Here is a 1,069,331-nt window from a genome sequence, read left to right on the forward strand (position 1 = left end):
ATCGAAATTAATCAAAAAATTTTGATTTAGGTCAAAGACCCGGTTGTTTGCGTTAAATTCCTCAATTTCAGATTTTTATGCGGAGTCTAAACGGTTTGAAGGAACCAGTTGAAGCTCAAGAGGTAAATTCGTGAGCGAGAATCGCGTAGACAACACTAACGAGTCACAAGTTCAGACAACACACGCCTTTTAACAAAGTTTAAAAGTAATGCAGGGATGGAGATTTTAGAGAGGGGTAATTGCACTTAATTTCATTATTTGATAAAATTTTTACAAATGAAATAAAATATATTTAAAAATAAAATAATTTAAAGAAAATAAAAAAAAAATAATTAAATAAAAAAATTATTAAAAATTATTTTTTGACAAAAAATTATTTTTTTAGATTTTAATTCTTAATATTTTTAATTAAATTACAAAATTAATTAATTAATTTTATTTTTTTTATTTTAATAATTTTTTTTATTTTATTCATTTTTTTAATTAATTAATAAATTTATTTTTAATTAGGTAAATTTTAAAATATTTTTTTATAATTAATTAAAATTTAATATCTTACTTTTTATAATTTTTAATTTTTAAATTTATTTTTTTTTATTTTTTATTAAATTTTTTATTTATTTATTTAAAAAAAAAATAGTTTAATTAAGATAAAAAAATATTATTGAAAAATATTTATTCATAACATTTAATTTTATTTTTTTACAAAAAAAAAAAAAATACAAAATATTTTTTTTTTATTTTTTCTTTAATTCATAATTTTTAAATTTAACAATAACTAATAAAATTAAGGTAAAGTTACAATAAAACATTTAATATTTGATATTTTTATTAAAATTTTATAAAAGCATTTTAAAATTTTAAATTATTAATTCAATTTAATAAAACAAAATTTTTTAAATTAATTAAATTAAATTAATAATTTATTTTTAAAAATTATTTAATTTTTTTAAAAAAATTAAATTATTTAAAAAAAAAACTTAATTTATCATTAAAATTTTTAATTTATTAATTTAAAAAATAAAATTTTATTTTTTTAAAAAAAATATTTTTAATTTTATTTATTTAATAAATTATTTATTTATAAAAATATTTTTTTTAAATAAATTTGTAAAAAATTATTTTATTTATTAAAAAATTATTGAATTTATAAAAAAAAATTTTATTAAAAAAATAATTTATTTTAAAAAATAATTGATTTAATTTGACAATTAATTAATAATTTTTTTTTATTTTAACTTTAAAAAAATTAAGGGACCTTAACTACTCCCCTGCCCGCCGACAAAGTACGCACCGAGAAATAAAATAAAATATCACAATTCATTTGACTATGGTCTTAATTCAATTACGTCACTGACATTGACACACATAATTTCCACAATTTATTGTTCATACTGTTTGCTACTATTATTCACTTCTATTATTGTCATTATGATAACTTTATTGCTCTATTACTTAAAGTATTTTTCGAATTCTCTATTTACTCGCCGGTTTCATCTTTCGTGCCTTTTATCACGTGTATTTCTGGCACGTTCGAACATAAAAATTTAATAAATAAATAAAAAGTTGTTTTAAAAAGTCAGAAGAATGACGACATGCCGAACAACAATTAACCTAATTCCGAAGTTGCTTAATTATCCGAAAAAATACATAAATTTATGGATCCAGACAATTAATGGTCCTGCCTTAACAAAATTCATGTTGACTCAACATTCACCGAAATAGTAATTTTTATCACGTTAATTCTCTCGAACATGATTAAATTCTGCTGATCATTAACAAAAAATAAAATTTTACAAAAATATAAACAAAAATCGCTGCAGCCAAAAAATTGATGTCAATGTCAGTGGTAATCGCACTATTGAACTTAAATTCTGCCCATTCGTTAATGGAATTTCGATAATATAATGGACTTAAAAATAAATTTTACTCACATAAAAATCGTAAATTATTCACGAAAATAATTTTTATTTTTTTGATGACTTTTTTCAATTCAACAGTGCAAAAAATTACTTCATTGGTCTCTTTCTAGAAGACGAAGGCACGCTTTTCGAACATGATAAGGAGCAAATGAAGCAAAAAAAAATTATTAAATAATGAATGTAATAAAATTACACAATCACGATCGGTCTGTGACTCATCCAAAAAATTATCATGCTTCAAAGTTCTGACTTGATTCGAGGAATTCTTGTTTGTTTTTCGACCTTTTCCGGTACCTTCGTGCCTTCTGAGAAAAAGACAAACAAACAAAATTCGTCGTACTTGAAAAAACGATCAAAAATCGTTTCTTCCTAATTCAATCAAGTTTAGTTTACGCTACACAACTTTTCAAGATGAATGTCAAGTTTTGCATCAAGATGCAAAAAAAAAACAAAAAAAAAATGCAAAAATTCAATAAATTTTATGAATAAATATAACTTTTCCTTTGCCAAGGTTTTACCTTCACATTTGAATGCTATTTTTGCCAATATTCAATCTGTTACAGACACACACGCACACAAACTGAAATTTATTGCGTCTGTCAAGTCGATCGTTCGCTCATGATTATGCAAAAAAAAACTGTTTAACTACATAATAAAATGCAAAATACAACTGCTTAGAAATTACTTAATTTTGTGACTTTTGTGAATATATTTTACAATTTTTTTTTTTTTTTTTTTTTTTGGTGTAATGAAGTTGTATTTTTTTTATTTAGTGAAGTGATGACATATGCGAGTCAAGTTGACAGACAAATACACGCGCGCGAGCGAAATAACAGGAGCAATTTTTTGTTTGTTTTGTTTTTTTTTTGTTTCATTGAGGAATGATGCAATAAAATTGTCTTTCTTGTATTTGTTTGTTGCTGAATGGTCATTAGAAAAACAATCGAGTGTAATTTGTTTTAATTTTTTTTTGTTCATAAGAAGTGAAGTTTTAATTGAATCATTAAAAGTTGAAATTTTATAATTTTGGATAGATGTTCAGAAGGATGCCTTGAAGATTCGTTTAATTTTAGATTAAATTATTCATTAATTTTATATTAAATTAATTTTTATTAGTAAATAATTTATTTAATTAATTAATTGATTTATTATTATTTTTATTTTTTTTAATTTTAGCTACTTTACTAAACTCTTAATCTAAAATATAAAAAAATTAAATACAATATATTAAATAATATTTAATAATTATTGAATAATTATCATTTTTAAAAAATTATTTCAATTTACTTACTTTAATGGTTGATTTCTCCAAAAATCAATAAGTTTTGAATTTTTTTTAAATTTTCAAATTTTTGTTTTTTCTTTGGTAAAACTTCAAATTTTAAACTTTTGCTATTCTTGCAAAAAAAAACTTTTAAATTAGGACAATAATTAAAAATTTGATAGAAATTAATATTGAAAGAGATAAAAAGATAGTTCACAGATCAGTAGTCGTTTGTCAAGATTTTCTTCAGTTGAGCTTTGAAATCCTTTTTCATTGTAAACCGTCATAAGAAACCTCAGTAGAACTAAGTTAGTGTTTGAGCTCTATTTTTATCTTCTTTTCATATCGAGCTTCATGATGTTCTCTGTAGAGCGATATTTTCATTTCAAGTCTTTCGTCTTAATGAAGTTAGTTCTTGTTGTAGTTGTATTACTGATGTTTATTAGAAGTTTATTGGATAGCAGATAACTTAAAGTTTATTATATTTAAAGACTATGAATCATTCTAAATTTGTGAAATATAGCTAATGCATAGCCTACTTCTTTAGTTCTTCCATTAAGTTTAGTTCAGAGATTCATAATTGGCTTATAGAATCAGTAGTAGTATCAGTACATTATTGCTTCGCCGCTTGATTTTTTCCTTATGTGTTCTTGAACTGAATGCAAATAGATAAAATATTGCCTTTGAACCAAAAAATGATCGCCTTTTTTTATCCTTAATTATGTCAATTTTTTTGTACTATTCTCTAATTGTGCTTTGTGGTTTACGTTGACGACAATAAATGATGCACACGTACTATGACAGATTTCAATTAAATAGATTATTTGATACCATACTTGCTGCACTTAGTTTCGCTACAAATCCAATCTCAACAAAGAATGATGTATCGTAGAACAAAGGAATGATATTCTTAACACGACGGTCCAAATACAAATCACGAGACATGCACTATCAAAGGTTTAAAACTACGTACAGTCGTTATCCACGTCATCATTCTCTTTCTCGTTACTTATCGATTATATTACTATTATTGTTCTTATTAATTATTTAGACATGATCTAAAAGCTTTGCTGATTTAGGTTCTTTGAATAGACTTGTAAAAACTTATTACCAAGGTTCTTTGTTGATTAATTTTAAAACTTTTTAACTTTATTTGTCAAATTTGATTGTAAGTTACTCAGCTTCTGTTTCTTTTTGATGGTTATTTCTTCCATATGTTCTTCAAGTCCTAAAAGATGCTTTTAAATAATTTGACAGGATCACATATATGTAGCTCTATTTACATTCGAAAATTTATTTCTTTCATCTAATAAAGACTACATTGATAAGTGTCATATAATTATTTGTATCTGACGGAGATCACTTTCTTCAGCTTTTCACTAAAGGCATTTCGTGGAAGCTGTAAGTCGGAGGCAACGCAAAGCTCATTAAATAGACGCGTACATCTGTGGATTGTGCTGTTTTGCGAGTAAGTTGTGTGTTGCGTTTTCGATTTCGTTTCGTTTTCGAAGGCTCTAGCTTGGCGCAGCTGATATTTATCCATAAGAGTAGCTGATAATTATTCCATAAGAAATCTTCATGGGTTTGAAGTTTTTCGTAATGCATATTCGCTTAAGATAATGCTTGCCAAAGAAAAAGGAATCCTTCTGTAAAAAAAATCTTAAAAGTTAATTAATTTCATATAATACTTACCTTTTTTCAAAAACATCCTTTAAATCCATCTCCTCAACCTCTAATTCACTTCTTTAACTCACCTGGACAGAGACAAATTATTATATGAACAAAATGCGCCTAATATTTGTTGTTATTGTTATGCTAATATCTTCATGTATATATGAGACACTGATGATGAGAGTTCGACCTGTCTAGGCGGTTGCCGGTTTTTTTATTTTGTATTTTATTAGTTTTGCATCTATATCTTTGTCTCTTGTCACACAGGTGCAAAACTTGAAGAAAAAAAAATTATTTAACAATTTTTTTTTGCATAGTGTATACTACACTATAGGTACAAAACGAAAAAAAAAGTTAATGCTAACTTAATTTTAAATGCGACGATGTCTCGAGTGTCTTTTTTAAGTCAAGGCTAATGCTATACTTAAGCCATATTCATATTTTGTGAATAATTTACCTATGCTACTGCTTTTTTTTTTGTCTTGCGTTTTTTTTTTCAACATTAACGATTGCAAACCGACGTCATCATTGTCTGATCCTAAATGAGTTTCAAATTGTCCTTTAAAGGTTATTTAAGGACTTGTTAATGTGTTTTTTGGTTCAGTATTAGTTCTTCATTTCACTCACTAACAATTTCTCTACAATGAAATTTCTATTAAAATTCGTTCTACTTACCTTGCCTTGTTTAACTTTGGCTCATCCCAGTGCAGCAGCAGCAGCAAAAGAAACAACAGATCTAACTACAGAAGTTTCTGACAATCCTCATGATCCATCAGTGCCTCAGTTTCTTGTTCCTGGATACTATTTTCCAACAGCTTACGATCAACATTTCTATCCACACTTTTCGCAATTCGTTCAGGATGAGCCACGAACGGATCTTGTTTCACGAGAAGGTTCTACTGACATTGAACCTCGAACTGTTGGAGCTTTTTCGTTACTTGTGAGTTTGATTATAATCCCGAAGCTGATTTTGAAACTCTTGAAGGCAATAGCTTTTGGGATCTCCGCAGCAACTACCATAGGATCAGTAGCTTTCCTTGTTTCAACTGCGCTTTGTACTTTTACGCCAGTTTGCTTAATTGGACTTGCCATACCTGGTTTGAGAAATGCTGAACGTTCGGGAAGAACTTTAGTTGAACAACTTTCGGAAGTTTTTCCTGCGGAAAAGGTTGAAGCTGCTGCCGAGATTTTGAGTAACGTTTTAGACAAATACGCCAAGATTCGGATTTCGCAGTCGAATAAAGGTTTCGAATTAAAGGATGTCAATAAACTTGAGTAAACTAAGATGTAAAGAAATGAATAAAAGGATATTAAAACAAAAGATTTGCACGCGTTCAAAGTTCATTAACCAAATCCCCTATGCGATCGAATCTCGCGACGACCTGCATCTCAAAAAAAAATGTGATTGAACTCCTGCCTGTTAACACGTACGCCGCTGCTTTAACGAAAGGAGACATTCACCTCCGTGTCCTCCGTCCCTTTCCCTCGTCGTCTCTCGTTTCTCTAACGAGGTCATTTGCCTCCATATTTCAAAATGGGAAAGGAATAATTATACTTCTAAGTAAATATATGAGGATATTGACCTACAAAATGTCTGGAAATTTCTCTCTAGAATAGACGATCGTCTTTTTTTTTTCAGAAGTCGTCGTCGTCAATAAGAACAGGTTGTGACAAATATTTCGAAACACGTTTCGACGTGCCTTGCCTTGTCTAACGTATTTCGTAGTAAGCAATCAATTAATGAAATAACAATAAAAAAAAAAACACAAAAACAACAGACGGGAACAGGAATAATCGGTTAATGCTCCCATTGAAGCAGCAGCGATCGAATATGGTTTGAAACTATCGTCGCATGTGGGATGACGCGACGACGACGCTAAAACACGTGAGAGATTAGAACGAAAAAAAAAAAATAAATAACAAATACCACGCGGTTTGTGTTTTACTACGAAATTCAAAAGAGAGACGCTATTTTGGCGGGAATTTCTTCTCTATGATGTAACTTTCGTTGTAAACACAAGAAATTTGTTAGAGAGATTGCCCTTATTAATAGGACATTGACTCCTTAATGGAAAATAAATCGATCCTTCTCAGAATTTCTTTTCTCGACGGCAGATGTTTATCTAGCTTGATTTGTGCATCCGTTGCATTTATCTCCGTTGCCTTTTTTAGGGTAAAATAATAGAAATATTTATCACAAAATTCGACAAATATGTTGACGGTTGAGGAATGCGGGTGTCTTTCATTCTTTCATCTACGTCTTCTGAGAAATTGATTTTTATCCCCTAAAAAAATTTTTATTACAGGATTTTACCTGAAATGGTGAAATTGTAAACGGAATTAGGTCAATGACCTAAATTGAACACGTTTTTACTGTCACGTTTGGATTTCAAAATAAATCCTAAAAGGACCAAAAAATTTTATTAAAATTTTATTAAAAACTGTTAATTTATTTTATCTGATCTAATTAGTTTTTTAAAATTATATTTTAATTTTTTAAAATTTTAAATGTTAAATAATTAAAATAAAATAAATATTAATTTTATTTTTTTATTTAAATCAATTTTATTTAAATTAATAAAATTAAAGATTTTATTATGCATTGTTAATTAATTAAATATTTCGAATCTTATTTTAATTTTAAAATAAAAAAATTTAAATAATAAAAATTAATATTAAATAATTAAAATTTAAAAAATAATTTTAATTACATTTTTTTTAAATTTTATTTAATTATTATTTAATTTATTTATTTTTAGTTTATTTTTATTTTTTTTTTATATTATTAAAATTATAAAATTATTTTTAAATTAAAGATTTTATTAATTATTGTTAATTAATTAAATGTTTTGGATTTTGAATTAAAAATTTTAAATAATTAAAATTAATATTAAATAATTAAAATAAATAATAAAATTAATTTAAATAAATAAATAAAATAAAATTAATTTAAATTATTTTTATTAAATTAATTTTTATTTTTAAATTTAAAATTCATTTTAAAAATTTACTTCAATTTTTTACTAAAATTTTTAAAAATAAAAAAAATTTAAATAATTAAAACAACTAATAAAATTAGTTTAAATAAATAAATTAAATAAAATATAATAAATTAAATATAAAAATTAATTTTATTTACCTATTTTAATTTAATTTATTTTTATATTTATATTTAAAATTTAATTCATTTTTAAAATTCAATTAAATTTTTTAAATTTTATTTTTTTTTTATTTTATTAATTATTTTTTTTTAAATTTTATTTTAAATTTATTTTTTCAATGCTTCCATTCTTATCAAATAAAACGCAACCACACGGATACATTGAAAATTTAATATTATTTTTAAATAAAGGTCATCTATGTTAATGTTTTTTTTTCGTAAATTTATCAAATTCAACAACGTCAATGAATTATGAAATTTCAAATAAAATAACACAAAAAAAAAATTAGCGCAAAAAATGCAATCGAATGATCTCTCACGTAAATATGACGCAAAGAACTTTCGCTTCTCTCTCTCCTTGTCAAGGTTGAGCAGTACATTCACCGTAAAGGTGTTCAGAACAAACAAACGCATTTTCTTCTTTTTTTTTCTCTCTTTTTTCGAGTAAACATAAGCATAAATCAATAACAATTTTTTTTTGCGAATTTAGGAATTGGATTATCAAAAAATGGTATTCAAATGATTATCGGTAAAATGGCAACAACAAGTCAAGATCAATAAAAAAAAATCTTAAAAATTTGTCGCGCATTAACATAATTCTCACAAGAATGAAAAACACAGAAGAAAAAAATATCGGATATCAAAAATTCACGCGAAATGTTTTTGTTGTTTGTGGATGATGAAATAATAATTTTTTTAGACGAAATAGAAAGAATGTTTAAGGCGTATACGTGTGATAAAAACGTGATCACTTTCGATGTTCTTCTAGAATGTTTTTTTTTTCTTTTTCGCATATTTCTCATGTTTTTGTGCATTTTTGCAATGAGATGGACTTTGATCGTGCATTCAGTCTCAGAGACTGAGAACAAAAAATAATTTGTCGACAGCTGCTATGTTTTGTCTTGGAAGTGTAGCTTTCGTAACCTTGAGTGTGATAAGGAGATAAAATGCTACTCTCGTAGTTTATTGACATTAAATTAAAAAAAAAATGACAAAATGTTGCAAAAAATTATCAAAATTTGGTAATTAATTGACAAGAGTTTATTAATAGTACTGAAATTTTACGGATTTCAAAAGCAACAGATGTTTGATTTTTTGCATTGAAAAATTTTGACTTTTATACATTTTTTTTTGTAAGGGAAGGTCAGAAAGGAGATAAGGATGTTCTTAAAAGTTAATCGAAAAACACGTGGATTGTTTTTGTGCATTTTTTTTTGCAAGAGGAAGTGATATTTTGTAATCTTTTAAAGGTTAAATGAAGGAAGATCGGGAAAGATCTTCGAGGAATATGTATTTCTTTTAGTTCTCAGAAGGTTTAAGTTATCGAATTATTTGTTAAGTTAGGTTTGAGGATGCATCATCGCGGTTCGGAGACCTATTGTGATTGAATCGATGGTTAAGTTTTTTTTTAGTTGAGGTTTTAAGTGTCAAATATTGACAGTTCGCCTCATCCTTGTAGGAAGTTCATTGAAATAATTTAATTTCTCGTGAAAAATTCTTTGTCAAGAGTAATTTGTTCGAGATAGTGAGATTTGGAGTCTCAATTATACCTCACGTTCTTCAGATTTCATTAAACTTTTCATATTTGAGTTGAAATCCAATATTCAAGATATCAAGTGACTTCAGCATTTCTCTCAAATTTGCATATCTGTCTTCCAAAAGTATGCTTCTACAAGCATTTTTACTAAAAATTATTATACTTACTTGAAAAAGCCGGTAGATTCTATCTGTCCATATTTTTTTGAGCTGAAAAAAAATAATAAAATTAAAAAAAAATATAAAAATCAATAATTTCTCACTTGATAAGATTTCTTTTTTTATTTTTAAAATGTGCAATTTTTTTCACTTAATTTTTTGATATGAAAAAATAATAAAAAATTGAAAAAATGAAGCTCAAAAATTAAATTAAAACGAACAATTATAAAAGGAAAAAATAGCATAAAAATATTAAACTTAAATAAATTTATGAAAATAATTTATTAAATAAAAAAATAAGGAATTATTAATTAATTTTAATTATAATTTTATTAAATTTAAATTAAATTAATTTTTTTTATTATTTTTTTTTTAATTATTGATTTTAATTAATTATAATAATTAATTTATTTTCTTTTTAAATCAAATTAAAATTTTAAAAATATTTTATTTTATTTAACTATCATTTAATTTATTTTTAATTTTATTCTATTAATTATTTTTAAAATTTAATTAAATAAAAAAATTTAAAAAAAAAATATAAACTAAAAATGTAGAAAATTAAATTAAAATAATTTTAAATTAAAAATCCAACTTATTATAAATTTTTACTTCCTTTCAAATAATTTCAACGATCCTATGTCTTTCAGCTCAATATCAAGTTCTTCAAATTCAAGTTTAAGTTATTGATGAACTCCATGCACTCCAAAACACTTTGAACTAAACTTCTAATGAAAAACACGTTTGTCAGTTTTTTGCATTTTTTTTTCTTCAACACGCGCTCTCAGGTTTTTGATCCATAACCGAACAAAAAAAAATTGTTTATAAAAAAAATTTTGTTTACACCAACAAGAACCACTCGAATGTCATGAAATCAAAGTATGAATTGAATATGTGATCGCCCGAAACACGAGTTTGCTTCACTTTACATTCAGTTCTGTAAATAACGTCACCGAAAAACTTTCGTCGCGTCACACGGAATAAATTTTATTGATTCCTGAGAATATTTTGTTTTTTTTTCTCCCTTTTTTCGCTCTTCTTACTTTTTTTTTCAATACATTTCATAACATTTAAATTGAATCATCACACGCGAGTTCTTGTGTTATTATTTGTCATTATTATAAAATATTCTCAAAATGGATTGAGAGAAGAAATATTCAATGTCAAGGTAGGGTTAACGCCGTTTGTTGTGTGTCGTCAGTATATTTCCGATCGCCAATCCGCATGGCGCGCGATTGCGTAGGACGAATTTCGTAGAATTTTTCCATAAGAATTATTTTTTTTAACGACGCAATTGAAAATAACAAACAAATAAATTTCTAATAAACAAAAATAAAATTAAAAAATTAATGCGTGCAGTTTTTTTTTCTATTTTTCTTATCAATTTTTTTTCTAAAAAAACCAATAAACATGAATTTGCACAAAATTCATTATCGCCAAATTTTTACGAAATTTTATGAGATTGCAGCATTGAAGCAACAACAAAAAAAATTCATTCAGAAATTTTTTAATTAATTCCATTATCGCGGCGTTTTTTGCGTCGACACAGGTTGACAAGTTCAATTCTGATAGACAAGCAAAAATTTTTATGAATGAAAAAATCTAATGATCTAGTATTTTTTTTTGTATTTGAAAACGAAAGAAGAAAAAAAATACGTCAAACTTTTGGGTTGTTTTTGAAATTTGAAGATTTCAAGGTCCGCAGGTTATTCACGTTTCACGGCATGGCACTTCCAAAGAAGGAATCGTACACACAAACATCTTTGTGATAAAATAAATCGATAAAATATTTCTTTGATAAATCTTAGGAACACACAAAATTTTTTTTTTGACAAACACGTTGTTGTTATGATCATTATGATTAGAAGCGGTGATTAGCGAGGAGGAATTGGTTTTGCATAAATAAACATAAAAAATAAAGATGTAAAAAAAATAGAAACTAGATGAGGGATGAAACGGAATTTAAAAAAAAACATCTTAGGTCAGTACTATTCCGTTAGTTTGGTTTTTTGGACTTTGTAGAAGGACAAGGCAGTGACGCATAGTTAATTGATAAGGAATGACATTGGAAATAGTGAAGAGCTTAGTCATGGTCTCGTTTAGGTATTTTGTAATACGTGACGATATGATAATCTTGTAGATATGTTGAATTCTATTAACTAATAGATAATTTTTAAAGAGGTCAAATTGTTTCGAATTTTTATATTTTTTTTCATTAATTTTGAAAATTTAATGTATTGAAAAGAACTTTTTTTCCTTCTTCTAAAGATTTTCTTTAAAAATTTCAAAAATCTTCAATGAACAAATTTTTTTCATAATGTAAAAGTTAAAATCCATAGAAAATTTAAAAAAAAATTTAATTCGAAATTAAATATTTTGGTAAAAAAAATCTCATTTTTACTATAGTTAATTATCTCGAATAAAAATTTAACCCAATAAAAAGCTTAAGTCAGAAAAAATTTAAACATGAAAATTGAAGTTGTTCCAATTTTTAAATCGATTTATGATATTGAGCTACAATTAAATTTTTAACTTATTAATATTTTTAATTATAGCTCAAAATTTAATTTATTAATTAAATTAAAATTAAATAAAAATTAAAAAGAATAAAAATTAATTAAATTAAATTTTTTAATTAAAATTTAAAAAAAATTAAAACTAATAGAAAGAACTGATTTTCATGGAATTTGAGATTGTAACTGAAAATCTTAACAAGATTTCAATTATTTCTTTAAATATCCTCGTTTTTAAATCCATTTAATTTTTTTTCAAGGACTATCTGAAAATTTTGAGGGCTTTAAAATCGACTTTTTTCTAATTTATTTTTTGATAAGTCAACTTTTAAAAGAATTTTTAATGAGTAAATTAATTCTTTTTTACGTTAAATTTTAAATTTTCTGATAACTTTCGTGAGTCGTTGAAGTACATATTAGAAGCTTCAGAGAAAAAAATAATTTAGAAACAAATTAAATGACAAGTTAAGCAAATTTCATTTCAATTCAATTAACTAAAATGAAATTTGCAACTTGTCAAGTAATTTGGAAGTTCAAAATAATTTTTTCAAGCTCTGAACCTTTTAATTTTTATATCAGTCAAATATTCAGGAAGCAGATCATTCTTGGCTTTGCTAATAAGCTCAAGTTCGTTAAAGTAAACTCTTTGCTTCACGTCAAGTAAGTCTGTGTCATTCAACATAGTCTCTACATTCGCATATCTGTCTCTCAGTAGAATGGTTCTCAATGCTTTGTTACAGATCTTTTGTATCGCTTTCAAATCTTCTTCTTTCAGTTGAAAGAATCCAATGGTTTATCTCTGAAATTAAATAGAACTTAATGAAAGTAATGAAAAAAATTAAAATAATTACCTGACCTAAATTCTACCAAAGACTCATCATCAAAGAACTCCAATGACCTAATTGTAATTTTCCTTCCAGTAATTTTTTTTTCTTCTAAAAAAAATTCCACTGTTTTGATGCCCTTAGCAATATTCTCTCTTCTTTTCTTCATTCAGTAGAGAAAAAAAAGTCAATACTATGTCAAATCGTAAACTTGACCAACTTTTGTAATAATAAAAATTGTTCTTGCATATCAACTTTAGCACACTTTTTTGCTCAAACAACACCTACCTACCTTCGAGCCAACAATACGAAAGATGAAATCTGTTTGTGCTAAATTTCTATTTTTTCTGTGTGAATGGTTGATTGATGGCTTGCGCTGAGCAAAACAAAACAATCCCTTTCTACAAAGAAAAACTTAATCATCATCTAATGAAATATTAATTAAAACGCAATATCATCTAATATGGGGCCTTCGAACATTGTCACATTGTTGTTATTTTGTCATGGAAAGCACAATTAGATGCAAACACTTGATAATTGCCTAAATAAAGACAATTGCGTCGTGTCCATTGCATCGCATCGCATCGCATCGTCGCAGGTGTTATCGTAAAATTTGCATTCATAAGTTTGCTGACCAAGCTATTTGAATTATTTCAGTTATTTTCGCGCGCGCTAACCTTATCGGTCTCCGCAAACATTGTTCGTACAATGAATGCACGGAAATGCGAATGACCCTTTAAGTATTTGTCGGAATTTCATGAACTTCATTGATTGAGAAACTTCACGAAGGAAAAGATTTAGTGCAGTAACGTATACGATAATGATGCCAAAACTTTCTTTTATCTAGAAAAAAAATCGAAACACAAAAAAAAACTCACCTACATTTCACTTCTTAACGAGGTACTCTGTACGAAGCGCAATTCTTTTCATGTAACATTTTTCGCGCGCGCAAGGTCAATATTGCCTGCTCTTACATATTCAAATTGTTATAAAATAGAAAATGGCAAAAAAATTGCTTTCTTTCTCTCGCAAGTATAGTTATTGTAAGTACTCTGTGGTAAATCGCTGTTGTAACGATTATTATGTGAAACTTTTTTTTCCACATTTTTTTTTTGCGCGCGATCTCTGTCACGATCATTACTTTTATTATTATATGCAAGAGCACGATAGCTCTAGCCAAATGTAGGTGAACTGGAAATCAATGGCACACTCGTATACACTCAGGTAATATCGCTTTTAGCTAAGAACCTACATTTCAAGTTACTTTTTCTTTGTGGAATTGTGTTCGTTCGATTTCGTTTTAGGTATCATCACGTGACTTAATAGAATGGAGGTTATGTTTTGTTAAGATCTTAATTTTTAACATATTTACAGGTTATGTTTTTTAAAGATCTTAATTTTTAACTAATTTTGAGGTTATGTTTTTTAAAGATCTTAATTTTTAACTAATTTTGAGGTTATGTTTTGTTAAGATCTTAATTTTTAACAAATTTTGAGGTTATGTTTTGCTAAGATCTTAATTTTTATCTAATTTTGAGGTTATGTTTTGTTAAGATCTTAATTTTTAACAAATTTTGAGGTTATGTTTTGTTAAGATCTTAATTTTTAACAAATTTTGAGGTTATGTTTTGTTAAGATCTTAATTTTTAACAAATTTTGAGGTTATGTTTTGTTAAGATCTTAATTTTTAACAAATTTTGAGGTTATGTTTTGTTAAGATCTTAATTTTTAACAAATTTTAAGGTTATGTTTTTTAAAGATCTTCATTTTAAACAAATATTCTTTGATCTTTATTATTTTGAAATCATCTTGAAATCTCGGGCAATTTTCTCTGTTGTTTCAACTTTTTTGAAAATTTTAAATTAACAGGATGTTTAAGATCTGAAGTTGATGTCTTTAAAACGTATCATATATGAGACCAAAAGAAGAATCCATCAAAGTATCAAAAGTCGCTTACTTTGATGGATTCTTCTTTTGGTTTCAAAAATTTCAAACCCAAAAAAGTTAAACGAAATGAATGAACTGACGAAAAACGAGTTAAATTGATCCCTTAAGTGCATTTTCGATCTCTTAAAGGGTATAATTTTGCTCCTTTAGGAATCAATCTGATCCCTTCAGATGTCAATTTGATCTCTTAAAAAGCTTCAAACTACTTCAAAGAGATCAAATTGAGGATCTAAGGGATCAGATTGATTCTTAAAGGAGCTATATTCATTTATTGAGATTAAGAGATCGAAAAATTCTCTTAAGGGATCAATCTGATCCGTTTTTCGTCAGTTCATTCGTTTCGTTTAACTCATGAAACTCAGTAATGGAAAGGTACTTACCTCATTCCTTTGCCTTGTCTCTCATCTGAAGTTTTCTTTCCTTAAATTGAGCTCCGAAAGTTCTTAAGTCGTTATGAAAGCTTTTTAAAAGTGACGATTTTTCATCGCGATACATTTAAGATTCAAAAGCCGATGAGTCGATCAGGATTAAAAGCTTTTTAAAATCCTGATCGACTCATCGGCTTTCGACTTTTAAATGCATCGCTTAAAAATCGTCACACACTCCAATTCATCATAATTTAGTGAGAGACTCTTTCTCTTACAATAATAACAATAATATTACATGAAATGTCGAGAAAAGTGTGTTATTGAACTCAGCTAACCTCCCATCCACGTCGTCGTACGTGCGATCATTTCAGATTATGTAGTAGAAAAAAAAAGAGAGTAGAGTAAGTTTTTCGGAAAGCGATGCGCTTTGCCACTGTCTTGATAAGAAAGAAAGATGTATTTTTAGTGAGAGACGATTTATTAATGCAGGTCATGCACGAGAGTCGTTGTCGTCATCATCGTCACTGATAAAGTCTAATCAAAGGCCCTTCACCCCTTTTCTTGTTTACTTTTCTATTTCTTCTTCTTCTCTCTTGTTTCTATCAAAATTTCGAGTTCAATGTCACGCATTTGCTGCCCACAAACTCCATTCTACTCGAAAAAAAAAAAATTTTTGGCGCCAAAATCAATTCTGTCCATTTTTTCAAAGTGTGGGTGTTGCTGGATCTTTAAACTAATAAATAAATTTACTACGAAACAAATAAAAAAAAATTGCCTCATCATACAAACAAAACTTTAAAACCTGTCACAAACTGACCTTCCACGGTTACTGAACCCTTACTTGATTTGCATTTTTCTTGTCTCTCTAACAAGCCACCGAGTAGTTTGTGTTTGACAAAAATTCAGATGTAGTAAATAACAAATATTATTCATGAAAAAAAAAAGATCAACTTGTTTGAAAAAATTTCACAATAATTCACGAAACCAAAAAAAAAATGTTTGAACCACCCGAAAAAAAAAACTTTAATATCTAGTAATGCATGTTGCCTCTGTCTGTGTGTCCTGCGATCATCGTGAATAGCGTGCGAACGTGTCGGGCATTTAAATACCGCAGAACTAAATTATGCAAAGAGACTTGTTCCGAATCAATTTAAAAGCCAATAAAAAAAAACTTGAATTTTTTTTTTTGCTTTGTGAAATACCGAAACTTGTCAAATTGTCAGTCAGTTTTGTGGAAGGGATGGTCTAAAAATATCCAAAATATTTCGGAAGGAACCGTTGCGTTAGTAATTTTTTTTTCTTGTTTCTTTGTTGCTTTATTTCATTTCAAGAAAAGAACAAGTCTGCTCCATCGAATGGTTGAATAATAATAATATTTACAAGTTTTTTGTTGTTTTGTTTGTTGTAAATTTTTTTTTTTCGTAGTAACAATCGTAGAAATATTTTTGTTAAAAAAGCAAAATACAAAACAAAACAAACAAGCTTCTAAAAATACAACTCGACGATGTTTTGTTGATTATTTTTAATTGTAAGTTGATATTTTTATTAAATTTAGCATTGATGTAAATGTCGACAGGGCGTTTGATGGGATTTGGTGAACTAAATTTGAAAGCTTTTAATTTAATTTTCAAAAACTTAAAGCTAATTTTTTTTAAATTTGGAAAAAATTAAGAGCTTAATTTTAAAATGTTTTAAAAACTGAGAGCTAACTTCTAAATTTTTATAAAAACTGAGAGCTAACTTTTCAAATTTTTATAAAAACTGAGAGCTAACTTTTCAAATTTTTATAAAAACTGAGAGCTAACTTTTTAATTTTTTTAAAAACTGAGAGCTAACTTATAATTTTTTTAAAACTGAGAGCTAACTACTTAATTTTTTTAAAAACTGAGAGCTAACCTCTCAAATTAAATAAAAACTGAGAGCTAACTTCTCAAATCAATTAAAAACTGAGAGCTAACTTCTCAAATTTCATCAAAACTGAGAACTAACTTCTCAATTTTTTAAAAAATTAAGAGCTAACTTCTCAAATAAATTAAAAACTGAGAGCTAACTTCTAAAATTTTTAAAAATAAAGAGCAAACTTTTATTTTTTTTTTAAAAAACTGAGAGCTAACTTCTAAAATTTTTAAAAATAAAGAGCTAACTTTTAACTTTTTTTAAAAACTGAGAGCTAAATTTTTAAAATCTGAAAACTAACTTTAAAACGCTTTAAATTTTTTTTTAAATTAAAAAAAAATTATAAAAATTTAATTTTTATAAAATCGAAGAAAAAATTTAAAACCATCCCTGTAAAATTTATTTATAAAATTTTACATGTCACAAATTGTCAAAACAATAAATATTTTTACTTCAGTCGTATTTTTGTTATCATCAGAATTTTTTACCCAACAATTTCTTGGAAACATACGCACCCAAAAGACGAATCATCAAATATTTGCACCTCATTTGAATACACCAGCAACAAATATTATTTAATAATTGTTTTTTTTTTCAGTTCGAGTGTATGTTCCGGGTCAAGTAGGTTCGTGTTCTAATTTCACTTCAATTTTTGTTTGACACAGTTTTGCTGTTGTAAAGTACACGCGAGAAACGACACAAACGACTTGCACATATAATTTCTAAATACAACGAGATAGAAAGGCCGTAGCAGCAGCAAAAATAGATAAAAATAAAAAGCCGGTAACGTACGCAAACGCAGCAGCAACAACAGCAGCAGCAAGAACTGAAGAAAGAGAGAGATACGACAAAAACAGATCGGTCATCTACCTTTCTTCTATTTATTTACCACTCACGAATCGCGTAACTTTCTTTTTACTCTACTTATTATGTAAATTTCGCTGTGTGTGTGTGTCGCTTTGTGTCTCCGATAAGATTTCCCATTGTCGTCGTCGTCGAACCCTCATGAATTTTGCATGAGTTCATTGACATGCCCAGGATATTTTTTTTTTTTTGCAAAAAATGCGGAAACGTTAACTGTCATTTTTGCTCATTTTTGTTCGAGAGACAAAAAAAAAGAAAGTTCAATAACCGAATGATCATCGTCAACATCATCAAAAAGCATGAAACAGGGGAATTTCACACCAAATTACCTTTCTATCTGCACTCCCCTGATTTGCACGACGAATGATCGAGAAATAAATCATTTTTTGTTCCTTGATCCGTTTTATTTGCAACTAATAACAATTACCGTTTTTCTTCTTTCCTTCCGTTGATCTTCGTTCGTCTCATCGTCGTCGTGTGCAAAAAGCAATGCAAGTTATGCAATCTCCCCCTTTTTTATTGCACTAACACACTGCAAAATTTACCTTCCTTTTATTTTGTTATTATTATTTTATTTTCTTTCAATGTTGAGCATAATTGGCAATTATGCACGATTACACATTGAAAATCACTGATATTAAGTAGATGAGGCTTTTGACGGTCCAAACGTGTAATTTTTTTTTTAATTCATAAAATTTTATTTAAAAAAAATATTTTGAAAAACTAACAAATTTTTATTTAAAATTTATGAAAATAAAAAATATTAAAGGGTTCTTATTTTTTATCTTACAAAATTTGAATAAAAATAAAAAATATTTTTCAAAATTAATTTTATCAAATTTAAAAAAAAATAAATAAAATAAAAAAAAAATAAATTAATCAATTAAAATTAATTTAAAAAATTAAATAATAAAATTTAAAAAATTAAAATAAAAAATTTACCATAAATAATTTTTTTATATTTAACAAAAAAAAAAATAAAAAAAATTTCTCAAAAATTATGAATACAAATAACTTAAATTTTTTAATTATAAAGAATAAAATTTAAAAACAAATTTTCAAAATTATCAATAAGGGAAAAAATTTTAAAATTTTCCGAAAAAAAATAAAATTTGCATTGGGATTTTTTTATTAAATTGTCTTTAAAATATGAAAAATTAGGTATTGTAAAAAAATTTGATTTTTCTTACCATTATTTGGATAAAAATAACATTTATATTAAAAATTTACGAGATTTTATTGATTTTTTTTTATTTTGAGATTTATCAAAATATGCATTGGGATTTTTATAATTGGCGACGAGGATTTTTTGATTTTAAGATTTGTTTTTATAATTTTTAAGAAATTTTTTATACAAAAGCTTTATTTTAAGGTCCTTAAAAAACATTGATTTGAAGAAAATTTCAAAATATTAATTTAAAAAAAATTATTGGTTTAAGAAATTTTTATTTTTATTTCAAATTGCATGCATTGATAAAATGAAAATTTTTTTAACCAATAAAAATTTTTATTTATTTATTGTTTTGCAATTTTTTTAAATCAATATTTTTTAAGGACCTTTATAAAGCTTTTGTAAATTTTTTTTTTTAATTTATAAAAATCAAATTTTTGAAAGTAAAAAATCCTCGTCGCCAATTATTTAAAACCCAATGCAAATTTGATTTTTCGCAAATTTTCATATCCACAAAGTACCAAATTTCACGTTTGGCCTGCCAAATTCACGCGAGAGAGAAACAAAATGTAAATAAACGACAAAAGAACTCGCACACATCGGCACGAAATGGACACCAGAAATAAATTTACAAATATTCCGATGAAAGTTTCCTGATAATAGCGCGCTGAACATATTTATGCAGTAACCGTTTGTTGATATTTATTTTAATTTTTTTTTTATTTTGTATCTTCAAGTGAATGTCTTTTTTCTTCCTATTTGTGTATTTTATCACGAGCAACATTCATTCGGTTGCATATAAAGATCGTCACGCGGTAACGCAACATCGACGACAAAACGCAAAGAAAAGGTCAATACACCGAATTTAGATCTTTGGTTCGCGAAAGACCTAGATATTAAATCACTTCAACATACTTTTTTTTTACTGTCTCCAAACATCGATCGATTGATGTTATTTAAGCAGCGAGCAGCATCATTTCCGTGTGTACGAGTTCAATACACTTTTCTCTTTTGTTTGCCGAAACTTTCATTCATCAGCACGTCGCGTTGATGATGCTTGATTCGAGCAATTAGCATATAAATATCGGAGGAGATTCTAATAAACAATTAGAGGCATTCAATCAAGGCGAATTTAGTTAAAGAGCGAATTCTGCAATAAAGTGAAATTTTTTGAAATTATTTTTTTTTTATTGAGCATAGGAAATGTATTTGGGTGAATTTTCGATCAACGGATGTTTTTTTGGGACTGCAACATTATTTTATTTGAATTTTAAATTTTTCTCAATGCACATGAATGAAAATTTTATTTTTTTTTTCGATTTTTTTTTCATTGAAAATCGAAATAAAAGAATTTTTTAAATAAAAAGTTTCTTAAATTTTTTTTTAAATATTTTAAAAGAATTTGATTAAATTTTTGTTTTTCGACCTTCAAAGAATTTGCATTAAGAACCAATATTTACCAAAAAAAAATCGTATGCGGAAATTAAATGCATATAACTTGAATTCTTCAAAAAGTAGTAAAATTCTTGAAAGACAGGAATTAAAAAAATAGTATAAAATTCAAATCAATTCAATTTTGCATAATTTTTATTTATTTTCAACTGCGTTTTTAGATAAAAAAAAAATTTATGCAAAGAAAAATTTGAAATCATAAGATATAATTTTATTTATTTAGTTTTAATTAATGTCAATTTTTTAACCATATCAAAAGGTAAAAATAATAAAATAGGAAAAATAATTAATTTATTTATTTCTAAATTATTTTAACCTGATTTTAAGTAAGTTTTACAATTTTATTATATTTTTTAAAAATTTAATAAATTTGTTTATTTTTATTTATTTATTTTTTTTATTTTATTATATTTTTTTTTAATAAAAATTATAACTAAAATTTTTATTTAAATTAGTTTTAAAATATAAATTTTTATTTTTGATTTAATTAAATCTTAATTAAAATTTTATTTTATTTTATTTTTTTAAATTAAATTATTTTTGATTATTCATTTTTTAATTTTTTAATTATATTTTTTTTTTAATTTTTTTTTTTTTTTTTTTTGAATAAAATTTAAAATTAAAATTTTTATCTAAATTAATTTTCAAATATAAATCTTAAAAAAAAATTTTACTAAAAAATAGAGAAAAAAATCATCTACAAAAGATTTACAAAATTTTAATTCAGATTTCTATTTTAATGCAATTCTATTTAAATTTAAAATGTGTGCTAAAATTTGGAAATTTCTCAATAAATTTACTTGCATTAGTTCATTAAATATTTTCGTGACATTTCCTTATTTATTTAACCTACTTTACCTCCTGCTCTCGAAAAATGCACCTTCCCAATGTCATAAACAATTAAAACTAATCACACGGTCAGTAATCCCCTGAGCAAACAAACGATCAAAACTAAAGTGAAATTTCGCAAGAACCTTGAGCTGCGAAGTCTAACAAGCTCATTGAATTTATCATCATCGTGACAAGTGTCTCTAATCTCCGTAAGAGAAAACAAAACGACTCTTCACTCAAATTTAAAACAAACAACTTTAATAGTAATTTCGTAGAGTAATAGTATTTAATTAAAAGTCATCGAGAGCTTTTCTACCTAATCTAATTAAAAATAGAGAGAAAAAAAATTCGAAGACTTTTCAAAGTCATCACGATAAGAATCTAATCTTCGCGAACATGCGCCAACTCTTGAAAAACTGCGTCTTAATTTCTGTTCTATATTTCTCCGTAGTCAGACAATAATTACTTCCTATTGCGACACACATCTTTAAGAGGGCAGTAAAATTATCAAATAACAAACAACAAATAATATATAGGTTAATAAACTATGAAAATTATATAACATTATTGCCAAGGTTAAGGCAATTAAATTTGAATAATTTTTACGCGTTCTTTCGTAGTATTTTCTTTTCGGGAATTGTGATGATCATCGTCATTAACACCATCATTGACATCGTTATTTATAGACTTCGAAATTGGTGTCTCTATTGAGTTGTGCGTGCGTGAGAATTAGGTGAAGAAGTAGGTACACACACACAAAATGGGAAAGAAAAGAAATAATAATAATAAAAAGCGAGAGAAGATTAACGGAATTGACATTGAATTGTGATGGTCCAGATTTTTATTCGATTTAGTCGTTCTGGAAATAGATTCAGGTGTGTAGTTGTAGAAGGGCAGAAGAAATTTTTAATTATTTATAAAAGATTTTAGAGTTCTGCCCATTTGGGCAAAAAGGGCAATATAGTTAAAGTTAGATTTTTGTTGAAGAAAATTTTTATAATTCAATTATCAATTAAAAATTTAATTTTTTCCATATTTTTAGATAATTTAAAGAACTTTGAATTTACTTTGCCCATTTGTTGCCCTTTTACTGCCCATTTTTATACAAAATACTTTTAAGGATTTTTTTGAAACTTTTAGTTTTAAGAAGACCTCCCATTTAAAAAAAATATTTTAATTTCTTCCTTATTTTTAATTTTAAATTTCGAATTTAATGAATTTTTAATTTTTTTTCGAATAATATTCATGGGCAGTAATTTGCCCATATATTGCCCATCTCTCCTAAACTTCGACTTTCAAATCATTTTTTTAAATAAATATGGCCAAAAATAATTTTTTTACTCATTTTTTATAAATTTAAACTTCAAGGGCAATTTTCAGAAAGTTGCCCATTTGTTGCCCTTTTTTTAAAAAACATTAAAAATTTTAAATTTTTTTCTTTTATTTTTCTCTTATTTTTTGCCCTTCTATTTCTTTTATAAAAATACATAATTTTTTAAATTTATCCTATTCAACTTCCATTTTCAAATTTTATTCTTTAAAAAATTATCTGCCCTTTTTTGAATTTTTACCCAATCCACCCAACTTCTTAAAAATCATTCTAATAAAATTTCTTTTAATTTTTAATTTTTAGAAAACAAATTTATTCATGTTAAAAATCGAAAAAAAAAATTAAAATCGAATTGCCCAGGTATTGCCCTTTTGTTACCCATCCTTACAAAACTTCATATTTCTTCGAAATTTGTTACTATATTTGAATTATTTGCTCTTATTCTTCATAAAACTTCATTCTTCTAACGAAATTTCACAATATTTGAATAATTTGCCCCTTTTGCCCTTCACAAAAACCATCTTAACTTCATTCCTGTTCTGGTTTGTTCTACTTTTCTCACGTAGCTGTACCTTCATTATGTAAGTGATTTGCAAATTGCTTTGTTTAGCTTAAATTTAATTCGCAATAAATTCAAATAAATTCTAGACCTTTTAATCACATGTCACAATCCGGATTCGACAAGTGCAACGTGATATCATTCTTCTAAAACGAACAAAACGAACGAAAAAAATTGCACGACTGACGTCGGAAGAGGGGGCCATTGTCCGTTGCATTACCTTGAAGCAATTCAAAAAACAAAAGTCGCAATTCTAAACTTGCTTAGAATGATACATGATCGTGCCATGCATCACTCAAACACAAAACACATGTATGCAGCAGGCAAATAGAAAAAACCTTGAAACTGCGGAGAGTTGAATGCTCAACCGGAAAACCTTCCTTGAACTTTACATTTCCTAAGTTAGTAACGCAGTGCAAAACAAATAAATATTCATCTATTAGATTCAATTATTATATCTCCATACGTCGTCGTTCACATATAAAAGCTTAGACGAAAAAAAAAATACCGAACGTCTTCTATGCAAATGAGATGTCAATCGTGATCATGATCATGATAAATTCGAAAAAAAAAATATTTAAATGCAAATAATTGAGAGTGACACTCACTTAATTAAAATCCCCCAAAAAAAAAACGACGAAATGCACCCGATCTACTCATTTTCCGAACTCATGAAAACGAGTCAATCTGATTGGCGGAGATCCGTAACACCCTTTTGCTTTCAAAGTGCTTTCAAACTGCTTTTGTGATCGAGACGAATGAGAGTGAAAAGGCGTCATCCATTAATGACGTCGTATTTATTTTTTAGATTTTTGTTTAAAACTGTTTGAAATTCTAAAAAAGTTAATCCCAAACCCCCTCCGCTCGAAATTCATCATAAATTTGAAAACCCCCGCCCCCCTAAATTTTCAACGCCATTGATGGACGACGCCAAAAATGCTTGAAGTTTGAAAGCAGCTTGAAAGTAGAGGCGGAGTCAGAGAGTTCTCTCACGAAAAATGCCGAAGTGCTGTGCCTCTCTGGCAGCTATAAATAAACAGCAAAGGATAAGAATAATTTTAGAGTGTTCGCAGACTTTTAAACAGCAACACACAGTGCTTGAAAAAAAAAATAAAATTTTTAATATTTTTTGATAAAATAAAATAAAACATAAAAAGAAAAATAATTTAAAAAATATGCAGAGACATTAATTCGTGATAAATATTTTTTTTATTAAATAAATAAATTATTAAATAAAAATTAAAAAGAGACTTTTGTGCCAAAAAAAAAAATTAAAAATTAATTTTAATTAAAAAAAAAAAAACTTTGAAAAAAAAATTTTTTTTTGTGAAAAAAATAAACAATATAAAATAAATTAAATACAAAAAAAATACAAAAATGTTCGTAGACACAATTTTGCATAATTTCATGCAAAAACAACAACTATACTATGACGATTTATATAAATTCACATCGCTACGTAACACACTGCTGTACATTTGCGGCATTTTATTCATTGGACTATTGTTGCAACAAGTGCTCCGACTGATAATTGACTTGAAAAAATTGCCGCCCGGTCCGTATGGCATTCCGGTACTTGGCTACCTTGCATTTGTCGGCAATGAACGTCACACCAAATACCATGAGCTGGCGAAAAAATATGGCTCAATTTTTAGTGCACGTCTCGGATGCCAATTAAACGTCGTAATTTCGGATTATAAAACAATACGTGAAGCATTCAAAACATATGATTTTATAAACAGACCAAAGACACCACTTATGGACGTTATTAATGGATTTGGTAAGTCATAGCACACTGCAATTCGTCATGCATGCACAAATATTTAATTTTTTTTCCATTGTTCACAAATAAATTAGTTCAATCAATTACGCGTTTCGGAATAAAATAAATTTTATTTTTTTTTCGTTGTCAAACAATGACTTGAGATAATTTTCTAATCGCCAAGTTCTACTTTTTTTTTTGAAAAAAAAACTATTTAATAAAATTATATTTGAAATAATTTGATTAGCGTGAGATTGCACTCGACAAGGCTAGGCACAGTAGATTATTAAAAATAAAAATTATCTTGTAATGATTTGTAAATATTTGTTTTGTAGTAAAATTGTGAGATAAAGGCACGTGTTTTATTTACATTTCATTCAATTTATTATTTTTTTTTTAATAAAATTTATTTTTTCATAAAAAAAAATTATTTAATATTATTTTTACAAAAAAAATAATTTTTTCATTAAAGTTTTTTTAAATAAAAAAATTATTTTATAAAAATTAATTTTTTCATTTAATTTTTTTTTTTTAAATAAAAAATTTATTTGAAATTATTTTTAAAAATTGATTTTTTTTATTAAAACTTAAAATAAAAAAAAATTAATTTCAAATTTAAAAAAAAAATATTTTTTATTAAATAAAAAATAAAAAAAATTTTTTTTTTTTCAAATAAAATAAGAAAAATAAAGGAATTAAAATTAAATTCATTTCAATCTTAAAAAAAAAAATTTAAAAAAAATTTAAAAAAAATTAAAATTAAAAAAAAATTTAAAAAAATTAAAAAAAAAAAAAAAATAAAATTTTATTAAAATTTGAAAAAAAAATTTTTCTCAAAAAAAAATAAAAAAAGTCAATTTTCATTCAAATTATTAATAAATTTTTGAAAGCAAATTTTTCTCATATAAAAAAATAGAAAAAAAAATAAATTTCATTAAAATTTAAAAACAACTAATTTTTTAACACAAAAAAAAAATTATTAAATAAAATAAAATAAAATTTTAAATAAATATTTTTTTTAATAAATAAAAATTAAAAAAATATTATTTAAAAAAAAAATAAATAAATAAAAATACAAGAAAAGATCATTTTCAGTCAAAATCCAATTGAATACTGATTCTTTTCGTGTTTGAGATACTTTTTCAACGCGATCGAGCTTTTATTCTCTCGCTCTCTTTTTTTCGTCTCATTCTCTCATACGATCTTCTGCACTTTTCTATAGGCACATATTACTCCATACCTCTATCTATAAAAATTATTTCAACTCAAAAAAGGGATTTTTTTACTATTTCATTCATTTTCATTCATAAAAAAAATTAAAAAAATATTTAATTAATTTTTTTTTTAATTTTTTACAGGAATCATCAACAGCGAAGGACGCTTATGGAAGGACCAAAGACGATTCTTGAACGAAAAATTGCGTCATTTTGGCATGACGTATCTCGGCAATCGGAAGGAACAAATGGAGACCCGCATTATGGTGAGTATTCTTCTTCTTCCGTTTTTCAATTTTTTTTTCTCGCGTGCATTTCCTCGTCCGCATAAAATGTGTGCAAAAAATGTGTATTAAAAAAGGCGGAAAAATTGTGACTTACTACCGCTTCGAGTGTCGTACATCGTCTTACATCTTACATGGCGGCGCGGCGTGTCAATGACCGTAAAAAGTAAAAGTTATCTAATCCACAGACGTACGACGTGCGAACAGGTCTCTGCGTCGCTGCGTTTATTCATGATTATTATTATTTTAAGTGCATGCACTGCCTATATATTGCTCGCTGCTGCCTTTTTTTTCGTACAAGATGCAGTACATAAGGAAAACGTGAGCACACATCTCGCAGAAACCCGCTTTTTTGTACACATTGTCACACATAGCGAACGTTGTTGCTGCGCGCGATATATTTACAATAATAATGTTATTTATTTCTTCTTTTCAATTTTTTTTTCTTGTATATTTTACCGGTACATTACAACACACCACAAAAAACAACAACAACAACAACTTGTTGCATTATTATTCGTGGTATATAGGCTGAGGTTAATGAACTCGTGGAAACTTTGTATAATTTTGAGGGTACGGAGATCGATATGAACGGCTTGTTGTCGGTCAGCATCAGCAACGTCATTTGCAATTTGATTATGTCGGTGCGTTTCAGTCACGATGATCCTCGTTTCAAGCGTTTTAATTGGCTCATTGACGAGGGATTCCGTCTTTTTGGCGAAGTGCACATGATCGATTATATTCCGTTGATTCAGTATTTGCCGGGAAATATAAATGCCAAGAGTAAAATTCTGCAAAATCGGTGTGAGATGTTCAGTTTTTATCGGGATGTCATTGAACAGCATCGGAATACGTTTGATCCGAATAACTTGAGAGATTTGGTTGACACGTATTTGTATGAAATTAAGAAAGCCAAAGAGGATGGGTGTGAACAGGAGTTGTTCGATGGAAGGGATTGTGGTAAGTTTTAAATTTTAAAGAATTTTTTTTAAATATTTTTTTTAAATATTTTAAGTTGATATATTTTTTTAAATTTTAAAGAGATTTAATTAAATTTAAAAAAAATATTTTTTTTTATTAAATTTTAATTTTTTTATTTAATTTTATTTTTTTTTAGTTTAATTTTTTAATAAACTTAAAAAAATATTTCACATAAAAAAATGTAAAAATAATTAAAATATTTTTTAAAAATATTAAAAATTTTTATAAGGAAAAATTATTGAAATTTAAAAATGAGCTAATTTTTTTATATTTTTTGATTAATTAAAATTAATTTTTTTTCTTAAATTTTCCTTTTTTTGTTTTCAAATTAATTAAATTATTACCATTAAAATTTTTAAAATTATTTTTTTAAGTTCATTAAATTTTCTTAAAAAATTAAAATGTTATTTATAAATAATTTTAAATTTTTGACAATTTTTTATGTGAAATATTTTTTTTTATTTTATCTAAAAAATACAAAAAAATGAAAAAAATAATTTTATTAAGTCAAATAAAAATTCATTTTAAAATTAAATTAAATTTCGTTAAAATTAAAAAAAAAATCAATACAAAAAGTTATTTAATTAATATAATTTAATTAATAAATTAAAGTTATTTAAAAATAATTTTTTTTTTAATTTTTATTTAAAAATTATATCAAAAATTAATTTTTCACTGAAAATCACGCAAAAAAATTTAAATCATATTTTATCAAAAAGTTGTCAATTTTTCTCTTAAAAACTCATGATATTAAATTTAAAAATAAAAAAAAAATAATTTAAAAAAATTGGAGTCAAAAATTCGAGTTTAAAATTCATAAAAAAATATTCTTTTTTAAAAAATTTATTTTTTAACTTAAAAAATAATTTTTTTTAGTAGATTTCACAAAAATTATCATTTTTTTGATTTTTTTCAATTTTTTTTAAAATTAAAAGTTAAAATTTTCACGAAATATTTAAATTTAAATATTTTTTTTCTCAAAAAAATAATTATTTAAAAAATTTTTCTTAATTAAAATGATTTTTTTTTATTAAATTCCAGATGAACAAATAATGCAAGTGATCTCAGACTTATTCTCCGCCGGCATGGAAACAATCAAAACGACCCTATTATGGCTCCAAGTTTTCATGTTACGAAATCCCGACGCCCTCAAACGCTGTCAAGACGAACTCGATGCCGTCATTGGGCGCAACCGCATGCCCTCAATTGACGACGTGCCGTATCTCCCAACTACCGAAGCCACGATCCTCGAAGTGCTCCGAATAACCAGTATAGTTCCTTTAGCGACAACTCACTCACCTGCACGGTAAGTCTCCGAAAAAAAAAATAATTTAATTTTATTTACATTGTAAATCGATCGCGAACGACGAAAAAAAATTAAAAAAAAAAGAAAAAAATTGCAATTACGCACGCAGCAGCAGTACAATACCCTTTGGCACTGATTTACAACTTTTTTTTTTCTTGTAATCAGTTCGTGTCGCCGTCATTTATTATTATTCAATACACACGATTTATTACATTCCAATAATGCATTTATTTATATTTATTGTAAGGCGTAAAAATTATTTAATAATCCAGTTTATATCAGCTTGGCATGGGCTCGTCTAACGCGTTTAATCTACGCGCTGCAATTCGAGAGTCGTTTTTTGCGTGCGTCATTGCGCGCGACATGCAAATGCAAAATAAAAAAAAATAGTGTCAGATGATAGAAATAACATCATCACTCTATGTTTAGCGCAGAGAGTTGACTCGATGCATGCGAAATAAAGCGAAATATAATAATAAATAAAGAAAAATATGTGCGTAATATGTGATATGTTGATAATTGCATGTACAAGGCCGTTCATTGAGCTCTCTTGTGAACTTTTTTTTTATTTCTTCTCGTGCTGCTTCTTAGGCAAGTGCAATGAGAAAAAATGTTTCAATTTATGCTTTAAAATATATTTTTTTTAATTATGAAAAAAATTGAAAAAAAAATTATTTTATTTTAAATAAATTTTAAATTTATTTATTTTTAATTTTTATTATAAAATAATTAAAAATAAAATTTAACGAATTAAAAATTTAATTTTTAATTAAAAAAAATATTTAAAATTTATTTTTATAATTTTTTTGATCGAATTTTAATTTTTAAAAAATTAATTTTAATTTTATTTTTGATGAAAATAAGTTTTTCTTATTTAAAATTAAAATTTTTATTTTTTTTTTACTGAATTTAATTAAAAATATAAATTTGGTAAAAAAAATGTAAAAAAAAACAATTCAAATAAATTATTTTTTAAAATTAAATTTGAAAAAAATTATTATATTTTTGTTTTTTTTTTAATTGAAATAAAAAAATATTTTATTTAAAAAAAAATAATTAATTTTTCAAAAATTCCTTCAATTTAAAATATTAAAAAAAAAATAAAATTAAACGAATTAAATCAAAAATTAATTTAAATAAAAAAATAATTAATTATTTAAAATAAAAAAATTAATTATTTAAATGAAAATTAGTAAAAAAAATAAAATATTTCAAATAAATATTAAAAAAATAATTTTCTGAGTCAAAATTTATCAAAAAGTATTAAAAATTAAAAAAAAATAAATAAATATTTTTTTTACATTTTTTTTATTTATTTAAATTAAAGGAAATTTTTAATTTAAAAATAAAATGTAATAAAATTGAATAATTTTTAAAATCAAATTTGACAAAAAAAAATGATAAAAAAATTAAAAATAGAAACAAAGAGGGTTTCTTGCCTATGAAATATGTTAAATCTTGAAATATAAAAAAAAATCTGAAAAATATAGTATTTAATTAATTATTTGAATAAATAAAATTAATTAAAAAAATAATAATTAAAATAAAAAATTCGTAAATAATTAAAAAAAATATCTAAAAAGACAAAAATTATTTAAAAATAATTTTTTTATTATTAAAAAAATTAAAAAATATTTTTAAAAATTATTTTAGCCTAAATAATTAGCAAAAAGATTAATTTTTCAGCTTTAAAAAATAAAAAGAAAAATCAAATGTCAAGCAAAAAAAAAATTAAAATAATTGTGTGACTTGAGTAATGAGAGATGATTTCATATTATATAAGCTCACGTTTATTCATCTCATTCACACATTTGTTCGACGCACACATTTTAACGGTTCTTCTTGTAATATAACAACAAGAATCTTAAAATTCTCGTTTCTATCGAGTGTTTACTTCGCACGTTCGTTCGTTCGTTGCCATCATGCAGCAACAGCAGCAGCAGCAACATAAACAACTGTTAAAAGAGAGTTCATTTAACTGTTTCGCCGTCGTCGTTGAATATTTTTTTTTCTTTTGCTGTGTTCAAAAGAAAGTGAAAGCATTCATATAATATGCTAGATGGCTGTGATATATGACAACAACGTTGTCTGGCTTTTTTTTTGCTGTGCCCAGTCGAAAAAAAAAATTTCGTGAAAAGTTCAATGTACGAGTTGTGTCGAAATTTTAAAATTAAAATTTTACTGGCTCATTTTTTTTTGAGACATAGTTTAATGAACTCTCACGACGACGACGACGACGCGTTGCTACGACTACCTGAAAGTCATAAAAAAAGACAACTAGCACAAAATCCTCCGCGTTATCTAACAGTTGTCTGGTCAAGCACCCGCGTTGTGATATATGAGCTCGCGTCGTCGTCGTCACCCGAACAATGGTTACTTTTCGACGACGGCGTTATGTAAGAAAAGCGCAATGATTGATGGCAGGGGTAACAAAAATAAATTTATGACTCAAATACGGTCGATCACGGTTAATGAACTGCTCACCGTTTTACCAAGTGATTGTCTCTCGATGTCATAATGTCTGGGGTTCGTTCATTCGTGCTCAAATTTCGCATAATTTGTATTTTAATTTTTTTTTCGGTTGCTCAAAAAAAAATTTTTTTTTTAATTTGTTGATGATTTATTTCGACTAAAAAAAGGCAAAAAAAAAATAAATTGGGGACTCACGTTGATCCAAGTCGTTGTTGTAGTCGGCAACAATAAAAAAAAATAATTTCAAAAAATTTTAAATAATTTTTTATTGACACATAAATGCAATAAATAATACAAAAAGGTGAATGTGTGACAACTGTCGCTGCATAAGCGAGCTTTGCGTGTGAATTTTATAAAGTTGCTAAGCTTTTATTTTTTTTTTTAGTATGCTGATCACTGCAAAAGCAGCGAAAATATTAAAAATATAAAGTGACGATCACATTGTGAGTCAATGCTAAATGTGTATATGAGGTTTTTGAACTCCGTGGAGGTGACTGGTTAAAAGATTGAATTATTTACGAAAAAAATTAATTTAGCTGAAATTTTTTTTTAAAGAAAAAAAAATGATTTTTTACATGAAAATAATTTTTTTTTAATTTATAATTCAATTTTTTAATTTAAAAAAAATAAAATTTAATTTTTAAATAAAAATTTATAATTTTATTAAATATTTTTAAAAAATTAAATTAATAAATAAAATTATTTTTTAAAGAAAAATTTTATTTATTTAATTTTAGTAAACAAATTTACTAATTAATTTAATTTTTAATTTTTTTTAAACTATGAATTTTTTTATTTTTAAAAAATTTGATGAAAGTTTAAATTTAAAAATTTTAATTTATCTTTTAGAATTTTTTTAAATAAATAAATTTATTTATTTTCAGAAAAATATTTAAAATTAAATAATTATTTTTTTTTTAATTAATTTTTATTTTTAATTAATTTTGTGAAAATTTTAATTAAAATTAGAAAAAAGTAATTTTTAAAAATTTAAATTCATTTTAAAATTCTTAAAAAAAAAAATATTTAAATGAAAATTATTTTTTAAAAAATATTTTTAAAAATATTTTTATTTGAATTAGCATAAAGGCGATTTTCAAATTTTTTAACTGTCATTTTTTGAATTGACATTTACGAAATTTTTAATTGCAATTTGCGAAATTATCAAAAAAATAAAGTTTTTAAGGTTTTTTTTAGGAAATTTAATTAAATTAAAAGCGAAAATAATTCAATTATTAATTTAAATTTTAAGAAATTTATAAAAATTAAGCAAAATTTTAATCAAACAAATTTTTTTCTTCTCATTACAGCGACATCGAAATCAACGGTTACAAAATTCCCGCCGGCTCGCATGTCGTGCCACTCATCAACAGCGTTCACATGGATCCCAATTTGTGGGACAAACCCGAAGAATTCAACCCCAACCGATTCATCGACAGCGAAGGCAAAGTCCGCAAGCCCGAATATTTCATTCCCTTCGGCGTCGGACGGAGGAAATGCCTCGGCGATATTTTGGCTCGCATGGAACTCTTTCTCTACTTTGCCTCGTTAATTCACCGCTTCGACCTCAGTGTACCTGCGGGCAGCCCCTTGCCGAGTCTCAAGGGCAACGTTGGCGTCACAATTAGCCCGCAAAGCTTCAAGATCAAACTGAAAGCGAGACCGATGGCTCCAACGTGCATCGACACCGAAATCTTACGTAATGTCGGCTCGTATTAAAACAAAAAAAAAGTGAGAGAGATGAGAGAGAACTTACAAAAATCAACGCCAAAACCAAAACATCGAATATAAGAACGCAATATTTTGATATTGCGGGAGCACGGTTTGTTTCCTATCACCTGAATTACTACAAAAAAAATCCATTATCATCAGTATTATCGCATTTTATTACAAACAAGAAACCGATCGCGCTAAAAACAACAACAACTAGTCCAACACACAAAAATTCTTTAAATAATTCAACTTTCTGCCCTCAAGCAAAATTCAAAAAAAAAAAAATCACTCAAAAAAAAAATAAAATAAGACAATAATCAACAGTTAATGTTAAATGAATTTAAAAATCAGGTTTTTAGCATTTTTTGTTTCTTTCTTTTCATTTAAAAAAAAATTAAAATTTAATCAGGTGACTGACAAAAACGCATTTTTGTCAATAAATTCCATTAAGCACTATAAATAATTAAAAAAAAAAATATTTTTAAAAATTTGTCTGAGAATCTTTGTAAGATTTTCATTTATCAGTGCTATAATTATTATTATTTAACGAAATTCCACCCGAAAAAAAAATATATTTCAATTCTCAACTATATTAATTTTATTATTTTATCAATTTTTTTAAATTACCGCAGAAAATTAATTTTTTCCATAATTTACATTTCCCGCCTTAAATTGTGGCATTTTTTTAATAATTTTTTTTTCTTCATTTTTTCTTTATAATTAATAAATTTATTTAAATTCCATTTAAATTAAATGAAAAAAAAATAGTAAAATAAAAAACGAGAGAATTTAATATAAAAAAATAATTAATTAATAAAAAACAAGTTTTATTTGCATATTTTAAATATGTTACAAAAAATACGTATTTATTTAGTAAAAAAAAATTGTAAGAATTTAATTTTAAGACAAATTTGTCATTTTTAATTAATTAATAGTAATTTTAATTATTTTTATCGTAGTTTGTAAGTTTCAATAGTATTAAGGTCCGTTTAGCGAGAAAATATATTAAGACAAAAATAATATTTTTATAAATTAAATTTGTTTTTTTTTTCTCCTATTTTTCGGCTTCTTTGATGATTAATGAGTAATCGGGCGGGGTAAGTGTTATGCCGCAAGTGCCTTTCATGTCGAGAGATGCTGGATTCATGACTTCGTAAGAAAAGTTGTAGACGAAATTTGAACAAAATAGGAAAAGGAGCATTTTTGCAAGTTCTTCGCCGAGGCACATGCGTTTTCCTGTGGAATTTTAATGAAAAATTTTTTTTTGGTTAAGAGGTAATTTTAATATTTTTAAATAATAATAAAAATAATATTAAATAAATAAAATTAATTCAATAATAATTTAAAAGTTACTTAAAAATAAAATAAAAATAATTAAAAATTAATTAAAAAAAATAAAAAATCAAATTAAAAAAAATATTAATTAACAATTTAAAAATTTATATATTTTTTTTAATGACATGAAAATTCTTTAAAAATGAAAAAAAAATATTTATATATAAAAAAAAATTAAAGTCACTTTAATTTTTTTTTATTTAAAAAAAATAATTATTTTTATTATTTTTTTTTATTTTTGCTTGAAATTAAAATTTTGAATTAGCAGAAAATGAATTTCAAATTTTTAACGGTTTTTTTGAATTGACAGATTTTGACATTTTATGAAAATTGATTAAAATTACAAATTGTAGAAAAATTTTTTTTTTCATTTTTAAAGAATTTTCATGAATATTTTGTCAATAAAAAAATTTTATCAAAAAAAAAAAAAAACGTTAAAAATTTGAAATTGTGTATCTGCTAATTCAAACTCTTTTTTTTTATAAAATTTTATATAAAAATTAAAAATATATTTCATAAAGTTACGAATTGAAGGAAATATTTAGAATATTTAGAATATTTGAGAAAAAAATTGTTACCTGTTTGAAACGGAATCAAATTCGAAGACGTCTCAAAATTCCCATTTTCAGTTATAAACCTATCCGGCATGAACTTTTCTGGCTCTTTCCATTTTTTCTCGTCCATATGAACTGCCCACATGAGCGGAATAACCATCGTTCCCTCTGGAATGCGATATTTTCCGATTTTCGTTTCTTTTGTCGTTCCATGAGGAATTCCCAGCGGAACAACTGATCGAATTCGCTGAGTTTCGGCAATTGTTGCTCTCATAAAAGGTAATTTCTCGACATCATCCAACGTTGGAGCGCTCTGCAAAACTGAATGCATCTCGTAACGAAGCTTTTCTTGAATCACTCTGTCACGAGCAGTAAATAGAATGAACCAACGAATGGTAGTTAGGGTTGTATCAACTCCCGCACCGAAGAGATCCGCCAACAGATGGCGCAATTGTTCATCCGAACCGAATTTAATCGATTTTCCCCGTAATTCGCGGTCAATGAGAAAATATTTGACGATACTTTCGCGATATGAAGCCAAATTTGCTTGACATTTTGCGATAATTTTATCGTAAATCGCGTGAGTTTTCTTCTTTCCTTCGAGCAAAAAGTTGATGGTACTTGAATTCGCCGGTAGATGTCGCAAAAATGGAAGAAAGTTAACAACGCCACTCACTCCGATATGTTTGACGCCTTCCTCTTGTAAATGTTGCAAATATTTCCATGTTTCGTCATTTTTCTCGTATTTTTCGCCGAATACAAAGTCGTTCATGACATTTCCCAAAGCATTGTGCAAAATGTGAAAAGGATTCACGTCAAATTGTTTTTTCATCTCGTTTTTCAGATCTTTGACGTACTCTTCAACGCCAAGTAGGATTCTTGCCTGCATCGCATCTCGAGTCGTGCCAAATTTAGTCATTCCCAATTTTCGCAACCATTCGATGGAAAGTTTTCGTTGATCGCGCCATTGATCCCCTTCAGCGCAAATTATTCCTGTTGATGACGCAGAGAATTTTTTCATAGAAATGTTAGTCATTTCCGATTTTTTTTTTATTTATCTTAATGTTTGGTTAGTTTTTTTAGTTCTACATTGTGAGAAACCGCACACGCATAAGAGAAGTGTGATGGAGTAGAGAGAAAAAAAGGAAGAAAATGACTAAATATAAGATTTTTTTTATGTTGGTTGTGAATATGACTTAACCGCATTTCAAGTTTTTTTTTTTTAATAAAAATTGAAAGTTGATTCATTTAAAATTTAATTTTACTTTTATTATTTTTTATAAAATTTCTTTAATTTTTTTTTAATTATTAATTATTAATAATTATTAATTATTTAAAAAAATTAATTTATTTTTAAAATTTAAAAAAAATAAAATTTAATTAAATTAATTAATAAAAAATAATTAATTTTTTTAAATTAATAATTTGTTTTTATTTTTAATTAACTTAATTAAATTATTTTTAATCATATTTTTTCAAATTTTATAAAATTATAAAAATATAATTGAAAAATTATTAAAAATATAAAAAAGAATTGAATTAAATAAAAAACGTATTTTATTTATTTTTTTTTTGAATTATTTTAATAACAATTTAAAATATTTATTTAAATAAAATATTTAAAAAAAAATTATGCTTGAAAAATTTTAAGTTTGTCAGATTTTTAACTTTTTCAAGGTTCATTAATTTTTTTAATTTTTTTTTTTTGTACTGTATTTATTATTAAGATTTTTAATTTTTTTTATATATTAAAAAAAAAATTTGAAAATTTTGAAGATTATAATTTTTTTTTTTATTTTTTCCGAAAAGTTGAGAAATTTTTTTAAAAAATTGATAATTTTTTATTTTTTTATAATTTTCAGGACAAGACGATCACAAATTGGAAATTTTTCAAAAATTCTCTGAAATGCGGTAAGAATTAAAATAAAAAAAAACATAAAAACCGAAAGTAAATTTACGAATAATTCAATGTCAATGTCTAGACTCTTTATGTTCTTCTTCGTTCTTCGAGTATGTGTCTTTGTTGCTTTTGGTCGACAGCAACGACAGCAGGTAAAAGCGAAATTCTAGGAAATTTGGATTATTTACGATTTGCCGCGAGGCGAGAGCGATATATTCATTTCTAAGTAAGCGCGAATCATCATCCGAAAAACCAAAAAAACAAAAAAATACTCAGAAGAAAAGAATTTTTTACACATCATCGTCGTCAAGCGGCGGCAATCGGCAACAGGAATGAAGGAAGAAGGAAAAAGAAGCGCGCGAAAGAATTTTGTGTGAAATATAAATGAATCATTCATCGGAGCAAGGAATTTATTTTACGTTACGTTGACCTTGAGTTGTTTGCTTCTTTTTTTTCTCTCTCTGTTTGCCGCATCTCCGTGCATGCAATTCGCGTATCGCGACTCCCAAAAGGTTGTTCACTTCACGAAGCATTCAAATCTTCTGTGCTTTTTTTTTGTTGTAGATACTCACCATAGCCGCCCATGATGCCGTGCGTCACGTACAATGGTGCTCTGCCAGCGAACTCTTCGCGTTTCAATGCATCTCGTATGAGTTCGTTGTCAGATAAGACGACAGTGAAGATATTTCCGAGTTGAAGGCTGTAAATTGGTCCGTAGCGTTTTGCGAGGTTTGTCAGCGAGACGTAAGGCTGCTGTGGATCGAGAAATGGCAAGTAACCCAAGATGGGAATGGAAAAAGGACCTGGAGGGCAATCTCGAAGCTTGAAATATCGTTGAAGGAGGTAAATGACGAGGAGAGACGTCAAGAGAAGGAACCACATGATGGAATCTGTTGAGAAAAAAATGATGTCATTTTGGTAATTTATTGCGACAGAAAGTGAAAAAAAAATAATTAAAGCGATTTTGAGGCAATTAATAAATTTTTTATAGTTTCAAAGTTCAAGTTTTTGGTTAAAAAATTAAAAAAGAGGTTTTTTGGTTTGTCTTTAATCATTTTTTCCAAAATTCCTCTTAAAAATACTTAATTTTCAATTAAGACCAAAACAAAAATATTTTTTATTTATTTTTTTTTAAAATAAATAATTTTTTTTTTTTTTGTTCAGTTTATAAATTTTTAACATTAATTTAAAAATTATATTAACAAAATAAAATGAAAGAAAAATTAAAATTTATAAAAACTTATAAAAATTTAAGACAAATTTTAATTTTTGAAAAAAAAATAATTAAAATAATTAAAAAAATAATTTTGAAAAAAAATAAATAAAAAAAAATATTTCAATAAAAAATAAATTTAAATTAAAAACTATTTTTGAAAAAAATCAAAATTATTTTTGAAAAAAAATTAAATGAAAAATTATGTAAAAAAAAAAAATAAAAATTACATTAAAATTAAAAAATATTTTGGAAAAAATTAAATTTAATTTAAAAAATTTAAAAAAAAATTAAAAGAAAATTAAAAATTAATTTTGAAAAAAATGAAATCAAACTTAAAAAATATTTTTGAAAAAATAATATTAAATTAAAAATTAAATTTTTACGAGTTTCAGTTCAAATTAACAAAAGTCAGATTTTAAATTGATTTTACATGAAAAATCTCAACTTTTCTAAATTAAAAAAAAAATCATAGCAATTTTGAAAAAATAATTTTTCACTAATTTTCACTCAAAATGCACTTTAATTAAATATTTTCATTCAAATAGCAAAAAAAACCTGATTGAAAAAAACTAAAAAGGGCTCACTTTAAATCAGGTCTTGTAATTTTCCAACTCGAAATCACGTCACGAACAATTTTTTTACCTGCGTAAACTCGCAGACTTAATAAAGACACAAAAAATGGATAATTAACAATAAACTCACTTGAAAACTTTATCAAGTTGTCAATATAAATATGACTTTGACTTAAAATCTCACGTACACTTTTTTTTATTATTTCTCATAAAATCATTAAATTTATTGTTAAACCGGCTTGCGTTGTCTCTCAAAGCGATACTGAATGATAAAAAGTCACTTTTTTTATGTCACCAACTGGACTTCCATCAAATTGACTTGAATTTGTATTCAAATTAATGCTGATCTCACTTGAAATGCATGAAAATTTAAATTTTTTGAACGAATTTCGGAGCACAGAATTGTTTATTTACCTTTTACATCGTGCGCGATTGACTTCTTCTAAGTGAAATCCAAGTTACTCCATGCGACACCGAGCGAAAGAAGAAAAATGTCAAAGAACGCAAATAATGTTTGCGTAAAGAACGAAGAGCTTAGAAGAGGGAATAGAAGAACGCTAATTTGCTCGAAATCCTGATTGAAGATTGCGTAGAAGTTTCTCGCGAATGGCAAGCACCCACGCGGCAACAACGTGTCTTTATTCTCGGTCAATGCTATCCCCAGTCAATGCACTCTTAAAAGAATAAAGAATCGTTTAAAATAGTCATAAAAATCAGATGCGAAACTGGATTACGAGGACTTTTACCGGTTATCAACACAAAAAAAACAGGTAGAAAAAAATATGCAAGGAATACTGAGAATAAATGGAGCGAATAAAAGTTTCTCGATTGAGAGCTAAATCGCTTTTAAAATAAGGTTTTGTTCTTGTAAGAAAAAAAATATAATTTTTCAACAAAATCTTATTTTAAAACGATTTAGCTCTTAAACCAGAAAATTTTATTCGTTCAGTATTCCTTACAGTTTTTTTTTCTAATTTTTTCTAAAAAAATAATTAATTAATTAATTAATTAATTAATTAATTAATTATATTATTACATTTTACATTACATTAATTAATTTTATTTTTTTAAATTTTATTATTAATTTTTAATTAAAATTTAATTTTATTTTATTTAAAATAATTTTTATTTTTCATTTAATTTTTTCAAAAATATTTTTAACTTTAATTAAATTTTTTATTTTAATTTTTTTTAAAATAATTTTTATTTATTTTTTTTCAAAAATATTTTTAATTTATTTCATTAATTTTTAATTAAAAAATTTTTCTAAAAAAATTAAAAGAAAAATTAATTTTTCATCTCCAGAATATAAAAAAAAATCTTGAATCGACTCAAAATTTTATTTTAATTTTTTTTAATGAACAGACAGACAATTTTTTAAGCAAAATATAATTTTTTTTAATAAAAAAAAATATTTTATAAAAAAAACGTTAAGGAATAAAAATAAATGCATTCGTTGAACTCAGGAACGTAGCGATAGAGAAAAAATGGTACAAAAGCGGTTCATTTTTTACGATAAAAAATTTTTACATAGCAACAAGAATTAATTCGTTCTTCTAAAATGTACTAACTTAAACATTTTTTTAAATTCAAATAGTAAATGAGTCAAAAGTTAACTTAATTAAAGAATTTTTCGAATTAGAAGTCTTTTTAGATCCTTTTGGAAAATACGAATGACTTAATGAGTTGAAAATAAAACTCTTAAAGTTTTTTTCAACATTTACAACGATTTAAAATGTCAAAAAATTCATCAAAGATTTTAAAATTTAAGACTTTCAATGAATTTTTTAGATTTTATGATAGTTTTAAACCGAATTTTCTTGTTTGAAATTTTGAACATTTTTCTTCTTAGTTAGAATTTTAGATTAAAATTAAACTTTATCGATTTATCCTTCTGATAATTTGATTTCTTTTAAAAATATAAAAAAATTGATCTAATTGAAGAAACTTTTTCTAATGAAATCAAAGCCTTTTAGATTTTCTTCAAAGATCCCTTTAACAAATCAAATTTCGTTCCATCACTGCACTTCAATGAACTCTTTGTCGCAACACAGACAACACATCTGTTAGAGTTGAACCACCTTTTAGGCCTTCTTCTTCATCATCAGAATTTCTTGACTCGCTTTTTTTTGTTGTTGTTGTTGTTTCGCGTTATCCGACGAATAACAAATTATCATTCTTTTTTATTTATCTCGCGAGTTGATGCTGCATGAACCAACAGATTAACATATAAAATAAATAAAAAAAAAATCGCAGACAATTTTATTATATCGCGCGTCTCTTTGCTGTGTGTCGGGCGGTGATTCTCCTGTTAATGTGCTGTCCTTATGATATTTATATGCCCATAAAAAACAATGCAAAAAACAGTTTCATTGACCCTATTAGCATATATTGCAATGCGTTGTGGCATCTCTCTGTCTCTGCGTGTGTTTGTGTGCGAAATGAAATCATGTGTAGCTAGATTCAAGCAACATTCCGTTTCATATCGTTGATCAATATTTATTTAATTAATTCAGAAAGGAGTCGCGCAATGAATGAGCGTCTGATAGTTTTTTTTTTTTTTTTTTGATAAATGGCAAAAGGGTAGGAACGTGTAAGTCTGTACTATTGACTTAAGGTTTTTAAGTTCTTGTTTTGATCTCATTCAGCTTCCAGCCTTTTTATCAATGACTTGAGACAACATCATGAGATACAGATGAAATTTCTTTTAAATTTTGAAAATTAAGTTGTCGATGATTCGTTACTAACTTGAAAATCCTGTATTATTGTAACTTTTCTTAAAGCACTTGAAAGCTTGTAGCTTGACTCTTGAAATTCTTCTTTGATTTTTCCAACCGCAATGACTTTCTTGACGAAATTATATCTTTTAATTTATTTATAAATGAATTCGACATTACATTCATTCTTTTCGCAACTTTGAGTTAATAGTCATCAATAGTTTTTTTTTTTCATTTCGCAAATTGAAAAAATTTTGCAATTTTCTTTTTCTAAGCAATTTTTCCATGAAGGTATCATCTCCTTTGTTTGAATTTCCATCATTAATTTCAATTATGCCATCTTCCAGAATATTTTTCTGTCATTTTGTTTCGATTTCTCAGCTGCATTTTAATAGGTGTTCTTTGTAGGCTCATTTTAATAAATTCGTTACACAAAATGTTTAGCTTTGTTTTTGAATTTAGAATGGAGTTAATAACTTATTAAAAGTGCTTAAATTTGTTTTTTAAAATAAATTTTCATTAGCAGAAAAAATTACCTATATTCCTTCTGTATTCCTTTCAACGCCTACTTTCTTCAATTTTTTTCTACCATTTTTCAAATTGAAAATTTTTGCATCTTCCAATGTATTTTCATTTGGATAGCTCTATCTTCTATATCTTCTGAATAAATTGCATTAAAATTATTATATGCAAGTCGTTTTCCAGATATTTTTCCTTCAACATGAATGTTTTCCAAAATGACACTCTTCAGATTTTTCTCCATTTCTAATTTTTTGCATTTTTTCTGAATTTTGTTTATTTTTCGTTTAATTCGATATCTTTTGATTTTTCTTCAGTTTATGTATCTTTTTCTTTTAAAGCTTCTTTTTTCCCATTTTTTTCATGAGGTTCAAAATTTTTTCTTTTAATTCATTAATTTCTTTGAAAAATACTTCCAAATTTATCGAATATCAATGTGTTTTGTTTTGTAACTGAAACCATTTGAACTTGCTACAAACATAGCTCTTTGATTGGTTTATTTGAATTTTCTTCCAATTTTTTTCAGATCTGGTTTAAGCTCCTTGTTGAATTTAAGAAGCCACAAAGATTCTTGACAAGCACTTTATAAAGCAATATATTCAGTTTCACATGAAGAAAAAGCTTCTCTGAACTTTCTGTAAAGAAAATTTCATTATTTTTGAAAATTTTTTGATCAAAACTTACCTATTGAATTAACTCCTCAGATTTTATAGATGAGTTCAGTTAATCCTCTGTTTACCTATTAAAATCATCCTCATCTAAGGCGAAGATTTGTATCTTCAATTAAGACTGTAAAAGTTAGAATATTTGAAAATTTTTGATAGTTAAGTTTAGTTCAGTAGATTTCTTAAACGTAAAATAGCTTAAAAGATTTTATAAGATTTGATATATTTCACTTACCTTCAAATTTAGATTTTTTTGACTAAAATACTTCAATTTGTTCAATTTCTTTAAAAATTCAGAAACAATTAAAAAATTTAAATTAAAATTAAATTAAAATTAAATTAAAATTAAATTAAAAATAAATTAAAATTAAATTAAAATTAAATTAAAATTAAATTAAAATTAAAATTAAATTAAATTAAAATTAAATTAAAATTAAATTAAAATTAAATTATAAATTAAAATTAAATTAAAAATAAATTAAAATTAAATTAAAATTATATTTAAATTAAATTAAGATTAAATTAAAATTAAATTGAAATTAAATTAAATTAAATAAAAATTAAATTAAAATTAAATTAAAATTAAATTAAAATTAAATTAAAATTAAATTAAAATTAAATTAAAATTAAATTAAAATTAAATTAAAATTAAATTAAAATTAAATTAAAATTAAATTAAAATTAAATTAAATTAAAATTAAATTAAAATAACAAAAATTTCAAATACTTACTTTACTAATCCTTTAACTCAACTGTAGAAATATTCACGTTTGTCCTTTTCAACTTCACTCCAACCTACCTTCACACGTTTATTCTTGTATTCAACATCTTATCCCTCTCTTTTTCAGACGAAAAAAAAAATATTTATGCTCCTCATGCAATCATATATTAAACCATTTTTTTTAACCAAATGACGCGCGGCACCAAAGAGGGTTGCAAAAATTTGCATTTTTAATAAACCACGCTTACCACAAAAAAAAACCACATCTCACAACCTGTTCCTTCTAGATTTTAAAAGCCAGCCTCTAACGAGTACATTCACTTTTTGGTTCTTGGATCAGACCTGCAAGTGAGCGGATTTTATTAATCAGTTTTTTTTTTAACTCAACTGCATAAATTTTCAATTCGATTGAAAAAAAGAGTCTGCGGATGATGATGATGGCTTATCACAAACAAAAAATTGAATTTGCATAACTTTTGACCACTTTTTGACGATTAAATTGCGGATTTCAGAATTTTTTTATTGGAGGTAGATGAACCAGCTTGGCCATGGATGTTATTCAACTTGCAGATTTTCTCACGGTTTGCAGTTTTGATTTTTCGACGAGGTCTGGAAACAATTTTTTTAGAAAATTTTGTGCAAACATTCTTGTTTAATTTTCGTGTTTGTCCATTTTATTGCTTTTTACACAGTTGAGAAAATATTTACCTTTCTTGTAACAGATGAGCGATGAACAGAATATCCAAACGAGTATCTATGAGTGTGCGAGAGAACATAACGCAAGAAGAAACAGCAATTTTATATATTTTTGTGTGTACCGTAATAACTTACGACGACGACGTTCTGCAGTATGGAGACTTTGCGCGTTCACGAGAGTTCAAGCACCTTTGAAAGTGAAAGCACACAAAGTAAATATGTGTGTGCTTGGCCTGAAGAGACCTACAAACACACACACGTAAATGCGGAAAAGGTGTTGTAAAGTTTTTTTTTTCCTTCTTCGTCTTTGCCGTTGAGCGTTGCAAAGAACATTTTATGCTGCAATTGTCACGCAAAACTTGAACCGTTAGTCCCTTTTTTTATTTTTAGCTCAAAAGTGTGGTAGGACCAGAAATTAAGCAAAAAAAAAATGGGGCAATGAACTCCAATGTAAACTTGTGCATCATGTTTGGGGGGAGATGCGAGCTTTCAAAGCTTTTATTTGCATAAAAAAAACTGAATTCGTTCATTGGTAGGAGTAAACGTTTTAAACATTCAAACAGAATATTTATGCTGACTACGTTCACACGACATATTTGGTCCAGATGAGATCACTTACAACTTTTGTGAGTTGCTGTGTTGACTATAAACTGTTTTTAGCATTTTTTTTTGTTCGAGTTCATTTACCTTTTGCGAGAGGAGTGAGACGTACGCGCTTAATAGCACAACATCAACAAACTAACAGCGTTGACGTTGTAGTCGATTAACTAAGCAATCAATGAATTTTATGCATATTTTAACATTTTTAAGGTGTTGCAGTTGCAGTTGACGTAAATTAGCATTTTTTGTTAAATGTTTCACAGACAAGACGTCTCCATGATGGTTTTTTAAGCTTTTTTTCTGAGGTTTGCGGAAAATGGAAGAAAACTAGGTTGTTGTCTCACTTTTTACAAATTAAACTACTTACCGACATAATTGCTGTAATTTACTCGGTGCTGATATCAGTCATTATCAAGTCGTTTTTTTCTCCTCTCTCTCTCTCTTGCGTTACTAAAAAGGTAGGTAGTAGTAGTTGGAAAATGTGATAAAAATAAATCAATGAAAGCGATTTATTGAGTGATGACTTGTCGATGGAAAGATGATGGATTGACGTAAGTGCATTTTAGTTAAAAGTTTCTTAAGGTTTAAGGTTCAAAAGGTAATTTATTATATTTTTGTTCAATCTGTATTAAAGTAAGATTGCTAATACTTAACATTTTTTTTTCAAACTTTTCATCTTTTAGCTTAAATAAGAAGAAATTTTGGCAGCATGGATTTGATAAAGTAACTTTACTACTTCATTTTAAATAAGTATTGAATACTAAGTAAAAATTTTTTGGGCTTTAGTTATTCTCAATTTAATTTAGCTTTTAATTTGCTTTTAATAATTCAATTTTCAGCTTAGATATTTTCATCATTAATTTTAAAATCGATGAATAGTGAGAAATAAAAAGTAAAGTTAAAAGAAATATCAAGAAAAATTAATTGAACTTTAAGGTTAAGATATTTAGTGTAGCATGAAAGGTATTTAAAATCTTTAAAGCTTTTATATTTAGCATCTTTATCAAAACTCTTTTAATGATTATAAAAGTTTATTCGAAGTTTTAAGATCTTCTTCTAATAACAATTTGAAACTACTGAAGTCCTTTAAATGAATTTCAATCTAATTCCTTTTAAGGATTTCATTAAGTTAATTGAATTGGAGTTCATATAAAGGTCTTCTGTAGTTTCAAATTGTCATAAGAAGAAGATCTAAAAGCTCCGAATGAACTTTTATAATCATTAAAAGCGAAAGATGCTAAATATAAGAATTTTTCAAGTTATTACTTTTAAAGATTTAAAATACCTTTTATGCTTCACTAAATATCTTAACTTCGTAGTTCAAATATTTTTTCTCGATATGTTTTTTAACTTTATTTTTAAATTCTCATTCATTGATCTTAACTACAATACAATATTTTATTCAACCAGGACTTAAATTTATACAATAAATGACATTAATTAAAGGGACTTGATTACTAACTAATCATAACATCTTTGGACAAAACAAAATTGGGGATGATATGGATGCCACACTGGATCCAAGATGGCCTGATAACAAAAATTAATGTTTTAATTGATGATTCTCAAAGTCACAAATGATTCTCTTTCTTAAATTTTACCTAGAAGAATAAAATTACATGTTTCTTCGTTCGCTTATTCTTTCAGAGTGAGGTTTCTCTTAATTTTTAACGTTTAGCGTAAAAATCTAAATCAAATTGTTCATAGGGCAATTTTTTATTTTAAATCATCAAGTAATATTGTTCAATCTTATATATAGAAATTTATTAATAGTAGATTTTTTCTTTTTTGACGACTTTAGCATTGATCTTAAAATTAGTTCAGTATAGATCAGTTTTCTACTTTGGTTAAGTATTTCAGTAGTATAAAAAAAATGTTCAAATTAAAAAAATTATAAATTAGTTCAAAAAATTACCATGTATCGGTCTTGAAAATTTTTGATTCTTTGATAGTTTCAGATCATTAAATTCATTAAAAGAGAATAAGTAACTGAAAAGTTTCAGTTCGCTTTCAAGATTTAAAATTTTCAACTTTGATTCATTTAAACTTCAGAATACCATAAAATTTCAATTGGAAGAAACTATAACTCCTCAAAGAAGTTCATTGAAAATTTTAAGCCAAAATATTTATCTGAAGAAAAAAAAATAAGGATTTATGAAAAAATTACTTCAAATTGAATTGCATAATTAAGCCAAAATAATGACTTATTTCAAAAAAAAAATAATAATAAATTTTTCCCTTAAATTTTAACAAAAAACATCAAAAAACCAAAATCTAATCTTAAAACTAAAGCGTAAGTCAAAAGATATTTTTTTTTTATTTTAACTTAAGTTTTATCTTAGATTCATTTATTTCAGTTATTCTAAATTGATGATTTGAGAAATATAAAGAAAAAATTATAATTCAAACTTTAACCAATTAGTTAAAAATTTTACACGGAACAATTTTTTAAAGCTAAAAGATCATTTTTTTAAAATATAATTTCTTCTTTCAAATCATCAATTTTGAATTACTGAAATGAATTAATCTAACCTAAAATTTAACTTAAGTTAAAATAAGAAAAAACTCTTAAGCTTTAATTTTAATATTAATTTTAAATTTAATGATGTTTTTTTTTTTTTGTTAGAATCAAAGAGAAAAATTTAAATTTTTTTTTTTTTTTTGAAAAAAAATTTTAAAATAACTCATTATTTTGGCTTATGTACCTATGCAAGTTATTGACAGACATCCAAATGCCAAACTTGAAATTTTTCCATGAAACGCCTTACACCGATGATTAATGGTAATTAAATTTTCACTTCCCCATATATGTAAGAAGTACCAACTGCATCTAAAGTAGATTAAATGTCAATGGCTTAGTAGTGACGATCAACTGGTATGTGGAAGTAAAAAATACATTTCTCCGTATTTTCCTCTTTAAAACTTTTCCGCAAAAAAAATTTTTTGTTTGTATTTCAGGTCAGCAATTCTTTTCTTCTCTCTCACTTAAACTGCTTTTTTTATGTTGACAACGAATTTCGACCCACATTCGTTAAAAAGAACCATAATTTCCTTTCTATTCTTGTTTTTATGCGCGTCGTTCGTCGTCGTCGTCGTTCGTTCACAAAATTACATCTTAGCCTTTCAAATTTTACCTAGTTTCCATTGTGTAATAACAAACCGCCGCTCTCGTATGTTATTGGATTGTAATACTTATTACCGGATATATAAATATTGTACTTCTTTTGTGGTTGCAGCATCATCGTCATCATCACGTTGCAGCAATAAAGTAAGAATTTCTCTCCAATAACATAATCTTAATGGAGTTACTTCACTTTTTTTTTTGCTTGCTCATAGTCAGCGATACTTTCTTGCGGATCGCTGTATGTTAAACGGCTAAAGTCCAACATTTTTTTTTCTGTCCGCCGTCAAATGTATTGCGTGAGTGTACGGGGCAATGCGTAACAATAAAAGAAATTTGTGTGTGTTTCATAATAATTAATGGACCCGAATGTGGATTGTGGAGTTGCGTATACTATAAAAGGGCCTTCGACATACAAGTCACACGTCGTATGAAGTGAAGAAGACGGATTGAACATTTTCGTTGTCGTCGCTTGAATGGAATGGAATGGCCAACAATCCAACGGTATCATAACACAATTTTGCATTTTCTCGCATCATCATCATCATCATCAATGGTGCCTCGGTGCGTGCGATGTGTGTGTGTGAACCGAAAAAAAAAATATTTTATATATTTCTGTAACATGTACTTAATATGTATATGATGAAAGTTTTTGGCGTTCACCACGAAAAAAAAAAGTGCGTGTGACTGATTTGGTTTGATGGTTTGAATAATTTTTACGTCGACATTTGGTCTTTCTTTTCTTCGCGCGCATGATAATTAGTAAAACATTAAAAAAAAAAAGTCACTGAACCGTTAACTGATCGTCAATTTTCAACTTTTCTCCGCAAATCGCACATTAAAGGATCGACGAACGAAATTTGGCAGCTAACGCAGAGAAAGTTTACAAGACACTTTTGTCAAACAAATGTTCAGAAATAATAGTTCAATGAACCTGTACTTTTGCAACGAATATTGATTTATGAAATTATGAAACCCGAAAATAAAAATGTAAGTTTACAAAATATCTACTAACCAAAAAAATCAAAAAGAAAAAAAAGAGCAAACAAAAATTAATGATGTTTGCTCTCGACTCGAAACTTTATTAACAACAAACCTTTATGCAAGACGACAAATAAAACACAAAAGTGGTCCAAAAGGGTGGCTTTTTTTCGCGTGTTTGTCGCGATTCGAGTTTTGTATTTGCACGCTAATTTTTCGAGACACAATCACGTAACGGCAGACGCGGTAGATTTCGAAAGATCCTTTTGTATTGTTGTGAATTGTGAGAGATTGTGACATTTTTTTTGAGTAATTGTTTGAAGAAATTTTTTTTCTTACAAAATATTTCACACATTTTATGATGTTTTGCCATATTTGGAGTAATTGTTGCGGAAATCAACTTTTATGAGTGATTTTTATTATTTTATGAGTTAAAAGCTTTTAAAAAATAAAAAGATAGTTCTGATACTTTCTCAAAAATCTTTCGACTGAAGGTTTAAAGGAAGGCTTTGAAAGTATCTCTTTATTTAAGTTTCGACTCTGATTTGAACAATTCAAGTAGGATCAGTTTTAGATTCCCAACGAAATAATAAATTTTATATTTGAAGACATTTTAAAAATCGATAGTTTAACTTCGTTGAGAATCTGAAACTGATGCTTCTTGTATTGTCGAAATCAGGGACGACAAAAAAGAAACTTAAAGGATTTAATAATGAGATACTTCCAAAGCCTTCTGATAAACTTTCAGTTGGAAGATTTATGAAAAAGTATTAAAGCTATCTTTCAATTCATTTAATTTAATTCATAAAATAAAAAAGTTACTCAAAAAAGTTGATTTAAAAACCTTCAGATTTTTTCTCAATTAAGCTCAATGAAGCTTAAAAGTAAAAGCTTCAGACCTCGTAATGTAACTTCACTTAAATGTCTTCTAAATTGATGAATCTTAACTTCTTCAGCTTCAAATTGAGAGTTGTAACTGATTTTTATTTCATCATAAATTGAGTAAAATTATTTTCTAGGCATACTTCAATTAAATTAAAATTTTTAGGTTCAACGTGAGTTTAAGGTTCAACGTGTATCACTCACTATAGAGTTATTCATTTTTTAGCGTAAGAATATAAATTGTATCAATATTAAGGAACACAGTAAGGTCAAAGTTTCAAATTTTCAAGCCAATGAATAAAATGTTCAATGCAGAGTTGAATAAGTTCAAATGATGTTTTTTTCCAATAATGCATATCGATCAATATGAGTCTTGATTGGTATGAAGTTAACGATGATCAAACCAAATCTTGCAGGTTAAAAATTAAGAGAAATTGTTTCTGTACTGATTCAATGTTTCCTTGAGAATTTTGTAGTTGGTTTTCAATAACATCAATTTTGCAAAAATTGACCAAATTCTGTAAGTAAATTATCAAAAAGATTTTTACTTAAGCCTTGTCGTTCTTCTTTGCATTTTTCGATTTTAAAAAAAACTTCAACTTTTCTTAAGTTCTCATGAAATAATAATTTCTTGATGATAAATCTTCAAGTATTCTTGAACTTTTCAATATTTAAACTTGACAAAATTATATTAAGTCTCCTTTAAAATTTTAGCCTTCTTAAAATAAATCTTCATAGTTCACTAAAAAAAATTAAAAAAAAAAATTTAAAATTAAAAATTTAAGATATATCAAAAGTTACCTTACCAATACTTAAAATGTTTATTTTCTTTGAAAACTTAAAAAATTTTTTTTTAAATTTATTTATTTAATTTTTTTTTTATTTTTATTTTTTAAATTTTAATTATTTTATTAATTTTATTTTTTTTTTAAATTTATTTTTTAATTTTATTTTATATTTTTTTAAATTATTGAAATAATTTTACTTTGTTTAAAAAATTATTTTTATTTTATTTATAATTTTAATTATTTTTTAAAAAATTTTAATTTTAGATTCAATTTAAACTATTTTAAAAATTTTAAAAAGAAATTACTGAAAGAAATTAATTAAAGTTATAAAAATTTCCAAAAACTTATAACTTACCAAAACAAAAAAAAAACTTTTTAACAAAAAACCAGTCGTCTCCATTCTACCAACCATTCACGTAAGACATTCAATGTCAAGAAACCCACTCCATTTACCTGAAAAAAAGAAGAAAAAAAACTTATTAATGTTAAATCCGCATTCATCACTCACTTTACTTCTATATTTGTGATTAATAGCAATTCAACACTCGATTACACAGCGTGTCAATTTAAAAATGGTTAAATTATGTTGCGACATTTTTCTTCAGATTTCCGTTCGTTACACATCTTCTTGGCAGCGACAACGAGCGCCTTGTTCGATAAACATTTTCTATTTGATAATGGTAATGATGATGCATAAATATGGCCAATATTCAGGCAATTGCTGCTGTTGCTGCTGCTGCTTTCACAACGTAGGTACCTCGTACAGTAAGGCAAATAACTGTATAAAGAAGATAAGTTTTTTTTTTGAGTTTTTTGTGTTTTTATCATCATCTTGTTTAAATATAAAATATTGATACATAAATAATTTTAATGTAAATTGGATTTCTTTCAGCTCTGTGTGTCGTTGTGTGTAACATAACAGCAACAACAATAATAATAAATAAAACAAAGAAAAAAAAACATAACTCCGTTTAGAGTTTCGTACACGATCGCACGCATCATTATCAGGAACGCCATATACGCCGCGTCGTGTAGCGAGAAGAGTTATGTAGCGACGATATATAGCATTCAGTCGGTCATTGAACCCAAAGTTTCGCCTCCTCTCTTTGACCCATATTTTATAATGTAAAATGTGGAACACTAGGTGACAGCTGATTGCCATACCTACCTACGTGCGCCCGTGTTTCTGCAGAAACGTGATTGAAACAAACAACACGAAAGATTCGTACGCGCAGAAGGAAGAAGATGAACATGCGAAGAGAAAAAGTTTCAGAAACGAAAGAGCAGGCAATAGACGACGAACCCGGAAAATACGTGAGATTTTGGTGTCGCCCTAACGCCGCAAACTGAGTTGAGCCAAACGTTTCTGTGTGTGGAAGAAGTTCAGATCAAAAGAAAATAAGAAATTGTTACAACAGAGAGAAGAGACACCGAGTGTGTTCATTTACATACTTGATACTTGTACAAACACATGACAGAATAGCAATAGCATTTTAACAAGCACGCACGAATTATCATCAAATAAATCTTTGATGGGCAGAGATGTTGCTAAAGTGACATTGAAGGGGGCAATTTTGAACTTGGCTTAAGATTTGAGGTTAGTTTTTTATTTCATTGGAACAAATTTTTCTCAGAAACTAATTTTTTATGATTTTTTTCGAAATTAGAAAATTTTAGGACTTTGGAACACTTTAAACTTTACGATAAAAAAATGACAAGAAATCCAAAAAGAATATCAAAAGTAATTTAAAAAATTGAAGCACTTAAATGATCAATTCACAGATCAATTTATTTCAATTAATCCAAACCAAGCAAAATTTTTTTTTTTTTTTTTTAATTTTCATATCAATTTTTCTTCAGATAAAAGATTTTTACAAAATTTTTAAGAAAAGAAAAATTTTGCCAACAGATGGCGCTGCTTAAACTAAAACCGACTATTGTATTAAACAGATGGCGCTGTTTAAACTAATACAATAGTCGACAAACTTTTATATATAAAATACCTTTAAAGCCATTAGGAATTAAATATACCAAATAACGAATATCAAAGAGTAAAAATTTTACTGAAAAAGATATAGGAAATAAATTTTCTTCACAATTCGAAAATTTTTCATTAAAAATTTAAAAATTCCTTTTAAGTGAATTTTTTTGGAAGTTTTGAATTTTTTTAAAAATCAAAAATATTTTGGATTTATTTATTTGAATATTAATATAAAACATTAAGAAAAATTTTTCATATCGAATATTCATTTTTTTTAATAATAATTTAATCAAAACTTTTTTTTTCAAAATTATTTTTTTCCTTACATATTTATTTATTTTTTGTTTTGAAAATAGGTCAATTTCAATTTCTTGTAAATTAATTATTTTAATTCAATGAATACTTTTAAAATTTTTTAAATTGATGAAAAAATTGGTAAAAAATTCTAAAAAATGTACTTTTTATCTTATATTAATTTTTATCAAAATTTTTTTTGTTAAAGTTTCTTGTGAATTTCAAGTCGTTTTGAGGGCAAAAGTTTTTTTTGTGGATTTTTCACACATTTTTTATAAATTTAGAAAATTTTTGAAAATATTCAATTATTATATAAAAAATAATTAAAATTAACCTTTTTACAATAAAAATTTAAATATATAAGTTAGAAAAAAAACTTTTTGAAATCATTTTCATAAAATTTTGAACGAAATTTTGAAATTAAAATTTTCAAATAAAACTAAATTAAAAAAGTTAGAATTTTGAAATTTTTTTATAATTTGCTTTTCGACATTAAATAGCTTTATTATGATTTCTAAAAAAAATTTAAAAAATTAAAATAAAAGAAATTATTTTTTTTAGCCTAAAATTAAAATATTTTCAAATATTTTTAAATAAAATTTTAAAAAATAAATAAATTATCAAAAGTTAATTTTAAATTTTATTTATAATTTTTAAAATTAAAAATTATTAATTTTTTAAATTTTAAAAATTTAGAATTTTTTTCTTACCTTTTTATTTAAACTTTGAATTTTTTAGATAAATATTGTCAAAAATATTTTTTTTGTCCCATATCCCTTTCACTCTATTCAACGTCTCTGTTTCATGCACAAATATAAATAGAGTAAATTGTAACATTTTTGGTAATTTTCCATAAGAATAGCCCTCAAAGAATTAATGATCATTAATGGCATTTTTGACCGACAATCACTTTTTTATGTAGGTTTCTTCTCTCTCTCTCTACTTTTTTTTTATTTCTACACAACGACCGAGATTAGGTAATAGTAAAGCTGCCAAAAAACAGCTGGGTGACCCGTTATGCCACACACACACACACACGTACCTTCATAGATCAGATGTTAGATATACCGGTAAATTTTTATTCGAAAATTTGTAATTTTTTCTCACAAAACAAGCAATATCACGACGATGACTGTTGAAAAAATGCTAGATGCCGAAATTCATCGAGAATGGAAATGGCTTCGTTTTGAATGTTTTCCTGTTCGTCATTTAACAAGTCTTCGATGACATTTTTTGTGCGCGCGGACCAATTTTTCTCCAAAGTTACGGCACTGAAGCGTCCCAAAAGGCGCAAAAGCATCAAAGTTCGATATCTGACGAAGGCGTTCGGGTCTGTGAGTAAAGCTGTGATGTCAATTCTGCTGTCGAAGATTATTCGCTCGACAAGTTCGGAGTTTTCGGGGCTTTCGCGAAGAACGCAGCCAAGAGTGCCGAGAATGGAGCGTTTTAGGCGATCAATTTCCTTGGGGCCTTTTGTGTTGGAGACATTTGTCGTGAGAATTTTCACTAAAAGTTGATCCACGCCGAGAATAGCGATCGCATCACAAAATTGATCGAGAAAATTTGGACCGCAATGCACCAAATGACAAACCAAATCGTAAATGCAAGCGATGGTACGAAGTTCATCAAGGATAACGTCGTAAAATCACGAAAAACGGAAGCTGTGGAGTGATTATGTGATGGCGAAAGGCTCTGCGTCGTCGGAGGCGTATTTGAAAGTAACTTTGAGGCATAAATTAAATTCGGTAGGAGCTTCACTTCGATATAAATCTACAAAAAAATTAAAATTTAATTAATTTTTAGACAAAAATCTTAAAAAATTAAGGAAAAATCGAACTTACAGTCTTAATATCTAAAATTAAAGACGATGGCCCATTCAAAACTAACGGAAGAGTAAATAATTGAGCCACAGATTCAATTACTTTGGGACTTGCCTTCGAATTTCGTAACGGGGCGACTATAATACTAACGAAATTTTGCTGTTTCAAGGCATCCAAGTCCCCGTCGAGGATTTCTTGCATGGATTTATTGATAAAATCGATCCATTCGTCATTTTCTATTGGCGGATTTTGCGAATCTTCACATGAATCCCATCCAGGTAAGAGAGTTGGAGTGACTTTGTTCGTTCCTTCGATCTCGTCGTTGCTAAAAAAATAATTTTTAGTTAAAATTTCGATAGAAAAATGCTAAAAAGGGTCAAAAACTTACATTTTCTGTTGACTATCCGTACTTTGTTCCAATTTTTCTTGATTATTCGTTCTCTGAAGTCGTTCTTCGTCAACTTTATCCTTTGTTTTATTGTCAGATTCTAATTTCACCGAAAAATTATCCAAATTTTGGTTTAATTTCCGTCTTTCGAGATGATTACTCTTGTTAACTTGCGTTCCGGGACTTGCGTTTTTCATGTTTTTATTCACAGAGTCGTTCAGAGTTTTCAGCGATAATTGCGGAAAATTGTCCGTTAAGTGATTCACGATCAAATTCGAGTTTCCTGTCACGAAACATGGATTTTTGTTGGTAAAAGGCTTTTTTATTGCACCTCCAACGGCGCCATCTTCCATATCTGTCTCGATATTCTCGAGGTCGCTTTGTAAAATGGCGTGAATGCTATCGTGGGATGACATGACGTCGTCATCCTTTTCGGGTTTCTTGTCGGGAAGGGTGACGTTGTTGCCCATGTTGATCATATCGGAGACTTCGAGTTGATGGCGGAGATGTGTGTCGGCACACATGAGTTGCGCTGCTTGACATTCCTTCTCGAAACGTTGATCGTCGGTCATGGCTTGCGTGAAAGGAGATTCGGGGGTGTCGTCTTCGAGAATGAGGATGTTTTTGTGCACGAATGGGTGAGTTAGAATTTCGGGCCATTGGATGCGTTGCGTTGGATCGATGACTAAGAGGCTCTGAAATAGAAGAAAAATTGAAAATATTTATTTTGAGAAGTAAAAATTTCATTTCAAGAATTTGAAATTTTATTTCAAGAAGTTGAAATTTTATTTCAAGAAGTTGAAATTTTATTTCAAGAAGTTGAAAATTTCAAGAAGTTAAATTTTAATTTCAAGAAGTTTATTTCAAGAAATTTGTTGAAATTTTATTTCAAGAAGATAAAATTTTATTTCAAGAAGTTGAAATTTTATTTCAAGAAGTTGAAATTTTATTTCAAGAAGTTGAAATTTTATTTCAAGAAGTTGAAATTTTATTTCAAGAAGTTGAAATTTTATTTCAAGAAGTTGAAATTTTATTTCAAGAAGTTGAAATTTTATTTCAAGAAGTTGAAATTTTATTTCAAGAAGTTGAAATTTTATTTCAAGAAGTTGAAATTTTATTTCAAGAAGTTGAAATTTTATTTCAAGAAGTTGAAATTTTATTTCAAGAAGTTGAAATTTTATTTCAAGAAGCTAAAATTTTATTTCAAGAAGTTGAAATTTTATTTCAAGAAGTTGAAATTTTATTTCTCGAAGTAAAAAGTTTATTTCGAGAATTTAAAATCTTTTTCAAGAGCAAAATTCAAATAAAATATAACTTACATCCAAAAACGAATAACACTCCGGCGTCAAAAAACTGGGCCACTTAATTCTTCCATGTCGAATCAATCGCACAAGATGCAAAATACTTGTCGTATAAAAAGGAGGTTCTCCCGCCAGCGCTTCGTAAATAATACATCCAAGACTCCACAAATCCGCCAAATGATCATAAGGCTTGCCATCCAACAACTCGGGCGACATATAAAGCGGCGTGCCTTTGATCGAGGTCAAGACATGAGTACTCATTGTCATGTTCCTCGCAAGCCCAAAATCGCACAATTTTGCATTTCCTTGCCCGTCAAGAAGAATATTTTGCGGTTTCAGGTCTCGATGAAGGATTCGATGCGAATGCAAGTAATAAAGAGCTGAAACCAAGTCAAAAGTGAGTTTTTGAGCTCGTGGTTCTCCTAAACTTCCCTCCTGAGCAAGCAACGAATGAAGATCAAGTTGCGCGAATTCCGTCACGTAAACAATTTCGTTCTCAGTTTCGAAGGATTTTAACATGCGAATGATGTTCGGGTGCTTCAAGTCTTTTTGGATGTCACATTCGCGTCGTAGTTGTTTGAGATCTTTTGGATTGCGAGTTCGCTGAAAGTTGAAAAAAATTATTAAAAATAAATTTTGAATGAAAAACAAAACTTACTTTTGATAAAATCTTGAGAGCAACAGTTTCTTTTGTCTTTCGATCGGTAGCTTTGTACACTTTTCCGAACGAACCTTCGCCACAAAGCACGGAAATTTTGTAATTTTCCATGTTTTTAGGCTTTTATGAGATTCAAAAGTCACAAATTCGATTAAAAATATTTTTTGTTTTGTTGAATTGTTTACAAAATGATTTGGAAAATGGAACATTTTGAACAGTGGCGTATCTCGATGAATTTTTTTGAGGGTAAAAAATATTTATCTTGAATTTAAAATTTTGTTACAAAATTCATTCAATTTTATTTAAATAATTAAAAATAATTTAAATAAATAAATTTTAATTTAATTTAATCATTTATAAATAAATTAAATAATTTTAATTATTTTTTTTTAATTTTTATTCAAATAAATAAAATTAATTTAAAAATTAAAATTCAATAAAAAATTTAATTAGTAAAAAAATAAATTTAATATTATTAAATAAAAAAATATAATTTTAAAATTATTTATAATAAAATTAATAAAAATTAATTTTTTATTTAAAAAAAAAAAAATATTTTGAAAATAAAGAATATTAGATTGGGTTAATACCCAATAATTTTTGATATCATAAAATTTTATATAATTAAATATGAATATTTTTTTAATATTTTTAAAATTTTCTTAAAATTTAAAAATATATCAGTTCAGCATCCAAAATCAAGAATCATTTAGAATGAAAAGAATCAATGAACAATTTTTTTGAAGCGAAATTTTGCTTTTGCATGATTTTTTTTAAAATTCAAAATTTTAAAAAAATATTTTAAAAATTCGAAATTTTAAAAAAATATTTTTAAAATTTGTATTTGTAGCTTTTGAACGTTAAATGAAATAAGTTCAGTGAAAAACTGTTCAAATTTTTTAGAAATTAAACTTCCTTTAATAAAATGCCCCCATTTTTACCCTGTGACTCTGGAACTGATAACAACCCGGCTATTTTTTGCACATTTCAGTACTCCTCACATTCTGAAATCGAAATTTTTGTTTTTCATCACTTTCATTCGTCTCAAAAATTTAAATCTATGATCAGTTAAACTTTTTTTTTACATTTTAATAATTATATATTTACATTTTACAGGAGAAAAAATATTTTACGGATGATAATTTGGGCATTTTCCTTCGTTCATGAGACACCATTCAGGCCTTATCGCATCTGGCGTGAGTCCCAAAGCAGTAATTCTCTTCGTGAACGCATTCAAACGTGTCTCAACTTCATCTTTATCGAACTTTATTGGATCAGACCAAAGTCTTTCTGCAAGAGCAGCTGCTCGGGGCCATACTCGAGCATCTAAAAAACATTTTTGGTAAGTTTTGAGATTTTTTTTTATTAAATCAAAGAACTTACGAAGTGAATTTTGGTTCACGAATTCGCCCCACATACAGCCTTCGCCTCCAAGAACTCCTTCATCAGCTAAAATTTTGTTCGCATAAACTTTTTTCCAGTTGTAGAAGGAAGTTGTGCCCCTGTGAGATGTTAAAAAGTTGAAAAATCTATAAAATTGAAGAAAAATTGTCTTACCAGAATCCATGATCGAAATACCACGCATTTTTCGTCGAAATTATCAACTGATATCCTTTTTCAAGTAATTCTTTGTTCAAACTCATTTCAGATTCGACCCACGTTTGGATGACATACCGTTCCGGCGACAAATATTTCTGAATATTATTCGGATTTGTCAAGTCACTGGACCATAAAATGACTTTTGGAGCTCCCGCAACGAGCGAATCGTACGTTTCGAGCATCCGTTGCTGAAAATCACTCCATAACTGCAGAAATCCTTCTGTATTTCGTTTAATTTCACGTGTGTTCATGCTTTCAATTATCGTTTTCGAACTGTTCCAACATCCGAAATGCACTTCATCGCCTCCCATATGGAAATTTACTTGACCTGGATTGACATCGACCAAATCTTGATAAATATCTCTCATCACGAGACTCACATTGGGATTCACGGGATTCAATTGTCCACATGGAGGTTGAATGCAAAAGTTTCTCCATGGCTCCTTTGCGACACAAACTGCGAGTTCTCCGAGTCCTTTTTCGACTCCCCATTGCCATCCAAGCCCAGCATGGGCAGGAGCGTCAATTTCAAGTAAAACCTGAACGCCATGCAATTTCGCAAATTCAATAATTTTTCTTACATCCACGAAGCGATAAACTTTTTCGGGTGAATAAGAGCCATATTGCGTCATTTCCGGTCTTCTCGAAACCTCAAAAGGAAAACTTTGCGCATCTGTAAGATGCCAATGGAAAACATTCAGTTTGGCAGCACCCATTGCCATGATCGTTTGTCGAATGTGTCTTAAAGGCAGGAAATTACGCGAAGTATCGAGTAATAAGCCACGATGTTTGTAAAGAGGTTTGTCCCGGATGAGAGCTTTAGATAAAATTACTAAACCATCGTCATTTGATTGGGAAGCGATGAGTTGTGATAAGGTCTCTAAAGCGTGTCTTGCTCCGAAAATCGTTTCAGACGTGATTTCAGCTAAAATATTTTTCGTATCTGCACTTTTTACATCAAGAATGTAACTTTCGTTTGTATTCCAGTTTAGAATATCGCTTGAATTGCTCACGTTGAAGAAAATTGATAAGCCACGACCATCAACAGAATTAGATTCTCGAGCATTTCTGAGATTTTTATATGAAAGTCTCATTTGTCGCTTGAAGATTTCCGTCATTTTTGTCAATAAGGGATGTAAAGTTGAAGAAACTCCTTGGAAATCGAAACTAAAAACATAAAAAATTAATTAAATTTAAATAAAATAATTTAATTTAATTGAAATGATTAGTTAAAAATTAAATTAAAAATTAAAATAAAAATAAAATGAAATAAAAAATAATTTATTTAAATTAAATAATTAAAATTAAAAGAAGTTTATTAATTTAAATAATTTAGAAAATATTATTATTAAATTAATTTAGTTTCAATTTTTAACTAATTTTTTTAATTTAATTTAATTTTTTGATTTTTTTAATTAAAATTTTAAAATTTAATAAAAATATTTTTTTAAATATTATTAAATTAAAATATTCAATAATATTATTTAAAAAAAAATAATTTTAACTATTTGTTTAAATTAAATTAAATTTTAAAAAAAAATATTATTGATTATTTAAATTTAATTTAATTAATTAAAATGATCAAAAAATTAAATTTAATTAAAATAATTATATTTTTAAAAATTATTTTAATTTTAATTATTTTTTTTTATTAATTTAATTTTTTTTTTTAATTAATTTTAATTAAATTTAATTTAATTATCTTTTTTCATTTTTAATTATTTATTTTAATTAAATTTAAAATTAAAATATTTTAAAAAATTTACCTCACTTTTTCCATGCTAAAAGTAATATAATTGTCACTCAATTCGACAATTTCATACGGAACGGGCCACAAGCCGCGATTTTTGCCACAAACAAGTCTACATAGCTCTTGTGACTCGTGCAGCGATGTATTTTGCGTTACGCCGTCTTCCAACAAAACGGGAACACAAAATTTGTTATCACAATGCCATTTTCGAACAATTGCCCCTCTTTTGTGGGAATTTTTATGTAAAAATTAAAACAATTGCGAATTAGATTAAATTTTCATTAAATGTTTGCCAAAAACTCACTGAGAAACAGCAAAAGTTGTAACGAACAGCAAATATATCATTCGATGCATTTTTTCTCTCTGAATTGATCACATTAACGGTAATTCGCGCGTAACTAACTTATTAATATTAATTTTTTAATTCCGTACTTTCTGCTCGAGGAGAATCAGTGTTTTACGTTCTAAAAGCAGAAAAAAGTGTAATTTATATTACGATTAAAATTATATTTTTTATTGCAGCGGGAAGAAGAGACAATTTCAGTGTGAATGGATGGATGGATCGTCAACTACTGAATAAAGTGAGTGAAACAAAAAGTGAGCGAACGTATGGAAGGTATTTTTATCGGTATTTCGTGAACATGAATTTTTAGTTCGTATATGGAAAATTTTTATTTGAAAAAAAAATTAAATTACAAAAATAAATTAAAAACAAAAGATAAAAAAATTAAATTTAAAAAAATTTTGAATTACATTTTGAAATTAAAAAAAAAAAAAAAAAATTTTTTTAAAAAAAAATTTTTTTTAAAATTTAAAAAATAAAACAAAATAAAAAAATAATTTATTTAAAATTAAAAAAAATATATAGAAATCAAAAAAAAATAATTTCAGGCAAAATATAATTTTTAAAATTTTTTTTATATTTTGCGATAAAATTTTTTTTTATTTTTTTTTTTTTTTTTTTTTGAAAAATTTTACTATTTTTGAAAATAAAAAATTATTAAAATTATTGAAAAATTGCTAAAAAAAATATTAAAAAATTTTATCTTCAAGATAATGAACATTAACCTCAGATAAACCAACTTATTTAGAAAGATAACCTATTAAAATCTGAATTTTATCAATGCCAAAAATTTTTGTCGTTATCATTTGTTATCAATTTCGTGTTGTTTTTGTTTGTTTTTATTTAATAATTCAATGAACTAAATTTAAATAAATTTTATTTGGCCAGACCACTCATCAAATGACAACAAACAAAAAAAATTACACGCAAGTTTTTTTTTTCTTTTGTCGACTTGGTTGAGTAAACACATTTTTTGTTATTCGCCATCGAAATTTATCCATTAATAAATATTTCACTTTAAAATAAATGTCACTCAATATTTTTTTCTATTACTTCATTTTTATTTCTAATCGGTAAAATCCTACGTTTCTAATGCTTATTATTATTATTCGAGTAATCAATGCAGCCATTTGTCGTTAAATCAATTTCCTCATCTTCAGAATCGCTGCCGTCTAAACTTCCGCGACAACTGTCTTTCGCATCTTTGCTTGCTTGGAATGCGGGATGCATTAATGTGAAGCCCGGAGATGCGTCTGATGGCTTTTCACTTGGATTTGTGTTGTTAACTGTTGGGTTTTCCTGATTAGTTGATGAAGATTGAGGAGCTATTAAGAGTTAAAAAAAAAAAAATAAAAAAAAATTTTTAGAAATTTTTAATTTTTTTTAAATTTCGTTTAGATTTATTTATTAATTTTTAAAAAAAGGGCTCAATTTTTTTTTTTTTTTATTTATTTATTTTTCATTTTTTAATTATTTTATCGAATTTTTATTTTTAAATTTATTCATATTAAATAATAAATAATTTTTTTATTTATAAATTTAAAAAAATTTTACTAAAAAAAATAATTTTCTAATAATTTTTAAAAACAATTAAGCAAAATATAATAAAGCAAAAAAAATTATAAATGTTGTTATATTTAAATTAAATAAAAATTAATTAAATTTAACTTTAATTAACAACATTTATTATTTTAAATTTTTGATAAAATAATTTTTTTTAAACTACAAATTTTAATTTTTGTAACTTATAATTTTAAATTAAAAAAAAATTCTCAAAAAGACAAAATTTTGAAAAACAAAAATTATTTTCTCAAAAATTGTAAATAAAAAAAATAATTAATTAAAAAAAATATTTTTAATAAACAAAAAAAAAAAAATTAAAAAAATAATTTTAAAAAAAATAATTTCACAAATTTCTCATTAATCGATTTTTCGCTAATTTAATCAAAATTATTTTTTTTTTAATTTTAATTTTTTCACAATTTTTTAAATCACTTTAAATTATTTTTCATTATTATTTCAGCTTCAATCACAAAAAAAAAAATTAAAAACTCACCTCCTGGCGCTCCATTTATCCCGAGACAACGCATCCTCCAAGCATCTTGTAACAGTTGAAGTCTTGCCTGTTTCCGCCATTTCGCACGACGATTTTGAAACCACACCTGAAGTAAGTACAAAAACACTCTTTTTAATACATTTAACAAAAAAAAAATGCACTATCCAAACATCAACTAATTAGCTAATTAATTATTCAGATTTTCATTACTGCCACAAGAGTTTGCTCAAACAAAAAAAAATACACGCTCGACAAAAAAAACGTATTTTCCTGTGTAAACTAATTTTTTTTCACTCCACATTTTTTAATTACTTTTTCTCATCATCAACAACGTCACAAAACAACAAAAAAAAATTATGAAAGAACATTTTTAATTATTTTATGAGATTTTATGAGACAAACCTGCACGCGTGCCTCGCTCAAGGAAATTCGTAACGCTGCCTCTTCCCGCAAAAAAACATCCGGATAATGTGTCTTTTGGAAGAGCGTTTCGAGCTCTTGTAGTTGCTGCGGCGTGAATGTCGTGCGATTTCGGCGTTGTCGTCGTCGCCCGAACATATATTCGGTCAGCAGATCGCCAGGAAGCGGAGAAATGAAAGGACCTGCCATGATTTTTTTGTTTGGATTTTTATGTCTTTCCCGAGAGAAGGTCGTTTATAAACTGATCATAATTTTTCCATTGCATTGTAATAATAAAGGAGTTTTCACAGATATTTTTATTTTTTTATCCTGCACGAAATGTGTTGGTAATGTAGAAACGGGTGCGTCGAAAGAGGTACGAACGTAGAGGAAAATGGAGGGCATTGTTCGACGTACTTGGCTGCATGGATCCTTTGAAAGTGCAATTTTTCCCCTGTTCACGTGTGATTGTTGTGACGATAATTTAAATGGATCAAGATATAATGGGAATGATTTCCCCTTCTCATCTTCTCGTTTAGCGTTGGTAATGTAACGGTAGCGAAAAGGTGACAAGGAATATCATAATGATGATTGTTGATGCAAAAATTTAATCATTTTTCATCAGAGAGTCAGTGACGGATTTTTTTTTTTTTTAATTTTTTTTTTTATATTTTTTAATATTTTTTTTATTATTTTAATTTTTTTCAATTTATTTTTTTTATTTTAATTTAATTTTTTTTATTTTTATTATTTTTTTATTTATTTATTATTTTTTTTTAAAAATTTTTTAATTTTTATTTTTTTTTTTATTTTTTTATTATTTATAGTTTTTCATTTTTTTTTATTTTTTTACTTTTATATTTTTAATTTTTTTATTAATTTTATTTTTTTTTTATTTTAATTTTTTTTATTAAATTTTTATTTATTTTTTATTATTTTTATTTTTTTAATTTTTTTTTTTATTAATTTATTTTTTTTATTTAATTTTTTTAAAATTTATTTTATTATTTTTTTTTATTTATTTTTTTAGAATATTAAACTTTTTAAATTTATTGCTTGGTTTGAATTAATTGGAAAAAAATTAAAAACTTACCTCAAAACTCACCGAGCCTTAATTTCAAAAGCCTTCAAATAAATCCGCTACTGCATCATAGGGAGAACATTTTTCCTAAAATAAAAAAAAAAATTATTAAAATTTTCCTTAAAAAAATGTAAATCCTAATTTTCTCCATTTTTCATGTTTTTGCATAGATACAAGTCAACAATGCGTAATGCAATACAGAACTTTTTCCCAAACAATGCCAACAAAATTTTTATACATTACACAATGAATTATAATTCAGTTTTTGGCGCGTGCGCCGCAAAAAAATATTTAATATATAAAAATATAATCACTTTTGCACACATACCGAATGAGCGGGCGGAGCGATATGAGGCCAATCATAAAGGAACAAACAATGCACTCGTCGTTCATAATGAAATTAAATTTTATAATTTGATGTCCCGAATGATGTTTCATATGAAATTAGGTCGATTTTTGGCAAAAGCTCGATTTTGTTTTAAACATTTGTTTGACGAGTAAATACGAGTGACAACTGAAAATTAAAATTGTTGATGAATTTTTGTTAAACATGACAAGGTTTAAAGTATAAATATTTGAATATTTAAAAAAAATATTTTTATTATTTTTGTCTGATATTTTCTTTGTTGTTGTTATATTTTAATAAATAATGTTGAGTTTAAGAATGAGTCGTTAGGGTGACTTTAATTTAATTTTTTTGGCGAAAAAATTTTTTTTTCTTAAAAATCTTTTTTTAATTCAAAAATGTTCATAATTTAATATAATTTAATTTTTTAAATTTTAGTATTTTAATTTTTAATTTAATTTATTTTTTTTTAATTTTTTAATAATTTAATTTAATTTAATAATTTAAAATTAAAAAAAAATTAAGTTAAAATTTCAATTTTAAAATTTTAAAAATTATAACTTTTTGTAAATAATTTCTTAAAAATTTCCGAAAAAAAAATATAAAAAAATATGCAATTTATTCCAAAAAAATTAATTTAAATATTTTATTTTATTTAAAAAATTAATTTATTAAAATCATTAAAAAATTATAAAAATTTTAAAAATTAAAAAAAAATAAATTTTTAAAAATTATTAAAATAATTAAAATAATATTTTTTTAAAATTTAAAAAAAATAATTTAAAATTTTTATATTAATTAATTTAAATTAAAGATTAATTTTCTTTATAATTTTTGCATAAATTTTAATCTTACCTGTCATTTCGATAAATTTCTTCATTTTTAAATTTTTTCAAGTCATCAATGTTCAAAAACTTGAATTTGAGACTTTTCTCCAAAAAATGATCACCCAACATTTCTCCAACCTATCACTTCTTTTCCATATCTACAACAGAAAACGAATGAAACGTTCATAAAAAACATCAAAAACTTTTTAAATCACGTCTGCTCGTATTTTCTCTCATTCTTGATCATAATGCATTTTTCAATTGTATTTTCCTTAATGTTTGTTTATTTATATAATAATCATCATCATGTCTCTGTTGTTGTTGTTGTCTTGCTGCTGCCATTATTGTAGCTCGTACTTCATTTGTATATTTCATTTATCATTTTTCCTTTTATCACAGAAAAATGTGGAAAGAGAGACAGAGAAAAATAATAATAATTTTCTTTGTCAGTTTTTTAAATAAAAACATCCTTCCTTAAGGGATTTATTTTATGAATTTAACACTGGAGAAACAGAATTATGAATCTCATCACAAATAAACAACATTTTCCATTGTCATTGTATTATTTTCTTTGACATTTTATGCTTTTTTATACTTACATCTCAAGTCTGGAATGGAAATTTTTAATATTGTTTTATCTTTGAAATGATTAAAAAAATTTCTTTGTTTCCGACTCTTCGTCTCTAATATGATTGCAGATTTTCTTGCTGCTTTTCAGCAAATGAAGTGAAACAAATGTGCATTGCATGTTAATTGAAAAATGCATTAGATCATAAATAATTTTTAATCTCCATTGATTAAATTTCTTTCCACGCGCCGACTTGATTGATCGTCAAGTGAAACAAAGATAACCAAACCTCCAAATTACAAAAAAAAAATGTTTAGATTTACACAAAAGGAACGTTTTTTAATCAATTTAATAAACGAATTTGCACATGTGCCATTTTATTGTGTGACGACATACAAAAAATTTAAAAGATTCAATTGATATTTTATTTTTCATTCAATTTTCATTATATCGAGAATATTTCTTTTCAGTCCGTTTTTTGTTCGTTCAATGTGTTATTGAATTGATGATTGACGTACAAAGCACGCCTCTATTATGAACCGTAACAAGTGCAGAAATGTGTTTTTAGAGGGGACTGGAATTTGCATTTGATGCTTTGTTTAAGGACGAAGGAAGTACAAGGAGGACAAGGAAATGTTTAATGAAATTATTTTTAATAATAATAATTGAACAGATTGAATAAATACGAGGCATACTTCAGGAGTAAACCGTTAATTATTATGCAATTACGCACCGATTACCAAATGGCATCGATTTCATCGAGTATTTATTTAACCGGAGAAAATAACAGGTAAGTTTAAATTTTTTGTGTTGAATTATTTTAGATTATGACTTAAGCGCTTTTTGAGTAAATAACAACTTTTTATTTTATTTAAGTTTAAGAAGCTAAATGTTAAAACAAAGGTAAGTTTAAATTTTTTGTGTTGAGTAATTTTAGTTTATGATTTGAGCGTTTTTTAATAAATTCAAGCTATTTATTTCATTTTAGGTTCTGAAAGCTTTATTTTATTTGACTGATGGCATTATTAGAATCTGTTAAAACACTCTTCAGATGAAAAAAATACAAAGGCAAAAACATGAGTCATGATAACGAACTGCTTCTATTTTAACAAAATTTTCAATGAACCGATTCTATCGCTGTGCCATCTAAATACCAAAGATACAATCCATTTGAATCTGGAGAAATAGTGGCAATACAAGAAGATATAGGCAAGATATCAGTTCAAAGTCTTCGAACTTACCGAGCTTATTGAAAAGGATTTTTCTTCCCGGAGGTTCCTTAAAATGATTTGAAGAAAGAACAAAGCAATAAATAAATTGACCACAAAACTAATATATTCAATGGAAGAAAAACTGCGAAAACTATATGATATTAAAATTTTAATCAGTTCTATATAGAGAAACAAAAGCCAAAAATTGTTCTTGATTACAAGTTTTAAACAAACGTTCTATGACAAATTAGAAGTAAACAAAAAGAAAACTTCACTTGTTTGGAGTTCGAGGAATTATTTCTTAACACAAAGAAACAATTAAAACATCTTTTTAATTCCTCAATTAAAAAACATTTATTTGTGCAACATGTTTCGACTTGTCAGGTCATCGTCTGGCACACGACTGACGAATTGAGGAATTAAAAAGGTGTTTTAATTGTTTCTTTATGTTAAACGTTCTATGGTTTAAAATTAATAAAAAAGTGCCTCAAAATTTTTAAAAATTTCAATGTTTGGCATTTTTCTTAATTTCATTTTTATTTTATTTTAATTATTTAAATACTTTAATTATTATTTATTTTAATTTTTAATAATTCTATTTTTTTTAAATTTTCAAACCAGAAAATAAAAATATCTTTTAATACATAAATTTATACCATTAACAGACAGACATCAAACCTCAAAGGAGCAAATTTCATTTGCAACTCCTTAAAACATTTTTCATAACAAATTATTTTAATAGTTCTGGGCATTCATAAATTCAATTTGAATAAAACGAACCTGATTGAATTGAAAATATTTCCCGATTCTTTTGAAATAAAAATATTTTTATTTTTAACAAATCGATATTCAATTTATATCCATTTGAAAAATTAAATTGAATGAATTTTGATCTGTTTTTTCTCAACTTTTTATTTTATTTATTTTTCATAAATCACAAAAAAATATCAAGTAGAACGACAGATGTTGCTCATGTTTTTTTTTCTGCTTCATACTCCCAAAAGTAGGATAGAAGAAGAAAGAAAATGAATTTTATGAATAGATTATCATCATTGTGTTATGTAGGTACGTGTATGTTGGTTGAAACAAAAGAGTTTAATTTTCATTTTTTAATTATTATTTATACACTTCCAGGGAGCTTCCGTATGGCGAAACAGGCAGGATCTAAATGAATGAGATTCTACAACGTTATTATGATTACTCGTCGTCGTCGTCTGTGTGAAACGTATGTATTCAATGTTGTTATTATTATTATAATAGAGTAAATGTAGAGTACGAGGAGAGAATGCTGGCATGAAAAGTACTAATAGTGTGTGTTCTGTATGCAGAAAATTAATCAACAAAATGATATTTTTCTCTATTGTTTGAGTTATTCTTTTATTTTTTTATTATTATTACTTCGTTTTTTTTTTGCGAATCTACAAAAAAAAATCATAACAATACCTCCTCTGATCATGTTAAAAAAAATGCAAATGTTCCAAGAGAGACGACAATGACGAAAATTTGTTTTAAATATTGAATGATACGAAAAAAAATTCGTGATCGATAATGCAAAAAGATAAATTGACAGCTCATGTGGCGTGTGTTTCTAAAAGTTACTAATTACAAATTTTTTTCCGTGCCTTTTTTTATCTGTCAGCGTCACTGACGATGCTGCTCTTGTTATAGTTGTTGCTCTTGTTCGAAATAACTAAATGTTCCTAATAGTGTAATGAACAAAAAATGTCACACAATGCAACACCTAAAACAAATAAAAAATATTTTCCATAATGGTGATGCCTTTCATTATGCTTTTTAAACATTTTTTTTTCCTTCTTTTCTCTCGCATTTTTTTTTTGTAGTTTAGTGCAAAAATAATGACGATAATCATAATGAACATCTTTTGAGTGTAGCGTTCGCTGCTTGCTCGCTGTAAGTGCTGCGAATGTGTCTAATGCTTAAAAAAATGGAAAATAAAAGCACACAAAAATGAGGCATTTGCATTGTGAAGGCGAGAAAAATTGTATTGTGTAACGAGACAAAGCTGTTGGATGAGGAAAAGTGGGTGACAGGCTCTCTGCAAAAAAATGAGACTTTTCAGATTTTCAGAATTGACAAAGTTTAAAGTGACTCTGTGAAAGTTTCAGGATGTTCACTACTTGGAGATAAGGTAAGAAAAATAATGAAAATAATAATAAGAATTGTCTGTTTGTTTGTGTTAACAATAATAATAATCATCATCATAAAATAAAGAATGTTTGAAAATTACAGGAAAAGTTGTAAAAAGGACTAAAGCGCATTTCAGGTAAGTATTTTATTTTTTTTTTAAATAATTTAAAATTTTTAGTAGAACTTTAGATAATGTCAAAAATGATTTAAATCCTTATTAAAAGCAGCAATAAGGCAAGCTCTAAAACAAATTATTCTTCTATAAGGAACCATACATAAAGCAGAAAAAAGGAGCAACTAAGACAAACGTTGAAATGGAAAACTTCGGATGGCTATGAACCAGCAATGATCAATATATATTCAAAAACTCCATTAGAGCCCCAGATGCAAAAGTACAAACTTAACCTTAAAACTTGAATACTATAAAAAAAAGAAATAATTCATCAGTTCACAATTGAAAGTCGAAAAATCTGATTTTACATAACAAACTTTAGCAATAGAAATTCTTTCAAGAATTTATGAAAGCAATGATAAAAAATATTGGCAAAATAGAAATTATAGAAAAAAAGTATGAAATAAGATATGATCGAAAATAATGTTGACAAAAGAGGAAGCCTTTCTTATAAAAAAGCTATAATTTTCACCAGAGCTTCTTTTTGCCCAAATTAATTTTGTTAGTTTGCCCAAACCTATAATTTATTATAATATGCTAAAATGAAAGCATGAATGTAATGTTATCATATAGACGAATTCATCTCTTAATCTTAAGACTCTTAATGAAAATAAATAATTAAAAATTAATAAGAGCGGTTAAAAAAAGTTAACAGAAATTACTTAAAATAAATCAAAATACAACATTTTCGCACGATAAAAGCTTTCAAAAAATCGGATTAACTTTTTGAAATATAGATTATTAGTTCTGTAGATATAAAACTTTTTTACACATAGCTCAGACAGACATTAAAACGTTCAAAAACGAATTTTTCTTCCAAAGTTCTTTCAAAACGCATTAAAAATTAAAGAGAAAGAATAATCATCAGCGAAGAGGTGACAAAATTTAATATGCGTAAAAATGTGCATGAATAACTCGAATGAAATGTCTTCATTCATTTTAGACATTGCCATTGAAGTAAAATCTCTTATATTCAGCCAACTTTTATAGAAGTCATTTCCTTGTCATAAAAAAAAATTCTCGTCAATACAAAATAGAAACAAATCGAGAAGTAACTTAATTAACATAACATTCAATGCACGTTCAACTACTGACGACACAAAAAAGATCCATGGTTTTTGATTGCCATACTAATCAACGATATATATAAAGAGAAGCACAATTATTTTCGCAACTGTATTCAATTTAATTAAATCTCGTCAATGGGAGGATGAAACGACGAATGCGAATTTGGTTCTCCTCTACAAACGAAAATATGTTTATAATGAAATCATTCAAACCACACATGCATGGGAAAATTTTGGTGCGCATTACGAAGGGAAATTCATCAATTTAGGATAACTTAAGTGCATTTTTTTAAGCCAAATTTTCCTCAAAAACTTAAATTTAAAAAAAAAATTCTTAAATTTTTACCAAATTAATTTTTTTAAAAATAATTTATCGAATATTTGACGAAAAAAATTCTCAGACAGACAAAAAAATTGCAATTCTCTTCAGAAATCCTTGCACAAATGCATAAAAGGGGAAAAAGTTCGTTTTTCAATGCTTTCCGTACAGCAAAAATAATGAAATTGAATTAAATGAATGTCCATTCATGTGCCTTGCATAAAGAGTTAATTAATTAATCAACTGAAAAAGTTCATTCAGTAACTTTGAAAAAACTTTTTTTCATGTCTTTTGTTCAAAATGTAAAATTTTTGTGCAAGGGAAGTTTTTACATTTTGATATGTTCAACTCGAACAGGTGTCTTTCATCACAAAAAAAAAGATTTTAAAGACTTTTTTCACATAAATAAATAAATTAATTAAATTTCTATTTTAAGTCATTTTTCGTACTATTTTCCGCCAAAATCGGCAAAATATTCTCGTAAAACCAAATTCTGCTGTATTCCAAATGATTTCCGGGTGTTTCGAGCATTACAAGTTGCCCACTTTCCTTCATGGCTTTCAAGCCAAGACGATCTTCTTGATACAAAGGCATCTCTTCCATCGTCAAAAGTTCTTTATCTTGCCCGGGGCGATAATATCCGAACCATTGCGATTCACGTGGTTTTACAATCGAGTCGTTACCAAATTTAACCAACACTAATTTGTTCAGAGATTTTAAACGTTTCACATAAACTTCGTTAATTTCATTCTCATTGTTGACATCCGCGAGAAAAGTGCTGTATTTTCGATATTTGTCTTCGTGCAAGGGATCATGCCAATACGTTGCTTGAACAAGAAGCTTTTGAACCCATCCATAGTAAGCTCCGTGATTCAAAAGACTTCGAAAGAAGGAGCAACGATTTTTGTCTTCGCAATTTGGAAGACCGAAAACTCCCTGATGAGGCGATCCAAGCGTTATGAGATTGATCATCTTCAGTGTTGAACATTGTTGTTGAAGAGCACGACTGAAAAAAAAAATGAAAGAATTGATTGAAAAGAGGAATTGAGAAAAAATGTTGACGTAAATTACAAGAATAAACCGCCTTGCGAGAATCCAATTCCATTGAATCCAGTTTGTAATTGTGTGTCATTAGCGATGATGTTGCATGCTTCCCTCACCTGAATAATTAAAAAGAAATAAAAAAAATAGATCAGGTTCAGGAATATTTTTTAACGAGAATTCAATAAAAAATTGATAATAAAAAAATAAATGAAGAAGATTACTTTAAATAATGCGAATTTTACAAGGGTTTGAGCGTATTTTAGACAACAATAATTAAAATTTAATTTAATTCAAAAAAAAAAATAAAATAAATTAAAAAAATTAAAATTATTTATCATAAAATTAACAAAAAAAAAAATATTTAAAGAAATTTAAAAAAAATTAAAAATAAATTTCTTATATTCGTCTATTTCTTAAATATTTTAAGAAAATTTAAAATTTTATTAATTTTTTTTAACTCATATTTATTTTGTTTTTAGTTTAAAATTTTTAAATAATTTTTTTTTATATTTTGAAAAAATTTTGACAGTAAGATGATAAAAAAATTCAAAAAATATTTTTTTATAAAATTTAATATTTTAAAAACTCATAAAAATTTTAAAACAAATTAAAAATTAAAAAAAAATAAATTTAATTAATTAAAATAAATAACTTGAAAATAATTAATAACAAATTGAAAAATAAAATTTTAAAGAATTTCTAAAAAAATTTTCGACTCAAATAATTTTTTTAAAATTAATTTTTTTTTACAAATTAAAATTTGAAGAAAATTCTTGGGTTTAGTTTTTCAAAGGTTTCAAGTCATGAAAAATTAAAAATAAATTTAAAAAAAATTATTTGAAAATAATTGAATATTTTAAATTAAAAAAATATTTTAATGTTTTTTTAAATAATTTAAAACTTTTAATTATTTTAAATTTATTTTATATTTTTTTAAGTAATTTAAAATTTTTAATTAAATTTATTTTAATTTTTTTTATAATTTTTAATATAAAAATAAATTTTAAAATATTTTTCTAAATTTTCAAAAAATTTTGGAAAATAATTTTTTTTTTCAAATTTTTTTTTTTTTTTTTTTTAGTATCAAAATACACACAAAACTCATCAAAACGCATAATTTAACAATTTATTTCCCCAAATCTCACATTAACCCATTTCAAACCTCAAACACAATTTTAATGACTTTCACTTCCTATTGAACAATTGAAAGGCTTCTTCACTCAATTCAACATTTTTCAGACAGACACCAAACAACTCAAAAACCGCTCTTACTCGACTTTCCCGTTAAAATGCACCAAAAATTCACGCGAATGTTGTCCAAGGTCACGCTGCCTGCCTCAGTTAATGCTGTTTTTTGATCGAGAGAAGGTAAACTAAAAATTTACGAAAACTCACCTGCTCCGTTGGATGAATGAAAAAACTCGAATCAATATCGCCATTTTTCGAGTCTCCCGTAATTTTGAGCGAAAGCACGTACACGCCTGGCATTTCCTCCTCCAACATTGTCTTGAAACGACCTAATTTTAAATTTTTTTTTAGGGAGTTACGTAAAACAAAAAAAAAATAAAAACGAACCTAAGCTGTTTGGCGAACAACAAGTGTCACCCATGCCGTGCCACAAAACCACAGGAAGCACTTGAGCTTTGACAAAACCGAGAATTGCGATGAAATTTAAGATTTTTACGAGTGACATGATTGAAATTTGTTGCGAGTCCGAGTGTTGCTGAGAAAGAACTGAATTTAATTTGAAGTAACGAGTAGTTGGTTTCGGACGAGAATGAATGAGAAAAGACACAAAGACTTGATTGTTCGAAGAAGATGAAAAAAGAAACAACAAGCTAACGGTTGTTTATTGAATTATTGATTTGTTTTTGCTTGGTTTGGATAAAAAAATTACTTTTGCATAGACTTTTTTTTGTTGTGTGTGAGAGAGATGGTGAAATTTCATCGCTACCGTTACCGGATGACGCGCCAATTTCATTTTCAACGCATTTCGTCGGCTTCTTTGTTGACCTTTGATAACAACAAAAATATTATTCTCTGTCAATTTCTGCAAATTTTACCTAAAAATGTCGAAAATATTAAAAATTTCATTAATTTTTGTCGTTTTTAGCCAAATAAAATGCGAATCTCCGGTCTTACCGATCGTTTTGTGGCACGGAATGGGAGATACTTGCTGTTTTCCCTTCAGTTTAGGTAAATTTCCGTAAAATTCTTTGTTTATTTTCATTTTTTTAAAAAATTTCTTTCATTTCAGGCCATTTTAAGAAGACTTTGGAAGCGGAAATCCCGAATGTGTATGTTCGTTCAATCGAAATCGGCGGAAATATCTTCAAGGATTTCGAGTCTGGCTATTTTATTCATCCCATGCATCAACTTGATCAAGTTTGTGAGTCACTGACTAAGGATCCGAAACTCAAAAATGGCTTTCATGCCGTCGGATTCTCCCAAGGAGGACTTTTTCTGTAAGAAAATTAAATTTTTAAAAAATATTTTTAAGATTTTAATGAAAATTTTTAATTTTAAGACGAACTTTGCAACAAAATTGCCCGGGTCCTCTACCAATGCGCAATTTAATTTCCTTCGGCGGACCTCAACAAGGCGTCTTTGGACTTCCAGCATGTCCTTCTCTCACGTCAAAAACTTGCGAATACCTCCGAGAATCGTTAAATTTCGCCGCTTACACGTCTTACATGCAAGATTATTTGGTTCAAGCAACGTACTGGCATGACCCGTTGCACGAAGAAAAATATCGGAATTTTAGTTCGTTTCTCGCGTACTTCAATGGCGAAACTTCAGTGACGTTCACAGAAGCGATTTATAATTTACAGCAGTTGCAAAAATTGGTGCTAGTTAAGTTTTTGAACGATACAATTGTGGTGCCGCGCGAATCAGAATGGTTCGGATTTTATCGTCCGGGACAAGATAAGGAAGTAGTTGGGATGGAGGAGACCCGTGTGTTCAAAGAAGATTTAATGGGATTGAAAAAAATGAAGGAAAATGGGCAACTTGTGATGTTGGCAACGGAAGGAGATCATTTGCAGTTCACCAAAGAGTGGTTTATGGAAAATATTTTGCCATATTTGAAGTAAAAGAAGATTGAAAAAAAAACAAATCAAAGATAAAATATAAATTTTATGATAAAAAAAATAATCAATAAAAAATATGCAAAAAAAAAAATTATTTAAAATTGTTTGAAAAATTTTATTTTTTTTTTTTGTTTTTCAAAAAATATCATTTTAATTTTTTTTAATGAAATTTGCTCATTAATTTTTTTTTTTTGGTCGTCAACTCAAAAAATTTTATAGAACAAATTCAAAATAAAAAAAATATCAATTTTTTTAGATCGAAAAAAAAAAATATTACGACAACACAAACAAATTTAAGAAATATTTTTTTTTTGTTTATTAAATTTTTAAATTGAGATTCAGTTAAAAATAAAAAAATTAAATTGGATCAAAATTTATTAAAAATAAAATTTAATTAAAAAAATTTTGAAAAATAAATTTAAAACTAAATACAATTTTAAAGTAATATAAATCAAAAAATTTAATTAAAAATTTAAAAAAATATTTTTTTCTTTAAAGTTTCATTTTCTTAATTTTTATTATTTTTTTTAAACTTGTTTTTTTTTTAATTTTTGTTTTTGTTAATTTTTTTTTTAAATGGCTATTAGAATTTTTATGAGTAATCTTATCATCATTTTTTGTTTTTATTTATTAATATCGAACAAGTTAAAATTTTTCGAAATTAAAAAAAGTGAAATTCATACAAAATATTTAAAAAATTAATTTTTAACAATTTGATTGGAAAAAAAAGAGTTAAGAAAATTAACATGTCAAAATTTGAAAATCGCGTAAATTCAAGAAAAAAATTAAAATAAAATTTATTAAAATTTATTTTAAAAAAATTATTTCTAAAAAAATTAATAAAAATTTGAAAAAATTTTTTTTTTTAAATAGAAAGGCTTGAAATTGAAATTGACAAACCTTATCAAAAAATTACCATTTCAAAATTTGAAAATCGCCTTATAGCTAATTCAAGAAAAAAATTAAAATAAAATTATTTCTAAAAAAATTAATAAAAATTTTAAAAAATATTTTTTTTTTAAATAGAAAGGCTTGAAATTGAAATTGACAAATCTTACCAAATTTGCCTAATTTTTTTTATTGAAACTTGTTAAATATTTAAATAAAATTAAAAAAAATTTGAAAATAAAATTTTTTAAATTTTATTTTAAATCAAAAGCGAATAAAAAATAATTATTTGAATTTCTTAAAATTTAAAAAAAAAATTAAAAAAAATTAAAAAAAAAAAAAAATTAAATAAAAAAAAAAATTAAAAAATTAAAAAAAAATTTTAAAAAATTAATAAAAAATTGAAAAAATATTTTTTTTTAAATAAAAATGCTTGAAGTTGAAATTGACAAATCTTATTATTTTAATTTTTATTTTATTTAAATTTAAAAAAAATGTTTTTGAAAAAAATTAATTTCAAATAATTGAAATAAATTTGAAAAGACTAAATTTTATTATTATTTTTTTTTTAATTTATCAAAATCGAATAAAAAATAATTATTCGAATTTCTTAAAAATAAAAAAAAAAAATATATTTAAAAAAAATCTTTTTTTTTTGTTTTTGAAAATTAAAATTCTAAAAACTAAAATTTGAAAATCGCTTTCTCGCTAATTCAAGAAAAAAAACAAAACAAATTTTTTAAAACTTTTCGTCTTTTTTATTAATTTTATTTAAATTTGATAACGATACAACACCAAATAATTGCATTGATTTTATTTTTATTTAATAGTAATAACAACTTTTTGAGCGTTTTGTGGGCGTAATAAGTAAGCATTTAAAAGGTATAATTAATTCACTTTTTAATTTTATTTTTAGTTAATCTCTTTTTCTCACGGTTCATGCAACTTCACAAACGCCTCCAACGACCTCGGAATTTGATTTTTATACGGGATTTTGAACTTGGCGATGATTGTAGCGGACAAACACTTGAGCGACAAATAGTTCAAAAAGTTTATCTGATTATTTGGATTTGTTCTGATATATTGCAGCGGCGTCACGGGCTTCTCTTCGTGACTCGGGCAATTCGGGCAGTCAATATGTCCTCCGGAATCGAGAATCGTTTGAATTAGCTCCACGTCAAAGTTATACGGAGCACATGCGATTAGCAAGGGGGTTGATTTGGACTTGTTTGTGGCATTTACTTCGGCGCCGCATCGCAAAAGAGTCGAACAACATCGATATTTGGGAAAATTGACCTCAGATGTGGTTCGTCGGTGAAATAAGCACTTTTGATGACATTCAAACGGGACACTACCAAATGCAGGAGCGTGTCATCGCACGAACTACGAGTATTTTTAACGATTTTAGCGACACTTTTGTGAACAGCTTCCTTTTCTTCGTCCGTTTGGGCTGTTTGAAGCAACAAATACAGCAAATGCGTGAGACATTTTAAAATTCTGTCGAAATTTTCTTGTTGTTTCTTGTAAATCGGTCGAATTTGGAGTAAATTCTTCGCTTGTTCGATATCTCGGGTCAGCAGAACGAACATATTATAGACATCGGTGAAGCGGGGAAGGTTCATGTCATGCGGGACGACTTCCAAATTACGATCGATCAAATCCAGCATGAGCCGGACAATCGCCTGAGCCGTAAAACAAGTGTCCGAATACAAAATTGTGTATTTTTCGACGCGAACTTCCAAAACTAGCAGCCACAGGTCGATGCATCGCTGAAATTGGAGACTATCGGCATACGAGGCGCCCCGAAACATCAACCGGAAAAGTGTGTCTTTGTGCTGAATGCCCAAAATTCGTTCGCAAATCATCAAACTTTGGATCCGCATCGCATCGACATCTGTCGCGAGCTCTTCCAACTCGTCCAGCGTCGTGAATTCCTCTTGCATGAGGTACGCGGGTCTCTTTGGGATCCGTGGCAACTTTTCCACACGTGAATTTGTCACATTTTGATGCCGAATGTGGTAAGCCAGGCGCCAATGGAGGATGCAAACACGCGTTTCGTTGTGTTCATCGAGGAATGTGCTGCCGATGAGTTCGTGCGCCGACGCCAACCGATCCAACGGGTACTCGATCCGCGATTTGAGGTAATCGAAAATGTTGTGAGCTCCTTTCAGGCAGCTCGTTTGCAGCGCATCGTCGCCATAACGGGACTTGGCAAAGGGATCTGCGCCATTTTCCAGCAGCAGCTGCACCGTTTCCAAGCGATGTTCTTGAATCGCGTAATGAAGGGCAGTTTTATGCTGAATATCTTTGGCATTCACGTCGACTCCCTTCGAGATGAGATACGAACACAGCTCGACACTTTGCACGGAATTTATCAAACACGTGCCGCCATTTTGGTTGGGGCGCCGAATATCCGCGCCATTTTCGCACAAAAACTTGACAATATCGATATTGGTCATGAAACAAGCGCTGCGCACGGGAGTCGAGCCCGTATCGGACAAAGCATTGATATTCGCTCCCAGTCTGACGAGACACTTGACAACTGGCAAATTTCCCGCGACACTCGAACACCAAAGCGGCGTCACCGTATGTTTGCTCCGATCTTCGCTCACTTCGTACAATCCGCGCTGCTCCAAGGGCGCATCACAAACGGTACTCAAATACTCCACAAGTTCGACATTTCCGCGTTTGCAGGCGATAAACAGCGGGGCGCATCCATCTTTTGTGTAACTCACGATCAGACGACGGGTTTCGCGACTCAAACTCTCCAAACGGTCCCGCAGTGATTTTTTGATGAGCGAAGTTGCACTTTTACATTCGGAAATTAGCTCGTGCGAGAGTTTTGAGGTTTCTGCACGACTCGACAACTCCGTTACGGGACTCGGGAGATTCGTGTAGCGACTCATTGCACATCAGACAGAAATTTTTGGGGGTTTTTTCTGATTTTCGTAGCCAGTTGGTTGGATTCTTTGTTGTTGTCCTTCTAATGAAATTAGTTTTTTTTTCTTCGCTCGTATAAATAAACAATTCCGTTTGCATGTCATTTCATGGAAAAATTTCAGGGGCGGAATGAGGTTGAGGGATTTTAACAAGGGCACAAATTTTAAAGTTTTGTCAAAAAAACATTTTTTTTACATTTTTAAAGAATTTAAAAAAGAATTAAAAAAATTCCTTTGACTTTTTTAAAAAATTTGATTTTTTTTTTTGATTTCTAATTTTGGAAAAAAATTAAAAAATTTTTTAAAAATGAAAAATAAGTTGCAAAAAGTGTTAAAAAAAAATTGAACATGAAATTAACTTTCTTTTTAAAATATTTTGAAAAAAAAATAAAAAAAAATTTAAATTAAAAATAATTATTTATTTATAAAAAAAATAATTTTGAACTAAAAGCTTGTACCTAACAATTTTTTTTTATTTTTTATTAATTTTTTTTATACAAGTTATTTGCAAAATATTAAAATTGTCAAACAAAAATTGAAAAACTTTAGCTTTCAAATTATCTTTAGAATGCATAATTATTCAATTTTAGCTTTGAAACCCATCAAAAGTTGGTTGAAAATTGACTTGAGAAAAAAAGTACGATTTTTGCTCCTCATATGATAAAATCGTACTTTTTTTTATTTCATCAAAAATCGATCAGATATCAATGGAAATCGACTTTAGAATGAATATTTATTAAATTTTAGCTTTGAAACCCATCAAAAGTTGGTTGAAAATTGACTTGAGAAAAAAAGTACGATTTTTGCTCCTCATATGATAAAATCGTACTTTTTTTTATTTCATCAAAAATCGATCTGATATCAATGGAAATCAACTTTACAATGAATATTTATTAAATTTTAGCTTTAAAACCCATCAAAAGTTGGTTGAAAATTGACTTGAGAAAAAAAGTACGATTTTTGCTCCTCATATGATAAAATCGTACTTTTTTTTATTTCATCAAAAATCGATCAGATATCAATGGAAATCAACTTTAGAATGAATATTTATTAAATTTTAGCTTTGAAACCCATCAAAAGTTGGTTGAAAATTGACTTGAGAAAAAAAGTACGATTTTTGCTCCTCATATGATAAAATCGTACTTTTTTTTATTTCATCAAAAATCGATCAGATAGCAATGGAAATCGACTTTAGAATGAATATTTATTAAATTTTAGCTTTGAAACCCATCAAAAGTTGGTTGAAAATTGACTTGAGAAAAAAAGTACGATTTTTGCTCCTCATATGATAAAATCGTACTTTTTTTTATTTCATCAAAAATCGATCAGATAGCAATGGAAATCGACTTTAGAATGAATATTTATTAAATTTTAGCTTTGAAACCCATCAAAAGTTGGTTGAAAATTGACTTGAGAAAAAAAGTACGATTTTTGCTCCTCATATGATAAAATCGTACTTTTTTTTATTTCATCAAAAATCGATCAGATAGCAATGGAAATCGACTTTAGAATGAATATTTATTAAATTTTAGCTTTGAAACCCATCAAAAGTTGGTTGAAAATTGACTTGAGAAAAAAAGTACGATTTTTGCTCCTCATATGATAAAATCGTACTTTTTTTTATTTCATCAAAAATCGATCAGATAGCAATGGAAATCGACTTTAGAATGAATATTTATTAAATTTTAGCTTTGAAACCCATCAAAAATTGACTTGAGGAAAAAAGTACGATTTTTGCTCCTCATATGATAAAATCGTACTTTTTTTTTTTATTTCATCAAAAATCGATCTGAAACCCATCAAAAGTTGGTTGAAAATTGACTTGAGAAAAAAAGTACGATTTTTGCTCCTCATATGATAAAATCGTACTTTTTTTTATTTCATCAAAAATCGACCTGATAGCAATGGAAATCGACTTTAGAATGAATATTTATTAAATTTTAGCTTTGAAACCCATCAAAAGTTGGTTGAAAATTGACTTGAGAAAAAAAGTACGATTTTTGCTCCTCATATGATAAAATCGTACTTTTTTTTATTTCATCAAAAATCGATCAGATAGCAATGGAAATCGACTTTAGAATGAATATTTATTAAATTTTAGCTTTGAAACCCATCAAAAGTTGGTTGAAAATTGACTTGAGAAAAAAAGTACGATTTTTGCTCCTCATATGATAAAATCGTACTTTTTTTTATTTCATCAAAAATCGATCAGATAGCAATGGAAATCGACTTTAGAATGAATATTTATTAAATTTTAGCTTTGAAACCCATCAAAAGTTGGTTGAAAATTGACTTGAGAAAAAAGTACTATTTTTGCTCCTCATTTGATAAAATAGTACTTTTTTTTATTTCATCAAAAATCGATCAGATAGCAATGGAAATCGACTTTAGAATGAATATTTATTAAATTTTAGCTTTGAAACCCATCAAAAGTTGGTTGAAAATTGACTTGAGAAAAAAAGTACGATTTTTGCTCCTCATATGATAAAATCGTACTTTTTTTTATTTCATCAAAAATCGATCAGATAGCAATGGAAATTAACTTTAGAATGAATATTTATTAAATTTTAGCTTTGAAACCCATCAAAAGTTGGTTGAAAATTGACTTGAGAAAAAAAGTACGATTTTTGCTCCTCATATGATAAAATCGTACTTTTTTTTATTTCATCAAAAATCGATCAGATAGCAATGGAAATCAACTTTAGAATGAATATTTATTAAATTTTAGCTTTGAAACCCATCAAAAGTTGGTTGAAAATTGACTTGAGAAAAAAAGTACGATTTTTGCTCCTCATATGATAAAATCGTACTTTTTTTTATTTCATCAAAAATCGATCAGATAGCAATGGAAATCGACTTTAGAATGAATATTTATTAAATTTTAGCTTTGAAACCCATCAAAAGTTGGTTGAAAATTGACTTGAGAAAAAAAGTACGATTTTTGCTCCTCATATGATAAAATCGTACTTTTTTTTATTTCATCAAAAATCGATCAGATAGCAATGGAAATCGACTTTAGAATGAATATTTATTAAATTTTAGCTTTGAAACCCATCAAAAGTTGGTTGAAAATTGACTTGAGAAAAAAAGTACGATTTTTGCTCCTCATATGATAAAATCGTACTTTTTTTTATTTCATCAAAAATCGATCAGATAGCAATGGAAATCGACTTTAGAATGAATATTTATTAAATTTTAGCTTTGAAACCCATCAAAAGTTGGTTGAAAATTGACTTGAGAAAAAAAAAGTACGATTTTTGCTCCTCATATGATAAAATCGTACTTTTTTTTATTTCATCAAAAATCGATCAGATAGCAATGGAAATCGACTTTAGAATGAATATTTATTAAATTTTAGCTTTGAAACCCATCAAAAGTTGGTTGAAAATTGACTTGAGAAAAAAGTACGATTTTTGCTCCTCATATGATAAAATCGTACTTTTTTTTATTTCATCAAAAATCGATCAGATAGCAATGGAAATTAACTTTAGAATGAATATTTATTAAATTTTAGCTTTGAAACCCATCAAAAGTTGGTTGAAAATTGACTTGAGAAAAAAAGTACGATTTTTGCTCCTCATATGATAAAATCGTACTTTTTTTTATTTCATCAAAAATCGATCAGATAGCAATGGAAATCGACTTTAGAATGAATATTTATTAATTTTAGCTTTGAAACCCATCAAAAGTTGGTTGAAAATTGACTTGAGAAAAAAGTACGATTTTTGCTCCTCATATGATAAAATCGTACTTTTTTTTATTTCATCAAAAATCGATCAGATAGCAATGGAAATCGACTTTAGAATGAATATTTATTAAATTTTAGCTTTGAAACCCATCAAAAGTTGGTTGAAAATTGACTTGAGAAAAAAAGTACGATTTTTGCTCCTCATATGATAAAATCGTACTTTTTTTTATTTCATCAAAAATCGATCAGATAGCAATGGAAATCGACTTTAGAATGAATATTTATTAAATTTTAGCTTTGAAACCCATCAAAAGTTGGTTGAAAATTGACTTGAGAAAAAAAGTACGATTTTTGCTCCTCATATGATAAAATCGTACTTTTTTTTATTTCATCAAAAATCGATCAGATAGCAATGGAAATCGACTTTAGAATGCATACTTATTTAATTTTAGCTTTGAAACCCATCAAAAGTTGGTTGAAAATTGACTTGAGAAAAAAAGTACGATTTTTGCTCCTCATATGATAAATTCGTACTTTTTTTTATTTCATCAAAAATCGATCAGATAGCAATGGAAATCGACTTTAGAATGAATATTTATTAAATTTTAGCTTTGAAACCCATCAAAAGTTGGTTGAAAATTGACTTGAGAAAAAAAGTACGATTTTTGCTCCTCATATGATAAAATCGTACTTTTTTTTATTTGAAAAAGTACGATTTTTGCTCCTCATATGATAAAATCGTACTTTTTTTTTATTTCATCAAAAATCGATCAGATATCAATGGAAATCATCTTTAGAATGAATATTTATTAAATTTTAGCTTTGAAACCCATCAAAAGTTGGTTGAAAATTGACTTGAGAAAAAAAGTACGATTTTTGCTCCTCATATGATAAAATCGTACTTTTTTTTATTTCATCAAAAATCGATCAGATAGCAATGGAAATCGACTTTAGAATGAATATTTATTAATTTTAGCTTTGAAACCCATCAAAAGTTGGTTGAAAATTGACTTGAGAAAAAAAGTACGATTTTTGCTCCTCATATGATAAAATCGTACTTTTTTTTATTTCATCAAAAATCGATCAGATAGCAATGGAAATCGACTTTAGAATGAATATTTATTAAATTTTAGCTTTGAAACCCATCAAAAGTTGGTTGAAAATTGACTTGAGAAAAAAAGTACGATTTTTGCTCCTCATATGATAAAATCGTACTTTTTTTTATTTCATCAAAAATCGATCAGATAGCAATGGAAATCAACTTTAGAATGCATACTTATTTAATTTTAGCTTTGAAACCCATCAAAAGTTGGTTGAAAATTGACTTGAGAAAAAAGTACGATTTTTGCTCCTCATATGATAAAATCGTACTTTTTTTTATTTCATCAAAAATCGATCAGATAGCAATGGAAATCGACTTTAGAATGAATATTTATTAAATTTTAGCTTTGAAACCCATCAAAAGTTGGTTGAAAATTGACTTGAGAAAAAAAGTACGATTTTTGCTCCTCATATGATAAAATCGTACTTTTTTTTATTTCATCAAAAATCGATCAGATAGCAATGGAAATCGACTTTAGAATGAATATTTATTAAATTTTAGCTTTGAAACCCATCAAAAGTTGGTTGAAAATTGACTTGAGAAAAAAAGTACGATTTTGGCTCCTCATATGATAAAATCGTACTTTTTTTTATTTCATCAAAAATCGATCAGATAGCAATGGAAATCGACTTTAGAATGAATATTTATTAAATTTTAGCTTTGAAACCCATCAAAAGTTGGTTGAAAATTGACTTGAGAAAAAAAGTACGATTTTTGCTCCTCATATGATAAAATCGTACTTTTTTTTATTTCATCAAAAATCGATCAGATAGCAATGGAAATCAACTTTAGAATGAATATTTATTAAATTTTAGCTTTGAAACCCATCAAAAGTTGGTTGAAAATTGACTTGAGAAAAAAAGTACGATTTTTGCTCCTCATATGATAAAATCGTACTTTTTTTTATTTCATCAAAAATCGATCAGATAGCAATGGAAATCGACTTTAGAATGAATATTTATTAAATTTTAGCTTTGAAACCCATCAAAAGTTGGTTGAAAATTGACTTGAGAAAAAAAGTACGATTTTTGCTCCTCATATGATAAAATCGTACTTTTTTTTATTTCATCAAAAATCGATCAGATAGCAATGGAAATTAACTTTAGAATGAATATTTATTAAATTTTAGCTTTGAAACCCATCAAAAGTTGGTTGAAAATTGACTTATTAAATTTTAGCTTTGAAACCCATCAAAAATTGACTTGAGGAAAAAAGTACGATTTTTGCTCCTCATATGATAAAATCGTACTTTTTTTTTTTCATCAAAAATCGATCAGATATCAATGGAAATCGACTTTAGAATGAATATTTTAGAAAATTTTAGCTTTGAAACCCATCAAAAGTTGGTTGAAAATTGACTTAAAATAAAATGATCAAAAATCGATCAGATAGCAATGGAAAAACTTTAGTATGAATATTTATTAACTCTTAGCTTTGAAATGCATCAAAATTTGGTTGAAAATTGACTTGAGAAAAAAATACGATTTTTGCTCCTCATATGATAAAATCGTACTTTTTTTTATTTCATCAAAAATCGATCAGATAGCAATGGAAATCGACTTTAGAATGAATATTTATTAAATTTTAGCTTTGAAACCCATCAAAAGTTGGTTGAAAATTGACTTGAGAAAAAAAGTACGATTTTTGCTCCTCATATGATAAAATCGTACTTTTTTTTATTTCATCAAAAATCGATCAGATATCAATAGAAATTAACTTTAGAATGAATATTTATTAATTTTAGCTTTGAAACCCATCAAAAGTTGGTTGAAAATTGACTTGAGAAAAAAAGTACGATTTTTGTTCCTCATATGATAAAATCGTACTTTTTTTTATTTCATCAAAAATCGATCAGATATCAATGGAAATCAACTTTAGAATGAATATTTATTAACTTTTAGCTTTGAAACCCATCAAAAGTTGGTTGAAAATTGACTTGAGAAAAAAAGTACGATTTTTGCTCCTCATATGATAAAATCGTACTTTTTTTTTTTTCATCAAAAATCGATCAGATATCAATGGAAATCGACTTTAGAATGAATATTTATTAAATTTTAGCTTTGAAACCCATCAAAAGTTGGTTGAAAATTGACTTGAGAAAAAAAGTACGATTTTTGCTCCTCATATGATAAAATCGTACTTTTTTTTATTTCATCAAAAATCGATCAGATATCAATGGAAATTAACTTAGAATGAATATTTATTCAATTTTAGCTTTGAAACCCATCAAAAGTTGGTTGAAAATTGACTTGAGAAAAAAAGTACGATTTTTGCTCCTCATATGATAAAATCGTACTTTTTTTTATTTCATCAAAAATCGATCAGATAGCAATGGAAATTAACTTTAGAATGAATATTTATTAAATTTTAGCTTTGAAACCCATCAAAAGTTGGTTGAAAATTGACTTGAGAAAAAAAGTACGATTTTTGCTCCTCATATGATAAAATCGTACTTTTTTTTATTTCATCAAAAATCGATCAGATAGCAATGGAAATCGACTTTAGAATGAATATTTAATTAATTTTAGCTTTGAAACCCATCAAAAGTTGGTTGAAAATTGACTTGAGAAAAAAAGTACGATTTTTGCTCCTCATATGATAAAATCGTACTTTTTTTTATTTCATCAAAAATCGATCAGATAGCAATGGAAATCGACTTTAGAATGAATATTTATTAAATTTTAGCTTTGAAACCCATCAAAAGTTGGTTGAAAATTGACTTGAGAAAAAAAGTACGATTTTTGCTCCTCATATGATAAAATCGTACTTTTTTTTATTTCATCAAAAATCGATCGACTCAGATAGAAGATAAATTTTAGCAAGTTGGTTGAAAATGACTTGAGAAAAAAAACGATTTTTTTCATATGAATGCTTTAGAATATATTTATTAATTTTAGCTTTGAAACCCATCAAAAGTTGGTTGAAAATTGACTTGAGAAAAAAAGTACGATTTTTGCTCCTCATATGATAAAATCGTACTTTTTTTTATTTCATCAAAAATCGATCAGATATCAATGGAAATTAACTTTAGAATGCATATTTAATTAATTTTAGCTTTGAAACCCATCAAAAGTTGGTTGAAAATTGACTTGAGAAAAAAAGTACGATTTTTGCTCCTCATATGATAAAATCGTACTTTTTTTTATTTCATCAAAAATCGATCAGATAGCAATGGAAATCATCTTTAGAATGAATATTTATTAATTTTAGCTTTGAAACCCATCAAAAGTTGGTTGAAAATTGACTTGAGAAAAAAAGTACGATTTTTGCTCCTCATATGATAAAATCGTACTTTTTTTTATTTCATCAAAAATCGATCAGATATCAATGGAAATTATCTTTAGAATGCATAATTATTCTAACTGAACGAAAAGTTCTTTAATTATTTTCGAAAAATATGAATTTTCTATTATTTTCAATGAATTTATGTTTTTTTTTCATTATTTAGTTAAAAATTTCATCAAAAATTAAAATCTTTGGCTTATTTTCAAAATTTAAAAAAAAATCGATTAAAATTTAATTTTCGAAAAAAAAAATAGGAAATTAACGACATTTAATTTTAGAGAAAGTAGATAAATAGAAAAATTGATTTTGAAATTAGAAAAAAAATTATATAAAAAAATAGAAAAAATTTTAAATTTTAAAAATAAAAAAAATCGAATACAAAAATTTTGAATTGAAAAAAAAAATTTTTTTTAAATAATTTTTTTTAATAAAAATTTAAAAATAATTAAATAAATAAAAATTAAATTAAATGAAAAGTTGAATATTTTAACATTTTTTTAAAATATCCAAACACTCAAATTTTTTTAAAAATTGCCCCATTCATTAATTTCCCCCTTATCCGGCTCTGCTTCAAATTTGACGTTTTACGTCATCCGAAAACTCAAAAATCGAGTCATAACAACAACAAAACAATCCACTCCCACGACAAAATCGATCCAACAACTTTTCAGCCATCAGGAAAAAATTTCCCGTGAAAAATGTCACAAGAAGTCGAAGACACACTAAAACGCATCCAATCGCACAAGGGCGTCGTCGGCACAATTGTCGTCAACAACGAGGGCATTCCGGTGAAAAGTACGCTCGATAATACGTCAACGGTGCAATATGCGGGTCTCCTCAGTCAATTATCGGACAAGGCACGCTCCGTGGTACGAGATTTGGACCCGTCGAACGATCTGACATTCCTTCGTGTGCGTTCCAAGAAACACGAGATCATGGTAGCGCCCGACAAAGACTTCATCCTTATTGTGATTCAGAACCCCACGGATTAGATTTGAACATTTTTTCGAAAAAAAAATTTTTTTTTGGATCCTTGATGGATGAAACTCACTAATTTGTATTATTATTTAAGAAAATATCGATTTTTTTCGCATTAAAATCATAAAAAATTAATTTTGAAAAAAATAAATTATTTTGAAAGAAAAAAAATTACTTGTCAATTATCAGCTGGGAGATGAAAATAATCAATTGTCGTTCAGTCAAAGTTGAAAATCGACACAAAAAAAATTGTTTCTTTATTTTTTTGCATTTTTAAATTAAATTTTTAGTTTTTTTAATAAAAAAAATTTTCAAATGTTGAGACAAGTGTCAAAATTTGCATCTTCTATTCAAAAAGGTAAGTAACTTTCACTTTTTTTTTACTTTTTTATTGATTTCTTTCTCAAAAAAGGTCAAAGTCCAATTTCTGTTATTGTTGCAAGAGGATTTTGCGTGATGAAAGATCAAAAATTCGAGACTTTAGCGGTGAATTTTCCGAAACCATTCGTCGCTCATGTCGAATTAAATCGCCCGGATCGATTAAATGCCTTCAATAAAAAAATGTGGTAGTAAGTATTGACAAAAAATTAAAAAAAAAAATATTAAAAAATTATTTTTTTTAATTTTTTATATTTTTCTTTATTTAATTTTAATTAAATTAATTTTTTAAAAATTAAATTAAATTAATTAAAATTAAATTAAATTTTAAAAAATAAATTTTTAACATTTTTCTTAATTTTTTAGTGAAATCGGCGATTGTTTCTCCTCCCTGAGCGAAAACCCCGACTGCCGAGTTGTCGTTCTTTCCGCATCTGGCAAACATTTCACCGCCGGAATCGATCTCATGGACATGCTTTCGCTCGGACAACAACTCGCCGATGTCGAAGAAGTTGCCAGAAAGGGACATTTGTTGGAAAAAATGATCAAAAAGTACCAAGACTCGATTTCTTCGTTGGAAATTTGCACAAAACCCGTCATTGCGTGCGTTCACTCGGCTTGCGTTGGAGCTGGCGTCGATTTAATTACCGCCGCTGACATTCGATATTGCTCGAAAGATGCCTGGTTTCAAGTTAAAGAGGTCGATATTGGGATGGCAGCTGATGTCGGAACGTTGCAACGTTTGCCGAAAGTCATCGGATCACAAAGTCTCGTGCGGGAATTATGTTTCACGGCGCGTAAAGTCAAAAGTGACGAAGGACTCGCATGCGGGTTAATTTCGAAAGTTTTCGAAAGCAAAGAGGAAATGTTGAAAGGAGCGATCGAGTTGGCGAATGAAATTGCGGCGAAAAGTCCCGTTGCGGTTCAAGCCACGAAGAAAAATTTGATTTATTCGCAAACGAAGGAGAGTCAGGAAGGGTTGGATCAAATTCGAGAGATGAATAAACTTTATTTGCAAAGTGAGGACTTTGTGAATGCCTGCATGGCGCAAGCTACGAAGGGAGATCCGCCAGTTTTTTCGAAATTGTAAATTTTTCTTTGATTTGAAGCTATTTTTGTCAGCATTTTTTTCAATAAAATTTTTTAATACTTAAAAATTCAAGAGTTTTATTTAATTTTTCAATATTTTTGAAGAGATACTTCATGAGACAAATTTTCAAAAATTTGTTACTTCATAAAACAAATTTTCGAAAATTTGATACTTCATGAGACAAATTTTCGAAAAAAACTTTAATGAAACGAAAATTTTCATGAGACAAAAAATATGATACTTTAAGAGACAAATTTTCGAAAATATGATACTTCATGAGACAAATTTTCGAAAATATGAGACTTCAAGTGACAAACTTTCGAAAGTATGATACTTCATGAGACAAATTTTCGAAAATATGAGACTTCAAGAGACAAATTTTCGAAAATATGATACTTCATGAGACAAATTTTCGAAAATATGATACTTCATGAGACAAATTTTCGAAAATATGATACTTCATGAGACAAACTTTCGAAAATATGATACTTCATGAGACAAACTTTCGAAAATATGATACTTCAAAAGACAAATTTTCGAAAATTTGATACTTCATGAGACAAATTTTCGAAAATTTGATACTTCATGAGACAAATTTTCGAAAATTTGATACTTCATGAGACAAATTTTCGAAAATTTGTTACTTCATGAGACAAATTTTCGAAAATTTGTTACAAATTTTCGAAAAATTTGATACTTCAATGAGACAAAATGAGACAAATTTTCGAAAATTTGATTTGAAAAATTTTTCATGAGACAAATTTTTAAAAATTTGAGACTTTAAGAGACAAATTTTCGAAAATTTGAATAATTAAATATCGAATTTCGAAAAATTGACTTCGAAAATCTAAAAAAAAAACAAATTTTACTTTCTAATACTTAAAAAAATTGCCTAAATTTTATTATTTTATTTAATTTTGTTCAAAAAAATGCACCAGCCTTCCAAAAGAGATTTCCCATTAAAATAAATTCGTAATTCAAGCTTCTCCTTGACACAATTTCTCGTACCATTTCTTGCTTTCCTCACACTTGCTATTTGTGCAATGCGGGCATCTTGTCAAGAATTTCGGATTTAACGCTTGTCCCGACTTCAAATGCTCTTGAACGACACTACTTAACGCCTTTATGAACAACGGATGATCATTCGGAGCCAATGCTCGTTTAATCGATCCTGCTGGAATTTTCAATTCTTCCGCCAATTCTTTGCAATATTCGATATCCAGCTCGTGCAACGTCTCAATATGTTCGTTTACAAACGCAATCGGGACGAGAATAAAATTTTTCTTGCCCTTTTTCACGTAAGCTTTAATGGCGTCGTCTGTAAAAGGCTCCAACCATGGCAACGGACCAACTTTACTTTGCCAAACGAGGCAATAAGGATTGGAATTTTGAAGTTCTTGCATCACCATGTGAACTGTAGCGCCAACTTCCGATGGATATGAGTCGCCACGACGCACCGCCTTCAATGGGAGTGAATGCGCGGAGAAAAGTAAAACGACATCTTTTTGAATTTCCGTCGGAAAAGTCGAAAGTTGTTCCCGAATTCGATCCGCAAAGGTTTTTACGAGCAACGGATGCGTCGGCCAGCGATCAATAACGCTCCATTTGATGCCTTTCGGTGCGGTTTTCTTCTTGTAATGCATGAAAATCGAATTGAAGCTCGATCCGGAGGTCGCACAACTGTACTGAGGATATTGCGAGAAAATTATCACGCGTTCCGGTGAATCGTTTTCAATTTTCGCGAGAGTATCTTCCGTCAGCGGCGTTACATAGCGAAATCCGACGTAATGTTTGTGCGGCGCTGTTTCCGGCGACATTCGATCCAATTCTTGACACAGCAAATCGCCTTGGAGTTCAGTCCATTTGAGAATTGGAGATCCGCCGCCGATTTCTTCGTATTTTTTTTGCACCTCGGGCGTTCGTCGTTGAGCGATCCACGGTCCGAGCTTACTTTGAACGGGAAGTTGGATCATATCGCGGTCTGTCATGATCCGCAGAAGGTAGTCGTGCACTTGGGACGTGTTTTGGGGGCCTCCCATGTTGAGCATGAGGATCGCAGTCTTGGGGCGAACAGCGGCATTTGAAGAATTTCGCGTGAAATGCCACAAAAATCGACTTTGGGCAGCTTGGGTGACACGTTGCATCATTCTGAAAGGAAAAAATGGAAAAAATGTGATGAGAAAGCAAAAAATATTGAACTTTAGTGACCTCATTAGAAGTTGCGTGCAAGAAAATAATTAAATAACCGGTGAAAAGTGTTATCAGACGAAGAATTTGTGACAAAATCGATAAATTTTCGATAAAAATCTATAATTTTTGGTCACTTTTGTACTTGAAGACACCAAAAAAAGTATTTTTTATGAAAATTAATTACCTTTTTCCACAATTTTTATGAAAAACTTTCCTTTTTTTATCAATTTCCTTTCTATTTGTTTTGTTTTTTTCTTTGCTCGTGCGTTAAATGTTCATTGGGCGCCTTTCAAATGCTTCCGTTACCATAAAAAACAACAACTTTTACCATTTATTTATAAATTAAATAACTATTTTAGCTTAAAAAACTAAATTTTGCTAAAATTCTGATTCTGGACTAGTTTGTTGAAGGTTCCATCAACCTTCATGAGCTCATCAAACGAGCCATATTCGCAAATTTGTCCATTTTGCAATACAGCGATGGCATCTGCGCTCGCAATTGTGCTTAAACGATGCGCTATGATGAGCACAGTGCGTCCCTCGGAGAACTTTAGAATACTTGATTGGATTAAATTTTCCGATACGGAGTCTAAACTGCTCGTGGCTTCGTCTAAAATTAAGATTTGTGGGTTCTAAAAATTAAAAAAAAAATATTTTAGTTGAGAAATTTCGATGAAAATTAAATTTTTTACTTTGATCAATGCTCGTGCAAGAGCAATTCGTTGTCTTTGTCCTCCGCTGAGAGTCGTTCCGCGTTGTCCAACGACAGTTTCAAGGCCATCGGGGAGTTTTGAGATGATTTCGTCGACATGAGCGTCTTTTAAGGTGCGTTGAAGAAGATCTTCGTTGAAATCTGCTTCAGAATCCAAGCCATAAAGGATGTTTTCGCGGATGGTACCTGAGAAGAGAGTTGGTTCTTGATTGACAATGCCGATTTCGCGACGTAGCCATTGCGGATGGAGGTCTCTGATGTCGACGCCATCGAGTTTTATCGTGCCGCTTTGGGGATCGTATAATCTGGAATGAGAAATGATGCATAAAGTTTTAATTTTTTTGATGATTTACGAATTTTTTATGAGAATTTTAGTAAGATTTCTTACGAATTTCGAAAATTTATGAAGTATATATTACGAATTTCGAAAATTTATGAAGAATATATTACGAATTTCGAAAATTTATGAAGGATATATTACGAATTTCGAAAATTTATGAAGGATATATTACGAATTTCGAAAATTTATGAAGGTTATATTACGAATTTCGAAAATTTATGAAGTACATATTACGAATTTCGAAAATTTATGAAGGATATATTACGAATTTCGAAAATTTATGAAGGATATATTACGAATTTCGAAAATTTATGAAGGATATATTACGAATTTCGAAAATTTATGAATTATATCTTACGAATTTCGAAAATTTATGAAGGATATATTACGAATTTCGAAAATTTATGAAGGATATATTACGAATTTCGAAAATTTATGAAGGATATATTACGAATTTCGAAAATTTATGAAGGATATATTACGAATTTCGAAAATTTATGAATTATATCTTACGAATATCGAAAATTTATGAAGGATATATTTGGAATTTCGAAAATTTATGAAGGATATATTCCGAATTTCGAAAATTTATGAAGGTTATATTACGAATTTCGAAAATAAATGAAGGTTATATTACGAATTTCGAAAATTTATGAAGGATATATTTGGAATTTCGAAAATTTATGAAGGATATATTACGAATTTCGAAAATTTATGAAGGATATATTACAAATTTCGAAAATTTATGAAGGATATATTACGAATTTCGAAAATTTATGAAGTATATATTATGAATTTCGAAAATTTATGAAGGATATATTACGAATTTCGAAAATTTATGAAATATATATTATGAATTTCGAAAATTTATCAAGGATATATTATGAATTTCGAAAATTTTAAATTCTTCATCAACATTTTTCGAAATTTATTTTCGAAAATCATTAAAAAAGAATAAAATTACTTTATTTTTGTTTAAAATTTTTCTTTACCTCAAAACTAACGAAGCAATTGTCGACTTTCCTGTTCCGCTCCTTCCAACAATTGCCGTTCTCGTTCCGCTTTTCAGTGTCAAATTGAATCCTTTCAATATTTGTGCGTTATCTCTCGTCGGATACGAGAACTCTACGTCTCTAAATTCAATCAAACCCTTTGGCTTCGTTATCGGAATCAATCCAACATTCGGAATTTTGTATTCTCGATCCATAATTTCCCAAATTCTCGTCGCCGAACCAATACTTTTGTTAATATCCGTGTAAAAAGACGACAAACCCCCGATAGAAATGGCAGAATAGGCAGCATAAAGTAAGAAAGATGTCAAAGCTCCGATCGTGAGTTCGTTATTAGCTACCATTGTGCCTCCGTAGTACAAGACACTGACGATTATGCAATTTCCTGATAAGCCAGTCATGCCGTAAAATATTGCTAAAAAATTTTTTTATTAAAAAAAATAATTTTTAAAGTTTTTCGAAAAAAATTACCTCGTGCTTTTGTCTCCCGATACCCGATTTTCAACGCATTTTCCAATTTTTCGTTGAAAAGTTTCAGTTCAAAACCCTCTTTTCCGAACATTTTCACCGTTTTTACATTCGAGATCTTTTCTTCGCCCGTTTTCATCACTTGTGCAACCTCATCCGTGAATAATTTTGTAATTTTTCGCACAAATCTCCCGTAAACGATCGCCATGCCCGCCAGACAAGGCACGACACACAAGCTAAAAAGCGATAAAATGGGCGACGTCACGTACATCATCGTGCAAGAGGCTCCAACCATCACGGAATTTCGCAAAAAGTCGCTAATATTGACACTCAAGGAGTTTCCAACGGTATTCACGTCAGCGGAAAGTCGACTTATCAGCTCGCCCGTGCTGCGTTTGTCAAAAAAGGCAGTTTCTTGGTTCAAAATCGACTTGTAGAGCTTGCTTCGGAGGTCGCGGGTGATTCGAATTGCTAAAAAAAATTGAAAAAAATTATTTTTTGAAAATTTTTTAGTAAAATTTGATTTTTTTTACATGCATTGTTGAATAAATAAACTCTGGCAAAGTTCGCCATGCCTCCAATGATGAAAATTCCGCACAAAGTCAAGCATAATTTTTCTAATTTTTGCTTTGCTTCGTTGTTATCGGTGCCTGCCGAGTAAATTATGTCCAAAATTTTGCCCAGAGAGAAGGGAACGAGCATCGTGATGCCCGACGAGACGAATAAAAATGAAACTCCGGCGAGAATTTTCCATTTTTCGTTCTTGGCGAGTGCCAAAAGTCTCTTATATTCGGATTTTTTCGGTTTTGGAGCCTTTGCTATATTTTGTATTTTACAGAAATTCACTCTGCCTCCATGGAACGACCTCAATTGATGCTGAATTAAAAATTTTTCGTTGTTCCTTAACAAAGATCGGTATAAAGAGAAGCTCCTGAGATTATTTGTCGAAGAAACGTTCGCCAACAAGCAACATTTCTTAAAATGTCGAAAAAATAGAATCATTTTTGCCTGAATTTTGAATGTTTTGAAAAATTGAATTTTGACAGCGCACGTTGACAGTTCAGATGTAAACAAAAGAAATCGTTTGGAATTCAATTTGGAGCACAATTTTTAATTTTTAGACTTTTTAAAGGAAATTACCTCAAAAAAATGGTAAAAATTTATTTTTTGAACAAATTTTTAACTCAAATTAATTAAAAACTTTTTCTTTTTAGGCGAGAAATGCGGAAAAGGCGATGTAAGTGTCCCGGCGATAACCTCGAAAAATGCATTTTTTCATTAAATTTCTTTGTTTTTTGCATTTTTAGGACAACGTTGGCTCGTTGGCGTGCCGCAAAAGAAGCAGAAACAGGAAAAAATGACCGTAGACCGTATCTTGCGTCGGAATGTCGCGACGTGAAAAAGTGCGAGAAATGGCGTCTCGAAATAATTCGGGAGATTTCGAAGAAAGTCGCGCAAATACAAAATGCTGGATTGGGAGAGTTCAGGATTCGGGATTTGAATGATGAAATCAATAAATTGCTGCGGGAGAAGAGGCATTGGGAGAATCAGATTTCGGTAATTTTTGCAATTTTTAATTATTTTTTCAAAAAAATTTAAGAATTTTATTAGAATTTTAAAAAATGAACTTTTTTGAGCTAATTATTTAATTTACGAGTATTATTTTTAATTAAAAACTTATTTTTTTTTTATCACATTTTAAAATTGTTTTTTGCGTTTTAAAAAAGTTTTAAAAAATTTTAATTTTTCTAAAATTTTCAGAAAAATAAGAAAAATTTAAAAAAAAATTTCATTTGAATCGACATTTTTATTATTAGCAAATTAATATAAACACTCAATTTTTTTTCAATTTTAGAAACTGCTTTTGAGTTTCAAAAAAAAAACTTCGAACGTTGAATCAAATTTTAAATTTTCGAAAAAAAATCTTAACAATTCTTTGAATGTTTTAAAAATTAAAATAATTTTAAATTCTTAAAAAAATATGAATTTCTTATAATTTTTTTCATTATTTCAGAAAAATTTAAGAAAAATTTTTTTAAAATAAAAATTTTTTTTTTTTTAAATTTTAAAATTTTTTTTTTAAAAAAAATTTTTCGTAAAATCATTAAATATTTAATTTTTTTAAAAAAAATTTTTATTAATACTTTTAATTTTTTTTTCAAAAAATATTTAATTCAACTTCAAAGATTTTTTTTTATTTTATTTTCGAAAATTCACGAATTTTTTTTTTCGAGTTCGATTTTTTTCGAAAATCAAAAATTATTTATTAAATTTGAATTTAAAAATAGCTATTTAATAAAAAAATTATAAAAAAAAATTTTAGTGTAAAAAATTATTTTTTTTTTTAATTTCATGATTTTTATAATTTATTTTTTTTTTATATTTTTTATAATTTTCGAAATTTTTTTTAAATAATTTTTATTTTTAAAATTTTTTAAGAAAACATGAAATTAAAAAAAATATAATTTTTAATCATTTTTTTTTTAGAATTTTTTTATTAAATATTTTTAAATTTGAATTTGATTAATAATTTTTAATTTTCGAAAAAATAGTAAATTCGAACTCGAAAAAAAAATTTTGTGAAATAAAAAAATATAAAATTTGAATTCAAAATTAATTTTTAAAATTTAAAAAAATAAATTTACATTTTTTTAAATTTTTCACTTCAAAAATTAATAAAATTTATTTCTTTTTCAGGATCTCGGAGGCCCGCATTACCGTCGCTACGGTCCAAAAATGTTCGATGCCGAAGGCAGAGAAGTTCCCGGCAATCGTGGCTACAAATATTTCGGCGCTGCGAAAGACTTACCTGGCGTTCGTGAACTTTTCGAGCAAGAACCTCCGCCGCCGCCGCGAAAAAGTCGCGCTGAGCTCATGAAAGACATCGATGCCGATTATTACGGATATCGCGACGACGACGACGGAATTCTGATACCTTTGGAGCAAAAAGCGGAAAAACAAGCGATTCAGGAAGCAGTTGCCGAATGGAAACGCCTTCAAGCGGAAAAAGGAATCGAAGTTCCTGACGACGAAGAGGACATTTACGCCGAATTTAAGGATAAAACCGAGAGAGAAGCTGAAACGGAAGCAGTTTTGGATACTTTGGGACCGAAATTAACATCGCACGTTCCTGTTCCAACGCAAAAAGATGTCGAAGCGGCTTTACTGAAGAAACGCAAGATGGAATTATTGGCGAGATATGGGATTGAAGACATGGACGAGTGAAAAAAATGACTTTTTATTTAAATTAAAATTAAGAATTTAGAGAAATCCTTGCATTTCTTTCATGAATTGCATGTAGGCATCATCTTTCGTGGGTGCTTTTGTGGTATTTTGGGCATTTTGTGTCGCGGGCATGCTCGTCATTGGGTTTTGGCGCGGTTTTTTCGTGACATCGTCTTTTTTCGAACGCAACGTTGAAGGTACAAAACGCGTTACATCAGCCGACAAGTTGCGAATTTGCGGTTTTGCTTCAATTGTCGCACTTTTAGGGTCTTTGCTTTGCTGATTCGCTTGTCCCTTGTTCGCGTATTTGGGCGGAAGACCCGGAGGCGGAGCAGGAGGCATCCGAATTCCCATTCGCGGAGGCATTCGCATTCCCGGATGATGATGATGATGTCCAGAGAAGCCCCCTCGCATGGGCGGGGGACGAAACATGCCGGGAGGCATCGCATGGGGAGGCATCATATGCGGCGGATTGGGCATTGGATGCATTTGGGGGACTTGCGGCATGTGTTGAGGCATTTGCGGCGGCGCTTGAGGCGGCAATGGAATCGATGGCTCAGGATTTTCCGCAGATTTTGACATTTGAATCGTTTTGGGAGCTGTTTTTGGTTCAGAAATTGCCTCATTTTCACTTTCGTCGTCGTCATGGGCGTCACTTTCCGCGCTGTGATGACTCTCATCGTCCTCCTCATTCTCACTTTCGTCATTTTTCTCGTCGGAATCTGACACAGCTGCCTTTTCCGCACGTTCTGCTTCCTTTTTACGCTGTACATTTTCCATTTCTTTCATGAAATCGTCGATATTTTGCCCGGAAATTGCCAACATTTTTTGCTGCAACGCACTTGGAGCTTTAACTTCTTCGTCGCCAGTGTTTGAATCGTCTTCCTTCTCTTTTAATTTCTTCTTTTTCTGGTTTTTAGGCAGCAGAGACTCGTCATAGTCTGAATCCAAGTCTTCCATTTCCTCCAAATTCGGAGGAGGACCCGGGGGACAAGCAGGAGTCTTGCTTAATTGTTCGTCGTCGAAGTCATCTTGTGCTGGGGGCTCTTCGGGAGGCTTCAATTGTTGCATTGCGACGAGTGCTTGAGGAATTGGAGGAATAATTAAAGCTGGCGGAGGAAGTTGGATTCGTGGGAGAGCATTTAATGACGGTTGCAAGCCTTCTTTTGCTGATGGCAACGGAATATCGTCAATTTGAATCGATTCCGCAGCTCGAACACTCTCGAAATACGAGATTCGCTTATTTCTTTTCTTCTCGTATTCGAGTTCTTTGCGTTTTAATTCGCTCCACAGCTCGGGATCTTCCGTGTGGTACAAGCGCATGACACGATCGAACGTTTCTTTGAGCTTTTTTCGCTTTTCCTTGAGAACTTTTTCGTTCAAGGGACTCGGTTGTAAGACATTGTACTCCATTTCATCGATTTTTTCCATTTCATCGAGGAGTTGGGCGGGATCTTTGCCTTTGAGAACTGCCTGTCTCACGATTTGACGCTGTTTTTTGTTCTTTTTCAACTCTTTTTTACGAGCTTCTTTGCCTAAAAAATATTTTTTTATGAAATTTTTATTTTTTTTAAGAAAATTTAAAAACTTACGAGCCTGATCCGTGGGATTCATATATTTCCCACTTTTTGTGGTATTAATTGAACGTCGCCCCATTTTTTCTTATTTTTTATTTAAATTTTTATAAAATAAATAGTATTTTAAAGTTTTTCAGGACTCCGACGTTGTTTTGGTCGGTTTTGGTTATTTTAGGTAAGTTCAATTTCGAAAAATGTTTCACGTTATTTTGGGACTTAAAAAGTTAGGAGGGGGGAGTAATGAATAATGATAATGAAAAATTGTCAGCTTTCCGATTTTTTCGTATTTTTAAATAGTTTTAATATTCAAAGGAGTGTTTTTAGGTCAATAGAGCATTTTTTTAGACATTTTAGACCTTTAAACAAATTTTTATCCATTTGGAGCAAGATTTGACAAAAATTGCTTTGACACAGTTTTTGACATAGTTTTTGACACAGTTTTGCTCTTGATTTAGTTTTCAAATCAAAACTGTGTCAAAGGAAAAAATTTTTTTCAGTTTAAATTTTTTAGCAGTTTTGAGTTAAAAAATGATTAAAAATGATAAATTAGAGCCCTTAAATTTTTATCCATTTGGAGCAAGATTTGACAAAAATTGCTTTGACACAGTTTTTGACATAGTTTTTGACACAGTTTTGCTCTTGATTTAGTTTTCAAATCAAAACTGTGTCAAAGGAAAAAATTTTTTTCAGTTTAAATTTTTTAGCAGTTTTGAGTTGTAAAATGATTAAAAATGATAAATTAGAGCCCTCTGACAAATTTTTATTCATTTGGAGCAAGATTTGACAAAAATTGCTTTGACACAGTTTTTGACATAGTTTTTGACACAGTTTTGCTCTTGATTTAGTTTTCAAATCAAAACTGTGTCAAAGAAAAAAATTTTTTTCAGTTTCAATTTTTTGGCAGTTTTGAGTTATAAAATGATTAAAAATGATAAATTAGAGCCCTCTGATAAATTTTTATCCATTTGGAGCAAGATTTGACAAAAATTGCTTTGACACAGTTTTTGACATAGTTTTTGACACAGTTTTGCTCTTGATTTAGTTTTCAAATCAAAACTGTGTCAAAGAAAAAATTTTTTTTCAGTTTAAATTTTTTAGCAGTTTTGAGTTATAAAATGATTAAAAATGATAAATTAGAGCCCTTTGACAAATTTTTATCCATTTGGAGCAAGATTTGACAAAAATTGCTTTGACACAGTTTTTGACATAGTTTTTGACACAGTTTTGCTCTTGATTTAGTTTTCAAATCAAAACTGTGTCAAAGAAAATTTTTTTTTTTCAGTTTCAATTTTTTGGCAGTTTTGAGTTATAAAATGATTAAAAATGATAAATTAGAGCCCTCTGACAAATTTTTATCCATTTGGAGCAAGATTTGACAAAAATTGCTTTGACACAGTTTTTGACATAGTTTTTGACACAGTTTTGCTCTTGATTTAGTTTTCAAATCAAAACTGTGTCAAAGGAAAAATTTTTTTTCAGTTTCAATTTTTTGGCAGTTTTGAGTTATAAAATGATTAAAAATGATAAATTAGAGCCCTCTGACAAATTTTTATCCATTTGGAGCAAGATTTGACAAAAATTGCTTTGACACAGTTTTTGACATAGTTTTTGACACAGTTTTGCTCTTGATTTAGTTTTCAAATCAAAACTGTGTCAAAGAAAAAATTTTTTTTTCAGTTTCAATTTTTTGGCAGTTTTGAGTTATAAAATGATTAAAAATGATAAATTAGAGCCCTTTGACAAATTTTTATCCATTTGGAGCAAGATTTGACAAAAATTGCTTTGACACAGTTTTTGACATAGTTTTTGACACAGTTTTGCTCTTGATTTAGTTTTCAAATCAAAACTGTGTCAAAGAAAAATTTTTTTTTCAGTTTCAATTTTTTGGCAGTTTTGAGTTATAAAATGATTAAAAAATGATAAATTAGAGCCCTCTGACAAATTTTTATCCATTTAGAGCAAGATTTGACAAAAATTGCTTTGACACAGTTTTTGACATAGTTTTTGACACAGTTTTGCTCTTGATTTAGTTTTCAAATCAAAACTGTGTCAAAGAAAAAAATTTTTTCAGTTTCAATTTTTTGGCAGTTTTGAGTTATAAAATGAGTAAAAATAATAAATTAGAGCACTCTGACAAATTTTTATCCATTTGGAGCAACATTTGACAAAAATGACTTTGACACAGTTTTTGATTAAATTTTGAAAATAATGTAGATAATCCTAAGAGAACAAACTAAGTTAAAATTTCAAATTTTTTAGTTAAAAATTAAAAAAAATTTGGAGCAAGATTTGACAAAAATTGCTTTGCAGTTTTTGACATAGTTTTTGACACAGTTTTTTTGGCAGTTTTGAGTTATAAAATGATTAAAAATGATAAATTAGAGCCCTCTGACAAATTTTTCATTTTTTATTAGAGTTTAATTTTTTATTTTTGTTAAGAGAAAAGTTTCTTAAATTCTCTTAGAATTATCAAAATTATGGTAATTTTTGAAATTTTCATGATAATTTTTGATAAAAATAAATTTAAAAAGTAAATTTAAAAAAAAAAATTAAAATTACAAAATTTAACAAAAATTTAAGATTTAATAAACCAATTTTTGAATCACTTTTCAATGTTTTTAACGATTAAAATGCACAAATTTGGATTTTTGAAAAAAATCAGGGGGAAAAAATGTGAAACATTTTTCAAAATTGCGCCTGCCTTTTTCCAAAAAATTCTACTGTCAAACGTTGACAGTTCATTTTGACACATCGATTTCGGCCATTTGTGATCAATTTTCTCGCAAAGTACAGTTCCGAGCTTGGATAAAAATCAGGTAATTTGCGTATAAACGCCTCGTTTGAGCCACAATTTTGTGAAAAACCGCGAGATGCGCATCTCGTGCGACTTTATAAACGAAAGAAAAGCTGCGAATCGAAGAAATGCGTGACAAAATTAGAGGAAAAAAATTTTCGTTTTGCCTTTTTAATGTGATTCCCATTATGTAATGCCTTTAATTTTGCCAAGAAATTTTTGTTTTTTTCGCATCACTCGATAATTTTAAGTCAGTAATTTTTGATGTCAAGCCACTTTGTCAGGCCAAAAAAAAAATGTTAAATAAGGGTAAAAGTAGAAATTGACAAAAACTGAAAATTTGGATTTTTTTACTTATATCGAAGTGTGCTGTATGTTTTTGTAGGGTGTACGCATACACGCAAATTGTAACTGAAAAGCTTCTAAAGGACATCCGGATCGGCAAAGAGACGACGAGCAACGCCCCATCGAGCTAAACAAAAAGAGTAAATTTTTCATTTCTTTAAAAAAAAAAAAAAAAAAAAAAATCACCGCCGCTGCTTTTACTCTAAATGGAGTGTGTTTCCAGTTCACAGGCACGCAATGTCGGGTCGCTATTGGGACGATAAAATGGAAAAAAGTCACCATCATCGACATCGAGACGACGATCGACGTCGCGAATACCGCCGACGTTCCCGTAGCAGAGACAGAGATCGCGATCGACATCGTCGTCGTCGTTCTTCAAGCTCACGTTCACGTTCCAGAAGTCGTTCTCGCTACGATCACCATCGAAGGCATCACAAAAGTCATCGTCGTTCCTCGTCGCGGGATCGAAAACCACAAAAAAATGATCGAGAAACGCACGCAGCACAAAAAAAGGAGGAAAATCGCCCAAAACCCGCAAGTGTCGCAAGTAAATCCGCCGAATCGACGCAAGATGGCTTCGATTTCGCCTCAATTCAGATGCCAGAAAAGGAAATTCAGTACATCGGAGGCGTTGAATCGGAAGAAGAACGCAAAAAAATTCACGAACAGATGCAAGAACGGCTGCGGAAACTCAAAGAAGCCGAACCGAAGCCGTTGCAACGCACAAAACCCGCGTGTTTGGTGAACGCGACGCCCTTCGCGAATGACGGATCCTTTTTGGAAAAGTTCAAGGAGATGCAGGAACGCTTTTCGCAGCAACAGGAGACGCAACAACGCGAAGACGACCGTTTGCGATTGTTGCCGATGATTGGAAGGCGTCGCGGCGGCAAAATATTGAAAACGGGCATCGTCGAAAAACCCAAACCCATTGAGGATAACACGGCAGAGGGCGGCGCGAAAGACGCTTGGAGCTTATATTTGCAGGAAGTGAAACGCTACAAAAATGCAACTTGTGATCCGGATGCTCCGAGTCGATCTCTCGTCAAATAGAGCCTTAAAAGCATTTTTTTTCTTATTAGATTTTAAGATTTCGTAAAAATTAAAAAGTATTCATCACCAAAAAAAAAAAAAATTTCACAAAATTGTGTGTTCAAAAAAAAAATTTAATTTTTTTTTATAAAAAAAAAATAATTTTATTTTTTTAGAAACTGCAAAAATGGTTGAGCCCATCAAGAGAGTCGAAACCCTTTCGAACGAATTGCATACGATCCAATTCGACCCTCGTTTCCCCAACCAAAACCAAACGAAATACTGCTATTCCAGCTACTTGGACTTTTTCCGTTGCGAAAAGGTCAAGGGCGAGGGCCACGAAATCTGCAAGTATTTCAAAAATGCCTACGAAACACTTTGCCCCAAGGCATGGGTCGAAAAATGGGATACGCAACGTGAGGAAGGCACTTTTCCGGGGAGAATTTAAATATTTCACAGCCATTTAGCAAAAAAACTAAAACTACAAAAACAAAATTGAAAAATATAGAATTCTTTCAAGTTATGCAAAATTAGTTTTCAATTCGTGTCAGTTCCGATTCCAGAGAGACAGTCAGTGTTGAGTAAAAAATAAACAAAATTGTAACAATAAGATGTGTCTTTTTTATTTAATTAAAAAAAAAATTACGAACATTTATTTATTTTTTCTCACATATCAAAAATTAAATTAAAAAATTTTAATTTTTTTTTTTTTTTTATTTTTTTTAAATTTTTTTTTTTTTTTTTTAAAAATTTTTTTTTTTTTTTTTTTTTAATTTTAAAAAAAATTAATGCAAAATTTTAAAAATTTTTAATTTTTAAAAGAATAAATTTTGCAATTAAAGCTTTAAATGTAAAAATATTTAAAATTTCGCTTAAATTTAAAATTTAAAAAAAAATCGTGTAAAAATATTTAATTATTTTTTAAATTTTAAATTATTTTTTATAAAAAATTCGTAAAAAATCGATACTAATCATTTTTTTTCAATTTAAAAAAAAATGCAAAAACTATTTTTAAATTTTTTTTTTTTCATTTTGAAATAGATTTTTGACATTTTAAACTTTAATAATTTTTATGTTTTTTACTCAAAATCAATTTTACTTTAAAAAATTAAAATTAATTTTAATTTTACAATAATATTTATAACCAAAATTTTCTTAAAATTCCAAAATTAATTTTATCTAAAGAAATTTCATAAAAAATCAATTTCCATAATTAAATTTTAATTTTAATCATATTTTCAACAAATACTAATTTTTATTTTTATTTTTTGTGCGATATTTTAGATGTTTTCACTTAAAATCTGATAAAAAAATTTTTTCAGCAACTTAATTCAATTTAATTAAGAAACTTTTAAAATAAAATTTAAAGATATTTTTCACAAAATAATTTTTTTCCCAAATTTGAGTAAAAATATCGAAAATTTTAAATTAAATTTATTTAAAAAAAAAAATAAAAATTATAAAAAATTAATTTCATTGAAATTTTCAACAACATTTTTTTTTTATTTTAAAAAAATATTTTTTTTACAAATTAAAAAAAAAATATTTTTTTAAAATTTTAAGAAAACTTCATATTTTTTTTACTAAAAATCAACTTGATATTAATTTTGAGTAAAATAAAATTTTAAGCTTAAATTTCAATAATCCATTTTTAAAAAAAATTACAAAAAAATCAATTTCAATGAAATTTTCTTCGAAATTTCAAAAAAATCAATTTTTAATAATTTTTTTCTATCAATTTAATTTTTTTACGTAAAAAAAAAATTAAAATATGTTCGTAATACTATCACTCTTCTGCTCATCAATTTAGTTTTGTTCTATCTATTTATTTATTTCTAAAATAAAAAAAAAATGTCTAAAAATTAATCGCACGATCCGTCAAGCCATCCATCTCTCCATCGTTGATTGACTTTGCTGCAATCGAACTCGGGTTTTCCTAACTTGACGTTCACTTTGTTGTGCAATCGACAAAGCCATTGTGAAAAATCGTGTTGTGACGAAAGTTTTGGAGGTTCAGCTTTTAATCTAAAATAATTTTTTATTAAATTAAAAAAAAAATATGAAAAAAATTGAAAAATTCTTACTCTTCCTTCAAATCCTTGGCACAATATTCGCACGGATAGAGACGTCCCAGCAGCCCAAAAAAATTTTTCGTATCCTCAATTTGTTGTTTTTCCGGTTTCTCGGGATAAACGGCAGCCATTGTGTGCAAAAAAGACCATGTTGCTGCCCCCAGTTGATCTTTATCCAGCGGGCAATCTGTGCGACGAGGAGTCTCTGCGGCTTTCTAAAACAAAGCAAAAACTGTCATTTGCGATTTTCGTGAAAATTCGAGAAAAAAAAATCTTTACCTCAGTCGTCGTCGTCGTTTTCGTGACTTGTGATTTGCTATCAGTTGCGTTCAGACTGAAATTTCTTCTTTCTTTTGCCCACGTCTTGAAATCCGTGCACGTTCGACACGGTTGATTTTCTTTATTGTTGGCTTGTTGAAAGACATTTCCCGCTTCAGGCATTTTAAATTAACAAAAAGTTTTGATTTAATGCGACGAGATTTATTTTGAGCACACGAAATTGAGGCAAATTTTTACGAAATTACGTGTTCCATTTTCCATCCAAACAATGAGGCTCGTAACTGGATTGCATGCGAAATCCATAAAGTAACTTGATGGGGCAAAATGCGAATTTTAAAAACGGGGTCAGGACTTTTGTTGAATAATTTTTTTCACGAAAGTCCGATTTTATTCATTCAATCGTCACTTTCTTGCATTTTCGTTGCTCTTTCAAGAAAAATTTACTCGGAGGCTGTATCTCTTAAGAGATCTGATAAAAATTCGAACTTTCAACTCAATCAAAAAGACTAAAAATTTCCTTCGAATTTAATTGCATGAAAAGAGCTTCAAATTTTTTTATATTACGTTTTAATTTTTCTTTTAAATTTTCGTTAAAATTACTTCAATTCAACTTGTTCTGGTTGTTCCTTCAAATCATCCCGCTTCATCGCCTTAACACACGCCAAAAAAGTTGTCCAGAAAACACTTCCGATTCCCGCAACAATCACCTGATTTTTCTTCGGAACAAAGGCAAAGTTCATCGTTTGCACAATTGGCCAATAAATGAAGCCAATTTGGTAAGATGGCAAAAATTTCTCTGCTACTTCGGCACGAGCTTCTTTTTTACTGTGTCCTTCTGCCAGCGTCATTGTGTACAAAAATATCGTAATGGCAAAGGGATCATAAGCAATTTGTTCCGTGAAAGCTTTCGCTAATGACGATCGAATATCGGATTTGGGCCACATTTGAGATGCTATTCGAATCCAATAGTAAAGCGTTGGACCGTTGAATAAGGCGCCGTACATGCTGTATCTACAAAAAAAATGGCAAAAAATGCGTAAGTCTCTTAAGGAGTAAGTTTTACTCTCTTGAAGAGTGAATTTACTCCCTTGAAGAGTTAATTTACTCCCTTGAAGAGTTAATTTACTCCCTTGAAGAATTAATTTAATCCCTTAAGGAGTAAATTTACTCCCTTGAAGAGTTAATTTACTCCCTTAAAGAATTAATTTAATTCCTTAAGGAGTAAATTTACTCCCTTAAAGAGTTAATTTACTCCCATGAAGAGTTAATTTACTCCCTTGAAGAGTTAATTTAATCTCTTGAAGAGTTAAGTTACTCCCTTGAAGAGTTAATTTACTCCCTTAAAGAGTTAATTTACTCCCTTGAAGAGTTAATTTACTCCCTTGAAGAGTTAATTTACTCCCTTAAAGAGTTAATTTACTCCCTTGAAGAGTTAATTTACTCCCTTGAAGGAGTTAATTTACTCCCTTGAAGAGTTAATTTACTCCCTTGAAGAGTTAATTTACTCCCTTGAAGAGTTAATTTACTCCCTTGAAGAGTTAATTTACTCCCTTGAAGAGTTAATTTACTCCCTTGAAGAGTTAATTTAATCCCTTGAAGAATTAATTTAATCCCTTGAAGAGTTCATTTACTCCCTTGAAGAGTCAATTTACTCCTTTTAAGAGTTAATTTATTCCCTTGGAGGTTATCTTGATATCTTTTGAAGAAATCAATCTAATTTTAAACTTAAAGAAATCAAATCAACCTCTTGAAAGGGTTAAATTAACTCCCAAACTTTCAAAAATTTCACCTGAGACATTTATGCCAATCATAATCCTTAAATGTTCGTTTTTCAAGTATCGTTTGTTGCAGCAAACATCCAAAGGGCCACAATATTGCGTACTGTTGATGAAAATAATTCGTTAATTTTCGCTCTGCGGTTTTGTTAAAATTAATTTACTAACAGCAAGTGCTCCCCGCACAACTTTGAAACGTCCTGTGATATCATGGATCAATCTGAAAACAACCATGATCTTAAAGTTGGTTTACAATTTTCACGCTTTCAGGTCAACACATCAGCTGTAACTGCAAAATCTGAATCAAAGTTGTACGTGAAAATTTTTCGTGCCAAATGTCTGTGTTAACCACTTTATTTTTAGTTCACTTTCAATTGGGACATTTTGGTTTCACTTCGGTTAAAAAAATGTTTTTTATCAAAGATTAAAGAGTTTCTGAGGGTAAAAATTTTGGAAAAGTAAAAATTAAAATTTAACTTTATAAAAATTTTTAGAGAAGATTTTTGTTGAAGAGAAACCTTTTGAATTAGTTACAGCTGATTCAATAACGTTACATAAAAGTAATGATTCTATTTTCATTGCCAACGTCTAATGCATCGTCATTTCTAATACATGCATTCTTCTATTTCATTCATAGGAAAAATCTGTGGGATGTAATAAATTTTATGCATTTGTATTTTTGGGATTTGAAAATTTTCCATATGAAAAGGTAAATATTTATTATTAAATTTTTATAATTTTTTCAAATTTTAACTTTCATAAATATTCGTTAAAAATTGAAAATTTTATCAAAAATGACTATTTTTCGATCTATTTTCATAATTTTTCAAGGAATTAAAAAAAATTAACTTTTGTATTGAAAATAATATTTTTACAAGAATTTACGAATTTTTCGAATATTTAAGAATTTTTTACAAGAATTTTCTTCTCTAAAAATATTTTTTCGAATAAAAATAAATAAATAAATAAATAAATTAATTTATTCGAACTAAATTTTAATTTTATTTTAATTTATTTATTAAGTTATTCGAATAAATTTTTTCGAACTTATTTTTTCAAAATTTAAATTTTTATTTTTTATGAAAAATTATTTTTTAATTTTTTAGTTGAATTGCTCTAAAATTAATTTTTAATTTTTAAAAGAAATTCTCAATGTAGATGAATTTAAAATAACTCATTTTGTAATATTTTTCATACAAATTGACAAAAATTAAAGATTTTTGGCCATTAATGAATATTTTATAATTTAAAATTGATCTCAGAGAATTTCAAGTTAAAAATTAAAAAAAAAATTTTTTCATAAAAGTAACTGTCAAAAAATTTTAAAAAATAATTTTTACAAAAAAAAAAAATAGAGAAGAAAATTAATAAAAAATTTCGTTTTTTAATACGAAAATTCGTGAAAATTGAAATTTTTTAAAATTTTAGAATATTCTTTGAAAAAATATCAAAAAAGACCAAAAAACGGTCAATTTTGATAAAATTTTCAACTTTTTTTTTTATTTTGCCCTATTGGATTATCGACTTTTGAGACAAAAAGTTCAAAAAAAATTTGGAGCGGCCTAAATAAATATAAAAATTTTGCACAATTTTAAAATAAAAAGTTCAAAATTTTAATAAAAACCTTCTAAAAGTTTTAAGAAAAAATTAAATTAAGCAAATTTATTCATTTTTGTATCCATATAAGGCCACTCCAAATTTTTTTCGAATTTTTTGTTCCAAAAACTTTTTTTCAAAAAAAAAAAAAAAGATTTGATATACTTTTTTTATACAAAATTACAAATATTTAATGAATTTTTAACCGTTGATCAATATTTTTGATATTTTTAATGTAAATTGAGAATTTCTTATTTAAAATTGATTTCAGAGCAATTCAAGAGTAAAAAATATTTTTTCATAATTTTTTTAATTTTGAAAACATAAGTTCAATAATTTTGGAAAAATTATTTTTAGAGAAAAAAATTCTTGTAAAAATATCATTTTCAGTACAAAAATTTATTTTAAAGTTTAAAAAATTCCTTGAAAAATTATTATAATAGACCAAAAAACGGTAATTTTTGATGAAATTTTTATTTTTTTTTGCCCATTAAATTTTCGACTTTTAAAATAGGACAAAAAGTTAAAAAAAAATTTGAACCTAATATAAGAAAAATAAAACAATTTTTTTTAAAAAATTCTACCTTTCCTGCACCATATTGAGAAAAAATTAAAAAATATTTATTTTTTTAATTCTTTATTGATTGATAACTCTAAAGTCTGTTACATTTCTATTGAACAAATGAAGAAAGTTTTGATAAGAAATATCAATTAAATTGCCTTAAATTACTTTTTTTTCGTCTTTTTCGTTAAAATCTTGATGGACAATCGACGACAAACTTAAATCTAAGATGAATCCTGTATCTAAATACATTTAATATGATTATTAATGTCAAAAAAGAAAGATATTTCTCTAATCGCTAACATTCAGCAAATGTGTTGTGTTGTGTGTGTGTGTATGTGAAAAATCTTAAATTTATCTTGTCTTAAAATTTGCGAAAGCCTCAGTGTGGCTTGAATGCTCGTTTACATGATATTGCAAACCGATCGTCGGCGAGTCGGTGTTGGGGGATCATTCGATGCAATTTCTGTCTGTTTCAGATCCGCATCGGTCGCCTTCAAATCTTCAATTTCCTTCTCCATCACGGATTCCGATGCCTCAACAGCCTTCGAGACATCCTTTTCCGCAGGTTCTGTTTCCATCGCCGACACATCTGCGATATTTTCTTCCATGTCGAGGGCACGTGGCGTACTGGCCTGCAATCCGATGCGCGACAAGCGATTTTTCAAGTTGGAAATTGGCGTTGTGACGTATCCGAGGAAGCCACTGAAATCGATGCGCGCACGTTTCGACGGCGTATCGACGAGAATGTCGTCTTCGCGTTCAGGAGTGCCGGCTCGTTTACGTCCAATGAGTTGCGCAATGATTGGCGTACGGAGACTGTCGCTGTTTACGGGTGATCCTTGGTTCGCCGTGATGCTCGAGACGGAATCGTTTGCCGTTGTTGGATGCATCATTTTGATTTCCTTGATGGGACGCGTGTTGCGACGTCCTGAAACGCGACCCATGGGCGGTTTAACGGGCGTTTCGACAGCAGGCGATAAATGTCCTTCGGTACTTTGCTCGCTGACGGTACTCAAGTTGACAATTGTGCTGGCATTTTGCAAACGTTCAACTGTGGCAGCTTTAAAGGGACTTATGCGTCCTTTGCCGGGCGTGTATTTGAGAATTCGCCCTCCCGAACCCTTTGGCATCGGCGAATCCGCTGGCGTATCTGCTTCCAAAACCAATTTTTCCATTTGTGGTTGCGTTTTTTCGCCGAGCACGAGATCTTGTTTCTTTTGTTTCTTCTCGGGTGTCGATTTGGCTTCCTCTTTTGGGGTTTTTTCCTCTTTTTCCTTCTTGCCATTTGCCTCTTTTTTGTTTGTTTTGGGAGTAGATTCTTTTTTCGGAGCATCAGCGACGCCATTTCCATCGACGACATGAGCACCGTTCGCGCCATTTGTGTGATCTTTGCCGTTCTTAACCTCACTTTCGACTTCAGAAACGACGGGCGAAAGAGTTTTTGGGCTTCCACGAAGTTTGGCAGAATCGTTGCTTACGCGACGTTTTCCCTTTGGGCTCGGGCTTTGACCATCGTCGATGACGATCACGGGTGTCGATGAACGTGAATCAGATTTGTCGGTAGATGGCGTGTTGGAACGTTGTTGCTTTTGCTTGAGATTCCCTACTGTCGTATGGGGGGCGCTTAACGACAATGTGGGACGTTGCGATTTTGGCGCTACTTGACTCATTTTGAACTCGGATCTGCAATGAAACAAAGAAAAAAGAATTTCCGGTTAAAAAATTGTCGTTGAGAAAAGACAAAGAAAAAAAAATAAATGAAAAATATTTTAAAAAAAAAATATTTAAAAAAAATATTTAAAAAAAAAAATATTAAAAAATATATTTAAAAATATAATTAATTTAATTAAATCAAAAATTAATTTATTAAAAAAATAAAATAAATAAGTTAAAATTAAAAATTAAATATTTTTTTTTACCTTTTTATTTTTAATATATTCTGTATTTTTAATTTTTTTATATATTTTTTTAAATTTTTCTTAATATTTTTTAATTAATTAATCTAATTTAATTTAATTATATAAAAAAATATATTAATGTTTTTTGTAATATATTTTAATTAATTAATTAAATAAATAAATTAAATTTAATTAAATTAAAAATATATATATAAAAAAATTAAAAATATACAGAATATATTAAAAATAAAAAGGTAGAAAAAATATTTAATTTTTACTTATTTATTTTATTTTTTTAATAAATTAATTTTTGATTTAATTTAATTAATTATATTTTTAAACATATTTTTTAATATTTTTTTTTTAAATATTTTTTATAAGTAGATTTTTTATATTTTTTCTAATTTTATATTATTAAGTTTTAAATTTTTGCAAAATTTTTAAGAAACATTTTTTTTTCATTTTAGTTTAGAATTTTTTTTAGTTTTTATTTTTTTTTAATCGAGGTATAAAACACAAAATTTTGAGATGCGATTTTTTTCGCGCTAAACATCCAGGATGTCAAAACAAACATTTTTCTCCAAGAAACATATGCTCGGAAACGTATAATTTTTGAGTTTAACGATTCTTGCCATATTTTGGAAGGCAAACACAATTAAAGTTTTATAAAAACTGACAAAAGAGAAAAATTGCAAAGCAAAAAAAAGGAATCTGCTTCTTTAAAAATAAACACGAGCACAGCGACCTTGAATTATGATTAAAGACTCTTTCCTCTGTGTACCTAATGTTCAAAAATATTTCATTTAAAGGTCTTCTCAGCTAATTGAGAGACACTTTAGCTATTCACGTTGTTGTTTTTATTCGTTTATCAATAACGTGCGCTTCTTGTCACAAACTCGAGACACAAATACACGCACAAAAGTGCACTAAATTTTATTTAAATATATCAAGAACACGAGTGAGGATTCCTTACTTTGTTGTCTAAGCGCGAACCATTCACGCAACCGGCACTAACGAAACTACGATTCAAACTAACTCGGCATTCTCAATGAAAACCGTAGAGAAACGCACGTCTTGCTTAAAAAAAATTTCTCTCACACAGTTTCTTTTGAATACTTTTCTAGCTAAATGAGATTCGTTTTGTGTTCAATTGATTAATGTGTGTGGATAAAAAAGTAAATTATGTGAATGTGTGCGTCGATTACTTCGGGCGTGATGGTGTTAGTTGGAGAAGCGTTTAGTAGTGTAATAAAGATGATAAGAAGACAGAAGGAAAGAGAAAATATAATTGTTGCATGTTTCTGTGTTTATTTATTGTAACAAAAAGCGAATGAACTCTTGCAGAGAAAAAGTACTTGCGATTTCAGTGCGGAGTTGATTTGGAGAAAAATTGCAATTCACAAGGGATTTTTAATGAAATTTTTACTTTGCAGTTTTTAAAGTGTTTAAGGTTTAAAAAATTCAAGAAGATTCTGACAAAATTAGATTTAGGAGAATTTCATAAAAAATTCGAATTATGACTAAAATTTAAACTTTGAAGCCTTTAAAAGCAGGGCTACAAAACTTCTTAAGTCAAAATAATTCGATTTATGACATAAACTTAAGTAAAAAACACGTTAAGTTGACTTAAGTCGAATTAATTGACTTAATTAAAAAAAGAAATTAGAAAAATTTATGAATTAACTATCAATGTCAACCAAAATTTTTCGAAATTTGGTTAAAAATAAAAAAAAATATTTTTGACTTAATTTAACTTCTTTCTTAAAGTTAAGCTTAAGTCAAAAGTCTATTAAGTCAAAACATTAACTTAGGTTTAAGTCACAAAAATTTTGTAAGCTTAAGTTCAAGTCATAAGTTTCTATTTGAGTTTTTCATATAATTTAATACAAAATATCATTAACTTAGCAAACGTAAAAATTTGTATATGAACGTAAAAACGTTAAGTCATATAAAATTCGTGAATCATCAATTGTTTTACTTAAATTTGTTCATAGACTTCTTTATTTTCGAACAAATTTTAGTAGAAAAGTTAATGATTTACAAAAAAAAATCTGACTTAAAACTTACGTTCATACAAAAAATTGCACATTAAGTCCTTTAAGACAAACGTAAAAATTTGTATATGAACGTAAGGATCTTAAGTCAAGTATTTTTCATAAATCATCAAATTTTGTACTGAAATCCGTTCATAAGTTTCCAATTCGAGATGTTAACATCTCATTTTATCATTTTCGAACGGAATTCAGTACAAAATTTGATGTTTTATGAAATAAATATACTTGACTTAAGATCCTTACGTTCATATAAAAATTTTTACGTTTGTTCAATATTTTTTTTTATCGAATTAGAGGATTTTCAACTTTCATAGAAATCTTCAGACTTTAAAAAGCAAAGAATAGAAAATATCGATGTAACAAAGCAACAACTTCACGACCGGAATATTAAACTCTCATTAAGTTACAACATAAATTACCAATTTATTAAAGCAACAAGTGCTTGTCGTCGACTACAAATCTGTTAAAAATCCAAAACCGGTATTCTTCCCGAAAAAAGTCTCTGTCAGTTTCAATCATTGTCAGTTGCGTGTTTTTTGATGAACCAAAAAAAAAATCCAAAAGGAATGTGAGAAGACACAAAAAACTGTTTTGTCTTCATTATTCGACTATTTCTTTCAAAACATGTTCAACACATAGAAAAGAGAGAAAGACACGAAAAAAAAGAGAGAAACAAAATTTGAATGGGCTGCGCGCCAAATTTTCGTTCAGTTTCCCCGAAAAAAGAAAAGAAAAATCACGATAAAAAAAAGTCAAGCGATGTTTTGGCTTCCGCGTGTAATTTTCTATTTCACTCGACGCCGCATTGAAATTATTTTACTTGTCGGTGTATAAATAACATTCGCGATGTGTGAGTGAGCTATTATTAAATATTTTCAAGAAAATTGTGAATAATTTTTATAGCATGGCCCTTTTTTCATATCACATGATTTTTTTAAGGGATTTTTTGATAAGATTATCTTTTAAATTTACAAAGCGATAATTTTTACTTGATTCTCACTTTTTACGAGTATTTGAACAGTTCGTTCGAATTAATAAAACAAACAATTAAGATAGCGTAGCTGCTCGTATTTTGACTGGAGACGAAGATAAATAAACCATTAGCGTTGTAATTGAGTCTGTTTTGCTTTTCGAATGAATGAGGGTCGTTTCTGGTTAATTTTTAATTTTTTTGATGCATTTTGAGTGTTTAAATGCAGCGGAAAAAGTCGCCGTACGAACTGCATTCCAGCACAACGGGATTGTTTGTAAATGGGCTCGACTACGTATGAAGAGCTTGAATTGCATTTTGTTTAGTAAATAAAAACAAAACGCGATGAAACAGGTATTTTTTGAGTTACTGTCAGTGTCAAAAGACAAGTTCAACGTTCGTTTAACGTCTGTATTTAGAGAAATTTCAAGTTTTGAGTTGGAAGTTTTAGCGAAAGAATGCAGTTTTGATTTAAGTTCATTTAAATTCTTCTTGTATTCAAGAAATGTTTAAGTATTATGAGACATTTTAGAGAACTTTCTTTAAAATTGTTCCTTTTTTGTAAAATTTGTTAAGATTTTTATTAAGAGACTAAACGTAAAAATTTTTGTATGAACGTAAGGATCTTAAGTCAAGTATATTTTTTTCATAAAACATCAAATTTTGTACTGAATTCCGTTCGAAAATGAAAAAATGAGATGTTAGAATCTCGAATACGGATTTCAGTACAAAATTTGATGATTCATGTAAAATACTTGACTTAAGATCCTTACGTTCCTATACAAATTTTTACGTTTGTCTTAAAGGACTTAATATGCAATTTTTTGTATGAACGTAAGTCTTATGTCAATTTATTTTCTTTGTGAATCATGTGAAGTTTTCTACTAAAATTTCTTCAAAAGTAAAGAATTTTAGAAAAATATTTGATGATTTACGAAAAAAGATTGAGATGACTTAAGATTCTTACGTTTATATACAAATTTTTACGTTTGCTTACATAAATATTCAAAATTGAAAAGCTCAAATAAAAGAAAAAAAATTAATTTGAATTATTAAAATTTTTAATTAAATTTTTAATAAAAATAATCTAATGTTTTTCTTAAAAATTTCACAAAATATTTTAAAGCAAAAAAAAATTTTTTCTTAAATCATTTTTTATATCAATCTTATAAAATGTTAAATTTTTAGTCTTAAAATATCAGAAAATTTTTTAAAAATTTATTAATTTTTTTTTGATTTTTTATTATTTTTTAATTAATTAATTTAAATGTTAATTAATAAATTAATTTTAATTAATTAATTTTTTTTAATTTAATTTTTTTAAAATTATTTTAAAAATATTTTAAATTATTTTAAAAACATTTTAAGGCCGTTCCAAATTTTTTCCGATGTTTTTATCATCGAATTAACATTTCAAAATTAAAAAAATAAATAAAAAAGTTTTAAATTTTTTGACAAAAGTTTTAAAATATGAATATTTAAGTAGTTTTTTAACTTTCATTGAAAATAATAATTAAAATTTTGAAAGTTTTTCAAGTTAAAAATTTTAACAAAAAATTTTAAAAATAACTGTCAAAAAATTTTAAAATTAATTTTTTGTAAAAATATTTAAAAATGTTAAAATACAATTTTCAAAAAATTTTATTTAAAAAATTTTTAATAATTTATTAATTTTTTAATTTTGCAAAGGACCAAAAAATTATTTTTTTAATGAAATTAATTTAAATGTTAATTAATCCCATTAATTTTTGGCTTTTGAAATAAAAATTTTTTTTAAAAATTTTAAATTATTTTAAAAATATTTTAAATTATTTTAAAAAAGATTAAAAAATTAAAAAAATTAACATTTCTGAAGAATGAGAAAAAAATAATTTTAATGTTTTGTGAAATTTTTAATATTTTTGTTTTAAAATGTCTTTAACTAAAATTTTCATTGTTTTTCACTAATTTCCATATATTTCACAGACTCGTTTAAATGCCTTCAACGTCACTACGTTACACAAAATTTTTGATTAGTGCCTTATTTAATTCAACAAACAATGTCAATGACACTCCCATCCTTTGTAGAAAAGTTCTATGCAACAATGCAACTGTATGCTGTGAATATTGCACCGATTCACTCAAAATACTTCCTAAACTGTATCAACAGTTTGTTTATTCGTCTCGTCATAAATATTTAAATAAATAAATCAAATCGACATCTTCCATTGTTTTGTTTTTTCAAAGTCGATTAGCTTCATGAATCAATTGAACAAGCAAACTTGTTACGAAATTCACGACATTTTAATAATTTTATTGCGATTTGATGTCTTTTTTCTACTCCAATTGTCATAAAATTCATAAAAAAATGTTTTTAGGGAACTTTTCGTTCCAGAAACATAATGCACTTGAATGTTTTTTTACTTTACAGAAGCGCCGTTCTACTTGAGTAACTTTCGGTAGGTGAATAGACGCTGTTTTCATGCAATAAAAGGAAGAATTGCTTTAATTTTATGTAAATTTTATACAAAAATGTCGTATTCGAATGCAAAACACGAATTTTTTACCCCGATGAACGGTTGAGGATTTAAATTTCTCGACATTTAAATTTTAAAAAGCAACAAATGGTCAGAAAAAATTTTTGTTTTCTATTGTAAAACCCGAAAAAGGTCATTAACAGGTAAAAATTCCATGGAAAGTCCGTAAATTTACTTTCCAACTGGAGATTTAAAACAAAAGAATTGCAAAATGTCTGACAATTTGTACAATTTTGATGATTAAACGAGTTTACATTGCCTTTCAAAGACGAATTTTATCGATTTAACAATTTTTTTCGTGTTTTGAGGCTTCCTTGATCTCCCAATTTGTACATAAAATGTTACCCGGCGAATTTTTATCGATTTTTTTCCGAACAACGTCATTCAAAAGTGCATTTTTGCAACAACAACAATGTAATTAATGCAATTTTTGCGTGAAACTGTCGTTCTATATAGAAAAACCGGGCTTTAGAACAAAAAATCTCGTTGCTGAACGTGTGTTGCGTTGAAGGACAGTGAGTTTTCTTGGATTATGTTACATTCCAACTTCGGTCGATGCAAGATTTTAAATCAGGTTTCATCTCACTGAGCAACTGCACTCGACTATGGGTACCGTTTGCGGGGAAATCGGGCCGGGAAGTTATTTTTCCTCCAATTTTTTGTGATTTTTACGATATTTTGTGTTGAAATTTTTAATTTTTTATTTTTCACTTGAACAACGACGTATTTATTGATAAAATTCACTTATTTACTCCCGGAGATAAGATTTTTTGTGCTAAAAGCAAAAAATTCTCAATGATAGCGACTCAAAATGGTCGAACAAAATCCAAGCCAGACAATTTTTTGCGATTTTTGCGTGTTTTAATCCAAATTTTTTGCCGTACCTTTGATGGAAATCACTTAAAGTTGATGAAATTTACGTTTTTCACACGGAATTGCAGCGTAAAAGCGCGAAATTGAATTAATTGGAAGCGGAAAGCACAACACGGACAAGTGACGAGTAAGAAAATTCAAAACTGAATGAATGCGGGCGACGAATGATGGCGAACGAAGCTTCTTTTGTGTGAGTTGAGTGTGGGGATTGCAATTTTTCGGGATTGCTCGAGTCTCAAATTATCGAATTTAGAAACTATCAAATTTTTGGTAATTTTTTTTTTAATTTCTCTGAATTCTATATAGAAAAATTCAAAACAAAAATGTTTTGAAATTTTAATAAAATGAAACTTTTGATGGATGTAAGAATAATCTTATTTTAAAAAATTAAATTTGTGAATTATGTAAAACAATTTTTCTTGACAAACAAAAATTTTTCAATTTGTTTAAAACGAAAGACAATTAATTTAGTTTAATAACTAAAGACAAAACCTTCAATTTGAGACGGAGAACGGTGATCTACAAAAGTTGAAAAAATTTACAAAAATGGGTACATGAGCCCTCATAATAAGAGGATTTTGGCTGAAATTTTTTTTGATCAATTTTTTTTGCTAACATCTTTAAAAGGCTCCTGTACATCGGAAACGCAAAATTTGGAAAAAGTCCAAAACAAAAGTTGTTTCTAAAGACAAAACCTTCAATTTGAGACGGAGAACGGTGATCTAACTCAATTTTCAAAAATGGGTACATGAGCCCTCATAATAAGAGGATTTTGGCTGAAATTTTTTTTGATCAATTTTTTTTGCTAACATCTTTAAAAGGCTCCTGTACATCGGAAACGCAAAATTTGGAAAAAGTCCAAAACAAAAGTTGTTTCTAAAGACAAAACCTTCAATTTGAGACGGAGAACGGTGATCTAACTCAATTTTCAAAAATGGGTACATGAGCCCTCATAATAAGAGGATTTTGGCTGAAATTTTTTTTGATCAATTTTTTTTGCTAACATCTTTAAAAGGCTCCTGTACATCGGAAACGCAAAATTTGGAAAAAGTCCAAAACAAAAGTTGTTTCTAAAGACAAAACCTTCAATTTGAGACGGAGAACGGTGATCTAACTCAATTTTCAAAAATGGGTACATGAGCCCTCATAATAAGAGGATTTTGGCTGAAATTTTTTTTGATCAATTTTTTTTGCTAACATCTTTAAAAGGCTCCTGTACATCGGAAACGCAAAATTTGGAAAAAGTCCAAAACAAAAGTTGTTTCTAAAGACAAAACCTTCAATTTGAGACGGAGAACGGTGATCTAACTCAATTTTCAAAAATGGGTACATGAGCCCTCATAATAAGAGGATTTTGGCTGAAATTTTTTTTGATCAATTTTTTTTGCTAACATCTTTAAAAGGCTCCTGTACATCGGAAACGCAAAATTTGGAAAAAGTCCAAAACAAAAGTTGTTTCTAAAGACAAAACCTTCAATTTGAGACGGAGAACGGTGATCTAACTCAATTTTCAAAAATGGGTACATGAGCCCTCATAATAAGAGGATTTTGGCTGAAATTTTTTTTGATCAATTTTTTTTGCTAACATCTTTAAAAGGCTCCTGTACATCGGAAACGCAAAATTTGGAAAAAGTCCAAAACAAAAGTTGTTTCTAAAGACAAAACCTTCAATTTGAGACGGAGAACGGTGATCTAACTCAATTTTCAAAAATGGGTACATGAGCCCTCATAATAAGAGGATTTTGGCTGAAATTTTTTTTGATCAATTTTTTTTGCTAACATCTTTAAAAGGCTCCTGTACATCGGAAACGCAAAATTTGGAAAAAGTCCAAAACAAAAGTTGTTTCTAAAGACAAAACCTTCAATTTGAGCTGGAGAACGGTGATCTAACTCAATTTTCAAAAATGGGTACATGAGCCCTCATAATAAGAGGATTTTGGCTGAAATTTTTTTTGATCAATTTTTTTTGCTAACATCTTTAAAAGGCTCCTGTACATCGGAAACGCAAAATTTGGAAAAAGTCCAAAACAAAAGTTGTTTCTAAAGACAAAACCTTCAATTTGAGACGGAGAACCGTGATCTAACTCAATTTTCAAAAATGGGTACATGAGCCCTCATAATAAGAGGATTTTGGCTGAAATTTTTTTTGATCAATTTTTTTTGCTAACATCTTTAAAAGGCTCCTGTACATCGGAAACGCAAAATTTGGAAAAAGTCCAAAACAAAAGTTGTTTCTAAAGACAAAACCTTCAATTTGAGACGGAGAACGGTGATCTAACTCAATTTTCAAAAATGGGTACATGAGCCCTCATAATAAGAGGATTTTGGCTGAAATTTTTTTTGATCAATTTTTTTTTGCTAACATCTTTAAAAGGCTCCTGTACATCGGAAACGCAAAATTTGGAAAAAGTCCAAAACAAAAGTTGTTTCTAATGCCAAAACCTACATTTTGAGCCAAGATGCTTTATAGTTAGTTTTATTTTCACTCTTTTCGGAGTTAACTTAATTCATACTCTATAGTTTGTTTTTTTTTACTTTTTTTGTCAATATAAATTTTTTAACCTCAAAAAATCATATAACTTTAAAAAAATTTGAAAATAAATTCCTTTTTAAATATTTCCCGAATTTTTTAATTCAGCTCTAAAAAATTGAGACAAAAAATCGGGTACTCGGGAAATCTAAAACATAGATTGGAATCCCTTCGAGGTTAAGTGAGTCATTTTGAGTGTTCGTCGAACGAAGCTAACAAAAATAAAAAAAGACAAATACAAAATCCGGTCAAAATTGGGAAAAATAATTGAATTTTAGACGTAATTTTTTCGTAAATCGTGATCAAATCCTGACAGAATGTAAGTTTAGGCGCCGAATTCGCCTTTAAATCATCAAAATCCGAGTTTTTCGAGAGATTTATCTTAAAATTCAAACTTACATTTCCCATGTGTGCTCGCTGTTCATGGGAGGCACCCTCCACGATTCACAAAATTTCTAATTTTTCTCAAAATTTCTCTATTTTAGCGTTCGTGCGCCATGGAACAAGTACTTCAGAACCAACTTTTGTCGGCTGCCGTGCAACTGGAGCGCCAACTCGATGCCGAAATCGATCGCATGGACAACCTGGGACTCGATGACCTCGATAAAATCCGCGAAAATCGCCTGAAGGAGATGAAAAAACTCGCGCAACAGAAGCAAGAATGGCGAAATATCGGGCATGGCGAATACACGGAGCTCGCTGACGAGAAGGAATTCTTCGAGGTGTCGAAAAAAAGCAAAAATATCGTGTGTCACTTTTATCGCGACGTCACGGAACGCTGCAAAATTGTCGATATGCACATGAAGATACTCGCGCCGAAGCATCTCGAGGCACGCTTTTGCAAGGTGAATGCCGAAAAGTGCCCGTTCCTCACGCAACGCCTTAGAATTAAAGTGATTCCGAGCATTGCGCTCATCAAAGACAGCAAAACGAAAGATTACATTGTCGGATTTACGGACTTGGGCAATTGCGATGACTTTAGTACGGAGATGCTCGAATGGAGAATTGCTCAGAGTGGCGCAATTGAGTACAGCGGGGACTTGTTGACACCTCCCGATGAGAAACGCACGAAGAAACCCACGCAAAAGGGCAAGACAATCAAGGGAGGTTACGATTCGGATGACTCAGACATCGATTTTGATGATTAGTGACGAGGAGAAAGGCAGTTTCCGGCATCCAGTGTAGTAATTTTAAGTGATCCGCACACAATCACATCCCCCGTAAAAACTATATTTTATCGTCGCGTCCCATGCCAAAGGCATCCCGTATTATTTTGTATGTTAAGGCATTTATTTCGTTGTAATTTGTAACCCTCATGCTTTGTATCGATATATTTTTTTGACTGGGTAGGTCTGTGAAAAAATTTTGATATTTTTCAACATTAAATTAAAAATTCAATTAAATCTCAATTTTTGTCTTAAAAATATTCAAAAAATTTGATTTTAAAAATTTTCCTTTTTTTTGTTAAAAAAATTAAATTTTAGCAAAAAATAATTAAAATTAAATTAAATTAATTATTTATTTAATTTAAATTTAATTAATTTATTAAAATTTTAAAAATTTATTTAATTAAATTTAAATTAAATAATTAATTTTAAAAAAAAATTATTGAAATAATTAATTTTATTTAATTTTAATTAATTTATTTAAAAAATTGGAAAATGTAGAATTTTTGTTAAAATTTTATTTTTTTTTTGTCCAAAATTAAATTTATAATTTTTATGAATTTTTAATTGACATAAAAATATAAAAAAAAATTAATTAAACATAAAATTTGAAAATAAATATATTAAAATTTTTGTTAATAAAAAAGATCAATTAAATTTATTTTCTGAAAATTTTCTAAAAATTTTTAAAAATAATTTTAATTGATTTTTTTTTATTTTCATTTAATTTTTTTTTAAATTAAACATAAAGAATAAGAAAAATTGTTAAAAATTTTTTTTTTTTAATTTAAAAAAATCAAAAAGTGAGATTTTAGCAAGAAATATTAAAAATTGTTAAAAATATCAAAATTTTTCTACAGACCATGCAAATCCTGAACATTCACGGTAACATTACCAAGGAAAAAAGACAAAATTAAGTGGCTTCTCGATGTAATCAAACACAAAAAAAAAAAAAATAAAAAAAAAATCACGCGCGCGCAATACTCAAAAATTGTAACTTCAGTTCATTAATTAACAATTTTTTTACTATTTTAATATTAATAATAATATATATTTAAAAGAAACAAAAAAATGACAAGAAATGTGAAATTTTTCTGGAATAAATTTTCGCATCGCTTTCCTAATTTCTGAATTTTCCCTTTTTGCCTTTTCCTCCTTTGAAGCCCCCGCCTCCGCCTCCGGTTTTGATTCTTTTTCGCGCTCCAGAAAATTGTTCGGTGTCGTCGTCGTTCACGTCATATTTGCCTCCTTTGCCGCCTTTTCGTTTCGCAGCTCCTTGTGCATCTTCAATGTCTTTCAACTCGAGTTTTGCCGTTCGTTGCGCTTCGGAGACGCGACTTTGCAAGAGCATTACTTCCTCTTCGACCGTGGGATAAAGAGGCATTTGTTTGCCGAGAAGGTGCTCGATTCGTTGGTAAAGTTCAACGTCGTATTGCGTGACGAAGGTTATTGCTTTGCCAGAGCGACCAGCACGAGCTAAAAATAAAAAAAAATAATTTTAATGATTTTTTTTTAATTAAAAAATGTTAAAAAATTTTCGAAATTTAAGAAATATTTAATTTTTTTTATTTAAAATGTTCTATTTTTAAAAAAAGTTAAAAAAAGAAAAAATTGAATTAGCGAAAGTCGATTTTCAAATTTTTTAACTGTCATTTTTTGATTTGACATTTCAAATTTCTTACTAAAATTTTTATTTTTTACAATTTTTTAATATTTTTGAAATATTTTTATTAAAAATGTTTGAATTTTGGCAAAAAATAATAAAATAAATTAATTTTGGCAGTTCAAAAAATTGACAAATGTCAAAAATTTCAATAAAAAATAAATTTTTTAAGAAAAATTTAAAAAAAAGTGTAAATTCAAAACGTATTAAAAATTAAATTAAAATTACAAGAAAATTTATTGAAATTCTAAAAATTGAATTTTAATGAAAATTATTCAAAATGTCATTTTGACAGGTGTCAATTTTCTTATAAAATTTAAGTCTTTAATCTTAAAAATTAAAATTTTATCACTAATTTTAAAATTTTAAAAATTTTTTTATACAAAAAATTTTTTTTCTAAAGAAATTTTAATTTTTTTATAAAAATAAAATAATTTTCTCATAAAAAATTAAAAAATCATTTAAAAAATTTCTTTACCTGTTCTTCCAACTCGATGAATATAATCCTTACTATGCGTCGGGATGTCAAAATTCAAGACGACATCAACATGCGGGATATCCAATCCACGAGAAGCTACATCCGTTGATATCAGAATTGATCGACTCTTACTTTTGAACTTTTCCAGCGCTGCGAGACGTTTATTTTGCGACATTTGACCATGAAGTGGTATCGCTCCAAGCCCCAAAGCTCTTAACATGAGCGCCGTTCTCACTGTATTGTTGCAAGTGCTGCAAAAAACCATAAAACTATTTCCGGATAACTCGTTGATGATGTGCGTGAGATAAACGTCCTTGTATTTGAGCGGAATAAAGATGTAATATTGCTGCAATTTCTCCACAGTTTGAAATTTATTCGAAACTTCGACTTTGACGGGGTCCTGCAACGAAGCTCTTTGCAGCTTGGCGACTTTTTTCGTCATTGTTGCACTAAAAAGGAGCGTTCTGCGTTCTTTTGGGATGACTTTTAGGATTTTATCGAGTTCTACTTCAAAGTCCATCTAAAAAAAATCAATTTTTAAAAGAATTTCAGGTGAAAAATTGAAAATCTTACGTTTAAAATCCGATCCGCTTCATCCATAACCAAATATTTGATCGCTTTCAAGTTAAATCCCTTCGTATTTTCCAAATGATCGACCAATCTACCGGGAGTTGCGATCAAAATGTGCGGTTTTTTCGCCAACATCAACGCTTGCGAGACCATATCCATGCCGCCGACAATCACGCAACACTGAACTCCAATTTCTCTGCCCAATTCCTCAAATTGTTCGGAAATCTGGAACGCTAATTCACGAGTTGGTGTCAAAATTAAGGCGAAATATCGCTGCGGATGATCCAACAAGGACTGCAAAATCGGGAGAGCGAAAGCTCCGGTCTTTCCGGAGCCAGTTTCCGCTAATGCGATGACATCTTTGCCTTGAAGCACGAGCGGAACAGCTTCTTTTTGGATTTTTGATGGGGCTTTCCATTTCATGCGTTCGCAAGCTTCCTTCAGAACGTCAATTAAGCCCTGAAAATGATGAATTTTAAGAGAAATTCAAAAAAAGAAAGAATAAGAAACTTACTAAGTCATCCCAAGTCACGTCAGATTGGCGTGTTTCTTCGTTTCCGTTGGTTTCTTCTGCCTCAGATTGATCGCTTGAAGCACTTTGAGCCTCATTGTCGCTTGATTCACTCATTTTTCAGACAAAAATTTGATTTTTTCTTAATTTTTTTGTGAATTTTGTGTATGTTTATTGATACACGTGCGATTTGTTATGACAGATGTCGAGTTTGCAAATGCTCGGGATTTTTGAAGCTCGAGTTTCCAGTTAAAATTTTTATTACTCAAAACTGCCAAAAAATTGAAACTGAAAAAAAAAATTTCTTTGACACAGTTTTGTTTTGAAAACTAAATCAAGAACAAAACTGTGCCAAAAACTATGTCAAAAACTGTGTCAAAGCAATTTTTGTCAAATCTTGCTCCAAATGGATAAAAATTTGTTAGAGGGCTCTAATTTATCATTTTTAATCATTTTAAAACTCAAAACTGCCAAAAAATTGAAACTGAAAAAAAAAATTTTCTTTGACACAGTTTTGTTTTGAAAACTAAATCAAGAGCAAAACTGTGTCAAAAACTATGTCAAAAACTGTGTCAAAGCAATTTTTGTCAAATCTTGCTCCAAATGGATAAAAATTTGTCAGAGGGCTCTAATTTATCATTTTTAATCATTTTATAACTCAAAACTGCCAAAAAATTGAAACTGAAAAAAAAATTTTTCTTTGACACAGTTTTGATTTGAAAACTAAATCAAGAGCAAAACTGTGTCAAAAACTATGTCAAAAACTGTGTCAAAGCAATTTTTGTCAAATCTTGCTCCAAATGGATAAAAATTTGTCAGAGGGCTCTAATTTATCATTTTTAATCATTTTATAACTCAAAACTGCCAAAAAATTGAAACTGAAAAAAAATTTTTCTTTGACACAGTTTTGTTTTGAAAACTAAATCAAGAACAAAACTGTGTCAAAAACTATGTCAAAAACTGTGTCAAAGCAATTTTTGTCAAATCTTGCTCCAAATGGATAAAAATTTGTCAGAGGGCTCTAATTTATCATTTTTAATCATTTTATAACTCAAAACTGCCAAAAAATTGAAACTGAAAAAAAATTTTTCTTTGACACAGTTTTGATTTGAAAACTAAATCAAGAACAAAACTGTGTCAAAAACTATGTCAAAAACTGTGTCAAAGCAATTTTTGTCAAATTTTGCTCTAAATGGATAAAAATTTGTCAGAGGGCTCTAATTTATCATTTTTAATCATTTTATAACTCAAAACTGCCAAAAAATTGAAACTGAAAAAAAATTTTTCTTTGACACAGTTTTGATTTGAAAACTAAATCAAGAGCAAAACTGTGTCAAAAACTATGTCAAAAACTGTGTCAAAGCAATTTTTGTCAAATCTTGCTCTAAATGGATAAAAATTTGTCAGAGGGCTCTAATTTATCATTTTTAATCATTTTATAACTCAAAACTGCCAAAAAATTGAAACTGAAAAAAAATTTTTTCTTTGACACAGTTTTGATTTGAAAACTAAATCAAGAGCAAAACTGTGTCAAAAACTATGTCAAAAACTGTGTCAAAGCAATTTTTGTCAAATCTTGCTCCAAATGGATAAAAATTTGTCAGAGGGCTCTAATTTATCATTTTTAATCATTTTATAACTCAAAACTGCCAAAAAATTGAAACTGAAAAAAAATTTTTCTTTGACACAGTTTTGATTTGAAAACTAAATCAAGAGCAAAACTGTGTCAAAAACTATGTCAAAAACTGTGTCAAAGCAATTTTTGTCAAATCTTGCTCCAAATGGATAAAAATTTGTCAAAGGGCTCTAATTTATCATTTTTAATCATTTTATAACTCAAAACTGCCAAAAAATTGAAACTGAAAAAAAATTTTTTCTTTGACACAGTTTTGATTTGAAAACTAAATCAAGAGCAAAACTAAACTGTGTCAAAAACTGTGTCAAAAACTAATTTGTCATTTTTAAAAAATGTGTCAAAGCAATTTTTGTCAAATCTTGTCAAAAACTATGTCAAAAACTGTGTCAAATAAAAATTTGTCAAAAGGCTCTAATTTATCATTTTTAATCATTTTATAACTCAAAACTGCCAAAAAATTGAAACTGAAAAAAATTTTTTTCTTTGACATAGTTTTGTTTTGAAAACTAAATCAAAAATTTGTCAGAGGGCTCTAATTTATCATTTTTAATCATTTTAAAACTCAAAACTGCCAAAAAATTGAAACTGAAAAAAAACTGACACATGTCAGCAAAACTGTGTCAAAGCAATTTTTTCAGTTTTAATTTTTTAGCAATTTTGTAAGTTCATTAAAAAGTTTGATAAATTTTTGACTAACTAAAAAAATATAAAATTTTAAAAAATCAAAGAAATCTAAAATTTTAAATTTTTATAAAAAATAATTCTTAATTTTTTTTTTGTCAAAGTCTGAAGTTTACGAGCAATAATTTATTTAGAGCTCGAAAAAAAATAAGCTTATTTAGTAATTTTTGAAAAATTTTTTAAAATTTATCTAATTTGCTCAAACTCGAGCTTCAAATATCAAACCCTGAATTTGCAACCCCCCTAAAATTTGACATGTCAAACCGGTTGCTAAACATAAACAATCCAAAACAAAACAAATGCAAATCATCCTCAAATAAATTTTGTAAAAAAAAATAAAAATGGAACCGAATTTCACATTAACAAGCAACAGCGTTGATGGATTCCGTTCAACATGGGATGTCGAAGGCGCTGAGAAAGAAGTTCAATCACGAGGAATTTCAACAGAAACGATTCAAACCAACGAACGAGGGACCAATTGTGATGAAAATTCGTCGTCTACTGCGGTAAAAAAATATTTTAATAATTTTTTTTTAATTTTTATTGAAAATTTTTATTTTTAGACACAAACCGACAAAATTACCGGATTAAAAGCCCTCACAGCTGACGAAGAATCAAAACTCAACACTTGGTTAAAGCGAATCTTGCCAAAAGTCGAGGAAGAATTGAATTACGGCGTCACTTATGTCGAAGCGGATCACACAATTAAGAGTTTAAGTGTTCAAAAACATCAAATTCTCGAGGCAAAAAATTCCTCAGAAGCGGAAAAAGTGGAAAAAGGCGTCGCAACGTGGCTTTCTGTCGCTACACAAAACGCTCCGACCCTCGTGACGTCAATTTCTGCCGCCGTTCATGAAAGTTGGTGCGATCACAGTGCCCAAATTGACATTTGGATCCCAAATCGGAGTGATCCGCTGCGTATCACATGGGCTCTGGGCAAAAGTATTCCCGTCAAAGTCTGTATCGAGAGTCTTGCGGTGAATCCCTTCAATCGCGATATTTTTGCGGGCGGAACAATTACCGGCGACTTGTACATTTGGAGTTACCAATACAATAATCCGGAAATTGTGAGTGAATTATTCGTTGGATCGAGTCAGTGTGGCGGCATTCTCGGCATGGATTGGATCAAAACGGTTTCCATGAGCAACGACAGTGCCTTGTTGACATGTCACAACGACGGATTTGTCGTTTTATGGAAAGTTGGGCATTCCACAGTCGTCAAGGACAAAATTTTTCGCATCCAGAACCACGCAAAAGAGCAAAATCACGCTTTAACCAGCATCTGCACCGTAAATAGCTCGGATTTTATTCTCGGAACGATCGAGGGACAACTTTTGATGTGCTCGACTTCCAATGCGAAGCAACTTCCTGATGAGGAAAAACCACTTTTTGATCCGTTTTTGACGCCTTTCGGGAAACAAACTTTTTCCATATCGAAATTGCAGAAAATTCAGTACAAAGAGCGGGATTGTGTGGCGAGTTGTGACATCAGCGGTGTCGTTCATGTCTTTGGATTGGATTCGTTAATGGTTGAAAATCGCGAGCCGTTGGTTATTATTAAGATTCCGCTGCCGTTAAATCAGAAAATTACCATTTGGAATGAACTTGAATTTGTTTTGTGTGCGGGAGCGAATGGGCAAACGACGGTACTTCGCACGAAAGATGGCGGCAAGGAAATTGTCGAGAATAATTTGAGAGGCAATGGAACGTGTATTGAGCTGACGAATAATAAAAATTGGCTTGTTACCGGAGCGTATGATGGAAAATTTCAAATTTTTAAGGTTGATGATGAGAATTGAAAATAAATAAAAAAAAAATATTTTTTTTAAAAAGTTAAGTTGTTATAGGTTTTTTGAGCTTTATGAAAATCGAAAATCCAAAAGTGCAAAAAAAATATTTTTTTTTAATTTTTTAAAAAGTTTTTATAAATAAAAAAAATTATCAAAAAAAAAAATAAAATAAAAAAATTTTTTTAATAAAAAAAATTAATTTGGAATTCTTTTCTTTTCAAGTTAATTAAAAATATTTCACATTTTTTTATTTTTTACTTAAAATTTTCACAAATAATTTTTAAAATTAAAAATCTCAATGTGAATAACTTTAAAATAACAAAAAATTGTTAAAATTTGTTCAAAATTTCTAAAATTCTTAAAAAAAATGAAAAACAAATTCGAAATAAATTGAAAGGCGTTGAAAAAAAATTAATTTATTAAAAAAAAAATATTAATAATTTTTTTATTTTTATTATAGAATTAAATTAAATTTAAATTTTTTTTAAATTTAAACAATTTTTTATTTTAAAAATTTATAATTTTTACTAAAATATTAATTTTATTTTTTTTTATTTTTTGTTATTTTATTTATAAACCTATAAACCTTTAAAACCCATTTAAAAAAATATTTTTTTTATTTATTAAATTAATTGATTAAAATTTTAAGTATAATTAAATTTTAAATTAAATTAATTTATTTTAAAATATTTTGTAAAAATAAATATTTTTATTTAAAAAACTAAAAAATAAATTGCTTAATTAAAATAATTATTTTTTAAAATAAATAAACCGTTTATTTTTTTTAATATTTTTATTTTTTTTATTATTTTAAATATTTTTTATATTTTTTATATAATTTTTAAATACCTAATTTAAATTTTAATAATTTTTTAAAATAATTTTTAGAATATTTTTTTAAATTTAATTTTTATCATTTTTATATTGTTTAAGTTTAAAATTACCCATATTATCGAAAAAATGACAATTTTCAAAATAATAAATTTAAAATTCTGGCAACCCTAACCTAAAATTGCTTCAGTCATCAAAAATTGAAAACAAACATTCGACATGAAGCGACTCTTTTTAATTTTTATTGCGTTTTTTGCAATAATCCAGTGCCAAATTCACTGCCTTGACGTTACGAGTGACGAGGATTTGTTAAATTACATCCGAAAAGATCAAATTGTCGTCTTATTTTGTAAGTTTCCTATTTTCTCGAAACTTTTCACGAAAAACCGGAATGACTTTCTCTCCAAAAAAATATTTTTTCCACAGCAAAGAAAAATTGCGACGACTGCGATCGTTTGGAAAAAGTTTTGGACTCCATCGTCGATGATCTGCAAAAATTACAAAACCCGACAAAGGCCATCAAAGTGCTCAGCAGCAATTTAGTGCGTTTGTATTCGCCATCGAAGGAGCCGGCAATTGTTTTCTTCCGACGAGGCACGCCGCTTTTGGTCGATCATGACATCGCCGTGAACGCCGACACGCTTTTGATGCATCTCACGGAGAACGAAGAGCCCGTCGTGAAGGAACTGACGGATGCCACGTTCGAACATTTGACGCAGGCAAGCACGGGAGCGACAACGGGTGATTGGCTCGTGTTTTTCTACAGTCAGAAATGCGTGGATTGTCAGCGATTGAATGCGTTGTGGGAAGGCGTTGGAGCGAATTTGAAGTTGCGCATGAATACGGCGCGCGTTAACATTGAGACGGGAGGCGTTGACACGGGAAAGCGATTTGGCATTGAAAAGGCGCCGGAATTTGTGCTGTAAGTGATTTTTTTTATTTGAAAAGTGAGTTTATTGAGTAATTTTGACAGTGAAAAAGATAAAATCAAGAACTGAAGGTGTAAATTTGAATATTTGGAGTATATGAAAGCCAAAATCCATCAAAATTTTTAAGAATTTGATTATTTTGAAAAAAATTCTTGATAACGAAACGAAAAAATTATTTAAAAAAATTCTCACATCGCCTACCTTGAGGCTAAAAATTATTTAAAAAAATTAAAATTTGAGCCAACATATAAAAAATATATTATTTTGAAGTCAAAATTCTTTAAAAATGACTAAATTTAAATTTTTAAAAATATTTCTCAAAATATTAAAAAAAAATTTTAAACAAAAATATTGATAATTATTATTAAAAATCAATTAATTAAAAAATTTATAATTTTTAATCAATATTTTAATATTTTTGAAGAAATTATTTTAATTAATTTTAAAAAAAGTCTAAAAATTCAGTATTTTTTTTATATAAGAGTCTTAAAATATTTTTTAAGGCTTAAATTTATTTTTCTCTAATTTTTTAAAATTTATTTTGTCTAAAATTGTTTTTTTAATGATGAACTTAAAAAATATTTTCAATGAAAATTTTTAATTTCGTGAAATTTTTTCTCTAATTCAGTTTCAAAAAATTTTTGAAAAAATAGTCAAAATTTTTAAAATTAAATCTAATAAAAATAAAAATGAATTTCCAAAATTTTCCTGCGCTGAAATAAATAAAATTTTTCATATTTTAATTTTTTATTAGAAAATTAAATTTTTTTTGATGTTCTTTAAAAATAAAAAAAATTTATAAAAAATAAAAAAAATTATATAATTTAAAAACTTATAAAAAAAATTAATTTAAAAATTTAATTTAATTTTGTTAAAAAATACAAATTTAATTTTTTTAAATTTAAAAAAAATATTTTTCAGTAAAATTATAAATTTTTAACATTTTTGAACAAAATCTGTCATTTTTATTCCATAAATTTTCTCAAATTAAATATTTTAAAAATTAATTAAAAAATTTCCTTTTTTTTTAGAATCCGCCTTGGAAAATTCTACCGTTACCCGATGAACGCTTACGGCATCAAAGCTTTCGTCTCATTCGCCACGCAAGGCTTCAAAAATGCCAAAGCTGAGAAAATCCGCGTTGCCGAAAGTCCCTTGTAAGCTAACCCTAACAAAAAATGTGACTAACAATACTAACGCAACCCCAAAAATTCCTCTTTTTCAGCGACAATTTGGTGTCAAAGGGCGTGAATGTCCTCAAACTCTTCGTCGAAATGACAAATCAAGTAAAACGCGAGTTCCCCATAACATTCCTCGCCATCATTGGCTTCGTCATAATTGTCTGTATCCTGCTAACCATGAAGCGTCGCAGTGAGCGGCAACAGGTGAAGGATAAACGTAGAAAAGCAAAATAAAATAAAATCTTCCAAAAACTCCGAAAATGTTGAAGGCTCAAAGCAAAAATAAAATTTTTATAGCAAAAAAATTGAAATTTCGTTTGGAAAATGGAACAAAAAGACAGAAATCAGACGAAAACGGAACCAATAATATTCAGTGATTGCTGAAATCTCGTCAAATTTAGTCGTGTAATCCCTTTTTGTGTCGTTTAAAGTTGAAAAATAATCCATCATGAGAGTTTACGTTGTCGGATGTGGCATGACAAAGGTCAGTAGAGCTCGAAAATCTGCTTGGCGATGCTTTTTATCGAGAAATATCGACAAAAATATTCCACGAAACCAGTTTAATGCGAAAAAAATTACGAAATTCAGCAAGTTTTTGCTCCAAACTAGTCATGCAAAGAGAAATTTCGTAATTTTAAGTGAGGGAAATGGACAATTTATGCACTGGAACGACGAAAAACGACAAAAAATGATAGTTTTCTACCGAATTTCATTAAAATTCAAGGTCATGAGGCCTTAAGGGCGTCAAATTTTGCATCTTCATTGTTCGCGAGAGTCCAAAAGTCAAGGCAAACCAGTTTGAAAAGTCTTTACATGCAGAAAAATGTTAGATTTGTATAAAAACAAGTGAATTTTGCGAGTGAAGAGAGGTCAAGTACCTTTTTGTCATGCAAATTAGCCGGGTTTTCGTTCATTTTAGGGCTTATCCAGCAAATTTTCTTCAATTTTTTTATGAATTAATCCAATTATCGATCAAATTTATCAAAAAAATCGTAATCTATGAATAAATTTGATACGAAACTGATAAAATTCATCGAATAATCGAGCAAGAAACAATAAAAATCAGATAATTTCAAGAGATTAAGGTTCAAAATGGAGACGGATGGTGTCAATAAAGGGCTGTAAAGTTCCCTTTTGACAGAAATTTCTCATCCGCGTTCGATTTACGGATCAAAGTTCGCTATTGCGTTGTTCTTTTACTCATCAATTTTCGTGATAAGACGTGAATTCATGTAAAAATGTCGTTTTTTATATTTTTTAGTTCGAAAAACCGGGTCGCCGGGAGAACTTTGACTATCCAGACATGGCAAAAGAAGCTGTTACAAAGGCATTGGAGGATGCCAAGATCAAATATGACGAAGTTAAGCAAGCTGTTGTCGGATATGTTTATGGTGAGTTTATTTATTTTTTTTTAAATTTAATTTTAAAAAATCAATTAATTAAAATTCATTTTATTTTAAAAAATAAAAAAAATTAATCAAATTATTGAAAAAAAAAAAACTTAAAAGAAATTTAAATTTAAAAAAATATTAATAAAATATTTAAAAAAAAATATAAAAAAATATGAAAATAAATTACAAAAAAAAAATATATTTAAAAATGTTAAAAAAATATTTTTATTATAATTGAATTTTCGGAATTTTCAGAAAAAAAAATTAAAAATAATAAAAAAAATAAAATATTTCTTGCTTATTTTTTTTTTATTTTTTAATAAAAAAATTACAATTTTTAATTCAAAAATATTTTTTTCTCTGTTTTTAATTTTTTATTTAAATTAAATTAAAATTTTATTTTTTAATTTATTATTTTTTAAAAAATTTATTTTTTTTAGTTATTTTTTTTTAATAATTTTTAATTTTTTTAAATTTATTATTATTAATTTTTTTTTAATAAATTGAATAAAATTTAATTTTTTTTAAATTAATTAATTATTAAAAAAAAATCTACTTTGACTTTTTTTATTTAAATTAAATTAAAATTTATGTTTTTAATTTATTTTCTTAATTTTTATTATTTATTATTTTTTTTTTGAATAATTTTTATTTTTTTTTTATAATTTTTAATTTTTTTTAATAATTTTTAATTTTTAATTTTCATTGAAATTTTTACTCATCTCTCAATTTTTTATCATTTCCTCTTTTTCATTTTAGGTGACTCAACGTGTGGTCAACGTGCCTTATACGAAATCGGCATGACAGGCATCCCCATTTACAACGTCAACAACAACTGTTCAACGGGATCTTCGGCAATTTTGTTGGCAAAACAACTCATCGAGAACGGCAAAAACGATTGCGTGCTCGCCTTGGGCTTCGAAAAAATGGAACGTGGCTCTCTTTCCTCCAAATATCTCGATCGCACGAATCCCGTCGAGAAATTAGTCATCGCCATGAGTGAAGTTGCCGATATCACCGCTGCTCCAATCGCGGCGCAACTTTTCGGCAATGCTGGCGTCGAACACATGAAAAAATACGGCAGCAAACCGGAGCATTTTGCGAAAATCGCCCACAAAAATCACAAACATTCCACAAATAATCCGTATTCGCAATTCCAGGACGAATATTCGTTGGATCAAGTGAAGAAATCGCCGCAAGTTCACGAAGTTTTGACAAAATTGCAATGTTGCCCGACGTCAGATGGCGCTGCTGCCTGCGTTTTAGCATCGGAAGACTTTGTGCGTCGTTACGGATTGGAAAAACAAGCTGTTGAAATTGTCGGAATGGAAATGTCGACAGATTTGCCTTCGACCTTCAACGAAAAATCCGCCATGAAAATTGTCGGATACGACATGACACGAAATGCGGCGCAAAAATTGTTCGCCAAGACGAATTACAAGCCGCAAGATGTCGATGTTGTCGAATTGCACGATTGTTTCTCCGCAAATGAGCTTATCACGTACGAGGCTCTCGGTTTATGCGAACCTGGAAAGGCGCACGAACTCGTCGAGAAGAATGACAACACTTATGGCGGGAAATATGTCATCAATCCAAGCGGCGGACTCATTTCCAAGGGACATCCACTCGGAGCAACAGGTTTGGCACAATGTAACGAACTTTGTTGGCAGTTGCGGGGCGAAGCGGGAAAACGTCAAGTGAAAAATGCGAGACTTGCGTTGCAACATAACATCGGATTGGGAGGCGCAGTTGTTGTTGCGTTGTATCGTCTTGGATTCCCGAACGCACGAAATCCGGTAAAATTGAATTTAACGTCGGCGTTGAAGATTAAAGACACGCCGGAAGGATTCCAAGTGACGCCGATGTTGGCGTTGCTCGAACAAGCGATGCAAGAAGACAAGGAGGGTTTGATTGAACGCGTTCGTGGCATTTATGGATTCCGTGTTACGGATGGACCTGATGGAGCAATGGGGTATTGGGTTATTAATGCCAAGACAGGAAAGGGATCCGTTACTTATAATGGAAAAGGTAATATTTTTAATTTAATTTTTTAAATTATTTTTTTTTTAATTATTTTTTTTTTTATTTAAAGTTTTAAAGAAAAATTTTTATTTATTTTTTTTATTTAATTTTAATTTTTATTTTTTTTTATTTTTAAATTTTAATTTTTTTTTAAATTTTTTAAATTTAATTTTTAAAAAATTTAATTTTTTTTGATAAATTAAAACATTTTTTTTTTTTAATTTGAATTTTCTTAATTTTATTTTAATTTATTTAGTTTTTTAAATTATTTTCAAACAATTAAATTTTAATTTAAATGATTTTTATTTCAAATTAATTTTTTCTAAATTTTTATAAATCTTTTTTGTTGAAAAAAATCTTTTATCATATCATTTTTTTTTTAATTTTATTTTTTCCAATTTTTTATATTTTTTTCAAATTCTTTGACATTTTTTTTAAATTTAATTTTTTTTTTCAAATTAAATTATTTTTTAATTTAAAATTCTATTAATTTGAATTTTTCTAATTATTTTTAAACTAATAATTTATTAACTAAGAATTTTAATTTTTTTAAACTTTTAATTTGAATTTATCTGAATTTATTAAATTTTTTATTTTAAATTATTTTTTTTTTATTTTTTAAAAAAATTATTTTTTTTAATTTTAATTATTTTTTACGGTTCAAAATTTTTTTTCTAAAAAAAATTTATTTGAAATATATTGTTAATTTTAATTCAAAACTTTTTTAATTTTTTTTTAATTAAAAATTTTAAATTATTTTTCTTTTTTCACAGAAAAACCCGACGTAACATTCATCATCAAGGATTGCGATGTCGTCGAATTAATTTCCGGCAAAATTAATCCACAAAAGGCCTTTTTCCAAGGAAAAGTTAAGATTCAAGGAAATATGGGAATGGCAATGAAGTTGGTTGACTTGCAAAAACGCGCACAACACAAAATTGACGAGTTGAAGGCTAAATTGTAAATTTTTTTGTTGAATTAGTTAGACGAAAACTTGTTACGGTGCAAAAGGAGAGCATGGATGTATTACCAGTTTTTTATACTTTTAATTCTTGTATTCATTAGATGAACGGGGGAAATAAAAAAAAGTTATTTTTTTACATTAAAAATTTGAATCTCTAATTGGTCTAAATAGTTCGAAAATTATCAAAATTCGAAAAAGCTCTCAAAGAATTTTAAAATTTCGAAAAAAGATTTAAAAAATTTAATAAATTTCGAAAATAAATTTTTATGGATCTTTAAATGTTTTAAGAATGAAAATTTTTTAAGAAAAGCCAAATTTTGAAAAAAAAAAAATTCTTAAAGAATTGGAAAATTTAAAGAAAATTTTTCAAAAATTTCAATTTATTTTTTGAATACAGATTTTCGAATTTAATTCAATAAATTAAATTAAATTTCGAATTTTGATTTTTTTCGAAAATTTTTTTCGAAATTTTTTTTCGAAAAATTTTTGAAAGCTAAATTTCGAAAAATGGTTCACAAGAAAATTTTCTAAAATTTACCTAAAGTAAAACTTTGAAAGCATCAAATTTAATTTTGGAAAGAATTAAAAAAAATTTCAAAAAAAATTGACTAAATTTTCAAATTTTCGAAAAAAGTTTTCTAAAAATTTTTAAATTAATGTATGTAAAACTTTCGATGTAAAACGTCAAATTTCGTACAAAAATTTTGATTTTTAGAAAAAATTTTTCGAAAAAAAAAAGCTATCAAAAAATTTTCAATTAGACTAAATTTCTCAAATTTTTCGAAAAAAATTTCTAAAAATCATCAAAAATCTCTTAAAAATCAAAAATTTCGCAATTAACTTCAACGGTTAAAAATTTCAAACGCATCCCATAAAAATTCCATTTCCCGCCTAAACAATTTGTCAACTTTGACAGCTAAAAAGTAAACAAAAATCCCCCGAAAAAGTCAGATCGCTCGTAGAAAATTAACTTTTTCACGCAAAAAATGCCAAAAATCTCTCAAGAATGAGTCAAATTGATGTCGAACCGAGCGAAAGTATAGCCAGGTAACAAAATTTCATTCAACTTTTCTTCCTTTTCTACCAAAAAAATAATTTTTTACTTTTGCCAAGCTGTCCTAAATTACGCGCGAATTAAAAAAAAAACAATTAATTTCTTTGCAGAAAAAAGAAGCGATACAACTCGAACAGCGAAAACAACGCAATGTGGGAAACGGTCGACGACGAAGACGGAAATCCGGTGAAAAAATCCGCCAACACGGAAAACAAATCCGCGGAAACGGAGGAAAACAAGACAGAAAACAAGCGAATGTCATCAGCGGCGACAGTTCGCAGTCCATTGGCACCTGTTGAAAATCGCGGCGCGCAAAATAACAACAACAACAACAACAATAGCGCCGACGATGACTTGGAAAATACTTTGCTGGCGAAAAATGAGGAATTTTTCGTGTATCGACGCGATCGCCCAGTTTTCATTCCTGCCATTGATCCGTTCTCGCAGCTCTCGGACGAGATGATTTTGCACATTTTCAAGTGGTTGCCGAAGAAAACGTTGATCCGGTGTTGCTTCGTGTCGCATCGCTTCAATAAAATTGTGCACACGGACATTTTATGGACTCGTCTCGACCTTGGAGGCAGATGTTTGAAGGCCGGAGCTCTTGGAAATGTGATTTCGCGCGGCGTTGTGATCTTGCGACTTGCTTCAACGGGCATTCCTGACCCGATTTTCGACGGAGACTTGTCGGATTGGGATTCGTACGAGTCAAAATTGCAATATCTTGATCTCAGTATGGCAACAATTTCGACAGCGGGCTTGGAATTGCTGCTCTCCAAGTGTCGCAAACTGAAAAAGCTGAGTTTGGAGCATGTTCGCGTCACGGATGGCGTTTGTGATGAAATTGCGGCAAACAGTGATATTGACTCGCTCAACATGACGATGTGCGAAGGGGTGTCGGCAACGGGAATTTATGCCATTTCCGCCAAATTGAGGAATTTGCGATGCCTTAATATCTGTTGGACGAACTTGACAACGGGCGCATTGGAGGTTTTTGTGAAAAATGTGACGCCTGATTTGCTGCGATTGAATATTGCCGGGTGTCGGAACACCATGACTGATGCGATTTTGAAGCAACTTGTAAGGCAGTGCCCGAATTTGGTTGAACTCGATGTCTCGGATTGCCCTAAATTGACCACCGAAGGACTCAAGTGCTTGGGAAGTCTCAAGTCGCTGGAATATTTGTCGATTGCGCGTTGTTACATTGTTGACGTAACAGCTTTCTTGTAAGTAATTTTTTTGCGACAATTTTTTTTCGAATTTTTCGTTCAATTTGAAAAATTAAAAATCCAAAAAAATTAAAAATTTCATGAAAATTAAAAAAAAATAATTTAATTTTTTTTAATGGAAAATTTTAATGTCTTTGAGTTTTTTTAAATAATTTTTTGATTCATTAATTCGATTAATTTTTATTTTTTTTTTTTATGATTATTTCATTTAAAAATATTTTTATTTTTTTTTTAAAAATATTTTTGACTATTGTTTTAAATTACTTGCAATTTTTTTTAAATTTTTATTGCATTTTTAATTTCATTCTTTAATTATTTTTTTTCTTATAATTTATTTTTAAATAATTTTTAATTTTTTTTTTATTAAAATTTTGAATTAAAAAAAATTAAATACCTACTTAATTTTAAATTAATTTAATTTTTTTTATTTTTTATTAATTTTCATATTTAATGTTTTTTTTTAATTTTTATAATTTTTTTCTATTTTTTAAAGAACTTTCCATATTTTTTTTCTTGTTCATAAAGATTAAAACACAAAAAAATTTTTTTAAAAATTATTCAAAACTTTTTTTCAAAATTTTATTAAAATTCTTAAAAAATTATAAAAATTTAAAAAAAAAATTAATTTTAAATGGATTTTTGACTTTTCGAATTAAAAAATTTTAAATTAGTAAAAAATCAAAATTTTTCAAAAAATATTTTTTTTTTTAAATTTTTTTCCGTAGAAATCATCACTTGAAACAATCACCCGCACTGGCCTACCTCGATGTCTTTGGCTTACTTCGCGAAGAAAGTCTCGAAATACTCTCCTCGACCTTTTCTGGCATCGGATTCAACAAATTCATCTACAGCAGTGTGGCAAGACCCACTGTCGGAACGCGTCGTACCTCAATTTGGGGTTTCCGTACACGTGATTAACTCTCGTCACTATTGAATAGATATTAAATTTCATACAGAAAAACACCACGTAAATTTAAAATTAATGATTTATTAAATAATATTAACTTTCGGTGTAAAAATACTACTAATCGGTTAAAATATTAAAATAAAACAAAGAAAAACAAACGAAAATTAAGTGAAATTATTTTTAAAGTTAGAAAAGTGGTTTTCCGGACATGATTCCTTCGGCGCCTGAAAAAAATTATTTTTTAATTAATTTTTCTAAATTTTTTTTAAAGGAAATCTTACAATAATGCGGGAATTGCACGACTTTTAGTAAGAAATCTGTCACTACTGACAAGTCAGGTATGCAAACAGTGATTGGGTAGAGAATGATGTACCAAAAGGCGCAAAAGCCAGAGATCCAAAAAGCGGCAATGATGAGGATTACGAGCCAGATTATTGAGTAGAGGATGTTGTTGGTTGCCATTTCTAAAAAAAAAATGAAAATTTGTTTAAAAATTTTTATAAAAAAAATCTTAAAATAGGTCAAAGCAGGTCATTTTTAGGTCAAATTTCGTATAAAAATTCAATTTTTGTTAAAATTAAAAATTTTTTATTTTATTTTGAAAATTTTAATGAATTGTCAGAAACTTTTATTTTCATGGGGATTTTTTTTAAAAATTTCTTTTTTTTTTAATTTTGTGACAAAAAAATTTTAATTAGAAAAAAATAGGAAAAAATTTTAAAAATTCAAAATTTTTAATTATTTTAATTTTTTTACAAAAAAGTAAATTTTATTTTTTTGTAACTTTTTAAGAAAATTAAAGAAATTCATCAAAGTGTATTTTTTTGTACAAAACGAGCAGTTAATTTATGAAACATAGTTTCAAAGAGGTCATTTTTATGCACTCACGTCGCTCATAAGACCCTTGAACTTGCTTCCTGTAGAATTCAATCAACTAAATGAAGCAAAATTGCAAAAAATAATGCAAAATAAGAAAACATATCCATCAATTTGGAGTAGCTGGAGGTCAAAAAGTCTAAATAAGGGCATTTGAACATCCAAAAATGTTTCAATGTGAACGACTTTCAAATATTTTATAAAAATTTTCATTATTTAATTAATTTTATTTAATTTTTTAAATTTTTTTTTTTATTATTTTTGTTTAATGTTTAATAGAAAAATTTCAATTAATTTAAAAGTAAATGGGAATTATATTTTAATTAAAATTTAAAAATTAAAATTTTTTTAACTATTTTTTTGATCTATAATAAATTAATTTTTTTTTTAATAATTTTTAAATTTTTTTATAATTTATTTTTTTTAATTGTATTTACAGAAACAAAAAATAAAATATTATTTAACAATTAAATTAAAAATTAAAAATTATGTTTTAATTAAAATTAATTAAATTATTAATTTTTTTAAATATTATTTTGATCTTAAGAAATATTATAGATTAATTTATTATAGATCAAAAAAATAGTTAAAAAAATTTTAATTTTTAAATTTTAATTAAAATTTATATTCAATTTAATTTAAAAAAATTAATTAAAAATTTTAAAAAAAAATAAAATAATTAATTAATTATTAAAAAATAAAAATATGTAATTAATTAAATTAAATTAAATCATTTAAAAAAATTAATTATTCAATAATTATTTTTTTTGAATATTATTTTAATATTTTTTTCAGATTATTGAATTTTGTTAAAAAAAAACACTTTTTTGTTTGTCTGAAACGAAAACATGCATCGTTGAAATGAAAATGAAAAACTTTTACTTTCTATAAAATATGTAACTTCTAAATTCTCATCAAGTGACGACAACTTAAAAAAAATTCTTTAACAATTACTTCCGTCAATTAACAAAAATTAAGAATTTCGGTGACCTTTTTCGCCTCGATCTAAATTAACAATTTCTCCGTTACTTAATAAAATCTTCTTCACAAAAAAAAAAACATCGCAATCAACGGAATGTAATCTATATGCTAATAATCTAATCGTCAAGCGTCTTCAATTCTAAGTTAACATAAACACTGAGAATTCGAAAAATTGTTCAAAATAAACAAGAAAGTTCGTTGATCTCGACTCGTTTTGAATTCAATTGCATCGCGCACGGAGCAGCAGCGAAGGTGTGGGAATTTTACGCTTTTCTGCACACAAAAACAACAAAATGTTGCAATGATCATGAAATTCTCCGCTATGCGAATCGTTTTCATTGAGAGCGCCTTTTGTGGCGGTTTTGTTCCAATGACATCACTCCGAATTTGCCGTTCATTGACAATGTGTTACTTTTCATAAATAATTAATCAAGTGCGAATGTTTTGGCGAGAAAAACAAAAAAAGTCCCAGTCACACCTTATTTTTAGACCTCCGCCGCTCGGCTTTTATTACACGGAAACTTTAAACAATCGTTCTCACCCAACGTTTTAATTATGAAATTTCGAATTATCACCTTATGAAACGACTCAAATTCTTACTCACTTTTTTGTTATCGGGCACTTTGTTGATTGTATTAAGTAAATACAGAAAATACTAAAAAATAATAAAATGTGACGCGTTGCACGATCGACGGTCTGGTTGGAACAAAGTGCGATACGGTACTGAGACGAAAACAAGTTTTGTTGTTTGTGAGAACGGCAAGTTATTTACGTTCATTGAATGAATTGGAAAAAAGAGAGAGTTGAACACGTTCGTTGATAAAAATGCAGTTTGCGGAGCGAACAAGTGATCGTGGATTTTGTTGTCATAAAAAAAAAAAATAAAATTAAAATAAAAAAATAATTAAAAAAAAAAAAATAAAAATTGCACTAAAAAGTGAAAAATAAACTTTTTGTGTAAAAAAACTTTTTTTTTAAATAATTTTGTTTTTTTTAAATAATTTTTTAAATAAAAAGGATTATTTTTCACTTTTAGTGCAAATTTTTAAGTTTTTTGATTATTTTTTATTTATTTTTTTTTTAATTTTTTTTATGACAACAAATTTTTTTAAAATATTTTAAAATTATCGAGCTTATGTAACTTAAAATTAAACTTAAACTTAAGTTAAAAAATATTTTGACTTAATAGACTTTTGATATAAGCTTATGTTTAAGAAAATGTTGAAATAAGTCAAATTTTATTTTTTTTTTTGGATTTTCAACCAAATTTTGAAAGTCAATTGAAAGCAAAAATTTTAAATTTTCAAAAAATTTCGTACAATATCTCAACTTGTTTGACTTAAGTCAAACTTAAGAAATTTATACTTTAGCCTAAGTCATAACTTAAGGTTAATGAGTACTGAAGGAAGGCAAAAATCTGTTGTTCTGAGTTCAGATAAGAATTAAAAAATAAAAAAATGCAATAATTATTCAATAATTTATTGACTTAAACTTTATCAATAGTAATTTAAGTTCAACTTAAGGAGCTTAAGTCAAATAAATTGACTAAATTTACGAAATTTTTTGAAAATTTTTATTTTTTGTAAAATTGCATTTTTTTCTCAAAATTTGGTTGAAAATCCAAAAAAAAATTTCTTTTGACTTATTTCAACTTTTCTGAAACTTAAGCTTAAGTCAAAAATCTATTAAGTCAAAATATTCTCTTGACTTAAAATTAAGTTAAAGTTTAATTTTCAAAAATTTTATAAGCTTAAGTCAAATTTCAAGTAAAGAAACTAATAAAATTCAAGGAAAAAATTAATTTTTAACCTCATTTTAAATAAACGAATAACTAACAGCGCCATCTAGTTAATTTTTTTTAGAATTAAAAACAGTGACATCTATACGACAAAAATTTCAACTTCAATAAAAAGCATTTAGCTAAAAATGAACGAATTGCACAAAATTTGGCTTCCTCAAGACCCAAAAATTAAAAATGCTTTTCAAGTTTACGCTCCATCGTTCGAAACAAAAAATCTTTTATCCGAAGAAGGAAGAACAATTTATGGAGAAGCATGTCGAACTGAAACAGACAATCAAGTAGAACGTTTACAAAATCTTTGCGTGGAAAATTTGGCTGAAAATTACAAAGGAGGAAAATTAGATCCTCGCTTAAAATTCGACAATTTAGCTTTGTTTGGAGAAAAATTAAACATTGAACTTCCATTGGAAAAATTGATCGACTTGGACTGCGATTCTTTCTGGCAAAGAGTTGTTCAAGCAAAAGTTTGTCATAAAATTGAATTTTACGAGTTTTTAAAGAAAAATGAAGTAAATTGGAAACAGGAAGGAATTCAACTTAAATTTGCTGAAATAATTCAAGAAACTTCTCCTGAAGATTGGGAAATTGATGATTTTTTGAAATTATCAAAAAAATTAAAAAATCACGTGAAAAAATTAAAAATTTTGCATTTAAAAAAAGTTAAGAAGCCTGAACATCGATATGAAGAAAAAATTTTGGATTATGCTCCTGTTGAAGTTTGTCATCATGGATCTTTAGAATTTTTAAAGGTTTTGAGTAATTTGGAGAGTCTTTCAATACAATTTCGACCTAAAGAGCTTTTTCGAAGTTATAAACGAGAAGAATTTGAATGTTCTTATGACGATATTGACAACCTTTCAAAGTATTTAAATAATTTTTTTTTATAAATTTTTGTTATTTTTTCTTTTTTTTCAGGGGGATCAAATATCTCTTCAACTTAAAAATTCTAAAAATCACAAATTCTCGTCTCGATTCCATAAAAACTGACAAAATTTTTTCCTCATTTTCTCCTGAAGTTCAATTAACTCACCTGGATCTCAGTAATTGCTCCTTAAATGGCGACGCAGCAGTCTCTATTGGATTTTTTATCGCCAAATCTTCGGTTTTGCGTCACATTGAGCTACGAGGAAATCTTTTGGATGAACAAGGAGCTCGTTGTATCGCCTTCGGATTACAAAAAACTTCAAGCTCGAACATTTATTTGGGTCTTTCCCGCAATCCAATTGGCAATAATGGCATCATTGAACTCGGAGCTGGGCTTTGTAAGGGCAAAAATGTCTCTGAATTGGACATTAGTGGCATTGACATCGACAAAGAAGGAGTTTATCGTGTTTCTCAAATTGTTCAGTTGACTCCTTCTATTCGAAATTTGAACATAAGTGCAATTAAATTTACGGAAAATGCGGGAAATTTACTCGTAGCTGCGATGAAAGACAATTTCTCGATCGTAAATTTGGAATGTCGTGCTTGTGATTTAACGGAAAAGCAAGAATTTGACTTGCGTTGTTTGGTTGAAAGAAATAAATTTTATTTGGAGAATCCGTGTATGGCGAAAATGGCGTTCACAAAGGAAGATGAGCAGGAAATTGATGCTTGGTTCAAAAGGGTCAAGTGAGTTTTTATCTGAAAAAAATATTTTATTTAAATTTTATTTAATTTTTTTATTTTTTAATTAAAAAAAATAATTTAATTTAAATTAATTAATTTATTTTTTAATTTAAATTTTAAGTTAAATTAATTTTATTTAATTAAATTTTTAATTTTTTTAAATAAAAGTTTTTATTTTATTATTAAATTAAATTTAATTTTTTTTAAATAAAATTTAATTTAATTTTAATTTTTTTAAAATAAAATTTAATTTAATTTATTTAAATTTTTTTTTAATAATTTTTAAATTCATTTTTTATAGACAACCCTTACTTTTGGAAGTAGAAAAACATAAAAATCGTACAAAATTACCTTCAATTCCTATAAAATCTGATGAAATTCCTGAAGAGCTGAAACGAAAAGTTAAAAAATCCACAGCTGAGCTTCTTGGATTAAGTTCTCTTGCTGAAACTTGTACTTTTGATACTTTTCATTCGTCACGGAAATTTCTTCCTCGGTATTTAATTCAAATTTTTGTTATTTTATAAAAATATTTTTTTGTTTTTTTTTTAGAGCAATCGTCAAGTCTCAGACTGCGAAAGATCTTGAAGACATGGAAAGATCATCTCTTGCTGCGAAATTCAGAACTCTTTGTTCCAAAGATTTTAATTCGCCTCATTATTTTTAAAAGAATTTTAGTTTTAATTAAATTAATAAAATAAAATAAAAATTTGGTAATTAGTGCATAAAAGGAATAAAAATTACAAAAATCGAAGAAAAATCAAAGAAAATATCTCAAAATAGAAATATAAAAAAAAAATTTAATATTTAACGTGAAATCTATTTTTATAAATTTTATACAAAAATTAAAAAAAAAACAAAAAAAAGCAAGAAAAGAACAAATTTTAGACAAATATTTACATATCTGTTTCATTGTTTAACTTGATAAAAAATAGTTTCATCAAAAATGTCTCGCCATCGATTAGAAGACGTTCACCTATGAAGTTCAGACACAATCTGTTGAAGTCAAACTGATCAAATATCTAAAAATAATTTGTTTTTTTTTGAGTTAAAAATCAAAACAAAAAATGGAAATCATCGATAAAGATATCAAAGAAAGTTTATTTCATGAATCGTAAGGAGAAAATGCTGGATAAAGAAACGAAAATCTAACTGTACAAGTTACTGATTCAACCACAAATCGATTATTTTTCGACGTGCTGATAAAAAAAGAGAATTTTCGAGCAATACAAAAGATCTGCACCAAATCATTTAAAAAAATTATTTTTTTTTCATTTTAAGGGTTAAATTATTTTTTATTCAAGAAAATTCAAAAAGCTCGTTCAAAGTTACACTTAATTTTTATCACAATGATATTTCATCGCAACACCAACTTTACCTAACATATTGCTTAAAAACTTGCCAATGTACTTTAATTGTTTCAAAAAGGTGCAAATCTTGAAGGTATTTCCTTTACATTCCAAAACATAATTAAATTTTTTATCAAAAACTCCTTGAATTTTTTCAAGCTCTTTAGTCACACAAAGCCAATATTTTTCTTCATGATTTTTTGCATCCGATATAATTTCAGTTAATTCTTGAATTTTATCCATTAACCGCTCTGCTGTCGGAAGATCGTCTAATTGTTCAATTAAATCCAGCCAATTTTCAATTAATTCACTTTCGATTTTTTCTGGTTTGAGTTTCGATAAATTCTGTAAAAATTTCGAATCCAATTTTTTTTCCGAAATTTTATTTAGATCGAGATTCGTTGAAATTTTTGCAGTTGAAATAGGTACGAAAATTGCAAAAATTAAAAATAATTTCATTTTATTTTTTATTTAATATATTTTAGTTAAAGTTTGTTTCACTACTGAAGTTGTTTTTCAAAAAAAAATACTGAATTGCGTCTCTTTTGACGGGTCATTTATATAGCAGACTGAAATTTTATTTATTTAATTATTGATTCATTCTTGAAATGTTTTCTCAGTTGTTGGATGTTTAAAGTTTATTCCAGTTTAAAATGAAAACAAAATTTTTCAATGACAAATTTTATAATAATTTATTATTTTTTAATTAAATTTAAAAAAAATATTGAAACATATAAATTTATTAAATTAAATTAATTAATTTATTTAATTAATATTAATTTTAATTAATTCAATTAAATTAATTTATTAATTATTTTATTTTTTTAATATTTTTTACATAAAAATTTTAATTATAAAAAATTAAATTAAAAATTTTAAATTTTAAAATTTTTAATTAAAAAAATTTTAAAATTTTTTTTTTTAAAAAATTTAAATTAAAAAATATAAAATAAATTTAAAATTTAAGGAAAAATTAAAAATTAATAAATAAAAATTAAAATAAATTTAAATCAAAAAAAATTAATTTAAAAAATTAATTAATTTTCTTAAAAAAAAAAAAAATTAAATTAAAAAATTAAGGAAAAATTAATTTTTAATTTTTAATAAAATTTAATTAAAAAATAATTAATTTTTTAATTAATAAAACTGAAATAATTTATTTTTTTTTTTAATATTTTTAATTTTTTTAATAAATTCTTAAATTAATTAATTAATTATTAATTTTTTTATAATTAAAAATCTTAAAATAACGGTAAATGCATCCACATTTTTATAGCAACGTTCAACATTTTTCAAAAATTCAGTATACCAAAAAATTGTATATGAAAAAACCCTTCATATACACACGAAATTTATGAATGTATTTTTCATGACTGTTATCGACCGCAAAATCCTTCTGTGTGGAATACATTTTACGAGACACAAACGCACGGAGCAGAACCGAAGAACGGAGAAGAAAAATGAATGAAAAATAAATGAACTAACACAAATACACCAAACTTCGAGACTTTTTTTCTTTCGCTCTACAGCAACAAAAATACATTCATATAGAAAGGAACAGATGCGTGAATGTTGGGGTAACAACGACGTCGACGACGACGATCATGATGATGATGGTGTTTATGATAAAAAAAGGAACAATCGTTTATTTTTCTTTTGTGATATTTATTTTTATTTCTACGAGTTTTTTTGGGTTTTCTGAGAAGAAATCTCGTGAAAACCGCATTTCCCACGGAAAATTTATGTACTTTTAAGAGTTTTAAGAAAAATTGATTACATTTATAATTTATTAGTTACATTTTTTGTATATTAATGAGACGAAATATGCATGCGGCTCTCTGTGTATATATGCACGGGAGAACGTTTGTTTTGTGATGATAACACCCAACCGAGAATTGCCGAAAGGAATCTTGTTTTAACGAACATGCGCCAATGTTACGCAAACTTTTGTTGTATTAGTGAAATTTTTCATATACAATTATTTCGAAAATTTGTATATGAAAAATGTATAAAAAGCAATTTTTGTATTAAAAATTTAATTATTTACATAAAAAATAATTAAATTTAATACAAAAAATTATTTTTTAATCAAATTTTAATTCAAAAAATTAAAAAAAATAATATTTTTCACCGTAAAAAGTTGCTATAAATAAAAAATGAAATCCGTCACTAACCTCTTTATCATATATATACCATACATGTATGTAAATACACATTTCCCCTTCACGTAGAAAGAATTTTATTCAGACGGTTCGACAAAACATTACTATCACAACTACCAATACAATCGGCCACAGTTCGAGTTTCGATTTCATTGTGTAAAGACCAACACCGCATCGCGAAGTTCTTTGAAAAAAATTGATGTGTATACAAAAATATACAATAAAATATATATTTTTATTTCAATTACAATCGAAAAATAATCAAGAAAACAATTAAAGACACTTTTTCGACAAAGGAACCGCTTCAGTGAACTCTATAAAGTGACAAAAGTTATTATAATTTGCCTTAAAAACCTGAAAAAAACTGAGTTTCAATAAAAATTAATATAAAACTGAAAATAAAAACAAGAAGAGACATTATCTTATCTTTTGTTTGATTTAAAAAACAAAAATTTTTAATAAAAATTGGTCAGTGTCAATATGCAAAAATATACATGATTTATTATCATTACGAAAATTGATATTAATATATTTAATCATTTTTAATTAATTAGTTTATTATTATTAGTTTTGCCATTTATCGAAAATATTATCATAATTTATGTGTGAAAAATAATTAAAATTATCATAATTTTTATCAGTTTAAATAATTGGAAAAAAATATAAAAAAAGTGTTTTGTGTTTTTTTTATTATTATTATCAAAAAATTAATTAATTATTAAAAAAATATATAACATAAAAAATAATAAAAATTAAATTTAAATAAAATAAACAAAAAATATATATGATAAAAAAATATAAATAAAAAAAAATTGTGTAGAAAAAAAAACAAACCTGAAATCGAAAAAATTAATCAATTAGCTAAATGGAATAATAAATGCCGGATAATGGCAAATTTTGAATTATACGATCACAAAAACTTCATTATTGATGAGGTAAGTTTTTTTTAATAATTAATTATAAAAATTAAAAAAATAATGTTATTGAATAATTTTTTAATAAATTAAAAATTATGATGAAAAAAAAGTGAATGTTAGTTAAAAAATTTTTTTTTTTAAATAAAAGCAAAAATTTTATCTTTGGTGACAAAACAAAAAAAAAATCATAATATAAAAGTAAACATAAAAAGCGGTGAATCACGATTTATTTGTTTTATTTTTAAAAAAAAGTTATCTTATGAAATTCTGATGTCACCGTTTTTGTTAACCTTACCAAATTTTTTGCTACCTGTAACAAAAATGCATCCTTCCTCCGTTCACTTTTCGTCATGAATTCTCTCGTAATAATAATAATAATACATTACGGAGATGGTCATTAAAATTGCACCCCAGTTATTAATTGAATGATACAAAAAAAAAAAAAAATAAAATTTCATGACAAAAGGTATTTTTGTTCAAATAATGTGAGTGCTTTGTTGGATGAGAAGCGTAAATAATATGGAACAAGGATTAGAAATCCCATCTGTTCCGTTCCCGAAAAAATTCTTTTTTATATTTTTTATTTTGTGTTGAAGCTAATCCTCGTTTTGTACTAAAAAATAAAAATAAAAAAAAAATTGAAGACGTTTCTCTAGGTGATGAACCTCTTGAAACAAGCAATAAAATGTCAGCTTAACGTCCATTCACATCATTCGGAGCTTTGTTGAGCGTCATTTTGAATCAATCAAGAACCAAAGAGAATAAATCTTGGGTATTTTGTCCACACCGCAGCTTATAATAAAAACATTTCACTAGATTACAAATATCGCAGCAGAATTTCTACTTTCAGGTAAGGTCGTACCAAAAGGATAGATAATCCGCAAAATATGCTACTTTTTAAACAGAAAACACTTAATTTATCGGCATCACCGGTTGTTGTCTTGTCCATCGTAAACGAAGACACTTTTGTCGGTACAAATCCAATTGTGTCGGTTTGGCAAAAAGCAACAAAAAAAAGCGATACAAGTGTAAAGATTTTATCTTGGTACGACCTTTTCCTTTTTCATTATTTCGGTTTTCAGTTAATCCGTCTTCTTTTCTTTTAATAACGAGATAAAAGATTGAATTGGGAAGTTCTTATTGAATACTACTTGTAGACTAACCAGAGTTGGAGATTAACCAAATGGTGCAATTTTTTCATTATCTGGGTATTTATCGATCAATATTGTGAGACTAAATTGGTTTTAAGTTGGGTTTTGGGCATCTGATAAGAAGTGACTTTTTAAATATTCGGGAATTTGAACACCTTTGAAGAAGTTGAAACTGGAAATTATTTTGTTAATTATTTTTGTTAATGTTAATTTTATAACCTATAATAACCTCGAATATAAGAATATAAGGCTTTTAAGAATTATTTTTTATGATTTATTAAATTCTTAACTTTAAGAGATTATTTTCTTCTAAGATTGAATAAAGATCTAATTTTCTGACTTATAAAAATTAAGTTTTCGAAAGGTAAATTTAAATGACTTTCAAATGACCTTCAAAAATTTTTTAACAAAAAATCCTTTTAAAATTGCTTTTTAAGGAATGATTTCTAACAAAATTAATTTCTATCTACTTCTAACTCATAAGCTTATTACTTTTTGAAGATTTATTGAGTCAGTATTCTTTATAAAAAGGTTTAAGTACAAAGTTTCAGGATTTTCTTTTCAGCAAATAAAGCTCAAAGCTTCATTAAGACTTTAGATAAGAAATTCTGATCTAATGGATTTGAGTTTGATAGTTTACTTTGAAAAAAACTACTGAATTCAGCGAGTTAAATTAGATTTGATGAAGGAACAAAACCACGAAGAGTTCCATTTTGACTCAGCGATTTATAAAATCTTTGAAAATTTAACCTTTTTTATTCAGAAAAAATTGATCTACATTTTTAAGGTTAGTTTTAGCTTCGAATTTGAACAATAGTTGACGACTTTGTTCTACTAAATTGTCTCGAAAGATTTAAATTAAGTTTCAATAAAATCTATCGAGACAATTGAGAAGAATAAACTCGTCAACTATCGTTCAAAATCGAAGCTAAAACTAACCTAAAAATGTAGATCAATATTTTCTGAATTAAAAAGTTCATTTTTATGGATTTCACGAACTCGTTGGAATTTTTAAAGCCTTGATTCAAAAGCTTTATCAAATTAAAATCTCATATTCAAATCCATTAGATCAGCATTTCTAATCTTAAGTATTGATTTCACATTAGATCAACTATCTCTTAACAAGATGATTCCATTTAATTTTTTTTCTATATCTAGATTTGTCTCCAAGCTATCCTTAAATGTCATTCATTTGACCTTGAACCTTCTTCCTGCTAAAAAATCATTAAATAAAACGTCAAAGTTAAAAAAAAGTCTTAAATATTTATGTACTTTTCGTCCTTTACACATGTTTATCATTTATAATAAATACGCATGATGATTATATTTTATTTAAAGTCACCATAATTCTTTCACTGTCTGCTGAATAATCACGCATTTGTATGAATTTAACTCACTTACAGGTCTTACTTCTTCTTTTTTAATTTTATTTGACTCACACAATAATATCTTATATCACCATCTGTGTGTCGTCTTCTTCGAGGCATGCAAGTGCGATGTTAGTAAAATATGTATTAAGGAGAAAGAAGAAAGAAACAAAACGAAAAATAAAAAAAAGTATATATTATATATTTTCCGGTTGAACAATAAATTTAATTTTTAACACCTACACATGTGATGCGTATCTCGTGTACGGCGATGGTTTTGTACATATTTAAATTATTGTGCAGTCAGTCAATGATAGATATGTTAAGTCTCTCTGATTTATATCGCTTTCTCAAACAATGTTGTTTATGCGGCGAACGGCTTCAGGTAGGAATTAATGCGTTTTGTTCGGCATCAGGTGCGGCTTCATCTTCTCCGAAAAAAACAAAAAAAAGGAGAGAGAAAAATTACTTATCTCCTTAATGAATAATTAACTTGTTTGATTAAAAATTAAAACCCAACGAGCAGCCATTAAAGTCAGATTAGAATTTGTTCTTTTTTTATGTTTTTTTTTGTGGATAGGACAATTATTATTGGGAGCATTTTTTTTAAAGTTTTATTGCTTTTCGTACAAAGGAAACATAAACTTTTGAACACAAAAAAAAAATTTATTACACCTGCTACTGTGTTATAATGAACCCATTTTTATTATTAATATTGTTATTATCATTAGCTCGTTCTTTTTTTTTTGCTGCCCGCATTCGCATACAAAAAAAAAACTCACGCAACATGACACGAAACGTTAACGTAGTAATAATTTTTAATCCAGGCAATTAATCTTTTTCTCTTTATGCAAAAGCTAAATTTTTAATATTTTAACATAAATGACGACGACGACGACGACCGTGAATAATGGCGCTTCAAATGGCGCGCGTGGTGAAAAATGACGTGAAGACAGATGGATTTCTCAATAAATAAATGGTATTAATTGATTTTTTGGGTAAAGCGTGAAATATTGTAAATCGTAAACAAATTAGTGCGTCAAATTTGAAGTGATAATGGCATTCCTCCCACGAAATTAATTTTGAAGGACGCACCTGTCCCGTATTTGAAGATATTTATTTATTTACAAATGTTGAAGAATAAAAAAAAACTAAGCTGAATGTCTGAGGATTGTCTGCTTTTTATTATTCTACTTTGCGTCGATATTATCCGATTATTTCTTTTGCTTTAGAATCGGATCTGATGAGTTTCTTTGAAACACATTTCAACAGAAAAATTTCTGAGGTAAACATCTGTCTTCGGTTGGTTTGAAGAGCTCAGCGATCTATTAATTCTCTTTTGGGATCTTGTAACTCTGACTCGTTAGATGCAGTGTTACGAGATCCCAAAAGTAGATTTATAGATCGCTGAACTTTTTGAGGTTATGTTTTTTTAAGATCAAAGAACGAATCGTCATGAAATATAACTTACTTGAACCTTCTTTCTTCAGGAGTTTAAAGTCCTAAGTTACAATCAAAAGAGGAGTAACGAAGGATTTTAAACTCCTGAAGGAAGAAGGTTTAAGTGAAGGACTTTTTTACAACTTATGACGATTCGTTATTTGGTTTTAAAAGATTTAAACCTCAAAAGGAATTTTTTGACCTTTAAGAAGCTCAAAAAATCAAAATAAAATTCTTAATTATGCCAATGTCAACTGGATTCCTTTTGCTTAAAGTTCAGCAAGGTTTTAAAAGCATTTTGCTTTAAAGGTTCCTGAAAAAAAAAAAAATTAAATTAAAATCGACTTTCAAATCTTAACTAATTTTTAATATACTTACCTTCAAAAAAGCGCTCTTGTTCCTAAAAATAATTCATCACTAAGTCACGAAATTCTCTTCACTTTTTTTTATTACTTTATGACACTCAAAAAACTTAAATTCTTAATAATCAGACACAAAAGAAACACTAATTGATACATTAAAGGAATTTCCATTTCATTTAACGCCGAATTTAACACACATATTGGATTACATCTTCTCTTGTATATCTATTTGAAAGCTTAAGTCACTTTTATTCTCATTTACGTTATTTTTTTGTGGTTATCACTTTTAAGCCTCTTTACTTGATTGAGAGACGACACGACGACGACCCTGAAAAACGAAACAACTTCTTTAATCAACGTAAAAATTGCTCATGGCGAAAAAAAAATATGTGATTGACACTTTAAACAACTTTTTTAATTTAAGACCTAACAAAAATTAATTTTACCCGAAAACAAAGTTTTTTTTTTGAAGAAGAAGAGAAGCGAAGAGAGGAGGACATTAATACACAAATCATCGACTATACTAAAACTTTTAGCCTCGATTTTTGTGTAGCCAACCTGTGTCAAAGTTTAAAAAAAACTTTTTTTTTCTATATTTTATTAAAAAAAAAAATATCGAGCTAGAAAAAGGAATAAACACGTTAGGATATAAGAAGAAACTGGAGCATATAGAGAGGAAAATTTCGAGTGAAAAATATCAAATGTCATAAAAGTGTGGTAAAAGCACAGCTGTTCAATGTAATCTAATTTTTATCAACGAATGATAGAGACGTGAAAATTTTTTGCCATTTTTTGAGAAAATGGATAGAAACTTTTTTTGTGTTGACAACAGATTTGCGCGTATGATGTGACAAGGAAAAAGGATGGAAACGGAGGAAGCACATTAAACTGATTAAAAAAGCTAAATGGTATTAAATGTGTCCCTTTTCCGCGAAAGTTTCTTATGAAAACGAAGACGCGAAGTTGGTGTCAAATTTAGCGTCGTCGTCGTCGTGAACATCGTGTCGCTCCAAGCTAAGATCTTAAACATTCCAATTATTTATATCTGCAACAAGAAAAAGGAGAACGAAGGAAATTCGATATCTCCAATCAAGTTTAATCGATTTTTCTTGTTTTCATTTTTTGCTCGGTTTTTTTTTATTTTAGGCACAGACACAAAGCTGTCTCTCTACTGAGTAAACGTAATAAAATGTAAAGATGTTTACCTTTGCGAGAAACCTTTTTTAGTCCGTTCGTGCTATTCAGTCCGTTTCTAAAAGGATCGGATGCCTTTTCTTTCACCTTTTTTCCTTCCTCTTCCTTTTTTCTTAAATGTTAGTAGTTGCCCAGACGCCGCTTTATCTATAACATTAACATACAAAGCAGGAAGGATTTCGAGTTCTTCTCGTTTTACATTGCTCAGACGAGAAACGAAAAACGAGAAGAAGAAGAAAAACTAATCTCAGTAATATTCTTTATGTTATGAACGATGGATGATGGACCATCCACTCGAAAGATGAGAGATCATTTCTCTCGAGAGGACTGTACAAATTTGCATGCAAAAGATTAAAATGACATAGGAACATTTAAAAAGCATATGCTCTTGAGAGAACGACGAACGATGATGGAAGTAGGAAAAAAAGGCCACAAAAATATCACTCGGGATCAGCAAAAAATTATCATAAAATATCAATATTCGTTGGTTTCTACTACATACTTTGAGTAGAGTACTGTTCAGGGACATGCGGAACAAAGATGGAGAAAGAAAATGTAATCAGTGTTGAATAAGCATTTTTTTCTCTGTAATTCGTTGTCTCTGTTTTTCTTTCTTATTCTCGCAATTTTCGTTATTTTTTTATGATTATTGCATCACATGACTCAGAAATAATTTTCTGAAACATCATCATCGTCATAATTTTATTTCATTATGCAAAACAATAAACATTCATTGTACTCTGGTCACCAAAAAAAATCTCACATTTCATTCAAACCGATAAATATTTATGTTAGAACTTGACGACTAACGACTTTGTATCAATTTATAAGACTTACAGAAAAAAAAAGTTGAAAATCATTGATCACTCTTTTATTTCAATAACAATAAAAATCAATATGTTGTCGATTTGACACCAATAAGCCACGATAATCGCATTAATTACGCTTTGTAAGTGAAATTTATATTTATTGCTTGTTTTCAACGTTTGCTCGGGTCAAACTACAAACTAATTGAAAATCATGAATTTGATTGGAATATTCATGCCACATAGAATGAAAGAGAATGAATGGAAGAAAACTAGTTTAAATAGGCGCAATAATAAAAGTAAATTGAAATAAGACAGACATGCACATGAAAAAAAATGTATAAAATAAAATAGAGTGTAATGTGATCTCAATTGAGGCAATTTTGAGTTATTGGAACACGGTAGGAAGGAACATTTTTTCACATAGGAATTTCTTTTTAATTATATAACATGATGTTAAGTAAGAGTTTTTGATTTGCACTTGAAAACTCGAATTAATTGAATTTTTTATGGATGAAGTTAAAAATTCTTTTCTGATATTAGAATATTTGGATGAAAAATATACCAAAAGAATTGCTTTTAAATATTTTTTAATATTCTCTGAAGTTAAATATTAGGGCTTCTAACAAGCTTTTGAAATGCCTTTTAATTATTAAGTATTCCAACGAGTATTATGCCATGCTTCTAAAAAGTCTTCTTTGTGATCAGTTCGATTCTACCAAGTGAAATTTTGCAACGTATATGTCATTTGATGGAAGACTTGGTGTAAGAACTTATTTGGTTTGATTTATTTTGACTTAACAAAGGATATCGATGGCCTATTTTGATATGCTTTTGCCGAATTATCCTTGTATATTTACGATAATTGTCTTAATTGTACTTTCATGTTTCATTCTGTTCAGTATACTTCGGCAATCCGACTTCAGAAAGTTATGTTTTTTAGTCAGTATTTGTTCAAGTTTTGATTATTTAAAATTCATACCTAAAAAAATTAATAGATTTCTATAAAGAACTTAAAAACTAAAAATAAATAATAAAAATTAAAAGTCACTTACCCATGAACAACATTTACCTTCACATCGACACTTTCCATTTTTTACTTCCCAGTGAACCGTGACTAATCGGTTAACATATGTTTCCAACAACAATCTAATAATAATAATCGATTTAAGATTATGATTGATTTTTTGATCGAAAACTGCTTTTAAATTATTTAAATTAAACTTAAACTTGTTTTAATAGCAAAGTGACTAAATAAAAAGTCGTCTCAAGTTTTAATAAATTTTAATAAGATAATGATGGATTCCCCATGGTGTCACGAACAATTCAAATGAGCAATTGTCTCAAGAACTTTTTCTCGTCGTCGTTGTTTTCATCGTTCTATTAAAAACAAAAAAATAGAAGAAAAAAAAATTAAATTAGATTTAAAATAATTTTCATAGTTTAAAACAATTGTTTGTGACTTCATTATTCATTATTATTCTATTATTTATTTTTTTCATTTATTTATTATTTTTTATTAAATTATCATCTTTTTTGTCACTTCAAATAATTTTCAAGAATATTGGTCGAAATTATTATTTTTTATTATGTGAAAAAGTGAGAAAAATTCTTTTTATTTTAATATAATAATAAAGTTGTAGACAGTTGGTTGTCAAATTTTATTACGTTTATTACCGAGATCGTAATAAATTTTATTCTTTTTTAATTTAATCTATGTCTTTGCTGTCATCATCATCGTTGTCGTCGTTATTGTGAATATTATTTTTTTTTATTTTTGTGATGACGATAAATATAATAATATAAAAAAAATGAAACAAATTTTTTTAAATTTATTTTTTTTTGTTTAACGCGGGAGAAATGTGAGGATTAGTCGAAAAAAAAACTTTTCTTTTAGTTTTTTTCACTTAACAACATTACAATAAAATAAGTAACTTTATTATTATTATGACTTTCTTATTAAGTTAATTTATTTTGTACTTACGAAATGCGTTGGTAATCATCGCCATCGGGGAATCAAGTACCTCATGTGACAAAAAGGTCCAATTTACTTAAAGTAATGTATTGTTCCTTTTACACTCCAACTAAGCTACTACTGCGTTGTTTGTCTCGACCATATTTATTGATTAGTGCCAGCATTTTCGGGAAATAAATGTGCGAGAGAGGGAAAAGTAAAGGAAATTTTAACCAACCGTGAAGTTTAAGAGGAATATTACGTAAAAAAAAGATAACAACAACAACAACAAAGGGAAGACATTTGAATGAAACTAATTCGCATCGGTCCTTCAAGTCGTTTGTCACCCTAACCAAAAATCTAAAAAAAAAACAGTTTTTGCTTTAGTTTGATCTGTACGTGTACATAGACATACGTGTGTACGGTAAAAACACGTATAGAACCGAGTAAAAGCGAGTGTTTTGTGTTAAACGAAAAGATTACTTAAATATATGATGATGATAACATTAAATATATTTATACACCGCCGACTGTTTGTTACAACATGCATTTGTTGCTGTGTTTTGACGATTTTTCGTTGTTGTTGTTGTTCTTGCAGCATCACGATTCAAACAGATTTTTGCTTTTACCCCCCTCGGTTTTATACTACAATATTTTTCCCCTTTTATTACACCATTATTATCATTTTGATTTTGTATGCCGGCTTTCTACTCGCCAAAAATTGCAGGCACGCACGAAAAATGTTTACTTTTTTTTTTTTTTAAAAAATCATCATCTGCAACGTTTCTCAGTTACTAACTCGCGGTTAGAATGGCCCAAAAAATGACCAATTTAATTATTTTGTGTACTTACCAAGAGTGTATTTTGCATTTCAAAGCAAAAATGTTTTCGTTGCGTTGACAACCCCGAGATAACGGCTATTAGTTACTAACGATGATGAAAATGGCCGAAAATGTCACCGAATACCTCCATGTCGCGTGTTTGTTTTAAAAAAGTAAATTAAAAATAATTATTATTTATGTTTGTAAATTAAATAAAGACCCGGCGCATGGAATGGATAATAGGATGAACCTAAAAAAAATTAAAAAAAAATAATTTAAAAAAAATTATAGAATAAAACCTTTGGGTTAAATAATAAAAAAATAATTTTTATTTAATAAAAAATAATAATTAAAAATAAAATTTAAAAATTAATTAAAAATTTAAAAATTCAATCCAAAATATTTTTTAATCATTTTTAATTTAATTTAAATATTTTTAAAATTAAAAAAAAAAAAAATAAATTAAAAAATTAATTAAATTAAATTAAATTAATTAAAAATTGAATTCAAATATTTTTGAAATAAATTTTTTTTTATTAAAATTTATTTTAAAAAATTTATTAAAATATTTATTAAAAATATTATTTAGATTTTTAAAAAAATTAAAAAAAATTAAATAAAAAAAAATTAAATTAATTATTATTTTAAATTAATTTAAAATAAATTTTCAAAATATTAATTCAAATTAAAATTAATAAAATAAAAATAAAAAAATTTAAAATTTATTTTATATTTTTAAATTTTAAAATAAATTAACTTTAATTTAATTTTAAAAAAATTTAAATAAAAATTTTTAGAAAATAAATAAAAAAAAATATAAAAAAATTCAAGAAAAATTAAAATTAAGTAAAAAAAAAATTTTTGGTCAACCTACCGATTCATTTCATTAAAAATATTCACCACTTTTGTAACGCGAGATTTTTGTCAATTAAATTCGTGGGTTGATGCTGTTGGACTTTATGTGACACTCCTTCTCTCTTGCAGAAAAAAAGGGAAAATTTATTTTTTATGTTCAAAGTAATTCTCAGCAGGGCATTAATTCACCAAAAAAAAAGTGAAATGTAACTTTAATTATTAAAATGCAGAAAACGTTTTATTTTTTTTTCTTCAAATGTGAGACGGGATGAACTGGGATTTAGTCGTAATTTTACGTGAATTTGTACAGGAAATGATTGAGGGTGTCATTACAACTGAAACAAAAACAACAACAATAATAAGAAAGTTTAATTTAGTTAATTTTGTTTTAATCCTTATTTTTTTCGTGTATCGAGACAAAGTTTTGAATGAAAAAAAAATAAATAAATGAAACAAATCATTTGAATCCCACTCGAAAACAAATTTCTACGTCGATTCACTTGAATGTTGTCATATATCAGTTCCAGCTTCGGTGATAGAAATAGACAGTTTTCGTCTATTTTATGCACACTTAAAATTAATTTCGTTGCGTGGGATTTTCTGTATCGAACCCAAAATCTTTTTTTATTTTATTTACATATATTTTTATTTATTTGTGAATAATTGGATTCTTCTCTCTTAAATCGCATACAAAATTATGCTAAACACATCATTGATTTCATTTACGGTCGGTTAAATGATCTTTTTCTCTCTTTTTTGTCGTTTTCGGTCGTCATTTACATTAAAAAAAAAGTTTTTTTCGCTCACACATGAGAAAAGTCTGACGAAAAAGTGCTCGATACTAACGAAAAGGCGTGAAAAAAACAATTGACCATTTAAATACCGTATAAGGTAGCTTTTTATTACTTTTTTTCGGAATCTGGAGCGAATTCATTGATTTTTTTGGGTGCTTGCCTCTGTTAAACGATTATCGGCATTTTTCGGTTCGGGGATAATTTATTGTTGTCAACACTTGTGACACATCGTAAACATAAATTTATTTTAATTGAAAAAGTATCGACGACGACGACGCGTATTTACAATGTATTTAACGCCCTTTTTTGGAGACGCGAGCGCGCAAACATGCGAAGGAATGAGAGAGCAAAGAAACGATGACGATGATAAATTTCTTTGTTCGTCGTTTAATCTCTCGTCGTTTAGTTTAGATTTTGAACAATTGACACGCATGATAAGAGCAATTGATGTCGGCTCGAATATTTAAATAATCTCACGATTTGAAGGTTTTTTGGTCGTTTAAGAGATTTAGTCAAATTTTGCTTTTTTATAGAAGTTAAGAAACTTTTAAAATTTTTAGTACTTTTTAATTTTTTTTATTTTTTTTAAATTAAATTAAAATTATTTTTCTATTAAAAAATTTTTATTAAAATATAAAAACATTAGCTTTTAAAAAAAATTAAAAATAAATTTAGTTAAAATTCAATACAAAATTATTAAATTTTATTTTGATTGAAAAAATAAAATATAATTTAAAAAAATTAATAATAATTTTAAAAAATTAAATTAAAAATTATAAATTTTAATTTTAATTAATTTAATTTAAATAAAAAAACTATTAATTTAAATAATAAATTAAATTATTTAAAAATTTTAATTTAAAAATTTAAAAAATATAAAAATTTTTTGAAATTTTAATTTTTATTTGATATTTTTTATAAATTTTTATTTGAAATAAAATTAAAAAAAATTTAAAATTAAAATTATTAATAAATAATTTTTAATTAAAAAATTAAATAAAATTACAAATTAACCCTTTTTAAATAATTGAATTATTTTAATGTTTCTTAAGTTATTTAATTTTTTTAACAAAAATTAATTTTTTTTAAACAAAATTAAAAAAAAATTTAAAAAAAATTAATTAATTAAAAAAAATAAAAATAAAATATTTTTTAATTAAATAAAAAAAATTAAATAAAAATTATCATTTAATTTTTTTATTAAATTAAAATTATTAATTTTATTATTATTTTTAATTTAAAATATTTTTGAATAAATAAATAAATAATTAAAATTAATAATTTTTAAAATAATTTTAAATAAAAAATAAAAATTAAATATTTTAAAAATTATTTTTAATTAATTTTACAAATTTTTATAAAAAAATTTCCAAAAATTAAAAAAATACTTTTAAAACAGCAATTTTAATATTTTCCCAAATCCTGAATGCGTTTTAAACAAATGAAAACTGAAACAAAATCCAAAAGTTATTTTATTTGCAAAATTCTATTCTTTTTCATGTGCACTTTTCTACGACACTTCCAAGCTAAATAGGTAGACAAAGTTTTGTTAAAACAAATGAAAATAACAAAATTATTTAGATATACATTTTCCCAAAATACAAAAAAAAGAGGAAAACTAACGAGAAAACAGAAGAAAAAAAGTAGAATTTTCTCGAAACAATAATGATATAAAATATAATAGTAAACAATGCATAGGTGCTCGTGGATAAACATTTTCCCAAATAAAGTGATATAATAACACTAGACAATTTCATTTTAGTATCTTCTACTTACGAGTTTTGCCTCGTAATCGTACTACATTGAAATAAATGCTGAATTTTATGCAGTTTTATCATTATATTTATCGCTGGCGTTGTGAATTGAAACAAAAGACTTAAAAGTTTTTCGGGAAAAATTAAAAAAAAAAAAAAAAAAAAAATGACAAATTGCAGTCAGGGTCAGAATCACCCTCAGTTTCAACTTTAATTAAGAATTTGCATATTTTTTTCATGCTTAATCAATTGACGAATGAGAAACAGACAGACAACATTCCCATTGATATCAGTTCAATGCACACAATTTAATTGCACATTATATTGCACTCTATCATGTCGACTTGCTGCTCGACGAATGCATCTAATTGAATAAATCTGTGAGACAGACATGAAAAAGTTTTGCTTTGAACTTTTAACCGCATCAAATCATGTGTGAGTGTGTGTGGATTGTAACTGCTGTTTGGGAGTTTAATAAGTTTTTCGTTGTTGGATGTCGTTTTTAGCTTTTCCTTCGCCAAACCAAACCTTTGAAAATTGGCGCAAAGTCATGGATTAGTCCAGTTAAGTTGCATGAGAACGCATTTTATGATTGAATGTCTGCACTTTGCGAAATTGAATGGAACAGCTGGACACAAATAAATAGCAGTAGCAGCAAAAAAAAGAAACCACTTGAAATAATTATATGCTCTTACGTTTGATTTGCTGCTGCGGGAATTGAGTTGTTACGAAGGCAAAATGAAATTCTAGAAGCGAGATGCAACGAGACGGTGCAACAAAATTTAATTTTTGAATTAAAGTTTTGAATGGGTAAAAGGTAAATGAAGGGTTTCGATGTGCACTGTGTCGAGTGTCATAAACATGTTCAGCTCATTATTGTTATATGGGCACAATTTATTTGCTATCGTTGTTACTTGGTTCTCTTTCCGTTTCCACTTTATTTATCCATTCCAGCAATGAATTTATTTATTTTATATTTTTTTTACTATTTTTTTAAATGCATTATGTTAGGTTTTGTAAAAATGTTTGGTTTTGTGTCAGAAAATGTCTGTCAGTTAAAAAAATTATATGAAAAAAATAAATTTTTGTAAAAAAAAAATTAAAATATTTAGGTAAATGAAAAATAATTTTTTTAATTTTTAAATAAATTTAAATTAATTCAATAAGAATTCAAAAAAAATAATTAAAAAATTAAAATTAATTTTAAATAAATAAACATTTTTTTTTCAAGAATATTTTGAAATAAATACCTTAAAATTTTTTTTTTATTTAAAATTAATTTTAAAAAATAAAATTAAATTTAAAATTTTAAAAATTAAAAAAAATTTTTCATTTAAAATATTTTAATTTTTTTTATTTAAAGAAATATTTTGTTTAAAATTTAAGTTAATTAAAAAAAAATAAAATATTTAGGTAAATGAAAAATAATTTTTTTAATTTTTAAAATTAAATTTAATTTTTTAATTAATATTTAAATTTTATTTAATTAAATTTTTTAAATAAAAAAAATAATTTTTTTTAAAATTTATTTTAAATTAAATAAAATTTTTTTTTTAAATTTTAAAAAATAAATTTCTTGAAATAAATTTTTTTTATTTAAAATTAATTTTAATTTTTTAATTATTATTTAATTTTATTAAATTTATTTCAAAAATTATAAATTTTATTTTTTTTTCATTTAAATATTTAATTTAATTTCAATTAATTCAAGTTAAAGTTTGAAATTATTTTATAGAATTAAATTAAATTAAAATTAATTAAAACAAAAAATTAATGAAATTAAAATTTTATTAATAAAATTATTTAATTTAATTTTAATTATTTAAAATAAATTATTCCTAAATTGAAAGTAATATTTAAAAAATTTTCAATATTGACTGAGCAAAAAACCAAAATGCGCTCAATTAAATTATTTTAAACGTAAAAATTTTTTTTTTCATCCCATTGTCCGATTCCATTCCCGTTCACTCCATTCGTTTTCGCCTCTTACATATTTATTTTATATATTTTTATTCAAAAAAAGAAAGAAAAAAAAAATATATGGAATAAAAAATTTGAATAATTTATTGTATTGATTACAATAAACGCACCATTGGACACCTCCTCATAGATATAGTTGATGCTTGATGACGACTTGCTTGTTATTCTTTTGTGCTGCGTATGTTTAGTTTATTGATTCCGCTGGCAAAACACAAAACTCGTGAGGTTACTTGACCCAAAACGGTATCCCAACATTTCATAGGTCTTTAAAGACATCCGGTCCACAGGTGGCTCAATAATTGGGACAACAATAAATTCTGTGTTGGTTTTTTTTTGTTTTGTTTCGCCGCACACAACAAAACGAAAACCTTTTCCTGGCAATTTGCATTTCGTTCGTTTAATTTTTTTTTGCCATGTTTTTGTATTTACGCACAAATTTATGATTTTCGTGCGAACAACGATTCACGTGAATGTAGTTGTTGTCGGCCTGGAAAACTCCGTCGTCGATCGTTATGTTAATTAACGTAAGGCCCGAATATTTTGTCGAGATGTCGTGCTGTCGTCGTCGATGTTTGTAAATACAAGTAAAAGTTTTGTTACTCTGATAAATTTTTTTTTCGGGTAGAAATTTCAAGTGCGTACATAAGTAAGCTAATGATTAAAATAAATTTGTCATGCAATTAGTTAAATATTCGTGCGCGATATTTTTTTTCGTCGTCGTCGTTGTCGTCTCTTTAATGTGCTTTCCTCAAATGGAGCGAAAAATAAAAACGACGATAGAATAAAACATAAAAATTAAGAAATTATTCTTCTTCGTTTCGTATTATCGCTTCATTAATGTAATTAACGAATGAGGGAAATTATTTTATCAAACGTCTTTTTTGTAAGTGATTAGTGTCTTGCGTACTTATTTAAATGATGTGAAGGAATGGCGAGGGACGCTATAATTTGAAGAGACTTGCATCTCATGAATGGCAGTGAATATCAAGAGCTGATGGGCGATCCAGCACATGTTTGGGAATGTTCATTTATGATGTTGAGAATTTTTTTACGTTTAAAAATTTTTAGAACTCAGAAAGTATTTTAGATCTATACAAAGAATATCACTAAAGAAACTAAATTTCAAGAGATCTTAACTTAATGTAGGTTTAAACAGTTCCTTAAAAGATTCTTATAAAAAGATCCAATAGAAACAATAAATTGAAGCTAAGTGTGAGTTAAGTAAACTTTCATTTATCCATCCTCTATTTTTTAGCTCATAAGACAATGTACCATGTCAGCTTTTATTCATTGGAGCTTTTTTAAGAATCTCTTAAAGAACAATTCATACCTTCCTCATTTGTATATTTAAGTTATGGTCTCTTGAAAATTAGTTTCTTTTATAGTTCTTGATATCCTTTGTATTGATCCAAATACTTTTTGAGTTTGGAAAATTTGTAAATGCTATCATTAAGTATATCTCAATCGAGTATGAAAACATTTATTACAAAAATAACAATTGGTCTCCTTTAGTATTTTTGTTTGATACTGAGCGTTTAAAGATTAGTTCTAAATAGCTTGGGTTTTTTTTCCTTATGCTGTAGCTCCCTTCATTTCCTCTAATTTCAGCGATGCCAATGTCCATAGCCTTTTCTTCTCAAAAGATTCACCTAAACAGCAATAAGAGAAAAGTCTTACGCGTGTTTGAGTATCTTTAAATACTGTTTGCAGCTCTTTAAGACGTTTTCCCTGTGCCTGTAATTTCGCAAGCCTAATATATAATTTGAAACATCCAATGGAATATCATACTTTATTTCCGTTTGATCCAACAAGTTAAAAATGTTTGTTAATGTCGTTTTGATAGGACTTTATGATTTATTTTTATTCTCTGCATCAAAAATTTGGAATTTATGCTAAAAATAAAACTCAATAAAAAATTTTATAAAATATTAATAAAATCATAAAAATTATTCAAAACTTACCTTCACGTTAAATTCCAACGAGATTTTTTCCCCTATGTGCGGTTCATCACATCATCCCATGAAAAAAATCAACAAAAGGCAATTTCAAGGTCTTTATAACACAAGAGAGGAAAATATTGGAACACAATTTGTGGACAATTTAATTTCATTTTAAATTAACGATTACTTTTTTTTAATGTAATGAAAGGCAATTTGTCGTTTTTTCTCTCTCTCTCTTTCTCATTCTTTCCAATTCGCTTCGGTGGCAAAATGTTTTAATATGGGTTAAAAAACGACGTTCATATGGGACTTTTATTACTGCTATTATTTTGTAAATTGTTATTAAAAAAAAAGAAAATTACCTTCCAATATTATCCTCAATTAAAGGCTTTCCATTTTTTGACACGGCTACTTTTTTTACTTCTTCTTCTTCTTCTGAAATTCCTCGAATTGAATTGAACTTCAATCTAATCGAACCAATCAGTCTTTAATAAATATTGAATGCGATTCAGTACAATCAAGGGAGAAATTCACAGACGAAACGAAGCGAAAAAGGATATTTTAGCGGCAATTACCCTCGTTTTACATGCAATTGATTGAATCATCGCGCGCACATCGCGGTGTTTTATATCCAAAAAAAAAGCAGCGAAAAAAAAGTACACGAACAATCAGACATGAAATTAATATTTTATGAACATTGATTGAATGCTATTGTTTCAATTTGAGCCACGCAATGCCTCCTTCGCTTCGTCGTCGTCTATCTTTTTCACCTCAATTTGTTTCGTTCAATATTTTATGTTTGTTTGTTTTTCCAATTTTTCTGATTATGACGACTCTTCTAAAAAAAAAAAATTGGAAAATTTATCTCGACTTCATTTAAAATTGCAATTCTGTTGCTGTGGCACGCAAGCTAATTTGCCAATATTGATAAAATTTATGAACATTTTAATTAGTGCCTTTTTGTTTGACTCACATTTCCCAATCTAATCAAAGTTTATTTCCCGCTTTTCATTCACATGCAGACTTTTTGCAAACAAGTATCGTACATGTATAATCTAATTTTCATTTTCAATGCATTGATTCAGCGGCAGCGGCGGCGTGTGTGTGTGAAAGAGAGTGTTGGTATATAAATAAAATATAAATTTTGCACACTCTCTTTAGGCGAAACTTTATTATTATTATTCATGTTATAATATAAAATAATAACATGCAAAATAATTTTTGTAGTACATGATATGCGTTTTCTGTGCTCAAGTCATATCGTCACATTCGTTTGTGTAGTAATAATGTTTTTGAAGCATTTTTCGTTTGATTGAAAAAAATAATGAGTCATGAAAGGTCTTTCGAAGATTTTAAATTTATTTAATTTTTAAAATAAATTTTAAAGTTATTTATTTATTTTTTTTAAAAAAATATTAAAATAATAAATTTATTAATAAGTAATTTAAAAATTATTTTAAAAAATGAATTAAAAATAACTTTAATTAAAATTAAAAATTAAAAAAAAAATTATAATAATTATTACTTAAATTTTTAATTTTAATAAAAATAATAATAATTTTTTTTTAATAATTTTTAATTTTAATTAAAATTATTTTTAAATTCTTATTAATAAATTTAATTATTTAAATAATTTTAAAAATAAATTTAAGGATTTCAGAATTTTTAAAAATAATTTAATTTTTTTTTTAAATAATTATTAAAAATTATTAATTTTTATTTTTAAAATAATTAAACTTTTTAACAAAAAAAAAATATTTTAAAATATTTATGAACATAAAAATTTTCCTATATAATAATTATATAGTTTTTATTTTAAAAAATTTAAAAAAAAAATATTTTGTGAAAATTCTCATGAAATATTAAAAAAAAATTTTTTTTAAATATAATTTTTTAAAAAATTTTGTATAAAATTATTTTAAACTTGATATATTTAAATTTAAAAAAAAATTATAAAGCGCCATCTACCGTATATTTTTTTAAGTTTTAACAAAAATACGCTCAAACTATTTTCTACTAACTTTTACATTATTTGTCAATTTCCGCAACTTTTTTTCTGTATATTATTTCAACACGAACCAGGTGATAATTATTTTAAAATGTATATAAAATGTAAATTCTGTCGAAGTTTTTTGCGCGCTAAAATTTAACCAAACTTGCAAAAATATAAATTTAAATTCTTATTAACACACATGTACACTTTATACATTGAAAAAACTCCCTTTTCTTTCTTATGTTGACCTAATTTTATGTAAATTTGTAATAAATTTTCCCGCATACGAAACAGAATGTCGACGACAACGACACACCCTTGCCTAAAATAATAACAATAATATTTAAGGCTTTTGTTCGATATTTTTGTATGTGATGTGTGGCGAGAAAAGTCTTACAATTGAATTTTATTTTTTATTAAAAATATATATTTTTTTCCGTTAATATTGTTATTTATTTTACTTTTTTCTCAACAAAAAATAAAGTAGCTCTTGAGAAAAAAAAGTTTTTCGCTGCTAATGTTACATTAAAAGGAAATTTATTACTTTTTTATGATTATTAATTTTTAAATATTTTCGCAAAACTTTTTCGGAACATATCGTTGACACATGAATATGCACTACAAAAATTATACAGAGACGAGAAATTTTCTCTATAAAATAATAAACAGCAAAAAAAAAGTTTGTTTGATAAAAAAAATATATAATGATACAGAAAACGAATATGAATCCGAATAAAACAATAATTTTGTTAACATATAACTCAACTTGCTTGCGTCATAACTGCAGTAGGGAAAAAAAGGGAGGAAAAAACGAGAAATGAAAAGTTTGCGCGAAAGATGTACAAAAGTGTCTACAGAGCAAAACTTTTTCCTTTCTGCATTTTTCCCTTGAATTTTCATAGAAAATGCAAAAAAAAAATAAAAAATGTTCGAGAAAAGTTATAAGTTGTTCTGTTCAACAACTGAACATGAAGATTTTTTGTGCTTATCTATGACTTGTGTAGTGTATTTCAAGGAGGAAAGAAGAAAAAAAAAAGAATAAATAACAAGAGAAGTGAAACAATGGCATAATAATTGTGCTTACATTGTATAACTTTTGTCTTTATATTTCAATCAAACATTTTAAAATAATCATTAATATTGAAGTTTGAATTCACATTGATGATGAGATGATGAATAAGGGTTGTTAGCAACACAAAAAAGTGCTTCAATTTTAAATGACGTGACATTTTTGAGTTGCATCTTTGCTAAAATGCAATTTTGTGGCAATGTATAAGGAATAATTCAACAAATTTAAATAAAAACAGGTTGAATTAGCAGAAAAGCGATTTTCAAATTTTTTAACGGTCATTTTTTGAATTGACAGATTATGATTTTTAATTAAAATTTGTTAAAAATTTGACAAATTCTAAAAGAAAATTTTATATTTTTGAAAAAATTCATTGAATATTAAAATTTTCTTTAAAATTTGTTAAATTTTAATTAAAAATCATAATCTGTCAATTCAAAAAATGACCGTTAAAAAAATTTGAAAATCGCTTTCCTGCTAATTCAAGCCATTTTTTCAACTTTTTTCCATCAAAAAGTAATTTCTTTCCAAAAATCTGTTCAAAACTGATAAGAATTGGTCAAACCGCAATAAATTAACTGCCATATCCAATGTTAAACCTTCGCAGCAAGGACATACATTGCCTATATTGACCGAAGAAAAGTCACGTTTCCCATACAAAATAAACGACAGCGCAATAATAAAAGATGATAAATGTCCGCCAGATAACAATTATTGATTAAAAACAGGATATCAGTAGCATTAACATTAACGTGATAAAGATAATCGTCATTTATATGCGCGGCTCTGTGTGTCGGAGAGGAGAAACCGCTACAAAAGTAAATACTACTAAATATAATAACAATAATAATAAAATATCACGCGGCATCGCGAGTTAAGTGAGTATTTTGTATATGTGGAAACACACCTCTGCCGCATGAAACGACTATAATTGAGATAAGTGATGTTGTAGCTTGAATATTCACATATCACGATTTTAAATTTGATCTGCCCATTTATCACACTTGCATATCTGTGTTTATTTATGGCTTTTGGCGATAAATTGCCAATATGTTTTTTTTATTTCTTTTCTTTTTTCGATTATGATTAACTGATTTTTTTTGCCGCTTTTTCTATGAAATTTTTAATCAAGAGTGAGAGTGAAGAAATTTCAATAATAGTTAATTTAACGAAATAATCGGTTTTAAAAGCATTACAAATTTAATTTTGAAAGAAATTTCGATTTTTATTTCAATTTAAAATTAATAAATATTTTATTTTTTTAAATTAAATTTTAATCTTTTAATATTTATTTAATTATTTTTTTTTATTAATATTAATTTATAATAAAATTTAAATCAAATTTAATTTTTATAAATTTTTAAATTAAAATAAAAAAATTAAATTAAAAAATAATTAATTTAATTTAATTAAATAAAAATATTATTTTATTTAAACGTTTAATTTTTAATAATTTTTTTAATTAAATATACATTATTTAAATTTATTAATATTTTAAAATATTTTTTTAAAATTAAAATTTTAAAAAATTTTAAAAATTTATATTAAATAATTAAAACAAAAACATAAATAATTAACTGAATTTAAAAAAAAAATTAAATTATTTATTTTTAAAATTAAATTTTTTTAATTATATCTAATATTTTATTATTTAAAAATTGTTAATTTTATACATATAAAAATTAAAATTAAAAAATAATAATTTATTTAAATATAAAAAAAATAATTTTTTAAAATTTATAAATTGACTGTTAAAAATTTGAAATTTAAATAAAAATAAAATTAATTCGTGTTCAATGAAATTTTTAATTTTTTATATTTTTCAATTAAATTTTATTTCATAATTTAAAATTTTTGTATTTTTAAATTTTTGTAATTTGTTAATAAATTTTAAAAAATATTATTATTATAAATTGTAAAAAAATTAGAAAAATTTAAATTTATTTAAAAATAAAAAAAAAATTGTAAATTTTAAACTTTTAATTCAAAAATTGACCGTTAAAAATTTTAAAAATATTTTTTTACTAATTTTTCAATAATTTTTAACTACAAATAAAAATAAACTAATTTCAAAAATAAATATTGTTTTTATCAAAATAACAATAAAAACAATTTGCGAGAGCGAAAAAGAGACAGTGCGAGATTCAAAACTAATTGGTTCGATATGTTTTATTTTTCTAGTTTTTTTTTCAACAAATTTCAGGCCAAACAACGTTCATTTACTGACAAACAACTATTTTGCCCGATTCAATTATCGAGTATTAGCTTAATTGAATGGACAAATTTGTTATTTATCGCATGTTTTTCGGTATGTTCTCGTGTGTGTGCGTCAATTGTGCGCGTCTCACACAGAACATTGATACCAGATGATAATTTGCAATTGTATTTATTATGCAAGCGAGCACAAAAAACGAGTGCGGTAAAGATTGCGTGCAATTGATTGCTTTTTGTGTTTTAACACGCTCTTTGACGCCATGAGCGATTCGAAGCCATCTGGAATGTCGTTCTAATTTTCCCCATTTTTTTCTTTCTCTCATTTCAGGATGACGACAATGTAGAACAGAGCACAACAATGGACTGTTTACCGAACCGAACATCGTCGTGGCATCGCAGCGACGAAAATGTGACATGTGATAACAGTCGAAGTTTCTGGACAGTGCTGCCAGTCAAGTTAAAATTACGCACATGTCACGCGAATATTGACACAAATACAGTAGGAAAGTCGTGTACGAGTAGGAAAAGTAGCAGTTTTTGTAGGAGTCAGACAATTTTTCGGCAATTTTGTCTAATATTTATGTACATATTTTTATTGAATTTATCAACGTCAACCTGTTTTGCTGCTAGAAATGAAGGTAAGTCTCTTCAAATAATTCTTTTTTTTATTTCTAAAAAAAAAAAATACTGAAAAAAAAATTAAACGAACGGAAATAACAACAAGAAAAGAGACAGACAAACAATTGAAATGAAAGGCTGAGCAAACAAAGATATCCATGAACTTTTTTTCGACTTTTTTTCCTTTAATTCGGGGATAAAGAGGGGGTGCGATAAAACTTTTTAATTATTGCATAAAATGAGCAAACTACCCTTTTTCAGTACGCCAGGCTATGCGACAGACAAAGACATGAAGCAAAAAAAAATACGAAAGAACAATAAAATATATATAAAAAATAACAAAATAGCAGAGAAAAATTCAGACACACAACTGGAAAACTATAAAAACTAAAAGAAATTCACATTATGAAAAAAATTCGAGACTTAAGTCCATTTTTGTTCAAAAATTTCTACAAAACAAAGAAAAATTAATTAAATAATTAAATTAATGAATTAAAAAATTAATTCATTAAATTAAAAAAAAAATTTAAATTTAGTTATTCGTTTAATTTAAAAAAATATTTTTTGTACTTCTTTGATATAAAAAAAAATTTACAAATAAGCCAAATCGTTTAAAATTAATTTTAAAATAAAAATTTAAATTAATTTTGATTTAAATTATTTCAATTAAAATATAATAATTTAACAATTTTTTTAAAATTTTATTAATTTTTAATAAATTATTAATTTATATTTAATAAAAATAATTTATTTAATAAATTAATTTTGAACCAAAAAAATTTAATTTTAAATTAATTTTAATTTAATTTATTTTATTAATTAAATATTTTAATATTAATTTTATTTAAATTTTAATTACAATAATTTTAACACAATAAAATTAATTAATTATATTTTTTTATTTAAAAATTTTTTTTTGAAAGTAATTAAGTAATTAAAATATTAATAATATTATTAATATTAATAAATTAATTAATTTAATAATTCAAATAATTTAATTTTTCAAAAAAAAAAAATATGTTTAATATATAAAAAAAATAAATTTTAAATAAATTTAATTTATTAAATTATTTAAATATTAATTAATTAATTAATTTTTTTATTAATAAAATTAATTTAATTTTTTTTTTAATTAATATTTTATTTATTTTAATTTTTTTTTTAATTTAATTTTTAATTTTCAAAAAAAAAAAAAATATGTCAAATTATGTTAAAAATTCTAATTAATTCTAAAGAAAATTAAAAGACAGACATCCCCAAAAATCCATCAAATACGTTTTTTTTTTCACAAAATAAAAAAAAATATTGCGAAAAACTTTTAGCTTTTATAGTTCGTTTATATTGTTGTTTAAACAAAAGACAACAAAAGGGATGTATGAACAATTTTATATATATTTTTTTTATTTTGCTTGCTTGCTTGCCTGCCTTGTGTTGTTTGCTTTAGTCGGTTTTCAATTGCGAAATATTTTCAACAAGGATCAGATAGGCAAGAAACGAACACAAATGGCGAAAATTAGTCTGCCATTGCTGCAAGATTTTGCCATCGCAAAAATATTCCGAGAGATTTTTCCGCTTTTAGTGCAACTAGTAAAAAAAAAAATATAAACTATAAGAATAATATAATAAAAATGCTCTAAAAATGCTTCGAGAGAGAAAGAGTTGGAAAAGAATGAAAGAATTTTTCAAATATAGTTCGTTATTTCCTGTTTCATATTTTAGCTCAATGTCAGAGCAGCAAGCAAAAAAAAAATGGTAACTATGCAAAAATGTTATCCCATTTTTATGCATACCGCAGTAAAATTGAAGAAGAAAAAAAAATCACGTACGGATGTTTTTTTTTTGAAAAACGCACAAAATATGAAGACGAGCAACGTCGACGACGCTTTTTATTGCAATAAATAAATTTCTTTACAAATTTTTCTACGAATTTTATAGCACATGGAAGAAGCATTAAACCGCCTGTATGAGGATGGAGGGTGGTTTAGTTATAATATATCATGAATGAACTTCACTGCAGTGTTTCTTACTTTTTTTTCCTACCCTCCCAGAACGTAAAGTGAAGTGATTTCTTGTTCTTGATTGTTAAACATGGCAAGAAGATGAGGAAGAAAAAAAAAAGATGGAAGAAAATGTGCAGTGAATTATTCCGTTTTTCGTCTGGATTGTTTGAATATTTTTCCATTATTTCTTTTTATTTCTTATGAAATGCAAAAGAAAAGACGGAAACAAATAAACAAACAACAGACTAGACTAAAAAAAAAATAATCAGAGATTGAAACAAAATGATTATTCATAAAATTGTTAAGAATTTTAATATTTTAGTCTTCAATTCCATTCAATGGAAATGTGAACGGCAAATTACAAAAGATTATTAAAAATTATTACTCCAAAAATATCGTAATAATTATTTACGATAATTTACATATCAATTAGCACGAATTTCTTGACTTCCAAAAATTATTTTATTTATTTGGCGATAAAGTAATTACGTGCTGTGAATTTTAAAAGACACTTGATAATTTTATTCAATTTACAATGAATAGAATGTGTAACTCTTTTTTTTAAAGAAGCTTTTTTTTTTCTTTCATGAACATAAAAAAACCGTTTTGTTCGTACGCATGTTATTTTTTTTTATTGTGTAATAATCTTGTCCACTTGTTCCTCTGAGTCGAATCTCTTGTCTTGATTTATGATGTTGTTATAATTTTTTTCGTTTTCATTTCGAATTGTATCTGAATCAGTGATGATGATGTTGTTTTGTTGTTGTTATTTATTTATTTATTATTATTATTGTGAATAAAGGAAATAACATCCAAAAAAACAACATTATTATGATTAGATTACTGAGGTGTGGTATCGCTCGCGCGCTTGATTTTTTTTTTTGGATATGTGACGAGAAACAGTTAGAGACATGGCTCGTAATGATGATAGTTGGTGACTTTTTTTTATTATTGTTTTTATGTTGATCGAATGGCGGATAAAAAAAGAAAGAAAGAGACAAAAAACAAGACAAAGATGGAATTATAAAAGTATCGGTTAACAAAAAAATATGTAATAAATTTTGTATTGAAAAAATTGGTAGAGGTAGGATAGTTAATGGAATTTACCAAAAATTGAGTTGTTTTTAATGAAGATCTGAATTTATTGGATTTTGGATTAATAAAATTGATTTTTTGGGCTTTTAAAGGTTTCAGAGATAATTTTAGGAGTATTTCTATTAATTTTTAGTACTAAAAGTTCATTTTTAGACCTCGTGAATTTTCTTCTTGATTTTAAAAATTCATTTTTAGTACTAAAAGTTCATTTTTAGACCTCGTGAATTCTCTTCTTGATTTTAAAGATTCATTTTTAGTACTAAAAGTTCATTTTTAGACCTCGTGAATTCTCTTCTTGATTCAAAAGATTCATTTTTAGTACTAAAAGTTCATTTTTAGACCTCATGAATTCTCTTCTTGATTCAAGAGATTCATTTTTAGTACTAAAAGTTCATTTCATCTTAATTTCATCTTTTCTCATCTTAATTCAAAAGATTCATTTTTAGTACTAAAAGTTCATTTTTAGACCTCATGAATTCTCTTCTTCATTCAAGAGATTCATTTTTAGTACTAAAAGTTCATTTTTAGTACTCAAAGTTCATTTTTAGACCTCGTGAATTCTCTTCTTCATTCAAGAGATTCATTTTTAGTACTAAAAGTTCATTTTTAGACCTCGTGAATTCTCTTCTTGATTCAAAAGATTCATTTTTAGTACTAAAAGTTCATTTTTAGACCTCATGAATTCTCATCTTGATTCAAAAGATTCATTTTTAGTACTAAAAGTTCATTTTTAGACCTCATGAATTCTCTTCTTGATTTTAAAGATTCATTTTTAGTACTAAAAGTTCATTTTTAGACCTTGTTGATTTTCTTCTTGACTTTAAAGATTCATTTTTAGTACTAAAAGTTTATTTTTAGATCTTTTGAATTCTCATCTTGATTCAAGAAATTCATTTTTAGTACTAAAAGTTCATTTTTAGACCTTGTTGATTTTCTTCTTGACTTTAAAGATTCATTTTTAGTACTAAAAGTTCATTTTTAGACCTCATGAATTCTCATCTTGATTCAAAAGATTCATTTTTAGTACTAAAAGTTCATTTTTAGACCTTGTGGATTCTCTTCTTCATTCAAGAGATTCATTTTTAGTACTAAAAGTTCATTTTTAGACCTCATGAATTCTCATCTTGATTCAAAAGATTCATTTTTAGTACTAAAAGTTCATTTTTAGACCTTGTTGATTTTCTTCTTGACTTTAAAGATTCATTTTTAGTACTAAAAGTTCATTTTTAGAACTATTAAAAATTTTTTAGTACTAAAAGTAAATTTTCAAACTTTTCAAACTCATTTTTAGTACTAAAAATTAATTTCTTAACCTCAAAGCCCTTTCTCTAACCTCTGACTTTAATTTCTTATCTCCGTAAAAATCTCTCAAACCTTTAAATTCATTCCCATCTACCTACCTACCTTCTGCTAAACTCCCATCACAGCATGAAATTATGATCCGTAAACCAATGTCCAATCTATCACCAATAAATTTATCGAACAACCGATATTTCATTCGATATTTTTTTTTTTCGTCGTTGTTTATTCTGTATGTTGTCAATTCATTCACCATTCGCTCTATTCATATGGTAATTGATATATCGACGTCTGTCTACTAATAAATTTCTGTGTCGTTTTTTTTCTTTCTTCGTCGCCCATTAAAACAAGTCGTCGAACGCGTCACTCTATAGATCATGTTACAATGCAAATTTCTCAACATTTACATAAATATCTTGTATTTTTTTTGATGTGCACTCACTGATAAGATAAAATATTTTTCTCACATATCTAATTTTACTCATAGCGACTCAACCTCATTATACGCATGTTTTAGTTCATTTTCTGCCCCGAAAAAAAAAATAAGCGGAAAAGGAACAGAACAGTAAATATGAAAGTTTTATTTATCCACAAAATGCATAAAAGCGGAAAATTTCATTATAGACACACAGAGATCTGAGGCACGAGAAAAAAAGATATAAAAGACATAAAAAACAGTAGAAAATTATCATCCTTGGATAAGAGAGACACACACGATATTTACACAAGAGAGATATCATGATGCCAATATGATGGTTTCAATATGGAGAAATGACAACAATGACATTACCGAAAGTGTCCCTGAAAGTGAACTGAAATTTTTCCCTATTTTTATGACGATTATAAAGATATCCGACGTTTTTTACTCCACAAAAATGTCACATTTTCATGGCGTGTTGATATGCTCGAGAAAAGTATGGGATTTGTCTAGTCAAGGCGTTGCAGCTGTAGGGAATGAAATTTCTTCTGATGTGAAATTAAAGTAAAGTGCAAAAAAAAAAGTTTTTTCTTCATTACTCTGATGACTGTGATCAAACAAGAAATTTTTTTTCCTTAAAAAAAGAGAAAAATGTTAACAACTGTTACCATCAAAAAATGAGAAAAAAGTATAAATTAAGAGAGTCATGAGTTCCGAGCAAAAAGGGGGGTCTTGACTCCATCAGAGAGAAGAGATCCCTTCGAAAAAACTCACGTCCTTCCATTTCGTGTAACACATGGTCTCTCGAATAAACTAGAAGAAAGCAAACATCAAGCTTGTCATAAAATAAAACATTTTTTCGCTTCTTTTTTTGAAAAAAAAATTTTCCTCCTTTTTTGTGTGTGTATATAAGTTTGGATACACCCTTCAGTAAAAAGGAGGGTTTTGTCTGGCAACCATATCCATTTTATTATATACATTTCATTTTATCTCGGGTCTGTAACAAGGGATTTGTACAAGTTTAATGAGCAAAAAATAGCATGCCGAAGCTTAGCAACAACAACATCAACAATTTTTTTGTTCCTTTTTTTGAGAAAGGTCTGAACGTGAAACTGTGTACTTTTAATTGAAGAAAAGAAAATTTTAATCATCAAAAAATATGCATTGGGATTTACTTAAAAGATTTATAGAGAAAATCCCAATGCCAATTTTGATGATTAAAATTTTTCGAAAGCCAGAAATTTTTAAAGATGGATTTTGCGAATCTTTTGAGGCTCAAGAACGATCTTGATAGATTCGCAAAATCCATCTTTTATAATGTAAAAAATCTGAAATCATCAAAATTTCGCGTTGGGATTTGTTCTATAAATTTTTTTGATCAAATCCCAATGCAAATTTTTGATGATTCGAATTTTTCGAAAAATATTTTTCCTTAAAGATGAATTTAATGAACTTCATAGATTCGCAAAATCCATCTTTAAAAAAATAAAAAATCCGAAATCATCAAAATTTTGCATTGGGATTCGCTCTGTGAACATTTTTTGAGCGAATCCCAATGCAAATTTTTGATGATTCGAATTTTTCGAAAGTTATTTTTCCTTAAAGATGAATTTTGCGAATCTTTTGAGGTTTATGAACGAACTTGATAGATTCGCAAAATCCATCTTTGTTAAAAAAAACTAATATCATCAAAAATTTGCATTGGGATTCGCTCTTTATAATTTTTTAGCAAATCCCAATGCCAATTTTGATGATTTCTGTAAGTTAAAAGTACAAAACTTCACGTTCGTTCCCTTTTTCGGTTCGTGACGTCGTTCTGCTCACTCACTTTTGCAGTGTAGGTTGTTATTTTTCACGTAGAATAAATATTTTTTTGCCTGTCATTACAAGAAGTTTTCTCCACAAGAAGTTTCGCTGTAGGTACCAACAATTGTCATTTGCAAGTAACACGAGGTACCTACTTGAATATTTTATTGTATTTATCGTTATTATCTGTGCTGAAAATCAATATTGTTAAATTTTTTATGGGATTCCGACGAGACACTTTTTATCATCACTTTTTTTCGGCGACAGTATCATCGGAGTCTTCTGATTCGCTATCGTCTGAACTTTCGTCTTCTTCATCTTCATCTGAGCTTTCAGATTCTGATTCTTCAGAGGATGAGGATTGATCGATTGGAGGATTGGCAACGCAAACTGTTTGAAGTTCTTTTGACATTTGATCCGATTTGCGTTTTCTAATGATTCCAGTTGAGACTGCAATAAAGCCGAGAATCGATGAGACGCTAATGGCAGCGATAACTGGAGCTCCCAAGGCTCCTTGATTTTTGTCATCGTCATCAGGCTCATCTTTCATGGAGATTTGTTCAAGTTTCCACAAACCATTGAAGTTAAATTTGGAAATTTTCGCTGAAATAATTCCTGCTTCGCCTGCAGATTTGTTGCGATAAACAAGTCCAATTCCTCGTAACGGAACTCTTAAGTTTTCATTCAGATCTGCTACGTCTATCGATGGAACGATGGTTGATGCGAGATCCGTTTCCCATTTAGTCGGCTGAAAATCAACTTGATAATTTTCAAATGTAGAAAAACTTTCTTCTGAAGGATCTTTCATTGGCCAATCCCTTTCAATTTCCAATTTTGGCAGAGTTTGAACATCTTTTGAACTTCTAATCCATGTTCCATTATCCTTTTCAACTTCACCCGTGAAAAAATTGTATTTATGAACTCGGATCTCCAATTGAACTGGATAAGAGGCAAAACGAATGCCCGTTATAACGTGATTATCGGGAGCTACAACGTCAGACAGAGCAATCGTATGATGCGTCGCATTCATGTTGAATTTTTCCTCTTTTCGAGGATCAGGAAACTCTGCATCGCCAATGGTTATGCCAAATTTCCCAATTTTACGAACCAAAGCGACTATAGAGACAGTATTTTGGTCCAAAATTTTCAAATTCCATCCTCCGATCACTCTGAAAAAGGAAAAATTTCGTAAATGTCAATTCAAAAAATGACCGTTAAAAATTTGAAAATCGCTTTTTCGCTAATTCAAAATGTTTACTTATTTTCTGTGACATCCGATAACGTTTCTTGCAATGCGAAGGCCGTTATGCTTTCGCTATCGATACATCGACACTTGCAAAACATGCAACTTGACGCAACTTCAACATGTCTCGTGGGATAGCATTTTCTTTCGCTTGGCATTTTCTTGCCTAGCGGAAAAACTGTTCCTTCTTCGGCAAAAGCTTTGTATCTTTCTGTGTTGTCGAAACAAAAATTGTAGGTTTTCTTTGCTGCTTCGCATTCGAAAATATCTCCATTGCATTTAAGGTTGTTTGTGAAATCTTCGTAACCTTTTGTGAAACCCATTTTATTCTCGAAATTGATGCTGTGAACTCCTTTAGCTGGACAATTACATGTATCAACGTTCAAGACTTTATTCTCGTTGATTTGCATCCCGTTAATTATCAATCCATCGCCGAGTCCATCGAAGCTAAAAGGAGGTTCTTCATCGATTTCGTTTATTTCGGAGTAATCGAATTTGGCAAGTTGCGTTTCAACGTTGGAAGTGAGTTTGGTCCAATGAGTAAAAACATTTTCTTCTGTGAGTTGGAAGTTGAAAATTTTCTTCCAGAAATTTTTATGATGAAGCTTCACAAGAGAAGAGAGAAATTCTAAAATTCCAAGGATACGAGACTCGAGAGTTATACAAAAACTTGTGAAGAGAACGATATTTTGTGGATTTTCTGTGTTGTTGAAGCCCTGTAAAATTGAAAAAAATTATTTTAAATACTTTGTTAAACTTTATAAGATTTCAAAATATTTTTTGAGCAATTTTTTATATTAATTTTGACCAAAAGTACCTTAAAATTGCTAAAAAAATTTGGTTTAATTAAAAAATTAAATATTTTTTTTTTAAATAAATAAATTAATTTTGTTTCTCAACTTTTTAAAATTTTTAAATTAAATTTCTTAATTAATAATTAATTTACGTAAAATAAAAAATTTAAAGTAATAAATTAAAATAATTAAATTAAATTAATTAATATTTTATTTAATTTTTAATTTAATTAATTTTATAAATTAAAATAATTATAGAATTAATTGATTAATTAATTTTTAATTTTTTTTATAAATTATTTTAATAAATTTTAGTTTTTAATTTATTAATTTAATTTTATTATTAAATAAAATTTTATTTTATAATTAAATTAATAAAAAAATATTAATTTAATAAAATTAAATTAATAAATTAAAACCTAAAATTTATTAAATTATTTTATAAAAAAATTAAATAATTAAAAATTAATTAATCAATTAATTCTTTAATTATTTTAATTTACAAAATTAATTAAATAAAATATTAATTTAATTTAAAAAAAAAATTTCTTAATTGAAAACCAAAAAAATAATTTTTTTTAATTTTAAAAAAATGCAAAAAAAAAATTTCAAAAAAATCCAAAGTTACTTACGAATGACGTAACATCTCCTGAAAATGATTCACAGCTTTTGATAACTTCACTTAACGAGTCATTCAAGTTTATATCGCCTCCTTCCAACATCTTGACGTATTTTTCATCTCTTTCGTTATCATTTATTTCCTTCTGAACCTTCGTCACTTTTGCACTCAATTCAAAAACTCGATCAAAATTCGCATTTTCTGGTTTTTTAAAATTTCCTTCTTTTGAAACTAAATTTTCTTCCATCATTCTCAAATTTTCGAGAGATTTCTTGCAATCTTCGAAGAAATTGACGTCCTGCGGGTATTTTTCGTGACTTATTACGACGTCATGAATATGCAAAAGTTGAATAAGATCATTTTTGACGACTTCTGGCAAGTATCTCACTGTCTCGATGGCTTTTTCGTCAGTTTTTTCACTCAAATTCAAATTAAAATTTAGAATTACGATCAAAGTAACGCCCAATTTTTTCAAGAAATTCATTTTATGAAGTTTTTCCTTTGAAATACGGAACTAAACTAAGTTCCTGTTCAGTTGTAAGACGATTCCAGGCATCATCGGATGTTCAAATCACCTGGAAGTGACTCAAAAAGTTATTTGTGAGAAATTTTACGTGATAATCCCGCAGAGGAACGAGAATAATCTCTGACGTGATGCAATGTGAAACGATGTAATGCATAAAAAAACCTCAAAATTTTATCATTACAGATGGATTACAATTCATTTATACGTCAGTCACTCCTCTATTTGTTTGTTTTTTTTTTCTCTCTCGATCCCTTCTTGTCTAGTCACACACATAATTTTTGCACGATAAATTATGAGTAACACGTGCGATAATGCGCTGTACGTTAAACACAAGAGATAAAGAAAAAAAAAGGTATGTGGGACAGTCGGTTGGGATTTAAATCAAATTATGACGCAAAATGAAATTAAAATTATGTTTTTGTGGGAAAAATATTACTTCACTGAGCTCGATAACGGGACACGTTTCTCGATTCTCAACTTTGCGGAATTAAAAATTTTTTTTTTTCTGGATTTAAAAACGGTTTTATGAGCAATAAATTGGCGTTCGTTCGAATTAAACGACTTTTAAAAAGTTTTTATTATTAATTTTGCTCCCTTTTTAAAAAGGAAAATCGATCGATTTTTTTTTCAATATTCAACTAATGGAAGGCCATGAAAAGTTTTTGAGAAAAAAAAGTGAATTAAAAATGAAATTGGAGAAAAGGAGTGAAAAATAAGAGAGAAAAGTACTGAAAAATGTATTATGTTACAAAAAGTTTTTGCATTAAATTTGAATGAATCATTTTTCAGTTGGTCTTTTGATGGATTTTTTTTTTCTTTGCTTTGTCAAAGAGATTTTAGTCCAATATTGACAATTTTTACAAAAAAATTTTTTTTTTGCATTAAATAAAAATTAAAAAAAATATTATAAAAATTAATTTAAAAAAATATTTTTGAAAAATTTTGAAAAATTTGAGGATATTCTGAACTAAAAAAAAAATTTTAAATTTATTTTTAAAAATTTTTATCTATTTTTCTCAATTGAAAAATAAAATAAAATTAATGAAAATAAATAAAAAAATTAAATAAATAAAAAAAAATAAAATTTTTTAAATAAAAATTAAAAATTTTAAATAAAAAAAAAATAAAAAAATTTAAAAATTTATTTTTAAATTTAATTAAAATTAAAAAATTTAAAAAATTTAAAAAAATTTATTTTTTGATGAATTTCAAATATTTTTTTTTAAATTAAAAATTTTTTAAATAAAAATAAATTTATTTTTTTTTAATTAATGAGTTAATTTTAATTTTGAATTCAAAATTTTTTTTCGAAAATTGAATAATTTTTTTAATAACTAAATAAATTATTATTTTTTTTTAATTAATTAATTTAATTTTAAAAAATTTTAATTAAAATTTTCAAAATGAAAAAAATAAAAAAAATTTTAAAATTTTAAATAAATTTTATTTATTTTTTTTATTTATTTTTATTTATTTTTTAATTTTTATTTATTTATTTTTTAATTTTTATGAAAAAATTTCCTTCAATTTTCTCAAATTTTCATACAAATCCCTTTTCCCCATCTCACCAAATAAAATAAAAAACTGGGTCACAATTCATGATTTTCTTTGAAATAAAGTGTCACATTACGACATGCCGGCGCAAGGCACAAAAAAAACGCCTAAAATATTAATAAATGTTGATGATTATTATTCCTTATGATGGATTCAAGGAAACGCGCACAAGCCTTCTTTCCCGCATTTATAACAAATGACACGAGAATCTTTATAAATTTATGACATAGCTCACGTCCTTAATCAAAAAGCGTCTTACTCGAACAATGGCAGCGTCTCTGAGAAGCGAAGAACAGAAGCGCCAACATTTGGGAATATAATATATTACATCATATATATCAAATTTGTTTTTTCTTTATGTGCACTTATACATCATTGTCATCCAGCGCGTCGTTTCAACTCGCTCGCTTCCGTGTCAGAAACAAGTGTGTGGGTAGACGAATCTCTTTTAATAATAACAAACAAACAAAACGGATAATGAGCCTTTTTAAATAAAACTCTCGAACAAATTTTCTAATGAAGTTCCTTCGTCGCTTGTACAAATCCTCCAATCATGCGAGAGTTGAGCAGCAAGCCATTAATGCCACACTCGTTTTCGTTAACATTTTTTTTTGTCGGAAACCCATTATTGCCAGGACTTGATGATGTGTGCTGCTATCTGAATAAACATGCGAAAAAAGAGAAAAAAAAACTAAACACAAATGAATCCCATGAGTGAATTTTCCACAATAGACAAGACTATATTGATTTCGTGTTCGTTCCTCTTTCTCTCTCGTGTGTTGATGTGAAAAGGAGATAGATGTGAGCATGAAACACAATTCCAGTCATTATTTTATTGTGTCTTGTGAAGAGTGGCAAGCACACACAAAAAAAAAATTTGCTGATGCTCTAAGCCATTAAAGCTTGACTACCATTGAGCGTGCAAAATGAGTTTGTTTGCATGATAAGGGAAATTTTCGGGTGTCTTTAAAGTTTTTCTTTTTTTTTCGTTACATGTTAAATCCTTTCTCAGTAGATTAAAGAAAGATTCAGAGTTAAGACAATTATTTTAAATATACAGAAGAAAAGGAGGAGGAGGAAAGGATGCGAAACGAATGAGATTCAATAATTTTTAATGAAGCATGATGAGATGAGACGATTATTGAGAGATACGGAGTTGATCTTTATTTTGATTGTGTTTCAATTTGAATTACTTTTTAAACAGGGCTGTGATTTTTTGATTTTAAAATCTAAAAATTTTAGCTTTGTCTATTCTAAAATTTCCAAGTTTTTTAACAAAGCAAGACTTTTAACAAAGCTGAAGAAATCTAATTAAAAGCTGAAAATTTTTAGAATAAAAAACTAACAGAGCTGAAAACTTTAGAAATTTGTTAGTTTTCAATTTCAAAAAGTTTTGTTACAAAGCTGAAGAGATTTGTTTCAAAACTAAAAAAACTAACAAAGCTGAAAACTTGTGAAACTGAAAACTAACAAAGCTGAAAACTCTTAGAATCAAAATCTAACAAAGCTGAAAACTTTTGAAACTCAAAACTAACAAAGCTGAAGACTTGTGAAACTGAAAACTAACAAAGCTGAAAATTTTAAAAAAAATCTAACAGCCTTGTTAGTTTTCAGTTTCAAAAGTCTTCAGCTTTGTTAGTTTTCAGTTTCAAAAGTCTTCAGCTTTGTTAGTTTTCAGTTTCAAAAGTCTTCAGCTTTGTTAGATTTTGATTCAAAGAGTTTTCAGCTTTGTTAGTTTTCAGTTTCAAAAGTCTTCAGCTTTGTTAGATTTTGATTCAAAGAGTTTTCAGCTTTGTTAGATTTTGATTCAAAGAGTTTTCAGCTTTGTTAGTTTTCAGTTCCAAAAGTCTTCAGCTTTGTTAGTTTTAACTTCCGAAAATTTTCAGCTTTGTTCGTTTTCACTTTCACAAGTCTTCAGCTTTGTTAGTTTTAACTTTCACAAGTCTTCAGCTTTGTTAGTTTTAACTTTCACAAGTCTTCAGCTTTGTTAGTTTTTACTTTCTCAGGTTTTCAGCTTTGTTAGTTTTCAGTTTCAAAAGTCTTCAGCTTTGTTAGATTTTTATTCGAAGAGTTTTCAGCTTTGTTAGTTTTGAGTTTCAAAAGTCTTCAGCTTTGTAAGATTTTGATTCTAAGAGTTTTCAGCTTTGTTAGTTTTTATTTCCTCAGGTTTTCAGCTTTGTTAGTTTACAGTTTAACAAATCTTCAGCTTTGTCAGTTTTCAATTTTTCAAGTTTTCAGCTTTCAAAATTTTCAATTCAGCGAATTTTCAGCAACTCATATTTCATGATTTTTGAACTAACTTTTATTTATTTGCACATGTTCAAAAATTTTCTGATGTCAATCCTTACAATTTTCACATCCCTGAAAGAAATCTATTAAACTTTTACAAATTTACATTAAAAAATCCATAAAATAAACTGACATCTGAAAATAATCATTTTTCCGGATAATCCAACTGGCAACAATTCATCCATGTGACCAACAGAAAAAAATTCCTCATTTTCATTCGCAGAACAAAATAAAATAATAATAATACGAATAATTTTGCGTTAAATTGTTAATAATTGATAAAATTTTCATGACGTTGAAAATTGTGTGTGTCGACATCGTCATCATCCGACGAATTGCAATACAAACAATTTTAAATATTTATTCTCGTTCTGAATGAATGAGCTGAATGTGAATGAATTGTTTATTAAAACGTAACATATACCAAGTTTATTGTAGATTGAATTTGACAGGCATTTTATTATAAATTTTCATGTACTTTGTACCTCGTCCCCGTTGTTGCAAGCAACTTTTTTCGTTCGTTATTTGAGGAATCAATGGCAGGCAGTGTGTGTGCGTGCTGCGAACCTCTCTCGAGTGAACAAGTGAGCCTAGCAAATATTTATGAAAATTGAATTTTTCATTTAGTCGTTGTTGTTGTTGTTGTAGTGCAAAATGTAGGTAAACTACAAAAAAAAAACGAAAAAAAAAATAAATGAAAAAATGGCAGTGATATGATTGTTTGTTTGTTTTATTATTTATTTGAAGGTTTTTTTTCAGTCGAAACACACAAATCCAGCAACCGCCGAAAATCCTTTTGATTAAGACCTTAATACGTCATCTTTTTCGATTCGCGCGCATCGCATTCCCATTGCATGAGTGACAGTCATATTTTTCGGTGTGTGGCTCTCTTGCGCATTTTTTTTTTGTCAAACAACCGACAAAACAAATACGAAATCAAGTTAAAACAAATAATAATAACAAAAACATTAATTTTTCGTGCCACCCATTGTCTTGCCTCTCGCGTTGTCTTCTTGTTTCTGAGAACAGAGATGAAAATAAAAAGGGCGATCTTTTTTTTTAAATTACTCAAAATTAAAAATTTTATAAAAAAAATAATTTTTTAATATAATTTTACTAAAAAAATAATTAAAAAATTTAATTAATAAAAAAATATTAAAATTAATTAATTTAAATAAAAATTAATTTAATTTATTTTTTTTTATTTAAAAAAATTAAAATATTTAAAAAAATAATAAAGTAATTAATTGAATAAAAAATAAAATATTACAAAACAATTAATTAATTTTTTTTTAAATATTTAAAAATTCAGTTTTAAAATAATTAAAAAAATTTATTTATTTATTTTAAATATTTAAAAATATTTTTATATTAAAAAAATTAAATAAAAATATAAAATTAAAAAAAAATTTTAAAAATTATTTATAAAAATTTAAAAAAATATTTATTTTCAAAATTAAAAAAATAATTTATTTAATTAAAAATCATTCAAAAAATTTTTTTTTAATTTTTTATAAATAAAATAAAAATTATTAAAAATTAAAAAAAATTATTTTTATTTTGAAATTTTTTATTTTATTTTTAATTATTTTAATTAATAATTAATATTAAAAAAAAAATAAATTTTTATTTATTTGTTTTTTTATTTAATTAATTTTTTTTATTAAAATTTAGAAAAAATTGTACGTCTCTGTTCAAGCCACACGCAGAAGAAGACACGAAAAAAATTGACAGGTGGCTCAACTCAATTGTTAATTTTTTTCGTCTTGTTCCCTGCAACATTTGTTTTGTATCAACTTGACTTGTGTCTGTGTCGCTGTTACACTTTATAAATATACATGTCTTGTTGTAGTTAATAATGAATTAATATTAATAACAATAACATGAAAAAAATAACAAACAATAAAAAAACACAAAAAAAAAACTAATGAAATATCCGTCATGAAATGATTAAAATCAGACTTGCTTGCATGATTTTTTTTTGGGATGTGAGTTCTTCTTAGTTTTTTTGAAGAGTTATGACGCGCAAACAAAAAAGCCAAAGCGGAAACGTGATGACAGGTTACTTTTTTGATAGAAATCTGTTTAGTTTCTAGTTTTTAGTTCGACGCGACTTCATGTCTCTCTTGTGTGGTTCTTTTTTTTTAATTGTCAATACACACGAAATTGTTCGAAAAAATAATAATAACAATTATATTGTTAACGCGAGGTAGTTGCGTAATGATATGGGGTAACGATAGTCAATGGCATGCATGAGTGCATTTGTTATCCTTTGCAGCTAATGGTTCGATAGAAAAGAAAAGAGAAAAAATAAAAAGTTTTTCCCCCTTATTGCAATCATTAAGTATCACGAGACGCATGCAAACATTACAGAAAAAAAATCGGACCATTGGAGAAAAGTTTAGAAAAAAAGAGCAGAAACAGATGCACACAATACATATATTTGTATAAGGTTAATTAAATTAATGTAACAAGTTTTGTTCGTAACTTTTCCATTATCTGGGAGAGAAAAAAATGAGTTTTTAGTTTGTTTGGATGAAATTGATTTTTGAAAGCTTTGGTTTTTCAATTTAGGTTTCCTTGAAGTTCAGTTTTCAGCTTTTCTTGAGTTTCAGTTTTCACAAATTTCAACTTTTTAGCTCTTCACGAGTTTCAGTTTTCACAAATTTCAACTTTTTAGCTCTTCTTGAGTTTCAGTTTTCACTTTTTAGCTCTTCTCGAGTTTCAGTTTTCACGAATTTCACTTTTTAGCTCTTCTCGAGTTTCAGTTTTCACAAATTTCATCTTTTCAGATCTTCAAGAGTTTCAGTTTTCACAAAGTTCAACTTTTCAGCTCTCAAAATCCCACGAATCTTAGTTTTCAATTCTTCTCAAAGACTTCTTTTCTATAAAAATTCTCAGTTTTGAAAGCTCTTCAGTTTTCACTTTTAAAGGAAGTTTTCATTTTCCCCGAGTTTCAGTTTTCACAAATTTCAACTCTTAACCCTTTTTGAGTTAAAACTCATTTCAACTCATGTTCATTCACTTTTTCTCCTAATCTATTCTCATAGTTTTTCTCTTTTAACTTTTTTCCTTCCATTTCCCAAAAAAAAAAAAAAATTAAACCGAAACAAAAACCAAATGCAAAATAATTTTCTAAAGGGAAATCTATTAGTTTTTATTCCATTTTATTTTCATAAATGCATTTAGCATTTAATGTTACTTTACGTCTCCCTCTTCTCTAATAATAATCAACCACTTCTCTTCTGCATGAACAACCAACACAATATGTTTCGTGTCTCTATAAAATTGTCAGAGAACAAAATTTTTGTGTATGTTTGTGAAATTTTCGCACAATAACTTTGGGGATTTGGAAGAAAGTTCTGGAATTAATGACGTGGTAATTTCACACAAAAGCAAATAATTAGTTTTGTGTCAGTCCAACGTCAAGTTGTTACAAAACTTACATGACATTGAGGTTAAGAATTAATTTCTGCCATGAAGAAAAAAATCCTCTTGTACAATTTTCGACAAAAATATTTTCAAAATTACATTTTAATCCGAACAAACAAACCGTGCGCGAGATGAGATGAGATAAGATTAAAACTTCAAGTCTGAAACAAAATGAAACTAAAATATTTCGCAGCACAATTAATCAAAACAATTTTCGTCGGAAAAAGCAAGCTAGAAGCGAACGAAGGATTAAATCATAATTCTTGTATTTCGTGGAAAATGTTTTGTGTCTTATCAACAACGAGAGAGGGAGGAAAATGCTCCTTCGGGCACGACGCTTTCTCGATTGATTTATACAAGAACAAGCGTGTAAACAAATTTTCCTTAACAAGTTATCGTGTAAAAATATACTTTTTGTTGATTTTATTTGATTGTTTTATTAGTCTTATTTTTTTCGTCTTTTGTTTGTTTGTTTTGAATTTCATTAAAAGAGGTAAATTAGACGCAGAAAAAAGTTTCTTTTAATTTATGCAATCTAATCTCGAATAATATTTATGAAAAGCTACAAACACAAGTGTTTCCATTAAATAGATTCATTATTATTCATTTATTATTTTTGTTCGAAACTCTTTTTTTTTTTTGACAAAAAATTTTTCCTTCCAACCGTGACAATTTCTTCAAAAAATCTCCTTCATGTCTCAGAGCGAAAGAAAAAAAATAAACATCAACGATGATGTATTTTTCATAATTAAATTAACTTTTAACAAGATTGTAAATGAATGCTTTAGACAGTTTTTTTTTCGCCTTTCGTTTCTGAAGTGAAGTAATAATAATGCGTCACGACAATTAAACGACACATGTGACAAGCGAAACGCAGACGATGATGGAAGAAGACGACGAGTGTGTGTGAGAATTTATATAATTGGTATAAAGTTTGTCACTCGCGCGAAAAATTAAATAAAAGTGCACTTAAGCAGTCCCCTTTTTTGGTATTAACTCTCTTCTTGTGAATTTAAATTTTGTGTGACATGGCGCCTTTTTATGACATGCTTCCAGAGAATTTGGAGATTTCATCAAAGAGATTGTTTGTTGTTGTTGAAGAGTTGAAGTTAATAGACGTTTTCGGGGAAAATGTTTTTTTTTTGTTGGATTTCAAAGAGAATTTTTATAGAGAAGAAGTCTTTGAGAAAATTAATTTTGAGAAGAAATTTGTGAAAACTGAAACGTGAAGAGCAAAAATGCTAATTGAAATTTGTGAAAACTGAAACTCTTGAAGAGCTAAAAAATTGAAATTTGTGAAAACTGAAACTCTTGAAGAGCTAAAAAGTTGAAATTTGTGAAAACTGAAACTCTTGAAGAGCTAAAAAGTTGAAATTCGTGAAAACTGAAACTCTTGAAGAGCTAAAAAGTTGAAATTTGTAAAAATGGAAAGAAAAAAGTTAAAAGAGAAAAACCATGAGAGTAGATTAAGAGGAAAAATGGAAATTTAAAAAAAAAGAGGAAATTTGTGAAAACTGAAACTCCTGAAGAGCTAAAAAGTAATTTTTCAAGTATTTAAAAGTAAAATTTGAGGAAATGCTTTATTTTTCTTGAATCCATTTTTTTCTTCTCAAGACTCAAATCATCAAAAATTTTCTTTCCCAAAAAAAAAATCTCTTGGCTTTTCTTAACGTTTCTTTTTAACGCACATGCGACAAAATGGTCGCCATCAATAAATTCGTATGTTTATTATTATTATTATGTTTTATATTCTTTTTCCTCATGTGCTTTTCTTTCCTTATCGCCGCACACTTCACTTCATTGAATACCGATGATTTTCTGCCAAAAAGTGGGGAAAAATTGGGAAAACATTGAAAATAATGTTCGATTGCTTGTGTCATGTGTGAAATGAAGGCATTTTTTTCCGAAGCGAACATTGAACATAATAATAACAATATTGAATGTGATACCAAGATGTATGGCTAATATAACATCAAGACAAGGCAATGTGGCAGAAAAAGCAACATATACATTTATATGACAAAAGGAGAATTTATCACACTCTGACGACGACCGTTATGAGGTATTTTCCGCATACGCTTTCAAGATGGAGAAAAAAAAATAAATATATAAATTCATATTTATTTAGAAATCAGAAATTTTCACTCTGGGTGATTTTGGTTCGGAAGAAGTCTTTGTATGAGATTTATCAAGAAATCTTTTATGATGAATTAAATTATGTTTTATTTTTAAAATAATATTTTTTCTTTCATTTATTTTTATTATTTTTAAAATTTCCAAAATTTTAGATTTTTTTTTAATTTTTAAAAAGGCTTTTAAAAACGTTTAAAAATTAAATTTAATTAAAAAAAAAATTTAATTTAATTTATTAAAATTTTTCTAAAAGGTTTTTAAAAATATTTTTTTAATTTAAATGTTTAAATAAAAAATTTTAAATATTTAATCTAAATAAATTATAAAAATTTAATTAAATAATAAAATAAATTTTAAATTATTTAATTTTTTTAAAAATTTTTACATTGAATATTTATAATTTTATAGTTTTTACATAATTTTTAAATTTTTATAAAATTTTATTCATGAAAGAAAAAATTTAAAAATTAAATTAAAAAAAATAATTAAATTTTTCATCTTAATAAATTATTAAAATTTAATTAAAAATTATGAAATAAATTATAAAACTTTTTTAATTATTTAAATATATTTTTTATAAAAAAAAAAATAAATAAAAAATAATTTTTTTTATAAAAAAATAGTAAAAATTTTAAAAATTTTTAAAAAAAAAATTTTTTTTTTCATATAATTTTTAAATTATCTAAAAAATTAAAAAAAAAAATCAAGAAAAAGCGCTTTGATTTTTTTTTTCAATTTTCTACAAGAAATCACAAAATCTTCCATATTTTCGCATTACTATAAACATAATATATTGCTATATTTTATCATTTTTGTCTGCTTATTTCATGTTTATGATATTCTTCGTCCTCTGCTTCGCTGCGTACCCCTTTTTAAAAGGAAAATTTTTTCGCGAGCGTTTCAAAGAACTTTTTCCACAGGGACTGAAACGGGATCGAACGTTATAATGTACTGTCTTTTATTTATTTATTTTTTGGGGTTGAAAATGTTTTGCATGTCTCCCCGAACATCATATAGAAGAAAAAAACCCACAACAAAGGAAAAAAGAGGAAAAATTACTTCTATTCTTCCTTTGCAAGTCTTGGAACGCGGCGGATATATCATCATTTTGTCATGATGATAAATATGACGCGTTGTCTCCTTGCGCGCGCCAAATTTAATGTTTGTAATGTAATAAATAAAGATCAATAAACAAACAAGACGCAGGGAATTTAGATTGAAATTCTTTTTTTTTTAAGAAAAAATCTTTATATTAATTTTTTTTATTTTTTTTTCTCTTTTCAGGTGAGTTTTGAGAAAATCCTTATGTCATTTTAACTCGTAAGTAAATCAATTATTTTACAAATAAAACGGAAATATGATCGGAAAACAGAAAAAAATAAAGAGAATCAAGTAACAAAGCATATTCATTAATATAATAATAATTTTTCATCTACTTACGACTTTTCCTTCGTCGTAATTTTACAAAAAAAAAAAAAAAAATGAAAAGAAGAATTTACTTCTTTATCATTTATCTTCAGTAACCTAATTTTGTTTTATATTTTATAAACAAAGAGAGAGGAAGAAAAAAATTCTTCGTTTAATATAAAATGTTGAAGAATTTTATTCGCAAAATATTTACCTGAAGTCTCTTATTACTTTGCTTCATAAATATTTCGGAGCTCATCAAATGTTTTTTTTATCTTTTTTCCTCTCTATCTCGCTTGTAAGAGAAAAATATGATAAGAGACACGGGAGGCCATCATCATCTCAAGTCAAGTACTTTCTCGTTATGATTTACAACACAAAATATGAGTTTAATGAAAAATGCAAATATTTGGACTTTACTTTCAGGATTCTTTTCTGTATTATTTCCTCATTTTATTGTCATTTTCTTTGAATTTTTGCGATAACAAAGAAGACTTTTGGTCAAGACTAAAAGTGACTTCCGATTTCCTTGGCAACCCCTTGTTAGCAATTCCAAGTATATCAATATAGGAAAGGAACAAATAAGATTCGATCCAAATGTCCAATCAAGTTGAACGAATGAGAAAACAACAAAAGAAGCAATACTGCAGTATCGCTCGTCTTTCGACTTGAGATAGGCAAAAAAGGAGTTTTTGTGTTTTTTGATGGGGAAATGTTCTTGAGCGTATTTTGTTTCTTAAAATTTTAAAATTTAATTATTTTTTTAAATTTAAATTATTTTATGAATTCAAATGTCAAATTTTTTTTTTAATTTAAATTTAATTTTTTTTAAAGATAATTTAAAGTATTTTAAAAAAATTTAGGTAAATTCATTTTTTTTTTATTTATTTTTTTTTTAAATTTTTTTTTCTACATTTAATTTTTCTTTAAATTAAAAAATTAAATAGAAAATTAAAAAAATTTTGAAAATTTTTTTAAAAAATTTTATTAATTTTAATTAAAAAAAGTTATAATTTTTTTTTCAATATAGAATTTTATTTTTTAAATAAAAATAAGAAGTAAAAATTAAAAAAAAAAAAAAATAATAAAATTCTTTAATTAAAAAAAATCTGAATATTTAATTAAATTTGGAAGAATTTTTAAACAATTTTAATATAAAATTAAAAAAATAATTAATAAATTTTTTTAAGAATTAAAAAAATGTAAAAAAAAAATTTTCAATTAAAAAAATTTAAATTTAAAGTGAAAAAAAATTAAAAATAAAAAAAAAATTTAAATAAGTTTTAAATTAAAATAAATATTTTTGAAATTTCGAAAGAAAATTTAAAAAAAAAAATCAATTTTTAATTATTTTAAAATTTTTAAATTATTTTAAAAATTTCTAAGAAAATTTAAAAAATAAAAAAATATTTTTATTTAAATATTAATTTCAAATTTTATTCTATTTTTTTTTGAAATAATTTTATAAAAAAATATTTAAAAAAAATTTATTTAAAAAAAAATAAAAGTTAAATTAAAAAAAGAAAAATAAAATTAAAATTAAAAATTTAGCAAAAATTTAAATAAAAACCTTAAAAATTAATTAAAAATATTTTTTTACTTTTTAAAAAAATTATCGGACAGTAGAAAATAAATCACAATTTTTATTTAGAAAATGCCCTCAAAAAATATATACACACGAAAAACGAAACGATAATAAAATAAGAAAAAGAATGAAAATACAGCATCATGTACAATTGTCTCTTCTGCTGATTTTAATATTTAATTTAAACAGTAAAAATAAATGTATCTTTTTTTGTGTGTCTCTCTGTGATGTTTGACACATCCAACGACAACAACAACACTGAATGCCAAACGAATCATTTGCTGAAATGTTAATGTTTTTTGATACTGCTCCTCCTAATCTCGTGACTTCTTTTCTTTTATTTTTCATTTTTACTTTTTTTTTCGTGTGACGAACTGTACTTATTCTTCCATTTATAAAGGAATTTTCTTTGTCAATTGTCAATTCAATTTCGCTTTTTATACTTTTTTATTTTGCGAATGCTCCGGTCGTAATTGATGTCATGCTGTTGATACCTTTAATATTTGACGATGAAAAATCTGAATAAATTTCATTTCACGCGAAGAGCATTAGCGTCATCATCATCGCAAAGTCTTAGTTGTTGTCGTCAATTTTCATTATTTTATTTAAAAAAATAAAGTAAAATAAAAAGTTTGGCAATTTCACTCCTACCACAATAAACATTTCTGATAAAGTTTGCCTCGCATAAATATTGCAATATCATTTAAAATCGCAAGTAAAATTCGCATGAAACCGTGAAAATATTTGCCAAGAAGAAGAAAAAAAAAGTTTATTATAATTTTGTCTATTCTGTCTATTTATTACGTGTTCGTTCAGAATATTACCTCTCTCTTATAAAATATTTTCTGTTCTATTATTAAATGCGGCAGTGTGCAGGTCAAGGTCAAATTTTGTGCCTGATGGTGTTGTATTAAAATTTTCTTCGTATCATCATGATAGATGATAGACACATGTACGAAGAAAGAGAGCTGGAAAATTTTAAAATAATAAAAATTTATTTATTTCCTGACCAGGTGCAGTTAGAAAATATTTTGACAGAGAAAATTTTTGTTTTTATTTTTTTTGCTTGAAAAAATAAAATAAAAATTAATTTAAATAAAAATTTTTATTTTTTAAATTATTTATTTAATTTTTTAAAATTTAATTAAATTTTTTTAATTATTAATTTTTAATTTTTTTAATTATTAAAAAATAAATAAATTTTTAATTTATTAAAAAATAAATTATTTTATTAAATGATTTTTTTAAACAATTTAATATAAAATTAAAAAAGAGACAATCCTTCACTTAAAAGATGATACTTTAGTAAAAAGTTACAAAAAAAATATTAAAAAATGCACTCGAAATTACCATTTTAAAATAATTATATGTCGAGTAACTTTTTTTTACTTCACTTTTGTACATTTTCGTAACAAAAGTCAGACAGTAATAAAATTTTTTCTCTTCTTTTCTGACTAACTAACTGCCATCCATGCCATGAACCGAAAGTACGCGACTAAGAATAACAAAAAAGCGAGTTTAAAAAAAATACTGAGAACATTAAAATGCACTTTACTTTGTTTAATTTACAAAATTTATGTTTTTGCGTAACATTTTGCGCGCAAGATTTTTAAATATAAAGTGAAACACAACAACAACAAAAAAAATTATGGAAGAAATGCACAAAAGAATTTTTGTTTTGTGTTAAAAAATTTCCATGGAAATTATAATTACGTATAAAGAAAAAATTATTTTATATTGTATAATGCAAAATTATCGTTAATTTTTTATTTTACACAACAAGAAAAAAAAATTTCAATTTTTTTAAAAAGAGGAGGACAAACAACAAAGGAATTGTTTGTTGTTGCAGTTTATTGTGTTACAAGCCATAAAAATATCGGTAGACTTCTTTTATATTCTTCGTTGTCCCCGGCAACCGACAAAAGTGTCGCTGCACTCCTTGAAGCGTAATGTCGTAAAGTACAGCAGCAGCGGAGGTTGTGACACAAAAGATAACTCTCGTGAATTTGATGCTTCATTGAGCATTTTTTTTTGTATGCAAATGATTTTTCAGGGAAAAGTCGAAGCGAATAATAATAAAAATCAATCGGTTCAAAATTTATTTTTAATTCGATGGACGTGGAAAAATTATCATTTTTCTCATCCATGAAATGTTTTAACGAAAAAATGTCACGTTTCAGTAGCAGCAGAGTCTAGCAATTTTCTAGTTTAATTGGTTGAAAAATTTTTTTTGTGCGACACGAAATTATATTTTATCAGTTTTAATTGTATTATTATTAAAATGCAATTAAGTTCCTATTATTTTTCATTTGGAATCGTCATCAAACTCATTATCAAAGCACACAATTTTGATATAATTTATTAATATAATTTTATCGATAAATATCCAATTAAATAATTAACTCGTGATAATGCGTTTGTGCCCAGTTAGAAATTTTTTGGTAAAAGGTTAATATTTTTTTTAAAATTTTTTATATGAGAAATTTTAATTTAAAAGTCAAAATTCATGTTACGTTTTTAATGAATCATAAATAAATTATTTTTTTAAATAATAAATTAAGAAATTTAAATGAAAAAATTATTCAATTGAATTTTAGAATGAACTTTAGAATGGATAAAAACCCAAATAATTAAATTAACGAAAAATTTTTCAAAGGCATGTGAAAATTTGACATGTAGTAAAAAAAAATATTGCTAAAGTGAAACCTTGAAATTGACAAAATTCAAGCTGAGATTTAAATTGTTTGTGATTTTCTTATATTTAATACATCAGTTACACTGATTGTCTTTGTCTGAATCATTAGTCGAATTATGGGGTTCCTTATTAGAACTGGTCAATAAAAATTTCGTTCTCAGGATGAAGAGACTCGTCTTCCAGTCTCTTGAGAGATTTATGGTAGTACAGGAGTATTATATGTCTTATGACTTAATTTAGTTTACATGACGTATCTTTCTTTTGGATTATCTAATGAGCTTCAGTTAAGCACGAGTTCAGTTATCAAAAGCATTTTCATTTTGTGTTTTCGTTACATACTTCGCAGGTTCTTCAAGATATTCAAGATAGGATTGATGACTTTTATAAGATTCGTAATTTGTATTTTATCCATCCATACTAAATTAAGAAATGCCGTTGACGCTTTTAATTTGATTCATCTGTTTCATTTGATTCTTTAATTTGTCAATTAATTAATTTAAAAAAACAACTCCTTAAGTTAGAAATTCGGATCTTTTCCTAAAAGAAAAAAAAATTATTATAAAAAGTTTTAAAAAAATATTATTGAAAAAAAACTAACCTCATTGAAAAATTAAATTAAATACTCACCTTGAATTCCCAAACATTTCTAACCGGGCACAAACAATTCATTTTTCTTTTCAAACAACAAATCCTTCACACGACGTTAAGCCCCTTTAAAAAATTAACTTTTATTCGATTTTAATTAATTACGAGTATTTCGCTGGATTTATTAGTGACTTTACTTGTTTATTAGTCGTCATTCGATATTTTATGTCATTTTAAATTTAATGTCACTCTCAAATGTTTGTCATTAACAAACTCCAAAAGACGCAAAAACGTGTCTTCTCTTTTTTAAAAAAATATATATTTTTTTACGAGTACGACTCATGCTGCGTTTTTGTAACTTTATGACATTTGCCTAACTTTTATACCTATTTATTTTTTTTTCTTCGTCGTCGTTTTCGTTCAAAAGTAATAAATGTCATTTTTTATGTGAATTTTTATGATAATTTTCTCGAAGGGAGAAAAAAATCTTCGTGCTCGTGTAAAACCAAATTTTAAAATTGAGAGCAACCGAAAATGAAAATTGACTTTAATTTTGCGCTGTGACATGAATCAGGACATTAATTTGAATTGAACGAAAAATGTTTGGCCTAAATTTCAAAAATCTATTGTGACGCGACCCTCCTTTGTTTGCGTTGCAACATTTATTGATGTCTGTGCTCGATGTAATTAAAAGAGCAATAAAATTTCTTTTCTGACAATGTAAACAAATGGCAAACGATGCACTTCCTCGGAATCTAATTAAAAGATATTTTATGCGAGACAAAATATGCGTTTCGCTCGTAATAAAGATAAAATAAAACGTAAACAATCAAGGCAATAAACAAACTGTGTAAATAATTTTCTATCTATTTATTTTGTGTCTATGTGCATGTTAAACATTTGGCGTCGTCTTTTGATCGATCGAAATAATAATTATGGATATTTTGCAATGTTACGAAGCGAAAATTGAGGGCTGAATATTATTAAAATATATTGATAAATAAATTAAAGTGGGATGAAAAATAAATTTCATATATAAAGCCATCATTATCGGCCCCTTAGGAAATTGAAGCACACGCCTGCGATCATTTATATTGTATCCCGTTGTCCCGTTGTTGCTTGGCGATGTAGTTGGTTTGATGATGATGATGATGTTATACTATCGATGGAGTGACCAGAGGGACGTTCGAAAATTCATTTAATCTGGTTGCAATATTACATATATTTGATGATATTTTGACCGTAAGCAGTTTTATTTGAATGTTAATATTTATTCGAAAATAAATAAATTGTAATAAAAATGTTGGGGTATAAAAAAAGAATTTTTTTCGAATTTTTCATGAATTTTCTATTAGAATTGGTTTTTAAAAAAATATTAAAAAATTCTAATAAAATATTTTTTAAACAAAAAAAAATATTTGAAATTTTTATAAATGTTTCATTATTATTATTTTTTTTTTTTGAAAAAATATTAAAAAATTTTTAAATTAAATATAATAAATTAAATAAAATTATTTAAAAAAAAAAATAAAATTAAATAAAAAAAACAAAATAATTTTAAAAAAATAAAATTTATTAAAAATAAATAAAATATTAAATTATATTTATAATTTTTTTAATTTTTTTAAAATTTATTTATTAACATTAAAAATTATTTTAAAAATTTTTGTTTTGTTTTTATAAAAATTTTCGTATTTTATTTTTTTTATTATTTATTTAATTATTTTTAAATTGTTTTGAAAACAAAAATTAATTTTAAAAATAATTTAAATTTTAAAAAATTAAAAATTTAAAAAATAAAAATCATATTATATATCAGATATAAAAAATATTATTAAAATATAATTTTATGAACATTTTAATTAAAAACAAGAACTTTGAGATATAAAAATATTTTTTAACAAATTTAAAAAATATTTTTTTTTTAAATTAAAATTAAATTAATAATTTTTTTGTTATTTAAAAATCTTTATTTTAAATTTGTAAAAATTTTACTTTTAATACAATCTTGAGGAAAAAATACTCACCGGAAATCGCTCAAATCCTTCAAAAAATGCATTAACTCCTCATCTCATTTCGTCTCGTCTCGCAGCCATGCAAAAAAACGGAAAATCAAACATCGAGCGATAATAAAACGAGATTAGTTTGATTCCTTACCAATCACATTCATTTATATTCACCCATTTTCTGTGCTATTTTTATTCATCTTTTTTTTTTGGTTTCTGCTCCCCACAGCATTTTTCGTTTTCCCCCGATTTGTCGCATCTATGCAACTCCAGATGCGAATCGAACACTCTCGATAAATAGAAACCGGAAAATAAAAGCACACCATTTCCAGTTCCTCCCTTTCGCTCTATGCAAAAATTTTATTTCTGCGCACTGAGTTTTTTTTTTCATTTCCTCGAGTCGAAGCAAAATCCCGAAAAACGGAGAAATTTGATAAATGAGAGATTTTTCGTTTGGCAGAAATGCAGACGAGGATGATGAAACAACAAAATAAAACAATAAACAACAAAAAAAGAGGAAAATTCGTGAAAAACAGGGAGAAATGCAGAGCAATAGGTTAACCACTTTAGAGAGAAAGGCAAAATTTTTGTTTTGAAATTTTAGTTTTTCTTTCCTCGTTTCCCGTTTAGTAGTGACTGTCGAATGTGTTCCGCTCCAAAAAAAAAAATTAAGGTTAACCTTTTGCTGTCTCTTGTTCAATTTAAATTGCATCCGGAATGGTTTTTGTGTGACTTTTTGCAAATTAAAAAACGAAAGGAAATGACTTTTTGGTTTTTCTAAAATTTTTACCTTTTTTTTAATTGAAATGCAATTCGATCGTTCAATAGGTCAAGGATTTTTTTTCGTCAAAATCTGTTTCATAAAAACATGATAATGCGAAATTCTTGTAAAATGCTCTTAGACATGCAAATTGATGCCAAACATCGTCATTATCGTAACTGATTGATGGCACGCAAGCCAAGCACGAATTTAATGGATTTTCGATAAAAGTGATATTTAAAATGCAAGGTAAAAAAAAAAGACAAAAAATGTCACATTTTAGACACGAACACATGTTTTGCACAGAAATATTTCCCTCAGCTTTTCTTTTCACGTATCTCTCTCAATATTTTTTGGTGTTTGGCAAAAATGAAGAAAAAAAAAACAAATAAAAAAATCGACGACGACGTCGACAGGGTGTTGGGAAAAGGTACATGTGTTCCTCCAACATTTGGCTGCAGTCCAATGCGATTGTGAAGAGGAATCTTCAGTGTCTTGTTGTTACAAGAACACACATGAGGAACACAAGACGAGAAAAAAATCGTATAAACTTTAAACATTTTTCTGGTATCACGTCAAATAATGGCAAGGACTAACATGAAAACTGCATATGGAAACATGCGAAGAAAAAAATATGAAAAAAATCGGAAAAAAATGTGGAAACAAATATTTTGTAATGAGGTACTAAAGTGCATTTTGATTTGATTTTTTTCAGATTTATTTTATTTTTTTTTAATATTTTTATTGAAATATTTTTCTTAAATTTAAATAATTTTTTGAAATTATAAATTTAATTTTTAAAAAAATTTAATTTTTTAAATTTATTTATTTTATTTTTTTAATTTAAAAAAATATTAAGTTTCAGAAAAAAAAATTAAAAAAAAACCTTTATTTTTGATTATTAAAAATATGAAAAAAAAAATAAATTTAATTATTTTTAATCATTAAAAATTATTTCTTTAACTAATTTATTAATTTTTATAAATTAATTAATTTTTTTATTTATTTTAATTAATTTGTAATTTTTAAAATTATTTTTCTTATTTTTTTTTTGTAAATTGTGATGTACGAAAAATAAATTAATAATTGCAAAATATAAAATTCTTCAAAAAAATAATAACAAATAAAATAAAATAAATAAATAAAAAATTAAATTAAAAAAAATTTAATAAGTCGGAAAAATTAAAAATTCGTAAAAAAATTAAAAATAAAAATAAAATTAAATTTAAAAAAATAAATAAAAATTGAGAAATAAAAAAATTTTTAAAAATTTTCATTTTAAATTAAAAAAATTTTTTTAATTAAAAAAAAAATAAAAATTTAGTTTAATTAGTTTCTTAAAATATTTTTTAATGATAATTTATGTTTGAATTATTTAAAATTTTTTTTTTTTTTTAGAAATTTTTTTTTAATTCAGACGAAAAAAGATTTTTCACAACTCCACGAAATGCAATAAAAATAAAATAGAAAAAAAATCATCATCATATGAGCAAAAATACAACATTAAAATTCCATTTCTGGTGCAATTTCTGCATTCATTCACTTTTCCAAAAAAATAAACAAAATTATTATGTTAATTATTGATACTTGAACTTGACGCCTGGTTTGGTTGGCAAACTTCCCTCAACGAAACTGAAAAAAAAAATAATTTAAAATGTGGCGCAACTTACTGCGAAAAATTGATTTATTTAATTCCGTGTCATGTTTATGTCGCCAGTCTTGTTTCCCTTCATCATCATCATCAACAACTTTGCATTAAATAATAAATAAATAAATGTTGGTTGCTTAGGTTTTTTCCACGGCTTTCGTGCGCGTTTCATTTAAATTTTTACTGAAAAATTATTTTCGTGGAAAAGAAAAAATAAAAATAATTGGAACAAAACTCCGTTCATGGTTTTAGCAGTTGTTAAAAGGCAAAAATATGATTATTCGAGGATTCTCATGGGATTTTCGCATATACGAGAGATTAGTTCATGGCACGTCATAAACAGACAAAATTCATAAATTCATGCAGTCCATTCATGAAATATAGTTTTCTCTTATAAAATCATAATATTTTAATATTGCGAAGCATTTTATGACGGACAATTCATTACTACTACTAACATGCACAGAATGGAGTCACTTCACTGCTGGAGCAAATACTTCCCATAGTAATAACAATAAATTTCTGGAAAATATATTTTATTTTATTTTATTATTTGTTTATGCAAATATGATTTGTAGCCAGCTTTTATATTATTAGTTTTAGTTTTCATGCTCGAAAAACGGAAAATGACCCACAAAAGGATTGGGATTGTAATTTTTTTGCCTCATTATTATTACTGATGTTGGAAAACTCTTGCTGAAGAAAACTAAAAACGGATGATGCAAAAAAGCAGGCAAAATTAGAAATCACGTTGCCGATGTTGGATTACAATTTTAATTAAAAATAGTCTTGAAATCAAATAACACAACGTGCCTTGAGGAATACACATTTTATTTGGAAAACGAGAATGAACGTAAAATAAGAGAGAAATATTGTACATTGAAGTGCATGGAAATATTCTACGACTTTTTTTTTGCTGTTGTATTTTGCAAAAACCAGTAACCGTAACACGACGATTGCATTGATATTGGTTATACCTCCGGATATTTAAGTTCAACTCATTAAAAATGTTGTCTGGTAGTTTTATTTAAGTAAACCTGAGTGTTCGTGGATGAAATTGTGAGTTGAGGGATTTAAAGTTAAAGTAATTTGCAAAAAAATGCTCGATAGATGGCGCTTTGTTATTTTTTTTAAAATTTTGCAACAGATGGCGCTTTAAATTAATTCGAAAGAAAAAATTTGCAATAGATGGCCCTTAAATTTTATCAAGTATCGCATTTGAGATTCAAATTTTCATTAAAAGTTAACTTGTAGCTTAAAATTTGCTAAAAATTGTTTTTTTATAAACTGAAAACTAAATATGAGCAATAGATGGCGCTGTTAAAGGCTTGTTTATCTAAAATGAAGCCAATAGTAAAAAATTTTAACGTAAAAAGAGGATTTATTGATTATTTCGAATTAAATTTTTATGCTTAACAACATCAACAGCTTGAAATATGACAAATGCTGAAAGTAAAATTAACGCTAGATGGCGCTTTATTTTCATAAAAATCAATTTCTTCAACAGATTTTATATTATTAAGTTTTGTCATTAATAACTTCCTTCTTTCCTTGCAATTTTCTTCAAATTCCAAAGTTCAAATTAAATCTAATTTAAAATATACGATAGATGGCGCTTCAAGAAATTTTTCAAATGATGATTTCCAAAATTTTTACTTCATAATTTAGTCTTAAAGAATATTTTTAAACCAAAAAATGGATTTCAGATCAAAATTTTAATTTTAAATCCTAATCTACAACATTTATGTAATAAAAAACTTCAATAGATGGCGCTTTATTTTTAAATCTTATCTTATTTTGTTATTATATATCAAAGCAATAAATATTTTCTTAAGCAACTTCCTTTAATTTCTCAAAAATTCTTCAAATTTTAAACTCGAATTAAATCACAGTAAAAAAATACACGATAGATGGCGCTTTAAGAAAAATTTCAATTAAAGGTTTTTTTCTAATTTTACTTCATAATTTTGTCTTAAAGAATTTTTTAAACCCAAAACATGAATTTCAGACCTGAATCAGACCTAATCTTTAAGAATTTTTGTTTATAAAAAACTCTTATAGATGGCGCTTTAACTCAATTTTAAAGCGATTTAACTAAATCCAAGCCTTGTAAAGACAAACTTATCTATTGCAATATCTCATGTTAACTTGAAATCAGAGTACTTTTCCTCTTATATCCCTTATCTCTTGCAAAAAACGAAACGGGTAAACGACAAACACATTTTTTACCTAACAAACTCTTACATCAAATAGACAAACAACAAAAAGGCGTAGGCACTTTTTTCGCAACGATGCAATGCCGATGTGTGTTGCAGCAGGAATTTCGCCTCTTTTTAAAGTTAGATAAAAGTATTTCCGTTTGAAAAAATTTTTTTTTCTACGTTAAAATTATAACTCTTCTTCCTACGTACGAAACAGAAGCAACGACAAGCAACAACAGTGTTGTGAACAAACTAATTAAATTTTTCCTTGTTTATTATTGTTGTTATGGATATCCGAGTCGTTCTTTATTTTATTTTTCATTTCATTAGTTGGTGTTCGTCGTTCATTTATTTATTTATTTGTGTTGAAAGTCTCGTTTTTTTCCCGATGACATATTATTTTTTTTTATTTTCGTTAAATTAAAGGCGAACAGAGTTTACCTGAAGCATAAAACTCTATTTTTTATTGATTTTTCTGAAAAATATAAATTTTTTAATGAAGACATAAAATTATATGGTCATAAAATGCGATGCACTTGTTCGATAAAATCGCTCCGAGTCCACGGCATGTGTCTCGTAAAATAATTGCAATAAATTTAATGAGAAATTACTAATGAACCGGAAGATTTTTTTTATGCGCTCGCTAGCAAAAATTTTTAAGTAATTAAATATTTAAATACAATTATCTCTCTTTTCTCGTTCTTCATCATCGAGCAAATTCTCAGACGACGGCGTCTATTTGAGATTGCACAAAAAAAAAAGAATAAAAAACTAAATCTGCATTCGCTTAAGCGTGTCTCAAATGTTTACTTTTCTGAATTCTCGTGAAAAAAACTTTATTCTTCTTCGTTTTTTTCATTTTTTTTCTCTCTCGCACATCGCCTGTTAAATAGTTTTATGCATGAAATTGTCGGGAATGGAGACGACGACGCGTCGCTTGCCAATGAAGAAACGAAACTTTGGCAAGAAAAGTTGTCTCTTACTTGTTTTGTCGGCGACGGTGCTTAAAGAGACTCCGGAGAGACAGAAATGAAAAAATCCGTTAGATAAATAATTTATCGGGAAGTAATTAAAAATGTTTCCGCGCAAATATATAATGAGTGTTGATATTAATTGCTTAATCAATATTTAAACTTTCTACTTTTTTATATAATTTTGTTTTAAAAATAAAAATTTTGCAAGAAATGCATTTTAATTATTTAACGGTAGATTGACATTTACGAAATTTTGTTGAAATTCATGAAAAAATAAAAAACTTAAAAATTAAATTTTTATTAATTTTTAATTTACAATTACAATTCAATTTATTTGGCTTAACATTAACATATAAAATAACATACATAATAATTATAATAATTAATTTAATAATTATTTAATATAAATATTTATTATTTTTAACTTAATTAAAAAAATTAAAAATTATAAAAAAAATATTTTTAATTAATAAAATTAAAAATTATTAAAAATTAATTTATTTATCAAAATTAAAAATTAACCAATTAATTAAAATTTTAAAAAATTAATTAAAATTAATTAATTAATCAAAATTAATAAATAATTAATTAATAAATAAAAATAATTAATTAAATTTTAAAATTAATTAATAAATTAAAAATTAATAAATTAAAAATTAATAAATAAGCGAAATTTTTTTTTATAACCTGTTAAAAATTTCAAAATCTAAATTTATCAAAATTATTTTTTTTTTAAATAAAATTATTTGAAATATTTTTTATAATAAAAATAAAAATCAGACAAAAATATTTAAAAAAAAATTGAATTAGCAAAAGGCGATTTTCAAATTTTTAATGGTAATTTTTTAAATTGACATTTTATTTAAAAAAAAAAAATATTTTATTTTTATTATTTCAAAGTTGAATAATTTAAATTAATTAATTTAATTTATTTTAAAAAAATAAAAAAAAAAATTCAAAATAAATAAATAAATATTTAAAAAAAGAAAAATTTTATAAAAAATAATTAATTTTAAATTTAATACATTTTTATTATTAATTGCAACGCCCTTTAAATCAAAGAAAAAAAAATATTGCAACACATTTGTCATTTCACCTAGATTTGCATTCGCCCAACAATTCGCATGAAACAAGAAAAAAAAATAAAATTTATGACACAACTTTTATTTGTTTTTTTTTTATTCTACATTATTTGATTCGGTTTGAGGCAAAATGAAATGTCATGCGAAAGAACCACGAGTCGAATGAATTATTGCTGAAAATGATTAAGTTAACAAGTTCTTTTCATTTCTCTGCATTTTATTGCATAATTATATCATGACGATTGCGTGACTTACTTTTTTTTTTTACTCTGCGGATCAAATAAAAAAAATAATAAAAATTTTCCAGAATCGGAATTAAATTTCCAAAATAAAATAAATTTATTTTTATCACTTCTTGAATAACTTTTTTAATAAATAATTTTTTTTTTCTTTCAGGTAAGAAAGAACCAACCTCTTGGATTTTATTGGAACTTTACGACGATAAGTTTAAATTCGATTAATTCTGTTAATTATCTGATCAAAACCGACGTAAAAAATATTAAAAACACATTTTGATTCATTATTCAGCTTTTTAAGAGGCAATTAATTCACGACAGCCCCAAAAAGCAATAAAAGTGTTAAAAATGACGTTAAACTCAACTTTAATCGGGCATTTAAGCATCAGGCAATTTGATCTGACCAACCAAGTCATCTACAACACGCGTCAACAACCTTGCTCTGTAGCGCCCGTAAAAGCATAAATAATAAAAAAAAGACAAAAAATTAACATACTTATCAGAAAAATGGATCAGAATACTATAAAAAGTATTTAAAATTTATAATTTTTTTTTATGTGTGTGTGAACGCTTTTAATAAGAGCAAAAGAGCAACGAATAAAATGAGAAATGTGATAAAAATTAATTTTTTTTTCGGTCTGTCGTCTCGTCGTCGACGTAAAACGATACAATTTGTTTAAATAAATTAAATAATGATAAAAAAAAAGGTAATTTGTAAAAAAAAAATTGATAGCGAAAAAAATTGTTGCACAAAAATCTTAAAGAATTCAACTTTCTCAAAAAATAAAAAAAAAAATTGGACAACTTAATTTATGATAATTTACGTTGATCTTTGAGTCTTAACACTCAAAAGAAAAAAACTACTCTCGTGTGCTCCATTCTTCGTTTTAAAAAAGAGATAAATGAAAAGAATACAAATTTCGGTGTCTTCTATTATTTTTTGGGTGTGCCCAATGTTCGAACATGTTAATTCTGATTGATAGAAATTTTTATTTTTTTTAAGAGTTGAACTTTGTTTGTTTTTTTAATACTTCGTTTCTATTCATTCACAAGAAAAAAAAATAACGAAACGAAAAAAAAGAAGATTTATAATAATAATTCAGACACGAATTTTGTGGCTTTGTAATTAAACATAAATCTTGCTCTCGTCTTGCATGTCTCTACAAAAGAAGGTGCTCGGAGTTAAAATATGTTATAAATGTGTCACGACACCTCGCCGCCGTGAGTGATGATAGTTGTGTGGTTTTTTGAAATAACAATGGTACTTTTCGTTTGAAAGTTTTTCGAATAAAGAAGGTCAGAAGTTCATGACATCATGCGCTTTGTCGAGAGGTAAACATAATCCCTTATTATCTCTTTGTTATGATTTTTTTTTTATAATTTCATAATTAAAAGTGTTTGTCGCAGTAGGATATTTTGCTACTGAATCCAAAAGGCACAAAGAAAAAAGTCGTAAACAGAGAGTTTTTTAATATTTTTAATGAATTTTGGGATTTTGCGCGGGTTTTCGTTCATCCGCCCGTTTTTTGATGATGAGGAGTACGAAATTGTGCGAAATTCGTATTTTTGTTTGATTCCCAGCTTGCATTGGAGTTCCGATCATTTTCAATTTTTTCCCAGCGAACATTACATGTCAAAAAAAATTTGTGGAATATGGAATTTTTTTAATTACTAACCTCAAAGCTGCTGAAGCATATTTCACAAATTTTTACGACATATGATGCTCGCTGGGAAGAAATTAAAAATTATCGAAAGTTTGACCGCACGCTGGGAATCTAATATCAATACAAATTTTGCACAATTTTGTACTCCTCATCATCAAAAAAACGCGCAGATCACCAAAAACCCGCGCAAAATCCCGAAATTCATTAAAATATAATGAAAAACTACCTGTTTACGACTTTTAAGACCTTTTATGAACTCAAAACACGATAAACGTTCATTCACTTCCATTTAAAAAAAAACCTCTTTGCATGTCAGCTCACTCTTCTTTTAATCACCCGGCGCGCAATAACTGTCAAAACAAATAATCATAAATTAAATACATCCAGGTGCTAATTTGCTTAATTTAGCAAACTATTTTGATAGCCGCCTAATGAAGAGACGCTTTTAACTTCAAATAACATTAAAAAGAATTAAAAAGTCAACAGAAAAAAAAATTAACTAACCATTATTAATTAGCCACGCCCGGCTCTCCCGCCAACTATATAACAAAAAAAAAAGTTTACGTTCCTCTACATTATTCTTTTGCATATAAATGTCTCTTTCGCGCTCCTTCTTTCCCAACCATCCATCTATCCATCTACCGGCGAGAATGACGCTGCACAACGCGATTGTTCTAACATCTTAATTAGTGTTAAGTAAAACGATTTTATGTTAATTGGGGGAACTTTTTTTTCTTGTTGATATTCTCTAAAAGAAGAAAAAAATGTTATAGTTAAAAATTCATGAGTAAAAAAAAGTTTGCGAAATTTGTCGAAACCTCTTTTGGGAAATAAATAGAATTTCATTAAAATTCAGTCACCTTTAAAATTGAATGTCGTTTCATCTCATTTGACATTCTCACCACACACATTTTTTTTGACAAAATTTATTCTAATATAGATTGGAATTTATTGCTTTTTTACCACACCATTTATGAAAACATTTAAGTTGAATTGAATTTATGAACAGTTTCTATTCAATTTAATGAATCAAAATTATCATTATATTATTATTATTTGAACAAACAAAAAATAGTTCACACACATAAAAAAAAACACTCTAAATGCTCGTTTTAGTGATGAAACTGAAAAAGAGATCAAATCTGTTTTATCTTTTTTTTCGTTGGCTAGATTAATTTATACTACACGGAAATCAACTGACATTTGGCCACAAGTTAATCCGATTATGTCAAGTGAATTTTATACTTATAGAATTTAATGCGAATCGCCGTCGTCTCTCTTCTTAAAAGGTGATGCCATGTAATTATTCTTTTGGGCTCTTGAATTAAGTGATCGGTGAAAAAAGCCGCTTTCGGATATAAAAAAGACATAAAATCAAATTAAACATGATATAAATTATTTATTTGATCCGAATCTCTCGGCGAGAGAGTAAATTAATCCATTTGTATCTTATTTATCGGCTTATTTTATTATTAAGTCATTTATAAATTGATGACTTTTGGATTTTTGCAATGTTCGTGCGCGCTGGGTAAAAAAACTGTCAATAACTACACGAAAAACAAACATTTGTTACAATTCAATAGACTGCAAATGACGTGTCCATTTGTCTATAAAAGAGAAAATCTATTGATGAATGGCAGCAAAAATATGGCTGACGACGAACAAATATAAAAGAAACGACCCAGACGACATCAAGTGCAGTTGTTGAAGAAAAAGAAATGAAAAGATTTTTCTTATACTTTTCGACATGACGGCAATCCTTTTCTTTCTTCCCAATATCGTCTCCAATTTTTATTATATATTTTTTTTTCTGTAACTTATCAAAAACATTTCAGTCGTTCGTTCCATGCCATGTAACTGTCACATGTTGAAAATCCTTTTTATTTTTTTCGTTCGCTCGAACGCGACATACGAGATCCATAAGCAAATCGTCGTCGAGCTTTAACTGGAATCCATTTCAACATGAATTTTTGTGTTTTTTATTCAAATGTGTGGAGAAATAAAAAAAAAGATGTACGATGACATTAAAAGTTATAAGTGGAAAAAAGGAGCAAAAATAGAAAAATAATAAAAAAAGGATTGAAAGTGACACATTTACCTGTCTGTCGTGCTTTTGAGACATCTTGGACACTTTTTACTTGGAAATTGGAATTTGTAAAAGTTTTTTCGTCTCTCTCTCTGTCTTCTTGTTATTAGATAACTGAACTGATGAAGGATTTTTGACCTTTTTAAGTGGTTTTAAGAGAGAAGAGTTGGAAAAAGTAAAGAGGAACAGAAGTAAAGAAAAAAATCATATAAAATATTCATGATGATATTTTCCTCTTCTCTTTTACTTTTTTCGATTTGATTCCCCAATCACTAATTTTTTCGTTCAGCTTGCCTTTTCTTGTGTCTTTTTATTAAAAAGTTCACAAAAAAGGAGTAATTGAGAAGTTTGAAGGACTTGAGTGCTTTTTAGTATTACTCTAAAGATTTGAAGAAAAACTCATAAAGCTTCAAACGACAGATCGACAGAGAAATTGGGCGCTTTTGAAGAGATTTGAAGTCCGTCAGAGGGCGCTGAAGTATATGAAGTTTTAAAGATCTTGAAAAATTCGATTAAAAACTCTTTTAGGACCCAAAATCTTTTGAAATGAAGATTCTGAGACTTTATAGATCCATTGAAGTTCATTCTTTGGCTTTCAATGAATTCTCAAATGATCCTTAAGAGATCCTATAGACTTCTATAGGATCTCTAAAGGATCTTTTAAGAATTCATTGAAAGCCTTTACATTTAAAATGGATCTATAAAGTCTCAAAATCTTCATTAAAAAGATTTTTTGGGTCCTAAAAGTTTTTTTTTTATCAAATAATTGGAGATCTTTCAAAACCTGTAATAGTTCAGCGCCCTCTGACGGACTTCAAATTCCTTCTAAAAGCCCCAAATTTTTCTCTTAAAGCTTTTTAAAAAGTAATAATACCAAGATATTCATTGGTTACTTGATTGTTGAAGCGTGGCCTTCCATAACTAAAGTATTGGAATAATATTTTTGCTATATCTCGGGTACAACAAAGCCTTTGTACAAACAACAACCTAGATTAAAAACCAATTTCCTTGTTCTCTCTCGGTGTGCAATATGTCTGCATGCCTATGAGACTCCTAAAAATAAAGCACATATACAAAAATAGTTGGCAGAGGAAATGCAAAATGCATTTACTGCAGCAGTAGAGTCAGTAGCGCAAGCAATATCGAATAACAGAGTATCAAAAAAATATTAATAGAAAAAAAAAGAATCCTGCACAGAACTCGAACCGATATACTTGCATTTTTATGGTATTTTTAGACTATTTTTCTATTAATATATATTTTTTGTTACGTTCAAAATTGCATGAACTGCGCGCTGCTGATGGAACATTTCGTTCCATTTTTACTGCAAAATGTTTCGTGTGTGTGTGTGTTGGAGGGAGTCGGAGTTTGTGTAAACAAGTTCAGTAATTGCATTTTTGATGTCCAATACACAAAAGAGTCTTTTCTGTTTTAATTAAATTTTTTACACGGTTCAATGGTGATGATGTTACTCCACAGAAATACCTTTCTTTGATGCAAAATTTGCTATTTTTTTTTCTGATACAAACTTGCTTGATAAATAATAAAAAAAATAATGAAAAAATAAAACAATAGAAACAAGGATATTAAATTGCTCATCATTTTCCACACAGAGCTATAACTATCATCGCGCTTTGACAGGACGATTTTAATTAAGACGTATCACGTTTCGAAAGTGCTTTTTTTTGCTGCGTTGCGATAGCTGGGTGTCACTCATTCATTCCCAGCTCGCACAAATGATTGAATGCGCGACGACAGATAAATAATAAAAAGCATTTTTTCGAGAGAGATAATTAAATCAAAAGTCACACGACAACGCATAAATTTGATTTGAGATAGACGTGAGTGACTGAATAATATTTTTATTATGTTTATTCAGGATCCACACAAAAAAAAACGAAATATTGTTGCATGAAGCGAGCTATCCATCAAAAAGGCAGACAAACCCAAAGTTCATTACTGTTGCAACACATATACTGAGAGACACAAAATCGTATTACATACACGGAAATACACACATTGTTTCCATATTTCTGCATCTAGCACTTTATTTGAAAACAGTTTTGAAAAGTTTTATTGCAAACTCACATAAGGCAGGAACGTAGAATGTAAATATATTTGGTTTAAGGGTCCTAAATAGGGGTCTCAAGAGTTTTTTTTAACCTCATATGACTTTTGATCGTATTAAAAAGTAGTTAAAGAGATACAAAAGCTCTTCCAATTTCTTTAAAAGAACCTCAATTGATCAAAAACTTTCTTAAAAACTCAAATTAGACCTCAAAAAGTCTTTTAGAGATCCTATATTGCTTTTAAAACTCTTCAATGACCTTCAAAAATCTTGAGTCCTTGAAAGACCTTCAAAAGACCTTGAGAGTCAAAAAAGTTAATTTCTGAACTGCAACTCTATATGAAATTCTTCAATGACCTTCAAAAGACCTTGAAAGTCAATTTAAGTTAATTTCTGAGCTTATAGTCTCTCGAAGAAGTTTTAAAAACAATATAAAACTCTTTAATGACCTTCATATGACCTTGAATGTCAAAGAGAGTTATTTTTAGAGCTCAAAGTCTCTCGAACAAGTTTTTAAAGCGATATTGGGTCTCTAAAAAAATTTTGAGAGCAAATTTGAGTTCTCAAGGATGTTTTTGATCTATAAGGATTCTTTTAAAGAAATTTTTGAACCTCTTAAAATCATAAAGTCAAAGATCAGGCGATTTATATTCTCCATCCCTGCCAACATGGGCTATACACAAAATTATGATATTTGAACTGGAATTTTGCGTATGAAGGGATTGCATCATCATGACATGTGCATTGCATTGAATCAACTCCATAGTACAACAGAAATATGGTTACTATATATCCTTCAACTCTTTTAATGATTATCATCCGGATCGGAACAATGCACTTTATGAGAATTACGAGTGGCGTAGATGGAGAGGAGTAGAACGAGAGCGAGAGAGAAATATAGAGTGGCATTTGATAAAGCTAATTTGAATGCTTGTGATGTGAAATGCAGATGTAAAGCGATATATGTCTATACTATATGAAAATTCTGAAATAATTTAATCTGGGTGAAAATACTTTTGTCTTCATTCATTCGATGCAATATGAGAAAATTGTTTGTTGTGATTTTTTTTCTGCCTCTCTTTCGGTATTTTTCCATTATATTTTACTCGAGATGTGAGAGGCAACAATGAATGTTCATTAAAAGTTCGAAACTTACAAATTTACAGCATTTCACAAAGGGGAATTACATCGTGTAATACGGAAGATTATCATTGACTCTCAACTCTGTAGGTTGTTTGATAAAGATACCACAATTACCATGCCAACGCAGGTTTTTGTCAAAATAATTAATGCCAGAGAATAATAATTTTTTTTTATTTTTATCCAAACATGGCTGTATGTATAAAAGTTTTGTCATGTCATACAATCCGATTTTAATTGTCAATTAAATCATTCATTTAAATTTTATTTAAAAAGATTTACCTGTTCCATGTTTGTTTTTATTATTACTGTCTCGTGGTTCAATAACGGAAAATTAGCATTTATTTGACACTTTTGATAATAATGACGCGCACAAATACACAGGAAAAAAAGTTTAATTTGAAAGATGATTGAAAAGCGGATTATGTCCAAAATGATTGTCAGCTTTGTAAATAAATATTTTACATCAAAAGGCACTTATGTGCGCGTCATGTCACATAATTTGTGTTAGCTGGGTATGTATGTGATTGTTGACGATCGCTTCCCAGCTAACCATGTATATGGCGGGAAGTGAACCAAACCCCAGTTGTCACGTCAAAATTTATTATTAATCGTAATTGGTATCATTCAAAAAGTTTTTTATTATTATTTCTAACGATAAATTGCAACAGAATGTCCTTTTTTAACTTATATCTGGTTCTCTTTGCTTTTTTGATCAGAGGCGTTCTTTTACAAAATTCTTTAAAAAAAATGGCGCCAAAATTTAAATCTTTAAATTTTAAGATTTTGAGGTTATAAATTACATTTTTAATTAAATTTTTAATTATTTTTTTAAATAAATAAATTTTAATTATAATTTTTTATTAATTAAATTAATTATTAATAAAATTATTTTTTATAAATTTTTTTGGCGGGAAATTTGAAAAAGCTAAGTTCAATATTTATTAATTTTTTTAAAAATTAAACAAAAATATTTTAATCAAAAAATAAATTTAAAAATGAAAAAATACATTAAGAAACATCAGAAAAAATAAAAAAAAAATAAAATTTAATTAAATTTATATTTTAAATTAAAAAAAATTTAAGAATTTTTAAATCTATGAAAATTTTAAGTAATTTTTAACAAATTTTAATATATAATAAAATTTTATAATTCAAAAATTAAAGAATTTTGACTAAAAAAACTCAACATCCCTGTCAAAAAAAAAAAAAAATTTCATGGAAAACTTTGTTACAATAATGACCAACAATGTTGCTACCAACTGCATGTTTCACAATCATCCGATGTGGCAATGCAGAAGATAAATAATTACAATCCATTTTTCAGTGATAAACTTTTTGAAAAGTTCAATTTATTATTTTAATTATAGTTTTTCCTGTATACTTTTCAACTTATGGCCGTGCATATTGTGTGGGAAAAATTTATTTTCATTTGCATTTTGATCAATTTATGCCGCGTCCTGATACCATCGATCGCATCGCGAACTAATTAGAAAATTTTAATCAAATCAATTATTTGCTCGTGTCTCTTTGTAAAAAAAAAAAATAAAAAATAATTAATTAAATTAGAAATGTTTAACATTTTTTTGTCATGTCTTGATTTCTAAAAAAAAAAATCATCACAAATTTTTTTTCTAATGGCAATAAAGAGTTGACACAATGTTAAATGTTTCTTAAATGTTTTTGTACAAACAACTTTCGTTACTTTTATAATTAATCAAAATGTCATTTAATATAAATTTATCGTTTAGTATTTATTTAGATGTTCACTCATTTTCTGCTTATGTGAGTCCGTGAGGGGAAAAAATTTCCGTCTCTTTAAAAATAAACTAAAAACAACAAAAAAGCGACAACAACTGTTTGTCTATCTTCTTTTTCTTTCAAAAAAAGAGAAAAAAAAATTTTGTTTGATCATTTCACGAACAACTTTCTTCTCTATTTACAAAATCATTAATTTTATGCATTTTTTGACGTCGGAGGTCGTTGGCGTTGAAAAAGCAAAAGAAATTTCTTGAAATTAATGAATTTTCTTGCATTTTCTTCGGTTTTATGAGAAAAAGAGATAAATGGAAGTCAAGAATTTATCGATCCAAATGTTGTGAATTTGGAAAATTTCCATATGAATTGTCAATATTTGTGTCCAAACAAGAGTTAGGAAGAAAATTCCATCTGATATATGGTTATTATTTACACAAGTTTAATCAAAAGATATTGAATTGAATTGATATTATTATTATTTGATGACCTCCCCCATTTCTGTGAAATTTCAAAACATGCCAACAAGGAAAATTTTTGATTTTGGACAAAAATGTTTCGTTATTAAATATTTTGATGCATTTTATGAAATTTTGTGATTTGGATATTAATAAAAAAAATATTTTTAAAATAAATTTTAAGAATTTTTTGAAATAAAGAAAAAATATTTTAAAAAATTTTTAATTAAAAAAAAAAATTAATTTAATTTTTTAATTAATTTTTAAAAATTATTCAAACTTTTAATTTTTTTAATTATTATTTTTTTTTATTTAATTTTGAAATTTTTATTTTTTTTTTTTTTTAACAAATTTAATTTTTTACAAATTTTAAAAATAAAAATTTAAAAAAATAAAATAAAATAAAATAAAAAATTTAAAAATTAAAAAAAAAATATTTAGAATTATTTTTTAATTTTTTTAAGATCAAGAATAATAATTTACATTCAAAAAAAAAAAAATAATTATTTTGAAAAAATAATTAAAATTTTAATTATTTTTGAACGTAAAATATTATTCTTGATCTAAAAAATCATTCTAAAATATTTTATATTAATTTTTAAAAACTTATTGAAAAAATTTAAGCTTCAAAATATTTTTTTTTAAATTTAAACCAAAGACGATATTTTATAAAAAAATAATCATCTAAGAGGTGTAAAGAACAATAATTAGCCCGTAATTCGAGTATTTACCGAGATTTTAAAGAAAAGTTCATCAAACGCGCACGCAATTATTGCCTCCAGGTTCTGCCATATCAAATTTCATCTTTTTTTTCGTTAAAATCAAGAGAAATGAACATTTTCTTTGTTGTTTCTGCTATTCATGAAACAAAAACATGTTAGAATGAACACGAAAAGGCAATATTTGTTGCTGACACATTTATAATTTGATACATTTTTGTTGTTGTTGTTGTTGTTTAAAACACAGAAAAATACGTTTTCTAACCTAGTAACTTGTTGGAAATGAAAAAAAAGTAGAAAACAACAAAAAAAAAGTCAAGTGCACAAAAGGAATCGCAATAAATTTATTTTTTAAACACATTTCTTTGATTTTCTCGTTCGTACTTTTTTTTCGTTTTTTTTTTGTTGATTTTCGCTTAATAATTAGGTTGAGCGCTCGATGATGCGGAATTCTCCGATTTAGAGTTGGAATTGTTTGTTCAAGAAGAAAATTATTTTAATTTTTTTTTTTTTGGTAAGGAAAAACATTTTCCACTTCAATTAGTTCGCTCGATGATGATGATGGTTCATGGGCACGACAAAATTGATGGCAGTGCAATAAAAATATCATCAAAATTGATGCCTACTCCAATTAATTAATAAAAGTCCATATTTTTTTTTACTATTTTCACAAACAACCCCGATGAGTTTGATGAATTGTTGTGTGTCTTTATTATCAATTTATTTATTTTTTTTCACAAAGAAGCAATTAAAATTGATGACAAATCAATTAAATTTTATTGGAAAATAATTCCTTCGGCGTTGTTGATGTAAAAATAAAAATCGGAATAGACAAGATAAATATTTTATTTTTCGCTTTGTAATGTAACTCGCTCTCTAACAATATTTCTTTTTTTTTTGCATGAAAGGACGTTACAATTTTTAAAAATTTTTCATTTTATTTTATTGTGATTTATTTTTAAAAAATAATTTTATATTTATTTTATTTAAACAAATAAATATTTTATGAAAAACAAAAATTAAATTAAAATATATTAAAAAAATAAATAAATTAAAAAAATAATATTAATTACAAAAAAATTTTTTATTAAATAAATTAATTTAATTAACATTAAATTTGATAAAAAAAAAAATAAAATTAATAATAAAATTGATTAAAATATTTAAAAATTAATTTAAAAATGCCTTAAATGACTTTAGATTAGTTTACAAATAAAAATATTTTAAAAATTAATAATTAAAAAATTGAAAAAAAATGAAATTAAATTTTTTAATAAAATTTACAAAAATCTGACTCCTTATTATTTGAATTTTTTTAATGAATTTATATTGAAAAACTCAAATAAATAATTATTTTAATTAAATTTATTAAATTATTTAATTTTTTTGTAATTTTTTAAAATTAATTAAATCAAATTAAATTAAATTAAATTATAAACATTTAAAATTAAAATAAAATTTATTAAAAGATTTTAAAACTTTAACAAAATAAAAACTTAAACAAATAAAAATGAATTTATTTTTAAATAAAAAAAAAAAATTTAAATTTTATTAATTTTTTTAAAAATAATTTAAAATGTTAAAAAAATATTAAATTAAATTAAATAAAAATTAAATTAAATTAAATTATTAAAAATTAAATTTAATAAAAATTAATAATTAATCAAAAATTAAATAATTTTATTAATTAATTAAAAAATATAAAAATTAATAATTAAATTATTTTTAATAATTTTATTAATTTTTTTAATTTTAAATTAAATTTTAACAAAATTGTAACATGAAAAATTTTTCCTCTTTGCTTCAACCTAAAAAAAAAAATGCAAAAAAAAGTAAAAAAATGTACGACGAGAAAATAATAACGAGTGACAGTAAGACGATTGAAAAAATATATTTTTCCAATTTGAAAAATTGAATCATTTTACGAGATGACGACGACGAGGAACGAGCAACGACGAGAGATGTGTAACGAGATAGCGTGCGAGAATAGAAATTTCTTCGCAGCAAAGTAATAACAGTGTCGAGTCGTTATTGAAATGTAATTTGATGGAGATGAAGAAGAAGCGCAAAAAAAATCAATGAATCTGAATACATTTACACCGAGAACGAAAGCGAGAGAGAGCGTAATCATCATTATTATTGTGAGAATTTCTTTCATCGATTTATTCAATTATGATGATTTATTTTCTTTTTTTCGATAGTTTCCAATTTTATTTCTCTAATTTTCACACAAAAAAAAATTCAGCAGTAATTGAATTGATTGCGAGTGAAGAAGAGCAGCTGGCCACAACTCAAAATTGCACTTTAATCCAAAATAAATAACGAATTGTGTCTAATGCAGTTGTTTTTGGCAGTAATTGACTCCGAAGATGATTGAAAGGCATTCCAGATACGCGGCGGAACGGGTCACAGATGCAAGCGTACGACAATAAATTGAGCTAAATCTAACATAAGTACTTCCGGAGGATGATTCATTGTCGTTATTTTACGCTATTTTGTACGAGGAACGAGCGAAATGTGCTTCAAAAGAGGAGAGAAAGATGGACTTCAGTCACTTGACAGTCGGGTGTGTTACGACAAACAAACAAAAAAAAAGATACTTGAAAAAAATGAACATCGCTCCCGTAATAATAATAATGAAATGACATTATGAGATAAAGTCATTTCCCTTTTTTTAAGGCATTTAAAAGGGTTTGTCGAAAAAATTTTGGATTTTGTACGAAATGAGGTCTGTTTGAGTGCAAAATTGCGTTTATAGGGAAATTTTTATAAAAAAAAATTTTTAGAGGAAAATTAGTCAAAACTTGAGAAAATTTTGGAAAATTCGAAATTATTTCCCAAAATGTATTTAAAAATAAAAAATTATTCAATTTTATTTAAATAATATTAATAAAAAAAAATCGGAAATTCATGAAAATTAAAAAATTCTTATCAAAAATAATTTTTAATTAATTTTTTATTTTTTATTTAATTTTTTTAATTAACCAATTTAATTTTTTATTTTTAATTTAAATTAATTTGTGAAAATCATGAAAAATATAAAATTTGTAGAAATTCCATGAAAATGTGAAAAATTTGTAAAAATTAAAAAAAAATTTATTTAATTTTTTAATTTAATTTATTTTTAATTTTAGTTTATTATTTTTTTTTATTAATTTTTTATATTTAATTTTTTAAAACTTATTTTGTCAAATAATTTCTTTTAATTTTTATTTTAATTACTTTTTTAAGTTTTAAATTTTTTAAAAATTTTTTTTTTTTTAATTTTAATAAAGTTGAAAATTTTTAATTTTAAAAAGTTATTAAAAAAAATTTTAAGAAAATTAAAAAAAATAAAATTTATAATTTCAGAAAAAAATCACAAAAATTAAAAAAAAGAATAAAAAATAAAAATTAAATAAATTACTTAAATTAATAAATTAAATCAAAATATAAAAAAAATACAAAAAATAGGAAAAAAATTAAAAAAATATAAAATGCGATTAAATTTAATTTTTAACGAATACTTTTAACTCAAATGTTTCCTTTTTGTTATTTTTTTTTTTTACAAAAAAAAGGTGAACGGCTCCCATTGTGTCGCGATTGTCATAAAAATATAATCGAAGGATGCCAAAAAAAGGGCCCAGGTGTAAAATTTAGTCATAAATCATCTCAAAAAAAAAACGATGGGGCGGATAGCGGATTTGCCTGGCACGTCATTCAAAATGCTAATTTTTTTTTATCTGAAAACGACGACGACGACGCTCAACGACGACGACGAAACAAACATCATTACACCATTACAGCAAATAAAAAATACATTTGCACTGATTTATTTCCAGCAATCATCGATAAAAAGTCATAGAAAACAAGTCAGAGACCGTCGTCGTCGTTTTCGATGCTTGTCGTAGACACACTTAAATTGATTGAATTTGCTCAGTTCATACCTTCTTTTTTTTTTGCTCTCGCTCTTCTCGGATACGACGAGAGAAAAACAGTACATTGCGATATTTGCATATTTATTTTATTTTTTTTTTGCCACGGCATGTTTGGTCTCTAAAGCCAGTCACTTTACATGCACTCGAAGTGATATTAGATCGCAGTTTCACAATAAATTCGTGCAGAAACGACAAAATCGATTTAAATTTCAAAATCAAATAAAAATAAAATGCGATGTTCGATGGCAACGACGAAAAATGATACCAGATCCTCGAATCGACACTTTTTGTTGGTTTTGTTAAATGAATATTTTTTTCTCTTGCTTGGAAATGTTACAAAATTTCGTTTAAAAATGGAGGAAATTGATATTTTTTTGCATTTGAACTGAAAAAATATTAAAAAATCGAGTTTTTGAGTCTTTTTAGTTTTTTTTGACCAAAACTTCGTTGAATTAATGCAAAATTTTAGCACATTGTATCGCCTCGCATACCGCAGACAAGCAAAAATGTTAGACATTCCCCCATTTTACATGAGAAATATTTTTATTTCGACGCTATAATTACCATTTATCGCTAAATTCCACAAATAAACAAAGTAATTTTGCTGTATCGGGACCATTTATTACCCCGAGTTCGTTTCTCCATTAACGCATGCTGCATCAAAATATGCGCAGAAAAATGTTTTACTTAATTTATATTTTATTTTTTTTTTTGCATTTTTTATTCGTTGTCGTCGTCTTTTTCTCTTGTGCTCTGGATTTTTTGTGATGATTTTTTTTCGGTACAAAATTTTTTGCTAAAGGATTTTGTGAGAATATAAGAAATTAAAAAAAAATAAAATAAAAATAAAAGTTTTGAGTTAAATATTTCAAATTAAAAAAAAATTTTAAAAATATTTCTTGAAAAATATTTAAAAAAAAAAATCTCTTTGAAAAAAAAAAATAATTTTGAGATTTTTGGATTAAAAAAAAATTTTTAAATTGTTATAATAAAATTTAAAAAATAATAAATTTGTCATAATTTTGGTCTTCTGATGATTTATTTAATTAAATTTTTTATATTTTATTTCTATCAAAATATATTTTTAAAAAAATGTAAAAAGTGAAAAAAATTTCAATTTTAGCAGATAACTTCTTTAAAATAACTTTTTTGAAAAAACTTTTTAGATAAAAAAATATTCCATTAATTTTTAAAAATAAAAAAAAATAGATTTAATTTTAAAAAATAAATAGTTTAAAAATTTAAAAAATAAAAAAAATAAAATAAAAATATAGTAAATAATTAAAAAATTAAATTTAAAAAAATATTAATTAAATTTTAAATAATGAAATTACTAATTAAAATAAATTAAAAAAATAATTTTAATTAATTTAATTTTTTTAATTTTATATTAAAATTATAAATAATAAAATTAATGAAAATTAATAAAAAACTAAATTTATTATTAAATTAAATTAAAAAAAATATTTAATAAATTAAAAAAAAATTAAAAAATTTTAAATTGAAAAAAATGAATTTCAGACAATTTTGCATCCCGATAATTTTTTTTTAAATATATTTAAATCTTGAATTTTTTTCTTCAAACACTTAAACCGTTTAAAAAAAATGCAAATTTTTGTTCTTTTTTTACGTTTACTTCAAACAAATATTTGAGCAAAACGCTTCCCTCGTGAATTTTTTTTTTCGTGGTCGGCATTTGAATCGAAAAAATATTAACCACAAATACCTTTTGAACTTCAGTCAGGTGTGCAAAAGTGGGTTAATTGCCCTTCGATGATTTTTTACTGCGGTCCGTTTTGGTCTGGCAGCGTTTCCCATGATTTTTTTTCGTGTCTGTAAAACTTGTGCCATCAATCAACCGTTAATTCGAGGAGTTTTCGCTGCAATTATATCCAAAAACAAACAAAAAGTAAATATTTAGTGAAGTCAAAAAAAAAATATTCGTTCGTCGTCATCATTAGTCAAGTTAAGAGACGAGCGAGTTATTCGAAGGCGTCACATGTTGCACCTTGCTTGCGGCGTTTTTCGTTCAACATTTATTTATAATTATAAAGTGATTTAAAAGAACAAGAAATTTGCGTATCGTGTCCGAATGTTCGCCAAGTAAAGAGGGATTTCATGTTCTTTTGGCGCATTCGGAATCATAAATAGATCGAAAGAGATCGAGTTTCATTATTATTCTTCACTTGAACACACGAAAAAAAAACAGACCGACAACAACTAACTTGACATAAAATTGCACTCAACTCTCCCTTTATTCTCGTCGTTCGACGTCGCAAAAAAATAAAAGTGGGAACGAATTGTGCGAATGAGTTGAAAATGTTTGCTGAATGAAATGTACACGAAAAATTTTATATCCGTGAAATATTTTTACAGTAAAATCACTAGACGGTGAAAAATAAAACAATTGATTGCTTCAAGGGATATTCCGTTCATCATCATCATCATCACACCGCAATTGTGAGAAATTTGTGTTTTGCAAATTATGAAAAAAATTAAAATTAATTTTTTTTTCATCAAAAAAAGATTTAACTCATTTTTAAATTAAAAAAAAAAATTTAAAAACTTAAAATTAAATAAATTTTAAATCAAAAAAAAAAAATAAAAATTAAATTAATGAATTAAAAATTTTAAAAATTATTAATAAATAAAAAAAAAATAAAAAAATATATTTTCCAAATAAAATAAAATAATTAAATAGAAAATGAATATAATGAAAAATAAATTGATAATTTATTGATAATTCTCATAAAATTTCATTTTAATTTAAAAAAAAAAAAATATTAAATAAAATTAAATTAAAATTTTAAGAAATTTTGAAGCTCTAAAAAAATTATTTAAAATTCTTAAAATAAATAATATTTAATTTAATTAAAAACTTACACAAAATATGCATAATTTTTTTTTTAAAACAGAATTTTAGTTTAAATTTGATATTAAATTAAATTAAATTAAATTTAAATTTTTTTAAAAATTCTAAAATAAAATTTAAAAGTAAATTTTTTTGTAAAATATTTAATAATTAATTATTATTCTATTTTAAAATTTTAAAATTTTTTAATAAAAAAAAATATAAAAATATAATTTTTAATGTGAAAGATTTCTTTAAAAATTATTTTTTTTTTAATTTTTCATTAAAATATCAAAATTAGTTATTTTTTTTTTAAATTTATCTACATTAATCATATTTTACTTGAAAAAATTATTAAAAAATTCATTTTTTTCTATTTTTTTATTTAATAAAAATTTTCCTTAAATCAGGATTTCTTAAAATAATTAAAAAAAAAAATTCAAAAATAAAATGAAAAATTTTAAAAATCACGCGAAACATAAAATTTTCACAGTGCATCACTAAAATGCAAACGTTTTGTAACAACAAAAACACAGAGAGAGAAAAAGAGCACTAAACTAATAATATTATTCTTTTGACTTTGCTGAATTTTCAATTAACAATTCTCTCGCTTGCTGTGTCTCGTCTGCTTGATGCTGTGTGCAAATGACGACGTCTCGACTCCCATGAGAAACGATTATTACCACGATTATGTTGATGCGTCTCACAAAATCAATCGAGTGCAATTGATGGAAAAGAAGTGACACAAATACTAATTTATTATCTCGCTCGTGCAATTGTTTGTTAAACGTTTCGTAAAAAAATCAAAATGAAAAAAAAAATCAATCCATCGAGAAATCGAATTTGCATAAACCTGATTGACCTGCATTGAAGCTGCGACTGCATAACGATGATTTATTGACACCTCGCACTCAATTGATTTTTAAATGAGTTGAATGAATGGCCATTGAACAATTATTATTATCGTGACCTTTTTTCTGCTGGAATTTTGATTTCCACAATTTTTTTTTTGTTTTTTCGGATGTTTCGTAGCCAACTACGAGAGAGCATAAATCGAGTTTTGAATTTCAAAGCGCTATAAATAATATTTTAATGACATTTATATGGATTTCAACATATTATTTATAATATATGAGAGTCGAGAGAGTATGCTTAGCTTGGTATGCCAGTCGTGTGAATAAACATGTTCGAACAGTCAACATGAATTATTGCGGGAATGTTTCTTTGAATTGAGCACCGAAAAACAAAAAGCAATTGAAAATAGATAAATTTTAAATATTTTAATAGCAAAAGTTACTTTGTGAACGGAGACCTCAACTCGTTATGCTTTTTGATATTTTAATGGTGCAAATTAAAGTTTTATGAGATTCGTATGGAAAAAACAGGAAAACATATTTTATGGCAATGTTGGTTCAGATGCTGTTTGAAAAATTTTAGAAAAATTCAAAGATAAAGTTTTTTATTTTTTTTTTTGTGAAAAATAAAATTCAATAAGAATTAATTGAAATAAATTTTAGCTTAAAATTTAATTATTTAAATTTACATAAAAAAATTCATTAAAATTCAGGAAATTTTTATAAAAATTCAATTATTTGCAATGAAAATATTTTTTAAAAAATTTGTAAAAATTAATAAATAAAACAAAAATAAAAATGATAAAAAAAAAAAATGATAAAAAAATATGAAAAAATAAAATAATTTTATTTTTATTGATTTTTATTTAAAATTTAAATTAATTTTTAATAAATAAATTTAATTATTTTAAAGAAATTTTTTTAAAAAAATTAAAAAAAAAAAATAAATAAAAAAATAAAATAAAATTATTTAAAATTTAAATTATTATTTTTTTATTAATTTTTTAATTAAATAAATTTTAAATTTAATTATTTTTTTTATTTTCATTAAAATAAAATTAAGAAATTTTTTAAATATTTTTTAAATTATTGATTTTTTTATTTATTATTTTTATTTCTTTAAATAAAATTTTATGAAATAAAAAAATAAATTTTGTGGAAATTCTTTAAAAATTGAAGATGAATATTAAAATTAGAAAAATTAAATTTATAAAATTCATGAAAATTCTGGAAAAAATTAAAAATCATAAATTTTTATAAATTAAAATTAATTCTTTACCGTCAAAAATTTCATATGAACTCAAATTAAAACGCAAAAAAAAAATTAAAATTAAAATTAAAATGACCCTTTAATTAAGGTCAAATCTCATGTGAATAACCCTTTCATTACGAAAGTTAGTCACACAAAATTCTAATTACTAAAAATTATCTTTTTTTTTTGTGAATATTTAAATTTAACCCAAAGTAGATGTTGACACAGATAGAAGTTCAGAGCAAGCAAAAAACGATCCTTGCATACGTTGCCACTTGAGATACAAGCAAATTGCATGTTTTTCCACAAATTGCGTACTTTTCTCTCCCTGCAATGAACGAACGAAGGAACGAAGGCTGAAGGGAGAACGAAGCTTTTAAATCATAATTTTAAATTCGTTCTTAATTCATAAATAAATATGCATAAATTAAATGTCTATCTCTCTCCTCGTTTTTGTTTTTGCATTTATTTATTATTTTTCGGAGATGAGAAAGGGAATGGGATAGATGACACACACGCACAAACGAAACCTACGAAACATCTGAAGCTGAAGTGATATATTCAAAAATTTATTTACATATAAATAAATGATACACGACAACTTGTCTCACAATTTTAGCTAAAGTGAGTGCGTGCTTTGCGGAGATGCTTCAGAGATGGAGATTTTTTTTTGTTTCTATGGAAATTGCTTTGAAATTCCTTAATTTATTTTTCTTGCTTTTAAGTTATTTAGAAATTTTTGTAATTGCATTTTTTGTGAGGTAAAAAAGTTTTTTTTTCGTTTTTGATATTTAAAATGAACTGAAATTTAGATGAAGACCAAATAAGGTCAAGCATTTAAAAAATTTCTTTGATTTAAAATATTTTTTTTTTAATTAAAATTTTAAATAATATTTTTAATATCTTTTTTTAATTAAATTTAATTAATAATTTTTAAAATACTTGTTTTTTAATATTTATTTAATTTAATTTTATAAATTATAATTAAAAATTAATTTTTTTAAAAAATAAAAAAAAAATTTTATTTATAAAAAAAAAAATAAATAAATAATCAGAAATTATTTAATTAATTAAATTAATTAAAAAAAAATAATAATTTGTAGGTAATTTGACATTTGAGAAAAAAAAATTTTAAATCAAAATTATTTTTTTTTTAATTTAAAACAATTCTTCTGAAAATTATTTTATTTAATTTAACACAAAAAAAAATAATAATTTTTTAAAATTTTTTAATCATTTATGAGTACTTCAAAAACTTTATTTTTTAACTATTTTTTAAAAAATTTTTCCAATTTTCAAAATTTTAAATAAAATATATTAAACATTCTCTAACTGTCAAAAATTTTCCATAAATTTGAATTGACAGCTACTTGAAAGACGTCAAAATTTGTATATATTTTCTATTTATTTTTATTAAAATAATTGAAATTTATTCATAAATAATTTGAATTGTAAATAAATCTATTAATTTTGAAATTTGAAAAAAAAAATTTGACAGCTGTCAATTTTCAAAATTTTGACATTTAATTATTTTTTAAATTTAATTAATTTTTTTTTTAATTTATTAATTTTATTCAGTATTTTTTTTTTAATTTTTGACTAATTAATATTTTTATGAATTTTATTTAAAAAAAAGTTTTTTTTTATTATTTATTTTAATTTAATTTATTTTAATTTTTTTTTTTTTAAATATTAATAATTAAAATATAATTAATTTTTTTTATTAAAAACCTTATTTTTTATAAATTAAAAAAAATCATAAAGTTATTTTAACAGCAACTTACAAAAAAAAAATACATGAAAAATTATGACGCCAATTTTCCTGCCAACCAGACCCCTTTTTTGTTCGTACGCATCACGTCACGTCTATTGTCTGCGCCTTCTTTTCAACCATTCGAGCATCGGTTTCTGCCATTTTAATGAATATCATATTATTATTATTATTACTATTGGAGTGGAAAGCAATCTCTCGTCTCGCAATCCTTTTTGTTCCTCGTTGTGAAATAATGCGCTATGCGTCGCTTTGTCAGATATTTATTTGTTTACCTTTTGTTTTGCGTTTGCCGGAGAAGCGCATTTATTATTCAAGCGTTGCGTTGGCTGGACCTGGATCGAAATTGTAATTAAACTTGTCCATAAACTTGAACTTTTTTGTTGTCGTTGGCACCGGGTTGAAACGCATGGAAGGTCAGAGACATTGTGTCGTCGCTGCTTCTCTCGTGTGTTCATCCTTAATTCGAATTTCGCAGTCGTTTGCTTCCATTTTTGCGCAAATCTACATAAAAATATGCGTATTATTGTGGTTTCCGCACAATCAACTATTTTTCGTGCCTCGACACGACGACAACGAGGCAGCGTATAAAAAAACAAGATAAATGCGAAGAAAGCATAACAAAAGATTCAAATAAATTAAATTAAGAAGTAAATACAGTGTAATGTAATTGTGAGCCATGATACGAAAATAATTTATGGGATTTCTTTCTGGTAAATGTGTGAAATGCTTGGAATTGAATGCAATTTATCACATTTTTTTTTATAAAATTCTCATTTTCTCTTCTCTTCTCTGATGTTTCACGACAAAACCACAAAAGTTCTAACAATTTTTTTTTTCTTTTTTTCTCTCTTTCTAGGTAAGCACTCATTAAAGATCTCCATTTACGGTAACGAGCACACTTCAAGCCGCGGAACATTAACACGACGACGTTGGAGCTGGAATTCGCTCGACTCGACCTCTTTGGATTATTATTTAATGTAAATGAATGTAATATTGTGTTTTGTAAGTGTGGAATTTATGCGGGATGAAAATTGGAATAATAATAATGGCAACTATGCGTCGCATTTGTTGTTACATTGTTGCCTTATCATTGCATATAAATTGAAAATATTAGTAATGTTCGAGCGGAAAAGTATTTGAATTGGCGTTGAGATTTTTTTGAAATGTAAGTAAAAAAATATAAATTTATTTATTTAAATAATTAAAATAATTTAAATAATAATAATAATTTTATTTTTTTAATATTTTTAAATTTAAAAAAAAAAAAATTATTTAAAAAAAAAATTATTAATTAATAATTTGAATATTTTTTAAAATTATATTCGAATTAAAATTTTTATTTAATTTTTTTTCAAATTTTTATTGCAATTTTATTTTTTTTTAATTTAATTTTTATATTATTTTGGGAAAAATTGTTTGTTAAAATTTTTTATTTTTTTAAATAATTTAAATTTTTTAATTAAAATTTAATTAAAAATTTTTAATTCTTTAATTTTTAAAAATTCAAAAAAATCAATTTATTTATTAAAATATTATTAAAAAATTAATAAATAATGTCCTTTATTTCTACAATTATGTTAAATTTTTTTTTTCCTTAAAAAAGTTTTTTTTTTTTGAAATAAAATATTAATATTTTGATAAATTTTTAATAATAAAGAAAAATGTAAATTTATATTCAAATTAGGTATAATATTTAATTTCAAAAGAAATAAAAAAAAATTTAAAAATTACCTAAATAATTTAAAGAAAAAGTGTTTTTAAATCATTCAAAATAAAATAATACAAAAAATAAAATAATACAAAAAATCAAAATTCAAAACAAAAAAAAATTAAAGAAAATTTTTTAAAAATATAATTAGAAATTAATTATAAAAATTGAAATTTTAAGAAATAAATTTAAAATTTGAATAATTCAAAATTTTATATAAAAATTTTAATAAATAATTTTTATAAATTTAAATTTATATTTTTTAATTTTCAAACAAAATTTTTAAAAAAAATTATTTTTCAAAATTTAAAATCAATAAAAAACGCTAAAAATTTTCAACTGCATCATGAACAGAACAACTAACATTAACATTAAAGCGAAATCCCAACGCAAATATATCTGGAAACCACAATAATATAACCAACAACCAAATACATTGTGCTGAGCATAAAGTAAACTGGCTACATTTATTGTTAATGTTATTATTATTATTATGGGATATAATCAATATTTCAGATACATAAAAGGTGAAATGCAATATAATAATGATCATGAGCATTATCCATTCTTGCTTACTTTGTAGTTCTTTTGTCTTTCCTCCTCCTTCGTCATAAAGTAATATTTGGTCGGAGCTATTAATAAAATAATTATTCTTATCAAACGCAAGAAAAGAAACTTTAAAAACCTAATTTTTTCTTGTAAATATTTGATCAATGGCGATAATACGCAGCAACTAACCTTTGGTGTGACCCCGTGTTTTGTTGTTCGGCATAATTGGTGCGACATGTAATTTGATCATGTTTTGTCAGTTTATTATAACAGAAGACTATCACGCAATTTGTTGTTTTTTTATTTCTTTTGATATTGTGCGTTTTTAAAGATTTATGAAAAAAAGTAATTTATTTTTCTGTCTGTCTGTTTTTAATGTAATTAATAACGAAATTAAAAAAAAAAATTCCTAAAAAATAAAATTTTTTTAAATTTTTTCAAAAATTTCTTTGAATTTAAAAAAAAATAAAAATATAAAAGGCTTGAAATATTAAAAACTTTTAACAAGTTTTAAAAAAATAATAAAATATTTTTAAGGATCAATAAAAAAAAATTAAAAACATTTTAAAAAATTTCTAAATTTATTTTTAAATTTCTAAAATTATTTATTTGTTTTATTGTTATTTTTTTTTATTTATTTCTTTTGTTAAAATAAAATATTAAAAAATAAATAAAATATTTAAAGCATTAAAGATATATTAAAATTAATTATTATTAATATATTTATTTTTTTATCAAAATTTTAACTTAAAATATTTTTAATTAATAATAATATTTATTTATAAAAACAATATAAATTTGATAAAAAAAATAATTTTTAAATTAATTTCATTAAAACTTAAATAAAATTTTGAAAAATAATTTAAATTAATTATAAAAAAAATATTTATTTTTATTGAACTTTAAATTAAATTTTAAAAAATTAATTAAAATAGTTTTTAAATATATTTTTTTAATTTAAATAATTCTATTTAAAAAAAAAAATAATTAATATATAATTAAATTTTCCAAAATACGAAAATTAAAAAAAAATTTTAACGAAAACTTTCATTAAACATAAAATAAGAATATTTCTCAGAAAACCAAATTATTTCATGCCACACGAAAATTTCTAATTTTTATTTTTGATAAATTTAATGAGAAAAGCAATAAATTTTCAATGAATATATATGTCACATCCACTCGATTGACAAAACTCTACATATTTATAACCAATCATCATAAAAACAAATCGATTGACGCTCTTTATTTTTTGTTTTTCAATTCGACAACAGACAACAAAAACCCCAAAACAAAAAAATGGGCGGCCTCCAAAGCAACGAGAGGGTTATCCAAATAATGACACATCAATAATTACACACGCTCGCGCCAAATAAACAAACAAACCGAGGATACGGCGGAACAAAAGACGAGACAATAAAACAAATAAATAATAAAACATTACCACGACATCGCCCTGTGTGTGTGTTTGTGTCTCGTTTGGCGCACTACTGTTCAAAATAATAATAAATGATGAAGTTTTGTGCACACACAAAACATGCGAAAATCTGAAAAACAATAGATCTGCATCATCATATCCTGTGCCATCCGCATAAAATAAATAAAATAAAGCGAAAAGTTAGAAATGGGCGAAAAATGATTTTTGTCTGTCTCGATTTTTTTTCCGAACTGAAAAAAAAAATAAAATCCTTGATTAAAGTTTATTTTTTTCGCATCACCGCACCAGTTAGAAAAACTCGAGTTATTTAGGTACCGAAAAAAAATTTTTTTTTTCATGAATATAAAAAAGCTGTTTCGATTGATATTATCAGTAACACAGATTTTTATATTTATTTGTAGCGAGCGTCGACGTTACATGTTCAAAAGAAATTCATACGCCGCCGCATAAAAAACAAGAAAAAAGGAATAAAAATAATAAAAAATGTGAAAATAATTTTCCATTTCCTTTTGTTGTAATACCAGGAGGCACATTTTTAGGGCACACTCATTTTTATGATGTTCGTCTGTACGGACTTTTGTACGGAAAAAAAAATAAAAATGTATAAAAAAACACATTTGGATTTGGTTGAAAGCAAGAAAAAAAACATAAAAGACAAAACAACCCCCAAAAGCTATTTACTTCATTTAAATTATATCAAAAAAAATATATATATACCCTTGAGTTTGATTTATATTTGAAAGCAATTTCATACAAAAAAAAAGAGGAACGAAGAAAACAACAAAAAAATAATGAAAATTGTTACAATTTGTTGTAATGCAATGTAATACTTTCCTTTCAATAATTGCTTCAACTCACGATTCGATTCCCAAAGTGCGCGCTTCTAATGGAATGATAATAATAATTAATCCTTGTCACTCGCCCCGACTCCATTATTATTAATGAACAAATAAACTCATTTAACTTTAAAATTTCTCACGTGTGCGTCAAGTCATTTTATATCCTGACACATTACATCGCATTTTACATACGGGTGGCAGAGAGAAAAACAGAGAGATAGACAGCAGAATCATTATATTGTATAATGTCTCGTGTAAATTTTTTTAATCGCTTAATGGAAAAAATATTTTAAATTTTTGAGGATTTGACGTCTGTCTGAGATTAAAAAAAAAAATTATTAAAAAATTGAAAATTACAAAAAATAATTTTATAATTTTAATTTTTTAAAAATTTTAATTAAATTAGAAAAAAATTATTTTTTTCTAAAAAATTTAAAAATAATTTTTACAATATTTATTTTGAATTTTTTATGATAAATAAAATTTGAAAATTCATTTGAATTGTAAGAAAATATTCGAAAAAGAAGAAAATATTTCAAAAAATTTAAAATATTTTTTTTAATTAATTTATTTTTTTTTAAATATTTTTAAATTTTTTTTTAATAAATTTTTTTTAAATTTTTAATTTATTTAAATTAAATTAAATAATTTAATTTTATTTAATTTAATTCACGAATTAATTTTATTTTATTTAATTAATTTTTAATTTTAATTAAATTAATTTAATTTAATTTAATTAATTATTGTTTTTTTTTTAAGAAAAAATTAATTTTTTAAAATTTTTTTTTTAAATTATTTTTTTAATTTTTAAATTAATTTTTTCAAAAAAAAAAAATTAATGAAATAATTTTTATTTTAATTTATTTTCTATTTTTTTTTATTAATTTTTATCGTTAAAAAATTTTTAAATTTTTTTTTATAAAAGTTTCGAAATATTTTTAAAAAATTTGTCTAACATAAAAAAAAATTAAAAAAAAAATTCATAAAATATATTTTTTTTTCAATTAATGGAAAAGTTGCCTAAAATATTTTAAAATTATGAAAAATATAAAATTAAATTATTTTTGGCGTCAAAACCTTAAAAATACGATTTTATCTCTTCTTTCACAAAAATTTTAATTTCTTCATTTTTTTCCATAAAAGATGAGTTGCTGTCTCCATGATACGAGAAACATCATATCGCGTAGTAAACAAATGATGATAGACAAATATTACAGAAAAAAATCAACTTTTTTTCTGCTCTCGAGAAAAATGACACCAATGTCGTTTCTTCCTTCTATGTGTCACTCATTTATTTATTATTCATGTGTACGCGCCGTCAGAAATTTGTACACGAGAAGTGAATTATAAAGGGAAACAACACTATTTTTACTCCAACTTCATCCATTTCATTCCAGAGGATCATCGGCAAAGCAGCATGTTCGTGCATATGTTTTGAACATGGGAATTTGACAGGAATTAAAATTTTCATGTTCTTCGTGTGTCTCGTGTGCTTCGTCGTAAAACGTCTCATTTGTTCTACGGCGAAATGATGATGATGAAGTCGTTTGTTTTATATTTTTAGCATATATAGAGGACTTAAAAACTTCTATGCACGAAAAATATTGTTGGTTTATACTTAAAAGTGGAGAGATTATCGCTTTTACCTATTATTTGTAAAAAGTGACATGCACGTGTGGCTTAGCATTATTATGGGTAGTACAGCGACAAACATTATTTTTTTATGTATTTAAAGAGATGTTTGTGCATTAAAATGTAACCAACAGGACGTTACAGTTTTCAGTCGAGTAGCTAAATTTGTCTATTTTCAGAGCTAACATTCAGCTTTTAAAAGTTAGCTCTTACTTTCAGTTTTCAAAAGTTAGCTCTAACTTTCAATTTTCAAAAGTTAGCTCTTACTTTCAAAAGTTAGCTCTTACTTTCAGCTTTCAAAAGTTAGCTCTAACTTTCAGCTTTCAAAAGTTAGCTCTAACTTTCAGCTTTCAAAAGTTAGCTCTTACTTTCAGTTTTCAAAAGTTAGCTCTTACTTTCAGCTTTCAAAAGTTAGCTCTAACTTTCAGCTTTCAAAAGTTAGCTCTGAGGTCAAGCTTTTAAAAGTTAGCTCTTACTTTCAGCTTTCAAAAGTTAGCTCTGACTTTTAGTTTTTAAAAGTTAGCTTTTACTTTTAGCTTTTAAAAGTTAGCTCTAATTTTCAAAATTTTTAACAAAAAATCATTCTCTAACTAAAACTCGCCTTGTCCTCTGCTCCAAAATCAGCGATAGACACCAACAACGAAAAAAAAATCGTGCACAAATATTCGTTTATTTGCTATTTTTCCTGTATTTTGCTCAAATATTTGTTCTTCTATTTTTTTTCGTATTTTGTACGCCATACAACTAATAAAAAATTGGAAAATGCAATCACTATTCAGTAGATAGATAGCGACTCTTCGACCGTTGTTAAAATATATGACATGTCACGCTGCTGTTATGTATTTTTTTTGCTCTGTGCTTTAGAGATTGTAATTTTTTGTGCCTTAGGGTGACCGTGAAAATTAAAAATCGTGCCATTCGATGACATTCCTTTAAATGGTTATCCTTGTCTCTTTCTTTTTGATACTTTGTTATGTAACGGAAAAAAATAAAAAGAAAAATGCATCGACGATGGTGATGGGAAGGGAATTAAAATTCTTTTTGCCAATCTAGCGCTTTTTTTGTTTTTTTTTGCTGCTGAAAAAAGCCATATTTGTACAAGTATTTTACATATTTAAATTGTTATGCAATGTGCACGATCATTGCTCGACGCGAGGCTTTATACAAAAAAAAATGTATTTATAAAAGCTATTTAGTACCTCATAAAATTCAAATAAACAAATACAAAACTGTAAACGTGACTTGTATTTTTCATTTTTCTTTCTTTTTATTTTTTTTTTTGTACCGAGCGAGAATTTATCATAAAATATATTTATGCAACGTGTGTATTATTTGTTCTTTAATAACATTAAAATTTGTATTTATTTTAACTGTATACGAATTGGACACAAGAACACAGCTAAAAACAGAAAAAAAATAGGAAGAGAAAAAAAAATAAATCTTGATAATTTGATCAACCTGCATAAATAAAAGTAAATGTTCAAGTTCGGTTAAATGACCCTTTCTGTCGAGATTTAACTCTTTAATCGCCAAACAACAACAACAATTCTCTCGAACGTCAAACAACAGTTATGTTAACGATCATCATCATTATTACTATTATTTATCGATATTTCTATTTTTTTTCGTGGTTGAAGTGCAACCGAAGCCACGACATATAACAATATAAATGATATGACATGACACATGTATCAATTGTTATACTCCTTTTGAATGCGTGGCAAAGACAAATAATGGTGCAATTGATAATAATGATGTGTGGAGAAAAGTATTAAAAGAAATTGTGAGTCATTTGGTTCTTTGAATTTTTTTTATAATTAATTGTTTTTGTAGAAATTATGGAAAAATTTTCTTTTCTAAAAAATTAATAAAAAAATTAATTAATTTTATTTCTTAATGATTTAAAAATAATAATTTTTTAAAAAATTTTAAAATTAAAAAAATTTATTAAAAATTATTTTTTTTTAATTTAAATTTAAATAATTTTTTTTTGATTAATTAATTTAAATTTTCAATTTTAATTTGGTTTCTTTGAATTTTTTTTATAATTAATTGTTTTTGTAGAAATTATTTATTTAAAAGCTTAATTTAAAAATTAAAAAAAAATATACAAAAATGAATAAATTTTTTTTTAATTAATTTCATTTATTTAATTATTTATTTTAAATCTTAATAAATTTTAAATTAAAATAAATTTAATTTATTGGGTTTATTTGAGGTTTAATTTTTAAATAAATTAAATTATTAAATTTATTTTAATTTTATTTTTTTTAATGTGTTGAAAATTAAATTTAATTTAAATCAAAATAATGTTTAAAAAATAAATTAAATATAAAATAAATTAAAAATTATATAAATTAAAATTAAATTGAATTTTTTACACATTACAAAAATAAAATTAATTAGAAATATAAGTTAAAATTAATTTAATTTATTTAAAAAATAAATAAATAAATTTATTCGTAAATTTTATCTAAAAAAAATTAAATAAATTATTTAATAAATTATTATTTTTTTTTTAAAATTTAATTAATATTTTAAGAATTAAATTTAATTGAAATTTAAATCATTTAATTTTAAATATTTAAAATTTAATTTTCAAAACAATGAATGAATAAAATTAAATTTAGAAAATAAAAGCTTATCAAAAAAAAAAAAAAATTTTTTTGAACTAAAGATTTGAAAGCTTAAAAAAATTTAATAAATTAAATGAAAATTATAGAATTATTAAAAAATAAATTTTAATATAATTTTTTTATTTTAAAATTTATTAAAAAATTATTATTTTTAATTAAATTATTATTTAAGAAATATTAAATTTATATTAAAAATTTAATAAAAAAAATATTTTTCTTTAAGACCAAAAAAAATATAAATAAATTATTAAAAAATCAAATAATCGATAAAACTGTTCAAATTATATTTTTTTTCCAAAATAAATTTTTCATTAAAACCATTTATTCAGTCAGTCAAATCAAATACTTTCGAGCACCTGGATAACGCGCATTGTCATTATTAATTCGTTTATAATGACAACTAAATATTATCCAACTTCCGGTCATTAATAACTCCAATTCGATCGAATGTCCATCAACTGTGCGTCGTTTTTTGTCGGCATCCATGACTGGGTAAATATTTTGATTTATAACAATGCCGTAAATATATCGATCCAAAAACAGAAAAAAAAATCTGAGAGTGTGTCTGAAATATTCGATTTGAACGTGCCACTCTTACTTGCAAGCTTATTGGTGACATATTTCCACAATCCTTGTTAGTTATTATATTATTATTTATTATATTATACATTATTTATGACCTGACAATAATTTAAAAGCATTTTCTTCTCCGGAGTTTTGCCTCCGTTTTCTTTGCGTTCCTTTTTGCAATTTTTGGGAAAGGAAAATTTTTCAACGTGGCAGTAACAGCATGACGCTTTTTTCCGGTTTTTCTGTTCAAGACATACATATTTTATTAACAAAAACGTCCTACTTTTCTCGTTCTTTGCTAACTAGCAGAAATTTTTCGCAATTTTTGCTTCTTTGAAAGGCGTTAAAAAACTTTAAGTTATTAACTTTTTTTTGGAAAAATATCCATGGGAGTCGTTAAAAACAGGACACCCTCGCGACATTCGCAGACTCCGCTTGTGGCGTGGCGCAAGAATGTCTTCAACTACAAAATACGTGATAAATTTTACAACATTTTTTTTTGCAAGTCTCTTGTCTGTTTTAGAGCTAAAACAAAAAATATATATATTAATAGAGCAAAATTAAAAGAATATGTAAGACACAAGTTGGAAAAAAACATACAAAAGGAAAGAAAGAACGAATTAGAAAGATCCCACAGAAAACGTTTTCTTTCCTTTCCGACGTAAAAACGTTCGTGAAATATAATTACAGGATACTTACAGATAGCAGAAGAAGAGGGGAAACTTTCCACGAAAAGAAAAGAAAAAAAGGAAATTAATCATTTTTTTGAAGGATTTTTATACAACACCTCGTCTTACTTTTGGCGCTGCGGAGAACTTTGGCGAGAAAAATAGACGATGAAAAGGAATAACGTGTTGAATATTAATATGATTGATATAATATCTCGCCTTGTCTCTCTCTCAGATGTCATGTCGTTTTCGTTGTCGACATCGGAGTTGTTGTACCATCAGCCTGATGTCGAGTTCCGATGATGACGATGATGGTTATTTTATTATTCTAGACAAGTCAATTTTGAATTTATTACAAAATTGGAACATTTTCAAAACCGAAAGAGATGGATTTCACGTGTACAGAATACGCAAGGAAGGTCATGACATGAGATTTTAGTCGCCCACATGTTTCGTTGTCCTGCGAATCGAATCAATCATCGATAGATATGGATTTATACAACGCAATATATTTTTGATATGAAAGCGACAGATAAATTGCTGGGAGTGAAATTCAGATAAACAACGACGGAAAAATTATATTTTATTTATTGTTGTGAATGTTTTATACAAACGGTTCAGGGGCGTAGAAATACGATGGGGAAATGGCAGTGAAGGATGAAAAAAATTGGGAGCTTAAAAGAATTTAAAATTTTTGAGTAATTTTAAGGTAAAAGTTTAAAAATTAATTTTTAGGTAAGATTTTTTTAACTGAACTGAATCTTTATTGATTTTAAGTTTTTTTAAGTTTACAGATTTGGATATTGGTAAAACGCAAAAAAATTCCAATTAAAATTTCATTAAATGAAGTTTTTGCAATACAAAGTTCAAAATGTTACAAAGCCTTGAGAAACATAAAGGAGAATATCGATCATAAGCTTATTCAAACTACTATCGACAAGGATACTTCGATTTAATCTTCAAGTGATTTGTGGAAATATCAATATCATACAATACCCAAAATGCACTAAATGCAATTAAAAACACTTCAAACCGAGCAGCTCTTAAACAAAAGCTATTCATATGCAAGAAATTTTTAACATGACTTCAGAAAAGCTCGACCTGAACCTTTGGATACGATTCAAGGAACTAATTAAGTTTTTTGTATTTAACAGAACTTATTAAAGTTCAAGGGATAGTAAAATGAACCGATCTGTCAAAACTACCTTCATACCTCAACTTAAAGAAAAGTACTTTTGGATCTCGAATACTTCTAAAGCTTAAATTGCCCCATTTGGATAAATCTATAGGAACTACGTCACTGCTTCCAAATAACCAAAAAAATACGAAAAAAATACTTTCATTAATTTATTATAAGCCACTTCGTCTCTTTCTCACTCACTCGATTACATCAAGGCATAGATAGATAAATGAATGCATGTTTTTTTCCTGTTATATTTACATCCGATGTACTTACTCGAGGCGGACACATCCATCATTCATGTAGCATCAGCAGCAGCAGCAGAGACTCTGTGATAAAGCACTAAATAATAAACAACTTGATACGTTGTAACAAAACATCGAATTTGGATTTGTGGTACACAGAATCTCGCTCTCACTCTCCGTGCGTCTCAATTCTAATTGTTTTACAATGTTCTAATTTACCTCTAGGGGTAATCAAATGTAAATTTTAATAGAACACAGAGAAGTTGTTACCGATTCTCCGTATCGGTATGTGCCTGTTATTGATACATTTCACGTGTTTGTTCGTTCATTCCGTTCGTTTTACTCGGTTAAATGGATGGAGATATTAATGAACGAATTGCCTCGAAGCAATTTTAAAATTTTGTAAGTGGATATTTTTAACCATGAAAACATATCACATAGAGATGAATTTCTCTTCCGATTTGTGTGGTTACCGCTGATGCTGATGCGACGAGTTACACTGCTAAAAGTTTTGTCAAAAATGTCAAATTTTAACAAATTAGTTCTCTTAAAGCTTTTGAAGTTTTAATAGAATTTTCTAAAAGTCTCAAAAAGATTAAATTTGATCAAAATTCTCAACTTCAAAGATCTGAAAGTAAATTTCTAATAAACTTGAGATCTTCAAACTTTTAGACAAGTCCCAAAAACATAAAATTTCAACAGTGTACCTTTCATTGTTGCTACGAGATATCGAGAGATGACGATAAGTTTCATTGCGGCAAACGCTTGTTCATCCAAATTAGCGTCTCAACTCGAAGAAAGTGTTCGACTGGAAAACTGGGTGAACATGCGGCGAAAAGTATATTATTAGCAAATATCGAAACTTTTCAAATACGGTGCGCTGCTCATTGTTTCATGAAAGTGATTGATGTTCAAGCTTTCAAGTTTTGCAAAATCCAGCTCATCTCTCTCTCGTACTCTTCAGATTTTGAATGACATGCGACAACTGAATTTCATCATCATCATCATCTCCATTTACAACGCCATGAAATGAACTGAACCCTTTTTCACGTCGTCGACATCGTCCACATATAGAATGAAAACCATGACGTTATTAAATTTCTTTATTATTACGCCAGAAACAACAATGAAATATTATGTGACACATGAAAATGAAAAGAATTTCCCATGATAACCATTGCTCGTTGCGCGTTGACAGAAAGGGCTCGTTTTATGGCAATGGAGATAAACATTTATGGTGTTCATGCCAGATTTAGAAGCCACTTCACTTTACTTCATTTCATTATACACATGTATTTAATTGATTTTTTTTTCAACACAGAAAATGCCGAAATGATGCCCAAAAGAATTAATTTTATGTCTTGCATTAAGCATTAACAACCGACTATTTTTCCGGACTGTTTGTTCTTTCTCGCTCTCGACATCAAATAAAAGATACATAAAAGCATCAGGAGAAAAAATTAACATACATTAACGCTCTCATCTTGCTGCTTGACATTACGAGAAATGGATATGATGAGTTTTTAGGTTGGCGCAAGATGGAAAATGTTTCAAATTAAATACAAATATTAAATAAATGAAACTGAAAAATTTTAGAAGTTTTTGTTAAAAATTTCGTTCAAATTAAAAATTCCAAAAAAATATTTTTTTAAGTATTTGCCAATTTTAATTAAAATTTTTAAAACTTGATTTTTTATTTTAAAAAAATTTTAATTAATAAAAATATTTAAATTAAAAAAATCAAATTAATTTTTAAAAACTTACAGTTAAAAATTTGAAAATCGCCTCTTTGTTAATTCAAATTCAGCATTTAAAAATTAAAGAATTACAAAAAATTAAAATATTTCAAAAACTTTTTTTAATTTAAGAAATCTTAAACTACGAAATTTGATAAAAATCTAGATAAAAATTTGAAAATCGCCTTTCTGCTAATTCAAATTCAGCAAATTCGCTGAAAACTAAAACTGAAACATTTTTCTTAATTTTCTCAGCCTAATATACGAAAAAAAGTGCACACAAGAGATGAGACACGAGATGAGATTACACACGAGGCACAAAAAAGCAACATGGAAGTTGTGCAAATAATGAAATAAATTCTCCCTCCGCCGCCTACTTTGTGCCCGCTGCACAAAATAATAACACAAGGATAGAAGAAAACTTTTCTAAATCCCTTTTAGGAGCACCTGCGTTCGCTCCGTTCATTATTTTTCGCCTCAGCCTCTGTCCCATATCTCATAAAAGTTGGCAAAAATGATGTAGAGACTCGTAAAAAAAGCTTGTTCTCCTTTTTAAACAAAAAGGATTAGTCGTAAATCCGGTTGCCTATGCATTTTCACAGACAGCGAAAAAAAATGTTAATATTGTAAGGAGGAAAAAAATGAGCAAGGAAGAAAAATTTGCTCGAGGCACTTTCAATCTTCTATTCCAACACAGAAAAAAAAACGAGAGAGAAACTGCACAAAAGGATGAGTAAACAAACGCAAGCAGCGCATACGAAAAAAAAGATCAAATACTTTTTATTTTATTTAATTTTATATCTCTTTGCTGCTACTGACGATGCTGTTGCTGCTCTCTTGAAAAAGAGCAAAAAAAAAAATAAAACGCAATTTCAACAGAAATTTTAATTACGAGTAACGAATTTCCTCTAATTTATTTCGTGTGAGCCGGAAATTTAAAAAAAGCTTTCTAAATCAGGTTAATTAAATTTTATGTTTGCAATTGCTCTTGCGCTGCTCAAATAAACGTGTTTAAATAAAATGATTATAAAAAATGTTAATATCGGTTTTAAAATAAAATTAAAAAAAAAACATCAAACGAAAGCACGACGAATAAAAAAATAACATTTCCGTTACCTTATTAAGTCACTCATTGCACCATATAAATAAAATTAAATAATAAAATTTAAAAAAAAAAATCAATCAATAACTGAAAAGCTTTTATGTGTTTTATGATACCAACGCCATTAATAATATCATGTCGCGCGTTGAATGACTCAATCACGATAACGCAAAATTGAATCACATCGCAGCTACAGGAATAATAACAACGTGCAAAAGTGTTTGCTCTGAATGTGTGCAGCAGCACTTGAACACTTGACTCGAATGCATTTATTTTTCGCACACGCAGAATAAACTTAATAATAAAATATATAACATCCTACTGATTGGCACATATAAGTTCGCTGTGCGAAAATTTAGTGACTCGTAATGTAAATTTTAGATTTGAAACCTTAGAGCTCTCAGATTTTAGAATTTCCTGAAAAGTTAGCTCTTTATTAGTTTCAGCTTTGTTCAAAAGTTAGCTCTTGATTAGTTTCAGCTTTGTTCAAAAGTTAGCTCTTGATTAGTTTCAGCTTTGTTCAAAAGTTAGCTCTTCATTAGTTTCAGCTTTGTTCAAAAGTTAGCTCTTGATTAGTTTCAGCTTTTCTTCAAAAGTTAGCTCTTGATTAGTTTCAGTTTTGTTCAAAAGTTAGCTCTTCATTAGTTTCAGCTTTTCTTCAAAAGTTAGCTCTTCATTAGTTTCAGCTTTGTTCAAAAGTTAGCTCTTCATAAGTTTCAGCTTTGTTCAAAAGTTAGCTCTTTATAAAGTTTCAGCTTTGTTTAAAAGTTAGCTCTCGATTAGTTTCAGCTTTGTTCAAAAGTTAGCTCTTCATTAGTTTCAGCTTTGTTCAAAAGTTAGCTCTTCATTAGTTTCAGTTTTGTTCAAAAGTTAGCTCTTGATTAGTTTCAGCTTTGTTCAAAAGTTAGCTCTTGATTAGTTTCAGCTTTGTTCAAAAGTTAGCTCTTGATTAGTTTCAGCTTTGTTCAAAAGTTAGCTCTTGATTAGTTTCAGCTTTGTTCAAAAGTTAGCTCTTGATTAGTTTCAGCTTTGTTCAAAAGTTAGCTCTTCATTAGTTTCAGCTTTGTTCAAAAGTTAGCTCTTGATTAGTTTCAGCTTTGTTCAAAAGTTAGCTCTTGATTAGTTTCAGCTTTGTTCAAAAGTTAGCTCTTCATTAGTTTCAGCTCTTCTCATATTCAGTTTTTGTTAGTTTTCAGTTCTTCTTAAATTTCAACTTCGAAACGCAAATTTTTCACAATTTTCATGCTGATGCCAACGTTGATGGTTTGTGAGGTGAATACGACACATTTAAAACATAATATTGATTATTAATTAAATTTTAATGAAATCTCTGTTCACTCCATCATAGCTCTACGTTGCATTCGCTGCGAATCGAAAACTTTAAAATAACTAAGTCGTAATTGAATATTCAGTGCGTCGAGTTCAGACTCGCGTCTCTCGGGAGCGCATTCGTTAATTAGTATCAAGGCACGTACAAATCACGCACGAGAGCACTTTAACATCATTAATTTTAATAAAACCTTTTTTTTTTGCTGGAGTTCCCAAATTATAATGACAATAATAATTTTCGGGATGCCAACGAACGACGACATAGTTTATTTATTACTCCGCGCTTCACTCTCCGGTGAATACAGGTCACTGGACTATTATTGCAACGTTTTTTTTTTGTGCGGTTGGTCATTTAATCAGAACAAAGTGATTGTCACACAGGAACACACATTGAACTGATATGATAGTGCCGATGTCACAACAACAACAATAATAATAATGGTGGTTTTGACGATGGTTGTAATGAAATAAAGGACGGTAAAATAAATTAATTTTAATCCATTTTATGGTCAAATAATTTAATTAATATCATTAAAATGTCACTTATGTAATGTTGGTGTCGCGAGGCGCTATATGTCGAGCATATTGTCGAAGGAAAATCGATTCGAACTTTTGAAGTGTGTCAAACTTTAGTTACCGATTATTTGATTAGCCAATTCGTCTCCGGTGTTCCGATTTTCAGACATGATAATTGAATTTTAGGCAATATGTTCTAATCATTCTGTTTTGTTTTTGTTTCTTTTTAGGTGAGTCATTGACGAATTAATGCCAAAATGAGTGAAGGAACGAGCGCAGCAATTACACTTGATGATTAAGATTTCAAGATTTTAAGTGATTCATGAAAATAATTACAATTGTGAAATTTATCAGTAGAGGAATTTAACTGACTTAAACGCATTTTGAACTTGAAAAACAATATTTTCTAAATAAAATTGGTAAATATAGAATTTTTTATCAAAATTACAAAAATTATTGAAAACAATTAATATTGTTAAAAATTATTACATTTCTTTAAATTTGAAAAAAAAAAATATTTTTTTCAATTTATTGAAAATTAAAAAATAAAAAATTAAAAATTTTGAAATTAATTAAAAAAAATTTTAATTTTTAAAATTGAAAATTAAAATTTTAAATTAAAATTAATTAAATAAAAAATTAATTAAATTAATTAATTTAATATTTAAAAAATTTAAAGTTATTTAATTTATTTTTTTTTAATTTAAAAAATAATTAAAATTTATAAAATATTACAATAATTAATTAATTTAAAAAAGTATCAAAAATATTTCAATTTAATTTATTTTAAATTAAATATTTTTTTTAATTAAAAAATTATTTAAAATAATTTTATTAATTAATTTTTTTAATTAAAAAAAATTAAATTAATTTAAATAAATTAAAATAATAATTAAATTAATTTTTTTAAAATTAAAAAAAAAATAAAATTATTCAATTAATTAATTAAAAAATAAAAAATTTATTAAAATATTTCAATAATTAATTAATTAATAAGTATCAAAAATAATTCAATTTAATTTTTTTTATTAAATAATTTTTTTTAATTAAAAAATATTTAATTTGGTTTATTTTAAATTTGAAAAAAATAAAATTATTTAATTTAATTCATTCAAAATTTAAAAAGAAATGAAATTAATTGAAATATTTTAATAATTAATTAATTCAAAAATTAAAAAAAAATCGAGTAAATTTGAAAAAAAAAATATAAATTTAATAATTTTATACAGACAGACTCAAAAAACTTCTAAAAACTCAAATTTTCTCAAGAAAACGTCGAATAATCACTAAACTGCAACATCACTGCCTTTTGTGTGTTCTTCAGTTTTCTCTCATTTCATCGCTCGCGCAATCTCTTTCGAGCCAACAACATGCAACATCTCCATTAATGAAGCAGAAAAGCAGAACTTTCATGTCTTGTCTGATTATTAATAAAGCAAAAATAAAATATAAGAAATAATAATTCCCGTTGATAGGCATGATAAAAGGATGACTGACGCGATGAGATGACCGAAAAAAAATTGTCAGAAGATAATTACTTTCACGCATCATCATGTCAATAAGTTTTGCACACAAATCAACTGAGTCATCATCATCTTTTTATTTTTTTGTTTTTGGGTGAATGCACTTTGCTTTATTTCTTCTTCTTTCTTGTGTCAATAAAATTTATGAGTATTTACTCAAAGAAACACATCATTCAAGAGGAATGGTGTCAGTAGTGATATAAATGTTTAACTACGGATTAGGTTAAGCGATAAAATTCATTTGATCTCGCCTTCACCCAGATATAAAAAGAGGCCTTTTATTGCGCATTAACAACAAAGGAGAGTGCACTCAGAAGTAGTACATATGAATATCTCAGTTGTTGTTGACATTTGTCCTGAACAAGCATTTTTGCCATTTTACTTAACAAACAAACTAATTAGCAGCGGAAATGGAAATAAAGCTCTCGTGTTGTATTGTATGAAAAAAAGAGAGAAAATTGCAGAAAAGAGGCTCTTTGTTCTCAACTCTTTTCATATTTTTATTATATTTTTGATGTAATATGTTAGGAAGGCGTTGTTCATAAATGACGTAATTTTTTTTACGTTTTTTCATATTTTCAATGTTCAAGGTTAAAAACCATCCAAAAGACTTCCAAAGGCATTTTTCATAATTTTTGTTCAATTTCAAGCTTGAGAATCATCAAATGGGCTTTCAAAATAAAAATTACGTATTTTTTACGTATTTTTACGTAATTTTTACGTAATTTTTATTTATTAAGTTTTCAAGCTTGAGAACCATTCAAAAGGCTTCCAAAGACATTTTATGTAATTTTTGATCAATTTGAAGCTTGAGAATCATCAAATGGGCTTTCAAAATAAAAATTACGTATTTTTTACGTATTTTTACGTAATTTTTACGTAATTTTTATTTATTAAGTTTTCAAGCTTGACAACCATTCAAAAGGCTTCCAAAGACACTTTCTGTAATTTTTGATCAATTAGAAGCTTAAGAATTATCAAATGGGCTTTCAAAATAAAAATTACGTATTTTTTACGTATTTTTACGTAATTTTTACGTAATTTTTATTTATTAAGTTTTCAAGCTTGAGAACCATTCAAAAGGCTTCCAAAGACACTTTCTGTAATTTTTGATCAATTTTGAAGCTTCCAATATGAACAACGCCCATTACGACAAATGCCTCTTTTCTCATATCTATTATCTGGTTGTAAAAAACATTTTTTTTTACAGCGAGTTTCTTTTTGAAGTACGCATTTTGTTTTATTTTACGAGTGCACTAACTGCCTAAGCTTTCCTGCAACATTTTATAAAGTTGTCGTCATAATAAAATTATAATTGATATGCTTTTAAAAGAACAATCACTTAATGATGGCGCATTTAGTTACAAAGTTGCTGTCGAGTGACAACGTTGACAGTTAAAGACTATTAATAAAACTTAAAATAAAATAAAATGTAAAAAAACCCAAAGAAGGAAAAAGAAAAAGGCGGAGGAAGGAGGATGGTCTATTTTACGACAAAATTTTATTTTATTCTAAAAGTAATCATAAAGAAGTTATGAGCAGCTTATGAACGTAAAATAGAAAAATGTCAAAAAGGGCGACTTTTAACGATTTTTAAAGCTGCTGCAGACTTTCCCACTAAACAATAAACAAATTCGAACAGATTCCCATTAAAAAAAGAATCGAATCGAAGACACGTTTTTGCTCTTTTAAAATTGATTCAATGTCAGAGATCATAGCACAAAAATGCAGTGATTCGATCGCTCTTTGATATGCTGCGAGATTATCTCAAAATAAAAAAAAAATTATATACGGAAAAGAGAAAAAACAATAATAAAAGCAATAAAATCCAATATCATTGTAATGACTTGCTAAAAATCAGTTCAATTTCAATCTTTTGTTGTTCTTGTGTGAACGTCTCTATGTGTGTGTCAGATATACAAATAAAACTCCCATACATACTTCAATCAAAGTAATCTTAATTCCCTTTCTTTAATGCTGGAACATGTTTTTGTTTCCCTTTTATTATCTCGCACTCTCGTGTGCTTGTACTTGTCTTACATACCAAAAAACCGAGGCAGTAAAATTGATTCTTCTTTGCGTACAAAAGCAACAAATCGATATCTTAATAGTTTATCTTTAATGTGAGTTTTCTGTGGAAACTTTGTGTTTCTCATTAAAAGTATTTTTTGGCAACCCTGTAAGTCAAAAATTTCAGCTTTTGAAGTCAAGTTTTCATTAAATGTCAATTTTGAGACATTATTTTAGATAAAAATCAATTTTTGTGATAAAATCTAAAACAATTAGAAAAAAATTAGCAAATTTGAGATATTTGGCAACCCTGGAAGTAATTACTTTTATCAAAATTTGTTTTCATTTTTTTTAAAATTTACTGTTAAAGCTTTTATTTAATTTTTTTAAATCAAATTACATTTTTTAATTAAATTAAATTTAAAAAAATATGTTAAAAGCAACCTTGTTGGCAACCCTGTAAGTCAAAAAATTTCAAAAATCTAAAAAAAAATTTTTAATCTTAATTTTTTCAGTATCGAATTTTTTAGTTAAAAATCACTTTTCGTGAAAAATATTTAAAAAAATTAATACTAAAAACAAAAAAATTGATATTTGACAACCCTGAGGTGAATTACAATTGTCAAAATTTATTTGAAAAATAAAAAAAATACTTTTAAAGATATTATTTATTTTTTTTTAAACAGAATATTAAATAAATTATGTTAAGAAGTTTAAAAAAAATTAAGAAAACTTTAAATTGAAAATTTTGGCAACCCTGATAGTAATCAAAATTTATCAATTTTCATTTTGTATTTCATATTTTGCCTAAAAAGATATTTTTACTTTAAAAAAATTTTCCCGCCTTTTTTAAGATCTCATCAGATCCAACTTCTCATATTATCCAAAAGATGGCGCTTAAATGAAAGTTTCTTCAAAAATATTTATTGAACTGAAATTTTCACAATTTGAGGTAATTGGCAACACGGAAATGAATTAAATTTGTTTTAAAAATATCAAAAATTAACTTTTAAATTTTTAATTCAAAAAATTTTCCCGCCATTTTTGAGATCTCAACAGATTGAATTTTTCTCATTCTCCGCAAGATGGCGCTACAGTCAAATTTTGCTCTAAAAGTCTTGCAAAACTAAATTTTTTACACTTTCCTCACGCGATGTGTAAAAACGAATCCCGCTAAATGTTAGACGTAGCATCGACACCCGTTGATGATGATGATACAATAACATAATAAAACGAAAGACGATAGATAGTAAGCAACGTGGAGATATCGAGTGCGATAGATTTGTAAACGATGGTCCATGCCATGCTACAAATCAATATATTTTATATCCAATAATCTCAAATGAGAATGGCCGAGCATGAAATATAATATGATTGTTTGTTTAATTTAATACTTTATATATTTCCCTCTCTCTCTTTCGCTCGCACTTTCTGTCGAATTTTTGGCACAAAATGAATCGAATATGATTTATACAAATTTTTTGATTGATTAAATAAAGCAAATAAATCTGTTCAAATATTATTGTCGTTTTGTCGATGCCTGCTTGTGACAACGACATCCTCGCTCGTGTGAAGGAAAGGAAACACATCTGCATTTCAGTTTTATTTTATCAATTTTAACATTATCATTATTATTATTATTTGTGTTGATATTTGCTCAACGAAGCAAGCAGGTTCATATAAAACGAATTCATCTTTGCCGAAATATTATGCTGGAATGATAAATGATTTTATTTTATTGATGACGACGACGACGAACGTTTTTTGAGGGCAGTCAAGCTAAGCCAACACACACGAAAGACAAGTAAATTTTAAATAATTAATTTTTGTCAATGTTTGACAGTTTTAAAATGGTATTCGTCTCATTCCATTGCGAGAGATGTAGAAGAGGAACGTAAGCATGGCACCGCAAGTTGTATGGACCACTGACTAAGCATGTGCTGAAGATACGAGTCCGGAATGTGTATTGATTATTTTCAATTGTCAAATTATTAGCAGTAAGAGCTTTTCAATGTTTATGCCAATTTTCGTCTAAAATGTTGTTTGCATGGTGAATCTTTATTGAAAAATTTTTCATATACATTTTTAGTTGAAAAGAGGTTATTTTGACCGAACATGGAATTAAATTGACTTTTAATTATTTATTTTATCTTTTTTGAACAAAAATATTAATTTTTCTGTTATATAGTCAATTTATTGAGGATTTTTTAAATTTGGCGCCTTTTTTAAGATCAGATCTAACACAAATTTTCGTAAAGATCACAAGATGGCGTTTTAGTTGATTTGAAAGAAAATTTGTTAAGAATCTTTTCAAATATATTCTGAACAAATTTTCTTTAAATCAACTGAAACGCCATCTTGTGATCATTACGAGAACTTAAATTAGATTCGATCTCAAAAAATGGCGCGAAATTTAAAGATGGCGCATAATTTGAAATTAATTCAAAATTTGATCAATTAAGATCTTTTACTATTTCGTTTATTTAAAGGAATATTTTTTTAAAATTGGCGCCTTTTTTAAGATCAGATCTAACACAAATTTTCGTAAAGATCACAAGATGGCGTCTTAGTTGATTTGAAAGAAAATTTGTTCAGTATCTTTAGAAATATATTCTGAACAAATTTTCTTTTAAATCAACTGAAACGCCATCTTGTTGTCATTACGAAAACTTAAATTAAATTTGATCTCAAAAATGGCGCGAAATTCAAAAAAGGCGCCAAATTGTTCAAAATTGAAGTAAATTCATAAATTTATTAGTTTAGATGCAAAATAGGGTTAAATTAACATCTTATGATGTTAAATTAACTTCTTTTCCAATCCCAAAGTTTCTGCATATAAAAACGAAGCCAAGGCAAGGCAAAGGAGAACAGAAGCTGCTTCATTTTTATTTTATTACAAAGTACGCCATTATTATTACTCTAATAACGTATAATATGCAAGAAGAAGAGCGCAGAGAACGAGTCTGGTACGGAATCGATGATAACGTTCATGTCTCGGTCTCATATATTTTGTGCAATATTTTTATGTTTATGATGAAAATTTTATTTCTAAACATTGTGTTTTATGAGTGTTCCAACTTTTATGCCTCCTTTTTTAAAATAAAAAAAAATCGTGTACATAGTTTCGTATATCAGATCTTATTACTTTTTACACACACAAAAAACATGCAAGTTATTGCAAAATCGACTCGCAATAATAAATTTATTGGCAGAAAGTTTTCTTTGTGCCTGCTTGCTTTTTGCCATGTGTGCGGCGTGCTATTAAAACTTTAGCCAAGCACAATTTCGGACCGAAAATAGCCAAGAGCGAACCCTTTTAAGCCATTTACAAAACCATTAAAACACGAGACTCCCACTCCTCAAACCTCTTCATCGAACGAATGGGCTTTACATTTTCAGCCCGAATGTTAAAAGTAATCCGGTGTGCCCCTTGCCTTCGCCACAGACACAAAATGCACTAAAACTGCAATCACACAAATAAATACGAAAGAGAATAAAATTTTTGGTTTTCAAAACTTCAAGTTGCTAATCCCCCCTTTTCTAAAATTTCCACAAAATACTATTTATAGGTAATGGCCAAAAATAACTGCCGAAATGAAAAAGGATTAACAATGTACCGCATTTTAAATTATATTACTGGGAGGATTTTAAATGTTGACTCGAAGGTTGAATAGCAGCAGCACGAAACAGAGAGAGATGGCATTAAAATTGATGCATTTTGAGACGCATTTATGGCATTCTAGCGAGAGATAGAGAGAATTAAATGACATTTTGACTAAAAATATAAATTTTGCAACATTCGGCCAATCATTATTTGCTAATTGTGGAGATGCTATGACGATGACGACGACGACGACGGACCGCAAATGCATTGATTGTGGCTTTGATTTAATTAAATTAGTGTGGATTGATGTCAGAGGTAAAAAAAATGTTGAGAGGCAGGAATGTCGATTTTGATGGCAATTAGCGAAGGATTGAGTTTGATCTTTATTACTGAGGAATTTTACGGTTTTGAAAAGATTTTGTGTTGAAATTGGATTAATTTAATTAAAAATTTGGTAATTAGTTTAAAATTTTAATTAAATTAATTTAAATAAAATTATTTAATAAAATTAATTAATTTAATTAAAATTTAAATAAAATATTTAAATTTATTCATTTTAATTTAAATTTAAATAAATTAATTTAATTAAAACTTTAATTTAATTTTTATTCAATTAATTTAATTTTTATTTTTTTTATTTATTTTAATTTAATTTATTTTATTTTATTTTAATTAAATTAATTAATTACCTTTTATTTACAATTTTTATTTTTATGGTAAGAGATTTTTAATTTAATTTTATCTGATATTTTTTTAGAAAGTTTTGAAAAATAAATTAAAAAAATAAAAAAAATATATAATTTTTAAAAATTTAATTTAAAATTATATTTTTAATTTACAAATAAATTTATTCAAATTTAAATTAAATTTTTAAAAATTATAATTTTTTTTAATTTTTTTTTCAAAATATTCTAAAAAAATACTTTTAAAAAAATATCAGATAAAATTAAATTAAAAATCTCTTACCATAAAAATTAAAAAAAAAAATAATTTATCCTTGATAAGTTCACAAAACCCAAAAACTATGAATTTTTTTCAATATTTTTTGTCCCTTTGAATGCTTTTTCCGGGAACCACTGACCTCTTAAAATACCGTTATAACCATTATTTTGTTACATTTTTCGATTCCATACCACAAACCTTTAACAAATACCTGTCACACAAAAAAATTTAATAATATATTGCCCAATATTGACTCACATTTATATATTTTTATTTATGAAAAAACAAAAAAATAAATATCAACGTACACTAATAATTGCCAGACACAGAAAAAATGTGAAATATCCGATTTTTTTGTGTCCAGCTTTTTTTTTATGAAAAACTGTTGAAATTTTTTATTATTCGTTTTCTACGATAAATCAGAAAATTATAGGTTTCAACGAACGCACTGGCTAGAAATAAAAAAAAAAACAATATTCGGGACATTTCGACGTCATCAACGTCATCGGTAGACTACCTCGCTTGCTGCTCGCCATTTTCTAGACGAAATTAATGACCACACTTTTTTGTGCTGTTTGTGTGAATTGTGCGAAGGAGAGAGAGAGAGAGGTTTTTTTGCAATTTTTTTAATAAGCGGTTATAAAAATATGAGGAACGGGAACCAACATTCCTACAGCACGACAACGCGACGATGAAGGCAAATATATAACATGAGTTTTTATTGTACTTTTTTTTTGCACAATGGCAGTGTCTTTCGCAGAAAAATCAACAATTAGTAGCTCGTCTGTTATTCTGTTTATTTTTATTTGTGTTGTTGTCTGATATTCCCTTTTTTATTGTTATTTTGTACTTACACTCTGTTATTATTGTTATTAATACGACTAAAATGCAGAGGCGGAATTATTTTGGAACATAAAATTTTACCTTTTCTTACCTTGAAATTTTTGTCATTTATTTCGAAGAAAGAATTTTAATTATTAAAAATAAAAAAATTACAATTTGAATTTATTAAATACCTTAAAATTTATTTTTATTTTAAAAATTTTAATTAAAAAATTATTTAAAATATTTTAATTTATTTTAAAAAATATTATTTTTTTTAATTTTTTAATAAAGATTTTTAATTTTTTAAATTAATTTTTTTTATTTTAATTTAAAAATTAATTTTTTATAATATTTTTTTAATAAATAGTAAATAATAATAATTAAAAAAAAAATAAATTTATTTTATTAAATTAAAATTATTTATTTTTTTTTTATTTAAATATAAATTTAATTTTAAAATTTAATTAAATTTATATTTAAAGAAAAAAAATAAAAATTTAATTTTAATTGAATAAATTTATTTTTTTTAATTAAAAAATTATTAAAATTTAAATAAATTAAAAAAAATAGTTCAAGTAAGAAAAACAATAATAATTTTTTAATCCATCCCTGAACAAAAAAAAAAAAAGACTGATGAGAAGGAGAAACATCGCTGCTGTTTTCGGTTTAATTTTTTTTTGTTCACATTCAAGGTGAAAGAATGAAAAATGTTCTATTTGAATAAAAGGAACGAGTATCATTCATCATAAATTTTTTCGCGGTATTGTGTGGGAGTCTAGCGCATTGTTTTGTTTTGTTATATTGCGAAATATTTGCCAGACAACATCGCTCAATGTGCTTGCAAGATGTTGAAACAATTTTAATTTATTTTCTTTTTTTTTGTTTTCAAAATAGCACTCGATATGTTTAGAACACAGTTTAATGACCTCAAATAGATAAACAAAAGCAATCCTTCAAATCTTTTGAAGATTCTTTGATGATGATTCACGATGTTTTTGATGCTTTTTATGTTACAAGGATGTTAGATGAGAAAAAAAAACGACAATTCAACAAGTTTATTCCATACTTGAATGATTTTATACAATAACTAAATATTGTATTGTGTGGTGATTTTTTTTCTTCTTTTCCAACATCATCATCGTCGTCGTCTTCGTCGTTTTGAGCATTTACCTTTGCTCTAATGCCTTCGTTTAAAAAATCATGCATCTCTCGGATTTTTTTCTCTCTTTTTCTTGAGATATCATACAAATATATTCTTTTTATGTGGATTTTTTCCTCTTCAAGTGCGTACTTGGATTATGAGTATCATCACTACTAAAATATTCCTTTATTCGGAGCATTATAATATATGGGAATGAAGAATGATACATATGTATGAATGATGTGAATTTGAATCAGTCATACGTTTAAGATGATGTAGAATATTAGGCAGGAATTTTTTCAAAAGCTTGGTTTGGATTTATTGGAATTATTGAAAATTTAATTAAATTTTTTCTAATTTGTAAAAATTTTACAAAAAAAAAATTTTTTTGAAGCAAATTAATTCTGAAAAAAAATTATTTTTTTTTTGTAAAATTTAAAAATTTTTTTAAGAAAAATTATTTTTAAGAAAAATTTAAAATTTTTTTAAAAATAAATTTAAAAATCTTTTAAAAATAAATTTAAAAAATTTTTTAAAAATAAAAAAAATTTAAAAAATTTTTTAAATTTAATTTTTTAAAATAAAAAAAAAAATTAATTTTTGATAATTTTTAAAATATAAAATTTAAAATAAAATTACATTTAATGTTTTTTTTTAAATAAAAAAAAATAATAATTTTAGCTTAAATTTCTATAGAAAAAAAATTAAAAGTACAAATTTATGAAATTTTTTTAAAAAATTTGATTTTTAAGGAAAAATATATCCTATCTACTGTCCTTGTTCATTTACTAACGTAACCGAAAAAATGTGGGTGAATGTTCATAGAGACGAGAAACCACTTTTGTAGGCAGCCAAGATGATGAAGAAGATGAATTTCTATTATATAATTTTCCCTCATACAGCTACAAATGTACAATAACATATAATATAATAATAATAATAATGGAACGAATAAAAAACGTCTCCTTAATATGCTTATTTGGAGTATAAAGAACATTGATATGAAGGATCATGACAAGCATGAAAAAATATGTTTGCATTATATTTTTGTGTATTATTTCGAGAATACACGGAAACATATTCTTATAATTTTTATTTTCTTCTAAAAATATCTGACAATAATAATAATAAATGTTTAGAAAATGTCCTTCAACGTGTTTCGATGCAAGATACAAAGAGAAGAGAGGAAAGATGACAAAGTCCAATTTTTAATCGGATTACGAATTTCCTCAAAAAAAAAAAAAATTACGTAAAAATGCTCATGGCATGGCAACAGCTGTTGTTCTGCACCATCAGAGCTGAATTTTTTTTTTGGGGTAAATAAGCATGACATGACCGACAGGACAATAGCAAATTATATTATTATTCCCTTATTATTATATGAAATTATTCTTCGTTTTCTTGTGCGTTTTTTCTGCTTTTATTTTTATTTTTTTTGGGATGAGTGAACCTGAACTGAACGAGCAATTTAATTGAATTATCATTATTATTGTACCAATTTGGTCGTATTTCAAATTGTTTGATTATCGTTTGTACAAAGAGAGAGAGAAAGACAAATTATCTGCCTTCCTCTGCAATGCTCATAAAGTGGTGAATATATTGAGCAAGAGAGGAGGAATAAAAATATGTTATAAATGCAAGGAATTATCGTTCGTCCCCTATAATTATCAATAAAAGTTAGTTTTTTATAATTATTAATATCGTGATCGATATCCCGAATATCCCGTGCTTGTCAGTTATTTCTGCGTATCAATTATGTTTTTGGTATTTGATTAGTTCGACACATTTTTGGCAGGTTTTATTCGTTTCATCGGCAATTAGCTTCTTGTGTGTATTCAGTCAATGCAATTAAGAGAATTGTTTCATGCTTTTTCTTTCTCTTTTTGGATATTTTGTGAATTAAGTATAAGTTAAGTAATTAAATATTGTATTTTTAAAATCTCATTGAAATTATTATAGGTTCGAGATTTTCATAAGTTTCTTTTATATTGTCACGGAATTGGTTTAAGAAAAGTTTTATGAATTATAGAGTTACATTTTATCTTTTGGTCTTCTTGAAATTTGATTTTAACTGCCTGTAGTTAGATCTGACGCTGATCTTACATCGATGTTGTTCTATTTTGCATTTCTTAAACGGTTTTTGATTCTAAGCATTTGGATTATAATTGCTTTGGCTGACCAGAAGGGATAGAACTTGTCATGTTATGGTACTGATGATCCTTTTAAATTAACTAAGTCATAATCAAACGGTAGTAAACGTGTTAATATCTACTTTGTAGTCTCCAATTTTTATAAAGTTTAAGCATCGAGTCTTCGATTTGTGTAAAGCCTTGAGTTACTCAGTCATGTATTTCATTATAACCAACAAACTTTCTTAAGTTTAAGATGTATCTTCCTTTAATCCTCCTTCCATAGAAATTTTATGAAGATTTTGTTACTTTTAACATTTTTAAAGCCAAAGTATTTAAATACAAGATTCAACATTGCATATTGATGTTTAACCACATTTTGCTTGAAAATCAAGAAATTTTTTAAAATTTAATGTTAAACTCGATGAACACCTAAAAATAAAAGAAAATATGTAACATGAAACATTTTTAAAAATTGCACTTACCTCATCGCCCAAAACAGAAACTTTTTTTTTCATATTCTCAGAAAATGAAAGTTTTGTTTTTTTTTCTGAACTGACTGACATGACAGCTATAATTAAGAATATCGAATTGCCTGCTCAACAGATGTCTAACTCGATAATAACGTTTGGGCAGCAATATTTTGCTGATAAGAATTCTTATGGTTTATATTCCTGAGAAATAAAATTGAAGTAAAAATAATAATAATAATGAGCAGATAATCTCAAATAAATTAGTTGTTTGTTTGTAAGATGAAATTTTCATCCAATTGGATTATATCTTGTTATTGCCAACAACTTCTTTTGATATTTTGATATTGATAATAATTTTCAATAATTTTTTTTCTTGTTTCTCATTTCAGGTATGTTAATGATCTTTTTTAATTAAAATTAAGTCATATCAATTGATTGACATCGAAATTTGACACATCAACACTCACTGGTAGCAAATTATCGGTAAGCAAAGACAAACTTTTATATTTTGTTTTCATCAAGTCATCAACGAAACGTAGGAGTTCATTCATGACGATAATAAAAAATGTGTTCAAACAAATTATTTGTATTTTGTGTGTGGGCGACATTTAATACGCGTATATATTTTTGCGATATTTATCTCTTACTCACCTCCTCTGCAGAAGCAGCAATCGTCGTCAAAACAACTTGTGCAGTCGTCGTAAGAAAAAACATAAAACAAGTGCGCATCATAAATACGTGTCGAATGTGCAGCAGCAGCAGCAGAAAGTGAAGTGAAGACAGAAGTCATTTTTCATGACATCAAAAGAAAGGAAAGAGAATACTCACCGTTTTTTTTTTGCTGCTTCTACCACAAGTCAAGGAAGGAAGATCTACCGGAGAGATCTTTCATTGTTGTTGGTTTTATTTTTTTTTCGCTACTCTGTAATTTATATTGATAAATGACTTGATGTTGTTAATGTTGTGTGTGGTCAAGTTCTTTTTTTCGTCTGCTACTTTTTTTTTCACGAATTGCATTTAATTTCATTGATTTCGCAGACTGGCAGGCCGAAACTTCGCAGGCACGACATTCCGGATTTTAACAAGGTATTAATGCAAGGTGATTACAAATCCATTAGCTATTAAATAAAGATTATAAAGTGATTAGTTGTTGCAAAGTAATGCAAGCTGAATGCAATGCGGACAATGTTGCAACAAACATGCGAGGTTTTCGAAAAAAGAAGGGAGCTTACATTAACAATAATGAAGGATTTCAAGTCATTAAGTTGATGGATTGGTAGCGAAGGTGTTTGAAAAGCAATTTTGAGAATTGGTTGATTCAGGCACAAAATTTGGTTTTCAATAATAGGGATGAAAAATTTGATTAGAAGTTTTAGTTTGGAAACTAAGCAATAATTAATATTTTTAAGAAAAATTAAGCTTAAAAACTTACCTGAATGGATTCCTCTTATAAAAAGCTTCTAATTTCCTAAAAGCTTTTCTTGGAAGGACTTTATTTCAGAAAACAAAACTTTAAAGGTTAAGGTAACATTTTTCATAAAGGGGAATGGATTAGAGATGGATTCAAATGGTTTTCACAAAGGATCTTTAACGTTCATTGTAGCTTCGAAGGTTGAGACAAGGGGATCAGAAGTCACTCGATACGTACAGAATATACGTGATATATAAGCCCATAGATCACGTATCGATTCTGTATGACTCCTGATCCCCTTCTAATAACTTTCGAACGTTCAAGGTTGTTTGAAGGTCGTTGAAATTTTTGTTTCCATAGAGCCTTTTGAGCTTAACTTAAACGTTTTTAAAATTGAAGCTTCGACAGAAAACAAACTTCAAAGGTTAAGGTAAGGAAAAGTCTTCAGAAAAAATTTCTACAGGTCTTGTTAAAATAGGTTCGAAGAACTATTTTTGAAACTCTATAAGCTTTAATTGAAATCTTAACGAGACAAAAACTCATTTCTAAAAGGCTTGAAAGTATTCAAGAGGTTTTCTTTAAAGGGTTTTTTCACAAACCCAAGAACCTCTGAGATTCTTTGAAGCTCTTTAAAAATGAGTTTTTTTTCTCGTTTAGATTTCAATTAAAGCTTAAAGTAGCACTAAAATAGCTCTTCGAACCTTTTTGACAAGAACCGTTAAAATTTCTTCTGAAGACTTTTCCAATAGCTTTCAAACTAATTTTATCCAAAAGCTTATTCAGCAACTAAAAAAGACATTTTTCCGCAAACCAAATCCAAACTGATAGCTGTAATTACCTCAAACTTCCGCATGTCACAAAAGGTCACCTTGCCCATAAAATTCCTGCAGATACATATAAATTTTTTCCACTATTACCTCATAAAATAAACGGGATCAAGCATAAAATAACGGAACAGGAAAATTTTATGATGTGAATATTGGCATATGGGTAATAAGATACTCTGCTCTCTCTCTCTCGGGTCTGGTCATAAAATTCATAAGACAAAAGAGGAAAATAGGCAATATATGTTTGTTAATGGACACCAAAACGAAAAATCCGAAATGATGTGCGAAATGTTTTACCGCGCGCCGCTATATGTGCCATCAACTGAAAGAAATTACTTTTCAGATGCTTAATCACGCAATAATTTCTTTTTTTTTTTAAAAAAAGAGAAAAAATGGGAATCGAATTTTCCTTTTAAAAAATATCGCCATGGAAAAAGTAAAGTTGAAAGGAAATCGTGCATAAATGGCTTGCGTTTCCATTACCAACCAAGATTAAAATTTTTGGTCCAACTGAGAGAGAATGAGTAAAAAGAACATCAATCAACCATTTTCGGATGTCTTTCGTCGGCTCGTCGTCATCAGCATCATCATCATTGCCATTGCCAATTCACCACAAAAAGGCAAACTCATATTATTATTTCTACGGAGCTATTTACTCATTTTTATTTTATTTTTACACACAGAAGGCAATATTTTCTCCACATTACAATTCAACACGAAGAACATGAAGAGTGAAAAAAGTAATAAGTTTTTCCTCTTTTCGTTATTTTCCCATTTTTTTTTTGCCAATATGGCAGCTGTGTGTTCCACAAGTGAAAATTGTACGTGTTTCACAACAAAATTGATATTGATTTTTGTAATATTTCGTGTTTTTCTTTCGGTTTTATACCCAGGCAGTAACGAATTCGACAACATTCATTTTATGGTCTTCTCATTCTTTTTGCGACATCAATAGGAAGCCACGAAAAGCGCTCAGGTCAGTCACCGAAAAAAGAAAAAGAGTAAAAGTCAGTCTGCTGTCACCAACCAATATATGGAGGAGGTAAATGTACGCAAAACACGATAACAATGTATGATAAAAAGACGGTGATCACGTTTATGTTGTTTGACTTTTACTTGACACACGACAATAAAAAAAGGTGAATAGAATTTTTGAGCAGCAGCGAAAAAAAAACAGTAACGAGCAGTGACAATGAAAATTTGTTTGAGTGTTTGTTTAATGGAAGATGACAAGATATAAACGACGTGAAGGTGACATGAATTTATGCCGTTCGCATTTCGGGTAGCATGATGTGAAGCCACACGATCGGATCTAATAACTCACAGTCGAGCAAATTGACAAGCGATTCACTTCCCTCGAACTCGAGGACGATAAAAGGAACACGAAAAAAAACATGAATAGACAAAATGTCACATATTGGCAAAAAAAAAGAAGAAGAAGAGGTGAAAAACATTGGCTATCATCATCATCGCTACATTTCCGAAAATTTTTCCTCTCTGATGAAAGACAGAACAGAACATTTATATGACTTAACTTTTTAGGTCCTTGTTGGGTAATAAACACCCTCTTTATACGTGAAAACCACACACAAATATGTAATAATAACTTGTTATTACCGCGCCGAACAAAACTCCCGTGTTGAGGCAAGGAATGATGGAAATGATGATGATGATGTTATGCCCCCTGAGCATGACAAAAGTAAATATCAATAAGACACGCAATATTACAGTTTCGTCGCCCTTTTGTCTCGAAACATCATTGCATGCAATGATTTTGCCAAAAACGGAAAAAAGTTAATATATTGCGACTTGAAGTCTGTATGGCTACAGGGTGAAATTTAATTTGTTAGAAAATAAGGAGCACATGCAAACATCAGTGACAACATGTTAGTAGTTGCATTTGGATTAAAGAAGTTTAGAAGAATGTTTTTTATGAAGGGGAATGGATCAGAGATGGATTCAAATGGTTTGCACAAAGGATCTGTAACGTTCATTGAAGCTTCGAAGGTTAAGAGAAGGGGATCAGGAGTCACTCGATACGTACAGAATATACGTGATATATGAGCCTATAGATCACGTATCGATTCTGTATGACTCCTGATCCCCTTCTCATAGCTTTCGGATTCAAGGTTGTTTGAAGGTCATTGAAATTTTGGTTTCCATTGAGCCTTGAACGTTCTTAAACGTTCATTGAAGCTTCGAAGGTTAAGAGAAGGGGATCAGGAGTCACTCGATACGTACAGAATATACGTGATATATGAACCTATAGATCACGTATCGATTCTGTATGACTCCTGATCCCCTTCTCATAGCTTTCGGATTCAAGGTTGTTTGAAGGTCATTGAAACTTCGAAGGTTAAGAGAAGGGGATCAGGAGTCACTTGATTTTACGTGTTTCCATAGATCACGTATCGATTCTGACTTGAGTTCAAGGTTGTTTGAACTTGAACCCCTTTTCAACTTGAACCCCTTTAAGTCAACCTCGTATTCCATCTCTGTTAAACTTGAAAGAAAACTCCCTTCAAGCTGTTTTCCATTCGCTTCATGGAAACATCAAAGCAATCATTAAGTAGATTTTTTTTCCTCAAAATTCCATGCAATGCATTCCCCAAGAAACTAATATAATTAACATAATTTACATATTTAGCAATCGATGACCCAACATTCTCCCCTTTTTGCATACATATATCGAGAGAGACACAAAGGAAATAGAAATTGTCGAGATTCCGAAATAATGCATTTTATTGCGCAAATTCGTTCCTTTTGTGGCTCTTGTATGCGTTGTGTATTTTCCATTTAATGCCTTTAGGGGTAATATTGTTATTGTTTTGAGATGTTATTTCTGCTACCACAAACAAATAACAAACAACAAACCAACTCTAGCTCTATGGTCAACAGCAAAAAAAAAAGGAACGACAAAGAGTATAAAATGACCAAATTATGTTTGTGAACTGATTCAATTTCCTCGAGATTTGTACAAAGGATGCACTTTTTTTTCAACGGATCTCATGTACTGATACAAAAGAAGCAAATTGATTGAATTTTCTTCTTTGTCTCTTGTGAGATAAGAAAAAAAAAGTTCACATGATGCTGAGATGATTTAATTTGTAATGATTTGGAAAAATTAGATCAAAAAGAGATTCTGGGTCACTTTTGAACAGTTTTTGAACTGTACTGTACAACTGTTGTTTGGTCGATTGTTGTTATTGGCTTCGTTATTAGCGATTCCACGAGAAGAACGTGACCGTGTCAAACCAATGTTTTATTTTCTTTTTGGTCTTGTTTTAAATTATACACAAGAGAGCTATTAGTGTGTTTTGAGCGTCAACAGAAGTGAAATATTTCTTAGATAGGCAGGTTCGTTCGATCTTAATTGAAGTTCCAAAAATTTCCGTTGAAATTTTGTAGAGGGCGCTTTTATCAAAATTGAAGAATTTTGCAGCGCCTCCTTTTGATTGCGGCTATTTTTTAGAACTAACTTTTAAGAAGTTTTTAAGTGTTTCTGCCTACTTTGCTTTTATTTTTATGTTCCATAAATAAATAACTAGATACAATAATCCGGTTTCTTCTTCTTCTTGCGCGATATCCCATCGACGATAATTTCCAGCGAAACAAGAACGAAGTGTCAATGCCATTTATGTCTTTTTTCCTCTCCTGTTCGTTTTTTCTGCTTCTTCCTCGTTTTCGTTGTCATAATAAGACACACGGGCGAATTAAATTCACTTGTTCTTTTAATCATACATAAAATTCTCTCGTACAATTATATATTTCACGATGTAGTAATAATAATCAAGAAATATATTGTCGAAGAGAATAACAAGACACAAAAGATTAAATAAATGACTTAAGACTCCTTCTTCTTACTTACGTTGGGTGTATCGATGCCAAGGTACATTGTACAAGTAATTAAGATACACTCTGATTATTTTAATTAGATGTTCAACAACATGTTATTTACTTATTTATCGTTCGCCAAATGAACTATACACATTCGCAATAATATCAAAAAATGCATGAAAAAAATATAAATAATTAAAATACTCGTTTTTTCTGCATTCCTCCAACATCGACGACGACGTCTGGAATCCTTTATCTATGTTTCGCGAATTTTTTATTAAAAACCTGTTTAAAAATAGCGACTGGGAGGAAATGCATGTCACGATATAGTTTAATCCTATTTACATTCAGATTACCATTAACTAATCCAATTTTATGTAAAATCTGTCAGACAGCACTTGTCATATTGTGTCAATCTGCAGCTACAGAAGAGAAATATTGATTCACACCTGATGACTGGTTGCACTGCATTTAAATCCGATATTATGTAAAAACATGTGTAAGTGCAAAAGTTAAAATGTTTTTAGTTGACTTTTCGGGTTAGAATTGTTGGGCGACGATGGCAGGACAATTGTAATCCGACCTATTTTATTAATTTAATTGAATTTTGAAGGATTTTTCATGCAAATTCTGGTTTAAAAAGTTTTAATATTTGTGTGTCAGGAGATAAGAATGTGACAGATGAAAAATTTAAGAAGTTGAAAAAAAGTTTTGATTTTAAAAAAAAATAAATTCAAATAAAAATTGACCACAAATTTAACTTCAATGAATAAAAAAAATTAATTAAAAATTAAATATAAAAAATAATAAAAATAAATAAATAAAAAAATTAAATAAAAATTAACAATAATAAAAATATTTTAATAAATAAATAAAAAAATGTGTTTTTAAAATAAATTTTAAATTATTTAAAATAATAAAAAATATTTTTTAAAATAAATAAAAAAAATTAAAATAAAAAATAAATTAAAAATATTAAAAACAATAAAAAATATTTTTTAAAATAAATTTTAAATATTTTTAAAATGAAAATTATAAAAATAAATTATTAAATTTAAGTTTTAATAAATTTTGAATTTTTTTAAAATAAAAATTATAAAATTATTTTTTTAAAATAGGTAAATTTTTTAATTGAACTTTTAAAAAAATTAATTAAAAAAAAAATTAAAAATATTGTTTAAAAAAAAAAATAAAAAAATATTTAGATTAAAAAAAAATTAAAATAAATTCTGAATTATTTAAATAATTAATTCTAATTAAATTCTATTTATTAAATTTAATAATTTTTTTTTCAACAGAATGAGACAAAAAATTACCGTAAAATCCATATTTTTTGTCTAAATAATTTTTTTTCACTCAAATTTAAAAAAAAAATTAAGAAAATTTTATACATTTTCAACAAAAGTCAAATATCTCAAAAAAAAATAGTTTTTTTTTAATAAAAATAAATTTAAAAAAAATCCGCAATGCAAATGGATATAAATGATAAAAAATTATATAATAAAGAAAAGTTAAAACATCCAGTGCAAATATTTAATTGGATTTTTTTTTTAATTTTTTCTTGTCTCATCCTTCGAGACGAACTTTTTTTTCAGCAAGAATAATTCAAGAATTCATAAACTGTCACGTTTTTCGCTATCTAACAGTCTAGCAATGTTCGTTTTTATTTTTTATGAAGTCATGAAAAAAATTATATTATAATTTCATGCATATGACAAGTTTATTTTTCGGCGCGTTGCATACGAAACTCATAAAAGTTTAAATGTTTGTTTTGTGCATGTACATGAAAAGTCCCCGTAGGTGTTTGCTGTTTTTAATTAAAAATAATATAATAAATTTCGGTATAATATTCATCTAAATTGCTTACATAATAATGCACATTGCATCGCATAGACACAAACAAAAACAAATACAAAAACCACCGATAATAAAATAACAACAATAACATTAAAATATTTTCCATGCCAGAAAAAGAGTGAAAGAGACAGAGAATGGACCAAAAATTTTGTTTATTTTTCTGACCCAAATTAGAGAACGAGTTGGAAATTTTTTTCCATCATTTTTTGCCTCCCGCAGATATGATAAAAAATTTTTTTTAGATAACAATTTCCGCTGTTATTAATATTAATAATAATGATAATCTGAAATATTTTAAATAATTTGAAAATTTTAAATGAGACGCAAATGTATTTTGTGTGTGTGAGAGAAAATAAATATGGGTGACATTAATTTAATTGTTTTTCGGTAAAAAACACAACAACATATTTTTAGGGCATTTAGGGGTGATGTATGGCATTTAGAAATGAATATATGGCGATAGAGGCGAGTGGGAGGACCAAAAGCTTCATTAACATAATTAAATACAAATAATGATGATAAATGGATGTAATTTTCCGTGTGGCAGTGTTCGGTTTAAGTGTTCCTGAAATTGCAGCGTGGAGGTTGAATTATTAGTTTGTCCTTGATTTGAAAAAAAAATTATAAGATTTTTCGTAAAATTTATTTTTTTTACGAAAAGCTGAAAACTTCATGATTTTACAATTTTTTCATAATTTTTTTTTCAAATTAAAAATAAATAAATTAAATTTTAAATAAATAAATTTTAATTAATTTAAAAAAAAAATAAATTTAATTAAATTAATTTTAAAATAAATTAAATTAAAATAAGAAAAAAAAATATTTAAAAAAAAATTTATTTTAAATTTAATTTAATTAAATTTATTTTTTAAATAATTAAAAATTAATCTTTTAAATTGAAAAAAAATAAGAAAAAATTTTAAATTATTTTAATTAATTTCATTTTTTTTAAATTTTATAAATTAATTGAATAAATTTAATTTTTTAAAATATTTTTTCAATTTAATTTTAAAAAAATATTTTAATTAATTAATTAATTTAATTAAATAATTTTAATTAAATAAATAAAAATTAAATTTTATTATTTTTTTGAATTAAAAAATTTTTCATTAAATAAAATTTTCTATTTATTTTAAAATTATTTTAAGACTTTCCTAAAATTTATAAATAATTTTTAGCAAAATATTTTTTTAAAAATATAAATACAATTTTTGACCTTATAAAAATTTTTGAAGGTCATCAAACAAAAAAAATCATCGAACAATAAAAAAATTTCCCGTCAACAAAATTTTTCAACCATAAACTTATGAACAATTTCTCATTATCGTCCAATTCCCTCGGCGCACAATATTTAAATACCTTTTCAGCAAGAAGAACAAAAACCTTTCCCATGCAAAGCGGCGCGATATCAATTCGTGATAACTACTTATATTTCAATTATTTTGTAGTTAATATCGTTTTTTTGTGTACTTTTTTTTTGTCTTCCACACGTTCCTCGTTTTCATTTTGGTCGTCATTTCGTGCAGGAAACCGCGCCGCGATGCCATGCCAGTTCACATTAGTGACGCTCATGTTTGCCTTTGTCAGATGACACAAACTGATAACTCTTGTTCGTTCTTTATTATTATTATTTTTTTTTTGTTATTTGTTGAAATTATTATTACAACAACGAAGAACAACAACTCGATCGAATGGAACGGAACACGAAAAAAAAACAATAAAATAATGAAGAGACAAAAGAAGTGCTGAATCGCAAGCAACTACTTCGTACATGAGAAGGAACAAAATGAAACAAGTTGATAACAAAATATAGATTGTAAAACAAGTTTAACGATATTTTTTGTGTTAGTTCAGCTTTTCGTCGTAGGGAAATCGGGCACTTTTAATTAGTTCGTGAACAATTTTTTTTCTTGCTTCTCATCAATGATGATAAAAAACATTTTTTCGTGTTTTATCGTCAAAAGTTGTCCTAGTTTTAGAATTTTACAAAAGAAGGGGAGAGAAATGACCTTAAAGTTGTTTCATTGATGAATCTCCTTTCAACGAGCGGCTTTTGACGAGTACAAAGATGGAACAATGCCTCATCAAAATTTCATTTTGTCCTGAAAAACTTCTCGTTACTTGTTTAAAGGATGGAGTAACAAAGAAAAATGTCTCATTTTTCAAAGGAAATTTTTTTTTCTTTAAAATTTTTTATGAAATTAAAAGTTTTTAGGTTTAAAAAATAAAAAAAAAATATATTAACGGTCATTTTTGAATTGACGTTTATGAATTTTTTTTTATTAAACAAATGTCAAAATTTGAAGATTTTATAATTTTTTTAAAAAGTATTTCATAAATTTTTATTTATTTCGAAAGAAAAGTAGAAAAATTTATTTTTATAGTTTAAATTAAAGAAAAATTTATGAAAAATTTTTAACGGTCATTTTTTAAATTGACATTTACAAATTTTTTATTTAAAATTTCAAATTCTTAACTTTTTTCAATAATTTTCGAAAAATGTTATGAAACTTGAACTAAAATAGAAAAAAATATTTTTAATAAATTTTTAACGGAAATATTTTTGAATTGACATTTCAAATTTTCTTCTATTTCTGTCAAATTTTGAACATTTTTAACAAATTTGAAGCTCAGGAGCTAATTTTACAAGTTTGTTTTAGTTAAAATTCAAATTTAAGGCGTTTTTAATGAAAATTCGGAAAAAATTAATAATTTTTTAACATTAACGGTCATTTTTTTGAATTGACATTTACAATTTTTTTGTTTAAAAATTTCATATTCTTATCTTTTTTGAATATTTTTTCGTAAAATTTTATGAAACTTGAACTAAAATAGAAATTTTTAATTTTTTTTCTTTTAGACAAATTTTTAACGGTAATTTTTTAAATTGACATTTAAAAATTTTTTCATGAAATATTTAAAAATATTTAAAAAAAAATAATTTTTCACAAAAATTGAATAAAATTTGAACCAAAAGTAGAAAAAAATTAGTTTTTTAAATTAAATAATTGTTTAAAAATTTGTCAAATTTTTAACGGAAAATATTTGAATTGACATTTACAAATTTTTCCTGTAAATTTAAAATTTTTTTAAATTTTTTCAAAGAAATTTTAATTTTTAATTATTTCAAGTTAAAAATTAAATAAATTTAACACGAAAACAGTAAATTTTCCTTAAATTTCACAAAAATAAAGGACCTAAAACGAAATTTGAAACATTTTCCTTAATCGCTTCTGCCTTTCCTCCATTTACACACAAAATTACACAAAAACTCGGCAACAATAGATATCATTATTGCTCTACTCTCGCACACGAAGCACACGCGTTGAATGACTGTAATTATTATAATGAATCTTTCGGAAACAAAAGCTTACGACACCACATTTTTATGATTATTTCACGACGAGAAACGACGACGAGGACAAAAATGTGGAGCATACGCTGATAAAATAAACGTATAATTCCGTGACGCAAAGTGGATGATTGAGATTTTTGTGCCTGATGAGAGTAGTAACGCCAAGTGCACTTTCTTCAGGAAAAACTCGGCAAAAAAAGCACTCGACATTTCGTCACATAATTAAAGCAACGCGTTCGGTAATCCCTGTTCATGCCCCGTTTTCAAAAAAAAAAAAAAAGATAAGAATCTTCAATCCTTTTTCCGGTTTTCCCATTTTCAAGGATTTTTCGTACGAGTGTTATCTGCGATGGGATATCTTCTTGTGTGTTTTTCGGGTAGGAAATAATGACGATGATGATACTCGAGGATCTTGTGACAAAATATTATAATGATGATGATTCGCTTTTGTTTCCTCGTTTCTACGGGCGGAGGCGGAAAAGTAAGCAGAACATTACCCTTTGACCTACATTTCGGGTTGATGATAATTTTCATCATCCGGCAAATCTTCATCAAAATGCGGTTTTGGGCAAGACGATAACCATAATAATTCATTAAAATCCATAAAATATGACTAACCTGTCCTAATTAGAATTTAATTTTTAATTTACCGGACCAGTTTTCGGGTCACTCTCTCGAAGACAGAAAGGAAGGCAAACGACTCCCACAAGAAAAGATGTTCTTATTAGTTTAATTAAATTGACTTCACATGCGTTGTTGGACGTTGTTGGCAAAATATCCATATAATAAACATAAATATGCATCATAAACATTTGCCGTTATTTGTACAAAAGATATGTTTTGAGATATGTAAATTAATTATATGTTATACATGTCCTTAAAATTATAGTATGATATTTGCAATTGCATAATATTGAAACATATGCATGAATTATTGCGCACCACACATACCGAAATGCAAATGAGGCTCCCTTTGCCATAATGATAATTTTCTGCGTAGAGAGAGCGACAGACGATGAAATGGACAATTAATAAAAACATTGTTTTGGTTTGTTTTGTGAGTTAAGTAGGACAACGTACGAAGAATTTCTTGTAAGGAAAATTAGATTTAATTAATTTAGATGAAATTTTTTAAATTTTTAAGTTTTAATTTTAATTGAATTTCTTTTTAAATTAATTTTTAGTTATCTATAATTTATTAAATTAATTTTAGAAAATTTTATTTTAAATTTATTTTTTTTTTTATTTTAATTTTTATTTAAAAAATTAATTTTTTTTTATTTTAATTTCATGAAAAAAATTAATTTTTTATTTTAATTTTAATTTAAAAATTTTAATTGAAATTTTAAACTAAAATATTTTTTTTAAAATTTTAAAAATAAAATTTATTTTTTAAAATTTTAATTTAAAATAAAATAAAAAAAATAATTACAAAAGTAAATTAATTTTAGAATTTAAAATAATTAATTTTAGAAATTTTTCTAATAATTTTTTTAATTTTTGAAATAATTTTTTAATATTTTAAAATAATTTTTCATTTATTATTAAATTAATTTCATTTAAAATTAAAAATTCAAATTAAGATTTATTTAATTTAATTAAATTAATAATTTAATAAAAAAAATTAATAATTTTATTTAAAAATTTAAAAATTTTTCATTTAATTTTAAATTATTAAAATAAAATTAATTTTTATTATTAAAATAAAAAAAATATTTAAAATAAATTTTTGAATTATTGGAGTCAAATTCTTATGTCACAAGAATTCTTTTTAAATTTTAAATTAAATTTTTATTTATTTCTGATTTTTTTTTTAATTAATTAACGAGTTTTCATTATTTATTTAAAATAAAAATTATTTTACAAAAAAATGCACAAAATAAAATTAAAAAAATAGATTTTCCTATTTTAAAACCTTTTTATAAATTAATTTTAATCAATTTTAAGTAATTTAAACAATTTATTCATTTTTAATTTAATTTTAAAAATTTAATTATTTAATTTAAAAAATTAATAATCATGAATTTAAAATGGAAATTAAATTAATTTTTAAACAGAAACTTAAATTTTTTACATAAAAAAATTTAATTAGTTTGAAAATTTAATAAATAATTATTTTCTGTTAAAAAATATTTAAAAAGCAAAAAAATAATTTCTTTAATTTAAAAAAAATATTTTTAATATGAGCTTTAAGCTAAAAAAAAGCAAACAACACAAAAAAAAATTTTTTCTCATTTTTCATTGAAAAAATCAATAAAAAAAGCAAAACCTAAAAATTGTCAACAGGAAATGGAACAGCTTCCGCCAGAGATTGAGAGAACAAAAAATAAAAGGATATTGGAATCAATTAATTTTCCATGCGAATTTCTTCTTATTTTTCATTCGAAATAAAACTAAAACCAATCCCATATTGATTACTCACGTCAAAATAATTTTTCTTAGATCCCACAAATTGATTAGTTTTTACCGCAAATGAGTCATCAACTCCTTCAAAAAAGTAGAAGGGGAGACTAAAATTGATTCGTCTCTTTAATTAATTTCACTTTTTCGGGTAAAATCAGGAACTACTACTATGATGACTTTGCAGAAAAAACCCTCAAAGTTAATAAGTGTCACGTCGCACACGCCAAAAATACGTTTTCTTTCGGGGAAGTCACAAAAAAAAAGTTATTTTTAGGTAGAAAATAATATAAAATATTACTTTTTGACGAAATTTACGACAAGTTGACAAAAATGAGCTCATAAAAAACTTTTTTCTGTGCTTTTTGATGATTAATGAGTTACGATTTTATTTATTTATTTACTTTTTTTGTCTTTTATTGAAAAGCGATCCCTTCACGAAAGCCGCCATTTATTTTGATTAACAAAAAGGAAAATTTTTGAACGTGAATTTATCAGCGAATGACGACATCAAAAAATAATTACGGCACAGACAGAAATTAATACAGTTAATTCTTTAATTCCGTTCGCCGTCGACGTCGTCGTTGCCACTGGCTAATTAACTTCGTTCGAAAAACGTCTGAATCGTTATTTATTTTATCGATTTCTAAGCTTTTTCTCCGCCAACGACGATGGAAATTTTCCCTTTTTCTTCGTTTCTCTTGAAAAAAAGGATAGACTCGAACTCTATTTAACATTATTAGCCATATTGATTTTAATTAGAGTCATTAATGGTTCGTGTTTACATAAAACAAGACACTTACGCACTGCTTCTCCTGCATTTTACGCGAAAAAAAAAAAAATAATTATAATAATCGATGGGAAAAATCCTTTTTAACAAGACAACTTTATCATTAAAAAGGTATAATCGAAGGATTTTTTATTTTTTTTTTATTTTTCATTCACGTAACAGTCGGGCGAAGTAAACGGAATATTAAATCAAAGAAAGTTTAACGAGCAAAATGGAAAAGGGAGGCAAACATTTTTAATAAGCTGCAGCGCAACCCTCGTACTTGGCAAAATATAATAATTACATTTCATTAAAATATCATTAATTAGGATAATTTAAAAGTTGGAAAAAGTAAATTTTCTTTGGCGCTGTGTGTGCGATGTTGCCGGAAACTAAGAGGGAGGCACTCGTTATCGTCGTTATGTGATAAGGAATTGAGAGAGAGAGAATAAAGGATGGGAATTAAAGTTTATTTTTGGACTTGAATTTTGAAGGAAAATTCCTTTTTTTAAGTGGTTTAATTTTTTTTTATCACATTTTAATAAAAAAAAAATTATTTAAAATTTGATTTGAAAAATTAAAAATAAAATTAATTTAAATGTTAATAAATTTATTTAAATAAAAAATAATACCTACTTAAATTTGATAAAAATTAAAATTAATTAATTAATTTGATTTCAAATTAAAAAAATAATTTGATAAAAATTTAAAATTTTTTTATTTGAAAAAAAAATTTAAAAAAATTTTTCGAAAAATTAATTTTTTTAAATTAATTTAATTTTTAAATATAAAAAAAAAAATAAAAAAAATTAATTTTTAGCATTAGAAAAATGAATTTTTTATACTAAATAAAAAATTAGAAAAATAATATAAAAAACTTTTAAAATAAATTTAAAAGAATTAAAATATAATTTAGATTTTTAATTCAATTTACTTGATTAATTAATTAATTTAAATTAATAAAAATAATATTTTTAAAAAATTATTTTATTTCCCAAAAAATATTATTTTTTAAAATAATTTTGAAATTTTTAGCTTCTATTCGAGTTATAAAATTAACAAGTTTGAAAAATCTTAAAAATTAATTTTTTATTATTTGTTAAGATTTAATAATGCCTTTTTACTAAATAAAAAATTCAAAAACTAAAGTAAAAAATTTTAAAAATGTTCTTGCATTCACAAAAATATATTTTATATTTTTTTTAATGTTATATTTTTATTATTTTTAATTAATTAATTTTTTTTAATTAGTTAATAATTATTTTTTCTCAATTTTTAATTAAATTTAAAAAAAAAATTAAATTTATTTAAATAAAAATAAAATTTAAAAAATTTTTTAAAATAATTTTTAAATTTTTGAAAAATAATTTATTAAAATAAAATTTTAAAATGAAAAAAAATTATTATTAAAAATTAAAAAAAAAATAATAATTAAAAAAAATAAAATAAAATAAAATAAATTTCAAAATATATTTTTATGAATAATTAAAGTGAACAAAACAACCTCTTCAAAGATGCAAAATTTTCGAAAATTTTCCATGAAACCTAAAAATATCTCAATAACAATTTTTTTCTTGCAAGAAACCTTTTTCCATAGAAAAATTTCCTTTTGCTCCTATTAATGATGCTCTTAATTTTATTGATAAAAGTCCATCCATCCATTCATTGATTCCATTTACACATCAAATGGACCAAAATTATTTGTCTATTAATTGATTTGAACACAAGCAAGAGACTCGTTTCCTTTTGTGCAAAGCTCATTGATTATTTAGGTTTTGTGTAAATAAAACATGTAATTACACATCGATGAGCTTCGACAAAAGACAGAGAAAGAGAAACAAACAACCAAATATGGCAGAAATTTTGTTAATTTTACGGAATTATTAATAAAATTGTCTTTTGATTAATTAATGATGAATTTAAGAGGAAAAATTTGCAACATTTAAAAAAAAAAATTAGTGAAAAAATTGAACAAACTTTTTTAAAAAAAAGTTACTTTTTATTACAAGTGCACTCAATTTTTTTCTTGTTAACTATTCAAATTTATTTTTTTTTTCTCTCTATTTTTCCTGTTACTTTGTTATAAAGTTTCCTACTTTGTACAAAAATACGAATTTTTAATGCAAAAAATTTAAATTTTCAAGCGAAACAAGAGAACGAAGCTCAAAAAGGTGTTTTTTTCGAGTATCTCACACCAAAAAATGTCTTAATTTTAAAATTATGATGATCAATGAGGCAGTCCTCGAGTGTTTTGTGGTAATTCTAATGCGAATTTCACCCATAAGCGTACATTAAATATTTACGGGAGAGAGATAAACCCCTTAAGGCTTAGACAATTTCAAGCACATTAAAATTCATATTACCCGCACTTGTTACATCTATTTGAAAATCACTTTTTTCTCTTCGTTCTGAGTATTTTTGCGGTAACAAGCGCATCATCTTCGGTAATCTTTGGCGCCAATCAATCATGTTTTGCTCTCCCGCTCGCTACCCAAACAACGAAGAAGAAGCCAAACAAGTAACGCGCAACAAAAAAAAGCAGATTATTACTTTAAGTGTCTTGTAAATGTTTAATGTTGTTTTTTTTTCTTTTCTTCGCATATATTGGAAATATGTGTTTTTTTTTGTATTTGACAAAAGAAGAGAGGAGGAAAAAAAAGTTACACACATAAATATGACAAGATGTCATATGTGGCAATCAGTTGAAATGAAAAATGATAATAATGTATGACTTGTTTTGGCATGTGAGATATCATCGGAGGAGAGATATCGGGAAAGAAAACAAGAATTTGGACCAATATGGAAAAGTATTTGAACGAGGAAGAATGCGCCTGAGTTGGGCTTGAGAAAGATAAAAAAAAGTTGGAGATGACAAATTTTCGCTGATTTGGCATAGTTTTTGGGTGTTAGAGAGGTTAGGAGCTCATCATGAGAAAAGGTTATCGATTAAATGTCATTTTTGTACGTTTTCTTATTTTTTTTAGCTATTGTGAAGAATTTTTGTTTCGCAATAGATATTCAGAATAAATAATTTTAATTAAAAGTAAATGATATTTTAATTAAAATTTTTATTTAATTATTTTTTATTATTTTAAATTAATTTATTAAAAATAATAATTAATTATTATATTTTATATTAATTTAATATATTTTTTTAATAATTTCAAATTTAATTTTTAAGATGTTTAAATTTTTATCACAAAATTAAATTAAATAATTTTAACGGACATTTTGACTTTTGTTCAAAAATTTTGATAAAACCTTATAAAAATCTTAAGCATTTTTATAAAAATATTTTTTTTTAAATTAATTTGCAATTAATTAAATTTTTAAAAATATCTTTTTTCGTTTTTCTAAAAATTATTTTAAACTGAAAAAAAAAAATAATTTAAAAAAATCAAAATTTAATTTATTAAAAAGTGTTTATTTGGTTTGAAAATGACATTTTATGAAAATTTTGACAGCTGTCAGTCAAATATACAAATTTTGTAAAATTTTTGAAAAATGTCTAATTTTTTATAACATTTTAAGTTCTTTAAGGTTTCTGTATCATTAAAAGTTCATGAAAAAAAAAATAAATGCAAAATAATATTATTTTTATATTTTTTGACAGCTGTCAAGTTGAAATTTGAAATTCATACAAATTTTGACATACTATAACTCAAGTTTTGCTTTAAAAATTTATTTGTGGATTTTTAGAAAGCATTCCTAATATTTTTAAAAAATTTTCTATGCAGAAAAACTATTAAAAATTTATCAAAAACTAAAAAAATCATTAAAGGTCATTTAAAGGTCATCCTTATTTTTTTTAATAATGTTCATTGCATACTTTGTGGGAAGTCAATTTTTTTTTCTTTAACTTATGTAGTAGAAAAATTGTATGAATCTGAAAGCTTTTGATAAATATCAAAAATTTTCAAAATTTTAGAAAGCCTTAATAAATTTTGTTAGCTCATAAAAAAATTTTCAACGCCATCTATGGTCTAAAATTTTTATGTATAACAATTTTTTCATTAAAATTAATTTTTTTTTTTTTTCGTTAAAATATTAATTTAAGAAAAAATATTTTCATTCAATAAATTAATTATTTTTCAAAAAATTATTAAAATATCAATTCAAAATAATTCAAAACGTGAATTCCTCACAACTCAAGTCCCTTGAACTCTACAGATCCCTATTCCTTCGTACCTAACATCAATAACTTATATCATCATTGTCCACATAAATTCGCATGACAGACACTTCAACGACCATATCATATCATATCGCGCAACAAAAAACACCATATTTCATACACAAATACATAACTCGGACCTGAACAAAAAAATATTTCATGTCGATAAATATTATTTTCTTATCATCAATAATTTATAAACTTTTTTGCTGTGTCTTTTTCTCGCATATTCTTCTCGAAGAATATTTTTTTTTAGTTCACATAAATATTGATAAACAAGATATTTTCTAGATTTTTTCTGAGAGATTAATATTGCGTGTAATTTATTCCAATTTTTTGTGACATTCTCGTTCGAAGTCATCATCGAAGGTCGCCAAAAAAAATTCCCTTCCTTTAAAAAAAAAAATATTTTTATTTGTTTTTGGGATTTAGATTTTTTTTTGTAACGAAAATAAAATATTTTAAGTGAAATAAAATAAAACAAGCTTCTAGACAAAAGCAATCAATGTAAATATTTTTGCAATTTTACTATCATCGTCTTGTGATCTGAAAAGCGAAACAACAACAACGGAGGAGAGGAGTTCTATATTTGTACAAAGATTTGTTGTTAGTTGTTCGCTTTTGCAACAAAAATCACGATTTTCAATATTCATACATTTTCGTTACAATAATAAAATAAAGTACAAGACAGAGGGAGAGAGAACAAATAAAACAGTTACATCTCTTCTTGTGAAACATTTTTGTTTTGTTTTGCTGCTTATGCTTTTACAAATAAATATATATTTACATGCAACAGTAAACAAATGGGAAAAGATTTAATTGTAAATTCCATTTGGGGATTGATCCTACGACGAAAACGACGGCGGAACCTTAATACTACTCGAACGAACAACGGTAATGCATTAAAAGTTCTTTATACAAAATTTTACCAAGAAAACGTGAATCTTACCCAAAAATCTTCCTCTTCTTCGCTTAAATTGAACGACGTGCGATATGAATGTGTGCTCGAATTTCGAAACTTATTTGTTCAAGTTTTGTTTGTTCGGTGCCTTGATAAGCTTTTGAAACTTTTCTTTTGTCTCTCGTTTCCCATTTTACTCTCAAAATCCCGTTTTATTATTAAAATTTAGGCAAAATTTCGTGTCTTGTAGGAAATGCGCATGAAAAATTTTTGGTACTGAAAAAAAACATAAATAAATATTGAAAATCTATCATAATCCACCTCAAAACAATTTCCATTGAATTTTTTGCGTTATCCTTCGTGGAACAGGACATTAATGAACGATTTTTAAAGCTAAGCTGTTATTCGGGAAAAATAAAAATCCGGTCCTTGTAAATGAATTTTTTACATTTTTTTAACAAAAAAAAATTTTTTACTGCGAGAGGAGGAAAAAATATGCAAATAAAACAAATTTGGCGTATTTTAATCCTGCAAAGTCTGTAGTGTGTATCGAGGGTATTATTAATGAATATTTACAATGTATTGTATAGCATTCGGGATTTATCGTGTTCAAACAAAAGGAAAGTCAACAAAAAAAAAAATATGGAAATATTTCAGGCAGCACAAAAAAAGTAATAGAAAAATATTTTTATAAACTATACAGTTTCTAACAATGGTAAAAAATAATGTTTTTGTGAAAATTTAACAGCTGGCGCGGAATGAATAAATGAACAGCGTTTAGAGATGGATTTTAGATTTTTTTTTTTATTTTTTCAAGATTTTAAAATTAATTATTTTATATAAAAAATGTGTTTTGATTAATTACTTAAAATTTTAAATTAAATTATAAAATAAAATAATAATATAATTTTTTTATTCAAAAAAAAAAATAATTTTTGAAAATTAATGAATTAATTAATTAATTTAATTTTTTAAATTTATTTTTTATTTTAGTTATAATTAATTCTAAAATTATTTTGAATTTTAAAAATAAATTAATTAATTTTAATTTAGAAAAAAGTTAATTAAAAAAAATTTAATTAAAAAAAATAAATAAATTAAGTAAAATAAATAATTAATGCAAAATATAGAAATTTTAAAATAAAATTAAGTTTTTTTTTGTAAATTAAAAGTAATCAAATAATTTTTTTTTTCAAAAAATATTTAAATGATTTGTATTTTTTTTATTTTTTTAATTCAAATTATTTATTAATGTTTATTTAAAATAATTAATTGAGATTTTTTTCTATTTTTCATATTTTTTTATTTTTAAAATCAATTATTTTTTTTTTGTGAAAAAATTGTACAAAATCTTTTTTTTAAAATTAATGTAAATATTTTTTTAAATTTTTATTAAATTCTATTTAATTTTTAATTTAATTGAATAAATTGAATGTCAAATTAAAGTGTCTTTAATGAAAATTAAAAAAAAAATTAAAAAATATTCAATAAAATAAAATTATTTAATTATTAATAAAAAAAAACATTAATAAAAATTATTGAATTAATTTTTTATTAAAATCTAAAAAATTAATATTTTTTTTAATTAAATAAATTGAAGAAAACGAAAATTAAAATATCAGCAAAAACTCATATTTTTTTTTATTAAAAAAATTATTTTTTTTTTAAATATTTTTATTTTAAAAGCCTTTTCATAGAAACTAAGTCAATAACTGCGAAAAATATTTTTCTATTTAAAATATTGAATAAAAAAAATGCACGCATATTTTTTCCCTGAAAAAGGCATTAAAATCAGAGCATTTTTTTATTAAAACAGGAACAAAAATGGCTTTATTATTGCTTCGGTGGTTATTTGAGTGCTTTTTTTTCGCATTGTTTTACAACGATAAGCGGATTTAAACTTCATATCGAAGCTTTTTGACCCACATTTCAATTTTTTACATTTTTTTAACAACAAAACACTACCAGTGAGAGCATTTTTTGTCATTCTTATTAATATCCAACGAATTTTTCTGATTAATAATTTCCTATTTTTCCTTTTTCTGTCTTTTCAGGTATGTTTCAACGAACAATTTCGCATTAAAATTCCGAGCAGCAGTCCGCAATTTAACATCACCCAACAATAATTACATGTTACTCCACAACTATTTCCTTTTTTTTCTTTCGTTGCTTGTTGTTGTTGTTGTTGTCAACTACCTGAGTGTTTTTTTCGTATTTTTCGAAAGAAATGAACATTTGAGGGAAAAACGCAAGCAAAAGAAACACCCTTCGTTCAACGAATGTTCCTTGCCATGCCTTGCCTTCGCCTTGTTGCATGCATACCAAATCGTCTTGCTGTCTGATACGCGTCATGTATTTCAATTAGATGCCTGTTTTTTTCGTACACATTCGCTCCTTTTGTGTACAGAACAACAACAGCAACAACCAACAGCAAATACACGGAAGTGTTTCTGATATCCGAGTGTGATAAGGCGCATTACGTGAAAATATAAATAAATGGGTAGGATATTTTTTTTGATACTCACTCAACTCGTTCAATTGTATGGCGGGTAAGTCCGTGAAAATTATTTTGACAGTTCAAAAAAGGGACAAGTTGAATTATTTTTTTAAGAAATTTATGATTTTTTTAAGTTTTGAGGTTATGTTTTGATATTTTAAACGAATTTGGCAACTCTGGAATTATTTGTTTACATACAGGGTTGCCAAAAATTTAAAATTTGACATTTATTAAAGTTTATTTTTATGAAATTTTCATTTTTAAACAAATTTGAGGTTATTTTGTGACATTTTTCAATTGAAATGAGGCTCTTAAAAAATAAATAAAAAATAGTTAAAAAATTATAAATATTAAAATATAACCTCAAAACCCCAAAAAAATTAAAATTTATCAAGAATAATTATTTAAATTTTTTAAATTTAATTAACAAAATAAACTAAAAAAAAATAAAATCCAAATTTTAAAAAATAAAATATTTCATTGAACTCAATATAAAATAATTTAAAATATTTTTTTACAAATTTTTTAAACGTCAAATTAACTGTCAAATTTAATTTTTTTTATTTTTTTCTCAAATATCAATTTTTAAAAATTTTTCATAGTAAAAAAAAATCAAAATTTACCTAGATAAAGTATTAATAAATAAATAGATTTAAATTAAAAAAAAAATAAATTTAAATTTAAATTAAAAATATATATTTTAATTTAAAAATAATTTTTTATTTAAATTAAATTTAAACCAAATTTTATGAATTTTCATATTAAGTTTTTTTCAATTTTCTTAATGAACTTACCCATTTAGACCCTTTTACAGTTCAAAAATTTGACAGTTTTATTTTTATTATTCTTCCATTAAAAAAAAACTATTGAAATTCATACCCTTTCCAGTCTGTTCAGTCGTCGGTCGATCCTTTGAATGCACTCGTAATAAGTGCTTTGACAATAAAATGTGCGTGTTTATGATAATTGTCGCATTTACTTGTCCCTTTTTAGAAAAAAAAATAAAAAAAAATAATTCATAAAACCCTCGATCGATGCTCTCTCGTTCATTGCCACGATTGCCAAGGACGGTCATGGTCTGGATGTTGTGAATAAAAATAAATCACTTGCAACAAATAAATGATTAAAATGAGGGTTTAGACGTGAATTAAGTAAATCAAATTATTCGAAAATGGTACGGACTCTGCACAAAAAGGGTTCATTCATCATCCGCATAAAATTTCAAGTAGGGGAACTAATTTATTATGTACAACATCGATTTGTTGTTCTGTGATTCTCGTTCCATTCCAATCAAGTATGAAACAAAAACACTTGAACTCACACGGCACAGCTCAGTCGATTTCAATTAATTTTCCGCACTAACGTCGCTCGTCGTCGTCGCTCGTCGCATCAGACAAACAAAAGAAAAAGCGGAGCATTGATTGGTGTTTTGAAGAGCGAAACTTGAACAACAATCACTTGTCCAGCGAACGAGCAACGGTTCGCAGCTTAAAACAATGCCCGAACGAAACAATGATGCCTGCCGTTCGTTCGCTTGAGAGACTTGAGACAAGACAATCGATCGATTAAGATTTAATGAGCTCCAATAAAATGTCTTGAGCGCAGTGCTACTACTTCTGTTGTTTGTCAATTTTTCTTTTACTTTGTTCGCCAGTCGGTGAAGGAAAATTTATAAAGAAAGAAGGATGATGAGCAGATTGATGGTCACTCTATCTTTTCATTCATCGAAGAGATTAAACAGAGATGTAACGCGAGTTTAGACGCGAAAGTTGCAAAAATGGCGCCAAATTATTATATTTTAAATTTTGAGGTTATGTTTTGATGTCGATCCATGATGAATTTGGCAACTCGGGATTTATTTGTTTACATGCAGGGTTGCCAAAAAATTAAAATTTAATATTCATTTAGGAAAAATTTTCATTTTTAAAAAAATATTTCTTTGAAAATTTTTCATTTTCGAAAAGATTTAAATAAATTTTGTGAAATTTCTTTAAAAAAATATGAATTTTATTCAAAAATTGTTTTTAGAACTAATTTTGTTTTTAATTTTTAAATAAAAAATAAAAAAATTATTGCTTTAGAATCCAACTTTTGGATATTTGGCAGCCCTGAATGTCAAAATATGTAATGTTAAAGTTGCTAAGATTATAAAAAAATATAATTTTGATAAATAAAAAATTTAAATTAATTTTTAATTAACATAGCTAAGTAAAAAAAAACTAAAATAAATTTTATAAAAATTAAAAAATAATAAATAAATAAATAAATAAATAAAAAATAAATAAAATAAATAAAATAAATAAAATAAATAAAATAAATAAAATAAATATATAAATAAAATAAATAAAAAAAATAAAATAAAATATGATATATTAAAATTTAAATTAAATTTTATCAAAATTTATCACAAAAAATACAATTATGAATTTTAAATACAATTTTTAGATATTTGGCAACCCTGAAAACAAATAATTTAAAAATTGGAGTTGCCAAATTTTTTAAAATTGAAATTAAAGAAACTTTGATAAATACAAAAATTAATAAAATACCAAAATTACAAAATACCAAATAAATTTACAAAAAAATTTACAAATTTATAAATACAAAATAAATTTAATTTTTGGTATTTTTATAAATTATTTTTAATTAAAATAAAAAAAAATAATTTAAGAAAAATAATCAAAATATTATTCTTATTAGATTTTTAATTAAATTAAATTTTATTTTTAAAAAATTAAATTAAATTTTATTTTCAAATTAAATTAAATTTAATTTTAATTAAAAATAATTTAAAAATTAAATTTAATTAATTAAAAAAAATTTCTGAAAATTTTTTAAATTTTCTTTAAAATCTCAAGATTTTTTTTTATAAATTTATTACAAAATAAAATTTTTCTTATTTTTTTTTTAACTTTAGGTACATCTCTGGTTAAATCGCCGAGAAAGATCTCAGATTACACGAAAAAAAAACAAAAAAAAAACGAATGCACTCGCTCTCTACTTTATCATCATCAATAAAATAAATTGCAATAGGCGAAATAATTGTTTGATAAAAATCAAATTGAAAATAATGTTATTTAAGACGACATGGACGACGAACGACGAGCAGGACGTTAATCTTGATAAATATAAAGAAGACAAGCAAGAAGACGACGAAGGGACTGATTTATTTTTGTTACAAAATTATAAAGTAAAGCCGAAGAGACGAAGAAAACGAACAAAACTCGTACTTTAATATAATAATAATAAAATTTTACTTAAACGTAATAATAATAAGTTAAAAGGAGGAAAAGGGATCACATAAACTTTAAAACTGTACTCAAAGTCCCATTAGTTTGATAAACATTTTCAAATATTTTGATGATACACACACACACACTTTTCGTCCTAATAGTTTCAGAGACAAAATCTGTTCGCAAAGTTTTTGGTACATCATCATCATCATCATCGTCGTCATGATTGTCGTACGAGCGACGACGACGAGAAGAGACACTTACTTGGATTAAATCAAAAGCATCACAAAACTTACTCGAGAAAAGTAATTTGCATGAGAATGTGCGTAATATTTCTCTCGGTTTCGAGTGTGTGCCTCGTATTTTATTACTTAAAGTATGCAAATTTTGTGTCCTCAATTCAAATGTAACTTTGAAGGAGTTTCAGTATCAAGTGCTCAACAATGGCTTCTAGTTCATGATCGAGAGCTCTTTAAAAAAAAAGTTCGTTCACCTTTTTTTTCTTGTTTTTCTCCCATTGTTCTCCTGCCAAATGACGAACGCGACATTTTTTTGACATTTATGACCGTAAAATTTGTGGAGAATTTTTTTATTGTTTTTTTTTTCGTTGTGCGACATTAAATATTAATTGAATCGGTAGTTGGCAAGAAAAAGCAATAAAAAAATTCGTAATTGTTTTGACAATGCGTTCAGACTGAATGAAAGGAAAAGTCTTTTGTTTGAAAAATCGACCGAACTTTTTTTTTTGTCAAGACCATGTGACGTGTGTGTGAGTTTGTGTCTGTCATCGCAGACGTTCATATCTCACTTTAAATTTTCTTGCGTCGTCGTCGTCGTTGACAAAAAAAAAGACGGTTGAGTTCGTGGAAATTAGCATATTTTTTGTCGTTACAATTTTTCATGGAAAGACGAGTTTTTTGCTTGTTCACTTGAGAAAAATAAGTAAATAGGGGGCTTTTTGTGGGTTTGATAAGTTGTATGCTTTTTATTTTTTTTTTTTTATTTACGAAAAATATTTAATAAAAAAAAAAAAAATATATTTTAAAAAAATTATTAATTAAAAATAAAAAATTAAATTAAATTATTTAGATTTTTTTTTTTGTAATTTTAAATATTTTTTTTTAATTAAAAATTGAATTTATAAATTTTTTTTTAATATTTTTTGAAAATTCATGAATTCATGTTGTTAAATTTTTTATAAAAATTTTCTAAATTTTTAATTTATTTTTATTTTTTAACTAAAATGAGAATTTTATGTTAATTTAAACCAAAACTGCAATTAAATTAAGTTTAAAAATAATAAATCAAATTAAAAAACTAAATAAAATTTTATTTAAAATTAAAGGGAGTAAAATTAAAAATATAATTAAAATGAAAATTTTTAAAAATTGAATAAAATCCAATTGAAAATTTTTTTATTTTATTTTCCATTAATTTAATTTTTTTTAAACTTAATTAAATTTTATTTTTAATTTAATTTAATTTTTTAATAGCTGAAAAATATTTTTTTTTAATTATTTAATATTTTTAGATTTTTTTTTTATAAATTTCTTTAATAAACAACAAAGACCCTTAACACTTTTTTCTGTTAAAATAAATTAAAATGCGTTAAAAAATTGAAATTCAACCTTGTACTTGACAGAAAAAAACAACTCATCGTTCTCCGAGAAAAGGTCTTTTTTTGCGACATCCATTAATAACCTCCTTTTTTGCGCTCGTACATGAACTTTAATTAATTCATCTCATTTCTCCGTAAAAAAAAGGTAACTACCAACATAAATCCATGTTACAATGTCCCTCATCGTCTCTCGTTGGTTTTCACTTCTAAACTTCTAAGCAAATATAGACAAAGTCTCTGCTCGTCTCTCTCTCCGCAAAAAAAAAAGTTTCTTAATCTCAATTTAAATATTTAATGAAATCCTCTTACAACCGAAAAACACATGGATCTAAAACTTTTCACTTTTTTTATTGTTTTTTTTTTCGTCTGTTTCTGTCTGACTTGTTGGCAAAATGTGCTGCTTTTAGTCGGCGAGAGAGATTATTTGTGGTGTCTGCACTTTTTGGCTTTTCTGAAAATAACACGTTACTTTACGACCAACTAGGTGATAAATATTATTCTTATTATCATAATTCTTGTCGTCCCATGCGAAAATTGTAAGCGGTTTAAGTTTTTTTTAAATATTTTTTAAATGTTTTTTTTTTAAATAAAATAATTAATTATAAAATTTAAAAAAAATCATAAAAATTTTAATTTGAATAATTTTTAATATTTAAATAAAAAAAAATTAAATTTGTTTTTATTATTTTTAAATTTATTAATTTAATATTTATTTTTAAATTTAAAAATGATAAAAATAATTTTAAAATAATTAATTATTAATTTATTAAAAATTAAATTATTTATTAAAATTAAGAGGAAATTATTTTTGTTATTTTTCTTAACAAAATTTTAAAATAAATATTTAAAAAAATAAATTATATTTTATTTAATTTATTTTTTTAAATTAATTTAAATAATTTTAATAATTATTAAAAAATATTATTTAAATTAATTAATCAACTAATTAAAATTTATTAATTTTTTAATTTTAATTAATTTATTTTTAATTAATTAATTTATTTTAATTTTTAAAAATTAATAATTAATTAATTTGAAATTATTTTAAAATATTTATTTTTTTTTTATTTTAAAATTTTTATTATTTATTTTTTTTAATTTTTTTTAATTTTTTATTATTTTTTAATCCAAATCTTCTTTTAAGTCAAAGAAGTAAATTTTCATATGACGTCATCAAAACCTTCATTAATTTCGTAAATTAACTTTTTTTGTGATGACGAACGCCCTCTTTTCCATTTTATGACGATATTCACTCGGAACCCATTACTTTACAACTTTAATTGCTCACCCAGAGTAAAATAATTACGTTGACGGATATCATAAACAAGAATTAAATATGCCACAAACCGAGGCACACAACCAGGTAATAATGCATCATCATCACCATCAATGTTGTTGTCGTCGTTGTTTATTCGATTCAAATGTGGGTTTGCAGCACCTCGCCAAGCCATGAAAAAAAAAAAAAACAAGAAAAAAAAATGAAAAGTGTGTCATCCGCACATAAAGAAATTTACGACATGTTGTAACTTTTTTCCTCCTTTTTTTATTTATTTCGTGTGCTTCTCTATTTTGTATCAGCAAGCATATATTTTATTATTATTATCATTACACGGATGGATGAATAGAAAATGTCTGATGTTGATAACACGGAGAATGGCGAAGAACACACATTTACCATCAAGGCAATTAAACTGTGTGGAAAAAACATTAAATTTTTTTTCTCTGCTGTCGTTTCAATGCGAGGCTACGGGAAAAATGGCATCCGAGAGAAGAAGATGCATGCATGGCAAGTGAATGAGGATGAGGAGGTGCGGAGGAAGGAAATGGTGTAAACATGTTGAGTCCACTGATAATGTCACACCAATGAGAGTGTTTGTCGTTCAAGCTAAGATGGGTAGAAGGTTAGTCAGAGAGTGTGTGACATGGTTACGGTAAATATTTTTTTTTGAAAAAAAAAAAAAATAAAAACATGGAAAGTTGGTATGAAATGAATTTTATGAGCTAAATCGGTTTTTTGAAGGTTTTTCAATTTTTTATTAAATTTAAGTCTTTAATGAATTTTTTAAATAAATTTTAATTAATTAAAAAATTTTATAAATTTATTTTAAACAATTTATTAATTATCACTTTTAGTAATTTTTCTACAATTTTATTTAATTTTGAATTATTTTCATTTTTTTATTTATTATTTTTTTTATAATTTCTTTTAATTAAACAAATGTTTTTATTATTTATTTTCATATTTTATTAATCAACAATTTAAGTAATTTTTTAAATTTTAATAAAAATTTTTTTTTTTAATTTAAAAATATTTTGAGAAATTTAGAACATTTTTTTTTGTATTAATTTTTTATTCAAAGCAAATTTAATGAATATTTTTATTTTTAAACAAATTTAATTTAAATTAAATGTTGTTTTATTTAAACAATTTTTATAATTTTGAAATATATTTTGATATTTTTAAAAATTTAATTTTTTTAGATATATTTTTTTTTCGGAAATTTTTAATTTGAAATTCAACATTATTTTTAAAATAATTCCTTTTAATTTTTTTTTATTTATTCTTTAAAAAGCACAAATTCTTTTTTTTAATTTTATCTTTAATGATTTTTAGCATTTTTAAATATATTTTTTTATTAATATTTTTATTAATTTTTTTAATTTAATTTTTTTAAATAATTTTTTAAAATTATTTTTACTATATTTCATTTTTTTTATTAAATGTGATTTTAAAGAAATTCAAAAAAAAAATGTTACATTCAAAAAATTTTTAAAATTATCATTTACTTAAAATCGAGCTTAAAATATGTTTTTAATTTTGTAAAATTTTCTTCTATTTTTTTTTTTTTTTTTAATTAAATTTTTCACAGTTATGATATTTTTGAATAATTTTCAATAATTTTTTTTAAACCTAAGTACATATTTAAAATTATATTTAAAAAAAAACAAACGAAACCACACATTTTTTCCGGAAACCGTGTACTAATGCGATAATAAGTGAATCTCGTGGCAAATCAACACAACCCGAGAATGGACTTGTCGTGTGATGATTTTGCTGAGTTTGTAGATAGATAATGAATTTATGTTCTCTCTTCGCCTGCTCTTTTTTTCCATCCACGCTGTTTCACAATTTTATTTCTAAAACTTGAAAATACAAAAAAAAAAGTTTCCTCGCAAGTAACGTCCGCACCAAACACATTCGAGGCAGTGATAGCAGCAAAATCCTCGAATCTAATAACATTTCCTTTTTAAATGTACGGGCGCACATCTATAAAAAGTTGTAGAAAATTCACGCTCCAAATAGCAAAACTAGCATTATTGTTATTAGATTTATTGCATTATTTTCCGCCACACACAGACTCGACTTGAAAAGTGCTTTGGCATGAAACTAAAACTATACTGCGCGCCGCCCGCCCCATACACAAACATGGGTCATGATGTTATCCTTATTTAACCACATCCGAGCATACACCGAGCAGTAGAGTCGTTGTCTCGCATGCATCCGATCAAATCGTGCCGCTTTTTTACTCACCGCACGAAGATTGGATTCTGAGCCGTTTTATATTGCCATTTCGGAATAGTAGTACACGTTCGCAGCATGGGCACCTTCGATAGAAGAAGAGGAGAGAAAAACAATTGAAGCTGTGTGCTGTTACGTGATTCCGTGTGAGGGTCGCTCGAATGATATGAAAAACAGTTGGCATGTGTGTTCATTTTAAAATTATTTTCCCTTACTTTTTTACCTCACGGAATGAAAAAGGGGTTAATTTAACACCTTGAGAGGTTAATTTAATCCCTTTAAGTCTTTTTGTTAAAGAAAATGACTTAAAGGGATTAAATTAACCTCTTAAGATGTTAAATTATCTCAAAATTGATTCATGAAGCCCATTAAGGGATTAAAATAACTCCTTAAGATGTTATTTTAATCCCTTAAGACTTTAATTGGACTCCTTGAAATGTTAATTCAATCCCTTTTTATCATATGTAATTCTCTTAGTCTTAGAAAAGGTTGGAAAATGATAAAAAGGGATTAAATTAACATTTCAAGGAGTTAAATAAACATCTTAAGGGGTTAATTTAATCCCTTTAAGTCATTTTTTTTCAACAAAAAGACTTAAAGGGATTAAATTAACCCCTCAAGCTATTCTTCTTGAAGTTGATCATCAACAGCCTTAAAAATTTCGTTCAGGAGGTTAATTTAAATCCTTATGAGATTAATTTAAATCCTTAATGGTTTAAATTAATCCCTTGAGAGGTTATTTTAATCCCTTTTAATTTCACAAAGGATTAAAATAACTTCTCAAGGAATTAATTTAACTTTTTAATAAAGAATTAAATTAATCACTTAGGGTATTAAATTAACCTCCTGAAGGTATGAATTTTTTAAGGCTGTTGATGATCAATTCCAAAGGACGTTAATTTCAAGCCTTGAGGGATTATATTAACCCCTTATCCAAAATAGGGCATTAAAGGGTTAATATAACCCCTTTTCAATCCACAGCGTAAAATGTTAGTTTCATCCGTAAAAATTTTATTTTATCAGAAAACGGTCTAAAATACAAATGACGTCAATTATTACAACCAACGAACGCTAAACGAACGCTGAACAAAACTTCGAAGTAGAAATCATTCGAATAAAATCTCGAATCCAATAAAATTTAAAGCAATAACGTATGATAATAAACTGATAAACTTTCGAGTGGAAACCATGACAGCGAATAACAATTAAGATAAGAGAAAATTCGTTCTGCTGGTGATAAAATTCTGTGTGCGGCGATAAAAATTGGGAAAAGGATTTTTTATTTATTTATCTGTGTGATGATGATGATAAAATCCCGTCAAAAATGATGATGAACAAAGTTTGCTAATTAAATGAAAGAATTTTCATATGAGGCCATTATTTTCCGTTTTATGATGACTAAAATTGTAATATGAGATAATGTTTGCCCGCGGAAGCAACTAATTTTGATGAAAATATTAAAATTTGATTGATAATTTGATATTTTGGTTCACGTGAAATGAATGGCAATTATGTTTGAAATTTCATTTTGTGTTTTAATCAAAATTTGATTTGATATTATTTAGTCAGAATTTTGCATTAAAAATAAATTTTTGATAAGAATTAAAACTTAAAATTTAAAATCTGACAAGTTAAAATATTTTTTAAATCTAAATTTTTAAAAACTAACAATTTAGAGCTTTTCTTAGCTCCAAAATTTTAAAAGCTTACAATTTAGAACTTTTCTCAGCTCTCAAATTTTTAAAAGCTAACAATTTAGAACTTTTCTCAGCTCTCAAATTTTTAAAAACTAACAATTTAGAACTTTTCTTAGCTCTCAAATTTTTAAAAGCTAACAATTTAGAACTTTTCTCAGCTCTCAAATTTTTAAAAACTAACAATTTAGAACTTTTCTCAGCTCTCAAATTTTTAAAAGCTAACAATTTAGAACTTTTCTCAGCTCTCAAATTTTTAAAAGCGAACAATTTAAAATTTTTCTCAGTTCTCAAATTTTTAAAAGCTAACAATTTTTCGACTCCTCAATGAAAAAAAAATTACATTCTTACTTTTTAACTCTATTAAAAGTCAAGAACTGAACATCTCGACAATTAATTGCGTAAACATCCTGCATCTCGAAACATCAAACAACTTCAGAAGCAGCTCGAGAACAATCATGGCGCGCCTTTTGTTTCCTGCACTCTCCTTCCTTCCTCTCTCAGACAACAATTTCGACGCGAGGATGCAAACAGAGAAAACACATCACATACCATTGTCGAGATTAAGAATTCAGGAAAATTAATTTATGTAAAGTGTGTGCGACTACCACTATATCTTTTTTGAAGCTGAAGGAAATTCTCATCTTGGATATTTACTTTCTGTACGTTTTTGTGTAAAGTACAATATTTGCTCGAAATTAATTGCAACAATTTAAATATTTCTTGGAAAACAGATTTAACATTTTCGTACAATTAGACACACTCATGACGACGACGACAACGTCTTGCGAGAGGAAGAAAACATTTTGCGACAACATATGACGACAACGATAATAATAAAGGGGGAGCCATTTGTCTCGCTCGTTGCGGTAGCGAGGTTTGGGATGCACAAAAACCCCTTTTTAATGTTGTTATCGACTCGTAACTTTGCTAGTTGGAAGTAATAATAATAATTATCGTGATCAAGACAATGGAAAAAACACAAAAAATAGAATGTTCATTTATCCAATTAGTAATGGAGCTGCCCCTATCTTGTCTCCTTTTTTGCTGTCACACTGTTGTCTCGTTGTCTCTGTTGTTTATCTTGATAAATAAATAATTACAATTTACAAATTGAATCGCTCAACATGCAATTAATTCATATCGTTCCCGTTTTGTTGTCTGAGTCTTAATAATTTACTTGAAAAACATCAATTTCTTAATTGCTGAGACGTTCAAAAGACAAACAATAAATGACAATTATTTAATTTGTAATTTTTTTTCGATGGTTTTTTGCGAAATAAAAATTAAACAATGGCGCGTCATGTTTTTATTTCGCACAGAATTTTTGAGAAAAATTTATTTAATTTTTTTTATTTAAATTTTTATTATTTTTTAAAATTTTATTTATTATTTTGAATTTTTTTTATTTTATTTATAATTTTTTTCAGTGAAAAATTTTCAAAAAATTAATAAATATTTATAAAAAAATTCAAGTTTAAGGAAAAATATGGAAAAATTGGAAAAAAAATTCATAAAATGGAAAATCTCATGAAAAATTTGAAGAAAATTCATGGAAAATTTGTGGAAAATCTGGAAAATTCATAAAAATTTTTACAAAATTTTTGAGATTACTCTCAAATAACTTAAAAGCATTCGTAAAGTCAAAAAAATTTAAAAAAAATGATTTGGGAAAATTCGGGAAATTCGTGGATATATTGGAAAATTTTTAAAAAATTTTAAACTTAATAAAAATTTGAAAGACTTGTATAAATTGAAAATTCCAATGGATTGGTTAAAATTATCTTTAATTAAAAAAAAATAAAATATTCAGGAAATTAATAAAAAATTCGGAAAATCCTTGGAAAATTTTATATCACGAAAAATTATTTTTTTAAATGCAAAATTTAATTTAATTTTATAAATACTTTAAAAAAATTAAAATAAAAATATGAAGAAATTAAAAAAAAATTAGAAAAATGAAAATTTTGGAAAACATTTAATGTTTTCCATAAAGTTAAAAAATAAAAATTAAAAAAAAATAAATTTAATTTTTTTTTTAATTTAATAAATTTTAATTTAAATTTTTATTTTTTGTAATTTTAATCAAATTAAATTATTTTTTTATTCAGAAAAATTTTCAATTTCGGCTTTAAAAGGCTTAAAAATTGTGATAAAATTAATTTTTCCATTCACAAAAAATCCAATCTATTTTTTTTCGTTAATTTCGCATCGCACAATAATTTGCCCATGCTCGTTGGACGCAACTTAATTTGTCTGATGGCTCGGTTTTAATTCAATTGCCACATCTATTCATTTTGATTTCAATTTTCGCATCCATTACTTTTAGTTTATTACTTGCAATGTGCACTTCGGTAGTAGTAATAATGTGTCTTCTCCTCTCGTTTTCTTGCTGTCTCGCTGTGTGTTTTTGTCTCGCTGGCTGTCGATGTCGCACTGTAGATTAAAATGGCTCGTTGCAGTAACAAATGAAAGTAGATGAGAAGAGAGTGCGTGTTGTTTACTATTTGATTATGTTCGCTTTTTATGTTCGCAATTTTCACATATTTCTTGTCGCGTTGTCACTGTCGAGCAAGCGGGCGGGCGGCAAAGCGAGTGTAATCATCCTAATGGAGTGCGGATAAAAGATTGCGACGAGTGGAAAGAGAGAGTGTGAACATGTAAAAAACAAGAATTAAGTGCCAATTAGTTTATGACTCAGCGCCGCCGTTGAGAAAAGCTTTGGAGTGGATTATTTTTCTTTTGTTGGATGTGAAGAGCGTGAAAAATTTTTTTTCTTCTTGATATGACGCGAATTAGAAAAATTGCTGAATAATGACTTAAAAGAACTTTTTTTAATTTTTAAAATATTTTTTTCTTTGAATTTTCCGAGTTTTCAATCTAAATTAATTTAAATTTAAAATTTTTTTTTAAATAAAAAATTAATAAAACTAAATTTTAAACTTAAAATTAAATTAATTAATTTTTATTATTTAAAATTAAAATTTAATAATTAATTTTTTTATTAAAAAATAATTTATTTTAATAAAAAATAATTAATTTTAATACGATTTCAATACAAAATAATATTTTTTCAAATTAATTATTTTTTTTAAATAAAAAAAAAATTAAAATTAAAAGAATTTTTAAATAAAATAAAATTAAATTATTTTTTTTAATAAAAAAAAATTATTAAAATTAAAATAAACATTATTTAAAATTTTTTAATTAATTTTTTTTTTAAATTTTATAAAAAATTTACAAAAAAAAATAAAATTCTGTAAATCTCATCCCATAAAAATTTTCCCAAATATCAACTTCACATGCAATTACCAAAATTCCTCATCCAATTACTCCAAAATTACTTTCATTACCCCTTTATGTCACTTGAGACACAATTAAATTCCATCGAAACTCCCTTTACTCTAAAATTCGCTCGAAAATTACTAATCTAACCCGCGCAACAACAACAATTGTTTGACATTTTTGCATTCCTGCTGTTTGTTCAATCATCATCTCGCTTATTTTTAATTTTAATCCACTCTGACAATCGAAAAAAAAATTTCAACTGTATCTAATTTGCACTCGAAACACTTGACGATTAGAGACATTTCATTCAAATTTAATCAATATTTCAATCAAAATGCAAGTCGATTGGTATTCCTCACATCGCATTACAGAAAAGGTAATTGTTCCCTCCTTTTTTCCATCCGTAATCCAAAAATTGGGAACAAGAAGAGTATAATAGTGGATAATAATGAAAATACATCGATAGGATTAGAGCGAGACATATTGAGTGCGTGCGTGAATTGACGACGACAACATCGATTGAAGACGAAGCAAAAAAGGGGGAAAATAAAGTCGCATGATGACAACCAAAAAATAAAGAAGAAAAAAAGAAGTAAATCTCAATTTAGACATTAATCAATCAGAGATTTTGGTGAGCTGTTTGATTCGGAGACAAATTGGATTTTTTTTTTTTCGTCGGATTTGATGATTTTTTGTGCATTTTATTGAATTTTTCTCTTTATTTTTTTTAAATTTTTATTTATTTATTAATTTTTGATTTATTTTAAATATTTTTATTCATTAATTTTTATTAAATTAAATTAAATTAAAAATTCTTAAATTAAAAAAAATAAAAAAAAAATCAATAAAAATTCTTTAAAAATAAAATTTTTTTTTTTTAATTAATTTTTTTTTTATTTATTTTTTTTTTTTTTTAATTTTTTTTTAATATTATTTTTTTAATTTTTATTTCTTAATTTCCTTCAAATATTTTTTAAAATTAAATCAACAAAAATTTAAATGAAAAATTCCGAAAAAATACTAAAATATTTCGAAAAATTCATAAAAATTTTTTTAAAATTATTTTAAAAAATAAAAAAAATAAATATTAAAATTTTATTAATTTATTTTTTTTAATTTTATTTATTTTAATAAAAATAAAATTTAAATGAACTTCATCAAATTATAAATAAATAAAATAATCTACAAAGCAAAATAATTTAATAGTTTAAACATCACTATTTGGTCTCCATTTATTACAACAATGAATATGATTAACCTTGCTTAACCTCAAAAGTAACTCCAACTCATTTTCATTCATTTTACTCCTTTTTCTCTTGTATATTATTCTCATTTTATTAATAAAAATGCAAAAACAGAAATGTTTTCTATGGCAACTCGGAGGATTTATTCGAATCGTTTTTATTTCTTTTTACTCGCAGAACACACAAAATTAATCTTCATTTAATAATGTTGCTTGCATAATAAATTAGCGTTGCTCTTCTGCTTACATACTTTGCTCTTCATCCTTCTCCTCCTTCGCCTGTGTCGCATAAAATAACGAAAAATATAATTGAAAAAAATAAAAGAAACAAAAAGGACTCTTTTCACGGCGTATCTTGATAAAAAAGGGCAACGTTGTCCTTTTTCTTGTTTTTTTTTCTGTAATTCCGTGTAAAGCCGTGTGTTGTTTCTTTTCAATTTTGGTTTTAATAATTTGCATTTTTTTCCTTTGCTGCATCTTCTTTGAGTGAATGACAAACTTTTCTCTATAAATTTAATGAAAAACTTGATCTCTTTTAATTGCGTACAATTTTCTAATAATTTTCTCTTTTATTTTTGTTTCTTTGCAGGTATGATAGTTTTTTGGCATCAAACACGATGAAAGAAGATTGCCGCATGAATGTGGTGCTCGTTCAATATTTCAATTCAGCCCGCATGACAAATGTGCAGAATTTAGCATAAAACCATTCAAAAATTTTATCTTGAAGAGTCTTATCGCGTCGTTGCTTAAACTGCTTTAGCATGTAAAGAGCCTTTTGTGTTTTCGAAACTAAGCTCGAGTCGCGTGTTTCGTACGTTTTGCGGATTTTCATTCATTCATTCGAGTTACGAGACAACAGAGTAAACATAAAAAATGAAATATTTATTTAAATCATGACAATGAAATATTGTAGATTTGCGTTCCTCCTTCCCCACACACACACACGATTTATGACGGCTTTCTTCACTAATATATTACTGACGAGGAGATAGCAACAACAAAAACGACACATGTTGGAGGAAGATATTTAGTGCAGGGGAGTGAAAAGGGAAAAATTATGAAAAATTTCATGAAAGAACGAATTTTTCATAAGATGGGCAAGGAAAGGGCAAAAAATGGGCAACACGAAAATTTTAAGCTTAAATTTCATGTTTGATTTGAAGAAAAAGAGCATTATATCTTCTCAAGCCTTAAAATTTCCCATTAATTTGAAATTTTATAGAGATGGGCAACATAAGGGCAGAAAATGGGCAAAGTAACTTTTTCGCGTCAAAATTCATAAAAATTGCCCATCAAACTTTTTTTTATGTTAAAAAATGGCATAAAATTAAAAATAATTACCCTCGAAATGATTTTTTTGAAAATAAAATAAAAAATAGAAAATGGGCAATAAAAGGGTAAAACTTCCCTTATTTGCTAAAAATTGCCCTCAAATATTTTTTTTTAAAAAGATAAACAACAAAAGGGCATAAAACTAATAATAATTGCCCTACAATTGACTTTCAAACGAATTTTTTAATATAATGGGCAATTAAAGGGAAATGAGGGGCATAACTTGCCTTTTTTCTTTCATAAAACTTGCCCTTTTAGCTTTGTATAGAAAAAGGGCATAAAAATGATAAAATTGACTTTTAAACAACTTTTTTAGACAAAAGGGCAGAAAATGGGCAAAATATCTTCTCTAAAGCCCAAATTCATAAAAATTGCCCTTTTTCAATCAACTTTACTTCCCTGTTTCCCTTCATCAAGTTAACGTTCCCTTAATTCATTACCAACCAAGCGTGCAATGAAAAAAAAAGTGAAAAATGTCTCGCTAAATTTTTGTCATAAATATCACCAAACTAGCCATGAAAAAGCCACTCGTCAACAAAACGAACGAAGCGAACGAAAAAAAGCACACAATTCATATCAAAAACAATCAGACAAATTTCAACTGACAACCGGAAGATAAATTAAAAGCACTGTTTCATGCATTTTCACCCCTCATTTCGTCCGTTTTTTATTTCTAACTTTTTTCGCGTGATTTTTATCAGTGCGCGAGCGACAGGTTGACCGTGCACCAATTGAAATTATGTCAAAAGCGGAGGAGAAAAAAAACTTTTTTTGAATACAAAATTAAATACAACTCACGTCTTGTCAACATGACTTTGTCCTTAAAAGTGCCGCCGCCGCCGTATGTTTGTTAAGAGCAAAAATTGGCAATAAAGCAGAAAAAAAAATATTTCTCCCCCCATTGGTCGATGGCTTTAATAAACAATGCAAAGTTTGCTTGTTAGCTGTTAATATTTTTTCTTTCTCTTTTACTCAACGCGACAAGGAAAACGCAAGTTTATGACAGAAAATTAAGAAATGTCACGCAAAGAAGCAGAAAAACATAAAAAAACAGCAATTTTTTTGGCAAACATGTAGGAAATTTTTTTTTTGCTGTTCCCGGAGTTCGGTACATCATAAAGAAATAAAAATAATTTTCTCGAAAAAGTTATAAAAATACGATAGAATTCAGTCAAGTCAAGTGTACGTGAAGGAACGTCTCGCCAAGAGAAATGTCAAGTAAGTTTCCTTGGCAAGGGATTTCAAGAACGTTTTCTTATAGAAATATTTTTTTTCGCTTTTATTTTATTGAAAAAAAAAAATGAATAAAATGCGCTTTGGACTTTTTTAATTCATTCAAAGGAAATATTTAAAGGAAAAAACAAGATGGTTTCAATTTTTTCGTTAAAAGGCTAAGAAAATTTGTAAAAATATTTCTTATTTCGTTCTAATTTATTTTTAGAAAAAAGTAACAAATTTTTTAGTTCAACTTAAAATTAATAAATTCATTAATTAAAATCAATTTTTTTCAAAAGTTTAAATTTTATGATTTTTTTACCATTAAAAATAATTTTATTTTGAGCATTAAATCTTAAATTAAATTTAAAAATTAAATAAATTAAATTTTATAAAAATTTATTAATTAATTTAATTTAATTTTTAACTTTTTTTATGAAATTTAATAAAATAAATAAATAAATTTTAAAAATAATTTTTATTTTGACAGCTGTCAATTTTTTAATTATTTTTTGAATTTTTAAAATTATTTTTAATTTATTTTTTAATTTAATTATTTTCACAAAATTAAAAATATTGAAAATCTAAAAATGCCCTAAAATGAAATTTAAATAAAGAAAAATATAAAAATAGCAAATAAAATGTCAAAATGAACTGTCAAAAAATTTTCTTTTGATTTTTTGATAATTTTAGAAAATGCTCGAAGAATATTTAATGAGAATTTTCTAAAAATTTTTTTTTATTTTTTAAAATTAAATTAAAAATTGGTAAATGTCAATTCAAAAAATGACCGTTAAAAATTTGAAAATCGCTTTTTGCTAATTCAAATTTTTTTTTTTAATATCGAATCGTGAAACATTTTATTATATTTCCTCGTCCTTATTTACAAACAAAAAAACAAAAAATTGCTAAAAATATACGCACGTCGAACGAACGATGCACAGAATATTAACTTTGAATTACAAACACCTGTGGTTCGTTTCTCTCATTAGTTCGAATTTCTTTTTTCTTGGAATGGAAAATTTTCTTTTGCCGAAAGTTGAAGGTGACTCATAAGAAAAAAATTCAACCGAAATAATTAAAAGGACAAAACTTGAGTTGTTAGCATTTTCAATTATGCATTGTTTCTGCAAGGCAAAAAGATGAAGACGACGACCTCGTTATGAATTTTTTTCAATTGTTTGTACAGGACTCGTGCCAGTTCATCATCTCATTATTATTACAATACAATATCTGTCATATTTTTAATTATTATTAAAAAAGGGGGCGAGAAAAAAACTTTTTTTTTGTAAAGAAGAAGAGGTGCTTGCGCTTGTTAGACATCGCTCGCTTACAAGTACATCATTTTTTATTCATAACTTGTTCCATTTACTTCTTTTTCACTTTTTTTTTGTCTCCCTGACGATGACGACGACGATGTCCTTATTCATTTTTTCCGGTGACACCAACTCGATGTTATTTTTCCTGCGACAGATACTTAAAAAATATGGCGTCGCCCGGAATGGGGGAACTACTCATAAATATTCAAAAAATTGCTCAGTGCCAATTGAAATCCTGTCAACATTTTTTTTTTGTATTTAATAAGTAATTCAATGAGTTCAAGTCCCCTTTTTTCGTCCCGATGTTTGCTTATCTCCTTGTTCTTTGTGGTCACAAGTGTCCCAAATTCCCTCTTTTTTTTCTCGTTTTTCGTTTTTTCGACAAGATTGATCGAGGATGGGCGAGGTAATTTATTTATTTATAAAGACACTGGACGACGACGACGTCAAATCAAGAAGAGAAACGACACGAGAAAAAAAGGGTTTATCAAATTTATTACAATGTGTCGTGAGTTGCAGACACAAGATAAGAAAATGTATTGTTTAGTTAGGGGAAAAAAAGAAGAAAAATTTGATAATTTGATGTCTAGCTGTCAAAGAGCGACGCGACGAACGGATCCCCAATTGAGAGTTAATTAAATTATTTTTTTGTGTTTTAAATTTATTTTTAGCGAAAGTAAATATACCGCGACGAAGACATAACATTAGATTAATTTTCGAAGAATTTTTAAATGAAATAAGAGAAATAAAGGTGCGGAAAAAGTAAAAATTTATTTAAAAAAAATATTTTTTTCTCATCAAAATAAAACAAAAAATAAATAAATGATAAAAATAATTTTAAAAATATATTTACTAAAAAAATAAAATTAAATTCAATAAAAAAAAATTAAATTTATTTAAAAATTCAAGAAATTTCACATTTTGAAAAAAAAAATATTTAAAATATTTTTAATTTTTTAAAATAATATTTTCAAAACCAGATTTTAAAGTTTTCATATAAAAATATTAATTTTGCATTTATTTTTAAATTAAAAAAATATTTTTTTAAATTAAATTTAAATTAATTCGAATTTTTAAAAATTAAGATTTTATGAAAAAATTTGACAGCTGTCAAATGTCAAAATTTTTTAAGTCCTTCATATTAAAAAAAAAATTACGAAAATTTTACTCTTTTATGAAATTTAATGTTTTTTCGAGTAGTTTTCAAATAAAATGAATTAAATTTTTATAAAAAAAAAAATTTAATTTTTTAAAACTAAAAAAATTAGCAAAAATTTTGAAGTTATTCAAAGAAATTTTTAGTTAAATTAGTCGATAAAATTTAACAAATATAAGATCAAAAATTATTAAAAAAAAAAATCAAAATTACCTTAAATTTCGACATTTTAGAACTAAAAAAAAAATTGAAATGCATAAAAAATAAATTTTATTTAATAAAAAAAAATAATTTAATTTATTTTATTAAAAAATTAAATTTATTTAAAAATTTAAAAAAATTATTTTTTTTTTTATATTTAATTTAATTTAATTTAAATTTAAAAATAATTTTTTTATTAAAAATTAAATTAAATTAAAAAATAAAATTAATTAAAAAAAATAAATTAAATTAAAAGAAAAATTTCTTGATAATTTTGACTACATCCCTGATGGCATGACATGCCACTCTTCTTCTCACAATTAATTAAAATGGACAGATAGACAACAACTTTGCATCCATCAGAGAGAGAATTTACATGGAAATCATCTTCTTCGTCTTCTTGTTCTTCGTCACGACGCGTAAAATGAGCTGCTGGAAAAGGTGACGAAACATAAAGAAAACAAAGAAGAAACCATATTCAAGTGCCTGTCTTGACTGCTTTCCTCGAATTCTCGCACTGTGTGTGTGTTACACGGGTAATTTATTATTTAAATATTTTCTTCCTTCCACGTCGCTCGACTTGCTTTTTGTGGGCTTTTCTCCCTTTTTTTTTCTGTCTTTCGTTTTTTTTTGTCGTTTTCACCCCCAACCAGCAACGTCTCTCGCATATTAATAATATTTTAATAAATAAAATTTTGCAGGTGAAATGGGTAGAAAACACACTGCTTGCTGCTGACATAAATTGTATCTTTGTCACGCGTTATTTATATTTCATTGCCAACGCCGAGCGATGAGAACAGAGGCACCGAGACACGCAACATAAATCATGGTTTACAATTCTAATCTTTGTCTTTTGTGATGAGAATTAACGATTGACACCTCTTTCAATTCAAATCTCTCGCAATTTATTACGGCTTGAGTTTATCTGGTTTTCGCTAAATCACGCAGAGTGAAGCTTACTCCTCTGTTTTGCGATGCTTTGTCGGATGTTTTATGGGTTTTGAGAGTAAATGGAACGTGATTTTCGTCACATTCAGTTTTTGTGTTTCCTTAAAAATTTGTGAAATAATTTTTCATTAAATTTTATGTTTTTTTATAAAAAAAAAATAAAAAAAAATTAAAATTAAATTATTTAAAAAATTAAAAAAAAATTACAATTTTTTGTTTTATTAATTTTTTTTTTTAATTATTAAAATTTTAAAAAAAAATTTAAATTTAAAAAATAATAAATAAATTTAAAATAAATCATTTTTTATAAAATTCAATTTTATTATATTTTTATTTTATAATTTAATAAAAAAATTAAATTTTTATTATTTTTTTAAAATAATTTAATTTTTTATTTTATTAATTTTTATATTTTTAATGCAATTTAATAAATAAAAACTAAATAGAAAATTTCTGAAGAATTTTCCCATATTTTAATGATTTTTAATTAAATTTATTAGCAAATTTATGAATAAATGTCTAATAATTTTTTTAAAATTTTTTCAATGTCAAATTCGTATTTTTTTTTTGCTCAAATTGTTAATTTTCAACAATTTAAAATTTAACAAAAATTATTTAAAAAATTTTTTTGAAGCATAAAAGAATAAAAATAATTTTCCATCGATTTTTTTCCAATTATATTTAATTAGTGAAAAATTCAAAAATTTCAAAAATATTCATTTATTGAAAATTTTTATCAATTTTGAGCTATTTTCTTAATTAATTTTAATAAAAAAATATTTTTTTATGATTTTTGCTCTTCAAATTAAAAAAAATAATTTTTTATTTAATATATTTTTAATGATTTTTTTTTCTTAAAATCTTTAAAGATACAAATTTCTCACAGTTAATGCTTCATTATGCATTTCCCTGATTTTTCCCATTCCTCCTTTTTTCATTTTATTCTCTTCTTTCCTCTTATTTTAAACGGCCGAAAAAATTTAAATAATGAGATTGGATCAATCTGGTTGTATTACTTCCGTTCATCATCTCGAAAAGACGAGATTTATATTTTTTTTCCAATTCAGGGGAAAGCATAAAAATAAAATAAATAACTCGCAGGTATTTGACTTGAAGAACGAAGAAGAAAATACGAAGTAAACATGATTGGGAGGAAAAGATGGATTGGGCGATGCGAAGAGAAGAAATCCAAAGGCAATCAATCAATAAATATTTTTGTCCAATAAATCATCTTTTCCTGTCTTATTACCCATTCCACACGCTTTTGGACACGTAATCTACCAATTTCGTGGCATTTGATTCGGATAAAAATGAAAATTTGTTAAAAGCGCCATCTGGCGTCTTTTTTATTGACACGCAATTTGTTTTCAATTTGCGACATGGAGGCACGTGAGATGTAAATAAAACGTTTTTTGCATAAAATTCACGCGGAAAAAGAGTCAATTTCAATACAAATTAAAGGCACTTCAGTGTTTTTATGACCCTTTTTGTACTTTTTCCTCGTGACTTGCGTTTTATTGGATGTCATCTATCACAATTCGCCCCTTTTTCATTACAACATTGACAAAACGCACATCATCTAAATTCAAATCCTCACATCAATTGTTTTTTCGTTCGACGTGCAATTTCCCGCAAAAGAACTTCTTCAAGAGAGTCGCTTCGAATTGCGATAACACAATAAACAAAATACATTTGCTGAATTTTAAATAAGATGATGCACCATTATGATATTCCCCTCTTGCCTCGCCGCGCGTGGAAAAAGAAGAAGAAATTTTCCATCCACAGAGACTTGATATTATTTTATCATAACATCAGTTCGGTGCATGTCGAGGAACGAACAACGAACGAAAAAAATTGCATGAAATTCTATATTTTAATCCTCTCATAATAGTATAATATTATATGGATATTGGATAGTCGAGAAATGTGAATGCGGTAATAAAACATGGGTACTTTTTCTCAGACATTTTATATTATTTTATATTTTATTTGCCAGTCTCGGTGTGTATTTATTCCAGACAATAAACTTGGTCCCCCGAGTGTGCTTTATCATGTTCAAATTGTAAGTAAATTTGCTCGCTCGCTCACTCGCTCTCCGAAAAAAGAAGTTGCCTTCATGAGAAAACCTGCCAGACATGTTTTGGTCAGGAAAATTTATTCCCGAAGTTGAGATGGATTACCTTGTTTTGCTTCGGAAAGTCTATCTATCGAGTTGCATTAATTTTTTGGGTGTTACTTGAAACTCTTTTAACTGAAAAATTTTGTTTTATGAATAAAAATGATTTAAAATCCATTTAAAATATTTTTTTAAATTAAAATAAAATTTTTATAAGAAAATTTATTAAAATTATTCTGAGGATTTTGAGTTAACCTTTAATTTTTTAAATATTTTTTTTATTATTGATTTATTTTATTTTACCAATTTTCCATAAAAAAATCCTTCAAATTCTAATTATTAAAATTTTTACTATTTTTTTTATCTTTTTGATGATTTTGTTAAAATTTTTTTGAAATTTAATAATTTTTTCACAAATTATTTTTTAAATTAAAAAAAAATTAAATTTAAAAATTTAATTTATTTTAATTAATTATTTTTTTTATTTTTAAAAATTAAATTTAATTTGTAAAATAAAAATTTTATTTGAATTTTATTTTTAATTATAAATTTAAAAGTTTAAAATTTTCTAATTTTATTTTCTAATTTTTAATAAATTTTAATTTAAAATTAGAAATATTTTTTTTTTTAAATATATTTAATTTTTGCAAATTTTTTAAAGATTTTCTACTTAAAAAAATTTTTAATCATTTTTTTCAAAAAAAAATATTTTTTTAACAAAAAAATTAAAATTTATGAAAAATGTAAAATTTTTTGAAAATTTTTTTTTAAAAATAAAAATTAATTAAATTAAATTTTTATGTTTTTTTTTATTTTAATTTATTAATTTTTAAAAATAAAAATAAAAATTTTTTTTTTGAAAAAAATTAATTTTTTAAATTTTTAATAGATTTTTCACTTAAAAAATTTTTTTTAAATTTATTATTTTTTTTTCTACGAAATTTTACAAAAAAAAAAGTTTTTTGAAGTTTATTTTATTTAATAAATGAATTTTAATAAAATAATAATTTTTAAAATTTTCCGTAAAAAATAATTAAATTTAGTAATTTAATGAAATTTAAATTAAATGAATAAATAAAAAATCTTAATTAATTTTTAAATTTCTTAACAGTTAAAATTTTTTATTCTGCAAAAAAAATATTTAAATCCAAAACTCATTTAAAATCAAAAAAAAATTGAAACTTCATTAGCATCTGCACTAATTTTAATAAAAATAATTGGATTCCGCGTCAATTCCGATCGCACTTCAAAAAATCATCTCTTCTCGAATATTTTATTAGAAATTATAATTTTATTTTTCAAGGGTTCCCATGAAGCAAAAACTGAAGGGTTCTCGTCGCGGTTCGTTATGAATAATGAACAACGAACGGTTTACGGCAACGAAAAAAAATAAAATAAAAAGTAATACGAAAGAAATGTAATTCACTCTTTTTTTATACATTTTTTATAGTGATGGTTCTGAAATTTATTTGATATGTGTTTATATCTCAAGGGCATTGAAAGAACGAAAAATAGATCACATAACTTTTTTTTTCTTATATTTTTCGAGTTCACGCCTGCTTTACTCTTTCGGATCGGGTGGATTAGAAGTTTCATGTGTTCCGACGAAAAATAATAATAAAAATGTGTTTTTTGTATCTTTTTTATCGGAAAAAATAGAAGAAAAGAAAAACAAAGTTTTAATCTTTGTGGCAGCGAATGTATAAATAATAAGGCGGATTTTTTCGTTTTCAGAAAAAAAAAAAAAAAAAAAAACAAAAATTTCTCAAGACAGCTAAAATTGACACTCAAAATTAAAGGTAAATTCTCATGAGATGTCGTAAAGTCGTTTTTTTTCATCATCAACTTTAAGCTCATTTCACAAATAACAAAAAAAAAAAGATATCGATAAATTTTCCTTTTTTTTCTTTTTTACTCTACTTTTGATACGCAATGGGACACACACGCAAAAAAATGTCTTCATCTCATGTCAATTTAGAATATTAAAATGTCATACGTCCTAAATCTAAATAATGGAGAGACATTTGTTTTGTTACGTTTTTTTCCTTGTTTTTTATCAACTCCGAGAAAAACACTCAAAAAAATTACTTTGAACGAAAAAATGTTGGAAAAAAGGGAAAAATTTATCAGAAAACTGTTAATACGTCAATCAGCGAGAAAAAAAAATTACGTAAAATCACGCAAAGTATTCCAGACTAATTGCCGTAATTTAAAGTTCACTCGTTAGCACTTTCTTCTCATTCGAGACATTTTATTATTTTTCAAAGGCAATCAAGTAAAATTTAAATTAACCCCAGAAGTTAATTGGACCTAATTTGCCGACATTTGTAATTATTTTTTTTTTCTTTGTTTATTTTCTTCTTGGCTGCTATCCGTGCCAGAAAAGCACTTTTCTTGATAAACAATTTTTTTTTATTTTTTCGAAAAAAAAAAAATAAAAATAAAATGAACAAAAAAAAATGGAGAAAGAGATTTTTATAAAATATTCACAACTTGTTTGTTTACTTATGGAAATTTCTCTTCAATTTTTTTATTTATTTATTTTTTGATTTTTTTTTCTATTTTTTTCGAGTAATTTTCACCCACACGCTCAATTTTTGCAAATGAATTGTAAATAACGCTTCGTAAATGGTGAGGAAGTCATGTGAGATACCCTCCTAAAGAAAAAAATAAGAAAATTTGTGGAATAAAATATTTTCCGGACCTCTTCGTAATTTTATTTGTCCAATGTTTGTTCATGTGGAAGTGTATAGCTTTCAGAATGGAATTTGATTGTTGTTTGTTGCATTTTTATCTGTTTTTTCCGCATTTCCATTTTTTCTTTTTTTTTTCAAGGGGAGACTTGCTCGTGTGTGTGTGACCTTATTATCGCTCGTGTCAAAACCACACGAAAAAGTGCTTAATTTTTATTACAAGATTCCTTTATTTATGGCATTGGACTAGTTTTTGTGGGAGAAATGTTGTGTGTGGCAAAAAAAAAATAAGAGAAAAAATCATCCTCACATCTTTGTCATTATTAGCCTCGTTTCTTATAAATAAATATTTTTCGAGAGTCGCAAATAATAAAAAAAAATAAGAGAAATTTGTCGTAAATTACGAAATTTGAATTTCTTTTTCTTTTTTTACGATTTTATTTTCTTCAATTAAATTTTTAATTCAATTTTTTATAATTTAATTTTTATTGTTTAAAAATTTTTTAAAAATTTTTTCAATTTTTTTGTAAAATGTTTTAAAACTTAATTTTAATAAAATTATTAAAAAAAATTAATTTTAAATAAATTTAAAAAAAAAATTAAAATATAAATTGACTTAATTTTTATAATTTATGAAAATTTATTTTTTTTAAATTTTTTGTAAAATTTTTTTAAACTTAATTTTAAATAAATATTAAAAAACTATTAATTGATTTAATTTTAATAATTTATAAATATTATTTTTTTTTTAATTTTGTCTAATTTTTTCTAATTTCCCTAAATATAAAAAAAATTAAATTTAAATCTGAAATGCTCGTTAAAAATAAATTTGATAAAAATTTAAGAATTTTTTCAATAATTTTCATGATTTCTATTATTATTTTCCGACAGTTTGAGTTAAATTTTAATATTTTTATAAATATTCAAAATATAAATATTTTGCAAAAAAATTTGAAATCAAAAAAAAAAAATTGTAATAAATAAATTTAATTTAAATAAATAAATAATTTGAATAAAAAATAAATAATTTAATTGTTTTTAATTTAATTTTATTTTTCAAATTATTTATTTTTTTTTATTTAAATAATTTTTTAATTTAATTTATTAAAATTTAGATTAATAATATAATTTTTAGATATTTTTCATATTTTTTTTTCGATAATATATGATGAAATTTATACTAAATTAATTTGAATTTTCCATAAATTTTTCATAATTTTTCCGAATTTTTTATTGAATTTCAACAATTTTCTCACAGACAGACAAATTGTCAGAAAAAATCTTTAAAATTCCATAAAAAAGACGAAATAAACAAAAAAAACAATATAAATGACACCACACACTCACACAAAATTCTCATATCGTCATCTAGTTAAGTTAAGCTATTTCTTGTTTTTCTTTTTTTTTCGCTTCCATGACCAATCTGGGTGACAAAAACAGGCATAGACACTCACAAGTCATCATCAGCTTGACATTTCACGATTCCCAAGAGTGAGTGAGGATGAACAAAAAAAAGTTTTGCGTGTGACGTGGAGCCCAATAATAAGTACCATCGTAATGTAGCGAGACATGAGAAAAAATTTTCTCTTCGACTAAAATGGTGTCTTCTCACGCAGAAGAGATAAAATATATTAGCTGAGAGAAGATGAATGTTGTTGCCCATTTTTCTTCCGCCAAACCAACTCTCCTAATACACACACTTAAAGCAACGTTATTTATGGCGAAAGTCAGTGACGAACGGACTTCAATAAACAACGTGAAGCCAGCTAAAAAAAAAAACGTAGACACCCGAAATTAGCATAAAAAATTGTGAAAAACAAAAATAATTCAGTTAAGTTTCTTGTCTCCCCTCAATCAATAAAAATAACGCGCGGGAGAAAACAACAATTGAAGTTTTTTGCGACGAGACATTTTTTCAATCAAGAATTGAAGAAAAACGAAAAGAAAATTTCTGTGGCCTAATTAAATCAAATAAGTGAGAAAAATAGAGCAAAAGTAGGTAGTAGAGTAAAAAAGGGATAACACAAGGCAATAAATTTTCGGACAAGAACATTTCCTTTTTCACTTCTTTCCTTTATTTTTTTTTTCTTTTCTTTTCTTTTCATCTCCTTAATTCACTTCTCTCTTCCATTTAATGGCAGCTTTAGCGAGAAATTGGACGAAGAGGAAAAAATTAAGTGAAAAAAATTGCTGAACCTTGACCATTTTTACCCTACAGCTCGAGTCTATTATTTGGAGCACACCACACAATCTCTAAAAATTAATCTTGAAAATGAGTTTTGCTACGGGAGAAAAAAAAAAGAAGCCACACTACAAACAACAAAGCAGCAATATTGTATTCCCTTTACCTTAGATTAATTTTATTACTCCCCCGCAAAAAAAAATCGAGCTGCTGCTTTATCATTGTGGTTGGTCGATGTCCTTTATTTTGTCGACAAACCGAAAAAAAATGTACGAGGAAAAGTTTTTTTGTGCATTTTATTGTTGTCCATATGGCGTGTATTTGGTGTGTTCCTGATGATGATGATGATGGCCAAGAACAACAACAACAAAAAAGTGAAAATGTATGTTAAAGCAATTTCCTGTTGTTTGTAGCTTTGGAAAGGCGTTCCTCGGAGGAAAATGGATGATGAGGGATTGACTTGAGTCTGTCTGTCAAATAATGGATTCAAAATAATTTGACTTGAAGAGATAAAATAAAGTTTCGTGAACTCTGAAGACACGAGAAGTCATATTTTGTGATGCAAAAGCTTTAAAAATTAATTAAACTCTTCTTTCAGCTGATGCTTGATGTGCCCGAAGAACAATGAATAAGAGACTCGTCCCATAGAACACTGAGCGAAACACTTATGAACAAATGAAGTTTTTTCTACCAGTTAACTTATTTCATTACATATTGTGTAATAATTCCTTATAATCTATAAAAATTCGTCAACATGAAGCAAAATTAACAGAAATGAACGGAGTACTTCCTAAGGTCTTCATAAAATCGTAAAAGATCTTCAATGTATTTATTTCGTCGCAGAAAAAGAAAAAACCATATTTAGTCGGCTGAAGAAAAAAAGCTTCAAAAAACATAGGAAAAAAATTTGATATAATTCCATTTCCAAGGATCAATTTTTAAGCAACTTACTTTTGGCTTTATTACAGATATTAACAAGTTAATTTAAGTTAACTTCTTGAATAATAATTTTTTGAAACAAATCAATTTCAAACGAATCAAAAGAGATTTTAACAGCTCAAAGGCTTTTGTAATACTATAAAATTATTGTCATTTTGTTTAAATTTAGTATGATTCTTTATAAATTTTTATCTGAAATCAATTAATCGACTGATAGTTAACTAAACTTTAACTTTTATTTCCATATCTTTTTCAACTGACATTCAGTTCGGTTCAGTTTAAGTTGAGAGTTTTCTTATATAAAAATTTAGAACATTTTTAAGATGTTTAACTTTTTTAACCGAGTTTTAATAATATTTAACAATATGATTTTTTTGAATTAAATAACACTTAGATTTTTTTTGAAAGTACACAAATTTTCTTCTACATACTATAGAAATAGATCCATAAATTTAATTTCAATCTCAAATAATTTTTTTTTTTTTTTTTTGTAAAATTTTGAATAATCAATTTTATAAAATTAATAATTTTCCATTATATTCAAGTAATTTTTAAAATTTACAAAAATTTTAAAATTGTTTTCAAAATGCGCTCTCGTCAATATCCCCAAATAATTCATTGACAACTTTTCACCCTCAAATAAAAAACTTTTTTTTTCTTTTCATTCAATTCAATCGTGTACGATCCAAAGCGAGAATTATATTTGCCCCACTTTTACACTGCCATAATTCCTCTCTTTTTTTCCGACACAAAAAAAATGGCACCAACATTTAAATGTTACAACACGTACTTTATCAACAACAATAGTACCTATAACTATGACTCGAGGTAATCATATTTCTTTCTTTTGTTGTTCAGTTCTACAGTATTTTTATTCCCCAAAAAAACGAACAATTTTGTTTACCGAAAAATTTCGCTAAAGTTGATCAAATTTTTTTTTGGTAAAAATAATAAAATAAAGCTTTTGTGTTTGTTCATACGTGCGTCGAAACCTTCATAATCCTTTTTATTTTATTCTGAAACTGAATAAAATAAAAATAATTATGAAAAATTATGAAGAAAAAAATGCACGTGTCAGTTAGAAAAGAAACATTTATTGAGGAAATAAATGAATGACAGATGTTTTAATTTTTCTTTTCGTAATGAAAAATTAAACAATCTTCTAAAAAAACATAAACAATAAACAAATGAAGTCATCTTTCAAGAGTCATAATTCAAACGTAATCGCCCTAAATGCACAATTATTGTCGTGATAAATTTGAATTTTTAAAAATAAATAAATAAACATTCATTTTTTTTTCATTCAACATAAAAAAAAGAATGGAAAAAAATGAAAAAAAAATAAACATGGAATAAATCACATTACTAATCTAAGCGTCGATTGTCATGTTCTGTTTTGTTTATGCGTCAACTAGCTCATTAATTAACAGATTATAAAAAATTAATCATTGAGACGCATTAACGCCAACGCTTTTAAAAATATTTTTTTTTTCTTTCTTTAAAATTTAAGTTTAAAGAAAGAAAAATTGTCTGGAATTTGTTCGTTTTGGTGGTCAGGAAGTTATTTCAATTCCTGACTTTTGAGAATTTCCATTAATCTTATCAATCCATTTCACAGACTTGTCTTTGTTTTCGTGGAACAAAAGGGATTCATCTCATGGAATCTTACTCAAGCACTAATTAATTGTGGCTTTACACCACAATTCTCCAATATGTACAGATAGATTCTCGAGAGTTTCAAATAACTAAAACCCGGATTATATTTGTTGTTTGGCAAAAGTACGCCTTATCGCTTATATATACCTTCAAGTATGGCACAGGTGAAACCGCACGACTACAACATTTAACTTATCTTAACATTTTCGCAACGAAACAACAACAAGAGGCAGGCTCACGCGTTAAACAAGTATCATATTCATAATAACAATAATAATAAGACTTTGTAATTGAAATACAATGGCATGGCACGAAATGTATAGCGAACTACATTGACTGACTGACACTTTTGCCCCGTATATGCGCTTACAAGTTGGCTGCGGTAGAATAACCCAATACCTATTTAAAATAATAATACGGAGCAACGTAGAAATAATATTACTGTGTAATTGGAGAATATAATTGAAAACGATAACAAATTATAATTTGTCAGAAGGTATTAGCAACGTAACGAGCATTATAATTGTGGAAAATAGTATCGACTATCAGTTTCAAAGTTGAAGTGGTATTCTTTGGGGTTAAGAGTATCTTCGTACAAAATTGTTATTTAGTAAGTAGAGGGAATGTTCCCCCTTCGAACTACTTTTTCCTCTACCTCTACAGTTTACGTGCAATAATTACGTTCGAAATGAAATAGTGATGAAACTCGATACTTGTCACTGTCGGCATTTCAAAAACAAAAGCATTAACTGAGTGATTTTACCTTACAGCAATTTTAGCTCAATCATCAAGGATTAAAAGTTTATACGAAACCATTGTGTTGGCTTCAAAATTGTCTTCAGAGCTGAATCGACAAATCAAAGAAACTTTAAAGGAACGTTATGGATCTTTTGATTCATAATTTTTAATCAAAAGATCCTTAATGTTGCTTCAAAAGTTTCTTTGATTTGTTAAGTTCAGTTCTGAGTTTTTCAGGCATTTAAAAATCTTTAAAATAATTTTTTAAAGACTTTCTGAAAGTATTCAGATTTGACAAAGGCTTGTCATGCGACCAAAACGTTGAAAGATTTCAGACTTAATTAAGCTAAATGAAGTGTACAGATAAGATACGATATCTCGTGAAAAGATCGTTCACATGGATCTCTTTAAGATCTTCAGAACCTAACCTCTAACCTTTTAAGTTATTCTAACCTCTATTCTATTCTACATCTTCTGAAGAGCTTAAAGAGATCCATATGAACTATCTTTTCACTAAATATTGTATCTTATCTGTACACTGAGAAGGATGACGAAACACTATGAATAAATGTTTTTTGAAAAGATGGGTTTTTTATGCCGGCAGATTCTCCAATGGCTTTTTCGCTCCAAATGAAAATTAGTTTTTATGTAGCCAAGGGTTTTTTTAAACCTGTTGTTGAAATAAATAAATAAAAACACTCTACAGAGCTCAAATTGAAAGCTACCTACTGATATATTAAGTACTTAAAGCTTAACTTTAAGTCAAATACCTCTTAAGTCAAAAGATTTGAGGTTATTTTTCCTAAGCTTAAGTTTAACGCCCATAATCTCATATGTCTCGACTTTAGCGAATTTCAGAATCGATTTTAGAAATTTTAACACGTTCTTGACGTTTAGCTAAAATTTCTAAAATCGATTTTGAAATTCGCTTATATTAATTTAATATTATGGGCGTTAAACTTAAGCTTGTAAAAAATAATCTTAATTTTTTTTTTGACTTAAAAGGCTTTTGACTTAAACTTAAGCTTTAAGTACCTAATATATCAGTATGTAGTTTTCAGTTAAAGCTTTGTAAAGTTTTTAAAGACTCTTCAGGACATTTTTTGATAGCTGAAAGAATTCTGAGGATTTCAAAGACAAAGCGATGTGAGCTATTCAAAGCTCTAACCTATCGTTTAAGTTAATGCTTAATATATCAATAGAGTTCAATTTGAGATTAATTTGTTTGATTCTTAAACCTTTTTAAAAATCTTCAAAGAACTAAAATCACAAAAATTCATAAAAAAATTCAAAAAAATATTAATTCTTGAATTTTAAATTTTTATCTTTACAGAAACATCAGGCTGTACTTTCCCATCGCGATGGGAAGGATCGTGGTTTCAATCGGGCGTGCCTGCTCCGATTCACATTAAGGGTTCAGTGATAACTAATCGAGGTAGATGTATAGCTAGCGACGGTGATAAATTTCTATTGGTTAGGTAAGTACTCCGTTGCATTTATTTTTTATTTTCCGTAATTGCTTGATCACAAACTAGCTATGGAACTCGGAAGAAAGCACTTTTTTAAATGTTTTTTTCCGAACATGCATCTTGTCGTAGTGATTTGGCCTTTTTCCATTTATTTTAGATTTTAAAAATAAAAAAAAATATATTTTTTTAAATAAATCAAAAAAAATAAATTATCTTACAGTGGCGGGTGTCATCGTTGTGTAGTCATCTATGAAAAACATAAAAATGTGCTACAATACAAAGAAAGTGAGTGTCAAGAAGAAATGTTTGGGGATGCAAATCCGGCCGCAATGCCAATGCGTACCATATTAAAATCAGATCATAATAGTAGGGTAGGGGGTGCTCATCCCAACATGAACGGGCATTCTAGATTATCATCATCGGATCAATTTCTCTTATCCAATGACGATAGTAGTAATTGTAAGCATCTAATTTTTTTATTTATTTATTTTTTTTATATTTAATTTTATTTAATTTACAAAAAAAATCGAATTAATTATTTTATTTTAATTTTTTTATCATCTCTATATCCTTTCAATTATTATTTCAAGCCTTATCATTTCATTCTCTCTTCTACCACTCAACGCTTTATCATTTCAACCTTTCTTTTAATATTTTTTTTTTAATTTTTCGAAAAAAAAAATACTCATACGGAAACATCTACGAGTAGCTCGCCAATAATTTTGTTTTTTAATCAGAAATATTTTTGCTCAATGATCCAAAAAATTTAAGCCACAATTTTTATTAAATAAAAAAAAATATATTCACATTTATCACAAAACCATCACAATCAACCAAACATTTGTAGAATTTTGAGAAATATTTTTTTATTATTTGCCAATAGTCCGTCCCGCTTATCATGTTGCATATTAATTATATAATAATCATAAATATATAGAATTTTATTCATTTTTATTTTATTTTTCTTAAAAAATCACATAACACACAACACTAACCATCACTAACTCTCATTTTGAATCGATCACTTAACGATGACGTGGATCATTGAGTACTTCTTTTTTGTTTGATGATAAGAAATCTACCATTTTTTGATGTATCTTATAATATATGAAAGGTCTTGTGATTGAATGATTTTAATAAAATTTGTGATAGAGTGAAAATTATGGGTTCGAATTTCAGGAATTATAGTCCTAAATAAGCAAAGCGTCTTCTTTTAATAAAAAAAAAACTTGGGACAAAAAAGAATTTTATTAAGAATTGTCAATTTTTTGATAAAAAATTAAAGGAGAGAAAAAAAAATAATTTATCACAAACCATAGATTATTAAAAATAATTTTTCTAAAAAAAAATTTTTAAAAAATAAGATTTTTAATTTTTTTTTTGCAGAATATTTTCTTTATGTAAAATTTAAAAAATCGAAAGAAATGAAAAATTATTTTTAAATTAAAACTATTAAAATTTATACAAATAACGGTTTTTTATCGAAAAAAAAATTAAAAAAATAAAGAAAAAAAATTCGCCCTCTACAGAGATTTTTTAGAACTAAAATTTCCCGCGTTTTTTTTATATTAATTTTTAAATAATTTTTCAACTTAAAAAAAAATATTTTTGGATAGATTTATTTTAAATTATCGTCCAAAAATAATATTTATAATATTTTTTAATTAAATAAATGCATTTAAATAATAAAACTAAAAGTAAACAAAAATTACCAACAGAGGGCAGGACAGTCAATTAAAGATCATTAAAGATCAATTAAAGATCAACAATTTATTTTCACAAATTTTCAGCTAATTATTGATAATTAAAAAATTCAATTTAATTTCTATTCAATTTCGGAGATAAAAAAAAACTCATTAAGAGCCTAAATTTATAAAATTCTCGTATTCCCTATAAAAACCAATATGGCGCCCATTTTACAATCCCTTTGAAACAACCCGCCGTTCCCTTTTTTCAACATTTTTATTGAAAAACAGAATTTATGGTAAAAAAAATCGCAAATGAACAATAAAACATTTTTTTCATTAATAACGCATATTTGACTCATTAACTTTCGCGCATTTAATTAATAAAACTGGCAGGCGGTAGTCATGATTATTATTATTATTTTTAATGTAAACGATAATAAATTCCGCTTAATTCTCCATTGAATACGTCAGTTGCCAATAATAAATCCCATTGTGTTCATGAGGTTTTTCAATATATTAATATTTGGCTCATCTGCTATTTATTTTTCGACTTTTTTTCCTGTTAAATGAGTAAACCTTACCTTTCATAAAAAAAATACTTTTGAGCCAAAAATAAATAAAAAAAAATTTATTAAAATTCTGTAAATAAATAATTTTATTTGTTCAATTTTTTATTTTTTAACTTCACCAAATGAGCAACTCATTAAATTAAATAAATTGAGAAAAGTTCAGTTTATTAATTTTTTTTTATTTGAAAAAATAATTGAAGTTGGCACTATTTTTATTTTCTTTAGCAAAAAAACACCTTTGCTCATTAAAAGTCAGGAGTTCATTAAATAACCCACACTTGGTTGAAGCTTTTCACAGAAATTTCCAATTAATAAATATTTTTTTCTTTTTCTTCAGAAAACAGCCACTTTTAAAAAAAATTGTTGCACTTTACAAAAATGTAACAAAATCTTCTTCTTCTTGTAATAAAAAATAAATTCAGCTTGTATTATGATTAAAATAAAAACAAAACACTGACTCTTGTTCTTTACAAAAAAAAAAAAAAAAAAAAAAATTCTACACAAACCGAGATTATGTAAAAATGCAAAAAAAAATATGAAATCTAGTTTATATTTCATGTTAAAAAATTTTTTTTCGTGGTTTAAAAGAACAACATGAACTGACATTCAGCGCTCTTCTTGCGCCGATGCGATGCAGTCATGCGGTTATAGAAGCTCACGACTTTTTATGTAAAACATGCAGATGATAAATGAGTCGAGTAAATGCACATTGCTCCAGATAGCGAACGAACGAACAAGAATAAGGAAACATAAAAGTGCAGTAAATTTCTTGAATTTTTTTGTTTTATGAAAAAAAAAATATGCAGCGCAGAATTTTTGACTGACACATCACGAAAGTTAATTTATAAATTTTTTGTTTGAGAGATGCGAGTGTTCCCTCCCTCCTCCCACTCGAACTCTCTTTTTTTTTTTTGCTTGTTTGAAAAATTAAAGACTCGCATCATCGATCCTTAAGTGCTTTCAGAAGAGTCATGACAATAAAGTTTGACATAAACAATGCATTAAAAAAATTATTTTTTTTAAGAAAAAGTTACTCCATATTTTTTTACAAAAAAAAAAAAAAAAAAAAAAAAAAAAAAAAAATTGCATGCCGTGCAAAATAAAAAAAAAGATCCAACTCCATCCGCATCGAACAACAGACAGGAGAAATATTCATAACAATAATTCATCATAATAAAAGTTGTATATTATTACATAGTAATACTTTTTTTTTTGCTTCATCTTATAAAACTTACACTTCAAAGTAAAAAGTCTGCAAACAGCAGCTCTATGCAATCACTATTATTATTATTATTATTTTTGTTATGATGTTGTGTAATGTAATATGAAAAATGTTGTGTTTTATACACTTTTTCTCTCTCTCCATCTCTTCTCACTCTTTTGCTATGAGACTTTATCACATATTTATAACTGAGGTATACGGAGGAAGAAAAGCAGCATCATTATCGTCAACATTACTTTTTGGTAGAATTTATATTTTTGTGAAAAATTTAACAGAAACAGTTTTTAGTTTTTTACATTGTGAGGCAAACAAGAAGCAGGAAGAGGAGTTTATGTCTTCAAACTCTTGTAAAAGTCTGTTCTTTGTCGAAAGTTTTGTTCAGTTATTTACCGAAAGGCTTAGAGTGAAGTAAAGTCATTTTTCGATGAAATTGCTTAAAATGTTGCATGCAGTTTTTAAAAGAAGTTTTAGGTTGTTTTTTGGAAGTGAAGGAAAATCGATTTTTTTTAATTCTATTTTTTTAAAATATATTCTTAAAAAAAATTATAAGACAGGCCATTTAAGGCTTAAATTTGTTTTTAACTAAAATTGACAGTTTTTTTTATGAAGACAAATTTTAAATAAATAAATGTAACGAAAATAATAGATTTTTAAAAAATATTTAAAATGTATGAAAAAATAATAAATATTATTAAAAATAATAATATATTTATATTAAATTATATTGGTTCAGATAAAGAATTTTTAATAATTTTAATTAAATTAAATAAAAATTTAAATATTTTTAGTTATCTGTGACTTTAAATTTTTTTTAACATAATTAAAAAATTAAAATAAAAAAAATGCAAAAAATCTCATTTTTTATACTTTAAAGATAAAATAAACATAATTATTTAATTCTTTGATTTAAAAAAAAAAATAATTAAAAATTTCTAAACATGTGAAAAGTTTTAAGCTTTACTAACGATTTTTCATTTTATCTTTTTTTTTCAATTTTTTTATCGAGTAATTTAAATGTTAATTTTCATTAAACAGTTGAGAAGTTTAATAAACGAAAAATCTTAAATTTTATCTTTTTTAATATTCAAATAAAAATAAGATTTTAACAAAAAAAAAATCGAAATGAATTAATTCAGAGAATTAAACCAGATTTAATTAAAAATTCTTCGATAAAATATTTAAATTCAAGAAAAATTCACATTTCACTAAAAATAACAAAATACTTGAGAATTCAATCAGATCTATTAAGAAAACTTCGATAAAAATTTATTAAATTTTTTTTTTCAAATTTTTCTTCAGAAATTTCTCCTTTAAATATTTGTATTAAATATTTGAGTCGGTTTTAGTAAAATTAGTAAAAATTTCTTCAAAATTTTAATTATTCAAATTTTTTTTCTAAATTTCTTGTATAATTTCCACATTTTCAATCATTTATTCGACTCGATAGCCAGAATTTAAGCTGTTAATTTTTAAACATTTTTTACAGTTGAATTTCAATCAATTCAGTTTTAATTTAGCTTCATATTCATACTTCATATTCAATTCATATTTGTGACAAATTTGACGCTAAATTTAATAAAATCGTTTATTCCATATATTTTCAGTACGTTCATAATTTAACCATTATTTCAATAACGAACAAATTTCCAAAGAATTTCCTCTCAGAAGACTTCATGAAAAATTCAGCTTGATACTCAGAAACTTAAATTGGTTCAAATTGATGATTTTTCAGCCTGTTCATTAATTTTCTACATTTTGTACAATTTTCGACGAATTTTTTTATTTTCTCGAAATTCATAATAAAATTTTCATTTGAATTTTTGGGACTCAACCATTTCAGTAGTATTTAGTAGGTCAAATTTTTATTTTATTTTTTTTCCATAAAATTCGATAAATTTCATTTTTTTTTCTTTTTCAATGGCATTCAATTTCAATAAGTTACTTCGTCTCATTAGCAATTCCCTCCATTTCGCCTCGCATTTCACATTGAAAAAAAATTTATAGAGCAGGACCTGATTTCGCTTCACCTGAGATATTTATTTGTAATTTTTTCACACCTTCCTTCCATTGACAATATTTCTTCTTCTTCTGCTTTTCCGAATGTTCTCGATTCTCTGAACATTTGCCAACAACACAAAAAAAAATGTTGAGAGAAAAAAATAATAATAATAAAAACAGTAATTCGACAGCTTTGAAATTAGTTTTCTATTCCCTCGTGTGTTTTTCCTCAACATACACAAATCGGTTGCAGATTAAAAAAAAATGAAATAAAAGTTGTAAAAAAATTTCGTTCTGAACAACTTCATTCGCTCGGTTTTTCATTCAGCTCGAAATGGAACGAAGTCATGTGACATATGCAATAAAATATAATACCAGAAATTTTTCTTGTTGACTAAACCGTAAACTATGTCAACTTCATATTTTTTTTATTTTTTCGTGTATGTTCGCCTCTTCCATATTGCCACAAACCATTCAAATAGTAAATACTTGTATTTATATAAAAATGTGCGATAAAAAGTTTTTCCTTCTTCTTCTGGTTTGGTCCATTCAACCAGCAGCTAGCCAATGGGCAGTTTATGTTTCGGCATTAAAAAAGTATTTTCGCCATGAGAAAGATAAGTTTCCCGTATATTTATAAGGAATTATGGACAAACAGTTTCAGCTTTAAGGATGTTATTTATTGCGAGAATAAAATGGAAAAAATGTCCCTTTTTATGTGTGAGTGCGGGCATTTCCGGTGTCAAAGTAGAATAGATCATTAATGACATGACCGTTTTTTATGAGTTATCAAAATGACGTGTTATTAAGATGGAAACCGATATCACGTGATTGGAATTGAAGATTTTTCTGACGAGGCACAACTCGTTGGGTGTTAAGCTTGATGTTTTAGCGGTTTTTTATATAGAAAATTGTATAAATCATACGTTGACAGGATATTTTTAGCTTAAATTCAATATTTTTGGATAGATTTTGAACGAAGTTAAGCATTTTATGACATTTCTTAGCCTATGAAGCATTTATTTGAGGAGATAGCTTTGAGTTGAATATCAAAAAATTTTTTTTTATTAAGAATTTGAATCAATAACGGTCATTTTTATTTATCGATGGAGCACAAAAGTTTCGATTTTTGATAATTTTTAATATTTCTTGATTTATTTTAACAGTTTTTTGAAAAATTTTTATTCTTCGGATGACTTAGAATATTGACTGAGTTCAGAAACTTCAAAGTTTTGACATTTTTTCAACAATTTAAGGCCATTTTAGGCTTTTCATGAGTTTTAATTAACTTTGCAGTGAAATATAAATTCAATTGAAAATCCATTTCAAACCATATTTGTGAATTTTTCATTGGTTTTTAGTAATTTTCTGACTTTTTGATGAATTTCAAGCAGATTTTATATATTTTGATGAATAAAACCACAACACTTGTTCTTTTATATTTTTCATATATTTCAACAAATTTCCCATTTTTTTAAGTTTCATGACCTTTAAATGACCTTTACACATTTTCATTGATTATAATGATTGAAAACAACTTAAATCTCACATTTTTCATATTTTTTTAAATTTTTAACCATTTATGATAAAATTTTATCAATATTATAATTTTTAAGTTCTTTTTACGAAATAAAATATTTTCATTCAAGACAAATTTTTATCCATACTTGAACGTTTTGAATAATTTTAAGCAATTTAATGAACTTGAATAATGGTTGAGTTAAATATTTTTACATCTTTCATAATTTTTCAACAATTCTCAACGCTCTTAAACCAAAAGTCTGTATTAAAGAATATTTTTAGTTTATCTCAACATCGAAATATTTTTACTTAAGCCCCTTTTATAAAAATATTTTAATATTTTCAGAAATTTCAATTTTTTTTCTAACATCTTTCAACCCGCTATTTGAAGAAAATACACTTTTGATACAAGATCTGCCCATTTTTAATGATTTTCAGTCTTCAATTTAACTTTAACTTGATAAATTGTTGAAGATTTCAATATTTTTCTTTGTTTCATGTAACATATTTTATAATATGAACCCATTTAACACTTTTTCTTTTACATTTTTCATATTTTCAAACAAATTCTTCAATTTTTTAAATTTCATGACCTTTAAATGACCTTTACACATTTTCATTGATTATTATTCAAAACTTGAAAATATTTTCATAATTTTCAGTATAATACTGCATCATTTTAAATACTTAAGACTCATTTTGCTCCACAAATAATATGTTAAAATGTTGCTTAAAAGCTCTTTTTCCATGCCATAAGCTCCTTAATGAACTCAATTTTTTCCATTCACTCACTTCTTTTGCCTCGTGATTAACTTTGTTTACTACATTTTCCAACAAAAAATCATGTTCATGAAAAAAAAACTGCTTAAAAAAAGGAGGAAAAACATCAAAACAAAAATTACATCGCATAAAAAATAATATTAAAATGCACTTTTCTGACTAGTTGGTCGTGTTTTAACTAAAAAAAAAGAGCGTATCGTCGTCAGCATCTTGCTAATTTTAAACATTATTCGCTCATCGCAACACAAGAACATTATGATTATAATAAAAGTCGGTGTGGTATAGCTCCGCTCTTGTTTCGCGCGTCGCACAAGAAGCGAATAGGCGGGTCGTCTCCTCTTCTTCTTCATCTCTGCTCATCGTTAAACGAACCAACGAACGAGTGTATTATGTCATGATCATGTTCATTACAAAACATACAGCGACTTTATTATTACTACATACAAAATTTAATATCGTGTGGCTGCTTGCATTTCTGATTATTTTAATACGTTAGGCAGGCAAGCGAAGAATTTTCGAGGCACTTGACGCGTTTGTTGAGCGAAGCAAGGTACTCACTAATAATTTCTCGCAGGTATTTTAATTGCGAACATAATTTGCAATGTTGTGGCTTTTCCCTGTTTTTAAACGCGCATCGCTCACACACACACATGATGATGTCTGTTGTAGACTGAAGCGACATAATTTCCTTTTTCATGCAAGCGCAAGATAATAACCGCGACAACAAGAATCCCCGAGTCTCGTCGCTTTCGCAATAATAATCACATTTTCTGTTCATTGAATTCACTTTTGCGACGTGTTCGACAAATTTCACATGCGAACAATCATCGGGAAAAAAGGGGGGATAAGAACGCGCCACAAAATGACTTTATCATCATTATCACGAATCTTTTTGAACTTTTTTCCAAGTTGTTTCTTTGATTTTTTTAGTCGAGTGATCCCTCCCGCCACCCACTCGACCGACTATTTTTAAAACGAGCGAAACTTATCATTTATTCATCCTTTTTTCTGCGAACTTTAACTTTGGTTCGGTGATGTTGACGTCGTCTAATGACCCAGATAGAAATTCTTGTGAAATTTTCAGTTTTCAATAGATTTGAAGTCATACAATCTCAAAACTCTTTCAACTCAGATTTGTTTCTAAAAAATTCATTGAAATTACGATTCTTTGATATTTTCACTCATTTACTTAACTCTTAACGATTTTTAGTCTTTGAACGTATTCTTTAGTTTTCATAAATTTTCAAATGGATATGAGTTTTCGCATTTCTATAAAACTTAAATCGTGACATTCATTTCTTGAATACTTAATGGTTTTAAATATCTTTCAATTGTTAATTTAATATGGTTGTATTTAATGATAACTCGCAGCTTTTCTGATAGAGTTCAACAATATCCTTTAATAAAACAAGCTTTCGGACTCTTCCTTAAAGAAATATTTACGTATACTTTAGTCAAAAACGAGCATCTCTCTTATTTCATCAATCTTCATATTAATAATAATAATATTTTATTGTTCTGAATATCTCATTTTACATCGTTTTTTTTCTTCAAGAGCTTTAGCATCTAGCTATTACATCTATTAAATGAATCTCCAAATTTACTTTTGTTTAATCTTCAGTCGTGTTAAAAATTAACACAATATGACTTTAACTTTTGGAATTTCTCAAGGAACTCAAGGTTTTTTCATAAAATCTTCATATTGCGATATTATTCTTTTTGTAAGTTTAGATATACGAATTGACAACATTTTCTATCATATTTGGTTAAACATATTTGGTTGGTTTGCTTAAACAATGATACAGGACAAATTTTTTTCATCGTAGTTCATCAAAACGTTCATCTTATAATGCTTTCATTTTAATAACTTCAATAGTAGGACATCGATACTATAATACGTTGTTTAATACTTCGTAGATTATTCACAAATCAGTTGGAATCAACTAACAGCTTCTTTATTTCTCATTAAGATGTTCAATTACGTAGATTAGTTGCTTTCAACTTTGACTGGTTTGAGTATTTGGTTTATTAAATCAGCAGGATATCATCAAAATATAACGTTTCAGCTTAAGTTATAAAGTCTTATTGATACTTGTATTGCTAATAGTTTAATAAAGTCAAAAAATTTATTAATTCTCAATAGACACAATGCTCAATAAGTTTTTAATTCGTCAATATATGTTTCATCTGGTTTAATGAATATCAACTCTTAGTTCAGTACTTCTTAAAAACTCAATAATAATTGAATATAAGATAATAATTAATGATATTTTTACTGTATAGAATACTTCACATTAACCAAAAATTAAGTTTATGGAACATTAACACTTTTCAGTCTTTTAAAAGTCTTATCTTATGATAATTTTTCATTCAAAATAAAAATAATATAATTCAGTAACATTTTTCACAAGTTCACACTTTTCTTAAATATTTAGTCTTAATTTTAACCCAAGTATGATAACTTCACGTTTCGAAAGTTCTTTACCACAAAATTTTCAACTGGGCATCTTCGTTTCACTGGAAAGGTATCAAATCGAAGATAAACCGAAAATAAATGTAAAAGTTCAATGTTAAACAGAAATACAAACTCAACTCAAAACTTTTAGCATAATACATTTTCAATGTTTAACTTTTCTTCTTCTACTTCTTCTTATTTTCCATCTCTCGTTCACTCACTGAACTGACTGAAGAAAAAAACATAAAAGTTTTCACGCGATGAAACGAATAAATTTCTATATTTAAAAAATATTTTCTTCCAACGTCTTTTAAAATGTTAATCTTTCTTTTGTGCTATCTGTTGTTTCTCGCTGTGTACCTTTCATTGTTCTGGTATTTGCTTTTATAGTATTGTTCTTTTTATTTTTTTCTTATTTTACTTCAACTTGTTGTTCTATTCTCGACTTTATCTTATAGTCGTCGTCGACGATTTTGTTGTTGTTGGTTGCAAGAAGAGTTCATCAAACAAACTTTTCCACAGTATGCTTCTATATGATTGATAATATTCTATTGGCAATTATTATAGATTTAAATTCAAGACGTTTTCTCTCGTACATAAAAGTTTATATAATAATGATCAATGATAATTATTAAAATATCTTGAATTACGATGCGGATTGAGCTTTTTGTGATAGTTTTACATTATTTTCATGATTTTAAACATTTTTAAACAATTGTGATTGAAAAGTTATTAAAAGTTTGATAAATATTGAGGTTGCACTTTGCACAATGATAGTAATTAAAATAGACAAAAATCACTTTTTTAGTTTGTAAAGTTGAGAAATTAAGAAAAATCACACTTTTTGAATTATTTTTAGTTAAAAAAAAAATATTATAATTTTCACTTCATTTCATCTCATTTGTAATAATAAAGAAACTAATATCATTTTATCATCATATACATATATAATAATAATTGTACCAACAGCCGCATGAATTTTGTTTCATTTTGTGTGTGATAACATAATATTTGTTGTATGCCTCTTCTCTCTCTTCTCTTCTCTCATCTTTGTATAAAAAAAAATAATAAAACATTAATATACATATTTTACACTTTTTTCACTAAAAACACACTGTCAAACATTTTTGTATTGTGTACGTTGATCATGATCATTACAAAAAAAAAAAATAAGTGTCCTTTTAAGTTTTATATCATTTTGAAAGCGCACCATTTATTTTTTGTGTATACTAAATGTTTTTACGTTGAATATATTTTTATGAACTTTTGTTATGTTTTTATATATGTTTGTGCTAATTTTTTATACATATTTATATATAATAAATATTTACACCACATTTACATTAAATCACATCAGAACGAAGAAAAAAAACACATTTTTATATAATATTAGTCCGTTGAGTGTTGAAAAGAACCTTGAAAATACCGAGGAGTCATTAATTATTATTAATATATATATTTATTTATTATATGGGGCTTCGCGTATTAAAAATTAAAATTTATTGTTTAAATTTTTTTCACGAGAAAAAATATTTTATTATATATTTTTTGATTAAAAAGTTATTATTATATATTATATTTATTAAAAAATAATTTTAATTGTCTGTTGATGTGTTTGTTCCATTTTTCTATTAATATATATATTATATATAAATTATAAAAAAAATATTTTTTTTATTATTAAAATGCTTGCAAAATTGTCTCGTTCTCGTTTTTCACTCAACAACAATTTCTTATTTCGGATATCGCAAAAAAAAATAATAAAATGTTATTATAATGAGGATCGTAAATATTTATAAACGTAAAAATATTTATAATAATAAAAAAAACAAAAATGTTGGGATGGGCTGCCCGGTGTGTGAAGTTTGTTTCCGTTTGTATTTGTAAACATTTCCTTTTTTCTTATACTATTCCTCTTATACTCTCTTTACTCTATTACTCTATTTTTCTCTTTTTTCACTTTTTTATATTTTTTTAACATTTTATTCTTAGTTTTTCTCAGCTTTTTTTTCTTTTCTAATCCCAATTTTCCATTATTATTATTATTATATATAAAATATATGATGTGATGCAACACTTTTGTAATATTTTTTTTTATAATTTATCGTCATCATCATTAACATCATTTTTAATCATCATAAAGAAACAAAAAAAAAATGATATATATTGCTAACCACTCTTGTAGACCCAAAAAAAACAAAAAACTGAATATTGAGCATTTTCACATAATTATATATTTATAATCACCATCATTATATATTAAACCGCTATTATAATCATCATCATTAAAAACCATCATAAAACATCATTTGTATTATTTATTTATGAAAATTTGTTGTTGATGACTGTTCTTGAACACTGAATAGAACGACGAAACACAAAAAATTTCCATTACGAATAATATATATTTTTTTCAAAAAATAACTTTTTTTATAAAATAATTTGAAAAAACGAAAAAATCAGAGAAAAACACACTTACACTTTATTTAACAAGATAACTGATGCCATTTTTTTCGTAAGAAAAATCGTAAACTTTTTTGAAATAAAACAAACTTTGAGTAGTTTTTCTAAGTTGTTAAAGTTTTATATATTCACCACATCTTAGAAAATATGACAAAAATTTATTATTACACACTTGCAACTTTTTTATTATTATTTTTTGAGTGAATTTTTAATATTATTATTAGAAGTTGGTGACAAACAATATTTTCTGTTACTATGGTGTCCGTTCAGCTGAGGGTTATCTTATTTTTTTGAAATTTTTAAATAGGAAAGCATTTTTTGATTGATATACTATAATATATAAAATGACCGTGCATTGCTATATACTAATTATTTTTTTTTATACATTTTTTAAAATTTTTAAATTTTTTTTTATATTTTTTTAAAAATTATTTTTTTATATAGAAAAAAAAATATTGAAAAAAAAACCAAACTCCATAAACTTAAAATTATTAAATTTCTACCATTTTTCAATAATTTTTCGTTGAAATTTTTCACACTATCCTGAGATGTTATTCGGATATTATGCCATATATTAACTATTCACTGAAGGTATTACCAACTATTAATCTGGATCATATATATTATTTTTTTTATTATATATGTTTAGTAACTAAACACCATCAAGGACAATAAAGAGTGCAGCTGTGTCCTTACGAAAGAAGATGTCTTTAACACTCATCCATGTTTCTGTCTTGATATTTTTTTGTGATGTTTGTGTACCGTTAATTAGACCACTAACATATATAATATATTATAGATCAAATCTTAATATTAATTTTGCAGCAAGATATATTTTTTAATATATAGTAAGCCATCAACTAACACTTTTTTGCATCTTATTACTGATACCTTGAAAAATGTATGTCGACCAAATTGGAAACTTTTTAATGCAAGAAAAAGTTGATCTCTGAGTTATTAATTATTATTATTAATTTTTAATATATATTATTATATATAATATTATATATATTAATATTATGATTATTATTATATATTATATAATATATATGAATATTTGAAAGTATGGTTTACTCCAAATTTCTACAGTTCAAAGCTTATTAATAATAATAAAAAATACGTAACTCTCCACTTCTTCTAAGTTGTTTTTTAAAGATTATTTTTCCAAAAAAGCATCCTATATATTTTTAATATTAAGAGCTGATATAATATTCTAATCATTAGCAGACATTTAAACATTTACTTTAGAGTTATATATTTTTAAATTTTGGTACGTAGCCCACATTTTAATTATTAAATTTAATTAATTAACTTTTTGCCATGAAGAAAAGTGCGTGGCGCGTAGGGAAAGTTAAGAAACAAACAAAATTAAACGTTGTATATTTAAGTTACGCAAGCATGGATTGAAATAATTTTATCAAATTATGGAATCAAAGGCCGTGACAATGCTAAAAAATTAGGAAAATTAAAGAAAATAAAGAGCTGTGTGTGTGGGTTATTGGCATTATTTCCGACTTTAATCACACTTCCTCAACAAAAAGTTGGGAAACATTCACCCCTTTGTGTCATATGTTACAATTTTTTATGAATTAGACACAGAAGTAGGCTCGAGTTGAAATAATGCCTTTTATTTTATAATCATATAATTTTTATTTTTTTTTTTTAATATTATTGCTTAAAAAATTAATATTTTGCGTGCATTTGCAAGTTTGTTAGCGAGGTAATGTTTAAATCCTATAATAATATTAAACGCTGTTACATGAAAAAAAAAATAAAAATAATAAAAAATGAAAAAAAATAATAAAATCACCTTAAATCAATTAAACCAGTGATATTATACTACTCCATTTCACATATTTTTTTATTATTTTATTTTTACAACATCCTACAGCATACATCTAATATAATAATTACAAAACCTCAACCCACAGATACAACACATATTAAATATCAGCACGTCATCACTGCTGTTCGATAACATTAAAATGATAATAATAATGATATGTCATAGTCACATGCGAAATATATGTTTAAAATAATATATAATAAAATAAAGCAATAATAATAATTTTTATTGTATGTTATACTTTTATACTATATATGTTGGATGTGTTGTGTTTTCACCAAAAAAAAAATAAAATAAATAAAAAACCACAAAAAACTCAAACACAATAGAGGTCGGTCCAGGATTATTAATTATTTTAATTTAAACATATATGTTTAAACATATATAAAAATATATGATAAAAGAATTCACGCGAGTGTGATTTAAATGAATTGAAATAATAATTGATTGAAACAAAAAAAAAAGATAAAAAAAATTTTTTACCAATTAAAATGTGTCAGATAATCTAAAAATATAATAAAGGATAAAATAATAATAATAATGATGATGATAATAATCTGCGTAAACACAAAAATTTAATGAGACTAAAGGACCGGAATAATTATAATTACTATAAATTTATAAAAAAAAAAAATATTTAAAAAAAAAACTTTTCGGTACACTAAAAAGTTATAAAATTATTGGAAGTTGAATTATGTTGTATAATTCAGTACATCAACACTCTTTAGTGCGCGACACAAAAGTTTTCAACACATCCATTTTTTTGCGTTAATACTACATACTTCTTAATTGATAATATTACAATATTTTATTATTATTTTTTTAATATTAAAAATTTTTAATTCTGATAGACGATGTGTTATGATAATATTACATTTCATACACTTTTTTATATATATTTTTTTTAATAATTATTTATTTACGAATAAAAGGTTTTTTTGTTGTCACTTGCAGAAAAGGTCACACTGATTGTGTAATAAATATATTTTTTTGCTGCACTCACAAAGGACGCTATATCATATATATATGTTAATATTATTATAGTAATGCGTGCTGTGGATGATTTTTGTGCGTTTTTATTCAAAAAGTTAAAAAAATAATAAAAAAAAATTATATATGTTTATTATTATTGAAAATGTATGTTAAAAAAATATATATATGATGATAATAATATAAAAAAAGGTATTAATAATAAAAGTAATATATATGTTGTATAATGTGTATAATGGTTGTCTGTGTTTTTGTGATAAAAAAATCTTAATATACTTAAAATTTATGCAAAAGGTGGTTATTCAAAAAAAAATGTTAAAAAAAAATTTAATATGAATTTATGGCAAAATAATAATTTAAATAATAATAATAAAGATGGTTAGCAATATTATTAATGAAAAAAATTAATTTAAAAAAAAATCAAAAGTTATTTGTAGATGTTTCATCAATCATTTAAACATTAAAATTTAACCCTCTACTCTATTCCATTCCAATATTTTTTTTTTTTTTTTTTTTTTATAATAATAATTTTTCGATTTTTTTAATTTTTTTTTTAATTATTTTTTTATAAACAAAAATAAATCTTATTAATATTTAATTTTTTTTCCGCTTCCGCTTTAAAATTAAATTTAGGTCCCGGTTGCAGACAACGAGAAACTCTTCAATATTTGTGCGAACAAATTCCGGGAGATGCTCTGCTGTACAGTATGTTCAAGGAGAACGCAGAAGCGGTGAAATGTCCACTGAAAGGTAAGTTTTTTTTTCTTAATTCTAATCAGACTTATTGCCAAGAATCGATGACGATGACGCGACAACCCCCCGCGAGGGGTGTCGATTTTTTTTAAGTTCGGACTCTTTTCGTAATTTAATGTTCTCGGCTTTCGAAATTTTATTTGAAGTTTTTTTCATCAAGTTTTTAATTTTCGTTGAAGAAAGCTATTTTTGGGTGTTTTTTTGTAAATTTGTACATAAAATTAGGCGTTAATGCTGAAAATAATTCACGTAGAAGGGTGAGGTTTGAAATTCGTATGAAATTCTGGTAGCAAGAGAATTAAAATTATAACTTATGGAAGCGCCAGGTAGTTTTTTATTTTAATTGTCTTAAGCGAATTGGTTCAGAATAAATTTTTATGCCACTAAATTGAGCAAAAACACTTCTAATCACTAATTTTTGTTAGTTCTACTTTAAAAAAAATTTTTTTTTGGTTCCTTTACTCAGGTCACCCCCCTAAAAGGAGTGCCTGTACCTGATTTCCTTAGTTTTTAACCAATTAACGACTTCTTTTGTATTATTGTCTTAAAAAATTTAAATTTTACAACCACTTTTGATACTTTGATGACTTTTTATAAGTTAATAAATGCACTTAAGGTTCAAAAAAAGCAAAATTTCAAAGAAATTTGAGTATTTTTTCAGCTGTAGGATAATTTTTTTAGCTTTTTTTTACGATTTCACTCTAAAAGTTAGCCACACTTAAAAAAAAATTGAAATCATAAGTACACGAACGTAAGCTAATAAGGCCTTCTTTAAGGAAAAATTGCTTTTATGACACTTTTTTTGACTTAAAATTATATTTTTGGCTCAAACACACGCAAATATTATTTTATTTTTTTTTTTAATTTTTTTAATATTTTTTTTTTAATGGAATGTTATTTTTTTTTTACACTTCCGCAAGGGGCTTCGAACCCCCGCGGGAAAGACGACTTTAAAAAAACTTTTTTTTTTAAGAAAAAATTGCTTTAATTGTTAAGGCAAAAATTTCAAGGTACACTTTTTGAAGTAATTTCAGGTAATATTGTTGGTTTTCACACAGAAATTTGGCTCAGGATAGGTTTTAATTCGGTTTAATGGTAAAAATTTAACGAAAAAAAATTTTTGTGGTGATTTCTGTTAAGGAAAAACTACAAAAAATTGACTATTTTATCTTATTTTTAAAATTTTTTGCTCTTCAGATGATTTTTCTTCACACTTTTCGACGCTCACTTCACTTCTGTGACTTTTTTGCGACACTTGGACCTCAATTTTCGGACTTTTCTTCACTTTTTCAGAGTCTTTCGAGTCTTTTCACACTTTTCTTTGCTTCTTTTTAGGTCCCTTCACATTCACATACAATCGCGGGCACGGCGAATGCAAAAATCCTGTCAGCAATATCGAGAGTTGCACTGAAGATAGTCGTTTGCTGTTGAGTTTTCAGGCGTGTCCCGATGTTCACGACACTGAGAGCACAGGTAAGATTTATTTTTCGTCAATTTTTGGGTTTTTACTAATTTTTCACGCTTTTTCAGTTGAGGAATTAACCTGTCTAGCAACTTGGAAGGACGGTAATGCACGTTATCTCGTGGGACTTGTCACACATCATCACGCGACATCGAATGAGGAACGCTTCCGTTGCTTCGTTTACGAGAAAATTCAATCTATGGGTAAGATTTTCGCAGGTTTCAACGCACTTACGGACTTTTTTCAATGGTTTTTCGCTGTTTTTTCGTGTAGGCGGCGCAAAAGATGCTGAATACAAGTTGGCGCAATCCGGAGATGCGACATGCAATGGACTGGAAAGTGCTGAGGTATGCAAAAAAATTTACCTTTTGACGGTTTACTTACGAATTTTATACGCAGAAATTATCTGGAAGAGATATTTTTTGATAAAAATTATCTGAAACCCACACTTTTTTGCGTAAAAAAATTAAAAACTAAAATTTTAATGAAAAAATGATTTTTTTTTGTAGGTCGGCTCACGCATAATGACACTCCGCAAGGCACAACCGACGGAGCGATGTGACTTCCCGACGTGGTTCAAGGGCCCAAAGCATTGGCACGCGCTAATGGGCAACGCTGGTTACGTTTTTCATCAAAGTGATGGCTCGATGCACATTCTAAAGCAAACGGGTTACATGGAAACTCGCGCATTGTGTGAGCAAATCAATAAACAGACGCAGGATGAGATGCAAGCGGTGGTTCATTACACGACGGGATGGTAAATAAATTGCATTCTTGAACATTTTTCTGAATTTTTAACCTAAATTTTTAAATTTTTTTAGTAAATCTGGGTTTATGTGCATGATTTTCTATCGTCGCGATACTCATGTTGCGGAAATTCAGATGGGAAAACCAGCAACGAGGGTAGAAGATGCATGTGCCCCTGATCATTTTGATCCCAATAAGATGCCATATGTTACGTTACTTGGTGAGTTTTCTCAAAAAAAATTTTTTTCTCATCAGAAAAATAAATAATTAATTTTAAAAATTCAACTAAAAAATTAAAATAAATTTTAAATTATATTCAATTTTAAATTAATTATTTTTTAATTTTAATTAATTAATTTAAATAAATATTTTAATAATTTTTTAAATAAAAATTTTTAAACAATAAATTTTTTGAATTAAAATAATATTTTAAAAATAAATTATTTTTAAATTATTTTAATTTAAAAAAAATATATTCCAATTAAAATTAATTATTTTTTAATTTAAAATAATTTTTTAAATAAATAATTTTAAAATTTAATTTAAATAAAAATTTCAATAAAATTAATTGAATTTTCGATTTTGAAATTAATTATTGAAATAATTAAAAAAATTAATTTAATTTTAAAAAAAATTAGAGTTTATAAAAATTTTTAAAAAATAAAGATTAATTAATATTCGATTTAATTTTTTTTTTAAATAATAAAAAATATTTAAATTATTAAAATATAATTTAACTGAATTTTTAAAAATTTAAATTAATTAATTTTCGATTTTTAAAATTAAAAAAATTTTTTTATATTAATTCAAAATATTTTAAACGAATTAAAAAATTAAAATTAATAATTTTTTTATCTAATTTAATTTTTAAAAAACTATAAAAATTTTTAAATTAATAAAAAAATAATTAAAATAAATTAAAAACCAAAAATTAATAATTTAATTTAAAAAAAAATTATTTTTTCCAATTTTAATCGATTTTTTTCTTTCCAGCAACAAACGCTGAATCATCTGTTTGCCCAATGGAGGGCTCGTATCTCATCCGAGGTCGAATCGGACCTCCTTATATGACATCACGACACAAACGAGGACATGCCCATCATCATCACGACACATATCACAGACGTCATGGCACCCTAAGTTTCCGCAATAGCGAAGAAAGTGAACAATTATGGCAATCTGCGGGCAGAAGTCTCTCTCCGAGACATCGTCGAGCGATAATCGACGAAGAAAATACCGAAGAAGAACCCATAACAGCTCTTGAGCCTCGTTCAAAACGCGATTCGCCCGGTTGCATGATCGATTTCAAAGCTAACCGACGTCTTCGGATGGGATGCACGCAACATAATGTCATCGATGTGAACCCAAGTTGCTCCGATGAGGGAGATGAAGGTAATTTTTCTTTTAAATTTTTTAAAAAATCAATTTTTAATAATAATTTTGTCTTGTAGAATACTTGTGTCACGGACAATGGACCGAAAATTCAACAACTTTTGTCGTGGCAAAGCACGTTGGCTCGAGTCACGGTGTTTGCATCACTTTTAAACAGAACCCCGATGGTCAAACGGGAAATTTCATCGTGGGCGATTCGTGTTTCCGCAGTACACCGACTCAAATGACGCCCTCAGATCGGCATCTTGTGTCCAATATTACGCAATTCAGTAAGAAAAATTATTTTTCTCGTCTTAAAATTGAAAATTTACATTGAAAAATTTTTTTTAGGCACATGTTCCGACACAAGTTCATCCACGACAACGCAATGGAGTGCGACAGTGATGCTGGTTTGCACATTTTTCACGTTACTCAGATGATTCAACGCCATCCGCACGTTTAATTAAGCAACAACTGCCTTACAATTTTAAATTGTAATGTTAGTCGACGTCATTTTACTCATTTTTTCATTAATTTAAGTTTGTTTTTTCTTTTGTTTGCTTAAAAATACCAAAATAACAACTTTTCACGGACTCTAATTGTTATGTAGGATCAAAGATATATAAATAAAATTAAGAGTAATGAATAAAAATTCAAATAAAAACAATAAAAAAATTTTTTTTCGTAATTTTTGTACCAAGGAATTGTTAATTTTAAATAATTTTGTCTAAAACTGTAAAAAAAATGGCCGTGGTGCTTTTATTTTGTACGAAATTCAGCTCAAAAAGCAAAAAAACACATGGAATAAACCATTAAAATGAGTTTAGAAAAAAAATAATAAAAAAATAAATTAAATGGACAATTTTGTGATCTAACTTAGTTTGTAAGGAACGTTTATTAAAAAAAAATTAACAATAAAAAATAATAAATTAATAAAAAAAAATTGTAAATAAAAAAAATTATCTCTTGTAAAAAAATCGAAATTTTTTATCTCTCAACAAATAAAATGTAAATTATTTGAAAAGACCATAAAAGTCATGAAAAAATCTCAAAATTGGTCAAAATAATTAGAAAAAAAAAAATAAAACAAATCTAGATTGAATTGCACGAAGGTTTCATAAGTAAATGCAATTAATTATTTGTTTTAGTTAAAAAAAAAATAAATAAAAGAAATGTTGATAATTAAAAAAAAAAAATAGTAAAAATATATAGCATTGGCACACACAAAAAATATAAAATGAAAGGGTCTGCTTCATTTTTTAATTAAAAAAAAAATAATTTTTAATTATTAAAAAAAATCTGTCTAAAAAACGAAGCTCGAACGTAACTTGTTTCCTATTGAAATGTACAACAAAATTTATGATTTACAGCAAAAAACAACAGAAAAGTTACTCAAAAGTTCAAAAAAATCAATAAAACGGATAAATAAAAAACTAACAGAAAAAAAAGATCTATTAGTTCCTGCCTTGCAGTTCAAAATAAACAAACAACTCTGTCACAGTTTTTTTTTTTTTAATTTAAAAAAATTTTTTTAATCGAGGGCATTTATCATAAAAACTTATGATTTGCAATAAATATTAAACATAAAAAAATAATAAATAATTAAAAAAAGACAAATTACTAATAAAAAAAAATAATAATGAAAAAAATGTTACTTATAATTCCCTTTCAAATCCATACTTGATGATAAGAATCCCCCAATAGATATATTTAAACAAAAAAAAACTCAAACATATAAAAATATAGATAAAATAGTTGTATAAAAAATGTGCATCAATTTTGCCTAAATAAAAAAAAATAATTATCAATAACTCTAAAAAAATACACGTTTTAAATTAAATAAAAAAAAATGGACTGATTAATAGAGACAGACAACATTTCGTTTTGCCAAGCGACAAATTTTTGTGTAAAATGTAAAAAGAAAAAGAACGTTGTATAAAAAAAAATGAAAGAACTTTGCTTATTAAATTATTATTAATTATTAAAAGTGAAAATATATTAAAATCGAACAAATAATTAATTAAAAAAGAACTATAGTGTACTATTCCAATTAATTATTATTATTAATTAATTATTATTGTATTTACTTGAAACAAAAAAAAATAATTAATTATTATTATTATTATAAAAAAAATGAAAATGTATAAAATCACGTTTTTTAAATATAAAACCAAAATGAAAATTATATATTTTTTTGTGTTTGAATTTTTTTAGAAGATTTTTATTAATTTCGAAGGTAAGTATTATTTTTCTGTAAAATTAAAAAAAATCTGAGCCAAATTTTTTAACTACTTTTTTAAATGAATATTTTTAAGCAAACAATTTTATTTATTCTTCAATGTTTAATTTTTGATAAAAAAAAGTTTCTGATTTTTTTTTATATTTTAATTAAATTTTCTCAAATATCTAATTAACCTTTTCTAATTTAGTCATTTATTTTCTCATATTGTTTTAAAACTTTAATTTTATTTTTAATATTTTAATTTAATATTTTTTACTCGACTCGAAGAAACTTTTTATATTATTTTTTTTAAGTTTCTGCATTTTAAAATAAAATTTTTAAAAATAATTTTGAATAATAAATAATTATTTAAAATTAATTTAAATATTTAAATTTAATATTTTTTTATTCGACTCGAAAAAATAATTCTAATTAATTTATATTTATATATATTTTTTAAATATTTTTTCGTAATTTTTTTGAAATTCTGCATTTTTAAGACTTATATTATTTTTTAAACAATAAATGTTTATCATAATATTTATTCAATTTGAACGAAATTTAATTTTATTTTCCCTTATTAAAAATTGAGAATCTTCTATTCATTAAATTTTTAAATAAAAAATAATTTAAATTAATTAATTCATTTAATTTAACATTCTTTTTGTGAATCTTGAAGTAAAAATTAACTTTTTCTTCGTAAAAAATTATTTAAATAAAAATGTTCTTTCGCTTGACAAAAATTTTAAATAAATTTTAAAAAATTGACTGAAGCTTCTAATAATATTTCAATAAACATTTTAAAGCCAAAAATATTATTTTTTCATTTATTTTAACTAATTTTGAATTTTAAACATTATTTTCTATCAAAATTTAACGAAAACTCTTCAAAATTAATCAAACATGAAGCTTTTTAACGTCTAAAAATTTCAAATAATTTTTTTAAAGGCGACGCTTTATTTTTACACAGCTTCGCCTTAAATCTTACAAGCGACGCCTTATCTCATGGAATTTAAGGCATTGCCTTATTAATCGCCGGGGCTTGCTCCCTCATTTTCGGGCATTTCCTTCAGTCTGAGGCACTTTTTACCCTTGGAAAGTTTAAAGAGGAGCTCAAAAGCTACATTTTATGGAAGAACTTTTTACAAAATTCATGGAAAAGTCCCGAGATATAGACTCGCAAAGTTATACGCGTTTCTGTAGCATCCTGTACGAGAATCCCAGGTCACAAAAAACTGAAAAACCCCTTGCCCAGGTTGCATAATTCTGAAAAAACCCCAACAATACACAGCATACGGCGTTCTGTGCATCCCAGAGACGAAAAAATTGCATCGTCACACATTGCACTTGTACGTGACCCAAGACGTATTACAATGACACCGATTTCTGCCCGTTTTTTTTAATTAAAAACTTAAAAATAAAAGAAAACCCTCAAAAAATGCACATAAAATCCTCCTTACCTTCATCCTTACCCTCTAATCTAATTTTTCTAATTAAAAAACCTTCTGAGCCTAATTTAAAAACCCTCAAAAAAGATTTGGACACCGAAGCGGGCTCACTCCAGTCGTTACAATTTACATTATATCCCTTTTTCCAAATCTTGTTTAAAAATTTTCATGACGTCACATTTCATAACATCACGAAATTACGCAAGGTTTGAAACTAAATTGGTCCAAATCTCCGAAAAAAAAAGCATGACACGAGACAGGTTTTCGAGAGAAAAACTTTTAGTGGGTGTCTCTTTTTACGGACATGCCAGCGGGCTCACTGACATCGCAAGCGTTCATATGGTAGCCCCATGAAATCCGTAAAAACACTCAAACTAAAAAGCGAGAAGAAAAAAAAATCGAATTTTTCGTCATTGAGGACTCTGCGGGCTCACAGAATCTAAAATTTTAAAGCCTTGGAAACTCATGACATTCGAAAATTCTTTAAAAAAGAAAGGATCTCGTTTGGGCGCTGAGACAGGCTCATCATCAGCTTCTCCTCCATCAATTTTTAGCACTTTGAAACCCAAGGAGATCCTTCTCTTGAAAAGTTGGCACGTGACATGCTTAAAAAAATTCAAAAAAATGTTCAAGAATGCTTGCCGCTTATTTTTTGATAGAAATTTATTTTTTAAAAAAAGAAGGAAAAAAAATTTATCGACTAATTAAATAATTTTAAGACAATTACCATTCGCATTTTTTGTCGAATTTTTCAAAGTGTGGGTAATACGAAGGTTTTTTTCTGTTGTCCCGGCAGTCGGCAGATTTTAGGAAGCAACTTCCGGTGACACCTCAGCAACTCTCAGCGAACTTTTTAACGCTACTCTAACTCACGCCTGACTTTTTTTTCCTACTAATCGTTTCAAAACGTATTTTTCTCTTTCGACAACTTTCACAACGAACTCTCTTACGAACTGTAATTTTTAAAATTTTTTTTTGAAAAACTTACATTTTTTTTTTCTTTTTTTTTTTAGAAATTACCTTGAACGATTTCCTCGTTGGAAAATTATGGCAACAACGACGAAGATGTCATCTGATGACTCCCCCCGAACGTTGCGCTGCTGGCGTCTACGGCGATTTTTTTAAAAGAAATGATTCATCAAAGGCTTACGTTTCGAAGTTTCCTCTTTTTTGACCATTCTTCTTCTGCTCGGAGCGACTTTTGACCCTCTTGCCGGAGTCGGTTCAGTTGGAAGTTTCCACACTTGCAACTACATCGAATTTTCAATTTTTTTTTTGGATTTTCTCCAATTTCACTCAGGAAATGGATCCTGAACACTGCAGCTACATTTTACACTTTGTTTTGATTTTTTTTTTGCTTTTCGTTGCAGATGACTCACTGACAGTCTTTTTTCACTACCATTTTAATACTTTTTCTCACAACAAAAATATTTTTCTCTTGCTTCTTTTTTTAATACTTTGAGTTGTTTCACTCACGACTGTTCAAACGCTTCTACGACGACGACGACGGGAACGCAGCTATTTATAGCAGAAGCCGATGTTCTAGAACGTTCCCTGTATAAGGCGTTGTCGCTGTGCAAACGTTTTCAATTCATTCATGTGAACCGCATGGCAAGATGCGAGTTGTTGTAGTAAATATCGTAGTATAGGTGACTCATTCATTGTGTGACGAAATTGGAATCGTTTGGAATCGTTGGCGAGGATTTGAACATGTTAGGACGTGTTAAGGAGAGTTTTTCTCACGGAAAATTGCTTGGTTTGGATTAAATGATATTGTGAAATTTTTTAAAAATGATCTTAATAAATATTTGTTAAAAAATTTGATGAAAAATTGTAAACGTTTGAAAACGATTTTAAACGTTTAAGATACGTTTGAATGAAATTTTGATTGATTTTTATAAGAAAATGAGTTTGAAAGTCGTATAAAGGCTCAAAAAGGCTTGACAAGTCATTTTTTCAAAGTTAAAAAAGTTTCGAAGTTATTTTAGAAGACATTTTATAGACAGAAAATTGAAATTTGAATCAAAATTTCTTAAAAATATAATTTTTTTCAAAATTTTGATTCAAATTTCATTTTTCTGTCTACAAAATGTCTTTTAATAAAAAAATTTTGTTAGAAAAAATTACTTGTCAAGTATTTTTGAGCCTTTTACGACTATTTAGATTCATTTTTCTTCCAAAAATTAATCAAATTTTAAATCAATTGTCTTCTAAACGTTTAAAATACTTCAAACGATTCAATCTTTTTCAAACGTTTACAAAAAAAAAAATCAAAAATTATAAAAAAAATTTGTGAATAAAAATCATAAAGAGCTTCAAAAATCTTTGAAAATATTAAAAAATTAAAATCAAAAATCTAAAAAAAAAAAAATTTTTTTTCCATGATTACTTCTAACAAAATTAAGATTCAGATTATTTCAAAAAAATTTATTTGGATTCGAAATTTAAATTTATAATGTCGTATTTTTATTCGGTAAATTCTTCAAATTTTTTTTTGTCAAATGAAATTTTTAATAAACTTCATAAAGGAATTCAAAAAATAAAAAAAATTAAAAATTTTCCTATAAATTTCTTCAACTGATTTAAAAATTTTTCGAATTTTCAAAAAATGTTTTTTAAATTTCTGAATGAAGAAAATTTTAAACGAAAATTTTCTGAAATATTTCTAAAAATTCAATTTTATGATCAAAATTTTAGTTTTTTGAACACATTTTTACGTGAATTTAAGTTAAATATGAATAAAAATTATCTTTTTCAAAACCAAAACCTCAAGAGAAAAACAGATGTGATTTTGAATTCAGAATAAATAAAAAAAAATGGAATTTAATTTATTCGTAAAAAATTAGAATGATCGTTAGATCAAAACATAACCTCAAATTTTTGTATATATGATAAGATTTTGAGATCTAATTTGACTTTTTGATCTTTTTAAATGTTCAAACCCAAAAACTGACAAAACTGAGTAAATTATGAAAATTTGTCATATTTTTAGATAAATTTGATCAAAATATATTCAAATTAATTCTAAAAATTATAAAATTTTGATCAAATCTTCTAAAATATGACAAATTTTTCATAATTTTTGATACAATTTTATCCAAATTTGTTTAAAATCACTTTTTTCTCGTATTTTAACATTAAAAAGCCTTCAAAATGAAATTTTCAGAAATTTTTCGCATTAAACATTCAGTCTAACCTCAAAATATGATCTTCAACATAACCTCAAAGAGCAAACTCCCATCTCCAAAGGGCCTTCTTCCGCTTTTTCCGCCGGTGCCCTTAGCCACATCATAACAAACCAAAACAAACATACGTGCAGTTTTACACTTTTTTTTTCTCTTCTATCATTCATTGTAAGTGTTGTTTTCGTTTCCAAACGTTTCTCCTCTACACGACCTACCTACCCATAGAGTCAACAAACCGTATTTAGGGGACCTTCTCTCTGTATGTTATTATTATGCTTTCGATGCGTAAACTACGCAGTAGAAATTGCCGACGATACGGGAACGTGCATCCATGGAAATCCAGAACGAACCAGAAATTTCGGTGCATAGAACATTTTTTCTAAATGCTTCCTTTTTGTTCTTTTTAGAGGGAAAAAACGGGAATAAGGTCACCTTTTTGAAAGGAATGCAGGGCCGTTAATTGCCCAATATCATAGTAACGCATTAAATTTATCTCATACACGAAAATGTGTTATTTGTTTGCGACGCAATTCCTTCACAGCCTTCGTAGGTTTAACGTAGCTCGTAGTATTTACAAACAAAAAAAGCATGAGATTATGACATTCGCTGCGGTAATCGAACTCTGTGTTCGTTGTTTTGAACAAAAAAAAAAGTATTTAGTTTACATAACACGAATTTCGGCAGATTTTTGCTTGTTTACCTTTTTTTCTTCTACGCGAAGAATATTTTTAGAATACAATTTGCGAAATTTACTCTTCCATATCGCCAATTTTTTTAATGGCTTCTAACGAAAAAATTAAGAAAAAAATAATGCGTAGAAAAGTTGTAGGTCAAGTTCTTGCCGGCGTGTGTGAGAAAATCGATATACTACGTTGTTTTGATGAAATTCTAAGAAAAAATGAATAAATCAAGCATTTCCGCATTTTGCTGCATAAGTAAATAGGAAGAGAGAGCCTTTGTTTCCTAAGTCGAACTTCCACGTTGCAACTCGCCAGTTTTGCATCAAGTTACTTGATCACGCATCTAAATTAATTAAAAATAAACAATGCTCGTCTATTTTAAGGCTCAAGAATGCCGGTTCGATGAAAATAATGCCCACACACGAGGAATTTGTGACAATAAATATTTTCGAACCTTTGTCTTCGGCGATCGAGTAATTTTTTTGTTTATTTTTAATGCACATATTTTAAGAAACAATCGTTTGGGAGGTGTAAATGGGCATGAATCATTTTGCATTTATTTTAATATTTTATTCTAAAAATTGACAAAATAGTTGCGGGAGACAAAAATTATTATTTTGTAGGTAGTTGGTGCACTGACATCACATGTTTAATCATCTGTTATATCGTTTGACGAAAATATTTGCTTTTTTTAAACGTTTATGGATGTTTATTATTAAAGCAAACGAAGCTGGATTGTTTTTTATTTATTACGTGATGCAAAAAGAATGAAAATGTGATGTTTTTTTAAACGGAAGAATATTTTTCATTTTCTCATGGAATTTATGAAATTTATTTTTTATGAAAATATTGAAAATTTTTTTATGTTTTTTAAAATAATATTAAAAAAAAATTATTTTAATTTTTATCAGATTTTCTTTTAATTGAAAGTCATTTTCAGATGAAAATTTGAAGAAAAACTTTAGAAATTTCAAAATTTATATGAAATATGTATTTGTAACGAAATGAATGTTTTACGAATCTCTTCAAAGATTTTAATTAATTTAATTTAATTTTAAGTTTTTAATGAATTTAATTAAATAATTTGATTAACTAAAAAGACTATTTATATTTTTGAGAGAAAAATTATTTAAAATTTAGAAATAAGGATTTTTCGACATAAATTAATGCAAGGAGATCAAAAGTTAATGTTTTGACTATTAAATTTTTCATAACTTGGGCTTGGTCTGTTGAAGAATGTCATTCCAGTTGGATCAAGATTGTGTCATTGCTCTTCATTTTTTTGATATTAAGGCTTAAAAGGGTTTCAAAGTCCAAAAATTGATAAATTTGACAAGGCAGCATCGCGAATCCCAATAATTTAAACTGTTGCTATTGTTTTTTTTTTGTTTTCTCCTTATTTTGCTTCGTAAGTTAGCGTAATTCTTCTTTTTTTTCAGAATTTGAATTCTTTTGCATATTAACAATTTTTTTTGGTGCTTCGAGAATTTTTTTTCTTTGACCGATTGTAGATTTTTTAGCTATGGGAACTAAAATAACGTTCAAGCTCATTATTTATTTCTCTTCTTAAAATATTTTTTTTTCTTCACGAAATTTCTTTGAATGTCATTCAACTAGAAAAAAAGAAGAAGAAATTGTAAAAAAAAAAATGATTTAATTCATTTATTTGATTTAAGTCAAAAATTCTTTAAAAATAATTTTTTTAATCTATGAGAGTATTTTTCTTTAAAAAAGTATTTATTTTTTTTTTTAATTTTTTATGAATTTAATTTTTTTTTTTAATTTAAAAAATTTAATTTTTTATTCATTCAGCTTTAGGTAAGTTTTAAATTTTAAATGCAAAAATTTTAAATTTAAATTTTAAATTTAAAATGAAAAGTTCTGAATAAAAATTTAAAAAAATTAAAATAAATTAAAAAAAAAATTTAAAAATAAATAAAATTAAAAATTTTCAAATTACAGAAGAAACCCATAAATTTTTAAAGTTTTTTTTGAGACTCTGAAATCTATAAGAAAAAATATGCAATTTTTTGTATGAACCTAAGTCGACGTAAAGATCTTAAGTCAATTATATATTTAATGAATTATCAAATTTTGTACAAAAAATTCGTTCGAAAATAATAAAATGAGATGAAATCATCTCGAATTTGAAATTTATGAACGAATTTCAGTACAAAATTTGGTAATTTATGAAAATTGTTTGACTTAAGATCCTTACGTCGACTTGATTTCATACAAAAAAGTAACAAATTTTACCAATTTCAGCTTTTTTCCATTTTCTTAGTTAAATTTTTTGCCTTCATTCAGAATTTGAACTTTCAAAATCTATGCTGAAAAGAAAAAAATCTTTTATTTTACAAAAAATAACAAATATGAACTTAAAACTTACCAATTTAAGCCATTTTTTTGAAAACTTGAACGACTTAAGCCCTTCATGAAAACTTAAATTTAAAATTGAATTAATTTCCTGAGTTCTGATCATTTTTTCGCATAAAATCATAAAACATTTCATGTCAAAAATCTTCATAAAAATGCAAAAATTGAATGAACTTCAACAAATCGTTGGAAATTTACAACAATCTGCTGACACTAAAAATAGTATTTCTTATCACGTTTCTGTTAAAAGTCACAACGGACGTGCTGCTCGCCTTATCTCTTACGTATCACTTGTTATGCCATTTTTAGCACAAAGCTCATTATTGCAACTCAAGCTAAGCAAAAAAACAAACAGGTGATAAGAAATTCGAAAAAAATTATTTGTTTTGCGTAAATATTGACTTTTTTTTTATCACGAGGCGCTTTTAATATCACAAATTCGGTATTTTTCTTCACCAATGAGCTGCTAATCGTTCGACAACCTTCCTAATGAAATCCGCATGACTCGCATAAAGTTTCAGCGACGCATCGACATCGACCCATTTGACCTTAGCTGCGTCGTCGCCCGCATGCAAGCGAAATTTTCCGACTTTTTCGCCCGTTTCGTCGTGAAAATTCACCGCGACAGTTTCCATCCATGCGTTATCCGTGTTTCGGGGGTCGTCAACGTATCCCTCGTAAATGGTTTCGCCTTTGCTGAAGAATTCTTCGAGCGCTTCGGTGTTGGAATCGTCACTGTTGAGAGCTTCTTCGAAGAATTCTCGCTTGAGAGTTGAGGAAATTTGTTTGTGTTCGCCCGGATCGACCATTCCGCCCGGAATTGCCCATTCGCCGCAATCTTGGCGTTCAATGAGGATCACTTGAAGCACTTTTCTGCAAGAAAAAATGATTTTTCGTAAATTTTCATTGAAAAAAGTCAAATTCAAGGTCATACTTTTGCGATTTTGGATGAATAACGATGTCGCCTTTGTTATTTCGCTTAAAAGTCGAGACAATTGGATCCGCTGCGTGATTTGGTCCCCATCTCCCGAGCAATCCACGTCCTATAATGCCTGTTCTACCTATTGGGTTTCTTGGATAACCCTCGTCTGTCACTTCATAGTCACTCACGAAGCTGATTCTGTTGATATCGTCATCAACTGCGTTGAATTTCGGCTCAAAATCGCCTAAAAAAGAAAAAATTGTAAGAAAAATCTTAAAAATCATTAATTTTCTTACCAATTCCAGGGTCAGCCCATTCCTTTCCCGCCAAAACTGGAGATTCATAGAAAATTGGCTTGTAATCCGGGTATTTTTCGTTCCAAGAGACCAAATTTTCGGGCACCGGAAAGCGGTTGATGCTGCTACGAGGATAAAAATTGTTGATGCACTTCAAATGTCGCAACATCTCGGGCGAATTGACGACGGTAAGACTAAAAACTATGATAAAAAGTCGATTTATCGATTCACGAAGCACTTTTTCGCGTATTTAACATTGAAACTTTAAATTTAACTTTGTTTATTTTGAAGCTCCATGACACCGGCTAAGAATAGAAGACACGCAAGAGGCTTATTCGCAGTGACTTTTTCGCCATGGAATTTTTGGGCGGGCGGAAATGCTTGAAAAAAGTTCAATTTTGTGACGGAATCCAGATGTTGAAGCGAATTTTTGTAATTTTTGCTGTTATTTACTGTCTTGGTAAGCGAAATTGTTCGTGTGCAGCAACAAGTGTCGCCCGTAAAAATGTCTTGATGATAATGGTAGATGATCTTCGACCCGCAATCCGCGCTGCAGGAGATAAAAATGCCATTACGCCCAATATTGACAAGCTGCTGAACCGAAGTTTTTATTTCAAGAACGCTTTTGCTCAGGTAATTTGTTTAAATTGATAATTTGAGGGCGATACAAATTTATTTTAAGCTTTTTGTTCATTGTCTCAATATAAAAAATCAAAAATTTAATCGAAAAAAAATTTTTTTTTTATTTAATTTTTTTATATTTTCAAGTTTTATTGAAAATAAATTTATTAAATTTTAAAAAAAATAATTTTGGTAAATTAATCAATTATTTTTTAAATTAAAAAATTTTTTTAAATTATTTCGATACAAAAATTTTAATGAGAAGAAAAAATATTTTTTTATTATTAAAAGTATTTTTTAATGATATACCTAAATATAAATTTTTTTTTTGAAATAAAATTAAAATATATTTTTAAAAAAATTTTTTTTAGAAAATAAAAAAAAAAATAAAAAAAAAAATTTTCAAAAAAATTTATTAAATTTTTGAAAAAAAAAATAATTTTTGATTTAAATTATTTTTTAAGAAAAAAAATTAAAATATTTTTCAAAAAGATCTTTAAAATTAAATTAAAATATTTTTTTTTTTAATTTAAAAAATTTAAAAAATTAAAATTTTTAAAAAAAAAATTTATTTTTTTTATGAAAAAAATTTAATTTTTAAAAAAAAAAAGTAAAATTTTTTTTAAATTTTTAAAAATTATTTATTTTTTTTATTTTGAGATAATTTTGATGAAAAGGAAAAGTTTTTTTAAAGAAAAGTTTATTTAATTTTTTTTTTTAAATTTTATTTTCTTTTTAATACTGCTTTAAATTTATTAAAAAAAAATTGTCTTAAAAAAATTTTTTTTTTTAAATAAAAAAAAAAATAAATATTTTATTATGAAAAATTTCATTAAAAATTTTAAAAAATTTAAAAAATTGAGACAAAAAGCTTAAAATAAATTTGAAGCGCCTAAATTGAATTAAATTACTCACCCAATTTATTTATTTTTCTCACAGCAATCATTATGCGCTCCAAGTCGAAACTCCATTTTAACTTCTCGTCGCCCCGACACCTTGCGACTTTACGATTTTCACAGTTATTGGCGCGATGTAGCTGGAAATTTCACAACTTTCCCTCAATATTTCCGCGAAAATGGATATTTCACGTATTCCATAGGCAAAGTTTTCCATCCGGGCGAAAGTTCGAACAACACAGATGACTTTCCCGCATCTTGGAGTCTCCCAACATTCCATGCTGAGACCGAAGAATTCCTTAATTCACCATTTTGCGTCGATCGCGATACCGGAGAGTTCACAAATAACCTTTTATGTGCTGTGGATTTGAATCTCGTGCCTTTTGGAACGTTACCTGATATGGAAAACACCGAAAAAGCCATCGAAATGCTGCAAAAATCGTATGAAAATGCATCGGAAAGTCCCTTTTTCATCGCAATCGGGTATCACAAGCCTCATATCCCGTTCATGTTTCCCTTGGAGTACTTAAGGTACCATCCGGAGACCAAATTCACGCATCCCCGAGACTTTTTCAAGCCAAATGACATGCCGGTAGTTGCTTGGGCAGCCTTTAATGACTTACGAAAGCGACGTGATGTCGAAAAATTGAACTTGAGTTACCCGTTCGGGACATTTGAAGCGGATTTCGCGATGAAAGTAAGACAACATTACTACGCGAGTGTCACTTATATCGACTTTTTGATCGGAAAACTCCTGAATAACGTAAATTTCGACGATACAATCATCGTTTTGGTTGGCGATCATGGCTGGAGTCTCGGCGAACATGCAGAATGGGCGAAATATTCCAACTTTGATGTCGCTTTGAACGTTCCTTTGATCATTTTTGATCCTCATTCGAGTTCCAAACCTCGTCACATCCCAGAAATCGTCGAATTAGTGGATATTTTTCCAACAATCGTTCATTTGGCGGGGCTTGAACACCTGAAAAAATGCAAAAAATTGACAAAAACTTGCACTCAAGGTAAATCTCTCGTCCCTTTGATGCACAAAATGATCGAAAATCATCCTCTCGAGTACTCGGCATTCAGTCAATACCCAAGAGCAGGACTTTATCCGAGCCAAATACCGAACAGCGACGAACCACGACTGAAAAACATCCAAATAATGGGTTACAGCATCCGAACACGACAATTTCGCTACACAATTTGGATCCCATTCAACCACGAAACCTTCGCAGCAGGTAAATTTCCGCTAAAATTTTCTCGAAAACCCAAATTTAGCTCATTTTTTTCTTAGATTGGAGGACAATCATCGCCGAGGAACTGTACGACCATTCATTTGACGCGGAAGAGAGAGAAAATATCGCATCTCGACCCGAAATTTCTCACATTAAAAGCATTTTGTTCGAGAAATTACACAAAAAAATGAAGCAATAGCTAAAAAATTTAATAATTTATCGATTTTTTCGTCATCACGAGCATTCTAGATGGTTCCATCGAACACTTTTTCCATAGAAAATGTAAAATCTTCTTCCAGTTGTCGAGAAATTTCGTTCCGTCAACGACGTTTTCGTTTGAAATCCACAAATGCACTTCCCTCTCTCGATTTTTCGTGCATTGGAAGTCGCGCACGTCCATAAATGTACGTAAATTCTCCCGTTTTCGAGATTTTTCGGTACGAATGGAAGTGCGCGGAACGAATGGAAGCACGTAGAAATTTCTCGAACCGTTATTTTTGATATAAAAAGGCGGCGTTGGAAGGCATATCGTCAGAAGTAAATCAGAAAGCAAAGAATAAACAACTGAAAAAACAGTAAAAAATTAAAAAGTTTCAAAACAAAAAATTAAAAAAAAATATTTTCAAGTGTTAAAAGTTAAAATCTAACAAAAATCCATCAAAAAAAATTTTTTAAGTGAAAAAAAGTAAAAAAATCACCACAAAAAATGCCTGCAATTGGAATTGATTTGGGAACCACATACAGCTGCGTTGGCGTTTGGCAGCATGGCAAAGTCGAGATCATCGCAAACGACCAAGGCAACCGCACAACTCCATCTTATGTCGCTTTCACGGACACAGAACGCCTAATTGGCGATGCTGCCAAGAACCAAGTCGCCATGAATCCCAAAAATACAGTTTTTGATGCAAAACGTCTCATCGGGCGCAAGTATGACGATCCAAAAATCCAAGAAGACATCAAACACTGGCCCTTTGCTGTCGTCCAGGAGAACGGAAAACCCAAAATTTCCGTCGAATTCAAGGGAGAACGCAAACGTTTCGCTCCCGAAGAGATTTCCTCGATGGTTTTGACAAAAATGAAGGAAACAGCGGAAGCATTTTTGGGCAAATCCGTAACAGATGCCGTCATTACCGTGCCAGCTTACTTCAATGACAGTCAGAGACAAGCCACGAAGGATGCCGGAGCAATTGCCGGATTGAATGTTAAGAGAATTATTAATGAACCAACGGCAGCGGCACTCGCTTATGGCTTGGATAAGAACTTAAAGGGCGAGAAAAATATTTTGGTGTTCGATTTGGGCGGCGGAACGTTCGACGTAAGCATTTTGACGATCGATGAGGGAAGTTTGTTCGAAGTACGAAGCACTGCTGGCGACACCCATTTGGGCGGCGAGGACTTTGACAACCGTTTAGTCGATCATTTGTGTCAAGAATTCAAGAGAAAATACAAAAAAGATGTCAAATCCAACCCACGAGCCTTGCGTCGCTTGAGAACTGCTTGCGAACGCGCCAAGAGAACACTTTCAAGCAGCACCGAAGCAAGTATTGAGGTCGATTCCTTGATCGATGGCGTCGATTTCTACACAAAAGTCTCGCGGGCACGTTTCGAAGAGCTCTGCGCCGATCTTTTCCGTGGCACATTGGATCCCGTGGAGAAAGCCTTGCGCGATGCAAAGATGGATAAGTCCAGTATTCACGATATTGTGCTCGTTGGAGGCTCAACTCGCATCCCGAAGGTCCAAAAACTGCTACAAGACTTCTTCAATGGCAAAGATTTGAACAAAACCATCAATCCGGATGAAGCTGTCGCCTACGGAGCTGCAGTTCAAGCGGCAATTTTGTCAGGAGAGACAGATTCGAAGATCCAGGACGTCTTGTTGGTCGATGTCGCGCCATTATCTCTCGGAATTGAGACCGCAGGAGGTGTTATGACGAAGTTAATCGAGCGAAATACCCGAATTCCGTGCAAACAAACGAAAACTTTCTCAACTTATGCCGATAATCAACCGGGAGTGTCGATTCAAGTGTTTGAGGGTGAACGAGCGATGACGAAAGACAACAATATGCTCGGTAATTTCGATCTTTCGGGTATTCCGCCGGCTCCGAGAGGCGTCCCACAAATCGAAGTCACCTTCGACTTGGATGCAAATGGCATTTTGAACGTTTCGGCGAAGGAAATGAGCACCGGAAATGCCAAAAATATCCAAATCAAGAACGATAAGGGACGATTGTCACAAGCGGAAATCGATAGAATGCTTGCCGAAGCTGAAAGATACAAAGATGAAGACGATAAGCAACGTGAAAAGGTCGCCGCTCGCAATGCGCTTGACAGTGTGAAACAAGCAGTTGAACAAGCGGATGATAAGTTGAGCGAAGGGGAGAAACAGACTGTTAAAGATAAATTCGAGGAGACGCTCCGCTGGTTGGATGCAAACACCTTGGCAAAAAAGGACGAATTTGATCACAAAATGCGAGAGTTGCAGAATGTTTGCACGCCCTTGATGACAAAGATGCATGGCGGAGGTCCTCAAGCTAATTGTGGACAACAAGCGGGCGGATTTGGCGGAAGATCGGGACCGACTGTCGAAGAAGTAGATTAAGTTGTTGATTAATTGTAAATTTTAATTTTTTAAGACAAATATCCTGTGAATTCTCAATTGTTTTTTAGATTTTTTTTGTTCCTAAAGCCGAATTACCATAAAAATTGTACATTTTTGTAAATATTTAGCTGAACTTGTACATTTTGTTTGTAACCACCGCTAAGTCAAAATAAAGTATTAAATTTAGGTTAAGGAAAAAAAAAGTTTTTTATTTTTCCCTTAAAATTTTGTCTAAAGTCACTTGAATTTCAACTTAGAAAATTATTTTTTTTTTAGTCAAAATTTTTAAAATTTAATAAATTAATTTATTTAAAAATTTTAATTTATTTTAATTATTATTTTTAATTTATTTTTTTGGTCTTAAAATATTTTTTTAATTTTATTTTGAATCTTAATTTTTATTTTTTTTTAAACAAAAATTTTGTATTAAATAAATAATAAAATAAAAATTTGAAAAAAATAATTAATTTTAATTAAAAGAATAATTTTATCCCAATTTTTTTGAGACAAAAATGATAAAATTAATTTCAAAAAATAAATAATTTAATTTTTTTAGACCAATTTTTATCCATTATAATCCATTATGATCTCAGATTTTAATATTTTGACTCAGATACTCTATTAAAAAAGTATTTTGAAAATCATATTTTTTTAATTTAAAAAGGCTTGAAAGAAAATTTTGTCAAAAATGATAAATTTGAGTCTAAATTTTTAATGGAGCAAAAACAAAAATTAATTTTTAATATTTTTTAAATTAACAAAAAAAATAAATTATTATTAAATTATTTTTAATAATTTTTTTATAAACAAAAAAAATATTTTTAATCCAAAATTTGTTAATTTCAATTATTTTTTTAAAATTTTAAAAAAATTTTTAAATTTTCAAAACAAAACTGTGTCAAAGAAAAAAATTTTTTTCAGTTTCAATTTTTTTTTTGAATAAAAATTAAAAATTAAATTTTCTGACAAATTTTTATCCATTTGGAGCAAAATTTGACAAAAATTGCTTTGACACAGTTTTTGACACAGTTTTTTTGTTCTTGATTTAGTTTTCAAATCAAAACTGTGTCAAAGAAAAAAAATTTTTTCAGTTTCAATTTTTTGGCAGTTTTGAGTTATAAAATGATTAAAAATGATAAATTAGAGCCCTCTGACAAATTTTTATCCATTAATAAGCAAAACTATTTTTAACAAAATTTGCTTTGACACATAAGTTTTTGAGCCCTCTGACAAATTTTTATCCATTTGGAGCAAGATTTGACAAAAATTGCTTTGACACAGTTTTTGACACAGTTTTTGACACAGTTTTGTTCTTGATTTAGTTTTCAAATCAAAACTGTGTCAAAGAAAAAAAATTTTTTCAGTTTCAATTTTTTGGCAGTTTTGAGTTATAAAATGATTAAAAATGATAAATTTGAGCCCTCTGACAAATTTTTATCCATTTGGAGCAAGATTTGACAAAAATTGCTTTGACACAGTTTTTGACATAGTTTTTGACACAGTTTTGTTCTTGATTTAGTTTTCAAATCAAAACTGTGTCAAAGAAAAAAAAATTTTTTTTCAGTTTCAATTTTTTGGCAGTTTTGAGTTATAAAATGATTAAAAATGATAAATTAGAGCCCTCTGACAAATTTTTATCCATTTGGAGCAAAATTTGACAAAAATTGCTTTGACACAGTTTTTGACATAGTTTTTGACACAGTTTTTTTCTTGATTTAGTTTTCAAATCAAAACTGTGTCAAAGAAAAAAATTTTTTTTCGGTTTTAATTTTTTTGCAGTTTGGAGTTATAAAATGATTAAAAATGATAAATTAGAGCCCTCTGACAAATTTTTATCCATTTAGAGCAAGATTTGACAAAAATTGCTTTGACACAGTTTTTGACATAGTTTTTGACACAGTTTTGTTCTTGATTTAGTTTTCAAATCAAAACTGTGTCAAAGAAAAAAATTTTTTTTCAGTTTCAATTTTTTGGCAGTTTTGAGTTATAAAATGATTAAAAATGATAAATTAGAGCCCTCTGACAAATTTTTATCCATTTAGAGCAAGATTTGACAAAAATTGCTTTGACACAGTTTTTGACATAGTTTTTGACACAGTTTTGTTCTTGATTTAGTTTTCAAATCAAAACTGTGTCAAAGAAAAAAATTTTTTTCAGTTTCAATTTTTTGGCAGTTTTGAGTTATAAAATGATTAAATATGATAAATTAGAGCCCTCTGACAAATTTTTATCCATTTAGAGCAAGATTTGACAAAAATTGCTTTGACACAGTTTTTGACATAGTTTTTGACACAGTTTTGTTCTTGATTTAGTTTTCAAATCAAAACTGTGTCAAAGAAAAAAAAATTTTTTTCAGTTTCAATTTTTTGGCAGTTTTGAGTTATAAAATGATTAAAAATGATAAATTAGAGCCCTCTGACAAATTTTTATCCATTTGGAGCAAAATTTGACAAAAATTGCTTTGACACAGTTTTTGACATAGTTTTTGACACAGTTTTGTTCTTGATTTAGTTTTCAAATCAAAACTGTGTCAAAGAAAAAAAATTTTTTCAGTTTAAATTTTTTGGCAGTTTTGAGTTATAAAATGATTAAAAATGATAAATTTGAGCCCTCTGACAAATTTTTATCCATTTAGAGCAAGATTTGACAAAAATTGCTTTGACACAGTTTTTGACATAGTTTTTGACACAGTTTTTTTCTTGATTTAGTTTTCAAATCAAAACTGTGTCAAAGAAAAAAAATTTTTTTCAGTTTCAATTTTTTGGCAGTTTTGAGTTATAAAATGATTAAAAATGATAAATTAGAGCCCTCTGACAAATTTTTATCCATTTAGAGCATTTGACAAAAATTGCTTTGACACAGTTTTTGACATAGTTTTTGACACAGTTTTTTTCTTGATTTAGTTTTCAAATCAAAACTGTGTCAAAGAAAAAAAAATTTTTTCAGTTTCAATTTTTTGGCAGTTTTAAGTTATAAAATGATTAAAAATGATAAATTTGAGCCCTCTGACAAATTTTTATCCATTTGGATTTATTATTATTTTTTTTTTAATTTATGAATTTTTTGATTATTTTTCTTCTCATTTTATAATTTTTTTAAATTTCTTTTATTCTTAAAAATTTTTAAATTTTTTTTTACGGTTTTTTTGCTCTTGATTTAGTTTTTATTTTTGGCAGTTTTGAGTTAGAAAATGATTAAAAATGATAAATTAGAGCCCCCTGATAAATTTTTTCATTTGGAATTTTTTACTTTTTTAATAAAAAGAGAAAATAACAATAGCTCGAAGTATTTTCTCTAACTAAATAATTCACAAAAAAAAACAAATAATCAATTTTCTTAATAAAAAAAAATATTATCCTCATTATATTTTTACGACTTTAAATGCTTGATTCTCTCTAAAAGCTTTCTTCTTCGAACCAATTTGCGACATTTATCGATCGTACAATGCAAAAATTCACTTTCAGTTCAGTAATTTTTTGCATTTTACACTTGCCTGATCATGTCTCAAGCTAAAAAACCTGAAGAATTTTCCTTATTGGTGCCGAAAAATGCCCGCGAGCCTTTAAAAACTCACATTTTCCTCATGAAATGTTACAAATTGTGTGCAATGCCGCTCGTCGGAGATCTTTACCATCGAAATTGGTCCTTGAAGAATTTTCGAGTTGCTCACTTGACGCTTCTCATTGCTTGGACCTTGACGTTGTACACGTGGAATTCCATTTCGTTGCGTCACAATCCGAATCAGATGTTTCTCAGCATCGTCGCCTTGCTTTTCGATCTTTTGGGCATTCAGCGTTTCCAAAAGTTTCTTTTTTCTCGAGATTTTGCACTAATTCTTTGCAATAATGTGCGTGATTTCACGGAAAAATGGGAAAAACGATCGGAAGGGTATCAGATTCTCGTTTGGTACTTCAATTTGATCAAAATTGTCGTAATTTCGGGCATGGTGACATTTTTCGCTATTGCGATTGTGCTTTCGTTCGCTCCAATATTGATTTTTGTCGTTACCGGAGGTCGAATGCAACTCGTTTATCCGATGTATGTGCCTCATGTTGACTTTACGACGCATCCTGGCTTCGAATTGCACGTTTTCTTGCACATGTACGCCATTGTGTTCTTCATCGATGCCTTGACGCCTCTCGTGGGAGTCGTTTTTAGCAATTTTGTGATGATTTGCGCGCGAATTGACATCTTGTGTGCCCGCATGCTGATTCTGAGTCAAAAAGTCGATGAACAAAACGAAGAAAATTCACGAAAATCACTTCACGAGATCATTGTCGAGCATCAAGAGTTGCTGAAATACATCGATATGTGCGAGGAACTCTTCTCGATGCAACATTTGACGGATCATGGAGTCGTTGCTGCTCAAATTTGTCTCTCGCTGTACTCGTTGATGAAACATTCGTGGTATTTGGGCATTGCTGTCATTTTTATTGGGACTTTTATGCTTTTTACAGTTGATTTTGTCGGAACGATCATTCTGGTCAAGTTGGAGAAGCTCCTCAATGAAGTTTGGAATGTTCCGTGGTATTTACTGGATTCGAAAAACAAGTCAAGTTTTTGTTTTTTGCTCGCGAATGCACAAAAAGTCGATCGATTGAGTATCGGAGGGAGATATCCGTTGTCGCTTGATACATTTGTTGAGCTTTATAAACGTATTTACTCTTATTTGATGATTCTCATGGAAATGGAGTCGTAAATTTTTATTTAAACCTGAAAAAAATCAAATTAAATTTAATTGAACTATTTATTAATTTTTAGGTAATAAATTTAAATTAATTTTTATTTTTAAAATTAATTTTTAAATAATTAAAAATTTTTAAAATTAATTTTATTTAATTAAATAAATTAAATAATTGATTTTAATTAATTAAATAATTTAAATAAATAATTTATTTATTTAAAAATTTTAGATTTTTAAAAAAATTATTTAAAAAAAAATTCATCGAAAAATTAACAAACTTTAAATTTTTAAATGAAAAATATAAAAAAAACGATTATTTTGCTTTGCAAACAATTTATTTCTTGTTTTTTCCATTTTCGATAATATTTTCATATAAAAATGTTCAACAAAAACCTGATTATGTGTGATATTAAAAGTTCTGACTAAGAAAAAAATTTTAAAGAGAGAGTCTACATTTTATCCATAAAGTGAGGCAGTCCCGTTCCATTGCGTCTTTTGGTTAAAATTTCACAGCCAGTTTCCGTGACGAGGAGTGTCTGTTCGAATTGCGCCGAGAATTTGCCGTCTTGCGTAACGGCAGTCCAATCATCAGGCCATTGGCAATCGCGCCACGTACCTTCGCTGATCATCGGCTCAATTGTGAAGCAATGTCCCGCTTTCATGACACCGACGGCGTTGTTTTCTACGAGAAAAAATTTATTTTTAATTTCTGGCGAATTAAAATAATTTTATAATTTAATTAATTCAAATAATTTTAATTCAATTTAACAAAATAATTATTACTATTTGGAATTCTTTAAAATTTTTAAAATTATTTTTTTTTTAATAAAAAATTTTAAAATTATTTTTTTTTTTTAGTATAAAATTTTAAAATTAATTTTTCTAATTTTTTATTTAATTTTAATAAATTATTTTTTGTTGTAAATAATTTTTTTTAATTTTTAGGAAAAAAAAAATATTATTTAAAATTGAGTGAAATTTTTTTAAAAAAATTGCTTTAAATTTTACTCAATTTTTTTTTAATTTTTCATTCAATTTCAATTATTTAAAAATTATTTAGGAAAAAAATATTATTTAAAATTGAGTGAAAATTTAAGAAAATTTTTTTTTTAATTTTTTTCGAGTTGCAATTTTTTAATATAAATTAAAAAAAAATTAAATTTAGTTTCCTAAATAATTAATTAATTAAACTAATAAATTGTAAATAAATGTAAAAAAAATTAAATTATTATTAAAAAATTTAATATTTTAAATTCAAGCCTTATTAATTAAAAATTTTTAATATAATTAAAAAAAATTTTAATTAATTTTATTTTTTTTTTTAAATTAAAAAATTAATTAATTCATCAATAATTTTTAACTTTTTTTCATGTTTTCAGATTTTTATGAAATTTTATTTAAATAATATTGTTAAAAAATGAGACTTACTCGCATAATGTGGCACATTTGGAGCTGTATGGAACAACCGATGAATGCCATGCCCACAATAGCTTCGAACAACGCTGAAACCATGACTGCGAACATGTTTCTCGATAACATTTCCGATTTCGCGATACCTTTCTCCCGGCTTGACGATATCAATTGCCTTCATTAGCGACTCGTAAGTCACTTGAACGAGTTTTTTGTGTTGCTCCTTGACATTTCCCACGAAAAACGTCTCATTCAAGTCGCCATGAAACCCTCGATGGTACACCGTAACGTCAACATTACACAAATCTCCGTCTTGCAAGGGTCTCAAATCGGGAATTCCGTGACAAATTACCTCATTTACCGACGTGCAACAACTTTTCGGGAAATTATAGTAGTTCAAGGGACTCGGATAACATTCGCGTTCGATACATGCCTCATGCACGATTCGGTCAATTTCGTCTGTGGTAACGCCGACATCGCAAACGCGCGCTGCCTCATCCAAAACTTCGCGCCCGAGACGCGTTGCGACTTTCATGCCTTCAATTTCCTCGTCATCCAGCACTTTGATTGTCGTATTGCCGCGCAGCTGCTCTTCCGACAAACTCTTGCCACGCGGATGATCCGCATAATCGGGTCGCTTGATGGTATCGGGCACGGGACGCTTTTCCGACTTTGGGAAGGGACGAAGGGCGCCGGTGAATGTGTATCCGGGCCATGGATTGTAGCCCTCGTCTTGCTTGTTGTTCTCCGCTGCTTCTGAAAATGCATTTTCGGAGAAAAAAACATTTTTTAGAATTACTTCCATAAAAGGAAAAAATGCGAAAAAACATGCGATGCGAAAAATTCTTCAGCAAAAAACGGAATTTTACTCACTCGCTAAGGTGTGAATTATTTTGTGACTTTTCCAGGATCCCTTGAAACAGTCTTGTGAGCAAAAGTAGCTGAAAATGTGACAAAAACTCAATGAGCCGGGTTTAATTTGGGGGATTTTGCGTGAAAAACTTACGAATTCATGCCCAATTTGATGCAATTGGGACATTGAAGAGCCGCTGGCTTCGTACATCCTTGAGTTTCACACGAGTGCTTCATGATATCTGCCATTTTCAGCCTTTTTATCGGGATTCTCGCGAGCCTTAATTAATAAAAAATAGCAATTTGCCTTGATGTTGATTCAATGTTTTGGTGAGAAGCGACATCTCTTGGAATTTTACAATTTTTTATTTTTAAAAATTATTATTTATTTATTTAAATTAAATATTTAAATAATTTTTATTTTTTTAATTTATTTAATTATTTAATTTTATTTATTTAACTTACTTAATTATTTATTTTTTTTTTAAATTTAATTAATATTTTTTTTAATTTAATAAATTTTTTTAAAAATAAATAAAAAAAAATTTTTCTAATTTTTTTTTTAGAATTTTTAATATTTTTCTTTTAAATTTGGCTCTATAAGATAAAAAGTTTCTAAAATTTAATTTTATTTTTTATGATTTTTTTTTAAATTTCTTTTTTACATTTATCGATTAAAAATGTTAAAAAATCATTTTTTGCTTAAAAATTAGAAAAATATTGAATTTTTAAATCATACCTAAATTTTTTAAAAAAATAAATAGTTTATAAAAATTTTAAATAATTAATAAAATACTTATCTGATTTCAAAAAATTAAAAAAAAATTAAAAATCGAAATTTTCACACAAAAATTAAAGAAATAATTTATTAGGTACATTGATAAAGGAACATTTTTACAATAAATATCAATCCAAATCGCTACAGTATATAATTTTTTGAAAAATTTTGAAAATTTAAGATAAATAATTCAAATTTTTTTGTGAGATTATTTTTTTTAAATCCATTTTTTATAGGATTTGTTCTGCAAAATGTTGTAAATTTAATATTGCACTACATCAAAATAAATTCGTCAGCATTTTTTATGACATTCACTTTTCCTCAGGGAGTCTATCTCTTAGATATGCCATGACAAATTGTGTTCCCTTTTCTAAAATCGCATGTCGTGGATTTCTAAAAAATTAAAAAAAAACTTTTTATATGATTTTTTTTTTAAATAAAATTTTTAATTTTTTTTTTTTTCATAAAATTTTCATAATTTTTTCATAATCTAAAAAAAATTATAAAAATTATTTTTTTTTACCTAAATGTGTTCCCTGTAAGATCCAAATATCTAAAAAAATTTAAAAAAAAAATATTAAAAAAAAATAATTTTAAAGAAATTTTTAAAACTTACGTAATTTGCTTCATTGTCCCAATTTCTGGCGGTACAAAACCAATATTATTATTAGCCAAATCCAAACTTGCCAATCGAGTCAATTTTTTCAAAGTTTCTTCCGTAACTTGAATTTCTTCCAATTTATTATTACGAAAACTCAGAATTTCCAATCTTATCAACTCATAAATACAATTTGGGATTTTTGTAAAACTAAAAAAAAAAATTAAAATTATTTTTAAAAAACTCTATTTAAAAAAAAATCAAAATCTTACTTATTAAATGACAAATCAAGTTCCTTCAAATGCGTCAATTTTGCAAATTCATCTGGTAACGATGTCAAACCATTTCTCGATAAATTAATAAAAAGAAGTCTTTGGAACATCTCAATCGTTGTCGGAACTAAAGATATTTGATTTTCCGCTAAATTCATCTGTTCAAGTGATTCTGATAAAATTTCGAGATTTTCGGGGAAACATTCAAACTTGTTTTTACTCAAATTTAAAATGTGAACTTTTTCGGTTTCAGCTTCTTTTAAAGTTTCTTGTGGCAATTCGCTTAATTTCATGTTTGAAACGTTCAAACTGCTCGTTTTTCGCATTTTGTATTTGTCAGGAATTGAAGTGTTTTCGAGACTTTTTTCGAATTCCTCCCTTTTCAAGTTGTCCTGTTCTTTGTCTTTGAGAAAACGTAAAATGCGACGAGAGCCTCCGTTTAAAATGTCAGAACGAATGTTGCGGATTGGATTTCCAACGATGTTAAAGACGTTCTAAAAATTAAAAAAAAATATTTTGAATTAATTTTTTATTTAAATTTAAATTTATTAATTTTTGAATGAAATTAATTTTTTTTTCAGTAAATTTAATTTAAATTAATTAATTTAATTTAATTATTTTTAAAAATTAAAAAATTATTTAATATAGTTAAATTATTTAATTTAATTAATTTAAGAAAATAATTTTTAATTTTTAAATTTTTTTTTAGAAATTTAATTCAATTTAAAAATTTAATTAAATTTAATTTAATTAAAATTTAAAAATTTAATTTTATTAAAAAAAAATTTAAAAAAAATAAATTAAATTATTTTAATAATTTTTTTTAAAACTCACCAAATTTCTCATCCGACAAAGACTTATCGGTATCTCTCTGATGTCATTATTAGCTAATTCCAGTTGTACCAATGTCGTCAACTGCTGTATCTCTTCCGGGCAACTTTCGATTTTATTATTCTTCAAATCCAGTATTTTCAGTTGCGGATATGGCTCGCTCAGAAAATTCGTCATCTCCGTTATCGCATTATGCGACAAATAAATATTCTCAATTTTGTCACAACCCGTAAAATCCGGAATTTCTGTAAGATTATTTTGTTGTCCATGAAAAGTCTGCAACTTTTTGAGGTTCGCTAAAGATGGCAAAACTGCAACTTGGTTATTGCTAATGTTTAGTACTTGTAAATCTACGAGGCAAAAAATTAGTAATTAATTAATTTTTAAGTTTTTTTTGAGGATTCAAGCAATTAAATATTACTTCGGAGCATTGTTATGTCGTCAGGAATAGTTTGCAAGGCATTGTTAGATGCAATTATTTCTTTTAGATGTACCATAAAACCGATTCCGTTTGGGATATCTTTCAGTTTGTTGAAAGATACGTCCTTTAGATGCGGATTAGTGATGCAAAAGGAGTTAATTACAAATTAATTTGGCGATATTTACAAAGCATGCAATGTGAAAAGTTGTTGTTTCGAAAAAATTACTATACGAAATTTTTTTTTAATTTTTAGAATTTTTTAAAGTCAATTTAATTTGAATTATTTTTTAAATAAGTTTTTTTTTTTTATTTATTTTAAAAAAAAATATTTTTTTTTAATTATTTTTTTAAATAATATTTTTATTTATTTTTTCAAATTTGTTTTTTTTTATTACTTTAAATTTAAATTAATTTCAAATTTATTTAATTAAAATTTATAAAAAATATCTCGAAATTAATTATTTTATTCGAAAAATTTTACTCAAAAATAATTTGAAAAAATTTTTATTTAAACTTTGGCTAATTTTTTATAAAATCGACGAAGAAAAGTTCAAATTTTATGATATTTTATTTTAAATATTATTCCAAAGTTAATTTTAATGATTTTTGTAGATGCAAAATAATTTTTAAAATTGACTTTTGATTTAAAAATTATCTTTTTAGAAGTCTAAGAGACCAAAATTCTCAAATTTTTTGACAAAATATTATTTTTTCGATAAAATTTAGTTAAAAATTCGTCAAATTAATTAATATTTTAAATTTTATTTTAAAAAAATTAATTTTTTTGAACATAATCTTCAATATTTCTTCTATTTTTCATCTTTTGAACCTAATTTTGTGTTCAAATCATCAACTTTCCACAAATTTCATTAAAAACACACAAAAATTCTCACCAAATACTCCAACATATTGAGATCCGACACACTCGGATGCAAATTTTCCATCTCATTATGACTCAAATTCAAATATTTCAAATTTGGGAATTCAAAAAACTCATCAGGTAACTCCGTAATTGCATTATGTGACAAATCAATGTGTACCAGCTTCGTTAGGTACCGAATTTCTTTGGGCATTGTACTTAAAACATTGGTGCTCGCCTAAAAAATTAGAAAAATTTCACAAAAAATCGAAAATTATTAAAAAAAATCTCACATTTAAAAAAGTTAAATCGACTAGTTGTTGAATCTCGGGCGATATTTGGTGTATGCTGTTTGAACTGACATTCAATGAAGTTATTGGCTTTCGATCCCACCATTGATACTCATCGTCATCAGGACATTTATCAAAATCAGGAATGAAAATTCCGCTTCTCCGTTTCAAAAGTTCTTCTAAATTGAAGATTTCGTTTGGAACTGCAAAAAAATTCATGAAAATTAAAAATTTAATGGATAAAATTAAAATTTTAATTACTGTCGTCAAGAGTCTTCCTTGATAAATCGATGACACCCGTTTTTAAAGCATTTTGTACGAAAGTTTTTGTGATGACTTTGGAATCCTCCCTTTTTTCTTTGGCATGAAAAATCTGCGTAATTAAAGATTTTTTGGTTTTAATCGAATTTGATTTGAAAAAATAAAATTGTAAAATTACTTACGGGATTCAATTCACTTCGTTTGATCCGTGAAGTTGGTTTTTTGATGTTCTTTGGCGGAATAGAGCTCATTTTTTCGTAATTTTCGAGGTTTCTTGTTTGTTTTTGTTTTTATTTATTCATAAGCTGGAATTACGTCATTCTGTTTGGCGTTTATTATTTTTATTCGTCTCATCGATTTGAAAAAAAATTATGTTATATGCGTTAAATTTAATATTAACATTGAACAAGCAATAAATTTAATTATAAAAAATTATTTTTTAATTTAAATTTTATTTAAAAAAATTATTTAATTATAATTAATTATATTAATTTAAATTAATTTATATATTTTTAATTTAATTTTTCAATAAATGCTGTCAAAATTGATATTTATTAGAGGTTTATTTTTTTATTTTTTTATTTTTAAATTTAATTTAAATAAATAATTTTTTTCACAAGAAAAGGTCTTAATTTTTTTATTAATTTAATCAACTAATTCCCCCAAAATTAATTGTATTAATTAATTTTTTATTTTTAATAAATTATTTTTTTTCAAAATAATATTTTAAATAAATTAATTTTTTTTATTTAATATGAATTTAACTTTTTTTCATGAAAAAATTTTTCAATTTTAATTTTTAATTAATTTTTTTTTAAATATTTTTAATATTTTTTGAAACAATCAATTTTATTAATTTATTAAATATTTAATTTTATTAATATTTAGAAATTATTTAAACAATTAAATTTTATTATGAATAAATTATTTTTTCATTTTTAATTTTTATCATTGTTTTTTTAATTTTTTTTTTTAATTAATTTTTAAAAATTAAAGCAAACTAATGATTTTTATCAAATAATTAATTTTTTATTTTTTTAATTTATTTTTTTTTTTAATTTTCATTTAAATTATTTTTAAATATTTTTGCTAAATACTTACATAAAATTCTTGTCCAAAACCATAATTTCTCAATTTAAAATGCAAATTATCACCAAATTACTCACAAAACCCATAATTTCACGATAATTTTCTCAAAAACCAAAAAATAATGTGTCGAAATGCCCAATTAGACAATTAATCACTTTTACTCCTTGAAATAAATAAATTTGCATAAAACGAAAGTCACAACTTTTCCTGCATCTCGCAGTCATTCCAGCTGTCATCATTAAGGGCAATCGCTCGTCAAGCACATTTTTGTCCATTTCAATTGTTGTTGTTTTTGCAAATCTCAAACCGCAAGCAATTATTGTCTTTTATGTTTTATTTCGCTACTTCTCTCTCCACATGATGCACTCGACATTGCATTTGAACAATTTTATGCAAAAAGTTAAGTTATTCTGATGCATTGCGAGAGATACACTTTGCCTTTGTTTGCATATAGAGCGCGACTAAAAGTTCAAATTTTTTTTTATTTTTTGAATTTTGACGATTACTTGCGCTTTTTCCTGTTCATTGAGGAATTTCGCAAGTGAAAGTTACGCAAATTTAATTTTTCCGTCAAAGCTTAGTTCTGAAAAAAAGTTCAATGAACTCCAAAAAAATAATTTTTATTGAAAAAGTCTTAAGCGGCTTCCGTCTTTATCGGAGACAAAGAAAACTTTCCCTAATCTCTTTATTTCTTTTTGTAATTTCGCATTAAATTTTTTGAATTAAGTTGCAACCTTTAGTGACTCGCATTTCTTTCCTATATTCCATTATTACCTTCATAAATCATCAAATTGACGGCAATTTAAGTTGCGCGCTACCACATTTCCTGAAACAATGATAATCAATTTTTTCTATTTTTATTATTTTTTGACGAAAATGGGCTCACGTAATGTGCAAAGTGACAAAATTGTGATAATTGGAGTAAGAAATCATGTAATTTGAGACAGAAATTTGTTAGGAGAACAACAGAATTGCAAGTTTTTGAGATGATGTTTTTGTTTTCGAGGCATTTTTTGCGATTTTATAAGTTTTGATGTCTTTTTGTGAATTTTAATTTTAATTTTAATTTTAATTTTAATTTTAATTTTAATTTTAATTTTAATTTTAATTTTAATTTTAATTTTAATTTTAATTTTAATTTTAATTTTAATTTTAATTTTAATTTTAATTTTAATTTTAATTTTAATTTTAATTTTAATTTTAATTTTAATTTTAATTTTAATTTTAATTTTAATTTTAATTTTAATTTTAATTTTAATTTTAATTTTAATTTTAATTTTAATTTTAATTTTAATTTTAATTTTAATTTTAATTTTAATTTTAATTTTAATTTTAATTTTAATTTTAATTTTAAGTTTATTTTTAATTTAATTTTAATTTTAATTTTTATTTAAATAATTTTAATTTTAATTTTAATTTTAATTTTAATTTTAATTTTAAAATTTTAATTTTAATTTTAATTTTAATTTTAATTTTAATTTTAATTTTAATTTTAATTTTAATTTTTTTGAAAAAAAATTTTATTTCCTCAGGAAAAATTTTCAAAAACAAGTTTTTAAAGAAATTTTTGACATCTTAACAAAAAATCTTCCTCAAAAACTCAAAATCCGCTTTTATCTCATCAATCCCGCATCTCAACGACGTTCCTCTTCACATTTCTCCGCCCGTTCAGTGATTCAAAAATGTATAATCATGTCAAGAAGAAAGAAAAAAGTAAAAAAATCGCAATGGAAAAAAACTACGGAACCGAGAAAAGACACACATATTCACTTTTACGCGTTCGCCGAGTCGAGTCTCTGTTGTTGTGATAAAGAAAGGTATCGACAACAGCAGAAAAAAAGAAGACAACAAACTTAGAAAGTGAATTGTGTGTCTTAATAATAGGCTTGAAACGTTTTGTCTGTCACAAAAATCTGCACGCGTTCCGTAATCGACGATTTTTTGACGTAACAGCAATTCACTTTTCGGCAGATGATCTAATAAATTACCAAAAATTCCGTCATCTAATTTTCCGTTTAGTAGTTTCAGGAATTTTATTTATCGAATTAACATTTTTCGCAAGTATTCAAGTAGTACATAAAGTAATAAGGGGTCTCTCATCGGAGACATGAGGATTCATCAAAGTTGGGTTTCTTGTCTATTTTTCGACAAGTTTTAAGTCACATAAATAAATTTTTCATCAAGTTGTCGTTAAATTATGGAAATATTTTGAGAAATATTGTTAATTTTTGTAAAGTTGCTTGTTGAGTCATTAAAAATCGGAGAAAGGAACTGCGCGTTCTTGAGTTGCTTGTGGATTGTACTTCATGGGCGACGACTCGGGAATCGGATTTACGACAATGGTAACGGGGAAGTAGTCTCCAGGTTTGGGATCGTTGAAGATTTGATCTGAAATTTAATAAAAATTCTTATTAGATTTTTGCTTTGAGGGAATTTATTTTGAATTTGATCGATTTTTGATCTTAAGATTGATTTTTAAAACTTTTAAAGTTGAATTTTTAGTCTTTTTGATCAAAATGTTGCATAAATTTTCAAAAACTTTATAAACTTAGAACAATTTGAGAGATTTTTAAATCTTTTGTTTAAAATTTTGATCTCTTCGGAACTAATTTTACTAAATTTTGAACAAAAAATTATCAAATTCAGAGTTTTATTGAAATAATCTTTCTCAAAAAATCATATTTTAGAAAAAACTTTAAAAATATTGTAAAATTACGAAAAATTTTTCAATCAAATTTGTGATTTTCAAAAAAATTCTAACAAAAACTGTAAGATTTTTGAGAAAATTTAGAGAATTTGAAAAAATACCTAATTAAAAAATTATAAAATTTTATAATAAATTTTTAGTTTTTCTTTTAAACAAAACTTCGATCAAAAGAAAAAATTTCTTAAATTTTGACTTAAAATTACATCATTGAAAGAAAATTTTTTAAAAATAATCGAAATTTGGAAAAAAAAATTTAAAATTTCTGAAAATTTTGTGAAATTTGGAACATTTTTCATTAAATTGATTTTAAAAATTAATAAGAAAATTATTTCAAAGATATTTTATCAAATTTTGATCATTCTTGAATTTTTGGGAAAATTTAGAAAATAATTAAAATTCGAAAAATTTTTTTTTTGAATTTTTTAAAATAATTTTTATAAAAATTTAATGATTTTTTGTAATTTTCTACAAAATTTTAAATCTTATAGAAAAAATTATTTCACAAAGAATCAAATTTTTAATAAAATTTTAAAAAATTTTGAAACTTTGAAGCATTTTTCATCAAATTTTTATTTATTTATGAAAAATTTCTTCCAAAATTATCAAATTTCAACCAAAAATCGCCTATTTTTCATCAAATTCTCCCAAATTTCGAATAATTTTTTAAAAATTCTACTCTAAAAATACTCCAAAATCTACTTACAGCTCATAAGTTGATGTCGCAATTGAAGTTGCGCCATGTGATGTTGCGCTACAGTAAAGGCACTCATGTTGATTCCTTGCAAACTGTACTTGAATCCATTGATTTGCGGATCAAAGATCGCCGTCATGCTTCCATGAGCCAAAAAACTTCCCTTCGGCTCGCCTTCCAACAGAAACATCGGATTAATTGTACGAATATTTGTCTCAGTTTGGGTTTCCTTGACCTTTTTGTCATCTTGCGTTGGAGTTTTTGGCACAACAGAAGCTTGTCCATTCTCATGAATGACTTTCAAAGGCAACGACGGCAAAATCGGAAAATTCGAAGAGATCGATTTGGGAGCGCCGCGTGTTCCCGCGTTCGAAGATGAGCTCGAAGCAGCAACTGCAGCGACGGGAACTGGTCCCGCGGCGACTGTTTGACGACGCACAAGAACTTTTGCGGTCTGCGGAACGAGCGTTGGGGGCGATTTCGGGGGCGTATCGCACTGATGATCGTACAAAATTGCCTCCAAATCTTCAATGTTGTCGGGAATGTCGTCGTCATCGAAGCCACAAAAGTCCTGTTCCTGCTCCAAACTGTCGCTGAGAGTCTCGCTGATGTCGGGGAGTGTCGAATTCAACTCGACAACTCGCTTCGAGGGACGCACCAAGGGCACAACTTGAACGCCATGCGGAGTGCGAATGAATTTTTGCACTTCTGTGCGACGCAGAGGCACGGGAAGTCGCGTTTTGATGATTTCGCGCATTTCCGGCGGTTGGTTGATGTAATTGTGCTTGTAAATTGCCGGGCGAATTGGCATCTTGAATGGCGTATTTTCCTCTTCGACGGTGCTGGGCTTCGGAATTGACGCGATTTTGCGTCGTAACTCGTCATGTAACTCACTTGGATAGATTTCAACTGCTTCCGAGGTCGAAGCTTTGATCTTCTTTGTTGGCGAAGTGTCATTTTTCTTCGAATCTTCGATATTTACGAGATCCGGATACATCTTAACCTCCTCAACTGCTTCATTGGTCGACGAAACAGAGGGAATTGGACTCAATTTGGGACTTTCTTTACCTTTAAGCGACGTTCCAGCCTCTGGATGCTTCTTCGGAGTCGACATCGACATGGATTTCTTCAATTTTTCCTTCAAACCAACTTTGCCGGGAGCTGCGGCAGTAACCTGCTGCTTCTGAATCTTCTCAATTGCGATTTTTTGGGCATTTGAAAGTGTTGGCGGGTCAGTTTTGTTCTCCTTTTTGGCCGAAACTGGCTTTTTGGGCTCCTTGACATCAGTGCGCTTCTTGAAAACGTTCGACAAGAACGAATTTTTGAGCGACAAGCTGCGTCGGAGGTTGTAGCGTCCCTCGCCGGGTTTGGAATTTGCTTCTTTGTCATCCTTTTTGTTGGATTTGTCGTCCATTTTCGGTGCCATTTGATGCTTTGTGTCACTTTTTAAGAGTTTTTACAAAATAAAGTCACTTTTATCACGAATTTATGTCGAAAATTAGTACAAATTGCGAGCACGAACAAAAATGGACGCCATGAGTTTGATCGTTTCACTTTTATTTCGTTTTCAAGTTTCATTTTCCGTTTTGCAAATTCAAATTTTTAACCGTTTTTGTCAGAGGCGGACTTAAATGAGCATTTTTGGAGGGAAAATATCATTTTCTAACCTCAAAACTTAAATTTTGATAAATTTTCATCACTTTCTTCGTGAAATCAAGTAAAAATTGTGTCATTGGAACAAAAAATGGTCACTAAGCCATCAACTGAAAGGAAAATTCACAATTAGCCTTAATTACAGACATCCGTATTGACCTTTGCGACGCATCATCGTCGTTTTTCCGCAATTAAATAGAATCTCGGAGCAAAAACCGTTGTCTGATGATCATTTTAATTGGCAAGTGATAGTTTTTTGAGATGCAAATAGTCATAAAATGCATTGATAAGTCGATTGCACAAGAAATTATTTTGCTCTCTCCTCTCTTTTGTGTTTCTTTCTGCAGGTTTTCTTGCTACAACTTGCTCTACAGCGCATTCAACGCAACTTTCACCGCGAAAAATACTCGGATTTCGCATTGAAACAAGTACGCGGTGTACATTCTCTCACATTTCTCATTGTAAAAGCAAATAACAAAATATTACGGTTGTAACAAAACATTGCCAATGTTATACTGGAGCCTTCGATTGAAGCAACAGGTTGTTTTTTGAATCAGTCTGATTAGTGCGCGTCGACCGAAAACATGATAAGGCGAGAAATTTGACAAAAATTAAATAAGAAAAAAAAATTATTTTTAAAAAATTATTAAAAAATTTTGGGATTAAAATTTTTTAAAGGAAATCCCTGAAAAAAAGTGAAAATTAAAATTTTTAATTAAGAAAAAAAAAATTGTAACAAAAGAAAAGTGCAACAAACCAAGAGTTATCAGTGCGAAAATTACACACAATCACGTACGAGAAAACCATTACCGGACTCATGCCAGAGAAACTTGGCAATTAAGAAATTTTATATATATTATAAACTATAAGTCGCTTAATTAACGATCTGTCGATCTGGATAATTTTGTGGATTAATAAAATATCTCGTGTTACAACAAATATAATAAAATAAAGGTAAGAATTAAGAATTTAAAAAAAATGATAAAAACTAAAAAAATATAAAAATAATTATTTATAATAGAAATTATTTTTTATTTTAATAAAAAAATAAAAAATAAAATAAAAAAAAATATTTTTAATTTATAAAATAATTAAAAATTATTAATTATATAATTCAATTATTAAATTATTAATTTAATATAACTATTAATTAATAATTTAATTATCAATTTATTAATTTTCAATTATTTTATTAATTAAAAATTATAATTAAAACAAAATTTTTAAAAATAAAATTTTTTTTTTATTAATTAACAAAATTATTAAAATATTTTTAATAATGATAATAATAAAATTTAATTATAATTATTTAATTTTAAATTATTAAATTAATTTATTTTACATTTTTTAAATTATTTAATAATTATATTATTTTATAAAAAATAATTATCAATAAAAATAATTTAAAATATTAAATATGATATTATTAATAATATTATATCAAAGTGAGTGTCGCAATAGTAAAAGTATATCAAATATTTTTGTTTCTTTTTAATTTTTATTTTCTTTAATGAATTTATGAACTACTCGAATCGAATATTAATTACATTCATTACATTCCATTAAACATTGTGTGGTAAAAACTATGTTAAAGGCACGCACAATTCTGGTCAATGAAGAACTAAACTATAAATAAGTACAATGTTTATTTAATGTAATGTCATTTTGTATTGAATACTGTTTCCGTTATTTTCTGCTTTTATGAAAAAAAGAAAAAAATAACTTTAAACTGGAAGTTTGTGCTGTTTCTTAGACAGATATGAATTTATTTAGTTTATCGTAATATTTGTATGTCATGTGTTCCATAAAATATTAAATATTAACATAGGTTATGTAGTTTGATAAAATATTTTTATTCTTTTACGCTTCAAACTACTTTTGTCTGACAAATAGTTCAATGAGCTACAGGGCGTTCAACTTATTTTTGCTTCATATTTTTATATACAGATTTGTTTCTTTTTAGAAATTAAAGTTGATTAACTTTAAATATCAAAGTAAAAAAAAAACAAAAAATATGGAAGAGGAAAAAATTACTAAATACAATTGATTACAGAAGTTCGAGTTTGATGCCAAAGATGTAACTTTTTAACCAATATAAAAAAAACCAACAATTCAAAAATTTACAATTAGAATAATTTCGTTTGGTCCAAAGCGAAACGACGAGCAAAACTATATTAACCGGAGAGGCTTTAAACAAGATTAAGATTGAGTCTTCAAGACTGAGCCTTTTTCCATACAGTGGTCTACTGCAGAAAAATCATTCATACAAATCTATTCTTTTTTTGCCTGTTTCGAAACATAGAATACTGCTAAAGCTCCTCAGGAAAGAAATAATTCAACATCATCTCATTGTATTTTCTAATTTTGTAGTCTATTGACCCTATTGCATAATCCATTGATCATATCACATATTATATAAGGAAATAAACCCATCTTCTCAAGAAAAATAGATCCTCTGCTTCAAAGAAGTAAATATTAATTTCTTCGGATTTGATGATAGTCTTCATAAAGCTTAAGTTTAATGAATCTAACTTATATAACTTATCATAATGAATTTCAATTTAATTTATTTTTTTAATTCCCTTTAAAGTTTAGTAGAACAAACTAAGATACAAAAAAAAATTAAATTACTTTCAGTTAAAAACTAAAGTTATTCAATTTAGACTTAATTTTTTTTTTAAATTCTTTGAAGATTGCCTTAAATCAATTCATTTATATTAATTAATAATTTTCCATAAGGAAAACAATTTTAGTACCAATTGTAATAAAACACCCTGTACTGTTGACCATAATTCATATGCATGTAACCGATAACAACACATGGCAAATTCATCATCAGCACAAGCTCATACGTCTTCAATTTTAAACAAATTGTTAATAACACACTTTATCCTCTCCATACTCTCGTTAAACGCTAATTTATGAGATTCAGCAAATTTGTCTTGCATTAACTTTATCATTCCTCATTTTTCATCTCGTAAAAATTACGCGAAAATAAATAGTTACAAACCAATCTGCATATAATTTTAACAAAAAAATAAAAAAAAAATGTTGAATTTCTATGTTGCATAAAAACATTTATCTTGTGAAAGAAAGCATAGCGTATGCATTTAATAAAATAATAACAGTCTTTACTTTATTTTACTTCACTCTTCTGTGTTACCTGTTGTTTGTTGTTCGTTCATTCGTTTATGCGTTCGTTGTGAATGTTAGACAACTTGTTTCGACATTGTCGATCATCGCGTACAGTTACACTGCGTCTCTTTCTTTATCAAGGTTATGAGTTTGTTGCGCGAATCTAATGCAAGAAAAATAAATAAATAAATAACACACAAATTATAGCTCAGCGAAAAATAATGCTGTGGCACATGCCGTTGATTTATTTAATTTCATCAATCATGGAAGGAAAGATAGACGCCAATAAATTTTTTTTTCGCAAATTGGATGTTTATCCGTGAAAATTTTTATACAAAAGTTCAATTAAGCGAAATTGCTCGATAAACTTACATTTTTTATGAAGTCCTAAATACCTTGATAAATAGCAAATAAATGGCAGTGAAATAAAAATTAATTTTATTTATTTTTTTTATAATTTTTTAAATGGAGAGAAATTTTAACAATGCAAAAAACTAATAAAAACGGAAGTCGGAGCAACGGTTGAATTAAACAAAAAAATAAATAGAGAAATAAATTTCTGAAATTAATGGTCAAGTGTCACCAATTAAATGCAAATTATTGATTTAGGAATGTTTAGTTTTTTTTTTTCGTGAATTTTTTCACCGGGTATGAAATTCGTCATCAATCACTTTTATGTCGAACGTCATTTTAAAAAATATCGTCTCATTGGTATTCAAGTAGTAACGGAGCGACACTCGATCTAAATAACAATTGAAGAAAATGATCAAATTACAACGACGACGCGACACATTTCAGTAACAAAATATGTGCAGTGATGAAAGTGAAATTAATTCACCTTCACTTCTCTTCTAAATAAAAAGACATTTCAGAAGTAATAACATTAACATGTGAGCAATAACCCGTCGTTACTTTTTATTTTTATAACTATCGCAGATCATTAAAGAGCAAATAAATCAAGAGATTTGATTGTCGCGCATGCATAATAAAAACAGCTTTTGATCCGTGTTTGATCGACAGCAATCACTCTTAAACAAATATTTATCAAGTTTTATTACTTTGGTGAGATAATAATTTATATTCGTAACATGAGCCAGCATGATTGGACAATGAGAGTTTAAAATTTTTCAAATTAACTTTTACTCGGCAGAGGAAAGAGGAACAAGAGTCAAAAACAATTTTGGTTTACATTGTAAGATAATGCGATCAGACATTCAATAATAGTGCCTAATACACTAATTGATCATTCGTTCATTCCATTTCGTTCGTGAGAGGTGATTAGACATTCCATCGTTGTTGGTTGATAAATGATGTCTCAATTATAAGCTGATGGCATGGCTAATTTTCTGCCGCAAAACGCGAGAAATATCGTCACAAATTGATATCCGTTGAAGAATGTGAGCAATTTTTTTTTGTTTTGAACAAATTTCTTATCACGTCTCATTGAACGACAAAGTGAAATTATTTCAATTTTTTTTATTAACAAAATATTTGTATATAAAAAATGTCTGTGAAAAATTATTGATTACTGGCATGAGACAAACTGCTCTCTCGAGACGAGTTACGTGATAGGCATAAGCGCCCTTCTTATTGCTGACTTTCGATTTGAAATATAGGGCCTACGTAGGATTTGACCGTTACTTAGTTAGTTAGGTTGATACAATTATCAAAAGTGTTTCTGGTTTTACAGAAAATTAATAAAAATTTATTTTTTCAAAAAATACTTAACTATATAAAAAATTGTTTTGGATGTTTTCCTTAAGATAAATTTTCAGAAAATAATTTTTTTTATTTATAAAAAATATAAAGTAAAATCGATAAAAATTTTGAAATCTAAATTTGTCGTTCTTCACATAAGAGTTTAAGAATGTTATGTTAGATTGAATAATATAGATGCAAAGAAATTGTAAGAAAAGAAGATCAACAAGAAGAATGTGTAAAGGATATCTTTTGGTAAGACATAAATGTCGGCTTTCAACCTTTTAATAAGTATAGAACTGCTCTCGAGCTGAAAATACAGACCCGAAACTAAGTCGTGCCATCTTAGTTAGTCTCAGTCTCAAACTCGCTTCTTCCATTTTAGTCATACTTTGTTGTTCAGCGGGCGTCAATTTGCAATGAAATATCAAAGAGGTCAAATTTTTCCAAAACTTGTTCACTGTACCACAATTTAGAAGAAAATAAGAACTTCGCCTGTTGGAGTTCGAGAAATTTAGTCAATTCCTCACTTTAAAATTATTTATTACGTGCTACATGTTTAGACTTCTTAGGTCATCGTCTGTCACACGATTGAAGAAATCCGGCTTTTTTTCGTTTTTGCGTTGAAAAGATAATTCAAAGGATTTTGGACATACTTGGATTTTCTTAAAACTCGAATATTAAATTTCTGTAAGTCCTCTTGTTAAAGATGAATATGTATGAGTTTATCCATTTTGAATTTCACTTCCTTAAACGATCAATCTGAGCTTTATTTTCATTTTATCATTTTTTCTGTTATTTTTGTCTATAAAAATTAAATTAAATAATTGCATTAATTAAATTTAAAAAAATTATTTATTTTTATATTTATTTATTTAAATTTAAATTTATTTATTTTTTTTTAATTTTTTTTTTACTTTTTTTTTATTTTTTAAATATTTTTTTTTTATTTATAAAAGTTAAAGTTTAATTTATTTCAATTTAATTTTTATTTTTTTTTGCCTAAAATATAATTTAAATATTAGGTAATGTAACAAAACTGAAAATTGTAACAGCCTTACCAAAATTACTTACCTTCATTAAAATTCAACACGCGTTCTTTCATATCTAAAAAAAAATCAAAAACATGCGTCATAGAAATTTTGACCTAATTAAATACCTTTTTTTTTTTTTAAATATTTCCAGATGATTTCAATCCAACTTTTGTCACTGTCAACACTTTTCCTCGTCACATCAGCAACATTTTCCCTCCCATTCGGCAATTATCAGAGAAATGCAGCACCTCCTCCGCCTCCGCCGATGTTCAAACCAATTTCCCGTTCGGGTCCTTTGGGCATTCAACGTCGTGAACCAGCGCCTTTGGTATTTCCGGGCCCTCTGAGTCGCATGAAGATGCGTGATAGTTTCCGTGCCGCTACTGCGGGACTTCCCATGCGAACTTTGATGCTTCAATTACGCGGAAGCCCGAGTCGAGGTATGGCGCAATACGTCAAAGCGCCTCCAGAATTCAAATATTTGAAACCAAATTCGTTGCCATCGTCGCCAGCTCCAACTTTGATCGTGAAACCGCTGAAATATGAGTCGCCATCGAAGCATGTGAGACCAACGTCGGATTATTCGTTTGAAAAGCCACACGTTCATACGACGAAATTGCAATTAAGAGTGCCTGTGGATGCAAATGCAGGAGCAATTCGAACGATTCCAGCGCCAAATTTGTCCGTGCAGGATAATAAAATTCAATTTTTCTCGGATCAGAAGGAAACGCCAAAAGTTCCCTTTAAAAGGCCCGTAAGTGTTGTAAGAGATTTTTTTTATTTTTTTTTTAATAAAATTAATTTTTCATAAATTTTTTTTTTCATAAAAATTTAATTTTTTTTTTTTTTTTTATTTTTTAAATTTTATTTTTAAATTAATTAATTTAATTTTTTTATTTTTTTAATTTTTAAATTAATTTAATTTTTTTTAACAATTTATTACAAAAAAATTTAATAAATTTTAATTTAATATGAGCCTAAATTTATTTTTTTTTATTTTGTAAAAATTAAGTTGAAAAAAAAATGTTTTTTATTGAAAATGTAAAAAAAAATATTTTAATTAAATATTTATACAAAAATATTTTTATTTAAAATAATCATAAAAAAAATTAAAATTTTTTTTTTTTTCAAAAAAAAATTTTTATTTTTTTTTTTTATTTTTTTTTTTTTTTTTAAAAATTTTTTTTTTTTTTAATTTTTTTAATAATTTTTTTTAAAAAAATTTATTTTTATTTTTTTTTCCTTTAAAAAAAATGTTTTTAATTTTTTTTCTTATTTTTTTCAAAATTTAGGCTCAAGTACAACAATATGAGGTCGAAGAACAAACGAACGACGTAACTTTCAAAGATCCATATTCCGGAAAACACACTTTGTGGGCTCCTGATCCAGATCCAACTCTGCCAGGACCTCGCGTGAAGCCAAGTAACGATCCTTTAAGTCGCCCAAGCAATTATCAATCATTGCCAGCTGATGTTTCAGCACAACTTGCTCAAGTAAAAATTAAAATTTTTACTTTTTTAACAAATTTTTAAATTTTTTTCGAATTTCAGGCCCAACAATACATCGCAAGTCCCGCCCAACATCAATCCATCGTCGCTGCTGCTCCTTACGCTTACGTTCAAAGTCAAACTCCTTACGATTATCACTCGTACGCTTACACTTACGTGCCTATGCAACAAGCAGCATCGACCCATACCGCGAATTATCAACCCACAATGCTTCAGGGAATGGCGCCTTACAATCCCTCGTATCTCGTGTCGCAATCCAATCAACTTTTCAACCAACATCAGCAAAATCTGAACTTGTACAAGCAACAAGAACCGAATTATATCCAAGAATTTGCGCAAAATTCGTTGACTTATAATCCGTATGCCGCAAAATTACAACAACAACAACCTCAGTACAACGCTTATGACGTCGCTGCGGCGCAACTTCAGCAAATTCAGGCGTTACAAGCAGGTAAGTTGCTTAAAAAATAATTTTTTAACAATTTTAATTGAAAAAATTCATTTTAGCGGCAACTCAACTCCAATATCAGGATCAAACGCAAGCTGTTCCATACAATCCTCATTATCCAACCAATGAAAATGTCGCAGAATCACAAAATGCTCATGCCTATACCCAATTAATTGAAGCCCAAGACTACAATCCGTACGCTACAAGTACTCAACCTCCTCTTTCGGCGAAGGATTTGGCTTCAATCTTCAAATATGGCACGTTAGCTCAAAGTTCAGAGGAGTCTAATGAACAATTAAACGATGGAAGTTACGCGAATACGGCTTATTACAATCAATATACGCAACAAACGCAAGATAACTTCCAACCATCGCACGGAAATACGGAAATTCTTCAACCACAAGAGACGCTGACACCCCAAAGTGCCTTCGAGCAACATCAACAAGCACTTGCCGCGCAATTAAGTAATGCGCATCAAGGACAAAATTATCCATCGCATGGTTCTTTGAGGATTTATGTGCCTGATGAGGTAATTTTTCGTAATTTTTTTGATTTATTTTTAAATAAATTTTAAAATAATTTTTTAATTAATTTTTATTTAATTTTTAAATAAATTTTTAATAATTTTTAATTTTCAAATAGTTTTTTAATTAGTTTTTTTAATTTTTAAATAAATTTTTAATTAATTTTTAAATAATTTTTTAATTAAATTTTAAATAAATTTTTAATTAATTTTTAAATAATTTTTTAATTAATTTTTAATTAATTTTTTTCAGAAAATAATTTTTCATTAAATTTTTTCAAAAAATAATTTTTAAATAAATTTTTATTTAATTTTTAAATAATTTTTAAATTAATTTTCAATAAATTTTTAAATAATTTTTAATCAATTTTAAAAAAAATTTATTCAATTTTTCAATAATTTTTAAATAAATTTTTAATTAATTTTTAAATTAATTTTTGAATTAATTTTTAAATTTAATTTTTAATTAATTTTTGAAATAATTTTAAAATTCATTTTTGAATTTAATTTTTAATCAATTTTTAAGATAATTTTTAATTAATTTTTGAATAATTTTTTTTAAATGAAATAAAATTTTTAAATAATTTTTAATCAATTTTTAAATAATTTTTGAATTAATTTTTAATTAATTTTTGAATAAATTTTTAATTAATTTTTAAATTAATTTTTAATTAATTTTTGAATTAATCTTTGAATAAATTTTTAATTAATTTTTAAATTAATTTTTGATTTAAATTTTGAATTTTTTTAAATAAATTTTAATTTAATTTTTTAAAAATAATTAATTTTACTAAAAATTAAATTTCAGGCCCAATCAAAAAGCGACGAAAACATCGATCCCGAACCAACAGCGTCAGAAACTGAAATTCAAAAACAAAAAATCGAAGAAATTTCCGCAGACGATCGTCTCGACAACAACTACTACGACGGCGAATACGAATATGAAAACGAAGAAGACGTTCCAGCAACAGATGACACAAAGAAAAACGCATCGACAGGCACCGCATCAACGTTAACGAATCATCAAATGGAATCCAAAGAGAAATAATTTTGAAAATCTTTCGTCTGCATATTTATTAAATTTTAGATTTTATTTATTATTTATATTTTTAAATGCTGTTGTCCTCCTTTTTCTTTGTTAAAAATGCTTTGTAAATAGTGGAAAATAATAAAAACGGATTAATTTTTCAAATATTCTTTTATTTGATTTTTCATTTTTCTTTTTATTATTTAAATAACAATTGTATACACTGATAAATATAGGTTTAAATTGTTTAGTTTTTTTTTTGTCTTTAAATTATTATTTTTTTCTGCCTTTTTACAAATTTTTTTTTGCAATAATAATCATAATTGATAATAATAATTTTTTTACATAGTAATTCATTTTTATAGAGACTTTTCTTTATAAGGATCTCGTTCTTTTATAGAGTTTTCTTTCTTTATCTTCCTAATGATTCTTTTTGCTGATTCTTCAAGGTAAATATATATTTTTTCTGTAAAATAATTTTTTTCTTTAGATTTTTTAAATAGATATAGATTTTAAATTTATTTTTGTATTATATATATTTTTATATATAATTTTTTATAAATATATAACATAACGAAGAAGATAAAATTTTGATGATATATAAACAACAAAACACAAAAAAAAAGTAAATTTTTGTGAATATTAACACCTTTTTTACTATTTATTATTTTTTTATATTTTTTTTAATAAACTTTATTTATTTATTTTTTTGTATAAAAAACTTTTTTTAGCTACACTTATAATTGTAAGTTTTTTTTAAATGTTAATTACCGTTTTTTTAATAATAATTATTTTTTTAATTTTTGATCAATCTTTTGAATGTGTTTTTTTTTAATAATAATTAATTAATAAAGTGTAACTAATAAATTTAATTATTATTAATAATAATAATTAATATATTTATCTCGAATCCTTGATGATATAATATTTTTTTTTGTATTTTATTTTTTTTTATTATATTTAATTTTTTTTTATAAACTATGAGTGGCTCAATCTATATAAACTTTAACTTTTTGTTGTTGTTTTCTTGTTGCTAAACAATTAATTTACGTTATTTATTATTATTATAAATGTATTTGGTGTTTTTTGTGACTCGTGCTCCTGTTTTAGTCAATGTCCGTTATTTAAACGAACATCCCCGAGACTCGTTCAGAAAGCAAGTTTTTTATTTTGTATAATTATTTGCTATAATTATTTATTTTAATTATTATTAAAAATTGTTTTTTATTTTTTTTTATTAATAATTATTTATTATACACGTACTTTAATGCTATATCGTCTTTTATTTTTATAACAATAAAGTTTTATATAGTCGTCACATTTTTTTTTTGCTACTATATAACTTTTTTTTTATTTTTTTTTTAATTATCATTAATGATGACTAGATGTGAGTTTTAAAGATAATTTTTTTTTAGCAGAAACGATTCTCTCTATTTTCTGTCCGAGCATTTTTAGTCTTATCTTTACATACAACTTTACAAGAGAGAGATAGAGAGTTGGAGAATAAAGGGGTGATGTGATTTTTCCTAAATATTGCAAAAAAGATTAGAAAATTGATTTGATTTGTGTCCAGGTAGGATTGATAAATTTTTTGTAATATTCAGTTCTTGGCAATATTTTTAATTTTTTTAAATTTTAAATAAAGGTCTACCTAGCAGCTTGTGATGAGTGTCAACAACATATATTTTTTAACCTTATTTTGTAGTTTCTAATGATAGCGAACCAAAGGACCAGGCACAATATTTCTTTTGCATTATTTTCTTCTTTTTTTAGAGGATAAATGTATATTTTTAAATTATTGTTTTAAAAATTTAGAAAAATTCCAAAATGTGCATTGGGATTTTTTAAATTTTTTAATAAAATTTTAAAAATCCTAATGCACAATTATATTTTTATTAATTTTTTTCAAGCTTTAAAAATTAGATTTTTAAATTTCCCAATGTACATTTTAAAATTTTATTTAAAAATTTTTTAAACTTTTAAAATATTCATTTTAGATTTTTTTTGTTTTTTTAAATTTGCAAAATTTAAAATCCTAATGCACAATTTGAATTTTTTTTTAATTAATTTTTAAAGTGCACAAATTTTAAAATCCCAATTCACTAAATTTTTTTTTCAAAAAAAAAAAAAATTATTTTAAATATTACAAAATAATTTTTTAATTTATCTTTTTGAAAAAATTAAAAAATTAACAGATCCCAATGCATATTTTTAAAAGTTAATATTTAATTTAATAAAAAAAAAATTGAAAATGTGCTATAGGACTCACAAATTTTTAAAAATAATTTAAAAATCCCAATGCACAATTACAAAATTATAAATTATTTTTGAATAAAATTTTCAAAATATGCATCGGGATTTGTTAATTTTCGATCGAAAAATTAATAAATTAAAAAATTCCCAGTTCACATTTTAGATTTTTTTTGTTTATTAAAAAAAAATCTAAATTTGCATTGGGATTTGATAATTCACTAATTTTGTGAAGAAAAATTAAGAAAATCCTAATAGAAATTTTGAAATTTTTTTAAAAATAATTAATCAATATTTAAAATGTGCATTGGGATTTTTTAATTCATTAAGTTTTTGATGAAAAATGCACAAATTTATAAATCCCAATGCACATTTTAAAAAAATTATTTAAAATTTAATAAAAAAATTTTTAAAATGTGCATTGGGATTTATTTTTGAATAATATTTTAAAAAAATCCCAATGCAAAATTTAAAATATTTTTACAAATTTTTTGAATTTAATAATTCAAAAATACACATTTAACCTCTTTTTTATAAAATTTAGGTAGATGGAAAAAAAATCAAAAATCTCGTTGAAATAAATTTATCATTAACATTTATGAATTACAGGAATGTGCGTCCTATTTTCTTCTTGTATTTTTTTTTAATTTATTTTATTTAAATATATCACTGTTTTCTTATCTATACAAGATTTTATGACAATTTAAGCCAGAGATTTTTTTTTTGTATTTAATTATTTGTAAAGAGTTGTAAGCAGCAATAACAGCTTCAGGCTAATATTCTACCAACTTCCTGTTTATTTTTTTTTCTTACTCTTTTGTACACCTTCTATCTACTTTACACAGATTTAGACAGCATTCTAGTTATAGATTTTTTTTGTTAGTTGTAGAAAGAATTTACAGCAGAAATATTTTTTTTTGTTATCTACGACGGAATTTTATCACTCTATGAATACACAAAAGGATCTAACTTTAGTGGTTGTTATTTTTTTAAAGCAATGTACAAAAAAGTATGCTAGTTAAGTTTTTTTCTTGTTCTGTGTTGTTGTTGTTGTATAATTTTTTGAAACAGAGATGATATGATCGCGTTTTTATTTTTTTAAAATTTATTTAGTATTTTTTTTATTAATTATTTTTATTATTATTCTGTGGGCAGGATTGGCTCAAGACCGATTTTTTTTTAGCAAAAATGTGAAAAAAAAATTAATTAAAAATTAAGAAGGTGATAAATAATTGCAACCTTAGCCTTTCTATATATTTAACTATTTTTTTTTAATTGCTGTTTTTTAATCTGTTTCATCTATAAAGTTAATAATTTACGTAAGTTTTATTGTAGCAACATGTTCGCTCTCATTTCTCTTTTTTTTTAATAATTCATTTTTTTTAATATTAACTTTTAGTTAGTAATTTTTTATTGAATAGAAAAAGAAACAACCATGGTTTTGTTATTTTTTTATTTTATTTTCTATTTTTTTAGGATGCTGTTTGTCTCTTAAAAATTCTCATTTTTTTTTAAATGTTAATGATTGTTTTAGTTTATTATATATTGAAAGTTTATTATTTATTATAACTCTTTTTTTTTTCTTTATTAGTTTGAGAAATAAAAATTTTCCTGTATTATTTTTTTATTTTTTTAACCAAGAGAACGAGATTCAGAAATTAAAAAAAATATTTTAAAAATTATTTAATTAATTAACACTGTTACACAGCACTGATTGTTCACAAAATTTGCTTGGAACAAGCTTTGATCTCTTTTTTAATATTTTTTTTTAAATTTTTACAAATTAATTTAAGGATTTTTTGCTCGGTCTAATTCTGTTCTTACTTACTTGATTTCATGTTTTCATTTTAAGTCTTATCATAAAGTTTAAGTTAATTTTTTTATTTTATTTTAGTTTTTAATTATAACGTTTTGTTAGTCATAACTGGTTACGTGTAGCAGCCCTAACTGATGAATTTTACCGAAATATCTGTTTTATGAGATATCCGTAAAGATCTTTTTCGTTTTAGAAATTCATCAAATTATCATGGTTCCCTCTTCAAAGAATTCTGCTAAATTTTCCCACACAAAAAATAATTAAATTAAAAATTAAATAATAAAAAAATAACGAACCTGCGAAAAATTCTTATTCAAAAAAAAATATTTTTTTTTAAGGTTACAACGGAATGGATAAAACTCATTTATTTATTTAAATATTTTTCTAAAAAAAAAACAAAAAAAAACTCACACAACTAAATAATTAATTATTTTTAAAAAACAAAAAAAAACAGTAACAAAATTTTTCTTTATTTAAAACGACGTGGGTAGCAAAATTTTGAACACACATTTGAATAAGTAGCAAGGAATCAAATGAAAATATTATTAATCAAATTTAGGCCCTAATTTTGTTGCGTTCACAAGTGTATTTCTAGGACGCTCTCACTAGAGGGCGCCACAGAAACAGCAGATCTCAGATTTCTTGAAAATTTTGGTCTCGTGAAATTTGATTTAATAATATTTTCACTTTATATACAATATAGCACCATGCATCAATTACAAACAGTTTTTTTCTTTTTGAACTTATGATCTATTTTTCTATTTTTTTTTTTTGAGGTTATGTTTGTTTATAACGATACAGGCGGCGGTAATTTATTCTGTTGGATGTTAAAAATATAATAAAACATTTTTTCGAATAAATCTTTGATGCGTAGCGCTATATTGTATATAAAAACGTTTCCTTTTGTTCAAATGTATGAGTAGGGACCATCAGTTAAGGCGCTACACAGCAACAGTCAGGAGTTGTCGTCCTTATTTGATCCGCCGCCTCCTACACCAGCTGCTTGTTGATTTTGATTACGTGCGTTACTCGGTCCGTGTACTTTGGGTTTGTACTCTAAGCCAGGATCGAATTGCATTAGCACAAATACCTTAAAAAAATTTTTTTTTGAGGTTAGATTTTTTTTTTTTTTTTGAAGAAAGATCGATAGCTTACCTGATCTGTCGGCAGTAATGAAAAATCATCGGGTGGATTAGTTATAACATATCTTTTACTACTTGCATCACAACTAGAACTAGTATCACGAAAACGATATAAACCTATACACAACATGCCGTATGATTTGAGTGCAGCCACAAATAGATCGCCGTACTTTCCGGTTTCGCCGAATTGTGCTAATGGACCGTCATACAATGATATTTGACCGACGCGACATCTGAAAAGAGGTAAATTTCGTTATAATTTTAAATTTTTTATTAAAAAAAATAAAAAATTTTCAAAATTGATTAAAATTTTCTCCAAAAATTTATTATTTATTCAACGAACAATCCAAAAATTGATCTTTTCTTCAACGAACAATCCAAAAATTGATAATTTATTCAACGAACACTCCAAAAATTGATAATTTCTTCAACGAACACTCCAAAAATTGATCTTTTCTTCAACGAACAATCCAAAAATTGATCTTTTCTTCAACGAACAATCCAAAAATTGATAATTTGTTGAACGAACACTCCAAAAATTGATCGTTTATTCAACAAACAATCCAAAAATTAATCTTTTCTTCAACGAACAATCCAAAAATTGATAATTTGTTGAACGAACACTCCAAAAATTAATCGTTTATTCAACAAACAATCCAAAAATTGATCTTTTCTTCAACGAACAATCCAAAGATTTAAAATTTCTTCAACAAACACTCCAAAAATTGATCTTTTCTTCAACAAACAATCCAAAAATTAATCTTTTCTTCAACGAACAATCCAAAAATTGATAATTTGTTGAACGAACACTCCAAAAATTGATCGTTTATTCAACAAACAATCCAAAAATTTAATTTTTTCAACGAATAGTTCAAAAATTATCAAATTTTCAACAAAAAATCACAAATTTTCGAAAAATTGTATGAAAATCATTGAAAAAAACTCACCGATCTCGATTACTTAAACTCTCTTGTGTACTGTAACCTCCTCGCAATCCAGCACCTTCCGCCAAAATCAATTCCAATTCAGGTGTGGCACCCCCGGTAATTAATGAACGAATTAATGTTAAGGCGTTTTGATTAAAGTATGTCTAAAAAAATCACAAATTTTATTACAAATCTCCTAAAAATTAAAAAAAACCAAAAATTACCGTTGACATTAATGAATCTAATACACTGACAGCAAAGGCTGTTCCGCAGGCAAATGGTTGTGTTAAATATAATTCAGTATCTGGATCGTCGTCGTCATCTTGATCCAAAAACTGTACGTTACTGTCATTCACGAGTTCTAAAAAAATCAAAAATTTTATCAAAAAAAAATTTTTTTTTAGAAAATAATTAAATTTACCTGTAATCATTGGAACATTTGCACCATAAACAGATCCACGTCGCTGTAACACAATCGGACTACCGACAGGCGTCAAGTTTTCCTGCTCATTGCCACGTTGACTCAGCACGCCAATCGTGTCGTCGAACGTCATGGCCTTGATGTTCAACGAAGCCAAAATCGCTTCCTTGTCAGCGAGCGTTGGATCGTCATTGCTAGGAACTTTGGCGGACAAAATACAACACATATCACATAAATTTACATTTACAGCACGTAAATCGGCACGACTGAGGGGTGATCCCTGTGAAAAATTGAGTTAAAATTTTTTTTATGAAAAATTTTTGTAAAAAAAAACTTACATTCAGTACTGAAATTTTCGGTAAATTTTGCAACATTTTCCATTCACGCCTAATGTAGTCTACGGAGCCAACGATAACTACGTGCTTTAATTCGTGATAATGAAAGTTGGACGCTCTCAGTGGCATAACTAAATTCCTTAAACCTATCAGCGGCGAATCGGGATCCGCGAATAAACATACAACGACGTGACCATTTAGCACAGTCATTGCCGCTTGATTTCGATCCTGCAAGAGAAAAAAAGGTAATTTTTTTATTTAATTTAAAATTATTTTTTTTTTAATATTCAAATTATATTAAAATAAAACTTTTATATTTAAATTTTTTCAAAATTTCAAACAAAATTTTAATAAATTTTTAAATTATTATCTATTTTTTATTAGATTTATTTCATAAATATTATTTATTTTGTTAAATTTAATTTTTTTTTATTTTTTTAAATTTATTATATTAATTTTATGTATTTTTTTTAAATTAAATAAATTAATTCAAATATTGGATAATTATTTTTTTAAATTTTTTTTAACAAATTTTTAAATTTATTTCTATATTTTTTTTATTCAATTATTTTTATAAAAATTAAATATTTTGTTTAATTTAATTTAATTAATTATATTAAAACATTGAAAATTTTATTATGTTTTATAATTTAAATATTCAAATATTAATATTAAAAAAAATAATTTTTTAATAATATTTTTTTAAAATTATTTTTATAAGATTTTATTCATCAAAATATTTTAATTTTCATTAAAATTTATTTTTCAAATTATTTATTTACGTTTATTAAAACAAACAATAAAATAATTAAATAAATAAATAAATAATTCGAAAAATAAATTATAATAAAAATTAAAATATTTTGATAAAAAAAATCAAATTTTAAAAATTTTTGTAAAAAATGAATAAAATTAATAATTGAAAAAAAAATATTTTTTTTAAATATTAATATTTGAATATTTTTTTTAATTAAAATAAACTCAAATGTATCAAAAATAATTTTATTTTTTTTTAATAAAAAATTTTAATTAAAAAAAAAATTATTTAAAAAATTAAAAGTTTTTGTTCAAAAAAAAAATTAAATTATTTTTTATAAATTGCAATTTTAAAATTAATTTAAAAAATTTTAATAACATGACATTTTAAATTAATACAAATTAAAAATATAATTTAATTTTTTTTTAAATAATTATTTTTTTTTCTTAATTTATAAAGTAAAAAATAATAAAACTTACCAAAATACAATCTTCCAAACTGCGCGCGGGACTCCAATGGAACATCCCCGTCGAATCGTACTTCATTTCGGTCTTTTCAAAGTCAAAGTCTTTCGATTGATCGTCAGCGATGCCCGCTTGCAACTGCACTCCGCCATTCTGATTCTGCGTGCCAGATCCGCCTCCACGACTTGTCGGCCTGCGAAACAATCAACATCAATTAGCACCCGTTTCACTTTAAAAATCGCTCAAAATGGGAATAAAAGAGAGTCTAATGAGTAAAAAACGTTCATGCAAAGGCAAAATACAAAAAAAAATAATTCCAAAGATACAAAAGCAGACGCCTTGTTAGGTAGGTAGTAATGGAAACAACAAAAAAAGACATGGAGAGATGGAAAAATCTTATTATTAAATTTTTTTTTTTTTTTTTTTTTTTGAACAGGAAAGAAGGGAAAAAAAGGAAAACAACAGGAAACGAAAGAAAATTGTAAGAAGAAGAAGGAAAAAAAACGTTAGAAATGTTAAAATAGCGCATACATCAGCTTTTTCACTTCGTAAGCTAGTTGATAGCCCGCATATGGACTTTGTTCTGTATCTGGAGCCCTGTGGAATATATTGACAAAATTGATTCGTTTTAGATATATAGACTTAGATATACAGTTTACGTTGCTGAGGAACAATACAATATACGAAATATAATACCAATATTTGTATTCAATCTGTGTGTAAATTACTTTTTTTTTCGATTTTTGATACAATAAGGACCAAAAAAGTGTCATTTTTGTGTATAATATAAATATAGAATATGAGAACGTAAAATTGTGATACAGAAAAAAAAACGTTACAGGTGAAGAATATTGAAAAAAGAGTGTGCGAAAAAGAAATGAAAATCGATGAAGTGAGAAAGACAGTGATAGCTTATGCATCGCACATAAAATTGCAACATAAAAATCATAATCGTGCCTTTTTTCTATAAACTAAAGTTTAAATTAATAACAAATAATGGGCCACTTTTGGAAATTTTTTTAAGTTTAAAATTTATCAAAATTAATTTTATAAAATATTTTTAAATTTTATTATTATTATTATTTTTTTTTGTTATTTAAAGTTTAAAAATTTGTTATTTTTGAAGATTTATTTTAACTTTTATTAAGAAATTGAAGAATTTTTCAAAATTAAAATCAAGTTATAAGATTTTTTTTTACTTAAAACTGATCAAAACTTTTTCAAGTTTATATAAAATTTTAACAAAATTTCAAAATAATAAATTTTCATAAAAAATAATAATATTTTGATAATTTTATTATTTTCTTTTCTAATTTAATTTTTAATTATAAATTATGATAACATATTTTCATTAATATTTAAAAAATAATTTTTAAAAATAAATAAAAATAATTTATTAAAATCGTTTTATTTTTTTAACATCGAAATATTTCATATTATTCGAATAAAAATTATTAAATTGTATTTTTTTAAATTTTTTATAAAAAAAAATTTTAGCAAATTAAAAAAAATAATTTAATTTAAAAAATAATGAAAAATTACAAAATATATTGTAAACATATTAATTTACCAATTTTTTAAATATTTTAATATTATTTTTTTATGTTAATTAAATTTTTTTTTAATTTTTAATAATGATTGAATTTTTTAATATATATTTTAAAAAAAAAAATAAAAAATAAAAAAAATTATTATTTAAATAATTTAATTAATTTATTTTTATTTAATTAAATTAATTATTTAGAAAAAAATATTTTAAAATTTTAATCATTTTTTTCATAATTAAAAATTTTAAAATTAATTTTAATAAAATTAAACTTAAATTTTTCCAAAAGTGGCTTTAAAACTGTAATTGTGTTAGTGAAAAAACTCGTGTTTGTAAATTAAATTACTTTTACCAGTCACCACAAACTAAAAACTGTGAATGTTATACTTGTTAACTTTTAAAAACTAATAATATAATAATAATAATAATTAAAAAGTAGAAGGTAAACCAAAAAAAATAGACAAGTGTTGATGTTTTTTCGTCGATCATTTCAGAAATATTTTTTTGCTACAAATTTTTCTTCTTAAAATCACTTTTTTCAAATAAAACGTGAGAAAAAAGAAGAAAATTTGTATCGCCGATAGATTTTTTTTCGATATTTTTGATGGATAGTAGGTATTCGCCATCATTTGTTGGTCTGCACATTTGGTCTTACCTATTGTAAGATGATGGCGATACGACACTATCCGGTGGTTGTCTATTTACATTTGGTTTAACTTTGTTAACTTGCTTTGTGGAATTATGTTGCAGTTGATTGGCTGGACCGTTTGCTGGCATGGCTGTACTGTTGCGTGCGACGCGATTCGCTCGATTGATCACTGCAAAGAAATTTTTTTTTATTTTTAATTAATTTTTATTTTTTTAATGAGAATTTTTTTTTTAATTAGTTATTTTTAATATTTTTTTAAATATATTTTTAATATACAAACAAACAACCACTTACAATTAATATCCTCACGATCACGAGTAATTTCGCCTATTTTTATTTTATTTTATTTTTACATCGACAACAAACCATTGTTGAATCACATCGAGAAATTATTACAGGAAAATATAGAAAAAAAGAAACATCTTAAACATTGTATATGGGCATCTAAAGAATTTTTATCGGATTATTACTAATTAAAAAAAAAGGTTATTATTATTAAGGTAATATATATGTTGAATAGACACTTATTTAAAAAAAATTCTACAAAAAAAAAAAATATAAAGTAAGGTTGGAGCAATATTTTAAAATGTTTCATATACTTTTTTTTTAATTTTTAAAAAAATATTTTCCTTTAATTTTCAATAAATTTATGAGAAAATTTATTTTAAAATTTTAAACGATATTTAAAATTTAAATTAATTAACTTTAAAAAAAAATATTTTTAAATTAAATTTTTATTTAATTTAAATTTTTTTAATTTTTAAATTTAATAAATATTATTTTATTTCAAAATTTTATTTAATTGAAATTATGAATTTTAATTTAATTAATTAAAACATAAATATTTAATTTTTAATAATTATTTTTAATTAAATTTATTTTATTTTTTATGTAAAAAAAATATTAATAAAAAAAATTTATTTAATTTAATATATTTTTTTTAAAATTTTATTAGTTTTTTTTTAATAAATTCAATGATATTTATGATTTTTTTATTAAAAAAAAATAAGTTAATTTGAATTATTAAAATAATTGTTATTATTAATTATTTATTTAAATTTTAATTGATTATTTAATTATTTATTTTTTTTTAAAAAATATTTTTAAATTTATTCATATTAAAAAAAATTAATTAAAATTAGTTATAATCTTAAATTAAAATTAAATTTATATTTAAAATTATAATTATTATTTTTTTTATTAAAAATTGTTTGAAACTAATAAAAATTAAGAATTTTTTAAATTTTTTAAAAATATTTTTATTTAAATTTAATATTTATTTTTAAAAATATTATTATTATTTTTTTAATAATAAAATACAAAACATTTTTCTTTATTGCACCAACCTCAAAAAAATAAATAAAATTAAACGTTCTTCTTGTCGAATCATAAAAAAGTGCATGTTAATGGATTATAATGATGATGATGCTTTATAAAAGAATTAATTCTTTTTTTTATTATTTTTTTTTTTAGATGGGAAGATTAGACAAACGAACGTCTTACTCTATACAAGCGAAAGGCAAGCTACGAGAGAAAAAGAGCGAAAGAGATAGAGGCAAGAAGAAAGCCGAAGCATGCAAATTATAAAAGAGAACAATTCGAAACCAATAATTTGATATGGCACTTTCGCTTAGCATTTTCTGTTTTTTTTTTTAATTTTATTTTAATTAATTTTAAGCTCTAAATGTGTGTTTTTTGCGTGTTCTGTAGTCCAGTAATAATTTCGTCGCTATTGTTTTAGATTATTACGAGACTGCGGATGCAATGATGCGGATGCGGACAAACACGGTGTGTATGGCAGTAAAATACAGTGAGCAATTTAGGCGCAATTCATGAAAATTATGAACTATGAGTGTCGAAAATGATAAAATTAACAACGAAAAAAATTAAAATTAAGGATTTTTTGTTATTTTATTTACAACAGAAGGTTGTAACGTAGGAAAAAAAGGAAAAATGAAGGTTAAAAAGATAGAAATGATTACCACTTGATAGTCCACGCACGTGCACCCTTTTTGGTAGTTCTGGGGGAGTGAACGTGGGTGCCGGATGATCATCTGTAAAATGTTAAATAATTTCTAAAACTCTGGCTCTTGTAACGTTTTTATTAATTAATTATATAGAGTTAAGTGTATTTTTGTGTAATTTTTCTCTAAATATTATTAATTAATTTTTTTTTCAATCTAATTAAAAATTTGCTAATTTTTAGCTCATAAAGTGTAATTTTTTACAGATATGTGTTTTTTTATTTTCATCTAAAAGCTTGTTTTTATATAAAATCTATATTCATATATATTTTTTTTTTTTTTTTTTAATTTTGGAAAAAAGTGAAAAACAGACAGATTTTTGTAAGAGAACTACCATATCAAAAAATAATGTCTCTTTTGCCAATTAAAACACTAAAAGCAACTAACTACGACAACATCTATTTTTTTTAAGTGAGAGGTGCGTTGCCCAGGCTACTTTCTAATATTTACATGCCAATCATATTTATCAGATCATGCCACATCTAGTTAGAGGATTCATGCCAAACACCCATTTTTCTGTCACAAACTTAAATATTATTCGAAAAATTATTAATTAAAAAAAAATTAAAATTATTTTTAAAAAATTGTGCTGTAACTCTAAAAGTTTTTTTTTTGTTAATTTTTTCTCATTGATTAGAAAGAATTTAGTGTGAATTGTCAGTGCATTTTTATTTATTTATTTAATTAAAAAAAATTTACAAAATTATAATTTGTCTATTTTATGTTTTTAAACATGTTTTTTTTAAATAGACATTTTGAAAAAAAAATATTAAAAAAATAATTTTTAAAATATACATTTTTAATTTAATAAATTTAATTTAATTTTTTAAAATTTAAATTTAATATTTTTAATTTAATTTAAATTTTTAAAATTTTATTTAATTTTATTTAAATTTTTTAATTTAATTTAAATTTTAAATTTTTTAATTTGATTTAAATTTTAATTTTTTTAATTTAATTTAAATTTAATTTTTTTAATTTATTTTAATTAATTATTAAAAAATTTTAAATTTAAAATAAATTAAATATTAAATTAAAATTATAATTAAAATTTTTTTTTTAATAAATAATTATTTAATTTAATTTAAATTAATTTTTTTTATAAATTAAAATTTAAAAAAAATGTAAAAAATTAATTTTAATTAAAAAAAATTAAAAATATTAATGTTATATGTTATTATGTGCAAATTAATAAAAATTAATAAATGACTGATTTTTGTGTGATTTTTTTTTTAATTTACTAAAATTTAAAAGGAGTGCAAATTCTTACGTCATCTTTGATATTTTTTTCGCATTTCGCATAAACTTTAATAAAAAAAATATTTTTTAATTATTAATAATAATTATTTTATATATCTTTCACCTTTAAAAAATAACTTTTTAAATAACTTTTAACCATTTTCCTGTGTAAAGTGTATGTGCCTGGTAGTTTTTAATTGTTTACTTGTGTTTACGTTTATTTGTGTTTGTGTGCAATTAATATTAATGTTTGTGTGTTCCCTATAAAAGCTCAACTTTCAAATGTCGTTGAATCGTCGTCAATAAAATAGCCAATTATTTTTTAATAATTCTTTAAATTTTCGCCGTCCTATTTTTTTTTGTTTATTATTTTTTTTTTGTTCAAACACACATACGAACAAACATTCAACAGGCAATCAATCAATTATGTCAATTTTTTAAATAAATCCTCTGGCCTGCTCTTGAATATGTGTACCTAAATTGGAAAACATTTAAAGCCAAAATAAACATTGAACGAACAAATTATATTAAAACGTAAGAATTTTGTAAAAATAATAATAATCGAGATTTTTTGTTTTTTATTGTTCTTGTTGTTTTATTGTTTACTATGATTTGTATTAAAAAAAATATTATAAAAATTTAAAAAATTTCACAACATTAAAAAAATATTAATATTAATCTAGAACATCATCATCATATATTTTTTTTATTTTTCATCATTATTATTTTTTATTGTATATATTATAATAAAACATTAAAAATTCTGTTCTATTGTAATTTTTTTTTACTTCATAAAAGAAAAACAATTTAAACAACATTTATTGTAAATATTTAATATTTTTTTCCATCAAAAAAAAATTATTGACTTCTTCGGGAGAGAATCCAATCGATCGAAAAATAAATAAATAATAATAAATAAATATAAAGGCTTGCCTTTGACTAAACATTAAAAGCGAACTATTGACAACGATGAGACAAATTTATTATTTTTTTTTTGTCATTCAAACGACAGTCATACAATAAATATACAAAACTGAAATTTTATCGATTTAAAAATAAAAGAAAATTGTAAACAACGCTCGATTATACGACATTCAAACTTTTTTTTTTTAAATAAAGAACAGGAATATATTTTTTTATTACTTTTTTATGTAATTAATTTTGTAATAAAAAAAATTATATATTCCGTACTCTTTATTTCTCGTATAAAACAACAACACTTACATACAAAAACGAGACAATCATCAATTAATTAATTAATAAATTATTATTAATTATACAACTTTTTTTTTTGTTCGTTTTTTTTTAATTTTCAATATTAAACATTTTTTTTTGTAATTTAATTTTTTTTTGTTATACATATGTTTAATATATTTAATATATAATATATATATAATATTAATAAAAATATATATGTTATATTATATATATATTGAATATTTGTATAAATATAATAAATTACGAATTACGAACAGCTTTACGTTTATGATAATAAATTATATATGTTTTGTTAAACTACTTGCGGTTTTTCGTTACGTACTTGCACGTCCGACCATTTGAACGGCGCGTACACCTTTCCTAAATGCTGCCACTTTAATATATTTTATGCGTTTTTAATTGTTAATATTTATTGTTTATTTGTTTTTTTTTGTAGAGTAGAGTTTGCACACCATTTTTTAATGATTATCGTTAATAATTTTTTATTATATTTTTTTAGATGTTGGTTGATTGAATGATTGATTAAAAAAACGGAAAGAAAAGAATAAAAATAAGTAAAAAAAGTTAATTAACGATGTTTGTTAGTAACTTAATATTAATTTTTTTAATATATATATGATATTAAAAATCCTAAAACAGGGATGAGGGATCGACAACGTTTCACATTTACAACAAGTGGATCCAGGGGACGACAAAATGATAAGTTTTTACAATTTGTGAGTATTTTACCATTCATCAAGCGTTTTTTTTGTTTTTTTTTTCTAGTTTTCTGTTAAATAATGTACATTGTACACTAAATATATACGTTCTCCATCATCATCTAAACATCATTGTATGTACATTAAATTAATATTAAAAAAAATAAAGGAAAATTTTGTCGCAAGACAAGAAAATAATATATATGCACTGAATACCCTGGGCTTTTCTGTCACAGTTGGTACGTGAGATTATTATATATATGTTATGAACATCACACGTGGCATCGCATGCCAATTACTATCTAAGATTGACTATTTTATTTACGGTCTTGTGGTAATCAATAATTAATTATATCTTTAATTAATGTCGTCGTCGAGAGTAACTAAGTATTTATATATATATGATATAACTTTGTTTGTGATGGTTAAATATATGGATGACATTTAGATGAATGTTTAATGAGTCAGATAAACATTCAGCTTTATTACTATTGAGAAGCGATTTGTTTATTTTTCTAAAGCCATACTAATGTTATGTTATATATTTATCATCATTTTGAGCTATTTTAATATATTTTATATAATTATTAATTTTTTTATTATTTTTTTTAAAATATATATTTTAATTAAATATTTTTTTAATAAAAAAAAATATTTAAAAATTTAATTAAATATTAAAAAAAATTATTAATTTTTATAAATAAATAATTAATTTTTAATTTAAATTATTTTTTATAAAATTAATTTATCAATTATTATAAATTTTTTTAAAATAATTTTAATTTTTTATATATATTTTTTAATCAAAATATAAATATTTTAAAAAAGTATATAATTTTTTTATAAAATATTTACAAATAATACAATTTTTTTTTTAAATTATTTTTTATTAAATTTTAATTTTCAACATTTCATTCAATTTAAATTTAAACATTTAAAAAAATATATAAAAAAATTTAAAATTTTTTTTATAATTTTATTAAATTTTATTTTTATAAAATATAATAAATTAAAAATATATTCTTATTTTATAAAATTATATATTTTTTTATTAATTAAATTAAATTTAATAAAAATTTATCAAATTAAAATATTAAATAATATAATATGTATTTAAAATATATTTTATTTTTTAAAAAATATATTTTTTTATAAACAATTATTTTACAAAAATATTTTTAAAAATAAAAATATTTAAAAAAATAATAATTTTTTTAAAAATTATTTAATTTTTATTTAATTTATTAATTTTTATTTATATTTTTAATAAATTATTTAAAATAAATAATAAAATTAATTATTATATAAAATATATTTTTTTTAATATAAAGCTTGTAATGATGATTTTTGGACAAAACATTTGATCGAGCAGCAAAGAAAACAAAACCCCAAAAATTTGTTATTTTTACGAACAAAACAATGAAGCAAGTGTCACAAATGTATAATAATATGTTTCAATCATATATGCATGTGAATAATAAAATAATATTTGTGTAATGATGATTGATTGATTGACTTGGCCGAATAAGCGATGCTGGCAGATAAGTTGCATATTTTAATCCTTAAAATATTTTTAACAAAGCAATATTTTTTACGTTGCACAGAACAAAATAAATATTTTTATGTGATGATAATTGTTATTATTACAGCGAAGAAGCACTTTCAGTACGTTAGCCAAGAACTTTGTTTTTCTGGCTTTAATTCTTAAAAATAAAAATATTAATTAGCTTTTATTAATTATATATTATATATGTTAGCCATACAAAATAGCTGTGGTACAAACATTTTAAAACCAATAAATGATAGACAGAGAATACATAATTATTAACAGAGACAGAGAGAAATAGAGAGAAAGATATGTGAAGACGATTAGCATCAATGTTTAACTTCACTGGATAAGAAAAAGAGGAGAAGGAAAGAAAATTTGTTAAATTAACAATTAAAAAAGAAGAAAGGAAAAAAATTAAGAAAGGGGCAGATTCGATAGACAACGAAATTTAAAACAAAAAGTTATAAGAAAAATTAGGAAAAGGGGAAAAATTAAAATTTTTGTCATTATCTTTTGGCAATTGTAAACTTTTTTTTGTATTTTTTTAGCTATTCGTACCATCAATATATGTATGACAGGCTGAATTCAGACCCTGCTTTACCATTCCGGTCTGCATCATAATCATGCCAACATCTGTGAAAGGCCCAAAATTGTTTTATATTTTATTTTAATGTTTAATTTATTATTAAGAAAAATTGTTATACTTAATTACAAAATAGGGTAAAAATACAAAAATTTGCATTAAAAACGTAGATTGTTAAGATTTTTTTCGAAAGCCGAACGAATTACTTTTAATTTGACATCAAACATCAAAATGTGCATTGGGATTTTGTCAAATAGTTCAGGGTCATTTTGAATCTTGTTTTCATATTTTTTTTTGATTTTTAATAAGAATTAATATTAAAAATCAAAAATATATGGAGACGAAATTCGAAAGGACCCTGTACAAAAATATTTTTTACCCAATGCACATTTTGATGATTTACGAATCAATGTTTTTCATTTTGATTCGTAAATCATCAAAATGTGCATTGGGACTTTATTTCAAATTTTACACAGGGTCATTTTGAATCTTATTTTCGTACAATTTTGATACCAAAATCAGTTCTGTATATTCGAAATGACCCTGTAGAAAAATATTTTTGCCCAATGCACATTTTGATGGTTAACAAATCAAATTTGTTGACTTTGATTCGTAAACCATCAAAATTTGCAATGGGACTTAACTTCAAATTTTACACAGGGTCATTTTGAATTTTGTCTTACATATATTTTTGATACCGGATCAGTTCAGAAATGTATGAAGACAAAATTCAAAATGACCCTGTGTAGAAAACTATGTTGGAGATCAAGAATCCCAATGCACATTTTAATGAGTCTTGAATCAAATTTAAACGCATTTTGACAACTTTATGGATCATGTTTCGGGAAAGAGCAATGATGACCTGTGTTAAAAAAGTGTAGGGTGCATGTTCTTTGTCTGAAGGAAGATTTTGTGTGCATTGGGCTTGCGTAAATTAATAGGCGCATGAAGGACATTTATTATTATTTTCTGGATGTTAACAACTCTAAAGGATTCTATTACATTTCAACTATATGTTTAAATGTAAATCTCGAGTTAATTTGTTTCATGGATGATGAAATCTATCAGCGCTCTACAAATCTACGCAGCTATTTAACTAAACGTCTGAAATGTTGTTCTACCACTCGGTTCTCATAAAATAAAATAAAAAATTAAACACTTGTAAGCCACTCAAACTTTTTTTCTGTGTATATTTACTGATGATTTAAACTTTTTCCCAGGGTATCAGCAACATTCGTTGATATTTCGCATGTATTTGTATATTATAGCCGCAAGTACAATTAATTTATTATATATGTATAGTTTATAGTCATTTTTTCAGGAAGAGGCCAATTGTAACATAATATTTTGTGCTTAAAACTCACGTGTTTCAAAGCAATTGTTATTTCAAAGTCACTCGAATAAAAATGTGTGTGTATAATATTCATTAGTTAGTATTTATAATCAATATATATCATAATAATAAATAAAAATTATAATATAACAAAAAATATTGTATTTAATGACGAATTGTTGTAATAATTATTATAATAAAAAAAAATCATGCAAGAGAGGAAAAATTAATATTATTTTGTATCAAATCATAAATTATATTATTAATTATTATGATGTTTGTTTACATAAATAAAGGTGTTGTGCAGAATATTAATATATATATAATAAATATCATTCTCATATATTATATATTATCAGAATAGCTCAAAACGCAGAATGTGCAAGAATTTTGATCAAAATTTTGTACCAAAAATAAGAATTTAATGTTTAAGTTAATAAAAATCCAATTTTCATTACAAATTTATTAATTAATAAAAAAAGCAAATTCAATGAAAATTCAATAAAGTTTTTTTTTTGAACAACATGCATCTTGGTCGGCACCTCTGGATGCAACACTTTATTCAATTTACATGAAATAATTTTTTTTTGTGTTAAAAAATTATAAAAAAAATATTAAAATAAAATTTTTAATTTTAATAGGAAAGGGGAACGAACAAATGTTTTGCTAAAGGAAGTGAAGCACAAATTATTTTATTTTTTTTTAAGGGACAGGGAACCATCACACAAAAATTTCAAGCAAGGAATTCTCACACTCACACACATTTTTTTGAAACAAACGGGGAAATAGTGTGGGGGACAAGGAAACATTTCTAAATAATTTTTTAAATTATATAAATATACAAAAAAAATAAAAGTTGCACAAAAAATGCAAATAATAAAAATTCGTATAGAAATATTGAAAGAGACGAAAAAATTGAACATATAGTTGCAAAAAACGTTATTTTAGTATTTTTTTAAAAAAATTTAAAATAAAAATTATAATGCGTCTAAGATATTGTTATATATTTTTAAAAGTATATATGAATTGTAGTTAATGTTATTATTAATTATTATTACATTATGTATATTCATTATTATATTCAAAAGTTGATTATTAACATATTATATCAAAAAAATTGCGTTAAAAAACTTGTTCTGTACTAAAAAAATATATATATGCACTATAATTTGTTTGTTTGTTGTTTATTAATATATATTTTTTGTTTCAAACATTTTATTCTATTATTTTTACCTAAGTCACCATATTTAATCCTTGATTGTGCGGTCACTGGATATTTTGGAAATATTTAAGAAAAATATACGGAAATTTGTTTAAATTTGATTTTTGAAATTTTAAAGCCAAAGAGTTAAAAAAATAATGTTATGTTAATTTATGAAGTTTTAGAAGATTTTGAATGAAAATTTTGTTATAGAAGAAGCTGAGAAATATTTTTTTTTTGTTAAATTTCAGTCGTAACTGCTTTTTTATTAGAATCATGCATAGTGAAGATTTTTCGTTGAATTCTAAAATCTATATGTTGTACTATATATAGTTTGTAAGTTTTCCACACACGTGATCGATTTTTAATAAAAAAATATTTAAAAAAATATAAAATTTTACCGTTTAATATTGTTTTTAATTTTCAAACGGTATTAATATGTGCGATTTTTAATTTTAATTGTTACAAAAAAATAAATATTATTAAAAAAAATCATTCATCGTTTAATGTTTTTTTTTTGTTTCATACAAGAACCTCTTCCTTTTTTGTTATTATTTTTTTGTTAAACTTTTTTTTTACGCTGATTGATACTCGCGGCTTCAGACTGACAAAAAAGATGATAGATACGAAGATTTTCATCATATTATATCAGAGTGAGAAGAGAGAGAGACAAAGGTATAAACTCAAAATGAACAAGGGAGTTGTTAAAGGATGTTAATTATTATTATTTTAAGTTATCATGTAAGAAAAAAAAATAGGAAAAAGTAACTCACAGTTTTTGCATTTGCACTTTTTGATCAGTGTTTCGTCACGGATGTCGTCGTGACAGGCCTTACAATAGAACCAAGCTCTGAAAAAAAATTAAAAAAATATTTTAGTAATTAAGTCTAATGTTAAAAAATAATTATTAATTTATTTAAAAAAATATTATATTTAAAAAAAATAAATATATAAAAAATTTTAAAACAATTTATGTTCGGTAAATAAAATAATATGAGTTTAATAAGTTTAATTTAGGATTTTAAATTTTTTTTTAAATATTTTTTTTGATTTTAATAAATTTATTTATTTTTAATTTAAATAAAAATTTAATTAAATTATTATTATTATTATTATAAAATTTATTTTCTCCAATCATCAAAATGTAAAAAAACAATATTGAGTTGAGCTAAAGCTCGTCCGTAGATTCACCATCTTCATAAGATTCAGAAATCAATTTCTAAAATATTAATGTAAAAAAAATAATTTTATAATAATTGTTAATGAAAAAAATGAAAAATTAATAAAATAATTATTTTTCTACTTATTTGAATTAAATAAAATTTAAAAAATTAATTTAAGTTTAATTTTATAATTTTTATTTCAATTTTAATTTAATTATTATTTATTTTTAAAAAAATTAATAATTTTATCTAAATTTATAATTGAATTAATATTAAATAGTTAAAATTTTTAGTTTAAAATTATTTTAAAATTTTTTAATAATTTTATTAAAATTTACTTTTAATTTTTATTTTTTTTCAATTTTATTTAAAACAATATTATTATTAATGATTTTAATTAAATTGAAAAATTACCTTTTTACTTCGTCAGCACTTTGAGCAATGAAGAATCCTTGCGTATTGGCAAGAATTTTTGCACCACGTGGATTGATTGATATTTTGCTGTCATTATCATCTATACCCTTTATTTCTATCGCTAACAGTAGAAGTTTTAATTTTGTAAAGCATAATCTGAAAAATTATTTAAATATTAATTTATGTTTCATTAACTTTTCATTATTATTATTTTTTTTTTGTTAATAAATTTTTATAAAAAATGGACATGAATGTACATTAGGTTATTAGGAGATCTAATAGAATTTTATTTTTTTTTTAATTATTTCTACTTCAGACTAATTATTATTTTTTTATTAGGTATTAAAAGGTTCTAATAATTTTTTTTATTAAAAAGGCAAGGTATTGTTTTTTTGGAGAAATTTTACATTTTTTTCTATTTTAAAAACTTTAAATAAAAGCAAATTTAAATTTTATATATATTTTTGTATAAAATCTATATTTTGTGGATTATTTTATATTACTTTCTAATTATTTTTTTTTATATTTTATGGGGAGTGAAGTAGTGAGAAAGAGTTATATTATATGCAAAGCAACTCGTTATTAATACAAGTTTTTGTTAATTTAATCAAAATAAATGTGCATTTTCTACTTTTCTACAGTACAATCATGCAAGGAGATGCAAAAGCAAAAATATATACAAAAAAAATATATATATATATTATATATAAAAAAAATAAGTAACTCGTGTTCATCTATTTTTCTTGTGTGAAAAGTGTCAGTGTTACTATTTTCTAAAATTTATTATTTAATTTTATTTTTTTTAATATTAAATATTAACATAATATCTATTTTTTGAAATAATTTCATTATGTTAATATATGTTTAATATATATTTTATACTAAAATCTATAAACTATATGTTTAAAAATGTAAGTTTTTTTTCTGTAGTGTTATCATGTTTGCAGTCATTTTCTATTCTAAAAGCATTAGAGTTTCGTGTTAAAAAATTGTATATTTTAAAAATTTCATATACAAAAAAATAAATAAAAATTCATATACTAAAAAATTATTTATATTAGAATGTCTGTCAAAAAATTATTTCATTCCTTTTTTATGATACATTTCATAAAAAAAATTCAACCAATCAGAGTTTTTTTTAGTCAAAAAATTATTTCATTCCTTTTTTATGATACATTTCATAAAAAAAATTTTTTTTAGTTTTTTTTACGAAGATGAAAAAATGTATAAATATGTATAAAAATAACACGATTTTTGCAAACTGGATTAAATAATTTGTGTATATAATATTAAATATATATTTTGAGTTTCTATTCTAAAGTAAAATCGATTGTTAGTTATTTGCAATAGTATATATTTTGTTGATTTGTTTGTTTTTTTTTTTCAAATTGGTTCCTTACTCGCTAGCTTGTGGAAAAGTCATGCCGGTAAAAGAGGGTGACAGGGTTTCAGTATACATCTCGCATCCGGTACCCTGAAGATAATCATTTTGCCAGGCTTGTGTATCTGGCGACTGTAAAAATAATGAAGGTAAAACAAGACAAATATATGTATGTCAACGTATTGATTTGTATTTTTTTTTTTGGTTGTTGATGAGAAAACAAAAGAAAATTGTGCCAATGTTCTTTTTGTTTTACCTGAGGACTATTCTACTTTTTTGCATTTAAATTAGCTGTAATTTTTTAATCAACATTATTTATCAGCATGTCGTCGCTCGTTTCGCAAAATTCATCAAATTACGGGTAATTAAGCATGTTCGATCAATAATTGTAGCTCTACTGTTTTATATAGCACGACGGGAACGGATGATGATGGTGTGTGCGGAAATATATTGTTATGTTATACAAATACAAACTAGATTGGAGGTTTTTTCTCTACTTTACACCCTTCACCTTGTAGCGATACGGGGACAACTTCTGGGGGGCGGAAAATGTCTCGTATTGGACATTTTTTGTATTTTTTGTACTTTTTTTCGTATTTATTATGTATCGGCGACTAAATTAACTTACACCATAACATTTCTCAACATGTTTAATGTTTAATATATATGTTTATCACACAAAATAATAAATATAGCGATGCATCACTAAAGCGCCAATTTTTTCATGTAAGAGCAGTGACACTGACATACGATATATTATGATACAGGGTTGCCCAAAAAAATTTTTTTTTCTATAACTAACCATATTTGAGAGATTTTTTAAATTATTTTTGATATAAAATGAAAATATCTCATTTTAAATTAAAAACAATCAAAAAACACTCAAATTTGTAAGAAAATATGAAAAAAAAATTTTTTTGGCAACCCTGTATTAAATATATATTTTATAATATATTAAATATAAAGCTTTGTTTAGCTGGATGTCTAAGTATTTATTTTTAAGAGTAAGTCGTATTTTTTCGTGTTCTTCGTATATTTAAAATACTTTTGTTTATTTTTTTTTTTACTTTTCTTAAAATTTAATAATATTCGATTTAAAAAAATATAATATTATATTGAGTTACTTGGAGCAAACGAACATTTAATATAAAAAAAAATATTTTTATATTTAAAGGATTTGAACGAAAAAATTAAACTGTTAAAATTACGATACAACAACAATATCAACTATACATCAATTTTTAATAATAATTAAAAATAATCATATACAAAAGTTATTATATATATTATATTAAAATTAATTAATAATAATAACTTTTATATATGATATATAAATTAAAACATAAATTTTTATATAATTAAAAAATAATAGACAAATATGAAAAAAATCCATTGGGATCGATAGAAGGTGCTTTTAAAGATTTTATATTTAATATATTGTTATAAATATAAAATAAAATAATTATTAAATCCCAATAGAGAGACAACAAAAGCCTGTCACTGTCGAAAAATTTTTACTTTTAAAAAATAATAAATTTAAAAAAATAAAGAATTAACGGATTTGCTTTGCTTTTTCTTAATTTTCAGTATTTTTGTATTTTTTTGGGAAGAAATGTGAATTTATTAACTGTTTTTTGTTTAATTTGATTTTTTAACTTACTCGGTGGCTTGCGCAAATGGCATGCCAATGAACGACGGACTCAATGTTTCCGTATACATTTCCATACCGGTACCTCGTAAATAATCATTTGTCCATACTTGCATATCCGGTGACTAATATACAACATATAACATATATATTTATGAGATTTGAACATAAAAGTTATATTATATATAATAATTATATAGAAAAGTTATTAATTAAAAAGTTTAAAAGTTTTGTAGTTGACTTTTTCTTCTTCGTCTTGGGCGCGTTGATTTTTTTCTCATTAACCGAAACGTATTTTTTTTTTGCAGGGGGCGTAATACACAATAAATAGATGGATTTGAAAAATTACAGCTTTTCACACTTTTTTTTCTTTGAATTGTTATTGTTATTAAACATTTATATTTTAAAGAGTGAGAAAGAAATTTTTCTTTTTGGGTCGTCGTAAAAGTGAGAACTTACCGTTTTGAAAGATCTCATAGCGAATAAATTGGCCATCATAGTTGAGAAGCCGGGTGCTAGGCAACTTTGAGCTATAAAACCTAATTTTAATTCGGCTAAACAAATAACGTCGTCCCCTTGTTTCCAATCCCATGATGGAATATTTAACAAATAGGCCTAAAATTATATTTATTTTTTTTTTATAATTTTTAAAATATTTTTTTGAAGGTTCAAATATATAGTTTTGTACTTTTAAATTCATAAAAAAAATTGACAAGTAATTTAAAATTTGCATTGGGTCAAAATTTCAAAAAAATTATAATAAAAGTATTTTTAAACAAATTTCAGCAAAATTAAAATTTAATTCGAAACATTTTCGTGTCAAATTAATTTAATGGAAATATTTGGGGATTTTTTTAAGAAAATATATTATCCCAATGCACATTTTGATGACTAACGAAAAGTTCTAAGTACATCTCCATTATACAAAATTGGCACGAAAATGAATCAGATCAATTTTCGTAATTACTTTTGCCCTATTGCCCATTTAATTTTTTTGTCCCAATGCACATTTAATTTTTTGTCCCAATGCACATTTTGAGTTTTCAACTATTTCAGAAATTATTATAAAATTTTATTTTTTTCTATAAAATAAATTTCGGGACTTTATAAAATAAATTTAATAGCAAATTAAAGTTTTTTTAAATTTGAAAAAATAAAAAAAATGTGCATTGGGTCAAAAATTAAAAAAAGTTTTTTAATGCGATTTTAACTTTACGAAATAGGCACGAAAATAAATTAAACCAAATTAATTTTATCCAAAAGTATTTCTTAAACCCTATTGCCCAATTAATTTTTTTGTCCCAATGCACATTTTGAATTTTCTTAAAAATTTAAAAAAAAATATTTTTGTTACTTTATAAAATAAAATTTTAAAAATTATAAAATAAATATTTTAAAAAAATTGAAAAATTTAAAAAAATGTACAATTGGCGAAAATTTAAAAATACAAAACTACAAGTAAAAATTTAAAAACTTACCTTATTGTGATATTGCATTAATTGAATAATTACTCTAATATCGTCACTGTAATTTTTTATGGAAATAACTCGCATAATATTTGCTGCATCTTCCGCATCGGGATCTTGACAATATTTATTGGCTAATACTAAACAGGCGTCAGCTTCGTGTACCTTTACAAACGATAGTTGATGGAGAAAAGCAATGTGTTACTAACTCATTTCTATGCATGTAATGATCATTCACCCATCAAAAATATAAACAAATATTTTTCTTTATATTTTTGATTGAATGAAATTCTACAATAAAGCGCATTTTTTATTTAAGCTAATTCTTTTTTTATATTTTATAAAATTAAAAAAAAATTAAAAATGACCAAAAATAAATCATAAAAAAATTATTTATTATTTTTAGAGTTGTGTTAAAAAATTATAAAAAATAAAATTTATTTTTGGATATCAGCAGCATCCAAAAATTTTAAAAATATTTTACGTATGTATATGATTAATAAAGAAGAGAGTCAAAATTGTGTGTAAAAGCCTTAACTTAGTGAAGCATGTTTTTGTCAGCCATCTACGTTCTTCTATAAACATCTAAGAAACTACTACAAGAAAAACATTCGTCCTCGAATATCATTCTTGGTTATGAGGAAATATACGTAAAAGCTTTCATGCAACTAATATAACTTTATTAACTTTATGAATTACATTTAAAACGTGCAACAAGACAAAAAATGTGAAAAAAATAATAATCAAAATTTGTGCATCTTAATATTTACAATTGTATATAATAATAAAAATAATTGTATAATAATATTTTTGTGTAAGCTATATAAATATATTTATATAAAAAATATTTATTTATAATAATTATAAATAAAATCCTATAAAAATTATATTTTTTTTTGTATATTTTAAATATTTTTTTTAAAGGTAAAAACTAATATTTTATTATTTTTTAAAAATAATTTTAAATATTTTATTGGAAAAAATGTGTAGGTTCTAAATTTTTGAAACTTATGTGAACATAAGCTCATTATTTAAAAAATAATGATAATAATAATCATTATTAAAAATTTTTTTCAGGACTTACCCGATACTCGTCTATTTTTTAGTTATTTAAAATTTATTCGGAAAAAAATATATTTATTAAAAATTATATATTATTATTATTTAAGGGACGACTCGGACTATTTTTTAATATATCCTTTCTATTTAACTATAAACTATAGTTTTTTTCTATAACTTGGATTTTCTATTATTTTTATATTTTTATTTTTTTCAGAAGAAAAAGGGGAAAACGCGATTTGTGCTTCACTTTGTGTACAATGTCTCGTGTGTATATTAATGTATTTTTTTAATATTAATTTTCTAAACAATATTTTTTATGTTGAAATATGAGAACATTAACAACATCAAATTAAATTATATGTAAAAAATTCCTGATTTTTTTTTAATTTTAATTTTTTTTAAAGGGCTCAAAAAACAATATACAGACAGAAAAAGAGAGAGAGAAAGACAAGGAGGTAACGGAATTGAGGAATTTTGCATTAAAAATTTAAAAAAAAATATAATAAATTAAAAATTATAATTTTAAGAAACAGAAGGAATACACGAACATCGATTACCTTCGGCTACTGCTATGTCTTTTTTAATTTTTTAGGCCGAAATATTTTTTTCTTAAATTATTTTACAAGCCAGTATTTTGCTTCACATTTTTTAAAAATATTTTTTTTATTAATTACAACATTGATCATCATTGAAAACTTGAGTCGGTGAAAAAATAATGAAGAAAATATAAAATGAAGGCAGATATTATGGAAAAAGGTTACAAAAAACATAGATATATTTACAAGGCGATTTCCTAATTTTTTTCCATAATTTTGCTATCATTAATTTTTTTTTTAATTAAAAATAAAAATTAAAAAAAAATTAAAATAAAAAAATTGATGATAAATGGCTTTCTAGCAGTATTTTCGTTAATTAATTAATTTTTTTAAAAAAAAAAAATAATTAAAAATAATAAATTTTACTTTTTTAGCCAACAACACAAAATATTTTTTTTACACAAAACATAAATAGCAACCAAAACATTCATTGATTGATATTTTTTGATTTGTATTTATTTTTCATAATAAATTTAATTTTTTTTGTATTAAAAATAAAAAAAAAATAAAATAATAAAAAATTAAATGTTATTTTTTGTGTGTTAGTGTAATGTTTAATTTTTTTTAATTTTTTGCTCATCAGCAAATTTTTTTTTATCACGTTTTGACTCAAAAAAGTTAGTTTCGTTCTTTTTTCGTTTCTTATTTTTTGCATTACCTTGACCCGTTGCAGATCGATGGGGTTCATTATTGTCCCTTGGAAGAACTCCACCGTTGTAAAGTGACGCTTGAATAAACCCTCCAACTCCAGGTCTGGCGGCTTGCTGCATTTTTTATTATATTCATGAATTTTTCGGATAATTTTTATAAAGGTATTGACGGTTTTTTTTTACAAAGATTGGTTAAAAAAAGCGAGGTATAAGTTTTAGTAAGAAGGAGCGTCAGTTAATATTAAAAGTTTTTTGTTGACTAAAAAATATTTTTTTTATCATTTTTTTAAAAATTATTATTGAGTATCAGGTAAAAGTGAGTCGTGTCCAAATTATTTTTTTAGCGCATTTTTGTGTATTTATAATAAACTTGCTGTTGATTGTATTTTTATTTTGCTTTAAAAATTTCTAAACTATATGTTGTATATTTTTTTAAAAATGTGCATTTTTTGTATTTAATTTTTTTTTGTATGTTTAAATATTGTTTATAATAAATATAATTATTAATAATATATAATAATATAATATATATAATAATATATATAATATAATATTATAATATATATTAATAATATATTATAAATATAATTATTAAATATTTTTAGCGAGTGAATATATAATAATAACAAAAAAGCAAAATCTGCACTTTTGTCATCTAAATAAAGCTTTTTATTTGAAAAAGTAAAAAATTCCATACAAAAAAATCGTATATAAAAGAGGGGGACTGAAAATGAATCAAAAAATCTCTATTGTTGATGCACTATATAATTCACATGCAAAATGGTATAAAATTGATCGCATACATTATCTAATATATAATAAATAATTATAATATTTTTTTTATCAATAAATTGATTATGAAGAGCAGTCTATTAATTTTCTTTAAATATTTTTTTTATTGTTTTGAGGCTCTGAGAGTTATGTTCTTTCTTTTTTTTGACTTTGCGTTATAAAAATTGGTGCAAAAGCTGCACATTTGCCCAAAACCCGATTGCTGAGTAAAAATTTATTGTGCATGCATAATCCTAATATTAACGCTTTTCACTAAGAAAGTTCAAAGAATCATATATAAATTAAGTTATAATAATAAAAATTAATTTCAAAGCTTGTTTCAAGGTGTTTTTTGTTTGTTTTTTTAATTATTTTTATTGCAAAATAGCATTTCGCGAGTGAGTTGCATTTTGTTGCTGTATAAATGTATATAATTGTATAAATAAATAATAAACGGCCAAACTATGCTATTGCAGTACTCACCATTAATTATATATAAAAAAGTTTGTGTATTTATTTAAAATTAAAAAACTACTTTTTTTATGTTTTTGTAATTTTTATAAAATTTGAAAAAAAAATTAAAAAATAAAATTCTTAATGAAAAGCGTTAATATTGATACAAAATAAATAAATAAATAAAAAAAATGTTTTAATATTTATCATATATATTTACGATGATAAATACACATACATTTCCAAGAAAAAAAAATAAAATAAGAAAAAAAAAAATAAATTTTATTAAAAGTTTGGTAAAGGTTACTTTTAATAATATTGATATATTTTAAAAGTTATATATAATATATAAATATACTAATATTGATATAAATTGATATAAAATTGGATTGGTGTAAAATAATGCAATAAATAACCGTCTCAAAAGTTCGCCTCAAAGTAATTTCTGGGTCGGAATTGAATTGTGGAACTTTTGAAAGGGATGCATTATTATTTTCATTAAAATTTCCCCTTCTTCCTTTCATTTTTTTTTTTGGTTTGGTGTTTGAAGAAAGAAAGGATGATCATGATTTATATATTATTATTAAATCATATCACATTATACAGCATAAGAAGCCCAGTCTATCGAAACTTCCATATACAACAACAATAAATATTTTACGTCTCTTTTTTTTGAACATAACATTTTTTTCCCGTTTTGTAAATTATTTTTCATTTATTCTAGACCACTCTTCTTCTCTTCATCTATTCCTTACTATCACGTGTGTACAGTTATATATAAAAATAATGATAATAATAAAGACATTGCATCGCATGGAAAAGTAATTTGTTCAAATATTGACAAATAAACCCTTTCTTTGAACAAATTAGTTTTGCTGCTTTGCACGCACGATTTAAATGATATGGAAGATGTACGAAGAAAAACACAAGAAAACTCAATATAAATAAATAAATGTCTATCCTAAACATAAATATAAACAAACAATATTAATAAATATAATAGGAAATCATAAGGCTAGAAAATTTAGCATGATTGCATCAAAAAATAAATAAACGTACTCTGTGGATTGAAAAGAGGTTATTTTAACCCCTTAATGGAGATTTAATTAACCCTTTAAGAAACTTTAATAATGCCATATTTCTTTAGAAAAAATTATTCATGTTTCTTAAAGGGTTAACTCAATCTGCATTAAGGGGTTAATTCAATCTCCTTTGAAGTTAAAAACTCTTTTAAGATAAATATTTTTAGGAGGTTAAACTAACTGGTCATCCGCAGACCCAAAGCTTTAAGAGATCATTTTGATCCCTTAAGAGGTCAAAGTTAACCCTTTGAAGAGATGAAATTGACCTCTTGAAGGGATCAAATTCACCTCTTAAGGGTTAATATTGATCTCTTAAGGGATCAAAATGATTTATTGAAGGACTAAACTTTTTGGGTCTACGGATGAACAACTCGATAGGGGATCAGGTTGACCCCTTAAGAGATCAGATTGGACCCCTAAGGGATCAAAAAATTCCCTTATGAGATCAATTTGACTTCTGAGGGGTCAACCTAATCCCTTAAGGGATCAATCTGATCCATTTTTCGCCCATAAGAAACTTTAGGAGGTAAAACTAACCCTTTGAAAGTTCAAATTAATCCCTTTTGATCCTTTTGAATCCTTCTTTTTTAAACCTTATAAGGGTCTATAAAATTTCAGCCCTTATGAGGTTAAATACGAAGGGTTCAAAACAATCAAAAGGGATTAAAATCATGTTCAAAGATGTTAAATTAACCTTCTTAAGGAATTATTTTCGAACTACTAAAGCGACATCTTTATGGATTAAATTAAACAGTTTTAAAAAATTTAGTTTAATTTAATCCCTAAAGATGTCGCTTTAGCAGTTCGAAAATAATTCCTTTAAAAGTTAATTTAACATCTTTGAACATTATTTTAATCCTTTTTGTTTGTTTTAACACTTAAAACATTTCGTAACTTAAAGGGATAACTTCATCTCTTTTCAATCCACAGAGTAACTGGAAGAAAGGACGGATACAGAAATTCATAAAATAATAAATAAATAATGTATTAATAATACATTTTCTTATAAAATTTCGTTTTTTTTTCTTTTAGGAAGGACGAAGTAAGTTTCTGTACTTTAAATATTTTCAACGATTTTTTCTTTAAATCTAATGAAGCAAATTGTGTGATGCAATGTGGAACGTTTTTCAGCAAAAATACAAAAATATTTTTAATAATTAATAATATTTTTGTTTTTCGCTTTAATTTTTTATTAAATTCTTTTGAATTAAAAGGTGCAGTTAAATAATAAAAATAAAAGTTTCAAAAAATGCAAAAAACATTTTGAAACAAAATTAATGAACGCACAATGCACAATTATAATAATAATGTAACATTCTCTGTTTTTGTACTTTTTTTTACTTTAAATTTTGAAAAATAAAATAAAAACTTTAAATAATAATTTTTTAAAAGCATTCGCTCTGTTTTTATATTCTAAGATAAATCAACTAAAAAAAATAAAAAATGTTAACTTGTGTCTTGTGTAAAATACGAAAAATAAAGAAGATGATTTTTTTAAATAATAAAGTTATGATGGCAGCAAAAAGTTGTTTTGTATAAAATAATAAAATTAAATAAAAATAAAATTAAATAGGGAATAACTCTCACAACATATTTCTCTTTGTTTCTCTATTAATTATTTTTTTTTTAATATATAATATAATTTTTAATTAATTTTTTAATTAATAAAAAAATAATAAGGAATACTTAAAATTTTTATAAAAATAAAAAACAAACGAAACAAAATAATTATATATTTTCTGAGGAGGATTTCCTCAGCGAAAAAATTTTTTTTTATAAAATTGTTACATATTGCATTATTTTTTTTTTATATTTTTTTGTTTTGTTTTGATAATGACTGCAATAAGTACCTTTACGCGTTCCAAATCAACAGCGTTCATCATAGTTCCCTGAAAAAACGCCACTGTTGTATAGTGACGTTTCAATAAACCTTCTAATTCCAGATCAGGCTCCTTTCTGTGATTTTTTTAATATATATAAAATATACGTGTATATGAAAAGTTTTTATTCAATAATTATATAATAATCATTTTTTTTGTTGTTGTTTGTTGTAATTGTTGTTGCTTGTTTATGTATAATATTTATAAATATTTTGGTAAAATGTGGCGTGTAATTTTATTTTATTTTCTTGTAAATTTGGTCCGTCTTTCGTTCAAAGTCTTGTGGGTTAATTTTTATATTTTTTTCTGAATTAAAGAAAATTTTTTATTTATTTTTTTTTTATTTTTAAAAATTTTCTTTAATTCAAAAACAACAGAAATCTGAAAAAAATCTCATAGAAAGATACGTACCGATGTAAAAATACCACTTCAACGTCGACATCTTCTCGATCCTCGTGCAAGAAGTCCTTCAGGAAATGTGATACTGATTCGTACGTGATATGCCCACACACGACAATATGTCTAAAGTTTTCCGAAAAAAAATTATCGAAGAAGAAAAAAAATTGAATTAGTAATGTATACAAAAAATTTGTTTATATTTATAAATTATTACTATAAACATAATAAAGCATAACCCTAAGTATTTGTTGAAAAATTTAATTGTCTGTTATTATTAATCGCTTTTGTGTGTAAAATAAACGATAAACATCAATATTTATTTGAATGTAAATTTTTCAACAAATTTCAAAGGAAATTTTATTTTAAAAGTACAAATTAAAAAAAAAATTGTGTATGTGTATGTGTGTAATGTTTGTGTATTAATAATATAAATAAAACGATGAAAAATTGTAACAATTATTATTTTGCTTTCTTTTGTTGTAAGAATAACAATTTTTCATCGTTTGCAAACTTTTGTCTGTTGTTCATTATTATTATATATTTATAAGAGAATTAATGATTAATACTTTTATTTGTTTAAACATCAAAAAATTCAAATTTGATTGAAAAATCATTAATTCTCTTATTTTTTTATTTATTTTATAAGATATATAAAAATTAAATTAAGAAGCATTTTTTTTAATAATTAAAAATTTTGCAATAAAAAAGATGTTTTATTATTTTTTATTTATTATTATTAAGCTAATAATTAATATTTTTAAATTTATTAATAATTATTATTTTATTATAATACTAAATAATTTATTTTATTTTTTAATAATTTATTTATTATATATTTTAAATTTTTTAATAATTATAATTTTATTATGATAATAAATAATTTATTTTATTTTTTAATAATTTATTTATTATATATTTTAAATTTTTTAATAATTATAATTTTATTATGATAATAAATAATTATTATTAATATTATTAATAAAACAACTTTTTTTTTAAATTTTCATAAAATAATAAAAAGCGTAATAAAAACTAATATTAAAAACTTCATAGCAAAATAAATCAAAAACATTTCGAATTACTCCATAGGGATAAATTTTACCACAAATTATTGATTTATTCAAAACTTGTACAAAATATATGTTATACATCCCTTTGGAGCTTATCGTGATATAAAAATAAAATTATGTAATATTATCGAGCAATAATTTTTAATATTATTCATGATAATTTATTATAATTATGTTTCAATAAAATATTAAAAATCATTACCAAAAATAAATCAAAATATAAAAAATACATTCAATATTAATTAAAAAAGTTCAAACCAATCAAACTTACTACTCAAAATGCTAACTCTACCTATGTTTGATGCAAAAAAATACACACAACCAAACTCTAATAGTTTTATATATGATTAATATTTCATTATTAATTTGAACTAAATAGAAGTATATTAAGTAGATGTTGATGGACGAGTAACTTTGGGGTGGGTAGGAGATGAACGTGAGTTATAAAAAAACACTAACAAACGAGGTTGATTGGGTGAAAAGAAGGGAATGTCATTAAATATATATGATTGCTAAGTGATGATCTAATTAATTATTATAATGAGCTATTAATATTTTTAATTTGTCTTCGAGAAAAATTTTTTCATAATGTTAAGAAAACATGCTACCCTCTATATTTATTTATTCATATATATTTTTATTTTTTTTAACTAAAACGTGCACAAATGTTCTATGAACACAAAAAATCTATTTTCTAAGAAAATCTAAGTAAGTGCTTTTAATTAAAATTTTTTCTAATTTTTTATTAAATAAATTTTATAAAAATAATTTTAAATTAATATTTTTTATATAAAGCGATTCAGGAGATTTTTGAAGAATTTTTTTTATTTACCAATTTTTTTTTTGTTTAATTTGCATTGAACAAACGTAAGAATTTACATTTTTTTTAAACACTTTTATGGCACTCACTACTGAAATATGGTACACTTGTTTATTTTTTTTTCTTAGTTTTATTTAAGTTTTATTTTTTTTTAGCTAAATATTTATTAACCATCGACGTTACGAGTTTACGATAGCATACACAACAACAATGATGAGACAACAACCTTACATTCAGATTACACAAACATTCTAGTAGAGAGAGAGAATATGTATATGATATATAATATATGTATATAGTTAGTTAGTTAGATAGCTAGATTAACATTTATTATTTTTCTGTATTTAAAATTCAAATCCTTTTATTTATTTATTTTTTTAATGAGAAATGAATTAAAATACAGTTTGTCACTTTTTTTAAAGCTCTGCAATTTTGCATTGTACAAAAGCATCCGTACTGTTACTGACTGTTACAGAAGAGAAGTAAGTAGTATAAAAACATCGACTGGAAGAGAAAGTTTAAAGTAGGTCAAGTATGTTGTATTTTTTGGACGAAAAATTTTTTGTCATAAAATAAGGAGAAAGGAAAAGAAAATAAACTTTTAAAGAAATGTGAATGTTTATAAAATATTTTAAACTGTTTTCTATACTATTTAGATGTTTTTTTTTTTATTTCTATAATATAATATAATAAAATGTCATTGAATAGCGATATGTTCTATTCTATAATAAACGATTTTTTTCTATATATTTATTATATAGTTAATGAACATGTATGTAGAAATTGGAAAAAAGGTTCATCTAACTATATGTAGGTTGACTATATGTATCATATATAATATAGTATATGATGAAGAAAATCCATGATTTTATTGGATTGTTACATTTTACTTCACAACATTAAAGATTTACAATTTTTCTACATACAGAAACGTTACAAAGTTACACAGGGGCTAAAAAACGTCAGAGAGATAGAGATAGTTTTTTTTTACTATCCTATATATTATTATTATAACTTTAATGGACTATGTTTTAATGTTTATACATTTCTATACCTATATTCATAAATTATTATATTTGGTTGTGATTGTCGTTTGTTTGTGTATTTCAAAAATTTATACAGGACAATGACATTGACCACACAAAATATATAATAATAATGTAATAAGTATACAAAAAAATATAAGAATACAATACGATAAAAAAAAGAAACATCAAATATATATAAAACATACAAATAAATATATATGAAACATAAAATTTACAACATTAATGTAGTTATGTATAATAAATGAAATGTATAGTATTAAAAAATGTTGTGTTTTTGTAATGTATATTTTTTTTGGTCGACTATATTATTTATTTATTGTCTTGGTTAATATAATAAGAGAATGTATAGTTAGTTGACAGAATGTACAACAAGACAGAAAGACAGGAATACAAACAGATAATATATATATATTTTATTATTATATATAAAATTATTATTTTTATATGTTATATGTTAATACAAAAAAGAAAAAAATTAAATATCATTTGGAAAATGAAAGAATTAATTATTAGTTTTAGTAGAAGTAGTACAAAGAGATATAGTTTTAGATGAGCAGGTGTAACTTTTAATTTGTTATATTAATTAAACTTATGTATGTTGTATATTTTTTTTATTTAATCTTATTTTTATTATATATCAATTCTCACCTTCGACCCCTTTCATTTTTCAGTGTACCCCCGTATTTAGGTCGTGTTCCAATCAAGTCTATTATCTCTGGTATGCAACTAGCAAATATCGCCTAATTTTATCGTGTGTGTTTTTTATATATATTTTTGGTTTGTGTTTTATTTATAATATATATTTTTTTATAAACATGTCGGGGAATCAACAAATCGGGGAGCAAACCATGTTTTTCATTTCATTCCAAGGTAGTAGTAGTAGTGATGATGACAAGTGTGTTAGAAATTATTTTTCATATATTTTTTTTTGTAAAAATAATTAAGAAAGGAAAAATAGAGAAAACAATCATTAATATAAATAAATCACTTGTAAAATTGGTTTCGTTAATATTAATTTTTTTCTTCGATATTTGATCTAATGCAAAATAAATAAACGTACATTATTTGCATTACATCGAAATATCGACGACAGGTATTTATTTTGGTTTACAGGTCAAACGTGTAGCTCTGTACTGTTAAGTTGAGGGTTGTAACTTACATCTTAAGTATTTGACGTAAACATGAACGAAAGATTTCTCTTCAGAAAATTTGGTTTCTCATTTGAGATTTTATCAACCAAGCTGTAAATTTTCTTCTGATAATTTCTAAAAAAATTTTTTAGCTCTTTATATCAAAAAATCTAGTTAGTTTAATTCTATTGAGTCAATAAAATTCAGCCATCCGAGCCTTGGTATTAAATTCTTGTACTTCAGCTTTCTTTTACTTTTAAATAGACGGTTCAGAGACAAAACCGAAAACCGTTATACGAATGTTTTTTGGTTGGAAGCCTCTGACCTCATTGTTCTTATTTTTAACGAAGAGCTGAAATGGTAAGAAAGGAATTTAATTGAACCCTTTATAGTTAAACGGAAATCCAAACAGAAGTTGATCGATCAAAAAGTGTGTTCGACTGCTATGAATAAGATAGAGGAGTTCTCTATAAGAACAATTCATATATTCAAAAAAAGTTGTCCATATGGAAATCTTAATTGGTTTCTTAGTTTTGCATCCAGGTAGGATGCAAGGTTTCGTTATTATGTTTCCATTAGTCTTTTATATTCTACATCGTCTTCTTTTTCAATATGGGCTGTGTCAAGTTTGTTCAAAGGTATATCGTTCATAAATCAGTTTTAAGTCTTCACGAACGACCTCGATTTTTACTTGGGCGTCTTATATCAGGATCGTTATTATAAGTCCTTTGATCTTCACGGCTTTAGTTTAAAATCCCTTAAAAGATCCAAAATTTCGTATTTTAAAACTTTACTTCGAAAATCCATCCATAAGTCATCCTCAAGTTAATAGTACAAAGCTGCACGTTTGAACTTCTTTTTAATCATCTAAGAGGACCTCACTTTCGCATCATCAATAAACCTTAACTATATTATCTTAAAATTATCATGTCTACGCCATCGTTTACTTTCATTTTGCTTGTGAGGTTAGTCACATTCACATATCCAAAAACAACGCTAAACATTCTAAACTTTTGAAACACACATCACGTTCCGTACGAAAAAAAACTTGTGTGAAACCATATAAACGGTGTGCGGTTAGATTTATGAGTTGAATACACTTTTCATTTCCTGATTTTAATATTTTTTTTATATTTTTTTGAAAATCTCCCAAATCGTATACAAATTTTGTTAACAAGTGCATGAAACACGTGCGAGATTAATATATTTTTTTAAAATAGTGTCTTGAACTTTTTTTTTTATTTTTCATTATCATAAACTTTCATAAAATGAATGAATGAATGGAAATCATGAAATGTGCAAAAAAATAAATTGTTAATTATTAAAAAAATAAATGAAATGATTAATAATTAAAATTTTAAGGCATGGGCGGGCAAACATGAGGCTGGGGGAGTGTGGATAAGCATTAAAAATTCCAAACTTTCTAAATAAATGAACAAAGCAAACTACCTGACAATTATAAACTCTTCTACGTGAATTTAATGAACTCAACTGTGCTTGAACTGGCTAATTTACTAACTATTATTATACATAATAATTTATATATATTTTGCAAAATACCAAACTCTTAATTAATTAATTGTCTATTATTTTTTAACTCATGATGTTTTATTGATTTTTTAACATTTTAGTATTTATGTTAAAAAATCTACTAAGTTTAATGAAAAAATAAGCATTTTGTATAAAAAGCATTGAAAAACGTAAGAAAATATATTTTCTCTTTTCTTTAATATTTTTTTAAAATTATTTTTTAAAATTTTCTTATTAATTGACATATTTTATAAAATTTCTATAATTTTTTTTTTGTATTTTATAATTTGACAAATCAAATAAATTTTTATTCTAAGCTTTCTTATAGTACGAAAATTATAATAAAATATATCTAGGTCATCATCATCATCAGCTATATAATGAAAAAGGAACAAATTTAATTTATAATATTGAATGAACGTTTTTTTTACGCGCGCGTCGCGACGTCGTTTCGAGAGCGATAGAGAGAGCGAAAATTTGTCTATGATATTCAACTGATTGGCGTGTTCAACCACATAAAATATTGATACTGATATTGATTATGCAAAACAACATTTCGACAGTTTTTGGTTTGCTCTATAGTTGTTGTTGTTGCTGCTGTTAATGTTGGTGCAGTTTTAGATGTGCCGCTTTTTTTCTAACAATATGACACTTTATAGATATAATTTTAAATTGCGCTTCTTCCATTCACATGAGACCGCTTAAATTTATAATTATTCAGTTTTTTTTTTGCTTGTTTTTGCATTAGTGCATTTATAACGCGTATACAATGTAAAAAGTGGTCGACACTCGATCGGTAATTTTTTTTACAATGTTTTTTGTTTTTGGCATGAAATTTTCCGTTTAGATATATGGATTTGTATTGTATAATTATAGAGCAGCGGAAAATTGGCACAAAATCAGAAATTATATTTAAGACATTTCTCGTCTATATGTTACTCATGTGTTTGCCTCATTAGTGTCATCATGCAACAACATATATTTTTGCGTGATGTTTTTTTTTTATGAAAACTATAATTTTTATTCGCGCGTTTTAAAGCATGTAAAGTAATGCGCTATTCTAATTCTATACTTTGTATAAAAAATATTTATTTATAAATTTTAGCAAATTTTTATTAATATTAAAAATTTTGTGTAAGCATTATAAAAATTTATTTGATTTGTATAAATTTATATATAAATGTATGAAAAAATGTAAAACAATAACTTGCAGTCGCTCGCAGCATCTTGTAGCGTACAATATATTTTAAATATATGTTTTATATATATATACAAAAATCAAACAGGAAAAAGAAAATATTTTTCGAATGCGTAGATTTTTTTGTTGTTTTTTAATTTTTTGTTATTTTATGCACTTCTAATGTATGTAATAATATTATTATAATTAATAATAAAAAAAGTTAAAATCTAATGTGTGTGTTTTTGTATGTATAATAAAATTAATATTATAAATAAATAGAGGGTAGTATTTTGCTTGTTTATTATTTTTTTTAATTTAAATATATAGTTTAATATTATTATTAATTTATTAATGTTTTGGTAATTAATAATAAAAAAAAATTATAAATTAAATATTAAAAAGGAAGAAAATTAAAAATTATAGCTCTTGTATATTATTTATATGGTACATTCTGTGTACCTTTTTCTAAGATCCTTATTGTATTTTCCGCCATATTTATTCCTCTGGGCAGCTAGTTCAGTAATTTCTGGTATCCAACTGGCAAACACCGCCTATGTATCATATACAATTAATAATAAACAATATACAGTTTGCAACTAATATTTTTTTTGGGGTGTAAAAAAATATATTTATGTATAATAATCAACATTTTCTTTTTTTTTATTATTATTTTTTTTTAAATATTTAGCCACACTTGCTAACACCATTCTTCTTCGTCTTCCGATTTCTGCATTTATTTTTTTTTTATTTATGTCACTTTCTTTACACATTAAACCCTTTTCTTCTTGCACATACATTGCCATAAATTTTCTGTACTTTTCTTTTTTTATAATCCTTGTCATAATTATGTTTAAAAATAAATAATATTTTTTTTTTCATAACATAAGACAAGAAAAAATAAATAAATAAATGATATTTAAGGTAAAATGCAAACCATAATTTAAAATGGGAATTTTGATGGTTAAAAATAAAATCATATATTTTTTGATGATTAATTGTGACCAGACAACGAGGGACACTCACGAGAAAAATTTTATCTGCGGTTGGGGGACATTTTAACTAAGAAATTAGACGAAAGACATAAAAAAAATATAATTTAAAAAAATTACTTGATATATTTTTTAATAATAAAGAAACAAAAGTCATGTCATTCTACATTTATATAATAAGCTAAAAATGTACAAACAACGTAAGAGATATATGTATATTAACTACAATTTTGTCTTTTTTTTAATAAATATATATTTTAATATTATTTTTTTTTAACTTTTTTTTTGGAAAAGGAAATAACTTGTGTATGTGTGTTGTACGGTACAATAAAAAATAAAAAAATATATTTGTTAGGTTTTGTAACTTTTATAAAAAAACCTAACAAATTTTTAAAAATATATATTTAAAAATTTTTAGAGCTGTTTCTTTTCATTTGTTATTAATAATTATTTTTTAATATATTATTTTTTTTAAAAAAAGTTATAAAAATGTTAAATATATATGTCAGAGATTTATTAAAAAATTAAAAATAATTCAAATAATATTTTTAGTGCATGATTGTCAATAATAATAATAATATTATATAATAATAAAAAAAAAGTTAATATTATAAAAAAAATTAAAATAATAAATTTTGTTTATATTATTAATAATAATTAAAAATTTTATTATAATTTTTAACGTTAGTAGCATTCACACTAATTTTGTCACGATTTTCTTTTTCCTGGATGATTTTTTTTTTTTTGAGAGAACACTCGATGTTATATCATAAACATAAATATTATATTTGTGCCACTATACCTACAATTGTATAACATATGTGCTTGTTATTGTTTCCTTTATATTTTTTTTATTTATTATCATAAACTATTAACCATTTATGTGTCATGATAATAATTTTCCTTTAAAAATAATGTTTATAAATTATTAGTTAATAACTATATATTTCTTACGTTGTTCAATGTTATTTTAACAAAAAAATATAAAAAATTCTAAAAATAGCAAAATTATAATTAAAAATATATATTTTAAAAAATTTAATGAAAATCCAATTTTTTAAGATGAAATTAAAAGAAAACAATTTTTTATTTATTTTTTTTTTCATTAAAATAAAAAAAAATGTTTTCTTTATAATGATAAGATAATAATAATAGCAACACCATTAACTACTACCAATTCAATATATATGTTTATAAATAAATAGCAGGATGCATATTTCATGAAATGAAACAACTCTTAGCAATTCTCGTTTCTCTTTGATTTTTGCTCATATATGATATATAATAACTAATTTATTTATTAATTATTCATTTATTATCAACACCGATTGAAAATGCAACATACTATCATATAATATAATTTATGTAGTAATAATAAAAAAGATAAACACTAACATTTAAAATTTAAAAACGAACAAAATAAATAAAAAAATTAAGGTTTCTACTGAATTTACTAAAAACTTTTGTTGCATAAAACCCCTTCATCCAAAGAACATCAGAAAAAGTGTTAATTTTAATTTTTCAGTATTTTCACGTATTTGTGTTATTTTTATTTAAAATGTATGTATGTATGATGTGTGTATTATGTAATGTGTTTGTGTGTATATTTTGCATCAAAACCCATTAAAAATATTTTTTAAATATTTAAAATTAAAAAAAATGTGAAAAAATATTTTTTTATATTTTTAATATTAATTTGTATAAAAAAAATAATTATATATTAAAAAAAATAATTTTTTGTAAAAATTTGTATTTTTTGTATAATTTGTATTTTTTTCCTTGTAACACTTTCATAACTTTTGCTAACCTTTTTCCGTGTTCTCGTTTCAATTCACCGCCGTATTTTGAACCACTACCAACAAGTTCAATAATTTCGGGTATACTGCTAGCAAACATTGCCTATAAATTATATATGTTATATATGCTTACTTGGGAATGTACTTTTTTGTATATTTTATTGTTTATTTAGGCGGAATTTTTACAGGATTCTTAATAAGATTAAAAAAGGAGGTTTACGATTTTTTTTCTGTGTTTGGTAATCGAAGAAGCAGAAATTGTACACTGTATAAATATATATTTTACTTATTGATTGTTGAAACGTGACAAACATCAATTTGTACAACAAAAATATTTTTTTTGTCTTTTCGTATTTTTTTTTTCTTATAAAAAGCGTACAACATCAAACATTTTTCGTATAATTAATGTATATTCATTAAAAGCTTCATAGAGACTTTTAGCTATTAAATTAATTATTTAATTAATTAAAAAATAATAATATAGCTAATCTATATTTTATCATATATAAAATAATAAATTGAGTCTACAAACTCTCTAATTAATTAATTTTTAATTATAAATAAATAATCTATTAGCTGTGAGTTAAAACATATATTTTATTTTTTCATGGAAGAAGGGAAGACGAGTAAAAATCAAAAATAAATATACCATGCATGATGCTATAAATTATAAATAAAAATATGAACAAATTGATCAAAATAAGAAAAAAAATGATCGATCGTCTCGCAAAAAAAAAAGTTTTAAAAAAAATTTAATGACTTTTTCGAAACTTTTTTTTTTATTACGGAGAACGAGCAAACATATATAAATTTAAATCAAATCGTGCTTGAGGGAAATGAAAACGATTTCCACTTGAAATAATAAATAAGAAAAAAAAAGCTGAAATAAGTTTTTCTTTTCTCCTCTCGAAATTTTTCTTATAAAAGTTTTATTTTTTGTGATATTGATGATGATACGCGAAACTTTTATTTTTTTTATCAGCTGACAAGGAGTTTTTTTTATAATAATAATAATCTAAAAACTTTCGGTTAGTAGTTTCGGTGCATAAATAAATATAATTATTAATTAATTAACAATTCGTGTGTGAATGCAGTGATCAAAAACAGATGATGGCGCAAGACACAATTCATACAACTAATAAGAATAAGCTTTTTATACTTTTTTTTAATATATATTTTTTTTAATTAAAAAAAAAATTAAAAATAATTATTTTCTTCTCTTTTTTTAATTAAATTATTTTTTTTTTCTAAAAAAAAATTTTTTTATTTTTTTTTTATAATTTTAATAATTTTCGAATCATTCATTAGCCAAGATTGATAACATATATAGGAAATATATATTTTTAAAATAAATAAATTAAAAATTAATAAAAATGACAAGAGAAGCGAATATATATAATATAATATTGCAAAAGCGCAATAATAATCAATATAATTAAAAATAAAAAATATTCAGCATAATAAAAAAATATTTAAAAAAAAAAATTACAATAACAATTTTTTCCATATATTTCATCATATATACGAAATGCTATAGATTTCGAAATAAGAAATATTATTCCATTATTATTTGTCATTTTATTTAGTTGACTGCTGAGACGCGTGACACCATACGACAAGATGCTGACATCTCATCTTATTTACAAAAAAAAAAAATTTTTTTTTTCGATTTTCACTATTTTCTCATATATATATTTACATTTTTCGCGATTTGTCACACAAATTCGCTTGACGATGATTAATCACGAAATGAACGTTTGCGCGCGCCATAAACATTTTTATTAGTTTTCAGTAAGAAAAAAAATTGTAAAAGAGGGAAAGTGACACTTACCAAGCCGACAAGTAAGAAGAACACGAGAAATGTGCGACCCAAGACTGTTTCGCAATAGACATCGCCATAGCCTACCGTTGACATTGTTACGATTAAGAAGTAGACACATGTCCAGTACGATAATTGTTGCGGATTGTTAAACTCCAGCGGATCGCCCGAGTTTTCCAGCAGGTGAATGATGCCGGCAGCTGTCAACCACACCGATATGAAGATGGAGACAAGTTGCGCCAGTCGAATCGAACTGGATGTCTTGAGGATATTGAGATATTGCAAGATATCGGGAACTGTCATAAGACGTAATGCACGAAGGAAACGTAGACCTGAAGGGTAAAAGATCAATGATTAGTTTTTATTTTCTTAAATTTTAATTTTTAACGCATTTTTAAAGTTTTTAAATTTAAAATTTGCATAGGCCAAAAATTTTCAAAATGTACATTGGGTCAAAATTTTAAAAAATTTGCATTAGGTCAAAATTTCCCATAAGGGTCTCTTTTCATCATAAGGGTAAATCATTTAAAATTTTTGCCCCAGTTGACATTTTTAAATGTTTTGAATGAAAAATTCAAAAAAATGTGCATTGGGCAAAAATTTATAAAATGTGCATTAGGCGATAATTTTCCATTGGGATAAAAACTTTCTAAAATATGAAAATTAGTACGAAATTTTAATTTTTTTTTATCATTTTAAGTACTTTAATTATCCCAAAAACTAAAAAATTAAAAATTTTGCCCCAGTTAGCATTTTTAAATGTTTAAAGTAAAAATTTGCATTGGGCGATAATTTAAAAAAATTGTTTTGGGTCAAAATTTTCTATTTGAATATATTTTTCTCAGTCTGAATACTTATAAACAATCCCAAAATGTATTTTCAAATTTTACCCCAGTTGACATTTTAAAATATTTTGAGTAAAAAATTTAAAAATTTTGACCCAGTTAGCATTTTTAAATTTCTTTTGGGTCGCAATTTTCTTTTTAAAGAATTTTAACTCAATCCAAATTATTTTTTTAATCCCAAGGCACTTTTTAAAAATTTGCCCCAGTTCACATTTTGAATTTTTTTTTCTTTAAAATCTGTTAAAAAAACGTAAATATTATTATTTTATCTCGAAACGTGACAAATCATCACATTTCTCAAAAGAAAAGCAAGAAGCAAAAAATAACACTTACCGATCCATGTACGATCTAAGTATATGGATACGAAGGACGGGGGTATCGTAAAATAATCTACAAAACTGTACATTTCTAACATAAACCAAAGTTTATCTGACGCCGCTATAAACTGTGAAAGAAAAAAGATGGAACAAGAAGAAAGACAGTAAGTTATCGAACGTTTTATGATTCTTTTAAAGGTCAAACGACGAAAGACGCCAACATTTTTTTTTTGCCAATATCCCGAAACAATTTCCATAAAAATACACAAGAGACACAAAGTACGTTAAATTAATTTTAAAAGACTTTGATCTATACACTGAATGAGACCAAAAAATGTTCGAGGAAAATTCGCTTCACTGATTTTATGACAAAATGATTACACTTCCTCCGTCGATGGCATTTTTCGTGTGTTTTGTGTCAGAGATGTTTTTGAAGATAAAATTTAAGATTTTCATCTTTTTCACACCTCTGTCTTTATTTTTGGCTTTTGGTATCTTTTTAGCTGAGGAACGTACTTAATTGAATTACATAAATTTTCAAAGTGACAATCTAATTTAAAGTTTTTTTTTTGGGTAATGAAAATTTTTGGATATTATGTGGGACAATAGATGTTTGACCTTTAATATTTTTATTAAATCATAATTTATAAAAAGAATTTTAGGCCGTTCAATCATCTTATTTTTTTATTTTAATAAAAAAAAATTCAAAAAATGTTGATATATTTTATTAATTTTTAGTAAAAGTTTTGAAAAAAATAAAAATTATTTAATAATTTTGTATTTAATAAAATTTAATTAATTTATCGAAATTATTTAATCATTTATAAAATTATTTATATTTTTTTTTAAATTAAAGACATTTCGTATTTTTTCAAAAATTAATTTTAAAACTTATTTAAATTTTAAACTTATTTAATTAAAAATTAAATTTTATAATTACAATTTTTTATTAAATTAATAGTTTAATTTTTTTTTAAATATTTTAATTTAATAAATTATTAAATTTAATTTAATTTTATATCTCAATTGGCGAAAAAAAATATTTAATTTCAAATAATTTTTTAAATATCAAAATTTAAAAAAATAATTATTTAAATAAATTTAAATAATTTTTTTTTAAACAAATAATTATTTTTTTTTTAATTTTGATATTTAAAAAATTATTTTAAATTAAATATTTTTTTCGCCAATATATATTAAGAATTTAATATTTAATTTAAAATAATTTTGATTTATTCAATTTTTTTTAAATTTAAATTTTTTAATAAAAAAATAATTAACGGGTTAAAAATTATTTTTAAAAATAAAATGAAAAGTACTTACTCGTATAAAATAGTAGACCATAAAAAATATATTGAACGCTAGATCAATTTGTTGTGTTATATTGTGATTCCATTTTTGACATCTTTCAACCTCTTCATTAGATGCATCAATGAAATATATAATTAAGGATGCTATACTAAGTATAAAGACGAGGACGACCTTTAAAGATAAAAAAGAAAATAAAAGTTCATTAGCATTTTTTTTAATAATTAAAACAAATCGAGCTTATTACCGCATTTTTTCTTCGAAATGCGGTAAAAAAAAACAATCAACCAGACGTCTCCATTTTTTACATTTTTTAAACGAAAAAAAATATTTGTTAGACTTGTAGGTTGTTTAAATACCCCAAGAAATTCCCATGCGTCTAATAAATAACTTCAACTTGGCTTTTTGATGCTAAATTAAACGATACAAACTGCTTCTACTCATAAAAACACGACACATTGCACCATTTTATTATTCATTAGCCAGTGAACAGAAGGCTCAATCACGAATTTATTATACATGAGGAACGCAGGTTACAAAGAGTTGTTATAATTTATTTTTTTTTATTATTCCGAAAGTTAAAGAACCTCCAAGAACAATAATAACAAAAAATGAAAGAACAACACGAACTTCTGCTGCAACTTGATCAATACATTTTACAACAACGAAGAAAAAAGAAAAAAGTTTGACGGTATCCTTCTTCTTTTCTTCATTGTTATTAAAAATGGTGCGTGTCTGTCCATTTTCGTTCGTCTCTCTTGGAACTTGTTTCGTGTGAATTGGTGCGAACCGCAACCCATCAAACCGATATTGCTTTTTTGGAAATTTTTTTTGGGTGTAACAACGACATGGCAAAAGAAGCAAAGAAGAAGGAGAATTGGTCGCAATTATATAATTAGGTCAGATAAGGGAGTTGTAAATAGCGCTTTGAGCAGTTTTATAGGTAAGTTTTCAATGTATCATCTTTTTTTTTCAGTCAGTCTGTCTGTCAGAAGTATTTTTTAAATTTTGACATTGAATTTAAAATAAAATTTTATCGAAAAAAAAAATTAAAAAAAAATTAAATTGAATTAAAATTAAAGCTTGTAATTAATTAAATTTAAAAAAAAAATAATAAATTAGAAAAAATAATAAATTTAATTTTAATTAAATAAAAAATATAATTTAAAATAAAAATAATTTAAATTCAAGCTAAAAATTAATCAAAAAAAAAAAAAATAAATAAATTTAAAAAATAAAATTTCGGTTTAAAATAAAAAGAATTTAAAACAAAAAAATTAAATAAAAAAATAATTTAATTTAAAACAAAATTAAATTATGTAAAGATAATAAAAAAAAATAATTTTTAAAAAATAAAATTTAACTGAAATAAAAAAAATAATATATTTTAAAATTGAAAAACAAATAAATTAGAATTAAATTTTAAAATTAATTAATTTATTTATTTATTTTTTTAAATGTTTATCGTAGATTTTTTTTTTTTAAATAATTTTCAAATTACAAACAATTCGAACATCAAAAATGCGCTCAAGAGTAACAATTTTTACACTCCTTTACTATCTTCATTCGTTTTTTTTTCTCGAAAGGTGAAAATTATGAGCATGCCTGAATAAACGGATTAAAACTTTGTCATTTTCATAAATCTTTTTTTGATGAACTACTGCGAAAATTGGAAAAACTCACTATTAAATAAGCATTTCCATCTGACTTGGAATTTCAATGAGGTAATAAAATCGAAATATTGCAGTTACGTGAACGAACAAAACTTCAAACGAATAAAATAGCTGAAAAAAAGAGAATAATTGAATAGATTTCGTGGAATAATCAGGCGTGCGTTTGAGAAAAATGTAAAGAAAATCGCAAGAGAGTTACTTTTTCAAGTCCCCTGCTGAATATTCAAATATGAATAATTTCTTCTCAAACACTTTAACATGAGAACGTGCTTCCTGTTTTTCTTTTTTCGACGCTGATAGAGATATCACAAATATTTACAAACCACCGGGCGTCTCATTTAAAGTTTACACAACGTAACAGAATTTTAATTAAAAACAAATGAACGTAAATGTCATAAAATTCAGTCGGAAATGTGCAGAAAAAAAAATAAAATAAAACAAAAGAGAAGATTTTTCATATTTTTTCCCTATCTTTCGCATTAATTTGACGATCCGTGTGAGGCGCATGCGTTTCAACTACAATGATAAAATGTTTTTATTATTTTCTCTCGGTCTCAGCGAGCGCTCAGTTACAGAACAAAAAAAATAAAACAAAAAATAATAAAAGGTACAAAGAACGAAGGAATGTTGAACATGTGTCAATATATATTTATATCAGGTCTCGGTTGCTCAATGACAATTTTTGTAGTAAACATCTTTTCCGTAAAAAAAAAAGTTAAAAAATGGATGAATTTCTTCTTTCGAAGCAGATGTGTCATTACAGTTCATGTAAAATTTTTGATGTTTTGACCTGATTTCATCAGCTTCGTGCTTTCCGCATGACTTGACCAAACACAGAGAGAAATGCTCAACTGTTAAATAATGAAAAAATTACCCGTGTGAAGTGAGTGCCAAAAGTAATTTATCACAACTTTGTTTGTTTTGAGTTGAAGTGAACGTTGAAGAGCAACAGACTAATTGAATTGAAAATTGATTGGAACGATGTTTTTTATCGATTAAGACACCATTTGTTATGGGGCTTGTCCTTGTGATGTCAAGTCAACTATTGCACCTGTCTTGGGGTTTTTTTTTCGATGACTTGAATTTTTTAGATTTTTTTTTTATTTTTTTCATAAAATAATATTTTTTTTATTTTTTAATATTTTATTTTTTAAATATTTTTTTTTTAATTTTAATTAAAATAATTTATTTTAATTAATTAAATTAAGAATAAAAAAATTATTTAATTTAATTTTTTAATTTATATAAAATAATTTGTTTTAATTAATTAAATTCAATTAAATTAAAAATTTGTTTTGGGTTATTTTTAAAATTTAATTTAAAATATTTATTGAATTAACGATAATGTATTTTAATTAATTAAATTAAAAAAATAAATTAAATTAAAAATTTATTAAATTAAATTATTAAATTAAAAATATATTAATTTAATATTATTTTTAATTATTAAAACATTTATTTATTTTATTTTTTTATTTAATTTAATTTTTTTAAATATTTTAATACTAAATAATTTTTCTTATTTAACTAAAAAAATATTGTTAAATAAATAATTATTCATTTTAATAAATTATTTTATTATTTTTTTAAATTAAATTTTAAGAAAATTATTGAAAACCATGAAAATCTAAAAATTCAAGAAAAAATGTAAAAATCATGATAAAATTTAAAAATAACATCTAATTAGAATGCGGTTAACTAATTTATGTTTCACAGCAGGAAATAACTTCTTATCAACCTAAATCCTTCTTTTTTTTCTACATTTTCACTCCATAAATTAATCGTTCACCCCTTTTAAGTACATTTAGGTGTTCAGAAAAAATTTTCTTCAAAGGAATGTGGAAATGTAAGAAATAAATATAATTATAGTCAGTCACACTTTAAACAAGATTAAAATCGTTTTCATTTTGTGCCGACAAACTATAAGCGACGACGAAGCCGTGTGTTGCATGATTTTGCTTTTTTTTTAACATAAAAAAAATCGTAGATGAGAGTTCCAACAAAATAACTGCGAAAATATAAACGAAAAATAAATTGGTAGAAAAATGTTGAGGAGGAGGACAGACGGAAAAAATTAGTTGATTTGATTCGATCGGCGGTTGTTTACTGCGATTTAATGACGTAATTGGTAGTTTTTGCGATTTTGACAATTTTTCCGTAAATAAATAATTTGAGGTAAGAATAACAAATTTTTTAAGAAAATTTTATTAAATAAATTTTAAAAAAAATTTTTAATTTATTTAATTTATGATGTTAAAAATATTAAATTTAAATTAATTTTCACATGGTGTTAATTAAAAAAAAATAATTAAATAAATTTAAGAAAATTATTTTTTAATAAAATTTTAATTCATATATAAAAATAATAATTCAATAAAAAAAAATATTTTATTTAAATTAAATTCACAGAAAAAAATATTTTTTTTTTAACAGAAATATTCATTAAATTTGTAAAAAAATTATTTAATAAATATTTCTGTTTGAAAAAAAAATTTTTCTGTGAATTAAATTTTTAATAAAAAAGTTATTTTCTCAAATTTATTTAATTTAAAATTGTGTAACAATTAATTTAAATTTAATTGATATTTTAAATATCATAAATTTAAAAAAAAATAAAATTTCATAAATTAAATAAAAATAAAATTTAATTAATTTATTATTTATAAAATAATTAATTTAAATAACTTTTATTATTAAATTAAATTAAAATAAAATAAATTATTAATTAATTATCAGATAATTAATTATTATTAATTATCTTAAATTATCTAAAAATTTTAAAAGTCAATAATTTTTAATAAAAAAATTTTCACAAATTAAAATAAAATTTTGCCAAAAAAACAAAACAAATCAACAACAATAGCGCAAAACAAACCTAAAACATGACTTGATCGATTCATTTTCGAGGCCACACACATTGACACTCACTTTTTTCCCCCTGATGACAATTAAAGTAAATAAATAAACAAATTGGGATTAGCCTCAATCCCCGTCTCTTGATCCACATTCAATTCACCTTTAACTTGATCATTCGAAGATATTTAATTTATGACAAGGACAAAATTATTGAAAACCCTTAAAAACTTAATTTTCTTCGCTGCTAATGTCGAAACATTGAAAATTCATGTTGTACAAGATACAAGATAATTTTGCTAAAAATATCCCACACAAATGCAGAAAAAAGCACCAACAAGTGTCTGGCAATTAATACTTTAATGTGCTAAAATTATTTTAATGAGTTTTGATGTAATTATTTATTATTATTACGAAAAATAATCAAAATTTACTGTTTTCAGGTATAAAGTCGTAACGTCTATGGGCAAATAAAATTTATTAATAAATTGAAACGTGTTTCGGGTCGAAATAAATTATGCATTTAATACTGCTTGTTTCGTACGATTGCTCAAATTAATTACTTGAGATGTTTTTGATCGGCAGAGAATGCAACTAAATTACAAAGCTGGGTGCGAAAATCGCGTGAAAATTGATTTTTGTCACATACAACGCGACACATGGAAAAACCAGAAAAATATTTTTACTCAAGGGAAATGAACTTTACTTTTTCTGTTTCGTTTCAAGGTGTGACGTAATTTTTTGTTCAGTAGCGTGTGTAAAAAGTGTTCAATAAAAATGTCAGAAAGGGAAATTTATTTTTCCGAATGATTTATTTGAGATTGCTTATTAATAAACACACACCCTCAAGTGCTATTTTTAGGATAGTTTTTGGGAATCCGAATGACGTGGCAACGGGAAAAAGTTTTGTTTAGTTAAATTAAAATTTCATCACGTAGGCGGACTATTAATAGGTTAACGGAATTCGATGACGGTGAAAATTGCAAAAAAAATTGACACGTGCTTTAAATTTTTCATTTTTTGAATTAATCAGTTTTTTTGATCAATCAACTGTTCTTTTCAGTTAATTTGAAAGGCGTTTCGAGTTTTGTAGTTAAAGTGCTATTTTGGACGGTTTTTTTGTCTTTCAGTGATTAAAAATATAAAATAATGAAGAAGAATTCACAAAGAGGAGTAGAGGATATTTTTTTAAGGTAAGATTTAAAATTCTCAATATATTTTTTTTTCAAAAATTTATGACTTAAAGTTAAAATTTTCTTAAGTTAGTTAAGTTAAGTCAAGTCAAAAAAAAATATTTTATTTACGATTTTTTTAAATATTTAAAATTTTTTTTGAAAATTCAAAAAAATATAATTTTTGCCTATTTTTAATTTTTTCTAAAATTTAGATTAAGTCATAAGCCTTTTAAAGAAATATATTCTTAAGTTATAGCTTAAGTTAAAATTTTGTAAGCTTAAGTTTAAGCCATAAAATTTTGCACTTTTTGCAAGATCATGAAACTAAGCTTCAACTTTTGACTTAAAATTTTTAAAAATATTTTGACTCAATTGATGTTTGACTTAAGCTTAAGTTTAATAAATTAAAATATTTTTTGGATTTTCAACCAAATTTAAAGATTTTTTTTAATTTTTAAAAAATAAATCGTAAATTAAATCAATTAATTTGACTTAAGTCAAACTTAAGCTTAAGTCATAAGTCAAAAAATTTTCTTGAAAATATAAAAATCGAAATGCGCTCAAATATTCCAACAACCTCAAACTTTTTTTTTAATCTTAACTATTTTTAAAAATAATCAAAGAACGACATCAACGTGACAACATCAAAAAAAAAACTTAAAAATTTTAAAAATATTATTAATATACTTTGTGTAAAAATATTTTAAAAATACCATCGACATAACATTTAAATGAAAAGTATTTTTAAAAAATAAATAAAATGTAATTAGTGTCGTTACTTATTTATAAACTTTTTTTTGTTGTTTGTTAGGGCGAGAGAAAGAGAGAAAATCTCGCGCCCGGTACTTGTTGTTTTGCCATGCTCGCCACGTACAATGTTGTTCATCAGCATCATCGCGCGCGGCGGCGTTATAATTAAATGTCGTTTTTCTGTGATTATGTGGCGTGCCAGAAAGTGAATAAAATAAACAGATGACTGATTTCAATCTTTTTTTTTTGTTTTGCTCCGTGGAAACAAATGAGTTTTTTTTTCGATTTTCGTCAATTAGCAGATAATTTTCTATTTTTTTTTTTTTAACAATTTTTGTGTTTATTTGTTTTTTGGCAGATGTGATTAATCAAAAATTCTTAGAAAATGCCGGGCGGCGCCATTTTTTGTCCTTGACAAAAAAAACTAATCTCGAAAGTTTATTAACAGTTGATCACAAAGTTTTTACGGGCACAAATACGGTTGTAATGATTATTGACCGCCTAACTGATGTCGAGCAGAAAAACAAATAAACAAACAGCTCATAATAATAATAATAAAAAAGCGGACAAATATTTGTTGATGCCTTTATTTATGCTAAAACAGCTACGATAACGCACTATCTATGCAAAAAAAACGTTGGAGGTGCAAAAAATGCTCTCTCATATAATTCATGTACAATGAAAAAGAGAAACAAGAGTAGTTGTTGGGACAAGAGAAAATAGTTTCGTTATCCTGCGAGAGAGAATTATCTCCTCAAAGCTACCAAAAAAGAGGCAGCTACCAATACAACACAGCAAATATGTACACAGCGCTATTATTATTTATGTATGAATGTTTATAAAATACCCTTTTAATGGATAGATCTGCAGCTGCTGTTGTTTCGAAACAGGGGAAGTCGAATGTTTTGCTCTAATAAAGGCATTAAATGCCAATAAAGTAACATTTAGTGGTTGTAAAACGAAGAAAAGGCTGGAAAAAGGCAAGAATATGATGAACGGAAGCCCTTTTAACGAAAGATAATGAGACTTTGGGGGATAGGAAATAATCGTTAATCAGGTAAAAATTTTTGTTTGAACTTTCATTTTTTGATAATTTTTTTTATTTCAGAAATTCAACAAATTTAATCCAAAAAGGTAAGAATAAAAGTTAAAAGGAAGAAACCAAAAGAACATCAAATCGTAATTTATCGAAAACAGTCTAAAACTATTAAAACGACAAACTACAGAAGCACAAGGACTTTGTCACCAAAATGAAGAATCAAATGTTGCCGAATTATCTGTCAATAAACCTGAAATATGTGAAAGACTTTCAACCGTATTTAGGTCGGTCCAAATGAAAATCAAAAAAAAAGTCCAGAATTTTTTAAATTTAAATGGGGGCAAAATAAAAAAAAAAGTTAAAAATTTAATCAAAAATGACCGTTTTTGGGTGTATTTTCATAATTTTTCAAGAAAATTTCCAAAAAATTTTCAATTTTATCATAAATTTTCTTCTCTAAAAATATTTTTCATAAAATTATTAATTTTTTTTTTTAATTTTTTGACAGTTATTTTTTATGAAATTTTTTTTTTCTTTAATTTTTAATATGAAATATTCTGAAATCTATTTTAAATAAGCAAATTTCAAAGTAAATAGTAAAAAAAATCAAAAATATTATTTAACGCCCCCCCATTTTATTTTAAAAAAATTTGGAGTTTATTTTTGATTTTCATTTGGAGCGGCCTTACTGAGAAGCGAAAACGAACTGAGGTTGCCCTTAATGAGATCAGCATTCGCACAGAATTGTTTATTTTACAAAGGAGTAAATTTGTTGAATGACATGATGCGTTACGGATTCAATATCGACGTGAACTATGTGAATTTCAAAAAAACCGCGTGAGACAAGGAGAATCAATATCATCCAATTGGATGAATCTAAGTAACAAATAACAAAATTTTCAACAAGTGTCTTACGAAAAAAAAATCGACTTGCCCAGTAATCGATGACAAATCTCTCTTTAATGTTCCTCAAATTGCCTCTCATTGAATCCAATCTACTACCGCAACATTTTTTTCTTTATCACAAATTAATGCATTCGTGCTATTTTTACATTTCCCCAACAACATGATAACCTTTTTACCCTTGCCTATTACTTAAATACGCAAAAAAAAAACTGTAGTAAGTACGACAGTTGGTCAATGCATGTCCTACCAAATAAATTATTAATTTTACCATCAAAACAGAAAATGAATACTAACTTATTAACACGCACTGCTTCTTGGTTCACTCGTTGAGAAGAAAAAAAGTTTCATTTTGGAACAATCCAAATAAATGGAATAAATTAAAGGAAAATAGTTTTTTATGTAACTTTTTCCGCATTTGCCATCCAGATTTGAGTTCTGAATTAATTACGATAACATTTTCTCTGCAGCGTTAAGACGATTATTAAATATTTATTTAAACACACGCGTTTTGCGATAATTTCGCTGCTATTTGGGTCCAAGAGACTCGTGCCTTGCCAATAAAATAATCGTAAGTGAATTCTCAACGATTTTTTTCTTTAAATGTTTAAACATTAAAATTTATTGCATTTTCTGTAAAACAAGAAACCTTGAGAGGTTTGCAAAATTTGCAAGTGCATGTCGACGTGATAAGCGAAAAAGTTCTTGACAAGGGTTTTTCGGAAAAACGATTTTTCATTGACTTTTCTTCGTGTGCGCCTTTTATTTGTGTCATCCTCGTAGCTTGTTTGTTATATGCGAGCGCAGGTTAATTTGTGTGTTTGTGAGTATGTTACAAAAAACAGGTGTAGAAAAGACAAACAATCATATTTAAATGACAGGCAATGACTTGAGTGTCGGTCGTTCATATATTATTTTTAGTTTTCATACGCGACAACGACGACGACGATGACAACGAAAAAACGAAGACGCCACGTAGTATCGACGACGGAAGAAACGTGGAATATTAATTTTCTTTTTTTTTTATTTTCTTTCGCTTTTCATTCAAGTCAAGTCAAGTAGGCGCGCATGAGAATGAATGACAATCCATCGAAGTGCTTTCGAAGCAGGCACGTAATGTTTAAATTTGGGGCAATAGGGTTAAATTGATTGTCAAGGGCAATTTTTCTCCAAGAATTTTCAGTTTTAAGGGTTTTTTCTTTAAATTTTAGATTTTTATTGGGAAATTCAAGGCATTTTGGATCTAAGAGTACAAATTTGTGTAATTTATTTCCTGTAAATTATTTGATTTTAATTTTTGAAAATTAATGTTAAAAACTTCTGAGGAGTATTTTGCCCATCTTTTATTGATTTTCAGTAAAATTTTTATTTCAATGGTATTTTTTTTTTCTTTTTGAGAGTATTTTGCCCATTTTCTGCCTTCAATAAATTTAAAAAATTAAATTTTACCCATTTGGGCAATAATAAAAGTTTCTTTGCCCATTTTTTGCCCTTAAAATATTTTTAAAAAATTGAGCAAATTTTGCCCATTTGGGTAACGAAAATTTCTTTCATATTTTTTTCCCATCTTCTACCTTCAATACATTAAAAAATTGAGAAATTTTGAAAATATTTCATATTTGGGCAGCAAAAAAAATTTTTTGCCCATTTTTTGCCCTTTCGTTGCCCATTTGGGTAAAAAAACATTTTTAAGATAAATTTTTGATTTAAAAAAACTTTTTTGCCCTTTTAACAAATTTTCTTCTACATCTCTGATTCAAAGTAAAAAACAGTATTTAAATATTTATACAGAAAAGTAATAGAAATCGATATCCGTCGATACTTTGTTTTTTCGAATCATTAACAAAGTAAAACCCAATAATGGAGACGCCTTGTAACTCAAACAAAAATCTACTTACCAAAATTCGTCCCGTTGTTGTTTGACCTGATATTAATTCGCCAGCCCAGTCTTTCGCTTCTGTCATAAAAGTACCCTCGAATTCCGCTTTACCGCGTTGTGCCTTCTGTTCCTTCTGCTTCGGATCATTGGGCCCAAGCTCGGGCTCCTTGCGACAGCAAATGAACGCACACACGCGGAAAATTATCACGATCGTGAGTCCCGTGAGAAAGGTAAAGATGCTCGAGAGTATGAAGCACCACCATTTGCGTACTTTGAGGCATTCGTCGACGCCGGGCGGCTCCGATGTCAAGTCTATAAGTTCGTCGTCAGAGGTCGACATCTTTGCTGCAGCTGCTGCTTCGGTTGCCGGCCCGTGATGATGATTTGTTGTGTTTCGGTGTCACTTGACGTCTTCGTAACGACGACGTTTGTGATGATGTTGGCGATGGTGATCGTGATGATGACGATTCTGCCCTATTTACATGAAACATTTGACATAATTTGTGACACTTTAAGCACGGCTCGCTTTGTCGCTTTCATTTTTTTTTAATTTTTCACGACTTTTTAATACTTTTTTTTAAACTTTTCACTGTTTCTCAATTCTTTCCTCAAATTTTTCCGTCACTTATCTCACAACATTTTTATTTTTTTTAATTTTATTCGCATTCATTGCTTGTTTATTTTTTTATTGACTAATTAATTTATTATTTTACTACAAATTTAATCCAATAGATTTGCTGTTGGAAAAAAATCAAAATATTGATCAAAACTGGGGCACTTTGAAAATAGGGCAAGTCCTTAAAAATCACTTTCTCTCCTGAATTAAAGTTAAAAAATCGTTTTTTGTGAACCTCAAGTCAAATTTTTCGAATTTTAGAATAAATTTATGAAATTGGGAAGGAAATTTTCACCCGATTATCGTGATTTTCCGTCAGATTTCCGTTCGAGTTGACATTCCGAGCTCAATTAAAGCAGAATGAGAGAGAAAATTTTATCAGCAAAGTGAAAAGGAAATTTTCGCTCACACTCTCTTCGTCATTTTTCCCCCGAAAAAATAATAATAATAACAACAACAACAATAACAGTACGCACGAGTGTAGCGACACGACGACAGTAGGTCACTAACACACAACAACCCAGACCCTTTTCTGTCGTCGTTGTCGTTTCTCTCGCTCGCAACTTGTGTGTACGTGGAAAATTTTCCCATACGAGAGCTGTACGAATCCTTTTTTTTTTCTTTATCTCCAATTTTTTTTTTTGCTTCTTTTCGGGTGAAAATTTTCTTCGTTTCGCTTATGCGTCAAATTTCCTGCGTTAATCTTGACTTAATTAATTGTTTGGTTCACAATTCGCGTGCATCGATGGCACTTTGGCATACTTGGCAACTTTAATCGCACTTTTATTGCTCGAATTTTGCACAATTTTGAGATAAATTTCGTTTTTTTTTTCTTCTTGCCTCACATATTTGAGCGCGTGTCGTACATATGTGGCTGTACACGTGTGTGTGTGTGTACGAGAAAAATTTTTCACAAGCGAAAAAGTTGAAAAATTTATATTTTTAGGATAGTCGAAGCCAATTATTTTGCAAGATTTTATGCGTTTCGCGGAGTTTACATGTCGCACGAACGTTTGGCGGAACGCACGGACCTTTTAACGCAGGTTTTCTTTGCTTTTTTTTCTCACTAAAAAGCAACTTTTTTCCTTTCCTTATATATATTTAGAGATTATTCGGGTAAGAGAACGAACCTTTCACAACGAGTTTTAACACTGATCTGAGCCAAGTGAGGAAAATTTGAGAGTATAAATGCCCCGACTTTTTGTGTGGCAGCTATACGTGCCGAGATCAATATGTAATATTTAAATGGGAAATCACGCATGCGCCAATGCTCACTGATGACACGAAAGTTTCCAAACCCTACTCGGCGTGAATCGGGAATTTTTGAGGATTTTTACCCCAAAAAATTTGATTTGAATCGAATTTTTTGGTGAAAATCCTTCAAAAAATCATAAAATTTTAATTTAAAATTTTTAAATAATTTTATGGAGGCGGTTGGTATATGCTACAGTATTCCATAGAACACGAAAAACCCCCTTTTAAAACTCTGTGGGTTGCAATTAGGAGGAAAACAGTACTTGAGACGAATGAAAATGATAACTTCTTGTTTATTTATCATTTTCATTCGTCTCAATTTTTGACAGGCGTGAAAATTGTAAACATTAGACCTCGAATCCCACAAAAAATGTTAATTTTCCGCATTTTTCAACACTGTCATCGCTCAAAACTCCTTCCGACACTTCACAAAAGCCACAAATGGCGTCTTTTCTCATCCGCATCTTCCAACTCTGACGACAAAACCTTCAAATTTGACGAAATCCCTGCCGATCGGATACGGAACTTTAGTATTTTAGCTCATGTCGACCATGGAAAAAGCACTTTGGCGGATCGGATGCTCGAGATGACCAACACACTGAAAGTTTCGGATACCGGCAAGTCCCAAATTCTCGATAGTTTGCAAGTTGAACGGGAACGCGGGATCACTGTGAAAGCCCAAAGTGCCTCGTTGCTTTATAACTACAAAGGCGAGACTTATTTGCTGAATTTGATTGATACGCCGGGTCATGTTGACTTTTCGAACGAAGTTTCGCGCAGTTTGGCGGCTTGTGACGGGATTATTTTGCTTGTTGATGCAAATTCAGGGGTTCAGGCGCAAACAGTGGCGAATTATTACCTCGCTGCCGGAAAAAATTTAAAAGTTTTGCCGGTAATGAACAAAATTGACCTGAAAAATGCCGATCCGGAAGCTGTGGAGAAGCAATTAGAGACAATTTTTGATATTGATCCGAAGGAAGTTGTTCGGATATCCGCCAAAATGGGCACGAATGTCGATAAAGTGTTGGAAAAAATTATTGAAACGATTCCGCATCCAAATGTCGATCGTCAAGGAAAGACCAGAGCACTTTTGTTCGATAGCAGATACGATAAATATCGAGGAGCGATGAATTTAATGTACTTAAAGGACGGTACATTGGAAGTTGGGCAGGAAATCACGTCATGTCACTCAGGGAAGACTTATGAAATTAAAAGTATCTCACTTTTGAGGCCGGATGAGTTTCCCGTAAAAAAATTAATTGCCGGGCAAATCGGATTAATCGGTTGCAACATGAGATCCATCAAAGAAGCGCATATTGGAGACACGTATCACATAAAAAACGCCAGTGTTGAACCTCTCCCCGGCTTTAAACCGATAAATCCGATTGTTTTTGCGGGAGTTTACCCCACAGATCAGTCCCATTACACCCAATTACGATCCGCGATCGAAAAATTAATCTTAAACGACAGTTGTGTGACCCTCGTGCCTGATTCCAGTCCCGCTCTTGGTCAAGGATGGCGTCTCGGGTTCTTGGGATTGCTTCATTTGGAAGTTTTTTCACAACGACTCGAACAGGAACACAATGCCGAAGCACTTTTAACTGCCCCATCGGTGACGTATCGCTTCAAACTCAAGGGAACGAAGATAATTAAGCAGCACGGCGCGGAAATTATCGAAGTAAGTAACCCAGCGTTGATGCCAGATCCCCTTCATATCGAAGAATCGTACGAACCAATGGTCTACGGAACAATTATCTCGCCTGTCGAACACGTGGGCGACTTAATTTCGATTCTGATGGAACGTCGGGGTGTCGAACAGTCCTCCAGTAACATCGACAACGATCGTGTAATGTTAACTTATAAACTTCCTTTGAACGAAATCATTTTGGACTTTCATGATATCCTCAAATCCATGACGAGCGGATATGCAAGCTTCGATTATCAAGATGCCGGATACGAATTGACGCATTTGGTCAAGTTGTGTATCCTCCTGAACGGGCAAGAAGTCAACGAGCTGAGTCAAATAGTGCATTTTAGCAAAGCAACGGCGCACGCAAAGCAAATGGTGGCGAAATTGAAGGAGGAAATCCCGAGGCAGCAGATTCACATTGCGATTCAGGCGTGTGTGGGAAGTAAAATTTTGGCGCGAGAGAATATTAAGCCGTTTAGGAAGGATGTCACGCAAAAAGTCAAAAGCGGAGGGGATATGGAGAGGAAAAGGAAGTTGCTGAGGGCGCAGGCTGAGGGAAAGAAGAAGATGAGGTCGATTGCGAATATTAATGTGCCACGGGAGACGTTTATTAATGTTTTGAAGAGAAATTAGAAATAGAAGAATTTTTTGTTGAAATTTTAATGAGAAGTTTAATTTTTTTTTTTTTTTTTTTTGAACACTTGAAGGTTTGTATTTTAGACCCAAAAATGATAAAAATTACAAATTATGAAAATTTTCGTACTCTCGAAGGCTTTTGTATTCAAAAAAATGTTAAATGAACGTTTTTAAAAGAGCTAAATTTCTTTAAAATCAGAAAAATTTTTTAAATTTAAAAATGCAAGCCAAAATAATTATTTTATTTAAATTTTTGGCAGTTTTGAGTTTAAAAAATGATAAATTAGAGCCCTCTGACAAATTTTTATCCATTTAAAGTTTTTTTTTGACGACAAAAATGGCTTTGACACAGTTTTTAATTTAGTTTTCAAAACAAAACTATGTCAAAGAAAAAAATTTTTTTTTTTTTTTCAATTTTTTGGCAGTAAAAAAATTTTGAAAAAATTATTTTTTATGAAAAAAAAAATTTAAATGTTTTAGATATATTTTTTGAAAAATTCTTTGAATAAGAAATAAAAAGAAAAAAAATAAAATGTTGGCACATTTTTTACTTTTTTTTTTAATTAAAATTTTATTTTATTTAAAATGTATTTTTTTAGTAAATATAATTTTTATTTTTTAAATAATAGTTTCAAAACAAAACTATGTCAAAGAAAAATTTTTTTTTTCAGTTTCAATTTTTTGGCAGTTTTGAGTTAGAAAATGATTAAAAATGATAAATTAGAGCCCTCTGACAAATTTTTATCCATTTGGAGCAAAATTTGACAAAAAAAAATTTAGAGCCCTCTGACAAATTTTTATCCATTTTTGACATTTAGTTTTTAAAACAAAACATGTCAAAGAAAAATTTTTTTTTTCAGTTTCAATGTTTTGCTCTTGATTTAGTTTTCAAATCAAAACTGTGTCAAAGAAAAAAAATTTTTTCAGTTTCAATTTTTTAGAAGTTTTGAGTTATAAAATGATTAAAAATGATAAATTAGAGCCCTCTGACAAATTTTTATCCATTTGGAGCAAGATTTGACAAAAATTGCTTTGACACAGTTTTTGACACAGTTTTTTTTTTTGCTCTTGATTTAGTTTTCAAATCAAAACTGTGTCAAAGAAAAATTTTTTTTTTCAGTTTCAATTTTTTGGCAGTTTTGAGTTATAAAATGATTAAAAATGATAAATTAGAGCCCCTTTGACAAATTTTTATCCATTTGGAGCAAAATTTGACAAAAATTGCTTTGACACAGTTTTTGACATAGTTTTTGACACAGTTTTGTTCTTGATTTAGTTTTCAAATCAAAACTGTGTCAAAGAAAAAAATTTTTTTTCAGTTTCAATTTTTTGGCAGTTTTGAGTTAAAAAATGATTAAAAATGATAAATTAGAGCCCTCTGACAAATTTTTATCCATTTAGAGCAAGATTTGACAAAAATTGCTTTGACACAGTTTTTGACATAGTTTTTGACACAGTTTTGTTCTTGATTTAGTTTTCAAATCAAAACTGTGTCAAAGAAAATTTTTTTTTTCAGTTTCAATTTTTTGGCAGTTTTAAGTTATAAAATGATTAAAAATGATAAATTAGAGCCCTCTGACAAATTTTTATCCATTTAGAGCAAGATTTGACAAAAATTGCTTTGACACAGTTTTTGACATAGTTTTTGACACAGTTTTGTTCTTGATTTAGTTTTCAAATCAAAACTGTGTCAAAGAAAATTTTTTTTTTCAGTTTCATTTTTTTGGCAGTTTTAAGTTATAAAATCAAAACAAAACTATGTCAAAGAAAAAAAAATTTTTCAGTTTCAATTTTTTGGCAGTTTTGAGTTATAAAATGATTAAAATGATAAATTAGAGCCCTCTGACAAATATTTATCCATTTGGAGCAAGATTTGACAAAAAGAGCTTTGACACAGTTTTTGACATAGTTTTTGACACAGTTTTGTTCTTGATTTAGTTTTCAAATCAAAACTGTGTCAAAGAAAATTTTTTTTTTCAGTTTCAATTTTTTGGCAGTTTTGAGTTATAAAATGATTAAAAATGATAAATTAGAGCCCTCTGACAAATTTTTATCCATTTGGAGCAAGATTTGACAAAAATTGCTTTGACACAGTTTTTGACATAGTTTTTGACACAGTTTTGCTCTTGATTTAGTTTTCAAATTAAAACTGTGTCAAAGAAAAAAAATTTTTTCAGTTTCAATTTTTTGGCAGTTTTGAGTTATAAAATGATGAAAAATGATAAATTAGAGCCCTCTGACAAATTTTTATCCATTTGGAGCAAAATTTGACAAAAATTGCTTTGACACAGTTTTTGACATAGTTTTTGACACAGTTTTGCTCTTGATTTAGTTTTCAAATTAAAACTGTGTCAAAGAAAAAAAATTTTTTCAGTTTCAATTTTTTGGCAGTTTTGAGTTATAAAATGATTAAAAATGATAAATTAGAGCCCTCTGACAAATTTTTATCCATTTGGAGCAAAATTTGACAAAAATTGCTTTGACACAGTTTTTGACATAGTTTTTGACACAGTTTTGCTCTTGATTTAGTTTTCAAATCAAAACTGTGTCAAAGAAAAAAAATTTTTTCAGTTTCAATTTTTTGGCAGTTTTGAGTTATAAAATGATTAAAAATGATAAATTAGAGCCCTCTGACAAATTTTTATCCATTTGGAGCAAGATTTGACAAAAATTGCTTTGACACAGTTTTTGACATAGTTTTTGACACAGTTTTGCTCTTGATTTAGTTTTCAAATTAAAACTGTGTCAAAGAAAAAAAATTTTTGCAGTTTAAATTTTTTTGCAGTTTTGAGTTATAAAAGGATTAAAAATGATAAATTAGAGCCCTCTGACAAATTTTTATCAATTTGGAGCAAGATTTGACAAAAATTGCTTTGACACAGTTTTTGACATAGTTTTTGACACAGTTTTGTTCTTGATTTAGTTTTCAAATCAAAACTGTGTCAAAGAAAAAATTTTTTTTCAGTTTAAATTTTTTGGCAGTTTTGAGTTATAAAATGATTAAAAATGATAAATTAGAGCCCCCTGACAAATTTTTATCCATTTGGAGCAAGATTTGACAAAAATTGCTTTGACACAGTTTTTTTGCTCTTGATTTAGTTTTCAAATCAAAACTGTGTCAAAGAAAATTTTTTTTTTTCAGTTTCAATTTTTTGGCAGTTTTGAGTTATAAAATAATTAAAAATGATAAATTAGAGCCTTATAGGTAAATTCAGCCTTTTGAATTTTCAATATTTTGTAAAAAAAAAAAATAAAATATTTTTAAAAGAAAATAGAATTAAATATATTTTTTAAATTTTCTTAAAAAAATGGAAAATAACAAATTTTTCGAGTATCAAAATGAAATTTATCAATCATAAAAAATATCAACTGAATTTCACTACTTTTCAATTCAAATCCGCAACTTTGACATTCTCCTTCTATTTATTTTGTTATCATTTTAATTGTTTTTATTCGTGTTCCTCTTCAATCTCCACAAAAATCCGACGCAATTAATTGTCGGCGTTACGCAAAAATCCTCGATCATGTCTGTCACCGTTTTGGGAGCCGGAATCGGAGGTCTTTCCGCTGCGCATTACATCAAAAAGCTCTCTTTAAAGCCCATCACAATTCTCGAGGCAACAGATCGTGTCGGCGGATGGATCAACAGTCACAAATTCGACGACGGATTAATTTTCGAAGCAGGTCCTCGCACAATTCGACCCAAAGGACTGCCAGGAGCGAATACTTTGGAGATAGTCGAAGAGTTGGGACTCGAGAAATTCCTCAAACCGATCGATTCGCAACACATTGCCGCAAAAAATCGCATGATTTATGCAAAAGGTCAACTTTGTTTGCTGCCGTCGTCGCTTCCGTCGATTTTTACGAAGCGCCCTCCGTTTGAAGAGTCACTTTTTAACGTTATCACAAAAGGATTGAAGGCACGCCGGTTCGAGAAGAAGGATGACGAGTCAATTTATGATTTTGTGGAACGTCAATTTGGTACAGAAGTTGCCGATTACTTGATAAGTCCCATGATTTGTGGGATTTGTGCCGGAAATGCAAAGGAAATCAGTGTGAACTTCCTCATGAGCAACATTTTCGCGCACGAACAGAAGCACGGGGACCTCATTAAGGGATTTTTCATGTCAAAACTTGCGAAAAAAGACAAATTTCCGACAGTCATGTCGCTCCGTTTAGCAAATCGAGCCAAAAAAGAGCGATGGAACATCTATTCCTTCGATGGGGGACTCGAAATTTTCCCGCGAAAGCTCGCTGTGCTGCTCCAACAACGAAACGTCAAGATCCAACTGCATTCCCCATGCGACAAAATCGAATTTTTATCCAACAACGTCGTAAATTTGCATTGCGGCGACGAAATTCGAGACACAGAATATGTCGTGAGTAGTTTACCAAGCTTCAAATTGGCAGAAACGGTTCAAGATCAACATCCAACGCTGGCGAATCACTTAAAAAGCATCCCTTTTGTCGATGTTGCCGTCATAAATTTCCAATATAACGATCCCGAACTCATAAAACAGCCCGGATTTGGAGTTTTGGTGCCGCCAAAGGAAAAATTACCGATTTTAGGCATAATTTTCGACAGTTGCTGCTTCGACATGGAAGACCAAACGGTGTTAACTGTCATGATGGGCGGGCATTGGTTCCGAGAACTCTTCGGAAATGATCCTGATCCGGAAAATTTGAAAAAAATCGCGTTAGAAAACATCGAAAAGATCTTAGGAATCAACGCAGAACCGAATAAAGCTCAAGTCAACATTCATCGGAAGTGTATTCCGCAATATACGTTGGGACATTTGGCTCGGGTGAAGGCAATTCGTCAATATATCGCAGAAAAAAAGCTTCCTTTGGGCGTTTGTGGCGCCTCGTACGATGGAGTGGGCGTTAATGACGTAATTTTATCAGCTAGACACGCAGCGAAGCCTTTTTATCTGTAGAAAAATATAAAAAAAATGACTTTTTTAGGGTAAACGTTAATTTTTTATTCATTTTTGTTCAGTTTTTCAACATTGAGTAAATATTTTCGAACAATTTCAATGATTTTCTCTAAACACGAACGGCATAAATACGAAAATCATACAAAAAAGAGGAATAAAAGTGCAATTTTTAACTTTCTTAAGCATCTAAAAAGAGAGAATTTGATCTTCCTGTTACTTTTCAATAAATTCAACATCAATTTTTTCCAATATTGAGATATATTTTGTGGGTTAAATAGCTATTTTTGTCATAATTTTTCTTTTTTGGTTTACTCCTCCGCGCCATGCGTCTCAAGAATTGTCTCGAATGCGAATGGGGTGAATGCGTAACCCTGTCCTTGGTAGAATTTCGATTGGAATTCGACCCTAAAATGAATTTTTGGTTAAAATTTTAATTTTTTAATGAGGTTTTTGATGAAAAATTTACCAATGAAGACGTAAAGTATGCAAGAAAGCAGACAAGCCTTCCATCAAAACGAGAATTCCAACAGTCAAGACAGCCCAAAATGCGAAAATTGCCCAAGTTGCGACGCCTCCGAGCCATCCGTCAGCTTGCAAGCCGTTTTTGAGGACCATGTTCCATAATACTTCAGCCAGTTCTGTGAATGAAATTTAAAAATAATTAAAAATTAGTCGTTGAATGGAAAATTTTAAAGAATTTTAAATTAAGAAATTTTAATTTTTTTTTAAGAATTTTAAAATTTTTCTAAAATTATAATTAAATTTTTTAATAAAATAAAAATTATTTAAAATTTTAAATTAATTTTTAAAATATTTTTTTTTAAAATTAATTCGAATTTTTTTCAACGTTTTGACTTTTTTACAAATTTTCGAAATTTTTTCAGTTTTATGTTAAAAATTTTATTTTAATTTTTTTAATATTTTTCAAAAAAATATTTTTTTATTTTTCATAATTTTTATGACTTTTATTTTTTTTTATTTCTTAAAAAAAAGTAGCAAACTTAATTCTGAGATTTATTTTTTTTTATAAATTTTTTTTTTTTTTTTTGGAAAATTTTTTTTTAATTTTTTTTTTTTTAAATTTTTATTCAAATTTTCCTTCAATTTTTAATTTTTTTACAGTTTGAAATTTTCTTAAAAATTTTTTAAAAAGTTCCTAAAAATTTTGAAGTTTTCATTTATTCAAAATTTTTAAGATTTTCGATAATTTAAGTTAATTTTAATTTTTATCTATTTTTTTTTTTATTTTTTTAAATATTTTTTTATTTTTAAAAAAAATATTAAATTATTATTTATTTTAATTATTTAATTTTTTTTTTAATTTTAAATTTTATTTTTAATTTTTAGAATTTAATGAATTTAAGGATCATTTTTTTAATTTTTTATGAAATAAAATTTTCTTTAGCTCTTCAAAATATTTCAATATTTTCAAAAAAAAAATTTTTTTTTTTTTTTTTTTTAAAAAAAAATTTTAAATTTTTTTTAACGAAAATTTTTAATTTTTTTTCCTTTAAAGTTCATAACTATTTTTTTTTGATTTTTAACTTACAAAAATTTTATTAAATTTTTTTCCACAAATTATTTAAAGGAAGTTTTTAAAAAATAATTTTTTTTTCAAAAAATTTTTCAAAATTCGATAAAAAAATTTAAAATTTTTAATAAAAATTCAAATACTTACGTGCATGAGCAAGCGACAACGCCCACAAACGCAAATACGACGCAGTATGAGAAACGCTTCCCAAAACATATTCAATCGTATGAATGCCCTGATGGATGAAAATTTCCGACATCTCCTCCTCGGCATGTCCTCCATGCCCGCCATCAGCTCCATGTCCAGGTCCTCCATTCGCCGGTTGTTGCGTCAATTGTGCTCCTGACTCTGGATCGACGCCATCTTGTTGAATTTGAGGCATCGGTTGATGAGCTGCTTCCTTACGTGCCTTCATTATCAAGTACGGCTTCGCCAACAACATCCACGGAATGCAAACGAGCGCACAAAGTAACATCAAACGTTGCAACACAAATTGCCCGCCATACATAAAGGGACTGCACGGATTGCCGGGAATCGGTTCGGGACGCGATTTCATCAAAACCATGTTAATAAACGTAATTAGGATGGAGGGCGCACATGCAGAGCCATACATCGGGTCTTTGGCATCAGCCGAGTACTTGGTCCATTTCATAAACATCATGAAAGCGAGATAGAAAAACAGGAAGACCAAGAAAATCATTTGCGGAATAAATTCGCACAAAATCGCCATGCGATTATTGAAGTTTTTGTGGTTGAAGTAGCCAACGACGACACCAAAAATCATGTGAATCACTCCAAAAATGATGGAAATCTTCATTTTGTAGCCATTTTGGAAGATAATCTTGTTCAACGGAGCAACTTGCCACACGGGATCCATCCCAAAGGGGTATGGCGTGCCCACATATTGATCTTTCGGGTCAAGTTGGAAAATATGATTGCTCATAACGGTCGAATTATCCAAGTTAATCTTCCATCGGGACCCAAACAAGTTCAAAGACTTCGAAAAAATGTCGTTGTAGATGAGCCCCGTGTACATCGAGAAGCATCCCATGAGGAAAATAATGTAACGACCTCCAAAAAAGATTTTCCAGATCTCGTTTTGATTATTTTGCGCCTGCAACGGTTTCTCCTTCAAAATCATCCATAATCCAAAAAGCATCATAATTGCTCCGTGACCCAAATCGCCGAACATGACAGCAAACAAGAACGGAAAAGTGATGATTGTATAAGGAGCTGGATTCATTTCACGATAACTTGCTACCCCATAAGCATCAATTAACGCTTGGAACGCTTTCGTGAACTTATTCGTGCGATTATACGTCGGCGGTGCCTCAAAAGTTTCCATTCGATTGAGAATTGGGGGCACTGAGGACCCAGAACGCTCCGTGCCGCGACGCAAAGCCAGTTGAATCGTTTCCATGTCGAGAACAGGCACCCAACATTCCGCGATCAAACATTTTTGCGTGACATCCAAGTTGAACAGGTTCAAGGTGTGATAGATTGCCTTGATTTTGCGTACTTTGACGAACCAATTTTTGAGGTTCTTGGCGGCAGCAACCAAAACACGATGACGATGATCCTGCGTTTGTTGCAACACGGTGTTCAAGTCCTCGATGCGCGTCATGACACCCATTGCCATTTCACGACGATCGGCGGGGGCTTCGGGGCAGGGATATAAGGTTGCGCGAAAGCCTTCGCAAATTTTCTTTACGCGAGTTTTTAACTGGTCACCTTGGAAGAAGATGATAAAGACAGATTTGTAGACGTTGTCACCCTGAAATGAGAAAATTTTCATTAGAATTTTATTTTTATTGAGAAAAAATTTTAAAAAAATTAGAAAAACATCAAATTCAAGAATTAATATTTTAATTTCTGATTTAAAAATTTTAAATTCAATTTAAATCTTTTTAAAGATTTTTTTTAATATTTTTAAATTTTTAACTGAAATTTTGTTTTTATATTTTTTTTTTAAATATAAAATTTTTATTCAAATTTGTCAAAATTTTCATTACTTTTTATATTTTATTAAGTTTTCTATTTTTTCAAATTTTAATTTTTTTAAAATAGCAAAAACAAATAATTTTGTATTTTTAACTGACATTTTTTAATTGACATTTAAGAAATTTTTATTGAAAAATGTTAAAAAAATCCCAAAATTTTGAAAATTTTTATAAGTTATCTAAAATTTTTTGTCATAACTTTTAATTTTTTTAGAAATTAAATAAGAAGTTTTTAAAAGTCAATTCAAAAAAAACCTGTTAAAAATTTTAAATTTTTTGCAAAAATAAAATTATTTGAAATTTTATGAAAATTTATAAAAATTTATCCAAAAAAAAAAGTTTGATAGAATTGAATAAAAATTTCATGAATGTCAAAAAAAATTCAGTTAAAAATTTAAAAATAAGTTTTTGGAAAAAAAAAATTTAATCAAAAAATTTTATGAAAATTTATTGAAAAAATTGAAATTCGATAGAATTGAATAAAAATTTCATAAATGTCAATTTAAAAAAAAAATTAGTTAAAAATTTAAAAAAATTATTTTTTGAAAATCTATAGAATACTCTTAAAAATATTCAAAATTTATCAAATTTTGACAAATTTGAATAAAAATTTCACAAATGTCAATTCAAAAAATGACCGTTAAAAATTTAAAAATCACTTTTTCACTAATTTATTTTAAATTTTACTTAAAAATTTCTTCTTCCAAAATTTAAAACTTGAAATAAAATAAAAAGTTATTTTTTTCGAAAATTCATAAAAAATACTCACAGTTGATGGATCCTCTAATGGAGATTCGATCATTGCTTGACGAAGGAAAACGTTGCCACGACAGGCACGCCACAACATCCGCTCAAAAGCCGGCAATCGTTCACGAAGAATTACTCCAGCCACGAAACTATCAACAAAAAATTATTTTTTTTATTAAAATTTGCTCAAAAAAATTCAAACTAGCAGACATTTAGTTAGAGAAAAAAGGCAAATCTTGGTTAATTTTTTGCACAATGCACCATTTTTAACCCATTTTTGTCGAATTTCTTGAGAGAGATTCAGAAAAAGTGCACAAAATAAATAATAATCGTGCTCATAAATAATTTAAAAATAAAAATTTGACGAGAGAAATTGTCCCAATTTGACGATTTTCATCAATAAATGTACGAACCATGGAAAATATTCCTCTTGCTCCTGTGACTTTTCCACAAAACTGCAAAAAATGTCGTTTGTTTTGCAGGAAGAAGAGCGATAATAAGGAAAAAGTTAGATTTTTATGATTTTTTTTTTTGTAATATTAGACTAACAAGCGTTCTTCACAAGAAAAAAAATAAAACTAAGAAAAGTAACATACCCCAATTGTACAGGACCCATGGTATTTGCCGACCTGACTTCATCGGTAATTAATGCACGAGTCATGGATTCAGTTGTGTGCATTGCACCTTCTTGCTGTTCTCGCAAAAGTTTTTTTTTTGTTTTTGGGACGAACGACAGAAATATTTTTTTAGACAGAAATTTTTTTGGTAGTTACAAAGTTGATGAATGATGAGCGAGCGACAGGCAAAAAATCACAAAATCAAGGAAATGAAATGAAAAAAAAAATAAAAAATAAGGGAAAAATTAATAAAATAAAATTTTAAATAATAAAAATGTAAAAAAAAAATAAATTTAAATGAAAAGACACCAACTTTTATGTTTTTAAAGGGAATTTGTTAGTCACAATTGCAAGAATTTGAACGAAAAGTTAATAAAATAATTTTGACTGATCGAAAAATTTTTAAAGAATTTGATTTTAATATTTTTTTAAAACTTTTTTAAGCACTTAAAATTTTAAAAAATTTTAAAAGCTTTTATTTTTTATAAAAAAAAATTTTTTTTTTTAAAAATTTTATAATTTTTTTTTTTTAAAAAATTTTAAAAAATTTTTTATTTTTAATTTTTTTTTTATTTTTTTTTTTTTATTTTATTTTTTTTTTTTTTTTATTTATTTTTTTTTTTTTTTATTTTTATTTTTTTAAATATGAAGAAAACTATTTTAAAAATATTATCAAATTATTTATTAATTTTTTAGTGAGATTTCTTTAATTTGAATGTTAAATAATTAATTTAAAAAATTTAAAAAAAAAAATATTTAAAGAATTAAATTTTTTTAAGCTTTAAAAAAATTGAAAAATTTTTAATTTTTATAAAACAAAAATTTAAAAATAAATAAATTTAAATTTTTACAAAAAAAAAAAATTTTAAAAAATTTAAAAAAATTTAAATAAAAATAATTTTAAAAAAAAATAATAAAAATTTAATTAATTTTTTTTTTAAATTTAAAATAAAAAAATATTTTTAAATTTATTTTTTTTATTTTCTTTAAATTAAAAATATTTAAAATTTATTTTTTTTCCTCAAAAATTTTAAAATTTTATCTGTCAAAATTAATTTATTGACTCATCGTCTAATTCTGCGACATTTCTGCATCCAAAAGCTGACTTGAATGCAATTTTACGCAACGTGCTGATAAAACTAATCCTCGTTCCTACGATAATAATCTATCACCTTCATGCAATATTATTTACGAGTTTACTCTCCTTGCACTAAATCTCACTAATTTTAGATAAAAATTTTCATTGAAATGATTTTTTTATGACAAAAAGTGCATTTTTAATGTAAATATTGGTGCGATTAGAAAAGAAAACTAAAAAAATGACGGAAATTTTCCACACAAACACACAACCAACGTTCATTTCTTACACTTCATCGTCAAGATTTCCACAATTCGCGGCATTATCGACGGATTTTCCATCCTAAGAAGAAGAAAATAATAAACAGCTTGCATGAGAAAGAATTGCTTGGTCAAAGAAGGACCGAAAATAAAAATTATGAAAAAAATGCTGACACGAAAAATTTTTTTTTACAACAAGAAACAGCAAGAAACACAAAAAAGTGGATTTTTTTCCCCAAAATTTGCCCAAAAAAATATTTTTTTCTCTCTGCTAAATGTCGCTTTGAATGTTTTTTTGTTATATTTACCCAAGTTTAAGATTTTGTGCGCCGCCGGCACGTAATCCCTCTTCGCCCAACAGATTAACTTGCTCTTCTTCTCGATGTGATTCGGCCATCTGTGATCGATAGCGTACAGAGTAAGATGGTGTTTTACTACCACCGGCACCGTAATAACCAGAGAGTGATGTCTTTTTTTTTTTTTTTTTTTGTATTTTGTGTGTTTGTGTGTGCATGTTTCGCGGCCCAACACAACCGAATTTGATCAGATTTTGATAAAAAGCCCCCAAAAATAACACAAAATATTTTTTTTCGAACGAAAAATGAAAAGAAAACAAAAAATAAAACAGAAATTAATTTTTAAAAAATAATGAAAATAAAATTTTTGGGCCCAAATCATGAGAAAAAAATGATAAAATTTTACAAAATAAAATTACAATTTGCTGAATTAAATTGGAAAAATGTTTCAATAATATTTTTTTAATTTGTTTATTTATTTATTTATTTTTTTTTGTAAGAAAATTATTAAAAATTAAATATAAAAAATTTAAATATTTATTTTTTTTCATTTTAAAATTTTATTATTATTATTTTTTAAAATTTATTTTTTTTTTTTAAATTTTTTTAATTTATTTTTTATTTATTTTAAAATTTTATTAAAATTATTTTTTTAAATATATTTGTTAAAATAATTAATTAACTTTTTAAATAATAATTTAATTTAATTATTTAAATGTTTTTTTTTTAATTAAAAAAATATTAATTAATTATTATTTTTTTTTTAATTATAAAATTATTTTTTTTATTGAAATATTTAAAATTTTTTAAAAAATTTTAAACATTTCAAATTTTTTTTTAAATTAAATTTTTTTCGTAAATGTCAATTCAAAAAATGACCGTTAAAAATTTGAAAATCGCTTTTTGCTAATTCAAACAAAAAATTTAAATAATTGTGAAACATTTTTCCATAATTTCTTCAGCTCACATAAAGACGACGACAAGAGACGAAAACAAAATGTGCCTAAAACGCCTTCATTTTCCCACGAAATTTACTTAAAAGGTTCAACAAAACGACAAAAAAATTAAAATTAAACAAAAATTAACTAAAACAATTAAAAGGTTTTTTTCAGTGCAATTTGTTACAGCTTAGCAGTTCACTCACATCCAAACAAGCAATAAAAACAGCAAACATTTACATTACATGCCAAGGTAACATGAACGGAGTGATGCAAGACAAGCAATTTTTGGGTCAGTTTGTTATTCTAATTAATTTTTACAGCTCTGAGTCACCAATTTTTCATTGAAATCCGTCTCATACTATCTCGAAATTGACTAAAAACTCATTTTTGATGATTTTAAAGGTTTTTCTAAAACTAAACATTTAGCAAATGTTCGAACTCTCACACTCAAAATGACCTGAATCGAAGATTTTAACAATAAAATGCAAGAAAAATGAGTAAATTTGTACAATAGATGAGTAAATTACAGGCAACATGCAATTTAACAAGCTTTTAATTAATTAATGATGGATGAGAATTTACATAAAAGTTGAAAATTAATTTTTTTCTTCGTTAAAATTGATTCAAAGTTAGAGGCAAAAGTCAAACTACCACATAAAAAATTCAAATTCGCATACAAATCGCCCTTCTAACTACTTTTTTCGCTTAAAACTTGTCGAATTTAAAAAAATATTAAATTAAATAATAAAAAAATATTTAAAACAAACAAAAAATTAAAAAAAAATCCCTTTGTTAATTTTTTTTTCAGTTGTGTTAGCCAAGCAGATGAATGTTAAATATTTATTTTTGAATTAAATTGAATTAATTTAATTTTTTTTTAATGAAACATGCAAAAAGTTAGAGCTCTTCTGATTATTATTTTGTATTTTTGTGTTAGTTTTACGTTAAAAATGATGTGATGATGGATTAAGATGTCAGAAAATTTGGCAAGAATCTTACCTCATCGAAGAACACTTGAGTCTTCCGGAGGATGTGCTTGAGTTCAGTCAACTCCAAGAAGTTTCGTTTCAAGGCTTCCGCATTTTGATTGACTTCTTTCAACTCGTTTTCGAGTTTTTCGAAGGTTGCCTAAAATAAAATTGAAATTTCACTAAATAAATTATTTAAAAAATTTTTTCGATAAATTTGTTGAATAATTTTGACAGAAAAAAAGTGACAGCTGTCAAAATTTTTAAGAATTTTCTAAAAAAAATTTCAATTTCAGATAAATTTGTTAATAAATTTTCAATTTTTTATTTTTGAGTTTGAAAATTTTTAAAAATTTTAAATTTGGAATCTTAATTTGCTTTAAAAAATATTTTTATTAAAATTTTGACAGCTGTAAAAAGACTTAAATCAAAAGTGTTAAAAAAATTATTTTTTATTAAATTTTTTGAGAAATTTTAAGATTTTTTAGTTGAAATTATTTGTTTAAAGTTTAATTTGTTTTGCTCTTTAAATGAAATTATTTAAAATTAATGACAGCTGTCAAAATTTTTAAAAATGACAAACGTTAATTTCAAATGAAATTTTAATTATTGAGCAATTTTAAGGATATTTTTAGTTAAAACTATTTATTTTAAAACTTATTTTTGCTCTTAAATTGAAACTTAATTAAAATTAATGACAGCTGTCAATTTTTTTTATGTCAAAAAAGTGACAGATATAAAAACTTTTAATAAAATTTCAATTTTTGAACATTCTTAACAACTATTTCAACTTAAATTTGCTCGAAATTATTTAAAAATTGTTGAGAAATAGGATTTTTGAAACAACTCTGACAGCTGTCAAAAATTTTCTTTCAAAATTTTGACAAAAGTCAAAAAGTATTTTAAATATTAAATTTTAAGCAGATTTTATGTAATTTTTAATTAATTTCAGCTTAAATTACGCATTTTGGACCTTAAAAATTCTTTAAAAATTTGACAGCTGTCAATTTTTTTAAGTGTCAAAAACTTAAAAATTTCATTTTTTCAAAAATTTTTAAATATTTTTAAATTTTGAAGGAAATTTTTAATTAAAAATTACATAAAATTGTCTTAAAAATCTTTTAAAAATCGAATTTTCATACAAATTCTGTCAATTTTTTTGTTAAAAATTTAATTTTCAGCATTTTACAGCTCAAAACCAAAAACTCACCTCCAAATCAATCATTTCCCTCGGTTGCGGTGCCTCGGGACTTTCTCCCGTATCCAACATCGGAATCCCATCCTTCTTGATTTCCTTCTCCAAATACCGCAATTTCCGCTCCATCTCATCGCAACGTCGCACTTCATTGACGAATTTCCTCTGAAAGGCGTTCACTTCGGGATTCAAATCACGAAACTGCACAAGCCCAAGTTCACCCATTTCACTAACGCAGGCATATGCTGCCTCGCTTTGGAGGAAGAGTTGACACAAGGTCATTTCCTCGCTGCGGAATAACGAGCCCATGATGCTCGCTAAGACCTGATTTTACCTAAAAAAAAATCCGAAAAATAACTTTTTTGCTTGTAATTTTGCGTAAATGATGCTGAAAAATGCTCGAATCATGAATAAAATCCTCCCATCTTATCCATCCGCACTTAACTGATAAGACTGTGTAACAAACAAATATTGATTACAGACATTTTTTGACTCATGCGCGATGAGATTTCGCAGAAAAATTCAAGTTCAACAACTTCCGGCCTCGAAAAAAGCCCGGATTTGATGAAAATCTACAAAAATTTAGCTCGTAACTTCCTTTGTTCGTCGAAAATTCCTCAAAACATGATTAATCATCGGAATTTTTGATACGGGCGATTAATTGGGTCCACGTAGAATGTACGAGCGGGACAGATTTCTTCATTTTTCTCAAAAACCCACAATTTCCGGAAGATGATTTCACGATTTTCGCATTTTTCAGCAGTTATTTTGTTATTAAAAACCATTTTTAGGTCCAAAAACTCACAATTAACAACACAAATCAATTAAATTGATACACAAAAAATTTTCTCCTTTAATCCCAACGAGTATTTCTGACTTTTTTGACGTCACCGCAACAACCCGACTCGCATTTCGGTCATTCACGAGTTCAAAATTTTTCGTTTGACGTTGAAAAAATTCAAAATTATTCGAAATTATGGAATTTTTGGAGAATTTTCGTTGTTACATGTGGCTAAAAGAGAAGTTTTGCCCGAAAAATGAACCAGAATCCGTCGAAAGTCTCGTTAAAAGACCAAAAAAGGCGGAAAGTTTCGCAAGTATGGTTGTTAAGATGCCCGAAACGCGTGATGGGCGGGCAACTTTGATCAATGAAGACTTGAACGTAATTTTGTCGAAGATAAAAGACATTCAGCAGCATTATCGAGGATGTGTCGTGATGGATGACGAAATAATTCACAAATTATACAAGAGTTACGGGCGTCTCGGGAAGCTTCTCGTGCTAACAGGGCAGATTTTGCCGGAAAAAGACCCTCCCGCGACGAATGTCGAAGAGAAATTGAGCGAAATTGAGGGAAAAGTGAACAAAATTTTACAAAATTCACCCAAAAAAGGCTCAAAGGCGAAGGAAAAACGACTTTTTGATGTCGATATCAACTTAAACATCAGCACGGAAGGCCCGGGAAGCGTTAAAGCAGTCAAAAAAACCGACGAAACGAAGAAAATAAAATAAGATTGCCATGAAAATTGCTTCAAAATATTTTTTCTTCGACATTTTTTTATATTTTTTCTCATAAAAATGAGCTCAAGACCTCGAAGTCGCATTCCAGTGAGACCAAATACGGTATCAAGCATCTCCAAGCTCGACGAAAAGCCCGAAGACGTTGAAATTCAGTACTCGAACGATCAAAATCTGGCAGAAAGTGTTACGGAAATCAACGATGCCTTCGCTACGGGAGACGTTAAAGTCGAAATTTCCGAAAAACTTCCACTTTTTAAGCAATCCATGATTAATTCGACGCTTGTTGACGTTCCTCGTCCTGTAATTCCTCCCAAAAAATACGTTCCGAATTACCAAAAGGAGTTAAATCGCCCGAAAAAACGAATTTCTCTGTCGGAGGAGCTTAAATCTTGCTCCTATGACGAACCTTTTCCCGAATGTGGACTCGCCGAGCAGATCGAACGTGACCTAAAACGTCAATTAGAAGAGCTTAACAACGATTCTGAGCCTCCAACCCCTGTTGAAACGCAAAATGAAGTACTCGACCCCATTGAAGTCCTCGAAAATCGCGTAACTTTCATGGAACAAAAGTTGGAAAACCTCATTGAGCTGCTTAATGACGCGAAAATCATCAAAAAACCCGAGTTACAGATAAAAATCGAAGAATATAAATTAAAAAAGATCAATTCTCAACTCGAAAATCATCCTCTCGTCAAAATTGATGACTCGGATCCGACTTTGCATCAAGAAATAATGCTCGAATCGCGTCAAAAACGATTGAATTCAACACTTGGATCGGAGGAAAGCTTAAAATTCAATAAAATTTCGATGTTGGAAAGGGCTGGAATGACTTTTGAGACTCCTGCGAGGCAAAAATACATGAATATCTTTAAGCAAATTGGGAAATTCAACCGTCCGAATGAGTAAATGGGCAATTTGAATGAAATTTAGTTCCATTTTTGGCCGTCAGAGGGACTGAATTGTCATTTTTTGTCCGGGAAATTAGTTTATTGTTGCAATTTCGATAAAATTATTACTGAAAATTCGTGTTTTTCGTTGTTTTATTTGTCCTATTAAGCCATGGAGGACCCGCTTGCACTGAAATCCAACGAAAATAAGCCCGCGGGGAATTGTTATTGGTAATTTTTGACTTTTTTGCTGCATCGAGCTTTGTTTACATTTTTATATTTTACGATTTTTGTATTAAATTTTTAATTTTTCTTCAATTTTTCAATGGAAATCGTCTAAAAAATTTATTTTTTGCATTTTTTTCTTGCAGCGGCAAAGACAGGAATCTCAACATAATCGAACTTTTGTGTGCTGCTTGCAATAGTTGGTTCCATGAGAGTTGCATCAATTATCAGTTTGGCAAAACGCTCGCATTCTCCATGAATTATGTCTTTTTCTGCAAAAATTGTTCGAGCACGGGACTTGAGAGCTTCCGACGGATTCAGGCGACGCTGACACAAATGTGCGTCACGACAATCGCGAATTTGCAGCATGCGGCGAAGAAGGAGGGCAAGCCAAAACTGCTTTTTAGCAAAGATAAGGAAATTGTGCCATTTATTGAGCAGTATTGGGAGTCGATGACGACGATGCCGCGACGCATAACGCAAAGTTGGTATGCGACAGTGCAGAAAACTTTGCTGAAAGATGTCAATGTTGTCTTTAGTTACGAGGAAAATTCGGAGGATGGGCAAATGTATGGCTTAGTTAATGTTGATCTCACGCACATTAAACCGAATTATGATGCGCAAACGGTTAAAGATGGGCTGGCAGGTGAGTTTTTGTCGAAATTTTATTTTAAAAATTGTCGAAAGTTTAATTAATTTTTTAAAAATTTGATTTTTTTAAATTTGATTTTCAATTTTTCAAATAAATATTTTTCTTAATTTAAATTATTTTAATGAATTAATTTTATTTTTTTGAAAAATTTAATTATTTTTTATTATTTCCAAATTTATTTTATTAATTAAAAAATTTTATTTTATTTTTCTATTTTTTGTTCGAAAATTAAAAAAAAATTATTTAAATTTTTAAACATTAATTTTATTTAAAAAAAAATTATTTAGTTCATTAATTAATTATTTCTTTATTTTTTTTTATAATTTTTAAAACTTTAAAAAATAATTATTTTTTATTAATTTTTTAAATTAATGATTAATTTTTATTTTATTTTTTTTTAAATATTTTTTTTTATTAAATATTTAAAAATTCAATTTTTATTTCTTTAATATTTTTTTTATTTTTTTCATATTTTTTTTAATTAATAATTTATTTTCAAAAATTAATTAATTTTTAATTTTTAAATTAATTAATTTTTATATGAAATATTATTTTTTTATTATTCAAAAATTTATTCAATTTTTTTTAATTTATTCATTTTTTTTTTAATTATTTTAAAATTTTTTAACACTTTAAAAAATAATTATTTTTGTTTATTTATTTATTTAATTATTAAATTTTATTTTCCATTTTTTTAAAAATATTTTTATTATTTGAAAATTCTTTTTTTTTATTTTTAATAAAATTTTAAATTTAATTTTAAATTGAATAAATTTGTAAAATAATTATTTTTTTATTTTTTTTTTTAATATTAATTTTGTTGTTTTTCATTTTTTTTAAAATTTTTTATTATTTTAAAATTTAATTTTAACTTAATTTTGTTTTCAAATATTTTTTTAAAAAATTAATTTTGTTAAATAATTAATTAATTATTTAATTAAAAAAATAATTATTTTTAAATTATTTATATTTTCCAAAATTTATTTTTTTTAAGAAATTTCCGAATTAAATTAAATTTCAAGTGAATTTTACCTTAAAATTCCTTTTAAAAAAAATAATTTTTCCAAAATACGCCTTTGTCATTAATTAATTAAAACTCTTAACGCGCCTCCGTTACTTTTCCATTATCAGTCAACACTTCCATTATAAGCACGCACGCGATATCTCTAAAAAATTTAGTCAGTTTTGTTCAAATCTTACCCTGAACTCGTCATTTTTTTCCAAAATTGTGTCAAATTACTTCTTGAACTGAAGTATGGAAGACAGTAAGTACCAAAAATCTTTAAAAAATCAAATTTTCCGAGAATTTTGATTAAATTTCAATTAAAAATTATTATTTGAATCGAAAAGTGCATCAAATATGCAAAGAATGTTGATTTAGATGATTTTTAGTTCTCTCCTTCTTCCCGTTCTTCCATTCACAAGTATACGCAACGAGTCTTTATCAGTGCTTATGTTGCTTGTGTGTCGCTGTAAATCCGTTCAAATTGAATTTTGACACGTTTTTCATAATTTCATATTTCCTTGACACATTTTTTTATGATTTTTCGAAGTTCAATCCTCGAAATTATGGAAAATAGCGAATTGTGCGTGACCATATGACGATATTTACATGAAAACTCACACAAATTGTGAGTCTCCCCTCTTTTTTCATGCAAAACGCTAAAACAAAACACGATTCGTAGCTGTGTGAGTCGTAGCCGGGCACCATTCATACGAAATTTTGTCGTGTCTTACTAACACACATTCACGTTTTTCTCACTTTTTGCTCTTTTTACGAGTTTTACGAGCGTTTAATGCGACAACAACAAATAAATTTACAAAAAATAAATCAACAAATTGAGTTATTTGCGAATTTTTCGATCACCTGTGATTCCGTATTGCCTTAAAATCCGAATAAAGTGTCTTAAAAACATTTTTTTGATGGATTCTCAAGGTCGTCACTTTGAATAAAGCCAAATTAGGTCGCAATTTATAATTTTTTTTTGTCTTTCTCTTTGCAGCAAGTCAAAATTTATCGAAAGTTGGACGACAACCGAAGCGGAAATTCGCTGGAGGAGACTTTCCGCCCGGCAAAAAGGGTCGTTTGGGAGGCGATTCGAATGTTATTGTCAAATTACCTGCGCACGGATACCCTTTGGAGCATCCCTTTAACAAAGACGGGTATCGTTACATCCTCGCTGAGCCAGATCCGCATGCGCCCTTCAGACAAGAGTTCGACGAAAGCGCAGATTGGGCAGGAAAACCCATTCCCGGATGGCTTTATCGCGTTTTAGCACCGAGTGCAGTACTTTTGGCACTTCATGACAGAGCACCGCAGTTGAAAATCTCCGAAGATCGACTTCAATTGACGGGCGACAAGGGTTATTGTATGACACGAGCGACGCATTGTAAGGAAAATCTTCGAATTTCTTGGATTTTTAATTAAAAATTTTACTTTTTTAGATGTTTCACGCGGCACATGGTATTACGAAGTGACGATAGAAGACATGCCAGAGGGATCTGCGACGCGAATTGGATGGGGACAGGAATATGCGAACCTTCAAGCACCTTTGGGATATGATAAATTCGGGTATTCGTGGCGATCGCGAAAGGGAACGAAGTTTCATGAGTCACATGGGAAGCATTTCGCAGCAGAAGGGTATGGAGAAGGAGATACACTCGGGTTTTTGATCGTTTTGCCGGATCCTGATGTGGGAAAACATATTCCGAACACTTATAAAGATAGGGTAAGGATTATTTTTTGACTCTCAAAGGAACGATTTGGACTGAAAAAGGAAATTTTTAAAGAAATTTCGATGAAATTCGAGTCAAAAACATAAAATTTTATAAAATTTCTTGTAAAAATTTTCTTTTAAAGTCACAAAATTAACCTTTTTCGATAAATTTTTGCTCAATTCTAATTTTGAAAAATAATTTTTAAATTTTTTCTTTTAGCCTTTGGTAAAATTCAAGAGTCACTTGTATTACGAAGACAAAGATAAAGTAAATGAAGCTCTCAAAAGTCTCAAAACGCTTCCCGGCAGCAAAATTCTCTTCTTTAAAAATGGAAAATGTGAAGGAGTTGCGTTCCAAGATATTTATGCAGGATGTTATTATCCAGCAATTGCTCCATTTAAAGGAGTGACAGTCAGTGCGAATTTTGGACCTAAATTCAAATATCCACAAGTATTAAAGGAGTATCAAGCAAAAGGCGTAAGTTTCATATTTTTTTAGTTTTTTTTCGAATATTCGAAAAAATTTACAAATTTTCGAAAAGTTTAACAAATTTTCGAAAGATGTTCGAAATTTTTTTCAAATTTTCGAAATTAATTTAATTTTTTTTTAATAATCCAGAATTTTTGAAGAAATAATTTAAATTTTCATTAAAAAATCAACGAATATTTCGAAATTCGAAAAATTTTACAAATTTTCGAAAAACAGAAATCGACTGAGTTTTCGAAATTTGGTAAATTTTGACAAATTTTACGAAAAGTCTATAAAAGAATCTCGCAAATTTTTAAAATTTGGTCTAAAATCTTATCAAACTTTCAAGATTTTAAAAAAATTCAAATTTTCGAATTTTTTTTTTTAAACTTCGAAAATTTTTCGAAATTAGTTCTAAAAATTTCACAAATTTAGAAAAAAGTAATTTTCGTAATTTAATAAAAACAACTTTATCTTTTAAAATTCGTTCAAAAAATTGAAAAAATTTTCAAAATTAGTTCTGAAAGTTTTTTTTTTAATTTTCGAAAATTAATAAAATGTCTTCAAAGAATTTCTTAAAATTTCAAAATTGGGTTTAAAAATTAGTTCTAACTTCATTAATTTTTAAAAAATGTTTCAGAAATTGCAAAAAAAAATCGAAATTCTTTTAATTTTTTTTTTAATTTCAAAATTTGTTTTCAAATTTTTGAAAAAAATTCAAATTTTTAAAAATTCTTCTATAAACTTTGGAAGAAATTTGGAAAAAAATTTCGAAATTCAATAGAAATTCCTCAAAACCTTTAAAATTTAATTAAAAAAAAACTTTTTTCATATTTTTCAGATGCACGAACGCGCCGAAGAATTCATCTGCGAACAAGCCATGGCTGACATCATGTATTTCACAGAAAACGACGGAAAACTACGACTTGATACGTTTTGTGCGTAAACCTCTTTTAATTAATAACAATAATCATAAGTTTTAAAATACAACTTTTTCCTAGAAAAAAACTTTTTTTTTTCAAATTTATTTCCCAAACCCTCCTCTACAATTCGGACTTTGTTCCATCACGTAATCGGGCTTCCATTGTGTCGGCGTTTTCGTCTCCAAGCTCAAAGCATGCGGAAATGCCTCCTGAAGCTTTTCTTTTATCAACCCATTGACCATTCGATGCCTCTTGATGAGCGGAATTCCTTCGAATTTTTCTGTCACTATCAAAACTGAAGCGAAAGTTCGAGAAGGTTTGATAAGAATTTCAAAAAATTTAATTGGAACAAACCTTTAAAATGCGTTTCAGAGCCTTTTGGGACGTTATGCATGAAACTTTCGTTCACAACTTCGAGATGTACGGGACTTAGTTCTTCCAGGACGGAGCTGAAAATGGAAATTTAATGAAAATTTTATATTTTAAAGAGGAAAAATTTCTTACCGAATCGCTGTTTCAACAGGTCGATGCTCAGACGTCATATTGCCAGATTGATTCGTGAACGAAATTTGTCTCAGTTGATGTCGAAAAGGAGCTTTAATGGATTTTTCGGGTTAAAAATTGAAATTTTGTTAATTTTTTCGTTAAATACCTCGAAAAATCGGCTGAAAAATTCTCAACATTGTTTGTTTTTATTTTTTGACAGCGTCAATAAGTGTCGAAAATCCCTCTTGACATTTCGTGAGACGTGAAAAAAAATTGTCGACGCACCCTCATTCAAAGTTTTGGTTTTGTTTTGTTGTTACCCGTTGTCGTCGTCGTCAAAATATTCGTCAGCAGCAGAGAGTAAGTGCATGGCCTTCAGTTATTCATGAGTTTTAATGGTGTGTCCTCGTTTGGAGCAAAATCAATGATTATGCATTCGTGTGTGCTGCGGAGCAAACGGCGAAAAAGCTAAAAAGTCAGATGTTTCACAAACTCGGAGCTGCGTCGTCGTCGTCGCGAGACGTTTCCACAGACGATTCCATGACACTCACGAACGGCAGCAACTCGCCAGACGGGACTTCGATATCGAGTTTGACGTGGGCTGAGGATGCCGTGCGACAAACGCAGCTGGAATGGGAGCGAATTGAACGAATTTTGTACGGAGAAGAGCCGCTGCCCAAAAATGACAAACCTTTTTGCGAAGAAGTTCTCGCATGGCGACGATTTTTCCCCGAATTACGCGTTTTGGGAAAGGCAGCAAAATTTTTCTACAGCGACAACTTGAAACCCACCGATCCCGAGTACGAAGAAGTCTTTGCCGAGCATCCACAAACTCAATCAGCACGCACTCGACAAGAATTTCGCGAATCAGAGCTGGAAGAATGTCTCGTAATTAATTCGGGAATCGCAACTTCGCCTGTTCCATCATTGCATCATCGCACAGCGACCATTTACAAGCCAATTGACAATCATCCTCGGAAAAAACTCCAATTACCGAGCATCATGACACCCAATACGCTCATTGAGAAGATCCGCACACTCGAAATGGACAAGCAGGGACGAGTTACACGGAGTAATATCAGGTATCGGACTTACGAGCCACTCATCACGTATTCCGCCAAGTCGTTGATTTCCACGAAACTTCCGCAACCGTGCACGAATATCTTTTTCCGGAAGGATTTGAAGCTACCTCCGCCCCCAAAATCGGCAATTCCAAGAATAAAGCAGAGTGTGACGTTGCCAGCGATAAATGTGACGACGCCAACTACCGTGGATTCGGGTATCGCGGGACGATCGTTGGATTTGGAGTCTGTTGGGATTGTGGGAAGATCGATTTCGGCGACGAATTTGCCCGTGAGGAAACATGTCAAGTTTAAAAATATGTTGCCGGAGCTGAAAAATGAATGATATTTGTTGGGGATCTCATTTTTAGGGTTTAAGGTTTTAGGATTAATAAATTGTTGTTGAATGTTTTGAAAAAAATGAGTTTTACTTTTGAGGAATTAAATTTAAATTCATTAAGATTAATTATTTTTCATCTCTTTTTTATTAAAAATTAAAAAAAAATTTAAATTTAATTTTAAAAATTTTTTTTTATTTAATTTAATTAATTATTGATTTATTAATTTAATTAATTTAATTTATTTTTTTTTGTAATTTAATTTTTCTTAACATTTATTTTTTTTTCAATTATTTTTTATTAATTTTTTAATTAATTAATTTAATAATTTTTATTATTTTTTTTATTATTAAATTATTATTATTTATTTTTATTATTAAATTAATTTTTTTAATTAGAAATTTTTTATATATTTTTTTTGGTTTACATTAAAATATACAAAAAAAAACATCTGGCCTTGAAATTTATATGAGAAAAAGTAAATTAAAAAGAATGTATTAAAAAATAATTTTAAAGATTTCTTACCTTTTTTCTTAATAAATTTTTAATAAAAAAATATTAAAATTAATTAAGTAAAAATAAAAAAAATAATTCAATTAAATTAATAATATTTATTAATTAATTAATTTTATTAATATTTCTTATTAAATAAATCAATTAAAAAACCTAAAATTAAAAATAAATAAAATTACTACAAAAAAATTATTTTTAATTTACCTAATTAAATTCATAATTTTAAATTTAATTAAATTAAAAATAAATTAATAATTTTAATTTAATTTATATTAATTATTACATTATTTAACGGTCAAATAATTCAAAAAATCATTGATTGCAATTTCAAGTCACGAACCTCAAAATTATCAATTTCATTCGTCTCACAAAAGAACGGGATTTGAATTAGCGTGAAGCAAATTTCTCATTTCCTCATGATTTCAGACTTAGCTCCAATTCATGCTTTGCTCATGTATTATTCATGTCCTCATGATTTCATGCTCATCTCCAGTTCATGTATCGCTCAAGCTTTTCTCATTTCCTTTGACATCATATTTTCATGTGGATATCATGAGATGAATTCATCATGAATTCCATACCGTTATACATATTTTTAATTTAATTTTAATTTAATTAAATTTAATTTAATTAATTAATTAATTCAAATTTAAAATTAATTTAACTCAAAATTCAATAATTAAAATTAAAAAAAAAAAATATACCCATCAGAATCCCCCGTAAGTTTTCTCTTCGCAGTGTTACCGGCTTATACAACAACATACAATAACAAACTTTAGTTTTGAATTGAACAGCACGCGAGAAGGTTGATCGCTTCTTTCATCCCGGAATAAAAATAATTCTAATATTAATCGTAAATTAAGTCTGGACTAACAAAAAAAAAAAAATAATTTTTTAATAATTTTTTGGAATCGAATCAAAATTTCTTTACAAAATATAACGTCGTATATTTTTGCTTAAAGGAAATAAAATAAAAAATATTTGTAATTAATTATTAATTAATGCGCGAGTGAATTAATTTTATTTATACAAATAAATAATATTTAAACAGTTCGATGCACTTTTGCACCGCCAATTATTCATTTAGTCAAATAAAACAAAAATAAAATATTAATAGACTTGCATCGACATCATTATCATCATCATCAACGCTCCGTTCAGTTGTGTAATGTAATTATTTTATTGCTCGTAATTGTGAATTAGACGCCAAAATAAAACATCAACAAAGGAAGAAAGTGAACATTTATAATAAATATTTGTCATGAGAGTGTCATCCGAATTGCATTTGCATACCAACAAGTTGTAATAAATAATAAATGGAATAATTTCGCGTAACGAGTAATTATTGCGCGTTTTTTTGCTTTTCAATTTTAACGTGTTTACATGAGAAAACTGTCTGAGGAAATGGATGGTTGATGATCGTTACATGGATAATTGTGATGAAAGTGAGTTTATTTAATGAAATATTATTTGATTTATTTTTATGAGTCATTGGAAATAATTTTATGGATTTTTATGATTTTTTTTTTTTAATTATTATTTTTTATTTATTTGAAAAAAAAATTTTTTTTAATTAATTAAAATTGTTTTCGACTTTAAAATTTTTTTAAAAAATTAATAATCAAATTTTAATAATTTAATTAAATTTTAATAATAATAATTTTTTTTTATTATTGCAAAATTAATTATTTATTTTTTCAAACTTAAAAAATTTTCAAAAAATTAATTTAATAAAAATTAATAATTAAATTTTATTAATAATTTTTTTATTATTGGAAAATGATAATTGATTTTAAAAAAAAAAATATTTTTTTTTTAAATTTAAATTAATTAAAAGAAAATTAACAATTTATTTAAGAATCAAATTTTATTTTGAATATTTAAATTTTTAATAATTAATTTTAAATATTTTTAAATTTACAAATATTTCGCATTTTTTCCATTATTCATTTTTTTTTTGTCAAATTATTAGAATTTTTAATAAGAAGAATATTTTTTTATTATTTTTTGCTTTTAAATTAAAAAGCTTGTACCTAATCTTTAGATCTCCGAAAAGAAACCCACAAAAAACACCTTTTTACATTGAATGACTAATACAACAAATAATTACCACCTTTTTATTATTAATTCATCATCTTATCATTTTATTTCTCTCTTTATTTATAGTTCTACTCAAACAACAATAGCCATCATCGTATGAGAAAGAATCACGTTGTTAAACTAAAAGGTGTGAATCTAAACTCGAGCTTCTCCGTTTTTCAAGGTTAAATTTATTCAGTGTCCGTGGATTCCTAACTAAACTCAAGATTAGCAGAGTGAATTAAAATTCATAATCACAATAATAATAATCGTAAAAATAATAAAAGTTGGATAAAAGTGCCATATAAAGAATAAAAGAAATCAGATTAAACGTGTGTACCGAAAAAAATAAAATAAAAATTTTATATATGAAAATAAGTGAGTGAATTTTTGGTTAATGACCAAAAAAAAATATACAAAAAATAAAATAGAAAAAGCAACTGAATAATAATTTGTGTAAACTCAAAGTTTATTTTTGACCTTTTTTGGCGACAAGACAACTCTCGGAGAACATTGGAGTCAGCAAGTGTGGTAAGTTTCGTATTACAAATCTAGCACAAACGAGAGAAATAGTTCCAAATAAAAAAGTATCTTCATCTCGAGACAAAACACAAAAAAAAAATAAACCATTCAATGTTAACTCAAGCCAAAAAATGACGACAAGTATCATGTCGCACTGTGTGTCGTTTTGTATGTAAAACGTATGTTTGTGTAATGATGAAATTTATGGTGTTCTTCCTATTCTTAAATCTTCCGAAAAAAAATCTGTTGTTGTATGACATATTTTTTTAAATGGTTTACATTTTTTTAGTAGTTTTACTATTATTTGGTTTTCTGGAAGTGAAGTCATAAAAATATAGAGAAATAATCCTATTCAATTCATATTGACGAGATTTGCTGATTTTGGGTTTGGAATGCAGGGATGGGAAATACGAGTTGAAGTTGGGGGTTTTCGTATTGAATTAAAATTCACAAAGTTTTCATAAAACAAATTTGTTTCGCTTCTCTTCCTTACTTCGAAGATCAGTGTCTTATAACAACAGACGATGGTCAAAGGTAGCAAAAGCTTCATAATAAAATGTATGAAAGGATCTTCTTAACAAATTTCAAGAACTTATAAGATTTATAAAATTTGTTTATACCGCATTGCTTTTCGTTTTGTAAGTACTACTGAGATCTCGATTTTCAATTAGGCTTTGAAAATACAGAAGAAAAATAAATTTTGGATACAAATTTCCATAGTTCACCTGATAGTTGATGCAAAGCTATATTATCCCCGGTATAATTTACAACTCCAACTTTAAAAAATTTTTTCTAAATAGCGATTAAGTTCAATTCCTGAAGATTCTTATATAATCATTAAAAGCTCCAGCCTTTCTTTCATTATGTAGTGAAACAAGATGAATATTTTTGTTAAGCACTGACAATTCTGCTGGTATATTAAGAATACGAAAATACATCGCTCCTATTTAAACAGCATTTTCTGCTTGTGTCACAGGATCTGCAACATTGACTCCATCTGTGTAGTGTTGAACAGTATATTTAGTTTTTGTAGCAGTTTAGAGTGTTTTTGCTTAGAAAGAATATGAATTTTGGGAATTGCTATCTGAAAGCCAAGTATATAAAGTATGGTTTATAAAGTGATAAAAAAATCTCTTGATCGAAAATTCCTCATAGTTGACATATTTCTTCATTAACTTTTCTAAAATATAAGAAAAAAATTAATTTTAGAAAACATATTTAAAAAAAACTTACCCTTTTGCGACACTCCTCATGCTACATCTCTGTCTCAATATCAATTTCTAACTATAACAATTTAAAAACATTTGTCATTTTACATTGTCTCTCTTTTGATTTTTGCATGCCTTTAGCTATTCAAACGTTTAAGTCGTCACTCAATACGAAAATTTATTTTTACAAAAACGTTATTGAATGCTGGCTCCAAATCCGGATAGGATTAACTTTTGTTCAAACAACACAAACTATTTATATTTATTGAGTTTAGTATTTCAAATTTTTCAAGCACTAATTCAATACTCAATAAATTTTGGCCCCTATCGAAAATATAATTTTTAAATTTATGTAAATAAACTGTCGACGCGTGTATTTTGTCAAAAAAATATGCGTTTTAATTGAAAAAATATTTTTTTAAACAGCACATGTTTGATTTCAAGTTATGCAAGAAAAACATTTTAATTATTATTAAGACTTCCAGATCGCCACGATTTATTGACTTTTTCTTCTACTAAGTGAATTCTTATACGTGACTTATCGAGTCTTGGAAAAAAATCTGATTCATTTAAAAGAATCAGAAAAAAAATAACAAGTTGATTTGTAATGTAAGCAAATTAGCATCGTTTTTGTATTTTATCGAACATGAGAGATACAATCAAAATGATACAATAAACACAATTCATTTTATTTTTATTGATGGACTGTAAAAATGTTATTAGCCTATCATTACGCAAAGTGTGTGCTTTGATATACTGTATACTATTTAATAAAGTAAAAAATCCAGGCCAATTATACTGGTCAGATATATTAGTAATTATTGTATTTTTTTTTTCAAGGTTAAGCAAGTCAAGTGATTGATTCAAACTCGATTCCTTGATTTTTACGTTTTTATACGAAAAAATTACAATTTCAATGAATAATGAATGAATTGGTTTTTGTCAACGATTCGCATTCCATTCCGAGAACAAGTGAAATTTCCACTTTTTGTTCAATTTTCAAAGCAGAAGAATCGTTCAGATGACAAAAAATCTTCTTCTTTCTGTTCATGACAATCTTTATAAAATTTATGATTTTTTAAAATTTTTTTTTCAAATGAATAAACACACCTTAAAAATTATGCTCTCTTATCAGCTCGTTTGAAATTTACTCAGTGCACAATCATTCAATTATAATTACTTACTTGCTCGTTGTCGTCGACTTTCACGCACAAAATGTGACTGACTTGTGTCTCGACTCTCGCGCATAAATTAATCGCCTTAGGATGTGCATGAGACGCTGTTATTATAATCCAATCATATCCAATTCAGATGACTTTTTGTGAGTTTTTTTATTATTTGTTTTGTAAATTTTTGCAATTAGCATGAAAAATGTTAATTCATCAAATTACTTGACACGAGTTAAGTTTTGTTAATCAAATGATGCAAAAAAGTTGCAAATTTAAACTGTAAAGTTAACTTTTCGTATCGAAAAACTAACAAGCCTTCAACAATTTCTAATTCAGCTTTTTTTAATCCTCACAATGTAATCATATCATAACTTGCCTCAAATTCAAATTCAATTACCCTAATTCTTCCTTATATGCGTTCAAATCATATATTTTGCATTAACTCATAATATTAGAGTAATAATGATTTATGCAAATTTGTCTCTCACGTGCTCACAAAACAAAAAACTAATTTAAAAGTGTGAATGAAATTTCAAAATAAATGGCATGACACGAGTTGTAGTTTGTGTTTTTGTTGTCGCGAACGCGTGCGTCTCATTCATTAATCGAGCAAATATTTTGAGAGACAAAAGATTATTTTTAGCAAACAAACAATTACGAGTAACTTATGCTTGGAAACAAACAATCCAGGTGTAAAAGAGGTCACTAAATGCGGAAGCAATTTTTTTTTCGTTATGTTAAAAGTACTTAGGAGGGACACTTGGTGAAATGGCGCGGTACTTTGAAAGGTATTTGAGTATTTAAGTGCGAGACGATTTTTTTTTCTTTCGCAATAAGTCATGATTTATTTTTTTGTTTTGTATTTTTTCAGTATTGACGATTGGAATGCTTCTGCCTTTTGTTTCAGGTTTTCATCCATTCCATTACTCAACAATAACAATCATATAGGTATTGAATGTTATGAGAGGTTACGACCAGAAAAGCAAAAAAAAAATGTAAAAATGCATGATTAAATCTAGATCTCCACATGACATTCATGCACATTCAAACACTGCCTAGAGTTTATTGGAATGTATTTGCTTGTTTAAAAAAAAAGTATATATGAGTTACGAGAAAAAAAAATTAAAAAAAATATAAAAAAAGGCGAAAAAAAGTGTCCTAAAAAGTATAAAACAGTATTATAAAAGTATACATATTAACATATTTTACTCTAAAAGTTTTTGAAAAGTGAAACCTAAAAAAATATCAAATTTTCATGATAAAATTTCTAAAAACATTTGAAGTTCTAATAATGATTTTTTAAAAATTTTGCTTCTATTTCGCAATGGAAAATCTTAACCATTTTTTTCCAATTGGGATGTATGAAGGTATTCTCAAAATAGAGAAATCTAAAGATAGAAGATGTTTTCTTGAAAAAGATAGAAATGAATATGAGACAGCAGACGACCATAAGAAAGATACTAAAGAGCTCCTATACAAATATTGTGTATGTGAAACAATATGTCAAGTGTAAAATGGAAAAGAAATCTATGCGCAATATTAAAAATTTGTCAACAAAGGACAGATCAAAAAAAGATGTGATCAGAGTACTGCGTCAATATGAAGTTGAGGAAGACAAGCTAAATATTCTGTAGACAAGATCATTGATCATTCGAGTTATGATGTAACAGTTTAAGCCTTTTATCTTGGATTGAAAAACTTCAGTATATTAATATTCAAACATTTTTCATCAAATAAAAATCGATTTATACAAAAAGATTTTTAGATAGAAAAATACAATTAAATGAAAAAAACAAGTTCGATTTGATAATTCGATATTCCAACAAAATTTTTGCTAACTGTAAAGAATCAACATTTTCTTAGCTAATTCTTTAACTTTTAGAATACAAGCTCTTAATAATGGCTAAATTTTGAATAAGGAATCCTTTAAACGTGAACGTTAAAGAAACAAACCAAACTTAAATAAAAAGCAATTAATAATAACGTGTAAGAAAAGGGCATTGTTGAAAGAAGCAAGGAGGAAAAAAAGGTATGTTATGCATGAAAACAAATAACATCTCCATACTCTCCAACTCTTTTCACATATTATTATTGCTGCATTGGTGATTATCGAGTCAAGTCTCCGTTGTCGATTCGTCGAGGCAATATACCAACACATTCGAGATTATAGGATTTGTAAATATTTTTACAAGACATGCTAGACAAGGCAGTGAGACATGACATCATGGATATGGGATAGATAAAAGGTTAACAATAGCTTGACGCCCAGTTTTTTTTTCTGTACCAAACACAGAATCCAGTTCTGTGGAATTTCGCCTCGATCACCTAGTTAGAGGTTTAATTCCTCGTTCGTCACAGAGAGAGATGATGATGAGCGATTGCCATTAAAGACTAAAGCGATGGGACCACATACGGCGCGCGTTGAAAGTTTAAAAATTTAAATCAGTTGACCTAATGACCGTTTAAGAACACAAAGAGAGAGAGACGAAAAATAAATGCGGCGCTCAAGCAGCAAAGACACAAGTGAAGTACTTGGAAGGAAAGCAAACGAAGACACAAAAAAAAAATATGAAAGAAGAAATATTTGTTGAGAAACGCAGGGCACTTGTTCAAACAGTAATTGAATGTTGTTTAAACAGTGTGATTGTTTGATTTTTTGTTGACAATTGACTTGTATTAATTTAAATTGATTTTGTTCACATACTTTGCTGTTAGAGGTTGAGAAAGTGTGTAATTTTTTCACACCTTTGAAATTTTTCTGAGGAACTTTGTTTGAAATTGAAACGAGCATGATGATGAGACGATGACATGTTTCTTATCTCTCTTATGTGAGATTTTATGTCGAGTCAAATGGTAATAATAAATAAAAAGTAAAGTTAAAATGTCAATACATGTGAAATTTTTGTGTGAACAAATCAAATAAACAAAATGTTATGCGATACTAATAAGTGATAAGGATTACGTATGAGAGGAAGATTATCTCATTCAATAATTGAATGATTTGAATCATAAGCTGTAATTAATAATTTCCTGTAATTAGGAAATTGAACATTACAACGAATACTGTTTATTTTAAAACAGAATTCATCTCAAGACCTTTTGAACTTGCAAAAATCGTTAGAATCATAAATACGTCAGCCAAAGTCAAAATTCTTCAAAACAAAAAAGTTTTGACAGACACGAACATTTTGTTTTCGCAACAATGAAAATAACAACCGTTATTCTCCTTTTGAATGTTCTTTCAATTTACACGTCACGTAAGAAATTTAAATATTTTTTTACGCAACGAGCCAGATCAATATCCTCTCACTTATATTCTCCCGTTGAACGACGACGACAATTACAACGCCACGCCGCCGTCATGATCTTAAAAAATGCGCATAAAAAAGAGCAACAATGACTGATCAATTACAATATACAAAAAAGAGATTAAATTCTCTCGTCAATCGTCTCCATAAGTGCGTCTCAAGTACCATTTTGCATGCGTCGAAAAATCAACATTTCGAGAGATCAAAAATCATGAAAAGGCAAAAATGTTTTGTTTTGGGATCACGATCGTTTTACGAAAGTGAGATTTGTAAATTGCCTTCCTCTTCAAATTCGCACTTAATCACGCACCAGACACACGCATCGAGGGACCTTGGAAAAAAATCTCAGGTTTATGAACTGATTAAAAACGTAAAAGGGAACAAAAACTTTTGATACAATAACTTACTTCGGGAATGTTTATTTATTATTATTTGCAACATAAACATATCAAAGTTGTTGTTTTAGCAAAACTATATGAGAGAACAGAACGCATGTCAACATCGTCATCAATCTTAGTTTTTGTATAAATAAATACATTTAAGTCACTTTTTGTGATTTAACTCGTATTGGTGCGTGTCTTTTGTTCAGTTAAGTTATCAAAAATAAGCTAAAACAACAATTTTGTTTGGTTTGAATTAGCAAGAAGCGATTTTCAAATTTCAACGGTAATTTTTTGAATTGACATTAATGAAATTTGAATTAAAATTTTTAACATTTTAATTAATTAAACTTACCTTCAAGCGATTTCTTGACTAATTTGAAGTAAAATGACTTAGATCACTTTTAGTTAACCTCAATTTGAGTTCAACGCCCGTTCCAATTCCATGTCAACAATGACTTAATATGACCGCTGCTTATATTTCTCCGAGCAAACGTGTTTCCTTTGTATGTTAAAAAAAAATTCTGTGCGAATTGGTGGCAAAAAAATTAATATTCCAAGTTGCACTGACAGATCGCTATCGCAAATCAGCGGTAAAACTGTTTTGAGTTCAACTCTACGCATGAATAGTTGCTGTTTTAAGCTGATTGATTTGGCATCGAAACTTATTAGAGACCACCATCTAACAGAAAATTTATTGATTTCCGTAGATTAATAAATTACTCATGCATACAAATTTTCGGGTGTTAATGACGACATCAATTTGTTCAAAAATTATGCAATTGACGACTTACTCTTCACAAAAAATTTTTTTTTTTGTTATTTGAACGTGATTAAAGTGTTAATGCTTCTTCTAGCATTCTTTCTTTTTATTACTTTCTCCAACAAAAAAAAATTTCCAGCAGCTAAGTTGAGTCAGCGGTTGGTAACTAATCTCCATGTATTAATCAAAGTTGTTGTTTTAACGAGCATTAGCACTAATAAGACTCGACTGCAATATAATGTACTTGTTAACACGTTCATCTAATCGCCATCATCAAAAAAACTTTTAATCGGATTAGCGGTATTCAATTGTAAGAAAGTAGCGGAGAGAGAAGTTAATTATTGCTTTTGTTAAAATTTCCATTTAAAAATTTCTTTTTCTTAATCCATTGGATTTTTTCACACCGAAAAAAAAGTGTAAAGTGTGACAAATTACATGGAAACAGGTGTGTTCAAAATTACGCAAATTTATCGCTGTTTCGCTACTGTGGCGAGCGTCGCAGCACGGAATGCAATTTCAGGTCTTAATTAATACAAGAAATTTAAAAAAAAATATCGAACAGCAGTAGGAGGTAGCTTTACATTTCGACACATTTATTATGAATGAATTTTTGGTTTGTGAATTAAAAAGTGCATAAATTTACAAGTTTGAAGGCAATTAATTAAAAATCTGAGGGAAATTAAAATGTTTTTCAATCATCCGTTTTTTCGATGTCTTTTGTTCGGTTGAATATTAAAGATTTATTATTTCTGTAAAAAATTTATTTATCGCAAATTTGAGAATTTTTTACCAATTTTTATAATCAAATAAAGAATAAGGAATTTTTTACTTTAAACATTTGAAAAAATTAATACCAAAGTTTAAGCTTGAGTAAAAATATGAAAAACATTTAATTTAAAAATTTTTCTACTTTAATAAATAAAAAAACAATTAAAATTTGATTATTCGAACAAAAACAAAATGAAAATTAATTTTTTTCTTAAAATTTTTTAAAAAATAATTTAAACTATGTTTAAATTTATTTTACCTTTTTAATTTTCTAATTATTAAATTTTTTAAAAATTTATTTAGATTTTTTGAACATTTTTGAAAAAAAATTTCTTAAAAAAATCTATCAAAAAAAAATTAATTTAATAAATAAAAAAATTAAATAATTTTTTTTTTCTTAAAAAAATTTTTTTTAGATTTTTTGAACATTTTTCTTAAAAAAATCCATCAAAAAAAAAATAAATTTAATAAATTTAATTAATTTTTTTGCTTATTTTTTTTTTAATTAATTAAATTAAGTTTAATTTTGTTTTAAATTTTCTAATTGTTACAAAAAAAAAAAATTCTCATAAAAATCTATCAATAAAAAAATAAATAAAAATTACCTAAATAATTTTTTTTGTTAATTTTTTTTTAAATTAATTAAAATTGAATTTATTTTAAAATTTTAGTTTAAATAAAAATTTTTTTTTGCTCTGTTAAAAATTCTAATAAAATTTAAAAATTTATTTTTGTATAGCTTTAATTAATAATTAATTATATTTCTAATTAATTTATCAATTTCAATAAAATTTAATTCTTAAAATGATAATTTTTTGTCTTTTTCAAATTTAAATGTAAATTTTTCTCAATTCGAGACACAAATTTCTTACAATCTATCAATTGTACCGAAAGACAAGACAACATTGTGTACCGTTTATCAACAACAATCTATTTAATGTGCAAACAGTAATAAAAGTCTATCATTTTCGTCTCCTTTTGTGTTTCGTTTCTACTTCAAAATTCACACAAACAAATCATAAATTTGAGATAGACGGCGCAAAAAGAATTGCTGTCTGGCTTCATTATTCAAATAATTTATTAAAAGTAAAGGCGAACGAAGAAAGAAACTAGTTCACTATCCTTTTATTAATTCTGTATCCAATTCGATCGACGACGCCTGATACTGACTTAAATTATATTGTTAATATTTGCAAATATTATTTATTTATTACCGTTGGACAAGCAATTCTTGTTGTTCTTGCACATTCTACTTGCACAACAATACGCGAATAAATCATTATTAATATCGCACTCGGGCATGTCGTCTGCAATGTTTGCTCATGTATTTAGCTTTAAATGCTTTTTAATTGCGCGCGAGGCTTTTTTCGACGTAGCACGTGCTCCGAGGGAGGCAAACATTACAAAATATTAAGGTATGTACATGAATTACATTAAAACTCTAATTAATTAAATTGTTTGTTTTCAACTTCATAAAATTTAAATTTTTATGGGTGTCTCGAAATTCCAACTTTATGACGAGAGTCTTGTGTGTGGGAAGCAAAGCCTCTTAAAGGGTTTCCAAAATCAATTAAGATTTACGACTCGACTTTTTTTGTTCAAATAACTTCCTCGTCGTCGTTTAATAACTCAAAATTCTTGACTGACTCAAGAAAAATTAACGAGCTCGTAAAACGTCTCATGTCACACCTTGTCTAATTGATTTTCAGTGCATTCCCGAAGCCTCTGTTAACTTACTGGGTCACCCTCGACTCTCTCGCATCTATTTCACAGCTTTAAAAATATTATTTTAATAAATTGCCTTCCTGCATCATCGTACGCATAAACAACACTCTCGTTAACTATTCGGAGAGAAGAGTAATGTGAAGTGCATAAAAATAACAATAAACTTTAAAACAAAATATAAACAGAGAAATATTTTATTTCTTTCTCGTAGCAGAGTGTATGGATGCAGGCAACAAGGATCTATATGAAAATTTATGATGTATGCGTGGTTAGTAATTTATGCGTCGAAGCATCTATGGACAAAGTGCGTAACTGTTGAAAGAAAGTTGTTTGTTTATATTGGAGATTTTTTAAATTCTAAATGGAGTATGATGGAGAAAGGTCATTAAGGCAGATGCAATTATCAAAAGTGTTTCAAGTTACAAAAATTTTAAAAATTGAATTAATACAAAAAAAGGTAAATATTTCTTGAGTTTTTAAAAATTCTTAATTTAGACTCTAATTTTGTCATCTAATCTAAAATTATCTTCAACCAGGTTAAAAATTTCGATATTTAATATGAGCTCTTTAGAAGTAACTTTGTTGTATTTATTGAGCATAATAAGTCCATCCTGAACACATTTTTGGCCTATGGATGCAAAAAACGTTTTCCTTATCCTTAAGCAATTGTCTAAAGAAGGCACAGAACGAAAACACAAAGACTACCGTTAAGAAAGGAAACCGATAATGACAATGACTTCAGTAAATATATGACTTCAATATATTTAAGCAACCATGAGGATCATCAGATTCGTCCATTTGTAAAGAAAAGCCAAAAAAATTATTTCTCATATGTTGATGCCAAAATTCTTCCATCATGAAAAACTATTAATGATCATGAAACATCTAACTGATGAATCCTTCTTATTGATGAAAAATTAACAAATATTGTCAAAATCTGTAAAAAATGTTAGAAGCAGAAACAATATACCATAGAAGACAAAAGGCAAATATTGTAACTTATGTTACTTATAGTTGCTCAAATTTAAAATGCTTCAATGCCTTTAATATAGCAAAAATATTTTTTATGTCAATATTAAATTTTTTTTTTATCGTAAGCTTTAAAGTATTTAATTCGTTTTGTAATTGTTGCAAGCTAAAGCTATCAAAATTAATCTCTAATTAAAAAAAATCTTTGATAAAGCTTGAAACATTTTCGTTAGTTGCTCCATCCTAAATAAGAAATTTTGTGTGAGAATATTTCTCCTATTCTGTATCTACAAAGAATTCCATTATCACACACATGTGTGTTTATGAAAATGGTAATGAATTCCATTTCAGTAGTCAAGAGAAAAAAATTGGAAGTCATTTGATATTATGTTCGATAGTAATTTTAATGCCTAATAATCCATTGTATTCTTTGTAATAAGAATTAATAATCATCTTAGCATTAATGGCTTCATATTTACTGAAACCAAAAACTATGAGGGATATGGAATCCAAAAGCAACAAGGGTCGTTAATCCTCTTCCATCACTTCATTGGACACCTCTTTTTGTGTTTTTTTTTCATTTACACACAAAACACGTTTCAATTCTTATCTTAGATCTGCAATCGATCGAACATCTTTTAATGAAGGCAATCTCCGATTCCATTCATCATCATCGCGAACTGATTTCAAGTTGGATTTAAGTTGAAGCAGTAAACGACTCCTATCTATCTCTATCTCATTAAAAGCAATAATTCATTTTCCTTTTGCAGTTACATTTTTGTCACTTCACTTACGAATGTCGATGTTACAGATAAGAATCTGCATTTTTTGTTTGTTTCATTTTTTCAGCAAGTTCTTCGCACCTTTTTGATAAAGCAAACAACAACATGAAAGGAATGCCTTTCATCCAAAGAGAAAGATCCAATCGTGAATTTCTCAACAAACAAATATTTTACATTTTCATAAAAATAAAAAGAGAGAGAGAATGAGAGGAATCTAACGGGAGGAGGGGGACACCAACAAAGATCCAATTAGATAAGAAGTTTGTTTGCTTTCCGATCGTCCATTACGTGCATCATTAACGGTAAAAATATCCGCGATGATCTCGTCGTCATTACTTTACAACTCGGAGGCAATTCGATGCTCTAGAAAAAAAATTATGATGAAAAAAAAAGTTAAATTTGTAATAAAACAACAGATAAGATAAAAGGCATGAATGAGTCGGGCGGGAATGTTTGAATGTTGTTTATGAAATGAGAAAATAGCACGCATCTCATAATAAAACATTTTATTAAAAATTTTAATTTACAGTCCAAACGCGTTCTTTTGTACTTTTTACTTTTTGGCGGGAAATTTTAAAATTTGTCTTGGGATCAAAACAAGATCACAGAAGATCTTTGACAATTAAAAAATTTTTAGTAACTTTAAGTTTAAATTTAAATTTACTCTAAAATTCACTTAAAAAATTTTTAGTTGTCAAAATTTTTCTTTGATCTTATGTTTTGATCCCAATGCAAAATTTAAAAATTTCCCGCCAAAAGTTCAAAGTATAAAATAACGCGTTTGGACCATCATTTATGATAAAATGATAAAAAAAATTGTACAAAGAACGAGTTTACGCAATGTTGTAATTAACGTAATAAATTTAACTATTTTATTTTTTTAAATACCGCTCGGAGATTAGATAAAATTCTCATTAACATGAGGCTTAGTTTTTTCGTGAAAGACCTCAAAACTGATTGAAATTCAAAAAAATATTATAAAAGGCACGAAGGCATTTCTCAGAACGCAGTCCATTAAACTCCCGTTTGATTTATTAAATTTTAATATAAATTTATCAAAAGCCATAAAAAATATGTCTTTCTATCGATCGAAGAATTATTTGACTTACACATGATAATATTTGTGTCCAGTGTCGTAAATAACAGACAGTGTGTCTTGTTCGCTGCCTGTCTTGTGTTGATGTCTTTAAGCGGTCTAATCATCCGTGAGCAAAGGTGCATTGTGTGTAAAATAAATTTATATTCCGTCATATCTTTCGATGACAATCGTAAATATAAATAAAGTCGCGTTTGCATTCAAAAAACGTAGACATGTCGTCAGAACTGAACAATAGAGAGGCGATCATCGTTACTGTTGTTGTTGTAATAATAAATAAATAATGGGCAGGCATGATGATTATTTTTTTCGTTAGTCATTGATACAGTTATTGACGTAAATTTGAGGGCACTTGAGACCTTTTTCAAGGTTTCTTGACTTTTTCTCTTTTTTTCAAATTAAAAGAAGAAAATTATGAGCAAAAGGAAGACCATGACATGCTAAATAGAAACGTAAGTTATGCACTTCTCGAGTTACTATTTCTCACTCTTCGTCGTCTTGTTTCCTCCTCTCCTTGTGATGTTTCTTGTTGTTGTTGCGCTAAATGCTAATAGCGATTTGTACTTTTTTATTTGTACAATTTGATTATCATTCTGCGAGACAAGACACTTAAATCACTTATTTCTAGCACTAAACCACAGAACGAAAGGATTGGAGTGAGAGAGAAGGAAAAAAAAAACGACAAGACAAGAAAAATTCTTGCATTTTTATTACCACTTCGCTTCGTTTTTAAAATCATATTATTATCACTGCATATTTTGTAACAACGACGCATTTATATCGTGATTATATTAAAATAATTCTTGTTTTTATCTTTGCGCTAACCGATCGTTTTTTTTTATTTGCAATTCTTAAAGGATTTTTTTTTTCATATGAATTATTTAAGATTTTTTTTAATTTTTCTTTAAATTTAGAAGAAAATGAATTTTAAATTTTTAAAGCTTAAAAAATTTCGTACAAAAATAAGATTTTAAAATTTTATAAAATTAATTTAATTAATTAATTATTTAATTTATTTTATTATTTATTTAAATTATTAAATAATTACTATTATTTATTTTTAAATTGTTAAATAAAATTAAATTCAAAAATTATTTAATTAATTATTTAAAATGAAAAAAAAAAAATTTTTTCAAAAATTGATTAAAAATTATTTTTTTATTTATTTTTTAATTTATTTTAATTTTTTTGAAAATTTTGCCTTCAACAAAAAAAAAAACATAAGACAATTAAAAGAACATAATTAATTTTCTTCCTGAGTAAAAATTAATAATTCTAATTTTTTTATAATAGAAATCTTGTTTCAATTAACCCCATGAAGTCTTTCTGATTTTTTTTTCTAACAAAAAAAAAATAAAACAATTCTCAAGCTTTCTCATGAAACAAATAAAAAATCACAAATTACAAATAAAATAATTCAAATTTAATGATATGCGAAAAAAAATTACTCGTGAGTTCAAATATTGTTTGATCTCTATCAACAAAGTAGGTACAACAAATTGTATCAAACGCAAAAAAAAATTATATTACAACAATGTACGTTAACGAGTCAATGACTTAATCAATCAACTGCTCAACGGAACCAAATAACATTTTAATAGAATTGCCATTTATTTGATCAGCGCTGTTGTTTTGGGTTTTGTGTAAATCGTCACCGCATCACGAAAATATTTGTTCGAACATTAGTGAGAATTGAATGAGTACATCATCAATAATTAGATTAAATTTCATTTCACTTTTTGGAACACGAGATGAATGCAACAATAGAGTTACAGATGACACCCATTAATTACAGCTCAACTCAAAAACTACATACGTGGTTACGCTTGACTTGACTTTTGTTTGGACCTCATTTAATTTATTATTGTAAACACACAACAATGCAAGCCATCAAAAACCTTTGGATCGTGTAAATTGATGAAAAATTCTGACCATCTGCCCTTTTTTCGCTCGCCAAGTTTTTCTGCCTAATTTAATTATTAGTTATTGTTGTTGAATGCAACGAGAGACGAAACGTGACTGCATGCCTTTCCAGATGATTTTTGTGTTACGGTAGCGCCTGTCGTTCGTAAGATATGCATGACAAAACATTGTCATGAGGGCGTACTCCAATTGAATTATCAAAATTCCCTCGTTATTATATCAAAATGTACTTGATGCGATAAGATCTCTAATAAATAATAATAATAATGAATTCGTGTCTCGTCAAGTTCAAAATTGTCATTAAGATGTGTCTCGAATATTTGTGGAGTGAGTCAGTCTTTGGGCGTAGAAAAGGTGTCATTTGTCATAAATTTCTCTCGTTTAACCGCAAGACAAGATATTGAACCCTTTTGGCTCGTTTGTTGTTACATTCATTCATTGATTTATAAAAAATAATGAGAAAAAAATTGGATGAAAAAGTTATCGTGAAAGAAATAACTTGAGCGCATTATTAAATGAAAACTATTAAGTTCTAATGTAATAAGTCAATTTCAGGTCTTTTGTCGAGTTTTTGATACGAAACTACCTTTAATCGTCTAATTATTTAAATTTGAGACATTTTGAAAAAATTTCTTCAAATAAATCAAAAAGTTTAATTCTTGAGAAGTTGAAAATTCACAAATAAGGTCGAGTAGTTCCAAGTCATTCTTATGTATGTTGTTCAAACCTTTACTTTTAAGTAAGTTGAGCGGTCAACACATAGCAGTTATACTAACTGAAGGGAGCTTAAGTTGGATGAATTTAAAAACGTTTCCTCTAAAGAAACTTTCGTTTATATTAAGTTGCCTTTTGTCATATGGACCATTGTTCAACATCGGCTGCTCGACAAAACTTATTCGATACTCAAGTTGTCAAATCTAAGCTTAACTTCTGGAGCAATATAGTCAGGCTCTAGCCTTGTACTCTGATCATAGGTTAGCTGAACCTTTTTATAGAGCTGAATCCAGTAGAATCTATCTGAACATTAATTGTTTGCTTTCGTTTTTGATGCCACAGAGTTTCAAAAACATTGAGTAGTTCTCATTGCCTTAATTCTGTTGAAAGAAAAGAAAATATTCTTCTTTTAAGTGAAAAATTATTAATAAATACTTACCTGAAAATTTCGTTAATCCTTCACTCAATGAAACTTTTGCTTGAGTTTCCTATTATTTTATCTGCCAAAATCGTTTGCTCGTTCAAAATTTCTATATCTCAAACACAGACAGACAATTTGTCATAAAAACGCATTTTTTTTTCCTCAATTTTTTTTTTAAAATGCATCAAAAAGTGTCACCACATATGTTTTCCATTCAGTTCATTGTCGTCGAGGAAATCTATTTGATTTGGTAAACGAAGCATATCAAATCACAAAACAACATTTTTTTCCCATTTGCATGTTAAATGCATCGTGAAAATTGTGGTTTCAATGAATTTATTAAACAGATAAAAAAAAGCTCATTACACAAATCAAAACAAGATGATTATGATTGGAAGAGAATTTTCCCAAGCATATCATCGATTTCATCAACTCTATCTGTTATTCATAGAAAAATGAAGAGAAATGTCATGTCACAATAAAAAAATGGACTGCGAAAGAAAGAAATTCGCAGCTGCGGCTTCTGCGGACCAACAATGTCACAGATATTGGATTTCACAGCAATCTATGGCATAGACGTGTAATAACAGTTCAATCAGCATTTTATTTGCAGTTTGCGTCAGACAGAGAGTGAAGCATCACAAAGAACGATAATAAAAGCCACACATGATGAAAGGAGGAAAGAATATACCTCACAGAATTCTAGATGCGTGCAAATGTAGTGCAGAAATAGTTCAATTGCAGTCATCAATTTGAATATCGCGAGCTAAAGAGTAAAGGCATTGCGGAATGCAATCTGGATGCAATGATGTGCAAAATTCATGTACTCGAGAACATTTTTGATGGCAATCTTCGCTACAAAGTTGTTTATTTGCAGTTTTCCAGATGAAGTCACTTGGAAAATTGTTGTTATTTACGTTTGTTTTTTATTACAACTGAGCAAATATTTAATTTTAAAGAATTTTCTGAAAAAAAAATATTTTTAAATTTTTGTGTCTGTCTGTTTTCAATAAAAAAATATATAATTAAAAATATCTTCAAAATTAAATTTTTATAATTTTTTAATCTAATTTATTTTTTAATTAAAAATTTTTAATTTAATTAAAGTTTAAATTTTTTTAAAAAATTAATATTATTTAAAAAAAAATAATTAATTAAAAAAAAAATTTAAAAATAATAATAAATAATTAAAAATAATTGAATTTATTTATTAAATTATTTTTTATTTTATTTTATTTTAAAAATGAAAATTATTTTTAACTAATTTATTCAATCAATTTTATTAATTCAATTAATTTTATCAGATTTTTTTAGTCAATAAAAAAATTTTTTTATTTCATAAAGAAAAAAATTAAAAAAAAAAAAAAATTTTTTTTTTAAAACTAAATAACTATAAATAATTTAAATTAGATAAATTTGTGAAAAAAAAAATAAATTTAAAAAAAAATCTAAAAAAAAACGCTCTAATAAATTTTAAAACAACTTACCAAAACCTTTTAATATTCTATGGCGTGGCTCATAAAATTATCCGTAATAAAAATTTGTTGTAGTTGATTGAGTGAGTCATCGATCGACTTATGGCGTGCCCAGCAGCTGACTTTTGCACTTAAACCGCATACAGCAATTACATTAAAAATTAACAAATTAGGGTAGAAATTGATGAATCATGAAGTTCAATTCTCCAAAGGGACTCCAAATAATTTCGTTAATTTGTCCTAAAGTCATAAATTATGAAAAAAAAAATGTTTTAAATATCCGAAGATCGGTTCCCACACGCAAGCACGGAAATTTAATCCACAAACCAAATTTAAATCATAATTTATTTATTCTCGAGATAAATTTCTTATGCGTTCTATCGTAGCACGTAACACATTTATGATAAGTTAGTTGACAAAGTAACCAGTTGTTTTTCTTTCAATTTTGTACGAGTTGTGTGTCGTTGTTACAAAATTATTATATTTTTTTTTACAAGAGATTAAGAAAAAAAATTCTTTTTCTGACAAAATTATGACTTCTAAATGTGGAAAAAATGTCACGAGATCGAATTCGTTGATATCGAATCTCGCTTATGGCGATTGTAAAAAGGGTTTTATGCCCAAATATTGTCGAAGTGAGATGAATACCGCAATAGAATACGATGAAAAAGGAAATTTGCTGTCCATTGACGAGATTGGCGATGAGATAGAGAGCAACTCAGAGCAACTTTGTGAGTCAATTGACACCGTCATTAATTCAAATCCGGTTCAAGAGGCGAACGTTTTTGACATGAACGAAGAATCACGAGGCGATGAAGACATGAAAAGTGTTTTTGACGAGGAAAATCCTACTAAAATCGCCGAAAAAACAGGAAATTACGAAATTTTGCGAGAAATTCATGTTCTTCGAAGATCTTTGTACATTTTCATGGCTTTAGCACTTTTTGTTCAAATAGCTTCAGCACTTTATGAAGCCCAAAAAAGCCTTGAAGAGGAAATAATTCAAGCAGAAACAGTTCCTTATACAAAATATGAGTCCAATGAAACCCAAAGTCCTTACAATTTTTGGTCAATCGCTTACTTAACAGCAATTTTTTATTCAAAAACAATTTACGAAGGCTTTTCCTCACTTTGGCAAATGAGGAATCCATAAAATTCGAATAAAAACACGACAAAAATTTGAATTTTGTTTCAATTTTAAAAGTCTCGCTTGACAAAAAACAAACAAAAAATAGGATTGGGATAGGATTTCACGCACGGAAATGCATTTTTAGAAATTCAAATAAATAAACGTGTATCACATTTCATTCGACGATGATGATGTTGACTCTATGATTCATTTAAATTTAAAAAAAAAATCATCTAGGAAACAAAAAAAGTCACAAATAAAAGGTGTGAGTCGTGTTATAGAGAAAAATTGTTTGTCAAAGAGAACGAAAAAAAAGGTGAATGTCAATGATCTTGTTTACATTTTTTTTAGGTTAGGTTAGGATTTTTTTTTAATTTTATTGAATCAAAAAAGGGTGCTTGATAGTCAAATAAAGGATGTAAAAAATAAAAATTTGGCGATTTCTTTTAAAAAAATTTTAAAACTCAATTTTTTTGAACAATCTGATTTTTTAACCAAAAGGACCTAAAAAGATGTTATTGAGAGAAAATTATCCAAATAACATCTTTTTAAGTTCCTTTTGGTTTAAAAAATGTAGATTCATCAATAAAATTGAGTTCTAAAATTTTTTTATGAAATCGCCCCATTTTTACTTTTTTTCTTTAATAAAGATCTCTAATTTTAGATCCAAAAATTAATTTAAAAAAAAATTCCTTCAAAAATTGATAATTTTTTAACTTTAAAAGACAAAAAAAGTCTCAAATTTGCAACAAAAACTCATTAATTAATTCTTCTTTGTAACTTTTTAACTTTTACCATTAAACAAGACAAACCAAATGTCAAAGTATGTCCAAAACTGCTTCATTATGTTAAACATCCAACACTTAAACCAACATTGTACTTAATTTCGTAATAAACTTCAAAAAAAAAATATCTCATATTTCACAATACGAAAGAATTACAAAAGAAGTAAATCTAAACAAATAATTAAAAAAATGAGAAAAAAAACTTTACAACTCCATAAAATCCGAAGTATTTATGAAAATATCTCAGAAAGTGATGCACGTCATGTATGAATATTCCGAGTGATTTATGAAATACGATGCTCATCATTTTATATTTATTTTCTTTATTACTCTATTTAACCTAATTTTGTTTCTTGCTTTCTTTCGACGAGAATTCTTTGTGAAATGATGAAATGATCTGTTCTCCAAGTCATTCAATTATTTTCTTATGGATTATGAATGTTTTCTCGTTTTGTTCGACCGATTGAGTAAAATGCAGTAAACATTCTTTTGGCATGCATCTGGAATAGTAATTGTTTTTATATTGTTATTAGATGCGATTCAATTTTGTAATTTCTTTTACTCTTGTTAGGCGGAAGAATTAGGAAAAATGTTTTTGAGACAAAAAAAAAAGTTACATGAAAAAGTTTTTTAATTATTTTTTAAATTAATTTTGACTTTGAATTAGCAACAAGGCGATTTTCAAATTTTAAACGGAAATTTTTTGAATTGACATTTTAAAAAATCATAAAAGTTTTTATTTTTTTGAACAATTTAAAGTAAGAAATATTTCATTTTTAATCATTTTATTCAAAACTGCAAAAAAAGCTGAAAAAAATTTTTTTCTTTAACAATTTCATGTCAAAAACTATTCAAAAACTGTGTCACAAACTAAATGGATAAAAATTTGTGCTCAAATTTATCATTTTTAATTGCTCAAAAAAATGGATCAAAAATTTCAAAGCAATTTTTGTCAAATTTTGCTCTAAATGGATAAAAATTTGTCAGAGGGCTCTAATTTATCATTTTTAATCATTTTATAACTCAAAACTGCCAAAAAATTGAAACTGAAAAAAAAAATTTTTCTTTGACACAGTTTTGATTTGAAAACTAAATCAAGAGCAAAACTGTGTCAAAAACTATGTCAAAAACTGTGTCAAAGCAATTTTTGTCAAATCTTGCTCTAAATGGATAAAAATTTGTCAGAGGGCTCAAATTTATCATTTTTAATCATTTTATAACTCAAAACTGCAAAAAAATTGAAACTGAAAAAAATTTTTTTCTTTGACACAGTTTTGATTTGAAAACTAAATCAAAGAAAATGTCAATTTTTGTCAAATCTTGCTCCAAATGGATAAAAAAACTGTGTCAAACTGAAAAAAAATTTTTCTTTGCAAAAAAACTATGTCAAAAACTGTGTCAAAGCAATTTTTGACAAATCTTGCTCTAAATGGATAAAAATTTGTCAGAGGGCTCTAATTTATCATTTTTAATCATTTTATAACTCAAAACTGCCAAAAAATTGAAACTGAAAAAAATTTTTTTTTCTTTGACACAGTTTTGATTTGAAAACTAAATCAAGAGCAAAACTGTGTCAAAAACTATGTCAAAAACTGTGTCAAAGCAATTTTTGTCAAATCTTGCTCTAAATGGATAAAAATTTGTCAGAGAGCTCTAATTTATCATTTTTAATCATTTTATAACTCAAAACTGCCAAAAAATTGAAACTGAAAAAAAAATTTTTCTTTGACATAGTTTTGATTTGAAAACTAAATCAAGAGCAAAAAAACTGTGTCAAAAACTGTGTCAAAGCAATTTTTGTCAAATCTTGCTCTAAATGGATAAAAATTTGTCAGAGGGCTCTAATTTATCATTTTTAATCATTTTATAACTCAAAACTGCCAAAAAATTGAAACTAAATCAAGAGTAAAACTGTGTCAAAAACTATGTCAAAAACTGTGTCAAAGCAATTTTTGTCAAATCTTTCTCCAAATGGATAAAAATTTGTCAGAGGGCTCTAATTTATCATTTTTAATCATTTTTTAACTCAAAACTGCCAAAAAATTAAAACTGAAAAAAAATTTTTTCTTTGACATAGTTTTGTTTTGAAAACTAAATCAAGAGCAAAATTGTGTCAAAAACTATGTCAAAAACTGTGTCAAAGCAATTTTTGACAAATCTTGCTCTAAATGGATAAAAATTTGTCAGAGAGCTCAAATTTATCATTTTTAATCATTTTATAACTCAAAACTGCCAAAAAATTGAAACTGAAAAAAAATTCTTTGACATAGTTTTGTTTTAAAAACTTAATCAAGAACAATCCTTGATTTACTTTTTTCCGAAAAAATTTATCAAATTTTTTTATTTCTTTTTATTTTTTTTATTTTAAAATTAAGTAAAAAATATTTCATTTTATGAATAAGCAAAAAAGCGATTTTCAAATTTTTAACATTAATTTTTTGAATTGACGTTAACAAAAATTTATTAAAAAATAATAATTTAGAAGTTTTGAACAGATTTTGTTCTGAAGAAATTTTAATTTTTTTCTATTTTAAAGAAAAATTTATATTTTTAATAAAATTTGAAACATTTTCAATATTTGCATCGACTTAATTCTTCAACATTTTTTCAATTGGTCAACGTTTCAGCTTTTCAAGACATTTTAATCTCACGATAAGCCTTTTTTGCCAATTTAATTTTCGCAAAGTGTTCTGCTCAATTTCACGCTTTCAGGAAGAAAACCACATGGCGATCTTGCATTTAATCGATCAACTTTTTTTTATGAAGCATTAATTCATATTTTTCCCAGATTTGACCTTTAATGTACTTTAAAGAAGAAAGAAAGCGCCATAAAAAAGTGAAGATGAAAGTAAATTGACGCGACAATTCCATTGAGTTGTCAATAAAGCGAGAGATCACGTTCGGTCAACAAACAGTAGGAGACTCGCAATTAACGACAGAGAGAGTGAAAATTATATCTTGGCAACAATTTAGCTTCGATTTCGCCAAAGTAACTTTTGAAAGATGATCGTCGCGACAAATGTCTCAGATTTTTCATGACAATGACATTCCGTTCCTGAGTCATTTCCATTTTTAGTCTACAACACGGACCATTAATGAGGTTAATGAATTAAGCGATTAACGTTGTTGTCGTCGTCTCATCGCGCAAAAATCATGAGAATTTTGTTAATTAAATAGTTGGAAAGTTAGAAAATTTCCATTTTCTGTCGTCGCTTATTTCTAAAACAATAAAATAATAATTGTGCAAAAATTTCTTTCGTTCCCTCTTTCTTTCTCGACTTTTTCTACAAAAAAAAAAATATTCCGGTATTGTATTCAATTCTATCTTTTTCATCAACTATTCAATTTATGCAAAAAAATGTCTTTTACATGCAATTTACCTTTCTATGGAACGATATCGGATTTCTTCGCAGCCAGGCATGCAAAAAAAGGCAAAAGACCTAATTAAAATCTGTCTGGATCCTGAATTTCTTAAATTAATGATCTCATCAGCTATGCAAACGCGCGATGACAGAAAAATAAATCAACGAAAAGCACACACAATTGTCTGATTTGCATAACAATTGAAGTTGTGAACAACAGAATATGCAAATATCGCGATTGTTCAACAATGCAGTTGAATTAAATCAAAATATTTGCGAAAAATTTGGCTTTCCGTTACATTTTTGGATGGATTCCAATCGAATTCGATGACATGAAGCACCTTTCGAAAAAAAAAACATGCATCATCAATCATCATAATCCGTGCAATTTGTCAAATATGCTTCTTCTCTCTTGAGACCAACACAGCTGTCGGCATGTCAATTGATTCGGATTTCAATTGGACAGTTACCTTGCATGCCGCAGCTTGTGCAACAACTCTCGTAACTTTGTTTCAAACCGATTAATAAACTTATGATAATTATAATTACTATAATGAAACGCTATGAAGATAGCAATTTAACAATGATGATAGCTCAAGTAGTAAAATAGAGGCCACTGTTCGATAAATAATTTTTTTTTTCATCTTAATGAATGGAGAAGAGTGCAACTAAAATGCATTAAACTGCGAAAAATATTAATCGTAAATTAAATTCCAGGCAAGTTTTTTGCTTTTGCGAACAAGTCGAGATGCGATACAGCTGTGATGATGATCTAATTGCAAATGTCGTTTTAATTAAATTCGTACGATAAAATTAATTTGATGCGGCAGTTCAAGTATCTGACAAATATACATACATGTGTCGTGAATTGTTTGCAAATCAAATGTGCATTAAGAAAATATTTTGTCAGGAGGAAACTTGAGGTGCTTCGTTTGAGATTTTTTTTGTCAAGGAGTTTAAATTTTTTTCTCCTAATTGAATTCAAATTAATAAAGCTAAAAATATTTAAAAAAAATAAATTTAAAACAAAAATAAAATTTTAGAATGGGCACTCGACTTCATCAAATTTGTGTCATAATTAAAAAAAAATAAAAAAAATTTACAAAAAAAAATTTTAAAAATTTAAAAAATAAAAAAAATAATTTAATTAATTAATTTAATTTTAAAAAAAAAAACTTAAAAATAATTAAAAGTAATTAATAAAAATTAATTAAAAACTATTTTAAATTAAAAATATAAAAAAATTCAAAAATATTTTAAAAAATTTATTAAAAAAATATAATAAAAAATTTAAAAAAATTAAATCAAAAAATTAAAATTTAATTTTATTTTTAAAAAATTAAAAATTTTAAAAATTTAAAAAAATTTAAATTTAAAAATATTGAAAAAATTGCAAATATAAAAAAATTAAAAATATTAATAAAATTTAAAACAATTAAAAATTTAAAAAAAAAAAAAAATAAAATAAAATTAAAAAAATAAAAAAAATTAAAAATTTTTAAAAAATTATTTTTTTTAATTTTAATTAAAAATTTTTAAAAAATTAAAAAAAATTGTTTTAAAATTTTAAGAATTGAAAATTTTTTAAAATTAAAAAAAAAAAATTATAATTTGAAAAACTCAAAAAAAAATTAAAAAAAAATAAATTTTCTCACAAAAAAAAATATTGTGTTAGGTTATGTCTCTTCCGCAAACGAATAACAATAAAAAATTTGACGTCTTAAATCCAAATATTTACATTTTCTAATAAATTTCCTCTCACTTTTTTTTCTTTCTTTTCTTTGCTTTAAACTGCATTCCGAATGAACGGAAATATTCCTCTATAAATCGCATCGCCTTTAATTGTGTCAATTAAAACTTCTAAGGTGTGTGTGTTTGTAACAAACATTTTCCGGTCTCGCGCATCGCATCGTGACATATTAATATCCAATAATTCCGCACATTACAAAAAAAAATTATATACAGAAGATAGATAACTTTTCATTATACAATTATTATTACTTAAAGAGAGTTGAAGATAATACAAGATTTCAACAACAATGTAACTCTACTAACTCACTGACGTCGAGTCTTAATTTATACTTTGAACGAGAGAGAGAAAGAAAAACTGGAAGAGTGGGCGTTAATAACAAAATTATGTTTTTCTGTCCAGTGAATGTTGTGACTGGCTTTTAATTTAATGCAGCTCAAATAATAAAATATATATGTTCCATTTATGTTCAACATGTTTAAGCATCTATTCATCGATTTCGTATACATATGTGGGATTCAAATTATAATTGTTAAATTCTTTTTTTATGTTTCTAATAGTTTTCTTGATTTTTTTTTGTCTGGTTCGGGAAATGGGCCATAAAAATCTGACTTCTGAGTAAAATCGCGCCATGATGTCTCGTTGAAAGAGTTGCCAAAAGGGAAATTCTTCCGTGATGAGCACGATAATAATTTCATTAATGCAACGCATAAATCATGCACGAACGAAAATCGCATGTTTTCACACTAAAACGGACATGAAAATGTCTGTAATTTAAAGCGATATGAAGAGTCAGTGAGTTGTAGTGAATTAACGCGCACATGAATGAATGAAAAGTCGTGTTTTGCATAAATTTTGCACAGATGTACCAATTTTTCCGTGTTTTTTTCACAAACATTCATTTGAGTTCACGCAAAGAAATGTTTATACTAAAAGTTAATATATTTTTTTTGAGTGTAATTCAAAACAAACTGTTGATTCTATTTATGATACTTTCAAAGTATATAACGTAAAAATATTAATTTTTATAATATAATTTAATCTCGAAATGGTCTTGTCTAATTTTGATAAATTCATATTGGTTCTTTTTATTTTCAACAGTCTTATTGTCGAATCTTTTTTTCAGTATGAAATATTATTCTTCATGCAGACCTTTTTTATTTTATTGTATAGACTAATCTGCTTCAAGCAAAACTTTATTACTTCATTCTATTAAATTTTACTTTCATTTGAACATCATCAAGGCTCTTGCGTTTATTTAGTCCTTACAAACTTGTCGATACTTGCTCTATGGCAGAATCCCTTATAACCTATTATTGATCTTGGTCACATGAATTTGACTTTTTAGCATAAGAGCATAATGACACATCTTTTTAATTTTTTCATTTCTTCTATGAACATTCGTGTCATGAGAGTATAGCTGAAATAAAACTTTAAACTACCCTTGCAATATATGTCTGACTTTAAATATGTACCAAAGATTGTGACGAACAACTATAGTCAATATAACATTTACTCTGGATCTTACTTTTCGAATCCTATTGTACGACTTGTTCTTTTTTGTCAATGTCTTAAATACATCTGCTTTGCAATTTTCTCTGATAAATTTTCACATATCAACTGTAAAAAAAGTAAAATCGTAAAGTAAAAAATCTCGTAAAAAATATACAAATATTTGATATTTGATAAAATTTAAACTTTTGCCCTATCTAATAAAAAAAAAAAATAAGTTTATATTCGAAAACTTTTAAAAAAATAAATTGTATTTGATAAAAATTAACAAACTCATTACTGACCTGTTTTCTCTGCGTGTAAATATGTTGTTGAAAAAAAATTTTAAAAACTTCCTACGGACCATTGTTTTACCTAAAAAATACTCATTTAAACAGGAAATCACTTCATTTTACGGTAAAATGCATCCAAAATGCTATTAATGTGCACGGTTGTCGTCTTTTTTTCTTTATCGCATCATTCCTCAGTTAGTCGGTCCTATCAAAGACCTTTTTTTCATTAAATATAGAATAAATTCCTTGTCAGTTAACGAAAAAAAAGTAGACAGCGAGTGTCATAAATTGTTGTTAGAAATGTTTCAATTATACGACTGTGGCGATCTAATGATGATTAAGATTAGCTTTTAATTGACTAATTGGAGTCAAGCAATTTAGCGAGGGGTCTCTAATAATAAAAAGAAAAAAATTGAATTAATTTATTTCGTGGAATTTCGTTTCCCTCATACTACTTACTTCTACTTACGCCTTCAAAGCACACAATAACTGACCTTACATACCGCGTTGTATTGACCGGCAATTGTTCGCTAATGAGATCATTGACGACAATGACAAAAGATTCAAGCTACAACAACAAAAAAAAAGTTGAAAAATGTTATTTTTTTTATAAAACGATCCATAAAGTGACATGACGTAGTTTTTAATTTGATGTTAAATTAACCTTTTATCGCCTTTTCTCGTATTCTTCGTTTCGTCTGAAGCTTGGTCTGTGCCACGAATGTTACACAATCATCACTTGCATTACTCGTGGGTCTTTGATATGATTTATTTTTTGATTAATATGGCGGTTTTGGGGCACTTTTGTGTTCTTTTGTGCTGTAACAAAAGGAGATGAAGAAAACCTGTTTTGAATTCTTTTCAAGATTTATTTGTTGTTACTTACCTTTAAATAGTTAGACTTAGAACAAGACTTCATTGTAAGAATCTAAAAAAATTATTGATCAAGGTCGAGAAAATCTTTTAAAAAATTTTTTGGTGCGACATTCACAGTTACATGTCATAATCTCCGAAAAAAAACGACAACCAACAAGCGTGAGATTTGTTAAATTCTTAAGTGAAGTGCACAGTAGAGAGTGAGAAAGAGTACAAAATGTTAATTAACGACACATGATTTGGATGTCTGGCATGGCATGGCAAAGAGTGACAGTAACATCATTTTTCTCCAATTTTCTCCACATAATTATTCAAATTATTACAACTCACTTTTTTTCGTCGTGTTTGAATCATTACTCATGATTATTATTTTTTAGCTGTTGCAGTCACTTGTTATTTGCGTCGCTTCTGGTAGTCAATTCATCAAAAGTCATCCAAAATAAAGAGTGACGTAGAAGTGATTTTGACAGAAAATTTTGGATGATGACTTGAGTTGTGAAAGAATTTATATGGCGCCAAAAATTCAACGAGCTCGATATCCGGTCAATGCTTTATTGTGAAAAATTGCTTTTCGCAGTTTGAAATTTTTTGAGAGATGAAAGCGATATTGTAAAGCATTAAAGAAAAGGATTTTCAATATTCATAAGAAAGATTTAAAAAAATATCATAAAATCGATCGAAGAATGAAGAACATATAAAAAATCAAAACTTGCAAAGAAAGCAGTTAATTGGATGGAAACTTCTACTTCAAAAATCTTTTAATCCTATTGTAAGATACTAAAAGTTAATTTTCAACTAAAAACTTTTAATAACTTTTAGCTTGTTACTTTTAAAGTTTACTCCGAGATAAAAAAAAAAACTTAACTACTCAGAAAAACGATGAGCCAAAATGAAAAATGGAACTTTACCACGACAAAAATCCTACGAATCAAGCACAAAAAACTTTTTATGAAGATCAAATGAATAGAAGGAAGAAATCCCCATGGAAGTTAATGTCTTGTGTCTCATCAGACCTATTTCGACTTTTACAATGCTATTTGAAGTAAGAATCATCATATACAAAGTTTCTTAAAAAGCACTTGTACTGAAAATAATTTGAGCGTTCTCATATGCCACGAATCAAGTGAATCTTAAAGGCGGAATGCTTTTGTTTCTTTTGCCATTTGTAATAAAAAGAAGATACCTCTTCACAAAATTAGAAGAATACTTAAGTTTGTGAATCATGAAAAGTCAAAAGATACTTTTTCACAATTTCTAACTATAATTTCTACTTTCCAAAGTCTCCTAAATCCTAAATTCTACCTTAATTGACTTTTGACATCGTCAAAGTACCTCGCCTGCATCTCTTAAAAAATCATCAGTTGCGAAACTTTAACTTTTCACAAATTTTATTTCGTTCTGATTTCTAACCAGTAAACCAAAATCACAACATCTGGAAATTAAATCAGAATTGTCTCTTTGTTCTTAGTCACTTTTCATGTTTTTTTTTCATGTTCAGAACAGAACCCAAAAAATTGCGTAAAACGATGCCAAGGTCGCTCAAGCTGACATAATTTATTAATAAATCTCCAGATTTTTTCTTTGTTAATTTTCACATGTACATCTAATTTTATGGCAATATTAAGAGATCACTAACAAGTGTGAATCATAGTGAAAAATTTTTTAATTAACTTGTTACTGCCAAAAATATTTTTTTTTCTAAATTTTTAAGAGATGCGCATACAAAATGACGTTCCAGCTATCATGTCACGTCAGAAAAAAATTTCAAAAGTTGACAGTTAATTAAAAAAATTACTCGCAAAAATTTTTATTTTTAAATCATTAGTGTTTTTGACTTGAATTAAATATTTATGAGTTTTTGAAAAAAAAAATGCTGATTGCTGTAAAATTTTTTTACATTCATTAAATCACGGCATTTTCCCAAAGGGCACGGCAATAAATTTCGCATTTAATCGATTAAAACCTTCAGATTACGAAGTAACACACCTTCATTTTTCATGTTTGGTGAACGCTTCTTACTTTGACTACTTGAATAATTTTTTTTTTTGTTTAAATAAATTATTATTAATTTTCTCAATTTTTTATTTTTTTTTTTACAGAACTTTCTCAACTTTCATAATTTTTGTCTTATCAGGAGCAAAAGGAAATGTTTGGCAGCAGCAATCAACTGAAATAACTGACGATGCCTTGGAACTGTTTGTGTTCAAATACGAGCAAAAAGGAGAGACGACCACATATTAGCGCACCAATCCTTCAGGTGAGTGAAAAAAAAGCAGAGATATGTTGTCTAGCGAGCTATAAAATGGGATTAAATAACACTTAATGCACCTTGATCTGTAATCTGAGCGTCGATTGTCGTTATCGTCGCTGTGGGTCTGCTTCTTCTTCTCTTCGTCTTTATTATTATTAACGTTTTATGCTTATGTGCGAGATAGCATTCCTTTTGATTCGCCTTATCATCATCATCATCATCGTCGTCGTTATTATTATTTTCTTTATAATAATATTTATTAAATGAACACATAAGACACAAAAAATTATTATTATACAATAATGGCTCATAAAATTATGATTAGCATTGAACATGACGTTTTTTGCCGCATTTCCAAGCAAAAATGCGGTTTTGTGAATGTCATGTTGTCTTTTTTGCATTTATATCATTTTATGTTGAAATTTTATTTAGAGTTCTAAAAAGTTGGAAAAAATTAAAAATTCATTTAAAAAATTTTCTTTAATAAAAAATTAATAAATATTTTTTAATTTAATTTATTTATTTAATAAAAAAAAATAATTAAATAAAATTTATTAAATTTAATTTTTAATTAATTATTTTTTAATTTATTTAATTTTTTTTAAATATTTAAACAATAAATACCTTATTTTTTTTTTTGAATTAAATTCAATTTTTATTCATAAAAATACGAAAAAAAAATTAAAAAATTAATTATTTTTAATAAAACTTTTTATTATTATAATTATTAATAAAATTATTTAAAATAATTAAATTTAATTTTTTTTCAAATAAATTAATTTTTTTATATAAATTAAAATAATTATATTATTAAAAAAAATAAATAAATTTCTGAATTAAAAAAAAATGGATTGAAATAATTATTATTTAATTAAAAATTAATAAAAAAATATTTTTTTAAAAATATTATTAAAATCCATTCAAGTTTTTAATTTCATGACAACTTTATAAAATAATTTATGTTTTTTTTATCTCTTTTTCTTGTCATATTAATTCAGGAATTTCTTGCATTTCTTTCATAATTTTTTTTTATTTTCTCTTCAATTCAAATTATACCGTTAATTTTTTTAGACAAGTTTTTTTTGCAATATTTTACAAAATAAAATAAATTTGTCATCAAATTCGACAAAAACCGGAAAACGACCATTAAAATAAAATCTTTCCTCTTTCGCACTTATTTATTGTCTGCCAATATTCCTCCTTTTGTATCCCTAAATCGAATCGGATGCACAACAATTAAGGTCAGGAAATGATTTTCGAGATATTGTTTGCCAAAAAACTGAAGTGAGCAACAATGAAAGAGGCGTCAATTTTTACTTTTATTTATTTTTTTGTAAAAAAAAGAGCAAAAAAAATTAAGACGATGCAGTAACAGCAAATAAATGTACGCAAAAAATGCCATAAATCAATTTCAGTCCAACCAAAATTGTGTTCTTAGCAGATTTTTTTGGCATAAATCTCCCCTGCGTGAAGTTACGAAAGAAGTTAAAATCGAAAACTAGAACAAACTTGTTTACTGTTAAATGTTTTTTCACACTCAACCTTTTGAACTGCGTTCGATCGGATTTTTCGTCGGATTTCGTAAGCGAAAAACTTCATGCGATAGTAATAATAATAAAGTATCGGGCGAGAAGAGTTGAAATCTAAACATATGCGCATAAAGTTTAAAGTTTATTTTTAAAATTTTATTCTTGTTTAAACAAAAAAGAATTTTGTACAAAAATCGGGATTACATAACATTTATTGACTCGTGTGTACGATCGACAACTGTTTTCGGATACACTCACAAATAAATTTGATTTGTTCCGGAATCTTCAGTCCCTCTTTGTGTTAGCAATGAAATGCTATCCATATGTTGTTGCTGTTGAAAACCTTTGTGTCAAGCAACAATGTGTGATTATGTTATAAAATTTCGTTCTCTCTGATCGGATTTGTTTGTAATTTGACACATTTTGGCAATATCAATTACGCCCCTTTTGTTCAAATTTGCCGAAAATGTGAGTTTGGTGCGATATTAGGGGAATTTAGGGTATTATTTAGGTCATTTTGGGGTACTTGATGAGTTGATTGCTTTGAAATTTACCTGAAGGGCATCAAAAAAATCTAAAGAAATGAATTTTCTAACTGCATATTTAAAAATTTTAACCACGTGACCAAAAGTTACTTTATTAAACTTAATGAACTGAAAGAGTTTAGATTATCTTTTAAAAAATGAATTAATTTAAACCTTGTTTCCTAAAAAGACTAAAAAACCTAAAAAGTTTCTTTTAAACCTTCAATAAGTTGTAGATCTAAAGAATCTTCTACAAAAAACGAATTTCAAACCACGTGACCTAAATTTTCTTTGAATAACTTAATAAGATGTAAAATTTAAAATTTTCTTTAGAAAAGCTATATTTTGAACCACGTAAACATTTTGACTAAATTTTTAACTCATTATACATTTCAAATTTCCGCCAAAGGTAAATTTTGAAAATTTTAACCACGTGACCAATACAAAAAATTGATTTTTCTTTAATATTTTGAATTAAAATCATTTAAAACGAATCAATTCTGCGTAGGAACATAAAATATCAACTCTAAATGGTCACTTTTTCATTTTTCAAGTTCATTGGAGTTCCCAAAGTCTTCTAGCCTAGACCAACAAAAACCCATTTATCTATCATATCAATTAAAGTCGTATTAATAACAGCCATTACATCCAAATATTTGATCTTTTCTTCATTAAAATTTATTGTTTCTAACGCGTTTAATGGGTTCATCGTCATCATCGGCGTTTTAATGATTTTTTTTGTGTTCGAAATTAATTAAGAAAAATATTGCCCTAAAGGCACTTACTTCATAGAGAGATAGAGAAGACGAACAAATAGAGACAATTTTTCAATAATAAGCGCCTTTTAGTGCCCATTAGAATAAAATCTTATCATAATTTATTCTTCATTTAAATTTTTTTTTTGAAAAGATTCTTAATTTTATCATTTTTTATGACCATTCGAAACTCAATAAAAAAAAATTGTAATCAAAAAATTGAATCACAAAAAATGACAGGAAGTGCTGCGCTTGTTAAACATTCAATGCAAATGGCAATTAAACAAAACGGAACAACGAGCCAATCCCAAAAAAAAAGAAGAAAATGCACAATTCACATCAATTATGGTTCCCTCGTTACGTCGCCTATCATAATTGCCTCAAAAAATGTTAGATTCGATTAAGTGTGAGTTTTAATCAATATGTTGTATTTACCTGTGACGCTTTTAGGGATTTAAGGAATTTTAAGAATAGAAAAAAAAAAAATAAAAATAAATAAACGAGGAAATAGAAATAAATAAAATATATTTATCAAGAGACAACAACGTTAAACGTCGCACAAGGAATTGTCTTGCAGTGCAAAAAGTCATAAAATATCGTTGAATGACAGAAATGCACGCAATAGTTGGTTGCAAAGGTAAAACAGAAAGAATGGGAATGGAGGAAAAAATGTGCAATAAATTTGATTTAGATTTGGTTTTAATTTTATTGATGGACATTTGTTATTTATTTATGAAAGATTTTGAGTGTTTTTGAAGGGAGAATTGACTTGGGAAGGGTTTTATTTTGATCTTAGAGATTAGAAAAAAAATTAAATAAATATTTTATGGAATTTTATTTTTTTTTTTTTTGTAAATAAGAGACTTAAAAATTTTACTTTTTGTCTTTGAAAATGTATTTTAATTTTTTTAAATACATTTTTTTATTATTTTTTTTTTAAATTTAATTTAATTAATTTTTTATTAAAATTGGTTTATTTGAACAATTTGAACAATTTGAACTTTCAAGAATAAAAAAAAATAATTTTATTTTATAAAAAAAAAACAATTAAACCGATATTTGAAAATATTTAAATTTATTGATTTTAACTAATTAATTGTTTTTATTAATTTTTATTAATTAATTAATTTTATTAATTTTTTATTAATTATTTAATTTATTTTATTAATTAATTTTATTAATTTTTAAAAAATTATTTAAGTTTATTAATTTTTATATTTCTATATTTTTTTATAAAATAAAATAATTTTTTTATTTTAATTTTTTAAAATTCAATTTTTTTAAATAAATCAAATTTAATTAATAAAATTATTTAAAAAAAAATTTAAGAAAAAAAATATTAATTAAAAAAAAATCAAAAATATAACAAAAATTAATTATTTGTTTTTAATCTATTTATAGAAGAAAATGAAAAATTTCTTTAAAACCTTAAAAAGTCATCACTAAAAATATTTTTTTAATTTTAACATCTGATTTCTGATAATAATTTTTTGAGCTCTTTATTAAAAACTTTTTGTCAATAAATCATATTTTCAAGGAGTGACAAAATATGTACCGACCATTTATAAAATAAAAGATTTATAATAACAAAAAACTTTACAAAATTGATATGCTTCCTGATATGTTTTTTTCCTATCTCTTATAAATACTCTCATAGAGCAAAAAAACTGAAAATAAAACACGAAGAAGACAAACTTTGTAATCATGTTAACGATGTAAAAACAAAAACATTAACATTCAATTTAAACACGCATAAAAATGATTAATTAGTGTCGGTTTAACATTAATAATTATATTACATTCGAAGCAATGAGCAACAAAAAATGGGATGAAAAAAATTTTTTTTCTCTCTTCTATTCGGCTAAATGAATAGAAAACATAATTTGTTAACTACCGTGTCATGTTCTTGACTATAATGAACAAAAAAGCCTTCAAATTAAATCATCGTCGAACTTTTGTCAAAGTCGCAATTTTAAGTTTTTTTTTATCAAGAGAAAAAAAGAGAGAGACTTTCTCTGTTAGCTAATTTTTCATGCACGTCCACACATTTTATTTATGAGCACTAGCTTCAAATTAAAAACAAGCCACAACATAAATACCTCGCTGATGTTATAAATTTTGTAATAAATAACAATTATGCTCTCTAACTCTCCTCTACGTCTCTTCCATACTTTATGATAATTTTAAACTAATTTTAAATTCGAAACAAAGAGACTTGTGAGAGAGACACAGAAAAAAAACGTGGGTGGGCAACTTTCCTTCTTCTATCTTCTATTCTCTGCATTTGTCGAGTCATAGTTTTGTCTTGAGAACCAAAATAATCCAAAAAGTCAACCGAAAGTAGTTAAGTTGTCATTATTATGACTATAATTTGGATCTCATAAATAATTTTGGGATGAAATAAATCTACGTGTACGATGTCGACGTATGAGGGTCAGGTCAGTTCCGTTCGTCATCGTTTGTTTTTTTTTACTCGAAATTTGGAAATTGTTGACTTTTTTTGAATAATTTTAGAAAAAAAATATGATATTTTGAGCGTTAAGTTGTCTTTCCTTGAAGAAATTTTTTCATTAGAAAAAAAAAAAAATTCTTAAAAATTCTTAAAAAAATTTTTTCATTAGAAAGACAACCAAAGTTATTCAAAATTCATTAAGTGACAAAACTCAATGCACATTTTAAGAAATTTGCCCCAAATTCAAATTTGTTCTCCAATATTTAATTTTAATTGAAAAAAAAAACCTAATGCACATTTAGACTTTGTTTTAGTTTTATGAGGCATTATTTTTTTTTGCCCAATGCAAATTTTCAAATTATTGAGTTTTTAACCCAATACACAATTTGAAATTCTTGCCTACTTCACATTATAAAAAAATTGCCGCTAAATATAAGATTTTTTAACTTTCATAAGTTTAACCCAATGCACATTTCAAAATTTCAATCTATGAAATATTTTAAAATGTTTACCCAATGCAAAATTAATTGTAATTTTTTTTATTTAATGAAAAATTAATTTTTTGTCCCAATGCAAATTTTAATTTATTTTTAATATGAAACTTATTAATTTTTTTATTTTAAGAATTTTATTTAAATTAAAATTATTTTATTAAAATTATAATAAAATAAAATTATTATAAAATTATTAAAAAAAAATCATAATAAAATTATTTTATTTTAAATAAAATTCTTTAAATTTTTAAAATTGTTTTAAAAATTTTAACTAAAATCCGCTCAATGAATTTGTTGATGATGACTCTTAATTTTTTTCTCAAATAAAGTTATCGACAATCGGCTCATTTCAAAAATATCACATTTTGGTGATTTTTAACAAAACACCTGCTTTTGTATAACATTCATGCATTCGTCGTCTTTCATTCAAGTAGTCAGGGATCAATAGTAGGAGGCACGTGCTTCTTTCCGAAATTTTATACAAACTCAAATTTTACAAATGTTTCTTCTTTTATTCTTTTTTTTTCAAAGTTTTTGTCAAATTTTACGAGTAAAGATCGACATTCATTGATAATAAAAATAAAAATAAATAAATAAAGAATTTGTTGATACATCTGTTGTTCGACATTATTATACTAAATAGCAATCAGGAGAAGGTCGTGGAACGAATCAAACAGGAAGAATGCAATAGAAAAAAAATTTTATTGACCGACAGATGTGATTAGAACCGATTTTCGTGGTATCTTTATCTCTTTTCGTTAATTTTTTTTTCTATTTAAAATACGAAACCTTCAAATTTCTCAATCTAGATTTTTTTTAAAAATAAAGAATTTACATCAATTTACGGAAAAAATCTAAACTAACTGATTTGAATAAAATGCGTGTACTTTCAATGATAATAAATAAATAACATTGTTTATTTTATGGCTTTTTAATTGTCTACGCATGCATATGGGTCGAAAATCATTCGAAAAAAAAATCAAATTTATTGATTGAAACCCGATAATAATTGAACGAACAACCGTTTAACAGTTAGTTATTACAACTAGCGGTAGCGGCTCCCTCATTGTTCGTTCTTTGTACCGTTATTGGACTCAGTTTCGCACAAAATAGCAAAAAAATTAAACAAAGAACTCAGGAGTTAATCGCTTTTCTACTGTTTTTTAATCAGTAGTGCAATATCTCTAACGCCATTTCCTCCCAGAAAGTAAAAAATTACAAAAAATTTCATTGTTTCGCTGCTAAATAAATTCATTTTCTAAATAAATACCAAAAAAAGTAACATAATACGATAAAAACGAAACGATTTCGTGGAACGCGTAATTTTTGATATGAAAAACAGATGTTTGTGGCTCTCTCTTTGTTGTTGTTTTGTTGTTATTTTGACATGAAAAAGGGAAACACGCTCGAAATTAGTTCAAATTCATGTTTGATATTTATCAATATCGCACTCTGGTTGATTCTGGCAGGAGTTTCCGTATTATTGTTTCTCTTCACGCCACAGCTATGGATACAAAACAGAGACACAAAATCCATCAAAGCCACGGGAATCCCGCTAGAAATGCACTAAAATAAATAAATTAATTTCGAGATGCAACAAGAACGAAATTTAACACCATAAATCCATTTTGGAGCAGCATGACGTAACTTTTAACCAGTTTTTATGGACAATTTTTTTTTCTTCTCTCCTATTTTATTAATTAATTTATATTCCGAGAGTTGAGAAATGCGCTGTAATGTCATCCAATGGAAGACAAACAATTAATTAGTTGGAGTGTTAACACGAAACTTGGGTCTTATCTATCGACGATGATGATGCGTGTGTTGAAATTAAATAAATGAATGGATAGATAAAGGCAAAAAAATCTTTTAAATGCTTGTAAGTAATAAATTCATGGACCCGTATTTTGTTGTGTTGGATGGCATTTATACAAAGCGAATGCAGTGTCATCATTTGCATGTTTAGTAAACCGAAAGATAGTTGCGACAGATTGATACAATGTAACATTAAAGGAAACATGTTGAAAGATTTGAAGGTTTGAAAACCTTCAGCAGATTCTTTAACAACCCCAAAAGTCTTCGTAGCTTTTATCATGAGCTCATTTATCATTTCATGATATTTCAAGTTTCTATTTTTTGGCAGTTTTGAGTAATAAAATGATTTTTTTTCAGTTTCAAAAATTGCTTTAGTTTTTTAGTTTTTGACACAGTTTTAGTTTTCAAATCAAAACTGTGTCAAAGAAAAATAAAAGTTTTGAGTAATAAAATGATTAAAAATGAAAATTGGAGCCCTCTGATAAATTTTTATCCATTTGGAGCAAAATTTGTCAAAAATTGCTTTGACACAGTTTTTGACATAGTTTTTTTGCTCTTGATTTAGTTTTCAAATCAAAACTGTGTCAAAGACAAAGTTTTTGACATAGTTTTTGACACAGTTTTGCTCTTGATTTAGTTTTCAAATCAAAACTGTGTCAAAGAAAAAAAATTTTTTCAGTTTAAATGAGCAAAATTTGTCAAAAATTGCTTTGACACAGTTTTTGACACAGTTTTTTTTTGTTCTTGATTTAGTTTTCAAAACAAAACTATGTCAAAGAAAAAAATTTTTTTCAGTTTTAATTTTTTGGCAGTTTTGAGTTATAAAATGATTAAAAATTATAAATTAGAGCCCTCTGACAAATTTTTATCCATTTAGAGCAAAATTTGTCAAAAATTGCTTTGACACAGTTTTTGACATAGTTTTTGACACAGTTTTGCTCTTGATTTAGTTTTCAAATCAAAACTGTGTCAAAGAAAAAAAAATTTTTCAGTTTAAATTTTTTGGCAGTTTTGAGTTATAAAATGATTAAAAATGATAAATTAGAGCCCTCTGACAAATTTTTATCCATTTAGAGCAAAATTTGTCAAAAATTGCTTTGACACAGTTTTTGACATAGTTTTTGACACAGTTTTGTTCTTGATTTAGTTTTCAAATCAAAACTGTGTCAAAGAAAAAAAATTTTTTCAGTTTTAATTTTTTGGCAGTTTTGAGTTATAAAATGATTAAAAATTATAAATTAGAGCCCTCTGACAAATTTTTATCCATTTAGAGCAAAATTTGTCAAAAATAAAAATTGCTTTGACACAGTTTTTGACATAGTTTTTGACACAGTTTTGCTCTTGATTTAGTTTTCAAATCAAAACTGTGTCAAAGAAAAAAATTTTTTTCAGTTTCAATTTTTTTGCAGTTTTGAGTTATAAAATGATTAAAAATGATAAATTAGAGCCCTCTGACAAATTTTTATCCATTTTCAAAAATTGCTTTGACACAGTTTTTGACATAGTTTTTGACAAGTTTTGTTCTTGATTTGACAAAAATTGAAAAAAATTTTTTTCAGTTTTAATTTTTTAACAGTTTTGAGTTATAAAATGATTAAAAAAAAAGTTTTTGACATTTTTATTTAGAGCAAAATTTGTCAAAAATTGCTTTGACACAGTTTTTGACATAGTTTTTGACACAGTTTTGCTCTTGATTTAGCTCTTGATTTAGTTTTGCAAGAACAAATTTTTAAAACTATGTTTTTCATAGTTTTTGAAAGATTTAGTTTTCAAATCAAAACTGTGTCAAAGAAAAAAATTTTTTCAGTTTCAATTTTTTGGCAGTTTTGAGTTATAAAATGATTAAAAATGATAAATAAGAGTCTTCAGTCTTCAAGAAACCTTAAGGCTTTTGTCAAAAACTTTGAAAGCTTTTAAAAAATTATTTTCGATCATATCAAAAACATTAAAACATGTTCTGAATTGGATCAACATATTTTCAATTCACACAACAATTATTCATTCAAAAAAAGAACATAGCACGTGCTCGCTTTCTTTCGGCATCTTCTGCATCATGTTGAACCAAACAGCAACTCTTTCTCGATCATTTTCGTTATTATTATTATTTTAATCACTTAAACCAGATTTAATTTACGACTTTTGATCGGATTCAATTTAATATACAGTCAATAATAAATTGCCGATAAACAAGACAGACAAACAGAATCTTTTCCTCTTTTTCCATTCGATCGAAACGCGCAACGTAAACCGCGCGCGTATTCCTCTTGTTAATGTTATTATTCATAAAAATAATATTAAATAATAATAATTTTAATAAAAAAATGTGTATCTTTGTGCGTCTGTTGCTTGTTTGAAGTTAGACAGAAGAACATACGAAAAACGAAGAAAGAAATAATGAAAGCATGTAAACGGCAACAAACAAAGCTTGTTCTATTGATCATCATCTTAGCTTGAAAACGGAGTCTACCATCCATTTTGATCGAAAGAAAGAAAAAAAAACGTCAAAACATTTCTGCCTTTCTAACAAGCTTATAACTTAGACAAATGACCGCGATCATGTCAGATAACAGAAAAAGTTATGAATGAAATATCGACGTTCAACTACATTGTTGCATCACAAGAAGAAAATTTCTTCAGCATTTTTTGCCAGTTGACGAAATTTGACCCATTTCGTAATTTTTTGTCGTGATCCAAAGGTTTAACTTTTTTTAAGAGAAAAAGAAAGAAAGTCTTCAGGGCAACTTTTGCACGATAACTTCATTTTCGAGGTTAATGATCGCCTCTAATGTAATTTTTTAATGTTTTTCCAATCGCTGTTCCGTGTTGTTGTTTCGGTCATCGCTGTTGATGATGATGACGTGATTTTGCACCATTCACTCGCGGTGATTGATGAGTTCGTCACTTTATTACACGTTCGTAATAGTTTGCCTTGAGCGACACGCTAAATGAAGATGGGGCCCCAAACTCGCTGCTACTCGTTTTTTAAAATAGAAATTAAAGGAGAAAGAGCAACTGCAACAATAAAAATAAATTTTGATGAAATTCTCCTGCTGCTGCTGTAAAAGTGTAGCAAATTACGACAAACCCATTTAAAGTTGAGGAGAATTTTGCGAAGTGGTAATTACCTTTATCGTCAAATAAATGTTCCATCCAACATTTTCTCGCCAAAGTTGTTTGCCGAGACAGATTTCCAACATTGTTAATTTATGATAGACATTTTGCCCGAAATCATTTTTATTTTTTTGCACGACAACGACGTCTTGTGCATTCACGAGTGCAATGTAATTTTATGTAAAAAAAAATTTGCAGGAAAGTAAATTGTAGCATACAGAAATTTTTTGTGTATGCGAACACGTCGCAGAGCCGTTTTTGATTAATATCATAAATATTTACCATATCTACCAAGCCAAACACCTACACGCATGAATTTACTTATGATTTGATATGCCTCGCGGATATTTATGCTGAAATGTTTGCCAGATAGTGTTCTAGTTTGTAAATGTATGAGAAAAAATTGTGTGACTTTCCTTTTTTTCAATTGATAACTTTTTGAGAGAGATTTTTATCGCCCAGCATGGTAGCAAAGGACAAAACTTTACATGACAATTAAAACGCCATCGATGTCAAGTGATTAACGACTGTTCTACCATGTTACTTTCGTTTTTGTCTCGTTTTGACTTTGCGACAGGGATGTGAAATATTGCTAAAGCAATAATGGGCAAAAAGAGTGTTTCAATATTTGAGGCAATTTTGCTTCATATTATAATCACTGCTATCTATTTTTTTTTCATCGTATGTAATCACAACATATCAATTCATAAATTCAGATCGAGTTCCATTAGCCGATTTTGAGCTTGTTCTGTGACTTGGTGCAGAGCTGATTTACCTTCTGAGAAGCGCCTTGTAGCGCATTACTGCTTTCTATTGGTCATTAAGGAAACATAATCAAATCCCGTTCACCAAAAAGCTTTTGTATCTTGTTATTCCTCACGTTCGGATATTTTATCTCAAACATTTTTCGTTACTTTTATAGTCGAAAGTACAATTAAATTAAAGTCAACGAAATGTTTTGAATTGCAGCTTTGTGGTTCTGTCTTCTGCTCTTTCACAAAAATGAAAAATATTGAGTATGAGATTCTTATAATCAGGATTTGTTTCTCGAAGTCATATGTAAAATGCTTATAAGAACCCATATTTTTTGTAATCCAAACAGTCCTTAGGATAGAAGAAGGCTGGGTCCTGAAAAACTGTCAAAGCCAATCTTGAATAGGATATGTACTTAATCAAAGCTTTTTTCGAATTAATAACTCCATCAACTTAGTCAAAGTCTCATGAATTATTAAATTCCCGAAATTGCTTCTTGAATTTTTCGGTATGAGGCTAAACCAAAAAGATTTAAATCAAAAGTATTAGAATATATAGCTGATATACAAACCTTATAAAAAAAAAATCTTCTTACCTATTTTTGCGCATCACTACTTAAGCTCGAGAAACTGATCCTTGACCCTAAAAATAAATTTTATCTCAATTAATATAATTTTTGATACCTCAGATAAGCTTTTTAGCCAAATTGAATAAAAATTTTACGACTTTGCCCTTTTTCATCTCTTCGTAATGAATTTTTACAATGATCATCTAATTCGCGCCTCTGTTTGTTCTTCTCATATCTAGGTCAAACTATCTCTTAACATTAATTCCATTATCAGATAGTTTTTAATTTGAACAATTTCGACTAAATTCCTTGCTTGATTCCATCGATTTTTATCTGCCCAAAATTCAATTCCATCTAAATTAATTGTTTTTTTTTGTTGCCTCATCCACAAATCGAAAAGTCAGAGAAGAAAAAAGTTTCCTATTGTTTTGTGTTTTAAAATTCAATTTAAAACTATTTTATGCTGGTTTATTCTGTAACACACAACTGCACAGAAGCTGTCATTTATTATCCTTCCTCCAGCTTTTTTTTTACAATTTATTCATTAGCAGGAGTCAAAAAATTAATGTATAGAACAAGAAGATAAAAAGGAAGAGAGAAAAAAAATAAAATGCATCATTTCACAGACACACACGAAATATTTTTTGTTTGCATCTCCCTTTAAAAAAAATTTTTTGAGCATATTTTTTTCCTGTTATGGTTTTGAGAAATTGAAAACAAAATGATGTTTAACATCCAAGTAAGAACAATCATAAATCTTATTTTTTTTTTGTTTGTTTGTCTGTGTGTTAAAAATAATCATCTGTATTTTTGGGTGATTTACTTGAACAAGACGTCTCTTGTTGTTTTTAACACTTGTTCTCTCTCACATTTTCTTGTTACACAGATTTTGATGACATTATTTATAGGCAAAAAATCGGAAGCATAAAAGGCACGTATTGACTTTTTACTTTTTTTTATACTTACAGAACGAGGATAAAAAACCACAAATCCAGCCTGCACGTGTCTTCAATGCAGAAGCGCTCGAACAACGACTTTTAGATGGCGAGACATCTCCTGATACTGTCGATAATACCGAGGTCATAGTTGAAGCTCCAACTGCTAAAGGAAAAGTTAATAACAAGAAAAAGACCAAAGAAAGTAAAAAAGCTGCCAAGAAACTAAAGAAGGAAGAAAAGAAAGCTGCAAAAAATGAGAAAAATCAAGAAAATGCAGCGAATCAAAAAACGCTTGAAAAACAATTTACTCACGTGCAATTCTCCTTCGATGACTATTCGGGATTAGATTTGACGGAACAGCAACCTTCAACGACTCAAACTGTTCCTCCGCAAAAGCCTGCCCGAGGAGAATTGATACAGAAAAACGATGAAAATGGAAATTATGATGAACTGCCTTTGATTCAGATTAACGACGAAGTTGTCGTTAATGAGCCACAAACTGGAACTTCCATTGCTTTATCTCGAAGTAGCGAAAGTATTCCTTTTATCGATGATGCAGCTTCGGAGCCTCAGGTTCAAAATCTTCAAGTCGTTCCATCTTCAACTCAGAGAAACAATTTTCACGATCCCCGAATCATCACGTTAATTCCAAAGAACTTTGAGTCGCATCATTTACAATGCAATCCAGCAAATCATCTCCAAACTTTCGTGCCAATTACGAAACTCCAGCAGCAGCAACAACGAGTTCATATTTTACCGAAAATCGACGAACAAGGCACCGATTTAGATGGCTTGCATAAATTTCAGTATTATTACAATCCGGGTTATAAAATCTGCCAGATTTGTCATTTATACTTGCACGTTTGTCCAGCTATCAAGTGCTTCGAGTGTGAATTCACCTGTCATCAAGAATGTTTTCATAAGGTAAGTGAAAAGTTTTTTTTTTCAAATATTTATCAAACTTGCATCCAACTGATCGAAAACGATAAAACGCCGAAAAAGTCGAATATACGATTTTCTTGTACAAGTAACTTGCATACAATTTTCTGTTAAAAAAAACTTGGATGAATTCAAATTTCGTCGAAATTGATTTTAATTAAGAGGAGTCAAATTTTTTTGTTAAATTGAGTTGCGTTGGAGAAAAAAATTCAAGGTTAAATTGTTTCAATTTGCTACAATTGTGAGAAAGTTTGATTAATGACCATTGAAGCATTTTAGTTAATTTGACGGAAGATTCAATTAATTTTTATTTAAACAAACTGAGCGCCATTTCCTTTTCAGATCATCTAAGGGTTTAAAAAAATACCTGACTGACCAACTTTTTTTTCAATACTAATTAATTGTTCCAAAATTAAGTCAAATTTCAAATAAAAAATCAATTTACATAAAAAATCGATAAAACACTCCATAAAAGGCACGTCAATGAACGATAATCTACTTTGTTATGCTTTAATATCGATAAAAAAAATGATCGCGATGCATAAATTAAATCAAACAAAATTTCATGTAATTTTAATCACTCAATATACTTTTTTTACGATTTCCACGAAAACTTTAAAAAAAATTTGAAGGTGTGAGATAAAATTGTAGTAAAATTGCCATTAACAAACATAAAAATCTAATCAAAATTTTTCTAACGGTAAAATAAGTGATCTTTATTGTTACAAATGACAGAAGAGAATGCGACCATAAAAATAATAATTAAGAAAAAAAAGTAACATTCCAACTGTTTAGCGGGATAAATATTGCACATAACTCTTTTGTTTACACAATTTAATTTTAATGTGTCTCTCATTCATCGTCGTCGTCGTTCGTCGTGCAAAACTTTGTAAACAAACAAACGAGTAGTAGACAGAAATATGCTACTATTAGGCATAGGAAAGAAAGAAAGTGCGATGAAATATTAAAATTTGTTGAGGAATTGCTCAGAGGCGATTATGGTAACCAGATGTTTTGTTTTAATGAAAGTCAGGTACGCTGTTAAAATTTTATATGAATTTTGAAAAAATATTGTAAATTTTAATTCTTTAAGATCAACAAGAAAAGTTCATTACAAAAGTTTACAAAATTTGGTTCGTGGCTGAAATAAATCTTAAAAACAGCATTCCCAAAACAAATCGAGGGATCCTACTAAAGAAGTCTCATAAAGCAAAAGGTACGAAGTGTCTTCTGACTATTGGATGGAAGCTACTTGCCACTGATACGCTTGCCTGACAACTTGTAACTCGATAACCTGCCTGTATAACATTTTACAAATTTTTGGCTCAATAGTTACTACTAAATTGCTTCATGTTAAAAATCATGGTCAAAACAACAAAAAACTAATGAACGCAAAAAGTCTATGAAATTATTGAACAACCAAAAGGATGATAAGATACGAAATTTTGCCTGAAATAATTGTATGGAAGTTAAAGCTCAGAGTTGATTTAAGGAAATTCTCTTATGAACTGTCATTTACCTACTGAATATTTATCAAGTGAAAAAAAAGTTCACGGGTCGTACTCAAGTATATAATAGAATCAGAAATATCTGTTAATGTTACAATTTAAAGCTCTTAAAATTAGAAATCCATTTTTATTACATCCTTTCTATCAGAAAAATAATTTTTCTCATATTGATTTTTACCAAAAATTCATCACCTAAAATGCAATTAAAGTAAAAAAAGTCTTAATTTAAAAAAAATAATTTTTTTACAAAATGCAATTTTCTAAAACTCATCTGGTCACCGTATTCTCCAAAACATTTCCGTAAACGATCACATCGGAATTATGTGTAAGAATTTATGTTTTAATTTAGGTTTATATTTGTATCTCTTTTTTGCATTTCATACATTTGTGTATAAAATCTACTCTTCTGAAGTAGTAACGAAAAGAAAGAAAAATATTGTCATGAATTTTAATAGGATGTTTGCTGCAAATTTGCATCTGTACTTCATGATTTGTTGATATTTCACCGAGAGTTTATATTTATATGTGGCAAATATTTCACATTTGTGTTTTCATAAGTCATGGATAAAGATTAGAGATTTTTTGTGTGTATGTAAAATCTCTTCATTTGTCGGTGCAACCAAATCCCGTAAAATAAGGATATGCATTTTTAATGTTGTTCGTCGTCGTCGTCGTTGTGCTTTACGGGATGTGAACGACAAATTGGAATAACATTTGATACGGTACGTTAAAATTTTTCTACCTTCAGTAGGGTGGTCGAGCATGCAACATCATCTGAGAAAGGCGCATAAGAGTAATAAGAAGAGAATAGCAAGCGAAGAAGAACTTTAATGCCTTTTTTATGCAAAACAAATGCCCAGGAGGCACATATTGACATGTCATGTTTACAAGCAGTGTAAAACAAAAGTAAAGAATGCTAGACAAACATTTTTATGTCCATTGTGTCTTCTTCCTCTATGTCTCTCTCGAGTTAGTTGGAGGTATGTAGGTAGGAAGAAATGCAATCATGAAGTCGTCCCACTCTTCAAAGGACACATGTAAGACATTGTTGACACACAAACATGCAGCAAGCATTTTTTATTCCTTACAATTTTTGTGTACGAGATGGAAGGTACGAGACGAAAGAAGGAAGTTGTATCAACTTGATGTCATGAATTATTAATTTTTACATTATGTCTTACTTTATAATCATAACAATAATGGTGCATATGTTACATGCCTGTTGCATCGATTCTCGTTTGCATGAGAAATTTTTCATCAAAAATGTTTTTTACATTAATTTTTTTTTCTCTTTGTCATGTGAATGAAGAGTATCAAGAGAGTTCAAAGTCGTCTGTCTCATGCTAATTCAAAATGACATAATTCATTTAAACAATACTTTTCCTTATCAACGAAATAAAAAATAATTTATTGCTGAAGTAATTTGTCTAGAATGCAATATATAAACGAACGAATGAAATAATAATCATCATCGCTGCTCAAAAGGAAATCTTTGAACCGCAAATCCGTTATGTAAGAGTTTTTTTTAATGTGTTGAAGATTTTTTTTTCTTCTTCTTTCTGAGAACATCTTCACACTTTTGGAGTTTTTATTTTTTTTTTCGAGTAAATAAACATCTCAGAAAAAAAAGAAGATGCGTCTTCGTGAATAAGAGACAGATTTACAGAGTAGAGCAGAGGAAAGACGATTATTGTAGTAAATGTTGGTTAATGCTGGTAAGAATGTCAAGTTATTCTTTTTAATATCTGTACGCATCGTTTATTTTAATTTCCTTATGTTTTTATTGAAAATAGTGGATTCTGTGTTTTTTTTGTGAGTATCGGATTATGTTGTTATAAGTGAAAATTTAAGGTTGATTTCTTAAGGTTGATTGATGTCTGAGATTTTTTTCAGGTTATTTATAGGATTTTAAGTTTTTTATAAAGCGACATCTTGTGGCAAAATTTTTAAAGGAGTTTATTTGAGGAAAGAAAATATTTACAGAAGACCATTTGTCGTTGAATACGCTTAATACTTCAATTTTTCGTTTTTGGTTAACCTGAAGTACTCTATGTTGAAAAAAAAAACAAAATTAACAGCGCCATCTATTGTGAGTTTTTTAAAAAAGTAAAATTTGAATTATTTAAGTATTTTTTCTATAAATTTTTAATCTGAGAGACTAATTTTGAAACTAAACGAGAGATTTTAAGACCTAAAATTTGTGAAAAAAATTTTTTACAGCGCCATCTAACGTCAAAAATTTTAGTTTTTAAATAAAAACTTCAGATTCAAACTAAAATTTTTGAAAAATACGCTCAAATGAAAACTTTAAAACAATTTTTTCTAACATTTCAAGAACAAAATGTGTCTTAATAGAATAATATGTACTAATAAAGACAGAAACTAAAGAAAGATGTTTAATACCTCGAATGGGATTAATTTTTAATACCTTCTTGTACATCAAACGAAGACATGAACGAAGCATGTTAAAACAAACACTTTGCCCTTTCTTAAATACATTTTTTCTCTTTTTATTTAATTTTTCTATTTTACCAATGGTGTTATGTTTTCTTTCTCCAAAAGAAGATTTCATGATCATCTTCATAAACCTTCAATAAAATCTCCTCAAAAGTCAATCTAAGTTGAAGTTCATTTCTGGTTTGCTTATCAAAATTCTCTAAAATTGTACCATTTGACACCATTACCTCTCGCATCATCTCAGAAATAACAGACACACGACTGAAAAAAAATCATTAGAGAGAGTAATAATAATTTGTTTCTGGACATTTAGAAAATGTTCCATTTCCTTATCAGCCAATTTTTTTCTGTTGATGTGTCGGATGTATGGATTGTTGCATTAACGGCACGAACAGCGATTCTTGATACACGAACGCCTACTGATACACCTTTATTATCAATCAAATTCATTCATTCATGCAAACGAAAAATCTTGTATGGCACGTCGACGTCGTCGTTAGGTTGTTTTTAACGACGAAGAAATTTTCTTTAGTTGTGTTTGTGGGTTTACATTTCTCGCATAGATTCGTAGACTAATAGAAAATTCATTCAATAAAATTATTTTATTTTATTAATTTTTTGAAATATTTTACATTTCTATTTTTTAAATATTTAAAAAAAAATATATTTTTTTCTTAATAAAATAATTAAATTAATTAAATAAATAAATTTAATTATATTAATTCATTTTATTTAATTAATTCAAATTAAAATATGAATAATCATTTTTTTTTAATATTTTTTGAAAATTAAAATTTTTTTTTTAAATTAAAATTAAATAAAATTAAATTTATTAACGAAATAAAAAAATTAAAAATGAAAAATAATATTTTTTGAAAAAAAGTTTTTGAATAAAAAATTAAAAGTAAATTTTTAACAAAATAAATTAAAAATTAAAAAAAAAATTAATTTTAAAATTGAAAAAAATTTTAAATTAAAATTAATTTTAAAAAATAAATTAATTAATTAAATAATTTAAAAAAAAAATTTTAAATTTAAAAAATATTTTTTAATTGAAAAAATTTAAATTTTAATTAAAAAAAAATATTTTTTTTTTAATAATTTAATTTTAAATTAAAATAAAAATATTTTTTTAATGTAATAATATAATAAAATAATTTTTAAAAAATAAATAAAAATTAAAAAATTGAAAAAAATTAATTTAAAAAAAAAATATTTTATAGAAAAAAAATTATTTAAAATATTAATTCCAAGCAAAACACTGCAAATTCATAGAATCACTTCAATAGAATAACGAAAAACACACACGACACGACCTACATACACATCAAACAAATTCATTCATCATTCATACACGTTTGGTTTACATTTTTTTTTCTTCTGTGTCTCTATGAACGTAAAGGTGCACGATCACACACAGAAAAATATTTTCAGACGACTCCGTAACAAACGATTTCTTTTCCTGTGTGTTAGTTGCGGTTTAACGCGTGTTCCGACAAAGTCTCTGTCGTACTTTGATTCTCGAACGATCGAAAAATTTAATATTTATTTACATTTTATTGTGTAAAAATACAACAAAAAATAATTGTATGTGCATATCAAAAAGGTATTAATTGCCATTATTCTACTTTTAAAAGCAAAAAAAGTGTAATTTATAGTGATAACAAGAAAAAAATAATTAAATTAAAAAAATAATAAAAAAAAAATTAAACACAGAAAAATTTATTATTAATGTTATAAAAATATAATCAGCTCGTTTTCGACATAAACAACATTTTTAATGTGCGGCAACATGTGAAATGTCTCGTCACTTAATGTTTTTTTAAAGCAAAAAAAAAATACAACACAGAAAAAAAAAGTTATAAATAAAAAAAATATATGAAAAAAAAGTGCGACAATTTCCCGCATAAAATTTGGATGAAAAAAAATATTTTTTTACGAGACAGGCAAAAAAAAATCAACAATCGATTGTCGTAATTGATATCGACCAGCTTGTACACTTCTGGAATTCAGTACTAATAGAGGTATCGCAAAAAAAAAAATAAAGGTGACGAAAAATAAATAAAAATATCGTGGTCATGATTAATGACTCAACAAACCTCAAAAAGTGAATAAGAACGGTAAAAGTGCGATTTATTTACGTTTTTTGGCACATTGCAAGAAATAATGACGTGCGCATTTGACTTGTTATGACGGAAATTAAGCAGCAAAAAAAGAGCCTATGGCAATTACTATTAAATAAATCCACAAAAGGTGTCGAAAGGTGTGTTTATTAGATTGATAAGCAATGGTAGACTGTTTGGCGGAAGGCAGGGATGTGAAATAAAAGTTAATGGAGTGCGTTAATTTCGTTGGTTTTAATTAAATTAAAGATTTTTTGCGAAATTTGTTCATGAAGTGGATTAATATGAAACAAAAAAGTACTAAAGAAGATGAATTTATTAAATTTTTAATTAAAAAAAGAGGAAATTTTATAAGGTTTTTAGTTTTTCTCATAAAAATTATAAAAAATAGCAATTTCAGCTTCAAAAAGATTTTTTTTAATTAAATTGTAATTAAAATAAAAAAATAAAATAAAAATAAAAAATATTTTTTTAAATTTTAGGATTTTTAGTCTAAAAAATTAAAATTTAAAAAAAATTAATATTAAAAATTAAATTAAACAATTTTTTTTATTAAAGTTTCTTTTTGATGGATTTTAGATAAAAATTACAAAATATAACCCGAGGGTTTTTCAACTACTTTACTTATTTTAAAAAAAAATATTTTTCAAAGGAAAAAAAAATATTTATTAAATTTAATTTTATTATTAAATAAAATAAAATTAATTTTTTAATTTATTTTTTTATTAAAAATCCATTAAAAAAATAGTAAAAAAATAAAATTTATTTAAAAATATTAAATTAAAGAAATTTTTACTAAATATGAGAAATTTATATTTTTTTATGAATTTTTAATAATTAAAAAAAAATTTAAAAAAATTGAAGAAATTAAAATTTAAAGAAATTTTCAAAATTAGGAAAAAATCTTGTTAGATTTTTCATTAAAATTATTACTAAAAAAATATTTTTTTGAAACTTGAGACAAAAATGAATAAAAATCATTTAAAAGTTGCAAAGTTTTAAAAAAATTATTTTTTTTTTAAATTTAAACAAATTTTCATATTTTTAACAATTTGTGCCCTTATGAGTAACTTTAGAACCATCACTGCCTGCACAGTCATTAAAATTATTATTGTAACCTTGAAATTCGAGCTAAGTTCACTCCTATACTGAACTAATTGCAAAGCATTGTAATCCGTTTTTATAATTTTTTCCCCTATTCTACAACTAAAAACCAACTAAAAACGTTACCTGATGAAATTTTGCACCTTTTATCGCTGTCGTCATACAAATTTCGCTTATCACTTGTGCAAACATTAAATTTTATATTTAAATTCTCTTCTTATCTTTCGTTTTACGGCAAAACTTCAAAAAATGTGATAATCTAAAAATTAAATGATCTCATCTCTTCTCACTTACACGATTTGTTTAAAAGCTAGACAAGTGTCGAAAAATGATCATATGATCCGTTAATTAATTTATTTTTAGTTTTACAGCGAATTTCGAGACAAAGGCGTGAAACGTGAGCTCTTAATTAATTTATAATTTACATTGACGGGACTTTTTTTTTTTAAACAAAAAATTTTTTTTCAAAGAACCGATCAACGAGCTTTTGGGCATAAATTATTCTGATTAAGAAGACCTGTTTCCTCCAATTTACAATTATGCAAAGTGAAACAACAAAAAAGTGCATCAAGTGTGAAAAATTGTTCATAATTTTGCAAATTTTTTATTTATGATCCGCAATTTATGCGCAAAAAAATATTTCATGTGAGCCGTAATTATTTCGACTGACTTTCTGTGCGCGTTGAAAACACTGAAAAATTATGAATGAGCAAAATGATATAAAAGCGTTTGCGGCAAATTTATCATTTCTTTTGTACTTTCGTAGAGCAGCAACAACACGAAAGAAGAAAGAAGAGAATTTTTCTTCTCCGTTGTTGATGATAATAATAAATAAGCCGAGAGTGCGCGCGCAACGTTTTCATCATCATGAAATTTAATGCGCGCGATCGCCGCAATTACAGCGAGTGTTGTTTCTTTTTTCGATGCTGACCTCGCTAGAAAAGAGATTTGAACTGTTGCACTTTGCCTAATAAATCAAAAGATGTTTATGGAAATGCATCGCGTGCACCGGAGAATCTGCATGAATTTGAAGATCAATGTCAATGATGGCAAAATAAATGGCATGACTGTCGTAGCTTTATCAATGTCAAGGAAGGTTTTTTTGTGTTGAGTTAAGTGAATTATTGTTGGCAATGACCTGTTTTAGAAAAATTCTTTAAAAGTTCAGAGATGAAAGGGTTTTGATTTTTTAACGATCAATTTTTAAAACCATGAACTATTTAAAAAAAAAATTTTTTTTTTTTAAAATGAAAAAATTTTTTTTTTAAAAAAATTTTTTAAAATTTTATGAATTTTTTTGTTTTTTTTAAATTTCTTAACTTTTATGAATTTTTCAATATTTATTCATAGTAAATTTTGAATTTGATTTCAGATTAAAAATGTGATGAAAAAAATTTTTTTTTACAAATTTTGTCATTTTTAAAATTTTTCAATTTTTTAAATTTCATCACACTTTAAATCTGAAATCAAATTCAAAATTTACTATAGATAAATATTGAAAAATTCATAAAAACTAAAAAATTTTTAAAATACAAAAAAAAACATTCATAAAATATTTTTAAAAATTTTAAGAATTTAAAAGAAAATTTTAAGAATTTAAAAGAAAATTTTAAGAATTTGTAAGAATTTTTTTCCGAATTCTATGGATTTTTATTTAACATTGAATCTTATGATTTTGACATTAAAAATTAAAATTATTAGAGAAATTTTTATGAGAGTCTTAAATATTTCTAATTATTTTTTTTTCACAAAAAAATTGTTTGAAAATTTCAATCAATATAAAAAATTTAAATTTTGACACCTGTCATATTTTTTAAAAATTAAATTAAATTTTATGAGACTTTTTCTTGAATTTCTTGAATTTTTGATAAATTTAGTATTATCAATGAATTTTAAGGAGTTTCTGAAAGATTATTTTGTAAAAAATGTCAGAAATTTCATTTTGTAGTAAAAATTTGACAGCTGTCATTATTTTTTGACATTTGACAGCTCAATACTCAACAAGCATATTTTTGATGAAAATTCAATTTTATAAGAATTTAAAATTAATTTTGACACATTTTTGAACTAAAATTATTTTTTAAAAAACAAAAAATTGAAATTTTATCTAAAATTTGTGATAAGTGTCATTCATTTTTTGACATTTCAAAAAATTTTCCCGCCATTTTTTTCTTAACCTAAAAAAAGTTGTTATTTTCATTACAAAAGCTGTTGTAAGCAACTATTTTCGATTAGAAACAATAAATTAATTAGTTAATTAAAAGAACCTTGTTCGTTCCCGCCATAACTGATTAACCTCGTTCAATGGAACATGCAATTGAGCAAAATATAACGCAAAAAGGAATTAGAAATTAATCTGTGATGACCTACATTTCGGTTTTGGTTCGTTCTTTATTATTTTAACCACACCTCATTTCCGCGTCAATTTTCATGAGGAAAAGGAAAGATCAAAAAAATTATTTTTCAAACATCAATTTCTTTCACAGCTAAACGAATAACGAACAACGAAGGCAAGATTAATCGGTGTGAGGAAATAATTTTCGTGTTTATGTGATGTAATCAGTGATCTTGAATCGTCGACTGTGTGATTGATTTATGGAGTGAACAAAAAGACAAAAACTAATTGTGATGTTGAAAGACATGATTACAACGACGACGAACCGAGAGAGAGACAAAACCATAAAAAAATGTGCGTTTTATGACCAGTTCTCACATAATTGAGAACAAATCTACCACAAAAATAGTATTGTCACGTCAAGTAAAGACGACGTCGGTCTCGAGTTACCTTCTTCAACCATCTTGTGTCTCTCTCGATTTACCGCAAATCTTTTTTTTTTTTGTAAAATGAAATAAAAAGAGCGCATTGAATGCTTGTTAATCGAGCGACACTTTTGCTTTGTGTCTCTTTGGCAAAATAAAAAAAATGCAATGCGAACCTTTTTACAATTGAAATCGAGTAAATGTGGTTTACTTGTTAAGCCTGAAGAGCAAAAAGAAATCGTAGAAATACTTCGTTTTGAAAGTAAAGTAAAGTAAACTAATGCCCATGAGATGGGTTTCTATTCATTATCTTGTGACTTGAGCTTGGTTCCTTCTGCCACGCAAATTAAGCGGAGAAAAGTTTCCCATGCCGCAGACGATTTGACGGCATTTAATATTGCGAATTGGCAACAAATTGCATGGATATGGTCAAAACCTGACCGATGCAAAATATGGCAATACAAGGTTCGAGCATGCATTTCTCATTGATTTTCAGGTTTTGTCTTTTTTTATTTGTTTGCGACGTCGCTGTGAGATGAGAGTGTGTCGATCGATCACATTTGTTAGTAAAATTATACCTTTAATAGCGGGAGATTGGCATTTGATGAAAAAGGAGAATGATGAGATCGCATTTTGATAATTTTCAGTACAAAAAATTTTTTTAAAGCTCAAATTTAAGAGATAGAAATTTTTCATATTTGAAAATTAAATTTTAGAACAAAAAAAAATTATTTAGGCCCCTAATTAACATTGAAAGCCATTCCAAGTCAAGATTTTAGAAAAAAATCAGATTCAGAATGAATGTAAATTCAAAATAATTGAAATTTGACATTTTGAGATTATCAAATGTGCATTGGGATTAAAAATTTAAAATATGCATTGGGTCAATAATTCAAAATTTACACTAAGAATAATTTTTTTAACTAAAATTTTAAATTAAATAAATATTAAGTTTATTTTAATTGGTTTTAATTGAAAAGAAAAATAAATTTTCATCACAATGTAGAAATAAAGTTATCGACCCAATGCATATTTTAAATTTTCATGAAATTTTTATATGTCAAATTTCAATAAATTAATTTTTTTTTAAAGAAATTCTGACTTGTTTTAATAGTTTATTAAATATCAAAAGATTTTTCAATTAAAAAATTATTTTTTAGTAATTAAATATTTGATTTTTTTCTATAAAATATTTTAAAGATATTTAAAAAAAAAACTCTAAAGATATTGAATTTAAAAATTTTTAAATTATTTTTTTTAATTTATAAAAAAATTTTGTTATAATAATTAATTAATAATTAAAAAGTTTAAAACTACCAAACTTCTTTTTAGTAAATAATTAAAATTAAAAAAAAAAATAAAATTTCAAGAAAAATTTTTTATATATTTTTTTTAATTTTAATTATTTACTAAAAAGTTTTAAACTTTTTAATTATTAATTAAATTTTAATACAAATTTTTAAGAAATTAAAAAAAAAAAATTAAAATAAATATCTTTAGATTTTTTTTAAATTTTTTTAAAAATATTTTATAGAAAAAAATCAAATATTTAATTGCTAAAAAATAATTTTTTAATTGAAAAATCTTTTGATATTTAAAAAAAAAGTATTTAAACAAGTCAGAATCTCTTTAAAACTATAATCTAATGACTTTGACGCCACAAAAATCTCGTATTTCGCTAAAAATGCATTGAACAAAAAAGAGAAACTATTACCTCAACAAAATGGGAAGAAAAAAAGAGAGATGTGCGATATCTGATACCATGGCACATTTTTAGTGAAAAAAAAATAAAAATAAAATAAAACAAATGAAAAACAAAAATAATAGTAAATAAATTTAGACTAATAATAACGATAAAGCGGTAACCAAATGCCGCACATATTTAATTTCACGTACAATATATCAAACTATCGCTCTCATCTATCTTCTCCTCTGTCGTCTTTTATTATTCTTTTACTATTATTTTTATTTATTTTTTTTTCTCTGCGCCGAGAAAAACGCATCTTTGGTGTCATGATAAATCCGATATATCTCAAGGGCATAAGTGGGCTCTTTCTTTCTTTCTTCTTTGAAACTGTATTTTTTACTTTTTTTATTTTATTGCATCGATAGATAAAATGCAACTAAAATTAAGCAGAATCACGAGTTTCTTTGCACACCCTTCTTTTGAGGGCCGCATTGACACGTCTTTTGATTTATATCACGGCTCGATGCTTAGAATTAGCTCTTGTGTGGCAACGAAGAACGAAGGCGTTTCACGAGATGGACTTCCTTTGAATGTCGTGAGAGCAAGCCTTATCATAAAGATCGAAGCAATCTTTTAAAAAAAATTCATAGTCATCAATAATGATGTCCAAACAAGCCAAACACTCATGCCCATAAACATCGAAACAACAATTTTGTCGTCGTCGTCGTCGCATTATCTCATTATGCTAATTCGAATGAATGCTAATTAATACTCGCCTTAGCTGATGTGCGGCTTACAAGACACGATAAAAAAACAAAAACAGTGGGCAAAAAGCGACGATTCGTATGTAAATTGTGTCCAAAAATTTATCAAGAGGCGATACTTTATGGATATTTGGATCATTTTTTGCGTATTTTTAACTTCATTGCTTCAGCGACTAAATTTTTAATCTTAAAATCTGGAACAAATCAAAAAAATTAGTCAACCACAGAAGTAATCGAACGATTTTGACGTGTAATTGATCAGTTACGAGCTACCAAAAAAAAAATTAAACATTTATCGACCTTAACAAGGTCAACATGCCTTACATGGAAAGATGTTTACAAGCAGTTAACGGATAAACAATGAAAGCAGTTAAGCGATTAAAACTAAAGAAAAAACAATAACGCCCTTTTTCTTGGGTTTGCTTTCGGTTAAAGTTACGTGAACTTTCCTACTTGGCTTTTTGAGCAACTTTGGATTGATTTTGAGTCTTCGTAGGTAGAAAAAACTGCATTTCACAACTCACTACTTCGACCTTCAATAGCTGCATAAATCACTCCAACACGAATTGATAGATAAACTGAAAATTACTCGACTTTTATATGTTATTTTTCAGCAATTGTTCGATGCCTGCCAGCTAATTTCATTTCTTCCCATAAACATTAAGAGAAAAATTTTGTTCGTTGTAATAACAAATGATCACATGTTTCGACAACCCGTCAGATCATTAATTTTCGATACGGAACTTTGTGTATCTCGAGTCACCGCCCCAGATAATGTGCTTGACTCGTAATTGAAAATTGCATCGAACGCGTACACAAATTGATTGAATTTATGAATTTTGATTAAATGACCAGCGACCAAATCGACAACGACGACGAAGCAAATGGAAAACTTTCACTTATGAGAGTTTAATTCTCATCGATGGATCGAACAATGGAGCACTAACAGTCGTTTATTGCGTGCCTGAAGTTCATATACGCACGAGAGTTACTTTGTTAATGTTTATTGTGAAGAATCAAGTGTCTCGGAGACTTAGAAATCTATTGACAGAAGGTTGCGAGTTTATGAAAAGTTACAATTCAATTCAGATATGTGTCAGACTACGAAGTTTAAGAATACCTGATAGAAAAGTGTTGATCAAAAGCTTTGTACAGAATCTACAATACTAAACAAAAACCACTAAGAAAAATAAAATGATCCAATCAATTCAGATATGTCAGACAGACTACGAAGTTTAAGAATACCTGATAGAAAAGTGTTGATCTAAAACGAGGGAGAGGTGTCACTTTTGTGGCAGAGAGAAAAGAAGATAGACGTACTGGAGATATTCTGGATAATTTTGGAAGAATAAAGCGATTGTTTAATTAATTGATTGAGTTTTCATAGTCATTGAGGTTACAAAGTCTAAGAGCTTATGAAACTTAAAAAAGTTAAAAGAATAAAAATTAGGGTTGCTAAATTTGTGATATTAAGAAACATGAAAAATTTTAATCTAACTTAAACTTTAGAATTTGAACCGAATACAAAAATGCCATAAAACCAAAGATCCAAGAATAAAGAAGATAAAATATATTGCATAAGTTCAGAATCAAGAATGAAAATTAGTTTGGGGGGTTTTAGAAGTTTGTTTATTAAAATTTGTTAAAAATGAGTTAAAAATCCTTATTCTTTCAAAAATTTAAAAAATTTGGATTTTGCATGATTTTCATATTGACTCTTGATTTCAAGCTCAAAAACCATCAAATAGACATCAAAAAAAATCTGAATTTTTTACGTAATTTTTTACGTATTTTTTACGTAATTTTTTTTTTTTTCATATTTATTAATTTTCGAGCTCATAAAAGAAAATTCGAAACACAAGTTCCCATTAAAATTTCCATCGCGAAACTTGAACTTTTCACAATATAAATTTAGTTTCGTGATTCGAAGTACTGAAAAAACGTTAGTTAATTGATTTGTTAAAACAATTCAAAATACAAAATTTACATGCAAGATAAAACAAAGTATACAGAAAAAAGTGAAGGTGTCATTATAACAAATGATGTTTATGAACGACTGAAATATATCAATCAAAGATCATGCAACGAATGTTGTTGCTGAAAACTCTTTCGAAATATTTTTTATAACAAGCGACAATTATGGTGTGCTGTGGCAGTAATAATTTTGTGTTTATGGAATTTTTGGCGTAGGATGCGAAAAAAACACACATTCGGTTTATAAATTTAGAAACTTTTTTTTAATCAATCGTTGACCCTTTTAAAATTTTTTGTCTCTTCACTAAATAAAAATCGATTCTGGATCCATCAATCGATTAAAATTACGTCATTTTTAATCAGAATTTGACTCACAGCGTCAATTGATCGATCGCGGGATTAAGAGTTTCAATTGCATCAAATTACCGGAACGAATCGATTCATTCATTCACTAATGACTTGATTAATTAATATGGTTTTCATCTCTAAGCGATGGACATGAAGGTAGCGAACATAATTGGCATTGTTGTGAGTTTGATTCACTTCCTTTTTATTTTTTTTTATTTTCGAATCAAAACACTCCCGAACGATTGATTGCTCTTAAGGTATGTCGTAAAACGCGTAAAAAAACATTCAAGAATGCAAATCCCACGCATGGATTAGATCAGGTTTTTGTCGTAAATCCACTCTCATTCATAAATATCCACGCGTTCATTCAGAAAAAAATGTTCCGCGTGTGAAACTGTGGCTTACCTGAAGCTCTTTGGTGTCCCTGTTAGTTACACTCTGTGTGTGGGTGACTACTGTTGAAATTTTTTTAGTAGTAACCCAAACACCTGGGACTTTGATTGCTTTTTCGATAGTCATGCAATTGAGGAAAAAAATCATTTTTAATTGGGTTTTGGTCTTATATAATATTTTTTGATAGAAAAAGACAACTTTGTTGCAAGAAATTGCATCGACGCTCCCCATTTTATTTTCACATTGGAGCGTGTGCAAGTAATTTTCTAATCATCACGCACATCGTTTGTAAATATTTTTAACTTTAATTGAAGAGAAACGCCGCTCAATTGGATTTTATATTTTTTTGACTAATTATTGCAATGTTACAACAACGAAGCATCCAGTAAAGCAAGGGCAATTAAAATCAATTAGTATTGTTGTTATTACAGCTGTGCGTGTACTGAGCGACTGGCAAAGGTCAAATTGCGAAGTTATTTATCAAAATAATTGAAAAACTCAACGGTTTCTTTGTAACATTTTTCAAGCGTGACCCGAAGCGAAGAAGTTGCAAAAAGTTGTTGAACATTAAATTATTGAAATATTTTTAAAATCTTAATTTTTTTAAATTTCTGTGAAAAATTAAGAATTTTTGGTTCCATTAATGTAAACAGACACCAAAGTAAACTTCAATTAAGAAATCTTACGAAAAATGAGATCACCCAAAACTTCAAAAAGCAAGTTGTTGGTCATTAAACGAAGCGATCAACCCACATCGCCGATCGTATTTCATTCAAGCGTCAGTTGCAATTGCAATTAAAAAACATTCGTTACTAATAAAAACTTTGTTTGCAATGTAAATCATTTTAATTTACTTCATATGTGTGATGAGAGATCGCTTAGTTACAGGCAGCAGGTTGTGAAATTCAAAACAGCGCAAAAGATTTGAGTAAAAGTGACACACACATCACGCAAGGCCATCACTTCAAAAACGAGCAAAAACATCTTCTTCTTATCGTTGTCCAAACACGAGAAACAATTGATTCAAACAAGATGTTCAAATATTAAATATATGTATACATAATGACAACATCTTCTTCTTCTTCGTCAGTCGAAGCAAAAAAAAAATAAAAACAAATACACGACAGACAAACAGGTACACTTTAAATAAGATTAAACAAATAAAGTTGCAGAAAAAAAAATGTCGAAACTTTTGCGTTATCTCACACAGCAAGAAGTCGTCGTGTGACAAGGACATTCAAACTGACATCATCTGATGTTGCTGCTGTCATGTTTTGAGTTTGTCGTGTATTTATTTATTTTTTAATGAATGTCCCTTTTAATTGCTTTTGTTGTTTTTTATTTTTGTTCAAGTTCCTTTGTCCCACGACGCAGCGCGTTACTTCCATAAAACAAAATAACAATAAAAAATTCACACCAAACGAGAGAGAAGAGAAATATATTTATTATTGTTTTATCGCCATTCATTCATTTATATTTTTGTAATTTGTACATAAAAGACCGCGAAGCATATGCCAGACCAACTTTTGCAATAATATTCGTTCATATAAATATCGGGAAAGATTAAAATCATAATAAATATTCCGCGCTCACTGTTTGTTTAATTTAACGGTTTTTGCACTTTTCAATGATAAACAAGATAAAGAGCTTCGCGCAATATGCGAATTTTTCTCTGGCATTAATTTAATTTTCTATTTTAAAATTTGTTATTGAAGAAATGGTGATCATTTGTTAAAAGATTGAAAAATGCTTTTATCAAATAAAAAAAATTATTTGAACAAAATGTTGAAAAAATAGAATTAAAAAAAAGGATGAGGCAATTATAATAACTGTTTCACACCTTTTCTTGTTTAGTTTTTTTAAATGGAAAATAGATGTCGCTAAATTTGTCTATTGCATTCCATTCTAAGACTTTCAAAGTCTTTGAGTTACAAAAGTTTTTGAGTTACATTATAGTTATTGAGTTGTTTGCTTAATTTTCGTTTTTTCACTATAATAGAACAATTCAAAGAAAGTAGTTTGAGGTTTTCTTTGGGTTTTCTCCATATACCTCAAAATTACAGGAATTTTTTAAAGGAAGCTCTCGTTAACCAAATTGTCAAACAAGAAAAGCTTTGTTACAGACTTTATTATTCTGTCAACTTTTGGATCGCAGAAATATTTTTTTTCATCATTGTCATTATGAATCTAAGTCTTAGATTCTTAGGTCTTCTATAAAGTAGGGCTTCTTGAGTTATATCGATGCTTTCGCTTCGAAATTTTCTTGAGTTGATGGCAGCTAAAGTGTTTTCATATGAAATCATCCTTATCTATAAGTTCGTTTTTATCTTTGCTTTTTATTTTTGCACGTATTGTATATGTTTCATAAATCCATTTAAAATACTCTCCGTCCAAATATCGAAGATATAATACAAATGAACTCGTTTCTGTAAGGAAAATCATTTTATACTTACCAAAAGAATCCATCGACAGGAATTGTTTTCTAACTTTTCAAATTTAAAAATTCATCAAAAATTGATTTTTTTAAATTAATTGAGTAATTTTAACATAAATTTAGATTCTCTTTAGAACTGTCTCATATTTGATAATTGCATCAGCCTATTTTTTGTAAATCTCTTACATCGAAATCTTGTGTCGTGATTATCATAACTACGGTATTTATGCCATCTCAAAAATGTGCGTTACTACAAAAAACCACCCAATTAAACATTTTTTTTTGTTTCATGTAAAAAAAAATGTTTTAAAAATAAACAAACATGTACTTGTTCTCTTGTTTTGTTTTGTTGAAACGAATTGTAGGCAGAAGGTGATTCAGCTAAATTTCATTAGAAGTTGTTGTTGCTGCTCTTGTATTAGTTAAACTAAAATGTGTATAAATATAAATTGTTATTGTTTGTAATTTTATTATTATTACCATTATTTGCATAAAATTCAATCCACAACCAATATATGCTCGCATCTAACTTCTTGTTGTTACAGTTTTTATCGCGAGCGAATTTGTTCATTTATTCTTTGTACTTCCAAGATTGATCCCGAACAGCTAGAGTGTAGAAAAAATAAATAAAGAGAATTATTGTTTTTAATTGAAATTTGTTTAGAATTCGTTTAATGAAAAAGTATCAAGCAAAAAATGTTCAGTAGTTGCTTCGAAGTCGTTTAACGGAAAAGATCGATCTTCATATATTGAAAAGTTTGTCCTATTTTTGATTAAAATTCCGGTTGATAAGATAAATGTCTCATAAACAAACATGAATCAAGTGTCAAATTCATGTCAATATTTTGATTTCTTTCCAATCAAGAGAGAGACAAAAATCGAGTGTGACAGTTATTTTATGGCGTCTTGATGACATATTTCATGCCAAATTCGGTTGCGGCAAATAATTTCGCAGAAAGGCGACGCAACAAGTTTCCATCTACAACGTTGGACAAGTTTCTGTGTGAAATTAAAAATTGACAAAAAGTGAGCTGCGAACAAAAATTTATAAGCGCGGGAACGTAATAAATACATTTTACTTACAACAATTGGTCATTCATTGATCTCTCGTTCGATGTTGGTTTCGTCGTAAATAAACTTTTATGTTTCTCGTTGCCCATGTGGGCGTACATAATTTGAATATTAGGTGTAGTTGCTGCAGCATGCGTTGGAAAAAAAAGTTCACTTCAGTTCACGAAATGTTTTGTCTGTGATTTTTGTCGTTGTTCAGTTGTTGTTAGAACATGCGAGATTTCAAAACAAAAGAAAATGGAAAAAAATCGAGTTGCTTGTCAAACAAGTCAAACACACGGGGAAAAAAACTTATTTTTAAATAAACATCATCCATCCACTGTCAGTGGCATACTCGCTCGTTCTCGACAGACTCGTTGAAATGAAAAAACCGGAAAGAATTTTCGTTCGAGAGTTAATTAGGTCTAATATGACGGAGTGTTAAAATAAGAAGGCGGCTAAAAATAACACAAAAATACGTATTTAAAGGTGCACCGCAGAAACAAATAAATTTCAGAAGGCGACTAAAAAATGATGAAATACACAGATTTTGAGTGGTTAGGATGAACAAAGTTGTAATTTTGTACTTCTGGTTCAGAAATTTTTTAAAATCATCAAAATGTGCATTGGGGTATTTTTTTTCAAAAAATTTGAAAATTTTCAAAAAATGTGCATTGGGATATCTAATTTTAAAAAAATTTTCAAAAAAAATTATATTATAAAAAATGTGCATTGGGATTTTAATTTTTTTCAAAAATATTTGAGAATTTTTCAAAAATATGCTTTGGGACTCTAATTTTAAAAAATTTTTCAAAATATGTTTTATTGAAAATTCTAATTTTAAAAAAAAATAGATTATTGAAAAATTTGCATTGGGATTTCGAAGTATACTAAAAAATTTTAAAATCCCAATGCACATTTTTCTTGTTTTATGAAAATTTTTCAAAATATTCATTGAGTTATCAACATTTTCTAAAAAAAAATCGGGATCCCAATGCACATTTTGAAAATATTTTTGAATTATCAAATTAAAATTTTAAAGATTTTAAAATTTTGTTGAAAAATTTCGATGATTTACGAAAACATTTCAAAATGTGCATTGGGATCTCAATTTTTTTCTAAAAAATTTGAAATCCCAATGCACATTTTGATGATTTCCGAAACCAAAAAGTACAAAATTACTTTTTAAAAAAATTTTAAAGTAAATTCTTACCAAAAATGTTCCTCCTACTGAAGATGATGATGATGCTGACGAGCAAAAGTGTGACAAATAATCATTTAAAAATAAAAAAAAAACTTGAGAGACACCGACACAAGTTGTATAGTTTAGTCAACCGGCAGTCATACCGGCAAAGCAAACGTTTTAACGCCACGCCACGCCATCCACAAATACGTTCATGATTTGTGAGTCAGCTCGATAAATAAATGATCATCTGTCAAAAAAAAAAAGTTTAAATACGAAACAAAAAGAACAAAAGAAGACAAATTTGGGTTAATTGCGAGACGAATGCACTCCAAAGAATGTCAAAACGATAAAAACGTTCATTTTTTTCTGCTACTATGTTACGATTTGCTGCATTTTCCAGAAGTGTACAACAGTCGCGTGCCGTATTTTTGCCATGTTTTGTGTGATTGAGCAAGCAAAGCAACGAAATAGAGCATAAAAATCTGTGTTTAATTTTTTTTCCTGTTAAAAATAAATTAAAAAAGTGCAAAGAGGTCATTATTTAAAAAAAAATTATTTTGAAATAGGAAAAAAAATTTACAACGAATCTAATTAAAAATAAGAAAGAAGGAAAGAAAAGCAAATCAAAAAACGAGGTGTGAAAATATTTCCATTAAAGAGAGTGCACAATAATTTAATGAAGATAATAAAATATTTATGGCTCGAATGAAGAGAAAAAGTGCAAACAAAATAAAATAAAATCAATTATCATCGACTTGTTGACTTGACTTCTGTTTTTCAGTGTATAAAAACAACAACAACAAGTTAAAAGTGTGCAAAAAAAATTAAATATTTACGCGAAAGGAATTATGTCATATATAAAATGGATTACAATCATATCGTTAGCAAAATCGTAAAACAAGTGATTTTAAAATGAATAATTCGGTAAGTTATATGCTGACAAGCACTTTTTTAATTTTTAATACTAAATATTAAGTGAAAATGTTGTTTCAAGTTGGTTTTAGTAATTCAATCGTCGATCAAGCATTTATTCTACACTCTTCTCAAATAGTTTTTAAAAAAATTAAATTAATTTAATTTAATTAAATTAATTAGGTTAAATTCTCAAAAATCTGCCAAAATTTTTTTCTTTGTCTATTTTTTTTTAATTAAAATTTTAAATTAAATTTTTTAAGAAAAATTATGATAAAAAAAATTTATGTCAATTTCACTATTTTTTTTTTTTTTTTTTTGTATTAATTTATTATTATTATTTATTTTTTAATTAATTAAATTATTATTTTTTTTAATTATTTATCATAAAATTTTTTTTTTTTTAATTTTTTTGTTCAAAAAAATTCTGTAAATTTTTTTTTTTTTTAATTTTTCAAAAATTTTAATTATTTTTCATTTAATCCATATTTTTGACCTTTTGGAATTTTTAAAACCAATTTTTTTTGACAAATTCTCAAATTTAAATTTTTGTTTGAAGAGAAAATTGAAAAAATTCAGATTCATTTTAGATTTGCCCATTTATCGAATTTTTACTAAAGAAAATAAAAAAGTCAAATTCTTACCATTTGTTGTACCACTTTTCCTTTGAAATTCTAAAACCTTCAATTTTTCAAATCTCCCATCGATTAGAACAACTGTCACGTCTCATTAAAACCTTTCTTCTTTCTTTCTCGTTCAAATTATTCATGACCCTTTTCTCACCTCTTGCACTTGACTCGCTGCATGCCTCTTGACGGACAATTAGTGTCAGAACGTAAATGTTAACAACACAATCACGCTGGAATGCGACTTTACTCTAATCTTCGTTTTTTATCTGACGTACATCCATCGCGCGTTCACGATCAATGATCATTATGCAAGTAAAGTGAAGTGAAGTGTTTTTAACACTATAGAAGAACAAAAAAAAATATACAAAAACGAACAAAACCTATAATTCCTCTTAAATTTATTTTATAAAATGCATGATTGCCTTGGGAGTTACAATTATTTGTAGTTGTTTCTTCTTGCAAATAATTTTTCCGTGTTTTGATAGCAAACGTTGTACCAAATAATAATTTAAATCAATTTTATTGTTCGAACGTTGTGTAACTTACGTGGGTGCCAGAGATAATTGACTGACCAAGATTCGACTTGCGTGTCGCAAAAACTTCTTTTAATCGCCGCTTTTTGATAATAATTTGTTTAAAATATTTTATATAAAAATAATATAATATTATATAATATAAATTTAAAAAATTTAATATTATTTTTATTTCATTAATTAATTTTTTTTTTTATTTTAAAAAAATTTTTTTAAAATTTTTATTTTAAATAAAATAATTTAATTAAAAATTATATATTATTTTTTTAATAATTAATTTATTTTATATTTTAATTCATTATTTAAATTAATTTAAAAAAAAATTAAATTATAAATAATAATTATTATTCATTTTTAAAAATTAATTTTTTTTTAATTTATTTTTTTAATATTTTTATTTATTTTTTTATTATTTTTAAAAATTTAATAAATAATAATTAAATAAAATTATTAATTTTTAAAAATTAATTTAAAATTTTTATTTTAATTAAAATTATTTAGTTAAAAATTATATATTGTTTTTTTTATAATTAATTTATTTATAAAATTTTTATTTTAATTAAAAAATTTTAAAATAAAATAAATAAAAATAATATTTAAATATTAATTTTAAAAAATTATTTAAATTTTTTTTAAATTAAAATATATTTTTTATTAATTAATTTTTTTAAATTAAAAAAAATTAAATAAATATTATAAAATAATATATTTATATATAAATTCATTTTTTTAATAATTTTCGTTACAAAATCAAAGTTTGACGAGAAAAATGAACAAAAATCAACGAAACATGACTTTTATGTTCTTTTAACTTCAAACAATGATTTTACAATTTTTCGTTCATAAATTTAAATTTAGCTCCGACGTTTATTTTCATATTTAAACAATAAAAAAATTCTAACACATATCTATTAAATACTTACTTGTTATAGTTTACGATGTTTCGTTAAATCGGGAACAGCGTCTAAACAACGCGAAAGATATTGAGAAATCATCAACAACGTTCGACATCAGGAAACAATGGGAAAATAGGTCAAATTTGTTAAATCATTAGTTATTGTTTACGAGAACTTTTGTACATTTCCTAATAGCAAATAAAATAAATGAAAAACATTGTATCCATCCGTCTTTTGTTCGGAGAAAGAAGAAGTAAAGTATCTCACCATCTGTAAACTTTTTTTTTTGCTTCAATCGATCGCTAACGATCGCAACTTGAACTTCATTAAATTCTCATGTCATCTCATGCCAGAGCGCTCACGATAATTAGCTAAATATGCATTTTATCCGCATTATTGTTGGTCGGGAACGATTATAATGTTATTTTAAATTGCTTTTCACTCGTTGCATCACGTTGTCTTTTTTTTTCGCTATTCATATGATGACATTCAATCCGATTCAATGCATTTCAGTATTTCATTTAATACGAAAAAAAAATGCGATTTTATAAATTTTTCAAAACTACCTTTGAAAGTCGTGTCGACAGATCCACTGAGAGAAAAAGAGCGTCGTCGATAAAGACAGATAGCTGAATGTGTTAAATGCTGTTTTTCCTCTAAACAAAAGACTATTTTAAATGCATATAAATATTGAATGTCATCCTTCTGCTGCCACACGACTTTTCTACCGTTTCGAGTCGTCTTTCTTTTGAATGAAATTGTGTCGTGATGATCAGTTCAAAAGAGTAGTGTCATGCGATAGGACGAAAAAAAAACACATCGAGAGACAAAGTAATCTAAAGTAAGGCAAATAAATTATTGATAGACAGACGCCGTCTCTCTATGTTTTACGTACAAAGATTTTTCTATGCAGATAAAAAGTGCATTCATGCAATGAAATGGACATTTGTGGTCTTTGTCGTCTATTGTCGTCCCGGTATATGTTATATGACGTCGGTCACCTTTTTAACTGTACATACGAAAAATATTATTGAACTGTCCATCTACATGCGACGACCTCTCTTTCTTCTTCTGATGCCCCATGCGGTATCAGCTTGCAAAAGACAGATGTGAGCATTACCTTTTTTGCATTTGTTCTTTTTGGATGCCGATTTTTACGTAATATTTTGTTTGAAAAAAAATGACTTTTTAAGTCTTGAATAGAATTTTTATGATCCTTTGAAAAGAAAATCAAAAGCTAATCTTTTTAATTAACAGAGTTAATGATTTTGTAAAATTTTTGGAAATTACTTTATATCAAAATTGTGAGATCTTCCGCCATCTTGTTTTTTTTTTTGATCTAACTTTTTGAAGAAAAATGGCAAATTATTTCAAATAAATAAAATTCATGACAAAATTAAATTTTAACTTGAACAAAAGCTTCAATTAATTCAAGTTGGATCTTTCGATCTTTGCAATGGCGATCAAAGATCTTTAAGATCGGATATTTGATAATTTTGGCGGGAAATTTTATTCACGTTATTTGATAAAATTTAAAGCTTTTATACAAGCTAAGTTCAAACTTTTACTCAACGAATTGAATTCTTCGAATTGATCTTTCGATCTTTGCAATGGCGATAAAAGATCTTGAAGATCGAATATTTGATAATTTTGGCGGGAAATTTTGTTCGCCTTATTTTGATAAAAATTGAAGCTTTAGAAGCTGAATTAAATTATAAGTTTGAATTCAGCTTCTAAAAAAGCTTTTTAATTTTATCAAAATAACGCGAAGAAAATTTTCCCGCCAAAATTTCAAATAGACGCTAAATCTCCATATTTAATAATTTTATTTGAATTTTTAATTCAACTTTATTCCTTTTATTGATTCAATCCAATTTTAACTTCTAATTCCTTCCATTTTCATAAAATTCCAATCTCAGCATGAAAAATTTCTTCATTCCTCCAATACCACAAATTAATGCGACATCACAAACACGATCAATTGTCCATTGTCACTCAACCCAAAGCAGAGAAAGAATGTGGGAAGTGCATTATGATGACATCAAACTTTTGATTTTCACACCTCATCAATACCTTCTAACAAAAACAAAAAAAAACGAACTTAAAAAAAAACCAAAAGTAAATAATCTCAAAAAATGCCCATAATTCGTCTTGTTTATTCATCCATCAGGTAGATCACGATTCTATGAGTTTTTTCTCTTCTACGAAATTCTCACTTTACACATTTTATGACGTCGAAAACATTTTTACGAGCCTCTAAATTCGAAATAAAAAAAAATAAATATTTCAAAAAAAAAAAATGTAGAGACAGAAGAAGAGAGAGACGGAAAAGTGTCAATAGTGTAATTATAATGTTTGATGTTCGTGTCGCATTTCACATTACATAAACAAAACGTGACACTAAACTGGAAATGAAGAGCAATTGTCACTCGTTTTCCTCGAAGAATCAAGTTGAAGGTGTCGTCGAGCTAAAACGCAAATAAATAGAGTTTATTGTAAAAAAAAGTACGACGTCGACAAGTAATTGTTTTCGGTTGATCTTTAACCGTTGCAATCAATCTTTTTTATTGACGTTGGCGTTTCGCTTCATTTTTTTTTCGTTTCGATGTTTTTGTTTGGAATACATTTAAATTGAAAGTTTTTGTCGGTTTAAGATCTTTTTGCGAGTTTTGTTGATCAATAGACGATGAAAAATTAGATTTTTGACAAAATGTCAGAAAATTGAAATTTTTTGTTAAGAGAGGAATAATTGCAAAAACTCGTTCAATTAAGATTTCCAGTTCAGTATTACGACATCTTGCCATAACTTGACTGACGCTCAAATTAATCGCCGTAATAACGAACAGAATGAGTGCTTTCTCGCATGCAAATGTGCATTCAATTAGTTGATAAACACTTTTGAATAGTCATCGTTGTTAAAAATCCATTTGAATATTAAAGTCATGTGTGTGTTTTCCTTATCGATCTTTCGATCGACAATTGAACCAGAAACAAACTTGAAACAACATTTCACAACTACGCACTTTAAACACTTGTTTTTTCACTCACAAATTCCTTTCATTTGCAGCCGAAATTACGGTACGCTGACACGTCGTACCTCATCTATCAGCAATGGCGAAAAGGGGGTCCCGTTAAAACGTTTCCCCTTCTCACGAAATACTACGTCGACGAGAACGGCGTCAACATTCGCAACAACTTGAACCAGAAAAAATCAAAAGATAAGAGACTCTCGAAGCAGCTAAATGGCAAACCTGTCTTCAAAATAAAAGATGGTCGAGGCAAAGACAAGACCGTGAAGAATGGCAACGTCAAAGGACGCAATTACAAGAAGCGACGCAGTCGAAAAGGGACTTCGAGTGAAGAGGATGAAAATACGAAAGAAAACAAAGACGCCAAAGAAGAAATTCTTCCTCCGCCCCCGCCGACCCCCCCTCAAGATCCATCAACTCCCGTAGAAAATGTCAACGAAATCCAAGAATATCAATCTATCTCTATTCCAAATCCGCCTCCGCCGCAGTTACCACAGGAATTCTCAACCTTCAAATCCCCCCCGACATCCCCCCTCGTCGCCAAAATCGACGAAGTTGATCAATTCGATACGCAACTTCACATCGACGAACCACGAAACACGATCTCCAGCGTAGATGAAGTCACTGAAATCGAAGTGAGTGCCGACATTCATCGCTCGAATAGCGAATCGGAGGAAGATACTGTGATAGAAGCGAATAACAACAACATCAAGCTCGATAAGAAACTTTCAGCTGATCGTCAGCTACAACCTGACATGGAACTCATAATACAAGAAATTGGCGATTTGGATCCCAAACCACTCTTTGGGGCGTCAATGAGTGTTCCAATAAGGCGAAAGCAATACGAATATCCTGTCGACATCGATTCGTTATCATCAGTGTCGGATTTGGAAGACGCTGAAACACTAATTCGACAACTGCAGTACGGCGTTGAACAAGTGGTAAGTTTTTTATTTTTAGAACGAACAAAGGTGTGTCCTTAAGTTAATGACAAGCTTGATTTGATTTTTATTGCGTCTCTGCTCCTTTGTGAACAATTTACTCGCTTATCGTTGAGTAGAGAATAGATTTTATGATTCTTTGTGGAATTTTATCAAAAAAAAAAGCTAAACTTGATTGATTTATGTCATCACATGGCGCTGTAAAAACGCAATTTTTATGAGTTTTTTCATAAACTATCAGCAGGATATGTCTTTCGACAAGTTTTTTATGCGTTTTTTGTCTGAAAAAAATTAAAGGAAAAGAATAAAACTGACCCAAAATGTCATAAAAAATAATTCAACTTCCATTAGTTGAAGAAAAAACATTAAAAATTTAAAATTATGAAGTGAGAAATAAGGAAAGACGATGAACATGAAAAAGAGAGAATTTGATGAGAAACTTGTATGAAAACTGACCGAAAATTGTTCAAGATGCTTGTACAACTTTTTCGAACAGTATCTTGTACAAGTTTTCAATTTCATTGTAGATGAATTTTATTCGACTTTTGGATGAAAAAATACATTGATGAAATTAAACTTATGATTTTTTAAAAATTTATGAGAAATTTTTCAAAGCAATATTATTTTAAAAAAGTTAATTAATGAAAAATTTAACTCTAAGTAAAAAAATTAAATAAAATTTTATAGTAACGGAAATAATTAAAAGACGAGCAGAAAAAATTTTTAAAGAAAAAATTTTTTAAAATTTAAAAAAAAAATAGTTTTAAAAAATGTAAAATAATAGAAAGAGAAAATTAAAGCAAAATTATAAAAATAAAAAAAAAAAATAATTTATTTTATTTTTTATATAAATTATTATTATTTACAAGTTTTTTAATTATATAAAAAAAATTAAATTTAAAAAAAAATTATGAAAAAAAAAATTAAATTATTTTTAAAAAAAATTATTAAGTCAATATAATTAAATAAAAAAAATAAAAAAAATTAAATAAAATTTAAATAAAAAAAATAAAAAAAAAATAAATTATTAAAAAAAAATAAATATTTTATAAAAAAAATTAAAAAAAATTATTTAAAAATACCTAATAATTTATTTAAAACAAATAAATTTTAAAGAATTCAAAATATTAGAATTTATTATTTTTTGATTTATTACTATTTTTTTATTAATTATTTATTTTTTGTTAGTTGAAAATACTAACATATATTCAATTATTATTCATCAGAACTGGATATCTTAGAAAAATTTATGAATTTTTACATGAAAAAATCTTTTGACCTGAAGATGTAGATTTTGAGATCAGCTAAAGATCATTCAGAAATTTTGTCAAGTTAAAATCAAAAAAATTAAAAAATGTTACCCAAATATCAAATGATACAGAAGACTCACTTCCTGACCTTTTTTCATGTTCCTTTAAACCAGTCAACGAACAGATTTCAACCTTTAAATTTTTTTAACCACAAGAAAATTATCTCATCATTCTATTAATTCAACCGAAGTGAGAAACAATTTGCGACTAATATCACGCAATTCTTTAATTTATAACTTCTGTTTAATTAATAACTTCTTCTCAACTGCTTCTGTATCACTCATGAATACTGGTATCATTATTTTATTATGGGACACTGAAAAGAAAAAACTGGACTTTAAAAGCATTCATTAAGAAATTCGATGACGACGACGACTCGACTTGATTGATGCAGTAATTTGTTTATTAGACTGTCGTCGTCATCGTTATTATTTCGTCGTAGACCAATTTCGAAGCGTGAGCAGAGATAAATATCATTAAATTTATTTGTTTATAATCTGCTTCGACATAAAATTGCAAGATTTTTTTTGCAAGATCTCTAAGCCCGGTAATGATATGTATTTAGTAGCAATCGTATTTTATTTTAATGATCACTTTTGCGTCGTGTAATGAGTATAATTTTCCATCTTTTGATGATCTGATCAAACAACGCGCGCGCTAGGCAGAAACGAAACGAGGATGAACATAAATTTTTATTAAAAAGCGATAAAAAAGCGAGCGAAACCGCAAGTAATTGTTCAGCGTGCGCAGCATCATAGCAGCTCGACGACGTCAGAGGTGTCTAACTAAACGATTATTATTCACCTCATCATTCAAAATATGCATCATTATAATTGTTATTGCTCCATGACTTTCGTAAACGAGACTCTGAATTGATAGAATATAAAATTAATGTTTATTATTATTACTGTTGTTAAAAGCACTCGCTTTTTTACACAGAATAATGACAGCAAATAGACAACAACAACATATTATGCTTGGGCATGAATAAAAATATCGAAAGAGAAGATCTTGTAGAATAACAAAAAAAAAACGAGAGCGCTGTCAGTCTGACAATAAATAAGCAACAAAAAAGTATGAGACTCGGGAATCTTTGATAGATTGTATGCAAATTACGATGAAATAGCAAAAAAAAATCACGGCGGTTGGCGGTTGATTTGACGCTTCCGAAGGAAATGACGTTAGATGTCACTTTATTGACATTTTTTCATTCAGATTTTTTTTTGTCAAATTGGATTTTAAAAAATTTTTGGCCTTTAAATATTTGATCCTCAAATTTCTTGTCAACAGATGTCACTTTTTGATGGATAGAAGTCAATACTTGACATTAGATGTCACTTTGTTAAAAAATTTTTTTTATTAAATCAGATTTTAACATTTTTGGCATTTAAATCATTGATCTTCAAATTCTTATAAAAATTTTAAGTTTTTGTCAATAGATGCCACTTTTTGATAAATAGAAGTCAATATTCGACGTTAGATGTCACTTTTTTTAAATTTTTATTTTAGATTTTATTTTTTTACTCTCAAATCTTGATCTTCAAATTTTTTTTTTATTTTTTGTCATTTTTTATTAAACTTGAAATGAATATTCGACGTTAGATGTCACTTTATTGGCAAATTTTTGAATCGAACCAAATTTTAAAAATTTTTGGCTGTAAATGTCACTTTCAGCAGGTGAAATTTTTCAACTATATAATTTTTTTTTTTAATATTTTTTATTTTTTTTAAAACTTTTATTAAATATTTTTGTTCAAATTTTTCTTAATTATTTTTTTTAATTTTATTTATTATAATTTTTAAATATTTTTTTTTTATTTTTTAAAAAATTTATTTATTATAATTTTTAAATTTTATTAAATATTATTTTTAAATTTTATTTATTATTTTTTTTTTAAATTAATTGTTCAATTAACTAAAAAAACTCACTTTTTATAGCAAAAATATTTAAATTCACTTAAAATTTTTTTTTTTAATTTTTCTAACATTCTACAATGAAAATTTATTTCAAATCTCTCCGCTAGATGTCACTGTCAATCAATAAAAACTTTAAAACTCACCGCTAGATGTCGCTTTTTCACAAAAATTACTTTAAAAGCCAAAAATTTCTCATTTTTGATCGACTTAACTTCATTGAATCCATTGAAGTGCTCGTAAAATCCCATAAACTCACGACTTTATCTCTTGTTAAATGCTTTTGTTTGTCTTCAGAGACACTCACTCACACACTAAAAAGGCAAAACGAAAAAGAAACCGCATTTATTGCAATAAACCACAACTCTTGATGTAAATTTCAAACATTTTATTTATATTTTTTCGTACAATAAACATACAAAAATTCCATTTTATTCAACCGTCATTCATCTCGCCAAAAGCTTTTTAAAGCAATTAACAGCCATTCGCAGATCTGCGTGCAAATCGTACTGCACACTTAATTGACGCTAAAAGTATGTTATTTATGAAGTGTTGTTCTACTAAAAATTTAATTCTCTCTGGCTACTGCTGATATCGCTTTGAATAGGTTTTTGTTCTGAAAATTCACAAGCAACACTTTGATAAATTCCTGATTTAATTAAACTTTGTTGTTTGGCGTCTCGTGCAACGCGGTGCCAAATTCCTTACTCGACTCCAACCTTGTTAATCAACCACAATTCAAATGCAAAACTGCTCTTTTGATGTTGACCGATGACGTGATAAACACGTTCGTTATTGGAGGTAATTGAATTAATCCACAAGCAATTATTTTTTTAAACGTTTTTGAATGTCATTAACGGCAATTAGCCCGAAAATGCATTCCCTTTCGTTTTTTTTTTTTTTTGACAATTTATCGATTAACATGTTCCGGTTTTTTTTTTAATTTTTTTGATCAACGAATAAAAAAACGTGAAACGCACGATTAATTATCAGTTTAAGTAATTTTTCGTATCCGTGTCAAAGCACGTCGAAATCGCGTTAAACATCTTTATCGAACGAGACATGTTTGGGTGTGAATGTTATTTAATCAAAATGTATAAAAAACAATCAACATGCTAAAAAAAAATACGACAAAAAAAGTTCTTATGAATGAATTGCGTTCATAATGTTCCGTTTTGCGTGTGTTTGTCTTTGTTTTGTAAACAAATAGTGGGCGAAATTGCTTCCTTTTTTCATATAAAAATTCGTATTTTTTAAAAAAATATTCACGTCACATTTTTTGTTGTTTTACTCTGCGGGAGTTGAATTGTTAAGTAAATAAGTGTCAATAAGGTTTTTAAACTTAAAATGGGTCTAAAGAAGAGTTTAAAGCAGTTCATGAAACTTAAAAGTTGAAAATTCTTAACTTTAGGCCAATTTGGGATTTTCAGCTTTAAAAACTGAAAAAATCTTACACTACTAAACTGAATCGTTTGGCAATAAATTTGTTCAGTTTTTGTATAAATTCATCAAAAGAGGTTCTTTAAAGGCTCTTTATGTATTTTAAATCGAAAAAAGGTCGAATTTAGCCCTAAAAATTTAAAATTAGTCCCTTATGGAATTAAAATTAACAAAATTAAATTTTAACGAGAATTTGAACTCGTAAAAAATTAAATAAAAAAATAAATAAAATAAAAAATCGACTAAATTATAAAATAAAAATAAAAAAAAAATTAAATAGAAAATTATTTATTTTTTAATTATTTTTTTTTTATTTATTAAATTTTTTTTTTATTAATTATTTTTATTTTTAATTATTTTAATTTTATTATTATTTAATATTTTTTAATTATAAAATTGATAAAAATTTTTTTAATAAATTCAACCTTTTTTCGATTCAAAAGACATTTCGAGTCTTTAACGAACCTCTTTTGATGAATTTCATTCAAAACCTAAACAAATTTATTGCCAAAGCACCAAATTTGCATACAATTAAACACGAATTTGGCACTATTTACCGCCAAATTATGCAAATTGTCGCAATTTTTATACATACACTTAATTTTTATATAAATGACTCAAACATGACCAACTGTTGATGAGGCCAATTTTTAACCATATCACACGTCGCACAAACACATCGACAAAAATTTATTTTTACTTGCAGTTATGGTCAGGCGCCCGATACGTGAATTTCATACAAAAAAAATTGTTAGAAATTGACGCAATAACATGCAAAAATAAACCTTTTAAAAATATTTTTTGGAGAGAAACCTCCAGTCGGCGTTCTTTCACATGTGTTCCCGATGTATTTTTATGACAAAACCGCATGCCTCATGAATTTGAAAAAATTAAAACTGATAATAAAATACTCAATAGAACAAAAATACATGCAAAAAAGTAATTTGCTTTTAAACTTCCTACGCAAAAATGTGACTTTGTGCTTGATAGTAGCTGTACTTGTCAGGTGTTTAATTACCCATAGATTTATTGGAAAAATATGTAAAATGGATTGAATTGCGGATATGACAATCAAACGACTCTTAACCCAGTTCATAAGATGCAATAATGTTTACTGAAGAAGAAAAAGGAATTCTTGGCACCTCATCAAATTTTATCATCTGTTCAATTATTAATAATTTTTGTTGTTAAAAGTGAGACAATGTGAATTTTTTTTCGAATTTAAGAGATCGTGATGTCATCCTGTGCAACATGTGTTCGTTTGAGTGTCTATTTATTGGTTAAAAACGAGTTAAAAAGCAATCGGAGGAAAAGCATTAACAGCTGAGGTGATGAGTTCGTAGAAAATAATGAAAAACAGATAAATTTTTCATCATTTTTTTTCTAATATACACGAAACAAGTAAACATCCGATAGGCATTTCATGCGGTATTTCACTGATCGGAGCGTGAACAAAGTAAATTACTTTGATCTTGTTTTGTTTTAATTTTAGTGATGAGTAATATTTTAAACAAGAATTGTATAAGTTGCATAATTTGAGTTCAGTAGCTTGAATATAAGAGGTCAGTTTAAAATTTTTGCACACACAAAATTTTTTTTTTTTAAAACTGAACGATTTTGCAGTTCATTAAGCGTTTTTTAACAACTAAAGTGACATCTAACGGCAGTTTTTTAGATTTGATAGATTTACAGCGACATCTATTGAATAAAATTTATCATTAAGTCAAAGATTTTAAAACTAAGCAAATTTTTCCTATAAAAAAAACCAAAATAAATTTAAAACTATTAATTTGTTATCAAAAAGTGACATCTAACGGCAATTTTTAAAAATTTAATTAATTTAAAGCGACATCTACTGTTGAAAATTTTGAAGCTTTACAAACTTATTAACCGAAATTAATTTTCTTTTCTAATTGATAAAATCTAAAATCAATTTAAAAACACAATTTCTTACAAAAAGTGACATCTGACGGCAGTTTTTAAAATTTTTCTGAACTTACAATGACATCTACTGAAAAAATTTTAAGTTTTTAAAATTTTTCAACCAAAATTGGCTAATTTCTATTAAAAAGAAATTTAATTAATTTTTTTTTATTCTTTGATTAAAATTTTTGTTGATTATAAAGATCTAAACTCAATTTGAAACAAAAAAATTTATATGAAGTGCCATCTAGCGGAGAAATTTTACAACTCATTTTCATCATTTTTACCTTAACTGCACTTGTTACTTTTCTAACCTAATTCCTGTTAGTTTTTAATCAAAATCTAAAATGCTAATCTCTTACTGCAACATTGTAATATTCACTAATGGTCGATGTCTAGTCTCGTTTTTAATGGTCTTTTTATTCATGAAATCAAGCAAATTCCTTCGATATTTTAACGAAATCCAAAACTCTGAACCTAAAATGTATGATGATTAAGTACCATGCATCTCAGAAATGAATGTCAATTGTCTCATCAAATATGTCAATTTATTACAAACTTTTTTTTTGTGCAGCATTCTGTGCTGCGAATAAAAATGACAAGAAAACGTTTGTTCAAAACGAAACAAATTCCAACGAGAAATTTTTCTTGAATAGAAATAATGTAATAATAATACGGCATCCGAATGAAGTGAATGCAGATGACATGACATATGAATGCAGGAAATTTTTGCATTTTTGCGGAATAGAGCCCGTTTTTATATTAACGAAGCTCGAAACTCGTTTTTAAAAATTAATCTTGAACACTCCTCTAAGTCATCATCATCTTCGTGCATCGTAAAAACATTCTAAAAGTTTATTATTGTTTTTTTGACAACAGTAAAGTTTTTATTATGATACAAAAAAAAACAAAAAAAAAACTGTCGCGAAATGACCTTCCCCGCAAGTCGCGAAGATCAATGTCAAGTTCATTTCGCTAATGACATGGAACGTGTCTCTTTTTGTTTTTTTCGTTTTTTGATCATTATTATTTTAATTAGTACCTACTGAGTGTTGGCGAGCGGAGATGCAATGCAGTGATAAAAGTTTCGTTGTTCTAGTTTTCTTGCAAAAATATTTTTTAAAGAAAAATATAGCACAGTAAACATCATTTGATGTGAACAAAAATGCAACCATCAGAGTTCATCAACTTTGGGTCGAAGGAATTTTTCAGCTAATGGAAAGAGTTTGACAAGTTGAAGAGCTTTTTCGTGCTCTTACATATTAATTTAGCTAAAAATGGTAACTAAACATCGCCATTTATGGTAAAATGTGTGTAATTTAAATTTAAAATTTCTTTTTCTCTTGTCGTCGTCGTCGTCTCTCTTTCTCCTGTGTTTGTATATTTTTGCTGTTAATGTTATAAATATTTTGTGTACTTACTCTTACACAACAAACAATAAAATATGTTCCTAATGCACACACAACAACAACAACAACATGCAATTCACGATTTACTGTTTCAGAGTAGACAGGGATGGAACTAAGTTCATGGAGGCAAATGGGCAAGGAAAATTAAAAATTTTTTTCAGGATGGAAAAAATATAAAATAATCAAACTAATTATACTTACAAAAGTAAATATTGAAAAAGAAATTCAAAGTTCCAAATTTGTAATGCCGAGAACAACTAACTACATAAAAAGTACAAAAAAAATTCAGCAAAACTTTTTCAAAAACAATGCAAATGTTCCAAAATAGTATCTTTCAAAATCTTGATAGCAAATTTTTTAAGAAACCATAAATTATTTCAAGCTCATAATTCATCAATTATCATCCTTCAATAACAATTCAACACATAAGATTTTAAGCTATATCAAAGTCCAAAAAAAATAAATTACTTACTTATAAATTCTGTAGGAGACAAACGAAATCAAAGCTCTATGCTTAGATACAACCTTCAAATGAAAGAAAAAATCAAAAACCTGAAGATGCCTTGGCGTTCTTCTTAACGTTAAAGAAACATCCATAGAATAAAATTTAAAGAAAGATACTTAATTGTCTCGGCTATTAATGTCATTGAGAAGAATCAAAAAAAAATATGTTGATGGAAGTCTAAATATTAAAAGCCTCGAATAAATCGAACAGATGGAACCAACTTTTTTGTTATGAACACATACTGCTTAGAACCTAAAGCAACGGATAGAAGAAAAATATGGAGCTTACCTTCTCAAGCTGCAAGGTACTTCCCATAAATATTTTTTTTAGAGAAGAAGATCAAATAACCAAATATGATGAAAATCAAAAATATATTGATAATAGCAGTTGACGTTTCAAGAAAAGAAACAAATAAGACAAACTACCCTTCGAACTATCTTAGAAGGCATTGCCCTCAATGACATTTAAAAATCATTCTCCATCCCTGTAATTTGACTAAGACGACTTCGTATTTTTTTGCTGCTTGCTTTCTTGTTGCTTATTGCTTCCATACATCATTCTTGTCGTCTTGTTCGTTTTAGTTCAAGTTTTGTTCGTTTTTTACTCTGCGTTCGTTCTGCTATATTACAACGACAACTGTGATTGCAATTCAAACGGTTTTAAATACTTTTAAAGGTCGTTTTGTATGTTTGTTCTTACTCGCAGACAGCGAGTCTTTAGCAAAACTAACGTAATAGCTGTTAATTATTTTTTTTTGATTGAAATTTTGTGGCAATTTCTCAGCAAATATTGATTGGTGTTAAAATAAATTTTGAGCACGATGTCCCCAAAAATGGTCGTAACTTGCATAACTCTCGAGCTGTTACAAGAGAAATAAATCGACATAATTCCGGGAGACAACTTTTCATTAATGTACATTTAAAGAGTTCAACTATACTTTAATCGAACACTTGTTCATCGATCGTATTTGGTAATTCTCTTAATAAATCATGTTAAGCTGCATTTTTCATTCAACGTTTTTTTTTTGCATGTAGCTCAAAATGTAGCGGGAAATGCGACTTGCGTCTTAGTTTGGACCGGAGAAAAGAGTTACAAACATTGTGAAGAGGTGAAATTATGAGTTTTTCGTAACATTTATATATCGTTAATCTCTCCTAAGAGACCTCATTTGTGTGCAGCAACGATCGCGGGAACAAAGAAAATTTCATATTTTCCCATACAACACATCTCTCGTAATAATTTATGACTTATCTATAACAAGATTGCTCTTACTTTGCTGCTACTCTCTCATACATAAATTCTAATTTGCATATCATGATGCCAGTTTTAGATATTTTGTTTCTTTTTTTTTTTTGCCACAAAAATGGACATGAAAATTTAAATAAAATATTCATAAATGCACGTATTGCAAAAATGAAGAGAAAAAAAAATAAATGGCGAAGAGACAAAATTGGAACATAGTAGAAAATTATTTTTTTTTTCTTAACAAGAACAGAATCCAGAAATCTTTTTTGATTATTAAATTAATAAAAAAAATATTATAAATTATTCATGAGCGATCGTAAAAAAATTTTTCATTGCCATTGTTGAATCAGAAGATTAAAAAAAATGCAAACTGAACTATTTTTATCGCCTTCAAATAAATATTAGAAAAACAACAGATCACAAATAAAAAGTAGACCAGACACGAAAATTGCGATTCGCGTAAATAAATAAATTTATCAAATTGCTTTTTTTGTGCGTTCTGCGTTTTGTACGAAAAATTATTAAAAAATTTTTGTTGTAAATAATAACAAATGTGAATGGCCTAATTAAAAATTTTTTGCAAGTTATTTTTAACACAATTTAATGCGTTTTAGATGTTTGTTGAAAAAAAGTATCGATCGAAGGTTTTTATTAATAAAAATTTTTGAAACACACAAAAATGTTAACCACAAGTTGGTCATAAATTCGATTAAAATTAGTTTCGAGATTCGACTGTAATTCGGCAGAAAATCGTAAATTATTTGTTCAAATTAAAATTCTTTTCATCAATAATGTTCATAATTTATTTAATTTTTTTTTCTTTCTTTGTAGGTAAGTCAAGTTGATTGGTTTTAAAAGACGTAAAAATAGTTCAAAGGAGGGCGTAAGTAAAAATTGATATCGTTTCCTGAAATTTTTTTTTGAGATTTTTGGCAACCCTGCATATAAAAATTTTACGATAAGAAGCATTTGTTTATCTTAAAGGTTAAAATTCTTCCAAAAACAGAATTTTTTTAATCAATTTTAGTGAAATTATTGAAATTTGATCAATTTTTCAATATTTTGAAATTAAATTGGCAACCCTGTATCAAAAAAGTTCAATTTTAAAACCTTCCGCAAAAAACACTACATCCTTGATGACACACATTTTACAATGAAAAATTGACCATCGGACATGATTTATTGTTATTACACACTTTATTTATTTAATCTATAGTTTAGTTAGAAATTTAATCAAACCCAATTCCTTGACCCAGTTAGTTCCGTTTTTGTAATAAAAATTTCTTTTGATTTTAATTGAAATTGATGATGACGCCGATCGTTATCTTCATTACCGCATCGCGATAAGCGGAAGAACTCTCCCTTTAATTATATTTGCAAACATTTCACACTACATTGTATCTATCTATGGATTCCCTGACACAGTTTTGTTCTTGTTGTTACACTTAACCCGTGATGTCATCTTAATGTAAATATTTACACAACAACGAAAAAAAAAATAGATTAACTTGGGTAAGGCCCGTGTGTGATAGCAAAGTGTCTGTACAGGTCACGACGTAATTTGTCATCTCTAATGTTAGATTTTACAACGCTTTACATTGTTATCAATTTTGTGTAACTCGTTCATCAATCATGCTTTTTTCTTAATAAATACCATGACATTATGTTCGAAATGTTCAATATTGGACTTTTTTTTGTTATTGGTAGTCTATGGAAAAGTGTAAACGTGTAACTTAACTTAACTTAAACTTAAGCATTAAGTCAAAGAATTTTTAGGATAAGAAACATATCTTTAGGAAACTGATCAGTTAATGAAACTTCGAAGTTAATATAATGATTAAAATCAATAAATTCAACAAATCATAAATTTTGAGACAAGTCAAGCAAATTATAGTAGACTCATAGAATCTCAAGATGGTCAGTTAATTCTAATAAAAACTCTTAGACCACAAGCAAATTTGACAATCAAGAACAGCGATCAAAGGCATCAACCAACTCAAGAAAAAAAAATGCTTAAAAGGAAGAGCAGCAGCTAAAATGGATCTGACACCTCACTAAACAAGAGCTTTGAAAATTTACTTTATGTTATAAAATTAATGGAACCAAGCAATTATGTCTTTTTAACATTATCTACGTTAAGATCAACAATCTTTTGGAAAGCTGTAAGAGTACAATTTTTAGCCAAATTTGAGTCAAATGCTTATGAAAAATTACAGAAGCAACAAATGGAAGTAAAATAACAAACGTTCCGGCAACAATTATCTTCTTTGCTTATTGAAATTGTTGAATTGTGAAAGTCGAATATCCTCATATTGGATCCAAGGAAAATCTTTAACCTTTTGATCTTTTGAAAACTTACTATAGAAAAGTTAATTAAGCCAAAAAAAAAGTTAAGTTACTTGAAGCAAAGTAAAAAATCCTCTTCGAATTAAAATTCGTCTCAAACATGAACTTTACATTACATTAAGTCAACTTAAGTTTCAATCCTTTAAGTCAAAGCTACTGACCATCATGTTTGCCCTGTAAACCTTTTGCTGTACGAACGGCAAAAACCCATTAAAAGTGTAACATGACACAAAACAACGTAAATGCAAATATTTATTGGTTCTTGCTCAGTACGTCGAACGCTTGCTTATAATATATTTAGCAAAGTAATCAAGCGAAGCAAAATGTTTATTATTATTATTATAATTATACATATTGCAATGTTTTAATTTTATGAACGTTCCAACGATCATCCTTTCATATACACTTCTTCCTATACTTTTTAAAAAAAAAAATATCAAACGTGAGTGAGTGACTTAATCATGTAGTGTACAAAACATCACGCAAGCCAAGTCAATATTTACCCGGTTTTCAACTCATTTCTTTCCACACATTTCATAACCTCACACACACACATCTTCAGCATATTTCTAATGAATATAATGAGCGACGACGACGCTACATGTGTGTGAAAGAATGCAAAACTCATACACGAGACTTGACTTCTATCAATGAATGTGTTGTTTTGTTACTGCTCTATACAGCGCTAAAAGTACAAGAAATGGATGGACACGAACGTTTTGTACTGAAATTCACAAGTATTTTGTATTTGTTGTTATGTGCGCGATTTTAGTCGATGTTTTACCAGCGTACTGACCGCTACTCGCGCGTACATTTTTTTTATTATTATTATTACATTTAATATATATATTAAATAATAATTAATGTGTGTATTTAATTCTATTCTGCATAGAATAGATTTTTTTTGTGTAATATTTAATCTGCTCTAAATTTGTAACAATAAACAAAAATAATCATTAAACGAAAATAATTGGTAATTGAACGTCGTCGCCGCAATCATCAGCATTATTAATAAAAAATTATAAGAAAAAAGTGATTATTCATCAAGATAAAGAAAAAATGCTATAAAAATATTTTTTAATTAAAAAAAATATTAATGATGATTCATGGTGTTTAAAATTTATAATAATAAATAATTAAAAAATAAAAAAAATAATTTTATAAAAATTTATTAATTAATAAAATTATTAATTAATTTTGCTATTTATTAATTAATAAAAATAAAATAATAAAAAAATTTTAATTAATAAAAAGTGAAAAATAATTGCAAAAAATATTATAATAAAAAAGTTCAAGGTTCGCTTTTTCTTATCGTCTCGCAAAACCAACGATTACCGATAATCTTTATACAATTTGATAAACTTATAAAAGTGTTTCTAAAAACAATCCAATCAATAAAAAAATTTCAATCAAAGTTCAATAAAAAAAATTAACAATCAGATAAATAAAGAAAATTACGCAATTTGATATATTTTTAATTTTTCTCTATATTTATACAATGGAGAAACGTACAACGTCCGGTTTCAATCAATTTTTCACAAACAGCTGAAGTTACTTCTGATTTGTTTATTTTTTCTTCAGCATTTCGTAAAACGATTCTTATTATTATAAAATTTTAAACGCCAATCATGAAAAACGACGTTTCGAAAAAGTTTGAAATAAAAAATCAACAAAATATTTTGTTATAATTAATTTATCGCTATGTTTATCAAAACATCAAATTATAAGTGTCAGTGCAAAAGGAAAATATTATCATTGATTTTGACATAAAGTGAAAATTTTAGTGAAATTGACAAGTTTATGGCTCTAGTGATTTTTTACAAGAAAAAAAAGTTATAAAAAATCAATAAAAAATTTGAAATTTGTTTTTTTTACATGATGAAAAATTCTTGACCTTCTAAAAAAAAGTTAAAATGTGATCAACATCTGCATTGTTGCGCAAAACGTTGCTTTGAGAAATATTTAACAACGAAAAAAAACTTAAAAATATAAATTATGAACTTTAGTACCAAGAATCGCTTGAAAGAAAATTGCAAACAAATCTTGTTTTAATTGACTTTGCGAAATGTATTTAACGCAAAAATGTTGGCACGAAAAAAAACGATCGTGTTACCAAGGCGAATCGGAGACAAAACGACACAATTTCTGCACATTATTTGCATGTCATGTTTATCCGCGTACAATAACCAACCGCAAGAACATCCCGAAAAAAAAAACAACGAGAAATAATTTTTTTCATTCTTCTTTATTTTTTCTTTGGGTAACACGCATCTCGTAAAATGAGATGATTTCCAAAATAATTCTTCTTGTTCATTATGCAAATTTGATATCTTTGTCGCGGTCGTATTTTTTTCATATATAAAAAAAGTTTCAAGGACAACTTTTTGGTTAATTAAGCGTCTCTGATAAGATAAAGCGACGTAAATTTTTATTTTAATTGAAGAAGAAGAATTTAATTCCATGAGTCATTTACTCGCAGACTTAGTCATGAAAGAAATTGCTTTCTATTTTTAAAAACCCATCTAAGTGGAATTTTTGCATTTTCCAGATGTTTTAACGCACGTCAGGAATTAAATTTAATTTTCCTCTTGCATTCTTTGTATCGACAACTGATACGATCTTCGGACATTCACTTAATGATAATAATTTATGTCTGTTTAGTTCAAAGTATCAACTAACAACAATGCAGTTTATTTAATATTTTTAATAGTTTTCTTAACAAAATATCAAATGCCATTTGGAAACAGAGAATTTCTTGTACAATTCAAGAATACAAAAAAAAATATTTATCAGGAAATATTTTATTCTCTCTGACAAAGATAAATAAATAAATGCTTACATAGATCAAGAGGAATATTTATAAGCTGCGAAAGAAAGAATAATGTGCGTAAAGTGATTAACTTCAGTTATATTTCTTCATTTGTACACCTTTTATGAATGTTTATACGGAAGATTTTTAGTTAGATACACCGTTAAATTAGGCATTAAATGCTCCTTTCATACGCATTACAGACAAAAATTTTATTGAACAAGTCATTTAATAACAAAAAAAAAAAACAAGAAGAACAAGAACTAAATATAAAATTTTTTAACAATAAAAAAAAATATACAAATTGACGTTTTAGAGCAATAAAAACAAATTAACGATCAATTTGAAGAATATACAAAAGAAAAAAAATTATTGAACAATATGGCAATAATAATATTTTAAAAGTTGATCTTTATTGTGAAAAATTAACAAAAAATTGCTAAAAGTGTTAAAAACTATGTTCTTAAAAAAATTATTTAAATCAAAATTTTACGATTTTTGATTTCTCAGTAAAATAAATAATTAATTAATTAAAATAAAAATTAAAGAATTATAAATTATTTTAATTAACAATATTTTTTTTAAATTTTTTTATTTATTTTAAAATTTAATTTAATTAAAATAAAAATTATTTAAAATTAGTTAAAAATTAACAATAAGAATTTTTTAAAAAAAATAAATTAATTTTTAAATTTAAAAGTTTTAATAAAAAATTAAATAAATTTTTTTTAAATTTTAAATTTTTTTAAATTAAATTTTTTTTTTTAATTTAAATTTTTTTAAATTTTTTTTTTAATTTAATTTAAATTAAAAAATTTAAAAAAAATATATTTTAATTTTTAATTAAAAATAAAATTAATTAATATTAAAATATAATTTGAATTACTTAAATAAGATATTTTAATTTTAGTTAAATTTTTAAATTAATTTTTTTTTTTCAAAAAAATCATAAATTTAAAAAATGTTGAAAAATTATAAATTCTTCTCTTCTTCGATTACAAATATTATTACCAAGAAAAAAATTCATCATGTAAAAACCGTTCAAATTTTTTATAAAATCAAATTCCATAGGATGAGTGTCTCTAGTTATAAATAAAAAGCAAAGAATTTACTAACAAAGAAATGGAAACAAAAATCTAAAAAAAATGAATAAAAATTAACATTAAAAAATAACAAATTGGTGTTAAAAAAAGTATCGATTAATAAAAAAAAGTGTTTAAAAAAATAAAATAAAAAATTGTTAATGATAGTTATTAATAATAAAATATTAAAACAACGAAAAAATTATTAAATATTAAAATCCGTTTATAAAAAATTGTCTCATCATTAAATGCTGTCGCTAAGCCGTTAATTATTAGTTATATATGTAAAATATTGCGCCAAAAGCCATAATAATGATAAGGATTAATTCACAATCGTTTACTTTGTCAAGCACTCTTAAAAAGGTAAAAAATATTTTTTTTCTATACTTTGTTATTGTTATTAATTGAGAACTCGTGAGTAAATCTAAAAGTCATCTAGAAAAATATTTACTGAACACTTCGATTGACTCACGAATGAATAAATAAATGAACTTACTGCGTTTTGAATAAATATTCACTTCGATTCTAAAAGTGTGCGCCTTTGTTTGATTAATTTGATAAAACAGCGTGAAATTTATTTGTTGAACTTGACCTTCGTTAGAAATTTTTTTAAAAAATAATTTTTTTCTCTTATGATAAATGTCTTTTAGACAAAAAAAATAAATAAAAATGAGAAACAGCCGGCACGTAACTCCCACGGAAGCCATCAGCCGGCAAAATGGAATTGCGCGATAGTGATGATCCGATGTTTGTTGCATCAAGGTCGCCCAGTTACCTACTTGTGTCATTTACATCGTAAAAGTCTATTATTATCACACACTTGCTAAATAGACGTTTCTCTCTCTTTCTCTCGCAATCTATCTCTCGTACGGAAAACTGCACCATTGATGATGATGTTAAAGCAGGTGCATCAATGCATGTTACAACTTTTATGTTGAGGATGCATTGAATTGGCAGGCAGACAGAATGCATGATCGATAGACGATGCGATGATGGCTCGTTGCACGTTGCATTGGTGCGACGTTACTTTAGAAAATATTTCCGCTATTTTCATACCTATTTCAGAGTTATGAAAGCATTTTGTGTTCTGTGATACATGTATACTTGTCATAACGGTGCCATACCATTGATGGAAATTATGAATGTATTGATGTCAACTTGTTACCTTTTTCTCCGCGTTTTATTGCAGTTTGCTGTCATTTTGCTCGTTTTGCAATAACATTTTTTATTTAGTGTTATAGTAGAGCATCAATTTTTTAAATTTTTCTTTTGAAAAAACAATTTTTTAAAATTTTTAAAAAATTATAGAAAATTAATTTTAAAATTTTTAACGGATTTTTTTTAAATTGACATTTACAAATTTTTAAAATTTTTATTTATAATTTTTAGAATTTTTTTGTTTAAAAAATTAATTTTAATTTTTTAAAATCAAATTTAAATTTTTTTTTCAATAATTTTAAAAAATTGAATTTATAAAATTTAGAAATCATCAAAAAAATTTTTGTAAAAATTTTTAACGGTCATTTTTTGAATTGACATTTACAAATTTTTGAAGTTAATTTATTTTTTTAACAATTTTTCATAAAAAAAATATTTTAAAAGTTTTCTTCTGAATAATTCATACAAAATTTAATTAAAAAAAATTCGAAAATCTTTTATAAAAATAAAAATTTTTAACGGTCATTTTTTTTGAATTGACATTTACGAATTTTTGATTTAAATAACTTTAAAAATTGATTAATAACTCGTATGATGCTCCAAAAACACACCATGAAACATGTTTAACATAAAAAAATTCATGAATTTATGAAGACCGAAAACTCAAACTTGAAGCCGCATAAAATTATCATAATAAAATGTAAATGTTTTACGATTAAATTGACGTTTCCAAATTAGATGCAAATGTAGAAAAAAAATAATTTTTGAAGCTTAAGTCATTGATGTTTTAATAATGAATAAACTAACATTAAATTTCATCAATAATGATACAGTTAGCCCTTTGAAAGATTTTCGTGCCTAAATTAAAGCTACTGAACAATGTTAAATTACCTTTTTTATCGGAACCGAAATGCTTAATAATATTGTAACACCTTGTTAAGCGTTCGTTAATGATTGGCTTTCGTTTGCCTCGAATGACGCATAATAATAGTAATCGTAAAAATGATACAAAATGCGATAAGTAAGTTATCTTATCATAAAGTGTTGGAGTTTTTATGGGTGATTATTAACTTTTTTTTTATTGAATTTCTACAGAAAACTTTTTAAAAAAAGTTTTATGATCATTAAAAGTGCCTTGAAGGTATTTGGAACGAAGGAAAAACGGACTCAAATCCGCTTATTTTTACACGTTTTTGGATCAGTTTAACGTGTTTTTACAAGAGCTTGACTGAAAGTTTATTTTGAAGTGATTTTGCATTAAAATTAGTGTCAAAACCTGAAAAAAATAATAAATTCTTTTATTATTATGGTTATTCTTTTATATTTTTATTGTGGTTATGCAAATTATTAATGTTTATAAAGTTGCAAAAAAAACTGGTCAATCAGCTAAATTTTGCGAAAAAGGACAGAGCAACAAATGAAAGTGTCTCATGTTAATAATTTAAATTGAATTTCAGGTAAAATTATTTATTTTTAAATTTAACAAAGTTTTAAGATTTTATTTAATTTTAGGATTTTAATTAAGGCTAATAAAAGTCAAGAGATATTCTTTCAGAGAAATTCAAATGATTTCTGAAATATTTTCAAAAACTGCCTACATGGATGAGAAAAGGAAGATCTTTAGTCGTTTAATGAAAATTTTGCCATAAATGTTAATAGAAGGAACAATTAAAACTAACGAAACCGAAAGTAACGATGAACTTTGCAGCCTATAATATTGCATAACTACTAAAAGAAAGTTGAATAAGTTTCTAACCAAATCGATGGAGGAAGGAGAAGGACCGACATTTCAAAGAACAGCTACTTAAACAATACTCAAATATTTTAATTATTTAATTTAGAAGGACAGGACATAATTTTCAAATTTGACAGTGTCACATACAAATCTGATACAAATCATTGAACTCATGCTCTTAATAGGTATTGCCGAATATAGAAAACTTCTAATGCACTCTTCACAAAAAGAAAGTTACAAAAGGCGAAGAATAACAATATTGACTTTTTTAACAAAAAGAATCAGTGAAGCTACACATCAAAATTGACTCTTAATGAAAATTTTCTTATTATATATACTTAAAGTAAATTGAAACTAATGCAAGATGAATAAAAGATTTAATAAGAAAAAAAATTCAGAAAATTAAGTCTTCTGATAAGAAGAAAGATAAAAAGCGGAATCATCTTCAATATTTGTTCCGTCCTTACTTCAAACTTTTTTACAGATTTAAACTCATATTAATATTATAATTAACTTTTCGTTTCGCACAACTTTTAGACCTAAAAAATCTCCTGAAAAACAGGAAGTCAAAAGAAATTCGATACCAAAAACGTTAATGAAGTAGATCAATGATCGGTTAATGTCACGAACAAACACATTCCCGCCTCCCATTTTCAGTGCATATTTTTTTGTTACTTACATGCACCATGCAAAAAATAATAATAATCTCCGTTCGTAATAATTGACTTCGATAAACATTTTATTTATTGCCTTTAGTATCCCATAATTTAACGAAAAACTACCATTTAATATTTTTTGTTTCGTTCTTTTTATGATTATTATTTTTCGATATTTTTTTTTTGGGGGGAATAATTTTGTCTCAGGTGACTTCTCTCTCCGCGTTGTATCGTGATAATATCAAAGCATTTTGCAGTCCATTAAAAATACACACGCAGCGCAAATAATTTGGAGTAATTGCTTTCGCGATATTAAATTTAAAAGTCATTTGCACACGTTCATAAAAAAAAAATATTGAAGAATGTCAGGCCGATAATTTGTTATTTGATACTTTTTTTGCGAGAGTGAGCGATAAATAATTGGCAAAATAATAAAAGGTGGTCGAGGAGACCTTCGCAGTGCAAGACGTCTCCATTACAGTGCTCAGTGTTTATTTTTTTTATTGAACGTAATTTCCATTGAATTGCTCATAAAAATTACTTTTAATAAAAATCTAATCTATATCAAATAAATTAATTTTGACACGACGCACAGCACCGCCAGCTACGACGTTGCAATTGAATGCAAAGCAAATTTAAATTGAATGATTCAATTCAATATGCAAAAAAATAAAACGCATTGGTGGCCTGTGAATGAATTGAGAGAGAGAAGTCATTCACTTTGAAGATTCGAAAGCAGTTCTTCTTGCAGGCGTTTCGTTTTTTATCTTGTCATCGTTGTTCGTGTCATCATCTTTTGCATGTTTATTTATTCAAATCACGTATTTTTTTAGTTTTTTAAAGTTATAATTATTGCTCCATATTTTTTTTTTGTTTTTTTTTCCTCTTTAGAAATACTCCAATAAATCTTCTCCTCCTCTAACGATGTTTAGTGAACTGAACACGCATAAATATTAATTTAACATATCCGCGTGATTCTTATCGCACCGGAGATTTTTCTCGTTTTCTCATTTACCACGAACGCTTAGAATGTTAAAAACTAATATGAGAGAATTTGTTTACCTGAAAAAGGCTAAAAATTCGTGCAAAGGTATTTTTATTGAAAAATAACAAAATTTTAGTTTTATTAAAGCTATAAATTTAATTTTTGAGTGATTTTTAAAAGATTTTTGCCTTTTATGAGTTCAAAGGCGTTCGTGGGTGATAAAAAGAGGAAGCTAATTAACTAACTAAGTAAAAATTTTATTTTCAATTAGCTAAATTTGGTCATTTTTATCAAATTTTATATCCTAATTATCACTGAATTTAAACTTTTTTGCCTAAAAAATAAAAAAAAAATAACTTAATTAATTCAAAGAAAAAAACTTCTTAAGAAGCAAATTTAATATTTTTTTAATTAAGACATTTATGTTCAAATTTTACCTTTTTTGGATAATTTCAACTTCCGAAAATTATTTAAATTTTAAGTAGGAGTCATTTTAGGTTAAAAATTTTACTTACTGATATTTTTTTAAAATTCATAAAAATTTTTAACTTAACTCCATTTAAAACTGTTAATTTTCTCATCACAACTCCAACTTCACGTTTTTCTTCACAATTTTAAACCTCAACATTAGTAGTCCATTCCATCAGCATCTTGTTTACGTTCCAGTTTGCGTTTCAAATTAAATGTTTTATATCAACACAACTCCAAGTCTCAACAGAAGAGCTTGTGGCGCGTCTCATACATGTTAATTTAAATTAATAATTCGTGCAAAGATTTGATGATCTACAAAAACAACAGAAAAGCTTTTAAAGATGTGTGATATTTAGAGAAAAAAAATCTAAAGTAATCTGATAGTGAAACACGTTAATTGATTCAAAGCATACACGCTTCGGCACTCGAACGAACGTGATTTTGTCGTCGACCGAACGAACGAACGAGCTGAAAAAATGCCGGAGATTTTATACCTTTTTATTAACATAAATATCTTTCGGCAACATTTTCATGCATGATTTGATTTGTAAATAAAATCGCTCGAGGGATTTCCTCTTTTTATGATATCGCCAAAGTTAAAGCTTTGCTATTTCTATGCTATTAGTATCGATAACGTTCTAAAGATCTTTTTAAAAAAAATTTTTTTAAAGCAGGTGTGTTTGTGATAAATCTTATCGAAAGACCTGCGAACACGACCGAAACAATAATTATACCGATCGCAAGAGATAATTTATTTATTAGTTGCAACAACAAGTTTGTATCAGCTTAGCTCAATAATTACTTTGCCAGCAATTTAATATGTAAATATGGCTCGGATTCGAAAGAAAAAAAAACTTCAGCTGACTTGTTGATGTGATTTATGTTGTCAGGTTTGTTTGAAAGTTATTAAATTATGAGTGATTTGTTTCGTTCCATGTGTGGCTTTCATGTCTTGTGTGCCTCACAAAAAAAAACATGCAAGTCGAGACATGAGACATGGCTGAGGAAGTAAATTGCTTGGAAATAAATTAGCGTTCAATTATGCTAATATTTTTAATTGTAATGAACAGATACATGGTCGGAGGTAGATCTAGCCAGCGCGATAAGTATGAGGTGACATGATTACAGAGGAGGGAAGTAAATTGGATTAATTTGAAAAAAGTGACAGTCATGTGATTTTTTTCTCTCATTTCTTGTCTGGTTCTTTGTTCGTTGACAGTTTGTTTGGTTGATATATTTGCTTAAAGAGTTATCAGTTTGGATTTTTTTTCGCACTTCAACACTTGATTTGTTTGAGTTTTTGAAGAGTTCGATGACAAGAAGTACTTTATTGGCTATTTTTTTTCTCTGAACTAAAATTTTGTTATCTTGAAATATAAATTAAAATAATTATTAATTAAATAAAAATTTAATTTAAAAAAATAATAAAAATTTTAAACAATTTAAAATTATTTAAAAAAAATTTTTTTTTGTCTTTCGAGATTAAAAAAAAATAATTAATTATACATAAAATATTAAAAAATAATTTAATAATTTTAAATGATTTTTAAAAAAATTTAAAAAAAACTGAAAAAAAAATTTTAATTTTTTACTGTCAAAATTTGTTTTAAAAAATTATTTTTTAATTGTCTTTATTTTTAATTTAATTTTTTAATTCAATATTAATTTTAAAATTGATGATTGAATAATTTTATTTTATTAGAAAGAAAATTTTTAAGAATTTAAAAAAATTTTAAAAATTAAAATATGTACAAAACTTAGTTATATTTTTTTTATTTTATATTTTTATTTAATTTTATATTTTTTTTAATTTAATTTTAAAAAACAATTAAGAAAATAATTCTTAAATTATTTGTTGATTTTAAGAATTTTTAAAAATTTTTTAAATAAAAAATAAAAATTTTAAAAATTAATAAATAATTTAAAAATTATTTTTTCAAAAATTCTCGTTATTTTTAATGAAAAACGCCCCTTTTTAGCAAATTATTCATCAAATTTCCGGTACATATTGCAATTTAGCTACTAATTCTCGGAAACGCATATTCATTGCATGTCAAGCCCACAATAATTGCATTAATATCTATAATTTGCAGCAACATTGTTAGCTAAAAAAAAACTGCCCACAGAAGCGATGATAAAGCCGTCTTTCTATCTGGACATTTGCTTGTCATTGTCATCATTCCAACCGCAAAAGATGTCTGTTTAACGACAAAACTGACTTTTAATCGATACAAAGGCATTAGCATAAATTTACATGCAAACTCGATTATGATCCAGTCTCTCAGGCAACATCTTTTGAAGTGTGTGTTTTATGCGTGTCATTAAAAAATCGACTGCCCCGCGGGTAAATTGATTAATTTTTTTTGACATATTCCTCGTCTTGTGAGCTTCTTCGTACGAAAAAAAATTATATTTTTTTAATGATGTTGAAAATAATTGAAAATTATTAGTCATTACAACTCTTTACCGCCGTAGACTCGAATCGTGTCTAATTTAATTGTAAATATTATGAAATGTTATAAAAATATTTGTGTTTGCTCAAATAAATGCTAATAACGATGACACGAGTAAATGGCCTTCAGACGCATTTCATTAGAAATCTACTTGAAGAAAAAAAAACTCGAATTCGCAACAGAAGTGATTTATTGTGACAACTTTGCCTCTCTTTCTCGTTCTGCATTTGAAATTTCAACTATCGAAAATTCCCGCCCATTCAGTGATCATTAGCTTCACGTCAACACTCGCTTACCGCTTAAATGACGATTAAAGGTCAAGCATGTTGTTAAAAAGTTACCTGAAAAAAAAAAACAAATCAAAACATTGAAAATCGATATTTAGTTGAAGAACTGCAAAATATGAATGAAACATAAAAATAAATTCAGAAACAGGTTTTTTTCCTTCGTTTTTTTTCGCGTATATGAGACAAGATCAAAGGAGATTTTTGCACGTCTGTATGGTGCGCCATATATTTGAAATTTTATTGCATCCAACAAAAAAAATATTTAAAAATAAAAATATTGATTTCGATGCGATAAACACTTTAAATTAACTTGTACGGCATTTTTTATGTTCAAAAGGCGAAAAAAAAAATTTTTTTTGTGAGATATGTTTTTTAATTTGTTTTTTGATATTTTTGCGTATTTTATTTAAAATAATAAAATTAACATAATTTATGATAAAATGGGTTTAATGGGTCTGTGTAAACCTGTCGAAAGGATGATTATTAGAATTAACAAGCAAGTTTTTATGAAGCACATTACTTAAGTTTAAGTAAAAAAAAAATCTCTTTTGTCTAAGAAATTTTGTCTGTCTGTTTTAAGAAGTTAAAAAAAAAGTTTTTAGAAAAAGAAAATAAAATTTAAAAACTTGTGATTCAAAAAATTTAATATTTTTAAATATTTTAGCCATGTCAATAAACTAAGAAGTATAGCGTAACATTCGTTGCCCATTGAACTACTTTTTTAATTAAAAGTAGAGGATCTGGCATTTTAATTTGATACCAACCATACAACATGAACATATTTGTTTGCAAGTTTAAATGTTAGCCAAAATTCTTTCTAAACAGAAGAGTTATCAAATAGAGGAACTAATTCAAAAAAGGAGGATTTCATATAACAACATCTTACTATCACTCACAGGCCAATCCAAGCGAGCGGTATATCCGAAGCAAGACAATAGAAGAAAGATATTGAGGCTCCTTGAAATTATGACCAATGTTCAGACGTTTAAAATTGGTTCGGAAATGAAATGTAAAAATGTTTTCTCGAACTATTACAAAGTAGCTGTTAAAAAATTATGCAACGACTAATTGCCGAATTGTTAATTCGTTCTTCAACTTACATCTATCAAGAAAAGGACATACATACCTGCTTCTGTAAAGCTTAAGGATGCCTTGTCTTTATAAGTTTCAATCGAAGTTCAACTTTCCATACAACGGAATCATAATAAGCCAAATAATCTATTGAACTTCGAACAATTGCCTTGTCTTTTTTGACTATATGATATAAGAGCATTGTTTTTCGTTAGCTTAGTACCTAAAAAATTATTATAACAAAAACATTGGATTTGAGTTTTTAAAGGATCCAAAGTAAATTTTAAAATATCCTTAAGTCTTATTAACTAAAAATCAATCTTTTAAAGTTTTTATAGAGCTTAAGTTACGAAAATGCGCTCAAGTAATTTTTCTTAAAAAAAGCCTTTTAAAAAATTTTAGAAAAATAATATTGAACCAGATTTCTCCACATTTTACGCATAAAAAAATCGAGAGAACAGGTTCATAAATTCTCAAATATTTAACTTAAAACCCATAAAGAAATAACTTTATCATTATCATAACAAAAAGTTTCGTCTCGAACGAACAAGTGAATGCTGATGTCACATGTCTTCCGTTTGTCTGACTATGTTGCTCTTTGTTCTATAGTCTAGATATTGAAACTAAACACGAATATTTCCGCATAAAATATTAACATTATGACAACATCTGTGAACGCAGAAGAGAAGAAATTGAATGAAGGTCATCGTGTCACAAAAAGCCGGCAATAACAAACACGAAGATTACGTAACGTTGAAGTTAATACGAAAAAATCTTTGAAATTTTTGAAACTTTTAAGAAGCTTCAATGAAAATACTTTCAAAGTCTTTCGAAATCTCGTAAATCACTCAATTGACAACTTTTTTTTAACTTAATTTCCGGTCAAAAGCATCAACTATTCATTAAGAACACGAGACAGAAACCCGAATCATTGTCCTGACCTGCGCAATTTCAGTTATCTCACAACTTTTCTCTCTCTCTCGTGTTGGTTACATAAGGAAGGAAGGATGCGATTGCCATGACAATCGTCCTGATGCGTACATCGGGTGCCAAAGAGAGAGACAGGACAACAACAAACGATGTTTATCGTCGTTCGCAGGATACGCAGTGCAGTGTCTGTCGTCTGTGAATAATGATCTCCTCCAAAAAATTAATTTTTTAAGAAATAAGTGAATTGAAGTGAAGATGCCTTTTTAAAGTGAAGTTCTTATGAAAAGAAAAAATTTAAAAAACTTTAAAGTACCTGAAAATTAACTGCCATTTTCCTAAAATCCTCAAAAAAAATGAAACTGCCAAATTTTGTTTAAAAAAACACTTTTAAAAATGTATCAAGAAAGTTACTTTTGCTCCCGAACAGTCGTTGAGCGCGAACGACCTCAATGCTCATTAACGACTTTTTTATACAGAATTGCCTTCACCGTGTTTCACGCGTCGTTTTTCATGGAAAACGTAAGAAAAGAGTCTCTCGAGTGTTCTTGACTTTGACATTTCATTTCATCTCTATTTCGTTTCTTCTTTAGTTTTATGATTTCTTTCCATTAAGAGCTCAGAGTAACACGATTCTTATCGATTTTTATGTCGCATTCGCATATTTTTTTGCCCTATATAAAAAGTTTTTATTGTCATAACTGACGCCACTGATCAGCTGTCTGTCTGGAAAAGTTTTTTTTAGATTTTTTTATGTTTTATGAGGGAATATCGGGGTTATTCAACTCATTTTGTGAATTCAGATCAAAATGTCAAGCAACCATAAGTTGATTGTTTGATTGACATTTTATCATGTTTTCGGGAAATGTTTTACATTGAACATGTCACAAATTAAATTGTGAAAATTTTGTGTTTCGAAGTTCAGAAATTTAATTTTGTTTTTATTTTTAAGGCATCTTTTGTGATTTAATTAAGACTTTTTTGAAGAAAATTTGCTTAAAATATTTAAAAATCATTTTTTTTTATATTTTTAAGCTAATTTTCTTCAAAAAATCTGTTCGTTTGAGAAACACAAATTTTTCACAATTTATTTTAAAATTAAGTTGTACTCCCTGCATGTTTTCCATTTTTTTTTTTTTTCAAATTTTTGGTATTTTGCCAACTTTGCCATATTTCGCCATAAATAGAAGCAGGATAGCAATTGATGCCAGGGACTTGTCTGGCAACTGTTTTAGTTAAAAATTACTCAAAATAAAAGCATTCAACTAATTTTCCTCTTTTTTTTCATTCTCTTTCCAGAAAAACAGCTACAACGATGAAGAACAGCAAGTCATACCAAAATCACGATCTGTAAGTACAAAAAAAATGTTTTAGATAAACATTAAACAATAAATTCCATCGCTCTGATTTCCCATCTCTTTCGCTCTTTCTTTCGCGCGTTTGTGTAAATATTTGCATAACCTTCTAAGAAATAAACAAACACGAAATTCAAGCAAAAAAAAAAGTTTCATTCTGTCGGTCAGCGAAACGAGCGCAAATCATATTTACGTTGAAAAAAAAAGAGAGAAAAATGCAAATATTTTCCAAAATGTGCATTTCAAGTGTGAATCAAGGCGTGATAGTCACAGCAAGGCACCTTTGTCAAGTCAAGGTAGATTTCTATCAATTTTTTCTCGGATGAAACGATTTTTTAAATTTTTTCTTGAATTAGCTGAAAAGCGATTTACAAATTTTTAAACTGTCAAATTTTGAATTGACATTTAATAGTTTTTTAAATAAATTTTTACTTATTGAACAATTTCAAGACGTTTTCTTAACTTTTAATGACAAAATAAAATTTTTAAAGTTTGAATTAGCAAAAAAGCAATTTTCAAATTTCCAACTGTCATTTTTTGAACATTTTTGACATTTAAAAATTTTTTAATTAATTGATATTTTTGTAAAATTTTAAATAAATTTTTAAAAAATTAAATTAAATTTTATTATTTTAATTTTTTAATAATTTTTCATAATTTTTTAAGAGAAATCTTAAAAATTTTAATAAAATTGTTAACACTTGAAATTTTTTGAATCAACTTTAAAAAACATTTCTCGTTTACCTTTCTTTCATAATTTCTCGTTTTCTGTCAAAATTTCGCATTTTCATGCAAATTGGGACCCTCCGCTATTCGCCATTCACGTGATTTATCGCAGTCTTGATTAAAAGCTGCTCGAGGTGATTTAGTTATTAATTACCATCGACGAAAGAGAATTTGGCTGCACCTTAAAAACAACAAATTCAGTCGATTATGAGGAAAACGCGAAATGCAACGCGCGAATTAGGGACCAAAACAAAAACAACAAGAATAACTGGCGAGACACGTAAATCGTTGCAAATTTATTATCCACTCGGTTTCGATTGTATCACATCGTTTCCTTTTAAAAATTGATATTTTTTCTTCGTTCATTGGATGAAAAGGCGCTCTTTTGCACCTTTTCGAGTGGATCCAATTGTTATGCAAATATTACGAGCGCTATTCAATTCAAGATGATTGCGCGAGAGAAAAAAAGTCATAAAAGTAAACTAATAACAATTAAACATTTGAATTGCCCCGATGCTCGTTGATGTGTCGTAATTCGATATTGCGACTAATTTTGCAATGTGTGAGAAATTTTAAGTCATCGCAAACAGAGTCAGCAAATAAATGGGCAGTTTCAAAGCGAAACCAGTTAAAGTAATTGAACTCTTCGTTTATCACACAGCATATCATTAGAAGGCATCCTACTTGCTACATTCTAGAGATAAGTGACTGGAAATCATTCAAAAACAACTATAATTATTTCTTTTTTTTTTGCACTATCGCGTAGTCTAAACAAATGTTTGCGTTACATGTTAAGGACCTCGAGAGCAAGTGCAATTGTAGGAAGACCGAACGACGACGTTAACATGCTATAATTTATTGTTGCCAGACTCGTACTTGTGAAAAAAAACGTGATTTTTGATCGGTAAATTATTATCTGTGAACCGTTAAACGGTACAAGAGTGATTGAGATCTCAAGTGAATTGGCATCTATGATACTTGAAAGAAATTTTTTGTTAGAGTTTATTGGAGAAATTTTAAATATTATATTTTTTAACCCTTGTTTTATACGTTTTAGTACGTAAAATTTTTTAAAACAAAATTATTTTAGAAAAAATTTTATGAATATTTTATTTTTTTACATTTTTGTTCGAGATATGTTTTAAGAACAATATTTTTTAGAACAAACATTTTTAGTACAAAGAATTTTAAAACTTATTTAGCGAATGAAAATTTTCTTCCATTTTGAATTAAAAAATTTCTCAAAAGTAAGCTAAAAAAAGTTTTCTTTCATATTTTCTTTTTAATTAAAAAAAAACTTTAGTTCTAAAAAAATTTGTACTAAAAATATTGTTCTAAAAACGTATCTCGAACTAAAATGTAAAAAATAAGAGTTTTATATAATTTTTTCTAAATATTTCATATAAGACGTACATTTTTACATACAGTTAGTACATTTAGTTTTTTACGTTTTAGTACATTTTTAGTTTTTTAAAAGATTTTAAAGCTCAAATTCAAAAAGTAAAAAATTTGACGAAATTTCTTAAATTTTGAGATAAATTTATAAAAATAAATAAATTAAAAAAAATTGAGTCAATATAAAATTTTTAAAAAATTGATTTAAAATTTTTTGAAAAACTAAAAATGTACTAAAATTTAAATATGTATTATTTTGATGAAAAAAATCTTAAAATTTATTATTTTAAAATTTTCAGAAAAAAAATATTTTTAATTTTTTCTGATATTTTTAACGAAAGTAGATTCAAGTCTCATAAATATTTTTAAAAAATTTTCTTAATTAACAAAAAATAAAATTTCAAAAAAAATTTTTGATATAAAAAAATTCTTACCCCATCTGATGGTATCTTTTTTCACATCTCACGTCACGTCACTTCATTTATTTAAACATTTTTTCTTATTTACTGCCATGCATTACTAAAACAATAATTTCTCTCCATCTCGCAAGAACACTCGAGTCATTAACTTAATACGAAAATAATACATTGTTCTTGATTATGATTTGTTTTCGATGCACTGAAAAGTTGCACTGTCCAAGAGTTGGATAGACAGACAAGCCTTTGAGCGAATCTTGTCCCGTAGACAAGTTGTCTGGCAAGAAAAACACGAGGAAGAACGAGATGATTGGTAACAGCTGAATGAGCTTTTATGTTCCGCCGCTGGGATGCGAAAAGATTTAAATGAGTTTTTTTGCTGTTGTTATTGCTTTGTAACAAGACCTGTTTATGCAAGACTAATATTTCACACAAAAGTTCGCGAATTGCTCATCTGACGAATGAATAGCGCGTAATGACAAAATAAATAACTCATTTTTATTAACTGGAACTCGGCTTTTGTGTGCTTTGAAAGACGTTTCTAATGAAAAATTTGGTTTAAAGGAAGAAAATTTGGTCTGTAGAATTATTTTGACAGTTGAAGTTATTGACAGCTGTCAAAATTTTTGAGAAATCTTAAATTTTTTGACGTTTCAAAAGTCAGAAAATACAAATTTAATTTAAAATGACACATATTTTATAGTTTTTTATAAAAAAATTTACTATCTATCAAAATTTTTGACATTTAAAATTTTGACAGGTGTCAATTTTTTATAAAATTAAAAATTTTTAATTTTAAGTAATAATTTTTTTTTCATTAAAAATGCCCATCAAATTTTTCAAACTAAAATTTTCATTAAATTTTAACTTTGATAAGTTTCAAAAAATGACAGATGTCAAAATTTTGGTTCAAATTTGACTTTTCAAGAGTTTTAAAATATTTTTTTTGACATTTTTAGAATAAATTTTAAATATTGACAAAAAAATTTAATATTTTACCAAAAATATGAAAATTTTTATATATTGGGTCATTATAGGTTCATATAGAATTTTTTTTTATAAAATGACAGCTGTCAAAAAATAATTAAAATTTAAAAAATTATAAAAATATTAAATTTAAAAAAAATTAAGCAATTTTGATTCTTTTTTATTGAAATTATGAATTTTAATCCCGTTATTCGGAAATTAAAATTTAATAAAAAAAAAATTTGACAGCTGTCAAACTCAAAATGTCAAAATTTATTAAATCTTCAACAAAAAAATGCGATCTAAGCAAATTTCTGTGACTTCAAGCTTCGAATTCTGAACTTGATCTATCACTTCTTCGAACAAGTACCGTGAAATCGTGACGATGACTTGTTTACAAAGCAAAAATCCGGAGAAACCAAATACAAATCGCATCGTATCAAATTAGCATCGCCGCCGTCGTCGTCGTCGTGGTGTTAGAATAATCACTCAACAAAAGCAACAATAAATAATAATTATAATTAATATTCATCAAAGGCTAGCCAGATCATAAAAAAAACTTAACATTTTTTGTTTGTCTTCTTCTCTTTGCACAGTTTCCGGTTTCGTCGTCGGCATCACGCAACAAAACAGCAACAAACGGGACGTCGAATGCGCTGCGTTTGCATTACATAACCGAACGGATATTGGCCTCAGTTCTGCCCGGCAGAACTCATGCAGAGGTCGTTCAACGAAAGCAAAATGGAAATTGCAGCACGACGGGCGACGAATATGAGGATGAGTATGAGCGCGAGTTGATTATGATGTTGGAGCAAAAACACGGGAAAAATTATCGAGTTTTCGATTTGGAATCCTGCTTGGCGGTTATAACGCTTGAAAAGTTGTGCGAGTTGTGCAAACATATTGATTCGTGGCTCGGAAGTGCACGCGAACGAGTTGTTGTGCTGCAAGATAGGTAAGTTTAATTGAAAAAAAAATTTTTTTTTTTGTGTCATGTCTCGCAAATCAAAATATTAAAAAAAATAATTTTTTAATTAAAAAAATCCCAAAAATCAATTTTTCAAAAATTAAAAAAAATTATTTTTTTAATATTTTAAAATTTAATTTATTAAATTTTTTTAAAATATTTAATTAAAATTAGTCAAAAGTAACAATTTTTAAAAATTTTGAAAAAAAAATTTTCATATTTAATTTTTTTTAATATTTTGAGAATTAAAAAAAATTAAAAATTTCAGAAATTTTTTATTTTTCAAATTTAATTAAATTAAATTTTTTATTTTTATTTAATTCAATTTTAAATTAATTATTTTTTTTATTTTTATTTTATTAAAAGATTTTTTTTTTAAATTTATCTAAAAATTAACTATTTTAAATTTATTTTATTTTTTTTTTTTTTTTATTTTATTTTATTTTATTTTATTTTATTTTTTTTTTTGAAGAAAATTTCATTTGAATTTGCTTTTTTTTTATTGAAAATTTTGGAGTAATTTTTTTTTAAATTACTTGAATTTCTTTAATTTAAAATAATTTATTTTTATTAAAAAAAAAATAAAATTTTTAATTAAAATTAATTAAATAAAATAAATAAATTTTAAAAAATCTAAAAATTAATTTTTCATAATTTTGGGATTTTTGTTAAATTTTAAAAATTAAAAAAATTTTTTAAATAAATTTTTAAATTTTTTTTTAATTTCTTATAAAATTTTTATGATGTTTCGCAAATTTTTTAATTTGCAAGAAATCAATTTTTTATAACATTCGAGCAGCGACCATGACACATTTTTCACAGAAAATCATAAATTTTTGCATTAAAACTGCTTGTTAGGTGTGTCCTAATGCGATTTATGACGTTTTTATGACGCCCACGTACAATTCTAATGGATTTCTTGCATTTTTTTTCACAGGGGAGACCGTCAACGCCTCGGATCGGCAATTGCTGCCTATCTAGAATATCAACGGATTTGCGGCACAAATTCATCAAGAGCTTCAAATCGCAGTTTGTCGCCGGAAGACACCCGAATGCAAAATCAAATTGTCAAAAACTGGCTCGATCTCGATATTTTCTCGATGCGAAAGTTCTTGGAAGAGCTCGTGGGTCCCTTGCACGTTCCTTCGTACAAACGGTACATCGCCTACTTTGCCGGGCTGCTGTCGGGCGAAATTAAGATGAATTCAGCTGCATTGCATTTAAATTATGTGATATTAGAGTCGCCGCCCTGCCTGCACCAAAAGTCAATCATAACGGCAGACAACGAATGGAAGAGTTTCATCAAAATTTACGAAGGGAAACGATGTGTTTTCATATCAGGTGAGGCTTTTGAACAATATTTGGAGATAAGATAAGCAATAATAACGATTAATTTTTAGATGTTTACATAATTCCGATAACAACGAAGCAGTTCATTTATGAAATTAAGCATCCGCTGCGATTACGAGGCGATATTATCGTGCGAATGTTCCAGTTGATACCGAATGCGCGTTATACGGATCGGGAACTTATCTCGTCCGTGCAATTCCATACGTGTGCCATAACAAATACCGAAGTGTTATTTAACAAATTTGATTTGGATTATGCTTATGAAGGTGAATTTCCTTAATTTTTATCAAAAAAATTTCAATTTTTTATTTTTAAAATTTATTTTTTTAGACGAGCGTTTTCCAAATGATCACAAAATTACGCTTATTTTCATAAATACCGCGAATAATGAACATCAGCGCCCCCAAGTTGTCTTTCAGAATCCTCTGGTAAGGGTAGAGCCCCTCAGTAATTGCAGTAGTCTTGATAACCTCAGTGAAGGTAAGGATTTTTTTGTTATTTTTCATTAAAAAAAAGGTTCATAAAATAATTTTGACAGACAATTTTTATCAAATTTTAATTTTTAAATATTTTTATTAAAAATATTTATTTAAAATTCAGTTTTTCTAAAAGAAAAATTGTCAAAAATTAAAAAAAAAAAATAAAATAAATAAAAAAATAAAATTAAATTAAATTAAAAAAATAAATTTTTGAACAATTTCATGCCCAAAAATTTTATTTAATTTTTTTTTTAATTTTAAAATTATTTTTTTTAGAATTTTAAAATTAAATAAAAAAACAAAATAAAATAAAGAATAAAATTAAATTAAAAAAAATAAATTTTTGAACAATTTCATGCCCAAAAATTTTATTTTATTTTTTTTTTTTTAATTTTAAAATTATTTTTTTTTAGAATTTTTAAATTAAATAAAAAAATAAAATAAAATAAAGAATTAAATTAAATTAAAAAAATAAATTTTTGAACAATTTTATGCTCAATTTTTATTTTAAAATTTTTTTTTTTAATTTTAAAATTCTAAAAAAGTAATTTTGAAATTAAAATTTTATACATTTCGCTATCTAATGATTTATATTAAAATTAATAATTAATTTTTTTTTAATGAGAATTTTTGTAATATTTTTTTAAAACTATAATTTTACGAAAATTTAATTTTTTTTTAAATAAAATAAAAATAATTAGCAGATAAAAATTTAAAAAAAACTGCCAAAATTATTTTATGAACTTTAAAAAATTTTTAGCATCAATTCTGCATGACGAATAGTTTTACTTCAAACTTCAATTTTCCATCGTAAAAATAAAATCCAACGAGTTAACGGTCCAATAACGTCTTTTTTCGTTCAAATTTTCAAACTGAATCGGTTTTTTGTTCAATTCTCTCTCAATTCACTCATTTCTACTTGATTTTCTTGAGTTTTATCGGTTATTGCGATCCATACGATATTTTTATTCGTGAGTTCCTCTCTCATTTTTCTTTCGTCTCTCATTCGTTCAGTTCCCATTCAAAAAAATTTTTCATTTTTTATTTGATTTCAATTCAAATAATTTTCAAGACGCATGAAACGCCTGCTTCCAACGAGATTTTTTGAATTATTTTTTATTTGCTGCCCTAATTGATGCTGCTTTTTGCGCTTATTTTAATGCATTTAGTTGATAAGATGCAATTTTAGATCTTTTAACGGCTATTGAGTATTTATCGCTAGATTTTACTCTAAAAAACAGAAATTATGAATGAATCATATGACTCTGTGTGTGTGTCTGCCATGCTGTTTTTGTCTATTTTTCGCATCAAGTAATAAAAACTTTATTTTTGCCCGTGTCGCGTATACGTTTCGCGTGACGTTCAGAGTTTATGAATAATTGAGCTATTTTTAACAAATCTCAAGCAGTATATATGCGATATTTATATTTAGTTAGTTTTCGAAAATATAAAAAAAAAATTAAAAAGTTACATTTTGTCGATGAAAAACGAAAACAAACCGCACGGCGCCAAGATCTTGACCACCAAACTGCTTCGTTTGACCATCAACTAAGGTCTCAGCATTGGAAAGTGCGAACATGCTGAGGGTCTGTCACAAAATTTATGATTATTGTTTAATTCAACATAAATCATAACGCGTGAAAAGATCAAAAAATGAAAAAAAAAAATTTTTTTTTGACACTAAATCAAAAAAAAGACGGAATTATGTAATGATGTCTAATTAAGTACGAAACGAGGAGATAAACAAATAAATTACTTTTGAGGTGAACCGATCAATCAAAAAAAGAAGAAAATTATTTCGTATGAGAAGAGTTGTGAAAAATTTGCTCGGAAAATTGAGTAGGAGTTCTTTGTTTGTGTGCGCGCTTTTCATCTCGCGAGAGATCAAAGTCAGGGACGGAATTTTATCTCGTCGCCAATGGAGGAGTCTGGTTAGCAATTTCCGGCCCTCTCTTTTGTTTGTTTAAAAACAACTGTTGTCGTCGTCGACGGCGGCGCATAGATTTTGCATTCTAATTATAGAAGAAACGCATTTCTGTGCCGTGAATGCAGTTTGAAAAATCGAGAGGGGGGCATTCAATTCTCCATTTCGAAAAAAAAAGCATGGAGAAAATGTCGCATTATTCTAGTTTATGAGCGATAATTTTTTCTAAATTGAATAAAAATTAGCTGCATAGGAGGCCATGGATACACCTCTGCATTGCCCCAGATCATTTCTTGCGTCGAATGGCGAGCAAATTGAATGGCGGTGTGTTGTATTTATACTTTTTACGTGCTTTTTGTTGATTTTGCGTGATGAGTTTTTGGATGTCACACTTTTGTTTCCTTTATTATCATAAATTTTTACAAGTACGTGTTCCTTTTTTGATATTGCAACCTAAATAAAAAATTTAATAAATTAACTAAATTACTTTCTAAATAAATAAATTAGTAAAATAATAAAATAAAAAATTAATTAAAAAAAATAAATTAATTTTTAAAATAATTAAATAAATTTTTTTTTTAAATATTTAAATACATTTTTTTTAATAATTAAATAAATTAATTTTTTGAATAATAAAAAAAAAAATTTTTAAATAAAATAAATGAGTTTTTTAAATAAATTATATTTTTTCGACTACTTACATTTCTTTTTTGATGAAAAGTCCTCATTCAACTTCAAATAAAATTTTAGTTGTTTTTATAGTTGATCTTTTTAAATTTTTTTAAATAAAAAATTTACCTGAAATAACAAAAAATAATTAAAAAATTTTAAAGTTTAAAAAAATACAATAAAACCTAAAAAATAAATTTTTATTGTTTTTCACTTTTTAGTGTAAATATAAAAAAAATTCAATAGAATCTAAAAAAATAATTATTTATAGTTTTTCACTTTTTAGTGCGAGTTTATATATTTTATATTTTTTTTAATTACTTTTACTTTCATAATTTTTTGGTAAATTATTAAATTAATTTTTCTTCATTTTTTTCTTAATTTTTTTTTTTATAGAGAATTTACCTGAAATTAAAATAAAATAATAAAAAAAAAAATAAATGAAAAAAATTAAACAAAAAAACACAAAAAAATAATATTTATAGTTTTTCACTTTTTAGTGCATATTTTTAAATTTTTTTTTTAAATTATTTTTTTTCATATTTTTTTTTTTACAAAAAAAAATCTCTTTTTCATTTGTATGATTGTATGTTGCCAAAGAATGAAGTTTTTGTGTGTGGCGAGAGTCTCAGTTTTTCACGCGCACGCAGCATCCAGTCGATTAGAATTCTTTCGTGCGAAATGAGTAAACGCGTTCGGCAAAAATAACTTTTGAAATAAATAAATGAAAGTGAAAATTTGAAAAAAAAATCTAAAGGTGAAATTAAAATTAACCAAAAATAAAAAAATAAAATCCAGAAAAAAAATAATTTAAAATAAATATTTAAAGAAAATAAATAAGAAATTTTGAAATAAAAAAAAATACGTAAGATAAAAAAATATAATTAAAGTGTCTCAAGACGCGTAAAGAACAAGTGAACGTGATAAATCTTAAAATAAAATATTTTTGCCAGACAAAATATAAACAGACAGTAAGTTGTTCTTGTCTTCTTGAAACCGAAAAAAAATTGAGTAGCTCGAAAAATGTGAATCTAATCGTGAAAAAGGGTCACAAAATGTTCCGATCGACACACAATAAGTGATTGTTCTATTGTTAGAGCTTTTCGAACATTCACGATTTTTTTTATTCTATTTTTTTTTATTTTTTGACTTCCCGAAAATAGAGATGAAAAAAAACTTTTATCTTGACCTTCATTGTTCTAAAAATTCGTTCGTTTTTTCAAGTGACTTGACCTAGGTAGGAATCAACTTTTTTTTTGTTCGTTCATTCGTTTTGTGTGCGAGCATGGGAAGTTTGAGTGAAAATATTGACAAAGTGATTTATTTACATATCAGTCATGTTTCATGTTTTCTTAATCTTGCCCAAATATGGAGTGACTTTTGATAGCTATTGCCTTCATTAAAGCATGAAATACCTTGGTTGTGTCCCAATTTTGTTGTTTTCTATGCATTTCTCAATTTCGCTGCTGCTGCGCTCGTGAAGTAAATCAATTTAACGACCGTGAACTTGGTTTTCTTGCCATAAATGTCGCGAACACGGAAAAAGAAATTTGAAGTAAAAAAAAATTCGTCATGTTAATTTTTTTCTTGTTCGATGACGAATGATTTTTAAAAACATTTTTGTAGCTTCTTCGGTGCATACCCATGGACCTGTAGATGGCTCACTTTACGCTACAATCCTAAAATCCCCGAAATCGTTACAAACCTCTCCCGTAAAACCTCTGCGAACTTCAACGCAAAGCTTAATTTCGCCTCCTGCAGAATTCAGTGGAAAATTTGACACTCCAGATTCCGCCAAATTCCATACTTTGAGTACGAGTACGCCTCAAGTTCATGGTCATTATGAGGATATCAAAGTAATCCAATCCGAGAGAACAAGTGCTCGAAATACTCCGACGCCGAGTGTCGTATCCTACAGTAGTCGACACAGTATCCAAAGAGCCTCGAACGGATACAATGGCGAGCAAAATGGATATGCGACAGTTGTTCAGAACCAACCTCAAGGACAACCAGAAACGCAACAGCAAAGAGAATTCGTTCGAAGTCCCTTGACACTGTCGATGGATTCGGGAATCTCAAGTAGCGGAGTTGTGAATCGCGGAGGTCGGGGAGTTCAAGGAGGAGCAAATAGTGTGTCGCCTGTTAGTTTTCCGAGTCAAGCGAGTCCTCAAGGTAAGTAGAGCTTAAAAGGCTCTCATCGTGATGTTTCAAAGGAGTTCTATTGTACTTCATACTGTGAAATCGGAAGCTTCTTCAGTAAATGCCGAGCGTTAACCTTTTGAGCAAAACAAAAGCCTTAAGAATTCACTCAACTCTCTGAGAAGATCCAAAAAGGTTTTTTAGAATTTTAACGCCCATAAACTCACATATTTTAAATCGATTTTAGCTGAAATCGATACACAAAATTTTCTTTCTTTCTAAGTTTCTCAAGATTTATTTGATTTTTTTTTTTTTAATTTTATTTTAAGCTTTTCAAGACTTTTTGGAGATTTTTTTGAAATTCAAAATAAATTTATTTATAATTTTTTTTAATAAAATAAATTTATTTTGAATTTCAAAAAAATCTTCAAACTTTTTCCATACTAAAATTTCAAAAAAAATTTCAAATAAATCTTGAGAAACTTAGAAAGAAAATTAATTTTGTGTATTTATAAAGATTTCTTGAATTCGAAAACTTAAAGTTTGTCGATATTAGAAGTTTTAGATATACTCAAATAATACTCAAAATCAATTTTAATAAATACCGTAAAGTAGATAATGCTAAGAGAAAAAAATTTTAAAATTCGAATGAAACGAAAAATTTTTGTAATTTTAAAAATGGCTAATTTTGAAGTTAAGAGATCATAATGTTAGAAAAATAAAAAAAAATTGAAATTTAAATTAATTTTTTTTTAACAATTTTTAGTTGTATTTTAAAATGTTTTTGACTTTAAAATGATAATTTTCAAATAAAAATATGAAAAAATTTGAAATTAGAGAAAATTTAAAAATTTTCTATCAAAACTATAAGAATTTGAATCAAAAAAATTTAAAATATTGATTTTAATTTAAAAAAATAAATAATTTTGAAATTCTCTTAGAATTATCTACTTTACGGTACTACAGTAAAATTTTAAAATTTCTGAGTATATTTAAAACTTTTAATATCGATTTTCGAATTCATTCGATTTGAAACATGTGACTATGGGCGTTAATAAATTCTAATTCCTTGCAGAAAGTTATGCAATCGCCAAAAGTCACCTGAAAATTGGTAATTAATCCATCCATAAGGTGTGTGTGCGAAATGACGATTTAAAATTAGAACGAGAGAAATGAATCATTTGGCAAGTGTTTCGATGATTGGCAGCAGTTTCCGTTCATTGTTTGAGTGATTTATTTGTTTGTTTGTCTCAAGTGATTTTTTTTTTCTATAAAGGAACGATAGCTACTCAATTGCCGTTTAAAATTTTCATGATTTGAGTTTTAATCAATTTTTTTTTAATTTTTCTTGAACAGAAGACAGACATCGCGAATTAGATGACTTGTTGTCTGATATGCTAATGACAGTTCAAGATATTCCCGATATCGAGACAACGCAAGCCAGAGCAAAAAACAACAAGGGAATCGCTCCGATACCGACCGCAGCTTCGTCATCTACGAGTTCCGTAACGACTGTGGTAACGCAAAAGTCTACAACGTCCGCATCAGGCGCACAGCAGCAGCGTGAATTGTACGAGAACTCGAGCACGACAACTCTCACGCCGCCACCCAGTGAGAACGGGCGCGAAACTCCCGTCAATCGAAGAGACAAGAGAGACTTGGAGCAGCAAGAACGCGACTTGATCATGAGTTTGAGTGGCGTTGAAAATGAACTGCGCGTGAATGAACACGGCAGTAACTCAAATAACGCAGCAGCGGCAGCAGCATCGTCGGGTGATTCACTGCTCAAAATGAATTTGCAACATCACTCGTATTTGTATCCTCAACAAGCGCGCATCGAAACATTGTCGATCTCCGATACAGACGACGACCAACAAAGTAACATACCGTATCACGCCAGAGAAGATTCGCGTCCCTTTACTTACGGCAATATTCCGCCCGCTAATTCCGGTCGAACGACGCCCGCCCTTTCGCAGCAAGGCACCATGCTAAAGACACAAAGTGGTCTCTCGAGCCCCTCGATGGTGCGCAAAGTCATAATTGCTGACAAAAAATCGCAGCAGCAAAAACCGCGCAACGAATTCGAAGACATGCTCATGGAACGCCGCGAAAAAATTATGAGTGAAAAATATTCGATTGGCGATAAAACGCCAAATGGTACGGCGACAAATGGCACAACAAATGGATACGACAGCAAATGGTATCACACAACAACAACAACGAATACGCAACAAAGTAACGGATATCCTTACGACTTACTTAAGCGCTCGAACACGCTCGATGGAAGCAGTTTTAGACATCGCAACAACGACACCATTGATGGGTAAGTTGCATTTTTTTTCTTTCCTTGTTAAACTGTGACCTTGACAACACGCAAAAAAGTTACAAAATATTTAATTTTCAAACAAACAAAATTTCATCGACCTTAAAAATAATTATTTACAAGCAACAAGAACGAATTAAACCGCAGAATTCACTTTTCAAAATTTTTAATTTATAATTATACGATCGACTCGTACGAAATTGCATGGGAAGACGATGAAAATAAACAAAAATAAAATAAAAAAATTGGATCGCGTTCAAAGGGAATTAGGCAACAAGTTTTATATATTTTTTTAATCGTGTAACGAAACGAACGTGGAAAGAATGAGTAAAAAAATTTGGATTAGAATGCGCGATGAGAGAAGGAGACGCGTCGCGCGTGTGTTCGCTCTCCCTCGTCGCCAATTATTTATTTGTTTCTTTAAAAGTTTGTTTATTTGCGAAATTTTTTAAGAAAAAGGAACGATAAAAGGTGTGTTTTGTCGGGATTTTTATCAATTTAGTTTTTTTTCTTTCAATTTTCGCTAAAAGTTTTATTTTTAAGTGAGTTTAATTTAATTTGTGCATTTTTGATTTTTGAAAGCCTTATATTTTTGTTTATTTTTTAAAAAAAATATTTATTAATTTATTTTATTTTATTTTTTTTTTTTTTGACAAAATAAATAATTAAAATTAAAAAAAAATATTTAAAAAAATTTTTAATTTTTAATTAATAAATAAATACCTTAATAATTAAAATTATTTTAAGAAATAATTATAAATAATTTTATTTTTATTTAATTTAATTTAATTTATTTTTTGTATTTATTTTAAATTAAATTTTATTAATTAAAAAATTAATTAAATTAATTAATTATAATTAAATTTAAAATAATTATAAATTTAAGTTTATTAAATCTTAAATTTTTAATTTAATTTTTTTAATTTTTATTTTTTAATACAATTTTGTATTTTTCAAGACCAAAAATCGTAAATGTCAATTTAAGAAAAAATATAATTGAAAATTTGAAAATCGCTTTCTTGCTAATTCAAACTAAATAATTTTTTAAAAATTATTTTACATTTTTTGCTTCAACGTTGAAACAAATAAACAAATTTTACACGGAAATCGACTCCTACATATTCAATTTAAATATTTAGATCAGAATTCAATTCAATGTCGATTCTCGATTTACTTGCGGTTTTTGTTTTTCTCGTCAATTCATGAAATCCATATCAGGTGTGAGTAATTTTACCACAAAACTGATTTTTCTCACTTTGAATTAAATTTCATTGGAAAACAGATTAATTTCTATTAAATTTACGCATGAATCGCAATTTTACTTCTAAACAAGTAGGACAGGAAGTTCTGGAATAAAAAGTAAAATAAATAAATTAAATAATAATTTTTTTATCAACAACAACCTCCTCGTTGCTGTTCATTCACTTTTCATTTAAACACCTTTGCCAACTGCACTCCAGACGATCGGAGGGCGTTTTGTCACTTTTTTTTATTTATTTCATTTTATTTACTACTGCCAACTTTTTTTTGTACGTCCTTGACACTTACATCTGTTTCTTTCTTGGCAAAATAAAGCCCAATTTTTTTTCATTTTTTCAATAGAAAAAAATCTTTGAAATTTACAATAAATCACTTATGGCACGAGCAATAATCGCATTTTATTCAACTTTATTGCCAGTGTATCAATTTTAATTATCATGTCATTTTATGTAAATTACCAAGACTGTCTGTTAAATTTTTTTTTGCAAGTCGATCTCGATATGCAACAGCAGCAGCAGCGCCATTCTCGTTAATGCAAAAAATATTTATTTATAATTTGATTACCGCGTCTTGTTTATAATGTGGCTCGTTTTAAATGATCTTTATCTGCACGCAGCGCGCAGAAAAACTGTGACAGTAACTATACGAGCGAGTTGACATGAGATTGGATTGCGATTCAGCAAAAAAAAAGCGATTAAATGTGTGTGATTATGACAAGAATGTTACAAGTAAGTCTCTATAACTGACGCGGCATCGAGTTAGTGAGTAAGTAAAGCAAGTAAAGTGTCAATGTGTTATGTAAGGAAATTCCAATCAATTTTTTTTTGCTTCTACAGGTGAGATATTTTTGACGTATTTTGAAGGATTAACAAGACAGCTAATGAATTTTTTAATTAAATTTTAATTTTTGAACAATTTTCAGGTTCAAGAATTGCAAAGTAGCTATGAAGAACCAACTGCCAAATTTTCAATCAGAAATTATGAGAAAGGTTGCACAATTGGTCTAATTCAATGTAAGTTCAGAGTTCTCATATTGAGATGCTTACCCGCAAAATCTGATCTGATCTGATATGAAGAAAATATTTAAGCATCGTTGATGGCTTTTTATAAGCCTCATGAAAAGGAAAATTAATTCATCAATGGACAATCAAAGATTTCCCAAACAGTGACTTTGGTTTAAAGCATTCAATGAAAGATTGTTCAAGATCAAGATTTGAAGGAAGCTTAAAGCAACTTCATAAATTATTGTTTTCTTGTGTGAGAAAAAATTCCTCGAACTCCAACAAGCAAAGTTCTTTTTTACTTCCAAATTTTTATAAAATAACTCCAAAGATTTATTGGCTTGAAAGCTCCAAAGCTTACTTTTTTAAAAAAAAAGAAGTGAAGCTTCCAATTATGGTCAATACAGATCCAAGCATTTCACACTGATCAATAAGAAGCGATAATAAAATGACAAAAAAAAATTGAAACCAAAAGCTGTAAAGCAAAATTTTTCAGATTTTTCAGAAACCTATGAGCCAAATGCAGTCCTAAAGCTCACTTTTAAATTCTGAATAAATCTTACAAAAAAACCAAAGAATTAACTATGCAAAAAAAAACTTATCTTGACAGGCAGATCAAGGGTAGCTCGAGTTACTCACTCAAAGTTGTCATTTTAATTTCATTAAAAAGAATCAAGCGAATAAACGTTTTTTATTCCTACAATTTTATACGAGACTCGCTCGTTGAACGTTGTAAAAAAGTCATTTATGTCAAAATGGATTAGGATTTTAATGGTAATAACTTCATTAGCACTTGTTTTTTTTTTTGCAATCACTGCCTTATTGACTGTTAGACTTTTGCATTAAATATTTAAATTTTAACACTCGAGACTTTGCGAAAGGAAGTTCTTTCGACGATTTGTCATCACTTTCGCCTTTATTTAACTTTTTTTTTGCTTCAAGATTTTTTTTACCATCAACGCCTTTGTTTGTCTTCTTCTTTTCTTGTCTCGTTTAAAAAGTAAGCGTGGACTTCGAACGTTCCCACACATTTTTTTTATTTTACTTTTACGAGCAACATTTCTCATTTTCTTTCTAATTTTTTATAATTAATAAAAAGTCATTTTTGACGAGTTTTGTTGAGTATACAATTTTTGTTACAAACGTGGGAGGTTCACTGGAAATCGACACCATTTCAAATCAAAAACAATAAAAATATGACGTCAATTAAGATTATATTTCAAGCACGTTTTTTTGTTGATGAAATATCGATTCGATCGATTTTTTCGCTACTGTGTAAATTCTCTCAGGTCTTGCCAGAAAGCATTTAATTTTCGGTAATTTCGGCTCGAAATCCATGCATCCAAAAAAGGCCGAAAATTATTATAAATGAGTCGTAAATAAATGCAAAAATGCATAAAGAAACGGCGGCGGCTTTGTTTAAACTTTTTTTTTAACGTTTTCTTTAATATCATCGTAAATTTTTTCTCCTTTGCGAAGTCGTTTAATGTTTACCTGCATAAAAGTCGACCGCACATAAATTTGATATGACACGCGGTTTTTTGTTGTTTTTGTGCAAAGTGTTGAGTTTCCGAACGACCTTGACACTGACACATCGTTTCAATTTCTGCAGGCAACATTGTACGAAATGAAAAGAAAAAAAAGTAAAACTCTCGAAAAATATCTCTCTCGAGTGGTATATGGGGAGAAATGGATTGCGAATTCCGTAACAACTTATGATGACGTTAGTTGACGACGTCGCGAAATTCCATCTAGTTCTGTGAACTCGTCGAAGCGAAAACGTTCTCATTTTCACTTGCGTTCGTAGACTGACCTCATCTAATTCGTACGCCTCGGTATGTGGCATCCTAAATACCAGAAGAGAATTTCTTTTCCAATGGATCGAGCAAGTTCTTGCCATTTTCGTAAAGTTACTCAATCCAAAAAATCCGATTCCAAAACGAATCGCGAAAAAAAAATGATTACACACATTCCAATTGATTGGCAACTTACTTTTCTTTCTTTTTCAGTTTTTTTTTTCTTCTCAATTTCTTCGTGAGTGTTTTATTTATTTATTTCATTTGAACAAAATGAACACCAATCATATTTCTCATCAAGCGATGTTGTCGCGTCGAAGCTTCAACTATCACAACTATCATTTTTCTGTCTCACAAAGCAAGCATTAGACAAATTTGGGCATAGCAAGTGCCTGTCATGTGGACCAGATTTTACCGTAAATCAAATAAGTTATAAAAGTAATAATACGTAAAGTGCCTGTGTGCGAAGTAAAGCTAGGTTTGTAGTGATAGACAGCAATGAAACGTACAAATTGATTTTGTATTTGATGTTTGTCAAGATATCGTGTCGATTGTTGTTGTTGTTGTAACTGATGAGATGACTGAAGGCGACGGAGATAATTTGTTGACTTTTCGGTATTTCTTTTAATGATTTTTTTTTCTTTGTTCATTACTTGGTTTGATTGATATGAGAAAGTGTTGAAAAGGAATTTCTTCTTACCAAAGGATTAATTTCATATTTAATGAATTTCGGTGAACTTTTTAAGTTTTTTTTTGTAAGTTTTGAAGTTATTAAGTTTCTAAATTTATATTTATTTAATTAATTAAAAATTTAATTTAATTTTTTAATAAATTAAGTCTTTTAATTAAATTTTTACTTAAATTTTTTAATTCAATTCATAAAATTTTGAAGAAAAGTTTTTAAAAGGTTTTTAAATTTTTATTCTTTAAATTAAATATTAAATAAAAATTCAAATTAATTTATTTAAAGTTATTTATTTATTAATTAAATTTAAATTAAATTAATTTATTAAGTTTTTCAATTTTAATATTTTTTAAATTAATTAAAAATTCATTTATTATTATTATTTAAAAAAATAATTTTAAATTAATTAAAATTTAGATAAATTTTTTTATAAATTTAAATTAATTTAAATTAATTAAATTAAATTAAATTAATTTAAAAAAAAAAATTAATCTAAATTTTTTTTAGGAGTTTTCTAAAATTTTTTTCATTTAATTTTTTTTTATTTAAAAAAAAATTTTTTTAATTTTAAAATAAAAATTTAAATTCAACTTTTTCAAATTTTTTGGTGAATTTTTAACATTCTCCATTTTTGTCTGACTTTAAAAAAAGAAATAAAAAACAACAAATAAATAAAACAAAGATAAAATCCAGTTCAAAATCCATAAAAAATTGCATAAAATAAATTTATTGCATCATCTCGAGAAACTCGCAACTTACTCGAAAAACTGCCTTTGGCAAAGCATCACTTTGAAATATAACTTAATAATAATGAACATTTTTTTCTCGCTGATTTATGAAGATCAATTATCCCCAATAAAAATAATAACAAACAAAACAAAACTCACTGCCAAATCGAGTCAAAAGACATTTGCAATTATTTTCCGCGCGCAAACTGAGTCTCCTCTGTTATTATCTAATCTCATAAAAGTCGGCTTTGTTGCGCCACAATTTACGCGAATCAAGGTTACAAAATACCAAATATGTACGAGAATTAATGATGCGATAAGTTTATTGATATTTTTTCGTTTTGTGTTCTGTACTTAACTTATGGATTTGTCATGTTTGTTTGAACAAAATGTCAAGGGAAAAGAATATTTTTAGTTCGTGGGATGAACACGACCCTGGAACACTTCCGATTTTTTACACTCTGTTCCTCTCAGGTGTTGTTTCTGTGCCAATCATGAGTTTCTAATCAGAGCAAGAAAAAACTCAAGGTCACTCGAATTTTGTTTTTTTAGTGAGAGTCTTTTTCTTAATTTATTGGCAGTTTTTCACGTTTTGTTACACATCACAGATAAAAATAACGTCGTTAGCGGAGGCGTTCGTAGGTACGAATGACATTTTATTTATGTTCGCAGCAAATTTCATTTTAATATTTACAATAAATTAGATTTTGTTGGCCAAGCCACATTTCATCGCAAAGGGCTTTCAAGATTATTTATTATGTTTTTTTGTGTTGTTTTCTTGTCTCTCACTCAACTCAAGTTGATTCGATCGAACGACATTGAAACATATCGCGAGAGAGTACGGAACAATCCATTTTTGGTAGTGCAACATTGAACATTCTCATAAACTTCGAGATAAATAGAAATGAAATAATAATAAAAAAAGAACCTTCTTATTGTTTGTTGGTTCGACGACGACAGAGTTGTTGTTATTGCATAAATATGGACAGAATGGAAAAATGTTGTCTTTTTCTAGGCTACTCTCAAGAAAGAAAAAAAAACAACATAAAATAAGAAACACACATAAGAAAGTGCATTCCGATTCCATATTGTCTCAGTCACATCGATCGAATGTGAAAAAAAAATGGATGAAGAAAATGACAACAACAAGACGATGACTGAAAAGAGATTTAATCAAGGTCACTTTTTGATTGTTTTTGTTTTACTTTTTTTCTGACTTTAAATTTATTTGGCTCTTAATGCCAAAAAAAAATTTTTTTTTTTTTAATTATTTTAAGAATTACTTTTAATTAAATATTTGAGGATTTGTCTCTAATTTCTTATAAATTCAACACAAAATTTGAAAAAGGTGAAATCTCAACAGATTTACCAAAAAATTTATGTTAAGGATTTTTTTTCAAAAAATTTTCATATTTTTTCAGTTTTTTTTTTATTTAAACATTTATCTTGTAAAAAAATTTAAAAAATTGAAAATTTTGAAAGAATTAAGAAAAAAAAATCTCAAAATCAATATTTTGGTGAATAAATAATCTGTTTAAATTTATATTCACCTTTTTCAAATGTTATGTTGAGTTTATAAGAAATTTTAGAAAAAATGACTTTTCATTTCATTTAGATTTTTTTCATTTAAAAATAAAAATTAAATAAATAAAAAATTAAATTAAAAAAAAATAATTTAAATAAATTAATTAAAAATTTTAAAAGATTTCTTCTTCTTCTACCATTTATTATCATTCCCATATAAAATACAATTTTAAAAATATTCATGAAGAAAATACAAAATTTTCCCCATGAACTGGGGTATGTAAAAAAAAAATTTTAAAAGATTTATGATAATATTTTTTAAATATTTAATTTTAATATTTTTTAAACAAAATAATGAATTAATGAAATCAAAATAAATAATCTAATTCAAAAAAAACTCCCCTCTGTGCCAATATTACTTCCCGCTCTAATTTTCGCGCCATTTTTTCACTAATGATTCCAATTTATAACAAAATTCGCTTAAAAAAGACATTCAAAGCCCGTTAATGATCGTTCTAATTAATAATCAGTCTCTACCTAATTCTAAAAAAAAAATAAATAATAATTAAAAAATATGAAAAAACAAAAAAAAACTCGTTTCTGTCTTAAAATAATCCGCTCAATCAATCTAATTCACTTTATTTAGTAACATTAGCATTCCACGTACGCGCAACAGCATCGTCGTCGTTAAAATTATCACAGAAATAATTTTCTCATGATACGAACGGCGGCACGGCGCGCACATAAATTAAACATAAAACCCAAGCAGCAGCAAAAAAGCTTAAACAAGTGTTTTCTTGTCTGCAGTTTTATTAAAAGCAAAAATGAGACGCCGTTGTTAGGCAACTTCTTGCTTATTTATGAATTTATCAATCGAGTGAATGGAGGATTTTTTTAACAGACTAATATTTTTGTTTTATGCAAACAACAGGCTTTAAGTGCTAAACAAGAGAGTTCACTAAAGAAAAAAACTGTCAACTGAATCAACTTATCGCAAAAAAAAACAATTCGTTCATTCAAAAAAGTTCGCGTGTTACGTCGCGAATGAATGAATAAAACATACGAAAAACTCCATAGCGGGAATCGAGACAAAAGGTTGTCGTGCGTTTTGCTCTTAATACGATTTTTTGAATCGAACACATGTGTCATTTTTCAATTAATTACCCCTTTATTAGCTAATTGACATGCAAATGTTCGTTACAAGTGTAAACAATTCGCGAAAAACTACAAATTGCATCCAAACAACATGTGACAAGTGCCCACTTTTTTGTTTGCTTCAAATGGCCCTGGAATGCCATAATTGTGCATCAGTTCAATCTGACGACAGTTCAATGAGAAAACAAAAAAAAAATTACAAATTTGATGGATTTTAATTGAATTTCAATGGAAACATGACATGATGATCCTTAAAAAAATAAAATTATCCAGCAAAAACATGACTTTCACAAAAAAAGTTGAAAATTAAAAAAATTAATCAAAAACACATAAAAATAACTGTCATGTTGTTAAGAATATCAGTTATTTTTTTCGACTTGAATGATTTTCTTTATTAAGTTAAGAATTAATTAGATTTGAAAAAAAAACACATGAACATTACTCGATTCAGTCGATCGAAGTCGTGTAGTAAGATTTTAATCTGCTCTCGTGGTTGGAGTAAATAAAAGAAGACGAAAAAAAAACAAATTTCAACATAAGTACCTCGTAAAACGAGCTTACAATGTATCTCTATTAGGTACCCAATTGTTCAAAATTACATAAATGGAATTGTAAATTTGTATGAGTTGAGCAAATATGAGGTTTTGTGTTTGTTTTGTCTGAAATCAGATACGAGTTAATTGCCGTCGAAAGGTGAGAAAGCTCAACTTTTGAACGGAAATTGAGGCAAATGGGAGTTTTAAAGTAAAGAAATGAGTTTTGAAAGGAAAATGTGATTCAAAAGGGGTCTGTCTGATATAAAATTAAAAAAAAAATATTTTAGAAAAAAATTTAAAAAATTTTTCTCTATAAAAGTTGATCATTTTCTAATTAAATTGCTTTTTAAAATTCTACGAATTTTAAAATCGATTTTTGTAATTTAAGCTATTTTTATCTGAAAATAAATTTCAGAAAAATTTTTGAAATCCAGATCAGATTAATTTCAAAATAGATGATGGTTACATTGTGAAATTGTATTTTACATTTATGAATATTTTCGAATTTCTGTGGTTTGTCCTTAGTTTACTATGCAAAAGTTTAGTATAATTATCATTTTAATTTGGCTCATCAGTTCATAATTTAGAGTCTTCGGTAAATTGACCATCTTGAAGTTTCAACTTGGGCATATCAATCGAAGCTTTTCAAATTTCCTGAGTATTTTCGGTATTTTTTAGCTAAATTTATATATTTATGCTGAAATAAAAAGTTTTAAATTTTAAAAAAAGAAAAGATACTTACCAAATAGTGAAATCCGTTGAACAAAAGCCTCCAACTTCTCCGACATTCCAAACCTGAAAGTCAATTAACGATCAAAAAGTTTTAACAATTCAAATTTGTCGATCCATGTTTGGTCGAATGCAAATATGATTACTTTGTTCAGAGATTTTATCGGACCATATTTACATGAGAGAGCGACAAGCTATAAAAATCAAACAAATATCGCACAAACTTTTTGACTTCGTGAAATCCAGTGGGCGACAACGTGCTGCAACTAAATCTGATATGCGTGGCTCGAAATCACGTGGAAACTGTTAGAAAGTGCAATGAATGCTTCTACTGTTTGATTTTGTATTTATGTGACGTAATATCCTCCGAGATCCAAATCGAAGCAAAGTAATTAATCGTAAAATATTTGCGTAGGATGGCGCTTACCTGGCTTTTAGTATTGTATGCAAATGACTTTAGCTACTTTGTCGTTTTTTCATTGTTTTAACTTTGTTTTAGGGCGTTTGTGACATTTTTGCTCGTTTTTACATGATTTTAATGGTTTTTCGTTGATTAGATTATGTCATAAATTTGACAAAAAAATATTTTTGGAAACTTGTTCTTGTTCGTTAATTATTCGAAAAGAACAAATTACAAATCAAGAACCATATAAAAAGCAAGTTAAGGCAATTTCCGCAAGAATAGCGAAAAAATCAGGTGTAGGAAGCAGTTGTTCGTTAGTAGGTACGTAGGAGGCACCAAATGCCTACTATTAAATATTTCGCCATTAAGAACGGTCAGCTAAGTTCGTTCATTCATTCATTGACTTCTATTTCCGAACACCTTTGAATAAGCTGAAACGATTAAAAATAATTTTTAAAGTTGAATTAGCAAAAAAGCGATTTTCAAATTTTTTAACGGTCGTTTTTTGAATTGACATTTCGATAAAAATTTGAAATTTTTGACACTTTAAAACATTTTTTAACAAATTTTTAAAAGAAAACTCAAAATTTTTATTAAAATTAAAGTTTTCTTTTAAAAATTTGCTAAAAAATGTTTAAAAATTAAAAATAAATTTAATTAATTAATTTTTAAATAAATAAAAATAAATAATTTAAATCAATTTTACAACGAACAAAAATGTTTCAAAAAAATTTTTTTTAATTTAATTATTTTTTTTATTTTAAAATATTAATTAATATTACTTTATTTAAAAAAATAATTAATTTAAAATTATTAAATTAATTAAATCAAAATAAAATTAATTAATATTTTAAATTAAATAAAATTTAAAAAAAAAAAATTTTTTTGAAACATTTTTTTTCATTGTAATAACCTCATAAATTTTTGTTGATCTCATTTTTTTGCGTTCTTGTTATTGTTGTCGATTTTTTTTTCTTTCCGCGTGACACAAAAGACAAAATAAATGTAAAATTGATGACAAAACAGGGCAATGACCGACATATTTGACTCATCTAGGACACAAAAGACTTGAACGCGACATCAAGCGAGCAAATGGCGACAACTAATTAGGGCATCAATGTGGTGAATTTATCACAATTTGACGATTATGTCACTTGTCGTCACACAAACTGCCTCTTTTTATTTATTTTTTGTCTCAAGTGTGGCACAATGTGAACACAAATTGCATCCGACGACGAAAAATTTATTTCTTTATTTATTTATAAATAAACACTTGAAGATATTTTTAAATGATGCGCATAAATTTTTCCTCCGATGCACACGTTGTCGCCTATTTAAGGGACTGCCACAATCAATTATGAACTCATTAGTAGTTTAAGTGGCGAACAATCAATAGCTTTAAGGAACTTTTTTTTACTAATAAAAAAAAATCAACAATGAATCATTTTGTTGAGAAAATAAAATAAATAAGAGCAACCTTATTAAGATCTTTAAGAAATGATAAGAAAAATTAAATTAAGTTAACGAAAAAAAAATTATCAATTAAAATGGCTGTGATTTTATTGCAATAAGAAAGAGAATCAGACTGTAACGAATGTCTGGATCATCGCTGGGCATTTATTCGAAATTCAGCCGAAAACTAACTGAAATCTACAACGAACTCGAAGCAATCTCGACAACGAATCAATGAACGAAGGCTACTGACGATTCTGATGGAAAACTTCGAACGTCAAACGAAAAAAAATCTGCCTGAATTTTTTATGGAATTATTGCTGGTTTAATAAAATTTTACTTACGAAAAAATTGTGTTTTCTTAATTTTTTTTTTTTTGAATAAATTTTTATCAATATTTCAATAAATTTTGATTAAAAAAAATTTTCAAATCGCTTTTTTGCTAATTCAAACTTTTTTTAGTTTTATATTTTGATTAAATTTAACAAAAATTCTCATTTTCTGGCAATTTTTTTTTAAATTATAAAAAATTGTCAGCTTTTTATCTTCGAACGATATTTTATTTTTAATAAAAAAAATTTTTTCGACGGATTTTTCAGAAAAAATCATAGGAAAAATTTGTAAATTGCTTTTTTTAAATTCGAACTTTTGTAATTCTTAAAATTTTGATAAAATTTAATGAATTTCTTTTTTTGACAAAATTTTGTGAGATAATTTTTAAAAATTAATATGTTTTTACCATCAAGCTAAAATTTTTCATTTTTTTTAACAAAAAAATTATTTTTTGACAGATTTTTCATCAAAATTAATATTTGAAAATTTGTAAATCGCCTTTTTGTTAATTCAAATTTATTTTTGGCTTAAAATTTTTGACAAAAATAAATTTTTTTTCTGATTTAAAATAAAAAATTATTTAAAAAATGTGAAAATTTTTCAAAATTCTCAGTTCGTGTAAAAATTTTCTCTTTAATTTCCCTTGAAAAATAATTTTTATTGTATTTTTATCCGATTTTTGATCAAAAAATTAAATTTCAAGGACATCCATCAACAATCCAGACCAAAAATTTTTGTCCATTGTCGTCTCCTGACCTTGTTCTTGATAAAAATAGCAAAGAATTATCAAACAAACAGCCGAACCGTGTTGTAAAATGTTCATATCGACACCTAAAAGTTCCAAATTTATATTTTTTTATTAAATTTTTTGGCAATTTTCCAACGACATTACGACTCAAATTGAATAAACAAACAAAAAATTGGACGATAATGAAACTATTGAACCAAATTTTAATTCTCGACATATTTTTTAATGAGATTTTTTTTTAATTTTCTTTCAGTGTTTCTGGACAGACATGGTTACAATTGCAACAACAAAAGTTACGAGCGAAACGAGAAGCACAAGGTCGCGATTTTACAGACAATTTCAGGTAATTTTCTTATTTTCTTGTTCTTAAAGTTGATTTTTAATGAATTTTTTATTCAAAAAGTCGCAGTTATGGCAGTCCAACGTCATTCAATGACACGATCCATCATTCATCTCGTCGCAGTCAAACCTTGTCTCCCGTTCGGTAAGTCTAAAAAATTAAATTTTCATGAAAATTTCAAGTTTTAATGAAAAATTTTAATTTTTAGGAACGAAAAATACCATACAATATCGAAAACCAACTCATACAGCACCAATGAACGACCATTTGTGTCGGTGAAGCGCGCTCACGAAAACGCTCGTCACGGATTCAATGTAAGTATCTGCCCTCAAATGCCCCAAAACTCACTTTACGTTAAGAAACTTGCACAAAATCTAATATTTTGCACCCTTAAACCACAAAAAAAACGCGAAATAGTCTGCACCCCAATCACCATTAACTGTCTTGAATGCTTCGCCGCACGGGCAAATTACGCATGTCGTTGCGTCGAATCACGGAACGACGGAAATTAAGAAACCCACGCCGAAAAAAGTGACAATTCCGCACTTTGATGGCTTGAGCGACCTCGAAGATCAGATAATCAAGTCGCCACGCAGCCCTTCACGCAACGGATTTGACACCACAAACGGTAGTTCGGTAGGTGTCTCTCGTGTGAAAATCGTTTGAGAATTGGTGCTGGATGCCATTTTTAACGCTTTTTAGTGTCGAGTGGTGTTGTTAATCATCCGGTTTTAAGTCATTTTGCGGTCAATTGCATTCGTGTGGCGTGAAAAGTTGCATCATCAACAAGAATTTTTTTAATTTATTGTCATGTTCTTTCACTTTATCGCTTATTTTTTTGGTCATTTCAGTTGTCTACAACCCACATTTTTGCATCAGACTTCACATTTCACAGTTGATTTCTATAATTTACAAGAAAAAATATTGTTAAAGTGACTTTGACAGATCAAAATTTCAAGAAAAAAATTTTTTTTAAGTCATAAATGTCAAGTTTTAGTTAAAAATTTCAAAACATAACCTCAAAATTGCTTTCAAATTTTAAAATTCTGTCAAACAAATTTGAATTTGTCATAATTTTTAGTTTGACAGGTGTCAAAATTTTCGCTTTTTTTAAGTCTTTAATTCGAAATCAAAGAAAAAATTACAAAACATAACCTCAAAATTTTGTCATTTTTTCTGAATTTTTATAATTTTCACTAAATTTGACATAATATAGTTTGACAGATGTCAAAAATTTCGATAAAACTTAAATTTTTGTTGAATTTAAGACTTCTTAACGCTTTAAATAGACATTTCAGTATAAAATATTGATCTAAAATATTTTTTGACAGATGACAGGTGTCAACATTGTTTTTTTTTAAATTTAGTTTATAATCAATTTTTGGGGTTAATTTAATAAATTTTAATTAAAATTTGACAAAAAGAGCATTTATTAGCTCGAAAATGATATTTCAGTAAAATAAAAATACAAATTGAAATATTTTTGACAGATGTCAATTTTAATGTTTGACTTATTTTTTAAATATTTGAACAATTTCTAAAAAAATTGACATTAAAGGCAATTTTTATCAAAATATTTAAATTTTTACCCAAATTTTGACATCTGTCATTTTTGTTTAATGTCAAAATTTTTAATATTAATTTTTTTTATATTTTTAATAAAATTTAATTTTTAATATTTTTTTTTATAAAAAATTAAAATTTTAAAAACAATTCTGACATCTGTCAAGTTTTTTTACTGTCAAAATTTCACCCAAATTTATTTTTTTTTTTAATTTTTTCACATTTTTTCATCACATTTCACTCCAATTTCTCCAAATTTATCATTTTATAATTTTTTTAAAAATTTTTTTTGAACCATTTTCATCTTTAGGAGCCTCATCATCATCATCATCTTAACATTAACCATAACACGCGTCTCACAAATAACCTTAACTGCAATAATAATCATGCCAATAACAAGCCCGCTTCTAACCCGCACGTCAACGGAGTCCATTCCTTCGACAACAACAAGAACTACATTCACGAGACCGCAGACGATGCCCTGCGAAAACGCAATACGGAGCTTTCGCACGAAGTTATCAACGGGCAACTCGCTCTCGATCAACTTTTGGCTTCGTTAGCGCTCGAATCGGATGTCACGGAGCAACATTTGGCCAACTTGGAGAACGGAAATGTCGAGCCAAAGGGCAAAACGAGCGATTTATCTGCCGTTTTGGCGACTTTGACGGGCTTTGGAACGGCAATTCACTCAACCACGGAGCTAATTACCAATTGGAGACACAATGGCGACGGCATTGTGACGCATAAACGCTTGCACGACATTTCGGGCAACTCGGAATGTAGTTCCTCGATATCGCCAAGTCTCTCGGAACGAAGTACGAATGGCGTGTCATGGAGCGATCAGGTAAAAATCGCGTTGAAAGGTCATCAAAAATGCACTAACAGTCATTATTTGCGTATACTAACACTAACATAGTTCCGTAATTTTTGGGTTTTCCTTGGCATGGTGTGAAATTTCCTAAAATTTGATTAAAAAATTAATTTTTTTGTTTTAATTTTGAATTTTAGGCTCGAGAAGAATCATTTTCTTCGTCTTACCGATCCGATATCGACAACGAAATGTCACCGAGACCTGAGACTCCAGCGTTTCCTGTGACTCCTCGTACCCCGAATGGCTTTGGAAGCAGCCCAGCACTTCCTCCCAAGAGTCCGACATCACAACGGTGAGTAAAATTTTTAATTTTTCCGTGATTTTCATCCAAAAAGTAGAAAAATTGCTTGAAAATTGGTGCTGGCAAAAAAAATTTAGAGCTGAAAAAAATAATTCGTTCAATTTTTCTTGTTTTTTCATGCTGCGATCCCCATTTTTATGTAAAATATTGAAAATTTATGAAAAATTTGGTACCTTAGACGATACAATTCATCTTGGTCTATCCGCAGTATGCGATCAAATGCATCAGATTGGAGGTTAGACACCACAAAAACTCTTTAAATGTTCCTTTCTTATTATTTCTTGGGATAGTTAGTCTCTTTTTCTGTCCTTTTTATGGTAGCAGAGCATGCTTTCTATTTAAATTTTAAATTTTTCGTCGTTAAATGTTGTAAAAATGCACTTTTGGCACCTTTTTGCTTGTCACGTTTCACGTTTCATTGCACTTTTCTATGAAATCTTGCGTCATTTAAGACAAAAATTAATTTTTTTCCATCCGAGTAGTCGCTCATTATCGCTCGTAAAGAAATTCCGACCGAAAAATCTCGCCAAATGCCATCCGAAACTCATGAAAACGACAAATAAGCTGTTCCAATGCGTGTCGCCCGTCATCGAGCACGATTCACGTCATCACCAATCCGCTACTTTGCTAACGTCGGCATCATCGCCCGCCATTTTCACCGACAATCCATTGCACAAAAGTAACGAACCGCTGTACAAAACGATCAGTAACGGCAATCTCTCGAGTGCAAAATACGAGGAAATTGGTCACGAAGAGGAGCTGCAGAGTGTTTCGACGCTCTGTGAGGAAGTTGAGTGAGTAGGCGACACCCCCTGCGAGAGAGATGGAATTGACCCCGTGTCGTGATTTGAAAGAGTTGAAGTCGATTTTTCGTTTTCATGTTCCTATGGCATGCAATCGGTGTAGAAATCCATAAAAATTAACTTTCCTCGCATGACATTCATTACTAAAAATATTAATTTTTATGAAAAATTAAAAAAAAATTAATTTAAATTTTTTTTCGAATAAAAATTTACAGCAAGGACCCATATGGTCGTGTTGGAAGCAATGCAGCTGCTGAATCGTACAGTCACAATGAAATTGTATCCAATTACACGTCGCGTCGTAATTCGGTAACTTCAAATGCGAACAGCGAGCCTCAAGAAGTTGCAGCTCATCATGTCAAGTAAGTCAAAATTTAAAAAAAATTTAAAAAAATCAAAAATGTCTCTCAAAATTCTAATTTTAATCATAAAAAGTCGAAAATTCACCTTCAAAATGATAAAATTTTTTCTTAAAAATTTAATTTTTTTTTAAATTTTAAATATTTTGTAAAAAACTGAATAAAAATTTAAATTTTTATCAAAATTTTATTACTTGTCAAATTTTTTATCTGTCAAAAATTTTTTAACTTTTTTAAATTTTTTAATTGAAAAAACTTGACAAGTGAAATTTGTTTTTCCAAAATTTAAATTTTTGATCAGTTTTTAAATTATTTTTAAAAATTTTTTAATGTTTAATACTCAAAAAAATGTTCAAAATGACATTTTATAAAAAAATTAAATTTTAATAATTTTTCTTAAAGTGACATCTGTCAAAAATTTTACAAAATCTTTTAAAAAATTAAAAAAATCATAAATTAATTTTTTAAAAAAATCTAAGATTTTTTTGAATATTTTTTTAATTAAAATTTCAAATTTAAGTGTTTCTTATTCAAAAATTGAGATTTTAATTAAAAATTTTGACATTTTAATGAAAATTTTGACATCTGTCAAAACTTTTACTGTCAAAATTTGCGTAAAATTGTAAATTTTTAACCAACTTTAAGGTCTTTTGAGCAATTTTTATAAATAATTCATTTTAAAAAATTTTTTTGGACTTAAAATTGTCAGTTTAGTAAAAACTTTGACATCTGTCAAATTTGTTTGTATCAAAATTTTTGAAAAAAAAAATTAAATTTTTAGTCAAATTTAAGATTTTTTAAAATATTTTTAATTAAAAATGTAAAATTGTAGAACTTTGTTGGTTTGAAATAAAAAAATTTAGCAAAAAATTTCGAAAATTTTTATAAACTTCAATTTCAAACTATTGAATTATCAAAAAAAAATTTAAATTTTCATTTTAAAAAACTTTTCAGATTTGTTCGTGACTCTTCCAAATATTGGTACAAACCAAATATCTCCCGTGATGAAGCAGTAAATTTGTTGAGAAATGCCCATCCAGGCACGTTCATCGTTCGTGACTCGACAACGTTTGCCAATGCTTTTGGTTTAGTGCTAAAGGTAAGTTCAAATTTGAAATTTTTTAATCTTCTTAATATTTTTTAATGCAATTTTTCATTGTAGGTTGCTTATCCGCCTCCCGGTGTCCAACAAAAAGGTCCTCCAGGCGATGAACTCGTTCGTCATTTCTTGGTTGAACCAACATTACGCGGTGTTCGATTGAAGGGATGCTCCAATGAGCCCGTTTTCAGCTCGTTATCTGCTCTTGTTTACCAACACTCGATCACACCATTGGCGTTACCGTGTCGACTTATTATCCCTGATCGGGTAATTTTTTTTTTTTTTTGACTAAAAATTATAAATTTTGATAAATTTTCATTATTTTCAGGATATTTCAAATGTAACTGATTACACGTCGCCTGCCCAACAACAATTGCTCTGCCAAGGTGCTGCCTGTAACGTTCTTTATTTGATTTCTGTTGACACGGAATCATTGACAGGTATGAAATTTTAATGTTTTTTTAAGAAAAATAATTTTTAATGAAAATTTTTGGATTTTAGGACCCCAAGCAGTTCGTAAAGCTGTTTCAGTTTTGTTCGCACAACGTCCCTTGCCGACACCAACTCAAGTGCACTTCAAAGTATCACAACAAGGAATCACTCTTACCGATAATACTCGTAGATTGTTCTTCAGGTAAGGATTTTTCGAAGATTTTTTTGAAAAAAATTTAAAAATAATTTTTTATTTTAGGAAAAATTATCCGGCGCACACGATTTCTCATTGCGGTCTTGATCCTGACGAGCATAGATGGAGTGTTCAAGCTTTGCACAGTGATATTCCAGTTACCAATCAGTAAGTTCTTTAATAAAATTAAAAAAAAAAATTAATTAATAAAAAAATTTAAATATTTTTTAAATTTAAAATTAAAATAATCAAAAATTAAATTAATTAATTAAATTAAATTCATTTTATTAAAAAAATAATTAAAATTCATTAAATAAAAAAAATAAAATTTAAAAAATATTTTTTTAAACAATTTTTTGTTTAATTTAAAAATTTTATTTTAGATAAATTATTTTTAATTGAAATTTAATTTTTTAAAAATAATTTTTTTTAATTATTTAAAAAAAATAATTAATTAAATTAAAATAATTTAAAAAAATATTTATCAATTAATTAAATTTAAAAAATAATTTAAAATTTTTTTTTTAATTAATTAAATTAAAAAAAAATTAAAAAATTATTTTAAAAAATTAATTTAATTAATTATAATCTTAATTAAAAATTCCAAAATAATTAAAAACTTTTTAAATTTTTACTTTTAGTCGCATTTATGCATTTGTCGCAAAACGCTCATCCACGAGCCAAGACAACCAATGCCACGTTTTCTGCGAACTGGAGCCCAATCAACCTGCATCCGCAATTGTTTCGTTTGCCAACAAGATCATTACTGCAACATGCGAACAACATACATTACCGAAGAATATCTAAACGGAAGAAAAAATTCAATTAAAAAATGGGCATTAATTAAGAAAAAAGACCTTGGGTCTCTAAAAAAAGTTTGAAATTTAACACAAGAAAAACCGTACTAACCTTGAAAAAAAATTAAAAGATGATGATGATGATAAAAAATGATAAGAAATAATTCGTGGAAAATTACAAAAATTTTTTTTTAACATTTCACTACCAAAACCTTTTAGAAAAAAAAAAACCTAAAATATATATTAAAAAACATGCCTTATATTTATAAATATAATTAAAAAAATAAAAAAAGCGAAATTAATTCTAAAACAAAAATTTGTAGAAAAAACATGTTTCAATGTTGTCTGCCTTAGAAGGAACCCAAAAAAAAAAATCAAAAATTTCAATTTTAAGTCTCGTACGTGTAATTTTGTATTTAAAACTACATTTTGTACGAGCAAAAAAAAACATTTTAAAAAATTATTCGTCTTTTGGGAGTTTCTTTCTTTATTTTCTTCTTCTTTAATTTTTCTAAGGTAAAATTTTTGGATGAAAAATAATTTATTTTTAATTCTATTCTATTTAATTCCTAATTTATTCTTTAAAAAAAATATATTTTTTATTAATTTATTGGTTTTGGTAGTCAATCCTATATAATTTTTCTCTATAATAAATATAAATAATATATTTTATTTATTTCTTTTTTTTTAAACGAACGAAATTTTTTTAAGACGATATAATTGTGCAGTCGAACGAGAAAAAAAATAATTAATAACAAAAAATGACGAAAATAACATTTTTCCTCAAAAGTAAACTGAAAAAGCAAAATTATTAACAAATGTGCCTGTTTTGATGTTTCAAGAAAAAAAAAGTGTAAAAATTCACAGAAATCCTTACACTTCCGGTTCAATGTCGTCTTTTTTCCAAATAATATTAATTAATAATAATATTTAATGAGGAACTCTAGTCCAGACACATTTTTTTTTTATTTAATTTCAACAACATACTTAACTTTTTATCATTGTAAGGAAAAATGTCAAGTAGCCAACAGAAGCCTATAATTATATTAATTAATTATTATCATGAATAAATAAAAAAAATAATTAAAAAAATAACATGAACAAATTTCCATAGAATTGATTATTAATTAAAAAATAAAATAAAAAAAAATAAACTAGTCCACAATTTATATTTAATATTTTCAAGATATTAATTCACAGTTTTAATAAATTTGCGAATAATTACCAACCATAAACCACAATAGGATTTTTCATGTATAATAATAAAAAATTATTAAAAATATATTTAAGCAGAATTACTAATGTAAAAAAAAAATATTTAATTGAAAAAAAGTAAAATGTACTATATTAATATAAATAATAATTAATTAATATTAATGTTTAATTAATTAATGAAAAAAATCTAACCAAGAAGTTTGAGCCCTTTTCAAAATAATTTCTAGAGATTTCTTTTTTGCGATATTCAATAAGGATATTTCAAGCTATGTGTGTAAATATGTATTGTATGGTTAGAAATTATCAGAATATTTAATTATCGATGGAAATGATGAAAAATTAATAAATAATGTAATAAAAGTTATGATAAAAAATAAAGAATAATAAACAAAAAAAAATATTAACTACAAAAAAAGTGTTTTTTTTTATTTTTAATTTTTATTTATTCGAAATTTCATAAAAAAAATAAATTTATTTTATAAATTTAATTAAAATTTAATATTTTTAATTAATTTTTTTTTATTTTTAAACCAAATTTTAAAAAAATATTTAATTATTTTTAATTTATTTAAAAATTTAATTCAATTTTAAAATTTTTTTTTTTTAATTTTATTAAAATTTATTTAATTTATTTTAATTAATTTTTAAATTAATTAATTTTTTTTTATTTATTTATTTATTTTTAAATTTAAAATTAAAATTAATTAAATTTAAATTAAAAAGTATTTAATTTTTTTAATTTTAATTTTTAAATTGAATTAATTTTTTAATTAATTTAAAAATTTTATTTAAATTTAATTTATTGTTTTATCAAAAATTAAAATTATTAAAAAAGTTTTTTTCAACTTTTACAATGAATATCTAATAACTTTTAATATCCTCGTTGTTGTCGTATCAATGCCCAAATTTTCTTTTTCTGACTTTTTTTGACTTCTTCATCTTCGATGTTCTTCAAATTCTCAATTGCGTCATCCAGATAACTTTTTTTGGCTTGTCTTAACATATCAAAAGTGCATCCAGGAAGTAATGTTAATATTGCAAGATCATTGAGATTATCATATAAACAGAATTTAATCAGTTTTAACTTCTCTTCCATGGATTTAACCGATTTGAATAAAGCAGGAAAACAAATTTTTTTCTTTGTTCTGCCGTTTACGATAAAAGTTTCTTCGTCGATTTTTTGATTTTTTTCCATGTTGACAGCTTGAAAGTTTGAAACTATTTGATGAAGATCCTTTTGGAACAACTTTAATTTATACAAAAAATTTACCGACCATGGAAAAGTACTTAAGATAATTTTTTTTAGGGATTTCCGTTCGAAGTGTTGATTTTTCTATCCGAAGAAGACAGATTTAGGGCAAAAAGTCACTTATTATTGTTTGAACCAGACAAGAAGAATTTTTTTGTTTCGTCAAAAATTGACCCAATATGAACAGAAATTGTTTTTTTTTCTTGATTTGAATAAAAATTAAAAAAAAATTAATTAATTTGAAATTAAAATAAATTTAATTAAATAATTTTTATTAAATTTTAATAATAAATTTAAATTAAATTTCAATTTTATTTAATTTTTATTAAATTTAATTAAATTTGTTTAATTTTTTCAACCTTTATTCCAAAAAATTATTTTATAATTTTTTTAATTTTCTGTCTGCTTTTCTTATTTCTTTCCACAAGTCTTCTGATTTTTCTTACAATCTCCACAAATTCTTTTTTCCTTCATTTTTTGAGCTTCTTCCTCTTCTACCTTCTTCCTTATGCGTATTTCTTCATTTAGATGCTTCACTCTGGCTTCTCGTATCATATCGAAAGTGCACCCGGGAAACATTTCTAATATTTCGGTATTAGAAAAACCTTGATAGAACATAATTCTAACGACTTCAATTTTTAATTCCGTTGTTGAAGCCATCTCGAATAAATCGGGAAATTGAAGCTTCTTCAATGTTCTGCCGTTGACGATAAGTGTTTCTTTGTCGATTTCTTCCATGTTAACAGCTTGACAGTTCACAACTATTTGATAAAAATCTTTTGGAACAACTTGAATTTATACAAAAATTTACATTTTTTTTTGGGAAATTTTAGTCCAGATGTGAATTTTTTACTTTTGAAAAGGAAGATAAAGGGCAAAAAATTATTTATTGTACCTTCAAAAAAAATTTATCTCATCGAAATTAATTCTAAAACAAATTGTGAGAATTTTTAAGAAATATTTCGCTGAAAACTCAAGGATTCTACTTAAATTAAATAATTTTTTTTGAAAAAAAAAATAAAGATTTTTCGCCTCTTAACTTACCATTCATAGAGAAATTTTGTAAATCGGACCTCAATATTTAAAAAAAAAAAATATTTTTCAAAATTTATTACATTTCTTCAAAAATTAGAGTTACAAAGTTCAATTTTTCATCTTTCTTTTTCTTTTTTCTTCTGCTCCATGATGGCTTCCTTCAGAATTTGCTTCCTTGCTTCTTTGATCATCTCCAATGTGCATGTTGGGATCAGCTCCATTATATTCGTATTAGAATGTTTGTCATTGATGAACATTCTAATAATTTTGATTTTTCCTTCCATGTCACTTCTGACGAACAAATCAAAAATATAACGGATTGTCGACCAAGACAATACCTTCCCATTCTCATAAAGTTCGTCAACTTGTTTCTTAGTTTTTTCTGCTTTCAATTTCTCGATCTCAGCATCGATTTTTCTCGCTTCTTTGAGCAAATCCATCGTGCATCCAGGAGCAACTGCCATTATTTCTCGATCAGAACGCTCCGGAGTCCACATTCTCAATACACCGATTTTCTCATGCCTTTCGCCATTCTTGAATGTTCCCAAAAAATCCATATTTATTGGACTAAATTGGTAAGTATAACGCTTCTCAAGTTCTTCAAGACGCTCCATGTTGACTTCTCGAAAGTTCACAACGAAATGAACATCTGTGCGACATGCATCTATAAGGTACGGGAAATACCGTACACAATATTGTGAAATTCTAAAAAATGGGCGCCATTTTGGATTTGATAAGCAAAATTTTTGTGACGTCATCAAGATTTTTTTTTATTTTTACGATTCAAGCAAACTAAAAATAAAAATTTAAAAAAACTTCACATTTGGTCCCTTGAAGGATTTGAAGGACCATAACCGGTGTTAAAATTTTTTTATTGAGGAAATAAAGGGCAAAAAATCACATTTTGTCTCTTTTGATGTCAAAATAGAAATCAAAATTTCATTAAGAGTTTTATTATGCATAAACTGTTCTTTAAGTATTTTTTTAAAATTTTTTTGATGAATAATTGGAGTAAATCTTGATGAAATAGAGTAAATACAGAGCAGAAATAGAAAAATATACTTCAAGGATCAATGATATCTTAAAAACAAAAGTTTTCGAAATCATAAAATTTTTCAAAATGCTTAAATTATATTATTTAAATTTTATTTAAAAAAAATTATTTAATAAAATAATTTTATTAAAATTATTTAATTTTTACCAAACTTTTAAATTTCTTCTGAAATTGAAATTTCTATACAAATTTTGAAATGCTATAATTCGAGTTCTGTTTCAAAAATCATCATGTTGTTTGTTCAAGATTGTCAATTAAAGCTCCCAAAAGGTTTTTGTACTGAAAAAATTAAAAAATAACCTTTAAAATCTATTAAAATTTGCAAATTTGATGTTTAAGCTTCATTGCATAGTTTAGGGAGTTTTCGAATTTTAATTTTTATTAATTTATTTATTTTATTTTATTTTTTTTAATTAAAAAAATAATTACTTGTTAAATTTTACTTAAGAGCAGAAAAAAATTTAAAATAAAATTTTTAAAATCTGAATGAAATTTCGAAATTTGCAAAAAGGGATCAAAAAATAATTTCTCCATGGAAAATAATTAAAAATTCCCTCTTTTTCTTAAAATTCAATAAAAATTCACTCACTTTCCACGCCTTTTAAACAAAACATCTGGATTTCGCTTCCATTCCCTCTGACAGTTCTTTGACACTCAAATGCTTGAAATGTACTGAAATTTAATTACTTTTGCGAACTGAGAGCGAAACACAATACAATACAAAATGCGAAAAATCATAAATAAATCAACACCAAACGCGCAAAATGTACGGCGACACATGTCTCGTTCTCCATTTCTTATGTTTTTTTTTCGCTGCACAAAAAAACTCATTCATTGATCTCGTCAGTTAGTCGTCTCCGCGATGTCTAAACGCTTGGTTCTATTTTTGCTGCTGGCAATTTTTCTGAACGTTGCATCGTCGTTTCCTGCGAAAAATGAAAAAAATTCTCTTCCTGTTCCGCCTGCCGAGCTTTTCAACTTTTTGCGACATTATGGATATTTAGAACCGACGCCGGGCAACTCGGAAGCACTTTACGCGGAAGAAGCGGTGATCGAGGCGATTAAAAATATGCAAAAATTCGGAGGACTTGAGACAACGGGAGAGTTGAATAATGAGACACTGAATTTGTTGATTGCGCCACGTTGCGGGAAAGTAGATATTGTGCCAAGAACTGAAAATCCGATGAGAAGAAGCAGGAGATTTGTCGTTGGCGGGATGGGTTGGAGGAAACGAAGAGTGACGTATTAGTAAGTTTTGAAAAAAATTTTTGAAGAAGATTTTTTTAAAATTTATTAATTTATTTATTTATTATTTTTTTAAATTTTTAAAAAAAAAATTAAATTTAAAAATAATAATTTTTAAATTTAAAAAAAAATAATTTTTAATTTTTTTTTTAATTTATTTTAAATTAAATTTTAATTAAATTGAAATTGGTCAAATTTTTTTTTTTTTAATTTTAAAGAAAGTTTTACAATTTTTATTATTTTTTTACATTTTACAAAAAAAAAATAATTAATTTTTAACAAAAAAAAAATATTAATTTTTAACAAAAAAAATTAAATTAAATTTTAAAAAAAAAATTTAATTAAATTTAATATTTTTTAAAATAAATAAAATTTTAAAATATTTTTTTACATTTAATAATTTTTTTTTAATAAAAAAAATTTAGATTAAATAAATTATAAATAAATTCTTTAAATATAAAAATTAATTTTGATTAAATTTCTATGAAATTGAAAAAAATAAAGTGCAATTGCTTAATATGAAAATTTGAGTTTTGACCCAAAATTTAAAAAAAAAATTACTAAAAAAATTAAAATTAATTTTTTTATGTCTTTTTAAAATTTTTTAAATAAAAAATAAAATTTTGATTATTTCTAATTATTTCAGCATCGCAAATTGGTCTCCAAAAATTGGCACAGAAGAAAAAATCGCTGACGACATTCGACGCGCCTTCGATGTTTGGGCTCATTACAGCAACATCAAATTCAGTCGAGCCAAACGTCATGAACGTGCTGACATCATAATTTCCTTTGGAACGCGTTATCATGGCGACAATTACCCTTTCGACGGTCCCGGAAACATTTTAGCGCACGCATTTTATCCGTACGAAGACCCTTCGTATGGCGGCGACGTTCATTTCGACAACGAAGAAAATTGGGTCGAAGGCGCCCAAACACTCCGTGAAGGCGTCGATTTCCTCTCTGTCGCAATTCACGAGCTCGGACACTCCCTTGGCTTGGCACACTCGCACGATCCGTCAGCTGTGATGTTTCCCTATTATCGGGGCGGAACATCCGGACACGCATTGCAATACGACGACATTCTCGGGATGTACGAGTTGTACGGTAAGTAATCGCATCTGATGTAATTCTGAAGAAAAATTGATAAAAAATTGTCGTAATCTCAATAAATAGTGAAGCATCCAGTGACGGAAGATGAGAATGACCTTGATGTGTCGCCGGAGATTGATAAAACAACGACAACAACGACGATGAGATCAAGTTCACGCAGAAGAATGAAGACAACTACGACAAGAACGACGACGACAGAAATGCCAGACGCCTCCATAACGAGTGATGATGACAAGTTGATGTCTCGCACGACGACAGACAAGCCAATGGCGACTTTTGAAGGAGATTATGAGACCATTGAGAAACATAAAGTGAGTAAAATTTAAGAAATTAATTAGAAAAAGTTCAATTTCAAAAAACGGAAAAATATTTGAAATGACAGCTGACAAAATTTTTGTTTAAATCTCAATTTTTATCGATTTCAAAGATTTTTTTAAGTAATTTTTCGTTCAAATTAATTAATTTTTAAATTAAATTGTTAAAAAAAATAGACTTCATTAAAAAATTATGACAGCTGTCAAGTGTCAAAATTTTTCAAATGATAATTTTATCAGTTTTTTTTGAAAAATTAAATCAAAATTGGTTCAAAATTAAAATTTTATTTATATTTTGAAAATTTTTTAAAGATTTAGAACAAAAATTGTTAAATGTCAATTCAAATTTGACAGTTGTAAAATTTGAAAATTGCAATTTTGCTAATTCAAACATTTTCTAAGTTAAATTTTTAATTTTTTTTTAATTCGTTAAAATTCTTTTTTCTTTAATTTATTTATTAAACTAAAAATTTTATTTAATTTAAAATAAAATTAATTAATCAAATTAACTTTCGAAAAATCGAAAAAATCAAAAATATGTGAAAATTTTCAAAAAAAAAATTTTTTTGATTTTTTGACATTTTAAAAATTAAAATTTAATTTTTTACCTCAATTTTCTTTCTTTTAGGAACGTTTTACTGTCACCCCATCCATCGTGCAAGACTTCACCCAAACAACTGACGAGCCAACAACCGTTCAAACTCCCTTCGAACCCCTTCCCGACATCTGTCTCGGCAACTTTGACGCTGCTGGCGTGCTCCGTGGCGAAGTTTTCTTCTTCAAAGACGCTTACGTGTGGCGTCTCACACCAAAATTGAAACTTATCGACGGCTATCCTACCTTATGGAAAGAAGTTTTTCCCGGATTTCCTTCTCACATCCGAAAAATCGACGCATTGTACGAACGAGACACCGACAGTGCGATAATTTTCTTCACGGGAAACGTTTTTTGGGTCTTTGACGGGGAAAAATTCATTGAAAACAGCCCGCAATCCATCAGAAAATACGGAATTTCCGAAAATTTCGAGAAAATTGATGCCGTTATGCGATGGGCGAAGAACAATAAAACTTATTTATTCTCTGGGGAACACTTTTGGCGGTATAATGATGAACTACAAAGACTCGATGCAGGTTATCCGATGGATATGAGTCGATGGTATGGCATTCCCGGAGGCTTAGATGCTGCTTTGACACTTCAGAATGGCAAAACTTACTTCTTTAAGCGGAACAAATATTGGCTTTTTAACAATAAATGGGTTCGACCTGAACGAACATACCCCCGAAGAGCCTCCAAAGTGTGGCTCGGATGTAAATAAGTCAAAAAATAGCATTTTAAGACACTCGTATATCAATTTTATTGCATTAACACGTTGCACATAGCTGCAAAACTCGTAAAAATATAGAATTTAACAATAAAAAAAGAACTTAGAATACTGAAAATTGTGAAATTCGAATTAAATATCAACAGTTATCTCCTTAAATTAGTTAAAAACGACACTTTTTGTGCTCAAATAGATTAAAAATGCATAAATAACGTCGAATATATTTAAAATTAAGGCGTTCCAAGGCATCCATTCAGTAACATCGATCAAATTTGGTTGTGTATTCGAGTAAAAGTGGATTATAAATGCGGTAAGCAGTCACTACAGTTGTTTCTACTACCGATGGGTTAGTGTAGCATCGTTTTTTAGTCGATTTATTCGCCGAGAAGAGCGCAAAGTGCCTTCTTGTAGTCACCGGATGTCTCGTTCTGGAAGAAAAAAAGAGAAATTTCATGAAAAAAGGTAATTTTTGTGTTAAAAATGTGATTTTTCACCTCCTGATTAGTAATTTAGGTTGTTAATTGGCATTTCAATCAAGACACATTTGACATTTGGAACGATTTTGGGACGATTCACAAACGACATGTGTTGATTTGGAACAATTTTTGATGAAAAAAGGGAATTAAGGATAAAAATTTGAGAAAATTTCTACTTACACAGACAGCACTATAGAGAGTCTTGTTGTAAATGCGTTCATATTCCTTCTTAATGGTGCCCAAGTCAATTTCGGCACGTGCAACAATGATACGAATCAATGTGACGTCATCCGTGCCTGCACCTGCCATGGCTTTGTGCAAGCGATTCGCGAAGAAAGCCGGAGGCGATTGTACGCACTCGACAATGGCGTTCAATGCTTCCGCCAAATCTCCGCCAACTTCGTCATTTAATGCTTGCTCGATAGTGCGACCCGTGATATTTTTGTATTCCTCGAAGACCAAGCGAAGTTGTGCGAAAGAGGCGTGAGCAAAAACGCGATTAAAGACTTCCTCGTCGGTGCCGAGTTTTCCCTCACCGGCTTCGTACAACGATTCCGCCTGTTCGCGAGCTTTCTCCGGATCGACACTACCTGCCGCATCGCGATCTCCCACGATTATCATGGTCATTAAACGACGAAAATGGCCACCGACTTCGCTGCACAAGTGCTCGGCGAGCGGGCGATCGTACATTTCCTCGTATTTTGCGACCAAAGTGTGGATTTCTTCGTTGCTCTTGGGACAGAGGATCTCGATGATCGTTGATTCGTCAGTTCCCATGCCTTCCATTGCTGAAAAATTGATAAAAATTTAATAAAATTTTGCTAAAAAAAAAATTGTACATTTTTTTCAATTTTTTTGAGCTACAATTTTTTTAAATATTTTATCGATTATTTTTTGAAATATGAAATTAAATAAAAATTTTAATGAGAATTTCAGTTAATAAAAATTAAGTAAAAAATTTTTTACATCAACTTATTAAATATTTAATGTCGAAATTTAATAAAAAATTAAATTTCTTCAAAGAAAAAATTTAAAAAAAAAATTGGAAAAAAAATTTTCAAAAAATTAAAATAAAATAATTTTCAAAAAATTAAAAAAAAAAGAAATTAAGAAAGAATATTTGTATAAATATTTATTCAATTAAAAAAAAATTGTAGAAAAAAATTTTAAAAAATCTTAAAAACATACAAAATTAAATAATTTTTTTTTTTTTTTTAAATTGGAAAATATTTTAATTAATTTTTTTATTTTTTAAAAAAAAAAAATCTTTTTTAAAAATTTTTTTTAATTAAAGGAAATTATTTTTTATGTTTATTTTTTAATTCAAAAAAATATTTAAATAAAAAAATTTTTTTTTAATTTATTTATTTTTTAAATTAGATTTTTTCAAATTTTTTGAAAAATATTTTTGGAATTTTTTTTCTTCATTTTTGAACTGAAAAAAATAGTTTTTTTTAAAATTATTTATTGAAAACTTATTTTAATAAAATTCAAAAAAAATCTTTTAAAAAATTTTTTGAATATATCTTTATAAAATCTTTTCAAATTCTTTGAAATATTTTTTTATATTTTTTCTTAATTTTTTAATAAAAAAAATTCTTAAATAATTTTTTTTCTTTTAAAAAATTGATTTTTTAAATTCTCATTTTAAATTTTTAGTTTTTACGGAAGACGAGAGATAAAATTTTTGAAGTAAATTAAAAATTAAAGAAAAAATCTTACCTTTATGCAACTGCTTGCACAAATACTCATCCGGCGTGAGCATCAAAGCCACAATAACATCCTCGAACTTTCCTCCGAGCTCACTTTTCAAGTCATCGATAACATCTCGTCCTAATTCATTTTTAAATGCCTCCTTAATGGCTTGCCGCTGCTCATTAGAACGCGAACACAACAAATCAATAATGGTTTGTTCGTCGGTACCAAAGCCTTTCATGGCGCCACGTAACACCGAAGCATCTTCACTTGCATTGAAACCCGGAAAGGGGGTGACTGTTGGCTCGTACTGCAGTCGTAGATAGAAAAATAGCATAAAAAATCAATTATTGATGAATATTCTAATAGGAATTCGTCCTTGAAAGTTAATAAATTTACTACGCCCAACTTGGAACGAGCAATTTTTCATCAAATTTCAGGAAAATTAACAACTTACATCGTAATCCATGATTGAATTTTGCTTCGTAAATGCTTAAATTCCTTTTTTGGCCTGTTTTTGAGTATTATTTCAATGTATTTCAATGGAAATCCGGCTTAAAATAGAGAACCGTAATTTTTCGTGTTCAATTGATGACGAAAACAATCCCATCGCGCATTCCTTTGCATTGATGACGACACGAATTGGGCCTATTGCGCACTTCAGAACGTTATCAGTTGAAAACCCGCGATTGAAGAACGTGAAAAAACTAAAATTTTAGGAAATTTAATAGAAAAAAGGAGATTCAAGGACGATTTTTGTGTCCAAATCGTTCGGTAAGTAATTTTTCGTTCAAAATTTATAAAAATTTTCGGATTTGGGTTGAAAATTTTCTTAAAAATTGGTAAAAATGGAAGTTTGCATGAATAACGGTTCTTTAAATGCGTCTCAATTTCATTATTCCTGCAAAATTTCTCTAATTTCATATTAAAAATCGTCAAAATTTTGTAGAAATATGGGAAAATCATCAAAAAAAGGCAAATTACCATCAACAACTTCTTCTCCACAGTTGACTCCGTGCGTCGTTCGACTCAACAGACGAGAATTCCAACTCGCATCCGCAAAATATCTCTCTCCAAAAGCAAAAACTCCGCCAAAAAAGCTCCAAATTCGTCGTAATTCTGACAGCAGCATCATGGGCGACACCGATTCTGACGAGGAACGTTTGGAAATTGACGAATCGGCAATTCAAGAGCCTCCCGCCGCCGTTTCCATGCCAAATCTCGACACTTTTCATCGTAGTCCCGTCAAAAGTGCCAAAGGTGTCTCCATTGATTGGGCTCCCGAACGCAATCCAGTCTATGGTTCAGCTGAATTTATTCCGCCAAAACCAAAAACGCGCGCGAAAAGTCTTCGAAAGGAGTTTGTGGATGCCGGCACGCAACACAGAGACGATGACACGATGAAATTTTGCGATACTTGCATCAAGGGACAAAATTATCAGATGCAAGTCGAGATGATTTTGCTGAAACATGGCACGAGTATCGAAGAATTGACGGGCGGCGGGGAGATTGGACCAGATTTTGTCGAAAAATTCACGCAAATTATCAATAATCCGAAGCCGAAACAAATTCAAGTGAGCCAGATGCAAGTTCAACGCATCACAAAACGTGCTTTGCCGGGACTTTTGCCGCTTCCGAATATTGAAGTTGGAGCTAAAACGACAAAAAATGACATTAATGATGCGAAAGTCCCTCAAATTGGTGAAAATTTGAACAAAAATCAAGGATTTGAGTACACAGAAGAGAATATTCGGATGAGTCAAGTGCAGTATATGCCTTTTAATACGGTAAAAATTATTTTTTTATTAAAATTCTTAAAAATTTATCTCAAAATTCAATTTTAGACCGTAAATCCATTCAATTTGCAAACTTACCAACCAACTTTTACCTTCACGAATAACGCATTGATGGGAGAAACGACTCCAAATTATCAAACAACTCCTTCGGAATCGCCAAGTATGGGTTTGAACTTTTATGTTAACACTTTGAATGACGATGAACCGGAAAATGATGCAAATGTAACACCTGATACCCCTAAAAATGATGAATCTGATAAGAAAAGCGATGTTGAAAGTGCTCCAATTGGAGAAAGTACTCCAATTAACACGTCAGAAGGCAGCGAGACACCATTTGGGGGAGAAATTAGTAGCGAAGCAACTCCGAAAAAGGTGTCGGAAGAGAATGAAGCGGATGATGCACTCGTTATTGCGACAGATGCGGATTTCGTTGAAGGGTTTGAGTGAGTAAAAGTTGTTTTTTGTTAAATTTTTGATTTTTTTGAAGAAAATTTAGGATTTTAAGGCTAAAATATATTTTTTGAGATCGAAAAATTTCATTTCGAGATCAAAAAATTTTATTTTGAGATCGAATTCAAAACTCAAACTGTGTCAAAAACTGTGTCAAAGCAATTTTTGTCAAATCTTGCTCCAAATGGATAAAAATTTGTCAGAGGGCTCTAATTTATCATTTTTAATCATTTTATAACTCAAAACTGCCAAAAAATTAAAACTGAAAAAAAAATTTTTTTCTTTGACACAGTTTTGATTTGAAAACTAAATCAAGAGCAAAACTGTGTCAAAAACTATGTCAAAAACTGTGTCAAAGCAATTTTTGTCAAATCTCGCTCCAAATGGATAAAAATTTGTCAGGGGGCTCTAATTTATCATTTTTAATCATTTTATAACTCAAAACTGCCAAAAAATTGAAACTGAAAAAAATTTTTTTCTTTGACACAGTTTTAATTTGAAAACTAAATCAAGAGCAAAACTGTGTCAAAAACTGTGTCAAAGCAATTTTTGTCAAATCTCGCTCCAAATGGATAAAAATTTGTCAGGGGGCTCTAATTTATCATTTTTAATCATTTTATAACTCAAAACTGCAAAAAAATTGAAACTGAAAAAAATGTTTTTCTTTGACACAGTTTTAATTTGAAAACTAAATCAAGAGCAAAACTGTGTCAAAAACTGTGTCAAAAACTGTGTCAAAGCAATTTTTGTCAAATCTTGCTCCAAATGGATAAAAATTTGTCAGAGGGCTATAATTTATCATTTTTAATCATTTTATAACTCAAAACTGCCAAAAAATTGAAACTGAAAAAAATTTTTTTCTTTGACACAGTTTTGATTTGAAATCTAAATCAAGAGCAAAAACTGTGTCAAAGCAATTTTTGTCAAATCTTGCTCCAAATGGATAAAAATTTGTCAGGGGGCTCTAATTTATCATTTTTAATCATTTTATAACTCAAAACTGCCAAAAAATTGAAACTGAAAAAAATTTTTTTCTTTGACACAGTTTTAATTTGAAAACTAAATCAAGAGAAAAACTGTGTCAAAAACTATGTCAAAGCAATTTTTGTCAAATCTTGCTCCAAATGGATAAAAATTTGTCAGGGGGCTCTAATTTATCATTTTTAATCATTTTATAACTCAAAACTGCCAAAAAATTGAAACTGAAAAAAATTTTTTTCTTTGACACAGTTTTAATTTGAAAACTAAATCAAGAGCAAAACTGTGTCAAAAACTGTGTCAAAGCAATTTTTGTCAAATCTTGCTCCAAATGGATAAAAATTTGTCAGGGGGCTCTAATTTATCATTTTTAATCATTTTATAACTCAAAACTGCAAAAAAATTGAAACTGAAAAAAATTTTTTTCTTTGACACAGTTTTAATTTGAAAACTAAATCAAGAGCAAAACTGTGTCAAAAACTGTGTCAAAAACTGTGTCAAAGCAATTTTTGTCAAATCTTGCTCCAAATGGATAAAAATTTGTCAGAGGGCTCTAATTTATCATTTTTAATCATTTTATAACTCAAAACTGCCAAAAAATTGAAACTGAAAAAAATTTTTTTCTTTGACACAGTTTTAATTTGAAAACTAAATCAAGAGCAAAAAAACTGTGTCAAAGCAATGGATAAAACTTTGTCAGGGGGCTCTAATTTATCATTTTTAAAAAACTGTGCAAAAAAAGCAATTTTTGTCAAATCTCAAAGAGCTCCAAATGGATAAAAATTTGTCAGGGGGCTCTAATTTATCATTTTTAATCATTTTATAACTCAAAACTGCCAAAAAATTGAAACTGAAAAAAATTTTTTTCTTTGACACAGTTTTAATTTGAAAACTAAATCAAGAGCAAAACTGTGTCAAAAACTGTGTCAAAGCAATTTTTGTCAAATCTTGCTCCAAATGGATAAAAATTTGTCAGAGGGCTCTAATTTATCATTTTTAATCATTTTATAACTCAAAACTGCCAAAAAATTGAAACTGAAAAAAATTTTTTTCTTTGACACAGTTTTAATTTGAAAACTAAATCAAGAGCAAAACTGTGTCAAAAACTGTGTCAAATCAATTTTTGTCAAATCTCGCTCCAAATGGATAAAAATTTGTCAGGGGGCTCTAATTTATCATTTTTAATCATTTTATAACTCAAAACTGCCAAAAAATTGAAACTGAAAAAATTTTTTTTCTTTGACATAGTTTTAATTTGAAAACTAAATCAAGAGCAAAACTGTGTCAAAAACTGTGTCAAAGCAATTTTTGTCAAATCTTGCTCCAAATGGATAAAAATTTGTCAGAGGGCTCTAATTTATCATTTTTAATCATTTTATAACTCAAAACTGCCAAAAAATTGAAACTGAAAAAAATTTTTTTCTTTGACACAGTTTTAATTTGAAAACTAAATCAAGAGCAAAACTGTGTCAAAAACTGTGTCAAAGCAATTTTTGTCAAATCTTGCTCCAAATGGATAAAAATTTGTCAGGGGGCTCTAATTTATCATTTTTAATCATTTTATAACTCAAAACTGCCAAAAAATTGAAACTGAAAAAAATTTTTTTCTTTGACACAGTTTTAATTTGAAAACTAAATCAAGAGCAAAACTGTGTCAAAAACTGTGTCAAAGCAATTTTTGTCAAATCTCGCTCCAAATGGATAAAAATTTGTCAGGGGGCTCTAATTTATCATTTTTAATCATTTTATAACTCAAAACTGCAAAAAAATTGAAACTGAAAAAAATTTTTTTCTTTGACACAGTTTTAATTTGAAAACTAAATCAAGAGCAAAACTGTGTCAAAAACTGTGTCAAAGCAATTTTTGTCAAATCTTATTCCAAATGGATAAAAATTTGTCAGGGGGCTCTAATTTATCATTTTTAATCATTTTATAACTCAAAACTGCAAAAAAATTGAAACTGAAAAAAATTTTTTTCTTTGACACAGTTTTAATTTGAAAACTAAATCAAGAGCAAAACTGTGTCAAAAACTGTGTCAAAGCAATTTTTGTCAAATCTTGCTCCAAATGGATAAAAATTTGTCAGAGGGCTCTAATTTATCATTTTTAATCATTTTATAACTCAAAACTGCCAAAAAATTGAAACTGAAAAAAATTTTTTTATTTGACATAGTTTTTATTTGAAAACTAAATCAAGAGCAAAACTGTGTCAAAAACTGTGTCAAAGCAATTTTTGTCAAATCTCGCTCCAAATGGATAAAAATTTGTCAGGGGGCTCTAATTTATCATTTTTAATCATTTTATAACTCAAAACTGCTCAGTTTTAATTTTAAATCAAAATGTTTTAATCATTTTATAACTCAAAACTGCCAAAAAATTGAAACTGAAAAAAATTTTTTTCTTTGACACAGTTTTAATTTGAAAACTAAATCAAGAGCAAAACTGTGTCAAAAACTGTGTCAAAGCAATTTTTGTCAAATCTCGCTCCAAATGGATAAAAATTTGTCAGGGGGCTCTAATTTATCATTTTTAATCATTTTATAACTCAAAACTGCAAAAAAATTGAAACTGAAAAAAATTTTTTTCTTTGACACAGTTTTAATTTGAAAACTAAATCAAGAGCAAAACTGTGTCAAAAACTGTGTCAAAGCAATTTTTGTCAAATCTCGCTCCAAATGGATAAAAATTTGTCAGGGGGCTCTAATTTATCATTTTTAATCATTTTATAACTCAAAACTGCAAAAAAATTGAAACTGAAAAAAATTTTTTTCTTTGACACAGTTTTAATTTGAAAACTAAATCAAGAGCAAAACTGTGTCAAAAACTGTGTCAAAGCAATTTTTGTCAAATCTTGCTTCAAATGGATAAAAATTTATCAGAGGAGCGTTTCGACCAAAAAAAAAATAACTTTTTTATCAAAAAATTTGATTTTCTCACTAAAATTTTTATATTTTTCTCATTTTCAGGGATAAAGTACCCGAAGTAACTCCCTCAAAGCCTGATCTCAACAAAAGTTTGGAACGTCAGAGCATTTTGGCCTATGAAGAAGACGACAACACGCCTCGTCGCAATCGTTTCGCCAAAATCGGCGCTCAAGGAAACTCATCTGCACAAAATCCTAGATTTTCTTCCAACAAAAAGCAAAAACAACGTCGTCCTCGTTACAATAACTCCCCTCCTGGCTCAAATATGGATGACATTTCTCCCTTCAAATCGAATCTCTTCCCTCAGATGCATCCAAATACCGTTTCGGGCAACAAATCCAACGCCAGCTACGAACTTTTCACCGAATTCACGAAGGTTTGTCGTGACTTTCTGTACAAAACTTGCACCGGCAACAGCATCAACTGCAACGGAAACCACAAATTCCCCGACGCGGCATGGGTTCAGCTCAAATTAAACGAAATGACGTCGGATGAAGTGCAGAAATTCATCAAAAGTTGTTACAAAAGTGTCGCTTGCTGCTTGCGTTACTTCCCGATTTTGTCAAAATATTTCGGAACGCACAATTTAAAGCATCTTTTGGTCGAAGCAATCGCAATGGCGGAATCGGATCAACTTCTTTTGATAAATTACAAATGGATTGTCGATGGATTGATTCGGGCGCGCGTCGCTCCGAACATTGCAGTGACTACGTTGCTGGAAAAACGTAAAAATTTCAGTCCCTATGCCAATCGGATGGTAGTTGAGATAATTTGCAAGACAAATTTGGAAGGTTGTTTCTTGGAAAAGTTGATCGAAATCTCGGAAAATTCGAGTGAGGTATTCGACATTGACATGTTTCACAAATTTATGGTGTTGGCAATGAAGGACAACGTTAATATTGAGGGATGGAAAATTTTGATCGAGAATATTTTGGAAAAATTCAACCAAAATGAGGAAATTCTACCAAATTTGGATCATGAGTTGATCAATACTTTCGTAAATCACATTTAGATAATGTGAAAATTGACTTTTTGATTATTATTTTTTTCTTATTCAAAAGCAATAAATAGCTAAAAATGTTCCTTAAATTAATTAAAAACTCTTTTAACTCTATTATATCTATAAAAATTATTAAAATTTTATTTCAAGTACTAAAAATTTAATTTCAAGAAATAAAAATTTTATCTCGAGTACTAAAAATTTAATTTCAAGTACTAAAAATTTAATTTCAAGAAATAAAAATTTTATCTCGAGTACTAAAAATTTCATTTCGAGTACTAAAAATTTAATTTCAAGTACTAAAAATTTCATTTCGAGTACTAAAAATTTAATTTCGAGTACTAAAAATTTAATTTCAAGTACTAAAAATTTAATTTCAAGAATTAAAAAAATTATTTCGAGGATAATAATTTAATTTCGAGGATAAAAATTTAATTTCAAGTACTAAAAATTTTATTTCAAGTACTAAAAATTTATTTTAAAAAATTAAAATTTTACCTCGAGTACTAAAAATTTAATTTCAAGAAATAAAAATTTTATCTCGAGTACTAAAAATTTAATTTCAAGAATTAAAAAAATTATTTCGAGGATAAAAATTTAATTTCAAGAATTAAAAATTTTTTTTCGAGTAAAAAAAATCATTTTTGAACTAAAAATCATTTAAAAAAAGTAAAATCTCATTTATTTTTTCTCAATTACAAAGCAATAAATAACAATCTAAGCTTGACAAATTCCTCAAATTCGATCCCGGCGGTGCAACTGGCAATTCCGGATGATTTTTCTTCAAATGACTCCTCAAAGTCTGTCCCGTAGAAAAACTCTGAGGACAAACGACGCATTTAAACCTATTTGGACCATGAAAATGTCGATGTTGCCTCAGCAGCTTCATACATTTGAACGTTTTTGAGCAATTTTCACACGCGAACGTCTTTTCCGAGTGAACTTCTCGCTTGTGATATCCCAAATACTGCTTCGACTTGAACGAATCTTTACAAATTTCGCAAACAAAACTCCTCAAATCCGTATGAATCGAAGAATGCGTCACTAAACGCGATGCGGAGATGAATCCTTTGCCACAAATCTCACAGAAATGCGAAAATTCACCCGTGTGTTTCATCGCCGTGTGAAAAGTCAACGAATTTCGTGTCGAATAACTTTGCGGGCAGTATTTGCATTGATAATTGATGAGTTTCAAGTGTTTTTGGCGGATGTGAAAGAGAATTGCGGCTTTTGTGAAACATCTATGCCCACAATAATCGCAACTAAAGGGATTTTTCGAGGATTTTTGCGGTGAATGGGACTCTTGATGAACTTTAAAATACGAAATATGGACTTCTTTCCCACAAATTTCACAAAATTTGTATTTTTGCTTGACGGGTTTGGTTGGAAGTGCATCTTTTGGAGGAGGATCAGCTTCGATTTTAACAGGAAAGTCATCTTCAGTCTTAATTTCTTTCGTAATTTTACATTTTTCTAATACTTTTTCCGTTTTCTTGCAGGTTTTGTGAAAATTTTCGATACTTTTGATGATTTTAGTGCAGTTTGAACAAATTTTCTGTGGAACAACATCCTCGATGAACTCAAATTTGATGAAATTTGATAAAGTCTGTGAGAAATCCTTGAAATTTTTATCTTTATCCGTACATTTTGTTAAACAAATTCGACAATTCAGGTCCGTAAGTGTTGACATCTTTTATTTTTCTTCAAAAATTGACCAAAAACCATCAAATCTCACTAAAATTTTTGTTTGTTTACTTTTTTTTAGCCCAATAAACAATTAAAATCTTTAAAAACAAGCCCAAGTCACATTCTAAAGGCATTCAAAAACATCAACAAATCGTCGGCAAAACGATTTTCGTTGAAAAATCTCAAAAAATTCAAAATGAGTGACGAAGCAAGTACCTCGAGGAAGCGTTATCGACGCGAATCTAACAGCGACAAGAGCGATTTGGAGCCCGATGATTCTTACGAGCCTTATGTGCCCGTCAAACAACGTCTGAAGGAGAAATTGATAAAACACGGTCGCTTAATTCCCGTTGCCGCTGCCCCAAAATCCTCAAGCGAAAATGAAAACACCGACGAAAACTCGCAGGAAGCTTGGGGACGCAAATTCAACATTAGTTTACTCGATCAACACACCGAGCTGAAAAAAATCGCCGAATCGAAGAAAATCAGTGCAGTCGAGAAGCAGCTAAAAGAGGAGGAAAAAATTTTGGAAAGTGTCGTCGAGAAAAAAGCTTTAATGGGCGTCGCGGAGTTGGCAAAGGGCATCCAGTACGAAGATCCGATAAAGACGAGTTGGAAACCGCCACGTTACATCCTCGCCCGCTCAGAAATCAAACACGAAAGTATTCGCTTGAAGAATCGGATACTTGCTGAAGGTGACGACATCCCTCCGCCGATCACAACTTTCAAGGAAATGAAGTTTCCCAAAGGAATTTTGATCGGTTTAGAGAAAAAAGGCATCAAAAAACCGTCGCCCATCCAAATTCAAGGTCTGCCAGCGATTTTATCAGGGCGCGATTTAATTGGAATCGCATTTACGGGCTCCGGGAAGACTTTGGTGTTCGTTTTGCCGATCATCATGTTCTGCTTGGAGCAAGAAATCCGTTTGCCTTTCATCAGAAATGAAGGTCCGTACGGTTTAATTATCGGTCCGTCACGAGAACTGGCGAAACAAACGTACGACATCCTGAAATATTTCGCCCAGCACTTGCAACAAACAGGAATGCCCGAAATTCGTATCGGATTGGCGATTGGCGGCATTCCTGTGAACGAAACCATGAACGTTGTGAATCGCGGATGTCATATAATGGTCGCTACGGCAGGAAGATTGATGGATATGCTCGGCAAAAAGATGATAAATTTGGATGTTTGTCGATATTTGTGCATGGATGAGGCAGATCGCATGATCGATATGGGCTTCGAGGAGGATGTTCGAACGATTTTTTCGTATTTCAAAGGACAACGACAAACTTTACTCTTTTCCGCAACAATGCCCAAGAAAATTCAAAACTTTGCGAGATCAGCTCTCGTTAAACCGGTGACTGTTAATGTTGGAAGAGCTGGCGCCGCATCGATGAACGTGACACAAGAAGTCGAATATGTGAAACCTGAAGCAAAAATCGTTCATTTGCTTGAAACTTTACAGAAAACGCCGCCTCCCGTGCTGATTTTCGCGGAAAAGAAACAAGATGTCGACGCGATTCACGAATATTTGTTGCTAAAAGGCGTCGAAGCAGTTGCAATTCACGGCGGAAAGGATCAAGAAGAGAGAACTCATGCCGTGGATGCCTTCCGATCAGGCACAAAAGACGTTTTAGTGGCGACGGATGTTGCTTCGAAGGGTTTGGATTTCGCGGATGTGCAACATGTCATCAATTACGACATGCCCGACGACATTGAGAACTATGTGCATCGTATTGGGCGTACGGGACGTTCGTCAGGGCGAGGTTTGGCAACGACTTTTATCAATAAACTCGTTGAACAGTTTGTGCTGTTGGATTTGAAGCATCTTTTGATAGAGGCGAAACAGAGTGTTCCTCCATTCCTGCAAGAGCTGACGGCGGATTCGGAGATTGAGACGGGAAATTTGGGCGATGGATGCAGTTATTGCGGCGGATTGGGTCATAGAATTACGGATTGTCCGAAATTGGAAGCGATTCAGAGCAAACAGGCGTCGAATATTGGAAGGAAAGATTATTTGTCGAATACAGCTGCAGACTATTAACTTTATTTTATTTGTATTATGTTTCAAACTATTCATAGAAAAATGTAAATATTTATTCATAGGACGATACAAAAGTTGAAAATGTTTTTTTGATTTTATTTTAATTGATTTTTTTGAAAATTCTCAGGCTTGAAATTTTTTTTTAACTTTTAAAATGAATTTTTGTGGCTTTAAATGAGCTTTTGAAATGAACCTTCAGGGTCTTAAAATGAACCTTTAAGGTCTTAAAATGAACATTCAGGGTCTTAAAATGAACATTGAGGTCTTAAAATGAATATCTTAGCTTTTGAAATGAACATTCAGGGTCTTAAAATGAACATTCAGGGTCTTAAAATGAATCTTTTAGCTTTTGAAATGAACATTCAGGGTCTTAAAATGAACTTTGAGGTCTTAAAATGAACATCTTAGCTTTTGAAATGAACATTCAGGGTCTTAAAATGAACCTTTTAGCTTTTAAAATGAACATTCAGGGTCTTAAAATGAACATCTTAGCTTTTGAAATGAACATTCAGGGTCTCAAAATGAACTTTGAGGTCTTAAAATGAACATCTTAGCTTTTGAAATGAACATTCAGGGTCTTAAAATGAACTTTGAGGTCTTAACATGAATCATTTAGCTTTTAAAATGAACATTCAGGGTCTCAAAATGAACGTTGAGGTCTTAAAATGAACTTTTTAGCTTTTAAATTGAACATTCAGGGTCTTAAATTGAATCTTTTAGCTTTTGAAATGAACCTTCAGGGTCTTAAAATGAATCATTTAGCTTTTAAAATGAACATTCAGGGTCTCAAAATGAACGTTGAGGTCTTAACATGCATCATTTAGCTTTTGAAATGAACATTCAGGGTCTAAAAATGAACTTTGAGGTCTTAAAAATTATTTTTTAACCCTAAAGTTTACTTTGTCAAAAATTCTTTAAAAATTTGTACTTTTTTCTTTTCCTATATTTAAAAAATCTGTGAAATCCAAAAACTTTTCTATTATTGTATCGCCCTAACAAGCAACTTTTTAGTACGGAAAATTGTTCAAGCGTTAATTTAACTTTGGCACAATGCCAAAAAGGCAATATTTTACGAGAATTCATAGAGATTCGTGGAAAAACTTCAATTCAATTCGATTATGCATTCCCAATGATTGCACACAAGGCACGTTTATAGTCTCCCGAGCACTCGCTCTTGACGGCACTCAACAAAGTTTTGTCGTATAACCGTTCATACTCTGCCTTAATGGCTCCCAAGTCAATTTCGCAGCGACTTACGATGATCCGAATCAACGTCGAGTCATTCGTTCCCATGCCTTCCATCGCTTTGTGCAATCTTTTTGCGAAAAATCCCGGCGGCGATTGCACGCATTCCACAATTGCCAACATTGCGTTCAACAAATCGCCTCCCAACTCGGATTTCAAAGCTTGTTCGATCGTTTTTCCCGTCAAATTTTTGTATTCCTCGAAGACGAGACGAAGCTGCGCGAACGAATCATGCGCCATAATTTTATTGAAAACTTCTTCGTCGGTTCCCATCTTTGCGGCGCCCGCATTAAAGAGTTTTTCAGCATGTTCCTTGGCGAGATCTGGGTTAGTTTGACCTGCGGGATCGCGACATCCGGTAACAATCAACGTCAAAAGGCGAGCAAAGTCCCCGGAAACTTCGGAGCAAATGTGTTGGGCAAGCGGGCGATTGTACATGTCTTCATATTTCGCGACAATTTGCTTCATTTCGTCATTCGTGCGCGGGCAAATGATCTCGATCAAGGCTTCTTCGTCAGTTCCGAGACCTTTCATCGACTTATGGAGCTCTTGACACAAGAAATCAACTTCGGGCAACATCAAGCCGATTATGACATCTTCGAATTTGCCTCCCAATTCACTTTTTAAGTCCTTAATGAGGTCTCTGCCGTACTCTTTGAGAAAGGCGGCGATGATTTCTTGACGTTGGGAGTTTGAACGAGCACAGAGAATGTCAATTATTGCTTGTTCATCAGTGCCGAAGCCTTTCATGGCAGTTCTGAGTGCTAAAAAAAATTAAAAATCAATAAAAAATTGACGAGTGAAGATGAAAATCGTACCAACAGCATCAGCATTTGCATCAAATCCGCCGAAAGGAACAACTGTTGGGGTTTTCTGAAGGAAAAAACAAGAAATTAAACGAAAAATTGCAAAATTTAAGGCAAACACTTACAGAGTAATCCATTTTTCGCTGACAAAAGTGATGACGAAAGCAGAGCAGTCCGGTTTAAAATAAATTTCTGACTAAATGAAGATCAGCTGTGTGAATTTCTCTTTCGCAAATGCATTTCTAATTGCTGAAATTTGCTCCTTAATGGATGTCTGTCTGTTCATTTGATCAATTTTTTTACAAATTAATTAAAAAACTTTAAAATATCTTAAAATTTAGCTTAAAATCTCAATTTTTTAAGAAAATTTTTATTTTTTAGTAAAAATATTTAAAAATTTGACCAAAAAAATCGAAAAAAAAAAATATTTTCAAATATAGTTTAAAATTGTATCAAAATATGTCAAAATTTAATTTAAAAAAAATTTTTTGAATCAATCAAAATATTATAAAAATTTACTCATAATTCAAGATAATTTTTTTATAAAAAAAAATTTGAAAAAAAATCTAAAGAGATTTAAATTTTTAAAAAATTTAAAATTTTAAGTCAAACAACTACTTAGAAAATTCAAGCAAAAATTAAAAAAAAAAAATTTGTAATTCTTTTTAATAAAAATTGAAATTTTTGGTCTGAAAGTTTTTAAAATTTACTAAAAATTCAAAATTTATCTTATTTTTTTTTATAAAACTTTAAAATTTTGAGTCAAACTTTGCCTAATATTGACTAAAAATTCAAGAAAAACTAAAAATTTTTATGAAAAATAAAATTTTTTAATCAAGTTATCAGTGAGTTTTAATCAGTGAGTTAAAAATTCACTAATATCCAAGAAAATATTAAATTTCTTCATAAAAATTTAAATTTTTAGTCTTAAAATTCTTAAAATTTAAAAAAATCTTAAAATTTTTATAAAAAATCGAAAAAAATTAAATCCAAAATACGCTCAAGTAAAAACCAAACTGACAATTTTTTCAAATTTTGACAGTTCAAATGTAAATAAACAAGCGTGGCGAGCACACATGAATTGAAAAACCTCTTAAAAATTTAATTTTTTCACATTTTCCTATAAAATACAAAAATGGGAAAGCGTCGATTCAATGCAAAAGGTCGTCAAACCCAAAAATTTCTCGTGGATAACAGCGAAACGAAGAAGGTAAGTCCTGAAATTTCCATAAATTCCGCTTCGTTGAGTTAATTTTTCATCATTTTCTTGTCCCGCAGATCAAAGTTGATATTCCCGTGGAAAAAATAAGCGAAAATGCCAACGACACAAATGCTCTTGTGCTCCCGTCGCAGAAACGAGCAACGAAACTGAAGAAAGAAAATGTCACCGTAACCCGAATTTTATCGAAAAAGCAACGAAAACGCTTGGAAAAAATCGTTGACCAAAAAGAAAAGAAGAAAAATCACGCAGCACTCGTTCAGGCATTAGCTTCTGTTCAAATTCCGAAGACTCAGCTGTCGCAATACACGTCGATCAGCACGACACAGACACAGGGCTTGAAAAAATTAAAAAATGATGGAAAAGAGACGAAACGAATGCGTGAAATGTCGATTGGAGAAGGAGATGAAGTGCCGTTGAAAGGAAAACGGAGAAAAGGAATGATAAATGCGTTGACGGTTGATGACGAAAGCGACGAAGAAGATGAAACAGGAACAAAACCGCGAGATTACAACGTTGTTGGCGTCGAATCGAGCGATTCCAGCGACGAAAATGACGAAGAAGAGGAAGTTGAACCTGAAAAAGTCGAAGAAAAACCTCTTGAACCTCCAAAATCCGAGGCAACTCCTGTCATTGAAGCGAAAACCATCGAAAAACCCAAAATAATTGAACCAATTGACCGTAAACCCGCAACTTACATCCATTTAGAACGCGATTCAAAGATTCAAGCTGCTCGTTTGAAGCTTCCAATCCTCGCCGAGGAACAACAAATCATGGAAACGATCAGCGAAAACACCGTCGTCATCATTGCCGGCGAGACAGGCAGCGGCAAAACGACTCAAGTACCTCAATTCTTGTACGAAGCTGGATACGCGACAAATAAAATGATCGGCGTGACCGAACCACGTCGCGTTGCTGCAATTTCCATGTCGAAACGCGTCGCAAAAGAAATGAATTTGAGTACCGACGTCGTTTCTTACCTCATGCGATTCGAAGGAAATGTCACGGAAAAGACTAAAATTAAATTTATGACTGATGGAGTCCTGTTGAAGGAAGTAGAAAACGATTTTCTGTTAAAAAAATACGGAGTTCTAATTTTAGACGAAGCCCATGAACGAAGTGTCTTCACCGACGTGCTAATTGGACTTTTATCACGCATCGTAATTATTCGGGCGAAGGAAAAAGACCCCTTGAAGCTCATAATTATGTCAGCAACGCTCAGAGTTGAGGATTTCACAAGCAACGAAGTGCTTTTTAAGACTCCGCCGCCCGTTTTGAAGGTCGAAGCACGTCAATTTCCGGTTACAATTCACTTTAACCGGTTCACTCCTGAAGATTACGTCGCCGAAGCTTATAAAAAAGCTGTAAAAATTCACACAAAATTACCGGAAGGCGGAATTTTAATTTTTGTTACGGGTCAAAAGGAAGTGAAAAGTCTCGTATGGAAGCTAAGGAAGGCATTTCCATATAAAAATGATAAAACCAAGGTTGAAATTGAAAAAAAGGAGTCAAGTGAGGAAGAATTGAGTTTCGACGAGGAAGATTGGGACATGATTCGTCATAAAAAGAAGAAATTACGCAAAAAAGACAGAGTTCGTGAAGGAAAATCGAAGAAAAAAGTCGTTGAACAACTGCCAAAAGTGAGTTTAGACTCGTTTAAGCTGCCGCATGAGATGCAAGAAGGCGATATGAACGAAGATGAGGTCGATGTTAGTGAAGCAGGCAGTGATAGTGACGATTCAGAGCTTGGAGAGCCCATTCAAGCCATCGCCCAGTCACAACCCTTATGGGTTTTGCCCCTTTATTCAGTTTTAAGCTCCGAAAAACAAGCTCTTGTCTTCCAAGATCCGCCGCCAGGCACGAGATTATGCGTTGTAGCCACAAATGTCGCCGAAACTTCCATCACAATCCCGAATATCAAGTACGTGATCGACTCAGGGCGACAAAAATCCAAAGTTTACGACAAAATTACGGGAGTTAGTGCCTTTGTGGTGACCTACACGAGTAAAGCATCCGCCAATCAACGTTCCGGAAGAGCTGGCAGAGTCGGTCCGGGGCATTGTTATCGTTTATATTCGAGCGCTGTGTACAACGACGAGTTCCAAGACTTTTCAGTGCCTGAAATTCAAGAAAAACCCGTTGATGATCTCATGTTACAGATGCGATCGATCGGAATTGATCGTGTAGATAAATTTCCTTTCCCATCGCCGCCTGATGCGGTTCAACTGGAAGTCGCCGAGAAGCGTTTGAAGATGCTCGGAGCGTTGGAAGAGAAAACAATGATACGAGGAAATACGACGGAAACCATTTTAGCGTTGACTGATTTGGGAAAAACCATTTCGCGGTTTCCCGTGAACCCGAGATTCGGTAAAATGTTGGCCTTAAGTGATCAGGGAGGACTTTTGCCGTATATAATTGCGATTGTGGCGAGTCTTTCGGTGCCTAATGTGCTCGATGAGAGTCTTTCCTCGGCGGATGATGACGAAGAAGAAGATGTTCAAGCGAAAAATCAGTCGAAATTTCGTGCAATTCGTCATAAATGGGCGGGCGAAGGCGAATCTCGTGCCCTTGGTGACCCAATGGTATTGTTAAAAGCCGTTTCTTCATGTCTCTTTGATCAATCAAGCACAAATTTGGAGAATTTCTGCGCTGAAAATGGGATTCGAGTAAAAGCTATTCATGAAATCGCTAAAATTCGACAACAACTTACCAATGAAATCAATATAAATGCCACAGATGTCAATTTGTGCATCGATCCGAAGCTGCCGCCGCCTACAGATTCCCAAATTCATCTCATCCGACAAATTCTGCTATCTGGATTCGGCGATCAAGTCGCTCGTAAGCTCACGAAACAGGAAATTAACGAAATGGAGGACAAGCAAAAGTATCGAAATGCCTATAAATGCGCCGATATGGTCGATCCGGTGTTCATTCATCAAGAATCTGTCCTAAAATACGAAGATCCCGAGTGGGTTATCTACCAAGAAGTGTACGAAGTCACAATGGATGATGGCAAACCGAGGATGTTCATTCGCGGAATTACGGAAATTGATCCGGCGTGGTTGCCGAAATACGTGCCGACGTTGTGTAACATTCTGAAAATTATGGAAAAGCCTGAACCGCGTTACGATGCTGTGCAGGATCGGATTGTGTGTCATGTGAATGCGACTTACTCGAAAGCGGCGTGGCAATTGCCGTTGGTTGAAGTTGCGATGCAACCGTCAGTCGATCAGTACAAACATTTTGCGAGATGTTTCTTGAATGGAGAGATTTTTGAGAAATTGCGAGAATTTGCGGAGGTTTTGACAGCAACTCCAGATTCGATGAATAAAACTTGGGTGAAATCTATGCCGAGAGCGAAGCAGTTGTTGGATGTTTTGATGCAGAATGAAGTTACGACGAAGAAAAAGTTGAAGAAGTTGTGGAAAAGTAATAAAGAATGTAAGTATAATTTTGTTTAGATGATACATAAGAAAATGTGAAATGAAACAAATAATTTTTCGTATTTTGAAGAAAAAATATTTTAAAAACATAAAGAATATTAAAAAAAATGTTAAAATGTGAGAAAAATATTTTTAAATTATAATTTTAAATTTTGTTTTATTTTTCAATCAGTTCAAATTTTAAAAAAATATTTTTTTTAATCAAAATTTCAAAAAAAAATAATAATTTAATTTCATATTTTTTTTATTTTTAACATATTTTTTTTTTTAATTTTTTTTTTTTTTTTTTTTTTTTATTTATTTTTTTTTTTATTTTTTTAAAAAAAAAAAATTTTTTCTCAACTTAAAAAATTTTGTATTTTAGTTATTTAAAAAATTCAAAAATATTAAAAATTATTTTTTTTTTTGCATTCGAAAACTGATTGAAAATATTAATATTTAAAAATATTTTTTAAAATTTAAATATCAAAAATATTAATTTTTTAAAAATTTTTTAATTAAATTAAAAAAATCAAAAATTAAAATAAAAAATTTTAAAACTTTTAAAATTGTTGAAAAAGTTTAAAGATCTAAAAAATAGGATTTTTAAAAATTTTTAAAAAAAATAGGATTCTAAAAAAATTAAAAAAAATTTAAGAAAAAAAATTAATAAAATTTAAGTAATCAAAAAAATTTCAGAAATTATTTTTTTTTTTAATTTTTTCGCTTATTTTATATTAAAATTTTTTTTTTTACAAAATCACAAAATTAAAAAAAAAATTTTAAAATTATTTGCATTGAGATTTAAAATTTAAGAATTTCTCAGAAAAAAAATTATAAAATTTTTTTCATAAAAATTTATTTTAATTTTTTTATTTTTATCTTAAAATTTATTTTCAATATAAAAATTTTGAAATAAAAAAATATTTAAAAATTGAAAAAATAATAAAAAAAAAAAAAAATGATGAAAAAATTAATCTTTTCAAAATTTCAAAAAAAATTTTTATTTTTAAAATTTTTTTTATATTTTCAAATTTTTTTATTCTTCAAATAAAAAAAAAATTTCATTTCATTTCACATTTTCCGCATTATACAAACCTAATTTTTGACAAAATTTTCTCTTTTCAGTCCTTCTTGAGGAATACAAATTATGGCTTCCTGACAACTTACATCAAAAAATCAAGAAAATGTGGCCTCCATTGTAAATTTTTGCGAGCAAAAACAGCATTTACATTGTACATAATACTATTTTAATTATATTTTAATACAAAATATAGGATAAATATTAAAAAATAAGACGTTCACGGATTAAAATTATTACCATGCAATATTTAGTAGGCTTTGTCAGATCATTTAATACGGAGGAGGTTGTTGGTTCGGATATCCGCCCATTTGCCCGCCGCCCATCATATTTTGTTGCTGATTCGGCATTTGACGTTGTAACTGAGCAACTAAGGCGGATTGCGGTTGTTGCGGATTCATGCCTTGACCTTGATTTCCCATCATCGCTTGGTTGTTTGGTTGTTGACCCATGTCTAAAAGTTAAAAAAATGTTAATTTTAATGAAAAAAATTGAAATTTGTCAAAAAAAATTACTTTGCTGTTGTTGCTGCTGCTGTTGCATCATCATTTGTTGTCGTAAACGTGCCTGTTGAAGCTGCTGGGGGTTCATTTGGGGCCTTTGATAGGGCGGCGCTTGTCCTTGACCTTGTCCCGCCATTTGATTCATCGTGACATTCGGTGCTCCTTGGATATATTGCCCGCGATTTGCTTGCATCGCTCTCTGCTGAGCCAAATATTGCTCCTGCTGCGTTCTTTGCTGCACTTGCTGTTGCTGCGGAACTTGCTGTTGTTGCTGGAAATTGCCCATCATGTTGTTTCCGCCCATATTGACGTTGCCCTGTTGCTGTTGATTCGCATAACCGTAATTCTGGTTCATTCCTTGCATATTTTGGTACATTTGATTGTTGCCGGCGACATTTCCCTGTCCTACCATTTGGTTCTGTCCTTGCATATTCATCGTATTTCCCGCATTCATTTGTCCTGCCATCGGATTTCCCATGTTTGCGTTTCCCATGCCCGTCATTTGTTGGTTCATCATCGCATTTTGGTTCGGCATGCCGCCTTGATTCATCATATTGCCGCCTTGGTTGAGTTGCTGCTGGTTCGTCATCATGTTTCCGCCTTGCATGTTGCCAACCATGCCCGTGTTCATTTGCTGCGGATTGACTTGTTGTTGTTGCCCGGCGTTCATCATGGGATTTGCGACGCCTTGGTTTTGTTGCATCATTGGATTCATGCCCATATTGGGAGGAACTTGAGGCATTCGGAGTTGTTGACGCAAATAACCGCCTTGAGGAGGATTTTGTTGAGCAGGACCAAACATGGGAGCTTGACTCATGCCGGGATGACGTTGGCGAAGCATGTTTGTAAGAGCTTTTGCGCCGGGACGCACTGAAAATAGAAAAAAAAAATCAAAAATTATTTGGAGCACAAAAAGTTTTATCGCATTTTAAAGTATTTTTTAAAATTTCCATAAAAAATTTTTTTAAGATTTTTTCTTTTTTCTGAATTTTTTTTTTTAATTTTTGATTTTTTATGTTTGACGTTTCCAAATTGTTTTCTTATTTTGAATTTTCTTAAATTTTATGACTTTCTTATAAATTTTTAATTCATTCAAAAATTCATTAATTTCTAAAAATTTTAATTTTTTTATATTTTTTTAAATTTTCTTCAGAATTAATTTTTAACAAAATTAGTTTGACTTAATTATTTTTTTTTTAAATCTCATTTTGAAATACTTTCTAATTTTTTTAAGATTTTTTAAATTTTGTACAAATTTTCATATTTTTTTTTAAATTTCATAAACTTCTTAAAAAAAATTAAAATTTTCAAAATATTGAAAACTCAAAATTTTTAACAAATTAAATAAAAATTAAAAACTTTTAGAAATCTTTCAAAGTTTCAAAATTTTTTAAAAACTTAGAGAGAAAAACCTTTAGAATTTGAAAACTTTTCAATTTTCTGAATTTTTTTGAATTTATAATTTTTTTTTTATTTTGAGAATTTTCATTTTCAATAAAATTCTTTTTACTTAAAAAATTTTTTTCTGAGTTTTTATTAATTTTTATTTTCATTAATTTTTTCTGAATTTTCAGAAATTTTATGAATTTCTTAAAAAATTTAAAGTTTTAAAAATCTACGATTCAAAATTTAAAGAAAAAAAGAAAAAAATTATAAAAAAGTAAATTAAAAAAAATAATTTAGAAAACCTAAAATTTTTTAGAAAATCCTTGAAATTCTTAAAAATTATTTTTTTTTTGTAAATTTTAAAAAAATATTTTTTTTATATCTTTAATGTAAATATTTATTAAAAAATTTTTATTTTTCAAAAAAAAAATTTTTTGAAAAAATTCTTCAAAATGCGATAAAAAATAAAAATAATTTAAAAGCAAATAAAATTTTCTTACTTGGCTGCGGCATTCCCTGATAGAACGGCGGCTGCCCTTGTTGCGGTCCTTGCTGATTCGGCGCCATTTGTCCCATTTGATTCTGATATCCCCATTGCTGCTGTTGATTCATCATATTCGGATTGCTTTGCATACCCATGACATTCGTATTTTGCATTTGCATCCCTCCCTGCATGCCCATTTGTTGATTTCCGCCCATCTGTTGATTGCCTCCCATCTGCTGATTCCCTCCCATTTGCCCTTGCATTTGCGGATTCATGCCCGGATTTTGTCCCATCATCATTTGCTGCTGCTGCTGCGGTTGATTTTGCACAAATTGCTGTTGCTGCTGCTGAATTTGTTGCATTTGCACGATACTGGGGCTCTGAAGTTGTTGTTGTAACGTCGACGGAACAGGCGGAGTTGCTGTCGCATTTTGTTTCGGTTTCCGAGGACGACGAATGCCCTTTCCTTTGCCCCGCCCAGCTGGAGATTGATCCAAAGACGAAGGCGTGTCAGCTTTGTCGTCTTTTAATTTTTCGGGTTCAAGGTCTTCGGGCGGGAGTTGAAGCGGTTCGTAGAAATAACTGCTCGGTTTGACCAAACTATGGGTGTGGAAACGCAAGAGACGATGAGCTTCTTCGTACATGAGAGGTTTTCGTTCCATTTTGACGGCACCAAACCACGCCCATGACAGCGGGGCGGGATTTTTCGAACCTTCGAGCAAGTCCCAGACACTAACGCGTTGCTTGTCAGCCAATCGCAAGCCATGTTTCTTGTCAATACTGTCAATATTGATTTTATTTCCTTTGCCATCGGTTGCGGCGCCCAAAGGTTCACACGCGATAACCTCACAAGTTTGTTTCGATAACGGCAAAAGTTGTCGAACGTACTTTATTGAAGCATTATTTGCATCTCCGAGCTCTTTTTTCAATTTTTTCATCAAATTCGTGTATAATTTCTTATTTTCATCTCTTTCAGATTGACTGTCAGACACAAGAGTTGAATGGATTAACGTCGCCAGCATGTCTAAAACTGTCGTAAATAGCTCCGAATTGTTCGTAAGGTCAATAACGCCTTGACTGATGAGTTGCACGAGCAATAAAGCCCAATCTGTGGTCAAAGTTGAATTTTTGAGGATCGCATCGAACATCCCGCCAATTAATGAGAACCTCAATTGCAAGGCATCCAACATTTCTTCACGTCCTCGTGGATCTTCGATGCCTCCGATGTTCTCCATTTCCTTTCTTTTCACAAATTGACTCAATTGCGAGTGCAAAGACTGCAATAAACCCTCCTTTTGTTCGTCTTGCCCGTTCAAACATGTCAAAATAAGCCTCAAAAACGGTTGATGGTTCAACAACGGAGATTTTTTCTTCTCAACGACATCCGCTTCGCTATGATCATCATCCTCGTGATCGTCTTCGTCACCTTCAGCGTTATCCGGATCGACTTTCGCTGCGGAATTGAACAAATCCGTTGATTCCAAAACTTGTCCAGCGACACGCAATATTCTTCCCTGTACTTGACTCGGAAGTTTCGAGACCAGAGGAGCAATTAGCCAAATTGATTGTTTTTGTTTTTCCGTTTTTTTCACTTCGTCGGAGATTTTGAAGACATTTATCACGGATCGAGCGACGATATCGAGCCATTCCGAGGGATTGTTCAAAGTTTGTTTGTACATCAAGTGCAAGTCGAGGAAGGAAATTCGCAAGGACCATTGATCCAAATTTTCGAGAATTCTTGCGATGATTTGTTGTTGATCCATTTCTGCTTTGAGATTGTATTCGCTTTCGGAGTAGCAGATCATGTGAAGGAGCTTTTGAGCTTGACGGGCGGTTAACATGCTGTCAATTAACATGCCAGGCTTGCAAAGTTCCTCGCAGCTGAGACAGCGTTCGAGAACCCATTCCTACAAAAAAAAAGAAAATTTTAAAAATTTATTTTAAAAAAATATTAAAAAATTTAAAAAAAATTACTCGAGTAAAAATTTAAAAAATAATTTTAAAAAATCAAGAGAAATTTTTTCAAAAAAAAAAAATTAAACAAAAAATTCAAATAAATCGGAAAAATTAATTTTAATTAATTAATTTCATTTCATCAATTTAATTTTTTAATTTGGTTTAATTTTATTAAATTGATGAAAGTTAATGAAAAATTAGAAAAAATTTCATAAAAAAATTTAAAAATTAAATCTTGTGAGAAAAAATTAATTTATCAAAAATTTAATACTTGAATTAAAAAAAAAATTCAAATGAAAAATTAAAATAATTTTCAAATATAAAAAAAACAAATAGGTATAAAATAAATTTTACAAAAAATTAAAAATCAAGAGAAAATTGATTTACAAAAAATAAAAGAAAAAATTAGTAATTTAAAAAAAATAAATCAAAAATTAAAAAATCGTAAAAATTCGAAAAAAATCAAAATATTTATATGAAAAAAAATTAAATAAATAATTTTTATGAAAAAAAATAAATAAAAAATTTTTACGAAAAAAAAAAATTCAAAAATATTTTTTTTATAAAAACGAATTAAATACGAAAGTCGAAAATAAATTTTTAAATTAAATATTTAAACGAAAAATTTAGATTAAAAAAAAGTTTAATCTCAAGAAGTAAAAAATTATGAAAAAAAAATAATAATTTTTTAAAATTATAAGAAAGATTTAAAGAAAATATTTAATTTTTTTTTTTTTTTTTTTTTGAAAAATTTTTAAAAAATTATAATTATTATTATTTTAATTTTTTTTTTTTAATTTAACAAATCGAAAGTTAAAACAAAAAATCAAATAAAAAATTAAAATTAAGGAAGAACCTCGAGAAAGAACCATACCTGAGAGCAAATTTGTTTCAAAACATGCTGAGCAAAATCCGAAAGACTCGTCGTATTTTCATTCTGCGTACTTTGTTGATTCCTATTAAAAATACAAAAAACAATTAAAACCCGAAAAAATTAAATTTTAAACCTAAAAATGGATGAAAAGTGCGCATTCAGGTGTACGAGCTACAAACTATATGAGGATTCAAGCAAATCATAACAAAAAATTGGTTATTTTATGGACAAGCACAGTGAATGGAGTGTGAAATGTTGAACATTAACAAAACATTCAGTAATAGAAAATTTGATTTTTGGAGTCACCTGTTGAGCGTTGGTCTTGATTGAATGCCTTCTAAGTCGACGATGCTGCATTTTTTTATTTTTAAACCGAAAAATCAAGATTTTTTTCAGAAAATTCAAAATTTCAATACTTACGGAAGATCCAACATTGGTTCGTCGCCCATGCCAAGCACCCCCAAATCACTTGTGCCCAAAATTTGACTCAAATCGCCGCTTTTCGGGGTACTTCCGGGATGTACGGGCGTATTTAAACCACTTTTCTTGCCGCTGTTTTGTTGATTTTTCATCGCTGTGGCATCGCCAAATGCTAAAATTCCCTTCAAAACTGCCAAAATAGCGCCTACCGTGATGTATTTGTGCGCTGCTGTCAGCAAATGACGATCACAACTCAGCTTGATGGTATGTTGCCCCAACGTCGCGAACATCGGATTCGGTGAAGTACTCACGGAATACATGCCAGGCTGCGGTAATTCACTCGTTTTGAACAATCTCAAGAGTAAATGACACGAAAGTCGTGGTCCTGCCTCAGCTTCTGACGACAAATCAGCTAAACCGTCTTTCACGTATTGCACGAGAGGCGGCAACGCAACCAAAACGACGAAACTTTCCAACGAGAAACAATGACGGGCCACGAGAATGCACGTAAAAACCGCAATTGAGTTGTGAATTGCGAGATTTTGGATGTTTACTTGTCGCAAAACGTCCGCATAGTAGCCAGATTCGACGGAAGAACCGCACAAAGCGATCAAAACGCCCAACCATTCAGCACTTAAGGCGTTACAGCAAGCCGTGAGTTCAGCACAAGTCGCTGCAATGTCGTTCAAACGATCGTTATCTGTCTCACGGGCGACGGCAATTATGATGTTGCACACAAAACTATAGCGATTTGCGGCAGAATCGTTGAGTAAACGAGCCCAAGCTGGTTCAATTTTGCCTCCGCGACGCGGATTCGAGAAAACTTCCGACAAAAATTGCGGATTGTACGGATGGGATGACGGTTGAGGCGCAATTGATGAGTAGAGGGCTTGTTTGATCTTCGGTTGGGCATTATGGAAGTTCTCGGGCGATTGAGGTTTGGTCTTCAACAAGGAGCAAGCAGAGTATAAGTTGTATAAATAGGCGAGGATGCATCGTTCAGCGGAGCTACAGTCACTTGGATTGGTGACATGCTTCACAACTTTGCATAATCCTTCGAAAACGGCGGATACTTGATCGCTTGATACTGAAAATAAAAGAAAAAATGAAAAAAAAAATTAAAAAATAATCTTAAAAATAAAAATATACAATTTTTTTTCACTTTAAATTTTTTAGCAGTTCTGAGTTATAAAATAATTAAAAATCATAAATTAGGATTTTTTTGTTACGTCAAATATCGACCCAATATGCACAGAAATGAACTTTAGAATGAATATTTATTCAATTTTAGGCTTAAAACTGATCAAAAAATGACTTGTTAAATTTATCAGCGTTTGAACCTCCAAACGCTGATTTTTTTGTTTCGTCAAATATCGACCCAATATGAACAGAAATCAACTTTAGAATGAATATTTATTCAATTTTAGGCTTAAAACTGATCAAAAAATGACTTGCAAAAAAAATCAGAGTTTGAACCTCCAAACTCTGATTTTTTTGTTTCGTCAAATATCGACCCAATATGAACAGAAATCAACTTTAGAATGAATATTTATTCAATTTTAGGCTTAAAACTGGTCAAAAAATGACTTGCAAAAAAAATCAGAGTTTGAACCTCCAAACTGAATATTTATTCAATTTCAGGCTTAAAAATGATCAAAAAATGACTTGTTAAATTTATCAGAGTTTTATCAGAGTTTGAACCTCCAAACGCTGATTTTTTTGTTTCGTCAAATATCGACCCAATATGAACAGAAATCATCTTTAGAATGAATATTTATTCAATTTTAGGCTTAAAACTGGTCAAAAAATGACTTGTTAAATTTATCAGAGTTTGAACCTCCAAACTCTGATTTTTTTGTTTCATCAAATATCGACCCAGAGATGAATATTTATCAATTTTAGGCTTAAAAATGAACCTCCAAACTCTCAGAGTTTGAACCTCCAAACTCTGATTTTTTTGTTTCGTCAAATATCGACCCAATATGAACAGAAATCAACTTTAGAATGAATATTTATTCAATTTTAGGCTTAAAACTGGTCAAAAAATGACTTGCAAAAAAAATCAGAGTTTGAACCTCCAAACTCTGATTTTTTTGTTTCATCAAATATCGACCCAATATGAACAGAAATCAACTTTAGAATGAATATTTATTCAATTTTAGGCTTAAAAATGATCAAAAAATGACTTGTTAAATTTATCAGCGTTTGAACCTCCAATAAACGCTGATTTTTTTTCAAAAAATGTTGTTAAATTTATCAGCGTTTGAACCTCCAAACGCTGATTTTTTTGTTTCGTCAAATATCGACCCAATATGAACAGAAATCAACTTTAGAATGAATATTTATTCAATTTTAGGCTTAAAAATGATCAAAAAATGACTTGTTAAATTTATCAGAGTTTTATCAGAGTTTGAACCTCCAAACTCTGATTTTTTTGTTTCATCAAATATCGACCCAATATGAACAGAAATCAACTTTAGAATGAATATTTATTCAAAGGCTTTTCAAAAAATGACTTGTTAAATTTATCAGCGTTTGAACCTCCAAACGCTGATCAAATAAAATATGAACAGACTTTAGAATGAATATTTATTCAATTTTAGGCTTAAAAATGATCAAAAAATGACTTGTTAAATTTATCAGCGTTTGAACCTCCAAACGCTGATTTTTTTGTTTCATCAAATATCGACCCAATATGAACAGAAATCATCTTTAGAATGAATATTTATTCAATTTTAGGCTTAAAAATGATCAAAAAATGACTTGTTAAATTTATCAGCGTTTGAACCTCCAAACTCTGATTTTTTTGTTTCATCAAATATCGACCCGATATGATCAGAAATCATCTTTAGAATGCATATTTATTCAATTTTAGGCTTAAAAATGATCAAAAAATGACTTGTGAAATTTATCAGCGTTTGAACCTCCAAACGCTGATTTTTTTGTTTCATCAAATATCGACCCAATATGAACAGAAATCATCTTTAGAATGAATATTTATTCAATTTTAGGCTTAAAAATGATCAAAAAATGACTTGTTAAATTTATCAGCGTTTGAACCTCCAAACGCTGATTTTTTTGTTTCATCAAATATCGACCCAATATGAACAGAAATCATCTTTAGAATGAATATTTATTCAATTTTAGGCTTAAAAATGATCAAAAAATGACTTGTTAAATTTATCAGCGTTTGAACCTCCAAACGCTGATTTTTTTGTTTCATCAAATATCGACCCAATATGATCAGAAATCATCTTTAGAATGAATATTTATTCAATTTTAGGCTTAAAACTAGTCAAAAAATGACATGTAAAAAAAATCAGAGTTTTAACCTCCAAACGCTGATTTTTTTGTTTCATCAAATATCGACCCAATATGATCAGAAATCATCTTTAGAATGAATATTTATTCAATTTTAGGCTTAAAAATGATCAAAAAATGACTTGCAAAAAAAATCAGAGTTTGAACCTCCAAACTCTGATTTTTTTGTTTCATCAAATATCGACCCAATATGAACAGAAATCAACTTTAGAATGAATATTTATTCAATTTTAGGCTTAAAAATGATCAAAAAATGACTTGCAAAAAAATCAGAGTTTGAACCTCCAAACTCTGATTTTTTTGTTTCATCAAATATCGACCCAATATGAACAGAAATCATCTTTAGAATGAATATTTATTCAATTTTAGGCTTAAAAATGATCAAAAAATGACTTGTTAAAATCAGAGTTTTCCAAACTCTGATTTTTTTGTTTCATCAAATATCGACCCAATATGAACAGAAATCTTTAGAATGAATATTTATTCAATTTTATCGAACCTCCATTTATTCAAAGGCTTAAAACTGGTCGAAAAATGACTTGCAAAAAAAATCAGCGTTTGAACCTCCAAACGCTGATTTTTTTGTTACGGCAAATATCGACCCAATATGAACAGAAATCATCTTTAGAATGAATATTTATTCAATTTCAGGCTTAAAAATGATCAAAAAATGACTTGTTAAATTTATCAGCGTTTGAACCTCCAAACTCTGATTTTTTTGTTTCATCAAATATCGACCCAATATGAACAGAAATCATCTTTAGAATGAATATTTATTCAATTTTAGGCTTAAAAATGACTTCAAAAATCAGAGTTTGAACCTCCAAAGTCTGATTTTTTTGTTCCATCAAATATCGACCCAATATGAACAGAAATCAACTTTAGAATGAATATTTATTCAATTTTAGGCTTAAAACTGGTCAAAAAGAGTTTGAACCTCCAAACGCTGATTTTTTTGTTTCGTCAAATATCGACCCAATATGAACAGAAATCATCTTTAGAATGAATATTTATTCAATTTTAGGCTTAAAAATGATCAAAAAATGACTTGTTAAATTTATCAGCGTTTGAACCTCCAAACGCTGATTTTTTTGTTTCATCAAATATCGACCCAATATGAACAGAAATCATCTTTAGAATGAATATTTATTCAATTTTAAAAAGGCTTAAAAAGCGTTTGAACCTCAATCAAAATCGACAATATGAACAGAAATCATCTTTAGAATGAATATTTATTCAATTTTAGGTTGAACCTCCAAACGCTGATTTTTTTGTTTCATCAAATATCGACCCAATATGAACAGAAATCATCTTTAGAATGAATATTTATTCAATTTTAGGCTTAAAAATGATCAAAAAATGACTTGTGAAATTTATCAGAGTTTGAACCTCCAAACTCTGATTTTTTTGTTTCATCAAATATCGACCCAATATGAACAGAAATCATCTTTAGAATGAATATTTATTCAATTTTAGGCTTAAAAATGATCAAAAAATGACTTGTTAAATTTATCAGCGTTTGAACCTCCAAACGCTGATTTTTTTGTTTCATCAAATATCGACCCAATATGATCAGAAATCATCTTTAGAATGAATATTTATTCAATTTCAGGCTTAAAAATGATCAAAAAATGACTTGTTAAATTTATCAGCGTTTGAACCTCCAAACGCTGATTTTTTTGTTTCGTCAAATATCGACCCAATATGAACAGAAATCATCTTTAGAATGAATATTTATTCAATTTTAGGCTTAAAAATGATCAAAAAATGACTTGTGAAATTTATCAGCGTTTGAACCTCCAAACGCTGATTTTTTTGTTTCATCAAATATCGACCCAATATGAACAGAAATCATCTTTAGAATGAATATTTATTCAATTTTAGGCTTAAAAGTGATCAAAAAATGACTTGCGAAAAAATCAGAGTTTGAACCTCCAAACTCTGATTTTTTTGTTTCATCAAATATCGACCCAATATGAACAGAAATCATCTTTAGAATGAATATTTATTCAATTTTAGGCTTAAAAATGATCAAAAAATGACTTGTTAAATTTATCAGCGTTTGAACCTCCAAACGCTGATTTTTTTGTTTCGTCAAATATCGACCCAATATGAACAGAAATCATCTTTAGAATGAATATTTATTCAATTTCAGGCTTAAAAATGATCAAAAAATGACTTAAAATCAGCGTTTTGAAATCAACTTTAGAATGAATATTTATTCAATAGGCATGATCAAAAAATGACTTTTAAAATCCGTTTGAACCTCCAAACGCTGATTTTTTTGTTTCATCAAATATCGACCCAATATGAACAGAAATCATCTTTAGAATGAATATTTATTCAATTTTAGGCTTAAAAATGATCAAAAAATGACTTGCAAAAAAAATCAGAGTTTGAACCTCCAAACGCTGATTTTTTTGTTTCATCAAATATCGACCCAATATGAACAGAAATCATCTTTAGAATGAATATTTATTCAATTTTAGGCTTAAAAATGATCAAAAAATGACTTGTTAAATTTATCAGCGTTTGAACCTCCAAACGCTGATTTTTTTGTTTCATCAAATATCGACCCAATATGAACAGAAATCATCTTTAGAATGAATATTTATTCAATTTTAGGCTTAAAAATGATCAAAAAATGACTTGTTAAATTTATCAGAGTTTTATCAGAGTTTGAACCTCCAAACTCTGATTTTTTTGTTTCGTCAAATATCGACCCAATATGAACAGAAATCAACTTTAGAATGAATATTTATTCAATTTTAGGCTTAAAAATGATCAAAAAATGACTTGTTAAATTTATCAGCGTTTGAACCTCCAAACGCTGATTTTTTTGTTTCGTCAAATATCGACCCAATATGAACAGAAATCATCTTTAGAATGAATATTTATTCAATTTTAGGCTTAAAAATGATCAAAAAATGACTTGTTAAATTTATCAGAGTTTTATCAGCGTTTGAACCTCCAAACGCTGATTTTTTTGTTTCGTTTGAACCTCAAATATCGACCCAATATGAACAGAAATCATCTTTAGAATGAATATTTATTCAATTTTAGGCTTAAAAATGATCAAAAAATGACTTGTTAAATTTATCAGCGTTTGAACCTCCAAACGCTGATTTTTTTGTTTCATCTTTAGAATCAAATATCGACCCAATATGAACAGAAATCAACTTTAGAATGAATATTTATTCAATTTTAGGCTTAAAAATGATCAAAAAATGACTTGTTAAATTTATCAGCGTTTGAACCTCCAAACGCTGATTTTTTTGTTTCATCAAATATCGACCCAATATGAACAGAAATCAACTTTAGAATGAATATTTATTCAATTTTAGGCTTAAAAATGATCAAAAAATGACTTGTAGCAAGATTTGACAAAAATTGCTTTGACACAGTTTTTGATTTAGTTTTGCTCTTGATTTAGTTTTTAAAACAAAACTATGTCAAAGGATTTTTTCAATCTAAATTTTTAATTAATTTAAAGTTATAAAAAAATAATATTTTTAGGTAAAAAAACTTACATAAAAGACAGCAATGATACCGTCGAAGCACTCCAACGACATACAAGCTCAACGAAGTCGTATAACTTTTTGCCATAATTGAATTTTTCGACACCAATTGGTTCTCAACTTCCGGCAACTCCTTCAAAATCTGAATACACATGTCAATTAATCCGTAAATATTGAATGCCGTCTCCATCAAGTCAAACAAAAACGCTACATGCTCCTGAACCGGAAGATAATTACTATTTCCCACAGCAAAACTATTCAAAATCTCCTGAACGGTCATCGCGCATTGCCACGTAACGACATGCTGATCGAAATACGACAAAACTTGACATTTGTTCGCCACGGACTCGAAATTGAACTCATTTCGCGAATGTTTCTTCACTTTGCATCCCTCGGCGACATCAATACTGAACTTTTTCGAGAAAAGTTTGCAAATTTCCTTCGAAATCTTTTTCACGGCATGTCGTTTCTCATCGCGATCACGCCCGACACCGAAAAGTAAGATGTATCGTTGATTGCAATCGTGCACAGTGCCTGGATCATCTTGACTCAACGGGAAATGCGTCGTATACAGGAAATGTCGATTCACGGAAGAAGAAGTTGTCGATGAAAATATATTTCCTGCAGGGGCGTCAACTTCTTTTGGCGAGTCGGGAGCATCCATTGAGTTTTGTTGCGACGTGTTGATGTGTTGAAGTAATTTTCCGAGCTCCATGTCAACTTTGGATTCTTCAATTTCGTCGGGTTGCTTGAAATCCATGCCAAAAATGTCAAGCCCGTCTTCCGTATTGACAGCTGGCGATGCAATTGTGGTTGAAATGGGTCCAATTCCGATGGAAGTTGTTGTCTGAGACACTCCGCTGGTTGTTGAAGTCGTTTCGTTCAAGAGATCTCCGCGAGAAATTAACGTACACATGTAAGCATCATGCGAAAAGACATCGTGACGAATTAATTCGCTGAATAAATGGACCAAATTTGTGAATTGTGCCTTGTTTTGAGGAGTTGGATTGTGATCTACAATGAGAAAATTAGAAGAAAATATTTAATATTATTTTTCAAAAAATACAAAAGTTATTTTAAAATAAAAAAAAATGTTAAAAAATAATTTAAAAAAAATTAAGAAATTAAAAAAAAAAATTAAAAAATAATTTTAAAAAAATAAAAAATAATTTTAAAAAATAATAATTTTTAAAAAAATTAAAAAAATAATTTTAAAAAAATTAAAAAATAATTTTAAAAAAATTAAAAAAAATAATTTCGAAATAATTTTTAAAAAAAATTAAAAAAAAAATTTAAAAAAATTTAAAAAAATTAAAAAATAATTTTAAAAAAATTAAAAAAATAATTTTAAAAAAATTAAAAAAATCAAAAATTAAAAAAAAATAATTTTAAAAAAATTAAAAAATAATTTAAAAAAAATTTTAAAAATAATTTTAAATAAAAAAAAATTAAAAAAATAATTTTAAAATTTTTAAATTAAAAAAAATTAAAAAAATAATTAAAAAATAATTTTAACAAAATTAAAAAATAATTTTAAAAATAAAAAAAGTTATTTGAAAAATAATGAAAAATTACAAACGAGTTAAAAAATATTTTTTTAAGTTATTTTTGATCCTATTATAATTTATCAAATTTTTTCATAATAAAAACTCACCTAAAACGGGCGCATCATTATCCAAAAAGTTCATCAAAATTTGCTGAAATACCGGCACGCCATTTATTCCATTTCCCGAGCACATTGAATCCTTATCATCATTATTTGACGTCTGATTATTATCATTTTCGCTCGACGTGATCTCATTTTGTCTCTTATCCAGCAACAACGCTACTGCCATCGCTCTGTGTTCGCCCCAACGTTGCCACGAAACCGCCCATTCGCACAAAATCTGCACAATTGGCGCATCTTGACTCGGATTATATTCACTTTTCTTCGATTTCCCACTCGAATCTCCTTCTTTGCCATGCGCCATGTTCAAAGGAGGGAAAATTTTCGGATATAACGTCTCCAAACAGTTATTCGAGTCAACACGATCGAACGAATGACTATCCAAAGCATCGAGAGTAGCCAAAATTTTCGCACTTGAATTGGAATTTGTCAATGCCTGCCATTTATCGGCACACCAACGTTGATCTGCATTCTTCGAACGTTGCCGAATATTCTCTTCCGCTACCAAAAGTTGTCTTCTTACTTCATTGTTGCTCATAACGCATTTACTGGGCATCGGGAGACTTGAAGGCGGTATCGGAAGGTTGTCTAAAGGACTTCCTGCGAGAATTGAACGACTTTCGCCAATGCCACAGCGAATCAGCGCCGTTGGACATTCAATTGTGATGACTTGCAGAATCGTGCTGAGTTCCAAAACGATGTCGTGATGATGCGGGCAACTCATGTAATCGTTAAAAACCGCATCGTACGGCGGAACTGCTTTTTGTTGCGTTTCTACTTGTTGCTGTGTCGCATTTTGATCTTTATTTTCCGCATCTTCGGGTTTTTGGTCGTCAATTTCCATCTTGGCGACAGTTTCGGTGGCTTGCGAAGGCGTCGATTGCTGTTCTTGCTTCCCGTCGAGATGATTATTGATCAAAAACATCAATTTTTTCGACACTAAATACGCGAGACGACGACATAACCGTTCAGATTGCACAAAATCTTGCAAATATTGCATGACAATCGGCAGATACAGCCGCAAAATCCCATCATCGTTCGTTTGAGACTTGATTTTATCCAGGAGATCAAGAACCCAGTTCAGGAATTCGTGTTTGTCGAGTAATCCTTCCTCGTACATGTATTTTGCGAGTTGTGTGCAGTAATTCCATTGTTTTTTCGCGAGTTTTTGTTCTTCTTGCGGCGTCAAAACGGGTTGGGGGTTCGTTTGCCCGACGGGACTTGACATCGAAGGCGATATTGTGTTCGAGGAAGAGTTCAGAGACGAACTTAAGCTCTGTGGAATGTGCGACGCTGACGTTGGTTGAGCAGCGGGAGGCTTTTCCGGCAACGGACCTTGATGATAATGCTCCACAAGCTTCGGAATCAAGTCTTTGAGGAATTTTATCAACGTTCCGGTCCATTCTGTGGCTGGATCCGGCATCGATCTTTTCTTAATTTTCGCTTCTGACACCGCTACAGTATATGCCGAACTTAATTTAATGAACCATGTTGCTCGTTGCATCGTTACTTGGTTCTCGCAAAGCATCACGAAGATCTCTTCCTTCTTATTGAACGACGGCGCCTTCTTTGCCAAGCTCGCCAGAGGCTTATTTCCAGCCAAATCCTTGAACCAATTATCCAAAGTTTGCTTCGTTCGTCCAGTTACGGGCCAAAAATTGTCTTTCGGATTGATTTGTTGCTTTTTCCGCCCCGAATCGGGCAGCGTCATGAATTCCTCGCGTTTTGCAAGGATCCCGTTGAAATAAGCGCCGACTTTGCTCGCAGTAATACTCGAATTTCGGGCACTTCCGAACTCTTCGCTGATGGAAAGGGAATGCGTAAAGCCGTGTTTGACATTCGCCATGGTAAGTTCGTCTTCCTTTTGCTTCTCCTGCTGCGGATAAACATCCGGGATGCCCAAACGGGGTCTTTTCAGGGGCTTTAGAGCCCGCGGCATATCTTGATGCGTGTACATTTTGCGTTTTTTGTGGGTCAATAATGGAGGATGCGATGATGCGAATGGATTTTCACGAGAAATTGCGCGTTGTACGACTGAAAACGACCTTTCGCGTGGCTTTGTGCATGCAAAAGCACTAAAAAGTCGTCATTACATAAAATTTGGGCACTTTAACATCCACTTTTGTGCTTAAAATACGAAAAATCCGAATTTTTGGACAATAATATTGACGATAGACGATGTGAGTCGGCTGAAATTGATAATGTTATACAGTGTAATTCCAGTCACTATCCTGCAATACACACTAATTTTTCCAAAAATCCACGTTACTCGCCTCCCCGAACACACTAATTTTTTTCAAAATCCACGTTACTCGCCTCCCCGAACACACTAATTTTTTTCAAAATCCACATTACCAACCTCCGATACACACTAATTTTTTTTCAAAATCCAGCCACGATCCTCACTTATAACAGCTGTATAACAGTATCACTTTCAGCCGACTCACCAAAAAAACTGTTCTACTGAGGCTAGTGACCGGATGTGCTTGAAAAAAACGGCTCAAACCGCGAAAATGACCGCGACTACTACCGTCACGAGCCTCAGAAAATTGTTTTTCATGGAAATTTGATTTTTTAATGATTTTCCGGCTAAAAATTCATTAAAAAATAATTTTTAATTAAAAAATCTTTAAAAAAATTAAAAATTTCATTAAAAATTGAAAAAAATATTTTTTAACGAATTTTTTCGAGTTTTTTCAAAATTGACACTTGTTTATTTACCTTTTTTTACAATCCGTAGAATTAGTGCTCTTCCGTCGTGCGTCGTGTATTTTTCTAATTAAACTGCTTTATCATTCGAAATAATTCCTCGAAACGCGTCAAAACGACAATTTAAGCGGTCATTCGCCGGAAAACCACAAAATTTCGTGAAATTAAGTGAAAAATAGGAGAAAAAAAGCTCCACAAAAGTCGCCATCGAAGTGAATGGGCAAAAAGTTGTAAATAAATGTTCGTCGTTATCGTTTTTGTCGCTGAATATTCATGACTTTGTACAAATTTAATTCAAAAAGGGTCAATTAAATGCGAAAATCCATTTAAATCCACAAGTCAAGTAACTTTTCTACGCGCATGATGATGAAAGACGCAGCGAGAGCTTGACCCGAGGAAGGAACTCTACCGAAGAACGAAAAAATAGAAATAAAAACAAGAACAAGAGTGATAAGGTAAATCATTTCAAGTCATTTTACGACATCCGACGACGACACGACGAATGAATCACGTCAAACGAAAGTGTGTGAAGTGCATTTTTTATCACAGAGAGAGAGAAACAATTTTGTGGTAAATTGCATTGTCATGTCTCATTGTTGATTTTCTACCGTTGTTTGGCCTACGTGACATGCGAGTTCACAGGTGACGATGACGATGCCCAAAAGATAAGCGCTTCTTATCTCGCCCATGTTGATAGTCGATCCCCTCTTTTGCGTAGTCAATTTTTTATTTTATTTTTTTTTTTTAAGTAGCGATCATCGGTGACGTCACTTGAGGCACCTGCCAACAACAATTTTAGTTTTTTCGAGGGAATCTCGTTTGGCAAGTCACTCATTTGACCGAAAAAATCAAAAGAAAAGATGACGAAAACGACTTTTTTGCAAATAGAAAAAGACAGAAAAGTCACGAAGGCAATAAAAAAGAGTTGTTTACGATCCGAAATGTCTCGTATGGATTTTGGAATGATATTTTTTATGTTTTTTTTTTTTAAGATTATCCGTATGTATACTTTGATCAACACGTGTTTTGTTTGTTTACTACATTACAAAAAACAAAACAGTTGCTAATTAATTCATGCAAATTGTTTGAGATAAAAAAAAATAAATTCTTGAGTGCTTAGGTAGATTTTGTAATTTTATGAGATATTAAAAAAAAATAATTTTATAAAAAATAAAAAATAATTATTATAATAATTAAATTAAATAAATTGACGAAATAAATTTGAATGGAAAAAAAACTTAATAATTAATTTATTTATTTTAATATTTTATAAATTAAAATAGAATAATTTTTAAAATTTTATAAATTAAATTAGATTTTTTTTTATATTTTTTATCAACTTTATTAATTTTTTTTTAAAATTAAATCCATACAAATTTTGTTAAAAATTAATTTCAATTGCTATTTAACCCATCTGTTTCAATTTTTTAATCAAATTTGAATTTTTTTTTTCAAAAATTTTCCAAATTGCATACTTTTGGGAATTGATTTGTACAAAATAAAAACTGTTCATGGTAGAACGGAATTTACAGGTGCAATAATTTTTGTATTAAATCTTCAATTTATACGAAAAAATAATTTTAAACATAAAATTTTTAATTAAAAATTACAAACAAAAAATCTGAAAAAAATCTTTAAAATAATTTTTTTTTCACATTAAGGCCGCTCCAAATTTTTTTCAATGTTTTTGTCCCATTTCAAAAGCCGAAAATCCAATGGGGCAAAATAAAAAAAAAAGTTAAAAATTTCATCAAAATTGACCATTTTTTGGTCCTTTTTCTTACTTTTTCAAGGAATTTTCAAAAATTTTTTAAAATATTTTCAATTTTTAAATTTTTTTGTGCTGAAAATTGTATTTTAACATGAATTTTCTTCTTTAAATTTTTTTTCAAAAAAATTATTTTTCAAAATTTTTATAATTTTTTTTTTGTTTAAATTTTTAACTTGAAATTCTTTCAGATCAATTTTAAATCATCAAATCTCAAAAACATCTAAAATATTCATGAAAGACCAAAATTTGTTAAAATTTTGTCATTTTGTATGAAACAGTATTTCAAAACATTTTTTTTTTATTTATCAAAAATTGATCAAAAAAAATTTCAGCCAAAATCCTCTTATTATGAGGGCTCATGTACCCATTTTTGAAAATTGAGTTAGATCACCGTTCTCCGTCTTAAATTGAAGGTTTTGTCTTTAGAAACATGTACCCATTTTTAAAATTGAGTTAGATCACCGTTCTCCGTCTCAAATTGAAGGTTTTGTCTTTAGAAACAAGTTTTGTTTTGGACTTTTTCCAAATTTTGCGTTTCCGATGTACAGGAGCCATTTAAAGATGTTAGCAAAAAAAATTGATCAAAAAAAAATTCAGCCAAAATCCTCTTATTATGAGGGCTCATGTACCCATTTTTGAAAATTGAGTTAGATCACCGTTCTCCGTCTCAAATTGAAGGTTTTGTCTTTAGAAACAACTTTTGTTTTGGACTTTTTCCAAATTTTGCGTTTCCGATGTACAGGAGCCTTTTAAAGATGTTAGCAAAAAAAATTGATCAAAAAAAAAAATTCAGCCAAAATCCTCTTATTATGAGGGCTCATGTACCCATTTTTGAAAATTGAGTTAGATCACCGTTCTCCGTCTCAAATTGTTAATCGTAAATTTTAAGTTTTTTCATTAAAAGAATCATTTTGACATTAAGAAAATTGGCAGCTGTCATTTTTTTCATAAAACTCTCTTAAAATTGTCAAATAATTCATGATTTAAAAAATTAATTGAATTCAAAGTGTTTGAAATTTTTAATATTTTATTATAGATTTTCAAAAGGACTGAAAATATTCAATTTGGAAAAAAAATTTACAGATGTCAAAAAATAAAACTGTCAAATTTATTTATGAAAATTTAAAAAAAATTAAATTTAAACAAAATTTGAAATTTAACAAAAACAAAATAATTTTTTATCTTGAAATTAAATATAAAAACTTTGCTGAAAATATTCAAAATTAAAAAAAATCCTCCTTAAAACTGAATTTTTAAATAAAATAAAAATTTAAAAAAATAATTTAAAATAATTTTCAAATAAAAAATTAAATTTTTGTCTCATCGTCTCACAAAATTACAATATCTTTTATCATTTTATCCGAAAAAAATGCAAAAGCAAAAGACACACAAAATGTGTTGAGTCACTGTTACTATTACTGTGTCTCTCATTTTTTTTTATTTCTTTACTTTGTCACTTTTAACGTTCAAACGGAACCACTCACTGTCTTCCTGTCGCGATGTGTTTTTTTTTTAAATTAATTTTCAGCGAAACGTGATTTTGCCAAAAGAGACAACACAAAAATCGTCATCGAATTTTTTATTTTTTTGGTAATTTTCCATTTTTTGCTCTGTGCGTGGTTCGATGAACGAGTTACAAAATTCGGCAAAAATTTGAGGGTCAGTTCTGTTTTTGTCGGAAGTATTTTGATTGATTTTCAAAAAAATTAAAAATAAATTTAAAAAAAATTGAAAAAAAAATAGAAATTCCTTGAAAAACGAAAAATTCATTCGTTCATTAAAAAAATTAAAATTAAAAAAAAAAATAAATCGAGTAATTTTATAATCATCAACTGATACCTCGATCGTGTATTTGAAATACTTACACAAAGTCTCTACATGAAGCTTTCAAGGCAGACAATGAATAAGCACTTTTCGCATGTATGTTTATTTATTTTACTACGTCGTTGATCCTCCGTACAGCACATAGGCGATCGTCTTTCAATGGAATTTGTACGAAAAGTTGATGTTTTTTGTATTCCCAATTCTCGTCGCTGCGTGTGTGAGTGAATGTTGTCCATCGTTGTAGTGACTTTATTTACTATCAGGGATCAGTTGTTAACGAATATCGGTCCGGATAAGACAAAAAACCGCAAAATTTTGAATTTATCATTTTTTTCGTGGCAAAAATTTATGAAAAATCCAGATGATCAATGACGAAAAAGTTTGCGAGCAATAATCAATCAAAAAATTTCGGGAAATGCCAACAAAAATACGTAAAGTACGTCACTTAGACAGTATCAACCTTGTTAATTTCCGATGCGAGCATTGAAAAAATTGAAAAAAATATCATTAAAAAGTGTGAAAAGCGATAGATTTCTTGGGGATTTTTGGTTTTGACTCTTCATGGGTCTCGGTTAAGGCATAAATTGAGTCTTTTGGTTCGTGCTGAATGAAGAAAAATTAATTTTTCTTTAAAAAATTGACAAAACTCACCATTAGTTGATTCAAATAGTACTCGTAGGGGATATTGCCGCTTCCCTGATCGACAGCAGTGGCTAACATTTCATCGAGCTCTTCTTGTGTGAAGGGTTCGCCTTCTTCCATCATCAATTTACTGATCGCTTCCTTCGAAACGTAACCTTTTTCCTCGGGATCAAGCACCCGAAATGCTTCCAAGAGCTTTTCCGGCGGTGCGGGTTCCATTCGATGCTCGGCAAGAAGCCCTGCGACATGCGGCATGAACTTTGAAAGATGCACAGTACCGTTGGAATCCTCAAATTCTGTTGCCGAAATGATATCGTTGATTTCCTGTTCGCTCGGGACACATCCAAGGAAGCGAAGGATAGTCCCAATTTCACGAACGTCGGCAGTTTTGTTGCCGTGATGATCGAAAATGAGGAAGGCATCGGCGATTTTTCGCTCGAGATCGGTGTTGATGTCGACTAAAAATTAAATTTTATGAAATTTTCAAGAAATTTTAAGAATTTTTACAAAATATTGACAAAAACTCACCTGGAATATCGTAAAGTTCGTCCATTTTTGCTGAAAATTCAAAATTTTATGAGAATCATCGAGATATCAACAAACAAAATCATCACCTGGCAACGTGTAACCAACGAAATCCAACGTAAATGTTGTAAAAACGTTCAAATGCGACGCATTGTCTGTGCATATTAACATTATTTATCATATCGGTGTTGAAGAATTTTACTATCAAAATACTCTCTGACGGCGCGTTGAAGTGGACTTTGTTACCAAGTGTTCGTGTACATAGTGAAAAATATCGAAGTTCTTTTGCACAAATTGCGTTATCAAATGCAGAAGCTCCTCATCATGTTTACAAGTGAATGAGTGACTATGTGCTTTTTCATATCTAACAAGTGGGCAATTAATGTAATCCAATATTTTTGAGCGTATTGAGCAATTTTCGGTTGATTGATGAGACAATGTGGAGACGCATGATGATTTGTTATCATTTTGTAGTTGAAATTTCGTCGAATTTTGTGCTGCGTATCAAGAAAAAGCTGAAATGTTACAAGATAAGGAAAAATGTTATTTTGATGGATGAGAAATTGTGGAAAATTTTTGAGGAAATGATAATTTTTGAAGAATTTCAAGGCAAAAGCTTTCAAAAAGTTATTTTTTAAACAAAATTGCCAAAGCTTTTTATTGAAATTAGATTTTTAAAATATTTTGTATCTAAAAAAAATATTTTGTGTTTCGAATTATTGAATGTTTAGATAAAAAATTCGTAAATTTTAATTCAAAAATAATTGACAGTTGAAAAATTTGAAAATCGCTTTCACGCTAATTCAATCAAGGGGAATTCAAAATTTGAACTTTTTTGTTCAAAAACTTATTGAACAGCTTTAAAAAATGTTTTGTTTTTAAAAACTTTTAAGTTTCTTTAAAAATTTTCATAAATGTCAATTCCAAAAATAAGCAAAAAATTATAAAAAAAATCAGAAGTTAAAATAGCAGATTAATTTTTTTGTTAAAAAATTTCTAAAATTTATTTGAAATTCTTAAGACTGAAAAAACATTTTTTTTCTTATTTTTTTAAACGATTCTCAGAATAAAAAAAAACATTTTATTCAAAATTTGTCAAATGTCAATTTAAAAAAAAAATACAGTTAAAAATTTGAAAATCGCATTTTGCTAATTCAAAGTCAAAATTATTAAAAATTTTACGGTAAGAGATTTTTTTTTTCTTTTTTTAACTCAAAAAAATTTCTGAAAGTAAATAAAAAAAATAAAAATAATTTAAATAATTTTAAACTTGAATTAGCAAAAAAGCGATTCTCAAATTTTTAACGGTTACTTTTCGAATTGACATTTGAAAATTTTTGAAGTATTTTTTTTTTTAATTTTTAGAATCATTCATTTTAATTTAAAATATTTCATTGGCTTTAATTTTAAAATAAAAAAATTAAATTTTAAAAAAATTTTGAAACGTGTAAATAAACGTTAAATTTTTCAAAAAAAAAATTTTTTTTATTGAAAATGAAATTGACAAATTGAAAGAATTTGAAAAATTTTAGAGAAACTTCAGATTTTTTTCAAAAAAATAAATTTTCAAGAGTTTTTTTTATAAATTTTCGAACAAATAAGTTAAAAAAAAATCAAATCAAAATGAGATTTTTATCAAAATTTTTCAAAAGGAAAACTATCGAAAGCCTTGATAAAAGAAATACTTCCCTGAAATTGATCGCAAAGGTCACCCGAAGGCTTAATTGCGGTATTCAGGTCAGGAGTTAAAGATAACGATGACACCTTATCAGCTTAGCGATCATCATAGAGTGCCCGATAAATGATTTTTTGTGAGAAAATTTCGTGTTCGATAAGATAATTTGCTCTGTTTTATGACTTTATTGTGCAGGCTAATGCGAATGCGAATCAGCATGACAAAGGCAAAAACTTCTCTGTTTTGTTTTCATTTTTTTTTTATCATGTTTACTTAATGACAAATTCCTCGAGAATGCTTGTTTAAGAAATTTAAATTTACAACTTTTCTCTCATTTTAGGTTGAAATCAACAACATGATGGATTTCTGCGAAGAAGCCATGGACTACGGTTTGCATTCCGACGACTTGTCCTCGTCGAAAGACGACACGACAGACATGACGGTGTTCATGCCCAACTACCCAAAAGATGCCATTCGTCAGATGCAAATGATGCGTTCCAACCAGTTACTTACCGATGTGATATTAGAAGTAGACCAAGAATTGTACCATTGTCACAAAATCGTGTTATCGGCAGCATCGCCGTATTTTCAAGCGATGTTCACGGGCGGATTGCGCGAATGTGAAATGAATCGCGTGAAATTGCAAGGAGTTTGTCCAGCGGCAATGTCTCGGATAATTTCTTTCATGTACAGCGGACAAGTTCGTGTCACCGAAGTGGATGTTTGTCAACTTCTTACGGCTGCAACGATGTTTCAAGTTGCCAACATCATCGAAGCGTGTTGTAATTTCCTCGAACGACAACTGGATTCGTCAAATGCCATCGGAATTGCCGAATTTGCCGAACAACAAGGCTGTGATGCTTTGAAACAAAAAGCCAACCAATATATCGAACGACATTTCACGAAAGTTTGTCAAGAGGAGGAATTTTTGCAGTTATCTGACGATTTGTTGGTCAAACTCATTCGACGCGATCGTTTAAATGTTCAGGGCGAAAAGGACGTTTATAACGCCGTGATGGCATGGGTTCGATATGACGACCGTCGCATCTCCAAATTCGAAAGTATCTTGTCCTCCGTTCGTTGTCAGTATCTCGCACCGAATTTCATCAAGCAACAAATGCAAACGTGCGACGTTTTCAACCGCGTGCCAAGTTGTCGCGAATATCTCAGGAAAATTTGTCACGAAATCACGCAGCATCGCAAACCGGCAGTTAAGGAACGCACTCCGAACACAACTCGCATGATTTTCGTGGCAGGCGGTTATTTCAAACATTCCTTGGATATTCTGGAGGCATTTAATGTCGACGACAAAACGTGGGTGTCGATGCAAAGTTTGCGTGTTCCTCGTTCTGGATTGGGCGGAGCCTTTTTGCAAGGGACTTTTTATGCGGTAGGCGGTAGAAGTAATACCGCAGCAAGTTCTTATGACTCGGATTGGGTTGACAGATACCATCCGATACGCGAAACGTGGAGACCTTGTGCGCCAATGAGTGTTCCGAGGAATCGAGTGGGCGTGGCAGTTATGGATGAACTACTTTATGCGCTCGGGGGATCTGCTGGATCGGATTTTCATGACACTGTGGAGTAGTAAGTTTGAGTTTTTTCTGTAAAAATAAATTTTTTAATGATTTTTGTTGCATTTTAGTTACGATCCGCAAGAAGACAGATGGCATATTGTGAAGTCGATGAACTATAAAAGAGTTTCTGTGGGCGTGGCGGTTGTTAATAGACTTTTATATGCGATTGGGGGGTATGATGGTTCGGTGAGACTTAATTCTGCTGAATGTTATCATCCGGAAAATGATGAATGGACCATAATTAATCCGATGAAGTGTGCGAGATCGGGAGCAGGTGAGAAAATTATTAATTAGGCTAAAATTAAATTAAATTAAATTATATTAAAATTGAATTATTTTTGCTTAAATTTTTGAAAAAAAAACGGAAAAATTATAAAAAATGTTTTCAGGCTAGAAATTTGATTTTAAAAAATATTGACATTAAAACAATTTTCTATTTTTTTCATTTTTGATTTTTTTGAAAAAATTAAAATTTTTTAATTGAAAAAATAAAAAAAAATAAAAATAGTTTTAATTAGAAATGCTTTGTTAATTTTTTTTTTTTTCAAAAAAAAAAAAATTTTTTAGTTTGAATTTCAATTAAAAATTTTAATGTGAGAATTTTTTTTAATTTTTTATACGTTTTAATTATAAATTAAGAAATTTTAAATTAAAAATCAAAATAAAAAGTTTTCTTTCAAAATCATATAATTTTTTAAATTTTTTAGAATTAAAATTTAAATTCAAATTTATGTGAATTATTAATTTTTTTTTATTTTTTTGTAATTTTTCCTTCAATATTTATTTTAAATTTTTTGACTAAAAAAAATTTGTTTAAAAAATATATAAATATTCAAAAAAATAAAAATTAAAATAAATAAATTTGAAAAATTAAAAAATCAAATTTTTCTTTAAAAATTTAATTTTTTAAATTTTATTAAAATTTTTTAATTATTTAATTTATTTTTTAGGTTTTTTTTTTTTTTATTTTTATTGAAAAAAATTCATATAAATTTAATTTTTAAAATTTATTATTAAATTTTTAGATTTTTAGAAAATTTTATTTGTTTTTCTTTGAAACGCTTTTGTATCAAAAACATTTTTTTAACGCGAATTGTTTAAAAAATCACATCAAAAAACATAAAAAATTCAATAATTTTTAATTTTTTTTTTAATTCTTAAATTTTAAATCGAAATTTCCTTTAAAACTTTTAATTTTTTTAAATTTTTATCAAAATCTAACGAAAATTTCTTATCTTTTGTAGGCGTAGCTGCGATCGGGCAATACATCTATGTCGTCGGCGGTTACAACGAATCACGTCAATTGAGTTCCGTCGAGCGATACGACACCGAAAGCGGAACATGGGAGTTTATGGCTCCATTACGTGTTGCTCGAAGTGCCTTATCTCTCACAGCACTCGACGGCAAATTATGGGCAATGGGCGGTTTTGATGGCGCAAATTTCCTCACGACAGTCGAAGTTTACGATCCCGCGACGAATGTTTGGACTGATGGAGTTCCCTTAACTTCAGGACGTTCGGGGCATGCAGCTGCTGTCATTTATACGCCGTCGAACATCACAGGAACGGATTTCAATGACACTCTCATAGAACGCGGCGGCAATCCTTCAGCAGGAAGAGACTCAGATAACGGCAAATCGCACGATTCAAGTCGAAATCATCACACGGGAATCTTCAATTCGGGCGGATTTTTCGGAAGCGGAGGTCCCTGTGGGAGTTCGTCGAGCGCCAGAGACGAAATCGACGCCATGCAACACGAAAACGGAGAAAATCTAGTCAATCAAGTGAAACAAGAAGCATCCCCGGCACGAAGAAAAGCTTTGCGACAAGAAATAGTGCGACAGAGATTCAAACAAAATCTTTCGGCGAGACAAAACGAACATCACTTTGAACTGCCATACAACATAGACATTGATCTGTTAGACTTTAGAAATAGAATTTACTACTGCAGGCGATGCGAAGGCAATAATTGCCCTTCGGAACCGGCAACGACGGCGACAATCATTCAAAAGGGCGGCGGCGGAAAACACACGTGCCCCGGAGCAATTCTAAAAAGGGCGGTTTTGAAATTTTTAACTAATTTTACGTCATCCGATCACAAACGAAGTAGTAGTTGTAACAATAATCGACCATGCAAAAGACTGTAAAAATTATTTGGTCAGGAACAAACTTTTTTTTAACTTGCTATAGTACCAATGATAGCGTTAGATAAATAATTAAAATTAATATTTTTAGTTCAGAAGACAGAAATTTCTTAGCATAATCATTCCCGTTGTATTATATAAAGTTAATTTTTAAGCAAAGAGCTAATTATTTATTTTCCTGTTAAATATTTGTAAATAAAAAGGACCATAGCAACCGTGAAACGAGTCGTTGTTTGTTTGATTTCAACATTAGGACGAGGTAATTATGAATGTTTTTTCACTTTACACACAAAAAATTAAAAGAATTAATTTTTTTAGATTTTTTTTTTTAAATTTCGAAAGAAAATATTTATAAAAAAATTTTTGAATTAGCAAAAATCGATTTTCAAATTTTTTTAACGGTCATTTTTTGAATTGACATTTTTAAATTTTTAATTGAAATTCATTCAAAAGTTGTCAAATTTTAAACAAAATTTTAATTTTTATGAAATTTAAAAATTTAATAATCAAAAACCTTTTAAACTCGCTACTCAAAATTAATTTTAGGACTTTTAGAAATTTTAAAATATTTTTGGTTTAAAAATTTTTAACCAAAAAAAAACTGGAATTAAAAAAAAATTACCTGATCATTTTTTTTTAAAGATAACTAAGAACTACAAAATTTAAGTATTTTCAAAACTTTAGAGGATTTTCAAGATAGTTTTGGAAAATATCAAAATAAAAAAAATGAATTAGCAAAAATAAACTTTCAAATTTTACAACTGTATTTTTAAGCAAATTTAATTTTTTTTTTAAAAATAATTTTTGAAATTTCATAAAAATTAAAATTTTTTTTTTTGAAATTTTAAAAATATTTTTTTTAAAAACAAAATTAAAATTTTTAATTTTTTTTAAGACTTTTTTTTTTTTTACGAATTTATTAACAAAATAATACGAAAAGTTTTTTAATTAAAGAAAAAAAAATTATTAAACAATTTTTTTAATTTTTAATTTTTTTTGAAAAATTTTTACCTGTGTTTAATTTTTTTTTGTTTTAATTTTTTTTGAATTTTTTTTAAATTTTTTTAAAATTTTTTTTTTTAATTTTTGACTTTCTTTGAAGAAATTAAGAAAAAAATCAAAAAAGGATGATAAAAAAAATTCATTCAAATTTTTTATAAAAATTTAAGAGGGTTCAATGAGAAAAATTAACAAGGATGAGACATGAAACATTTTCCAAAATTGCTTCAACCTATTTTATTTTTAATCGAAATTTAAATCATTAAATTTTAAAAAAATCCTAAAAAATGAGCGTTTCCTGCGAAGGTCATTCTCCAACAAACACTTACCTCTCCGAAGATCGCGACACAGTCGACATCAAAAATGTCACGGTCAAATTCCAAATCGACGAGCTCCAATTCGTGGCAAATACCTACAACAACGGTCTCTTTATGCACGAAATCAAGGCTGACATTGCTGAAAAATTCTGCATCGATCCCAAATTCCTCATTTTTCGCCAACAAGACGAACCATATCCGCTAAATGACGAAACCATCTGCACGATGCGCATTCCAACGAATTTGGCGTCGTCGAAATCAAAGTAGAACTCACAGACGAGGCTCTCGATCAAGGCGTCATTCTCGATTCGCAACTTTATTATGCGAGTTTCGTCTTGAACGACGTAATTACGGTTCATATTCCGGCGAATATGAGTCGAGATGGTTGTCCGAAGAATCTCCTCGTTGAAATAGAGAATCGAAGTATCGTCAAACCGTTCATCGGGGGTTATGTGCATAAGAAAACTGGCGTCGAGTATCATGATGCATTCTCGCAAACGGGTCCGAGTGATGAAAAAATCTCAAAATTGCAGGAAAAATTGACGCGCGACACACAAACCGTCGAAGTTGCTGTCACGGGAGCTGAAACGCTGCTGGATCATGCCGTGCAAGTGTATGGCGCAGCGAAAAAATTCACTTTTGAGTCGCAAACATCGCAAGAATACGAAATTATCCCCGAAGAATACGAAACTTATGAAGAAGCACAAAAACGAATGGACCTCGAGCAAAAAGTTCGGTTGATTCAACGCAACTTTCGACGTCACATGTGGCAACAATTGATCAAATTCAGTGCAGCGGCATGGCGAGCTCGATGTGCAACGCTGGAAAAGAGCGAAAGTGATCGGCAAGACGAATATGTCGCTCGTCACGAAGAAAGTTGCATCAAAAAATCCCATCCGAAGACAAAACAAGACTTTGATCTCCTTTACGCGCAAGTCGAGTCATGGAAAGAATCCGAAATTGCAAGAATTAACGAGCAATTCACAGGTGCGCCAAAAATTGCCGAACTAAATGCACTTCTGGACAAGGAAATAAAACTCCTGAACGAAATTCAGCATCAGAGATTCATGCTGCGAAAAGAACTGGAGAACGAAAAAGCCGCCAAACTCTTGGATAAATTGGGCAAACCCGTTTCTTGGGTCACGAGTAAGAATAAAAAGATCGAAATGGATACGTTGAGCACCCAAAGAGCGCGATTCCTCACGAAATATTACGTGGAAATGAAAAAAACTGTCGGTCCGGAGGAGAGATTGAAGATTTTGGCTCACGTGATGCCCGTGGTTTACAGAGAAGAACATTCCAAAGTGCCGCCGTTGCTGGAAATGATCGAACGCGAGAAAAATATGTTGATTTGTGGCGTCGATATGGATAGCTTGGAAGGTCTGAGACGAAGAGAAGCGATATTGATGATGGAAATTATCAAAAATGAGGAGAATGAAAGACGGGAAAGTAAGTTTTTGTGATTTTTTGACTTTAACAGTTTTTGTCGCATTTTAAATTTTGGTTAAAAAATTCATTAAAACTCATAAATTTTTCAGTAAAAAAAATAAATTTTGAGTGAAATTATAAATTTTCCATAAAATAATTAAAAATTTTTCATAAAAAAAAAATTTTGAGTGAAATTAAAAATTTTTCATAAAAAATTTTTTTCATAAATTTTTCATAAAAAAATAAAAAATTTTCATAAAAAAAATAAATTTTGAGTGAAATCATAAATTTTCCGTAAAATTTTAAATTTTTCATAAAAAAAAAATTTGGAGTGAAATCAAAAATTTTTCATAAAAAAAATTTTTCATAAAAAAAATAAATTTTGAGTGAAATCATAAATTTTTCTCTAAATAATTAAAAATTTTTCATAAAAAAAATAAATTTTGAGTGAAATCATAAATTTTTCATAAAAAAATAAATTTTGAGTGAAATTTAAAATTTTCATAAAAAAATAAATTTTGAGTGAAATTATAAATTTTTCATAAAAAAATAAATTTTGAGTGAAATTTTAAATTTTTCATAAAAAAAAATAAATTTTGAGTGAAATTTTAAATTTTTCATAAAAAAAAATAAATTTTGAGTGAAATTATAAATTTTCCATAAAAAAAATAAATTTTGAGTAAAATCATAAATTTTTCATAAAAAAAATAAATTTTGAGTGAAATTTTAAATTTTCCGTAAATTTTTTTTCTCCACAGAACCAAAGATGAAATTATGCGGCAAATGTCACGTGGTTCGCCCCATTATAGAATTCGCGATGCAAACGCGTCAAACGAACGCCAGCATGTGTCAACGTTGTTCAAGTCTCAACGAACCGCCCGTCGACCAAACCGTATATTTATCCATCCTTCGATCGATTCGTCGCGATGAACGTCGTCGCGGTGCCTTATCCTCGTACGCTTTCATCATTCAAGAAACTGACATCAAGTACATTGTCGAGAACATTTGGCACGGTCACTCGATTCTGAGTCAATGTGCAGCTCGAAGCGATTTGCGGATGCCCCGATTTTACATCAACGAGGATTGGAGTCCGTGGAATTGTGTTTTATTGACGGAGAACGAGGCACGTCTCCATGTCAAAATCGAAGATCTGGAATACGTTTACGAGGAAAATGTGATGCGCGACATAAAAAATAAACATGAACTCGCGCGCGGAGCATTTCGACAATTACGCGATGTCGATGATGTTTTCGTTGAAAGCGGCGAATGGTGGGATGCGGGAATGCAAGAAGGCGGTTAAATTTATTTACGTGATTTTTTTATTAATTATTTTTAAAGAAAACACGCGGGAGGCGGCAATTCTATCAAACTATAACATTTTTCCTAATTTTTTTTTCTCATTTTTTGTTTAGAATGACCTTTAGCTTTTCATCTATATACTGCACTCGCTTTAATAGCTTTTCACTGACACTGAATTCGTTATATGGTAATGACACAACGTGCCTGCCGGTTTTCTCAAGGAGCGTCGTCGATAAGTTCGTGATGCCCGAGGGACAGATTTCCGTTCCTTGGCACATTTCGTTGAACTCTTGCACCATAAATGCCACTCTAAAAAATTTTTTCAATTAAAAAAAAAATTTTTTTTCAATAAAAAAACGAATTTTTACCGTTTACAAGAACTGTCAGCCTTCTCAATGGGCACAGGATTGCCTTTTGCATCAAAACAACACTCCGCATCAATGACAAAACCCATATTTGTGTTCATGCTGATCTTCACGAATTTCTCCAGCGACACGAGACTCCGTAATGACTCGAGCATTCCATGCACGGAAATTTGTTTTTCTTTGCTGTACATTAAGGGAACGGCGAAAATTGTACTTTCTGGCGGCAAAAAGCTTCCTTTGTAGTCCTTTGATGCTGTCGCGTAGGCGTTAATGTTTAAAAGCTTCTTCTTCGTTGACGGTAACAAGTCACCTCGTCGTTCGTTGACTAGTTTTTCAATGAATTCACGTCTAAAATGAAAAATTTAAATTAGTAAATAACCAGGTAACTCCATCAAATATTTTTAAAAGTAAAAAATATGACAGCTGAATAATTTTTTTTATAAAAAAATTTAAATTTTTAGCATATTAAGTGATTTGAAGAGTAAAATTTATATTGAAATTAATTAAAATCATCAAAAAATGCTTAAAAATATAAATTTCATTAAAAATCTGACAGCTGTCAAATTTCAAGACATTAAAAATCTGACAGCTGTCAAATTTCAAGACATTAAAAATCTGACAGTTGTCAAAATTTTTGAGAATAGTTTTAATTTTAAGCAATTTTATGATTTAAAATGATTAGTTTTTATAAAAGAAAAAAAAATTAACTTGAAATTGAATCAAAAACTTTGACAAATGTCATAATTAGTTCTGTCAAAAAATGACGTTTGTCAAAAATTTCACTGAAACTTGAAATTTACAGGTAGTTTTTGATCGAAATGAAAATTTTTCAACAAAAACGACAGAAATTAACTAATATCGGAATAATTTTGACAAATGTCATGCATTTTGACAGAAGTAAAATTTGTAAAAATTTGACATTTGTAATTTTTTTCAATAAAATCTTTTAATTTAGACAAGTTATCATTAATTTTACTCTTTTTCGATAAAAAATTTTGATTTTGATTTATAAATTTGTTTAAAATTTGAAGTTTTACCGAAATTTTTGACAAATGTCAAATTTTTTAAATGTCAAAAAATATGACATATGTCAAAATATTTCATTAAAACCTAATTTTTCTTCAATTTTTTTCCAATTTTTAGTCATTTTTACCTAAATTATCAAAGTTTTAAGTAAAAAAATAATAAAAAAAAATTGAGAAATAATCAAAAATTTTGACACCTGTCATCTTAAAAAACTTCAAAAATTCTTAAATCTACTCACCTTAACACGGAATCAACTTGTTCATTCGTCGCCGCATTCAATAACACCAAAGACCACACATGCGTCAAATAATCCATGGATTTCGGAAATTCATCTTCACGCAACGCCTTCTTCTTCAACTCGTCAAATTTGCTCGTCGGATAATTCAGCATGCCAAGCGAATGAAACAGAGCCGCCACATCTTGCGTACGACATTCTTCAAAATTTTTCAATGTCCATTCCGCAACAGATTCCAAAAATTCCGTATTTCGATACCGCAAACAACCCAAACTCGTGACAATCGATCCAACAACGGCGGATTTTGTCGTGGTCGGAAGCGCTGCTTGGGCATCCGCACAAATTCGCTCAATTAACACGGTATCCCAAAAATTGAGGATTGCCATCGCATACAAGGCATCACTTGCGACTTTCATGTTCATTTTCTCCGAATTTGCCGTGATATTCGAAGCGACGGTGCGCAAAAGGGTCAAACTGCGATTTTTCTGCTGTGCCAAACTCGTGAGTACTTTTACCATTTGCGTTAAGGAGAGATTAGCGACGAGTTTTGAAGCTTCGTCTTCGCCCGTGACATGAAGTACGACATTGAGATCCGCTGCTCGATGCGCCGCATGTCGATCACTGCCCAAATTTGTGTTGCTCCGGTTCACGACGCGCCCCAAGATGCGACAAATGCCCGTGAAACGCTCATCTGACTCGTATTCCGAGGGTTTTACTTTCCCAATGGAACTCCATTGCGACAAAATTGAAATTATCGTCAACGCTTGCTTCCGATTTATTTTGTTTTCCTTATTCGTGCCGATGGATAACAGCTCATTGACGGTATTTGCCTTCAAAATTCTCTCGTCGACCAGCAACGAAGCCACACTCTTGTCCTTTGAGCTTTCATCCTTCAACGAGGCAAAGGCAGCAGCAACCATTCCTTCTAAAAAACCAAAGAAAAAATTCAATTTTGGTTAAGAAAAACACAAAATCACGCACTTCTCCTGCCCGTTGACATCGTCGAAGCACTTTTAACTTCCTCCATACTCGTCACGTCAACTTTTGTCGTTTGTCCTTTGTCATCGGATGCCGCCCGGGACACTGCTGCCATCGAAGCTACTTCGCTGTGAGACCCTCGCTGCAACAGTCGAAAGGCAAAACACTTCCGAAGATGGCGATGCATGCTAAACATCTGCAATTTTCACGAAAAAAGATCAATAATCGCCAAAATCCGGCAATGACACTCACTTTGCAGTCAAGTCACGGGGCACCTAAAGCTATTTGACGCGAGAATTAACCTCAGAATCCGGTAAAAAAGGAGAAAATTGAAGAAATTCTTCCCCGAATGCGGTTGTATAATAAAGAATGAGACGAATTTGAGTGATAAATTAATTCGCAACACGCTAATTCAACAAAATTTTGTAATTTTCGTCCGAAATTAAACTCGTGTGGTTTGTTTTTGGCAGGAAAACAGTATAAAGTACCGTTTTTCTTGAAAAACAACTCAGATTTGTGTTCGAGTGGAAATTCAAAGTGCAGTAAAAAGTGATCAGAGACGAAATTTTCCAATTTCCCAAGCAGTTTTTCCAAACATCGAGTGCTAATGAGCACTTGTGTCGGGATTTTATCGATTCAAACGTGAATTTGCCACATGAGCGTTCGTGTGGAAGTGAATTAGAGACTTTATTTATTTTCAACTTTTTCAAAATGTCATTTCTTTTGTAAGTATACACACACTTTCCCCTAAATTTTATAAAAATATATAATTTTTTGCGTGTGTGTACGTGCGATTTCCTCGTATTTCTCGTGGATTCTCGCAAAAAGGAGTGATTGACGTTGTGCGAGGGTGATTTTTTTCTGTTTTGCCGTTTGAAAAGTTGAAAAAAAAAATATTTACCTCCGCAAACAAAGCAAAAGATCTCCCACAATCACTTTTCATGTATGAAATTTTTCTTGCTTTTCTCTTCGTAGTCGCTCAAGCAAGACATTTAAGCCGAAAAAGAACATCCCCGAGGGCACACATCAGTATGACTTGATGAAACATGCCGCAGCGACTTTGGGCTCCGGAAATCTAAGAAATGCGGTGCAGTTGCCCGATGGCGAAGACCTGAACGAATGGGTTGCTGTAAATAGTAAGTTTTTGTTTGAAAGCCAAATTACTTTCGAAGTTTTTGTCCCTTGCAAAACCAAAAAAGTCGAAAATTTAAAAAAAATAAAAATTAATTTTTAAAAATTTAAATTAAAAAATTAAATTAAAATTGCCAAAATTTAAAGAATAAAGTAGAAAACATTTTTTATTAAATAAAAATTTTAAAAATAAAAAAAAATGATTAAAATTTTAAAAATAAAAATTAAATTAAATTTTAAAAAAAATAAAAAAAAAAATACCAAATTAAAAATTAAAATATAAAAAAAAAAAATTAAAAATTAAAATTTAAAATAAAAATTAATTTTTTTTTAATTTTTGCAAATAAATTCAATTTTTTTATTTGAAAAAAAAATTTTTAAATTATTTTAAATATTATTTTTATAATTATTTTTAATTTTTCACTTTTAAAATTAAATTTTAAAATAAAAAAAAATTAAATTATTAAAATAAAAAAAAATATTAAAAAAAAAAAATAATAAAATATTGAGACAAAAACTTCGAAATAGATTTAGCTTAGAAATTAAATTAAAAAAATAAGAAAAATGGAAATAATTAATTTTTTTCTCTTCACAGCTGTAGATTTCTTTAACCAGATAAATATGTTATACGGCACAATCACAGAATTTTGCACAGAAGATACGTGTTGCATCATGTCGGCAGGTCCCAAATACGAGTATCACTGGGCCGACGGTCAAACAGTGAAAAAACCCATCAAATGCAGTGCCCCGAAATACATCGATTATCTCATGACGTGGGTGCAAGACCAACTCGACGACGAAACACTATTTCCGTCAAAAATTGGCGTTCCCTTCCCGAAAAACTTCCTCGCGATCGCAAAGACAATACTGAAGCGCCTCTTTCGCGTCTACGCTCACATCTATCATCAGCATTTCACCGAAGTCGTCAGGCTTGGCGAAGAGGCGCATCTCAATACGTCCTTCAAGCACTTTATATTTTTCGTACAAGAATTCAACCTCATCGATCGTCGTGAATTAGCGCCGCTCCAAGAGCTCATTGACAAACTGACAGCGAAGGATGGACGGTAAACTTCTAAAATAATTAATTTTTTTCACGTAATTCGTAGATTTTAAGAGCTTTCTCATTTATAATTTTTTTTTGTTAGTCGATAAGTTTGTAGTAGATTTTTTTTAATTAATTAATTATTATTATATTATATTATTTGTACTGCCTTTCCCCTAAAAAAATAATTAGAATTGTATTTATGTGACAATTTTTCTTAAAAAAATATAATTTGTACTCAAAAACTGCAATTAATTCCTAAATAGAAAGTCGAGAAAGTCTCGCCGGAAATTAAACCGAGCAATTTTCTCGCAAAAAATACATTTAATTTTGCTAAAAATATCCTTTTTTGTTATTATCATTTTTTTTTCGTGTCATTTACGCAAAAGAAACAATCTTTCGAGGTCATGTCATCGTGCTTCCTTGTACGGAGCAATGTTAATGTTAATCCAATAATCGTCTTTGTAGCATGATGTATACAAGTTATTATCGTTGGTAGTAAATATTTCCGTTTGCTATTTGATTTCCTTCAGTTCAGTTGTTTGTGTAGAAGTAGTTTTATTGTCTTCATTTGATGTTTTTGCTGCCTTCTTATGTATTTATTAGTTTTGTTAGCAGAGTGTTTTTGTTCCATTTCACTGATTAGAGAGCTATCTCTCACATGTGCCATTTTTTTTGGAAGGGTAAAAGTTGTGAAGAGAAATTTTATTTGATGGAATTTTAATGAAATTTATAAATTTTGAAGCAAAAAATTTATTTTTTTTTTAAATTTTGAAGCAAAATAGTTCAAAAAATTTTTTTAAATTTAAGAAAATTAATTTTTATGAAAAAAAAAATATTTTAAAGCAAAATTTTACTCATTTTTTCGACAGTTGTAATTTTTTTATGACAAAATCAATAAATTTTTGGCTTAAATTTACTCTGAGGGTGTTGAAAGTTAAATTTTTATATATTTTCAAAAAATTTTAAAGAAAAAATTTTTAAAAGATTTTTATAAAAATAAATTCATAGTGCATAATTTCTTAATTTTTGTAAATTCTGAGAAAATTTCTAAATTCCTTACCTGAATATATGTATCTCTTCTCAATTGAGAGTTGGAAATATTTTTTAATTTAATTTTTTTTTGTTTAATTTTAATTTTTTAATTTTTTTTTTTAATTTATATTTTTATTATTTTATTTTTTTTTCAAATTTTTTTTTTTTTTTAATTTTTTTTTATTTAAATTTTTTTATTTTAATTTTTTTTTTATTTTAATTTTTTTTTTTTTTTATTTTTTTTTTAATTTTAATTTTTTTATTTAATTTAATTTTTTTTATTATTTTTTTATTTAAAATTTTTAAAAATTTTTTATTTTTTTTTTTTTTTTTATTTAAATTTTATTTTTTATTTTAATTTTTTTTATTTTATTTTTAATTGTTTGCTTAAAATTAAATTTAAAAAATTGCACATGTGAGAGATACCATCATCAAATTTTTATGTTGATTCCTATCATTACCATCCCATCCTTCATTCGTATTTTTTTATGAGTTTTTATCACGTAAAATCGCTTAATTAACTCTGATTGATTGTGCTTCCATTTCCGCTCGCCATTTCATTACCTCAAAAATTTTCTTTCAGATCGCCCGACGACGGATTCCTTCTAACGAAATTCGAGTAATTTTCACTCATTTCATCACATGCGAGCTTTTTGCTTCATTTCCAAGCGACGCTGTAGTAGTTTGAGCCACTCGCATATTTATAACATATTCATTAGCTTACTCTTCTATTTGATTAACGTATTTATTATAATTATCGTAAAAACTTAAAATTAAGATGCTGCTTTCCATTCAGTCTTAAAATTTAGAGTTAAAGGCAATTATTTAAAAAAAAATAAAATATCACACAAAAAAAGGTTGTAAATAGGCGAACCTTGTAGATTATTACATATTTAATGGAAATATTAAAACAATAAACCGATGAAAAATTTTTAAACAGAGAAAAAAACTATTTTTCCACTTGAAAAAAATTAAAACAGGAGACAAAAAAGTATTTTGGAAGTAACGGAAATCTAAAAAGCAAAACAATAAATAATATTAGAAATTAATGATAAAAATTAACACAAGATTGATCTGAAACATAATGACTGACGCAAAAAATTATGAGCGAAAAATATTAACTTTATAAGGGTAAAAAAAAATTAAATGTTCATTTTTTTGAAAATTAAAAACGAAAACTTAACCAATAAAATAAAATAAAATATTTAAAGGAAATATTTTTGTTTTTATCACGTCGTCGTCGTTGTCCGATATTGGTCCAAATGCTCGAAAAATTCAACATTTGCTTCGATTTTTTCTCTCCAATATTTAGCAAGTTCTTCGTAACTTTCTCCCTGACCTCCCAATTCTTTCGGTAAAATTGTTGGATCTTCTGCCGTTCCTCGAGACACGAACATCCGAGATTTGAGTTTTGCTGACATGAAGGAACGGAAAATGTTGAGAGCCCAAATCACGTAACTGGGTACCATGAGAAATTTGAGGAGTTTGATGCGAATGGGATAGACTTCCCAACTTTGAACCGCACTGAAATCAAAGAAAAAAATGTTTTTATTTGAATTTTGTAAATATTTTGGTAGTACTACTAAATAAAAGAGATAAGATTAAAATGTATTTTTTAGAGGTAAGTGCAATTATGGAAAGTTTTTCATGTTTTTAAAATTTAAAAAAATTTTAAAAAGACAATAAAAAATACATTTAAATTTCTTGTGTAATTTTTAAAGAAAATTAATTTAAAAATTTAATTAAAAAAAATTATAAAATTTTTATTTTGAATTAAAATTAATTTTATTTTTTAAATTTTATAATTTAATTTTTTTTAAATAATTTTAATTTAATTTTTAAATAAAAATTTAAAATTTTTAATTAATTAAACTTTTGAGTCATTTATAAGAAATTTCAAATTAAAATAAATATTTTTTTTAAATTTTAAAAAAAAAATTAATTCAATTCAATTTTTTTGAATTTAATAAAATTTTTCACTAATTTTTTTTTAATTTTTAATATTTTTTTAATTAAATTTTTGAGTCATATTTACATTAAAATTAAATTTCAATTAAATAAATTAAAAATAATTATTTTGATTCAAAATTAAAAAAAATATTAAATTTAATTTAAAAAATTAAATTTTAAATTAAAATAATTTTAATAAATTTGATTTTAAATTTGAAGATGAATATTAATTAGTTAATAAAATAATTAAGTGTTATCAAATTAAATTAAATTTAATAAATGAATTTAATTAATTAAAAGATGTATTTAAATTAAATTAATTTTCTATGAATAAATTTTCAAAAATTCGTAAATGTCAATTTAAAAAAATTTCCGTTAAAAATTTGAAATTCGCTTTTTTGCTAATTCAACCAAAGTTTTATCATAATTTATCTTAAAAATTTTCAAAATTAAAAAAAAATAAAAAAAAAAATCATTAAAACATGAAACACTTTCCACAATTGCCCCATCCTTACTTACTGTTTAATGATCGTCGGCGTCAATTGCAGCCCATGTCCCGCCTTCAAGTGACTCATATCGAAATATGCATTCAATCCATGTACCGATATCGTTTCATCCATAAACATAAGATAGTCCAAAATCATCTTGGAAGCCTAAAAAACCGAAAAAATCAAAACATTATATTCAGACTTTTGCCTGATAACACAAGGTCAGCGACTCAAGAGATAAGAGATATCGATAAATGCGTGTCAAACCTTCAAAACATCCGAAAATTTGTGCTTTTTCGGATCATGAGCGCACGTTCGGATGATCACAATTTGTCTATTTTCCGCATCTTTCGTTTTGAGCGGCAAAAAAACCCCAATCCTGAGCAACTCCTGGATTGTCGGATCAAAAGGATTCCGTTCGCTGTACCATTCTGCACGTAGAAACCGCATTTTGTAAAAACTACGAAGAAAAATCAATTTTTTATGCAATTTTTTGCAAGTGCAACATAAACCGGTTACTTTTTGATGTTCTCCTTTGTTCGATCAACGTCAAATTTGCGAGCACGAAGGAAATATAACAAAGAAACAGGATCGGGATTTGCATTAATTTCGGGATTTTCTGCAAGCCATTCTTGTAGCTGCACAAGAGCTTCTTCTCGTCGTTCGGGTGTCTCTCCGAGATCATCTTCGGCGAATTTTTTGCTGCTTTCCGGCAATTTTGACGAGTATTCTTTCATTTTGTCGTGATGAATGGGCACTAAACGCACTGAATGCTGTCAATAAACTAAAGAAATGTTCATTCATTGTTTTAATCTCTGCGCTCTGCGTGTGATAATGCAATTGTGTGCGACAAAAAGTGCATTGGTGACACAAAATTAATGAAATTTCTTCCTTCAAATTTACAAAACGACCTAAAAATAGAGAAAAAATTAATTAAAAAATAATTTTTTGTTAAAAAATTAAAATTTAAGTTATAAAAAAATAAGTCACGTGGTTAAAAATGACAACGCCTCAACTTGAAAAAATCTTGAAATCGACCCACGACGCAAAATGTGAAGGAATGCCAAACTAAACGTCAATAAAAATCATGTCGACAGGTACGAAGAGCACTTATTTTTTTAAAAAATCTTCAAAAATGTGTAATTCTCTCGGAAAATCCGGCAAATAGTGTTGAAAATAGTGCGTGACTTGCAAGTGCAGCGTTTGATATAAAAAATTTCCCGAAAAATTTGAAGGCAGAGCGAAAAATGACACGAAATAAAAAACGTACCTCGTGTCCAAAATTATCGCATTCTACGTGCATGTCCCGTAGCACGTACCGCACACACGCCAGCTCACAGAGAGGCAAAATATGAGCTTTGATTATGATATTTTTTGTCGATTTGTGAAAGTTGTTGCATAAAACCAGCTGTACTTGCAAGGCAAACGCGTTATCTCAGCATTTGTTTTGCTCATTTTCGTCGCGGTTACACAATCGCGGGACGTTTTCGAGAGAATTAGCATCGCAGGACACGAAAAAAAAAACATTTTCTGACGTGTTGTGTTTCTTCCATTTTTAGGCAAAAAGGGAAAAAAGAGTAAAGGAAAGAAAATTTCTTTGCAAGAGTTTGTGCAAGTGCCCGGCGGAACTGGCGTAACTCAGGTTCAGGTGCCCACGAAGCTCAGTTGGGCCGACGAGTGCGACGAAGACGATGACATCCAATCGACCAGCACGAAAATCATCGAGCTGCCAACAGCTCCGCGCGCTGCCCGTTTATTAAATGACGACTGCGTTCCGGCAAATCCCCCGTTTTTGGTTTACTTATCTAATCTGCCGTACGACGTCGAAGACGAAGACATTGAGGAATTTTTCCGCAACTTTATCGTCGTTACGATCCGTTTGCCACGCGACGATGACGGCACAAAATCACGCGGTTACGGCTACGTCGAATTCGAGACGCGCGAAGAGCTGATCGATGCGTTGTCGATGCCCGATCCGACAATTCGTGGGCGTCGCATCAAAATTGACTTGACGAGTGAAAATGATGGGCGACGCGGCGGAAGAAATAATCGCTATGGCGACAATTACGGCAGCTCCGATCGCAATAACACAAATTGGCGTGATCGACAAGATGGCGGCTTCGCAGGGGGACGAGATCAGGTCGATGGCGGAAGACGACGCAACGATTACGGAAACAGACGAGGAAATGATCGTGAACCTGTTGTCGTTGAAGCGGGCGAAGAAGGCTCTTGGCGCATGGGAGACAGACCGAAATACAGTCCGCCACGCGAACGCAAACAATACGATAGACCGCCACGTGACGATCGCGACAACAATTTCCGGGACAACAACAGAGATCGATTCGGCGGAAGACGACGCAACGACTACAACGATCGCGGCGGCGGCGCGCAAGAAGAAGAAGTTCAAGCGGAACGTCCCAAGTTGAATTTGAAGCCACGAACATTGCCGATGCCGGAATTGACATTCCCGAAGGAAGAACAAATCCCGACGGCGTTCAAGAATACGAAACAAAATGGCGATGCCGAGCACGGTGATGATGTTCAGCAAAACGGAGATCACGAAGAGGAGCCTGTTGTCGAAGAAAAGCCCAAACCACGCGGAGCTCCGAGTGCAGCAGTTTTCGGAGACGCAAAACCCGTCGATACTGCAGCCAAGGAACGTGAAGTTGAGGAGAAACTCGCGCAACGACGTCTCGAACTCAAACAAAAGGCTGAAGAGGAGCGCAAACGGTTGGCAGAGTCGAAAGAAAATGAAGGAAATAAAGAGGAAGGCGACGAAAATGGGCACGACGAAGAGACAAATAGTGAGCAACAACCCAAATCTGCCGAACCTGTCAAGAGTTGGCGCACGAAAGACGACGACAATAGACCGCGTAACAAAAATTATAGTCCTGAACGCGACAACAGAGGAGGACCTCCAAGGAGGCATGGTAAGTAATCATTTGTTTCCTTAATTTTATGGCAACTTTTGAAAATAAAATGAGAAGAAAAAAATTTAAAAGTAAAAATTTTGTTTAAAAAAAAAAAATTGAAAAATTACTAAAATGTGAAAATTAAATTACAAAAAATTAAAAAAAAAATCTAAAAATTAATTTCAAAGTAAAAAAATTTTGATTTTTCAACTTTTCTTTGAATTTTAATTTTTTTAATTTTTTTTTTAATTTTATTTTTAATTGCTTCTTTCATATCTAATATTTAATTTAAAAAAAATATCAAAAATAAATCTTTACGATAATTTTAATTAAATTTTTGAAATAAAAAAATGGGAAAGTTTTTTTTTTCTAACAATATTATTTTTTTTACTTCAATACCTATTTATTAAATTACAAAAATAATATCAAAATAAAAAATTAAAAAAAAATTATAAAAAAAAAATAATTTTTATGAAAATTTAAATTTTTGAAAAATTTTCTTAAATTTTTTTTTTGAAAAAAATTAAAATAAATTTTTACGATAATTTTTGTTAAATTTTAAAAATAAAAAAAAATAATTTTTAATTTTTTTATAAAATTTTTCACATTCAATGATTAATAAAACTTTCGAATTATTTTCTTTAGATTAAATTTTATCTTAGAAAAATGCTAAAAATGTAAAAAAAAAAGTATTTTTTTTAATTAATATTTTTTTTTTACATTGAACTTCAAGAGAAAGCATGAAAAAACTTAAAATAATTTTTAATTTCATCATTTTTTACCAAAACTTTTTACTTAAAAACTGATTCCGCCCTTTCTCTAATTTTATTTTTATTTTTTATCGATTTAATTTTAAAAAGTATTTGACAAAAAACTCATAAAATTCCTTATTTTTAGACGGCAAACTAAGAGATCGCAACTACAACCGAGATAATCGTGACAATCGTGATCACAGACCCAACAATGACAGATACGGTAACAACAGGAATAACCGAAACTACAATCAAAAGGATGGTCGAGGCGGATATCGCGGCGGAGATCGTGATCGGGGACACGGAGGTCCTCCGCCAAGGCATCAAGATCGTGAACGCCGCGAATACAATCGCGATCCGCGAGATATTGAAGAACGTATGCCGAAACTCAAGCCGAGTGAGGGAGCGGTAAGTCTTTTTTCAAGTCTAAAATGAAAGTTTTTATAAAAAAAAATTTTTTTTAGAACTTTTCTGTATCCAATACATTTGCTGGTTTGGTCGTCGATGACCTGGAAGAGTGAAAATACCTTCGAAATTATCGTGCAGCAACAAAACCTGGTGTAAGTAAGAGCTGCAAAGAATGAAAGCATTAAAAAAAAGAGTAAAAAAATTATTTGTGACGAAAATTAACGGTTAAAAAATTATTAAAACAAAGCAAAATATTTTATCAACTTTTGACATTTAAATCTGCAAAGAAAAAAAACTCGTTCGTACGTTAGTTCGTTCGTGGAATGCCTATCCAAATATAAAATAAAAAAATAAACCAAAATATATTCTCATTGTGAAGAAAAATTAAATATAAATAATCTTCTGCGACAAAAAAAAAATAAATATACAAAAAAGGAGAAAGAAGCCTCAGGGCGCCCACAATACAAATTTTGATACAGAACTACGTTGTTTCACGTGCGACATCACCTTTAATACAAGGGAAAATCATATTTACGCATAAAACGGTTGAAAAACGAGAAAAAATACGAAATAAGATTAATCATTGTAATAAAAAAAAGACGTTTAATGTTCATCAAACCTTGAGAAAAAAAATAAAAATAAAATGAAAATAAACGCAAAAAATCGTAGGATGGCAAAACAAAGATTGAGACGGGCTGTAGAATTTGTAAACATAGGAAGCTTTAGTAATAATTTTCTTTTATTTTCTCAGAAACTACAGACCCTCCCAGAATTGCGACTTTCGTAGTTTCAATTCTGGGAGGGATTCGTAAAAAAAAGCTCCTTTTTAACTACTAAACAAAAAATTGTACAGTTCGCTGTTTATTTTGGGAACAATTTTCTTTTTTTTTATCCACCTTTTGTGTGAGAACAGTAGCTCAACAATGCACCAATGAGAATATATTAATTATGTTTAGTTTAAAAGTTAAAGTCGTCGAAGATAAATATTTTTTTGTTCCATTATTTTTTTTTTGTTGAATAGTAAAATACATATAATAATAACAGAGTGTTTTTTAATCGGATATGGAAAAAATGATTTTTGTCTATAAATAAACATAAAGAAAAAAAAGTAAAAAAAAAATAATCATAATATTAATATTGTATCCCATTTGTAAAACTTTATTATTAATTAAACATAAAATATGTGTAAATTAATTGATAATATTGATTCATGATAATAATAAATAATAAAAAAGGAAGAATAAAAAAATTGTATTTATGATTTTAAAAGGCTTCAAAAAGTTTTAAAATAAAAAGTTTATTGAAAATTTAAATTGAACTTCAAAATGTGAATTTTTCAATATATGGTATTTTTTTCAGTTTAATCTGAACTGCAATTTTGTGAGAAAGAAGTCCAATTATGTACAACACATTTCGAAGTGCTAATTAAAATTAAATCTTGAAAATACATAAAATTACATTAAGTGAAAGAATAAATTAGAATTCAAAATAAATTCAAACTTCATAAATTTTAGCAAATTTTGTATATTTTTTTAAAGTAAATTCATAAGAAGGACAATATGAGCAAATAGAAACATTAACGTTGATGAAAATTTGTTTTTTTTTTTTAACAAAAGAGCACATATTTGAATTGATCGTAAAAAAACTTGATGGGGGTACGGGAAAACGTATAAACAGAGAAAAAAATACAAAAATTTATTTACAAGTCAAACTTAATTTTAGAGTCGGATAGTTTTTTGACGTAAGGGATGAAATTTTTCATTAAGCACACTCAACTGTTTTATCCTATATTGCCGATACCGAAGCTGTTCATAATCCGTTGGTATTTAGCGGAGTTTTTGAGATTCAGTACATCTTTCTTTTAAGGATTACGATATGTTGTATCACTTTATCACGAAAAGTTTTTTCATCGCAGCTGGCAGGTGCATAGTTTACATGTTCTGTGTTATAATTTTTTAAAAAATATAAGATATCAAGACACCCTTGTTTGGTTTTTTTATTCGAGATCAAAAGATATTAGACTTGTAAAATGTGTCAGAAGCTTCTTGCATTTTTGTTTTTGCTTCTTTACTTCCGGGTATTAAATAGGAACTAAAACGAAAAAAAACCCATGAGAAGATTATATTAGAAAAATATTAAACAAATTAAATCTTAATTTTTTTGTTCACTTCTTCATATTGCATAATTTATATCATATTATATCATATCATATCTTCATATTGCATAATTTTCCTAAAAAAACTTAAAAATAAATTACAAAAAAAAATAAAAAATTCTTACCTTCTACTACATAAAATTTTTTGTCATTTTTTCGCAAAATCACACTCAAATTTTTTCAAACTCCAAAACATGGATGCCATTTTAAAGTTCATCATGTAGAATTTAAAAAAAGTACCAAAGATGCGTCATAAACAAGCCAACTCTCTCTCTGTTACTCTCACCGATCATCATCTCCTTTATCAGCATCTACTCGAATCAATCATTATCAGTCCCTAAATGGATGTTTTTTCGAAAAATAACAACAATCATTAGTTACTCTCGAGTCGTCCAACTGTTTGGACGTCTAAACTCCTCATCTCCCTTCAAAAAAAAAAGTTCTTACATCATCAGAATTTTCTGAAAAAAAAAGTTTAAGAGTGTTTCTAGTTCAACTATTTCCGGTGCAAGATGCAACGAACCGCCGTCACAAAGCAATTCACGAGCTACATCAAAGCTTGTCGTCACATCAAATACGAGCAAGCTGCCATGTGGCAAGGATTTCGATGCTTAGCAACAGTCAAAGAGCTCTTTCCGCACAAAAGTAGCTTCCCCGCGCGCCATATTGGACCACGCAAAACCGACGTTGTCTCCATGTTGGATTTGTTGGGCTTCAAAAGTCTCGATGAGCTGTCTGCCAAAGCGGTGCCCTCGCAAATTCATCTGAAGCGGGAACTGAACATCGAGGATCCGTTAAGTAAGTCCAAAAAATTTAATGTGCCAATAAAAAAAAAGTCGTTATGCGAACTTGACCTGAAAAGTAATTAAAAGCGCTTTTTTATGACGTTCGGTGTCACAGTGCAATGAAAAAATATCGGAATAATAAAAGCAAAAGTTAAACAAAAAATATCAAAACATCGTCTTCGTATAGTGACGAGAGATCAATGAATGAGTAATAAAAATTATGGGGAAGGTCGTTGTGATAACCTCTTCGTTGCAAACATCGATCGTTGCGTGACAAAATATGTAATGTTGAGCATTTAAAAGGAAGATGAGGGACCTTCCTTGTTGATTACAAGCAATTTCTTTTAAAGACGATGACATTACAAGGTTCTTCATTGACCAACTTTCGTCTTTAAAAAAAATTATAAAAAAATATCGCAAAGTTTTTATCAAGTCGAGCCTTAAAACGTCACGTTTTTTAATGAATTATCATCATTTTCTTGTTTATTTACAATAATTACGCTATTTTTGTCGCATTGTACTGTGTCAACTTGATAATTCACGTAAATAACTCTTTAGGTCATCTTTGACTGCACATCTTTTGACCTTTTAAAAAAATAGAAAAAAAAATAATTTGAGAAAATTTTAATTTTGAAAGCATAAGTTTTTAAATAAAAATAAAAAATTTAATTTTTTTAATATTTTTTTTTAAATGTAAAAATATTTTTTTTTTAATTGTAAAAATAATTTTTTTAAAATTTAAAAAATAATTTTCAAAAAAAAATTATTTTTTCAATTATTTCAAAATTTTAAAATAAAAAAATATTAAATTTTAAAGTAGAAAAGAAATTCAATTTAAATTAATTAAATTTTATTTAATTTTTATTTAATTAAATTAATTATAATTAAAATTTTTAAAAAATAATTTTCAAAAAAAAATTTAACTCTTCAATAAATAAAATAAAATTTTAAATTTTAAAAAAAAATAAAATTTTAAGATAAAAAATAAAGTTCAATTTGAAGTAATTAACTTTTATTTAATTTGTATTTAAAATTAATTAATATTTTAAATTATTTTTTAATAAATTAATAAAAATATTTTTAAAAAATAATTTAAAAAAAAAAATAAAATAATTAATTAAATTAAACTAAAATTGTTGAATCTAATTTTTTAAATTAAATTTTAAAAAAATGATTAAATTATTTTTTTAAAAATAAAAAATAATTTTGTTTTTTTTTCTTATATTTAAAAAAATCTTTAATATTAATATTATTTTAAAAAATCTTTTATTTAAAAATTTCTTTTCAATTTTTTATTTTATTTTCTTTTAATTATTTAAATAATTTAATTATTAAAATTCAATATCTTTTTAAAAATATTTTTTTATTTTTATTTTTTATTATTCTTTCATATTTAAAAATTTATTTTTTATTTCAAATTCATTTTTTTAATAATTTAAAAATATTTTATTTATTTAATATTTATTTTAATTTATTTTATTTATTTATTTTATTTTATTTTTATTTTTTAATTTTTTTTTTTTTTTTTTGATAAAAATGATATATTTTTTAATTAAATTTTATATTAAATATTTTTACCTTATTTAATATTTTTTTAAAAAAAATTTTTTAAATTTTTTCTCGTAGATGAACATGAAGTCATCGAACGCATCCGCAAAATCGCCAAAAAGAACGAAGTTTGGCGTTCGTACATCGGCATGGGTTACTACAACTGTTACGTACCTCATCCCATTCTCCGTAACATCTTTGAAAATCCCGGATGGACCACACAATACACGCCTTACCAACCCGAAATCTCCCAAGGACGTTTAGAATCTCTTTTGAACTACCAAACTCTCGTAACAGAAATGACTGGCTTAGATATCGCCAACGCCTCATTGTTAGACGAAGGAACTGCTGCTGCTGAAGCCATGAGTTTATGCTGGCGCCAAAATAAGCGTCAAAAAATCTATCTTTCCGACAAATTACATCCTCAAACAATTTCCGTGGTAAAAACTCGCTTAGATGCGTTTGGTTTGGAAACAATTGTGGGTCCCATTGACAACGCCAACTTCACAAATCGCGATATTTCCGGCATTTTAGTGCAATATCCCGACACAAATGGAGATGTAAAGGATTTTGCGAGCATCAGCGAGACTGCGAAGCGTCATGGAACGTTAGTTGTCGTTGCTACTGATTTACTTGCGTTAACTTTACTTCGCCCGCCCGCAGAATTCGGAGCTGATATCGCAATTGGAACGTCACAACGTTTAGGAGTGCCTTTGGGATATGGCGGACCTCATGCCGGATTCTTCGCTTGTACACAAAATCTCGTGAGATTAATTCCGGGTCGCATGATTGGCGTTACTCGAGATCAAGATGGACATGATGCGTATCGTTTAGCTCTCCAAACTCGTGAACAGCATATTCGTCGTGATAAAGCAACAAGTAATATCTGCACCGCTCAAGCTTTGTTGGCGAACATGTCGGCAATGTACGCGATTTATCACGGACCTGAAGGATTGAAAAAAATCGCCAATGAGATCCATAATGGAGCTTTAACGCTCGATAAGGCTTTGAAAGATAACGGACACAAACAAACGAACAACACTTTCTTCGATACGTTGCATGTCGTGCCATCCGGAGTGACTGTGGATGAGATAAAATCTCGTGCTGAGGAGAAAAAAATCAATTTACGATACTTTGACGACGGATCTATCGGGGTTTCGATCGATGAAACGACCCGAACTCACGATTTAGAGGATTTATTGTGGGTTTTCAAATGCCCGCCCTTGGGCGAAATCATCTCCGATCCACAAATCAAGAAAAATTCAATCCACAATTCGAGTTTTTATCGCACCGGATCGTATTTGACACATCCCGTCTTCCATAGTCATCACAGCGAACAACGAATGGTGCGTTATATGAAGCAACTCGAGAACAAAGACATCTCTTTGGTACATTCCATGATCCCGCTTGGCTCGTGTACGATGAAACTCAATTCTACAACCGAAATGATCCCTTGCAGCTTTTATCATTTCACGGATATTCATCCATTTGCGCCTGTGGATCAAGCTAAAGGCTATTCGCAGTTGTTTAATGAACTCGAAAGAGACTTGTGTGAGATTACTGGTTACGATAACATCTCATTTCAACCGAATTCGGGAGCGCAAGGCGAATATGCTGGTTTGAGAGCGATTAAAAAGTACCAAGAATCCATCGGGCAATCGAATCGGAAGATTTGTTTGATTCCAACATCAGCTCACGGCACAAATCCTGCTTCAGCGCAGATGGCAGGCATGAAAGTTGAACCAATTCGTGTGAATCAGAGTGATGGCGCGATCGATTTGGTCTTCCTCAAGGAAAAAGTCGAACAATATGCGGATGATTTGTCGTGCATCATGATCACATATCCCTCGACAAATGGAATTTTCGAAGATACTATTCGAGATGTGTGCGACATGGTTCATAAACATGGCGGACAAGTTTATCTCGATGGTGCTAACATGAATGCTCAAGTTGGTTTGTGTCGTCCCGGCGATTTTGGCTCGGATGTGTCGCATTTGAACCTTCACAAGACCTTCTGTATCCCTCATGGAGGCGGAGGCCCAGGCGTTGGTCCAATCGGAGTGAAAAAACATCTTGCGCCTTTCATGCCGGGACATCCTGTGATCGATCCCTTAGCTCACATCAAGAATGCCGACACTTTTGGAACAGTTTCTGCTGCGCCATTTGGCTCTTCGGCAATTTTGCCGATTTCGTGGGCTTATATCAAGCTAATGGGAGGCAAAGGTTTGCGTCGTGCAACACAAATCGCCATTTTGAATGCGAATTATATGGCGAAACGATTGGAAAATGACTACAAAATCTTGTTTAGAGCACCGCGTTCGGGATTAGTAGCTCATGAGTTCATCATCGATGTGCGTGACTTTAAGAAAACGACGGGAATTGAAGCTGTTGATATCGCGAAACGTCTCATGGATTACGGTAAGTTCGAAAATTTAATTTTTTTCAACTGAAAAACTAAAAAAAAAAATTTTTGTGATGATAGGATTCCACGCTCCAACAATGTCATGGCCTGTAACGGGAACTTTGATGGTTGAACCAACGGAAACTGAGGATAAAGGAGAGTTAGATCGCTTTTGTGACGCCTTGTTGTCAATTCGAAACGAAATTCGTGATGTCGAAGAAGGCAGAATTGACAAAGAAAAGAATCCGTTGAAGATGTCGCCTCATACGCAATTCCAGGTTATCAAGACTGAATGGAATAGACCTTATACGCGTGAACAAGCAGCATTCCCTGCGGTAAAAAATTATAAATTTATTTTTTTGTTTTGACAATTAATTAATTTTTACCTTTTTTAGTCCTTTGTGAAACCGGAAACTAAAATCTGGCCCACTGTGGGTAGAATCGATGATGCCTATGGAGACAAACATCTCGTTTGTACTTGTCCTCCAATTCTTCCTGATGAAATTTAAGCTTTTTATATGATTTTTTGCTATATGAATAAATATTTTTGTTAATTTTTCAATTTATTTTAACGTAAATTTTTTCGAATTGGGAAAAACGTTCGAAAAATTCGAAATTTGTTTACCTCCTGTTCAAGGCAAGTACAATTTTTAAAAATATTTCTTATTTAAAGCTACGAATTTTTTCAAAAAATTTAATTTTTTGCTTTTATTATTGAAAAATTGAAAGAAAATTTATTAAAAACACTCAAAATTGGTTTAAAATTAAAAATTTTATCATGAATATTTTTTTAGCATTTCATGTCATAAATAACTTAGAATAAAGTTTAAATTCAAAAAAAAATTTTTTTTTTAGAAATTCAAAAATTTTTGTAAAATTTAGTTTTTTTAAATTTAATTTTTTTGTTTTTTTTTTAATTTTAAAAAAATAAAAAAATATTTTTTTTTTAAATTAAAAACTATTTTTTTTTTAATTTTGAAATTATTTTTTTTTTTTGCAAATTTTACAAATTATTTTTTAAAAAATTAAATTATAAAATTTTTAAATGAAAAAAAAATATTTTTCTTAAAAAATGGAATTAAAATTTATGGAAAGTTATGAAATTCTTTTTAAAAAAAATTATTAAAAAATATAAATAAATTTTTAAAAAATTAACAATGACATAAAATTTACTCAAAAACGGCTAAAAAATATTTTTTTTAATTTTAAGTCAAAAATAACATGAAACATTTTTCAAAATTGCACTTGCCTAATGTTGAAGTTTGAAACATTCCATTGAAAACAAACCTCAAAAGTAAAAAAGTAATAAAGAACAACAAAAACAGTCGATTTTTCTCAAAAGATTTTCTAATTTTCATCAGAAAAGATGAAGGAACGCAAAGTTCCACTGTGATTTCCATCAAAAGTGACTTCCTTTAGTGATTAAAATCAGAAAATCGAATAAAATTAAACGAAAATCGGTACGTAAAAGAATAAAAAGTGACGAAATATCGTGCAAATAATATCAGAGCAAGTGTACTTGATCCCATTTAATTGAATTACGACTCCCGTGACTTTTTTAAACGACTAATTTATTGGATTTTACCGTTAAAAAATCTCAAATTTCGCACTGTCGAGACCTCAGACGAGAATATTTGCGATAAAAATTATCATCATTGGAACCAGCTGATCCAAATTATTACTCATGCCATCAAAAAAAGCAAAATTATGTCATTTTTTCATATCATCTAACTCTTGCCTATGAGTAAAAATCAAATTCTAGCAATCAAAAAACTTATTCTTCCAAAAAGTTTCTTCTCTACGAGAAAAAAAAACCTACAAATTTTTTTAATGATACGTTTTTGTCGAGCGCGACCTTGACTGTGAGTAGTGCGGTGTCTACACGAAATAAAAAATAAATATACAATTTTTTAGAATAGAATGTAGAAACAAGCCGCTCTCGATATTCGATTCGATGACTATACAAAAAGGGATATTACAACCGCTCTGTAGTTTTTTAGTGTTTTTTACGATTCTCAATTATTTATTTATTTATTTGTTAGATTACAAATGAGCGAATCGTTTAACCGGTTAATTAATACACACAGTCAATGAACAGGTATTTCACGTTCGTTCGGTCTTCGCTCTACTTGATGATGACTGAGAATTAATTTTTTTGCAAAGTCTACGACAAAAAAAAAGATAATCAAGTTTCGTTCTTGACCGTCAGCAAAAAAGTAGAGAGGAGATTCTGGGTAAAGGTGCATTATTACGTAGAACGGTTTTTTTTGCATAACAGACTTGTGGTAGACTACCGCGACAAAACGAGTTAATGGATTAGATGATAAAATATTTTTTTTTTATTAGAAAATAGATGCCGGTTAGTGTTAGGATGTTAGAGTTAGGTTAGGAGATTCTAAAAAACTAATTAGAGTTCGAGTTTTTGAAGAATTAACAAGAGCTAAGTAAAATCTGAGAAATTTGAAAAGAGCTAACATTGGTCTAAAATGTCGTATAAAGGTTCTTTTTAAGCTTTTTATGTTTAAATTAATTAAATTAAGCTTAAAATTGAAGTTAGGCCAATTTTTGATAAAAACTAACTGAGAGCTAAGAAAGATCTGAGAACCCGTAAAAGAGCTGAAAATGATCTAAAATGTCTTTTAAAGTTTCTTTTTTCATTTTTTTGAGTTTAGTTTGATAAAATTTAAGTAAAAACTGAATTTAGGCCAAATTTCGATAAAACTAAGTGAGAGCTAAGAAAGATCGGAGAAATCGTAAAAGAGCTAAAATTTGTCTAAAATATCTTTTGAGGCTTCTCTTTTCATTTATTGAGTTTAGTTTTATTAAATTCAACTTAAAACTGAAGTTAGGCCAAATTTTGATAAAACTAACTGAGAGCTAAGAAAGATCTAAAACCCGTAAAAGAGCTGAAATTGATTTAGATTGCCTTTAGATGTTTCTTTATTCATTAAATGATTTTAGTTTGGTAAAATTCAACTAAAAACTGAAGTTAGGCCAAAAAATTTTACAAAAAAGTTTAAAAACTGAAAAGAGCTAAAATTGGCCTAACTTTGTTATTTTTCAAAAGAGCTTCTTCAGTTTTTTTTTCTTAGTTTATGTTAAAAGTGTCTTTCAAATCAATTGAGTCCTGAATTCTTAAAGTATCTTTATCCCTGAAAAAATTGAATTATCTTTAACAAACTTGAATAAATCATTTTAAAATGAAAAATAGAACCATTAAAAGAAATTTTTTTAAAAATTCTCCAAATATGGCCCAAAAACTTAAAAAACTTAATTCAAAAGATAAAAAATCTTTTTTTTTTTTTTTGAAAAATCATTTATTGCATAATTTTAGGCTCTCGTTTCTAACAAAAAAAAAATTTCTTGGTAGAACGAAGTTTACGGGTCCATTAGTAAAAATCAAAAATTAATATTTTTAAAAAATTTTCAACATTTTTCATAAAAATATACTCTTAAGAACTTTTTTCTTTGAAATTTATTAAAATTTAAGCAAAAACGGAGCCCTTTTAGGTTATTGACAGTTCAGCAACAACTCTCAAATCGCTAATTTTATATCACATTCCAAGCAACATTCCCACACAAATACACAACAAGTCACCTAATAATAACTAAACACAACGAGACAGAATTGAATTACAAATCTGACTAGATTACATGGCAGCAAATTTAAATAAGGCGTGTTGGGCTTTGTGCGACATGTGCTAAAAACTTAACTTAAATTGCAGCAACGAACAATTGTCACCCCGAAAAAATAAAAAAAATCTCCTTTCAAAGCCCACTTTACGTTCGCCAAACGTAGGTACCTCTCACATGTGTGTCTCTCAAAAAAAAAACTGCATTATGCGGTGTCCTTGAGCCAAACCAGTTTTTTCGTTTAAGAAGTATCGAGCACCGCATGTTGCACGCTGCTGCAGCAGAAGCGAAGCACAAAAAGGGGGAATAGAACCAATAAATTTTCGACAGTTTTTTTCGATATCTGACGATAACTGTAAAAGTTGTATTTTTCTTTGTTTGTTTATTTATTTACTAACAAATCTCACCAAAAAAAACCGAATTTTGACACACTTTTCGGGTGAACGAACGCATTAACGGAAGAAAGGAAAGTCTTGTTTACCGAAAAAAAAAGAGTAGAAATTTTTGTTTAAAATCTTCGAGCGTTCAATTCGCAGACAAGCGAGAATGTTTGTTGCAAAAGTCTTAAAGTGCTACATAAAAAGGCACAAAAAATAATAACAACAATAACACATGAATGAATATACTACGACAACAACTACGGGTACTTACACAGCTGGTTCATGCGATCCGATCGTGCTACGAACGAAAAAAAAATCTCTTGTCTCGAACAACTTTTATTAACAAAATACTTCAGTTATCATACGACTGTTCACGGAATAACATCGCAAACGAAAAATCGTGAATATTTTTTTTTTCGTTTTCGTTTTCGCTCAGACTTTGAAGAAGGAAGACGTAAAATATTTACAATTATCGGAAATAATATTTGCAAATTTTTAAAACGCTTTTTTTTAAATAATTAAATAAATTAATTGTGAGTTTTTGCTCGCTATTTACTCAGAAGTGATGTTAAGAACATTTCAAGTGAGTTGAATAAAAAAAAGCATGTTAATGAACTTGTACTTGCTCTGATATTAATTTACCGTTAAATCGCAAAATATTTTTTTTTTAATTAAAAAAAAATTAATTAAAAATTTTTATCAGAAACTAAAAAAAAATTAAAATTAAAAAAAAACTTGAAATCAATGAAGAATAAATAAAAAAAATAAAAGTTGTTGAAAAATAATTAAAAAGCAGTATTAAAAACAACGAAAAAAAAATTTAAAAAAAAGTGAACGAAATAAAAATTGAATAAAAATGAGTATAATTCATTCGCTAATGGTGTCAGCGGTTGAAATGTCGCCCGTTGTTGTGGCAATCGCATGTATGGGAGCGATGGTGATGCTGTTTATCAAGTAAGTAATCATCACAAGGCATTGTCACGACAAATTCATGACAAGAACGTGCGAAATTCTAATGAGTGACAATATTTGCCTAACTTATTGCGCGGGGTTTTCCATTTGAACAAAAATCGCAGAAAAAAATAGCAGCATAATTTTTTTTTTCGTTTGTCAAGAGCAAATATTGATTCGGCCGGTTTTTTTCTGTGTAGAATCTACTTACTGGTTGTGTAAACTAGTTGGCAGTTGATCCATTTATTGTTGACCCAATAATGAGTAATTTTTATTTTTCTACAAATTTGTAGAAGGAATATTTTTACAGGTGGATTTTTACAGCTGTGTTTGTGTTTAATTTGGGATTTTTTGACTTTGAAAAATTATTTTAGAAGAAAAAGAAAAAAAAGTTGTGTTAAAAGTGTTTTTAAGAGACTCGAAAAAAATATATTGATCAGAAAATGTCTTTCATGCATCAAATTTTTAGATTTTTCAATAAAATTGTTAAATTAAAGCGTGAAAAGACACAAGTTTAAATTCAAGTGAAGGCAAAAAATTACAAAATTATATTGCGAGATACGAGTATTGAAAAGAATTTTGTCACAGTTCTTGTGAAATGTTAGATAAAAATTTATTTTTTGTTTTTTAATTAAAACAATATGATTATATAAAATTAATTTTTTTTTTAAATTTTATTTAAATAGTAATTAAATAATTGAAAATTAAAATATTTTAAATTATATTTTTTTAATTAATTAAAAAATTTCAAAAAAAAATATTTATTTCAAAAATTTAAGACAATTTCATAAATTTAATTAATGTTAAATTTTTAATCATTTTTTTTTTAAAATCTTTAAATATCTGAGTTTAAGATTTATATGAAAATTTAAGATTTAAAAAAATTGTTAAGAAAATATTTTTAAAAAAATCTTAAATTCAAAGATTTACCTTTTAATTTTTTTTTAGAAAAATTTTCAACTAAAATATTATTTTTAATTATTTTTTTTGATAATTAAATTAATTAATGATTTTTTGAAATTTCGTTTTATCAATTAATATTATTGAAAATTATTACTTTTTTGTATAAAAAAAAATCAAATTTTCAAGCTTGACAAATTTAAGTTGGTACTTTAAATTACAAAATTACTTTATTTTTTGCCTAACAAATTTAATTAAAATTTAATATCATTAAAAAAAATGATAAAAATTAAAATTTTTTTAATGATTAAAAAATCAATTTATATTAAATAGACAAAAATTAATTTTTAATCAATTAAGGCAAATTTTCTTAATTTAAAAATTTTTTTTTGTAAAAAATTGTGGAGACACCTGGTTATTGATTTTAATCAATTCCTTTAGCTATTTTTTTTTTTTTGTAAAACCTCTGTTATCGTAATTTATTCTAAAATTTTACATTTTAAGTGATTAATGATCTCATATAAAAACAACTTGTCGCTTAAAAAAATGATTCAGAACCTTTTTTATTAAAAAATTGATTCTTTCGATAAGCAAGCCTTAAAAAAATCAAGTGACGAACCCACTTTTTCATACATATTCAACGCAACTCGCAAAAAAATATTTCTCACCTAATTAAGACACGTTCTACTTGCCCGCAGCAGCAGTTACTTTATTTATAAAACGAAAAATAATTAAATATGACTCACAGAGGCGTCAATAAGATTATTCACATAAACTTGCGAAATAGATCTCGGAACACAAAAAAAAAAGTTTAAATATAATGAACATCACCTCATCCAATCGAATCAGACCATGAAATGAAAGAAAAAAAAATAAATAAAAAAAATTAACGAAAGAAAGAAAGAACGGAACAAGAGAATAAATAATTACGGTTCAAGTGTTGTGGGCAAATTTGAATATGACTCACTTTGTAACTTTTACACGTAAACAAAGATCTAATCGCAAGACAAGTACAAATAAGTCTTTGAACGTATGAAGAAGATAAACACATGAGAAGATAACAAAACAAGCTTTTAAAATGCGCAAAAGTGCATAAAGTCACGTAGGCTCGACTTTTTTGTCATAAAATAAGAGAACTTGTTTAAACGCATTGTCCGGTTCTGGATCTGTGAATGAACTTTTGTTCTATTTTTAATATTTTTGAGAAATTGCATCATTCAAAATGTGTAACAAATAATTGCGAATTTATTTTTAAATTGAGGCTTAAATTATTTCTTTGAGCCTCTTAATTTTTTAATTGAATTTTTAATCAATTTTTTGATTCATTATATTAGTTTTTAAAATTATTTCAAATTAATATTGAGAAATTTTTTTTTGCATCAAAAAAATTTTAAATAAAAATTAAAAAATTATTGAAAATTTAAAAAAAAATTTAAAAATTTTAATTTTGACCAAAAATTTATTTTTTTTTCTCTTTTTCAGAGCTGCTGTGATGCTCCGCATGCAGAATGACGAAACAATGCATCAATCACACTCTAACAACAGCAACAGCGTCCGAGTTCCTCGCCTGAAAATGACACGAGTTCACATCCCATTCACATTTCGCTTACTGGAGGGCGGCAATACCAGCTGTGATGGTACGTTTTTTTTGTTTGTTGATTTATGCTTCAATTAATATTCGGTTAGCGTGCGAATCTACCGAATTGAAAATTACTTAGGGACGCGATTAAACGAGTGATTCTCATATATATTTACTCTCTCGTGTATTTTTTTTTATTGTTTCAAGTTCAGAGACAATCGAATCGTTTGAGAATGTTGGAAGTCTCCCAACAATTAGCAGCGTGCCTTATAAAAAAAAACGTAAGCGACGGACTTAGAGTTGGCATTGGCATTGAATTGTTAATATTTTTTGTTTATTGTTTTCCGTTTTGCATACAAAAAGTTATGAATTGTTTGTCTACGTTTTAGTCTTCAGAAAAAGCTTTCATTCTTTGTTGAAATTCTTCTGTAAAAGAAAAAATTGACTGTTCTTCACCTTTTTTTTCTGTGGTTATTTGTTTACATAAAAGAGACTACTTACCTCGATTCAAGGCACTTGTCTTTCTTTGGCGAGTTCATTCTCCTCCGGTAGATGACTCGATGAGTGAAGATGACATCGATTTCTTTTCTTGCATTCCTTTCGAGTTGTTTACACTCAAAATTAGCTCAAATACGTTAAATAACGAAACGTGAAATATTTCATTAATCATGCAGCACATGTCGATCAGACACTATTGTTTGATTTTTTTTTTTGGGCTTCCATCTTAGAATAAAAGAATTCTTGTAAGAAGCAGCCTCACCTCTTTAACGGTTTTCGTCGCGATTTTGAGACATTTGGCACTTGAGTCGATGTAGTTGACACACATTCTTGTGTAATTTTCAAAGAATTTCGTCTCGCTCGTGATTTTTTGTTGAAATTTTTGATTTGGCTTTCACTGAAAGATGGTAAAAAAATGAATTAGTTTACTTAAAAGTTGAAGAATTTGATGTCTCGCTTGAATGCTTGGTGATTTTCCGTTAAATAAATGAAAATTTTAGGGTTTAGCAACATCAAATTTTGTATTTTATGAAAAAATCTTGCCTTGTTGTTTATGTTTTGTGTAATTTTTTACAAAATTTTGAAATTTTCTTTGGATTAAGTTTATTTTATGAGACAAAAAGTTTAATTTTTAATGAATTTTGATCCTAAGAGTTTAAAATTTACAAAAAATTTTAAAATTTAATTTAAATTTTGTCATTTAAAGATTTTTTGTATGTACTTTTTACGATTTTTCGAGCACAACTTGAATTATTTTTTCGACTTAAAATAAATTTTTCTATTTAAGTTGAGTATAGGTATTTCTTCATTTTTAGCAAAAATTTCCATTTTTCAATAAATTCATGCCATTCGAAACTCCCTCTTCCGACTTTCTATAAATGTCCATGACTTCAAAATCAACATTGGATCTATTAAATGGAAAATTCCATTAATTTTATTACAAAGTAATATTACTTTAACAAAAAGTTCAAATTCTAATCATTCAATGATGATTACTTAACTTATTTTAACACCGCAATAAAATTCTTATTTCTCACAATTAATCATGAATTAAACGCACGTACTGCAGTTTCCTTGGTTGCGATCACCGACGATCCCTCGTCATTATCCGTCATCGTCATCGGCTTATTCAACATTTACTTTGCGATCAAAATTAATCGATAAAAAAGGCGATATATTGACAAATCAACGCAACATAACCAGAAATGCCGATGCGGTTCAATAACCCTTTTGCCAAACGTTTTTAGCCAAAAACTCGTTTCAAATGCGGACAATTAAACATCTGTTTGGTTGTTCAACGAGTTCTGGCGTCTATTTTATTTATTTTTGTCTGACGGTGGCTTATTGTTAGCTTTTATTGAGTCGCGTCGAACAAACAGTAGGTCAATTAATAATTTTTTTTCGTGCGAAATGATCTAAGAATCAACGAAAAAAAAAACGAAACCAGTTTGTGACAAGAATTTAATCCTTCACGATCTGCTTGATTGATGACTTCACGCTACGAAACATAAGCTGCTTTGAATAAGTTGTCATCGAGGATCAATCAAAAGTCCTCAGAACTCAAGAATTTGGCGTTGGAGTTACGGTCTACGTGATACAAAGCACGTTTGAGTAAATAAAAATGTGACTTAATTACGAGAGACATGCGAATTTTGCACAAACGATTTGTTATTTTTTTATATTTCTTTGATCTAAAAGTATGAATGAATCAGCAATAAGCCGGCATAGATACTTAAAGTGATATATACAGAGAGAATGGATTTGAGAATACAATCTTATGCAATTCTAATTTATATTATCGTAGAGTATTTTTTTGTGTAATTGCTACCCTGCGGCGGAGGTTCTTGTTTGATTGCGGTCACGTTTGCGAGTTAATCACATATTTAGTTGTGTTGCTGAAAATGTTTCGTTAGTATGAAGTTATACTATGAACACCACGTGAATGGTCTCATTTTGAGTTGAGCTTTTTAGGCGATGTTCATTAATGATGTTAGAATGAGATCCATTGAGAGGCAACTCGATTAGTTCGGGTATATTTTCTAAAGTTGTCTATCTTTAGATTTGTCTCTTTGATCCAACCAAAACATAACCTCAAAATGTGAATTCAACTATTTGATACTTTCTTTAATGCTCAAGCTTTTTCTGAAATTTTCGCAATTGATTTTATTCGAAAGCCTTAAAATCTTTATTTCTCTAGCTTTGATGTTTAAGCTACAGATATAAGGATTTTAAGGCTTTCAAAACACGGGTTAAGTTCGATAAAATTTCAGAAAAAGCTTGAACATTAAAGAAAGTATCAAATAGTTGAATTCACATTTTGAGGTTATGTTTTGGTTGGATCAATATTTAAAAATATGACAAGGAATCAACGCAAATATTGAAGATTTTTTCCTTCTCCAATGCTTATTATGATAATCTAATTTGTATGAGCATTTGAAGAAGAAGAATTTTAGCAATATGCATTGATTTTAAAGCTTCTTTCCCAAATTAAGATAAGAAGGGGGGTTTGAAGGGCAGTCGATGTGTTATTGTTGTTGTTAGTATGTCCTTCTTTTGATAATGTGAATCAATTGATGTAGGTCCATTCATTTGTTATGTTTTCCTTTCATATCCCTTTCATTCTTTGTATCACTTTTGGGAGTAATTCATTAAGTTTTCCTTATTTTACGATAATCGTTTTTGTTCTGTTTATTAAAGAACATACATAACCTATAATTACAGAAAAAGGGGGATAAGGTGGTTCAAAATTCTATCGTCTTTATCACTCCATGTCATCAACGAATAGAGATAAAGACGATAGAATGTTTGAACTCCCTCCCCCTTCTTTCTGTATCTATAGGTTACGTATATTCTGTACAGCGTATAGATTGATTCGCACGCCCTCTATAGTTCATATATGAACGACGCCCTTTTCTGTAATTGAAACTCATTTAATTGAGGAACTTAAGTTAAATCTCGTCAATATCGTCGTCATGTTTCAAGAGGACCCTTAACCTTTCTCTGCGTCAATCTACTTTACTGAAAAGTGTGACGTCCATGATCCAAGTGTTTACCGCAATTAACTTTTTTCCTGATTCTCATTTCCTTTTTGTTTTTACAGAAGTTAAGTTTGCCGTTACAAGTCAAATCAAGTACACGATGCAGGCTTTCTGGGTAGTTTCGATTCGGGAATTGCACGTTTCGCTATGGAGACCATGGAAGGAACTGCAAGATGCTCTCAAAGAAGTTAACGGCACTATTCTGGAGGCATCGCATTGTCAGAAATTAGCGGCAGATATAAGGTAAAAATTAAATTTTGAAATTTAAAAAAAAAATCTTACCAAAAAAAATTTTTTCAGAGGTCAATCTCCTCACAACGAAGTAGTAATTAAGTTAAAATCCCCGAAGCCACCGCTAGTATTAGGAGCTCCTCCGCGTCTTGCATATCCATTAGTTGTCTTCTTGATCCGCGACGAAGACAGTGATAATTTAACACATCCAGACGAGACAGTAAGTATTAATAAATTTAATTCTGCATGAAAAAAAATTTCTCTTTCATCATTTTTTCATATTATTAATCATAAAAACAAATAAAAAAACGACAAATTCCGCGAAATTGTGACAGAAATTTAAATAAAAAGTCATTGACACGGAAGATTTAAAATAAATTTCAAAAAAAGAAAGTAAAAATGAGTCAACCAAAGCTGGGCCCTTTCTTTTGCACTTTTAATCCGATACATTTTTCGCGAATCGAAAAGTTGACATTGAACGTGATTTCAGCGATCAAAAAAAAAAATCATAAAAGAAAATCGAAAGTTAAAAAATATTGTTATAAAATATGAACATAACCCGTTTTTTTTTTGTCTTTCTTCGTGTCTCTCTTCGCTGTTATGTTATTATTATTTTTTTTTGCCATCTGCTGTGCTCGAGACACACAAAAAAACGACAAATCGCATATTGCATGCAATTACGTTCCCATTGAAGTGTGCCGTAATATGTAGCCCGATCTTCGCGCACACACAGTAAGTGAAAGTAATTTCACTTTTTTGTCTTCCGAGAGGCGAGTTGCGGTAATTCCGCGCTTAATGTCGATTACATCTCCAATTGGATGGCCATTTCACTTTTTTTTTTTTTTGCAGAATTGTCTGTAAAAATTGCTTATGAAGTAACATGCCGGTTATGTTACCACTTTCGAATAGAAAAAAATTTTAATAGACAAGTAATGATGATGTGTTCCGTGTGATTATTACGCGATGATGTAACTAACGATGGCTTTTTTTTCTATTTTTAGGTAGTTTTAGTGAATATCGTGCACTTGCGGGATCCCGTATGTCCATTACCAACGTCAATTCTTGCGCAGTATCTGAAGCAATCGAGTGGGCAACTGTCGTGTCTGAAGGTAAAATTTTACATTTTCATTAAAATTTACATTAAAATGTGTTACAAATAAGTCTTTGACATTTCCTAACATTCATTGCTTGCTTTTACATTTTTTTAAGCTGTTTGCAAATCTCGTTTAATGACGAAGAAGATAATTATAGAGTTTAATGTTGCTTAGGTAATGAAAGCATTAAAACCAGTAATGATCATGTTTCGGTTTCGAAAACGTTGCAAGTGCATTTTTAACGACGACATTTTTTTCCGAAATTTTTCGTTGTCCCACTTTTTTTCGCGAGAAAACCTTCAACTTTTGAACTTTCGCGAATTGTTTGAAGAACGTGATGAAAGAAGTTCATTGTTTACAACGTTTATTTACGTTTAAGGTGCAATGTTAACGAGCAGCTAGTAGTTAAATATTCTGGCCTGCAGCAACATTGTCGTAAAGATATTTACAAGCAATTTTTGAGTCAAAGATCAATTAAATTTTTTACTTGTTCTTGAAGTTTCTGGCTGGAAATGTCAAGAAACTTTAATAATTGTCCTTAAAAATGAAGATTTTTCAGAAATATCGTAATTTAGATAATTTTAAGAGAATTTTTAAATTTATTTTGAAATTAATAATTAAATTTAAAAAAAATTAATTAGTTAAAATTGAATTCATTTTTATTTATTTTTTAATTTAATTTAATCAAAATAAAATAAATTTAAAATTATTTATGAAAAACCAATTAAAAAAAATTATTTTTAAAAAATTATTAAATTAAACTTTTATTTTAAATTTTTATTTATTTTAGAATTAATTTGTTTTGATTTTATTAAATTTATTATGTTTAAACTAAAAATAAATTAATTTTTATTAACTTTATAAAATAAATAAGTAATAAAATAAAGAAATAAAATCAAAAATTTATAAATTAATTTTAAATCAAAAAATAATTAATTAAAATTAATATTTTAATTATTTGAAAACGAAAATGTTAATCAAATTTCGTTAACTTAAAATTTTTATATTTTTCAATTTTTTAATTGAAATTTCAAAATATTTAACTAATTTTACTTTTTTTATGAAATTTTTATTTTTTTTAGCACCAAAAAGTATTTTCAAATACAAATTGATAAAAAAAATAAAAATTTAAGAGAATTAAAAAAATTAATTAAAAGAATTATTTTCTATTTCAAAATTACTCAAAAATAATATTTTAAAACATTTTTTCTTTTCAATTGTTAAGAATTTCCATTTATCATGTGAACCTCAATATTTCAAATTTCATCATAATTTTTTTAAAAAATTTAATAATATGAAAATATTGAATTTTGAACTGATTTTAATAAAAATTTTTATATTTTTAAAAAAAATTTTGGTCAAAAGTGTACTAAAATTTTCGAAATTTCTTAAATTTTTGATTCTATCCTTCGTAAAAAATTGATTTTTTATTTTAAAATTTAAATATAAAAATCATTGAATGTAATTCGCATACTTGATTTTATCTAAAAATCTTTCTTTTCCATGAAACTAAAGAAAAATGCTTCCTCATTATGTTATTCTTTTAACTGATAAGTTACACGATTCACCATTTATTGACTTTTATCGCGAAAATGATCGCAAAAACTTTTAAAATAATTATTTTAAGATTTCAGCGATCAATAAAATTTGCTTGATTTGGATTAATTGGAAAAATTGCATAATAAAAATTACTTTTTTCCTTTATAAAAACTCACCTTTAATTCCTTCTAGAAGTCTCTCGGATGATATAACAAAATCTAATTAGATCCACAAGTTCATAAAAGTCAACTAATCAATTTTTTTCTTCTTTTTTTTTACAGCAACTGTACTTAGCCACAGGCGATTCGATGGCAGCTGATGAAAAAGCAGCTCAACAAAATGGTTCACTTTCGTTAGCAGAACCCGTTTCGTGTGCCGGTTCGACGGGCCCTCTTTTGTGTTCAGATAGTGCTGTCATTCGAGACGGGCAGCAACAACAACAGGACCAACTTTGTGTCGTTTGTCAATATTTCCCGCTGTCACGAGCCCTTCTTCCGTGCCGACATACTTGCATCTGCGCCGTTTGTTTCTGTGAGTAGTCTCTTTTTGACCCTAATTTTGCCAATCAAGAAATTATATTAACTCGTGTGAACTGAAATTCAATTTGTTTGTAAATTATTTATAAAATCTCTCCAGAGTTCAAGGTGATCGACTTACTCCAATTCGCTGTAATTACACATTTTTTCACCTTGTTCTGTTTCTTTCTTCGATAATGCGTTTTTTTATTGTTGGTTTTGAGGCTGTTTAAAATTTATTTTTAATTTTTGGTGTTAATTTCAAAAATCAAAGAGCTAAAAAAATTAAATGAAATGTGATAAAAAATGAATTTTTTTTTTATATATTTTCGAGACTTCAAAAAGAAAATAATAATTTTTTAATTATTTAAGAAAATTTTTAATAAAATTAAAAAATAAATTTACAAAAAAAAAATACTTTTTCTAAAAAAATTTTTAATAAAAATTAAATTTTTAAAATTAAAAAAAAATTATTTAATTTTCAAAAATTAAATTTTAAAAATTTACACTTGCAAAAATAAATAAAACATTTTCAAAAATTAAATTTAATTCTAAATTAAATTAAATTAATTTTTTTTTATTTTTGCTCTAAAAAAATTACCAATAAAAATTTGAATATTTTAAATTTTTTTTGCCAATAATTTTTTTTAATTTTTGTTTTTTAACTGAAATCAATTTTTATTTAAAAATCTAAAAAAATTATCAAATTTTGAATAGAAAATATTTCAATTTTTTTTTAATTTTTTTAAAACAAAAAATTCACAAATAATTTTGGAACTGCCTCAAAAGTTAAAAAATAAATAAAAAAAGAAATGCTCTTACATAATATTTGTAATAACACACCGATATAATGTCCAACCTTCGATACTACAACTACTCAATAATAATCGTAAATAACCGATAATAACTTAATGTAGTCTTTTTTTAACGTGCGAAACATGAAAAGTACAAAAGAATTGACAACCATGTCTCTTGTCATTTCACTTGCAAAAAAAGTTATTAACATTAATTTTCGGTGTGGCATGTTTCGGAGGAGACGTCTGGCTTTCATCCTTTTATGAGGCAACACAAATTTCGTAAATTAAGCTCATTAACGATGATAAGACATCTCGCGAACAAAACTCGCTGAAACAATTACTGCATTTTTTGTTGATTATTAAAGTCCGATAAAATTAATAATTAATTGCCATTGGCTGCGGAATGGCAAGGCAGTCACGATGATTAATTTTATTATGAATGTTCTTGTTTTTTTTTTGCATTGTTAATGTAATTTCTTTTTCCCTTAAATGGAGTTTCTCAAAAAAAAAAAATATTTCGCAATAATTGTTTTTAATCTTTTTTTTTTAAATTAATCAATTTTTTAAAAAAGGGCAGAAATTTTTTTAAAGGCAGTTAATCAAATAATGAGCGTCTGCCTTGTAACAGTTTTGTTTTAATTTTTTTACCTTGTGAGAGATGAAAGATGTTTAATTGCTAAATAGCGTGCGCGATGATCAATGAAACGACCAGAATCACGAGTAATTTTAATGAAATAAAGACGAGAAACCTTTTTTGGACGAAAAAATCACAATTGCCGAGTATTAAGTCATAAACTGAACAAATTTTGATGACTTCCTGTCTGAATTTTTCGAAACAAAAATTTCTTTTGTTTTGAAATCGTCCAAAATTTACATAAAAAATTATCGTGGGACTTGAAAGAAGTCTTTTATCTTCGAGCTAATGGAAAATGTCAACCAACAAGAAACCAAATTTATTCTAACTTTAACCCAGTTTCGAACGTTGGTTGCGCAAAACCTTTCATAAGTTGCAACATGACTCGATCAAGGTTAGTCAAAGTCAACATTGAATAGAAAAGTGCAGTTATTCGATCTCCTTTCGAAACAACAAAGACCGCATCGAATGGCAGACAATTGATTGTTAGATGTTGTTTCTCAAGTTTATTGCAATTTTACGAAATATATGCATGACTTGAACTTTTCATTTATTTTTTTCAACTTTGCTACAATGGTATTTGATGAAAAAAAAAATAAAAATAATCACGATGAATAATTGCATTGAATTGTGTCATGTTTGCCACAAGAGAGAATATGAATATCCAATGCAACTGCAGTTTGTTGCTTTTCTGCGCTTGTTAGGAAAAAGAAATAATTTGTGTTAGATTTTGTCATGATACAATGTTAGTTATTTATTTACAATTTTTTAGAGAGGCATTTTTGTATGAAAAAATGGGTTTTATATTTGTCTGTCTGTTAGATTAAATAAGATTTTAAATAAAAATTAAAATATTATTTTAAAAAAAATTACTTTAACTAAAAATGTTGAAAAAAAAAAATTATTATAAGTAAAAAAATTATTTATGTATCTTTAAAAAAATTCTGAAAAAAATTAATCGAATTTAAAATTAATGAGATGATAAATAAATGAAAAATAAAAAAAAATTAGTTGAAAAAATCTCAATTTTGTAAAAATTGACAAATATTGAACCATCTCAGTCAATTTGTGGTTAATTCTTAATTGAGTAGTTAAAAAGTCGCATTTTTTAAGAATGAATCATATTCTTTCACACCAAGTTGGTAACAATTAGTCTGAGCAAACAATAAAGAAAATTAACAAGAATTTGCAAATATGGCAATATTTAAACAAAAAGACTTACCTTATCATGCAAATCTGTGTTTTAATGCAAAACAATGGCAAATCTGTCAATACTAATGAAGATTCTACGAAGAAAAATATAAAAAAATAAAAGAATTATTTTAAATAATTTTTTATGTTTTTTTAATTTAAAAATATAAAAATATTTTTTTTATATTTTTTTATGTAAATTTATATTTTTTTATTATATAAAAAAATCAATTTTTTATCAAAAAAATAAATAAAAAACAATTAAAATTCCTTTAAAATTGAGATTTAAAAATCCAAATTAATATTTTTTTTACATATTGACTTTAAGATGCTTCTATTGATTTTTTTTAAATAGCTCTCAAATTTATTTTTTTTTGTCAGCAATTTTGTTCTTGTATAATTAAAAAATTAACAAAAGGTAAAAAAAAAAATAAATTTTAATTTTTTTTTTAAATTGTTTTTGATTTTTTCCAACCAAAAAGGCTTATTAAAAAATTTTGTAGTAAGCTTAAAATATTTTTTTAATAAAAATGATTTTTTTTTATTTCACAAATAAATAAGAAACAAGAAAAAAGAGAATAATTTTCTATAAATGAGTTTTAAAGCTTGAACTCCAGAAATTTTTTCACATTAAAACATGCTGAAAAAAGGCTAAGAAATGAACTTCTTGTTTACTTATTGAACATACAAGACTTGCAATAAATATTTAACAGTTTATAATATCAACATATATGTACTTACCATAGAATATTCTGGAAAGATTCTTGATAACAAGTTCAATATTTCCTCTTCGACTTATATAGCAAAAGAAATAAAGATCTTTCGAGAAATTTCTCAAATTCACAAGATTTTAAAATGTTTTTGTACTTTAATTTAAAAAATTAGAAAAAAAATGTATTTCTTTATAAAATTGACAATTTTTTACTAAAAAAATTTAAATAATGATTTCAAAGAAGATGTTAATATTTTTCTCAAATATTTGTCAAAAATGTCCTAAAATGTTAAAATTTTCTATCATTTAATTTTTTCTCTTAAATATTTTGTTATTTATTTTGTATTAATTTAATTTAATTAATTTTTTATTTAAAAAAAAATCACAAAAAGCGCTCTGGAGCCATCATATATCTCTCGTTACACTTGTTTGTTTATTTATTTTTTTTTAAATTTTGTTGCATTGAGAAGGGGAAGTAGACACGACACGCTGAATTTGATATTGCATAATCGATACAAACGCTAATAATAAAGTATTTTATTACATTATGCGCTAAATGCGACAACGGCAACTCGTTCTTTTATCTCGCAAATGGTAAAGATCTCGTTGCTGCAATTCTTGTTGTTCGTGCACGTATTATTGCGAAAAAGCGTTATTTATTAGTTGTGTGCATAAAATTAGAGTCGAGTCAAGGTATACCGGTAAACGGTTTTTCTTGTAACAAATAAAAAAAAATCGCCGCGCGCTAAAAATAAATTAAAATTCAGTGGAAATAATTTTCTTTCTATTTTTTTTTTCAGCTAAACTTGATCGTTGTCCCATGTGCCGCGCACCGATTACGAGCTACTTTTGCATACGGTCCGAAGATTATGTGCCGCCGAATATGCTGGAGCAGCAAATTAGCAAAGATAAAGGAGCAGGAAACGGGACAGTTCACTGGTTGGATGCCTTAAATGATCGACTTACGGACTTTTTGGGATTCAGATAAAATTTTAATGAAAAAAAAAATTAAGAAGAAGCGAAAAAATAAATAATGATAATTTTTGTACTGATAGTGAGTAATTTAAAAAAAATATATAAAATGACTGTGTAATCCTTGTTAAGTTGATTTTTTTGAAAAAATTAATGAAACAAAAAAATCCAATCAAAAATGTTTGAATTTAAAGTTTCCCCCTAAATATTAATGTTAGCTAGATATTTATTTTGTGAAATAACTTTTAATTCTTAAATAATCACAATTTATTTTATTTTACTACTTAATTCGATACTGATTACCATCACAGCAGTCTACATCACATTTTTAGCACGTTAATCATTTTTTTGTAAGACAAAAGTATTTAAAGACGAATAAAATTCCTAAAAAAAATCAATTTAAAATAATAAAGAGAGAAACTTTAGACTTGCCTGTGATAAAGACGAAGCATCAGTAAATAAAAAAAAAACAATTCTTGCTTAAAAAAATTATTTTAAAAAATTAGAATAATTATTTCTTGATATGAAAAACGTTATTTTATAAGAAAAACTATAACATAAGTTAATAATTTCATAAATTATAGCAAATTTTTAGCAATATAAAAGAAAAATTAATGAAAAAAATGATGTTTTATTCCCAAATGGGGTGAAATTCAGTATTTTTTGCGCCGTAAGGTTGTTACGTTGCCTTGGTAATGCGTGAATTGTTTATTATAAAGTTGTTTCTGGAGGATTCTTGAAGTTTGACGAAGATGGCGAAGGCTACTACGATAAAAGAAGCTCTAAAAAGGTTTGAGGATAGGACCAAAACGCCCATTAATGAGGCGAAGGAGATTGATATCTGCTTTCAATGGTAAATTTTTATAAAATTTTGATTTGAAATTTAAGTTTAGGGAGGAATTTTGACAGTTTTTTGCTCGTCACTTAATTTAAAGGCAATGTGAAGGTTAAAAAATTTGATTTTAGTAAAAAATTAAATTTTGATAAAAAATTTAATAATTAAATAAAAGTTGTTGAAATTTTTTAAAACTAAAATGAATAAAATTTTTGAACAAAAAAATAAAAAATTGAAAATTTTTTTTAAAAAGTTAAGAATTTCTTAAAAAATTTGGCTTTAAATGATAAATTTGTGAATTATTTCGGTCGACATCAATAAATTTTCGACTTTCATATTTTTCAAATTTAAGATTTCATTAAAAAATTATTTAATTGAAATAAAAAAATTAAATTAAATTAAAATTAAATTTTTATTCTTTTTGGAGTAAAAAATTAATTTAAAATTAAATTTTATTATAATTTATTGATAAAAATTAATTTAAAATTTGATTTTTTTAATTTGTTTTTCAATAAAAATTTTTTTTTAAATTTAATTTTTTTAGATTTTTTTAATTAATAAAATTAAATAATTTTAATTAATAATTAAATTTTAATTAAATTAAATTAATTAATTAATTAATTAAATTAAATTTGATTTAGATTTTAGTTCATAAATTAAATATTTTGAATTTTTTTTTATATTAAATTCTATTAATTTATTTTTTCTTTAAATTTTGTTAAAATTTAAATTTTTTAAAATAATTTTTTACTGAAAACTATCAAAATTCTTCTTAAAACTCTAAATTTTCAAGCGAATTTAATAAAAAATATTTTTTCAACTCCCAAATTAGGCCCCCAATTGAACGCATGGAGCAATGCCTCTCTACCCTAACCGCTTGCGAAAAATTAAGCATCAGCACAAACATGATCGACAAAATTTACGGCATCAGTGGCATGAAAAACTTACGAATTCTCAGTCTTGGGCGCAATTACATCAAACAAATCTCGGGTCTCGAAGGCGTTTCCGAAACTTTGGAAGAATTATGGCTCAGCTACAACTTGATCGAGAAATTAAAAGGCATCAATTGCTTGAAAAAGCTCCGAGTTTTGTACTTGTCGAACAATTTAATCAAAGATTGGGTCGAATTCAATCGTTTACAGGACCTAACAACGCTCGAAGAGCTACTTTTTGTCGGAAATCCGTTGGTTGAAGCCCTGGAAGAAACCGTATGGAAGTCAGAAGCCGCCAAAAGATTAATTAATTTGAAAAAATTGGATGGCGAGACGGTTGTACGAGAAGAACCTGAAGCTGCACCCATCACAGTTACTTAAAATTTTCTCGAAATTTTGGAAGAAAATTGAAATTTTTATCAATTTTATTGTTTAACTTTGAACAGTACACATTTAATATATTCCACGAGCGTCTCAAAAGAGCCATTTCAAGTAAAAGAGCATAATGAAGATTCCGAGGAAGATCCATATGAATCAGCTATTTTCCTCATTTTCTTCATCTTCCTCCAACAACTCCTGATATCCTTCGGTAACCATGTCATTTAGGCCTAATTCCTCGTTTTGTGCGTGTGTTCGGGTATATTGCGTGATTTTTAGTCCCGGATCGTCTTTCACGTCATCCGTGAGTGATTGGATGTAACTATTTCCCGTTGGATCGTCAAGTACGAGGGTAACTGGTAGTTTGCATTGCAGCACGTCATCGAGTTTATCGAAAAAAGCCTTCATTTTGTCCTTTTGATCGGTATCTTGGGAGTCATAGAACATCCCGGATTGCTCCAAAAGTTGTTCCTTGATGGCCATTAACAATCCCTCGACTGTCGTAAAACGCCCGCATAACGCATGCGGTCCAATATCGCAATCCAGCTCACTGAGATGCAACGAACAGTATTCCGATTTGAGCAAATCACGGGAAAAATCTTCGCGAGTCTTTACCGACACTTCAATTCGAACACCTTTCTCGGCGATACCTCCGCTGGACTTTACCTCGTTCGTTCGATGCCCGCAATTCTCACAATTTGTTGCCATGATGACAACTTCCTTGAAATGCGGGATTTTTGTGAGTTTCATGTTCGTTTCGCATTCGACGCCGCAATCGGGACAGTCAGTTTTAAATTGCATCACTTCTTTGTTAAAGTCTTCGAGTGGAAAACTGCCTTCTGGGATCATTTTCAGTACATTTTCCGCTTCGCCTTGTTCCTGTTTGACATTTTCTCGTTCTTCAGGAGGTCGACAGTCCTGCACAAAGAGTCCCAACATCTCATTTTGCTCCTTATTCCGCTCAAAATGCGTGATTTTCATGTTGGGATCACTACTTGGCGCGAGAAAGTTCTCGATAAAGCAATTTCCGGAAGCATCGGTGAGAATTAAGTTAAAAGGCTCCTTCATTTCTTTGAGTTTTTCCAATTTTTCGATGAAAGCGTCAATTTGGGCAGCTGCCTCGGGATGTTGTATCCGCCGCAGTACCTGATCTTGGCTCAAACCAGTAATGGCACGTTCGATAATTCCCTCGACTGTTGTGACTTCGCCACGTTGGGAGCCAGCAGGCGTCTCAAAGTCAAGTTCTTCGATGCGAACCGAGGAATAATCCGATTTTACGACTTTTCGACACAAATCTCGTTCCGTCGTGACTTTCAAGTGGATTTTTGTGCCTTTTGCTTGGATTTTACCCCCGGGTTGGATCTGATTGTTTTCGTAACCGCAATGTTCGCAGGCGAAAGACATGATAACGACTTCCTTGTAGAACGGAATGACAGTCAAAAGTAGTCTCGTAACTCCCTGAAACGAGAAAAAATAAAATTTACAAGATTGTTTTGATTTTGAGCCCCTGGATAACTTACTTGCTCGTGACAATTCATGCAAAGAGAGTCGATTACAGTTGCCTCTGGATCGGGATCGTCAGCGTCAAGGGGTCGAAATAATGGGCGATCACCCGCTTCTATCGTTTCTGAAGACATTTTCGATGATATCACTTACGAATCTCGCGTAATTAGAAGAAAATCAACACACATGTGTGAAATTACTCAGAATCCCAATCGTAATCTGAAAGAGATTTTCCTTGCGCGAACGATTTTTGCATTGGGATTGACGTTTTTCGACAAATAAAAGAACTAAGGTTGATACAACTTTCAAAAAATTTTTAGATTTTAATTTTTTGAAATTTTTTTTATGAAAAATTTAATGGAAATTTTATGTAAAAGGTAAGAAAATCTTCAATTTTAATTAATTTATGACTAAAAATTTTTTAAACTAAAATTTTTTCTAAAAATAATTTTTTTATTTGAAATTTTTAAAATTAAAATTTTTTTTTTGATTTTCTTAACATTTTTCTATTTTCAAAATTTTTTAATAAATTTAAAATTAATTAAATTAAAAAAAAATAGAAAAAATATTTAAAATTCAAAAATTTAGCTGAAATAAATAAATAAAAATTTCAAAACACTTAAAAAAATTTTTGAAAATGTACAAATTGAAATCTGAGAAAATTTTAAATCTAAATCTGCAAAAAATGAAAAAAAAATTGTAATTTATAAATTTTTGAAGTATTTAATTTTTTTTTTAGTATTTTTTATAATTTTTTTTTTAATAAAATTTTTAATTTCTAAAAAAATTACAATAAACAATCTAAAAGTTGAACATTAAAAAAACGATTAAAATTAGGAAAACTATTGAAAATTTTTAAATTTTCTAAATTTTTGATTTAAAAAATTATTTAAGTTCATAAAATAGTTAAGAATTTTAAAAATCAATTTTTAAATTTTTTTTTCAGATTTTTAATTTCTAAAAAATTTGTATTTCAAAAAATAATTAAAAATTGAATTTGAACTTTTTTAATATTATTTTTTTTTTAATTTTTTGAAATTTATAATTAAAAAAAAAATATTTATTTAATTTTTATTTCTTAAAATTAATTTTTTAATTTTAAAATTAAAATTTGTAAATCCTTAAAAATTTCTCTAAAAAAAAAATTGCATAAAAATCAAATAATTTTTAAAAATTGTATCGTCCTTTTTAGTTGTGGCACGTATTCAAGAGGTGAATTTCCACGGAAAAATAGTTGCTCGGAAAATATGTGAAGATTCGGAAAAGTGAAGAGTTCTTGTCAGTACTTACGATAATTAGGTGTCAAATTGCGTGCAAGAGCAAGCGGAACATGAAAATATAGTGCAATCGTCGAGAGTTTCGTGTTTTACTGCTTCTGAAGTGTTCAGAAAAAATTGAAAGAAAAAAAAAAGTTAAAATTAACGAAAAAAAAATGAGTGCAAAAACATTCCTCAAGTTACTTCTAAATGTCAGCGAAAAGGCAGCAAATATCGCGCGAATTATTCGCAAAGACCCGAATCTCCTGCAACTGCTAACGGAGGAAAAAACAGAAGAAGAAGGCAATCCTCGTTTCGCGCACGACTTCAAAACTCTCGCTGACGTCTTAATTCAGGAGATGATTCGCAAGGAAGTCGGTGACGCATTTCCCACCCTCCGTGGCAGCATCAAAGGCGAAGAAGATTCAACTCTAACGAATGCCTCGGGCGAAAAAATCACCGTGCAAGTGTTTGACGACGTCGAAAGTACGCGACTTTGCCTCGAGCAGGTGATGGGAAGTAGTGCAGCTGCCGCCGTTCTCGCTGACGAGGTCCATCGAACGGATGTCGATGCGAATCCGGATGCGGAGGACATCGAGGCACTCGCCAATGTCGACTTGGATCTCGATAACTTGGGTATGTGGGTCGATCCGATCGACGGAACTGTCGAATATGTCAAGGCGGTGCACAAGGATAGTCGATTCGATAATATTCCATCGAACGGATTGAAATGTGTGACGATTCTGATTGGGGTTTATGACACAACGACAGGCATTCCTGTGATGGGAGTCGTAAATCAGCCCTTTAATGAGCTCCTGGATGACGGCACGTTCAAAGGAAAGCATTTTTGGGGCGTCTCGATGGGAGATGTGAACGTCACGAATGTCGGGGCGATCGAAAATTCGCGTACGAATAAAATTGCCGTCTTATCATCGTCGGAACAAACGAAATTCACAAAGTTTCTGAAGCAACGCTTAAAGTACGACATCGTCTACAGCTCCGGCGCCGGTCACAAAATCCTCAAACTGATAACGCGCGACGCTGATTTGAACCTTTTGTCGCGAAATACGACTTTTAAGTACGATACGTGTGCGCCGCAAGCGATTCTCATGGCGATGGGCGGCAACATCCTCGATCTCAATAGTACAATTTTCGCCGGCAAGCCCGTGCCCCTCAGCTACGGCAACAGCGAGCCAAATTGCAACATCAACGGCATCCTCGCCTACAGGGAACTCGATACAATCAATTCAATTATCTCCCTTTTTAGCAAGTAAACATTCCACACACACACACACACAGGATCAACATGCCAAGCGAAAAAAAAACACTTTTTCCGAAAATAAAATGGATCATACATCACATCAGTTGTCAAGCGAGGCGCGAACAAGTTGTTTCGTTTCGGTCACGCTATCGCTAAATTATTTACTTTTCCACTCTCGCAATCGATTGTCCTCGAACCGGAAAGTAACCAGACGTCTCCATTTGCAAGCAACGTGACTACTTGACAAGAAAAGTAGCAATAATTACCCACATTAAGCCATATCTAGCCCGTAAAAAAAAAATCGAGAAAATTATTACCAATAGCCAAAAACGTACATGAATAATTTAATGGCGAAATCAGTGTTTTCACGTAAGTAATCAAGAGAAAAAAATCAGTAGATGCACACCAACTACCACAATCAGCAACAGAGTCGTAAATTATAGAGAAAATGTGTGATTGATGTGACAAAGCAAACAATATGTTTAAAGAATATTTGTGTTATATTAATATATAATTGTATCAAGATTGTCGGTAATGAGCATCAAGGGTGTTCACAATATGTCTTCTTTTACGTTTTTTTTTTGTTTCTCTGTTTTAGGCAACTTTTTTACAGGACAAACGAGTAATTTTGTACTTTTTACTAAATGAATTTGGGATAAATTATCAAAATTTTTAAAGAAATTATTTAATTTTTTTTTCAAGAATTCAAAGAATTTTAAAAATTTAAAAAAAAATAAATTATTCAATTTAATTTAAATTAATTTAATTTTAATTTTAATTAAAAAAATAATTTAATTTAAATTTTAATTCAAATTTAATTTTTTTAAGATTAACTTACCTAATTAAAATTAATTTTATTGAATTTTTAATCAAAAGATTTTTTTTAAATCATTATAAAATTTCAAAAGCCCTATTTTTAAATAAATTTCTAAAATGTAAAAAAAAATTAAAGGTAAAATTCGAACCTCGAAATTGATTAATTTCAAAATTTATTCAAAAATTTTAACTTTTAAAGAATTATTTAAATCTTTTCAAAAAAAAAAAAATAGTTAACAATTTGTTAAAAATTCATTATTTGAGGTCTAAAATCTTTTTTTTTCAAATATTTTGAAATTTAATTCCATTCAAGCCTTTAATTTAAATTCCATAAAAAATTTAAAATAACAAAAAAATAAAATTTAAAAAAAAAAAAAAAAAATAAAAATTCAAAAAAAATTTTTAAAAATTTAAAATTTAAAAATATAAAATTTAAAAATATAAAATTTAAATAAAAAAAAATCAAAAATAACTTTTTTGTAGAATTGAATTTTTGTAAAATGTTCATTTTAGCTCTTTAAGGGTCTCTATGCTAAAAAAAATTTAAGAAAAATATTTAAAAAATCACGAAAAATGACAAATATGATATGTAAGCTTTATTGCATACCTCAAAGGGGCAGATTATTAAAAAATTGAATTTATTGCATATTTTAAGGAGTCAATTTCTTTATTTTTGTGCAAAAAAAAATCGTGAAAAAATTAATATTAACTCCAAGATTTAACAATTAAAAGAGATATTATTTTTGAGATTATTTTGAAAAATTTTGAAATAATAAAAAAAAATTTTTTAAAAAATTAATTTAAAATTTTTAAAATTTAAAAAAAATTAATTCAAAAATTAAATTAAAAAAAAAAATAAATAATAAAATTCAAAAAAATTGAAAAATTTTTAAAATTAATAAAATATTTTAAATTTCGTATATTAAAAAATTAAAAAAAAAAAAAATATTTTACTCTTATATTCATAAAAATTCAAATTTTGATAATTCTCGCAAATTTTTCGAGGTAAAAAGTACAAAATTACACGTTAATTCCTTTTACGTTGAAAAAAAACTCGTCAGACATACATATAAAAAAAAACGCTTATACAGGACTCTCCTGTGCCTTTAATTAATCATCATCTCGTCTCGTCTCGTACCTTTTTTGTGTTTAATTCAATTCATTTTCATCAATAAATTAAACAAACACAAAAAAATATAAAAATATATGATAAAAAAAAATTCGTTGTTGTAGAGCAATTGGTAGCAGATGGTGTCGAATATACAAATTCTATTCCCAGTTGTGCAAAACAAAAATAAAATATTTAACGATGTATTTTCATGGTAATGTTCGCAACAACCACAAAATACGCCGCAAACCCTTCAAAAAGAAGAAAAAGTATTATAAATTGTATTTTTGTAGAACAACTTTAACAACCAATCAATCAATCAAGGAGTTCATTTTTAGTTAAAAAAAAAACATGAAAAAAAATATTTAGGGAATGCTAGATAGCTAAAAATAGTAAAACTAGCCAAGTTTAGATTTTAAACGATCTGAATGTTGCGTGTGATAAGTAGAAATCAGGAAACCAGTAGACTTTTTATCTTAATTTATTTGTAAAATCTTAAAAAAAACACATCATCAGGATCTGAAAGGCTACAAAAAAAAATAAAACTGAAAAAATATGTATTAAATGACTTCTGAAGTCACGCTTTTACTATTTATTAGAGTAGACCAAAGACAAAAACCATAAGCAAATAACCAAATGAGTGTTTCGTGAAACAAAAAAAAATGTACTTAGAAATATAGAAACAAAAAAAAATTATAAAAAAAAAATATTTAGAGACTTCTCGCATAGGATGGAATAATTTTTGAAAAATGTGTCACAGTGTTACTTTTTTTCTAATTTTTTTTTATTAAAAAAATTCTTTGAATTATTTTTTTTTTTAATTTTTATTTGATTTAAAATTAATTTTCTTCATGTAAAAAATTTTAACATTTTTATTGAAATTTTAATTTTTTTTTTTTATACATACCTATATTTTTTTAACAAATTTAATTTAATTTTTTATTTTTTTTTAATCAAAAATTATAATTAAACTGAAATTAAATTAAAATAAAATTTAAAAAAAATAATTTTAAATTAAAAAAAACAAAATAATTATAATTTTGTGAGAAAATTGCACAATTTTTAATAATTTGCAAAAATTAATTTAAATAGAATTTTTAAAAACTTAAAAAAATAAAAAGTATTTTGTACAAAAATCAACTTTTTTACTAAAAATAACTTATACAAAAAAATTAATAGGTTTCATGTAGCTTTAACAAATCGTCAATTCTAAATTATAAAAAATTAAATTTAGGGCTGGAATTAATATTTAACGATAGATTTTTTAAGTTTTGATATTTTGAAATTCTTAAATATTTAAAAAAAAATATTTCGTCAATTTTTATTTGAATTTAAATTAATTTTTAATTATTTATTATTTAACAATTTTATTTAAATTATTCAAAAATAAGAATTTAAAATATTTTTAATGATTTTTTTCAAAAAAAAAATTATTTTTACAATTTTTGAACCAATTTAGTATAAAAATCTATTGAATAATTTTTTTTTTAATTTTATTTTAATTTAATTAATTTTTTTCAAGAAATTTAATAAAGCAATAAAGCTGAATTATCGAAATAGTGGTCTATTTTCTGGCAAAATAACACTTTTTACGAGCTAAATTTATTTATTTATTATTTTTTTTTTTTTGAAAAATAATTTTAAAATTGTGCAATTTTCTCCTAAAATAATCAAAAATTTAATATTTAAAAATATAATTAAAAATTTGACCTAAACCCAATTTCTCATATAAAATTTAAATTTTTAAAAATTATTTTTTGTAACACTGTGAATCTCGAAAGTGATAAAATTACGAAAAAAAGGCATTATGAGAAACTTTAATATACAGACGATATTCTAAAGGAAAAAGTAATGTTTATCAAATAAATAAATAAAATGTAACAAAAAATATATATACAAACAAACAAACAAAAAAAAAATGAATTAATATATGTAACATAAAAAAAAGTAAACATGAATTATTATTGTGAAGTTTATTGTAAAACGAGAGAAAAATTTAAATAAATTTAATGAATGTTAAAAAAATGTCGCATGTTTCAAGTCTCCCTCAAACGTATCGGGTTCCTGCACCAAATTCGCCAATTCATCGGCATCGTATCCAATCAGTTCCTTCAAATTCACGACAAACTTATAAACAAATCGCTTCCCGGGCACTTTGGAAATCAAATCGCCGTCATAATAATACCGCAACGCTCTCGAAAGTTTCTCGTAATTCATCGCTGGCTTATTTTTCCGGTCGCCCCACAGCTGTGCGACAACTTCGGGGTTTGTTAGTTTAAATTCTCCCTCATTTCCCTGCCATTCGATGATATTTCGATTGTGTTTGTCTGTCAGGAGCTCCAATAAAAACTGCCAAAGTTGAATTTGCCCGGAAGTTGTGCTGGATTTGTCTGTACTTAGAGCTGCTGATGGTCCCATCTTCATTATTCGAGGTTTTTTAAGAGCGGATTGCGACGTCGGCGATGGAGAATCGAATTTTTGTGGCGTTTCTTCCTTCATTTGAACTGTAGCGACAAATTTGCATTTCTTCAGGAGTTCAATGTGAGTCCAAAATCTGTCACTCGGGTCATTGGGGACTTTTTTCTTGAATGTTTCGCGTTTCATAGCACAAAGTTGTTCCCCGTTCATACTCCATTCTTCCGCTTTTACGTCTTTTAGGTTGAATTGCTTGATCGCCCATTGCAGCCAGTGTTGCACATGCCCGTGATCCCATAAAACGGGGTCATCGGGAATGCCAACGCGTTGCATGCGCTTCTTAAATTCCAAATCGACGATCCATTTGATGCATTTTTTGCCTTTTGGCGGTGTGTTGAGCTTTCGTTTGGTTCCCGCGGAAGAGCTGCTCGTGTCATATGAGGCAAGAACGTCATCTGTGGGCTTCAGAACGTCAACAATGTTAATTTTCTTCTCGCTTCGAAGGATTTGAACGTTAATTTGGACCAAACCTTCGCCTTGAACACATTGATCTACCAAGTTTTTCTCTGATTCGAGCTAAAAAATAAAAAAAAAATTATTTTTTCTTACAAAAATCAACGAAAAATGAAACTTACTTCTTGTGAATCTTGCAATAAAAAAGTGAAACCATCCAATTTTGTGCCAGTAGCGTTCTCAACAAGAGTTTTCAGCACCGTAAGAGGCTTGATGAGATCCATATGAACTGGAATGACATCTTCGAGCTCTTCTACGTCGCTCCCATTGTCAATTACATCATTTTTGAGGATTCTCGACTTGTTAGATCCCGTCACACGAACCGAATTACTCTCCATTTTCGCTTAATTTTCAATTAATTTCTCGAATTTCAGTTCAGGAAGTCAAAAAAAAGTTTGTTTACAAGTCGTAATGTGTTCCTCCGACACAAAAACCCCTTTTTCGAGGGAAAACTGTAATTTTGAGACGAATGAAAGTGATAACGCGGTTTATTGACGTACTGAAATCGCGAAATATCAAAAAAATCATCAAAAATCCTCAAAATTCAACAAAAAAATGGAGAAAAATAAATGTATTGAAAGTCTGAAGCTTTTAAAAGACGGCACCGATAAAGATTTGCAAAAATCCTTACAAAATTTGGATGATTTGATGATAAAGGTAAGCGCGCCTCATGCTTGAAAACTTTTATAACGGTTCAGAATCTCTTATCTTCAATCCGCAGCTCCGTCACATTGGCATTTTACTCTCGGGACCTGCAGAAAATGACAAAATTCTCGAAAAAAACGAGCAGGAATTGACTGACGATCTGTATTTGATCAAACAATTGCTGATAAATTTCAATCGTCAATGCGAAACGCGAATTCCTGACCTGAAGTCGACCAAAATTTTCATTGATGACAACAAAATGATCAATTTTCCGCGGTATCCGATGCCGGATTTCACAAAATGTAAGTTTTTCAAGTGAATTTTTCATTTTTTTAATTAATTTTGTTGTAGATTTGCCGGGATATGAGATCGAAGGAGGCATTTCCTTCCTCAAAGACTATCAAAATGGAATTTTTTTCATGATAGATCAAGAAAGAAAGGCTGGATTTGAGAATATTTACAAATTATTGCAGCAGAAGAAGGATCTCGTGCGTATTTCTGATGTTAAAACGTTGGAATCGGGCGATTTGGTGGCTGTTTATGTCGAAGAGCAGATGACAAGAGCTTTAGTTGAAGTCAACCATCTCGGAATTTCTCTTTTTATGTTCGACTTGGGCGAAGAGTGTCCCTTGGAAGAGGATTTTGAGTTATATGAGATGGCAGAATACTACAAACACTTGCCAGCTCAAGCGATTTTGTGTAAATTGTCGCATTTACCATCGAAATCTGTCACGAAAAAATGGTTTCATCAAAATTTGTATCGCACAGTGAAGGTAAAAGTCGTTGGAACGGAATACAATACCCTTCTCGTGTCTGTTTTGCATCCCGAAATGGAAGAAATTGTCGATTCTGACTCAGCTTCCGTTCTCACGAGTGTCACGCAATACTCCAACACGAACCCGTTCGTCTCTGACTTGGCTAAAGATGATCTCAAGCGCTTAAACGACTTCAATAACGACGAAATGAAGGAATTTATGAACGACGAGGTCACAAGTACAAGTAATGCGATGGTTGCTGTGCTCGGATACGATCCAAAAGACGAGGCACGTTACTGCAAACACTTTGACGAGACAACTGGCGGCTGTTTCAAAGGTGTCAATTGTCATTTGATACATCAGAAGCCTCTTGCGGATGGCTGGACACGCGATAAAGTCGAAACGTACGTCGATATTCCGGAAAAAATCCCCTTGCCAATCGCACATGAACAAATTTTGATCGAAATGAGCGTCGTTGAGGACATTCATCTCTTTTACGGGTACATTTTGACTGAAAAATTCCATAGAAGCACTGCCATGAGCTTGAATGAGTTGAATTTGGAGATCAATCGAGCGGATAAACTTCGAAAGTACAAAAGTTTCACAAAAATTTTGCCTTGTAAGAACTTTTCCTTCAAAAATTTGACGAAAAAATACAAAATTTTATCTTTTCAGGCGTCAATGAACTCGTGTTAGCCCCGTACCTCGACTCATATTATCGTGCAAGAGTCGTTTCCGTTGATCATAACTCCGTAGAAGTATTTTTCGTCGATTATGGCAACTATGCATCGTCTCCAATTAAGGATTTGTACTGTTGGGAACCGCAATTCGGTCAAATTCCGTTTCAAGCAATGTTTTTCCAAGTTGCTGGAATTCAACCCATTAAGGCAACGCCGAAATCCGTTCGAGTTGATGAGCTTTTTAGACATCTTACCAAGCGGAAAGTGACGGCAGTTGTCTTGTAAGTTCATGAAATGTTGAAAATTTGCTTGAAAAGTAATTTTTTAAAAAGTTGAAAATTTGAAAAAAAAAATTTTTTGGGTCAAATTTTTTTTTTGAGAACAAAAGAGGGACCAAAATTTATGAAATTTGACAGAAAATTTCTGAAAATAATTTTTTTTTCAAAATTCTTTTCAAATTTTTTCATTTAAATATTTTACTGAATCTGTTAAAGCTAAAAATGCTTTATTTTGTCAAAAAATTACATTTGATAAGCCAAAAATGTGAAATTTATCAAAAATTTTGACAGCTGTCAAATTTTCAATTTTCAAAAATAATGCTTTGAGAAAAAAAAGGTCAAAATTTTTAATTCAATTTTGATTTTTTTTAATTTTTTGGCCCGAATTTCATTATTTTGAAAAGAATTACTCAAAAAAGTCAAATTTTATTAAACATTTTGACAGCTGTCAAATTTTTAATTGCCAAAAAAAGTTCTGAAGGATGAAAACTATTTAAAATTTTTGATTAAATTTTAGTTTTTTAAAACTCTTAAGACTTAAGGTTCATTTTTTACATAAAAATTTCCAAAAATGTCAAATTTTTATTAAAATTTTAACAGCTGTCAAGTTTTAAATTTTCAATAACAATTCTGAGGGATGGAAAATATTTTGAATTTTTGATTAAATTAAGATTTTTTCAATTTTTCAAGACTCAAATTTCATTATTTTGAAAAAAATGCTCAAGAAAACCAATTTTTTTAATGTTTTGACAGCTGTCAAACTTTTTTTTGTCGAAAATAATTCTGAGGGATAAGAATTACAAAAATTTTTGATTAAATTTTATTTTTTTGTAATTCTTTAGACCTAACGTTCATTATTTTGCATAAAAATTGCTCAAAAAGTCAATTTTTATCGAAATATTTGACACCTGTCAAATTTTCAACTGTCAAAAATAATTTCCTATACTTACCTTTAATTTTTTCTCATTTCAGAGCTAATCAACCGAACATTTTAGTGCGAGTATTTTTGAACAGCACTACCGAACTGACTGATATCTTGAAAACTTCGGGACTTGCTGACGTTTGCGATAACAACTACTATCACAAAGAGCCTTCTATAGTTCCCGTTTAACGAATTTTTGACGAATTTTCTTTATGTATACCTTAAAAATACAAAAATTTATTAATTTCGATTTAGCTAACACACGAAAGTTCCTTAAAATAACTTTATAGAATTAACGAAGAATTAAACAATGGCGTACTGCTCATACAACAACTCCCGTATTTTGTAATATTCTTCGCAAAAAGTGCCTTCCATCGTGACTTTGCCCGTGTCAACTCTTCGTAACGCGACTTTTTCACCTGCACACCACAAAACTCCGTTAATAAATTCGGATGGGATGTTGTTTCGGTTCAAAACTTGCTTAAAATCGACGAGTTTTAGTTCGTTAATGAACACTGAGTTATGCGGCGCGATTTTTGTGTCGTCACTTAAAGGTTCCAAAGCGAGAATTCTCTCTTGTTCGTCATCTTTAACGATTACTTGATCCGTATCCATGGGAGTATTTTCCTTGCCTTCGGAATTTTCTTGCTCAAACTGCTTCGTTCGAATGGAAATTTGTCCGTCGATCCAGGCAACTTCTGCATCGCGTCCTTTTTGGAATTTCAATTGACTTACAAGCGCTTCCGTGAGTCGAACTTGATAAATATACGATTCGGTCGTGGCATCGACGGTATCTCCGCGATTTGGAGTGAAAACACGTGCGCCAATATTTTTTCTGCAATGATCTGCGACGAGTTCTGTGTTGGTTTGACTGCCACGAACGACAATTACGCGTCGCGGGCGCAGCTGGGAGAGAATTTTCAACAAAGAATCGCCATCAGAACGTCCTTCGAAGTCAATAAACTGAACTTGGGCATTTACTTCGATGAGTTTTCGGCTGCTGATGCATTTTGAAGGACGTTCTGCGAGTAAAGTGTCTTCCGATTTGATGTCTTTCTCTTTTTTGATGTCTTCTTCGCGTTTTATGTTCATTTTGCTGTCGGTGTCGTTCTCGTTGTTGTATCCGTCGCCCGTATCCATCAACCGATAGTCTTCTAACTGGATAATTTCGCCGTATTCGTCGTATTTTATCTTTTCCTCGAAGAACGGGAACATAGCGTAATGCTTTTTACTCGATTTGAAGAACCCAGTTTGAGATTTTCCCGCGCGAACGACGATATCATGCTTTCCCGTGATTACCGACATTTGCAACTCGTCATCAGAATCCGAATCGGAAGATTCCTCCTCTTTAATGATGGATTTTGTGACTTTTGTGCCATGCGTTCGCATATATTCCTCCAATTCGGCGCCTTCTAGTTCAACTCTTCGTCTCACATCAAGTTCGATTTTTCTTCCGTTGCCTCCGTTGTCGATCAAGTCACGTGCGAGTGTTCCGGGCGATGTTCGACTTGTAATAATTATGCTGTTATTCGCTCCCGATGCCCATTGAACAAAAAGTTCGCGCGAATAACCGCTTTCCATGTCAGCTGAACTGGCGAGAACGACTTTTGGGCTCGGGACGTTTGCTAAATCCTTCATCGAGTGACACATTTGCACGTGACGGAATTGGAATGGGTTGTTGCGAGCACCTTCGAAGCTTTTCATCAGTTTGTCGCTCATCCATTCGATTTGGGATTTGGCGAATTCGATGACGTTGTAACTGACGTTGTTCAAAAGGGCGAGAGAGTAGGTCAAGAGACCGGATTCTTTGTTTTTCCACAGTTGATCCATCTGAAAAGGGAAAAATTTTTAAATATTTTTTATGTTTGAAAAAATGAATTTAAGAAGATACGTGAAGTGAAAAAGTGAAAAAAAGTTGAAATTTTTGTAAAAAATTTTTAAATTGAATTATATTTTTTAATTTTGATGAGCTTTTAATTTTCGTTAAATAGCTAAATTTTGCCCAATTTTTAAATTTTTTTAACATTCTGTGAGGTTTTAAATTTTTTCCTCAAATTAAAATTTTTCTCAATTTTCACCTTTTTGATAAATTTCCTGATACTTTTTTAAAATATTCATTTTTTTTATTTTTATATTTTTTTTCAAATTCTAAAAAAATTTTTTTCTCTACTTTTTGATTTTTTTCTCAAATTTTATGTCAATTTTCTCATTTTTGTTAAAATCAAATATTTTATAATTTAATTTTTTTAATTTTTTTATTTTATTATTCTGTAAATTTTTAAAGTTCATCTAACAAAATATGCCCAATTTCCAAAATTTTTATAAATTTTGTAAAATTTTTAAATTTCTGAAAATTTTTAATTATTTTCTTTATCACAATATTCGCTGTATTTTTATTTATCTTTCGATTTTTAACATTTAAAAATTTTTTTTTTTTTCAAATTTTGAAATTTTTCGTCAATTTTTTTATTTTTTTTTTTAATTTTTTTTATTATTTTTTTTAAATATTAAACTTTTTTTTTACAAATTTGTTGAATAATTAATTAAATTTTTTTTAATAATTTTCTTTAAACTTTTCTAAATCTTAATTTTTATCAGATAAGTCTTTAATATGTATTTTAAACTGGCAAATTTAAGTAAATTTGCTTGAATATTAAAATTTTTCTATATTTTTTAAAAAATTTAAAAATTTTTCAAATTATTTTTTGATATAAATTTTTTAAAAAATCAACTTTTGTATCAATTTCAATTAATTAACTTACCATATGAGCCAATTCCAACACTCTCCCTGCCGTATCAACAGCAATCAAGACATTTCCCTTATTCCTCAACGTTTGCAAGATATTCGTCATCAACTTTTCATCCCGTGCTCTTCTCCGTGCCTGCTGATATCTCGCATTATAACAATCCGTAATCAACAGCGAGGGACGTTGCAATTTCTCCAACTCACACCCATTCAAATGCCTCTCCTTCTTGTGATTAAAATCCGTCGCATACACAATATCCTCCTCTCCGACCTTGACAATCTTCCAAATTGTCCCGCCAATTAAATGTCCCGCAGGCAACGGAGTTATCGTGATTCCGAGTCCTTTCCCCTTCAACGCGACACTTTGGTTGTATTTTAGCTGCGTGATGCGATCGAATGCCGTATCGACGTCATCCAACGTGAACAAATCGAAATCGTACATGTTGAAATGCGACATGAAGAGATCATAAATGAACATTTGTCCCATCTTATAAACGGGAATTGTGGAGTAAATGGGACAATTTAGCCCTAATTTTCCCACGAGATACGGCAAGGCACCCAAATGCTGCGGATCCGGATACGAAAGAAGGATAATATCGATGGTATGAACGTATTTTTTGAGCTCTTTGATGAAATTTGGATCGAATTTCTCGTCCCAACCGCAGTCAAGTAGGATACGGACTTCATCGACTTCGAGCAAATAGCAGGGAGGACTCTCATCCATGGCTCCTGAGATGGTGTGCAGCTTTATAATTGATGTCATTGTTGCTAAAAAAAATATTTGGTGAGAAAAAAATTAATTTCAAAAAAATTCTTACCTTTTTTATATTTTTTTAGGTAAAATTTGCACTTTTTTGTGCTGTTTAATAAATTTTACAATTATTTGGACCTTATTTCAGCTAATTTTCGATAAAAACTCGGAGCAAAATGTTTCAGCGGCAAATAAACATTGAGCTGTCAAAAAAAGTAAACAAAAAATTTGAGGTTATCTTCTATGAGAAGTCTTGTCTCCCATATTTCATCAATTTTATCGAAGATTTACGCCATAATTTCATTAAATTTCAAGAAAATTCCTTAAAACAAGTCTTAAAAAGACATAAAATGACGGAAATCACAACATTCGAGGATGAATTCGACGAAAATCAGGTAAGTTTCGTGTCATGGCATGTTCCCATATTTAACTTTTCATTAAAAATTCCTTTTTTTGTAGGATATTGCTCGTTCTCGTTTCGCTGATATGCTTCACGACACCGAACGTAACCAAAAATACTACCTCGGACTAAAAGCAGCTATCAATCGAATGCACGAACGAGGTCTCCAAGCAAATGTTTTGGATATCGGCACAGGAACAGGCCTCCTTTCGATGATGGCGGTTCAATTGGGAGCTGATTCTGTCGTCGCTTGTGACGGATTTCAACGTGCCGTCGAGTGTGCAGCAAAAATTATCGCCGCCAACGGGATGTCTGACAAAATTCAGCTCATAAAAAAGCATTCGACGCAACTCGTTGTCGGCAAAGACATGGAAAAACGCGCAAATATCCTCGTAACGGAGGTTTTTGACACAGAACTCATTGGCGAAGGTGCTATTGAGACATTTAATCACGCACATGAACACCTTTTGGAAGAAGATTGCATCGTTGTGCCGACTTTGGGAACGATTTACGTGCAAATAATTGAAAGTCCCATCGTTAATTCATGGAATACGGTGAAAAGTATCGCAAATTTGGATGGAGAAATATTACTTCGAACCCCAAAAACGCTAAATGAGTGTCCGGGCGAAGCAACTTTACAGGATTTGCAATTAAGTCAGTTGACGGAAAGTAATTTTCGGGCATTAACAGAACCTGTAGCGGTATTTGACTTTGATTTTTCCTCCAAAATTCCCTTGGAAAAGCATCGAAAAGCTGTGAAAACCGTAAAATGCGTTCAAACGGGCTTAGCTCATGGCGTTTTTATGTTTTGGGACCTAAAAATGGATGTCGATAAGGAAGTTATTCTCAGTTGTGCTCCTTACTGGGCTCATCCCGACTTCGATTCAACCAAATCTGAAGGTCTTCCGCAACAAAGTATTCCATGGCGAGACCATTGGATACAAGCAATTTACTATTTACCGCAAACGAACACTTTATTAGGCGAGGAACGTGAAATTGAAATCATTTCCAATCATGACGAGTTCTCACTTTGGTTCGAAATTGGCAAAACTGAAGCTCCCGTGTTGAATAAAAAACCTTCTTGCACCTGCGGACTTCATTTAACGACATCTCGATCGCGAATTATGCAACTTAACGACAGTTTACGCAACAAAAAGCTCATTTCGCATCTCGAAAATTGGAATTTGAAGAACGCCACGTTACTTGTGGTTGGCAATGGATGTCCTCTAATCGGTTTGGCAGCATCTAAAATTGAACCGACACCATCAAAAGTGTTCGTTATCGAAGAAAATCGCATTTTAAAAGACGTTTTGGAGGAATTTTTGGACTTTAACAAGCTTTGGAACGTGAATGTCAAAGAAAATTGTGATAAAATCAAGTTACCTTCCGTTACACATGTACTTTTTGAGCCTTCTTGCGTCGCTGTGCTGCCATGGGACGACTTGAAACACTTGAATTTCATCAAAAAACATCAATTAGAGCTTCCGAATGACGTTAAAATCGCTCCTTGCAAAGCTACGATAAAAGCAATTCCGGTAAATTTCTTGGATTTACACAAAATTCGATCGCCGCTTGGCTCTGTGGAGGGTTTTGACATGTCAAAGTACGATGAAATGATTCTTGGAGCAATTAACATGGCAGATCCTGAAGTAGAAATTCATGCCTTATGGGAATATCCTTGTCGAGCGAGTGGGAAAGCCACAAATTTGTTAGAAATTGACGTCATGGACCTTCAATCGACATACAAAAATGAAGGAATGCTGAAAATTGCTTCAAAATGTAACGGAATTGCCATTTGGATTGATTGGCAATTAAATTCGAGCCCCAAATCGGTAATTTCAACAGGTCCAAGGAGTGAAATCCATGAAAATGAGTTCATTTTGTGGTCAATGTCGTCTCGCCAAGGCGTCTTTTTCGTCTCTGAAACAAAAGAAATGTCAGAAATGCATTTTTCTGTAAATTATTGCCTTGAAACTAACAAGCTAGACTTTGAATTTAAATAAAAAATATATTTTTTTACAACATTTTTGTACCAAATTGATACAAATTTCGTCTAATCATTCATGAACATGTGCGTTGTCTTGCCAACTTTTGCCATTTTTGTTGCTCTTTCGGTCCCAACGATCGCTGAAACTTGCATCAAATCGTATTTCGTGTACAACAAAGTCACGCTCATGCTATTTTCGCATCCATCTCGCGAGTTTTGGTAATTTTCGTGCATGAGATTTAGTATTTCGGCATAAAAATGGGGCCAGGCTGGCGGAGCATACATGATAATGTTGCGGATGCCCTTCAAGCGTGTTCGTTTGAAGAAATGCGCGCGTTCCGAGTAGAGAAGGAAATGCGCTGAGCTGTGGAAGAACATGTCACGAGCACGAGCGACCTTTTCATCCTTCGAATATTCGGAAATTTGGACAAAACTGACTTCTTCTTTCTTGAAATAGTTTCGGATGCGGATGTAATCGAAGTAACTTGGCACGTAAACCAAGCAATGAGCCATCGTGGGGGTTTTGAATTGAGGCAGAACTGTTTTGGTGAAGTAATTGAAGCGTTCGTCGAACGATTGGTCAAGCGATGAGACTTCGATTCGTTGAAAAATCTAAAAAAAAAAAGAAAATTTTATTAGTTTAATTAAAATTATAAATTATTTTTTTTAAATGAAATTTTTTTAGGCCTCATAACGCTTTTTAGTTTTTATTCCAAAAAGCGTTATGGAGCAAGTTTTATCAAAAATTATGTGAAAAAGGACTTCCAGCTATAAAATTTATTAAATTTAGATTGAAAGTTTATTTTGGATGGTTCTGCCAAAGAAAAAAATTTCTGCCAAAATCCTCTTATTATGAGGGCTCATGTACCCATTTTTGAAAATTGAGTTAGATCACCGTTCTCCGTCTCAAATTGATTTTTCTTTAGAAACAACTTTTGTTTTGGACTTTTTCCAAATTTTGCGTTTCGATGTATTTAAAGATGAGGGCTCATGTACCCATTTTTGAAAATTGAGTTAGATCACCGTTCTCCGTCTCAAATTGAAGGTTTTGTCTTTAGAAACAACTTTTGTTTTGGACTTTTTCCAAATTTTGCGTTTCCGATGTACAGGAGCCATTTAAAGATGTTAGCAAAAAAATTGATGAAAAAAAAATTCAGCCAAAATCCTCTTATTATGAGGGCTCATGTACCCATTTTTGAAAATTGAGTTAGATCACCGTTCTCCGTCTCAAATTGAAGGTTTTGTCTTTAGAAACAACTTTTGTTTTGGACTTTTTCCAAATTTTGCGTTTTCGATGTACAGGAGCCATTTAAAGATGTTAGCAAAAAAAATTCAGCCAAAATCCTCTTATTATGAGGGCTCATGTACCCATTTTTGAAAATTGAGTTAGATCACCGTTCTCCGTCTCAAATTGAAGGTTTTGTCTTTAGAAACAACTTTTGTTTTGGACTTTTTCCAAATTTTGCGTTTCCGATGTACAGGAGCCATTTAAAGATGTTAGCAAAAAAAATTGATCAAAAAAAAAATTATCAGCCAAAATCCTCTTATTATGAGGGCTCATGTACCCATTTTTGAAAATTGAGTTAGATCACCGTTCTCCGTCTCAAATTGAAGGTTTTGTCTTTAGAAACAACTTTTGTTTTGGACTTTTTCCAAATTTTGCGTTTCCGATGTACAGGAGCCTTTTAAAGATGTTAGCAAAAAAAAATTGATCAAAAAAAATTTCAGCCAAAATCCTCTTATTATGAGGGCTCATGTACCCATTTTTGAAAATTGAGTTAGATCACCGTTCTCCGTCTCAAATTGAAGGTTTTGTCTTTAGAAACAACTTTTGTTTTGGACTTTTTCCAAATTTTGCGTTTCCGATGTACAGGAGCCATTTAAAGATGTTAGCAAAAAAAATTGATCAAAAAAAAATTTCAGCCAAAATCCTCTTATTATGAGGGAAATTAATTTTCACTTCCAGCTATAAAATTTTAATGAAATTAATTTAATAAATGATATTAAAAAATTAAAGAAAAATAATTGAAAAATTAAATTAAATTTTTTTTTTAATTTTAAATTTTTTGATGAATTTTTGAAAAAAAATAATTAAATTTCTTACCTGTGGCACGTTAACAGCAACATGTCGAATCGAACCAACATCAACAGGATTAATTGTCCTCACTTTCCCTCGATAATTCAGCATCTTATTGTTATACAACGACCTGAATTCCGGCAATTCATGCGACGTAAACAGCAAAGTTTGGCAATAATACTTTGACAATCCGCTCAAAATCCAACTTCGAACCCGCGAAAAATCCGTATTCAGCATTTTTTCCGGCTTCAAATGCATGTGATCCAAAAAGTGCATGACATGTTCCCAATTTTGCGCGTAAAAAATCTCCGCCTGATCCATTATCAGCATCTCGATCGACGACAAAAAGTCAAAATCGCGATCTTTTTCGCCGGGTGCTCCAATTGTCAGTCTCAAACCGAGCGGCGAGGCAATAATGATGTCGGAATTGTAATAATCCGTGTACAATTTGATGTTTTTCTTCGTGAAGCACATGCCAAGTCGAAAATTGTCATCTACATTGCCAGCAAAGATCTTTTCATAGTCCTCCGGTTTGGGATTTCGCTTCGGAAAGAAAAGTTCGTTGCCCGTAAACTCAGATTCGAACCTCGGATGGTTCATGACTTTACTTTTGTCGTTATTGCAGAACAGCGCGATGAAATTATTGACAATTTTGTAGCAAGAATCACGAAATGGAACGACAATGAGCACTTTTGGTCTCGTTAAACCTTGATCGCGGCAAAAATCGGGCACAGCAGCATCTTTTGCGGATTTATTGAGACGCGCGTTGTGATGAAGCACCCGAGCTCGTGTCTTCATGGCGTGATTTAAGGCGTGCAACGAATAAATAAAGCGAATTTCTTCAGCATTATTGAAATTTCGTTGCGGAAAGTAAATATCTTGATAATTATTGATGATGGAAAACAATTCTTTTTGCAGCGGCGTGAAATTTTTGTCTCCTTCCTTCAAATTTACTTCATTCGCTTTACCAAAATTGCTCCAAATTTGATTTTTTATGTGATTCGAACTACTTTCGTCGATTATTTCGGGCACTTTTCCGGGTTTTGCGAAAACTTCGACGTCATCCAAGGAGATAAGGCCTTTAGGGCGTGGTTTGTCAACGGATTTACTTTGGGGAATCTCAAATAGTAGCTTGCCAAGACATTTCCAATCAACAGGAGTCCTTTGAAAATTTTTTTCAGCACTTGACACAGCATCTAAAAGCCCTTCGGGGAGATCATTGTCGAGATGAATGCCAAAAGGGTCATCAGTTTCGTTTGATTTCGTTTTTTCATCGTATTCTTCAATCTCGGAATCACTCACATCTGTTTCAACTTCCTCTTTTTCGGACTTTTCTGAAGATTCTGACCTTGCATCGTCATTTTCTTGCTCTTCATTGCCTGAATTTTCATTTTCTGACGCATTTTCTTCGTTTTCTACTTCTTCTTCGCCCATTTCAACGTCAGATTCTTCTTCGAAATCCTCATTTTCGTCTTCTGGATCCTCATTTTGTGCTTCGTGATCCATTTCCGCCTCACTTTCATCCAAATTTTCGCTTTCCTCAGCACTTGAATCCTCATCGGAGCTTACTTGACTTTTCTGGTTAACCCCATTTTTGGTAGAAATCGATTCCAAAAGTTGTTCAAAAGGATCAGGCTCAACATCGCTCGCTTCCGAAGCCTCTGAATCCTCTTCAATTCGCTTTTGGCGTTCCTCCCGCTTGAGTTCGGCATTTCTCATGCGCTTCAAAACATCTTCCGCCTCTTGATTTCGCGCGATATGCTTGAATTTCGTCTTATTTTTGTCCGGATTGTACTTTTTCGCCTTGAATTTGGGCTTATTTGGCTTCTTTGAGTAATTTTTCTTGAAAAATTTCCTGTTTTTCGGTGCCATTCTCGCGATGTAAATAATCCAACGTGCTTTATTTACCTCCGACGACAGCAACTGTCAAACGAATTTGACGTTTCCAGAAAAAGTTTTGACGAAAGTGGTCGAATATTTATTTTTTTTCGGGAAATTTTGTTAAAATCGCAGTTTTTTTGATTATTTCCGGGGTCTTTGTTGATGTTAGTTGGTAGTTATGGCTGTAAGAAGTAGCGGAGGTGTTAGCAGAGTATTAGCAAAGTAAGAAAAAAAAATTTTTTTCATGTAAATTTCTTACGTGTTATTATTTTTCGCAGACTATCTCTCTCCTTGGACAACGGGAACTACTATGAGGCTCATCAGATGTACCGAACGCTCTATTATCGGTACTCGACACAGAAAAAATACGATGAAGTCATCACGTTACTCTATGACGGCAGCACCAAGCTGCTGGAATTCAACCAAAAATCGTCGGCTACGGACTTGGCTGTGTTGCTCGTCGATTCGTTAGATAAAGTAGAGAATTTAGATAAGGAAAAATGGGTGCGAAATTTAGCGGGACTAATGCGAAAAATCGGGCCCATTGTCGAACGCGAGACATTTTTAGCGAAATCCGTGAAATGGGCAGCTCTCAGTGGCACAGAAACGCTCAAACATCTCATGCATCAGCAAATTGCCGCAATTTTATGGGACGAAGGTAATTTAGAGCAGGCGCGACATCATTTTATTCTGTCCAAAGATTCGGGACAATTCGCGAAATTCCTTATCGAGCTCAGCGGGCAAGGTTACGCGAAAGAAGTCGATTTGTTCATCGCAAATACCGTTTTGCAGCAACTTTGCATGAAGGACGGCAAAACGTCGGCAAACCAAACGTTCGAGACATACACAAAATACCATCCTAAAATTGCGACAACGCAACCGCCATTCAGCTTACCGCTCCTGAATTTCATCTACTTCCTCCTGAAAGCAATAGACACGGGAAAAAATCTCGCCATGTTCAAGGCGCTGTGCGAACTGTACAAACCGAGCATCGATCGTGATCCCGCGTACCAAAAATACTTGGAAAAAGTCGGCGTTTTGTTCTTTAATGCTCCCGTGGCGCGTCAGGGACCTCAGGGCGGCATTTTCGGCGACTTAATTAATCAGCTGTTTCAGGGACTGGATGAGGGTGCGTCGCACGAAGACGATGACGAAGGCGACGACGACAGATTGGACTAAAAAAGCACTAATTTTGAACAAAAATTATCACCCGCTAAACTAAATAACAATAAAAATCACGCTAAATGAAATAAATTTCACTCAAACTGCGCTATTTTTATTCTAAAATCCCCCATTTTCTATTCCCACTTTTTGGAAATGTCGATATATTCGCCGTCAGGACTCTCGTAATTGTCTATGGGAGGCGTCGCAACGAGCATTTTCGTGAAAAACGGAATAAAAGTGTGATCCGGTTGAATTGCTTCTTGATACAGGTCTTCCGAAACGGCCCGCAGCTCTTGTAAGGCCTTCATGTGTGACTGATTCAGCATTTCCATGAGTTGAACATCGCGAACTTTTTGTTCGTTGCGATAATTGCACCATTCTTTGATCAAAGCGGCACGTTGTTCCTTGATTTCGTCTGTCAAAGGGGCTAATTTACGTTCACGTTGCCTAAAAAAATCAATTTTTATTAAAAATTTTAGTTTTTTAAGAAATTTCTTACTTTTGCTCGTCTTTTAGAGTTAAAGAAACCTCACATTCCTCGATCGGTTTCAATTGTTTCTCATTTCTCTCCAATTTACGGATAGCTTTTTCCAATTTTTTACGTCGTCGCTCCTCCCGAGCCTTCAAAATTGCTGGATCGATCTTCTTTTTCTTCTTCAGAGGCTCAGCGCAGAGCACGGGAGTGCCTCGGAACAGCAAAGCACTCGATGTGTGGATGCCTCTCGTAAGTGTCGTCGAGGAAAGGGATAATCTACGAACAAAAATCATCAGAAAATGGCAAAAATGTTGAAAATCAGTAAAATTACCTTTGGAAGGCAGACACGAGCAACATCCTCGAATATTATCCGCAGAAAATTCTCATAAAAATTGTGTTTTGCAAAGGTGACTGTGACAAGTGAGGCGAAAATGTTCAAAAAATGCAACTTGGGCACTTGTCAAGTCGCGTTAAAACGTCAACGTGGCTCCAAACACAGGATTTTCGGAACAAAATAAAAGGAAAATCCATTTTTAAGACATTTCCTGTGGGATTTAAGCAATTTTTGAGCCTCATTTTCAGTTATAGATTCGATTTCGACATGGTTTTGTTAGAATATGAAGTTGTAAGTTGAGTAATTTCAGTAAAAAATAATAATTTTGAATGACTTGTTACTTTCCATTTGCAGTTTTTGCAGAAATTAACACAATTAGCGCAAGGTGCCAGAGATAAATCCTCATTTACGATCACACTGAAGCGATGTAAGTCTCATTTCGGGTCTGAAATTCATTAAAATATTAATTTTTGAACATTTTTTGTAGATGACGGCAACGATAAGCCAACACCGAAAGAAGGAACACTGCCAAAGCCCGAGGAATACATGTGCCTAATCCGAGCAAAGTCAAAGTCGAAGAAACTTTCGACCGTTGTCAAGCAACACGATGTCCCGAAATTCATGGAACTCTTTGGCAAAGTGATGAAATCGAATATGGATGGCTTGAAAAAGGTCAAAAAGACGAAAAATAAAGCAAAAGCTGCTCAGGGATAGTAAAAAACAACAACAGGTTGGATCGAAATTGGAATGGAAAAAAAGGTTACGGATCGGATTTTAGTTAAATTTTCTTGGAACAAATCAAACTTTCCTGTGGATTGAATATTTATAAATATTTTAAAGCCGCGTTTTTTTTTCTTAATTGTATAAGAAGTTGAACATTGTAATATAAAAAAAATATCTCCCATATCACGGGAATGAATAAAAAATTTTTTTTAATCTTTCAACAATGCAATTAATTTATTTGTATAATAATTTTCTTTTTTTTTTAATATTAACCAGTGAATTGAATCACACAACATCTAATCAAGTATCCGATAAATAGTGGAAGAAAACTATATTTATAAAAACAACATAACAAAATTTTATTGCTATTCTATGAAATAATTGATGCTAAAAAGTAATAATACCGAAATATCTTTTATTAAGGTCGAGGCAAGTTTTAAAAATTTCTCACGATTAAAGATTTTCTTATTAAATTTTCCCTTTTTGAACATTTTTCATAATTTTTTTTTCAAAATTTTTCATGAAAATTTAAAAAATCATATTTTTTCTTTAAACATTTTATCAAATTTTCATATTTTTTAACGAAAATTCGTAAATGTCAATTCAAAAATTTTACCGTTAAAAATTTTATAAATACAATTCGTCTTCAAAATCAGATAAAAATGTTCAAAATTATTCAAAAGGCTTTATTTTAAGCCAAAAGTTCGTTTTGAAAAAAGTCTTTTTACAAAAAAAAAAATTCTCAAATAAATTTTAACATATTTTGACATAAAGTTTTGATATTTTTTTAAAAATTTGAAATTTCAATATGTAAATATATAAAACCATTCGCAAAAAATTGTATTTTTAACGGTTAAATATTTGAATTGACACTAATCTACAAATTTTCATAAAAATTATTAAATTTTTAAAATTTCAAAAAACTTAAGATAAAAAAAAAATTAAATTTTCTAAAATTTTTAGAAACTTATGAAGATTTCCTGAAGTTTTCTTCATTTTAGACAGATAATTCAAAAAATCTCATAAAATTTTCACTTTTTTTGGTTGAATTTTTTTAAAATGTCAATTTAAAATTTTTACCGTTAAAATAATAAATTTTAATTATTTTCTCAGAGTCAAATTGAAAAAAAAAACTAGTCAAAAAATTATTTCAAAAATTTTTTAAAATTTTTCTAAAAGAAATTTAATAAATTGTTCATTTAATAAAATAAAAAAATATAAAATTTTATAAAAAAAAATTTCATAAAAAAATTCAAAATTTTTGGAAAACTTCTATTTTTCTTTATTTTGAAGGTAATTTCTTCCATGAAAAATATTGAAAAATTTAAATTTCTTTAAAATTTTTAGAAATTGAAGTCAGAATTTGTAAATGTCAATTCAAATATTTGCCGTTAAAAATTTTTGAAATGATTTTGAATTCTAAATTTTTTTTAAAGAATTGCTTAATTTTACTTAAAATATCAAATAACGTGAAAAATTTTTCATAATTGTCTCGACCTTAACTCCTTAGAGTGAAAAATTAGTTTGAGAAGAGAAAATTGATCAGCCTCAGTAGTTATGATTTTTTTTTATTAAAGTTGCGTTCACACCTTGCTATAGCTAAGTTAGTAAGTCTTTTCAGTGACGAAATATTTCTGAAGAAGAAGCGTGTTTGGTGCATTCTTTGCCCGTTTTTTTTTTAACTTAAAACTTAGTTTCCGTGGAATCCCCTTAAATATTTTTTTTCTCATCTCCTTTTTTTTAACCTTCACATTTTTTTAAATTTAGTTTTTTTTTATAATTATTATTAATAGTACAGCGGTTTGTCCTTAAGTTTAAATATTTCTCTATATATATTATTTTTTTTTTATCTCACGACACAACTTTTCATAAACTTTTAAATGATTTAACAAACACCATCGATTATAATTTGGTTCCTATAGTGAAGTTGTTGGTTTTTTGCAATAAAGATACATACATTTAAATTTTTTTTTGTTGCCTAAACTTGACTCACTGTCATATTTTGTGACTTGATATCGCCTCCGCCGTTGCCCTGCATGGATGCGATCGTCTGATTGATATCACTGTCCGAGTCAAAGGAGTCTCCGAATTCATAAGTGGGGCTCAGCATGTCGTTGGGGGCATTTCCATTGGCAATTTCTGGTTTCTCGGCGGTTGGTTGGGTCGTTATTGTGACATCGATGCTGCTGGATTTTCGTTTTAGCAGGGCAAGCGGGCTACTACTTGTTTTCTCTGGCGGTTCTGAGACATCCATGCTTGCTTGCGATAAAGATGATGACTTTCCGATGAGTTTGTCTTTCTTTTCGAGGAGTTTTTTCGACAACGACATTTCCGAACGTGGCGCTACTTCCGGCGGAACGCCATTTTTCACCGCAGGTTTGCCATCGGCGCTGTCTTTGTCCTTTTTATCTGCCGTCGCCTTATCTTTCAACTTCCGTAAGCCACTAAAACCGATTTTATGCATTCGTGTGCCGTCTTTGCTGGCGCGCGCGGTGCTATTTCGACTGCTATTCTGTAAATCCGGTTCGCCATCTTCGTTGATGCTCGTCAAATGACCTTGGGCGTCTTCCGCTTGTATCGGGATGTCGTCCGGCAGTTTTTTCGTTCTGAAAGAAGCATTTGTGATCATGGATTTCGACATGACGACGGAAGTTGTCGCAGGCGATAATGCTACCGAAATGCCCATGGGCCCGTCGGAGGGTTGTCCCGACGGATTTGTCCTCAAAAAGTTGCGAATGGCGCTCGTGACGAGAATTACATCGGAAAACATCTCGAAACACGCCCGATTGTGAATGTCGTCGACCGTTTGGATGGCAGCTGATGCAAATTCATTGAACATGGCAAAGTACGTGGCATGCAGCAACTCCAGCAGGAGCTTCGATGACATTGGAATGCGTGGCGGGGGCTTCAGAGTCACCGAAGACGGGTCATTTCCGTACGACGGGCGATGCGCATGACCTACTTGCGCGAATCCCTGATTCACCATCGCCGAACTGACTTTGCACAAGTGATATAACGCGACTTTTTGTATCTGACTGAGTTGCTGGTTGTACACGAACATCAGTGCCGTCATCACTTTCGGCCTATTTTGAGCGTTTAACGATTCAATGGGTTGATGCGGACCCCAAGTCACATCCTTATTGCTATAGACCTCCCATCGCTTCAGATCTGTGGCATGCAAGGTTTTTTCCTCGTGATACATCGACGGTTGCGCCAACACGGGCATCCGGAACGACACAACTTTCGGTTGCCCATCTTCGTTGCTGATCTCGTAGTTGTAAATGCTGATGAGCAGCGTCTCGATACTTCTCGTGCTTTTTCGTTCGCCTTGCGCGATCGCCGCCAAATAAATGTAGATGAAATTCGGCACGAATTGCAAGGCGACACGCCGTAACTCAGGCAAATGTGATCGATAAAAGCTATGCAATTGATTGCAAATCGCATGAATCAAGTCGGGATACTTGCTTCGTTCGCTGAGAATCGTAAAAAGGGCCGAGCTGAGTTCATGATCGTTTTCGTGGTTGGCAGCGAACGACTTTAGCTCATCTTTTTCCAACTTTGAGTACTCTTGCAACCAATCACTCACAATTTCGTGTGCCATTACCTCCAATTAGCGTTACGTGTGTACGATGAGTTTTCAATTTTCCACTTTTTTCATTTAATTTTTATTATCGTTCCTTGTGACATACACGCACACACACGACCTACATAGAAATTTGGACCAATTTTCACATTTATCCGAGGAAAATTACACGAAATTTGCACTTTTTTACAGTTATTGAGGGATTTGGAATGTGAGTAACACTGGTTATTGCTCAATTTTGCTTCTGATTACATAAAATTTTTGCTTTTTTCGAACGAGACAATTTTACTGCTGATTTGTTTTTTTTTTCAATGACATTTTTGACATTCCAGAGGGCGCTGTGACTGATTTTGAATTGCTTATCAACAAAAACAAGCTTGAATCAACAGTTTTCCTTGATTTTTCCTAAAATTAAAGGATTTTAATTAAATTTTAACTCAAAAATCAAAGAAAAGTTAAATTTTTAAACAAATTTCGTTAAAAACTTGACAGAAAATTATTGAAATACGATAAAAATCGAAAAAGCCGAAATCGTTTGAGCTACATTTACAAGGATTTTGACTATTTTTGGAACAATTTGCTATAAAATCGCATAAAAATGCCGACTTGGACACAAATTGAGAGTATGTTACGACATCCAGACAATCCAGTAGTATTCATGTAAGTAAAAAATTAAATAAAAATTTAAAAAAATTAACTTAACCTTTAAAAATTTACCTCTTTTTTAGGGACATCACAGTAGGAACTGCTGAAATCGGTCGAATTCTGTTCGAATTATTTGCTGATGTCGCTCCAAAAACCTCAGAGAACTTCCGGCAATTTTGTACGGGCGAATATCGCAAAGACGGCATTCCCTACGGGTATAAAGGGGCTTCAATTCATCGTGTCATCAAAGATTTCATGGTTCAAGGAGGCGATTTTGTGAATGTAAGCTTGAATTTTATCCAAAAAAAATTTTTTTGACTTAAAAAATATTTTTTTTAGGGAGATGGAACCGGAGTTTGTTCAATTTTTGGCACAAGTACGTTCGCTGATGAGAATTTCATATTGAAGCATGACGCCGCGGGCTTACTTTCCATGGCAAACAGCGGAAAAGACACCAACGGATGTCAATTTTTCATTACCTGCGCCAAATGTAACTTTTTGGACAACAAACATGTCGTTTTTGGGCGCGTCTTGGATGGCTTACTTGTGATGCGAAAGATCGAAAATGTACCCACAGGTCCAAATAACAAGCCAAAACTGCCAGTTGTAATATCGCAATGTGGACAAATGTAGAAAATAATTTTTTTCAATATTACTAAACATGTATTTTAATCGGTTCTTACGTTTTTTCATCGGAAATTTTCAAAATTTCAAGTTTTTAACATCATGCAAGTGATAAATAGGACGACGTAAAACAATTTAACGCTACAGTATATATTAATCCTAAGTATATCTCCAAATAGGGGGGCGAGAAAAGTACGGAATCATTTCCCGAAACGTTGTTCGCACTTGGAAAATCGAAAAAGTGAACGCACAAAATCCGGAGATGTGACATTCGCTTGCGATTTTATGCTCAAAAACTCCGTTAGTCTCGTATGCCACGGTAAAAACCCAAAATTACTGCAAACTCCCCCGAAATACAATGCGAGATCTGGATCCGGCAATCCATAAATGTGTTTTTTAAGTGATTTGTCTACAAAATCGATCGTAATCTCGTCTATCGATAATTTTCCGTGCTTCACATCCGCAGCCAAGTCTTGTGATGTCTCTATAATTCGTCTTTTTCCGTCGTCTGGTGCAAAAAAGTTGACAAACAGGCGCGTTTTGTATCCATTCATCGGCGGAACGGCGTCAACGGCACCATTATTGAAGTCAGGACCCCACAAAATCTGCTCGTGATCACTTTTCAGTGCTTTTACGTGTTTTCGCACCTTGTCGTTGTCCCTCTTTAGCACACCTAAAACAAGATTCAACGATAAGATCGCTTATCGCGTAACAGCCACGTTCACAACTCACCTTCATGATCGTACAAACTGATGTGTTTGATGCCCGCAGCAGCTGCCCATATAATTAATTTACCCAAGACGCCGTACTGCGGTGCTTCGTTGCCCAAAATGATCGCCAAATGTACCGGACTTCGTTCCAAGTTGCGAATTTTGTGTTCGATATAACGACGATCGCGCTCCAAGTCGTCTGGATTGCCGCTACTGAGGAATTCCCGCAGCTTTGTCAAGACAAATTCGCCGAGCCAGTACACAGCCAACGCGAGTAACAGCAATTTGTGGAGAAATATGAAGAAAATGCGCATTTTTTTCGGGTTTGTGATGTCGGAAGTTGCACAATTAGACGGTCATTAGCGGGCTTTTTGCGGCTTCGGAGGCTTTGAATGATGAAATTTGGTTTTGTAGTTGAGCAAAAACGAAGCGAAAAATTGTGTAGTTGTCACAAGACAACTCTACAGGGACACGTACATGAGTGGCGTGTACGATAAGCGAATGACGTTTATGAAATGGGAAAATACGTTTGAGGGGTTTTTGATGTCTGTCTGTTGAAATTTGTTAATACTGCGATAAAAATTCTCATTTTCTATAACTTTTGATCATTTTCAAGCTTCAAATTCATCAAATGGGCTCTCAAAATGAAAATTACGTATTTTTACGTATTTTTTACGTATTTTTTATTTTTCAATTTTCAAGCTTGAGAACCATACAAACGACATCCAAAGACATTTTGTATAACTTTTGATCAATTTCAAGCCTAAAAATTATCAAATGGGCTCTCAAAACAAAAATTACGTATTTTTTACGTATTTTTTATTTTTCAATTGTCAAGCTTGAGAACCATCAGAAAGGCATCCAAAGCACTTTTGTATGATTTTTGATCAATTTCAAGCCTAAAAATTATCAAATGGGCTCTCAAAACGAAAATTACGTATTTTTTACGTAATTTTTACGTAATTTTTCTTTTTCAATATAAAAGCTTAAGAACCATCAGAAAGGCATCCAAAGCACTTTTGTATGATTTTTGATCAATTTCAAGCCTAAAAATTATCAAATGGGCTCTCAAAATGAAAATTACGTATATTTTACGTATTTTTTATTTTTCAATTTTCAAGCTTGAGAACCATCAGAAAGGCATCCAAAGCACTTTTGTATGATTTTTGAACAATTTCAAGCCTAAATATTATCAAATGGGCTCTCAAAATGAAAATTACGTATTTTTTTACGTAATTTTTACGTATTTTTTACGTAATTTTTATTTTTCAATTTTCAAGCTTGAGAACCATCAGAAAGGCATCCAAAGCACTTTTGTATGATTTTTGATCAATTTCAAGCCTAAAAATTATCAAATGGGCTCTCAAAATGAAAATTACGTATTTTTACGTATTTTTCAATTTTCAAGCATCCAAAAGACATTTTCTATAACTTTTGATCACTTTGACAAAAATAGCTTTGACACAGTTTTTGACACAGTTTTTGACACAGTTTTGCTCTTGATTTAGTTTTCAAATCAAAACTGTGTCAAAGAAAAATTTTTTTTTCAGTTTCAATTTTTTGGCAGTTTTGAGTTATAAAATGATTAAAAATGATAAATTAGAGCCCTCTGACAAATTTTTATCCATTTAGAGCAAGATTTGACAAAAATTGCTTTGACACAGTTTTTGACATAGTTTTTGACACAGTTTTGTTCTTGAGTTAGTTTTCAAATCAAAACTGTGTCAAAGAAAACATTTTTTTTCAGTTTCAATTTTTTGGCAGTTTTGAGTTATAAAATGATTAAAAATGATAAGTTAGAGCCCTCTGACAAATTTTTATCCATTTAGAGCAAGATTTGACAAAAATTGCTTTGACACAGTTTTTGACACAGTTTTGTTCTTGATTTAGTTTTCAAATCAAAACTGTGTCAAAGAAAAATTTTTTTTTCAGTTTCAATTTTTTTGCAGTTTTGAGTTATAAAATGATTAAAAATGATAAATTAGAGCCCTCTGACAAATTTTTATCCGTTTAGAGCAAGATTTGACAAAAATTGCTTTGACACAGTTTTTGACATAGTTTTTGACACAGTTTTGTTCTTGATTTAGTTTTCAAATCAAAACTGTGTCAAAGAAAAAATTTTTTTTCAGTTTCAATTTTTTGGCAGTTTTGAGTTATAAAATGATTAAAAATGATAAATTAGAGCCCTCTGACAAATTTTTATCCGTTTAGAGCAAGATTTGACAAAAATTGCTTTGACACAGTTTTTGACATAGTTTTTGACACAGTTTTTGTTTTGTTCTTGATTTAGTTTTCAAATCAAAACTGTGTCAAAGAAAAAATTTTTTTCAGTTTCAATTTTTTTGCAGTTTTGAGTTATAAAATGATTAAAAATGATAAATTAGAGCCCTCTGACAAATTTTTATCCATTTAGAGCAAAATTTGACAAAAATTGCTTTGACACAGTTTTTGACATAGTTTTTGACACAGTTTTGTTCTTGATTTAGTTTTCAAATCAAAACTGTGTCAAAGAAAAATTTTTTTTTCAGTTTAATTTTTTTTGCAGTTTTGAGTTATAAAATGATTAAAAATCATAAATTAGAGCCCTCTGACAAATTTTTATCCGTTTAGAGCAAAATTTGACAAAAATTGCTTTGACACAGTTTTTGACATAGTTTTTGACACAGTTTTCTCTTGATTTAGTTTTCAAATCAAAACTGTGTCAAAGAAAAAAAATTTTTTCAGTTTCAATTTTTTGGCAGTTTTGAGTTATAAAATGATTAAAAATGATAAATTAGAGCCCTCTGACAAATTTTTATCCATTTAGAGCAAAATTTGACAAAAATTGCTTTGACACAGTTTTTGACATAGTTTTTGACACAGTTTTGTTCTTGATTTAGTTTTCAAATCAAAACTGTGTCAAAGAAAAAAATTTTTTTCAGTTTCAATTTTTTGGCAGTTTTGAGTTATAAAATGATTAAAAATGATAAATTAGAGCCCTCTGACAAATTTTTATCCATTTAGAGCAAAATTTGACAAAAATTGCTTTGACACAGTTTTTGACATAGTTTTTGACACAGTTTTCTCTTGATTTAGTTTTCAAATCAAAACTGTGTCAAAGAAAAATTTTTTTTTCAGTTTCAATTTTTTGGCAGTTTTGAGTTATAAAATGATTTAAAATGATAAATTAGAGCCCTCTGACAAATTTTTATCCATTTAGAGCAAAATTTGACAAAAATTGCTTTGACACAGTTTTTGACATAGTTTTTGACACAGTTTTGTTCTTGATTTAGTTTTCAAATCAAAACTGTGTCAAAGAAAAAAATTTTTTTCAGTTTCAATTTTTTGGCAGTTTTGAGTTATAAAATGATTAAAAATGATAAATTAGAGCCGTCTGACAAATTTTTATCCATTTAGAGCAAGATTTGACAAAAATGGCTTTGACACAGTTTTTGACACAGTTTTTTGCTCTTGATTTAGTTTTCAAAACAAAACTGTGTCAAAGGAAAATTTTTTCATGATTTTTCATATTTATCAATTTTCAAGCTAAAAAGTCATCAAAAGGACTATTAAAATAAAAATCGAAAATGATCAAATATTCAATTTTAAGCTTCAAGTTGATCAAAAATTGACTTTTAAACAATTCTCATCAGAAAATGCGCTTTCATCTCTTTCACAACGATGACTTTCTAAACCGGTTTTGACCATGCGTGGCTTTAATTCAAAATAAGTCCGTTGAAATTTCTAAAGCCATAAATGAAAAACTCCTTTTTAAATCAAAAACTAAATATTTTTATTAACCAAATTCAGCAAAAAAATCAATTTCTACTATCCATTTGCTGCAACTGCCTCAAATACACTTCCTTGTCCTTGTCTTTCATGTCTTTTATGAGATTTTGAATTTGATCGTGGTTATTTTTGCTCTCGGGCGGATACATTTGTCGCTTCTTCTCGACAACCCACTTCTCGAAATACTCCGGCTGGTTGAACCAGTAGAAGAGACCCACGGGAAATGCCATGTAAACACCCATTCGGAACACTTCGAGTTGCCAGCCTCCCATCGCGATGGAGATCTACAAGAAAGAAAAACGGGACAAAATTAATACAAAGCTTTTCAACACATAAAATTTTATTTTTTTCTCTTAATTAATTAATTACATTTTTTTTTTTCAACTTAACGACATTTTTAAGTAACTTTAGGTTTAAATAATAAAATGGCGCAATAATGACGCAAATTCGAAAAAAAAATTTTTTTTTTGGCAAAATAAAGGCACGATTGTTCAAAAAAAATTAAATTCGATCGGAATGAAACAAAAAAAAAAGATTCGTGATGATCAGTCTCTTCGAGCGGGCGCCTTTTACGACGTCTTCTTCGTATTGTCGACTTTGACTTCGTTTTGGAGACGGATTGCCGCCGCTGCTTGGCACGATTTTATTCGCGACATCGTTTGGGTCGACTCGTAGAGCCACAATCCGATGAGGAGCATGCAGTTAAGGAGCACGGGCATGGAAACCGTGATAGACATGAACATGCCGTCACTGTCGAAATACTGTTGGCGCGTGAAGGAGGCCCATTTTTGGGCGGCTAGCTCGTTAATGCTCTCCGAAAAGTACACCAGCGACAGCAGACAACAAAAAATGAAAATTTGCAAGTTTGTAAAGGTTCGCGTAAGGAGAATTGTCACAAGGGTGCCGACATGGAACACAACGAGCCCAATGATTAGCGGATCTGTGACATCGATGCTTTGCAGATACGAGTTAAAATCTGTTATCTGGTTCACTTCTATCGCACTCGGATCAAGTTCCATGATTTTTTTCGTTTATTTTTTGGTTTTTTATCTAAAATTCTAAGAGAATCTCGGGGTGAAGGTGTGGTTTGGTGTCGGATGTGTCACGATTTCTATCACAGACGCTAAAAATACACTAAAAATGCGGAAATTAACCGAAAATTAGTTGCAATGAAAACAAATTCAACAAAAATTAAAATGGATGAGTGCCGTGGTGCACAAAAAATGGATGCCATCTTTTCGTTTCGTTCATGGAATAATGAAAAAATCAAAAAATAACATGCGTTGAGACAAAATTTCAATTTTTTCCAAGAGACAATCGTTAGTTACAAGTGCAAACGTACCTCTTATCACTGATTTTCCGGTAATAACTTGAATTTAAGTATTTTTCCGACAATTTTCTCGAAGTGCAATCTTCAATGTTTACTTTTTTCGCAGGATGACAGCTCCTGTCAAACGCCAGCTGATAATTCTACGTCGAATTTCGCTGCAATGAAATAAAATTCCGATAGAAAATTAAAAAAAATAATAATTTTCTTGAGTTTTCAAGACTTTTTCACACATCAAAAGGTAATGGAAGTGAATTTGCCGATCAAAACAGGAATTTTTATTTTGGTAATTCGTTTATTGAGTGCTGTCAATTGAAAAAAGGCGACTCGAAAATGGTAAGGAAGCCTTTGAAAGTTAATTTTTTTTTATGAAATTAAATTTTTTTTTATTTTTAGTTCAGTTCAGTCGATCTTGGGGCAGATTCTGACGACGAATCGTCTTCCTCCGCGCCAAAAGATCCCGAAAAAGAGCTCGATGAGTTCCGAAATCAATGGAAGAGCGAAATTAAAGGCGAATCTGCCTCCGTGAAGGGCAATAACAACAACGAAACATCCGATCTCGTTGAAAATTTGTCAGAATTGAGCTTGGATCCGAATGAGGAACAAAGAGCGACGCAACTTTTCCTTCAAGGAGCTGAATTGGAGAGGAAAGGAAAGTTGTATGATGCTATTCGACTTTACAGGAGGGCGATTCAGCTTGTGCCGGATATCGAAAAGAGAATTTATGAGAGAAATAAGATGCAGAGTAAGGTAAAAGGCGAGAAACGAGACAAAAATGAGGATAAAACGAACAATAACGAAGAAAATGACAAAGAAGAAGAGAATGAAGAGGAGTTGGATGACGACGAGGACTTGTCAAATGTCGATTTACTGCTTCGCTTTCAACTTTTCTTGCAAAAATCCGGGCAAATTTGCAAAAGAAGCGGCAGTGATAAGGTTTTGATAACGACAGGAGCTCATTTTTGTGATTTACCGGCGGAAATTATCCTTTATATCTTCAGATGGGTCGTTTCCAACGAATTGGATGTGCAATCTTTGGACAAATGTTCGGAAGTTTGTAAGGGATTTTACGTTTTTGCGCGTGACACGGAGATTTGGAGGGCAATTTGTGTCAAGTAAGTCAATTTTCAAGCAAAATTTTGTCAAATTTTAATAAAAATTTTCATTTTTAGGGTATGGGGCGTCAACGTTGGTCTTCTCGATGACTCCCCTTATCTCTCCTGGCGTCAAATGTTTTACGAACGGCATCGCGTACTCTTTTCCGGCGCCTATATCAGCAAAACCAGCTACCTAAGATACGGCGAAAACAGTTTCCAAGACCAATATTACAGGCCAATTCACTTAATCGAGTACTATCGCTTCATTCGATTCTTCCCAAATGGCACTTTGATGATGTACACGAGTTCCGACGAGCCTCAAAACTCCGTGGCAAAGCTGAAAAACGTCGCAAATGCTGCTTTTGACACGACAATCCACACGGGGCATTATCGCTTGCACAACGACATGGTCATAATTGTGCTTAAACCGCGTCAAAATCCAATCCAACAGCGTGGAAGACGTCAAAAGGGACAAAATCCCGATGAAAACAGGAATCGCGTCTTTTGTATCGAACTAAAAATCCAAAATTCATCAAAACGGAAGTTCTGCAAACTCGAATGGTCGCAATATTCGATGATTCAAGTGAAAAATAAGCGAGAGGAGACGACGCCGTTCGATTTGACGCCCAACATGTATCCGCCCTTTTGGTTTTCGAAGGTGAAAAATTATCATTCGGAAGCAAATGCAGCTCTTACCTGAATTTTAATTAAAGTTTCTTAAGGAAAATTAAAAAATGTTAAATTTTTTTGAAATAAAAATGGACAGAAATGATAACGGGCCTTTTTTTGGCTTGTCCTTCGTTCCCCATGGTGAATGTTTACATGGGCGTCGTTCATATTTGAAATTTTAATTTTCATAAAAATTAATTTTTGATGAATTTTATAAAAATATTTAAAGAAAAATTTAAATTTTATCGAAAATTTAATGAATTTATGTAAAATTTCAAAGAATTTTCGAAAAAATAAAAAAAATTAAATCGTGACGTCATTTCTGAACAGCCCCATATTCATAAAAAAATATCTCGCCATGAAAGCAAGAAGAAAAAATTTCAGAACGCAAAAATTCTAATGTACAATAAATTTTAGATATGAAATTCCAATTTAAATGGCTTTGTGTGACCCTCGCCTCGACACTGATTTTGTGGCAATTTTTTCGCAGCGGCGATAGCAGTGTTCGAAAAGATGTTTCACTCAAGTAATTTCATCAAATTCTTTAAAAAAAATATTTTTCATTTTTTTGTGGTTTTTTTTTCAGACAAATTCCCACAATTGCGGTTGTCATATGCGGCGATCGGATGCAAGAAGCACTCAACATGCTCAAATCTGCCCTTATCTTTAATCGACACAACAATGAGCCCGTTCACTTTGTTATTGTCACGGAAAACCAATTGATGGCTGGCTTTCGGGAGAAACTGAATGACTGGAAATCGGATTTTAAGTTGAATTTCGACTATGAAATTCATCCGTTGCAGTTTCCTGACACGAATAAGCATGAATGGAAGAAACTTTTCAAGGTAAATTTGGATTTTTTAGCAGAAAATTGGATTTTTATGAAGTTTTTCTTGTAGCCCTGTGCCGCACAACGTCTCTTTTTGCCAAATCTCCTAAGTCATATTGACTCTGTGTTGTATTTAGACTCGGATACGCTCTTCCTGTCGCCCGTGAATGAAGTTTGGAGCTTCTTTGATCACTTCAATGCCTCCCAAATTGCGGGTCTTGCTCCCGAACACGAAGATAAAAACGCCGGATGGTACAATCGCTTCAGCAGGCATCCATACTACCCCCCTCTCGGCGTCAATTCGGGCGTCATGTTGATGAATCTCACGCGAATGCGTCAATTCAACTGGACCGAACGCATTTTGCCGATTTACGAAAAGTACAAACTGAAACTCGTGTGGGGCGATCAAGATATCATCAATATTCTCTTCCATTTCCATCCGGAAAAGCTCTTTATCTTCTCGTGCGCCTACAATTATCGCGCCGATCACTGCATGTACATGTCCGTGTGCAATACGACGGCAGTTAAAGTCGTTCATGGCAGTCGCGGATACTTCCATTCACTGGCGCAGCCCATTTTCAACTACGTTTATACGGCAATCGAGGAATATCACTTCGATTCGGAGCCCCGTAGCATCATAAAAGCCATCGAGACGAACCTTGCCATTCCCGATCGGAACACAAACTGTGATAAATTGGCAGACAAGTTTTTGTACAACATGAAACGCTTCTTCAGGAGTGACAATGATAACTTAATTGTGCCATCGCAAGACACATTGTATACAACATAAGATTTTAACTGCCCTCCCTTGACTAAAAATTGGACTTTTTTAAGGAATTTAGTGATAAGAAAGACGAAAAAACGAAGTATTTATTTTTTTTTAGTTTTTATTGTTTGATTCTGTTTTTATATAGGCATATTTTTATCTTTTAGGTACTATACATATCTATATAAAATTATTATTATCATAAATAAAATCAGAATCTGTATCTCCGAACAACGTTTTGTTTGTTTTTTCTTGACTTATTTTTAAAAATTTTGAATTTTGAAAACAATAATATCTAGTTAATAGATATAAAGAGCTATAACACTTAAAACAGGGTTCTTGCATTAATAATTATTTTAAATATCATTACATTTCATTAATTTTTGTTTAATTTTATTGTAAATAGGTCGATGCAATAACGGAAAATGTTTCACTTTTCATCCTATTTAATTTTTTTTTATTTTTAAATTTTTATTAATTTTTAATTTATTTAACAATTAAGAATTTTTAAAAAAATTTTAAATTTTTGATTGTTTAAAAAAAATAGAAAAAAGTTCTTTAAAAAAAAAATTAAAATTCAAAATTTAATTTTTTCAAATATTTTTTTTAAAAATTGTTTAAATTTTTTTTTTATTTTAATTTTAATGAATTTCTGACTGTTCAAATTAAAAATTTTGAAAAAACACTCATTGAATAAATTTAAAAAAAAAATTAAGAATTAAATTTTAAAATCTTTTTTAAAAAAATTTTTTATATTTGTATATTTTTGAATATATTTCTTAATATTTTTAATTTAAAAAATTTTTTTAATGAATTTTTCTGGATTTTTATTTGATTGAATTCTTCTGATATTAAAAAAAAGTCAAAAAGTTTAAAAATAATTTTTTTTTACAAATTTCAGTCGAATGTCAATTTTAAAAAAAATAAACCTTTAAAAATTTGAAAATTGCTTTTTTGCTAATTCAGAACGAAAATTCAAAAATACTTGAAATTTTTGAAAAAATGTAAAAAAAATTAGTTTTATTCGTTTGATTAAAAATTCTCGACTGTCAATTCAAAAATTATAAAAAATTTTGAAAATTAAAAATTTGAAGTTAAAAGTTTTAAGAAAAGTCATTTTGAAAATTCTTACAAAATTAGCAAAAATTTAATATTCAAACTTTAGAAAAAATTAATTCGAAAGAAAAAATTATTTAAATTTTATAAAAAAAAATTGAAAAATCCGTCGAAATGTCAATTCAAAAATTAAACGTTAAAAATTTGGAAATAGCTTTTTGCTAATTCAATCTTATTTTTTTTAAATTATTAAATTCTCATCAAAAATTCTTAAAAAATCTCAAATGAATTTTTTAAATTTTTTTTTCATAAAAAATAAAAAAAATAATAAATAATAATAAAAAATAATAAAAAAAATTTTTGGATGAAAAAAAAGTGAAACATTTTCAATTATTGCACTTGCCTCAATTTATGGGTTCCTTAGATAAGATGTGTGTGTTTTTTTTATGTAAATATGTTGTCGTCTGATAAATAAATTGTTCATAACAATTTCGTGAGAATCTCTTTTCTTTATGTTTTTTCCACGCGGTTCGCTTCTCGTTCTTTCCAGATGCGGCAGAAGCAACCTTGCCTGTGTGTGTCTTTGTTCTTTTTTTCCTTCAATTTATAACTCTAACAAATATATAAATTCTAACAATGTCTATTTTTTTAAATATTTTTTTTTTGTGTTGCATTTTCTCAAAGTAGGCATAAATTTAGATGAAAAAGGGTTCTCGTTCCAAGAAAACCCGACGAAAAATTTCATTTTTTCCGCATTCATTCATTTCTTCTTGCTGAAAAAGCGTGTTTTGGTGAATGACGGATTGATGCGTGGATCGGTGTTGGTGAGCCACGTTAGCGTAAAATCGCTTTCGGGTAGCGCGGGAATCGGATCGCCGAATGCCAGCACAGGTAGCTCGTCGACAATTTGGATGAACATGATGTTTTCGGGCGACGGATAAAAGGACGTGATGCTTTTGTGTTCGGCTTTTTGATCGCGCTCGTCGTACTCGTCTTTTTGGTAGCGTTTCTTTAAGCGTTCGACTTGTTTTTGTTCTCGCAGTCGTTGAACGTCCCACTTTTTGCGGCGTCTCTCGTCAATTTCGAATTTTGTGTGTCGCTTCAAGAAGGCGTCATCGGACATGTCTTCCGTTTGCTCGGGCGGGAAGGTATTTTGGAACGAACGTTCGAGCACTTGCCACGACGGGATCTCCAGCGTTGCCCGAACATGCGGTTCGGCATCCGCATCGAGTTCTGCCTCGCTTTTTTGCCAATCACAGAGAATGTAGTCGGCTGCTGTCGTGATGAACGACGTTCTTGGTCCTTTTTTTGGTGCATTTTCGGTAGTTGTTGTTGTTGTTTCAGCAACCGGCGTTTCTTGCGGCAATTTTTCTGCTTCCGAAACTGGATTTACGGGCGGCGTTGCTTCTGTTGATGTTGCCAGACTAGAAGAAATCGACTTTTCGATTGGTTTTCTCTCGATTTTCCGCCGTTTCGGAGTCGGAGATGTGATGGTTGTTGTCGCTGCACTCAAAATCGTATCACTGCTTCGCTTATTTGTCTCACTTTCATCGTTCGTCACCGCGGTTGTTCGTGTTTGCGGATTTTTTGTTGTTGTTGATATACGCTTCGTTTGCTGCTGTTGTTGATGCTGCTGGCTACTGCGATGATGATGATGATGGTGTCGTTGTTGTTGTTCATATTTCTCCAAGCGCGCCTTTAATTCCTCATTTTCCTGTTTTAGCTTTGCAATCAGCTTGTCTTTGCACAAAAGTTGGTCCGCTTGCTCTTTTACGACCTCCAAATGCAGGATTAGCATCGATTTCAAGCTGTTTACCGATTCCTGTTTCTTGCTGTTTTCATTTTCGAGCAATTGTGGCTGGTTGCAATAAATGTGATCCGCGTAGAGGGCACTCGTTTTCTCGATTTGTTTCAGTGCATTGTAGGCCTTGGACTCCATCGCAGCATTATTTACCGACTTTTGTTGCATTTAAAATGCAGATTTTCGATTTTTCCGGCAATTTCACAATCATAAAAAAAATTCTAAAAACGCATTTAGCGTTGACAGTTCATTATGCCAAGATGCTCCGAATTGGCGTGTGTCGCAGCGTGAAAATTAAAATTTTTGAATTTTCCCTTTTTATAAAATAAAATTGTGTAAAAATGATTTTTTGATGAAAATTTATTAAAAACTTTCAATTTTCATCAAAAAGTTTTTTGAAAAATTTATTTTAATCACAAAAATGCAAAAATATTAAAAAGTTAGTGACAGAAACGTCAAATCTGATGAACGACCCAGTTTTCAAATCGATTTTTGTCAAAATTTCCGTTAAATTCTAATTGGAACACAAAAATTTAAAAATTTTAAAGAAATTTGTTAAAATTTTAATGAACTAAATTAAAGAAATTAAATTTTTTTCTCTTAAATTTGTCATTTAAAAATATTGATGAACTTGGATTTAAAAAAAAATATTTTTTTAAAAATTAAATTTGATTTTTTTTGAAAATTCATAAAATAAAAATTTTATAAGTCAAAATTTTTCAAATTTTTAAGGAAAACTATCTTTAAATAATTAAATTTTTGTTAAAAATTTAACAAAAATCCATCAAATGTCAATTCAAAAAAGGCCGTTAAAAATTTGAAAATCGCTTTTTTGCTAATTCAAGTTTATCTTTTGAAGAAAATCTTAAGAAAATTAAGTAGTGTAAAATTAAAATCAATATTTTTTTTCGAATTTAATATAAATTTTGTCATAAGTTCAAAGTTCTATTAAAAAAACCTTAAAAATTGTTCAAAATTTGTCAAAAATCTATCAAATGTCAATTCAAAATATTTAAAATTAAAAATTTTTTCTTGACATTTTAAAAATTTTGAATTTGACTTGAAAGTTCAAAAAAAGAAAAAAAAATTATAAAAATTTTACAATGTCTAAATTGTTAAAAAAAATCCGTTAATAATTTAAAATTTAAAAAAAATTTATTGAAAATTTAAAAATTTTTAAAATATAAAAATTTTCATTATTTTAAAAAAATTGAAAAATTAAAAAAAAAGATTTTAAAAAAAAAATAACCTCGAAGTTCATTTTGAAAAAGTTTTTAAATTTTTTTTTTATTTAAATTTTAAACATTTGATCAAAATTTGATAAAAAAAATTATCAAATTTCAATTCAAAAGAATTTTCCGTTAAAAATTTGAAAATTACATTTCGCTAATTCAACTTTTTCTAAAGAAAAAAAAATTTTTAAAGAATTTAAATTTTTATTTCGTCAACTTTCAAATAAATTTTCTTTAAAAATAGCACTAAATATATTCACAAATCATCCTTAACACCTTAACCTATGTCAAAAGTAACTTGTAATTAAAAAATATATTTACGACACTGTTTCGCGCCGCATTTGCAGATACACGTTTCTTTGTTAACATTAGAATTTGGTCTGAATTTTTTGATTGTCTCCGTGCTGGAGGCATCACTGGGCACTCGTTCGAGTTTCGCTGCTTCGCCATTTGGCGCCTCATTTTCATCCGTACTCGACGCCACGTCATCTTCATTTTCCTCAATTATCCTCCCGTTGAGATAATCGATCGTCAGTTCCTCACCGCTTGCGATCGGTCTGAGCGAAAAAAATACTATCCTCTGAAAATTGGTGTCTTGACAATCACTCCACATTGCCCAAATACCCAAATTCGGGTTACACGAGTGATTTATGAAACGCGCAACGTTTCCATACTTCAGGGCGTCTATCGTAAAATTGTTATCTTGATTGTGAAAATCCAAATCGAAGAGATATGTCATGCCGGCAAAGTCATATTCCTTTCCTCGTCGCTCCGTTTCGTCAAATGTGATAACTTCGCCCGTGTATTCGCACACAAAATGCCCCTCGGGGATGTATTTTTCCGTTTTGACGCCCCATCCACGCCCGTCAGGCGTCTTGAAGATAATTAACTTGTGTTGTCGTCCTCGTTGGATCACCCGATTGTGACAATCAGCGCTACAGGCACATTTACTGTTACATTCGTAGATCGGAACACCCACGGGGATACGTAACGTGCCATTTGTGCGATATGCAAACTTTGATCCCATCAATTTTCCGCAACATTCTTTGTTCCAACTGCATCCATCGACGCAATTACACGAAATTCCCGGCGTTTCCGGTATAGAAACATTTTCTCCGCCAATATTTTTATTGATATAGACAAAATCATCGGGCGGCGTATCAAAATCTACCTCATTTACGACTTTAATCCTGCTACTGGGCTCACATTCGTTGACCATCTTTGACCATTCTGCGATTTTCGTGAGTTGTTCCGTTCGCATATCCTTAAAATGTTTTATTACGAGATCCTTTTCCGTTCTTTTTAGTATCCTAAAGGGATAATTTGCTTTTTCGTACAACTTAACCATGCCCAGGATCAATAAATTTGTCTGAAGCTCGACTTCATCCAAGGCTTCGATGTCTTTTAACAATTTTTTCATCTCTTTTTCATTTTTGGGACTCACCAAATCGAGTTTAGATTTAATTTCTGACACAACTTCGTGAATCGCACCTTCATAAATCGCCGTTTCACGTTTTAAAAAGTCATAAAACTTCTCGGTATCTCGCACATTCGATAGGGGCTCCCACGTATTCTGCGATTTTGGGTATCCGAGCCACTTAACTTGGAACGCAATCTCGCCGCGCACCTTGTCGATCGCTAAAACGTCTTCAACTTTGTACTCGTTGTTGTTATTTGGCGGGGGTTTTGTGAATTTTCGCTTGTTTGACGTACTTGACGTGATCGAGTGATATCCGCTGCTTGAAGAACTGTTGTCAGATATCGTCGAATGATTGTCCCATTCGGTAGAATCGGTTTTTATGAGCTTACTTGGGGGCTGTAGGTCGATGGAGTACGATCTCCGTCGTTTACTGCGACGAGGTTGACGTAAATACGGCGAATTTGGGTAGTTTTCATTCAATTTTTCGATAAATTCCGATACATTAGCTTTAATTTCGGTGACACGATCGACCGAAAGGCACTCTAAAAGTAAACAAAAAATAAAAAAAATTATTACATAACAAAATTTAAGAAAAATTACCTAATGAAACGCGACAATTCTTCACTAAATTCATGTTCAAGTCATTTTTCACTTTTACATCTTCCGTTGTTTTGGGTTTCTCCTAAAATAGAAGCGGGAAATTTAATGACAAAAATTGTCGAATGCATTTTTTCATAAAAATCTAATAAAACTTACCTCACAATGTGAGTCGATGCATGCAAGGTCGTTACCAGACGACATTTCAAACCCTTTTTTAAAAGTTTTTGGGGATTTTATCCTGAAAATTGGCCAAAATAACATAGCGGAGGTTTCGGCGGGTTCACACATTTTGAGATAACTGAAAGTGATGAGTCGCTGTCAAGTCATTTTAATCCCAATTTGCATTTTTTTACGAATGTCACGATACATTTCTTGTCAAATTGGACTTTTTATTTGCAATTGCTGCTCTTAAAGCGTTTATTTTTCTGTAAATCACGGACTTTTCATCGCGATGTCTGCCGAATTGGATTTGTACAAGATTCTTGGAGTCGACAAAAATGCATCAGATGCCGATATAAAGAAGGTAATGCACGAAAGGCGAACCAAAATGGCATGCTTTCTTTTGTGTGTCAGTTCGTCACATTCGTTCGCTGATGGTGAACTTTTTTTTCGCCGATGCCAACCTTGAATTTTATTTTAGTTCGATTCGATTTCGGGTTTTTTTTGAAAATTTGCGTGAGCGATTTCATAATTTTTGATTTTTTTCCGCAGAATTACCGGAAGTTGGCCAAAGAATTCCATCCAGGTGAGTTTTTTGCGTGTCTTTGTTCGAATTTTTCTGATTTTTTTGCGTTTCAGACAAAAATCCGAATGCTGGAGACAAGTTCAAGGAGATTTCGTTCGCCTACGAGGTGCTGTCAGACAAGGAGAAACGTGCCTTGTACGACAGACACGGCATTAAGGGCTTGCAAGAAGGCGGCGGCTTCGACGATGACATGTTCGGAAGTCTCTTTGGGCGTTTCTTTCCGGGATTCGGGGGATTTGGTGGCGCCGGACGATCTCGTGGTCCGCCAAAGTGCGAAAGTACCGTGTTGCCGGTGAAGGTAACGCTCGAGGATTTGTACAACGGAGGCAAAACAGTGCCCGTTACCTACAACCGTATTGATATCTGTGATAAATGCGAAGGTAGAGGAGGCAAGGCAGGCGCCGCAGTGAAATGTCGAACGTGCAGCGGCACAGGCGTCAAAGTAACGTTGCAGCAACTCGGACCGAATATTGCGCGTCAAATGCAAACACGTTGCCCGGATTGTCAAGGCAACGGCGAATCGTTTTCGGAGAAGGATCGATGTGCTCCGTGCTCCGGCAGCAAAACTGTCGAATACGAGAAAACGATGGAAATCGAAATCGAGAAGGGCATGAAGCACGGGCAGAAAATCGTGAAGCATGGCGAGGGTTCACAAGTGCCCGACACGGAAAAAGGCGATCTCGTGATTGTCATTCAACAATTGCAGCATGCGACGTTTACGCGACAAGATGATGATCTTTACATGAATGCCAAGATTACGCTGACGGAGGCGTTGTGCGGCTTGAAATTAGTCGTGAAGCATTTGGATGGCAGAGATTTGGTAATTTCACATCCGGTTGGTACGGTATTCAAGACGGGCGATATCAAGTGTGTGAAGGGCGAAGGTATGCCTCAGCATCGGAATCCCTTTGAACACGGAAATTTGTATGTGAAATTTGAAGTTACGTTCCCCGAGAATAATTTCGTTTCGGCGGAAAAACTGAAGGAACTCGAAACATATTTGCCTCCAAGACCAACTTTTGTATTGCCTGAAGGTAAGATTTATTTATTTTTTTTTTAAATTTAATTTTTTACTAATTTTAATTAATTAATTTTTTTTTTGAATTTTTAATTAATTCAAATAATAAATTATTTAATTAATTTTTAATTTAAATAAAAAAAAATAAATAATTTAATTTAATTTTTAATTTTTTTTATTTAATTTTATTCTTTTAAATTTTCATTCAATTAATTATTTTTTTAATTTATCAAATTAATTTGTAAATTTTTTTAAAAATTATTTTTATTTTTTTTTTAAATTTAATTTTTCATTATTTTAATTAATTTTTTAAATAAAAAATAATTATTTATTTTTAATTATTTGACTAATTTTTAATTTGCGTCAATTTATTAAAAATTTTTATAAAATATTCATTTAATTTTTTTTTATTTTTAATTAATTTTTTTTGTTTTTTTTCAATGTTAAATTTAAATTAATTATTTTATTAATTTTTAATTTATTTAATTTGAAAATTAATCAATAATTCAAATTATGTTTTAAATTTAATTTCATTTTTTTTCTAATTAAATTAAAATTTTAATTAAATAATTAATTTTTAATTATATTTTTAAATTTCAATTTTAACTCAAAGAAATTATCAAAAAAAAAACAAATTTTTTCAGGCGAACACGTGGAAGAAGTTGCATTGCACGACTACGAAGAGTTCCGAGATGGCGCAGGAAATCGCGGCGAAGCCTACAACTCTTCGGATGAAGATGAGGATGGTCACGAGGGCGGAGGCTTTAGACAAGCCCAATGTCACACACAGTAATTCACTACTCATTCAAGTAACAATTATGCTAAAAAAAAATAAATATTTTGGGGCAAGTGTAGCTAACTACTTCGCATGAAATTATAAATATTATGATAAAGTAAAATATCATTGGATAGGCTCTCAATATTTCGTAAAAAAAAGCGAGCGGTTTTGAACCATCTTTAGAACAAACAAAAAAAAATAGTTTTTAATAGCTTTATGGTTTTTTTTTATAATCAATAATTAATAAAATATCTTGTACCACGTTTTCCTTACTCCTCCACACACACCAAACTCAGCCAGTTATTAAACCATTAATTTACACGCGGAAAATTTGTTGTAATTGTAAGAGAAGACACAAAAAAAAAGAACAAAACGGAAGAGACAGATACTTACACACATTCAAAAAAAAAAAAAAAACAAAATTTATGTAATAAAACTAAAATAACGACTATGATTAAAACTTATTTAATTTTGAAATCAAAAAAATTTTTTTTTTTATTAAAATTTTTCTTCTTAAAGCTAAATTAAAATTAAAGGAAAAAATTTCACATTTCAAATGTTCGTTAGGAACTAAAATTTATGCATTTTAGATGATTTTCTGAAATTTAAACTGAAAATAAATTTATTTTCAAATTTTTAACGGTCAATTTTTGAATTGACATTTCACAAATTTGGAAAAAAAAATTTTTTTTCGTTTTTTTGAAAAAAATATTTTTTTCTACTTTAAAAAATATTTGCATTAAATAAAAAATGTTTACATTTATAATTTTTTAACATAAAAAAATTGAACAAAAATTTTTAATTTCTTTAGAATTTTAAATTTTTTTTTGTCATTTTTTAAATTTTTCACTAATTTGTTTCAAATATTTTTTAAAAATTAAAAATTAAATTTTATTTACAAAATCATATGTTTTAAATCTTTTTTGAGACAATTTTCACACAAAAACTGAAAATTTTAGATTTTTTGGTTAACATTTTTTTAATTTCTTATTTCTTAATTTTTAAATTTTCTTAATTAGCAAATTTTCTAAAATTTTTAAACTGATATTTGACAAATTAGAAACAAAAAATTAATTTGAATTTTGTGAATTCAAAAAATATTTTTTTCCTTCCATTAGGAATTTTTGTGTATATTGACAATTTTTACATTTTAACGGAAATTTTTTAAACTGACATTTACAAATTTTATGATCAAAATCTGTCAAAAAATACAATTTTTACAAGTTTTTGTCATTTTTTCATCAAAAAATCTAAAAAAATCATTTTTGAGGACTTTTGATAAACAAAAAAAAAAAAATGAAATGTGAAATATTTTTAAAAATTACATTTTTCTTATCTCTTAACACCTTTTTGCAAGTAATACAACGCTTGTTGATGATCGTATGGCGACTGAATCGGCGGATATTCTTTCATTGTGCCCGGCGTCGGTACATGAAACTCTCTGTCAAAGTTATCATCTTCCTCCGGAGGCTCTGGACTGTCTCTCGAAGGCATTCCAAAGATAACTGCGGGATGCGTTCTCTTCATATGCCCCTTTAACGCGTCTTCTGTCTTGTAATTCGTTTGACAAAACTCACAAGTATGCCTTTCTCCTTCAGATTTCACGTCTTTTCCCTGTTCCTCGTCCTTGCGATGCTTCCACAAATGATGCGGAAGCTGCTTTCGTCGCACTGACTTGCCACAAACGAAGCAAATTTGAAGTTCATCTGGATCTTTGTCTTCTCGTTTTACGCCCGTTTCTGTTTTTGGTCGTTTTGGCTTCGCAACTTTCGGTTCTTCGTCGTCATTTTTCACTTTAAAACTCCCTTTTGGTCTTCCCCGAGGTCCTTTTGGCAAAATTGGCTTCCGATGCGACGGGCTTAATGGAGGTCTTCCTCGTCTTTCAACCCGAGGAGCATTTGGATCAACTGGCGGCTTTGGAGGACGTTCAATTCGAGGTCTTCCGCGTTTCACAGGCGATGGTTTAACGGTATCGGAAAAATTTGAACCATCACTGTCGTCTTCTCCTTCAAAAACGACATCAAAATCACTCACTTCTGAAATATTGCCGGCATCTGAGTCATCCAAAGCCTTCGTTCCGAGTCCTTTTGACAACTTTGCTTCCGTTTCCGAGCATTTTTCGATAAAATTCTCAACTTTTAGCAGTTCATTCATACACGGAAAGCACAATTTCGTGGGCGCTTGATCTTTTTCGAAGGAAAATCCCGTGCATTTGAGGTAGATTTCGGCAAATTCAGAACAATCTTTCGACTGTTGACTGCAACGCTTCAAACAAATCCGACAAATGAGCTTTTTGTTATCTGTCGATGTCTTTTTTGTCCTTTTCTCAGTAGTTTCTTGCTTCTTTGGCGCTTCATCAGAGTCATTATGTTCGATTTCAGGCTCGAAATTGTCATCATCCTCATCAAATTCAATGGAATAATCGTCGTAAGTATCAGAATCCATTAGTTTCGCCTAAAATTTAAACAATTAAAATAAAATTTTCAATTAAAAACAAGATTTATGAGTTTTTTACCTCTTTTCAGCCAATCACAGATAATTATTTAGCACAATTTTCAGTCAAAATCTAAAATTTTCTTCAATTTCCTTTTGTTTACATCTGATTTTCATCTCAAAATCTCTTCCGCATGCAAAATTTTAACCCTTAAGCGCATTTTTCACGTACAACAGACACCCCAACGTCACAAATTTAAATGAGGAACGCCTCAAAAATGTAAACAAAACGTTTAGCGCACATTTTTCTGACAAAAAATCATTTTGTTCAACAAAAATTTTCATTTTTAATTAAAACTCAAGCACAAAAATCCATAAAAACATCAAAATCTGTTCCAAAATCCAACATTTTTTCATGAAAAAAAATTAAAATCATCAACCAAGGAATTTTCACGGAACATTTTCAACTAACCGGTGTCCTTCAAAATAATTTTTCGCTTAAAAATTCTTCAAGTGTGGATGAAAAAAAATGTTGCACAACGAAAACCCGTCAGAAATGTCTTAAAAATCGACATTCCAGTTGCCGGCAACACTCATCTGGTAACATCTGTGAGAAATTCTCTCTCCGAAAAAAATTTCGACTGCAGCGGTAAGTTCTAAAAATAAAATTTTGTTTCCCGGAGCGTATCGTGACGTACGGATTTTCTTTCTTTTTTTTCAGAAAAAAATTCATTTGCGAGAGACTTTTACGAGAAAAACGCGGAGAAAATTGGATTTTCATCTTAGTTGAGTTTGGGACGTCGTTCAGATCGCATCGAATTTGCATCGACGTGAATTTTTGAACAGTGAAAAATTAAAAATAAATTTTTTTTTTTGAAAAATGGCTGATGTCGTGTCTGCGCCCGTGAGAAAATGCGTGGAAGTATTGAATGCAGCGCAAAGCGATACGGAGAAATTCGCTGCTTTATTTTTAGTGACGAAGCTCGTAAAGGCCAAAGAGTGCACGGCGGCGTCAAAAAAGGCCTTATTTGAGGCAATCGGGTTCAATTTTCTCAAACGCCTGTTGGAAAGCGATAATGTGCCCGACGATTGTCCCCCCATCATGTACAAGAGTGTCGCTCTCTCGATTTTGACGTGTTTCTGCGAAGACGAGCAAGTTGCGACGCATCCCACGATGCTCGAAAATATCCCAGTTTTTCTGTCGATTGTCGAAAATGCCGATGACGAAGATTTCGACGATAATTTAATGGTTGTTAGTGAGGCTTATAAATGTTTGCAGGGCATCGCAAGCTTCGAGCCGGGACAACAAGCCTTGCTGAGTTTGGGTGCTATCGAGAAAATGGCACAAATTTACTCGCAACAATCGTTCATCACGGACGAGGCATTGCACATTCTCGTAACGCTCGTTGCACGCTACGGACCTACGGTGTGGGGCAATGACCCCAAAACATTCAACGGTCTCATTCAGAAAATAGCACTCGACTTTGAAACGGATCACGGTGAACGAAAATTCGATTTAGCGGGGATTTTGAGCGCTTTGTTCCATGGGTGTCGACGCGATCAAGTCGCTCGCACGTGCGTCGATTACATTTGGCCTGAAAGTTTGTATAAGGGACTTACGGATATTTTGAAGAGCAAAATTGGGAAGCAACAACGCGATCCAGCCTTGAAACTCGCAGCTGCTGTCGTTGATGTCATCGGCATTGAATGGACCTTGAACGACGCCGAGAATCCAAAACAATTTTTCATCTTGCTTTTGCAGTTGGCTGCCATTGAGGTACGAATGCAAATGGATAACAAGAGTTTCCAACAAACTTTCGGCAATGCTGAGTTACTTGTGGCTTGTTTCATCATCCTTGAACTCTCAATTAACTTTATGTCGACTGACACCTTGGATTTGGAGCAAAAAGAGAAGCAACAAATCTACACGGGACTCAAAGGAGCCTTCAATGGGGTCGTTTCCGTCCTCACGAAACTCTCCAAGGACAAAAATTGCGAAAAACTCCCAGCCAAAGAGAAGGCTTTTGCATGTGCCTGTGTTCGTGTACTCGCCGCATGGATGGCGCAAGAACCCTCGATGCTAAAATCCGACGTTTTTGCCTTGCTGCCGTTCATGTTCAAGCTGGCGAACGAATCTTTCAACGAAAGCAAGAATTATCGCATCAAACACAAGTACGACAAGGAATACAGTGGCGAAGCTCCCGCGGATCTCTTACGAGTTCTACTTCCCTCGATGTGTCACTTGGTCGTTGAAGAAGCCTCTCGCACGATTTTCCTCAAACACAAGCAAGAAGAAGTCCTCGCCGATTGTCTCTTGTTCCATTGGACCATTGCGCATTACAAAAAACCTCCCGTGCCTCGTGCTGAACGCCTCAAACGCATGAATGAACCGCCTCCAGAACTCACGCCCGAACAACTTGACGAGATGAAGGATTCGCGTGCAGCGATCGTTAGTTTGTGCAACATTTTCATGAACATTACGGTGCTTGAGCCGAAATTGATTGATGAGAGTGACTGTTTTGCCAATTTGCTGCGATTTATCTTTAATAATTTGCCAGAGTTGAAAAATACGTCGGATAATCTCGTCATGTATGGGCATCTGGCGATTTTGGGATTGCTGATGTTGAAACAGAGGTCGACGAAAGTCGAACATGATGATTACTCCATTTGTCGGTACATGTCCTCGACAATCAGGTTTTTGTGGGATGCCTATACCGTGGATGAGTCAAATGATCCGACAGCGTTGAATGTTAATATGTCGTATCGCGAGCATTGGAGCGAGATTCAAGAGTTGTGGTTTTTGGGTAAGAATTTTTTTTGAAATTAAATTATTTTAACGGATGAAATATTTGAAAATTTCACAAAATTTTAATTTTTTTTTAATTTTGGAAATTTAAATTTTTTAAAAATTTAAATATTTTGTTTCATTTTTAATTAAATTTTATCAATTTGAATCATAAATAAATATGTTTAAGAATTGAGATTTTAACAAAATTTTGACAGCTGTCAAAGTTTCAACTGTCAAATGTCACTTTTTACATTTAATTTCTTGCTGAAATTTAAATTTTTAGGAATTATTTTAGTGAAAAAACATAAAACAGATCTGAAATAATTCAAAAAAGTTAAATTTCAGAAAAAAAAATTTAACCTGTCATAATTTGACAGATGACAAATGTCAAAATTTTAATTAAAATGAAATTTTTTTAGAAAATTTTAGAACATTAGGAAATAAATTTATGCCTTTTTTGATAAAATAATTATTTTTTTTCGATATATTAATTTTTCTTAAAATTTTTGACAGGTGTCAAATTTTAACAAATGTCAATGTCATACATTTTTATGCTAAAATTTTATTTTTTTCATGAAATTTTTTAATTAAAAATGCAAATTTTATGTCAAAAAACAAATAAAACTTTAAAAGATAAAAAGAACTAAATTTTAATCAAAATTTTTGACAGCTGTCATATTTTTAACTGTCAATGTCAGAAGTTTTTTCAATGAAATTTTCATTTTTTGAAGACAAACTCAAATTTTTAATTAGAAATCATATCAAGAAAACATTAAACTGTTCAGAAATCCAATTTTTTAAAAAAAAAATTCAGCTGTCAAAATTTGACAGATGTCAAATGTCAAAATTTTTGTTTAAATAAAATTGTCAAAAAATCATTTTAAAACTTAAAAAAGTAAAATTTCAACAAAAATTGATATTTATAAATTTTTTAATTGTCAAAAATTTTGAAATTTTTTCATTTTTCTAACAAAAAAATTTTAATAAATTTCCAGGTATGCAAACAATGTGCGCCGTAATAAAACTGATTCCATGGATTTCCGAGTTTGCCATCGAAAGTGGTTGGGCCGAAGGTATCATCGAGACGCTAAAACGCGTGAGAATAGGAGCCTTGCCAGCCAACATCAAGCCCGTGTACGAAGACTTTTTGGGCGAACTCGTGGATGCCAACAAAAATGTCGCCGCAGTCCTCAAGAAGGCAGATGCCCTCAAAGTTTGTCGCAATCACCGAATGATGGAATTGGGCAAAAAATTATTCGGCGACTAAAAATAGCAGAAAATGAGTCAATTTTTTGCGCATAATAGCAACAACAACAGACATCATCATCATCTACATTCATTCTTAATTTTTTTTTTCATGTCTCACGTAAATTTTTTTTTTTTTTTTTGCATGACGATGGAGAAATTTTTGTACTTTTTTTTTAATGTGTCAAATTTTTCACAGTTGAAATTATATTTTAAGGAATTTGTGCCCAAAACACACAAATTAATGAGATATCTGAACTATTAACACATTTTTCGCGTTTGTTTGTTTGTTCAATAACCATCTATTGTAAAATTTTCTTTGTGAATATCATTAAAAACAATAAATATTTATATATGCGAAAGATATTTATACATGAAAAATAATAAAAAAAAATTGAAAAATATTTTTCTCAATTTTTTAATAAAAAAAAAACAAAAAAATATTTTTTTTGTGTCAAGTTCATAATAAAATCCTTGAGGCCCGCTGTGACAAAGTTCAATTTGTAGGGAAATTTGTTTTTATACCGTCAATTTTTACGACTTTTTGTATTAATTCGAATTTATTTTCCGTCTCCCACGTGGCGACCTATTTTTAGATGTGTGAGCAAACGATTCCGAAGTCAAATGGTGCATTATATTTTTTTGTATAATTATTCCGGTGATGATGTGATGACTTCACCTGTTGTTATTGCGATACTTTTGGTGCATCAATTAATTTTTTTTGGTAATTTTAAAAAAAATTTAAAAAAATATTTTTTTTAATTTTTTTGAGAATTTTTTTTTATGAAAAATGCAAAAATTAAAGCCTCGTGATGCATTTTTTGAACTTTTTGAACCAAAAATAACGGTAGAAAATTCATGCAAAGAGGCAATTTGATGGATTTTGAATCCCCAGTGAGCGTGATATCATCGTAAGTCATGTCGAATGATGAAAAAATTTTTTTAAAAACCCCCGAAAATTTTTTTTGTTATTTTTTAATAAATTTTTTATGAATTTTCATTGATTTTTAATAAAAAAATAAATTAAATTAATTTTAAATTATTTTTTTTCGATTTTTAGGTTTTTTTAAAGGAAATTTTCATCCAAAATATGAAGAAAATGATTTTAAAAGGCCCTCCCCCTTCGTCGTTTTCAAGTAAAAAACATCAGAGGCGATTAAAAATTCCGCCCAACTTCAATATACGTGGTCTTGAATAAATTGGACGAAGAAAAAGTGACAAAAAATCCAAAATATTGGCAAATTTGAGTGGAAAAAGGCGTCGTAACTCAAAATTTGTGTGCGGAAACATCGAGCAACATTAATTACTTCTTTCAAACCATATCGCATTTAGCTAAATACATGCTAAAGATGCGAAGTTTGGGTATTTCTCTGGTCTCAATATGTCTTACGTTAGCTGTAATCTCCAATGCATATTACCAGAAGAAGCAATTTTACCCGTCGGTGGTTTACATCACAAAATCCAATCCATCGATGGTGGTAATTTACGTGCAGAGTCTCGTACTTGTGCTAATGCTGGGCAAACTGATACGAAAAGTGAGTTTTTTCGAGTCGAAAAATGACCTTGCTTGTTGTTTACTTTCTTTTTCTGCTTTTTTCCGTAGATTTTTTTGGGACAATTGCGAGCGGCGGAGGTTGAACGGCTCATGGAACGCTTTTGGTATGCCTTGACAGAGACTTGTCTTGCCTTTACTGTGTTCCGAGATGATTTTAATCCGAAATTTGTGGCACTTTTCACGGTTTTACTGTTTCTCAAATCATTCCATTGGCTGGCGGAGGAACGAGTTGACTACGTGAGTGATGAAAAATTCATTTTTTTTTTTAATTTTAATGAAAAATTTTTTTTTTAGATGGAACGAAGTCCTGTAATTGGATGGCTCTTCCATATTCGCGTCTCGAGCCTTTTGTCAATCCTCGGTTTGTTGGATTATTATTTAATTGCGTACGCCTATCAGTCAACAGTGACAAAAGGAGCAACAGTTCAACTCGTTTTCGGGTTCGAATATGCTGTTTTAATAACGATGGTTATAAATGCGGCGATTAAATATGTCTTGCATGCAGCTGAATTGCGTTCAGATACCCCGTGGGAGAATAAAGCTGTCTTTTTGCTGTACACCGAGCTCATAATTGGGTTCATACGTGTTGTTCTGTACATCATTTTCGTCGCTTTGATGGTGAAAATCTACACTTTGCCGCTGTTTGCGTTCAGACCGATGTATTATACGATGAGGTATGTCAAACAAATATCACTCGATAACAGCTGTTATTGAATTTCGGTATCTTATCAATTTTTTTTACTTGTAGAAACTTTAAGAAGGCATTGAATGACGTGATTTTGTCGCGACGAGCCATTCGCAACATGAATACTTTGTATCCGGATGCCACGCCAGAGGAACTTTCGGCTGCCGAGAGTCTCTGTATCATTTGTCGGTAAGAATTTTTCGATTTTTTCGTGATTTTTTGTTTAAAATTTCATTTTTTTTAGCGAAAATATGGTCAACAACTCCAAAAAATTGCCATGCGGGCACATTTTTCACACGCCATGTCTTCGTTCATGGTTCCAAAGACAACAAACGTGTCCAACGTGTCGTTTGAACATTCTTCGGGCGCCCGTAACTGCCGACACGAATCAACCAGGTGCCCCGGCGAACGTCAATGCGGGCAATAATAACGATCGCGAAGCTGTTGGCGGTGCAGCAAACAACAATAACGTAATTCCGCCGAATCCCTTCTTGAATTTCATGGGAGCGGCGCCGCCTTTTATGAATTTAATGGGAAATCCGCCCCCAGCGAATGCTCCAAACACAAATAGTACTGCTGTCCCGCTCGTTCCGGGATCTCCATTGATTCTACCTCCGTTTCCGTGCATCACGCCATACGCTGTTCCGCCCCCGCCGATGCCCCCGAACTTGGATACCCTCACAGACGACGAGTTACGCTTGCTGGAAGGCAACGAGCGACGAAATGTCGAAGAACGCATCAAACTTTTGCGAAACATTCAACTCATGATGGATGCTTCGGTTGCCTTAATGAACCAATATTCCGCGATAACGGCGCGTTTGCCTCCGTTGCCGCCCCCAACGACAATTACACAACCAACAACGTCGTCGGCGACATCAGATCCGCAACCGGGACCTTCGTCGTCGTCGTCAACGCCCGTGATTCAACCAACAGCTCCAACACTCGATATTCCCTCGACATCGTCAAGTACGCCAACGAGATCCCCCAAAGTTGTCACAGAAGCAAAATTAGAGGATGTCGGGAGCGAAGATTATCTCGATTTGTCGCCGAAAGACACAAAATCGCGAAATCTCGGCACGCAACTGGAGCACGTCGAGGATCCGAATGATCCCGTTTCCGAGCTGAGACGAAGAAGACTGCAGAAATTCTTGCAACAAGAGGCCAATGGTAATAGCAGTAAGGATTAACTTGTGTTCAAAGTCATCGTCGAAGCAATGTAGATTCTTTTTTTTTTAATTACGAGAAAATTATTACGCGACACACACACGACTATGATACTACCTATAAATTTATTAATTATTAAAAAAAAGAGGAAAAATCGTAATCTTGTTCACAACACAATTTACTATTTCACTTTTTTGAATTAGATATATATGAAAATGTACTATATAGTAAATGCTAAGAAATGAAATATGTGTAAATAAAGCAACAAAAATCAATTTTTTGAATTTTTTTTATGACATTTAGAAATACCGTAAAGTATATAATTCTAAGAGAAATTTTAAAAAATTATTTTTTTTTATAAATTTATTCATTAAAAATTTTTTTTTTTCTAAATTTGGAAATTTATTAAACGCTTTAATTTATAATTCAATAATTTTTTTTATGATTTTTGAATTCCAATTTTTAAAGACGTAAGAACTAAAAAATTTAAAGAAACTTTATTGAAATTTTTTGGAAAAATTTTGTTTAGCTCCAAAATTATTTTTTTCTTGAGCTCCAATTTTTTTCTTATTTCAAAATTTAAATATTCTGTGAGGCAAAATTAAAGCAAAAAAAAAAAAATAAATAAAAATTTCATCAAAATTAACCTTTAAGCCTTTTTTCTTAATTTTCTTAAATTTTGAATTTTTTTTTCAAATACTTTAAATTTTCAAAAATTTTGTATTTTGTTCCATTAAAAAAATAAATTTGCTTTCATAAAATAAATATTAAAAATTAAAATTAAAAATTTCTAACAGTTTTTTACGAAATTTTTTAACGGGAACATTTTTTTTTGTTGGAAGATCTTTTTTGAGCTCCAAAATTATTTTTTTTTCTCACTTTCTACATTTTTTAATTTTTATTCCTTAAGTCGAAAATCCAATGGCTCAACATTAAAAAAAAAAAAATTAAAAATTTCATTAAATTTTTTTTTTTTTTGATATTTTCAATTAATTTTGAAATATATTTTCAATTTCAAATTTTGACTTGAAAATTGTATTCAAATAAATTTAATTATAATTTTTTTCTCAAATAAATTATTTAAATTTTTTTTTCAAAAAAAATATTTAAATTTTTTTATGATTTTTTTTTTTGTTTAAATTTTTAAAATGTAAATAAATAAAAAATACTAAAATATTAATTCATGATAAAAAATTGTTAAAATTTTGAAAATTTTTGTGGAATTTTTTTATTTTTTTGAAAATTTTGAAAAAATATTCGGGACAAAATTTCGAATATTAGAATTAGAATTTTTAAAGATGCAAATATTTATTAAAAATTTAAAAACAAAAAAAAATAAAATTTAATTAAAAATTATTAAAAATTTAAAAAATTGATCTTACCTTTAAAGTTATTTAATTATTTCGCTCTAAGTGATGATGTCATTCGTCAAAAAGTCAAAGTCTAATCTGTTCATTTGTTTTTGTTTTCAAAGTTCGAGGTCACTTACGTATTTGTTTTTTGTCAAGTTCGACTAAAACACATTTTTTTAGGGTATTTAATTAATTAATAAAATTAATTCTTCATCGTTATTTTTATTTCAAAGTGATTTTTTGCTTATTTAAGTTTCTTTTTTTTCTGTATCTCAAAATCTGCGATTTTTTTTTTATATTTTTTAATTTTATTTTTAGAAGATCTCTGATTTTTTTATCTTCTTGTGTTTTGTTTTTCTCTTTTTTTTGTATCTTGCTTTTTTTTTCTTTTTTAAAGACTTAAAATTATTAAATCAATTACAAACAATTTTAATAATATATTAATAACAATCCATTTTTTTAAATTTTTTTTTCATGTGTGTTTTCTTATCCAATCAAAAACTAATCATTTCATCAACGTGTGTAATTTTCCGTGTAAAAATGGGAGAAACAAAAAAGAAAAAGTATTTTCTAACGACGCCAGGAACGTTCTTCCTCTTGTTCGTCTTCGTCGTCGTCGATGCCAACGGAAGTTACCATCACTTGTTGCTCTTGTTGCTGCTCGACGACGTTATTGGGCTCCGAGGCGGCGACAACTGCAGCTTGTTGCTTCGTAGAAAGTGCTCCGTTTGTCGTGACCCATGAAAGTTGCATTTGTTTCTCCTTGAAGAAGCGTCCGCGTTGCATTGCTTGCTCGGCATTCAAGCGTGTTGCATAAGATATGGTGAGGGATGGCACAGATTTGTCTAACTCGTTTTTCGTAATCTCTCCAAAGTGCTGAAAATGGCGCGGAAATTAGTGAAAATTCATTAAATTTTAGAAAAATGATTTAGATTTTTTTCTGAAATTTGGATTGAGAATTGATTCGTAAAAAAAATAATTTTATAAGAAAATTTTTTTCTTATTTTTGTACAAAATTTTTTTTTAAATTTTTTTAGCTTAAAAATTATCAAATGAGTTCTCAAAATAAAAATTACGTATTTTTTACGTATTTTTTATTTTTCAATATTCAAGCTTAAGAACCATCAAAAAGACATCCAAAGAAGTTTTACATAATTTTTGATCAATTTTAAGCTTAAAAATCATCAAATAGACATTAAATAATTTTTTTTTCAAAATGTATCAAAAATTTAACTTAAATTTTTTTTTAAATTAAAAATATTAAATGAAAATTCATCAAAAAATTAATAAACGAAAAAATCTAAAAATTTTTAAATTATTTTTAAAAATTATTTGATTTTTTTTTAATTTTTTGAGTTTTATCAAAGAATTTTTAAAATTTTCGAAATAATTTCATTGAATAAACAAAAAAAAATTTTCATACCTTAAAATGACCCAAAATAATGTCGCTCTCATCCAATTCGAAACCAGTGACGCAAATTGTCGTGGGACGGCGATCTACGCTTGTCGATCCAGGCGGCGCGATTTTCGGGGGTCCCGAACGAATGCGGGACTTTGCCGTATGAATCGACTTTTGCAACTCCTTCAACTTCCTTTGAATTGCTGTCGTGTCATTTCCATCCTGAGAAAAAATTAAAAAAAAAATTAAAATTATTTTTTAAAAAAATTAAAAAAAAGTAAAAAAAAAACAAAAGTGTTGCTAAGTAATTTCTGCTTGGTCGAATTTAATAATTTTTTTTTCGTTTTTTTTTTAAATTTATTTTAAAAAAATTTTTTTTAGAAAAAAAAAACGAAAAAAATTTAAATCTACTAATTTTTTAAAATTAATTTTAGAGTGCGAGCAGCAAACATATAAAACATACGATGATGCTTACATGTTCTTGTGTTATTAAATCTAACTCGACATCAAGCAGCTCTTTTTGCTTCTGCTCTTTTGTCTTTCTAACCTGGATCGGTGGTTGAACGGCGGCAAGTCGTTGCTGCTCAGCAGCAATTTCTTTTCGCAGCGCGACAATTTTCGCATCCAGCTCTTTGATCGTGGCAATATACGTTTTCTTTTGCTCGTCCGTGACATCGGAGCGCTCAAGCAAGCCAACTGTCGATTGCATTTGCTTCAAATAGCCCTCGAGCAACGTTTGTTTCTTCTTCATGAGTCCGCAGGCGACTTGCACGGCATTTTCCTTCTGTTTCCGTGCCAATTGGGCAACTTCGCGCTTCAATTTCGGATTTGGTATCCTTACGGGAGCAACAACAGGCGGCGTCGCACCTGCTGCGGTATTCACGAGAGTCATTCCCTTGTTGCTAATCGACTGTGTGCCACCCGTAGCTGTTGTTGTCGTTATTGTACCACTCTTAACATCAACCGTAGATGTTTCCGTCGATGCCGTTGTCGTCGTTGAAGCTTGCGTCGTTGTACTAGTTGTCGTATTTGACGTCACATTCTCCGCGGAAGTCGTTGTCACGCCCGTTTTGTGATTAATGTGATACTGATTCGGATAATTATTCTTCCGAAATGAGCTTGGGTCGGGTTTGGGAGCTCCTCCTTGCGGTGCAGCGCCTTGTTCGCCATTCGCAGTGCCCGCAGCAGGCGCCGAATGCCAAAAAACTTTAATAAAACGATTATTCAAGACAGCTTCCGTGCTGCGATATGCCACATTTGCCTCGGCATGCGTCGAAAACGTTACAATCGCAGCTTCGGGATCGCCATCATAACAAACTTGCATGTTGACAATCTTGCCAAACTTGGAAAAATGATTGTTCAGATGGGAAATCGCATTAAGGCCTCGCGGAATTTTCCGTAACTCGAGCGAGCAATTTTGTTGCGCCGAAACACGTGGTCCGAGACGATTTTGGATCGGGGGTTTGCGTTTATTGGGACCTTCGTTCATGCCCGGCGCCGAAGTTTCGTCTTGTTCGAAGCGTCGCTTGATGTGCGGCGGCAATTGGGCAGTTTGTAACAAATCTCCTGATGCGCCGCCAGCATTTCCGCCATCGACTACAGGTACGGGAATCAGTTCGCGTTGTTGTTGTTGCTGCAATTGTTGCTGGCTTTGCGGTTGCAAGGGCGTCGGATTAAGCGGGAATGGAAAAGCGCCCGTTGGAGGTCTCGCTCCGGGAGGAAGTCTTCCAAATCCGGGATTATTCATGCCTCCGGGTCCATTAGGACGCATACCGCGATTCCATAAATCCGGAGCATAAGGACTGTATTCGGGATGCACGGGACCTCCTCGTAACGGAGCATTTTGCTGAATCGACAACAACGCGGGGTTATTGATATCTTCAAGTACGACAGGATCGACGCCATGATCCCATGGACAAGTTTCGCCTCGCATGCAATAACCTTTTTCGTCGAAATCGCGACATCTTTGACGTTTTTTCGGATGCATTTCGTGTTCGATCGCCATATTGGGCGAAATTGAACGCGATGGCTTTTTACGTTCAGGCGACACAGAACGACTTCTTGATCCGCTTTGACTGCGATTTCGACGGAAATTACCTCCGCTGTTCCCGCCTCGTCTCTCAAATCTTCTCTGATTCTGTGGCGGCGACTTATTCCTGTACTTATGAACATTCCTCTCCCGATTATGTTCGACATTACGACGTTCTTTCGATCTGCTTCGTTTCGTACTTCGCTCAAAGGAACGCGAACGAGATCGATTTCGCCTCCTGCCGATGTCGCGGGAACTGTTACTGCTGCTATGGCTTTCTTCCTTGATCTTTGAGGGACTTCCGTTTCGCGTGTGATGATGCGTCGTATGGGGCGTCGTCGTTGCCGACGTTACCGTCGATTGACTCGCACCGCCTCCGCTTGTACTTTGAATTGAGGATAACGGCGACAACGAAAGGCTGTCAAATTCTTTGGTTTTATTGTCACTTAGGGGTGGCGTGCATTCGCGTTCGCTCTTCGATTGGCTACTCGCGAGCAAGGCATCCGTCGAACCCGTGGGTATGGAAAGCGTTTCGACATCGACACCGTCGACGGAAGATGAGGCGGCATGCGTCAAATATTCCTCGCTCTTGATCGCGTCGAAAAGGCGCTCGAGGAACGGAGACGTTTCTTGGCCCAAGAAGACGTCTAACTGCTCCTGCATGCATTGCTTTAGTTCTTTCGCGGGTTTCTCCTTCTTCAATAATGCCAACACGTATCGCGCTAATGCTGCTGGATCCGCATCACATCTGAAAAAAGATGAAAAAAATTATATTTTTAATTGCTGATAACTTTTTTAAGGTCATTTCAAATTAATTTGAAAAATTTTGTCTCACATTTTTTTTATTTCAAAATATGGAGTAAAGATAACAAAATTTTAAGTATTTTTCTCATAAAATTCTAATTTTCGAGAAAATTGAAAATTTTTTAATATTTTTCTGATTTTAATTTAATTTTTAATTTGAGATTTATTGATTTAAAATTGACTTAAGAATTTTTTAAGTTGAAAAATTAAAAATAAATTAAAAAATATTTTTTTTTAAATTTAAAAAAAAATATATTTCAAGAAGAATTTAAATTAAAATAATAACATTAAAAAAAATAATTTTATATATATTTTTTTTATTAATTTTAAATTTAATTAATTAAAAAAATCATAAAATTAATTTATTTTCAAATTAACAAAATTAAAACTATTTTAAGAATATTTAGAGTTAAAAATAATAAATATTTAAAAAAAAAATAAATTAAAATTTTTTTTTTATTATATTTAAAAATTAATAAAATATATTTTTTTGAAGAAGATTTTAAACTCTAAAATGAATAAAATGTAAATAAAATAATTATAATTAATTAAATTAATTAATATTAACAAAATTAAAATAAATTTAAGAATATTTCAATTTTAATAATAAAACAAAAATTGAAAAAAAAATATATATAAAAATTTAGTATTTAATTTTTGAAATTGGTGAAAAATATATTTTTTCAAGAAAATTTAAAAAATATAAAAAAATGAAAATGTAAATAAAATTGGAATTAATTAAAATTTAAATTTTTTTTTTAATAAAAAAAAATTTAAAAAAAAAAATTAATTTAAAAATTATTTAAAAAAAATAAATTAATTAATTAAAATTTTTAATACATTTTTACATTTTTGTACTCATTTATTATTTTATACCAAAAAATTTTCGAATTCGAAAAAAAATCACTTAAAAATAAAATTTTAAAATGCTAAATCCTTAAAAAAATTTGAAAATTTTAATTTTTCCAATTAAATTGGTTAAAAATTAACTAATTTTAATTTTTAATTAATTAATTTTTTAAAATTTATTTTTCTTTTAATTTTTTTTTAAATAATTTTTAAATTTTTAATCAAATTCTTTAAATTTTTTAAATTTCCCAAAAAACAAAAACTCAAAATTAACTTTAAACCGATTAAAGTCACAAAAATAGAATTTTCGACTCCAACTTTATACAAATAACATAAAATTACAACAACAAATCGTCTACATAAGCAAGCAATCAGTGTTCGGTACACGTGAACGTGCTTCTGCATACATTATACGCATTCATTACAAGTTCCCAATCTGGCCTACTTTTACTTTCAAGCTATAATTTTGAACATTTTACACTGATTTCAGCCTCTTGCAGTCACATGCGACATGTTGCTACGCTACTGCTTCGATTGTTTTTGGTCGCATGTCACGCAGGACGAGGACATGGATTTTTTTTCGTTAAAAATTTCTTCCAAAAAATAAAACTCGTTTCGCAGCATGTTATTATGTAAATGCGAGAAGAAAAAAAATTCAAATTTTTTACTTACAATGGCTCAAGAATGACCGTCAGCCAATTCCGTAGTGCATCCGGATTGTTTATGTGCATTTTTGACGATGTTTTGTTGACTAATTTTATCACTGGATTAATTTCCTGTTTTTTTTGTTTTGCTTCTAATGTTGATTCTGCGGAGAGAAGACGAGAAATGAAATTATTAGTTTTGGAGATCTCCTGCTTGGCACGAAACAATGGGTAGGTAAGATATTTTCGTGCGACGCGATGACTGGAACGAGCCCACATACGTCGAAATGCGATCGAATAATAAAAATTATTTCACAAAATGACGAAAAAAAAGTGCTGCGCTCGATTTTGTGGCAAAAAATCAACAAAAAATCGAAAAAATTGACGACTGGCAGGATCAAAGTGCACTCGAATCGATTTATTTATTTATTTACCGTCGCACGGATTTCATAACAGCAATTTTTTTTTGTCACACTGCATACGCAGATTTAATTTACGATCGCACATAACACAACACAACAACTAATGGAGACCTTGAGAAGACTTTTGAAAAAAAAAGTGTTTTTGAAAAAAAATTATATTGCTTCGCGTACGCGTACACGTTTGATTGTACGAGAACAGAAAATTGAATGGCGAATGAAAATTCGTGAAAATTTAAAATTGCCCAAAAATGCACGAAAATTCGTTTAAATCTGCGGGAATTTGTGTCGATTCGATGCCCGGCGACTCGATACTTACTTTCTCGTGTGTTTAGATAAATAAATCGCGTTTATTTATGACTAAATTTGAGATTTTTTGTATTTTTCTGGATGTTTGTGTGTCCCAGAAAGTATTACCAATGCAAATTTTTCTTTGATTTGAAATGTTGATGGGGAGTTTTATCAATTTCATTCGTCTCAGAGTTGAAATGAACTTGAATTAGAAAATGGCGAGTTGTTTTATCAATTTCATTCGTCTCAGAGATGTTGACTACTGTATCACGGCGAACAACAAACTCCGGCGTGGGTTGTAATCGCCGATCGCCGGGGGTATCCATTTGTCATCACGCTAATTCAAGATTCGTCCGGCGATCAGAACCCACACCGGAGTTTGTTGTTCGCCGTGATACAGTAGTCAACATCTCTGAGACGAATGAAATTGATAAAACAACTCGCCATTTTCTAATTCAAGTTCAAATCATTTGTGAGACGAATGAAATTGATAACTGCATTTCCATTTTTTGCCGCCAGAGGGATTTTTACCGCCATTTGCTAATTCAAAATTTAACGACATCATCCAAAAAGGTAAAAATATCTCAAAAAAACCCTCAAAATTGTCTAAAAAACAGGAAATTTTTGTAAAAATCAATCAAGAAACGCTTCAAAAATGGCTCCAACGAACGCAGTGAACCGTTTACAAGACTTGCGCAACGAAAATGCGTCAAATATCAATCCGGCAAAGAACCAGCCGATCAACCAGGCCCCCAAATCCGCATTTAAAGATCTCACAAACGCCAAAAAGGACACCGGCAACATTCTCGGCAACAAACCAGGCTCCTCTTTCCGTACTCCGCAAGTTTCGAGCAAAAAAGACGCCAAACCGCAAAAGGAACAAGTTCAAATTTACATGGATGACTTTTGTACGTCGCTTCCCAAACGCAAAGACATCTTCCCGGAAATGTCTTGGAGCGCCTTGAACACAGATAAGCTCGCGGAAAAGTTTTCGCAGCCACTGACGAGCGATTGTCTCGGTTTCGAGGTCTTCAAAGATGATGAATTTGTGATGGCGCCCATTGAAGACCCTGTACTGCCCGAAATTCCCGAGATGGATTTCAATTTTTCGGTTGGCGAGGACTCATTTAAGGTCGATTCTGATGATTTTGTGCTACAACCGATGAAAATTGATGATTTGCCCGATATGGATTTCACAGATTTCACCTTTGCTTTGTAAAATTGGCAACTTTTCTTCTCTCAAGGTTCAAATTTATGTGATAAAAACTTAAAAAAAACTTACCAACTGCCAAAAAAGATAAGAAACCGACTTGGAATCACATTTTCTCTCTCAGGATTTAATGTTTAATAATTAGAATTGATAAAATACGTATTAAATTTAATGATCTCATGTAATTTTTTTGGTTTTCTTTCTCATGAATGATTAAAAATATGACTTTACATGCAATGAACTTCCGAAAATTCACTTTTTTGCATTAAAATGTCGACGGAGCGTACTTTGTAACATCCCAAAGTAGCATTTTTCGCTCTAAACTGGAAATTCATGAAAGGAACATGACGATTTTTGGTAATTTCTTCCCATTTTCCGTCTTTTTTTCCTTGAAAATACACTTGATATGTCAAAATGCATCGTTCCTCGTAGAATTTATCACTCCAAATGATCAAAACTTCATCTTCGGTAACTTTTGTCAAACGAATTTCATGAATTTTTATCGGCGCAGGTGTTCCTTCTTCACAAGCTCTTATCAAAATGATCGAGGAACGTTCTTCTGTGATGTCAAAATGAGTTAAAGTCTCTTTTTTGCCATGATCCAGTAGTAAAGGTGTCTGAATTTTCCGTAAAATGTCACGAAATGCGGGATTTGGGAATGCAGGACTGCCATTTTTTACCCAAAAATGATAAGGATCCGTCACGCCATCGATAATTCCTTCCACGGAATACCAAATTGTCGTGTTTGAAGCTCTTTTAAGAAGTTCTTGTGGTAATTCATAACGAAAAATGTTCGTTTTGATGGATTTTTTCATCACCAATATCGTTGAGAGGTAAAATTTTGAACCTTTTCCTATCGTGCTTAAGTAGATAACGTCACTTCCATTCCAATTTTGCTTCTTTTCGATGTCAAAAGCTAACGGACCAAGATTCGCCATCAATCCAAGTGCAGCAAAAACGGGTTTTTGAAAGAATTGTGTATGCCACGGGTTGGAATTGTTCATTTGGAATCGTGCCAAGAGCGTTCTTTGGGTAAATTGGTGCGGATAAAAGCTGAGAAAGGCGTTATCGTGACTAATTGACTCCAAATTGATGATTTCGTTGTAAATTGCAGTCCAATGAAGAAGAATAGTTTCAACTACGGTAGCAGCGTAACGGATGTCAGCTTGAAATTCACGCGGTTCGGACCATGTAACGATTGGATCTGCTTCACTAAAAGAAAATTTTCATAAATTTTTGATTTTTTGATGATAAAAATTAATTAAAAACTCACTCGTTGGAGAATTTCATCTGAGATAACCGTGGAAAAGTGTTCGAAAGTTCAACAATAAGAGAAATTGTCTCACTAAATACAGATTCAGCTGATCCATTGCCTTTACGATGAAAAGTTATGACATCAAAAGGACATTTTTTGGTCCCATCTTGACATAATTCAACAGCTTTCCAACAAAATTCGTGATTTTTTGGGTTTCGAAACAATCCTGCAGGTCCTCTTAGAGTAAAATTGTGTCCTGATTCGTCAGAAATTCGTTCAAGTCCTATTTTTAAGGCTTGAATGTAGTTCAAATAGTCTAAAAATAATCAAAAAAATTATTTAAAAAAAATTCTTGAGAAAAAATTTCAAAAATTTACCATCTAAAGTGAAATTTAAAACGTTATAAGACTTCAAATCCGGTTCATTCCATGTCTCCAACTTCCATTTCGAGGTAATTTCAATTCCATACCGCATCGTGTAACGTTTCAAGAGCTCATAAATGTCATTTTCATACTCAAATTTGCGATGACTCATGATTTCAAGTCCTAAATTCATCTTTTTTTGTACCAATCCATCCAAAAATTTATCTAATTTTCCATATTTATCGCCTTTCGAGTCAACCAAGTCCAACAACCAATGAATTCGGATCGTTTCAAGTCCCTGATTCGGCAGTGAGCTGATCAAATCAACGTTTGTGAGGGTATCTGATGACAAAAGTACCTCCCTTGGGTCATTTCCAATCGGAGCGAATCCCGTATTGGTCCAAAAACGTCGCAGAATTTTCGGAGGTAACGCATTGCATGTCAAAAAAAGTGATAAGGTAACGAAAATGATGAAATTCATTGCTTTTCTTCAATTTTTTAAGTAATTTTTTTTATAACTATGACAACTGTTTGCACGCAAACAAGCGTTATGACACTAATTTTATCTGATAATGACTAGTTTTAATATTTTTTTGGTTTTTTCTCGTCGTTTTTTTAGTTTTAATGCTTTTATTTTCTATCACAGTCCCAACCACGGCGGCGTATTTATCTGATGCAGCGGCACAAACGTTAAATTGATATTTAAATTAATGACGGCGTAGTCTCGTTGCAGGCGATTCAACGTACTCCGAATGATTTTTCCGTTTTTTCCGAGCAAAAATCCCGCTGGAATGCTCGTTTGACGTCCCGAATCGTCGTCTACCATCTCGATGTAGATTTCATTGTCGCCCTCCGCTGCTGTCGACTCCGTTATAATCACAGCTTTGCCTCCCAATCGCTCGATATTGATTGTTTTTGTCAGAAATGAGCAATCGCCGCGTTCTACGAGTGCGACATTCCCTCGAATGTCCTCGGCGTTCCTCACGGTACTAATTAAACACGCATCTGGCGGTATCACGGGCACCAAAGCGACGTCCCTCAACTTAAAATTAGCGTTAAAAGTCCCTCCGAAATCCTTCGCTGGCTTTATGCGGTACGTGTACTCCAGTTCTGGGGGCTCTGTGATTTCGAAAAAAACGTCATTATTGATTATGTCGAATGTGCTGCATGGAAGACACGAGAAATTATTAATTTTTGAAGGAAAAAAATAAAGAAAAAATACTCACGACACTCGGGTATTCACGAGAACAGATCCAACTTCTGTCGGGTGAATTAATTCCAACAAAACAACGAAAGAAATTAGGAATTTTGTGGAATCCGGAGTTGTTGTTGACATTTTTCTACGTGATTCTGAAAACTGACGTGGGTTTCTTTTTCAAAAAATCTGTTGGAAAAAATTATTTTTGATAAATTTTTCTATCAAAAACTCATTTTTTGGCTTTTAAATCTTTGAAAATTTTATTATTGTGAAAATAAATCACGTAAAATGCTTGAAATTATTTAAAATTTCTTTAATTTATTAATTTTTGTTTTTTTAAAAGACCTAATGCACAAAAAATTGAAGTTAGGGTTTGCAAGTAACTTTGGTGTTTTGCTCGGAGTTTGCTCGAGCATTCTCAAAAATTATTTAAAAATTCAAAAAAATTAATTAGGGAACAGAAAAAAATATTTTTGGAGTTCAAATAAGTTTTTTCAATGAAATTTAATAAAATTTTGAATTTTTCTATGAGGCTATGAGACTGATAAATTTTTATCGATTTGGAGCAAGATTTGACAAAAATGGCTTTGACACAGTTTTTGACACAGTTTTTGATTTAGTTTTGCTCTTGATTTAGTTTTCAAAACAAAACTATGTCAAAGAAAAAAATTTTTTCAGTTTCAATTTTTTAAATGGCTCCTGTACATCGAAAACGCAAAATTTCAGCAAAATTTAGAAAAAGTCCAAAACAAAAGTTGTTTCTAAAGACAAAACCTTCAATTTGAGCTGGAGAACCGTGATCTACAAAAGTTGAAAAAATTTTGAAAAATCGGTATGTGAGCCCTCATAATAAGAGGATTTTGACTGAAATTTTTTTTCATCAATTTTTTTTGCTAACATCTTTAAAAGGCTCCTGTACATCGGAAACGCAAAATTTGGAAAAAGTCCAAAACAAAAGTTGTTTCTAAAGACAAAACCTTCAATTTGAGAACGGGAGAATTTTGGTGATCTACAAAAGTCAATTTTCAATTTGAAAAATGGTGTAATGTGAGCCCTCATAATAAGAGGATTTTGGCTGAAATTTTTTTTCATCAATTTTTTTTGCTAACATCTTTAAAAGGCTCCTGTACATCGGAAACGCAAAATTTGGAAAAAGTCCAAAACAAAAGTTGTTTCTAAAGACAAAACCTTCAATTTGAGCTGGAGAACCGTGATCTACAAAAGTTGAAAAAATTTTGAAAAATCGGTATGTGAGCCCTCATAATAAGAGGATTTTGGCTGAAATTTTTTTTGATCAATTTTTTTTGCTAACATCTTTAAAAGGCTCCTGTACATCGAAAACGCAAAATTTGGAAAAAGTCCAAAACAAAAGTTGTTTCTAAAGACAAAACCTTCAATTTGAGACGGAGAACGGTGATCTAACTCAATTTTCAAAAATGGGTAAGTGAGCCCTAATATTAAGATCATCAGCATTAAAAACAGCGTCACAAAATTTTCGTTTTATTTTAAAATTTTTAAAACCCATCGGAGTTGATAGAGATTAAAAATATTCGAAATTTAATTTTTTTGTTTAGAAAAATATTTGAAAACTTTGATAAAAATCGAGAGGAGTCAACCCATAATAAGTGTTATTTATTAAAAAATAAAAAAATTACCCTATCTGTAAACAAAATTTATCAATTTACGAATTTCACTAAACTTAAAAAAATGTTTTGAACTTCAAAAAAATTAAATTTAGATCAAATTTTAATTCTAAAATTAGATGAAAAACGTAAAAAAAATTTTTTCTCAAAATTTTAAAACTTTTTTAATTTTGCTCGAGCAAACTCCGAGCATCTAAAAAATTTACAAACCCAAATCTCAATGCAAAAAACTTGTGTTACGTCAAAAACGAACCAATCCGTTTCAAGCACATTTTTCGGAACCATCATTCGTGTTTTTCATTAGCAGAAGAAAGGTCTTTGCGCCGCACGTAAAGTAAGTAAAATGGTGTAAAAAGTGTCCAAAATACCTGTAAACGAGTGAAAAAATGCGGAAAACTCACAAAAGCCCCAAATCAAATGGAGAATCACGGAATTACGAATTATTTCACAGCAAAAACGAAAAATTAAAATTTTCTTGTCGTGTCGGCCATATTGTAAAATCGGGCGAATTACATAAAAGGTCTCAATTAGCAAGAAATACGCGAAAATTGTGACTAAATACGAGAAAAAAGCAAAGTTTGGAGCACATTTGATTAATTTCATGCAGTTTTCCAAAGTTTTTCCATTTAATTTCGGGATAAAACGGGTTCTTCGGTTTTCGTTACGTAACCAGTTCAGAAGCGGCTCACTATACGAACACACAAAAAGTGCTTCGGATGAGGAAAAAATGAGAAATTAATGTTTTTCTTGTTTTTCTTTGCAGTTTCTCTTAGTTCGACAACCGTTAAAAAACAAAAAGAAGACAAAATGTTCACATCAGCTGCCCGTGTTGCCCCACTTGCACGCAATGTCGTAAGTATTGACCTCCTTTTGCATTTAATTATCAACTTTGTTGCTTCGGAAAATTCTTGTAAGCAAAAAAAAAAAAAGAAAATTAATTACATAAGACTTTTCCGATCAACTTTTATCTGTACGAGATGCATACGTGTCTCTATAGCATACGTACAGCTTCTATAGATTATGCAGGTTATGTAATTGACGAAAAAAAATTCGATTTCAGGTTGTCAACGGAACCAAGGCTTACTTGCGGCCCTTGAGCAGTGCTGTTATCAGCCAAAGCCAGACATTAGCTGCCCAAAACACATCATCTGTAGCTCTATTGCCACAAGTCAGATGTTTCCAAACATCCCCCGTTACACGTGATATCGATTCTGCAGCTAAATTCATCGGTGCAGGCGCTGCCACAGTCGGTGTTGCTGGATCCGGTAAGTTTTTCATCCATAAAAAACTTCCTTCACACATCCCCGTACCGCCAAATTTTCATATGATGATCGAATGTAGGGCGCTTATGTAACATCAAGTGTCCTACAAATTTGCCATTTGCTCATTATGATATCAAAATGCCGCCAAATCGTCAAGAAACTGAAGCAAAAGTTGTCGAAACGCACTTTGACTAGAGAGAATCTTGCATCTGGGGCACACATACGAGTATCTGATTACTCCAAGACAATTCTTGTCGTTGCCTCGGGAAGGTCTGAGACATTGCGCACAGCACGTTGGCTGATTAAGAACACTCTAGACGGGTGCCCGACTAATGTAGGGGTTGGGGAACAAGAAATTCTGCATCGTCCTTCGGGGCGATGTATTGGAAACTCTTATCGCACGCATTTTAAGTTCGATTTGCAAGCAGAGGTCACACTCTGAACTCAATTCAGACTATTCTTTCTCTAGTCTTCTAGCTTTTCGCAACTTTTTACGAAGGTTTTTGACATTTTTTGGCGTGTTTTTACGATTTCAGAAGAGCAATGGCAAAAGTTCTGATGAAAATTTTCATTTTTTATCCTTAAAATCGCACCTCATCCATTCATTTGTTCATTAACACACACACAGGCGTCGGAATTGGAACTGTTTTCGCAGCGTTGATTCAGGGTTACGCAAGAAACCCTTCTCTCAAACAGCAACTTTTCTCCTATGCCATTCTCGGATTTGCCCTTTCCGAGGCAATGGGTCTTTTTTGCATCATGATTGCCTTTCTCATGTTATTTGCTTTGTAATTCTCTCTGTCTCTCACTCATTTCTGCACGAATAATTTGTTTTCCTTAATAAAATGACTCTTTGAAATACGATTTCTTAAAAAAAAAAAATAAAAAACTTTATTCCAAGACATTTTTTTTCAATTTAAAAAAAATATTTTTTTATAAAAAAATTAAAATTATTAAAAATATTCGATTTGAATATTTTGAAATTAGATTTCTTAAAAAAAATAAAAAAAAATTACTCCAAGACATTTTTTCAATTAAAAAAATATTTCTTTAAAAATAATAAATTTATTAAAAATATACAAAAATTTTCCCTTAAATCTTATTTCAAGATTTTTTAAAAAAAATTAATTACAAGTTTTTTTTTCAACTAAAAAAAAAATAAAAATTATTAAAAATTTTTCTTCTTTAAAAAAAAGCAAAAAAAAAAAATATTTTGTTAAAAATTAAAAAATTTTATTTAAATAAATTTTCTGCATCACATTTAATTTTTTTTTTTGTTCAAAAATGAAAAAAAAAAAATTTTTAAATTTTGAATTAATTTAATTTCAAGACGTTTCCACAGAAAAAATTTAAAAAATATATAAAATTAATTTTTTCACCATCAAATTTTCGAAACATATTTTTTGAACAAAAATAAAAAAAAATATTTTTTTTAAAAATTTTTAATTGAATTAATACAATAATTTTCGCCAAATATTTAAATTATTGAATTGAATTTTTTGCATCAAATTTCTAAAAAAAATTTTTTAATTTAAAATAAAAATTTCCAATTAAAATTAATTCCAAAACACTCCAAACTGAGAAAAAAAATTGAAAGAAAAAAAATCAAAAAATCCCAAGATTTCATTCCAAAAAGTATCCAACGATACTTACCAAGTTCCAATCATCAGCAGGTAACGCACACTTATCATTTTCATTTCATCATTTTTCTTGTGTTCGTCCCTCACATTTCATTTTTTGTGTAAAATTTTAAAATAAAAAACTTTTTCTAATAATTTTTCTTTTTCTAAAATCTCCCAACAGGTGCTGGTATCGGAACAGTATTCGGCTCCCTCATCATCGGTTATGCCCGAAACCCATCACTTAAACAACAATTGTTCTCATATGCCATCTTGGGTTTCGCCTTGTCTGAAGCTATGGGACTTTTCTGTCTTATGATGGCCTTCTTGTTGCTATTCGCTTTCTAAGAAGTGTTCATCGTTGTCGCGAGTCAGTGTGTTACAATTCTGCTAAGGAATAAATTTATAAAATTAATTAAAAATACAAAAAAAAAAAATATACACAGTTAAATTCAGTTACAAATTTACCCACAAAATTTCAAAAAAAAAACAAGTCGTCGTCTTAAAAAAAAATTAAGTTTAATCCAGTCAGTCTATAAAAAGCGAACGTGAGAGAGAGAATGTGTTTCCCTTTCGACCTTTCCTTTTTATAACACAAAAATTCTACTTACCTTCTAAGATAATGACAACAGCAACAACAAAAACGTGCAATCAACCAACAACCAACCGGATTGCCAGACGAATCGATTGTGAATCCTTATTATTTTTTAACTTTTTTTTTATTAAAAAAATCACAAACTTTGTTAAATTGTTAGAATTTCAAAATTAAACGAACGATTCGACGAACATCTCTAACTTTCACCCATGAAATCGAATGAATTACAACAGAATTCCAGTAAATCTTTCATTTCATATTGAAATAATAAAAAAAAAAATAATTTAAACCGTACAGAACTAGAGAACAACAAAAGGGCGCAAAAATATTGAAAATTCATAGATTTTTACTCAAAAGAAAAAAAGATTGCTCATTAAAAATTCTTTTGTGGGGATTTCGGTTCAACACGGGGAAACATTTTGCTGAGCGATTTATCAAGTGACGTTCTATTTTTTGTAGTTTGGGAGGACTTGGGAAGTAGCGTCGCTTGTTTTTCGCCAAACAGGAAATCACCAACTCTTCCAACAATCTGTGAATTTAAATATTTTCAATTTTTAAAAAATAAGATCAAAAAAATGATGTTAACATCCGCATTATTAGAGAAAAAATGACTAAGATCCGTTTTGAAAATAAAGAACAATATGCTAGTGAAAAAATCTGTTTTATTTTTTTTTTCTTTTTGGAAGAATGGCTTCAACTTGTTCAATTATTTGACGAAATAAATTTTTTTTTCTCATGAAAAATAATTTTTCAACCAACTTTTGTCAGTTTTATTGCTTAAAAGTTAATAAATATTCATTCTAAAGTTGATTTTCATTGATATCTGATCGATTTTTGATGAAATAAAAAAAAGTACGATTTTATCATGTGAGGAGCAAAAATCGTACTTTTTTTCTCAAGTCAATTTTCAACCAATTTTTGATGGGTTTCAAAGCTAAAATTTAATAAATATTCATTCTAAAGTTGATTTTCATTGATATCTGATCGATTTTTGATGAAATAAAAAAAAGTACGATTTTATCATGTGAGGAGCAAAAATCGTACTTTTTTTCTCAAGTCAATTTTCAACCAACTTTTGATGGGTTTCAAAGCTAAAATTTAATAAATATGCATTTTAAAGTTGATTTCCATTGATATCTGATCGATTTTTGATGAAATAAAAAAAAGTACGATTTTATCATGTGAGGAGCAAAAATCGTACTTTTTTTCTCAAGTCAATTTTCAACCAACTTTTGATGGGTTTCAAAGCTAAAATTTAATAAATATTCATTCTAAAGTTGATTTCCATTGATATCTGATCGATTTTTGATGAAATAAAAAAAAGTACGATTTTATCATGTGAGGAGCAAAAATCGTACTTTTTTTCTCAAGTCAATTTTCAACCAATTTTTGATGGGTTTCAAAGCTAAAATTTAATAAATATTCATTTTAAAGTTGATTTCCATTGATATCTGATCGATTTTTGATGAAATAAAAAAAGTACGATTTTATCATATGAGGAGCAAAAATCGTACTTTTTTTCTCAAGTCAATTTTCAACCAACTTTTGATGGGTTTCAAAGCTAAAATTTAATAAATATTCATTCGATTTTTGAAATAAAAAAACATTCTAAATCTGATCGATTTTTGATGATTTTTAAAAAAAAGTACGATTTTATCATGTGAGGAGCAAAAATCGTACTTTTTTTCTCAAGTCAATTTTCAACCAACTTTTGATGGGTTTCAAAGCTAAAATTTAATAAATATTCATTCTAAAGTTGATTTTCATTGATATCTGATCGATTTTTGATGAAATAAAAAAAAGTACGATTTTATCATGTGAGGAGCAAAAATCGTACTTTTTTTCTCAAGTCAATTTTCAACCAACTTTTGATGGGTTTCAAAGCTAAAATTTAATAAATATTCATTTTAAAGTTGATTTTCATTGATATCTGATCGATTTTTGATGAAATAAAAAAAAGTACGATTTTATCATGTGAGGAGCAAAAATCGTACTTTTTTTCTCAAGTCAATTTTCAACCAACTTTTGATGGGTTTCAAAGCTAAAATTTAATAAATATTCATTCTAAAGTTGATTTCCATTGCTATCTGATCGATTTTTGATGAAATAAAAAAAATACGATTTTATCATGTGAGGAGCAAAAATCGTACTTTTTTTCTCAAGTCAATTTTCAACCAACTTTTGATGGGTTTCAAAGCTAAAATTTAATAAATATTCATTCTAAAGTTGATTTCCATTGATATCTGATCGATTTTTGATGAAATAAAAAAAAGTACGATTTTATCATGTGAGGAGCAAAAATCGTACTTTTTTTCTCAAGTCAATTTTCAACCAACTTTTGATGGGTTTCAAAGCTAAAAGTTAATAAATATGCATTTTAAAGTTGATTTTCATTGATATCTGATCGATTTTTGAAGAAATAAAAAAAAGTACGATTTTATCATATGAGGAGCAAAAATCGTACTTTTTTTCTCAAGTCAATTTTCAACCAACTTTTGATGGGTTTCAAAGCTAAAATTCAATAATATTCATTTCAAAGTTGATTTCCATTGATATCTGATCGATTTTTGATGAAATAAAAAAAAGTACGATTTTATCATGTGAGGAGCAAAAATCGTACTTTTTTTCTCAAGTCAATTTTCAACCAACTTTTGATGGGTTTCAAAGCTAAAAGTTAATAAATATGCATTTTAAAGTTGATTTTCATTGATATCTGATCGATTTTTGATGAAATAAAAAAAGTACGATTTTATCATGTGAGGAGCAAAAATCGTACTTTTTTTCTCAAGTCAATTTTCAACCAACTTTTGATGGGTTTCAAAGCTAAAATTTAATAAATATTCATTCTAAAGTTGATTTCCATTGATATCTGATCGATTTTTGATGAAATAAAAAAAAGTACGATTTTATCATATGAGGAGCAAAAATCGTACTTTTTTTCTCAAGTCAATTTTCAACCAACTTTTGATGGGTTTCAAAGCTAAAATTTAATAAATATTCATTCTAAAGTTAATTTCCATTGATATCTGATCGATTTTTGATGAAATAAAAAAAAGTACGATTTTATCATGTGAGGAGCAAAAATCGTACTTTTTTTCTCAAGTCAATTTTCAACCAACTTTTGATGGGTTTCAAAGCTAAAATTTAATAAATATTCATTCTAAAGTTGATTTCCATTGATATCTGATCGATTTTTTTGAAATAAAAAAAAGTACGATTTTATCATATGAGGAGCAAAAATCGTACTTTTTTCCTCAAGTCAATTTTTGATGGGTTTCAAAGCTAAAATTTAATAAATATTCATTCTAAAGTTGATTTTCATTGATATCTGATCGATTTTTGATGAAATAAAAAAAGTACCAACTTTTGATGGGTTTCAAAGCTAAAAGTTAATAAATATGCATTTTAAAGTTGATTTTCATTGATATCTGATCGATTTTTGATGAAATAAAAAAAGTACGATTTTAGTACTTTTAGTACAAAAATCGTACTTTTTTTCTCAAGTCAATTTTCAAAAAACTTTTTATGGGTTTCAAAGATAAAAGTTAATAAATATTCATTTAATTTAAAGTTGATTTACGATTTTATCATTGCAAAAATCGTATCTGATTTTCGATTTTTAAGCTAAAAAATAAAAAAAAATTATCTGATCGATTTTTGATGAAATAAAAAAAATACGATTTTTTCATATGAGGAGCAAAAATCGTTCTTTTTTTCTCAAGTCAATTTTTAACCAACTTTTGATGGGTTTCAAAGCTAAAATTAAATAAATATGCATTCTAAAGATAATTTCCTAAATCTCCTCGATTTTTGAAGAAATAAAAAAACATTTGTTTAAAAAATATATTTATTTATTTTTAGCTATTTAAATTATGCTAATAAGGTATCTTGTACCCAATTTTTTTCTTTTCTTTTTCTCATTTAACTTTAATTTAGTAAATATAACAATAAATTTAGATGTATCTCGAAATACTAAAGAAAAACTTTCAAATATTCTCTAAAAAGTAATAGCAAATATAAATATAATGTAGATAACTTCCAAGTTATTACGTCAAAACTTAGTTAGAAAATCTAAACAAAAAAAAATTGTACGGGAATTAATCTAACAAGAATTTCAGTCGATGTCCATGCTTGCGACTGAATTCTCCCCATTTGGAGATGCAGGCGTGAAATTTTCCGCCCGAACTTCGAGATCGTCGTCGATTTCAATGGTTTTTGAGGTATTATTTGTCTTTTCGGCTTTCGGTGTCGATGATGACGACGGTGCTGTCTTTTTCTTCTTATTCAGTTGAATTTTAAGCGAAAACGAGGATTTCCGTTTGGTTGATTTTTTCTTCGATGTCGTCGTGGTTGGCGACGAGGATCTTGCGGAATTCGTTGACGAACGACGAGCGTCCTTTTTCTTGGGACCGATGAAGCCTCTGCATTCCGACGTGCCACACATGCAAGGTTTTTGAACGTTACCTTTGCACTCGAGTTGGTAGTCGAAGCTTAATTCTTCGTCCTGCAATTGAAAAAAATAAATTATTATTAAAAAATATATTGATTTTTTTTTTTAAATTAAATTAAAATTAATTCAAATAAATTAAATAAATAAACTATTTAATTATTATGAAAAAATTGTTTAATTAATTAATGAATTTAATTTTTCAAAATTTGTCGAAAAAATTCAAAGAAAAAAAAAATAGTGAAAAATTAAAATATTTTAACGTTTTAAATTTATTAAAAATAATCTTTTTTTTCTTTCTTAAATAAAATAATTAAATTTAGTCTTCTGAATTATTTTTAAAAATTATTTTTAATTTTTTTGTATCATTTTTTTTAATAATTAAATAATTAAATAATTTAATAATTAAATAATAATTAAAATTTATTTTTTTTTTGAAAATTGCTATTTTATAAATTAAATAAATATTTTTTTCTTCTTCATTTTAATAAAAAAAATAAAATAATTAAATTAAGTCTCCTACTTAATTAAAATAAAATAAAATTATTTTTCTTTTTAATTTGTTGAAAATTGTTTAATTAAATTTTTATTTGTCTGTGAAAAATGAATTAAAATATTTTTTTTAATTTTAAAATTTTTGAAAATTTTCGATTTAAAAATAAATTCAATAAATGAATTAAATAAATAAACTAAAATTTATAAAAATTATTTATTCAAGAGAAAAAATAATGAAAAAGAGATTATTCTTTTTAATTAAATTAAAAAAATAAAATAATTAAATTTTGTCTCCTATTTAATTAAAATAATTTTTTTTAATTTTTTTTTTATGAAAACAAAAACTATTTTTTTAATTCTAAAAATTTAAAAAAAAAATTCAAAAAAATTATCAAATAAATTAATATTAAAAAATTTAATTTTTTACCTTTTTAATGTCGCGCAACGCAAAAATCCCGATCCGCACTGTTCTACCAACTTGCCACATCTCCGTCACACAATTCGGCATGCACGAATGATTAATAAATCGCGCCTTATTTCCCTTTTCGCCTGCATCAATGATCTGTCCCGCAACTAAATCCATAAAATAAAAATTATCAATCTTCTTTTCGCGATTCACTTCCATGCGGCGATTCATTTCTTTCGTATTTATGACTTCGCCGACATATTCAATGACAAATGTGCCCTCCTTGATGTCCTCCTCCGCGAAAAGACCCCATCCACGCGTATGCGTATTCCGTTCCTGCAACTTTGGATACGTTCGCTTTTGGAAAAGTTGATTGTTGCACTTGTCCTGTGCCGGGCAAGTGTGCGGATTGCATTCCTGTTTGCTCGAACGATTGAGACATTGACTCGTTATGCCGCAGGGATCTTCATCTGTGGGTTTGCACTGACACTCGATGTTGTGTGCCGCTTCGACATCCATTTCCAGCTTGATTGGCGGCACGGCGCGATTAATTTGGATCTTCACATACGGGTCTGGTTTGCTTTTGCTCATCGTTTTCTGTTGACTTGCCAATTTGTCGGCTTTTAGCATCTTTTGAACGATTCGCAACTCGGAAATGGCTTTTGCGAAAGCTGCTTCGAGTCCTCCTTTGGCTTCGGGAATTCTTCCGATCGCATCTTCTTCTTCGATAACGAATACCCGATCGCGTCCTACCCATGCGCAATCTCGAGTTCCGAAAAATTTGACACAAAAATCGTTGGGATAATGAAAGGCATCGACCATGGACAGTGGAACAGTTTGCGGAGCCAAAACAATCGCAGGCCAAAAGCGATAATTGCCGATTTTTGCCCATACGAGCTCGTTATGCAACGGGCGACGCCCGGATGAGCAACTGTCACACACATATTTGCCTTGCGGGACTTCCGCTTCATTGACACACGTTAAATGAAAGGCTCCCGGGCAAGTTTCGCAGCAAATTAAGTCGCCGCCACGCGTACAAATGAAGCACCAATTCGCATTGATGTTCGCAGCAGGCTTTATCGAGTGATTTTGGCAGATTATTTGCGTCGTCGAAAGCCATTCCGTACCAGCGGGAATGCAGTTGACGTCGTTGTAGTGATACGACGTTGGACAAAGCACGCACATCACCAATTTGCTGTCGGGCGTCAAGCTGGCGCTGTCGGAGGCGAAGCACGTGTGACATTTGTGATACGGGCAAACGATGCGATCGTCTGTCATGACGGTGGTTTGCGGGAATGCGGGCTTGAGACACTTTTTGTGATAGAAACGCATGCATTTGTTGTAGTTGCATTGCACAATTTCCTCAGATTCGCCTTTTACGTTGCAAATGAAGCACTTGTGACTTTTCGTTTCGCAGTCAAAACACAAAAAACCCGCATTTTCATCGATTTTGGAGGTTTCTTCGACAATTTCTTCCTCCTCTTCTTCTTTAATTTCCTCTTTTTTCACTGCGGAGGCACGACGAGCGACGGAATTACGTTTTGTCCCCTTTTTTCCTTTGTGAAAACCGATGGGCCCGCGTTTCAAGACAGGAATTGGTTGCCCAACTTTCACTTTTGAGACACAATCTTCATGGAAATGCCCGTAACACCCGTTACATTTCTTCAAATTCTTCGTGCGATAACACAGGCGACACACAAATTCACGTTTTATCGCGTGATCTGGATACATATGCAAATAATGGAAGTCTTTTGTCATGAATTCCTTGCGAAGGCGCTCTTCGATTGTTAATCCATCGTCTTCTGGTTCCTCTTTTTTGTCTTTTTTAGCAGCTTTGGATATTTTGGCGGGTAAGGAGACATTCAACGGAGTCTCTTCGGCGATTTTTGGTCGATTTTTCAGCTCTAACGAACGTCGCGAGAACCGAATTCGCTTTGGATGGATCTCAGGAGGCGGCGGAGACTTGCGTTTGCCCGTTAATTGTCGAATGAGGTTCAAATCGGACTTGATGGACTCAGCGTCGTCTGTAATATCTTCGAATGCGGGACTTTCAGGAGTAGCTGAACGATCAAGAAGTTCTTTACTTTTACGTTTACGAGTTCTTTGTTCAGCCTGTTTCTCCTCTTCTTCGTAGAGTTTGGTCAAACGTTGCTCAATTGGGAGTTTTTTCAAAAAGCTGCCCAAAAAAATCGATCGTGGGAACAGTTTTTTTTGAATGTTTGCTTTTGTGTTGACCTAAAAAACATAAAAAATTAAAAAAAAAAAAAAAATTTAATGAATTTTTCATACAAACCTTGTGCGATTTCAGCAAATCATCGTACTCGACGTACGGAACAAGTTTATTATGAGCAATCCAGGCACGTTTATCCGCGAGATATTTCACGTGAATCTCGACAACTTTCGATCTCGGGTCATTTCGCAGCGGATTTCCATCCGGGTCAGGCGCGATGATGCAAGGCCACCAACAAGCAACTTTATATTCAGCCCAATAAAGTTCCCCCTCCGGATATTGTGTCATGAGAGCAGCAAATTCGGCATCGACAACCGATCCCCTGCCACTATCCACGTCAGAAAGTTGCTCCATGGCATCCAGCTGCGACAACGTTGGATTTTCCTCGTCAACTTTTTCCGTTTCTGTCATATCGACACCCAAATCGTCGATTGCTCTGACCACATTTGCCGTTTTTTCGTTTGCATTGCTGTCGTTGTTGTTGTTCGACGTCACAACTTCGCTTTCGGGCACAATTTTCGTTGGCGTCTTGATAATTCGCATCGTCTCGAACGTCACGGGACCACTTTTTGACACGAATCGCGTCAATTCCGACGGCACAAAGCCATCCTCAAAGTCTTTGGACTTTTGTTGGCGCCCGTATCGGCTGCGTCGCCCATTTTCCGTCTTTTCGATTTCCGTGAATTTGGGACTCAGCGTCGAATTGAGTTGAAGTAGCAAGTTGCGACCCGTTCTCGGGGAGCGTTCGGGCGTTTTGTTTGTCGTTTCGGGTTTCGTGATGATCATTTCGATGTCTTCTTCGCTCGATATTTCCAAGCAACTCGCATTGGAGCCCATTGACTTGTTTTGCAGCGACGAATCCATTACTTTTAGAAAGCTGCAAGCAACAAGCGTCACGTTAGTGGGAATTTTCACTTGTAAAGATGCACTTGTGTGATGCGCTTAAACTCGTTTCAGGTACTTACGCATGTTAAGAAGGCGTTAAAGGTGAGAAAAATTAAAGAAAATTTAGTAATTTAATGTGAAACAAGGATTCGAATTGAAGAAAAATAAAAAGAAGACCCGAAACAAAATATCTGGCGGTAAAAACACTCGGCTGTTCGATGAATAAAATAAAAGGCAAGCGGTTTGTTCGTTGAGCAACTTTTGAGGATAGTGAATTGTTAGGGGTAACAAAAAAATTTACCGAAAATTTTATATTTTTAAAATATTTTTTTAATTTTTGTGAAATTATTTTAAAAAATTTTATGAAATTATTTTTAAATATTTTCAGAAAAATTTAAAATCTGAAAGAGTTCTGAAGAAAATTTTTAAATTAGGCCTTTACAATTATCAAAAATGTTTCAATTTTATGAATTCAATGAAAAAAAACTTAAAACATATCAAATTAAAAATAAGTTAAAACAGTCAAATTAAATTTTGAAAAAAATAATTTAAAAATTTTTAAAGCTTTCTCTAATGAAATTTTAAAATTGAATAATTTTGAAACAAATAATCAAAATTTTAATCAGTTTCAATTTTTTGGCAGTTTTGAGTTATAAAATGATTAAAAATGATAAATTAAGCCCTCTGACAAATTTTTATCCATTTTAAATTTGACAAAAATTGCTTTCAATTTTAGGGTGTTCCAAAACCGTTTTCTGTTTCGCAGTTATGTTATAAAATGATTAAAAATGATAAATTAGAATCCATTTGGGAAAAGATTTAAAAAATTGTTAAATTTTGACACAGTTTTGTTCTTGATTTAGAAATTTAAAATAAATTTTCAGTTTTGAGTAAAATGAAATGATAAATTGGAAAAGTAATTTAAATTTGACAAAAATTTTTCAGTTTTTAGTTTTGCTCTTGATTTAGTTTTTCAGTTATGTGTCAAATTAAAAAATTTTTTTCAGTTTCAATTTTTTGGCAGTTTTGAGTTATAAAATGATTAAAAATGATAAATTAGAGCCCTCTGACAAATTTTTATCCATTTGGAGCAAAATTTGACAAAAATTGCTTTGACACAGTTTTTGACATAGTTTTTGACACAGTTTTGTTCTTGATTTAGTTTTCAAATCAAAACTATGTCAAAGAAAAAATTTTTTTTCAGTTTCAATTTTTTGGCAGTTTTGAGTTATAAAATGATTAAAAATGATAAATTAGAGCCCTCTGACAAATTTTTATCCATTTGGAGCAAGATTTGACAAAAATTGCTTTGACACAGTTTTTGACACAGTTTTTGATCTAGTTTTTGTTCTTGATTTAGTTTTCAAAACAAAACTATGTCAAAGGAAAAATTTTTTTTTCGGACTCAATTTTTTGGCAGTTTTGAGTTATAAAATGATTAAAAATGATAAATTAGAGCCCTCTGACAAATTTTTATCCATTTAGAGCAAGATTTGACAAAAATTGCTTTGACACAGTTTTTGACATAGTTTTTGACACAGTTTTGCTCTTGATTTAGTTTTCAAATCAAAACTGTGTCAAAGAAAAATTTTTTTTTCAGTTTCAATTTTTTGGCAGTTTTGAGTTATAAAATGATTAAAAATGATAAATTAGAGCCCTCTGACAAATTTTTATCCATTTGGAGCAAGATTTGACAAAAATTGCTTTGACACAGTTTTTGACATAGTTTTTGACACAGTTTTGCTCTTGATTTAGTTTTCAAATCAAAACTATGTCAAAGAAAAAATTTTTTTTCAGTTTCAATTTTTTGGCAGTTTTGAGTTATAAAATGATTAAAAATGATAAATTAGAGCCCTCTGACAAATTTTTATCCATTTAGAGCAAGATTTGACAAAAATTGCTTTGACACAGTTTTTGACATAGTTTTTGACACAGTTTTGCTCTTGATTTAGTTTTCAAATCAAAACTGTGTCAAAGAAAAAATTTTTTTTCAGTTTCAATTTTTTGGCAGTTTTGAGTTATAAAATGATTAAAAATGATAAATTAGAGCCCTCTGACAAATTTTTATCCATTTAGAGCAAAATTTGACAAAAATTGCTTTGACACAGTTTTTGACATAGTTTTTGACACAGTTTTGCTCTTGATTTAGTTTTCAAATCAAAACTGTGTCAAAAAAAATTTTTTTTTTCAGTTTCAATTTTTTGGCAGTTTTGAGTTATAAAATGATTAAAAATGATAAATTAGAGCCCTCTGACAAATTTTTATCCATTTAGAGCAAGATTTGACAAAAATTGCTTTGACACAGTTTTTGACATAGTTTTTTTTTGTTCTTGATTTAGTTTTCAAATCAAAACTGTGTCAAAGAAAAATTTTTTTTTTCAGTTTCAATTTTTTATCAGTTTTGAGTTATAAAATGATTAAAAATGATAAATTAGAGCCCTCTGACAAATTTTTATCCATTTAGAGCAAGATTTGACAAAAATTGCTTTGACACAGTTTTTGACATAGTTTTTGACACAGTTTTGTTCTTGATTTAGTTTTCAAATCAAAACTGTGTCAAAGAAAAATTTTTTTTTTCAGTTTCAATTTTTTGCAGTTTTGAGTTATAAAATGATTAAAAATGATAAATTAGAGCCCTCTGACAAATTTTTATCCATTTAGAGCAAGATTTGACAAAAATTGCTTTGACACAGTTTTTGACATAGTTTTTGACACAGTTTTGCTCTTGATTTAGTTTTCAAATCAAAACTGTGTCAAAGAAAAATTTTTTTTTTCAGTTTCAATTTTTTGGCAGTTTTGAGTTATAAAATGATTAAAAATGATAAATTAGAGCCCTCTGACAAATTTTTATCCATTTGGAGCAAGATTTGACAAAAATTGCTTTGACACAGTTTTTGACACAGTTTTTGACACAGTTTTTCTTGATTTAGTTTTCAAATCAAAACTGTGTCAAAGAAAAAATTTTTTTTCAGTTTCAATTTTTTGGCAGTTTTGAGTTATAAAATGATTAAAAATGATAAATTAGAGCCCTCTGACAAATTTTTATCCATTTGGAGCAAGATTTGACAAAAAGACAAGTTTTGTTCTTGATTTAGTTTTCAAATCAAAAATGTGTCAAAGAAAAAAATTTATTTCAGTTTAAATTTTTTGCAGTTTTGAGTTATAAAATGATTAAAAATGATAAAATAGAGCCATCTGACAAATTTTTATCCATTTATATGCAAAAGTTTTTTACGGTTTTTGACAAATAGCCATTTTTCATAAAAATGATGGGGGAGGAAACGCGAAACAAGATACATTATTGGAACACCCTTAGAAGAAACTTATAAAAAAAATTTTTCAACTCTTCCAATTTCAAGATTTTTGCAAATTTATTAACTTTTTATTAAAATTTGAGAAAACTGACTTATTTTAAAAAAATATTTATAAAAATTATTTATGTAAATTATTTATTAAATTATTATTAAATTATTTATAAAAAATATTTTTTTCAAGTCAAAAATTAAATTAAAAAGACATCTTGTTTCAAATTAATTTTTTTTCCCAAATTATTTTTTTTTTTTTGAATTTTTTAAAAAAAATCCGAGGGGGGGGGGAGACAAGTAAAAAAATTAAATTTTTAAATAAATAAAAATTAAATTAATTTTTTTGTAACATTTTAAAAAATCTTTTTCTTTAAAACTTAAAAAAAAGAAATTGAACACGTAATTTCAAAAATCAAAACGACAATTTCAAACCGCGCTACTTTCCAAAAAAAAAAAAAAAATCTGCAAGTTGGGGCCTTTCCATTCCGATGTCAAAATGTGCACATGTCAAAATTGGAATTCTTCAGGAGACATGAAGAACCAAAATAGTGAAATTTAACAGTGAAATACAGAAAATTAATTCGTAATTTGTGATAACAGTGGACCTGTGAGCACGCATCTGCCCAAAATTGCAATTTATTCGGGAAAAAACTGCGAAATTCGCAATGTTTTAGGTAGTTTATCCAAAATTTTGCCACATTAACACATGGTGCATGTCGTGAATACGCGAAGACGACGACATAACCAATAATAACAAAAAACATTCCATTTGTCTATTTTTATAAAAAAAAAAATGAATGATTTGCCGCGATGTCTCTTTTTTCTTCTATTATCGTCGAAAGTAGCGGAGATGATCGATGATCGCGATGCATTTTGAGTGCGAGTGTGTGTCATATCTCTCTGCAAGCCGAACAGAAGAAGAAGAAGAAGACGAAAGTTGCAAAAAAGAGAAATGCATGTCACAAAAAGAAGAAAATGAGAATGAAAATGATATAATCGGAAAAACGTTACTTAGTGTCTGCTGCGAAGTGAAAACAACCGGGTTTGTGGTGTGATATAATATTTTCTCCGCGAATTTTGTGTCTGCAAACGGATATCGACGACGAAAAAAAAAACGTGTTACGCTTCCTGATACCGATCGAGAGAAATATTTGTCACTCACACACGTTATTTTAATAATCGCCCGTGTGCGTAAGAAATCCTTGAAGAACGTTTTTTGGTGCGTGCTTCAACGTGACATCACACAAAAAGCGAAAAATAATAAAAATTTTTGACATGATTTCGGTGTCATGTGTGTTTGTGTTATCGAAATGTGTCGCTAAAAGGTCAAAATTAATTTTTTTTCGCAAAATTTTGGATTTTTTGCAGCACTCAAATTAACTAGGATGGAATTTAATGTGGTTAATAGCAACCACATGCCGGAAATTTTACTTGGAACCGACGAATCCAACATCTATCTGAACGAAGATATTCACACACACCATCATGAGGAACATGCGGGGGGAAATATTTGGCATGACGATGATGATGAAGAGAGGTGATTTTTTTTTATCTCTTTGTTTTGATTTTTTTTTTCATATGTGACTTTTTGTTTGTTTTTGTTTTCAGACCGTCGATCGACGATGTTGCCAACGACATTGAAATTATCGCCATCGATCCGAATCAGGAGTATACGAGCGACGAAGAAGGTCAAAGTGACGACGACTACATGAGTGTTTTTGAAGAAGATACTGCCGAAGAGTCGTCGTCCCTCATCACGATCGAGAATGTCAAGGCGGCACTTCAAGCAAGCGGACATAGTCGCGTTTCGCGCCAATCTATGTCAGTGCCGCACTCGCCAATGCGCTACTCCATGGACTTTTCCGGGATCAGTTTCGACGATTTGGACATCCATTCGCATTTCCCCGACTTGCTGATGCACAATTCGCGTCCCCTGCCCCTTGTAGATACTTATGATGCTGTAAAAACCTTCGACTTAGCCTCGTATATAACGCAAGACGACAACTTCGAGGTGATATCACCGTCGAAAATTCTGCCGAATCGGCATCCCTTTGTACAGGAAGTTAATTTTGTAAATAATAGCTTAAATACGACGCCCGTTAAAGCGGCGGAAATGCGTTTTGTGTCGCCCGCAAAGCCCCAAAATGCAGAAATCGCGCAACAACAAACTGAATTACCAACACAAATGGCATCGCGAAAACGTCGTGCATGTGTACTGAGTTCGAAACGAATGCATTATCAGGTGCCAAGTAGCAGTGAAGATGATGACGAGGACGCGAACGAACTTGAGAGCGGTAGTGGTGATAACAATCACGAAGAGTCGAGTGGCGATAATGCTGTTGTCGGCACTTTCCCCAACGACAATTTCGTGGAGATTGAACGCATTGATAACACAAAAGTCGATCCGACGTGGATGCCGTGCAGCGGAAAAGAGCAAAAATCATCAAAAACGACGAAAAGTCAAAAGGTCAAAGAACCGAAAATCAAGAAACATAAGTCGGCGCCCACGCCGTTAACGGTAAAATCGAGCAGCAAATCGAGTCAAGCAACGTCGAGTAAAAGTGTGTCGCAGCAAACAAAAAATCTGTTTAAGGTTTGCAAGAGCACGACGAGTCGTATGCTGAATGCCAGCCAACTTCCAAAGGAGAAAATTCATAAAATTGTGAGTAAAATTTTTTGTTTTTTTTTTGAGGCGAATGCAATTTTTGAAAATGTTTCACGTTTTATTTGAATTATTTTTTAAAATTTTTTTTTTTTTTATTTTAAAATTTACAAAAATTGTCTAAAAATTGAAAAATTTCGAAAATTCAGCACAAATGATTTAATTTCATTTTTTAAGATAAAAATTGATAAAAACTTTTTAAAAAATTTCCGTTTTTAATATTTTTGGCTGAATTTAAAAAAAAAGTTGAACTAATTTTTATTTTAAAATTTTTCACAAAAATTTTAATATTTTTTAAATTTTATTTTAAATTTTTTTTTGTTATGTTTTTTCGTTTCCTACATTTTTTTTTAACCAAATTCAAGATTAAAATTAGAAAAAAATTATTTAAAGTCTTTCATTAAATTTAATGAAAATATTAATTAAAAAAAATATTTTTTTGCATTTTGTGTTAAATATAGTTAAAAAATTTTGAAAATTTTTTACGAAAAAAAAAAAAATTTTTAAAAAAAACATAAAAAATTAATTTTATAACAAAAAATTATAAATTTTTATAAAAATTTTTAAAAAAACAACAAAAATAATGAATTTTAACTCGTTTTTCTAAAAAAAATAATATTTTATTTATATTTTTATATCAAAAAATGTAAAAATTTCTAATATTTTTTAAAATTTTTATTGTATTTTTCATTATTTTTATAAATTCTTTGTTAAAAAATCGAAAAAATTTTGATTATTTTTTCTTAAATTATTAAATTTCCTTTTAAAAGAATTTTTAAATTTTCCAAAATATTAAAAAACTAACGAAAATTGGTGAAATTTTAATCAAAATATTTTTTTTAATGTGAAACATTTTTTTAAAAAATTAAATTTTCCCAAATTTAAAAATTTTTTTTATTAAAATAATTTTTTTTTGTTTCAATTTCAGACAAAACCACCTGTTGGCAAGACAATTAGTCTCGACCATGATTATTGCTCAGCAAAGAGTCAAAAGTCTGAAATGTTCAGGAAGGTATCTAATCGCAAAGCAATCGAGATACCCATCATCGATGCCACAATCGACAAGAAATTAAGTCGCAAAAAAGAGGAAAAATCCGCTAAAAAGCACCCTGTAGAAGTTGCTTCAATGGGAACGCAAAAATCATCAACGGAAGAGGCAAAGGCGCCAACAACGACAAATCCAGCTGCCGTTTCGGTAAAACGAAAACTTAATTTAGCAGAATATATGCAACGAAAAGAGAGCCGACAAGCAGTTGAGCCCGAAAAGGAAGTAGAAAATCCAATTTTGGCGGCAAAACGAAAAGTCCTGCGGAAACAAGAGTTATTGAAGGAAGCGAAAATGAAGGATATGGAACCAAAGATTGACAATGTTCCTCTTTTGCCGATTTTACCGCTTGCGGAAATAACGGGATATGCTGAAACAGAGCCCGAACCCATTCGAGTGCTACTGAATCCGGATTATGAGGAGATTGTCATCGTTTCGATGGGCGTAAATACGGAAATTTCAATTCCGCCAGCAGCTGACGACGAAAAAAGTCTTTTGGCGTACGTTAATGACACGATAAAGAAGGTAAAAGGCAGCAACGTCGTCGAATTCAGCAATTCGCTCATCTCGAGTATCCAAGATGTCGTCTTGAAGAAAGGAAATGCGAGTCTTCCCGCCGATATCGGGTCAGATTCGGTTCAAACGCCCGGCATGTCGCCCGGAAAACCCGAAATGGCGAACGTACCGAGCTGCGATGACGACGAAAACACGAAGGAAAGCGAACACGGCGAAGACAAAGTCATCATGCATTTGCGGAAAAATCGCCCGCGCCCTGAAACGCGTTCAACTTCCATGCAGACACTTGAAGTGCCATCATTTGTACCTTTGCGACGTCTCTCTCCGTTGCCGCGACAACAACAAGCCGCCGCCGTGACAACGCATCGATCACGTCGCTCAAAATCCCGCGGCGAACGACGTTCCTCGAGATCACGTTCAAAGCATTATTATCGGCGAAGTGCGTCGCGACACTCATCATCGCGAAATATTGACGGGTTTGAGCAATTTCGTCGAAGTCGATCGCGGCAACGAACGTTGTCACGAAATTCAGAAAGTTCAACTTGCTCTTCGGGATCGTCGTCTTCGAGTAGTTCAAGTAGTACAAATTCATCGTGCGACGGCACTTTCAAGCGAGATGTTTCCCCGTACAGACCGAGTCGCAATCATCTTTATTACAACAGCGCTTCGTCACGTCGTTCGTCGAGCAGTTACTCGTCGAGATCACGTTCGCGGGAATCGATTCGATATCGAGCCGTTTCACGAGGTCATGAGCAAAATCGAAGTATGCGAAAGCACGAGGATCCAGGTAAGCAATTTTTTTGAATTCTCTAAAAAAATAATGAAAAAAAAAATTTTTTTTTTAGAAAAACGGAACATTGTGTACGTAGGACAGCTTGAACCAGAATTGACAAAAGAGCAACTTCGCAAGAAATTCATCTCGTATGGGCATGTAACGAATGTCAGCATCCATATGAAAGACAATGGGTAAAGATTTTATTGAAAAAAATCAAATTTCATGTTTTTTACCTGAACATTTTTTGATTTTCACAGCATGCGTTATGGCTTTATTACGTTTGAGAAACCTCAGGAAGCGTATCGTGCGATTGATACGAGCAAAAATGATCCGTTGATGAGCAAATATGATGTTAGTTTCGGCGGAAGACGTGCCTTTTGTGGCTCTCATTATGCCGATCTTGGTGAGTTTTCTTTGAAAATCTGAAAAAAATAAAATTTAATTAAATAAAATATTTTTTTAATTTAATTTAATTTTTTAAAATTTAATTTTTAATTAATTTATATAAATTTATTTAAAAAAAATATTTAATTCAATGGAATAAAATTATTTGAAATTTATTTAATTATTTTTTTGCAATTTTTCATTTAAATATTCATAAAATTTAATAAAATAATTAATTAAATTTTATAATTTATTTTAAAAAAATAATTATTTTTAATTTCTTTGCATAAGTTTTTATTTTTTTCATTGAAATCTTAATTAATTCGATTAAAAAAAATTAATTTTTATATTAAAAATTACAATTTAAAAATTATAATTAAATTTTTATTTAATTAGTAAAATTTTTTAATTAAAATTTTTATTAAAATTTTATAATTAAATTTTTGAATTTAAAATAAATTAAAATAATTTTTTATTAAAAATTTTTCAATTTTTATTTTAATTATTTTTTTTTAATTTTAATTTAATTTTGAATTATTTTTAATAAAATTAATAATTTTAATTTTTTTTCATTGTAGATGGCATCAACAGCTACATCAATTACCATCAAATTTCTTACCCCATTGAGCCATACGAGTCAACGGTGAAAAAACACGAAGAAGCCGAATCCTTTGAAGACATGCTGAAGAAACTTAAGGCTAGCATTAATGCTAAAAAGCCAACCACGTCATGACAACTGGAATATCATCATCAACAACAAAACTTACCGCGGCCTCTGTTCATCTAAAAAAAAAAAAAAAATATGAATTTAGAGCAATTCTTAGAACTTTTTCTCATTTAAAGACATTTTTCTTGTCACATCATTTCTCAAGTTCAAAACTTTTTCTAAAAAAGTTGCCATTTCTTACACAAAAACCCCTCTTTACACATACAAAAAATATTGAATTAATTGCCGAATCAAACTTAAATCAGAAAAAAGACATTTTTCACACAAAAATCATTTTTTACCATAAACTTTTTCATATAAAAAAAAAAACAAAACAATAAAACGAAATATCAATAGAAGTGCATGAAACCCAATAGCTAGAAGTATGTAAATAAAATAAATTTGAAATAAATTAATTTGATAATTTATTTGAAATTCCTGTGATTAAAAAAACACGACAACACTCATATAATTAAATAATGATTTTGCGATACCGTTTTTTTTTTAGAAAAAACTTGTAAATTTAAATAAATGGAAAGGAAATCGAACAGCAGGAGAAAATGAATCGAAAAAAGTAAATTGGAATGTAAATACATTTTTTCTTTATTTTTTTGGTGATTATTTTTGGAAATTACAATTGTGAATCAAAAGTTACTAATTATTAAATAAAATTACATATTATTATTCTTAATTATTGAAAAAAGTCATTAGAAAAACATTTGATGTTATTTAACAAAATCAAAAATTAATACTATTTTAACGAGAAATAAAGAGAGCATGTGCGTATTAAAGCCGCTTGGAAGAATTTTTTTGTTGTTTTATTTGACCGTTGGAATTTTTCGAAAATTTGAGATTTTAATGAAGTTTGAAAAAATTCGAAATAAAGTCTAAAAAATTTTGATGTATTTTAAAGAAATTTTTATGAAAATTTTGGTTCTAAAGGCTTCAAATAATTTCTTCTATATTTTTGAATTAAATTTTAATATTTTTTTTTTTGCTTAGGCGAATAAATTTAATATTTTCATTTTTTGTCCCATGAGGATTTTCTCGAGGGGGGGAATTTTTTGTTAGTAATTTTTTAACGTTTTTAGACGTTAAAAGTTGATTCTTAACATTTATTTAATTTTAGTTTAAATTATTTTAAAATTTGAACTTAAAAGTAAAGAAAAATCAACAAAATCTCCCAAAATAAAAATTTTTGAAAAAAAAAAATTTTGGTCACGTGACTTTCAAAAAAATGTTTTTCAACATTTCAATAGAAATTGTCGTAATTAAGCAAATTTCTTTAGTTTTTTGTATAATTTTACCATAAACAGTAATTTTTCATGATTTTTTAATATAAAAATTCCAAAATATGTCAAAAATATTTGTATTTTATATTTAATTTTTATTTTTCCCCCTGAATTTTTTCGACAAAATCCGAGGGGGGGGGGGAGACAAAAAATAGATATATTAAATTTATTCGCCTTAGAAATTTATAATTGTTTTATTCAAAAAATTTGTATAAAATATTCGAAAATTTTTTTTTTCATTGTTTACATTTTTCGGAAATCAGATTTGAATAATTTTAGAAATTTTTAAAATGTTTTTCGAAAATTTTTGAAGATGAAGAAAAAAAAATTAAATAATAAAAGAGAGATAATTAGAATACCGACAATCAAAAATTCATTCGAAAATTTTTCAAAAATATTTTTGAATTTTTTCAATTATTTCTTAATATTAACTATAATTAAATTTTGGAAAATCAAATATTTGAAATAATTTATTATTTTTTTTATTTTTTATCACTTTCAGCCGACCCAAAATTATTTCCAATTCTTGCCGCACATCCGCTTTGATGGCTCCAAACAGGATGTTGACAACGGGCTTGTAGCGCCATCTGACGACTTATCACTTTCAGCCGACCCAAAATTAGTACGGGTTGACATTTATCACTTTCATTCGTCTCAACATCTAGAACTTGTGTGAATTTGCAAAAAGCGATTTTCTATTCATCAATTTCGATCTTCTCAATTTTGATTTTTCTCAGATTTCAAAGGATTTTTTATATTTTTTTGATTAAAAAAGGTTTGGAAATTGATTAACTTTAAAATTTTAAGAAATTCGCAAAGAATTAAATTGAAAAAATACGAAAAATTCATAAAAATTGTGAAAACCCAGTTGGAATTCGAGGTTGAGTGCCCGCATCACATTCCGGGTTCATCGTCGAACAATTTTTTTGTAAAAGTAAAACGAGGACTGTGAAAATCGCGAAAAAATTGAAATTAAGCTGGAAAAAAGCAAAATAAATTGGTTAAAACAAGTGGCCAATTGTCAATAAATGCATCTGCGTGAAAAGTGACTACTTAAAATGCAAAATAATCGACAATCAGAGGCCAAAAAGCTGGATAATTGTGTTGCCACAGCAGTGAATAAAAAGAATGTGAACCAGACATCATCATCATCATCGTTGATGTCGACGGCAGTAATTCAAAGTAGTAGTAATAATAGAAATAACAATTGCGGCGGCACGAGTTCCGCGAATAAACAAAGTGCTGGCAGCAACAACAACAAAAATTCGGGCAATTCTGTGTTAACGCAACAAAATAATTCTAACAATAAGAATAATAATAGTGCAAAATCAAAGAGTAATGCAGCTGCTGCGACGTCCCAAATAATTGCGGGCGGCACGGGCACAGGCAGCGGAAACGCGCAAGCCAGCAGCCCCCAAAACTCCACGCCAACGAAATCCGACACGGAAACCTACTCGGAATTCCAACGTCGTGTTACCGACTCATCCGACAGCGATGAGGAAAGTGTATCTGAGGTAAATTTCCGTCATTTTTTCCCCCTTTTGCAATTCACGTCTCTCTCTTTTTTCCGCATTTTTCGCCGCAAAACCCGTGCGCTTCGGGCCAAAAAGTGCCCAAAATTGTGCGAAAATGTGACATGACACGTTCGTTCCGCGAAAAATCTCGCCCGAAAGGGGCAAAAAAACAAAAATGGACTCTTTTGGGCACACACGCAAGACCCACAAAGTGCCACAATTGTCGTGCTTGCGATGCGAAATGTAGTGCATGAAATTGAACTATGAACATTGAAATGATTATTATGCATAATTTTACGAGCAGAAATGACGAAAAAATGCGTTTCCACGATTCAGCTCTCCGCAGCACACACAACACATGTGTAACCCACATCCACACACATGCAAAGCTCACGTACACACAAAAACCTAAACACCGCATATGTGAATGTCTCTTCGGGAATTCTTTTCGCTCCGAAATAATGGGGCAATTAACGCATCGCCAGCATACGAAACACACCAATTCGGGTCCGGGCACCGATCTGAGGGTCAAATTTATCACAATTACGGGAATTTTCATCATCAAATCTCGGCCACACGACGTACTCGACGTCGTCTCTCGTCGAAAAATTGTACGTTGCACCGTACGTTGATACACATAACCAACACATGCTCAAACGAGAATTAAATATGGCGCTTGTGTAAATTTGTAAAATTTAATATTTTTTTTTTTATTTTATATAATAGACGTAAATTTTTTTCTCTCGTAGTGCGTACGCAAAATTTACGCGATGAATGAAAAGGAGTCCAGTTGATCGGTTACGGCAATCCGTGTGAACGGATCAATTGTGATGGAAAAATTCGCAAAATACAAAAAAAGATGTTTCGCGACGACGACGAGGTTATATCATGTGTGTGCAGATTTTCTTACGTACGGAAAAATGCATGCCGAGTAGTTTCCGTCGTAGTAAAAAAAAAATATTATTTACAAATCGACGGGAAAAACATCATTAACAATCGTTAATATTAATAATTTTTTTTTTTAAATTTATTTTTATTGAGAGAATTTTTTTTTTCGTTGCTCTCTTAGTGCCTCTCGCTAAATGATAATAATAATTACGTTGCAAGCAATGCAACCAAAGTGCAATCCGTACGTCGTCGTATGATGAAACGCATTGCGGTTTCAAAAATTTTGTACGTGAAATAAGGCGATTAAATTTAATTATTTTAATTTTTGTTGAATCAGGATTTTATTTTAATTAAAGGGGATGGAAAAAAATATTTATTTAAAAAAAATTAATTAATTTATTAAATAAATTAATTCGATAATTTATTATTTAAATTTTAAAGAAATAATTAATTATTTTAAAATTAAATTTTATTTAAAAAAAAAATATTCAAAAATAATTTTATTTATTAAAAAAATTCTTTTTTTGAATAATTTTTTATTTAATTAATTTTTAAAACATTTTTAAAATATTATTTATTTTATTTAAAAAATAATTTAATTTATTTATTAATTAATTAAAATTTTTATTTGAATTAAAAATTATTATTTTTTTTTTGAAAAATTAATTTTTTATTTATTTTAATGGAATTTTAAATTATTTTTTTTATTTTTTGAATATTTTGAAAAAATTTAGAAAAATTATTTATAAGTCGTTGAAATATTTTTTTAGTCACGTGAATAATTTAATTTTCTTAATTTAAGTTCAAATTAAAATTTTTTAAAGCAAATTTCGTTAATTTTTTGTCAAAATTTATCATTTTTCAATATAAATTTTTATTATTCTTCATAAATTTTTTAAACAAATTCCGCGGGGAATTAACAAAAAATTAAAATATTAAATTTATTCGCCTTAATCGCTTTGATGTGTGCACAAAAAAAGTTCATAGTTCCTTTCTCTTCTCGTGCCGTCATCGTCTCATCGTCTTCGCAATATTTTTGTGTAGGTCAAGAACGTTATTGATTTTCTTAGCAACAAATTTTCATCATTAACACCGATTTTATTCGATATTTTTTATTAAAAAACGATAACAATTGTTTGTTATTATTATAGAAAGTTGAAAAATGAGATAAAAATCACTTGTGTCATTCATTCATTGAGCGGCAACAATTTTAATGAAGTATCATATTTATTTTTTGTTTATTTTTATTTAATTTATTTACAATTTTGTTTCAACTTTCATGCATTTCGTAAAAAAAAAGCTCGTGCGTAATCAGATATTTTTTACATGATTTTTTTTTGTTGGTTTCTCATGAAATTTTTTTTTTGGGTGATTTTAATATTTTTTTTATAGTTTTTTTCCCGAAGTAGTTGAGATGACGAAAAAGTGACGTTGATGATATTGTTTAGTAGACAAGTAATTGACGTGATGTCTGGCGTGCCACGACAATTGATGATGAGAAAAAAAGTGCTCGAAATTGAGACGAAAGTGTTTGTGTGATTGATGTTTTGTCAATTTAATTGTTCTTTGATGAGAGAAACGTGGTGTGTGGTTATTTGGAGTGGTTTGGAGAGTGAGTCAAGTAGAAGTTATTAATGAAAAAATGATAAAAGTTCATTTTTAAAGAATTTTTATATGGAAAAATATTGAATTTTTAAAATTTTAATGAAATTTTTGAATATTTTAGATGAAGAAGTTCCTTCGAAGCTCTCGAGATGCCCTTAAAAATTATTTTTAATGATGAAAAGAGGATTTTATCAACAAATCAGAGGCTAAAAGACTCATTTTTGGAGATTTTATAGAAAATTAATTGAAAATTTCGGAACAAAAAATTTCAAGCAACAAGAAAATTGATGAATTTATGAACTTTTGGAGAGAAACTTTAAGAAAAGTCACAATTTTAAGGCCTTTTAAGGCTCATAATAGATTTGTTTCTATTGAAAGCTCATTAAAAAGCTCTTTAAAACAATTATTTAGCCACTTAAAGTTTAAAAATTATTTGAAATTCCTCTTTTGAGGTCTGAAGAATAGCCAATTTTGACTCATTTTATAAAGAAATTGACAAAATTTTAATGATTTCATTAAAAGTTTAAATTTTTTGTTCAAGTGTTATCAAAATTTTCTCTAAAAATTGTCAAAAAGTAACATAATTTTTTATTTTAGAGCACTTTAAGACCAATTCGTTCAAGAAATTAAATACAAAAAATCAATTTCTAAAGACTCGAAAGTCAAAAAATCAAATTTTGTGACAATTTCTCATGAAATCATCCAAAAAACATCTTTCTACTAACCCAATTCTTTAAAATAACCCAAAAATCCTTCCTGTCAGCCGACTTTATTCTAAAAAATCTCCGCATTTTTCAGTCTTATGACTTCTCGCACAAAAAATTCGACACAAAAAAACTTCCTTGAACCACTTTTTATGCTCGATACAAACACAAAAAGTCAGTTTACAGTCGTCGTCGTCAAATATAAACAAGTAGTACTTTCTACATTGCTCGAGCGCCAACCAAGTCAGTTGATCGATTCGAAAAACTTTTTGTTTTTACACTTGTTGTTTTAACAAAAAGCATTCAATTGTCAGACACTTCTTTCTTTCCAGTTAAATTATGTCTAACTATGTCTAAAAACAACATAACGTGCCTGTCGTCGACACAACGACTTCGTCCGTTCATTCATTTATTTAACTTATTATTAAATATTTCATGCATTTCATACATTTTTCAGTGTATTCGCTCTCGGGCTGTCTAACACCACTTTGAGCAGTTGTTAGTTTTTTTGGTTACACATTCACACATTTATTTTTCTCTGGAGAGAATTTAAAAGTTATTACGTATTTTTTTCTCTGTACAATGCAGCGTGCACTATCATAACTGATTAGTAGTTTTATTTATTTTCTTCTGTGTACGAGTTTCGTAACAACTTTATGAATGATGACGACGACGACGTCGAGTTAAGTAGTCAGCATGCAACGACGCGATGTGAGAAGAAGATTTTTTTTGGCAGCAAAGTTTTTTTAACGCATAAATTTTCGCTTTTGAAAACTATTTTTGTCATGCTTCGCAATTTTGTGCAATATTATTTTTTGTTATTATATTCAAATTGTTGATTTGATAACGTTTTTGACGCTACACATGTTTCTGTACCTACTCCGATATGAACTCATGTGATATGTAGGTTTTTGCACAATCCATTCAGTCGTCAACAAACTAATATCAACGGAATGAAATATGAGGTTTTTTATGCAGAAAAGAGAATTAAATTGAATTATATCGTGAACAATGAACTATTTTGTTCGGTCAAATACGTCGTTTAATCCTAAATTTAGTGGGTTTTGAAGCGGTATGAGGTTCAATTGGGCGGAAAATGGGTGAGAATTTGTCATTTGAGGAACGGGATGTAGTTTTAAAGGGCTTAAAGTCAGTTTGAGAGGTCAATTATGGGAATTGTTGAACCAGGAAGTTCGGATTTCAAAGGAAATTTAGCTTTAAATAAGAAATTTTGAACGTTTGAGCTTGAATTTATGTTTCTATTCAGTGATGGATTTAAATTATTCGGAAAATTAGGATTTTAGATTTCCAAATAATTATTACCGTAATGTAGATAACGTTAAGAGAATTTTTTTTGTAATTGGACAAGGAAAAAAAATGAATAATTAATTTAAGAAAAGGTTAAATTTGAAGTTAAGTTAATTTCTCTTAAATTTTTGAAATTTTTAAACTTTTTAAAACAAGTTTCAGTTGTATTTTTTAATGTTTTTGACCCTAAAATGATAAAATAAAATTTTTAAAATAAAAATTTTAAAAATACAAAATTATTAAAAAATTTCAAAAAAAATTTTCATTTAAAAAATTTTTAAAAATAAGAATTTGAAACAAAAAATTTTAAGAGAAAATCTTTTAACTTCTATTTTTGATAAAAAAACAAATTTTTAAATTCTCTTAAAATTATCTACTTTACGGTAATTCGTTAAATATAACTTGGTTTGGATTTTTTTTAAAGGAACCAGTTTTGAAGTTTTTTTCTTTGAAATTTTCGTGGGTCTTTTTAATATCCAATGGATATTTCCATCAAAAAATTTACGTGTTAGTATATCGATAAGTATCCCCGCTTGTCAAATGCTTTCATTGAAGCGCTTGAAAAAAATTTTGTCACAAAAACCTAAAAAAAATTCAAAAATTAATTTTAATCAAATTTGACCATCACTACTTACCTGCGCCCTTCCCATATTTTTTGTTTTCTTTCACAATTTCTTTCCGATCTCCAATTGCAACGGGTTTTGTCGTCACACCTTTTGATCTCTTCGTGACCGAAAATTAAATATTTTTTCGAGGCTAAACGAAAAATTCGTTTAATCGTGAATTCCAACACACTTGATTTTACAACAAAAAGTACATTCATTGCAAAAAGTAAGTGCCTAGATAATGAAAACCGACATGTGTATGCGGCTCTCTCTCTTGCTATGGATACGAGTCAATGACCTCTTTACAATACAAATAATTTCGCAAAATGAAATTTAATTTGAATTATCATTCATTATCAAGAAAGGTCGCAAACGTTACCTACGGAGGAAGAGAAACTGTAATTTCTACAAATATTTAAATGATACTTACGATAAATTTCTCTTCCTGTTCTCCAATCGGAAGTCTCTTCTAATAAGATCCTTCAAAAACCGAAAAAATTTTTTTTTGGGTGCGACTTTCGGTATTTATCTCTTTCCATTGTTTCAATGTCATGTCGATTGATTAAGTAACAAACCATCGAATAGGCCATTGTTGAACTAAAAAAGTACCAAATTCACTTTTTCTCCATTTTTCGTCGTTCAGTTACCTAATAAACTAACTTTTTATGAGATCTTCATGCAGTAACGCTTGAGATCCAATTTCCAAGGACCCTGCAATATTTTCTTGTTTATTTGCGGTGTTTTGTTTCCATTACGCTCTTGTTTGTTGTTGTTGATGAAACGAAAAAAAAAGAAAAAAAAAAATACAAAAGAGATGAGAAGAGAGTAGTAGTAATGATTACAGAATCATTTTTATTTTATCACTCCACTTTTGCTCTATTTCTTCAGAAAAAAAAGAAAGAATACTTGACGCTTTTTTTGCAATAAAATAACAAAAACAAGAAAAAATTGCAGTTTGTACGTGACTATAAATTTTTTGTGTGCTTTTTTTTTAGTTTTATTATTTTGATCATGAAAAAAAAGTTGATGATGACTAATGAAGTAAACATGTTCAACTTTTTTTTTTGAACAAAAATTTTGCGGTCATTCGACAATAATTACTGAGATTCGAAATTTCTCTCAAAACGATACTTTTGGGACTTAACATTTTACGAGCACACAAAAAATTAAAGTCAAGAGTCAACTTCTATTCAAACAAGCACGTTTTCAACCTTTTATTACTTACTCTCCATTCATTTCGTCTCTTCTTTCTCACATCAGATCTTTTTCTTGATATGACTCAAGAATTTGTCTCATATCAAAAAGCAGATCTGATGTGAGATAGAAAGACGAAATGAATGGAAAGGGCTTTAATTTTGTGTGTTTTGGACTAAACTTGATATTATGTAGAAATTCAATTTAAAGTGGTTGCGTGGGTGTTTCCCTCGTTGATTTTTTATCGTGTGGCTATGGAAGATTAAGCTCGTCTCTTAATGTCGTTCTTGTTAGGTAATGACTTAATTACGTTCATTGTATGTAGAAGTCATAGGAAGAGATCAAGCGTTTTGAGGCAATGCTCACGATGTTCTACTTACTTACTTGGAATGACAAACAAATTGAAATGTTATTTACATAAAGTTTTGAGTAACTGAAAAGAGTATTTCCTGGATAAATATAAAATGGAAATTGAATTGATTCGCGAGATTGTTTGTTTAATTTTGGATGAAATACATGAAAGCATAGATTTTTTAACGATTGAGTTGCTTTAAAGTTTCGAATAATCCTTCAGGGGTCTTAAGTTAGGGTCTTAAATTCATTCGAACTTTTAGAAGAGTCTTTTCATCTGAAATTTTTTGTTTAAAAAATAAATAAACAAAGTTGTTTAAGATAAAATTTAATAAATTTTTTTCAGGGGTCTCAAATTAGGGGTCTTAAAATCTTAACTTTTAGAGCGGTTTTCATCTAAAAATCGAGTTTAAGATATCTTTAAAGACTTAAATTTAGTAATTTGAGATTCAAAAATTAATAATTTGGAGTTAAGGACCTTCTTGAGGTCTTAAAATGTTCAAATTATATTTAGGGGTCTTTTCATAATTAAAAGTTTTTTTTAAATTTCCTTTAAAGTATTGGTAAGCATTTATAAGACGAGGTTTTGAGTTTAGAATAGATATTTAATAATTTTGAACTAAATTAGGACCCTATAGAGGTCTTAAAGTTTAAAAAATTAAATGATGTGATAACTTAAAAGCTACTTATATAGACTTATCTGTATGTATAAAATTTTTAGAAGTTATTTTTGAGACCCTTAAAAAGATTTTAATTCACTTTTGAAAATTTAGGGGTCACTCAAGGGTCTTAAATATATTTAACTTTACTCTGAAATGTTTCAAAATAGTCTCAAAAAAAACTTTTGAAGCTTTATTTTATATTAGATTTTGATAATTTTTGAAACCTGAGACCTTTATGAGGAATCTAAAAAAATTTTGGGGTCCTAAATTTTGGCGCCTTTTTTATTTCAAATTTGGCGCTCATTTTTAGATCAAATTTGGCGCCCTTTTTTTCAAATATGGCACCCATAAAAATTATAATCTTCCATCGCACAAAGGAATTTTTTACTTGATTTCTCAAACCTTTTACCTCCAAATACCTTTTTTCTTTTATAAAGGATCAATAAACGTCTTTATGACGCCCTTAAAATGCACTTTCCTCCCAACTCAATTTCGTTTTTCTCGCCTATCTATCGAACAAAACCCAAATAAAGGTCAAGTACGTACGCCATAAAAGCACACAACGCTGCAATATTAAGACGTTTGATGATATTAAAGATGCCGTCTACGTTCGCCCTGAATGAATAAATATAAACATATCTTATAATAGTCTCTCGTTCTACGAGATGAAATGAGTAGGAGAGACGCGCAACATACCTGAAATCGATATAATTTTGCATCCATTCATTTTTATTATTATAGCTCTAATGCTTGAAAATTGCTTGTTGCTACACTTGAACATCTTGATTTTTTTTTTGGTGCCGACGAATCCTTTCTTTCTTGATTGTGTGGATGAAATTTGAATCTAAAACAAAAAAAAATGATTTTTTTTTTCTTTGAATAAAAGGACACTCGAGCAAGCCGCAAGAAAGAAGAGCCATTCAATATTAAAAGTTTTTCTTCCTGTTTCCATTTTTATTATTTTTTTAATGTTCTTCTTCTTTTTCTCATATCTATGATATTGCAGTTTCGTTATCGACCGTGAAATTTGCTCAAAAAAAATTAAAAATCAATATTTTTCTTAAATAGAGTGCCAAAAAAAATTTTTTTTTTGTATGAATAATTTTTTAGATCATGCCATTATAAATATTATTTTTTTTTTATTATTATTCATTATCATTTAGATATTACTGGCATGCTTGTGTCTAAGGCCAGACTTGCTGGTAAGTTTTTCACAACACACTACATATAAGATTGATTGCACACTGTCTGGCTTTAACATAATATTTGTTGTTGTTTTTTTTGTGGGAGTGCTGTCCCTTGGATCCTCGTTCGCTCACAGTGTGTGTCTCTCATGGAGTGTCAAAAATACTAAAAATAATAATAAAATACGTTTTTAGGCTTATTTAATGAGGAAATGAGAAAAAATGTTTCAAATAAACATTTAGACAATTTTCATTGCAATTTTTTGAAAATTTAAAATTTCTCTCAAAAAATCTAAAAAAGATATTAAAAAATTATTTGAATTAGCTAAAGGGCGATTTCCAAATTTTTCAACTGTCACTTTTTGAATTGACATTTAAGAAAGTTTTCAAATCTTTGAATTAAATTTCTATTTTTTGAACATTTTTTAACAAAATTTAAAATCAAATCTCAATTTTTAAGTGAAATATTTAGAAAAATAAAAATAATTATTTTTATAAGTTTAAAAAATCAAATTTTCATCAAAAATTTTGAAAAATTAAATTTGTTACAAAAAAATTATTCAAACTTTCATTCATAAAATTTATCCTTTAATTTAAAAAAAAAAAATTAAAAATTAAAAAAAAAAATGAATTAGCAAAATGGCGATTTCCAAATTTTACAACTGTCACTTTTTAAACTGAAATTTTTTGCTTTTTACAAAAATCTATAAAATAAAATTTTATTTTTCCAATTTTTTTTAACAAAATTAAAAATTAACTTAAAATTTCTCTCCAAAAATTTTCAAAAAAATTAATTTTCATAACCTAAAAATCAAATTTTCATGAAAAAATTATTTTTTTTTGAAACATTTTTTCTCATTGTGCTTATTTATTCATGAACGGGAAATGATTTTTGATTTAAAATTCATGTCATGTCACTTTGGAGCAATCCTTCCTCTAAAATAACTAATCCTTGTGTTATTTTTTAAATTAAAAATTTTTTGTGTTAATAACATTCTTTGTGCTTCTCTCATCTATCTACGTGTTTTGTGTACGTCTCATTTGAGTGTGACAACTGCATTTTTAATTAACATTTTTTTATTGGTTCTGCACTCTCTTCTACTTCTGGCCTTAGACTGAAAATCATCAAAAAACACACCAGGCGTCTTCATTTTAATTTTTTTTTGTCCTTAAAAGGATTCGATTTCACTTTTTTTTGTAACAAAATTCGTTACATGGTCATAATTTCCTTTGTTCCGAAAAAAATAAAAAAAAAAGATCAATGAAAAATCGTGACACTAATAAGGTTGTAATAATTACAAGCTATTTTTATATCGGAAAAAACGGTAATTTCGACGTCGAGGATGATGAACGTTGTCATGTCTTCATCTTTTGCAATTATTTTTACTTACAATGCCACGCATGGAGTTCTCTTTTGGACTAACAGTAATTTTTTTTTTATGAAATTTTTTTAAAATTTATTTTTTTTTTATTTTTTCAGGTTGATTCCTTCCCAATTGACCAAGAATCAATTGAAATGCCCGAGTCGTGTTCCGACAGTTGTGAAAACGAAGAGTCCGAAGGCGAAAATAACAACTACGAGGACGAGGATGGCGACGAGAGCGAAGGTTCTGGCGAGTCGGGCGAAGAAAGTGGCGACGATGCGGAAACGGATCAAACGCCCCAAGACACGAAAGCTCGTCTCACAGCACTTTTAGAAGCGGCAGACGAAGCAGCGCAGGCTCTTACCCGAATGCGTGGCGATAATAGAGATAATAAGCAGTAAGTCTCTCATTTTTTCGATTTTTTCCAAAAAATCTAACAAAAAATCTTTTTTTTAGTGTTCTATCCCGTTCCCTGTTAGCTGCGTGTTCCGACAACGACATGACAACCGTTCGCAAACTCCTTGGCGAGAACAATGGCATGAATGACGGCACCGACGACGGTGATTCGCTGCTTTCGCTCGCCTGTTCCGCCGGATATTATGAACTTGCGCAAGTTTTGTTGGCAATGTCGGCCCAAGTTGAGGATCGCGGGCAGAAAAATGATTGCACGCCGTTGATGGAAGCTGCTTCCGCGGGTCATATCGACATCATTGAGTTGCTGTTGAAGCACGGAGCTGACGTGAATGCGCAATCGTCAACGGGAAATACGCCGCTAATGTATGCTTGTGCCGGCGGGCATGTTGATGCCGTTAAATTGTTGCTTGCTGCGGGCGCAAATGTCGAAGATCACAATGAAAATGGGCATACGCCGCTCATGGAAGCTGCTTCGGCGGGACATGTTTCTGTAGCGAAGGTAAGATTTGTTTATTTTTAGTGAAATTTAGGTCAATTTAAGTGAAAATGAATAGTTTTGTTCAAAATTTATGAAGAAAAAAGTTTTTAAGCCATTTTCAAGAAGAAATTTTCTCTAAAAATGAGATTTTTTTTATCAAAAATATTTTTTTTGCTCTTATATAAATACATTTTAATATAAAAATAACAAAATTAAAGTAAAAAATTTAACAAAAAAAAAAATCAAAACTTGAATTTCAAAATTTGAGAATTTCTTCAGAAATATTTAAAAAATTAAAAAAATTAATTTTATTATTTTTTTTTTTTGAAGAATTTGATTTTTGAGTTTTTGACAATTTTTGTCAAATATTTTAAAAAATTTTCATATTTCATCCAATTTAATTTTTAAAAAAATTTTTGGTAGAAAAAATAAATTTTGAAAATGATAATTTTAAGAAAAGTAATTTATATTTCAATAAAAATTAAAATAAATAAATATTTAAAAAAATAAAATTTAGAAATTTTAAAAAATTAAGGATTTTATAAAAATTAAAAAAAAATGATAAATATTTGCTTTCAAGAAATAAAAGAACTATTTTAAATATAAATTTCAATTTTTTATGAAAAATTTCCAATATTTAAAAATTTTCCTTAATATTTTTTTCTATTTTAAATTTTAATCATATTTTTAAATTATTTGACTAAATTCTATTATTCAAAAAAAAAAAAAAATTAAATTATTTTCATTTTTGAATAAATTTCAATTTTTCAAAAGGACAAATTATGAAATTATTGAAAATTTTTTTATCTTTTTATATTTTAAAATTTTTATTTTTTTTTTGTTTTAAAAAATTGACATTAAATTTCATAAAAAAACATTAAAATATTTAAAAAATCTTCAAAATTTTGTCAAAAAATTTTAAAATCTAAAGAAATATGAAAATATTTTTGAATTTTTTTTAAGTATAAAATTTTTTTCATTAAAAATTTATCACACAAAACTATAAATTTTCATTTAAAACGACGTAATTTTATTTTAAATGATTAGAACCGAGACCTGAGTCTTTGAGTCATTAAATTCAATTCATCGAGAGACAAATTTTTGTCTTTCTGAATTGAAAATTGATTCGGACCATGACCAAAATTTGATCTTATCTGAAATTTTTTCCCTCAAAATCTCAAAAATTCATCAAAAAATATTTTTCTAACAATTTTTTTCATTTTTAGATTTTATTGGAACATGGCGCCGGCATCAACACCCACTCGAACGAGTTCAAGGAAAGTGCTCTAACTTTAGCCTGTTACAAGGGTCATCTCGATATGGTGCGTTTCCTACTTGGCGCCGGTGCAGATCAGGAACACAAAACTGACGAGATGCACACTGCCCTCATGGAAGCCTCAATGGATGGTCATGTCGAAGTAGCTCGTCTCTTGTTGGATTCGGGAGCTCAAGTTAACATGCCAACGGATTCCTTCGAAAGTCCCTTAACGCTCGCCGCATGCGGAGGTCACGTGGATTTGGCAATGTTGTTAATTGAGCGTGGCGCGAACATCGAAGAGGTCAATGACGAGGGTTACACGCCTTTGATGGAAGCAGCACGCGAAGGTCACGAAGAAATGGTGGCACTTTTGTTGTCGCAAGGCGCAAATATCAACGCGCAAACCGAAGAAACGCAAGAAACTGCCTTGACGCTCGCTTGCTGCGGGGGATTTTTGGAAGTTACGGATTATTTGATCAAGCATGGGGCGGATATCGAATTGGGAGCATCGACACCCTTGATGGAAGCAGCGCAGGAGGGACATATTGAACTCGTGCGTTTTTTGTTGGAAAATCGCGCCAATGTGCATGCGCAAACGCAAACGGGAGACACGGCACTTGCTTATGCCTGCGAAAATGGGCACACGGATGTCGCGGAAATTCTTCTGATGTACGGGGCGGAGCTCGAACACGAATCCGAAGGCGGAAGAACGCCTCTGATGAAAGCTTGTCGCGCCGGACATTTGTGTACGGTGAAATTTCTGCTTGGGAGAGGCGCTGATGTGAATCGGCAAACGGCAAATAACGATCATACGCCGTTATCGCTCGCTTGTGCCGGCGGACATCAAGCTGTAGTCGAATTGTTGCTCGCTAACGGGGCGGATCCCTTCCATAAACTCAAGGATAACAGCACGATGCTCATCGAAGCGGCAAAAGGAGGTCATATTAACGTCGTTCAACTACTTTTTGACTTCCCGCAGTCCCTGGCTGGCGCCCAATCGAACATGCTCGTGAACAACGGGCTTCAACAAATCGCTCCGATCCCCCTGAAACATCAACACAACTTGCTACAAGTTGCTGCCCAGGCCCCCAACGCCACGCAAATGATGCAAACGCCGCCCGGATTGCACGACGTGCCCGAAGCGATTCGCACTTCCAACCAATTCGCGCATCAATTGCAGGCGAAGGACTTCCTCGATCAATCGCAAATTATCTCGTACAACGAGTACATCAAGAACAATCCGAACGCCCTTTTGGATGCCAATTCCGCGCTTGCAGCTGCCGCCGCCATGGGAAACACGCCCGGCCAGCAGGAAAGTTCAATTATCGCCCAAATGCGTCTCTTGCAAATCCAAAATGAGGGTTTCAAGGACGGATTGATGCAAGGTTTGGCAAAAGCGCAACCCGGACTTTTGAATAATAACAACAATAATAATGCGAATCGGGGAGCGCAACAATTGGTTATGCCGCCGCAAATGCAACAAAGTACCCAAACGAATGTTGCTGCGGCACAAACAGGAACAGGAGCAGCGACAACGACGACCACGACGACGGGCAAGCAAAAAAGTGTTTTGAGGAAAAATCGACAACAAATTGCGAATAATGCGAATGCAAATGCCGCGCATTATCAGGAACAGGATTTGACACTGTCGGAGGCGCAACAAGTGCGCAGTCAACCAATTGGGGCAGATGGCAACGAAAATCTCACGGATATGGCAAGCATCTTGAATCACTTTGATGCGATGAATCACGACGAGTTTATGCAAAAATGGAAAGAGGTAAGATTTTTTTCTTTAAAATTTTTTAAATTTATTTTTAAGCTTTTTCTTCCATTATATTTTAATTGACTGAGTTTAAAGAATTTTTAAGTTTTTAAGAAAATTTGCTGATTTAGAGATTTTCAAGTGAAAATTAATAAAATAAAATTAAAAAAAATTAATAAAAAAATTTTTTAAAGAAAAAATATGAATTTTTTTAACAAAAATCGTTCAAAAATGTGTCTTTAAAATTAAAAAAAAAATGAAAATTTAAATTAATTAAATTTAATTTTATTTAATTTAAATTTAATTAATTAAAATTAATTTTATTTAAATTTAAAAAATAATAAATTAAATTAATTTTTTAAGGGAAGAAATTTAATTATTTTACAATTTTTTCTTCCTTTTATTTTTTGTTAAACAAAAAAAATCAGAACGAAAGAAATTTTTAACAATTTTTTTTTTAAATACAAAACTCATTAATTTAAATATAAATTATACAAAAAATTGAATTTTCAGCTGAATTTTCTTTTAAAACATTTTCTATTAAATATTAATTAAATATTAAATTAATTTAAAAAAAAAAAAATAAAAATAAAAAAAAATATTTTTTCAAAAAAATAAATTTTGATAGATTTTTGTACGTTAAATTTTTTATTCAAATTTGACTTAAATTTTCAAATAATGCGAAATTCAGAATCCTTATATCAATCCTTAACTTAAATTGTCAAAAAAAAAAAAAAAAAAAAAAAAATAAATAAATTAAAAAATCTTAAATTGATTGAAAAAAAAAATCAATTTCATTAAAAAAAAATAATTATTCAAGTTGTTTTGAAAAAATTTAAAAAAATTTTTTTGAATGTTTTTAATTTTTTTAAAATTTTTTTGCATTAAATTTTAAATATGTACTTATAATATAAATAATTTTTTTTTCCGAAATTTAAAAAAAAAATATTTATTTTTTTTGAGTTAATTTTCATGAATATTTTTCTCATTTTCGTTTTTTAAAGCAAATTTTAAATAAAAATTTTTTTTAAAAATTATTCAGCAGTAAAAAAAATTTAACTCAGTCAATAAGGTATATGAAAAAATTTCAAAAATATTTTTCTTGAACAAAAAGTGAAAAAATAATTTAAATTTTTTTTTTTTTTTTTTTATGAAAAATCAAAACTAATTATTTTTCTTTTAAATTTCAGTCCTTATCATTCTACAATGACGGGCCTCCGCCAACTTTGTTGCCTCCGCCGTCAAATGCGTACATTGATCCGAATGCGACTCAAGCTCAAGGTAAATTTCAAACTTTTTTTTCTCTTAAAAAACTTTTTTTCTCATAACCGCCGCTCCCCCTTCTTGTGAAGCTAATTTTAATTCCATTAATGATTTTAATTACTTTAAATACAACACAATGAAGGTTCAATTTATGGGACTCACGGTGGTGGTTTTAATTTTTCTGCGCCGTCATTGCACGCGACGACAACGCAGGACCCGTTTCTGCAATCGCAGCCCGTTGTTGCCAGTTGTGTTCCCGATGCAAAAATGCTGTTGACTGCAAACACAGACGCAACGTCTAACGCGTCACTCGACATTAACAACACACTTGCCACATTTTTTACAGGCAAGTGCGCGCGATTGTCGCAAAAAAAGCCTGAAAATTCTCAAAAAAAAATCGTTTATTTTGACATTTTTTCGTTGTAATTAAACCATAAATTCGACATTTTCCTCTGTTTTGGCAGTTTCTTGCTTCTTTAAGTGATTTATTTCGACAAAACGCAAGGATCGCAGTAACATTGCGACTGGAGAGAGGAAATTTCCGATACATGAAGCGATTGGTTGCAAGACATTTCCGCATGAGATGAAAATATTTTGTACTAAAAGTAACGGGGGTTGCATAAATCCATTAAAAACGACCGAAAAAAGGGGTTTCAGGAAGTAATCCGACGTAATTTGCAGGACTCCGACAACAAAAGTGCGGAAAATCGCAAACAAAATGAATCTGCGAACAAAAATTCGTTAAAATTTTGAAAAATTTTCATCAAAAATTTGACTTACCGATAAAATTGCAATACAAAAGTGACGAAAAACGTCACGCCAATGTTAATGAAGCCAAACATTTCCGCCCAAAAACGGGTTGCATGATGCAAAGTTTGTTCCGCGAGCACATCCGACACCAAATGCGGCGGACAATCGAAAGTTTTGTAATATTCCGGGCATCCATGTTCAAAATTGTACAAAATTTGTTCGTTTTTCGGAAATTTTCCGCGAGAATTAACCTTTTTGCATTGATTCTGATCCTCAGAATTGAAAATTACTTCAGCTGCTTCGACGTCATTCGCGATGGAAGCTTCCGACTTTCGATTTCCATCGAAAATACTTCGCAACTTTTGACTCCAAGACGTGTTCAAGACCTCAACTTTGACAGTTTCCTTCGTGGAGGGTTCGTGACGCGACGTGCAACTGCGACAAACACAAATTTCCGAACGAGACTTGCAATCAACGGTGCCTTTGACAGTTTTTTTGCGACTTGCAACCGTTGAAGGCTTTCGAATCAGTTGAAATTCGAGTTTCTACGAAGAAAATTTATGGAAATTAATTAATTTTTATTTGTAAATTGCAAAAATTTCGCCTACAGAAGGAGATTTTCCGGGAAATTTCGAACGACTTGCACGTGACAAGCGATAATATTCCATTTCTTGGGAGTTTTTGGTCGAATCGGTATCCGGGTGATTGTTATCCGAGGTGTTTGTTGTCGAAGAAGTCTCCTCGCCGACATGATGAATCACAGTTTCGAACTTTTTCGCGTGAATTCCGGCAGTTACGCCTTTGTTTGCGACCTCAACACTCCCATTTGAGCTGCTGCCTTCCATTTTTCGTCTCTCGAAGTGTCTTGAACTGTCGTTAAATGCAAAAATTACGGTGAATTTTGATGCATGGCAAGCTGTGATGCAACGAAAAAGTGTCAAAATGATTTTTTTCTGTAAAAATTTTTAAAAGAAATTTATTAATGATGAATTTTTCTTGATTTTTTTTGTAGATGCTCGTCAATCTGGTCAAGAAAACGCTTTCGCGATTGCCGCAAGTGGTTTAGCGGCACAACAGGATGCAAACAAGAAGCAAAATGGACAAACGATCAAGGGTCCCGCTGATGTATCGCAAAATACCGCGATTGCCGATAGGCCCAAAGTAAAGCCCGTTTCCAAAAAGGATGGAAAATATATTAAGAAATATATTCCGGAGGCGCAGCAGCTTCAGAACATTAAATTGGTGAGTTTTTTTTTTTTTTTTTTTGTTAAATGAAATAAAAATTTTTTTTTTTAAATTTTATTTAAATTTTTTTTAAAAAAAATATTTTTTTAATTTTTAAATTATTTTTTTTTTTTTTAATTAAAAAAATTTTTTTCAATACAATTTTCTTTTAAACAAAAAATTTTTTTTATTTAATTTAATTTTTAATTATTTTTTTTAATTTAAATATTTTTTTTTCAAATTTTAATTTTTAAAAATTATTTTTTTTTTTTATTTTTAATTAATTTTTTAATTTAATTAATTTTTTAATATTTTTACAATTAAAATTTATTTTTTTAAATATTTTTTCCAATTTTATTAATTTTAAAAAAAAAATTATTTTTTCATTTTTTTTTTTTTTTATTAAATTTTTTTCAAATTTTTTAATTATTTTTTTTTTAATAATTTCTTAATTTTTTTTTTAAATTTTTTTTCATTTTTTTTTAAAATAATTTTTTATTTTTTAATTCGAATTAATTTTTGAAGAGAAATTCTAAAAATCGAACTTTTAATTAATTTTTTTTCAATTTTCAGTGTGGTTTAAATGAAAAGATGCAAAAACATTTTGGTTTTCCTCCCGCGAGTGGTGCGAATGTCGCTTCTTCCAACAATGCACAGGTAATTTTTGCTCAAAAACCATTTTTTAACATTTTTTAAACAATTTTCTCTCGTAGGATTGCCTTTCCGCTGCATTGTCATCAATTAACTTTATCACGAGTGGTGCGACAAACGCTGGATCTGCCGGCACGAAGCAATCGAACATCCTTCAGGCAGCCACAAACATTGTTCCTAATCCGCTACAAGCATCCAACAACCAAGTAACGACAACAACATCCACGACGACGACAGCATCGTCCTCCGCGTCGTCGCAAATTGACGTCAATACGACAACATCAACATCAAGTAGTTCCGCCGCCAACGAAAACCTAACAAATCAGCAGCAATTGACGCAGCAACTGACACAAATCCATCCGTGGAATCCGAAAATGCTGCAGAAAATTGCACAACGACTTATCGTGGATCCGTCGGGCAGCAATGCAGCGAGCGGCGAAACAAGTAGTGAGAATCGCGAAGGATCGCCCAGCGGTTCGTCGAGCGATGAATCTGGTGCCGAGGGAATGTCGCCGCCGTTGTTGAATGTCAAACAAAATAGCAATAGTGAGTTTTTTTTTATTTTCGTAAAAAATTTTCGATTTTTTTAATTTTAAAATAAAATAAAAAAAAATTTTATTAATTTTTAATCATTTCTTGATAAAAAAAAATTACGACAAAATTCGAACAATATTATTTTTTTTTATTTTTTGAAAATTAAAAAAAAACTACAGGAAAAAAATAAAAAATTTTTTTGAATTTATTTTTTTTTACAAATTTTTCATAAAATTAATTAAAAATTCAAAACATTTTAAATTTTAATAAATGTTTAAGAATTCTGAAAAAAATTCAAGAAAAAAAATAATTATGCATTTTTAAATAATTTTGTCAAAAAATGTTAAAAATTAATATTTTTTTCATCAAATCATTTTTTTAACATTTTTGAAAAAAATTCCAAATTTTAAAATTTTCCATAATTTCCCATGAATTTTTTTTTTAAAAAATATTTTCTACAAACTTAAAAATAATTTTATACCTAAAAAAAATTAAAAATTCAAAATCTTTTTAAAGAGAAATACATTATCAAATTTTTTTAGACATTTTTTGAAAGAAATTTTCATAATTCTCAGATTTTCTTATGATTTCTTGTGAAAAAAATTCTAAAACATGTTAAAAAACGATTAAAATTTTTATAATTTAAAAACTTTCTTTTAAAAATATCTAAAAATTTATATTTTTTTCAGTACAATTAAATCTCGAACTGTCCGATGTGGATTTGGCTGCCATTTCAAGCACATTTTGCTCGCAATTGGCTCAAGTGCATCAACATGTGTCGAATATCATCCAACAAAAACCTGGAAACGTAAGTTTTTTAATTATTTTTAATGTAAATTTTTACTAATTTTGAATTTTTCTCTCGTAGAAGAACGATCAGGAGCACGATTTTATCGATACCGATGTCGATGGCAATATGCAAATATTCCGCATTGACGATACCGATGCCGACATGAGTGGCGAAGGCGTCGAAGGACTGTATCCGCCGCTCGGTGACTCCTTCAACGTATCCGACGTGTCGTTCGAGAACGACAATTCGCAGAATCTGGAATGGGTCGATTGCTTTGACGAGGTCCTGACAGCCTTGAACATTCCAGGTGCATTACAGGTAAGCTCCAACGTCGAATTTCTCAAAAGAAATTTTTTTTCGCTTCGTTTTCTTTTTTTTTACTTTTTTTATTACTTGATTGTTTTTAAAAATCAAAAACAAAAAAAAAACTTGCTCTGCGATTTTGTTGTGTGTGACAATAATTTGTGATGTAATTTCAAAGGAAATCGCTGCCAATTGTTCCGACATTGACACATATGCGAATCTCTTCGGTATGAATACGTATTGCAAGGCACGTTGGGCGGAACAATGGCCGCCAACACAACAGCAAAAGCAACAACAGCAGGCAATAATTGATGAGCAATGTGCTGCTGTTGAGTGTCCCGAGCACAATGATGATGACGAGAGACATCAGCATGCAGCGGAAACGAATCAATTGATTGCTCTCGACCATCAACAGTTGCAACAAGAACTGTCCTTGCAGCATTTGCAATTATTCAACCAGTTACAGGTTAATATCTCTCTCTCACTCTGACACTCGTTAACAACCTCACTCACCTACCTTCTCTTCTCTAATGATTTTTTTTGTTTGTGTAGCCACACTCTTATTTTAGGCCCGTTCCCGTTTAGTTTAGTTAGAAATTTTGTGAAAAACACTTTTTTGCTCATTTTTGCAACGAACATTTTTTTAGGCCTTTACAAATTTTCATTAAATTATCCCTTATTTATTACCCAAAAGTCAAAATGCTTAAAAAATAAAAAAAAAATAAAAAAAAAATAATTTCTTTAAAAATTTTCAAAAAAAAAATATTAAAAATTTTGACAAAATAAAATAAATATGACAGCTAAAAAAATTAATTTGACATTTGAAAAAATGACAGATGTCAAAAATTTTACTAAAATAATTATTTTTTTTTAATTTCAATTTTTTTTGTTTGATACCTATTGGTAAAGCAACAAAAATTTCAGAAAATATTTTTTTTTTATTTTTAAAATTTCGAAAATTTTTAATTTTGATAACAAATTTTGACATCTGTCATTTTGACTTTTGGTTAAAAAAAAAATAATTGAATTTTATTCAACTAAAAATAAATGATAAACTCTAAATGGTTGTCAAAAAATTATCAAAAATAAAATTGAAATTTTTAAAAATTCTATTTTAAAAAAATTTTTTGACAGCTGTCAAATGTAAAAAAAAATTTTTTTTTAGGCAACAAATAGATTGAAAACAGAATTTATTTTTAAAAAATTTTAAAAATGTAAAAATAAATTACTTGGAAAACTTAGAGAAAATTTTTAAAATTTGAGATAAAAATGACTTATAAAAATGAAAAAATAATTTTTTTGAAAATTAAAAAAAAAAAATAAAAAGTTAAAAAATTCAGAAAAATGATAAAAAATTTAAAACCTGAAAAAAAAATAATCGAAAATTTTAAAATTTGATATAAAGATGACTTTGAAAAAAATTTTAAAATTAAAAAAAATAAAATTTTTAAAAATTCAGAAAAATTAAAAAAATGATATTTGTAAAGGCCTAAAATAAAAAAAAGAAAATGAGACAAAAAAAATTGAATTTCACAAGGAACGGAAGCTTTATTTACAGAAATAAAAAAATAGTTGTTTGCTTTATGCTTTTTTGTGCTACCTACTAATAAATAAATAAAAAAATAACAAAGTCCTGCAAGGCTTTAAAAAAAATAGAGAAAATTTTTAAGCCCCCGAAACTAATTATTCACACAAAAATCCAAAATCCAGTTGCATGGAAAAAAATTTTGTTGCTTTTGTTTTAATTTTTTTTTATGATTTTTAGTCAAAAGAGTGTTGCAAAAAAAAATTTTTTTTCAAGAAAATTTTATTAACAATTTTTTTTCTTCTTTTTTCAGAATCAAGAACAGCAACCAGGAACACTGCCCTTGATCCCGGTTACAATCGATCAACAAGCGTCGCAAAATGTCGTCTTGCAAGCGATGCAAAATCAAGCGTTACAACAACAAATTGCCGCCGCTGATGCCCAACAGCAAGCAAAATTTGTGTTTAACGTTGAAACCGACAAATCTCTGCAGTTGTTGTTCCAACTCCCGACTGTCGGGCAACAACAAGGCGGTCAAGCCCAGCCGCCGCAAGGAGCAATTTTGACGCAACCCCAAACCGATGACGCGTCCCAAACACAAACAACACACGTGCCTGCCCTTCAACAACAACAACAGCAAACACAAGACGACGGTACGGCACAAGCCCTCCAAGTATTGCAAAGTATCCAAGATACGCAATGCAATCAGCATCAAGTAGCGACGCAAACGCCGCCATCGCAAACGACAAACAACATTTTGCAAGGAATGCCTCCGTTAGTGCCTCGATCGATGATGCAAAATCAGCAACAGCAGCAACCTGATGGCGTCAAAACGATCACGCAAAAGGCATCAAGCACGAAAAAAACGGAAAAACGTCGCCTCATTGACAAACGTTTCGAGCCTCGTTTGCAACCACGCCCAAAACCTGCCGGGCAAACAAGTACCGCAAATGTTCCCGCAACGCCCGGCTTCCATTATACGGATCAAAATGTCGCCGCTACGGGAATTCCCGCGCAACATCCCATCAATGGAGCTCCTGTAATGCCGCCCGATCGCACAATTGACGTCGATTCCGAGACAGATTCGAATCACGATACGGCATTGACGCTCGCCTGTGCCGGCGGTCATGAAGAATTGGTTGAATTATTGCTCGAACGGGGTGCGAATATCGAACATCGCGACAAAAAAGGATTCACGCCGTTGATTCTCGCCTCGACAGCGGGTCATGCCAAAGTTGTGGAAATTCTCATTAATCGCAAAGCTGAACTCGAAGCCCAATCCGAACGTACTAAAGACACTCCATTGTCGCTGGCTTGTAGCGGAGGTCGATATGAAGTTGTCGAATTGCTGTTGAAGCATGGCGCGAATAAGGAACATCGTAATGTCTCGGATTATACGCCTTTGAGTCTTGCAGCGAGCGGAGGTTACGTGAATATCATCAAAATGTTGCTGAACAATGGCGCCGAGATAAATTCTCGAACCGGAAGTAAATTGGGGATTTCTCCGTTGATGCTTGCGGCGATGAATGGACATACGCCAGCGGTTCGTTTGCTTCTGGACATGGGTTCGGACATAAATGCGCAAATTGAGACGAATCGCAATACCGCTTTGACGCTCGCTTGCTTCCAGGGACGCCATGAAGTCGTTAGTTTGTTGCTGGATCGCAAAGCGAACGTCGAACATCGTGCCAAAACGGGATTAACGCCTCTTATGGAAGCAGCTTCGGGCGGATATATCGAAGTAGGTCGCGTTTTACTCGATAAAGGAGCTGATGTGAATGCGGCGCCTGTTCCGTCGTCACGTGATACGGCATTAACCATCGCCGCTGACAAAGGACACCTAAAATTCGTCGAACTTTTGTTGATGCGCAACGCTGCCGTTGAAGTTAAGAACAAAAAAGGCAATTCCCCGCTTTGGCTCGCCGCAAATGGCGGTCATTTGGGTGTCGTTGAGCTTCTGTGCAACGCCAATGCTGACATCGATTCGCAAGACAACCGCAAAGTTTCGTGTTTGATGGCGGCATTCCGCAAAGGACACACAAAAGTCGTCAAATGGATGGTCAATCATGTGAGTCAATTCCCCTCGGATCAGGAAATGACGCGATTTATCAGCACAATAAGTGACAAAGACATCCTTGACAAGTGTCACGAGTGTGTCAAGGTCATCAGGGCAGCGAAAGAGACGCAAGCGAAAAAAGCTTATATGAATGCGTCGATTTTGCTGCGAGAATTGGATATGGAGAAAAATCGGGAGGAGCAAAAGAAAGCAGCTGCTGCCAAGAGACGTGAAAGGAAAAAGCGTCGCAAGCAGGAAAAGCGGGAGCAGCAGAGGAAATTGAGTGACGATAAACCGGGGGCGAAGAATAAAAACCAAAAGAAGGGAAAACAGGAGGAGCTGGAAGAGGATTCGGAAGCATCGGATTCGAGCGATTCGGATGACGATGACGACGAAGAAATTCTTGAGACGATTCCTGAACCGACACCGATGCCTGCGACGACGACGCACAAATCGACGACGACGACGCATCATCAAGCCGAGCTAAGACACGAAAAGGAGGAAGGTAAATATAAAAATTTACAAGAATTTTCAAAAATTTTTCAAAAAATTTTTAAATTTTTGATTGTTCAAAAATTTATGAATTAAAAAAATTTAATGAATTTTCAAAAATTTATGAATTTTTAAAAATTTTATGAATTTTCAAAAAAATTTTGAATTAAAAGAATTTTGTGAATTTTAAAAAATTTTATGAATTTTATGAATTTTCAAAAATTTATGAATTTCAAAAAAATTTATGAATTTTCAAAAATTATGAATTTTCAAAAATTTTTGAATTTAAAGAATTTTATGAATTTAAAAAAAAATTTTGAATTTTTAAAAATTTTATGAATTTAAAAATTTTATGAATTTTAAAAAATTTATGAATTTAAAAAATTTTATGAATTTTTAAAAATTTTGTGAATTAAAAAAATTTTATGAATTTTAAAAAATTTATGAATTTAAAAAAAATTATAAATTTTCAAAAATTTTATGAATTTAAAGAATTTTAAGAATTTCAAAAATTTTATGAATTTAAAAAGTTTTTATGGATTCTAAAAAAAATAATAAATTTAAAAATTTTTATGAATTTTCAAAAATTTTATGAATTAAAAAATTTTTATGAATTTTCAAAAATTTTATGAATTAAAAAAATTTTATGAATTTTCAAAAATTTATGAATTGAAAAAATTTTATGAATTTTCAAAAATTTTTGAATTTGATAAAATTTATGAATTTAAATTAAAAAAATTTTTTTTTAAGTTAAAAAAATTAAATTTTTTAAAATTTTTTATTGAAATTTAAAAAAAATTTTTAAATTATCATAAATTGAAAATTTTAAAATTCAAAAAATTTAAAAAATTTTAAAAAATTTTTAAAATTAAAATTTTTTAAAATTTTAAAAATATGAATTAATAAAAAAACAAATTCTAAAACAATTTTTTAATTTTAAAGGTGATTCCGGCATCGATGCAAACAGTCAAGGCTCCTGTTCGAGTTCCGACGTCAAAGCATCCGCCGTTCTCGACAAAACCAACTCCAAACAACGGAATAAGAAGAAAAAGCAACAAAACCAACCACCGCCTGTCAATACCTCAGGTAGTAATAGTAATCGTTCCTCAAATAGTCCAGCCACAATTATCAGTAACGCAACAACAACAACTGCCGTAACAACAACAGTAACATCATCAGCATCATCATCACACGAAAACGAGTCGCAATCGCGCGAATTCAGCAGTAAATCCATGGCGAACAATCGTCGTGAGCAACGAAAAGCAACAAATGCCGCGACGCAACAAGAATCGACGAAAAATCGCGCAAAAGAAAAGGAAAATGTCGCACCGAAACAAGAGGAAAAGACAAAATCTGACGTTGCCGCTGCCAAAGATCAGCAAAAATCGAGCAGCAAAACGTACGAACACTACCAACAACCTATTAATCAACGGAAAAACGTTTACAGCAACAGTCGTCATACCGTCGAACGCGACGATTACGAAGTAACGGAAAACGTCTTTTACAATTCAAACACGAAACAAAGCAAATTGAGCAAAGAAAGTCCCGGAAAACAAACTTCCGCGTCAGCAACGAGTGTTTCGAGCACCGCAGTTCGTCGCGAAGAGGGTTGGAAAGAAGTTGTAAGCAAAAGTTCGAGTACTCGTTCATTACCGCTCGAACTGAAGAAGGTTCAGGTGCCAACACATGCAATTTCTCGTGTCATCGGAAGGGCAGGAAGCAATATAAATGCCATTCGCGCTGCTACAGGAGCCCATATCGAAGTCGAGAAGCAAGGAAAAGTCCAAGGCGATCGTTCCATAACGATAAAAGGCACGAACGAAGCCACGAAACAAGCATACCATTTAATAACGACCCTAATTCGGGATCCCGACGTCGATATTTTACAAGTTTTGAAGAAAGAGGGAATTGGAAAAGTTGTAACGCACGGAAGTAGCGGGCAGCACATCACAATTTCCACGTGGGACAGCAAATCGAGCAAACCGGGCAGTACTACAAGTAGTCAAGATGGCGATGCGTTCCCCAGCAAGAAAGGCAGTACCAAAAATGTCGCCCAAAATGCCACAAGCAACGCTCCGAGCAAGACTTCTCAAAGTTCTGGTCGCTCATCGACAGCGAAAAATTTGTTTGCAGCATCAACATCGACCGCAGCGACAACTACAAGCAGCAAAACTGTCGTTTCGTCATCTTCGGCATCAACTTCCGTACGTTCAACGACAGTTAGTAAGTCAGTAACTTCATATTCAGGCACTATTAGTAGCAGTTCTGCCTCCGTAAAAGCTCCTGCAGCAACTTTCAACAAGAGTCAAGCACCGGCGACATCTCAAACGTTCGCAGCGAGAGTCTCGAGTGTCACTTCCGACACGAAAAAAGTCATTGGCGATAAAGTTGTTCAACCGACAAAGGTTTTGACGTCTCCCAAACATGCCCTTCCCGCGCCATTCACGTCGAGCGGTAACATTTTGACAAATTCTGGGGCAAATCCCGCTTCAGGAACGAAACCTGTGTTCACGCAATCGACTTCGGAACCCGCTGCGGTATCAACTACCGTTCGAAGTGTCACGCCAATCGGTCCGCCGCATCGCAATAACACGCCAACAAGTAATTTAACGAATCCAGCGACTTCGGGACCTCAAAATCCGATTGGGACCCCAATTCAGGGCTCGAAGATGATAAGTGGCAATCTACAAGCGCAGGCGCACGAATATTCGCTCTTCAATGACAACTCGTACGGAGGTCAATGGGACAATAATCAGTACACTGCAAGCATGAAGGCGAAACAAATCACCGAAACACAAGCTCACGAGACCCCATCGCAAAAGGTAGATGTCTCAAAAGCTCCTGGGTATCGTGGAAATGCATTAAGTTCGCCCGTAAGTTCAAGCGGAAAGGCCAGCAGTCAAAGTACGACGCCGCCATCGACGAATATCTTGCCAGCGGGTGTCATTGGAAGTCAAATGCCGTCGCAGCAACAACAATTTTACGCGCAGCAGCAAAATGAGGCGATGTCAAGTAATGTTATCAAGGCACCTTCGCAACCGCAACCCATTCAGCGTCCCTTGAGCGGCGTAAATAACATGAAACAAATGCCTCCGGCGGGTATGGAAAGTTATTCTCTGGCTCCCGGACCTCCGCCATCGATGACACAGCAACAACAACCCCCTGTTCGACCCGATGTACGCGGAAATATGTTCGATACGTTCCAACAACCGTCGCCGTCGCAGCATCAACAAGCGAATTTCTACTCGCAAGATTCGTATTCGAACTCGGGACTTGGTCCAATTGGTATGTCACGCTTAAATCCCAAAGCGAATGCTTTTAATTCGATGCCTCAAGGCGGAAATGCCTTCCAATCGGGCAACAAAGGACCCGGAAATTACGGCGGGATGTACGGAAATGGAAATGCGAATAATAATTACGCGTCGCAGAAACAAATGCAAAATATGAACACGAATCCATATCAGAATCGGGCACCGGGAGCTCCGCCAAATGCGCAATCGGGTCAATTAAATGGCGCGGGAATGCGTTGGGGTTATCCCGATTTGGGATATGCGCCAAGTGCGAGAGATATGATGGGACTCGAAAACGGGATGTCGCAAATGGGCATGAATTCGCCTTCGATGTCGCCTAATTCGGCGCCAAATGGCATGCCGAATGTCAATGCGCAATCGCAAATGGATGAGCAACGCAAAACGAGACCAATTGGAGCGGAACGTTTGTGGAAGTATAATACTTTTGGTACGGGAGGCCCATTGGAATTGGATAATAATGTTGGTTTGGGTGCGCAAGGTCCTCCGCAAGGATGGGGCATTGATAAGCCGCCGCAGAATCAAATGCCGCTGCAATGGATTCAATCGCAACCGCCAATTGGGAGAGGAGCGTTCGGTGACGAGCTTGTGCATGGAAATGAAGCGTTTCAGGTAAGAAACATTTTTTTTTCTTAATGGGATTTATTTGATAATTTCACTTTTTTCACGAAAAAAAAAATCTGGGAAGATTTTATTATTTATTTTTTTTAAAGTTGGAAATTTTTTTTTTATTTAAAATTTTAATTTTATTTAAATTTAAAAAATATAAAATTTTATAACAAAAAAATTTAAAGAATTGTCGAATTCATCTAATTTAAATCAAATTTAAGAAATTTTCGGAGTTTTTTTTTAATTGAAAAATCACATTGAAAATTTAATAAAATTATAAAAAAAAAATTAAAAATATTTAAATTTAAAATATTTAATTTAAAAAAAAAAAAAAATTACAAAAAAAATTAAAAAAAATAATTTTAAAAATTTTAAAAAAAAAAAAATTAGCTGAAAAAATTAAATTAAATTGATAATTAAATTTAAAAAAAATTATATTGCAATTGAAAAATTTATCAAATTAAATTTAAATAAACAATTTTATAAAGAAAATTTTTTTTAAATTTTTCTCATATTTTTTATTGGAAATTTTAAAATGAATTTTTTATTTTATGTTATTTAAAAAAAATTCTTATTTTATTATTTTTTTTAAATAAATTCAAAATTCAAGAAAAAAAAATTGAAAATGTGAAAAAAATGTTATTTTTTTTTTATTTTAAAAATTTATAAAAAAAAATATTAAAAAAAAATTAATAAATAAAAATAAAATTAAAAAATTATTAAAAAAATCTCAAAATCGTGTCAAAAAGTGAAATTATTTTAATAAATTTTTTTTAATTAATTTTTTTTAACAAAATTTTTTATAAAAATTTTTCAAATTTAATTCACAGCCATTACAAGTCGACTACCAAAACTTGATGGGCGGCAACGGTCCAAATCAGAACTTGAATTACATGTATGCACCTTTCATGGGAAACGATCCAATGGTCACTGAGCCAACATGGGAACACGATAAAAATGTAAGAAATTATTTTTTTTTCAACAAAAAAGCTAAAAATTTATTAAAAATTTTAATTTTTCTTTTAGACATGGACAAAATGGTCTCACTAAAAAGGAAGAACAACAAGAAATCTGCACAATTCAATTCATCAAATATTTTTTTTATAACCCCTTTATAAAAAATGTCTTTAATCTTAAAAGTCTTTAAAAAGAGGGTAATTGCTAAATATTTTTTTATAAGTACTATTGTTCAATATTGTACGAAAAAAAAATTTTTTCATTGAAAATAATTATGCCGAAAAACGAAAAAGTTGTAAAAATGATCAAATACAGATCATAATAATAAATTATAATTTTAAATAATTTTTTTATTTAATTTTTAATTAACGAAAAAAAATCGAGTGCAGAATTGAGACACAAAAAAACGAGCGATGTGACCAAAATCGTCCTAAGAAAATAAAAAAAAACTTCTTTTTCAATAAAAAATTACAACAAAAACCCGACCCATCTATCAAAATAAAATTAATTGTAATTTTTCGATGATTACAAAAACTCTCTCACACACACACAAACATAAAAACACACACCCTCGTATTTAACGAAAATAATATAAAAAAAAATTCAAAAACATTAAAAAATTACATAAACAACCTTTAAAAATTTTAGATGTCGCTTCGTGTAGTAAAAAAATAATAAAAAAAAACATAAAAATAAAATTTAGACACAGACACAGTTTTAAGAAGAAGCGGAAAAAGCTATTAATTAAAATAATTAACATTTTTTAATTTTTTTTTCTCAATTTTTCAAGCCAAATCCGGCTTTAAAATGGTGATTTGAATAAAAAAAATCATTAGGGGATATTTTTTCATTAATTTTTTTAAAAATATTTTATTATATCCTATATAAAAAAATACATCATCGACTAAAAAAAACGTTTTCTTATTAAAAACATTTAAAAAAATATCAAACAACTCCCAAAAATCATAATATTACTTGCTGCTAAATAAATTGCGTACGCTATTATGAGCTCTGAATGAGAATTGCGATCAATGATGATTATAAAAAAAAATAATTAAATGATTTACACGTTCATTATATTAAGTGTATAAAAAAACAAGCGGTAGAGGAAGAAAACCAGAATTGATTAATTTTAACGAGAAAAGTTTTTTTTTATTTTTTTTTCACTCAAGAATTTTTTTTATTCATAAAATGGAATTTTTGGGCAACTTTTCGTTTTATATGAAAAATAAAAAAAAATCTTGAAAAATTAAAAATGGGCTTTTAACATCAAATTTGTGAAAAAAAAATTAAAAAAAAAACTTTTCTCTAAAAAAAATAAATTTCATATTAATTTTTCCGTTAAAAAATAAAAACTAAGAGAAAACTTAGAAAAGCGCATAGTTAGAATAGAAATCATTATCTCTTGATTCTTGATAATAAAAAAAAAACAAAATAAATAAATAAAAAGTAAAATAATAAAAAAAACAGTTAAAAATCTAGAAAAGAAACATGTAACGTGATGACTGCAAATTACGCACTCTTTATCTAAAAAAAAACAAAACCATATAAAATTATTAAAAAAAATTTCAAAAAAATAAACTTTAGAGCGAGAAATAATTAAACGTTTATTTTTAAGAAATTAAAATAAAAAAGAGAACATTTAATATCAGAGATTATTATCAAAAAAAAAACATCTATTTTTGCGCTCGCGACTCGATGCTAATGGACGAAGCCTCCTGTACGCAATTGATAAAAAAAATAAACCATGAAGATGGAAAAAATATTCGAAAATTGTTTAAAACAAAAAATAAAAGAGAAAAAGTGGAACATTATGAAGAAAAACACACAACACAACACACACTTACATTGAAGAAAAAAATATTTAAAAGATATATTATTATAATTATGATGATTATTGGATTATTAAACCTTACTATTATAAAAATATATTATATGAAATTAAAGAAAAAAAATTAGTTTTTTATTTTCTAAAAAAAATTTAAGTGATAAAATGAGGTAAATATGAAGGTTTTCAAAATTTCTGTGAATTTTTTTGTTAATTTTTGATTTTGAAATTATTTTGGAGTTTTAAGGTAAGTAAAATTTTGCTAATACATAGGGTTCATTTATCAATTTTTGAAAAAACTTTGGAAAAAATTGTTGTTTTTTTTAATTGAGAGGAAAATCGTCAAATTTACACTGAATCTATAAATGGCGCCTGTACATCGGAAACGCAAAATTTGGAAAAAGTCCAAAAAATTTATAAATTCAAAATTAAAAAATTTTCAATTAATTTTTTTTGAAAATTTTTTTTAATTGATGAAAGGAAAAAAATAAAATTTTTTTATTAGAAAAATTTTTGTTTTATTTTTTTACATTTTAAATGGCTCCTGTACATCGGAAACGCAAAATTTGGAAAAAGTCCAAAACAAAAGTTTTTTTCATCAATTTTTTTTGCTAACATCTTTAAATGGCTCCTGTACATCGGAAACGCAAAATTTTCCAAAACAAAAGTTGTAAAGATTCTGAAAATTTCCTTTGAAATTTGAGATTTCGGAGAACGGCCCCCTCCAGACCCTAACGCTATTTTAAAAAAATGCCTTAAAAAGATTTTTATTTTTTTTAAACAAAAATTTGAGACGGAGAACGGTTTGATCTAACTCAATTTTCAAAAATGGGTACATGAGCCCTCATAATAAGAGGATTTGTTGAGCAAAACTTTTTTTGAAACATCTTCAAATTTTCTGTTTTAGGCAAAATTGATCAAAAATTTTGCTTTTAATCTTTTAAAAACATCTTAATAAAAGGGATCCTGTACATCGGAAACGCAAAATTTGGAAAAAGTCCAAAACAAAAGTTGTTTCTAAAGACAAAACCTTCAATTTGAGACGGAGAACGGTGATCTAACTCAATTTTCAAAAATGGGTACATGAGCCCTCATAATAAGAGGCTGAAATTTTTTTTGATCAATTTTTTTTGCTAACATCTTTAAAAGGCTCCTGTACATCGGAAACGCAAAATTTGGAAAAAGTCCAAAACAAAAGTTGTTTCTAAAGACAAAACCTTCAATTTGAGACGGAGAACGGTGATCTAGCTCAATTTTCAAAAATGGGTACATGAGCCCTCATAATAAGAGGATTTTAGCTGATCAATTTTTTTTGCTAACATCTGAGTCCAAAACAAAAGTTGTTTCTAAAAGACCTTCAATTTGCAACGGAGAAGGTGATCTAGCTCAAGTCAAAAATGGGTACATGAGCCCTCATAATAAGAGGATTTTGGCTGAAATTTTTTTTGCTAACATCTTTAAAAAGGTCCTGTACATCGGAAACGCAAAATTTGGAAAAAGTCCAAAACAAAAGTTGTTTCTAAAGACAAAACCTTCAATTTGAGACGGAGAACGGTGATCTAACTCAATTTTCAAAAATGGGTACATGAGCCCTCATAATAAGAGGATTTTGGCTGAAATTTTTTTTGATCAATTTTTTTTGCTAACATCTTTAAAAGGCTCCTGTACATCGGAAACGCAAAATTTGGAAAAAGTCCAAAACAAAAGTTGTTTCTAAAGACAAAACCTTCAATTTGAGACGGAGAACGGTGATCTAACTCAATTTTCAAAAATGGGTACATGAGCCCTCATAATAAGAGGATTTTGGCTGATCAATTTTTTTTGCTAACATCTTTAAAAGGCTCCTGTACATCGGAAACGCAAAATTTGGAAAAAGTCCAAAACAAAAGTTGTTTCTAAAGACAAAACCTTCAATTTGAGACGGAGAACGGTGATCTAACTCAATTTTCAAAAATGGGTACATGAGCCCTCATAATAAGAGGATTTTGGCTGAAATTTTTTTTGATCAATTTTTTTTGCTAACATCTTTAAAAGGCTCCTGTACATCGGAAACGCAAAATTTGGAAAAAGTCCAAAACAAAAGTTGTTTCTAAAGACAAAACCTTCAATTTGAGACGGAGAACGGTGATCTAACTCAATTTTCAAAAATGGGTACATGAGCCCTCATAATAAGAGGATTTTGGCTGAAATTTTTTTTGATCAATTTTTTTTGCTAACATCTTTAAAAGGCTCCTGTACATCGGAAACGCAAAATTTGGAAAAAGTCCAAAACAAAAGTTGTTTCTAAAGACAAAACCTTCAATTTGAGACGGAGAACGGTGATCTAACTCAATTTTCAAAAATGGGTACATGAATAATGATCAATTTTTTTTGCTAACATCTTTAAAAGGCTCCTGTACATCGGAAACGCAAAATTTGGAAAAAGTCCAAAACAAAAGTTGTTTCTAAAGACAAAACCTTCAATTTGAGACGGAGAACGGTGATCTAACTCAATTTTCAAAAATGGGTACATGAGCCCTCATAATAAGAGGATTTTGACTAATCCAAAACAAAAGTTGTTTCTAACATCAAAACCTTCATTTTGAGACGGAGAACGGTCATCTAACTCAATTTTCTGCCCTCATAATAAAATTTTGGCTGAATTTTTGATCAATTTAAAAATTAATTTTTTTTTTGCTAACATATTTAAAAGGCTCCTGTACATCGAAAACGCAAAATTTGGAAAAAGTCCAAAACAAAAGTTGTTTCTAAAGACAAAACCTTCAATTTGAGACGGAGAACCGTGATCTAGCTCAATTTTCAAAAATGGGTACATGAGCCCTCATAATAAGAGGATTTTGGCTGATCAATTTTTTTTGCTAACATCTTTAAAAGGCTCCTGTACATCGGAAACGCAAAATTTGGAAAAAGTCCAAAACAAAAGTTGTTTCTAAAGACAAAACCTTCAATTTGAGACGGAGAACGGTGATCTAACTCAATTTTCAAAAATGGGTACATGAGCCCTCATAATAAGAGGATTTTGGCTGAAATTTTTTTTGATCAATTTTTTTTGCTAACATCTTTAAAAGGCTCCTGTACATCGGAAACGCAAAATTTGGAAAAAGTCCAAAACAAAAGTTGTTTCTAAAGACAAAACCTTCAATTTGAGAATTTTCAAAAATACATGAGCCCTCAAATAAGAGGATTTTTGAAATTTTTTTTGATCAATTTTTTTTGCTAACATCTTTAAAAGGCTCCTGTACATCGGAAACGCAAAATTTGGAAAAAGTCCAAAACAAAAGTTGTTTCTAAAGACAAAACCTTCAATTTGAGACGGAGAACGGTGATCTAACTCAATTTTCAAAAATGGGTACATGAGCCCTCATAATAAGAGGATTTTGGCTGAAATTTTTTTTTTTGCTAATATCTTTAAAAGGCTCCTGTACATCGGAAACGCAAAATTTGGAAAAAGTCCAAAACAAAAGTTGTTTCTAAAGACAAAACCTTCAATTTGAGACGGAGAACGGTGATCTAACTCAATTTTCAAAAATGGGTACATGAGCCCTCATAATAAGAGGATTTTGGCTGATCAATTTTTTTTGCTAACATCTTTAAAAGGCTCCTGTACATCGGAAACGCAAAATTTGGAAAAAGTCCAAAACAAGTTGTTTCTAAAGACAAAACCTTCAATTTGAGACGGAGAACGGTGATCTAACTCAATTTTCAAAAATGGGTACATGAGCCCTCATAATAAGAGGATTTTGGCTGAAATTTTTTTTGATCAATTTTTTTTGCTAACATCTTTAAAAGGCTCCTGTACATCGGAAACGCAAAATTTGGAAAAAGTCCAAAACAAAAGTTGTTTCTAAAGACAAAACCTTCAATTTGAGACGGAGAACGGTGATCTAGCTGAATTTTCAAAAATTGATAAGTCAACCCTACTTACTAATAATAAAAAAGTTAGTTACAGTTTTTCTAATTTAGGAAAAGTTTTTAAATTTATAATATAAAATTAAATTAATTGATTTAAATAATTTATTAATTCAAAATTAAAAATTAATTTTGTTAATAAATTTTAAAAATTTTAATTTTTAAATTTTAATTTTTAAATTTTAATTAATAATTAATTAAATCATCACTTAATTATAATGAAATAAAAAATAAAATTTTTATATTAGATAAAATTTTTGTTTTATTTTTCTTACATTTTAACTTAAAACTACGAGTACAAGTCTTCTATCAAGACGTGATTAATAAAAATTATTTATATTTATTTTTTGTATTAATTGTTGAGCTAAAAACGATAATTGTAGTGAAAAAATTAGATTATTAAAAAAAGGAAAGGATTATCAAGAGGTTGAAACTCGCGTTTTATTAATTTTGGATTAAAAAAAAAGTTTATGGAAAATTTAAAGTCGTTACGATGATCTTTATTCCGAGATGTCAGATTTGTCGAGTAAAACTACACAAAAATGAAACATCTTCAAATAGTTGGCTCTGTTTGAAGAAGATTTGCACTAACAAACAGATTTCAAACATGTGGAACTGGAATAGGTCTGAAATACCTGACGAAGACTAAAGACAAAGCTGTGTTAAAAGTTGAATGAGCATCATTCATGAGCTTCACATTAAAGCAACAATTATCTGAAAAATTATCCTTCTTGTGATCTCTCTTAAAACCAACAAGAAATTTTTTTCCGAAATTACTAAAAATTTCACTCCAGTCATCGTTTTTCAGCATCAACAACTTTACAAAAAATCGATTTTCTACTTAAATATTTCAACAAAACATCCTTTTTTTAACCTACTTCTCTACTTCATTGCACGTCGTTTGCTCTTTCGCACGAAACTCTTCTGGCAATTCGCCAAAAAGACTAAAAATGTCAGCACAAATACCGAAACGCATGCAAAAATGAGGGCAGCTGATGTCGATGCAAACATCGCGCTTGGATCGATGACGTGATCTTCGGGCAGCAATTTGAACTCTGCTAACACGGCGGTGCCATTGGGCGGCGGACACGTATCTTTCACGATGATTTCTTGATGTTGGATCTAAAAAACGAGAAATTTATTTGTTTGAAAATTCTAAAAATTTTATAAAAATATTTTTTTACCTGTTTATTTTTACATTCCAGCGTAACAGTTGATTTGAGAGTCTCTTTGCTGTATTCATAAGCTGTCAAAATGGGCATTGTCCATTTTTGGGGCGACGCAACTTCAAGCCATTTCCAATAAGGACTGATATCTGCTGGATGAATCATGTAACCGCCCACTGCTGAGAGAAGAAAGACGATCAGCGACAGGAAAATTGACGATGAAACCTTTGTTGGCAGGAAATGCGCACAAAATAGTGCAACGGTTTGTATGGCCATGAGAAATAGGAGCATGTAACCTAAAAAAAATTTGAAAAAAATTATTTTTTATTTTTTTTTTAATTTTTTAAAATATTTTTTAATTTATTTTTTTAATTATTTTTTTTAATAAAATTTTTTTATTTTAATTTTTAAAATATTTTTTTAATTAGTTAAATTTGTTTTTTTATTTAATTTTTTTGTTAATTCTTTTTTTAAATTTATTTTTATTTTTTTTATATTTTAAATAATTTTTTTTAAATTTATAATTTTTATATTTATTTTTTTACTAAATTTAATTTTTTAAAATATTTTTTTAATTAATTGAATTTATTTTTTATTTTTTTTTTTAATTATTTTTTAATTTATTTTTAAAATTATTTTTAATTTAATTTTTAATTATTTTATATTAATTTTTTTAATTTATTTTTTCAAAAAGTCTTTAAAAAATCAAAAATTACCTAAATACATGTAAATTCCAGAATCATTTTTATAGGAATACAATCCCGCCATACTGTGCGCTGGCAAGAGATACGCAACCCAGATACATAAACTGGGAATTACTGACATGAGGCTCTGTTAAAAGATAATTTTTCATTAAAATTCGATAAAAAAATCGAAAAATTAAAGAAAAAACTCACTTGAACGAGAATATAAACGGTCCTTCCATACAAATCTAACTTGAGTTCTTTCTCCGCATGTCTTCGGTCTTCATGAGTATCACGGATGAAGCAAAGCAACAGTGGCCAGAGACCGATTAACATTATGGCATGATGATATCTAATGCAAAAAAAATGAATTTTTAACATTTTCCAACAAAAAATCATGAAAAACTTACCCTAATCTATCATTTAAATTAAGTTTTGGATCTGATGCGGGAACATCCCAGAAAATTGTGCCTATTAACAGTGAAAGTATTGCCGCTAAAATTAGTTTTGAAATCCACGAGAGTAAGGATCCCGGTTGCTTATATGATATACTCCTAAAATAATTTTTTTCATAAAATTTTTATATAAAAAAAGATTTTAAATAATTTTTTTACCTCTTAAAAAGTGCATAGAACTGTTTAAATGTTCCCGCTTTCACAACAATCTGCGGAAGACTAGCTTTCGGTGCAGCTAATGGAGGTTCAGAGTTGATTCTGTCCCAAGCATTTGCTAACGCCTCAATTCTTGAACTTGATTCGAGGAGAGCTGCTGCCGATAAATCATCGAGAGTCACTAAATCCACTGTAAAAATTAAAAAAATTGTTATTTTTGATCAAAAACTTGAGTTTTAGGCTGAAGAAATGAGGTAAAATCGAATAAAATGTTTAAATTTAATAATATTTTGAAAGAAAATTAAAAAATTTCAATTTCAAAAAGTTTGAATAAGCGAAATGGCGATTCTCAAATTTTCAACGGTAATTTTTTGAATTGACATTTAAAAATTTTCGATTAAAAAATATTAAAAAGTCAATAAAAAGAGACTAAAAATTACTAATTTTTGAAAATTTGATGAATTATCTTATTTTTTTAGATTGAATTAGCGAAATGGCGATTTTCAAATTTTTAACAGTCATTTTTTGAATTGACATTTTCAGATTTTTTTCGAAAAATGTTTCGTGTCGATTTGGATAAATTTTTTTTGAAATCATTAGTTGTTTTCTGAAAAATTTTAAAAGCAAACTGCTCTACAACTCAAAGTTTTTTGAGATATTTTTTAAAAATTATCATTTTTAGTTTATTTTCAAAAAATTAATCTTTATTTATTTTAGCGATATTTATTTTATCACACGGGAGCAAGTATTCCAAAAATTAAAAAAAAAATAAATCTAAAATTTGTTAATTTTCATAATTTATAAAAGTTTCCGAATGTCATATTTTACATCGAAAATTATATTAAGATTTTACAAAAATCGTTTCATTTCAATGAATCATTTTTTTTATAATATGAACGTTCATAATTCTCTTTTAAATTTTTTAGCGTTCATAATGCGTCTCAAATCAAATTCGGTTATGAACGTTATTACCGTGGTAATATGAATTCATGAGTAATTTTCCTGATTCATAACTGAAACGATCTCGCCTGGGGTTAAATTTCGTGTAAATCGAGTTTTGTTATGAGTTTTTCAAAAATTTTGATAAATTTTATAAAGTCTTCTAATTTTTAGTACTTTTAAATTTTTTTCAAAGAGAAATTTGAAAGATTTTCCTCAATTTCTTCATCCAAACGTCAAAATTACTCACAATAATAATCAGCTGGATTCTTAAATGGCGGGCATGGATATCCAAGTGATCCCATATGACGCGGCAAATCACTTCGACTGCCGGAAAAGATAATTCTCCCTCCCGAAAGCAGCAAAACTCCCGAACACATTGATAAAATCTCAAAAGTTGGCGGTTGCAGCGTCATTATTATGATTCGACTACCATTGCACCATTGCCTCAAATACTCGACGAGGAAAAATGTGTCAAAAATATCCATGTTATTTGTCGCTTGATCGAGTATCATGATGGAAGACTGCGTGAGTAGCTGACAGGCGACATTAAGTCTTTGCTTTTCCGAGTGCGTCAATCGAGAAATGTTCGCTGCACGAATTGCTGACAATCCGAGATCTTCTACTAAGATGTCGATCTAAAAAAAATCAAAAATTTTTAATTTTTTTTATTTAATTTCAGGGAAATTTAACTCACTCTTTCTTTGATGTCACTCGAATCGATGGGTCCTCGCAACATCGCATGATACCTCAGTGTACTTTGAACGTTCATGCGTGGATCCAAAGGAGCAGATTCCGCCGCCGCGACATATCCACACAATTTTCTCAGCATTTTTTTGCTCACATGTTGTCCATTTATCAAAATTTCGCCTGCCATTCGTTCCCGCAGCCCTGCAAGTGTTTCCATTAACATCGTTCCTTCGGTATTTGACGTCGCCATAACCGCAAAAAGGTCTCCCGCCTTCGCTTGAAGCGACACGCCACGCACCATGGGCGAAACATCCAAACAATGCACTTGAATGTTCGGATAAATGAGATTATGGATCGATTGGCGTCGCGACATGTACGGATCTCCCCGCATACTTCGCATATCTCGCGTGTCATATCCGCGCGGATCGTAGTCGTAATTAAGTTCTGTCGCTGCAAGCAAGTCAGCTTCGCTATGAGCACGTAAATGTCCATTAGGGCGATGAGTGCCGCCGTTGTGATGCGCATAATGAGGCCCGGCAATGCTCGCACGACTATTAACTTGCTTCAAAGCCGTCACGGGAATTCCGTTGTGAGCTCGCGAACTTGGGCGAGAATGCATTTGGTGATGATGTCCGGGCGGGATGCCATTTCCGTTGTGAACGACGGTGTTGAGCATCCGGAAATCTGATTCGCTGCGGAATTTTCGCAGATTTTTCGGGGGTTGGCGTGATGCGCGTGTCGTTTCGTTATCACTGCTGTCATATCCTGATGATCCGGCGTGTTGCATACTGCTGTCTCTGAAACCTCGATTTACTCTGCCTCCTCTTCCGCCTATTTTGGAAAAAAAAAAATTAAAAGTTCAAAATTAAAAAATATCAGGAAATTTAGTTAAGACGAAGGAAAATAGAAATTATCAGGAGAAATTTCAAGTAAGTTTTTTTTTGAAATAAAATTTATTATTTTTTTTATAAATAATTTAATTTTTATTTTTTTTTTTAATTTAAAAAAAAAAGAAATTTATCAATTTAAAATTTTACAATAATCGAAAACATTTTTATTTTTAAATTTAATTTTTTTTTATTTAAATATTTTTTATTTTTAAGTATTTTTAAATATTTATTTTTTTTTTATTTTTAAATATTTTTAGAAAATTGTCAGATAAAAAAAATTTGAAATAATTTTTAGATTTTTTTTTTCAAATTTTCAACAAAAAAATATTAAAATTTAAATAAAAATCTTATCAAATTTTTTTTTTATATTTAAAAATTTTTAGTGAATTTTTATTATTTTTTTGTTTAAAAAGAAAATAATGTAAAACGATACAAAAAATCTAAAAAAACAAATTTTATTGAAAATAGAAATTTTTATACCATTCGTTGTTAAATGAAAATCAATATTACGAATTTTACGAAAATATAAATGATTTTCAATTAAAAAAAATAAGTAATTAAAGAATAAATAAATAATTAAAAAATAAAAAAAAAAATTAATTTTGTTAAAATTTTTAATTTTTTTTATGTAAGTATAATTTTTTAAAAATTTATTTAATTTATTTTTTTTATTTTATTATTTAAATGTTCATATAAAGATTTTAAAATATTCGATATTAAATAAAATTTTGATATTAATTTTTTTAAATGTTAAAAATTATTTTAACCTTTTTTATTTTTTTTAATTTAGATTCACGAAAAAAAGTCATTAAGATTCGCAAAAACTTGTTTTAAAAGGAAATTCTAACGCAAAAATTTTTTAAAAAAATTAAAGAAAACAGAAATTTTCTTACCTGGCCCGGGACCTGGTTTGTGACTCCGTTGACTTCCCCCATTCGGCGGAAAAACTCTCGGCAGCCCAAATTTCAAATAAGTGTACATATTACTTCCCAACGGCGATTTCGGCCCGTACCTTGGATGATTTATGATACTTTGCACCGTCGTATCACGCAACTGAAAATTTCCATATGGCAACGGAGACTTATCTGACGATCCGAGAGCGGAATCCGTAAAATCTGAATTTAAATTTTGACGATAAATGGACCACGCATGAAGATCTTCCGACGCTCCCGGCGGCAAAGGTGCTTGATTTCCCGGTCCATAGGGCACGGAATATCGTCTCTCCTCACGAGACATCTTTGGTGTGCCCATTGTACTCATTTCCATTCTCCGTTTACCTGCAAATCGAAAGAAAACAAGATATTAGTTCACAAGAAATCTAGCAACTCGCCCATGCATGAACATTTTTTGTGTCTCTCTCATACGTCGTCGTCGTTGTCGTAATAAGCATGAAAGTCTCGAAAAAAAAGAGAAAAATCACAAATCAAAGTAAAACGAATCAAATCACATAACAACAAACAAGCTTGAAAAAAAATCCATGAATGACTGGATAAGTAGCTCGATCTGATTAGATTTTTTGCCTTTTTTTTACGAGGTAAGACAAAAAAGTGCCTCGAGAGCTATTTAGACATCCCTTCTATTAGTTCACTTTGAGAAAAACAAAAAATCTCACGAAACAGGTTGAACTTAGGCAAAAATCTCCGTGTCATTCAAACATCATCTAAATGAACTCAAACTCATGTGAAGTGAAAGTCAATTAATTTCGAGCAAATATTTAAACATTATTTTGAATCACATATCACTTTAACCAACAATTATTTGTAACGAGCCCATTCATTACAAAAAAAAAAATTACGAGTTGTCGTGGTTTGTTTAATTTTGAGTGATGGAGTTGTAAGAAAAAAAAATCATAAATAAGTGAGATTTTTATCACAAAACATATCAAAATTAATTAATAACTAAAAAGAAAAGTTTTTCTGAAACGAAAATTTATTAAGAAAATTTAATTTTAGACATTTTTTAAATCATTTAAAAAATTAAATTTTTATAATTTTTACAATGATTTTGCCTTCAAAATAAAAAATAATATTTAAAATAATTATTTAAAAAATATTTACTGTTTTTAACTTATAAAAAATTTATATAAAAAAAAGCAAAAAATAAAAAATAAACAAAAAAGAATATAAAGTTTGCACTCTGTAAGTTACAAAGCATAACAAAAAAATTTGAAGCGCGTAAATATTTCTGAAAAACTGAAACAAAAAATCTTAACTATAAAGAATTTATACGACGTCGTATTTTCCTTTTAACCCCCCCTCCTCCTACGTCGAAATCCATCGGAAACTCATGTACCCCCACCCCCCCTCAAACTTCCGACGCCGTAAATGGATGGCGCCATAGGTATAAATACTTTTTTTAAAAAAATATGTTTTTTTTTAAATATTTTAATTTTTTTCTTAAAGTATATTTTCAAATATTTTTTTATTATTTTATCTTTTAATCTTTTAAAATGCCTTAAAAATCTTACTAATAAGTTTTTTATGTTTTAAATTCAATATTATCTTCATAAAATCTTCATTCAAAAAAAAAAAAAAAAAAAAAAAACAATTACATTGTTTTGTTAAAATTCACAAGAATTAAGAGCAAAAGATTAAATTTACTTATCGTCCCTTTTTTATGAATTTGGTGCCATTTTGGAACTATACAAGGAAAAAATCATGAAAAAATAAAAGAATCGGTTTTAGTTTAAAAATTGCATTCGTCAAGTGCAGACAAGTTTTGAAAGCGTCTCTAAAAATGGAAGAGCTTTATAAAAATAGATTGCTCGCTTGTCGTTACATGAATAACGACCAAAAATTGGAAGATGAAGGTGACATCGAATATCTGGATTACAATCCTGAGAAACTTTTTAAAATTTTGATACAAGCCAATGAGGGAGACCTGACAATGAATGACAATAAAACCCACAATGAATTCTTTTTTTTGGTTCAATCATACCTCATGTATGGCGATCGGATTTTTTTAATGGCTCGCCATCCAAAAGCCTTCATGAACGGCAGAACTTTGCTCAAAGACGAAGAGATTCAGAAAATCGGGGAACTTATCCGAAAGTATAAAGTTAAGGAAAGTCTTCGTAACGAACGTGAAATTTCTTCAACCGTCACAATTCGACGTTTATTATTACTTTTTCCAATTTACCACGTAACATTCTATTCCATGTATCCAGATATGAAATGCATCCTTCCCAAAGAAATTTTGGAGGAAAATGGTTTGACGAATATCAGCCCGGCGTGTTTTCATCGCTCGACCTTTAAATTGCTGCCAAAATATGCGAATGATGTTGAAGATGCAACTTTGAGGATTCAGGTCATCAAAACGATGCTCATCGCTCAACATTGTCTGATGGATTTGAAGCACAAAAATAATGAAGCACGATCAAAAAAACCAAAAAATGTTCAAATGTTAGCTTCCATCCTAAATTGCCATCTTACCTATATAAGCAGTACAATTAATCGGACAACTTTCCTGTACGCAGCTCTGATCGTGCATAATCCGCATAACAGAGAGAATTTCAACTACCAAAAGGCAGCAGAGGTATTCGACCAAAAATTTGGAGTATTTCAGCGATATATCGAGAGAAGCTTTTCCTTGAGACCCGGAGGACCGCATATAAATACAATGGAAATGAAGCAAAAAATTAGAGGTCTTCGTGTTAATATGACAACGGAAAGAAAACGGTTAGCAGATGAAATGGAACAAAGAAAAGATTTGAAATGTAAGAAAATGATTTTTTTTTATAATTTTTTTTTCTTTAATAAAATAAAATAAATTTTAGAAAAAAGAAAAAAAAAATATTAAAAATAAATTAAAATTTATAAAAAAAAATTTATAAAACAAAATAAAATTTCATAAAAAAATAAAATAATTTTTTATAAAAAAAAAATTAAAATCAAAATTTGCATTATTTAGATTAAAAAAAATAATGAAATATTCTTCACGATTTTTCTTCACAGCAAAAAACAAAAAAAAAGTAAAATAAAGACACTTGATCCATTTGACCTGATAAAAAAATCTATGTCATCTCATCTTACACACGATGTTTGGTTCCGCTTTGTGAGATATGTGATCTTCGGCAATAATAATAAAATAATAGTTCGTAATTGGCATGTGGTTTTGCAAAAAAAGTAAAAAAAAAGTTAAGAGATTCTAAATAACTGTCGACACACGACAAAAAGCTATTACGACTTTGTTAGCTAAACTGCATCATTATCGACGCATTAGTAGCAACATATGAGTGATCGTTAACGTCTATTAACCTGAAAACCTGATCTTGTTGTGGCTCGTACATCTAAATTAAATCGTTAAGCAATAAAGTGGTAATTTCTTTTGTTTTTCTGAAAGTCCAAGATTTTTAACGAAAAATAGATCTTAACAGATCATAAAGTAGTGCAATTTATGAGATAATTCTGCTTGAAATTGCAATTACTTTGAAAACGACGCAATTTTACTCCGAAGAGATTGCATAAATTACGGAAATCTGGAGATCTTTTTTATTATTTTGTGTTGAAAAGTGTACGTGTTGGACAAGAAATGTAATAAAAATACAATAAAAAAGTGCTTTTTTGAAAGCAAACCACGTTTCAGTTTAAGAATTTCTATCATAAAATATGAAGATGAAGTAAATTTTTGCTTTTCTTGCATTTTTTTACGGTACAAAAATTCATATCTTGTTTGAAAAATCTCTTGAGATTTCAGAAAAATGATTCTTAAAAAATTAAAAAGTAAATTTCTTAAGTCATTTTTCTAAAGTCTCGAAATATTTTTTTTTTAGAATTTTTAAAGCAAGTCATGAATTTTTTTACTATAAAAGGCAAAAAAACAACAATTTGTCTAATTTTTAAATTTTATGATAAAAATTTTTATAACTTTTAATAAAATTAATTTAATTTGTAATTAATTTATTCAATTTATTTTTTTTTTTTAATTTTAAAAAAAACGAATTTTATTTTAAATATTTTTTAATTATTTTTTTAAATTTATTTTTATTTTTTTTTTATTTTTTTAATATTTTTTTTTATTTTAAAAAATTAATTTTTATTTTAAATTCTTTTTATTTAATTTTTTAAAATTTTTTTTTTAAATAATTTTTTTTTATAAATTTTAATCAAATTAATTTAATTTTTAATTAATTAAATTTTTTCAATTTTCTAAATAATAAAATTTTATATTTGATCGAGTATACGTTTAGATGTGTTCGCTAAGCTATCATACGAGATGTCAACATAACCTCAAAATCTCATGAATAGATTGAAAATGCCGCGGAATGTAAAAAAATTCTTTCAATCTATGAATAAAAATATTATTGAGATAAAAATATCTCTTCTAAGCCGATTAAACTAAGTAGAAATTCAGAGAAATTCCATTCTTCTCTTAAAAATTTACATCAAGAAAAAAAATTTATGATCTTAGCTGATCAGAAAATTACAAATTTCATTAAATAAAAATTTTAAGAAATCCATAAAGTGTTCACAACATATGAACAGCAGGTTCATCTTCGACTCAGGTGTTCATTCAGGCATTCTCTATCCAATTAAAAGCATAAGAAGTCACTTCCGGACATTCTTTCGTACACGTTTCATCTTCAATTCCCCCTACTTCTTCTTCTTATTTGAACGAAAATTCTCTTCTACTTCAATTACTTGCTTTTTTTCTTTAGCTTCATAGGCAGTTACAGTTATCGCCGCATGATTTAATTCCAATTTCTTACACGCACAAGACATCATAACGCTCTTCTTCCATGTCAGTAGCTTCTTCGTCTTTTATTGTTTCTTCAACGAATTCCGGGAAACAACAACAAAGTAAGTCTCGAAGATCTTGCACAATTTTTTTCTTCGAATGTCGAACAATACTAAAGTCTCTTGCAACTTCCTCTCTTTCTCCAACGAACCCTGAACACTTTTTTTCTCCTAATTTGTTACACTTGTATGACACAATGGCCAGTTAAATTGTTACATAAGACACGCGAAACAATTATTTAGCGAGTTTTTGGCGTTAAAAGCATATCTTTGAACTATCATCGGGTGCGCATAAAACGCAAAATTAAGTAACGAGTGTTTGTTATACATTTTATGCTAATGAGATCGCGCGCTTTTTTTCACCTATTGCATCGCTGACATGAGGTTTATTGTTCTACGGATGAGTTTTTTTTATGTTTTGTGGCTGGCAATAAATCAGATTGCATCTCACACACTTGAAAATGTGCAAAAAAATTACGTATTAGACAGGAAAAGATTTTTACAGAAAGATAAATTTGCGCGGGAAAGTAATTTATGTATTAGGTTCGTTCGATAGCGAGGTGTCAAAGGAATGTCAAAATAATTAAAATTTCACTTTCTGTCGCGCGCATAGTTCAAGATGGAGACAGAACACGTTTCTAACTTCGCCCAACATTAAACATAAAAAAAATCGCACATTCCACGATATAATTATTGTAGCGCGTTCTCTTACGTAATTTTTGCCGAGCAATGTAAAAGTAGTTGGAGAGACATTTGGTGCACGCGTTCTCAACCAGTAGATTTACATAGTTGCACCCATATTTTAACTGGATTAAGACGGCTGTCATGCGTTTCTTTTGAGTTTTTGTGCAATGGAACGTTAAAATTTTTAGTATAAGCTACTATTTGCTCGTTGCTACTTCTACTACTGTCTATAAAAATGTTTGAATGATCACACAAATTATGTCATGCAAGAATTTTTTGCTTGCTGCTTGCTGCCTGTCACATCTCGCATGACATGCGAAATTGCTTTTGCGTTATCGTTACATTGGGATCAAGAATCGTTTGACGTTAATTCTCATTAATTAACGTTGATTTCTGTTACTTTGATTATTTTTTCCAATAAAATTATTGGGTTTATTTCTACAAAAAAAAAAAAAAATAAATAAAAAATAAAAAATAAAATAAAAAAAATAAATAAAAAAATGTAAAAATTTACAGATAAGTTAATTTTTAATATTTTTAGCAATTATTTAAGTTTTTTTTTTAATTTTTATTTTTTTTATATTTTTCTAAATTAAATAAATTTATCAATTAAGGCCGCTCCAAATTTATTTCGAACTTTTTTCCTAATTTTTTTTTTTTAATAAAAAAAATTTTTGAAATACTTTTTCATACAAAATGAAAAAATTTTAGCAGTTTTTTTGTCATTAATGAAAATTTTAGTTGATTTTTGGGTATCTACATTGGATTTGATAATTTAAAATATATCTCAGAGTATTTCAAGATAAAATTTTAAACAAAAAATTTTCGTAAAAAAAACTGTCAAAAAATTTTAATAATTTTTTTTTTTTTAATTTGGGAAATTCCTTGAAAAAATATGAAAAAAGACCAAAAAACGGCCAATTTTGATGAAATTTTAAACTTTTTTTTTTTATTTTGCCCCATTGGATTTTCGGCTTTTGAAATGGGGAATGGGACAAAAAGTTCAAAAAAAATTTGAAGCGGCCTAATTAACAATTTTTTTAAAAATTTGGTAAATAAATAATTTTAAAATTTTAATTTAGGTAAATGAAAAAATAAAATAAAATGAAATTTCATTTTAAAATTAATAAATTATTTAAAAAAAAAATAAAAAAAAAAAAAAACTTCTAATTTAATTAAAAATAAAAAATAAAATAAATTTAAATTTAAAATTAATAAACTATTTAATTAAAAATTATAAATTAATTAAAATTATAAAAATAGGTATATTTTACGAAGCTAAAAAGTGAAAAATAGGTAAGTCCGTGAAATTTTATTTTAAATTTTATTTTTTCATTGAAATTAAACAATTAAAAATTCATATTAAATCCAGTTTAACTTTTTGTAAATTTTTATTGTCTTTAAATTTTTAAAAGTTATTAAATTAAAATTAATTTTTTTTAATATATTATTTTAAATTTATAATTATTTTTATTTAATTATTTATTATTTTTTTTTTAATTTTAATGAAAAAAAAAATAATAATTTTATTTTAATTTTTAAGAATGAGAAAAATCAAAATAAAAATAAAATATTATTTTCAAGAAAACAGAAAAATCTCTGCAAATCAAGCTTAATCTTTAATCGCAAGAACATATCTCGCTTGTCTCTTTCCCAATAAATTGTATCAAACTAACAATTTAATCTTGATTACTTAAGCAAAAAATTTTAAATACTCTATATTTAAATTATTTCAATTAATAACCAGCTTGCTCTATTTCAATTCAATTTCGAAGCCCGTATCTCAATAACCAATAAAAAATAAAATAATAATAACATGAAAAAACGAAAATATGCGCAATAAGAAACAAAATAACTTCAAAACTGGACTAGATAAAAAATAAAGGAACATAAATATACACAGAAAAGGCAATGTCTTGTTTGTTGTTATTATTATATTACAACTTTTCTATCTAGCAACACGTTTTATATAAAAAAAAAAATAAAATAAAAATAATTCTTGCTTATACGAAACATTTTTCTATTACATTTGTTGCTGGGTAATGTTAATATAATGTCTGTTTAATTGAAAAATGAATGCAATCTACGATGTGTAAACAACAAAACGAGGAAAAATAAAACCAGAAAATTTACTTATTGTATAACAACCGTTTTTTGTCTCGTTTTTCTCGCTTGAAACGTGTTTGAGTTCTTCTTTGAAAAAAAATGTCGTTTTTCCCGTAAATAGATGCCAACGATCTAATTTCAAACCTAGACCTTCAATTTTTGCCGCATCATTTTCACAAATGAGTGTCATAATTAACGCTTTAAAATTTGATATTTTTTTTTCATTCAAAAAAATGAGGAATTTCACGTGTCTTTTGTTCATTTTTTTGTACAAACATTTTGTAAATAATAATAAAAAGTATAATTATAAAGTAACATTGAAATAAAAAACAAAACAATGCATAAAAGTGACCTGATGTTCCAAATTTTAATTTTTTTTTCATTATCATCATTTCCCCGAAATTTTTTTTTAACAAAAATGTTAAATAATAAATTATTACTTTTAATTGTAGTTTAAGACGAATTTTCTCATGAACTTCTTTCTTGGACTTGTTACGTGGGGGGTTTTTGGTAAGTAGAATTTTATCACACTTCTCACGTTTTTTTCTTAAATTTAAATTTTATGTTATTTTAGGAAATTTTTACTGATGATCTAACTCATGATCGCCCTCGATGCACAAAACAATGACTCAAACTCGTGCTAAGTCCTCTAAAAAGGAACAAAGAATGCAATTACTCGTCCATTATATCACATTTATGGCAAAAAAGTCATTGGAAGCCATAAATTGAAATTCATTTAGCAATCGCTTGTTGTTGTTGAAACTTGAGTGGAATAAAACAACATTTTGTTGTAAGCATTTGAATGACAATGAAAAGTGATTGAAGTTGGATCGTCTTCACTTGATTTGTTTATTTTTTTAGCTTTCGTTTCGTAAGTGCGAGTTTAAGAAGTAAACTTGTGGGACGATAAGAGATACACCTCTCTCGTGACGGCGCGTGATTGAATTGACAATCGACTTTTTTTTCCTCAGCGGATTACTTATTATTATTTTTTTTATTACAGATCTACGATGCGACGTGGGGAAGCAGATGAATTGCTGTTATGAAAGAAAAGAAGCAAATAACCATAAATAAAGATGAAAGTGAGATTGTTTTGTACCCCGTAATTATATGCATGTGTAATTATTTATTATGGCATGGTTCAATTGGGTAAGTTCTTTGTTGCATACGTTTGATATTGAAAATGAAATTTTATTTTTTTTTTTCAGTTCATCCCAACAAAGAAAAATAAACCAAGCAAAAATTTTGGATGAAAATATTTCAATTAATCTAAACCAAGCAAAATTTCAGGATAAAAAAATTTTTCAATTAATTCAAACCAAGCAAAAATTTTGGATAAAAATATTTCAATTAATTCAAACCAAGCAAAATTTCGGATAAAAATATTTCGATTAATCCAAGCCAAGCAAAAATTTTGGATAAAAATATTTCAATTAATCCAAACCAAGCAAAAATTTTGGATAAAAATATTTCAATTAATTCAAACCAAGCAAAAAATTTTCAATTAATCCAAACCAAGCAAAATTTTTGGATAAAAAATTTCAATTAATCCAAACCAAGCAAAAATTTTGGATAAAAATATTTCAATTAATCCAAACCAAGCAAAAATTTTGGATAAAAAATATTTCAATTAATTCAAACCAAGCAAAAATTTTGGATAAAAATATTTCAATTAATTCAAACCAAGCAAAAATTTTGGATAAAAATATTTCAATTAATTCAAACCAAGCAAAAATTTTGGATAAAAATATTTCAATTAATTCAAACCAAGCAAAAATTTTGGATAAAAATATTTCAATTAATTCAAACCAAGCAAAAATTTTGGATAAAAATATTTCAATTAATCCAAACCAAGCAAAAATTTTGGATAAAAATATTTCAATTAATCCAAACCAAGCAAAAATTTTGGATAAAAATATTTCAATTAATTCAAACCAAGCAAAAATTTTGGATAAAAGGACAGAAAACGTCGGAATCTCATCTTAAAACTTACTTTTGTCATCAAAACATGCTACTGTACAAAAAGACTCATATTCGAGAAAATTCGAAAAAAGACTCCTGAAGTAGCGCTTCAATCCTCTCATCACGAATCAGAAGTCTGGGAACCGATTCGATAATATGATGGTCATGTCATTGCCCGATCTTTTGTGTAAAAGAAATTACATAAAAAAGAAAGAGAGCACAGAATGCCTTACAGCTGAACACGTTGTTTATTTACTTATCTTTAAAAAAAAAAAAAAAAAAAACCTAAAGAGGTAGTAAACAACTCCAGCATGTAATTTGGAATGTGCGTGCATGCCGTAAAAATGATCAATTTTGTAGTCGTGATGTGATTAGAATAAACATAACCTACATTTTGTTTTACGTGAATACCGTAGTCCCGACTCAAATTTACGTCAAAATTATGTCAAATTGTTTTTGGTCATTCTTTTTATAAAATTTCATTGTTGTGACAAGAATTGTTAATTTTTGGATGATGGAATACTTTTGATGATAAGTATCACAGTGAAGTACTTCTTCAAAGGCTAATAGAATAAAATGCCTCTCAGTTACATTTAATGCTATATTATGAATAATGCATGATGAAGTAACAAAGCATCAAGAAAATTATGTCTAAAAAAAGAAAGAAATTTGCAATGCAAACGCTGTACAGCGAAGTAAATGTACAATAACCCCATTCGATTTCGTTGCACTTATGATAGCTATAGCTACAGCTAAAGAAAACAAACAATAGGACAGTTTAGAATAATGATGTGAATGGAAAGAAAGACGGAACAAGACACAGAGAGAAAAAGCAAGAAAGTCATTAGTAATATCATGTCTCGCTGGACTTTTTTTCCGCTGTTATGTAGCAACTAACTGGTTTCATCAGCTCAAGAGTCTCGAAAGATATCTTCAAGACAAATGGATTGTCTGTCAGTTGTCATTGTTCGCCCCACTTGACGGTGCAATGCCATTCCCCTTATATGCGAGTTATTTCCATAAGACAATAGACATTGAGGGAGCGAGAAAAAAAATTGTGAATTGTTTAATTATCAAGTGAAATTTTTGCATGCAAACGATGAAGATGATGAACTCGAAGTAGTTGAAATAATTACCTGGTCAAAACAATTAAATATACAAATTCAAGGATTCCTTTCTCTTTTTTCCATCGCGAAAGAGGTCTAAAGGTCTCTTCAACTGCACTCTTGAGAAATAGTTGAACAACCTCATTATAAAATTGTATTGTCATAGAAGATGGAAATGAATAGAAGGTGTCAGTTGCATTAAATTAGCTGCCAACACCTTCTTTATTATGAATTACATAAAACCAAGTTACACATTGTTGCAAGGTAACCACAAAACCTAATAATAATTTGTGGGCAGCATGATCTCATCAGTTATTGACATTCTTGGTTCATTCCGGAAACTTTCTTCAAAGGCAAAAGCAAAAGAAAGAACGCAGTAGAGTTAAGGTCAATGTCAACCCAAATAACGAAGTTGCAACCAAAAACCGGTCTTTCGAGACACATCATCATCAACATCGGCGGAATTTCGTTGCTTGTATAAACAACAACGAAAAATCATTACCGTCATGCTAAAATGCCTGAACAAACACACAAATGCACAAGACGCAAAAAGAATTCAAAGTCATAAAAGAGAAACAACAAAGAGGAATGAGAGGACAATTGATGATGGTTGGAGATATCGCGACGACGTCTCATGCAACGAAACTGCAAATTTAATCATGACATTTGGCGAGAAATTACTATGCAATTAGAAACATGCCATGAAGTTCCTTCTTGATTTCTTCATCAACGTTCTCTTTTGTCACTTCTAACAAGCAATTAAGAGATTTGAACTTGAAATGCATTTAACCTCATTTTAAGTTACACGTTTTCATCCAATTCATCATAATTTTTAAATCGCAAACAATAAAAAAAAGTGCGAAATAATAACGGATACAATTGGGTGAGAAAGACTGTGATTAACATTTTTTTTGTACTTCGCAGAATTTGATCAAAAGGTTAAACAGAAAATTAGGTAATAGTAAAAAAAGCACAAACTCAAGATAACTGACCTTTAATTATAAGAATCAACACGTTTTTAATAGTTAGCTTTGTTTGGGTAATGAATGATAGGTAGAGAGTTGAAAGATGATGGGTAACCGTTACGTTTGTTTTTTTGTGAGAATTTTTTTAGTAATAGATTTTTAAGTTTGATTTATTGGTGATCGGTTAGTTTTTGTTTGGATTTATTGATTTGAAAGTAATGGAATTAAATTAGAGGTTTGTGTGCAAATTTAACGATATTCGTAGAAGTATTTTTTCTAATGGGATTTTTTTTTAAATTTATTTTAAAATTTTTTTTTTATTTTTTTATTAAATTAAATTTAAAAAATAGATTAAAATAAAAAAAATTAAATTAAATTAGAAATTAAAATAAATTAAATTGAATAAAACTAAAAAAAAATAAAAAATATTTGAAAAATAAATTTTAAGTTTAATTTAATTAGATTTAATACTATATTTTTTCATTTAATAAAATTAATTTTTTTTTATAATTTTTCTCTTAGGTACAAATTTTTATCATTTCCAATTAATTCAAACCAAGCAAAAATTTTTTTAAGTTAATTTAATTTTTTCTTATTTAATTTAAATTTTTATTTTAAATTAAGTTTAAAAAAAAAATTATTTAAATTAAAAGAAATTATTTTTTTTTTTAATTTAATTTAAAATAAAATAAAAATAAAAAATATTTTTAAATAAATTAAATTTAGAAACTAAAAAAATTTAATAATTAAAAAATTTTTTTTAATTTAATAAAAAATAAAATTTAATTTTTAAAATTTTTTTTCTTTTTCAGGTACACAAATTTTCATCAAAATGAAACTTCACAAATTTTCCAATTAATTCAAACCAAGCAAAAACTTAGCGAATTTAATTTTTTTTTTATAAATTCTTCTTGACAACTTTTTTTGTCTACATTTTTAGACACAAAAACTTAATTCAAACGAAATTCACAAGAACAAGTATGTCAAGTTTGCTGAAATCACGACAAGTGAATAAATTCAAGAATCTGACTCATCATCACGTAAATAGCTCATAACTCATCATAAAAGCAACAACATGACATGGTTACACTTTCTTTGTAAAAAATCAAGAAATTTCGGGTTTTTGTGAATTTTATGTGTGGCTCGATTCATAAACGTGCTTAACGTAAATAATTTACAAACAAACAAAAAAGTGAAGAAAAAAATCTTTCTTTCATTTTTTTATAATTTTTTTTATAAATCTTTTTTTTTTTGTATGAAGACATACTTCATCATCGAAAAGTATGTCAAGTTATTGACATAAAACAATCAAGTGCGCAAGGAAATGAGGAGAAAATTTCTTTTAATAAATTAAATTAAACATTTTTTTATTTTATGGTCATGACTCGATCATGACAATCGATCGATCAAAAATGGCCAAAAGCAATTGCTGACCTTAAAAAATTCAAGTGAACTTTTGTAAAAATATTTTTTTACGTGTTTGTAAATTTATTGAAACAAAGGCTGTTTTGTATTAAAATTAATGAAAAAAAAAATTAAAACCTAAAAAGGGCGTCGTCTTTGATAACCTTGAACGGTATTTGATTCGAATTATTTTTTTTATTAAAATTGTGTAAAATTATTACGCGACACACCTTTTTAAGCCAAGAAGTAGCTAAAAGTCATTAATTTCAATATTTTTCTGGATTATCATTACAAATCCAGACGTCGGCATCTTTGCCTTGAACATCATCATCATCATCAGCGATGACGACGTGCATTATGAGCTAAAACTAGCTTCTATTGCCGGCAAACTAACTGCTGCATCATTAAATGCCACAAAACCGCTCTTTTCTTATTTATTTTAATTTTTTTTTTATTTATTTATTTACAGAAATTCTGTTTCACCGACCATTGAATGTTGCACTATGATGACGATCATTCGCTATTCATCGCAAAAAAAAAAATACAGTAAAGACGATAGATATGGCAACGAACGAACGAACGAGAGAATAAAATGAATATAAATGCATTATTTTTTTTTGTGTGTGCACCATAAAACGGCAATGAACTGTATGCCTTGGTGGTTGACCGATGCAAATGAGCGTTGTAGCGGATTTTGCCTTGTGCCCGAAAAAAAATCATCGTTTTGTTATTTAAATGAAAATATTCGAAAGACTTGTTGCGGAATTAGACGAGGAACTTTTGGCTCACATTCAATTAGCAATCATTAAAAAAATAAATAAAAGAGTTAAATTGGGTTAATATAATTCGTGAATGCTAAAAAAGTAAATAAAAAACCGACTCACACACATTTTTTTTCTTCTCCTCTAATGAATCTATTTAATAATATTTAATAATAATAATAATAGGTACACGAAGTTGATTGCATATTTATTTATTTATACAACATTACCTCATTAATAGAAGGCAGAGCATAAAAGTGTTAACAAATTTTTGTACTATGCATTCCTCGATGATTATTTTTTTTACATTAAACATTTTTTAAGAAATTAAAGGCAAGTACAATTAAGAAAAATGTTTTAAATTTAATTCGGTTTAAAAAAAAATAAAAATTTTAATAAATTAATTTTTAATTAATTAAAAACTAAATTTTAATTTTTTGTTTTATTTAAAAATTAATAAAATTTAATTTTTTTTTTATAATCAATTAAAATTCATATTCAAAAATTAAATAAAAAAAAAAAAACAAAATTGTATTGATAAAAATGAAAAAAAAAATAAATTTAATTTATAAATATCGATAAATATAATTTATTTATTAAATTTAAATAATTAATTTAATTATTTTTTTTTTATTAAAAGAAAAAAAAATAAATTAAAATAAATATAATTTATTTAATTTTAAATTTTTAAAATTTATTTTAAATAAAAATTTAATTGTTTTGAAATTTTTAATAATTATTTTAAAAATGTAATAAATTGTGAAAAAAATTATTCATAAAATGTTACAGCTAAAAATTTGAGAATCGCTTTTTGCTAATTCAAACGAATTTTAAATTAATCACTTTCATAGCATTTATTTTAATTTTTCTTATGAAAAAGAATAAAAATAATAAAAAATTATTATTTTAATATTAAAATATTTGAAAATTATATTATTAATATTACATCAGACTTTTTAATTAAATTTTAGGTTAGAAAATTTGAAAATCGCTTTCTGCTAATTCAAACAAAAATTTAATATAAAGAATTGAAACATTTTTCTTAACAGCCTTTGCCTCATTGTCGGTTTCTATGTATAAAACTGCTGATCAGGTGAATTAATTCATGAAAAAAAATCATGATGAGCGTAAAAATTAATAAATTTATTAATATTCCGTTGGCGTTCTTTTATAAAAAAAATATGAAAAAAATATTTTTTGATTTATTTCATAAAATAAATAATAAACAAAAGAGGAAGGAAGCTGCCCAGTTGACTATTAAATTGCATAATTTGCATCATTAAAAAGCCCAAAGTGTTTGTTTTGTTTTTTTTTATTTTAACAAGCAGGATGTATTTTTTAGCAGCAGCACCCACATAAGATTAGACCTTGTTCTAGACTGAAATTGCAAACAAATAAACAAAACAAAAAGAACATAAAAAACAATAAAAATAAATAAAAAAATAAAAATTAGCAAGACAATGAAAATTGTGTCACAGATCTTGAGTGTGATAATTTTGCAAATTATGTCATTGCATTACTGCTGCATTTTTTAATTTATTATTTTTGTTTTATTTTTGGATGATGACCAAAAAAAATGTTTGACAATTTTTTTATTTGACAATTAAGCAGATTTTGGCAAGTTAATGAACTTTTGTAATAAAAATAAATTTTCAAGTGTTTTGAAAAAATAATTAAAATAAATTACGATCAAAGGTGAAGGAAAAAAGTTTAGTAATCGTAAAAAAAATGATAATTTTTAATGAAGTTAATTGAACTCTTTCGAATACAAAATGAATGAGCAATCAATAAATTTAGTTTTTAATTTCAATACTCAATATTTTTTTCCAATTAAGCGATTTACCTCTTACGATGCGATAAATAAATTAAAGTAAGGCAATGGAAGACTTTTTTATTTGGAGTGAAGTTGAATGGACTTGACTTGAGTGTATTTTTTCGCTGAGGTAAGATTTTAATATTAAATTTTATTTTTTTTTCAATTAATTGATTGCTTAATGATTTTTTAATCATCATTAAATGTAGTATTTAGTAAAATTTTTAAAAATTATTATTTAATCGAATGTTTCAATAATTTGAATTTAAATAAATAAATAACAAAAAAAAAAAAATAAATAAATAAAAATATAAAATATTATTTTTTAATGAAATATTATTTCAGATTCCAATCTTAAAATTTTAAAAATTTAGAAAAAAAAAAATTTAGAAAAAAAAATTAAAATTCAAAATTAAAAAAATAAAAAAAAAAATTCAGAGAAAATAAATGAATTAAAATATAAAATTGGTCTAAAGAATTTTTCAAAATTTGAAATTTTTTTTTTTTTTTAAAGAAAAAAAAAAAATATTTTTTTTTGAAATTTAAAATTATTTAATAATAATTTAAATTTTTTAATAAATTTATTTTTTTTTTTGATAATATTATTTAATTTTAATTTTTAAAAAAGTATTTTATTTAAAAACTCAAAAATTTTTTCTAAATTTTATAATTTTGAAACAAATTTTCAGAAAAATCTTCTAATGATATTTTTTTAAAATCGAAAAATTAATAAAAATTTGTTAATTTAAATAAAAAGATAAAATTTTTAACTTATCAAAAATTAAAAAATAAAAAAAAAATTGAAATTTTTTCTCAAATTTTAAAAAATTCTTTAAGGACAGACAAAAAACTCCAACTTTTTATCTCACATCAACCTCACGAGATGCATGAACCTGAATTATTATCACCTCAAGGCGTCTTTTGTGTAACAACAACAACAAAAAGAACAACAAAAGCGCGATATTTATATTTCATTTCTTTAACAAGAAAGTCCATGTTGTTTTAATTTACGCTCAAAAGAAATTCATAAATCGTGACGAAATATCGCCCGAAGGTATCTCCCTTCAAATTCGGTGTTAAATATCTCTTCAGTTTAAAAACCAATCAATTCTGAACGCCTTTCTTTATCACCTAATAATGCTAATAATTTAGCTAATTTAGATGACTCGTCATCATAGTAACGAAATGGGCGATAAAACTAAATCGATAAACATCAACAAAGCAGCAACGACGACGGAACGGAATGGAGGAAGGAACGGCAGATTTTATTTATTTATTCATGTCGCGAGAGTAATTTGCATTTTTATGAATGAAGTGAGTCATTTGGTGTGTGACAGATTTTTTCTCTTTACAATTTTTTTTTTAATTCATAACAAGCCAAATCACAAGCCACAAGCTTTTTTTTTATTTCACCGAAAAAAATGACGAGATTTGTATGCGTGATCGGTTGAATAAAATTCCAATAAATTTTTTTTCGGGAAGAGGTGTGACAGAATTTGTACTGATTAAATTTTCGATGAATGCATTTTTATTAGCGATTTAACTGTAAAAGTTTAAAATTCAACGAAAAAAAGTTGTGAAAGAGAAAAAAAATAGTAAGTTGGGTTCAAAAATTAAAAAAAAACTTCTAATAAATCATCGTCTCATGTTTTTTTTTGTCATGCACTGATTCACATAAAACACATGGTAGTTAAGATTTATCAGCAAGTCAAGAAGAAGAAGGGACGTTGGCGAGGTGAGAAATTTTTTGTTGTTTTCTTTTTTAATTATTTTTTATAAAAAGTAATAAATAAATATTTACAAGTGAATCTCTCGCCATTAAAAGTAACGGTCGATGGTTACGTGTGACAAGACGTCTCCCTTCAAAAAATTGGCAAAGTTGATTAATGAAAAAATTGTGAATCGTGGGTTAGAAGAAGGTCAAACAACTTTCGATTGATTATTTTTTGACACTTGTCGTTAATTTTTTTATGATGAAATCTTGTTTTCTAATGGATTTTATCGCATTTTTGATGAAAAATTATTTTTAAAAATCTGATAAAAAAAATTTAATTTTTCTAAATAATTTCTAAATAAGAATTTTTTTTAAACTTAAATAAAATTTAATTTAATTAAATAAAAATTTTAAATTTAAAAAAATTTTTAAATTAAAAAAAAAATAAAATTAATTCAAAATTATTTTAAAAAAAATAAATAAATAAAAAATATTTTAAATTTTCGAAAATTATAAAAAAAAAATTAATTTTTATTTCAATTTCAATTAGTTTTTAAAATTTTATTTTATTTAAAATTTTTATTTTTTTTTAATTTAATTTTATTTTATTTTAAATTTAAATTAATTTTTTTTTCTGAGAAATCATAAAATGAGTCCCAAATTTATTTTTTTATTCTATAAATAAAAAAAAATAAAATTAAATAAATAAACAAATAAAATTTTAAAATTAAAAAAATAATTATAAAAGTCTTAAATTTAATCAAAATTAAATATTTAATTAACATTCATTTAAAAATAAAATTTTTTTATTTAATTTATTTTTATTCAGAATAAAAAATTAAAATTTTTGCTTACTCAAAAAAATAATTAGGTACTTGAAATAGGTTTCAAATCGACTAAAAAATATTTTTTTGCTGATTATTGTTTCTATAAAAATTCTTCGAATTAAAAAAATTGATGTCAATTGCTTACTTGACACTTTTTACATCATCAAGACAAAAAAAATGTAAAATTTCTCATAAAATTCTTATTTTTTAGCTCAAGACTAACAAAAAAAAAGTTTATTCTCTCATGGTTTTCACGTTTTTTAACGTACATTCAAATAGACCTGAGAACATAGAACAGAAAAAAATTCTGCCAAGGTAATAGAAATAATTGAAGAATACCTGCTCTCCGACGTTTTTTTGTCTGTACCTACATCACAATAATAATTATTATGAATTAGTAAGCGTAAGAAAAATAAACAAGTCTCTAAGAAGAAGAGAACGAGCAAAAAAAAAGTGTAATGTGTGAGATAGAAACGAGAGGTAAATACATGATTAAGATGAAATAAAACGGAACTTATAAATGCGACAGTTAACTCTTCGCTTGGCTTTTGAACAACGAACAACGAGCAACGTTACACGAAGAAAATCTTATGGCGAGGAATGTAAATTGAAAATGTATTTATTACTATTATTTATCGTGTTATTTTTATTCTGTTACTTAATTTTTATGAGTTGACAAGTGGGAAGGTAAAATACGAGCGGCGAACAGGTTGACGTAAAAAAAAGTGGAGTGAAAAATGATAGCGTTTTGATACAGTTTGGGAACTGTTAGAATTTGATTCGAGATGCGGGATTGTGAAGGTAGATCATGAATTATTGGAGATTAAAAGCTATCGAATTACTTTCAAAATTATTTTAATTTTTGTTTTTTGTTTAAAAAAAATCAGTTAAAATTACAGTTTTCTCTTGATTTGAAATTTGACAAAAATTAAAAAAAAAATTAAAATTTTAAAGAAAATTTCAGGTCTTAAAAAGGATTTTTTCATATTTTACATCAAAAATGTCTATAAATATTAGAAATTACGTCTAAAATTATTTTCAAATTGTTTTTTGTTTTTTTACAAGAAATCGGAAACACGTGAAAAAATTTGAGGTTATGTCAAAATATTGAGGTTATGTTAAGAGATCATGCAAATTTAAGATTTTAAGCGCAAATTAATTAATTAATTTAAATTTTTTGATAAAACATAAGAGGTTTTTTGATCCTTTTGCTTTTAAATTATTTTAATTAAATTATTTATTAATTTTTTTTAAATTATTTAATTTAATTTATTTTTTTTAATTTTTCAAATTAAAAAATTTAAATAAAAATAAAAAAAATAGGATTTAAATATAAAATTTAAAAAAAAATACTTTTTTTTTATTTTTTAAAAAAAAAAAATAATTTTTGTTTTTTTTTTAATTAAAAAAAAAATTTTTTATTTAATAAAATTAATTAAATTAAATACAAATAGTTTTACTGAAATTCTTGTAATTTTAATTAAATAAAATAATTTTTAAATATTTTTTTTTTACGTTAATTATTTTTTTTTAATTAAAAATATTAATTATTAATTTTTTTTAATATTAAAAATATTTAATTACTTCTTCAAATAACAAAAAAATAATTTAAAATTGCTCTAAAAATTCAATTCTATCAATTCAAATAAAAATCTGAATCATTTTATTCTTAAATCTCATCAAAAATAAAAAAAATCTTATTTTAAAACCTCTTACATCACATTCAACACGTTATAACTCAACCGCCTCTTCACAAAAAAATCACACATCAATAATCTACATTTGTTCATAAATTCACATTCTTCAACTAATTATTGACACAAACACTCAACCCGAACGTTAGAACAAAATTGCGTGTCATTTACCGTCTCAGACTTCAACCATTTCCTTTAAAGTAGACACGCCATTCAACATTAGAATTTTTTTTTAAAAACGACATGTCTCGACAGAAAAAAAGTACTTACGATTCCTGCTGCAGAAAATTCGTTGTGCTAATTTTTATTAATTTAATTTTTTGTGTGTCTCTAATTACAGTGAAAAAATAATTAAATTACTGATGACCGGAGCGAAATTTTTACGGTTCATTTATAACTCTTATTTTAAATTTAATTAAGAAATTAATCCACTTTTTTTGATAATTCGCTAAATTTCTTGAGAAATTTAATTTTTATTTACAGTAAATTTTTTTTTTCAATTTTTATCACTTTTTTTTCGAACATATCATATTTATTTTAATTTTTTTTGTTCACTCCATACAGGTTAACTGTATATTTTAATATTATTTAACTTTTGTGTCGATTCTTTTTTTTTAATGAATGTGTATAATTTCACTGAAATGTACACAGAAAAATTTCTGCTAGAGTAATCACAATGATTTTCCACTTTTATGGAACTATTTCAGCCGTCGAGTGAGTGAAACGACGAGAGAGCGAAAAAAATGTGGGTGATGGACACACACATTAGACATGACATTCACTGGATTGAGTCATAATGCACTTGTTGTTTCATCATCATCAAGATTTTTTTTCCGTTTTTTTCAGTTTGCGAATATTTTCTCAGGTGTTTCCGACGTTCTCGACGTTGTTAAGTGAGAAATGAGTGTTTGTTTGTAAAGTAACGTTCTATGACGCCATATTTACAAAAGAACTTTTTTTTCAATTCGTATAAGAATTTTACTTTTTATGAACACCTTGCACTTTTTTGTATTTTTTTTCATAAATTTTTGTCTTAAAACTAATTTTTATTTAAATATTTTTAATTTTTTACTCATAAAAGTATTTTTTTCTTTATTTTTTAATAAAAAATATTATTTTTTATTTTTTTAGACCGTAAATCGACGTTTGAATCGTTTGCCGGACAACTCAACACTGACACAGGTAAGCCGACACAAAGTTTTTTGAACCTATGGTAACTGCGCGTGTATTTGTGAGTTGCAGCGCAAGTGACTTAAGTCATTTCTTGTGTTGTTTCAGTTCAGCAACTCCCACCTGTGAGACAGAAAGAGGTAGATACAGTTGCGTTCAGGTAAAAAAGTGCTCAAAAAGTGTTTTTAACGCTTTAGTGTTGAATTGGTTGTTGTTGGAAACGGACGTGTTACGAGCTGAAAGACGAATTTTTTGTGTTAATGAATTAAAAAAAAGGAAAAAAAGGATTTTCGAGGACTAAATGATGATTGGAAGTGATTATGTGCTTGAGGCACACAACATTTATCACACGACGGAGGTGAGAAAAGTTATTTTTTTTGTGGGAGTTATGGAGTGATGACTTAAATAGATGGCAGTGAGAGGTTTGAGTGATTGTGCAATCAGTACTCATGGGAAGGAAAGAGAATTGAGTGTTGTTTGTATCGAACAGGGATGGAAATAGCGACTTTCAGGGGCTTTTTGATAAGAAATTTAATTTTTTAGATTTTTTTGGTATAAAAATTTACTAAAATTAAAATTTTAACGAATTTAATGTTAGAATTTTTTTTATAATTTATGAGCTTTTTTAGTTAAAACATTAATTTCGAGCTCTTAAAATATTAAAATTAATTTTTGGTATCAAAATTTGACAAAAATGGCTTTGACAGGTTTGAAGAAAAAACTAAATCAAGAGCAAAACTGTGTCAAAAACTATGTCAAAAACTGTGTCAAAGCAATTTTTGTCAAGTCTTGCTCCAAATGGATAAAAATTTGTCAGAGGGCTCTAATTTATCATTTTTAATCATTTTATAACTCAAAACTGCAAAAAAATTCAAAATTTAAACTGAAAAACTTTTTTTTTTCTTTGACACAGTTTTGATTTGAAAACTAAATCAAGAACAAAACTGTGTCAAAAACTATGTCAAAAACTGTGTCAAAGCAATTTTTGTCAAATTTTGCTCTAAATGGATAAAAATTTGTCAGAGGTCTCTAATTTATCATTTTTAATCATTTTATAACTCAAAACTTTTTTTTTTTTTCTTTGACACAGTTTATATTTAAAAACTAAATCAAGAACAAAACTGTGTCAAAAACTATGTCAAAGCCATTTTTGTCAAATCTTGCTCCAAATGGATAAAAATTTGTCAGAGGGCTCTAATTTATCATTTTTAAATTTTATTGAAACTGTCAAAAAAAAAAATTTTTCTCTAAATTTGAACAGTTTTTAATTTGAAAACTAAATCAAAAAAAACAGAACAAAACTGTGTCAAAAACTGTGTCAAAGCAATTTTTGTCAAATTTTGCTCTAAATGGATAAAAATTTGTCAGAGGGCTCTAATTTATCATTTTTAATCATTTTATAACTCAAAACTGCAAAAAAATTGAAACTGAAAAAAAATTTTTTCTTTGACACAGTTTTGATTTGAAAACTAAATCAAGAACAAAACTGTGTCAAAAACTATGTCAAAAACTGTGTCAAAGCAATTTTTGTCAAATTTTGCTCTAAATGGATAAAAATTTGTCAGAGGGCTAAAATTTATCATTATTAATCATTTTATAACTTAAAGCTGCCAAAAAATTGAAACTGAAAAAAAATTTTTTCTTTGACACAGTTTTGATTTGAAAACTAAATCAAGAACAAAACTGTGTCAAAAACTATGTCAAAAACTGTGTCAAAGCAATTTTTGTCAAATCTTGCTCTAAATGGATAAAAATTTGTCAGAGGGCTCTAATTTATCATTTTTAATCATTTTATAACTCAAAACTGCAAAAAAATTGAAACTGAAAAAAAATTTTTTCTTTGACATAGTTTTGTTTTAAAAACTAAATCAAGAGCAAAAAAACTGTGTCAAAAACTATGTCAAAAACTGTGTCAAAGCAATTTTTGTCAAATTTTGCTCTAAATGGATAAAAATTTGTCAGAGGGCTCTAATTTATCATTTTTAATCATTTTATAACTCAAAACTGCTAAAAAATTTAAACTGAAAAAAAATTTCATTTGACATAGTTTTGTTTGAAAAAAGCAAAACTAAATAAAAAAAATTATAAAAAATAAATTAAAAAATTTAAAATTTAAAATAAATTATTTTTTTTAATAAAATTCTATAAAAAAAATTCTAAATTCTTATTTCATTAAGTTTAAAAAAATATTTTCAGCAAAATTTTTAACGAAATATATCACAATTTAAAAAAAAATTAATTTGAAAATTATTTTTTAAAATATTTTTTAATTGTTAAAATTTTTTCCGAAAATTACTTTTTATGATTTTTAGAACAATTTTCATTAAAAATTATTAAAATTAAATATTTTTCGAACACTGCCTTTAATATTTTTTTTTGCTGAATATTTTTCAACAAGTCACTCACTTGTTGCTTGCTGAATCACTCAAAATTCATAAAAACTCACCTCTACCGTTAATTTTTTGTTACAGGTTGATACTGGAGGATGTCTCAGTGCATCGGGAACATCAGCTCTTGTCCTAAAAGGAGTTCATCTCTCAGTTCACAGCGGAGAAGTAATGGCAATTCTCGGTTCAAAAGGTAACTTTTCCTAAAACTTTCATTAAAAATTTTTTAATTTTTTTTTTAATTTTTAGGAAGCGGCAAACGAGCTCTTTTGGATGTCATTTCGCGTCGTGCTGAGGGATCAACTCGCGGACAAGTTTTGCTAAACGGCACTCCATTGACTAAAAATCTTTTTCAACAACGTTGTGCTTATGTCACGCAAAATTGCGATTTTGTACCCGGATTGACGGTTTCGCAGACACTTCAACATACGCCTTCCATTGTAAATTTCCTTAAAATTTATTCAAAAATTTTATTTTTCATGATTTCATTAAAATTTTAGTTGAGCGGCTATTTGAAAAGTTCAAAAGTTCGTCAAATATTGGCAGATTTGGCATTATCGCAAGTCTCGAGTAAGCGCGTGGAATATTTAAATATTAGCGAAAAGCGACGTTTGGCAATCGGAGTGCAGCTTGTACGTGATCCTGTCATGCTTTTACTTGATGAACCAACTTATGGGCTTGATCCGTTGAGTGCGTATTTGTTAATTTCGATTCTGTCAAATTGTGCAAAGAAAAGCGGTTGCGGGATTTTATTGAGTTTGGAGAAGCCTCGTTCTGATGTTTTTCCGTTTTTGGATAGGTAAGTGTTTCAAATTTGTTTTTTTTTTACAAAAAAATCGAAATAAAATTTTTGAGTAAAAGTTTTGGCAAAAATTGACTTATTTTTCAAAAAATATTTATCGAAAAAATTTTTTCAATGTTAATTTTTTATTTTTTTTATAAAAAAATTTATTAAAAGAAAAAATATATGAATAATTTTAAACAAAAATATTAAATAATTTTTTTAAAGAATTTGTTTTGAACTGTATTAAAATTTCGTTAAATTATTTTTTTTAATCCAATTATATTTTTTAAAAAATTTTTAAAGAAATTTTTTTATAAAAATTTGAGAAAAAATTTAAAAATAGCAAATAATTTAATTAATGAAATAAAATTTAATTTGATTAAAGAAAAAAAAATGAGAATTAAAAAAAAAACTTTAAACTAAATTGTAAAAATAATAAATGCTATAAAAACAATTTTTTAAAATTTTTTTTGCCTTAAACTTTTCTTGGAATTTAAATTTTGGAAAAAAATATTTAATTTATTTAAATATTAATGTTTAATAATTAAAAGAAAAATTTTGAAAATTAATGAAATTATTTTAATTTTTTTTAGAGCACTCTTCTTATGCTTGGGAGGCGCCGTTTACAGCGGATCAACTCGTGCAATGTTGGAATATTTCCACGCCATCGGATTCCCATGCCCACAATTGGAGAACCCTTTGATGTATTATTTATGCCTTTCGACTGTCGATCGCAGGTGAGTCATTGAAAAAATTTACAAAATTATTTTTCAAAATATTTTATTAATTTTAAATAATTAATTCATACGAATTTCCTTCACGTATACAATTTTCATTCATTTTCTCGATTTTTTTAAGTAACTTCGTTGTCATTTTTCCTTATTTTTTTTTTTCACAAAAATATTTTTCTCTCATATTTCCTTAATTTTAATGGTAATTTATCTCTAAAAACTAATGGAATGTCTTTCATTTCCTTTTACGGCATGTTATGATACAAGAAAAGCACGTTCTGAATATCAAGCAAATCCAAGGCTTTTCGTCTTTCGATGAGATGATGATCCAAATTCAAGTAATTAATGCGACTCTGGATCGAACAAGCAGGAATCATCAAATATTTCCGCACAAGTTTCCGTAAATCCTCGAAATTGCTGTGTCGCCAGTACGGCAAAAGGTCTCCGCTTCCATTGATTTTCGTATCCATGTATTGTCGCACCTCATTTTTCAGCGAATCTGCTAACGTAAAGCTGCCCGGATTCGTTTCCATGAATTCTGCGAACAGCTCGTTGCCTTTGGGCTCGTTTTGCGTATCGCTCATAGTACGGATTTCAAAAGTATTTGGATCGAGCCCGACTTCCAAGAGTTGTTCGTTGATCCGAGACATCACAATGTCCTCAAATTCGTTGCGTTCCGCGCGCGAAATAAATTTCAAGTGTTTAAATTTGGGATTTAGGAACACGGAGATTTTGTGCATGTCGGTGATGGTCAAAGCAGCTGAAATGGCGTCATGAATTGCGGTTTTAGCTTCTGCGAGACGAGGTTCATCACTTTCCAAGGGCGTGAAATGCTTCTGAAGCTTAATTTTCCACAAAAAAATCGAATCAACCGTCGTTTCTTTGTAATTCGAGATTGAATTTCCGAATTCTTTGAGGATTTTCAACGCATGCAGGAACATATCGAATTTGGGATCGTCCGTTGTGATCACAGAATCCAAAAATATCATCAGCTGCTTCAAATTTTGGATTTTATGAACGTTTTTAAGCATCCTCAAGTACTCCGCAGATGGATTTTCTAACATCCGAACGATCCCTTGGTTGATTTGCTCCAAACTACAAGTCACAGTTTCGATATCGGTCACTTGAATGCCCGAAATTTCCGCATTACTCAAGTCTTCGGCGACAATCAAGACGCATTTCTTCCTTTTAAAGGTTGTGACGTCATCCATGTAATCTTTCAAGATGGCGGAGATCAACGGATCGAGATTAATTTTGTTCGAAGCTGACTCGGCGAGCACCGTTCCCAAGCAATATCGCTTCAACTGGTACTCATGATTGATCCAATCCGCATAAAGGGTGAAAATTTTCCGATGTTCGTCCCAATTCCAAAGTTCGTAGGACAAACAAGCGTTCACAGTACGAATTTCGGCGCGAATTTCTTCTTTGATGCGATCAACCATGAGCGGCAAAATTTTATCTGTCATTTTTCGACGATTCGCGAGTTCCGGTTGTGTTTGGTTATCGACGAGGCTTGCACAGAAATCAGCGAAATTTGGATCGTCGAATAGTTCGGGCGATCGCAGGCTTTTGTACACTAATTTTGCTTGAAGTAACAGGCTTGGACTGAAAAGCGGCGACATCGGTTTCGGATCCAGAGGTAAACACTTGTGACGTGACAACGAAGCAATTGAGGTTCTCTTGTCGCCACGCAAAAGCACGCCGCATGTCACACATCGCAAATAATGTTGCTCAATATTATTATAAAAAATCGACGCAAATTGCTTCCATCGTGGATGTTCGTGATTCATGGAAAAACTGATCCCAGCATCTTTTTGTGCGATTTTAAAGGAAAGTTCTTCACGTGACAAATGTTCTGATGACTGTGAAAAATCCGCAATTTCCTCCGGCGACAGCGATTCGTTGTTATGATGATTGTAACTGCTGTTATTATTGACTTTAACCCATGCCACAGGTCCTTCGTGGAAATCTTCCTCTTGTTTGAACGACACTTGAGCTCGATCAACTTCATCCAAAGACTCATCTTTGTTAAATTCCGTCGTTGAGTCATTCTCATAAGTGTCGAAACTGCCGTCCTCGTCTTTCATGGCAACGCGAGAGTCGTCGTAACGTTCGTTCGGAACGCGATATTGCTTCTTGGCAGTGGCGCATTTGTGTCGAAGTAGTTGAGAATTTCCCGTGCGCGCCTTGTGAAGCATCAATTTGCCACAAGAGTTGCCTGTAAAGAAAAAAAAAAGAGAAAAATTCCAATTAGAGTCGAAACAAAAGTCATTCACGCTCGAACATGTTATTATTATTTCTTTGTCGGATGTGCGACGTATGTGTGTGTTGCCATTCATAAAATAACAACAAAAAAAGTTGAATTAGCGAGGTGAAGTCGATTGTAGTATATGATTCTTTTTGTTCTTTCTTTTAAAAATTTGAAATTAAAAAAAAAAATAATTAAAATTTAAAATTTTTTTGAAACATTATTTAAAATATTTTTTTTTAAATTTTTTTAAAATCATAAAAAAACGAAAAGAAAAAAATTATTTTTTTTAAGCGAAGCATTTTAAAAATTAATTATTTTTAATATTTTTGAAAAATATTTTTTTACAGAAAGAATTTTTAATAGAAACTTTCAAAAATATTTAAAAATAAAAAATGATTTTTTTTTAGTACAAAATATTTGAAAATTTTTATTATTTTTGCATTTTTTTTTAAATTTAATTTTTTTTTTAGAGAAAGAATTTCTTTTAGAAGTCTTAAAAAAATGAAAATTAAAAATTTATTTTTTAAATATTTAAATTTTTTAAAAATCTTAAAAAAATTAAAAGAAAAAATCTAAAATGTTTTTATGATCGAAAAATTTTCAAAAATAAATTTTATTTAATATTTTTTTTAAAAAAATATTTTTTTTACAGAAAGAGTTTTTTATACAAAATTTCAAAAATATTTAAAAATGAAAAAAAAAAATATTTTTTTTAATAAAAATATTTGAAGAATAATTAAAAGAAAATTTTTTATTATTTTTGCATTTTTTAATTTAAAATTTTTTAATTGTTTTTCTGCAGGCAAAAAAAATTTTTTTTGAAGTCTTAAAATTTATTAAAAGTTGAAAAATATTTAAAAATTAAGAAATTACATATTTTTATCAAAAATCATTTAAAAAATGTAAAAAAATGAATATCAAATTGTCTAAAATATTTAAATTTTCTTTTCTCTAATTTTTGAGAAATTTTGGAGGGATATTGAGTAAATACATTGAGAAAATTTAAAAACTTTTATCCAATTTTGAGCAAAAAAAAAAAATTAAAATTTAAAAGTTTTGTTGAAATTAGCGGAAAAGTCAATATTTTCTTGAATTTTTTTTAATATTTTGAACTTTTTTAAAAATAAAAAAAATAAAACTATTTAAAATTTGAAAAATATAAAATAAAAAAAATAATAATTAATTAAAATTCAAAATAAATAAATTAAATAATTTAATTTTATTTTAATTAATTAAAAAAAATTAATTAAAATTTTTAGATAAATTTTTAAAATAAATTTAAATTTAAAAAAAAAATTAGATAAAAAATCTAAGAAATAATTTTGTAAAATTTATGAATTTTAGCGAAACTTTCACAAAAAGGACCAAAACTGCACAAAAAACAATTTAGCACAAAGAACACGTACTACAATAACAAAACCTACAACTAGTTATATGCGTAAAAAAGCACGAAACTCACACTGTGCAAAGTCTTGGCGGTGTCCCTTGTAGAAAATACAGCGATATTTACTCCAGACCGGCGATTTGAATATATTGGGAACGCCTTTCGTGATATCTGGATCATTCTCCTGCATCCGCGAGTAAATCTCCTCGATGCTCAACTTAATTTTGTGTTCCATTATTTTTTTTGTGTCTGCCACAAAAATTCTTTACTGTTTTTTTTTCGTACAATGTATTTGTAATAATAATAAATAATAAACGGCGCAACAAGAGCACACAACTGTAATGTTTGGCGTGTCGACACGAACTAATCTCGATGTTTTTCTACGTTCGAAAAATTCGTTCGGGTTCGAGAGCACGCATTCACTCGTACGAGGGACGAAGTACGTGATGATGTCAGTACGATGCACACACAGACATGCACTGGGTAACACATAACTTTCGTGATATAAACACGTTTCGGAATTGTAGAACTGTAATAATAATAAAAATATTTTTTTTTGTTGTTATTATGGAATTTCTAGCAGCACGAAGTGCCCGAGTCACATGCATCGTGTGGCTTTAGTAGAGAGTAATCGAAAAAATTGCTTGGTTTGGATTAATTCTATAACACTTGGTTCATCGACTTTGCCGTTGTTCCTGCCTAAGAGCTACATTCCACGATGATGATGATGAATTCTTTCTACAAAAAGTCGTACTGAAAGTCACGCTATCTGAATCGATATAATCGGTCTCAATGTAAATTTTGTTGGAAATTTTTAGGGTGAGACGGCATCGAGGATGCACGTGTCCCGTCAGCATCTATGGAACGTCGTACAAGGTCGTTTGCTTTTTAGTGAGGGAATATCCGTTCGATTGTACGGGTTTGCGTGCATTAACGAAGGGGACCATGTACTTTCTATCAAAAGGTTAACGTTTCTTCTTTCACATCGTTTCATTCATGGAATTGTCGGCGGCGTGCTTTTTTTAACGACATCCTGTACTAATTCATGCGTGTTTTTTTTTTTTTTTTTCAGGAGTCGTGATCGTTTTATCGAGTCGAGCCAACAAATTGATGCCTTGGTTGATCGTTTTTCGCGTGAAACGTCGTTGCCGGAGGCTCCGATCAATCCGCAAGGAGCCAATAAGATCCCCTTGTCCTATGGGAAGCCTGGAGAATTCAAGGTTTGGGGCACGTTGTACGTGTAAGTAACGAAATTGATGATTTTCAGAGGAAATTCTTACCTTTTTTGTGATAGGAGACTATTGGCGGCAACTTTTTCCTGCTCTCATGCTGGAATGAAGGCACTTTTCTTGCGGTTGTTTGCTTTGCCGTTCATGATGGGACTTATTTGGCTCATTTATCATCAAGTTGGAGTAAGAAATTTAAATTTTTAATGAATTTTCTAAAAAATTAAGGAAAATTTTTAAATTTTAGGATGACAAACAAGGATTTTTCAGCAAAAATGGAATGATTTTGAACATTTTGGGACTTTCTTACGGCACGGGAATACTTACAACGATCAGTTTGTGTAAGAATTTTTTTGAAATTTCAAAATTTTTGTCAAAAAAATTTTTTTTATAGTCCCAATTTGGCGTAAAAAGTTCGCCCATGAATATTCTGAGGGTTTGTATTCGGGAACGACACTTTTAATTGCTTGGAATATGGTTTCCATGCCATTTTCGTTCATCAGTGCGGGACTTGCAGCAGCAGCGATTTATCCGTAAGCTACAAATTTTTAAAATTTTTCATTAAAATTTAATTTTCTTACCTTTTTAGGATAATTCTCGATCCAATTCATCCAGCGGGGCATCCATTCCTCTACATTTTGATCGCGATTTGGTCCAGTTTTGTTCTTGCCGAACAGTTATGCATCACATTTCTCTTAACTTTCAAGTCTCGGATGAACACGGGCATTATTGTCACTTATATTTTGTGCGTTTGTTTGATTCTCGCCAGCGGAAGTGTTCGTTCGTACAAAGGTTTGACGCCGTGGTTGCAAGATTACTCGAAAGGAATTCACACGAGATATTCTTCGTCGTTGCTTCATAGTGCGACGTTTTTGCAAAGGCCCATGAATTGCACAAAAGGTCCGGGAGTCGAATGTCCTGAGCCGAAAGACTTCCTGTTGGAGAGACTTGGAGTGGTAAAGTCGCAAGAAACGACAGATATTGCGGTGTCAGTTGCTTTTGCGATTGGAATGGCGTTCTTTAATCTTATTTTGTATTTGTTGCCGATGCCGAGATGTATTCGCATGAAATTTAGAGAATAAGATTTTTTTTAAAAAAGTAATAAATTATGATTTTAATTAAAAATTTAAAGTTTTTTAATTGAAAAATTTGATAAAAATATAAATTTGTTCGAAAATTTGACATTTTTAAAGAAAATTTGTAAATGTCAATTCAAAAAGTGACAGTTGAAAATTTGAAAATTGCTTTTTCGCTAATTTAAAGTACAAAAAGTGAAAAAATTTGCCTAAATTTTTCAAAAAGAAGTATCGAGAATATTTTTTTATCATAATTTTGCATTTATGAAATTCTTAAATTATTTTTTTTTTAAATTCGTTCAAAAATTACAAAAAAAAGTAAAAATTCGCAATTTTGCTAATTCATAATATCAATTTTTTTCTAAATATTTTAAAATAAAGTTACAAAACATAATTCTTGTTAATTAATTAATTAATAGTTTTTCAAGTATCAAGAAAAATTTTTTTATCATAATTTTGCATTTTCTAACTTTTTAAATTAAAAACTTAATGAAATTCGTTTAAAAACTATACAAAAAAATCAAAATTCGCAATAAATTATTTTTTTATTAATTTTTTTCTATTTTGTAAATTTTAAAGATTTTTAACTGAAAATTTATAAAATTCGTTGAAAAAATTACTAATTAAAAATTTGAAAATCGCCTATTTGCTAATTCAAACTACTAAAAGTAAGAAATATGCCTAAATTTTCCATAAGAATAATTTTTAAAATTTATTTTGATATTTTTAAAGTTTTTAAATTTAAAACTTTATAAAAATTCATTCAAAAATTATCGATCAAAAATTTTATATTCGCTTTCTCGCTAACTCTAAGTACAAAAAGTGAAAAAATTTACCTTAATTTTTCAAAATAAATGAATAAATTTTAGAATATTTTTAAAATAAAGTATCAAAAATTATTTTTTTAAATTTTTCATCATGAATTTGAATTGAAAATTTGATAAAATTTGTTCAAAAATCATTCCTTAAAATTTGAAAATCGCTTCCTTGCTAATTCAAAAAACTTTTTTATTTAATTTTATACGAAAAAAATGTAAAAAAATCAAATCCTGATAAAAAAAAAAAGTTAAATTCTTACCATTTTTACATCCCAAACTTTTCATATCAACATAAAATGTTTCTCTTCATTGTTTCAGCCTTATACCAAAAGTATGCAATGAACATCATTTCCAATCGAAATAGCTCAAACACGTTTTTTTCTCACTTAAATGATGAGCTCAAACATTAACCCATCAAAAAAGATTTGAAGTCATGGTCAAAAAATAATTTTTTGTCTCAACCCAAACCTCGCATGGAAGAAATTTTCAATGATTAATTGTAAAAAAACCTTCTTGCGTGTCGATCAAAAAATATCCGCCGCAGGCCAACCTCAGGTCGCGACGTGTGTGTTTGCGCGCGAAATATGGGTCAATAGTTGTGTGAAAAATAATTGTTCGACGAGACTATTGTTGTTTGTCGTCATCTTGCGACGATTTATGTTTGCATAAAGAAAGTAATTCAAGTCAACCATCATCAAGATAATGCTAAATAATATGCTTGCATAAGACGATGTCGTCGACAAATAAACAACAACAACAACGACGAGTAGTTAAATAGAGAGAGGAATGAAAAATTCCCACCGTAGAACGTAATTTTTATATAATTTGCAGCGAATTTTTTTTAATTGAAGATGGACATAAATCACTTACAGTACCAATAAATCACATTTTAATGAATGAATATTAGAGTAATTGTCCCAGTTTTTCGCTTTTTTTAATCTCCGAAACAAGTGAACATCTTCCTACGATTATTTTTTGAAAACCATTTCACAAACGAAAAAAGGTAAAAGTTGCATCATTGAAGCAAAAAAAAAGGTTAAACGATTCTCTGCTATCTTTCATCTATTTTGCCTTGCTTACCATGCACAAAGAAGAAGAAAAAAATTTAAATTCAATTTTTTTTTTAAATTTATTATTGAACTTTTTTTCCTCTCTTCTATTGTTGGTTTTTTTTTTACTATTCCAAATTTAACACCATCATCGTGGCAAAGCGATGCAATATGGTGCCTTGAACAATGCCGTGCATTCGATCGATATAATATTTGAAGTACCTACAATTCAATTTAACGTCTACTACAATCATTGTCGATATATGATTGACTGTGGGCAATACACAAGCCAAATTGTTGTTAATAATAATTAAAATTTCGTTTGAATGGCTTTTGAGAAGATTTTTGGAATATGAGCGCTTTTTTAGAATTTGTTAAATAATAATTCTTATAAAATATTAAAAAAAAAATAGAAAATTTTTATTTTTTATTTGTTTTTTCAGATTTTTTCATTTAAAAAATTTAAATTTTGGAAATTTATTTTTATCAAAAAAAAAAAAAAAAAATAAAAAAAATAAATAAATAAAAATAAATAAATAAAATAATTAAATAAAAAAAAAAAATTAAATAAAATAAATAAATTAAAATTAAATTTTTAAAATATTTAATATTTTTTTTCAGCTTTAAATCCTTCAATATTCACAAAAAATCTAAAAAAAATAAAATATATTATTGTAGTTTTGAAAAGTTTAAAAAAATTTTTTTCATGTTAAATTTGTCAGTTTGTCAAATTTGTCAACCAAAAATTATTAAATTAAATTAAGTTTTATATTGAAAAATTAATATTTAATTAAATTATGACAATATTCTAAAAATATACATATAAATTTTCCTCAAATTTTTGATTTTTCAGTAATTTTAGCCAAAAATATTTTTATTTAAAAAATAAAAAAAAAATTCAAATAAAAATTTTTATTAGCTCAAAAATTACAGATGCAAAAATTTGAGGAAAATAAATATTTTTTATTTAAAATTAAATAATTTTAAAAGTTTAATAGGATTTGATTTTAAAATTTCAACAAATATTTTTCTTAAGTATTTCACAAAAAATTTTCACAAATTTATTTTTTTTTTAATTTTTCAAAAATTTATTTTAACAAATTTTTTTTTGTTAAAATTTAAAAAAAATTAAATTTGTCAAAATTACAGACAGGACTTAAAATTTCATGAAAAAGCGCAATACCAATCAGAAATGCTCTTTTAAAATGCAAGTCCATTTCCATTCAAAAAAACATTATTCATACAATCAACTGAACAACGCTAAAAAAGACGAGTAATTGTTATAGATTAGGTCAAATGTGAGACATTGCTTCTTTTCTCGTGTACCTTCCAAAAGTTTTAACAAGCAACACGAATTTGACGTGAATTATGCAAAAATGTGTTTTCTTCTCATCATTAACATCAGTTCAATTTTTTATTTTCTTTCTTCATTGAATTGACTGCCCATCTCGATGCACCATAAATCACAGCGGGTTGATGAATTGCCACACGAGCTTTGGTGAAAGGAAAGAAAATCCATGGAGACGCCAGGTATTTATAAAATTTCAGATCAAGATTAAATTTTTTTGCAGTTGTGAAAGAACAAATCGATGACATTTTATGAAAAAAAAAACTTGTCTCGCACATTGAAAGAAATATTTTAACAACAATGTAAAGCAGTGAATAAATGGGTTAGTTCTGTCACAGTCACACCTCGAACAACAAAAAAAAAGTGCACTCCTTGAAAGAAGTTCTTTTGCAATTTCTAAATAAGTTCGGGCATGTCGTCATAATTGACTGGCTCAGGCGTTATCTTCATTTTATCGGCATTTTTGACAATATTTTTGTAATCAACCGTTGCCAATTCACGTTTTTCTGTCTTTTCAGCTTTTTTAACGGGCAGCACTTCCTTAAAATTCAATTTGGGCATCGTGATGAGCAAATGTCCCGTTATCATTGACCGTTGCGAAGTTGATGCCGCGATATTTACTTCGTCTCGGAGGGAAAGTTGGAAAACTTTACCTTTGACACTTGCACGAACGTAATTTGGCTGAACATCAACGTCAATCAGGGAGGTGTCAAGATATCTGTAAAAAGAACACGAAGGTATTTAAAAATAACCAAGAGGAAGTTGCGTGACAACTGCACTTACTTATAAATGTACAAGGTAAGTTCATATCTGTCTGGTTCGTCGACGAAATTAAATTCAAGTTTGGCGCGATTTACGCTGTAGGGACGACCATCCGAGGCGAAAAGTTTCAATTCTTCCTTCGGTTTGTCAGTTTCTGGCTCGATTTTTGTTCCTTTTTTATCTTTGGCGTATTTAGCAATTTGAATTCTTGTTTCTGGACAATTTTCGCTCTTACGATTCCAAAATCTCCTGACTTTTTCTTCCTCATCTTCGATGTTGATAACTTCCTTTTCAGCTTCTTCCAAGTCTTTGGCTACCCGAATTTTTTGTTCGTCTCGTTTAAGTTGATATTCCGCTTGACGTTGAATAATTTTCTTTCGTTTTTCAGCAAAATCCTTTTTTGCCTTGATCCGATCTGTGCGAGAAATTGCTGTTCCATCCAAGGTTTCAAGTTGTTCTAATGTAGCAATTACATAGTCGCGATATTCAGGAAAATCTGTGCAAGGATTTCCGGTGAGATGTAATTCACGAAGGTTGTATAAAGGAACCAAATTTTCGATGGAGGTAAGTTCACCAATGAAATTTAACGTTAAATCGAGCTTTTGGAGAGATTCGAGTTTTTCAAGACCTTCGATGCGTTCAATATTGTTAATGGCGAGGTTCAGATATTCCAATTTTTTGAGCTTATTTAAGTTTTCTGTGAAGAAAAAATTAAAATTTTTAAAAAATTTAATAATTTAATTTTTTTTTTACCAATTTTAGGAATCAAATTTGACTGTAGAAGCAAAATTTTAAGATCCCGACACCAATTTTGGAGATGTTCAATTCTTTCGATGTTCTCTTGATGTAATGAAAGTTCCTCCAATGTGCTTATCAAGAGTTCATTATGTTCAGATTTTTTCCTTACAAGTTCTTCAGTTACTAAAATGAGGTAATTTTCATATTTTTTCTCTAAATTATTACAAAAAATACTTACTTTTAACCATTTTCAGATATGCAATTTGTTGTTTATTTACCCATCATAAACATTTCAATGGTTACCTTAACGACGATCGAAACCTGTTGCTTCGTGAAATATTAAATCATCATTTATTCACGTTGTTTACTATCACTGACCGCATTACAACCAGAAACTAGGCAGAAAAAAATAAACAGCAGTAGAATCTAATTTATTAATGCCTGAGCCCGAGGGGTAATAAAAGTCAAAAGTAATCGTTTTTTACTGCGTTCGAGAGTCGTAAAATAAGTGAAAGTATTGCATAATTTGCATTTTTCGGTCATTTAAGACTCGCAAACTTTCCGAGAGGTACTAGAAGATTTATGAATCCATTGATTGATCGCAAAACAAACATAAAAATTGAATAAAACGCGATGATATTTCATTTCCTACCTTTGCAAACAAAGCGCACACATTCAAGCCCAAATTCATTTTGCAAAAAGAAGTCGATGTGAAAAAATGCAGAAGAGCAACTTTAAAGTTTCGTTTTTTTTTTGTTTTTTTGCTTCATCACAATAAATTCTCATGTATCAAAGCAAGTTTCGTGCAAATTTAAATGGCAAATAGTTTCTAGCTTCCAAAACAACACAAATCGCAACAACAGTTGTAATAAATATAGCTAATGGTAATAGATGGACAGGGAGTTTCATCGAAAGTTGGTTAAAAATTTAGGTAAGTAAAGTTTGAAATATTTTCAAAAATTTAATTTTTAAATTTTTTTTTAAGTTTTTCAGGGAAAGAAAAGAATATCTGAAGTCGACGAGAGTCCAACTATGTACTTTAATTGAAAGTTCCTGACGTGAGAAATTAATTGGAAAGAGCTCCTTACAGATTTTATCTTCTTCTTACCTTATCGCTATCGACTGAATTTGCTAAATATGCTTACTTTACGTGATCGTCAAATTATGTTATGCTGCCTCTAACTAATCGTAGTATTGACTTTGTCGAAGAATGTATTGAAAAGCTACAAAAATTTCGAAAAAAGATTCATAAGGAAGACTTGAATTAATAGAAATGCTTAAATATGATATTAAGAGAACCTGATCTTGGCTCAAGGAGCACCTTGAACGATTTTATTACTTCCTAAAGTTTCCGTGCTAATAGCAACATGAACATATCTCAGTTTTTGAATGAACTTATACCAACCCATAAAACGATATCAATGGAGTAACATTCAATATACCATTTTCAATTTTAACCAAAGATATGCAAAAATTTTATTTAAAATTCATTAGCGTAAACTTAAAATTTGGAAATGAAAAGAAGATATCATGCAGATCGACAAAAATCTTTTCCAAATTATCCAAATTATAAGAAACTATTAAAACTATGAATTTATTAAGAGAGAAACGTTCACATGGATGGAAATATTTCTAAACTTATACCCCAAAAATGAGATAGTAACTTGAAACGTATAATCGACGCTTATAAAAAATTTCATTAAAGCCCCATTTACGTGAACTACCCTGTACAATTCACAATGAAATATCATAATAATAATAGTCAATATATTGACAACATTTTATTATGTTCAAGAGATGCCTTATATTCACGATGCTCTTCACACAGTACAAAATCTTACGAAGATAGTGCAAGCGCTTGTTTTTCTATGCACTCAACTTTAAAATGTAACCTACGATCGATATTCCTTGAACAATAACTCTTTACCTCTTTAGCTCTACAAACACAGAAAAAAAAAATAAAACGATCGTGCAAAAAAAAAACTGATGAAGGAAAAAAGAGCATAATGTTGTGTGGGTAGAAAATTATAATCTATGACTTCATGAAATTGAAAGGAAAAGTACCTACTTCTTATTTTGCGAATGGAGAGTGAGAGACTTGGAACGGGGAACGGCTTCGAACATCTCATCATCATCATCATCATGGAAGGGAAGGGCTCTCGTTTGAAGGTGAAAATACTCAACCTTTAGTTCTGATCCTTCGTTTTCTTACTCACGCCAGAAGAATTCCATTCACTTTGCGCGGCATTTTGCATTCCTTTCCAATTATACCAATTGTTTCCGTGACCATAATTCACTGAAAGTTTATGGAAGCGTTAAAGTACGTTAGATGAAGATATTGTCTGTTTCAGAAGCATTACTAAAAGGCAAAATGTAGATTATCAAACAATTATTACACCTTTTCCCTTTAGGGCAGCATTGTTACAGTTTATGGTCATGAAACGTATTTGTCGCCTAAAATACGAACAAATTACGAGAAAATTGTGTAATTATTGACAAATTTGCGCATTTCTTACCTGTTTTAATTGCAAAAATGCAGATTTGAGATAAAATTTTGCCAAATTTAAAATTTTTCATTTTGAGCTTTTAAGTCAAAAATGCGAAAAATTTGCCAATATTAAAGAAAATTGTATAATTAGACAATTTCATATAAAAGTTCAATTTTTTATCCAAAAATGCGGAAGTAGAACAATGCATCTTTTGTAACTCCAACTAAATCTGGCATGACTAGATCTCTCAAGCACGATTAAATTCCTTATTGAATCATCACCATTTACTTTTTGACTAATTTTTTTCATACAAATCAGCTATAAAGTTGTAATAATTGAGATCGTGTTTAAAAAATTTTTGTATTTTGATCGATCGACGCTTCGAAAAGTTGTTGTTTTAAGCGCATTTTCGGAGTTCAAGAGGTTAAATCAAGGTTTGTTCCGCTAAATTCTTCATGACTCGTCGCCTCTTGAAAAAAATTTTTGATTTTAGCGGGAAAATGTCCAAGGTTGTGACGACCGATCACTAATTTCGTGTTGTTTTAACAAAATATTTGATCGTTTTAGCGTTTAGAAAGGAATTACAATGTAACTTTTTTTGATGTCGATTGTTAATTTGCTTGATTTTTGTGAGAAAATATTAAATCGTGGGTATTTGGTGTGAATTTGATTGATTTCCGACTTGCGAATGGCACTTCCTGATGTAAAATTAAGCAAAATTAGGGATTTTTTGTTTAATAATTTTTTAGAATTACTTGTTTTGGTAATTTTTTGGGTTTTTCCATCAAAGGCGTGTCAGAAAAATGTGAAAAACGAAGAAATTCAGGTAGAAAAGCAACAAGTTTCTAACGTTCTATTCAGAATTGGCAATCGAAATGCGTCATTCCGTATGCCCATTGGGTATTTGTCGAATAGCGACGTTTGACAGGGCAACGTGACGTTCTCGTACACGCCTATGTGGTAAAAATTCCAACGTGCATCGTTCCTTTTGTCATTCAGGTACCAAAGCAGAACATTTGGTGCGATAAAAACCCACGTTTTCTCGGACTTTTTGGCATTTTAATTGCGTTCAGTGAGTGTTAAACAGTGCACTTGTGTCCCCCAACTCTCGTTTAGATAAAAAATCCGCCGCAAATCAACAGCAACATGAGAATTTACAAGGATATCTTCACCGGTGACGAAATGTTCTCCGACTCATTCAAAATCAAGTTGATTGATGACGTATTGTACGAGGTACAGGGCAAACTTACCCAGAGATCACAGGGAGATGTGCAACTCGAAGGCGCCAATCCATCTGCCGAGGAAGCTGATGAGGGTACCGAGACTGCGGTCGAATCCGGTATCGACGTTGTCTTGAATCATCGTCTCGCCGAGTCATATGCCTTCGGAGACAAGAAATCTTTCACTCTCTACTTGAAGGATTACATGAAGAAGTAAGTTTTTTGTCTTTAAACTTCAATTTTATGAAAAACTAACGAAAAAACTTTTAAAGGGTCCTCGCTAAACTCCAAGAAACACACCCCGATCAAGTTGAGGTCTTCAAAACGAACGTCAACAAGGCCAGCAAGGATCTCCTCACGAAATTCAAGGATTTGCAATTCTTCACTGGCGAATCCATGGATTGCGAAGGTGCCGTCGCCATGGTTGAGTACCGCGATGTCGATGGAGAGTCCGTACCTTTCTTGTATTTCTTCAAACACGGCTTGGAAGAGGAGAAATTCTAAATTCTTCTGGATGAGATTCGATGATGATCAGATAATAAGATAATAAAAAAAAAATATTTTGCTTACACATAATTTATTTCATTCTCAATTTCATATTTTTGTTTTAAACGATCAATCAATAAAATTTTCAGTTTAATTCTTTTTTACCGAGCCACGTCTATCATTTGACCCAAATCACACACTTGCAAATAATTTTCTCACTCTCTCTCGTTCTCGTCGTCGTCAAGTAAGAAAGTCGCGTGATGGATGCAAATTAAATGGGCACAAGTTGCATGTTAATTGATTAGAGATGTGACTTTTTTACGGGGAAATTTAAAATCTGCTCTTTTGACTTAATTTGGATTGAGAAAAATTTTCATTTTTAATTAAATTTGTAAATTTTTTCATCAAAATAATTTAAATTTTCTATGAAAAAATATTGAAATTTCAGTTTAATTTTCTTTTTTATGAAGAAAGTTGAAAATTTTGATTCTTCGAAGTTAATTTATTTAAATAAAACGCCCATTGAATTATTTTTTTTTTGTAATTTTTTATGAATCATCGAGTATAAAGAATTGAATTTCGTAATTTTAAACAGTTCAAAGTATTATATATATTTTTATACCTTTGTCTTTTTTAATAGAAAAGAAATTTTTAAGAATTAAATTAAATTAAATAAATAATATTTTTTTTTTAAAATTTTTTTCAAGAAATTTAAAAAAAAAATCAATTTTTGCTAATTTTAGTTTTGAAAATCATATTTTTACATAAATTTTCTTCTCTAAAAATATTTTTCATAAAATTACTGAGTTTATTTTTAAAAATTTTTCGACTTAATTTTTACTTTTCATTTATAGCGATTTTTTTTATCAAATGTACATATTTTTTTTTATTTTAAAAATTAATTTTTTTTTATTTAATTTTAAAAAAAAATTATTTTATTTTTTTTATTTTAAAAATTAATTTTTTTAATTTTTTTTAAAAATTATTTTTTTTTTTTGTTATTTTAAAAATTATTTAAAAATTATTTTTTTTTATTTTAAAAATAAATTAATTTTTTTGAACCAAAAATTTTTTTTTATTTTAAAATAAATTAAATTTAAAATTTTAAAAACTATTTTTTTTTAATATTTTTAAATTAATTTTTTTTTTCACTCAATTTTTTAAAAGTTTATTTAAAAAATTTTGAATAAATAATTTTGAAAAAAATAATTCATTTACTGTCTCCAGTAGTTCTCATTTTCCAAAATTGCTTCAGTACCATCAGCTTTTATGACAAAAACTGAAAAATTACATGAAAAAATTCAAATTCAAAATGAAAAAATCAACAAATTCTTACTCTCAACTCCTGTTTCGTAAACGCTATTTGCCCATAATCCTCCGCACATTTGAGTAGCATTTCCGGGACAAACTTTGCCACACTCTTTTTCAGCTAACTTTGGATATTTATCCGCTCTCGGGAACGTATTTCCGCAAAAACATTCAAATTCGAATTGAACTCCTGCATAAACGTATCCAAGTTCACGGCAAAAACTGATGCAAAGCGGCACAGTGTTGACATGCTGAAATTCGTGTTTCAGCAGAAACATTCGGGCTTCGAGATCGCGGTAGCATCCGAGATACTTGCCAGGCTGATGTTTGCGTTGAAATGTAAAGAAACAATCGTTGGAAAGGAGATTTGTCGTAAAAACACAAGAATGAGCTTCATTAATGTTGCTCGTTGTAAAAATTTTGTCAAAATTGAGGACCCAAAGTAAAAAGAGAAAAAAAAAATGTAAATTATGTCAGTGAGTGAGCCAATAACCGGCGAAGCATCAACAATACAACCGATTTTGCAAACAAATCAAACAAATATCTCTGAAAAATCTTCTATATGAATTTATAATAATGGTTTTGTGTCTTGTAATTGTCATCATTGGCTGTTGCTTTGCATTTTATTTTGCCTGACATGATACAATATTGATCTTTTGTTATGTTTTTTTAGGCATTTGCTGCATACCGCCACACAAAAATGATGGCAAATAACATAATAACCACTGCTAACCTATATATCATTACACCATTAACGAAAGAAGAAGAAGACGAAGCGATTTATGCAACTTTTCAAAATAACAATAGGAAAAAAATGAATGATGATGAATAAACATAAAGCAACAAACGGAAAAGACAGACAATAAACGCTAAAGACAAGTGATGACTTCGTATTTTGAATAATAACCCAAAAAAAAATTAAGTCGAGCCCTAATTGTGGAATCAATCACGGTGCGGCGATAGGAACTAACAAGACGTTTCGCGTGTCGAATTTCAACAGTTGTCCGATTAATTAGGAAATCACTTCAAGTCTGCGGAAAAAAGAAAAAAACGCGAAGAAAGTTGACTCCTACACGCGAAACTCGTCAGTTAATAAACGCTGTAATTGTAACAAAATCCGATTATACAACGAATTACGCCTTGTTTGAACAGCTTGAATCCAAAAAACACAAAAAACTGAACTCTTTTCATCATCGAAGCATCGTGCAAACAAACATAATTATTTTCGGTCATTCAAATATTTATCTCGACTCCTACGAGTGTTCGAATGGAATGCAAAAAAAAAAAATGTGAAAACAGCATAAAGTTCAAATGTTATTAATCATAAGTCATCCACTCACTCTCCTCTCGTCTCGTCGTCGCTCTCATGCCCGTTTTCAGATGATTGAAAAGTAATGAATCAATTTTTTTTTTTTACAAAGTTTGGTCATACTTTCATTGAATTGTTGTTGCAACATAAGTTCATCATCATCGAATCAAAGGCAAAGGAAAATCGTTAAAAGTTAATTTGTGGTCGATTTTGAGGTTTCGCGGGGGCAATTGGAGCGATACGTCTTTTGATCTATGTTGCACCGATTGATCCACAATTAGGGCTGAATTTTTTTTTGGGTTATTATTCAAAATACGAAGTCATCACTTGTCTTTAGCGTTTATTGTCTGTCGTTTTCCGTTTGTTGCTTTATGTTTATTCATCATCATTCATTTTTTTAAAAAATTTGAAAAGTTGCATAAATTTTCTTCTTCTTCTTTCGTTAATGGTGTAATGATATATAGGTTAGCAGTGGTTATTATGTTATTTGCCATCATTTTTGTGTGGCGGTATGCAGCAAATGCCTAAAAAAACATAACAAAAGATCAATATTGTATCATGTCAGGCAAAATAAAATGCAAAGCAACAGCCATTGATGACAATTACAAGACACAAAACCATTATTATAAATTCATATAGAAGATTTTTCAGAGATATTTGTTTGATTTGTTTGCAAAATCGGTTGTATTGTTGATGCTTCGCCGGTTATTGGCTCACTCACTGACATAATTTACATTTTTTTTTTGCTTTTTCGACTTTGGGAATATCGGGCGATTACAAAATTTGAGAGAAAAATGGGAGTGTTAAATTAAATTTATTTGAACTGGAAAATTTGATATTTTATTAATTTTTTTTTTATTTAAAAAAATTAAAAAAATTAAAAATTAATTTTTTACTTAATGGAAATTAATTTTTTATTATTTAAAAAATTTTTCATTTTAAATTAAAAAAAAATAATTCAAAAAAATTAAAATTTGCGGTTACAAACTCTTGATAAAAATGGGGATTTTTCGTTATCAGCTGAAATTGCAATTTAAATTTCATAAAATTTTGATTTAAATATCATTTTAATTCTAGATTCTCAAGTGAATAGTTCATTTTAAAGATTATAACTTTTTAAAAAAATGAATTTTTTCTCTATAATTTTAATTTTAGTCTTCAATTTTGACAAAATTTTTACAACGAGCAACATTAATGAAGCTCCTTCTTGTGTTTTTACGACAAATCTCCTTTCCAACGATTGTTTCTTTACATTTCAACGCAAACATCAGCCTGGCAAAAGCCGGATGCTATAATCTCGAAGCCCGAATGTTTCTGCTATGTGAATTTCAAAGCATGTCAACACTGTGGGATTTTTAGCAGTTTTTGCATGATTCTTTGCATCAACAAGTTTATGCAGGATCTTCATTCTTCGAACCTTTGAATGTTTTTGCGGAAATTTTTTAAAATTAGCGGATAAATATTTAATAGTTAGCTTGAAAAAAATGTCATCTCTTCAAGAGTTTGTCCCGGAAATGCTACGTTTCAAATCGTGCGGAGGATTATGAACAAATATCGTGGATGTTATCGCGAAACAGGATGTTCAAAGTCAACATGATTTTGAACATTTAACTGTCAATGTGAATCAATTTTTTCCGTAATTTGGATAGTTTATGCGGGAATGCAGTAAAAGCTGATGGTTTTGAAGCAATTTTGGAAAACCTCAAATATTTCCGCCATTATTGGAAGAGGAATGTAATCTACCTTGTCACGGAAATCGCTCACAAATTTGTGGAGGAGAGTATGCAATGAGCGTTTATGAAACAGGAGTCGAAAGTAAGTTAAATTTTAATTTAAGAATTTAAAAAAAAAATTTTTCTAATACTTTTAGTTTTTGTTCTCCAACCTGATGGCACAGAAGTCAACATCGAAGACGAAAATTATTGGAAAAATTAAAAATTTCATCATTTCTTGTCCATTTAACGTCAAAAAAGGTCGCACCCTGCGGCAAGCATCATCCGAATAAAATAACTTTAGACACGTGACATGACAAAGTAACGTCAGTCCATTAGCACGCCAAATTGCCAATAATTAAATCTCAAACAAAAACTATTAATGTATTAAGTAATGTAATAACAATAATTGAGCATCATCTAAGTAAACCCACAAATCAATCAAAGATGATGGTTTCTGATAACTTTTTTTTCTCTTTTATGCACTATTGTGCCAAAATGCTCGTTCACAACTTTTTTAAACACACACAAAACCTAATAAATAAAACATTTATCGCTTGTACGTGCGATGCGAGTGCGATGATGATCGCCGATACGTGAATTAAGTAATTTTTCTGTACCTCGCTGAAAATAGAAAAGTGAACGTAAAATTTATTAGTCAGTGTGTCAGTGGGTACGTCGCATCGCCTGTGTATGTGACAAAATTGCAAGAATGTATCTTCTTTTATATTGTGAGAGAGACATTTACTTATGTTGCACGATGATGTTGCAATTCACAATTTTTTTTTGTTGTACCTCGATCCAGATTTGTCTTTTATTAAATATAAAATTAATAATTGAAAATTGATCGATAAACGTGCCGTGATTCATTCATTACATTGCCGCAGCAAAATGTTGGCAACAGGCGTGAATGTGCGTTGTAAATAATATTATAAAAATTTTAATTATTTCTTAACATGTTATTATTGAAATGAATAAAAAGTTAGGAGCCCACAAAAGTGTGTAAGAAGGAGTGTTTGAACAACATTAAACTCCCAAGAATTTTTGTTACAAAATCTAAGAACTTTGTGATGTCACCTCTTTTAAATTGCAAAACTTAAAAACTTTTGTTTGATATTCAGGACTTGAGCGTATTTAGTATGTATTCGTTACCTTTCGTACTTTTCTAAAGTTTTCTTTGAAAAAATTTACCAAATGCTCCCGAAATATTTTGACAGAACCATTTATCTTCAGTTCTGTTAAAAGAAGAAATCATCTTGTAGTTTTACAAGGATCATCTGGTATGGCATAATTCTTGACGAGCAAACGACTGACGGTATCTTCTGACATTTTATAAAAGGAATGGACTATGAAACAATGATGAACGTTTTGCGGCATAGTATAGAAAAACGTTGCTAAGTCGCGTTCTAACAGTTTTTTGTTCATTTTTTTAGTTGCATTGTAAATTATCTCAAAAGACTTAAAGATATATTGCTCTCCTAAATTATTGCTTTCATATGTTAGTGTTCCATAATTTTTTAGAAATGCTATTATGAAAACTTGAATTGGTTGAAATGGAAATTTGATTGGTTCTCCTAAAAGAAGTTCATAAAATACTTCGCCATCGTTAAAAATACCTATGATGCGGAAACCAATGTCTTGTTGTCTTCTTGAAGCAGTCCCATCCAAGTCCCATCTAAAAAGAAAATAATATTGGAATTTAGTTTGTTGGTATTTTTTCAGACAAAAGAGATAAGAGATTTCAATAATTTGAATTCTAAAAAGATATTTTCAAAACTTTCAAAAATAATATTTGCCTAATTAACGAATTTCAAATTTTCGTACTCCTCAATATTAAAGACTAACAGACAGACAAAAGTTCATTCAATTTTTCAATTTTCAATATTAATAATGCATTAAAAAGTGAGTGGACTGGACTAAACTATGATGTCATACAAAACATTAATGTTGCTAATTATTTGCATTAGCTTTGATAGTTAGAACTAAAATCCGGGTTATAATTACAGGTTGTTAGTTCATCAAAGCTTTTAATGCAATTAAATTTTCAACAAATTAAACAAAAAATTAATTTGTTACAAATAATAAGCTACAGCTTCTTCCTTATTCGCAAAATAAATTCTCAACTAACTCAAAAAAAAAAACACATTTAAATAAATTAAACGTAATAATAATCGACCGCATATGGTGCCTTGTGACATGTTTCTCATGTTCACATGCTAGTTAACTGTCTTCTAATCACACAATCCCGTCGAAGCTAATAGTTTTTCTCGATATTCGCATTATTCAATAATTTTAATCAACAACCATTTATGTTGCTGAGTGCATTTTTGTGTACTTACGGCAAATAACGTAAATGATATTTCTTTATTTTTTCAGTACTCGGAATACGTGAAAAATGTACATTATGATAAAATGAAGCAAAAGGAATCATCATGTAATAAATTTGAAAAACATAATTATTTCGTAATATTAAATTTTATAAATTGTTTACTAGTCTTTTTATTTTTTTCTTTCGCCATTTATTAAATAAGTATGTTCATTTGCTTAGACAAGACTGAAACACAGCAGTAGACTTTTCTGAATAAAATTATATTATTATTCGTTTGTAAATAAATAAATATATGAGAAAACAGCAATTAAAGGGTCAGTTGTTGTTAGAAAAATGGAAGTTGTAATGAACTGGTTTGTTATTTTATTTTTTATGCAGAAGAAGAAAAAAACATAAAATGACATAATATGTGTCTTCTTTACAATTCGCATGAGAAACCGACAATGATGATTATTAATGTTTTTATTGAAAGATCGTTTCCATAACACATCATCATCATCATCGCAACATTGTCTTGTAACATAAACAAATTACTTACATGTCCTTGTACCTTTTTTGACGAATATTCCGAGTAATGTAATGTAATGTATAATGTTTAAAAGAATATTATTTTTACAACGATTTTTATGATGATCATTTGTTTTATTAAATAAACCATAAAAAGGGTGAATTAAAATAATATCAAAATAATGATTTTTTTTAGATAGGTTCAATTAGAAAAAATGTTTCATTTTATTAAACTTATTTTCCTTAAATTTTAATTATTAATTGAGTTTGATTTATTTAAAAAAAATAAATTTTAATTTTATTGTTTTAAAAATTTATCATTTAATTTTTAAATAATTAAATTAAAAATAAAATAAATAATATTAGATTAAATTAATTTTTATAATTTTAAATTATATTTAATTTAATTTTATATAAAAAATAAATATTTAAAATTTTAAAATATTAATAAAAAAAATTAAAAAAAAAAATTAAAATTTATGTATTTAATTTATGATTTAATTTTTTATTAGCTTTAATTATAAAATAATTAATAAAAAATTATTTTTTAATTTTAAGTTTATGATACAAACATATAGGTTAAAATATGAAACATTTTACCCAATCAAACCTACCTAAAAAATATCAAAATAATATTTAAAAAATGTAACTACAAAAGACTCACCTGCTTCACGACGAACAACTTCAAAAGACAATCCTAAATAATAATATCGCTATTTTTATTTTATTATGTTATGTTAAAAATGTTAAAATAATAATAATATTGCGATCCTCCTCAATTATTTATTATTATTATTTTTTTCTCAAATATATGTTTAAAAATGTATCTATAACATTAAACACTTTTTCAAAAAAATTCAAGACATTGAAAATTCACGCGATATTTTTTTTTCGATGGTTATTTCAGTTCATTTACACAAACTTATAACACTCATTAGTAACCTTTTTTTGCATCTTGAACCATCAATAGAGTTACATCTATAACTTACTCAGGGTCTTTTGTTTAAACATGTATATTACATAGCCCAAAGTATAGATGTATGAAAATAAATGTAAAATTGTCATCATTAAAAAAATATATGAAATGGGTTTGAAATAATAATGTTGTATTGTGTTTGTTTTAGTTTTATTTTTGTTACATGCAATGTAATGGGAACAAGTGTTTATTATAGTATTTTGAACTTTTTTTTTTGAAGAATAATATAAAATTATAATAAAATTTAATTTTATAATAATTATAAGTTTAAGATTTTTTTAGGGTGCGAATGTTTAATAAAAATAACCTTGATCAAGTCCACTTAACGAATCCATTCGAGTGTCATTTTTGGAAGTTATTAAGATTTTTTTGCATGACTATCGTGAACTTCTTTATCATAAATAACAATAAAAAGCTATTATTTTAGACACGCATGCGAATTATTGTTATTAGTTAATAAATAATAAAAAAATGAAAGGAATTCATATATATTAAATAAAAACAATCATCATTAAAAAACTGAGATCCTCTATAAATGCAATTATGATAAAATAATTACATTTTTTTTTTAAATTTTAAATATTTTTTTTTGTATTTAAAAAAATGAATAGAATAGATCTGTGCTTAGATAAATAGTTTGCAAAAAAAAAAAAAAAATCAACAACATATAACAACAATGAATGATGTTAATACAAATCGTTAATAAAACATAGAAAATTACAATATAATACTACTATAACAGCTAATAATAATATTAAAAATATCCGTTAAAAGATTGATGATCAGTTACGTCGTCGTCATCGTCGTGTGAGTAATACAACAAAATATCGTGAATCTGTGTGAATATTTGAATTTAGTATGAAAAATGGTTTACCTTGAACGTATTTATGAATGTCCTATAATATGTCTAGAAGGCAATTTTAATTTATTGTGTAATAATAATAGTTATAAGACTATTTAAAGAAAAAATAAGAAGCATTACGTCGTCCTCACTCTTGATGTAGTATGTGTTTTAGATGTTCATTTACATGCCTCATTGCATTTTAAAAAATAATTATTTTTTTGTTGATGATTGTTCTGTCTGTATATCAAATTCACTTGTCGCACAAAGTTATTAACTTTTTAAGGTTTTTAGGTGCTTTTTATTGAAATTTACTTAAAGCTCCTTTTTTTAGGTTTTTTCGAAAATTTTTAAAATTTTTTTCGAATTTTCGAAAATTAAGAATTCTTCAGTTTTATTTGTAATTTTTTTCTAAGTTCGAAAATTTTATTTTTAAAATAATTTTCGAAAATTTGTAGAATTAATTTCGAAATTTCGATTTTTTTTTCGAAAATAAAGAATTTTTTAGTTTAATTTTTGGGATTATTCAAATTTTTTTTTTTAAGTTCGAAAATTTTATTTTTTAAATAATTTTCGAAAATTTGTAAAATTAATTTCGAAAATTTAATTTTTTTTTCGAAAATTAATAATAATGCTTGAAAAATTCTAAAGTTTAACTTTTTGGTTAGATTGAATTTATTTTTATATTAATTTTTTAAATTTTTCGAAAATTATTTAAAAATAAATAATAATAGAAATTTTCGAAATTAATCTACAAATTTTCGAAAATTATTTAAAAAATAAAAATTTCGAACTTAGAAAAAAATTACAAATAAAACTGAAGAATTCTTAATTTTCGAAAAAAAATCGAATTTTCTAAAAAAAAAATTTTTCGAAACCTCGAAAATAATTTAAAAAATTTTCGAAAATTAATTTTAATAAAAAATATTAAAAAATTAATCGAAGTTTCTTTATTTTTTTTTAGGTTTTTTTATTTATCTCTTTTTATTTTTTTTTCCAAGCAAAAATCACTTGCTAAAAGTTTATTTCGTTCACACTTGACTTCAGTCTCTAATTGATCAAATAATGATAAACAAAAAAAAATCAATCGTTGTCGTTGTCAAAATCAATTTAAGCGCGACTTGCACACATAATTTTGTCATCACTTAAAATGTGCAGACATTATTCCATATTTGATCTACTTTAATGGCAATGCATGCCTTCGTACAACATGAGATCGTGTCTCACTACACTTTTCAAAGTCCTTGAAACATTTTCATGCAATTTATACTGTAACGCGAAGATGTATAATAACATGAAAAATTAAACAAAATATTTCATTTTATGTCGACGCAACTTTTTTTTCGAATGCAGAATCGAATGTTGTTGATCTACCATCATTAAAGCTGATGCGAGATGATTGCCATCACATATCTGCCACGAAAAGAAGTTCTAATTAAGATTTTGTTGCGAAAATGCGTTCACATGTAGTACGTCCTTCGCTAATTTGATGTGAGAGAGCTAAAAACAAAGTCGCAGCATGAACGTATATTTTTTTTACATGACATGACACGATCATGATCTTTTCTCTGTGATGGTCACACATCATATGAAACATGAGAATACGAAGATGATGAGTGAGAAATGAATGGCGAGAACATAAATAACAATAATTTAAGTAAATAGTAAAGGTTAAATGGGAAAGTAAGTGTTTTTGAAAAGTGCAAACGGAGCAATTACGAGGACGAGTTATTATTTTTAATTTGTTATTGTTTAATTTTTTTTTATTTTGTAAAAAAAAATATAAAATTTTTTAATAATATTTATTTTTTGTTTTTTTTCAGATTTTCAAGGATGTAAAAAATCGGAGAATTTTTTAGAAAAATTTTCCAATTAATTCAAACCAAGCATTTTCAAAAATTTTCTCAAAAAATAGCTCAAAAGATTAATTTTTCTATATTTAAATTAAATTACAAAAAACAATCGCTTAATACTTACCTTGATACCCAAAATTAGATACTGAAAGTAAGGAAGTGCTAACGCCATGCCATTCCATATTAATAAATATATAGATTGACCAGCGGTGATAATTCTGTCAATTATTGTTGTAGTTCCGCATTTTCCTCCATTTTATTAGCTTTTATACCTTTTTTTGACAGCGATCATCATCTAAGTCTTATAATACCTTTAACTTAACGATAATACCCGTATCATATTTAATAATAAATGAATATATTCAGTAAGTCACAACTTGTTAGACGATCATAAAAACAAAAAAAAAGAACATGCAGTCGCTTCATGTTTTCATAATCAACTTTGTACCTTTTTGTAACGACTGAACGAAAGACGAAGCGTTAATGTTACTTACCTTAGAGAGTGAAAGGAATCTTGTATTATAGGGCTCGTAATATAGAGTCATTTATCGTAATGTTTATTATTATAATGCACTAACTAACATCTATCTAAACTTTTGTTTTCTTCTGTTCCATCTTTTGCTTCTTTTTCTGCAGAAACGAAAAGTTACTACAAAATATTATAATATAGCATTAAGAAAGATATCCGCATTCGTGTGAAATATCAGTATTTTACCGGAGCCCTACTACTGTTGAGTTTCATGCTTCGTCTTCGTTATTTTCTTCGAAACATTACATGGAAAATTATTTGCATAAGTGTGACTTTCCTATAACGTTATGCGAGTAAATTTAGAGACAGGAGTTTTATAATAGATGTGATAAAGTTATATATTATTATTCATCATGTAATAATGTGTGATCATCTTCAGCTGTTTTTTCACGTAATGCCAGTTGAATAATGTAGGTTAGTAAGGGACGTTAAATGCAGTTTAATTCCGATTTTAAATAATAATAAAAAAAAAGAGGTGTCGACATCAATTCAACCGTCAGAGTTTACCCGAGTTGTACCTTGAAGTTGCAGCTTATATGCAGACACATGTCGAGCAAGAGATGAAACAAACAAACAGAAATGAAGAAAAAAAAATCTTAAAGTGAATAAAAACTGGAGCAAATATTAGACAGAAAATCCATTGTTTTCGAACAAACGCAACGACGACGTAAAAATCTACAAAAATGTCTATTATTTATACATTTGTATGTATATTTTTATTTATTTATATATATTTTTTATTATATAGGTAATTGTTTCAAAATTTTTTAATTCACAAGTCGAAGTCTTGTAAATTTTTAAAAATATTTTATAGTGCATTTTATTTATTTATAAATTAAATGTGAAGAGTTAATGTTTCGCATTGTTAAGGAAATTTGCGAGATTTTGAACTTTTTATGAAAGTTACTAAATTTTAAATTTAAAGTCCATCTAAGAAATTGAAATTTAACTAATTATAGTTAGTTTAATAGAAACTTTTAAAATTACATAAAAACATTGGAATCATTAAAAATTGTTAGTTGCTTGATGTGTGAAGTAGATTTTTATTGAAAATTTTTCTTTGTTTCAATAAGAGAACCTTCTAACTAAAAGTTGTCAAATTTATTGCCTTCTTTAGAAGTATACAATTTTCCTTCAAGTAGATTTTGTTCCATCTAAACTTATGATAACATTTTCTAAATCTTCTTCTTTTGACAATTCAGAATCTTCCGTTCAGAAGGGTCTTTAATTTTGAACGGTATTGTGCCTGATCATGATCCAATAACTATCTACTTCTTTCGATGCGCCCGAAGACTTCCGTAACGAAGGGAATTTAATTGGCATGAACTCAAAAAATCAAATACGAGTAGTCATAGCGATCGCATACCGCCTTCCATCAAATTAAGTTAATAAGAAATCTGTTCTGCCATTCTAATATGATATTATTCGGAAGTATTTAGAGTTCCTTTTTGTGTTTAATTTTTCGATTGCATTAAATTTTTCATATTCCTCTTCAATAAGTTTGTCCATCTTAGGTATTGCATATATTTCATTAGTAAAGTCTTTGAAAGGATTTTGTAAACCTGCAAAAATAAAATAAATTTAAATGAAAGATTGAAAAAATAAGATTAGTTAGGTTAAGTTGAGATTAAAAGTTTAATGTTCGATATACTTACTGCTAATTCAACCAAATTTTTCACAATAACTTTAATTTCGCGAAACTTTAATTTCTCACAACTTTTAGAGGTTTCTAACACACAATTCGCCACACTCACGTGAAATGTGAGTAAATGTTGTCCCATTCAATTGTTGAAACATATAAATCACTGCAGTTATAAATACATTAACTCGGAATTGAAATATTTTTTTTTATTTCGAAGAATAATGAATGAATAGAAAAAACTTTTTTATGCACCGCGAAAAATATTTTTCCTTTGCAACTTTCGACATTGTAACATTTTTTTTATTGTTTTTTTTTATTTCGTTGTCCTAATGAACAATTGTAGCGGAAATATTCTATTTTTTGTTAAACTAAAACAAATGTTAAAAAAAAAATAATATTCAAATGAGGTCGTTTTGCTCCAATTATTTGCCTGAATTTATTAGAGATGATTGAGATAAGGATCAGAAATGTGCAATATTATTAAATTCAAAGTTTGTTTAAATTCTGTTAATTATTTAGAATCATGTTAAAATAAAATACTTACTAATGATCAGGTTGTTGGTAATTATTGTCGAGATTTTTCTCGTTAATTTATGTTCATTTATTTATTAATTTAAAGCTGAACAATTGTGCCTGAACTTTGTGTATAATTGTAGAATTTGTAGTTCGGCAAAGTAACAACCAAACACATGAATGATAGAAAAATGTTCCCACACTCCTACTCTATAGATGATTGCATGATGCCATTTTTTTCATTATTTTAATATTTTTTTTTGTGTACTTCACTGAACTGTACTTGCAAACAATGCAACACAAAACAATTGGCCAAATCTAAGACTTGCCTAAAATCATTCATTCTGTCGTTTCATTTCGGCTCATTTTCAGTACTCGGCAGTAGTAGTACTTGTAGAATGCTCGTGATTATTCTACAAAAAAAAAATAATTTGGTTGCACATTTTTTGATGAATTTTCCCATCTAAGGTATCGCCAAAGTACGAAAAGTTCATTCATGCTTGTTGAGTGATGAACCCACAAATAACTTCAAACGTCGTTGAGATGTTTCGGATGAACTTTATTCATTTTCTTACACTCCTCAAAACATCAAAAACATTCATTCAGTATACGGAGTACATTTATTTTTACGCCAAGTACTGTTTGTTTGTTGCATACTCTCATAATTCTTTTCGACACACAATACCGTTGTTGTTGTTATTTCTTGACTTGGCTCGGCTCGGGTATGTGTGTTCGGAGATGCTGTTGCAGCAACATTACATTACCTTAACTCTTCCTTTCATTTTCATTTCATTTATGTGTTAGCTTTGGAAAAGCACAGTCGACATTTCGGATCGCAGGAAAAAAATTAAAAAAAAATATAATAATTTGTTATTCCGCGCGTAGTGGTACAACATCAACGCTTAACGAGCGCTGGTAGAATTAAAAGGTTAAATAAAAAAATTAAAGTTACAAAAATATGAAAAATTAATAAATTAACTTGTGAAAAAAAAATCATCAAATATTACAAAATAAAATAAAAAAAAAATATTAATCAATCAAACAAAAATGATTAATTGAAATCAAAATTATGTGTGAAACTGTGAATTGAATAAAAAAGATAAAAATTTTGAAAAATTATAGTAAAAAAATGAAGAAATATTAAGAGATATAAAATTTCATTGCAAAATAAAATATATGAATAAAAATTTTTGAAATAAATAAAATTATTACAAAATAATATTTAAAAAAAAATCTAATAACATATATTTGTGTATTTTTAAAGGAACTTCATCAATTTTAATAATTTTTGGATATTTTAACACAAAATCATGAAACTTAATTGCACCGGTTACGCTCTCTTTGGTAAGTAATTAACAAATTTTAGCATAAATTTTATTAGATGTTAATTTGAATGTTTAATTTATTTAATTAATTTATAATGATATATAATTTTAAAAAATTAATTTAAATTAATATTCATGTTAATTTTGCATAATTTGTTTTTATTAAAAAATTAAAGGATATTTTAAATGGAGACGCCTTGTAATTTTTGTATAAATTTAATTAAATTTATTGCTTGGTTTGAATTAAATGGATTAGATTTTAATAGGTCTTTTTAAATAAATTTAAAATTTCATTAAAAATTTATATTCTTTTAAATTTAAATAAAATAAGATTTTGTTAAAAATACAATTAAAATAAATAAATAATTATTTTGTAAAATTTAAATAAATAAAATAAAATCTTATTAAATGAAATAAAATAAAATAAAATAATTTTATATTAAAAAATATTTAAATATATTTGATTTGAAAAGTTAATATTTTTTAAAAATTTCAAACTAAAATTAAAAATTAAATTATTTTTTTTTTAATTTAAAAAGAAATAAAATAAATTACCTATTATAAAATAAATATTATTAAACTAATTAACTTTTAAAATTAATATTTAAAAGAAATTAATTTTTAAATGAAAAAAATTAATAAATTAAAAATTTTTTAAAATTTTAAAGTAAAATAAAAATATTTTTTTAAATTTAAATTATTATTTTTTTAAACAAATCATTAATTGACCTAAAAATTTAATTGAAGCGAATATTTTTAAAACAATTATTTTAAATTAATTTTGAGTTTCTAAAAAATTTAAAATTTATTTATTAAATTTTTAATTAATTAATTAATTTTATTTAATTAATTTAATTTAATTTAATTAATTTTAATTAATTTAATTAATTTTTGTTTTCAACACTCAAAATTAATTTTTAAATAATTCAATTAAAAAATATTAAATTTAATTGATAAAAATTAATTTTTTCAATAACTTCCTCCAATAATAATAAAAAATCATAAAACAGATAATCACTTCATCATAATTTATTACCCATTTCTATTGTTTTCCTTTAATGGTTCGCGTAACACGCCGAAACCCATACGAAACATATGTCGAACATCTTTGTTCATATTGTCACATTAGTTCCGTATATAACGCCAAAACTCAGATTTTTCATTGTTTCACTTTTGTTTAACATTGTAACTGATTCACCTGTCATTATGTCACAAAAATTAAGGCCAGGAAATAACACCTTACTGCAATTTATGACTCTACGTTGGCTCGGCATTAAATGATGTCCCCTCGTAGCTTAAAATAATTACACAGCACCAAAAAAAAAAAAAACGAGACGGATGGATGATCATAATTTTTGATCATTATTATGAAATTTTGGTTTTTTTCGGTGTGTGCGGTACCTGCTGTAAAATATTTATTTATTGCGGGTTGATTGTTTAAATTACAGTCATTGTAAATAATTATTGCCAACAAAGTCAAACCGTACTCATTTATTTGTTTGTTGTTGTTGTAGGTGTCTGTTTGAAAAATTTCCGTGCACCCCGAAATTTTTCCCACAACATGTTTGCTAATATTTAATTTTTTTTTATAATAATCATTATTATTTATAATTTTTTTTTATAATTATGTTATTTTTTCCTCATACAAGGTATTTGCATGAGCATGAGATACACACGTTATCTTACTTAATTGATCTCACTTTTGGTTTCATTCGTGTGTAGTTCTTGTCCCGGTAGCGGAGCGACATAAAAAGTCAAGTATTTAGCAAACAATTGAATACAATGAAGATTTTTTCTCGTTCCATTGTGACATACTAATGTGGCAAAAAAGTCATGAAAATTCTTTTCTTGCAACGTTAAAAAATTTGTGTTACTGTAATTTTATTTTATGCGTTTTTTTTTGTGAGGAAATTACAATTCACGCATCTTTGTTTAACTAAATAAGTTTTTTTTTCAATAAAAATTTTCATAAATTTAAAAAAATTGAATTAAAAGATAATTTTGTATTCAATGTTTATTTTTATTAATTTTATTTTAATTTCAATAAACATATAAAAAGCAAATAAATTTGAATATAATAAAACTTTAAAATAATGTAAACTCGTTAAAAAATATTTATGCAAAAAATCGCGGCTAATTAAAATAAAATTAAATCAAGAAGAAGGTCGATTCACTTTTTTTTCTTGAAGTAATTTTTTTTTCATTGATTTTCAACATGCATGAATTCCATATAAGAATGGGAAGGTGATTGCATTTTAAAAAGTAAATCTTTTTGAAAAAAATACTCACCAAGTAAACTCTTCCATACAAACATACTCAGTATGTTAAAATATGTTGTTGTTGATGATTATCTATTTCGTAATTGAAGCTTCTATCCACGATTGTTTCAGTATACGTTTTGTGATTCCGCGTAGATTTTATTATTCAATGAGTAATGAGATGTCCGTGTAACTAAGCGCACAGATGGAAAAAAGCGGTAACGAGGTGCAAAGTTGAATAAACTTCCTTTGGACATTTTTTTTTCGTTGTAATTTATTTATAAGAACAGTTGTTTGATGATTCAATTGTCCATATGAATAATTTTATTTTACAATCGAATATTTATTTATTTATTTGCCTTGTCAATAAAACAATATTTATGACTCGAAAAGTTGCATAAGACCTTCTGTTTCATTGGGAATAATTTTTTTCTTTAAATATTGTCAAATTCGTGACAAATGGCTTTCTACTGAAGCAAATGATGCGGAGTCAAGTGAGCGATCCTCTTTTCACGATTTAGTACAGCACGTGTTCAGACTTTTTTTTAAAGTGCTCGGTGAGTTGAAAGTAGTTGAGTTTTACTTTGGTTGAGGATTTGAGACCTCAAGGGATAAATTTAAGACCTCAAGAGATAAATTTGAGACCTCAAGAGGTAAATTTGAAACTTCAAGGGAAAAAATTAAGACCTCAAGAGATAAATTTAAGACCTCAAGAGATAAATTTAGGACCTCATGAAGTAAATTTAAAACTTCAAGGGAAAAATTTAAAACCTCAAGAGATAAATTTAGGACCTCAAGAGGTAAAATTGAAACTTCAAGGGAAAAATTTAAGACCTCAAGAGATAAATTTAGGACCTCAAGAGATAAATTTGAAACTTCAAGAGAAAAATTAAGACCTCAAGAGATAAATTTAAGACCTCAAGAGATAAATTTAAGACCTCAAGAGATAAATTTAAGACCTCAAGAAAAAAATTTAAGACCTCAAGAGATAAATTTAAGACCTCAAGAGATAAATTTGAAACTTCAAGGGAAAAATTTGAGACCTCAAGAGAAAAATTTAAGACCTCAAGAGATAAATTTGAAACTTCAAGGGATAAATTTAAGACCTCAAGAGATAAATTTAAGACCTCAAGAGATAAATTTAAGACCTCAGAAGGTAAATTTGAAACTTCAAGGGAAAAATTTGAAACTTCAAGAGATAAATTTAAGACCTCAAGAGATAATTTTAAGACCTCAAGAGATAAAAAAACTTAGCTCTTTATGTTTTTTGAAACTATCAAATTAATTTTTTTATAGCTTCAATTACTTTTCAAGGGCTCATATATCACTTGAAGTCTTAAATTTGACTCCAAATCCCTAAAAAATTAAAAAAAAACTTCATAAAATTGAAATTCTTCAAAAAGTAAAATTAATAAATTTTCCATCCACAAGGTCTAAGAGATTGTAGTTTAATTTTACGGTGTCATCAATTCAAAACAAAATTAAAGTAAAAAATGAGTGTAAGTGAATGTGCATGAGACGATAGCTAATTATCTCACAGACAATCACTTGTCACTCCAAAACTTAATAACCGGCTTAATTAATGAAATTTTCGAGTACAAAGGGTCACTAAAAGACGCAAAAACTTCGTTACATAACAATTTTCATCATAAACATGAAAAAATCAGAAAATTATGAAGTTTTTAGCTATTTTATTATTATTCTGTCTGTTTATGTCAGAAACGATGAAAAAAGAAGTATTCTGGAGGCTATTTGCCATGAAATAACCCGACAAAACAATAGACGGTAAATGCAAAAATAGCAATAAAAAATTGTTTATAAACATCTAAATTTGTACTGTAGGCCAATAATTAAACAATGCTGCTTGCCTGCCGGGTCAATCAATCGTACTTGTTTTTAATTTTTTTCTTCTCTTTCGAATAATTTAGATAAATAAATATTTTAAGCGGTTGAAGATTTGTTTTTTTTTTTGGGATGGGTTACTTTTTATTTATTCGTGAATTACCTTTCATAACCTCGTTTTTTCATGAAATTTATTTTTTTTTCCTTCACAGTGAGCACACTCAGTTGTTTCCTAATTGTGATCACCAATGGGCAAAAGAGCAAACCACCCCGATACAGTTTAGATAATATGCCAAAAACGTCGTTTTCGTGCCGTGATAAAATTCTTGGGGGATATTATGCGGATCCGGAGACGCAGTGCCAGATGTTTCATGTGTGCGTTAAAGTAGCGGGCGTTGGAGTAAGTATCTTGCGATTTTTCTATTAAAAAGTGACATTGAGGAGTACAAAAATGTGAAAAATTTCAATTTTTACATGAAAAAAGTGAATTTTTTAAGAATTTTCAAAATTTAAGTTATTGAGGAGTATGAAAAAGTGAAATTAACAAGAAATTTGAAAAGAAATTAAAAAAGTACAAGAAAAATTAAACATTAATGTCAATGAGAAATATAAAAAAGCTCTAAAATCTCATTTTTGACATCTTTAGTTAAAGAAAAAGTGAATATTTAAATATTTTAATAGATGAGGAGTACGAAAAAGTGAAAAATATATATTTAGCATCTATTAATTAAACAAAAGTCCTTTGAAAAAATTAAAAAAAAAATGAAAAATTTGAATAATATGAGTCTATAAAACTCTTGAGGATTACTAAAATATACTTCTTCGATATTTCTAAAAAAAACAAAAAAGTGAATTTTTTTAAAAAAAAAAAAATTGAATAAATTTAACACGATGGTTTGTTGATCTTGAACACTGAGGAGTTCTGAAATGTGAAAAATTAATTATTTTTCATTATTTTTAGAAAAAATTAAAAGAAATTTGATATTGACAGTTCAAAAATATTAAATTAAAATTTTTTAAAAGATTTTTTTTTTATTTTTTATATTGAGGAGTACAAAAATGTAAAATATCAAAAATTCAAAGAAATTTAAATTTCACTAAAAAAATTAAAATTATAAATTTTAAAAATCATAAAATATTGAAAAGTGAATTTTCTTATAAAAATTTTAAATCTTTAGTCGATCTCATGATCTTGAGGAGTACAAAAATGTGAAAAATCATACTTGACATCTCTAATTTAAATAAAAAATGCATTTTCAGTCAAAATTCAGTCTAAAAATTCACACGAGAGACGATCTCAAAAAATTTATTTTTAATGAAAATTCCCATGCAAAATGACCTTTTGCCATACATATTTTTGTTCAACCGTATTTATTCAATCATTCGATTAAAGATTTATCGTTATTTCGACGACTGAACGTTATAACCATTATTACCTGCATTGCTTTGCCTCAACTATGCATTGCATTGCTTAGACAAGATTTACACGTTTTTCTGTCTACGAGTAATAGTAATAATAATAACAATTGTTATTATTTCATATTCATCGCGAGTCTCGTGAACGAACGAAGAAGACTGAAAAACGAAACAAACGAAGATGTAGTTCACTAAAATTTATTACTGTACCTTGTTTTAGGCAAAGTAGCTGAGATTTTTATTTTTTTTCGAGTAAATTACGCTTGACATAATCCATCAATGCATTATATTGTCTCGAAAATTTATTTTTATTTCTCAAACAGATTCAAGATTACCGATTTTTGTGTCCGAATGGGACGGCGTTCAACCAAGAAGCGCAAGTTTGCGTGGATTTTGGCGACGTGAACTGCGAAGATGACACTTTGTTCTATGGCAGTGGCAATTTCGATCTTTATCGCTTGGGAACGGGATTCGAGAGCAAAAGAGCGCCCTTTGCTGATGAGGAAGAAGCCGATTTCCATTTGCAACGAGCTGAAACAAGTAAGAAATTTGATGAAAAACAGAATTTTTTCTTTCATGAAGTGTTTTTTGTAGGTGACGCTCGTCGCAGTAAGCAATTTATTGTGAATCAGAGCACTCGGTCGGAGCATCCGTTGATCCAGAAGCAGCACAATGGATTTAATAACAATCAGAAGGCGGCGTCGCCAACAGCAGCGGCGAGAACAGAGGCACCTGTGACGTTTAGAGCGAGTCCGAGCAGTTATTATACGCCAACGACGACGACTTCGACAACAACTACGAGCTCGTATAATGATTTTGTGCGCAAAAATAGCAATAATGACTTTTATAGTGAGTAATTTTTGAAAATTTTTTCTAGTTTTAAATTTTTAGAAGAAATTTTGAAGTCAAAAATAGTAAAATTCAAAAATTTTCGTCAAAATAATATTTTTTTCAAAATTTTTAAGAAATTATAATTAATTTTTGAGGAAAATTATATATAAAAATTCTTGAAAAATTAAAAGTTAAAAAAAATATTATTTGAGTCAAAAATAAAAAAAAAATGTAAAACTTTGTAAAGCAAATTATTTAAAAATAATTCCAAAAGTACCTAAAATTTATTAATTTAATTTTTTTTTTTATTAAAAATTATTTTTTTTAATTTTAATTAATTATTTTTATTGTTTTTTGTTAATTTTTGAACAGTTTCAAAAGTCAAAATTTTTTTAAAAATTAAAATTTATCTTTATTTAAATTCATAAAATATTAGAATTTGGAATAATATCAATTAAAAAAAAAAAAAAATTTTCTAAACTTTGAAGTAGTAAATTTTTTAAATTTCACAAAAAAAAGTTTTTTTTTAAATCCGTCAAATTTAATCGAAATTTAATACAATTTTTAAATTAGTATTCATAAAAAAAAACTAAAAAAATTATTTTTAAAAAAATTATAATTTTTCTTATTTTTTTTTTTAAATTAGGCCCCTCCAATAAAATTTTCTTTTAAAATAATTTTTAAAAAAATTATTGAATTTTTAATACTTTTTATAAAATTTTACACAAAAAAATTCTTAAAAAATTCAAAAAATAAAAAAAAATTCCCAAAATTTTTGACAAAAAAAAATCTCTTTCATAAAATTTTAATTTTTTTTCAATAAATTTTAATTATTTTATTTATTAAAAAAATATTTTTTTTAATTTTTTATCTTTAAAATTCATAAAATAAAAATTTAACAATTTCTCACTATTTTTCAGGTCACAACAACGAAGAAATCTTCAAATCCTCCCAAACGGGAAATTTCTTCAACAATCGCAACAGCGGCAAGGAAGATCACGACGACTATCAATCATCGTCGACCTCGACAACGACAACGCTTCGTCCTCGCCCTCGTCCCCGCAATCGTGGGCACATCAAAGCACGCGTAACTGCCGAACCCTACATCGCATCAACGGTCAACAGTAACAATTTTTATAGCAGCCAACAAGCAACAACGCCCAAAAGTAGGCCATCGTTACCGCAAATTACTCAACCGAATGTTTCTGTGAACAATCGCGGCAGTGCCTACAACGAGTACGATCGCTATTCGAACAAACTGAGTACGAGCAAAGCGAATGTAGAGAAGACATCAACACACTTATTCCCGACAAATTCGCCGGATTATCAAAAATACAACAACAACTTTGGCGCGAATTCAGTAGCACCTAACAAGCAAGTTTTCGTGCAATCTTCAACGGCGGCGCCTTTCAGAGCACAAAGTACGACTCCTTACCCCAGTTTCAACTCAATTTTCAACACAACTTTGCCCGCTTCGTCGCCAGCTCCCTTCCAAAAGGCTTCGTTCGCTTACAATACGAACAATAATCAACAAAGTTTCTCAAGTTCGAGCACTTCTACTACTTCAACGACAACTTTTCGACCTCCAACACCCTTCCAAGTGAACAATTTGAACGAACAAAGTCGCGAAACGCGTTTCTACAACAGCAATTACGAGACAACTGGCGCTCCGGTGCATCCTACGTTCCAATCTCGGTTCGCCCAACGACAAAGTACGGATGTCCCATTGAAAGATATCAAACCTTCGACATACAATCCCGGAAATTTCCATCGTTTTGCATCGACAGCATCTCCTTCGGCTCCAGCAGCTTCAAGTTCAGCCGTTCCCGAGTTTCAACCGCGTCGTTTCCAACCAAATCCGACACATTTTGAACCCACAAAGCTTGCTCCGGTGACAAATCCCGCTCAAAATGGTCCCTCCGCTCCTCAGCAAACGTCGCGCAATAATAATTTCGATGCTCAATATCACGCCCGACAACTTGCAATTGCTCAAATAACGATAACAACCCCGGCTCCCGTGACGACAAACCGACAAAATGCTCCAATTTACAATCGGGCTCCTTCAGGACGAGCTGGAAGTCGATACACTCCCGATTATGTAGATGTCACGACAATTTCTCCTCCATCCCAGACCCAAACTCAAGCAAAATCGCAGGAATATCGAGCGCAAAATGTTCAGCAACAACCGCAGCAAGTACAAAAAGTTCAAAATTACCAACAAGATCCCTTCCAGACGCCGTCAAGTGCGAAAAAGTTCTCAACTTTGGTGCCGAAAGAGCATTTGTACAGTCCAACAACCTTCAAACCCGACATTTTCAACGTCAAAAAGAACTATGGCCCATTTGAAATCAACAAACAAAAGCCCCAAACGCAACCTATCGTAGTAGCTCCCGTTCCGCAGCAACAACAAATCAACGTTCGAGTCAGCCCAGCACCCGTAAATGTCAATTCCAACGCAAATCGCTTCGAAATTCCGCAACAACAGCATTTCCGATCGACAGTTACGACAACGACCAGTACGACGCCCCGTCCCTTGGCTGAAGACGAAGAAGATGATGGTCAATATCGTCCGGAAATTTACGAAAAGGACCTTTACAAGAACAAACTGAAGGCGAAACTCCGTTCCAAGCAGAACAAACACTTCAATTATTATCAAACTACGACCAGCAAACCCTCGAACAACAACGACGACGATGAACTTTTCAATACGGCACATTCGCAAAATATCGCAGCGAGCGGAAATGAGCTTCGGGCTGAGAGAGCGAGACAAGTAGCAGCCAGCGTAAATAAATTACAAGAAGTTAAAGCGACTTCGACGACAAAAGCGCCCAAGAAAAAGGACGAAGAGAAGGATGTCAGTTACGATTATCAATATTACGACTTTGGAAATGAGCAAAATTCGTACGACGAGTTGATCGAAGAGTTTGGCAGAACAAAAGTTAAGAGCAAGAATTAAAAAAAAATTTGATTTTTTTTAAAAATTAATAAAAAAATGACATTTCCATGCCAGTATTGATAATAAAAGAAAAAAATAAATTTCAAAAAAAATTCGTCGAAAAATGTAAATAACGGCAAAAAATATTTTTTTAATAAAAAAAAAATAATTTCGGCATCTTCATTAAAAAAAATATATATTTTAAGAAAAAAAATTAAATATTATTATTTTATATTTTTAAATAAATAAATAATTTAAGTACTCATTCTGAAATAAAATAAAAAAAATATTAAATGATGAAAAATAAATGAACAGGACAATAATATTAAAAAAAAAATATTTTTTTTTATAAAAAATAAAAAAAAAATCAAGTGAGAGATGTGACATTAATTGACGACAACAACGACAGGTAGAAATGCAATAATTGATTCATTCGTATTTGATTTTTTTTTTATTTTTTCAATTTAAAGATTTCTTTATAAATTTATTTTTTTTAAATTCCTTAAATTTTTATCCCTGATTTATTACGAAGCAAAAAGTGGTTAAATGGCTTAATTTCGTGTATTTTCTGTCATGCCAGACACTTTTGATGACAAAACAAAAGAGAAATATGTTAAATAATTCAAATGGTTGAGCTTTTGTTGATGAGGATTATTTGTGTGAGAGAAAAAAAAATTAAAATTTAAAAGGTTTTAAAATTTATTTTATGGATTTTTTTTTCTAAATTTTGGTCAAAATATAGAGAAAAAATAATTTGATTCAAAATTTAGAGACTAAGGGCTATTTTTTCTTAAAAGAGCATAAAAAATGCAAGAAAGTAGCGGTACTCATTTGAATTTTGGACTGTCGTGAAAAAATTTAGTCAATAGAATGCTTGAACCTCTTTTCATGCTTTTAGCATCAAAGGAAATTATTTTTCTGTTGGCTAAATTTTTTCACGACGCCCCAAAATTCAAATGAGTTCAGATACTTTCTTGCATTTTTTATGCTTTTTCAAGAAAAAATAGCTCGGAGGTTGTGTCTCTTAAGACTTTCAAGAAAAATTTTACCATTCATGGGTCATATTGAGAAAAAAATATTTCCTAAATAAATTTTTAAATAAAATAAATTATTTGGGTAATAATTTTTTCAAAATAAGGGGACCCAAAAAAAATTAAATTTTTTATGACAAAAGTATTTTTTTCAGGTTATTTTTTTTGAAAATTTGCAAACTTTTGAGGACAAAAAAAAAATTTGGAAATTTATTTTGATTTTTTTTACTAAATTTTGGTCAAAATAGAACAAAAAAATGATTTAAATTAAAAATTAGAAACTGCGGATTATTTTTTCTTAAAAGAGCTTAAAAAATGCAAGAAAGTAGCGGTACTCAATTTAATTTTGGGTTATCGTGAAAAAATTTAGTGAACAGAATAGCTAAACCTCTTTTTATAAATTTAATTTCAAAGAAAATTAATTTTCTGTTATTTTAAAATTTTTTCAAAACGCCCCAAAAAAGACAAAATGAGTTATATACTTTCTTGCATTTTTTATTCTTTTTAAGAAAAATATAAGCCCCATTGTATCTCTTAAGACTTTTTGAAATGGAGCATTTCATGGATCTTAAATTAAAAAAAAAAAATTATTTCCTAAATAAATTATAAAAAAAAATAATTACTTAGGAAATAATTTTTTCTCAATAAGACCCATGAATGGTTGAATTTTTCTCCATTATTGTCTTAAAAGTTAGAGCCTTCATGGTAATTTTTTCTAAAAGAGCATACAAGAGGATCATTTTCTTTAAATCCAACTTTTAAAATGTTCAAAGTCAATCAAAAACCTCCCTCAATGAGTCCTTTTAGTATTAAATTTAAATTAAATTTATGAATGTCATTCCATAGAAAAAGCCTCATATAATTTTTTTTTCTTTTAAATTCAAAACAATTGACCAATATATATTTGTAAGAATAAAAAAAAACGAAGATAAAAGCTTCCGCTATCATAATTCTGATATCTCCGATAGATAACTCTCTCTATTCCTCGTTTTTTTTTCATTCTTTACTTTTTGAGGAGTTGCTTCAATTAATCACTGATTGTCGTTTAATTCTCTTTTCTTGTTGCTACTGTTTTGTTTTTGCATTTTTTGCTTTTATCGCAAAACGAAATATGAATGCTCCCTTCGCAACTTTTAATAATAATATTAACAAGGAACAGCAGCGACGAACGAAAGAATAAGAGATATTCTTCAATCAGAAGCCGATGCAAATGATTTGATTCGATTTTGCTTGTCTTTGTAATAATTCTTTTTGCATGCAGATTTTGTGGTGTATTTAAATGAGGTTCTTTCGCGAAAAGCAAGCAAGCAAAAAAAAAAGCAGAAACGAAACAATTGACAATGAAACAATCGGATAAATTTCTGTGTTGTTGTTTGATTAAGAAGGCAAAAAAAATGCAGAAGACGATCTCTTTTGCATGAGTGCAACCTAATATTTCTTAGTTTGTTCCATATGTCTTCTTATAAAATTTGCTGCAAGCTTCATCCCAGTTGATTGTGTAGTATCCCTTTTATGTCTGCGAAAGATGAAGATTTATGTGAGTTGTATTTACCAGTCATTGTTATCGTCTTGCTGGCTATCGTTTTTTTTTCCTTGTTTTTGTTTGTGAATTGCCATTTTAATGCTGACTCGCTACCGTTTTACACAATAATGCATCAAGTTGAACGACGACGACCAACAGACGTACTGATGTCGCTTTGGTATGTAACAATCAATGTTAAATGCCGCCTTTTAATATAATGACAACGAGCAAACAACAACGAGTCGTCTCTTTTTCTCGAGAAGAAACTACAAAAAAAAGTGTATGAAATTTAAACGAATGGCTTCAAACGAACAATGGACATTGTAATGATGGAAAACTATGTGTGTGTGTGTGTGGAGAATGGGATCCAAAAGAATGATTAAGAAGGATGCTTTATTGGATGGAAAAGAGACACTGTGAGACAATTTTGGAACGAAACTTGATTCTTGGATTTAAAGAAAAAAAAATTGAATAAAATTGAAACTGAAAAAAAAATTTTTCTTTGACACAGTTTTGATTTGAAAACTAAATCAAGAACAAAACTGTGTCAAAAACTGTGTCAAATCCATTTTTGTCAAATCTTGCTCCAAATGGATAAAAATTTGTCAAAGGGCTCTAATTTATCATTTTTAATCATTTTATAACTCAAAACTGCAAAAAAAATTAAACTGAAAAATTTTTTTTCTTTGACACAGTTTTGATTTGAAAACTAAATCAAGAGCAAAACTGTGTCAAAAACTATCAGCAATTTTTGTCAAATCTTGCTCCAAATGGATAAAAATTTGTCAGATGGCTCTAATTTATCATTTTTAATCATTTTATAACTCAAAACTGCAAAAAAATTGAAACTGAAAAATTTTTTTTTCTTTGACACAGTTTTGATTTGAAAACTAAATCAAGAACAAAACTGTGTCAAAAACTATGTCAAAAACTGTGTCAAAGCAATTTTTGTCAAATCTTGCTCCAAATGGATAAAAATTTGTCAGAGGGCTCTAATTTATCATTTTTAATCATTTTATAACTCAAAACTGCAAAAAAATTGAAACTGAAAAATTTTTTTTTCTTTGACACAGTTTTGATTTGAAAACTAAATCAAGAACAAAACTGTGTCAAAAACTATGTCAAAAACTGTGTCAAAGCAATTTTTGTCAAATCTTGCTCTAAATGGATAAAAATTTGTCAGAGGGCTCTAATTTATCATTTTTAATCATTTTATAACTCAAAACTGCAAAAAAATTGAAACTGAAAAATTTTTTTTTCTTTGACACAGTTTTGATTTGAAAACTAAATCAAGAACAAAACTGTGTCAAAAACTATGTCAAAAACTGTGTCAAAGCAATTTTTGTCAAATTTTGCTCTAAATGGATAAAAATTTGTCAGAGGGCTCTAATTTATCATTTTTAATCATTTTATAACTCAAAACTGCCAAAAAATTGAAACTGAAAAAAAATTTTTTTTCTTTGACACAGTTTTGATTTGAAAACTAAATCAAGAACAAAACTGTGTCAAAAACTATGTCAAAAACTGTGTCAAAGCAATTTTTGTCAAATTTTGCTCTAAATGGATAAAAATTTGTCAGAGGGCTCTAATTTATCATTTTTAATCATTTTATAACTCAAAACTGCCAAAAAATTGAAACTGAAAAAAAATTTGTTTTTTTTCTTTGACACAGTTTTGATTTGAAAACTAAATCAAGAACAAAACTGTGTCAAAAACTATGTCAAAAACTGTGTCAAAGCAATTTTTGTCAAATCTTGCTCTAAATGGATAAAAATTTGTCAGAGGGCTCTAATTTATCATTTTTAATCATTTTATAACTCAAAACTGCAAAAAAATTGAAACTGAAAAATTTTTTTTTCTTTGACACAGTTTTGATTTGAAAACTAAATCAAGAACAAAACTGTGTCAAAAACTATGTCAAAAACTGTGTCAAAGCAATTTTTGTCAAATTTTGCTCTAAATGGATAAAAATTTGTCAGAGGGCTCTAATTTATCATTTTTAATCATTTTATAACTCAAAACTGCAAAAAAATTGAAACTGAAAAAAATTTTTTTCTTTGACACAGTTTTGATTTGAAAACTAAATCAAGAACAAAACTGTGTCAAAAACTATGTCAAAAACTGTGTCAAAGCAATTTTTGTCAAATTTTGCTCTAAATGGATAAAAATTTGTCAGAGGGCTCTAATTTATCATTTTTAATCATTTTATAACTCAAAATTTTAAATAAAATTTCGATACTCAAACATCTTACAGTGCAACCGGCTTTGTTCTTTCTTTCTTTTTGAACGTGAATGGCAAGTTGACAGTCATAAATTTTATGTTTAGCATCTCATTTGCGTATTTATTTGCTTGTTCCTGATATTTTTTTGATAAAGAAATTCTGAAAAGAGAAAATTTTTAAAAATTTTAATAAAAATTTGATTATAAAAAAACTTAAAATCGTACAACTGTCAGTAATTTAAATGAAAATTTACTAATTACAGCGCAATGAGTGGAAAGTAGAGTAACTATTTTTGTATAAAAAGTGTATATGAAAATGTATATGAAGTGTATAAAAAAATTTAAAGTCATGAAAAAATGAAAACGTTTCAATTGAATACTCACAAAGGCGTTTTTGTGCAAATTTTGATGGATTTCTTCAATAAGACGTTGAAATTTATGATTTTTTTGAAATTTTTTTTTTACCTCAAATCTTATTCTTCCTTCACTCAACAATTTTTTCAACTTCCCAACTCATCATGAACAACAATAAAAGAAAATCTTTTTAAAAAACTCCAATCAAGAAAAAACAAACCATTTTAAATTATTTCTTATCGCTTCAATAATAAGCCAGCCATGCCAGTTTCCAAGCAATTTCGAAGTAAATTGAGGGCTCGAGGCATTTTTTCGTCGTCGTCTTCTTTTTTTCGCTGCATGCATGAATGAATGGCCTCTTCTTCTGGTTTTTTTTAGTTGATGAACTGCTTCTTCCTCGTCTTGTTCTCTCGCTTTGGTGAAGAAGAACCATCATTCTCGTTATTTTTTTGTTGTTGTTGTTTGTTGTAATAATAAGCGAGGAAATTATATGATGGGTAATGAAGGTAAACGCCCCTTTCGATTCGTAATTATTGGTTTCACATTGCGATGCGATTCCTTTTGCGGGTGTAAAGTTGTTGTTTTTGTGAAGAGAGACACGTCAAAGATTTTTTTTGTTTTACCGGTGATATGATTTTGACAAGTGGTTAACTTTCTGAAAGAAATTTTGAGTTTTAAAGAACTTGGAAGAAAATTCTTAATAAATTTTGGTCTCTTAAAACTTTCAAACCTTCAAGTCTTTATATTTGAGATACAAAAAAAAGTTAAAGTGTCAGTTTTCTGTCGTTAATTATTTTGCACTTATATATTTTTTTTTAAATTGACGAAAAGAATGACGTTGACTGATGCATATCAATTTGCTTAAAAATTTAAATTAAAAATTACTTTTATAAGTAAAATTGACAATCGAATATTTCGTTAATTGAAAGTAAATTTTTAAGAGCATTTCATATCTTATATATGCGACTTTTTGATTTTTGCTGCTTTTTAAAAATTGCTAAAATTATCTTAAAATTAAATAAAAAAAAAATAAATAAATAAAAATAAATAAATAAATAAAATTAAATAAATAAAATAAAAATTACAATAAAATATTTTTTTAATTTTTTTTAAAAATGTTTATTTTTTTTAATATTTTTTTTGTATACAAATTGCTCGAAATTAAATTTGTAAAACCTTTTAGGTTAAAAAATTCACAGGCAAATTAAATAAATTATTTTTTTAAGAAATTAAATTAATTTTTTTTCTCCTTTTTATAACATAAAAACAAGGATGATAAAAATTAATAAATTCCATGAGAAAAATTATTTTTTTTAAACAATTCTTATTTTAATAAAATTATCTTTATTTAAATATTTTTTTTTAAAGTTTAAAATTTAAAAAGTTTTTGAGTTTTTTTTTGCCCCCCCATTTTTAAAAAAAAATTTTACATAAACTATTATTCATTTCAAAAATTAAATTATTATTTTTAATTATTTTCTAATTTATATTTAAATTTAATTTAAATTAATTTAATTTGGTACTACAATTAAATTAATTTTAAATTATTTTTTATAATAATTTTTTTAAATCATCAAATTTTATTTTTTTTATTTAAATTTTTAAAAATTTTTTAAAACAATTTTTTTTTTAAATTATCAAATAATTATTTTTTTTAATTTAAATTTTAATTATTTTTTATTAAAGAGTTTAAAAAAAATAAATAAAGGCAAGGAGAAAGGAATTTAAATTTTTAATATTTTTTTTAAATTATTTTTTTTATTATTTTATTTTATTTTTTTTTATTTTTATAATTTTTTAATATTTTTTATTTTTTAAATATTTTAATTTTTATCTAAAAAATTTAAAAAATAGTTATAAATAAAAAATTTCCTCATAGTAAAGAAAATAAATAAAAACTTTTCAAGTATCCAGAAAAAAAAACCGTCAAAACAACAAACAACAAAAAATCGCAACATTTCCTGCTACACTTTTTTCTCCTTTGATTCTTGCCGCACCGCGCACTTAGCTTTCCACAAGTACAAAAGCTGGGCAACAAAAACATTACACTTGATTTCTCTGTTTTTTTTTCGTTGCTGTTGTTTTGTTTTGTCTTGCCCCGCGTTGTAAAATGGCATATTTAACATTTTAAATGTTATAATAATGCGCCGTTTTTATTACAATTTTTGTGTTGTTTTTTGTCTTTTCCGCGACGAGTAAAACGACTTGCAACATTATTAAAATATAAAACGAAAAAAAAAATCGTTATGTTTATGCAAAAAAGGTAAAAAAAATCGATGCAATAAAAGGTAAAGGAGAGCAGCATAACGTTGCAATATAATAATAAAAATAATAATAAAATGCAGTTTGTATTGTTTTTTTTTTGGCCTCATGCGACTCGACTAGCACAGATCTATAAGAAGAAAAAGCGCGGCAACACACTCACATAAATTATTGAATAAATGCTTTGTGTGTCTTTTTTGACATTGCCTACGACGACGACGACGACGAAGAATCGGCTTTCTTGCGGCAAATCAAAAATTTAATTGAATTGCATACGGAATCGGAGTTGAAAAAGGAGTGCAGCAACGAGACATGAGACGGAATAATTATTTTTTGTTGGTTATTCATTGTTTCGCCTTCGAACAAATGAATGAACGAAAAAAAAAATTGAAGTCTTTCTAACGTTGAAGAACTTTTTTTCTTGCATTAAATTAAAAAAAAAAATAAAAACAATTGAATTGGATCGAAAAATAAAATGGTTGCGATGCAAAACGCGAAACATGTGATAAAAAAAAATTACAAACAGAAGCCCGAATTTCATTTGCATTACACCTGTCCGACCATTTCAAGGCAAGAACATTATTAACATGGAGTTGGAACATGAGCAAACAACGTTCTTGACCACATCCTGCGTGTTACACGGAAAAACATGATGAATTTTGATAAAAAAAATACGACGACGACGAGTAATAAAGAAAAAACTACACACACGTCAAAAAGAAGAAAAATGCCAACCACGCCCATGTCAATCCAATGCTTCCAATTGCGAGATCGCTACGTACGTTCAATGCACGTCCATCAGTCATTTTATTCGTGTTCGCGATGAATTTGCGCAACAGTGAAGTCTCCTTATGCGATGATTTTGAAGATTTTATGGAAATTTCAGGAGATGTCGGAAGGAAAAGTGACAAATTTGGCAGGAAATTGATGATAAATGAGATTTTTTAGTGAGATATGAGGTTGTTAGGAGGTTTTACTGTCAATGGAGTTCGTCTATCCGCCGCTAGTTGCAAGAGTGTCAATTACTCCTCCTACTTCTTGTAAGATTTTTAAGTGTTTTTCGGGGATTTTTGATAAAATTTTCTGAAATTTAGGTTAAATTAATTCAATTTTTGATCATTTAAAATTTTTCTATTTAATTTTTTTTTTCGAAAAAATATAGAAGTCGGTTTTTGGTTAAAAATAATTATTTTTCACTCGATTAATATTTCATTTTTAAAAATTTTCAAAATTTTGTGTGATTTTGATCAAAAAATTGAAATGAGATTTAAAGTTTTTTGAAAGTTATTTTAATTTTGTGAAGAAGAAATTGATTTTTTGTTTTAAAAATTTTATTTTAACATTTTTTTTCGATTATTTCAGTCTGAAAGATATTTTTAAAAATAACTAATTAAAATTAATTTATTAATTTTTTATATTTTTCTTAAATTTCTTATATTTTTAGTTTATTTTTAATTATTTATTTTTCAAAAATTAGCTTAAAATTATTATTTTTAATTTTTATTATAATAAAATTTTGGATAAAAATATTAATAAGGTTCTTTTAATAATTACAAATTTATTAATTTTTTTTATTAAATGATTTCTAAATATTTAAAGCATTTTTTTAATTTTTAGATTTTTTTTATTGACAAATATCAAAAAAAAAAAAAAGTTTTAGAATAAGTTGTTTAAAAGTGATTAAATTTTATAATTTTTTGTATTATTTTTTCTTCTTAAATTATTATTTTACTTCTATTATTATTTATTTTAAATTTTTATTTAATTTAATTTAATTTATTAATTTAATTATTTTTTTTTATTAATTTTGTTTTTTTTTAAATAATTTTTAATTTTGTTTAATTTGAATTCCAAAAAATTTTTTTTTTCATTAAATCTAAGTTTTTTCTTGAAAGTACATTTTTATATAAAAAATTATTTAATTATTTCAAAAAATATGCAACTTTGTATTTTTTCTTATATAAAAAATAAATCAATTTTAATACTCAAAAAAATTTTAAATCGATAAAAATTAAATAAATAAAATTGATAATAAAAATTCTTAAAATAATTTTAAAACTACCGTTTATGTTATTTTTTTTACCAAAAATTATACAAAAAAATCTTGACTTTTGACCCGCATTTTTTAAGAAATTTCTTTCATGAATGAAAACATTTTATCGCTTTTATCACTTTAAAAAAACACAAACAACGAATATTTTTTTTTATTAAAATTTTCATTCATTAAATTCCCAAAAACATTTTTTTAATGAATGAACGAAACAAAGAGACAAAAATTTGTTTTATTTTTGATTACAAAAATTCTTCCGTTCCCAATTTATTTACAACAAAATTTTTACTCTGAACCAATATTTACTTAAAAAAAAATTCAACGAATAAAAATTCACATTTTTATCATCACAAAAATTATCTCAAAAAAATCTTGAACAAACAACCGAAAAAAAAACAATATCCGCCATTGTTTCACGAAAATAAGCGAGATGGCACATCAAAAAGTACTTTTTATTACCCAAATTATGATAAACTCACTAAATCTCATTATAAATTTTCTTGCGAGTCAAAAAAGTCAGTTTGTTCCGTTTGCACCGTACCAACATTGTATGCGCGCGTGAAAAATCACATTATTGCCATAATCATAAAATAATCATAATACGAAATAGAAAAAGTAAAATTAAATGTTATTTTTCAAATTAAAAAGTTTTATTACGTTATTATTATAATGTTACTGTTACTGTGTAAAAAAAAAGTGAAGTGAAGTAAAATTTTTCGAGTTTTCATGAAAAATAAAATGAACAATAAAATGTTTTCTTTTTTTTAAATGAAAAATTTAAATATGATGGAAATTTATGCATGTTCAGTAAACTTTGACATGACACATTTTAATTTAAGTGTTAGACTGCTGCTGTTAACAAAATTCTCCTTTCCACGAATTTTTAATCAGAAAAGGTTAGCAATGTCATAATTTATATGAAATATAAAAAAAAATATTTTTTTTTATAAAATAAAATTTATCGCAGATTAATACGAAATTATGTTGAAAAAAAAATATCGAAAATTTTAACAAACAGTTTGCGACTTCTTTATTTTTTTTATTCGCTTTGTAATAATTTTAACAAAAAAAAAATGCACAAAAAAGGGATCGGGTTAATTTAAATCTCTTGAATTATCATCAATGTTGCATTTTATTAAAAAATATAAAAAAAATAAAAGATGCGACACAGAGAAAGAGAATACGAGAGAAAAAAATTTCAATGATAATCAGAAGCAATATTTTAACGCTAAGAAATGTCTTGTGGAAGCTCATTACTACAATTAGTTAAATTTTGTTCGTTTTTCGGTCACATGCGAATTTTTTTACTTCATTTTTTTGAACAAAAAGATTCACTTGTGCGACATTTTGCTCTAAAGATGATTAATCCATTTTTGATTTGATGACAGACAAGACAGGTGATATTTATTTTGTGCATCGCATAAATCTTGCACATGCACGACGACACATCAAGACGATTATAATGATGATGATGATGATGATAATAATAAAGTCATAAAGTTTTCACACGTCGTTGTCCTTTTTTTGTTGTTTTTATATAAAAATATCAACTAATAAAGGCATTTATCTTCATCTTTCTCAATCTATATTAAAAAAAAAATTTTTTTTTGTCTCGTGTTTTGTGTGCGACGAGCTCTAAACAATGAAAAATGTGAAACCCATAATTTTTAACCCTATCATTCATCATGTCAGTGGCTTTTTTGTTCTTTATTATCATCGTTGTTTTCTCCAATTTTGTCGTGTGTTGCTTTGATTGCATGATTTTGTCTCACGAGTTTTGTTTTTTTTTTATAAATTATTTTTTTTTTCGGAATGTCCAAAAACGATTAGTTTTTGTGTAGTGAAGACGGTACAGAAAAAAGAAGTCATTTTGTCACCTTCAATTATTTTTGACATGTTTATGTTAGTTTTTTTTTCGAAGGTAGCAGAAAATATAAATTCTGGCAAAATGATTTGTTTGTTTTGGTAAAAGGTTTAATGGAGTAGTTGAGAAGGTTTAGGAGTGACAAAATAATTGGTTGTTATGAGTTGAATATTTTTTTTTTGTAAAGTTTGATAAAAATTATTTATATCAGGAGCTGAAATTGTAACTCAAAAATTAAAAAATTACACTTTTTAATTTTTTTTCATTTTCAAAATGAAATTATTTGGTAAAAAATAACTTTAAAATAAATAAATTTCGAAATTAAAGGTTGTTATAAACCAATCAAACTTTAGAAAAATAAGAAAAACTATAAAAAAATTAAAATTATGAAAAATTAAAATTTAAAAAAAAATATTGATTTACCTAAAAATTTATATTTTTTTTTTTAAATTTATTTTATTTATTTATTTTTCATTTAATTTTTTTTTCAACTTCTGAGAATTTTTTAATTTATGTTATTTTTTTAGAATTTAAATTAAAGAAAAAATTTAAATTTTTCACAATTTTCAATAAAATAAATAAAATTCTCATTGAAAAAAAATAATAATAAAATTGTTTACAAATTAAAATATTTTTTTATTTTTATTAGTAAAATTTAAATAAATTATTAAATATTATTTTAATTAAAAGAAAAAAAATTAATTTATTGGTTTTTTAAAATTTAATTTAAAATTAATTTTAAAATTTATTATTTTTTTCATTAATTTGTGACTAAATCTTTTCGATTTTTAACATTCATAAATTGAGATTTTTAATTTTTTGTGAAAATAATTTATAATTTAATTTAATTTAATTATTTTATTTTTTAATTATTTTAAATAATTTAATTTAATTTAATTTTAATTTTTGATTTTTCATATAATTTTACAAATTTTTATTCAAATTATTATTTTTAATTTTTAATTATTTTTTTAAATTAAAATTAAGAAATCCCCGTAAAATATTTTATTTAATCTGATATTATAATTTATTATTTTATAATTTTTTTTTAATTATTTTTTTTTTCGTTTTTTAATTTATTTGTAAAATTTTTTATTTTAAAGAAAAATCTAAACAAATTATTATTAAGTGTATGTATGAGCGAAAAGTATTTGAATTGAAAGCCTTTTGGATGTATGTACCTGAATTTTTCTTAATGTTCCAAACACGTCTTTAAAATTTTGTTATCAGAATCCGAATGCAATTTTTTTTTATTAAAGGCATTATACTCCATGGTTGCTTTAATTTGACTTTTTTTTAAACAGCTTAACGGCGTAAACAAGTGACATTAAAGTTCAAAACACATTTTTGCAACTTAAACAATTATATTAAAAATTTTAATACCAATTTTGCCCTTAAAATTATTTTAAACAAAAATTTTTAAATGAAAAAACTGCTTTAAAATTTATTCTAACAGGAAAAATTTTTCTCAAAACCTTCAATAAAATTTTCAAACCCAATATCTTATCACTTTTCGCCGTTATAAAATTTAATTCGAAAGTCTTAAAATAACAAGACCACAAATTTGTCTAAAAATCCATTCATTTCATCCCAACCTACGTGTTTTGCCTCACCAAACGACACATTTCCCACTCGTTTGTCTTTCCATTTCATAAAGGATTATTTACTGTCTCCTGAATCGATTATTGGATTACAGGTCATTCCATATTAGGTTGCGGGATGACAACGTGCTCGAGCTCTTCTCGCCATGTATCGAGAGAAAAAAAAAACGAAAAAGTCAAAAGCCGGCACATTAATTCTATTGTAAATGTCCGACACATCATAAGCTTTTCTTTTTCTCGTTTTTTTTTCTTTTTTTAGTCTCTAACTCAACAAAAAAAAAACGATCACAAGGATAAAAATCTATCTATTGATATCCGAGTCAAGTAACACAATTGCTGGCATTTTTTCTTCTATTTTTTTTTTTGTATTTTTTTTAATATAATAAGAAAGAGAATAACAATTTTCGAGCTAAACAGACATACCGAGCATAATGTATTTATCTCTACCTTCTTATTCGAATTTTGTAGTTTAAAGCTGCCTCGTACGACACACGGGACGCTATACTTATAATAAATACTATCGAGTCAGAAAAACTGTCAGTCAAATTAACTGACATGTTTTGTGTGTGTATTGTTGTCTGTGTGTAGCTCCGGCAAAGTAGGCGAGTAAGCAAAAGATACCCAGAGTCGCAGAGAGAGAGATATATTTTATATTATTTAAAGGGAAAAATAATAATAATAGCAATAATGGTTGTTGTTGTTGCTATTATTGCTTTGCTGGTTCTTTGCACAGCAACTCTTAAAGTTTTCTGATGAACAGCACAAAAAAATGTGTGTCTGTGACTTTACTGCGTGTAAAATGCTGTTTATTATTGGATTTGAGATAGATATTATTACATTCCGCATACCTTTTATTTCTTTTTTTTTTTCAATTATGTTCATTTTGTACATTTGTTTGTTTGTTATGCGTCTGAAGTATTTTTTTTGCTTGGCTTGAGTGAGTCAAGGGGTATCGCAGATGGATTAGAAAACAACGTGAAATAAATTTTGTTAATTTTTGATCGTGAATGAGATATGAAATGGTTAAAAGTTGACTCATGATATCAAATATTTCGGATTTGAAGAATTTTTTTTTTGGTAAAAACTAAAAAAAGCTCTATAAGAACTTTAAAATTTATTTTTTTATTAATTAAAAAATTTATTTTAATTTTTTTTATTTTATTTTATTTTTTATTTAATATTTTTCTCTGAAAAATTATAAATAATTTAATATTTTTGCTCTATTTTATGAAAAATTTTCATCACAAAAAGTAAGTTTTTTTAATTTAAAATTTAACATTTTCTTATTTTTGGTAAATTTAATTAAATTAAATTAAAATATATTAAAATTAATTTTTTTATTTAAATTAAATCCTTTTAATATTGAGAAAAAAAATATAATTTAAAAGAAATAAAAAAAATAATTTTGTTTAAATTCATTTTTTTTATTTTGTTAATTTAATTATTTTTATTTTTAATATTTGGTTAAAAATAGGAAAATAAAATTAAAAATCTACAATTAAATTTAAAATTTTTTAACAAAAAGGCATTTTTATATAAAATCTTGATTAATTTTAGATCTGAAAAAATATTTAAGAAAATTTAATGATGCAGTGAAAAATCCAAAATTTTGAATTATTTTTAATTTTTATTCTTTTAAAAAATAATTTATAATTTAAATTTAAAAATATCGAAAAAAATTATTTAAAATTAATTAAATTAAATTAGTTCAAAATTAAAATTATTTTTTTAGAAAAATTAAATATTAAACAGAAAAATTAGTTAAAAAAAAAATAAAAACTTATTTTAAAATTAAATTTTTTTAAAATAAACATAAGATAGTCAAAAAAAAGATTTTCAGTTGTTGAAATGGAATTTTATTGAATTTTCAATCATATTTTCTGAAATATTTTTTTAATAATTTTTTTAAAATAATTATTAATTTTTTTTAATATTTTTTTTAGCAGGCAAACTCTTAATTAAATTTTAATTTAATTTAATTATATTTAATTTTAATTAAAAACAAACAAAAATTTAATTTACCCGTCGATACTTTATACTTTTTTTTTTACAAGCTTCCTTAATTTATTATTTAAATTACTGCAAAAAAGGTCCTACATCAACAAAAATCTGAACCTCTCACAGAAAGAAAAAAATTAGCAACCACAAAAACATTTAAACCAAAAGGAATCGCCAACATGACACAAACAAAAAAAAAAACATAAAGCACAAAAAAAAAATTTTACACCTCTTTTTTTTCTCATTGGATTTCTGTCTCTTTCGCGTTCTTTTAACAGATGCAAATAATACTGCAAAAAAAAAAAAGAACAAAACTTTAATTTTTGTTACTCGTTGTTTTTTTTATTAACAGCAAAGGTCATGTTCTTTTGTACAAATGACTGCTTTGTCATGCTTTGTGGTGTTTTCTTAACAAACATATACCACGCACCATGATCGGGTCCCAAGTGTTGTCGTTCTCCTATGGCAAAGGCAGAAACAAAACATTTTACAAGAAGCTCTCGTCTTCATGTAATTTTATGTGTTTTTTATTTATTTCTCTTCTTCGTTACTTTTTTTTTTGTTTTGTTTAATTTTATGTAATATGCAATTTGTACAAAAAAAAACGAAGAAAATTAATATAAAGTTACATTCGAGATGAGCTTTGAATGCGTTCATTGCACCTCGATGGCATTCACTTGACATCAATTGGCGACGAGGAGATCACTTTTAATAAATCTGTCAAGTTTCCCGAAAAAGCAAACATTGCAAAAGACACAAATCAAATGAAAGTCTTTCTTAATTAAAAAATGTCGAGGAATGGGGACCTACATTGATCAAATATTTACCTCCAACGAGCAAGAGAGACATGAAAGTGACATGCATGCAAAAAAATCAAACAACGAAAAAAAATCTTGTCTAATATTTTCTGTGATATGGCTTATTAATCAACGTGCCAGACAAACACATTACAACAATTATTATTTTATAATTCATTCGTTTTGCCCCGCCGTGCAGCGACTTTGCTTGGAAGTGACCCAAAAAATTTGTGCGAGATGCAATCAAAATCGTGCATTATAATATCTCTTCATCATCAACAAATTACAGTTTGAGCGTTTGATCTGTGATGTGGTTAATTTTGCTTGTTTTGTCCGTGTTTGGCTCATTTGCTTGCGCGTTTGTACGTGATTTGTGTGCATGGAGAGATAAATTTGCCTAGATATAATTTTTCGATTTGATTATTGCATTTTGGTATGCGATTTGGTTGGTTTTGTGCAATATGTGCAACATTTGGATACTTTTGTGTTAGATGAGATAGATAATATGATTAATTTAGATGTTTTTGCAAAAGGGTTAGGGGGCGATAAATTTCATGTTGGTTATCGATTTAGAAGTTAATTTTGTAATTTTCAAAAAATTCTTATTTTTTTTATTTTTTTTTAATTTTTAACTAATTTCTATTCAAAAAAAAAATATTAAAAAAAAAATAAAAATAAAATAAAAAAAAATAAAATAAAAAAATAAAATAAATAAATAAAATAAAAATAAATAAATAAAAATAAATTTTAAAAAAAGTCTTAAAAATTATTTCTGAGGATAAATTTAATTTTTAAATTTTTTCAAAAATATATATTTTATAATTTAAATTAAAAAATAATGAAAAAGAAATCAAAATTATTTTTTAAAATATTTATTAATATTTGTTTTTAATTATATTTATTTAATTAATTTAATAAATTATTTAATTTTATTATATTTATTTATTAATTATATTTTAATTAAATAATTTATTTTATTATTTTACAATAAATTTAAAAAATGAGTAAAAATTTAAATAATAATTTCTAAAATTTTTTATTATTTTTAATAAATTTTTTTTTTTGAAAAATAATTTTTTTTTGTAGGAAATTTCAATTTAAGAACTCTAAAAAGTCAAGTACTAAAAAAATCAATTTTTTCAAAAAATATTTTTTTTCAATTTTTGTAAGTTAATAAACTTTTTTTTTTCAATTTTGCAAATAAAATCATTTTTGTTAAAAATTTCATATATTATTTTTTTATTTTTCAAGTTGATAGAATAAAATTTTTCAAATAATTAGACCCAAAAATAGATAAAAATCCAACAAAAATTACATCTAATTTTTGATCCTCCCCTACCACACACACTCCAACTGATATCGGCACAAATTTTCTGGAAAATTGCACGAATCACATGTCGGTTGTCACATTTACACAATTGCTGCTTGAGCAAAAATTATCTCTGTCTCTTTCTCTAAACTGTAATCATAATTTTAGTTGGAAAAATTAGAGAATTATCACGTACTTTCTCGCAGTACAGTGCATACCAACCAAGGCTGGATAGTAACACGATCCTATCATCATATTGTTGTCACTTGACTCACATACACACGAAAAAAAAAGTCAAACAAACAAACAAACATGCAAAAGTCAACTCATCATTGTCGCATATATTTATTTTAGAATAAAAATTAAATAAACAAGAAGACGACATCTTAAATAAAATATGTCTTGCCAACAACGGTAATACTAATAATAATAATAATAACGACGACAACAGCGAGAGAGCCAGTAGTATGTGTTAAATGTAATTATATTTAACGCTTCGCATTTTCCTTGCTTATGTTAATATTATTGTTATTATTATTATTATTCCTCTAGAAATCTGTCGTGTGTTGTAAGTAGATGAACTTGCGTATTTTTTTCCCCGTGCATCGTATATGGCTAATAATAATCGCACACACAGACAAACGTTCGCCTGTTGCATGCAGATAATTCTAAAATATGATGTCTTAAATTACATTCAATGTGACTTGAAGTAAAAATAAATATACAACTTTTTTTTTGTTGTGTTTCGTATTATTATTGCTTGCTTATGTGTCCTCTACTCGCTGGATTTAAATGCTGGTCTGCTCTTCTAAGGATTGTGCAAAAAGTAATTTATATTTTGTGATGTGCCTCTCTCAATTTTTTTTTTCGTTGTTCGCTTATTATAATATTTATATTATTATTAACTTTATTATTATTATTGAAGTAAGTAAGTTTTAAATACAAAAAAAAAGACAAGCAAAAAAAATCTCAACCTTCACGACGACGACGACGACGACGAACGACGTCTCTATATATGTATGATTAACCATGTTGAATCAATTTTTTCTCACAATTTATTATTTTTTTTTAACTCGCTTCGCACAAGAATATATATAAGAAGACATATATTTAGAAATATATTATTATGCAAATTCCGTTGTGACAGTCGCCCGATATGGCGAGCAGCAACAGCAGGAAGGTGTGCGTTTGTGTGAAGACTGTCCAAAAGTGAAAATTTAAATCATCATAAACTATTTCAGAGCTCATTTCAATTGAAAATCAGTGAAATTTATTGTGTAATATTTCTTCTTTTCTTGTTGTGTACTTTTTTTTTTAAATTGAATGAATGAAATTTTTGTAAAAGGAATTGTTGACCTTTTGAGTTGTTGTTGTTTAAGGGAAATTTTTGTTACCGGATGCTGATTTGTTTTTGGGCTTTACTTTGAGATTTGTGATATGGCGTCAAATGGTGCAGAAAACCACAAATAATCATAATATTTTTATTGTTTTATGACTTTTTCAACATGTTTTTATCTATTTTTTTTAAATGCGTTTTGAATTAAAATATGAGGTTTTAATGATGTCTGTCTGTTAGTACTGAACATTCAAAATTAATGAAATATTTTGTGAGTTGGGTCTAATTTTAATAGAAAAATACTCAGAAAATTAAATTTAATTAAAATTTTAAACTGAGAATGTTTAAAAGAGATTTTTTCTTTAAGTCAATTTTAAGTAAGTTTTACTTCTAATTGTAAGAGGTGTCTGAAAATCACGAATTCAAATATCTACCATCTACTAATCTTGTAATTTGTGTTTAAGTCTCCCAATTATATGGGTTTGAAGAATCAATTTCATTGTCTGAAGTTGAGTTAATCCAAACTTTCATTAGTTTGCGTTTATTCGAACTCCATGTGTGAAATTTGTGGATGTCACAATAATTAATATGATCACTGTTGAATAAGTGCGCTTGATTCCTCTAAATTAATTTTTATAGAAGAAGAACTTCGCATATCAGTAGTAGGAATACTTTTAAGGAAACATTTAAGAATACTGTTGTTTTTCTTGATGAGAACAATCATCTGTTGGGTCTTTTCCATAGTTCTTTTTTTTATAAGTGCTTTTATAGATTCTTTTATCTTTGAGAAAACTCTTTGAAAATATAGTGAATTATGAACAGTTAAATTTTTTTCTCAATTCTTCATCCTGAAAAGATTAAAAAAAATTAGTATAAATAATATTAGACATAAAATTACTTACCAAAGATTTAAATGTTTAATAGAACATTAAATTAAATAAAATGCGCTTACATGATCCATTTTGCATAACTTCAAGTTTTTATCTATTTCCTTAAAAATGAAAAAATTAAAACAAGTACTCAGAAAATAATTTTATTACCTAAAAATTGGTTGTTAAGCAGCGGTGGTAGATCAATTTTACGACTTTTCCTTTTGTTTTGCTGTTTAACTGCTAAATACTGTCCGGCGTTTAACTTCAAAAAAAAAAAAAAAAAAAAAAAAACAAAATGAAAAGCTATAAAATTTTATATGAATATATCGAGAAGCAACTGGAAGTCGTAAAACAAAATATTGCAACATAGTTTTTGGATGGCGTAAATTACAGGGCGGATCTCCGAGAAGAAGAAGATGGCTTTTTTGTCCTTTTATTTGATTTTTTTACGAGTTTTGGAACAACAACAGACTTGTGTCGAAAGTCAGTTATGTCTTTTTTTTATGACTTTGTATCAATCATAAAAATTTTTGTGGTTTGTTTGTTGTTACAAAATATCTTCTTTATGATTTTTTTTTATTTTTGAGTTTAGGACCAAAAACGCATCATGTGCCTTTTTATGACTTTGCAGCAAACATTTACAATGAAGCGATGCGGAAAAGATGCAAGTATCTGAAAAGAGAGACAGATGAAAAAAAAAAAGATTAAAAACTAATACAATGTCGCCTCGTTTAGTGATGCCATGTCGGTCGAGTGAATTGAAAGATATTAAAATAAAAGGAACGCAAATGGAGATGCAGATGATGATGATGATGAGAATCCAATCAATATTCATCTTTGTTGTATTTCAGTATTGAATACTGTATGCTGTATGGAGGAAGGTAAAGAGGAATGAAATACAGATTCGAAAAAAAAAAATAAAACGAAAAAAGGAATAAAACGAATATTATTATTAATTTCTTGGAATAACTACCTACCTTTTCTACATACGATGCACCGAGTGTGTAGATCTCTGTCTGGTTATCATTTGCACTTAATCAGCTTAAAATATTCTTTATTTTTTTCCTTTTCTGCTTCGCTTTAGATACATCTAAAAGTTGCCTTTAAACCACATCAGAGGCACAGATATGCAGATAAATTGATGGATTTTTTTCTCTTTATTATTTATTTTTTTATCAATTCCATCTCGATTCAATTGTAGATTGTCTCTGAACTCAAAGTAAGACAGGAACTGAACGTCAAAACTTAATGAAAATCCATCACACAAAATTTTGAGTTGTAAGCAAAAAGTGTTAAAAATCGTTTAACATTCCAATTTTTTTTTCTTGTGACTCAAAGCGCGAAGTTCGTTAATGCTATTGATTTATTTAACATGTTATAAAGAAAAATGCCAATGAGCATATATTTGAACAGGCAGCCACGTAAGTTATGTATATTTGGATGAATGCAAATTCCTTTAACATCTCAACAATATTTTTTTTATTGTAGGTATTGTTGAAGCTTTTTGATGAGTATTGGTTAAAATTAGTGAGTCATCCTTTATTTCGTTATTATTTCTGTTTTGGATAAAAAATATGTATGGATATTGAAATGAAAAGGAATTTGACATGTGAAGAATTTTTTGAAAAAATTAATTTAAATGCGTGGAGTTTCTCGTTAGACAGAGGATCGCCATTAAAATGTTTGAAGCAAAGTGTTAAGGGTCAAATAATTTGTTTGAGAAGAGAAATTTTTGACGTTTTATGATTTTATTCAAATTTGAAATGTCAAAAGTTATTATTTAAAGAAGGCTTTGACGTTTACCTCGGTATACCTTACTTTAACTGTTTCTTTTTATAGGAAATAATTTAAATTCGAAAATTGTTAAAAAAATATTTTTTAGACAATTTTGTGAGTAAAATATTTGTTTTTCTTAAATTTTAGTACTAAAAATGTTTTTGGCAAAAATTAAGTACTAAAAATACTTGTACTAAAAATTTAAATTTCGATAAATTTTTCTATTTTTACAATTGTGTTAAAAAGGTTAAGATTAAAAAATTTATATTAAAAATTCAACTTTAAACAAAAAACTGTAATTGTTACAAATTTTAACAGTTAATATTTAAATTTAGTACTAAAAATTAGTTTTTAAAAATTTTAGTACTAAAAAATTAATTTTTAAAAATTTTAGTTCTAAAAAATTAATTTTCAAAAATTTTAGTACTAAAAATTAAATCTTCAAAAACTTGAGTACTAAAATTTTTTAGTGAAGTTTTAGTATTTTATCTGACAAATTATTGCAAATTTGAATATCAAAAGCTTGAAAAGAAGTATTTGTGAAACTAAAAATTTTTTGTACTAAAAATGGATTTTTACAAATTTTTGTACTAAAAATTCATTTTTTTAAAAGATTACCAAAAATTTGCATATATCAAACTTACCTCCCTCTTTTTTTTTGTTGTTCAAACAAATCCTTCCATTCTGCCTTTTTCGTATAATTTCTCGCACCGAGGGATGCTAATGTCTTAAGCCGATTATAATTATTGAATGGTAACAAAAACACAAACAAAATCAATTTCCTTTCACCATTTGTTGAATACTTTTCCTGGATAAGTGACAAAAGTCATCAGAAATACCTTTTACATTAAATTGAACAAAAAAAAAAGAATTTAATCTATTCCATTCCAGCTTTTTCTCTAATTCTTTAATAAGGATAATCGTTCGAGTCGTTTAATACTATTATTATTAACGCAGGTACAATTGTCATGTATCGATAGACCGCCTGGTGATTTGTTCATACACATCTCTCTCGTGACATCGATGTGCGTTTTACAGGTGCGATAAACGAAAGACAACACACACCTTGCGATCGCTCCTAACAATAATCACCCAATAATTTGGATCGTTGTCACGAAAATCATTTATATTAATAAATAAAATGTTCGAGCGCACGCCGCAAGATCATCTTCCGTCAAAACGTAAAAAATTGACGTGCAAGCCATCAAAATCATCATAAATAAAGACAAAACGCGTGTGGATTGAAAGGAAAATTATATCATTATTATTGTTATTAATGTTTAAATAAATGATGCATTAACTTTTTTTTCCTTTTCTCATCTTTCGATCAAACAACACAAAAAAAACGATATTTTGATGATCATTATCATAGTGCTATAAAAAATGAGAAGCTGACGAGGTAGATGACGATGATATGAAAGAAAATATCAATTCAAAGTGTCAGAAAACTTAATTTTTGACAGATCAATTATATGCTTTAAAATTTTTTACGAGTTTTTATTGTTATTTATACATTTAATGTAGATGGCATGAAATCGTCGTTTTATAATCAATAAATGATGATAAAATTACTCATGAGCGCGTGGCTCTAATAACGGAATGGTTTTATCTGAGTTTTTGTATTACTCAAGGCTCAAGAAAAATCACCAAGTATTTTTTTATCAATTTCAGTTTTTGTGACTTTAACAAATTTCTCATTATGAGTAAGCTAAATTATAAAGAATAATTTTTTTAGTATAATTGAAAAAAAAAGAAAAAAATTTAAAAAAATTAAAAATAAAAAAATTGAAAAAGTTTTAGATAAGTTAATTTTAAAAATTTATTAAGATAGAAAAGAAATTAGTTTTTTTTAAATTGTAACTTTTAATTGATACTTTGTAGTTTTATTTATCCTTACTATGAACTTCAAGTTACGAAATAGATAAATTTCTAACAGGATGGAGAATTTTTACGGAAGTCAACCTTATCAAAGCCGGATTTTTAAGAAAAACTACAAATTTAAGAAAAACTACAAATAGACTTGGCCTGTTATACTTTCATCCTGTTCACTACTGAAACTTGACTTAAAAACACTTCTAAAATGTGTACAAAATTTCCAACTGTTCCGTGAGTTCTCACATAATTGAAGAAAATTCCTAAAATAAACTCTTTGATATATTTTAAAACTTAGATTCTGCTGTTTTGGTTGTACTTTGAGAACAGAAACTCTCATCCTCGGAAGGATTTACATTTTTGGCTTTGCTATAGGAAGCTGGAGTTATTTTAAATGTCCTTGATCGACGAATGGAACATGCCATTCTCGAATACTTAGTGTTCTTTAAAATTGTGTACTTAATATAATATTTGTCTTGAACATTTTGTTAATTGTTGGAGTAACGAAGAAACCTTGTACTGCCTTATTTGTGATTTGCAGGAGTTTTCTTGATATTTGGACTTTAGCTTGGGGTAAGTTTGAATCTTATTGAAGTTGAAAAGTTTACTGATGATTTCTGATTCAGTTCTTTCAGTGTACTGTTTCATTGTTGTGAATTTGATCTATCAAGAGCTCAAAAATTTCGAAAATATGTTTGATAGTTTGCAGCTCTTCGCAATGAATATAAACTTACGTGAATTTGTTAATCTGTAACCATCTGATGTATTAATTCAGGAGCAAGAAATCCTTCCAAAAATAAAGGCATCCTAAATCCGGGATCAGTAGTTCCATATGAAACGTTTTTGTTACAATACAATAATGTTTTATTCCTCCGAAATCAATTTACATGAGATGGCTATAATTAAGTTACATACATAATTTTATAAACTTTTAAACGGACTCTAAAAGGCACAGATTTTAACAATTAAGGATATCACAATGAATAGAATACTGAAACTTTTTTGTTGATCGATAATTCTTGTGAAAATATTTTGAATAATTAATGATAATTTTCGTCTCGTCGCCCGAAGAAGTTTTTTATTTATTTCAAAAGGCTTCTGTTTAAGAAATCAAAATCACAGGATACTTGCTTCTCTTTCCAGATTGAAAAAGTATTAGATTGATTCCTTTTGAGGGGTAAAATTGATCTTTAGGAGTTACTGTAACTTCTAAATTTTAAAGAGATCAATTTTACCGCTTCAAAGGAATCAATCTACTACTTTTGCAATCCGTAAAGAGAAGCAACTATCCTGTGATTTTTATTTCTTTCAAACAGGAGCTTTTCGAAAGAACTAAAAACCTTCTACTGTCGATCGACTGTCGATGAAACGAAAATTGATTAAAAACAATAAACGTCGATAAAATTACTCACGATGAATAAGCTTCTACTACGAATCCACAAAATATCGCAAAAGATAACGAACGCAAATCTTGATGACGCCTTCGCTGATTCATAAATTCCCACAAAGTAGCTTCGACTTCTCCGAATCCAGATAACAACTTTGTAAAGTCATCAAACTTTACTACAGGAAACGACATGTTTAAGCTGTGAAATAATTCATAAAAAATCACTTTATCATTAAAAAGTAAATATTTTGTACAAAAATCGATTACAAAATGTTTATTTTTAGTTTTTTTGTTTATCAACGGTCTGAGCCCTCTTCAGCTCATTCGTTATCTAAACTGATATTGAAAGATAACTTCGTTTTATATACCGTTCGTCAATTTCGTCGATCAGTTTGTAACCGAAATTCGACTGAAAACGACATCCAACGATAATTATTAAAAAAATTTAACAAAAAAATGGGCATTTGCACAAAATTACCAACTGTTGCGTAAGTTGAGTTAATCTCTGAGTGATTCAAAGTAATTTAATCGGAATTAAATTTAGCTCCTGCTGTTGCGGTTGCACTCTTCGTACGGGAACTCTTATTCTCGGATGGATTTTGATCATTGGATCTGCTTTGGGACTTGCAGGAGCTGGAAGTTTATTTGCTGCCCTTGATAAAAATGATAAAGATTACGGAGTTCTCTTCGGAAGTTTGGTCTTTATTGTCGTTATTTATGTCTTGCAATTGCTTTTGAACATTCTGCTTGTGGTTGGAGCGACACAAAATAAGCCAAATTTGCTGCTGCCTTATTTGTGGCTTGATGCTATACTTTTGATCATCAATCTCGTGAATGTAATTTTAGCATTCGTTGCGAATTGGGCAACTGCCATTGGAGTTTGTTTGGGATGGCGTAAGTTTAAGAAAATGTTTTAAAATTTCAAATTGAAGCTTTAATTTTGACTTTTTTTTAGTTCTTTCATTGTACTTCTTCATGGTTGTTAATTCGTTCTATCAACAACTTAAGGGACGAGGACATCATGTAGGAGTTTAAAGTGCAAAAAAAATAAAAAATAAATCTAATAAATAGTATCGTAAAATTCAATAAGTTTTATGAATTAAAAACTACTGTCAAAAAGTGATCAGATTTTTTTTTTGTAATCTTCCGATACTTAATCCAAAGATAAATATGTTTAGATTTTCATGAGCAAATTTTATCAGCTACTGATACTATTAGATAATAACTAATCCACATAATTAATTAAATATAAATCAGTTCAAAGCAGAAAATTAACAAAAAATCGAAAAAAAATATAGCATGAGATTTTTTGATGGTTTGTGTTAGTTAGGCCTAAAATAGTCGAAAAAACCTAAATTTAAAATTCTGGAATGAGCTTTTAAAATTTTTTAGTAGATTTGGGAGTCTTCAAGTACCTCTATGACATACCAAACCGAACTAAAATATGCTAAAAACACTGAAGCTCTTCCCAGAATTTAAAATTTAGGTTTTTTCGACTATTTTAGGTCTAACTAACAGAAACCATCAAAAAATCTCATGCTATATTTTTTTTCGATGAAATGATGAAATCGGATAATATTCACTATGTGATCATTTGAACCACGTGGTTTATTTAATTTTAACATTTTTTTTATATCAACGACAAAATTTCTTCGCCATTTTTATTATCTCATTATCTTAATTGTATCCATCCTGAGATAACGACTTTTTATACCGTTTGTCAATTTTTCGATCAGTCTAAAGCCGAAAGTCAACCTGAAAAATTGATTTTTTGTTTAAAAATGAGTCTTTGTACAAAATTTCCCGCTCTTTCGTAAGTTTTTCGTAAACTTTTCTTCTTAATTTCTAAGTTAAAGTTCCAAATTTGACAAAATTTTCAGTTCTTGCTGCTGCGGCTGCCATCTTCGCACAGGAGTTTTGATTCTCGGATGGATTTTTATCAGCTACTCTGTTTTAGGACTTGCTGGAGCTGGATTTCTCTTCAACACTTGACAAAAATGACGAAAATTACAATTTTCTCTTTGGAAGTTTGATTTTCAATACTGTTGTGTTAGTTTTGCAATTACTTCAGAGCATAGTTCTCGTAGTTGCCGCGAAACGGAAAAAATCAAGAATGTTGCTGCCTTATTTGTGGGTTACGGCGATCGTTTTGGTTCTGAACTTTATAAATATTGTTATTTCGTTCATTGTGAACTGGATAACTGCCATTGCTCCGACTTTTAGTTGGCGTAAGTTGGAAATTTTCCCATGAAAATTTTATTTTTTTTTTTTAAATTTTTAATTTTTAGTGGTTGGAGTTTACTTTTTTATGGTTGTTAATTCATTTTATCAGCAAATTGAGAGACTTGGAGCACAAAATGTAGTTTAAAATGCAAAAAATTGTTAAATTTTTATAAATATTTTTTTTTGGATAATCCGAATGTTTGATGATTTCAAAGCAAAATGACACAAAAAGATACTTTTTATAATCTTTTGATAATTTTTTGTGCTGTTTTTAATTCTATCAGTAACAGATAATAACTGACAACTGATTTGCACGTCTAATTTTTTACTATAAATCAGTTCAAATCAAAAATTTGTTTAAAAATTATCAAAAATTTTTGCTTGAAAATGGGAATTTGCACAAAATTTCCTACTTTGCCGTAAGTTTTCATCAAAAAAATTCTATTAAAATCCGTAAAAACCTGAAAAATAATTAAAGCTCATGCTGCTGCGGATGCAATCTTCGTATGGGAACACTTACCCTTGGCTGTATTTACGTCATTGGATCCGCAATTGGCATCGCCGGCGCAGTTTCTCTCTTTAAAAACTTGGAAACTGATGATCCTGATTACCATTACAACTCCGCATTTGCTAGTTTAGTCTTCATTTTGATCCTGTACGTTGCCCAACTGCTGTTGAATATTTTTTTGTTAGTTGGAGCAACTCTCAATAACCCAAAGATGCTTCTTCCTTATTTGTGGATGGATGGAATTGTGCTGATTTTGGGCTTAATTAACGCAATTTTATCATTTTTAGCAACAACGAATGTTTTTACCGCGATTTATGTTTCTGTTAGTTGGCGTAAGTTTAATTTTTTTTAAGTTTTTAATTTGAAAAATTAATTTTTAAAATTTTTTTTAGTGCTTGGATTGTATTTTTTCATGGTTGTGAACTCATTTTATCAGCAACTCAAAGTTGGAGATCCAAAAATTGGTGTTTAGTGTCAAAATATTTGCTTGAAAAATAATATTTTGAGTGCTTTTGTACTCGTGATTTTTAATCAACAGACAAACTTTTTATCTTATCAGTGCTTGTTTTGAACATTTTTTAAGCAAAATTGTGTATTTGTATTGATTAAAAAAAAAATAAAATAAAAAATAAATAAAAAAAAATATAAATAAAATAAAAATAAAAAAAATTGAATTAAAATTTATCAAAAAAAAAAAAAAAAATAATAATAATTAAATAAAAAATTAATTAAATAAATAATTTTTTAACATTTTATTTAAATTAAAAATAAACTTAAAAAAAATAAAATTAATAACTGGGGTACATTATAAAATTTCAAAAAAATTTTATTTTTTTTTAACATTTTATTTAAATTAAAAATAAACTTTAAAAAAAAATTAAGCAGAATTACTTCAAAATTTAAATATTTTTATTAAAATTTAATTATTTTTAAATTTTAGTTTTTTTTTATTTAGTTTTTTAAAAATAAAAAATTTGACCAAAAATTTTTTAAAAAAGGCTAAAACGCTATTTTTCTAACATACCCTTAATATAATTTGAATGTCAATATAAGTAAAAAATTAATATTTTTATTTAAAAAAAATTATTTAAATTTATTTTTTAATTTAAATTTCAAACGATCATAATTAATCGATTTTTTCTAATAGCTAACACATTTAAAGAAAAAAAAAATATTAACTTCAAAATTTAGTATTTTTCGCAAAATTATTAAAAATTTTAATTTTAATTAAAATTTAAACAAATTTTTATTTATTAAATTAATTTTTTAAATTTTTATTTAATTTAATTAAATTAAAATTTATTTTTTTTTTTATTAATTAATTTATTTAATATTAATTAATAAATTAAAAAATATTTTGTTAATTTATTAATTTAATTAATTATATTTTTTAATTAAATTTATATTTTTTATTTTTAAAATTAAAACAAGTGAAAATTTATCAAATTCCATGGTCACATGGCGCTAATTTTTATCTTATCTGTTCAATTTTTAACATATTTTTTAGCAAAAAAAAAAAAAAAAAAAAAAATTAACAAAACAAACCGAAACCCATCGATAAAACTGGGGTAAATATTTTAACAAACAGACTTTGTTTGTTTTTAATTGCGGTTGGAACTAAAAAATTCACTCGCTCGCTGCAATTATTTGTGGTTAATGCATGCATTCATCGCTAAAAATGTACAAAAATTACATATAAAACAATTTTCGTACAATTTTTTTTAACACACACACACGAAAAAAAAATCCACTGTAATTACTCGATATAATTATTTTGATAATGTATACCCGTTGGCAGTATCGAGACCCACAGAAGAAAAAAAAAGTTTCTGATTGTTCCGTTAATTTAATACTAATAACATGTAATACACTTCAAGTGTATTGTAATTTGTTGAGTTGCTAAATAAAAGCAAGGTTTCTCGTCGTCGTCGTTGATAAAATAAAATTGTAATTATCAAATTATCGTGTCGTTATAATTGCGGTTTATATATATCGGATTGGATCGGAGTGCTGCATGTTGAACAATTTTTATTTATAATTTTTTTTTTGCTTTGGTTTTTTTTTCATGCTGCCGTTTCTCTACTCAAGTGTGGACTTTCGACATGACCTATACTACTCGCATTCACGGGAGAGTTATTATTATTATTATGTAAAAAATGTACTTTTTTTGTGAAAAAATGCACGACGACAACGATAATAATAATTGCGGTAGTTGGTTACGTGCTTTTAAAAAATAAACTCCTCCTTTATTAAAAAAAAACCAAATTCATGGCGTTTTTGTGGTTGTGTCGTGTGCATGTACAAGTTTCCATGGAGACTTTCGTGTCCTCGGGAATTCTGACAGGTGACCAATGCGTTTCCCACATCCATCAAAAGTTAACAATTTTCTAAGAAATTAAATTTATTCTTGATTTTATGTAAAAAAAAAAATTATTTATTAAAATATAACAATAAAATTCGTAATATGAAGGTATCACGCATTCCCTCGCGATGAAAAATAAACAAAATAAGTCGCAAGAAGAGCGCTCAAAACGATTAACAAAACACGAAATACTCCCCGCGTTTTCATATTAATTAAAATTATTATTAAAAAAAAATAAAATGAAGAAAAAAAATATTATTTAAAATATAATTTAATATGAGTGCGGAGTGTGTAAAATTTATATTTTTTAAGGTTGCTCGATTATCATAAAATTATTAAATAAAATTTCAAAGGTAAATTGAAGGAGAAGAATTCCAGCAGTTAAGCTGGTAACCGTTGAAAATGTGAAGAAGAGAAAAAAAATAATAAGCATGCAAGTGTTCTCGTTACTCGAAAGGTGTAGAACTTATCATGAATGGAAGACAATTATTATTGTTGTTATTATTATTTTTACAATTATAGAAAGAAGGAATTTAAAAAAAAAATAAGAAATTGAATGGAGATGCGATAATAATGATAAAGTTTGGTCAAAAGTTGAAATTAAATTTTAAAAGTAATTTTAAAAATTTAAGAAAAATTATCAAAAATTGTTGAATTTTTTTTTAAATAAAGATAAATTAAATAGAAAATTTTCAAAAAAAAAATAAAAAAATTAAAATTCAAATAATTACATAAAAATTCAAAAATTTACAAAAAAAATAAAATTATAAGTGAAAAAAAAAAAATAAAATTGGAAAAAAAATAAAAAAAAACAAAATCTTTTTAACTTGAAATAATTAAATTTTTCATTTTTTTTAAATTTTTATAGTAGTTTAAATTTTTATGAGAAATTAATTTAATGAAAATAAAAAAATATATGAGTAAAAAATATTTATTATGAAATTTCTTAAATTGTTCTTGAAAAAAAAATCATGGAATAATATCAGTAAGACAAAATAATTATTTAAATGAGAAAATTCTCAAAAAATTAACATGAATTTTTTTTTATTTAATTTAAAATAAATCTAAATATTTTTTTTACTAAAAAAATAAATAATTAAAATATTTTTATATTTTTTAACTTAAAATGAATAAATAATAATAACTAAAAAAAACTAATAAATATTTAAAATAAATAATAATTTTAAAATGAGAATAATTTGAATTAAATTAAGTTGAATTTGTAAAATTATTATTAAAAATATTTTTTATAGTTAAAAAAAATTTTTAAGCTATTTTTTAACTATTTGAATTTATGGAAAATGAGTTCATGTGAAAAAAAATTTTTGTATTTAAAAAATTCAAAAAAAATTATTCAAAAATTTTATTTAAAGATTATTTTCAATTAAAACTAAAATTTAAAAAAAATGTTAAGAACTGAGACTTTTAAATTATTATTTAATTATTTTTTTTCAAAAATTTTAAAAAATAATTCTAAAATCTTCTAAATTTTTAATATAACATAACTTAAATTACTCATTAAGCAAAATATAATCGCTCATCTCAAAGAAATATTTTTTTCTACCAATTCATAATCCAATATGTAACAAAAAAAAAAATCCAATTCTAAAACTAAAAAATTAATCCATCGCAGATATTGTACCTGTGTGATTGAAATTATTATTTCTAGCAAGAAAAAAAGTCACATACAAAGCTAAACATAATTTTTGTATACCTCTCACAATCTCCATCTTCACTAAGTAGGTATGGAACGACCGCCCGTTGTGATAAGATAAGGTAAAGTCGAACCCCTGTGCCGTTTTTGATGCAGAGATCAAACAATTTTCAGAGATAGGGTCAAGACATCATCAACGAGCGGAGATCGCGCGGTCAATTCTTCGTTCCTTTTTTTTCTTCAACTTTTTACGTTGACTGTGACGTACAAAATAAATAAAAATAAATATGAAATAAAAAAAACGGCATAATAAGATGGATTAAGGTCTCCTTCTCCTCTTCGTACATTTAATTTTTTTTATTCATATTAACTTTTTTTTTATCTCTGAACGCACAAAAAACACGAGTAAATGTATCACAATACTTAATATCTAAAAGAAAAAAAAGATAAGATGTGGAAAAAAGATGGAACGAAAAAAAAAATCGATCGATTTGTTTCTTTTTTTTCCATATCTTGCATTCAAACAAACATTTTTTTGTGTGCGACTCACATAATAAATAATAATTACAACAACAACAACAAAATTATGAACACATCTGTCTTCCTTTTCTATTGTCTGTGCAATGCTTTGCCTCTTTTCAAAAAAAAAAAAAAAAATTAAGGTTCCAAATTCTTCTTAAGAAATTCACCTTGCAACACACGAAGCGATGTGGGTTGCACTAATCAATAACTGTCATAAAAAATTATTAAATTTCTTTGTTAATTGAAACATTTTTGCATTTCCATTGTTTCTTATTTTATTTTTTTAAAATTTTTTTTCTGTGGAGATGTCCTGAGGTGAGAGACGATTGATTGCTCTTCAGAGATCAATTGAAAAAAAAAATCTAAAAAAATTATTTAAAAAATTCTCATGCCAATTATTTTTCATTTTTTAATGAAAAAAAAAAAATTAATTAAAAAAAAATTTGGATATTAAACACCTTTGTCATCAGATGGTCATTAAATACCTAAATTAATGTGCATCATAATTTTGCGGCATCTTTTTTGACCTTTAATTGTCTGTTTGTCAAATATATTTATTTTATTTAATTTTAAATTTTAATCTCGGCTGAAACATGGAATGAGGAAAAAAATTCAAATAAAATGCAATAATTCGACAATAATTAATTAAAAATATTATTTGTCACCAATAATTTTATTGTGAAATTAATTTTTGTGCAAAAAAATGAAAAAAAAATAAATAAATTAAAGGCGAAGTGAAATTATTTTTTTTTAAATAAAAAATTTTTTAAATTAAAATTTTGAAAAAAAAATAATAAATAAAAAAAATAATTTTTTCTCAAAAATTTAACTTAAAATAATATTTTAAAAAAAAAATAATAATAAAAAAATTAAATAAATAGGATTAATTAAAATAATTTTTATGAAATTAATTTATTTTTAATAAAAAATTCTAAAATATTATTTAAAAATTGAAAAAAAAACAAAGTAAAAAATTTAAATAAAAAAATAATTAAAAAGGTCATTCCAAAATAATTTTTTTTTTAAAAAAAAAAAAAATTAAAATTTTTTTTAAAAAATTGAAAATAAATTAAAAATTTTTTTAAATTTAAATTAAAAAAAATTTAAATAATAAATTAAATAAAAAATTAAAGTAAAAATATTTTTTTTTTGTCACCAATAAAAAAAATTCGGAATTTAATTTTTTTAAATTAAAATAAAAAAATTTGAAAAAAAAAAAATAATTTGAAAAATTAATTAAATAATTATTTTAAAAATTATTTATTAAAAAATTATTAAAAATTATTTCAATTTTTTATCAATTTTTATTAAATTTCTAAAATATGAAAAAATAAAAAAAAAATAATATAACCTCAAAATCAAATATTTTTTTTTTCTTTAATTTTTTTAAATTTTTTAATTTCATTCTAAAATTAATTTTTGTGCATAAAAAATAAATAAATAAATTAAAAGTGAACTAAAATTTTTTTTTAAATTTTTTTTTTAATAAATAAAAAAAATAACTTGCGGGATTTAAATTAAAAAAAAAAAAATAACAAACAAACATGATTAACAAGATGTTTTATTATATATTTATTTTTTTTTGTAATTGAAAGTAACTCTCTTACAAAAAAAAAATCAAATAATAACAAAACATTAATTTTAACAATAGAATAAATCAAATCAAGTTCCCTCTGCCGTGCAAGGAATTCCCTTCTGGTATATTATCACTCACTTTTGTACTTTATTGGATGAAATTTCCAGCAAATAATAGAATTAAAGTGTAATTCATACATTTTAATTATTCGTTCGTAATATGCGACTTATGGTTGGATAAACGTCTGCATTTTCACATAAGCTGCCTTTTATGCGAGTTAAATGGTAGTCAAGCTGCTTTTTTGCCGCTGCTTATATGTCTCTATCTGTACGACTCGTCACTTCACTTTTGACATCTAACAAAAAAAAGTCAATCAAAATTTGTTAAGGTACACATCCATCGCATTTATTATTTGAAAACCATATAAATTATTCACTATTGTTAACATTTTACTTTTTTTTTCTCGTTCATCGAAAATGTTGTTTGTTCGTTGTAAATGCGTGTCTTTTTTTTTTTTGGTATTTTGTATGTTTATTCGGGTGGTAACTTTGTTGAGCCGTAATAATAAAGTATTCATGGATTTTCATTGTTTAGAATTTTTTTCGGGCTCCTCTTGCTGTGCGCTGTGAAAATGAAATTTTAGATGATTTTTTTTTTGTTGTAAAATGAAAAATTTAATGAAAGTTTGTTCGGATGTCAAACGGGTGAATGTGTGTGTAATTTAATTTGTTTTTTTTTCTCGCGTTGTTGTAACGAAGGATGTTCGTTCAGTTCATGATGATGATGAAGAATTCATGGTTGTTATTTGTTTTTTTTTTGATGACACGATGTCAGATGATGTAAAGTGGATGACATCCGAAGGAAATGCGATCATGGTAGAAGGATTAAGCAGGTGACTGAAAAATTGAAGGATTTTTAAGTTTAAGAATTTTTTAATTTTAATTTAATTTTAATTTTTATTTATTTTTAGATATTTTAATTTTTTTTATAAAGATAATTAAAATTTTTTAATTAAAAATTTAAAAAAATCTTAAAAATTAACAAAATTTTCTAAAATATCAAAATAAAAAAAAAATAATAAAATTAAAATAAATAAATAAAATTTATTTTCTTGTTGAATAAATATTTTTTTAATTAAATATAAAAATTTATAAGAATATTGATTTTTTTCAAAATTGATATTTGACTCATGTTATTAAAAAAAAAATAAATAAAAAATATTTTTTAGATTAATTTAAAAAAATTATATTCAAAAATATTTTTAATGATAAATTAACATTTATATTTATTTTATCTTATTTTATAAATTATTTATTTATATATTTTTATTTTTTTATTTAAAAAAAATCTAAGTACATTTTTATTTTTTTTTTAAATTAAAAAAAAAATTTTAAATTTTTTTAAATAAATAAATAAATAAATTTAAGAAATAAATAAAAAATATTTTTTTTAATATTTAAAGATTTCTTAAAAAGAATTAAATTTATTTATTTTTTTAAATTAATTAAAATTTAACTTAAAAATACTTTTTTTAATAAAAAAATTAATTTATTAAACAAAAAATTCATTTTTATAAATTTTTTTAGTTCAAATATTCGCAAATATTAAAAATAATTAGAACGCGTGTGTTTTGCATCAATTTCAATTAAAACCTCGAAATTTTCTTTCATGTTCACAAAAATCAACAAGATTTATTTTTACAACAACAATAAAAATAATAATTGTATATCAAAAATACAAGAGAAAAAATAACAGAACAGGAGAACAAGTAGCACACAGACAGCCTCTTACAAAAATAAACACGTTATTTTTCATAGTCATCCAGTAAAATATTGATTTATCTTCTTTTAAATATGCACCTGTTACATATCATCTCTCTACTCATTGAATATTGTATGAATTTTCATTCAACTAGACGTGTGTGCTGCGCATCGAAAGACATAACAGACAAAAAATCATTTTTTCTCCTGTCTATAAATGTCTAATAACTAATTTGATCCAGATTCTTCATACATCATCGTGAGCCGACATTTTTTTTTTCGTTCGATGTTCATTATTCTCGGATATTTTTTTTTGGCATCGAAAACAAAAAAAAAGAAGAAAAATCGGAATCAAAATCCACTAAAAAGATGATAAATGATGGTCTTGTACAAACATCACGTGGTGCAAATGTTTTTTTTTTGCTTTCCGCACAATGACAATCAAAACACACACACGACAGAAGAAGAAATTATGACTTGCATACGAAACATGTCGTCTCGGGAGAGTATTTAGTGCGAAACAACGGAAGTGACATGATTAACAAGAGATTAAGGCAGTAAATATTCATGTCGAGGAAATTTTCTATCTAGATCAAGAGTTTTTAGATTAATTATTTTATTTATTTATTTTTTTAATTCTAAATAAAATTAAATAAAAAAAATAATAATTAAAAATAAAATAATTTATTTTTATTTAAAAAAAAAAGAAAAAAATTTTTGAAATAAAATTAAAAAAATTATTAACAAAAATTTTATTAAAATTAAAAATAAAAAAAAAATTAATTTTAAAAAATATAACTTTTTTAAACATTTTTATTTTTTCTTCATTTTAAAAGAAATATATTTTAATTAAATTTAAATTTAAATTAAATAAATAAATTAAATAATAATTAAATAAAAAAAAATTAAATTGCAATAAAATGAATATTTTCAATTAAATAAAGAAAATAATTTTTGAGAATAAATTTAAAAAAAATAAAAAATAAAATTTATTTTTTTTTGGTGAAATTAAATTAAAATTTTAATTATTAAAAAAATAATAAATTAATTTCAATATAAAAAGAAAAATTTATTTTGAATTTTTATTTTTTTTAAATAAAAAAATTTAATTAAATTTGTGAGATAAAAATATCATTAAAATAATTAAATAATTTTTTTTATTAAATTCTATAAATAATAAAAATTTAATATAATTTAATTTAATTTAATTTATAAAAAAAATAAATAAAAATTATAAAAAGGAAAATACTGAAGTAAAATAAAAAATATTAAAAAATCATGCAAAAAAATGAAAAATTTCTATTCAGAAAAAAATTCAAAGTAATTATTTATTTAATTTCTCTCTAAATTAAAAAAAAAACAAAAAAATAGAAAAATATATAAAATAAATTAAAAAATAAATAAAATGATTAATTCACAAATCATTCAAAAAAAAAGGCACACACACTTGTTGCTTACTCTTGGTAACAAAACGTCCAACAATTATTTATGAGAGTAAACAAATAAATCTTTATACAATTTTTTTTCGGAATGTGTTGCTTGCTTGGAATGAGTGTAAGAGGCAAAACACAAATCAGTATATTAATTATGTTGTTTCGACAAACATAAGCACATAATAGACAACTACTGTCATCAATATTAAATAGAGTTGAATTTTGTGTTGAGATGTTATTTAAAAAATACACAAAATGAAATGAAACGAAAAAATAGAGATCAATGAATAAGCAATGATTTTGATTTATTTTTTTTACAGATTTTTTTGCTGCTTTATTTTTTCATTTCATTTGTATTTGTTCAAAAAAAAAGTTATTAATGATGGTAATTTATGTTTTTAGTGTATTAATACTCGTTTATTTATTTTTTTATGGCAGTGTGTACGGACAATTGATCGATTAAGGGCTTGAAAGGAGAATTTCACACCTTATCTCGATGATATTTTCGGACGAAAGTGTTTTAATTTATTGTTTGTTATGAAATGTTGTTGGTTTTTTAAAGTGATTTTTTTTTGTAATTAATGTGAGAAGTTGCTTGTTTTGAATTTATTTATGAGTTTTTCAGGATTTATTAAAAAAATTTTAAAATTATTTTAAATAATTCAGAGATAAATTGGAAAAAATTAAATATTAAGAAAAAAATAAAAAAAAAATATTTAAATAAAATAAAATTAAAAAAATAAATTTTAAAGATTTATGAATTATTTTATTTTAATTTTTTAATACATATATTTTTTTATGAAAATTCTTTTGAAAAATATTTTTAAAAAATAATTTAATTTTTTTTCTTCACTAATTTTAATTTATTTTGTCATGGTTTTTATGATTTTTAAATAAAAAATTTAACAATTTAAAAGAAATTATAATTTCTTTAATAAATTTTTTATAATTTAAAAAAAAAATAATTGCAAGTTTCAAAAAAGCAAAAATGCATAAAAAAATTAATTGGAAATCCATTAAATAATTAATTTATAATTTTTTAATTTTTTTTTTAATATTTGAGCAATTTTTGGTTAAAGGCAAATGTAAGCAACTTTTTGTTAAAAAAAATATTTTTAAATATAATAAATTTTAATGAATTTCTATGAAAAATATATATTTAAAGCCTTTGGCGAACAAAAAATATAAAAGAAATTTTCTTAAAATTTTTAATAATTAAAAAATTTCAATTTTGATATAAATTCAATTCAAAATATTGAAATTCCTTACAATAAAATGACTCATTATTAAATTTCTTCCCATTAATTACCCTCAAATTCTTGAAAAATTAAAAAATTGCACAAAAAACGATAAAATTATAAAAAATTGCCGTAACATTCCAGCTTGAAATCGATACATCACCCGAAAACACGACACAAGAAAAAAATAATAAAAGAGCAAAGGCATCAACATCATCATCATCGCACGACATATCGCAGGAGAAAAATTTTCTCATGCAAATTTATTCAAGTTGATTTGCTTACAGGAATTATCATCGGTGCAGATACCGGCGCATGATCTTCAAAAAAGTAAAAAAGTAAAGCAACGAACGAAGAACAGGAAAAATAAAATTGTTCGCTTCTCGTCTCTTATATGGCAAGTCAGTCATGCAAACATCATCTTTATATTTATTTAATGATCTGAGTCAACATTTCTTTCTTTCTTTCCTCTGCCTGTGTTTGTGTGCATTTTTCTGCCAAACGAAGCGCTCCGATCATTAATCTTTCAATTGCAGTAACAAAAATATTTTTCTGGGACTCGTCTCTCTGCTTCTTCCCGGGATATGATATTCGATGAAGCGACATAAGTCATGCACATGACGAAAAAAAAGAGAAATAAATAAAAATAAAAACTAAAATAGATTGATCACCCTCTTAAAATTTTTGTCTTGTCTTTTAAAATTTTTATTTTTTTTTTCATTTCAACGAAAAAAGAACAAGATCGAAAAGTCGCTGAACAATTAAAAGTAAAAATAAGAAGAAGAAGGTATCAGGACACATTTAAGAAGAAGAAGGAAAAAAAAATAAAATAAAAACTTTCTAAAATTAGAAAGCGAGACCCTCGATTTCGTCGGAAATAATAGATGAAAAGACTTTTGATCTATTTCTTTTTTTTTCAAAGTTATTTCTTGTTGCACATGGTAATAAATCTATATCAGCATGAATAACAACATATTGACTATGTTTTGAGGATAGATTAAAAAGGGAACAAGGGGTGTTTATAGTTTGCTTAGACAAGGCACATTACGAGATATTTACTTACACACAGGTACCGCAGTCAAAGATAAGACAAGAGGAGATCTGTAACAAACTTTCTTTCTTCCTTTCGTTTTTTTTATAAAAATTAAAAGACTTTTTTTAAATTATTTTTTTCTTGGTTTCTGTGAATTTTGTTTTAATTTTTTTTTACTTATGTAATTTAATTTTTTTAATTTTTATATTTTTATTTTGTGAACTTTCAAATATTTTTTTAAATTCTTGATAATTTTTTTTTTAAATATGCACTGGGTTTATTGAACTTGATTTGTCTTTTTAGAATTATTTTTGCAGAAAATTATGAAAATTTAATTATATTTTTCTTATTGTTTATTACAAAAAAGATTTAAAAAATAAAATAATTAATAATAAAATAAAATAATCAAAAAAAATAAAATAAAATAATTTTCAACTTTTAAATATGTATAAACAAATAATCCAAATTAAGCAAAATTAATTTTTTGTTAAAGGGAAGTTACTTTAAGTCACAAAAATAAATATTCGAAATTAATTCTAAACTTTGTATAACTAAAAATGTTAAAAATTTATATTTTTATTAAAAAAAATATTTGTTCTACTTATGTCAAAAAAATAAAATTTTAAACATTTCAGAAGTTATCTTTCTCAAAATCAAAATTTCAACAATTTAACGCGTAAATAACTTGTAATATTATGAAAAAAATATTAGAAATAAAGTGTGGCGTAACATTAATTCACGTCAATTTACTACTATTTCATTGTAATAAAGTATCTTACATTTCAATTTCTATCCATTTTCTTTTGCCTTGGTATCGTGTCTCTACGATAATTTGATTCATATCGCCATCTAAAAGTATCTGATCACCCATTTATGGGCTACAAGACAGAGAGCAAGACGACATTCTAACACCTTTTAACATTTTGCGTTCTATCCATCCGAGCCCAAAAACCATAAATAACTCTCCCGAACGGAGTTTCTTCTTAATATTATTCAAATTAATACCTTTTAGTTGCGAGCAAAACTGAATATTTTCATTCAAATATTACTGCACAAGGTTTGTCTTGATTTCACAAAATGCAAAATTAATGTACATTTCTCAGTGTAAAGACACTTCATGTGCATGCCATTCATTTTAATTTACATATGTTGCATGTTGTCTCTTTATGTCCGTAAGAACGAAGCAGCACAACAACAACTGGAGATGGCAAGGAGAAGAAGTATAATAATTTCATCTTAACAAAATTATCGTTCCTGTATCAATATCTCATGTTAACATACATGTTTATCATGTAAAATATATGTTAAAGTTTAATATTAATAAATGTGTGTGTGGAGGAAAACGAAGGTGAACACGCATTTTGATTAATATACATTTAATCATTTAATAGTGTAATAGTTGTCCATTTATTATCATGGCATGCTGTTGTTGAGATCGGTGTGGTTCTTTGTAACTTTGAGCATTTCGTTCCAAATGAACACCGTAAAATAAGAAGTTAATTAAGAATTTCGTTTCTTTTATTTTTTTTTTTATTTCTTTTATTTCACATTGAAACAAAATATGAATAATTTTCTTTCTTTTTATTTAAATTATTTATAAAGAAATTATAAAAAGGTTCTTGTGAAAGGTTCAAACGTGTAGATTAAAACTTTTTAATTTAAAATTTTAACAAATGATTTTTAAAAAAATTATATAATTTCTAATTAAAATCAATTAGATTTTAAATTTTATTTTAATTTAATTTATTTTAAATAATTCAGTATTAAATATTTTTTATTTTAAAAATTTTAATTAATTAATTTTTTAAATTAAAAATTTAGATTTTAAAAATTAATTAAAGAAATAACATAAAAAATAAAATAAAATAATTTTTAATTGTGAATTAAAAAATGTGCATTGGGATTTGAAAATTTGCGTTTATAATTTATTTTGTGTTTTTTTAATAGTATTTATTTTAATTTTGTTTTATATTTCTTAATTATATATAAATATTTATTAAATTATATATCTTAATTTTTAAAAAATAATAATTATAATTTTTTAATATTTATATCTTTAATTTTCAATTTAATTTTTAATAAAAAAATCTTTTTATATATTTTTTTTATAATAAATTCATTGTATATTTACTTTTTCTTTTAAATAATTAATTTAATTAAAGTTAATAAAAATTTAATTAATTTGTTAAAATTAATTAAATAAAATTATAAAATCTTTACAACATTTTTAATTTTTTTACAAATAATCGCAATATATTGAATTTTTTTAAAATATAAATTTATTAATTAATCGAAATTATTTTAAAAATAATATAAATATTTAGGTTAATAAAAATAAATTAGGATTATAAAAATATTATTTATTTAAATTTTTATTTTATTTATTTAATATTTTTTAATTTATTATTCAGTTTTGATTTATTAAAAAAATAAAATTTAATTCAAATTTTTTACAAATTATTATTACCAATATAATTTTTATAAAATATGTATAAATTATTAACGAAAATCATCATTATCATTAATAATGTTCAACATACATAAATAACACACCTACCAAATTTATTCAACATCTACCATTTCGTAGATGGCGCTACCCAAAAAAATTTTTTTCACTAATTTTTCATCAACATTAACATATATTTCGGTATTTTATTGTTATTATTTTTTAAATATATAAAGTTACAACTACTTAAATATTGTTATTTAAAACAATAATCGTTAGTAACAAATCATCGAAAATTTATTATAATAATTATTTTTATTATATTGACATAAATTTCGCGATCGGGCACAATTATTATGTTTCGAAGAAGCCATAATGTTATTTGCATCACACACTATCACAAATCCATTTGCATTTCATTTCAATATTAATTATATTAATCAATAATTAATTTATTCATTTTAATGCGAATCTCTATAATAATGATAAATATATGCAAAACATAGAGATGTTTAAAATAAAACAACACCATTTAACGCTAAAGTGCTAAGCTCTAAATGCCCGTGCATTTATATTGATTTATATTTATGCAAAAAATAATAAAATAAATACTATTTTTTTCTGTCTGTGTTATTATTATTATCATTTTATTTTATATTTGAGCCAAAAGCACGTGCTATAAACGTTGAAATATATTAAATGCGTTGTTTAAATAAATTGTCTCTAATTTGACATGAAATTTTGATTGAATATAAATCACTCGGTATGCAACTAATTTAGTTAAACAGTAACAACGGCAACATAATGATAAATATTTTATTTTTTTTTAAATTACGACGACGACGACGAAACGACGAGGAGTAAAAAAAGTACTATTAATATTACTTTTCATCGCACATAAAACTCACTCGTGTTAATTATGGTGCTTTTATCTGGAGTAAAACGCAACAAAATGAATGACGATGATGATGCGTGCATGGCTATAAATTTCTTTTGCGATATTTAAATTATTATCATATATATTAACAAGTTGTCGATTATTTTATTTATTTTTTTTTGCGAGATTTGATGATAAGACGAAAAAAGGAAGGAGATAAATATTCAAGTGAATGTGAGATTAATAAATTATATTATGCGCGCGTAGAAGAAAAAAAAGTTCAAAAGTCAGTAAATTTAATTTCTTTTTTTTTTGTATGAAGAAAATTTTTCGTTTTTGGAATTCTTTTTTATTTTTGGCATTAATGTGGAATGGCTCATGGCATGAAATATTCAGAAAATGAAATTTCTGTTAAATTTCTCCGTTACTTCTCCGCTTGATTGACAAGCTTGACAGGCACAACCTTCGTGAACTTGATTAAAAATTTCTGAATGTTTCGTAAAATATTTAATGTGTCCCCCCACTTTTTGTGTGGATTTTAACGTTTTTTTCGTGAGTGTCGTGCGTTTTGGAGTTGATAATTGTAATGAAAGTTAATTTTATTGAGGATTAATTTTATAAAGTAATTTTTTTTGGCAATTATATAATTTTTGGGGAAATTACCAATTTTTTGTTAAATTGAGTAATTTTTGTTTATAATTTAATTTTTCTTATTTTTAATTTTTTTAATAATAAATATTTTAATTTAAAAGAAAATAAATTTTTGAGTATTTTTAAATATTTTATTTTGGTTTTGAAAAATCATAAATAATATAATTTTAAAGTTTTGAGAACTAAAAATTTTAAAAATATTTTTAAAATAAATAAAAATTTTAATTAATATTTAATTAAAAATATTATTAATAAACATTTTTGAATAAATTTTTCATTTATTTTGAAAGTTTTGATAAAAAAGTCAATTTTTTTTATTTTATTTTAATTTTCAAAATTAACAAAAATAAAAAAAAATAATTTAATTTGAGGGCTAAAATTAATTTTTTTTTTGTTTAATTTTAAGATTTTAGCAAAAAATCTAAACTTTCGAATTTTATTTAAAAAATTTAAAAATTTTTTTAAAATTTTAATTTAAAATATTTTAAAAAATTCTTATCCAAAAGTTTTATTTTTAAAAAATAAAAATAATAATAATAATAATTTATTTTAATATTTTTATTTTTTTTATATTTTTTTATTTTAATAAAATATTTAATTAAATAAAAAAAATATAAATTTTGAAATTTCATTAAAAAATTTACACATTTGTAAAAAATAATTTAATTTATATTATTCTGGAATATAAAAAAATTAAAAGATAGTTTTTTAAAAAAAATATTATATTTTATTTTTTTTATTTATTTTATATTTTAACAAAAAAAAACATTTGAAGAATTATTACAAATTATTTTAAAATTAATCAAAATAAATAAATTAATTAATTTAAAATTAATTTAATTTAATTTAACTTAAACATCTAAATTTCAAACAAAAATCTTGTAATCTGTCGCTTTTTTTTTAAAATATTATTCTTCACAATATTATTCATAAACTCTATTTTTGAAAATTCTCCGTTAAAAAACGTAAAACCAAAAACATTAAAATTGTAACCTACCGCATTAAGCACATTAATCTCGCGTTTGGATGGATGGCGTCTATTACAACCACAAAAAAATGTAAAAAAAAATACATTTAATATTTATTTGATCGCTATCGATGCGTATTGCGGCGTGTTAAAATGTACAGGAATATTGCAATAAAACAATAAATTGTGCAGAGGCAAACATTTAACATCACATAATTCATGAATAAATGATGATAAATTTTACACATTATTTAATAATGTACACAACTCTCGGCAAAAAGAGTAACAGACAACATAAAATAGACTAAACAGACATCACACATCCCATCGCAGTCAAATCATCAGTTTCACATTCGGGTTTTTATATTTTACACGAAAAAAAAAATCAAACAAGTATTTCTAGTAATTCTGTCAACATTTTGACAGATATTTATCTTTTGTTGGTTTGGTTTTGGTTTTTACGTTTATTTATTATTAAATATTACAAAAATATTTTTTTAAATTTTTCATAAAATTTTAGATAATTACGGGCGTTTTATTTTTATTAAAAAAAAAAATAATAAAAATTATCATAAGTCACGGCCTTGAACCCATAAAACAACTCAACTCGTCTCATTAATGGTCGTTATCGGCGCATATAAAATATTTCTCACTCTATAAATTTTATTAACTCTTCCAAAAATATTTAAATATTCATATTAAAAAAAACTATTAAACTTCTGCACAAATTTTATATTTTTTTTTGTTTTAATTTTTAAACGAAAAAAAGATCAATAATCGCATAATGATAAAAAAATAAAAAAAAATAAAACAACTTTCGGAAAAATAATTTGAATAAATGTATCATTCAAAATCGTTGAGCCGCCTCAAAATCTCATGTAGATGTGCGATTATGGATTTCGTGTAGATATTATGATAATGTTTTCGCGAGAGCATCTTTCTTACAAATTCTCATAAATACATGAAAATATCCAAGAAAAAAAAAATTTTTTTTTTGGTAGACATTTCAACAAAAAAAAAAAACACTCAAACATATATGAGAAGAGCAGAAGAAGAAACTCTTTCAATATAAAATTAATCGTTTCAATATGCAAATTTTATTTGTCTGATAGTCTGGATCATTTAAAATCAGTTCTTCAGTTCTCGCTCGGGTTCTTATTGAAAATGTGTTTTATGCAGATGACGATAAAAAAATTTTTGAATAATCATAATAATAATGTGTGCTTGTGTATGTGTTTAGCATCATGTCCATCTAATGTTGTTGATTTGTTTTTCTACGAAAATATATATATATTTTTTTTGCAATTTTTACTTTTTTTTTATTTTTTCATTAATAAAAAATTATTTTTTAATTAATTAAATTATTTTAATTTTTTAAAAATTACTTTTATTAAATAAATAATTTAATTTTAGCAAATTTTTAAAGATTTTCAATGATTAATTTGTAATTAATAATTATTCATAATTATTAATTTATTTAATTTAATAATTATTTGTTAATTTTTTTTAAAATAATTATTAAGATTAATTAAATAAAAATAATAAATAAAATTAAAAAATAATAAATTAAATATTTTTTTCAAACAAATATCGAGACAAAAATTACTAAAATTTTTTGTTTTAAAAAACTTAATTTTTTTAAATAATTAATTGAATTAAAATTTAAAAAAATAATTAAATTATATTTAAAAAATTAATTAAATTTTAAATAAAATTAAATTATTTAGGTTTAATTATTTTAAATTTTAATTTTATTATTAATTTTTTTTAAATTAATTTTTAATTATTAATAATCTTTTGAAAAAAAAAAAAATTATTAATTTAAAAAAAAATTAAATTATTTTTGCAAAAAAACTTGAATTAAATATTTAAATAATAATTATAAATTATATTAATTTTTAATTATTTAATTTGATTAATTTATTTATTTTATAATTTTAATTTTTTTAATTATTATTATAAAAAAATATTAATAATATTTATTTAAGATAAATAAAAATAAAAAAAATTATTCCTTCGAAATAATTTATTTTTTACTTTTGCAACTCTTTTTTACATGAAAAATATTCATTAAGGTATCAATGAACATAAACCTTTGATTTTACCTGAAAAATTAAACTTCATTGTCTTAAAGTTAAAAATTTTATTTAATGAAATTTAATTTTTCAGGTAAAACCAAAAAAATCTTATTCATTGATACCTTTAACAAAAATTCCTTAAATATTTCAACTTAAAACAATAGAAAGGATTATCGACTTTTTATTATTATATTTTAACTTATATACAAAAAGCATTTTTCATTAATATAATAATAATAATGAATTTGTATTTCATTGAAAAAGGTCAAAATTTTATTTTATATATAAATTTACCAAATAAATGTTAACAACTACTAAAAAATTATGCAACTCATCTAATTTTTGTGACCATTAATGTTGTTTCACCCAATTATTGTTGCATTTTGTATGAAATGTACAAAATAATGATTGTGTCGCCCATAAAAATACACAAATTAAACTACATTTTATACAAAAAAAAAATTAGATTTGTACATTTTTCGCAAAATATACAATAATAATTATTGTCAGGCAAAAAATATATATGTATATAATATAACATAACAATAATAATAATTATTATCATTGTTTTAAAACGTTATTTTTTTTGTGCCTGTTATGTTTGTGGGTAGCTCGCTTGCCCACAAGCAATAATAATTACAATTCATTAAGGATGGTAATGGATGCAAATATAGTTTGGTGGTTTGTTGTTTATTTTTCAATCATCACAGGTATAAAATTAGCACATTTTTCGGGAATTTCCAGAATACCTTAAAAATTCATTATTAAAAAAAAAATAAAAAAAATAAATAAAATTTTAATAATGAAATTCAAAAAATAATTTATCATAATTTTTATCCTATATATGTAACATATATAAATATAAAAAGCAGCAGCAGCATTGGGAGTGCAAGAGGCCGGCGTGTAATATTTTTAATTTTGTTGATGCATTGCAATATAATAACATATATCCCATAGACAGCTACTTGCAGAGAGAGATAATATATGGGTCTGTGCTCGATAGAAGTCAAGTGTTAATATTATTGTTGTTATACATCATGTTATATTCGTGTCTGTATCAAATCAAAAAATGGGGATGATACTCGAGAGCATCCACATAGAAGAAGATGAAAGACGCGTAGGAAAAGGTAAAAAATATATATCATTTTCTTCTTTTTTTTATTTCTTCATCATCAACTTCAACGTCACGTACGAAAGAATGCTGTAATGATAACGCCAGTTTTATATTAATGCAGAAAAGTGCATTTTTTGACTTGAATATTATATATTTGTCTCTTTCTAACCTCTTACATATCATATATCTTCCCTTTCAACCATCATAAAAATGGAAATGGAATCCCTTTAGTACGTATGTTGCACAAATGTACGTTCATTCAAAATTCTGGTTATTTTCTATCTCTTTCCGTTCATATACACATCGCGGAATGAACATGAATTTTTGAAAGGGGAGGGGATTGCTGTATAACACTTAGACTTCGTGTATAGGAAAGTGTTAGAAATAATTCAGAAATGAATGAATCCTGTTTGTTTTTGTTATATTTCCAATTTTAAGCTAAAAAAATAATAAAAATAATAATAATAATTTTTTTTAAGCTAAAAAAAAAAACTTTTATGCAGCAAAGAAGAAGTTCCTTTAGTACATTATTATTATTATTTTTTTTATTTTAATTTTTGTATGGACCATAGAAAATATATATATACAACACGGATATGAATGTTGTATTTTATTTTAAATGTCTGCTTTTTGTGGATAATTTTATTGAGTGAAAATTTATTGTATAGTTTTTTTTTATTTTTCATATGTATCAACATGGGGCAATTTCATAATGTACGGTACAGAGATTGTTTGGTTTTTGATTAAACACAGATAAATAAATTTTCATCACACCCGAAAAAAAATCGTCTTCTATCGTATCAAGAGATTTGAAATTATTAAAAAAATATATATGTTAAAGAATAGGGTAAAAAAAATTTTTTTGATTTATTACTTTGTTTAAAATATTGGGCGGAGGTGTGATTAAAGATTTTGAATATTGATTCAAGTTGTTTGCAGTTTTGCATAAATTTTTTGGTCGAGATAAAACACATAGGTATACCGTTATAAGTATCAAAAAGAAAGAATATTTAAAAAAATTGCACAAGAAAAAAAATTATAATAAAATAGCATCCTATCCATGTAAAATTGAGTGATGCCAGTTTTTCGTATAATGTAAAATAGAATAAAATAGCAGGAAAATCAGTCTTCCTTTAAATATTATTACATTTTCTCTGTATGGTACGGTATACGGTATGTGTAGCCTGAAGGATATTATTTCAGAAGTAATAGGAGTGCTTCAATTTTCCTGCTTGCCGCTTGATGATATAAAGAGCTGTAGAGTTATTTATATGTATGTAGATAGATTTCCTTTTTTTCCTTCTTCGAAGTGGAGTTTTTCCCATTTTCAATCATACGTACCGTACGTACCGTACGTATGTGTGTATGGCTTGCATATGGAAATAAATGTGCATGCAACAAATTTCTGCATGTGCGCACTAAATCATGCTACTCGTCTCATTCATGCTTATGTTCTTTCTTGTATAAGGCACCAGTCATAATATGGGAATAAAGTCATTTGTTTCTTTTCTGAAACGCCGTACCTTTCGTAGATACTCGTACCGTACGCGTCGCGTATATGCGCATTCATTCATTCCTTGTTAGCCATATAAATAATGGTATATAGCTATCTCTCGACTCGAAAAGTATAATTTTGCGCCGTAGCTACGTAGCGTACGGATGCCCCATATATAACTCCGCCATTGGGCGTTGAACGTTAATGGGCGTATTTATCATCTCGCTACGGTACATGGGTCTGTGGCAGCGGTACGAGCTGTATGATTTGTGTAGTGACGATATGTTCGCATGCAAGATACTTACAACTGGCACATTCATTTTGATTGACAGTGTATATTTGCCTTCGAATCGCGTACGACGTGTTTAGTGCGTCGCTCTGTTTTATATTATTACTACTACCTATTATTATTATCATCATCCATAAGACAAGAAAATATAATAATAATATAATACTATATAGTAGCGCGGAGAGAAAGGAATCCAGCAGCAGCAGCAACATTATATTATTTTGACAAATAACTTACCGAAGTAAAAACACAGAAAGATATACGGGCATCGAGTCTCGCTCTCGCCGTCACACATACACGACATCTCGCTCCGATCGAGAGTAGTAAACCGAAACTCGCAAAAGAATTATTTCAGTTTTATTATTATTCTTTATCGTCACATATAATAATAAAGACACGGACACCTCGATATTACTTTCGCGCGCGATAAAATTTATATTTTAAAAAATAAAATAAATTATTAAAAAAATTAAAAATGAAGAAAAATCTATCATAGCCCATTTCGCCGGGCCCATTAACAAAAACAACAAAAACTTATGTTGGTGAGTTGCTCACAAGAAGAGTAAAGAAGCATCATTAATCACATCGACCGGTGCGGTTATTATCAACACATCACCAACATAAGCGAATAAAAGTGCATTTTATTTTTATTTTTATTTTCGGGACTTTAACTGATCTCATCCTTCAAAAAAAAAATATCAACTTATAAATTTCGAAGGATATGACAAGCGATACGAGCAACAATAAATAATAAAAAATTATTTGAAAGAAAATACGTATACGGTGAATTTTTTGTGAGATATTTACACAACAAAAATATATTTTAAAAAAAATAAAATATAAATTTGGTGAAAAATTAAAAAAAAAAATAAACAATAAAGTATACCAAAAATAATAAATGTTATAAATAATATATTTATTAAAAATTAAATAATAATAAAAAAAAACGAAGTATACTGGACTTAATAAAAAAAATTGGATAAAAAAATATTCATGTATACAAAAAATTTACGAGCCACAATAATAATATTAATAAAAACTTTTATATAAAAAAGACACAAAAATTAAACTTATTATAGGACTCTGATAAGAGATATTAATTAATATAAATATTAATATTACAAAACTTAAAAAAAAAATAACTTGAAAAAGGCCGAAAAATAAAACAAGGCCTTGTTCTAAATTAGTTGTTTTCTTTAGTATAAAGTGGCAGATATAGACTTTGAAGCCACACCAAGAGCATTAATGGCTCAACCTAGGGTAAGTACAATTATAATATATATATTTTTTTATTTATTGTGAATAAAAAATAAATAATAATAAAAAGTGAAGATTTGTGACAATTTAAAAAAAAAATTAAAATTATTTTTTAAAAATATATAATTATAAAAAAAAACATAATTAAAAAAATTATTAAAAAAATATATTTTTTTTTCAAAAATTAATTTAAAAAATATATTATTATTAAAAATATTTAATAATTAAAAATTTATTTAAAAAAAATATTTTTTTTTAAATTAATAATAAAAAAAATTATCTTAAAATAAAATGTGATCTCAATAATAATAATAATAATAATTAAGTAAGCAGCAGCAAGTGTGATGATGATGATGATTATCTTCGTGCGATAATAAAATTGTATTATCTCTCAAAAAAAAAAAAAAAGATGATAAGAAAATATGTTACTTGTGCACTTTTATCATTTAATACCGAAAAAAATTCGAAAAAATCATGTATAAGCGCCTTTTCGTAACAAAACATACACACGATAATATGAAACAAAAATACCGACGGTGAACATGATTTATGGCGGCGGACCGGTGTATTACGTTCGTATTATTATATATATATGACACGATATGTACATATGAATTTTTTGAATGATTGCGATTAAAGTTAGATAAAGAAATATTTTCAGTGATTTTATATTTTTTTAATATAAATTAAAGAAAATCACAACATAACTCTCAAGTTTTATCAAAACCAATAAATCAAAATTTTTGTCATACATTTTTTTTTAATTTTTTTTTATCAGAAGCTCGTTCTAATGAATTTCTTTTATATTGTCATTTTTATCAGTTTTTAATATCTTTGCTCATCATGCAGTATTTTTTTTATAAAAATAATAAAGAAATATAAAAATAAACATTAAAAAGTAAATATTAATATATTTATATATAATATAAAGAAAAGACAAAGTCATGTTACTATTTTTTTTTTATAAAAATAAAACTTAAATATTATTACTATTATGTTTATTATAGATTATGATTAATGGTCTCCATTTAGATCGACCTTGAGCTGTCATATTGAATAAATAAAATGTGCATAAAAGTTACTTTAAGTGTAAATTTTTGATGGACAAGTAAAGTTCAGTGTCTTTTAATTTTTTTTTTTGCTTATCATGCTACCTGCCTTAAACATAAAAAAAATAAAATATTTTGAGATTTTTATTTAAAAGTCGTGATTAATATTTTTTTCTTCAATAAATATTGAAATGACGCATATATATACTAATTTAAAAGCAATAAGCGTTATTAATTTATTTAAACTTAATTTTTGAGACGATATGTCAAAAAAGCAGAGATGCGCCTAAATTCATCACATCATGCTGTGAGACTTTGAATATTTTTTTTTTCGAACAAAATAAAATGTTTCGGTCCTCTTTTTGAAAACGAAGGAAAAAAAAGTATCATATCTTTGTACATTTATATAACATATATAGTATATGTGGGTATACTTTTTATAAAATATAACATTAACATTTAAAAATCAAGCATATATTTCTCGTCTCACACTTTGTTGGAGAGTCGTATTATTATTATGAGTACATGTGTGTTTATTATACATGCTTTTTTGAATATATCTCGACTCTACGAAAATGAAAAAAAAAAAAAAAGTTAAAGGCATCAGGCAGAGAGGCAAGCACACATAACTTTTAAATTGAACAGAAACACAGAAAAAAGATGATCATCAATCAATTACGGCCATTTTGGATTCTTGTTCATTTTTTTTTCTTCACTCTCATCTGACTCTAACTTTTATATTATATTTTTTTTAGAGACTTGTATCGTCGGATATTTTTTTTCGTTGTTGTTGTTTTGTGTACTTTTTTTTTTTGGGAACAAGTTCTTGTTGCTCTTTTGTAACAAAAATACAAAAAAAAAATCCAACGAGATATTTAGAAGAAAGAACCTTCGATCTAATTTAATAAATAATTTAAAACAGAAATCGTGATGTATTATAATATATATGATAGAACGCGTTTCGAAACACTTTAATTGGTGTTTTTTATACAGAAAATTTTTTATCTGTTGAACGCGATCGTTTATATGTAAAAAAAGGGTCCATCAACACATTAATAGATAAAACAAAATAATATATAATTAAGTCAGATAACGAAACTTTTTTAAAAATATATATGTTATGTTATGTTATATATGATTGATCAACTTTTAAAAAAAAAATTTAAGTTAAAATCTTTTTTTTTTAAATAAAACTAGAAATCGCGCTCTTTTGAAATAAAATCTCAAATCTCATAATAAAAATAAAACAAAGTGAACCTGTAATAAAGGTCATGTTTCATCATATATATATTTTTCTACATATATATTTAATATGAATGAATGAAAGGATCGTGATCGTACTTTTAGATAGCGAGCGCACTTGACTCACAAAACTTCTTACTTTGCATATAAAATATTTTTTTTAACTTTAAAAATAGCGGCAACATATATGTTCTCATAAAGTATAATATTATTATACAAAGAAAGCTATAAGATATAGATAATATCAGAAAAAATATAATACTTGGAAAATAAAGACCTTGAGTCGTTAAAAATATACAAATAAGCATCCGGAGACAATTAGAGCTGAAATTTGTATGATCGCATCCTTTTTTTAATATTTATTTATTTAAAAAAATAAAAAAAATCTATAACATACAAAATATATATAATAATAAAAAAGGATGATGATGGTTTGAAAAGGCAACCCAATATTTGTACATTAGATTTTTATTTTTTTTTTCGATGCTTGATCTATTTCGAATCCACAACATACGCACAAAAGATATATACGCTCGAGGATAGAAAGAGGAAAAAAAATCAAATAAATCTTTTTAAGTTCACTAGCCCATGGATGATATATGATATATGTGTTTTTTTCCTCTACTATATGAATCTATTTGTAGAATAGAATATTTTGTTTGCTTTTCTCCATTATTATTATTATTATTATTACGCTTCTGACATGACACTCACTCTGATTATTATATTTCGACGCTTGATGATGGGTGATGCTTTTCTCTTGTATCATATATATTATGAATATATATATTTTTAGCGAATTCTAAACAATTGAAGCATATTATTTTTGCTCACTTTTGTTTATACATTCATGGGCGCCGTAACATATATAATATGTATATATGTATGGTATAAATCATATAAACAATTCCTAATTCATCATTTTACATGTTTTTATGCTCGTTTTGAATAAATTCTATTTTTAATTTATTTCCATATACAACACACTTCTTTCTTATAACAAACAATTCAATTTTCAACATGTATGTTGTATAGGGCGAATATGAAAAAAAAGTAATGAACCATTCATTATTTGTGATTGTTATAAAATTTATTCGTATTATTATAATTTTTAGAAAAAAAAAATATACATTTGTTATGACATTGATTTTACACCTTTTTCCGACAGACCGACCCTAAATCTAGATGAATCTACGAGAGATAAAAATTCGCAAATTTTTATTACCACAACGTCGTTGCCTTATAATATTTTTATTAGCATGATATATTTTTATACAAGAACCAGTATTTTTTGTGATCGTAACATCATCATCATCATCAAAGTTGTATCAAAATCAAGAAGGGGACAGAATGATCTTGTTCATGATAATAATCATTTAAAATAAGGTCATTTCATCAATTTTGTCTCTCTTCTCTCGTCACACATGTGTGATGAGTATATATATGATGATGTATGTTTTTTTATATATATATTTTAAAATAAAAGTAAACTTTGGTATTTTTATTATTTTTTATATTGAATATATTTTTGTCACACTATAAATATCCACATGTCTATAGTATATATATATATAAAAATGTGACACGTTAGAAATATTTTTAACAAAAAATAAAAGAAAATTGTCGCTCGTCGATCTTTAATGGATAACTTGTTAATGTTTGTCAAAAAAGTTTTTTTTAATGATGTTTTTTGATCAAAGATATTTTTTTATAAAAATATATTTAAATATATCACATGATTTAATTATAAAAAAATTATTTTCATTCACTAAAATTTTTTATTTGCTTGGTTTGGATTAATTATTTCATTTTTTAGTTACTTACCAGACAACACGTCGGTTAGGCATTTCTTCAGTCCCACATAAAAAAGTTGGTTAAAAAGAATGACAGTGCAAAGTCTCCTGCGTTTCAAAAGTGGTGTAATGACTCGACAGAAATTAATCTGTATCAGTTATAATGCAGTCCATGACAATATTTAACGAAAGAGCAAAAAAAAAATCTATAATAATATAATGATTCAACATAATATGAGTTAAGTTTGGTTTTCTTAGGATTTTGACATCGCTCACACACAAAAAAGCGTTTGTTCAAAATAATATCACGACTTTTTATCCAACACTCTCGTAAATTTAACGTTAAATATTTCTTTTCTTTAGATTCTGATTTCGGGCTTTGATTAAATATTTCAGTGACTGAAAAGAATCTGCGCGCTTTGCTTTGTGGAGTTTTTTTTGGTGTCTCTGCACGATCTACGTTGCTTTAAAAGTACCCAAAGAATGCATGGATAAAGAGAAAAGAATTTTTAAGTAGATTTTTTGTCTTTAGATTTTTTTTTGTATCATCCTCAAGGTGTGTAAAAATGACGATGATTGAATTCATGACTTTTATTAGTTTTTTTCCCTAAAATGTCATCAAACTCTCTCATCTCAGAAATTCTTGGAAATGAGACAATCAACTTGACCAGACGACTAAATTGATAATTTACATACAATTATTATTAGTCTAAGTCTCTCCGAGAGTCCTACGCGAAGAGAAATGATGAATCGATATTTTGACAGGTCCCATTGACAGCTACTTGACACTTGATATGTGACGTCACTCCGACGGCCCGTTTGTCAAAAGCAAGACAAGAGAAAAAATGTGTCACTTTTGTTTTTATTTTGCTCTGTCGAGACGACGATGCTGCATGCGAAACGTAACATGTCTAATAAACATGAAAATTGGAATATGTTAACATACAATACAAAAGAACCGTTTATGTAATAATAATAATAATAATATATCGTTTGAAAGAGATAACTCGTAAGTAAGAGAGAAAAAAGGAAGAAACGTGACATTGAATATTATTTTTTGTTGCGATGTATATATTTGTTATTTTTTTTTTTGGAAGACGATCTAAATTTCAAATACAAGAGAGCATCAGCGACAAAAACTGGACAGACAAGGAACTTGATAAATAAATCTGAATTGATGAATAATTTTTGCACAAATTTATAATAAAAAAAAATGAATTCTAGTTCAATGTTTTGTTCAAGATTTGCGAAAAAAATTTCGATAGTTTTGTTTTACTTTAAGAAAATCGAATAAAATGTCAATATTTGAACAATTTTGAGGTTATTTATCATAAATTAACCTCAAATTGTTCAAAAATTGACATTTCATCAGAAATTTTGACAGATGTCAAATATCAAAATTTTGACATCTGTCAAAATTTTCGATAAAATGTCAATATTTGAAAAAATTTTGAGGTTATTTTAATAAAATATGACCTCAAATTTTTTAAAAATTTATATTTTATCAAAAATTTGACAGATGTCAAATATCAAAATTTTGAATTCTGTCAAATTCTTGATAAAATGTCAATATTTCTATAGTTTTGAGATTAATTTATTAAAATATAACCTAAAACCATTCAAATATTGACATTTTATCGAAAATTTGACAGATGTCAAATTTAAAAAAAATGACATCTGTCAAAATTTTCGATAAAATTCAAATTTTTGATAAATTTTTAACTATTTTATCAAAAAAATAATTTTAAACTTCCAAAAATAGAACGTTAACCTCAAAATAATAGTCAAACAGTTGACACTTGTCATCTGTCAAATTAACGTCATGTAACCTACCCGAACAACACATTTCAACAAATTCATGCAAAAAGTCATTAATTTCAAGCCAATTTGTTTGACATTGTGTAAATATCGACCCCTTAAATCGGCCATCATTGGCATTACAAGCACTTTTTGTACATTAAAAGGCTTTGAACTTCGCTCGTCTTTTATGTTAAACAGCAAGTCTCTCATGACGCTGCGACTAATATTTAATAATAAAAATAATTATCATCATCTTCTTTTACGAATTTTTACGTCGCTTAATATAAATGTTCCCGCAAAAATTTTTGTTAATTCATGCCTTTTTTGTGGCGGGCCTTTCTTATCATCATCAGCTGTTTTATTTTGCACCTTCACGACAACGTATATCGATCCCATTTTACGCATTGTGCCTGGCATGGGGCACATAATACACAAAATTTATGATATTATGACGCGTAAATATTTTTCGGCGTGTGTTGTTGGCCTATTGTGGTAAACGCCGAGAGAGTAGAGACATATCACACAAGTGCAAGTTTATTTATGATATTGTTATTAGTATGATTATGGGTGTTTTGTCTACGACGGATCTTACATTTTTTTTTCGTGGTGTCTCCTTTCTCATGTTTATGACGTCATGTCGCGATGCCCCGAAAAATTTTTTTGTCGTGATTGCCGATGAGTTTTCGTTCAAAAAGTCTTAATTAAACGTAATTATCAACTGTAATGACCTAACCCATGGATATCTCGTCGAGCGAACAAAAAATAATAGTAATAATAATGAAAAAAAAAACAAGCGAATTATTATATAATTAAATGCAATATTATTGCTTAGATACTGTTTGCTGTTAGTTTTTTGCTGTACTTGGAGTGTAATAAGTACGTTGTAATTAATGGCACGCATATTGAAGATTACAGCTTACTGTTTGGTAGCACAAGCACTCCCAGAAGTTATAATAATGGCAACTGTAATGAATGAAAATAAATAAATGAAAAGTAAACCGTTAACGCTCCTTCTTCTTCCATCCAGAGACGGATTTTTATTTTGGGGCTTAAACCTGAAAGAAAATTTTTTTGCTTGGTTTGGATTAATTGGAAAATTTTTGCTTGGTTTGGATTAATTAGAAAATTTTTTTGAAGTTTTCCGTCACTGCTTTCATCGTTTGTGCTGAAAAAAAAAGAAATTTAAATAAATAATTAAATGCCTCTCCTCACTAAAAATAATAGTTTACAAAATTAATGATAAATACAAGGAAATGTAAAGAAAAAAATATTTTGATGAAAACCAGAAAAATTAAAGGGGGAAATTTTTTTTTTACATGACGTCGTCAATTAAGAACTAATTGTCTGTTTTTATACAATTTTTCTTCAAATATATTACTTTACTCACGGAAAATCCTTATTTTTTTTTACTTTAAATAATGATGAGACTGGGTCAAGTAGACATATACTATATATAATGATACGTTATTATTAACTCTTCTTTATTTTTTATAACTTACCATATAGAGGTTACGTTACAGGTTCCATATCGAGAGAACCACAACAACATACATAAATAGGCTCGGGCGTGGATTATCACGTTTTATTCTTCTCTTACTGTGACTACTATTATTATTATTAACTAACTAACCAACAGTTGAACGCCTATTTAATTCTCCTGAAATAAAAAAAAAAATTATTTAAAAAAAAAACTTCTTGAAAGGAAATAAAATATATATAAAAGTTATTACATGGCTGAAGCATTTAATTGTATTTTTTATAATTATAATATAATTTTTTTTTTGGTGAAAAATATATAGAACTTATTTATTTATAACGACGAAGACGAGAAAGAAATAAAATAATAATAAAAAAATGGTCGATGCAAATAATGTTACGCTCATATATAATTAAATGATTCACTGGACTATAATTATTACTTTTTTTATAATGTTAACCCTATCATCGCTTTTGTTTTTATTTTTTTTATATTTGATACAATGTTATAAAATGGCGTGTATTTAACTTTTCAACAAACTGACACGATAATTTTATATGCAAAATTATTATTTTTTTTTGTCCCTATGTTATATATTTTTTAAACTAAACTAAAAATAATATTTTTTAAAAAAAATTATTAAAAAAAATTAACTTTAATAATATATCTTATTTTTTTAAATATTAAATGCAATTTAAAATAATAAAAAATATTTTTTTAAATTATATTTTAATTTTATTTTAAAGAAATATTTTTTTGGACTAAAAACAATATTTTTATTAATTTTTGTATTATTAAAATATATTTTTTTTAAAATATTAAATATAATTTTAAAATAATAAAAATATGTATATTTTTCAAAAATTATATTATAATTTAATATTAAATTCCTACATATTTTATTTTATTTTTTTAAAATAAATATAATATTTTTTCAAATTTTTTTTATTATTGAAAAAATATTAACTTTATTAATATATTTTTAAAATATTGATAATATGATATTTTTTTTTTTTTTTATAAAAATAATTTTAATTATTTTAAATATTAAATTTAATTTTAAAATATTAAAATATATTAAATAATAAAAAATAAATAAAATAATAATATTAAATATATTTAAAAAAAAATAATTTTTTTTTAATAAAAAAGACATCATAATAATAACTATGAAATTTCTTACAAAATTCCTAAAAAATATTTTGTTTTATAAATAATTTTCAAAAAAAAAAAAAATATATATTTATAAAAAATACATGTTTAAAAAATTAGCAGAACCACATATTTTACATAAATTTCTTTCCTTATCAAGATTATTTTTATTTTACATTTATTTTTATTAATATAATATTGTTCGTATGTCCAAAAATAAAATTTTTTAATAATAATATTCAGGTGTTTGTCTCATTTTTTTTTTCATCTTCATTCGCCGCATTCGTACCCATTACGTCACTCACGTCCCAAACCACAACTTTGCACAAACACAAGACAATTTTTGTAAAAGGAATGCATTTGAAACGTGTTTTGACTTTATTGGACATAAGCAACTGACATTTCTTGATCAAAATATCAACGGTAATAACGATAAGTTACACACATATATGTTTGTTATTGTAGTGTAGAAATATATATGATGACAAAAAAATAATAATAATCATAAAATTTTTGCATTTATATTATATTACCTCGTTTACATCTTCTTGCTTGTTGCGTGCATGGCACGGTAAAAATGCATCAAGGAAACAACCTCTCTTTTTAACAAGCAGACAAATCAATGTATGCAGTATGTAGTTTATAAAAAGGGAAAAAACAATCATCATATAAAAATTTCTGCTGTCGTCTCAGAGTTATTACAAAAGAATTTATATGAATGTCATATTTTAATTAAGTCTTCTTTTATTATATTGCCACGACGAGTACCAAAAGTGATATATTTTTACTGTATATTTCACGAGATGCGAGATATACGCATGATGATAATCATAGCAGTAATTAATACAGTAACGTACGTGATCATCATCCTGTAACTCTCTGAAAGATGCGAGAAAAAAAAGTTGCATTGCCTTGATTGGTGTCCGTATCAATATCAGACTGACTCGTTATACGCAATAATTGTGTGTAATTGATGAATATCATCGCCTCGACTAATAAAATATTTTACGCTACACTCTCGGGCAGTGTGAGAAGTATAAATATTTTTATTCTTTTTAATGAATTAAACAGTTATACTTGTCACCAATCTTCACTTTATATGGAAATTTTTCTTTTTGTATTTTTTTTTATTTCTAACGTGATTTCTTTTGGATCTTTGCAGTACGATGACGGCCTACATGGCTATATGGAATCCGGTGCAGCAGCAATGTACGATCCACACAGCGGGCATCGGCCTCCGGGATTGCCGGGCCTACCTCCTCATCATTCGCCACACATGAGTCATGCCGCCGCCGCTGCATCCGTTGGCATGCATGGCTACCATGGCACATCTAGTCATGTATCTCCCGCTAATAATCATATGGGTGCTGTACAACCAGATGTACACAAACGTGATAAAGAAGCTATTTATGGGTAAGTTTCATTTAACGATGGAAAATTTTCCAATCTGAAAGCTTAAAATGCGTTATTTTGAATCAAAATGACACAAAAAAGCTTTTAAATTGATTCAAAAATGAAATTTTTACAAAAATTTTGACATCTGTCAAATTGACATTTCAGATTTGAATCAATTTAAAGCTATTTTGTGTCATTTTGATTAAAAGAACGCATTTTAAGTTCATACATTTCCAAAAATTTCAGTTTAAGAATTTAAAAATCCTCAAAAATACAATTTTTAGCAAAAATTTGACATCTGTCATTTTGACATTTGACATTTTATGCTACAAATCGATTTTTGAGGATTTAGAAATTCTTAAAATGAAATTTTTAGAAATATATGACATTGAATATTGTTTAAAAATTTGAGATTTAACGAAAATTTTGACATCTGTCAATTTGACATATTAAACGTAATTTGACAGATGTCAAAATTTTCGTTAAAATCTCAAATTTTTGTAATAAAATTTGATAAAATAGCTTGAAATTCGAAAATTTATAAAAATATTTTTTAAAATTTTCGAATTTCAAGCATTTTTGGTCACACTTGTCACATTTTATCTCAACTTGACACTAACAATGTGACAATAAATCAAAATTGTTTGCGGTTTCTCTGATTGATATGCATCACACGTCCTGTCAAATTATACCTTTTGCCCGAAAACACTCAAAAAATCAACAAAAAATTATTTTGTCGTATCTTTTAACCACAAATTATCCCGAAAACGTACAAATTATTAACTTGGTAACAAGAAAATGCACCCAAAAAATTATTAGGGGGAATAACAGTTATCACACCCACTCGTGTTCTTACAAATTATACACTAATGACGGGATAATGAAGTGCATTATTTATCACAATATTTGGACAACACCTTGACCTTTCCTAAAAAAAAAAAAATTAGTAAATGTTAGAACAACTTAATAACTTGCAGTGACAACCATCTGCGGAGTGAGATCGACTCATCGCATCAAAATAAAGTAATATTTAGTTGTAGTAACATTTGAATTTTAAATTTTATGAATAGTATAATGATAGAGTATTAAAGACCTTGTGCGTTGTTAGTTACATAAATTTTCAGAATAATTGATAAACAATCGTATATTTTACCTTCACCCATATTTTATTAAACATTTTTTTTATGAAAAAATTTTGCTTTGTGAGATTTTTTAAACATTCACCGGGATCGGATTAAAATATTGTTATTACTCTATTAATAAAAACGATCGCGCGCGCGGCAAAAAACTTTTTAAAAAATAGTTAGAGTAATAATAAAATGTAAAATAAAACAATAAAATATACAATTTACTTGAAAACGTGTGTGTCCCTTTCCGTCAATGCAACGATGATGACGACGACAAGCTAATAATGTTATTATGTTGGTGTAAAACTTGTATTATTATTATTATTACTTTATTTTGTATAAGCTACAAACAAAGCAAAAAGCGCATGTGAATTTAATTTAATTTTAAAATAAAAAAAAAGTTTTTCGATTAATTTTAAATAAATGCAATCACCTTTCCTGTCTAGAAATTTTTGTGTATAAATGTTGTTTTAAACTATACATTTATTTATTACGCATCACGCAATGCTGAGCGCCCTTTTGTTTAAACTTTTGTGTGAAAGGTGTTTTTATTGTATACTTTAAAGATATATTTTAAATGATAACTTTTTTTTTTTTTTTTTTAGCAAAAGGACTAATTCAATTTGTCTTTATTTTCAAGATTTTATCGTTTTGGTCATCATCATCATTAAATAATCAAAAAATTTTGAAGAAATACTGACAGATGTTAGTGACCAAAGAAACAAAGAAAAAAACAAAAGAAATAATGATTTTAATATACTTCTTAAGTTAATACATAAAAGTATAACATATATAATATAACATAATAATCGATGTTTAAATGTGTGCTTTTAGTAAAACATTTATCATGCATTTTTTTTGATAAAATTTTTAAAAGGACTTTTAACACTCGAACCTTCTAAAAAAAATATATAATTGAAATTTGATCGAAAGTTTTAAATAAATTATATTATAAGGCGGTAACAGGCTGTTAATAGAATAAGAATAGGGTTTCGTTACATTTTGGACATTCATCATATATTAATATATATGAATTGAATAATTTTATTAAATACGACGACAGATGGCTAAATAATGGGGTCAAAAAATTATTTTATTATTTTTTTTTAATTCTTAAAAAAAAATTATTCTAGGATAGGTCAAGGTTATAAAACGTCTGAATAAAAATGCATTTGAATAAAAATATCATAAAAATATTATATAAAAAAAAAAATTAACATAAGTTTAAGAACATTTTTCGCGGCAAATTAATTTCGTCTACATTTGATAATATTTAAATTTTGTATTTTTTTAACAAGTGCAATATATACATTATATATGTTATATATATATATATGAATAATTTAACAATAAATATTAAAACGTAACTCCATTGTTTTTAATCTTTATTTTTTTTTAAATTTTTTACATGATTTTTATACTTGTTGCATTATATTGGCGCGTTATAATAATATCATATATGTTTAAAAAAATGTAATAATAAAATAAACACAACATTTGATAAGAGATATGTATATATATGTTATTTATCACCGCAACAGAATTTAATGTCCCATTTGATTTGATTTTATTCGGTTGAAAAATATGTATTTTTTATTAAATATTTATTCATACATTTTATTTTTTAATATTATTAAATAAATCTGAAATCGATCGGTAATAAAAAATACAAACATTTATATTTATACCGGTCGGAAATTTTTTTCCGAATGAGTAGCTTTATGATACATGATGATGATGATGATGATGGAATGAAACAATAGACGACGTCGTCGTTCTTCTTTACCTGATTAATTCACGGCAACAAGATTAACGAATAGTAAATAAAAAAAAAAAATATAAAAAAATAAAATTATTGAATATTAAAAAGAGAAGTATCAAAAATCTTGTATTGTACTCTCATATATCTTGATCACAGCTCGTTTTATATACTTTTTTAATACTTGTTTGAATATTTTTATGTTAATATGATTAACAAGACGACAAAAATCGTGGATTTATATCTTTTTGAGTAACTGACGATCATCATCTTGATCAAGAAAACCAGTTTGTAATTTTATATCATTTTTGACCCCTAGACGTCGTTGTCGTCGTCGTCGTTTTTTTTTTATAGAAGAAGCGATCAAGAAAAAAAAATAGTAACAGTATCATTAGTTACTATTGTTGCCCGTTCAAGTATAATATTATATTATTAGTTATACTCAGTTAACAGCTCTTTCTCTACTCAAGAGTAAAAAAAAATATCTTAACCCATTCTGGTTCGGGCGTGTCATTAATGTTATAATAGAAATTTTTTTATAACCTTACTTTTTTTTTAGATCTTAGACAAATAATACAAAAGTATAAAAAAAAAATTTTAAGCAGAAAACATTAACCAATATGGCTCAAAGGTGTGCGGCACGGTCTCATTGATTTTTTTCGGGTATTTTATCATATTTTTTTTTGTTTGTTACAAGAAATTAGTATTGTTGTTGCTCGCTCACCTAACGATAAAATTGTTCGAGTTCAACACTAATCCCATTAGTCCAATACGAGGAAACGCTGCTCATTTGTAAAGCAAAAAATAAAGTTTTTATTTTAAATTAAAGTTTTTTTTTTGTTGTTGAAATGATGTTTAATGAATAACTTGTAATCTTGTTAGAAAATTTTCAAGTGGTTAAAGACAAATTGGCGGCTCCGTGTAAATAATTAGGATATTTCGTCATGTTTTTTCCGTGAAATTAAAAAAAGAATTATTGGAAGGTGATTTAATGGAATTTTCAAGAAATGAGCGGGAATTCAGCTTAAAAAATAATTTAGCGGGAAATAATTAAAAAAAAAAAAAATTAAAAAATAATTTTAAAAAATTAAAAAATAATTTTAAAAATTTAAAAAATAATTTTAAAAATTTAAAAATTAATAATAAATTAAATAAAATTTAAAAAATAATTTTAAAAAAAAAAATTAATTTAAAAATTTTTTTTCAAATTAAAAATTTAATTTTATTTTTCATTTATTTTTTTTTAATTTTTTATAAATTATTCAAGCAATTTTTAATTAAAATTTAAAATATTAATAAATTTTTAATAAAAATTATTAAATATTAACAAACATTAATTTTATTATTTTTAATTAATTAAAATTAATTTGTTATATTATTATTTTTTTTAATTAATTAAAAATATTTTTAAAAAATTATAAATTATTTATTAAAAATTAATTATTTTCAAATATTTTTTCAACCAATAAATTAAAAAAAATTTTTTGAATTTAATTTAAATTAATTTTTAAAATTTTAATTTTTGTATTTTTAACGTGATATGAGTAACAAAAATTTCCGCTAAATGATCAAATAGAGTAATTTTATTAAAAAAAATAGTTTCTCTACTCTTCGAATTCTGTGTTCGAGCTCGCGTACTTTTTCAACTACACAAGCAAACCGAATGAAAAAAAAACATCAAAGGCATTTTATAATAAGAAGAGTGCTTTAGTTAATCTTTTTGTCGTGATGACTAGTTTTTTTCATGTTCCTTTACACTTTACACACACATGCCTCTCCAAAAGGTGTATATGTATGAGAAAAGACCATGAAATTAAATAACAACACTAAAAAAAGTCTACATTGTACATTTTTCACATTTTTTTCTATTTGCGCGCGAAAGAAACAATCAATAAGAGAGTAGCGATTAGTAAACGGACGACACAAGACATGACGAATTCATGAATTGAAAAGCAATTGAATCACAAACATTGGAGCTTTTCAAGCAACGCGAGATGATTAGCGATGAGTTTGTCATTTTTTTCTTCTTTCATTGTATGATAAATAGATTTATTTATTGAAAAGTTGTTTGTCTGTCGCTCTGAGAAGTTGTACCTTCGGGCATCAGACTTTTACTTTCGTTTCAAGCTGAAGAAAAAAAGTTCTCTTGATCACCTTTCGAAAAAAAAGGAAAAAAAATATTGAAACGAAACGAATTTAACATATCGCGTGTTAGTTGAGTTTATGCATTTTTTTAGCGGTTTACCGTTGAAAATCGTCTGTTGCATCAACTGGAGCCTTTTGGTTTGAGAGTTTAAGAGGGAAGAGAGAGAAGCAGAAAAAACAATTATTATTATGATATTTCAAGTCAACACATTCCAACTGTCAATTATGCAAATGCGAGCGCACAATCACTGTAGTTATGTCAAAATTACAGCTTTTTTTTTCGCAAATTATATTGATTTTTGTGAGTTAATTTTCGGCTTTTAAACGAATTTATTTCGAAAAAATTTCGGGTTTTGACCTTTTTTTGGTCCTATTAGAATAAAAATTAATTTTTAAAATGTTTAATTTATTTTTCTTTAACTAAAAAAGTTCAAAAATTATTTTAAAAATTATTTTAAGATTTAATTAATAAAAATTAAATTTTTTATTAATTTTTTTTAATTAATTTTTTTAAATTTTTTTTTAAAATTTTTTTAAATTATTTTTTTTATATTTTTTTTTAATTTTTTTTTTAAAAATTTATTAATTTTTTTTTTAATTAATTTTTTTTATTTAATTAATTTTTTTTAATTTTTCTTAAATGTAAAACCTCAAAAAATTTCATTTGTTTGTTCGCTGCGTAATACAGAGTCTTCTTAATTTTTTTTTTGTTTAATTACCGTAAACCTCGTAGACACGTATCTTGTTCAAACATAACCTGTGACGACTAAAAAAACAATAAAAACGCTGCTAATGGCCTCACATTCGGCTCTATAGCGGTAGTTAAATTGTTTGTCACATTCAAATATTTGAATAAATATTGTACCGAAAAAAAAATTATCAAAAAATCAACAGAGATATCGCCTTTCATCATCATCATCATTCTCACACAAAATATTTTTAAAAAAAATTCTAACCTTATAAAAAACATTTTTTTTATCAAATATTAACCTTTAAACATTTTCTTGTTTCTTTGCAGCCACCCACTATTTCCTTTACTTGCACTAATATTTGAAAAATGTGAATTAGCGACATGTACGCCACGAGAACCAGGTGTTGCCGGAGGCGACGTTTGCTCATCTGACTCATTCTCGGAAGATGTAGCTGTTTTCAGTAAGCAGGTAAGGAAAAAGTCACACGTGAACAGCGTCATTGTCAATATTTGACAAATCTGCGGAAGAAATTGTCTGTTGCTCTCTTACGTACGCGATAAAAAATCTCAATGACGCGTTTTCTACCAGCAAAAGAACACTGTATTGATACAAATGTTAAGAATCAGATGTGACAAGCCTTCGTCAGCTACGAAAGATTCCACAGTAACAGATGGTTATCGACCCATTTTGAAAATTTTTCGTCAGTCACAAATTACGTAGAAAAATTTTTGAGCTGTAGACGTAGAACGTTGTTTAAATACAATTGAAAAAAAAGTACAGAAGAATATACAAAAAAAAAAATGTAAACATAAAACAGATTTCAGAACAAATGCGCTATAAAAATGCCATTACAGCTGATAATAGTGTGATACGTGAAATTATGTGTTTTTAATTTTATATTTATTTATTTTTTTTTATTTACTGTTTTGATTAATTTTATGGCCCTGTTAAAGATTTGTTTTCTTGTCAATTTGATGTGTCATCATCTGCATCATTAATTCAGAAAGAAAAGGTTTTACTTCCTTACAAAAAATAATTTGAAAAATTTTTTTTAAGGATTTAGGATGATACAATAATCGAAAATGTTTCTTTTCTCTACTAAATTAATTTTAGATATTTTGAAAAAAATTAATAAAATTAAATGTTTTCTTTCTTTACCATATTTTTATTAAATTTTTAATTATTTTTTTTTTGATAAATATTTTTTTTTACATTTTCATGATATCACAAAATACAAGTTCATAAAGAAAGCTATTAAAAAGCCTCCAATGCAATGAGAATCCTGTATAATATATTTAATCCAAAATCGGTCGTTGATACCAAAGCATATAAATCGAGAGCAGTTGCCACTTAAGAAGGTCCTATTTTGGCGTCGAAGATACAATATCACAAAAGAATGCTGCTAAACTTAAACAAAAGCTACACATCCAATCAAAGTATTAGTACATTACATGTTCCTGCCCTTACTTGAAGCACCATGATCTTTACGAACCTTAAAGAAATTACTATCAACTCGGTCCAATATATAAGACTTTGTTACATATTCTAAGCATCATAAATGATTTTAAATGAAATATGAATACTATTCGACTATTTCAGTGTATTCGAAAAAAACATCCACAATTCTACAATCGAAGTCTTTTGACTCTTGAAGAAAATTTTGAACCGAAAACATTAAGCAATTAAAAATCTAAAGAAATCCAATCTAAAGCAAAAATTGATATTTATGAAATCGAAAACACTTTTGATTGTTGCATCGGCCTTTAGCCTGTTACTATAATGACTCATATATAATGAGACAAAATTATCAAAACAATCATCATCATTATACTTTTGTTTTGTGTGTCATTTTACCTGTTCCTCACACATTTTTTTCCTATATATTTTTATATATATTTGTTCATAAACGGCATTTAACTACTGTATCAGTATCCAGTAAATAAATGATTGTAAACACATTTCAGTAACATGAGCTTTTATGTTATAATTATTATCATTAAATTATTAACAGTCACACCAACTTTTGCTCATTTTTTTGTTGTTGTATTTTTTGTGGTATGAATGAGAAAGAAATAATAATAATAATCGGTCGTATATTTAATAACACCCTCGGGGGAGAATCTAAGCAAAAAATGAACTATAAAAAATATAATAATATTATTATATATATTTATATGCATTTTATGTTATTGAGAAATCATGTTGTAAATATGTTAGGCATGAAAAAAAAAATGAAAATAAATAAACAATAATCCTTTAAGTTATTTTAATTGATTTCTACCTGGCATGGTGACGAATTTCTTTGTTCTGGTCACAATTTTTGAGGTTTGTTGTTCATTTATGGACTTAAACATGAATGCATAACAATGAAATTCTAAAGAAATATGCAAAATTTACCTCCGAGGGATTTCCCATTAAGTTCAATTCATACAAAAACTCGACAGGAGTAAGCTAATTCAATGAATTTTTTTAAAAATACATTTCAATGCTTATTTTTATATAACTTAAAAAAAATCTTTTTAAAAAAAATATTGTTTCTGTTAAATATTTCCTATATTTTTTGTACATCACACAAGTTTAAAATTAGAATTTTTGAAAAATTGTTTTCAACTTACTTACTAAGTATCGTCGTCGAATATGTCGTCGTTTTCGTCGTCGTCGTCGTCATGTTAAAGAAAATTTTTGTATTTTTTTTTTCTTCAAAAATAAAATACAGACCAACAATAATAATAAAAACATGTGAGCGGGAGACAAAATAATAATAATAAACATACATCGCGCGTTGAGGGAAAAATGTTAACGAAAAATATTTTTTTTTGTACATACATTTAAAAAAAAATAAAAATATAAAACGAAGTTGAACGAAATTGAAAATAAAATTAAATTAGACAATAATAAATGAGGGAACAACCTTCAACAAGTTCGAAAAGCGCGTTTTCAATTTTATCATTCATCTTATTTTTTTTGTGAGTTAATTAAAAAGTTTATTTTTGTCTCATTTGAGCATTAATAATAAAAAAAATGTTAAACTAATTCAGGTGCGTGCTTTTGATTGGATGAAGCGCATGCAATAAAACTTTTATTTGATGAGAAACGTCCCAAAAACGTGATTTCATAAAGAACAAAAAAAAAAAGTGTTAAAAAATATGAACGTGCTGCTCTAACAAGATTTTTAAGTACTTTTTAATGGACACACGAGTAAAGGGCATGTATGTTGTAGATTAATATATATAATAATAAAATATATAGTTTTAAGATCACTCTTTTTTATTGTGTTTTTGTTCGGATTTTATTACTTCATTCAAGTGGTTTGGTGCAACTCCATAAAAAAAATACAAAAAAATATTTTCTAATTCTCTGTAATGATGTTTTGGATAATAAACAGTAGAAGTTATTATCTTTTTGTTTGAATTAAAAAATATAAAAAAAATTGTTTATTACCATGAAAACCACAATTTTATTAAGTAATTATTATTTTTCACATTATTATTATATAAAGTTAACAGTAAAAATCTTATCAAATTTTTAAGTAGCCCATTTTTTGTGATTGATACAAATGTTCAAACAGATTACCGACTATGATTACTCCACACAAAATTTAATAATTAATGGGGTGATAGTTTATCAATTTCATGTTTTTTTGTTATCACAATGATGATATTTTTCGAATTTTTTTTATCATATATAAAATGATAACAGGAAACAAAATTATTATTAATAATAATGACGTTATTCAGAATTAGTCAGAAAAATTCCCTTTTAATAAAAATAATTTTTTTTAAATAATTTATTTTATACGTTCATTAATAAATAAAAAAATATATAATATAATGATAGAATTGTATACAATAAGAAATAATAATTAATTAATTATTGTATTATTATTTTTTAATGAAGAATGAAAAGGACAGTATACAATACAAATGTAATCACGAATCTAATTATTTTCAATTGTGATAAAAATTGATTGATTAAATGATGACTTTTGTTAATTATTAATTAATATTATATAAAAAAAATTCAATCATTATATAGAAAATTAATTCAAGGACAATTTATTTTATTATTTTTTTAAAAAAAATATTTTTATATATATTAATGTTAATAAAGCAACCTCAGCAAAAGTTAAAAAAATATGAATCATAATAAAAATATTTTTTCTTGTGAGCTTCCAGTAAAAAAAAAAGTTTTATGATCTATAAAATTTTTAATGATGCCAAGTCATAATTAACCATTTCATTCAACATATACAATACATAATGTCAGCAGATTTTTCCTGCTGTTTTAACAGTTTTTGTCTTCTTTTATGCCTTTTTGGCCACAATATGCATGTTATATATTTTTACATGTTACCAACAAAAAAAAAGAGTCATAATAGTTCGTTTTCTATATGTTATATATAATATATATCCATCATTATTATTATCATATTGTGGTATATGTTGATGATGATGGTGGCTCTCGTGCTGTGCATGTGCAATATTATATTGTTTTTTTTTGTTCTCTTTTAGAGTTAAACGTTAAGTTTAGTTAAAGCCAATAATAATAATAATAATGAGAAAAAACACAGCAAAAAAATTTTTTATGTTACTTGTGCGGTTTTTACTTGACTTATTATTATTTAAATGTACAACTAAACACATTTGACACCGTTTTTTTTTTCGAAACATGTGTACATGGAAAATGCAACAAGAAGATTGACAAAGATAATTACGACCCGAGTGGCGGCAGCAGCATAGTCATTATTATAAATTACATATAAGGCGCCGTTTTTGAGTATTCTTTTGTGCAACTGCGTCTCATTTGTGTCTCTCAACATCATTGTCACGAATTCCTTACGCAACATCAGCTAATAATAATAATGTTAAAAAGTTAAAATTAGATCATTCACGATTTTTTTGAAATTTTTTTGTAACTCGTTTGGTCAAAAATAATAATAATAATAAGTAAGGCATGAAATTCGATTAAAATAATTTTTTTTAAAAATAAAGAAGTTCAAGGTCACGATCGCGATCAAGGCAGCACGAATTTTACCGTTAAAAATATATATTATTAACTTTAGTTAATCATAAAAATTTTAAACTTTCAATTTCATTCATAAAAAAAAAAATTAATAATAAAAAAAAATAATTTATAGTTTAAAAAAATCATGACATTTAAAGGAATTGACACATAGATACAAAAAAATGAAAATTAAAAAAAAAATATATATATAAAATATTATATCAAACATAAATCAAGTCATGATTTTTTTTATACATATATTTTCTGCATGAAACGTAAAAAAATACGACAAAACAATAATATTTCACTTCTTTCGTGTATATATTACACACACAGACTGCTTTCGATATAATTTATTGATCTCATATGGATTGTAAACGCTAATGTTTTGTTTAATAGTGGTGATACAAATTATAGTAAACAAAACATATTTTATAATAAATATTTAAGAATATGTTTACGCCAATTTAGCGTGTATTTTTTTGATGTTGTAGTGCTCAAGCAAAGTTAGTCGCTGAGTAGTAGTAATAATATTGTTATTGATTCCCAGGGAGATAAAGATAACGCGCGCGCTAAAAACTAAACATTTGTATATATATTATATATGTTATAGATATACAAAGTTGTTAAACGAACTGTTGTTAGGAGACTGTTTTTTTTTATCACTATTATTACTTTTATATGACGCTATAAATATTCTTCGTGCATTAAAATGGGAAATTAACATATTTTTTATTGCACCGTATTAAAATTCGTATTATTAATCATATGTAGTATAACATATATTTTTGGCGGGAAAATTCAAAATAGTATAAATATATTTAATATTCAATAAAAATTTTATATATTATAAAAAAATAATAAAAACGAAAGTTTTTAAAGAATAAATCGCCCATTTCCGCTAGTAACGTGTCTGTCAATCGTGTCTCGTCCTTTCCAGCTTTAAATACCTTAATAAATGCTGGTTTCCTGTCTCTTCTTTGTTTATTTTATTTTTTTCATAAGACGCTTTAATTACATATTTAAATACTTTTTTCCTCGTGCAAAAACTTTCTTTTCCAACTAATGTGAATTAATAATTGTTACAACATGTCGAGAGATTTAAAGTAAAATAAATAGATCATTAGTATCGGAAGTTGCTCATTAGATTTGGACTAGACTCGAGACAAATTTGATTTGATCGGGATTTGTTATTAAAATATTTATTTCTGCGGCGCCCGCCATGTTATAACATTAAACAAAAAATTATATATGGAAAAATATATATCGGATCATTGACATCCGTGTTTATATAAAAGTTTTCAATAATATGTTTAAAATGTAAACAAATCTGTTCTGACCTTTAAGAAAAAAATTCTAATATTTAATGCAGAAGAAAATGCATTTTAAAAGAAAGGCACGGAAAGCATCTTTCAACACCAACTAATCGTATATCTGTCATTAAAGTGTTTTTATTATACATATTTATTTATTATTATTTTCGTTTGAGACTTTTCTGTTAAATCTGACTCAAAAAATTTTTTTTTGTATTATTTTAAACATTATTGCAGACATTTTGTATTTCTTTTCATTCATTTAAAAAAATTATATATATAAAATTTAAATATAATACAAAAAATATATATTTAATATTATATATATTTAAGAGATAAACGGAGGGCGTTTTTAACCAATCCTTTTTATTCCCTTATTTTATATTTTTTTATTATTATTTTGTATTTAAATATGTATAAAGAGAAAGAAAACCGTAATAACCACCTTTGCAGTTTTTTTTATACATAAACTTTAACATATATTATTATATACTTCGTTTTATATTGTAATTATAAGTATATTCCAAAGAAATAAGCGAAATATGCAAACAAAATGAACAATCCAAAATTTATTCATGCCAGAAGCGACGATTATCCATCTTCCATCACACTCGAAAGATGGAATTTTCAGGCATTTTCTCGTGTTTTTTATAACATTTTTATCGAAAATGGACGAAATTGTAAAAAATAACCGGTTTTTAGTACAATTTCTATATGTTTAATAAAATGTTTAAATATCATTAATAAAATATATGTTTAATAATAATAAAGGAACTATTCACTTATGATGCTTTTTAATTGAATTCTATTGAAATTTACTCCTTTTTTAAGAGAGAAATTTTATAACAGTAGTTCCGAAACTTTCTTTCTTTCTCGAAGCTCTTTAGAAATTTTTTCTTTTTATTTTATTTTTTGTTTGTAAAGAAAAGAAAAAAAAATTCAAACACAATACCCTTGAATGTCTAAACATTTCTTGCTTCCCTTTTGTTGTTTGTCTCAGATTGCATTGTGTGTTCCCTTCAATGTACAACAATTTAAAGTATTTTTGTACCTCTGCAAGGATAATTTCTATGCCATAGACACACAGCATGCAAAAAATAACAATAAGTCGCGTGCAAAAAACAGTAAATGTGCAACAAGCACAAAAAAAAATGTTTATTCTGTCAATTTCTTAACATATTTTTCAATATATGCCCGTTTTAAAATGTTATAGGGAGCGTTTTCATACCACATGGCGTTTACGATGCTCATTTTGTTCACATTTTTTGGTTGATTTGCTCATTTTTAAGCCCTTGATTGTTTTGTAACATGAAATCACCGAATGCTCATGATTTAAAAAATATTTTTTTTTATTCCGGAATAATAACACTTAATGATATAAATGGATGATTATTGTTCTTTAAAGTTATATTTTCTTGACTTTTGATACTTTTCTCGGACCTGCAGGGCATCATAATGATCTTTCATTTCTCTCAAGAAAAAAAAATAAAGCGACGCGAGAAATAGAAATGTTTGAACAAAACCATCAATTATTTATACATTTTTTGTGGCTTTGTGTTTGATAAGCGTTTCAGTTACATGAAAAATTATATCACAACACGAATCATTTAATAAAATGATTTAAAGACATAATTATATATGATGGAATTTAACCTCAGATTTAAGGAATTAAATAAAGTGTGTTGAACTTCGATTTTATTCCAAAAATAGTATTAATAAATAACAAATGCAAAAAATGCAAAAGATATCAAATTATATCCCGTTTGTCTGTCTCATCATGAGTTTTATTATTTTTTTTTGTATTTTACATTTTAAGGTTTTTTAGGGAGGAATATTTTATTTTTTTTAAATTTAAATTTTAATTCATTTTTATAAATATTTTTTTAAATAAAATTTAAAAAAAAAAAATTTAAAAAATATTAATTAAAGAAAATAAAAAAAATTTAATATAATAAATAAATTAAAATAATTAAATTAATTAATAAATTAACTATTTTAATTTTAATTAATAAAATTTAATATAATTTTATTCAATTTAAATTATTTTTAAATATTTATTATATTTTTTTAAAAATATTTTTTTTTAATAAAAAAATAATAAAAAATAATAAATTTAATAATTAATTAAAATTTTTTTAATATTTAAATTTATGATTTTAATTTATTTTTAAAATAATATTAACATTTTTTATAATTTTTTATAATTTATTTTTAAAATATTTTATTAAAAAATTATTTATATAAAAAAAAAAATTTAAAAATTGATAATAAATTAATTTAATATTTTTTTAATAATATTTAATTATTTATGGAATATTTATTAATTTAATTTAAAAAAAAATTAAGAAAAATGATAAAATAATAAAAATTAACTTTTGTAATTTAAATATTTTTTTTTTATTTTAATTTTTTAATAAAATAATAAAAAAATAATAATTATAAAAAAAATTAAAAAAATTTTTTTAAACAATTTTTAATAAAATTCATGCCTTTAAAAAACATTCCTCCCTAATTATTCATTACACATTAAATCGATCTTTTACAAAAAAATGCGCAAAAATATTTAATTTCATACATCTGGAAAAAAGCAAGAAATAAATAAATGAATCAACCGATTTTTTTTTGCGTTCTTTATTCTCGGATTAACAGACCAATCCTTTACATTGCTTTGTTTTTGGCGAAGGAAGACAAACAGACAACAGATATATTTTTAAAGGTTACCTGGCAAAACGCAATGCAAGTACTAAAAACAAAAGCACACAAGTAATTTGATCATTTTTATTTTATTTTATTTCATTTGAGTTTTTTTTCTGTGTGTGTTTTGTTGATAATCTTGCTTGCTTGCCAAAAATTACATATATGTATAAATATAAACGCACTTTACAAAAATTGACATTCAATACCCATGAATTTACTTGAACGACGTCTTGTACGATGCATTTTTAATACTCTTATTTTTGTCTGTGTTTTTTTTTATATTTTTCGGTTTTTGATATTTGTTTTTGTACATCGATATTTTTGGTTAACATTTGATATTTTATACATTTTGCCAAAAATAATACACAAAAAAAAGACAAAGAACAGACAAATTTCATGAGAATTTGAGTTTTGTGTTATAAAAGGGTTACAATTGTCAAATACAAAACATGAATTGACATAATTATATCAGGAATAATTTTTATCATGTGTGCGCAAAAATATATATAATAAATAAAATAAAATGCAAACTCATTATTATTATGAAGCGCGGCGCCATATTTCACACGGCAAATTACCTTTTGGCAGTTATGATGCACACCACACCGCGATGATGATGACGATTTCTTACAAACATCATATACATATGTATAACATATATGATATATATATACAACATATATAAAATAATAATTGATGTCATTTTAGATTTATTTTTATGCAAAAATAACGAGTTATATTGTTTTGATACATTAATATTATAAACATTTAAAATAAATGTAGAAAAAAGAGTGGTGGCTCAAGACTTTACAAAATTTATAAATGAATTTAATTGTATTCAACGTTCGTTTGTCGTTTTATATTATATAGGATGTAATATGTTATATATATATTGTACAAAAATAAAATTAAAACAAGAGACAAAAGGCAGTATTGTAAGCAATAAAGCAATAAAATGCCTCAGTGAAATCATCAAGGTGTTCTTTTTCAAACGTAGTTAATGCTCACTCATCAATTTTCCTTCTTTTTATATTTAAAAAATTATTTTAAACAAATTTTTCGTAATATAATTGAATTATTTTTACCTGTATAACATGGTTCAGTTATTTTATTGTTTTGTATATTTTCCTAATAGTATAATAATAATTATACACAAACATATATAATAATAGAAAAAGCACAAAAGAAGAGAATTTTATTGAGCATGTTAGGAATTTTTATGTTATTATTTTATATTAATATAATAATGTGCGTAAGGAGCAACTTTTTTTATTACTTTCGAACGAATTAATTAAAATACGTTATTTAAATAAAAATATATATTAAACATATTATATATAAATTATATTATATTATATATAAATAATATTATATATAAATATATTATTTTTAAAAATATATATTTTATAAAAAAAAATATTAATTAATATAAAAATATACTAATTTTTTTTTTATTTTTTTCTCTTTTTAGGTGAGTGACCAATTACAACATGAAACAACAAAAAAATTCTATGGTCGTCATTAAGAATCCACGAAGAAATATATCATTTTTACACCATCATATACAGCAATTAAGCACGAAATGAATTGTTATTATGTTTGTCTACACAACATATATGTATAACATAACAAAAAATATTATTGTTATGACTTTTCGTCGTTTCTGTTAATAATATATATACCTTATATATATATATATGAATGACGTTTCTTGCATTCATTAACTTGTTTTGTTGTAAGAAGCACGAGTGTGATTAATTAATGTGAAAAAACAAAAGTATGCGACACATATCCAATAATATGCACGGATTATTTCATGTTATTTATGTTTGAAGCAATTAAATGATATTTTTTTTTGTTTTTCATCTTTTTTTTCTAAACATTTATCGTGATAGATATTGTCACCGCCGCGTGTTAAACTTTTGCTTATGAATGAAAATGATGATTTTAATTAGATAAAAACAGCCGGAATATAAAAAAAAGTTATTATTTTATAAAAGTAAAAATATATAATAAACAAGGAAACCATTCTTCATCATTCATTGTTTCAAGTTAAACTTATATATAAAATATATTTGAATATCAGAGATAAACGTGTTGAACAAAAGTTTTAATGACTGGGGAATTTCATGATGTTTAGTTTAATTATTATTCTACATTTTCAGGGGACACACCATTATCTTGTTCGGCGTATATATAGCGTTCCTCATCGTTAATTAGCTTTATTGAGAGTGACATGATATTATATCATTTTTTTTTTTTGTAATTTTTGGGTTTGTCGCATACTTTTTTTTTGTGTGTGATGATGATGTTTAATGAGCTACAATACAATTGTATTATTTTTGGTCACTACTGAGTTGTAATACATCATAATAACAAAAATATATACATATATATGTAAAGTGCATGACTGTCGTTGTTTATTTTTTATATCATCTGATATGATTAATAGGAAGAGGAAAAACATTTTGGCTGATTGATTACTTTTTTTTTGTAAAAAAATATTTATTTGTTTACGAAAAATACGTAAAAGGGTATAAAAGCCATGTTTTTACTTATTAATTAACGAAATTTGCGTTACCAACAAATTGATTACAACGTTATTATTAATAAAAAACATGCATGCAGTGACGTAGTTATAATATTTGGAGCTCCTGAAAAAAATATATTGCTTGGTTTGGATTAATTGAAATATTTTTTGGGGGTTTTATGAACCCGTCACTGCTTATTTATATATATATATAACTGTATATAATTCGTTAGTTTATTATTATTATTATTGATGATGGATTATAACGCTATGATCATAAAAATAATTGAATTGTCTTTGTCACTTAATTTTTTTGCAATTTTTTGTTTTAATAGAAATATGAACATATATGATTTTATTAAGTTGTTTCCATATATGTTATATTTTTATTTTTTTTAATAAAAAAAATATATATGTTATACGGGCTTCAATTAAATAATTATAAATATTTCACAGACAAACATTGTTACAAATATAGTAAAAATTAAATTCCGTCACATCATTCGGCACCATAGGTAGCCAACATTTTAAAATAAAATCCGCAAACTAATATTAAATATTTCAAAAATAATAATAATAATAAAATGTGTAAAGTTATATATATTTATTATATATATATTGAGTACTCGAAAATTACTCAAGTGCACTACCAGTTGCAATTTTTCCCAACAAACTAGTTTATCTCGCTTGGGCAATATAATAATCAAGTCACCGCCATGCCGTGCGCGCGCCTCTATATATATATATATATATATAACATATATGTTTAATGTTGTATAGGCGATTAATTGTTTAAACACGAATCGAATATCATTAACAATTAGCTATATTTAGCGTCGTCACATGAAACTTTTCTGATAAAAATAAATTTATCGACCACAATGTAAGATTTTATTGATTTTTATATTTTATATTAATTAAACGGTAATTAAGGTTTGCATGGAATAATCATAAAGTAACGTAAAAAATGAATATTTATTTAAAATTTAGACCAAAAAAACAAAAACAAAGTAGCGAAAATAATAAATGTTGTTGAAGAATATAATCGGTTACTTGTTACTTCCTCCCACGCACTTTATAATAAATAAATATATCTTAATAAAAATAATAATATATATTGAAACAATGTTTATACTTTATACTATCAAGTGATTGAAAGAAATATTTTACATGAAATTTGCATTTGCCACACACACAAACACGTAATTGATCAAGTCAGCTTGCACACAAAAAGAATCGATCGAGCCTTTTCCCATGTTGTTGTTGTTGTAACCGAAAAGATATAAATCGCATGTTCATTTGCATCGAGATCCAGACATGATCGGACAGCAAGTAAAAAAAAAGAACAACAAACATGAAACATGTACATGATGATGATCAAAATCGTCATCTCATAATAATAATTTTTTATCATCGTCGCACCTACTTGTTCTTTATTATTATTTTTTCATATATAATGTACATTTTGTGTATAAAGAGTTAAGAAAGGAGGAAAACAAGAATTGCAGTCAACTTCTGATCTTGTTTGCATCTGCCTTGTAATTTTTTTTGTACACTGTATATATATTTGTACAAAAATCCTGTAAATGAAATGAAATGATGACTTTGAATATTTTTTTTATTAACAACAAGTCGATCGAATCGATGGCTTGTTATGATTTGTATGTAAGAAACTTTTTATCTGCAGTTACAACAACAACAACAGAGGCAATTATTATATTATATTATTAATATACGATTGTCAAATGCAAGTTATACTAATCTCATCTCTTGAACATAAACATTCAGGGCTGTAATTATTTTTTTTAGACTAAAGGCTTGGAATTTCTTAAATTGCTTGATTTGGATTTAATTTAAAACATCCTCTTTAGATTACTTAACCACGTGGTTTTTAAATTTTTAAATACATATAGTTTAAAAATTTAAAAAACCACGTGGTTAACTAAATCTAAGATCCTCTTTTTCGTTAAATTTATTGCTTGGTTTGGATTAATTGGTAAAGATATTGTGCTTTAATAGGCTTCTGAAAGTCACATGACTAAAAAAAACCACGTGGTTTGAAATTTTTAAATCCATGTAGTTTAAAAATTTAAAAACCACGTGGTTAACTGAATTGAAGATCCCCTTTTTCGTTAAATTTATTGCTTGGTTTGGATTAATTGGATAAGATCTTATACTTCAATAGGCCATTTTTAGGTCACGTGACTCAAAAGAAACCACGTGGTTTAGAAATTTTGAAATCTATATAGTCTTAAAATTTAAAAACCACGTGGTTAACTGAATCGAAGATCCTCTATTTCGTTAAATTTAATGCTTGATTTGGTGGATAAGTTTAATAAAAGTTGACTAGAAACCACGTGAAATTTTTAAATTAATTGAATTTAAAAATTTAGGAAACCACGCGGTTAACTGAATTAAAAACCCTTTAGATTCATTTTTCATGAAATTTATTGCTTGGTTTGGATTTATAATGCCAATTTCGATAATTTTGTGCCTCATCCGTCACTGCTTACATCTGCAAAAGTAGAAAAAAAAGTAAAATAATAATATAATCATATAATAACACGACTTTGGTTATGATCAGCTCATGTTAATGATGTTTACTTACTTGAACCAGTGGATGCCTAGCAAGGTGTTTAATGTAGGCGTGTATATCTTGTCTATTTAATATCAAATTTATATGAATTATTGCAATAAATTGTTATATCTTATGAGGTGCCTGAACTTGTACGTTGTTACTCATATCAGAATTTGATCATATATACGCGAATTAATTGCATTTTTTTTTGTACAATGCCACTTTTTTGACGTGAATTGTTAATCATTTGCTGCTAAGTAATAGACTGCCTTAACATATATGACATTTTTGTGACTCGCGTTTAAATATATTTAAATTTATTGACATCGATTCCGAAATAAATCAAAGTATAATTCAAATAGATTAACAAAGACATGATTTTTTATTTATTTTTCGCTAATAGAATTAGTCAAAACACATGCGTTTATGAGAGCGCAATAATTCATTTTCTGTCAAGTTTTAATGATAACGTCTGTTTTTTTTATTATTATTAAATATATAACATATACTTTTATATATGTTGCCAAAAAATGCATAAAATATAATAATAACAGGGCGTGCAAAACCATTTAACCCAAACTATGATTAGGTTTTCGTTTCGAAAAAAAATATGTGTTTATGACGTTTGCCTGTCAAGTCAGATGCCACGCGTTTTTCGGCAATAATCAAGGTATATAATAATATGTTGAAGGAAAAGATTTTTTTAAAGGGTTTGATTTATCGCTGACTGAATGAACTGTCAAAAGTATTGAACCTTTTAAAAAATAAAATGATGATAATAAAATGAAAACACTTAAAAAAAAAAGTTAACGATCAAAAATGTTACAATGTTATAAATAACTTGCGAGACACGCGACTTTCATGTAAATATAGTATAACAAAAGTTACTTCCCTGAGTCTGTTGAAGGGTTTTGTCAGTTGTAATTTATGACATTTAGTTTATTTTTTTTTAATTTTTTTTATTTTATTAAAATAATTTTTTAATTAAATAAAGAAATGTTAAAAAAATATTTAATTAAAAAATAAATAAATAAAATTATTTTTAAATTATTTTATTAAAAATAATTGAAAAATTCATTAATTTTATTAAAAAGATTATTAAAAAAAAATGAGAAAAAATTAAAATGATTTATACTTAAAAATTTTATTAAAAGAATTAAAAATAAATAAAATGAAATAAAAATTTTATTAAAAAAATTAAAAATAAATAAAATAAAATAAAAATTTTAAAAATAATATTTTTTTTTAAATTTTAAAATTAATTAAATTAATTGATTTAATTTAATTATTTTCAAATTTTCACTTAATTTCAACAGTTTTTTTTTTAAATAAAATTTTTAATTTTAATTATTTTAATTTTTTTAAAAATTATCTTAATTATTAAACTTAATGAATTTTTCAATTATTTTTAATTAAATAATTTAAAAATAATTTTATTTTATTAAAATTTTTAAAAATTATAAAATTCTCTAAAAAAAAATTTTAACCTAAAAACAACACAAACTCTTCAGAAAATTTAACAAAACACGAGACACAACACAACAACAATAATCATAACAATAAAAATCGATTAAACTTTTGTAAGATACATACCTCCACAAGTTGTCAGTCAACTGAGTCACTTTTGTCAATTAACCTAAATTTCGTATTAAAGACACAATACCACAACACTTCTTCTTCTTTATGATTATTCTACGCATTTGTATTGATTTTCTTCCGCTTTTTCGGGCGGGACACTGTAACTGACACTTTTTGTTTTATTTTATATTTTAACGTTTGTACACTGACCTAAGACAACTTTTTATTATTACGATTATTATTATGATTATTATTATAGTATTGTTCCAAAAAGCAGCAGCAGACTCTTTTCTCCTTCATTTATTATTATTCTTTTTTAAGTTTGTGTGACAATAATTTTTCGGGTTCTGTGCTATATGAAAATATATATATATGTTGGTTATATAACAAACATTAATGTTACAGAATTAAGTATTTTTTATTGTTATTAGTAGTGAAAGTTTATTTTTTGATGAAAATTCTATTTCATCACGTTTTGATTATTTTATATAGCATTAATGACCGACCTGTTGTCAAGTACTTCTTTAAAGCTTAAACGTTTATTGTTATTATTATTATTATATATATTATTTTAAAATTCATGTCGCGTACGTTTTATGATTTGTTTACATTTGCCGAAATATTTTTCGGGAATTCATAAATTATTTTTTTTTGTTTAGTATTTTTTTTATATTAAATATAAAAAAAGTCCTAAACAAATTTTATTGACAGTCATATATCAAAAAAACGAGTCAAATAATAATAATGATAATAATGGCAAAACAAAAGTTATTGCTATTGTTTTTTTTTCGTATTTTTTGACAGCAGTCGACGACGACGACGCATAAGTTTAGGAAGCATCATTCAAACAAAATAGAATAAAATACTCGTAAAAATACATGGTACAACCTTGAACGGAAAAATCAAACAATCATGCACTCAATTTTCCACAGTACACACCAAAAATAACTTTTTTTTTATATTATTATGATTATTATTGTTTTTTTTTCGAGCAACTACAAAATTTTTGGTTCCGTTTTAATGTTGCGCGCCGTTGCAATGATATTTAAAATGTACACTTCCGTGGCAGCAACGAGCAATAATAATTCATAAAATGGTGAATACCTATTTTTTTTTGTACAACATATATAAATGTATATGTTATATATGATGATATAAATAAAAAGGGAGTCCATCCAGACTTGTACGAATTTTTTTTTTGTTATGAATATAAAATTATAATAAAAAGGGGTCGTATTTGTCAAATTTCTTGTGTCTCCGGACCCTCTTTCTTCCTTTCTTGTTGTTGAAAGGAACTTTCTTCGTCCATTTTAATAGTTTTTTCTGCGTCTGATTTTTTTTTTATATTAAAATATTCAGAAAGGGCTTGGTTCTTAATAAAAAAAAATATTTTTCTAAAAGAATTCCGTATAAAATTTGCAAAAACATGATTTATGACACAATAAAAAAAAATCGGAAGACAATAAATAAATCGTAGGTCAATTTTTTTGACAAATTGAACAAATTTTTAACAAATTCGCTAATCTAGATTGATGAAAAATTCAAAACCCTTCAAAATTCGCATGTAAAAGTTTAAAAAGTGTTAATAATCAATTACAACCATAATAATGATTATTATTGCCTGATGCAACATATTTATACAGTTTGATAAATGTGACACTTACTTTCACACAAAACATTACTTGTAATGTGTAACAAACAGTTAAAATAAAATAAAAAGAAAAAAAAGGATGACAAATTCCATCCCTCAGATAAATCGGCCATATTTTTCCGAGAAGTCAAAATAAAATATAAAATTACGGTCCCTTTTTTTATTTTTTTTTTGTGTATCTGTATTTTGTCACTTATACGAGAGAAAGTTTAAAGAAGATACCGGTGCCCTTATCTGACTCAATTTTCAAAAAAATAACGTTTTTTTTGGTAAAAGTTAAGTTCTATGTCCTTGTATTGTACAAAAATTGAGTATGTTTTATTGTATGTCATAAATCATTGCATCAAAAAAAAAAAAAAAAAAAAAAAAAAAAAAATCTTATGCAAAATAACAATAATAGACTTTTGTATATGATAAAATAGAACAATTAACAACTAATTAACTTTTATAACTCTTATTGTTTTATTTTATTATTATTTATTTTAAGAACTTTCTTTAACAAAAAAATACAAAAAATATATATTTTTATTATTTAACAACAAAAAAAAGTTAAATAATAAAAAAATATTTTTTTTTGTATTTTTTTTGTTAAAGAAAGTTTTAAAAATAAATAATAATAAAATAATTATAAAAAAAGGGGACAGGTAAAAAAAAATAATTTTTAACATATTTTTTAACCTTGAACTAAAATTAAATAAGAATGAAGATTTTTGTTAAAAATAATTATTATTTTATACAAATGTTAAATGTAAATTTTTACAACAAGCTCACACACTGCGACAGACGATGACCAAGACCAATCATATTAAAACTGGTCACGATATTCATTCATATGTATTATTTTTATTATTATTATTTTTATATTATTTGTATGTATATTCTTAAGTCTTACGTATATATATTAATAATAATAGCAAGGAAAAAATAACTATTTTACCACATGCTGTTTCCAGCAAGCAATCAATGGTGTGCTTAAATATAATAGAGTGAAGGCAAGGTTTTTTTTTCTATATGAACGCATGCGCAATTTAATCAACATTCTTTCAATTATTATTATATATACAACATATACACAATTTATATTGAATTTGATTTGATTATCATACAGTCGATTGAACAAGAAATATTCTTAAGATTTTTGCCTACAATTTATATATATTATGATAACGAATGATTCGATTGGATTTCAATTGAGACGACCATGACTTTAAAATTAAATTAAATTTTTTGATAAATAATTTATTTTTTAATACTTTTTTTTCAGATACGACAAGAAAAACCTTACTACACAGCAGATCCTGAAGTCGATTCACTTGTAAGTATTAAAATTTAATTAAAATTATTATTTGTATAATGTTAATGTTAACATTAATCATAAACGTAATTAGATTTGGCTTAGTTCGAAATATTGATTTATTTTAACGAAAAATGTGTTTAATCCCTCTCAAGAAAAATTTTGATGCACATTTCCTCTTTTTCTATGTCGTCTTTTAAAATTTAAAGAAAAAAAAAATAGTAAATGCATATCACACACATGTGACTATTATTTGTGAGTATCTTTTAAAAGATTAAATGGAATGTCATTAAGCATCACCCAAATATATATAAACGACGAGAAAAGAGACACTGACACAAGAAAAGACGAAGAAGAATGTTTTAATGTGGCAATTTATCATTTTAATGTTCTTTAAGTAAAAATAAGTCTTTTCTTTAATCATAGTGTACAAACATGTTTATATATATATAGATGATGAAGAAGACGAAAAAAAAAATTTTTTTTTTATAAATTTAACTTTTTATAAAAAAAAATCCTCCTACGTTATACATGTCCCCAAATATTTTTTTTTATATTTTGATGAATTTATAAAAAAAAATATTTTTTTTATATAATATTAAAATATTAAGGTTATTGACATTAACATTAACATTATACCTTTATATATATATTTTTTTTAAATAAAAAAAATAAAATTAAAAACTAAAATAATTTTTTTTTATTTTTTCAGATGGTACAAGCAATACAAGTACTAAGGTTTCATCTGTTAGAACTTGAAAAAGTGAGTAAACTTTTAATTAAAAGATATCTGAAAAATTATCATAATTATCTTCTTTTCATTATGTATTATACAAAAAAAAAATACATATTATATGCGCAACGGAAGATTTTTTGGATAAAAAAGCTATAAATAAAGATTTAGCACCAAAGAGCGTTAATAATATTTATCACCAAGGCAAATATTTTTACACGGAAAAAAAGTGAAAACTAAAAAAAAAAATAAAAAAATAGAGAACAATTAATGAATTTTATATTATATACAATGTTATAATGAAATAATAATATAAAAAAACCACAGATGCGTTAATGTGTGTATCTTTATTAACAAGATGATTAGCATTTCTATTATTATTACACACACAATTTGTCTATTTTTCGTTTTTTTTTTTTATTTTATTTTATATTTTTTTTTCGGGGGGTTATTGTTATTATTACGCGTTAAATTCGTATATGGGAAGAAGCGACTATAAAAATTAACATAATTAGTACAAATTTCGTTACTAATAATAAGAAAAAAGAAGAAGATGTTTAACAAAAATGGAGGTGAAACATGCAAAGGCATGATTTTAATAGTTTCACGTCAGATTTCGCTGTAATCTTTGCATATTGACTGAAATCCTTTTAAAGTATACTACATTATTAACATTATATTATATTATAAAACATATTCAAAACATGTGTAATTATTGCTAATAATTGCATGCATTACCTGTTTTTGTTGTTGTGTGTTGCTAACTGACTTTAATTCCACATACAATATACATTAGACACACATAACACATTACATTGCACTCGAGTCAAGATAACATTCTAACTGTGTTGTGTACTTGACAAAATGGCCGCCATCCATCGAAACTAACAAAATAAATTTGTAACAATTGAATAAGATATTGTTAAATGCGTGTAAATTATTACAAGTACGTCTCTAATTTGATATTGTTAGTTGTTCACATGCATCAGGAAATAAAAAATGTGTTGATATAACATATATAGTACATCATATATAATATACTATATATGTGAAATTGTATAGATAATGACATTATTATCTATTATTATTATAATATATATTAAATAACATTGACACATGTGATATTTCTTCAGAAAATTAAAATTATCCTTGTTAAACTTGAAAATTATCAATAATTATTTAATATATATAATTTTCAAGGTAACCACAAATTATTAATTAAACATCTGCTTTAAGCGATTTTTATCTATGTGGTCAAAAAAATTATATTGTTTTCCTAGAAAACTCTAAATTGAGCAATTTAGAGGTGTTCAAGCATTTAAACTTTGAAAAATTCCTAAATTGAGCAATTTTCGAAAGTTAAATACATGTCCTTGTTAATCATATATATTTATCTCCATACCACAAACAAATTGGATGCGAATGTGTCAAACAATGTATATAATAATAATTGAAGGGTCACATGTTACTTCTTCTTCTTTTCTTGTTATTTAAATTTGTATTATTTCGAAAAAAAAAGTAATAGAAAGGGTTCTCATCAAGATATATAAATATTTTTTTGTATGAATGAAAGAAGATGGTTGAATGAGTTTTCCCATCGTCATCAAAGAGGAAGTTACTTGATTTTTCGTTAGGTACAAAAATGTAAATTTATTCATCAAGGCTATTGAAATGACAGCCAAATAAATTAATCTGCCAACAATTTTAATATATATATATGTTTAATATTAAAAGAAGAGAAAAAAGTAATAATGAAGAGAGTTACCTTTTATCGTTTTATTTTACAATTTTACAACTACCTTACTACACTGTGATGCCGCAGTGAGATCTCATTAAATCTATTTTGTTTCTTTTTTTAGTTTTATACATTTTTTTTTGTTTTGTATATCATATTACAAACAACCAACAAACCGAGTGGCAACACGGGTAGAAAGCAAAACCTACAAAAACAATGAATGGTTAGTTTGATAAATTGTACTGTCTGGCCATTTTTATCCATTTTCATCGTATTATTGTTATTATTATTATTATTATTACACAGACAGAGCAACATGATGATGATGATGATGCCTACACCTTTTTTTAACGTTGAGCCTTCTACATTTATTTGTATATAAAGTGCGGTGCATATTCAAAATATATAACATTGATACGCTTGCTGATCACGATTATCTTTTTCTATATCTTGATACTTTTTTTTTTACAACAATGTTACTTACTACTCGTTAGTTTGTCTGGAAGAAGAAGTCAAATTGGAACTTGAATTATTATTTTTATTTAAAATATATTTTTTAATCGAAATTTTTATATTTTCTTAAAGAAAAATAATTTTTAATGAATTTTCTTTCAAAATATATTTTATTTAAATTATATATGTTTTTTTTTTTTAATAAAACTAAAATTATTAATTATTTTAAATCAAAATTAATTTTAAAAAATCTTAATAATTAATTTAATTTAATTAAAATATAATTTTTTAAATATTAATAATTAAATTTTAAATTTAAAAAATTAATTAAAATTTAAATAAATTTAGTTAAATTTAATTTAAATATTTTTTATTTATTTAAATTTAATTTAATTATTTATATTTTTTAAATTTAATTTTAATTTAAATTTTAATTAAAAAATAATTAAAATAATAATTAAATTTATATAAAATATATTTTGAAATGAATTTCATTAAAAATAATCTAATATCTTAATTTCAAGATTTTAACATTTTTTTTTAATCAAATTTCTTTAGAAAAGAAAATTTCCTTCAACATTATAATATATAACATATATGTATCATCAGTCGCCATGTCAATCGTAACTCGTCCCGCTATTGGCGAAACAACAAAATATGCTAATCAGTTAAATTTTGAATTAATACAAGGGCGATATACCCAAAAAAAAAAGCTGAAAGAGAACAAAAAAGTAATTTCTGGCCAATTTTTTCGTATTCTTCCCATTCTATATGTTAAAATAATATATAATATAATATAATATTAAATACATATAAAAAATGAAAAGAATAAGAAATACGTATTATAATAATAATATTGAAACTTGTTTTGTTGCATGCTGTTGTTGTGCGTTCGTTGTTAGGCAGAGCCCTAGTTCGTACATATGCAAATGAGTTCAGGTTGCTTTTTTTTGTTAATATATTTATTTTTGTATATGTATAACATGTTTTGATCTTATGGTTAAGATTGTTTTTTCTTTTGAGTATGTTTATACACTCAACATATATAATAATAATAATAATAATGGGAAAAGAATATAATATATGTATAATGAATATGATTGGAAGAACCTTTCCTTTCTTTTGTTGTATTATTATTATTATTAGTTAAGTTGCATAAAATATGCATTTTGGGCACCAAAAACAGGCATGGTGGCGTTTTTTCAACTTATGTTATGTTTCATGTTTTTATAAATTGTTGTAAATTTTTCTTATGAATTCGTACAAAATTTATGCGTTTTAATAACGTTTAATAATAATAATGTAATAACTTTAAAATATATCCCTTTTTTCGTTTTTTTTTTGTTATTTGAATACAACATATATGTTAACATATTATATATGTTGTAAAATAACACAAAAAAGAACAAAAACCTTGCCGGTCGATTGTATATCAAAATTCATACAATACAACAAAACAACAAAACTTGGAGAGAAGATCAATAGAGGAATTCTCTAGCCACGATTTAGCAATTTAAAACATGAATAATAACAACAATCATGATATATCTTGTTGTTTGTATATACAATACATATATATTACATATGATGATGTTCTTCTCACACATGATTACTTTTGTGTGTTTTGTAGCGATGCATCAGCCACATGTTTTTTGCAAATGTTTCCCCTGTGCTAAAAAGCCTTGAATTACAAATGATATTCAATTTTAACACAAAAAGTTGAGAGTTTCAATTGTATTTGTTTTAAACAAAACTACAAAATGCATTTTTTGAATGTTAAAAATCTTAATTTTTACATTTTCATACTCCTCAAATACAAATTTTAGGAAATTTTTCACAATTCTGTACTCCTCAAGTACAAATTTTGGGAAAATTTCACAATTTTGTACTCCTCAAATACAAATTTTAATGAATGTTTTACAATTTTGTACTCCTCAAATACAAATTTTTGGAAAATTTCACAATTTTGTACTCCTCAAAACAAATTTTTGCAAAAATTTTACATTTTTGTACTCCTCAAAACAAATTTTCAAAAAATTTTACAATTTCGTACTCCTCAAGTACAAATTTTCGGAAAATTTCACAATTTTGTACTCCTCAAAGACAATTTTGCCATATAACCGCATTTTTTCCTCGAAATGCGGTAAGAAAAAAAAAATTGCCGCCAAAATAGAATTATAAAATAGTGATCAAGGCCATTGCATTTTACATTGTCTCAATACATACGTGTTACATGATTAGATCCAATTGTTATGTTAAAAGGTTACAATGCAATTACAACAACAACAACAAACAAACAAACAAGCCAACTCACAAACAGACATTAGCATTCCATTCGTACATTTATTTTGCGCGACACTCTCGCAAAAGTGTTACACGACGAATTCTCCGTCCTTTTTTTTATTTTTTATTGGTTCACATTTTATTTGGTCACATTCCTGGTGTATTAAGCGACTGTCAATACTTTTTGGATTCTCGTTTAATATGGTTCAAGAATTTTTTTTCTTTTATTTTTTCAAAGAACCGGTTTGTCACACAAGAGATTAAATTAAAAATAAAATAAAAAAAATTCAAACCGGACCCGGAGCAAAACAAAATAAAATATCGCGCGCTGCAGAGTGACAAATGATGGAAAAATATCAAGTTCGAGAAATGAGAAGCTCCTCGAACAAGGAAAAGATTTCCATTTTTATATGAAAAAAAAACGACACACGAGAAGACAAACAAAGGCATGCAAAAATGCAAGGAGAGAGACGACGACACGCAATTTAATGCATTTGAATGTAACACGTGCTTGTCGTGAATTTTTTTTCGCTTCGTTCCTCTCTCGATTTCTTCGAGTGTCTTGATACATTTTTGCTACTACTGCCGCATGTAGGTTAATTAAAATCAAGAAGCGAGAATGTATTTTTGATCAACTTCATCATGAGCTTGTTGTTGTTGTTGTTGTCGTCGTCATTTTCATCAACAAAACATGAAATGTTGTTTTTCGGGTGTCTAAAGGGCAATCATGTCTTTCACACGGTGAGGAACTCACGATTTTTTAACTCAAAAGTATAATTTTGTTTACTTTTGTTCAAAAAAATTAACGAAAAAGTTGAAAAGTTAATTTTTAAAAGTGACAAATGTCATTTTTTTTAAAATAAAATCTTAATATTTTATTTTTGAAATTATTTTTTAATTTAAATTAAATAATTTAATTTATAATAATTTTTAAAAAAAATATTTTATTTTAATTTAAATAAAAAATAAATAATTAAATAAAAATATTTTTAAAAAATTATAATAAATTTTATTATTTAATATTTTTTTTATTTATTTTTTTTTATTTAAATTTATTAATTTTTTTTTTAATTTTAAAAAATGTTAAAAATAATTAAATTTAAAAAAATTTTTAAAAAATTAAATAATTTTTTAATTTTAAATTATTTTTTATCAATTTTTTTAATAATTTTTTTTAGTAAAAAAATTAAATTAAATTTTTTTTTTTAATATTTAAAAAAATTAAATTTTTTATTAATTATTAATTTTTTTTTTAATTAAAATAAAAAAAAAATTAATTATAAATTTATTAATAATTAATAAAAAATTGATATTTTTTTTATATTGAAAAAAAATTTAAATAATTTATTTTTTTACTCCAAAAAAGTTCGAAAACACAATTTCGATAAAAAATAATTTAATATAATTTAAAAATATTTTTTTTAACATTTAAATATTTTTTAATATATTTTAAATATTTAAATTTTATAAAATTAATATTTTAAAAATTAAAAATTTTAAAGACATTGACAGCTGTCACCCATCAAACCCATTTAATAAACTTACAAAAATAAAATAACATGTCCAACATCGCGCAAGACAAGACACATGACATTCTCGTTGATTATGATGATGATGATGACGAAGAACATCGCGATACACATATAATATTGTTTTAATTAAATAATTGGCAAGCTGCAAAACTTTAAGACTCAAAACTTTAATGAAATAATTGCTGTTTTAAGTAATAATTGAAAGAAAGATGTAACAAACAATAAAAATGTAACCCAAGACGACAAGATTTAACATATCACTGCAATTTTTTGTATGATTTATTGCGTTTATGATAACTTTTCCAACCATTAATGATAATAATTATTATTATACTTTTATTTTTTTTTAAACATTTTTTATCAAGATCTCGCAGGCAGCCACTATTTGACATTTATTTGAGATAAACTTTAACATTTCAATTAAATATTTGACGTATTTTGACATTATCGGGATTGTGCAGTCTTTTAAAAAAATATAATTTTTTAAAAAAAAGTTATAAAAAAATAATAAAGATAATTTTTGTATAAAAATTGACAGGTGCTGCATTTATTTTTTTTATCATAAAATTATTTGCATAAAAAATTTAATATTAAAAAAAAAAATTATTAAAAAAATGTCAAGATATATTTTTTAACTTGATAAGTTAATAAAAAAATTCATCATATATAAAAAAAATAAATATATATTTTCTTGGAATAAAAAAAAACAAGTTATATATTTATTTATTTTTATATATGATGTCTATAATAGTAATAATAATATATTTCCAGTAACCCCATGAGTAACATTGATAGATAGCAAACTGCAATATTATTATCATCGGGCGGCAAAATCACAAAAGCGCGGCGATTCTTCTTCTTATATATTTTTGTTGCTTAAAATAAAAAAAAACATCATGCCGTGAAACAAATATCGTTCAAAAAGTTCTATTTAACGTTTAATATCCATCTTTATCCGAAATGAAAATATAAAACAACGACCATGACCATTTATTGCAACAATGAAAGTGTGCTCCAAAGTATCGCGACGCTGTTATCATATCACCGTAAATATATTCGTTCGCCTTTTTTATAAACATTTGTTATTATAATACAAAAAAAAATTTTTTTTCATATATAAACTACAATTTTCAATACAATATGAAAAAAAAATATATAAAAGAAAAGGAAAAAAGTGTGTATTTGTACCTTTGTACTACCCGCGAATAACTTTGATTTTGATATCGTGGCATATTTTATTGTTATTGCTTTTTATTTCTTACTTCGATATATATTTATTTATTTTTTTTTTATATTTTTTGTATAAAGAAATGGATTCCCTGGAAATAATAAAAGTAATGTTTATAATAATAATATGAGGAGAGACTATGATGTGCGTGGGCAACATACTTGAATCAATACAAAAAAAAATATAATAATATTGCAAAAAAGACATTTCTATCTAAAGATGACATTTTCATTGCTTTTGTCGTCGCAGGCAGGCACAAGTTTATTTATTCACATATTATTATTACTTTTATTATTATGAAAATGTGTGTAAGTACTTATTGTATACATTTTCTTATTATCTTGTATTTGTACAAGCAAAAAAAAAAAAAAATACAAAAAAAAGTGGACATACGCGAACTTGAACAAATATATTTATTTATTTATTATTATGATTTGTTCAATATTTGCTCATGAATGTCTTCTTGTTGTTCCGCAATGTTGTAATGATTTGTTAATAATAATGTTAAGAGTGCTAATACAACAAATTTTTGTCATTCTCATGCACACAAGATGACTTGACACAAATTGTGTGGGAGTTTGTCATGCGATGATGACGACTTAATTGTTCCATACTACAACATGGAGTCTCTTCATATTGAACCTCCATTGAAAATTATTTAATATAATGTTTGAAAAAAAATTTGCATGCAAAAAAATATTCAAGTCAAAACCCATCATCATCATCAAAAAGCAGAATAAATGCAAGAAACAACCTGAACAGGTACAAGACAATGTTTTGCATATATTAAGTGTGGTTGTTTTTTTTATTATTATTATATATTTTTACATTATTATGTTATATATGTATAATACATATTTTTCTTCATCATCATCATCATTTTTTTTTCGTTGCTGTTTAAAAATGTTTGATAAAATAATAATAATAAAAACGAATAAGAACGCACCACACATTTCCATGTATTGTATAATAATCATATTAAATGTAAAACAGGTTGTGAAGCGAAGAAGAAGGAATATATTGTTATATTTGCATCGATAAATAAGTTTATAGCAGCAAAACAACGAAAAGGAATCAGTTTATGTATTATTGCTCAAAAAAAAAATAACAGCAGCAGACTAACGAACAAAAAAAAAGTTAATCGGTTTGAATTAAATATGGCAAACAAAATGTTTTATTTTTTCGGTTTGTGGAATGAATATTTAAATAAAACTTAAAATGCAGCTTGAGAATGTATTTTTTTATTTTTTGAAAAAAAATAAAGAATAAAAAGGTGACATCTGCTGCAATTTTAATTTGACTTGAAGGTTCAAAGACTCACGGATTTTAAATTATTATTTACATTTATTTGTTAATGTTTATTTTTTTTACCTAAAATTACTTAAAAAATATTTTTTTTCTTAATTTTGATGAATCGGTAAAATAACCGTAAAAATTTAATTTTAAAAATAAACCGATAAAATTTGTAAAATCGCAAATGATTAAAATTAATTAAAATAACCGATAAAATTTTGTTAATTCAAAATGTTAAAAAATAATTAAATTTAATTAAATAATTTTAAAAATTAATTAATTAATTAAAAATCGGTAAAATAACCGATAAAATTCGTAAATCGCCATATTGCTCATTCAAAATTACAAAAATTATTAAAAATAATTAAGAATCGGTTAAAATTGTGAAAATAACCGATAAAATTCGTAATTTGCAATTTTGCTTATTTAAAATTTCAAAAATAATTTTAATAATTTAGAATCGGTTAACCGATAAAATTTGTAATTGCCATTTTTCAATTCAAAATATTAAAAAAAATTTTTTTTTGGTAAAAATTCGTAATCTAATTTAGAATCGGTTAACCGATAAAATTTTTAATTCGCCATTTTTCAATTCAAAATATAAAAAAAAATAATTTAAGGTAAAATTTTAATTTTTGAAGGTTAGACTCAAAATATTTAAAAATAATTAAATTTTTTTTTTCAAAAAATAAAAAAATTAATTTTAAAAATCGTAATTTAAAAACAATAATTAAATTAAAAAAATTGCTTAAAAATAAATTAAAAATCGGTTCATAACCGATAAAATTCGTAAATCGCCTATTGTTAATTCAAAAATGCCACACAAATATTTTATTTTTTTTTATTATTTTACAACATATATAAATGTAAACGTTTAACCAATGTCGTAAATATTCTCAAGAAGAAGCTTCAATACTGATTAGTAGCTATAAAACATTTATGAATGAAACGCAAGCAAATCCCCGTGCACGCAATTTGTTTTAGAAAACGCCTCTTTATGATACAAAAAAAAAAGCAACAAAGTTATGATGAAAAGTATAAAAATTAATAAAAAGGGAGGCTCGGCTACTAATAATATGACTTGGGCGTAAAATGGGGTGTTGAAACGCTTTAACTCGTATTAAATTTTACAACCGCAATATTTGCCTTGGTGTCGCTCGTTAAAATTTACTTTTAAAATATTTTTTCTTATATGCAAATTTAAATTTTTTTTTCAGGTGCATGAATTATGTGACAACTTCTGTCACCGATATATATCATGTTTGAAGGGTAAAATGCCAATAGATTTAGTGATTGACGAACGGGACACCACCAAACCACCAGAATTAGCCGGTACAAATGGCGAAGGCAGAAGTAATGCCGATTCAACATCACACACTGACGGAGCTAGTACACCAGACGTTGTGAGTACCCCCTTCGCGGGAGCACATGGTCCTATATTGGCGAGCTACAATGCGGTGGTGCACCCATGTTCGTAGTACGATTATGACCTTCTTGCAAAAACGAAGCGGGTGCTCACAATGCCCTGGGATATTATGGCCAGAACTTCGATAGATCGCGCTGAATAAAAAAATAAAATAAAAATAAAAAAAGTTCATATACAAAAAAAATTCTATATAAAAAAAATCTTTGTCACAAAAATATAAAAAAATAAAAAATAATGAAAATCAAAAAAATTGTCAAAAAAAAAAAATGTTCAAGGTTGACAACGCGCCGAAAATATAACAAAACCAAAAAAATAAAAAAAAAATAAATAAGAAGAAAAATTATACAACACACAAGTTCATACGTAAAAATTGGCTGTAAAATAAATAAAAATAGCTTGCTTTCTTTTTAATTTTTTTCCCGTAAAAAAAACGCCGCATGGCAAAAAAAACGGGAAAAAAGTTAAAATTAAACTAACGATACGTACAAAACGGATGGATAATAGCTCCAACTAGCCATCAAGCGTCTTCTTCGCCCGAACTAATCAAATTTTCTAAATAATGAAAGGTGAGATACACGTGTTCGTTCGCGACACCTCATCCAAGATATGGAAAAAATTTGTGTTACAAACGGTGAGAGGCAATTGAGAGTTGTTTTTAAAAAAAAATATTTGAAACTTCCTGGAAGTGACAATTTAACGGCGAGCAAATTGGTCTCTTATCCATCCACACGTACGTCTCGTTAATAGCTGTGTTAAAAAAAATTACAAAAAAAAAAAAAAATAAATGAGGAGCAAAGTGTAATAAAATTAAAAAAAAAATATGAAAAAAAGAAAAAATAGTGAAAAGTGTTCATGTGCTTGAAACGACAGAGAAAAATATGAGCGACGATAAAAAGAAGTGGATGATGAAAGAAAAATAAACTTCGTTTTTGCAAGAGAGGCCCATATAGCTCGCCAATAGAGAATCATTTTATATATTAATCTTTAACTTTTATTTTTTATTTTTTTTTAAACTCTTAAATTTTTTTTTGAATGAAACTGCAATGATGGTACACGAGAAGAGGAACTTTCCATCGTTGGGTCAAAAATTATTTTTAAATTAATTTCAGATTTTTAAATATTTTTTCTTTACAGACCCCCTCACTCGCCATCATTGTAGGAAAAATTCATGTAGTAATTTTTTTTTACTTCATCTGCATTTTAAAAAAAATCTTAAATAAAACTTCATTGAAAAAAAATGATTCTCTAAAAAAAAAAAAATAATTCGCCAAAAAATCTCTCCTCCGCCAATCGTTTGTACTGTCTGTTTGTATGTGAAAGATCAAAAAATTTTTCAAACCCTAAATGCAAAGAAACGATATACGTAATTAATTAATTGACTGATTGCTGCTAATATTATTATATATTATCCCGCTGATTGTGAGAAGATGCATGTGAGTTGTATGAAAAAAATTAAAAAAAAAAAACCTAAAGAAATTCAAGTATACGATAAAATAATGCAAAAAATTCGGTGATACGATTAATGTTTAATTTTTTCACCTTTTTTTCTCTGTTGAAATAACTTTTTTTTTATTTTTGTATGATGATGTATGAATGCGCGTATATGATGATGATGTTACTAAAAAAAATAAACATATGAATGTTGTGTAATTTAAAAAGAAACTAAAAAAAATATTTTTCTCTCATCAACCTTCTTACATTTATTAAACAAAAAAGTAATAATTATTAAACAAATCAACCTAAATACGTAAAAAAAAATGAAAACTTGAGATAGAACATAAGTTCAAAGATATTGTATACGATTTTTTGTCAAAATAAATAAAATTAAGAAGCATCCTCACTACTCTTCGATCTACTACTAAAAAAATTTACTAAACGAAAATATAAATATATATATTGAAATTGATATACGTAATAATATTAGTTAAAACATTTAAATATTGATTGATTATATAGAAACAATGAACTTATTAAAACTAACCACGCTGAAAAAAACGCGAATATTCCAGAGTAAAAAAAATATTTTTTGTAAGCATTTGCATAATGTATAAAAAAACACACAAACATAGTAGATAAAATAAAAAAAAAGTATAGCCCGAAAAAAAAAAATGTTTTTGCAAGATAATGTGGTTTATAATTATTAATTAATAATATTAATAATAATAAATAAATAGTAAAATAATTTTTACCTTTAAAAATACTTAAAAAATATATAAAATCAATAATAGCTATATGGGCATTTTTTCTATAAAACAAAAAAAAATAATTAAAATTATAAACGTGTGTAAGAAATCTACCGGAATTTTTTTCAAAAACAAAAAAAAAAATGAACATTCACAGACTCTACTAAATATATATATAGTAAATTATACAAATTATTATTTAGGTGTCGCTTTTAATATCTCTATACATATATATATATAAAACCTATAAATATTATACATAAGAATTTTTAATAAAAAAACTACAAAAATTGATTCATTTTTAAGTGTCAATGTAAATAATTTATGGAATAATAGGAAAAAAACTGCATTTTAATATATATATATGTATAAGAACTTTTTTTCATTTCTCTCTGTCTTCAAAAGTATTCATGTTTAATATTTTATTATTATTAAACATTTGTATTTTTTTTATAAATAAATATGATATTAACAAATTACTTAATATAAATAATAATAATTGAATTTTGTTTAGTTAATGTTTCTGTTCTATGATTATTATTATTATTGTAAAAGATATTTTTTTAGACAATACATCTTGTTTTGTACATTTTACTAAACTAATTATTTTACTCTCTTGCGATTTTATGTATCGGTAACGGTAATTAAAATAACCAGAAAATATTTGAATTTTGCTTCTATATTCTTCGTATAAATATATTATATTATAAATATAGATTAATTATTATTTTTATCATCATCAAAGTCTTCAAAATACGTAATTATTTTTAAAAATATTTTTTACTAATTAAAAATATATATTAATAAATTAATGATAATAATGAATACAACAGTATACAAAAAAATATAAATATATATGATAAAACATTATTTTTTCATCCAAACACACATTTAAGATCAATATAAATAATAAAATTTTCAACAAAAAAAATATGATACATACACCTACATTAATTTAAATATATATATAAAAAAAAACATTTGAATGATAAAAATAATAATAATAATAAAGTATGAGTAATAATTATTAAGAGCAAGTAATAAAAAAGTAAAAATAATGAAAAAAAGTCTAAAAAAATATAATGAATACGATAAATTTAAATTTTAAGTAATGTGAAATTATAGATGATAAATTATTAATAATAATATGAAAAAAAAACAATGAAAAAAAAAAATTGAAGAACAACTATTATCAATTTTATTATTATTAATTAATTATTATTATTTTTTAACAAAAATAAATGTTTTGTTGTTAAAAATATCAGAAAAAAGATAATAATCAATGTGTTTAATTTAAAAAAAACAATCCTGAAGCAATTCGAGGCGAACAGAGAAATGTAAGTTCAGCAAATGGAGACGAGACGAGATGATGACACACATGGGTACATAAGGATGACGCTCATTACAATTTTTCATTCCATTTAACCGAGTTAAGCAGCTTATTTATTACTTAAATGACGAATGTTGTTTTTTTTTTTGCTCATCTGGTTTTTTTTTGCATTAATATAAATAATAATAATAATAATAGGAACACACAGAAAAAAAAAATTATTAAAGAAAAAAAAAAAAATAAATATATAAAGGAAAAGAGATTAAAATCCGCACAGAGAGAGAACCAGAGTCAATAATGACAAATGTTGGTTATGCGTTTTTTTTTATTTATTCAGAATCCAGCTTAAGAAAATAAGAATTAGATTGTTAGAAAAATAATAATTTGAGACATTTGTCGTGAAAGAGAGAACAACTGCAGTTCAGCTGTGGTGTGTCTTATTAGAGGAACGAACGAACAAACATTCATCTGTTTTTTGTATATATCGTTATGATTATATTTTTTCCTCAAGATTTAACGAATTGAAAAAAAAAATTCTGATCCCCTTAAATTTTTTGGATTTCTCCGGAACACACATGATTTTTTTTTTGAAAGATGATCGCCTTGCCTCAAAAATGCATTTATTATAAGAGGGAATTGTAACAATCAAAACATTTGTGACTTTCTATTTTTGTCATCGTTTTGTCGTTAAAGTTATTTCCTGGAAATGTGTGAGCGAGATTTTATTACGAAACGGGCCGTTTTTGTGCTGAAAAAGAAATTTTAGACTGTTTTCGATAATGAAACGATTTGATTTTTGATTTGGTCCATCCTTAGTTCTCCTTACTTTGAAATGAAAGTTCAGTAACCTTCAAATAACCTTGAATTATTTTATGAAGCAATTTTAGACTGTTTTCGATAAAGAACTGATTTGATTTTTAATTTGGTCCATCCTTAGTTCTCCTTACTCTGTAATAAAAGTTCAGTAACCTTCAAATAACCTTGAATTATTTTATGAAGCAATAACAATAATAATTAAGCAGGTCCCTTGTTTGTCATTTGGCGCATCCACAAAAATTGCCGATCACTGTCACAATAATCGTAAAACCTTGTCAAGTTCAAGATTAACCCACTTATCATATCTTGCTTATTATTTATTTAGTATTCATAAAAGTTTATTTTTTTGCACCCTCCATAAAATTATCTTTCATTGAAAAAAAGTACGGAAATATGCAACAAAAAAAGGGTGTGCGCGATGCTGTCTCATCATATTACTGCATATTCCAATCAAATTTCTAAAAGTGAAATTTGATACAATTTTATTATTATTCATATGCGACGTCTCTAATGCAACACATATGATTTTCATGTACTTTTCTCTCTCTCATGTCGCATCATTATTATCGACTATTGTTCATCTTTTTTTGGTTTTAACAATTTTTCTCCCTGGTTTGTTGTTTTTTTTCGGGCCCTCGAGTGCATGCAACACAAAATTATAATAACAGGGAAAACAACTTAACGTCATGCTGTAGAAATGTACAGCATCGAAGAGGGAACGGTGCGAAGACTAAATTGACGCCAATTACCAGTCAGCCACCCTCCCTAAAGTACCATAGGTTTCCCATTAAATGCGCTTCAATCCGTTGTTTTGTTCTCACAAGGGAATATTTTCCTCTTCTATATTTTTTTCTGATGATTTTGGGCCTGAGAAGAAAAAAAAAGAGAAAGTTTTTCGGTAATAAAGGGTCTTTTTTCGCTGCTGATCGAAGTTCCGTAAGATGATGGAAAGATGCGGTAAGACGATTGAATTTCACCCCAAATAGTGTGTCGTCATCCTTGACTGCCTGTACAAACATTTTCCTTATGGATAATCTGAAAAGAGAGAGAAAAAAAAAACAATCAGCCGCTGGAAATTTCTGTATCTTAAGAGAATGTTTTTACCCCAAATTGACGAATTTCGCTCGTAATCGAGAGAAAACACAACAAAACAATAGAAAAACAAGATCTTAATAGTCGTTGAGCAGAATGGAATGTGGAAAAAATGCGTGATTTATTTGTCTTTTTCATCCCATTTTATTCCAATTATCTGAGACTTGAACATGTATACAAAAAGGAATTCGATTGTTTTTCTTGTAATTCAGATTTTCTGCCATTTTCATTCAGATGGAGAACGAAAAAAAATCTGATTAGTTAATTGCTTATTTGGATGTCATTTTTTGTTCTTTTTGTAATTTTAGTTCTGAAAATAAATCGCATTATAATTATTTATTTATTTATTAAATGTATTGAAATTTCCTCGTCGCCATTTTATTTTTGCTTTAATATTTCTTTAATATATTTTTATTAGGCAAATACAGCTCTTAAAAATATTTCATATTTTTTTCTATTTTAAGCATTTAATTTTTTAAAAAAATTATTTAATAAATTTAATTTAAAAAAAATAATATAAAAAAAATTAAAACTACGTCGAAAATAAAAATAAAAAAATAAAAAAAATAAATAAATAAAAAATAAATTAAAATGAATAAAATAAAATAATTGAAAAAAATATTAATTTATTATTTTTTTTATTAATTTATTATTTTTTTTTCTTTTGAACCAAAATTGAATGAAAAAATTAAATTTCATTAATATTAAAATTTTTAAATTTTAAATTATTTAAAAATTATTAATTTTTTATGATTTCAATAATTTAAAAAAATTATTTTTTTTTTAAATAATATTTGGTAAATAAATTTAGTTTTCTTAAAAAAAAATAATTTAATATTTAATTGAATGAAGACATGTTAAATTTCATTAAAATACTGTAATTAAATTTTTAACAAAATTCTTTAAAATTTAGTAAAAAATTATTTTTGGCTTTAAAAAAATGAAACATTTTTCAAAATTGCTTTTGCCTCTTTTAAAAAACATTTAATAAAAAAAGAAATGAAAATAAAAATGAAGAAGAACGAAGCCTTTTAGCGATATGAATAATAATAATATTATTACAACAACAACAACTAATGATAATTAGCCTAAAGGTGAATGATCAACGAATTTTTATTTTTTTTTCTTATAAAAACAAATTTCTTCATCAACGACAAGAAGAAACGCACACGCTGGCAAGCATGTTGTTCTTTTCTCGAAGAGATGAGCGCGAGATGCGAAGTTCATTAAACACAAAATAAAAAAAAATTGATTGCCTGATGGAATTTTTGTGTTTTTTTTTTAAATATTTAATTTTTAATGCTCGCCTTTGCTCACTCACTATTTCGGGTCAAGAGAGATAATTTTGCAACTTTGCATGCACGTTAATTATCATCATGCATACTTTAATTTATTGGCTGTTCGATTTTCGCCTGCTAATTATCGATTCGCATTATTTTTGGCGAGGGTGACGCTTCGATTCGATTGAATTTTATCGTTAATAAAAGTTCATCTACCCTCTGGGGTGTCATATTTCACTCAAATTTTCATGCCACGACTACGAGGACGACAACTCGAAGGTGACATTGCCTTAGGAGAAAGTTGACAATGTTGCAAAAAAAAAAAATTAAAAAGTTCATCGGGGAATTCGTTTATGAAATTATGATTTTTTTTCGAGCTCACGAACATTAAAAACAATTTTCAAAAAATAAACTTTGAACAAAAAACAAAAGCAAGCACACTTTTGGGACAACATGCGGGATTTCGCAAAAAAATAATTTTTAAATAATTTCCGCTTCTATGTTTCGTCTAGTTTACGAACAGCCGGCATTTCATGTTACGATACCTTGAATTTTTTTAATGGGGAAGTATGATTGAATTTTTTGCTTGACTGCAAAATATAATGATAATGATTTATAAATATAAATAATTTAACAAAAACTACACCATTTAATTCAATTTGTATCATGAGGGGATAATTATGGGTTAGAAAATTGTTTTATCATCAATTTTTATTGTTGTTAAAACCACATTTTATGTTTTTTTTTTGTTGAAAACTTGAAAAAAAAAGTTAAAATGTGTCGAGTGAAGTCCGTTATTCTTCACCTGTCGTCACTTTATAGGTTTTGAAAATGACGGGGTCCTGAAAAAGTTTCAAGGGACCACATTAATTATGATTTTATTGTTTAAAATCGTCTTTCGAGGTGATTTTATTTGAGTTTTAACACCGATTCCCTTCTCTTTTATTTTTCTTTCGTTTTTTTGTAGATTCCTTTGTGTCTCTTAGACATGTGAAGTGTGTGACAAATTATGTCCTTTTATTTTCGAATATTTCTTGTGTAACTAATTTATTTTACTTTTATGGATTTTTAAGAGTTTTCTTTTGTAAAAGTGTAACAATTTCGGGTTTGCACGGTAAAAATATACAAAAATTACGAAGAAAAGAAGGGAATGTCGCCATTTTTATTACAATTCTTGTACATTGTTGTAATTATTACAAACCTACTGTTACTGAAGGAAATATGGTCGTCGTCTTTGAAGCGCAAGAATACCACACTTTATATTTTAACGAAAAAGAGCACAGAAATGATATGCCCGCAGCAGTCACGCAATCCTAAACTATCTCTATCGAAACCATGTTTGCGAAGACAGAGAGCATGTGTGGTGCTCGCCATCTCCGTTTGGCTTGGTTTTTTTTTGTGTGTTTGAAAATTAGCGTTCGATCGGCTAAAATTATTACAGATATCCATATTTGTAACGAACGAAACAACAAAAATATGCCGTGGCAATAAATATCTGAGGCAAAAAAAGCATGGTGTGTTGCATGAAAACATGCTGCGTTTATGCCCAATTACGATGATCGCTGCTTAACACACACGCTCAAGCACACACAACTACAGCCACAAAGACCGAAATCGAATTCGATTGGTGATTGATTTCTTTTCGTGCGAGGTAATTGCTGGCATGGGACCCCATCATCATCATCATCATCATCAACATCATTTTTGTTCCTCATCAACAGTTACACGGAACTCTTGAACATGATTATTGCTCATGTTTATTTTTTTTTCGTTCTCTGGATCACCTTATCATTCGATGCTGTGAAAATGACGATGAGAAAAATGTAACAGACGGTACTTGGTGACGTAATTTGAGTGGACAATATCGTGTTACAGAATTGCGCTTTCGTCATGATGCCCATGATGCGACACGTGGCACGTCATGTAATTTGAGTTTGTGTTGCGACAGGAGATTTTTTCGATGCAAATTGTCAATATCGAAACTCTTATTCAGGCTTCTTGAAGGATTTTACGACGGATTTCTTTTACATTTCATTCACAAAGGTTTCAGTTCAGGTTGCTACATTGACGAATGGATTTGACAAGGTCACTTCAGTATTTGACAGGATGATATTAGATTTTTTCACTCGCGACTTTATCTTAGCAAATACTGGCATTTGACGTACTCCTTGATTTGGTCTTTGGCAAAACGCAAGTCACTTGACAACTCAATCGCAGCACTCATCTTGTTAAACTCATTCGCTTCCTTATAAAAAAAAACGAGTTCTGGCTATTTGCAGTTCGATATTGTGGCAGACTGGAGTCAAATAAAATTTTTAGGGACGACATTTAAATAATTTTTCTGTTCTCCTTCAAAAAACTGGCGATTATCGGGAGGGCGTCGAACTTCCTGCATCCAAGGATGTCACGTATGGGGGTGTTTTTGTCGATTCCTGCTTGTTGAAGTTCTTAGTTGACCTTAGTTTGTTCAAGAATCATCTTTCTGGAAGGATCTGAAATGAAAATTAAAAAAAACTTAAAACTTACCTTTTAGCTCGAATTCACATTTATGACGTCGTTCTATCTGAAATTTTTTGTCTTACGTTCAAATCGTTGAACGAGAAACAAAAAAAAAACAAGACACTGGCTATTTGTAATGTTAATCACTTCACTGAATTGTTTCGATTTTTTGCTGTGAATATTTCTAACGTGATGATGAGCTACATTCCCTTTCAGTCGACGCAGCATCTATCATTCGCACGACAAAAAAATAGAAAAAAGTCTGAAAGGGTCAGATCAAGAAAAAAATGTAAGAGAAAAAAACTTTTGCTTTAATTACCTCGCACGTAACGTTTTTTTTTTGTGTGTTTTGTTTTTACCACAACACCGCATATTTGTCTGAAAAATCCAACAACAACAATCCATCTATTCATTTGAATATAAATAAAACATTTTAAACCACACAGAGATATGGGAGGTACAGCTGCTCGCTTGCCGCGTCGTACATTAAGATTGAGTGTGAGATAATAGAAAACAGAGTGTTGAGCACTCATTTTTTTAGCGGCATTTACACGACACAACGTTAGTTTTACAACGAAACAAATTCCTGAGCGTCAAAAAATGAAAAAAAGAAAAAAAAAGTACGACAACATGAGAAAACAAGACAAGAGTCAATGTACAGAAAAGTACCTTCTACTACTTGGTGCTGCTCCGCTGCAACATCATCGTCTAAAAATATGTGTGAGACAGAGAATGCTGTCAACTGTCTATTTTTGCATCTCAGGAATTCGACAGGGGTCGCTTGTGACTTTTTTTCTCGCTGCAGAACACTTGATTGGTCGGGTTGAATGGGTTATATGACATTTGACGCCCGCCGCCATTGTTGATTGTTCTTTGCGGATGACCGAATAATTTGTCTCTCACTCAGCGCAGCGCACGAGACAAAAACTAATTACAAATTAATCCATTGATGCAACGAGACACGTTGTTGTTAAAAATATACCTTAAAGACTTTAATTCATCAGCAGCATGTGCGAGAGACGACGATGCTTATTAACACAAATGTACGCGACGTCGACAAGAACATCGACGACGACGACGGCATTTATGTCAAAAAGGTGAATATTTTAACATTCAAAAGCCATTATAATTTTAACGACATATAGATCACGCTAATTGCACTTAAATTATTCAAAGATAATTTTGGCGTACATTTTCTCTCTCATTCTCTCAGTAGTGCTCTCCTAGCGGGATTTATAATTATTTGCCATATTGCGATTTGTAATGTTGTTGTGAATTAGCATGTCGGTCGATGATGCGACGGAGGATCTTTCGTGACAGGTGTGCAACTGCAGAACGAATAAAGAGACGTGAAAAGGTCAAAGTCGAACAGAAGTCATCAGCACTCCGTGATCCATGATCAACGCACCGTGAAGACATAAAATTTGCATGTTTTTTGTCGCCTGATGATGATGATGATGATAAAATAACGCGTCGTTGTAGATTGTATCGCTAACGTTGACAAACGAACGGTTAGAAATTGTTACTTGACGACATTTCTCGCTGGGTTTGAAAATTTACCGAGAAATAGGCGATCAGTTGTTTTTTTGTGATCTTATCTTATGAGATCTAAGCTAAGATCTTCAAAGATCAGAATTTGAGATCCAAAATGTGTCAATTCAGTAAATTTTTTTAGAATTCACTGATAATAACTTCAAGATCCTTTTGTGATTTTTTGTTGAGTTGTTTGACAGTTAGACATGAAACGAGACATAATAAAACGATAAACAGCCAAAGCGCGCCAAAATTCAAAAATTTGTAATATTTGAGGTTAATATTGTTTTTTGTGCATCTTTGATGGATTTGAACCTATATATAAAATATATATATTATTATATAGCATATATAGTATATATAGTATATATAAGGTATATATATGGTATATATAGCATAATATGGTATATATATATATTTAGATAATAATATATATACCTAAAATATAGTTAAAAATTTCAAAAATATAAAACTTACCTGATCAAAACTTATCAAAATTACCTCAATATTTCGCTAAAATTCCTTTCTCCCGCGAAACGCCATCTTTTCGCAACTCGTAACGGTAATCCAACATCGAAGTGCGCAAGTAAATTAATTAGAAAAGTTTCTTTGACAAATATTTCATTTGATGATAGGATCATTCGAATTCCATGAAAACACAAGATGATGTCGTAACCCATAATTACCTCGTTTTTTTTTGCAACAGCATCCAACTTCTCTTGAAAAATTGTCATTAACGGGTTAAATTGCAGTTGACATCGAGAATAAATCTCGTAATCCAAAAAAAAGGCGTTTGCGACGACAAAATGCAAATTATTTCATTCATTTAAATTAGTTTTGAAACTAATTTTATTACATTACACGCGTCTGTATTGTTTTCATCTTGATAAAAGTCGGCAGAAAGAAAACGAAAAATTCAGACATACAAAAATGCGTTTGAAGCAGCAGAGTGATGATGAAAATTTTAATAGATATTTCTCGCGAAAATATGCCTTTAATGTCGCAACTCGTCTTTTTTTCCACAAAATAAAAAAAATCTAAAGATCGAGTGTTAATATTTTTATCGGGTTGTCACAACACTCGCTTAACCGCATACAGTCCAGCGTCGTCGATGATTAACGTGAGAAAGTTTTTATGGCTTCGCCTTTCTAAATTACACCTTATCACATCGTCGTCGATTGATTTTGTTTGGCAGGTACTTAGGTCTTCTTCTTCCTCATATATGCTACACACAGGTAGTTTGACACAAAAAAAAAGTTTAAAATCAAAAAAAGAAGGATGTCGAAAAAAAAGAACATCAAGAGATTCCATGAAATCGATAAATAATGCCATTGTGTTATTTTTGTTGTGTTTAGAACGAAGAGAAGAGATTAAGAAAAAAAATGTAATTTGAAAAAAAAATCTTACCTTTCTGCTGCTGCTGCTTTTTTTCCATTTTTTCGAATTATGAAAGGAATTTCTTCGGCATTGTTACAAATTTTTGTCCTTTTTTGTCTATTATAACATTAGAGTTGTTATTATTATTGGACTAAGAAATCGATCATACACAGCAGTGTTCTTCGTAAGCAAGCGACGACGCCCATTTCGAGACCCTTTCACACACACACAAAAACTTAAGCTTTGCAAGAAGACACAAAAAAGTGTCACAGCAGGAGACTGACTTTGACTTTTTGGTATTCTTCACTTATTTTTTGTCTTCTCTTCGTTTTTCGTTACTTTTTTTGTGTGTGTGTCTTGATCATTTTTGTCATCATCGTTGCATGTTTTGTCATTTTTGTATTTTTAAATATATCTTTTTTTTTTGGGAGACATTTATCTGGTTTTGATCCATCCATTGCTCTACACACCTTAATATTAAATTATTCGTGTGTGTCTCTGCTTTTCTCGTAGGATTTGTGCGTTGATTTTAATCAAAAAAATAAATTCTTGTTTCCATTCCATGCACCTTTTCGAGATATTTGACATTAAAGGTTGTGTCATCTCTTAAGACATGAAAAGTTAATTTGTTTAAAAAAAATAATAATAAAAAAGTGTGATAAAAATCGTCTGAGTTTCTTTCAATTTTCATTACATTAACTTTTTTTTGCGTTTGCTGAAAAGTTTTTAAGTGTAAAAAATGTAAATTGGAAAACTTTTCGGTTTTCATAAATCGTTGAGTTTTACCTGAACATTGACTTTTGCATTTTTAGCGGATTTAAAAGCATTCGATGGAATGAGATGTAGAGAAAAAAATGCAATCCACGTAGTCAAATTATTCAAGACTGATATTGAATTTTATTTGGTGAGGATATTATCGGAGCAAAAGTTTAAAAGCAATTACGGTGAAACAAAAAAAAAGAGGAGATATGGGGAGACCGCAATTCGGCAGCGATGCGTTTCGTAATAAATTCAATTGATTTTTCTTCGTTGGAGATTTAATTTGTGGAAAATGTATTTTTTGCATTTTAAAGGCAAAATTTTTATAAAAAATAATATATTTCTTTTTTTTTTTTTAAAAATTGATTTTTAAATTAAATTAAATTTAATTATAATTTAATTTAAAAAAAATTAATTAAAAATTAATTTTGTTTTAAATTCATGAAAATTCTTCAAAACAATTTTCATGAATTTTAAAAAATATTAAATTAAATTAAATTTTTTAAAAATTAAATTAAATTTAATTTAATTTAAAAATCGAATTTACAAAATAATTTTTTGTTTAAATAAAATTTTTTTAATTATTATAAATTAAATAAAAAAATGAAATAGTAATAAATTAAATTAAATAAAAAAAATTATGGAAAAATATTTCTACAAATAAAAAGAGATTTTTTTTATAAATTTTTCGTTAATGATTTTGTTAATAATTTTTAGTATATAAAATAAAAATTATTTAATTTTAATAAATTCTATGAATGTTATTTTTTTAATTTTACCTATATAATTTGTATTTTATAAAAAAATTATATTTATTTTTATTTTAATTAATTTTTATTTAAAAAATTAATAAAAAAATTTATCTTTTAATTAAAATGTTTTTATTTAATTTCATCAAATTTTTTTAAAAAAATTTTTAAAAAATAATTTAAAATATTTTTTTTTTATTAAATATTTTTTTTTAAATACCTAATTTTTTTTTAAATTATTAAATTTATTTAATTCAAATATTCATATTTTTTAAAACTCAAAATATGAATTATTTAAAAAATTTAATTAAATTTCATATTTTTGTCATTTTTGAGCTAAAAACTTCTTAACTAAGCTCTTAAATCTTGAAATGATTAAGATTTAAACTCACACGGTAGCTTTTGAAGCAAAAATTCCACGCAATTGCCATTTCATAACAATACCTGGAATGCGCATAAGTGGTAAGAAAGTCATAAAAAAGCGTCACAAATACAAATTGCATTTTAGCAATAAAAGATTTAAATATCTCGACGCTGGATAATAATAATGTAATAATAATAAAAGGCCAAAGAACACTTTTCTTTTTTATTTATTTTTTTTGTATTTTTTTTTTATTGTTTCTCTCACATCTCGCACCGATACCTGCGCGCTGCCAAATGAATTGCTTCGGACATAATGTTTCTCTTCGAACGACACACAACGAGACGATACATAAATTAAACGCGACGTTTTTACAACTTAAACTTGACAGGTATTTCAGCTACTGCTCAACGGTGTACGCGCTTTGTGTTAAATAACAAGGAGTAAAAAAAAAATGACAAGACTCTCAAGCTGCGGATGATATATGTCATTGTATTGTACAAATTATTCGACAAGTGTCATGTGAAAGGTGTGAAATATTTGCTTTTCTATCGCCAATCATCTTTTGCTGCAACGGGGTGACATGACAAGATAAATGTTTTTTGATGGACTTTGATTACATTATTTAACGGTTTTTCGACATTAATGGCCACTTACCTTCTTTTATCATCGAAAAAAATGGCAAAAAAGTGAAAAAAACCCGCAGTGATGGATTAAGTAGCTGAAGACGTGTCACTTTTTGTGTTTTAAATATTTTTAAAATTTATTAAATATTCAATCAAAAAGTCAAAAGTGATAAAAAAAAAACTTGAACAGGTTCTGCGCGTTCTCTAAAATCATCGTCAATTTATTTTTTTTATCATTTCATTTCCCCGTCGTCGTTGTCCAAAGAAGAGATACAAAACGAGCAAAAGCAAAGATAATCCATAAAAAATTGAATTTTGTGTCGTCTCTCCTTTTATCTTATTATTACGTCTCTTCTTGCTCGTCTCTTATAATAAAAAATAATAAAAATATTAAAAGGTCCAAAAATTTATCTTTTGCGGAGTTTTTTGTCTCCATCTTCGTTTTTTTTTCACGTACGACAAAAATAAATTGATTTATTATGTAAATAAATGTGTATAAACCTTATCAGGTCTTTTACGTTCAACATGATTCAGAAATTAGTAAAAAAAAAATTATAAATAAAAAAAATATTTTTTTCCTTAGAAATGTTTCTTTCTTTCTCGTAACGTAACCCCTTGAGTTGATATTTGACGAGAAATCCATAAATTTTAAATTTACCAAAAAAATTGTCTTATGTTAGTGTAACATGATATTGACTAATGACATTCACTAAAAACTATGAACTTTCAGTCCTTTCCTAAATCTTTGAATTTTTATTTTATTTTTTTTTAAATAAATACGTTCCTTTCTTTTTCTGTATTTTTTTTTCGTTTAATAAAGTTATACTTATACAAAAACAGATTCTGAAGAATTTGATATTTTTTCTGTCCCAGTTACTTGTTTCTATAATTCTATATGGGCGAGAGATATTTTTAAATATTTATAAGAAAGTTTTTGTTAGAAGTTGATAAAAGCGCATTTTTAACCACGTGACTCATTTTAATTGATTTTTTTTTAATATTTTGTCCCAATGCACATTTGATATTTAAATAAAAAATTTTAATTTTTGTCCTAATTCACAATTAAAATTTTTCATCCCGATGCACATTTTAAATTAATTAATTAAATTTTAAAATATTTTAACCACGTGACCTCATTCAATTTATTATACGTTTTATATTAAAAACGTCCCAATACAAATTTTAAATTTCCACACAAATTTATACTTTTAAACATTTCCCCAAATGAACATTTAAAATTTTAATCCCAATGCACAATTTGAAAATTCAACTTAAAAATTTTAAAATTTCAAACCACGTGACTTAAGGCAGTTTATTTTATGGTTTTCATCTAAAATTCAATTTTTTATTTAATATCCCAATGAATTTTTAATTATTTTATCCAGATGAACATTTAAAAATTTTACCCCCATGCACATTTAAATATTTTAATCCAAAAATTTATGACCACGTGACCTTTTAAGTTTTTATTTTTAGTTCCTTTATTTTGATTTAATTAATTAAATCCTTATGTATATTTTTAATTTTTTTTGACCCAATGAACATTTAAAAATTTTCTTTTATTAATTTAAAAAAATTTTTCCCAATGCACATTTTAAAAAAATTAACCACGTGACTTCAGACAGACACCAAATTCAACATAAAACAATTTTTTTTCAAAAAAGAAAAAGGAAACAAAAAAAAATAAATACGCAAATGAGAAGTTCTTCGAGTTCTTACGTTCAAGAGAAAGATAATCCCTGAGAATGGAATAAAATGATTTTTTAATTATATTCATAAAAATTAATCTTTTTTTCTCGTGAACAGCTTGAGAACGTTATTCTAGATTCACGCTGCTTTGAAGTTTCTATTATTGAAACAAAAATAAAAAAAAAATATTTAAACAGGGGAAAGGCTTAGAAAAAATTTTAAAAAAAAAATTTAATGAAAAAAAATTTAAAAATAGAGAAAAATGCATTTTTGGCAATGCAACACAATAAATGAGCAAAGAAAGGGAACCAAATTGGATACAATTGACTTTCATAGTATTCCCTGTGGGATACGGCTCTATTTTTTTTTGTTTGTTTTGTGCGTCAAGTGGGCAAGTAAAGTGCTTTTGCTGCTCTTTTCTGTCACTTTTATGAACATTTTTTTGTCTTTCGAATGAATGAACCCTTTTTACATCATCATCGGAGAGAATTTCACAGGAAAGATAAAGTTGTGGTCTCTCATTCGATTATTTTGGGACAAAAACTAAATTTTTATCCCTTTACGTTTTTTTCTGTGTCTCAAAGTTCAATAAAGAAAAGTCTCTTTCTCGATTATATATTTAAGCGTCATGAATTTTTAATGCAAATTTTACCCAAAACAGATAAAATAGAAATTTATTTTGTGTGTTTTTAATATTGGATGAGGTTGTCTCTCAAGCAGCAGAGACTTTTGCCTCCTTTTTCTGAAAGGGTTGTTGTACCATTTATTTATTATTTATTTTTTTTCATTTACGAAAAAATTATTTTTTGTTCGCCAAAAGTCTCTTGAAGGCTTGAAATTTCACAAAAGCAACGAAAATTGCTACTGGTCATCATTACAGGTCCATTAATGAAGAAAATTTTACTGCAAATTACCTTTTTTGTGTTGATGCACTTCTCGGGTGTGTGAGAAACGGTAAAGTTGCTTTTTTTATTATTTTTTATGCAAATGCGTCGTAAAAAAAATCATTTTCACATTTTAATATGCATGAGTCCTCTTCCCACAAGACATTCTCAAGTCAATAATGTGTGCAATGATAATAAAATTTGTTATTAATTTTTGTTTTGTTTCTCTCCGCGAGTGACCTGAGGGTGTTGCGGTCTCTCTCTCTGAAGTGCCGTCAATTTTCGCGGGCGAGATGAGTTTTTTTTTTGCATGAAATGTAATTAAAATACCCAAATTCACCATAAAATGGTTTCTTCTTGAGAAATTTTTAATAAAAAAAAATGCAAAAAAAAAGTACAACAGGTTCGAGTTATAAATATTTAAATTTCTAATCCTCGCAAAAGTTTGTCGTCTTGCTGCTGCTCCGTTAATGGTCTCACGTGTATATTTTTCTTTTTTTCCGCTACGAGAAAAGACGAAGCTAAACAATTTTCGGAATTTAATTTTACATTTAATATAAATTATTTATTTTATCTCGTGAAGCATAGAATTTTAATCATTTTAAATTCCCCATAAGACGGAGGGAGTTTTCCCAAAACTGCTAAAGCCATATTAATATTAGGCGAGAAGAATATCAAATAACAGTTTACCGAAATATTTTACACTTTTTCGTCTTGCGTGTGTAAGAAAAGCAGCACAGGAAGGAAAATTACGTAAAATATCAACGGTCTCTCGTGGCATGTTGTTGCTTGGCATGCAAAACGGCAAAAAAAAGATGAAGGAAAAATCTTCGAGTAGATAAAAAATAATTTAACGGGAAAAAAGCACGAGGTAGGGTGATAATAAAATAATAACAACAACAACAACACGAATTCCTCGTCGAGTCATAAATCACGAGGACAAATTTAATTACCAAGCAGAGTGCGATAAGATGGAATTTTTTAAATTTCGCCCTTTTTGTGAATTGAAAAAAAATATTTTAAGTAGTAGATTTACTTAAAAGAGTTCATAAAAATAATTTTTTGACATTTAAATGACAGATGTCCTAATTTTTATTTTTTTTTAAATAATTTTAATTTTTTTAAATAAAATTAAATTAAATTTAAAAAAAAAATTTAAATTTTAAAAAAAAAATAAATTAAATTAAATTAAATAAATTAAATTAAAATTAAATTAAATTAATTATTTTAATTAAATTTTTTAATTCTGTCAATTTTATAAATTGATAAAAAAATGCAAAAGTCAAAAATTAAAAAAAAAATTATTTAAAAATGTTCAAAGATTGATTTTTTATAAAATTTTGACAGCTGTCATTTTTGACAGTTTAAAAAATTTCACAGTGAACTGAAATTTTATATTTTTGTTAAAATCTAGTTAAAATCATATTTAAAAATATGTTTTTATGTCATAAACTTAAAAGTTTTTTGAAAAGAAAATTTTTACTAAAATTTTTGACAGCTGTCATTTTTTAATAATTCAAAAAATTTGACAGATGTCAAAATTTTTATTAAAATTTGGTTAAAATTGTAATTTTTTGAAGGATTTTTAACGTCAAATTAAGAAAAAATGTCAAAAATTAAGAATTTAACAAAATTTTTGACATCTGTCACTTTTTATCAATTCACAAAAATTGACAGCTGTCAAATTCTTGCAAAAATCTTACTTTTTAATTTTTTTTTTAAGTTAAATCATTTAAAAAATTACAAAAATTAAGATTTTTATTAAAATTTTTTGACATCTGTCATTTTTAAAATTTTTTATCACTGACAGCTGTCAAATTTTTTCTTAAAATATTTTTTTTGAAAATTTTTTAAGTTTAATTCATAAATAAAAAATACAAAATTAAAATTTTATTAAAAAAAAACTTTAAATTAATTTTTAATTTAATTTTCAAAGTAATTCCATTTACTTCTTTTTGCTAAAAAAGTTAAATTAAATTAACTTTTTCAAAAAAAAAAAAAAAAAAAAAAAAAATAACGACATAAAGAAAAAAATCAATCACAATAAAAACCGATCGATCTTGCGACAAAACAAAACAAACATCAATGTTGGTGGTCACTGCCTTTATATTAAATAAGAATTGAACCATAATAATAATCATAAAATCATAAAAAAGGTTGCTTTGAAGACTGAAAGGTAATAAAAAAATCGACTATTCAATCAGAAAAAAATAATATTCTCGGTTCATTCATAATATTTTTTTTTATTACTCCAAGGAATGTGAAAATCTGGAATTTTAATTGATTTATTGTTAAAAAATATGAAAATTTACATAAATGCTCATTTTATTTTGCTCCGCAGTTAATCTGGCAGAAACATCAAACATCAAGGAAGAGGGTGTAAAATTTAAATTAGTTATCTATATCTCGCATGTGTGTCTGTCTCTCGGTATCTCTCCTAATAATATGCGGTGAATTTTTTTTTTGATAAAAATGCCAACGTTGCATGTCCTTTTTTCTTCATACCCGACTTTCGGGTAAAAATATTCAAAAGCGTAATACAATTTTATCCCACGAGTATATTTTTCCTTCATTTTTTCGGTTAACTCTTGATTTCGCATGAACGAGAGGAAACACTTTGCAAACGTTTGCGGAAAATAATTTCTTTCAATTCCATTGTTAACTTTTGTGAGTGTGTGGCGGCGGTTTTGTGAAAAATTTTCTGATATCACAAAAAAAGGGGTTGAAAATTATATTTTTCCCCATTATAAAATTTGTTTTTCCTAACACCGCATACATCGCTCGTATTTTGCGTGTTTATTTGATTTTGCTTTTATGAATTTTTTATATCTGCAGCATTTAAATTCATTCAATTCAAGCGAAATTCTCTATAAAAAAAGGGTGTGCGAGTAAGAGTAAAACAAGGAATTGGAACAGATTTAACCATTCGTTATTGCTTTTGCTATTACATCATCATTGTTTTCCGATAGAACATGCAATAAAATACACAACAAGGGATAATTTTTTTGATGAATTTCTCCATTACGCTACCAGACGCACATAAAGAGATTAAAAAAGGGGTTGCAAGATGCCTCAGAGGTGTGTTTTTGTTAATGACACACAGCGCCCGTACACAAATCAGGCAGTAAAGTTAATATGATTACTGATAATTTTAAAATAAAATTCAAATTACATATTTATCATTTTTTGATGTTGTTGTTGTTTTCTACTGGTAGGTACATTTTAATGGCAGAAGAGGGTGAATAAAATATTTTTGTGGAATAAAATTCTCTAAAGGCTTAACGACCAACGTTGAGGTAGAAAAAGGGTTAAAAATCAAGATTTTTCGTGTTTGTAGTGACCAATCAGTCGTCCGTTAAGGCTTAACTTAACTTGACAAAATGCTGCAGAATGAAATATTAGCTCAATTTAACATACATATTGGATTTAGAAATTGAACAAAATTGTACAATTATAATTAATCCAATTATATGGTTGGAGGCATTTCTGTTGTTGAATGTTCATATATTTTAGTTTAATTTATTTTTATAATAAAAAAAGTAATAAAAGTTATTTATACTTTATTTATTCTAATAAAATACTTGAAAATTGTAAAAATTAATTTTTTAGAGAATAAAAATATTTTTTTATTCATTAAAATTTTATAAAATTATAAATAATTATTTATTTATCGATTAATAAAAAATTATTTAAAAAATTTAAATAAAAATAATTTTTTTTAAACGATAAATAAAAATAAATTTAAAAAATTTTAATTTTATATATTTATTTTTAAAATTAAATTTTAAAATTTTTTAATTTATTTAAAATTATTTTTTTATTAATTGTTTAAAAAAAAAATATTTTTGTTATAAATAAATAAAATTAATAAATAATATTATAAATAATTAACTTTAAATTATTTTATATTAATCACTTAATTTTTTTATTTATTAATTAAATTATATTTTTATTAAACGATAAATTATTTTTTAAAATTATTGTGTAATTTTTATTAAAATTATTATCTTTCAAAATTAATTATTAATCAAAATTTTTTCTATGAATTTAAATTATATTAATAATGTTATAAAAATATTTAAAGTTTATATTTTTTTCAATTTTTTAAATTAAAAATTTAATTAATATTTTTTAATTTAAAAAAAATATATATTAAAGCAAAATTAAATTATTAATTATAATAAAATAAATAATAATAATAAATAAAATGATAATTAATTAATATTAATTAATATAAATTAATTATTAATTATTAATATTATTAGTCCTTCAAAAAATCCATAAATTTTATTTGCTTGGTTTGGATTAAATGAAATTTTTTTTTATTTTTTAAATTTAATTTATTTTTTTTTTATTTTAAAAAATATTTTTTTTAATACAAGAAAAAAAAATAAATTAAATTAAAGGATTAAAAAAAAATAAACAAAAACAACATAAATAAATAATTAGGTACAAAAAAAATCACAATTGAAGAAGGGGTTGATTTTATGTTCACTTTAGGTATACACAAAGTGGCTGTAAAAGTTTATTTATTTTTAACGAGAGTTTAAAATAATTTTTCGAATGAATAATAAATAGTAATTTAACATCAAAAATATGTTTCGTTTATTATTCTGGCAGCAACAAGGGTTTCAAGAGCTTCTAATTGATTTAAATTAAAAATGTATGGAAAACACATCTTGTCAAGTGCTTGGGAGAGAGACTTCTGAATTACAAGAAATTTTTTTTTACAAGAAAAAAAATAATTTTTTAATATTTGCATGACTTTATCATGTTTGTTTATAATAAAATATATAAATATATTTATTTATTTTAATATTCTGCGATTATTTCCAGACTTTCAGCACTATTTATTTGCTTGCATGAGCAAACTCTTTGAAAAAAAAAAATTATATCCATAGATTGTTTGTTAATTAGTGCAAACTGAAAATTGTTAAAAACTTCAGTGATTCTAATGTACGTTATGTGAATAAATTATTATTAAATGTTGTTTATTATTATTTTTAACTTTTTTTTTCTTCTTTCATATGTTCAGCAATCACACGAAATACAAATGTTTGTCCATATTTTGTACAATTATGCGCATTCATTTATTATATTAGCGAATGCACGCCAGCCACACACATGACTCGCCTGTATAAATATTATAAAAAAAAATATATATAAAAAATTAATGCAAAATCAGGTTGGTTTGCGTGTTTTTTCTATTTATTTATTAATATACATGCAGTTTTGCATGGATTTGTCGTCGTCTAGTTGTTGTCAGCGATCATTTTGTATAAAAAAATTAAAAATAAAGTAAAATAAGTTATAGACTTTGATTAGCTTGTGATGCGCTACTGAATCGAGTGAGCGAGTTACATAATGATAAAAAAAATAATCCAACGCCAACAATAATAATAATTTATATCGCAGTAATATTCATAAATGTGGAAAATAATATGAGTATATTAATAATAAAATTTATGATTAAAAATTAATCATTAAAAGTGATTAATTTATCAACATTAAATCATTAATTAAATATGTAAACATTGTGTAAATTATATATTTTAAAATTTTATGCTCGCTTTTTCGCGAAAAATAATCGCGCGGAGATTAATGTTTGTTATCTTATGCGCGCGTGTGATGATGTTTAGGTGTAAATAACGCGCGCAATCTAAAATTACATTTAATGTCTTTAATATTTACAAAGTAATAAATTCATTAAAATTTAAAAATATTTTTTTTCAATTTTTTTTTAATTTTTTGTAAAAGGAAATCCGTTAAATTCGAAAAAAAAAATCTATTACAAGTCAATTAACCGATGTATGACATCATTTCCCGAAAAATAAAGCAACATGTTCCCAATACGCACCAAAAAATATAATTATAACAACATTCATAAAATTTGAGGATGGCGAGGATGGCAAGTAACACAAACACATGTTTTTGTCAAAAAATGCAATCATCATGTCGTTCATTTTATTTTTTTTCCTCAAAAAAAATAAAGTTTCATCATGTTCATTGTCACATACATTTAATTATGAGGAATGCAGAGGAGGCAATCAATGTGCCATCTTGTCTGAGTGTGTCATTTGCTGACTTATTTAGTTAGTGCAAGTGCTCGGGAGATACAATGTGTTCGAAAAATTTGTATTTTTGCTGTAATATGCGAACATTTTGAAACATTTAGAAAGAGCGAGAGAAAAAAAAACATGTTTTTAATACACAACATAAGCAACATGATGATATTATATTCAAATATGTCGGAATCGCATCATCATCATATTTTGTGGTTGTTGCATGTTTTGTATTTTGTATACGGCGATCGAGGCAAAACTGACGACATTTGCATTTAATTATAAAAATATGTCATTTTCATCATGTTTTTCTTCGTACATATTATTATTATTTTTTTTTGAGGACGATCCAATAATTAAAATTTTTTCATATTTAAATTTAATAATTTTAACAATTTTTTTAAAAATATTTTTTTATTTAATTAATATTTAAAATATATTTTTTAAATTAAAATTTTTATTGAAATATATAAATTTATTTTATTAAATTAATTTTTATTTTTTAATTTTTATTAAAAAATATTAAATATTTTCATTGAAATTTATTCAATTTTTTAAATTTAGGATAATTTTTTAATAAAATTTAATTTAATTTTTGAATTTTAATTTCAATTTTTTTAAATACTGGATTTTTTTAAATAAAATTTTAAAAAAAGATTGATTTATTTTAAAAATTTTTTAAAAAATAATAAAAAAATAAATTAATTAACAATTTAAAAAATAATTAAAAATTTTTTTAAAGCTTTTTAAAAATTAAAATAAAAAAAATTAAAAAAAATAATAATTCTAAATTAAAAAAAAAGAATATATTTCAATGAAAATATTTAATATTTAAAAAAAAAATAATTTAATAAAATAATTAAATATATTTTAATTCAATAAATTTTAATTAAAATTATTTTAATATTAAAAAAAATAATTATTAAATTATTATTTAAAAAATTTATTAAAATTTTTAAAAAAATTATTTTTTAATATAAATTTTATTATTTTTTTTAAAATTTTTTTTATTTTTTTTAATTTTTTAAAAAATATTTTAAAAGTAAAAAAAATCAAAATTGCCCCATCCTAATAAATACATTTTCATTCCTTCCATAACATTACCCGTCCTACGTTCAAAAAAGTAAAAAAAAAATCAATAATAATTTTATATCAAAATAATTGGACATGAATATTTAACACTGCTCGCTTGACATTGTTTGTCCACACACAAAACGGAGCTGTGAATAATTTAAAAGCATCGCTTAGAAACAAAAATATTGATGACTTTGCGTGTGTTTGTAACTAAAGTTGTTTCCTTATCACAAAACATCTGTATAAATTTTCAGGCGTCGTCTTCTTTAACATTTATTTTTTTTTTAATTTAAACTTTTAACTAGAAGAAAAATATTTTTTTTAGTTCAATTAATAGATAGATAGCAAGATTGAGATAAGAATCGTTGTTGCTTGTGTGTTTTTTTTAACGAAATAATTATCTCGTTTCGTTTTCTCGGAGTTGATGTAAAACAACTCGCATTGATTTGCATTTGAATTTGCAAATGATGAAGCGAAGAGTGGCTCGAGAGCGAATATTATTTAAATGAAGCTACAACAACCACACTTATGGTCATTTTATTCCGCAACATTTTTCCTCCGCAAGTGATTCTGGTTTTTTTTTCGAGTACAAAAAAAAAGAAGAGTAAAATAAAATAAAAGTTGTCATTGTGTCGTCGTCAATATATTAATTTTAATTTGATTATCCCGTTTTGTACGACGACGACGCGAGTGTACATTGCAGAAGTAATTTAAATTTACAATAATATCGTTCTCCGTCGCTCGATCGCCGATGCAATGTGACATGAGACGACACTTTACCTGCCTGCGTTGTGTAAATTATTCAAGAAACAAGCTCAGTGTTATAAAGCATTTATTTTTATTTTATTATTTTTATTTAAAAAAAAGGTCTTTTTTCGCAACAAAATGCATTATTATGGCAATTTCAGTGTCAAAGACACACATTTATTTCTTTTATTTTTTTTTGTTCTTCATTATCTATTCATTAGTGACACTTTTCACGCATAAAATGCAATATTCCTCTTTATTATTATTACAACAATGTTCAGTTAGCTCGTCATTACCAATCACTCACATGCACTTGAACAGTTCCGTAATTTAAAAAAATTGTAAAAAAATTAAATTTATTGAAAAATTTGAATTTTTTTCGAAAATTTGAAGTTTATATGCTTGGTTTGGATTAATTGAAAAAATTTTTATTAAAAAAATAAAATAAAATTATGAATATAATTTTTTTATTTTTTTAAAATTAAATTAATTAAAATTAATTATTTTTTAAAAATTATTTTAATAATTTTTTAATTATTTTAATTTTTTCAAAGATTATTTTATTATTTTTTAATGTTTAAAAATTAATTTAATTTTTTTTTTAATTTTTTTTAAAAAAAAAAATTATTTTTTAAAAAATTTTTAAATAATAAATAAAAAATTATTTTTTTATTTTAAAAGTTTCATTTTATTTTATTTAATTTTTAAAATTAATTTTTAAAATTTTTAATTAATTAATTAAAATAATTTTTTACAAAAAAAAAAATAAATATTTTTTTTAATTATTTATTAATTTTTTATTTTAAAAGAAAATTAAACTTTTACTTACCTTTTAAATTTAAAATTAAATATTTAATTTTTATTTTTTATTTATTTTTTAAATATTTTAAAAATTCAAATAGTTCCATCCCTGTCCAAACGTAAAAATTGCATATTCACCACAGGTTTTGCTTTTGTTTTTATTAAAACTGTTATTATTTTAAAATTTAAAAAAAAATAACTCTGCTGGACTCGTGATGTGCAGAATTGCATAATAATTCGAGAATAAATCGTGAGAAAATCATTCTTATTATAATAATAATTACAATTAAATATTATCAAACCGCAGTCGTCGTCGTTGTCGTCATTCGTCAGAAGGAAATTGTAATCTACTTTAATAACCGTTCTAAATCTAGGATAAGCTGTTTTAATTAAACAAATATTATTTCACACAAACACTCATTTCCTCTTTTCATTGAAATTTCTATTTGTGTGTCGGAGACAAAAACCAGCTTAAAATTTATATTTCTATTTATTGAAAAGAATTTAATTTTATCACAACTTAATTTTAAAACGTTTCACCCTCGAAAAACATTTTTTGATGTAAAAGCAATAAAATAAAGAAATATAAAAAGTTTAATCCGGATTACAAACGTATATTATTGCCATTATTATAATTTTTGTGGTGCATGTGACTTGCATTATTATTAGCTGAAACGCGTCGTATTGTCGTCAGAATAAAATAAACTTGAGGCGGGAAGAAAATGATATTATTATAAAATAATCACTAATTGAATCTCCGCGCAATTTTGCATAAAGCAATTAACAAGAATCATCCATGAATATAAAATGGTGTCATTATCTCGACTTTTCTTTGTTGTATTTTTGGCGCGCAAAAGTTTTGGCGGGAATGGGGTTTGTTCGTTCAAACCAAAAACAATAGAGGAAAATTTTAATTTTTTCATTAAAAATCATTCAATGTTGTTGTCTTATCGCACTTTTAACTTTTTTTTTTGATGAATATTATTTAATATTCATGTTAAATGGGCTGAAGAGAGTTTTTGGTGTCTAATGATCCAAAAACGACAACGGATCTCGTACATAAAATCATTAGTAGATACTATTTTCGGTATTGATCGTTTTTCTGGGGGACCCCTTTTATAATTTTTAACTAAAAACGCAAAATATACAATTCAAAAAGGGATAAAAATCCTTTTGTCGATGGACATCCTTTTACATGTTTCACGCTGATAAAAACCCTTTATTTCCTTATATTTTGGTACCAGACAATTTTTCGTACTTAAGTACCTAATATCCTCCTTCAACTTTGTCGTAAGATTTTTTTTGTCGTATCTCGTCTGCCTGAAGAAAATAAATGTTTGGCATGGCATTGAATGAGCCAACCGGAAATGTATAGGGTTCATAAAACACGTGTTATTTGGCAAGAAACCGTCAAGAAATCACATGCTAAGAGAGAAGAAATAGAAAAGGAAAAGAATTGAAGAAGAGAACAATTGTACGTCTTCTAGCAAAACAATGGAATAAATATTGTGGAAAATTGAGTTGTTTTTTGCCTATTGTCTTTAGTATCTGAGTCGCGCAACTTGTCTAACTAAGAGTAGAATGGGGTTCAAGTGTTCTTTGTAAAAAAAAACGAGTTTCTGGAATTCAGTAATATCATCATCATTACAACAAATACAGCTTTAACAAAAAAAGAACAAAAGTATATCATTATTAACTTAACTGAGATTATCGGAATAATTGTCCTGATGATAGTTCATTTAAGTTTTTGCCTCGCGCAAAAGTTTTAAGAGCTGTTATTAAATGTCATTAGGTTTTTTTCTGATTTAATTTTTTTTTTGCAAATATTAAAAGTCATTTTATCATTTGAGTTCTCATGCGTTGTTGTCGGGTAGTAATCAAAATAAGATCAACTGTTGCGCGGTTTATTTTAAAGATCCCGCGAAATAAATGACTTGAGCGCCTTTTTGTTAAAAATTCACTTTTTTCTAAGATTTGAGGTTAATTTTCATAAACGTCATTTTTTGACAGTTGATCTTATAAGATCAACAGATCCTTGTAGATCAATTTTCAAAAGTGACGTTTATGAAAATTAACCTCAAAATTAGTAAATATATTCTTAAGAGGCGCTCAAGTCATTTATTTGGCGGGATCTATAAGATCTTGTTTGTTTATTAAGATCTTCTTAGATCTCGATCTATATTCTGAGATCTTTATATGAAGATCTAAGTTTCAATTCAAATATATAAAAACTTAGATCTTCATATAAAGATCTCAGAAGATAGATCGAGATCTAAGAAGATCTTCATAAACGTCATTTTTGACATTTGATCTATTAAAAAATTTTATCAATAGATTAATTGTCAAAAAATGACGTTTATGAAAATTTGGAAGTAAAAAAGAACTTCGCTTGTTGGAGTTCGAGGAATTTTTTCTCACACAAATCATTTCAGTTTTAAAATCTGATCTTTTTGAGGGTCTCAAGTATGTAATATATCTTTTAAATTCATTTCAGATTTTAGATCTAGTTACCGACAGACTTCATATCTGACATCAAACCAAATTTTTACTTTTCATAATCCTTTAGAAAAATCATTTGCCTGGATTATCACACCTGTGTTGCATATTTGTAACAATATCAAATGTGACATCCGCTAATCCTTTGAATATTGCAGATAATCAATTTCTGCAAAAATAAAACCACTGAACAGTAGATATAAAACATTGTGGTCTCTCTCCATTATTTTTATTAGTTTCTGTCTGATGATCGAGTCTCGTCCATCGCATCAAAGTCAATCAAAAAAACTTTTGCCATTTACTTTTATGAGACTCTATGAGCTTCTCAAGTAATAAATAGCCGTTTAATTGTGTGGTATGGCAATAAAAAAATAGAGAGTTTAGTGTGGAAGTTTAATAGATTTTCCTTATTTCTTTTATTGTATTTTTATTTTATATTGTTTCGTGCAACTTGCGTCTGTTTTTTCTTCGTCGAACGATGGATGGATGGATTGTTTTCGATTAATTTTTGTTTTTATGATAATTAGGTGTTGGATTTTTTTTTACAAAGAGTGCCATTGTGTTTAAGAAGAGGTTCTCATCGTTCGATTGCATCACATCCTTCAATAACCAGCAATTTGTTCGAGAGGACGACAGAAGAAAGCTTACATATGTTCCACTCAAGGCCCTTTTTAATACAATAAAATATAAAAATAAAACTCTACCAGGACTTAATAGCATCACCAGACACAATCGTAAAACATTTACACACAAATACTTCATAAAAGTTTGTGGCGATGCTGCTCTTGTATAAATCGAACAAAAAAAAAAGAAAGGAGAAAAAGACACTTGATTCAAGTACCATTAAAGATAATCACTCTTGAATAGTTGATTTTGATGTGTGGATAAAATATTAAATAATGTTCGTCGTTCATCATCATCATCGTCAACATCCCCATTGCAAATCAAGTGTTTATATCTGGTACGTTCTTCTGCGATGTTTTCGGAAATTGAATCAATTTTGAAATGAACTGCTCGAGGGCAAAAATCCCCTCACATTGCAAATTTCCTTAAGTGGTCTTTTTCGCTTTGTGGTAAAAAAAAATTAAATTATCTCTGAATTTTTTTCCTCTCTGTGACTTTAATAAATTTAATTAACTCACCGAAAAATCATGGAAACTTGCACAATTTTAGTTGATAACATCACATCCGCCATTCTTTTTAATCTTCTCAAAATCAGCAACAACTTGATTAGTGTTGCTTGAAGTTTTTTTTTGTTTCTAAAGGAAATTGTATTTTTTCTTGTATGCTTCAACAAACGAAGAAACTGAAAGAAAAAATTGCATATAAATAAATTTTTATTATATTTGCATATTTTCTGAGCTTACAAGAGAAATAAATATCTATAAATCGGAGGAAAAAAACAAGTCCCATCTTCTATTCGTCTGTGTCTGCAGAAGGTATCTGTACCTATCACACAACAATATCAAAACTAATTAACTTGTTACCTCGACTTACTTGCAACAACTTACAAGCTACAACTTTACATCGTCTCTTTCACTGTGAACTTTTTTCTTCATTTTTTTTTTGAATAAATTGCGTATGTTATTTCAGAAATGTGAAAATAAAAAACACAAAGCAAGAAAAAAAAAATAAAATAATAAAAAATACGAAGATTTGTTACGAAGATATTCAAATAAAAATCACAATTATTTTGCATAAATTCAAGACTTGTTGTTTTGGAGTTACGACGTGCACAATTACAAGCGAAACGGAGCTACTGACAAGGCTACCGAAATAAATTTAAAGAGCTTTTCATGGCGACATCCCTTGAGCTAAAAATTTTCAGCTGACTGCGTAAATGCGTGTTGACACCTGCTTCACACCTTGCATGGATGATTTTCGAAAAATATTTTTAATTGAAAAAAATGTTTTTAATAAAAGATAATAAAGATTAAATTTGCATGTGACAATGTCGTTAAAAAGTTAATATGAGTTTGAGTGAATAAAAAGCGCGTAAAATTTTGAATTATTTTGGCGGTTGGAGAGAGATCAAAACAAAAGATCAGATCAAGAAAAGATCACGATCTCGAAATGATCAGACAAGATCGATATCAAATTGATCAGACAATTTCGATATCGAAACTTATCTGATCAGTTCGAAGTTAAAAATTTTACCTGATCATTTCGAGATCGAAAACTGATCAGATCAGTTCGAGATCGAAAACTGATCAGATCAGTTCGAGATCGAAAATTTGATCAGATCGAGATCGAAAACTGATCAGATCAGTTCGAGATCGAAAAATTGATCAGATCAGTTCGAGATCGAAATTGATCTGATCAGTTCGAGATCTTAAAGCGATCAGATCAGTTCGAGATCTAAACAGATAAGATCTTTGATCTATTTTTCCCGTTGATTTTAGATCAAGAAATTTTCTTTATGAGATTTTATAAGATCTCAATTTTTTTGAAATGCAGATGAAGTTGAAGTTTACTCCATAAAAGTTTAAGAGTTTAATTTAAAGCATTTTTCAATAAAATCTATAACATTTTTTTTATTTTAACTCTTTCAGAGACCACCTAGTTCATCATTATCATACGGAGCCCTTAATGATGATGTGAGATCGCCGGGTTCAGGAAGTACGCCTGGCCCTCTATCAGCACAAGGTCCTCCCGGTCTAGATTCATCAGATCCAGGTAAGTCATCCAAATATTTAAAATAAAAATCAATATTCCTCCAACGTTCAAAACAAAAAAATAAAATTTTTTTCGAGCCAATTTGAATTGTGTCGCCGTATCAGTTTTTATTATTATAATGATGTTTTTACTGTGTGTTGTTATGATTTTATTATCAATGTGCGTGGCATAATGTTTAAAAAAAATATAAATAAAAAAAATTATACATGTGAATGAATGAAGACCTAATAATATGATGATATAGGTTGTTAAAATCACATCCAATTTGACATTTATTGACAATTTTGTATTATTATTTCATTCATATATTGACTTGATTCGACGGCTGATGCGACGATGATGATGTTGGTTGATGCATATCACAACGGACATAAAATAAATAATAAATATTTAAAAAATATTCAGGTAAAGATAAGGAAAAATATGGAGGAGTCAATATGATTTACGATTGATAAATTATTTTGTCGATTTTTTTTTTGGCTAAAAAATATTTAAAATAATATAAAAATAATAAAATAATGTAAAATTCGGGTGACATCATTTTTTTTTGTCAATCATAATTTGAGGCCCACTGATGAATTGGAAAAAAAAATCAGAGAAATTTTTTTCCAACAAATCTTGATTCTTAAAAGCATCATGTAAAAAAAATCTCTTGTGCAACATCGTAAAATTTTATTATTATTTTTATGAACAATGACCCAAATAGCAACAACAACAACAAGCCAAACAAATGGCAATGCACAAGACCTGTTTTGCTTAAATTTACTGTGAAATGCAAATAAATAAATAAAATTGCTTGTTTGTAAGCTAATCCGGTGATATTTTATTTATTAACAAGCATTGACATTTGACACGTTTGACCAACTCAACTCGTTCAATGAATCCTGTCAGAAAACTGAAACGTTGGAATTTCTTTTCAAAACCCGCTTTTAATAAAAAATAAAATAATTATTGAAAAAAAGTAACTTTTTTATTTTTCGGATGATACGAGTTTTCTATTCAAAAAATTCCTTTAATCATTAAATTGAATCATCATCAATAGTAAAATGCCGCGCGTTGCCTTATCTAGTTAAAATATCGTATTTAACAAAAGGAGTTGGACATCATTATGTACATTTTATATTTATTTAGCAAAACGACGCGTTTTATAATATTAATAATTTTTTTAAAAAAATAATTTTTTGTTGATTCATTGATTTTAATGAATTGATCAATATGTTAAAGGTTCAAGAAATTTTTCTTGTACCTCCTAACTATTGAAGTACAATGAATTTCCGATGTTGTACATTCAACAATTATTCAACAATTTGTACCTCGTCGTTCGATTCTTCGGACAAATAATAAAAAAAAATATTTTTTTTGTTCATGCATTTGAATAATTGGACCAGACATAACATGAGCAAATAATGCGATGATTGATTAGCATTTTAATTTAAAGTTGCTTCACAGTCCTCTGGTCTTCTTCATTTGTGCTGCTTCTTCGTGCAGATATACAAATATGGAGACAGACAAGAGAAAAAAATCTTGATGAAAAAAAAATTTTTTTTTTAGTATTTCTTAGAAATATGATTTTGATTAAGTAAGGTATAGGTTGCTTGGTTTGGGTTTTATTAAAGGAAATTTCTTGTGTTGAAAAAAGTGATGAATTTGACCAATTGTGAGGTTATTATGGAGATCATTGTTTTGGCGGGAAAATTTAATTTTTTACAATATTTTATGTATATAATATATATATCATATGTATATGATTTTTATGTTTTATGCATATAATTTGTGTATTATATGCATATTATAAATATATAACATGTTATATGCATATATATTATATGAATATCTCATATATATTACATACATATAATTTTTATATATTTTTTTTAAATATAAAATTTCAAAAATTGTTGCATAAATTGAAGTTTAAAGTAGTATTGTACTTAAAAATGATAAAAAAAATTAATAAGTGTTTTAATTTATGTTTTATAATTTAAACTTCAATATATGTTCCAATTTTTGAAATTTTATATTAAAAAAAATATATAAAAATTATATGTATGTAATATATATGAGATATTCATATAATATATATGCATATAATATGTTATATATTTATAATATGAATATAATACAAAAATTATATGTATAAAACATAAAATTTTCCCGCCAAAACATATGATATTTGGAAATTTATACATAAAATTTTTTGAAAATTGAAATTTTGTACGAAGTTTGAGGGTTCTTATATTCTTCGAAGGTTCTTTAATACAATACAATAATATTTTATTCCATCGAATTAATTTACATGAGATGATAATACTTAAGTTACATACAAAATTTTATAAATTTAAATTTTTTTTTATAGAATAAAATTTCTTACCTGAAAATGTTAAATTTAACCATTTTTGAACCGCAGAACCTACAAAAGAGAATAAAAAAAGAAGTAAATTAATAAAAAAAATGTTCAAATAAAAAATAAAAGAACCTAACTAGACAGAATGTCTACATTTTAAGAGATGGATCATTTATTGCAACCTCATTATAGCATCTCAAGAGCATAAGATGTGTATTATTACACTTTTATTGATTTTTAAGAGGTTTCCATCTTCAAAACTAAACTCGTCAGTTATGTGAGCCTTTAATTTGTCGATGACACTGCATTTTTTTTTCATTTTCTTCTATTTTGTTTCTTCATTTCTTCCATCTCTCGAACGTCAGACAAAGTTTCGATCGAGATGAATGTTTGTATGATTTCGGCAGGCAGTCATTTGTCTCCGTGCCGCGATAACATCTTCCAAGAATGTCTTTACCCCTTTTTCAGCATATCAAACACCTTCCTTACATCATCTCAACGCATGGCAATCACGAGGCATGGCAATCATGTTATGCCATCTTTCTGCAAGAATAATTGTCTTTTAAACTCTTTCTTCTACGCTAAGCCGAAAATTTTCTGAACGAAGAAAAGTTTCTATAAAGTTTCTGTGAAAAACGAATTTTATAATATACACCATCAAATAAATTATCTGATTGACGTATTTTACGGGTGGTAATGCTCTTTCTCGCGATGTTTTCGTCGAGATAAAGCACTTAAAATTTCCACTCTAATACCATCTTGTGCAAAGATGTGCCTATGAGGCGTAATGCGGAAGGCAGGCAGCGAAAAAAAAAAGTTTCTTTTGTCGAAACTTTGCCAAAAACGGCGAAAAAATTGATAGATAAAATGTTGACGAGAAACGAGAGATAAATCTCACACGAAGACGACCGCAAACGTCCTTAAATTTTTCATGCTTATCAAAGTTTTTCGTTTTTAAAATTAAATTAACGTTGCTACCCTTTCAAAAGATTTTTTTTCGCTCAAGTGTTGACTTTTAAGTATATTTTATATAATATTAAGTATTGGAGCGTAGATAATTGGCTTAAAAAGTTTGCCGTTGACTTTTTATGACTGTCTAGTCGGGCAAAACAGGCGGAACGCGCGGCGCAAATAAAATAAAATATTTCAATAAAACTCTTCTTTTATGCATTTCCATTAAAAATTGATATTAATACGTCACCTTTGGTCAAAAGTGATTCTGCGGAATGAAATTTTTTCGTCGTAAATGAGAAAAATATTAAATAATAATCACTTTAAAGTGCATCATTTATAGATAAAATGAGAAATAAAATAAAGAAGATTGTAAAATTTATGCAAATAATGGCAACTTTGTAGCAACTTTGTTTGCGGTCTCGTAGATCGTTTAATGTACTCGTTTTGTGTGCAACATTGTAACACTTGGGACCGTTTATTATTTGATTTTACGTGTAAAGTCATTTCTAAATGATTAAGCAAACGGATTAAATTCTATTAAAGATTTCTATCAATTTTTTTTAATGTTTACTTTTCCGGTAATATTGCCGACTGCGAGAGTTACGACGCGATGAAATTATGTCCAGTTATGAGCAGAATTTTTAAATTTTACACGTCAAGAGATCTGAAAACTGAATCAGGGGTGTTGATCTACAAAAAGGCGCGAAATATTTAAAAAGGCGGGAAAAGTTGAAAATGGCGCCAAATTTTTCATAAAATAATTGCCTATATATTTTTTTTTTTAAATATATTTTGTAAATAAAAGTATAATTATTATATTTAGTAAAAAATGGCGCGAAAATAAAATTAAAATGGCGTCAAAAACAAAAAAGGCGCGAAATTCAAATTTAAGATACAAAACTAAAAATTAAACGTCAAATTAAGTAGTTTTAAAGAAATTTCTTTTAAAAATATTAAAAAATGGCGCGAAAAACAAAAAGGCGCGAAATTGGCGCCAAAAACAAAAAGGCGCGAAATTCAAATTTCAAAGCGTAAATATTAAGAATTTAAGCCAAATTTTGAATTTTTTGAACAAATTCTTACATTTTTAAAATCCTTTGCTCCATCACTGATCTCCAAGCAAGCATCCAGAGAGAAAGAAATTCATTTCCTATAAGGAATAAAGTTGCAGTCATGCGTGTAATTTGTGACTTTCTTTCTCTTCTGTTCGAAATAAATATCTCTGTCGCGTAGATTGAAAAATTTTCGTCGCACCTATACGAAGAAAAATATTTTTCCGTATGGCAAAAGCATTTTTCCGCAACAATGACAACAAAAAACCGTATCTTTCCAGCTCTTGTTGTTGTTCGTCTTTTCTGGAATTCTAACCGCATAGAAAACACAAATTGATACAAGCTCTTGAACGACTTGACTGAATGCGAATGTAAAAAGGGCCAAAACCCCATTGTTGTTCTTTCTTCTCGGTTTTTCGCTTCGCTTTTTACAAAAGAATGTCAGAGCGAAAAAAGGAAAAATGTGTTTTCGGAATAAAATTTCACAATAAAAACGGAGGAAAAAAAGTTTATGGAGAAGAAAATGATGTACAAGTCCCTTCCATTTGTGCCCCACTTACGTGGTTTCCCGTGTCTTATTATTGCAATAATGATGATAATAATGATTTAGTGTGATTTGTATTATCTTTACATTATTATTGTCCTTGTTTTTCCTTCCTTCTCTTCCTCCCACGTCGTCCTCGTTATTATTTGTTGGTTTCTTTGGTAATGATAAAGATGGAGACTTACCGAGATTTCCTCCAAATCCAAGCGGAATCACAGTTGTTTGTGATAAATTCTCTTATTTTTTTCCCTTATTCGGGGGGAAAATAATAATTATTACATTAAAGTTGCAGAAGAAGAGAATTAAGAAACTTTTTCGTTTACGTCCAAAAACTTTTCCTCTCTAATTTGCAATAATTCACAAAAAAAAGACGCAGAAAAAAATAAGACGAAAGTCGTTGACACGTAAATTAATTCAGAAACAATATTTTTTTGCGCGCACGCAAGTTCAAGCCCATCAAACACGTTTTTGAATAAATATAAATTCTTACATTTTTCGAAAAATAATAAAAAAAAAATTGTCGAGCTCCAAGACAACGGAAAACACACAAATATGATTGTCATAAATTTAGTTTTTGTATACCGACTGCGTGCGTTATTATATTAGAGGAGCAAACTCGATTTTATTAAAATCCATTGAATTGAATGATAAATATTAATAATAAATAAATATAAATCGGAGCAACGCACACAAATACGCGAGCAAACAACGTTCGATTGTCAAAACAAATAAAATCGATTATCATCAAATGCAGACGACGACGAGTGTTGGTTGTGTGAGACCGACACTGGCAGACTTGACTAGTTAACAAAAACACGCGGGGAGAGGAAAAAATTGTGGATTTTTTTCGTTACTTGTTTATTGAGGCATGGAATTTTTTTTTTGAAAAATTTTTCACTATTGGGAAGGTACGATTTGGGAAATTTTTTCATGTTTGATTTTTTTTTAGTTTATAAATAAAGTCAAAAAAATAAAATAAAATTTAAAATAATTTTTTTTTCAATTAATTTTTTTTTTCATAAATTTTTAGCTAAATATTTTCAACAATTCTTTACTGAATTTTTTAAAAAATTTTGGCGTTGAATTTTTGATTTTTAAATTTTTGGCGTAGTTTCAGTTTTTAAATTTTTTTATTTTTTAATTTAAATAATTATTAAAAAATTAAATTTTTAAAAAAAAATTTTATAATTAATAGAAAAATAATTGAATTTTTTAAATAAAAATTAAAAAAAAAATAAATAATTAAAATTATAAAAATATTAAATAATTAATAAAAATTTTAATTATTTTTTTTTTATAAATTTTTTGGCTAAAAATCTGATTTTAAAATAATTTAGATGAAAAGTTAAATGGAAAAAATTAAATTTTAAAATATTTTTTTAATTTTTATAAAAACTTTACATATTCTTATTTTTTAACTCATTTGCAACGAAAATTTGTTTAAATAATTATTTTTTAAATTTTTAACGGTCATTTTTTGAATTGACATTTACAAATTTTTACTTTTAAATATTTATTTTTGTCAAAATTTTAAGAAATTTTATCTAAAAATATTTTAATAATTCGATAATAATTAAAAAATTTCCTATAAAATGTAAAAAATTTAAATATTTAAAGTTTAAATTTGTAAATGTCAATTCAAAAATTGACCGTTAAAAATTTTAAAATATTTTTTTAAATTTTTGTTTTTAATTTTTGTATAAAATTTTATGACTAAAAAGCTTAAAAGTTAATTTTTTTGAAATTCAAACAAATAAATTTAAAGAAAATAAACTCTAAATATATTTTTTCCTCAACTTTTTAATTTTTTAACAAAAAAAAATCATAAAATTTTGGGTAAAAATGAATTTTTGTAAAAACTAAAACAATTCCAAAAATTGTACCATCCTCATCGAATTGCATTTTTCTATTTTTCACCCAAAACTATATGAAATTTGTTTGACATGTAACACTTCTGACAACTGAATGCACATCGTAATATCGGAAAAATGGTCGAACTGGAACAAATTCGTTGTTTTTCCCTTTATTACATTCAGGACTTTCAAAAACAGCGCCATATTAGAAAATATTTACGTCGAGAGAAGAAAAAACGTCTCGCAACAAAAGATAACAAACCCTTTTCAGATAAGGCACACAATTTGATTAATGACTCCCGGGGCGCCCCTTTTTTTATTATTTTTACGTAATTTTTTCTCCGGCATTTTCATCGCATGTTCTTATCACTCGTTCCAAAATTCATTCAGAGAAAGCGCGCGCGGCAATAACAATAAGAATATGAGATCCGATACGTACGCCGTAGCGTGTATGAGGGTGTATGGCATATAGTAAAATATTCCGAGAGATCAATCTCATAACCAGCATTCTTTACGACCCTTATGCTCTTGACTTTGTCATCAGGCAAATGATTCACACCCCTTAGTATTTTTTTTGCGTTATTTGCATCATTCTTCGAATGTAGAACCGAAAAAGCACCTGAAAATTGACAAATTTCCAGCATCTGATTCCGAATATGGCGGCGTCGTGGTGTGAAAATGTGGTAACGCATGATTTGAAATTGGAATTTTCTCTTCTCTGATGCGAGGATATGCTTGATGAGCGTAACATGTTATGTGATTGCATTAAAATAATAGGAAATTTAAGTAAAAATTTCTCGTTCCCCCTTTTTCGTTGCTCTTTTACTTAATGCAATAAAACAAATTGAATCACCCCATCCATCACACATTCGTCAACTTCATTCATTAAAAGCGCTTTTTTTGATTAAAAATTCCAATGTGACGAAATTCAGTGAAACGAAACGTTGTCGGAAAAGTCATTAATGTCCCAAAAGCCAGCCAAATGTGCGTCAAAACAAACACACACAACTTAAAAATAAAATCAACACAAAAATTTTAAGTTGTTTTTGTAATTTAATTTTTTTTTCTCGTAAAGAATTTCTTCAAAAAGTCGAGTTTTAAATCGCCGCTTTCGATTTTTATGATTATTTTTCATATAAAATTGTTTCCAACCACAAAAAAAAAATAAAAGTTTGTTTTATTTGAGCGTGATCCAAAAAGATGATACAATTTGATGTGCGATGACGATGAACAAAATATACACAAAAATTTCACTGTGAAATGTTTAAAAATGTGCAAGAATAAAATAAAAATACAAAAACTTGTATAATTATACACGCACATATAAAAATCAAATATTTAATCTGATGATCTTAAAAATTCTTGATTTTTTTTTGTTTTATTTAATTTTTATTTTATTTTGTGTTTTTCGTAAATAAAATAAAATTCAAAAAAAAAAATTAATTGAATTGACGAATTTCGGTTTCTTGATGAATGTGAAAATTAAAAAAAAAAAACAATTTAAGAAACACTTGTGTGAGCAAAGAGTGTCAAAATACAATTAAAAAGTCAAGTATGTTAATTTCACGTGAATTTTTATTTATTTATTTATTTTTCTTGGCGAGTTAATTTTTTTTTGATTTTTATTTGGAATTTTTTTATTTTTATTTTATTTTATACTACAAGATGATGTTTGATGAACGAAGACGATGAAAAGTTATATTATTTGTTTTGATAGTCGTAAATGATAATAATGTTGTTGCGTTGTTGTTGGAATGAGAGTCGGAGGTGTTATTTTATGGTAGTTTTATTATTATTATTTTTATTATGATGTTACACGTTTATATATTTAATTGTGCAGAAATACAACATTGTTGGGTGTGGAATGTTTGTTTAGATTTTTTGAAGGTTGATGCGATGAGGGACACAGTTTTTTTTAGTGTTTTGAAGAGATTTTTTTAATATTATTATTTTATTTAAAAAAATCATTTTTAATTTAAAAAAAAAAAATCAAAAATTTAGTTGTTGTTTTAAAAATTTTTTTTAACAAAAGTTATTTTAATATTAAAAAATTATTTGTTTTAAAAAAAATATTTTATATTAAATAAATTTTTATTAATAAATTATTTTTAATTTATAAAAATTTTTTTTGAATATTTAATCAAAATTTATTATTTAAAATTTAATTTTTTATTTAATTAATTTTTTTAAAATATTTAATTTATTGTTTTTTATTATAATTGAAAAAAAAAATTTCTTTAAATATTAATTTATTTTTAAAAAAATAAAATTAAAATAATAATATTGTTTAATTTATTTAACCAAATTTTAAGAAAAAATTAATATTTAAAAAATTCTTCAAATTTTTTTTTTTTTATTATTTTGATAATTTTTACTTTCTTTGAAAATATATTTTAAAGTAATTAAAATAAAAATTTAAAAATGTAAAAAAATTATTGAATTTTTTTATAAATAAATTACATTATTTTAACAATTTAAATATTTTTAAAATATTTAATTAATTTTTAAAATTAAATTTAAACATTTTTTAAAACAAAATTAAAAAAATAAAAAAAATATAAATTAAAAAATAATTATTTTTAAATGGAAATTGATTTTTCAATTCATTTAAATTAAATATGGTATATTTAAAATTTTAATCTGATTTAAAAAAAAAAAAATAAATAAAATTTAAAAAAAAAAAAAAAAAAAATAAATAAATAAATAAACAGTGACAGCGGGGAGCTTTGTAGAAGCAACAAGCATATCAACACTTGACTTTTTATTTATTTTATTTTATTATTTTTTTAAATTTAAAATTATTTATATTAAAAAATTAAATTATTAATTTAATAAAAATTAATTTATTATTAATTATTTTTTTATAAATATTAAAAAAATAAAATATCGCAAAAAATCTACGACAAAAAAAATCAAACAAAAAATGAGCATCCAGTCAATTACTTTGGGGTGTTATATTTTTGCACAAACATGTCATTCTTTATTAACGTTTTTTTTTTCATAAATATTCTTTTGTTTAAATTAGCTGCATGCACGCCTCAGACTGTTCCACATGTCACTCACTCGAAATTCATCAAAACACAATATCAATTACCACAATCAGAGTCTTTTGTGTTGTAATTTTCGTCGCTCTCTTGCTGCGCGCGCGATTGTTCCACAATTTTATCAGCACAATTCAATCAGACGTCGTTCTCGAGCAGAAATTTCATTGATACCCCGATGATGATGACGATTTCGGGTCGGTAATGAAATGAAAACATTCAAATCACTTACAACGCGTTGTTGTTATTGTTATTATTTGTGGTGACTTACATAAGCTGGCAAGAATAATAAACATTAAAGCATTTAGTGACGAGAAAACGACCGAAAAAAGGGATAAAAGGTTCCTAATTATTGCTGGTTGTGCGTCGTTGTGCGTTTAGAGATTTCGAGATAAGGTGCGACGTGTTTTATTTTTTTTTTCGGTTTTCATGCATCATTTTTTTCGTTGTTTTTTGGTCGGCATGTAAGAGGGTTAACTCCGAGTCGTGCCCAAAGTCCTTTTTTTATTAATTCATTGAACGCACATTTCATTAGTGTCAAATTAGGTAAAATGCTGTGTGTTCGTGTCAACATTATTAATGTCGGCTTTTGATGAAATTTTGTTATTATCATTTATTTGCTTTATTAGTCTAATGACTCTTGCTCTATCTCTCTTCGGCGGCGATTTGGAGATATTTAGTTGTTGCACTAAATTACCCTAAAATTTTCGTAATGGTCAAGTTCAACCCTTTTCGTGTCAAATCTTTTATTTTTGTTACTTTTTTTTTGCATCAGCAGATTTTTTTTCCGGTTACCCTTTATTTTATTTTTTTTTTTCGAAAAACGGTCCTCATGAAACAATAAACATCCCGCAAAACTCAAGAGTCAGTAATTTGAAATTTAAATGAGACAAACGTCATTCACTCACTCGGTTGATGCGTGGTTGAAAGCTGAAGCTGGTGCAAATGATCATTTTTATGCATTAAAAATTATTTGATTCATTTATTCAGGAATAAATTTGAAAGAATTATCTGTTGTTGTCTCGAATGCGTATTTTGTTGATGAGGGAACGGCGCGAGGTTAATTTGACGAAAATGTTTCATTTTTCCAGATGAAGTTAACTTTTTGATGCACAATTCTGATAATTATTTTGAATGAACATTTTTTTAGGGGTTGTTTTGGATGGAATATAAATTTATTTTATTTTTGTACAAATTATTGATTGTTTTCTAATTTTTATTTTTTTTTGTATTTTTAGGTAAGTCGAGTGTCATTTTTTATCAACGAACAAATTTTTGGGTAAAATTGAAGATTTGAATGACTTTCAACGGTTGTAAGTACAAAAAATATTTTTTTAAAAAAAAGATGGAAAGGTCATTAAATTATTTTGATATTTAAAAAAATGACAGTTAAGATTTTTTTCAAAAAAAAAAAAAAAAAATAAATAAATTTTAAAAATAATTTAATTTAAATTTATTTATTTAATTTTTTAATTAAAAAAATAAAAATTAAAAATTTTTTAAATTGATTTTTTTATTAATAAAAAATTAAATTTATAATTTAAAAGTTTTTAATTAATAAAAAAAAAAATAATTTTAATAATTTAAAATTGAAATTATGCAATTTAAAAATTTAGTTTTTTAATTAAATTTAATAATTCAAAATTTTTTTTTATTTAATTTATAAAATTTAATTTAATTAATTAGTTTAAATTATTATTTTATTTAATTTAAATAAATTTTTTATAAAAAAAATTAAATAATTTTTTTTTTAATTTAATTTTGAAAAATTTTTTAAAAATTTTTCAATAATGTTTTATTTTTAAATCGATTAAAATTTTGTATAAAAAAATGCAAAAAATATAAATTTTTTTTTAAAAAAATATTTTTCAATTTATTAATTCAAATTAAAAATTTCTTTTTAATTTATTTTTAATTTATATTAAATTTTATTTTAAATTAAATAAAAAATTAATTAATTGAAAATTAATTTAAAAAAAAAATTAAAATTTAATATAAAAATTAATTAATTTATTTAATGAAAAATTAATAATTAAAAAAATATTTTTTAAATAATTTAACTTATTTTTTTTTGTCATTTTTGTTAAAAAATTTTTATTTTAAAAGCATCAAAAAATTATTAAATTTTAAGAAATATTTAATATATAATTTTAAAAAAAATATTTCTGTCAAAAATTTTAATCATCAAAAGAATTTCTTGACCTAAAACCATAAATTCCCGGTGGTCGAAAGTCACCGAAAAAAAAAATCGTGTAGGTGCCTCTCCAAAAATCCAATTTCAAACAAATTTATTTGCTTTTTTCGCTTTCAAAACACAAACATTACAATTTCTATTGACATATTTCCCTCTTAATGTAAACAACAAAAACCCAAAGTGACGATAAGTCAATACTATATTTATTCTGTGCTCAGATGTTTATTTTCACTTCACTCTATTTTTTTCTTTTTTGCTTTTTTATGAATCGAACAAACACATTACATTGATTGTACTGTGATGACATTAATTTTTTTATTCATTTTTCATATTTTATCATTAAAGAAGAATAATAAACGAAAAAAAAATTTTCTAATTGAAGTTTCCCTTTTATGTTAATGTCGATCCATATGTGCGACTGTTAAATAATCATAATAATAATAACATTAGACAAACGGGTGCTGCTGTTTTTGTGATAGAAAAATATCACAGGGAACGATTTTTGGAGTAGGGCATGGTTTTTTGAGCAGTAAGTGTTAAATTTATTTATTTTTTCAATAATTCTTGTTGGTTACAGTGAACATATGGTTTCTGTTATTCATCAACAAAACACTCAAAATGCATATTTTTCTTGAGTAAATAAATAAAAGTGTCTCGGGATTCAATTTTTTCGAGATCCGGAACCCTTTTTGTTTTAAAAACATCAATTTCCTCATTTTAAAAAAATAATTCTTATCGCTTAATTACGTGAAAAGACAAATAATGCCAAAAAATCGACAGAAATCGTCAAAATATTATGATTATTAAATCATTCGTTAACAAGAAATTTTTTTTTTGCTCAAACGACGTCAATTTTATTATATTATCAATTTATTGCCATTATTTTTATTATTATTACACGCACATAAATGTTCCTTTATTACATTTTTTAATCGACACTTTAATCATAATGAAATTGAACTTTAGCCTAATTATTTATTTATAAATAACGGGCATTCTTATCAGCCACTGACGCACAAAATGACAGCTGAGACAAGAGACATTGTCGGTCAAATGATGAATGAACAATAAAAAAATCACTTGAAATCATTAAAATATTTATAAATTTATTGTTTGTTTTAGTGCTCATGATGCCTTGGTCGATGATGATGAACCATAAATCAAATAAAAATTTTTTTTTATTACTTTTGTTTGTTCGGACATCGGACAAATAATGTGCTGAAAAATATATATTAATTGTTATTGATCAATAAAATTTACTGCGCGAGATTTTTTTTTTATTTTTTATGAATGAAAAAAATAAAAAATAAAGATTTATTAAGTGAACTTGCATTCTAAATAAAAATTCCGGATTAAGGAAAAAAAAATAATATCTGACAAGATACAGTTGTTTTGCATGAAAATAAATAAATAAAATTCGTTCTCATCAACATCATCGGGCATCATCATCATGAGCATCGTCAGAAAAGTAAATTATGTGAGAATTTTTGGACTGTGTAATAAATTTAAAAACCAGACCAACATCGTGCATTGTGTATTTATAATTTATATTCAGATGTGTGAGAGCCTTTAATTTATTAATTAGTTATCACTTGACGATGTTTTATGTCTTTTTAAATGAAATATATTATTGTCTGTTCTGGTATTAAATATTTTTTTTTTCAACTGTGGAAGTATGGCTTTTGTCGTCGTCTTGCTTCTTTATATGTTCATTAGTAAAATTTTTATTTATTACAAAAGCAGATTCGGGGCGATTTTTTAATATGAAATATTTTTTTAAATGAAAAATAAAAGCGCTTTTTAATTTTAATTTTAAATTATAATTTAAAAAAAATTTTTTTTTTAAAAAAAATAAATAATAAAAAATATTTTAAATTAAATTAAAAAAAAACCAAAAATAATAAAATTTAGAAAAAAAAATTGTAAAGTCATTCGTTGAATTCATTTTTTTTTATTAATTAATTTATTAAAAATTTATTTTTATTTTAAAGTTTTATTAAATTTTTGATATAAAGATTCAATTATAAAAAATTATGAATATTTAAATTTTATTTAATTTTAATTTAAATGTTTAAAAAAAAATTAAAAATACTTTAAAATTTATTGAAAAAAAATAATAAATAAATAAGAATATAAAAATTTTTAATAATTTCATTAAAATTATTTAATTTTAAATATTTTATTACATGCAAAATTTCAAAGTATTTAATTTTAATTTTTTTTTCAATTTTTTTATAATTTTATTTAAAAAAATTAATAATTTAAATTTACTTATTTTTTTTAATTTATTCAATTTTTTAATTTATTAAATTTTTATTTTAAATTAATATTTAATTAATTTTTTTTAAATAAAAATTAACTTAAAATGAAAATATTTAATTAAATTAAAATTATTATTTTGTAAGAATTAAATTAAATATTTAATTTTTTAAAAGTCATTCTTTTTATTTTTAAATTTTCGAATATTTTTATTATTTAATTTTTTTAATATAAAAAAAAAATTTTTTAATAAAATATTTCATTTCTTGCAAAAAATATTATAATTTTTTTTATAGAAAAAAAATAAATTTTTAAATATTTTTTAAATTTTTAATAATTTTTTTAAAATAAAATTAAAACAAAAATATTTATTAAAAATTAAACGGACAGACTTAAAAAAAAACAATTTTTTATTTAAAAATTCATTAAAACACTTTAACAAGAAAGGCAAAAAAGCAAATGTAATAAATCAATTCAGCACTTCTTTTTCCGAGGGTAATTCCAAATCTTTAAACATTATTTAGCATACATTTAAAAAATATTCAACTTCTCATGCATGGCATTTACATAAAACATTCGAAAAAAAAACTCACATATTTATCATTTAATTGAGTCTCCTTAACTTAACACCTCGGTCGCCTCCTCGTGTGATTGCGCAAATTCCGCATGCACTGATAAAATGAAAAAAACGTAAAAATCGCACAATGACAAACAAACGGAGGTGCTATTAAATCAATCACTTTGCCTCTAACAACGGTGCAAAAATAAAATAAATATAAATAAAAATGCAAGACATTTTTTTGTGTTATTTCTTTCTAAAAATGCCTCGTTTTTTTTTTACTTTACTTCAACTGTTTTATATTTCATTTCACATGCATTCATTATGTGTGATTGAGAATCGCTTGCAAAACAGCAAGACAATAAAATAAAAATGAAGGAAAATCAAGCAAAATAAAGTAAAATAAATAAATACGATTTCTCATTATTTTGCGCGTCGTCGTCATTTACGCGAAAAAAAATATTTTTACAATTCTAATGAGATCACAATTAACACCTTTCGTTTCTTACGATTTTTTTTTAGTTTTTGTCATCATGAGTAAATGTAAATTAATTTTCTCTGCATTTTTATTGGTTCAACGACAATTAACGTCATTTTTGGGTTAAATAAAGAAAAATAAATAAAAAAAAAATAATTAGAAAAAATAAATAAAATAAAAATCTTGAAATCCGAAACTTCGCATCTTTTTATTTTATTTTTAATTTTTTTTTTTTTTGTAAAAAAAAATAATAAATCTGCACGACGCGATGCTAAAGATGCAACACAGAGAGAAAGAGAGCTAACGAGGTAATAAATAATCGTAAGCATTTAGTCAGACGCACTACTCAGTGTGTTCTTTCTTCTTCAGTTTTATATCATGAACATTATAAATGTTGATGCGCGCCGTCAATGTAAATGGTGTGTAAAATATTTTATACTCCGCGTACATGTTTATTTATATTGTAATATGTTTAATGTGTATTATTATTTTCATTCGCAAAAGAAAAATCGGAATCAGGAGCAACATCAACTCTTTAAAATCCATATTTTTATGCAAAAAATAAATAAAAGACGACGAGATTCTATTTTTTCTACTGGCATTAATGCAATTAACGCGCATTATATATTTTTTTTTATTTTATTTATTTTAATAAAATAAAAAAAATACAAAATCTTGTCGCTGTGCATATTTTTTTTTGCTCGTCTTTGTATTTAATTATTTAAATTAGATTAAAACACTAATATAATAAAATAATGCATGAGAGAGCGAGGCATGGAGAGCAAATGAAAAAAAAACCTGACCTTGATTGCATTTAGAGTGCTTTATATTGACAAGTTGGTGGAAAGAAATTTTAATATGTATGTGATAATATTTATCAGACGTCAATTTCAATTAAGATAAACTCCATTTGTGGCATTTTGCGTCGATTGCGTCGAGTTACTTAGTCAGCAAAATAGCTGCTAGCTAAAAAAAAAATAAACGAAGAGAAAAAAAAAAGACGATCGAATAGCGAAAATCTTCAAGTTAATTGTAAATAAAAAAAAAGTACAAGAAGAAACTGGTCTGGCTTTTGGTGTTAATAGCTCGTGCTTTATCAAGTCAAGTTTTTTTTTGCGTGAAGTAATGGACTTTGTGTCATGTAATGCATTTTCTGATTATTTTAATGCGGTTGATTATTTTTTAATATTTTTAAAAATTTTTTGAATTTTTCAATGGAAATTCTCTTTTTAAATATTTTTTTAATTAGGTATTAAAAATTTAATTAATTAAATAGCCTTTAAATTTTTTTTTAATTAAATAAAAATTAAAAAAATAATTCAAAAATAATAAGCATATTTTAAAGAAAAAATTGTAATTTTAACTAAAAATTCAATTTTTCTGCCCCAAAAACAACTAAAATTTTTTTTTAACAAATAAAAATTAATTAAATTATTTTACTAATTATTTGTAAAAAAAAATAATCATTTAATTTGTTAAAAAAAGTTAAAATTCTAAAACTAAAAAAAACAAAATTTACATTAAATCGAAAAATAAATAATTCGTTAAATTTTTATTCAATTTTTCAGCCTCATTAAAATAAATAGAAATGTAAAATATTTTTAAATTAAAAGTTAATTCATTTATTTTTTCAAAAAAAAAAAAACAAATAAAAATAAAATAAAACAAAAAAAAATAAAATAAAATAAATAAATACCTAAAAATTAAAATTTTTATTTTAATAATTAAATATTTTTTTAATAAATAAATTAATAAATTTTAATTTAAAAAAAAAATATTTTTAAACTATTTAAAAATAAAAAAATAATTAAACATAATTAAAAAAATATTTTTTGCCATATTTTGAAAAAAATAATAATTTTTAACTAAAAAAACTCATATTCTTTTTACCTAAAATCAATTGAAAAATATTTTTGACTAAAAAATTCAAACTGTCAAAAAAGTTACTTGTCAAAAAAATTTTTCTATGACCTCTCGCGATAAAATTTTCCATCCATTTTTGTCATTGTTTCCGCGTGATGACATTGTCACATACTTCAAAATGACACAAAAATATTTATTTTTGATGGCTGGAATGTGGAACAAACAAGCGAAGCAAGGCAACCGACAAAAAGAAGCGAACGAAAAAATGCACGACAAAAATAAAATTTTGAGATGATGATGACAAGTGTACCTCATATAAAATTCAGGCATTCTTGCCTTTTTTCGTTCATCGCTCATCGCGATGTGTATCATGATTTTTGTCCGGAATTTTTATGCATGACAAATTAATAAATTTTGCTCGATCAAAGGAGACGAGAAAAAACGAGTTGAAACAGTTATTTGTCCCCGAAAAAAAAAGTTCCTTCAAAAAAAAATTAATAATGAACGTTATCGCCTTGCGAGAATCTCTTCAAGTGTATCCTGCAGGCAGACAGAGATTTTACGAGTTTTTTACGACAAATTTATAGGTCTGTCATTGTCATTAAATTACACACATTTACATCTTCAGCCGAAATATTGTCGAGAGATCATCAGGAAAATGCAAGCATATTGCCCCCCGAATCGGATATCATTTTATTATCTCTCTCTGCTCTCGTCGTTTTGGCTGTGATTACATTAGGAAAATAATAACCATTGACATTATTTTTATTATAACACGCCATTCTACACGTTTTTTTATGGACTTTTTTTTCGTGTGTCTTTTCTTGTTGTCTTCTTGTCTTTTCTTGTCAATATTCTTGCGCGCGCGTTTTTTTCGTTTGTTTGCATGCAACAAATAGTTATTGCATCGTAAAAAATAAAATCATCATAGCGACATGACATTGAAAAAAAAATATCCTAATACTTACAAGCCGTAAAATAATCGTAAAAAAGCCGGGAAAGGAAGAATGTCGGAGGCGTTGTCGTAACGTTTAGTTGCGAGGTGGGGAAAAATGTAGGAAAAATCGTAGTAAAAGTCATAAAAAGCTCGTAAAACAGCGGCGGCGCGCGGCACGACATGCCATCCAGACATCACAATGATGTCGTCGGGATTAAATTCCTGACCTTTATGAACAAAACTTCAGAACAAGGAACTTTAATCAGAATTATTTTTACGTAGAAAAAAAAATTATCAATATTATTAAAGACAAAACTCCTTGTCTATTTTTTTGTAATTTTAATACAGGGTTGCCAAAAATTTATTATTATTTTTTTTTTTGTCAATTTTAGAAATTTAATTTTATTATTTTAAAAATAATGAGAATTTTTAAATTAAAAAAAAAAAATTGTAAAAAAAATATCAAAAATTTATTATTAAATATTTTTAAAATAAATAAAAATTAATTAAAATCAGCTCAAAAATTAAAAATAATTTTTATTTATTTTTTTTTTATTAATATTTAAATTCTTTTTATTTTTTTAAATTTATTTTAATTTATTATATTTATTTTAAATTAAAATATTTATTATTATTAAATGAATTAAATTAATATTTTAATAAATTTTTAAAATTTTTTTATAATATTTTAAAAATAATTTTTTAATTTATTTTTGAACGAAAAAATAATAATTTGAATAAAATAAAAAAAATCTACAAATAAAAATAATTTAAATTAATTATTAATTAATTATTTTAATTTTTTTTTTTTTAAATATTTTATTTATTAATTAATAAAATTTTTAAATAAAATAAAATTTAAGAAAAAAATTGCGGTCAGATCAATATTAAAAAAAAAATTAAAAAATAAAAATAATTTAAATTATTAATTTTATATATTTTTTTTTAAATTTTTAAAATTATTTTTTTTTTATTTTTTAAAATAAAATTTATATAAAAAATTCGCTCAAATCTGATAAGGATCCAAAAAAAAATAAAATTTGTGACTTTTGGCAACCCTAACCCAATTTCACAGTACACAAATTTTACGATCGTCATCATCATCAATGTAATTCTTTTATTTCTACTTTTTGGTTAGGTTTTATTTATTTTTCCTCAAAGTTCTTAAAATCGAATTTCCCCATCTCCGAAATTTCTTTTTCACACTGAGAAGACTGATGTTTTGTCGATGCCATGAATTTCAATGTGACTGATGATGAGATGAGTATACAACAAAAAAAAAAGAGCAATAAAATAATGGTTGAATGTAAAATAAAATAAAATGGTGTGTGAAAAACATTACAATGGAGCACACAAAAAATAATTTGCATAAATTTTCTGAAAGAAGTGAAAGACTCGATTTGTGATTGTCTCGAATTGTAATGCACTCTTTTCTATTTTTATTTTTCATTAAAAAAAAGTATCGAAAAATCCACAAATTACCTTCCATTTATTACTATTTTATGTTAATATTTGGATTTTTCGAAGGAAAAGAGGGCGAATTAACCTCATGAATTCTGTGTTGTCAATGCTCGAGTTTTTTTTCCTCCTAATGACATTTTGATTACATTATTTGAATTAAATTGATTGCTAATGAGCTTGTTGTTCATTATTGGACCTTCGTTAGTGTGATATATGTGGAGGAAAAGGGAGGGATGTGCTCAAAAAAAAAAGTAATCGATTATAATGTTGTTAATTGCTTGTTAAAAGCATGACCTGCTCCAAATTGTTCAAAAGCTTAAATGATCAAAAATTTATTTTTTTTGACGTTTTAATCCGAAAAACCGACAAAAACTTGAAAATTTTTCCACAAAGAGGTTCCGAGTTCAAGGGTTATCTCGCGATCTCGCAATTTACATTTCAATGCATTTTATTTGAAAAATAAATAATAATATTTTAATCAAGAAGAATTGCCTCGTACTGAAGGCAAACATCGTTTCTCCTCGTACGGAATTGATTATCTTGTTTTGTCTGGGACGTGCATCTGCATAGGAGAACGTGTTAAAATTGCAATTATAATTAATCAAATCAACAGTCTTTTTGATTGACGTTCATTTCAATTTTTTTCCAGCCAGAGCTCTAGTATTACTGGCACCGTTCTACATTTTGTTTTTATTATTTTTTTTTTTTTGCTCAATGCAACGCGTCATGATGATGGGAAATCATGATGGCGAGAGTAAGAGGAGAGCGCATAAAATGATCGTAAAGTGAATAAGAAGTACTATTTCGAGTGTGATTATGTCGTAAATAACAGAAGTTTTGATCATTTTATCTCTCGTCGCTCGGATATTCAATAAAATGTCAAGAAAGTCGTAAAATGGGAATCAAGTGGCGCATAACAATAAGAAAAGTCATTACAGGAACATAAAGAGGAATGTTTTTTTTTTTGGAACGGATATTGGGGGATTTTCAATCAAATTTGAACATTTTATTATTTTGAATCAATTTTTGACAGATTTTCGTATTTTATTAAAATTTATTTCTATTTTTTAAAAATTAATTTATTTATTTAAAAAATATTTATTTTTTATTTAATTAATTATTTATTTAATTAATTTATTTAATTAATTTTATTTTAAATAATTAATTTTAATTAATTATTTTTAATCAATTTATTTAAAAAAACATTAAATTTTAAAAATTTTGAGGTTATCTTAAATTTTTTACATCACTAATGGATTTTTAAAAAGTCACGAGCCTCATTTCTAACGATCTAATTGACATTTATCATTTTTATTCGTCTCAAAAATATTACCGCATAAATTCTACGAAATCTGGTAAAAAATAACTTTAAAAGAGCTCGTGTCTCAGTTTTGCCAATTTAATAAACAACAAAAAAAAATCGACGAACCAAAAAAAAAAATTGTATTTATTAATTTTTTAATTATTATTAAATATTTATGTCCAAAAAAAAATATTAATATGGTAAAATATCAATTCCTTTAATGACCGACTTTTGTTTTTTTTTCGCTTCATATAAAATTTTCATTATACCAAAAACTGAAACGAATTCCTTGCTCACGTTCGCTGCGTTCGAAATTCTCGTTTAAATTTTTAATTAGTTTGTTTATGTTTTATTTTTATTATTGAATTTTTAATGATCATCAAAGATGATAGACGAACATTTTTATTCATCGTCGCTCTCGTCGCGTTGTTGTTCTTCCTTTTATTATTATTTTTATATATATATATATTTTTTTTATTTTTTAACACGTTGTTTGTTCGCGATACGATAAATTTATGCAAGCGCAGAAAAAATATCAATGTTTAAGCAATAAAAGGTTATGTTTCTCCGTTTTTCTGCTTTTAATTAAGATTTTAAGGCAAAAATATGTTAAAACTGAATAATTATAAATGCATGGACGTGCATACAAAGTTATTTTTTTGCAAATTTTTTTTATGGCAAAGTTTATGGAAAGTTTTCCGCGGTGTCAGTTTGTCTAGCAGCGATCTTGCTGGATCAAAAAGTTTTTAACCTCAAGCAAAAACTTTGGCGCCTTGCCACTCCTAGATATCGCAAATATTTGCTTGTGACAACTCCTTGATCCGCGATGCAGATAAATTTGTCATGTAAGTAAATTCACATGTTCTGGCGATAACAAGTCTGATTCTTTAATCGTTTCTCTTTATTTCTTCGTTGAAATTAAATGAAGGAAAAAAAATGCAACAAAGATTGCTTTTTGAAACAGTACCGCAACCTTTTAGCAACAAATCGGACCTTATCTAGGCACTTTTTTGTGTACGTGAAGAGCTTTAAGAAAAAAAAAACAGCGAGGAACGATAGTACTAATTGGCATTTTATTTATGTGCTACATTGTACAAGAAGAAATCTCGGGAGAAAAAAAATTGATGATGAAAGTTTTATGAATGTTTTTTTGTACAGACACCTTTTAATTGATTCTTTATATTTTCCATCCAAAGTAAACATGAATTTGTTTATGTTGCGCGTCTCTTGTTCTGTTTTGTTATTTATAAAGAATCAATTAACAAAGAATTTTATGCAGTGTCTTATCATTTTATCGCAGTTTTTATTTTTTCGTTAGTTTCTTTAAAGCAGAGGCGTTACAACCGAAAATTGCTTTTAAATTAATCAAAAATTAACAAAAAAAATATTTTAAAAGATCTTAAATGATCTTTAAGAAAGTTTCATGAATTCACCATTAGAGGGCGTAAAATGGCGCCAAAATGATTTTTATTTTCAAAATATATTTAATATATTTCCTAATTTTAGCATTTTTGAACTTTAAAAACATAATTGTGATCTTTTATGAACTTTCAAGATTCACCGCTTTAAAATATAAAATGGCGCAAAAAATATTAAATTTAGATTTTTTTTAAATTATTCAAACCTATTTTATGATAAAAATCAGATAAAAATTTATATATTTTTCATAAAAAAGCATAAACTTGATAAAACAAATTAAATTAAGTCAATTTGAATTATTTTAAATTTTTATATGATCTTCTGATCATTTTTATGATCTTCGTGATCTCGTCACAAGATGGCGTCTTATTTTCAAAAATGTCAAATTTTAGTTTAATTAAGATACAATAATTTTAAAATCTTCTGTTGATCTTGAGATCGAGCTTCAATAACTCACCATCAGAGGGCGCCAATCCGATCAACAGATCACCAACACCTCGTCGCCAATTTACACAACTGATTCAATTAAATCGGACACATATGCAAAACAATAATTAAGACTTGCACAACAAAATATCGAAATGATCATGATTTATTTTGACTACTGACACAACATTTTGTGCAAAATTCGAACTAAAAATATAACTTTTCATCACTGCATCATGTGTGAGAGTTTAGAGAAAAAAAAACATAATTAAAAGTGAATGATCTTGACGATGATTATTATTATTATGATTGCATCAGAGCAAAAGATGCTGTTTCTTATTATTATTATTATTACACAAAATTATTATTATTTGCATTCCAAGCGAAATGTGCATTCCGGCGATCTGTACATAGGAATAAATAGAGTAATTCTTTGTGTTAAAAGTATTTATAATATTTTTTTTTCTTTCTCTTATTTCGTGTATTATACCGCGAGTTAACAAGAAGGCCAGAGACCTTAACACATATAATTTCCGAGTAAAGTGAGTTGAAAACCAAGAATTTATATCACATTTCCAAGTAAATGCATTATGTTGTGTCGTTGTAATGTTCGCTTTAAGTATCTTGTTAGTACGTTGTATTTAGTTTTTTCTCTCTCTTCGCTCGTTTCTGGCCTAAGTTTGAGAAAAAAAAGAAAGAATAAGAAAAAAAAGTTTAATGTCTTTCATGCACAATTATAAATAAAGGTCTTGTTATGAAATGAAGTAAAGTAAAGTAAAGAGTGATTTTCTTCTGTGTAAGACTCTGAACTCTGTGCGCGCGTGTTGAGAACGAAAAGAGGATAGAATAAACAATTTTTTTTTTGTATATTCTTGAATAAACAAGAAGAACACAAAGCATTGATATTTAAAACAGAGCATGTTATACATGAATTTTAGTTACTGCTTATTTTCTGCTAGAGTGACCGAAATGCACACAGAATGCTCGACGAACAAAGCCACAAAGTGTCAGACATTAACGCTGTTCCTCGTCTCCGCGGCGAAGAGAAGTGAGGCATTGTTCGAGTAATTTCTTGTGTGTGAGTCATTCCAGAGTGTGTCTTCCGATCTAAAAATAAACACTGGCATGAACTTCATTTTTGTATTTAGTTTATGATAATATCTGAAATAACTCGCGTTTTAGGTTCTTATAACAGTCTAGCCGCAAGAAATTACCATTTATTGCTCAATTTTTGCTGATGGCGAATTTTGTTGGTTGAAATTCTTTACAAGATTTTTTTTGTGTTTGAAGCTTAAAGTTTTTTTTGTGTTCTTTTAATGTTTTGTATGAATAGTTTTTTTTCATTATTTAATTATATTTCTTTAAATTTTTAGAAATTTTTGTTTTCCTGAAATAAAAAAAAAATTAAAAAAATAAATAAATAAAATAATTTAATTCGAAAATTTTTTTAATGAAAAAATATTTAAAAAAATAATAATTTAATAAAATTAAATTAAAAAAATAAATTAAATAATATTTAAAAATAATAAAATAATTTTAATTAATTTAAAAATATTAAATTATAAAAAAATAATTATTAAAAAAATAAATTTATGAACTTAAAATTTAAAAAAAAATATTTTAATTTTTTACCAAACTTATATTTTTTATATGTTCAATTAAATTTCATTATTTAATTATATTTATTGTAAATTTAATTATTTTTTTAATTAATAATTATTTATTTTAATTTTTTATTTAATATTTATCAATAAAAATAATTTTAAAAAACATTAAATTATAATTAAAAATTTAATGTTTATGATAATATAAAAATTAAATAACATTTTCAGAATTTAATTTAAAATAATTAATTAAAAAAAATTTTTTATTTTTTTATTTAATATTAAATTTTTTTAAAAAATATAAAAAAATTTAAACCGAAATTTAAAAGAAATATAGAAATTTTTTTATTTAATTTTTTCAAAAAAAAATTTTAAAAATTTTAATTTAATATAATTTTTTTTAAATTTTTAAAATGTTTAAAATTTTAATTTCTTTTATAAAAATTAACTTAAAAAATGTCAAAATATTAAACTTAATTTTCTTGCAATTTTCCATCATTTTATTACTTCAACATAAACCTCATAAGCACTAAAAACCCAAATCACCGCTCAAATGCAGTTGCAAAGTAATAAAAAAGTGCAATCATAAAACGAACATGATTTACGTCAACAACGCTCGTGGAAAACATTTTGTATTGCTAACAAAAAAAAAATGTAATAATAAAAGTTAAACGACGATTAGAAGATGATTTCATTTGCTGCGCATGCAAATTGCTATAAAAATTTTTCTTACATGCCTCATTATTTTTTTTTACAATTTTTTTCTTGAAAAAAAATTATAATGTAATAATAATAATCAACAAAATAAAAAAAAATGAATGTTGAGAAATATAAAATATTAGTTGTTGAGAAAATGGTGTGAAATAGATGAAACAATTAGGAGAACATTAATCATCGCACCTGTAGCACAATTTGTATGATTACAATTTTATTATAATGAAAGCTTCTTTCTTTTTTTCCATGTATGTTTTTTTTATAATATTATTATTATAAATACTCACTTGATTAACTCCCTTTCATTAGATCGTTTATTTTATTTTTTTAGAGGCTTGGCTTCGCTTTTCTTCTTGCTCGCTCATAACTCGCGGCAGCTTTTAAATATTTTTATTCCTTGTTTAATTTTTTTTTTTATTTTTTTAATGAAGCTGGGCAATTAAATTATGACAGATGTTAAAAAAACGAATAAATTGACAAAAAAAAAAACGAACGCTAATGGGTTACACATTTTTCATCACACATCCATTTTTTTTTTGAAATATCTCATATTTCTTTTATAGAAAACGAATTTAGATCAACGTATCTTTTAATCATCAGTTGAACTTTTTTTTTCGATTTTTTTAATGGAAATCAGCACCTTTGAGTGACTAATGTTATGATTTAAAAGAAGAGAAGAGAAAAAAAATTACTTACCCAAAGACGTTTTAATTTTAAATCCATTTAAATAAATTTTTATTTGTCTCGCGTGTAAAAGCGCGCGGGATGTTCTTCTCTTTTTTCACCCACACACTCAAAAAAAAAAAAAGTATATCAAAGTGATCCAAAAAATATTTTTTTTTATTATTTATAAGATCATGATACACACTCTACCACTCCCATCATCTCTTGACTCGGCATGATCATGAAGCCAAAAAAAAAAAAAAAAAATAAATAAATAAAAACTCGAACACTATTTTTGGATACTAATTTATATGGTTAATGGCTCGCTCACACACAGATGTTCGATATCAGAGAAAAACTCCCAAAAACGTAAAAAAAGGGTTACATCATGTAATGGACAATTTCGCCAGGCCATCTATTCTAAATTAAATTAGATAATCATATTTTATTATTTATTTAATGTTTTTGTGTTGCGGTGCATTGTTGATCGACAGCTGCACATAACGGAGCTCTATTCTCTCTTTCTTCGTTATTTTTAAAACATTGCCTGCTATTATTATCGTACGACGACGTGTTTTTGAGTGTTTTTCCTAATAACTCTAAATATATAATAGAAAATTTATGTTGGTAAACACTTTAGAAACACTTCAGAAAATGATTTGAATATATGAGACAATGCACTTGATTATCATCAACATCATCAAACTGCAGTGAGTTAATAAATACAAAAAGAATTTTTTGTGTGGAAATTTTGTGTTTCGCAATGGAATTAATTTTTATGATTTTTTTTTATTAAAAATTTAATTAAAATAAAATTAATTTATTAAAAATTAATTTTAATTTAAATTTTAATAAATAAAATAAAATTTTTAAATAATAAGAAAAAATAATATAAATAAAAAAAAAAAAGTATAAAATTAAAATAAAAAAAAAAAATAAAATATTTTTTTTTAATAATTATTTAAATAACAATTTTTTTTTAATTTAAAATTTAAAATAATTATTATTTAAGAAATAAAATAAATTTTTTTTAATAAAATAAAATAATTAATATAAAAAGTTTAAAAAAAATTGAAAAAAAAATTAAATTAAAAATAAATAAATTAAATAAAAAAAAAAATAATAAATTTTTGACAAAAAAAAAATCTATTACATATATTTTTGAAACTATCTGCACAAAATAAATTTTAATTTAATTTAAATTTTTTTTTAATTTATTTAATTTAGTTGAATTTTTATTTATTTTTTTTTTTTTTTTTATTTTTCTATAAAATAAAAAAATTAAATCAAATTAAAATTTGAAGCTTATAAAAACAAAATATAATTTTTTTCTACTTTTTGAAAATTTCAAATTATTATTTTTTTCATAATTGACAAAATTATTTAAATTAAAAAAATAAATAAAATTTTTAATTTCACTCGAATTTGATTAAATTAAAAATTTAAATTTATTAATTAATTTAAAATTATTTTTAAAAAATATTTTTTTTTAAATTTTAAAATAGATTTTTTTTATTTAAAATTTAAAAATACTTTACAAAAATTAATTATTTTTTTAAATAAAATAAAAAATAAATTTAAAAAAAATTTAAAAATTAAATTAATAAATATTATTGAATTAAATTATAAATTATTTTCAAAAATTTATTTAAAAATTTTAAATAAAATATTTAAAAATTATTCAACGAAACACAAAATTTCCACAATTCTAAATAAAATAATATAATAAAGAAGCAGCAGAACACTTGTGATTTTGTCTGTATCTTCAACAGCAGCAGCAGCAGCGAACAAGAACGATCCTCGAGTGTGACACACGAAACGACAACAAACGTGTAGATTTTCATCATTATTATTAATGGACCATGTTCTTTTTTCCCATTCTTTTTGTAATTTTTTTTTGTCTTTTTTAAATACTCTTGACTCGACGCGGCGTGCGTTGTTGTTTTGAATATTGCAGTTTTTTTTCTTCTTGCAAAGAGATGCACAGATGATGATGTTTAACGGTGCGAGGCAACAAACATATCAGCAACAGATCATTTATATTTATGTTATATCTTACACTTTTCGTTCTTTTTCCTCTGCTGCGTTTTGCAATGCCACGTCGTCGGTCGTCATAGAGAATGCGTTTTATTTTATTCTCGAAAATTATAATCATCCAAGAGAGAGACTCTTCGGCAAACATATCTGTTACTATTGACACAAAAGATGAAATTGCAGGGAGTTTACATAACATTTTATCGCACAAAAGCACGCCGATTGTCAATATTTGTGTGTGAATTTTGTGGGAAATAAATAGACGACCTTTGTTTATTTTTCGAAATTCATCCCTCGAGCTCCTCGTTTTGCGTGAAATAATCCAAAGAAGGGAAACGTATGTTTGTTGTTTGTTATTTGACGAACGTTTGATTTGCAGCCGGAAGATATTTGCCCACAAAACGCGATTAGTAATTATTCATTAGAGACAGATGTTGAAACCCTTCTTGAAAGCTTTTCGCGATTCAGACATTTTTTTTTAATTCAGTCCAATTAACTGGTCGAACAAACAATAAAATGATTATAATAGTAATTAACATGCAATAAAAAACGGCAATAAAATTTTTTTCGTTGTAAAAATCAAACATGGGCACTGTGTGAGATGAGATATATAATTATACGGCATTCACTCAATTTTATTTTTATTATTGATGGCACGAGCTAACACTTCTTGTTCGTCATCTTCGTTGCTTATTTTTGATGATATTTAATGACGAAAAAAATTAAGTGGCACAAAAAGTGTTAAATAAATACTTGAAGAGCGTTTTTTTTGTGTTAAAAAAATTAAATATTAAAAAAAAATTGAAGAGCACTTATTTTCGTGTAAAATTATGTTTTGTACTGTTAGACATTTTGGAGTCTTCCGTTATGATTTTTTTAAACATAATTTATGTTGAAAGTTTTTATTTAATTTAAAATTTCTTAAAATTCGTGAAAATTTGTTAAATTTTAAAATGCTTGGCTTGGAATAATTGGAAAAAAAGCTGAAAATAAAATTAAAAAATAAAAATAAAAATTATAAAAATATTATAATAAATTAATTAATTTTAAAATAATTTTCGAATAAAAAAATAAATAAATTAAAATAAAAATATCAAACTAAAAAAAAATTATTTAAAAACCTTTTTTGAAAATTTAAAAAATAATTCCAAATATGTAAAAAAAATTAATATTACGTTAATGCGTTAAAAAAATAGTTTTAATTAAAAAAAAATAATTTTAATTAAAAAAAAAAAATTGAATTAAAAAAAAAATAAAATTTTAATTTAAAAAAAAATAATTTTAATTAAAAAAAAAATAATTTTTATCAGAAAAAAATATTTTAATTATTTGAAAAAAATATTTAAATAAATTATTTAATAAAAAAAATAATTGGCAAAAAATAAAAAATTTTTTTAAAATATTTTTATTATTTTAATTAATTATTTTTTTTTAAAATTAATTAAAATAAATATTTTAAAAAATTAATTTTTTTTTTTTTTAATAAAATTAAAATTTTTATTTAATTAGTTTTTTTAAAAAAATTAATAATAAAAAAAGAAAATAATTTAATTTAAAAAATCCTCGAACCTAAAAATTTAAAATTATTATATGTAAAGTAAAATAACTTGTACTTACTATTAGACATCTCTTTCATCATTATTTACCACAATACACATTCGAAAATATTTGATTTACTGCGCAAACAAACGATTTACACTCACACACACCCTTTACATCGCACGTTACCCAAAAATAACCGAAAAACGTGCCGTCATGACGTGTCACCTTAATTAGTAATCCAAGAAAAGAAAATAAAAATAATATTTAACGACATGTAATACAACATTATTACGCGGCGTTTCGTCCTGCTGCTCGGCATGACATTAGAAAATACAAAAAAGTATAAAAACGACTAATGACACACGAAAATGCTTAATGAAAAATTTTGTCGCTTGTTCATGCACAACAACAACATTGTCGTATGAAATTTCATTAATTGGTCTTTAGTACCCCTTCGTGGAGTGGAACTGACCACGAGAGCTTAGATATCAAAAAATTAATAGTAAATTACGATATCACGTGACTGATAAATACTTTTGGTGGTTAAATGGATTTTATTTTGTTATTTTTTCTGTTTTTGGTGAACAAACGTGCGGAAAGGTGTCCTTTTAATTTTTGGGGAGGGAAGAACACTTCAAGTAAAAAAAAAAAAAACGAAATCGAACAACTCCAAATTACGAGATGACAGAAATTTATTAATTTATTTGTGTTTTTACATCGTTTTGTTCTTAACTTTGTTGCCATTATTCGTCCCTCTTTCGTTTTTTTTTGCTCTCTCGTCTTAGAAACGCGTAGAGAGAGAGTAAATGTACAAATATAATAAAACTTTTCCTTATCATCACTTTGGCGTAATTTTAGTTCATCTTTATCCATTGCATTGTAATGCTTATAAAAATAAAATCAGGGTTATTTTTTCTTCCTTTGTTTTTTTTCGCTTGCGTTTTTCTCGCTTCGTTATTATTTTTATTATTATATTTATTTAGAGAGAAAAAAATAAGAGCGAAAAAAAGCTACGGGTGGAAATGGTGAAAATATGTAATGTGTAATATAATGCGCGCATTTAGATAATGAAAATATAGCGTTAACCATCAAATATGTATTAAGCTCGTCTTTTGTTTTTAAGGTGTTGCTTGTTGTTGTTTTTCCTTCGCATTATCTCATTTTTTTGGGGAGAAAATGTGACTTTTTACGCTTAAATGTCTTTTGATTAAAACTCACAAAAAATTAAAGAAAATTAAATTTTTTTGGAAAAATTAGAAAAAAAACTTTCAGAAATTCAAAAAATCTTGACAATTTAATGAATTAAAAAACCTTCAATATTTTTTTAATTTAAAATTTTAAGAAAATTAATTTATTTTTCATATTAAGAAATTCGAAAATTGAAAAATAAAAGAAAATTTGTAGAAAAATTTAAAAAAATGTTACGAATAATTTTATCATATTTTTATAATTTTTTTTTCTGTTATTATTTTGGTAATAATAATTTTAAATAATTAATTTTTAATTTAATTTACTTTAATTTTTATTTTATTTTTTTAAATTAATTTTATTTATTTTAGGTAATTAATTAATTTTTAATTTAAAATATTTATAGAAAACAGAAAATTATAATAAATTAAAAATTATGAGAAATTTACAAATTTTAATATTTTGAAATTCTCAATATTTAAACTTGTTTGAAAAATTAAAAAAAAAATTTTTAAAAGAATTAAAAAAAAATACTAAATTTAAATAAAAATAAAAATTTATAAAATTAAAAATTATTAATAATATTAATATTTCTTATTTTAATTTTTTTTTCAAAATAAAATAAAATTAAAAATTAATTAATTAAAATAAATAAAATTAATTTAAAAAATTAAATAAATTTAATTAAATAAAAATTAAAGTACCTAAATTAAATTAAAAATTAATTAAATAAAATAATTTATTACCAAAATTAAAAATAGAAAAAAAAAAAAAATTACAAAAATACGATAAAATTTTTCGCAATATTTTTACCGAAAACTTTCCAACCTCTATTTTTCTCGAGATGAATCTACCACAAAAAAAAAAACAACAGATAATGAAGAAATGTTTCCATCTCCATATTTGACGAGGGATGGCCTTTAGCTCCTTTCCTTTCCTCTATATCTCGTGTCGTCACTTCAAGCAAACCGTTTGTTGACCGAAAATTCATCCGAAAACGCATTAAAGCTGTTTTAAATAACATTTTTACCCATCCAAAAATTACCCAAATACAAGCTGGAAAGAAGGAAAAAAAATATAATCACATTCAAAGTGATGATATTATTATTACTCAAGAGGGAAAAATTCATTTTTATACACGACGACGTTAACTAAGGAACCGAACAACCGAATAATGTTGTTGATATTGTTAATGTTAATGCTCAAATAAACGGGAGGTTACCTTGTGCGTCGGCGGCGCGGTGCTGATGATGATAGAAAACGAAAGAAAGGCAAATGCAAGGGAAACGAAGGAGGCGAAATGTATTACATTTTATATTTAAAACGAAACACACACACACACACACACTAATCTTGATTTATTTGAAATTTTTCGTCTTGATAGAGATTTTAATATTAATAGTATTTTTTTTTCGGCATTGTATTATTTTATATACATTATAATGTTATGCGTTAGCAAGAATAAAAAGGAACGAAAAAAAATACAAGAGATGAAGAATAAATTAAGATTTATATCTTCTAATACACAGTTAAGTTAAGTTAAGGCCAACAAAAAAGGTAAAATTTCATGCGAGGTGCTGATTATGCAATGTTTTTACTATAAATGAGCCCGAAAAAAATAAAACATAAAATTTTATGAAATAAAGTAATTAGTTAGAGCTAAATTTCCTTAACATTTAACATTTGCCACGTATTAAAAATATTCATATCATTAAATAATGAGTGATCATTAAAATTTTTTACGACTTTGACTCTTCTTCTCACATGTGTGCAGAATAATAATTAATATTATCATGACCACCGTTGTGTACACGCAAAATTTTACGATCTTGTGTCTTTTTATTATTTATATTACTTTCATTTTAATTATTAATTAAATGTTTTACACAGTAATAAAATTTAATTGATTTTTTTCTTGAATTAAAAAAATAAAAATAATTTATTTTAAAAAAAATAAAATTAGAATTTTCTAAATTTAAATTAATTAATTAATTATTAAAAATTTAATTAATATTTAAATAATTTAATTTAATTATTTATTTTTATTATTTATTTTTTAATTAATATTTTTTTAAATTTTTTTTTAATTTAAAAAATTTTATTTTAAAAATAATTTAAATTTTAATTTAAAAATTTTTAAAATAATTTTTTTTATTATAAAATATTTTTTATTATTAATTTATTAATTATTAATATTAAAATTTTTTTTTAATTAATAATTTAATAATAAATTTATAATTTTAAATTTAAATAAATAATTTTATTTTGATTTAAAAATTTATATTTTTTAATTTTTTTTCCTTTTTATTAATAATTTCTACCTTTAAAATTTAAAAGCAAAAAAAAAAATAATTCAATAAAAATTACTGAGTAGTTTCGATTACACCCAACATACATTTTTAATGACCAATCCTTACAATTTTTTCTTCGTTTAACCACAAAACGGTGTTTAAAGGTAATTTTCATGCTTAACGATAGGAAAAAAAATCACGGGAACATTAAATCATAATTTAAACGTGAATACAGGTCACAAGAGGGACGTTAAAAAGTAGAAAAAAATATAAAAAGAAATTAGGAATGAAAATAATATTTATAAATACCAGAAAAAAGGGACGAATAATTATAATTATATTCAGTGAACCACACACCGAGTATAATTCAGTAATTATAGGTTATTTAAAAAATATTTTTTAAAGGGATTTTTTTGATAAAATTATATTTATCAAAAAAAAAAAAAATACTTTCTTCAGGTATTTTTTTTTTTTTGAATAAAAAAATTATTTTTTTAAAGTAAAAAAGAAAAAAATAATAAATAAATCAAAAAAATTAAAAATAAAATATTTTTGTTTTAAATAATTTTTTAAATAAAAAAACAATTTAAATAAAAAAAATATTTTTAAATAAAAATATTAAAATAAAAAAAAATATTTAAATAAAAAATATATTTTTTGAGTAACAAAAATTAAATCAAAAGAATTATTTTTTTTTTTATATGAAAAAATATTTTTTTTAAATATAAGAAAATGAGATAAAATATAATTCCGTGAAGAAAGTTGTTCATCTTCAATTTTACCAATTTCTAATATTTTTTTTAAAATTATTTCTCGAGAAAAAAATAAGATTTATTAACATAAATTTCTTTCTTTTTCTTATCTTTTCAGATGGTAAGTGCTCAAGCAAGCAAATTTGACGTGAAATCTTCGACGACGACGTTCAATTTCGCATTTCTCTTCTCACAATATAAAATTATAATCTGAGGTATTTTTTTCTCTTGCGCCGCACAAAAATGGCAAAAGTCAAGCAACGATACGCATGACATATGAAAAATGTGTTTTTAATTTCTTTAATTTTCCAACACATTTAAAAATGACTTAAACGCAAATAATAACGGGGAATCGTGTGTCGTCGTCGTCGTCTTCAGGTATGATTTTCTTTTGATTTTTTTGCAAGAAAAAAAAATGAGAGAAGAGGAAGTAAATGCGATAACGCAGCAGCAGCAGAGAGGTTATCAACGTGGATAAATTTTTTTATTCCATTTTTTTGCGTGTTTGGGACAAAAAACGCCGAATCACGTCATAAAATGGAATGAATCCCTTGACAGGCAACCAATAACATTCAATTTGTGCGCCTAGATAAATATTTTAATTGTTTCATTTAACTGTCATACCTTGTCAGCTACCGTTCATTGTTTCGCTCTTTTCATTTTTTTTAATTGCCCTCACTTATGATCTACCTTTTTACAAAAAGTGCGCTTACAAAAAGTCATAAAACGTGAAAAAAAGCGATGTCGCCATCCCAACCACAAAGTATTGTCTCTCCCGCGCGCTATTCAAATTCCAACGTTCACATTTAATGAGCGAGAGATAATAATTTATTTGCCTTTCGATAAGAGAAGAATGTTTGGTTGAAATAAAAAAAAATACAGTAGCAGCTCATTCACGCATTTTATGACTTGTGTAACGAAGGCTTACAATCTCAGCTACCGGATTTTTATTTTTTTTTGTTTCGAAATTACATTTTCGACAACAAGAGCACATGAGCAGATAAGAAGCTAGACTTTTAATGCCAACCAAAACAAATTGTCGGCTTTGATGATGCCGCTCAATTTTTTTTTTTTTTTTTTTTTTTTTTTGATGAATTACGTGACAGAATTGTGCGTCAACGGAGTCAGCTACTGATGAGACGCCCCCTATTTCGATGAAAAAATATTTTATAAAAAATGCAAAAATAAATGAGGAAAAGAAGCAAACCTATATTTATGGTTTGATTAAAATCATCAAGTTAGCTGGACTTTTCATCGAAGCTTCTGTATTTTATTTTTTTTTTGCATTTTTTTATGAGGGAAGTCAGTGATGTGTCTTAAAAATTTTTTTTAAGGTGCAAAAAATATTTTTTTTAATTATTAATAATTTAATTTTAATTATGTTTTTTTCTTATTTTATAACAATTTTATTATTAAGAATATTTTTTTTTATAACAATTTAATTTGATTTTTTAAAAATTTATAAAAATTTTAATTTTTCAGAATGAAAAATATTAAAAATTATTTTTATTCAAATTATTAAATTAGATAAATAAATTAAATTAATTAAATGAAAAAATAAAAAAATAAAAAAAATTAAATAATTCAAAAATATAAAAAAATGAAAATAAATAAAAATTACTGAAATATTGTTAAAAATTAAGAAAAATATTTAAAAAAATAATAATGGAAAAATTTTTTAAATTTAAAATTAATTAAAAATTAAATTTCATTTTTTTCTTAATTATTTTTGAGTTCAGTAACGTAAATAAATTGTTCAAAAATTTTAAATATTTTTTAGTTTAGTAACGAAAAATTTTTTTTTTAAAAATTTTAAATATTTTTTACTATTTTAAATTTAATAGTTTTTTTTATTAATTAAATTAAATTAATTTTTTAAAATTAAAAGAAAATTTTGATAAATTTGTTTGTTCATTTTTTTTAATTTTCAATTTTTTGACTGAAAAAAAATATTTTTTTTTTAATTTTTAGTGCAAAAAATATTTTTATTAAATTTAAAGACACTCTAACTTACGCCTCTGACCATCAAAAGCACAAGATGCACTGCGAAAGATGATTAAAAATGCAACACGCCTCTCCCGCCGTATCTTTCAAGCTGTCTTTTAAACAAAATTTCAGGTCATCATGTCACATGTTACATTTTTTACGAGGGAAGTGTGATGTCTAACTTAGAGAGAGAGACGACAGTCTTGATCGTTCTGATGATAAGAAAAGGCGGATACAGCGGAAGAGGCTGTCATATTAAGAGGAATTTTGATGAATTTATCGTGCTGTCGACGTGCTACTGTGCTTTTTGCATTAATTTAAGCGACCAAATAATTCAACATGATCCAAATTCTCCAAATTTTTCAAAAATTTTTAATATTTTTTAACTTTCTTGATTTTTACCTTTCAATTTTCAATCAATCCAAATCCTTCAGTTGCACTTGAAAAAATTCTCTTGTCAATCTCCTGTCACTTTCTCAGGACAGTTCCAAATGACACAAGATGTCACTTTTTCCCGCCCATTTCGAGATCATCCGCAAGGACGTAATAACTGCGACATCCAAGGATTATCATGAGCCACATAGAAATTCTTTTAATGGAATCCACATTCATCTTCATATGTGTCGTATTAATTCCTTTTATTTAATATTTTCATCTCCTGCTGACTACTGCCTCGTGTACACGAGTATCAAGGGCTTAAACACCCGACATACACAAAAAAAGAAAGGAGACACGAAAATCTAACACATAATTTTCATTCTATAATCATATCAAGGAGGCTTATGCGCAACCTGTGCTGCTGCTGCTGGCTTGCTGCTTGCTTCTCACATATCATAAAGACGTAATATTAATATCGAATCCATGTTCCTTTTTTACCTCGTGTGTCGGATGGGTGTATGTGTGCATTAGGAGTGGTGCCTTGATAAGAAAAAAAAATTGTTGTAGAAAGTTTTCGATGGAAAAACGATGAACGATGTTAACGGATTTTTGTTTAGTTTAAAAAAGTCACGTGGTTTAGGAAGATCTTTTTAGATCAAAATAAGTCACGTGGTTTAAGAGATCGTTTAGATCAATTTCTCCGAAAGATCTCTAAAGTCACGTGACTTTATTTTGATCTAAAAGAACTCTTAAACCACGTGACTTTCTTTGATCTAAAAGATCTTTCAAACCACGTGACTTTTTCTAACTTAAATGAAGTCACGTGGTTTGAAAAGATCTTTTAGATCAAAGAAAGTCACGTGGTTTGAAAAGATCTTTTGGATCAAATAAAATCACGTGGTTTAAGAGATATTTGGATCAATAAAGTCACGTGATTTTATTTTGATCTAAAAAATCTTTAAACCACGTGACTTTCTTTGATCTAAAAGATCTTTTCAAACCACGTGACTTTTTAACGAATTTCCATCACAGACTTCATATCGTAATCAAAACAATTTTTTTCTTCGAAATGCGGTAAAAAAAGAAAAGAAAAAAACGTCAGGCTTAAACCTAGAAAAGAAGCGAAGAAATTTCCTCCGTTCCTTTCATTTTTTTTTTGGTATGGCAGCAATTTTTCCATTTACATGAACAACATTTTCTGGTTCATGCATTCCAATTTTGTTCCCCTTTCTTTCGGTTTTTCTGCTCCTCGTACGTTTTATCATCATTTTTCCTCACAGCACCCACGAACACACACGAGGAGAGCTATATCTAATCTTGTTGCTTAACTATCATCGCACATGTGTGTGCAAGTCGTCGTATGAAACATGATAGAAAAATGTGTATAAGCTGCCTTAATCTTTAGATATTGGGATTTGTGTTATACGCTACTGATACGTTACTTATGAATTGCCTCGCCTTTTGTGGCACATTTGGGGATGAAATTTTCTTCTCCTTTCTCTTGCTGCAAAAAAAAGGCTTTCGCCCGAAATTAGTAACACATGCCAATAACAGAGAAAGGCAGCAAGAAGACGTTCAACTAATGTATTTATTGTTGCGAGATTGGAATTTATTCATTTAGAAGCTCTTCTTCTTCGACTTGAGCTTTGAGCAGAAAAAAAAGAAAAAAATAATAAGAAATTATTGTCCATTGAAGCGAAAATGCGTATTTTTTCGTAAATATATTCAATTCCATCCCACATAATAATACATGACATTCTTCGGTTCAAACACCTTTTCGTCTTTTGTTCTTCTTGCTTGCCATTTTTATGAAGTAATCACTTGTTGGTTATAAAAAAAATCATATAAAATTTGCATATTTATTGCATTTGTTGTTGTTGTTGCTTTTTTTTCGTTTCGCGAAGCAACTCGCGACTTAAAAGTTCAACCTTTGTGGCGTTAATATGTTTCACCTACTGAATGATGTTCGCGCAAAATATAAATCAATAAAAATAAAATTAAGAAATTTATGCGATGTTTACGAAAAAGTTAATTATTTATCATTAAATGGAGAGTTTTTATGGAGAGAAAATCAGTTACGCATGAAAATTTGCATAATAAAATGAATATTTTTAATGTGAGAAGCGCTTGGAGCCATTTTAATTAAACGGGAAGGAGCGTGAAATTATTTTTGATGGAATAAAAATGTTTAAAAATTTAAAAAAAAAATTATAAAAAATTTTTTTAGTTATTTTTTCATAAAAAAAATAAAATTTTTACTTGAATTGTCTAAAATTTTAATGAAAAAAAAATTATTAATTTTTTTATTTTAAAATTATGATATTTTTAATTATTTAAAATAAAAAAAAATTAAATTATTTTAATTAAATAAAAAATAATTATTTAAAAAAATAAATAAAAATAAAATTTATTTTATTAAATTTAAATTAATTATTTTTATAAAAAAATTTAATTTTATTTTATTTTTTTTTTTAATAAAAATAATTAATTAAAATTTAATAAATTATTTTTTTATTATATTTTATTTTTTTAAATAATTATTTTTTTATTTAATTATAAATAATAATTTACTTTTTTTAATACAAAATATTGCATCAAAAATTTTTATTTTGTAATAAAATAACATTATACGAAACTCTTCGTTCAATAAAACTCGTCAATTATTCATCAAAAACCTCTTCATTCACTTTCTTGACAGTAATGACACACACGCTCAAAGCAAACAACAAATTATTGACACTTCGGTCATTGAACCAAACACCCTAAACTCAAACAATTTTCGTCACGTGGTCAACTTTCACACCTTTATCGAGCATTTCTAATTGAAAAAAGTGCACTTTTCTCCAAAAAAACAAAACCCGAAACATCAATCGACTGTCATAACAATTTATTACATAAAATTTCCATTTTGTACATTTACGGAATTGATATCTCACAAAAACGCATCAAAATGGCAAATTTTATTGTTTCGTCTTTTTGTGTCCCCGTCTTTCCAAAGTAGTACATTTCATAAAACAATCACATCACCGGCATCGCACACAGATGAAGCAAAGCACACAGTAACGACCAAAGTGGATTGAATTGAATTGAATTCAGATGATGAATAATAATGATAAAAGTCGTCGTCGTCGTCGTGTGTTTTTGTGTCTCTCTCGCTGCGAGAAATTGCAAGAAGAACCGGATTTAAATATTTTTGTCACGTTTTATTGAAGGTCGCGTCAAATTGTTATTACAACTATGTGAGATATCTATCATTTTATTGTTATTATGTCTCATTTTGTGGGTTTTTTGGATGAAATGCGTGCGTTTTGTTGGTAAAAAATTTATAATTTTGGGAGTTGGTCCTGAAAAATCAAAAATTATTTGCTTGGTTTGAATTAATTGGAAATATTTTTAATTTTGCTCCTTTGAAGTTCCTAAAAAATAAAAAAATAAAAATTGTTAAAAATTTTTTTAATTTTTAAAAAATAATTTCTAAAATTCTAATTTCTAAAATAAATAAAAAAATATGAAAAAAATTCTTTAAAAATTTAGAGAATTTTTGTTCTGAAAAAAAAATAACTTTATATTAAAATTTAATTGAATTTTTTTAAAACTTTTAATTTTATTAAAAAAATATTTTAATATTTTAAATATTTTTTATGAAGAAAAAAAATGTAAAAATATATATTTTTTTATTTTTAAAAATATTTTTTAAAATTTTATTTAAAATTTCTCAAAATAATATAAATAAATAAAAAATATTTTTAATTAAATTTTTTAAATAAAAAAATAAAATTTAAATAAAATAAAAAAAAAAAAAAAAATTAAAATAAATAAATAATTTTTAAAAAATTTTCTTACCTTCATTTCCTGAAAAAATTTATTTAAAATCACTTTTTTGATTTTTTTTACCTTATTTTTGAAGAAAATCGTTCTAAAAATAAATTCCCGCTCGTTTCTATTGGGAATTGGCAACATTTTCAACCAAAGACACCCTCTTCAAGTAATATCAAGTGTCAATTTTGAACACTTTTTGCCACTACTGAATCCATTAAAGTTATTAAAAACACGACGACGACGAAGAAACAAAAAAAAAATATTTTAATACGATAATGCGCAACAACTTTTCCAACTCTCCCCTCGTCGTCGTCGTTGTGTCTCTCCCGAAATGAGGCAAAATATTACACCTTACCTTGCAATGCATTACATTAACTCGGGTGTCTTCAATTCCCAGCTCAACGTACGCCGACGACGACGACGAGCATTAAATAAACAAGAAATTTTCGCCTCGGAACGCTCGGATAATAATTCGGTTATTAAATTATTTTTTGAATTCCCCAAAGGGAATCGAATTAGAGAGTTAGGATCGGAATTCAATCTTCTTCTTCCTTCGGCTTCGTACGTGTAGCAAATGTATCGTTTTTACATGCGAAAAAAGAAAAATATTAAGATTAATGCTTGATTATTATTGCAAACAAATAAATGAGTAAATAATTCAATTATCCTGTGTTATGTCACGACTAACCTTCCTGCTTTTGCTGGAAAAAAAAGAGAGCAACAAACAATATAATAAATACAGACAACTACCATAAATATTATTACATTTATCGATTTTTGTGGCATGGCGGCGGCATCTCGGCTCATATATCATCCCGTTCTACGGCAGGAAAAAAAAATTTCGTACCCAGAAATAGGAACAAAAATATTGTTCTAACAAAAAAGCCATCCATTTTCCCGTGTTTTGCCGCCGCCGCCATGCGAGCACAGGAGATACAGTCATATTTATCTTACTTAACACACTTTCAATGGTACAGAAAATGAAAATTAAAATTTATTGCCGAGTGCCAGTGACCTTTAAAATGGCGCGCGCTCACACATTGTTAGTGTTTTTGTGTGCAAAATTTGCGGCGCGCAAGGAAACACGTGAATATTTAAATATTAACGGCAAAATTCGACAGGCATCGACAACAAAACTTTTCCAGAGCAAAGACACTGTAATTAGAACTAAGTGTCGTATGGTACTGAAATTCTGCCAAAATGGACAAAGTTAACCCGAAAAATTGTTTTTTGGCAAACAAGTAGAGAGAGAGAGAAAATGTTAATGTACCGAAAGTTTCAAGTTCAGTTTAAATGGATGTCGAACACGATTTTAATTGCCGTTCTGGAATGGACATTTTGAGGTTATGGCAGAGTCAATTTTACACGAAGAACATAAAGTGTTGTTTAGAAAAGGGCCTTTTGAATGGCTGTTTAACAAGTTTGAACATAGTTGGGTTTGGTTAAATTTAGAAGTTTGAATTTTATGATGGTTTTATGAGAAAAATTAAGTTTTTAGCTAATTTTGAGGAAATTTATTATTTTTCCTGTTATTTTTAAATATTTAAAATAATTATTTGAAGTCAAAAAATATTTTATTATTTTTTTATTAAAAATTGATTGAAAATTAAAAAAAAATAATTAAAATTTGTTCAATAATAAAAAATTATTTTTTTTTATTTTTAAATCAATTTTAAATAATGAAAAAAAAAATTAAAATTAAATAGGATTTGATTTCTTTTATTATTAAAATTTTTTTTAATTTTTTTTTAAATTCTTATTTAAATTTTTTTTTAAATTAAATTATTTTTTTAAATTATTAATTATAATAAAATAAATCGAAAACTTTTTTATTTTAATTTTTTTCATTATTAAAAATTGATTGAAAAATTATAAAAATAAATTTAAAAAAATTTTGAACAAATTAAATTAATTAATTTTTTTTATTTTAGATTAATTTTTAATAATTTCTTTTATTATTAGGTATTAAATATTTTTTTATTTTTTTTTTTTATTTTAAAAAATTTTTCAATTATTATTCTTTTAAATTTAGCTTAAAAATTAGATTTTTTAATTAAAAATAAAATTAACTAAAAATAAAAATAATAAAAAACACAAAATAAATTAAATAAAAAAATTAATTTAATTTTAATTTAAATTTATTTATTTAATTTTTTTTTAATTAATTTTTTTTAAATTATTTTTTTAAATAAATTTTGTAAAAATTAATTTGATTTTTTTTCATTAAAAAAAATTTATTTTTATTATTATTTTTTTGAAAAAATTTTTTTAAAAAAAATCAGTAATTAATTTAAATATAATAAATTTTTAAATTATTGAAAATTTTGAAAACAAATTAAAGAAATAAAATTATTGAAAATATTTAAATAGTTAAAAAAAAAATAGAATAATATTTCAATAAAATTTTAAATATTTTATAAGTTAATTTTATTTATTATAAATAAAAAAATGTTTAAATTGATTTTTTAAAATTTCCTTTAATTTTTAAAATTTTGTTAAAAAAATTATTCAAAAATATTTTAAATTCAACTCAAAACTTTAATTTTTTCTCAAATTTCCTTCACTTCAACCTAAAAAATTCCTTACCACGTTCAATAAAACCACTAATGAACAAAGAAAAATGATTTGCAGAAATTACTTTTTCGCTTTTGGGGTTACAGTTCACGTTTTAACTCAAGTAATCGTTCGCGAAGGAAAATCAATATTGACCTATTATTTTCTTTGTTCTCCAACGATAAACACTTAACAATTTTTTTCTTCAATTTCTTGCGCTGCGGCGATATTCAATTCACTAACAATGCAAAAAAAATAGAATTAAACCTGTCAAAAACAGTTAAGCACACACACATACACTCGTCTGATGCGATTGAATGAAAACGAAAAAAAAAAAATAAAATAAATATCGCGCGAGGGACGTCGAAATAGAATTCAATTGAATTCGCCTCTCTCTCTGAGTGAGTAATTTGCCGCGCGACTGTCACAACCATAAAATATTTGCAGCGACGACAAAAATATGTCTTATTAATGAAAAACTAATCATTATTATTCAGGCGGTTTGTCTATTGCTTCGCGCCGGGTCTGCCTGTCATGGCATCGTGTTAATGATGAATGTTTACAAAGTCTATTAATTTTTGTTGTCTGTCTACGAAATGTCTCGTTTTTTTTTTTTTGCATGTATGACCAATTTCTGTCGCTCACTCGCGAGAATCAGGTGTTTGGATGTAAATATTTGTTCAATAATGGGTTCATTGATCACACTCGGGCGTCAATAAACAACAACAACAACTACTTCCATTATACAGCTTTTTTTGAGTGTCAAGGCACATGTGTGCGAGTAAGTGACGAACGAGACAAGCCTCCTGTCTGTTCAGTCTGTCAACTCCAATATTATTGATGGTCTTGTCGCGCTCGAAACTTTTGTCTACAACACGCACCGTCATGTCAACTTTTCACACAGTCATTCATTATACGAACGTACACGTATAGCCTGTATCTATAGACATACGTGTGAACGCCAAGGAAGACATAACGGCGTCAAACGATCTGACTGATGACATTTATTGAGTTTTCCCGCGCGCTCATCAATGGCGTCCCTGACCTATATCGCCGCGTATACACAAAGTCCCAGAAGTTTTCAAATTTATTAAAAATGGCAGCAGACATTTTCTCTTTTTTGACAAATCGGTTGGCAGTTAATCTTTTTTTTCTCCGTCGTCGTCGTGAAAATGAGTGAAATAGACAGAAAATCGATTGTCCTTGAAGATGTGCAAAATTTAAAGAAACTTTTTATTTATTTAAACGACACGACGCTTAATTGCTTTTTTCCGTTTGTTTTAATGACGTTCACCCCGAAAAAAAAAACACAAAAATAAAAAAGAAAAAAATTATTATTCCGATCAGATTTACTTAAAAATTGTAAAATAAACTGTCATTTTATGTTTCATGTTGTACGTGATAATGTTTTTATTTTTAGATAGAATAAATTTATTCTTTGTTGTTGTCGTCCAGCTCGATTGTTGTCTCACAGTAAAAAAAATGTTTGTTGCAAAACGCAAATGAAATGAAATGAAAATGAAAACATTTTTTTTTTCGGGGTTTTAGTATTCCAAATTCGTGTTTTGTTACGACAAATGTTTGACAGACTGATGCAATTTAGATGGGACGCGATTTATCGTGCGATTCGACGGAAGAGAGATTTATCGTTGATTTTTGTTTGTATGAATAATTAAATGAATTTTTTTTTTCGGGTAGAATTATGTAAAATTTTGATAAAAGTTGAATTCATTCACGATTACTTGATGGAATGTATTTATTTGATTTTTTTTATTTACCTGAATTCCTAAAAAAATTTTTCTGCACAATTTTTTTAAGGGTTATTAAAAGATCTCAAGATCTGAAAAGATCTTCAAAATGGCGCCAAAGCTTTTTTTTATAGATCGCGATCTTAAGATCAGATCTTCAGATCGTTTTAGATCTATAAAGTTTCTTAAAATGATCTGATAGGTTTTTAGATCAGATCAGTTGAAGAAAATTTTGATCTTCAAAGATCTAAAGATCTGATCTTAAGATCGCGATCTTTCAAACAATTTTTGGCGCCATTTTGAATTAAATTTCGTATGAAAATTTTGAAAAGTAATATATAAAGCGACTTTTCATAAATTTTTTATATTAATTCTTAAGAAATTTAGAAAAAAATTAAAGATCAGTTGAGATCTGTTTAGATCTTAAAATCTCTTAACAACCCTTGAAAAAAAAATAATACAGAGAAAAATAAATATTTTCACATGTCATTACTAATCCCCAAATTAGTTGCTACTCAGCATGACCTCGACATCGTTGTCGTCGTCGTTCTCCGGTGATTGACCATTACAAATAAATACATTTTCATCTCTCACAAGAAAATCCCTTCGAAATGTTATTATTATTTGAAACATGTGTTGCCTACGACTTGCTTGTCTACTTGCGAAAAAAAAAAATGAAATAAATAATACAAAAGAAAACTGTCAAAACATAATATTCCAATTCAATAAAAGGCTTACGTGTGTAGGAAATTTCTGAGAAAAGCCGAGAGAGAGGGAAAATATATGATAAAGACGCAAGGACTTGAATAAGCGATTACTTTTTTTTTTTGGCAACATGTGAGTTAATATCATATTTATGTTATTCAAGACATGTTAGAAATACGGGATTAGGATTTTCTTTTGCGAAATTTTATTCGGTAAGCGAGACGATTTACTGTTAATTGAAAAGACGCAATCGAGCGCGCTCAATTTTACCCACGTGGTCGCGCAATAATTCATTTTCTAAATTAATCGGCAAGCGGCGTCATAAATTATCTTATATTTCAATAAATTGACAGAAGGCGTTTCGTTCATGCGAGATTTTTTTTCGTTGTTGTCTTGAATGCTTTTTTATTAAAATATTTTAATAAAATATAAATAAATGAACGACAGACAACAAAAACGCAGCTTGCAGCATTTATCTAACGTTGGCGTTGTTGGCGGCGCAATTATTGTACTACAATTTTTTTCATTCTTGGCAAATTTATTGAGCCGAACCGACAATCAACCGAAAAAATGTAATGGACTTGAAGCAATTCAATTACCGTGTGCACTTTACAAGTGGAAATTTATCAGTATTGAAGGTGCAATGATGGTCCCTTATTTATGCCTTGGCGATAACAAATAACGAAGAAAGTGCATTTTAATGGAGTAATTTTAAAGGTTGGGCATTGAAGACAAGAGGAAAAAAAAGTTTCATAGCCATGACGATAATGATATTTATTTTCCTCATTTGTGCTATAAAATAGATTGTTTCCCTCTTCGTTCTTTGTCGTCAATAGTTTTCACTGTGGTTCGGAAATTGATGAAATTTGAACTTTGAGGTTATGTTTTTAAATTTGTCGATTTTAAGCCTAATTTAACATCTAAGGGAGTTAAAATTAATTCTCAAGATGTTAAATTAGGCTTAAAAGGGACAAATTTTACAACTCAAGGTACTGAATCAATACTAATGAGTTCATTTTAAGACTTAAAGAGGTTAAATTAATACCAAAAGTTACTAATTTAACCTCTTTAAGTATTAAATGAACCTCATAAGTATTGATTTAGAACCTTTAGAGATAAAATTAAGGCTAAAATGGAACAATGTTTTTCATTTTTAGCCTTAATAATGTCCCTCTATAACTTAAGACCTCAAACAAGGTCCTAATTTCATCAATTTTTGAACCACAAAGAAAATTTTGTTAAATGAAAGAATATCTCTCATTAGATTAGAACTCCGACAAAGTTGCTCCTCGTCGATTTTTAATTATTTGTTCCTTGTTTATTGCCACTTATCGCATCTTATCTCCGCGTCTTGCAAACATTTCGTCACCCATCGACGACGACGACTTGCCAGCAACGATGAGACAGCACGAAAAAACCAATAAAATTAACATCCCTCTTAAAAACAATTAAACTGCCGACCGCCGCTGTTGTTTTGTGGCAGGCAGGAAAAGAAATGACATTGCAAGTTTTGCGAGAACCGCAGACGATGACGACGACATCAAATTAAATTGGCGAGAGTCATAAACTTGCACATATACCCGACTCATAGAAGCTCGCACGGAACAAGAAGCAATATCAAACACATTAAGGATAATTTTATGGCATCCTTTTAGATGTCACCATCATCATCATCAAAGCAATTGTTATCAAAGTAGTAAAATGCTTTAAAGCGATGACTCTAAATGTTTATGTCTTCTCAGCCTTTCTCTCTCTCTCTCCATCTATCTATCTGGATCCCCTCAAACTATAAACATGATAAAATCTCTACCTTTTAATGCTCGTGTGAGTGTGCGTCTGAAAATGAATACAATTTAGAAAACAGTTACCTTTAGGGCAAAAAATGATCTTTTTTATCATCGTCGAGTGTCGAGCACAGACCTCAGAAACTCCGTAGAGTTGGGGTGAGATCCGGAGCACCGAGACGACGTTTTTGTTTTACACAGCACTTAATTAGGGTAAAGCCATTGAAAACAATTATTTTTGAGCCGGCAGATAAGAGACAACAGACAAAAAGTATCTCATTTGTATACAAAAGACATCATCATCCCTGTCGTTGTTGTTGTTGCGAAAAGCAAACAAATAGTCAAAAGTTATGACGTCATAAAGATTTCTTATCCTCATTTTATTGGTAGTAAAATTTTCAGTCTGTGGCTTTGTTTTCATCTTCGTGTACATTTCCATTAGGGATGACAAAAAATTTATTTTGTTTGAATTTGACATTGATTTTTGGATTCGTCGTTCAAAAATATGAGAAAAAATATTTTACACGAAGTTTCTATCTCTTATGAGAACGATGTTAAAGTCAATTTTCGATTTAAGACCCTTATAGGGTCCTAATATTTATTTGTTATCCTAACTTAGAATTAATGAAACAAAATTTTAATAAAAAATCATTGAAAAGCTTTAGAAAAAACTTTAATAATTTTGTAGGATTTCATTAAAAATTTAAACATAAATCTGAGACCCCTATGAGGTCCTAAAATCTTTAAATGGCTATAACTCGTGATATATTAGACCAAATTTGGCGGGAAAAAGCTCATTTAAAAGCTCTTGAAGTAAGCTTTCAAATTGTTAAGCAACTTTTTGTTATTTAATGAAATCATTTTAGACCTCAGGGGTCTTTAAGGGGTCCAAATTATTCATGAACTTTGAACAAAGACTTTTTTCTCATATTTTTGAACTAAAAATCTTATGAGCTCATGAAAAATCAATTTTTTCAGTACCCTTAGTCTCTATTTCGTATAGCTCCATACAGAATACAGAGAGTAAGAGAAAGAAAAACGGAAAAAGACAGATAACACAAAACAAGTGAAAATGAATTACTTTTATGTTATTATTATTACTTTTAAAGGTTTTAAGTAACTTCTTACCTATCCTCTACCTCAAGCCGTATCCTGCCTCAACAAAATCTCCTTGAAAAATGGAAATTTTATTGTTTTTCGTCTCCTTTTGTCTGAGAGCTGTCATGCCTTTTGTCTTGCTGAAAATGATTGAATTACCTTTCATTCGAAAACCATGTCTGACACATTTCATTTCCTCCTCTCCGCACAAGTGTCTGGCAAACATAACACATAAAATGAACGGCTTTTATGGGTCATAAAAGATGTCCACAGCACACACACAGAAGGAGTGATAAAATCAGGCATAAAGGCCCATAAAATAATTAAGATTTTTGATAAATAAATTGTTTATTGAAACAAACGAGCTTTCTTCAAAAAAATATCGGAGAAAATTCGATCCAGTCAGCTTTTTTTCAGCAGCAGCAACATTTTCGAGAAGAAGAAAAACAGAAGAAGAAAGAAAAAAAAAAGAAATCATCTCAAGCATTAGGATTCGTGATACTGAGAGTCTGCGCTATGTAAAAACCAATCGCACAAAGCCACCCTTTTTATTATGTTTGTCGTATACACGTGTCATGTACCTACGCTCATGTATACGCGAGGAATTGAATTCTCATGCAGACATGCATGATCCATTTAGGTTTTTCTGTTACTACTGCTCAGACTCCTCTTTCGCAACGAGAGTACTACAGACATTTTATTATTATAATGGGGGGAATATCGTTTTATCCACGTTGCCATATCCTCGTATACAGAATTCTTACAGAAGAAAAAAATAATTTTATAGGGAACGTCTACGAAAATACGCTTGGAATTGAGAAATAAGGACACATTTTGTGTACGAACGAAATTTTGTATGGAAACGGAAAAAACATAGTAGCAGATGAAAATAATTTCCTCATATTTAGACTGTCTTATTACAATTTTCTAACAATTTTTGCCCATATATGAAGTAGTTGATGGGGATAATGGATTATGCTATGCGGAGGGTTGTTCAAGCTAAATTAGGCAATTCGAGTGATCCGTCAATTTAATGAAATTTCCGTCTCTCATGCTTTAAAAGGAAAAGTCTTTAAAGTCACAAAAGTATGGCTGCTGAAGATTTGCACAATGGGCTTAAATTTTGAGTCCTAAAATTATCAATAGAAAATTTTTTTAAAGTTATAAAAAATATTTTAAGCGCTATATTTACTTTAAAAATTAAAAGAAAAATTTTAAAAAATATTAAATGTGAAAAAAAATCAATATTTAAACCTAAATTTTTGATTTTCTCTTTTATTTTTTTTTCAATTTTTCTTAATTTTTAGACCACTGTGCGTTTAAAATATTTTTTTAAAAAATTAAATTGATATTTTATTTCGTATATTTTTCAAACCAAAGATATTTTTAATAGATTTTTTTTAATAAAAAAATAAAAAAAATTTTTAAATAAATTTAATAAATAAATAAATAAAATTTTAATGAAATAAATAAATTAATTAATTTTTAATTTAAAATTATAAAATAATAAAATAAATTATTAAAAAAAAAAAAATGATGTGTATATAAAAAATATAATAATTTTTATATAAATTTAAATTGAAAAATAAAATTGTATAAAATTTCAAGAAAAATTTTAAATTAAATTTAAAAAAAATAAATTAAAAATAAATAAAAATAAATTAAAAAATTAAATTTGAATTAAAATTTAAATAAATTATCAAATTAAAAAAAAAATTTTTTAATTTAATGAATTTTTTTAAAAAAAAAAAATTAAAAATTTATTTTTGAATAAAAAAAAAAAATTAAAAAAAAAAAAAAAAATAAAAATAAAAATAAATAAAAATAAAAATAAAAAAAAAATAAATTTAAAAAATCAAAAATTAAAATAAAAAAAAAATAATAAAATAAATTTAAAAAAAATTATTAAATTTAAAAAAATATTTGGAGACTAAATTTCAGCTCATAGTGCGACGAGACGACTAAAAGACAACGAAAAAAAAAAAATAAGAAAAATTACATGTGATTCGTAACTGCTTTTGACAGTTTGTCCAATATTTTTCCTTGTAGTAAATTTTTCTTCACTTAATGCTCCGACGCATTTTCAGAAAAGAAGAACTTGTTCCGGACAGAAAATCCATATTAATGACTTTGGACTTGAAAATTTAATAATAATTTAGCTTTAAACGATGCTTTAATGTCTGCGACGAGAGTACATTGTCCTGTGTGTGTGTGTGCGTTGTTTACATTTACCGAAACACATGAATGAAATTTTTTTTTTCGAAAATCATTCACCTCTAATTTATCATCACAAGTACTACCGTTGTTGTTGTAGCATGGCACAGAATTTTGACAGAAATTTCCTTACTTTCACGGCCATAAAAGCCATTTATTTATCCATTCATGCATGGAACGCGCACCGCACAGGCAGCTACGTACGAGAGATACTACAAAAACAAGAGGAAAAAGCGGGCGAGATAGACAAAAATAATGTACTATAACAATAATAATGGCTGTTTTGTGTGTGCGAATACACGAAGCAAGTGTGCGGGAGTAACACCATCCATTTAAAACATCGCGCAAAATTTTCATCCGTCGTTTTGGAAAATTTTTCAGCCAAAAATAGCCATTTATTTATTTTTAGGCTGGAACGAAGAAGGAGCAACAGGCTCGTGTTTTAATGAATTTTTCGAGTACTTTGGGCTCAGGTGCATCAATTTAATCTAAAAATCGAATCTAAATCAATTAGGTTTTTGTTCGAGACTTTTTCGATAACGAACAAAAAGTTTTTGGTGCGCGCGCGATTTTAATCAAATTACGAGAACGGGAGACGGGAATGACACACAAAAATAGATACTGGCAGCAGAAGGGAGCGAATTTATTGCTTTTACGACCAATTTAGAATGAATGGCTGATGATTGTCAAGGTTAACGACCTAAATTGCATCGTTCGTTACATTTCGAAACTATTATTTTAATGGAAATGAGCGACGTTCTGGCATTTATCGATTTTTTTTGACAATTTTCTTCTCAAAAAAAAAAAAAAAAAAATATATAAAAATTATTTAAAGACATGTTTACGGAAGCAACCTAAATTTCTGCTCCCTTGAAGCAATAAATCGTTGTTGTGTTGTGAGATGCAGGAAAAATGAGGCAAACGGAACAAAAGGGAAGCACACAGAAAAAAATACGACCTGTCATAATCAGATTTCAAGGATAATGGGTGTATTTTCGCTGTGTGAGTGAAATTTTTTTTTTATATTCTAAAAAAATGTATAAAACGATGACGACAATCCATAAAATAGATTCCTGCTGATAAAATGGTATTGTTGCTTCCTTCCATATACGGCACCGAGATGTCATTGTACGCCATGAATTTCCTTTTGCTTAGCTTGCATGTCACCTGACAATATGCGCCTTATAACCTGCAAGTTATTGTTATCCCTGTGTACATAAATATTTTGTTGTGTCTGTCTGGTGAGTAATATAATATATAACAACAACAACAAAACGACGACGAAACAAAAACCGTTCGAAATGTGCATGACAGATATCAGACAATATTTAAGGTTTTCTTTTGTTCGTGCGACGACGACGACGACGATTCATACGGAAAATGCCTTGTAGGCATAAATGTACGAAAATATAAAAAGAGAAATAAGGAAATGTTTAGAAAAAGAAAACAGATACGACGACAAAATGGATGACTTTCGTCGATATCATTTCCATATGCAATTTGTCAAATCATGGCGTTTAAAGAGAAACATTGATAAGCTTGAGTTTTGGTGACAGGGGTTGGTTTAAAGAGTTCAAAAGATCAGATCGATCTAAAATTTAAGTTTGTTTCGATCTTTAGATCGTTTTAGATCATTTTCAAATTTATAAAATTGATTCATTTAAAGATGAAAACAAAAGATCTGAACCTCAATATGTTTATTAGATATGATCTTCAGATCGTTTTAGATCAATAAAATTCTCAGATCTGAACGGATCAGTTTGAAAAATTTGTTGATCTAAAACGATCTGAAGATCCAGAAAAAATTTCGTGAAGTTCAGATCTTTTGTTTTCATCTTTAAATCGCTTCAAAAATAAATTTTATAAACTAGAAAAAAGTATGCGATCTGAAACGATCTAAAACTCAAAACTAAAGATCATTTTAGATCGATCTGATATTTTGTGTCAAACTTCAGATCATTTTAAATCAAAAAATTTTTCAAACAAATTTTTACTAATTAGTTTAGATATGAAAAATTTGTTGATCTAAAAGGATCTGAATATCTTAACTAAAGATCAGATCTTATTATTTTCCTCATAAGATCTTCAGATCAATTCATAACCGATCAACGGATCAATATAAGATCAGATCAGTTGATCGTTTATGAATTGATCTGAAGATCTTATAGAAAGATCGTAACAGATCAAAAATTAATTTAAATTAAAATAGATTTTGATCTGTTACGATCTATTCATAAGATCTACAGATCATCAAAGATCCTAATACCGCCATGTTTCTTATTTCATGAAAACTTTAAAACTGACCTAAATTTCTGTTCGCCACAAATTCTCTTGTTTTTGAATTCCAAACACAAAATGCACTGAAAACTGAATGAAAACCGCCTTCCGTTTTTTATTGTTTTAATTTTTTTCATTCGTTTGTTGTTTTGAATGTGACATGGCACACAAACAAACAACAAACGAACAAAATAAAAAGCTGTGTATGACAAACACAAAGGAATTCAAAAAATATGAAAAAAAAAAAATTTTTTTTTTTCAAAAAAATAAAACAAACCACTCTCAGTTGAAAAAGCGGACAAAAACACTTTTCCACCTACTTATTTGATTTATGTCCTTTCATCCACAATTTCACATAAACATACATTTCATATATGTATATGACTACATGACGAGGAAAAACAAGAAATATTTTTGCCATTTTGCCAATGCTATTTTTGGGACACAATTTTCTAAGGCAAAAATGACAGCGATTTTCAGGGCATGGCACGAGCAGTCAAGCAGTCTCTAATTCAAATTCTTTTCCGTATTTTTTTTAATATGTACGGAAAAAAGTTTCCATTCTTTCTCATTTGCTTACAGCTGGTGTTTGTTTGTTTCATTTGCTCAGTTTTGTAGCAGCGGCAAGCGAGATGAGAGACAATTATATGATGAAATGGAATTTAGAACATTTTATTCATATCGTTGCCATTTATTTGCCATTGTGGAAAATTTTTCTCCATCCCATTTTATCCCTCTGCTGTGTGTGTTCGTGGAAAGTTTGTATCTAAAAAAAAAACAAATGGATGTCTGTGCTACATAGAAAGAGAGAAAATATTAAAAGTATTTTTCAATTAATTTAAAATATAAAACGAAAAGTTTTGCTACGGAATTTCCGTTTCGTGTAAAAGCAATGTACACAAAATGTTATATAAAATTTTCTTCGTCTTCTTGTTTTTCTCTCTCTCGGAGATATTTTTTTGTTGTTTTGCTTCCTTTTTGCTCCTCGCTGTGTACAAAAAGATAACAATAATTGAATAAGAGCAAAATGTAACTAAAACTAAAAGTTTGTTTGTTTCTCAGGAAATGTTTTAAAGTCTGATGGATTTTTTTTTTAATTTTTTTTTTTTTGAGAAACTTCCTGCTTTTTAAGTTTAGATCAATCATTCTTTATTTTCACGAAAGAGCAATCAAAAGTAAATTATAAAAAAAAAGACATTTTTCTCACGTTTAAATTTGTCATAATTGGTCGTGCCTGACCTGCAGTTCAAAGATCTCGTAATGAAGAAATAAATTTTTCGTCAATCTTTTTATAATTTTTATTTTTTTTTTTTGCTACAATAAGCAAAGTTGACGAGGATGAGGAAAGAAAGGTGACGTCTTATGGCGGCATTGCATGCACTTTTTTATTTTATGCCTTTTTGTGTATGAGACTTGGAAGAAAGTTTTCTCATAGATGGTAATATTTTATGTATTACTCATGCGCGGATACACCCGATTTTTTTTTTTGCTTTTTTTGTTTTCTTGCAGTTTGCAGGAAATGTTGCTGTTATGAGAAATTGTTGCAATGGATGGAGACCATTTTTTTATTTTTTTTCAATTTTTTTTAAGAAAAATATTTTTTTTAAATTTTTTTAAATTTTTTTTAAAGAAAAATATTTTTTAAAAATTTTTTTCAATTTTATGAGGAAAAAATTTTTTTTTGCTTGAAAAGTTAAGTAAAATTATTTTTTTGTGAAATTTTTTGAGTCACCCTATTGTCAGCCATTTTCCTGAAGCTTCCATTAGTTGCAAGCGAGCTAAAAAAAAGTGTAATATAATTTGATTAAAATTTTTTTTTCTGCTCGTTCGTTCGTTTAGTCGCTTTAAAAGCATTTATTTTCTCTTCCAAAAGCGAAATGAAACGATACGACGACCAATTAAGTCAAGTACACACATGCAAATTACCACTCAATAACGCTCTCTCGAAGCTTAATACTCGAAACGGACAAACACAAAATGTTTTGACAAAATCAAAACAAATAGTATATAAAAGATTAATTGAACATCATCACGAAGACATAATAATAATAACAGACAATAAAATAAAGTTTTGACACATATGATGATCATCAACGTCATCATATCTCTTTTCTCTGTCGGGCAGAAAAATTTTTTTTATACTGCCATTTTATTGTTTTCGTACGACAACGAGCGACGTGTAAAAGTTTAAATAATATAAAGTGTTTTGTTTGACTTGATATTAATAAATGATTGTTGTTATAAAACGATAAATTTCATCAAGTAAAACGATAACTACATACCTGGGCCAATCCTTCGTTGACATCGTCTCGATTTCCTTGAACAAATTTTTCGTATTTTATGCTTCAACAAATTTCTTCATGCAAAAAATACGAAAAAAATTCGCATGCATCAGTGCTCGTCAAAATTGGAATAAAATTGAAACTCTGACAAAAATGATCGGAAATGAAAAATTAAAAGCCATTTACGAAGACAAAAAAAAAATAATCACAAAATTGTCGTTAATATTATTTTTATTACTAAACGAATGTTAATTGCCTTATAAAAATAAGTGTCTATTCTTTTCTGTTTTTTGTTTTGTTTGTGTTCTTTTTTTGTTTTTTGAATATAAATGCCGCCATTTTCACGTCATATTCGTTTGTAAAATGGGTGTTTATTTTTATTTTTGTTAATTTCAAACAAAATTGCCGATTTTATGGGAATTTTTAAAAGAAATTTTTATGTAATTTATTTTAAAAAATTTTAAAAAATATTAAAAAGTAATTTTTATTCAAAAAAATTTCTGTTAATTAAAAAAAATATTTATTAATATTTAATAAAAAAAAAAATATTAAAACTTTT

General features: G+C 27.3%; 99 protein-coding genes and 1 long non-coding RNA gene across 155 annotated transcripts; 51 read left to right on the plus strand and 49 right to left on the minus strand.

The window, feature by feature from the left end:
• Nucleotides 1–24,629: 24,629 nt before the first annotated feature.
• Nucleotides 24,630–34,081, plus strand: LOC134833029 (cytochrome P450 18a1). The gene is made up of 5 exons (XM_063847182.1): nt 24,630–25,247; nt 26,588–26,709; nt 27,258–27,687; nt 28,750–29,014; nt 32,797–34,081. The coding sequence occupies exons 1-5, from the start codon at nt 24,845–24,847 to the stop codon at nt 33,203–33,205; spliced, it is 1,629 nt and encodes a 542-aa protein (XP_063703252.1). The 5' UTR covers nt 24,630–24,844; the 3' UTR covers nt 33,206–34,081.
• A 13-nt stretch (nt 34,082–34,094) lies between these two features.
• LOC134833030 (cytochrome P450 306a1) lies at nt 34,095–39,190 on the minus strand. Of its 3 annotated transcripts, XM_063847185.1 has the most exons (5): nt 38,907–39,190; nt 38,789–38,846; nt 37,561–37,878; nt 35,113–36,081; nt 34,096–34,435 (listed from the first exon to the last, which is right to left on the minus strand). In XM_063847185.1, exons 3-5 carry the CDS (start codon nt 37,868–37,870, stop codon nt 34,254–34,256), a joined length of 1,461 nt encoding a protein of 486 aa, XP_063703255.1. In that variant the 5' UTR covers nt 37,871–37,878; nt 38,789–38,846; nt 38,907–39,190; the 3' UTR covers nt 34,096–34,253. The 3 variants fall into 3 exon arrangements, with proteins under 3 accessions (XP_063703253.1, XP_063703255.1, XP_063703254.1); XM_063847183.1 differs by lacking the exon at nt 38,789–38,846 and having other exon boundaries at nt 34,095–34,435; nt 38,965–39,190; XM_063847184.1 differs by lacking the exon at nt 38,789–38,846 and having other exon boundaries at nt 34,097–34,435.
• A 14,614-nt stretch (nt 39,191–53,804) lies between these two features.
• Nucleotides 53,805–57,045, minus strand: LOC134834364 (serine/threonine-protein kinase fused). The gene is given in 6 exon segments (XM_063849002.1): nt 53,805–54,368; nt 54,371–54,511; nt 54,583–54,886; nt 54,950–55,644; nt 56,269–56,853; nt 56,909–57,045. Coding segments are annotated over 6 exon segments (2,343 nt in total). The 5' UTR covers nt 57,020–57,045; the 3' UTR covers nt 53,805–53,861.
• Nucleotides 57,046–57,690: 645 nt separating this feature from the next.
• LOC134833809 (chitooligosaccharidolytic beta-N-acetylglucosaminidase-like) lies at nt 57,691–60,815 on the minus strand. The gene is made up of 6 exons (XM_063848263.1): nt 60,562–60,815; nt 60,274–60,480; nt 58,466–59,674; nt 58,292–58,410; nt 58,016–58,234; nt 57,691–57,912 (listed from the first exon to the last, which is right to left on the minus strand). Exons 1-5 carry the CDS (start codon nt 60,609–60,611, stop codon nt 58,038–58,040), a joined length of 1,782 nt encoding a protein of 593 aa, XP_063704333.1. The 5' UTR covers nt 60,612–60,815; the 3' UTR covers nt 57,691–57,912; nt 58,016–58,037.
• An 860-nt stretch (nt 60,816–61,675) lies between these two features.
• On the minus strand, nt 61,676–63,280 carry LOC134835120 (paired mesoderm homeobox protein 2). Its single transcript, XM_063849985.1, has 3 exons — nt 63,059–63,280; nt 62,657–62,762; nt 61,676–61,925 (listed from the first exon to the last, which is right to left on the minus strand). Exons 1-3 carry the CDS (start codon nt 63,263–63,265, stop codon nt 61,690–61,692), a joined length of 549 nt encoding a protein of 182 aa, XP_063706055.1. The 5' UTR covers nt 63,266–63,280; the 3' UTR covers nt 61,676–61,689.
• A 7,940-nt stretch (nt 63,281–71,220) lies between these two features.
• On the minus strand, nt 71,221–73,531 carry LOC134833895 (palmitoyl-protein thioesterase 1-like). The gene is made up of 4 exons (XM_063848383.1): nt 73,414–73,531; nt 73,234–73,355; nt 71,866–71,954; nt 71,221–71,800 (listed from the first exon to the last, which is right to left on the minus strand). The coding sequence occupies exons 1-4, from the start codon at nt 73,529–73,531 to the stop codon at nt 71,221–71,223; spliced, it is 909 nt and encodes a 302-aa protein (XP_063704453.1).
• Nucleotides 73,532–73,857: 326 nt separating this feature from the next.
• Nucleotides 73,858–75,002, plus strand: LOC134834454 (palmitoyl-protein thioesterase 1). Its single transcript, XM_063849144.1, has 3 exons — nt 73,858–74,034; nt 74,096–74,303; nt 74,366–75,002. Exons 1-3 carry the CDS (start codon nt 73,908–73,910, stop codon nt 74,928–74,930), a joined length of 900 nt encoding a protein of 299 aa, XP_063705214.1. The 5' UTR covers nt 73,858–73,907; the 3' UTR covers nt 74,931–75,002.
• Nucleotides 75,003–76,737: 1,735 nt separating this feature from the next.
• LOC134833869 (protein fem-1 homolog A) lies at nt 76,738–78,814 on the minus strand. Its single transcript, XM_063848351.1, is given in 2 exon segments — nt 76,738–77,080; nt 77,083–78,814. Coding segments are annotated over 2 exon segments (1,974 nt in total). The 5' UTR covers nt 78,722–78,814; the 3' UTR covers nt 76,738–76,745.
• Nucleotides 78,815–87,413: 8,599 nt separating this feature from the next.
• Nucleotides 87,414–87,960, plus strand: LOC134835939 (dynein light chain roadblock-type 2). Its single transcript, XM_063850972.1, has one exon. The coding sequence runs from the start codon at nt 87,528–87,530 to the stop codon at nt 87,819–87,821; it is 294 nt and encodes a 97-aa protein (XP_063707042.1). The 5' UTR covers nt 87,414–87,527; the 3' UTR covers nt 87,822–87,960.
• A 48-nt stretch (nt 87,961–88,008) lies between these two features.
• Nucleotides 88,009–89,336, plus strand: LOC134835938 (delta(3,5)-Delta(2,4)-dienoyl-CoA isomerase, mitochondrial). The gene is made up of 3 exons (XM_063850971.1): nt 88,009–88,165; nt 88,220–88,376; nt 88,552–89,336. The coding sequence occupies exons 1-3, from the start codon at nt 88,123–88,125 to the stop codon at nt 89,273–89,275; spliced, it is 924 nt and encodes a 307-aa protein (XP_063707041.1). The 5' UTR covers nt 88,009–88,122; the 3' UTR covers nt 89,276–89,336.
• Nucleotides 89,337–90,149: 813 nt separating this feature from the next.
• Nucleotides 90,150–91,769, minus strand: LOC134835937 (ferrochelatase, mitochondrial). Its single transcript, XM_063850969.1, has 2 exons — nt 91,650–91,769; nt 90,150–91,423 (listed from the first exon to the last, which is right to left on the minus strand). The coding sequence occupies exon 2, from the start codon at nt 91,420–91,422 to the stop codon at nt 90,253–90,255; it is 1,170 nt and encodes a 389-aa protein (XP_063707039.1). The 5' UTR covers nt 91,423; nt 91,650–91,769; the 3' UTR covers nt 90,150–90,252.
• Nucleotides 91,768–95,004, minus strand: LOC134835936 (ATP-binding cassette sub-family B member 10, mitochondrial). The gene is made up of 5 exons (XM_063850968.1): nt 94,529–95,004; nt 93,999–94,466; nt 93,510–93,942; nt 92,158–92,482; nt 91,768–92,097 (listed from the first exon to the last, which is right to left on the minus strand). The coding sequence occupies exons 1-5, from the start codon at nt 94,995–94,997 to the stop codon at nt 91,834–91,836; spliced, it is 1,959 nt and encodes a 652-aa protein (XP_063707038.1). The 5' UTR covers nt 94,998–95,004; the 3' UTR covers nt 91,768–91,833.
• Nucleotides 95,005–95,059: 55 nt separating this feature from the next.
• On the plus strand, nt 95,060–97,255 carry LOC134835744 (pre-mRNA-splicing factor ISY1 homolog). The gene is made up of 4 exons (XM_063850688.1): nt 95,060–95,147; nt 95,210–95,232; nt 95,303–95,552; nt 96,693–97,255. Exons 1-4 carry the CDS (start codon nt 95,145–95,147, stop codon nt 97,218–97,220), a joined length of 804 nt encoding a protein of 267 aa, XP_063706758.1. The 5' UTR covers nt 95,060–95,144; the 3' UTR covers nt 97,221–97,255.
• On the minus strand, nt 97,217–98,957 carry LOC134835741 (WW domain-binding protein 11). The gene is made up of 2 exons (XM_063850684.1): nt 98,813–98,957; nt 97,217–98,755 (listed from the first exon to the last, which is right to left on the minus strand). The coding sequence occupies exons 1-2, from the start codon at nt 98,874–98,876 to the stop codon at nt 97,257–97,259; spliced, it is 1,563 nt and encodes a 520-aa protein (XP_063706754.1). The 5' UTR covers nt 98,877–98,957; the 3' UTR covers nt 97,217–97,256.
• A 2,689-nt stretch (nt 98,958–101,646) lies between these two features.
• Nucleotides 101,647–103,130, plus strand: LOC134835743 (uncharacterized). The gene is made up of 2 exons (XM_063850687.1): nt 101,647–102,076; nt 102,160–103,130. Exon 2 carries the CDS (start codon nt 102,174–102,176, stop codon nt 102,984–102,986), a length of 813 nt encoding a protein of 270 aa, XP_063706757.1. The 5' UTR covers nt 101,647–102,076; nt 102,160–102,173; the 3' UTR covers nt 102,987–103,130.
• Nucleotides 103,131–104,757: 1,627 nt separating this feature from the next.
• On the minus strand, nt 104,758–105,567 carry LOC134834744 (FAD-linked sulfhydryl oxidase ALR). Its single transcript, XM_063849500.1, has 3 exons — nt 105,317–105,567; nt 105,050–105,252; nt 104,758–104,990 (listed from the first exon to the last, which is right to left on the minus strand). The coding sequence occupies exons 1-3, from the start codon at nt 105,476–105,478 to the stop codon at nt 104,828–104,830; spliced, it is 528 nt and encodes a 175-aa protein (XP_063705570.1). The 5' UTR covers nt 105,479–105,567; the 3' UTR covers nt 104,758–104,827.
• Nucleotides 105,568–105,866: 299 nt separating this feature from the next.
• Nucleotides 105,867–107,498, minus strand: LOC134835745 (mpv17-like protein). The gene is made up of 3 exons (XM_063850689.1): nt 107,260–107,498; nt 107,106–107,197; nt 105,867–106,327 (listed from the first exon to the last, which is right to left on the minus strand). Exons 1-3 carry the CDS (start codon nt 107,323–107,325, stop codon nt 105,913–105,915), a joined length of 573 nt encoding a protein of 190 aa, XP_063706759.1. The 5' UTR covers nt 107,326–107,498; the 3' UTR covers nt 105,867–105,912.
• Nucleotides 107,499–109,338: 1,840 nt separating this feature from the next.
• On the minus strand, nt 109,339–117,700 carry LOC134835742 (neurofilament heavy polypeptide-like). 2 transcript variants are annotated; one of them, XM_063850685.1, is made up of 2 exons: nt 117,575–117,700; nt 109,339–110,935 (listed from the first exon to the last, which is right to left on the minus strand). In XM_063850685.1, exon 2 carries the CDS (start codon nt 110,920–110,922, stop codon nt 109,654–109,656), a length of 1,269 nt encoding a protein of 422 aa, XP_063706755.1. In that variant the 5' UTR covers nt 110,923–110,935; nt 117,575–117,700; the 3' UTR covers nt 109,339–109,653. The 2 variants fall into 2 exon arrangements, with proteins under 2 accessions (XP_063706755.1, XP_063706756.1); XM_063850686.1 differs by lacking the exon at nt 117,575–117,700 and adding an exon at nt 112,124–112,174.
• Nucleotides 117,701–120,278: 2,578 nt separating this feature from the next.
• LOC134836089 (thioredoxin domain-containing protein 9) lies at nt 120,279–478,476 on the plus strand. 6 transcript variants are annotated; one of them, XR_010162248.1, is made up of 3 exons: nt 120,279–120,412; nt 120,579–121,443; nt 478,467–478,476. XR_010162248.1 is itself a non-coding variant. In XM_063851279.1 (2 exons), the coding sequence occupies exon 2, from the start codon at nt 120,591–120,593 to the stop codon at nt 121,239–121,241; it is 651 nt and encodes a 216-aa protein (XP_063707349.1). In that variant the 5' UTR covers nt 120,279–120,412; nt 120,579–120,590; the 3' UTR covers nt 121,242–121,502. The 6 variants fall into 6 exon arrangements, 1 of the variants encoding a protein (XP_063707349.1); XR_010162247.1 differs by lacking the exon at nt 478,467–478,476 and adding an exon at nt 122,159–122,270; XR_010162249.1 differs by lacking the exon at nt 478,467–478,476 and adding an exon at nt 122,159–122,267 and having other exon boundaries at nt 120,579–121,439.
• Nucleotides 122,380–124,661, minus strand: LOC134836088 (ATP-dependent RNA helicase DDX47). The gene is made up of 4 exons (XM_063851277.1): nt 124,485–124,661; nt 123,974–124,429; nt 123,401–123,920; nt 122,380–122,735 (listed from the first exon to the last, which is right to left on the minus strand). The coding sequence occupies exons 1-4, from the start codon at nt 124,596–124,598 to the stop codon at nt 122,380–122,382; spliced, it is 1,446 nt and encodes a 481-aa protein (XP_063707347.1). The 5' UTR covers nt 124,599–124,661.
• LOC134835068 (uncharacterized) lies at nt 127,093–128,678 on the plus strand. The gene is made up of 2 exons (XM_063849918.1): nt 127,093–127,304; nt 127,362–128,678. Exons 1-2 carry the CDS (start codon nt 127,140–127,142, stop codon nt 128,595–128,597), a joined length of 1,401 nt encoding a protein of 466 aa, XP_063705988.1. The 5' UTR covers nt 127,093–127,139; the 3' UTR covers nt 128,598–128,678.
• LOC134835069 (thioredoxin domain-containing protein) lies at nt 129,620–131,830 on the plus strand. 2 transcript variants are annotated; one of them, XM_063849919.1, is made up of 4 exons: nt 129,620–129,768; nt 129,846–130,341; nt 131,380–131,505; nt 131,574–131,830. In XM_063849919.1, exons 1-4 carry the CDS (start codon nt 129,639–129,641, stop codon nt 131,761–131,763), a joined length of 942 nt encoding a protein of 313 aa, XP_063705989.1. In that variant the 5' UTR covers nt 129,620–129,638; the 3' UTR covers nt 131,764–131,830. The 2 variants fall into 2 exon arrangements, with proteins under 2 accessions (XP_063705989.1, XP_063705990.1); XM_063849920.1 differs by lacking the exon at nt 131,380–131,505.
• On the plus strand, nt 131,889–136,045 carry LOC134834411 (sterol carrier protein 2). The gene is made up of 4 exons (XM_063849058.1): nt 131,889–132,013; nt 132,791–132,920; nt 133,680–134,948; nt 135,716–136,045. The coding sequence occupies exons 1-4, from the start codon at nt 131,978–131,980 to the stop codon at nt 135,904–135,906; spliced, it is 1,626 nt and encodes a 541-aa protein (XP_063705128.1). The 5' UTR covers nt 131,889–131,977; the 3' UTR covers nt 135,907–136,045.
• LOC134833908 (S-phase kinase-associated protein 2) lies at nt 136,833–139,254 on the plus strand. Its single transcript, XM_063848403.1, has 3 exons — nt 136,833–136,953; nt 137,071–138,186; nt 138,915–139,254. The coding sequence occupies exons 1-3, from the start codon at nt 136,913–136,915 to the stop codon at nt 139,105–139,107; spliced, it is 1,350 nt and encodes a 449-aa protein (XP_063704473.1). The 5' UTR covers nt 136,833–136,912; the 3' UTR covers nt 139,108–139,254.
• On the plus strand, nt 148,684–329,952 carry LOC134836085 (uncharacterized). Of its 2 annotated transcripts, none has more exons than XM_063851274.1 (13): nt 148,684–148,808; nt 170,813–171,122; nt 309,275–309,419; nt 309,631–309,869; nt 325,576–325,692; nt 327,031–327,168; nt 327,226–327,360; nt 327,431–327,504; nt 327,667–327,914; nt 327,979–328,124; nt 328,898–329,296; nt 329,356–329,565; nt 329,627–329,952. In XM_063851274.1, exons 1-13 carry the CDS (start codon nt 148,761–148,763, stop codon nt 329,713–329,715), a joined length of 2,298 nt encoding a protein of 765 aa, XP_063707344.1. In that variant the 5' UTR covers nt 148,684–148,760; the 3' UTR covers nt 329,716–329,952. The 2 variants fall into 2 exon arrangements, with proteins under 2 accessions (XP_063707344.1, XP_063707345.1); XM_063851275.1 differs by having other exon boundaries at nt 309,631–309,695.
• Nucleotides 324,454–334,430, minus strand: LOC134836090 (uncharacterized). The gene is made up of 3 exons (XR_010162250.1): nt 333,965–334,430; nt 333,672–333,897; nt 324,454–327,563 (listed from the first exon to the last, which is right to left on the minus strand). It is a non-coding gene; the product is annotated as an uncharacterized LOC134836090 (long non-coding RNA).
• Nucleotides 339,223–340,803, minus strand: LOC134834155 (ADP-ribose pyrophosphatase, mitochondrial). The gene is made up of 3 exons (XM_063848722.1): nt 340,404–340,803; nt 340,120–340,351; nt 339,223–340,058 (listed from the first exon to the last, which is right to left on the minus strand). The coding sequence occupies exons 1-3, from the start codon at nt 340,570–340,572 to the stop codon at nt 339,638–339,640; spliced, it is 822 nt and encodes a 273-aa protein (XP_063704792.1). The 5' UTR covers nt 340,573–340,803; the 3' UTR covers nt 339,223–339,637.
• LOC134835148 (iduronate 2-sulfatase) lies at nt 340,719–343,357 on the plus strand. Its single transcript, XM_063850018.1, has 3 exons — nt 340,719–341,036; nt 341,964–343,161; nt 343,218–343,357. Exons 1-3 carry the CDS (start codon nt 340,758–340,760, stop codon nt 343,355–343,357), a joined length of 1,617 nt encoding a protein of 538 aa, XP_063706088.1. The 5' UTR covers nt 340,719–340,757.
• Nucleotides 343,719–345,945, plus strand: LOC134834153 (major heat shock 70 kDa protein Ab-like). Its single transcript, XM_063848721.1, has one exon. The coding sequence runs from the start codon at nt 343,865–343,867 to the stop codon at nt 345,755–345,757; it is 1,893 nt and encodes a 630-aa protein (XP_063704791.1). The 5' UTR covers nt 343,719–343,864; the 3' UTR covers nt 345,758–345,945.
• Nucleotides 349,257–350,456, plus strand: LOC134835149 (odorant receptor 43a-like). The gene has a single exon (XM_063850019.1). The coding sequence runs from the start codon at nt 349,257–349,259 to the stop codon at nt 350,454–350,456; it is 1,200 nt and encodes a 399-aa protein (XP_063706089.1).
• Nucleotides 350,765–352,999, minus strand: LOC134833710 (methionine aminopeptidase 1). Its single transcript, XM_063848130.1, has 4 exons — nt 352,858–352,999; nt 352,725–352,792; nt 351,870–352,607; nt 350,765–351,123 (listed from the first exon to the last, which is right to left on the minus strand). Exons 1-4 carry the CDS (start codon nt 352,950–352,952, stop codon nt 350,891–350,893), a joined length of 1,134 nt encoding a protein of 377 aa, XP_063704200.1. The 5' UTR covers nt 352,953–352,999; the 3' UTR covers nt 350,765–350,890.
• LOC134834524 (leucine-rich repeat-containing protein 40) lies at nt 353,577–357,322 on the minus strand. The gene is made up of 10 exons (XM_063849239.1): nt 357,196–357,322; nt 357,014–357,125; nt 356,756–356,955; nt 356,497–356,700; nt 355,604–355,727; nt 355,186–355,532; nt 354,352–354,845; nt 354,098–354,289; nt 354,005–354,034; nt 353,577–353,874 (listed from the first exon to the last, which is right to left on the minus strand). Exons 1-10 carry the CDS (start codon nt 357,262–357,264, stop codon nt 353,793–353,795), a joined length of 1,854 nt encoding a protein of 617 aa, XP_063705309.1. The 5' UTR covers nt 357,265–357,322; the 3' UTR covers nt 353,577–353,792.
• On the minus strand, nt 360,120–363,041 carry LOC134833662 (uncharacterized). Its single transcript, XM_063848061.1, has 2 exons — nt 361,513–363,041; nt 360,120–360,490 (listed from the first exon to the last, which is right to left on the minus strand). The coding sequence occupies exons 1-2, from the start codon at nt 362,924–362,926 to the stop codon at nt 360,354–360,356; spliced, it is 1,551 nt and encodes a 516-aa protein (XP_063704131.1). The 5' UTR covers nt 362,927–363,041; the 3' UTR covers nt 360,120–360,353.
• On the plus strand, nt 368,221–372,547 carry LOC134835150 (uncharacterized). The gene is made up of 6 exons (XM_063850020.1): nt 368,221–368,241; nt 369,172–369,774; nt 370,313–370,513; nt 370,571–370,979; nt 371,036–371,505; nt 372,308–372,547. Exons 1-6 carry the CDS (start codon nt 368,221–368,223, stop codon nt 372,545–372,547), a joined length of 1,944 nt encoding a protein of 647 aa, XP_063706090.1.
• On the minus strand, nt 377,079–431,526 carry LOC134834932 (calcium-activated potassium channel slowpoke). Of its 21 annotated transcripts, none has more exons than XM_063849743.1 (25): nt 431,415–431,526; nt 429,787–430,504; nt 419,511–419,669; nt 418,204–418,315; nt 417,038–417,357; nt 409,230–409,321; nt 405,655–405,765; nt 405,214–405,319; nt 398,762–398,914; nt 397,743–397,898; nt 397,296–397,408; nt 394,255–394,410; nt 393,451–393,527; nt 387,636–387,686; nt 384,815–384,886; nt 383,127–383,159; nt 382,839–383,001; nt 381,169–381,234; nt 380,653–380,830; nt 379,420–379,644; nt 379,082–379,361; nt 378,885–379,021; nt 378,682–378,824; nt 377,748–377,967; nt 377,079–377,682 (listed from the first exon to the last, which is right to left on the minus strand). In XM_063849743.1, exons 2-25 carry the CDS (start codon nt 430,105–430,107, stop codon nt 377,548–377,550), a joined length of 3,579 nt encoding a protein of 1,192 aa, XP_063705813.1. In that variant the 5' UTR covers nt 430,108–430,504; nt 431,415–431,526; the 3' UTR covers nt 377,079–377,547. The 21 variants fall into 21 exon arrangements, with proteins under 21 accessions (XP_063705813.1, XP_063705811.1, XP_063705816.1 ...); XM_063849741.1 differs by lacking the exons at nt 397,296–397,408; nt 409,230–409,321 and adding exons at nt 395,655–395,767; nt 412,881–412,972; XM_063849746.1 differs by lacking the exons at nt 387,636–387,686; nt 397,296–397,408; nt 409,230–409,321 and adding exons at nt 392,710–392,745; nt 395,655–395,767; nt 412,881–412,972.
• LOC134836087 (translation factor GUF1 homolog, mitochondrial) lies at nt 431,970–507,012 on the plus strand. The gene is made up of 2 exons (XM_063851276.1): nt 431,970–433,977; nt 506,993–507,012. The coding sequence occupies exon 1, from the start codon at nt 432,008–432,010 to the stop codon at nt 433,958–433,960; it is 1,953 nt and encodes a 650-aa protein (XP_063707346.1). The 5' UTR covers nt 431,970–432,007; the 3' UTR covers nt 433,961–433,977; nt 506,993–507,012.
• LOC134835621 (protoporphyrinogen oxidase) lies at nt 437,386–438,927 on the plus strand. The gene has a single exon (XM_063850526.1). The coding sequence runs from the start codon at nt 437,488–437,490 to the stop codon at nt 438,898–438,900; it is 1,413 nt and encodes a 470-aa protein (XP_063706596.1). The 5' UTR covers nt 437,386–437,487; the 3' UTR covers nt 438,901–438,927.
• Nucleotides 439,166–449,408, minus strand: LOC134835620 (V-type proton ATPase 116 kDa subunit a 1). Of its 4 annotated transcripts, XM_063850523.1 has the most exons (9): nt 449,339–449,408; nt 448,549–448,867; nt 447,370–447,498; nt 443,775–443,869; nt 443,592–443,633; nt 443,201–443,327; nt 440,579–442,205; nt 439,367–439,538; nt 439,166–439,305 (listed from the first exon to the last, which is right to left on the minus strand). In XM_063850523.1, the coding sequence occupies exons 2-9, from the start codon at nt 448,840–448,842 to the stop codon at nt 439,209–439,211; spliced, it is 2,583 nt and encodes an 860-aa protein (XP_063706593.1). In that variant the 5' UTR covers nt 448,843–448,867; nt 449,339–449,408; the 3' UTR covers nt 439,166–439,208. The 4 variants fall into 4 exon arrangements, with proteins under 4 accessions (XP_063706593.1, XP_063706594.1, XP_063706595.1 ...); XM_063850524.1 differs by lacking the exon at nt 443,592–443,633; XM_063850525.1 differs by lacking the exons at nt 443,592–443,633; nt 443,775–443,869 and adding an exon at nt 445,442–445,530.
• LOC134833270 (set1/Ash2 histone methyltransferase complex subunit ASH2) lies at nt 451,013–455,997 on the plus strand. The gene is made up of 6 exons (XM_063847537.1): nt 451,013–451,170; nt 451,311–451,810; nt 453,820–454,206; nt 454,262–454,545; nt 454,754–455,011; nt 455,844–455,997. The coding sequence occupies exons 1-6, from the start codon at nt 451,112–451,114 to the stop codon at nt 455,946–455,948; spliced, it is 1,593 nt and encodes a 530-aa protein (XP_063703607.1). The 5' UTR covers nt 451,013–451,111; the 3' UTR covers nt 455,949–455,997.
• LOC134833271 (bolA-like protein DDB_G0274169) lies at nt 455,933–456,648 on the minus strand. The gene is made up of 4 exons (XM_063847538.1): nt 456,578–456,648; nt 456,430–456,520; nt 456,280–456,374; nt 455,933–456,220 (listed from the first exon to the last, which is right to left on the minus strand). The coding sequence occupies exons 1-4, from the start codon at nt 456,606–456,608 to the stop codon at nt 456,027–456,029; spliced, it is 411 nt and encodes a 136-aa protein (XP_063703608.1). The 5' UTR covers nt 456,609–456,648; the 3' UTR covers nt 455,933–456,026.
• LOC134834592 (uncharacterized) lies at nt 456,714–457,876 on the plus strand. The gene has a single exon (XM_063849322.1). It carries the CDS (start codon nt 456,892–456,894, stop codon nt 457,816–457,818), a length of 927 nt encoding a protein of 308 aa, XP_063705392.1. The 5' UTR covers nt 456,714–456,891; the 3' UTR covers nt 457,819–457,876.
• On the plus strand, nt 460,862–589,956 carry LOC134836083 (tensin-1). Of its 7 annotated transcripts, none has more exons than XM_063851268.1 (22): nt 460,862–460,933; nt 489,446–489,568; nt 502,532–503,425; nt 557,194–557,244; nt 561,349–561,707; nt 562,657–563,060; nt 563,120–563,335; nt 563,400–563,549; nt 567,768–568,313; nt 569,637–570,603; nt 583,207–583,296; nt 583,357–583,437; nt 583,502–583,607; nt 583,711–583,929; nt 585,865–586,019; nt 587,047–587,193; nt 588,145–588,289; nt 588,353–588,556; nt 588,618–588,729; nt 588,791–588,923; nt 588,981–589,082; nt 589,556–589,956. In XM_063851268.1, the coding sequence occupies exons 2-22, from the start codon at nt 489,494–489,496 to the stop codon at nt 589,719–589,721; spliced, it is 5,322 nt and encodes a 1,773-aa protein (XP_063707338.1). In that variant the 5' UTR covers nt 460,862–460,933; nt 489,446–489,493; the 3' UTR covers nt 589,722–589,956. The 7 variants fall into 7 exon arrangements, with proteins under 7 accessions (XP_063707338.1, XP_063707337.1, XP_063707340.1 ...); XM_063851267.1 differs by having other exon boundaries at nt 460,892–460,933; nt 489,411–489,568; XM_063851270.1 differs by lacking the exon at nt 583,711–583,929 and having other exon boundaries at nt 460,892–460,933; nt 489,411–489,568.
• A 5,170-nt stretch (nt 589,957–595,126) lies between these two features.
• Nucleotides 595,127–598,348, plus strand: LOC134835151 (matrix metalloproteinase-14-like). The gene is made up of 4 exons (XM_063850021.1): nt 595,127–595,512; nt 596,156–596,613; nt 596,683–596,930; nt 597,562–598,348. Exons 1-4 carry the CDS (start codon nt 595,127–595,129, stop codon nt 598,246–598,248), a joined length of 1,779 nt encoding a protein of 592 aa, XP_063706091.1. The 3' UTR covers nt 598,249–598,348.
• On the minus strand, nt 598,269–601,020 carry LOC134834314 (annexin B10). Its single transcript, XM_063848933.1, has 4 exons — nt 600,883–601,020; nt 600,453–600,735; nt 598,911–599,518; nt 598,269–598,682 (listed from the first exon to the last, which is right to left on the minus strand). Exons 1-4 carry the CDS (start codon nt 600,892–600,894, stop codon nt 598,629–598,631), a joined length of 957 nt encoding a protein of 318 aa, XP_063705003.1. The 5' UTR covers nt 600,895–601,020; the 3' UTR covers nt 598,269–598,628.
• Nucleotides 601,021–601,093: 73 nt separating this feature from the next.
• Nucleotides 601,094–607,759, plus strand: LOC134833925 (uncharacterized). 2 transcript variants are annotated; one of them, XM_063848429.1, is made up of 4 exons: nt 601,094–601,199; nt 601,375–602,212; nt 602,270–602,664; nt 606,616–607,759. In XM_063848429.1, the coding sequence occupies exons 2-4, from the start codon at nt 601,379–601,381 to the stop codon at nt 607,583–607,585; spliced, it is 2,199 nt and encodes a 732-aa protein (XP_063704499.1). In that variant the 5' UTR covers nt 601,094–601,199; nt 601,375–601,378; the 3' UTR covers nt 607,586–607,759. The 2 variants fall into 2 exon arrangements, with proteins under 2 accessions (XP_063704499.1, XP_063704500.1); XM_063848430.1 differs by having other exon boundaries at nt 601,100–601,199; nt 601,433–602,212.
• Nucleotides 607,760–608,248: 489 nt separating this feature from the next.
• On the minus strand, nt 608,249–609,311 carry LOC134836103 (zinc finger protein 91-like). The gene has a single exon (XM_063851305.1). The coding sequence runs from the start codon at nt 609,261–609,263 to the stop codon at nt 608,265–608,267; it is 999 nt and encodes a 332-aa protein (XP_063707375.1). The 5' UTR covers nt 609,264–609,311; the 3' UTR covers nt 608,249–608,264.
• A 99-nt stretch (nt 609,312–609,410) lies between these two features.
• On the plus strand, nt 609,411–611,440 carry LOC134836102 (ATP-dependent RNA helicase abstrakt). Its single transcript, XM_063851304.1, has one exon. The coding sequence runs from the start codon at nt 609,456–609,458 to the stop codon at nt 611,301–611,303; it is 1,848 nt and encodes a 615-aa protein (XP_063707374.1). The 5' UTR covers nt 609,411–609,455; the 3' UTR covers nt 611,304–611,440.
• Nucleotides 611,301–613,584, minus strand: LOC134836104 (annexin B10-like). 3 transcript variants are annotated; one of them, XR_010162252.1, is made up of 4 exons: nt 613,480–613,584; nt 613,367–613,421; nt 611,789–613,312; nt 611,301–611,746 (listed from the first exon to the last, which is right to left on the minus strand). XR_010162252.1 is itself a non-coding variant. In XM_063851306.1 (3 exons), exons 1-3 carry the CDS (start codon nt 613,489–613,491, stop codon nt 612,420–612,422), a joined length of 960 nt encoding a protein of 319 aa, XP_063707376.1. In that variant the 5' UTR covers nt 613,492–613,584; the 3' UTR covers nt 611,301–612,419. The 3 variants fall into 3 exon arrangements, 1 of the variants encoding a protein (XP_063707376.1); XR_010162251.1 differs by having other exon boundaries at nt 611,301–611,642; nt 611,685–613,312; XM_063851306.1 differs by having other exon boundaries at nt 611,301–613,312.
• An 832-nt stretch (nt 613,585–614,416) lies between these two features.
• LOC134835906 (probable ATP-dependent RNA helicase kurz) lies at nt 614,417–619,509 on the plus strand. Its single transcript, XM_063850913.1, has 3 exons — nt 614,417–614,564; nt 614,633–618,014; nt 619,124–619,509. Exons 1-3 carry the CDS (start codon nt 614,490–614,492, stop codon nt 619,198–619,200), a joined length of 3,534 nt encoding a protein of 1,177 aa, XP_063706983.1. The 5' UTR covers nt 614,417–614,489; the 3' UTR covers nt 619,201–619,509.
• Nucleotides 619,241–635,381, minus strand: LOC134835153 (mediator of RNA polymerase II transcription subunit 12). Its single transcript, XM_063850022.1, has 8 exons — nt 633,193–635,381; nt 631,551–632,552; nt 624,700–625,786; nt 624,586–624,630; nt 624,280–624,361; nt 621,466–623,356; nt 619,592–620,449; nt 619,241–619,530 (listed from the first exon to the last, which is right to left on the minus strand). Exons 1-8 carry the CDS (start codon nt 635,159–635,161, stop codon nt 619,349–619,351), a joined length of 7,116 nt encoding a protein of 2,371 aa, XP_063706092.1. The 5' UTR covers nt 635,162–635,381; the 3' UTR covers nt 619,241–619,348.
• Nucleotides 635,382–635,950: 569 nt separating this feature from the next.
• On the plus strand, nt 635,951–646,292 carry LOC134834824 (kelch-like ECH-associated protein 1B). Of its 3 annotated transcripts, XM_063849612.1 has the most exons (5): nt 635,951–636,153; nt 636,216–636,368; nt 642,691–643,937; nt 643,996–644,201; nt 645,172–646,292. In XM_063849612.1, the coding sequence occupies exons 3-5, from the start codon at nt 642,706–642,708 to the stop codon at nt 646,071–646,073; spliced, it is 2,340 nt and encodes a 779-aa protein (XP_063705682.1). In that variant the 5' UTR covers nt 635,951–636,153; nt 636,216–636,368; nt 642,691–642,705; the 3' UTR covers nt 646,074–646,292. The 3 variants fall into 3 exon arrangements, with proteins under 3 accessions (XP_063705682.1, XP_063705681.1, XP_063705680.1); XM_063849611.1 differs by having other exon boundaries at nt 635,951–636,368; XM_063849610.1 differs by lacking the exons at nt 635,951–636,153; nt 636,216–636,368 and adding an exon at nt 639,788–639,944.
• On the minus strand, nt 639,589–640,539 carry LOC134834825 (dynein regulatory complex protein 8). Its single transcript, XM_063849613.1, has 2 exons — nt 640,160–640,539; nt 639,589–639,968 (listed from the first exon to the last, which is right to left on the minus strand). The coding sequence occupies exons 1-2, from the start codon at nt 640,403–640,405 to the stop codon at nt 639,954–639,956; spliced, it is 261 nt and encodes an 86-aa protein (XP_063705683.1). The 5' UTR covers nt 640,406–640,539; the 3' UTR covers nt 639,589–639,953.
• A 1,438-nt stretch (nt 646,293–647,730) lies between the features above and the next one.
• On the plus strand, nt 647,731–650,114 carry LOC134835011 (IQ and ubiquitin-like domain-containing protein). The gene is made up of 2 exons (XM_063849857.1): nt 647,731–648,835; nt 649,573–650,114. The coding sequence occupies exons 1-2, from the start codon at nt 647,758–647,760 to the stop codon at nt 650,112–650,114; spliced, it is 1,620 nt and encodes a 539-aa protein (XP_063705927.1). The 5' UTR covers nt 647,731–647,757.
• LOC134835010 (FAST kinase domain-containing protein 4) lies at nt 650,106–653,086 on the minus strand. Its single transcript, XM_063849856.1, has 5 exons — nt 652,970–653,086; nt 652,721–652,913; nt 651,743–652,664; nt 650,482–650,826; nt 650,106–650,422 (listed from the first exon to the last, which is right to left on the minus strand). Exons 2-5 carry the CDS (start codon nt 652,911–652,913, stop codon nt 650,212–650,214), a joined length of 1,671 nt encoding a protein of 556 aa, XP_063705926.1. The 5' UTR covers nt 652,970–653,086; the 3' UTR covers nt 650,106–650,211.
• A 137-nt stretch (nt 653,087–653,223) lies between these two features.
• Nucleotides 653,224–655,232, plus strand: LOC134833754 (MOB kinase activator-like 1). Its single transcript, XM_063848188.1, has 3 exons — nt 653,224–653,442; nt 653,693–653,853; nt 654,444–655,232. Exons 1-3 carry the CDS (start codon nt 653,429–653,431, stop codon nt 654,914–654,916), a joined length of 648 nt encoding a protein of 215 aa, XP_063704258.1. The 5' UTR covers nt 653,224–653,428; the 3' UTR covers nt 654,917–655,232.
• Nucleotides 655,233–656,747: 1,515 nt separating this feature from the next.
• Nucleotides 656,748–659,234, minus strand: LOC134834836 (retinol-binding protein pinta). The gene is made up of 4 exons (XM_063849626.1): nt 658,883–659,234; nt 658,631–658,823; nt 658,395–658,528; nt 656,748–657,449 (listed from the first exon to the last, which is right to left on the minus strand). The coding sequence occupies exons 1-4, from the start codon at nt 659,098–659,100 to the stop codon at nt 657,155–657,157; spliced, it is 840 nt and encodes a 279-aa protein (XP_063705696.1). The 5' UTR covers nt 659,101–659,234; the 3' UTR covers nt 656,748–657,154.
• Nucleotides 659,235–659,355: 121 nt separating this feature from the next.
• LOC134833653 (eukaryotic translation initiation factor 4B) lies at nt 659,356–663,631 on the plus strand. Its single transcript, XM_063848053.1, has 4 exons — nt 659,356–659,460; nt 659,923–661,293; nt 662,173–662,435; nt 662,492–663,631. Exons 1-4 carry the CDS (start codon nt 659,451–659,453, stop codon nt 662,546–662,548), a joined length of 1,701 nt encoding a protein of 566 aa, XP_063704123.1. The 5' UTR covers nt 659,356–659,450; the 3' UTR covers nt 662,549–663,631.
• A 1,355-nt stretch (nt 663,632–664,986) lies between these two features.
• On the plus strand, nt 664,987–669,890 carry LOC134833341 (glycine dehydrogenase (decarboxylating), mitochondrial). The gene is made up of 4 exons (XM_063847636.1): nt 664,987–665,388; nt 667,002–669,341; nt 669,406–669,659; nt 669,720–669,890. The coding sequence occupies exons 1-4, from the start codon at nt 665,103–665,105 to the stop codon at nt 669,831–669,833; spliced, it is 2,994 nt and encodes a 997-aa protein (XP_063703706.1). The 5' UTR covers nt 664,987–665,102; the 3' UTR covers nt 669,834–669,890.
• Nucleotides 669,891–670,640: 750 nt separating this feature from the next.
• Nucleotides 670,641–688,462, plus strand: LOC134834718 (cell growth regulator with RING finger domain protein 1-like). 2 transcript variants are annotated; one of them, XM_063849471.1, is made up of 7 exons: nt 670,641–670,784; nt 676,671–676,825; nt 680,366–680,546; nt 680,604–680,754; nt 681,536–681,643; nt 683,449–683,698; nt 687,817–688,462. In XM_063849471.1, the coding sequence occupies exons 2-7, from the start codon at nt 676,681–676,683 to the stop codon at nt 688,002–688,004; spliced, it is 1,023 nt and encodes a 340-aa protein (XP_063705541.1). In that variant the 5' UTR covers nt 670,641–670,784; nt 676,671–676,680; the 3' UTR covers nt 688,005–688,462. The 2 variants fall into 2 exon arrangements, with proteins under 2 accessions (XP_063705541.1, XP_063705540.1); XM_063849470.1 differs by lacking the exon at nt 670,641–670,784 and adding an exon at nt 674,073–674,291.
• A 278-nt stretch (nt 688,463–688,740) lies between these two features.
• On the plus strand, nt 688,741–690,235 carry LOC134834440 (dynein axonemal light chain 1). The gene is made up of 2 exons (XM_063849091.1): nt 688,741–688,841; nt 689,656–690,235. The coding sequence occupies exons 1-2, from the start codon at nt 688,741–688,743 to the stop codon at nt 690,134–690,136; spliced, it is 582 nt and encodes a 193-aa protein (XP_063705161.1). The 3' UTR covers nt 690,137–690,235.
• On the minus strand, nt 690,163–691,863 carry LOC134834438 (zinc finger protein ZPR1). The gene is made up of 2 exons (XM_063849090.1): nt 691,654–691,863; nt 690,163–691,591 (listed from the first exon to the last, which is right to left on the minus strand). Exons 1-2 carry the CDS (start codon nt 691,768–691,770, stop codon nt 690,290–690,292), a joined length of 1,419 nt encoding a protein of 472 aa, XP_063705160.1. The 5' UTR covers nt 691,771–691,863; the 3' UTR covers nt 690,163–690,289.
• Nucleotides 691,864–692,842: 979 nt separating this feature from the next.
• LOC134834735 (inositol polyphosphate 1-phosphatase) lies at nt 692,843–694,763 on the plus strand. The gene has a single exon (XM_063849491.1). It carries the CDS (start codon nt 693,069–693,071, stop codon nt 694,164–694,166), a length of 1,098 nt encoding a protein of 365 aa, XP_063705561.1. The 5' UTR covers nt 692,843–693,068; the 3' UTR covers nt 694,167–694,763.
• Nucleotides 694,764–698,038: 3,275 nt separating this feature from the next.
• On the minus strand, nt 698,039–699,398 carry LOC134833935 (DNA-binding protein Ets97D). The gene is made up of 2 exons (XM_063848443.1): nt 699,128–699,398; nt 698,039–699,068 (listed from the first exon to the last, which is right to left on the minus strand). The coding sequence occupies exons 1-2, from the start codon at nt 699,341–699,343 to the stop codon at nt 698,094–698,096; spliced, it is 1,191 nt and encodes a 396-aa protein (XP_063704513.1). The 5' UTR covers nt 699,344–699,398; the 3' UTR covers nt 698,039–698,093.
• Nucleotides 699,399–699,494: 96 nt separating this feature from the next.
• LOC134834777 (uncharacterized) lies at nt 699,495–702,618 on the plus strand. Its single transcript, XM_063849552.1, has 5 exons — nt 699,495–699,662; nt 699,727–699,952; nt 700,002–701,024; nt 701,081–701,366; nt 702,336–702,618. Exons 1-5 carry the CDS (start codon nt 699,561–699,563, stop codon nt 702,472–702,474), a joined length of 1,776 nt encoding a protein of 591 aa, XP_063705622.1. The 5' UTR covers nt 699,495–699,560; the 3' UTR covers nt 702,475–702,618.
• Nucleotides 702,589–705,979, minus strand: LOC134834775 (probable cleavage and polyadenylation specificity factor subunit 2). The gene is made up of 3 exons (XM_063849550.1): nt 705,850–705,979; nt 705,048–705,799; nt 702,589–704,115 (listed from the first exon to the last, which is right to left on the minus strand). Exons 2-3 carry the CDS (start codon nt 705,792–705,794, stop codon nt 702,589–702,591), a joined length of 2,274 nt encoding a protein of 757 aa, XP_063705620.1. The 5' UTR covers nt 705,795–705,799; nt 705,850–705,979.
• Nucleotides 705,980–706,020: 41 nt separating this feature from the next.
• LOC134834776 (protein arginine N-methyltransferase 7) lies at nt 706,021–708,185 on the plus strand. Its single transcript, XM_063849551.1, has 2 exons — nt 706,021–706,177; nt 706,242–708,185. The coding sequence occupies exons 1-2, from the start codon at nt 706,133–706,135 to the stop codon at nt 708,183–708,185; spliced, it is 1,989 nt and encodes a 662-aa protein (XP_063705621.1). The 5' UTR covers nt 706,021–706,132.
• Nucleotides 708,186–708,235: 50 nt separating this feature from the next.
• On the minus strand, nt 708,236–712,145 carry LOC134834774 (U3 small nucleolar RNA-associated protein 25 homolog). Its single transcript, XM_063849549.1, has 2 exons — nt 710,274–712,145; nt 708,236–708,781 (listed from the first exon to the last, which is right to left on the minus strand). Exons 1-2 carry the CDS (start codon nt 712,116–712,118, stop codon nt 708,236–708,238), a joined length of 2,391 nt encoding a protein of 796 aa, XP_063705619.1. The 5' UTR covers nt 712,119–712,145.
• Nucleotides 712,146–712,181: 36 nt separating this feature from the next.
• On the plus strand, nt 712,182–713,385 carry LOC134834778 (Golgi to ER traffic protein 4 homolog). Its single transcript, XM_063849553.1, has 2 exons — nt 712,182–712,349; nt 712,406–713,385. Exons 1-2 carry the CDS (start codon nt 712,306–712,308, stop codon nt 713,304–713,306), a joined length of 945 nt encoding a protein of 314 aa, XP_063705623.1. The 5' UTR covers nt 712,182–712,305; the 3' UTR covers nt 713,307–713,385.
• Nucleotides 713,378–714,197, minus strand: LOC134834780 (large ribosomal subunit protein mL40). Its single transcript, XM_063849554.1, has 3 exons — nt 714,098–714,197; nt 713,791–714,042; nt 713,378–713,738 (listed from the first exon to the last, which is right to left on the minus strand). The coding sequence occupies exons 1-3, from the start codon at nt 714,121–714,123 to the stop codon at nt 713,426–713,428; spliced, it is 591 nt and encodes a 196-aa protein (XP_063705624.1). The 5' UTR covers nt 714,124–714,197; the 3' UTR covers nt 713,378–713,425.
• A 32-nt stretch (nt 714,198–714,229) lies between these two features.
• LOC134834345 (signal recognition particle 14 kDa protein) lies at nt 714,230–715,052 on the plus strand. Its single transcript, XM_063848976.1, has 3 exons — nt 714,230–714,391; nt 714,455–714,527; nt 714,588–715,052. The coding sequence occupies exons 1-3, from the start codon at nt 714,368–714,370 to the stop codon at nt 714,812–714,814; spliced, it is 324 nt and encodes a 107-aa protein (XP_063705046.1). The 5' UTR covers nt 714,230–714,367; the 3' UTR covers nt 714,815–715,052.
• Nucleotides 715,053–716,200: 1,148 nt separating this feature from the next.
• Nucleotides 716,201–718,688, minus strand: LOC134834189 (hyccin). Its single transcript, XM_063848766.1, has one exon. The coding sequence runs from the start codon at nt 718,422–718,424 to the stop codon at nt 716,802–716,804; it is 1,623 nt and encodes a 540-aa protein (XP_063704836.1). The 5' UTR covers nt 718,425–718,688; the 3' UTR covers nt 716,201–716,801.
• An 81-nt stretch (nt 718,689–718,769) lies between these two features.
• On the plus strand, nt 718,770–719,739 carry LOC134834634 (peptidyl-prolyl cis-trans isomerase H). Its single transcript, XM_063849370.1, has 3 exons — nt 718,770–719,066; nt 719,135–719,333; nt 719,391–719,739. The coding sequence occupies exons 1-3, from the start codon at nt 719,005–719,007 to the stop codon at nt 719,682–719,684; spliced, it is 555 nt and encodes a 184-aa protein (XP_063705440.1). The 5' UTR covers nt 718,770–719,004; the 3' UTR covers nt 719,685–719,739.
• Nucleotides 719,740–719,874: 135 nt separating this feature from the next.
• Nucleotides 719,875–720,845, minus strand: LOC134834633 (dehydrodolichyl diphosphate synthase complex subunit NUS1). Its single transcript, XM_063849369.1, has 2 exons — nt 720,408–720,845; nt 719,875–720,348 (listed from the first exon to the last, which is right to left on the minus strand). Exons 1-2 carry the CDS (start codon nt 720,697–720,699, stop codon nt 719,876–719,878), a joined length of 765 nt encoding a protein of 254 aa, XP_063705439.1. The 5' UTR covers nt 720,700–720,845; the 3' UTR covers nt 719,875.
• Nucleotides 720,846–724,139: 3,294 nt separating this feature from the next.
• Nucleotides 724,140–725,599, minus strand: LOC134834129 (protein PET100 homolog, mitochondrial). The gene is made up of 2 exons (XM_063848684.1): nt 725,496–725,599; nt 724,140–724,437 (listed from the first exon to the last, which is right to left on the minus strand). Exon 2 carries the CDS (start codon nt 724,423–724,425, stop codon nt 724,183–724,185), a length of 243 nt encoding a protein of 80 aa, XP_063704754.1. The 5' UTR covers nt 724,426–724,437; nt 725,496–725,599; the 3' UTR covers nt 724,140–724,182.
• LOC134835154 (transmembrane protein 18) lies at nt 724,723–725,172 on the minus strand. Its single transcript, XM_063850023.1, has one exon. The coding sequence runs from the start codon at nt 725,170–725,172 to the stop codon at nt 724,723–724,725; it is 450 nt and encodes a 149-aa protein (XP_063706093.1).
• Nucleotides 725,600–725,654: 55 nt separating the features above from the next.
• On the plus strand, nt 725,655–727,342 carry LOC134834163 (F-box only protein 9). The gene is made up of 3 exons (XM_063848732.1): nt 725,655–725,816; nt 725,877–726,595; nt 726,653–727,342. The coding sequence occupies exons 1-3, from the start codon at nt 725,814–725,816 to the stop codon at nt 727,275–727,277; spliced, it is 1,347 nt and encodes a 448-aa protein (XP_063704802.1). The 5' UTR covers nt 725,655–725,813; the 3' UTR covers nt 727,278–727,342.
• A 268-nt stretch (nt 727,343–727,610) lies between these two features.
• LOC134833518 (glucoside xylosyltransferase 1) lies at nt 727,611–729,098 on the plus strand. The gene is made up of 3 exons (XM_063847853.1): nt 727,611–727,772; nt 727,833–728,091; nt 728,146–729,098. Exons 1-3 carry the CDS (start codon nt 727,666–727,668, stop codon nt 728,863–728,865), a joined length of 1,086 nt encoding a protein of 361 aa, XP_063703923.1. The 5' UTR covers nt 727,611–727,665; the 3' UTR covers nt 728,866–729,098.
• Nucleotides 728,974–731,898, minus strand: LOC134833517 (male-specific lethal 1-like 1). 2 transcript variants are annotated; one of them, XM_063847852.1, is made up of 2 exons: nt 730,301–731,898; nt 728,974–729,179 (listed from the first exon to the last, which is right to left on the minus strand). In XM_063847852.1, the coding sequence occupies exon 1, from the start codon at nt 731,864–731,866 to the stop codon at nt 730,658–730,660; it is 1,209 nt and encodes a 402-aa protein (XP_063703922.1). In that variant the 5' UTR covers nt 731,867–731,898; the 3' UTR covers nt 728,974–729,179; nt 730,301–730,657. The 2 variants fall into 2 exon arrangements, with proteins under 2 accessions (XP_063703922.1, XP_063703921.1); XM_063847851.1 differs by having other exon boundaries at nt 729,173–729,283.
• A 1,238-nt stretch (nt 731,899–733,136) lies between these two features.
• Nucleotides 733,137–735,238, minus strand: LOC134835933 (histone-lysine N-methyltransferase SUV39H1-A). Its single transcript, XM_063850965.1, has 3 exons — nt 735,107–735,238; nt 734,951–735,032; nt 733,137–734,892 (listed from the first exon to the last, which is right to left on the minus strand). The coding sequence occupies exons 1-3, from the start codon at nt 735,236–735,238 to the stop codon at nt 733,235–733,237; spliced, it is 1,872 nt and encodes a 623-aa protein (XP_063707035.1). The 3' UTR covers nt 733,137–733,234.
• A 79-nt stretch (nt 735,239–735,317) lies between these two features.
• LOC134833096 (dnaJ homolog subfamily A member 2-like) lies at nt 735,318–737,963 on the plus strand. The gene is made up of 4 exons (XM_063847289.1): nt 735,318–735,473; nt 735,662–735,695; nt 735,749–736,729; nt 737,358–737,963. The coding sequence occupies exons 1-4, from the start codon at nt 735,402–735,404 to the stop codon at nt 737,504–737,506; spliced, it is 1,236 nt and encodes a 411-aa protein (XP_063703359.1). The 5' UTR covers nt 735,318–735,401; the 3' UTR covers nt 737,507–737,963.
• Nucleotides 737,964–738,037: 74 nt separating this feature from the next.
• LOC134834843 (uncharacterized) lies at nt 738,038–740,096 on the minus strand. 2 transcript variants are annotated; one of them, XM_063849635.1, is made up of 3 exons: nt 740,007–740,096; nt 738,817–739,945; nt 738,038–738,089 (listed from the first exon to the last, which is right to left on the minus strand). In XM_063849635.1, the coding sequence occupies exon 2, from the start codon at nt 739,934–739,936 to the stop codon at nt 738,824–738,826; it is 1,113 nt and encodes a 370-aa protein (XP_063705705.1). In that variant the 5' UTR covers nt 739,937–739,945; nt 740,007–740,096; the 3' UTR covers nt 738,038–738,089; nt 738,817–738,823. The 2 variants fall into 2 exon arrangements, with proteins under 2 accessions (XP_063705705.1, XP_063705704.1); XM_063849634.1 differs by lacking the exon at nt 738,038–738,089 and having other exon boundaries at nt 738,636–739,945.
• Nucleotides 740,097–740,282: 186 nt separating this feature from the next.
• Nucleotides 740,283–744,320, plus strand: LOC134834968 (neurochondrin homolog). The gene is made up of 3 exons (XM_063849804.1): nt 740,283–740,573; nt 740,646–742,728; nt 743,708–744,320. The coding sequence occupies exons 2-3, from the start codon at nt 740,805–740,807 to the stop codon at nt 743,977–743,979; spliced, it is 2,196 nt and encodes a 731-aa protein (XP_063705874.1). The 5' UTR covers nt 740,283–740,573; nt 740,646–740,804; the 3' UTR covers nt 743,980–744,320.
• Nucleotides 744,321–745,131: 811 nt separating this feature from the next.
• On the plus strand, nt 745,132–747,636 carry LOC134836171 (E3 ubiquitin-protein ligase HRD1). Its single transcript, XM_063851424.1, has 5 exons — nt 745,132–745,492; nt 745,561–745,749; nt 745,807–746,186; nt 746,261–746,386; nt 746,442–747,636. The coding sequence occupies exons 1-5, from the start codon at nt 745,298–745,300 to the stop codon at nt 747,382–747,384; spliced, it is 1,833 nt and encodes a 610-aa protein (XP_063707494.1). The 5' UTR covers nt 745,132–745,297; the 3' UTR covers nt 747,385–747,636.
• A 1,262-nt stretch (nt 747,637–748,898) lies between these two features.
• LOC134835931 (zinc finger protein swm) lies at nt 748,899–755,284 on the minus strand. Of its 2 annotated transcripts, none has more exons than XM_063850961.1 (5): nt 755,177–755,284; nt 754,467–754,602; nt 750,660–752,889; nt 750,137–750,334; nt 748,899–749,589 (listed from the first exon to the last, which is right to left on the minus strand). In XM_063850961.1, the coding sequence occupies exons 2-5, from the start codon at nt 754,523–754,525 to the stop codon at nt 749,284–749,286; spliced, it is 2,793 nt and encodes a 930-aa protein (XP_063707031.1). In that variant the 5' UTR covers nt 754,526–754,602; nt 755,177–755,284; the 3' UTR covers nt 748,899–749,283. The 2 variants fall into 2 exon arrangements, with proteins under 2 accessions (XP_063707031.1, XP_063707030.1); XM_063850960.1 differs by having other exon boundaries at nt 750,588–752,889.
• A 1,221-nt stretch (nt 755,285–756,505) lies between these two features.
• On the minus strand, nt 756,506–758,571 carry LOC134834184 (alpha-L-iduronidase). Of its 2 annotated transcripts, none has more exons than XM_063848761.1 (3): nt 757,991–758,571; nt 757,632–757,896; nt 756,506–757,570 (listed from the first exon to the last, which is right to left on the minus strand). In XM_063848761.1, exons 1-3 carry the CDS (start codon nt 758,454–758,456, stop codon nt 756,586–756,588), a joined length of 1,716 nt encoding a protein of 571 aa, XP_063704831.1. In that variant the 5' UTR covers nt 758,457–758,571; the 3' UTR covers nt 756,506–756,585. The 2 variants fall into 2 exon arrangements, with proteins under 2 accessions (XP_063704831.1, XP_063704830.1); XM_063848760.1 differs by having other exon boundaries at nt 757,632–757,929.
• On the minus strand, nt 758,486–759,475 carry LOC134834186 (PRADC1-like protein). The gene is made up of 2 exons (XM_063848762.1): nt 759,202–759,475; nt 758,486–759,138 (listed from the first exon to the last, which is right to left on the minus strand). The coding sequence occupies exons 1-2, from the start codon at nt 759,309–759,311 to the stop codon at nt 758,616–758,618; spliced, it is 633 nt and encodes a 210-aa protein (XP_063704832.1). The 5' UTR covers nt 759,312–759,475; the 3' UTR covers nt 758,486–758,615.
• Nucleotides 759,476–761,080: 1,605 nt separating this feature from the next.
• Nucleotides 761,081–764,808, plus strand: LOC134835945 (ATP synthase lipid-binding protein, mitochondrial). The gene is made up of 4 exons (XM_063850982.1): nt 761,081–761,150; nt 761,580–761,668; nt 761,877–762,081; nt 763,882–764,808. Exons 2-4 carry the CDS (start codon nt 761,624–761,626, stop codon nt 764,043–764,045), a joined length of 414 nt encoding a protein of 137 aa, XP_063707052.1. The 5' UTR covers nt 761,081–761,150; nt 761,580–761,623; the 3' UTR covers nt 764,046–764,808.
• A 3,312-nt stretch (nt 764,809–768,120) lies between these two features.
• On the minus strand, nt 768,121–772,953 carry LOC134833491 (nuclear receptor binding SET domain protein). 2 transcript variants are annotated; one of them, XM_063847814.1, is made up of 4 exons: nt 772,836–772,953; nt 771,934–772,747; nt 769,662–771,875; nt 768,121–768,796 (listed from the first exon to the last, which is right to left on the minus strand). In XM_063847814.1, exons 2-4 carry the CDS (start codon nt 772,732–772,734, stop codon nt 768,407–768,409), a joined length of 3,405 nt encoding a protein of 1,134 aa, XP_063703884.1. In that variant the 5' UTR covers nt 772,735–772,747; nt 772,836–772,953; the 3' UTR covers nt 768,121–768,406. The 2 variants fall into 2 exon arrangements, with proteins under 2 accessions (XP_063703884.1, XP_063703885.1); XM_063847815.1 differs by having other exon boundaries at nt 771,934–772,936.
• Nucleotides 772,954–776,572: 3,619 nt separating this feature from the next.
• On the plus strand, nt 776,573–782,839 carry LOC134834435 (uncharacterized). 2 transcript variants are annotated; one of them, XM_063849085.1, is made up of 7 exons: nt 776,573–776,734; nt 777,429–777,597; nt 777,669–778,722; nt 779,651–781,070; nt 781,129–781,249; nt 781,316–781,461; nt 782,021–782,839. In XM_063849085.1, exons 2-7 carry the CDS (start codon nt 777,446–777,448, stop codon nt 782,173–782,175), a joined length of 3,048 nt encoding a protein of 1,015 aa, XP_063705155.1. In that variant the 5' UTR covers nt 776,573–776,734; nt 777,429–777,445; the 3' UTR covers nt 782,176–782,839. The 2 variants fall into 2 exon arrangements, with proteins under 2 accessions (XP_063705155.1, XP_063705156.1); XM_063849086.1 differs by lacking the exon at nt 776,573–776,734 and adding an exon at nt 776,812–777,247.
• A 1,518-nt stretch (nt 782,840–784,357) lies between these two features.
• On the plus strand, nt 784,358–814,447 carry LOC134835070 (ankyrin repeat and KH domain-containing protein mask-like). 4 transcript variants are annotated; one of them, XM_063849921.1, is made up of 17 exons: nt 784,358–784,954; nt 793,435–793,473; nt 794,936–795,216; nt 795,276–795,732; nt 796,938–798,746; nt 799,922–800,012; nt 800,137–800,340; nt 801,757–801,986; nt 802,542–802,625; nt 802,682–803,165; nt 803,843–803,961; nt 804,022–804,261; nt 804,425–804,712; nt 806,085–808,332; nt 809,262–812,239; nt 813,067–813,195; nt 813,263–814,447. In XM_063849921.1, exons 1-17 carry the CDS (start codon nt 784,499–784,501, stop codon nt 813,284–813,286), a joined length of 10,161 nt encoding a protein of 3,386 aa, XP_063705991.1. In that variant the 5' UTR covers nt 784,358–784,498; the 3' UTR covers nt 813,287–814,447. The 4 variants fall into 4 exon arrangements, with proteins under 4 accessions (XP_063705991.1, XP_063705996.1, XP_063705995.1 ...); XM_063849926.1 differs by lacking the exon at nt 804,425–804,712; XM_063849925.1 differs by lacking the exon at nt 800,137–800,340.
• LOC134833269 (uncharacterized) lies at nt 800,421–801,589 on the minus strand. Its single transcript, XM_063847536.1, has 3 exons — nt 801,353–801,589; nt 800,775–801,289; nt 800,421–800,718 (listed from the first exon to the last, which is right to left on the minus strand). The coding sequence occupies exons 1-3, from the start codon at nt 801,587–801,589 to the stop codon at nt 800,421–800,423; spliced, it is 1,050 nt and encodes a 349-aa protein (XP_063703606.1).
• A 4,872-nt stretch (nt 814,448–819,319) lies between the features above and the next one.
• LOC134835932 (ATP-binding cassette sub-family G member 8) lies at nt 819,320–845,083 on the minus strand. The gene is made up of 10 exons (XM_063850964.1): nt 844,951–845,083; nt 824,803–825,186; nt 823,027–823,850; nt 822,580–822,967; nt 821,394–821,580; nt 821,190–821,333; nt 820,993–821,131; nt 820,813–820,927; nt 820,115–820,392; nt 819,320–820,052 (listed from the first exon to the last, which is right to left on the minus strand). Exons 2-10 carry the CDS (start codon nt 825,173–825,175, stop codon nt 819,813–819,815), a joined length of 2,688 nt encoding a protein of 895 aa, XP_063707034.1. The 5' UTR covers nt 825,176–825,186; nt 844,951–845,083; the 3' UTR covers nt 819,320–819,812.
• A 988-nt stretch (nt 845,084–846,071) lies between these two features.
• Nucleotides 846,072–855,705, plus strand: LOC134834830 (ATP-binding cassette sub-family G member 5). The gene is made up of 10 exons (XM_063849618.1): nt 846,072–846,208; nt 848,322–848,430; nt 848,487–848,677; nt 848,738–849,036; nt 849,615–849,758; nt 854,460–854,627; nt 854,682–854,799; nt 854,861–854,954; nt 855,008–855,146; nt 855,203–855,705. The coding sequence occupies exons 1-10, from the start codon at nt 846,152–846,154 to the stop codon at nt 855,693–855,695; spliced, it is 1,812 nt and encodes a 603-aa protein (XP_063705688.1). The 5' UTR covers nt 846,072–846,151; the 3' UTR covers nt 855,696–855,705.
• LOC134833996 (uncharacterized) lies at nt 849,846–853,732 on the minus strand. The gene is made up of 2 exons (XM_063848506.1): nt 853,463–853,732; nt 849,846–851,970 (listed from the first exon to the last, which is right to left on the minus strand). Exons 1-2 carry the CDS (start codon nt 853,620–853,622, stop codon nt 849,998–850,000), a joined length of 2,133 nt encoding a protein of 710 aa, XP_063704576.1. The 5' UTR covers nt 853,623–853,732; the 3' UTR covers nt 849,846–849,997.
• A 3,595-nt stretch (nt 855,706–859,300) lies between the features above and the next one.
• LOC134835155 (protein tilB) lies at nt 859,301–860,686 on the minus strand. The gene is made up of 4 exons (XM_063850024.1): nt 860,683–860,686; nt 860,420–860,617; nt 859,688–860,363; nt 859,301–859,622 (listed from the first exon to the last, which is right to left on the minus strand). Exons 1-4 carry the CDS (start codon nt 860,684–860,686, stop codon nt 859,301–859,303), a joined length of 1,200 nt encoding a protein of 399 aa, XP_063706094.1.
• A 3,183-nt stretch (nt 860,687–863,869) lies between these two features.
• LOC134834247 (translationally-controlled tumor protein homolog) lies at nt 863,870–864,767 on the plus strand. Its single transcript, XM_063848834.1, has 2 exons — nt 863,870–864,326; nt 864,386–864,767. The coding sequence occupies exons 1-2, from the start codon at nt 864,040–864,042 to the stop codon at nt 864,615–864,617; spliced, it is 519 nt and encodes a 172-aa protein (XP_063704904.1). The 5' UTR covers nt 863,870–864,039; the 3' UTR covers nt 864,618–864,767.
• Nucleotides 864,768–865,790: 1,023 nt separating this feature from the next.
• Nucleotides 865,791–866,377, minus strand: LOC134835083 (xylosyltransferase oxt-like). Its single transcript, XM_063849939.1, has 2 exons — nt 865,936–866,377; nt 865,791–865,878 (listed from the first exon to the last, which is right to left on the minus strand). The coding sequence occupies exons 1-2, from the start codon at nt 866,183–866,185 to the stop codon at nt 865,814–865,816; spliced, it is 315 nt and encodes a 104-aa protein (XP_063706009.1). The 5' UTR covers nt 866,186–866,377; the 3' UTR covers nt 865,791–865,813.
• A 2,626-nt stretch (nt 866,378–869,003) lies between these two features.
• On the plus strand, nt 869,004–888,746 carry LOC134835156 (mucin-2). The gene is made up of 5 exons (XM_063850026.1): nt 869,004–869,031; nt 883,756–883,943; nt 885,283–885,499; nt 885,554–885,808; nt 886,711–888,746. The coding sequence occupies exons 1-5, from the start codon at nt 869,004–869,006 to the stop codon at nt 888,744–888,746; spliced, it is 2,724 nt and encodes a 907-aa protein (XP_063706096.1).
• Nucleotides 888,747–913,367: 24,621 nt separating this feature from the next.
• On the plus strand, nt 913,368–914,176 carry LOC134834853 (uncharacterized). Its single transcript, XM_063849647.1, has 3 exons — nt 913,368–913,465; nt 913,522–913,871; nt 913,933–914,176. Exons 1-3 carry the CDS (start codon nt 913,434–913,436, stop codon nt 914,010–914,012), a joined length of 462 nt encoding a protein of 153 aa, XP_063705717.1. The 5' UTR covers nt 913,368–913,433; the 3' UTR covers nt 914,013–914,176.
• Nucleotides 914,177–938,015: 23,839 nt separating this feature from the next.
• LOC134833081 (homeobox protein homothorax) lies at nt 938,016–1,048,094 on the plus strand. Of its 2 annotated transcripts, XM_063847264.1 has the most exons (8): nt 938,016–938,463; nt 948,136–948,386; nt 954,418–954,559; nt 972,707–972,757; nt 973,449–973,499; nt 983,211–983,396; nt 1,014,330–1,014,453; nt 1,048,047–1,048,094. In XM_063847264.1, the coding sequence occupies exons 1-8, from the start codon at nt 938,449–938,451 to the stop codon at nt 1,048,073–1,048,075; spliced, it is 849 nt and encodes a 282-aa protein (XP_063703334.1). In that variant the 5' UTR covers nt 938,016–938,448; the 3' UTR covers nt 1,048,076–1,048,094. The 2 variants fall into 2 exon arrangements, with proteins under 2 accessions (XP_063703334.1, XP_063703335.1); XM_063847265.1 differs by lacking the exons at nt 1,014,330–1,014,453; nt 1,048,047–1,048,094 and having other exon boundaries at nt 938,057–938,463; nt 983,211–984,826.
• Nucleotides 1,048,095–1,069,331: the final 21,237 nt, after the last annotated feature.

Source organism: Culicoides brevitarsis, chromosome 3, assembly GCF_036172545.1.
Source record: "Culicoides brevitarsis isolate CSIRO-B50_1 chromosome 3, AGI_CSIRO_Cbre_v1, whole genome shotgun sequence".
NCBI lineage: Eukaryota > Metazoa > Arthropoda > Insecta > Diptera > Ceratopogonidae > Culicoides > Culicoides brevitarsis.

What these genes read in the sequence shown, in the direction of transcription:
- LOC134833029 (XM_063847182.1), top strand. Translation starts at nt 24,845, where the DNA reads ATGTTCGTAGACACAATTTTGCATAATTTCATGCAAAAACAACAACTA. An exon ending in GGACGTTATTAATGGATTTG is followed by an intron (nt 25,248 to 26,587) that starts GTAAGTCATAGC and finishes AATTTTTTACAG; the next exon opens with GAATCATCAACAGCGAAGGA. An exon ending in GTTCGATGGAAGGGATTGTG is followed by an intron (nt 27,688 to 28,749) that starts GTAAGTTTTAAA and finishes ATTAAATTCCAG; the next exon opens with ATGAACAAATAATGCAAGTG.
- LOC134833030 (XM_063847183.1), bottom strand. Translation starts at nt 38,986, where the DNA reads ATGAGAAATAATAAAAAAAAGT. An exon ending in CGGCATCATGGGCGGCTATG is followed by an intron (nt 36,082 to 37,560) that starts GTGAGTATCTAC and finishes CGTCATCAACAG; the next exon opens with GAATAATTTGCGCTGAAGGG. An exon ending in TTTGATTCCGTTTCAAACAG is followed by an intron (nt 34,436 to 35,112) that starts GTAACAATTTTT and finishes AAAATTCCACAG; the next exon opens with GAAAACGCATGTGCCTCGGC.
- LOC134833809 (XM_063848263.1), bottom strand. Translation starts at nt 60,611, where the DNA reads ATGCATCGAATGATATATTTGCTGTTCGTTACAACTTTTGCTGTTTCT. An exon ending in TTTAGCATGGAAAAAGTGAG is followed by an intron (nt 59,675 to 60,273) that starts GTAAATTTTTTA and finishes TTATGTTTTTAG; the next exon opens with TTTCGATTTCCAAGGAGTTT. An exon ending in TATTTCGATCATGGATTCTG is followed by an intron (nt 58,411 to 58,465) that starts GTAAGACAATTT and finishes AACATCTCACAG; the next exon opens with GGGCACAACTTCCTTCTACA.
- LOC134835120 (XM_063849985.1), bottom strand. Translation starts at nt 63,265, where the DNA reads ATGGCAGGTCCTTTCATTTCTCCGCTTCCTGGCGATCTGCTGACCGAA. An exon ending in TGAGCGAGGCACGCGTGCAG is followed by an intron (nt 62,763 to 63,058) that starts GTTTGTCTCATA and finishes TACTTACTTCAG; the next exon opens with GTGTGGTTTCAAAATCGTCG. An exon ending in GATAAATGGAGCGCCAGGAG is followed by an intron (nt 61,926 to 62,656) that starts GTGAGTTTTTAA and finishes AACTCTTAATAG; the next exon opens with CTCCTCAATCTTCATCAACT.
- LOC134833895 (XM_063848383.1), bottom strand. Translation starts at nt 73,531, where the DNA reads ATGTCACTCGTAAAAATCTTAAATTTCATCGCAATTCTCGGTTTTGTC. An exon ending in TTGTTCGCCAAACAGCTTAG is followed by an intron (nt 73,356 to 73,413) that starts GTTCGTTTTTAT and finishes ATTTAAAATTAG; the next exon opens with GTCGTTTCAAGACAATGTTG. An exon ending in TCATTCATCCAACGGAGCAG is followed by an intron (nt 71,955 to 73,233) that starts GTGAGTTTTCGT and finishes TTAATTATTCAG; the next exon opens with GTGAGGGAAGCATGCAACAT.
- LOC134834454 (XM_063849144.1), top strand. Translation starts at nt 73,908, where the DNA reads ATGTCGAAAATATTAAAAATTTCATTAATTTTTGTCGTTTTTAGCCAA. An exon ending in CTGTTTTCCCTTCAGTTTAG is followed by an intron (nt 74,035 to 74,095) that starts GTAAATTTCCGT and finishes CTTTCATTTCAG; the next exon opens with GCCATTTTAAGAAGACTTTG. An exon ending in TCCCAAGGAGGACTTTTTCT is followed by an intron (nt 74,304 to 74,365) that starts GTAAGAAAATTA and finishes TTTAATTTTAAG; the next exon opens with ACGAACTTTGCAACAAAATT.
- LOC134835939 (XM_063850972.1), top strand. Translation starts at nt 87,528, where the DNA reads ATGTCACAAGAAGTCGAAGACACACTAAAACGCATCCAATCGCACAAG.
- LOC134835938 (XM_063850971.1), top strand. Translation starts at nt 88,123, where the DNA reads ATGTTGAGACAAGTGTCAAAATTTGCATCTTCTATTCAAAAAG. An exon ending in TGCATCTTCTATTCAAAAAG is followed by an intron (nt 88,166 to 88,219) that starts GTAAGTAACTTT and finishes TTCTCAAAAAAG; the next exon opens with GTCAAAGTCCAATTTCTGTT. An exon ending in TTCAATAAAAAAATGTGGTA is followed by an intron (nt 88,377 to 88,551) that starts GTAAGTATTGAC and finishes TTAATTTTTTAG; the next exon opens with TGAAATCGGCGATTGTTTCT.
- LOC134835937 (XM_063850969.1), bottom strand. Translation starts at nt 91,422, where the DNA reads ATGATGCAACGTGTCACCCAAGCTGCCCAAAGTCGATTTTTGTGGCAT.
- LOC134835936 (XM_063850968.1), bottom strand. Translation starts at nt 94,997, where the DNA reads ATGATTCTATTTTTTCGACATTTTAAGAAATGTTGCTTGTTGGCGAAC. An exon ending in ATTGCTTCGTTAGTTTTGAG is followed by an intron (nt 92,483 to 93,509) that starts GTAAAGAAAAAT and finishes TTCTCATTCCAG; the next exon opens with ATTATACGATCCCCAAAGCG. An exon ending in TTGCACGAGCATTGATCAAA is followed by an intron (nt 92,098 to 92,157) that starts GTAAAAAATTTA and finishes TTTAATTTTTAG; the next exon opens with AACCCACAAATCTTAATTTT.
- LOC134835744 (XM_063850688.1), top strand. An exon ending in AGAAATGCGGAAAAGGCGAT is followed by an intron (nt 95,233 to 95,302) that starts GTAAGTGTCCCG and finishes TTGCATTTTTAG; the next exon opens with GACAACGTTGGCTCGTTGGC. An exon ending in ATTGGGAGAATCAGATTTCG is followed by an intron (nt 95,553 to 96,692) that starts GTAATTTTTGCA and finishes TTTCTTTTTCAG; the next exon opens with GATCTCGGAGGCCCGCATTA.
- LOC134835741 (XM_063850684.1), bottom strand. Translation starts at nt 98,876, where the DNA reads ATGGGGCGACGTTCAATTAATACCACAAAAAGTGGGAAATATATGAAT. An exon ending in GAATCCCACGGATCAGGCTC is followed by an intron (nt 98,756 to 98,812) that starts GTAAGTTTTTAA and finishes AATATTTTTTAG; the next exon opens with GCAAAGAAGCTCGTAAAAAA.
- LOC134835743 (XM_063850687.1), top strand. Translation starts at nt 102,174, where the DNA reads ATGTCGGGTCGCTATTGGGACGATAAAATGGAAAAAAGTCACCATCAT.
- LOC134834744 (XM_063849500.1), bottom strand. Translation starts at nt 105,478, where the DNA reads ATGCCTGAAGCGGGAAATGTCTTTCAACAAGCCAACAATAAAGAAAAT. An exon ending in AAACGACGACGACGACTGAG is followed by an intron (nt 105,253 to 105,316) that starts GTAAAGATTTTT and finishes GCTTTGTTTTAG; the next exon opens with AAAGCCGCAGAGACTCCTCG. An exon ending in GCCAAGGATTTGAAGGAAGA is followed by an intron (nt 104,991 to 105,049) that starts GTAAGAATTTTT and finishes AAATTATTTTAG; the next exon opens with ATTAAAAGCTGAACCTCCAA.
- LOC134835745 (XM_063850689.1), bottom strand. Translation starts at nt 107,325, where the DNA reads ATGGTTGTTTTCAGATTGATCCATGATATCACAGGACGTTTCAAAGTT. An exon ending in TTGTGCGGGGAGCACTTGCT is followed by an intron (nt 107,198 to 107,259) that starts GTTAGTAAATTA and finishes TTTCATCAACAG; the next exon opens with TACGCAATATTGTGGCCCTT. An exon ending in GATTGGCATAAATGTCTCAG is followed by an intron (nt 106,328 to 107,105) that starts GTGAAATTTTTG and finishes TTTTTTTTGTAG; the next exon opens with ATACAGCATGTACGGCGCCT.
- LOC134835742 (XM_063850685.1), bottom strand. Translation starts at nt 110,922, where the DNA reads ATGAGTCAAGTAGCGCCAAAATCGCAACGTCCCACATTGTCGTTAAGC.
- LOC134836089 (XM_063851279.1), top strand. Translation starts at nt 120,591, where the DNA reads ATGGAACAAGTACTTCAGAACCAACTTTTGTCGGCTGCCGTGCAACTG.
- LOC134836088 (XM_063851277.1), bottom strand. Translation starts at nt 124,598, where the DNA reads ATGAGTGAATCAAGCGACAATGAGGCTCAAAGTGCTTCAAGCGATCAA. An exon ending in ACGTGACTTGGGATGACTTA is followed by an intron (nt 124,430 to 124,484) that starts GTAAGTTTCTTA and finishes CATCATTTTCAG; the next exon opens with GGCTTAATTGACGTTCTGAA. An exon ending in AAGCGGATCGGATTTTAAAC is followed by an intron (nt 123,921 to 123,973) that starts GTAAGATTTTCA and finishes GATTTTTTTTAG; the next exon opens with ATGGACTTTGAAGTAGAACT.
- LOC134835068 (XM_063849918.1), top strand. Translation starts at nt 127,140, where the DNA reads ATGGAACCGAATTTCACATTAACAAGCAACAGCGTTGATGGATTCCGT. An exon ending in AAAATTCGTCGTCTACTGCG is followed by an intron (nt 127,305 to 127,361) that starts GTAAAAAAATAT and finishes TTTTATTTTTAG; the next exon opens with ACACAAACCGACAAAATTAC.
- LOC134835069 (XM_063849919.1), top strand. Translation starts at nt 129,639, where the DNA reads ATGAAGCGACTCTTTTTAATTTTTATTGCGTTTTTTGCAATAATCCAG. An exon ending in TCAAATTGTCGTCTTATTTT is followed by an intron (nt 129,769 to 129,845) that starts GTAAGTTTCCTA and finishes TTTTTTCCACAG; the next exon opens with CAAAGAAAAATTGCGACGAC. An exon ending in AAGGCGCCGGAATTTGTGCT is followed by an intron (nt 130,342 to 131,379) that starts GTAAGTGATTTT and finishes CTTTTTTTTTAG; the next exon opens with AATCCGCCTTGGAAAATTCT.
- LOC134834411 (XM_063849058.1), top strand. Translation starts at nt 131,978, where the DNA reads ATGAGAGTTTACGTTGTCGGATGTGGCATGACAAAG. An exon ending in TCGGATGTGGCATGACAAAG is followed by an intron (nt 132,014 to 132,790) that starts GTCAGTAGAGCT and finishes TATATTTTTTAG; the next exon opens with TTCGAAAAACCGGGTCGCCG. An exon ending in TGTTGTCGGATATGTTTATG is followed by an intron (nt 132,921 to 133,679) that starts GTGAGTTTATTT and finishes TTTTCATTTTAG; the next exon opens with GTGACTCAACGTGTGGTCAA.
- LOC134833908 (XM_063848403.1), top strand. Translation starts at nt 136,913, where the DNA reads ATGAGTCAAATTGATGTCGAACCGAGCGAAAGTATAGCCAG. An exon ending in CCGAGCGAAAGTATAGCCAG is followed by an intron (nt 136,954 to 137,070) that starts GTAACAAAATTT and finishes ATTTCTTTGCAG; the next exon opens with AAAAAAGAAGCGATACAACT. An exon ending in GTTGACGTAACAGCTTTCTT is followed by an intron (nt 138,187 to 138,914) that starts GTAAGTAATTTT and finishes TTTTTTCCGTAG; the next exon opens with AAATCATCACTTGAAACAAT.
- LOC134836085 (XM_063851274.1), top strand. Translation starts at nt 148,761, where the DNA reads ATGGCAAATTTTGAATTATACGATCACAAAAACTTCATTATTGATGAG. An exon ending in TCACGACACTGAGAGCACAG is followed by an intron (nt 327,169 to 327,225) that starts GTAAGATTTATT and finishes ACGCTTTTTCAG; the next exon opens with TTGAGGAATTAACCTGTCTA. An exon ending in ATGGACTGGAAAGTGCTGAG is followed by an intron (nt 327,505 to 327,666) that starts GTATGCAAAAAA and finishes TTTTTTTTGTAG; the next exon opens with GTCGGCTCACGCATAATGAC.
- LOC134834155 (XM_063848722.1), bottom strand. Translation starts at nt 340,572, where the DNA reads ATGTTGCGACATTTGAAGTGCATCAACAATTTTTATCCTCGTAGCAGC. An exon ending in ATGGGCTGACCCTGGAATTG is followed by an intron (nt 340,352 to 340,403) that starts GTAAGAAAATTA and finishes TTTCTTTTTTAG; the next exon opens with GCGATTTTGAGCCGAAATTC. An exon ending in ATTCATCCAAAATCGCAAAA is followed by an intron (nt 340,059 to 340,119) that starts GTATGACCTTGA and finishes TTTTTCTTGCAG; the next exon opens with AAAAGTGCTTCAAGTGATCC.
- LOC134835148 (XM_063850018.1), top strand. Translation starts at nt 340,758, where the DNA reads ATGGAATTTTTGGGCGGGCGGAAATGCTTGAAAAAAGTTCAATTTTGT. An exon ending in TCAAGAACGCTTTTGCTCAG is followed by an intron (nt 341,037 to 341,963) that starts GTAATTTGTTTA and finishes TTTTTCTCACAG; the next exon opens with CAATCATTATGCGCTCCAAG. An exon ending in CCACGAAACCTTCGCAGCAG is followed by an intron (nt 343,162 to 343,217) that starts GTAAATTTCCGC and finishes TTTTTTTCTTAG; the next exon opens with ATTGGAGGACAATCATCGCC.
- LOC134834153 (XM_063848721.1), top strand. Translation starts at nt 343,865, where the DNA reads ATGCCTGCAATTGGAATTGATTTGGGAACCACATACAGCTGCGTTGGC.
- LOC134835149 (XM_063850019.1), top strand. Translation starts at nt 349,257, where the DNA reads ATGTCTCAAGCTAAAAAACCTGAAGAATTTTCCTTATTGGTGCCGAAA.
- LOC134833710 (XM_063848130.1), bottom strand. Translation starts at nt 352,952, where the DNA reads ATGGCAGATATCATGAAGCACTCGTGTGAAACTCAAGGATGTACGAAG. An exon ending in ATCAAATTGGGCATGAATTC is followed by an intron (nt 352,793 to 352,857) that starts GTAAGTTTTTCA and finishes TCACATTTTCAG; the next exon opens with CTACTTTTGCTCACAAGACT. An exon ending in AATAATTCACACCTTAGCGA is followed by an intron (nt 352,608 to 352,724) that starts GTGAGTAAAATT and finishes ATGCATTTTCAG; the next exon opens with AAGCAGCGGAGAACAACAAG.
- LOC134834524 (XM_063849239.1), bottom strand. Translation starts at nt 357,264, where the DNA reads ATGAGCTCTATTCCGCCAAAGAACATCAAAAAACCAACTTCACGGATC. An exon ending in AAGGAAGACTCTTGACGACA is followed by an intron (nt 356,956 to 357,013) that starts GTAATTAAAATT and finishes ATTTTTTTGCAG; the next exon opens with TTCCAAACGAAATCTTCAAT. An exon ending in TTTGTCGGATGAGAAATTTG is followed by an intron (nt 354,846 to 355,185) that starts GTGAGTTTTAAA and finishes TTTAATTTTTAG; the next exon opens with AACGTCTTTAACATCGTTGG.
- LOC134833662 (XM_063848061.1), bottom strand. Translation starts at nt 362,926, where the DNA reads ATGGCACCGAAAATGGACGACAAATCCAACAAAAAGGATGACAAAGAA. An exon ending in GCGACATCAACTTATGAGCT is followed by an intron (nt 360,491 to 361,512) that starts GTAAGTAGATTT and finishes ATTAAATTTCAG; the next exon opens with ATCAAATCTTCAACGATCCC.
- LOC134835150 (XM_063850020.1), top strand. Translation starts at nt 368,221, where the DNA reads ATGTGTAAAGGATATCTTTTG. An exon ending in TGTGTAAAGGATATCTTTTG is followed by an intron (nt 368,242 to 369,171) that starts GTAAGACATAAA and finishes AAATATTTCCAG; the next exon opens with ATGATTTCAATCCAACTTTT. An exon ending in TTTCAGCACAACTTGCTCAA is followed by an intron (nt 370,514 to 370,570) that starts GTAAAAATTAAA and finishes TTCGAATTTCAG; the next exon opens with GCCCAACAATACATCGCAAG.
- LOC134834932 (XM_063849743.1), bottom strand. Translation starts at nt 430,107, where the DNA reads ATGTCGACCTCTGACGACGAACTTATAGACTTGACATCGGAGCCGCCC. An exon ending in TCTTCTTACTTGTCGGCTTG is followed by an intron (nt 409,322 to 417,037) that starts GTAAGTGTCACT and finishes CGATAAAATTAG; the next exon opens with GCGATATTTGCTAGTTGCAT. An exon ending in CGAAAATTTCAGTACTGAAT is followed by an intron (nt 379,362 to 379,419) that starts GTAAGTTTTTTT and finishes AATTTTTCACAG; the next exon opens with GGATCACCCCTCAGTCGTGC.
- LOC134836087 (XM_063851276.1), top strand. Translation starts at nt 432,008, where the DNA reads ATGTTAATTTTCCGCATTTTTCAACACTGTCATCGCTCAAAACTCCTT.
- LOC134835621 (XM_063850526.1), top strand. Translation starts at nt 437,488, where the DNA reads ATGTCTGTCACCGTTTTGGGAGCCGGAATCGGAGGTCTTTCCGCTGCG.
- LOC134835620 (XM_063850520.1), bottom strand. Translation starts at nt 448,842, where the DNA reads ATGGGCTCGTTATTCCGCAGCGAGGAAATGACCTTGTGTCAACTCTTC. An exon ending in GCACAAAATCTTAAACTTGG is followed by an intron (nt 443,328 to 445,441) that starts GTAAATATAACA and finishes TTTTGTTGATAG; the next exon opens with TTTCGTGGCTGGAGTAATTC. An exon ending in CATTAGAGGATCCATCAACT is followed by an intron (nt 442,206 to 443,200) that starts GTGAGTATTTTT and finishes TTCTCATTTCAG; the next exon opens with GGTGACAACGTCTACAAATC.
- LOC134833270 (XM_063847537.1), top strand. Translation starts at nt 451,112, where the DNA reads ATGGAGGACCCGCTTGCACTGAAATCCAACGAAAATAAGCCCGCGGGG. An exon ending in CGAACACTTATAAAGATAGG is followed by an intron (nt 454,546 to 454,753) that starts GTAAGGATTATT and finishes TTTTTCTTTTAG; the next exon opens with CCTTTGGTAAAATTCAAGAG. An exon ending in AGGAGTATCAAGCAAAAGGC is followed by an intron (nt 455,012 to 455,843) that starts GTAAGTTTCATA and finishes CATATTTTTCAG; the next exon opens with ATGCACGAACGCGCCGAAGA.
- LOC134833271 (XM_063847538.1), bottom strand. Translation starts at nt 456,608, where the DNA reads ATGTTGAGAATTTTTCAGCCGATTTTTCGAG. An exon ending in TTTTCAGCCGATTTTTCGAG is followed by an intron (nt 456,521 to 456,577) that starts GTATTTAACGAA and finishes AATCCATTAAAG; the next exon opens with CTCCTTTTCGACATCAACTG. An exon ending in CTCTGAAACGCATTTTAAAG is followed by an intron (nt 456,221 to 456,279) that starts GTTTGTTCCAAT and finishes CTTTCGCTTCAG; the next exon opens with TTTTGATAGTGACAGAAAAA.
- LOC134834592 (XM_063849322.1), top strand. Translation starts at nt 456,892, where the DNA reads ATGTTTCACAAACTCGGAGCTGCGTCGTCGTCGTCGCGAGACGTTTCC.
- LOC134836083 (XM_063851268.1), top strand. Translation starts at nt 489,494, where the DNA reads ATGCCTTGGAACTGTTTGTGTTCAAATACGAGCAAAAAGGAGAGACGA. An exon ending in ATCAAGAATGTTTTCATAAG is followed by an intron (nt 503,426 to 557,193) that starts GTAAGTGAAAAG and finishes TTCTCTTTCCAG; the next exon opens with AAAAACAGCTACAACGATGA. An exon ending in AACAACGACACCATTGATGG is followed by an intron (nt 570,604 to 583,206) that starts GTAAGTTGCATT and finishes ATTTTCTTTCAG; the next exon opens with TGTTTCTGGACAGACATGGT.
- LOC134835151 (XM_063850021.1), top strand. Translation starts at nt 595,127, where the DNA reads ATGTCTAAACGCTTGGTTCTATTTTTGCTGCTGGCAATTTTTCTGAAC. An exon ending in CGGGATGTACGAGTTGTACG is followed by an intron (nt 596,614 to 596,682) that starts GTAAGTAATCGC and finishes CTCAATAAATAG; the next exon opens with TGAAGCATCCAGTGACGGAA. An exon ending in AGACCATTGAGAAACATAAA is followed by an intron (nt 596,931 to 597,561) that starts GTGAGTAAAATT and finishes TCTTTCTTTTAG; the next exon opens with GAACGTTTTACTGTCACCCC.
- LOC134834314 (XM_063848933.1), bottom strand. An exon ending in GTGCAAGCAGTTGCATAAAG is followed by an intron (nt 599,519 to 600,452) that starts GTAAGATTTTTT and finishes TCAATTTTTCAG; the next exon opens with CAATGGAAGGCATGGGAACT. An exon ending in CTCTCTATAGTGCTGTCTGT is followed by an intron (nt 598,683 to 598,910) that starts GTAAGTAGAAAT and finishes TTTTTCTTCCAG; the next exon opens with AACGAGACATCCGGTGACTA.
- LOC134833925 (XM_063848429.1), top strand. Translation starts at nt 601,379, where the DNA reads ATGGGAAAATCATCAAAAAAAGGCAAATTACCATCAACAACTTCTTCT. An exon ending in AGTATATGCCTTTTAATACG is followed by an intron (nt 602,213 to 602,269) that starts GTAAAAATTATT and finishes ATTCAATTTTAG; the next exon opens with ACCGTAAATCCATTCAATTT. An exon ending in GATTTCGTTGAAGGGTTTGA is followed by an intron (nt 602,665 to 606,615) that starts GTGAGTAAAAGT and finishes TCTCATTTTCAG; the next exon opens with GGATAAAGTACCCGAAGTAA.
- LOC134836103 (XM_063851305.1), bottom strand. Translation starts at nt 609,263, where the DNA reads ATGTCAACACTTACGGACCTGAATTGTCGAATTTGTTTAACAAAATGT.
- LOC134836102 (XM_063851304.1), top strand. Translation starts at nt 609,456, where the DNA reads ATGAGTGACGAAGCAAGTACCTCGAGGAAGCGTTATCGACGCGAATCT.
- LOC134836104 (XM_063851306.1), bottom strand. An exon ending in TGCAAATGCTGATGCTGTTG is followed by an intron (nt 613,313 to 613,366) that starts GTACGATTTTCA and finishes AATTTTTTTTAG; the next exon opens with CACTCAGAACTGCCATGAAA.
- LOC134835906 (XM_063850913.1), top strand. Translation starts at nt 614,490, where the DNA reads ATGGGAAAGCGTCGATTCAATGCAAAAGGTCGTCAAACCCAAAAATTT. An exon ending in ATAACAGCGAAACGAAGAAG is followed by an intron (nt 614,565 to 614,632) that starts GTAAGTCCTGAA and finishes CTTGTCCCGCAG; the next exon opens with ATCAAAGTTGATATTCCCGT. An exon ending in GTGGAAAAGTAATAAAGAAT is followed by an intron (nt 618,015 to 619,123) that starts GTAAGTATAATT and finishes TTCTCTTTTCAG; the next exon opens with TCCTTCTTGAGGAATACAAA.
- LOC134835153 (XM_063850022.1), bottom strand. Translation starts at nt 635,161, where the DNA reads ATGTACACGCATCAAGATATGCCGCGGGCTCTAAAGCCCCTGAAAAGA. An exon ending in TCAAGACCAACGCTCAACAG is followed by an intron (nt 624,362 to 624,585) that starts GTGACTCCAAAA and finishes TATTTTTAATAG; the next exon opens with GAATCAACAAAGTACGCAGA. An exon ending in GCAGCAGCAACAACAGCAAA is followed by an intron (nt 619,531 to 619,591) that starts GTAATTTTTTTT and finishes TTTAACTTTTAG; the next exon opens with ACATGGGTCAACAACCAAAC.
- LOC134834824 (XM_063849610.1), top strand. Translation starts at nt 639,924, where the DNA reads ATGCCAACAAAAATACGTAAA. An exon ending in TGCCAACAAAAATACGTAAA is followed by an intron (nt 639,945 to 642,690) that starts GTACGTCACTTA and finishes CTCTCATTTTAG; the next exon opens with GTTGAAATCAACAACATGAT. An exon ending in TTTCATGACACTGTGGAGTA is followed by an intron (nt 643,938 to 643,995) that starts GTAAGTTTGAGT and finishes GTTGCATTTTAG; the next exon opens with TTACGATCCGCAAGAAGACA.
- LOC134834825 (XM_063849613.1), bottom strand. Translation starts at nt 640,405, where the DNA reads ATGCCGCATGTCGCAGGGCTTCTTGCCGAGCATCGAATGGAACCCGCA.
- LOC134835011 (XM_063849857.1), top strand. Translation starts at nt 647,758, where the DNA reads ATGAGTCGAGATGGTTGTCCGAAGAATCTCCTCGTTGAAATAGAGAAT. An exon ending in GGAGAATGAAAGACGGGAAA is followed by an intron (nt 648,836 to 649,572) that starts GTAAGTTTTTGT and finishes TTTTCTCCACAG; the next exon opens with AACCAAAGATGAAATTATGC.
- LOC134835010 (XM_063849856.1), bottom strand. Translation starts at nt 652,913, where the DNA reads ATGTTTAGCATGCATCGCCATCTTCGGAAGTGTTTTGCCTTTCGACTG. An exon ending in CAAGTTGATTCCGTGTTAAG is followed by an intron (nt 650,827 to 651,742) that starts GTGAGTAGATTT and finishes TTTTCATTTTAG; the next exon opens with ACGTGAATTCATTGAAAAAC. An exon ending in GCTGACAGTTCTTGTAAACG is followed by an intron (nt 650,423 to 650,481) that starts GTAAAAATTCGT and finishes AAAATTTTTTAG; the next exon opens with AGTGGCATTTATGGTGCAAG.
- LOC134833754 (XM_063848188.1), top strand. An exon ending in CGAATGGGTTGCTGTAAATA is followed by an intron (nt 653,854 to 654,443) that starts GTAAGTTTTTGT and finishes TTCTCTTCACAG; the next exon opens with CTGTAGATTTCTTTAACCAG.
- LOC134834836 (XM_063849626.1), bottom strand. Translation starts at nt 659,100, where the DNA reads ATGAAAGAATACTCGTCAAAATTGCCGGAAAGCAGCAAAAAATTCGCC. An exon ending in ACAAAGGAGAACATCAAAAA is followed by an intron (nt 658,824 to 658,882) that starts GTAACCGGTTTA and finishes TTTTCTTCGTAG; the next exon opens with TTTTTACAAAATGCGGTTTC. An exon ending in ACGCCGACGATCATTAAACA is followed by an intron (nt 657,450 to 658,394) that starts GTAAGTAAGGAT and finishes CTTTGATTTCAG; the next exon opens with TGCGGTTCAAAGTTGGGAAG.
- LOC134833653 (XM_063848053.1), top strand. An exon ending in AGGACCTCCAAGGAGGCATG is followed by an intron (nt 661,294 to 662,172) that starts GTAAGTAATCAT and finishes CCTTATTTTTAG; the next exon opens with ACGGCAAACTAAGAGATCGC. An exon ending in TCAAGCCGAGTGAGGGAGCG is followed by an intron (nt 662,436 to 662,491) that starts GTAAGTCTTTTT and finishes AATTTTTTTTAG; the next exon opens with AACTTTTCTGTATCCAATAC.
- LOC134833341 (XM_063847636.1), top strand. Translation starts at nt 665,103, where the DNA reads ATGCAACGAACCGCCGTCACAAAGCAATTCACGAGCTACATCAAAGCT. An exon ending in GAACATCGAGGATCCGTTAA is followed by an intron (nt 665,389 to 667,001) that starts GTAAGTCCAAAA and finishes TTTTTCTCGTAG; the next exon opens with ATGAACATGAAGTCATCGAA. An exon ending in AACAAGCAGCATTCCCTGCG is followed by an intron (nt 669,660 to 669,719) that starts GTAAAAAATTAT and finishes TACCTTTTTTAG; the next exon opens with TCCTTTGTGAAACCGGAAAC.
- LOC134834718 (XM_063849470.1), top strand. Translation starts at nt 674,194, where the DNA reads ATGAGTATAATTCATTCGCTAATGGTGTCAGCGGTTGAAATGTCGCCC. An exon ending in AAATTAGCGGCAGATATAAG is followed by an intron (nt 680,547 to 680,603) that starts GTAAAAATTAAA and finishes AAATTTTTTCAG; the next exon opens with AGGTCAATCTCCTCACAACG. An exon ending in TAACACATCCAGACGAGACA is followed by an intron (nt 680,755 to 681,535) that starts GTAAGTATTAAT and finishes TTCTATTTTTAG; the next exon opens with GTAGTTTTAGTGAATATCGT.
- LOC134834440 (XM_063849091.1), top strand. Translation starts at nt 688,741, where the DNA reads ATGGCGAAGGCTACTACGATAAAAGAAGCTCTAAAAAGGTTTGAGGAT. An exon ending in ATTGATATCTGCTTTCAATG is followed by an intron (nt 688,842 to 689,655) that starts GTAAATTTTTAT and finishes CTCCCAAATTAG; the next exon opens with GCCCCCAATTGAACGCATGG.
- LOC134834438 (XM_063849090.1), bottom strand. Translation starts at nt 691,770, where the DNA reads ATGTCTTCAGAAACGATAGAAGCGGGTGATCGCCCATTATTTCGACCC. An exon ending in GCATGAATTGTCACGAGCAA is followed by an intron (nt 691,592 to 691,653) that starts GTAAGTTATCCA and finishes TTCTCGTTTCAG; the next exon opens with GGAGTTACGAGACTACTTTT.
- LOC134834735 (XM_063849491.1), top strand. Translation starts at nt 693,069, where the DNA reads ATGAGTGCAAAAACATTCCTCAAGTTACTTCTAAATGTCAGCGAAAAG.
- LOC134833935 (XM_063848443.1), bottom strand. Translation starts at nt 699,343, where the DNA reads ATGGAGAGTAATTCGGTTCGTGTGACGGGATCTAACAAGTCGAGAATC. An exon ending in TATTGCAAGATTCACAAGAA is followed by an intron (nt 699,069 to 699,127) that starts GTAAGTTTCATT and finishes TTTATTTTTTAG; the next exon opens with CTCGAATCAGAGAAAAACTT.
- LOC134834777 (XM_063849552.1), top strand. Translation starts at nt 699,561, where the DNA reads ATGGAGAAAAATAAATGTATTGAAAGTCTGAAGCTTTTAAAAGACGGC. An exon ending in TGGATGATTTGATGATAAAG is followed by an intron (nt 699,663 to 699,726) that starts GTAAGCGCGCCT and finishes TTCAATCCGCAG; the next exon opens with CTCCGTCACATTGGCATTTT. An exon ending in TTTCACAAAAATTTTGCCTT is followed by an intron (nt 701,025 to 701,080) that starts GTAAGAACTTTT and finishes TTATCTTTTCAG; the next exon opens with GCGTCAATGAACTCGTGTTA.
- LOC134834775 (XM_063849550.1), bottom strand. Translation starts at nt 705,794, where the DNA reads ATGACATCAATTATAAAGCTGCACACCATCTCAGGAGCCATGGATGAG. An exon ending in TGTTGGAATTGGCTCATATG is followed by an intron (nt 704,116 to 705,047) that starts GTAAGTTAATTA and finishes TTCCCTTTTCAG; the next exon opens with ATGGATCAACTGTGGAAAAA.
- LOC134834776 (XM_063849551.1), top strand. Translation starts at nt 706,133, where the DNA reads ATGACGGAAATCACAACATTCGAGGATGAATTCGACGAAAATCAG. An exon ending in ATGAATTCGACGAAAATCAG is followed by an intron (nt 706,178 to 706,241) that starts GTAAGTTTCGTG and finishes CTTTTTTTGTAG; the next exon opens with GATATTGCTCGTTCTCGTTT.
- LOC134834774 (XM_063849549.1), bottom strand. Translation starts at nt 712,118, where the DNA reads ATGGCACCGAAAAACAGGAAATTTTTCAAGAAAAATTACTCAAAGAAG. An exon ending in TTGCTGTTAACGTGCCACAG is followed by an intron (nt 708,782 to 710,273) that starts GTAAGAAATTTA and finishes TTTTTTTTTTAG; the next exon opens with ATTTTTCAACGAATCGAAGT.
- LOC134834778 (XM_063849553.1), top strand. Translation starts at nt 712,306, where the DNA reads ATGGCTGTAAGAAGTAGCGGAGGTGTTAGCAGAGTATTAGCAAA. An exon ending in GTTAGCAGAGTATTAGCAAA is followed by an intron (nt 712,350 to 712,405) that starts GTAAGAAAAAAA and finishes TATTTTTCGCAG; the next exon opens with ACTATCTCTCTCCTTGGACA.
- LOC134834780 (XM_063849554.1), bottom strand. Translation starts at nt 714,123, where the DNA reads ATGTTGCTCGTGTCTGCCTTCCAAAG. An exon ending in CTCGTGTCTGCCTTCCAAAG is followed by an intron (nt 714,043 to 714,097) that starts GTAATTTTACTG and finishes TTTTGTTCGTAG; the next exon opens with ATTATCCCTTTCCTCGACGA. An exon ending in ACTCTAAAAGACGAGCAAAA is followed by an intron (nt 713,739 to 713,790) that starts GTAAGAAATTTC and finishes TGATTTTTTTAG; the next exon opens with GCAACGTGAACGTAAATTAG.
- LOC134834345 (XM_063848976.1), top strand. Translation starts at nt 714,368, where the DNA reads ATGGTTTTGTTAGAATATGAAGTT. An exon ending in TTTTGTTAGAATATGAAGTT is followed by an intron (nt 714,392 to 714,454) that starts GTAAGTTGAGTA and finishes TTCCATTTGCAG; the next exon opens with TTTTTGCAGAAATTAACACA. An exon ending in TACGATCACACTGAAGCGAT is followed by an intron (nt 714,528 to 714,587) that starts GTAAGTCTCATT and finishes CATTTTTTGTAG; the next exon opens with ATGACGGCAACGATAAGCCA.
- LOC134834189 (XM_063848766.1), bottom strand. Translation starts at nt 718,424, where the DNA reads ATGGCACACGAAATTGTGAGTGATTGGTTGCAAGAGTACTCAAAGTTG.
- LOC134834634 (XM_063849370.1), top strand. Translation starts at nt 719,005, where the DNA reads ATGCCGACTTGGACACAAATTGAGAGTATGTTACGACATCCAGACAAT. An exon ending in GACAATCCAGTAGTATTCAT is followed by an intron (nt 719,067 to 719,134) that starts GTAAGTAAAAAA and finishes CCTCTTTTTTAG; the next exon opens with GGACATCACAGTAGGAACTG. An exon ending in AAGGAGGCGATTTTGTGAAT is followed by an intron (nt 719,334 to 719,390) that starts GTAAGCTTGAAT and finishes TATTTTTTTTAG; the next exon opens with GGAGATGGAACCGGAGTTTG.
- LOC134834633 (XM_063849369.1), bottom strand. Translation starts at nt 720,699, where the DNA reads ATGCGCATTTTCTTCATATTTCTCCACAAATTGCTGTTACTCGCGTTG. An exon ending in CAGTTTGTACGATCATGAAG is followed by an intron (nt 720,349 to 720,407) that starts GTGAGTTGTGAA and finishes ATCTTGTTTTAG; the next exon opens with GTGTGCTAAAGAGGGACAAC.
- LOC134834129 (XM_063848684.1), bottom strand. Translation starts at nt 724,425, where the DNA reads ATGGGAGGCTGGCAACTCGAAGTGTTCCGAATGGGTGTTTACATGGCA.
- LOC134835154 (XM_063850023.1), bottom strand. Translation starts at nt 725,172, where the DNA reads ATGGAACTTGATCCGAGTGCGATAGAAGTGAACCAGATAACAGATTTT.
- LOC134834163 (XM_063848732.1), top strand. An exon ending in TGGAGGGCAATTTGTGTCAA is followed by an intron (nt 726,596 to 726,652) that starts GTAAGTCAATTT and finishes TTTCATTTTTAG; the next exon opens with GGTATGGGGCGTCAACGTTG.
- LOC134833518 (XM_063847853.1), top strand. Translation starts at nt 727,666, where the DNA reads ATGAAATTCCAATTTAAATGGCTTTGTGTGACCCTCGCCTCGACACTG. An exon ending in CGAAAAGATGTTTCACTCAA is followed by an intron (nt 727,773 to 727,832) that starts GTAATTTCATCA and finishes TTTTTTTTTCAG; the next exon opens with ACAAATTCCCACAATTGCGG. An exon ending in AATGGAAGAAACTTTTCAAG is followed by an intron (nt 728,092 to 728,145) that starts GTAAATTTGGAT and finishes TTTTTCTTGTAG; the next exon opens with CCCTGTGCCGCACAACGTCT.
- LOC134833517 (XM_063847852.1), bottom strand. Translation starts at nt 731,866, where the DNA reads ATGCAACAAAAGTCGGTAAATAATGCTGCGATGGAGTCCAAGGCCTAC.
- LOC134835933 (XM_063850965.1), bottom strand. Translation starts at nt 735,238, where the DNA reads ATGTGTGAACCCGCCGAAACCTCCGCTATGTTATTTTGGCCAATTTTC. An exon ending in GCATCGACTCACATTGTGAG is followed by an intron (nt 735,033 to 735,106) that starts GTAAGTTTTATT and finishes CTTCTATTTTAG; the next exon opens with GAGAAACCCAAAACAACGGA. An exon ending in GAATTGTCGCGTTTCATTAG is followed by an intron (nt 734,893 to 734,950) that starts GTAATTTTTCTT and finishes GTTTACTTTTAG; the next exon opens with AGTGCCTTTCGGTCGATCGT.
- LOC134833096 (XM_063847289.1), top strand. Translation starts at nt 735,402, where the DNA reads ATGTCTGCCGAATTGGATTTGTACAAGATTCTTGGAGTCGACAAAAAT. An exon ending in CAGATGCCGATATAAAGAAG is followed by an intron (nt 735,474 to 735,661) that starts GTAATGCACGAA and finishes TTTTTTCCGCAG; the next exon opens with AATTACCGGAAGTTGGCCAA. An exon ending in AACTTTTGTATTGCCTGAAG is followed by an intron (nt 736,730 to 737,357) that starts GTAAGATTTATT and finishes AAATTTTTTCAG; the next exon opens with GCGAACACGTGGAAGAAGTT.
- LOC134834843 (XM_063849635.1), bottom strand. Translation starts at nt 739,936, where the DNA reads ATGGATTCTGATACTTACGACGATTATTCCATTGAATTTGATGAGGAT.
- LOC134834968 (XM_063849804.1), top strand. Translation starts at nt 740,805, where the DNA reads ATGGCTGATGTCGTGTCTGCGCCCGTGAGAAAATGCGTGGAAGTATTG. An exon ending in TCAAGAGTTGTGGTTTTTGG is followed by an intron (nt 742,729 to 743,707) that starts GTAAGAATTTTT and finishes ATAAATTTCCAG; the next exon opens with GTATGCAAACAATGTGCGCC.
- LOC134836171 (XM_063851424.1), top strand. Translation starts at nt 745,298, where the DNA reads ATGCTAAAGATGCGAAGTTTGGGTATTTCTCTGGTCTCAATATGTCTT. An exon ending in TGGGCAAACTGATACGAAAA is followed by an intron (nt 745,493 to 745,560) that starts GTGAGTTTTTTC and finishes TTTTTTCCGTAG; the next exon opens with ATTTTTTTGGGACAATTGCG. An exon ending in CGGAGGAACGAGTTGACTAC is followed by an intron (nt 745,750 to 745,806) that starts GTGAGTGATGAA and finishes TTTTTTTTTTAG; the next exon opens with ATGGAACGAAGTCCTGTAAT.
- LOC134835931 (XM_063850960.1), bottom strand. Translation starts at nt 754,525, where the DNA reads ATGCACATAAACAATCCGGATGCACTACGGAATTGGCTGACGGTCATT. An exon ending in ACGGTCATTCTTGAGCCATT is followed by an intron (nt 752,890 to 754,466) that starts GTAAGTAAAAAA and finishes ATCTTTTTTCAG; the next exon opens with ATGTGATGCGGATCCAGCAG. An exon ending in ATTTAATAACACAAGAACAT is followed by an intron (nt 750,335 to 750,587) that starts GTAAGCATCATC and finishes ATTTTTTCTCAG; the next exon opens with GATGGAAATGACACGACAGC.
- LOC134834184 (XM_063848760.1), bottom strand. Translation starts at nt 758,456, where the DNA reads ATGAATTTCATCATTTTCGTTACCTTATCACTTTTTTTGACATGCAAT. An exon ending in TTTAAATTTCACTTTAGATG is followed by an intron (nt 757,930 to 757,990) that starts GTAAATTTTTGA and finishes GATTATTTTTAG; the next exon opens with ACTATTTGAACTACATTCAA. An exon ending in CAGATGAAATTCTCCAACGA is followed by an intron (nt 757,571 to 757,631) that starts GTGAGTTTTTAA and finishes ATTTTCTTTTAG; the next exon opens with TGAAGCAGATCCAATCGTTA.
- LOC134834186 (XM_063848762.1), bottom strand. Translation starts at nt 759,311, where the DNA reads ATGTCAACAACAACTCCGGATTCCACAAAATTCCTAATTTCTTTCGTT. An exon ending in CTCGTGAATACCCGAGTGTC is followed by an intron (nt 759,139 to 759,201) that starts GTGAGTATTTTT and finishes TCTTCCATGCAG; the next exon opens with CACATTCGACATAATCAATA.
- LOC134835945 (XM_063850982.1), top strand. Translation starts at nt 761,624, where the DNA reads ATGTTCACATCAGCTGCCCGTGTTGCCCCACTTGCACGCAATGTC. An exon ending in CCCCACTTGCACGCAATGTC is followed by an intron (nt 761,669 to 761,876) that starts GTAAGTATTGAC and finishes ATTCGATTTCAG; the next exon opens with GTTGTCAACGGAACCAAGGC. An exon ending in AGTCGGTGTTGCTGGATCCG is followed by an intron (nt 762,082 to 763,881) that starts GTAAGTTTTTCA and finishes ATCTCCCAACAG; the next exon opens with GTGCTGGTATCGGAACAGTA.
- LOC134833491 (XM_063847814.1), bottom strand. Translation starts at nt 772,734, where the DNA reads ATGGATTCGTCGCTGCAAAACAAGTCAATGGGCTCCAATGCGAGTTGC. An exon ending in ATTTGCTGAAATCGCACAAG is followed by an intron (nt 771,876 to 771,933) that starts GTTTGTATGAAA and finishes TATGTTTTTTAG; the next exon opens with GTCAACACAAAAGCAAACAT. An exon ending in CGTTGCGCGACATTAAAAAG is followed by an intron (nt 768,797 to 769,661) that starts GTAAAAAATTAA and finishes TTTCAATTGCAG; the next exon opens with GACGAAGAATTAAGCTTCGA.
- LOC134834435 (XM_063849085.1), top strand. Translation starts at nt 777,446, where the DNA reads ATGGAATTTAATGTGGTTAATAGCAACCACATGCCGGAAATTTTACTT. An exon ending in GACGATGATGATGAAGAGAG is followed by an intron (nt 777,598 to 777,668) that starts GTGATTTTTTTT and finishes TTTTGTTTTCAG; the next exon opens with ACCGTCGATCGACGATGTTG. An exon ending in CTCTCATTATGCCGATCTTG is followed by an intron (nt 781,462 to 782,020) that starts GTGAGTTTTCTT and finishes TTTTCATTGTAG; the next exon opens with ATGGCATCAACAGCTACATC.
- LOC134835070 (XM_063849921.1), top strand. Translation starts at nt 784,499, where the DNA reads ATGCAAAATAATCGACAATCAGAGGCCAAAAAGCTGGATAATTGTGTT. An exon ending in ACTTGCCACATTTTTTACAG is followed by an intron (nt 800,341 to 801,756) that starts GCAAGTGCGCGC and finishes TTTTTTTTGTAG; the next exon opens with ATGCTCGTCAATCTGGTCAA. An exon ending in CATGGGAACACGATAAAAAT is followed by an intron (nt 813,196 to 813,262) that starts GTAAGAAATTAT and finishes TTTTTCTTTTAG; the next exon opens with ACATGGACAAAATGGTCTCA.
- LOC134833269 (XM_063847536.1), bottom strand. Translation starts at nt 801,589, where the DNA reads ATGGAAGGCAGCAGCTCAAATGGGAGTGTTGAGGTCGCAAACAAAGGC. An exon ending in TTCCCGGAAAATCTCCTTCT is followed by an intron (nt 801,290 to 801,352) that starts GTAGGCGAAATT and finishes TTTTCTTCGTAG; the next exon opens with AAACTCGAATTTCAACTGAT. An exon ending in TTTGTATTGCAATTTTATCG is followed by an intron (nt 800,719 to 800,774) that starts GTAAGTCAAATT and finishes TTTTGTTCGCAG; the next exon opens with ATTCATTTTGTTTGCGATTT.
- LOC134835932 (XM_063850964.1), bottom strand. Translation starts at nt 825,175, where the DNA reads ATGGAAATGAGTACAATGGGCACACCAAAGATGTCTCGTGAGGAGAGA. An exon ending in CGAGTGACATCAAAGAAAGA is followed by an intron (nt 822,968 to 823,026) that starts GTGAGTTAAATT and finishes GATTTTTTTTAG; the next exon opens with ATCGACATCTTAGTAGAAGA. An exon ending in CCGTTTATATTCTCGTTCAA is followed by an intron (nt 820,928 to 820,992) that starts GTGAGTTTTTTC and finishes ATCTTTTAACAG; the next exon opens with AGCCTCATGTCAGTAATTCC.
- LOC134834830 (XM_063849618.1), top strand. Translation starts at nt 846,152, where the DNA reads ATGATGATTGGAAGTGATTATGTGCTTGAGGCACACAACATTTATCAC. An exon ending in GTTTGGGGCACGTTGTACGT is followed by an intron (nt 854,628 to 854,681) that starts GTAAGTAACGAA and finishes TTTTTGTGATAG; the next exon opens with GAGACTATTGGCGGCAACTT. An exon ending in GCAGCAGCAGCGATTTATCC is followed by an intron (nt 855,147 to 855,202) that starts GTAAGCTACAAA and finishes TTACCTTTTTAG; the next exon opens with GATAATTCTCGATCCAATTC.
- LOC134833996 (XM_063848506.1), bottom strand. Translation starts at nt 853,622, where the DNA reads ATGGAACACAAAATTAAGTTGAGCATCGAGGAGATTTACTCGCGGATG. An exon ending in CCGCCAAGACTTTGCACAGT is followed by an intron (nt 851,971 to 853,462) that starts GTGAGTTTCGTG and finishes TTTTCTTTACAG; the next exon opens with GCAACTCTTGTGGCAAATTG.
- LOC134835155 (XM_063850024.1), bottom strand. An exon ending in AAATTTGATTCCTAAAATTG is followed by an intron (nt 860,364 to 860,419) that starts GTAAAAAAAAAA and finishes TTTTCTTCACAG; the next exon opens with AAAACTTAAATAAGCTCAAA. An exon ending in CTTACCTTGTACATTTATAA is followed by an intron (nt 859,623 to 859,687) that starts GTAAGTGCAGTT and finishes TTCTTTTTACAG; the next exon opens with ATATCTTGACACCTCCCTGA.
- LOC134834247 (XM_063848834.1), top strand. Translation starts at nt 864,040, where the DNA reads ATGAGAATTTACAAGGATATCTTCACCGGTGACGAAATGTTCTCCGAC. An exon ending in TTGAAGGATTACATGAAGAA is followed by an intron (nt 864,327 to 864,385) that starts GTAAGTTTTTTG and finishes AAACTTTTAAAG; the next exon opens with GGTCCTCGCTAAACTCCAAG.
- LOC134835083 (XM_063849939.1), bottom strand. Translation starts at nt 866,185, where the DNA reads ATGTTTCTGCTGAAACACGAATTTCAGCATGTCAACACTGTGCCGCTT. An exon ending in TTACGAAACAGGAGTTGAGA is followed by an intron (nt 865,879 to 865,935) that starts GTAAGAATTTGT and finishes GTAATTTTTCAG; the next exon opens with TTTTTGTCATAAAAGCTGAT.
- LOC134835156 (XM_063850026.1), top strand. Translation starts at nt 869,004, where the DNA reads ATGAGCGTTTATGAAACAGGAGTCGAAA. An exon ending in TTATGAAACAGGAGTCGAAA is followed by an intron (nt 869,032 to 883,755) that starts GTAAGTTAAATT and finishes TTTCCTTCACAG; the next exon opens with TGAGCACACTCAGTTGTTTC. An exon ending in TAGCAATAATGACTTTTATA is followed by an intron (nt 885,809 to 886,710) that starts GTGAGTAATTTT and finishes ACTATTTTTCAG; the next exon opens with GTCACAACAACGAAGAAATC.
- LOC134834853 (XM_063849647.1), top strand. Translation starts at nt 913,434, where the DNA reads ATGGGCATTTGCACAAAATTACCAACTGTTGC. An exon ending in ACAAAATTACCAACTGTTGC is followed by an intron (nt 913,466 to 913,521) that starts GTAAGTTGAGTT and finishes AATTAAATTTAG; the next exon opens with CTCCTGCTGTTGCGGTTGCA. An exon ending in TGGAGTTTGTTTGGGATGGC is followed by an intron (nt 913,872 to 913,932) that starts GTAAGTTTAAGA and finishes ACTTTTTTTTAG; the next exon opens with TTCTTTCATTGTACTTCTTC.
- LOC134833081 (XM_063847264.1), top strand. An exon ending in GAGCTAGTACACCAGACGTT is followed by an intron (nt 983,397 to 1,014,329) that starts GTGAGTACCCCC and finishes TAACTCTTTCAG; the next exon opens with AGACCACCTAGTTCATCATT. An exon ending in TCTAGATTCATCAGATCCAG is followed by an intron (nt 1,014,454 to 1,048,046) that starts GTAAGTCATCCA and finishes TTATCTTTTCAG; the next exon opens with ATGGTAAGTGCTCAAGCAAG.